At 47.1% G+C, this 1,153,433-nt stretch overlaps 4 protein-coding genes across 8 annotated transcripts; 2 read left to right on the plus strand and 2 right to left on the minus strand.

The window, feature by feature from the left end:
• Window positions 1-73,434: 73,434 nt before the first annotated feature.
• Window positions 73,435-82,746, minus strand: TMEM258 (transmembrane protein 258). Its single transcript, XM_085648542.1, has 4 exons — window positions 82,608-82,746; window positions 76,224-76,333; window positions 74,334-74,464; window positions 73,435-73,636 (listed from the first exon to the last, which is right to left on the minus strand). Exons 1-3 carry the CDS (start codon window positions 82,608-82,610, stop codon window positions 74,338-74,340), a joined length of 240 nt encoding a protein of 79 aa, XP_085504668.1. The 5' UTR covers window positions 82,611-82,746; the 3' UTR covers window positions 73,435-73,636; window positions 74,334-74,337.
• A 77,466-nt stretch (window positions 82,747-160,212) lies between these two features.
• Window positions 160,213-170,267, plus strand: FEN1 (flap structure-specific endonuclease 1). Of its 2 annotated transcripts, none has more exons than XM_085648545.1 (2): window positions 160,213-160,344; window positions 168,827-170,267. In XM_085648545.1, the coding sequence occupies exon 2, from the start codon at window positions 168,894-168,896 to the stop codon at window positions 170,037-170,039; it is 1,146 nt and encodes a 381-aa protein (XP_085504671.1). In that variant the 5' UTR covers window positions 160,213-160,344; window positions 168,827-168,893; the 3' UTR covers window positions 170,040-170,267. The 2 variants fall into 2 exon arrangements, with proteins under 2 accessions (XP_085504671.1, XP_085504669.1); XM_085648543.1 differs by having other exon boundaries at window positions 160,219-160,357.
• Window positions 170,268-191,837: 21,570 nt separating this feature from the next.
• Window positions 191,838-592,879, minus strand: FADS1 (fatty acid desaturase 1). Of its 4 annotated transcripts, XM_085648547.1 has the most exons (14): window positions 592,546-592,879; window positions 557,419-557,529; window positions 331,104-331,320; window positions 311,590-311,700; window positions 310,777-310,974; window positions 310,192-310,293; window positions 309,193-309,321; window positions 297,306-297,366; window positions 295,836-295,912; window positions 291,608-291,705; window positions 280,776-280,872; window positions 280,395-280,474; window positions 196,494-196,619; window positions 191,838-195,199 (listed from the first exon to the last, which is right to left on the minus strand). In XM_085648547.1, exons 3-14 carry the CDS (start codon window positions 331,317-331,319, stop codon window positions 195,148-195,150), a joined length of 1,347 nt encoding a protein of 448 aa, XP_085504673.1. In that variant the 5' UTR covers window position 331,320; window positions 557,419-557,529; window positions 592,546-592,879; the 3' UTR covers window positions 191,838-195,147. The 4 variants fall into 4 exon arrangements, with proteins under 4 accessions (XP_085504673.1, XP_085504675.1, XP_085504672.1 ...); XM_085648549.1 differs by lacking the exons at window positions 557,419-557,529; window positions 592,546-592,879 and adding an exon at window positions 521,539-521,675; XM_085648546.1 differs by lacking the exons at window positions 557,419-557,529; window positions 592,546-592,879 and adding an exon at window positions 334,634-334,769.
• An 89-nt stretch (window positions 592,880-592,968) lies between these two features.
• On the plus strand, window positions 592,969-724,793 carry LOC146857854 (fatty acid desaturase 2-like). The gene is made up of 12 exons (XM_085648550.1): window positions 592,969-593,366; window positions 662,210-662,320; window positions 665,591-665,788; window positions 670,357-670,458; window positions 708,112-708,237; window positions 712,091-712,151; window positions 713,300-713,376; window positions 714,235-714,332; window positions 721,611-721,707; window positions 722,082-722,161; window positions 722,363-722,488; window positions 724,114-724,793. Exons 1-12 carry the CDS (start codon window positions 593,166-593,168, stop codon window positions 724,163-724,165), a joined length of 1,329 nt encoding a protein of 442 aa, XP_085504676.1. The 5' UTR covers window positions 592,969-593,165; the 3' UTR covers window positions 724,166-724,793.
• The last annotated feature ends 428,640 nt before the right edge of the window (window positions 724,794-1,153,433 follow it).

Genomic DNA, 1,153,433 nt, shown 5'->3' on the forward strand with positions numbered 1-1,153,433 from the left:
GGTCACTGGGGAGTTGGTTTTGGGACACTATTAAAAGTTGGGGATGGAGGCTGTTTTCATTTATCCTCATACCAATTGTGATACTATGTGGATGTTGCTTGGGGATTCAGTGTCTGCCACCTTTATGTTCGCTTTTTATGAACTGCATCTGCCCTAAGACTTTGGACTTTGAAACAGAGCGAATGAAAGCTCTGTATGAGGTGGAAGTTCGGAGTATTATGGGGATAGATCCGAACTAGACAAGCTGGCGAGATATGTTAAAAGGGAGGACTGTGGAAATTTAGCTTGTAACTGAACATTATCTGCGCCATCTTGCCTCTCCCCAGCACCACGCACAGCGAATGCACGGCCGCCATTTTAGGCACCCCACTCTCTCCCCGCTCATTCTCGATCGCCAGCGCTTTCCCCTGGCGCTGCGAGCATCCCCCGCGCGCCGGCCACCCCCGCTCTCTCATACACGGGCCATAAACCCTCTCATTCAGCGCGACCCTGCCATGGGACCACATCCCACACCTGACCGACATCCCATACATGGTCATGCCCCTCTTTGACAAACCCCCTTCCTCTGCGCCCCATTGTCCGAACCGATCCCAGGCCATCACCTAGCCCTGCGGATGCAGTTTATTGCTCCTACTGTAAGGGAAACACCCCACATCAAAGGGATTACGGTGGATCAAAGCCCCTACCCCCTGAGACCCGGCCGGTTCCACACACCCCCGGGAATTGGCGGAATATCCAGCTGCGTGATAGCCATCTCCTACTGTGGGTGGGGTGGGGACTTCTACTGTAGATATGTGTGGGAACGAGCTTGAAGTGGGGGTTCCAGGAAATGTCTTTCCGAACATCAAAGCCTCAACAAGAATGTACCATATGTAATAAAGCAATAAACCTGTGTATAAGAGACCAGGTCTCAGAGATGCAGTTAGAGCACCTCGTGACGATACCTTGCTGTCTGATCTGATGTGTTCTGCTCCGACGGAATAAAACTTTGTTTCCTGCCTTCCAGTCTCCGGCGCCTGCCTCTTTCATTGGTAAATTATCGAGTGGTATGAGAGGCGATTACCGCCGGGCAAATACTTGAAAGGTTATCGATTGAAACTGCCGCTACCATTTAACAATACCACTTGCAGGACAGGTGGACTGGGCAGTTTGAGGTGGTGGAGCGCAAAAGTGATGTCACCTACCTGGTGGATTTGCAGAATCCCAGGAACCCTTTGAGGGTCCTCCACATGAACCGCCTCAAATCCCACTTTGAGAGGTCCAAAGTGAGCATGCTCTTGGCGACAGATGATGGGGCGGAATTGGAGAGTGAACCTCACCCTGACCTCCTGTCTACCAAGGAGCACGATGGGTCAGTGGAAGGTGTGATCCTCTCCCCTACACTGAGCCCTCAGCATAGAGATTGTCACCAGTTGTTTGGACGGTTTGCCCCACTGTTCTCCCTGACCCCAGGTGTTACTCACTGGTGTACCCATGACGTGGACACAGGTAACAGCCCACCTGTGAAGCACAAGATGTACAGGTTGACTAACCGGGTCAAGGCCAGCATTAAAGAGGATGTCTCTAAGATGTAGGCATTAGGGGTGATCGACCCTTCCAATAGTCCTTGGGCCAGCCCAGTGGTCTTGGTCCCAAAGGTTGCTGCACCCGGTGCCACTCCAGAACTGCGGTTTTGTGTGGACTACCGTGGGCTCAATACCGTCACCAGGACTGACGGACACCCCATCCCCAGAGCTGATGAGCTCCTTGATCAGTTGGGAGCTGCCAAATTCCTCAGCACGTTTGATTTAACGTCAAATTGCCTTAACCAATGGGGCCAAGGAGAGGTCAGCATTTTCAACCTCAGAAGGACATTACCTGTTCCGGGTAAGGCCCTTTGGGTTGAAGAATACCCCTGCCACCTTGCAGAGGTCGGTCAACCTGGTAATGGCTGGGCTGGAGGATTTCCGCCTACCTGGATGACATTACAGTGTTCAGTTCCAGCTGGGAAGAACACTTGCAGCACCTCGGTGAAGTGTTGAAGGCGCTGCAGAGGGCAGGCCTCACGATCAAGCTCAGGAAGTGCCAGATCGGGCAGGGTTCGGTGGTGTACTTGGGACACCAGGTAGGAAGCGGCCAGGTGGCGCCCCCACAACCCAAGATTGACATCATTCTGGCTTGGGAGCCCCCCAAGACCCAGACAGAGGTGAGGACCTACTTAGGTCTCACCGGGTACTACAGGAGGTTTGTTAAGGGGTATGGCACCATTGTTGCCCCCTTAACAGAGCTGACTTCCAGGAAGCAGCACAAGAAGGTGATCTGGACTGAGTCCTGCCAGAAGGCTTTTGATGCCCTGAAGGCCGCCATGTGCACGGCACCCATGCTCAAGGCCCCTCACTTCTCCAAGGAATTTGTTGTGCAGACTGACGCTTCAGAGCATGGAGTGGGAGTGGTGCTCTCATAACTGAACAAAGAGGGCCTAGACCAGCCTGTAGTTTTCTTAGCCGGAGACTAGTCCCCAGGGACCAGAGGTGGAGTGCCATAGAAAGGGAAGCTTTGGCTGTGGTCTGGGCACTGAAGAAGCTGAGACCATACCTGTTTGGGACTCACCGGGCTCAGACAGACCACAGGCCCCTAAGATGGTTGATTGAAATGAGGGGTGAGAATCCAAAACTGCTGAGGTGGTCCATCTCCCTACAGGGAATGGACTTTACGGTAGAACACCGTCCTGGCACACAACACGCCAATGCAGATGGTCTGTCTAGGTTCTTCCACCTTAGTGAAGAGAACTCCCAGGAGGGTGGGTAGTTCGCCTTACTTTCAGCTGGAGGGAACATATGTTAGACTTGGCCTCTTTTGGCGTGTTTCCCCTGAGTTTTTGCTTTCTGACCTTCCGGTTTTGAATCTGTTTTTGCTGGCATAGTGTTTCTACGCACTTTTCTCACTGCTGATCAGTGGTAAAGTGCAAGTGCTCCCGTGGTAAATTGTTTTATGGATTGGTGTCTCCATGATTGGATTTTTGATTTACTTGTTAGTCCCTAGGAAAGTGCACTGAGTGTGCCAGGGCCTGTGAATCAAATGCTACTAGCGGGCCTGCAGCACTGATTGTGCCACCCACGTGAGTAGTCCTGAAAAGGTAACTCAGAACCGCCATTGCAGAGTCTGTGCGCAATTTGTAACTGCCATGTCGACTTGGCCAGTGCACATACTTGCCAGTCCCTCACCTTCCCTTTTCTTACATGTCAGCCACCCCTAAGGTAGGCTCAAGGTACGCCTCTGGGCCGGTTGCAGTGTATGTGAAAGGTAAGACATGCCCTGGTGTGTGTGGCATGTCCTGATAGTGAATTACGGCCAATTTCGTTTTTCGCTATTGCAAGGCTACCTGTTCCCAATAGGACAGAATGGGGAGTTTGTTTATAACATCTTATAAACATAACTGGCCCAGGGAATTAGGTAGGAAAATAAAGTTTAGTATGCCTGAACTCAGAATCTAAAGATGCATCTTTTAGTGAAGGGGATTTTTACATTCTGTGTTTGAAAATACCACTTTTAGAAAGTAGGTATTTTCTTGCTGAGTCATCCCATGTGCCTCTGCTGGAATGTGGATTGCCTGTCTGGGTTTTGGATAACAGAAGGCAGGGGAGCAGGAGTGGCTCCAGATAGTCTAGGTGGGTCAGGAAAGGGCTGAATATACCTGGGCTTCAATTGGGGAAGGGAGAGGAGATTTCCTTGCACCTCAAAGAGCCTGGTCTGCCTCTGACCATGCCATCTCCACCTCCTGCCAGGAAGTCACACCAGAGAAGGTAGAACTAGTTCTGGCTGGGCACAGACACTCTCTGCCTAAGAGATCAAAGGATTTTTGCTGGGGCCCAGACCCCTGAACTTTAGAACTCTTTTGGATCAAGAAGACTGCCAAGAAGAAGAGCTGGAGAAGCTGTGAGGAGGAACTTCCACTTTGCTGTGTGCTTTGCTGCGTTGGCCTGCAGTGGCTGCTTCTCTCTTGGGCAGTGAAAGGACTGGACTGAACTTTCTGCAATCTACTTTTGTGAGTTTCTCCAAGGGCTTGAGGTAGAGCTTGCCCCTGTTCAAAAAGTCTCAGGAACAGCAAAGACTTTAAGCTCTTCTGCCCTCAGCACTGCGGACTGTGTGTTTTGTGCTGCAACAGGATAAAAAGCAACCCGACATGGTTTTGGACGCTGCTGCCGACTCCGTGTCCTGAAGGTATTGCAGAGGGCACCGTGACCCTGGTCTCACAGACGATGCCTGCTGACGCCGCCACCAAGCCGCTGCTCTCACCGCGACATGTGGGCTCCGCACCGCCTCGCTTCACGACAACGCCTTGGTATCCCTGACAATGCCGCTCCACGCCGAAATCTACGTCGCTGCTTGCACCGTGGTTCAAGGGCATCGCTCGTAAAGTTACCCGATGCACCGCCCTCATTCCGCACCGCAGCCTTGGCCTACAGACGCCAGCGACATCAACTCCAGTTCGTCAGGCAACCCTGGTCTCACTGACAACGCCATCTGATGCCGCCACTGAGCCGCTGCTCGCACCGCGACCTGAGGGCACCACACGCCGCACTGCTGCACTTCTCACCACAGCACCCGACGCCTACCGATGCCTACAGATGCCAGCGCTCCTGACTTCAACAGAGAGGAGTTCGATCTGCAACGCGTGTGAATTTGAGGGCCCGACGACTCCTGCTCTGACCTCCAGGACTGACGCCTGCGGACGTCGTGCATTTGGAAGCTCAACGAGAGGTCGCCAACGCCCTGCATTTCTAAAAGGTACTGTTTGCGGGTCTTCCCGACACGTAGCTAGCCCGCGACACCGCAGTCAGACAGAATTGTTTGGATTTGTTTGCTCACGATGCCGTGATAGCCCAGGACGGAGCTATCGACATCAAGGATTCTTTTTTTTAGGCATGTTTTGATAACCGAAGATTTCTAAGTACTGTATTGTGGATTTGTATCGTTTTTGGTCTTGTCTTAAGTATATAAAAATTTTGGATATTTTTCTAAACTAGTGTGGTGTCCTTTTGTAGTGCTTAAACTGTATTACTGTTAGTTATGTGCAAATAAATGAGTTAGGGGGCATATTAACAAGCCAGGCGATAAAATTATCACCGCTTTAGCGGCAGAAAATTGCCGCTAAAACGGCGATAATAGGCTTGATAATATGCTCTGTGGAATTCCAATTGAAACCCATGTTAGATGTGAAGGACATCTAACATTGGCTTCAATTGGAATTCCATAGAGCATATTATCAAGCCTATTATCGCCGTTTTAGCGGCAGTTTTCTGCCGCTAAAGCGGCGATAATTTTATCGCCTGGCTTGTTAATATGCCCCTTAGTGAGTCAGTAAATGATTTAGCAAGCATATGGTTGAATGAGTTGGTTGAATAGCTGAGTTGAATATGTGGATGAGTAAGAGGGTGAGTGACTGGATGCATGACAGGATGGGTGAGCGAATGGGTGAGTGCTTGGATGGGTGGGTAAATGAGTAGCTGAGAAAGTAAGTATACATGAGTTGATAGATGACTGGTTGTAAGTGAATCGATCAAAGATGTGTGAGTGCATGTATGAGTGTGTGAATGAGTGTGTGAATGAGTGTGTGAATGAATAGAGTATTAGTCAGTTGATGAGAGGGAAGGGAAAGATGAATTACTGGAACTGGAGTGGTTAACTGGATGGATGAGTGAGGAGAGGAATGTCTGTACTGATGCATGAGTAAATGAAGGAATGACTGGATAAGTCAACGGATACATTAGTGAATGGACAAAGGAATGGATGCATGAGTGATAGAATAGGCAAGCGTATGTATGGATAAGGGAATTTTGTCTTTGAATAACTGAGTGGATGGATGAGTGGAATGGGTGCACAGATGCAAGAGTGAATGCATACATCAGTAAAAGGTTGAAGAGCTATTTCGATAAATCGATGAGTGGATGAATGAGAGAGTATCAAGTTCAGAAATGTTTTAAAGGCTCATCTATATTCCCTGATACTTGGATAATCCAATATTCTTGAAATGGACGTTAATTAGGGGGCGCCAGGTGTCGTAGCTGCAACTCCTAGACTGCAGCTCGCGACCCCTGGTAGGCTGATCGCAACCCCTAGTGTGAGAGAGAGCTTGTTTGGGTGTCTCACTCAGGATGTCAAACTGTGAGTGTGTAACTGAGTGTTTTTTAATGTGTGCTTTGCTGCGTACTTAATTAATGTGTTAGTTGTACTTGTGCGCATATGTGTTTTAGGAATGTGTGCCAGGTTGTATAAATTAGAATATGTGATTGACTGTGACTATCTTAGGCACTCATGTCTAACATGATCCCTTTCATACACAAATTCTTGATACACACAACCTGCCACACATTTCTAAAACACACACACATACATACATACAGAAATATATTCTAACATAGGTATACTCAACACACATTACTTAAACACGCAGCAAAGCACACATTAAAAAAACACTCAGGTAACCCTCACTATTCGACAGATATACCATTCGGAGTGAGATACAAAAACAAGGTCGTTCTCTCCAGAGGAGTTGCAAGCAGCCTGCCAGCAGAAGCAAGCTGTAGTCTATTGGCTATACAGAATAGGTGCAAAATGTGAGTGGGGCGAGTGCCCAAAGTTGTGGAAGAATTGCAGGGCACAGATTAGAGGATGTTTTGTACCTATCTATTAATGAGCACTAGGTGCATAATTGTGACTGGGGGCCTGTGTGACTGCATTTTGAGAGAGGGTTAGGTACAGCTAGTCAGGGGCCTTATATGCAAATAGATGAGGGGGTATATGCTGGAATGGTAAATACAATTTGGTCAGAGTAAGATTGGTCCATACAAGTTATAGGGCTATATGCACACAGGTAAGAATGGTTAAAAGGCCACATATGAGAGGGGGTTATGTGCACAGAGAGGAAAGGGACCTACAGGCATACAGGGTTACCCCAGAAATCTCAAGCTGTTCTGTTTAAGTCTGAGTAGCTGGGGGGGGTGTTCTGTTTAAAGGCATTATGCACACAGCTGAAAGCAATACCAGCGCACAAAAATGAGAGGCTCCTGACTGCACACCGATGATAGATACTATGTGGATGCAGGTGATGTGTACAAAGGGGAGATGTGTCTAGGTGCACACAGTTGAGTGGGTCCCACAGTGAGTGGGTCCTATGCCCACACACATAAGAAAGTCAGAACATGAACACAGGTGGGATGTTGCTTAATGAAGAAAAGTGCACGCCAGCGAGACGTCTACATGCACACATGGTGGTGGTCACAGTTTTAAAAATGTGAAAAATAGGTTCTGTCAAGTACCACCTATTAAAAAAAATTCCAAGAGACAATTCAATTTGAGACATCAACTGTATATAAGGCTAACATGATTCATGTATGTAATGGGTGTCCAAAGGAGGTCCAGGAAAGCCTAATTTGTCCTGTTTTTAATATGCACATCAAATAAAGTGATTAGACTGAAAATATAAACTTATTTAAAAGACGAAATACATTTTTGAGATTCAAAGGTAGGTATATTCTACACAAATAAGAGGGTAAGCTACAAATCGTATCCCAGAATTGACACACACATTTCATATGCACACAGTCAGATTTGAAAAACCAAAGGATTGAAAACTGTGTGTGAAGAGAGGGATTGCGTTTTTGGGTGGGTATATTCGCTCTTTGTGCTCAGCAGATGCATTCTGTGTGCAGATTAGCTCCTATAAGGAGAGCTTACACATATGTACCAACCAGGGTCAGCCTTTGGTTAATGGTTATGTTATTACGAGTCAGCACAGGCATACTGGGTTTTGCCTGGCATCTACTGGTATTGCCATGGCATATGGAGGTTCTACCTAGGCTTTTGACAGATAAAGGCGGAGGTCAGGGTATGAGCCTGTGTCTGAGCATTTGAAGCTTTTGTTAAGAGAATGATGGCTGTACCTTGTCTATGATGGATGTTCTCTTGGTCTATGATGGTTGTTTCCTTGTCTATAGTAGTAGTTTTCCTAGTCTATGCTGCTGGCTTTTTGTGGGAGAGCCCTTGCAACATCATCAGAACAGCCTATTGAATTTTGCTGATAACTAAAGCACAATTTTATTTACTTTAACATACTTTTGTTGCTTTTCAATTTCACATATGGTAGGTTTTATTTTTATCCATTTCCGTGATGTCATTTTTGTTAATGAAACCAGGGTCAATGATTGAGTTACATCACTTTCTATGAAATTACTAGGGTCACAGGTCAAGTGATGTCACTTCCTGCGAGGTCACTAAGGTCAAAGGGCATGTGATGTCATTTCTGCTACCCCTAGCATTTTGGTGAATCGACGTCCATGAAGTGTACAAAGCTCCCTAAGATGGGGCAGATAACTGACTGATTACCAATCATGATCATAACTAAGGATTGACATTGACAGTCAAATGACAAAAAAGCCAATAGAAAGTTCACAGCATATGAAAGAGCTAGAACCGAAACAATGGCAATATAATGTTGTACAGATTAGCAAAAGAACGATGATGTATTTAACCCAGTTCTAATAGTGACTGGTGGTGAGTATCTGAAAAGTTTCAGCCCTCTGTCCATCATCTTATTGTGTTTGCTTGTTCACCCTAAATTGGCAGGGTATGCCCAGACGTGGGTCCCTGCTCACTTTGCCACTGGATTCAAGCTAGCCTGGCTGATAAGAGATGTTACCCCGAAACTGGTCCCAGGATGCTTGTTTACAGTCCAGGAAAGACCTGGAGGGATATTCTCAAGAACTTGTGATAACTACAGCGAAATCTGCGCAACGCAACTCTTCACATCGCAGTCTATCGCGGGAAAATAACACCGTGACAACATAGTATTACCAAGCTGCGATAAGCTCACGACAACGCGTCAAATGTCCGCGATAAAGTCAACGCGACGATGCAAAAATGCGAAACGCAAACGGAAAGAAATCTGCGATGAGGCCAATAGCGATACAAAAACCAGCGAAAACCAGCGACAGGCCTGCCATTCCCACATGTCATGCGGAAAAATGTACCATAAAAACAGAGTACAAAAACGGTGAGATGACAATGTACGAGCACAACCCCACATCCATGACGTAGAACAAATGACCATTGTCCACATCACATGGGCATCTCCTCACAGTCACAATGCACACTGACGTGCAGTCTGCACATAAACTGCACCAATGCAGACACATGCATGGAACACACAGTGAAACCACATCTCCCCTTCACATTGCAGAGGGACAAGCAACCCCTCCTGCACACAGACGTGTCACTGCCATGATCAATCAATTATGACAGCTTGGACGAATGTAGGGGCAGTGACTCCTACTTACGTACATGTTGCCCATGTTGTGGGACTTGAGTCACAGGGGGCATCCCTGCATCATGGTGGTACATAACTGGCCCCAAAAGGAGCCCTGTTGTCACCTGTAGGTCACAAGTGGCAGCCAAAATGGAATGACCTTGGACACATGTGAAACGCCGAAGAGTGGGATACCCTACTAACTGTGACACACAGGACTAGTAGTTCGAATACGTGACACCCCAAACAGCCTCTCTGCACAGAGGTGACACACCCACCATCCATGAACACATCATAAAATATTTATCAACACATGTTGCACTCACACTTGTCTGAGTAATGTGCCTATACAGATGAGTGACATGCACTTAGGGAATATAATTTTGGAATGCATTTATTCGCACATGCTGTGTGCCTGTGGTCATTCTGTACTGTACCATTTTTTATTTTTATTTTTTTTGTCCTCATTTCTCAATATGCGAAAACCATCAGGAAAAGAGTAAATTTCTACTAGGGCAGGGGGCACCCAGTCACTCCATAGGGAGGAGATGTTTTAACCATCCCGAGTAGCCTAGGGGAAATATCCCCCCTGCCCGGTCGAAAGGGGCTAACTTCACTGACACAGGCAAAGGTTGTAATGCAGACCCAAATGTGTAAAAAGCCTGTAGAGCATATTCTTAATCATAGGACCAGATGATTTTGGGGAAGGGGAAAGAAATGGATGACGTCAGAGAGAAAATATTCAGAATCCAATACTTATTTCTATATTCTAGTTTAATGGCGGCCATAGCTACAATCTATCTAATTTCTATAGGTTCCTAACCATTTGTCCCATAGTTCCCAAAATGTTGTCTTTTTGCTTAACTTGATCGCTCGATCGAGATTAGCCACCCTTTGTACTGAAAGGATCCATTCCACCTCTGTCGGGGGGCATGGAAGTATCCATTTAATACAAAATTCCCTTCTTGCCAGCAATATTAAGACAAAAATAATAGATTTTTGAAAGTTAATAAAGCTCCCATTATCTGCCGTTCCTGTTAAAACCCCAAAGATGACAATATCTAGGCTCACCTCAAGTTCTTGTACTATAACCTCTGATAAGATCTTACCCAATTTCTCCCAGAAGGACTGGATCGAGGGACACTGCCAGAACATATGTGCTTCATTTGCATTATCTTCACCACATTTCGGGCATTTTCTTACTGTCCGACTTCCCATCTTTGATAACCTTCGGGTGTCCAGTATGCCTTGTGGACAGTAAAGAGATGATTTTTTCTTAATGGGGCGGATCTCACATAACGCTATAAATAAGCCATTGATACTTGCCATAATGCTTCTTGATCTTTTTCCGGCAGTTCCCTCTTCCAGCTTTCCATCGATACCTTCTGGGGCCCTTCTTCTTCCTGGATAAGCAGCCAATACCATTCTGCGATTTCTTTAGGTACCTTGGGTCGTGATTTTATTCTTGATTCAGCCTCAGAGTTTGGGTCGTCATTTTTTTCTATTGTATTTGTCCAACTAACTAGTTGGTAGTATTTAAATTTAGAGACAGTGTTATTGGTTGCCTCGGACAATCTCTGCCACGAAATTAAGTTGAAATCTTCCAGAAGTTGACCCCAGGACTTAATCCCGTTCTCTCGGAGCGGAATTGCTAGGGAGTCCAAAAGACAGGCTGGCTTACCCAGGGAGTCCCAGATAGGGGCAGAATCACTGTAATAAGGTATTTGTAAGGTAAGTCTTATATAGTACCAAATCTTAGATGCGTTCTGAAGAATCTTTAATTTAACCTTTTTAAAGAATTTGGGGTGACCAAATTTACAAAGAAAGAATTCAGGTTGAACTTGGGAATCCTTTACTAGAGCTTTTAGATAGGGGGCTAGACAGGAACTATCGTTTAAGAGCTGACGAAAGTTCTTTAAGTTAAAAGCTCGATTATATTGATACAGGTCAGGAGTAGCTATACCGCCTTGCTCTTTCTTCCTTCTGAGTGTTTTTAAAGGCAATTCTAGGACATTTATTTCCCCAAATAAATCTGGTAAAATTCTCCTTGAATTTTTTTAAACCATATTTTATTGAACTCCAAGGGGATAGTGTTAAAAAGGAAGGAAAAATTTGGAAGCACCAAGATTAGATTTTAAAAGATTAGATCTGCCAAGAAAGGACAATGGCAGCGCACCCCAAGCCTGGAGTTGTTTGCTTACTGATGCAACTAGCTTATCAAAGTCTGTCTGTGCTAATTTTTCCAGATTGTGGACGATTTGTATCCCCAAATATTTTATTTCTTTCCTTGCCAGGCTACTACAGTGTTGTGTGTTCCATTGCATCAACTCTGTCTTTTGTTGGTTTACAGAGTACCCCGAAACGCCTGTAAAAAGATCTAATGTTTCCCAAATAGCTGGAAGGGAATTAGGAAGATCACTTGTAAAGATCATTAGATCATCAGCAAACAGACCAATTTTTTGTGACCATCCGTTACAAGAGAAGGGGTGGATGTTTTGGTTTGCCCTCAATTTGCAAGCCAAAGGCTCGATATAAATGTTAAAAAGGAGAGGGGAATGAGGACAGCCCTGTCTAGTCCCTCTTTCAATTTTTATTAGTTTAATCAGATTCCCGTTTACCAACACCTTTGCAACTGGGTTGTCATACACTGCTTTAATTGTTGCTAAAAAGTTTTCTCCAAGGTGAAGATGTTCTATCGTTTTATACAAGAAAACCCAACTAACTTTGTCAAAAGCCTTGGCCGCATCCAATGTCATTATTGTAAGGGGTTTCCCACTCTCTTTCGCCAAATCGATGGTAGCAATAAGTTTGTGGGTTAGCTCATAAAGTTGCCTCCCCCTTATAAAACCCTTTTGGTCAGAGTGAATTAAAGACCCTATCACCTTATCCAGTCTCTTGGTTAGAACCTGAGTGAAGATTTTATAATCACTATTAAGGAGAGAAATTGGCCTATAAGATTTACATGCCCTCGGGTTTTTGTTTGGTTTTAAGAGTATGGTTATTGTGGCCATATCCCAGGACGATGGGAGACTCTGTTTATCCAAAAAGATAAAGTTAAACAACTGTAATAGAATCGGGGCAAGTTCTTCTTTAAGCAAGGAGTAGATTTTGTTAGGGATGGCATCTGGTCCTGCGGCTTTCCCCTTTTTTAGGCCCTTAATGATTAAAGTAATCTCTTCAAGACTGAAAGGACTATTTAGTCTCTCTTTTTCCATTTCTTGCAAATGTGGAAGGTCAATATCATTGAAGTATTCTTCGATTTTTTTTTATCAGCATTAACATCTTCCTTGTAAAGGTCTTGAAAAAAGGAAACAAATGCGTCCACGATCTCTTCTTCATTTGAGATTATGTCACCAGAGTTTTGGCATCTAAGCTCTCTTATTTGGTTTCTTGTCTGGTTAGCTTTGGCTTTCCATGCCAACAGTTTACCGCATCCCTCTCCATAATCATAGTTTGATATTTTACCGGCTTCCCATTTTTTCTTTATAATTATCTCAAAATAGTCGCTTAACTCCGATTTTGCCTCTTGCAATTTTTTCTTTAACTGTGCCATGCTGGAGTCACCCACATTTTGTTCAATTTGTTCTTGTATACTTTGAATAGCATTTTCTAATTTATTTATAACAACCTTGACATTTTTGTTGTGCTCAGACGATAGGGACATTACCATACCTCTTATATAAGCCTTATAGGTATCCCATACAATCCCAAGTGGAGCTGAGTCTATGTTGAACAAAAAGAATTCGTTAGTGGCCTTTTTTAATTGTTCTACTACCCTCTGATCTAATAACAGGGATCTATTTACTGTCCACCTACTAGAGAGTGATCTTGTTTTCAGCGTAACCTCTAGGGTAACCGCTGAATGGTCAGAGAAGTGTTCTGGGGCATTGTTGGACTTGGCCCTTTTTCCCTAAATTTTTCGCTTTTCTGGGAAATCACATGATGTGTAAATGCGAAGATTGAATGCTGTGCGATAAAGTACGCAGACTGAGTTTCCCCATTTTAAACATATAACTTTTAAAATGGATGCCATGGCTGTGTGGTTGTGCCAATTGACTGAGCAGGGTTAACAGTCTAGTGGTTATTTCCCAGCAACCCCAGTTTTGGAGGGAAGCCTGGCACCCAGGGTGCTCTACCCCTCCCCCTAGGCCAGTTAGAGCCAGTCTCCCCAGACACTTCTAGAAGCTTCTGGCACTGTCTGGAAGGTGGGGTGAGGGGCGTATAAAGGGCAGAGCTGGGCTGCCATGTGCTCAGTCAGAGGGTGGACCTGAGAGAGAGGGGACCTGCTGCCAGGGGTTACCGCCACATGGGCCTGTGTGCTGGGCCCTGAGCCTACCTACCCCCCTCTACTGTCCCCAGGGCGAGGGAAAGCTATAGTTGGGGCAACGCAGACCTGGAGAAGCCTACGCAGGAGTTTTAGGCGGTAGGGTTTAGTCAGGGACCTATGCCTCTGAAAGTGACAGGGCTTAGGTGCTGCCTTTTAAGTGAGTGACGGATCCTGAACTAACCCACTGATCTAGCCCGGCGAGAGGAGAACCCAGGGACGACAGGCAGAGACTAATTAGTCCACCTTCAGCCACCAACGCAACTCCCCCCCTCAAGAAACCCTCAACCAAGGGGCAGGAACCAGCAAGCGCCTCGTGGGACCCGGACTGCAGTCCCTGCAGAGAGAGAGCGCTATATTCAAGCTGCCCGTGGAAGGAGAGCGCTATAGCTGGTGAGCGCTATATTTGAATTGACTGGGTTAGCTGGTGGGACTGCCCAGCGCCGAGGAAGCGCAATACTCCATGGCCCAGGGGCGCTGTGTGGCCCGAAAGAATTGGTTATGTGCTAGCGCCGCGGGAGCCCACCCCGTGTAATGGCGGCGCTCTGCATACTCATTTAACCAGCGGGAGCCCACCCCGTGTATTGCCGGCTTTGAATATTCAAACGTACAGCGAATGCCCACCACGCGTATTGCCGCCTGTTTCCTGGCTGAAACCGGCGGGAGCCTACCCCGCGGTTCTTATGCCCATAGCGGGTGCCTACCCGGCACTTTGTCGCCGCCGGAATCACTGCTCCCGCCCAGGGTGCAGACGAGGAGCGGGCCGCCGCTCTGCCTGCGGCGACCCGGAAGGGGAAGGAGTGGCTCGAAAGCCAGGCGGGAGCCTACCCCGCGCGGGCGTCACCCCCAAGACTCGACGGAGACGTCGCTCCGTGGCGAGGGGCTCTCCGGAGGTGAGGAGAGCCCCGCGAGCCGTGCCTGGAAGTTCCGGGTCCCAGGAGGGGGCCCGGGTGAAGTCTGGTGAGGAGAGCCCCGCAGGAAGGTAGCGCCGCCCGGAGGAACCGGAGCGGTAGCCCACCCCGCCGGTCCAAGCCCCGAGGGCAGGGGCTGGCGCCAGGAAGAGGTGCTGCAGCCTGGGGGTCTCTCCGTGCACTGAGGAGAGCCCCGGGTGCGGCTGCAGTCATCAGGAAGCCGGCGGAAGCGCTGCTGTGGCCGGGGCTCCCCCGGAGCTGAGGGAAGCCCCGCGAACGGCGCCTGCCACCAGAGACGTCCGCAGCCTCGCGGAGGCTGCCTCGAAGTCCCGGGTCCCAGGAGGGGGGCCCGGGTGAAGGTCAGTGAAGGCCGGCGGAGTCCGTCTGTGAGCCCGGTGAGTGGGGCTCAGCCTTGCTTGGTGGGGGTGTGTCGGGGCACATTGCCGGTGCCCGCCCCTGGTGCCAGGAACCTAGTGGGAGGGCCGCATGGGTTCCCTGCACAGCTGCCCCACCTGACAGCGGGCAGCTGCAACGAAGGGGGCCATTAGTCCCACCCCCGGGCCCCAGAAGAGGGGCCCCCACGCTCCCAGTTGACCAAGACTGAGTCACCTGGACTCAACTGCCCCGCCAGACAGTGGGTAGTTGCCGCCATTGGGCATGTGAAAGAGGGTACTAAGGGTCCCCGGTGATTTTCTATGTGCAGCGCCGTGTTAACCTGCCATACTTGAAGCGCTGTGGATTTTCTATGTGTAGCGCTATGTTAACATGCCATATTTGGAGCGCTATTGATTTTCGAGGTGCAGCGCTATGTTGAAATGCCCTATTTAAAGCGCTATTGAATTCCTATGTGCGGCGCTATGTTGAAAGGCTCTGTTTGAAGCGCTGCTGATTTTCTATGTGCAGCGCTAGGCTAACCTGCCATATTTAAAGCGCTTTTGAGTTGCTATGTGCAGCGCTATGTTAAGGGCTATGTTTTGAAGCGCTAATGCATTGCTACGTGCAGCGCTAGGTGTATATGCCATGTTTTGAAGCGCTATTGCCTGGCTATGCGCAGCGCTAGGTTAGAATGCCATATGTGAAGCGCTAATAATTCGCTATGTGCAGCGCTATGATAAAAGGCTCTACTTTGAAGTGCTGGTAATTGGCTATGTGTAGCGCTGTGTTGAGATGCCAGGTTTTGACGTGTCAACGAACTGTCTACCTTAATTTTGGCCTCAGGCTCAGGGGTCACTCATATTGGTGATGCATAGGGGAATGCCATGATGTTTTTATTACAGGTGGTCCGGACTATTGCTTAATGTTGTGCCACGATGCTTTTCTTGCAGGGTTGAGGCCGATGGACTTATTTTTATTGTTTTCTAAGTTGAAATGATTCCGGCAGGGGCCCGATTGGCCCTGCCCTGTATATAATTCCCCCCTGTAAATTTTAACCGAGCGCCAGTTGGCGCAGTGTAGAGATTACCAAATATACTGTGTTCTGACAATACAAAAGTTATTTTTACCTAAACTGGTGTAGCGTCTCTTTTTGTAGTGTGCCTTGTGTGTCGCCTGTGTGTACTGCGTGAATGCTTTGCACATTTCCTCCAGAGTTTGGCCCACCCGCTCTGCACCACGCTACCCGTTTCCTACAGGCATGAGTTACTTTATTCGTTATTTTACTAATGTAGTTATCTTCAAGGAAAAAGTCGATTCTAGATCGATGGCCATACTTTTTATTATGAAAAGTGAAGGCACCCCCGCATGTCTGCGCATTGGGTCTCATCAACCTCCATATATCTATGAGGCCCAGGTCAGACATTAATTGTTTTAGGGTCCTCTTCATCTCATGGGTCGCCGCTCTTCTTTTTGATGTAGTATCTGTGGTTGGGTCTAAGACCACATTAAAATCGCCACCGAGTATAAAGGGGGTTTTAATATTTACCAGATGCAACAGTAGAGATTGTAGTGGGGCAGAGTCATCTGTATTGGGACCATAATACCCCACAAAAGTCAGCCAAGACCCCTACATTTTAACTGTGGCTATTGCCCATCTGCCAAGAGGGTCAACCCTCCATTCTCCCAGAATGACTTGATTAGATTTTTTAAACAATAGTGCAACTCCCTTAGTCAGACATGTTTGGGTGGTACACACATAATGTTCTACCCATTTTTGTGTTTTAAGTATCTCAGACCATTCATCTCTCAGTAAGTGAGACTCTTGTATTATAAACGCTTCGCTATCAGCAAGTCTCAAAAATTCTAAAATCTTTTTCCTCCTTGAGGCTACTCTAAGACCATTGACGTTCCATGATAACATTTTTAGTTTCTTTGGTCTGTCTAAATTGGCCAAGTAACTCGAGGAACTTTGGTATAGTACAGATAATTATAGTTCTTTAAAAATACTACATTATGCCAAATTCTAGCTGAATCATTTTGACTAATGAGGTTTTTTTCTTTTTTTTACCCTTATGCTCTTCCCCCCCCCCCCCCCATATGTGCACTTAAAACATTTTTTTTGTGTTTTATTTTTTGCTGGTGACCCTCCTTTCCCCCCCGTACACACCCCAGGGAACCCTCCTACTACTACTAGAGGTATTTAAGAGATTACCCCCTATTTGAACTCCAATTTACACCAGGTGAAGAAAAAAAGGTATAGTGTTTATTTGCGTTGTGCCTTTATTTGTTCGATAAACTTGCTGACTTCAGTTGGATCCCTGAAATTATGCATTTTGTTGTCCCACATCACTTTGAGGGCAGCTGGGAATCGTAAATTAGCAGAGGCACCCAAACCTCTCAGCTCTGGAATAAACTTCCCCATCTCCCATTGTTTATCTTGGGTTGCACGGGAAATATCGGATCTCACCTTGAAAGACCAATCACCCTTCTTATAGATGTTTGCTTTAAGTCCTCCTGAGAGAATTCTCTCTTTCAGTGAATAAGATTTAAAATTGACCAATATTTTCCTAGGGTTTTTTTCCCTGGTCTCCTAAGGTAGGGATCTCGGTGGACTCTCTGAATATCCTCTCCTAGGGTGCACTCATCGATATCCATGTTGTATTCTTTGAAAAGTTTAGTTATAAAGCCCTTTATATCTTCCCCTTCCAAGCCCTCTGGCACATTCAACATTTTAATATTATTTCTCCTGGCATTGTTTTCAAGGACCTCCAGCTTGTTCTGCAGATCTTTATCATTTTCCTTTAACTTAGCAATCTCATTCTTGTTTACATCAACTTTTCCTGAGAGTTCTATCAAAGAGCTCTCAATTACTCCGACTCTGTCCATCAAGCTGTTTAACTTATTTTCTAGGGTTTCACAGGTATATTGAATCTTTTGCTGGTTTGTCTCTGAAGTAGCAAATTTCTCTCTAACGTCTATTAATAGGGTAGATATTAATTTCTCAATACCTGGTTGAGTGGACTGTACTAGCTTGTCTGGTGACTCCATCGCTACGGAGACTACAGAGACTATTTTCGGGGACCCATTAATAATATCAACTGGGTTTGTCTCACCTTGTTCTTGTGTTTGTGCGTTTATTTCGCTTTCTGATATAGCCACTAAGGGGCCGAATCTGTTTTCTAAACATATTGTATTTTCCATATCTTTACTGGTTATGGTGCTAGAGCCATCCATAGTTTGCATAGGCGTTATGCAATCCGCTAAGGGTGCAGATGTAGGTTTTAAAGTGGCGGGAAAGGAAGGGGTTAGATGCACAATTTGAGTCTGGGCTTTAAAGTATGAACAAAGTGAAGGTGTAAATTTTACACTGTCAGTACTTTACTTATTGCGCCTTTTCTTAACCTCCAACCGCAGTTCTGATACCTGTCTAGTTATCAAGGGGTCCTTTGATGCCTTTGATTCCTTATCAAGGGGGACTGTTTGAAAACAACTCGAACTTCCTTCGTTATGTTCTTTTTGAGTAGACAACAATAACACAGGGATTTTTTGTCCTTATCTCTCTGCTCCTTAAAGTGTATCTATCGGTGGAGCTATCAGTTATGTTATCAGTGTTATCATTATAAAGACTTAAAACATTTTTAACTTTACATTTATGGCCTTTTCCCCCCTCTTACCGGAGTGATCTGTACTGTCCCATGATTGCCAAAGACAGTCACAATGTGACGTGCTCATCTGAAGAAATTTGAAAAGATGGTGTCCCTGCGGTCCTGCTGCAGCTGCAGTGGGGTGTGGTCCACCTGCCTTATCTTCATCATCATCATCCGGTGCCTCTGGAACTGGTATCCATGGTGCCTTGCTGCGTACACATATGTTGTGCAACACACAACATGCAATGATCATCTTGCACACGATGTCTGGGCTGTACAGGAGCCTTCCACCTGTGACGTCCAGGCACATGAAACGTGACTTCAACACGCCAAATGTGCGGTCCAAGATGCCCCTGGTGCGTTTATGGGCTGCATTCTACTGCCTCTGGGGCTGTGTGTTCGGGGTTCGGAGGGGTGTGATCATCCAAGCGCAGAGTGCATATCCTTGGTCACCTGAGACAGTGCAGAGAGACATAAGTCAACAGTTGGTTCTGCATGATGTGTTTGCAGGCTCACTGGTTCATTGGTGTGTGATATGTGTGACTTTGTGATTCCTTTATGACATGTACTGCTTGTTGCTGAAGTACTGGGTATTTTAAGCCCAGCGGTGCAGGGGAACACACCCTATGACTTTGGGGTTCTTCCTGTTTCAGACCTACAGAAACACAGAGTCTTCTGGGTGAAGTCAAAGATCAGTTTATTGGCTGCAGACCAATTACAGGTATCCTAGAAGTACAACAGCGTGTATGTTCTCAGGAGACTGCTAAAAATCACAGAAACGGGCTTCTTCTTAAATACAGAATATCCTGCCTCAGGCATACATTCCTAGGTTTATGGCATGGTCATTTAAAGCATACATTACAAACGAAAAGGCAGAGTCATGATGACCATCCCACATTCCAGTTAAGCCAGCCCGCAGTTATTTACACAGCAAGGCTCAGATCCCACATCAGATATCGATAGGCCCCAATAAACATGAGCATCTCCTGTTTGGAAAACAAGCCATAAAGCAGGAACAGTCAGGTGAGAAAGAGATTAGCTGGAGGCTTGTGTAGGATGAAAAGACTTTATGGTGTGTCAAGCCCTAATGCTAATCACAGGTGGCCAGAGGACGGGGAACTCGTGGGACCAGTTTGACCTGGGGCAGCGGAGCCAAGCTGCCCAGGTCACAGAAAAGTCAAAGAAAGCCACATGTGCTCTAAAAGGCCCGTATTCGCTTTATGCTATATAGCCTATGTGAGGGCAACCATAAGATGGCCACCGATACAAAATGGAACCCACGTAGTGATGTGAAATAGAGTATACACAGTGCATTCATAGCTAAAACGTTACACAAAGCACTTGTACATACCGCATTAACCATTCGCGGTTCACTATTACCGGGATAGACAGGGGTAGGGCCCTGCCTCCTACGCGGTCCCAAATTCTAAAGTACGACAGACCCTCCTTATGCCCTTACATAGGCAATAACTATACTCATTTCAATCCGAGTCTAGGTCAATATTCATGAAGTCATGGAGATGTTGCTGTAGCATCATCCTATTACTTAGCTCGTCCCTCGATACAGGTTTCCTTATACATAATGTAGCACAGAGGCCACATATCGCAGGAGCACACTGTATGCACAGACAGAACAGGAAAAGGATGGCTAAGATCATTCCAATGACCATCAGAACTTTCCAACCCCAGGCAGATATCAGTTCCCAGAACCACCCCACCAGTGACCAATCTCCTTTATCCACGTGTATGGACTCAGATATTTTATGCAGTTTGGAGATGGCTTGATAGACTGTTGGAGCGTTATCCGGTATGAAAATGCAACAACTAGATTGGATAACCTTACATACCCCACCGCGGTCTGCAAGTATGACGTCTAGAACCATGCGGTTCTGCAAAGTCATGAGGCGATCCGCTTGGAGCTCAGCTGTTAAATTACCAAGGGCACCAGCCGTAACATTAACAGTGGATTCAACCACACGAGTCAGTTGTCTCAGGTTCCTACTATTAACCATAGGTCCCCAAAACGGCAGGAAACCCAAAAAGAAGTCTCCCGCTTCCTGACCGGCAGTATCCTCCTTACTAATCACGCCTCTCACAACTCTGGTCTTGTGATAGTCAGAGGCAGCAGTAAATGATGGCGGTAGCAGATTTGCAATATAACATGTGCCCGAGAAATCAGGGGGCAACCATGTATATGCTTGGTCATTGCAGATAAAATATGTACCCTTGGCAGCCAAAAACGCAGGGGAAAACTGTGACGAAAAAGTGTACGTTTCAGTACAGCCACTTCTTCCCAGTTGAGCTCTAGGATTCTGACCATTACCTTGCAAACAGAACCGACCTGTGTGGGGTACGACCCAGATTGGGGATGAGATTTTTCGCTGTCTTTCACCCAGACTAATACTATACCCCGTTGCGTTCCACCCTACATAAGCTTTCAACTCTTCTTTGGGAATAGATGAGTATGCATCGATATCTCTGCTCATATCGGCAACTCCTTTCATTAAAGCTTTGTTATTGGTGCTAGGTCTGATGGAACGCGGTTGTCGCGGGGAGTAGGCATCTAGGGCAAAGAGAAACATGGTCTGGAACGCCCATGACGATCCATTGTAAATAGACGGCAGCACTAGATAGGGAATGCCCTTGTTAATGGTATGTGGCATTAAACCACACACCCAGCAATTGGTTGTATTCATGACTAGCTGGTGCTGGTGCAGGAGCTGAATAAACGAGTTGTTTACAAATTCTGATCGTCTGGCTTGTTCATGTTCAGGCAGAGGGTGAAAAGAGTGTGAGGAGACAGTAGAAGGAGGTATAGGCTGTACAGTGGGCGTAATGGGCTCTTGAGAGAAGAAGAATACAAATCCTACAGTAAACACTACCATACTACATAGTATAAACAGGCATAAAAACACAAACGTTTGCTTTTCATTATTTTACATATTCTTGCTTTAAAGTTCATTTCCTCAGCGGGTCTCTCCATCTTAAAAAACTCCATCCTCTAATCGTGCCGCTCGCGGCGGGTGAGTTTCTTCTGCTAAGGAGTACGCCTGTCAGTCCAGGGAACACCCTAGACCGACCAGAACCGTTGACCTAACGTCTCCGGCCTGTACCCCAAAGTCTCGGCACCGCGACCCTACGGCTGAACCCGGATGGTGGTTCGAAAAACAAAAATCAAGAAAGTCCTTCAGATGGGAGAGCTATGGTATCAAAAACAAAAAGGTGAGGAAAAGAATATTTATTTGTCCATAGGCCTTGGTCTCAGATTGTAGTGGAGACGGCCAGGTACTGTTTGATCTTGAAACAAGAGTTCAGGCTCGGTAGTGTCCAATCGAATTGACGGTGGCACAGCTTCTTGCAAAATATCGTCACTTTCCTGCGCTGAAGTTGTGCCTTTTATGCGTGCATCACTGAACGGCACAAAACGAGGTACAGTGTCTGTTTCAGAGTCAGCGATACCCTCCTGGACCCACTGGTCATACGGCAGAGGCAAAGGGATCCTCTTCACGTGGGCGCCGTGGATCCAGTTCCTTTTCCCCTTTACTCGAACAGCTGATCTTGTAGACAGTAGCACGAGATGAGGGCCAATCCAGCGGGGCTCATCGTTGGTTTTCCGCTGGAAGTTTTTCACAAGGACCCACGTGCCAGGTTCGATAGGGTGTCCAGGAGCTTCAGAAGCCGGGGGGAGAGTATCATGCACCTGTTGGTGTAAAACACGCAGTTTAACCGTCAAATCATACAAGTAATCAAGCAGTACTGGGTGTTCGATTTCGCTGAATTTCGTCGGTCTTGGCACACCCCATACATTGGCTGGGCGGCCAAAAACAACCTCGTAGGGACTAAGTCCCACTCGTGAATGCACAGTCATTCTGGTGGACAGGAGTGCTAGAGGCAGAGCGTCAGGCCATTTAAGACCTGAGCTCGCTTGGATTTTGGCCAGTTTGAGTTTTAGAGCGCCGTTGTAGCGCTCTACTAATCCAGCTGATTGGGGGTGATTTGCAGCGTGAAATTTCTGCTGTATACCTAGTCCCTCACACACATTCTTCATCACTTTACCCACAAACTCACTTCCATTATCACTCCACACCATTCTTGGCATTCCAAACCTAGGGAAAAATTCTTTCACAAGGGCTTTGGCTGTGGATAGAGCAGTATTATCCTTTAGGGGATAGGCCTCAATCCATTTTGAAAAAGCGCAAACAACCACCAATACATATTTCAGGTTGTTGCACCTTTCCATGTGAATAAAATCTAGCTGCAAAACTTCAAATGGATATGATGGAGGCGCAAAATGACCAGCTGGAGTTGGGGTTCCCCTACCAGGGTTGTACTTCAAGCATACCATACAATTCTTGACCACATTCTCTGCACACTTAGGAATTCCAGCATTCTGCCATACTGGAGCCAACAACTTACAGATTCCTTTCGTACTGATATGTGCCATTCCATGTGCCATAGTAACCACTGGAAGCACATATGCACCAGGTAACAACCATCGCCTATGTTCTGACAGATCAATCCAACAACCATTCTCATCCAACTTACCCATACTTTCTCTCCACTTGCTCAACTCTTTCTCTGTGGCTTCAGCTTGAAGGGACTTTACACTTTCTATTGTGTTTTCACACATTCCAACATCACCAACCCATCTTGCAGGGCCTGCAACATACATTCGAGTCTTTACATCTTTTGCTGTTTCTTTCGCGACTTCATCAGCAAACGCATTACCACGACCAACATCATCAGTGATTTTCTTGTGCGCACTGCATTTCATAATCGCAACTTGCAACGGTAGGGTCAGTGACTCAAGGAGATCATTCACCAACTTGCCATTCTGAATCTTAGCTCCATGCGAAGTCAGGAACCCACATTCTTTCCATAATCGCCCAAAACTGTGGGCCACGCCAAAGGCGTACTGGCTGTCCGTATATATGTTCACTCTCATTCCTTCAGACAACACGCATGCTCTCGTAAGGGCAATCAATTCTGCTGCTTGAGCCGAATTTTGTGGCACACGTGCAGTTTCCACAATCGTGTGCAAAGTAGTAATAGCATATGCAGCAGTCGTATCACCATTCGGGAGCTTGAAACACGAACCATCCACCCATAAGGTACCATCGCACTCAGTCAGGGGAGTATCTTTGAGATCTACTCTCCCTTTCGTCTCTTCTTCTGTTCAGAACAGACAATCATGTTGCTCAATCTCATCTAGATCCGCTGGAATTGGCAATAATGTAGCTGGATTCAACGTGTTGCATCTCTTTATGTGTATGTGATTTGCTAACAGTGTCAGCTCATATCCAGATAATCGCGCACTAGTTAAGTGCTGCGTCTTGGTCCTGTTTAACAATGTGTCCACAGCATGCGGAACCATAACAATCAATGTATTATCCATTACTAGGCCAGCAGACTGTCGAATAGACATAGCTGCGGCAGCTGTGGCTCTCAGACAACTTGGCAATGCCCTCGCTACAGGGTCCAAGGTTGATGAAAAGTATGCGCATGGACGCGGTCTGTCGCCAAAAGGCTGTGTTAACACTGATAATGCGCAACCATCTTTCTCATGAACATACAATGTAAAAGGCTTGCACACCGGATATCGGTAAGCCCCAATAAACATGAGCATCTCCTGTTTGGAAAACAAGCCATAAAGCAGGAACAGTCAGGTGAGAAAGAGATTAGCTGGAGGCTTGTGTAGGATGAAAAGACTTTATGGTGTGTCAAGCCCTGATGCTAATCACAGGTGGCCAGAGGACGGGGAACTCGTGGGACCAGTTTGACCTGGGGCAGCGGAGCCAAGCTGCCCAGGTCACAGAAAAGTCAAAGAAAGCCACATGTGCTCTAAAAGGCCCGTATTCGCTTTATGCTATATAGCCTATGTGAGGGCAACCATAAGATGGCCACCGATACAAAATGGAACCCACGTAGTGATGTGAAATAGTGTATACACAGTGCATTCATAGCTAAAACGTTACACAAAGCACTTGTACATACCGCATTAACCATTCGCGGTTCACTATTACCGGGATAGACAGGGGTAGGGCCCTGCCTCCTACGCGGTCCCAAATTCTAAAGTACGACATTGCAAATAAGCAGTATCAATGTGTAGTACGTAGCCTCACTGCTGCTCCTCCCTCTGCCCGAGCCTATTCACTAGTTTGCACAGCACGGTTGCATCACTTGCACCCCTACGGCACACCATTGTCATGCCCGTCTGCGCATGTCCACAAGCCTGACAACGACACAGTGATGTTGTGCGATGAAGGTGTGCGGCCACGTGTGGGTAGGCCCATGGTGAGGACAGGGTGGACACAGATGTAGAGTACATGCCTGGCTGAACTCGCCCTGCGGTTGAGGGTCGACCTTTGGCTTATGCTGCGGAAATGGCAACACACACAACAGTTGGCATGTATGATCCCAGACCCCAGGCATGCTTTCTCACCCTCATGTACCCCTCGGCCGCACTCTGTGGGCATGCTACATAGCAACATTGCACAATGCGTAACGGGTGGCGCAGACACTACACCAGAGACACATGCATCAGTTACCTCTTTGTCAAGGCCTAAACTCAACCACGCCCAGAGCCATGTGTCGAATGACCACACCCCTACGCCGCAATGCCGTATGACGGTCCACTCACTTACGCTCACAGGGGGGTCCGACACAGCCACATGTCCCAGGTCTACACCACTGCCAGAGGTGACAAGGTTGCGCACGCTGTACACAGCACAATGTGATGTGGTATGGCCCGGGGCCCTCATGCATACATAATGACCACATGGATACAATGAGACAATTTGTGGTACAGGCACGTGCACCCAGTACCTTTTATTCCCAGGGTCACACGTCCATTGACGCCTGTGCTGGATGGGTGTTGGGTAGCGTAAGCAACCCCTCAGGGGTTAGTTGGTGCTGGCAACAACTTCAACAGTGATCAGACAATCAGAAGTTCAAAGTACAAACAGCAAGGGCCCATGACTTAAGCTGCACAGAGTTAGTGGCCCCGGATGCACTGCAGCCGGCACAGGCACACCCGCAAGGGACGGTGACTTGTGGTGCACTGAGATAGGGCCACGAGAGCTGAGCGAGTCCTCGTTGATGTCCAAGGAGAATGTCGCAGAGTGTTATGGGGGACAGTGGAAGGTGTCCATCCAGGGCATGAAGCAGAGGGCATAAGCAAGCAGAAACAGGCACCATGGAGGAGATGAATGGTACAGTCTCTTTTTTCCCCACCATGTTAGTATCAGCTACATGATGAAGACAACCCCCAGTCCATAGACTCTGACGCCAACAAAGTTCAACGGGAGAGTGCCCATGACTCCCGTGGCACAGAGTCAGTGGCACCAGAGCTGGAAGGGGATGCAGTCTGCGATGAGGCCTATAAAATGATATAAACTCTGCAATTAACAAATCAAGACTCAGTTCCAATTGTGTGTCCTACTCGACCGCAGTGTGTGCCAGAGGCAGTTGTCAGCGTGGAGCAACCACTGTGCAGCCAACTCCTGCTGGATCTCTAACACACGGCGTTGGAATAGCATGTGGAGAAGATTCCTGGTTGACGGAGGTGGAGGCACCAGAGCAGAGCAGGTGTGCACCCTGCGACGATGCCGTGTCCTGACTGGGACGGACTGGATTGGATTTGTCTGCGGCCTGTTGGACCGGTGTGTAGGCCTAAGGCAGAAGTCCGCAAGGTCCCACAGACACGCGTGGTTGGAATGATATACACAGAGTTGTTGGCACCACATCAAAGGGAGTTTAGGGATTTAAACGATGCCATGAACATGTACTCTGTCATCGTGTAATCAAGACTCAGTTCCAAATGTGTAACCCACTTGTCCGCTGTGTATGCCGGTGAGTGCGTCAACGGGAAAGGAGTACTGCGGGCCTTGCTTGCGGAGGCCGCATTGGTCTGAGGAGGCTGCCAACGTCACGGGCCTCAGGCTTGGAGCTAGCACAGGCACGTGGTGGGCACTCTTGGAGACACGCCGGTGTCGGCAGGTGAGCAGTGAGGCCTGGATGCACAGGGGCGGACGAGACTGGTTCGGGGAGCAGCGGCCCGGGCTGCAGCAGGCGCACAGGATCGCAAGCACCGCCACACACGGCATCGGCCTTGTGGCAGGGTGAGAGACGCCACCCTGGCAGACACGTTGGCCATTCTGGAAGAGAACCACGCCAAGGGCTATGTGCTTTTTATTCACACCCCTACGCTAGCCTGGTGTACGCCGGGTAAGCACACTCCGCACACGCTTACAAGCTACATTTTCGTGATCTTCCCCACTGGCTGGGGTGACATGTTTGCGTCCACTGTCCACAACACTAACAACACCAGCATTATATGTCGACATGGATATGTATGTGATCTGCATACTGCAGTCTGTCCAGCACATCCACGCCACACTTGGCAATGTGTGCATTCTCATTCATGGGTCACTTGCCTCCTTCGCACATGCCTGGTTGCCACCTACCTCCACATTCCAATGGTGTGTGGCTGATGTGCCATGCCGTTGGTGGCTCATGTATATGGCTAGCACAGGTTGCAACAGTAAGTTGTGCTGTTGGGTCTGGTGGGTGGGCATGTTGTTTGGCATGTTGTATGTAGGTTTGTAAAATGTTTATTGCCAGAGTTGTGTGTTGCATGATTGTGTATTGGAGGTGTGTGGTGTGTCCATTTGGTACTTACCAACGAGCACTGCATTTCCATAGGTGCCATCCTGGAAGCGCCGGTTGATAATGGATTGTCGGAAGATGTATGAGTCATGCACACTGCCTGGGTAGTTGGCGACGAGATTGGTGGAGTCCCCGGTGGTCCACTATTGCCTGCACATTGATGGAATGCATGTGCTTTCTGTTGCGGTAATTGTGTGCAGTGTCGGCAGGGGGCATGAGTAGGACATATGTGCAGTCAATTGCCCCCAACACGTGCAGGAATCTAGCTATGGCGTGGAAGCCTTGCTTGGTCTCCAGCTGTTCCTGCGCAGTGTGGGGGAAGTATAGGTACTGGGGTACCAAGCTGATGATGGCATCCAGGACAGGTTTGAGGAACTTGGATAGGGCTAGCTGTGAAACTTCTCCGACTCTGGCGGTTGTTGGTTGGAATGTCCCAGAGGCCAACAGGCGCAGCACAGCCAGCAGCTTTGTCTGCGGAGGGATGTTGGTTGTTCGCTGTGTTGGTGCCGTCAGCCTGTGGGCAATGATGTTCAGGATGCGGAGGATGGTTGTCCTTTTGAGTCTGTAGTGGGCAATGACATACTCTGGTGTGAAGTCTGTGAGGCTGGTAGGTTTCCTGAAGGTCCGCTGTCTTTGTCTGCGCAGTCTGTGTGGTGGTCCGGGGGGAGGGCGTTGGGAGTCGGGGGGGTGCAGTCCTGGGGGTGGTGGTGGTGGGTGTTATGGCCCTGTTGGGGCTACGAGATGCATGATGAGTAGCTCCATGGCATCTGTTGTTCTTCAGGTGTGGCTCTGGGCTGAGCTCCCTTTATGCTGCAGGTTGTCGTCTGGCTTTGCACCAGGTCAGAGCAGGTGTTAATTTCCTGCTGCTGACACGCCTTACCACCTGTTTTGTGATCTTATTGCCGATCTGGCTGTTCGTTGAGAATGTTGCGGAGTGGTGTTGTCGCGCCTTTTTGCTCGGGAAAGCCTACTCTGTATCTCATTAGCGATAGTTGCCAGGGTCATCCGTGGCGATGTTTTTTGTGGCTGCTATCGCAGGAAAACTGGTGATATGGGCTGTTAGCACCAGCTTGTGACTGGTGAGATACATTTATCGCGACTTTGGCTGCGCTAAAGTGCCGATAACTCGGCAATAGATCCTTGAGAATATGCCCCCTGGCTTCGCAGTTCGGGCTGGACTGTTCCTATGAGGAGCAGTCAAGACTGATTTGCATATGGCTGGGTCTGAACTGGGGTGGCAAAGTGAGCAAAAGAACGATGATGGATTCAACCCAGATCTAATAGTGACTGGGGGTGAGTGTCTGAAAAGTTTCAGCACTCCCTCCATCATCTTATTGTGTTTGCCTGTACAGATTTGGACCCACATCATTCTATGTAAACAAGAAGGGTTGAACAAAAAGTATGTGCTTCTATGGCACAAAATGTAAGGCACTTGGAAATCAAGAGAACAACACATTTAGTCACACAACACATGCAGGAAGGGAAAAATGTAGCTGATACTTTTAGTAGACTTGGAAACACAGCCATAGCAGAGATAGATTTCCTAAAATAAATGTATTAGCAACAGATGAAAACAATTAACTGCCCCAATTATTCACCTAAGTATTCTCAGCAGTGGTCAGAGCTTAATGTTCAATGGGTCTGTCCGTACCAGACACTGCTTTCCACCCCCAATACTGCTCAGCAAAGCTTTACAAAAATGCATGGGGCTCACACAACACTAACATTAATTGTGCTGCCGAAAGTGTTGATGTTGAAGTAGGCTCGGGTCACCTGCTCCGAATATAGCACTGTGCACTATGGTTCCTGAAGTTGTATAATTTGGATGCCTGGAGCTATCACAACGTTGTATGGGATTCTTCAAGAGGACAAGACACCAACTACCAGAAGGTGCTCCTCATCAAAGTAGAATCATTTTGCGTCATCCGTGCACAGACAAATGAAACACCGGTAACAATCGCAAGACATCTTATTAAATTTGTTACATCAAATCACAGTGTATAAAGCGAAATTATATGGCACTGGTTAATACAGAATATGCATTATACAGGGAGTTAGACTGATTATTGCCCAATCTCAATACAGTGATCACTAGCTTGATGTTAGGGCCATTTTAACCATTGGATAAGTGCATGTTGATGCAAATACCCATGGGGGTGTTTTCAATGGCAGTTACGTCATTGAGTGGGGTGCATAAACATCACGCTTTAACAATTCATGTGATATCTCTACTAATACATTAAGATATTGTTGTAATAGGCACACGTCCTATTGTCATTCCTAAAGTTTCACCTCTCTTTCATGTAAACCAAGTACTTGATTTGCCTGCATATGTTAACTACAAAAGTGGGGCAGAAAGAAAGGGGCATTTGCAAATCCATGAGGATTTGGAGCCAAAACCATCAATGTTAAAATTCGATTTTGAGGGTGACAGATTTTGTGATAGAGTGTGGGCTGCTCATCATGATCTTATATGTAAAAACCCAAAACATACAGTACCAAACGATCTGGACACAATGTGGAGTCAAAAAAGCCTGAAGCAGGCGGTGATGCTGAAAAGGCACAGAATCGTTCTAGAACGGCCGGGGGGCTATCTCCAGGCCGTGACCCCTTGTAGGATAAAGTGTGTCAGGTATGAATACACTGAAGAGTCACCATGTTAGGATTAGATTTATCCTACCGAAGCCTCACCTCAGAATGAATGGACTGCATACAATTGAATTACTAGAGATGGGAGTAGAGGCTTGAAGTATCCAAATGGTGCCATTGCCCATGTAACCCTGTTTTCTGTTGAAGACTTGAGGACCTAGTCTAGTTTCTCATCATACTGCTGCCAATCGACAATGGTTGATTTGTAATACCATCACTGTTGACGGATTGTTCATAAAGTTACAAATAAACATAAGTGAGCACCACAAGAGCCAGTGTTTGTGTTGAAACAAATCGAGTCACCAGGGGACCTCCGCCAGAAACCAAAAGTATGTAGATGTTGGTAAGGAAGTTATACAGTGCAGTAGCCCCAACCCTGATAGTTTACCAGTGAGTGCGAGAAACTTCTTTTTAGGTCTCGCGAGCCAAAGGCTCGAAGAGACATTTTATATGTGGGATTTTCAAAGTGCTACCCAGTCTTTTGGCTGGCCTAAACCTTGAGTGCACAATCACATGCACGTGCACAGCTGCTCCTCTGCTCATTACATTCCCCCCTCCCTTCTCACCCAGCCCTTTGATGCTCTGCTCGATTACTTTCACTTTAGCACTTTGACCCTTGCATTCCCCCCTCCCTTCTCACCCAGCCCTTTGATGCTCTGCTCCATTACTTTCACTTTCGCCGCTTTGATGTTTGATCGCAAACGCAATGTTTTTTTAATTACTTTAGTTTACTTCACTTGCAGGAAATGTTCTAATTTTGTGTTATGTAAAAGCGGGTAACAGGTCTGTCAGCACCGGGCCCTCTACCAGCCGAGTTCTTTGATATGCGTTAAACATACCGACATTAATGTGTGGAATACTTCCGTGTTTACACAACTGCATTTCTCCCCCCCCCCCTATGTCCTCTAGCCATTCTCTCCTCCCTTTCCTGCTCGTTCTCCCTCTTGTATGTCCTTTGATCCTTCTTTCCTCCCTTTCCTGCTGTTTCTCCTTCCCCACTGTCTACGCTTTCATACTCTCCTGTGTAGTGTCTTCTGTACAGTTTCCTGACGATTGCCTAGTCCCTTCTAGTCTCTATTCTTTTACCTTTCCCCTATGATCTGTCACCCCCTATGTTCGTCGCTTGCTGCTCTGTTCCTCTCCCGTCACTCCTTTCTGTTTCAGTTGCAGCAACACTCTAGTGCCCGAAGTTACATATTACATAGCATAGCCTAATCCTTACACGTGGCACTTTTGCACAGCGTTCTGATCCCGTTCCCTCGACGCCAAATGCCTCCCTGTTCCTCACAAATCTCATTCTCTGAAAACTGCATCTTATTTCCTCTGTTTTCTCTCCTGACTCGTTCTCATTCACTATGCACTCAAGAGGATACACAACTTGCCGTCAGCCAGCTTTGCCTTTGACATAATAAAACATAGCCTAGCTTTGCATACCATTGCATAGCATACCATAAATTAACAAAACATAACATAACATAACAAAACATAGCCTAGCCTAACATAACATAACAAATCATAACATAGCATAACAAAACATAACATAGTATAGCATAATATAACATAGTATAGCATAACAAAACAAAGCATAGCATAACAAAACACAACAAAACATAGCATAGCATCACAAAACATAGCAAAGCATAGCAAAACACAACAAAGCATAGCATAACAAAACATAGAATAGCATAACAAAACACAACAAAAAATAGCATAGCAACAAAAAATATCAAAACAAAACATAGCATAACAAAGCATAACAAAACAAAACATAGCATAGCATAACAAAACATAGCATAACAAAAAATAACATAGCATAGCATAAGAAAACACAAAACATAGCATAACAAAACATAGTATAGCATAACAAAACACAACAAAACATACCATAGCATAACAAAGCATAGCATAGCAAAACAAAACATAGCATAACAAAACATAGCATACCAAAACACAACAAAACATAGCATAACAAAACAAAACATAGCATAGCATAGCATAACAAAACACAACAAAACATAGCATAACAAAACAAAGCACAGCATAGCAAAACACAACAAAACAGCATAGCATAAGAAAACATAGCATAGCATAAGAAAACACAACATAGCATAGCATAACAAAACATAGCATAGCATAATAAAACACAACAAAACATAGCATAGCATAACAAAGCATAGCATAACAAAACACAACAAAACAAAACATCATAGCATAACATAACAAAACACAGCATGGCAAAACATAACAAAACAGCATAACATAACAAAGCATAGCATAGCAAAACATAGCATAACAAAACGTAGCATAACATGACAAAACACAAAACATAGCAAAACAAAACAAAACATAGCATAACAAAACATAGTATAGCATAACCAAACACAACAAAACATAGCATAACAAAACAAAACATAGCATAGCATAACAAAACACAACGTAGCATAACATAACAAAACATAGTATAGCATAACCAAACACAACAAAACATAGCATAACAAAACAAAACATAGCATAGCATAACAAAACACAACGTAGCATAACATAACAAAACATAGTATAGCATAACAAAACACAAAAAATAGCATAGCAACAAAAAATATCAAAGCATAGCATAACAAAGCATAACAAAACAAAACATAGCATAGCATAACAAAACATAGCATAGCATAACAAAAAATAGCATAACATAGCATAACAAAATAAAGCATAGCATAAGAAAACACAAAACATAGCATAACAAAACATAGTATAGCATTACAAAACACAATAAAACATACCATAGCATAACAAAGCATAGCATAGCAAAACAAAACATAGCATAACAAAACATAGCATACCAAAACACCACAAAACATAGCATAGCATCACAAAACAAAACATAGCATAACAAAACACAACAAAACATAGCATAACAAAACAAAGCACAGCATAGCAAAACACAACAAAACAGCATAGCATAAGAAAACATAGCATAGCATAACAAAACACAACATAGCATAGCATAACAAAACATAGCATAGCATAACAAAGCATAGCATAACAAAACACAACAAAACAAAACATCATAGCATAACAAAACATAGCATAGCAAAACATAGCATAGCATAACACAACGTAGCATAACATGACAAAACACAAAACATAGCATAGCAAAACAAAACAAAGCATAGCATAACAAAACATAGAATAGCATAACAAAACACAACAAAAAATTGCATAGCAACAAAAAATATCAAAACAAAACATAGCATAACAAAGCATAACAAAACAAAACATAGCATAGCATAACAAAACATAGCATAACAAAAAATAACATAGCATAGCATAAGAAAACACAAAACATAGCATAACAAAACATAGTATAGCATAACAAAACACAACAAAACATACCATAGCATAACAAAGCATAGCATAGCAAAACAAAACATAGCATAACAAAACATAGCATACCAAAACACAACAAAACATAGCATAACAAAACAAAACATAGCATAGCATAGCATAACAAAACACAACAAAACATAGCATAACAAAACAAAGCACAGCATAGCAAAACACAACAAAACAGCATAGCATAAGAAAACATAGCATAGCATAAGAAAACACAACATAGCATAGCATAACAAAACATAGCATAGCATAACACAACACAACAAAACATAGCATAGCATAACAAAGCATAGCATAACAAAACACAACAAAACAAAACATCATAGCATAACATAACAAAACACAGCATGGCAAAACACAACAAAACATAGCAGAGCATAACAAAACATAGCATAGCATAACAAAACACAACAAAACATAGCATAGCATAACAAAACAGCATAGCATAACAAAGCATAGCATAGCAAAACATAGCATAACAAAACGTAGCATAACATGACAAAACACAAAACATAGCAAAACAAAACAAAACATAGCATAACAAAACATAGTATAGCATAACCAAACACAACAAAACATAGCATAACAAAACAAAACATAGCATAGGATAACAAAACACAACGTAGCATAACATAACAAAACATAGTATAGCATAACCAAACACAACAAAACATAGCATAACAAAACAAAACATAGCATAGCATAACAAAACACAACGTAGCATAACATAACAAAACATAGTATAGCATAACAAAACACAAAAAATAGCATAGCAACAAAAAATATCAAAGCATAGCATAACAAAGCATAACAAAACAAAACATAGCATAGCATAACAAAACATAGCATAGCATAACAAAAAATAGCATAACATAGCATAACAAAATAAAGCATAGCATAAGAAAACACAAAACATAGCATAACAAAACATAGTATAGCATAACAAAACACAACAAAACATACCATAGCATAACAAAGCATAGCATAGCAAAACAAAACATAGCATAACAAAACATAGCATACCAAAACACCACAAAACATAGCATAGCATCACAAAACAAAACATAGCATAGCATAACAAAACACAACAAAACATAGCATAACAAAACAAAGCACAGCATAGCAAAACACAACAAAACAGCATAGCATAAGAAAACATAGCATAGCATAACAAAACACAACATAGCATAGCATAACAAAACATAGCATAGCATAACAAAGCATAGCATAACAAAACACAACAAAACAAAACATCATAGCATAACAAAACATAGCATAGCAAAACATAGCATAGCATAACACAACGTAGCATAACATGACAAAACACAAAACATAGCATAGCAAAACAAAACAAAAGATAGCATAACAAAACATAGTATAGCATAACAAAACACAGCAAAACAAAACATAGCATAGCAAAACACAACACAACGCAGCATAGCATAACAAAACATAGCGTAACATAACAAAACACAACAAAACATAGCATAGCATAACTAAACAAAATATAGCATAGCATAACAAAACAAACATAGCATAACAAAGCATAGCATAACAAAACACAAGAAAACATAGCATAACAAAACATATCATAGCATAACATAACAAAACATAGCATAGCAACACACAACAAAACATAGCATAGCATAACAAAACACAACAAAACAAAGCATAGCATAACATAGCATAGCATAACAATAGCAAAACACAACAAAGCATAGCATAGCATAACAAAACAAAACATGGCATAACAAAACATAGCATAGCATAACAAAACAAAACATAGCATAACAAAACATAGCATAGCATACACAAAACATAGCATAGCATAACAAAACATAGCATTGCATAGCATAACATAACATAAGAAAACATAGCATAACAAAACATAGCATACCAAAACATAACAAAACATAGCATAGCATAACAAAACAAAGCACAGCATAGCAAAACACAACAAAACAGCATAGCATAAGAAAACATAGCATAGCATAACAAAACACAACATAGCATAGCATAACAAAACATAGCATAGCATAACAAAAAACAACAAAACAGCATAGCATAACAAAGCATAGCATAACAAAACACAACAAAACAAAACATCATAGCATAACATAACAAAACACAGCATAGCAAAACATAGCATAGCAAAACATAGCATAGCATAACAAAACGTAGCATAACATGACAAAACACAAAACATAGCATAACAAAACAAAACAAAACATAGCATAACAAAACATAGTATAGCATAACAAAACACAACAAAACATAGCATACCAAAACAAAACATAGCATAGCATAACAAAACACAACGTTGCATAGCATAACAAAACATAGCATAACATAACAAAACATAGTATAGCATAACAAAACACAACAAAAAATAGCATAGCAACAAAAAATATCAAAACAAAACATAGCATAGCATAACAAAGCATAACAAAACAAAACATAGCATAGCATAACAAAACATAGCATAGCATAACAAAAAATAGCATAGCATAACAAAATAAAACATAGCATAGAATAAGAAAACACAAAACAGCATAACAAAACATAGTATAGCATGACAAAACACAACAAAACATACCATAGCATAACAAAGCATAGCAAAACAAAACATAGCATAACAAAACATAGCATACCAAAACACAACAAAGCATAGCATAGCAAAACAAAACATAGCATAGCATAACAAAACACAACAAAACAGCATAGCATAAGAAAACATAGCAGAGCAAAACAAAACATAGCATAGCATAGCATAACAAAACATAGCATAGCATAACAAAACAAAACAAAACATAGCATAGCATAACAAAACATAGCATAGAATAACAAAACACAACAAAACAAAACATCATAGCATAACATAACACGTGTGTCGGCACTTCTGCCGGCCTGGCGTAAACGTCAGCTCAGCTGTAAGATATTGACACGATACACACACACACGCTTAACCCAGTGGCAGATAAGAGAGTCCGGACGCGATCTTCCATACCCAACCCCTAGCTCTTCCCGTGTTTTACCCCAGTTCACGTGGCATATTCACTACCAGGACCCATAGGGTTTACAACTTGTGTATCCAGCAACTATTGTACTCATGATTAATTGTGGGGGATATTGGAGACTGTAATAAGCAATCTCATGGATTGAATGATTTATTTGATATATATTGCAATAAACCTGAAAATGCCAATAAAAATATGTTACAAAAAAATCATAGCATAACATAACAAAACACAGCATAGCAAAACACAACAAAACATAGCAGAGCATAACAAAACATAGCATAGCATAACAAAACACAACAAAATATAGCATAGCATAACAAAACATAGCATAACAAAACAAAGCATAGCATAGCAAAACCTAGCATAACAAAACGTAGCATAACATGACAAAACACAAAACATAGCATAGCATAAAACACAACATAGCATAACAAAACATAGTATAGCATAACAAAACACAACAAAACATAGCATAACAAAACAAAACATAGCATAGCATAACAAAACACAACGTAGCATAGCATAACAAAACATAGCATAATATAACAAAACACAACAAAATACAGCATAGCATAACAAAACAAACATAGCATAACAAAGCATAGCAAAACACAAGAAAACATAGCATAACAAAACATATCATAGCATAACATAACAAAACATAGCATAGCAACACACAACAAAACATAGCATAGCATAACAAAACACAACAAAACAAAGCATAGCATAGCATAACAAAACATAGCATAGGACGGGCGACAGAGAAGTAACAGGACTCTGTCTTTTCCTTCTTACCCAGAGAAGAAAAAAAAGCATTTCCAATGCAACGGTCTCGGCATTGTTAAAGTTAGAGCTATTGGCATTGCTCATGACATTATTTTTGTTTATGTTTTTGTTTTTAAAACATGTAGAGAAACTGCATTGTTATTTACAATGTCAACAGCTTAATCAGTGTATGTGTAGGTGGCTCTGTGTGTGGGTGCAAATGCAATAGGTCTCGCATTTGAGAGTGATTAAGCTATTGACATTGTAAATAACAATGCTGTTTCTTTAAATGTTTTAAAAACAAAAACATAAACAAAAATAATGTCATGAGCAATGCCAATAGCTCTAACTTTACCAATGCCGAGACCATTGCATTGTAAATGCTTGTATTTATGTGTTTTGAAAACCTGCAAGCAGTGCGTTAACACTCACTTTGTACTTACTTTGAGAAGCAAGGCTGGCAGTAACTGCGCCTCTTTTACTGCGAGCTGTTAGTACAAAGTGCGTGTTTACGGACCGCTTACAGGTTCTCACAACAGGTAATGAAAGGCATTGTCATTTACAATGACAATAGCTCAAACTCTCTTAAAGGCGAGACCTATTGCATTGCAAATGCTTGTTGGCACTTGATGCTAGCCCAGCCGTGCAATTGGAGCTGGTGAGGGTCCTATGATGAAATGATCTGCAGTTGGGCACTATTGGGTGTTAGCCCGTAACTGAACTAGCACGTCATACACCTCATTTGAGGCTGTTTCTTTGCAATGGATGTCAAAAGTACAAAACATACAGGTGCAGATGGATATTCAGCACTGGCTGCACTTGAAATGGACTGCAGATACTACGCAAAATGTCATGAAACTGACTTCTGCAGGCTTGCCAATCGGTGTTCGACCCTTCTGCATGTCTCTTTGGCATTCAAGAATAGACAAGGATAAGTGATGCATATTTACTGGAACAACAAACATATGCTCCGCCCTACCTTATCATAGAACCAGAGGAGTGACCATCCTTTCGGGAAGATGCTAGCTACGCTATTAACAGCCAGAAATGAGCATCTTTCCCCACAGGCCCTGTGTCAGTGCAACTAGTCCACTAGATGTCAGCTTCTTTCTAGGAGGCCCTGTGGGAAGGCAGCCAGCTAGCACTAACCCCAGCCCCCAGAAGGGGTGAGAGCATGTTCTTTGATGGAAGGACACGTTCTCTGTAACTAATCAACAACCCACACTAATGGGTATCCTCACCCTGTGAATGTGAAGTCACAATATCAGCACTACAAGCAAAACAATGTATGTGGTTAGACCCACTCTAGCAGTGGCATGCTTCATCATCGGGTCCTAAAAACCAGGATTGGTTCACCCATGGTCTAGAAAGCACTTTGGATATATAGTAGCAGCCAGGGTCTTGTCTTAGAGAATAAAAATTCCTTAAGGAACCCGGGTATCCCTTTATTGGTGGTGACTCAGGTGTGGTTAAAAATGTAATCTGAGAGTAAAAATTCAAGGAACAATGGCCATTTTGCCCTACACTTTCTGTCGACATGTTTCAGTCCATAAAAAATGGCCGCCTAAGGTCCAGGGCTTCCATAAGGACAAAAAAGTACCCCAGAGTCTTGTCTCATGTCTACCTCTCAATTAAAGGGGGACAAATAAACACTTAATATTGATTGCATGCAAGAATTGGCTTACTAACCTAAACTACTGGAGCGTTTTTCACTCTTAATTCCTGTAAGAAGAACATTACAAACGAATGTTCTGATTAGTTCATTGAATCTACGAGTGTGATCAAATGCAGAGCAAATGTGACAATAAACAGTAACTAAATGGTTCCTCAGTAGGAATTGATAACTCAAGTTTTAAGCGTTTTTATTAGTGTACAAAGTGTAATCATCCTGTGGGAGAAATAACACATTGACATACCAAGAATATTGTTCTTATTAAATAATGGCACGCAGACGTCATGTGTACATAAACACGCACTTACTTGTGACATACATAAAAACATATCTATTCTTACCCTATTCAGGAATTCTCATAGGCAACATGTGAGTATGGCACTGTAGTCACACATTGATAGTTGGTAAGGCCAAAATAAAGCAAAGTAGGTCAAAAAAAAGGAGGAGGGGTAAAGAGTTCCATGAATGTTGCAGTGAGTGTTAAAGGTGCTCTTAGGCATAGACTCACATTGTCAAGGGGGCTATGGTGCCTGTATACCTAGTTGTGAGCTAGCTTCTGCCAGCTCTGTCAATTTCTGATTTAGGAGAGGGTGTGCTCAAAGTAGACGGGCTGTGCTCAGCGCATTTGGGGGAGTAGTGACGTGGTCACGTCATGGCAGGCGATGCGTGCCTCAAGGGAGCATGGGAAACATAGTCCCGGTGGTGGATGTCAATAGACGCACCAGTTTCTTTTTGAGGACATCGGGGCTCCACCCCCTTTACTTTCACCACCCCGGGCATTTCTAAAAAAATTAAATAAATTGTTAAAGGTAAAAACTGATTCACTTGTGCACACATGTTAACACTTTATATGTCTTGCTGGAGGCTGAGGCTGCAGTCTGCTGCACAGTGTCACTCACTGTGCTCTTTGCTGCAGTGACGCTGGTATTCACTAAAACTGCGGCCTCTGAAATAATTGAGGTAGGAAAGCAATTTTCATGAAGGATTTATTTATAGTTCATGGCACTCACAGCCAGGCGCTCCCGCTGCGTACCAGGATCTCCACCAACTGATTAACGGTGGAATCCTGGCACGCATCGTTCATGGCCAGACTGTGGAACGACAATTGAATAAACACGAGCTCTCGCGCTGGAAGCGCGAGAGCATGTAAGAATATGCAGTACACTACAACTTCTCTCTTTCTAACAACCAAAAGTGAAAAGATAACTAATACAGTAATAACAAATTGGAATTATTAAGACAAAACATAGTCATCAAATCTTACAGGCAACCTTCTTGGACGTGTATCCAAAACAATAGGTGAAGACGATGCATGCCCAGTACTATCATGAGGAACCTCATCAACCAATTGTCCACCCATAGATTCAACAGCTTCCCTCTGAGAACCAAGCAAAGAAGACATAGATGAAGAATCATGCAACCAAGTTGTCCAATCCGACTGATCAAACTGTTGCTTGGATAATTTCAATAAGGAGGAAACTTGTGAATCAGAAAGTCGGACAAGCGATCTCTTGTTCCACCACCCTTTATAACCAAGGAGTGCTGAACCTTTGTTCACATTAGTAACCTGCACTGGACAAGAGAATTTAGACAAACCTTTTGCCACACTTTTTGGATTTTTGATAAGAACCCAATCATTAATCTTTAAATCAACATCATTAAAACTTTTCTTTTGATCATGCACCATTTTCATGTAAGATTGTTTTTCTAAAACTCGTGATGCAAGATTTATATCCTGAGGCGTATTCTTAACTTGTTTATCCTGCAACCAACTAGGGCACAGCGTAGTGTGAACATTCCTACCTCTTAACAGGGAAAAAGGCGGAATACCTGTTGTACAATGTGGTGAAATGTTATATGACCATAACTTTTCCTCAATAAAATCCTGAACATTTTTTCCTGAGGAAAGAGCTACTTGAATGGCATCTTTGACCACTCTGTTAGCCCTTTCAACTAACCCATTAGATGATGGTGAGTATAAAGCAACCTTGAAATGAGTGATATCCTTTTCCGCTAAAAATTCTGAAAATTTCTGGGAAACGAAATGTGTACCATTGTCACTAACAATAATGGAGGGTGAACCTTCAATAGCAAACACCCTCCTCAAAAAACTAATGGCATTAGTAGAACTAGGTGAGTCGCAAAACATATGATAAATCCATTTGGAATGATAGTCAATCAACAAAATTAAAAACCTAGAGTTAAGTCTAGACTTTTTGCTGCACTAACAATCACACAACACTGAGATCAGTGAGGTCATATGCTCTGCAAAGACATAGCCTTGAGTGCCAGTGTCCACCCCCTGATGACATAGGTTTACAATTAGCTCAGGGCGTATTTGACTGAAGCCCTGTAGCACTGGGGCTTCATGTCAATCAGGGAGTGGAGAGCCTGGTCGCGCCACCTTTTCCCAAATCGTCACAATGGGGTGGGTCCCCTGGGTCCTACCCTGTGACAAGTTGGGAAAGGGTAGGGTAGAGGATTCAGGCAGGAAGCGGAGGAATAAAAAATTAGCTAGCATTCGCGCCAAGAATTTTCAATTCTATTAAGGACAAGGAGGCAAGGATTATGCTTCTCTTTCATTTATTTGCTACTCACAGCACCCAATGAAAAACGTTTTGTAGGCAAATAAAACTACATTTCCCATGATGCTTAGTTATACATCACATCCTGCATGACCCTATAAGAGCAACCATATCCTGTTGTTGAGCCTCTTTCTTTGCTCGAACATTTTTAGTCCAATAACATTAACTCAAGTCCAAACAACCATCCTCCAACGTGGAAGAACCAGAACCAAACTGAAAGGTATGCGTCTTCTTAACTGAAAGTACTTCTATTCCATCTTCTTTTCAGAACCTGAAAGGAACGAAACACAGGACACTTCTGCTTAACAGAGTATAAAGTACATACGGGTGGGTAAACATTACAAACATTGTAATATAAGCGGGTGGGATAATCCTCGCTTCCGTGTCCTTAATAGAATTGAAAATTCTTGGCGCGAATGCTAGCTAATTTTTTATTCTATTACAAGACCGGAGGCTTCTGATTGTGCTAGTTTAACACTTATCAAACACAGCTGAAGCTATATCACCCACCGATTTATAATAAAATTGTTTAAATGTATACTCAGAAGATCTCATAATATCTTGAATGGTAGAGCCCAACATAAAGGTTTTTGATGCCATGGCACCAGGAACAGAGTGCGCCCCAAACAGTTGGGTATCAATATCAGCCTCTTGCATAACTGACTTTAACCATCTGAATATGGTAGCCGCCGACACGCAATATATAGGGTATCTGCAACGCGATCAACAATTGTGCCGAACCATCCGGACGTATAGACCGAGTACATTCCTCATAGGCCTTGAGACACTGAACCACACATAGCTTTGCATTACCAGGAAAGGCATGATATTCAACAATTCTTGACAAAGTTTTAGTCCTGGCAGTAATGTTAATGGAAACTCCCTCCGGAGTAAATACTCTACCTGTAAGATCCAGAGGAACGTCGACAGGCAGAGAGGCATAACAACATAGCTAACTTGCACGTTAGTTGTTTCCTTGTTAACAAATTATTGACTGACCATTTATCAAATAAGGAAAGAACTAGAGAAACATCCCACAGAGAGGAGTATTTGGGTTTGGGAGGATTCGCTACCCTAATACCCAGTAATAACTTACAGACTACCGGGTGCATACCCAAAGGTTTGCCATCCATCTGGGAATGACCAGCAGAAATGGCGGAACGGAAACTGTTAACTGAACGGTACGCCAAACATTCTGACGCTTTTTCCGATAAGAAATTCACAACATGGGATAGGTTAGCCCCCACGGGATCCACGTGTCGTTCCACGCACCAGCGAACCCAGCCCTTCCAGGCTGAAGAATATCGTTTCCTGGTGGAGGGAGCCCAGGCTTGATTAATGAAAGCTGCAGCTTTGTCCGAAAATCCTGGCATTTCCCATCTTTGCCTAAAAGCCTCCAGGCCATCAGGGACAACTGCCCCGATAACACGATCGGGTGCATTTCTCCATGAGGAGTCGCAGCTCATCTCCGATAATATTGGGAACCAGGGCTGCGACTTCCACAGGGGTTTTTTTTAGGATCTCCTCCGCCATTTGGCGGGTTACCTATGTTGTCACCCTGGGAATCAAGATGAAGGGGGAAAGGCATAATTCAGACACTAGAACCAGTCCTGAGAAAACTCATCCGTCGCTTTTGCTAACGGATCCAGCCTCCAGCTGAAAAACGTCTGCAGTTGACGATTCAGTCTGGACGCAAAGAGGTCTATCTCGCATGTGTCCCATACAGCTTGCAGCCTACTGAATATCTGGGGCTGGAGTTGCCAGTCGCTGTAATCTTTGAGGTACCGTGAGTTCCAATCCGCTACTATGTTGTATTGTCCCGGAAGGCATTCTGCTATGACAGAAATCTGATGACTCAGGCAGTAATGCCAGAAGTCCTTTGCTATCTCCGCTAGTAGTGACAACCTTGTGCCGCCCAACTTGTTGATATACCTCACTGCTGAGATATTGTCCATCCGCAGAAGGTTGCAACAGGAGACCTGTTTGGGAGAGAGTGTCTGGCTCACGAACGACCCCGCTAACAGTTCTAGGCAGTTGATATACAGCTCGAGCTCACGCAGGGACCACCGACCTCCGGTGGCGATAACTCCGCAGTGCGCACCCTAGCCCCACCGGCTGGTGTCCGACTCCATGACAACCTCTGGCTGAGAGTCGAAGATGGCTCTGCCGTTCCACACTTCCACGTGGCCCAGCCACCACTGTATCTCCTCTCGCACTTTGTGGGAAAGTGGAACCCGGTCTGTGTAGGACAGACCCTTCTGAAGGTGTTGGATCTTCAGTCTCTGGAGGGCCCTGTAATGAAGAGGGCCCAGAAATGTTACCTGTATGGAGGATGCCAGAAGACCCACGATTCTGGCAATCACCCGCAAAGAGACCGTCTGCTTGGACAACAGTGTGGAAAGCTTCTGCTTGATATCTCTTAATTTTGGGCGGGGTAGGCTCAACTGGGCCATTTGCTAATTTATGACGAACCCCAGAAAGTCCACAGTCTGAGAAGGACATAGAGCCGATTTGGGTTCATTGATCACAAAACCCAAGTTTTGAAGAATAGACATGGTCATGCGCAAATGCTGTGCAGCTAAAGTCAGGGTCTGTGCCATGATGAGGATTTCATCCAGATACACTATCATGCGGATGCCCTGGTCTCGTAAGTGCGCTATCACCGGTTTCATCACCTTGGAGAAGCACCACGGCGCCGAGGAAAGTCTGAAAGGAAGGACCAAATATTCGAACCACCGGTTCCCCCACTGAAACTGCAGAACATGGCGGTGAGGAGGAAATATAGGAATCGACAGATAGGCGGCTTTCAGATCCAACCGGACCATCCAGTCCCCTTCCTCCAGCAAATCTGCCAAGAGATGGATGCCTTCCATCTTGAAATGGTTGTAGGTCATGAAGTGGGAAATGGTTGTAGGTCATGATGTGGTTCAACTCCTTTAGATTCAGTACTAACCTGTGACCTTCGCCTTTCTTCTGAACCAAGAATATGTTGCTGCAGAAACCGCGAGGACCATCGTCACAATATGCAATCGTGTGTTTCTGCAGCAATTCGTCGAGTTCGGCATCTATAAAATCGCACTGTAGTTGGGAAAAAGACGGTTGTCTGGGTTGAATGTCCTGGAAAGGAGTCTGATAAAAGTCTAGGTGAAAACCCTGAATTGTCTGTAGAACCCACGCATCTTGTGATATCAGAGCCCAATTGTGATAGAAAAACTGGGTACGACCCCCCAAGGGTCACAGAAATCTGTTGGTAGCTCTTACCTGCAGACTCTGGAGCTTGGAAGCCCGCTCGATGTCCATCTCTGATAAAGCGTCTTCTGTTGAAGTGCTGCCTGGTGGGACCACGGCCATAGTCTCCTCGTTGAGGACCTCGGTGATATTGTCGGCCTGGCGAACGTCCTCTGCCTCGCCCGGCCCGGTTATAAAGGCCTGCCTGGAAAACACGCTTTATGCCAGATTGGGCCTTGTCAAGGGATGTGAATGTAACTACATATTTGGATACGTCCTTCACAAAGCATTCACCGAAGAGAGTACCCTCTGCCAGAGGGCCAGGTTCTACCACTGCAAGCTCCGTCAAGTTAGAATCCATTCTCAAGAGGAGCGATTTACATCTCTCAGCGGAGATAGCACAGTTGGCGTTTCCCAGCAAACAGATCGCCCTTTGGGTCCACCCAGCCAAGACATCGGGGTCTACGGGAGCACCAGACTCCTTCGCCTCCAGGGCCATTTCCAAGATTTTGGCTAGTGGCCCCGCCACATCCAGGAGCTTGTCCTGGCAGCCTCGCCAGGCATGAACAATTCCCTTCTTGGGGGTCTTTGGCGAACTTCTTTAGAAATGTAAGGAGGCTGACGTCTATGTCTGGCGTGTCTGCCACCATATCAGGGATATCAGGCCTAGGGCACTCGGAGCGCAACCTGTTAAGCACATCTTTATTGAAGCTTTTGCGCAGGTTGTCGTGAAGGTACGCTGCCACTTCTGGGGCTGGTGCCCAATCCGATGACCTAAGGTGTACAATGTCAGCCGGATTAAAGGTAAAGTGTGTGTTCAAGGTTTGGGGTGGATCTTGCTCCACATTCTTTTACTCCTGTGACCTTGGGAGGAGCCTCCTCCTCGGGGCTGTCTGTCCCCGTGGTGTCTGTATCCGTATCAGTGTCAGTGTCAGTGTCCCTACGTTCTTGGCGCTTAACCTTATCTCCCATGCTGGGTGGAGTAGAAGGTTTAGGTAGTGTTGCTAATGCACCAGCATGGGACCACGACTTCGCCTTAGGCGCGCCCGATGCCTCGTCTTTTTGAGGGTCAACTGGTGCCGTATAACCATGCTGCTTAGCAAACCTCTCCAACTGCTTAGTAATGGGTTTCAACGCAGCGGCCAGTGCCTGCTGCACAGTACCAGGGACTGCCTTTTCTATGGCCCGGTTGACAGACTCCTGGACAGAGGCGTCCAGAGCTTCAACAATATTGTCCTCCAAAGAAGTTGTTTGCACTTCCTCTTGGTACACATCATCCTCTTCATACCTGCCCCAGTCATCCATCAATCAATCAATCAATCATAGCATTTGTCAAGCGCACTACATACCCGTGCGGGTTTCAAGGCACTGGGGGGGAAGAGGGGGAGTGCTGCTACTGCTCGAAGAGCCAGGTCTTGATGAGTCTTCTGAAGGTCAGCAGGAATTGGGTCTGCCGTAGGTGGATGAGGAGGGTGTTCCAGGTCTTGGCGGCGAGGTGGGAGAACGATCTGCCGCCAGAGGTCGCTTTTCGGATGCAGCGGACTGTGGCGAGGGCGAGGTCGGCGGAGCAGAGCTGGCGAGTGGGGGTGTAGAAGCTGAGTCATCTGTTGAGGTACGCTGGTCCGGTGTTGTGGAGAGCCTTGTGTGCATGGGTGAGGAGTTTGAAGGTTATCCTCTTGTTGACGGGGAGCCAGTGCAGGTCTCTCAGGTGGGGTGTGATGTGGCTGCGGTGAGGGATGTCAAGGATCAGGCGTGCAGAGGTGTTCTGGATGTGTTGAAGCCGTTTCAGGAGTTTGGCCGAGGCTCCAGCATAGAGGGCGTTTCCGTAGTCCAACCTGCTGCTGACGAGGGCCAGGGTGACCGTTCTTCTCGTTTCGGTGGGGATCCACTTGTAGAACTTGCAGAGCATGCGGAGGGTGTTGAAGCAGGCGGAAGAGACAGCGTTGACCTGCTTAGTCATGGAGAGGGTGGAGTCGAGGATGACCCCTAGGTTACGTGCATGGTCGTGAGTGTTGGAGCAGTTCCCAGTGTGGTAGGCCACCAGGAGTCGTCCCAGGCCGAGGGGGTAGACCCGAGGATGAGGACCTCCATCTTGTCTGAGTTCAACTTCAATTGGCTGTTCCTCATCCATTCGGCGACGGCCTTCATTCCTTCGTGGAGGTTGGCTTTGGCAATGTGGGGGTCCATGGTGAGGGAGAGGATCAGCTGGGTGTCATCTGCGTACGAGATGATGTTGAGGTTGTGCAGTCGGGCGACGTGGGCGAGTGGTGCCATGTAGATGTTAAACAGCGTTGGGCTGAGGGATGAGCCCTGGGGAACGCCGCAGATGATCTAGGTGGCTTCGTAAGCGGAAGGAGGGGGAGGCAGACGCTCTGTGTTCTACCGGAGAGGAAGGAGGTGGTCCAGTCCAGGGTCTTCTCTTGGATCCTGGCGTCGTGGAGGCGTGTGCATAGTGTGCGGTGGCAGACTGTGTCAAGGCAGCTGACAGGTCCAGGAGGATGAGGGCCGCGGTCTCTCCGTTGTCTAGTAGGGTCCTGATGTCATCGGTGGAGGCGATGAGGGCAGTTTCAGTGCTGTGGTTGCTGCGGAACCCAGACTGGGACGGGTCCAGGATGCTGTTCTCCTCGAGGTAGCGGGTCAGTTGTTTGTTGACAGTCTTCTCGATGACCTTTGCCGGGAACGGTAGCAGGGAGATGGGACAGAAGTTCTTGAGGTACTTGGGGTCCGCCTTGGATTTTTTGAGTAAGGCGTCGATCTCTGCGTGCTTCCAGCTCTCCGGGAAGGTTGCTGTCTTGAAGGAAATGTTGATGGCTTTCCGGAGATGGGGTGCGATGGCGGTGCTGGCTTTGTTGAAGATGTGGTGTAGGCATGGGTCTGACGGAGAACCGGAGTGGATGGTGTTCATGATCTTGATGGTGTCGTCGTCGTTTATGTTGGTCCAGGAGAGCAGGCGGTTGGTGCGGATGGTGGTCATGGGGGCGGAGGTCTCAGTGGTTGTCGGGCGATCGTGGCGTTGAAGCTGTCGTGGATGCCTGCGATCTTGCAGTGGAAGAAGCTGGCCAGCGAGTCGCACAGGTCTTGCGAAGGAGTGATGTCGTTGGAGTTGGAGCTGGGCTTGGAGAGTTCCTTTACGATGTTGAAGAGCTCTTTGCTGTTGTGTGCGTTGTTGTCTAGGCGGTCTTTGAAGGAGGCCCTTTTGGCAGATCTGATGATGTGATGGTGTCTATGAGTGGCATTCTTGTGGGCTGCGTAGGTGTCCGGTGTTCGTTCACGGTGCCAGTTCCTCTCTAGCTTGCGGCAGGTTTGCTTGGAGACCTGGAGGTCTCAGTGAACCAGCTGGCTTTCTTGCAGGTGTGGTTGTTGGGGGGTTTCTTGAGCGGGGCGAGGGTGTTGGCACAGTCGTCAATCCACTGAGGTTGCGGGTGGCGGTGTCGGGGTCCATTGCTGTGATGTATTTTTATAGCCTTAACAGAATGAGGACTAAAACAGAGGAGTAAAGGGGGAGCCAACTCACAGCACACAGAAAAGAATAAGGCACCTAGCTCCTCAGCAAAGCTGTATAGTCACAGTTAGAGCCCACAGGGCGTAGGGAGAGCCAATCAACAGATGTGTGGAGCGTGTTCCCACTCCAGGGGGCCAGACGCTTATTGCAGCCAAGTCAGGCGTATGTAAAACTGTCCTGTGTAAATTCTCCGTCTAAATGAGCTACGGAGCACTCAGTGGTCACGCGTGACGTGCGTAGCTCAAAACCTACCAAAAAGTAGCCCAATTGGGCTACGCATGTCGGAGCGATGCAAGCTCTCAAAGTAACCGCACCGGCAAATTAGGAGAGCCTTCAGCGGGAAGCGCAAGGAGCGCGCACACTGTAAATCAAAAATAACGCTGCCGGAGACAGCGCTGTACCTGCTCTCAGCGGGAGTCTGTAAATACGCTGCCCGAGCGGGCTAAAAGCAATTAGCACGTCTTTGTTCCCAGTGGGAGTCTGTCAATCTCAACGCCCAAACGGGCTGAAATCTATAATGTGCGAAAGCACGTGACATACAATCAAGGCTGAATGCATAAAACACATTAAACAGTAAGCGCAATAAAGCACATGAACCAAGTAATGTATAGTAATGAAATCGACTTAACTCTGCGTGAGCAGCAAAGAAAGAGGCTCAGCAACAGGATATTGTGGCTCTTATAGGGTCATGCAGGATGTGATGTATAACTAAGAATCATGGGAATGTAGTTTTATTTGCATACAAAACGTTTTTCATTGGCTGCTGTGAGTAGCAAATAAATGAAAGAGAAGCATAATCAGAAGCCTCTAGTCCTGTATAAGAATCGAGTCTTCACAGGAAGTTACACTGAGCAGACTCACGGTGCCTGCTTCCCACGCTGCAGTGAATGCAGGACGCCATTAAGCTCAGTGATTAATTGCCATGCCAGCAGACTCGTTGCATACAGAGAAGGTGGTACATTTGTCTGCTTAAACTTTTAAGTTGAAGGAGTATCCCTCCAGTCCAGACGTTGCCCCACAGTCCCAACCATGTGAGGTAAGAAAAAAACGTAGAAGCTGCCTGGGCATAGCCTAAGTTATAAATGATTGTAAATCGTATATTTCCTATTTTCCAGGCTGCCATCCTTTCCTTTTTGTCCTGATAAAGACCCGCTTTAGATGCGTATAAAGCTGCACTTCTTCATAGGGTCGAAACGTCGACGTTGCCTGTTCAATTTGTCAACGCAATTTCACCACTAGAATACCGATTAATATGTGTTGTTGTGGTTTATGCTTCTGATTTTGGACTATCTTTGTTTAAACTGTATTCGTCATTGTAAATGTATGTTATACACGTTAATTTGTGTCCAAACACTATGTCACTAAACATGATCAGTCACTAATTGTTTTATGTCTTTTTGGTTCAATGTTGGTTAGTCCTGTATATAATAATTTTCTAAGAAATATCTGTTGGATTCAAATACAGTAAAAAGAAAATCCGTTTTTTTGCGTCTCTTAAATTGTTATATATGTGTGTGTATATATATCTGTATTGAATGATTATTTGAACATTGATCACATGTATTTAGTGCATCCTAGACTAAGATTACTTTATTCCCAACAGAACCACTGTTTTAGTTTTACTCACTTACCCAGGTTCTGAGGGTTACTGGGTTCCCCCATTATCTTTAATGGCGTTGCCAAGGAGACAAATCGCCCTCTGGGTCCACCCCGCGAGGACCTCTGGATGAATAGCAGCTCCGGTCTCTTGTGCCTGAAGGGCCAATTCAAGGATTTTTGCCGGGGGCCTGCAACGTCTAACAACTTATCCTGGCATGCCCTAAGGGCGCGATCTATGCCCTTGGTTGGATCCTTCTTATACTTCTTCCAAAAAGTAGTCATTTAGGAATCAATATCAGGGGTAACGGCCACCTTGTGAGCCAGATCAGGGCAGGGACATTCAGATTTAAGGCGGGCTCTAACTTCTTTATCGAATCTCTTGCGCAAGTGTGTTTGCATATATTCCGCCACTGCCGGGGTGGGAGCCGAGTCTGCGGGGCGGGGATGAACGATGTCCGAAGGGTCAAAAGAGAAGGGGGAAGGTTGGATGGGTGGGGAAGAGTGTTTGCGCTTCTTGGTGCGTTTGCGGAGTCGGGATTACTGGGATGAATCAGTGTCCGTGTCAGTAGCAGTCGTGGGAGGGAAAGAGAAGGTAGGGGCAGGAGAAGAGGGGGCAGGAATGACACCCTGGGCCTGTTCTTTGGAACTGCGCAATTTGGAATAGGCCTGAATGTGAGGCCAGAGAAGCCCAGCTGGCTCGGGCGGGAAGGGGGTCGGGTGTCTGATTATCAGAGGGAGCAGGGTTATTACCAACTAGCTTTTCCAGAGGTTGGGAAATAGGCAGTATGGTGAAGGAGAGGACTTTATCTAACTTAGAGCCAAGTCTCTTATCAATGATAGCTTCCATAGAGTCCTCATAATAGTAATCGTCATCATCAGGGGGATCAAACACAGCCGCCTCCTCCTAATAGACGTCGCAGTCCGACATAATGCAGTATATATAGTATTATATATATATATATGACTCCAGAGAGAAGCCAAAATGTTACAACCCAAACTCTCAAAGAGAATGGGCGTCGGTCGGGAGCAAGGCTGGGGCAGTGGGGACCACACAGGTACCAAAGTATAGCCCTTGCTGATAGGACTAATGCAGGGTGTAAACCCCTATTTGCCTATTCAGCCAAGGGTCACCCAAAAATTCTGATTCTCAGAGCAACTGGGAGGCCAGGGGTTAATGTATGCCCCAAGCAGTGAGAGAGAAAATTTGCCTGAGTTGAAGGCCCGGTACTGTCTCTGCCATCTGCCTGCTGCGTATTATCCCCAAAAAGCAGCCCGGCTGAGGCATCTCTCCAGCTCGTGTGTGCGAGGGGCTGCATGCGTGCACAGACGCGTGCAGGCTCCCAAGACTCACGCAGGTTTCCCGATCGGGATTCCGGCGTGTCCCTCGTTCCCTGAAGGGGGGGGCAATCCCCGTCAGCGCGTGAGAGCGCTAGCAGGCACAGAACTCACATCGCGAGTAAAACTACAAATTTGGGCAATATGGAGGCAAAATAAGAAGTTTAAAAAACGGTAGCAAAGGCCTAAAGTACAGCGTAACATGCGCTGAGGGTAAAAGCGTTAAATAGCGTGATGGCGCGCGCCGGTCGCAGCGCGGCACGAGAGCGCTACGGCACAAGCAGTATAAAGCAACAAGCGTAATCATACACAAGTCTAGTTCAATAAACCAATAAATAACGAACTCGCAATACTAGAATCACAGGTAGAACATTAACAAAATAATAAGGTACTTATTTTGACTGCGGAGCAGCAAAGAAAGAGGAAGCCAAGATGGTGCCTCATTATTTTGTATGTTAACCTCTTATGTTATTGGTTGATTAAGGAGGCGTGGTTCAAAGCCTCATGGGAAATGTAGTTTTGTGTAATGTTTACTTTTTTTCTTATTGGCTGCTGTTGAGTAGTAAAGAAATAGAGAAAGCATAATCTGAGCCTTTGGTCCTGCCATAGAATCAGAAAGAAGGGGCCAAAAGCACCTCGAATTGATAACACCCAGAGATTGTCGGGGCCCATCGCACACCCAAATGTTTGCGATGAATCCCGACTACTGTATGTGCATGCAGACTCGGGATATCGTGAGGGGCAGAATGGTTCCTAGTCAAGACAGGTGCGAGTGTTGGGTTACCCAAGGGGCTTGGCAGCCAGGTGCAGCTTTAGGGCAGCATTTGGATACGTGATACAGGATCAAATTAATGAGGACATTGGTGAAGCATATGTGCAGCCTGCACGTCATCGGTTTAAATTACAGACATAATTTCATGTTTAATAACCATGTGCAGTCAAGCACACTGACCGCTCCCAAAAAACGTTGTGCCCCCTAACGTGAACCTTCAACGGCCTGCCTCCACCCTCAAGCGCAGTCTCACCACTCATAAACTCCACCAGCCGCCATTGAATAGACTGTAACAGTAATCCTTCTAATCTATGTGTATGGGCATGGAAGAAAAGGCTGTGTAATAATGCACTGAATGTGTATTGTATGTCAATAATTCTAAATATAGGACATCATTCAGGGGAGCAAAAACAGGTAATAACCCTTCAAAGTATTGAAAAGTTTGTATCAACCCCTCAAAATAAGCACTGTATGTGGAGTCTATGTCGCTCGGACTGCTGGTTATAGGCAGAATAACCAGGAATAATAACCAGAGTGGGACAAATGAGAACTGAGTTGACTCCAGAAATGCTCATCATTAAGGCCATGTTTATTTGTCTTGAGTCTGTAATACCAGTGTTGCTCACACTCCAGCAGGGTTATGAACATGTTGCTAAGGGAGGTGATTTTTTCTATGATTTTCCAATAGAGATCGAGTTTCCATGTATTTTTTAATGTTATATCAATCTTGCAGGGTATCGCTGGCTCCGGATATCACTTTCCTTGTCTTGATCTTTCAAGACGTCATGCCTATGTACCTTAATTTGCATAGGCCTTCAATTAGATAGATTACATTCTTGGAGTTGTAATTGGTATGGTGTCTCTGTTTCTATGGTATTCTTAAGTTGAGATTTATTGTTGAGGCATGTTTAGTAAGGGGACATACTACGCAATGGTCACACGGTTGTTGATCTGTGACCTTGTAGAGGCCCCATAGATTGTCATGAATGGCGTTGACATTCTTCTTAGGTCTTGTGTACTAAGAGATTCCGGAGGATAGCATTCCTTTTAAAGGAAAAGGGAGTTTATTCAAAATTCAACTCATCATACGTCAGTATACGCCAATTCTTAGAAAATCTACATTTTATTCGAGAGGTTTCTGTATATACTCACACAGATGAGTTCTCTTTGTTCAGCCTTATTTTTGTCCAATAACAGTGTCTACCTATAGTTGTTCCTTGCTCTTTTATGGGCCCTCTGAATCAACCTCTGGGTAATTATCTATCTGTGAGTTTTTAAGTTATTAGTGCTGCCTCTTTCTTATAATATTCTATATTTTAATAATTCCTCCTAATATGGAGGAACCGTCCCACCAATAGGTTTTCCCTAAGTGTCCATGAGGTGCACTCTCAACAAAGCGTAGATGGCTATTTTTGTCTGTTGGTTTTGTGTACAGTTTGGTGGTAGTCCGCCCCATTCTGCTTTGATAGTTACGTCAAGGAAAGGTATTTTGTCTTTGCTAGTGGTCATGGTAAATTGCAGGAATTGATTCTGAGCATTCAGCCAGTCCAGAAGAAGAGCTCCTATCTCAATGTTATCATGCCAAAATAGGAAAAGATTGTCTATATATCTACGTCCGAGTTGTAGTTCCTATTAAAGCGAATTGTTATTCCATATGTGTTTCTGTTCGAACCAATGTACATATACACAGGCTATACTTGGTGTGAATGTACTCCTTTTAGAAGTTCTGTGTTGTTGTAGGTTGATTGTGTCTTCAGATTTGAATTTGAAGAAGTTTCTAGTTATGGCCAAGCAGGCGCTAGTTGCATAATCCAGTCAACTGGGGCTTCACAAGGCCAATCCTTTTCCAAAAGGATATGTTTGATAACTTGAAGCCTCTCTTCTTGGGGTATGCTTGAGTATGGTGCTTTGACATCTAAAAATACCAAGAGTTCCGAAGTGCTGTCAAAATCCTATTCTGAAATGTTATTCAGTAGATGTTTGGTGTCTTTTACATAAAATCTCATTTCCATAACTAGGAGTTGTAGGAAACAGTCAACAAACTGAGGGAGAGGTTCTAGAATTGAGCCGATGCCAGAAACTATTGGATGGTTTGGGGTGAGGGTTCTTTGTTTGTTGATTTGGGGCAGAGTATAAAAGTAGGGCATTATAGGTTTTTCAGTAGTTAAAAACTCTGCTTCTTTTCTAGTGATTCAACCCTCATTCTTTGACCTGTCCACTAATGTAGCAATTTCTTTCTGTAATGCTTCAGTGGGATTTGCTTTTAGGTCTCGGCTAGACAGCGCATTTTGTTTACAATCAGTGAGCTACAGTCCGGCCATAGGCTAGGCATTTGTTTGCTTCCATGTCGCTCTCGTATCCTTCGTTCCCATTTGTCCGCAGCCTGCATGTGTCATGCCTCTTCTTGTGTTTGGATCTCACCTATAGCATGGACTCACCTGTAGATGACTTGAGAAGAGATGAAGGAACAACAAAACCCCAAAAACCCATGCAACCTACTAAACCGCTGTCACCGCACACCACCTCCTCCTCAAAACCACAAAGAAAACAGCCCTCCAAGACAGAATCAATGCCAACACACACAACAGCAAAGAAGTATTTGCCATCGCCAAGGAGTTTGCCAGGCCCAACACCAAGACCTCAGACATCCCACCCTCCTAATAACTCTGCAACAAACTCAGCACCTTCTTCCACCACAAGATGAGGCAGATCTACGACAGCTTCGACACCCAAGACCATCTCACCAAGCCCGACACCACCGCACGCAACCACACCACACCACACCCCAACAGAACCTGCACAACTAGACTTCGCTCACCACAGACAACACACTCAAGACCATGAAGACCATCCACTGCGGAGCCTCCTTGGACTCCTTCCCGCATCACATGTTCCATAGAGCAGCCATGTCCATCACCCCCGAGCTTTGCCACACCATCGACTGCTCCGTCGAGACCGCCACCTTCCCCGACAGAAAACACGCCGAGATTAACACCCTGCTGAAGAGGCAATCCACCGACCCAACAGACCTCAAGAACTTCAGACCCATCTCCCTGCTCTCTTTCCCAGCCAAGGTCACCGAGAAGGCCATCAACGCCCAACTCTCCGTGTTCATCGAAGTAAACCACGTCCTGGAATCTCCCAAACTGGCTTCAGAAGAAACCACAGCACTGTGACCGCACTCCTTGCTAACATCTGCTCCTTCCTTGACCAAGGCAAAACCGCAGTCCTGGGGGGCGTGGCTTGCAGCCGAGCAAGATGGCCGCAGCCTAGTTGGGCTCCGAGGGTGAGATCGACTCCCCTGACACCCGCGCAGCATCCGTGAAGTGATCCGGCTCCAGGGTCCCTGTACCGACAGTGGTGGCGAAGCAACGCCGCCTGATCCGGTCCCGGAGTTTCCCGGACACCCAGGGCGTGAACAGCGAGGTCCGGAGATTTGCGGCCTGTATCGGCGCTGAAAGCCGGGGCCTCGAGTGACTGCAGTGCCCCAGGCGGAGCGCGGCCGGACCGGGCCGTCTCTGAGGCGGAGGCGGTGTGTTTGCGGCCCCTGGCGGACCGATGCCTGAGTGGAGGGGCGAGGCCTGAGCGACACTGAAGCGAGTGGCCCTGCGGGGGCAGAGCATTCGGGCCCAGAGATCCTGGTCGGCCCCTGCTGTGAGGCCCGGCTGGCAGAACGGAGCTAAGGTGCTGCTCGTCTTGGGTGCCTGCATCACGACTCCTGGAGCTGCTGCCTGGCACCGGTGAGGCCCCCCGGGGCGCCTATTAATTATTGTGACCGGAGGGGAGGACTGAGGGCTGTGCACCCGCCTTGTGCCGGGTTTCGCCGAGACCTGGACGCTTCGCCGTGCTGACCCCAGGCGAGCGGCCGGAAGCGGAGTACATCTCCTGGGCTGCTTGAGTGAGACGTCGCCCGGTCGGGGAGGCCCACTTCACCGGCTCCCTAGTGGTGAGCGAGAGGGAAAATCTGGTGGCACCGCCTGCTGGGACCATGAGCGGGAAGGGGCCCAAAGGGAACCCGCAGGGCAAGCTCGACAAATTCGCCTACACCAAGGACTCCTCCGCATTGCCGGACCGTGGCGGGCGCACCGAGAGGATGGCGACGGACAAGGAGACGCCTAAGGTAACGCTGGAAGACATTATGGCTGCCTTGACGCAAGTACAGACGACTGTGGGGTCAATTTCCGCGTACGTGTCTCTTCTCTGTGCGGACTTCCAGAAAATGTCCGCAAGGGTTGCGGATGTGGGGCAGGTGACGGAGACCCTGGCAAAAGACTCAAGCTATCTCCTACAAAAGGTGTCTCAGTTGGAGACGGAAAACAAGCGCATGGCGGCCAGGCTGGACGACCAAGAGGGGCGCTCTCGCCGCAACAACGTGCGCATCACCGGGATTCCCGAAAGCGAGGGGCACCCGGCCATGGACCTCTACATTGAAGACTTGATCAAGTCCAAATTGCAGCCCAGGGGCCTGTCGACCTTTTTCTCGGTTGAACGCGCCCATAGAGTACCGCGAGTGGGTGCGCCTCCACGGCCTGTCCTGGCCCGCCTGTTCAATTTCCGCGACAGGGACGCCATTCTTCAAGCGGCGCGGGTGGCGCCGCCCATCCGTCTCCAGAACTCCACGGTGTCCTTCTTCCCGGATTACACGGCGGCGGTGGCAGCGCAGCGCCGAAGCTTCTTGGAGGTCAAAAAGAAACTAAGGGCCCGAGAACTTCCCTACGCTATGATCTTCCCGGCGCGACTCCGCGTTGTGGCGGATGGCAAAACTGTATTCTTCAACACACCGGAGGAGGCTCACGACTGGCTGGAGGGATGGCGCCAAGCTAAGGGTGGTGGGCGCACGGCCCGCAAGACGAGGCGCCCAGGGAGTGAGGAGGACTCTGATGGCCGCGACCGGCGCACGGAGGAGGCTGAGGAGGAGCCCACCGGATGAAGTCGTAGCGACGGCTGCCCCCGGTATGAAGTCGGAGACTGATATCTGGTGCCCGCCGATGCTGGACTGGCCTACGTCCTAATGCCAGAGGGTGTGAACGATGGGACCTGGGGACAGGGGATGTTTTGGTCTTCCTCGGACCCCACGCTCCTTACAGCGCAAGTACTGGTTGGGGTTCTGGGAATGGAGCACTCTGCTGAGTTGGGGTGGCGGGCAGTTCTAAGTCCGTGTGGCAGGGAGGCAGGGAGGGGGGTTTGGGGGTGAGGAATGTTTTACGGTTTTGTTGTTATGTTGGGGTTCTGTAGGACACGGGCCTTTGACCTAAACCCAGCGCGATCTCTCTGCATGACACATGCATCACACCACGCTATCCGCACCATGCTCCGTCACTTTGCCCAGCCACCGTAATGTCTGGCGTGATGCACGACCCACCCCCTGACAACACTCTGACTCCGGTGCAACCCCTCTCTTTACTGTATGGGGATTGGGAGATAAAATCAAGCGGGGCCTGGTCCTGCACAGTCTTAAAAGATGTTCCCCGGCAGTGGTCCTGCTCCAAGAGACCCACCTCACTGGCACCACAACTAAAGCGCTGGACAGATGGGGGTACAAGATGGTGGCGCACTCTGAATTCACCTCTGGGTCCCGGGGGGTTGGTATATTGCTGCGGCGTCGGTCCCACTTGATCGTGCTCAGTGTACACACGGACGGGGCTGGGCGCTTCGCCGCAGCGCACACTCAATGGGAGGGGCGGCCCCTCAACATAGTGTCTGTCTATATCCCACCTGGACTGCATGCTTCGGCGCTCCCAGCACTCAGTGAGTTTCTGCTCGCACTACCGGAGGGGGAGGTGTTATTGGGTGGCGACTTTAATGCTGTAATGAACGATCTCACTGACCGGTCTCCACCTCGGGGGAAGAGTGGGGGAGTGTCCCGCCTTGCGGGCTTCGCGACGGCGATCGGGTTAACGAATTTATGGCGGCTCCATCATCCGACGGCACAGCATTACACGTATCACTCCGGGGTGCATGACAGTCTCACCCGCATTGATTACTTTCTGGGTTCCCCCGGTTGTCTCCACAATATTGACAGTATAGACATTAGACCCAGAGGCATCTCTGATCACTCCCCGATCCTCTTGCAGTACACTAGTTACCACCTGATGCGCCGCCGCGTTTATCCGCTACGCCCAAGCTACATGCGCCTACCAAAGATTAATAAATCTAAAGTGAAGGCGACGAAATTTTACTTCCAGGAAAATGCCGCCTCGGTCGACTCCCCTACGGTTCTTTGGGAGGCGTACAAAACGGTGGTGCGGGGCCGGGTGATGGCCGCCGTTTCGGAACACAAGCGTGAACAGGTAGCTGAGCTACAGACGCTTGAGCTCGAGCTCCGGGCGGCGGAGGCTCGCCAGGCTGCGGCTCCCTCCCGTGCAGCCTCACATGACCTGCATGTGCTTCAGACGAAATATAAAGAGCACCTCGCAGAGCGCGTCAGGCAGCGCCTAGAGGCCTCGAGGCACACAGTTTATGATGTGGGAGATAAAACCGGTAGGCTGCTGGCGTGGCTTGACAGGCGCGATAGGGGCGCCAGGTGGATTGCGCAGCTGAGCAGCGATGAGGGGTTGGCAGCGACAGACCCACGAGTAATAGTGCGCACTCTGGCAGAGCACTTTCGTGGAGTGTACTCCTCCAACTCGTCCATGACGGTGGAGATGACACTGACATACATCCGAGACCTGCAGATGCCCAAGCTTTCCCCTGAGGCTCGAGAGTCACTTGAGGCTGAGCTCACGGTGGAGGAGCTCCAGGCGGCTATCGACGCGCTGCAGCCTGGTAAGGCGCTCGGACCGAACGGCATCCCAATCGAGCTTTACCAGCGGCTCTCCGAGACGTTAGCCCCGCACCTACTGAATATGTTTACGCACAGCCTCGAGGTGGGAGAACTCCCTGAGGACCAGCGAACGGCCACCATTGTGGTAATTCCGAAGCCGGGTAAGCTGGCGGACCAATGTACCTCCTACCGTCCCATTTCGCTGATCAACGCAGAGGCCAAGATCCTCGCGAAAGTGTTGGCCGCCTGGCTCACACCTCAGTTATCTGACATTGTACACCTGGATCAATCGGGTTTTATGCCTGGCAGAAGTATGTCTCACAATCTGAGGCGACTGCATGGTGTGCTGGCCCGAGTGGAGCGGTTGCAGGAACCGGCTGTTATTCTCTCCCTTGACGCACGAATGGCGTTCGACATGGTGGAATGGCCCTTTCTCTTTGCGGTGCTCCTGCATCTGGGGTTCGGACCGAAATTTTGCGCCTGGATCCAACTCCTTTATGCTAAACCGCTAGCCCATGTCGCGGCCAACGGACACATGTCGGAGGACTTCCCCTTGACGCGTGGCACGAGGCAGGGCTGCCCTCTGTCGCCTCTGCTTTTCGCCCTAGTGCTCGAGCCGCTCGCGGCTTGGATCTGATGGGAGCCCATGATGCGGGGCCTCCGGTGGTCTGACGACTGGGAGGACCGCGTCTCCCTCTACGCGGATGACATACTGCTCTATTTGTCCTCCCCGAGGCGTTCCATCTTGACACTACTTAACATCTACGAGATTTTCGGCCGGGCGTCTGGCTATACGATCAACTGGTCGAAGTCGGTCCTCCTGGTGCTACGGGGCCCGCCTCCGCGGCTACCGGCGAGTTGCCCGCTCCGGGTGGCGGAGGGGTCGTTCAAGTACCTGGTGATGCACATCTCGTTGGATCAGATGGAGTTCTTCAAGCGCAACCTAAGCCCTCAGATGGACCGCCTTAAGCGGGATGTGCAGTATTGGGGAGCGTTGCCCCTGACCCTGGTTGGGAGAGCGGCGCTCTTCAAAATGATGGCTCTGCCGCGGTTTCTATACGTGCTGGAGAATACCCCGTACCAGGTGCCTCCGGCCTACTTCCGCGCGATAGCGGCGCAGGTGTCCAGCCTACTCTGGGGCAACAAGCCGGCGCGCATAGCGCAGTCTAAACTGGTTTGCGGGTGGTATGATGGAGGAATTGCGCTCCCGGATATCCAGCTTTATTACTGGGCGGCGCAGCTGAAGGTGATTAATCAGTGGCTCCACGCGCCTCAATCTGACCCGGCATTTAAGGCGGACAGGGACGTGCTGGGTGAGAGGGGTATGCTGTCCCCACTGTATGATACCCGACTGGCCTCGAGGATGATCGGCCCTTTGAGGCAGACTATATCTATCTGGCATGCTGCGCAGGCCAGGTTGGGATGGCGTGGGGTCTTGACTCAGCTTACACCTCTATGGGATGCCAAGAAGCTGGGACGTTTGAGGGACAGCAAGGGCTTCGACGCTTGGGACAACATTGGAATATCGGTGATAGGCGATGTGTGGCAAAAGGGGGAGGTCGTCCGGTTCGTGCGCCTGCAACAGCAGTACGAGCTGGCTCCCTCGGAGTGGTTCAGATACCTCCAGATGAGGCATGCCCTGATGACACAGCTGGCTCCTGGCGCGAAGGTTCCGGAGGCGTCCCCGTTGGAGGACAGGTTGCTGACGGAATACATGCCAAAGAAGGCTACTTCCTTCACGTACCGCAAACTGATCAACAATCTGCCGGACCCTATGGGGCTCTTGCGGGAGAGGTGGGCTGACGAGATTGGCGAATTTGATGACCCAGAGTGGCGTGAGGCACTGGCCTCGCCGCGCGAGGCGGGTATACCATCGAGGCTGCGACTGGTGCAGCTTCGTATTTTGCATCGCTCCTACTACACCAGGTGCTTACTACATAGGATGGGCAGAGCGCCACACCCCTTCTGCTTGCGGGGTTGTGGGGAGGAGGGAACTTTTTACCACACTATCTGGGAATGTCCCATCATTCAAGACTTTTGGAAGCGAGTGCTACGTACAATGTCACAGGCGTGTGGGATATCGTTGGTGCCGGAGCCCAGACGCTGTTTGGTAAATGTATGGGAACCCAATGATCTCGATCGTCAGACGCAGGGCTGGGTGACGCTGGGGATCATGACGGCCAAAAGGAATATAGCCCAAAAATGGGGTGCGGTGGAGGCGCCATTGCTGTCCATATAGCGTAGGGAGATGGACACAGCCATGTTTGCAGAGCGTTCTGTATTTATTAGACGGGGATGTCCTCGCAAGTGGGCCAAGGTCTGGGGGGCATGGAACAAGTACAGGGGAGGAATATGCGATCCGCCGCCTCTTTCAGATGAGGACTCCTCTGACTCGGATGGTTAAGATGGCCTGCGGGTTGGTGGGGACCCAGAGTCTTTCGCACTGCAGTAGAGCTGGGGTTGGTTGAGGGATTGCGCAATTGGGTGGTGATCTATCAAGGGGTATGTACGCAAGGTTTGTTTCAGTGTCCTACTGTTTTCACTGTTTTAAAAAACAATGAAACAATTTACAAAAAAAAAAACCGCAGTCCTCATTCGGCTGGACCTCTCGGCCGCCTTCGATAACATGTCCTACTGCACCCTAATCACAAGACTCCATGACACCGGCATCCGTGACAAGGCCCTGAACTGGATCCACTCCTTACTTACAGGCCGAACACAGACTACCTCCGTTCCTCTCAGAACCCACAGTGATCAGCTGCAGAGTGCCCCAAGGCTCCTCCCTGATACCCACCCTCTTTAACGTCTACATGGCCGCCGTCACTGCCATCGCCAGGCACCATGGACTCAAATTGTCTCCTACGCCAATGACACCAAGCTGATCCTCTCCCTCACCAACAACCACAGCTGCCAGAATCAACTTCCACAGTGGGATGAAGGCCGTAGCCACGTGGATGAAAGATAGTTGCCTCAAACTATACTTGGACAAGACCGAAGTACTCATCCTGGGACTCACCCCCTCAGCTTGAGACTACTCCTGGTGGCCCGCCACATTGGGACATCCCCACCCTCATCATAATGGATTCCTCGCTCACTATGAAACGCCAGATCAACGCTGGATCCTCATCATGCTTCCCCACACTCCGCCTGCTTCGACAGACATTCAGATGAATCCCCACAGAATCCAGAAAGATGGTCACCCAAGCACTCATCACCAGCAGACTCGCCTACGACAACGCACTCTACATCAGCATCACCCAGCAACTCTTCAGGAAACTACAGAATGCTCAAAACGCCGCAGCCAGACTAGTACTTCACATCCACGTGACAGCCACATCACTGCACACCTTCGAGAACTCTACTGGCTCCAAGTCAATAAAAAAATCACCTTCAAGCTTCTCACACATGCCTACAAAGCTCTCCATGACGCAGGACCAGCATATCTGAACCACCACCTATCATTCCACATACCCACCAGACACCTTTGCTCTGCCAGAGCGGGAGGAAGATCCATCTCCTACCTTGCCGCCAAGACCTGGAACATCCTGCCTCCCCACCTCCGGCAATCCCTGTTTCTAACCCAATTCAGAAAGGATCTCAAGACGTTGCTCTTCAATTGCCCAGACAGATCAGCAGCCCCCCCTCCAGCATCTTGGGACCCTTACGGGTGAGTAGCCGCGTTTCTGGCGCTACGTTTTAATTATGTACTCCACATGAGTGCTTGTGTTTTCCCTAGCCTCATCCCTATTCCTTCTTTCCCTTTTCAGATAGTACTGTAATGTGTCTTTCTTTAACCCCTCCTCACCAGGCCTAGCATGTTTCTATATCCCCCCCACACTCGCCCTCGCACCATTTCTGGACAGGAAACCAAAAATCTCTACAGACTAACCATTTTGTTTTTTAATGACTGCCCCTGCAGATGCTCATAATTTGAAGGACACCCAGAAAACATCACTGCAGACAAGCTGCTGCTGCCATGGTCCAGCAGAAGGAATAGAACAACTTTATTGTAGCCCGTCATTCTGATGCATATTTAAAATAAACAGGTTGTCAGAGAGAAAACCTGCACAAATGCCACTGGCTCACTGAGTGAACAAAGTGTAGATGGCATTCACACTGTTTTAGGAAATTTCAAGGGGTGAGAGGACAGAAAGAAAAATGACATGGTCTCACTTCTCATGAAAGTGGCTCCCTTCGTACTGTAGTAGATATGGTGCCTGCATTTCAAATCAACAGCAATCTAAGCCCTGCAGAGATCACTGGACAATATAATCAACCGATGCAGACAGTGCCCCAACACTCAGCTGGCCCATGAAGGCAACAATCATTCAACTCTACATAATTCAACACAACACCACATAATTAAGTGCCACACAATTCAACCCACAAATCCGTACCGCATAATTCCACACTACACAACACATTTCAACATATAATTCCACACCACACAATTCAGCTCCACAAAATTCCACTCCATGACACATACTTACAATCTAAGGAATTCAAGTTAACATATTTGCACTCTGCTCCCTGCCACATAATTCCACTTCACATACCACCCCAAGCAACATAATTCCACTCGACTCCAAACCACATAATTACGCTCCAAACACCATAATTCCACTACACATACTTCCAGTCAAACCAACCTACTTCATGCCACATAATCACACTCCACATAAATCAGTCAGCTCCAAAACACATAATTACACACCACAAAGTTCAACTCTGCACCATGCCACATAATTACACTCCACATAATTACATAATTCCACACTGCACAATTCAACGCCACACAATTCTACACCATGCAACATAATTACACTCCACATAATACCAAACACCACATAATTAATCTCTACATTATACTCCACTCCAAAAAGAAATACACTGCATATAAATCCACTCCATATAAATCCACTCCACCACATGCCACATAATTCAACGCAACCTAATATCACTCAATGCCACAGAATTCCACTCCTCAACTCCACACAATTCCATTTAACACCATATAATTTCACACCAAACCACATAATTCCATTTCACACCACATGCATCCAATCGACAACACAGAAATGCACATCATGCCACACAATTTAACACCATGACACAAGTCCACTCCAGTACATGCCAATCCATGACACATAATTACACTCCATGACACACAATCCATCTCCACATAATTACTATCTACATGACTCCACTGGACACCATGTAGCATACTTCTACTAAACAAAACTCCACTTAACACCACAATCCCCCGCCACACAATTCCACTCCAACCCACTTAATTCCACACCACATAATTGCAGTCCACACAATATAATTCAAATCATGCCACATAATTCTATTCCATGCCACACAATGCCACTCCACATAAATCCACACCATACAACATAAGTCCACTCTGCACCATGCCACATATTTACACTACACATTTCAACTCCACACCTCATACATCCACTCCAAAACACATGGCTAACAGATATTGACAATGCCAATAACTCTTGAATTGCCAAAGCGTATTGGCTTTGCCAATGCTTGTTAGTATCTTGTAGTTCTTTGTGTCTCAAAATAGGGTCAGGCATGTTTCTCTATAATCTTCGGAAAACTGGATCAAAATGGCACCCTTTTGTTGGCTCGTTTTCTAACAAGTTTTTTTGCAGAAGGAATCAAGAGCTTCTCTTTCCTTTTTTGTCAATTTGTGATATCTCAACTTCTTAGTGTCAATGCCTCTGGTTTAATTTATCAGGGCTTCTTCGAAAACAAATAACGCTGGAGGATTGAAAAAAAGATTTTTTTCTCAGATCAGTGTAGCCTTAGACTGGTGTAGTCCCTGGCGTGTTCTTGAAAAAGGCTTTCAATCTTATCTTAAGGAAAAATTCGGTCATTTCACATCTTAGTTTGAACATGTCTAATCAATTAGTTGGAACGAAAAGCCTTTTTTTAGGACCTGTTGTTCTGTAATCAATTCTTCTGTGGTTAGGCTGACTACCAGGTCTACTGGTGACTTCTTCCGGGTTGGGGTTCTTTTATCTTGCTTCATGTTCTTACCCCTTCTTGTTCCTCTTCTTCCCAATGGACGTGCTTCTATCTTCTCTTGTCCCCCGTTCCTCTCTCTTCACCCCGCCCTGAAAAAGAAGAGATGAATATGAATGAAGGGGGGTGGAGGTAGGTTAATGGTAGATGGGGGGGGGGGCATAGAGTCCTTGCTCGAGGATCATCTGGTGGGGTGCCGGTGTCTGAAAGTATTGATCATAAAATCTTCTACCTCTCCATCCGCCACGTCTCCCTTTGGAAGTCTTGTTGGAGGAAATTGCTTGACCAATCCTCTGAATCTGAACCGGACGACTAACTTTGATCTCTATGGGCTCTTTTCTGTGTCTCAGTGTTTTGTTGTTTGAAGTCATCTCTAGTATAGTGATACATTATCTCATACTAAAGCTTTTTGATGTATTTTTGCAGGTTATTGACCTTACTCCACATAAGAAATTCTTTGTAGTCCCCAATTTCTTTATTCACCTCATCTAATTTCTTATTAAATACCCCAATTTTGATCTGAGTGTTTAATTGTTCTCACTTGTTTTTATCGCGTTTCACTTGCACAGCGCTTGCGAAATCTCTTGCATTAGAAAAACAAAATCTTAAAAGGGGCCTTGAACCCAGCCATTACATACTTATACTTACCATTCGCTGGAATCAACATCGCTCTAATTTCCATACTTCAGATTGGTCAGCATGTCATCTGCTTTCACTTTTAAACGTCTTCCAGTCTGATTTGCCTGTCCATGCCGTGGCGTGGAGATTAGCCCTGGTAGGGCTGACGGTCACTGGCCAGCGACTAGTAGCCTCCCACTGGCTTCCCACTTCAGAAGGTACTTTTTTTAAAATTAGCTATCTAACTCTCCATATGAGTGCACCTGCAAGCAGTCTCTCTCCTCCTCATGCTACCCATCCCTCACTCGCAATTTGTTTTCCGTTTATTTTATTTCTAATGTTCTTAATGCCAGTGGCTTTGTGGAAGTTTTTTTTGTATTTATTGGGAACGTCACCCTTACAAAAATGACGTGTCTGCAAGTTTTCGTGTGCACGGTCTGCATTCACCAGAGCTCACTTCAGCGTCAAGGACTAGAATCTCTTCTTTAATGGTTGTGATACAGGTACATTTGAATGTCTCTGAAAGCACAGAACTTTTATCTGAAGAGCTGTATACAGCACTCTCCAGCTCTGAGAGCCTGCGGGCACGTCATATGCTGTGTTCTGTCCCAGCAAAACAGTGCTCCCATATCAGTCCAAAAGCAGTCTGGTGGTGTTGAGTAGGTACGGAATACCACAGAGCATTTGGTTCAAGTCCTAACATTATGAAGATAATTTCTATAAAGCGGATGCCAAAGCTTTGCCAATACTCTGCGATGAATCACTTTGAGCCATCTGGAAAGAACAGGAATTAATTTACAAAAAACCGTTTTGCCCATAAGCGGCACATTTTTTCTTTCTAAAATTGATTATACAAATGTACCCTTCCCCGGTTTGACTTAGCATGACTAACTGTAGTCGTGCATCACTGTTTTGCGCTACAATGTGCAAAAGAATTTAAAGATTGCCAGTTATTTTCATAGGAGTGCTGAGCGTTGAGGTTTACCCTCCAGTACATTGTGTCCTCATTTGATTGTTTTGTCCTATTCTTATCTCTAGTAGAGCGGACTTTCGTCCGTCGTTTTTAGGTCTCGTCTGAGACAGCACTTTAGCGCTGCTCTGGCGAGACTTATAGTAAGCGAGTTTTGGAAGTGCAAACAGTGCTTTTCAGGCCTCCAAATACAGTGCATGTGCCCTGGGCGCGCGCACCATTTGGCAGCCTGAAAAGCACTGCCTGATCACTTGCTTTGATGTCCTCAGTGAGCCGCGGGGCCACTGAGGACATCAAAGTGCACACCATTTGCCACCCCCTTGTTTTTTCCTTTGATCCCTATCTTTCCCTTCCTCAATCTCACCCCCTCCCTGCCTTTTACAACTGAGGCCCGCACCACTGCGCCCGCCCCCACTCCCCCCTCCCACTTCCTCCTCGTCAGCTTCAGTGCGCTCTTGTTCTGTGCCACTCGTTTTTCCTCGTTTTTTGTGCCTTTCTGCCCTCTGTTCCACTCGTTTTCCCTCTTTTTGTGCCTTTCTGTCCTCTGTTACACTCGTTTTCCCTCTTTTTTTGTTCCTTTCTGCCCTCTGCTCCTCTCGTTTTTGTGCCCTTCTGCCCTCTGTTCCACTCGTTTTTGTGCCCTTCTGCCCTCTGTTCCACTCGTTTTTTGTGTGCCTTTCTGCCCTCTGCTCCTCTCGTCTTTTGTGCCCTTCTGCGCCACTCTTTTTTGTGCCTTTCTGCCCTCTGTGCCACTCGTTTTCCACTCTTTTTTTGTGCCTTTCTGTCCTCTGTTCCACTCGTTTCCCTCTTTTTTTTTTGTGCCTTTCTGCCCTCTGTTCCACTCGTTTTTTTGTGCCCTTCTGCCCTCTGTGCCACTCGTTTTTCGTGCCTTTCTGCCCTCTGTTCCTTTCGTTTTTCTGTACCGGCTTGTGTGGAAACGCATATAATTGGGTGAGTATCTGTGCTTTTATCTGTGTATGCTTATTTTGCTTGCATACCACTTGGTGAATATCTGAGAGTGTGGGTTTGTGTGCCTTTTTGAGCTAACCAGGGACATTTCCACCTTAAAGATCAGGGAAAATATTTTAATCAAGAAATATTTCCATGGTTTGTCAAATGTCCTGGGCATACGCTGGTATTCAGTGAATATACAAATGTGTGTGCATTGCAATGTTTGTGCAATTATATGCATTTAACAACAAATACATAGACAAAAAGAATGCTCTACAAATAGCAGAACTGTTGCTGCGTAATTGTGCACCGTTTCACACCAAGAACATATCAAATTAACTGCTTGTCTCCAAGCCACGCCCTTAGCTTCGCCCCTTCTGTTACATTTAGTTAGTGCCTGCATTTTTTTTTTTCCATTTAAAGCACTGATGCTTCCAAGTACATAATTCTCCATTAGTCTGTACACGTTTGCCTAGATCTCTGAATAATAATAGGTTCAATAACTCGAAAGAGAAAAATATACAAGAACAGTATTTCTTACGAAACGTCCCTAAACCTATAAAAATTAGCAGAAAAGAAGTTGGTCATTTAAAGAAGCAGCGAGTGCTTTCCTAAGAAGAGCTCTTCAGGAACCAGCCAGCGCCACGTTGACTGCAAGGTGACATGTTTACGTAGGACCACGTTCCCAGAACAGATGGCTGGCTTGTCTTTACCCACGCAGAGGAAAGGAAATTAGGGCTGCACACAGAACAAGCATTTGCAATGCAATAGGTCTCGCATTTGCAAAAGTTTAAGCTATTGGCATTGTTCATGACAATGCCTTTTTTAATCTATTTCATAAAACAAACACATAATGGCATTTATTTATCATTTACAAAGCCAATAGCTAGTGTTGCATTATTATTAGCAATGCCAGCTGCTCACACTTTTATAATGCGAGACCTATTGCATTGCAAATGCTTGTTTCTACAGCAATCCTCTTGTAGCTATGTAGTGGTAAGGTCTTCAGCCTTCACGTAATCTTACACACTACACCTCTCAGAGTGTGCTGGACACCAACTTATTGCAAGAGGCATAGTATTCATGTTTGTTCTTTGTGTGAACTCACACTGCAGTTTTATGTAAAAAGCCCCACTGCAGATCTACCAGGATATACTGGACAATCCTCAACTTTACAAGTGTTCGTGCCAGTCAGCAATAATACATTGTTGTGTCATAGTGCTCCGCCATCTATGATAGTGCAAGTTAGCTCTCTCCCTTGCCATGTGCCGTTTTCCCACGCCCCCTCCCTCCGTTGCTTGCCCCTTGCTGCTTTCACCTGCCCCTCCCTCCGTTGCTTGCCCCTTGCTGCTTTCACCTGCCCCTCCCTCCGTTGCTTGCCCCTTGCTGATTTCACCCGCCCCACCAATGTTCAGTTCAAATTGGTGAACTGAGGAGACGGCCTTGCCATTTCCGTTGCATATTAAAGAAAGTGCATACAATCGCCCCAGCCCTCCCTGCCACAAACATTTGCCTGCTCATCCCTGGCCTGTCTCAGAGCTAATACGTCGTTAAATCACCAATAGACTATGCAACACTAAATCCAATATCCTGCTTGGATGTCAATGGTAGCCTTGCCACCTGGCGTCCATTACAATGGTGACTGTACTTTATTAACTGTTGAAGGAAACTTTTAGATCGATTAAGCATGCACTGCAATGGATTCCCCCTTTTAAGGTGGTGGCCATTTACACATCTGTCCTATGATGGAGACTACAAAGTTATTGCTTGTGCTCTGGTATAACTGGACGAGTTAACAGGCACCTCCTCAACGGAACATGGGAGTCGTATGCTTGGACGTGGCACCATGTGCTGGTCTCTGCTGGTGGTGGACACCTTTATTTATATAATTAGTATGGCAGAACCCAAACCAGCAACAGTAATCCCAGAGGCGTCGCATATATTTCACATAGTCAAAACCTACTAACTTTGACAGTCCTTGTTTTGATCAGCATGGCGTCAGTCAGGAGTTTGGCTGCAATGATTATGAAAATTAGCCAGTCTCTAGAACAACACCACGTGATCAAGGACCAATCCTTTCGGATTGTCATCCAAAAGATTCTAGATTGATTGTTCACTATGAGGCCCATGGGCGCAGTATTTGCCCTTAGGTAGTCTATCATGATTGCCCCATGTAAAAAAGTTTTCACTTGGTTACGTTTCAAATCAGTCAATTGCTCCCAACTTTTGGCCTGTGCTAGGGCTTGAGTTATGTTAATTTTGTTTATCAGATGTGGTGCCGATAAAATCATGGATACCATTTCATCAGTAAAGTCTAATCATATTTGTTCTGTCAATGCGCTCGACTACAATTAGTCTCAAGAAGTTTATGAAAAAATATTTTCATATTTTATGGAACCCCTGCAGCTGTGCACTACTCAGAATCCAAATGACAAAGGACCGAATGGGAAGGCAGAAAGCTAGCCCCCCCCCCCCCCAGGAAGGGGAGAGAGAATGCTTTATTGGGGGGGGGGGGGGGGGGAGAATACATTCTACCTAAACAATCAACAGTGCACACTAATGGATAGCCTCACCCAGTGAATGTATCTGATAAGAATCAGATAAGAACCAGTTATGACATCTGCACTAGAAGCAAAACGGTTTATTTTGTTAGAGCCTCTCTCAGTCTAGCAGTGGCATGCTTCATCATCAGGTCTTATGATACCTAAAACCAGGATGGGCTCAACCATGTTCCAGGGATAGAATTTCTCATGCAAAAACTTGTTGAGGTCTTTTTGCAGTTTATTGACCTTACTCTGTATAAGGAAGTGTTAGACCTGTCAGCCCTTTGGCAGTTCCCTCCTCATATATTTTTTTTTTCCCCTTTCCCTTCTCATTTTTTCTGTCCACTAATTACTTTTTGGATGTTGATGTAGAGGCTCTGGGCACCTTTTCCTTATTACTTGAGGGAGAGGCGCAAGGTGCTTCACTGTAGAAACAGGGAGAGGGAGGTTCGATTCACAAAATGGTGGTTCCAACTGTCACCTCTGCACCTGGGCCATAGGCTGCCATGAGAGGTTCCGGAACCTTCTGGACCACTCTGGGCAGTCAGGCCCCAGGTGATAAATAGAGGTGGGGACAGGGCGGCCATTTTAGGAGTGGGAGGTGCTGTGAGGCAGTCAAGAGTAAGGAACCTGTGTGAGGAGGTGGCTGCGCTGGATAGGGGAGTGACAGGTCTTTGGGTCTGCGCGTCTTCCAAAATCAGCTGATACCACCCCCAACCTTCTGACCGGTCCCTGAACACAGCCAAAGACTTTGGGGGTCATCGATTCCCTGAGAGCCTCCAAGTAGTCAGATTCCCTGAAGGTCTGGACCCAGGGGAGAATCGCCATCTGGACCTACCTTTCTCTCACCCCTGTCGTGGCCTGGGATTTCCTAGTTGAATTGGCCCTAGCGACTGTCCACTGTCCCTGACTACAGGGGAGGGGCCCGGGCCCTATCGTGTAGAGGTTGGCTGGCTTAATCATCGGTCGTGAGGTGAGCATTGCGGCCTTAATTTGTGCCCCCCCCCCGTCACGATTCCTTGCCTGGAGTACTCACCGCTGCAACCCCGAGGTTGAGAGACTGCCTGGGATTGCTGGGGTGTGGCCGGTGGTCATTCGGAGATCTGGAGAAGTGAAGGAATCTCTTGGGAAAGCGCTGGCCGGCATCGCGTCAGCCAGCTGAGTAGAAAAACTCGCATCCAAGAAGTGCGGGCGGATCTGGCCTTGAAGTCACTGCCCAGGGTCACGTGAGCGGGGCCGACGCCGAAGCGCCGCCCCGCTGTTGCCAGTGGAGAAGGTAGGTCGCGTCTCCGCACGCCGCGCTGCTTCTGGCGGCTGCGGGAGCCCGAGACGGAGGACGCGGAAGTATTGGGTCATCCCCCTGGCCTGTGGAGATTGCTGAGGAAAGTGTCCAGGGGGCTGTGGAGAGTGAAGGAGCAAGGCTTCCACCAGCGGAGGAGCTCACCCGCAGGGCAGTCCTTGGGGGGGGGGGGGGGGGGGGGGGAGGCGGTTGGTGGTTGTGCCCTGTCCTTCGCCTGTCCCCTGAGAAAGATCGTCCTGTCAGCGCGACGAACTCCGTGTGCCCCGTGGGGGTGAGCACTCGACTCCCTGTTCTGAGGAACGTCGTAGGAAGGACACTACGGAAACAGTAAGCGGGGCATAAACAGAGTGGGGGGGGGGGGGGGGGAGAGCCCAAGGGAGTCCGCATTCACGCACAGAGGCGGTCTATTTAGCCCAGAGTGAACCCAGGTCCAGGTTGTGAATAACAATACACAGTCCCAATTCCACACGGGACAGAAGTCAAAGCGGTAGTAAGGATCCACATAATGCTGAAGGCAGCAGACCAAGTCCTAATACCAACGAGAGTTGATGTGTAAGGTCTTTCCAGAAGGGATTAAGCTTGGTAATAAAGAGCCTACGAATAAACTGCCTAGATAGCGTTAAGTAACTGCCAGCAGCACGGTCCTTGACCAGTTAGACTTTGAGTATATATCCGTGACCGTCTAAGAGTCCAGAAGTATAGCGGATAGGGAAACCAGCTATCAGGGGAACATCGTTCAGATTAGGGGAAAGCCATATATTGTGTCTACATATTTGCTGTGCTGGGGTTATATCAAAAGAACTGTATTGACAAATGAAATGTTTATCCTGTAAGGTAATGAAATGTTTACCCTGAAATGAAATGAAATGTTTATCCTGTAAGGTAATGAAATGTTTACCCTGAAATGAAATGAAATGTTTATCCTGTTAGGTAATGAAATGTTGAACCTGAAATGTAAGGAAATGTTTTGTCCTGAAAGGGGAAATTAAGTAACTACGTTTGAGAAGACAAGATAAAGAGTTCAAGGAATCTTTAAAATTTAATCGGTGTAGTGTCCTTTTTAAGTGGTGTTGCGTTCAATTGTGAGCTGGGTGTGATGCAAGCACGAGGCGCTATGAGGGGATAAAAGCCTGTTGGCCTGAGCCAAGCTACCTTTAGGACGTTAGGTCCAACAGGAAGGAAGTATTCAGATTCGCCAATCTCTTTATTCGTCTCATCCAATTTCTTTTTGAATACCCCAATTTTGATCTGTGTTTAAAAATTGTCCTCACTTGCTTTTATTTTGATCAGCATGGCGTTAGACAGGAGTTTGACTGTATTGATTAATAACATCTAGTGTGTGCCTATAGGGAACAACCCCTCCCACCCATGTTGCCTACGAGAATTCCAGAATAGGGTAAGAATGGTTATGTTTTTATTTATGTCACAAGTCTGTGCGTCTTCATGTACACATTAAGTCTGTCTGCCATTAACAATATTCTTGGAATGTCAGTGTGCATTTTCTTTCACAGCAGGATTCCAATTTGCGCACTGACAAAGACACTAAAAGCTTGAGTTATTGTGTACTACTGGGGAACCATTTGGCTACTGTTGATTGTCTCTTGCTCTGCACGACTGGCATGGATTTGATCACACTCCTAGATGCAATTAACTCACTTAAATGTACATATCTATTCTTCTTCTTACAGGAATCAAGAGTGAAAACCGCACCAGTAGTTTGGGCTGGTAAGCCAGTTCTTGAATGCAGTTAATGTTGTGCGATTGTCTGTCCCCCTTTAATTGAGAGGTAGACCTGAGTCAAGACTTCGGGGCACTTTTTTGTCCCGATGAAAGCCCTGGACCTTAGGTGGCAATTTTTTAATGAACTGAAATATGTCAACAGAATTGTAGGATAAAAGGGCTATTATCCCTTGAATTTTTACCCCGGATATTTTTTCAACTACATCTCAGCGACCACCAATACCCGAGTTGATTAAAGTATTTTTATTCTCCAAGACAAAATACCAGAGTTGCTTAAAGTATTTTTATTCTCCAAAACAAGACCCTGGCTGTTACTCTACATCCAAAGTGCTCCCTGGAACATGGTTGAGCCCATCCTGCTTTTTAGGTACTAGGATGAGACTCAGTGATGAAGCATGCCACTACTAGAGTGGGTGAGGGTCTAACAAAATGAACAGTTTTGCTTCTAGTGCAGATGGTGTAACTTGTTATTATCAGATTCTTATCAGATACATTCACCGAGTGAGGATACCCATCAGTGTGTAATGTTTGCTAGGGCCCCATAAGCGTTACAGCAGTGATGCGGGATCCCAGGAGCATAAACTTCCTTTCAGTATTGTACTGTAACTCAATCACAGCAGCGTGTCATTTCAACAGAAGTACTCTGTCGAAACACAGGACTCCAGTACTTGATAAAAACAGCCATCTTAGAACTTCTTTTAGTGTTCCACTATGTGGTGCCGGTTATGAAAAATCAAATGCATCAACTTTCCAAGACACACCACGTACACCACAAAGAAGGGGTTGCAGCAGAAGTCTATTTTATTACAAAGTGAGGCAATGTTTCCAAACAATAAAAAATATCAATTTCCCAGAATGGCAGCGAGACAATCCACGTGCAGACAAGAGTGGTTGCTGTCCACATCTCAGCAAAGTGATCCTATCATCCTTCTGTAATGTCTGGAACTTCAAACAGACAGAAGTAAAAAGGACCTCCATGTACACTCTGAAACGAGAAAATAATACACTAAGCAGAGAGCACCAAGAAGGAATGCAGCACATAGAAGATTGGATCCCAATGGGCACAAGAAGGAACCCAGACAGCAGAAAGAAAGAATCCAGCAAGCAGAGGAAAGACATCTACAATCTATTGGGAGATGGTCACAGAACTAGAAGGCAATGCCTAATAAATGAGAGATCAGTGACAGAAGAGTCCAGCAAACAAGAGAAGCAGAGTAAAAAGTTAGGACCACAGGAGAAAGGAAAAGAGGGAGAACCCGAGAGAACAAAGGAAAGAAAATCAAAGTGATAGGGGAGCTAAGTGGTTGTGGGGAGGGGGTAGGGTCCATCCAGCGCAGGGGGAGCAAAGCTAGTGAGTGGGTTGGGAAGTCCAAAAACAAAAAAACATAGGGTTATGTAAGCAGCGTTCAGGAGCTTGGTAGCTCAGCGAAGACAAAGGGGGTGTAGCCCTTTAAACAACGGCGGAGAAGTACAGCTAGCAGAGGGGAAGTGGAGTGAACGAGGGTGCCACTCAGAGTGGGGATGGGTATGATTCAGCAATCATAAAAGCAAGATACCAGCATAGGAGGAGAGGAAGCACACACATCAGAGCGAGTCCACAGTCAAGAGAGTAAGGAGCACAATATGTATGAAGGAGTCCAATGAGTTGGGAAGACCCCTGGAAATGAATGTCACTCTCGTACCTGTTCACACATAGATCCCCACCCAGAGCAACAGGAACAAGACCCCAAAGCCCATGAAGAGTGAGGCCACTAGTGAGATGAGCAGCTCTTTGTAGATGTCCCGCGTGTACTTGGTCGACGTCACCTCATAGCTAGATCTAGTGGTTAAGGGCAAGAACCAGGCAAGGTGATCCAAAGCAGCCTCTCTTCTTTGAGGAGGCTGCTATCATATACATCTCAGAATGGACCCAATGACAAGCAAATCACTTTGGATGTTCGTTTTAACAACTATTGGTTGACAATTATAATATTTTTAAGTACATTTCTCTACTCATCACTTTTTGCCCAGGAATATCCATGTTGTAAAGAGTCAAACTTATTATTGAACCAAATAAATAAATAAATAAATAAATCAGCATTGCACAATAGCTTTTCAGGTCACACAGGTCCTTTCTTCAGAGTTAGCGGCCTGAACCTAATACAGTGTCTAAGGAGTAAGCAGTTTTTACAGTCTTAAAGTACTGCAGTCCATTGAATAATGGATAACGTATAAAATATAGATTTTAAAACAATTTCTGATATTGTGGTATTCTCCAAAATGTGAAAACCCCCGTTTCTATGGGCATTTGCATCTAATTACCATCCATTCCAGATGGTTTCTCTTTGGGGACAATTCTCGCTCTTTTGTTTCTCGTTTACCAATGGCATCCTTGTGGAAAAAATGATTTTCATTCTTTAAGGAAATACGTGGTAGAAAGGGAGTGCGCGACAAAAAAAAAAAAAGTGGTGGGTTCTAGTGACATTAACAAACTAACATCTTAAGCACTCTAGTTTATAATTTTTTGTAAACACGGTTCTATTAATGAATTGTTTTTAGAGAGCAATTTTTTTATACAAAAGATAATGAGTAACATCTTCTAGATCGATACACAGTTGTACGTTTCAGTCATATACATAGTAAATAGTAAATGCAGTCCAACAGTGCAGAGGGGGACAACGGAGACTAGAAGATCTAACGTCATTATCCAATGGTCCGATGATATTGCCTCTTATTTTGAAACTGTCAATAATAATACATCAGTGTTCCAACTTTATTATGTCTCTGGGACCACTGCCTGCTCTTAAAAAATATTTTCTCACATACTCACAAAGGGGAAGGGGTCCCCTGATGACCCCTTCCCATTTCTGAGAGGTTGACCACCTACCTGAAGTAGGTGGTAAACTGCGAGTGTTTTGCGGCTGCAAATGCGTCCGCAAAACATTATTACATAGCATGATGACTCGCTATTAGGCAGCCGCAAATGGGAGAATCTCCCGTTTGCGGCCACAAAAAAGGGTTGTACACCTGGCCCATAATATCTAAGCAGTACGTATTAATGTGGTGTAAAAAGAGGTGTTTAGTAAACGGCACAAATGGAATGTCTAAGCAATCAAACTTGAATGTTCTGTTGTAGAATATTTTCTTCAAGAAAGTTTCTTCACAGGATAGGATGCTACATTAACCCAGCACACTTGAGAAAAAATACACATTTTAGTCAAATCTGATCTGGTCTTGATGATGGTTTGCAAACAAACATGGGTTTCAACACATTTCTTTATTCATATACTGCTTACAGGATTCAGAAGTAAATCTGAACTTTTTGTAAACCCCTGCATAAAAGCAAGATAATACACAAAACAAAAGTTGTGGACAAGAAACAGGAACTATGAAGACAAAGTGTGAATGGAAAAAGTGCATTAAAATCTGCACATCAACTGGCATGGATTGCAGCAAAGCCTGTGACCCGCAATCTTTGGAAAAGAGCGCAGAAATGCCAAAGAAATGTGATGGCACACACCCATTTCATATCACTTAAGAGACAACCCTGTTAACTCTCTTGAAACCACTGACACTTCCTATTGAAAGGATACACGAAGAACCAAGCAGTGAAGAACATGCCAATGGCCAGGAGCACCACTGTCAGATGTGGAAAGACAGCGGGGTTCACCGGGCTGGTGTATCTGCTCATAGCCTCAAGCTCCTAAGGAAGACAGAAAGAAACATGGCATTGGTGAAATAGAGCCTGGGACTGCAGAACTTAACCAGGAAACCAAGCATTCGCCTAACTTCAGCCTCTTTGGTCCTTTGCAGTTGTCTTTATGGTAGAATGTGCCACAAAGAGCGGTCAGAGTCGGAATCATGAAGCTCAGTGACAAAAATAATTTTCCACAGGAAAGCATCACTTCCATGCTCATGACAGCATCAAACTTAGTCTCTGCAATCAGCCTCACAATAAAACACATGCATCCTTTCAAAAGACATGGACTTCCCTGCAGAACCAAGTGGCTAGGGGCAGAAGGCAGATCCTCACTTAGCGTCGAAAGACTACACACTCAAACTCAAAAAGGTATGGATTCCCTGTTGCTGCCACCCCTCCACGACCTACCAACTAGGAACAACCATACAAGAGGCAATGGACTTCCCGCTAGAACTTGGAGCTGAGAGGCAGGGTCGTTATCCAGCCTCCCAATACCCCACACAATTCCACGAGACAGTAATGGTTACACTGCTTAAACAAGTGATGAAAGGGTGGCTTCCTATGCATCCAAAACTGCACACCCATTCCTAGTGGCCATAAATTCTCCTACAGTGTCTGTATGGAAAAGAGTTAATGGTAAGAAAGTATTTAGATTGCAATAATAAAGTTTGTAGCTATTTTCCTTTTTTGGTTGAGGCTTTCCATAGCCTCCACACTCAATCTTCCTTTTCTGATACATACTCTTGAAGAAGGACTGAATCAGTGATGAGAATGGCCAGCAGATCATTAGAGACATCCCACTGTGTTTTTCTCCATAGCTCAGGTGTACCAATGTGCCTCTCACATAGACTAACTCCTTTTGAGTAGAAGGTATCCAATCAATTACTTTGGGAAGTTGTAGGAAAAACAATACTACTTTAGAATTCAGCCCAAAATATGTGCAGTTCTAAAGTATATGCCATTACAGTTTTATTAAAATAGTGCAATTATTACTTCTTAACAACGACTACAAAACTGGCGCATACCCAGGACCCTCGGATTGCAGGAACGTTTTTGACCAGTACTAAATTCAACTCATGCTAAATTTACTAATTAAAATCCCAACATATAAAAGGCGAAGCAGTTTCCTTTCAGTACACTCATGGTTAAAATGTGCCTTCAGTGCTTTCCATCCGCTTTTGGGCAGCATAATCTATATACAAGTGACTTATAAAACGTATGTAACATTCCACAATGTGTCAAATTATTGTCATGGAGAAAAAAGCAGAACACAGTGCCAAACTCTGTGCTAAAAATTGTACTTCCTTCACACAACGCACCACGACTGATGACAAATTTGTGCACTGGATGTACTGAGAGGCACATTCTCCTAAAAGTTTTTCCTAACTTGAAGTTCTGTCTGTGTAGAGTCCCTTGAGGGCTCCAGCCTACGAATCGGATTCTGAGAGACTCAAGCCTAAACTACCTTTAGGAGTCCATCTCAGGGAGTCACAAATGGATGCTTACGTTGTCATGGATAGAACAATTTTAAAGGGTGTAAACTCAGGACCACTGCGAATGTCAAGCTGGATATAGGGAAAGTGGAGGAGAATCTCTCCAAGATACTCACCTCCCCAAGTCTATCCATAGTTTCTGGTAAATTATTTAGGAAGAATGGGCGGACTGCAAGTTATTAGTCCCAGGGGCACAGATAGTTAACGGGTTGATGCAGTTCCGATTGTTTCTTACTCGTTCGTCTTACGTTTTCCCATCCTAACAAAGGATTCTAACATAACAAAAAGGGCATTTGGGGCCGAGAGTGGATTAGAACAAGGCCTGGAGGGATGAATATTGATTTTGACAATATTAAAATGACCAAGAACAATAATTAGTAGAATGGCAACAGTGACAACTCCTCATTGTATCCAAAACCATTTATAGCTACCACAGATAATGGTCCCTATGTAAGCAGTCAAACAAACCCCAAAATCATGGGCACCATCTCAGAAGCATTTCCACCCAAACTGCGGCAATTATAAAGGATAATCCATGCCTCGTTATAGTGGATATGATACTATGATATGGTCCCGAAAACGTCTGCCTCTTTCTCAATACTTAAAATGACAAAAAGGAGTATCCAATCTATAAAATACTACATCACCACATTTTTTAGGGTTACATGTCAGGTTAACCTGGATATTTTGGGGCTTCTCAGTAACCTGTCATGACAAAAAACGTAGTACAATCAATCAATAATTGCAAACCGGCCAAGCTTTCACAAAGAACACAATATTTATCTCCTCTATTCTGTTAGAACCCTAACCCAAACTTACCATGTTTCTTTCTCTACTCTATCAGTAACCCTACCCTAAACCTTACACAAACACGATTCATAACCCTAAACCTAATCTTTACCATAACACCTATGTCCTCGTCAAACCTTATCTTGTTTTGTAACAAACCTAACACTTGACTTGGAAATGAATTAACACTGTGCTCACAATATTTTCGCCCATCCAGCATGGAAGTCTCTCTGTGCAAGTATTCTCCGTTTAGATGCTCATTGTGGTCACATTTCCTCTCCATTCTACAGGCCAGCTTTTTGTGTGCTCTAGGGATGGCAAATTATCTTTCAAAGTGGTCAAGATGTATCATGTGAATTGTGCCACGGCTAGTATAGGGAGTGAATATCTTACTGGGCATTCAGTTGTGAAGGGTACCCATGGGAGTAAATTACAATGTGGTATGGTTGTCGTCAAATTAATTTAACAGATTCTTCAAATGTCATGGAATGAAGCACTGTAAGATTGGTTTCTATCATCTGCACGGCAGTGGATAGGTTGAGAAATCTAATAAGAGCTATTTTGTTACTGTTGCTAGTTGGATCCAGTTGGTAAAGTGAAATGGGCTACTTCTACCCCTTACACTGTATAGTTGAAGCCGCAGCGCAAAAGTGAGACGAGCATGGATGCAAAGTCCGAGAGTACAAAGTGTTCAATTTACAAATAAAATGAGATATAAGAAAGATAAGGTAAAAGGCATCAAATTTGTAGACGGCAATTTGTCAACATTTTTGTTTGTGTAAAATTGCTCTCAATCGGAATCACGAACAGGGTACTGGCCTGGATCACATCCTTTTTGGAAAACAGGCATCAGATAGTAACACTGGGAACTTACAAATCCAAGGAAAAACTTTTGTGATCAGGGGTCCCCCAGGGTTCATCCCTGAGCCCAACTCTTTTTAATCTTTATATGACACCAATCCTCACCTTGTTGGCCACATTTGATGTTGAATCCATAGCATATGCAGACGACACACAGCTGATTCTCACTCTCGATAAAAACTCTACAGTAGCTGAAGAGAAGTCTCACCATTGCCTAACAGCAGTGATGGATTGGATGTAACAATCATCTCAAATGCAACAGCTCAAAAACAGAAATCATGGGGTTTGGAATATCCAACCTATTTACGCCCAACCAGTGGTGGCCCTCAAATTCGGCTCCACCTCCTAACAGTGGATACGGTGAGAACTTTGGGGATCAAATTTGATCCCGAACTATCTTTCCATAAGCAAGCCCCTGCTGTGGCTGGCACTTGTTTCCAAACAATAAAAAGTCTCAGAAAGTTTTTAGACCTTCTCCCGGTACCTGCTAGGAAAACGGATGCAGCAGTCCTAATTAAATCACGTCTGGACTACTATAATAGTCTGTATGCAGGAACAAAAAGACGGTTCTGAAAAGATTGCAGGTTGTTCAAAATGCTGCAGCGAGGCTGGTACTCAAATGGCCAAAAGGCTCCTCCTCAGTAGCAGCAGTTGGAACTCTTCACTGGCTGCCTGTCCATAAGAGGATTCTCTTTAAAATTCTGATCATTATTTAAAAAGCCACAAGGGCAACAGGAACAGGATACCCAAGATCCAGAATCAGACCGTATACCACCCATAGCATCCTGTGGTCATCCGCTGAGAAGAACCTCCTAACAGCTCCCACTTTCAAACTGAAATCTAGAGGGAGAAAGTAAATGGCTGCCCTAGGGACCAAAGCATGGAATTCCCTGCCTACTCAGCTTAGACATACACAAACGGAACCCACTTTCAAGAAGCTTCTAAAAACCTGGATTTTCGCCACGCCGGACCACATTGTGCTATCTCTCATCTAAATATAATTCTTGCTTCTGTTGCCTTAACTAAGTTTTTCCCCCACTACAGATTCTTAGATGTTCTTTGCACAAGCGCCAAGATGCTCCTTTGAGTGAATGTTGCGCTTTATAAATACTCTCATTCATTTATTCAATATTTAGGAGTGACATGTGTAGCTCGTATTAATAAAATTATGTGGTGCCACTCCCAGAAAATGGCGAAATGCTGAAAAAGACACCAAATATCCAGGTGAGGGACAATTGAAGACTGAGTCACTCGGTTATTAAAACTGTGTTTAGCCCCTTCTAACTAACGGTTTCAAAATTATGTCCAATGTGGTGAGGGAGGTGCATATCTGTGAGAAGGTGTCTTAGCCACTTCACAAATGTTTCTGAAAACCAAAAGCATTTTGCAACAGTATATTGCAAAATGTGCCTTAAGAGGGAAAAATGAACATCTCTGATGTGTTTGAAATGTCCAAAAAGTTAATATCATTAAAGAAAAACAATAAATATTCATTTAGTGGTGCTCTAATATAGCAGCACTGAGCGTTTTATGCGTGTGTGGTGTGCCTTTAGTAAAGCCCCAATAGCTTTCTGGACGGCGTGAACCTACCATTACCCATTTTTTTTTTCAATTTCATTTATTTATTTTATTTTTCAGGGGAGAGATGTGACCCAACGGCTAGAGCGGTCAGCCTTGAAGCTGGGGAACCAGGTTCGAGTCTGGGCAGGGATGCTCAATACCCTGTGATCGTGGGCAGATCACTTAATCTCCCCACGCCTAACAAAATGAATGTGTCAGTCTGTAACGCAACTGGTGCTCATGTAAAGCGCTCCAATACCTTCGGGTCGAGTTTGAGCTATATAAAACTTTTTTTTTTAATTAGTTAATCTCCTTTGATTAAAAATTGTGTGTAATTTGTGTTTTACTAATGCACTCTCCTGATATCCTCACTTTTTGACGCCATTAAAGCTTGTCAGAGGAACTTAACTTTCTTATGTGGTACTGACTTTGAATCTTGTATAAAAATTCAAATCACACTATGTCCTTATGATAATTTTTTTTGCATATTTGTATAGCGCGAACCGACCCGAAGGTATTGGAGCGCTTTACATGAGCACCGGTTACGTTACACATTCAGGCACGGGGAGATTAAGTGATTTGCCCAGAATCACAGGATGTGGACGCAACCCCGAGGCTCGAACCCTGGTTTCCAGCACCAAAATCGGCAATCTAGCCGAAGGGCCACATCCTCTCCCCTCTCGCGCAGCAGCTACTTTGAAAAAGCCCTAGCATAATCCGCATTTAGAAGAAACACTGGTCCGTCTACTCTGGAAATGTATTAGCTACAATTTGTCAAAATAACCGAAGAGCTGCTTTTGAGTAAGAGGAAGAGTTCGCTCATCGTTTTTTATATGTAACAAAAACCAAGAGATATTTTTTCCCAAAATAAGTATTCCGTTACCTGCCTGCAATTTTAAGACCACTATGGAAAAAGGTGTGTTTGTGGCTTAGTAGGATATGGGATAGATAACCGAGAACACTGCACATCCAGGGAGAGGTTAGAGGTGTTCAAAATAGGTCCAGGTGCGCTGAATCCATGCCAGATTTACATATATCAAAAAGAAATACACTTACCCACAATAGACCTAACGTAAATAAAATTCATTTACATACACTGGTTAGACAAAAATTAGAACTGGCATGGTTTGTGGCCTTCCTGGTTGCAGGCAGCATCCCTCTATAACAGCGATGTAAGCTATCACTTCACAAATACTGCACAACTATCTCAAAACGCCTATCTGCTCTTGGGTCTTTAGCGAGGTTCACATATCACACAGCAATAATCCCCTGCACAGCCTTCCTGTGTGCAGTACGTGAGGGCGCACTGGTAGTGTATTCAGGGTAATTTTAGGAAGGGAGAAAAGGACTGTGGGTCCGAGGGTGTTGATTGTGGCTAGAAAGTGTCTGGCGATTGAGATCTGATGCTATGAAAATCTCTTGTCAGGAGAGAGATAACAAATGCAGGCAGACACAAGTTCATAAAAAGGGTTGAGGGGGATGACAGAGTGATGCGGTCTGCAATTATTCATTTTCTTTTTTTCTCGCGCATCGTTCCCCCCAAAATCCCGGCCACTATTCTGACATTCTCTCACCATCTCTGCTGCTATTGCTGCTGCTGTCACCACCGGAAAGACACGTCTCACAACGTAGGGTCAGAGGTTACGGAACATGGCATGCTGGGAAAAAAACAGATCTACTCTTCCTAACGCTTGCGCAATGGGTTGCCCGCAGCAGCCATGCTGCCATTTTCGAGACAGGCAGTAATTCGCCTGTGTTTATCGCATCTCTTCAAATGGCCTTTACCTGCTCTGGTTTCCATTCTTACTGTCGAACTCTACATGCCTAATTAACATGACCATTAATGCGAGATTACAAGTTTCGGCGAACCAGAAAAACAGCTTGGTAAACGAGAGAGGCATCGACATAGACAATGGACTAGAAATGTATAACTTACAGCCTTCCAACGAAGAACTAGAGCGCTGAATTTCACCACCAACACTCAACAAGTGTCGCAGCAATAGTTGCCACGACAGCTGAAACAGTTAAGGTTGTCCGGCCAGGATTTTATATACAATCTCCCGTATTAGTTATCAACACTGTTTTTATACCTTTTTGTGTTTTTTAACGAACAGTCATGAATCATTAAGGCATCTGTAGGACACATTTTAAAGTGTTTTTCATTCTTATATTTGCTCTTTTAAGTATGCACTGACGAGGGGAAAATTCTGCTTTAGGGAATTTTCTTCCTTTTTATACGGGGCTTGACATTAACATGCGTGCCTACATTTTAAAACTGAAAAGTGGGAGATTTTAAATAACAATAAGGGTAATGTATTTTCCCCATTAACTTATATTGAAGCAGTGCCAATTTTATGGCAAGACCGGAGGCTCCTATTATGCTTTCTTTTCTTGCTTTATTCCAATAGCAGCAAGATAAAACTAACATACCCAGAAGGCTTGGTGAAAGAACTACCAGCCAATGGTAAACAAAGAAACAAACCATTATCCAATCCTAGCTTAGTTCGTAATATAAGGTCTATCCTGACTGCGAACAGCCCTCTTTTCTTGCTGCTCGCAGTCAAGATAAGTACCTTTTTTAATTCATTTTACTGAAGGTTATGTTTTATGCTATTGTTGTTGTTATGTATTTTATTTGAATATTTCCTCGCTCGCAGCGAAGCTTCGTTGCTGCTTTGCCTTCGCGCGCCTACGCGCGTATGTCATTATCTTCCTTCCTCTCCCCCTCGTTTCTACGACGCTTAATCTGCCCCGCGCGCGCCTCTCTTACCGGCCTTCGTGTCCCCTCAGCCGGTGGCGCAGCGCTTCCCTCAACTTTGACGACCCGACTGCTCCTCCGTTACGTTTGTCTCCCACGCTTCGTTTTTTGTTCAAAACGCCCATTATTCACACGCCCCTTGTGGGAGGGGTTTTTCCTCTTGTCACACGCCCTTTCCATTCCCTCTAGTTTTAACCCTTTCTCTTCGGGTTTCTTGCCAGTTTTTTCACCAATTTCTTCATTATGCAAGTTTCTGAAGAATATAATGACAATGAGGGGGAAGAAGTTAAAGAGGATTAAAATGCTTTTATTAATACCTCTGTGGAACATGCTGTTGAAACCTCAATGAAACGTTTTTCAAAAACTATGCAGAATTCTATTTTAAGTTTAATGACCAAAGCAATGGCCCAATCTGCGGGGGATAGCAGAAAACATAAACTGGTACTTTCTAAGGTCCCTTCTTTGGCGTCACAAGTGGTTGGTGAGTCTTCCTCACATTTGACAGAGGACGTGGTTCCTCCCAGGCCTCCTTCCAAGGAGGGGTTAAAAGGTTCAGGTGGCAAACATAAAGCCAAATTAAATAATCCAGAAGTACCACAGAAATTGGTCATTTCTACAATTTATGATACAGATGACGATATGGGTGACGCCACTGATCTTACTGATCTTTTTGACATTTTGGACCCTTCGTCTCCTCCCCCTAAGAAATTGAAGCTAGATGCTTTCGCATCTGAACCGGTGCTTGATCCCGAAGGTACCCCTCTCTTCGACCCTGCCTCCATTAGACATCCTAATTCAACCGAATGGTTTCCCATCGAACACGTGGGAGAGTATATCACCGCAAGACTTCGTCTTCCACTAGATAAGACCGTCAGGGCTAAACTAAAGTCTGAGTGCCCGAAGCCCTCTCTCCCTTCCCATATCACCTCTACTCCCGCTATAGATCAGCCTCTCATCACATTTTTCTCTAAATTTGGCAAAGATCCGCGTAAAGGGGTGGATAAGGCATGGTCTTCCTGTCAAGACAAATTGCTTGATCTAGTGGGTCCCCTTGCACGCATTTTTGATATGGCAGAGACAGCTCGCCTTGGCGGCTCTGATCTCAATCCAGAAGATGTATCTTTGTGGGTCCAGCGAGCCTTTTGCCTTCTGGGCAACACCAACGCAGCCATGACTCATGAGCGCCGCAAGGGCCTCTTAATTAAATTGGATCCCAAATTGGCCAATCTTGCCCCTCTTGATCCTGGGGTCAAGGCTGACGGTCTTCTGTTCGGAGATTCGTTGGTGAGAGACTTGAGTAAGTTCGTCACCACTTTTGCCTCCCTGGATAAAGCGCAGCAATCCATCAAGAAAGTCTTCCCATCTCGGGTTTTTGGCAGGGCCGGAAGAGGCAGGAGCCGCTCTACCGGCCGTGGTTTCCACTCCCAAGGCTCCCGTGGCTCCTTCAACTCAAACCAACAGGACTACAAGCCCCAGTTTACCCCCAACGAGGTCGGGGATACAGAGGCAGGGGCCAATGTGGCTTTCGCCACAACTCATCTCAACAAGGTAGGTGCAGCAACCCCCGTTGGGGGACGTTTATCTCTTTTCCTTCACAGATGGCAGTCCCTGACTGCAGATCCTTGGGTTCTCAACACCGTCCAAGGTTATCGTATAGAGTTTTACGCTCCACCTTTTCAAGAAATTCTTCCTCCTCCTTTGGTGTTCTCCACAGAAATGTCCCTTCTGGTGACCTCCGAAATACAAGTCCTTCTATCCAAAAATGCTATTCTAGTTTCTCCCTTCGATCCCTCAGGTTTTCTCAGTACTCTGTTTCTCGTTCAAAAGAAGAACAAAAAGATGAGACCTGTGATCAATCTCAGATTTTTCAAGCAGTTCGTGGTTTATCGCCACTTCAAAATGGAAACAATTCTACATTTACGAGACACTTTGCGTCAGCACGATTGGATGATTCGTATCGATCTCCAAGACGCTTATCTTGCTATTCCCATTCACGATTCGCACACGAAATTCCTCCAATTTCAATGGCAAAACGTCACCTATCGTTTTCGCTCTCTGCCTTTCGGTCTTTCTTCAGCACCTTGGTGCTTCACAAAGGTGATGAGACCTGTCGTAGCTTATCTAACATCTCTGGGGATCCGGCTCATCATTTATCTCGACGATATCCCCATCATGAATCTGGACAAACAGGCCTTATTGAACGATCTCAACACTACTCGCTCTCTGTTACTCGAACTAGGCTTCCTCCTCAATTTGGAGAAGTCCTCTCTAATTCCGGCTCAGAGTATGGAGTTTCTGGGGTTTCGCATAGACTCCCCATCGGCTTCCCTTTTTCTTCCTCAGTCCAAGATCTACACTATTCATACGGAGATTTCCCAGGTGCTCCGCCGTCCCTTGATATCTCTCAGATCCCTAGCAAGGATTGTCGGCCTTCTCTCGGCCTCTATTCAGGCAATCTTCCCGGGTCCCCTCCATTATCGGGCTCTTCAACGCCTAAAGATCAGACATATTCGGCAAGGCCTCGCGTATTCCGATCTAGTAAAATTAGATCTCGAGTCCCGCCAAGAACTTCATTGGTGGATGAACCATTTGGAAGCTTGGAACGGCCGAACCATTTTCGCTTCCGCCCCAGATCTTGTATTAGAATCCGATGCAAGCTTGTCGGGTTGGGGCGCCCGTTGTGGACCAATATCGACTGGAGGTACATGGTCAAAAGAGGAGTCCAAATTGCACATCAATTGTTTAGAGATGCTTGCAGGCTCCTTTACAATTCAGAGTCTGGCAAAGGACAAAGTAAGTTGTACCATCCTCCTTCGCATGGACAATGTTTCTGCGGTTCGCTATATAAACCATCTCGGTGGCACCAAGTCAAAGGTCCTAGCAGACCTGGCAAAGAGCCTTTGGGAATTCTGCCTCGCCAACAAACTCTTGCTCTCTGCGGAATACCTCCCAGGGGATCTCAACGCCGTTGCCGATTGGCATTCTCGCTATCTCTGGGATTCCAGCGATTGGAAGCTTCTTCCCTCCGTGTTTCTCTCCCTCTCTCGGTTGTGGGGTCCTTTCTCAATAGACCTCTTTGCTTCCCGACTGAATTCTCAGTTACCCCGCTTCTTCAGCTGGCGTCTGGACCCTTTGGCTCTGGCGACCGATGCCTTCCTTCAAGATTGGTCCCTTCACCTCAACTATGCATTTCCTCCTTTCCTGTTAATCAACAGAGTCCTGTCGCAGATACGTCGCCAAATGACGTCTCTGGTAGTGGTAACTCCCTTCTGGCAGTCACAGATTTGGTTTCCGTCTCTCCTGGAGTTGGCGGTGGACTTTCCCGTCCTTCTTCCCCCACTCCCCAATCTACTCTCGGACCCCCTGGGCAATCCTCACCCTCTAATTATCGACCAATCACTGGTGCTGTCCGCATGGAAAATTTCCAGCCTTCCTCTTCTGATCTCGTCATTTCGCAGGAAGCTTCAGTCTTCATTAGTCGTGCATGGGCCCCAGGCACCTCCAAGGCTTACAAATCCGCCTGGTCTCTTTGGTCAAGCTGGTGTCTGCAAAAATCTGTCGATCCCTTTTCAGCCTCTTTAAATTTTATTGTTAACTTCCTAGCTTCTGAAGCCAGCTCTGGCAAATCCTATCGTACTATTAACTTGTACAGATCCGCCATTTCTCTCAATCATGCCCATATCGATGGAAAACCTGCGGGAGCTCATCCCTTGATCTGCAGATTGCTGAGAGGAGTTTGTTTTTCAAAACCTCCGTTGGCTAAGTATTCTACTTTATGGGATGTTAATCTGGTTTTACAGTTGTTTTCTAATTGGCCTGATAACTCAGCGCTTTCTTTGAAAATGATTTCAGCCAAACTCACTATGTTGTTATGTTTAATTTGCATTAAAAGAGTATCTGATGTGAGGGCTATGGATGTCTCTTCTCGCCAGTTCACTCCTACTGGTGTGCTCTTTCATATTCACAAACGCACCAAGACTAATTTACATACTGTGTTCTATCCCTATTTTCCCTCCAATCCCAAGTTGTGTGTAGGTCAATGCCTAAAAGTTTATGAGAGTAAAACCTCTGATCTCAGGACTTCCTCCAGCTCCCAACTCCTTATTTCCTTCCGTAAACCCTTTCACCCTGTTTCTTCTGCCACTCTGGCCCGCTGGGTTCGTTGGGTCATGTCCCTGGCCGGTATTGACGTCTCCGTTTTCGGAGCTCATTCCACTAGAGGAGCCATGGCTTCTAAAGCCTTTTGGGCTGGCTCCCGTCTGGAGGACATCTTGAAATCAGCAGATTGGTCTAATGATACAGTGTTTCGTACATTTTATGGTAAACCTGTAGTTACTGCATCTTCTCTAGTGGTAGATATGCTTTAAACAAGCATAATAGGAGCCTCCGGTCTTGCCATAAAATGTAGATTTTCCTAATATATTATGACGGAAAGTCTTAATTTTATTAAAGACACGGAGGCGAGTATTATCCCGCCACAACACTTCTAACAATTGTTCTCCCTCCCCACAGGCACTCCAGCGCTTCCACCAGCATCCTCCTGAGGTTTTCCCGGATTCTGCCAAGATCGCTTCTTCTGTTCCATCGCCTACCATACTTGGATCTGATCTCCTCTCCGAGTCTCCTCTGGTGTTCTTTGGAAAGGAAGTCTTCACGTGGACTCTATCTTTATGCATGTTGTTATCCGTTACTCCTTTATTTTTGCATTCTCTGTAATTGCTCGCACAAGAAAGAGGGCTGTTCGCAGTCAGGATAGACCTTATATTACAAACTAAGCTATGATTGGATAATGGTTTGTTTCTTTGTTTACCATTGGCTGGTAGTTCTTTCACCAAGCCTTCTGGGTATGTTAGTTTTATCTTGCTGCTATTGGAATAAAGCAAGAAAAGAAAGCATAATACTCGCCTCCGTGTCTTTAATAAAATTAAGACTTTCCGTCATAATATATTAGGAAAATCTACATTTCAGGTGAGAGATGTAGCGTCCCCCCAGCGCAGGTGCATCCAAATGAATACGCTAAACAGTGAGCTCTGTAAGTGTGGTATCCTGCTGCTCAGCCAGATTGACTGCTTGAGAGAATGTTGGTGTTTGGAATGTTTGCATGCGTGAATCAGTTGGTGGATGGGCTGAGCAGCAGGGAAGCTGCTCATGGTGGGGCTCTCACTTACTTTCTTGCTTACTCTCTAACGTAAGGATTACTCACTCTGCTATGTATCCTGCTACTCAATAAACCTACATTGAAAATCCACCTGGCTTGGAGCGTCTTTCAATATACTACAGTAAGCCACGAGTGAAGAGTCGTATATTGACCATATTTAATGTTTGGTCGACAATGATGAGGTTGAAAAAGGTTCTGGTGAACCGTGGGCAGTATCATTGCTGAGGGGAGTCACAGTTCCTAAGAAAGAGTAAGGAAGAGAGAAGGGAGTGCCGTTCATTTTAGAAAAAAGGTAGGGGACAGTGTGTCCTTTACTTGATGCCCTCACACACCCCGAATGATGTCATGCTTTATCATGGGGCGGTGCTCCTCGTCAGGCCGGCGCTGCAATGACCTACCGGTCCCCCTCACTTTGTCTGAGATCTTTTTTAGTGATCTAGCCATATGGGTGTGTGGGGTCTGAGTATGAGTGGTGTGAAGTGCAGATATTAAAAGATGGCTAGAGGGAAGTGAGGGTAGTATAGTTTAATAGAAAAAATCCCTCTGTCATCATCAAAAAACCAGAAGGTTGTGTGCTGCTCGAGAGTGATATTGAGCCTCAGTAGCTAGATGAGTGTGAAGTCAGTTTAAGATGGGGGTAGCGTTGACATGTTTCATGCTGTAATATGGTCTCAGAAGGAGATCCTTTGCCCTTGTTCTGGCCCAGGATAGAAGTGAGGTAGGTGCTGGGGTGATGTGGTGACCTAGTATAATTTAGTAGTGCCACTCATTGGACCTGTAGAATGATCCTATCTATTCAATGTGAGTGTAATGTCCCATAAGGCCAGGCTGAGGTTTTTCCGTCGCAATAATTACGTCGGTGTAAGCTGGTGTTTGAACCTACCCAATCTCTCACCATCTTTTCCAAGGTGGCGAGAGGTCGGGTAGGTTCAAGCACCTGTTTACACCGACGTAACTATTGCGACGTAAAAAACCTCAGCTTGGCCTTATGGGACATTACGATCACACTCGTCTAGCTACTGAGGGCCATTATCACCCTGCAGCCACACACAACCTTCCAGTTTTTTTTAATGATGACAGAGGGATTTCTTCGATTAAACTGTACTACCCTCACTTCCATTTAGCCATCTTTTAATATCAGCACTTCACACCACCCATACTCAGACCCGCACACACCCATACGGCTAGATCACTAAAAAAGATCTCCAACAAAGTGACCCTTCAGGGGACCCATAGGGCTTTGCAGCGCTGGCCCGATGAGGAGCACTGCTCCATGATGAAGCATGACATCCTTCGGGGTGTGAGAGTGCATCAAGTAAATGACACATTGTCCCCTACCTTTTTTCTAAAAAGATCGTCACTCCCTTCTCTCTTCCTTACTCTTTCTTAGGAACTGTGACTCCCCTCAGTAACGGTACTATTATTCAGGAGCTGGACCTATATCCAGCACCTTTCCCCCCCTCCCCATCTCTAGTGAACAGCGGACAGTGTCAGTCGTTGATCTTGACAAAGACTGTTAAATGTGAGAGATCCCCACTGTGTTATAGGAATTGATGGTAATCAATTTTCCATGTTGGTAGATACGGGTGCCAGATATACCATCATTTCAGAAGACGACTTTCAGAAGTGTGATGCTTTTAAAAGCAAAGTAATACACATATCCAATGTTAAATTGAAACCTTCTGGTGGCAAATCTGTAGAATTAATTGGATATTGAATTGCTTTATTTTAATTTAAGGACAAGGGGATTTCTGGTAGGGTATATATAGCGAAGAAGGGGGCACCTCTGTTTGGTCTTGTTCAACAGTCCGCTAGTGGCATACAATTGCATCCAGGTGCGCAGGATCAAGTTGTTCTAGTTGGTACCACTGATCAAGAAAATGATCTAATTCAAGCATTTCCAGAGGTGTTTACTAGCAAATTGGGTAGGCTAAAAGGTTTTAAACATCAAATCGTATTACGTTGAGGAAGTCAACCCAAAGTCCACAAAGTGCGTAGTTTGCCCTTGGCAGTGATGAATGATATGCAAGCTGAGATTAACAAACTGGTTGATGCTGACATTAAAGATATTGAGTCATCATATTGGTTACCTCCCATTGTGGTTGTACGTAAACCCGATAAATCTATTAGGATGTGCATAGATCTTCGCAATTTAAACAATTCAATCTGGATAGATAGGCATCCGTTGCCTAGTATAAATTAAATGATTGCTATGGTTGGAAATAATAAATGGTTGTCTACAATAGATTTATCGTCAGCTTATCACCAGAGTGAGTTGCACGATGCCTCCAAACATCTTTCATCTCACCGTTTGGGGCATCTAAATTTAAACGGATGCCTTTTGGCCTAGCATCTGCGTCATCGGTGTTCCAAAGACTGATGCAGAAGGTGTTGGGAGACATGTCTGGTGTGAGTTACTTCCAGGACAATATTTTGATTTGTGGTAAATATGAACAAGGCATGATCTTAAATTGAGAGTTGTATTAGAAAGGCTACGCAACAGTGGGTTAACCGTTAAACGGGTAAAGTGCAAGTTGAAGGTCAGTAGTGTAACATACTTGGGACATATTATTAATACCAATGGTGTCAGACCTCGTGAGAAACTGGTGAATAATATAGTCAACGCCAGGACACCTGATAATAAAGATGATTTAAGATCATGTTTAGGGATTGTTGAGTTTTATGCCAAATATGTGGCAAACTTTGCTGGCAAAACTAAATCTTTGAGGAGTTTGCTTACAAAATCGCAAATGGGATGATTATTGTCAGGAAGAGTCTGACATGATTAAATCAGAAATCACCAATGCACCCTATTTGAACAGTTTTGATATAACCCGCAAAACCTTAATCACTACTGATGCAACTGCTTATGGTCTAGGAGCTGTTTTGACCCAAATACATGATGGTGTGGAAGTAGTGGTATTGTATGCTTCGTGTACCTTGTCTGAGGTGGAACAACAATATTCGGTTATCGAAAGGGAAGCTTTACCAGGTTTTTGGGCTGGACATTTGTGTGGGGTATACCATTAATAAGCAGGATTGACCATAAGCCATTGGTAAATGTTGTTTCTGCTAAGGGGTCTGGCATAATGCCACCAATAATTGCTAGGTGGGTGGTGAATTTACAGGAATATAATTTCAACATTCAATTTGTGTCTGGTGCAAGTAATAAGTTTGCAGATGCATTAATCAGGTATAAGGTTTTACCTGAATCTAGCACTCATTCTAGGGATGATTTGTAAGAATTTGGATGGGTAGGAGCTGTAGAATGTTTTGATGAAAACTCTGTTACTACAAAAGAATGGTTGGACGCTGTGAAGTGTGATGTTGAATTGATGAACTTACATTAGGGAAGGATGGTCTGATGTATCTGATGTAAAGAGTTATGTACAGGTCATGGATGAGTTGAGTGTTGATGCATGGGGTGTGAGAAGGGGTCGTAAACATATTCCACCCAATGTGTTGAGAAGTAAGATTGTAGAGTGTGGCAATCAGGGTAATTTAATTACCCCCTTCAGTGCCATGGAAGTAATGGTTACGTCCGTGGCTGTGGTGCTCCGGTGCCATGTTCGTAACCATTACGTCCACAGGACACCACCGCCTAATCCCTCTGCTGAATTCAGCAGAGGGATTTCCGTTTTTTTTTTTTGCCTCGGGACGTGGGGAAGAGATGCCCCAAGCTCCAGAGGCACTTTGTTCAATGTAATGACAATTGCGTGCATGGGGAGCTGACATCATTACATTGAAAGTGAAACTGAAATGAGCCGATAGACTCATTTCAATTTCACTGCTTCAGTGCTCATGGGCCTACCTCAGCCCCCGAGCACCGAGCACCGAAACACACAATAGAGGTATCGTTGGAAAGGGGGGAATCTCCCCTTTCCAACGGTACCCTTCCCTATTGGATTCTTGCTTAGGGATCCCTGCAGGAGGGCGATCTCCAAGCAGGGATCTACCACTAGACACTAGGGAAGGGGGAGCTGCCCCTTGGGCAATGGTCTTTGCTCCCCCATATTTAAATGGGCATGTTCAGTCTTTCGATCACCCTGGTAGGCAGAAAGCCCACTAGGCACCAGGGATGATTGTTTTGTTTTAATAAAAGAGTGGTGTGGGCTGCCCACAGTGGATATGCCATTGGCCCCACCCGCCAACGCGAAAGGGACAGACTTTCTACCCCCACAGGAGGAAGATGGGGTTTTTTACCCCCGATCTTCCCCCCCGGGGGCACAAAGCCCATTAGATACGAGGGATTTTATTTTATTACTTAGGGGTGGGTTCTGCTCTAAATGGGCCCTATAATACCCCCACCCCTCCCAAGAATTGCCACAGTCTTTCTGCCCCCCCCCCTGGGCGCAGATGGGGCAATAGCCCTGGATCTGCCACTCCGGGGGGTGGGGGGGGGGGGGGCAGAAAGCCCACTAGGCACCAGGAAGGATTGTTTTTTTTTTTTAAATAAAAGAGGGTTGGGGGCTGTCTTGCTGCCCCCTGGAAGTCGGATGAGTGTTATTACCCCCAATCTGCCCCCAGGGGGCAGAAAGCCCACTAGACACCAGGGATATTTTTTTTCTAGTACTTAGGGGTTGGGGCTGCACTAAGTGGGCATTATAATACCCCACCCCTCCCAAAATTTACCACAGTCTTTCTGCCCCATCTGAGGTGCAGATGGTGATAATAGGCCCCAATCTTCCCCCCCCCCCAGGGTGGGGGGGGGGGCAGAAAGCCCACTAGACACCAGTGATAATTGTTTTCTTTTTTATAAAAGAGGGCTGGAAGCTGCCCACAATGGCATGCCAATTCCCCCAGCCCCCAACACAAAAGGGACTGTCTCTCTGCCCCCTGGTAGGCATATGGGGGTTATTACCCACGATCTGCCCCCAGGGGGGGCAGAAAGCCCACTAGGCACCAGTGGTGATTGTTTTTTTTATAAAAGAGGGCTGGAGGCTGCCCACAATGGCATGCCAACATGCCAATTCCCCCAGCCCCCAACACAAAAGGGACAGTCTTTCTGCCCCCCCATAGGCTTATGGGGCTTATTACCCACAATCTGCCCCCCAGGGTGGGCAGAAAGCCCGTTAGATACAAGGGATTAATTTTTTATACTTAGGGGTGAGGGCTGCCTTAAATGGGCACTATAATACCTCCACCACTTCCAAAAATTGCCACAGTGTTTCTGCCCCTCTTGGGGTGCAAATGGCAGTAATAGCCTCCAATCTGCCCCCCTGGGGTTGGGGGGCAGAAAGCCCTTTAAGCACTAGGGATGATTGTTTCTTTTCATAAAAGAGGGGTGGGGACTGCCCACAATCGGCATGGCAATGTCTCCACCCACAACACAAAAGGGACCCACCAGGTGGCAGATTGGGGTTATTACCCCCGATCTGCCCCCTGGGGGTGGGGGCAGAAAGCCCACTAGATACCAGGAATTTCTTTTTAGTACTTAGGGGTGGGGGTTGCCCTAAATGGGAACGCTAATGCTTCTGGGCAGATCAGTGATATTTTTAGGCACATCTCCCAATGGGGGCAGACAACCACTAGACACTATCCAAAGCTTCTGTGTGTGTGTGAACAGGAATTCAGCTGATGGTCTGTGTTTACTGGCATTTGGCGACTGAGTGTGAACCTGCATTTTGCTGGAGGTATGTGTGGACTTGTGCTTAGCTGGCAGTGTGTGTGTACTAGTGCTTGGCTGGGAGTGTGCGTGGACTGTTGCTTGGCTTGGTAAGAACGGAGCTCCCATTTACAGATTTAGGTCCTGATGAATGCCCTGGACCCTCCTGGGCCAAGACGGCAGAAACATGTCGACCTCTAAACACAACGATTAGGGGACACTAATTCCCCCACATACCGTCACCTGCTTTTAAACATCATATAGTTACCTTTCACATTAAAAAACACAATGAGGATAACTATAATGATTTTTAATCTCACTCACTCATACACGGGCCCCCACTTAGTTTAGAAGTGCATCCCTGTCGTCAGGTGTATGCCCGCCCTCTATCAAACCAAGGTTTTAGAGGGCGAGGACTGGTCAATGATGAAGCATGACACCAGGTGGTGTGCGAGACCAGTCCGTTACTTTTTGTGAGATGTCCCCACTCACAATATAACTCAAACCTTATAGTAGTTATCACTTTAGGAGCAGCTCTTTTGTGGTTAAACATTCATAGTTGGAGGCTGCTAGCTCCTAAAACCCCGTGCCTCTTGTTCCCTCCTCCTCACAGTGTGGAGCTCATGTGTTTTTGTTTACGAGGATCCCCCAACATTTTCTTACACAGAATCCCCTGCAAACCTCAAATTTAGCTGAACAAAATAAAAAAATGTTTACATTTCTGTCTAGGATCACCGCACCAGCACAAATTTCCTACCACCCAGTGTTCCCATCGGTCTCCAGAGTAAAATTATACCTCACTTGTGTGGGTGAGCCAAGGGCCTCCAACTGGGAAAGGCCAGAAACATAGAGATTGAGGGCACAGCACAGCGAGCGCTGAGTGCTATATTTCTTTCTATATATGTTTTTAGACGATTATGCATTGGAAATCCAAACAGGTAAGGTATCATTTTTATTGGGAGTTCAAGGGGAACGCAAGTCACTCCCTCCTGGATTTCCCTGGCTTTCTAGTTTCAAAGAATGTACAGGACTGCTAGGATTCCCTAGGTGCCGGCTGAGCGAGGGCCTAAAATCCACAGTGAGGCAGATTGCATAAAAGGGTCAGTTTTCACTGGAATAATGTGATGTGGCCATGTTGTATTTTGTGTTGTTTCCTACTGCGGGCACTAGGCCTATCCACACAAGTAAGGTACCATTTTATCGGCATGCTTGGGGGAATGCTGGGTGGGAGGAAGTTTGTGCCTCCCCGCAGATTCCAGAACTTTCCATCACAGAAGTGTGAGGAAAATGTGTTTTTTTGACACAGTTTGAGGTTTGTAAGGGATTCTGGATAACAGAACCTGCCAAGGGATTCTGGATAACAGAACATGGTGAGAGCCATACAAATCACACCATCCTGGATTACCCAGGGTGTCTAGGTTAAAAAAATGTACAGGTTTGATAGGTTTCCCTAGGTGCTGGATAAGTTAGGGCCCAAAATCCACAGCTAGGCACATTGTGAAAAAGGGTCAGTTTTCAGTGGAAAAATGTGATGTGTCCATGTTGCATTTTGGGCCATTTCAAGTCGTAGGTACTTGGCCTAACCACACAAGTGAGGTATAATGTTTATTGGGAGACATATGGAAACACAGAATAGTGGAACAAGTGGTATTACTGTTCGTCTTTCTACGCATTTCTGCCTTCCAAATGTAAGACAGTGTGTAGCAAAAGAAGTCATTTTGAACAATACCCTCTAATTCACATGCTAATATGAGTAACCACAAATCCAGAGATGCACAAATAACCACTGCTTCTAAACTCCGTATTTTGTTCATATTTCAGATATACATAGGTTTCCTTGATACCTATTTTCCACTCGTTATATTTTACCAAATTAATTACTATATACCTGGTAAACAATGAAAAACCATTGCAAGGTACAACTCAGTTATTGGCTCTGGGTACCTCGGGTTCTTGGTGAACCTACGAGCCTCATATATCCTCACAACCAGAAGGGTCCCACGGACATAACGGTATATAGCTTTAAAAAATCTACTATAGTTAAAAGAGGTTACAAGTAAAAATGTAGGCACAAATGGCTGATTTTTTCAACTAAATTCCAATATTCTTTTATTTCAACTGTTCCTTTCTATAGGAAAACCTTGAAGGATCTACACCAATTAACTATTCCTGAATTCACACTTTTATCTACTTTGCAGAAATGTATAACTTTCCGGGATCCATTATTGGTTTCACATCCATTTCAACCACTAACTGGACAGAGGTTGAAAGCACAACAAATAGGAAAAATAGGCTATATCCCAGTAAATTGCAAAAACTGTGTAGAAAATTGTGGTTTTCTGACATATGTTTTTCTGTTCCTGAAAGCTGGGAATATGGTGATTTTAACACCACAAACACTTTGTTGATACCATTTGCAAGGAAAAAACACTTTCCTCCGCTGTACTTTTTTCCAATTTTCCCCTAAAACCCAAAATGTTGTGGTATTTTGCCTAATTTCTCTGTTCCCTCCAGGGGACTCTGCAAACCCTGAGTACCGTTAGAATTCTCAGCATGTTGGAAGAAAAGGACGCAAATTTGGCGTGGATACCTTATGTGGACAAAATGTTATGGGGGCCTAAGCGCGAACTACCCCAAATAGCCAAAAAAGGGAGCGAGGGTGGCAGCGAAGGGGTTGAGAATTATTTTGGTGGCCAGGCATGGACAGGAACATTTTGAAATCCAGTACGCAAACCCTTCAGCACGTCCATTTCCATGAGGGTGCTTGGTTGAAGATAGCCATGGATGTAATGGGTCCCATGGATGTGTTGGAAAGAGGCATTAGATTTGTATTGGTCATTGTGGATTATTACTCTAAATGATTTGAATTGGAATTCATGGGTGAAGTGATGAGCAAATCGGTTATACAATTTATGGAGAAGTTGTTTGTTACATTTACAGATAAATTAATGTACTCCTCAGCCGTTTTGGATGTCAAAATGTGACGATGTAGCGGTACTCTTGAAAAGTGATCAGCAGGGCTCTGATCCTTACTCAGCTAGTGTGCAATTCTAAAGTTGTACTCTTGCAGTCTCAACCCCCACCTCACAATGTGAGGGGGCATCTTGGCTTTCGGGTTTCCAAAAATAGTGAGCAGCGCTTGCTTTTCTGAAAAAATAGTGAAACATTTTCCGTATAGAAACACATGAAAAATGTTTGCAGGCCCACACTACATCCAGACTCTCCTTCACCAGCTGAGAATTGGCATATTCTGTGTCAGACAGACTTCGACTAGAATAGGCCACAATGTGCCTCTGAGCATTCGGATGACCACTATGTTGAGCAAGGATTGTCTCCAGCCCCACTGGGCTTGCATCTGCTGTGATCTTAGTATGTAACTTGGGGCAATATAGGCCATCTCGTTTTGCATTTGAATTGTATGTTGTATTCTTTTGAAACTTTGACCTCATTCAGCAGAACACTGGAAAGGGACATTTCGTTTTGACAAGTCTCTCATTAGGGCTCTCACAGTAGCAAAGTCACAAATGTACCTTGAGCAATAACTGGCTGTGCCTAAGAAGGATCGCAGCATGGTGACATTGTGTAGGGGGAAGTAGCTGACAGTGCTTGCACTTTGACTGGGTCAGGAGCCATCTCCTCGTCAGAGAATATGTGCCCAAAGAATTTAAGTTTGGTCTTGTGAAACTCATACTTTGCTACGTTCACAGTGAGACATGTATCAGCACATAACTGGCCTACTTGTGTAAGAGCCATGTCATGCTCCTTTTGTGTTGCTTTAAATACTAGTATGTCATCATGGTAATTAAAAGCATGTGCGGCAGGTTGAATTATTCAATGTATAACATCCTGGAATGTTTCTGCAGCTGACAACACTCCAAAACTCAACCTTTTGTATCTGAACAAACCAACATGAGTCGAAAAGGTAGTGCTGTACCTACAGTTGTCTTCCAACTAGGTATCCCTTGTTCAGGTCAAAAAGGGAGAATACTTTGGCACCGTTCAGTTGCATGATCATGTACGCTCTGTGTGGATTATAATGTCTTTCTCCCTCAAAGGCTTTGAAGGCCTGGCACACTGCCTTTTTTTGGCTCCACCACTATGGGCAAGGACTGGTGGAATGCTCAATGATGCCATGCGTCAACACTGTTTCTAGTTCTTCCTCAAGAGCTTCTTGCAAGTGAAAACTGACTCCGTGGTGCTGCTGGGCAAAAGGGTCCTCATTAATATGAAGTCACACTTTCATTGTCTTGAGCCTTCCTATGCCATGAAACAATGATGGGACTTCAGATTCAGTGTGGAGGTTGTAATTGAGAGATAACACCCCTGTTTCAGCAGCAGTGGCAAACCTGAGTTGGCATCCACTGGACCAAGTTTCTTGGAGAATGTGAATTGATGCTTGATTTGATACTGCTTTATGTGGCATTGTCGCTGTGAATGACCCTTGGCTCTGTAACAGTTTAGAAGCAGCCCACATGTATACATTCGTGTTTGAAAGGTTGAGGCGTGGCACAGGAGACAGGCTTTTGAACTTTTCAAGTGGTATGATGTTAATCAATGCACCACTGTCTATGATAATGGTTATGTGGCAGCAATTGACCTTTGTTGTAATCTTGGGGCAGTGTCCAAATGAATTCAGTTGTTTCATTTGGTGGTTTGCCTTTCTATTATGTTTTTCCTTGCAAGCAGCCAAACCTAAATGTGCCTGCTGTTCCTCGGTCGATACCATCATCGCACATCCATCTTCTTCACTGGTGCTTGATAATGACGTTGAAGAGCTTTTGTAGGATGAAGTTGACGATAATCAACTTTGTCTGGTTTCTACTTGTCGAAAATGATGTTGCTTTTTGGCCTTGTGGGCGTGGTGAGAATGCTTCTGGAAATTTCTGGCATCCAGTTTCTCTTCTCGCTGTGATGTATTTAGTGTATCTTTAGCTTTACAAACCGTTATAAAGTGTTTTTCTTTCCCACAGCCTTTGCATGTCTCTCCCATGGCTGGACATTTACCTTTATGGGGAAACGAAAACCTACAGCAGAAACACAACATTTTCTTCTCTATAGACATCTACATGCGTGCTTCTACCTTGTGTTTATGCCTGCTTTTCAGGATCAACACTGATTCACCTTGTGACATCCGATCTTTCATATCAGCAGCTTGTTGATATGCTCTTGCAGCCATTAGTACTTTCTCTAAACTGAGCGTCTCACTCAGCATGCGTCTTCTGAAAGTCTACAAGACAGCCATCAATAAATCTAAGGCACATGGTTTCTTCATCATTGAATTCTCTGAGCTTTCAGTGTTTGATAAGTACGTCAAGTCTTTCAACAAACTCATCCATTTCACCAGCATGTTGCCAGACTTGATTGAAAATATATCTTTCATAGTCGACATTCGGCAACGGATTGAACTTAGTTTCCAATGCTTCTTTGATCTGACGGTACGATATTGCATCAGTCTGCAAGATTTTCCTCAGTAGTTCTTTTACTGTTACCTGCAAGATTTTTTAAATACTTAATGACTTTATCATCTACTTCTTCTAGGGCACCTATGATGTCATTGAACGTCTCGATCCATGCAGTCCATCTGGTGCCAATATTTTGGTCTTTTATGGCTATCACTGACTTTAGCATTTGCTTTGCATGGACGATGGCTCCGTATTATGGCGTGATGCAGTATTTCTTCTTTCAATCTTACCAAAAATTTCTAGCGGGCTTTTTGAATGCATTCCTACGCATGGCCTTCAACTTCTTAGAGGGCCGAATATATGGGCTGGAGCGGGGCTTTGACCCTACACACTCCATCTTCGAACTGCTTCACCTCAATTTGGGGCGCACATGGTACGCAAAAGCAGTTTGCTGTACCGTTGCAAACTCAAGGAGAGCAGTATCTTTCTTCAGAGCCCATATCCTCTACTCGTCACCAGATGTAGCACCCTCCCCAGCCCAAGAGCATTCAAATGAATATTCCACACATGGAGCTCTGTAACAGACTTCTTTATTCTTCAGCAAACGATCATACACTGCATACTCATTACGTCATAACTGTTACTAACCATACCTTAACACCACCAAGCAAGTTACGTAATTCTTTAAATGAGTCCACCCAGAACCACAAGGGTCCTAGTGCACATAGTCTTACAACACAACAGGATTCACGGTTCGATCCCCGGCTCCGGCGGCAGCTCAGCTCAGCACCATGTGACTCTGGGCAATAGCTCACTTAATTTCCACGACAGCCCCCAGCGCCTTGAGACCCGTAAGGGTGAGTAGTTCGCGCTTTACAAATACGGATTTACATTTACAGGAGACATCTAAAATAAAGTGAGTTTTGGATTAAAAAATCATGAGTCTCCCATCCTGTCTGTTGGCATGTAAGCATTAAAATACTGGTCATGATGGCATACATGCCAGCATTTTAGAATAGGAAAGTGCATACATGTCAACATTTTAGGACAGGGCAGTGGGACATTTTGAGACAAAAATCGGAAGAATGCAATATCCCCACTGACCTCTATTGAAGAAGATGCAATTTCATGTGGGAGACAGCTAAAATAAAGCAATTTTGGGCTTGAAACATCAGGAACCTCCCGCCTGAATCCGGTCTATTGGTATAAAAGTGGGAGATTTTGTAAGAAAAATCTCGAGATGTATATTCCCCTCGTTGATTTCTGTTGAAGAGGCAATTTTAGGCTGGAGACAGCTAAAATAAAGCAGTTTCCAGCTTAAAAAATCGAGTATCCCCCCTTCAATTGGTTCTGTTGACATGTATGTGAGGATTAAAAAACAGCCAGGTTGCAACCATAAGGATGCTGTAAAGTTCACATGTTTTCCTAAATAAGAGACTACTCAAAACGAACACCAATGAATGTCACTAGTATAGCGTTTTTGTTAATGTACATTTGGAGCTTTGTATTTTTTGTACTATCGATTTACTTTAATTTCTAAATAGTTGCCTTAATTTTGCTCTAGAAATTCAACCATAAAGGACAGCTACAATTAACAATTTCACTTAAAATAATGGTATTTCATTGAGTCAGCTGTGTGATTAAATAGTTTCACATGGCTAACAATAATTAAAATGACAAGGTGTCCTGGAGTTGGCTTGACAGTCTCTATTGTTTATTGTCTGTCCTGGCACATTACAGTAAATTTAGCACATTTCTCAGTTTTCAGAGAGGGTCAACTGTACATAGAGTGAGGCGAGTTTTCATGTCTTTCAAGCGCAGAATTAGTAAGTGAAAGAAATTGGGTTATTAAGTAGGGAGGGTGACTACCCACCTCAAGGAATAATCACAACCCTTGTCAGAGTGAAACACTAAGGTCACTTAATAAACCTGAGCTCATCCTCTAGGTAGCAAAAGCATAGAGCAGACAGGCTTAACTTGGATGCAATGTTTAAAGTATTTATGCAGTACCAAAAACAGTAGTAAAGTCAAAATGCAGACCAATAAAAATTCGAAACCAAATTAAAAAAAAGAAGAGTAAAATGTAGCAAACAACATTACACCAAATTGACAAAAATCCAAAAAGGGAAACCAAGATATTAATTTTTAAAGTTTTAAGGGCCATGAAGCATAATGTTCAATGATAGTATATGACTGCAGTAGACCAGGACCTAGGTGCAATTTGACACTGGTCACGATGGAGCGCGGGTCAGATACACCTATCATGTTCATCCTGGTCAACGTTTTTACCTTCTAACTATAGCCCTTTAATTCCCAATCCACCATAGGAGAATGTCTAGACAAAATATCAGAGAAAAAATATTGTGTGGACAAAATATTGTGTCAAGAATAAAAATATTGTGACTGTAAGTTTCTATAGGTAAGCAAAGTTTTATTATATATAACTCCACATATATGTACCTTGATGAGCTATATATCTTTAAGGTACGTAGATGTGGAGTTAAGAATAGTAAATCTATACTTATCTATTTGCACTTATCTTCTCAATATTTTGGTCCTCAATATTTTTGACACAATATTCTGTCCACACAATGTTTTTATTTCCGATATTCTGTCAGTAATACGATACAAGTACATTTCTGAAGCCCTATAGCACCTCACGAGTGACAGTGACAAACTCACAGAGTGCGAGACAGAGGCCAAACAGGAGGGCCTGGAAGAAAAGATCCAGAAAGCAGGATTCCTCAATGAACAGTTAAAGGATGACAGACTCTGGATGGTAGTAAAGAAGGTCTACCTTTATTCTGGAAGAACAGTTAAGTTCAAGTGCCAGTTACAAAATGAATCTACAGTTGGCCATATATCCACCCCCGAATTTTCCAATACAAACATTCTACCCCACGAGAGCAGAACCTCAACATGGTCTTTATGAAATGACCACGAGCTCAACACGCCATGTCGCGCTCATGCCCATCAAGAGCACGAGATGAGGACACGCGAGAGAAAAACTGCTTGCGTGCACTCAGCACACCTTCCACCCTAAAAAAAAACACAAAGAAAGAAAAGAGAAAGGAAAGAGCAAATGAGAAGGAGAAATATGAAAAAACAGAGGAAAAAAAACAAGCGAGTATATTGAAAGATTTCCAAACACATGACATAATCTTGGAATCTTGCAGGAGGACGACGAGAACGCATGCACCTTGGAAAACCACCAGAATTGCTTTCAGAACACGTGTCCGAGACATTGGTACAGTCTTGTTCCGTCATGTCTAAAAACACATTACTTCCATGATCTTCCTCAGTGACTGTTCCCCCCGTAAACAAAGAAATTCTGTTTAGATTCCATACACTTCCTCCATCCACTCTTTTTGTAAACCTCAATGACTTTTAGGAGATGACCACGGTGGATAACCTTTGCCAACCAAATTTTTCCTCTTGATGCGAACCATGGATCCAACCTCAACGATCTGTTTGCTAACAGAACCTTGATTCTTCCTCATATTTTGTTTAATCCTTTCTTTATATTCCTCAACCCTGCGCACAACCTTTTCATAATCAACTTCAGTAAAGTCATTCAATTTGCTTTGCTTATTCTTCAACCACCAAGGAACTAACCTGGTACTGTGTTTGCGTCGTCTCAATAATTCAAAGGGGCTGACTAAAGTCAGTGAATTAGGATGTGGAACTGTGACTAAAAGTGGGCACACTGGTGCAGGGTCACCCTCTTGTGCACGGGTCTAAAGACCAACAAAAAAGAGATCGGCACTGGAGTTCAAATAAAATAACAAGTTTATTCATCACTCATGAGTGGGACCACATCCACACAACACTCTCAAGTGCTGCAGGAGGTAGTACACTGAATTCACAAACCGTCGTCCCTTTTATACCATTTTGTCGCAATGTAAGCATGTGAACAGAAATGGAAAGAACAAGTTTAGAAATAGCTATCAGCAAACAAGGGCAGATGGATGACTACGTGGTCAGCAAAGTGGGAGGGGGAAGAGGAATGCTTATGGCAGCAGTAAATGGTCGACAGTTGACATCTGAGACCAGGTGCAATGGCAGCTACAAACCCCCAGCACGTACATTGCTTAGCCATGTCAGGAGGTCAACTAAAATAGATAACACAAGCAGAGGAAAAAAAAGACGAGCAGCAGAGTATGGGAGAATTGCGAAGGAAACGAAATGGACACCACAGCTGAAATCGCTGACGCTTATGCTAACGTCAAATATTACACGTTTCCACAGACGACCCTTTTAGCATAAGCTAAGACATTTTCTTATACTCCAAAAGGGGTACAATAAACATCATGGATGTCAATTAACATTATATCATAGATTTCTCGTTCCATGGCTAAACGGGCATTTACATTTTGGACATTCGTTTTAGGTGGTAGACAGCAGTGGAAATACGGAGGAAACAGAGCATTGGCCCACATTGAATACATACACAACAAGAGAAGAGAATTGCTATAATTATGAACAAGGCCGACAATATTTTCAGACCCCATACAGAGAATATGTTCCAGAACCATCCAGTCCAAGTCCATGTTCCTAAGTCTTGATGTATCTCAGTGGCTATTTTATGCATTTTAGAAATGGCATCATAAACAGAAGGGGCGTAGTCAGTGATGAACACGCAGCAACTACTCCCGATAATGCAACATGCTCCACCACGATCAGCTAAGATTACGTCTAGCACCATCCTATTTTGTAAAGTCACAATTCTCGTAATTTGGAGTTCTTCTGTAATATTTCCAAAAGCCATTGCTGTTTGATTAGTCACAGCCTCTACTACTCGGGTCAAGCGTCATATTTTCCTACTGTTTAAAGCCGCACCAACAAAGAAAAAGAGTCCCAATTTAAAGTCAACGTTTTGCTGTAATGCAGTGTCAGTTTGATCCACTTCATCATTATTTATAGTTCTTTTGAATCGGTTCAATGAAATGTCATTAAACAATTTTTGATCTTTATGATAAGATGCAGGTGCTAAGAACACAGGAGGAAGCAAGAAGGACACCCTAGCATATTCCAGACCATCCGATTGGTAGATGATAGTAACCTTTACTTCCACAAATGAAGTAAGTGTTGTGTGAGGATAGAAAACTGCTATTGTTCGTTCCAGTAGTATTCAATACTGTAGTACAGTCACTTTTTCCCACTGGGATACTGCCAAAACTGCTCAAACCAAGATTTGCTCGGGCTCTAGTAACAGCGATAACAGGAGGTCCGTTACCCTTGGCCGTTCTAATGTTGGGGAAAACATAGCTTGTGGAGGAATCTCCTTTACGATACTCCTCCATTTCCCATACAGTCCCTTTGGCTTGTGGGTCCCCTTCCTCATCGGGGTAACAAACCTTGTTTAGTTTTGCATTAAGTCCTCCTACATCAGCTAGAGTAATATTACCGATTTCAAAGGCCCGCAACAGTGCAAACCAGGCTCTACAGGAGCCATTATGCGAGAATGGCAGGGGAATGAAAGGTGTTCCTCCCTTCTTCTGATGGGCTGGCATCATTCCACATACCCAGCAGTTGGTAGTGTTCATAGCATTATTAGTATGATGCAACATTTGTATGAAAGTGTTATTGAGATATGACATTTGGTGCTTCTTTTCATGATAGGGAAGAGTGAAATAATAATGTACGGTGGGGACAGGAGTTGTAGCAGTCACTACATTGTGAGCTGGAGTTACTTCCTCCACAACCCACATTCTTACAGCAATGATACCAGCAGTCATAGTTAGTCCAGTGATGAACATTGTGCTTTTACTACAGTTTTTTACAGCATTCGATTTCTTCTCCACAGGAATGTTCATCTCGTTGGCAAACAACAAAACAGATGATGCCCTAAGGTCCTGGGCGGGCGTTGGTTTCTTCACTAACATTGAGCCGAGTAGTCACTAAAAGGCTACCCCCCTTTGTAGTCAGTCTTTAACCACCCAGGACAGTGGCTCAAACAGTCTCTTTTTGCGATGAAATATCTTTCTTCCTGGATAGAAGCAGATATCTAGATGCACCAGGGATCGTGTGGTCTGGGAAGATTTCCTCAGGTCCCTCAGGTGACGCAGCTCGTCCTCTCTCGGTGACCAAAATGTCGCAATGATCTGTCAGCACAGCAGAGCTCACAAAGGAACAGCTTCCCGCACCTGCTGATAAATAGAAGACAAGCTGTCAGTTAACTGGGATTCCTCCAGTAGCCCTCATCATCCAATGTTCCCTCCTTAGACCATTGGTCTAGTTCATCAGCAGAGGCAGATTGTTGCATGTCCAGCACTTCCTGCCTGGCATCATGCCATCGTTCAGCTTGTGACTTCACCACATACATAGATGTGGTACTTCGCTGCATTGTGGTCTCACGGGCTGTGTGATTCGCAAAGGCATTACCTGCTCCTATTTTATCAGTCACTTTCTTGTGTGCTCTACACTTAACAATTGCCACTTTCTTAGGATAGGTTAGGGTAGTAAGAAGATTATGTACTAATTCTCCATGTACTATCTGTGTCCCATGTGAGGAAGCCCCTTTTTTTCCACAAGCGACCAAAATTGTGTGCCACCCCGAATGCGTACTGGCTGTCGGTAAAAATGTCAACAAGTAAGTCTGTACTAAGCTCACATGCTCTCGTCAGTGCAATCAGTTCGGCTGCTTGGGCCGACTTCTGTGGGATGCGAGCTGTCTCTGCTACTGTGTGAAGTGTCGTAATAGCATAGGCGGCCGATGTAGTGCCATCGTGCAACTTCAAACACAAGCCATCAACCCATAACTCCCCATCGACACTAGAAAGAGGTGTATCTTGTAGGTCAACACAACCCTTTGTTTGCTCTTCAGTGAAAAATATACAATCATGTAACTCTTGTGACTGAGGATGAGTAGCTGGAAATGGTAGTAGTGTAGCAGGGTTAAGTGTCAAACATCTTTTCAATGTGATATGAGGAGCTAAAAGTGTCAATTCATATCCCGTCAAGCGAGCACTAGTCAAATGCTGTGTTTTCGTTTGATTTAGCAAAGCATCAACTCAATGGGGTACTAACACAAGCAGTTTGTGTGACAAAACTATTCCTTCACTCTGACGTATAGATACAGCCGTTGCCGCCACAGCTCGGAAACATCCGGGCAGCGCGCGAGCGACTGGGTCAAGGACAGCTGAGAAATATGCACAAGGACATTGTTTATCACCGTGTGTCTGTGTTAAGACTGAGAGGGCACAACCTTCCCTCTCGTGTACGTAGAGTGTGAAAGTCTTAGTGTAGTCTGGAGTTCCTAATACTGGTGCAGAACAAAGAGCTTGACATAGCTGTTGGAAGGCATTCTGACATTCGGTGGTCCATGGGAGGGGCATCGGAGTGTCTTTGGTCAAAAGTGCTAACAAAGGTTTAATAACGTGCGAAAAACTGGGGATCCACTGCCTACAAAAAGAAGTAAGGCCAATCAGTGCACGGACATCCTTCTGAGTACGGGTCACAGGAGTATCTAAAATGGTCTGAATGCGATCTGGTGTGAGTGCACGTCCCTCCTTAGACAGGAGGTGACCTAAATAGGTAACCTGCTGTCTACAAAATTGTAATTTCTTTCTAGAGACTTTGTGATTATCTGATGCAAGAAATGATAACAATAACAGTGCTCCTTCTTCACACTGCTCAGGGGTATCCGCAGCTAACAAGATGTTGTCGACGTACTGGATAAGAGCCACCCCTTTTGGTACAGGAAAGGAATCAAGCTGACTTTTTAATGCTTGACTGTAAATGCTAGGACTCTCTGTATAGCCCTGTGGAGCTCTACAGAACCGGAATGGTCTATTTTTCTACGTAAATCCGAAAAGATAACGACTGTCTGGGTGAATGGGTACTGAGAAAAATGTGTTCTTTAAGTAGATCACTAAAAAGGTAGTGGCAGTGGGAGGGACCATAGTGAGAAGGGTTGTGATGTCAGAGACTACCGGATATTGGGGCACTACAATTTTATTAACCTCTCGCAAATCAATAATAAATCAGTACATTTTAGTGTCAGTGTCTTTTTTCAAAATAGGAATGATAGGGCTATTGCAAGTATTGTAGGGGACTTCTTCCACTACCCCCACTTTAATCAAATCCTGAACAATACCTGCTATTGCTTCTTCACCTTCTTGGGATATTTTGTATTGGGGCAGACGAGGCAATAAAACACCTTCCTTTACTTGGATATGCACAGGTGGAATTACCATTTGACCCACATCAGTAGCTGATCTAACCCACAAAGTACAAGGCAGGGACGCCAGAGCGGCATCCTCATTGATAAGACAGGATCTCTCAACTATTGGATAATTGTGATTTAAAATAACACGCACACCTTCCAGAGAACAACGTATTGTAGCACGAAAATATTTAAGCATATCGATACCCACAATGTTGTCCGGCGTGTTAGGGGAAAGCAAAAATGGACATGCTACAGTGAATTTGTCAAATTTGAATTCAAGTGGCTGTGAAAGTGGGCTCGGTGTAGGTGTCCCATCGAATCCTATCGATGTTATTGTTGTGCCGGACAGGGGAGCCCTAGGAACCAATCTTTTAGACAGAGCACTACGGGTAGCCCCTGTATCAACCAGAAACCAATCAGTGGATCCGAAGATATTTGCGTCAACATAAGGACCCATTTGATCTACTGGCAACTCAACCGGTTCCTTACCCCATCCTAGGCATCCCTATGCGTAATCGGAATCTGCAAGGGCATCAGCAGAATAATCAGACATTTGATATTGATTTAGTCTATCAAGAGTATTAGAATAATTTGGTCCTTGTTCAACTGCCTCAAACCTAGGACGAGCTCCTGTACCTCCCCTGTTTCCTGAATTCCTTGGGCGTCCTCTCATACTACCCCTTCCCCGCTGGTATTGCTGACCTCGCAAAAGGGGGCACTCAGAACGCCAATGCTGAGTCTCTTTACAATAAGCGCCTAGATGCCCCAGGGTGAGTTGTGCGCTCTATAAGAAATCCATAACATAACATAACATAACATAAGCACACTGATCAGGGGACAAATCTGCTCAAGGGAAAGGGGGCACTCCAGGTGTATACATTGCACGTCCGCCTCTTCCACCTCTCCTAAATGGTGGACAATACACTTGAGCCAACATAACTTTTGTCTCTAATTCTTTAACCTTCTTATCCTCCCTGCCTTTCACTTCCTGTTCCTATTGCTCATACTATTGGGTCATGGTCAAAAGGGAAACTGGGGAAGACGTGGTCCAAGAACTCTCGCTGGCCTTTAAGCGACTAGCTATTTTCGGTGACATATTAGTGACAAACAAATGCTTACCTGTATCATCGGCCAATGACTGACCACTAAAATCATGGAATGTCTCTTCAAATCTTGAAAAGAAATCAGAAACTAACTCATCCTTTTTCTGTTTACAGGACGCTAATGTAGTCCAATCTATTTTCTTAGGGGGTATGAGAGTTTTTAACTTAGTCACAATAGCTTTAGGAAGATCTAATATCTCCTTCTGAGGTTTCTACGCGTGCTCCCTGTCCGCATCTATTTCTTCTAAATGTTCCCAGGTATCACCAAATGCCACATTGTCATCTATTTTACGTATTGTTCTCCACATATCAGGGGGCAAAATAAGCCCAAAAAACATATTGATATCTGGCAAGGTCATAGTGCACGAGCTGATGGCTCCTTCCACCTCCTCATAAAAGGCGGCAGAATTTTTCCAGGGGTCAGACAAAGCAGCCTTGAGAGCCATAACGTCTGCTCTACTCCAAGGAGTGTATACCCAATTATATATAAAATATCCCTTTGCATCATCCAAAAGTTTTATCATCATTTGTTCCCGCACCCTTTGGGGGAACATACAGGGGTGCAGCTTCACGCATTTGTTTCATAGTAATTGTACCACTACCGGGTGCAATCTCATTTACCGGAGCATTGATTTTCTGTGCTTGAGATTGAACTGCTTCTACGACTTTCTGTTTTCTAGCTAATTCTTGCTCCTTTCGTAAACGCAATGTTTCATCTCGTATTTTAACCACTCGTCTAATAATATCAGGTAAGTCCAAAAAAGGGAAGGTCCTATCTGTTAGTCGTTTATAATCAGTATTTATATCAGCTGGCTCTAGTTCTTTAGAAATTTGTCGGCAATCAAATATTACCTCCCAAGCTAATTTTTCTACAAAATAAAATTGCTCTATATCTTGCCACTGTTGAACCATAGCTACGATGATCGACGCAGTGTGAGGCCGACAAGCCTCCTCTCTAGCAGCAATTTTTAATTTATCTTTTTCTGCTTTAGTCAAAGTAGAGCGAGTCTGCCGCCCACCTTGCTTATCTTTATCTTTTTCTTCTGAAGACAAATGCTCCTCGTCAGAAACCTCATCCTCAGGGGCACTTGGAGTAGGAAATTTATACGAGGTGAGGGTCGTTCTAATAGGATGCAATCATCCTGAGGCGTATTAAGTAGTGGATAGATAGGGCACCTAATAGGATACTGGCCATTTACCTCTAATAGACGTTCTCTATCTTCTTTTTCTATTTTTTCCTTCATTTCTTTATTTTTTAATTCTAACGCTTTTTTATATATCATTTTCCGCTGTTTTTTTTCTGCTATAGCTTCTGCTCTCTTCGCTCTCTCTCATACTTCTTTATCCCACATACTCACACAATCAAACATATCCTGTCTACTTTTTCTTTTAAATAAACACTGCTCGACATATTGAACCTTTTTAGAATCGAATGACCCATTCACTGGCCATTGCAAATCAGACTCTTCCTTTGTGTATTTGTTCCACAATTAACCGTAAATTATGGGAGAAATACCATATTTAACATACATATCTCTATTGGACGTCCCTTCTGGAGGAGCCGGCTTACTTTGTTCCAAGCAATCTTTGGTACCACAAGAGCATCAACACCACTTACGGAGTGTGCTGAGAACAGGCATGTTTCACAAATTTATGTAAAATATTACTACTCCAAACAAATATTCCAAAAGGAGAAAAATCTCCACATTACCTGCCTTCAGTCTTTGCAAAGAGCGAATACAAAAACTAAACCAAAAATCAAGCCAAACAAATCAAGAGTACCACTTCAGCGACCTTACCAAACAGAAGTCTCCAACTCCCACTTGCCGATCTTTGGTCGATCTAATGGTCACTGCAGAATTACGCCAAAGAAAACCCCAGTCAAGACCGGCCACCACCTGGAGGGTCAAATCGGGAAAACCGGAAAAGTCACATCGGCCTGCAAAGACAAAGGTCTCCTCATGCAGTGCGCATCCTCAGTAATATTTTGATCCTCCGTCAAGACCACTCCTTTGGACGGCCGCCTCTCCGATGGGGCCCCACATGTCGGGCGCCAACTGTGGAAATGTGCCTAAAAGTGGGCACACTGGTGCAGGGTCACCCTCTTGTCCACAGGTCCAAAGACCAACAAAATAGAGATCGGCACTGGAGTTCAAATAAAATAACAAGTTTATTTATCACTCATGAGTGGGACCATGTCCACACAATGCTCTCAAGTGCTGCAGGAGGTAGTTAACTGAATTCACAAACCGTCGTCCCTTTTATATCATTTTGTTGCAATGTAAGCATGTGAACAGAAATGGAAAGAACAAGTTTAGAAATAGCTATCAGCAAACAAGGGCAGATGGATGACTACAAGGTCAGCAAAGTGGGAGGGGGAACAGGAATGCTTATGGCAGCAGTAAATGGTCGACAGTTGACATCTGAGACCAGGTGCACTGGCAGCTACAAATCCTTCAGCACGTACATTGCTTAGCCATGTCAGGAGGTCAACTAAAATAGATAACACAAGCAGAGTTGTTGGACTTGGCCCTTCTGGCAGGTTCACCCCGAAACTTTTTGTGTTCTCCTAGCCTTTTTCTGTAACCTGGTGTTGGTGATTTTAGGCCTCTGAGCACTTTAGCACTTTGGTCCAGTGTAAAGTGCGTGCGCTCTGTGTATGTTTTAGTGAGACTGACCTGCCCTCCCATAAGAATGCATGGGGGCTCTGAGTGACCGTGTTAAGTCCTGATGTGAGAGGAGTGCAGGGTCGAGTTTGGTATGCGCGAACTCGTGAGAGTGAATGCTGCGCAATGATGTGTGCGGTGTTACGGTATCACGTGTAGAAGTGCCACTTCTAGACGCTGGCCTGTCTGTGTAATAAATGTGCAGTGACTGTCTGGCTTGCGATTGGCTGGTGTGTCTGTCTCCAGGAGTCAGGATGGGTCTGCCCCGGTGGTGAGTGGAGAGATCTGCATGTTGATGGCAGGGAGGAGTACACCTGGGACCTGAATAGGGCTGGGCTTTCCCTACACAATGCTGGCTCCACCCACTGTGGTGCGTCTGATGTCCCTGTCCTGTCCTGTGAATAGGGAGAGGGGCTGAGCAAAACAAAGTGCTCAGGAACCAGTTGCATCTGGTTCGCCCCTTCACTGCACCTTTGGAGACAAAGGATTTGGTGTATAAAAGAGGGGCTGTGACCCCATAAAAATGTTCGGTGTGCTGATCTTACTGGGGCGTGCTGCTGCTGGGGGGCCCAGGGGAGGGCTGGCCTTCCTGGGCCCTGCATTGCCCTTCATTCCTAAGGACTCATTCTGTTTAATGGCTGAGGACTTGTGCTTGTGGGGCTGGGGCTCCTTGCGCCCTGTGTGCGCTTCATTTTTGGTTCCCCAGGAAAAGCACGGGCTGTGCAGCGCCGAGCTGCAGCCCCTGTCGGAGGGAACCCTGTCGGAGGGAACCCCCGTGGTAGGGATTCCCCCATGATAACAGGACTGAGAGGGAGCCCACTTCGCTGGTTATGCCGCCAATTGATTTTTATTAATTAGCGGGTGCCCACCCCGCGATTGCGGCATTTTGATTTTGTTTTATATGCGGGAGCCCACTCCGCGTTCTACTGGCTGTGAAAATCACCGCCGCGACCCGGAAGTCAGGCACGACTGCCTGAGACGTGGGCGGGCCTGTTGCCTGCCGAAGAGGAGGAAGTCCGGTGACGTGACGCCGGGCTCCTGTGTGGAAGGGAGAGCCCCGCGGTATGAGGCGTGATGGTGGCCCCCGCCGCATCCAGGAAGAGTCCTGGGTCCCAGGAGGGGGCCCGGGTGAAAAAGGAGAGGCGCCGAGTCCGCCGGTAGCAGTGCGGGGCTCCCGAGAGAAGAAGGGAAGCCCCGCAGACAGGAGAAGCAGCCCAGATCGCCATGACCGGAGGAGGCAGGAAGCCGCGTGGAGACTCCGGTGAGTGGGGGCTGAGTTAGGAGCTCCCGTAGAGCTCCTCCGTATCCTTTGCCTCCATACCCTTCACTTTGTTCTTTCAGCTGCCCCACTTGCAGAGGGCAGCTGCACCGAGGGAGCAAGTTCTTTTGGGGGCATGTTCTATCTGGAGCGCGAGTACGCTCCAACGTTTGGCATAATGTTCTTCAATAGCCGTGTGGCTATAATGTGGGCCATATTTGTTTAAAGGCCCCAGTGGTGGGCCAAGGGGCACCGCATGTTAGGGCCCTCTTTTGATTTACAACTGCCCCGTCTTGCTAAGAGGGCAGCTGCCACATTTTTTGGGGCCATGTTTGGTGAGCCTGTGTGCTCCAGCAAAGGGGCCAGTGTGATTTAAAAGCCTCTTCCCCTACTCACAGCTGTGCCGCACCAGCACGGGCAGCTGCAACAGTGGCCAATTGTTCTAAGGGCACCTTGAGAGCCCAAGCCTCATTTTAATATTCCCAGCTGCCCAGCAAGAAGTGGGCAGCTGCACCATTTAGGTTATTCTGTCTTTGGGGGACATGCCTTTTGAGTTAGGAGTGAGATGCACTCCTTGGCCCCTCATCTTCACAGCTGCGCAGCACTTAGTGCCAGCTACAACGTTTAGGCCTGCGCAGATTGCGCACCCTTGACTTTTGCTGCTTTGGCAGCGCGCCTTGACTATTTTGGACCTAGGGCATTTGAGCCCCTCTTTGGGATGGCCAGTTGGCCAGGGGGGGTCGTTAGGTTTGTAGGGCGCCAGGCCCTAAATGTGATTTATGATTAGGATGTTAGTGTCTAATGCGTTTAGACTTCTAATGTGATTTTGATGCTAGGAAATGTAATTCATGCAGTATGTTTTACGCACCCTGTGTTATACCTCTAAATGTGGTCTTTTATGATTATGAGGTTGTTTTGCATATCATGGTTTATGCTAGGGCGATTATGTTCCACTGTGTGAGTTATGCCCCTAATGTAGTTATACTTAGGAGGTTAGGGTCTAATGCGTTAGACTTGTGAGAGATTGCATAATGTGTTTATGCCCCTGTGATGTATACAGGATAGGTTTTATACCTGATTCTATTGTGATAATGCTGAGGTCATTATTGTGCCAGTAGTTACTGGTTGTGTTCTATGTTTATGCTAAATTCTACATTTACTAAGTTCACTTTGTGATGGTTCTGACAGTGGTCCATGTGGCCCTGTCATGTGTACATAATCCCTTGTAAATATTGCCCAGTGCCAGTTGGCACAGTGTATATTGTGTGATTACCATTCTAATGTGTTATGATAATACAAAGGCTATTTTCATATATAACCTTGTGTGGAGTTTCTTTTGTGGTGGGCCTGGGATGTTGTTGCTGTGTGCGTGCGCAAATGCTTTACACATTGCCTCCGGGATAAGCCTGACTGCTCGTGCCAAGCTACCAAGGGGGTGAGCAGGGGTTATCTTTGGCGTGTAACTCCCTTGCCCTGACTAGAGTGGTGGTTTCTGGCTGGCTTTGGCGCAAGCCTTAGCCAACCAGAAATCCTATTTCTAACAAGAGTGAAAAAGACGAGCAGCAGAGGATGAAAGAATTACGAAGGAAACAAATGGACACCACAGCTGAAATGGCTTTCGCTTATGCTAACGTCAAATATTACACGTTTCCACAAGGAGAAGTTCTGTATGCTAATAACATGGACTGTAAAGCATTTCTCCAATTCAAACCACCCTTCACAGATAATTGAATAGCCTCTTTTATAACACTGTTGAACCTTTCAACCTGACCATTCACCTCTGCCCTGACTAGAGTGGTGGTTTCTGCCTGGCTTTGGTGCAAACCTTAGCCAACCAGAAATCCCATTTCTAACATTGGTGATCAGTGGTGGGATTAGGACTTGCATTTGCGCAGTACCACAGCGACAACTGGCTACACTACAAAACTCTGCATTTTAGATAGTCACATGTTGGGGATTATTGTTTATGATTTTGTTTTCTCCTCAAGAGTGTCATTTTTTTTTTTTTGAAAAACCTTTATTGCACATAAAAACTCAATACAAACATGGGCCTACAACCACCAGGGCCGGCCGCTATTATATACATGTTCAACAACATCAAGGAAGCAATGGGCCCCCTGGGGCTCAGCCGAATTGACAAAGTACTGAGTGCACCTCAGAAGTTACCCGGATACATAAATTTTAGAAATACAAACAAAAAAGGAAAAATAAAATAACACCAAAAGACAAGGCGGAAACCATCGAAAAAGAGGCGTCTAACCACGGCTGGGGGACCACACAGTACCAACTCCACCCTTGGGTGGTCAATGAGGATGATCAAGGGGGAGGTGGAGGCGACGGGAGAGCCACAACCATCTACATGTGAAATGCAATAGTCCGGGAACCTCAGGATCAAGGGGACAAGGCAGCATCAGATGAGTCCACGAGGGGGGGTGTGCAGATGTTCCCACGGTACGCGTTCCACTGGCCCCAAATTCTACCCCACGCCCCCGGCTTACCCCGGGCCACATACACAGTCTTCTCTCTGCACATGCACCAGTCCATGTTCTCCTTCCATACTGACACGGTGGGAGGCCTCCGGGAACCCCAGAGCTGTGCGATGTCCCTCTTAGCTACCATGTTCCCAAGGGCCGCCCACCGAGTCTGAGCCGCATTATAATCGTTAGGCTCCCACACGTTCAACACACATCGGCGAACCTCAGGCAACAGGGCGACCCCAGTGACACATTCCATGACAGCATGCACCCGGCGCCAATACTCCGCAACCTTACGGCACTCCCAGAGAACATGGAGAAAAGTGGCGCTGAGCCCACAGCCGCGCCTACAGAGCCCGTCTTCACAGAAACCCATCAGAACTAAACGAGGGCCCGTCACGTAGACACGGTGGAGAATTTTAAGCTGGACAAGACGGAGACGTGCGGGTATGGCCACCTCCTTAGGGGAGGACAGCGCAGACTGCCAGTCCTCGTCGTCCAGTTCCACCCCATCCCCGATCCACGCCTCCCGCAGACGCACGAGGAGATCCGCCCGAATGTTTATTAGTTTTTTATAGATAAGGGAGATAGTACTGTCGGGCAAGTGACCATCGAGTATGCGGTCCTCGAGTGGCAAAGACACAGGGACTGCAGTCCCCGCCCCGATAGCCGAGAGCAAAGCGTGGCGAACCTGAACGTACCGAAAGAACTCCCTCTCACTCAATTCGTACTCACTCTGCAGCGCAGCGAAGGATTTAACCGCACCCTTCACCCAAAGGTCACCTACTCTGCTGATGCCAATCGTGTCCCAACGCTCGAATCCCTTCGTCGTCCAGAGGCTTCCCAATCTTTCAGACGCAAACAAGGGGGTCGCGCCCGTCAAGTGATCACTCCAGCCCATGGCCACATTCGCAGCCTTCCACAAGCGTACTGCAATCTTAGTGGGACCGGTTAAGGTCCTCCCAGCCGATCGAGAGTAAAGCGCTCTGTTAAAGTTGCCGCCAGGCAACAAAAATCTATCCATTTCGAAAGCCGGATTCGGACCAGGTGAGTACGTTGCATGGTTAATAGCAGATAGCTGGGAAGCCCAATAGTACCTCCTGATGTCCGGGAGCACGATGCCCCCGTCGTACCAGGGGAGAGTCAGTTTTGCAAGAGCAATACGTACACGACCGCCCCAAACAAGTCTCCTTTGTAAGCTCTCCACTTCCCGGAAGTAGGCCGCCGGAATAATATCAAAGGAGTTCTGAAGTGCGTAAAGAAATCGGGGAAGAGACATCATTTTAAAAAGTGCCGCACGACCGAGGGGAGAAAAGGGAAGCTTACGCCAACGGGCCAAGTCTAACCTCAATCTCCGAAGTGGAGAGAGGAGATTATGCTCGTAGCGGACAGCAGGATCCAATGAGACGTACACCCCCAGGTACGTAAAGCCGGAGCTGGACGCCTTAATGGGAAAACGAGAAGGCAAGAGAGGAAAGACACCGGATATAGCATAGACACAAGATTTGGACCAGTTAATGATCAAACCAGAGTTCTTGCCGAAGGAAGTGAGGATGTCAAAGAGCACATTGAGTGACTTACGTGGTGAGGTGAGGTACAAAAGAATGTCGTCCGCGTACAACGAAACACGATCCTCGAAGCCAGGGGCCCACTGGATCCCTCTTATCGACGGTTCCCAGCGGAGCCAAGCAGCGAGCGGTTCCAAAGCTAACGCGAAGAGCAGGGGAGACAACGGACACCCCTGCCTAGTGCCCCTCCCAAGAACGAAGGGCCGGGAAACCCTCCCGTTAACGACCACCTGTGCCAGCGGGGCAGCGTATAAGAGTTTAACCCAATTAATAAATCCCGCCCCGAAGCCAAACTTTGCCAGGGCGGCCCAAAGATACGGCCATTCTATCGTATCAAAGGCCATCGTGGCGTCCAAGGAAACCAAGATGGCCGGCTCTGAAAGATATTCCGCCCTTGCAAGTACGCCATGTAGGCGCCGCAAGTTAAGGGCCGTATTCCGGTGCGGGATAAAACCGGATTGGTCCGGATGCACCAGATCGCAAATAACAGTAAGCAGGCGGTTCGCAAGAACCTTGGCAAGGATTTTCGGCTCCGCGTTCAGCAGAGAAATAGGCCTATACGAGGCGCAACGGTCCCGAGGCTTACCGTCCTTGGGAATCACGACTATAGTGGCCAGGCGTTGGTCATCAGGGAGAGAGCCGAGTTCAAGCGACTCCGAGAACATACGACGGAGAAATGGCGCAAGTTTATCCGGTTGCAGTTTATAGAGTTCAATCGGGAGTCCGTTGGGGCCCATAGCCTTGCCTGAGCGAAGGGAACGAATCGCGGTTGCAATCTCGTCAACCGAAAGTGGGGCATCCATCTGCTCACGCTCCTCCACCGACAAGCAGGGCAAAGCAATATCCTTCAACAAGTGACGAGAGTCAGCCTCATCTCTAGTAGACACCGGGGAGTACACAGCACAGAAGTAGTCCGCAAAACACTCCACAATCTCACCAGGGTCAGTCACACTCACTCCCTCCGACGTCTGAAGCACGGGGACCACTCGAGTCACTCTCTCCTTCTTATCAAGCCAAGCAATCAATTTACCCGCCTTATCCCCAGCATCATACAGTCTACCCTGCTGTTCCCTATACATTGTCCGAGCAGCATCCGTAACAAGGGACTTATATTCGAACTGCTTCAGATTGAGGGCATGGAGCCCGTCCTGAGTGACACCCGTCTCCAAGGCAGCCTCCAACCCCGATATCTCAGCCTCCAACGCAACCACCTCCCCGTTCTTAGCTTTCTTGGCCTCCACGATCAGGGATAGGGCGTGTCCTCGGAGGACCGTTTTGAAGGCCTCCCACAGGGACACTGAGGACAAGACGGACCCCTCATTCTCCAGAAAATACTGATCAAGCGACTTAATGAGACCCTTGCGAATCTTGGGGTCACGCAAGTACCAGGGGTTAATGGGGTGATCCGCCCGGCGGATCGCATCCCGGTATCGAAGAGGAGCCACAATGGGGAATGATCGGAAATGCCGCGGGCCAGGTGCTTAACCTCCCGGACCCGGGTTGTCTGGGCCGCGGGCATTAGAAAATAATCTAGTCTGGAGAGACTCCCGTGGGCCCCGGAGTGGAATGTGTACTGACTCCGTGTCGGATGTATCAACCTCCAGCAGTCCACCAGACCGAAAGTGTCCAAGAACCCGCCGAGCCACGCCTGGGCGGCAGAGAGGGCCCTGGGAGGGTAACCATCTAACTCGCCAGAAATCACGGAATTAAAATCCCCACCTACAATCAGGAGACTATCAGGAAGTTCAAGTAACATACGACCCACATCAGAGAAAGTGGAGGTCTGGAGGCCTGGGGGAACATAGACCGAAACCAATGAAAGAGTTTGCCCCTCCCACCGCCCAGTCAAAGACGCATAGCGCCCTCTATCATCAAGAGTAACTTTGTCAATCTCAAGCGGAAGGGAAGAGCGCAGCAAGATGTCCACCCCTCTGGAGCCAGTGGTGAAGCCAGAGTGTGCGACCAGTCGGTAGCCCCCCCTGTTCATAGCATGACATACATTTCCCACCAAGTGCATCTCTTGAAGAAATACCACATCAGGGGCCAATCGGCGTAAATATTGCAACACAACCCCACGTTTGATACGGTCCCCCAATCCGTTGATGTTCCAAGACATCAGTTTCAACCCGTCCCACCCCCATCCCAACACAAGAAGCTGGAGTCCCCGGGCACGCAGCCAGACACCTGAAACTGAAAGAAAACAATAACACCGCCTTGAAAAGAAAAAACACACAACCCATCCACCACTGCCACCCTCCCACCCCCACACCATTGCCACCCCCCCCCACCCTGCACCCCTGCGGACTATACAGCCCCCCCAACTTGCAGTGTGCCTGTCGCCCTAACAATCCCATGCTACAAAAAGACCCTAGAGGAGGAAAGGGACCCGTCCCCGCCCGCACCCAGACGAAACATTAATAGACAAAATATACAATTGAAGTAGAACCTGGCTGAGCACAGAAGGAAATGTCAAAGTGGAGGACCAAGAATTATTCCTGCAGAGGCCCACCGCCCTCGACACCGCCAGTACGCCCAGTTCGGTCTCCCGGTTCCGGCAGGGAATCCAACCAGTCACTCACTGTGTCGGGGCGTTCAAAAAAGAGAGTCCGAGCTTCATATTCCACACGAAGCCTGGCAGGGAAAAGCATAGAGTATTTGATGTCCAGATCTCGAAGACGGCGCTTCACCCCCTGAAAGCTCATTCTCTGTTTCTGAACGAGTTGGGTGAAGTCCGGGAAGAGGTTGACGGAGGAATTCTCATATTTAACTGGGCCGTGCACCCTCGAGGCCTGCAAGATCGCATCCCGGTCTCTGTAATGAAAAAGTTTTGCAATGATAGGCCTCAGGGGAGCGCCTGGTCGAGGCCTACCGCCCGGGACACGATGGGCACGCTCCACGGCGAAGAACTTGCTCAGGCCTGAAGGAGCAAGATGATTGAGGATGAGATCCTCGACCATAAGGTCCACCGGACGATTGTTGGAAGTCTCCGGTATACCTATGACACGGATATTATTACGTCGCGCCCGACCTTCGAAATCCTCCAGCCGCCGGGACATCGCGTCGTTTGCAGACTTTAGAACGCCAAGAGTTGCCTGGAGGTCTGATACATCCGTGACAAGAGTGGATGTCCTCAAGTCCAGCGATTGAACCCTCTTGTTAGTCTTAGAGAGATCCGCCCGGATTAACGTAACATCAATGGCAACCGTGTCAATTTTACGGGCCAGAGCCTCGTACTGCTGGGCGATGGTCTCCCTTATGCCGTTGATGGCGCCCATAACGTCCTGCAGCGACAATTCCGTGGGGACGGACGGACCCCCACCGGAGTCCTCCATGACGGCACCCGCCGGCCCGGGGGTCCCTTTACCCTGGGTATAGCGATCCATGATGTTACTCTGGACTGGTCCTCCACGCAGGGAAGTCTTGGTCTTCCGTTTCTCGGGATCCCCCTTGCCCCCCATGTTGGGCGATGCTCACCGGTGGGGTCCGCCCGGACCGATAGCAAAGGGGCACCAGCAGATCAGACACAGACTGTCCGAGAGCCCGCTCGGGAGAGTTGAGAAAAATGCACAAATCAGTCCAGTACCAAGGCCGGAGGACGTCCCAGCCGTGCAAAGTAGCTCCTCGATCAGGACATGCAGAAGTGCAAAAGCGAACCCGAAAGTGGGTGCGCGGTCATTGGCAAGGCTCCGATGCCGTTGTTGTTCAACTACTCCCCGGCCCCACGGTTCACCAAAGCACCGGGCACAGCTTCCAGGTGGGCCTCCAAAATGCAAGACGCTGTATTTCAGGTCTCCCCGGTCCGATTTTCGTTCTGAGAAGAGTTATGGATTCAGCCAAGGTTCATCTTCCAGAATCCGTCCACAAATCCAGGATAATGTCAGGATAAGTTGCGAGGAGCGGCAAGGGTCCGTGGAGCCCTGTGCTCACGCGACCATCTTGGATGCGCGCGAAGCTCCTCCCAGTGTCATTTTTAAATGGTGTTTTCTGCGCCTTTATGTTGTGTGGCAGAAGTGAGAAAATGACAGGGCGGGACGCCAGTAAGTGGGGAGGTTCCCATAGATAGGGAGTCCCTTGCTGGGTCCAGTGCCCAATCCCTGTTCCTGTCCCCAGAGGTGTGGGTAGATAGGAGGGAAGAGAGGGAGTGTGGAGGAGAAACAGCTAGCTCAGGAAGGTAGTTATCCCCTGAGCGTAGTGTGAGTGTCTGGATTCACCAGTAAGGGTGGGATCCAGTGGTGGCAGCAGAAGTGTGTCCAGTGCAGGAAGCCCCATTCCCGTTCCCAGAGTATGGTACCTGGTACTCAGTAAGAGGGGTGGAGGTTGAGACTCAGGGGCAGTGAGGAACTGTCCCACCAGTCTGGGGGGGGGGCGTGTGTGGATGAGTGATGTATTGCACTGGACAAAGGAGTGTGAGTTCTTTTTGTGATAAGGAGCTTGCATGGAAGGTGGACCTCTGGCTGTGTGCTAGAGGTCTTGCAGAGGCATTGGGGAGTGATTCCAAAAGTAGTGGCTTGGGTATCTTCTGTTCCTATGTGGGGGAAGAGGTTCAGTGTAGCCCAGCTAGGTCCCAGTGGAATGGGAGGGGTGTAGGGGCTCACGTCCGGTCTCCGTGGAGATGGAGTGAGTGTAGGACGGTGTGTCCCATGGTGGCCCGAAACCCCGTCTCAGGGCCTGGAGGGTTCCCTAAGGGAGCGCCAGGTCGGGGGCCTAGGCTGTACTTGTAGGTCATTTGAGGAGGATCTTCCAGTGTCTAGAGGACGTGGAGTGTCTGTAACCAGAGCTCCAGGGGTCCTGGTGTTGGGCAGTACCACTCCTAAGTGGAGGATGCAGAAGTCCTGGTTGAGGGGTGAGAGGCGGAAGGAGTCCCCAGTGGAAGAGCCATTGGGTCGGGGGCCAGCCATAAGGGCTGAGCCACCAATGAGTGACCATGGTGACGCCACTTCTGTACTGGGGGATCTCTGCGCCCTGTCAGGTGGACAGGAAAGGTATCTGTAATCAGTGTCCTGACCGGTTCGTCTTCCAAGGGTACCGCTCCTAGGTGGGAGGGTGCAGAACTCTGGAAGGGGGTGCAGAGGGAGGGCGTCCTCGCCTCTGACCCCGGTGCAACCTGAGGGTTTAGATCCTAGGTTGGGAGGCTTGGAAACTTCGTGGTCGAGGGGGAATCCCTGCCAAAGAGAACAGCTGAATAGACTTAGGAAAAGCTACGCCTTGGAATCAATACAAGTACTGCCTCACTCCCCATATAGACCGAATTCGTCGCACACGCCCGCTGCATGCAGCGGGGTTGTCACATCGCCTCCCCAGGGTCTCAGGACTGACGCTGTTGCTTGTTTTTCGACGCTGAGTGCCGCCATTGATATTTGTCTGGGAGCTAACCTATAGTTTGTTGTTTTTGCTGAGGTAGAGGACTAAGGGACTTTGCTGTGTGCTGTGTCCCCCCGCTTGAAGAGAAACTGTGCTGTGTGCTTTGTTTTTCCGAAGACAAGAGTCTCCAGATCCCAGGTGGTAGACCAGTTGATGGAGAGAGGTCCTGAACTGGTGGGAGAGTGGTGTTCTGGTGGGTGCTTCCCTGGGAGACGTGGAACCCCAGAAGTAGAGGTAGGGTGGGGCATTCTTGCTTGTGACCTCTGGTCAGCTTGAGGGTGCGGACCCTAGGTTGAAGGATCAGTGGTAGTTTGGAACTACGCTGAGAGGGAGAGTGGAAAATGGCTTGCATGCCAGGGGTTACTACCCCCCACTCTGTGGTTTGGCAAGGCCCAGTGGTATCTGGGTGGCCTAGTGCCTGGTCCTGGCCGTGGACAACTAGGGAGTACCAGTGGGGTAGCCTAGTTGGGCCGGAGAGTTCTTTTTCAGAGGGAACCACGTGGGTTCAGAGTGGCGTAGAACTGGAGGGTGTCCCTGCCATTGCGGGCCCGCTTCCGTGTTCTATTGCCCAAAGCAGGAAAGACCATCACGGTGGTGATTGGTCTGCCCTGCGTTTTGGCTGGAAGGGGGTAGTGTTGGACTTGGCCTTTCTGGCAGGTTCACCCCAAAACTTTTTGTGTTCTCCTAGCTTTTTCTGTAACCTGGTGTTGGTGATTTTAGGCCTCTGAGCACTTTAGCACTGTGGTCCAGTGTAAAGTGCGTGCGCTCTGTGTATGTTTTAGTGAGACTGACCTGCCCTCCCATAGGAATGCATGGGGAATCTGAGTGACCGTGTTAAGTCCTGATGTGAGAGGAGTGCAGGGTCGAGTTTGGTATGTGCGAACTCGTGAGAGTGAATGCTGCGCAATGATGTGTGCGGCGTTACGGTGTCTCGTGTAGAAGTGCCACTTCTAGAAGCTGGCCTGTCTGTGTAATAAATGCGCAGTGACTGTCTTGCTTGCGATTGGCTGGTGTGTCTGTCTCCAGGAGTCAGGATGGGTCTGCCTCGGTGGTGAGTGGAGAGATCTGCATGTTGATGGCAGGGAGGAGTACACCTGGGACCTGAATAGGGCTGGGCTTTCCCTACACAATGCTGGCTCCACCCCCTGTGGTGCGTCTGATGTCCCTGGCCTGTCCTGTGAATAGGGAGAGGGGCTGAGCAAAACAAAGTGCCCAGGAACCAGTTGCATCTGGTTCGCCCCTTCACTGCACCTTTAGAGACAAAGGATTTGGTGTATAAAAGAGGGGCTGTGACCCCATGAAAATGTTCGGTGTGCTGATCTTACTGGGGCGTGCTGCTGCTGGGGGGCCCAGGGGAGCGCTGGACTCCCTGGGCCCTGCATTGCCCTTCATTCCTAAGGACTCATTCTGTTTAATGGCTGAGGACTTGTGCTTGTGGAGCTGGGGCTCCTTGCGCCCTGTGTGCGCTTCATTTTTGGTTCCCCATGAAAAGCGCGGGCTGTGCAGTGCCGAGCTGCAGCCCCTGTCGGAGGGAACCCCCGTGGTAGGGATTCCCCCGTGATAACAGGACCGAGCGGGAGCCCACTCCGCTGGTTATGCCGCCAATTGATTTTTATTAATTAGCGGGTGCCCACCCCGCGATTGCGGCATTTTGATTTTGTTCTATATGCGGGAGCCCACTCCGCGTTCTACTGGCTGAGAAAATCACCGCCGCGACCCGGAAGTCAGGCACGACTTCCAGGAGGAAGTCCGGTGACGTGACGCGGGGCTCCTGTGTGGAAGGGAGAGCCCCGCGGTATGAGGCGTGATGGTGGCCCCCGCCGCATCCAGGAAGAGTCCCGGGTCCCAGGTGAAGGCAGGGAAGTGATGCGGCCGTTCAGCGGGGCTCCCGTGTGCCAGGGAGAGCCCCGCCTTTGCCCGCAGGATACCCGGGTCCCAGGAGGGGGCCCGGGTGAAAAAGGAGAGGCGGAGAGTCCGCCGGTAGCAGTGCGGGGCTCCCGAGAGAAGAAGGGAAGCCCCGCAGACAGGAGAAGCAGCCCAGATCGCCATGACCGGAGAAGGCAGGAAGCCGCATGGAGACTCCGGTGAGTGGGGACTGAGTTAGGAGCTCTCGTAGAGCTCCTCCGTATCCTTTGCCTCCATACCCTTCACTTTGTTCTTTCAGCTGCCCCACTTGCAGAGGGCAGCTGCACCGAGGGAGCAAGTTCGTTTGGGGGCATGTTCTATCTAGAGCGCCAGTGCGCTCCAACGTTTGGCATAATGTTCTTCAAGAGCCGTGTGGCTATAATGTGGGCCATATTTGTTTAAAGGCCCCAGTGGGGGGGCCAAAGGGCACCACATGTAAGGGCCCTCTTTTGATTTACAGCTGCCCCGTCTTGCTAAGAGGACAGCTGCCATATTTTTGGGGCCATGTTTGGTGAGCCTGTGTGCTCCAGCAAAGGGGCCAATGTGATTTAAAAGCCTCTTCCCCTTCTCACAGCTGCGCCGCACCGGCGCGGGCAGCTGCAACAGTGGCCAATTGTTCTAAGGGCACCTTGAGATCCCAAGCCTCATTTTAATATTCCCAGCTGCCCAGCAAGAAGTGGGCAGCTGCACCGTTTAGGTTATTCTGTCTTTGGGGGACACGCCTTTTGAGTAAGGAGTGAGATGCACTCCTTGGCCCCTCATCTTCACAGCTGCGCAGCACTTAGTGCCAGCTACAACGTTTAGGCCTGCGCAGATTGCGCACCCTTGACTTTCGCTGCTTTGGCAGCGCGCCTTGACTCTTTTGGACCTAGGGCATTTGAGCCCCTCTTTGGGATGGCCAGTTGGCCAGGGGGGGGGGGGTTGTTAGGTTTGTAGGGCGCCAGGCCCTAAATGTGATTTATGATTAGGATGTTTGTGTCTAATGCGTTTAGACTTCTAATGTGCTTTTGATGCAAGGAAATGTAATTCATGCAGTATGTTTTACGCACCCTGTATTATACCTTTAAATGTGGTCTTTTATGATTATGAGGTTGTTTTGCATATCATGGTTTATGCTAGGGCGATTATGTTCCACTGTGTGAGTTATGCCCCTAATGTAGTTATACTTAGGAGGTTAGGTTCTAATGCGTTAGACTTGTGAGAGATTGCATAATGTGTTTATGCCCTGTGATGTATACAGGATAGGTTTTATACCTGATTCTACTGCGATAATGCTGAGATCATTATTGTGCCAGTAGTTACTGGTTGTGTTCTATGTTTATGCTAAATTCTACATTTACTAAGTTCACTTTGTGATGGTTCTGACAGTGGTCCATGTGGCCCTGTCATGTGTGCATAATCCCTTGTAAATATTGCCCAGTGCCAGTTGGCACAGTGTATATTGTGTGATTACCATTCTAATGTATTATGATAATACAAAGGCTATTTTTATATATAACCTTGTGTGGAGTTTCTTTTGTGGTGGGCCTGGGATGTTGTTGCTGTGTGCATGCGCAAATGCTTTACACATTGCCTCCGGGATAAGCCTGACTGCTCGTGCCAAGCTACCAAGGGGGTGAGCAGGGGTTATCTTTGGCGTGTAACTCCCTTGCCCTGACTAGAGTGGTGGTTTCTGGCTGGCTTTGGCGCAAGCCTTAGCCAACCAGAAATCCTATTTCTAACAAGAGTGAAAAAGACGAGCAGCAGAGGATGAAAGAATTACGAAGGAAACAAATGGACACCACAGCTGAAATGGCTTTCGCTTACGCTAACGTCAAATATTACACGTTTCCACAAGGAGAAGTTCTGTATGCTAATAACATGGACTGTAAAGCATTTCTCCAATTCAAACCACCCTTCACAGATAATTGAATAGCCTCTTTTATAACACTGTTGAACCTTTCAACCTGACCATTCACCTCTGGGTGGAACACTGCAATTTTCTTATGCATAATTCCACATTTCTGAAAAAACAACTCCATCTTTTTACTAACAAATTGAGGCCCATTGTCAGTGATAATTTATTGGGGAATATCTTCTCTACAAAAAACTTCATTCCAAAAATTCTATTCCTTTTTCTGAAGTGACATCTTTTACCATTTAGATTTCAGGCCACTTAGAAAAATAATCAGTTAAAACAATCCCAAAAGCTTCCTGTTTAGGCAAAACAGAAAATGGTCCAATAATATCCAGACCCAATTTCCGCCAAGGAGCATCCGGAAATTCCACAGGATGGGGCTCAGGGCGTAGACCTACAGCTGACTAGAAGCACATTCTGCACAAGTCCGAACCAGATGTTCTAAAGATAAATCAATACCTGGCCACCAAAAGGATTCTCTAACACGACTGCTCGTACTCGATATTCCCAGATCTCCTTCATGGGCTATTTCTACAATATTCTTCCTCAAATTGTAAGGAGGAACAAATGTGTCGCCTCTTACCACAATGCCATTCTCAACTGCTAATTCCTCCTTAAATTTGAAATAACTCATCAAATCACCTGACAATTTCCTTTCCTCAGGCCACCCTTGCGAGATGTGGTGCATCACCTTTTTCAGTTCCTCGTCTTTACTCATTTCACTTAACCACAAATCCTCTTGAACAATAGTTTGTTCACCACAAACTAAATTAACATCATGAGAGTAAAAGCTACCTCACAATCTTCATTTCCAGTTCCCTCCAGGACAGGTGTGGAGGGAGGAAACCTAGACATGCACATGCATTCAGCATGCACATTAGACCTACCTGGCACATATTCCAATTGAAACGCAAAACTCTGCAACCTAGATGCCAATCTAGTTAATCTTGCAGACATTGTACGACCCCCGCCTGGTGCCATCATAAATATGAGAGGCTTATGGTCAGTCTTGATAATGAATTTGGTGCCCCATAAAAGTGTTCTAAAATGTTCGGTACCCCAAACACAAGCTAAACGTTCTCTCTCATTCACAGAGTACTGTTTCTCTGAATCACGTAGGGCTCTTGATGCATAGGCTACAATCGATTCCTTTGCACCATCTCGTTGCATCAACACACCACCTAAACCACAACTGCTGGTCCACCATAACTATACACTTTTTTCCACTTACAAATGGTTTTAGACATGGTGTATTTACAATAAATCCTTTCAAAGTACTGAAAGCTGTAGACCTTTCTTTTGTCCATTCAAACTTTGCTTTTTTTTGTTTAAGTAGGCATCCAAATGGGTCTACCTTGGATGCGTAATTGGGGATGAATTTTGCATAGAACTCGGTGAGACCAAGGAAAGCCACAAGGTGTTCTTTGGATGAGGGAATTTCAGCATTAGTCATATTCTACACATGGCTACGTTTTGGTTTAATACCAACACCACTAATAGTATGTCCTAAGTATTCCACCTGAGATGCTTGAAATCTGCATTTATCAGCACGAAGGGAGAGGCCTTTGCTAGACAATGCAGACAGCACATTATTTAAATTGTGATTATGTTCCTCAGCATTTTTACCATGCACAAAGATATCGTCTTGGAAAGCTGTTGCACCTGATAGACCCTCCAGAGTTTCCTTCATCAATCTTTGGAAAACTGAAGCAGTACTGGCTAGGACGAATGGCATGTGACAGTACCTAAACAATCCTTCAGGAGTTATGAATGCAGTGAGAGTTTTCGATTCGTCATCCAAAACTACCTGGTGGTAAGCACTGGGTAGGTCAATGCAGGAAAATACTTGCACACCAGCTAACGTAGAAACCATCTCATGTAGATTGGGAAGGGGGTGTGCATCCAGCCAAGTAGCATTATTCAAACTGCGTAAGTCCACACATAATCTAAGTTCCCCTGTAGGTTTAAATGAAATCACAATCGGAAAACCCATGGAGATGATTCCATGGGTTCAATTATTTTTAAAATATCCTTGAGCTTGGATCTGTAGGATAGGGGAACATTTCTTACTCTGCGACAAACTGGAATGGCATTGTCACAAAATTTGATGCAATGTTTAAATCCTTGGTACTCTCCCAATTTGTCGCTAAAAATATTTTGAAATTTGTTTTTCAAGTCAGAAATAAACATAGAATTATTATTACCTAGAGAATTTGAAAGCTCAATTATATAAACAGGTGGATTAGCTATAGGGTCAAGTTTAATCCCCATTTACCCTTGGTGTGGCCAACCCAAAAGTGATTGCCCAGATTTTGCTACATATATTTTCCGAAATGTGTGGTGTCCTGAAAAGTCTAAGTTGGCCCAAAAATATCCAACCAAATCGATTTTATGTCCAGTATACCCACCGGGTGCTACATCAGGAGCAAACAATTTCTTGTTAGGCCATTTATCCTCTAGAATATTTTGTGCTATGATAGTATACCATGCACAAGAATCTACAAGAAGTTGTACCTCAACACCATCAATAGAAACAATACAAGAAGGAAACTTGCTGACACCTTCACACCCACAAATATTAATGACAGTGTTGATATCATTTTCATGGTCATCACAATAACTTTCACATTCATTATAACCTTGGATCATATTTACTCTTTTGAGAATAGATCTACATACTTTGTTGAAATGTCCCTTCTTGCCACACTTGGAACAAATCTTGTGACTAGTAGGGCATAATTTCAAATTACCTAAATGCACAGTACTCCCGCATCTATAGCATGACAATATATGCTTTCTGTTATCCACCCTTGTAACTTTATATCTCCGATCAGGTTTTTGAAAACTCTCATCTTTTTGCAAAGTAGTTCTTTAGTTTTGTCAACATCTTTAGAGATGCTAAATTTCTCACTTTTTTCGTTACCTCTTATATCCTTGACAAACGTATCCGAATGCTTAATAGATTTGGCAATGTCAATAGCAGCATGTAAGGACTTATCAGATGTGGGCCTCAGCCTTTCTTGTATTTTTTTGTTATTTGTCCTCATAAGAATCTGGTCTCTGAGCACTTATTCTTACGAAATATGCTCAAAGTCACAAGTTAGTGCGAGAGACCTAAGTGCTGAAACAAATTCTTCAATGGTCAGGTTGTTGTTTCCTTGAATAGAATATGAACCTTTCTATGACAACATTTATCATTTTTCCATATCTTAAATTGAGTTGCATAGACGCATACTGGTATACATTGACATTGCCAGGATTAATAAAAGCAGGTACGTTTTTAAATACTTTTAAGCCAATACCACCTAAGCAATGTTTTAAAAGTGCTAATTTTCTTTCTGGTTCACATTCCTCTCTTTCTAAAACCTCAACATAAGGTAGAAACACTAGTTCCCATATCTCCCAAGCCATCAATGGTTCACCAGGTGTGGCTAGAAATGAAGGAGGTGGAACAATACCAGCCATAATATCATACAATAATACAGTAAGTAAAAAAACAACAAAAAATTGTTTTTTTTAGTTTGGACAATAGATTGTGTGCATATCACAGAAGTAATGTATGCAGAAAAACAATAAGCGTGAGAAATCTGTAATCTCAATGATGCATGAAAACTTAAATGCTTGGATTCTCCAGAAAAGGAAGAAAATGCGTAGAATTAATGCTTACAATTTTTTTTTTAATAAATACACACGAGCGTACGTATTGCTGTATACTTTAAACCAGGTGAGGATAGGCTTGACATATAAGTGTGTCTATCACTGTAACTCGAACCAAATAGCTATGAAGGTGGAAGGGGTTGTCCTGGAAACAGTAGTAGCCTTTAAGAAATGCAAGACGTGTGCAGGTTACGGTGTTGCCTTGGATACCTCAATGCCTGCACATGTCTCCTTGGATACTTTCTCATACGTCACCACGTTCGTGCGTCACGGAGAAGACAAATACTGCAGCACGAACAGTTCAGGACATCATGCGCAGAATGCTCGAGCCTCACAGCCATACGATATGAGAGGTAATTGAATAATAATATTCAAGCTCACGGATGACAATTCTCTGTAAGCCTCCGTGGGTTCATCGAATTCCTTGCCAAGAAATAGTTTGAAAGTTAGATAATAATGTTCAAACTCACGGACAGAAATCCTCTGCAAGCTTCCATGAGTTCCTTGTCAAGAAAAGAAAACTAAATCCATGAGTATGAAACACATCCACGAGTCTTACGTACTCCGATAAAATTCAGCAGCAAAGCCAAATACGGACATACAAACAGTGCAACGTCGTGCCCGCTCGTCGCCAGTTTAGGAAAAGATCCAGAAAGCAAGATTCCTCAACGATCAGTTAAAGGATGACAGACTTTGGATGGTAGTAAAGAAGGTCCACATTTATTGTGGAAGAACAGTTAAGTTCAAGTGCCAGTTACAGAATTAATCTACAGTTGGCCATGCAACCCTATATCCACCCCGACATTTCCAATACAAACATTCTCCCCCACGAGAGCAGAACCTCAACATGGTCATTATGAAATGACCACGAGCGCAACATGCCGTGTCGCGCTCATGCCCATCAACAGCACGAGATGAGGACATGCGAGAGAAATACTGCTCCCGTGCACTCAACAGGGTCCATTCCAGATCTAGTTGCCACTGGTCAGCAGGGCAGTTTGAGGAAAAGGCTTCTTATAGATAGTTGTGTCTCTGTAGCTTTAACAGGCGGTCATTGTTGTAAAGGGAAGATACGTAGGCCGGGTTTATAAACAGGATATCTTTCTTGTAGCTTGATTCCAGGATAGATGAGTAGAAGGATGTAAGAGGATGAAGCGTAGCCGCACCAGGAGCAGCCTCCCTGCTGCTCAGCCTGCATTCACCAACTGACGCTCCACACACACACACAGGTACACAAATATTCTATGAGGTCATCACACATTCCAGCTGAGCAGTAAGGAAGGGACAAGAACTAGTTTATGACACATCCTCTTTCCTTAGGGAGGTTAAACAGCAAAGGAGTGCAATAGTGAAAATGTCAATATAAACGATACATCAGAAAAGAGGAACAGAAACCTTACAAAATGTACATGCATGACAAAAAACACACTAAATAAACATGCATGAAATGTACAGGAATCATTAGGTAAGATACATTAGAAATAACATAAGCATGAAAACAAACACTTCAAAGCGCATATGACAATAGTTCTAATACATCATGAAAAATAGAAGAATAATTACTTGGAAAAATAACTAGGTGTAATACATGAGGAAAATGAGCACCACGCCCCTTGGGGAAGAACAAAATTGCGAGGGCATGACATTGGAACGAACACCGTCTCCAAAACCTCCCCATGAAAGGGTACACTCTATGTTTGAGAATATGACTGGGGCTCTGACTGCCCCCACAACCTAGATTTAACATAAAATAGGAGCACTAACTGCTCCCACAACCTCCTCAAAAATGGGAACACGCTACTTACCTGAAAATTTTACTGGGGCACATGCCGCTCCCACAACCTCCCCGTAAATGGGTACACTCTGTACTTAATAATGGACTGGAGCACTGACCGCTCTCACCACCTCCCAGTAAGTGGGTACACTCTTTGCTTGAAAATTAAACAGTAACTGGAATAGGTGTACATGGCAGGGTACACCATACTCAACCTCCCCATATCAGGGTACACCATAGGGTGAATGTCACCCTAGAAAACTGACCTCCCCATGGCAGGGTACATCCTCCCCATACCAGGGTACACCGCAGAGTAAACCGTATAAGGACACAAAACGCCAACACAACAACTGACCTCACCATAGCAGGGTACACCGTAGGGTATACGTCACCCTAGAAAACTGGGCACTAACAACCCACACAACCTCCCCATACCAGGGTACACTATAGGGTATTCATCACCCTAAACTAAATTGGGGCACCCACCGCCCCAAGACCTCTCAGTAAATGGGTACACACAGTACAATAAACTGAATTGTGGCAAAAACCATCCACTGAGGTACACCACCTCCATAACCTCCCCAAATATCAGGGTACACCATAGCACTCACCGCTCTCACAACCTCCCCATACATGGGTACATTCTAAACCCCTAAAAAAAATTTAACTTAAGACACCGAAAAACTGAATATGGGCACTGACCACTCATACAACCTCCTCATGACAGGGTACACAGCAGGGTGTGCGTCACCCTAAAAACTGAATTGCCCCCTCAACCTCAACATGACACGGTACACCACACCCATAACCAGTGCATAAATGGGTACAAAGAGCACCATAGACTGAATAGGGGGCACCGACCACCCACTAAACCTCCTCAAGACAGGGTACACCACCCCCATAACCTCCCCAAAGATGGGTACACATTGCAGTAGAAACTGGATGAAGGGGTGCCCTACAACTGATATGGACGTTAGGCACAAAATACGACCATTAGCGCACACACACTAAAATAGGACAAGCATTATAATGGCAAGCAAGGAAAGTCTCAAGCTCCGGTGAGCGGTCTCTCACCCGAGGTCTTCACCCGAAAAGCTCCATATAGCTGTTCACATCTGATGCGGTGTAGTGCAGAGACTTCATCCTGGTTAGCCTCCCGCAAGGCCTTCAAAACTTGCTGATGTGTTGCGTGCAGCTTCTATGGAAAGCTGGACCAGTCTTAGCCCCAAATCGGTTGACTCATCGAAATGCCAAAAAGATTGAACGATGGTTGTACAATCACCACGAAGATTGAAAACTTCACTGAGGTGCCGATTGCAAGCTGGAACTACCTCAGTATTGGTACACAGTGTTGTTTTTGACAAAAAGAAAACCTTCAATTAACTTTATCGTCAACAGTAGAGCGTGGATGGCATCGAGACTTCCCTGGACGTTCTGCTGCATCAAATGGCTGCAGTCTCCAACCCAAAAATGGCGGCACACACAGGAGACGCACACCGAGTGGCTCCAGGCACGCTCCTGCTGCAAGACGTCTAAAGACAGCAATGAAGACTGCCTAGCAACGAAGGGAAACGTCACAGAAGACTCACCAGCTGTTCTGTGTGAAGAGGTGAGGAGCACGTGCCCAGTTTGAAATTTTGAATGGCTGCTTTGGAGTTTTCTTTTTAACTGCACTGTAGGCAAGACAACTTACGTGTGAAAACAAATTAAAACAAATTCATCTTTTTCCCCAGACAATACACTCTTGAGGCAGGCGGGGAGAGTAGGCCACTCCTATGTCCGATTCAGTCGTCTCACGCCAGAAATGCAACAAAGAATAGGCACTGGCACACGTTGAGGTTCACAAGACTTGCGCTGGCACGCAGGGCTGGAAACACCAAGCAAAGTCCGCGCATAGACAAGATTGTAGACTGTTGAAAGACACACATGGGGCATGTACCCAAGCAGCACGTCGCTCAACAAATACACTTCACCACGAGATGAGGTTGCGTCCGTAGACAGTCACTGATTACTTAACTTCTTGATGCGCTGTTGACGCTTCTCACAGTGCAAGATCACCAGCAAGATGTAGGCTGTTAAGGGTACAGCACACGGTAGACTGTTGGAAGATCTCTCTGAACACAACAGGTTGCCCACACTGTAGGTTGTAACCCAGAAGTCTTGCAGGTGATAGCGGGGTCCTCAGTAGTAGGATGACAAACGCCCAGGTTGCAGGCTGTCCAGGTAGTACAGGACACTGGTGGGGCTGATCAGGGCGTTTCTTTAAAGTTTCAATGTCTTGGTTCCTTAGTTCCTTTGTACAGGGCCTTCTTTACTCAACGCATAGGTTCTTCAAGATCGTCACCTGCATTCACCAAATGACGCTACACACAGTGATGTGTGGAAGTGATGTGTCAGAACCCGGGGCCATGAGGAATCTCAAATGCACCTTGATGATTCAATTGATTTTGACAGCCAGGACACAGTACCCCAACCTGAATCTATGATTTCCCGAGTTACACAGCATACATAGTCATTAGTAGGTGGTGTTGAAAGAGCCACACAGAGTGTTACCCAGGAACCTGTAGTGAGGTCAAGGCAACTGTGGGAAAGATTTGGAGCTCACCATGTTGTCAATACACTATCCCAACAACCTTTGGGTAATGTTAATAGAATAGAAAATGTGCAACTATTTGAAGGTTTGGAGGCATCGATGCTGAAGGGTCAGCCCCATCAAAAAAAACAAATCAAACTTGTCAAAGAAAAACTGATAACTATTGATAAAAGCATAACAACTGGTTTACAATGGGTTGCAAATATTCTTGCTGAAAACCATATTTCCATGAATGAGAAATGTGATAGTTTGACAGATGCAAGGAAGACTTTATGTGTTGAATTACATCAGTATAACATGAGTCAAAGACATAGGGAACGTCATTGCTCAGCATGTACTGATAGCTTAAGCAGGTCAATAAATCACCTTGCACATGCTTCATCCACACTGTCACATAGTACTGTGAGTTTAAAAGTTGAAATGAGGCACTACAGTAATGTCAGCATCGGCTTCATTCAAATTACTAATGCTGTGGAAACAATACAAACATCGCAAATTGCAAGTGTCACACAAATAAGTGAGGCTGAAAGTGAGGATCAGTTCATTGTCAGCAGGATTTCTGCAACTGATAGAAGGAATCTTCGTAAAAGCAGCCATTTTAGTTAGTCAGATCCAAGGTACCTATTCGGACTGGCAGAGTTCCAGCCTTGGTGAAACTCCAGCCCACTCCAATTCCACTCCAGCCTTGGTGAAAGGCTGGAACTCTGCCGGTCTGAATAGGTACCTTGGATCTGACTATCTAATAGCAAACTGGCTTCTAATAGCAAGGTGTGATAAAAGGGATTTGAAAAAAACCACCTGTGCTCCAAACTAATTGAGAAATATCAGATCATACTAGGGTATAAAACTCTTAATACTAAAGGACAAGCCCCGAGGGGCCCTGCAGAGATTGTGAAACTGTACCGCCCCTCTACAACAAACAAACACCTAAAAGAGGCTATTATCATTAGGGATATAAATTTAATAAAATATCCTTGAGTATACGTGCACCGCAATACGAAGTGAGAGCATGATCCGGAAGCGGTTTTGCTCCAGATTTTTTTAGATCTCATGTTTGTTTTTAACATAGTTTAAGAAAAATATGTTTATATTGAATTAGTCCTGAAGAAGGCAGAGATATAATAAAGGATCCACCGAAATGCTGCGTCAACATTTATTCAATGATAATGAAATGGATTATGCAATAGGGGATTTGGAAAGGTTTTAAAGATTTGTTTTTAAGTGAAGTAAAATATTCTATATGCATGCAAGTGGATTTTATGCAAATATATGTTCTGAGACTATGCTTAGGTCTAGATATTAGGAATTGTTTGTCTTTTGAAATTTTGAAAAAATGAAATAAATTTGTTTTATAATAGATTAGAATCTGTAGATATCAATTATTTGTTTTTCACTTTGTTTGTATTGGGTGGACTTTGTTCAGTGTACACTGTTTAATGTAATAATTAATACACGCACACAAGGGAAATTTTGTTGTATATTCATTTCTGGATATCAACATCATACCTAAGAACGGGAAACTGGAGAGCACATTGTATATCAAACCAACTGACCGCAACAGTCTGTTGCACTTCGATAGTGCCCACCCCGGTCACTGAGAGAGAACCTTCCCATTGGGAAATATCTGAGAATACGCAGAAACTGCTCAGACCTTGAGAGTTACAACAAAGAAGCGGACAAACTCTCAGTAAAACTACGAGAGAAATCATTACCTTGAAAGGTGATTGAACATGCTTGGAAAAGATCACGCAATACACCACGGGCAGCCCTGCTTGGAACTAACACGAAAAGGAACAATGAGGCGTTAATATGTGTCACCACTTATAACTCATCAACTAATGCCATAAAGAAAATAATTAACAACAAATGGCATATACTAACCTCAAACAAACTGGCATTTGAAAAACCCATGTTCTCATTTAAACGTAACAAGAGCATTAGGAACACCCTGGTCCACACTAACAGTTGGAGACAGAAACAAAATACCCAACTTACACTGTGGAGCCAACCACAGGTGAAGGGCCATTACCCAAGTGGCTCATGGATAGTGTGTTGTTTCACCACTCATACCACTAATGTTGATTTGGGCCTGACATGTCAATGGGAACAAAGGGACCATACAAATTGTAATACTGCACAGTATACATGATCACATGCCCCTGCAAGGCCAAATACATTGGTACGACCACTAGGAAGGTGAAGGTGCGGATCAGTGAGCATAGCAGCACGATTAGATGAGCAATCATGGCTACCAAACTTACTGCCCACTATGTGGAAAAGGGACATACGGACAACGATCTGGAATGGACTATCATTGAAAAAGTAAAAGGTGGGCCCAACCTATCTAAGAGACTGTTGGAAAAGGAGCAGCTATGGGTCTATAGACTAGACACATACCCAGGGACTTAACAGTTATATTCCCTGGATCCAACCGAATCAGCACAGGTAGAGGGGCATCCGATAACACTATAAACACAGAAACCCTTACCCATTCCTAGGGTAGCCCCACTCCCACAGGACTTCATGTAGCAGAGGAGGGTGAAAGATGGATATGCACCACATCCTCTTGGGATTACCTGAATTAGTCACATTTCACTACATGAATAAATGCGAGAACAATTGAAACAAGGCATTCATGGAAATGTCTTTAAGAGACGTGAAAGTATGAATTCCCACGGTTACTAGATCTGGGTTAAATCCATCGTTCTTTTGCTCACCATGCCACCCCAGTTTAAACCCAGCCATATGCAAATCAGCCTTGACTCAGTCAATCAGTCAGATCTCTGTACTGGAGTGAATGTTTGACTTTGTTCAACATTATGTGCATCAACTGATCTTTTTGCATTTGTCACCCCGAGTGGGACGGGCAAGCCCAGACGTGGGTCCCCTGCTCTCCATGCCACTGGAGTCAAGCTAGCCTGCCTAATGAGGGGTGAAACACCGAAACTGGTCCTATTATGCTTGTTTCCAGTACAGGGAGCACCTGGCTTGGCAGTTCGGGCTGGACTGTTCCCCTTGGGAGCAGGGTCAAGACTGATTTGCATATGGCTGGATATAAACTGGAATGGCATGAGGAGCAAAAAACTATGGATTTAGGCCCAGATCTCTGTACTGGGGTGAATGTGACACTGTTAAAAATTCTGTCCATCAATTGTTCTTTTTGCAGAACCGTTGTGTGCACAGGCTCTGTTCATCGTGTACTTGAGAACTCATTCTGCAGGGCACCAATATATTCCCCCCTCGGACCTGGCCCAGTCGGGGGCAAAACGAAAGCAAGGGGGATGTCATGAGTGATGTCACTGACCATGTCATGGGTGATGTAATATGCAAAGACAAAAGCAAATTGCGGTTGCACAAGTTATAGTTAGCTCAGCTAACTTGAACTACTGAATTTCGCTGGTTTTGAGTGAGTGAAACCTGAGCCTAACTTAAACATTCCTGTAACCTTTGTTTTTTCAGTAAATTTTCAAGGTCTTTTTAATTCCATTCCTAACTATAACGTCCCTGTAACCTTAGTTTTTTTCAATTAATTTCTAAGGTTTTTTTAAATGCTAATTCCTAACTATAATCTTCCTTATGCTTTGTTTTTTTCCATGAATTTCAATTTTCTTAGGTAGTAATAGCATTTGTAGAGTGGTGGAGAAATGGGGCAGGCCTCTGACCAGTTCTCTGGAATCCCGATGTAAGAGGACTTACAGAAAGTACCAGGAGGACTTCTTGGCCCCAAGGTCCCTCAGAATCCAAGAGGACTTCATTCCCCAACCTGAAGTAAGCAAGGAGACGCATTTGCAGAATGGTGGAGAAAGGGCCCTGGGAACCTGATTGGCAGAAACCCAGGACACAGCAAGTCAGGTGTTAGATGTCAGGCAAAAAGTGGTGGGTAACCATGCAAAAAGGGGCACTTTTCTACAGTATCCAACTTACATCTTCCTGTGTGTGTGCCATCCACCCATAAACATCTTTAAAATGTCAAGAAAGAACACGAGGAAAGAGACTAGAGCCATAAAACACAAAGAAAAAAATTCTGAGAAACTATTTGAAATATTAACAGAGGAGTGTGTTGGGCACCATGACAAACTGTTTGGAAAATCATCCGTCACACTGTCTGAATCACACAATAAAAAAAGTTATAAATCAATGCAGGAGAAAATCAACAAATTTGGATTGACACAGAGCTCCATTGAGGAAATCAGAAAACAATTGTATGATCTCAGACCCAGAAGAAAAGAGAAGGTGGCAAACTGACTAAGTGACGCTAGAGCAACTGGAGGAGGTTCTCCCACTGTCCCCCCACCAACTGCAATTGAAGAATTGGTTGAAATTACTCTAGAACCAGAATCATTTTGTGGATTTAGTACAATTGATACTTCTGATATTCCAGGAACCTCTCAAGCTAAGTGTAATATTGCACTGGTGGCTAAACCATTTTTGTCGTTATGCTTAATAAAGACACTTATACATCCCAACATCCTTTAAAGTGCTTTTACCTATAAATACTTTATTCAGTATATTTATTTTTACAAATAAAGGCAGAGCACTTTCATAGTGCATTATGGTAGATGTGGTAGACATATATGGGCATGAGGTTAAGTAGAACACATTTATTTGTGCCAACAAAACAAAACATGTGAAAGCATACTTAACGAAAGTCTAAAAATAAATTTTGAATCAATTTCCAAACAGATATCCATGCTCATGGAAGTGATGTGTCAGAACCCGGGGCCATGAGGAATCTCAAATGCACCTTGATGATTCAATTGATTTTGACAGCCTGGACACAGTACCCCAACCTGAATCTATGATTTCCCGAGTTACACAGCATACATAGTCATTAGTAGGTGGTGTTGAAAGAGCCACACAGAGTGTTACCCAGGAACCTGTAGTGAGGTCAAGGCAACTGTGGGAAAGATTTGGAGCTCACCGTGTTGTCAATACACTATCCCAACAACCTTTGGGTAATGTTAATAGAATAGAAAATGTGCAACTATTTGAAGGTTTGGAGGCATCAATGCTGAAGGGTCAGCACCAGCAAAAAAAACAAATCAAACTTGTCAAAGAAAAACTGATAACTATTGATAAAAGCATAACAACTGGTTTACAATGGGTTGCAAATATTCTTGCTGAAAACCATATTTCCATGAATGAGAAATGTGATAGTTTGACAGATGCAAGGAAGACTTTATGTGTTGAATTACATCAGTATAACATGAGTCAAAGACATAGGGAACGTCATTGCTCAGCATGTACTGATAGCTTAAGCAGGTCAATAAATCACCTTGCACATGCTTCATCCACACTGTCACATAGTACTGTGAGTTTAAAAGTTGAAATGAGGCACTACAGTAATGTCAGCATCGGCTTCATTCAAATTACTAATGCTGTGGAAACAATACAAACATCCCAAATTGCAAGTGTCACACAAATAAGTGAGGCTGAAAGTGAGGATCAGTTCATTGTCAGCAGGATTTCTGCAACTGATAGAAGGAATCTTCGTAAAAGCAGCCATTTTAGTTAGTCAGATCCAAGGTACCTATTCGGACTGGCAGAGTTCCAGCCTTGGTGAAACTCCAGCCCACTCCAATTCCACTCTAGCCTTGGTGAAAGGCTGGAACTCTGCCGGTCTGAATAGGTACCTTGGATCTGACTATCTAATAGCAAACTGGCTTCTAATAGCAAGGTGTGATACAAGGGATTTGAAAAAAACCACCTGTGCTCCAAACTAATTGAGAAATATCAGATCATACTAGGGTATAAAACTCTTAATACTAAAGGACAAGCCCCGAGGGGCCCTGCAGAGATTGTGAAACTGTACCGCCCCTCTACAACAAACAAACACCTAAAAGAGGCTATTATCATTAGGGATATAAATTTAATAAAATATCCTTGAGTATACGTGCACCGCAATACGAAGTAAGTGCATGATCCGGAAGCGGTTTTGCTCCAGATTTTTTTAGATCTCATGTTGGTTTTTAACATAGTTTAAGAAAAATATGTTTATATTGAATTAGTCCTGAAGAAGGCAGAGATATAATAAACGATCCACCGAAATGCTGCGTCAACATTTATTCAATGATAATGAAATGGATTACGCAATAGGGGATTTGGAAAGGTTTTAAAGATTTGTTTTTAAGTGAAGTAAAATATTCTATATGCATGCAAGTGGATTTTATGCAAATATATGTTCTGAGACTATGCTTAGGTCTAGATATTAGGAATTGTTTGTCTTTTGAAATTTTGAAAAAATGAAATTAATTTGTTTTATAATAGATTAGAATCTGTAGATATCAATTATTTGTTTTTCACTTTGTTTGTATTGGGTGGACTTTGTTCAGTGTACACTGTTTAATGTAATAATTAATACACGAACACAAGGGAAATTTTGTTGTCTATTCATTTCTGGATATCAACATCATACCTAGGAACGGGAAACTGGAGAGCACGTTGTATATCAAACCAACTGACCGCAACAGTCTGTTGCACTTCGATAGTGCCCACCCCGGTCACTGAGAGAGAACCTTCCCATTGGGAAATATCTGAGAATACGCAGAAACTGCTCAGACCTTGAGAGTTACAACAAAGAAGCGGACAAACTCTCAGTAAAACTACGAGAGAAATCATAACCTTGAAAGGTGATTGAACATGCTTGGAAAAGATCACGCAATACACCACGGGCAGCCCTGCTTGGAACTAACACGAAAAGGAACAATGAGGCGTTAATATGTGTCACCACTTATAACTCATCAACTAATGCCATAAAGAAAATAATTAGCAACAAATGGCATATACTAACCTCAAACAAACTGGCATTTGAAAAACCCATGTTCTCTTTTAAACCTAACAAGAGCATTAGGAACACCCTGGTCCACACTAACAGTTGGAGACAGAAACAAAATACCCAACTCACACTGTGGAGCCAACCACAGGTGAAGGGCCATTACCCAAGTGGCTCATGGATAGTGTGTTGTTTCACCACTCATACCACTAATGTTGATTTGGGCCTGACATGTCAATGGGAACAAAGGGACCATACAAATTGTAATACTACGCAGTATACATGATCACATGCCCCTGCAAGGCCAAATACATTGGTACGACCACTAGGAAGGTGAAGGTGCGGATCAGTGAGCATAGCAGCACGATTAGATGAGCAATCATGGCTACCAAACTTACTGCCCACTATGTGGAAAAGGGACATACGGACAACGATCTGGAATGGACTATCATTGAAAAAGTAAAAGGTGGGCCCAACCTATCTAAGAGACTGTTGGAAAAGGAGCAGCGATGAGTCTATAGACTAGACACATACCCATGGACTTAAACAGTTATATTCCCTGGATCCAACCGAATCAGCACAGGTAGAGGGGCATCCGATAACACTATAAACACAGAAACCCTTACCCATTCCTAGGGTAGCCCCACTCCCACAGGACTTCACGTAGCAGAGGAGGGTGAAAGATGGATATGCACCACATCCTCTTGGGATTACCTGAATTAGTCACATTTCACTACATGAATAAATGCGAGAACAATTGAAACAAGGCATTCATGGAAATGTCTTTAAGAGACGTGAAAGTATGAATTCCCACGGTTACTAGATCTGGGTTAAATCCATTGTTCTTTTGCTCACCATGCCACCCCAGTTTAAACCCAGCCATATGCAAATCAGCCTTGACTCAGTCAATCAGTCAGATCTCTGTACTGGAGTGAATGTTTGACTTTGTTCAACATTCTGTGCATCAACTGATCTTTTTGCATTTGTCACCCCGAGTGGGACGGGCAAGCCCAGACATGGGTCCCCTGCTCTCCATGCCACTGGAGTCAAGCTAGCCTGCCTAATGAGGGATGAAACACCGAAACTGGTCCTATTATGCTTGTTTCCAGTACAGGGAGCACCTGGCCTGGCAGTTCGGGCTGGACTGTTCCCCTTGGGAGCAGGGTCAAGACTGATTTGCATATGGCTGGATATAAACTGGAATGGCATGAGGAGCAAAAAACAATGGATTTAGGCCCAGATCTCTGTACTGGGGTGAATGTTAGACACTGTTAAAAATTCTGTCCATCAATTGTTCTTTTTGCAGAACCGTTGTGTGCACAGGCTCTGTTCATCGTGTACTTGAGAACTCATTCTGCAGGGCACCAATATATTCCCCCCTCGGACCTGGCCCAGTCGGGGGCAAAATGAAAGCAAGGGGGATGTCATGAGTGATGTCACTGACCATGTCATGAGCGATGTAATATGCAAAGACAAAAGCAGTAAATTGCGGTTGCACAAGTTATAGTTAGCTCAGCTAACTTGAACTACTGAATTTAGCTGGTTTTGAGAAAGTGAAACCTGAGCCTAATTTTAACATCCCTGTAACCTTTGTTCTTGCAGTGAATTTCTAAGGTCTTTTTAATTCCATTTCCTACCTATAACGTCCCTGTAACCTTTGTTTTTTTCAGTAAATTTCTAAGGTTTTTTTTAAATGCTAATTCCTAACTATAATCTCCCTGTATGCTTTGTTTTTTTCAGTGAATTTCAATGTTTTTTTAAGTAGTATTAGCATTTGCAGAGTGGTGGGGAAAGGTGGCGGGGCCACTGACCAGTTCTCTGGATTCTCGATGTATAGGACTTACAGAAAGTATCAGGAGGGCTTCTTGGCCCCAAGGTCCCTCAGCATCCAAGAGGACGTCATTCCCCAACCAGAAGTAAGCAAGGAGACGCATTTGCAGAATGGTGGAGAAAGGGGGCGTGGCCTCCAAAGAACTCTTAGTAAACCTGCTGTGTGGGATTTACTGGAGGTAATAGGAGGGGTTGTTTGCCACCCAAGGGCCCTTAGCAGCCAAGGGGACTTCATCCCACAACAAGTAACGCGCCAGGAGGCGTGTTTGCAGAGTGGTAGAGAAAGGGGGCGGACCACAAAGACCTCTCAGCAATACCTCAGTGTGGGACTTACTGAAGGTAACAGGAGTAGTAGTTTGCCCACAAGGACATCCTTAGGGGCCAACAACTCCTCCTGTTACCTCCAATAAGTACCACACGGCGTGATTGCTTAGAGGTCTTAAGAGGCCACATCCCCTTTCTCCACCACTCTGCAAACGTGCTTCGCTGCACACTGATGGTTGGGGGATGGAGTTCCCTTGGCTCCAAAGGGTCCTATGGGACAAACTACCCCTCGTGTTACCTCCAAAATGTCCCACACAGGTGGATTGCTAAGAGGTTGTTGGAGACCACGCCCTTTTTTTCACCGCTCTGCAAACATGCCTCTTGGCACACTACTGGTTGGGGGAAAAAGTCTACTTTAGTCCTGAGGCCCTCAGGGGAAAAGCCGATTTCGGTCCCGGGGACCCCATTCCATGAGGCCTGCCCATTTTTAAAATGTTTGTTATTATTAAAAGAAGTAGGGCCGAATGGACCCCTTCCCATGCCAATTTCAGCCCCGGAGAATCTAGCCCTTTTCTTTTTTTTTAAATATAGAAAACAAGGGAATCAGAGCTGCGTAGGGCCGATTTCGGCTCCAGGGCATGGCCTCTAGTGTGAGTGCCCCAGTCCCACCCAGGGCACCCACTCACCAAGGATGGGGACCACAGGGGAGCTTCAAGGCCTCTGCGGTCCCTGTTGATTCCGTCTCTGGTCCATGGGGCTCCCTTTGCTTACTGAGGGCCTCAGGACTTAAGTGGACTTCTTCCCTCAAGCACCAGAAGGCGTGTTTGCAGAGCGGTGGAGAAAGGGGATATGACCTCTGAGGACCTCTTAGCAATCCGGCAGTGTGGGTCTTACTGGAGGTAACAGGAGGGTTAGTTGGCCCCCAAGGACCCTCAACCACCAATTAGTAGTGCGCCAGGAGGCACGTTTGCAGAGTGGTGGAGAAAAGGGCCGTGGCCACCGAAAACAGGTCTCAGCAATCCTGCTGTGTGGGACTTACTGAAGGTAGTAGGAGGTGTAGTTGGCCCCCAAGGACAAGCAGTTCTAGGCTGGCGTACCCCAAAATCTGTGAAAGATGTACAAAGTTTCCTAGGAATTTTCAATTTTTATATAGATGGTTCACTCATGGATTTTCTAAGATATTTGCATCAATTACTGGTTTATTAAAGAAAGTAGTAACTTTCCATTGGTCTCTTGAAGCAGAAGAAGCATTTGTGAAATCGAACCGTAAATTTACTGAGGCACCCAAATTGCATCATCCATTTTTTGTTGATGCATGTCTATAATACGGCCATTGTAGCAATTTTGTCACAAAGACATCCAGAGACAGGTCAAATACATCCAGTTGCTTTCTTTTCTAGGAAATTAAATAATGCAGAATGTAACTATGCTATCATAGAAAATAACTCTTAGCCATTCAAGCAGCAATCATGGAATGGAGATATTTCCTAATTGGATCAAAGTCACTAGTCACTGTGTTCACCGATCATATTTAAAGACCTTAACGTCAAGAGAGTTAAGATGGTCACTTTTTTTGCCAAATATAATTTTATAATTACATATTGCCCACCAACCCTGAATGGAAACGCAGATGCTCTATCACAAGCTTACAATCTTGAAGACTCCTCTCAAATTAATACTTCTGAACCCAACACAGAGAAAAAATTAATTTGTAATACCACAGTCTGTCACTGAACAGATTAAGAGCATATGATATGCAGAGAGACTTCTACATGGAAGGAACTAAAATAAAAGGAGAACAAGGTTTACCATGGGTGAAGGGAAAATTATATCTGCCCACAAAAGAGATAAGAATTGAAGCCTTGAAAGGAATATGTGAATCTTGTTTCTCATGTCATACTGGACCATTTAAAACCCTTGAATAAATGAAGCGTTATTCTTATGGAGAAAAGATGGGAGAAGACATCAAAGAATTTATTTCAATTTGTGAAGTTTGTGTGCGAGCAAAAACATACATAACCTGACCAAGGGAATTACTTCAGCCTTTAGAAGTACCACTTAGACCGTGGCATATCATTACCATGGACTTTATTGTGGATTATTGTTCTGTAATCAGGCAAGAAGGTGTCAACCATCTTTGAAATTTAGAATATGATTTTTACTAATAAAATGTTACTAATGTTCTGCAACTAGCATAGCAGTTAAAGAGGTAGTAAATTGCAGGTTTAGTACTAAAGAATTCATAGCAAAAATGTTAGATTATTTTTTACATTACTCAAACTTGATTTCTTCCTCATTGCTAACAACTCATTGTGTTCACTAGACTGTATTTGAATTAAAAACATATTTTAGAATGTATACTCTGGGCCTGATTCACAAAGGTAAACATACACTTTTGTATAGGTTTACGACTGTTTACTATTCACAAAGGTACTTTACTAGTAGTATCTTTACGACTGCGGAGTCTTCGCATATAAATTGATAAAGCAGTCCTATCTTTTTATGTGTGGACCATTTGCAGTCGTACAGATACTACACAAAAGTGCAAATTTACCTTTGCGAATCAGGCTAATCGTTTTCTAGTGATCCCCGAGTATCTTTTTCATTTATGAAAGACAATTTGGTGTCCCATTTATTGTCCGTCATGCCTCGTGGAAATGAACCTTACCTGAAACACTTCTTATACAAGCATTACCCCATAGGTTGTGTATGGGTTGCAGTTCGAATGATTTTCTGACTCAGGAATGCACGCCGTCAGAAATCCAAACCCTGCAAATCTAAAATATTCTAGAGAATGTAACAAGAAGAGGTGCTCATGCCAACTACTGGGAAGTGATACTCTGCCTGTTGAAGAATTTCAGCTCTGCTGAAAAGTGTAGGTGTGTGCTCTTCCCAATAGAAGAAGTGTTGCTGCTTAACACCGAAGTGCCTGACCACGTAAAGCAAAGGATGGGATCAAATGCAGCCTCTAGAGACCTTGTGGGCAGGCAACGTTTATATACATGCATAGATCACTGAGAAAATAGAACACTTGCTCTCTAAGCGTGCAGATGTGTAAGATTTTTCTAGAAAATCATAAGCAATTCAAAGTAAGTGTCTTTACTCAAAAGTTGATTGCTAGCTCACATTGGAACAGGTCTGAATATGAACAATGACTACATTCATACATAGTCCACCCAGAACTAAAAATCAGCTTCAATCTAAAACTGATTTTAAAACCCTTTGATTAATGCATACATCAAATATGCTAGGAAGGCAATACAGTAGACTTCTAGTAAGTATTATTATCACTACTTCAAACAAGAATTTGCAATGCAAGTGGTCTCGCATTAGTGAAAGTTTGAGCTATGGGCGTTGTAAATGACAATGTTTTTTAGTTATTTTTTTTGTTTCCAGTGGAGTGGGTATTTGACCTATGTAAAGAGATTGGAAGGAAAGAGGATGGAGAGTAAAGAGTCGAAAGCAGGAGTGGTAGGAGTACTGCTTTAAAAGAACGAGAAAAGACGGAATTTATGCACATGTAAAGTGCCCCTCCCCTCAAGCTTTGCAATTACACCACTATATGAGACAATAGGAAGAGACTGTGTAGGCGCTAAGAGAGGAGTGGAAGGGATGTGAGGACGACGAAAGGGGCAGAGAGGGAGGTGGAGGGACAGCAAGAGTTAGCAGGTGACAGGGTGTAGTGAAATCAAACAGAGGCAGCTCTTCCCATGCACATGGCGTCTGGATATCATGACACACTGGGAGTACTGGACTCTCAGGAAAGCAGGCCTGTGTCTGAGGCCATGGTTCACAGGGGCCCCCGAGTCTCTCACCTTATAGAGATATTGATTGGCCTTAGGCTGTACAGGGGGGCCACTTGAAGGATGGGGCACCCTGAAGGGTTGGCGACCTCCTGCAAAGCAGGAGCCTGTATTACTTCCCTGACAACAGGCATGGGGTGTATAGAGGCAGTTAGAAATAATGATAGCGGTGTACAGGAGGTAAAAAGGGGAGGAGGGGGGGGGGGGGACAAAAAGGTAGACATAAATAAGGGAATGGAAAAGTGAAGAGAAGTGAAAGAATGGGGAGAGAGAAATAAAAGCAGAGGGTGGAGAAAAATGGAATGAAGAGGAGTCTAGCGAAGTAGGTAAAGAGAGGATATGATAATGAAAGAAAGGGGCTAGAAAAGGCCAGGAGACACAGAAGAAAACACAGGCAGATAGAAGGGGGTGGAAACCGAGAGAAAGTGCAGAGTCAATGAACTAGAGATGAACAAGGGAATGAAAAGAAGACTGAGGAGAAAAAAAGATGAGGAGAAAAAAAGGAAAGATTGTGGAAAAGTGACAATACGAGTGGGTCGGATGGGGCGAAATAAAGAACTAGTGGAAGTGCGAAAGAAGAGAAAATCGCTGAAATTCTGGAGTGAGCCAGGAATGACAGGGAGGAGAGAGGCAGAGTGAAATATGAGCTGCGCAGTCAGCCAGCGCCTGACTTTATACAGATCTGCCAACAAAGAAGTCTAACAAGCATTTACAATGCAATGGTCTCGGCATTGGTAAAGTTAGAGCTATTGGCATTGCTCATGACATTATTTCTGTTTTATGTTTTTTGTTTTTAAAACATTTAAAGAAACGGCATTGTCATGAGCAATGCCAATAGCTCTAACTTTAACAATCCCGAGACCGTTGCATTGTAAATGCTTGTTTATTTTGTTACCTCAAAGGAAAGCATACCAGCCAATGGGGCGTGTAAATCCATTAATCCAAGCAGTGGGAGCGGTAACTGCCGACCGATTCGGTCTTCATAGGCCTCATCAGCAAGATGGGAGTTCTTTCCTGTGGCACAGGGAGCAAGGGGAAAAGCCGACACCAGTCTGGGGTTACTTGTGACGAGAAATCTGAAAAGCTTCGAGGCAGCTGGCAAAATGTTCGAGAACTACAAAACATGTGAATCACTGGAGCGAAATGAAGGAATAAATAATGCATCACCAAACAAACAGAAGATCCCTTTAAGATGGGGGGTGGGGGGGATTCGGCAGTAGCCACATGCAGGGATCTGCCTTTTGTGCCGTGGCGGAGGCTCGAAGAGTGGCTTGGGAGCTGGAAATGTGGCAGACTGCGGTGCCCTGAACTGAGCCTTGCTGCCTTTCTCCGTGGTGAAGCAGAAATGCCTCGGAGAAAGGCAGTGTCCTTTTCGGATTCGGGGGCGTGTTTGGAGAATGAGACTTTCTTTAAAAAACACGCCCCCCGATCCGAAAAGGACGGGGCATGATTGGAGTGACGGGACCTCTTCTCCAATGGCTGGCCAGCATTTACGAGGCCAGCCAATGGAGAACAGGGCAGAAGAGGGGCGGGTTCAAGCCCCTCTTCTCCCAAGTCATTAAATCTCTGGACCGGATGGTCCCGAGACCTAAAAAGGGGGGGGTGGATACAAAAAAGTGCACGGATTCGTTTACAATGGTGACTGAAAACAAGTGAGGCCACTTCTGCTCAGGCCCCCTGCCCCACTAGGTATGCATGCATTAATGGGCCGGCCCAGCGAGAGAAAGGGAGTGACACCTCTGCCTATTGATAAACGTGAGGTAATGAGCACCCATCTGCCACCAGAAAGGCCACTCAGACACTCACTGGGCCACTGGCTGTATCTGAATAACAGCGACACCGCCCAAATCTGCTACCCAGACCGCTCCCAAAAGCAGCCAACAGTTAGAACTAGGCACCGGCCCCTCGGGCATTGCCCGAGTGCCTGCGTTACCAATCCGACGCTGGCCTTCTCCATACCTGCCAACTCACATGGTGCCACTGTGACACACTATGTCGGCTCCCATCACACGGTCTCCCAAAGAGGAGCCGATATCACACCGTACCAGGGAAAACAAGCTGAAAACCATTGTAAATAGTGGTTTTCCAGCTCGTTTTCCGAGGCTTTGAACTGCTGAAGTCCATTAAGGGGTGCCAAAAACCCCAGGACGTTGGCACCAGCCTCAGCAAGCTTTTTTTGGGGAGGAGGGGGCTTGGGGGTGTGGTTCAAAAGTTCCCCGTAGGTACTTCTGGCATGAGGCCCTTCAAGGGCCTCTCCCTCCTCACACGGTGAGATTGTTCATCAATTTGGCAGGTATGCTTCTCGATTACATATTAGTCACGTAGGGTAATGAGTCCTGTTCCATCATTTTCCTCTGCTTGCCATAGTATGCAGCATATGAAAGTTGAGAACCCCGAGCTACAGGCTTTTGTTAAGCAGACTACATGAATGTCTTTTATTAATTTTGTTCACTCTGTTATTTTAAGGGTCGTGTTTACGTGAATTAACCTTTCGTTAAGCAGGCTGCCTTGTTGCATTCGCCTGGATTATTCAGTGTACTTGTAGAGGCAATCAAGTTAGCAAGACTTTATTAATCAGATAAAATCATGTTTTAAATCTCACTATTACAGATGGAGAGAGTTGGACCGCAGAGCCCCGTTATCTACAAGCAGGGCCCCCCCGCTCATGAAAGCACATTAGGCTTTTCATCAGTTAATTGCATCACTGCCTTCTGAATGGATCGACGCTTTGTGGTAGTGTAAAGCGATCATCGCCTTTGTGTTATTGCTGATTACCCATTATGTAGCCACCCCCCGCTTCCCTGAACAAACAGCATGAAGTGGGCATGATGAAACTGATCTGTGGTTGATTCGGGTGAGTTAGGGCGGGAGTGACGGTGTTTGGATTGAGACCAGACAGTGCTGTATTTAGCACAGGGGGGGTGGGGGGGGCTGCGGCCTCATTTTATTCAGCAGCGAGGGCGCCACTTATCTGTCCACCTAGGTGTTACAGTTAGCGCTCTAGCGTTAGACGCTAGAGCGCATAATGTCACTGCGCAACGCGTACGCCACGAACGTGGCGTACGCCTGAATATAAAATAAAGGGGCGCGGCCTGCTGAGGCAGTCACGCGCCGATACCGAGGCACTGAGTGTGGTGTCCGTTATTGCAGCGGCGGGGCATATAGCGAGGGCCTACATCAGCGCGAGCGGCCCCATAACACTGGCGACGAGAGCGAAGATCGACCACGTGTGCCCCAGCTGAGAGACGCGCTCCGCGGCAGTCCCGCGCGCGCGCACGTGTTCCTGTCGGGCCCGACTGGAACGTGATCAGCCTCACGCGAGCAGTGCAGCTGGGCCCCTCTGACCAACGGTGAGTGCACGTGTGCACCGAACACAGCCCATCTCGGCAGATGAACATCCCTGCCTCTGAACTGTCAGACTCTGTGCCCTTGCTGTGCCCTGGCTGGGTGCTGAAGCCCTCTGCCCCAGTTGCCTGCTGTGCCCTAGCTGAGCCCTGACGTCCTCTAGCAGCACCAAGTGTGGGCATCTCCTGCCTCTGCGGCCTCCTCTGCCTGCTGCCATCCCTCCTGCTGTGCTGTGCCCCAGGGAGCCATGGGGGATGATGAGCGCCCCGCCCAGGCAGTGCCTCTGCACCCCGCGTCCGGCGTTCTGCCGCCGTTCAGTGAAGCTGCTGACCCTGCCACTGCCGCCCCACGCTGGCAGACGTGGATTGGCCGACTAGACAACTATTTTGCGGGCACCAGGGAGACGGATGGCACCGTGAAAAGGTCCCTACTACTCCACTATGCAGGAGAAGAAGTCTATCTCCTATTCAAGCACCTCCCCAACACAGGGAACGCGGACGACTATGACGTGGCCGTGAGAGCCCTCAATGCGCACTTCGACCCCCAGTTGAACCCGGACTTTGAACATTTCAAACTGCGCCAAGCGAGGCAAAAAGAAGGGGAGTCGGTGGATGCGTTCCACGCTCGACTGAGGGTGCTGGCAGACACGCACCTCGTGGGTGATAGAGCCAAGGAAGAGATCAGAGCCCAGATAATATGCGGCATACGCAGCAAAAAGCTGCGGACACTCATTCTCCGCCAACCGAACATCCCGATGGCGGACATTTTAGTGCAGGCACGGTCCCATGATCTATCCGATGCCCGCGCAGAGGAGATGGAGATGGCGCTCACGCGAGGCGCCGGGTCAGGAGTAACAGTCAAAATAGAGCGGGCCGACGCAATCCAGACGCGCGAAGCTTCCCGCCGGCCGGCGGCAAAGAAGCCTGCAGCCCCGTGCGGGTACTGCGGGTATGATGAGCACGGAGGCAGAACGTGCCCTGCGAAAGGGAAGGCGTGTGACAACTGCGGCGTGATGAACCACTTTGCGTCTGTTTGTCGCAAACGAGCCACGCAACGGGATCGGAGAGGAAAGAGGCCGGAGAAAGCCATGGTGAGACAACTATCCCAGCTGTCGCTGTCCTCCCCCACCAACCCAGGGCGCAAGCAAGCGCAGGCCCTGCAGGAAGATGCAATGGAGTCCGATGATGACGAAGGGGAGACATACCTGATCTCCTTCACCAGAGCCCTCAAGAGCTCGAGAAGGCCACAACCGAGGTGCGACGTCCTAGTCGCTGGGTCCAGGATCAACGCAGTGATCGACACAGGGGCGTCAGTCACAGTGATGGGAGTGCAACAATACAATCGCCTCCGACCCAAGCCTGAACTCCGACGGTCAAAAGCCCAGATTTATGCCTACGGAAGTGACACGCCACTGCCGTTGGCAGGAAAGATGACGGTACCAGTGAAGTCAGATGACGCAGAGATAACAATTGACATACATGTGATCAATCAAGAGGCAGACACCCTCCTCAGCGGGCACGCGGCCGAAGACCTAGGGTTGATCGCATTCCTCCGGAAGGTGCAAGAATCCCAGACGACTACCCTGCTGGACCAGTTTCCGGAGCTGTTCACTGGTCTGGGGAACATCCGACGACCACCAGTCAAGCTCCACATTGACCGTTCAGTTACACCCACGGCGCTAAAGCACAGGAGGATTCCTTTCCACCTACGCCCGCTGGTAGAGGAGGAGCTGAGGAGGTTGGAAGAGCAAGGTGTAATAGAGACAGTAACTGGACCCACCCCCTGGGTGTCACCCATGGTGATAGCGGAAAAGCCCCGGCAACCAGGCAAGATTCGAGTGTGCATCGACATGAGGCTGCCCAACAAGGCCATCAAAAGGGAGAGGCACATCACGCCCACGATGGATGACATAATCGCAGACCTTAACGGAGCACGGTGGTTCTCCAAACTGGACCTCAACGCGGGGTACCACCAGCTAACGCTGGCCGAAGAGAGCAGGTACATCACTACCTTCAGCACGCATCTGGGGCTACGCAGGTACCGACGCCTTAACTTTGGCATCTCTTCGGCAGCAGAAATATTTCAGAACACTATCAGAGACATCTTGCAGGGGCTACCAGGAGTACTAAATGTCAGTGATGACATATTGATACACGCCCCAACAGTGGATGAACACTACCGACGAGTCCGATCCACACTGATGAGGCTGAGAGAATTTGGGGTCACGTTGCACAAGGAGAAGTGCCAGTTCTTTCAACAAAGCATCGAGTTCTTCGGATACACGTTCACCAACCATGGCATTCAAGTGGATCCAAGAAAATCCCAGGCCATCAAGAACGCCCCAGCACCGACCTCTGCGTCGGAGGTCCGCAGTTTTCTTGGGATGGCCACGTACTGTGGGCGGTTCATCCCAAACCTAGCCACCACGGCGGAACCTCTCCGACGCCTCACGAATACAGACTCCCTGTGGCGCTGGGGGCAAGAGGAAGAAGATGCCTTCCGTGCGATCAAGACCACGCTGCTGGACCAGGCCACTCTGGTCTACTTTGATCCGACCAGGAAGACAGAGCTGCTTGTCGACGCCAGCCCGGTAGGACTGGGCGCAGTCCTTACGCAAGAGCAAGAACCAGGTACATGGGCCACCCTGGCATACGCAAGCAAGGCGCTCACCCCAACTGAATAGAGGTATTCTCAGATTGAACGTGAAGCACTTGCCATCCGCTGGGGTTGCCGGCATTTCCACCTATACGTCTGCGGACATCCGTTTACTGTGGTGACAGACCACCAGCCATTGGCGCCCCTGTTCAAAGGGACAGCACCCCACCCCCCCCCGAGGATCGAGAGGTGGGCCATTGGTCTACAGCAATACCAGATGGAGGTGACATACCGGCCAGGTGCGAAGAACCCGGCAGACTTTCTGTCACGACACCCGGAAAAAGGGGTGCCGTCCCCGGTCGGGAAAGAAGAGGAAGAGGAAACTGAAGCGCACATCGACCTCTTAGCTGCTCTAACTTGCCCTCGGATCCTAACAATCCAAGAGATCATACGTGCCGGGGAGCGCGACGCCGTGCTGGCAAGGACACGGGGGGCTCTTCAAAAGGGGTCCTGGGCTGATTTCCTGCACACCGCCAACTCGTGGGCAGACGAGGACAAGAAGGACTTGCAGCAGATGTGGCGAGTGCGGAATGAACTAAGTATGACCCGCGATGGTGTCATCCTGCGAGGGTCTAGAATCGTCATGCCCGCCGCACTACGCCGTCAAGCCACGGCCATTGCTCACGACGGCCATCAAGGGACGGAGAAGATGAAGACCAGGATGAGGGCGAAGATATGGTTCCCGGGGCTAGATGGCATGGTGGACGAGGTGGTAAGGAGCTGCGCCGCGTGCCAGGTGACGAGCGGCCCGGAGCCTCCGGCCCCCATCGTGACAGAAGAACCAGGAAGGTACCCGTGGGACAAGATTAGTATAGACTTTGGGAGCCTCCCAAACGGAAAGGTGTCGCTGGTAGTCATGGACAATTTCTCGAAGTATCCCATAGTGGAAGTTCTACCGTCTACAGCCTTCATGTTCGTGGGACCAGCGCTGGAGAAAATATTTGCCATGTTTGGGCGCCCCTCAGAAGTGAAGAGTGACAATGGGCCACCCTTCCACGGTCATGAGTTCCGGGAGTTCCTTCAGCATCAGGGAATACAACATCGGCGAATCACTCCTCAGTGGCCACAGGCCAACGGAGAAGTAGAGCGATTCATGAGGACCCTGAATAAAGTAATTCGTATAGCCGGCGTGGAGCAACTAGACCCCGAGAGGGAAATCCAGCGATTCCTGGGAGAATATCGGAGCACGCCCCACTGCTCCACCAAACAAGCCCCGTGGTCCCTCATGCTCAATGGGCCTCGCCGCGATGGGCTACCCACAGTCCCTGGGTGGGTGCCCCCACCGTTCGAAGCGGAGGAGGCCTTCCAAAGACGAGCGCAACGCAACCGACAAGTCAGCCGGGCCAGAGGCAGTCGAGACCGCAACATCAGACCAGGGGACAGCGTCCTCGTGAAGGACAGAAGGCCAGGAGGAAAATTCAGACCCCGGTATGAACCAGGCAGCTGGACCGTGGCACAGAGGCGGGGGACAATGGTCACAGCAGAAAGAGGGGTGGAGTCGACCACCAGGAACATCTCGTGGTTCAAACGCATTCCGGAGGCCACCGACCGCGACCAAAGGGGACTGGACGGAGTGGAGGAAGAGATCTCAACCCCAGAGTTGGGACCAGGACTAACGTCCAGTGGAGCCTGCGGCACTCCAGAGCAGAGCCATCACGCCCCCACGGAAGGTGAAGCCCCGAATAACCACCCACCCAGCTCCGGCACTCGTGCCACGGCCAGGTATGGTCTGAGAGCGAACCCCACGCCCAGCAGCCGCCTTAAAGACTTTGCCTGCCAAGCAAGTGAGAGACTGTTATGGACTTTGGTTTATTTTGTTGTCCAAGTTGGAGAGGGATGTTACAGTTAGCGCTCTAGCGTTAGACGCTAGAGCGCATAATGTCACTGCGCAACGCGTACGCCACGAACGTGGCGTACGCCTGAATATAAAATAAAGGGATGCGGCCTGCTGAGGCAGTCACGCGCCGATACCGAGGCACTGAGTGTGGTGTCCGTTATTGCAGCGGCGTGGCATATAGCGAGGGCCTACATCAGCGCGAGCGGCCCCATAACACTAGGCACTATCCGAGCAAGGGCCAGCTCGGAGTGCACGGATTTAAAGCATTTTAAATGTGCTGCCCCCACCACACCCCGTTTGGTATATGTGTTGGACTTGTCTTTCTTCTGACCAAAGGTTGAAAGAAACTATAGTCTTTCTACAGTTTCTAGTATAGCCGATCGTGTCTGTTTCATGCCTGAGTTTTTGTCTCTTTTCTGTGTCTATGCTACGTTTCTTCCGCTCCCATCCGCCATCGAGGTCATGGGCAAAACAAACCCAATAGTTGTTGTGGTTAAACGTTTAATGCGACCATTTACACTGTGGCTCGCGCCATCATTAGCGCGACATGAACCTGATCCAGGAAAAAGAGACACGTCGGATAAGGCTCACCGAGGCAGATTACTGTCAGTGCCGAGCCCTGCCCTCATTAAACATGGCGGCTGGATCACGTGACGGCGGTACACCGAGCTGGGGATTCCCCAACGCATGGTTAACGCTGCAGCAGAGGTAGAGCCGGTCGGGGTACAGAAGAGCGGCGGCTGACGAGGAGCTGGGCAGTCAGAGGTATGGAGGGCTGAAGGGGGAAGAGGGATGCAAACATGTGAATCACTGGAGCGAAATTAAGGAATAAAAAAATGCATCACCAAACAAACAGAAGATCCCTTTAAGATGGGGGGGGGGGGATTCGGCAGTAGCCACGTGCAGGGATCTGCCTTTTGTGCCGCGGCGGAGGCTCGAAGAGTGGCTTGGGAGCTGGAAATGTGGCAGACTGCGGTGCCCTGAGCTGAGCCTTGCTGCCTTTCTCCGTGGTGAAGCAGAAATGCCTCGGAGAAAGGCAGTGTCCTTTTCGGATTCGGGGGCGTTGTTTGGAGAATGAGACTTTCTTTAAAAAACACGCCCCCCGATCCGAAAAGGACGGGGCATGATTGGAGTGACGGGACCTCTTCTCCAATGGCTGGCCAGCATTTACGAGGCCAGCCAATGGAGAACAGGGCAGAAGAGGGGCGGGTTCAAGCCCCTCTTCTCCCAAGTCATTAAATCTCTGGACTTCCGGTCTGCCGACCGGATGGTCCCGAGACCTAAAAAGGAGGGGGTGGGGAAATTACCTTGGGGGAGGGAGAGGGCTGTGAGAGGAGAAGCAAGCCAAGCAATAACAAAAGGAAGCAGCAGGAGGTGGAGGGAGCGGGAAAGGAGACTGCATTTGCTTGCTTGCTTGCTTTGAGTTAGTTGTGTAGTAGATGATGTGTGTATAATGTTTGTTGTTCCTCTGAGTTTGTATCAGTTGGTGTTGGTTCGCCTGTGGAATTCTTCTGCATGGGGCAGAGCCACCTTATCATAGGCTGTGCTCTGTGAATGCTCACACATGAGAGCTGATAAATGGCTTAAAGCCTTAGGCACTTCCTTAATAGCCCGGGCCTGGCGCTTAATTTAAGTCTGTGGTCCGGGGTGCAGTGACTACAGCCAGACTACAAAGGTCGGTCGGGCTCATGCTTACCACAGCCCACATAGAACGTACCTGGAAAGAGAAGAAGCACATCACGGCAGACATCTTCAGATTAAAAAAAGGATTTACGTGCGTCCTTTTAGCAACATAGTGCCCGCTGTGCTTCAAGAAACATGAAGTGTGGCAGTCGTGAAGTGGGCGCCGTGGTGATAAGGCACGCAGCTGCACACGCACCCATAGAAAGGCACCTTGCAAATAAAAACAAGAGGGAAATCAGAAATGCTCAACAACAGCGCGCTGGGCTCACACGTACCTGCTATGCGTGGAAATGAGCGCTCAGCTCTGTCGCTCCTTAAATTTAAAATGAAAGCATCACCATGCAGAAATAAAGAAAGGTGCACAGTAAATGCTACACAAGTCAATAAAGAGTGCGCAAACACAAAAGAAAGTGAAAGCGGCATCATGCAGAAATTAAGACTGACGTACGGTGAATGTTACAGAAGTAAATAAAGAGAGCGCACAAACAAAGGAAAAAGCCTTCAGAGAAAGGATGCTGCAATAGGCCAATATTCCAGGGGAGACGTGTGGCACGAAAAGGTGGGACATATAACCACAAGAAACCATAGAGAAAAAAGGTTTTCCAAACGACACACACTCAAACCAATTGGCAGCGAGAGCGTGGCCATAGCCTGTAGAAGTGAATACAAGATGCCTCGAAGAGCAGTGCATGCGCTCTACTAGGCTTGACCTAAAAACTATTATCCACATAGGAGAAAAAACGGTTATATAGCTATTTAGCTCAAAGCAATGATGACTATTGATGGAGCAGAGTTTTTGCAAAATGAAACCTGCTCGTATTGAACCCTCAATAACACTTATTAACTGTGTGCTGTGAAAAACGTATGCGTAAAAGGGCCTAATATGAAGGAAAATGCTACTGCGCAAGTGCAAACTAAAGCACTGGAGAAGGCCGCAAATGCTTTTGAGTAATGTAAGGTAAAAGGACTAATGCAACTTTAATGCATTTTTTAATGATTGCTAGGAAAATAATATTAACTCGGGTTATGCATGGGTAGATGCAACACAGGGTGGGTGCGTTGTGGTATTGCATTATAAGTGATTAATAATGTTTGTGTTTGTTTTCCGGAGAAGTATGGTTTTCTGCTCTGCAGAAAACGTTTGGGTTGATGAAAGAAATATGTGTTTAATTCCGAGCGAGGTGGGGAAGGTGGAAGATAATTGTCCTTCACGGGTCCTATGTTCCTACCAAGAGTTTGCGTGGAGAAACAAAATAATCTTCGAGAGAAGGAACACTTCCTTCGAGAGCGGGCTAATGGACAAACGTGATACAGAATTTGTTACATGACCGGGTTGGAGGAAGTGTGTACTATGACAACAGATTGAATTTGTATTTCCTGGGCTGGAAGTTGATAAGATGAATAAACGAACAACGAAGTCCCTGAATAAAGTGACATGACGAGAGTGGTGTGACAGTACACCCCCTTCCTTAACCAATCTAATTAGAAGAAATTGGCAGTTCTGACACAATTGTGGGTCGGTCTTTTGAGATTTAGGGTATAATTGAGGTTCCCGGTAGGAGGGGTGTAGCGTTGGTGGTTGTTGCGGAGTTTCCTGCATGAGGAGAGAGGCCCGTGTTGCTGTCTTCTATTCTTGACCTGGCTGTTCCGGTCTGCTGATTCCTGAGCGTTACTGCTCTCGTGGCCAGAGAGTAGTTTTTCTATTTTCCTATTAGGTTAGTATAGACAGAAACTGAATTTTCATAATCATTTGCAAAAGTATTTTTGTCTCCTCGCCTGTCCACTCCTTTATGCACAGTTATCGAGATGGGTTCTATTGTAATTTCTCTCATTTTGTTTCTTGTGATGGTCTATGATTCATACTGTATTTGGTATTGATGAGCATTTTCACAATTAGATAAAGTATCATAAAATAAATATACAAATGAGTTTGTCTTTTTTAGAGCTGTTTATTCTTGAAATATAAGTACAATAGAATTAGGTATTAGTTTGCCAAACCCGGTCAACATAAATAAAGATTGCAATGCCACAAATAATTTGCAGAGATCACAAGAGAAAATTGGATTTTGATAAGTTTGGTATTTCACTCACCCAGCGTGAAGGGCCTTGTTGGGTAATGAATTTGGGCCTTATCTGTGAACATGTATCAGCCCCTAATCGCTAGATCATTATTGACAGAAAATATTGACAAGAGGTCATAGGTCCACAAACTTCCTGACTAGGCAATGCATATAGACTAAAGGTTAAGAACAGCTGACCTAGGGGAAATAACAGAGGGGTAAAAAATCTACTCTATGAAAGCTAGACCATAAAAGCTTGTAAATGCTATACACATCATCAAAAAAATAAATAGAGGAGCTCAAGATTACCTGCGACCTAGATGGGGGAAGGACTGGGCAGCAACATTAAAGACTCTCTGGGGAACACACGACATACAGGATAGTATGTACATGGGAAATTGTCCCCCGACAGTCAGCCAAGCCACAAATGTGTGACGAGTTCCTTCTAAAGAAGAAAACAAAGTAGCACCATGGTGGCAATCGAAGCATTGTCACCTAAAAAACTGAGTATCCATAGTTAATATCACAGAAACCATTATGCAATTTTGAAAACTAACAGCCCATTCCATATCCTGACACTCGAGATATTACGACCTTTCGCTTCAACTCAGTAAATATGCCATATGAATTTGTGCAACCCTAATCACTCCAACTTATCTTAACATATAATCTTCAGTGAATATGTAGTTTGTAAATATGTAAGTCTCACCATGAATAACCATAGTGGAATTACGTATTGTCACATCATACTCTCAGTGGCGGCCGCCTGTGGCGGAGGCAAGTGACAGAAAATTGAATAAATAAATAAAACCCCTTACCTTGCGCTCACCGCATCACCCACTCGGCTGTGCAGCGAGCACAAAATAAGTGGCTTTGTTTATTTATTTTCCTTTGCCTATTCCGTTATCTGTCTCCCCCCCGCCCTGTACCTCCTCACCGCTCCACCACACTTACCCACACCGGATGTTTATTTATGCGTTTTTTATAGCGCGTACCTTACCCAAAGGTGTCAGAGTGCTTCCCAGTAGAGCGAAGAACACAACATAAGAAATTCAGAGTATGATACTCTGAATTTCTTATGTTACGTTCTTCGCTCTACTGGGAAGCACTCTGACACCTTTGGGTAAGGTACGCGCCATAAAAAAAACGCATAAATAAACATCCTCTCCGATCCCGTTCGAGCCCGGCCTAAACCCTAGATAAAAATGATTTTCAAAACGCTCTGCCCGGCTATTATTCGTGAGCCGACGGTGACAAAGTCCAGCCATCTCTCAGTCGCATCACCGTAAGCTCTGCCTAGCGATCCCCTTCCTCCCGTTCTCTCCTATCCAGGAGGGCAGGCGACATTTTGTGCATCCCGCCATGTCCCAAATCCCCCAAACCCTGCTAAATCACTTCCGGTGGATCTATTTTCCCGCTAAATTCGTCACTGTCGAAGCTAAGCAGCTTCTGCCGCGCGGACTCCACAGCGAATCAATACCTCTAAATACAGCATGACGCACTGGGATTGGCTGGGGTGTCCTAATACGCCAATCCTAGGTCATTTTAAACATCAGCGGAACGCCCACTGCCAGAAAACTCCCTGAATATGTTCTGCCGTGGGATTGGTTATTATTAATCGGAAGTGCTACACTTCGACTGAACTACTTTCGTGAGAGAATCAGCTTAGAGCTACGGGCGGTGGACACGTGTGTGGATTTACTGCCGGTCTGTGTACGTATTGCAGGTAGTTACCATCGCGTCCAGACTGCCTTCCTCCGGTAGTGCATATAGGAGAAGTGCCAAAATCGTATTTAAAAATATATATATATATATTTCCAAGGCTTATAAGAAGCCCCGCATGTAATTTTACTATTTCAAGTTGTGAGACAGCTTAGAGATATTTACTATTCATCACTGAAAAGCACCGTCAGACAGGCCCGGACTTTGTATGTTGCTTGATTTAAGAACATGTTTTAAAGTGTATAACGGAATTGCGTTTTAAGGAGAAGAGTCTTGGGGTTTGGTGATGGAAGTTTAATTAGTTAACGAGGGTGGTTTTGGGGGGACCTGATATGCCATAGTGAGCAGTTTGCATTTATTCGTTTCCAATCTGATGGTTTTGTAGGCTTTGGTGCACAGGCAGCTGTGTTCGTCTCCAAACCCATACAACTGTTCTAACCCCGTGACTAAATTTCCCGCCCTGCGATAGCGACTAATGAGCTCACCCGATTCTCGTTATGTAACTGGGAGTAAGAGGAAAGCATCGACGCAGAATCCCAAACTTTTGACTGGTGAGAGGGTGCGTGGAGGTAAAAGTGAGGTAAAAGTGAGACATGGCGAGCAAGAACAAAGTTGCAGGATTAGAAGGATATGACCAATAAGGGATCCCGTGAGTTCATTGTGGTACTGCAGATTACAAAGGAGATAGGTAGGGACATTGAAGACCAACTGGATGAGGCTGGTGAGTGACCCCTGATAAATGTGGGAAGGGGTAATTGACGGAAAGGATACGCATGGTTACCAAAAAAGAGACGAGAGGTGCGGATAAAGGGAGATTATCGGAGAGACAAGCAGTCGGAGGACATCCCAGTACAGCGGCAGATGGGTGCATGGCGCTGGGGAAAATTACCATGGTGGACCATTCAATCTCAAGCAGTGTACTTGGCAATACGATGCAATACTGAAGTAGGTTTGTACCTTGCTCCATTTTGGCAGGCCTCTATATTTCCAACATATTACAGTTTTGTTACAAATTATTGTTTTTAAGTGTGTTTGACCACTGGAACAAACTAAGGGGCATATTATCAAGATAGGCGATGAAATTATTGAAGCTCAGTTTAGATGTCCTTCACATCTAACATGGGCTTCAATTGGAATTCCATAGAGCATATTATCAAGCCTATTGTCGCTGTTTTAGCGGCAGTTTTCTGCCGCTAAATCGGCGATAATTTTATCGCCTGTCTTGATAATATGCCCCAAACCTTTTAAAACGCTCTCGTTTCGTAGAGGCAGAACCATAGTCTAAAGTGCTACATTAAAATAAAGGGGCATATTATCAAGCACGGCGTTAAAATTATCGCCACTTTAGCGGCAGAAAACTGACGCTAAAGCGGCGATAATGGGCTTGATAATATGTCGCAGAGAATTCCAATAGAAGCCCATGTTGACACCAGAACATGGGCTTCTTTTGGAATTCTCTGCGACATATTATCGCCGCTTTAGCTAAAGCTGTGATAATTAAATTTTTTTTTTTTTTTTTTAATTCTGTTTATTAAACTTAAAACAGTGGTCATGTTATACACATAAATGCTTCGTACATTTCCATAATAGCGTTCCTGTAAAGACATCGGCATAAAACAGTCGCCATGGCGTTCATATTTACAGTACATGCAATGCATTTTACACCATACAGTGGTCATCCACGGATGGGATAGAAGGGGGTTCGCACAGCTCCCCCCGATGAACATTCCATTTAGTCCAGATTGCTATCCATTTCTTAGGACAACCCCGAGCTACATAGACTGTTTTCTCTCTCACCATACACCAATCCATGTCCTCTTTCCATTTCTTTAGTGTTGGTGGTGCGGCAGCCCCCCATAATTGCGCTATATTACGCTTCGCGATCATTTGCCCAAGTGTGGCCCAGATCCTCTCTTTTACATTTAAGTCTGTGGGCTCCCAAATGTTCAGCAGGCATCTCTTGGCTTCGGGCAGCAGAGGTACCCCCTAGACCGTGCTCATACATTGCAAGAGTTTCTGCCAATAGTCTTGGATTAGTGGACACTCCCAGATGATATGCATGTACGTACCCTCCATCCCACATCCCCTTTACACAACCCATCCACACTGTTACCCATGAGCATTAGTTGCTTCCCTGAGAGGTACACCCTGTGGAGAATCTTTAATTGCACCAGTTTCAGTTTTGCCGATATGGCCACTTCTTTTAGCGAGGAAAGTGCTTCCTGCCATTCTTCATCATCATCAATTTCAAGACCGTCCCATACCCACTATTCTCTAAGCGCAGCAAGGGGGTCTGGGGTCTTCACTCCATGAAGGCGCCGCAAATTGAGGGCCGTATTGAGATGTGGCATGAATCCCGATTGATCAGGGTGTACAAGCTTGGTGATGATAAGCCTGAGTCTGTTTGCTAACAGTTTGGCCAGTATCTTAATCTCTGCATTGAGGAGGGATATTGGTCTATACGAAGTACATTAGTCTGTCGGTTTTCCTGGTTTGGGAATGGTGACCAGTGTTGCTATGCGTTGGTCTCTGGGCAGTTTACCTTTCGTCTTACTTTCATTATACATGTCCTTCAAATGAGGCACTATCTTGTCTGGCTTGAGCTTGTAAAGCTCAATTGGGAGGCCGTTGGGCCCTAGCGCTTTGTCCACCTTAAGATCGCCTATTGACGCGGTTAGTTCATCAGTCGTGAGACCCTCTTCCAACTTTTCACAGTCCTGCTCAGTGAGGGCTTGCAGCTTAATGTCTGCCAAAAACTCTGCGGAGTCACTCTCTGTGAACTCCGAGTCTCTCCGGTACACCCTTTCATAGTGCGCGGCGAATTCTCGCGCTATATCATGGGGTTCAGTGAAGACGTCACCAGAAGCGCCCTTTAGTTCAGGCACCACTCGCTGCGCCCTCTCTTTTTTTATCAGCTTGCCTGCCTTGTCGCCCTGGTCATAGATCCGTCCATCCCTGGCACATGCCAGGGTTTTCGCCGCGTCTGTTGCAAGTGCTTTATACTCCGCAGCTTTGATCTGCAATTGGTGTGAGATATCATTGTCATGGTCATGCCCGACTCTCTCCTCCAGCCGGGCGATGTCGCGTTCGACATCGGTCCACTGCTTATCTTTGTCCCGACGTCTGCCTACCACTACCGAGATGGCCTGTCCCCTGAGCAGTCTTAAAAGCCTCCCACAACGTCGTAGGTGAATCTACCGTACCCTCGTTGTCGAGGAAATATTGTTCAATTACCTTCACCATAGCGGTTCTGGTTTCTTGACCTTTCAGATACCAGGGATTGATTGGTGCTATACCTCAGACTCTTTTGTCCCCAATTGTCAGGTGGACCCAAATTGGCGAGTGATCAGAGATACCCCTCGGCAAGTGCTTAATGTCTGCTGTGGTCATGTCTGCCTGCACAGGAGATAGGATGTAGTCGATTCTAGACAGGGTACGGTGGGCACCCGACAAGAACGTGTACTCTGCAAGTGGGATGCCGCCGCCTCCAGAGGTCGACAAGGCCAAAGGCCTCCAGAAAGTTAGGGAGCCATTGCTGCCCTGGCGCTATGTCTCGTGGCGGCTGTCTATCCAGCGCCCCTGATACCGCTGAGTTAAAATCTCCCCCAATCACGAGGTGACCCTCAGGTAGACCGAGAAGAAATGCGCCAAGGTCCTTATAGGATTGGGCTTGTAAACCAGGGGGAATGTATGCCGCCACTAGTGTGAGTGTGCGTCCCTCCCACCGCCCTGCGACCGCCACGAAGCGCCCCAGCGGGTCCGCCCAGGTTTGCTGGGCAGCAAAGGGGAAGGTGTGTCGTAAAAGGATCCCCACCTCCCTGGACCCCGTCGTGAACCCTGCATGTGTCACCATCTTGTAGCCCCACCTGTTTAGTGCTTTACATGTATTGCCTATTAAGTGTGTTTCTAGTAGTAGTGCCGCGTCAGGGGCGTGCCGTTTGAGGTGTTGTAGCACAATACTCCGTTTAATTTTATCCCCCAACCCGTTGACGTTCCAGCTTATTAGTTTAAGGCTTTCGTCCCAGTGCATGTCTGATGTGCAAACAGTTCTTCACGGACCATTCATGAACGCTGCCGACCGATCCTGGTACTAACATTTTAAGTCTGCATGACCAACGATAACTCCCCCCCCCCCCCCCCCACACTATAAACCACACTTGTACTAACTCCAATGATCCACCCCCCCTCCCTGCTACCCTGCCACGTAGGTTCCAAACTACCCACATCCCCAACCAGCAGAGTGCCTATCGCCCCAATAAGTGAACAACTGTGTCCTGGGGAAGTGGGTAGTAGCCGACCCCGGCCGCCCAAGGCGACCCCCCCCCTATTGCACTGAAAGAGCTGCCAAACCCGGGATCAAGAGCAGCGCCCCCACACCCGGACAGCACCGATATTATAGTACGGGAGGCACCCCACCCACCGCTATGTGCAATGGGCCCTGAGCTGTAATGCGCACCTCCCCAGTGTTCCCAAGAGTTATTAGACAATTATGCAAGCACCGTGTGAAGCTATGGACCCACTTTCTACTGTCCTCCAGGGTAGCACAGCTCCACGTATACATTACGGTTTTATGAAGTCGTCTCCTGAGGAGAGTGTGGAGTTCCTATTTTTCCCCGTCTGGCTGTGTTGCTGCTGGGCCCGGACTATTGGATCGCGATCTCAAGTGCGCACCAGTTCTTTTCCCCAAATGGATGCGCTTTCAACGTTGAATGCAGGCTCTCACATGAGCCTCTGGTAAGCGTGGCTGGTGCATTTCATGTCCTTTTGTCCCACATGTAGAGCCCCTCGTATACGAGCTCTGTGGCCCCCAGCTTCCGGAGTGGTGCAGACCCAGCGGCAGGACGGCTGCCAATACATCGGTGGGGAGTGACCAACAGGTGAGTCGCACTCGAACAAAAGGAAGGCTTTCACCAAACAACCATTATTTTTGAATCGACCAGCAACCCTTGCCAGCAAATCATCAGCATGAGACTGCAGTCCTGACGCGCGTGATTGGCTCACCTTCAAATTTCAAACAACATTTCATGCCCCTGATTGGCTGCTCTGAATGAGTCTATGCATTGCTTTATGGGAGGTGTAGTCCTTTCTTTTCCCCCAAATGGATGCACTTTCAACGTTGAACGGGGAAAAGAAAGGACTACACCACCCATAAAGCAATGCATAGACTCATTCAGAGCAGCCAATCAGGGGCATGCAATGTTGTTTGAAATTTGAAGGTGAGCCAATCACGCGCTTTCTGACTGCACCATCCTTTGAAAAAGAGAACCTCTCGAAACGCGTCAGGACTGCAGTCTCATGCTGATGATTTGCTGGCAAGGGTTGCTGGTTGATTAAAAAATAAAGGTTGTTTGGGGAAAGCCTTCCTTTTGTTCGAGTGCGACTCACCTGTTGGTCACTCCCCACCGAGCGCGATATATATATATATATATATATACGCTCTACGTGAGTTCAATCAGGCGAATTTGGTAAAAATGCTTCATGCTCTTTGTTGCCAGTTTAAATATCGTAAGTGTCATAGCATTTTTTACATTGAAACTCACTGTGCAGTGTGTGTAGTATATATATCTGATCCCAGAACCAAGGAAGAACCTTAAACATAGGGGAGGAGGGAGAGGGCATGGTTGCATCCATGTTCAGTTGTGTTAAGGGTTGTAATTTCTGGTTATAACAGGGGCACTTTTATTTCGGCTGTCAACTTTTTTTTCTTTTCTTAACTAGCATTGAGGGTTCTGGAATATTGGTTATTAATCTGATATTAACGAGCCACCTTCTATAATGCCACATGCGGATGGGGACTGCTGACTTGGACAGCACCTCTGTTCCAACTTTTTATCACATTTCTGACAGCTATTGGGTAGATTATCATGCAAAAGCTATTGATTTAGGGGAAGTGTTGCACATGTGTAGTTTGGTAGCTACCCAATCCAGGAGCATGGCGTGGCACTGCTTGGAAGTATTTTTTTCTTTGTGTTCAAACCATTTGGAGGGTAGTGCGGTCAGCGAGACTTGATAAGAGAATGAACATGGGCTATTTACAGAGCTTATAAAGGGCTTCAGTGAGTTGGGCAGAAGAGAAACTGAGCCAGCAGAAGATGGCGCACAAATAATGGTGATGGATGATAGGCATCCATTCCAAGGTCCCCTGTAGTGTCTTGTGGTCTGCGTTGGCACTTGCACAACATGTGCTCAGTGCAGGTATCCCTGTGTACCAAGAGAGGTTGTGATGAAGTGGGCCAATGTGACAGCCTGGTTTGTTGCAGCCCAGCAAGTTGGCCAAGGAATCGAATCCAGTAGCTGCAGGTAAAGGGCATGGTCTATGTACGGTGGCATTGGGTTAATGCCTTTCATCTTTAGAATCTATATGTAAAGCCCAGGTGTTAATGTACCTAACGCAGCAAGACAGGTGTTAACTGCATACTTATCTTTGAAAGGGAAATAGACTAACCGGTTTAAACCTGCTGGTGCAATTTCTTTGTTTGAGATGTAGGTTGCATTCAGATCCCGGTATTTTTCTTAATGCAGTTTTACATGCTCAGATTATGTGCTATCCCAGAAGCCTCCTTCCACTTTATTCCTAAACCCTGCATTGTCAATTGCCTTAAAAGTTTTGATTACCCCCCCACCCCTTAATTTGTTTTGTATAATCCTCTCCTTACCATCAATCTTCTGCAATTTGAGTACATAGCCTATTTTGAGTTGCATGCCTATCTGCTTAATCTATTAGTTGTTTGCAGACTGTCTATACATTTCATAGATTACAACCTCTTCACCTTCGAATCATGGCCTTGCATCCTAACATAACCCAATCGTGTCTAGTCTATTTATTTATTCCACAAACCATTTATTTATTCCACAAACCATATGCTTGACCTCACATAGCCCCTACTAATGAATCCTGTTAGCTACTCTTAATCTAATCGCAGAGGAGTAAGGTGCATGGAATGTTTTCCTTAAGAGCACAAGACTAATCTCAATAACCATTGCTTTAACAACTATCCATTGGTTCTGGAGTAGGATCCTACTTGTTGTGAAAGTGCTACAACGCCTTGTCATGTGTAGGAAGCGCTATGTAAAATACCATAGAATAGGGATTCGTCTTTAGTGATTGCAACAGTCTCTGGCTTGAAGTTGTTTGCAATGTTGGCAGTGCCATAGCCCTGCAACAGTGCTAAATCTGTGGAGCAGATCCTTGCGATGTGATCTGTACACTGCATATTTTGGGACTGCATAATTTACTGAATCATTTGAATGATTACATTTACAGTTTGGAATAATGTCCTTTAGAAAGCAAACTCTGATTATTAAACACCTTTCTACTGAAACTGTAGTTGTTAGGTTTGGAAACCAACACGATACATGCACAAATAGTTCACATTCAATAACAAATTGACTGAACTTTTATCCAAGGATTGTGAAAGCGTATGCTAAATGGTGCTAATATAGTTATGCTTTTGTTTAATTGATGGATGTGTGTATGAGAAAAGGCGCGCGCACACAAGTGTGTACCAAACGTGCTGGGTGCAAACATTGGACTTACCTTCACCATGACATTAGTTCCGAAGTGAGACCTGTTCAAGACATATGATTGATGCATTTCCTCTTCCTTAGTTGCACTTTGCTCCCGCCTCGTGGCGCTTGAGCCAGAATTGAGTAGTCTGATTGTTTAGGAAGGCAACAGCAACCCTATTGGCTTTGGAGTGATCAGTACATTCATGAACTCCTTTGATTGTTCTATGCTTAGCTTGACTCTGGTGTGTAGTTCAATAAGAGGAGCGGATCTCTTACTAAGGTGGTAGTTCCTATGGTGGGAAAGTACACCTCCTCGGGTAATTCGGTGGATAAAGGTCCAGTGGTTTTGGGACACAAGGTTCTTTGAGTGTTGGCTGTGCAATATAACTGAGGAATATGCGTGGAGTCTCCTTGAAGGAGCGATTGCTGGATTTGCTGTGTTAAATGTGTTGAGATCATCACAAGATGGTGGCTTGGTGTTTTTCTTTGAGACCCTGCTAGTGTGGGTGCATGGTGTTCTTCAGTGCCCATTGTGGTCATTGGTTTTACTGCAGTAAAAAGGTAGTCTGAGCTAGTGCAGCAGCATAATTCTTTAACTCCTTAGACAGAAGCACACGTTTTTTCTTTATGTAGATAAAAAGGTTTAGCGTGCTACAGCAGTTTCAGACTTCATAGGCTTGGAGAGGCAAATCTGCTGTCACTACCTAACTATGTGAAAAAGCAGTGCTATGTGCAGTTTTCCTTAATCACAAGAATGGATGTACCCAGGCAAATTCTAGAGTAAGGAACCTGTTTGGGGTCAAGGTTCAAATTTACTGTAGACGTTAAAGACGAGGCCATCCGTCCCTCCCTCCCCCCCCCCCCCCCCCCCCCCCCCCCATCTTTTCCCCTTCCTTTTAGTTTTTATTATTGGAAGTCATTTATACATTTTCTTTTCCTTTTTTTTTTTTTTTTTTTTTTGCAGGAACGTAGCAGTGAAAGAACACCAGCCTGAAATCCTTCTTTGTCCTGACTCTTGCTCACTGACCAGGATGGGAATTCATGGCTTGGCCAAGCTGATTGCGGATGTGGCTCCTGGGGCCATAAAGGAGAACGACTTCAAAAGTTACTTTGGTAGGAAGGTGGCAATTGATGCCTCAATGAGCATCTACCAGTTTCTAATCGCAGTGCGCCAGGATGGCAATGTATTGCAGAATGAAGATGGTGAAACCACCAGTCACCTGATGGGCATGTTCTACCGCACTATCCGCATGGTTGACAGTGGCATCAAGCCTGTCTACGTCTTTGATGGGAAGCCCCCTGATTTGAAATCTGGTGAGCTTGTCAAGCGCAGTGAGAAGCGGGCTGAGGCAGAGAAGCAGCTAGAGGCTGCTGTGGAGGCGGGCGAGGCTGAGAACATTGAAAAGTTCAATAAAAGACTGGTGAAGGTTACCAAGCAACATAATGATGAGTGCAAGAAACTGCTGACTTTGATGGGAATCCCCTATGTAGAGGCCCCTTGCGAGGCAGAGGCCACTTGTGCTGCCTTGGTTAAGGCAGGCAAAGTGTATGCGGCTGCAACAGAGGACATGGATGCCCTCACCTTCGGGACTCCAGTTCTGCTGAGGCATCTGACTGCCAGTGAGGCTAAGAAGCTGCCTATCCAAGAGTTTCATCTAAACCGCATCCATCAGGACATGGAGGTGACACATGAGCAATTTGTGGACCTGTGCATCCTTCTAGGCAGTGACTACTGTGAGACCATCCGGGGTGTGGGGCCCAAACGGGCCATTGACCTAATCAAGCAGTACAAGAGCATTGAAGAGATCTTGGAGAACATTGACACAAAGAAGTACCCTGTCCCGGAGAACTGGTTGCACAAGGAGGCCCGTCGGCTCTTCTTGGAGCCAGAGGTGGTAGATGCAAGCAGCATTGAGCTCAAATGGATAGAACCTGATGAGGAGAAGCTGATAGAGTTCATGTGTGGCGAGAAGCAGTTCAACGAAGATCGAATCCGCAATGGGGCAAAGAAACTAGCCAAGAACCGCCAGGGTGCCACGCAAGGACGACTGGATGACTTCTTTAAGGTGACTGGGTCCATTAGCTCCACTAAAAGAAAAGTGCCAGAGCCCAAAGGCTCTGCAAAAAAGAAAGCAAAGGGTGCCACTGCTCCAGGGAAATTCAAGAAGGGGAAATAAGAACTGTTCTGTGGTTGCTCCATTGTGTAATGTGTTATATGTTGCACCATTCTGCTACAAACCCTTGCGGTGGTGTTCACTGTCGATTTCCTGGACAGATTCATCCGCAAACATCTTGCTGAAGCTCTTGCATGGTGATTCTTTTGATAAATATTGAATTAATATAGTTTAAATAAAGATGATGCTTTTTTTTATTTAAAAAAAAAAAATACATAACGTGCAAACAGATTTTTAGTTTCGCATTGCTTCTATTGTACTTTGCACCTCCATGATCACGTGGTGTGTGCTTTTCAGTACAGACTGGGCAGAAACCTTTGGGGTCTTCCCAGATATGTAAAATGTAACAGACACTTTGTAGAGCACCTGATACGATACATCAAACCAACGTAGCTAATTAGGAAGTAAATGCATAACAGTTCTTGATAATTTTTTGCAAGATTATCAGAATTGTTTAACATTGTGGTCGTGTCTGCAAACTAATGCTGATATTTACTGGGTGTTGTTTTCCTGATAACCTATTTCATGTCCAATTTATATATTCCCCAAAAAGGTACAGAAAATTAAATGCTAAACTGTTTGCGGTTGGAAAATGTAAAACAATTTTTTTAAACTGCTGGAAACTAAGGGCCATATGTATTAATCTAAATTGCGATCGCAAACGCTGAAATTTGCAGAATTTCGGCATTGGTGATCGCAATTGGGCTTAGTGGTATGTATGAATGAAAAACCCTCGCAAAGTAAGGAATTGCACAATTTGAGATTCCCTATTTTGCGATTGCATTTAAGGAATAGCAAATTGCGATTTCTTAAATGCAATGTAAGAAGCACAGAAAGTGCAATTTGGCATTAAGGAATCGCAAATTACCACCAACTTCAAGTTGGTGGTAATTTGCGATTTCTTTGAAAAATGCACTTTTGCATTTTTCAAAGTGCCATGTGGCGCACATACATGCCCAAAGGGCATGTATGTGAACACATACATATTTCAGGGGTGCAATAGGGTGTCCTTTTGGCACCCTTGAAATTGCATTCTCTTTTTGCTATTCTCTAATTGCGAATCGCAAATTGAGAATGTCTTCCCATTCATTCCTATGGGCCGGCCCTTAGGAATGAATGGAAAGGAATTCCTTAACCCTTTCGATGCTTGTGACGGAGCGGTTCCGTCATGCGCGTCGGTCGCGCTGTGCGCATGACGGAACCGCTCCGTCACGGCTCCGCACGCGCAAGAACCCTTCAGCGCGGTAATCTGCGCTGAAGGGGTTAATTGCGAATCTCTATTTGCGATTCGCAATTAAGGAATATCCAGGAATCGCAAACTATTTGCAATTTTTTATTTACATCTCGTTTTGCGATTCTCAAATAGCGATCCTCTAAAATCGCTATTTCAAAATCGCAAAACCAGTCTTTGATACATCTGCCCCTAATCTCTTAAAAAAATGTACCGTTTTCAAAACCAAGGTGACGAAAGACGAGTGGTGCATTCTGCTCTCTCTAGCGGCGTGGTTCTAGCGGCGTGGTTCTAAAGCTAAACTACGTTTGTGGGTTGGATACCCCAGAACTACATTGTTCTCCAGGCTGTCCTCATGTACAGTAACATTATTTAGTGTTTCAGGATCTTGTAGACAGAGGTTATTTAAAAAAAAGTATGTTCCTCTGGATCAATGGCATTAAGAGCCTATTAAATTTAGACTATGGTAAAAAAAATGTTTGGGCCTTTTCCAGGTGGATAGTTCTGGAAGCTGCATTCTGAAACCTAGAATATCTTATTGATGCAGCAGCCTTTTGGATACTGTGAGTTCCTAAATACACCCTTTCCACACTTGACTAAAGATAGCGAAGTTAAGCAGCCAAAGTCCTCAGAACCCAGCAGACACAATAAGTGTTCAAACCATAGTAAAACGAAATAATATACAATTCAGTGGGGTTACAGGGTTGCATTCTCACCTATGGGCTCTAGTGCAGGCCGGCACTCACTGCGGGGCCTTCCCCACATTCTAGGAAGTTCCCCAATGACTGTTAACTTATGCAAAGTTCTGTGTGCAGAACACACGTGATTAGTGCTTGGAATAGTTTCAGTTCAGTATCTCTTTAAGCTGAAATTTGCATTGGCAAAAGTAAGTGTTTTAACAGCAGGTTAACCTTTGCATGCATAAGACCCGGTCTTCAGTTTCTACGAGTTCAAGACCTGTGTTACGTACTCAATGAATATTGAAGTTGTATGGTGCTGGGTGGCGCGTTTGGTGATCTCGCACCTTCAGTGCTCTTTACTTGGCACCTGGGGTTGGACAATGCGGCATACCTGCCCAGTGGGGTTTCCCTTTTGTGGCTTCCGAGTTTGGTACCAATGGGGGCTACTCTAGTATCAGGCTCTGGACTAGGTGTTGGTCTAAAACACATTGTTGCTCCTGCTGATAGCTTCATTGTGGGATCTGCAGTGGGGGATCCCATACAACTTGGGTGGGTACCAGCTTTTTCCAATTGGTAGAAATCTATTATTAGGTACTCAACATGCTGAGCTTCTCCTAGACAGTCTCTCCTCCAGGGTCAGGCACTCATTACCTCTCTCAGCAGGTAAGTAGGCTTCTAGGTACTTAGAATACCGGTGCCTCTGGGAGACGGATTGACTCATGTAGACAGCAACTCTGGTCTCAATAGCAGCTCTTGAATACTCGGCGGGGCACTTCCTTCCTTGGAGAAGAAGAGCTTAGGCCTGGAACAAAGAGGGGTAGTTTGTGATCCACTTTAAGATTTGTGCAGATAAGGTATGTTGAGCTACAGTCTGTCTAAGGGCCTGGAACTGGTTTGGGGCGGTTCCCTTTCAAATTTAATTTTCTGTCTGTAGTTCAGATGCGGCCTGCGTAAGGCGGAGGCTCTTGCATTATGTAGTAATAATGGTGCCAAGTAGGAGTATCCAAAGACTTGCACAATGATGTCTGAAGACAGTGCACCTTCTGTCATCAGACTTCTTGAAGAAGCAGTCAGGTGTGGACAAAAGGACAAACTCTGCCAAGAAGCCTCGCAGCCGTAAACCGAATTTGCTGACTCCTGTTGCACGGTAAGCTATATCTGTACAGAAAGGGTATGTACCCTTTGGGCTGTAACCTAACTTTCGCTAATACCCATGCTTGGAATGGAATTGTACATCACTGAAATGCTAATAACATTTAAAATCTGCTGACCCATGCCCTCTTCCCCTAAAATCTCCCGAATAGCAGTGCTCTGGAAAATCTAATCAGCAATTTTTTGCAACAAAAATTCAGTCAGAATTTCTACAGGTAGTTTCAAGTCCGTCCTCCCACCCCTTAGCTGTCTAGCTCTCCACCATTCAGCCATAGAAATGCAAGCAATCTACTTCCACTGTCTGGCAAAGCTATATCCACCTTTCGTTTTGTGCCATGCAAAACCAGAGGCCATCCAAAATGAATCCCACTGGTCCTACTCGCATTGCACACAGTCTTGATGTCATATATTTTCACACATGCACAGTGTGTGCACACATGGAATGTTAATGCAGGGGACTGGGTGCAACATTGAAGTGGGAACTGTACCCAATTAGTGCCAGTGAGCCAAGCTCTTCTGCCAGAAAAGTTCTGTTCTCTGCCAATAAACTTGTGAAAATCAGTATGCTGACCACCACAGCTTCAAGTCAGCAGCTTAGGATGTGGACAGCAGTCCCATTTTAAGAACAAGCATTTGCAATGCAATAGGTCTCGCATTTGCGAGAGTTGGAGCTATTGGCATTGTAAATGACAAGGCCTTTTATTGATGCGTTTTCAAAACATGCAAGAGGTGCGTAAACACTCTCTTGCAAGTCTTGAAAACATACTTTCACACTATTGTTCAAAGGTAGTGTATTATGCAACATAACCCTAGTTTATTAAATCCAAAAGGGCTGTGAGAAGAAGTAACCAAGCAAAACACATACGTCCCCTCGTCTTTCCCCAAAGACATGGCAAGTGCTTGCCTCAGACACAGGAATGAGCAGGTGCAGTGATAAATTAAAGGAAACTGAGAACGGATCATTGTTAGTAGAACAACAGTGGACAAATGAAGTGGATATCAGATAGGATAGTGATGAGTTGCACTGGAATTAGCCGCCTTGGACGACACCATAGATGACCACAAGATGGTGCAATGTTGTAACAAATGACCTCTCTGTTGGCTTGTTGGGAGCGGCCAAATGACATGTCATTTTGCTGCCGCTCGGGAAATACTTGCACCGGAACCGAGTGTTTGGCAGAGTAGATGTGACAAAATTACTCCCCTACTTCTGTAGCTCATCCATCAATGTGTTTTTGAAAAGCTTCAAGTTTAATGTAATCATTTTGATGCACAGAGCCTTTTTTTTTTTTTTTACTTAATAGTAAATACGGCGCAAATACACACTGCATTTTGTCTGCTTGGCGAGGAACAGGAGTTTTGTTTGCTGTAAGTGATTACTGTTTTTTTTTGTATTTAATATTAGAATGAGTAAAAGCCCAGCTCACCTGTCGAACAGCGAGAGCCTTGAACTCTGCTGGTGAGGACTTCAAGGCTCCCCGTGTTTACTCGGGTCTCCAGGTCTGGCGTCCTCTAGGAGGTGCTGACTGTGTATCAATACTTGCCCTGCCTGTCTGGCAGCTCCGAGGCTGCAGCTGCGCCAATGCCCTCTGTGCCAATGTGAGAAGTTAAACGAGGGCGGCCACGCCCATACCGGAGGGGGCCTGAGAGCGGCTGGCTGGTCACGCTCTCAAAGGTCACTGCAGCATTTTGGGTGAATTTCTCAGTGTATGAAGCCCTGCACCCTGTGTGTGATGTGATGGCGTGTACATAAGTGACGTGTTAATTTTGATGTTTTTATTTTACAGTTCTGGGGTAACGCTCCAGCCCCAAGTACAGCCGGGGAGGATGGAGGGTTAAACTGCATATTAACGTGTCATTCAGGAGGCCCAATGAGACTCATGGCAGGAGCCCGCCTCTTTGTAAACAGATGATCGAGGATAAAGCCTTAGAACACGAGTCATTAATTATTATCTCGTCAACTCTGACCGGATACAAGTTCAGAGTCCGAGTATTTCCCATTGCGCATAGTCTAAACGCTACACAGCCTGTCTGGTGCAATACAAGCATTTACGAAGCAATAGGTCGTTTGTGGCACCCGAGCTTTAGCTTGCAAACGGTGAGCTAAAGCGCAGGTGCCACGATGGTTTCCAAAGTAAAGAAATAGAATACACTTTTTTTCTATTTCTTTACTTTTGAAGCAATGGCGACACCCACACTTTAGCTTACAATGTTGCAAGCTAAAGCGCATACCTGCTTACAAACCCTAGGATGGGGTGATCCAGGAACACAGCAGTGACGCGTTAGTCTGCGCCTGGGCAAAGGTAGTAAGTGCTACGTATTCTTAGTGCTAGGGGCCCCCAACAGAATAGACCCCGGTACTGAAAATAAATCCGTTTCACTCCGGAGCTGAAAGTTGAAGAAAGGCATTTGCATGGAAGGGGCTTTCTTTACGTTTTGAACGTGGGTGTTGCTGCCCCTGTATCTGCAAATGCTAACCCTGATGGAGGAATTCGTTTTCATCAAGACTGGTCAGTTCCTGAAGCATTTAGCCCTGGAGGAAGCCAGGGGGCATCTCTTTGGGGTAGCCGTATTTAAAAACACAAACAAAACCCAATTAACATTTGGCGTGGGGAGCTTTGAGTACCCGTGTGTCTGTAGTGTTACTGAAGTTCGCGCAAAGTGGTGCCTGGTGGCTCACGCCTGAGAACCAGTTCGGAAATTGGTATTTTGTTTTGGGAAGAAAGTGACTGGCGTAGGTGAGGGACAATTTTATTAAGAACTTCAGTTCTTGCCTAAATTGTGAAAGTGTACTGCCACAATTTTCAATTTTATGTATTTTACGACCATCTCCAAAAGCACAGTATGGTACATTCCAGGCGCGCGAGCAGCCCACCTCTTTCATTTAGTTGCTTCCCTGTGAAATGGATCCAAAACAAAGAAGCCCGCGAGTGGTGCGCGTGCCGTAGTGCGACATGTGCTTTCAATTATCGCGTCTGTGTTTGGGCACGATAATTGAAAGCACATGACGGCCGATGCTTGTAACAGACACCAGTAGGCTGTGGGCGGAGCTATGCACCTGCCTTTGGCCAATTGCGTGCAGTCTTTTATAAAAAGACACACGCAAAGGCCAATCACTTCGCGCAAAAGAAAAAGCACACGCATAAGCGTGTGCGATTCCTGGCTCCGTTTTGGAACCCCGGACAAAAGAACTCGCGCTGCGCGAGCAGTGCTGCGCACTGCATCGCTAGGCGCGAGACCTAAAAGAAGGGACGCTTGGTGTCCCTCTTAGTTGCATAACCAAGTCTGGACCATGGCATTACCACGGACAGACCTAGACCTCAGCATGCCCGCGAGATTAGCTTGTTACCCGAGATGGTAAAAAGTCAGAAAACCACTTTGAAAAGCAATTGGGTCACTCAGAGAAGGGGTGCATACCTTTTAGCATGCAGCAAACATTCCAGTCCCAGCAGAGTCACTTTGCAAACTACATGCTTGTGCTCCCGTTCAGCTATTGATTGGTTCTCAACTTAACCTTTTTTAGTATCATATTGAACCTCTTACTGTTTTTTTTTATTCTACCGGTTGTATTTCTAAGATTGTTTAAACAAATAATGGAATCGGAAATCAGAAATTTGACTTCTTGTGCACAATGAAGGTTCTCCATGGGATTAAAACACTATCTGCTATCAGTGTAGATGGTGGAAAGGGGCTGTAGGGGTACTACTGCCTCTTATGAAACTTGATGATCTGCAATGTGGCCTTTTTTTTTTAAGCTACAACTGTGACATCTTATCCCTACCGTGCCAGAGTAAATCTGAACATGTAATTTATCATCAACCATATCCGTGTTCACTGAAATTCCAGCACACCAGACCTTGTACATTGGTAACACCTGTTCTTCCTTCCTAGAATCAGAACATTATTGTTGTCTCCAAAGTACCAGTGACTAGCAGAAAGAGTAGCTCTTAAACCAGGGCAGAAATGGCACAATCAGATGCCCAAGAGGTTAGTTTTAAAGGCTTGCCTCACTGTGATGTGTAGACATAAGCGAGAGAGGATATGTGCTCCTTTGAGTAAAGAGTAGCAAGATATGCATGTGCTGACTCAGCAGGGCAAAATTTGACTGAACTGATATCACTAGGATGCAGTTCATGGAACTGATCACTAGAAGATTCTTGTGCATTGCACATAATGGGTTGATAGGTGAAATGTGTGCTAAGGACATAAAGCACCTGTTGATCAGACTGTTGTAGTGTATAGGCCAGTTAATGGGATTTGTATGCTTGACCAGATTAGTTATGTTGCAATAGCAAGAACCTGAGAAGAGTCAATGGCTAAAATGAGCAGCAAGATTAGATGGGTATGCAATTGAGGCAGAAAGTCAAAGTAGCAATGAACTTACCAGTGCACTTAAATGAGTGAACACAGCAGTAGCCTCCTCGGGCGCTGGTGGTTTATAACTGTTAGAAGAACTAATTGGCAATCTCGAGACTTTAATTGGCATATAAAGGGGGGAGTCTAAAATGAATATGGGCTAGAGTGTTACTAGGGCTCTTTTCCAAGAGGTGTGGCCTATGTAATCGGGGAAAGCATGGCTTGAAAGATCTAAATCGGTGGTTTTTCCACTTTTGACTTCCGTGGACCACAGTGAGTCACTATTGGAAGCCGGGTACCTATGCCAAAGCATAGGAGCCTCCAAAACAAGACAAGTCTACAGAAACAAGTGTATAGCTCAATTATATGAATAACGAAATATTTTCTTTATTTCATAAAAAGTTGAAATTATATTTTTAGTGGGAAGGTTGGAGTTTTTCAAAATTTGGTATAAATTCTAAAAGACACGATGTATCCTAGACTGTAGCTTATGGCTGCCTTTTTTGCCCCTAATGCAGCATCTCCTTTTGTTGAGACACCGTAGTGCTTCAATAGAGGCCACCTATTGTCCATACTACTGTTTGCTGTACTTGCACTGCTCCCACGAACAAGCTAAAGATAGCAACTTACTTTTTACATTTCCAATTCCTTCACTTGCACAGCATTTTAACATTTTCAGTTTACATTTTGTGTATTCACCTAATTAACCAGCTTTTATTTTATTATTTTTCTAAACGGTTGCGGACTACAGGTTCAGAACTGCTGATGTAAACTAAATCCTGTGCTTCCCGAGAGCAAGCCGCCCGAACAGTGTTTTTCTGTGAGCATTTTGTTATTGCATCCCCATATATCACACAAATGACATGCACCTAAAACAAGCTAGACCTCTTGGATTTGGCAGTGCTTATTAAGCGTATCAAATAAATGGACAAGAACAATGATTTTGTTGTGAATAATTAGAATTGAAAATGTTTCAATTCCGAAATATCAAACTGAATTAAACATTACTATGGTCTGATAAGGGTAGTCTTCGTAGTGTCTGAATGACTCCTGTTCATCCCTTCACACCTCTTTCTCTGTAGTCTCGTGCTTAGACACGTATGTCTTCACCAATCCACCTTTTTGAAATCTTACATCTGCTTAACTCGCATCTCCCCCCCCCCCGAAAGTCGATCTTTTCGCTCTCCTGCCCATAATTCCTTGTCTAGCCTTCACTATCTCACAACGCAACCACTCAAGTGGAACCACAGCATTTTCTTGTATTTCCCTGTCGCCATTTTTACAGTTGTGTACCACATTCACACACACTTTCGATTAGAACCGCAATTGCAGCTCGCACACCTGAATTTTTCCTCCGTGAGGCAACGGGCTGGATGAACATGTGTTCTGAACACTGAGAAGCTTGCTATACCGTCAGCCTCAACTCCAGGGGTCTCAAGCGTGGGCCATTAAAAAATAAGTACTTTTTTTTTAAAAGCAAGCATTTGCATTGCAATAGGTCTCGCGTTTACAAGAGTTTAAGCTATTGGCATTGTAAATGACAATAACTTAGTGTTGCGCATGCAAGACCTATTGCATTGAAAATATTTTTTGTTTATAAGCACCCCATGCTGTGCTTTCACAATAGAGGCCACAAGCCGTGTCCGCGGCTCCTATTAAAGCGAAAGTGCGGTATGGAGCGCTTTTACCAAAAAAGCATTTATTTGTCAAGGTGGTAAACACATGCTTTTTTTTGGGGGGGGGGGGGGGATAAATCCCATGGCACGACTTCTAACTCGCTGAAAACTAGTGTGTCAATTCCACGTTTTGTAACATTCATTGGACATGCCATGGAATCTTGAATCTACTGTACGAAAATATAGTCTAGATAATACTCTATGGAACAACATCAGCAGAATTCCATTCTGTGAAAGATGTGTAGAATTATAGGTAGGTAACTGAATAACAGGTATGTTTTTCACCAATGGGCTCTAAGTGACATCAAATCAACAACTAGAGAGAATGTGATCTTATGCATGCCCCACTACCGTCTCCCAAATCATATCCACCTGCATTCAATAGAGAAGTAACGAGGGAGCCATATTGAGTACGGCCTCCTGCCACCCACCCCTTCATCATCTCCATTACCCTCTCTCTTCCAAACAGAACAGAATCTGAAATTCGGCAGTTGGAACAGGGAGGGCGCTGCCCGCCTCCTGGTCTGTAGACTCAATCGCCATGGATCCACCCTGTGGCGTTACTTAAAGCTTCAGAGTGAATGCTTCAGAGTGAATGACTCCATGGGCTACTCGGCAGCCGCGCCGTTTCGTAGAAAGGGACTGCTCACCACAGAACCAAGTCCCTAAGCATAGGGAGAATGTGCTCACCGCCACATGTGAAGACTTTAGGGCCCCTCTTTTAAATGCATTACAAGTGATTTGTTTTGTCCCGCCATAGCTCCAGAAGGTATAGCTCACCAAGCTACACGTCTATCAGGCAGGTAATTTCAGTAGGCATGCCCTAAAAGAAGGTGTGGCTCTTAAGGAACATGACCTGTCGGTGTAGGCTCGTCACACTGTAGGGAACCTCAGTGCAAAAGCAGTCCACCCTGTGAGATGCTGAATTAAAATCTCCCTCCACTGAAGATGGGAACATGTAACTTACATTTGTGGGAAACACTGTCAACTACACTTACAATGCTGCTTTGACTTAAGAAGTAGGATGGGCAAGGGCTTTAAAAACTCACCACTGACACCTGCTGTGATCTGACAAGAATCCCAGCTGGGCCAACTCAGTCCTGCATCCCCGTGAGGTCGGTAAAATGAGTACCATTTAATTGGGTACTGCTACCACAAGATATTTATAGTGGTTACTAACAGCAGTGGCGTGAGGTAAAGCAACAGCTTAACAAATCATTTTTACTTCTTTGTTGAGGTCTCACTTTTTTACTTGAGGCACTTGACAGGTCTGTAACTAAATGTCAACTTTCAGCTTCATTACTTTGGACACCTGTATAAGTTACTTTGAAAGTGGTCTGAGGAATAAAGAAAAACCTTCAAAATGCACACAAACCTCTTATCCCAAGGAGACCATTATTTTACACCAGTAAGTTCTGTACATTAAGTATAAAGGTTTATATGACGAAAACGTTTATGCGACGGGAAGAGCGACGACAAACCAAAAAAGATGCCATGGGTTGGCTGCCAGCACCAGGAAGAGCCCTCTCTACAAATCCGCGCAGCCTCAGAGCACACGTAGTTTTAGGAGACCTCCAGGTGGCGCTAACACACAAAATAACAAGCATTTGCAATGCAATAGGTCTCGCATTTGCGAGAGTTTGAGCTATTGGCATTGTAGATGGCAATACCTTTTATTTATGTGTTTTGAAAACCTGAAAGTGGTGCGTAAATAAGCACTTTGTACTTGTAGTCCTTGCTTATGACAAGCAAGTCTGTCAGTAAACGAGGCGCAGTTACTGCCAGCCTTGGTTCTCCTAAGCAACGACTATAACTAGAAAAGTGCGTGTTTATGACCGCTTGCAAGTTTTTAAACATACATAAAAGGCATCGTCATTTTCAATGCCAAAAGCTCAAACTCTCACAAATGCGAGATCTATTGCGTTGCAAATGCTCGATTTTTTTAATAAATGCAATTTGGGCTTGATATAACCTAAAACATATTTTGGAATTATGCTATGATTGAACCACTCAGAATAATGTGCTGCATGACCAAACACTTATAAGGTCCTAAAAGCGAGACCTATTGGCTATGCCAATGCTTGTTTTGTTATTGAACCAGCTGTAGCATCTGTAATGGCACTGCCCTGCACTGGTCATAAGTGATTATCACTAGCAAACAGAAGAGCTTTCTGGTTCTAGTCACCAGGTCGCTCTGGATATTGTCTATGGGGGTCTAAGCAGTGCACTGTAAGCACATTATGATTGAGCTGCTCATCATATCTGGGGAATGTCATCTTTTCTTGCGGTTCAGGCACGTATGGATCCGCCTTAAACTGGATTTTTTTCAAGGTTTTCTTTTTTACATAGAATAACTTATTATTATACAGCCATATTACACTAAGGAAAGCATGTTCACTGAACAGATATTGAAACGTGTGTTCCACGTGCCATTAAAATAACTGGAGCGTGCAAGAGTGCGCATTGGGGCACTTGTGTGTGCTATATGTCATGAACGACGTACAGGAAGCGCAACTGCCTATGGTAGGACATCACATTCCACTAACCTAATAGGGGCCATCAGGAAAGGTTGTGAAAGAATGGGGGAGAAAGGAGAACGAACGAGACAGACAGATACACACACACACACACACACTTGAAGGAATGACTTTAAAGATTGCATTAATTAGATACAGGAAACAACATTTAACTAACTGCATTCGCCTCTCGAGTCTCGTGTGCGGCCAAACCGGAAGCAGGCGGATAAAATCTATCCCTTACCAGGCATAAAATGGAGTTTAAATGATTTTAAAACCGATACATTTGTTCGAACGCCATTAAAAAAAGCATAGCTGGGGAATTATCTGGAACATTCTTCATAATCTACAGCGACCTCTCTCATTTTGTTTTTATCAAATGTTAAGTTTTTGTTTCTAATGAAGGACCTCACCAGACACTGATATCCAAGGAAGTAGTGACATTTCGGAGGACTTTTTTGGAAGTAGGCTGAGGGATTAAAGTTCACTTACAATTCCGGTCAAAGACAGAGGGCTTCAGTCCGACGCAGTTTGGAAGGTAAGTCAAGTTCCTAGTGGGTGGCACAACCACACCACCAGCAGGGGGAGCCCAGTCTCTTAGAGGCAGCCGCTACGTCACTCAATAGTATAGACTACTTCTTTAGCTTAGCTCATCCTGGCCTTCAGTGAATTCAGCTTTACACTCTTAACACCAACATAAAATGTAAAGGATGTCCTGCTTCCAGCAAACCTGCATCACACGCCCAAAGCCTGTTGACTCTTGCATTCAATGAGAAGGCCTACTCGAACGCCTGACTGCAGCCTTCCTAGGCAATTAGTAGGTCCCCAGGCAAAAGGATTTCTCTTAAGTAAACTGTACACATGCTGCATGCATCACTTGTAATGCTATAAGACTTGACACGTCTTCATACTTTTTAAACAAAGCTAACTGGATCTGGAGGGAATAAAATCTCTATCCCAAATACGCATAAGTAGTCCTGTGGGGAAAAAATGTTGCTCCCTTACTTTACAGGACAAGCGACACTGAAAGCAATCACGAAAGCGATCGCTATTGTAAAAAAAAAAACCCGCGAGTGGTGTGCGCGCGCGCCACTGCGAAACGTGTTTTCTATTATTGCGTCCGTGTCTGAGCACGATAATTGAAACCAAATGGCCTTTGGTGCACGTAATAGACACCAATAGGCCATGGGCGTGCCATCTTTCAGAAACGCACGCACGCAAAGGCCAATCACGGAAGCCAAAAGGAAAAGCACACGCACAAGCGTGTGTGATTCCAGGCACTGTTTTGGAACCCCGGACAAAAAGACTCTTGCTGCGCGAGCAGGGCTACGCACTGCATCGCTAGACGCGAGACCTAAAAACGAATGGCCAGTGCAACTAAGGAAAATTGCCCCTGTTCCTTGGTTGGGGGTTAGCAGCCATAACTGGGGAGCAGTAGATCTCTCTCATTCCACGGGCCAGGTGCCACTGCACCTGCAGCACCAGTGACAGCTTTGGCCCTGGCTGGAGCATTGGTAAAGTAAAAAAAAGGAGCGTACTCTTGAGAAATAGCAGTTAAAGGGGTGAGCGTCTGTTGGGGACCAAATCCTGCGCTAGAGAGGGGAGAATGGAAGAACACAGAGATAGAGAAGGGGCTGGGCGCAATAACAGTGTTGAGATTACAACAGGATGCTATCTAAAGCTCCGTGTAACATTCCACTAAATTTACTGGCCTTACAAACAGTCTACCCCATCATTGCCAACTCAATAACAAATACTGGCAAAGCTAAAAGGTCTTGCCTACAAGAGAGTAATTGGTTTTGTCAATGTCTTTTAGCCATGTTGCACAGCAGCTCTGGCCACGTCATGATGTTTTTTTTTTTTTATTGCAGCCAGAACGGGAGGCAAGACTGAGGGGAGCGTTTGGGTTGGTTGGAGGGCTGTAGGTGGGAGAAAAAAACAAGGGTGACAGACAACGGAGGGTGTAGCGAAAAATACACTACAACGTGGCCCGAACTGGCCAACAAGTAAGGTTCATCTTAAAGCAAACACACCCAGTTCATTAAATTAGGGCCGGAGCGCACACTTGTCAAAATCTGGGCCAAACACCGGAGCAGTATCCAATGATAGAACTGCGATTGGCACCAAAGTGTCTTTGGTATATTCCATACAATCGAAAAGCTGTCTATGATTAAGAAGAGTACTCCAGTCTGGCATGAATCCGGATTGATACCAGTGTATTAATGTTGAAATGACCCGCCCGTTCCAAAAACTGCATCAGCCGTACAATGTCAAAAGGAACAAATGATGGACGGAGTGCTGAACAATGCAGACATTCACCACCAGTTGAAAAAATATGGATTTAATCCATTGTTCTTTTGCTCATCACGCCATTCTAGTTTGGAGACTGATTTGCAGATGGCTGGGTTCAAACTACAAACGACATGGTGGCAATCTACATGGAACCTTCCAAGAGATAATATTGAGCTCTACAGAAAGCTTTGTACATGCCATTATGAACCTGTGTAGCCAATCCATTTGCTGAAGCAGAGATATGAGGGAGGGCATGTGTGTTGCTTGGATGGGTGCGAGATGGTAGGGATGCTGTTCTGGGATTTGGGTTGGGACTTCATGATGGTTCCTGCCTGATTGCTTCCAGCGAGTTGTGTTGACTTGGCTTTGGTTCTATATAGTCTTTCCTTTCAGCAGGACGTCTAGTAGGCTGGCCTTCACGTGGGTGAATCTGTTTGTTGGTTTATGCTTGATAGCCTTCCTTTTGGTATATTTTAGGAATCCCAGCTGCATAGTTTTAAGTAAGACACCTAGAAAAGAGATTTGACTCTTGGAGTTGATATAAATCTGACCAACAAGTAAAAAGTGAACAGAAAGGAACGTAGTAAGGCACTTAAACACGGCTGAAGAGAGCATCATCAGTGAAAAAGTGTAGGGAAACTGCTGAAAGGAGTCTACAATGGGGAAATGAAGAAAGATTTTGAAACAATGGTAGAGTGTAGGAGTGTGAAAAATGAAGTCTTCCAATTAACGAGTGCCACATAAGTTTATAAACCTGCATTATTAATATAGCGTGTAGTAAATTAAATAATTGACTGAAACCGAACAGCACTTGCCTTTAAAGTTGGATCTAAAGAGAATTCTTAATCGCAGGCTTGACATTCCACAAGTAAATGTTAAAAAAACTCGCACTTCGTATTCGTTGGCATCAGAAACGGTAACTCAGCTGGAATGAAGTACGTTTAATAAAGTTGGGTTCATGAACGTCAATACTATAAAAGTGATTAGAGGAGGACCGTAGCGGGCAGCCTAGGAGGAGGACAGAATTCAATGGTTCACCAGGGGGAGGGAAGGCGTCATGTTAGGAAAAGTGATCGCGATCGGGATCACGATCAAACATCAAAGCGGCCGTGCGGCCGCGAAAGTGAAAGTAATAGCGGTAAAGCGGGGCGCGCGCTCCCGCGCACATGCACTGTACCTCTAGGCCGGCCTGGTAGCACTTTTTGGAGCCCTCTCAATAAGTCTCGCCAGACCAGCGCATGCGCTGGGTCAGGCGAGACCTAAAAACTAATGACAGCTTGCCAATCACACCGTGCTCACTGTGTTTGTGGCACAGTCTCTTCTAGATAAACAAGCATTTGCAATGCAATAGGTCTCCAATTTCCGCGAGACCTATTGCATGGCAAATGGTTGGCAACTTGGGATCACAGACAACGGGAGGTAGGGCGGGGGGAGAAGGCAGGGACATCAGTAGAGAGGGAGGGGGATAAGACGGACAACGGAAGGGCGGGTGGTGGGGAGGAGAAGGCACAGACAACGCGAGGGCAGGTAGGGGAAAAGAAGGGACGGACAATGGAAGGAAGGGTGGATGGGGAAGAAGGCACGACAACGGGAATCAAGGCTGTTTCAAAAGTTGAAGCGTGCGTGGTCGCTAAATGTAAGTGAAGCGTGTCGTCCGCCTAATGGAAAAACTAAATAAAGGAAATAGTACACGCCCCATGTAGCAACCAAGTAAAGGGGCCAGTAGCCATGGGAGGATACAAATGACCTGACCTTTCACTAGTACTACACAGTGCTATAGAACAGTAGCATTTCTATATACGCACCACCATTTTTTTAACCTTGCCACCTCTTCTGAATAAAGTGTGTTTAAGAGGGAGAGCGAAGCAATTTTAGCTAACTTCATTTTTAAAAGTTTTCACCTAATCTCTGATCACTACTGTCAAAACCAGTGGGTCAACCTCCAGGTGGGCAGCATTTCACACAAAAAAAACGATGATGATGCTCTCACGTTCTCAGAGAAGCTGAGAATCAAGATATTACGCTCCTGCGCATGAATGAGAGTTTCTAAAGTTGGTTACCATACCTGACCCTGGGATTACAGGTACAAGGGATCCCTTCCCCCATTGATTATTTACCTTGTATAGGAAGCTGAATGGATCACAGCTTCTTCCTCCCTCTTTTGATTACATAATGGGATACAAATGATGACATGGCTGTACTAAGGAGGGACTAACAAGCCTCATAATGAATCACAAGACCGCATTTATAAAGGACAAACAAGCCAATGAAAAACAAGGGTGGGGAAGTGGGCGAACCTTCTCTCCGTACTGAACTACCACAGCTCTTTGCAGAGCAGCGCTGGCTTGCGCTCAACCTAAAAAAAAAGGCCCACAACCTGAACTTTGACATCTAGAGGCGACTCTGTTCATAGTACGTAAGCATTATAGAAGAGTAATATGCTGAATGACAAACTGCAGAAACAACACACTGGAGAAAGCAAACGCCTAGGCAAGATTAATTAAAAATGTGAAATGTAAACAGAAACTCACTGCTGACCTGCTTTACCGTAACTGTTTTCACTGTAATTATTCAGAAATCCATCAAGCACCCCCCCTCCTTCCCCGTACAGATAGGGACATGAATGGAGTAACCCGTTTCAAGGGCAGTTTTGAAGGAGGGAGGAGAGAATCTAGGTGTGCACATTAAATGTTCTCAGCCCTTGGCTTACACCAACAGGGGCGAGTGAATGGTAGAGAAGCCTCAGTGATGGGTCTGGACTACTCCAAGACCATTTAGTCAAACCTGATACATCACAAACAATTCATATTTATTAAGCAGCTACGATTGTGTGAGTGGTGGATGGACGATGGCAAAAGCTACAGTCTGGGGCAGCATAAACCCTTGCACCAGCACCTTCTCTGATACATGCATGAAAGAGGGGTAGGCTCCACAGTTGAGATTCTTTCAAATAGAAACTAAAAACACGTGTTAGTAGTTGGTGGTGTTTATTTTTCCTTCTAGTTTCAAAATGAATGGGCTTGGAGCTTTGTGTCTTGAGAAAACCAGCTGCTAAAAGAAACAAAACTGTAGCTACATGCGCCAATAAAATGCCATTAACTGAAATGCTACTACTGTGTTTTCGCTTCTCGGCAAAGTGGCATGGCCAAGAGAGGGATTGATGAGACGTCTGTCTAGTAGGTTGGGGAGCTAAGAAATACTGTTGTTTAAAGCGGAACGTGACTGTCAGTCTCCAGTCGGTGGACGTAGGGTCTGGGCATTTCATGGAAAAGATCGAAGATGTGCTCTTTGCTTGAGGGTAAACGCTCAACATGTTTCTCTGGGGTCAAGCAAGTGTCTTCTCCATCAATGTTTTTTAATTCCTGGAGGGATTTTACTCTACTGCCATGGGGGTATATTATCAAGCACGGCGTTAAAATTATCGCCGCAATAGAAGCCCATGTTCACACCAGAACATGGGCTTCTGTGGGAATTCTCTGCGGCATATTATCAAGTCCATTATCGCCGCTTTAGCTAAAGCGGCGATAATTTTAACGCCGTTTCTTGATAATATGCCCCTTGGTACCTTTACCGACTCGATGGTTTATATTGTTCTATCCTAAAGATGCGGACTGTGGTGTCCTGGATTTTGCCAATAATAGTGTTTAGTCACTGCTGCTGTTTATTCGATGCAGTGATTTTAGCTTTCCCTTTCTTATTTTTGATCTCCTTGAATCTATTTTTTTTAAAGTAGCCGTTGCAGGTATCACATAAAATGCAGCCCTTGTTCTCACTATGCCACTAGCCAGTCTGTCGTGTTTGTGCTGTTACTCATAATTCGTTTGTCTTATACCTGGAACAAACATTAAATTCCCCATTTCCCTAATATCGCCTGAAATCTGACGACGTATGCACATTTACCTCTTATCATTTCCTGACTTTTAGTAACAGTCCAATAGATGAAGGTTTAGTTAAAAAAAAGAATTAAAAAAGGCTATACTATATTTTTGATGCGACTAGAATCGTTCACCGCCCGCAGGTTTGACCTGCCGGATTCGATCAGGGGAAACTGAGGGTTTCATCTTTGACTCATGACTTAATCTAACCCTCATATGTAAGTATTATCTCTACGATCTAGAGGTAGTTGTAACCTTTCCAATGCAGAATTATTATTTTTTCTGGCCACTGTTCGATTACAGAATCGTGTACTCTATGGGGTGTAGCATTCAACTTCCTTTTTAGGGCACACATCTGCAATTATAGCAAGGATCTGCTCATTGATTACTACTCCAATTTCGATTTTGATCCTTCAACCCAGTTTGGCATCTTTTTAATAAACTTCGCTTTTATACAGTGGACCTCTCCAGTTATGAACATCTTCTGTTCCAGCATTAAAAGCTGCTTTCCTCAATATGATGGCATTGGACAGTAGGTTTAATGCGCTGCAGTCATGTTAGGAACAAGAACCCGATGATTCTATGAACCAGGGGAGCTCTTATGTGCTTCTACAGTCCTTCTCAGTTGCTGAAAGCCATTCATTTCCTCACACCGGAGTTAAGATAAGTCTGTGACTTGTATTGTAAGTTAAGTCTTATAAGACTGTTGTTATAATTTTGCATAGCCTTTCTCTGTGTTCTGGAGGAATGTGGAACACGGTCAGTTCTGGTGATCCAGGTTCTATCTGCGGCAGTAATGTTCCAAGGACGTCGGTTGGATACCGGCTGGCAGAAGGACAGCTACTCTTTTGTTGGAGGGTGATACATTATTAAAACTCGCATTGTTCCCTTACCTGGCCTCGTGTCACTTTGTTCCCACTTCAAGAATTTGATGATGAGTTGACCACCAACACATGTGACGAAGTAGCAGCGGAACCAGCGTGCGCAGGTGTATGCAATGGTACCATCTCTACTGTACTCTGAGGAACTGTAACATTGCTGCTTGAGTACTCCGTGAGGAACTGTCAGGCACCAACCAACTACTGGTATTGTGTGCAGAAACTACTATTTCTTTTTATTTGGCTCGGTGTGGTGAGTGTAGCGCGAGGCACTGGAGTGGGCTCTCCGCAGTGACATAATGTATTTTGGCAGGGGAGCAGAAGAGAGTGCTGTGGCACTCTGTCAGACCTTATCTTAAACTCCTGGATGAGGTGTGTGTGTGTGAGGATGTTGTGGTTATGAGACAAGAACAATTCATTCCCCTCACGGTTTATGGGCTAAACTCATTGAGATAGCGCACGAGGGGCATCTAGGTCAGACCAAAACGAAGAAAAGATTGCGTGCTGAGTGGTGGTGGCCCAGAATTGATGTTCACGAGGCTAAGTGGGTGGAGAATTGTGATGTCTGCAAAGAGCGTAAAAAGCGCTTGAAAGCGGGCACACAGACTGATTTGGGGCACACAACAGATCCATGAAAACCTTGGTGCACACTATTTGGTTGTATTTTATTGGGCCCATGAATGAACTGGGAGGGGATTTTCTATGGTAATTGTGGATGTGCACACTAAATGGCTGGTGGTAATATTTATGAAGGCGATTACTACCAGAGCGACAGCTACTCTATTGAAGGAAATTTTGCATGAAGAAGGTGTTCTGTCAGTGATCATCATGGATAATGGCATGCCGTTGACCTTCCAAGAAATTCAGGGTCTTCAGCGTTCTCCAGTATTGGACACAACCACACCTCTCTTAACAACCCCCTGGGGGAGTGGTATTGGTGAGAGGGCCAAGGTGGTTAAAGGTACCATTCAGATGGTGGTGGCGTTTGGGTGAGATGTCTATGGTATGGTTTTGGAAATGTGGGTGTATCGTTCAAGTGTGCAAGAAGTGATGGGCAAGACGTCATTTGTGTTAATGAGTGGTAGATTACTGGGTACAAATTGGTTTAATCCTGAATGAGATTGTAAAACAGGGGGAGTCAAGAGTTGGTCTTGGAGAGTGGGAGGTTATCTCTCTCTGGGCACATTTGTGAAGGTGATAGGGTGAAGCTACAGAGTGGTGGTGGCCTGTCTAAGTTCCAGGGGCCATTTAAAGTGATTCGTGCCCACCTTCATGCACTGGTGTTGGAAAATGGTGAAAGGTGGAACAGTAGGCGGGTAGCACTGTAATCAAAGAGGTGGTCAATGTTAACTGGGTGATGGTTAGCATGGTAGCAGTGCCTTTATGCTAATTTTGGATGATGAATTGAGACTCTCCACAAATTGGTCCTGCTGTGAGAATGTTGCTCCAGTACAGGGGCAAACTAGGGGTTGAGGCCCTTAGCAATTTGGATCTCCCCAATAATTTTGTAGAGGGAACAAGTGTCAGAAGAGTTCATCATCCACTGGGGTATCTCAATGACTATTTGTGATTGTTTTTATTGTTTTGTGTAGTGTTAATTAGTTTCCTTTAGTTTGAGTTTAATAAGGGAAGTGGATGTGTTATACTTAGGGCTCCCGGTTTTATGGTATTTTTTTTTTATATATATTTCCGTCTATATTTATTTTTTGCTAATTCTATCTGTATTTATCCATATTTATTTTGAGTTTTGTGGAAAAATGAAGCTGAAATTAGTATATTTCCACATTTATTTAACCAGTAAATATGCACTCATGCTTCAATGCCTACCATGTTTCAATGCTGTAAACACCTGCAAAAAATATATCAACGCACGTAAAAGGAAATATGCAAATTTCAGTATCAACCTTGTGCATATCTACTTCTGTTACAGCCTCTTTACTAAAATTCCTTTCTAGCCCCCTAACCTATCAATCCACACAGCCATTGGCCTGGCAGACAGTCTATATAATTACTCAAAAAGCAACCCAATTTCCGTTTTTATCCACATTTAAAAATAAATACAGACAAGAAAATACATGTTTTCTGTCTGTATTTATCTGTAAAAATCAGTAAAAACGGAAAACAGGGAGCCTTAGTTATACTCTTGCATAGCTTTTCTCTGTGTTATGTGGAACACAGTCAGTTCTTGTGTTTCAGGCTCCAGCTGTGGCAGTAATGTTCCAAGGAAGTCAGTTGGCTGCGGAGGGACAGCTACTTTTATGTCGCAGGGTTATGCATTATTAAAACCTGCATTGTTTTTCTTACCTGGAGTCGTGTCAACTTTTCCCCCCGCTTCAAGAACTGTCCGAGATTGTGCCACTGACTCTATGCAGGCTTTTATAGCTTCCTTTCTGTGCTGGACATTTTTACAGCTCTACTGTTAGGTGATATTGCTGCTAGTCAGAGTTCATGCTGATGCATTCTGGGCCAAGACATTGGATCTGGTTAAGCCACGCCTGAGGAAATATATGGCCCAGTTTTGTGGTATGTTTATTTTGACAGGCTGACGGTTGTTAGGGGCTCTACATGCGAGGTGTGCCAAGCGTACATCCAAGCTGCAGTCCCCTGCAGAGTTGACGACCTGAAAGAAGAGAACTGTAGGATTAGGAGTGTCTAGGGTTAGGAAGTTTTACAGAAAACCAGATGTGAAGAGGGAACCTATTTCACATATGTAAGCACCGGAATCAAATTCCACCACTTCTATCAAACGCTTTCAAGCCCAGAAATGTACTTTGTGAAACTGGTTCATGGTCACTTATGACATGTCCACCTTTTAAATGTAACGCTCAGTTATGCTATAACATGCATTGCAGTGGTAAAGCAGCCAGCATGTTCTCTTGGTAAACCCATAAGAAGTTGGTTCCAGCTCCTGGGGTTGTCTCCTAAAACCGCTTTTCCTCTTTTCACAAGTTCCTGACCTGGTACTCCAAAAAGACTGATGATTTCCACTGCAGCCACGTAGGTCACTTGAACATCTGATGGAAAAGAGTTGACTCTCTGTGGGTTCCCCTCATGCCTCCAGTTCTTCGTGCCGAAACGTACCCCTTTATGCAGATATGGCACAGTGCCACTAGGCTAATATGTAGAGGAAATCACAACACTAGGCTGAGTTAGCAAAAGCATCAGTGTTTATTAGTCAGTACAGTAGTCTCATCTGACGATACATTTCTACACTCGGCGAGCTCAAGTTAGCACAGAGGTCAAGACAAATAAGACTTGAAGTGGCACAGATATCCATGGACTGACATACTGGCAACTTCTTTTTAGGACACGAGGTTGGCATTGTACCGCCATGTATCAGCTTGCCTTTGGCACCCTGGGTGTAACAGAACATGGGCACGGGTACTCTCGCCATCAGTACTCTATAGAGCAGTGGTCTTCAAACTTCTTAATGCTGTGTTCCCCCTGTCCAACCAAAAAAATCCTCTGGCCCTCTTCAATTTTTTCATAATTATTCTGCTAAATTGGCAATATTTAAATATGTTTAAACATACTTAAACATTGCAGTTAAGCTCTGTTACCCCTTTTTACACATACTCCCAGTCAGGATATACATGACAAAAGTTGTTTCTGACGGCCCACTACAAGGTGGCTTACTGATGCTCGTGTTTTTAACACTTAAAACAAAGCACAATGCTTCTCTTGGCTTGATGCTGGTGCCCCCCTGAGATCACTTAATCCCCCCCCCTCCCCACGGTGGCCTGCCCCCCCAGTTTGAAGACCTCTGCTATAGAGTACGACTTTGTCATAAACAAGCCTGCTTTCAACACATGAAGTGTAACACTGGTACACGGCAACCTATCTTTGACATTTATAGTGTCTCAATATTCTACCAAACCCCGTTTTCAAAACCCAGGTCTGAAAGGTTCACTGGTCGAGATCAGCCAGCCTTTGAAACCCTGAGGTGGAACAGTGACACATATCAGCCTGCCTTTAGTTCCATAGATGGGGACAAACGTAAAACATTGTGAATTTGCCTAACTTTAGTACTCTCGGCTGGCACTGTATTTTGCTAGCACAAATCTACCAGCCTGTAGTACTCGGGTTGTTCACTAGTTCTTTGGGACAAATCTGCAGAACCCTGATATGGCACAATTTCAAATGGGCACATATTGGCCTATCACCAGAAACCTAAGGAAGTATAATATAGCGTAAATCAGTCTAATTTCTGAACGCTCAAATGGCACAATATATTGTTGCAGGTCAACCGCTGTTAGCACCATGAGGTGGCTTGATATTACAATGGCATAGATATTCAGCCATGAGGGCACAGAAACCAGGCAATATTACACTGGCATCTATATAATCCTACCATCACTACAGGACACTAAATTGCTCTGGCCAGTTTAGATCAATCTGCTTGGAGTGCTACAAGTGTACCTGGAGGCAGAGATTAATCTGCCATCGGCACTGCAGACTAGCTTCTGACTACCTCTCCAAACATATGAAAAGTAATCTGGCTCTTCCTTTTGACGTCCCACAGGAACATCAAATCCTTCAATATCTGCTTAAGTTTCATTACACAATGGGCATATTTACAAGGGAATATCGCCGCCAGAACCTCACTTTTAGCGACATTCTGTAGGCGATATGCTCTTCTCCATAATTACAAAGCGGCATTGAGCCACTTTTTGTGACTTAACGCCGCCTTGTAAATAAGGCCCCTTTACACGCATCATTTAGTGCAATATATGTTGCTGTGGGTGTTACATTACAACATCCCTTGCTTTTGGTGCTGCCACATATTTACAAGAAGGTGTAAATCTGAGGCAGCGCCAGAAACTAATTCTATGCAAGAGCAGGCGTTAGAATGGCAAGACGACGAGAAATACTAATATTTCTCCTCACTTTTTGCTTTATGTGTGCTGCATTTTGCAGCGCATATAGCATTTTGCTGTTTCTAATAATGATTGTTCATGTGTAGGAAGGTGTACCTTCCGGCTCAGAAATGTGTAGGAAGGTGTACCTTCCGGCTCAGAAACAATCATTAAATGATGATTAGCTTTTTCTATGTATGCTGCATTCTGCAGCACACACAGAAGTAACCAATCGCTGTTAGTAATTATGTGCAGGAAGCGGCACCTTCCTGCACTTAAACAATCATTCCCTGCAACACGGGCACCCTTGTGCAAGGGTGCCTGTGTTCGCGCTATGCAGCTAAATTTAGCACCAGCGCTAGGAAAAATACGGTGCACCGTTTTCTTGTGAAAACGGTGCATCCCTGCGTTTAGAAAATGTCGGAGCACGGCACTGCCAAATTTGGTGCAGCTCCACGCTCCGATATTTACTTGTAAATATGCCCCAATGTGTTACCCCTTTAGCCGCACAAAGGTACTAGCTAGCAGCCATCAGTCGTCTTCAACACCAAGCGTGAAGTGCTTTGGGTGAATAACGTAACTTTGCTAACTGTGATGTTTATTTTGTTTTAACATGAAGACCCTTCTTCCCCCAGATCCCAGTGCCAAGCTCAGCTGAATTGCCTATTCGTGTTTGCACTGCACGAGGAGAATGTGTGTACTGGGCTGAACCACACCACCAGTGAGCTCGCTGTGTTTTTTTGGAGCTATGTTCACACCAATGACGTCTGCAAAAGTGGCATGCCTAAAACAGTACGATTTAAAAAAAAAAGGCATTCGAGGCTAATTCAGCCTGAATCCATCAACAGTGTGAGGGAAATGGGACACGGGGTGCTTCGTCTTGCTCTGTCCCGGATGTAATGCACTGTAGTGTATCCTGGTAGAAAGCTTTCCGCCTTCTGGGCAAAAAGGATTACAACTCTACCTTTCTTGGAATAATCATAAATGAAAGAGAGGGCTGCCACAGTATGTGTTTGTGCGTGGTACTCCATAAGAAACGGCCTTAGCAATGCAGCGGTCATATTTGCAACTGATCTATTGATACGTGAACGCTACACTACATGTAAACCCCGGCTTTATCGTCTAGCCCGTTTGCTCTTTTCGGGAAGGCAAGGTAGCATTGGGGAAAAAGTTAAAACGAGTTTGTTATATCTGTTCATAGGTTTTGCCTCCATGGGATATCGCTAAACACAAGTAATAACCGAAATAGCCACACGGTGGCACTACAGCATTGGAAATAAATGCAGGAAGCCCTTGGGCGTGAAAGAGTCGCTCCAGCACACGCCTAGCACAACTGAGAGGCCCAATTAACTGGTTTTGTCTTTCAAAGAATGCCTAAAATTCCGTCAACAAAATCTTGAGCGTTTGAGAACGGAAATCCACGTAGATTTTGCGTATATAGCAGTCATCTTCGGACTCCGGAGCCAGACGCTATGAGGGGAATCAAGAGTTGGGTAAAGGCCAGATATTTTGGAACGGGGCAGGTTCCGACCCTCAGTTTGCCGACCGGACACCTCTAAACCGCCATAGTCCTCAATGCTTGGCTTCCCGCAGTCCCAGTTATTTGTGTAGATATGCGTCCAGCCACAGTTCCCCCGACTCCTTCAGAGAGCTGCAAAACAAGAAAGGCAGCAAGCAATCAATGCTAGGACGAGGTGTCAAGAGATATCAATACACAATCGCTGAGCGGCCAGTGGACGGCCGAAACCGTAACTTCTTAGCTATCCTCTATCTTCTTGCACCTGTAGCGTAAGCAAACCTCAGACTCCACCCCGCAAAGAAATGATGAGGGGGGCCGTAATACCCATATCCGCGAGCTGACAAACTGAGCGCCGCCTCTTTTATGTATAGAAGACTGTCGCCCCAACGCGGGGGAGTCTGTCAAGTCCCTGCCTTAGACCGTCTGAGTGACGCTAGTTTGAGAACTGACCTAACACCAAGGGGGATATGTACAAGAAAATATTGGGGCGCAGTGTAATGCCAAATTTGGCAACGCCGCACTCACACATTTTCAAAGGGCAGAGATGAGCGTATTTACCAAAATACGGAGCCCACCCTAGCGCTGGCGCTAAAAACGCTGCCTAGCACTACCAGCATCCTTGCACCATGTTGCAAGGGTGCCTGCGCTGAAGCGCAGAGAAAGGGCAAAATACGAGGAGAAATTAATAATTTCTTCTTTCTCCTCATATCGCCATGCTAAGACTAGGTTTTTGGCGCTTCCCCATCCTGGTAAATATGGGGTAACGTCAAAAAGCAATGGGTGTGTTGAGGTGGAACACCCACTGCAACATCCATTGCCTGCCCCTTTACCGCAGTGGACCGCTGTGTAAAGGGCCATACTTACAAGGTGACGTTAAGCCACATTAAGTGGCTTAATGCCTCCCTGTAAATATGGGGTTTGGAGCACCGCCACCAGAGTGTCAGAAAAAGTGACGGTCTGGTGGTGTTGGGGGCTTGAAATATGCCCCTTACTGTCCTGACGACCACTAAGTCACCCTAATGAACAACTGCAGCACACACTGCAACAAGGCAGAGAGGGCCACCCATGACCCATCTTCATCTTTATTATGTGACCTAGCATTGCCTCCGCTTTTCCTCATCGCTACACAACTGCGCCAGATCATTCTCCCCCCCACACACGCAGACGCTGAACTCCATCCTTCAAGATGATACTCTAGCTTTCCTAATTTCTACCCGATTATCTCTCGCCTACTTCCATCTTTATCTGGATGCCCCACTCACCTCTGCCCATCTCTGTCTTCCTCTATCCAGCTGCCCCCCTAACCTCTCCTCATCAACTAAGCATCGCATCCCCCATCACAACCCTCCTCAACCTATAGCTTTCTCATCTGGTGGTGGCGTAGCTACAGGCTTTTACTGTTGAGTAGTCAGAAGCGGTAACTTACTGCACAATGTCTGCGAAGGCCGTCAGTAGCGTCTTTGACTGGTACTCAATGCCATACTTGGCACACAGCGACTTGACTAATGGAGCCACCTTCCAGTAGTTGTGTCTGGGCATAGTCGGAAACAAACTGTAGCAAAAAAAAATCAAAAGTGAGCAGCTGTGCAGCTACGCACGGACAAGCAATCCCACCTGTGCAGTTTGGGCGCACAGTGAGAAGAAGAAAAGGGAACAAAATGCCGGATAGAAGAGAGCTGGCAGTGAGACAGGATATCACAGAAGGGCAAAGCTGCAGATGGAGAAACCTGAAATTTAAAGAACACCGTGGCAGTTTATGAGGAGGTGCTTTTGGGTGGGGGCCGGGGGAAGGAGTATTAGGGACATGGGTGGAGATAGTTGCGATTCTGAAAGAGCACTGAGGCTGACAGGACGGAAGGTGGCTTGGGATATCTGTGATACTGCAAGAGTACTCTGTGTGACAGGAAGGGGGGTAGGACATGGGTGGAGATGGAGTAGTTTCTTACCTGTAACTCCAGTTCTGTAGTAGGGGTATCTCTGTTATAGTCATAATCTATGAATAATCCCCGCCCATGTGCGGGGACCCCGGAGCAATCAAAAATATCTCTTAAGCTGTCCCGCATTTGCAAACCTGCAAAGACACTTAAGAGACAGACAAAATAATACAGCCTAATCACAACAAGGCTGCACTAGCCAGCACTTCCTCTGAAGTGAACACAAAAGCCAAAATAAAGTTGAAATGTCATTTTTATTCACATTTGACATGTTCCTTTATTATCACACACTCCCTTCACCAAAATCCCTTTAAACAATAGAGAGGAAGGGGTGGACAGACAAGCCCTATAGGCTGTCATTATGTGTCTGCTAAAGGGATACCGTGCCTTTAAGAAACTCTCCAGAGACCCCCGGTATCCCAGGATGCACAGCCAACACAAGTTACTTTCAGTTCTTTTTGAAGGTGTATAACAACAGGCCTGATACCGTCAGGTTACTCCACCGGGGAGGAGGGAGGGTCGCTTATGACTATAACAGAGATACCCCTACTACAGAACTGGAGTTACAGGTAAGAAACTACTCCTTCTGTAGTAGGGGATCTCTGTGTATAGTCATAATCTATGAATAGAATGGCAAGCCCATCCCAACCAACAAGAAGCGGTGGAGTAAGACCAACCACCAACAAATCAATGTGCAAACAAATTCCTCAGCGAAGCCTGTCCAACCTGCGCATCTGCCCTAGCATCAGAATCCAGGCAGTAATGCTTTGTAAACGTATGGACTGACTTCCAGGTGGCAGCCTTACAAATGTCAGCAATGGGAACATTCCTAAGCAAAGCGGTAGTAGCCGCCTTGCCTCTAGTCGAATGTGCCGTAGGCTTACCCCCTAATGTTTTATTAGCTTTTTGGTAACAAAGCTGAATACAGGAAACAATCCATCTGGAAATGGACTGCTTTGAGGTAGCTAAACCAGTTCTCACCGAACCATAATTAACAAACAGTTGATCCGATCTGCGGATATCTGTTGTCTTATCCAGGTAGAATTTCAACACCCTACGCACATCAAGTGAATGCAGAGACCTCTCCGCCGGAGAGGAAGGATGCTGAAAAAACGTAGGCAAAGTTATCATCTGATTCACATGGAAATCTGATATTACCTTAGGCAAAAATTTAGGATGGGTACGCATCACTACTTTAGAAGCATGGAAAACAGTATACGGCTCTTGGCAACACAGAGCCTGAATCTCACTCACCCTCCTGGCCGATGTAATGGCCACAAGGAAGGCAGCCTTCCAAGACAAATACTGCAACGAAGCCTTATGGATAGGTTCAAAAGGCTCCCTCATCAATCTAGATAACACCACATTCAATTCCCAAGGTGGAGAAGGTCTTCTAACAGGGGGAAACACCTTACGCAAACCCTCCAAAAAATCCTTAATCACAGGGATTTGAAAAAATGAGGTTTGAGAAGGGCCCTTCCTATACGCAGTCAGAGCTGCGAGATGAACCTTAATAGATTGAAAATTAAGCCCAGACTGAGCTAACTGCAGCAGATAAGGCAAAATAACGTCTTCTTTACAGGATGTAGGGTCAAAGTCCTTCGCCTTGCACCATAAGCAGAATCTCTTCCACTTATAGGCGTAGGAAGTCCTCGTAGACGGTCTCTTAGCCTCTTTCAAGATCTCCATACAGTCCTGAGGCAGGTTCACGTGTCCATACTGCACTAGCTCAGGAGCCATGCTGCCAAACTCAAGGACGAGAGATTGGGGTGAACCATCTGCCCTCCGAACTTCGTGAGAAGGTCCGGCCGGCACGGCAGGCGTCGGTGTGGCAGAACAGACCGGTGAAGAAGGTCGGTGAACCACCATTGCCTCGGCCACTCCGGAGCAATCAGGATCATTCTGGCTCTGGATTGCGACAGCTTGATCAGCACCGCCGGAATCAGGGGAATGGGTGGAAAGGCGTAGAGAAAGCTGTCGGACCAGCTGATCCATAGGGCATTCCCCAGCGTCCCTGGTTGGTAGTACCTGGACGCGAAGTCGCGGCATTTGCTGTTTTCTGCCGTAGCGAACAGATCTATATCCGGAGTGCCCCATTCTGCGAAGACGTCTCTTAGCACGTCGTCGTTTAGCACCCACTCGTGGTTCTCTTGAACGAGCCTGCTGAGCACGTCTGCTTGGGCATTCTGCACTCCCGGCAGGTGGGTCGCCGTGATCGTCAGATTCCTGGCCACCAGCCAGTTCCAGATCGCCTGTGCCTCCCGAGACAGGGTGCGTGAACGGGAGCCCCCCTGCTTGTTGAGGTAATACATGGTCGTAGTATTGTCCGTCTGAACCAGCAGGGAGGACGTCCTGAAGGAGGGATGGAACGCCTTCAAGGCCAAGTGTACTGCTCTGAGTTCCAAAAAGTTGATATGGTAAGTCGTCTCCATCTGCGACCATATCCCCTGAATCTGAAGAGGGCCCGAATGCGCTCCCCAGCCCTGGAGAGACGCATCGGTCACTATGGTCTGGACCGGAATGTCCTTGTGAAAAGGAGTCCCCTTGCAGACATTCTCTGGGGAACACCACCATTTCAGAGACTGCCGAGCGTGCTGAGACAACTGGATCTTGTCCTCCCAACGCCCCCGCCTCTGGTCCCATTGATCCTCCAGACATTCCTGCAGGGGCCTCATATGCAGACGTGCATTGGGGGTGAGGAAGATGCAAGAAGCCATCGACCCCAGTAAGGACGACACCGTCCTCACCGTAGGAGAGCGGGCTGAGATGAGATGCAGAGCCTTCCCACGGATTGATAAGCGTCTCTCCTCCGAAGGACACACGCTTGCGGTCAAGGTATTGACTGAAGCCCCCAAGTACTGGAGACACTGCACAGGGATCGGCACTGACTTCGTCATGTTGATGTGCAGCCCCAGACGGTGAAGCAAAGCCGCCGTCCTGTTGAAATGGCACTGGGCTTCCTGATAAGTGGACGCTTTGATCAACCAGTCGTCCAGGTATGGGTACACAAACACCTTGGTCTTCCGCAGGTGTGCCGCGACCACTGCCATGCACTTGGAGAACGTCCGCGGTGCAGACTTCAGGCCAAACGGGAGTACTGAATACTGGTAATGGTTGTTGCCTACCAGAAACCTCAGGAACTTGCGATGCTTTTGGTGCGATCGGCACATGAAAGTAAGCGTCCTGCAGATCTATGGCGCACAGCCAGTCTCCTCGATGCAACTGAGGGTAAATCTGATGCAGGGACAACATACGGAACTTTTCTCGGCGGATCCACCTGTTTGCTTGACGCAGATCCAGAATAGGCCTGAACTCGTTCTTGTCTTTTTTTCTTACGAGAAAGAACCGTGAGTAGAGACCTTTTCCTTTTTGCTTCAAAGGAACAGCTTCTATCGCCTTCTTTTTTAACAGAACGTCTGCCTCCCGCTGGAGCTCCCGCACCATGTTGGAGGAGCGCACTGGTGGAATCTGTGGAGGCGAACTGGTGAAACGAAGACAGTAGCCATTGCAAACAATATTCAGCACCCACTTGTCCTGCGTTATTGTCCTCCACTCTGCCAGGTAGTGTTGAATACTTCCCCCCACCGGAGCGGGTAACGGATGAGGGGGCTTCGACCCGGCCGGGCCTTTGTTCCCCGCCGAGGACTGATGCTGGCCTCTGCCCCTCTGGCGCTTCTGAAAGGGCTGCCTCTGGTACTGCTGCTGTTGCTGGGGCTGTTGCTGGGGGCCCGACTGACGCCCTTGGCCCCTCTGCTTGGTGTAGCGCCTGCCCGAGGAACGGAAGGACCTCCTCTGCTCCTTAGGCCGCTCCAGCCCCACCGCCTTCAGAGTTTCCGCCTCAGCCTTCATGCGGGCCATCTCGTCATCCGCATGTGACCCGAATAGCGTCGTGCCAGAGAATGGTAGATTGGCGATCTTCTGCTGCGCTTCCGGCTTGAGCGGAGTCAGCCGCAGCCAGGAATGCCTCCTCATGTGTATGCCATGGCAGTACCCATGGGCCGCCAGCAGCGACACGTCCCCCGCCGCACTGATGATCTGATTAGAGACCATCATGCCCTCGTTCAGCACCTCTTGAAAATCCTCCCTCTTGTCTCTGGGCAGGGAGGCCGCGAACTGTTGCAGGGAGTCCCAAAGAGACCTGTCATAGCGCCCCAACAGAGCGGAGGCGCTAGCGGCCTTCATCGTAGTGGCCGACGTGGAGCACATCCTCCTCCCCAAGGAGTCCATTTTGCGACTCTCCTTATCCGGGGGAGCCGTGGATGAAGGCGTCGTAGAGTGTTGCTTACGAGCCGCCGCCACGATAACAGAATCCGGTGGGGGATCCACTCTGAGGAACGCCGGATCCGAGTCAGGAGCCCTGTACTTTTTCAACAGTCTTGAGGGCGCCGGCTTCACCACGGCCGGCGTTAAGAACACCTCCATAGCAGGTTCCTCCAACCCTGGGACCAGCGGGAGGAGGGGGCGCGACAGATGTACCTTATGCAAAGTCTCAAAAATCACAGAAGTAGTGGGAATAGGGGTAGTCACTGATATCCCCAACTTCGCAGCCCCTCTCAGCAACACCTCCTGGAACGTGGCAATGTCATCCACTGGAGAGACGCGGGTAGGAGGCGTCTCCGACAGCGAGGGCGAAAACTTGCCAGCCCCAGAAGAGTACGTGCCCCTCGACCCTCTGGAACGAGACCGATACCTCCGTCGACCATGTCCAGAGCGAGTGGAGGATCTGCGCCTACTCTGTGATCGTCGGCGAGAGCGAGATCTCTGCCGGTGAGGAACCCTCGGGGAAGGAGGCGGTGGCTGCGGTGGCGAAGCAGGCAGCTGAGGCACGGGCAGAGGCAGCGGAGGAGGAGGAGGAGGAGGAGGAGGAGGAGGAGGAGGAGGAGGAGGAGGAAGAGGAGGAGGAGGAGGAGGAGGAGGAGGAGGAGGAGGAGCAGGCACCGGTGGAGGCGCCGGTGGAAGGTCGGGCACCGGAGGCAAAGGCGGCCGCTGGGTACGCAGCGGGGTCAGATGATCCGAAGCCCCATCACTTCTAGCCGGAGAGCCCCCATCATTGTCCGGGCTCGCGGCCACTCTCCTCTTCTTGGCGGGCCTGTCCCGCGTGGAAGCCACCGAAGGAGAACGTCCGCGCCTCCCCGATCCCCGACTGGAGATCGTGATCACAGAGGACGTATTCCCCGATGTCTGGGACGTCGAACTGTACGTCGACCTCGTCCGGCGTCTCTTCGCCCTCGACGACGAGCGCCGTCCCGCAGTCGATCGTCGTCTCGACGTCGACCCACGTCTCCTCGACGTCGACCCATGCCTCCTAGGCGTCGAACCCCGCCTCGATCTCCGTCGCCGAGGTGTCTGCCTCGACGTCGACTGCCGCCTCGACGTCGACCACCGGTGTCTCTGCGTCGACCGCTGGGATCTCGACGTCGACCGCTGGTGTCTCGACGTCGACCGCTGGTGTCTCGACGTCGACCGCTGGTGTCTCGACATCGACCGCTGGTGTCTCGACGTCGACCTGTGTCTCGGCGTCGACCGCCTCCGCCTCGACGGCGGGCGCCGGGATCTCGGCGTCGACTCCGTCAGCGTCGAGCCGTGGGTAGACGGCGGCGAGTGAAGTCCATGGGGCTCGGTACGACGTCGATGTGTTGTGGACGTCGACCGTGACACCTGCGACGGCGACCCGGTCCCGGGTCTCGCCGGCCCCTCCCTCGACGTCGAACGCCGAGGCTGCCGCGATCCAGAGCCCTGGATCGACGGCGAACATACCGGTGCCTTCTCTCTCGCCGTCGACGTCGTCGCCTTCGACGTCGAACGCGACCTACCAGCCGGTAGGTGCCGTCTCTGCTCCTTGCTCTGCCCGGAGGTCCCTCCAGGGGCTGAAGCATGGGCGGAGGAGGGGGAATGGGACCCTCCATGCCCTGAAGTCCCACCGGTCCTCTGCAACTCCTGTCCCTGAAGGCGAGTCTTCTCCCTGTCCCTCAGGGTCCTTTTCGAAAAGGTGCTGCAGATGTCACAGGCAGCCGGGACATGTGAAGGCGACAAGCAGAGGATACACACATCATGTGGGTCCGTCTTAGCCTTCTTCCTCCCACACTCAGGGCATTTATCGAATAAAGCCATGCTGAGAGTGGGCCAAAACTGCTCCAGATTGCAGGCAGTAGTAGACAAAGGCTTTAGACGTCGAATGAAACCACTATTAATCCAAAAAATCCGATTTTAATCAATTAAACCACCCAAAAGGGTAGAGCTCAAGCTCCAGGGTCCTGCTAGCAGGAGCCGGAAAAAAGAACTGGAAGTAACTTGTGTTGGCTGTGCATCCTGGGATACCGGGGGTCTCTGGAGAGTTTCTTAAAGGCACGGTATCCCTTTAGCAGACACATAATGACAGCCTATAGGGCTTGTCTGTCCACCCCTTCCTCTCTATTGTTTAAAGGGATTTTGGTGAAGGGAGTGTGTGATAATAAAGGAACATGTCAAATGTGAATAAAAATGACATTTCAACTTTATTTTGGCTTTTGTGTTCACTTCAGAGGAAGTGCTGGCCAGTGCAGCCTTGTTGTGATTAGGCTGTATTATTTTGTCTGTCTCTTAAGTGTCTTTGCAGGTTTGCAAATGCGGGACAGCTTAAGAGATATTTTTGATTGCTCCGGGGTCCCCGCACATGGGCGGGGATTATTCATAGATTATGACTATACACAGAGATCCCCTACTACAGAAGTACAAGTTACTTACCTTCGGTAACGATGTATCTGGTAGAGACGATTTTAGCCGCAGATTCCTTAACGTAGAATTATCCCCAGGCGTGAGACTGGACTCGGAAAACTTTCTTGGCCAGCATCTCTGCGCACCGGGGGGCGGTACCACGCGACTTCGCCCGACGTCCTCCGCAGGCGTGTCGTCAGCGAGGTCACATAAGCCCCACCCTGGCGCGCTGACGTCAGTTTGCTTTGGAGAACGTTTCCGTGCCACAACGCGGAGCCATCACAACAAAACTGAGAAGAGCATGGGAACAGTGTGCGAAAAAACCAGAGAAACAAAAGAGAGAGAAACAAAAGGTGAGAAACAGCACCAGGGGGCACCAAGGCACCAGAAGGCGACAACAGCAAGCCAGAGCAGGAAAAGAACAGAGCGCCACTCTGAAAAACAACTGTGCAAGCCAAGGCGCAAGCACCAGGTGGCAGTAAAGCACCAGAAGGCCAGAGCAGCGAAGCCATAGCAAGAAAAGAGCAAAACACCACTCCGTGGAACCACCGTGCAGGTCCAGGCAAGAGCCCTCCTGGAGGCGCAAGCATGTGAAAGCACCGTAACAGAGAGAGAGAGAGAGAGAGAGAGAGAGAGAGAGAGAGAGAGAGAGAGAGAGAGAGAGAGAGAGAGAGTGTGAGTGAGAGTGAGAGAGAGAGCCTGCAACCACAACCACAAGGGGAAGGGCCACAAGTCCAGAACAGAGAAGCAACAGCAATCCATCCCAGACTACACCGCCAAGGATGGCCATACCACTTGAAAGGAGTAGGAGGTCAAAGGACAGGTAAGCCCTCCGCAGACTACAGTGCCAAGGAGGGCCACAACCCCTGAAAAGAGCGGGAAGTCAAAGGACAGGTAAAAGAACCCCTAACGATGAAGACCGGTTGGGGATCAGAAATTCCAACATCAAAGGAAGGAGCAAAAGTAGGCCCCCACGCTGGAGTGAAACCAGCTGGAGGAATGCCTGACCGGAAGAAACAAAGAGGACATCCACAGAAGACAAGTCACCCAGAGGGAGGCGACTGCAGGAACCCAAGCAGAGGGTCCTCGCAGAAAGGGGAGGAAGGGCGGGTCGTGAAGGAATCTGCGGCTAGAATCGTCTCTACCAGATACATCGTTACCGAATGTTAGTGACTTGTACATCTGATAGAGACTACTAGCCGCAGATTCCTTAACGTAGAATAGATACCCTACCTATACCCAGAAGGGAGGAGGGCCTGCGAGAGAGCCTTCCCGCCAGGAGAGACACAGGGCCCCAGCAGGGGACATGTCACAGGGACAAGAAGGGAAAGGCCAGGAAGACCTAAGCCCAACCAAGGGAGAGCCGCCCAACACCCCGTAGGGGCAGACAGTGCCTTAAATCTTCAAGAAACACAAGGACCACCTCAACCCCAGGGAGAAGAGGTAGAACTGGAGGCAGGACCCACCTGAAGAAACACATACACAGTAACAGAAAAGATCTGCACACACCCCCCCCCGCAGCAAACAGCGGACAAGGCAGGGACGGCTACACCACCGAAAGTGCAGACGGAAGAAGAAAGGCACTAGAGAATACATCAAAGGCCACAACGGCGTAGCAGAACAAACAGGCCCGCACTGGCATGCACAGCCCGCAGCAGGAAACACCACGGAACGGTGCACCCAGGATAAGCTAGATGCCGGTCGAAGGCAGAGGTAAGGAAGGGCAAGAAGGGCCCGGACACACCCCAAGGGAGGGCCCGGCACACACTGACCCATGAAAGAAGAGGAACCAGGAAGAAAGGAAGGAAGGAAGAAAGAAAGACAGAAAAACGGGGGACGGACCAAGCCGTCCACCCGAACACAAAAACCGGGGAAACCAGTCCCTCCGCGGAACACCAGACAGAGGACCAAGGCGGACAGAAGCGCAAAACTGCTACAATGCAATGCCGCAGACAGCAGGCCGGACTAGACCAGCGACACAGCGATCCAGGAGAAGGACGGACCGGGGCGCAACACAAGCCACTCCAAAACCATCAGCAAGAAGATCGCACCAGCGACATACCGTGACTCCACGGAGAACAGAAGTCCGAAGGACGACCTCACCTCCCCAGCACAAGATAACGCTATATAATAGCTACCATTACCGCACATAGGGCATGTAACATCCCAGAACATGGGAACCCTCTTAGGAAAAAGTTTCAGCAGCAGAGGACAAACAGAAAGACCTGCGGAGAAAACCACAGACGGCTTGCCAATCAGCCAATAAAGAATACACAGAAGGCCTAATCTCAGGGCCTACACGGCTTACAGCCAGAACCATAAGTCAAAACAGGGCCGGACCAGCAGCCAACAGCACCAAGGTCCTAACAAAAGGATCCGCAGGCACATGAACCACACAGAACAAACAACCAGGGTACGCTCTACAAGGCCACAGGAAAACCACGGAAGAACACCTCCCAAAACACAGACCGACTCACAGGTCACTGAGGAGGAGGACGACGCCACCCCGCAAGAAACCTCTGAATGGCAGATTCCGCAGGGGCGTGGAACAAAAGAGTGCCAACAAAAGGAAGGTCCACCAACCATTCCCTCACGTTCTCCGGGAACACACTATTCCGGAGCCAGGCATGCCGACGAAGGGCCACTGAAGAAGCCATCCGAAATGTCCAGAGCCGAACGAAGAATAAAGGACGCCAGCTACCGGCCATCCAACACATGGTGCCTCAGATCAACACAGGCACCTTCCTAAGAAGCGGCAGACATAAGGGACTCCGCCGAGTCTCACAAGCAAGAATTGACCCTTGCCAAAACACAAAGAGTGTAAAGGACCCGCAAAGCCGCACTGGTGGAGGCGAAGATATTGCGCCCCCAGGAATCCAACCAGCGGGCCACGCGCGACGGAGGGCACAACATTGATGGCAGGGAGGAAAAGGCAGTCTGCAAAAGAGGGCCCCGGGTGGAGGGAAAGACAGACAGGGTCATGCGGTGCATAAGCGCTGGGGCACCGGGTCCCCCGTGGCGGGCCGCCCCCAAACCCCAAAAAGAGACATGTGAAGCGAAGCGTCAAAGAGAAGAAGCAGCTCCCTACCCCCATAACCCTGATGGAGGACTTCCAGAAGATGATCTGTGGGGAAATGGGCAGCTGGATCGCCCATGCGCAAGATCCCCCCCGCAGTGGAAACAGCCCGAGCAAAACCACTACCGGCCTCTGTCGGGCCCCGTGGAGGGGAAAGCAGTTCCTCGGTGGGAGACGGCTGCAAACTAAGGCGGCCGTCCCCCAGGCCAATCGGAGGAAGGAAAGGCCAAGTCTGAAAAGGAGGAGGAGGGGTGGCCGAGGCATGGGGAACTTGAGGACCTTCCGGCGAAGACTGCGGGCGCGGCGACGCCGATGAGCCGTCTTTGGAAGACGCTGGGGAAAACTCCACGACGTGGCGGCCCGTCTCCGGAGAAGACGAGAACAACAAGCGCCGAACCTCTGGGGAAGAGGGAGCGTCTGAAAACGACCCGACGCCGTAGTGTCCGTGACCGGTGTTAGGTCAACGTCGACCGGCGCCAAATGGGACGCCGGAACAATCTCCGCCACAACTCGCGGCGCGGGAGACCGGAGCGGCTGAGGAATGGCGCCGAAAAGGCGTCAAACTCGACCTCTGACGAGGCAGCCGCCTGCGAGGACATACGAGGGGGAGCCGGGGACACGCCCGACCTCTAGCCGGCCCCTGCGACGCCACCAGGGCCAGCAGCCGCCAACGCCTGAGCGGCGTCACCTCGGCCTCGGACAAGACCGCCGCCTACCCAGAGGACCAAGGGGCACCCGAGGACACGCCCCGAGCCCCGGTAACCTCCCGCGACACCACAGGGACTCCCGCGGGGGTTTGCGGCGAGGCAGAGGCGCCGTGGTCCAAAGGAGGGAACCCTGAAGGGCCGCACCCCGACAGCACCACATCCTCCGAACCTGGATCCGAACCTGTCGGGGCCGGGGCTGCCGGCGACGTCGCAGGAGTCCCCGCACGCGGCAAGGGATCCGCAGGCGTCCCAGGAAGGGAAGAAGGAGATGGAAGAGCCAAAGAGGCTTGCAAGGCCGCCGCATAGGCCTCCATCTGGGCTCTGGTCGCCCTGCGCCGGGGAACGGCGAATAGGATGGCGACACGCGGGGCTGCACCACCCTCGGAGACTCCACGCCCCCTACAGGCCAGAGACCGGGACTCGGTGACAAACTGCGACACTTACCAACAGGTGAGCGATGCCCTTGCGGCCTGGGAGAGAGACGATGTCGGAGAAGCCATCCGCTGGGGATGGACGCGGCGACGACACCGACCTGGACATGCGTGCCGACAGGAGCTTCATCCGGCGCTCTCTCCGGGACTTCGGCTTCATCTGCTGACACGCATCACAATCCATTAAGGAATCTGCGGCTAGTAGTCTCTATCAGATATCTTTGATACTGAAAGAGTACTGAAGCTGACGGGGTGGGTGGCATATGGCTGTCAGTGGGGATATCTGTGATACCGACAGCATCCTGTGGCTGACAGGAGGGGGTGAGGTGAGTACAGTGGTGCTCGAACAATTTTCACAATGGTGGTGCTACCATCAGTGTTAGTCACTGAAATCACAGGGATTGTGAACAATTCAAGCGTGACACTAAAAACAAGTGTAGCAGGTGAGCCACTCCCAGATTGGTAAGGGTGTTTTATGTAGCCTGCGCTGCATTTTGCAGCACGCTTTTGTAGATATATTACTAAAGTGTGATGTGGTAGCATTCTGTCATTTACGGTCGTCACATTTTTTATTGAAAAGCCACATTTGCAGAAACATGCATTTTTACTGATTGAACTATATAGCACGCCAACAATAATGTGTGGAAGTCAGGTTTCACTCTATTTATCATTTGCGCATCACCAAATAAAGTGCCTTGATTTGATCGTATTAAAATCTTTTCCATGTTTGCATCATACTACAGAATTACCAAAAAATTTGCTTTATTTGTGCTTTCCTGACTGTTGCTATAAATTGAATATTTTGTACTGTTCATTTACAGTTATTTAAATGTTGATGTGCATTGGGGAAAAATGACATTCTACAGACTTTACTTTCACATTCCCCGTAACCCAGCAAGACTGTGACATAGCTCACTTTACAAAATCCTCTAGCTTTTGTCTGCTGTCAGGAAAAGACAAGTACACCAATCTCAATGTTAGGAGTATAAGCAGCAATTTGACAGAAGACAAAGCCTGATATTTGACCTCTGTCTTTGAACACACAGCAAATGTAAAACGATACAATCAAAATATAAAGGCATCTTTATTGATGATTCACCTGCTGAATTCCAGCATGGTTATTTTGAGTGGGCTGCAGCACCACCCGCCCTCCCCCGCAAGCCTACTTCCAGTGCTTATGGCCGAATAGGGCTGTGGGTGAAGATATCTGCGATACCGAAAGAGCGCTGTGGTTGATGCAAGACAGCGGAGAAGGGACGGTATGGAGGTACTGGATCACAAATGAGTGTAGCAGGCGAAAGCTAGTGCCAGAGGTTGAGATTGTTCATATCTAGCATGTGAGCTATGTTGGACTCCAGGTAGGACAGTTAGATACATTCAGTCTGTGACAATCAGTCCTCCATTCCTCTTTTTGAGGAATCACCTTCAATTTGGATGTGAAAACCTTAGTAAGAATTGCTAGAGCTTTCTTTTCACAGAACTTGTCACTGTTGCTTATAGAATATCCTAAACTCTTCAGGTAACGTGAGGCTGATGAACCAGAAGCCGGCTAGAAAACAGCACTCTGTTTTGTACTACACCCAGGTACATAGGACATGTTTAAGTGTGAGTGTTTTATGTATACATTTATAAAGTTCTGTACACTGCTGAAATTGGAGGAAAAAAGTACTCTAGGAACCCATAAACTTGGGGATCTCTATGTGTGGAAGAGGAAAGTGGGTTGAGTCATGAGGGGCGGAGCTTGAAAAGCCAAGTCTGACAGTCAACATACAAATTTATTTAACAAGGACAAATGTCACAGAAAATCTGTTCTAGCTTACTTAAGAGGTTACAAATCGACCACATTAAAAAAAAAAAACCTTACAGGGTTACAACACTTGCTGCAGGGATCTTTGTGTGCCCAGCAATTTTTAGGGGAATATAACAGTGGCAAGATAACTCTGGTGGTTTATGCAGTTCAGGGAGAGTTCTTTGTTTTGCCCAGTAACAGTTTTGACTCAATGTAGCACATCCACACCTGGACCATGCCCAGCGCGTTAGGGACCCTGGCTCTCTGCCCACATACAGCTACACCAGCGCCGAGTTGATAGCCATGAACCCCGCAATAACTTCAACCACGCATCTCCTCGCTCAACAGCAGGACCATTTTCCTGCCATCACTGTCTACTCTCCTGTGACGTCAGAACTCCCACAACTGCACAACTGGGACCCTCACCCCGAAATCATGCTGGGAAATTCAACATCATACTGGATAGCAAACTCACCATGAAAAACAAGATCAACGCGTATACTCTGCCTGCTTCCACACTCTCCACATGCTCCGGAAAGTCTTCAAGTGGCTCCCAGTCAGCACCAGACACACCGTCACCAAGGCCCTCATCCCTAGCCGCCCGGACTAAGGCAACACACACTACGTAGGAATCATCTCACACCTACTAAAGAGACTACAGATCATAAGAGAACTTGTCCTCGATCCCTGCAGACAGGACCACATCACCCCACATCTCAGGAAACTCCAATGGCTTCCTGTCCTCAAGCGGTGCCAATTCAAGATGCTCACCCACAAGGCCCTGCACAATCAGGGATGGGCCTACATCAATCACCATTTGAACTTCTACCAGTCATCCAGACACCTGCCTCCACCTCCATATCCTTCGCCCAGACCCCAGCATCCGCTGAAGCAAGAGCAGCAGACTCTGTTTCTCATACCTGGCCACAAAGACCTGGAATAGCCTCCCCCTCCACTTCTGGACCTCCCCCTCCCTGCAGGAATTCCGAAAGGATCTGAAGACATTACTGTTAGACTGATTCCACCCAGCAGCAGAAACCCTTAGTGCCTGGATACCCTTGGTGGTAATATGCAATGCTATACAAATCTCATTTGATTGATACAGTGTTAAAGTGCCTGCTGTAAAACAAATTGTGTAACATGCAGATCGCAGATTCTTATTTATGTAGACAGGTAAGTGGGCTATTGATTTTGACTGAGATAATGTTGTTAGTTCCAGTTCATAAGTTGCAGTCCTTCTAATGTAACAGTGATCTTTTTACCGGTATCAAGGAGCTGCATGCAAACTGCAAGTCAATGGTTTAGTTCCTATTTTTCTTAGTCTGTTGTTATTCTAAGTTTGCAATGAAGGGTTTCTCCGGGAATGTATAAAGTCTTGTTAGTACAGTCAACCCCAATCACTGCGTTATGTTTTATATCCTGACTGTGTTTCTCCTGACCATTCACTCTTAACATATGTTCACACGTATGGATGATATGTGATTCCTACACCTTATAATCGTCACTGTTGTAAGTACAATTTGCTGTACACTGATTTATACACTTATATGATACATTTTCTCCGTGTGTGATGTAAAAACACCCTACATATGGATGAGTAGCGCTAGCGCTGTAAAAAAACTAAATAAAAAATAAATTGGTACTGCCGTTTAAATCGTTATTGGTGTAATTACTCATAAAAGCATTAATCTTGTTTCCTTGCAGGGAATGCACATCTCTTACATGGGGGTTGAACAAAGTCCAAAACCTGCTTCCAGGTCATAGTTCCTCTAAAGTACTTGGGAAGTGATAAGCTATGTGGCTTTACTTTCTTCTAATGCATTGGCATTTAGGTGTGACATTCCAGAGAGCTCCCATCCAAGATGATACTTGAACAAAAGAAGGGCTGATGGTTCTTTGAATCAGGCCTTTGTTTTGGGCCCAGCTGGAAGTGAAAAGAATAAAGCTCCTCACCACCTGCAGGTTGTTGCACTAAATGGAATGCAGACAACGTGCGAGTGCTGCTGGATTGTGTACTGCAGTCGGAAAATGACATTAAAACAAATTCAGCATATTTCCTTGGGTTGGCTGGATCCCCGATTAGGCCCAGAAATAGCTGCCAGACCTGGGATCCGGCCTGACCCCCCCCACACCTTACTTTTCAGCACTGGTTCTGTATAACAAACGTTTCTTTAAGACCAATTCAGAGTTTTCAGGTTTTATGGGACGGAATGCCCCATTATACAGTCTACTTCTGTAAAAAATAAAAAGACCAGCAACAGGCTGATCAAGAGGTTTCAAAATGACAAATGGATGTTAAGCACACTGAGAAAATGTTGTTAGGTTCTAGATCTGAGAGAACAGGCAAAGATGGGGTTTACAGAAAAAAGGGTCCTAAAATTAAAAAATATTTGAAGCAAACATGGGAGTTTGGATCTGCTGTGGCCAAACAACTGAAAATGTTAGAAATGAGCAGTAATTGTTCATTCCAAATCAGGTTGACAACATTTTTTGAACCAAGCTGTGGACTTGGCATTCCCTATTTATGCTCTGAAATCTGATGTCCATGCCACCTAACTACTTACTTCCCACCAGACTGAACAGACTAGAGTTATTCTGTTAAATCGTCTTGTTCGCAAAGACATCCATATTCTTTCATCTGCATTGTGTCACCTCATGCTTTTGTGTGTTTACCTTAAGAAGGAAAATGCTACTTAGCCAGTATGCATCTGTTCTTGGCATATAGAGCTGTAGAGTCACATGCTATGCATAGATCGCCATCTGATGTTGGGCCCGAACGTTTGCACTTTTCTTTTTGTTCGAAGAAGTTTTTTCCAGTTACGAGGTAGGTGACTCTCCTTTCAGTGATAGTGCGCGTGGGCATCGACTCCATTGTTAGATTGTTTTCCCGCATAGGGTGAGAATGGAGTAAGTACGAGTACAATAGAGATGTCCATGTGTAATTATCTAAGTAAGACATAAGGGTGGGGATTCATACACGGAAGTTGTTGGCGGGAAAGAGGGAGGAGCAACGGAGGTGAAGCCGAAGAGCGGAGCATGTGAAGAATCGAGAGAGGAGCCCAGCGGAGGAGAAGAGGGGGAAATGCCGAAAAGCGGAAAGCGTGAGGACTCGGAAGAGGAGCCCAGCGAAGCGGGAGACGGGAGTTCGGAGACCCCTGTTACAACATACACTGTGGACAAGCCCGGCGGCCCAGAGAAGGGAGAGGACGCCCCGGGTCCCAAAAGCCACAGGCCTGATCCCGGGTCATGGCCCAAGGCAAGTAGCGTTGAAGGGATCGTTTTGGTGGGGGTGGTGGGGTTCTTCGGGACATTAAGGCACGTGTGGTTTTGGATGTACTTCCCGATTACGTATCCCCTGTAACCCGGTGTTTTCCCGTTTGCTTCCCTTACACAACGTGTGGTGGTGGTGGCACTTAGACCCCCTAACAGGAGACATTGAGCTAATCACGGTATTTTTTCCTTTCCCTTCTTGTGGTGCACCTGGACATAAGAGGCAGCAAGACCCACGGATACAAGCCCCTGAAGGCGGCCAAGAAGGAGAAGACTATCTCCTACCCTTTTTGTTGTTATTGTGTTTCATTTGTTGGAACCAGCCGTTTACTTTTCTGAACATTCCACCAGGTCTATGGGACTGATAAAAGGACGTGCCCATAAAAGACGGCCGTATAATAAAAGAAAGACCCATAAAAGCTACTACTGTGTGTGTCCCGTGTTCCCTTCCACCCGCCGGGCCATTGTGCCGCTTACAAAGTGGTGTCAGAAGTGGGATATTTCCCCTATCCTTGTGTGTCGAACCATGACACAACCCGTGCCTGTGGAGGATGTCCTTGCACAACTGACCAAAGGACAAAGACACCTACAGTTGGTTTTTGAACAGCAGTTGCAGGCGGCACAGATCGAGAGGGAAGCCCTACAAGGGGCAGTGAAAGACCAGGCCAGCCTACTTACTACAAACCAACAGGTTCAGGATACGGCCATATTATGGCTCACTGACGCCATAGTAAACACCATGCGTACGTCCGAATGTCTCCGGGACAGTCCTCCAGAAATATCAGGAAAGGGACAATCCTGATTACTTTTTTCTGAATGAAAGCGGGTGGCATCCACAGCAGCTTGGCCCCAAGAGAGGTGGGGTCAATACATCGCCCCACTCCTCTCGGGCGTGTTGCAAGCTGCCTATCAGGCAGCCAATCCGGCTGGGACTACAGCATATGAAGACGTGAAGAAAGCAATACTGGAAAGGCTGGGCTTCGATCAAGAACACTATAGGAACATGTTCAGAAAGGAAAAATGGTCCGTTGGAGACAATCCTCAGGCATTATTTTACCAGATAAGGGACATCAGCAACAGATGGCTAACCCCGTATGTGTCCACAGTAGAGGAAGTTGTAGAAAACGTCTATCTGGAACAATTCCTAGATGCCCTACCACCCAGTACACGGTCATGGGTGAAGCAACACCCGAATCTCACTCCCACATCAGCCGTAGAAACTGCTTGTGCATTTCACTGGGCCCATGATTTCAGAGCCAGTATCACACGGTCCCAGTACCCTCTTCCCTCAACACGATCCCAGTTATATACGTCCCCGAGAACCCCCATTAGAGTAGAAAGCAAACCCCAGATACCACTCCGCCCAGTCCTTAGACCACACGTCCCACCATCAGGCGCAAGCGGTCAAGGCCCCCAATGTTTCAATTCTGCCGAATGGGGCCATATAGCCAGCCAATGTCCTCACCGTACCCCAGCAGTAGAACCCATGGAGGTGGGATATACCCGGAGCAGGATTTTAGTAACGGGGACGGGTCCTCGCCTGTACAAGAAGGAGGGGTTTTTCAACGGCAAGAAAAGGCAAGCGCTATTAAACACTGGGTGTCATGTCACAGTTGTGGATTGGTCATTGATCGCCCCTCCCCAGATCAGGGACGCAGAACAAGTAAGGGAAACGTGTGTACACGGGGACACCAAGACGTACCCCATTGGTGAAGTCTTGCTAGAGGTAGATAACGACCCTCACCTGAGAAGGGTATGGGTAATACCCTCCTTACCAGAAGCAGTCATTATAGGGACCGATCATCCCAAATTCGAGACATATATGGCGGGAACAAAACGAAGCACCCGGGCGTGGTTACAAGAAGCCCCTTTTAGCGGGGTTGAACCAGAAGAACCAGACATTAGGGTTAAAGAAAGTAGGCAGGAGAAACAAAGAGAGAAAAGGGATTATTCCTAGTCGCAGCTGTCATGTCCTGCTTTTCCTCTTTCCCTTTCAGTCTCTGATGGGACGAAACCCTGTAGCTTCCGTGCAGCCCAGCGGGAGGACAGTTCTCTCACACACGCCTGGGAGCAGGTCCATGAACAACCACCGGAGCAGGTAGGACCTTATTTCTTGGTAAAAAGGGGGTTGTTGTATAGAGCTGTAAAATGGGATCCACAGCCTAGAACACAACTGATTGTACCGACCTCCTTTCGGGAACACGTACTCCTATCGGCCCACAACAAAGCAGGGGGTGGACACTATGGCAAGGAGAATACGGTAAAGTTCCTTCTGGAGTGATTCTACTGGCCAGGTGTGTACAGAGACGTCGCAAAACACTGCGCTGCTTGTACGCGTTGTCAATACACAAATCCTGGGGTTGTCACAAAGGCCCCTTTACAACCCTTACCTATCATTGATATCCCCTTCAAACGGGTTGGGATGGACCTGGTAGGCCCCCTTACTCCCTCAGCCAGAGGACACTGCTACATCCTGGTTATAGTAGTGTTGGACCCGGCCTCGTAGAATGGCCCTCCGTGCCCCCGCACCACCGAAACCTGGTGCCTGCAGCCCAAGCACGCGGCCCAGCCGACCTTTCCCACCAGGACACCTGCACCAACCCCGGACATCCCCGTCCATGGCCTCTCTCCTTTCGGCCACCCCGGGCCCGCGTGCCCACTCCATGCAACAAGATGGCCGCCCGGCTCCAGCGCGACCCGGGCCTCGAGGCGCCACTCCGGCTGGAGGACATCACGCTTCCAGGGGATGAGAGAGGGAGGAGCAGTTTCTATCGCACCTCTGAACTCCCCTGGGACGATGGGTTTCGATCGGCCCTCCGGCCTCCCTGCGGGCTGGCTCCGTGCCTGCTGGGTGTCTGGGACTCCTCCCGACCCGGCCCTGAAAGGATCAAAAGACAATAGCAGGAAACCCCGACAAGCGGCCCCCAGGTGACAAGACCCCTGCCTGCGCAGACTCCGGACATCAAAGCGGGGTCGACCTATAACAAGGGGTGCTCTGAGACTGTCCGGCAGATTCGACGCTGGAACAACGAGAGCCTGCTGACGTGGTCGCGGCTCCTGGAACTTGAACTCGTACCTGAGCCCTGCTGAGTGACTCGCGGCTCCCTGAAGATCGTAAGACCTCCGACTTTGCACCTGAGCCCTGCTGAGTGACTCGCGGCTCCCTGAAGATCGTAAGACCGCCGAACTTGTACCTGAGCCCTGCTGAGTGACTCGCGGCTCCCTGAAGATCGTAAGACCTCCGAACTTGTACCTGAGCCCTGCTGAGTGACTCGCGGCTCCCTGAAGATCGTAAGACCTCCGAACTTGCACCTGAGCCCTGCTGAGCGACTCGCGGCTCCTGGAAGATCGTAAGACCTCCGAACCTGTACCTGAGCCCGCTGAGTGACTCGCGGCTCCCCCAGACTCTCACGGTCCCGCCGGACCCCGACTCCGACCACGTATCCCCCAGCTCGAGGATTGTGAGCTGTGCGCCGGATACGTCCCTGCTTTGAACCGTTACCAGAGACAGTCCCGCTACCCCCTACCTTTCCGAGACTCTTGAGCCCGTGCTCGCCGTGTACATATTTGCCGTGATACCTATTTGATAAAGCTTGTTTCCTGAGAATACCCCGTGTGGTCTCTCTGTGTCGTGTGGTGCCAGAAGTACGATCCTAGTTGCGAGATTCCTCCCCCTGGGGAATCTCTCGCCAGTGCCCGGCTACAATACTACACGGGTGGGACTCAGGGAAGTCAGGACCCCCTTTCCGGGCTCCTCTGAGGTCGCCGTCTAACATTGGTGGCAAGCGACGGGATTCGGGCCCATCACCTAGAGATCGTACAGTGAACAACGGACGCACGACCAACAAAGATGGCAGAAGGAAGCGCCATGAGCTCCGCAGAAACCAACGCCAACAGAGTGTTCCAGGTGGAGCATCTAGAAGAATACACACACAAAGAGCTAAAGCAATTTTGCAAAGAACTTAAAATCGCTACCACTGGCCTCAACACTAAGGAAGACTTGCAGAAAGCACTGAAAACTTGGGTGGAGACCGGGGCCTCCCGCCCGGAAGGCACGGGGGAGCGCCCCGACGAAGCCGAACCCCCTCCAAGTGAAAGCAGCGACAATCAGGTGCGAGGCATTGTACCAGACGGGGGCCTATCCCCGGAAGAACTCGCGGACAGAGAGAGAAGCCGCAGTCATGAACTCGAGTTAGCCAAACTCAAAATCGAGGGCGAACTGAAGTTAGCGGAGAAAAAGCTAGCGGTAGAGCAAATGCACGTACAAGGCGAACTGGAAGAAAAGAAGCTCCAACGGGAGCACGAAGGAAGCACGAACGCAGCTTAAAAGAACTCGAGCTCAAGGCCCGAAATGAGGACGGGAGGCCCTCGGGGAACCGAGAGACGGCCCCCCCAGCGGAACAGAAGGTCCACATCCCCAAGGATGTGGTCAAAGAATATTATAAAAACGATGACATTCAGCAATGGTTTCGGGCCTACGAGGTCGCCATGACCTCCCATCGGATTCCACAGAAGGACTGGGGGGCGGGGTTGTGGGGGCGGTTTCTGAGTGAAGGAAGGGACACCCTGCTCGACCTACCCCTCTCCCTGCAGACCTCCTACAGCCACATGAAAGAGGCTCTCCTCACAAGATACGGCCTCACCCCAGAAATGTACCGCCAACGGTTCCGGGACTGCAGGAAGATCCCGGGCACCACCTGGGTGGAGTATGTAAACTTTTTTAGTCGGGCCTTCGATGGGTGGGTCAAGGGCAGCAAGGTCACCACCCTTGCCGAACTCACTGATCTCATGTTATGCGAACTGCTTCATAGAGCTACGTCAACATCTGCTGGATAGCAAGCTCACAGATCCCCGGAAGCTGGCTGTGGAGGCCGACCGCTGGACCAACACCTGGGTCTCCCGGGGCATGGTAGGAGAGTACCCCCGAACCAGTCAGGAACCACCCCGCCAGAGAGGGGGAGGGAACCAGGGAGGGCCGAGAGAGTCCCAGCCTAGCCCCCCGAAGACACCACCTCCACCTTTCCCGGCGCCCCCCCACCAGTAACAGGGCCCCCGGGGAGACGAGGACACCGGGTGACCGTCACATGTTTTCGTTGCCAGAAACCCGGGCACTACGCCAATGACCCAGAGTGCCCCATGGCCACCCAAGTCACCCCTGCGAGACAGATAGCCAACGTAGCCCTGGGGGAGGAGGTTGAGGAAGCCGAGGAGTGGGAACCCGCCGCTATGGCCCTAGTATCCCTGGGAGATAGGGAAATGATCCCTGGTAGCCTCCTACCGTCCAACACACAGAAATATGGGCAGCTCGTCAAGATCAATGGCCACCAGGTAGAGGCCCTGTGGGACACCGGGGCCAGTATCACCGGTGTCCTCAGGCACCTAGTCCCCGAGGAGCAGATCCTCCCCAATGTCTTTTGCCCCGTAATATCCGCAGACAATAGGGAAAGTATGTGTCAGGTAGCCCTGGTGCCATTTGAGTGGGGAGGGGTGATAGGTAAACTCAAGGTGGCCGTAAGAACCTCCCAGCCGGTCGACTGCCTCTTAGGGAACGACCTGGAGAGTTCTCCCTGGAAGCACGTGGAGCGCAAAGCCCACCTAGGAATGATGGGACTCCCCGAGTGGGTGTGTGCCACCACCCGATCCATGACAGCCCGACTCACTCCCCGGAGAGAAGTCGAGGGCACCCCGGTCGAAGAAGCCCGTACCGTCCCCGCCGAGGGTCCCACCGTTCCCCCATCGGAAGGGTCCGTCGCCCGCGACGAACCCGCACCATCCGACCCCGCCCCGGTCCCCGAGTTGGGGGATCTACCCGAGTTGGCCCATTGGCGCCACGAGGGCGGGCCCACCCGGGAAGAATTTTGCCGGGAGCAAGCCACCTGTCCTTCCCTGATCGGGCTGCGGCGCCAGGCCGAGGGCCAAGCCGCAGGTGACCAGACCGGAACGCACCGAATCTATTGGGAGAATAACATCCTGTATAGTGAGCAGAAATCGGTGGAGCTGGGATCCGGACGGGTACTGGTGGTACCCCTCCGCTTCCGAGATTTCCTCCTGGGCTTAGCCCACGATGTCCCCCTCGCTGGTCACCTGGGTCAGGACAAGACCTACAGCCGTCTCGTGACCCATTTTTATTGGCCTAAGATGAAAGCAGCGGTAGAGGCACACTGCAAGTCCTGCCCCACGTGCCAAGCCAGTGGGAAGAGTGGGGGGAAGCGCAAGGCTCCCCTCCAACCCTTCCCGGTCGTCAGTACCCCCTTCGAACGAGTCGGAATCGACATCGTGGGGCCACTGGACCCCCCCACCTCCCAAGGTCACCGTTTCATCTTGGTCCTAGTAGACCACGCCACCCGCTATCCAGAGGCTATTCCCCTGCGCACCATTACGGCCCCCGTGGTGGGCCGGGCCCTGATGGGGATCTTTTCCAGGGTGGGTTTCCCCCGCGAGGTCGTGAGCGATCGCGGCACTAATTTTATATCAAGGTATATGACGTCCCTGTGGCAACAATGTGGGGTGTCCTATAAGTTCACCACCCCGTACCATCCCCAAGGGAACGGCCTAGTAGAGAGGTTTAATAGGACTTTGAAGGGGATGATCGCTGGCCTAGAAGAGCCCCTCCGGCGTAAGTGGGACGTCCTGCTCCCCTGCCTCTTGTTCGCTTACCGGGAGGTCCCCCCGAAGTCCTTAGGGTTCAGCCCGTTTGAATTACTCTATGGGCACCCCGTCCGAGGTCCCCTCAGTTTGGTTAAGGAAGGGTGGGAGGCAGCACCCCAGACCACCCCCCGAGATGTGTTCCAATATGTCCTGGCCCTCCGGAACCAGACCAGGAGGTTCCGAGAACTGGCCGAGGCCAACCTGGAGGCGAGTCAAGAAGAAATGAAGCGCTGGTACGACCAGAATGCTACTCTGGTCGAGTTCCAGCCGGACCAGCAGGTGTGGGTCATGGCCCCCGTGAAGCCTGGCGCCCTCCAGGACCGATGGACTGGGCCCTACAAAGTGGTTGAGAGGAAGAGTCAAGTCACCTACTTGGTGGACGTCCAGTCGCCTCGGGATCCCCTCCGGGTCCTGCACGTGAACCGCCTCAAGCCTCACTTCGTGCGGACAGAACTGAGCCTCCTGCTGGCCACCGATGACGGGGCCGAAGATGAGTCGGATCCCCTCCCGGACCTCCTGTGTGTCAAGGAGCAGGATGGCTCCGTGGAGGGAGTGAACCTCTCCCCAGCCCTCACTGCCCAGCAACAAGCGGACTGCCGCCAGCTCCTCAGACAATTTTCCGACCTCTTCTCCCTGACCCCCCGGGTCACCAACTGGTGTGTTCACGATGTGGACACCGGGGACAGCCCGCCGGTGAGACACCGAGCCTACCGGGTTCCTGACCGGGTCCGGTCCTGCATTCAAGCTGAGGTCTCGAAGATGTTGACCCTGGGGGTGATCGAGCCCTCTGACAGTCCCTGGGCCAGCCCCGTGGTCCTGGTTCCGAAGGCAGCAGCCCCCGGTGTCACCCCCGAGCTCCGGTTCTGCGTGGATTACCGGGGGCTCAATGACGTTACCCGAGCCGATGCCCACCCCATTCCACGAGCCGACGAGCTCATTGACCGACTAGGGGCCGCCCGGTTCCTCAGCACTTTCGACCTCACCTGCGGCTACTGGCAGATTGCGCTCACCGAAGGGGCCAAGGAGCGGTCTGCTTTCTCCACCCCCGATGGGCACTACCGCTTCCGCGTGATGCCCTTCGGGATGAAAAATGCCCCGGCCACTTTCCAGAGACTGGTAAATAGAGTCCTGGCCGGGCTAGAACAGTTCAGCGCGGCCTATCTGGACGACATCGCTGTCTTCAGTTCAGAGTGGAGTGAGCACCTCTGGAGAGTGCTAACCGCCCTGCGCCAGGCAGGCCTCACCGTAAAAGCCAGCAAGTGCCAGATCGGGCAAGGATCCGTAGTCTACCTGGGGCACCAAGTCGGGAGTGGCCAGGTCGCCCCTCTACAGCCAAAGATCGACGCCATCCTGGCCTGGGACCCACCCATCACCCAAACGGAAGTCCGAGCCTTTCTGGGACTCACGGGCTACTACCGCCGATTCATTCGGGGGTATGGCAGCCTGGTCGGCCCTCTCACTGAACTCACGTCTAAAAAACAGCCAAAGAAGGTGCAATGGACGGCTGCCTGCCAGGAAGCTTTCGATGCTCTAAAAAGGGCCATGTGCACTGCCCCCGTCCTCCAGGCTCCCGACTACACCAAGGAGTTCATAGTCCAGACCGATGCCTCCGAGCATGGCATTGGGGCCGTCCTGTCCCAAGTGAATGATCAAGGCCTAGACCAGCCCGTCGCCTTCCTCAGTCGGCGGCTGCTACCCCGAGAACAGAAGTGGAGCACCATAGAGCGCGAAGCCTTTGCCGTGGTCTGGGCCCTCAAAAAACTACGACCCTACCTGTTCGGCACTCATTTCAGGGTCCAAACTGACCATCGGCCCTTGCGATGGCTCATGCAGATGCGAGGAGAAAACCCCAAGCTACTGCGGTGGTCAATCTCCCTCCAGGGAATGGACTTCACCGTAGAACACCGCCCTGGTACGGACCACGCCAACGCTGACGGCCTCTCCCGGTTCTTCCGCCTCAGCGAAGAGAACCCCCCAAGGTGATGGGCAGTTCTCTCCGGCTTTCAGCTGGGGGGGACGCGTGTTGGACCCGGCCTCGTAGAATGACCCTCCGTGCCCCCGCACCACCGAAACCTGGTGCCTGCAGCCCAAGCACGCGGCCCAGCCGACCTTTCCCACCAGGACACCTGCACTAACCCCGGACATCCCCGTCCATGGCCTCTCTCCTTTCGGCCACCCCGGGCCCGCGTGCCCACTCCATGCAACAAGATGGCCGCCCGGCTCCAGCGCGACCCGGGCCTCGAGGCGCCACTCCGGCTGGAGGACATCACGCTTCCAGGGGATGAGAGAGGGAGGAGCAGTTTCTATCGCACCTCTGAACTCCCCTGGGACGATGGGTTTCGATCGGCCCTCCGGCCTCCCTGCGGGCTGGCTCCGTGCCTGCTGGGTGTCTGGGACTCCTCCCGACCCGGCCCTGAAAGGATCAAAAGACAATAGCAGGAAACCCCGACAAGCGGCCCCCAGGTGACAAGACCCCTGCCTGCGCAGACTCCGGACATCAAAGCGGGGTCGACCTATAACAAGGGGTGCTCTGAGACTGTCCGGCAGATTCGACGCTGGAACAACGAGAGCCTGCTGACGTGGTCGCGGCTCCTGGAACTTGAACTCGTACCTGAGCCCTGCTGAGTGACTCGCGGCTCCCTGAAGATCGTAAGACCTCCGACTTTGCACCTGAGCCCTGCTGAGTGACTCGCGGCTCCCTGAAGATCGTAAGACCGCCGAACTTGTACCTGAGCCCTGCTGAGTGACTCGCGGCTCCCTGAAGATCGTAAGACCTCCGAACTTGTACCTGAGCCCTGCTGAGTGACTCGCGGCTCCCTGAAGATCGTAAGACCTCCGAACTTGTACCTGAGCCCTGCTGAGCGACTCGCGGCTCCTGGAAGATCGTAAGACCTCCGAACCTGTACCTGAGCCCGCTGAGTGACTCGCGGCTCCCCCAGACTCTCACGGTCCCGCCGGACCCCGACTCCGACCACGTATCCCCCAGCTCGAGGATTGTGAGCTGTGCGCCGGATACGTCCCTGCTTTGAACCGTTACCAGAGACAGTCCCGCTACCCCCTACCTTTCTGAGACTCTTGTGCCCGTGCTCGCCGTGTACATATTTGCAGTGATACCTATTTGATAAAGCTTGTTTCCTGAGAATACCCCGTGTGGTCTCTCTGTGTCGTGTGGTGCCAGAAGTACGATCCTAGTTGCGAGATTCCTCCCCCTGGGGAATCTCTCGCCAGTGCCCGGCTACAATACTACACGGGTGGGACTCAGGGAAGTCAGGACCCCCTTTCCGGGCTCCTCTGAGGTCGCCGTCTAACATTGGTGGCAAGCGACGGGATTCGGGCCCATCACCTAGAGATCGTACAGTGAACAACGGACGCACGACCAACAAAGATGGCAGAAGGAAGCGCCATGAGCTCCGCAGAAACCAACGCCAACAGAGTGTTCCAGGTGGAGCATCTAGAAGAATACACACACAAAGAGCTAAAGCAATTTTGCAAAGAACTTAAAATCGCTACCACTGGCCTCAACACTAAGGAAGACTTGCAGAAAGCACTGAAAACTTGGGTGGAGACCGGGGCCTCCCGCCCGGAAGGCACGGGGGAGCGCCCCGACGAAGCCGAACCCCCTCCAAGTGAAAGCAGCGACAATCAGGTGCGAGGCATTGTACCAGACGGGGGCCTATCCCCGGAAGAACTCGCGGACAGAGAGAGAAGCCGCAGTCATGAACTCGAGTTAGCCAAACTCAAAATCGAGGGCGAACTGAAGTTAGCGGAGAAAAAGCTAGCGGTAGAGCAAATGCGCATACAAGGCGAACTGGAAGAAAAGAAGCTCCAACGGGAGCACGAAGGAAGGAAGCTCCAACTGGAGCACGAACGCAGCTTAAAAGAACTCGAGCTCAAGGCCCGAAATGAGGACGGGAGGCCCTCGGGGAACCGAGAGACGGCCCCCCCAGCGGAACAGAAGGTCCACATCCCCAAGGATGTGGTCAAAGAATATTATAAAAACGATGACATTCAGCAATGGTTTCGGGCCTACGAGGTCGCCATGACCTCCCATCGGATTCCACAGAAGGACTGGGGGGCGGGGTTGTGGGGGCGGTTTCTGAGCGAAGGAAGGGACACCCTGCTCGACCTACCCCTCTCCCTGCAGACCTCCTACAGCCACATGAAAGAGGCTCTCCTCACAAGATACGGCCTCACCCCAGAAATGTACCGCCAACGGTTCCGGGACTGCAGGAAGATCCCGGGCACCACCTGGGTGGAGTATGTAAACTTTTTTAGTCGGGCCTTCGATGGGTGGGTCAAGGGCAGCAAGGTCACCACCCTTGCCGAACTCACTGATCTCATGTTATGGGAACATCTGGCTGCGAACTGCTTCATAGAGCTACGTCAACATCTGCTGGATAGCAAGCTCACAGATCCCCGGAAGCTGGCTGTGGAGGCCGACCGCTGGACCAACACCTGGGTCTCCCGGGGCATGGTAGGAGAGTACCCCCGAACCAGTCAGGAACCACCCCGCCAGAGAGGGGGAGGGAACCAGGGAGGGCCGAGAGAGTCCCAGCCTAGCCCCCCGAAGACACCACCTCCACCTTTCCCGGCGCCCCCCCACCAGTAACAGGGCCCCCGGGGAGACGAGGACACCGGGTGACCGTCACATGTTTTCGTTGCCAGAAACCCGGGCACTACGCCAATGACCCAGAGTGCCCCATGGCCACCCAAGTCACCCCTGCGAGACAGATAGCCAACGTAGCCCTGGGGGAGGAGGTTGAGGAAGCCGAGGAGTGGGAACCCGCCGCTATGGCCCTAGTATCCCTGGGAGATAGGGAAATGATCCCTGGTAGCCTCCTACCGTCCAACACACAGAAATATGGGCAGCTCGTCAAGATCAATGGCCACCAGGTAGAGGCCCTGCGGGACACCGGGGCCAGTATCACCGGTGTCCTCAGGCACCTAGTCCCCGAGGAGCAGATCCTCCCCAATGTCTTTTGCCCCGTAATATCCGCAGACAATAGGGAAAGTATGTGTCAGGTAGCCCTGGTGCCATTTGAGTGGGGAGGGGTGATAGGTAAACTCAAGGTGGCCGTAAGAACCTCCCAGCCGGTCGACTGCCTCTTAGGGAACGACCTGGAGAGTTCTCCCTGGAAGCACGTGGAGCGCAAAGCCCACCTAGGAATGATGGGACTCCCCGAGTGGGTGTGTGCCACCACCCGATCCATGACAGCCCGACTCACTCCCCGGAGAGAAGTCGAGGGCACCCCGGTCGAAGAAGCCCGTACCGTCCCCGCCGAGGGTCCCACCGTTCCCCCATCGGAAGGGTCCGTCGCCCGCGACGAACCCGCACCATCCGACCCCGCCCCGGTCCCCAAGTTGGGGGATCTACCCGAGTTGGCCCATTGGCGCCACGAGGGCGGGCCCACCCGGGAGGAATTTTGCCGGGAGCAAGCCACCTGTCCTTCCCTGATCGGGCTGCGGCGCCAGGCCGAGGGCCAAGCCGCAGGTGACCAGACCGGAACGCACCGAATCTATTGGGAGAATAACATCCTGTATAGTGAGCAGAAATCGGTGGAGCTGGGATCCGGACGGGTACTGGTGGTACCCCTCCGCTTCCGAGATTTCCTCCTGGGCTTAGCCCACGATGTCCCCCTCGCTGGTCACCTGGGTCAGGACAAGACCTACAGCCGTCTCGTGACCCATTTTTATTGGCCTAAGATGAAAGCAGCGGTAGAGGCACACTGCAAGTCCTGCCCCACGTGCCAAGCCAGTGGGAAGAGTGGGGGGAAGCGCAAGGCTCCCCTCCAACCCTTCCCGGTCGTCAGTACCCCCTTCGAACGAGTCGGAATCGACATCGTGGGGCCACTGGACCCCCCCACCTCCCAAGGTCACCGTTTCATCTTGGTCCTAGTAGACCACGCCACCCGCTATCCAGAGGCTATTCCCCTGCGCACCATTACGGCCCCCGTGGTGGGCCGGGCCCTGATGGGGATCTTTTCCAGGGTGGGTTTCCCCCGCGAGGTCGTGAGCGATCGCGGCACTAATTTTATATCAAGGTATATGACGTCCCTGTGGCAACAATGTGGGGTGTCCTATAAGTTCACCACCCCGTACCATCCCCAAGGGAACGGCCTAGTAGAGAGGTTTAATAGGACTTTGAAGGGGATGATCGCTGGCCTAGAAGAGCCCCATTCCGGCGTAAGTGGGACGTCCTGCTCCCCTGCCTCTTGTTCGCTTACCGGGAGGTCCCCCCGAAGTCCTTAGGGTTCAGCCCGTTTGAATTACTCTATGGGCACCCCGTCCGAGGTCCCCTCAGTTTGGTTAAGGAAGGGTGGGAGGCAGCATCCCAGACCACCCCCCGAGATGTGTTCCAATATGTCCTGGCCCTCCGGAACCAGATCAGGAGGTTCCGAGAACTGGCCGAGGCCAACCTGGAGGCGAGTCAAGAAGAAATGAAGCGCTGGTACGACCAGAATGCTACTCTGGTCGAGTTCCAGCCGGACCAGCAGGTGTGGGTCATGGCCCCCGTGAAGCCTGGCGCCCTCCAGGACCGATGGACTGGGCCCTACAAAGTGGTTGAGAGGAAGAGTCAAGTCACCTACTTGGTGGACGTCCAGTCGCCTCGGGATCCCCTCCGGGTCCTGCACGTGAACCGCCTCAAGCCTCACTTCGTGCGGACAGAACTGAGCCTCCTGCTGGCCACCGATGACGGGGCCGAAGATGAGTCGGATCCCCTCCCGGACCTCCTGTGTGTCAAGGAGCAGGATGGCTCCGTGGAGGGAGTGAACCTCTCCCCAGCCCTCACTGCCCAGCAACAAGCGGACTGCCGCCAGCTCCTCAGACAATTTTCCGACCTCTTCTCCCTGACCCCCCGGGTCACCAACTGGTGTGTTCACGATGTGGACACCGGGGACAGCCCGCCGGTGAGACACCGAGCCTACCGGGTTCCTGACCGGGTCCGGTCCTGCATTCAAGCTGAGGTCTCGAAGATGTTGACCCTGGGGGTGATCGAGCCCTCTGACAGTCCCTGGGCCAGCCCCGTGGTCCTGGTTCCGAAGGCAGCAGCCCCCGGTGTCGCCCCCGAGCTCCGGTTCTGCGTGGATTACCGGGGGCTCAATGACGTTACCCGAGCCGATGCCCACCCCATTCCACGAGCCGACGAGCTCATTGACCGACTAGAGGCCGCCCGGTTCCTCAGCACTTTCGACCTCACCTGCGGCTACTGGCAGATTGCGCTCACCGAAGGGGCCAAGGAGCGGTCTGCTTTCTCCACCCCCGATGGGCACTACCGCTTCCGCGTGATGCCCTTCGGGATGAAAAATGCCCCGGCCACTTTCCAGAGACTGGTAAATAGGGTCCTGGCGGGGCTAGAACAGTTCAGCGCGGCCTATCTGGACGACATCGCTGTCTTCAGTTCAGAGTGGAGTGAGCACCTCCAGCACCTCCGGAGAGTGCTAACCGCCCTGCGCCAGGCAGGCCTCACCGTAAAAGCCAGCAAGTGCCAGATCGGGCAAGGATCCGTAGTCTACCTGGGGCACCAAGTCGGGAGTGGCCAGGTCGCCCCTCTACAGCCAAAGATCGACGCCATCCTGGCCTGGGACCCACCCATCACCCAAACGGAAGTCCGAGCCTTTCTGGGACTCACGGGCTACTACCGCCGATTCATTCGGGGGTATGGCAGCCTGGTCGGCCCTCTCACTGAACTCACGTCTAAAAAACAGCCAAAGAAGGTGCAATGGACGGCTGCCTGCCAGGAAGCTTTCGATGCTCTAAAAAGGGCCATGTGCACTGCCCCCGTCCTCCAGGCTCCCGACTACACCAAGGAGTTCATAGTCCAGACCGATGCCTCCGAGCATGGCATTGGGGCCGTCCTGTCCCAAGTGAATGATCAAGGCCTAGACCAGCCCGTCGCCTTCCTCAGTCGGCGGCTGCTACCCCGAGAACAGAAGTGGAGCACCATAGAGCGCGAAGCCTTTGCCGTGGTCTGGGCCCTCAAAAAACTACGACCCTACCTGTTCGGCACTCATTTCAGGGTCCAAACTGACCATCGGCCCTTGCGATGGCTCATGCAGATGCGAGGAGAAAACCCCAAGCTACTGCGGTGGTCAATCTCCCTCCAGGGAATGGACTTCACCGTAGAACACCGCCCTGGTACGGACCACGCCAACGCTGACGGCCTCTCCCGGTTCTTCCGCCTCAGCGAAAAGAACCCCCCAAGGTGATGGGCAGTTCTCTCCGGCTTTCAGCTGGGGGGGACGCGTGTTGGACCCGGCCTCGTAGAATGGCCCTCCGTGCCCCCGCACCACCGAAACCTGGTGCCTGCAGCCCAAGCACGCGGCCCAGCCGACCTTTCCCACCAGGACACCTGCACCAACCCCGGACATCCCCGTCCATGGCCTCTCTCCTTTCGGCCACCCCGGGCCCGCGTGCCCACTCCATGCAACAAGATGGCCGCCCGGCTCCAGCGCGACCCGGGCCTCGAGGCGCCACTCCGGCTGGAGGACATCACGCTTCCAGGGGATGAGAGAGGGAGGAGCAGTTTCTATCGCACCTCTGAACTCCCCTGGGACGATGGGTTTCGATCGGCCCTCCGGCCTCCCTGCGGGCTGGCTCCGTGCCTGCTGGGTGTCTGGGACTCCTCCCGACCCGGCCCTGAAAGGATCAAAAGACAATAGCAGGAAACCCCGACAAGCGGCCCCCAGGTGACAAGACCCCTGCCTGCGCAGACTCCGGACATCAAAGCGGGGTCGACCTATAACAAGGGGTGCTCTGAGACTGTCCGGCAGATTCGACGCTGGAACAACGAGAGCCTGCTGACGTGGTCGCGGCTCCTGGAACTTGAACTCGTACCTGAGCCCTGCTGAGTGACTCGCGGCTCCCTGAAGATCGTAAGACCTCCGACTTTGCACCTGAGCCCTGCTGAGTGACTCGCGGCTCCCTGAAGATCGTAAGACCGCCGAACTTGTACCTGAGCCCTGCTGAGTGACTCGCGGCTCCCTGAAGATCGTAAGACCTCCGAACTTGTACCTGAGCCCTGCTGAGTGACTCGCGGCTCCCTGAAGATCGTAAGACCTCCGAACTTGTACCTGAGCCCTGCTGAGCGACTCGCGGCTCCTGGAAGATCGTAAGACCTCCGAACCTGTACCTGAGCCCGCTGAGTGACTCGCGGCTCCCCCAGACTCTCACGGTCCCGCCGGACCCCGACTCCGACCACGTATCCCCCAGCTCGAGGATTGTGAGCTGTGCGCCGGATACGTCCCTGCTTTGAACCGTTACCAGAGACAGTCCCGCTACCCCCTACCTTTCCGAGACTCTTGAGCCCGTGCTCGCCGTGTACATATTTGCAGTGATACCTATTTGATAAAGCTTGTTTCCTGAGAATACCCCGTGTGGTCTCTCTGTGTCGTGTGGTGCCAGAAGTACGATCCTAGTTGCGAGATTCCTCCCCCTGGGGAATCTCTCGCCAGTGCCCGGCTACAATACTACACGGGTGGGACTCAGGGAAGTCAGGACCCCCTTTCCGGGCTCCTCTGAGGTCGCCGTCTAACATTGGTGGCAAGCGAAGGGATTCGGGCCCATCACCTAGAGATCGTACAGTGAACAACGGACGCACGACCAACAAAGATGGCAGAAGGAAGCGCCATGAGCTCCGCAGAAACCAACGCCAACAGAGTGTTCCAGGTGGAGCATCTAGAAGAATACACACACAAAGAGCTAAAGCAATTTTGCAAAGAACTTAAAATCGCTACCACTGGCCTCAACACTAAGGAAGACTTGCAGAAAGCACTGAAAACTTGGGTGGAGACCGGGGCCTCCCGCCCGGAAGGCACGGGGGAGCGCCCCGACGAAGCCGAACCCCCTCCAAGTGAAAGCAGCGACAATCAGGTGCGAGGCATTGTACCAGACGGGGGCCTATCCCCGGAAGAACTCGCGGACAGAGAGAGAAGCCGCAGTCATGAACTCGAGTTAGCCAAACTCAAAATCGAGGGCGAACTGAAGTTAGCGGAGAAAAAGCTAGCGGTAGAGCAAATGCGCGTACAAGGCGAACTGGAAGAAAAGAAGCTCCAACGGGAGCACGAAGGAAGGAAGCTCCAACTGGAGCACGAACGCAGCTTAAAAGAACTCGAGCTCAAGGCCCGAAATGAGGACGGGAGGCCCTCGGGGAACCGAGAGACGGCCCCCCCAGCGGAACAGAAGGTCCACATCCCCAAGGATGTGGTCAAAGAATATTATAAAAACGATGACATTCAGCAATGGTTTCGGGCCTATGAGGTCGCCATGACCTCCCATCGGATTCCACAGAAGGACTGGGGGGCGGGGTTGTGGGGGCGGTTTCTGAGCGAAGGAAGGGACACCCTGCTCGACCTACCCCTCTCCCTGCAGACCTCCTACAGCCACATGAAAGAGGCTCTCCTCACAAGATACGGCCTCACCCCAGAAATGTACCGCCAACGGTTCCGGGACTGCAGGAAGATCCCGGGCACCACCTGGGTGGAGTATGTAAACTTTTTTAGTCGGGCCTTCGATGGGTGGGTCAAGGGCAGCAAGGTCACCACCCTTGCCGAACTCACTGATCTCATGTTATGGGAACATCTGGCTGCGAACTGCTTCATAGAGCTACGTCAACATCTGCTGGATAGCAAGCTCACAGATCCCCGGAAGCTGGCTGTGGAGGCCGACCGCTGGACCAACACCTGGGTCTCCCGGGGCATGGTAGGAGAGTACCCCCGAACCAGTCAGGAACCACCCCGCCAGAGAGGGGGAGGGAACCAGGGAGGGCCGAGAGAGTCCCAGCCTAGCCCCCCGAAGACACAACCTCCACCTTTCCCGGCGCCCCCCCACCAGTAACAGGGCCCCCGGGGAGACGAGGACACCGGGTGACCGTCACATGTTTTCGTTGCCAGAAACCCGGGCACTACGCCAATGACCCAGAGTGCCCCATGGCCACCCAAGTCACCCCTGCGAGACAGATAGCCAACGTAGCCCTGGGGGAGGAGGTTGAGGAAGCCGAGGAGTGGGAACCCGCCGCTATGGCCCTAGTATCCCTGGGAGATAGGGAAATGATCCCTGGTAGCCTCCTACCGTCCAACACACAGAAATATGGGCAGCTCGTCAAGATCAATGGCCACCAGGTAGAGGCCCTGCGGGACACCGGGGCCAGTATCACCGGTGTCCTCAGGCACCTAGTCCCCGAGGAGCAGATCCTCCCCAATGTCTTTTGCCCCGTAATATCCGCAGACAATAGGGAAAGTATGTGTCAGGTAGCCCTGGTGCCATTTGAGTGGGGAGGGGTGATAGGTAAACTCAAGGTGGCCGTAAGAACCTCCCAGCCGGTCGACTGCCTCTTAGGGAACGACCTGGAGAGTTCTCCCTGGAAGCACGTGGAGCGCAAAGCCCACCTAGGAATGATGGGACTCCCCGAGTGGGTGTGTGCCACCACCCGATCCATGACAGCCCGACTCACTCCCCGGAGAGAAGTCGAGGGCACCCCGGTCGAAGAAGCCCGTACCGTCCCCGCCGAGGGTCCCACCGTTCCCCCATCGGAAGGGTCCGTCGCCCGCGACGAACCCGCACCATCCGACCCCGCCCCGGTCCCCGAGTTGGGGGATCTACCCGAGTTGGCCCATTGGCGCCACGAGGGCGGGCCCACCCGGGAAGAATTTTGCCGGGAGCAAGCCACCTGTCCTTCCCTGATCGGGCTGCGGCGCCAGGCCGAGGGCCAAGCCGCAGGTGACCAGACCGGAACGCACCGAATCTATTGGGAGAATAACATCCTGTATAGTGAGCAGAAATCGGTGGAGCTGGGATCCGGACGGGTACTGGTGGTACCCCTCCGCTTCCGAGATTTCCTCCTGGGCTTAGCCCACGATGTCCCCCTCGCTGGTCACCTGGGTCAGGACAAGACCTACAGCCGTCTCGTGACCCATTTTTATTGGCCTAAGATGAAAGCAGCGGTAGAGGCACACTGCAAGTCCTGCCCCACGTGCCAAGCCAGTGGGAAGAGTGGGGGGAAGCGCAAGGCTCCCCTCCAACCCTTCCCGGTCGTCAGTACCCCCTTCGAACGAGTCGGAATCGACATCGTGGGGCCACTGGACCCCCCCACCTCCCAAGGTCACCGTTTCATCTTGGTCCTAGTAGACCACGCCACCCGCTATCCAGAGGCTATTCCCCTGCGCACCATTACGGCCCCCGTGGTGGGCCGGGCCCTGATGGGGATCTTTTCCAGGGTGGGTTTCCCCCGCGAGGTCGTGAGCGATCGCGGCACTAATTTTATATCAAGGTATATGACGTCCCTGTGGCAACAATGTGGGGTGTCCTATAAGTTCACCACCCCGTACCATCCCCAAGGGAACGGCCTAGTAGAGAGGTTTAATAGGACTTTGAAGGGGATGATCGCTGGCCTAGAAGAGCCCCTCCGGCGTAAGTGGGACGTCCTGCTCCCCTGCCTCTTGTTCGCTTACCGGGAGGTCCCCCCGAAGTCCTTAGGGTTCAGCCCGTTTGAATTACTCTATGGGCACCCCGTCCGAGGTCCCCTCAGTTTGGTTAAGGAAGGGTGGGAGGCAGCACCCCAGACCACCCCCCGAGATGTGTTCCAATATGTCCTGGCCCTCCGGAACCAGACCAGGAGGTTCCGAGAACTGGCCGAGGCCAACCTGGAGGCGAGTCAAGAAGAAATGAAGCGCTGGTACGACCAGAATGCTACTCTGGTCGAGTTCCAGCCGGACCAGCAGGTGTGGGTCATGGCCCCCGTGAAGCCTGGCGCCCTCCAGGACCGATGGACTGGGCCCTACAAAGTGGTTGAGAGGAAGAGTCAAGTCACCTACTTGGTGGACGTCCAGTCGCCTCGGGATCCCCTCCGGGTCCTGCACGTGAACCGCCTCAAGCCTCACTTCGTGCGGACAGAACTGAGCCTCCTGCTGGCCACCGATGACGGGGCCGAAGATGAGTCGGATCCCCTCCCGGACCTCCTGTGTGTCAAGGAGCAGGATGGCTCCGTGGAGGGAGTGAACCTCTCCCCAGCCCTCACTGCCCAGCAACAAGCGGACTGCCGCCAGCTCCTCAGACAATTTTCCGACCTCTTCTCCCTGACCCCCCGGGTCACCAACTGGTGTGTTCACGATGTGGACACCGGGGACAGCCCGCCGGTGAGACACCGAGCCTACCGGGTTCATGACCGGGTCCGGTCCTGCATTCAAGCTGAGGTCTCGAAGATGTTGACCCTGGGGGTGATCGAGCCCTCTGACAGTCCCTGGGCCAGCCCCGTGGTCCTGGTTCCGAAGGCAGCAGCCCCCGGTGTCGCCCCCGAGCTCCGGTTCTGCGTGGATTACCGGGGGCTCAATGACGTTACCCGAGCCGATGCCCACCCCATTCCACGAGCCGACGAGCTCATTGACCGACTAGGGGCCGCCCGGTTCCTCAGCACTTTCGACCTCACCTGCGGCTACTGGCAGATTGCGCTCACCGAAGGGGCCAAGGAGCGGTCTGCTTTCTCCACCCCCGATGGGCACTACCGCTTCCGCGTGATGCCCTTCGGGATGAAAAATGCCCCGGCCACTTTCCAGAGACTGGTAAATAGGGTCCTGGCCGGGCTAGAACAGTTCAGCGCGGCCTATCTGGACGACATCGCTGTCTTCAGTTCAGAGTGGAGTGAGCACCTCCAGCACCTCCGGAGAGTGCTAACCGCCCTGCGCCAGGCAGGCCTCACCGTAAAAGCCAGCAAGTGCCAGATCGGGCAAGGATCCGTAGTCTACCTGGGGCACCAAGTCGGGAGTGGCCAGGTCGCCCCTCTACAGCCAAAGATCGACGCCATCCTGGCCTGGGACCCACCCATCACCCAAACGGAAGTCCGAGCCTTTCTGGGACTCACGGGCTACTACCGCCGATTCATTCGGGGGTATGGCAGCCTGGTCGGCCCTCTCACTGAACTCACGTCTAAAAAACAGCCAAAGAAGGTGCAATGGACGGCTGCCTGCCAGGAAGCTTTCGATGCTCTAAAAAGGGCCATGTGCACTGCCCCCGTCCTCCAGGCTCCTGACTACACCAAGGAGTTCATAGTCCAGACCGATGCCTCCGAGCATGGCATTGGGGCCGTCCTGTCCCAAGTGAATGATCAAGGCCTAGACCAGCCCGTCGCCTTCCTCAGTCGGCGGCTGCTACCCCGAGAACAGAAGTGGAGCACCATAGAGCGCGAAGCCTTTGCCGTGGTCTGGGCCCTCAAAAAACTACGACCCTACCTGTTCGGCACTCATTTCAGGGTCCAAACTGACCATCGGCCCTTGCGATGGCTCATGCAGATGCGAGGAGAAAACCCCAAGCTACTGCGGTGGTCAATCTCCCTCCAGGGAATGGACTTCACCGTAGAACACCGCCCTGGTACGGACCACGCCAACGCTGACGGCCTCTCCCGGTTCTTCCGCCTCAGCGAAGAGAACCCCCCAAGGTGATGGGCAGTTCGCTCCGGCTTTCAGCTGGGGGGGACGCGTGTTGGACCCGGCCTCGTAGAATGGCCCTCCGTGCCCCCGCACCACCGAAACCTGGTGCCTGCAGCCCAAGCACGCGGCCCAGCCGACCTTTCCCACCAGGACACCTGCACCAACCCCGGACATCCCCGTCCATGGCCTCTCTCCTTTCGGCCACCCCGGGCCCGCGTGCCCACTCCATGCAACAAGATGGCCGCCCGGCTCCAGCGCGACCCGGGCCTCGAGGCGCCACTCCGGCTGGAGGACATCACGCTTCCAGGGGATGAGAGAGGGAGGAGCAGTTTCTATCGCACCTCTGAACTCCCCTGGGACGATGGGTTTCGATCGGCCCTCCGGCCTCCCTGCGGGCTGGCTCCGTGCCTGCTGGGTGTCTGGGACTCCTCCCGACCCGGCCCTGAAAGGATCAAAAGACAATAGCAGGAAACCCCGACAAGCGGCCCCCAGGTGACAAGACCCCTGCCTGCGCAGACTCCGGACATCAAAGCGGGGTCGACCTATAACAAGGGGTGCTCTGAGACTGTCCGGCAGATTCGACGCTGGAACAACGAGAGCCTGCTGACGTGGTCGCGGCTCCTGGAACTTGAACTCGTACCTGAGCCCTGCTGAGTGACTCGCGGCTCCCTGAAGATCGTAAGACCTCCGACTTTGCACCTGAGCCCTGCTGAGTGACTCGCGGCTCCCTGAAGATCGTAAGACCGCCGAACTTGTACCTGAGCCCTGCTGAGTGACTCGCGGCTCCCTGAAGATCGTAAGACCTCCGAACTTGTACCTGAGCCCTGCTGAGTGACTCGCGGCTCCCTGAAGATCGTAAGACCTCCGAACTTGTACCTGAGCCCTGCTGAGCGACTCGCGGCTCCTGGAAGATCGTAAGACCTCCGAACCTGTACCTGAGCCCGCTGAGTGACTCGCGGCTCCCCCAGACTCTCACGGTCCCGCCGGACCCCGACTCCGACCACGTATCCCCCAGCTCGAGGATTGTGAGCTGTGCGCCGGATACGTCCCTGCTTTGAACCGTTACCAGAGACAGTCCCGCTACCCCCTACCTTTCCGAGACTCTTGAGCCCGTGCTCGCCGTGTACATATTTGCAGTGATACCTATTTGATAAAGCTTGTTTCCTGAGAATACCCCGTGTGGTCTCTCTGTGTCGTGTGGTGCCAGAAGTACGATCCTAGTTGCGAGATTCCTCCCCCTGGGGAATCTCTCGCCAGTGCCCGGCTACAATACTACACGGGTGGGACTCAGGGAAGTCAGGACCCCCTTTCCGGGCTCCTCTGAGGTCGCCGTCTAACAAGTAGACTATGCCAGCCGCTATCCTGAGGCCTTTCCTTTGTCAAGCATGACTACTCCCGCTATAGCACAAGCCATGGTGACCCTGTTTTCAAGAGTAGGATTTCCGTCCGAGATCCTAATGGACCAGTGGACCCCTTTTATGTCCCGTCTGATGGTGCAGATATGTTCGATACTGGGGATAAACAGGATCAAGACCTCGGTTTATCACCCACAGACAGACGGCCTTGTAGAGCGGTACAACAAAACGATTAAAAACCTGCTCCCCAAGGTCATCTCGGAAACTGGGAGGGACTGGTACCAGAAGCTACCCCTGGTTCTCTTTGCTCTATGGACGCACAAGCAGAGATCCACTGGGTTCTCCCCTTTCGAGCTGCTGTTTGGGCGAAAGCCCAGAACCCTACTGGATATGGCAGCCGAACAGTGGGAGGAGGAAGATGAGGAGGGAAAACCCCTGCTGAAATATGCCTCTGACCTGAAATCCTCCTTAACCCAGCTATGGGAGATGGTACATGACCACATGAAAGAGGCACAGGAGACACAGAAGGAATATGCTACTTACCAGTATGCATCTGTTCTTGGCACGTAGAGCTGCAGAGCTATACACTGTGCATAGATCGCCATCTGGTGTTGGGCCCGGATGTTTGCAGTTTGTTTTTCCTCTTGGTAAGTCTTTGGAAGTCACGAGGTCAGTGACTCCTCCTTTGGTTCGTATTGCGCATGGGCTTCGGCTCCATCCTCAGATTGTCAGCGGGTCTTGGGCTCAAAATTCCACGGACCTGACAATTCTCGCCTCGGTGCCTATTCCAATCATGGAGTCCCACTCTGCAACTCTGGGCAATAGCTTGCTTAATCTCCACAACGGCCCCCACAATGCCTTCACCTTGGGGGTGCCCAGGAGTGGACACCTCACAGGAAAAGCCAGGATGGGTTCCACAGCGGTATTCGTACAAGCGCCTTGAGACCCTTGCGGGTGAGTAGTGCGCTATACAAGTATCAATTTACATTTACATCTACACAGTAATGTTTTGTGAAAGTGTGCGGTGTTGACCATGTCGCTGCTTTGCAGATGTCATCTAGTGGTATGTTCCCTAGAAAAGCCATAGAAGCCCCTATCTTCCTTGTAGAGTGGGCTTTAGGGGGAACAGATAGCGTTTGTTTTGCTATGTGGTAGCAAATCTGTATGCATTTTACAATCCACCTAGCTTTCCCTGATTTAGAAATAGGGTTGCCTTTATGTGGTGGAGAGAAAGAGACAAATAGCTGTTTGGTTTTTCTGAAAGGTTGTGTTCTTTGGATGTAGTAAAGTAAGGCCCTTTTAACATCCAGTGTGTGTAAAGCCCTTTCCGCAACGGTTTGAGGTTGTGAGAAAAAGACTGGTAATTCTACAGACTGGTTTAGATGGAAGGGAGAAATTACTTTGGGTAGAAATTTTGGGTTGGTGCGGAGTACAACCTTGTTCTGATGCATTTGGAGAAAAGGTTCCTGTATAGTGAGTGCTTGTATTTCACTAACCCTTTTAAGGGAAGTGATGGCCACTAGAAATGCTGTTTTCCATGTGAGAAATTGCAGCTCACATTTATGTAATGGTTCGAAAGGGGGTCCCATTAGCCTTGTGAGAACTATATTTAAGTTCCAGACAGGTGAGGGTGGTACTCTGGGTGGAATTACTCTTTTGAGGCCTTCCATAAAGGCTTTGATGGCAGGCATCCTGAAAAGTGATAGGTGCTGCCTGTTTTGTAAGTAAGCAGCAATTGCTGCGAGGTGTAACCGAATGGATGAATATGCTAGGTTACACCTTTGTAGATGGAGCAAGTAACATATGATGTGCTGTATGGACACATTTAGAGGGTTGATTGTGTTGTTGTGGCAGTAAACAACAAATCTTTTCCACTTTGCAGCATAGCATGCCCTAGTAGTAGGGCGTCTAGCTTCCCTGATAATATTCATGCAATCAGGGGGAAGGTTAAGGTATCCGAATTCTAGGACCTCAGGAGCCAGATCGCAAGGTTGAGCTGAGCTGGGTCCGGGTGCCTGATCTCTCCATGGTTCTGGGTTAGGAGGCATGGTGAGAGGTGCAGCTTTTGGTGTGGTACTACCGAGAGTTCCAGTAGTGTGGTGTACCACGGTTGTCTGGCCCATGTTGGAGCTACTAGGATCAGTGTTCGGGAATGCTGTTGTAGCTTTCGCACCACTAATGGAATTAGTGGGAGAGGTGGAAAAGCGTATGCAAATTTGTTTGACCAGTTCATCCATATCGCATTGCCTTTGGACAATGGGTGTGGATATCTGGCGGCGAAGCTTGGGCATTTTTTGTTTTCGTGGGTGGCGAATAGGTCTATCTGTGGATGCCCCCACTTCTGAAAGAACGGGTGAAGAACCTGGGGGTGAAGTTCCCATTCGTGAATCTGTTGCGTTTGTCTGCTGAGCAGATCTGCCACGGTGTTTTGGACTCCTGGGACGTGTTGGGCCAGGAGAAAGATTTTCTGTGGAATTGCCCATCTCCATATGCTCTGTGCTAATTGAGAGAGCTGTGGAGAGTGTGTGCCCGCTTGTTTTTTAATGTAGTACATGGCAGTCATGTTGTCTGTGCGAATGAGGACTGCCTTGCCTGAAATCTGCGTCTGGAAGGATTTTAGGGCTAGGAAGATTGCCAGTAACTCTAAATGGTTGATGTGGAGTAACTTTTGTTGCGGCGTCCATGTGCCCTGTACTGTGAGATGTAACAGATGAGCTCCCCAGCCGGAGAGCGATGCGTCTGTTGTTAGGATTATTTGTGGAACCGGGTCAAGGAACGGTCGACCTTTGGAAAGGTTTGTGGTGTTCCACCACTGCAGAGAGCGATGGGTGCGACCGTCCACCAACAACAGATCTGTCAGTTGCCCCTGGGCCTGGTTCCACTGGCGCGCTAAACACTCTTGGAGTGGACGCATCTGGAGTCTTGCATGGGGCACTATGAAAATGCAAGAGGCCATCATCCCTATCAGTTGCATAAACACTCTTGCTGGGAGAGAGTGTTGAAGTACGAATTTTTGATGCAGAGCCTGTATGTTTGCAATCCTGGCAGGATTGGGATAGGCTATGGCTTTTGAGGTGTCTATGGTGGCACTGAGGTATTGTTTTGTGTGTGATGGTACCAGGTGGGACTTTTGGTGGATCACCGTGAAACCTAGCTGGTGAAGTAGTTGGATTGTAGCAGCGGTGTGGGACACACATTGGTCGTAGGACGTGGCTTTTATTAGCCAGTCGTCCAAATATGGGAAGACGTTAATGTGCTGTCTTCTGAGGTGTGTCGCCACTACTGCTAGGCACTTGGTGAATACCCTTGGTGCTGTTGTGACCCCGAACGGGAGCACCTTGAACTGGTAGTGTTGCCCGTCCGCTACAAATCTGAGGTACTTTCTGTGAGCATGGTGTACTGGGATGTGAAAGTATGCGTCTTTCAAGTCCAGAGTGGTGAGAAAGTCGTTCTGGGAGAGGAGTGGAAGAACCTGCTGAAGGGTTACCATGTGAAAATGGTCTGAATGTATGTAAGTGTTTAGAGGTCTGAGATCTAGAATAGGTCGTAGAGTCTCGTCTCTTTTTGGAATCAGAAAGTACAGGGAGTAGGCCCCTAAATTTTGTTGATTGATGGGGACTTGCTCTATGTTTTGTTTTTGCAGGAGGGAGATTACCTCCTGTTTTAGTAACATGGCATGTTCTTGAGACATTGGGCGTTGCCTCGGTGGAATGTTTGGGGGGGTAGATGTTAATTCTAGGCAGTACCCTGAATGAATAATTTGGGTGACCCATCTGTCTGAGGTGATTGTCTCCCAGGCGTGAAGGAAATCTTGTATTCTGCCCCCGACCGGAGTGGAATGGTCTGGAGGGAGTGGGGGAAAGTCATTGGGTAGGCGGTGTGGCAGAGCGGGCGGTATTTGTCTTGCCTCTGCCTTTATTATTATTGCCTCTGTAGCTGCCTCTTTGATAACCCTTTGTGAAGGTAGACTGAGGAGGGGATTTGTAGGACGTGGATGCGCTATCTGAAGAGTAGCCTCTACCTGTGCCCCGAAAGGAAGAGCGGCGAAAGGAGCGCCTAGGAGTGTGTGACTGTAGGGCTCCCATGGATTTCGCCGTATCAGTATCTTTCTTCATCTTCTCAAGGGCTTCATCAACTTTTGGACCAAATAAATGTTGTTGATCGAATGGGTGATTCAATATGGAGGCTTGCACTTCAGGCTTAAAACCTGAAACTCTTAGCCAGGCGTGGCGACGGAGAAGGACACTGGTGTTTATGGCCCTGGAGGCTGTATCTGCCGCATCTAGGGCACAGCGTATAGAGGTATTAGTTATAGTTTTTCCCTCTTGGATCAATTCATTAGCCCTATTTCTGTATTTTTCAGGGAGATGGTGCATGATGGTCTCTAACTCATCATAATGCGCTCTGTCGTATCTGGGCAATAGCGCTTGCGTGTTGGCGATACGCCATATATTGGCGGCTTGTGACGCAGTGCGCTTCCCTGACGCGTCTAGGAGCTTGGACTCTTTGTCAGGTGGTGGTGCTTCGCCTGACGCCTGAGAATTTGAACGCTTCCTAGCTGTAGATACCACTAAGGAATCCAGTGGTGCAGGGCCTTTAATGTATGAAGGATCTGTGGGGACGGCTTTATATTTTTTCTCTATACGTGGGTTTAGGACCCTAGCCCTGACTGGGTCTTTAAAATCTCCGGTGCATGCTTGATTACTCCTTTTAGCATAGGTAGTATAGCAGTAGACCTATGTGCAGTATCGAAGGTGTCTAGGAGAAAATCTTCCTCCACTGGGTCAGTATGTAGCTCTACCCCGTGATAATGTGCCGCCCTCTGTAGTAGGTGGTGAAAACCTAACGAGTCTTCTGGTGGGGATGGCCTAGATGGGTAAAGGTCATCCTGTGGGACATCTGGGATGTCTGGATTGTTATAGTCTTCCCATGGGTCTTGGGATCCAGTAGGGGTGGGGTCTTGTGGCACATCTGCTGGATCATAGTAAGGGTCCCCTTGATCATCCTGGTCTGGAGACAGGGTCGGAGAGCGATGAGGCAGGGGTGGAGAAGGTGGAGGTGGGGAGGGTGGAGGAGAGGAGGAGGTGGGAAAGGCACTCTGAAAGGGGAGGTAGCAGTGTCCTTCCTCTTTGGAGGTGGAGGTGGAGCTGGTTTGTCCAAGTGTCTCTTTTTTGAAGACAGTGTCAAATGTCCAGTTTTTGGATCCTTGGTAAGTGTCTTTTGCAGAGGATCCGGTGTGAAAAGTTTTTGCGACACTGGTTGTTCGGTCGGCGCTGAGGTTTTCGGGGCCGTCGGCTTTTTAGGCTTGTCTGTGCCGTGCTTTTTCGGGACCTCCGATTTTTTGTTCGGTGCCGAGAGAGGCTTCGGCACGGGAGTGTCGGCGCCGAGGGCCTTATGATGTTTGGTCGGCACCGAGAGGGCGGGTTTCGACACCGAGGGCTCTGGTGCTGGGCTCGGTGTGGAGGTGGAGGCCGATTTTTTCTTCGGTGCCGAAGGGTGTTTTTCGGTACCGCTGGTAGGCTGGCTCGAGGCCGAGCTGCCGGAAGGCTTAATAGGCTTCTTTACCGGGCCCGAAGGTGGGGTGTTAGCAGCAGTGTCCTTGGTCTTGCCTAGGCTCGAAGTCGAAGGCGTGACGGAAGCCTTTTTGGGTATCGGCGTGGGTGTGGGAGGGGGTATAGTACTCACGACCCTCTGCGCCGGGGTGATGTCCTCCACATCTGAGTCGTCGGCCTCGGAAGCACTGACGAGGTCGTCGTCCTCTTCTTCGATGTTCTGCTGTCCCGGAGCTTCGACGTCGTCCTTGAAGATGTCGACTGGAGCGGAGGTCGAGGAGTGCGCCATGTTGCGTCTGGCCCTTCGATCTCGGATAGTCTTTTTGGATCTAAAAGACTTGCAGGCGGGACAGTCTCGAGCCTCGTGTTCAGGGGAGAGGCAGAGGTTGCACAACAGGAGGCCTTGAGCTAATCCCGGTATTTTTTCCTTTCTCTTCTTGTGGTGCACCTGGACGTAAGAGGCAGCAAGACCCACCGATACCGGATACAAGCCCCTGAAGATGGCCAAGAAGGAGAAGACTATCTCCTACTCTTTTTGTTGTTATTGGGTTTCATTTGTTGGACCCAGCCCGTTTACTTTTCTGAACATTCCACCAGGTCTATGGGACTGATAAAAGGACGTGCCCATAAAAGAAGGCCGTATAATAAAATAAAGACCCTGAAAAGCTACTACTGTGTGTGTCCCGTGTTCCCTTCCACCCGCCGGGCCATTGTGCCGCTTACAACCATGTTGCAGCTTTACAGATGTCATCTATGGGAATATTTCCTAAGAAATAAAAATACAAAGCTAACTGTGAGTCTGGAGGGCTAGGTGAACTTCATACAACAGCACCATAAAGGTATGTTCCTACCAAAATATCGCTTTGGATATGTGCATGCATTATGAGATCTATAAATGCATCGAAGGTTCCCATCACCCACATAGAGTTGCTTGCCTCATCATTTGGGAAACCAGGGACTTTTATCTGAGAACCGGATGCCACCAAGTTGTCATGAGGCAAGGTTCAGAATACGTCCCGGATGCTCGTGTGGCAATGATGTTAAAATGGGAGGACCACTCTAGGACATTGTGTGGGGTGATGTGTGCAGTGCAATTAAGTGAATGTGGTGTAATAAAATTGGGAGCAAGGCACAAAAATAGTTTAATAAAGTGCTGCCTTGGTACCAAATTAAAACAGTGCTTTAACAGTTTTAACAAATAACTGTGATAGAGGTGGTCGACATGTTTCAGCCTTGGGTAGACGTACCCAGGCTTTCGTCAGGACCGAGTAAGCTACTGCAATTGTGATTGTGAAAAAAAGGTAAATCATACAACCTGCACCTGGAATAGGTGTGGAAGAAATTACCTGTGAGGTGGAGACAAACATAATGAGTAATGCTGTTTAAAAGTGAACCCTTATGGATGATAGGTTCCACAACGCATCAAATTAATGCTCAATTAAGCCCAATACACATTCGTAGAAACACCTTTTCAAAGGGATAAAGGTATAAAAAGTTTTATTCACTTACCCGAATTAATCTGGGTATTAGCCTCACCTCACCTGGCAACTGCTCAGGAAATAGGAGGCCCCGCTCTGAAATAATAAAAAAGAGGCATGGTCCATCGTATAATGTGACACAGTACCTTTAGAAAGTGGGAAACGCTCATCCTTAAAAACCTAGGGCAGAAACACATAGGCGTAGTCCTGTGACCGGGGTGGAGCCCTATCTGAGCTAGGTATTGCTAACAATGATGTTAAAATAAGTAGAGAGCTATCGTGGCATTGTTACCTAGTGTTCAGGCACTCACGAATGATGTAAACTACACTCATCTCTACTAATAAGTACAGTATTGTCTTTCGAGATACAATATGTCCACAAAGTGCCAGGGGAAACAAATAATATCCGAAATCTCATTTTGGAAAGTGGCCAGTTTAACGCCCTTCTCATGTGGCCGCAGCGGTATGGCAAAAATAGAAAGAATATCATGTGCACGCCATCAATAGCGTGCAAATCAATCTATACAGGCAACCCCTCTAGTTGTATTTAAGCAGTATTACAAATAGTGCACCAGTCTTACCTCTCCGTCGGTACCTCGGGCAACTGCTGAGCCGGAGGGGAGGTAAGCGGTCTTCATGCCTTCAGTCATTTAAACTCCCCGAAAACAAAAGATGCCGGAATAGCATCCGCAGTGGGCGCCTACCGATGACGTGGTAGCACGTGATCCAGGCATCATGGGGGTTGTAGTTCGAATGTCGAACTATACATTTATCTAATCAGCGTTTGTCCATCCCAGGAAGAAATGTTGAGGGATACTATCATGTCTTATTCAAACACCAGATCCATAATTATGATGGTTCGGAGTGTATTCAGTAGAACGCGCTTGTGATGTTTTAATATTTTGAATACGCGTGTAACTATACGGGAGAGATGACATATTCTTCTGACAATATCCCCCGTCTGTAACGAACCGTTAATCAACAACAGGAGGTATAACTGTCATCTTCTAGATCTACGGGGAGAATCGCGTAAGGTCACACGTGATCCGGGCATCCTGGGAATTGTAGTTAGAGTGCCAAGCGATCCACTAACCTAATCAATGAAGATTCATCCCCAGAATATGATAACATGTTAGGACGCTTACAGTCTTGTTGTGGGAGTGTACCAAGTAACACGCGCTTCTAATGTTGTGACAAATGAGCGCATAAGATAAATTAGTATGTTCTGCCAGCAGTTCTGATGTTGTTTAAAAACAGATAATGTAACAATGTTGTTATAAATCTCACAGGGAATCGCGCTGGCGCTCTATACTCCTGATTAAAGTCAAGTATATCAACATATGTTGTATAAAGAAACTCACAAAAACCACACTGGTACTCAGAGTTACTGGTCATCACAACGATGTCCAAGGTATCGGATCATTCAAACCTTGGACATCGCTCTTCAATTTGAAAACCCATTTCTGCTCTTTGAGGAAGAGAAATTTCGTGATATCACTAATATGCGATGGAATAAAAGGTTGTTCCAAGATAGTCCATCTCAGATCCTCGGGTTTGTGATTAAGAGCAAGAAAGTGATTGGTCAATCTGGTAGCTTGTTTGTTGCGCCTTATAGTGCTCTTATGCTCACTGATACGAGTCTTGATCTTACGTGTGGTCATGCCAATGTATCGAAGTGAGCAAGGGCATGTTATCTGATAAATCACCTTGTCAGAATTGCAGTTTGTGTGTTTTCGTAAGATCCAAGGTTTTGCCAACCCTAGATCAATGGATTTCGCTTGTTGTGTCTGGGGACATACAGAACAGGACCCGCAAGGATAGTGGCCCTGTACCGGTAGAAGGTCCCACAGTGTTGACGCTACTGAGGGTGGCTTACTTTTGGGTCTTGTATGCACGAGGTTATCGCGCAAGCTCGTCCCTCGTTTGAAAGAAAACAGAGGGGGTGGAATATTCTCATTCGCAAAATTTAAAATATGCCAGTGTCTTCGTACCGACTTTTGGACACTGTTGGAAAATGTGCTAAAAGTGGTGACAATCGTCATTCTGGTCAACGGTTCTTTAGGAACTGGAGGTTCAAGTAAGGCATCTCTGTTGTTGTTGGACGCTCGTTTGTAAGCTTTCCTCGCCAGATGGGATGGATAATGTCTGGCTTTTAGTTGTTTTGAGAGTTGGTCAGCATGAGACAGGAAGCTGTCCTTCGTGGAACAATTCCTGCGAACTCTTAGGAACTGTCCTACTGGCAAATTCTGTCGGAGTGATTTAGGATGGTAGCTATGAAAACTCAGAAGGGAATTCTTTGTCTGAGGTTTCTTATACAATTCGCTGCCTAGAGTGCCTAGTGCAGGGTAGATCGTGATGTCCAGAAAAGGAAGTCTGTTCTTGTCATGAGTAACAGTGAAATTCAGGAATTCATTCTGGGAGTTCAGCCATGAGTGGAAGTCCAAAAGGGTGGCAACGGTTCCGTGCCAGACTACCAAAATATCGTCTATGTACCTTTTCCAACAGGCAATTTGCCCGCGGAAAGGGTTCTGGTCAGTGAGCACTGTGTCTTGTTCGAAACAGTGAACGTAGAGATTGGCCAGACTGGGAGCAAAAATGCTCCCCATTGACGTGCCAGAGACTTGGAGAAAGATGGTTTCTTCAAACCTGAAGAAATTCTCCATCATCGCCAGTCTGGCACATTCCATGATGAAGTGTGTTGGTGTTATGGTATCACAATCTCTACTGTCCAGAAGGCCCCTGATGACTTCAAGGGTCTTCTCTTGAGGAATACAAGTATAAAGGGATTCAACGTCGAAACTGACCAGTAGGTCAGTCTCTAAGTTGAAAGCAATTTGTGGCAGAAGTCTCAAGACATCCTTGGTGTCTTGTAGGAAAGTCGGCATTTCCCTGACAATAGGTCTGAGAAAAAAGTCGACGAAAGTGGATAATGGTTCCAAAAGTGATCCTATCCCGGAAATGATGGGACGTCCCGGTGGTGGTCTAGTAGTTTTATGTATTTTCGGCAATACATAGAAATAGGGCATGACAGGAAATTTTGTGATGAGGAATTCGGATTCTTGTACAGTAATCCAGCCTGATACTCTTGCTTCACTCACCAGATCGTGGATCTCAATAGAAAGTCTAGTAGTGGGATCTTCTGTGAGAACCCGATATGATTTACTGTCATTAAGTTGTCTGAGACACTCGTTACGGTAAGTATCGGTATCAAGAATGACTATGGCCCCACCTTTATCGGCGGGCTTGATGGTAATACTCTCGTCATTCTGGAGTGTCATTAAAGCCTGTCTCTCAATAAAGGATAAGTTTTGGTAAACTCGGTCTTTCCTAGAGTCCAGTGCAGTGATATCGTGTATCACTGCTTGCTCAAACACTTTCACCTGGTCCGGTGTAAGGTGGGCAGGAGGATTGAAGTTGGAGGGAGATTTCAACCCAGTGTTGAGATGATCCTCAGGTGCCGGTGTGTTACCATTCGATGTATCTTTGTTCTTAAAGAAAAAATGTAAACGTATTTTCCTGAAGAACTTCTCAATCTCTTGTCTTAGTTGGAAGGGGTCACCCACATTGGTAGGTACAAAACCCAAGCCCCTGTTAAGGACTTGGAGTTCGGTTGTAGTGAGTGTCCTTTGACTGAGGTTGACCACTAAATCGTCGCGTCCGAGCTCTGTCCTGCTTGTGGTGTATTCCTCCTGTTGCGGACATTCTGTTGGGGCTGATCTTGTTGCCAGTGTACATGTTGTTGTATCTCGCCTCTTCTTCTGCCTCTGTTTCGTCCTCGGCCCTGTCCTAAAAAAGGCTGGCCGAAGAATGGTGGTTGACATTGGAAGGGAGGCATAGGATGGGCAAAGGGCATTGGCTGATAACCCCATGGAGAGGGCTGCCACCATGGATTTGGCTGCTCATACTGATTTTGTGTACCTCGCCTCCGATTCGGGCGGGACCGTGGCAAGGGAGTCACGTTAGATGGTACTGATGTGTTAGACCCATCAGAATAGGTGTCTGAGCCTGATGAAGAATAGTTCGTCCCGGGTCGAACTATTCTTCATCAGGCTCAGACACCTACTCAACAGATTCTGATGGGTACCACCATTCTTCGGCCAGCCTTTTTTAGGACAGGGCCGAGGACGAAACAGAGGCAGAAGAAGAGGCGAGATACAACAACATGTACACTGGCAACAAGATCAGCCCCAACAGAATGTCCGCAACAGGAGGAATACACCACAAGCAGGACAGAGCTCGGACGCGACGATTTAGTGGTCAACCTCAGTCAAAGGACACTCACTACAACCGAACTCCAAGTCCTTAACAGGGGCTTGGGTTTTGTACCTACCAATGTGGGTGACCCCTTCCAACTAAGACAAGAGATTGAGAAGTTCTTCAGGAAAATGCGTTTACATTTTTTCTTTAAGAACAAAGATACATCGAATGGTAACACACCGGCACCTGAGGATCATCTCAACACTGGGTTGAAATCTCCCTCCAACTTCAATCCTCCTGCCCACCTTACAGCGGACCAGGTGAAAGTGTTTGAGCAAGCAGTGATACACGATATCACTGCACTGGACTCTAGGAAAGACCGAGTTTACCAAAACTTATCCTTTATTGAGAGACAGGCTTTAATGACACTCCAGAATGACGAGAGTATTACCATCAAGCCCGCCGATAAAGGTGGGGCCATAGTCATTCTTGATACCGATACTTGCCGTAACGAGTGTCTCAGACAACTTAATGACAGTAAATCATATCGGGTTCTCACAGAAGATCCCACTACTAGACTTTCTATTGAGATCCACGATCTGGTGAGTGAAGCAAGAGAATCAGGCTGGATTACTGTACAAGAATCCGAATTCCTCATCACAAAATTTCCTGTCATGCCCTATTTCTATGTATTGCAGAAAATACATAAAACTACTAGACCACCACCGGGACGTCCCATCATTTCCGGGATAGGATCACTTTTGGAACCATTATCCACTTTCGTCGACTTTTTTCTCAGACCTATTGTCAGGGAAATGCCGACTTTCCTACAAGACACCAAGGATGTCTTGAGACTTCTGCCACAAATTGCTTTCAACTTAGAGACTGACCTACTGGTCAGTTTCGACGTTGAATCCCTTTATACTTGTATTCCTCAAGAGAAGACCCTTGAAGTCATCAGGGGCCTTCTGGACAGTAGAGATTGTGATACCATAACACCAACACACTTCATCATGGAATGTGCCAGACTGGCGATGATGGAGAATTTCTTCAGGTTTGAAGAAACCATCTTTCTCCAAGTCTCTGGCACGTCAACGGGGAGCATTTTTGCTCCCAGTCTGGCCAATCTCTACGTTCACTGTTTCGAACAAGACACAGTGCTCACTGACCAGAACCCTTTCCACGGGCAAATTGCCTGTTGGAAAAGGTACATAGACGATATTTTGGTAGTCTGGCACGGAACCGTTGCCACCCTTTTGGACTTCCACTCATGGCTGAACTCCCAGAATGAATTCCTGAATTTCACTGTTACTCATGACAAGAACAGACTTCCTTTTCTGGACATCACGATCTACCCTGCACTAGGCACTCTAGGCAGCGAATTGTATAAGAAACCTCAGACAAAGAATTCCCTTCTGAGTTTTCATAGCTACCATCCTAAATCACTCCGACAGAATTTGCCAGTAGGACAGTTCCTAAGAGTTCGCAGGAATTGTTCCACGAAGGACAGTTTCCTGTCTCATGCTGACCAACTCTCAAAACAACTAAAAGCCAGACATTATCCATCCCATCTGGTGAGGAAAGCTTACAAACGAGCGTCCAACAACAACAGAGATGCCTTACTTGAACCTCCAGTTCCTAAAGAACCGTTGACCAGAATGACGATTGTCACCACTTTTAGCACATTTTCCAACAGTGTCCAAAAGTCGGTACAAAGACACTGGCATATTTTAAATGTTGCGAATGAGAATATTCCACCCCCTCTGTTTTCTTTCAAACGAGGGACGAGCTTGCGCGATAACCTCGTGCATACAAGACCCAAAAGTAAGCCACCCTCAGTAGCGTCAACACTGTGGGACCTTCCACCGGTACAGGGCCACTATCCTTGCGGGTCCTGTTCTGTATGTCCCCAGACACAACAAGCGAAATCCATTGATCTAGGGTTGGCAAAACCTTGGATCTTACGAAAACACACAAACTGCAATTCTGACAAGGTGATTTATCAGATAACATGCCCTTGCTCACTTCGATACATTGGCATGACCACACATAAGATCAAGACTCGTATCAGTGAGCACAAGAGCACTATAAGGCGCAACAAACAAGCTACCAGATTGACCAATCACTTTCTTGCTCTTAATCACAAACCCGAGGATCTGAGATGGACTATCTTGGAACAACCTTTTATTCCATCGCATATTAGTGATATCACGAAATTTCTCTTCCTCAAAGAGCAGAAATGGGTTTTCAAATTGAAGAGCGATGTCCAAGGTTTGAATGATCAGATACCTTGGACATCGTTGTGATGACCAGTAACTCTGAGTACCAGTGTGGTTTTTGTGAGTTTCTTTATACAACATATGTTGATATACTTGACTTCAATCAGGAGTATAGAGCGCCAGCGCGATTCCCTGTGAGATTTATAACAACATTGTTACATTATCTGTTTTTAAACAACATCAGAACTGCTGGCAGACCATACTAATTTATCTTATGCGCTCATTTGTCACAACATTAGAAGCGCGTGTTACTTGGTACACTCCCACAACAAGACTGTAAGCGTCCTAACATGTTATCATATTCTGGGGATGAATCTTCATTGATTAGGTTAGTGGATCGCTTGGCACTCTAACTATAATTCCCAGGATGCCCGGATCACGTGTGACCTTACGCGATTCTCCCCGTAGATCTAGAAGATGACAGTTATACCTCCTGTTGTTGATTAACGGTTCGTTACAGACGGGGGATATTGTCAGAAGAATATGTCATCTCTCCCGTATAGTTACACGCGTATTCAAAATATTAAAACATCACAAGCGCGTTCTACTGAATACACTCCGAACCATCATAATTATGGATCTGGTGTTTGAATAAGACATGATAGTATCCCTCAACATTTCTTCCTGGGATGGACAAACGCTGATTAGATAAATGTATAGTTCGACATTCGAACTACAACCCCCATGATGCCTGGATCACGTGCTACCACGTCATCGGTAGGCGCCCACTGCGGACGCTATTCCGGCATCTTTTGTTTTCGGGGAGTTTAAATGACTGAAGGCATGAAGACCGCTTACCTCCCCTCCGGCTCAGCAGTTGCCCGAGGTACCGACGGAGAGGTAAGACTGGTGCACTATTTGTAATACTGCTTAAATACAACTAGAGGGGTTGCCTGTATAGATTGATTTGCACGCTATTGATGGCGTGCACATGATATTCTTTCTATTTTTGCCATACCGCTGCGGCCACATGAGAAGGGCGTTAAACTGGCCACTTTCCAAAATGAGATTTCGGATATTATTTGTTTCCCCAGGCACTTTGTGGACATATTGTATCTCGAAAGACAATACTGTACTTATTAGTAGAGATGAGTGTAGTTTACATCATTCGTGAGTGCCTGAACACTAGGTAACAATGCCACGATAGCTCTCTACTTATTTTAACATCATTGTTAGCAATACCTAGCTCAGATAGGGCTCCACCCCGGTCACAGGACTACGCCTATGTGTTTCTGCCCTAGGTTTTTAAGGATGAGCGTTTCCCACTTACTAAAGGTACTGTGTCACATTATACGATGGACCATGCCTCTTTTTTATTATTTCAGAGCGGGGCCTCCTATTTCCTGAGCAGTTGCCAGGTGAGGTGAGGCTAATACCCAGATTAATTCGGGTAAGTGAATAAAACTTTTTATACCTTTATCCCTTTGAAAAGGTGTTTCTACGAATGTGTATTGGGCTTAATTGAGCATTAATTTGATGCGTTGTGTGACCTATCATCCATAAGGGTTCACTTTTAAACAGCATTACTCATTATGTTTGTCTCCACCTCACAGGTAATTTCTTCCACACCTATTCCAGGTGCAGGTTGTATGATTTACCTTTTTTTCACAATCACAATTGCAGTAGCTTACTCGGTCCTGACGAAAGCCAGGGTACGTCTACCCAAGGCTGAAACATGTCGACCACCTCTATCACAGTTATTTGTTAAAACTGTTAAAGCACTGTTTTAATTTGGTACCAAGGCAGCACTTTATTAAACTATTTTTGTGCCTTGCTCCCAATTTTATTACACCACATTCACTTAATTGCACTGCACACATCACCCCACACAATGTCCTAGAGTGGTCCTCCCATTTTAACAACATTGCCACACGAGCATCCGGGACGTATTCTGAACCTTGCCTCATGACAACTTGGTGGCATCCGGTTCTCAGATAAAAGTCCCTGGTTTCCCAAATGATGAGGTAAGCAACTCTATGTGGGTGATGGGAACCTTCGATGCATTTATAGATCTCATAATGCATGCACATATCCAAAGCAATATTTTGGTAGGAACATACCTTTATGGTGCTGTTGTATGAAGTTCACCTAGCCCTCCAGACTCACAGTTAGCTTTGTATTTATATTGTGGATTGGGATTTTTTCTGTTTGAGTCTTTAAATTGATATCCCGTAGACCCCCTACTCTTCTTGAGATTCTTTTTATTGAATATTTCCTAAGAAGCCATAGAAGCCCCCAGTTTGCGAGTGGAATGCACTCTAGGGTGAATTGGTAAAGTTCTCTTTGCCTTTGCATAACATATCTGAATACATTTAAATATCCTCCGTGCAATTCTTGATTTAGAAATGTGATTGCCTTTGTGTGGCGGAGCAAAAGCAACAGAAAGTTGTTTAGTCTTACGAAAAGATTTTTTCCTTTCTATGTAGTACATCAATGCTCTTATAACATCTTATGTGTAGAGCCCGTTCTGCCACAGAATCTGGTTGAGGAAAGAATACAGGCAACTCAACAGATTCATTGATGTGGAAAGCAGAAACTACTTTAGGTAGGAATTTAGGATTAGTACGAAGAACCCTTTGTTTTGGTGTACTTGTAAAAATGGTACTTCTATGGTTAGTGCCTGAAGCTCACTCACTCTCCTGAGTGATGTGATAGCAATGAGGAAAGCAACTTTTCAAGTGAGAAACTGTAGTTCACATTTATGTAAAGGTTCGAAGGGTGGACCCATTAACCTGGTAAGGACAATATTAAGATTCCACACTGGGGTAGGTGGGAGTGTTGGAGGAATAACTCTTTTGAGTCCTTCTATGAAAGCTTTAATAGCGGGCACTCTAAAAAGGGACAGGTGTTGTCTATTTTGAAGATAAGCAGCTATTGCAGCGAGATGTAAGCGTATAGACGTGTACGCTAAATTTGAATGTTGTAAATGTAGCAGATAACAAATGATATTTTGAATAGAAGCATCAAGTGGACTAGCATGGTTGTTATTACAATAAATAACAGACCGCTTCCATTTTGCTGCATAACAAGCTCTTGTAGTAGGTCTTCTAGCCTCTTTAATAATATTCATACAGTCTGGTGGAAGATTTAGATAACCAACGTCAGGTGCCAAATAGCAAGATTGAGAGGTTTGGGATCTGGATGTCTTATCTCTCCATGGCTCTGCGTGAGGAGACTGGATGTGAGATGTAGCTTTTGATGAGAAACTACTGATAGTGCTAATAGGGTGGTGAACCAAGGTTGGCGAGCCCAAGTGGGCGCTACTAGGATTAGTGTGAGGGATATTTGCCTGAGCTTCCGAACCACTAGTGGAATGAGTGGGAGAGGCGGAAAAGCGTAAGCAAATATCTCTGACCAGTTCATCCATAGAGCATTGCCTTTGGATAACGACTGTGGATACCTGTTGGTGAAGTTTGGGCATTTTGCGTTTTGGTGTGTGGCGAACAGTTCTATGTCTGGAAATCCCCATATCTGAAAGAAGGGGATGAGAACTTGAGGGTGAAGTTCTCATTCCTGAATTTGTTGTCTCTGTCTGCTGAGGAGATCTGCGATCTGATTGTTCACTCCTGGGAGGTGTTCCGCTAGGAGATAAATCTTGTGATGAATGGCCCATCTCCAAATGTCCAGTGCAAGGTGTGACAGTTAGAGAGAGTGTGTTCCTCCCTGTTTCTGTATGTACTACATTGCTGTTGTGTTGTCTGTGCGTATCAGGACAGCTTTGCCTACAAGGTGAGTTTGGAAGCTCTAGATGATTTATGTGGAGAAGCTTTTCCTTTTGACTTCACAATCCTTGAATTGTGTGAGTTTGGAGATGAGCTCCCCAACCAGTGAGCGATGCTTCTGCTGTTAGCACTGTCTGTGGAATCGGATCGATGAAAGGCCGCCTTTTTGTAAGGTTGTGTGGATTCCACCACTGCAGAGAGCGATGAGTGCGGCCGTCCACCAACACTAGATCTGTCAATAGACCCTGAGACTTATTCCACTGACGTGCTAAACATTCTTGACGGGGACGCATTTGCAGTCTTGCATAAGGAACTATCATGATGCAAGATGCCATAATTCCTGGTAGTTGCATGAATACCCAAGCTGGTAATGAGTGATTGGGTTGAAATTTGGAAATGAGAGCCTGAATATTGTAAATTCTGGTTGGATTGGGATAGGCTAGAGCTTTTTGTGTATCTACAGTGGCCTCCAGATATGCTTGTGTGTTGGAAGGCTGAAGATGGGATTTTGGCAGATTGACTGTGAATCCGAGTTTGTGCAGCAAGCGTACTGTTGTTTGAGTGTGCTGTATGCACTTTGAGAGTGTTGGCTTTGATAAGCCAGCCGTCTAAATATGGGAAGACGTGAACATGTTGTCTTCGCAGCTGCACTGCGACTACTGCCAGGCATTTGGTAAATACTCTGGGCCCGATTCACAGAACTAACTTAAGACAAAATCCTAAACTTACTACCATTTTCATATTCACAGAAGGCACTTACTCATTTTGGTATTCACAGAAGACACTTACTCACTTCGGTATTCACAGAAGTTAGGAGTCCTAACTTTAGGACTCCTAAATGCCTTCTGTTAATACCGAAAGTCTTAAAATTAGGATTTTTCTCAGTTTAGGAGTCCTAAAGTTAGGACTCCTAACTTTACTACTACTAAATTGTGAAAAATCCTTATTTTAAGACTTTCGGTATTCACAGAAGGCATTTAGGAGTCCTAAAGTTAGGAGTCCTAATTTTACTACTACTAAATTGAGAAAAATCCTAATATTAAGACTTCGGTATTCACAAAAGGCATTTAGGAGTCCTAAAGTTAAGAGTCCTAACTATACTACTACTAAACTGAGAAAAAATCAAAATTTTAAGACTTTCGGTATTCAGAGAATGCATTTAGGAGTCCTAAAGTTAGGACTCCTAACTTCTGTGAATACCGAAATGAGTAAGTGCCTTCTGTGAATACCAAAATGAGTAAGTGCCTTCTGTGAATACCAAAATGGTAGTAAGTTTAGGATTTTGTCTTAAGTCAGTTCTGTGAATCAGGCCCTCTGGGAACAGTAGTTACTCCGAATTAGAGTACTTTGAATTGATACTGTTGCCCCGCTATTACAAACCCGAGGTATTTGCGATGAGCGGGATGTATTGGAATATGGAAGTACATGTCCTTTAAGTCCAGAGTGGACATAAAGTCGCCTTATTGTAACAGAGGAAGTACCTGTTGGAGAGTGACCATATGGAAGTGATATGATTGAATGTAAAGGTTTAATTCCCTGAGGTCTAATATAGGCATCAGAGAACCGTCCTTTTTGGAAAATTAGAAGATAAAGAGAGTACAACCCTGTCCCCTGATATTGTAGTGGGACGGGTTCAATAGCTCCTTTTTCCAGAAGAGATTGTACCTCTTGTTTGAGTAGGTGTAAATGTTCTGGAGATAGTTTGTGTGTTCGTGATGGAATGTTTGGAGGGTTGCTTGTAAGCTCCAGGCAGTAACCAGATAAGATAATTTGTAAAACCCATTTGTCTGATGTGATTGAATACCAGACTGTGAGAAATTGAGAAAGACGTCCCCCGACAGGTGTGGGACGATTGGGGGTGAAGGGGAAACAAGTCTCTGCTTATTTGTGTCTAGGGAAGTACGGGATGTATTACCTTTCCCTCTTTGCCATTGTTTCCACGAAATCCACCTCGAAAATAACCTCTTGTAGAGGGTGATTGACTATTACCTCTATATGCGGTAGAGGACTCGTCAGTAGGGATGGACTTTGAGCCTCCCCTGTAAAGGATCGGCAAAATGAGCCACGGTTCGATGGTGTTTGTAACGCTCTCATAGTTTGCTACTTCAGTGTCCTTTTTTATTTTTTCTAATGAAGTGTCCACAGCAGGATCAAATAAATACTCCTTATCAAAAGGTGCATTTAAAATGGATGTTTGAACTTCTGGTTTAAAACCTAATACCCTAAGCCATGCGTGGCGTCTGAGAAGAATGCTGGTGTTAATAGCACGTGAAGCAGTGTCTTCTGCATCTAGAGCACACCTGATTGATGTATTGGAAGGAAAATGCTACTTATCTGTTCTTTCACATTTGTTTTAACGACATTTCAATTTGTTCCTGCTGCGAACGGGCTCATTTTGGGGGGGCTCAGTGAGGTTTGCACGGGGAGCGGGCGGCCATCTTTGAGGCACTTGGGTCAGCATTCTAGCTGTTCAAGGGAAGGCTACATAACACGCACGCTGGCGCGGACGCACCGCCTGCGCACCACTGGCGCGCCTAAGGCACGCCCGTCTGCGCCCGTCCGCGCTCGGTCCGTGCCCGGGGCCGGTTTCCCTGTTCATTTGATCTCAGCTTGCCTGAACTACTCTAAAAACGAACTCCTAATGCTTAATAAAGAAGGATGTCCCTTAGGCTGTGCAAGGTATGCGTGTGGATCAGGCAGAGGAGTTCAAGGGGGAGAATGCTTGAAATGCGGCGTCCAACTGCCCATTATTCTTGAGCAGACGGTTAAAGCACATGTTTTTAAACGGGGGGAAAGATTTCGTAAGGCCAAACAAGGTACAGATAAATGTGTTCTTATAAATGCCAGGTCTCTGGTTAAACATGCCACAGAATATGCGGTATTCCTAGAGGAATTTGACATTAAAGTGGCATTTATCACAGAATCATGGGCCGACTCAACCTCTGGTCCGGATCTGGTAAAGGCCACCCCTCCAGGTTATGTCTGTTACACCTTGAACAGACCCATGAGGAGGGGCGGGGGCCTTGCAATTATCTAACAGGACTCTTTGAACCCCATTTTTCATCCAGCCTCCAATACTTCCTGTGAGGCATTGTTGTTTAATTTTAACATGAAGCATTCGAAAAGTTTTAAGGGGCTACTGCTCTATCGCCCGCCAGGTCCTAGAGCAGGGTTCCTGGATACAATAGGCACCCTCCTCGAAGAAGGCATGTGTGCAAATTCATTTACGGTTCTGGGGGATTTTAACTTCTTTCTGGAGGATCTAGGGGATTCAGATACGCTAAACCTTGGAAAAATCCTGGAGACCGGGGACCTGAAACAACTGGTAGAAGGTCCCACGCACCTTAAGGGGCATACTCTGGACGGGATTTACACGAACAGCCCCGATCTCACCGTAGATGAGGTTGTTCCCCTGGCTTGGTCAGATCACAGGGCGGTTATCTTCGAGTTGTCTGACACGAAAGCGTTGATACCTAGTCCGGGGTCTCCCAAGATGTTGGAAATTAGATCCTGGAGGGACTTAGACGTGGCCCGGTTTAAAGAGGAACTTAAGAGTTCCTTTCTTCCTCTCCCATCAGACATTGATAAGGCAGTGCAGGGATACTCTGACTGGCTTGATAAAGCCTGCAAAAAATTAGTCCCTGTGAAAAAGTGGGCCCCCAGGCATACCAAGCCCTCTGCCCCTTGGTATTCGGATAAACTTAAGACTCAGAAGCTGGCATGTAAAAAACTTGAACGGGTTTGGAGGAAGGAATAAAAAAACTCAGACAAAGAAATTTATAAACAGAGTCTAAAAAGCTATAAATACTTATTGTTGGAATCAAAATAGGAGTTCTATGCCCATGAAATCCTCCAAGCAAAATCAAATGCAAAAGAACTATTTAAAACAGTGAAGAAATTAGCGGTACCTAACTCGCCGAAGGTTAGTAGTAGCCCAGGCTTGTGCAACAAATTGGCATCCTGGTTTCAACAGAAGGTGGGTGGTATTTACTCCTCCTTCTCCATAGGTCAATCTGGTCCCGGTATTCCCTCTCATAGTAAGAGTACGGCAGATTGCTACACTGGGCCGACTTTTGATTTGTTTCTCCCTTTAGAAAGCGCAGAAACTCTAAAAGTTTTTAACTCAATTAGTTCTGGCTCCCCCACAGATCCTTGTCCGGTCTTGACTGTGAAAACCGTCTCGGAATTGATAGGGGCGGTTTTACATCCGTTGATCAATGACATCTTGACCTCGGGGTATTTCCTGAAGGTTTGGAAAACTGCCTCTATTCTTCCTTTATTAAAAAAGCCTACGTTGGATCCTTCAGATCCGGGCAGCTATAGGCCGATCTCACGGCTTCCAATGCCAGCAAAAATCGTTGAGAAGGCTATGAATAGCCAGCTTAGCACCTATTTACATACTAACCACATACTTGACTCAACGCAATTCGGTTTTAGAGCCCAACACAATACGGAATTGGCCCTAATTAAGTCCTTAGACGAAGTTAGGGAGGCCCTGGACGGTGGTGGGAAGGCTGTGATGATCTTGTTGGATCTCTCGGCAGCCTTCGACACGGTCCATCATGTGGTTTTGATGGACCGTTTGTCGGAGGTGGGAGTACAAGAGCGGCTTGGAAACTGCTACACTCTTTTCTCTCCGACAGATCCCAGACTGTCAATTTGGGTAACCATAAATCTGATTCCTTCTGCCTTCATTGTGGGGTCCCTCAGGGATCCTCACTAAGTCCCACCTTTTTTTAACATTTATATGATTCCGCTGGCCGCTCTTATAAAATCCCATGGCTTTCAGCTAACGTCTTATGCGGATGACACTCAAATAGTGTTATCTTTTAAGGATGGCAAGGAAAAAGAAACGGGAGTGCGTTTTCATGATTGTATGAAGGAGATAGCTGGATGGATGGCCTCAAACTGTCTAAAACTTAACTCGTCCAAAACTGAGATTATTGTCTTTGGAAACAATCCCAACGTTTGGACTCCTGACTGCTAGCCGGCAGAATTAGGTAGCTGCCCCTTCCCCTCGCTGAAAGCAAAAAATCTGAGCGTAACTGTAGACTGCAAACTGACCTTCAGTGATCATATAAGCACTGTGGTTTCTGCCTGTTTTATGTGGCTACGAATTCTAAGGAAAATTAAACCTTACCTTTTGGAAGGGAACTTCAGGACGGTGGTCACGGTGCTTATCATGTCAAGACTGGACTACTGTAATGGCATTCTTATGAACGCCCTTCAGCATCTGGTCAACAGGCTGCAGTTGGCTCAAAATGCAGCTGCGAGGCTGTTATCGGGTATCCCGAAATTTGTATCGGTAAAAAAAGAGCTAGTTAGGCTACACTGGCTTCCTGTGAAGCAGAGAGTTTGCTTCAAGGTCCTCTGTACAGTTTTTAAGGCCCTTAATGGGTCGGGCCCACAATATTTGCAGGACAAGTTTAGATGGTATGTTCCTACTAGGACCCTTCGGTCCTCTAGCGCGAAAAAAGTCTTGACGCCTCTTGTTAAAAAGGCCAGCTGGGGTGGTAGGAGCTTTACGGCCTGCGCATCCGTGGCTTGGAATAACGTGCCTTTTTCCTTGAGGAATGCCCCCAGTCTTCTCCTGTTTAGGAAGAGTTTGAAGACTTGGCTTTTAACTCAATGATTTTCCACCTCCTCCGGTCAGGCAACTTATAGCGCCAGGACACCTTAGGGTAACCGTTGCGCTCTATAAATTCTATTAACATAACATAACATAGAGCTGTAGAGTTGTATACTTTAGCATAGATCGCCACCTGGTGTTGGGCTCAGATGTTTGCAGTTTGTTTTTGTCGAAGAAGTCTTTGTTAGTCATGAGATAGGGGACTCCTCCTTATGGTGACAGTTCACATGCGCATCGGTTCCATCCCCAGATTGTTTTTCGCCATGAAGGGTAATGATGGAGTTAGTAGGAAAGTAGAAAAGGATGTCCATGAGTAATGTATCTAAGTCAGATAATACTGCAACTGATAAAGGTATCCGGGGAGGTGGGTGGGCGTATACAACTCTACATGCCAAGAACAGATGCATACTGGTAAGTAGCATTTTCCGTTCGAGGCATATGAGCTGTAGATTGTGTACTTTAGCATAGACTATATAGCAGTTTCCCTCCTTAGCAGTGGCAACCTGTATCCCTTGCAGTGGTCTGAAAAAGTGTTCTCAATACAGCCTGGCCCACACTAGCTTGTTGCTTTGCTTGCACATCTACACAATAGTGTTTAGTGAAAGTGTGCGGTGTAGACCGAGTTGCTGCTTTACAGATGTCATCTAGGGGAATATTACCTAAGAATGCCATAGAAGCACCTAGTTTGCGTGTGGAATGAGCTCTAGGGGGAATGGTTTGCGTGCGTTTAGCTTTGAGGTAGCAGATTTGCATGCACTTGACAATACATCTTGCAATTCCTGTTTTTGAGATGGGATTGCCCTTGTGAGGTGGGGAGAAAGATTCAAAGAGTTGTTTAGTCTTTCTAAAAGGTTTAGTTCTTTCAATGTAGTATAGTAATGCCCTTTTGACGTCTAGCGTGTGAAGAGTACGTTCTGCCACCGAGTCTGGTTGAGGGAAAAAAAACTGGGAGTTCAACAGACTGATTAAGGTGGAAGGCAGAAACTACTTTGGGTAGTTTGGGTAGACATTTTGGATTAGGACTAAGAACCACTTTACTATGATGCATTTGTAAAAAATGGTTCTTGTATGGTTAATGCCTGGAGTTCACTAACTCTCCTGAGGGATGTGATATCTACCAGGAAGGCTACTTTCCAAGTGAGGAACTGTAACTCACATTTGTGTAGATGTTCAAATGGGGGACCCAAGAGCCTGGTAAGGACAATATTGAGGTTCCAGACTGGGGAAGGTGGAACTCTAGGTGGAATTATTCTTTTAAGTCCTTCCATAAACGCTTTGATAGCAGGAACTCGAAATAAAGACAGGTGTTCTCTGTTTTGGAGGTAACTGGCTATTGCAGCTAGATGTAGCCGCATAGATGTATAGGCCAAATTACATTTTTGTAGATGCAAGTGGTAACAGATAATGTTTTGAATGGAAGCATCTAGTGGGTTGATTTTTGTTATTTGTGCAATAAACAACTAATTGTTATCACTCTGCTGCATAGCATGCTCTTGTTGTGGAATGCCTAGCCTCTTTGAAGATGTTCATACAATCTGGTGGGAGATTGAGGTAGCCAAACTATGACCTCAGAAGCCAGATCACGAGGTTGAGTTGATTGGGATCTGGATGCCTTATCTCTCCATGGTTCTGTGTAAGAAGTTTGGGTGAGAGGTGTAGCTTTAGATGTGGAACTACTGATAGTTCCAAGAGGGTTGTGAACCATGCTTGTCGGGCCCATGTTGGAGCAACTAGGATCATTGTGAGGGAATGCTGTTTGAGTTTCCGTACCACTAAAGGAATGAGTGGGAGAGGCGGAAATGCGAAGACAAATTTGCCTGACCAGTTCATCCATAGTGCATTGCCTTTGGATAATGGGTGTGGATACCTGGACGCGAAGGTTGGGCATTTTGCGTTGTGATGTGTGGCGAACAGATCTATGTCTGGGTGCCCCTACATTTGAAAAAATGGAAGAAGAACTTGGTGATGAAGTTCCCATTTGTGAATGTGTTGTGTTTGTCGACTGAGCAGATCCACGATCTGATTGTGTACTCCCGGGAGATGTGCGAGGAGGTATATCCTTTGGGGAATAGCCCATCTCCATATACTTTGCGCTAGGCGTGAGAGTTGGAGGGAGTGTGTTCCTCCCTGTTTTTGAAAGTAATACATTGCTGTCATGTTGTCTTTATGTATTAGGACAGCTTTGCCTATTAGCAAGCGTTGAAAGGAAAATGCTACTTACCAGTATGCATCTCTTCTTGGCATGTAGAGCTGCAGATCCACACACTTCGCATAGATTGCCATCTGGTGTTGGGCCCGGATGTTTGCACTTGTTTTTGTCCTGGAAAAGTCTTTGGAAGTCACGGGATAGGTGAGTCCTCCTTTGGACTATAGTGCGCATGGGCATCGTCTCCATCCTCAGATTGTTTTTCGCCAGGAGGGAAATGATGGAGTTTTGTAAGAGACATAAAGATGCCCATGTATGCTGTATCTAAATAAGATAGTACTGGAACAGATAAAGGTAGCCGGGGAGGCGGGTGGGCGTGTGTGGATCTGCAGCTCTTACATGCCAAGAACAGATGCATACTGGTAAGTAGCATTTTCCGTTCGAGGCATATGAGCTGCAGATCACACACTTAGCATAGATTGTATAGCAGTGCCTATCCCTAGCGGCGACCACCAGTACCTGTTGCAGTAGTTTGAAATAGTGTTTTGAGTACAGCCTGGCCCACACTAGCTTGTTATTTTGTTTGCACATCCTCAGAATAGTGTTTTGTGAATGTGTGCGATGTAGACCATGTAGCTGCTTTGCAGATATCATCTAAGGGAATGTTCCCTAAAAATGCCATTGAAGCCCCTATCTTTCGTGTAGAGTGGGCTTTAGGAGGAACAGATAAAATACGTTATGCTTTGTAATAGCAAATGTGTATGCATTTAACAATCCATCTAGCTATCCCAGACTTTGATATGGGGTTGCCTTTGTGTGGTGGTGAAAATGACACAAAAAGTTGTTTGGTCTTACGAAAAGGTTGTGTCCTTTCAATGTAATAAAGAAATGTTCTTTTGACATCTAGGGTATGATATGAAGAGCTCTTTCTGCGACTGTCTGTGGCTGCGAGACGAACACTGGCAACTCTACAGACTAAGGTGGAAAGGAGAAATGACTTTTGGGAGGAATTTTGGATTGGTTCTGAGAACAACCTTATTGTGATGGATTTGTAGGAAAGGTTCCTGAATAGTTAGCGCTTGCAGTTCACTAACTCTTCCAAGAAAAGTGATAGCTATTAGGAAGGAATATGCTACTTACCAGTATGCATCTGTTCTTGGCATGTAGAGCTGCAGATCTATACACTTTTGCATAGATCGCCATCTGGTGTTGGGCCCGGATGTTTGCAGTTTGTTTTTCTTCTTGGACAGTCTTTGGAAGTCACGAGTTCGGTGACTCCTCCTTCGGTCCGTACTGCGCATGGGCTTCAGCTCCATCCTCAGATTGTTTTTCGCCAGCAGGGAAAAGATGGAGCGTAGTGATAATAGTAAGAAACCCATGTGTGTTGTATCTAAATAAGATAGACTGGAACGGATACAGGTAGCCGGGGAGGCGGGTGGGCGTGTATAGATCTGCAGCTCTACATGTCAAGAACAGATGCATACTGGTAAGTAGCATATTCCGTTCGAGGCATATGAGCTGCAGATTATACACTTTTGCATAGATTATATAGCAGTACCCAGCCCTAGCGGCGACCACCGGTATCCGTTGCAGTGGTTTGAAATAGTGTCTTTACTACAGCCTGGCCCACACTAGCTTGTTGTTTGGAGTGCACGTCTACACAGTAATGTTTTGTGAAGGTGTGCGGTGTTGACCATGTGGCTGCTTTGCAGATGTCATCTAAGGGTATGTTCCCTAGAAAAGCCACAGAAGCCCCTATCTTTCTTGTAGAGTGGGCTTTAGGTGGAACAGATAATGTTCTTTTTGCTTTGTGATAGCAAATTTGTATGCACTTTACAATCCACCTAGCTATCCCTGATTTAGAGATGGGGTTGCCTTTATGCGGTGGAGAGAAGGAGACAAACAACTGTTTAGTCTTTCTGAAAGGTTGCGTTCTTTGTATGTAGTACAGTAAAGCCCTTTTAACATCAAGTGTATGTAGAGCCCTTTCCGCAACAGATTGAGGTTGCAAGAAAAAAAACGGTAATTCCACCGCTTGATTAAGATGGAAGGGGGAAATGACCTTGGGCAGAAATTTTGGATTTGTGCGAAGTATCACCTTGCTGTGATGTATCTGTAAAAAGGGTTCTTGTATAGTGAACGCTTGTATCTCACTAACCCTTCTAAGGGAAGTGATAGCTACGAGGAAAGCTGTTTTCCAAGTGAGGAACTGTAGCTCACATTTATGCATTGGTTCGAAAGGCGGACCCATTAGCCTTATAAGAACTACGTTGAGATTCCATACAGGGGAAGGTGGTGCCCTGGGTGGAATTACTCGTTTAAGGCCTTCCATAAAGGCTTTAATAGCACGCACTCTGAACAGTGATAAATGCTGTCTGTTTTGTAGGTAAGCAGCAATTGCTGCTAGGTGTAGACGTATGGATGAATATGCCAGGTTACACCTTTGAAGATGGAGCAGATAGCACATGATGTGCTGTATGGATGCATCTAAAGGGTTGATTGTATTGTTACGGCAGTAAACAACAAATCTCTTCCACTTTGCGGCATAGCATGCTCGAGTGGTAGGACGTCTGGCTTCCTTGATAATGTTCATGCAATCAGGGGGAAGATTAAGGTATCCAAATTCTAAGATTTCAGGAGCCAGATCGCAAGGTTGAGCTGAGCTGGGTCCGGGTGCCTGATTTCTCCATGGTTCTGGGTTAAGAGGCATGGGGACAGGTGCAGTTTTTGATGTGGTACCACCGATAGCTGTAGTAGTGTGGTGTACCACGGCTGCCTGGCCCATGTTGGAGCCACCAGAATGAGTCTGAGGGAGTGCTGTTGTAGCTTCCTTACCACTAATGGAATTAGCGGGAGAGGTGGAAAGGCGTATGCAAATTTGCCTGACCAGTTCATCCATATCGCATTGCCTTTGGACAATGGGTGTGGGTATCTGGCGACGAAGCTTGGGCATTTTTTGTTTTCGTGGGTGGCGAAGAGGTCTATCTGAGGATGCCCCCACTTGTGGAAGAATGGGTGAAGAATTGTGGATGCAGTTCCCATTCGTGCATTTGCTGCGTTTGTCTGCTGAGCAGATCTGCCATGGTGTTTTGTATGCCTGGGACGTGTTGTGCCAGGAGAAAGATTTTTTGTGGAATTGCCCATCTCCATATGCTCTGTGCTAAGCGGGAGAACTGGGGAGAGTGTGTCCCCCCCTGTTTTTGAATATAATACATTGCAGTCATATTGTCTGTGCGAATTAGGACTGCCTTGGCTGAAATTTGTTTCTGAAACGATTTCAGAGCTAGAAAGATCGCCAATAACTCCAGATGGTTGATGTGGAGTAACCTCTGTTGTGGCATCCATAGACCTTGCACTGTGAGGTGTAATAGATGCGCTCCCCAGCCGGAGAGCGATGCGTCCATTGTTAGAATCATCTGAGGAACCGGGTCCAGGAACGGTCGCCCTTTGGAAAGGTTTATGGTGTTCCACCACTGCAGAGATCGATGAGTGCGGCCGTCCACCAACACCAGATCCGTCAGCTGACCCTGGGCCTGGTTCCACTGGCGTGCTAGGCACTCTTGGAGTGGACGTATGTGAAGTCTTGCATGAGGCACTATGAAAATGCAAGACGCCATCATCCCTATTAGTTTCATGAACACTTGCTGGGAGAGAGTGCTGAAGAAGGAACTTTTGGCGCAGGGCTTGCATGCTTGCGATCCTGGCTGAGTTGGGATAGGCTATAGCTTTTGAGGTGTCTATAGTGGCACCGAGGTATTGCTTTGTGTGAGACGGTATCAAGTGGGACTATTGGTGATTCACCGTAAAGCCTAGCTGGTGGCGTAGTTGTATGGTAGTGTTTGTATTTTGTACACACTGGTGGTAGGACGCGGCTTTTATGAGCCAGTCGTCCAGGTAGGGGAAGACGTGAATGTTTTGTCTTCGAAGGTGTGCTGCCACTACTGCCAGGCATTTGGTTAACACCCGTGGTGCGGTTGTGACCCCAAAGGGGAGAACCTTGAACTGATAATGTTGGCCGTCCACTACAAATCGGAGGTACTTTCTGTGAGCAGGGTGTATTGGGATATGAAAGTATGCGTCTTTCAGGTCCAGTGTAGTGAGAAAGTCGCCCTGATGGAGGAGTGGGAGAACTTGCTGAAGAGTTACCATATGAAAATGGTCTGAATGGATGTATGCATTCAGAGGCCGGAGGTCTAGAATGGGCCGTAGGGTCTCGTCTTTTTTCGGTATGAGAAAGTACAGAGAGTAGACCCCTAGATCTTGTTGATCGACGGGTACCTGCTCTATCGCGTGTTTTTGCAGGAGGGAGAGTACCTCTTGTTTCAGAAGTGTGGTATGTTCTTGTGACATCGCACGGTGTCTGGGTGGAATATTTGGGGGGGTAGAAGTTAGTTCGAGACAGTACCCTGACCGAATAATTTGGGTTACCCATTTGTCTGATGTTATGGCCTCCCAGGTGTGAAGGAAGTCTTGTAGTCTGCCCCCGACCGGAGTGGAATGGTCTGGGGGGAGCAGGGGAAAGTCATTGTGTGGGCGGTGTGGCAGAACGGGCGGTGTTGGTTTTGCCCCTGCCTTTATTATTGTTTCCGCGATATCCACCTCTTTGGTAGCCCTTTGAGAAGGTATTTTGAGGAGGGGACTTGTAGGAAGTGGAGGCGTTATCGGAAGAGTAACCTCTGCCAGAGCCTCGAAAGGAGGAACGGCGAAAGGAGCGTCTAGGGGTTTGTGATTGCAGGGCTCCCATAGACTTCGCCTTGTCTGTATCCTTCTTCATTTTTTCCAGGGCTTCGTCTACTTTTGGGCCAAATAAGTGTTGTTGGTCAAAAGGGTGGTTTAAGATAGATGCTTGGACCTCTGGTTTAAAGCCTGAAATTCTGAGCCAGGTGTGACGGCGAAGCAGGACACTGGTGTTTATAGCCCTGGACGCCGTGTCTGCTGCGTCAAGTGCACATTTAATAGAGGTGTTGGTAATAATCTTTCCCTCTTGTATTAGCTCATGAGTTTTATTCTTATATTTTTCCGGGAGATGCTGCATGAGAGCCTCCAGCTCATCATAGTGCGCTCTATCGTACCTTGCTAGCAGCGCCTGCGTGTTAGCGATGCGCCACATATTGGCAGCTTGCAAGGCAGTGCGTTTGCCTGAAGCATCTAAAAGCTTGGACTCCTTATCAGGTGGTGAAGCCTCACCAGATGACTGAGAGTTGGAGCGCTTCCTAGCTGTGGAAACCACTAGTGAGTCTAGGGGCGCAGGTCCTTTAATATAGACAGGATCCATGGGGGCTGCCTTGTACTTCTTTTCTATTCTGGGGTTTAAGACCCTAGCTCTAACGGGGTCTTTGAAAACCTCTGTGGCATGCTTAGTCACCCCTTTAAGCATGGGTAATATAGCGGTGGATTTATCTGCTATGTCAAATGTGTCAAGTAGGAAGTCTTCCTCAACTGGATCACTGTGTAATTCCACCCCGTGGTAATGTGCCGCCCGTTGTAAGAGGTGGTGGAACCATAGGGAGTCCTCTGGTGGAGACGGCCTGGATAGATAGAGATCATCCTGAGGCACATCTGGGACATCGGGATTGTGATAATCCTCCCATGGGTCAGGTGTTCCCGGAGGAGTGGGGTCCTGCGGGGCATCTGTGGGATCATAAAATGGATCTCCGTGGTCATCAGGGTCCGGAGACGGGGTTGGAGACCGATGAGGCGAGGGTGAAGAAGGTGGGGGCGGAGATGGAGGGGGTGGAGGATGGGGAGGAGGTGGAGGAGGAAGAGGAGGAGTTGGAGGTGGTGGGGAGGGTACTCTGAACGGGGATGTGGCAGAGTCCTTCCGTTTTGGTGGTGGAGGAGGAGTTGGCTTGTCGAAAAGTCTTTTCTTGGAAGACAAAGTTAAATGTCCAGTCCTGGGATCCTTAGTTAAAGTCTTTTGAAGAGGATCCAGTGTGAAAAGCTCCTCCGGCACCGATTCCTCCATCGGTGCTGATGTTTTCGGAACCGAAGGCTTCGTCGGTTTATCCGCGCCGTGCTTTCTCGGGGTGTCCGATCTTTTGGTCGGCGCCGAGGCAGGCTTCGACACGGAAGCGTCGGTGCCGAGGGATTTGTGTTTGGTCGGCACCGAGAGGCCAGGTTTCGACACCGATGGCTTCGGAACGGAACTTGTTTTCTTCGGCGCCGAAGAATGTTTGTCGGCGCCACTAGGAGGCTGGCTCGAGCCCGAGCCGCCAGGAGACTTGTGATGCTTTTTCACCGGGCCCGAAGGTGGGCTGATGGAAGCAGTATGCTTGGCTTTCTCTAGGCCCGGAGGCGAAGGGGTAACCGGAGTCACTTTTGGTTTGGGCGCGGGATGGGGAGGGGGTAGAGTACTCACGACCCTCTGGGCCGGTGTGATCTCCTCCACGTCGGAGTCGTCGGCCTCGGAAGCGCTGACGACATCTTCCTCCCGCTCGGTGTGCAGCTGTCCCGAAGCTCCGGTGTCTTCTCCTAAGATGTCAGGTGGAGCCGAGGTCGATGAGTGCGCCATGGTGCGTCGAGCTCGTCGATCCCGAATAGTCTTTTTCGATCGAAAAGACTTGCAGGTGGAGCAGTCCCGGGCCTCGTGTTCAGGAGAGAGGCAGAGGTTGCACACCTGATGGAGGTCGGTGTGGGGAAATTTAGACCCACATTTTGGGCACTTCTTGGAGGGAGTCCTTTCCATCGGCCGAGACCGGAGTCGAGGTAGGCCCGAAGGCCGCTGCCGATGTCTGGAATCGAGGAAGTGCCGAAGAGAGAGATGAAGAAGTCGATTCCGTCTAAAAAATTTCGATGGACGAGGATTTTTCGTCGAAGGTCGAACTGGAAAGGTTCGAAGCCGGAGCACGAAGTATTACATCCGAGCCCGATGGAGGAAAAAAACAATCTGAGGATGGAGCCGAAGCCCATGTGCAGTACGGACCGAAGGAGGAGTCACCGAACTCGTGACTTCCAAAGACTGTCCAAGAAGAAAAACAAACTGCAAACATCCGGGCCCAACACCAGATGGCGATCTATGCAAAAGTGTATAATCTGCAGCTCATATGCCTTGAACAGCAACTTTCCATGTTAGAAACTGGAGCGCACATTTATGTAGAGGTTCAAAGGGAGGACCTATTAGTCTTGTGAGAACGATGTTTAAATTCCACACAGGTGAGGGTGGAACCCTAGGGGGAATTATCCTTTTGAGGCCTTCCATAAAGGCTTTGATGGCAGGCACTCTGAAAAGTGATAGGTGTTGTCTATTTTGTAGATAGGCTGCTATGGCAGCGAGGTGCAGTCTAATAGATGTGTAGGCTAGGTTGCACCTTTGGAGATGTAGTAGGTAACCTATGATGTGTTGGATAGACACGTCTAGGGGATTGATGTTGTTGTTATGACAGTATGTTACAAATCTCTTCCACTTGGCTGCATTGCAGGCTCTAGTGGTGGGAGGTCTAGCTTCTTTAATGACGTTCATGCATTCAGGGGGAAGGTTAAGGTAACCAAATTCTAAGACCTCAGGAGCCAGATTGCAAGGTTGAGCTGAGCTGGGTCCGGGTGTCGGATCTCTCCACGGTTCTGTGTTAGTAGGCCTGGTGAGAGGTGTAGTTTTTGGTGCGGTACTACAGACAGTTCCAGTAATGTGGTGTACCACGGTTGTCTGGCCCAAGTTGGAGCAAATAGGATGAGAGTCAGAGCATGTTGCTGTAGTTTGCGCACCACCACTGGAATGAGTGGGAGAGGTGGAACGGCGTACGCAAATCTGCCTGACCAATTCATCCATATCGCATTGCCTTTGGACAATGGGTGTGGATACCTGGCGGCGAAGCTTGGGCATTTGGCGTTTTCGTGCGTGTCAAAGAGGTCTATTTCTGGTTGACCCCACATTTGAAAGAATGGCTGAAGAACTTGTGGATGAAGTTCCCACTCGTGTATCTGTTACGTTTGACGGCTTAACAGATCGGCTATGGTGATTTGGGCTTCTGGAACATGTTGAGCTAGGAGAAAGATGTTCTGGGGTATAGTCCATCTCCATATGCTCTGTGCCAGTTGAGAGAGCTGCAGAGTGTGTCCCGCCTTGTTTCTGTATGGAGTACATGGCTGTCATGTTGTCTGTGCGGACTAAGACAGCTTTGCCTGATATTTGTTATTGGAAAGCCTTCAAGGCTAGGAAAATGGCTAGTAGCTCCAGGTGGTTTATGTGGAGTAACTTTTGTTGAGGAGTCCACCTGCCTTGCATGGTGTGATGTAATAGATGCGCTCCCCAGCCGGAGAGCGTTGCGTCCGCTGTGATGACTATCTGTGGAACTGGCTCTAGGAACGGTCGCCCTTTGGAAAGGTTCTTGGTGTTCCACCATTGCAGAGATCGATGAGTGTGACCGTCTACCAACACCAGATCTGTTAGCTGACCTTGAGCCTGGTTCCATTGGCGTGCTAAGCACTCTCAGAGAGGACACATCTGGAGTCTTGCATGTGGTACTATAAGTATGCAAGAGGCCATCATCCCTATTAGCTGCATGAACACTCGTGCTGGGAGAGAGTGTTGGGGCTGAAATTTGGTTATGAGAGCTTGCATGCTTGCTATCCTGGCCAGGTTGGGATAGGCTAATGCTTTTGAGGTGTCTATTGTGGCACCGAGGTATTGTTATATGTGGGACGGTTGTAAATGAGAATTTGCGTAGTTTACTGTGAACCCCAAGTTGTGGAGTAGTTGGATAGTGGTGTGAGTGTGATGTACACACTGACTGTATGAGCTGGCTTTTATGAGCCAGTCGTCCAGATATGGGAAGACGTGAATGTGTTGTCTTCTTAAGTGGGCTGCCACTACCGCTAGGCACTTGGTGAATACCCGTGGTGCTGTTGTGAAGGGGAGTACTTTGAATTGATAGTGTTGGCCGTCCACTACAAACCTTAGATATTTCCTGTGAGCTGCGTGAATGGGAATATGGAAATAGGCGTCCTTGAGATCTAGAGTAGCAAGGAATTCACCTTGTGACAGAAGAGGAAGGACCTGCTGAAGTGTAACCATGTGAAAATGGTGTGATTGTATGTACAGGTTTAGAGGTCTGAGGTCTAGAATAGGCCGGAGAGAGCCGTCCTTCTTTGGTATGAGAAAATACAGGGAGTAAACTCCTGTTTTTTTTGTTGGTGCAGGGGAACTGGTTCTATTGCACCCTTTTGTAGGATGGAGATCACCTCCTGCTTTAGCAGAGATAAATGTTCTGATGACATTGGTCGCTGTTTGGGTGGTATGTGTGGGGGGAGGGGTAGAGGTAAGTTCCAGACAGTAATCTGATTGAACTATTTGTCTCACCCACCTGTCTGTAGTGATGTTGGTCCAGACAGGCAGGAACTGTTGTAGTCTTCCCCCGACCGGAGTGGAATGGTCTGGGGGAAGTGGAGGAAAGTCACTGGGTAGGTGTGGAGGCAGAGCGGGTGTTGTTGGTCTTGCCTCTGCCCTTGTTATTGTTGCCTCTGTACCCTCCTCTCTGGTAACCTCTGGTAAACGTAGACTGGGTGGGAGCCTTGTAAGAGGTGGAGGGGTTGTCTGAGGAGTAGCCTCTGGGGGTGCCCTTGTAAGGTGAGCGACAAAAGGAACGTCTGGGAGCTTGCAACTGCAAGGCTCCCATTGATTTAGCTTGTCCGTATCCTTTTTCATCTTTTCAAGAGTTGAATCTACATTTGGGCCAAATAGGTGCTCTTGATCAAATGACTGGTTGAGGATGGAACTTTGAACTTCAGGTTTAAAACCCGAGATGCGTAGCCAGGCATGCCTACGCAAAAGGACACTTGTGTTTACTGCTCTGGAGGCGGTGTCTGCCACGTCGAGAGCGCAATGGATGGAGGTGTTGGTGATAAGCTTACCCTCCTGTATGAGCTCATCGGCCCCGTTTTTGTATTTATCTGGGAGGTGCTGCATTATGGACTCTAGTTAATCATAATGTGCCCTATCATACCTGGCTAACAGCGCCTGAGTGTTGGCGATGCACCATATGTTCGCTGCCTGTGAGGCTGTTCTTTTGCCAGAGGGGTGGTGCAGCATCACCTGATGTCTGAGAATTGGCCCTTTTCCTAGCATTGGAAACTACCAGGAAGTCTAAGGGTACTGGGCCTTTAATGTAAGCTGAGTCAGTAGGGGCAGCTTTATATTTTTTCTCGATCCTGGGGTTAATAACTCAAGCCCTAACAGGATCTTTAAAGATTCCAGGGGCATGCTTAATAACCTCTTTGGGCATAGGTAGTATTGAGGTGGACCTTTGATTGGTGTCAAATGTATCCATTAGGAAATCCTGCTCTATGGGGTCTGTATGCAAGTGAACCTCGTGGTAATCTGCAGCTCTGTGGAGGAGCTGATTAAAGCCCATGGTGTCCTCTGGAGGGGAAGGCCTGGAGGGGTAGATGTCATCCCGTGGAACATTAGGGACATCTGGCGTGTTATAATCATCCCAGGGGTCTGGGGAAGAAGGTGGACTAGGATCCCCTAGTGGCACATCGTCCGGACCCTCCCCTATGTCATCCAAGGTGTCATCATCGTCTATTGGTGTAGGAGATGGTGTAGGGGAATGATGTTGTGGTGGAGGAGGAGGTGGTGGAGGAGGAGTTGGAGAAGGGACTCTTAGAGGAGATGTGGCAAAGTCCCTCTTTTTAGGTGGTGGAGCCGGTGCAAGCGCATCTAGTGGTCTTTTCCTAGAACTAAGAGTCAATTGACCAGTTTTAGGATCCCTTATGAGAGTCTTTTGAGCAGGGTCGGGTGTGAACAGCTCTTCTGCTGAAGTTTGGTCTTTCGGTGCCGAGCGTTTCGGTTCCGTAGGCTTCATCGGCACCGACTCTGTAGTGGTTCTGTGTTGTTTTGGTTTAGAACCGTGCGTTTTTACAGTCTCTGTGGGCTGTGGAACTTGTCGTTTTTTCAGTTCAGAGGCTTTCCTTGGCTCCGAATCCGAACCCTTCGGGAGTGGTTTTTTGTTTGGCTCCAAATGTCTTTTCGGTGTCGACGAGTCGGTGCTTGTGGGTTTTGGCACCGTGTGCTTGGATGTGGAAGCAGCTGTCGGCACAGAGGAGGAGGGCGGTTTCTTTTTCGGAGCCGGTGATTGTGTTTCGGCACCGACGGCAGGCTGACTCGAGCCCGAGTTGTCTGAAGGCTTAGTAGGCTTCTTTGCCGGGCCCGAGTGCAGGGCATGGGAAGCAGTCTCTCGGTGTGCACCTGAGCCCGAAGGCGAAGGTATGACCAAAGCCTTTTTCGATGGTGCAGGGAGGGGGACGACGTTCGTACTTAGGACCCGCTGCGCCGGAGTGATCTCTTCGACATCGGAGTCATCGACTTCTGAGGCGCTGACGAGGCTTTCTTCGACCCGCTCTCTCTCCGGCATGTCGACGCCCTCTTGGAAGATGTCGTCGGGGATTGATGTGGACGAGTGAGCCATGGTTCTTCGTGCGCGTCGGTCCCGAATGGTCTTCTTGGAGCGGAAAGAGGCACATGCTGGACAGTCTCTGGCCTTGTGCTCTGGTGAAAGGCAGAGGTTGCACACCTCATGCAGATCGGTGTGGGGAAACTTTGACCCACATTGAGGACAGGTTTTGAAGGGCGTCCTTTCCATGAGCCAGAAGCCAAGGCCCAGGTAGGCCCGAAGGCCTTCGTCGACGATCGGAATCGAGGCCTTCGATTGAGATGCGAGACGATTAGGGTTCGCGATCGAGACAATACCGTCGAAAGGGCGAAGAATTGCGTGTCAAAAGTGGAATCGATAACGGTTCCGAACTGGAGCGCGACAAACCCATCCATGTAGATGAGCTCCCCAGCCGGTGAGCGATGCGTCTGTTGTTAGTACTATTTGAGGAACCGGGTCGAGGAACGGCCGCCCTTTGGAAGCTTTTGTGTATTCCACCACTGCAGAGAGCGATGTGTGCGGCTGTCCACCAACACCAGATCTGTCAACTGATCTTGAGCCTGGTTCCACTGATGTGCTAAGCATTCTTGCAAGGGACGCATCTGGTGTCTTGCATAAGGGACGATGAGGATGCAAGAAGCCATCATCCCGATTAATTGCATAAACACTCGAGCTGGCAACGAGTGTTGAGGCCGAAATTGTAGTATTAGAGTTTGCATGGAGTGAATCCTGCCTGAATTGTGGTATGCTAGAGCTTTTGAGGTGTCTAGAGTAGCCCTAGATACTGTTGTATGTTGGATGGTTGAAGGTGAGATTTGGCGAGGTTTAATGTGAAACCTAAGTTGTGACGTAAATGGATAATTCTGTGTGTGTGCTGCACACAAGTGCTTTTATGAGCCAATCGTCCAGACAAGGGAACACATGGATGTGTTGTCTTCTTAAATGAGCTGCTACAACTGCGAGGCATTTGGTGAAGACTCTGGGTGCTGTGGTTACCTCGAATGGGAGGACTTTGAACTGATAATGTTGTCTGCCCACCATGAACCTAAGATACTTTCTGTGAGAGGGATGAATAGGAATATGAAAGTAGGCGTCCTTTAGATCCAGAGTGGAGAGGAAGTCGCCTTGTTTAAGTAATGGTAGCACCTGTTGGAGAGTGACCATATGGAAGTGGTCTGATTGGATGTAGAAGTTTAGAGATCTGAGGTCTAATATAGGCCTGAGAGCGCCGTCCTTTCTTGGAATCAGAAAGTAGAGTGAGTAAACCCCTGTGCCCTGATGGGGTAAGGGGACTGGTTCTATTGCATTTTTTTGTAGAAGAGATAGAACCTCTTGTTTGAGGAGAGTCAAATGTTCTGTAGACTTTGGATGGCGTTTGGGAGGAATGTGCGGGGGACCGGATGTGAGTTCCAGGCAGTAACCATACTGGATAATTTGTCTTACCCACTTGTCTGTAGTGATGGAATTCCAGACAGGTAGAAACTGTGAAAGGCGTCCCCTGACAGGAGTGGAATGGTCGGGGGAAGCGCAGGGAAGTCACTGCTTGGTGGTAGCAGAGCTGCGAGTGTTATTACCCCGGCCTCTGCCCTTGTTGTTGTTACCCCTGTAACCTCCCCTAAAGTATCCTTTGAAAAAGGAGCTCTGATTGGGGCATTTGTAGGATGAGGATGGGTGCTCTGGTGTGTTAGCTTTAGAGCCACCCCTATCAAAGGAGCATCGAAAGGAGCCTCTAGGAGAAGATAACTGCAAGGCTCCCATTGACTTAGCAGTTTCCGTGTTCTTTTTTCATCTTCTCCAAAGATGTGCTCTTGGTCGAAGGGCTGATTAAGGATACTGTTTTGCACTTCTTGTTTAAATCCAGATATCCTGAGCCAGGCATGCCTGCGTAACATTACGCTAGTATTGACTGCGCAAGACGTTGGGTCCGCTACGTTTAGAGCACATTTGATCGATGTATTTGTGATCACTTTGCCTTCCTGTATGAGGTCATTGGCTTTATCTTTGTATTCGTCAGGTAGATGTTGAATGAGCTTCTCCAGCTCATTATAGTGGGCCCTATCATACCTTGCCAAGAGGGCTTGTGTGTTATCTATTTTCCAATAGTTTGCAGCTTTAGACGCCATACGTTTGCCTGAATAATTTGGATTCCTTATCTGGGGGCGGGGTGTCACCTGAACCTTGAGAGTTGGCCCTTTTATGTGCATTAGCTACTACCAAGGAATCTAAAGGAAGCTGACCCTTAATGTATATGGGGTCACTGGGAGCTGCTTTGTATTTTTTGTCTATCCTGAGGTTAAGAACCTAGCCCTAACAGGGTCCTTAAACACCTCTGGTGCGTGTTTATTTAGGCCTTTTAACATTGGTAGGACGTGTGAAGATTTTTGTGGCTGAGCAAAAGTTTCTAAGAGGAAATCCTCCTCTACAGGATAAGAATGTAATTTTACCCCGTGATATGTTCCGGCCATATTGATTAGTTGGGCAAAACATACATTATCGTCTGGTGGGGATGGCTTAGATGGATAAAGGTCCGGGTCGTTGTTTAAGTCAGGATCTGTATTATAGTCCCTCCATGGATTTGGCTCCTGTGGGGGGATCATCATTATCTTGTGGACCTATATTATCATCCCCTTATCCGTCCCCATCTCCATTATCACTATCCTCTGGTTGTGAGAGTGGAAAAGTATGTTCTGGAGAGTGTACTGGAGAGATAAGTAAATTGGGATCAATATGTGGAGGAAGGAGGTGTTAGTATCCATGTCTATTCATTTAGCCGGAACCGGTGAATTTTGCAAATGGTCCGGTTTCCTTTTTGTAGGTTGTTTGGAGAGAATATGACCAGTCTTTGGATGGATATAAATTGTTTTCTGGTTCGGATCCGGGACAAAAAGTTCTTCGGAGCCGGTGTTCTTTTTCGGTGCCGAAGATTTCTCCCTATGAGGAGTCTTAGACTGTTTAGGCATAGGTATAGTGTCCGGTTTAGAAGCCTTTTCTGGTTCCGAAGACTTCGGTGTTGGTTGTTTCGGTTCCGAAGTCTTTTGCTTTGGGGGTTTAGGCGTTGAAGGTTTTTCCCTTGATTGTTTCGGCTCCGACATTTTCGGTGTCAAAGTTTTTCCCTTTTGCTTTGGCTCCGAGGGTTTGTCCTTCAACTGTTCGGCGCCGGTGGACTCTCCGGTGCCGATGGAGGAGGGCGTGGCATATCGGCGGCCTTGGACTTCGGTGCCGAAGGTGGTTTTTCTGTACCGGAGTGTGGTTGGCTCGAGCCCAAGCTGGAAGGCGTGTCTTTGCTTTTCATAGCCAGGCCCGAGGGCGGGGCATCTGAAATGTTCGACGTGTGTGGACCTGGTCCCTGTGGCAAAAGTGTTACTGGAGCCTTTGGTATGGGCTTGGGTGGGGCAGGGGTCTCGGTACTCACGGTCCACTGAGCTGGGGTGACTGTATCTTCGACGTCGGAGTCATCTGCTTCGGAGACTGAGACCTGTTCCTCCTGGGCTTGTTCCGGAATGCTGTTGGGGCCTGGATGGAAGATGTCCAGAATGGAGCTGCTTCCTCTGGACATTTTGTGGCGTCAAGCCCGACGATCACCAATGGTCTTAGACTTTAAAGATATCCTCTCGATGCTCCAGAGAGAGAGGCAGAGATTACACACTGGGTGTAGGTCCAAGTGTGGGAATTTAGCACCACACTGGGGACATTTCTTGAAGGGAGTCCGTTCCATCGACTTCCGTCAGAATCGGCGCTGGTACGCCCAACGGACCCGCGTCAAGGTTTATCGAAGTTTTTTCGATTGTAGAAGATGCACGTCGAAAAAAGGAAACGCGTTGGAGACAATACCGTCAAGTGGTAGGTGATTGCGTGTCGAATGGGGTTTCGATAACGACACCGACCGGGAGCGCAGCAAGTCACATCCGTACCCGATGGCGGGAATAAACAATCTGGGGATGGAGTCGATGCCCATGCACACTGTCACCATAAGGAGGAGTCACCTATCTCATGACTAACAAAGACTTCTTCGACAAAAACAAACTGCAAACATCCGAGCCCGACACCAGGTGGCGATCTATGCTAAAGTATACAATCTACAGCTCATATGCCTTGAACATAAGTTTCCCTTCCTCAATGAGGTCATGAGCCTTGGATTTATGTTCATCAGGCAGATATTGCATCAGTTGCTCTAGCTCATCATAATGAGCTCTGTCATATCTTGCCAAGAGTGCTGTGTGTTAGCTATGCGCCAATGTTTGGCTGCTTGTGCTGCTACTCTCTTGCCCGAGGCATCTATTAATTTCGATTCCTTATCAGGAGACGGAGCGTCTCCCGTTGACTGAGAATTTGCTCGTTTTTGAGCATTTGATACCACCAATGAATCTAGTGGAACCTGACCTTTGATAAAAATTGGGTCTGTAGGAGCTGCCTTGTATTTTTTGTCCACTTTAGGTGTGAGAATCCTAGCTCGCACTGTATCTTTGAACACCTCGTCTGCATGCTTTAACATACCTTTGAGCATAGGTAGTGTATGCGTTGTCTTTTGTGACACACTCATTGTCTCAAATAGGAAATCTTCCTCAAGAGGCTCCTTATGGAGTTGCACCCCATGATACTGTGCAGCTCTATTAAGCAATTCTGTAAACCCCACATTATCATCTGGAGGAGAAGATCTAGATGGGTATAGATCTGCCCAGCGGTCTGGAGCATTATCTTGTGGTACATCCACTCGTGTCACCATCATCTAGATTCCCCATCCCCATCATCCTGCTGAGCTGGAGATTGTGGCTGAGTGGAATTTGTGGGTTTTATGAGAAGGTTAGGGTCAATAAGTGGAGGAGGTGAGGAAGATGGAAGAAGTGGAGGAGAAGTATTAGTCCCTATACTCCTTTTCTTTACAGAGATATGGTAAGATTCTTCAAATTCTGATTTTCTTTTCCCTGGGAGCTTTGGCAAAAGTGTTACTGGAGCCTTTGGTATGGGCTTGGGTGGGGCAGGGGTCTCGGTACTCACGGTCCACTGAGCTGGGGTGACTGTATCTTCGACGTCGGAGTCATCAGCTTCGGAGACTGAGACCTGTTCCTCCTGGGCTTGTTCCGGAATGCTGTTGGGGCCTGGATGGAAGATGTCCAGAATGGAGCTGCTTCCTCTGGACATTTTGTGGCGTCAAGCCCGACGATCACCAATGGTCTTAGACTTTAAAGATATCCTCTCGATGCTCCAGAGAGAGAGGCAGAGATTACACACTGGGTGTAGGTCCAAGTGTGGGAATTTAGCACCACACTGGGGACATTTCTTGAAGGGAGTCCGTTCCATCGACTTCCGTCAGAATCGGCGCTGGTACGCCCAACGGACCCGCGTCAAGGTTTATCGAAGTTTTTTCGATTGTAGAAGATGCACGTCGAAAAAAGGAAACGCGTTGGAGACAATACCGTCAAGTGGTAGGTGATTGCGTGTCGAATGGGGTTTCGATAACGACACCGACCGGGAGCGCAGCAAGTCACATCCGTACCCGATGGCGGGAATAAACAATCTGGGGATGGAGTTGATGCCCATGCACACTGTCACCATAAGGAGGAGTCACCTATCTCATGACTAACAAAGACTTCTTCGACAAAAACAAACTGCAAACATCCGAGCCCGACACCAGGTGGCGATCTATGCTAAAGTATACAATCTACAGCTCATATGCCTTGAACATAAGTTTCCCTTCCTCAATGAGGTCATGAGCCTTGGATTTATGTTCATCAGGCAGATATTGCATCAGTTGCTCTAGCTCATCATAATGAGCTCTGTCATATCTTGCCAAGAGTGCTGTGTGTTAGCTATGCGCCAATGTTTGGCTGCTTGTGCTGCTACTCTCTTGCCCGAGGCATCTATTAATTTCGATTCCTTATCAGGAGACGGAGCGTCTCCCGTTGACTGAGAATTTGCTCGTTTTTGAGCATTTGATACCACCAATGAATCTAGTGGAACCTGACCTTTGATAAAAATTGGGTCTGTAGGAGCTGCCTTGTATTTTTTGTCCACTTTAGGTGTGAGAATCCTAGCTCGCACTGTATCTTTGAACACCTCGTCTGCATGCTTTAACATACCTTTGAGCATAGGTAGTGTATGCGTTGTCTTTTGTGACACACTCATTGTCTCAAATAGGAAATCTTCCTCAAGAGGCTCCTTATGGAGTTGCACCCCATGATACTGTGCAGCTCTATTAAGCAATTCTGTAAACCCCACATTATCATCTGGAGGAGAAGATCTAGATGGGTATAGATCTGCCCAGCGGTCTGGAGCATTATCTTGTGGTACATCCACTCGTGTCACCATCATCTAGATTCCCCATCCCCATCATCCTGCTGAGCTGGAGATTGTGGCTGAGTGGAATTTGTGGGTTTTATGAGAAGGTTAGGGTCAATAAGTGGAGGAGGTGAGGAAGATGGAAGAAGTGGAGGAGAAGTATTAGTCCCTATACTCCTTTTCTTTACAGAGATATGGTAAGATTCTTCAAATTCTGATTTTCTTTTCCCTGGGAGCTTTGCATAAAGGAGTCCTGTGTTAGGGCTAATAACCAGTTCTTTTTGTTTGGGGTACGTGTTAGCAGGCGGAACGTCCAAACTAGGCTCCTTGGGTGCAGGAGGAACAGTCTTTACTTTTGGGGCCATAATTTTCGGCATCGAAGATTTTGGTGACGATGTTTTCGGAGCAGAGGATTTCGGTGCAGAGGGTTTCGGCTCCGATGATTTTGGAGTTGAAGTGTGTTTCGGTGCCAAAGTCTTGGAGGGATAAGTTGACTTATCTTTTGGTGCAGAAATCTTGGCTTCGGGCCCGGAAGAAGGTCAACCCGGTCCCGAGCCGGAAGGCTTTACTAATTGTTTTGGTGCCGAACCTAAAGGCGGGGCATTGGAAACTCTTTTTAATAGGTACTTTTTGAGGCAGAGGAGTATCTTTACTCGCGGTACGCTGACCAGGTATGATGTCTTCCTCGATGTCTGACTCTTCCTCGGACACATAGATTTGTTCTTCCTCGTCTTACTCGGCTCCATGTGCTTCGAAGAACTCTTGGTCAACATCTTCTCCGTAGATGTCTGGAGCGGAGTCCTTGTAGTCTTTGTGTTGATACATCTCGTGACATCGAGCCCGACTGACACGGAGCGTCCTTTTTTCAATGGAAGGATCGGCAGGCTTTGCAGTGGTCTTCGTTGTGTTCAGGCGATAAACACAAGTTGCACACATCGTGAAGATCGGTGCGGGAGAACTTGGAGTGACACCCGGGGCAGAATTGGAATGGAGTCCGTTCCATCTACTGTGAATTCGATTTATGCAGCTAGGCACAAGGGCCTTGCACAAGGTTTTCTGATCAAAGTTTTGAAATAGATACGATATGCGAAGGCAGGAATACGCGTCCGAGAAACAATACAGTCAAGGGTAGTGGAGTGCGCACCGAGGGAAACCCGAGAACGGTGTCAAACCAGAGCACAGCAATTCACGTCCGAACCCGGTGGCGGAAAAAAACGATTGAACAATGGAGTTGATGCCCATGCACACCATCACCGAAAGGAGGAGTCACCTACCTTGTGACTGGAAAAGGCTTCTTCGAACAAAGACAAAGTGCAAACGTACGGGCCTAACACCAGATGGCGATCTATGCATAGCATGTGATCTACAGCTCCCATGCCTCAAACAAATGTGTTTCTTTGTCAGCTTTTGCTCATTTTATCATCTTGGTAATTAGGCTCTTAGTAACAACCAGTTGTGAATCTATCAATTCTCCACTGGAATTTGGTATTTAGAAGGAATTCAATCGCAGGCAAAAGTATAACACGAGCTGGCACCTAGTGCTTAATTTAAGATGGTGGTTGCCGCTGGGGGGCACCAGATTTATTTTTGAACTTTGGCACTTATTTTTACGCATCAGATATTTCCTGAGTGCAAGAGACAAAAGACAGGAAAAGAAAGAATACAACACCGTCACAAAGAGACAAAGCACAACCCTGCAAGAGCAAGAAAAGGGGCAGAGAGTGTCTGGCAGTGGACTAAAGGCTACCAGCCTTGGTATGAGATGCGATGACGATTAACGGAACCAGCCTCAGCTTATGAGCAGAGCTTTGGCCACCAGGACTCTTTCTTTCACCAATTAAGCCCTGTGTGGCAAACCTCTGTTTGTATGAATGAACCAGACGTTCACCATTTTAAAAAGAGAACTAAGATGGTACATACCATGGGGCTCGTTCACCTACAAGCATAAAGAAAAATTTGTTTGAGAGCATTCTGTTTGTACATCCCACATTAAGAATGCAGCTGTTGAGGGGGTTCACATTTTCAGCCTTCAAGGATTTGTGCTTAAGTTGTATGACACTATGGTGCCGAGTGGTCTCATTGCAGCTTGTTTTCTGTGACACTACAGGTAAAAGGAAGTCTTATCACACCTTACCTTAATCATTTCAGGGTTTAAACCAAGTTTTTGTAGTAGCTTGGAAGGTTGCAAGTTATTCTACAGAGCGCTCTCTGCATGCGTAGAACCAAAGCGTATGATAAGCACATTAAATAGAATGGCGAGGAAATGAAGTGACAAACGAAGAAAAGGGAAGGGATAGATGGATTTTCAGAAGCACTTTTTTGGTGGCTGTATGCTACACCCTCAATATTGATCCATACTCACTGGTGCTCAATCTGGAAGTTGAGGTGTCCGCTGAACCAGTCATTGAAGAGTGACTGATGAACGTTGCAGGTAGCCTGGAGCTTGGATCAAGAAGGAGACTGTTAGAGTGAAACCACAGAATCTTCCTACAAGACGCCAAACTATATCACCCTCCTCATCACAACTTTTACCCCCATGGACCTTCATACGATAAGCACGTTTATCCAACCTCCCTCTTCATAGAGCTTCTTGTCCAGCAAACGTATTCCTTCCCCATTTACTGGGTTTCTCTAGTTCCATCTCATGAATTCGCTATTTTTTGTTTTCTCAACTCTCTTGAGTCTCGGTTCTCCATTAAATACCAGAATATACTTCCAACCCTTCCCCTTGCTGAAATCTCACCTGAGTAGAGACCCAGTCTTTGTTCTGGTCATAGTCGATGTTCATCGGAATGTGATTCATTTGTGTCACCCAGACAAACCAGTTGCTCTCAATGAATCTGTCCAATGAGGAAAAACAATGTATGTAATCTATGTTATCGAACCCAACCAACGTTGCAGCATATAAACCAGTTACTTTTTATTTATATTTATACCATTTACAAAGCGCAACTGTCACCAAATTTGCATCCTGGCACTAAAACATGTGAGCAGGTGCAAACTGCTAAACATATAACAATCGGGAAGAACATGAGCAAGAATTATTTGGGGATAAGCCAGGTCTTCAAAGCTTTCCAGAACTGCAGCAAATCTGTTGCAGATCTAAGGGGTGGCGGCAGCTTGGTCCATAGTTGGGCTGCTTTGACTGAAAAGGCCTGACCCCTTGTCTTGCCTTCCGAAACTTATTAATACAGACTAAGGGGCACATGCATCAAGTATTATTGCCTTCGCAAACTGGCCGATTTTCAGAATCGGCCCGTTTGTGAACGTAAAAAATGCTTTTTAGATGCATCAAAGCCTAATTTGTGATTCGGTAACCTGTTACCGAATCGCAAACACGTCCCTTCCAAATACCGAATCCTAACGGTATGCATGAATGTTTTGTGACCGTGAATGCAGTCGCAAAACATTCCCATATTACCACCTACTTCAAGTAGGTGGAAACCCATTTGCAAAAGTGAAGAGGTCCACAAGGGACCCCTTCCCCTTTGTGAATGATTGTAAAATCATTTTTAAGAGCAGGCAGTGGTCCCACAGACCACTGCCTACTCTTAAAAAATGAAACTGCAATGTTTCATTTTTTCTTTTTAAATGCATCCCTTTTTCCTTTAAGGAAAACGGGTTGCATTTAAAAACTAAAAAAATCATAGACATGGTGGTCTGCTCACCTCAGCAGGCCACCATCCCTGTGATGGTGTAGATTCCTAATGGGTCGCAAATTGCGACCTACCTCATTAATATGCATGAGGTAGGTCTATTTGCAACCCATTAAGAATCGCTAGTGAAACTGAAAACAGTTTCATACATTGGGATTAGTGATTACCTAATTGCGATTCAGAGAAAATCACAATTAGGTAATCGCTACTTGGGATAATGATACATGTGGCCCTAAATCTGCAGGAGTGAAGATGTTGCCCCGGGGTATGCCCTTTCAGTCTTATTTGTAGGGGCACCGGGCCAGTTTCCTGCAGTGCCTGGAACACAATGCAAATGGCTTTAAAGAGGATTCTCTACTTCAGAGACAGCCAGTGCAATTCCTTCAATGATGCCTATGATCTGCGAGGTCTGCTTGAGGCAAGTTTGGCTGCTGTCACTAGGACACTATATATCTATAAAGCAATCAGGGGCCCCAAGTAGCAACTTTACTAGGTATGACGCTACGCACTACAAGCAATTTAGCTTCAATAGGGAGTAGTGGGTGCATGTTCCTGAGACTACGTAGAAGTGCAAAACATGTGCCTGTGACTTTTGTGACATGGTTCTCCGAAGATAACTTGTTATCAATAGTGACCCCTAAGTTACAGACTGTGTCTGATTGCGACAGATCATCTCCAAGTGAGAGCGGTCAAAAATTAGAGGGGAGAGCCATGGAAATCTTACTTGCTGAGCAACACAGAAATTCTGTTTTGTCCCCGTTTAGTTTGAATGAATTTGCATTCATCCAACTGACGATATCCAACATTCATTTCTGAAATGTCGTTACTGCCTCCTCTTGATTACTATTAAGGGACAAAATCAGCTGAGTGTCATTGGCTTAGATGACCAGCCTAATGGCATGCTTCTTTATCAAGGTAACAAGTGGCCTCATATGAAGGTTGAACAGGACAGGGCTCCTATGGTACGCCCTGTCGCAGATTTTTCAATTCAGAGCAGTAGAGGCGTAAGGAAACAGCCTGACACCTGTCTGACAGGTAGAACTCCATCCACTTTAGCGCTGTACCTCCAACTCCAATTGAGGCTAATCTGGACAAAAGGACTTTGTGGTCAACCGTGTCAAAGTCAGCTGACAAAGCAAGCATAATCACTGTCCAGAGCGACTGATTCCGTACCATGCCCAGGTCGCAAACCAAATTGTTCATCCTCAAGGAGACAGTAAGATTCCAGATATTGAGATAATATTCTGCTTACACATCGTTCCAGGATCTTCACTGGGAAGAAGAGGAGCGAAATGGGCCTATAGTTACTCAGAACTGAGGGATCAGCTGATGATTTCTTCAAGAGGATGTAATGAATATGCTACTTACCAGTATGCATCTGTTCTTGGCATGTAGGGCTGCTGACATTCATATCTGTGCATAGATCGCCGCCTAGTGTTGGGTCCGGATGATTACACATTGTTGTCCTGAAAGAGTCTTCGAAGTATCACGAGATAGGTGACTCCTCCCCTGGACCACAGTGTGCATGGGCATCCTCTCCATCCTTAGATTGTTTTTCGCCATTGTGGCAGTGATGGAGTAGATAGAGTAAGTGATGACCATGCTATACAGTAATTCTGAGTGCTGCAGCCGCTACAGGCGCCGGGGAGGAGGGTGGGCGATATGAATGTCAGCAGCCCTACATGCCAAGAACAGATGCATACTGGTAAGTAGCATATTCAGTTCGAGGCATGTGGGCTGCTGAATTCATATCTGTGCATAGAATACATAGCAGTACCTCCATTAGCGGCGGCTACCCGTGCCAGCTGCAGCAGTCTGAAAAAGAGTTTTGAGAACAGCCTGTCCTACAGCTGCCTGCTGTTTTGAGTGTAAATCTACACAGTAGTGTTTGGTAAATGTATGTATAGTGGACCATGTGGCTGCTCTACATATTTCCTGTAAAGGAATGTTTCCCAGGAAAGCCATGGATGCCCCTAACTTTCGGTTCGAGTGGGCTCGTGGAGGAATCGTTAATGCGCGTTTAGCTTTTTGATAGCAAATTTGAATACATTTAACGATCCATCTGGCTATACCTGCTTTGGAAATGGCGTTGCCCTTGTGTTGTGGAGAAAAGGCAACGAAAAGTTGTTTTGTTTTCCTAAAGTCCTTAGTTCTGTCTATATAGTACACGAGGGCCCTCTTTACATCTAGTGTATGGAGCATTCTCTCTGCGACATTCTGTGGATTTTGAAAGAAAACAGGCAGTTCGATAGTTTGATTCATGTGGAACTGCGATATGACTTTGGGCATGAATTTGGGGTTGGTACGTAGTACAACCCTGTTTGCGTGAACCTGTATGAATGGCTCTTGAATGGTTAGTGCCTGGAGTTCACTAACTCTTTTTAACGAAGTGATTGCCACTAGGAAAGACACTTTCCAGGTGAGGAACTGAATCTCACATGAATGGAGATGTTCAAAGGGTGGACCCATTAATCTGGTGAGGACCAAATTGAGGTTCCACACCGGTGCCGGTGGGTGTCTTGGGGGAATTACTCGTTTGAGTCCCTCCAAGAAGGCTTTGATGGCAGGCACTCTGAATAAAGAGAGGTGCTGCCTGTTTTGGAGATAGGCTGCTATCGCGGTTAAATGGATACGTATTGAGTTGTATGCCAGATTGCATCGGTATAGGTGTAGGAGGTAACAGATGATGTTTTGAATGGATGCGTCCAGCGGGTTAATGTCATTGTTGTTGCAGTAAATGACAAACCTCTTCCATTTAGCCGCATAGCAAGCTCTGGTAGTGGGTCTCCTGGCCTCCTTGATGATATCCATACAGTCAGGTGGCAGGTTTAGGTAGCCAAACTCTAAGACTTCAGGAGCCAAATTTCCAGGTTCAGCTGTTGCGGATCTGGGTGCTGAATCTCGCCATGGTTCTGCGTTAAAAGTGCGGGTTTGATCCGCAGCCTTTGATGCGGCACCACGGAAAGTTCTAGAAAGGTGGTGTACCATGGTTGGCGCGCCCATGTGGGAGCCACTAGGATGAGTGTTAGTGAGTGTTGTCGCAGTTTGCGTGCCACTAGAGGTATTAATGGCGCTGGGGGAAAAGCGTACGCAAATCTGCCGGACCAGTTCATCCATATCGCATTGCCCTGTGACTGTGGATGTGGGAACCTGGCGGCAAAGCTTTGGCATTTTGCGTTTTCGTTTGTGGCGAATAGGTCTATCTCTGGATGACCCCACTGTTGGAAGTACGGTTGGAGAACTGACGGATGTAGCTCCCACTCGTGCATCTGGTGGCTGTGTCTGCTGAGCAGATCCGCCATCTGGTTGTCCTTGCCGGGGAGGTGTTCCGCCATGAGGAATATGTTCCTCTGAATGGCCCACTTCCACATGCTCTGAGCCAGATGAGACAACTGTGGAGAGTGTGTTCCTCCCTGCTTCTGTATGTAGTACATGGCAGTCATGTTGTCCGTCCGGATCAACACGACTTTGTTGCGCAAGTGTACTTTGAATGTCTTTATGGCTAGGAAGATTGCCATCAGTTCCAGAACGTTGATGTGCATCTTCTTTTGTTGCGTTGTGCATAGTCCCTGCACTGTGTAAGTGAGTACATGAGCTCCCCAACCCTGGAGAGAGGCGTCCGCTGTCAGTATTATTTGTGGAACAGGCTCTTGGAACGGTCGGCCCTTGCAAAGGTTTTGTGGATTCCACCAATGCAGAGAGTTGTATGCCCGACCACTCACCAACACTAGGTCTTTTAATTGCCAATGAGCCTGATTCCATTGACGTGCTAAGCACTCCTGAAGCGGGCGCATATGTAGTCTTGTGTGCGGGACTATGAAAATGCAGGAGGCCATCATGCCTATCAACTGCATGAACACTCGCGCAGGAAGGGAGTGTTGAGGTTTGAACTTTGAGATCAGCAGTTGCATGCTGTTGATCCTCACTAAATTTGGCTGAGCTGTGGCTGCCAGAGTGTTTATGGTTGCGCCCAGGTACTGTAGTACGTGTGCGGGTTGGAGATGTGATTTTGGGTAATTTAGTGAGAATCCCAGACTGTGAAGAAGGTGAATGGTGAGGGACATGTGGCTGGCACATTGCTGGGCTGACTTTGCCTGAACAAGCCAGTCGTCCAGGTAAGAGAAGATGTGAATGTGTTGTCTTCGTAGATGTGCCGCCACTGTTGCTAGGCACTTGGTAAAGACCCTGGGTGCTGTTGTTACTCCGAAGGGGAGAACTTTGAACTGATAGTGATGCCCCTGAATAGTGAACCTGAGATATTTCCTGTGTGAAGGGTGTATGGGTATGTGGAAATACGCATCTTTTAGGTCCAGTGTGGCTAGGAAGTCTCCCTGACTGAGTAGCGGGAGAACCTGCTGTAGGATGAGCATATGGAAATTCTCTGAGAGAATGTATTGGTTGAGGGGTCTCAGGTCTAGTATAGGTCTGAGCGACCCGTCCTTTTTTGGGATTAAGAAGTACAGAGAGTACACCCCTGTCCCCTGCTGGTTGACGGGCACGACCTCTATTGCACCTTTTTGCAGCATACTTAGCACTTCCTGCTGCAATAATGCCAAGTGCTCTACGGACATAGGACGGTGCTTTGGCGGTATGTTGGGTGGAGTGGACATTAATTCGAGACAGTAACCGTGCTGGATAATGTCCCTGACCCACCTGTCTGTGGTGATGGTTTTTCACGCTGACAGGAACCGTTGGAGTCTCCCCCCCGACAGGTGTTATGTGGTCGGGGGCAGGGAGAGGGCGTCACTGTTTGTTTTTGGGGGAGGACCTGGTGTTGCCGTAACCACGTCCTCTGCCCTTGGTGCTGGAGCCACGATATCCACCTCTGTTGGTTTTATCGTAGGTACTTTGTGTGCCTCCTTTAGTGTACTGCTGCTGTGACCCCTGACCTCTAGCTGCTCCTCTATTCCCGGGGCGACGAAAGGAGCCACTACGAAACTGCTGCGTTTGCAGAGCCCCCATTGATTTCGCAGTGTCAGTGTCTTTTTTTATTTTTTCGAGGGTAGTGTCAACTTCAGGGCCAAATAAATAGTCTGGGTTGACCGGTTGATTTAGGATATTGTTCTGAATCTCCGGCTTGAAGCCTGAGATTCTTAACCATGCATGCCGTCTCAACATGACGCTTGTGTTGATTGCCCTCGCCGCTGTGTCGGCTGCATCCAGTCCGCACTTGATGGATGCATTGGTAAGGAGTTGTCCCTCTCTAATGAGGAGCTCCACTGCCTCTTTATATTCATCTGGCAAATGTTGGAGTAGTGCCTCTAGTGTGTCGTAGTGGGACCTATCATAACGGGCCAGGAGTGCCTGTGTGTTGGCAATGCGCCAGATGTTTGCTGCTTGCGCTGCAATCCGTTTGCCTGATGTCTCCAGCACTTTGGACTCCTTGTCTGGGGGAGGAGCATCACCTGTTGTTTGTGAGTGGGCTCTCTTGCGAGCATTAGCAACCACCATGGAGTCCAAAGGTAACTGGCCCCTAATGTACATAGGGTCTCCGGGTGCAGGCTTGTATTTTTTTTCAATCCTGGGGTTTAGCACCCGTGCCCTGGTTGTTTCTTTAAAAATGTCTTTTGCAGGTTTGAGAACTCCTTTTAACATGGGCAGAGTCTTGACAGTCCTTTCGGAAGAGGCGAAAGTGTCCACCAAGAAGTCTTCTTCGACAGTGTCAGAATGGAGTTCTACTCCATGATTTGCAGCAGCCCGTTCTATGAGGGCATTAAAGGCAGCAGTGTCCTCTGTGGGAGATGTCTTTATGTTATAAAGCTGCGTGTCATGGGTATCTGGTGCGGTACCCTGGTCTGTGGGGTCATCCCATGCCTGATCTGGGTCTTGCAGGTGATCATCAGGATCGATATCCCCAGGGTAGGTGGTATCATCCCCTACATAGTCCTCTCCTGCGTCTGCCTCTGAAGGCGTAGGAGAAAAGGACGGTGGATCCTGATGGAAGGGTTGAAAGTGTTCATGAAGCACTGGCTCTGACCCTGCCGGCAATTTGTGTTTGAGAGGAATTTTGTAGGAGTCCAATCTCCTCTCTGGCGTGATTTTCCGCTTGCGAAGCATCAACCTACCAGTGTTGGCGTCGATAAATTGTGGCTGTGAAGGCTCGAGATCTGTTTGTCCAGTGGATGGGGACTGTGTCTGGCGGACACTTGTCCGAATCTCGAACAGTCTCGGCGCCGTGGACGGCGGCAACCCAAACGTGATGTTGGTCGGCGCCGAGGGTGCTTTCGAAGCCTTGTGCGTGTCGGGACCCGACGTGGAGTGGAGGGCTGCCCGTTCTCTGATGCGTTGCAACGATGCCGATACCTGTTGCACGGTGAACGCAGATGGCTCTTTGGAACTGGTCGGCACCTTGGAGGTAGGCGTCGAAGCGCCCCCCGACTTTTTTGCAGTCATGGGGTCATCGATCCGAAGGGAGGTATCGACGCTCGTTGGAGTCGATGACTTGGCAGGCGCCGCCGTCTTAGACGTCGACGCAGATGGGATGGCCACCTTGACTTTGGTGGTTGGGGCCGATGTCTTCGGTGCCAAAGGCCGAGGCGCCTTGTGGGGACCGAGGGCCTTCTTCTTTGGCTCGGCACCCGTATCCGCTGCGGTGAGCTCGGCACCGAAATCCCTTTTTGCGCGGTCGGAGCCGATGACTTTTGCTGGCGTCGAAGGAGTGGAGGGCTTCGAGGCCTTCGAGCCGATCACAACCAGTTTCACTTTCGGTTTCGATGGAACTGGTGCGATGGATGGTTTCGGTTTCGCTGAATGGAATCCAGTCGTCTTCGATAATAATGGCTCTTGCGAAATGTTCGAGGCCGGGCCTGAAGGCGGGGCCGAAGAACCGTGAGATTGATCTTGGGTAAGGCCCGAAGGCGATCCCTTGACCGGAGCCTCATGACGACGTATTTTTTCGGCCTCCGTATCGACGGGTTGGCCTAGCTCCTCGCTGGAGCTATCTTCCTCGGCCCCAAAGGCCTCATCGTAGTCTCCTACCTCTTCGACGACTTCTTCTCTCTGAAAGATCACCTCATCGTCGTCTTCCGATCGGGAATCGTGTTCGGAAGCGGGGCTGGAGTCTACGTCTTCCACACTCTCGGCGTCCTCGTCTTCGGTGCTAAAGATGTTGGCCGGGGCAGGCGCCGATTGCTGCGCCTCCAATCTCGCTGCCCGTCGATTCCGGAGAGTCTTCTTCGAGCGGAATCGGGCACAGGCCATACATTTCGACTCATCATGATCCGGTGAGAGACATTTGTTGCATACGGGGTGGACGTCGATGTGTGGGTATTTCGCGTGGCATAAAGGACACCGTTTGAATGGAGTCCTCGATTCCATCGTCGATCGAAGTTTGATGTTCGGACCAAGCGGATCCGAAAATCTGGAAGAAGGTGCTAAAGCACTAAAGAAACTAGTCGATACCGAACAGGAACAGTACCGACGAGAACTAAAGGCCTTTTGGCCTTAAACTGAATTTTCCTAACTTGAGCTAAAATAAGCACATCCGAACCCAATGGCGGAAAAAAACAATCTAAGGATGGAGAGGATGCCCATGCGCACTGTGGTCCAGGGGAGGAGTCACCTATCTCGTGATACTTCGAAGACTCTTCCAGGACAACAATGTGCAATCATCCGGACCCAACACTAGGCGGCGATCTATGCACAGATATGAATTCAGCAGCCCACATGCCTCGAACCCATTGCTTACTTTGAGGTCTGAGGTACCATACCCATCTCCAAGGATTGGTTGCACACCTGCAGTGTGGGCAGGGTAAACTAATCTCCCAGCTCTTTCTATATCCTCGGAGGCAAGGGATCCAAGGGAGATCCCGAAGTAGTGTACCTGGCGATATCTAAAAAGGTCTCCTCCAAGATAGTAACAAAGGGATTAAGCCTGCAATTATGGCTATCCCCATAGGGTCACAATGTATCCGAACACTGATAATTTGGTAAATCTCTGGCTGTAATCCGCACCGAGCAGTGTCACTAGATTATCAGCGGTGTACAGTTCAGAGGATGCAGTCTGCACTGAGGTACCAATGTCCTCCAAAATCTTGCTGATCTTTTCGTCAAAGAAATCAGCAAGATCATTGCAACGTTCCTCGAAAGAAGTAACGTCTTGCTTAAACAAAAACTGAGTCTGTTAGTCCACGAAGAATCTTAAAGACCTTTTTTGGCCTTGGCTTTATTGATCTCTTTTTTGTATTCACCTAGCGCACTCTTAAGAAATGTTTTATCTGCTTCGGAATAGCCACTAAGCCATTCCCTTTCAAGCTTCTTACGTGCCAACTTGAGCATTTTAATGGTTTGTTATACCAAGGTGCAGATGGTCTACGGCGCGATTTCAAATTAGTGAGGGGGATTTCCTTGTCCAAAGTTTCAACAATCCCCTGCTCATATGCTAGTCCATTGTCCACAACTGATTTCCTAGAGTCAAAGGTGTTAAAAGTGAAGTAGTGATCGCGTGGTTGGTCTACTCAATTTGTACCATGCACACCCTTTCCGTGTTAATCCAGAGACTAGTGTGAGAGGACAAGATTGCTTCACCAATATAAGGAAAGACATAAGGGCATGGTCAGTCCTGTGCAAAGGTAGAATATCCTTCACACATACGGGCCCGTGAGGGGCAAATATAAGATCCAGAGTGTGCTCCGCCCTATAGGTTGGACCATGCACTAGTTGATGGAGACCGAACCCTGCAATTCTTTAAAAGGGGATGAAAACTCCCCTTCTGTATATAGATTAAAGTCCCCCAAAATGAAAAAAGTTTGAGTGAGCACGCACCATATTCGAGATGGCCTCTATCAGGGGTCAAGATGTATATTTGGGAGACCTGGATTTCTATAGCACACGATGTCCGAAAAAAATACTGCCTTGCTCAGTTTTCAGAGCAAAACCCAGGAGTTCAGGGCCACCTAACTCATCGTGTTCAGGTATTGAGAATTTTCACCTTTCAATGTAATGACTCCAACTCCCCCCCCCCCCTCTTCTTGTTGGTGCGTGGTTTATGAAATGCTTTAAACCTTAGAGGGCTTGCTATGCCCGAATCTGCCTCTGAGTCAAGGGTGGTCCAGGTGTCCATTATGAGCAGTACATCCCAGTCCCCTGACTTCAGTAGCAAATAGATTTCCTCTGTATGTTTTACTAGTGATCTAGCATTAAGTAGGACACAGGGTAGGTGACTGGGCTTCTTACTATAGCCACTTGCAGAGTTACTGTCCCAATTTATCTGGCTAGCATAAAAACATAAACCTGTAACAATGAGCTACACCCGCTATGAAACTCAATACCAGTTCCCCAAAGGAACCAGCTCATCAGGAAAGTAAAGCCACTGCATTTTCGATAGTCTTCCAAGTATGTCAATGCATTTGTTACTCTTACACCAGCAAAGCAAGGCAACACATTAACAAGTTTCATTTCAAGAATCAGTTGTGTAAGGAAACACAAATCTTATTTTCTAAATAGGCAGTAATAAACATGTGGACCAGGCATTCTCCAAAAAGGAATTTGCACGGTAAAAAGTAAATAGATCAGTTACTCTCCATATATTAGCCAACTGAGGAAACTCACACAAAAGCTATACTCTGGGAATCAGTTAAGAACGCACAGAACATGTGCTCTCCAGGAGGATGTCTATAAAAGCAACACACCAGCCAGTTAATTATCGGAGCCCACACAGATATATGTTTTTATGGATTGTAATAAACAATCTGCTCAACAGAACAAGCAATTCTCTTATCCTTATCCTGTAACCAGACCAATAGGGCAATAAATCAATAAAATACCACGACAGACCTAGCTACAGTGACCAATGACATAGAAGAAGGACACTGCGGTTGAGGCAGGGTAGTCTTTAGCAGTGGTTTAGGTACAGGTAGATTGTGGCTGTCGATGCGTGTGAAGGATGATGATGAACATCGATCTAGTAGAGGGCACTCACCTCACCAGCAGGAAGAGGCCCACGAGTCCGCCTATTCCCAGGAGGGGCTGGTAGGTGAAATAGAGTCGAGCGTAAAATGTGAGCATCCAAGCCAGATCCTGTAAGATAAACATGAGACAGTCAACCTGAAAAGAAGCCAGCCTACATCTCAACTAAATTGGCCACAGTGGTCAACAAGCAAATAGTCAAGGCTCACAAGCAAATAGTCAACTCTGGAAACTTTTAGTTTTAAAATGAAGCACAAACGGCTGACGGATTAAGAAATCAGCCAGAGTGCCCAAAATATGTCCAAAGACCGCTTCAAGTGAATCTTCTGAGCTGGTGAATATACTAGTTGGGGATCTGATGTAGGTCTTTGAATCTCATTAAGCAGACAAATGGACAGGGAGGTGGTATTAGTAGCAGAAGGAAAGAAACACAAGGAAAGCAAGAAAACAAAACTGTTGACCACTGGTTGTTAGCAGGACATGCAAAGTAAGGGGAAACTGACCAGTCATCGTTCGACAATTTAAAGAAGCATTAAATAACCTTGCTTACTAATGCAGAACTTTATAAAAGGACTATGTGTATAGCGAGCACATGCTAGTGTGATGCCTAGTGCCCCAGATGCTCAGTTTTGAGAAATGGGTCTCTTTGGCTAGGCCTTCTGATCGGCCACTGGGAACCAATTCAGAACAATGTGCAGCCGCACCATTCAGGACTATTGTGGTCTGGGGAGGCATATGCAAAATTAACTCTGACTGCCCCGATTCAGGCCTCACCTACAGACAGCTTAGGCACACTTATTGTTAACAATATAACATATACTTAGAGTACTATTATTATTTTTAGGGTATTGAAAAACAATTTGCCAGTGCTCTACATCAGTTAGCCTTGTGATGCGTTAACTTCATACATTTAATTGAAGTTTGGGGTTCAAGACAGTTTTATAGAATATAAAGATGCCCCAAACAAAGGTGAGCCTATGCATTGATTATTGAATCTTCACGATACAAATAGTTCCAATCATTTTTCATAATCCAAACATGTTGTGATAATTTTTCACAGTATGAGTTCCTCCTTACTGTAGCCTCCCAAAGCAGCTGACATATGTTTTGTGATTTACCTCGCTTTCTCAAGACTAACATCATGAATACATAAAACTTAAAAAATCTATTTCACTGCTCTCTTCCTATATAGCATTACTATTGCATTAATTGATGGAATTAAGGGTCCATTCATGGTTATCGATTATCACAATACACTCCAAAACAGGCAATCCAAAATCAAAATAATATCAATTCAGTGTAATTTATCTACATATATGGTACTTAATCATTGTCGTTCCTGGTCAACTAATTTTGATAAAGCAGCATACAACTGATTTTAGGTACGACATGTTAGGTTCCTGATTATCTGGTTCACAGCAAAGTTTACCCAAAGGGCATACCCCATTTTTATGTGGCCTAGTATAACCACGATTGTAATTTAACCATTTTAGTGTTACAAATAAGTCACCAATGAATTCATTATGAAAACCCAACAGTGCTTACACCAACATCAGTGAGATGTAACACTACACCCCATGAACGAGCACATTCTACCCTACCCACAAAAGCATGCATCATTATTTGTCTTATTGATAATAATTTTGAATTGGTAAATGTTCTAGTCCGACAATTCACACACTTTCAATATATTAGAAAATAAGCGAAATATGCAACATCACACATGCAGTCCCTCGGCATCCATCTTGGATATGATTCATTTAATTGAAAACCCATCTTAAAATTGAAGCCTTGCGTCTTGACAAGTGTCTCTGTGCTATTACTTACCCCCAAAATTTGGACTTTTAGGGTCTTGTCCCATTTACTTTGCCAATGCTGGTCATAATCTGTTTACTAAGCAGATTTTGGCATGCTTTCAGTTGCAATGCACTCCAGAGGCGAAGTAAAAAATTAAAGCGTGGATTTTTAAATTTGAGAAATTCATTGGAAGTCTCAGCATAATAGACAAAGTGACTATTTTAATTGCTGCAGAAGGACAGGCAACTCAACGTATCTACATACAAATGTTTACAAATATGTCTTACGAGTTTGAAATCCACACAGCACCTTGTTTTTGACAAGTTATGGTTCCAGACATGTTTTTGAAACAGGGCAGGAATATAGGGCCAAAATGTTCTGCTGAAAGAATGTATAGGATATGCGTACTGCCTTAGTCCAATATATTGTTTAGAAAACGGGTTGCCTGTCCACGCAATACAGGGTAAGCAGTCTGCTCAGGGCATTCAAATTAGTAAAATGTACTAAACAGAATAATCCAGCCAGACTGGAAAGGCCAGAAATCAAGTGGAGAGAGAAGGGGTCTTGGAAGCCATGGGGAAGAGCAAGAGGAAGGCTAAAGAGGAGACCAAGAGGAAACAGGGTGGCCTGGAGAGGATGAGACCAGGGGGAAATTATGTACAGGGTGCACTGCCTATGGGACAACGTGTTAGTGAAAGGCAGACAAGCTGTTTGAAGACGGTAACGCAACCTGCCTTTCGGAGATTGGCATGTCTGCACCTTCCTGCAGGGGTGTCTGAGAGTCTTTTATTGGTTGCATTTTCCCTAACTGTGCACCACCACTTTTTGGCACAGTCAAGGCGCCTCCTGGCTGTCTCTTTGCCTCTGGGCCCGTGTCTTTAATGTGGTGTGGGTGCAAAGGCAGTGTTTCCTCATTTTACTGGGACATGCCCCAATGAAGATGAGTGAACGCCGCCTTAAAATTGTGCCGGCGCACATGTAGCAACAGTGTGAACTGTATTCCAGGAGGGGCTGCACAACTGTTTTTAGCTCCTTCTGTAATGCCATAGTAACCAAGGAGCACAGAAAACAGGTGCACGAGCCATGGGCAACAAGTGTGCTATGGCCCCAGAAAGTTGAGTTTAGGGATGATCTGGTTTGAAGTACGTTCATTATTAAGTACACCAAATACCGTAAGTATAGATGTTAACAGTCAGAAGGCTTCATTGAAGGCGGCAAGCTTAGAGAGACAGAGAGTTAAATGCAAGACTCTTCCAGCAACAACAACAAAATAAGATAAGGTGGCTTTGACACACTGTTAATACTGCTAGTGTATTTGCTGTATGAAACAAAAAGCATTTTTTTTTTTAATTAATCAGCACAAATTTAACTAACTGTATTATTCAAAAATAATCCCTTAAAGCAGATCTGGTAAAAAGCCAAAGACATCACAGGACATGTTTGTCCTGTAAGCAATGTTTTGCTACATCCAGAACATCAGCCCACAACAAATTAAGAAATGATTGCTCCCATCAGGAAATTGCACATTGCAGTGATACTGATTCTAGTTGAATCAGCAGACCTCTGGCTATCTCTGCAAGTGTCAAGATGAAGGTAGACCATGAGAGTTCGGTTACGGTCACTGTAGAAATCTAAACGTCTCTTTACATTTAGCACAGATTGGCCTCAGGCAGGGAAATCAAGACTAACTCAGGAAGAAAGGTGTCTGAATCCAGATGGAAGGTAGCCATGATTGTGAGCGTTAAAACCCTGATAAGTTCTAGGGAGTAGCAAGGTGTCGGAAGGCCCAGCATTGTCTGCTTTGAAAGAAAAAGCCTCCAGGTCAAAAGGGGCCAATAGGATAGGTTGAGAGTTGTGTATATACTGCTGGGATATAACTACAACCTGCAAGTCTCAGGTTAGAATCTCAGCCGGTGCAACTCAGGCTTTCATCCTCCTGAGGCTGATAAGTTGAGCACCATCCTTTTTGTAACCCAAGCTATATATATCTCTAGGAAACAGCAAAAATAAGTGAGGAAAGACACTCCCAACACAGTGAATGCTTTTTTTGTGAGTTGCACAGAATGGTTTGTAAGTGGTCTTAACTAACAGTACAGTGGTAGGGTGCAAAGAATAATTTAATGCATGAGATATCCGACTTGATCAGTGAATTAAATTACAGAGAAGGATCCCTTGTCTTGTACCCAACAATCAGAATCTCGATCTGACTTTTTTTTTATGCATGGGTTCATGATGCCAGCTTGGCTTCTACAGTACTTGTTTATAAGCAAATACATTCACGCAGTAGGACAGGCAGACACCTAGAAAAGGGTTTGAGTCTAGGCTGAGGAGACATCCGCCACAGCTACGAAAGATCATCGGAAAAAACTGCCTCTTCCTGGCGTAAATTCGATTTTTGTTATAGCTCTATTAATTGTAGTCTAGGTAATGTTCAAGACACTTACCACCCACTTCTTCCTTTTCACTACGAAATAGAAGATGAACCACTGGAAGTAGAGAGGCAGCAGGGCAGGAGGTCCAACTAGAGGAAGGAAATGGATATGAGAGAGACATCAGGCAGTCATTAACCATCACTGCAACTCGCCCTCTTCCCAAAGCCTGTATGTACATGCCATCTCTCCCGCTGTACTCAAGCCAACTGCAACTCACCCTCTTCCCAATGCCTATTTGTACATGCCATCCCTCCCGCTGTACTCAAGCCAACTGCAACTCACCCTCTTCCCAATGCCTATTTGTACATGCCATCCCTCCCGCTGTACTTAAGCCAACTGCAACTTCACCCTCTTCACAATGTTACATGCCATCCCTTCCATTGCACCCAAGCCAAGCCTATAGAAGGCTCTGATCTCTGCACCAAAACCTATCGCCATACCATCACTCCATTTATACTAAGCCCTAACTACCCTAACTCTCAGCGGGTGGCCACTGAGTTGTTAGGATCCCGAGCACCATAGATGTCGCTCTGGCTAAAAGATCTGCCTGAGTGTGGGGGGTGAAGGGGGTGGCGGCGGAAGTTCACCTGTGCAAGTCTCGAACTGCAAGATCGGTTCAAAAGTGATAAGGATTGCAACCCTGACTCTGGCTGCAGGGACGAGGGGTGACATTTGTGTGTTTCATGTTGGTAGGAATGGGATTTGTGGCTGCCAAGTATGGGTATGATTTATAAGTACTAGAATAGCTTTGCGACTTGGTATATGTTGTATTGTATTACTCACTATGTACATTCAAGCTATGCTATCTTTATTATGTATGGAGACGTTCCTCACTTGAGACTGTTACATTGCATTGTTGTGCTATGGACACATGTACCCGAGTCTTAGGCACTGTCTGTTTTGAACGGGAAACTAATAAAACAAAGTTTTAAAAAAAAAAACCCTACCTGTGCTCTAGCTACAGGCTTCACCAGCTCCATTCTGCAACACACAATGCACTGACAAATCCATGGGACACACCCCTGTCCTGTAGCAAGACCTGGCTCTACATTGTCTTATCTTTGGAAAGGAGTCATTCCCTCAGAACTGGAGTCATATGCATCCAGCTCCCCGTGGCTACATCCAGTCGCTCTCCTGCCATTCACCCAAAATCCCCCAGTTCCATCTCCCATCCCTCTACATCCAACACATCTCTGTCCTACAGTCACCTGCTTTAAGAAGCTTCTTCTGTACATGTAACCTCTCCCCGCTCATCGGCTCCAAGCTTCAGACTCAACTCTTTCCTGTTACTCGCTCTAACCTCAAACTCATCCCGTTATACGACCCCTCAGTCCACATCAATCAGCCCTTCGTGCACCAAGTGTTTTTGCCCTCCCTTGACGCAGCCACTGGCTCTCCATCTGCCGCAGTCAATACTCTGCACCTATGTATGTGCACCATTCCCAGGTCAGGGGGTTGAGCGCAGGGGCACCTGCTACGTACTGAAGAAGAAGTACTTGTGCTGCTGATTGTAGGGCATGTATTTCTTCTTCTGCATTCCGAGCTGCAAAAGAGGGGACACGAGTTCAATATTTTCTGGTGTAGAGGTAGCAGTATGGAAGTGACATATAGTGGGAGCAAGGCAGAGAGGAAAAGGGAATGTTGGTTAGTCGGAGATACAAAAAAGCACAACAGAAGACGTCCACCAGACCCAAACATCGATGACAGTGCGGAATGTAGAGGAACACATTGAATCCTTGTTACTCTCCAGTTCTCTCCTGTCCCCAAATCCTACAGCCACGTATAGGGTGTCGGGTAAGAAGGTTACACCGTAGTCAAGGCCTCAGAGACTGCTTTAGTGACTTCTGGGAAAGTTTCTGGAAAGGGAAGTGGAACTTAAAACAAAAATGAGGATAGTGTGCAGTATGTTTGGAAGCGTCTAGCATTAAAAAGAAGCAACTGAAAAGGAGCATCTTTGAAGATGACTGACAGGAAGATGAGTTGTTACCATAAGGTGCTGAAAGCTTGGATTCTGAAGTGTTCCCTCCATGCCTTCCATGCGTGTCAGTGGTGAGTGTTTTTTTTAGTCTCTCTGCTAAAGGGATTGGGAGAAAAGAGACGTGAAAAGGATGGCACGTTGGCTTACAAGTCTAATAGCAGTAGGAGATGTATGTGCAAGGTCCCAGCGATAGGGAGAGTCTTTTGGGAGTTCAGGTATCATTGGGTCCACCAACCGACTATCTTTCTCCAAAGGCACACCGAGGTGTGTGGCCTCAGAAAAGAAAACGGCGGAACCCTCTTACTAAGTATTGAATGGAGGGGTGAGTGTCAATCTTTTATCCATTTGTTCGTCATCCGGCAGAACCTCCAAGTAGAGATTATGTGGCTTCTTAAAATAAATTGATCACAGACTAGTATACATGAGCAGTAACCCTGACACTACAACGCTACAGTGAGTCATGCGTGCTTAGACACTGTGGGCTGAATGCATGTGGAAGCCTTGATGGCCATTCTCGGGTGCAGTTGCATGGAGTTCTATCATCCTTCCCTTGGTAGTTGGCTGTCACCCATTTAAGTGTTTCAAGTGGGGGATGCTCACAAATCATCCAGCATTCTGGTGAGGCACTGCTGGCAGGACATCCCTTCTCCAATTCATGGGCGGCTTCACCTTTATTCCTTCCCCTTCTCCATCTCCAGAATTGATTACCCTCTAAGCTAATGCTCCCGAGGCCCAAAATTCCCTACGTGTATTCCAAGTACTCTGTATACCTAACTTGTTTAGGGATGGCCACTGGGATCCCCTGGACCCCTTTAGTAAGAGTGCCTTATCTATAGAAGAGAGGGGCTACACAACCAACGCAGTCCATGCACCAGAGTCACTAGAGGAAGGTCCGGTTCAGAAGCTGCAATGACTGTGCTTCCCATAATGAACAACAACATATCTGTACCTAAGCATGAGGTACCAATCAGAAATCACGCATATTGCAAAGTTGAGATGGTGCTAACCAAGTACACTTCAAGACCTAAGAAAAAGATAATACATGCAGTGTAGAATAGCTTGCTGAGGGAAACTGACAATCGGACACTTAAATACTACTCTGTGATTTTATGGTTACTAGGGAAAGGTCGCCAAAAGAAACATATAAAATAAATAAATAAAAACAACAAGAGAGAAATAAGACTAAGCATTTCGAAAATAATATCCCTCCAATGGAAGTAATGAAAAAATGTCTTCCAGGCAATTACAACAGGGGAAAAAAGCAAGGGGGCGGCATTGAATACCAGTACACAAAAAAAGAAGCTGGGGTGGAGAATGGCAACAAGTAATTAGAGTAAAATTACTTTTAGAGTAAAATAATATTAAAAAAATATAGCAGTGGTTAGTAGTCCATGTTTGAGGAAACAAAACAAGTAAAAATACATTAAAATTAATGGGGAAAAAATAAATTTTGCTTATGTCCATTGATAAGACGAGGAAGTAATTTTATTCATGTAGCATTTGTTGTTCTGAAAGCGAGTGCCGCCTGGGTGCTGAAAAAGCTTTTCATGCAGTGATGTGGCAGGATCTAAAATGGCTGCTGTATTTGGCCTTGGTCTTGCTTTGTATCAATAGTGAGTGCGATGCACCCACAATGATTTTCCATGGAAGCTTGTACTGAGGCGGGATGTCCCCAGCAGTAAACTCATACTTATAAACATATGAATTAGTGAACAATCAATCAATCAATCATGTGCTTGTTAAGCGCGACTACTCACCCTTAAGGTTCTCAAGGCGCTGGGGAGGAGGTGAGGTGCAGGTTCCAGTCCATCAAGGAGGAGGTCTATCTTAGAGCCATGTTTTGAGGTTTCTCGTGAAGATGGGGAGTGATGTCGTCTGTCTGAGGTGGAGCGGTATGGCGTGCCAGGCTCTGGCCGCTAGGAAGAGGAAGGAGCGGCCTCCCGATCTGGTCTTTCTGGCGCGGGGGACCATGACGTAGGAGAGCTGGGCTGATCGTGGGGTGCGTGGAATTCGAGTCGGCTGTTCAGGTATGCTGGTCCGGTGTTGTGGAGGGCTTTGTGTGCGTGGGTGAGAATTTTGAAGGCGATTCTAGCCTTGATGGGGAGCCAGTGGAGTGTGCGTAGGTGCTGGGAGATGTGGCAGTGTCTTGGCAGGTTGAGGACCAGACTTGTGGCGGCGTTCTGGATGTTTTGTAGCTTGCGGGTGAGGTTTTTGTTAATTCCGGCGTAGAGTGCGTTGCCGTAGTCAAGTCTGCTGGTGACAAGGACGTGAGTGACAGTCTTTCTGTGCTCGAGGGGGATCCATTTGAAGGTCTCACGTAGGAGGCGGAGGGTGTGGAAGCAGGAGGATGCGACGGAGTTGATCTGGCGGTCCATTTTAAGTTCGAAATCCAGGATGATTCTGAGGTTGTGTGCGTGGTCCGTGGGGTGGGCGGGCTTCCGAGGGCGGGGGGCCACCAGGTGTAATTCCAGGCGTTGAGGTGTGGGCCCATGATGAGTACTTCTGTTTTGTCAGTGTTGAGTTATAGGCAGCTGCTTTTCATCCATTTGGCGACAGCTTCCATGCCTTCTTGAAATGTGGTTGGTGTATGGTCCGAGAGGAAAGGATGGAGTCTGACCCGCTGCATTCTGCTGGAGAGGAAAGAGTGAATCCAGTCGAGGGCCTTGTCCCGGATCCCTGTGTCCTGAAGTCTGCTTGTTAGGGTGCGTTGGGAGACTGTGTCGAAGGTCGCTGAGAGGTCGAGGAGGATGAGGGCTACTGTTTCTCCTCTGTTCAGGAGGGAGCGGATTTCGTTTGTTGCGGCAAGGAGGGCGGTTTCTGTACTGTGGTTTTTTCTGAAGCCGGATTGGGATGAGTCGAGGATGTTGTGCTCTTCAATGAAGGTGGCGAGTTGGCTGTTGATGCCTTTCTCGATGACTTTCGCTGGGAGTGGGAGCAGGGAGATGGGTCTGTAGGTTTTTTAGGTCAGTGGGGTCCGCCAAGGGCTTCTTCAGGAGGGTGTTGATCTCGGCGTGCTTCCAGTAGTCGGGGAAGGAGACATTCGCCAGGAAGCGGTTGATGGTGTGGCGAAGCATGGGTGCGATGGTGTCGGCGGCTCTGTTGAAGATGTGGTGGGGGCAGGGGTCCGTGGGGGCCCCGGAGTGGATTGACTTCATTGTCTTCAGTGTGTCCAGCTGTCAATTGTTGGCTTCAGGGTGTCGGGTGTCTGGTGAGGGTTCAGTGTGTTGGCTGTCTTCGTCGAAGTTGTCGTAAATGTTCTTGATTTTTTGGAGGAAGAAGGTGATGAGTTTGTTGCAGAGGTCTTGTGAGGGAGGGATGTCAGTAGACTCGCTGGTGGGTTGGGCGAACTCCTTGATGATGCTGAAGAGCTCTTTGCTGTTATGCGCGTGTGGAGATTCTGTCTTTGATCGCTGTTTTTCTCGTATTTCTGATGAGCTGGTAGTAGGCGTTGGTGGCGGCTCTGAAGTTGTTGTGGGCTTCTGTAGATTTCGAGTTTCCTCCAGGCCTTTTCGAGGCGGGTCTGCAGCTATTCTAGGCAATCAATAGAAGCATCCACCTTTTGTTACACCACTGATTCTAGTCTCCAGCTTTTGCTCTTACTCTGTGAGCTCTTCTATTTCGTGCACATGCCTTAATTTTGTTGCTTTATTTTCTTTAGAAATCGTAATTTAATTACTGATTTCCATGACCCCTGTTGCTTGGACGATGCTTCCTTCTTCAGAGAGAAATCCAAATTCTTTGCTATAGAACTGCTTCAATTATGCTAATTTTTGGCAAGTACCTCTTAGAATAATCATAAACATTTATTTAATCAAAAAGATATGTCATACTGAATTGATCTAATATTATTATTCTGTTCTAATGTTTTTATTCAGTTTTGGCAAACTCCTGCAAATTACATTTACTACTGTTCATATGTCACGGTTACCTAACACATAGGTTCACCTGAATAGGCTAGAAGGTAGTCAGTGGTAACATTAGCATCATGGGAAAACTGATGAACAGTGCATGAAACAGGGTCGGACTGGCCTATGGGGAAATCTGTCAGTGCTTGTGGGCCTTTTTATGATCCGGTAGGCTAGTTTTACATGATTTCTCTGATATGGCCATTAAAATTGCCCAAACCAAGCAAAAATGCATGCAATCTCCTATACCTTGCGAAACACTTATAAAGAGTGTGTTTAAAAGTTTAAAACTGCTTTAATTTGAAAATGTGAGTCACTTTTTAAGCTATCTGATTCGCTAATGGAAGTCACTTTTGATTTGGTGACAAGGACTAATTTCTGTTCCAGATCGACCCTGTAGAAGATGCACAGACTGGTGGGTGCCAACTGGCCTAAAATATAATAAGCTCTGATTTTCAGAATTCGAGATGTGGGGAGCTACCCTAATGCAGGCACTCAAGTCTGCTTCAGGTGAGTAAAGACAGGTACAACAACATTTAACACTTTCCCAACAAACACTGATTCCTACTTTAAAAGCTTCTTTACTAGCTATGAGAAGTCACTGTAAGTCAGTATGTATGTATGTATATTTTATGTCAATATACTCACACTCCTCTTCGAGTAAAGGTTTCAGAACCTTGACACTTGCTATTCATACCAGGATTGGACGCCCATCCCGGAAGCTGAACATCTGGTTTAATATAGACAAAAGTATATAGGAAAATAAAACCTCTAGGACTCAAACTGCCCTTGGTATCTAATGAGACCACAAAAACCCCTGGAGTTGCTTCCTTAGGCCTCCAGCCTTGCACAACACAGTCCACTTATCACTCCCATATCACAGTATTGTTATCAAGAACTTTAAAGCAATTTACCAATCCTCCTGAATCACTCCTGTGAAGTCTAGCAGTCTCTGAATTATCTGTAGGATATTTAATTCTGGGGTATATTTCAGTACTTTCATTGTCTTTCCATGCAGAGACTGCACCTTCATAGCATAGCATAGCACTAATCTATCTGACACCAACACACACAGTGCTGCCCCTCCAGGGGAATGTGCCAAAGTTAAGCTCTGAAGGCTGCTCACAAGCTATCCTGGTGCAAGTCTGCTTGGACACATCACGGTTAAACGCAATTGGACCTTAAGGCATCCCAGGGAATCCCCATGAAGCAGCAGGAGAAAGTTAGCTTAGTGAGCCCTTACACAGCCCGGGGAAAGCAACCAACATGTCCTCAGGACCGGGCCTGCAAAAAAAGAAGGGATTCTACTCTACCTGCTGGTTCAATTATATCCCGATGGGGTCCTGCATCCAAAGGTATCCTGACAGCAAAGTCACTGCAGGTAAAAAGTAGCTAAAGGCACTGCACTAATTGGGCCAAGGAGCAGATGTCTGTGGGGTTCACCTCCAATATTCTGTTCATTCTAAGAACCCCATCCTATATGTGCAAAGGAAGACGCAGAGAAGAAGCCCTCAGGTGGACTATATTCCTGCTGGGCAGAGTTAAAACTTGAAGGCAATGCAGAAGAGAAAGGAACCCTACATGACAGGTGTCTCAGGAGACAGTGCCGGATACGCACTCCTTTTGAGGGAAGCGAAGGAGAAGAAACAAAATATGAGCATGCAGAGACTGAAGGTGGATGGGCCTCTGTACAAGTGCAGTGGCACATTTGCTCAGGCCGTCAAGTTGCTATGACAACACACTAGTTTGTCCACCTACTGAAGACAGAAAAGGAACGAGAGTCAAGGGCTTTCAAAGCCAGATCCTTTCCTTAAATAGCTGCATTCTTGTTATCTTGGCCATGTTTCGCTTTCTTGTCCATACCTTTAGTGGCAGGTAACTCGGACGGTACAAAGATATCCAAGGATCTTTCCTCTTAAGGCGCTTATACTGATTGATATGTACACATATATGCGCTCTTCCTTAGCATTTCCTTTGCATTTTGTGTTGTGTAGGATGTGAGTCCTGCGTAAGTAATAGGTGAACAATTGTCTCCTTATTGGGAACTAAGTACCACATTGTAGCACTTTACTCTCTCAGGGTAGCGAAGCAGAGACATCCAAGGCCTACTAATGTGAGGTGGTGTGGGCTAATAATCTCTATTCACTGGCACACAACCACAACAAATATATGTTGTTTAATCAGGGCTTTCTCTTTGCAAAAGGAAAAGTACATTTATTACACACAACAGCAGGTAGATCAAAATACCTTTAGTGAAACTCAATCATCACATTTGATGACTAGTGGGTCAGGACCCCCTAATCACAATCAAGTCTATTGGCTTTGTCAAGTGGTCTTCACATTGATATATATATAAGGCAAGCCTATTAGCTTTGTTGCAGATCACTACAAGATTTTAAAAAACTCATCACCGTGTTAGTCTTTACCATTCATATCAATGGAATTTATAATCATACAGAACGATGTTCATTATTATTCAAAAGCATTACAATGTTCATCAGTAATAATTGTCAGTAAAATACTTTAAATAAAGCAGTTGAAAAACAATCCCAGATGTGTTAGATTCTATTTTTATGTTCATCAGGCTCATCAGGCCACATAATGTAGCCACAGGACCACCACTAGGAGTCCCTGCACTCCCGAGCTGAAGAGCACCATGCCCCAGCTCCAAAAATGCTAAATGATGTTGAACAGTCCTACTAGGTCATGGATCATATTGACCTGGGAGACAAAGGGTTTGTTTTGATCATAAACTTCCAGGGGCACTGCTGCACCTTGTGCACATCCCCATTCTACTTGGCAAACACACTGGTAGTGCCCTGGCCCCTCCCTGGAGAACCACAGGCAAGAAAGCTTTGTCACTAACACCCTAGCCCTGGGCAGCAAGTTTCCCTTAGTTTCGTCTTTTTGTTTTATTTGGGGTGCCGCAGTCCTAATTGGAACACCCACACTCACTTAACGTTGGGACAGCGCAGGGAGTCCACTCCATCGCTGTCCTGCTGGCACTTCGGCTTCTGCCTCAGGCAGGAGCCAGCAATCTTCTTTTGGTGCTCCTGCCCCAGGTGGGAGCGCGGTTGCTGTAGTTTTGGGCTCCTGCGTGCCAAGAGATCCCAACACTTTCTTCTGCTCCAGCCCACAGGTGGGAGCAAAGCTTATCTTCCCATTATGGTCCTCGGGGATGGTGTCCCCAGGGCTGGTTGCTTCCTGTGCCTGCATGCAGGGCATCCTCTCTTTGTGTCAGCCCTCAGGGAGCTGGGGGACCCAGGGGCAAAAAGCGCTCTTGGGACTGGGTCCAAGCACCCCTGCCCCCATGGATTTTATTAAATGAATTCAGCGCTAACTCCAAAGCCTTGGGTCATCACAGGGGGGATTTCCAGAGATATGGCAGACCACCACGTGCTCCATTTTTAATTGCAGGGGGTAAAGAGTTAAATCTTTGCTGGGGCATAACTTCTGCATGATCACCCTATTTTCATGATTTTCGGCTCGTTTTGCTCCTGAAGATGCGCTCTAGCCACCAGGAGCACTCTCACTAGGACCCCTGGCCTCTAAAGGGAACACTTAGTAGGGAGCTGCTTTCACTGCGCCAGTCTCCTCCTCTCCTGGCTGCCGGTACTTCTCTCCTACTGGTGGGGGCATCTTGCACAGCCCCTCTGCTACCGGCCAGCAGGGCGCCCTCCTGCCCACACTCCCAAGCCCCATGGCCTCCTGGCTGTTTTGTAGGGCACTTAGAGTGGCACTGGAGTCCAGATCTTCCCCCTGCTGGTTATCAGGGGGCACAAGGGAGCCAGCATCACTGGACATGGAGAGAACCACATTGTTCTGGTAACTAGCTAGTCCTTAGCAGGGCATCAGGTGGCTTCGTCTTCCAGTTTGCCATGATTCAGCTGTTGTCCCCTGCCAGGTCCACGGCCTTGTTCACTGTCTCGCCATTGTGCTGGGTGCTGGGATTTATAGGTAGGGGTGTTTAGTTGTAGAAGCCAAGCTCCCCTGGAATATCCGAGGATGCCACATCATCCCTCCACCCCTGCCTCACCAAACTCCTGACTCACTCCAAAGTAAAGGTCCAAAAACTGGGTTATCATAAGTGAAAAATGTGGACTGAATGGGTGGAACCTATTGGAGCTATATATGATTACACCTTTTTCCCAGCGAGTAGCTCCCATGTGTGCAGTTGTGCTCAGTGAAAGCACACTCCCACATGAAATGTGGGGCAGGCAGAAAATCAAGCTCTTGCAAGCAAGGGTGGGTGATTGGTTCTTGGGAGAGTTTTTATGTATTTAAATTACTATAATGGATTTCGGAGAAAACTTCATATTATGGATAAAAACATTACACCAAGCACAATAACATGTCAAGATAGGCAGACCTCTGTGACCTTATACAGAAGATGTGTCGCATGACAGCAATGTCCATTTTCCTTCTTTATGTAGCGTCTTCATGGAGTGGGTGTTAAAATAAATGCAACTGTCTAGGCGGGGGTTCACTATATTGCATGTGATATATCACATGACAAAAATAACGGATCCATTGAATTAGCTAGCACTTTATTTATCTTAAAGGTAAGTAGAAGCAAAGTTAAAAATCTTTAAACTATCTTGACAATGTAGTGGATGCAATATTTGTGGAGGTCAATATTGTAGACCCTTTTATAGTGACACATCTGTTCAGGTTCTCATAGAAAAATGTGAAATATAAATATTCACATTCCAAAGGTCACACGGGGGAGATGTCACACCAGGGGGGAAGGGAGGGCAGGGGGGGTTCACGTCTGGGGGATTAATGGTTAATTTAATATTAATAATTTTTAAAAACTTAAACTTACCTTTCCGCCGACCGGGTCCCGCGTCTTCTCTGCTCCCCTGGAACAGGAAGCAGAAGCAGGCAGCCAGGCTCCCTCCCCTAAGCCAATCACAATGCTGCCAGGGGCTTATGGGGAGGCCATTTTTTCCATGCAGGCTGGTTTGGTAGCCTCAGGGGATCAACCGAACAGTCTTTACGCCCTCAGGAGTGGGCAGGCACACCACTCCTCCCCTGCACTGCTCGCAGAGCAGCCCAACCCACCCGCAAACAAACATAAAATGGTAATAACTGCAAGTTATTACCATTTTATGTTTCTGCTTCTTGCACTGTGAGAAAGCAGTGGGTCGGCGCTCCTCCGCCCGTGCTCCAAGGGACTGTGAGGTGGCCTCCACAGCACAGGGACACAGCAGCTGAGAAGCCTGCTGGGGCAAGTTGGAAGCCCAGAATCTTCAACCCACCGCCAACCACCACACTGCAGCACCAGGGACCACAACCCAACTCACAAAGTTGCACCCGAGTTTGCTGAGCCTGGGAGTGTCATTGGAATGCAGCTGGGACCCCCAGAGGACAAGTTAATGAGCCAGGAAGGATTGGCCTGACCACAATACAGGGCAACCGGTTGTACAGTGGTGTAAGATCTTCTGTCAGCACTGAGAGGACTTCCAGGGATGTCAACCCCTGTGACCAGGACCACCTCAACCCCTTCGTGGATCCAGAAGTAGTCGCAGCAAGACCCCCGTCAACCGCATCACATCCACAGCAACCTTCATCTCTTTCATCAGGACCTCTTCCATAGGAAATCTCGGCAAGGGATAAAAGTGCCTGGAACTGACTGAAGACAGCTTCACCTGATGAGGTCACTGTTTCTAAGGACCTTGCTGGTCCCCCTGATTGGCTCCTCCCTGGAGCTGGACACCGAAAGTGACTCTAAGTGACCGCATTACACCTAGCCCAAATGTTTTAGTGAAAAAGTTTCTAAGTGTCAAATTTGTTGAAGTTGCCAGTGCTTGTTTGAGGTTGAGTAACATGCTTTTACTTACTATATCGTGTATATTATATATCTCTGGAACCCCTGGTGGATCTTTTTCATTGTGGTGTCTGAAAATACAGTCTATTTTTAAAAATTGGTGTTGGATTTCTTTGGTCTCTTGTCAAATTCTTCTTCATTTTTTTGGTGCAGTTTAAATGCTTTATACTGGTTTCCTTATTTTAGCTTTGCTGCTCAGAGCCACAGCTACTCCGGGTTGAGCTGAAGGTTTGACAAACTAAACTTAAGGATCCTAGAGAGGATTGTCAGTGTATTACACAGTGAGGTCGCGTAACCACAAAATATAGTATAACCCATTACCTCACACTTCTCGAAAAAAATAGACGGTATATGGGAACTGGAAAATTCAAGGCTTGAAAGGCTTATGGTTATCTGGAGGGTCATGATTAACTAAATGCTCACGCGCTCCTGACTGACTAAAGGTTCACTTGGCAATCAATGGATGTGGAAAAACGAATCCGCTCTCTCAGCTATGCGTGGTCTGCACAACTTTTATTGATAATTTGATACCTTCTGGATATCAGAAGGCTTATCATGCCAAGATTCATCGGCTCTTGTTTGCTGGACTTTTGCATGGTATGTAACGGTCATGACAATGTACTTTTGTATTGAAATATGTTGCAGGCTTTTTCTAAACTTGTTACATTGTTAATAAGGTTAAACAAATTTAAAAAGCAATTTTGTCCAGCACCACGTGCCCACTGCTGACATATTCTGTGAACTAAGGTAGTAATCTGTCTTGTAACTCTGTGGCACTGGGTATATCCAAGAAATTCCAAGAATTAGATATCCACTCAGATTCTGAAGTTAAACCCAAAACCCAGCGTAGCACCATGGCTCTATTCCAAAGGCTTGACCTCAGAACGTGCATCACTCTAGAAATCTCATTACAGGCTGTGACATTGTTCCAGAAATCCCAAATTCAGACACCGGGTGAGTCAGAGCTCCTTTAACCCAAGTATATGAGGAACAAAAAGTATAAATAGATCAAATTTAAAAAACTGTTTTTTTTTGCTTTGAAACCAAAAAAAAAATCATTATTTCAAAAAACGCAAATACCGACCGTACATTTGAGCAATGTGACTCAAATTTGTCCAATCAATAATGTGGGGGGCGGGGAGTGTTCCAATTCTGGCCGCTGTCCTGTGAGCCAAGCTGCTATGCAGAAAGCCTAATTTGAACACTTACACCTATATCCTATAGTATATTTCTACCTATTAAGAGTATTCTTTTCAAGTCAAGTTAGAACCATGCTTTAAGGGACACGGACCCTCATGACACCTAGGGATTTGTTGGGGGAGATTCAAAATTCTGCTCATGAAGAACAACCCCGCCCGGATTATAAATAACAAAGATGTTACAAATAATTATGTAAAACTCAAAGTAATTAAAAAGACTGGGTGGAAGAAATTGAGTGTGACATAGCAAAGTGAGGTATTGGAATTCACGAGGATGTGATACAGACCTGATGGACACATTTACTTATAGTAACTCCCAGTATTAGGGAAACATGTTCGGGTCTACCAGCCTTGGATGCATTGCACCAGATGCCCAGGGGAAGAGAGGAAACGTGAGGGAAAGGACAGCATGGAAGGTGGTCAGCTTAGAACAACTGTAGACTACGTTTAGGCCCACCTCCACAGACAACTTCTTCCCCAGTGCGAAAAGGATGGGGTGCATGTTGATGTCAGGGTCTTTCCGGAAGCAGTTTGGTTTCGCATGGTGCTGGAAGTGAAGGTGATTCCACCAGCTAGCCGGTGCACCCTGCATAGGACATAGGAAAAAATAATCAATGAAGAGGAAATACAGCGCCAACCGATGACTATATAAACAGTATCCCATCTCTTACACAGACAAGGTGTATAGGCCTGTAAGACAGCGGAGAATCTCCTTCCACACACACAGAAAGAACCAAGCTCCCCACACAATCTGCATGGGACGCTCCCTGCCACTCGAACTGGAGATTCTCTCCCACTACACGTTTATACAGATTGATGAAACAGATCCCAAAGGACCATCGAGAGATTGTGCCTCCCAGTCAGAGCAGCAGTAACAACACAGCACCCCAAAGCTACCTAGGGATATCCCACAGTACACACAGTGTAACTAACACTACGTGGCAATAACAAGACCACCCAAAAACGTAGAAGAGAATATCTGCACGAGACCCACCCTTTCACACAGAGAAGCCCCACAAAGCTGAATTCCACACAAATGCCGATTCTCCTTGCCTCAGATGTATTCTGCGCTGCCTTCTGCTTCACGCAATTCATACATCGTACACAACTCCCCCCACTGTGTAGTGGCACTGGACCCCAACCAGGTGCCTTGGCTTTGTACCTCCACAGGATAGCAATGTTGTCCCAGCTATTTGTATCTCCACTGGGACTACATCCATCATTACAAGTTCCCAATGGCCCCCTGCACTATGTCTCCAATTGATGCCAAGGGTCTACCTGAACTGCATCTCTATTGGATCCCACCCAGCTCTCTGCTCTGTGCATCCCCAGTAGCGCTAATGCCACTTCCTGCTCTCTGTATGATGCACCAAGTCCCACCAGATGCCCAGCATCCGCCAAATCATGCACAGCTCTCTACACTGTGCAGGCTCCCCACACTGTTTAGTCCACTTACCTTTAGATGACCAATCACAAAATGATGGAGCCAGTGGTTCCATTTGGACTTGCTGAAGACAGAGAGGTGCCCGTAATCATGCTGCAGCCACCCGGCCTGAGCCTGGGGAGGGAAGGAGATAGTATCATTGGGGTGCAGTGTCTATCTGGCCCTTCCTACACATACCTCAACACAGAGTGTGTCAAACGGTGGATTAACCTGCTATCAATGCATAACTCATAATCCACGTGTTGTGAGAGGCGGCATTAACATTACTGGCGCTCAAAATGCATTGCTTGATACACCCCGCAAATCCTCCAAGAAGCTGCCAAAATATGCATTACCTGCATGCATTGTTAGACCCACCCTCCCCAGGCCCTAACACTGCAGGTATTCTTTTCCTAAAGAATCAATATAGACGACTGACCTTCTGCAGTAACTGTTCTTCCGGGAATGTCACTTCCTTTCATTGTACTGCGGGCATGCATGTTCAAACTGGGAGAATAACTAAATCTGGATTATGCATAACATATTCCCTCCACCTCCAACCAATACATTCGACTTTAGGTTTCCACTGGGAGATTGGATAAGCCAGGTCGAAGTTACCTGTACAGCGCCAAGCAGCAGAGCAGTGATGAGGAAGGGCACCACTGATGTGCCGAAGTGCCAGAGGGTGAGCCAGGCAAGCACGTCCAGCAGGAGGATATGAAGGAGAACACACAGAAAGAAGGGCTGGCTTGGCTTCATCAGACCCATCTTCTCCACAGCCAGACGAAGCTCTCGGAACTCAGCCGTGAGCATGGCCTGTGAAGGGGGGATGGCAAACATTACACTGGGAAGGAGAGGAGCTCCTATAAAACATGAGACACAGTGTGAATCTGTGATTCCTGGCTAAAGGCAGCTGGGCTGAACTGGACCTGGAAGCGGAGCTGGGGTTGCCTTGATCTTAGGCTGCAGCCTGGTAGGCCCAGGCCCTTCCCTGGGGTGGGTGAGGAGAAAAGAGTGTGGGAGAATCCCTTTCTTGTTCAGTTGTCCCACAGAAGTAGTGTCAAGTGTTTATTCTTGAGGGGGGGGGGACTGGAAGAAGCAGACGCGCACAAGCACTCCCAAGCAACTACTGGTTCATAGGCAAACTTGTAGGAGGATCGTGTTATCTGGGGTCAGTGAAGACCTTGTACTCGTCACTGCCGGGCTGCTGAGGACTGATCATCTTCTTGGCTGCCTCGATCTAGTGGGGAACAGGGAGGGTGCTGTTTAGGGTGTTGTGTTTGATTCCAATTCAGAGCAGGGCCGATCGGGCCTACTATCCTGAAGAGAAAAGATGAGGTGGTTTATGGGTGCTCACAGTCTTGCGTGGCTCACAGCTGGCCAGGCTGCTGGATGGCTCATACTGAGTAGGGTGATAGAAGGGGTACTCACGTTCTTGGCGGGTTCTGAGCTGGGCTGGTCGGGGGCCAGCTCCCCCACTTGCAGGGAGCTCATGTACTTGCTCACTAGCGCTTTGTCGATGTGAAAAGCAGTAAAGGCATCCTGCGAAAAAAGGAGCAACACAAACGCTAAACTCAACAAAACAACATGAGCTGTACAGAGTGTGGAGGACAGCAGAAGACTGACTTCTGGGAGGAGGGCGGCGGTCTGGAAATACACATCCATCAAAGATCACAACACTGGGCTGTATAATGGTGAGGCAGGAACCCCATTATCTGTGCAGGATGCAATGCACAGCAATGCATATAAAGAGAAAATTCTCTCTTCTATTGTACTTGTTCAACTCAAAGACAATGCTCAATTTTTCTGAAAAAGCGCTCACAATTGATTCAAACATTTTAGCCAGGAAGAGATGCCATGCCCATGTGTGCTATCACTTCCTCTCAATGAGTTTGCAATCTTACTCTACTCTCTTTTCCAGACAGAATGGACATACTGCCATTTTCCACGTTAGAACACACAATACTGCACTACAACACATCACATCATACAGGATTTACTCTATACGACACCACCCAATACAATAACGCTCTACACCACAACGCAATGTACCAAACTACATTTCACCATGAAACGCCAATCTCTCTAGAGCAGACGCTATGACACTATAGAGCACAATACCAAAGCATACCACAACATGGCTCAGCATGTGACGCAGAGGAATTTCCTGCTGTCTTTTAACACGTAAACCTGGTTTCCCCACTAGTGCACCATACAACTCATGCAGGGGGTCACTACATTTCATGGGTCTGGTTGACGCTCACCTATACAGGGGCTCAACAGACAATCTTTAATGCCTTCATTTTGGTTGTGAGTAAGAGTAGCTTGTGTTCTGGGGGACAGATTTCAGATTAGAAAGGTTTCTGCCTTTAGTGACCCTGGGCGAGATGAGACCGACCCTGGTGGATTTGGATGCTGTGATGTGGTTATGCAAACACAAAGTGTAAAGTGATCCTTGGTGGGCTGTCTAGAGCAGGATGAGATCTCTCTCGCTGAGAGATGAGGAATCACTGTATTAATAATGAAGGGTTTCCTATAGCGTGATAAAATATGTTGCGAGATATTGTGCAACTAACTAGAAATAGAAAAAACAAGGGACGGATCATATCACAACTAAGCGCACAGTAGGGCTTTTGGCGAAAGGAAGCTGGAGCAAAAACTGTTGCTGTTTAAGAGAGGAATCAGGAATACCCGATTCAACAGAAAAGACTAAGGCCCTGATTACGGTGTCCGTCCGATAATGTGTAGGCGGTCCCACCTGCTCAATTACAATAGGACTGCCATGCAGGCAGTCGTAAAATGCCTTTTTCTACAGCGGCTTGTGCTGCGGCCCAGGAAAAGGACAACCAATGCAATTTAAAGTAATCAGTATTGTCCCTGTAATCTAATATCAGGCAAAGTTATAGGAGTAATCATTTTTTGTGACTGAATACAGTGTATAGTAACCAGAATAATCTTCAGAAATCTAAGGCACTGCAAAGCAGAGAAACCATTGGTTAAATGAAGGAAAATGCATTAATTACTTTGATTACTTTACCCTGCATTCGATCACCAAAGCCGATTCCTTGAATTAGATTACCACTTACTTGACCAAAGATTTGTAAATGTCAGATTTGGCACCCAGGTACAGTATGAAATAGCTGATGACATCACTATGTAGGTCAATGCAAAAGTAGAAAACACAGATTACGTTACCTTTTACGATATTATAAAGAGATTATATAAATTGGTTTGACTTGCATTAGACTAGAAAATATCACTATGACTTCACCTTTATCCTTTACTGGGTACAAAACATTACTTTAATTGGTTGCCATGTGTCGGATTACAGAGTTAGATTACTCTCATCCCTTCACTCTGCATCAAGTAATCGAAAAGTACTCTGAATACTTTACATTGCAGTAGGTAAAGAATAAGTAATTGATTGATTAGTAAAAATCATTTCAATTTAAAAACAGCAAAAGTACATTATTTGATTAACAGCTATTAAAGTGTATAAAAGCCAAAGTGCATTGTGCATATTAGACTATGAATCCAATATTTCTTTAAAAAAATAATTGCCCCAACATTTGTCTCATATCTATTAAGCATTGAAACTACATTACGGAGTTCTTGATGTTCTTAGTTAAAGGGGTAAAAGTGATCGGACAGCATCTAGCACTTAGATTTTGAAGAGATATTTTTTGTGGCCCTAATTGCTGGGGGTGGCTAAGCAATAATAGAGCCTTGCACAGATATTTGGTCCCCTGGCACGCCAGGGCAATGAAGTCCCCACTGAGCCAACAAATGACTGCTTGCGTGCAGGTGCGCACTTGCTGGAGTAGAAAAACAGGTCTAAGAAGCTTCCCTCTGTGTACCAAAAGTACTGGACAAGTGCATAAGATGTGAGTTAATGACACATGTCTTCCAGGAAGGTATTAGGTCTTTAGTATCTAACTGCCCGAAGCGTAACAACAATAACTGATGTTTTAGATCGGGTGAGAAATGGGTTGTTAAGTAGGGTGGGGCTCCAATTGTTGGTAAGAGGATATAACCGTCCAAGCATGGCGGTTGGCAGCTGTGACATAACTTTTGCAGAGGGGTTGCTTAGTCAAGTGAAGGATGCTTTTTCCATGGGGAGGGCCCAGGCTTCTTTTTAAACCTAAAGATGTGATTGATGACTGTAAGTGCGCTCCCAAAGAGTTGTTTAAATTTGTGCTCATCGGAAGCTCGATTTCCTGCCAGCACAAGTTGTTTAAGGAGCCTTTTTTCAGAAGCACGAGGAGCCCAGCATAGCTTTATGAATGGATTCATTCTTTGCAGTGCGTGGCTCATTAGGCCACATTCCATCCGCACTTGAACTTGTGAAACTGACCTCAGCAGGCAGAAGATGGCTTTGCAAACATTTGATAGTAAACGGTTTAATAATTCCGCCTCCTCTGCGTGGGTGATTTCCAGGCCATGTGAAATCGGCGGTAGGAACTGTGCTGCCATCGCTGTAAGCAGGTGTTGATGTGAGGGCTGTTGATGTTCGTTTGCAGCCGATTGAATGTGAAGGATAAAGTACTGCTTTTACTCTAATCATAGCGAAGTGCTGTTTGAAGATCAGAGCACGCTCTATCACTATTCCAGGATATTTATAAGAGGTTTCAACCTCTAAGCGGTTTCCCTTCACAAACCAATACGTGGGTTCCCTCTTTGGGTCAACCAAGCGGATCACCTTTTGTTTTTTAGGTTCAATCCAGGCCTTGCTGCTCGGTGTACCCGACCAGTGCATTAATCAACCTATGTAGGCCGTAGGAGTCTGTATTGGCACAACTATTTCATCAGCGTATTGCAGATGCCCGCTTTTGTGTGTTCCCAGTCTTGATGGAAAACACTCCACTTGTGCCAGATGTCGATCTAGTTCAGCCATGTGGAGGTTGAATAAACTGGGGGCCAAGGCACCCCTGTTTGAGGCTATTGCTGGATGGGATCTTCGCAGTATCCTCCTGCCGTTGCCTACTTTGACCTGTACCCCGTGTCCCTATTCAGAGTGATAACTGAGTTTACCAATTTATCGGGAAGGCCCCACTCTGCCAGTTTTTCCCAGAGTCAGGCACAGGGGACTCTGTCAAAGGCTGATCTGAGGTCGACAAAGCATGTAAAAAGTCAACCCCTTTGTTGTATCGCCTTTTCAGCCAGGCTGGTGAGTATTGGCCGGTTTGTTATTAACCCAATGCCCAACCGGAATCCAGTTTGACTATTTGGTATTAACTGATTTTCCTTCCTAAATACCTGGAAATCTTGATGTATGCAGGAGGTGACCAGTTTAGCTTCGACAACTATCAAGGCTATTAGCCTGTAATTAAGTGGTGATGATTGGCTGCCATTCTAGTATACTGGATTAAGTATGCTCCCTCTCCATGAAACCAAGAAGGTATTGGCGCTATATATCCTATTGAAGAGGGGTGTTCGATAACTGGCCCAGAAATTGATGCCTTGCTTGCACAGTATGTTCGGAAGGCTGTTGGGGCCAGGTGCACCCTCGGTCTTCAATTTCTTTAGTATCTGTGCCACCCGCTTTGCATCTGTTAGCAGTTATTCAAAGTTGCTTAAGCTGTTAAAATGTTCTAATGTCTGCGAGGACCTTTGGGATATGTCAGTGTCTGAAACATCCATGTGCTGTCGAAGTTTGCTTGTATTTGCTAAATTCAAGTAGTATTGGGGTGCCCCTCGATTGTATCTGACTTTGATGTTCCCTTATTGATTATATTCTTGCTTTTCGCACAGATGGATTCATTTTATGGCAGTAAATACATAGCATGAATGTTGGACACCCACGCTTCCTCAGAAATCCCTGCATTATAACAATTTTATCCTACCCCCACCTTGTTTATCTCGCCCCAAAATTGTTTACTATTGAATTGCTTGCTGTACTGTAGGAGCTTGTTCCATATCCCTTCCTGGTAGGTCTTTTCTGCTTGGCATCTTTCTTTATTGTAGGGTTTTCTTAGCTGCCGGAGAAATGATTGTTGAACACCATACCTTTTCTTGCACACTGAACGTGCGTTCTTACTTTTCAATGAATGTGTTTTTTTATTTCAAGCAATTGGCTTGTGTACCAAATTGGATTTTGAGGGGATGAGGAAGCGAGTTTCTCTTGCGGCTTTGGAATGTCCTTTGAACGGGTGAGAAAAGCTAAAAGTAAATTCCTAACTAAATTCTCCCATGTGTGAAATCCTACTTTTGTCATTTAGCCTGTGGTCATGGTAGAGTCTGATAAGATGTATAGATAATGGAGGTTACAGTAATGACTTCACTTTGCATTAATTAACAGATGTTTACACTGACTGCCCTGCAATAACCAGAAGCATAGTGCTACCAGTGTGTTACTCTGTATTAGAACAGAGGTGATTTCTCTGATTACCATATTGTTACTTAGCGATTGAGATTTCTTTTATTAAAGCACCTGTATTTAAATACCAACAAAATTACTCTGATTGTTTTAAGCTTTACAGAATTATTTTATTTTGTTTTCTTGCATTAGATTACACAAGAGCATAACACTGATAACTGTACCCTGCACTACAACAAGGTAATTTAGTTGGATTATTTTTTCCCTCATTTGGATACGGAAGAGGAATTCCTTTAGTTTAGCATGCATTACATTAAATAAGGAGCTAAATCTGATTATGCTACCCACATTTGGATTGAAGGTTTCTAAATCTCCACACTTCATTTTTAGATTGCAGATTATTTAAACTACATTGCTGAGCATCACACTACAGAAGCATACTTCTCAGATTACTTTATACTGTATTTTATCACAGTAGACTAATATACCTGGTTTCAGTGCAGAGAAAATGACTGCGGATTAATTTATCCCTCACTGATTACGGAAACAGATTCCTTTTATTATTTTAACCTCCATTAGGGTTAAAAATTAGATCTCAAGAATTAGATTAGTATGTATTTGTTTGCAGGCTCCATTTTTTTTTTTAGTTTGATTATGGAAAAATATTACTTTGATTGGTGTATCCTTCATATGAATATAAAATAGTACTTCGATTACTTAACCCTATGTTGGAGTACAGAAGAGCACTCATTACTTTATCCTGGATTTGTTGACGGATACATGATGATAAACTAATTACTATGCATTAGATGACACTGATTACTTTATCATACAAAAAGGGACCTCACCAATTACCTGCATTAGATCAAAGGTGAATGACTGCTTACTTCTCTCTGGTTTAGATAGTTGGAACTTGCCACATTACCCTGTATTTCATTTCAGAATATTACTGTCATTACTTTACCTGTTACTGGATTAGAAAATATTGTTGATTACTTTACCCTGCACTAGAATACATATTTAAATTGCCCCTAATATCTTACCTGTGTTATGATATCATTACCATGTATTTGCAGGTGATCCCTCCAGTATTTCCCTTTTAACTAATTTTTGATAACGTTGAGTCCTTTACTGCATACTAGAGTATGTAGATTGCTCTGTCAACTTCAGCCTGCTTAGATTGCAGACTGCACTGCATATTCTGCCCTGCATGATATCACAGAAGTTTTAGTTACTTTACCTTACCAAATATTGGATTAGATACACAACTTGCAGTGGGTACTATGACATAAAAGAATACTGTACATTGAATAAGACCTCAAAAGGGAAAACTGCATTAAAAAATAATAGACAGGAGGGTCGTGGGCACTGCGGCCAAGATGGCGGCCTCGAGCTGATTTTGCTGCCAAGGTACGCTGATTTTGCTGCCATCTGTACTCATCCTGCCTGGCAGCACTTTCATTCCCCCCCGTTCCCGAGTGTAAGAGGCTGTGGTGATCTCCGGAACTAGACAACTGGTGATGCGGGAGCTACTGTGCCGCGCGACGGCCCCAGAAGATATCCTTATTGCTGACCTTGTTGTCGAGATGGTGGCCTGTGCAGAGCCTGCTGGCCATGGCCTGGCTGTGACCGTGGTCCCAGTGGCTGAGTTGGCGATGGGCTGCGGGAGGCAGTTCTGAGTCCAGGAGTGGATGCGAAACCAGACAGCAGCTTAGGGGGCCACTGTCCACAAAACTGCAGCAGTGTTAGGGCTAACAAGATCTCCTGAGTCGCGGTGGGGCCACATGGTGCCTGGAACAGCTGTTGGGGTGCTGGGGGCACTAGGCTTGGCCTGTCACAAGTACATCTGTGATGGTGAATTGGCACTGGGAAGCCCTCTTGAACCCTCCCCAGTACCCACTTAGTGCTTTTGTCCCCTCTTCATTGACTTGCTGGAGCCCGCCAATGAGAACACTGGTCTTGGGGCTACTGTAGACTGATGCCCACAGTGCCTAGTGACTGGAGCTGCCCTGAACTCTCGGCCGAGGCGCCCCCACCCGTGTGCATGGCTGCTGGCTGGACATGCAGGCTGCGCCTGTCCTGGGACTTGCCAATACCACCATTGTTGTTGTGGTCGCCCCCCCTCCCCCGACATTGCCAGCTTGGCTCTTCCTCCCAGAGGCTAATGCAATGGCATCTCCTTGAGGCCTGCCTAGATTGGGGCGGCCTGTGGATGTGGCGCTACCGAGGCATTGCGACTCCTGGCTGGCGCATATCTTCTTTGCTCCCCCTGGTTCTCACACAGCTGGCCATCTGACACCTTGAGTGGTTGTAACTCGTTCTGCCCCTCGAGGTAAGCAGGCCATGGGTGGTGGGGTGCAGTCCGCTTCGCCTCTATTCGGTGGTGCCTTGGTGGAGATGGATCGAGATAAGCCGCCTCCCCCAGGCCCGACTCAAACAAAGTTTGACTCGTTTACTAAGTCTGGTGCTTCTGGCCATTTCACACTCCGACCTCACCACCATCCTTCAGGTGATCCAAGACCCAAGAGAGGCAGTCGAGACTAAGGTGGGTGAGGTGCCGGTCGAGGTGTCATTATTGCAACAGTAATACCAAAATGTTGCCAACTGTGTGACAGAGGCGGAAACGAGGGTGTCCGCAGCGGAGGATGTGGTGGCCATCTTTTAACTCCAGGTCTTCAAACCTCTTTTGACAATGGCGGTGCTCGAGGACCGAGCAGAGGATGCGGAAAACCAGTTGCGGAGGAACAATCTCTGGTTTGTTAAATTTCCAGAGGGCACGGAGACCACTGATGTGGAGAAGTTTCTGGAAGAGTGATTGCGTTCTTGGGTCCCAGTCGACAAGCTCCCGCCCTGGTTTGTGACAGAGAGGGCACATAGATCTTTGGGCGACTGACCCCCTACAGGGGTCACGGCCCGCCCGCTCATAGTGCTTCTTCTTAATCATCACAACAGAGACACTGTTCTTCTAGAGACACGGTGTCACTGTGGTGGAGACAACTTTGATGCAGTTCCTAATCCTGAATTAAGGCACTTACAGGGCCTCGGGCCAGGTTGTCAGGCGTTTTCCCATCAGTTGATGGCATATGCGGATTCCATGGGACTCAGTGGTGCGTGGCATTTAGTGAATTAATAATTTACTGTTGTTGTGGTCATTTCTAAATTAGCCAGACAGCACCACCTTGTATATTGATTTAATAGTTTACTGTTGTTGTCGTCATCTTTAAATTAGCCAGACAGCACCACCTTGTATCACATTGTAACAAGTATTGGTGTTGACAATTAAGTGGCTCAAATTAAGCATTTGGAAGGTTGCATTGGAGAATCGGTTCTGAGGGATGTGCAGACCTCTTTGCCAGGACTGGGGACAGTGCCATTTGTGAACCAAGAGGCAAGACAGTTGTCCATGGAACCCTGTATGCGACACCTGATTATTAGTATATTGAATTAATAATTTACTGTTGTTGTGGTCATCTCTAAATTTAACAGACAGCATCACCTTGTAGCACACTGTAACAAGCATTAGTGTTGACAATTAGTCAACCATGCCTTCTTGCCTTTGCTGGTCTTGTTTTTTTTAAATATCTTTTTATTGTACGAACAATGCTTATTATACAAAATGGTTGTTGATCATACATTACATACATCATCACATAATTGACACCATAAACCTACCCTGGATTGATCTCTCACATTGTGTAGGGAGATCTAAGCTTTTCCTCCTTGTCCCCCTGTTGGTCTGGAGTCTTAACCTGACCCCACTGGTCACTAAAATGAAGCGGGACTTGCGGAGGTGTGGGGTCACCTTCCTTTTCACATCGTAGGGAGTAGCCCTCTTTAAAATGATGGTTTAACCCTGGTTCTTATATGCCTTTTCAAACTTTCCATTTTTAATCCCTCAGCGATGGTTATGGTCCCTTGCCTTGACAATCCGTACCTTCTTTTGGGTCGGCAGGTCGCCTGGTGTAGCCTTTGTGAGTTGCCAGCAGTCTCCCTTTGAGTTTGAGTTTTAAAGAATTTGTAGAGCGCTCGTACACCAGGCGGTTTCTTGGCGCTATGTGATTACTACTGCTCAAGGGGCATGACAGCTGAGGGATCAGGGTGGTTAGGATTGGAAGGCTTCAGTAAAGAGGAATGTTTTGAGGCCTTTGCGGAATAAGGGATATTGGGAGCAAGACCTCAGTTGGAGTGGGAGAGAGTTCCAAAAGGCGGGGGCCGTGGTAGAGAATTTGGAACCTCCCCACTTTTTCCGTTTGAAGCGAGGTACCACCAGCAGTTGCTGGGTTGTGGAGCGCAGTTCTCTAGGGGGGATATAGTCTTGAATGGCTGTGTTGATAAAAGCCGGGGCAGTGCCAGACCGGGCTTTAAAGATGGTACAGCCAAGCTTGAAAAGAGCGCGTTGCCGAACAGGGAGCCAGTGGAGGGATCTGAGAAGGGGGGGTGACATGTTGTGACTTGGGTGAGTTAAAAACCAGTCGGGCCGCCTGGTTTTGAACTAGTTGTAGGCGCCTCACGAGGTACGCAGGCATGCCATGGTAGAGGGTGTTGCCGTAGTCCAAGCGAGACGTCACCATGGCCAGGAGTATTAGTTTGAGGGCGGATGGAGAGAAAAAACGTGAGACTTTCCGGATAGTTCTGAGGGAGAGGAAGGCTGAGGAGACGACGGCACTGACTTGAGAGTGGAGAGAGAGTTGATTGTTGATTTTGAATCCAAGAGTTTTGACAGAGGGGACCGGCGTGGGTGGGGGGCCTAGAGAAGGGGGCAAGAAGGAGGAGGACCAGGGACTGGAGCAACCACCCGTCAACACCAATTCCGTTTTGTCGGGATTGAGTTTCAGGTGGTTGAAGTTCATCCAGTCCTGGATAAAAGTCATGATGAACTGAAAATTAGAAATTGACTGGGGGGAGGAAGAGAGAGAAAAAATAAGCTGGAGGTCGTCTGCGTAGTTGTAGACAGAGACCTCCAGTTGCTGTAACGCAAAAATAAGGGGGGCAATGTAAAGGTTGAATAGCAGAGGGGACAAGGAGGATCCTTGGGGGACCCCGCACTGGACTGGGCGATAGTCAGCTGAGTACTCGCCCAGGCGGACCGCTTGGGTGCGCCCACTCAAGAAGGAGGAGAGCCATAGCAGGGCAGTCCCTCCGATTCCCGCCGCCTCGACACGTGAAAGTAAGATGGTATGGTCCACCGTGTCGAATGCGGCGGAGAGATCAAGAAGGACCAGGGGCTGGGGCTGACTGGAATCCATACCTTCTCGGAGATTGTCCAGGACCGATATAATTACTGACTCGGTTGAGTGTGCGGGGCGAAAACCAGCCTGCCTTGGGGCCAAGACGCTGTATCTTTCCACAAATTGGCTCAAGGTTCTGACCGCATGGCGTTCCAGCACTTTTGCCAGGAAGGGCAGAAGGGATATGGGGCGGTAATTGACTGGGTTTGAGGAATCCGCGCCAGGTTTTTTTAAAATAGGTACAATCACCGCCGATTTGAGTGAAGGGGTAACAATACCCTGGGATAAGGAGCTGTTGAGAAACAAGAGAGGTGGAGTGGGGCAATGGGTATAGATCTGCTTCAGGATATAGGCAGGGCAGGGATCCAAGGGGGAGCCGGATTTAACCATAGGAAGAATGGAGGTGAAAGAATCGGTTGTGAGGGGGGGAATGGAGTCCAGGCGAGCTACAGCAGGAGGGCAGCAGGGGTCGGTGAAAGAGGAGGATGGGGGAGGAATCTTGGCCTTGATCGTGCTGATTTTATCGAGGAAGAAGGAATTAAGGGAGTCACAAAGTGATTGAGAAGGAAGGGGTTTGAGAGAAGCTCTATCAGAATAAGCCAGGTCTTGGACGATGGAGAATATTTCTCTGGGCCGTTTCTCCGCAAGTTGAATTTTGGATGAGAAGTAAGCCTTTTTGGCTTCCAGAATAGACTTCTTATATTGGGCTACGAGGGTGGTGTATTGGAGTCTAGAGGTGGGGCAGTAATCTCGTCTCCAAAGGCGTTCCGCTTGGCGGAGGTTGAGTTTTTGAGTCTTTAGGTCGTTGGAAAACCATCGGTTGGCATCTTTGAGGCGTTTGGACGAGATGCATTTCAGAGGGGCGATGGAATCGCAGCCAGCCCGCAGCCAGCTGTTGATAGATTCAGCCTGTGCTGAGGATGGCAGCCCTGAGAGGTCAGGGCTAGATGAAGAGAGTGTGGCCGACAAAGCCGCTGCATCAACGCGGTTCCATGATCGGGCCCAGACATTTTTGGCAGGGAGGGGTTTGGGGAGTGAGTGGGGACATAAAGAAAAAGTGATCAGAAAATGATCCGACCAAACGCAGGGAGAAATGGAGAGTGAGGTGACCGGACAGTCTCGGTACCAAATTTGGTCAAGGATATGTCCCAGCCTATGGGTGGGGGCTTGGACCGCAGAAATAAAATTGAGCGAACGGAGTGAGTCTGAGAACTCCTTGGAAGTTGCACATTCCGCGGGGTCGGAGGGCCAGAAGTTGAAATCTCCAAGGACTGCGATGGAAGAGTGGTTGACAACTAGGGTAGCCATCAGGTCTTGGAAGTTAGGAAGGAACGATTGCGGGGAAGATGGAGGTCGGTAGATAAGAACACACGTGAGAGGGGGGGTCAGGGAAAATGAACGGGCAACTAGACAGTCTGATGAGCCCAGGGAGGAGAATGCTAAAGATTGGAACGTAAGTTCTTTGCGGGCAATCAGGGCCACATCTCCACCGGGCTTTCCGGAAGAACGATCGGCTCGGATAGCATAATAGGATGGTGGGAGTATAGCCAGTAAGGAGGGGAGAGAACTGTCCGAGAACCAAGTCTCAGTAAGGAATAGTAGGTCGGGTTTGTGGGACTCCAATAGCGAGAAGAGATCGAGCTGATGTTTAACTGCCGATCTGGTGTTAAGATACATTGCGGAGACGGCTGTGGGACGGTGGCCAGTGGCAGACGGGACTGGTGGACAACTGGCGCGGGGCAGAGACCGGGAATTCGATTGGGATGAAGTTTGGGAGGATAAGAGGCCAAGTTTGGTAATTTGGTTGACGGCGGCATTCGCCAATGGCCACTTGCCTTGTAGCTTGGTCAGCTGCGAGCTGGAATAATGGATAAGAGGGGTAGAGTGACCTGCCTCTGGCCTCGGTCGGTCGCGGACGGGCGCAGACGGGCTTTCCTTAGGCGCACCTTTGGCGCGCAATCGGCACGCCCGCTGCGCTCGTCCGCTGCGCTTCCTGTGGAGACACATTTTTATGGGGAGAGAGTGGATGGGCGGTGGGCGTGGCCTCCGAAGGGGGCGTGGCCTATGATCGGAGCAAGGCGCTGGGATAGCGTTTCCCCGCCGTTTCCTATCAGCGGTGATCCCGCTTGTCAGCTAAAGTAATTTGGGTGAGTGAGCTTTTTAAAATACACAAGAGCACAATAACAAGTTTAAAAATAGAGCACTCTCCCGTCTTTCCGCCTCAGGAGCAGAGTAACAGCAAGGGTGGGATTGGTATGGTGGACCTTTACTGCTACTCATGGCTTTGCAAATGGTTGCGATCATCGACTGGCTCGCCAGGGGATGAGATGACCCAACTTACTGGGTGGAATTAGCCAAACTCGGCCTAGGCAGGCTGCTGGGCCTGCTGTATGAAACCAGATCCGTCGATACCACTCTTATGGCACCCGTGCGACATTGCTGTGCTTGAGGGCAGTGCTTCGTTTTGCGGGTTGCAATCCTCGGCTTACTGGGCTGACCCTCTTGTGGCAGGGGACATAGCTGAACAATGCTGCAGGGTTGGAGGGCTTTGCGTAGGGGGATAGGATAGGAAAGGAATCAGAAGCGGTTAATTAAAAAAAATAATAAGTGCCATGGTTTCGTCAGGAGCCAGCTTGCACTAGCCCATTTCTCCTGTTAGCACCGCCTAAAACCGAAGCAACAACTAACCATGAAAGTGGGGAGAGGATGTGGCGTAATGACCAAAGCTGCCGACTTTGAAACAGGGGAAACAGGTTTGAGTCTCGGCGTCGGCCCAACATCCTGTGATTCTGGGCATTTCACTTAATCTCCCCGTAACTACCTTAAATGAATGTGTCCTTAACTGGTGCTCAAAAAAAAGCACCGGTGTTGATGACTAAGTGCCGGTGCTGAGCACCGGAAACCACCGGCTCAAATTAAGCACGGGAATCACCCATCTCGGGGACATGTGGGCGGGCACACGTGCGAGCGTTTCAGGAGCTGCAGGAACATTATCAGCTTTCCACCACCCAATTCCACAAGTACCTGCAGCTTCATCATTCCCTGTTGGCCAATGTTCCCCCGAATTCCCAGATCCCGGAATTCAGCCCCCTTGAAGCTAAACTACTGATGGGGAAGCTGCAGACTAGGGCTATTTCTGTGATATACCGCACTTTGATTGACAATGTCCACGATCACTTCTCTATGCTACGTCGGCAGTGGGAGGTCTTGGTGGGAGACCTTGAGGATGCAGAGTGGTGAGAGGCTCGGTTAGTGCCCCAAGAACTGGTTATTTCTGCATGCTTACGAGTGGTTCAACTCAACTACCTGATTGCCACCTATATGACCCTTCCTGTGGCTCCCCCGGGCGGGTAGGACCTCCAAAGCAAACTGTGCCAGATATTCCTCACTGGCTTCGGACTTCTATCACGTGGTGGGGTCCTGCCCAGGTATCGTCCCTTTCTGGGATGGTATTGGGAGGGAGATCTTTGTCATTTTGGGCTGAAGCCTCGTTCTTACCCACAAAAAGGCGCTGTTGGGAACGTTGGAAGATGTGGGTGGTCCTTGGACGGAGTGCATTTTCATTGGGGTGGTGACGCTAGTGGCTAAGTGTAAAAATGTTTGTACGTGGAGGTCCCTGACCCCTCCCACATTGGTAGAGTGGCAATGGTGAGTAGACTGGTGTGCGCAACAAGAGTGGCCTATCTATGAGGCCATGAGCTGTCCCTGTAAACATGAAACTATGTTTTTTGTAATCCTTCTTGGCATATTGGATCGAGGTCTTTTGTTTTGTTTATTTTGCTGTGCAATAATACAAAGGAATACAATCTGGTTATAAAAAAATAGCCCATTGCTCTGAATATTTTATCCTGGATTAGATGATGGGCATTACTTAATCAGTTTTCTCCTATTGTACATTAGAGAAAATGGTCACTTCGATTTGCATAAGACCAAACAAACAGATTACGCTGTTTTAAAATGCAGAAAGTGTTTTTGACTACTATAACCATCACTTAATTACAGAATGATATTATACTGTGTTTGTCTTTAACTGGAACACAGGAAATTACTCTAGCTGCACTCTATGCTGGGATACATTTCCTCTGATTACTTGGTTACAGGACTGCATTATTCCGGTCCCTTTACCCTGCACATGATTATGCAGGGCATTTGCCCATATTACCTTAGACTGAATTTAATTTAAGATGGGTACCTTAATTCACTGGTTTACATGAAGACTACTTTAATTAACTTACCCTGCTCATTTGCTAAATATAATTATTATAATATAATTGTTATTGCTAAACAGTGCAGTAAATTACATAATGAAAACTGTCAATGTTGATGGACAGAGGCAGATTGCCCACTCTGATCTTACTCAACCTCTCTGCAGCCTTCAATCTTCAATAACATATCTCACACAATACATATTAATAGATTGTCTAGGGCTGGTATGGAAATCAAATTATTGTAGTTTTCTCCTCTTATCAAATCTTTATTGTAGTGTTCCTCTGGGTTCCTTCTCTCTAATTTCTATATGCTTCCCCATGTGAGACTTAGTCACTCGTTTGTTTATTTCTACTGATGCTATGCCAATGACACATAGATTCAGTTAAGGCTTAACTGGAACCAATAAAGACTTACATCCAATATCCAGACCAGTGTGCTCTCTATCACAAAATGTAAGATCTAAATTCTGGTATTTGGTTCTAATACTTCCATCTGTTCAAACGTGTTGGTAAACTGTCCTCCTCCAGCCAGCTTAGCCTGTAGTTTGTTCGTCATCTTAAATGTCCTCTAACCTTTCTTTGCCCATGTTTTAAAAGTCAATTTGCAATACTTTTGGAATCTGAGAAATGTAAAGAAGATTTTGCCTTTCCTGCCAAAAAAGTATCACTTCACTATCATTCAAGCAACTGATGGAGCCATACTCGATCACTATAACAGTCTTTATCGTAACCCCCCAATTGATCTCACTTATTGCTGGTTCAAAATTCTACAGCCCTACTATTGCTTAACCTGCTACATTGCTTGCATGTATCCCACTGTTCAAAAATATCACACTGACAGCTTATCAAGAAAAGGTGATTTGTAATATTCTATGTATTTTTAAAGATACCATATATAATTCTGTTCCTGGATTTCTAACAAGCATTTTTCAGTTTTATCGTCTATTACATCCTATCAAAACTCAAAATTTTCTGTCAACAGACAGCCAACACCTGACCCTTTTCTTTCTTCAAGGCCTCTAAACCTTGGCTTTTCACTTTGCACTATATTATCATTTTATCTCTGTATCAGGATGTCCATTGGTAATCCCAAGCTATATACAACCAAATCAAAATGAAGAGATTTCTTTGATTACTTGACCCTACACAAAAAAACAGATTACCCAGATTTTGCCCTACTTTGGATGACATAAGAATACGCATTCCTTTAACCTGCAAAAAAGTACAAAAGATTGATCTGATGATCCTATCCTATATCTTAAAGGATTTCAGACGTAGATAAACAGTTTTACCCTAAATACATCTCTGTTAGAGCATAGAAGGCATTTACTCTGATTATTGTAACTTAGATTGCGTTATAGAAAAATACCTTAAATGTTTTAACCTGTACTGGGTTACAAGCTGACCCAATTCAAATTACAGAATTTAATTACTCTGTTAAACTTGTTGCATGTTACATTGAAGGATATTACTATGACGACTGTAACCTGCTATTCTTTCTAAATTATCTTACTCTGGTTGTTTACCATTTACTGGATTGCAAAGGTTACCAAAACAGTTGTTGTGTTCTGTGTAGGGCACAGGGAACTTTGCCAAGATAACCATCTTTACTGTCTGAGCGGTAACATCTGCTCAGTAAATCTTGGCTATGGGGCACAGTGTATTATTCTCCTCCCCACCCCCCCACGTGTTCCAGTTAGCGCAGTGCAGAGGTCTAGTTCCTTCCCACAGTGCCTGATTGTGAAGGCAAAATGGAACTGTTTATCCACTATGCCAATACACTTCACAATTATTCACCATTAGAAATGTTACTACAAGTCTTGTCATTCTTTCCGTATCTTAGCCAGTTCTTTGAGTTACTGCCAATAGTGTGCCCATCTTTCTAGAATAATATGATAGCTTCAGTGCGCACAACAAAGAGCAAGTAGGTCCTGTTCCAACAAGTCGAAACACTGTTTAGTAATATAAAAAAGCTGTATGACACAGCCAGCGTTGTTCCTGTTATAGCGCTTTTTTTGTATTTTCAATTATGCTGCACTGAAGCTAGCGCTGCTGTATAATATGCCAATGCTTAGTATGGAATTCCATGTGGCAAGTTATAAGTATTTATATAGTGTTTACAACAGTTGAAGTGCTAATGCTATAGAATAGAGAATACCCTTGCCATGGTGTTAAGTGTGTCCAGGTTCCGAATGCTTTTTTGGACCATGCAAAAACTGTGAAAATGTGCCATATAAATGCACTGACTGTAACATAAGTTGTAGGTAGACAGCAAAGTCCAATAGGTTACAGCGTTTACTACATTGATGCTTTAGGCTATGTGTAACTATGGGTGCAATGGTTACAAATTAACCACAAAAGCACTCCTGACCGCTTGTTTAGTAGTACAAAATAACAATAATCAGTGTTCAGTGGGTTTCCTAGACATTTTGGCTCCTGTGCCACTGCACCTGCTGCACCATTCAAATCATGATCCTAGTGCCTGCAATGTAACTGCACTTGTGACTTTGTGTTTAGTAGTAAAATATGGCAATAATCGGTGTTCAGTGGGTTTCCTACACCTTTTGGCCCCCGTGCTACTATACCTGCTGCACCATTGAAATCATGACCCTAGTGCCTGCAAGAACAAGTGAGGAAATAGTTGATATCCATTAATATATGTGTTCCCGAAAAAGGCACAATTGCAGAAAGAATACAGATTTATAGTGTAGGTAAACATAAACACAAAAGCTTTCATAAAAAGTGCCTTTAAACGTATTCAACTCTTTAAAACGAGTTCCGACAGATGCCATAAATAAAGCATACACTTAACACATCAAAGTGAAAACCAAACATTGTTAAATTGTGTCACAATGTGGCTGGCTCTTTCCTGTGAAAAAGATCTTATCCTGGGCTTGACATTGAATGGGCCATAAACAGTGTAAGTTGCCCAAGATCACCATAAGTTAGACACTGAAACTGAAATGCAGTTTTGTACTTTGTTCCTAAAAGGACAGTTTCAGAAATTAAATGGGCTACCCAAAGAAGGGACATTTTGCAAAAAAAAAAATAATGTTTTGTGCAGAGGAAGAACTAGATACCTTTTGAGATAGTTATGTCTAAAATAAACAAAAGGGCACATATAGGCTGCATGGAGAAAGTACGCTGCCTTCTTCTTTCCTATAAACGCTCTCAACTTAGAAGTCATCCAAAAGCAAAATCCCCAAGCTCCCACAAAAACACAGCTTGACAACTGATCTCGGTCTTTGAATGGCCAGCAAATGTGACCAGATAAGAACAAGATTTAAAGGCTTGTTTATTACAGAAAATGAGTTGGTGGAAGACTACTGTAAAAGGGGAGGTACGAACTCAATCTGCACAGCCTAAAGCAAATAAAGCCATCAAATCTAAAGCTGTTAAACTTGAGTTACAAACCTCAAAGACAACAGCAAGTCACGGGTGGAATGCATTCCCAGGTCAACTGTCTGAAAGTCCGCAAGAAAGGATCAGTGCATAATGCCTGCACCTTGCACCAACGGAAGAAAGCACTGTTTTACACATTTACAAAATCTGAAGGTGGTCTATCCCTTCCAGCCAGAGGCCCCACTAAAAATCAACCAGGTGTTACATAGTGGCTCAGTCACTAAACTAGAACAAATAATGGGTTGCACCCTTTTTCTAAAAGAGAAGTGGAATCTTTCAACTTTTTACCCATCAACACCAGAAAAAAAAACTGTACTTGGTATCCTGTTTATCCGCTCCAATAAAGTGACTGGACATCTACACAAAACACAAATCAAATGCCATATTAACTCACCTCAGCATAAGCTACATGTCCACTTTAGATTGTGCTATTGGCTCAACCCACACTGCCCTAATTATTTATCTACACTCCCGACACTGAACAACCATCCTGCTCCTACAATGCACTAAACACACACAACTCACAATTCTATATCAGTCAAATAAATACTTTCATTCCTGTCTACACAACAATGTACAAAAAAAGCCTACCTCACAATAACCTATCTGCCCACTCTGCAAACTCACCACTTCATACTTAACAGTTGCCTTCCCCAATAAGCTGCACAGCCATCCTGCAAAGCCTGCTACAGCCGCATTGCACAACCGGCCCGCTTCAAACTGCATAACCTGCTAAATCCATACTCACTTCACACTCAATCAATCAAGATTTGAGGAGCATGCTAATCATTCCTAGGGGTATCCAGGTGTTAGCGTTAGGTGGAGCTACTCAAACAGCCAGGTCTTGAGTCTGTTCCTGAAATCGGCGAGGGAGGCAACCCCTGACTGCCTACCTGCTCCACAATACATATCTACATCTCACTGAACTACTTGTTTGCGACACAACCTGATCAACCAACACTGCACAACATTCTTACTTAATGCAACCACACTGCAGTAGCTTCTGATCTCCCACCAGGGCCGGCTCTAGGGCAGTAAGATCGGTGCCACCGCACCGGGCGCTGGCTTGGGGTGGGGGCATCAATTTTACAAGTAATATTATGGTTTTGAAACCACAATCCTGCGGGCACATTCCTGGCCTCCAGCAATTTTTGTAGACATCAATTAAAATGTCAAGATAACTCCGGTAATTTATCGTGTTCCTGGAAAGAGACCGGAGCTTTGTCTAGTGGAAGTTTTGACTCATCAAAAGGTAGCGCAGATGGTTAAAATGCCCGCTGCTAAGAACGTGTGCCATACAGATAACAAAGTGCATGTAATGTAAATAGGTCAGTGGGTTACTGCTTCTGTAAGAGAGCTCCTTTTGTTACTTGTCGTTTGTAAGTCAAACTAAATGGCAATCCCATAATACACTACCTGTCTCTCACTTCATACCTGTCTTTCTCAAAGTATGCTACTAATTTCACACCGTACCACTATTTAAAGTGGAAATAGGGCATGATGAGTCTCATGGTCACATCTAGCATCTCCTATGATCTAAATGTCAGAAGATTTAATCCTAGCATGGCCAACTAAACCTTCCACCTTTCTATGGTCTGTAAATTGAGTTCTGGAAAATTAGATAATAGTGATATCTGTTATTTGCAGTACTTAAAAATGGCTGAAGTGTGTTATGGAACACTAGATAAAAGTTATGGCCTACCCCTGTGCCAACCTGATTGCCCAGAGGGGCAGTTATTGTCACTGTGATACACCTACCTGTATTGGGAAGGAAGTGTGCCAAAAACTTACTGTGGCATCCTGTCCCGAGTAGTGGCTGATTACCCGGGCCCCGCCTGGGTGTCGCCTGTAAAAGCTGCTGATGTTGTAGATCTTTCGGTTAATGACCAGCCAGCGTTCCTCGGGGCCCGAACGGCGCTGCACCTCTGCCCATGAGTACTGCTGGCTGCAGACGTTGACTGGTCCAGGCTCACCACCATCATCACTGCTGTGTGCTCCGGAACCCATTCTGGAGAGATAAAGGAAGTGGGGATTATGGTAAAGACCTCTGAGGAAGTCATCAGACTCATGCCCGACACCACAGTGATTGGATCCCTGAACTGGGCATTTGAACAAGCCATACCAATACTCGAAACCCAATGTGACAGTACTGGAACATGACCTTCGAATCAAATTTGAAACTTAAAGGGCCAAGCTTCAAAATGTTACTTCAAAACTAGGAGGACTTAAATGCTAACCTTAAACATAGGCATGACATGAGAGTGGCCCTAAGAAAGACATCAGAACCAGGCCTGACTTCTTAGACCCAGACCTCAAATTGGAAACAGAATGACCAACCCATATAACCTGATCTCAAAACCATACATTTTTTAATTGATTTTTGTTGGCTTTTGACATTATTAATCATATACAGATCAACAGCCACATACTTGCAATATCGACTTTCGCTGCACAAACCTTGCCTGTCAACTTTTTCATTTATACTTGCGCTTTTATATATTATTTCAATCCTTGCTATAATCAGTTCATGCTCGAGTGTTACGTTTCAACATAGGTGTTTAGGCATTGAGTCGTGTAGCCCTGTTCCGCTCTCTAGGTTGCTTTCGAATGCCGTTTCACAGATTCATCGTGGCAGTTCTTGGTGCTACCTTTATAGTCACTAACGGACCAATAAAAAAAGTAACTCCAACAACTAAGTGAAATAAATTTTTAAATAAAACAAAGTCCAAAGAGGGAACTGAGAGGGCTGGACATTATAGTGCCTGTTTGCAGCCCTTTGTCTTAAGTCATAAGCAGCATCATTTTTCTTCCCTTAATATTGTCTTGCTCCTCATCCTCCTAATGTTGAACAAACTCTAAAAGTAGGGCATCCCATGTCTGTGTTTCCCCTCAGTCTTCTACGCCTCCTCGCATGTGTAATGCCTTCGCTTCATGTGTTGCCCACTTTATCACGTCGGCTTCCACTTCTCATTGTTGGTGCTTCTGCAGCTTTCCACTGCAAAATCAGGCATCACTTTGCTATCTCAACACCTTTCATAGCACCACAGTTCACGCATAAGAAGTAAACATGAGAACTATGTCTGAAACCACAGTGGCCAGACCTTAGTGTAACATTCTCTTTAGTCTTTCCTTTTTCTCTCCTCTTCTCTTGGTATTCTAGAATACTTTCTAGTATTCTAGAATACCTCTTCTCTGATATTCTGGCTTGCCTATCTTCAGAGCAACAGCTCTTTCCCTGCGGGTCCGTTAAGCTATTACTTCAATAAAGAAGACATTGCACAATTTCCGATTCTCCAGTGAATTCCTTCGATCCTACATGTCCAGTTCTTTTTCCAGACAGCCCATGGTGAAAAATTGCTTTAGACTTTGCAGGTCCCTTCATTCTTTTACCTAACTCTTCAAAAAATGTTAATAGTTTTAATTGACTATTTTTCAAAATGGATATATTTTACATTTGTAGATTCAGCTTCTACTCATTGTGTGTTGCAATTTCTTAAGTCTGTATTTTCACTTGAAGGTCCTCCAAAAGAGTTGGTGACTGATAATGGGACCCATTTTGTTTCACATGCCATGAAAGATTTTTTGAATTCTATGGATGTCAAACATATTCAAGTAGCTCTATACAGTCCTGCGGCTAATGGTCTTGTTGAAAGGGCTAATCGCTTTTTGAAGGAAGGAATTCAAACTGCTATTTCATCTGGTTTAGATGTTAACCTTTTTCTTAAAGAAAAAGTGAATTCTTACCACATTTCGTGTCACTCTACAACCGGTTTCACACCTTTTGAGTTGTTGAGGGGTAGGAAATGTCGTACTTTACTCTTACCTTCTTGGTTAGAAAAGTATTCCTCCTCTTCTAACAGTATCAGAGATTCAAATAAAAAAGAAAGTATACGCCAAACTGTCACTTTGGCTCAAAATAAACAAAAGTTTCATTTTGATGCTCGGAAACATTCTCAATTTAAAGATTTTATTCCTGATTCATGGGTTTAAATTAAAAAACCTTATAGCGTCAGGAAAGATGAATCTTCCTTCACCTCTCCTTTCAAGATTGTTAAAGTTGGTCTTAGTTCTGGTCTTCTTCAAGATGGAAGATGGTGGAGCAAAAATAGACTTGTTTCTATCTCAGAAGAACAAGCCAAGATTTACCTCAAAACTGCTGTTACTTCTGATTCAGAAGATTATATTCTATTTGAGTCTCCAGCCTCTTTCTCCAAAACTTCCAACTTAGTTTCTCAAAGTAATATGTCCATTTCTATACCTCAGGACGATTTTGTCAATCTTACCCCCTTCAACAAGTCCTTCTGGTTGTATTTCTAACTTGGCTTCGAGAAGGATTTGTAAGCTACCTGCTCACTTTAAGGATTTTATTGTGTCATAAGTTTATAAAGAAGATTGTATATTAAACTGGTTAATTTGTAAATGCTTAACAATATTATTTGTTTGAATGTCAATTTTGTAACTTTTGTTTCTCCTGTAAAGGGGAAGATGTGTAACATTCTCTTTAGTCTTTCCTTTTTCTCTCCTCTTCTCTTCTCTTGGTATTCTAGAATACTTTCTAGTATTCTAGAATACCTCTTCTCTGATATTCTGTCTTGCCTATCTTCAGATCCTACACTTAGAACCGTGGCATACCAAGAAAACCCCTTATCAACGTCTTATTCTAGCAACCAGACCTCCAGGGAGCAAACCTCTTCACCAGAGTTCAACTTCAAACCCAGCACCGCTGGACTCTGACCCCAAACTTAACCTGCCGACAAGGACAGACGTCAGAACCAAACTGGAAATCTCAGGTATCAATCGTCAGGACATACATAGCCGACACCACAATGGACGTATGAGAAGACACGGGGAGCATGCTTCAGAATCTGGCATGACAGAAGCGATAGGGGCTTAGGGCGAAACCTGAGTTCACAAGTACAGCGTTGAAATTACCGGACCACGCTTCGACCGCACCACAGAATTAAATCTAATGCCTCATAACCTCACCTGATGTCCTGGGTAATGTCCTGCAGCCACGTTCCTCACATTTGCCAGTCCTGTGGTCATACTCTTAATATGATGCTCCTTGTGACGCAACCGATATCACACGGCGTCTATACTCCGGATAATTCCCCATAAGCATACTTCACGTCTCATATCCGCACTTGAGGCACCAGTTGATATCTCACAACCACAGATGAAACCACGCATCCGTAGATGCCACGGCACCTGTACTCCAAGCCCAACAGTACCCTATGCCCCGCATCAACAGCTGGTACCCAACATCGTAAACCGATATCTCCCTCGGCTCCGGCTGAAAAAGCTGAAGTCTAGCATCGTACCTGAAACCGGAGCTGCTGGCCCCTCAGCTCCGAGCTCACACCCCTTCAGAGCGCCGCTCTGCGGCTTCGCCTTCCTCGTTGTCACTTCACCCGTACCTGGCCTGGGTAAATCATCAGCGCCTAGAAATAAGAAGCCACTCCCAACCAGGTCACACTCCCTGCCCACTTCGAACCAGGCACCACCTACAGCTACTACAAATCAAAGAAACGCTGAACGGACGCTTTCCTCTGCTAAACGTGTCTCCGCCTACCGCATGAGGCCACCCCGTATAACTGCTGTTTAACCCCCCCAATGTCCAAATAGTAACACCCAATTCATCTCAAGCCACGCCTACTTCCAAAGCTCTTCATCGCTCGTGTCCGCCTATCTCAGTCACAGGCCACTCCCATAGATTCTCCGGGCTTAGGCTCCTCCTACGCACGCGCCCCATCTGCTTTGCACATTCCTATTGGCTCTTGCACATCACTAGGTGCTCACAGGGAGTGGCGATATTGGGGATTAAAGACCCTCCTCTTCTTGTGTTTTTTGCCTCCTGCGTCACAGTAGGGGCGCGGCCGAGAAGCTTATTCAATGATGCAGTGAGACGACAAAAAGAGCAGTAGTTAGAGCGTTTATGCTGCGGTATTGGTATTTTGGGAGGTCGGAGAGTGTGAGACTTTGGGATAGACCATGGCGCAAGCTGATTTGTCAACAGTTAATGCATTTTTTTTGCAGTTTTATGTAGCACTATCTCAACCGGAAGGTATTTGAGGGCTTTACATGACTAGCAGTTGCGTTACACAAGGACACATTTATTTTTGATAGGCATGGGGACATTACGGGATTTGCCCAGAATCACAGGATGTTGAGTCGACACCGAGACCCAAAGCCAGATCCTCAAATCCAAAGACCGCATCTATGGCCGCTACTCACATCGCTCCCATTCTTCCATACTGCACGTTATTTGTCATTAATGAAGCGACCTATACTGTGCCTGGACAATATAGCTTTGTTCTGTCAAAGCCAAGGCCGGACTGCCCATACCTGCGCATTTGGCGGTTCTCGGAGGCTGTAAGAGGATTCGTTTTGTAGCAGGGTAGTATTTTTAAAAGCTTTGCAAAGTTCCTTGTATACTCAGCTGTTTTTGGGCAACAATAAAAGTGCCAAGTCTGGTGATTAATGTACCCACTGGAGAGAGATGGGTTAACATGCTTGTTGCAAAGAAGGTGTACCATGCATATAAAAAAAACAGGTTACGGCTTTTGTGCAGAGATTTTTTTTGTTACTATGCAGCTCATAAATTACAATCATAAAGTAGCACAGAGAACTATGAACTGCCATCAAATAGCTGCATGGTACAGTTTAGAAAGTTATGGATTTTCCCCCCCGTCTTTCATTATCCTGGTGTTGCCAAAAAAGGTTTATTTGGGTAGAAATGCATTCTCAACCGTAACCACTGTGTTATGTTCTGAATCCCAAGTTTGTGCTTTTCCAGAGCAAGCACTCTTAAAAAGTGCATACCAGTATGGATGGCATGTGGATCCTACACTTTGTAACATTTTCTATACACTGATTTTAAAAAAAAGAGATGATTCAGTGTCTCTATATGTGTTTGTGATGTAAGGCGCTCCGATACACTACACTGGTATGAGCGGCTATAAAACAAATAAAATACATGTGAGAGAGGGGCTCTCCATGGAGAGATGGGAGGCACTGTTGTAGGGTGATAATGAAGGAATTATTGAAGAGCCCCATCAAAGATTGTTGTATCCTGGTAAACAGTAAGGTCATCATTTACTATGCTTTCAAAGCTAATACAATTGAATATATAATGACAAATGTGTTGTGGAATGTACCGTTTTTTCCCAAATTCTTTTTTTGGGGGGGGGGGGGGGGAACATCTCCAAAATCCCCCTTTGTAGTGGTCAGACTGGCTCACTGCACTAGCTACGCACTGTACGACCATACCAGATGTCACAGGCTCAGTAAGGCCTGGGTTGGACCAAAGATTGACCAGGGGTTGTTCTGAAATTGCCTGGGGTTGATACTTCCAGTACCATTTCAAAATATGACTGCTGGTGGCAGCTGTGATATAAACATAGCCAGTAAAATACTGGTGCTAGGGCAAAAGTGTCGCAAATAGTTACCAAATCTAACTCTAGGAACGGAGGAAAAATTGGAGTGCCAGGGCCCAGGTACTAAAAGGATCTCGGGAAAAGGTTTTCTGTTTTTTGTAATCGTTTACAGTCATTGCATCTTATGTTATGTGTACAAGAGGAGCAATTTCACTGACCTTGTCAGTGAACTGCTTCCCTCCCTGCTCAGCTCTCCCCGGTAGCTGATGCCCCTGCAGGTCCACTGACCCTTGTTGGTTGGTGTTCGAGGCCATCCTCCATCCACAGGCTCCAGCCTGCACCTCAGCCCTGGTGGTCTAGTAGGGAGTATCTGTGCTCTGCTGCTGCTTTGCCCTCTGTCCTTTTGCTTTCTGTCTCTTTTTCCTCTCAGCCTTCTTTGCACTCCTGCTCACATTTTCTCCTTTTCCCCTTTTTGCTCACTTTTTAAAACTTTTTCACTCTCTGAATTCTGCACCCTGCCCCTGTCGCTGCTCAACCCCACCCCCTTACAGAGCTACTCTTCCCACCTCCCAGCTGTCCAGTCCTCCCCGTCACACTACTTAATGCGGCTGCTGCATTAGTGCCACGGACCCTGGTCCTCAGGCCTTCCACCGTTATGACGCAAGCACCCTCCTCGCCCAAAACACCTGACGCCACACCGCCTGCCAACTCACGTCATCGAAGGACACCCAAGGACCTTTCTCCTGCCAAAACTGCAGCTGCACCCTCTCCCATCTCTGCACTCCAGCTCCTTCCGCCGCCCGACGACCTTCAGTGCACCCAACTGGCTCAGCTGCATCCTCCTCAACACATGCTCCCTCCACAAACATGCCACGGAAATCTGGACCTCCTCAACTCCATCTCCCCTGACATCATCTTCCTCACGGAAACCTGGACAAACCCCAGTTCGGGCCCAGACATCGCCACCCCCATCACCTACGTCTACAAGATCACTCGCACTGACCGACCAGGAGGAGACATCGCCATAGTCCACAAGAACTCCCTCTGCCTGACCACCCGCTCGGGCGACCCAACGACAACCATGGAACATCTCCACTTCCAGCTCGAGACCACCCACAACACCAACCTCTGCGGCACCCTAATCTACAGACTTCCTGGCCCCTGCCCGCCCTTCACTGATGCCATCATCGACTTCGTCCCAACCCAGGCTCTCGCATCTACTGATTACATCCTACTCGGCATCCTCAACTTCCACCTGGACAACCCCAGTGACCAGAACACAGCATTCCTTCTGGAAAACCTCGTCAAAATCGGACTCAGCAGCTAGTCACCCCATCTGGACCACGCAGCAGGACACACACTCAGCCCCTTCATCCCCTCCAGCGTAGACATCTCCTACAGCCACAACTCTGAACCTACCACCACTGCCTTCGTTTCGCCTTCACCAAACCCACCGTACACCACCACACCCACACGCCTGGAACAAGGTCACTGATGAATATCTCACCGCCTCCCTCATCACAACCACACCACCAACATCCAAAGATGCCAATAGCTCAACACGCAACCTCCATGATGTATCTCCAACTGTTCCGACGCACTGGCGCCCCTCAAGAAAGCACCTGGCAGGCAACACTCCAAGAAAGCCAGTTGGTTCACTGCCGCCCTCCACCAGTCCAGGCGCACCTGTAGACGGCTCGAGAAGAGATGGAGGAACAAAAAAACCCTGGAAGCCCAAAAAGCCTTCAAAACAGCTGTTGGTGCACACCACCTCCTTCTCAAAACTACAAAAAAAGGCCCTTTGAGACAGAACCAACACCAATGCACACAACTGCAAGGAACTCTTCCTCATTGTCAAGGAGTTCACCGAACACAACGGCGAGACCACAGAAGTCCCACCTTCCAAAGACCTCCGCAACAAATTCGACACCTGCTTCCACCACAAGAACAAGCAGATCTAGGACAGCGTTGACACCCAAGACCCGCCCATCACTTCCGCTGTCGCCACACTCGACGACGACGCCTGCCAACAGATCCTCAACTGGACTCCGCTCACCACAGACGACACTCTCAGGACCATGAAGAGCATTCACTCCGGAGCACCCATGGACCCCTGCCCATACCACATCTTCCATAGAGCTACCACTTCTATTGCACACAAACTACGCCGCACCATTAAGACACCACCTTTGCCGAGATCAACCGCTTGCTAAAGAAACCACCCGCTGACCAGACAGACCTCCAGAATTCCAGACCCATCTCCCTGCTCCCCTTCCTAGCCAAGGTCATCAAGAAGGCCACCAACGCCCAACTCCCTGAGTTCATCGAAGCCAACCATCTCCTGGACTCCACTGAATCGGGCTTATGAAACAACCACAGCACCAGGACTGCCCTCCTTGCCACCACTGATGACATTGCTCCCTCCTCGACCGGGGAGAAATAGCAGCCCTCATCCTTCTGGACCGCTCTGCCACCTTCAACACCGTTGATCCAGCGACGCACTAACAACAGATACTCCAATACTTCATACTTACCTGGGCCCATCAAAACATACACACACAAAATCTTGTTCAAACAGCTGGAGTTTCATAAGTTTTATGAGTTGATTAATTCCTCAAGATTAGTGGTTCATCCTAACTAACCTTTCACTGATAAGTTCTTTTCCATTTGGTCGATGAACCAAATTAGTTGGAACTAGTTGATGGTGAAGATGCACATAACCTTAATTTCACTTTGATTTTATATCCAAATAAGCACAGACACTGGAAGTTTTAAAAACCTTTATCTACATTTTAAATGTGAGTGAACCATCTCAAATGCACACTACAGACACCATTAATCTAGGAAGGAAGATTCAATTAATCAAAACACTCTCAGATTCAATGCAATGACTTTTGCTCAGAAAGGAGAGGATAGAGAGAGAAGTACATCAGAAATATACCAATTTTATATTACCCAAGATGGTGTGAAAACCAACTCCCTGGCCAAAGAGCTGGTAAGGGTCCCCTGGGACAGGACAGGTGACAAAGGCTTCAGGACAGGAATCAGGACAGGATAGTGGACCTCTCTAGAACCGACGAACTCGTCGCACCCCTCGCTAACACTCTCTTCCTCCTCGAGATTCTTCCGCGATCTTCTTTCTAATCAATTTCTTAAGATAGGAATTCTGTATTCAGTTCTTCATCAGTATCACTCCCGCATCTGGCTTGCATAGCATCCTCGCATTCTCGAACTCACGATCTCTCTCTGTCCAAAGAACTCCTCTTATCTAGCAAAACTTCCCCAATTATACCTTTTGGGATTCATGTACCACCCCCTAAAGTTGCAATATTGTAAAAATACGAATTCAAATTGGACAGGCAAGGGGAGTTCGGTCATCACACCATGATGGCATAGCACTTTAATCACATTGTCCTTTGTTTATAAACCCATCCCCTTAATTTATATTCAAGCTTCACTTTCCCATTCAGATTGTATTCATATCTGCAACAAATTATCAAAAATGTCCCATATGTCTTCGACAGTTGAACTTTCGACGTTTGGTTTCCCAGGGTTTAGCCGTCTGTGACCTTGGCTGTGATTCAAACATGGTGTCATCCTTCCTGGTGCACCTCGGTTGGACATGCGCAGATGACTTACATTCTTAACACTCAAGTCATGGTAAGTAGGCCCAAATACGAACTAATGAAAAGGTCAAAGAGAGAAAATATTAATTACACAAATAAATATGTTAATACGAGTGAATTGAATTCAAGCAAGTCTCTTATAAACGAGTCCTTGCTCCATCAATCCCCTCTCTGATGGCATTTAGTGCCACCATAAAAAACCCATTCCCAAAACAGATGCCAGCTTCAATATTCTCCAAGTCCTATATCCTCCTTCACTTTTCCTTCTTCCCCTTTGGTCTCATAATCTCTCATCTTTTTATAGATCTGGCCTTTCATTTCTTCTAATTCTATCTCTTCATTTTCCCTCTTTCTCTTCCTTCCTTTTTCATTTATTTCATATTTTCTTCTTCTTTTACCACATCTACAACAAACCATTATTGTTATTACTATAATTGTCACACCAACTAGGGGCAGGATTATTTGACCTAGAAGACCTTTTCCTATATTAGTAAACCAAGTCCCTATTAAATTTATACTTTTGGTTATTCTTTCCCAAACAAGGTCAACCTCCAGTGGTTTCAAATTTTCGTGAAGTTTTGTAATATTCTTCATGTACCCTCTAATTTCTTTACTTTTGTCTGGAATGTAAGTGCAACAATGTTGGACTTTCAACATTCCACAGACTCCGCCCTCTTTTGCTAATAAGATGTCAAGTGCAAGACGATTTTGTAAAACCATTGATCTAATCGCAACCATTTCTGTATTAATCATCAAGAAAGCCCCAGCATTATCTGTCGATAGAAGATCAACTACTGTTGACAATTGACAAATTCTTCGTGAATTTAGTATGACTCCCACTGAAGGTAGTAGTGTACTAAATATATCACCTACTATTTCAGAAAAACTGGCCCTCTTTCTTCGTGTTAGTCCATTAATGTTTTCATTGCTTCCAGTGATTCTTTTTATATGATACATTTTAGGAAATACAATTCCCAGGTAGCTGCTTCAGTACCATTGTACTATAAACATTATTAACACACACATAGTAAATCCCAGGAAATACTGGATCAGTTCCCCCTTTTAGTCCCCAATCTCCCAAAATTAAGAAGTTATTGACACAGTCACTTCAACCAATACATATGTTATTATAATCTGTCTTTAACCTATGAATGCAGGTCTTCCCTTTCTTTGCAAAGTCCAGGGACATCGAAGCATGAGCCTTGCCAGTGGTATAAATTCCCTCCCTTTCAGCCCATGTTGGTACATGGGTTTTCTGTTCAGCAGCTTTCATTTGGAAGTCCTGCCTTCTTTCTTCAACTAAATTCAAAAATACTTTTTCTTCTTCATGTAATGTCCAGGTTGAATTGTTATTGTGTGCTCTAACTAAATCTATAGACTTCATTGTCAGGAAGAATTCACCCATGAACTGTGCACTCTGCGCACTAAGTACTGGATTCATGTTCCTTCGAATAGGAAGTTCTGAAAATACTACATCTATGTTTGAATAATAATACTGTAACTTCCCAGTTGAGTAAAACAGACTTGCTAATACACTACATGATATGTCATATGTTAATGGTATGTGGGGGTATGTTACTCCTGATGATACCGAAGCTGGTAATTTCATACAAACATAAAAATCACACATTTCCATTGTATCTTCATACTGGATTAATAACTTTGTGAAGACATTTAAGGATGTGTCATTATCTGTTTCTGTGTGATGGAAACTTGTCTCACCCACTGCTTGCAATTGTTCCCTATCTCCTTTAAATGTAGCTGTATTCTCATTAGTATCTGTGTCATTCTTCTTATTTGTTATCATAAGTAAAGGAAATGCTACGGTAAAGAATAACCACATTAGTATCACTAATATAAGACTACATATACACGCGTTACAACATCTCCGTATAAAACTTCGTTTGCTCAGTGACTCTATTTCTTGCCATTTTACTCTGAGAAGATAATTTCTCCTCTTTCTTTTGGCACCAGGAATATCAGATTTTAATTTAAGGAAGTCTCACTCCTTTTCTTTAATCTGTGTAAGATTCTGATTTTCCGATTCCTCACTTATGTCCAGATTCTCAAATTCTTCCAATATTACGTAGGTCCACTCAGGGCCTTGGTATTTATTATTCAAGAAATTTAAATCTCGGACTTCTTCGTAAGTTTCTCTCTTTCATTTGTCTTGTCCGAGTTTGACTCGAGATCTCATTCACTTGTTCTGGCCTTTCTATTATTCTTTTCAGAACATATCCAGTCTTTTCACTCCTCCTGGCAAGTTGTCTCCTCTTCTGGCTCTTTTTATTTGTACTGCACTTTCACCCTCTTCATCTTTACTCAATGCTCTCTTATTTTCAGAGGATCTAGGCACAATCTGTTCTTTTTCGGTTAAATCACCCTCTATCTGTTCCTGTTCAGGTCTTTTTATTATTATCTCATCCGCCTGAACATGTTCTTCTTCTTCTAGCTGGCCCTGTTTGGGTCTGTTTTCAACTTGTTCTCCTTCTTCCACCCAAACTTGTTCTTCTCTTCCTAACTGGTCCTGATCAGGTCTTATTCTAATGTGTTTGTCTGCTGCCTGGACGTGTTCTTCTTCTCCTATCTGTCCCTCCTCAGCATTGTGAACAGTTTGTCACCTCTACCTGAGTGTGTTCTTCTTTCCCTATCTGTTCTTGCTCAGGTTCTAGTGTTGCTTTATTCACTTCTCCCTGAGCATGTTCTTCTACACCTATCTGGTCCTCACTACTGTCCTGTCTTTCTAATCGTGTTCTGCTTCTTGTTTGAACAATACCATCAGGAATATCAATTTCTGGTATCCATCCCTCCTGACTTGTGCTCGGTTGTTCCAAGTCTACTATTTCGGAATCTTATCACTAGATTCTTCGACTTCACAACCCTCGGCTTCTTCAACTGATTCAGTCAGTTTTTTCATCAGAAGGATCTGGAACCCGTTTGGTATGACTGGCATGTATCCAATTGGGTAACCCTGCACAATTCACTGCTGTAGTAGTGACCAGTATGACTTGGCGAGGTTCATCCCACCTGGGTTCTAAGCACGTCTTTCTGGCGTGTTTCTTCACTACCACCCAGTCTCCAGGATTCAAATCATGCGCTTGCGTTGGCTGCCTGGCAACTGCGTCTTCTCCAACCTGGTGAGAGACAGAACGCACTAGGTCAGCCAATCCCTTGCAATAGTCCAATACCAAATCATCATTTATACTTATCAATTTGTTTCCAGGAATAAATGCTTGTCTCATTGCCCTTCCCATGATGATTTCATGGGGACTTAGTCCGGTTTTCCTATCAGGAATACTTCGGAGTCCCATCAACACAAGAGGCAATGCATCTGGCCATGACAATGATGTAGATGCACACATTTTAGCCAGTCTTGACTTGATTGTGCCATTCATTTGCTCATCCACTCCAGAAGCCTCTGGGCAGTATGCACAGTGCAGTTTCTGATCAATTTTGAATGCTTCACAGATTAATCAAAGTATTTCATTATTAAAGTGAGGTCCTTTATCTGATTCCAAAGTCACTGGGAAACCAAATCGTCTTCATACACTGCGAGTAAAACCTTCCGCTTATCCCTCATTCAAGCTTGGAAGAACCTGCTACTCCTTCGGTGTTACCCTTACTAGGAGATATAAGAACAAAGTTTCACCAGCGAACTCTCTGCTATCAATCACTCTCACTTTTATACAAAATAGTCCCTAATTTAACACTGCCAGCCCTGCGTAACTTCTCAGTGCTATTCCAACAGACGAGTAACCTCACTGCAGTGTGGCTTCCATTTACCACCAGCTATTCCTTTTCCGGGAATTTTCCGGACAACATAAAACGCAACATTAACTCTTTTTCCTAAAACATAAAATCAATAATTAATACTCATCACCAAACTAGTCAATAATAACCATAGCTCTGCTACCAGAAAACGGATCCAGCGGCGCACCAACAACAGATACTCCAATACCATATACTTACCTGGGCCCATCAAAACATACACACACAATATCTTGTAAAACCGCTGGAGTTTCAAAAGTTTTATGAGTTGACTAATTCATCAAGATTAGTTGTTCACCCTAACTAACCTTTCACTGATCAATAAGTTCTTTTCCATTTGGTCGATGGACCAAATTAGTTGGAACTCGTTGATGGTGAAGATGCACATAACCTTAAGTTCACTTTGATTTTATATGCAAATAAGCACAGACACTGGAAGTTTTAAAAACCTTTATCTAAATTTTAAATGTGAGTGAACCATCTCAAAAGCACACTACAGACACCATTAATCAAGGAAGGACGATTCAATTAATCAAAACACTCTCAGATTCAATGCAATGACTTTTGCTCAGAAAGGAGAGGATAGAGAGAGAAGTACATGAGAACTATACAAATTTTATATTACCCAAGATAGTGTGAAGACCAACTCCCTGGTCAAAGAGCTGGTAAGGGTCCCCTGGGACAGGACAGGTGACAAAGGCTTCAGGACAGGAATCAGGACAGGATAGTGGACCTCTCTAGAGCCAACAAACTCGTCGCACCCCTCTCTGACACTCTCTTCCTCCTCTAGATTCTTCCGCAATTTTCTATCTAATTAATTTCTTAAGGTAGGCATTCTGCATTCAGTTCTTCATCAGTATCACTCCCGCATCTGACTTGCATAGCATCCGGGCATTCTCGAACTCACGATCTCTCTCTTAACTAGCTAAACTACCCCAATTATACCTTTTGGGATTCATGTACCACCCCCTAAAGGTGCAATATCGTAAAAATACAAATTCTAATTGGACAGGCAAGGGACGTTAGGTCATCACACCATGATGGCATAACACTTTAATCAAATTGTCCTTTGTTTATATCTGCAACAAATTATCAACAATGTCCCATATGTCTTTGACAGTTGAACTTTCGATGTTTGGTTTCCCAGGGTTTAGCCGTCTGTGACCTTGGCTGTGATTCAAACATGGTGTCATCCTCCCTGGTGCACCTCGGTTGGACATGCGCAGATGACTTACATTCATTACACTCAAGTCATGGTAAGTATGCCCAAATACAAACTAATGAAAAGGTCAAAGAGAGAAAATATTAATTACACAAATAAATGGTTTCACTGTATACCTCCCACCTCTACTCTTTTTCCCTTAAATTATTAGTACTTTACCCACATTAGCTTTCAGTAAATAAAGCAATTTCTAAACAGCAAAGCAGGTGCCATGCATGTGGGTCTTAACCCTTTCGATGCGCATGACAGAGCGGTTCAGTCATGTGCGTCGGTTGCGCTGTGCGCATGATGGAACCGCTCCGTCATGGCCCCGCCCGCACACCGAACCTTCAGCACAGCGCGGAAATCCGCGCCGCGCTGAAGGGGTTAAAGACGGCATGTTAATGCGTTCTGCTCATGCGCAGGAAATTCCCTCCAAGCTGTTAGAAGTTACATTGCATGGATGCAGTTGACGCATGCGCAGTAAAGTTTTCCCTGTTACAGCCTCGTTTAGTCCGCTATCCGTATTAATGGTTAGTAAAGACATATGCAAGCTTCTCTACCCTTTACGTTTATGAATTGCGTGATGATTAGTCACAAGACACAATTAGTATTTCATGTTAATACGTTAATACGAGTAAATTGAATTCAAGCAAGTCTCTTAAAAGCGAGTCCTTGCTCCATCACCGTCTCCCTTCACATCCTAAGCATGAGAATCGACGACGCTGGCATCCGCGACAAAGCCCAGGACTGAATCTGTTTCTTCCTCACCAGTAGAACACAGCAAGCCAGACTACCACCATTCCTCTCAGAAACCACGGAGATCGGCTGCGGAGTCCCCCAGGGCTCTTCTCTGAGCTTCACCCTCTTCAAAGTCTACATGGCCCTGTTCGCAGCCATAGTCAGGAATCACCGACTCAACATTGTCTCTTACGACTGCGACACCCAGCTGATCCTCTCCTTCACCAACAAGCTCACAATTGCCAGAAACAACTTCCACGACGAGATGAAGGCTGTCACCACCTGGATGAGAGACAGCTGCCTCAAGCTCAACTCGAACTAGACTGAAGTCCTCATCATGGGGACTAGCTCCTCTGTTCTGGAAGACTCCTGGTGGCGCACCGCGTTAGGAACCTCCCCCCGACACCCACGGACCACGCATGAAACCTCTGCATCATACTGGGCTCCTTGCTCACAATCAACCACCAGATCAATGCCGTCTCCTCGTTATGCTTCTACACGCTTCCCCTGCTTCGAAAGACCCTCAGATGGATCCCCATAGGGGCCAGAAAGACAGTCGCCCACGCATTCATCAGCAGCAGATTTGACTACGGCAATGCACTCTACGCAGGCGTCATTCAGAAACTCCTCAGGAAACTACAGAACGTTCAGAACTCTGCAGCCAGACTGTTCCTTAAAATCCTGCGCCGCAGCCACATCTCCGAACACCTGCAAGAACTCCATTGGCTCCCAGTCAACAAAAGAAAGATCTTCAAGCTCCTCACACACGCCTACAAAGCCCTTCATGACGCCAGGCCAGCTTTCCATGAAACACGCCCCTCATTCCATGCTCTCACCAGACACCTTCGCTTCGCCCAACGGGCCATTTCCACTGTCGCTTGGATCCGCAAGACCAGGACCGCCAGAACCTGGTAAACCCTGCCTCCTCACCTCAGGATATCCCTGTCACTGACCCAATTCAGGAAGGATCTCAAGACCCGGTTGGACCTGCAATTTGCTCTTGTTCTTCAATCTCTTATGAACCTTAAATCGTTCCTTAGTAGATCCGTTCTGGAACCAGCCTTCAGATATGTTCACAAGATGGCTCAGTGAGTTAACCCTGACCACAGACATTTAGTGTGATTTGCAGATTAGAAGTCTGTTTGATTAAAGCCTATTCAGGCCTCTATCCTTGCAGGGTTGGTTCTTCGAGCATATATAAGGGGATATTGGGAATATCATTTATTTACATTAATTACAAAAGTCAACAATGTGACACGAAGCACCATATAAAAATAAGTTATTTTTAGTGTGGAAATAAAATAGCAATAAGGGTAGGTTAGGTGGAACTGGCAAAGGGGGCATTATAGTAATCACCCTGACAAAAGGAAGGTATTACAAGACACATTTCACTTCAAGAAATGGGTACACTGTACTATATTCATATTAAAACACACCTACACTGGATAAACAATTGTTTGTGGCATTTAGATGCGGTTTAAAGAATAACCTTTACTTATGGCCCCTCCCAGGGCTATCCCTCTAGTACAGGGAAGAAACGGTGTAAATAAACACCTTTGCAGGGAATTATGGGGCACACCTCTGCTTTGATTAATTTCAAACAAGCAGCTTGTTCAGTTCAGTCTCTTTCTTGGTGGCCTTGTGCCACACCATTTCCTTAGTATCTGGGTGCCGTGGCCCCACCCAGGATACCTACAGCTGGAGATTTAGTTAAGGTAGCACAGGAAAACCACTTTTGCGCTGCTCTGCTGGCCCCAGGCAGCACCATTTTTTGGGGTGAGCGGGATCAGGCTTCTTGAGTGACCGTGCCACGCTCCCAACAGAAAGCAGAAGCAGCATCATTTGTGATTAGAGCAGGGTGATGGGGCCTCTGAGGGCCATCCTGTGCTCGGGGAGGGTGCCTCACGCACACCCTCTCCCCATAGGAAATTAATTAACAAAAAAAGGTTTTCTAAATCCTGGTCCCTAGATCAACCGTGTAGTAACCTTCCCAAGACCATGGCCTACTCGCCATCTTGCAGGGCACCCTTTTGTCCACAGAAGTCATAGGGGGACCATCCAAAGTCCCCCACCTGGTGTTTTCTCCTAGCTGGTCCTCAGAAAGCATAAGGTGGCCCAGTGCTACTAACCCTGAAGAAACTTAACCTAGTCCTGGGAGTCAGCTGGAGTGCAAGTCTTTAGTCCATCCTTGCAGGGCATCAGGTGGCTCCTGTTTCTAGCTGCACATCCTTTCGCTATTGTTGCTCTAAGGTTCAGGGTCTTCTCAACCGTCATTCCCCTGTGCTGGGGCTTTTGACTGGGGTGGACAGTTTTAGAAGCCAGGCACCCTTGGCTAATTCAGGGATGCCACATCATCCGCCCACCCCATCCCATCCCCCCTGCACTGCATTCTGGAACAATCCAAGATGGCAACTTGGATTGTTTTCTCTCATAAGTGCTCTTCTGAGAGCCTCAGCTCCACTCATTGCTGACACATCAACCTGACCCCTTTCCACCAAAACCTCTAAGGCAAGCCCTCTTGGGTTGGCCCAGAGGTCTGGGCCCCCTCTTTTGTTCCAGTGGTCTAGGTTGTCCCAGCACTGGCGCAGTGTGTCAAGCTAATTATCAGATGCAGGTTTCAGCCAACCCCTTATTTTCCCAATAACTGAGTCAATCACTGTTGGTTGCTCTTTTGAGTGGCGAGGGCTTTGATCTCACTGCTGGGGAGTAGTGTAATTAACTTTGCCCAGCATGGGAGACAAAGGCATGGAATCTGATTATAAGATGATCCAGATAAATATGGAAAATCCTGAAATCTCATAAAATGAGGATGTGGATTGAAGGTGACTACATATTTAAACTCTTTATTGGGTTACTCCCTTTGGCACTTTGCTGGGCTCTGTAGGCCTAAGTGGAGCAAACAGTACTTTAAGGCAATTTTCACACATAATGTGTACACAATGAAAACACACCAGATTTTCCAGTAGGCACTACAGACCTACAATATGAATGCCTACTAATAAGGCCTACTCCAGGACAGCACTAATCCTTGCAGAGTATATTCTGTGATGGACTACCTGTGCACAGATACCATATATAAAGTACATCTGAACAATATTAAGTACAGTCAGTGTACACAGAACGTGGCAGAGATAATGACTGAATTTCAGAGTATAAGGCATACAAACTCAGTGCCATTTGAACAAGTCAGGTCTCCCATAGCCAGGGTATGGATTGAAAAGCTAGTAAAATCCAGACTGCCTGTGTATTCCATGTACATACCATCTTTAGACTGCAACTCCGGGTATACAAAAGAATGCTTTTATAGGGTGTATAAACTGGGTGTTCCATATACAGGCCAGCTTTACTATAAATTGTTTTATTAACAGAACCAAGAGATATCCAGTGGCTTGCAATGCTGCCGAGATCTGCCTTAGCTATTAAATGTTTGAAAAATATGTCTCAAGCCTCTTCCTAGAGTAAATCAAGCATGGCCTCTCTGTAATTTGAATAAGAAGAGGAAACAAACCAGCCTCTATCTTGCAGCCATTTTTAAAGTGTTTGACCCTTCTCTCACAGAGGGGGCCATACTGCACACACCTTGTTTTCCACATTGAAGGTTTAAGTTTGCTGGCAGGCTGGAATGGTGTCTCCTTTGTATATAATCCATGGTCGTCGCTTCTTTCCACAACGTAAAACTCACGGCTCCATAGACAGTAGGTTTTTTCTTTTTGTTTATTGATCACGCCATAGTGCAAACACACAGATGGACGGTTAACGCGTTTCGGCTCCCAGCCTTCTACTGGACCATAGAGTCCTTGCATCTAGATCGTCTTTAAAAGTGGTCATGTGCATTAACCCCTCATTGCTTTCCATTACAATGCGTTGCTAGACTGCTAATCTTCATTCTCAATTGAGGGTAACATTTGCGAGCCATGTTAATGTATACATGTAAAGTACATTACAAATTCATTTCAACATGTTCCTGATTATGGCAATTGAAAGTTGGCATAAAGTGCAGGTGCATATATTTTCAAATATTTATAAGAATTGCTAAAATATTATTCAAACAGATAACTACGTAAATTTAATTATAAATATAATATAAAATCTCAAGAGTAGAAATACTTTACATTTATAAAAAATATTTTTCCAAGTAAAATTCGCGATAAAAGTCTATATTAAATTAATAAGTGAAAGTGGTACAAATTGGGGAGATTTATTTAATATTTTACAATTAGTGATAATTCTCTATGTCATCAATTCGGAAAAAAAGTATTGTTGATATCATCAATCTCTTTTCCTATATATAATTAAGATATATGGGACTGACTGCAAAGCCTTGGCAGAAACAGCTAGTCGGTGCCGGGACGTAGAGAGGTTCTGTCGACACGCGCGCTAAATTGCTGATTAAATCAAATACTGGATATTGAATTCCCCAGTAGATACCACGCTCACCAGACGTGGATGATGATTCCTTTACCTACTCATCTTGGACTCCTGAAGGGGCCACGAGCTAGCCATACCAGAAGATTGAGGAGGGCAGCACAACCGGGCAAGAATCTATTACCACCATCTAGATGAGGGTTGCCCCTACCCCTGTCCCGTCACTACACCGTCCTGAAGAAGACCCGCAGGCTGAGACATAAATCACCCTCCTTGTTCGCAAGTCGGGTCGAAACGTTGACACTTCTCTCGAGCTGGCCTGGACCATATTGCTCCCCCTCCTTTTTTTCCCTGCCCAGCGAAAGAAGATACACCTATTCATTGTTTTTGTAAATCTACTTTTCAAACTAATCGTACAATGTACCTCCAATGGCCAGGCTTTGAAGATTGATTATTGGTCATCAATCATATTAGTTTGTAATTGTATGAATTTGTATCCTGTAACTTAACCTGGGAACCATTCCTCCTTCCTTCTCTTATTCACAATACACCAGAGCACCTCTCTTTGCACGTTCTTTCGGAGAAACCTGCACCCTATCTATTCTCTTTTTAATGAGAACCTTGATGAAGTTGAACAATCGTCATATGTCAATTTGGTGATTAATAAATATAGGCCTTTCTTCTAAATCGATTGTTGTTGCACATCAGTATCTTTAATAATTCAGTTTACAAGTAACTGCGAGCTAATCTTTCAATGCTCTAAATCTTTGTTTGAACAACCACTGTTTTTTGTACTTGGCAGAAACACGGTGTGGAAATTTAGCTTGCAAACTGAACATTATCTGCGCCATCTTGTCTCTCCCCAGCGCGACACACAGGAAAGCGCACGGCAGCCATTTTAGGCACCCTGGTCTCTCCCTGCTCATTGCCGATCGCCAGCGCGTCCCCTTGGCGCTGCAAGCATCCCCCCGCGCGCCGGCCACCCCCGCTCTCTCATACACGGGCCATAAACCCTCTCCTTCTGCGCGACCCTGCCATAGAACCACATCCCACGCCTGACCGACATCCCATACATGGTCATGCATCTCTTTGATAACCCCCTTCCTCTGCGCCCCATTGTCCGAACCGATCCCAGGCCATCACCTAGCCCTGCGGATGCAGTTTATTACCCCTACTGTAAGGGAAACACCCCACATCAAAGGGATTACAGTAGATCAAGGCCCCTACCCCCTGAGACCCGGCCGGTCGCACACATCCCCGGGAATTGGCGGAATGTCCAGCTGTGTGATAGCCATCTCCTACTGTGGATAGGGTGGGGACTTCCACTGTAGATATGTGTGGGAACGAGCTCGAAGTGGGGATTCCGAGGATGTTCTTTCATGTTCCAGGCGATCTCAAGAATGTGCCATGTATGATAAACCTGCAATAAAGTCATAAACGTGTGTATAAGAGACCAGGTCTCAGAGATGCAGTTAGAGCACCTCGTGACGATACCTTGCTGTCTGATCTGATGTGTTCTGCTCCGACGGAATAAAAACTTTGTTTCCTGCCTTCCAGTCTCCGGCGCATGCCTCTTTCATTGGTAAATTATCGAATGGTATGAGAGGCGATTACCGCCGGGCAATACTTGAAGGGTTATCGACTGAAACTGCCGCTACCATTTAACAATTGGCGTCCCAAACGTGGGGCCCATCAGCGACACGTGGATCCAGTGGGAGAGGTCCTGACAACAGAGTGAACGACTCCAACGATCGGGAGAGCTCCTGCCCGATAGACCCTCGTCTGGCAGCCGATCATCCGAACTTCACTGGTTCCGACGAGACCTCTCTCGAGTGATCTACGGTCCTGACTGGGAACCATCAGGAGTGCCGCGGCAAATACGGAAAGTAGAGGACGATCGGGCGCTGAAGGCGGAAGACGAGAAACTGTCCACGCGGTCCGGGTAAGGTCGTGAAACACGACAAATTGCGAAATAATTGATTGATTATCTGAAATACTAGTATTGCTCATTGATTGTTCTCTTTGAGATATTCGCTGTCTACAAACGGGGAGGAGTAGAAACTCTCTCTCTCTCTCCCTTTGCAGATAGTGAAGGGTAGGTAACGCAGACTTTTGTCCCCGTTGTAACCCGTCGTGCCTATCTTTATATCCCCACTGATTGATTGTCCGAACATTGATTGTTTTGAAGAATAGTGCTCTTTGAGATATTCTCTGTTTGCAAATAACGTAGAATAGAAATATTCTGTCTAGTCTTTGCAAATAGTGAAGGGTAGGTAACGCAGACTTTTGTCCCCGTTGAAACCCGTCGTGCCTATCTTTATCTCCCCATTGATTGATTGATTGATTGATTGTCCGAACACTAGTTGTTCGATATTGGTTCTTTGGAGGTATTCTCTGCTTACAAATAACGAGGAATAGAGATATTCTGTCTAGTCTTTGCAAGCAGTGAAAAGATAGGTAGTGCTGACTTTTGTCCCCGTTGAAACCCGTCATGCCTATCTTCTCCCCACTGATTGGTAGTTGGTTCTGCCCGGACCGCTTATTAGAGGTGGACCATCCGGCTCCACTGGAAGGCACCCCTAATAAGGACATGTTCACTAAATATGGACTAGTCGCTGTAGCTTATAGCAAGCTATGGCATAAATACACAAGGAAGGACCCCGAGAGTCAGTGGCCACTGATGGGATCCTTCGACGACCATAAGATAGAAATGCTAGAAATAGCTCTGCGTAGCAATAAAACGACGCCTACTATGCTTGACAGTATCGGCATGTGGCGCAAAGAAGCAACGCAACGGAAAAAGAGGGAAGAGGTAAAAGCAGAAAAGGAATTACGAAAGGCAGCTCACCTTGCCGCTAGAAAGTTAGAGGAAGGGATAAAGGAGAGAAGGGAAACTAAACTAAGACAGGAGCCCGAAACATCAGGCCAGTACGCTGTTAGGAGCCCCTCTATGCTCTACCCTGAGTTGAGCAACGGACGAATGATGAATTACTATTAGGTCCCCCGATCATTTACATGCCCCCTCCATACGCACCCTCCCAATCGGTAGTGCAACACCCACAACCCCTAAACACAAGCGAAAGCAGTACAGGGGCCTTGGTCCTCACGGCCTCCGCGCCGGCCGAGCCTCTTGTACTGAACACAACGTCGGCAATAACGTTGGATGACCCTGAGATGAGAAAGAAAGATTCCACCAGAATGAATCGACTGACAAGGGAGGAACGAGCAGGAATCGACAAGATAGTAGGGACACTGGTGGAGCGAAAGGAAAGTGAGGAGTATATAACAGACGTGTATAACTCATATGCCGACAGCCGCAGACGACACTTTGTCGTGCGACTCTGTTATCACGCCCTGAATACATATGAGGATAGGTACCACGATAAAGGTCCCGAAGGCTTAGCGGCCCTATATAGGAAGGTAGACATTGGGGAAGAAGGAGAGGGCGATGTGACGAACCTCTTCACTCGTACACTCGAGGTCTATCGACACCTTAAAGAACACAGACAGGCCACTAAGGCAGAAACCCCCATAGCAACTAAGCCCCAGGAAGGAAGGACTGATACCATGATGCCCATCAAAGAGGCCGCCCCCTACTGGGTCCCCCCACGAGGTCTGGGAACTCATGACGACATCAACCACCAAGATGCGAAGGGAAGGGTTGTATATAATTGGGTCTACCAGCCATGGGACCGACAAGATATTTTGACCTTTCGAAAAACTCTACCCGACTTAAGAAAGAACCCGACTGCCTTCTACACCAAACTAGGTACAGCCTTAGGCTCAACAATAATGACTTTAGCAGATATCGACTTGTTCTTCGGATTATGTCTGCCGGCTGATGTGTGGAAGCAAATCCGGAAAGTTGACCACGCTGAACCGTTCGGATATACCTGGGTACAACTCGATACCATAGATAAACAGCGAGAACCGGGACAGAAACCCCCGAAAGCCATATTGGAGCTCCCAGACAAGATTGTACAGAAATTGAAAACTCTAATCCCAGAAAGAAAGGTAGACTGGTCGATAGTGACGGCTTGTCGCCAGAAACCCCAGGAGGATGTGTCTGAATACTTCTCTCGATTCGAGACTGTGTTTTCCGATTATAGTGGCCAGGACATGACCACTGCAACCGGACATCACCTCTTTGTCCAGAATTATGCGAAGGGTCTGTCACAAGAAGTCTCCCAGAAGCTACAGACCAGCGAGAGTAGTTGGGCAGCCTCTAAACCCGCAGCAATCCTCCAGATGGCCCAATACTACGAAAACCAAAAGAATGAGAACGATAGGGCGTCCGAGAGAAAGAAAAAGGAACTGAAGGAGAGGGTAATGATAGCACAGTTGCAAGGGGTGACCATAGGAAGGGAACCCCCGAAAGGGAATTACCAACCAACCGCCCCTAGAAAGCTACCCCCTAGAGACCATACATCTGCACCCTACAACGGACGGAGAGACTTAGATGGGAACCAATGTGCGTTCTGTAGAGGGTTCGGACACTGGAAATCCCAGTGCCCGGTCCTTCTGGAATTGAACAAAAATAGGGACCCCAGAGACATAGCATATGACCCCAGAAATAGAGGACAGGGACGAGGGTACACGAACGACGCCATCAACGACAGGCCAGGCAGGCCAAACACTTTTGATCGCCCCCGACAAAACCAGTGTCAGCAGTCCGACTACGAAAGCACCCATGACTTCGCATAGGACCGCCAGGGACAAGGGAGGGATCCAGTCGAACTCCGTGTTGACCAGCAAGGTCCTTACGTCACTGCTAAGGTCTTGGGCACCAAGTCTCCATTCCTGGTAGATACTGGGGCGACACGTAGTGCGTTATCTAAACGACTGATTCCTAGGGCACCCTTGTCTGGCTCACATGTAACCTCAATAGGCTTCGATGGAACGCCCTCCACTAACCCCTTATCAGCACCAATCTCCTTTGACTTAGAAGATAACGCCACTGACACGACCTTTCTACTCTCCTCCAACACCCCCGATGCTATTATGGGACTTGATTTGCTAAAACATTTTCGGGCTACCATCAGATGCTCCCCAGACGGAGTTCGAGTCATCCTGCACGATAACCCAGATCCATTCAGACCTTGTCACACACGGCGTATGCTCTCTATAACCGATGCTGACCTGTCCCTACTCGACACGTTACCTTCACATCTATGGGCTAAAACCGACTCAGATGTAGGGCGCATGGTGATCGACCCAGTACACATAACCGTCCGACCGGACGCAGTGCTCCCAAAGCTCCCACAGTATCGGATATCGCCCGAAGGCGAGAAGGCATTGGTGGAAATCATTGAGTCCCTAGTCGATGCAGGAGTGGTAGAAGAAGTAGTCAGTAATGTTTGCAACAGCCCTATCCTACCCATTGTAAAAAAGCAAGGCGAGGGAGATGAGAAAGCATACCGCTTTATTGTTGACTTACGAGAAGTTAACAAAGTAGTCATACCTCAGTACCCCGTGGTCTCAGACATCACCACCATCCTCACCCTGATTCCGTCCACTGCCACCACTTTTACCGTTATTGATCTCAAGAACGCATTCTTTTCCATCCCCATCCACCCAGACAGCCGCTACCTGTTCGGTACAGATTCTGTAAGGCACCCCAAGGCTACACTGAGAGTCCCAGCATTTATAGCCAAGCCCTCAAGAGGCAACTAGATGCAGTCCAACTACCCGATGGAGTGGTGTTAATACAGTACGTCGATGACATTCTTTTGGCAGCCGACACCACTCCACTTGCCGTCACAGCCACCATTCACCTCCTCCACTTCCTTGCGGAGAACGGTCACAAGGTCTCCAGGAAGAAGTTACAGTTCTGCCAACCCCAAGTGACATACCTAGGCCACCTCCTATCCAAAGACGGGAGAAAACTTACCCCTGACCGAATTCAGACCATCCTAGAAACCCCTGTTCCCAAAACTCAGAAGCAAGTGAGGTCCCTAGTAGGCCTCACCTCCTTTTGTCGACAATGGTTGCCAAACTTCAGTCTCATCATAAAACCTCTGCTTTCCCTGCTGGCTAAAGTTGTCCCCTTCCCCCTCCCCTCCCCTGGACATCCGAATGCCAATCCTCCTTCAAAGAATTACGAGACGCCCTCTGCTCGGCCCCAGTCCTAGGAACCCCAGACTACACTAAACCTTTCTCCCTCTACACCCACGAAAGGGAGGGATGTGCGTTGTCTGTTCTAACCCAGTCCATAGGCCCTAAACAACGCCCTTGTGCCTACTTCTCTGCCACTCTTGACCCTGTAGCCAGAGCTTTGCCCGCCTGCCTTCGAGCAGTAGCCGCCGCTGCTGTCTCTATCCGGCAAAGTGAGGGGATCGTGCTCTCGAACCCTCTCACAGTATTGGTACCCCATGCGGTTGACACCCTCCTAAACCAAACCAAGACCCAACACCTGACTAGCGCACGACTGACTGGTTACGAACTAACTCTGCTTGCACCCCACATCACATTGAAGCGATGCACCACTCTGAATCCAGCAACTCTACTACCTCTCCCTGACGCTGACCCCAATGCGTCCCCTATACATGACTGCGTGACCCTCACCGACGAACAGACCAAGAGTAGGGTTGACCTCCGGGATACTGCCTTCCCGGACCCTGACGGAGAACTGTGGGTGGATGGCTCATGTATCAAGCTCCCCGATGGCACCACCTCAGCTGCCTATGCAGTCACCACAGCCCGAACAGTTGTTGAGACAGCCCGCATCACACAGCGATCCGCACAGGCGGCGGAACTAATTGCCCTCGCACGAGCATGCATCCTGGCAGCAGGGACAACCGCAAACATTTACACAGACAGTCAGTACGCCTTCGGGGTAGTTCACCACTTTGGGCTCTTATGGAAAGAGAGGGGATTCTTGACTTCCCATGGCACACCCATCCTGCATGGAGATCTAGTCTCTGCCCTGACCGAAGCAGTCCTCCTCCCCACACGGCTGGCCGTGATCAAATGCCAGGCGCACAAGAAGGTGACAGACATTATAGGACAGGGAAATGCACTAGCTGACATTACTGCCCGAACCACAGCCGAGAATAGGTCCACGACCCGTATGTACGTGACCAGGTCACAAACTGAGAAATGGAAGGATGCTAGGGAAACGATTAGGGATATCCAACTAGCCAGCACACCACACGAATTAACTGAATGGGCCCGGGTGGGATTGAAGGACGATGACGGTTGCTGGCGAACTAAAGACTCGAACAAATGGTTGCTACCCGACTCATACTTGATCCCCATGCTGACCATGGCACACTCCCCCGCACACATAGGGTCTGCCCCCATGATCGAACTCATCTCCAAAGTCTGGCACAACGACAAAATCCCAGACTCAGCCAAACGTCTTGCCCAACAATGCCTGGTATGCCTCCAACACAACCCTGGGAAAGGAACTGCTGTACCCCGGGGAGGGTTTGGGGTTCCCAATCACCCCTTTGAAGTCCTACAAATGGACTATGTCCAGTTAGAAAGGTGCCAAGGTTTTAAGTACGTACTTGTCGTTGTGTGTGCCTTCAGCAAGTGGGTGGAGGCCTACCCAACCCACGACAACACCGCTATGACAACTGCAAAAGTACTACTGAAAGAATTCTTCCTCCGATACGGCCTTTGTCGAATTTTGTGGAGCGATAATGGCCCCCACTTTGTAGCCGAGGTTATCCAACTTATCCTAAAGGGGCTGGGTGTGAAACAGAAATTCCACGCGGTCTTCCATCCCCAATCTGCAGGCCTGGTTGAGCGACATAATGCCACATTGAAGCTTAAGATAGCAAAAATAGTTGCCACCACAGGACTGAAATGGCCAGACGCTCTCCCGCTAGCATTGCTATCAATGCGTTCCACCCCCACTAAACACCACTTAACCCCCTACGAGGTCGTTTTTGGGCGGCCCATGAACCTTTGGACTGCACCAAAACCAACATCCATCCACAACGTCCCGGACGTCCTCATGTCTGACTATTTGTATAACCTAACTAAAACGTTGTCTGTTATCCATCAGCAGGTGCTGCAAGCCATTCCCGATGTTTCCAGGGGCCCCGGGCACGACATCCAACCCGGCGACTTTGTCTTAGTGCGTAACTTCCAGCGCACCAAGAGTCTGGAGCCCCGGTGGACGGGCCCCCTGCAAGTCCTAATCACCACCCGAACAGCTCTTCGAGTGGAGGGGAAACGCAATTGGCTGCATGCACACCACTGCAAGAAGGTATCACTGACCCTGACGACCACGGACAACATCACCGCCCAAGAAGAACTTCTGGACAGAGACCGACCATCCCTGAGCCGCCGCCCAGATACGGAGACACTTGAGCTAGTGAAATATCCCGATCCCACCATGCCATCCAAGGAAGGGTATAACTTGCGACGAAAGGAGAGAACTTCGGCTAAGCAGACCACAAACTAAGTGGAAAATCTCAGAGCGGTAGCCTAGTCACCTCAAAGGCCACCAGGAGAGAAACTAAACAAAGTCTGTGGTTCTGCCCGCTACCGAGTCTCTCGAAGGTGATGGAAGCGCCCGACATGAAGATGATGGAAGCAACCGGACGTCCGAAGATCCACTACAAAAACCCAAAGACTGACAGAATGCACAGCTCAAAGACTATTACACTTTTCATTACCCTTCTCTTTTGCCTTCTCCTCATGGTCACCTTCTGGATCATGGAGGAGAGCACACCCGCTCATAAGACATTGCTGACCACCGTTCAACCTACCACCATGAAAGAACACCATCTGATCTCACTTTCACCCCAACTCCGAGAAAGGCGTAAGGAGTTCTGGAATAACTCTTTTGTGCAGCTGCTCCACCAACACAATCTTGCCGCCAACGCCACTAATTGCTGGATCTGTGGATTGCTACCACCTGCTACTGGACACTCTATCCCTTTCATCCCTTCACCTTTTTCTGTCCATGGTTCCTGCCTCGCCTGGCTAATCCTCCTGCAAGAAAGCTACAAGGACAATGCCACTTCCGGCAGAACCATGTCACACTTCTACCATGGGTTCTGGCTGAACAAAACTGGAAGAACTTCTGCCCTCTTCTGCCCTCTGAGATCGAACACTTCCTTTCACATGGACATCCCCGCCAAAGAACGAGTTGAAATGCAAGTGTTCAACAACCCAGCCAGACCCACCTTCTCTTACCTCCGGAAACGGACAGCCGCCACCCTAACAGTGGCCCTGTCCGTCATCAACATCACTGGATTTGTGTGCCTCGAAGGCCTGGGGGCGCAGCTGGTGGGCCACAGCTCCTGCCTCATCACCCGAACATTGGACTCAGTTGATCCACCCTCCTTTGTCGCCTCCCCGAATATGTACTTCGTCTGTGGTACTAAGGCCTACACCTGGCTTCCGAAAGGTTGGGGAGGCACCTGCTACATCGCCTTTGTCCTTCCTCCGACATATGTGGCTCCAGCAAACCATCACCGACAGAAACGTGCCAAAGACATTGTGCAAGCCGACTCCACCGGAGCACAGTTCATGGACGCAGTAAAAGGACTTGTTCCACTTTGGGGTCCAATGGCAAACAGCCGCGCCATCCGCCACTTAACCCAGGCAGTCGAAACGGCGATGAACATTACGGCTGGCGCCCTCGCCAACAACACCGCCGAGCTCCAGGCCGTCCGCCTAGTGGCCCTTCAGAACCGCCTCGTTCTAGATGTGGTTCTGGCTGATCGTGGAGGAGCATGCCGCATCATTGGGTCCAGCTGTTGTACCTACGTACCGGATAACTCACCCTCAGTCTACAAAGCAATTGAACACCTCCACAGAGGTTCATCAGGAGCAAGAAGAATGGTCACTAGGGAGTTGGTTTTGGGACACTATTAGAAATTGGGGATGGAGGCTGTTCTCATTTATCCTAATACCAATCGTGATACTATGTGGATGCTGCTTGGGGATTCAGTGTCTGCCACCTTTATGCTCGCTTTTTATGAACTGCATCTGCCCTAAGACTTTGAACTTTGAAGCGGAACGAATGAAAGCTCTGTATGAGATGGAAGTTCGTAGTATTATGGGGATAGATCCAAACTAGACAAGCTGGCGAGACATGTTAAAAGGGAGGACTGTGGAAATTTAGCTTGCAAACTGAACATTATCTGCGCCATCTTGTCTCTCCCCAGCGCGACACACAGGAAAGCGCACGGCAGCCATTTTAGGCACCCTGGTCTCTCCCTGCTCATTGCTGATCGCCAGCGCGTCCCCCTGGCGCTGCAAGCATCCCCCCGCGCGCCGGCCACCCCCGCTCTCTCATACACGGGCCATAAACCCTCTCCTTCTGCGCGACCCTGCCATAGAACCACATCCCACGCCTGACCGACATCCCATACATGGTCATGCATCTCTTTGATAACCCCCTTCCTCTGCGCCCCATTGTCCGAACCGATCCCAGGCCATCACCTAGCCCTGCGGATGCAGTTTATTACCCCTACTGTAAGGGAAACACCCCACATCAAAGGGATTACAGTAGATCAAGGCCCCTACCCCCTGAGACCCGGCCGGTCGCACACACCCCCGGGAATTGGCGGAATGTCCAGCTGTGTGATAGCCATCTCCTACTGTGGATAGGGTGGGGACTTCCACTGTAGATATGTGTGGGAACGAGCTCGAAGTGGGGATTCCGAGGATGTTCTTTCATGTTCCAGGCGATCTCAAGAATGTGCCATGTATGATAAACCTGCAATAAAGTCATAAACGTGTGTATAAGAGACCAGGTCTCAGAGATGCAGTTAGAGCACCTCGTGACGATACCTTGCTGTCTGATCTGATGTGTTCTGCTCCGACGGAATAAAAACTTTGTTTCCTGCCTTCCAGTCTCCGGCGCCTGCCTCTTTCATTGGTAAATTATCGAATGGTATGAGAGGCGATTACCGCCGGGCAATACTTGAAGGGTTATCGACTGAAACTGCCGCTACCATTTAACAACAGCATGACCAGGATGCAATAGATCAGTTGATTTACCATATAAAGAAGAGTGAACATGTATCCCATTCAGGCAGAAATATCGTCTGGTTGACAGCACAACAGAGAATAGCGATTCTCCAAATAAAAAACCAAGAGAACCTGAATTTCATTAAAGGCATAGAAGCTAACATTATGCATTATTCCTTTAATGCTACTCCAACCAGCACTTAAAAGTTATACATCACAAATAAACTATTCCAGAACATAACCTTCCTGGCATAATAAAGACACACACGGAACAATCTGCCTTTTTGAAATGCAAAATAAATTCTTCCTTCACTCATAAACTAAGAAAATGGATCAAGTGGCAGCACAAGACCATCAGGAGAACAAAAAACTTCATAGCTGAGTGAAGGTAAAGAATCCTCTCGCCACGTCAAACTTCCAGAAGATTGCAGACCACAGAGGGATTGATCTATTGGATATTATCTGAAATTAGAGAGGAATTTTGCAGACGCCAAAAACAGTTAATCATGAGACAACAAAAGAATTTTCAAATACATACCAATTACTGTGGCATACTTTTCTTCCGTAAGTTTCCCCTTTTTTGAAGTTTTTTTCATTAAACATCTATACTCCTCCAAACAAAATTGCACTTCCTCAAAGATACTTATTAGATAATCAAAATATTAATTTCTTAAAACTCAAAATCCAGAAGTGGGATTGGAGGGTGTTAGCTTCCGTATTTTTTTTTAAATTCTGATTCTCTTGGCATTTTATTTGGAAAATCGCTATTTCATTACAAATCCAGAGGCTGCCAATATGCATGTTGGTAGTCCTGTAAAACCACATCTGACTTGTGCTCAACCGGATTGCAATAGTGTTTTGCAAAAAGGTAGCAGAATTTGACCACTCAGCGGCCCTGAGAATGTCCTCCAGTCTGCTGCCTTTCCAAAAGGACTGACTAGCCATATCTCTCCTAATAGATTGAGCTTGAAATTATTTAAGGTCAACATCAGCTAACTGCATTGTCCACTTAACCCATCTTGCAATAATCGCAGAGGTTACTGGCCTAAAGGGTTGCACAAAGGAAATGAGAAGTTGTTCCGAACCATCAGGACGATGCTAGCTCAGTTTGGAATCACATTCCTAGATACAACTAACCACTCACAACTTCTTGGAGGAATCAAATTTGGGATAAAATATGTTGTCAGACATTGCTTTAGTAATTCCAATAATCTCAAAACTTACCCCAAAAGCATCATTAACTCTGTTACTTACCTCTGAAGCTCTAACGTCGACACACGTCGATAGGATATAAGACAGAGCAAGTAGGCTAACTTTATAGAAAGTCTCTATCTATTACTTGTCCATAAAATGAACAAATCTAATACTACTTTTACATCCCAAAGGGTCTCATACTTAGGTCTAGGTGTTCTGCTTAACATGATACTCTTAAGAATTCTACAGACCAGGACATATTTCCCCACACTCCTGCTGTTCACTAAAGCATGTCCAGCTGAGACTACAGATCTGTAGCAATTAAGCGTTCTGTAACCAAGGCCTCTATCGAACAGTTTCACTAAACATTCACCACCTCAACTATAGGTGCCGCCATGGGATCCAAGTCCCTCCCCAACCCCAACGTACCCATGACTTCCATATTCTATTGTGTCTACTGCGGATACCTTTGACCCAGGAGTCATCAAGGGGTTCCTCAGCTCTTCCTGAATGGCCTGACATCTCTCTAGATGTCCTGAAACTGTCCAGGCAAAAAGGCTCAAAGTTCTTGTCAGTACCAGAAGGTGCTCCCTTCCATCTACGTCCCTCAAGAGGCCTTCCTTGGCAGGAAGTAACAAGGGAAGGTTGCAGGCAAGCTACAAGGTCATTGGAAAGCATGCCTGGGTCGGTCAAAAGGGAGTTATTCAGAGAAGTAAACATATTACCTGTCTCACCTTCTGAAGAACTCTCTGAATCATTACGAATGGGGTAAAAGTGTAAGCATAGGTCCCTTTCCAGTTCTGTAGGAAGGCGTTCACTGCCAGAGCACCTGGGTCTGGCATCCAGCTAAAGTATCTCTTCATTTGAAATGTCAGCCTGCTTGCAAAAAGATACAATTCCAATGGACCCCATAACAGACACAGATTATTGAAATAGGTTTAGTTCAGCTTCCAGTCGCTATAATCCCTTAAAAACCTTGAGTTCCAGTCGGCTGACACATTTGTCTTCCCAGGGTAGGTACTCCATACTGAGGCTGATTTTGTGCTCTAGATAGAACATCCAAAGCCTCTTGGCCGAATCCGAATGGTCGGAGGATTTTGTACCCCCTAATTGTTTTATGTATGCCACTGCAGACTCATTGTCCATTTTCAGCAGAACTGTTCTACCCTGTTGACAATGTTTGAAGCTTATTAGAGCATAGAGACCTGCGGTCAACTCCAGATAATTTATATGATGGGACTTTTCCATGTGAGACAACTGAACCTCGGTGTTCTAGGCACCCAGGCGAGCACTCCAGCCATAAAGGCTCGCATCCAACTCTAGACTAAATTCTGGAGAGCATCCAAAGATAGTCCGGCCATTCCATGCATCCAGATTCTCTAACCACCAATTCAAACTCCAATCTGACCTCCTGATATAGGATTACCTTTTCGATAAGAATAGACATCTCCAAGTTTATTATGAATCCTAAACTTTCCAGAAGAGTTACAACAATATCCAGATCTTTTTGAATCTCCGTTTGACATTGGGACACAATGAGGATATCATCCAAGTAGACAATCATCTGTACGTCCCTCTCATTATCTTGAAAAAACACCAAGATTCCTAGGAGAGACCAAAGGGAAGTTCTTGGAAGATAAAGACGGCCTCGCCAGGTGAACTGGAGGTAACACTGGCACTCTTAGGCCATAGGAATGGTGAAGAAGGCATCCTTCAGATCCAATTTCACCAGCCAATCCTTTTCTAATAATATATCTCTCAAAAGATGGATTCCCTTCCTCTTGAAGTGTCTGTATAAAAGGAACCTCTTCATATCCCTGAGATTTATTACAGGTCTCCATCCATTGTCTTTTTTCTCCACAAACCAAAGCGTTCTTACGAAAAAGCTGCATTCCAAGGACACTTCTTTGATAGCACCCTTTCCATCATGGAATTCACCTCTTCTTCTACTACCTTCTGCTGGTCTACAGACAAATGTAATTCTCTTGGGGGCAATGACTGAAGGGGTACCTCTAGGAACTCTATCCAGACCCCAGAACCGTTTCCAGAACACAAGGATCCTGAGTAATTATTCTCCAAGCCTGAGATGCCCCCTAACTTTTATTGGGGAAGAAGAAATAGGAGAAGTAATCGCACGCAGTGTGAAAGTTGGATGAACATTGTTCATGAGATCTGAAGACTCTTGCATGTCCTCGCTGAGGAAGATGGATGTCGGCTGCCTGCAGATCCGATCTCCAACTGAAGAACCAGACTAACTGGTGATCCAGGCGTGAGGCAAACAGATCGACTGGGAACAGGCCCCGCCTGTCTGAGATTAAGGAGAAAAAGTGTGGATACAGTTTCTACAGACTCATGTTCTGGAAGTGACAGGAGTGCCAATCCACCACTTTGTTTGCTTGATATTTCAGTATAGAGATCTGATCCTAAATCCATAGTTTGTTTGCTCACCACGCCACCCCAGTTTGGACCCAGCCATATAGAAATCAGTCTTGACCCTGCTCCCCATGGGAGCAGCCGAGCCCCAACTGCCGGACCAGGTCCTCCTTGGACCAGAAATAAGCATCCAAGGACCTGTTATGGGGTATCACCCCTCATCAGCCAGTATAGCCTGGATCCAGTGGCATGATGAGCACGGTACTCACGCCTGGGCATCCCCGTCCCACTTGGGGTGACAGTTGCAAAAACACAGTAGAGAGTAGTGCGAGAAGTTCTTCGCTAGATCAGGCAGTGCCTAGGATCCTGTCCCCCCGCAGTGATTGATCTATCGCTCCAACGATACATTGTCCATCCTGAGAAAGATGCAGGACTAGATCTTGTCCTTGGTTCAACAATGAACCGTGAAAGAGCATGCAAGGAGCTCCAAGCATTTGATACGTAACTTCTGTTCTTGTTGAGACTACATGTCTTCTGTGAAGAACTCCCCACATCATGTTTCCCAGCCTAATCTGCTGGCATCTGACTCAATGAATCGATTTGGCGCAGAACTAAAAATCGCTCTCCCCTTCCAAGCCTCCATTTGGGCAAGCCACCAGTCTATCTCCTCCTTTGCCTCGTTGGGCAAAGGCACCGATTGGGTATACATGAGGCCCCTCCATAGATGATACGCCTTGAGGCGTTGTAGGTCTCTATAGTGAAGCTTACCCGGAAAGATCGCTTTGATCGAGGATGAAAAAAGGCCCACTAAGCCTTTCCGAGATGGAAGGCTTAAAGACGCCGAAGTAGAGTTTACTACAAAGCTCAGAAAGGTTGTTTGCTGCGAGGGCGTCAGGAGCGAAATTTTCTCATTGATCATAGATCCTAGGCCCTCCAGAAGGTTCACTGCTGTCTGTAATTGGAGGCATAGTTTCCTGGGACTGCACACTAACCCCAGGTTCGCTGGGGAAGGGGACTAGAGGCTTGTTAGGGTCATAGGAGACGGCCTGCCTCCAACACAACTTGATACACACAAATGGGGCCGCTCCTATTTAGAATGATGCGTTATCCAATCGTTAGTGACTGCCTCATGTACCATGATACTGATCTGATTCTTGAGACGGTTGGTAGGATCACTAACATAGATCTCATAACTATTGGAATCACTCAACAGTCTGTTGCATTCATTTCGGTACATTTCCAGGTTCATGAGTACAATAGCACCACCCTTGTCAGCTGGTTTAATTACCAGTTCTTTATTATTTTTCAAGGATTGAAGTGCGTTCCTTTCACCTTTTGTCAAGTTTTAAAAGCCTTTAATTTTTTGGAAATCAATCTTATCCACCTCATTCAGTACTGCCTGTTCAAATGCCTGGATGTTACATGATACTTCTTGTGAAGGTGGCGAGAAACTGGATTTTTTTCTGAGTCCGGTATTGGTTTCAGAGTCGTAATCTTCTTGACGGTCACCGAAGAACTCCCTAAGCTTTATTTTCCTGAAGAACTGGGCCAGTTCTGTGTGAAGACGAAAGGAGTCATTAGTGGGCGTTGGTACAAATCCCAAACCCTTTGATAAAACCGATTCCTCATCCTGTGTGGTTATGTGGTCACTCAGATTGACAATATTACTCACTCTTTGCTTGTTGAGGGGCCGTTGCCCTTGCCCATGCTCCGAGTCACCGCCCCCGTCACGTTCGGTGTTTGGTCGTCCCATTGGACTGATGAAGCATAACACCAGGTGGTGTGTGAGGCCAGTCCGTAACTTTTAGTGAGATGTCTACACTCATGGTCATATAACACTACTCAGTTTTCTTTAGATCATTCTAAATAGGAGCGGCCCTATTTGTGTGTATCATAGTTTCCTGGGACACTGGTCCAGCAACAGCATGCCGTCCAGGTAAACATTGACCCGTATCCCCTGCGTACAGAGGTGTTCCACCACTGGCATGAGAACCTTCGTGAAGCACTACGGGGCTAATGACAGCCCGAACGGGAGAGTCGAGAACTCAAAGGTCTGGTTTAGAGGATCTGTGTGTGGGGGAATAATGGGGATTGTCAGATAAGCGTCCTTTATGTTCAGTTGTACCATCCAGTCGCAAGGACTTAAGACGTCCCTGAGGAGGTGGATACCCTTCATTTTGAAGTGACAGTAAACCAGCCACTCGTTGAGCTCCCGAAAGTAGATTACGGGTCTTTGACAACCATCTCTTTTGTTTACCAAAAACAGATTGCTGATAAAACCGTCGGGATCCTACACAGACGGACAAATGGTCCCTTTGTCCGAGAGGACCCCGACCTTTACATCTATGAGCGAGGTATCTTATAGGGAAAACAGCATAGGATGTGGCTAGGCTTCCTATCAGGGGGAACCATAGAATTCGATTTGAACCCCATGGACCATCTGTAAAACCCATGTGTCCGAGGTTAAAAACAACCAAGCCTGGCAACAATTAACCAGCCGGCCCCCTATTCTTAGTTGGGAAGAAGGGTGAACACTCACCGTTATTGGAACCGTGAGAAGCCTGTCCAATGAAGCCACCCCTGCCTCTGAGTGTTGACCCGGAGTGGGGTAGAAGGTGGCGAAGCGGGACTGATCCTGCCATGGGGCGCACTTGGAGTCTTGTCCCCCGGTGGGGTATTGGGAAGTGAAACTGCCAGCAGAGCGGCCCCAGCAACAGCCGGCCCCCTGGAAAACCCGAGGGGTGAAAATTTGTTTCAGCGATGACTGGGCCTCATCTTGGGAGGTTAACATCGCCACAAACTTCCCCAACTCCTTGACAAACAGGTCACCAAAGAGGCCTCTTTGGTCCCCTGCTTCCGAGCATGCAAGGACCACCAGATTTGGGTCCACCGAGATAAGCAATGAATGGCGATGCTCTGTGTATAGGGCTCAGTTTGCATTGCCCAAAAAGATGGCCGTTGGCTGCGCCGAGTGAGAAAGGATCTCTGCGGAAATAAGGGACTCTGAGGACTTAGCCTCCTACACCATGTCTAGAATCTTGGTCAGGAGCCCAATAGCATCCGACAGCTTATCCTGGCAGGACCGCCAGGACCTATCAGTATAATTTTTGGGGTCTTTCATGACTATCCTGGGGTCAGTCTCGGGTGTAAGGGCAAACTTTCCTTCCAAGGCCAGGTGGGGGCACTCTGCCCTAAGGCGACTGCAGGCCTCTTTCTTTAATGTCTTATGCAGGTGCCCTGCCGCACAGTTGGCCACCTTGTCTGCCGGGGCCCACTTGCATGATCTGGGCCAATATATATTTGGGGTCCAGCATATCCGTGTCAGAGGGAGGTGGACACGTAGAAGGGAGTGGGTCAGAGAGGGATGCCAGGGTCTAGAAGGACCTGCCTCGTCATCTGCATAAACCCTTTAAATCACACAATTACCACACTGACAGGGAGCAAGTGAAAACAGGACTTATCTTTGGCTGCTGGCAGCGAAGAAAGAGGGAGCTTTGATACTGAGAATGGACTTTGTCAGGACAGTTACTTCCTTATTGGTAGTTGAAGTGGTCTCATTCTCAAGTGCTTATGGGAATGGTAGTTTTTGTTATATTTACTAAAAATGGCTGCTGTTAAAAATAAAGCAAAGAAAGAAAGCATATGCCCTCGCCTTCAGTCCTAACATAGAATCAATTTAAACATCTGTTTCTCTTGCACACAGCTACTGTGAGCCTGAACGCTCTGTTCTTTCTTCCTGTTTCTGCCCTTATTCTTCTGCCCCCTGTGATCTGAGAATATGTTCTTACTGTACCTCCCCAGGATAAAGTGTGAGATTCTTAGTGGGCTATCACTAAGATTTCTGGGTCCCTGACATTTGAATAAGCTTCTGTTGCAGCATTTAATCATGTCTTTACGTGAAGGAGTTGAAAACATTCTAATTCTGTTAGTGTTCTCTGTTGTTGTTCCTTCTGCTCCTCTGACTTGTGTTCTTCAGCACCAAATACATTTCAAGTACTTGGTGTTCTTTGTTTAAGAAATAAAATCCAAATCAAATCTAAAAAATTCAGAAATGTAGGGCCCTTACTAGCAGACATCTTTGTCCCAGCCAATTTATAGTGTTTAAACTGAGAATGTGGCCTGGTTGGAATGTGGCCTGACTGGTTCATGTCAATCCATTCACATTCAGCCAGTACCATGTCTTTAAATAAGATATAAGAACTGACTGGTGCACAATCCTAGTTTACTGCAGACAGCGTCTTAAAAATACGTTTGTGTTCATTTGTTCTAATCTGACCTGATCTGAATAATACTTCTGCATGATCTTGACAGTAGAGTACTCAACATTTCATTATCACTTTGCAGGACACTTCGCTTAAAGACACATCAGAAGAAATATGCTGGGGCGAAGCGGTGCTATGAGGTGTAGTGCATTTTTGGGGTTTCATTATCAATATCCCGACACTAGCTCAGACCATTTTAAAAGATATAACTCGATGAGAGATTGAATTTATTGAGTGTGCTTACTATTCATACAGTATGTGAGTTGTAATCCCTTTACCACCTCTTGAAGTAAGCTTTGACTGCTCTCAATTGCAGAGACGTTTAGAAAATAAACAACTCGGGTATTCAAATTGAATACAAAATTCTTAAACTTTGAAACACCAATGGTAATATCCGTATCTACCTCGCATGCTACCCAGTAACCGCCTACTGCCACAGGACCTGGCCCAGTGGGTAGGTTTTACCCATGGAAGTATGGTACTTGAAATCTAATCTCAGCTTTGCTACTAAAAAAGACTGGATTTTGAAGCTGGGCACGGCTACAACACTGGGGTATTTCCCTCTGACGGGCAGCCCCTTGACTTTGCCATCAGATTCACTGCCATCCCAGTTGTCCTCTAGTGGACTAGTGGGAAACATGGAACCAGGAGACACCAGTTTTAGGTCGAGTCTAGGCAGCATATGCGCTGCTCTGCGAGGCATGCTGTATCTACAATATGTGCTTAAAGCACATCTCATCTTTTCTATTGGCTCCTATTTGCGCCCCTTCCTAAATATCTGCTTTTGTTTGGAGGATATGCGCAAATAGTCCCGCCATTTGGTGTTTTGGGTCCTCCCAGCCCACTGCCCCTATTACGTGTGGTCTTACTCTTTTATTCATGTATGTCCCTTCCTGCATTCAATTAGGGATTGTTGAGCATTCCTAATTTTGTTTCCTTTCGACATTGTTTTAGTGACGATCGTCATGAATTTACATTATATATATATATAGCTTTTTTTAGGCACAGTTTTAACAACGCTGAGACTCGAACCCGGTTCCACAGGTCTTAAGTTGGAAGCCCTGGAAGTTACGCCACAGCCTCTCTCCTGCTAGCCATCACGTTGTTTGGCTGCACCTTTTGTATTTTTTTTTTAATCGCTTGAAGATAGCTTCTGGCGCCAAAGCCTGCTTCCTCAGGGATGTCCCCCTCATCTCCATTGTGATGCTTTCGCACTCCCTCCCACTGGTGGTGGGAGGGTACTGAACTATCTTAGTGCCTTTTGGCAGTGATGAGTGAGGTTAGTGCATAAAAAAAAGTTTTTTTTATTCCCTTTACCCTTGCTTTTCCAAACCAGATGGTAACCCTACACTTTGATTACAGCTCTGAGGCATGAGTGTTGTGCAAAGGTGGAAGCTATCAGTTTCAAGGGAGAGGCAACCCGACATCCCACTGAAAGTTATTTATACTAGCCCATGCTTGTTAGTCTGTCCACCGCGATTCCAAGTGGCAATGTGAGCTTCTGCTCAGTTGCTGTAATCCGCGTTTCAGGAGATGAAAGGCATTAAACTGCCAGGCAGGATTACCATGCGCCTGTCTGGGTTGGGCAGGCAGGCAGAAAATTAATTTCTGACACTTCAGTGAAAAACAAGTCATCAATAAATATTATTTCAACGAAGAATGGTAGTAGAATTGGGCCACCGTAACTCGTGTTGTGCCTGCACAGCTGAAAAATAGGAGAAAATGCGTGCGCAAGCCTGATAATAAAAAGCAGAGATTCTTCACTGTACAGTCTATGTGCACTCGTGCGATGCTCTTTTTAGAATATATTTTGACCTGCCGGGTATTAAGCCATGCTTCCGAATCATTATTCCATGAGTGGGTGGGAGCCTGGCGTGGGAGGGTGGAGGTTAGGAGAGCAGCAAGAGGGATGCACGAAATGGCACTACTTCTCATCCCACTCCACACAGTCATTCGTATATATTTGTTCATGGCAGTGTAGAGAGGAGGAAGGTGCTTTCCAGCTCATGAGAAAGGAGAGCTGGTGTTGCATTTGAAAGCAGGCAATTTTCTCGTCACTGATGTGCTAACGATGCTGACAAGTGCATGCATCTTATTCAGGCATGATGATGTGCAAAGTCCTGCACCAACTCAGGAAAAACACACTGCAGACCGACTAGGAGTGGAAATGAAAAGAAAGTTGGTAGTTCAACTTCATTTTTCCCAATAATTGCATGTTGTTTTGTAGCAATCTCAGTATTTATATTCACAGCATTAAAAGTGAAACGTGTTAACTTTTGTGCTTAAAAACAACACATGATGCACACAACAAGCTCGCTAAATTCACCTGGAATAAGTCAGTGGAAGATCGTGAGGCACAACAAATGGAGGCGCCAGAGTCGCGGAAAGATCCGGGACCGCCGTCGGAGCCCACCCTGCGCGATGTCATGGAAGCTATTAGCGGAGTGCGATCCTCCCTCGACTCCGTGAACATTGAGGTATCCCTTCTGCGAGTGGACTTTCGTAAAATGGATGATAAAGTGAAAGACCTCAAAATAGTCACGTCATCGCTGCCGGCCAATACGGCTTAACTCCAGACCCAAGTTGCCAAACTCCAAAGTCAGCAGGTACGGATGGTGCAACAACTAGATGAATATGAAGGGAGGGCTCGAAGAAATAACATATGTATATAAGGGGTGCCGGAACGGGCCGAGGGGCCAGCAGCTGACCTCTACGTGGAAGACCTAATAGTGAAATATCTACAGCCCAAGAGACTATCCAGTTATTTCTCGATTGAAAGAGCACTTAGAGTGCCAGGAGATAGGCCAAAACCAGGCGCCCCCCGAGACCACTTATAGCCTGTGTCTTTAATTACAGGGTCAGGGACACCATTCTCCAAACTGGGGGTGCGTGTTTTTATTTGCTCTAACGCTCCGTCCATCATCCCCTTTGGTATCGCTTTGTTCGCCCTAAGTTGGCAGGGTATGCCCAGACGTGGGTCCCTTGCTCACTTTGCCACTGGATTCAAGATAGCCTGGCTGATGAGGGTTATGAACCCGAAACCGGTCCCAGGATGCTTGTTTCCGGTCCAGGGAAGACATGGCTTGGCAGTTCGGGCTGGACTGTTCCCATGAGGCACAGGGTCAGACTGATTTGCATATGGCCATGTCTGAACTGTGGTGGTGGAGTGAGCTAAAGAATGATGATGGATTAAACCCAGATCAGTTGACTGGGGGTGAGTGTTTGATTTGCTCAAACGCTCCGTCCATCATCCCCTTTGGTATCGTACCATTCTCCAAACGGCACGGCCTAACCCTCCACTTAAGCTGGACAATAATAAAATCACATTCTTCCTGGATTTCACTGCCAAGGTCCAGGCCCAAAGGAGAAGCTTCCAGGCGGTGAAGAAAGAGCTTCGGGGCAGCGAAGTAAAATACGCCATGCTTTTTCCGGTAAAACTTAGAGTGGAATCAGACAGAAAGACATGGTTCTTCACTTCGCCGGAGGACGCGTGGGACTGGCTGGAGGGGTGGCGTAGGGTTGGGGGCCAACGACGAGATCGAAACGACGGACCAAGGACGCACAGAGAAAATGGTGGGACTCCATCTGACGACGGATCCGCTAGCGCAAAGGAAAAGTAGCTGACGCGCAGATGATACATGATACGGGACTGCAAGACACTCTACATACCTGTAACAACAAAGAGACAAACAGCTGACTTAGGTCAAGCACTTAAAATTCCATATGTCGTCCATATAAGCATACGAGTGCCACAACTTCCAGTATCCGCTGGTACTTGTTTTACAAGAAGTCCACAAAAGAAGGAAGGTGCACTCTATCACGAGTCATACAAAGCCAACACTTGTAGTAGAAATAGTTTTCTTCCTTTATGTGTAGTCTTGGTCAAAAGACAGGCACACAGCCAACGCGTTTCGTTCCCTCGTGCCTTGGGAACTTCGTCAGGGCTGCAATAATTATAGCAACACCCACATAAATATACATATAAAATACATATATAAGTCACAATATACAAAAGAGAAACATAAATAAAAATTATAAAAAAATCGAAAATCATCACAAACTTAGAATTTGTACATTAAACACAACAACAGAAGGAAAACTTACAATCATAACCAAGATCCATTTTTAAAATCAGACCGCGCATACAATCTATGACATCTAGACGTAATGGTGCCTATGTATAGTTTAACCACAAGGGAAAATGAGACATGACCATCATACAGAACAGAAACAAATATAATACTTTTAACAAATGAGATGGTACGCAGTAATTATACACAAATCAGGTGCTGAGAAAAAAACAAAGAGTAAAAGACAGACAATTAAGAGTGAAAAGCAAAAAAGTAAGAAGAGAAAAGAAGAGATCAAAGAGAGAAAGCAAAAAACGCACATCGCTTATCTATAACAAGCCTCTCCAAAAGAACACGCAAATACAAAAGTCATTAGAATAAACCCGGAAAGTGGCCAGAAATTTACCAGAAACCAGAAGATACAGTCAAGATCAAGACATCAGAAATACCAAAAACACCAAAAGAAATTCCAGTGCAGAATATATTAAAAACCGACATCTATGATGCCACCCGAAGGATTGGCCTTCGAGGAGAGTGTCACGAAAGAGGTTGAAGAATTACCCATCAAACAAGACACATATAACAACCTAAGTAGAAAGGAAAGAGAGGCTATGAAGAATCTCAGTTCAAGAACTGACATTACAATCAAACCAGCATACACAGGTGGGGCAACGGTGATACAGAGTACTACGGCCTACCGCACGGCATGTTTAAACCTCCTGGCTGATACCAAGTTTTATCAACCCCCCACCAGAGACCCCACTATGCGTCTCAGAAAGACCATAAGTTCTATAACCACTGAAGGCGCTCAAAGAAGAATGGATCAATAAAAAAGAACATGCGTTTCTTAACTGTGAAGACCCCAAAACACCGGTCTTTTATACCATACCTAAAATACACAAGGGTAAACTTCCCCCTCCTAGAAGACCTATTGTGTCTGGCATTGGGTCTCTTTTGGAGCCCCTATCCAAATACACTGACTGGTTTCTTCGACCACTAGTCACACGTATTAGATCCTACATACAGGACACTAAACATCTCCTCAATACTCTCCAAGATGTGGCATACAACTCTGAAACAACATACTAGTGTGTTTGGATGTAGAAGCTCTTTATACGAGCATCTCACAAGAGGAAAGCATTCAGACGATTGAAACAATTTTAAATAAGGAAGACTGGACCTGGGATGCCCCGGTGAGTTGGGTCATTATCTTATTACGTTTGGCGCTGAAAGAAAATTTCTTCAGATTTGATGATCAGCTGTATTTACAAGTCCACGGTACTTCGATGGACAGCACATTCGCGCCAAGCATAGCGTGTTTGTATATGGGACAATTTGAAGACGAATACATATGGACCCCTAATCCATTTTCAAATAACATTAAGAAATGGTGGCGTTACATAGACGACATTTTTGTCATATGGGAAGGAGACGTGACCACATTGGGACAGTTTCACATATGGCTCAATAATCGGAACCCACATCTCAAATTCACGATGACCCACAATCAAGACCACGTATAATTTTTAGATGTCACTATCAGTGCGAAGGATGAGGGCATCGTCAGTTCCCTGTACACAAAACCTACAGATAAAAATAGCTTGCTACATTTTAACAGCGCCCACCCACGTGCATTGAGAGAGAATCTACCCGTGGGACAGTTCCTACGTATACATAGAAACTGTACAGACCTAACTGAATATAAAGCTGAGGCAGAAATCTTGACAAAGAAATTGGAAGAAAGATCCTACCCTAAAAGAATCATGGAGAAAGCAAAAAAACGATCCCGAAATACTCCGCGGGAGGTTTTACTTGAAACACACCAAAAAGCAGAAATTAATACCCTTATCTGCGTAACGACCTTCAATGCATCATCTAATGAATTTAAGAAAATCCTTAATAAGAAATGGTCGATGCTAACATCAAACAAATTGAGCTTTGAGAAACCCATGTTCTCCTTCAGAAGGAAGAGAAGTTTAAGAGATTCCCTGATTCACACAGATCTACAAAAAATGAAAACCCTATACCAAAGTACTCTTTGGAATCAACCACAAGTTATGGGCCACTATCCCTGTGTATCCTGTGTGGCATGTGCATTTACGGAACATACTAAGGAAATAGATCTGGGTATGCACCATAAGTGGGAACAGAGGTCCCACACTAATTGCAACTCAGATAAAGTTATCTATGTAATAAAATGCCCGTGCCAATTGATGTACATAGGGATGACAGGGAGAAAAATAAAAGTACGTATAAACGAACATAGGAGCACAATCAGAAGGTCCATATCAGCAACCAGGCTCACTGCACATTATGTAGAGAAAAAACACTCAGACAGTGACCTGTGGTGGTCCGTGATTGAAAAAGTCAGAGGAGATGGCGATGTTTCTAAAAACCTCTTAGAACGAGAACAGAGATGGGTCTACAGATTAAAAACTCATATGACCGGTTTGAACGACCACATTCCATGGAATCAATTAAATAGAAACAAATAATCTCTGCAGTGACCCATGCATCAGATCAATATGAGGATACAAACAACGATAGTCTGTATCTATACCTCAGAATCAATAATAAGTATTGGGTAAATAGTGTAATAATCTTGTAAAAAACCTCAGCAGGTGGCACAGTGAGACCCCTCCAACACAACCGTAATGACCCTGGGATGTGAGCACACTCCTATTTGAGGAGGCCACTGTATTGTAACCGTTTATCAGGAGTATATGCTATGTCACTAATTACAACACACGAATACCCTGAGCAGGAGTTTTGGATATTTTTCCACCACATAGTAGTGAACCGATATGCACACACTGATTCAACTAGAAGGATCGCTGTATTACCTGTGCTACGTTAACAACTACCCCCTCACTATTTATAATACATTCCGACTATAAGGCAAAGAAACAACCCTAATTATTACGATATACCTAGGGCCTACAAGGACACGGTCTTTAAAAATTACAATTATGATTTGTAGGTATATTTATTAGAGATCATATAATCTCCTGGTGACCTTTAAATTACGTAAAGTTTTTACATCGCTAATTACAAATTCCATACTCCATAATGCGGAATTCACGATACACGTGGATCCGGGTTCTTGGCATTGTCTCTCTCTCTTTTTTCCCCGACAAATAGACGGGATAGTTCATCATGACTTGTTACCTTCAGCCCCAGTGTGCTTGAGAGAATATATATATTTTCACTTTAATGAGTACCCGCAGATAAACGAATAACATTAGGGAGTCTATTCCCATGAAACTACGGGAATACTTAACACCCAAAACTACAACTCCCAGATGTCCGTAGGCGGCACACGCGAAGTACGCACATCCGCGTGGGGGCGTGGCCACTGACCTCTGGAAGCAGACGGGATCGTCTACCGAGGCTCCGTAAACAAGTTAAAAACCATGGCCCCGAACACAGGAATGATTCCAAGCTGTGGGAACCACTACCGAACAGGTGTCTCTACGGGGCAGGACCCTTGGTGGCGTGAGTAGTCTGAACGTGTGGTACGAGTAGAGGAGGTATGCTTTTGGGACACAGATGAATAACGATGGTGTTTTTGCCTACCTTTCCTTTTTCCCTTCTCTTTCATATTCCATCCGCAACTTGTTGGGCTCAACATCCTTGATGTAAACACTACTTACAAAATACTGATTGCGTGGCTGTGGATGTACCGATTTGAATTATTGTGCTTTGTGGATCTACAGAGTGTGACTACAGGGCTACCCTACGTATAGAGGTCCCACATGGGGTTTATCCTCTCCTTAATTGGGGTAAGCTACACTGTGTGTAAAATGAGTGAATACGAGCACGTATTTACTGTTATGAGAATGAGTGAGGGATAGATTCGTTTTAAATTTGTGTCTACATGTTTGTAAGTCCGACTGCTAAGACTGATGTCTACAAATCACGCACCAAAGAGTATATGAAAGTAGTATGCAGTAAATTACCGCCACCCATGTATTCACACGCTACGATAATGTGTGTCACATATACGATGGGTTATGCTCTAATCACGCGCACATTCTATTTGTGTTTCATGTATGATGATGTGAAAAAACAGAGGTATACACATATGTTTGTTGTGTTTCAATGCTAAGCAGGATATAACGCGCTATATATGTTGTTTGTCTTTTCTCCTGCTTTTCACAGATGGAGTGAATTTATCAACAAATCGTTAGATTTATAATAAGGAGCAGCTATCTGCCCTTACTGCATAGTAGTTTAGGGAATATCCCTTGTACTTTCTTAATCTTCCAGGGGGCGCACGCCCTGAAGAAAGTCTGTGCACCCTTTATGGGGCAGCAAGGACAGAAACATGTTGGCAATAGGGTCCTAGGACCATAATATCCCTGGAAACCCTCTATTTTTGTTTTTACTATCAGTGCCAGACCCAAGAATAAAGGGAAACTGGGGTCTGACACCGATTCTTAATCTTTAACCCCTGGCCAAATATCATCTCAATAAGTGCTCCCTGAAATATTGGTTGAGCTCACCCTGACTTTTAGGCATTGGGGTGTCCCGATGATGAAGCATGACACCACTAGGGTGTGTGAGGGAATATAATAACAAAAGGAATTGCTTCCTTTCCCACACTTAGGTGGTGTTACACACTTCAGATAGGGTATACCATCATTCTATTTTGTTTTAGTCAGCTACACATATTGTTTGCTGACTGGTCAACCACGGGAGTACTTATAGTGACTTAGTGTTTACCCACGGGGAGGGTGTACTCCCTCATAGAGTTCCTCTCGGCCCCTCGCCTAACTAGGAGTCCTTCCTTGTAAGGTATGTGAATCATATAATAAAAACCTCCATATGGGGCAAAGATAATATCAATCGTGATCATAAATAAAATATCCCAAAAGGAGAAGGAGTATAGACTAACAATCAATTAGAAGTCATCCTTACCTTACTACAGGTATCTGGAATATTCGAAAAGACCTCAAATAAGGATGACTAATCAATGAAATTTCAAGAATCTAGTCTTATTATTCAAAAAACGTCAGTGCGTATGATTCTAAGGGAAAATTATAATAAAGATTGAAAAGCCGATTTTCTAGAAGAACACATGTGAGTGTTATAATAAAACAAGCATTAAAAGTATTAATCAAATAATTATCGCACCAAAATACAAAGAGTTCATCTTTAGCACCAATAATGAAACCGAAATGCAAGGTATACTTGTCAGCAAATAAATATATATAAAGTTATACTCAAAGAAAGAAGGGCTATTCATAATGACAATCGGCTACATATAAAAGCCCCAAATTACGATATTCGGATGATATAATCACTAAATCGATCAACATAACACAGAGTAGTGCTCTTTATTAAAAGGAGATACTCCAAATATCGAACACCCACATGAGTGATGCCTGAGTTCTGTTTAAGTGCTCCATGAAATATAAGTTAAAATTAAAGCACCCAAGCTCGCACCAGATAAGTAAAGCAGTCCTACACAGCGTCTCACCTTGATCGGTATCTATTATGCCTCCAATACACCGCTACTTGAGTATTGCGGGAATCGAGTAAAAGGAGAAGTCTCCAAACAGTATCTGTCAAAAGTAGGCAAAAAATCAAACCAGAATTGCCTGCACCGAGGGTACACGGCACTCTATTAAAATGTGTTTATGTACCAGAAGAGTTCACCAGGCAACACTTACCTATATTAGGTTATCTGACCGCAGAACAGTATGATAGCTGTTCGGTACATCGATATTCACAAAGGGGGACGCTCGTCCTCCATCGATGTTAAAAAGACACGCTGGATCGTCACGTGACCGCAGTCAACGTCGTGCGCGTCAAGGCAAACATAGAAAAAGGAAAATTCTAAAGTATAATCTCACAAAAATGGCAGCCATATTGGAATAGCATTATTCATCATAAGAGGCAATGTGGAACCACGAGATTCGTGTAAAGGGTAACAAAACAGAAACCTACCTAAATATAACAGTAGATGGATCAAAATAAAATGTATCCATCATGGTAAATTTCGATTTATCACAGATCACAAAGCGGAATCATTGTGTCTGCATAATTGGCAATAAAAACTAAAGGTCGGTTGATGTAACCTTGTCACAAATACCAGCCAAGTCCGGCTATGTTGTGCAAGAGCAATATATATTAATTTGTTTTAAAAATAACATATAAGATGGCCAACACCACCAAATAAATACCAATATACCAGCTGGAAATCGCATATGTATATATAACATTGGCAATATAAAAATCAATGCCATATCATATCAGAACCTAATTTACCGCCATATCCAATATACTTATGAACAGTAGGCATCTAGTATAGCCAGATATTATATATAATGATCAATACCACTTGATAAACTTGAATAATCCATACATTTACCAGAAAAGTAATCCAGTCGGGCAAATCAGTCAAATGAATACTCTAGACTATATTTCAATGCGAGTAAAGTAAATGTTTAGAGAATATCTGTCAGCCAAAATGCCTAACAGGTGCTGCCACACAATCAAACTCATCTTATCATATTGACTAGATCAACAACCATATTCAGATATCTAGAAAGACTGTAGACACACCTGTCAACGTAAATCTAAAATATCATTGTACATATAATGCATATCTTAGTGTATGATCCTGTACCACCGTATGGTTTTTATGCTCAGATCAGAGGAAATATCATTGCATTAATTAACAGGTAGAAAAGAAAGAGATGGGGGAAAGAAAAAGTAGATAAAAATTGTCAATACAATTATAAACAGAGACTTGACATGGTACTTTGATCGGATACATTGTTGCACATTAATATGACCAATTGTCACTGGTGTCCCATATTGTTTCGCTTTTTATGTTCATGGTCCAATCTCCTATCCAAGGAAGTAATGAAACTCCCTATCTGTATTGTGGCCCATTCGTGTGGCTTTCAAACGACAAATCCATCTTGCCTCCATCTGACTGACCTGTAACTCTCGGTCACCGTCCCTAACATTAATAGGTACATGGTCAATTCCATGAAACCAAAGGGACATGTCATCAGGATGGGTTTTCATATAGTGTTCACTGACGGGATAACGGGTATCTCCATTAAGTATAGCCCTACGGTGCTCCTGAATTCGAACTTTAGGTGGACGCACCGTACTTCCTACATAAATAACATTACAGTACACCCCAAGACATAAACCATGTGTTGTGTTGTAGTTGATAAAATGTGCAATTGTATGTAATTTGGGTGTATTGTAAGTGAAGATTGTAGTTTTATTTTTTCCAAATGCGCAGATACTACATGATCCGCAGGTAAAAATAACTTTCGGTTTAGGAGGTAACCAAGTAGTCTGTATAATGGTCACATCGCTAGAACATAGGATATCCCGTAAGGATCTTCCCTTACGATAAGCGATGGCAGGTCCACTGGGCAGATGTTCATCAAGACCCGGGATGTCCTTAAGCAAACTCCAATTCTTTTTTAAGATCTTGTAGACCTGACCACTGTTACTGTTATACCGAGTGATAAACCTGACTGCTCTCTCTTTTTTTGTTGACGTGGTTGTAATGGGTTTGTCACGAAGGGAACGAAACGCGTTGGCTGTGTGCCTGTCTTTTAACCAAGACTACAAATAAAAGAAGAAAACTATTTCTACTACAAGTGTTGGCTTTGTATGACTTGTGATAGAGTGCACCTTCCTTCTTTTGTGGACACTCTACATACCTGCATGCTCCACTACAGTGGTGAGACTGTTCTTAAGATGTTATCGAATTGAGGGTCCTAAGTAGACTTGCTTTCACACTGTTACTATCAGAGAGGCCCACTTATGATGTGTGACATTTGGATCTCGCACTAGGAGGGCTGGGAGCTAAGCAACTGCACGCACACTACCAATAGCTATTGGTGGGGTGGGGGGACAACCAACCTTTCAGTATTTTTGGGAGGGGGAGAGGCACTCTGCCTAGTTGGGGAGTGGGTAGTTTTAAATCCACGGGCAGGGTGGCAGGGAGGGCGTCGGAGGGATGGGTGTTTACCTTTTGAAGAAATGTTTGATCCACGAAGTAGTGTTCACATACTGCCATATGCAGATTTAATAGCTGATTTCAGTTGTAAGGGAGATGAGCCGGGACACGCCTTACCAGCTCTGATAGGTGGGACCGCTACACACACCCCACTACTAAATTACCGTACTCTGTCTTCATATCGGATGATGGGGGTAAAATGAAATCGTCACTCGCTATACTCACCTGGAATGTGAACGGTATGGGGGACAAAATTAAAAGGGGAATTTTTCAACAATACCTAAAAAGACAGGCTCCTGACATAGTGTTGTTGCAGGAGACGCACATGGTTGGCAACAAAAGTAAAGCCCTCACAAGGTGGGGATATAAACTCCTGGTACATGCTGACCACACCACGGGATCCCGGGGAACGAGGATTCTAGTCAAAAAGAACCTAGCTCTTATCGTGAAGCATACCTGGGCGGATCCCGGGGGCAGATTTGCTGTCTTTGAGGCCCAGTGGGAGGGATGGGCGCTTAATGTAATCTCACTATACCTACCGCCAGCACTGGGCAAGGACGCGCTGACAGATTTACACAAAACATTATTTGACCTTCCAATGGGCACCCGGGAGGGGATTATAACATGACCATGGATGATAGAATAGATAGACACCCACAGCGGTTGGGGCACGTCCAAATGTACAAATGGAAGAATTTACCACAGCTATGGGTCTGACAGATATATGGCGCACGCTAAAACCGAATGACACCCAAAACACCTATTTCTCTAATGTGCATAAAAGCTCATCTCGTATCGATTATTTTCTAACACACATAGCCTCAATTGGTCATTTCCAGAACCCCTCATGCTCTGCCGAGAGGCATCTCAGATCACTCCCCGGCTAGAGTCAAACTTAAACACTGGGAGCGGCAGCCATGGTCCACTATCGTTCTCAACCCGTAGTTGTTAAAAATTCCAGAGATCAAAAAAGAATTTTACACGCAAACCAGCAATTATTTTAAAGAAAACGTTGGCTCGGTTACATCAGCATAAATTATGTGGGAAGCCTTCAAAATAGTCCTGAAGGGCCAAGCCCTGTCCCGAAAGATGGGGTATATCCAGAACAAACATCGCCAGCTAGTCCAATTGGAAGATGAGCTCCAACAACTGGAATTAGATAATACCACTACGCCGTCAGACTACACACTACACCGCCTCACACTTAAACAAGAGGAATATAGGATCAAAGCAAGGTAAGATATGATGGCTAAGCACCTTAACACGCAGCATAGACTGTATGAACTGGGCAATAGGGCCGGTAAGACATTGGCCTAGCTAGAAAGGAGAGAGCAAGGAGAGGGATGGGTGCCGAGCTTGACTATGTCAGATGGTAGGACTATTGCACAACCCAAGGATATAGCGGAGGCTTTCGCGGATCATCTAGAGCAGATATATTCTCCCTCCACTACATACACTGCAGAGGATTCCCGCCAACTCCTTTCTGATAGCAACATACCAACTCCCTCCGAGACCGATAAATTGGCCCTAGAGGGTGACTTGATGGATGTAGAGATCCAAAAGGCCATAAGCCAAATCCACTCTGGGACGATGGGGCCCAACGGGACTCCCATTGAATTCTTAAAAGTGACTGCATCTCAAGTAGCCCCGCATCTGCGGGCCATGTACAATGAAAGCTATGAGCGAGGGACACTGCCCAGTGACCAACGAATGGCATTCATAGTTGTGATTCGTAAACCAGGGAAGCCCGTTGATAATTGCGGCTCATACAGGCCGATTTAATTAATCAACGTAGAAGCTAAGATCCTAGCGAAAGTTCTCGCCACCAGGCTGATCGCGGTTATTTCATCCTTGGTTCACCCAGACCAATCTGGCTTTATGCCAGGGAGGAATACGGCACTCAACATCCGCCGTCTCAACAATGTGCTTGCATGTAGGGAATACATGGAAGAAGACGCAGTAGTGCGGACTCTAGATGCCTCCATGGCGTTTGACTCTATAGAGTGGCTGTATCTATTTGAAGTTCTGGCAAAGATTGATTCAGTCCGAAATTCTTGGGGTGGGTGAGACTACTGTACACCGATATACAGGGTCAAGTGATAGTCAACAACTACACATCACGGGCATTCACACTGCGGAGGGGAACTAGCCAGGGCAGTCCTCTGTCCCCACTGATATTTTTCCTTATGTTAGAACCTTTGGCCACCTGGCTCCGTCGGGATGTTATGGTGAAGGGTTTGAAATGGGCAGAGGATCAGGAAGATCGAATGCCCCTGTAGGCGGACGATATATTACTATACCTTGCCTCCCCATATAAGTCCATACAAGGCGTCCTGAACATCTTTACGAACTTTGGGAAATACTCTGGATATCAAATAAACTGGAGTAAGTCGGTGTTTGTGCTTCTGGGCCCGGTTCCTCGTCTCCCATTAAACTACACGGTTGAGGTGGCAGTGGAGGGCTTCCGATATCTGGGAATATATGCAACATCCGACCCAACCCTTTTTTATGACCGCAACTTAGCTCCCCCACTGGCCCGGCTAAGAGCAGATGTTAAACATCGGAGGTCCCTACCTCTATCACTAGTAGGTCGCGCCGCCCTATTTAAGATGCTGGCTCTTCCCCGCTTCTTATACATTCTCCAGAACTGCCCACACCGAGTCCCGGACACGTACTTCTCAGCAGTGGAAAGCGAAGTCTGCACACTGCTCTGGGATGGCAAGGCCCCCCGCACTGGTACTAAAAAATTGCAGAAAGGGTGGTATGATGGGAGAATAGCCCTCCCAGATCTTAGACTCTACTACTGGGCCTCACAATTGGTGGTGGTGAACCACTAGATTAACCGCTCCCCTAATGATCCTGCCTATTTTAGATAGATATCAGACTGGGCGATCTGGTTACTTAGGAGCACTATATTCAAAAGTCAGAAAAGGGCGATATTTTGGGCCCTTCTCTCACACTGTAGCGATCTGGCACCAGGTGAATTCACATCTGGGTTGGTCCAATGTCCTCACAAAAGCGACACGGCTGTGGTATGCCCAGAGGTAGGGTTCTCTCTGCTATCAACCCAGCTTGGACAAGTGGGATAATATTGGGATTTCAGTAGTCGGAGATCTGATTAAAAAAAGGTTCGATCCTTAGATTTGAGGAGCTCCGGGGACAATATCAGATGGCACAAGAGAAACTGTTTAGATACTTGAAAATTCAACACGCCCTCGCCACAGCCTTTCCAGACCTCACGGAGATACCAGAGTCTGTACCGCTAGAAGATCGACTGCTCGATGGGCCGTTACACTCAAAAGCCATATCATTGACCTACAAAGAATTATGTAACAACCTACCCGATACATTCCACAAAGTCAGGGAACAGTGGCAGGGAGACTTGGGACCACTTGATGATGAGGACTGGCAGGCAGCCCTAATGTCCCCCAAAGAAGCGGCTATCCCCCTCCGCTTCCGACTGATACAATTGAATTGAATTGAATTGAAAAGGCACTTGTATAGCATTGGCTACCCAGAGGCCTCCCAGCGCTGAGCATGCCTAATCAGATGGAGCTAAGGTGACTTAGGGGAACAGAATAGTTTTTAATTGTCTTCGGAAGACTAAGTGGTTGGGTTCCCTCCGGAGCTGGAGTGGCAATGCGTTCCATAGTTTGGCAGCATTAAGAGAAAAAAGACGACCACCACTTCTGGCCCTCTTAACTCTAGGGACCGCCACAAAGTGGAGGTCGTCCGACCGGAGTTTCCTGTTAGCTTTGTATGGGAATATCATAGACGAAAATAATGGAGGTCCTTTCCCCTGAAGGGACTTATGAACAATACAGAGGGCTTTAAAATGTACCCTTTCCTTCACCGGCAACCAGTGAGGTGAGCGAATATCAGGTTTAGCTGAGGTGCGATTGGATACACCCAGCAGCAGTCTAGCTGCACAGTTTTGAACCGTTTGTAGTTTGGTAGTGACTGCCGTCGGGGCTCCTAAGTAATGTGCTTTGCCATAGTCAATCCTTGAAAGTATCAAAGATTGAACTAGGACTTTCTTGGCTAGTGGAGGAAGAAGGGGAAGCACTTTCCTAGCCATTCTGAGCAGGTCGAAACAGGTGGCAACTGTCTTTCTTGCCTGCACCTTGAATGACAGGTTCTGGTCAAGCCAGATGCCCAGGCTCTTAATTTCAGTTTTAGGAACTGGGAGTGGGCCCATGCATCCCGGCCACAGGGACTCCAGTATCACTGGGGCGGGGATACCCAAAATCATGATCTCTGTCTTATCCCCATTGAGCTTCAACTGGGAAGCACTCATCCACTTAGAGACCTCAGTTAGGTATAAATAAAGGGCCTTAGTCTGATGTGTTGCTTGATTAAGAGTCACGACCAATTGGGTGTCGTCGGCGTAGGTTACCATTTGGATTCCAAATGGAGCAATAATTACTGCCAAGGGGGCCATATATATATTAAAAAGAGTCAGACTTAATGATGAACCCTGGGGGATGCCGCATACCAGGGGCAGGGGTAGTGAGCTCACATCTCCTTCGAAGACCTGAAAGAGACAACCCTCTAGGAAGGAGCGAAGCCATTTCAGAGCCGTGGCAGCTATTCCTATTTTTTTGAGACGGTGGATAAGGATGCGATGGTTTACCATATCAAATGCTGCGCTCGGGTCGAGAAGGATGATGGCTCCCGACCCTCTGGAGTCCACGATCTTTCTACTTTCCTCTACTACGGCTACCAGAGCGGTATCCATGCTCTGTCGTGGGCGGAATCCAGTTTGAGAGGGGTGCAGAAGGCTATGAGATTCCAGAAAGTTGGAAAGTGCATAATTAACATGTTTTTCGGTCACTTTGGCGATCCCAGGAAGGAGAAAGATCGGGCGGTAATTCCCCAACTCCACCGGATTCAGATTGGGCTTTTTCAACAATGACTTTACCATTGCCCTTTTCCAATTAGAGGGTACTACTCCTGTGTTAAGGGAAGTATTAATCACATTTGCAACAGTAGGGGCGACTATGTGTGCTACCTTTTCCAAAATGTTCATGGGTGCAGGGTCCCTAGGTGAGCCACTTTTCACCCGAGAGATCAGGGTCAAAAGGGTTTCTTGGGAGTGAGGGGGAAAAAACTCCAGCAGGTGACTAGGGAGAGCGGAGCATTGATCGTCGCGTTCGTCCTCGATGTGGGGCAGCGATTTCAGGATGTTATGAATTTTAGTGCTAAAAGCTCTGCCTGTTTATTGCATCGTTGACCTGATATATCAGGGGCGATAGGTGGAGCTGGGGTTTTAATGAGTTTCTTAATAATGAGGAAGGTCTCTCTTGGAGAGTTCGACGCCAAAAGGATTTTTTCCTCATAGAAAGATGCTTGAGCCTTTTTAATTTCTGCTCTTAATTTGCAGACGGCTGTTCTATAATTGTTCTTTTTGCTGGCAGAGAAGTCTTTCCTCCAACTTCTCTCATATACTTTGCAACATTGCGTGAGAGCGCGCAATTCTGCAGAGTACCATGGAGATTTATAGGAGCTGTTTTTTTTCTTAAACAAAATTTTAGGCAAGACCTGATTTAATGAGTCTTCAATCCAGCTGCAGAAACCCTTATTAGCTGCAACTGGACAGGAATCTAGTTCAGGTCTGGTCTTTTCCAGTTCTTGAATCCATTTGTCTAGATGGAGCTTAGACCAAGGCCGACTCCAGGTCAGTAAAGGTTGGGCATGGGAGTTGAGGCTCCTGGGGCGCCATGAAAGGGGAATGAGGAACTGATCGGACCAAGGTATGGGGATGGGATCGTCTCCTACAAGGTTCTCCAGATTGGAGAACACAGGGTCAAGGCAGTGTCCTTTGATGTGGGTGGCGTGCAGAACATTTTGCGACAACTGCAGGGTCGCAAGGTCTTGCACTAATTCGACGGCTGTTGCTGCTTTCAGATTGTCGATGTGCAGGTTAAAATCGCCGAGGAGGGTGAAGTTGGCGGACGTGCTGGCTAGGTTAATAGCAGTCTCTACCAATGCTTTGCAAAAGGAGCCTTCCGCTCCTGGGGGACGATAGATCAGGATGCCAGAAACAGAAAGAAGAGGGGAGAATTCAAATGAAAAATGCATATTCTCACAATCTGTGAGAGGGTTTCCAAGTAGGCGACAGGTGAGATGGTCTTTATAGAGAATCGCAATTCCTCCACCCTTGCCTATTACTCTGTCCACCCTCTGTATTAAGTATCCCTGAGGGAGTGTTTCCACAATGTCTGGCTCTGGGCTGGAGTTGAGCCAGGTTTCAGTTAAAAACAGGACATCTGGGGCAAGCTCCTGTAGCATCATTGAGATCTCAATACTGTGTTTAGACATAGATCTACAATTAAGTAAAAACAGTTTGTAGAGGCCTGTACCTGCAAAGGGGGTGGGGGTCAGGGGAGAGAGTGTGAACGGGCAGTGTAAACAGCTCTTCACCAGTTTATCACACTGAATCTGATGGTAGCATTGAGCTGTAGGTGCCCAGTAAAACTGATGGAGCTGTGCGCAAGTGTAATGGATACGATCCGGCATAAAAGATGCAGGGGTCCTGGCCCCCGGACCGGGTCAGGCGCAGACAGGCTTGCGTTAGGCGTGCCATCGGCGCGCCCGCTGCGTGCGCCCGCTGCGCATGCCCGCTGCGCGTTTGTGCCATCTAGCGTTAAATACCTTTCTTCGGGTAGGGTGGGTGGAGACTAGCCCGCAACCTTGCCTACTCCCAAGATGGCGGCCGCGCCTGTCAGCTGCGGGCCCCCGGGAGTTCCCCAGACACCCTCCTGGGTGAGTAGGTAAGTGCAAAGGCGCTAAAGTAGTTACTAACTTTTGCAAATAGAAACAGTGTCAGACGATTTTAAAAGCGGAGAATTAAAATAAAAAACAACTCTGCTCCCGGCTCAAGCCTCAGGAGGATTAGGTAGCCGCCTGCGCGCTCGCGCCACCAGCGCTAAATACCTTTCTTCCGGTAGGGTGGGTGGAGACTAGCCCACAACCCTCCCCACTTCCAAAATGGCGGCCGTGCCTGTCAGCTGCGGGCCCCCGGGAGTTCCCCAGATACCCTCCTGGGTGACTTAGGATCCTCCATAGGTCATACCTAACAGGAGTGACATTGGCTAAAATAGGTGCCAGATCCGACGCACTTTGTCTCAGGGGATGCAACCAAACAGCTACCTTTTATCATACGGTATGGGAGAGGGCCATGACTCATATCCAGACTGCATTGGAGAAAGCAATAACTCTCACACCAGGGTTGGGCCTACTCAATATCTGGATGGCCACGGACCTCACAGACGTAGAACAGCAGCTGGCCACACTGGGCAAACGAGAAATAGCCAGGGGATGGGGGGCAGCGAACTCACCGTCTATCTAGGCATGGGAAAAAGAACTTGACAAATGTATGATTGCAGAAAAGGAAGTATTTGCAACACGTGGGTGCCCTAAGAAGTGGGGCAAGTGGAATGTTATACTATCTGTATTTCCCCATCGGTGGAACTCGAACTGAGACGAAGTGGTGATCAAGATGTAGTCAATATGTAAATGCTACTTTTCTCCCCCTCGATACTGTAATGACGTAATATGTGATTGTCGGTAACACTGATTGGTAATGTATGCATAACTACTGATGAACCTAATAAGAAGAAATTTAAAAAATAAAAACAACACATGGGTGAAGAACGCACAATGTACAGTATTGAGTAAACAACGCTGCTCTACAACATAGCTTAAAGACATTGGCAAAGCCAATAGCTCTGGCTAAACACTTATAAGGTCACAAAGGTAAGACTTATTGGCTATGCCAATGCTTGTTAATCCTGCCTCCTTTATGGACAAAGTGTGTGCTCTTAGGCAGTCAGTTTCTGAACTTATCCCTTTTCTTCCTTTTTGGCAAGATCCGAATATGTACAATCTGCGTAAAAGCTGCTTCTAAGTGTGTGGTTAGAAAATGGACTGGATATTACCTTAGGGAGGGGAGAAATGTCGCGTGCCATGGCATATTTACCAACACGCAATATGGTAGTAAATATACAGCCTTTGCATTTAGCAGCAGCACTATCAAACACGCTTAATGGAAGAAATGAATATTGTTTTATTTCTTCCATGAATGTGGGTTGCATTCACACATTCAGGGCTGTTTATGAATGAACCATGAGAGAATTCGGATTACTGATGGGTATGATTACAGGTCAGGTATTCTGATTGTATCGTGTAGATTTAAGGCAGCACTTGAATAGGAATATTATACGCAATAACTCAGAGTGCCTGTTTCCTACAAAGATATGCAGATGCTCTCATTAAATTTATTAAACCACCTGCTCTGAAGTACTGTTAGTCTCTGACAAATTTAAGAACTTCCCATAGCTGCCAAGATTTCAGATTGTTTATGTGTGACATTTTATAATTTCAGTGTAATTATGAGTGACATTAAATGACTGAGTGACACTTTCTCATATGCACAAATCAAGCAATGAAGACGAGAGAAATATATAAATGTCAGAAATTACACCCATTTGAGCAACTAGAAACTCTAAGAAGATCTGAAAGGTGCTGCAAAGCACCAGAAATGTAAGGGAACTAACCTAGTGCCCTTGTAACAAGGCTAGGTAGGACACCTGTGTGTGGTGTCGGGCAGGTCAGCAGAAAAGCAATTAAAACAGATCCGGCCTTAGCCAGCCTATGCCGACTGGGCCACCTGGATGGCTCCTCTCTGACAATCAATTAAATGCAGGGCTGAGCATCTGCATTCTGGACTCCAGGCTGCCATCTGTCCCAATGGGGATTAATAATTAATATTTCATTTGCACCAATGCATATAAATAGTCCCAACTAAACTCCTGTCAAGTACTGCACTACTATGCATACAAGAATATATGTAAATAACTAGCTGCAATACATACACTATAAGGCAACACGATAATTATTTCTCCTTTTGCAATAAGAGCCGATGTCAAAGTAATGATGTGCAATATAACCAGCTTTTGATTTAAGATACAGTGTGAGCATCACTGTCATGATAAATTCTTCATAAAGTGCACACTTTGCTAACCTGGCTTAATGGTAAAGTGTGCACATCCCTTATTTCTAACCAGGGGCTCCAAAGAAATCCACCTACTCTGCAATATAATGTTCTTCTTAGAGATTCCTGAAGAAATGGGACGCTTTCACTTTATCGTGAAGCGTGTCACGTAACTGTTCTTTAGAAATTTATGTCTCTGCGATAGCAAGTGGGAAGAAAACACGCATAAAGCTATAACTTGGAAATCTGGATTCTGCATCCTCCACATCTGATTTGTCGCTTTGATTTCAGGTCGATCCATTGATGTACCAAAGCTAATATTTTGATTATCTGTGTTCTAATCGGGCTCGGTGTTTAAGCACACTGACATCGAAGCAAATGTTTTGCTCTGTGTGTGGAAATCGTAGTAATCAATTGCACAGTTTTATTCACTAACTTGCTTACAAAAATGCGAAATGCACCTCGAAAGGCCCCCTTTAGTTTGATATATTCATCCCAAGTATTGTGATTTTATGATTCCAGTATATTTATTTATCTTCTTGGTCCGAGTCTGTAAACAAACAGGATGCGAGAGGCCCTTGAACATGGATCTCTTCTCAGCTGCCTAATAATTCTACAGAGAGTCACTAGAGGTCAGCTGACTCGCAGACTTGACAGCCACTGTAGGCAGCACTGACTACCAGTGGGGCAATCCTCAGGAGAGGCATATGCAGCACGCACTACTATAAAGCAAATTATTACAAAACAAAAGCAGAGAATACCTCACTCCATCTACTTTTTGAAGGCAGGCGAGCTCTGCAATTTGGTTACTGGCCTCTCGGGTCCGCAATTAGGAGTACGACCCAGATTCAACTGCTGGCCGCATAACGCCGCACAGTGGCTGCTCCTCAACTAAGGCGAAGGAGAGTCACCCCACTGCTATTTCAGCAGTGCAAAAATTAAAATGATAATAACAGGGCTTTATTATCATTTCATTTTTCTTTGCGGGACTCAGAGCCCGGTGGGGGCGGGGATGTGCTCTGTGACGCCAGTGCAGAGTGAGGAGTGGTTTGCACTCTTTTAAGTGCGCAGGACAGTTTGGCCGGCCCTCTTGGGCCAGCCAAACCATCATGCGCACTTAGCATGTTCTCCACCGGGCTGTGTTGGCCAGGCTCCCAGGTACTGCCTGAGCGGCCAAACAGGCTGCTCAGACCAATCATGATGTTGCTCATGCAACGTTGTGATTGGCTGGGAGAGTACGGGAGCCTGGGTGCCTCTGGTGCCACCAGCAGATGAAGAGGACAGAGGAGAGACGTGCGGCGGCGAAGGTAAGTTAATTTTTATAAACATTTTTTATCCATCCCCCTTCCGCCCTACCACCCCTGTTCCGAGGCAGCCACCACTGAACGTCGGCCAGCGGCACTCAGGCCGGCTCAGCTAGTCTGCACAGAGTGGATTGTGGTGTGCTGCTCTGGTGGTGGGCTATTGAGCCTGGAACCCCTCCGACCTGCGGTGCAATAGTTAGTTCAGTCACTCTCAGCTGGCCACTGCCGGTGGGGTGACTGGTTGGGTGGGTCCAGTCGCGGGTTGATATATTCATTTTGATAATAGCAGCAAGCTGCCTGTGTTGCTGCTTTGCCAGCAGCCAAAGAACTTGTACTGCCGTTTGCTCGGCACGTGGCACGCTGTGGCGTGGGTGGCAGGACGTCCCGTGGCCTATTGAAGAGACTAGAGTGTGCCTGACAAAACTGTCTTGACCTCACCCCCTCACTGACTATTGGTACTAGCCATTGGGCGCACTGACTCCTGACGCCAGTGGCAGTATGTCTCGGGTGAATGAATCTTGTTACGTTGTTATCAGAGCAGCTAGAGCTGCTTGCAGGCAGCCTTAGCAAATCCCAAGCCTGCTGGGAGCAGCACTGCTCGCTGCCACTCCATTATTCTGTGTTTGGTGCATAAGCCTTGACAAGTCAGGCTGAGGAAATGCTATAATGCGCAACTTTGCATTTCAATGTGGTGATGCGGCCCACCACATTGAAATGCGTTAGTCTAACTCCTGATGTGTGGTACTTGGCAGGGCTGACTTCCGGTACATCGCAGCTGACAGTACCTGTCAATTTATATACCTCATCTCAGGTACACTGTTTACAGCTGAAAGGTCCTGAATGCAGGCATCTATTTTGTGCGCAGCACTGGTGTTAGTTTACCTGGTGTGCAAGACAGCATACTGTGAATGTACACAGTGTGCAAAGTACACCTGCCTGCCCATGTGAGGGCTGTTGAGAATTGCAGGTGTATGTAAGTGAGAGCGTGTGCCATTTTATTGTGTACGTAAGAGGGAGTGTGGCCATTTCTGGCTAGTTTTTAGGTCTCACAGACCTGCGTTGCAGCGCGCATGCGCTGCTCGCTCTGCGAGGTTTCTTGTAATCGGGATATTTCAGAAGTGGAGTTGAATCCACGCCCATCTTTTTGATTGGCTAGCATCATCGTTTATGCTTAACAGTAGCATCTGATTGAAAATGAGGCTTTTTTCTTACCGCCCTGTCTCCTTTTTGGACGGCCCATCCGGACTGGATGTTTTACTTGCGGCGTTACACTGTCTCCTTTTATTAGTGGGTAGGCACTTTCTTTTTGTCAGTCGGCCGAAAAGCGCGATGCTGTAGCGCTATGCGCTCTAAATTGTATGTTTTTTTATTACTTTAAGGAGCGCTGCGCCTGCTAGGGACACCGCTATCACTTTATTTATTTATGTTTTCACGGCGTCAGTCATGCGGTTTTTATGGTTTTATAGAAGCATTTCCTTTGTTTTGTGGTCTGTTTTATCAGAACTTTTGACAGCTGATTTCCATGTGTGAAGATAGGTCGACTCTGACTCGCATTCATTTTACAACTTGGTGGTAAGTCTGGAACAGCTCGTCGGTGCGTGTTCCGTGAGATAGTCTCCCTAGACACGCGCTTCTGTGTTGTCACTAGGGACATTGCTGCCTAGACTCCAGCCCTGCTGTGCAAGAGGTGTCTAGCAACAAACTTCAGTCGCCCTATGAGAGAAGGAGAAGCATTCCCTGCCATCATTCAAACTGATCGCCAATGGCAATCGTCAACAAATCTGGCGAGCACTTGGCCGCTGGAGCTCACGGGAGCAGAAATGCTGACTAATTACATGTAGGCACCGCTGAGATTTTCTGGCGTTAAAAGCACATTCGATTTACAGTCCACTCTCCATAAAGTAAGTCTACTTTAAGGGAATGTTTACAGTTAATTGAAAGACACTGTTAGTCTTGAAAACAATATATTTTGCAATCGTCAATGGTAGCATAACACGAGATGCTTTTCGCCATCAGGAAATACAAGGCTGTCTAACACTGTGCTTTTGCACTGCTTTGCCTCCTTTCACGTTGCTCTTCAGACGTTTGCCCTGAGTTTGTCCACAAATATTGACAGGGTTTGGCAGAGGGCGGCACTGCGGCGGTGGTGGTGTAAGCGGAATAGACTGATGTTTAAAACATAATTTCCTATTGTAGGCTGGTAGCTTGCAGCGTTGCACCATTGTCCCTCCCGGTACAACAGAGACCTTATTTCAGAGGCATGTTCTAGTTATCAGCATCTGTTGACATATTTAAAGCTCGGCTTGGTTTCTATGTGTTCAGGGCATTAAGTGGGATGAAAAAACTGAGGGGGTCTCTCAAAGGTGCGTGGCTTACAAACCCATCAGCTACAAATCTGCCTTAGCATAGTATGCTGCACGACTTGTATTTTGCTGTTTTTGTCATTGCATCCTGATATATGATACAACAAGTAACATCATACCTACAGCAAGTCAGAACTATTGGCTTTGTCAATGGTTGTTAGTTGCATATGATAACTAAGCAGCAACTATGGCTTGTTGTATATAATACTGAAAACTTTTCCACTTAAAGACCTGGTGACACCACAACGATGTTGCTGCTCCTGCGTTTCAAAAAGAGAAGGGAAATCCAGAAAGAAAATGCAATAGGTCTCGCCTTTGATTAAGTTAAAGCCATTTGCTTTGGTAATAGTATTGTATAGCAAAGCAAATGGCTTTAACTTAATAAAAGGCGAGACCTATTGCATTTTCAATGCTTGTTGGATCCTTGAAATCATATTACGCTTGCACGTGCATCTCTGAAACATCTGTCTTGCAAAACTGGCACAATCAAAAACGCCCTCTACAATAAACAGAGCCCCAAACACAGCAAAAGCATTGGCATAGCCAATAGGTCTCGCTTTTGGGATCTTATAAGTGTTTAGCCATGCAACAGTTGCATAACTAAATACTTATAAGGTCCCAAAAGTGAGACCTATTGGCTATGAAAAGCGGCCGTGCGAAAGTGAAAGTGATCGCGATCGCACATCAAAGCGAAAGTGATAGTAATCGCGCTAAAGCGCGGCGCGCGCGCCCGCGCGCATGCACTGTAGCTCTAGGCTGGCCTGGTAGCACTTTTTGGAGCCCTCTCAATAAGTCTCACCAGACCAGCGCATGCGCTGGGTCAGGCGAGACCTAAAAATGACTCTCTTTAAAGGATTTCCCTTCCCCTACAATGCTTACCTGGCATGATGTCATGCGGTAACTTCTCCACTTGTGAGAAGTGAGCAGTGTGAGCACCGCACATCGATTTGCCTGCTGTCACTGCAGTCCGGAAAAAAAGGACCGCCTGTGCCAGGGCACAAAACAGAGCCCGATAGAGACCCGTTTCGAAGCCCCCTTTAAAAACTGCCGGTGCTCAGCACCGGTGAGACCCGGCCTACTTAAAGCCCTATTTGTGTCCTGGAGTCCTTGAGAGTTTTACGAATGGTTATTACGGTGTAATATTGTTTGTATGAAACCTTCACTCACTCCTGGCATTGTAGCCAGCAGCTTTTTGCATTATGGGACTTCCGGTTTGTTTTTCCTACTATAAGTGCGTACTCTCGAGTCCCACAATGCAGTTCTCTGCTGAGTGAAAGCCAGGACTGGATGCGGGTGTCATGACGAGCTAAAGAGATATGAAGGAGTAATAATGTGTTGTGTTGTACTGCATCACTGATATAGCGCTTGCTACTCCTACATGGGGCACTGAAGCGCTTGCCCACATGAGTAGCATTCTACATCATTTAGGGCGTGTGGTTGGAATTGTGTTGTCTTTGTTTTGGGTCTGATTCTATATGAGAAGTGTTTTCATGTACTACTTAACGACGAAGAGTAATAAAGCAAAAGAACTACGTGGATGAAGGTGACTGTCAGTCATTATCAAACTCAATCACCAGCCTTGATGCAGAAGTCACCACTGCCTAAGGACAACAACTTCACCAGTGCACTCCACATGACATGAGAACAGGAATCGGCAAGGCGATAAGGGCCCTGGGTGTAAAACCACATAATATCGATTCAGAATATTTTACTTGACTACTTCTGGTAGTCTCTGGCACCTTTCATGAACCAATCCATGGTCAGAGAGGACAGTACACGAATCTATAGTACGAGTGTGAACACTGCCAGCTTGGAATGCCTTTCTGTAGCTCAGGAAACAAATATACGCGTTCTTATAATGTAACATCGCTGTTTGTATTCTCGCATGACCTTCAGGTTATAATTCGTGGAGAATAAAAATCACACATTATCCTAACAGTGGCGCTTACAATAAGAGTGCGTGCCTCCAGAATGCATTGCATAACAAGCATTTGCAATGCAATAGGTCTCGCATTTGTGAGGGTTTAAGCTACTAGCATTGCAAATGACAATGCATTTTATTTGTTTTAAAAACCAAAACATAAATAAAAGACATTGTAATTTACAATGCGAATAGCTCAAACTTGTGTAAATGCTAGACCTATTGCATTGCAAATGCTTGTTCTATGTGTTGGGAATAGGGTGGGGGGGCCTCGGGGGAGTGTGTTTTTTGGATGAGATCAAGGGGTGCACGTGTATGTAAGCAAGAGTGCGTAGCCGTGTATGGGTGGCTTTTTTTGTAGTCGGAAAGAGAGTGGGTGTGTTTGTTAGAGGAGTTTTGGGGCTCCCCAAATGAACTGGTTCCAATGCTCAAAAGGGAGCCGGCTATGGCGTAGCGGTGCACTCAGTCTGTGGTTAGATATATGCTATTGCGTTGTGGGACGATGCGATTCATTTAAGCTGCCGGATTCATGTTCCATCAGGATGGCAGAGCGCGGCCAAACCGGAAAAACTGAAGTGAAGTAATAGAGCTCTTAGGTAAATTTGCTGAGTCACATATAACCCTGTGTGGAGTTTTTTTCCCCGAACAAGTATAGCACAGTGGAGTCACTAGGGTTCCGATTACAGGTCCGACAAAGTGGAATAACTGTATGGAATACTGCAGAACCGGACTTTGTTTTATCATCCTATAATTCCGCTGGGAAAATCGACTAAAACTTTGGCTGCAACAGCAGTCAAGCCATGTCCCCTGTCCTTAACAAGCTTTTCTCTAGAAGTGAGGTGCAAGCAAAGCTCCCCTGCCAAAACCATTCTTACCTTTCCCTTCCCTCCCTTCTCACCCCCCCCCCCTTCTCAACCCCAACCCCACAGGGAACCCGCATCATGCAACTTAGAACAGTGGGCACTGCTGGTTCTAGACATCCCCACAGCGGTCAGCTTAATATTCCACTACACAGACGCATGTAAGCATCGGCATGCAACTTCACCTCTAAGTAATTCATTCACACCGATAAAACTCCGAGAGGAAAGGAAATGTGGCATAGCATGCTGAGCTGCAAAATATGGCCGTCAAGGACGTATGTGTACCCTTAGTGACTACACAGATAGGTCTCGCCTTGTTTAATTACATTTTCTTTTGTTCTCTAACAATTGCTCTGTTGCTAGCAATTTCTGTATTTGCTGCGTGTATAATAAAAGAAGTGAAAGGCATGGTACACGCCTCCAGTCTTGACATCTAATTAAGATGAGTAAGCCAAGGCAGCAGAATGGAGCAGGCCTTACATGTCATCTTTTGGGTGATCACTAGGAATGTCTTCAGTTATGGCCTGCAGGGCTGCTGATCTTCAACCGAGAGGTTTTATACATTGCATGTTACTGCGGGGCCATCTGCTCCACTCAGAGCCTCAGCCACGGTTGGCCAAAGTTGTAGATCTGAGACAAAGTTTTCTGAGTGATGGGTTCCTCACAACATGTTATCCCGTTGTTGTAAGGCACATACCGAGACTATACACAAGCTGTTAACAGTACCTTTCACCAAGCAATAAACCCTAGATGTTGTCAGTATCAGAGGGCATGTGCTATAACTCGGTGGTAATACTAAAATGCATCTGGGCACATGTAACAAGCATTTGCAATGCAATAGGTCTCGCATTTACGCAAATTTGACCTATTGGCACTGTAAATGATAATGCCTTTTATTTATGTTAATTTTTTTAAAACATAAATAAAGGCACTCATATTTACAATGCCAATTCGTGTAAATTTGACACCTTTCGCACTGCAAATGCTTGTTTCAAGTAATACAGACTGCGCTTAGTCTTGTGAAGAAATCTCATTGGCATGTGGCACTTTATTTAATGTTTTTTTTATTTTATTTTTTTAAATTTTTATTTAAATCAGCATTGATAATTTCATTCTTACATTCATAGGACATTAGTCATTACATAAACGATACACAAAAAAAACATAGAGCAATCAGACCCAATTGATTATTGGGGCCCATAATGCTAACCCAAATTCTTTTTTCTTCTACCTTTAAGTTTATACAAAGGCATGTGGCACTTTATAGAAATACATAAACAGCCTGGTGCTTGAAAACATCTCAGAACAGTGCCCGTGTAAGGAACCTGTCTGGAGTGGTGAGGGTATGAAGTGCTACCTGTGTACCATGTTCAAGCATTTCTCCCACTCTGCCCCCGTGTTTCACTTTAGCCACTATGAAAATATAGCCAATGGTCTGCTTATATCCACACAGTGCATCGTAATATAGCACTTGTATTGTTTGGAAGTAATTTTCCTGTTATACTCTCGACTCGTTTTTTTAATGTCTCCATGCTGTCAGTATTTGAGAGAAAACTGGACGCTCGCAGGGAGAATCTGTTCTTCTTACCCCCAAAATGACACTTTGGTGAGCTACTGCCTGGTACTGGGGCCAAGTCACCAATAAAAGAAAGTAATCAACTGATGGTTTTAATTTCCTTCACCCCAGGAAACTCCAGGTACAACTTTAAAAGCTGTGGAAATTAGGCTTGGCGAGAAGTACAATAAAGCGTGGGGTGCTTGTGGAGCGGGGGCTGCGCTGATACTTTGAATGTTGCAGCGTGACGGGAAGGAGCTGCAGGCGCCAATGTCGACTGGGCGCCCGTGCTATTAATCTACAAGGGTGCATTTGCGGAGGTCTGCAAGTAATTTAAATTAAAAAATAATGTTTGTGTGCTGAGTGCACAATCACAGAAACGCGCGAGTACGCCGTGTTAACAAAAAAGCTCATTCTCAAAGAAAATAAGGGCAACATTAATCAGCGCCAAACGTGTTCAGAGTGAAGCGATTTACTTCATGTGAGTGACTATGCGGGGCCGATCATCTGTCAGAAATACGGGCACATCCGGCCGATTAACCAAATCCTAAATATTAAGTGAAAATGACCCTATCGAGGGCTATCAGGAGAAAGGCATGAAAACTCAAAGTCTCACACGAGACCAAGAGGAGCGCGCACGGAAAATACACGCATGTAATAAGTATCACATGTTAATAACATACAAGCACATCACTTCACGTCTACAGACTGGTTTTATTAGAGCATTGTCCAGCATTTCAAAGCATAAAAGAGCCACGGTAGATATAAACAAAAACAAGCATTGGCCGCGCGGCCGTAAAAGTAACGGCCGCGCGGCCGTGAAAGCGAAAGTGATCGTGATCAAAGCGAAAGTGATCGCGAGGACGCGCTCTGTGGTAAGCACACGAGTGGTGCGCGCGCAGCAGTGTTCGCGCTGGAAGGGAGGCAGATGGCGACTGCGCACGTGCACGCTCGCGTGAACGCAAGCATTAGGCCAGCGAGGTCTGGTAGCACTTTGAAAACCCGTATACTAAATGTCTCGCAGAGCAGTGCATGCGCTGGCTCAGGTGAGACCTAAAAAGCGCCCTCTGGGTGTACTATAAACAGAAAATTGTGTCCTCCTTTATAGTGCCAAATTTCTCTTTCCCAATCTAACCAAAATATCACTTCCTACCTTCTCTAGCCATGGCTTATCAACCTGATTGTTTTCTCTGTTGAGAACAGCGGTCAAAGTGCATTAAAAAATGTAAGGCAACTGTGATGCTGTGTACAATGGGGGTGGGGCGAATAAGCTTGAGGGCGGGGTCAAAGGAGTGGCTAAAAAAGCAAAATATTCTGTACCTTTTTTGGTCTTTCATCTTCAAGTATGTACATATAAAATAACACAGCTTAAATGTAAAATAAATGCAAGTTAAGTGAATGAGTCGGAAATGCACTATCGTACTTTAAGAAACCTTTATTAGTTAAAGCTATGCAGAGGTCTGTGTCTGTAACCAGAAAGCCAGGAATTTAATCCTGAAAGGAGCAGTGGAGAATAGTTAGGAGCGTAACACAGGCCCCTGCAGCCCCTTCAGTGCATGGGCCTGTGTTACACCCCTTTAAAACAAGCATTTGCAATACAATAGGTCTCACATTTACACAGGTTTAAGCTATTGGCATTGTAAATAACAAAGCCTTTTATTTATGTTTTAAAAACCAAAACATAATTAAAAGGCATTGTCATTTTCAATGCCAATAGCTGAAACTTGCACACATGTGAGACCGATTGCATTGCAAATGCTTGTTTAAGATAGCGCTGCTGTTAGCATTACCTTAATCCACACAGCTCTGTGGCCCATTCAGGATATTGGTGCCCTGGGCCCAGCTCGCCCATGCTAAAGGCGTTGCTCTGCTGGGTGCACCTATGAGTCACCCTAAGGAAAGCAGCGGTTCACAGTGATGGGTCTCCTGCTGGCCAAAGGAGAGTGGCTATGCACTGGATGCAAACAGCAGTGCCTCGACATGATCGCTAAATTCAAGGCATGATATGTTACAGAGAACAAGCCGAAGTATATGCCCAGTAACTTCATCCTATGCCCTGTCCTAAAGGTTTTTGGGATCCACTACGAACTTACCTCCAATAGCAAGTTAATTCAGACCCCTCCTCCACCAATAGCGAGACAGCTCCTGGCCCACTGGAGGAGGTGATACCACCCACGCGATGAAGCACTGATGCACTGTTGACATAGGTTCCCACTACTTGATTCCAGTCAATGATATACTATAACTGAATATAATGTTCATAGCTTGAATGCACCCACTGCAAAAGGTTATTAAAACTTTTTAAAATAATTATAATTTGGCTATATAAAATAAGTCAATAGTAAACAAACAAAACTCCTGCCATGCTATATCTCTTTTCTCTCTCTATTCTAGTTCCTATCCTTGTCCCTCCCATTCTTTCTCTTGCCCATACGAGGACAGTGGATGGGGGGCAGCCAATCTACCGGAACTGTACTACAACTAACCCAGCCAATTTGGGCTGCCCTGTAACAACAAGCGATGCAGAGTACATGTTATATGTTAAATGTCATATGCTGTAAAAAAACAAACAATAAAAATCTATTGAAATAAAAAAATAAATAAAAAAAGTCTTGCTTTAGTGTACTGTATAGTATAAATAAGCTACATATTTCAGCTCTAAGTCATGCATTGCAGTTTGGAATTATTACATGTACCGGATGCTGGTCACGGTATCATAGTACTGTGAGAAAGAGCCAGTACCCACAGTGTGAAATAACGACGGAGCACACATGTATTATTTTATGAACTGCAAATCCATAGCGAAAGAACGAATGAATTGAATGAACTGTTCAAAATGCAATACTTTAAACTTAGGAAAAAATATGTCTTAAAATTAATGTCATGTGTTTTACCTGACAGAGCGAACCCTCAAGGTTGTGCGTTTATTCCCTTTACATCTAAACTTTTGAAAAGTTATTGTACGCGGAACGGGGGATAATGACTATGTTGATATGGTTTCCAAACACTTCAATAAATTGCTAATAAAGAGAGCATGCCATTACTGAATGTGCATTTGTACCTAGCTCAAAAGAAAGGAGCACATCTGAGCGTGGATAAACAAAACAGGAACTGTAAAGTCACATCAACATGCGGTCTATATTTGTGACTTCACAGTGTCTGATACATGCTGACAATAATAAAGGACCAAAATCAAAAGCTTAATTTCGCAAATCCAACCTGTGCTTAATTTGTAAAATATGAAGTGCAGGTGCTCAAATGTTTGTTGGAGGCCACACCTACTTTTCTCCAGCTCCACCCACTTCCTCCACTGGCTCCACCCACTTCCTCCACTGGCTCCACCCACTTCCTCAACTGGTACTGCTAAGTCAGTTGTAATGCCAGAAAGCATGGAAATGTCACACATAAGTACTCAGACCAAGAAGCATGGAAACGTCACACAAAGGCACCCAGGCCAGAAGGCATTGAAAATGTCAAACAAACGCACCCAAGCCAGTGGCGCTGAAACAATTTTTAAAGTGTTGGTAGGAGAGAGAGCTGTCCTCTCTCCTACCAATGGCAGAGACAAAGCTATATTCCAGTAGACATGAAAACGTATGACAATAGGTGTTTCCTGGTTTTCTAACCATTATGAAGGTCTATCCAGCCAGCCCAGCATTCCAAAGGGGTTCTACTTCTTCTAGGTACATCCAGGCTAGTGTCCGGCGCTCAGTATTTCATGATCAGCCTCAAATCACACATGCAGTCTGGCTTAAAAAACATTATTGCCGAGCTGCGGGCAGGTTAGAGAAGCACAGCGTCACGTTCAGATAATACAGTGCTCTAAATGGGATCTTGCAGCCACAAGAAACTCACTAAAAGAGATACCACAGAAGTACTCCTCCTGAGTCCTGAAGCAGCACCCAGGCGGTGTGAAATGTACTGAGTACATTGGGCTCAAAAAATTAGATTTAACTGTACGTCATGAGAAACTGCAATTAAAAATACCCAATGAAGTATTTGCACAAGTCATCCACAGACCCAGCCTGTGCCTGTCCCTCCCAGAGCTGAAGATTCCTAAGATAAGAACCTCTCTCCCAGTACTGCTATCTCCACAGGCCCAGGCTGTCCCTCCCGGCCCTAAATATTCCTAGCATAGGAGCATCTTTCCATAGTCCCAGCCTGTCCCCTCCCACAGCACTGCTGTTATCAGAACACCTGTCCACACCCCCAGGTATAGCTGCTCCCTCTCGAAGCTGTCCCTGTTCTAGGAACCTCTATCCACAGCCCCATGCTGCCTCATTTGTTGAAGCATTGTCTGCTATAAGAGCCTCTCTTTGCCTCTCTTCTCCTTCAGACGCCCTGGAGCCTGCTGCAGTGCTGCACCCCTCCGAGGACCCTCCCGCTCACTGCCTGAAGTTTGAGGCGAACCTCTTTGCCCAGGGCTGGTGCCAGCACTGCATTCCGTGGCCTTCCGTGGCAGCCTGAGGTACCCTGGTGCACCCTGCTTGGAGGTGTGTGGACGAGAGTGAGTGCTGGAGGGTGGAGGGAAAGCGCCTCCGGGATTCCTCTTCTTCTGCCCCCTGCCTGGAGAGGGGTCAAGCTTGAGGGACTGCCCCCTGCCTGGAGAGGGGTCAAGCTTGAGGGACTGCCCCCTGCCTGGAGAGGGGTCGAGCAGGGGACACCTTTCTGTGCACCCTTTCCTGATGCACCCAGTTAGGAGGGGTTGAGGCGAGAGTAAGGGTTGGACGGAAAGCGCTCTGGGGCTCCAGTCCTCACTTGATATCTCTCCTGCCAGAGTAGCGCCCACCACGCGGTGTCTTGCACCCACGCCAGCAGCAGACGGCTCTCTCCAAGGAGTGACACTTAATATCACTGTGTCTGAAGCTCGGTTTACAGCACTAAAACAAACAGTCCCTGCTAGTTTCACATAAAAGATAGGAAAGAATCAGTTCATTTTCCATCCTGTTCCCCAGAAAATGTTGCAAATTGCCTTCGAAAAATGACCAGTATTTTATTGTTTGACCATTTCAGATGTCCCGACATACGCCACCCCATCCCTACTACTTTATACAGTCTCTGCCCCCTGAGACTAGCACTCTCTGTGACCCCCCAACGCCCCAGTGATGTCTCTCTGCCGTGGTGGTACTGTCTGACTGAGGCTGCGACGCTCAGGCACCAGTTCTGTCCCTCTGACCCTGGCCCCACGTGTGGCATTCCGCGGCCTCGGTGATCTAACTGTCTCCCTGCCCCGACCCCAAGTGTGGAACTCTGCGCCTCGGTGATCAGTGATGTCTCTCAGTCTCTGGGCTCTGCCACTTGAGGTTGGCACTGTCTGAGGCACCAGTTGTGAGTGTCCCTCCCGCCACCCCCACCAAGTGTTGCACACACAGCGGCCTCAGTGATGCCTCTAGTTTGCCCCCTACTGCCGCCTACTACTGGGCACACTCTGCAGCCTCAGTGGTGAGGTCGCCCTGCCCTCTGAGAGTGTTGCCCGGGCTGGGGTTACTCAGAGAGCAGGGCCGTTTCCCGTTTGTTAACTTGAGACTTTGAGTGGGACAACGCCACCACACCCGAGAAAATGAAACCATCGGGATCGGCCCGTGTACGTGGGAACATAATGCGTGCTCGTCTGCGCGCACCAACCACCAGTCGCCATCTTTGGACAAGTCAGCGAGCTGCTCGGCGGGTAGTAGGCTAGGGCGGCAGGGCCTAGTTTTACTTAAACCCAGTCGCAGCCTGCGCAGGCCAGTACACTGCTGCGCCGGCAGGCCCTATCCCGATCAAAAGTGTACAAGACTATACCGCTACGGCCAGTGGGCCTTCAGCGAATCTAAATGAAACATGGATGCATTGCAATGCATTTGCATCCTCGTAATAATCATCAGTATATCGTATCTTATGTATGTATGTATGTATCGTATACTTATAGAGTGCGGCTGTCACCCTACGGGTATCCTGGCGCTAGGACTGAGATGGAAAGAAAAAGAAACTTTTAACCATCCAAGTGTCCACGGCTTATAGAAACGTGAAAGATGAGAGAAAGAAAGAAGAAGACACAGGCCAACCGAAAGTGCAGAATTAGAAAATCACATACCCTTCCCTAGGAAAGAGCCAGGTTTTCAGACTCCGCCTAAAGTCCATCAGGGAGTTGGCCTGTCTGATATTCAGAGGGAGGTCGTTCCAGCAGCGCGAGGCCACTGTACTAAATGCCCTGCCTCCCATCCTGGCCTTTTTAACTCTGCCTGTGATTAGCAGAGAAGCATTCGAGGATCGTAAAGCTATTTGTGGCTTATACCAGGAAAGTCTCTCCTGCAAGGAGATAGGACCGAGGCCATGTGCCGCTCTGAAAGCAATGCATAGGGATTTGAACAAAACTCTTTCCTTTATGGGAAGCCAATGGAGCTCTTGTAACGCTAACGTGGTTGAGGAGCAGCGTTTCTTCTTCAGTGCTAGTTTGGCTGCCATAGACTGGACTCTCTGCAGGCTCTGATAGATGTAACGAGGAGCTCCCAAATATAAGGAATTGCAGTAGTCCAGCCTACTCAGGATAATGCCGCGTACCACCGAAGGTCTGTCCTCCACAGGCAGAAGAGGCAGAATCTGTCGTAGAGCTTTCAGAAGGGCAAAGCACACCCCAATTGTTTTTTTGGCTTGGGAGGCCATTTGAAGATTATCATCAAACATGACCCCCAGGTTCCGCACCGACAATGGGCTCCGAATCTGGGGTCAGTCTGAGATCAAATGGCATGTCCCGTACTCCCGTCGAGGGACAGTAGATCACCTCTGTCTTACCTCCGTTAAATTGCAGGGAGTTCTCCCTAAGCCAGTCCGATGTATGACACATACATTTCTGAAAGCTGTCCATGGTCAGTGCCCCCTTCCCCTCCAGTGAGAACACCAGTTGGGTGTCGTCGGCGTAGTTGATCAAGTCAATCCCATACGACTTGATAATAGGGATTAATGGCTGCAGGTAAATATTGAAGAGGATGGGGCTAATGGCTGATCCCTGAGGAACCCCATGCTCCACCAGGGTCCTGCCAGCGGTGAAGGGGGACAAGGTAACCACCTGTTGTCTCCCTGTGAGATAGGATTGTATCCATCTCAGGGCACGGCCCTTAATTCCTAGACGCTCCAATCTACTCAGCAAGATTCGGTGGTTAACCGCGTCGAACGCGTCTGACATATCTAAAAGGACCAGTACCGACGAGAGGCCTCTGTCAGCCCGCATCCGCAGATTATCTAACACGGTAACCAAGGCTGTCTCCATCCCATGGCCTGGGCGGAAACCAAACTGGTCCCTGTCCAGAAGATGAGACTCTTCCAGATACCCTGAGAGAGATCTACTCACTACCTTTTCAAGAATTTTTATGGGAAAAGGCAGCAAAGAAATGGGTCTAAAGCTAGTAGGATCTCCCGGGTCCAGGGAGGGCTTTTTAAATAATGGGGTGACCACTGCCTGCTTCCAGGCTTCAGGCACCACCCCTTCCTCCAAGGATTGGCAGCATATCTGCCACATCCGAGGGAACAATGCCTGCGCATGCTCTTTCCAGATCTTGTTAGGAAGCGGGTCTAGCGGAAACCCAGACCTAACATTCTGTGCACAGCTATTAAACAGTTCCTCTGTAAGGGGTGTAAAATGCTCCAGAGAAGTTTCCACCCGGGGTTCCCCCATTGGCATGTGTCCCTGAGTATTTTGGAGGGTGGGATCACGTGATGTTAGCCCCCCTACAATTTTTGAGATTTTCTCCTCAAAATGGGTGGCAATTTTGTCACATAGCTCCTGCGAGGCGACCACTTTGTTTCCCAGGCTAGTGGGGGTGGAGAGGTCTCTAACGATCTTAAAGAGAGCTCTGGCGATATTTGGTGCTGACAGGATAGTGTTGGTAAAAAAGTCCGCCTTGGCCTTAGCAATCAGCTCTTTGTACTGAGCTAGCACCCTTCTGAGAACTACTTTATCATGCTCAGCATAGTGCCTACGCCATTTCCTCTCTGCCTGCCGACAAGACCTGCGTAGAGTTTTCAACTCCTTGGTGAACCAAGGTGCAGAGTGTTTTTTCCTAACCTTCAGACGTTTCAGAGGCACCTGCTGGTCTAGCACTTCGTGGATGTAGTTATTATACAGGTAATAGTTCGAACCTACTGACTCGTGAGGGTCAAAAGAAGGCAAATTTTGAAAAGAGTGGCTCCACCCTACTTTTCATTAGTTTTGCCCAGTCTCTCCCCTTGCGAGCTGCCTCTCACCACGCCGGTGATCTTACAACCGGACCCTCACGCTACCAAACGGTATTGGAATGGCTAGTTAGTTGGCTTAGCTTAGCTCAGAAGTTTACTAACTCACTGTTTTATTTATCTTCTTACCGTTACTCGTGGTGGGCGGTCCGGCTCAGTGAATAACTGATTTTTTACGATTAGGCGGCCTGGTGCACTGCCACTGCTGCTGTTTGCTACCAGAACCAGACAGTACTGCACATCGATGCCTGCCTGCGCACAAGCTGCCCTGCCCTCAGGTTCAACGTCGTCGTCTGTTGGGGGTCAGGCAGCGCCGGCCCGCGGATGACTGGAACAACGGATGATGTCCTGGTTAGCAGTGAGCTGCGGTGGTTATGCTGGGGCATTGCGTGGTCATGTGAAAAAAATGTGCACACGCTGCTGCGCGTACGGCCCCTACCTCCCCCCACCCCCCATCAGAACCTAAATTCAGCCCGCCCCTGGTGCCCCAATAAATCAGTGTGTGTCTGTCAGTATGCAGTACTACCATGTGTGTGCACAGTGCTCAGTGCACACTGTGTCTCGCGCCCCACGCCCGCCCAACAGCAAGTGGCAACACTGCAACGCGCACGCATAGTCAACTGCACGCACAGCCGCTCTCACTGTGTGAAGTAAACTAAGGGCTGCGGCCACCATGATCACATCATAATTTATTATCTTGGACAGCACAGCAGGCAGCCTCAGGGCAGGGCAGCTAATCAAGAGAAGGGTTAGTCGTCTCACACACAGCCGCAACCAGTCACTGTTAACCGCTGTGACTCACATTGAACACGCTGAGGCTGCACGCACCGAGTACAGACTTACGGTAAATTTTAAAAACATCAATGTGTGACGCACGTGCGAGATGCGTAGACCTGGCCCTGTCAATTAAGTGCCGATGCTAAGCACCGGAAAGCTCCGGCACAAATTAAGCACTGAATCCACCTCAACTTTAATCAGTTGCTGATGCCTGTCACACCCTGTGAATTCCCTCTTCGCTTCTGCTAGATATTAGTGTTGATTGGACTGTGTTTTCTTAGAAAGCAAGAATAATGTTACACATGGTTCAGTTAGATAAACAAGGGTTAACCTCAGCCAGATTTCATTCTCAGCACATCGATTGTGCTCATTCTCCTGCTGAGAGATAAACAGATCTCGCCATGCCCTACAATCACGATTTGTGAAGCTGCCAAGTCTGTCCACGGCATCAAGGCCACGTGGAGGTTGGAAGTCAAACTCCAGCTGAAAGACGGAGAAGAGACCCAATGGGTGCCAATCACACTGCCAATGCCCCACCTGAAGTAAGCCAAAGTGAACCGAGGTTGTGACGACAGCACAATAAACCTGCTGATTGCAACACAGCCGCCCTCTGGATATCACAGGCAACAGTCCTGTTTGAGAAGCACGGATAACGTTGAAAATATAATAGACGAGCATTTGCAATTTAATAGGTCTCCAATTTACCCAAGACCTTTTGCATTGCAAATGGTTGGCAACTTGGCATCACAGACAACGGGAGGGAGGGTGGGGGGGGAGAAGGCACGGACAATGGAAGGGAGGGCGGGTGGGGTGGGGGAGGAGAGGAGAAGGCACGGACAATGGGAGGGAGGGCGGGGAGGGGAAAAGATGGCACAGACAACGGGAGGGAGGGTGGAGGGGGAAAGAAGCACAACAACGGTAGTGGGTGTAGACGGCACCAAAACAAGTTGTGTTGTGTGATTCCAGACTCCACATCCCCCAATGTTGTTTGAAAAGCTGTGTGACGCTTCATGTGCCCCTCTACACACTCCACATTTACCTGGTCCGTTTCCTTCTGTGAGCTACAGCTCCAGCTGCTCCCTGGGCCTCGGGCCCTGCAACGCACCCTTAGACTTCCAGAGGAGCCGCACCACCCAGATGATCTCTGGCAGCTCCCAGGACCAGGCGGCCAGGCTACCCAATGGACATAGTGGCAGCTCCTCCTCGGCAGCTCCCCAACTCCATCCCAGCTCGGCCTAGGAGAGGAAGCGGTCCACCACTGGCATTCCTCACACCTGCCACCCCTGCTGCATCATTATCCATGCTGTTTCAAAAGTGAAAGCGGGCGTGGCCACTAAATGTAAGTGAAGCACGTCATCCGCCTAATGGAGAAACGTAATAAACAAACAAGTACACGCCCCTTGTAACAAGCAAGTAAAGGGGCCAGTAGCCATGGGAGGATACAAATGACGACATGCCTGTACTAAGGAGGGACTAACAAGCCTCATAATGAATCAGAAGACAGCATTTACAAAGGGCAAACACACAAGACAATTAAAAATAAGGGCGGGGGAGTGGGCGAAGCTTCTCTCTGTACTGAGCTACCACAGCTCTTCGCAGAGCAGCACTTGTGCGCTGGCTCACACACGCTTCACAGCTCAGCTGCTAACTTATTTCCAACACAACTCAAAAAGAATAAATATGTTTCATCAGGAAGCGTCAGGTGAGTCCATTAATTAAAGCCAATACCTTCCACGCTCCCTTTACATTTGCAGACTGACCCATTGTGCACATTTACACTTCTTCCAGGTAAGCAAGCACCCTGGTAACAGACAACGGGTTCAAGCTGGTTTAGCTGTCTGTTAGCCTTCAGTCTCACAGCACAGGAGACTCTGCCTTAAATTTCAGCTCAAGCATTTGAGCTCTCTGAATTAACCATCCTGGGTCGTGTAACTTTTCACAGAAAGTAGGGGACCAGTTTTCCTGCAATTTAACAAAAGTATGGGCACATCCTGCCCTTCTGAACCCACCCACTTTGACCACTGGTTAAGTCTCTTTTACTTCACCCTCATTTAGAGCACTCATAAGCACTGATTACGAGTTAGGTGGAATAACACAGAGAGATTCCCAGTGGCAGGAATTACTGTTACTGGCAGGCATCTCTGAATGGAATTCTGCCTATATTGAGTTGGACCCCTCAATGGGAATACATGTGCATACACTGAATTACTGTGTGGAATTTTGTATGGTGTTCCCTATTCTGGCTGATTCTGCTATCAAATCAGCATGGTCAAAACTGATTTTTAGATGGTGGTGTTCAAACTGCCATGGCCTGGTGTGTAAAATAATGATGGACTGGGATGCAGCATGAGTAGTTACTAGTGGATGAGATTAAATCAAGTATTCCATACATCACTCTTTTTGTATACTTTAGCGGGTCAACCTCATTGGGCCGGGTATGCCCAGACATAGGTCCCGTGCACACTGTGTCACTAGAATTAAGCTATTCCTGGCCGATGAGCCCTAACTAGGGTGAAACCGACCTAAGCTGCTTGTGTTCCGTTTCAGGGAGGATCTGGCATTCAGGCTGAGCTGTTCCCAGTGGAGCAGAGTCAAGGTTGATTTGCATATAGCTGGGTCCAACCTGAGGTGGCATGGAGTGCAAATTAACAATGGATTGAGAATCGGCTCCGAGTAATTACCAGTTGCTGAGATTAATTCAAGCATTATAGCCATCACTTTGTTGTATACTCTAGATGCGTTATGGGCGTTTATTGAGAAATCAAATAAAAGGGCTAGGAAAACATTAATATGGGACACGCTAGATAACTTAGTGCATGTATCCCTATCTCCACATTGACGGTGTATATTGGGAGGGTTTGGGGTGCACCAGTGAATTAGTATGAATTAGGATCGAGCTTAGATGAGTGAAGGTGGCTAATTTAGTCCATAAGCGAAGACTCTTCTCTCCTCCCCTCTAGGACAGTAAGAGACAGCCTAACTCCAATGATGCCAATACATGGATTTCACAAGCCCCATGCAGTTCTGTATGACGAGTAGCCCTTGCCTACACTCCCAACAGTCCGACCTCAAGGAATCAAGGCATTGTAATATATTAAAGCCATCCCGATATATTTGAAGGCACTGCTAACACAGATGATGCCTATGATGACAACACTGAAATGCTGTGAGATCTATCAGCCCAAACCTTAGAGCTCACACATTTGGCAAAATGCCTAACCAAGGTTAAAAGCCTTACGCACAAGATCCCACCTACTGCGGAAAGCAAGTCGCATTCTTAGCCCCCCCCCCACCCCCCACTCTGCACATTGCCCCTGTTTCTTTAAGTTGCAGGCGACTTGCAACGAAGACAGCGGCAGTCTCTGGGCATGGAGGCCAGTTGCTGCCAGAACGAAGAATTTATGAGACCAGATAGAAAAGCCAAGTCGGGATCTACAACCGTCCACCAGTTCAGCTATTTCAAAGGTCCTGAGAAAAGAATTCACAGATCCTGGGACATTTGTAGGAGAATATTGTAAATATATCTGGCCTCCTGGCCATAGACATAGACGTGATAGAGGAGGCCAGGAAAGTTGACAAACCATTGGAACATGAGATCTTGGCCAGCACGCTCAGTCCGTTGGTGTCTGCTGAGATATGTGAACTGTGCCATCTCGGTGGATGGAAGCACAAGTGTACTGTTGAAAAATATTCTTTGTGCACCAGATTAACAGAGCGGTGCATATAGGAAGGGACAAAAACAGGAAAATTGGGAATATGTTGTGTCTTCAGATCCCCAGTAATTAAGGAATTTGGGAGCTGTACAAAAAACACGATTGAGCTGTAGCAGGAGCAGAGGCAGTGTGTGCTTGCCACGTCAAATCAGCTGGGGCTGCCTGCCCCACGGAAATAAAATGGTGCTGAAGTGAACAGGTTCTGAGGGGTGTGCAAGGGGCACTAAAAGAGACCCATAAAGCGAGGCAAAGTTATGAGGGAATCATAGTGCAAGAAAACCAAATATACCAGTGAGAAAACAGACCCAGTGACTTCCCCGCATTGAATTCATCGAGGATCCCCCAGAAGTGAGAGCGCTGGTGAGATCTGGAGCAGGTCTGCCAGCCGCAGAGGGGAACATCTTTCCTCCTGAGGGCCTGATTGCGAGCGGGTCATTGTTTTCTGACCCCTGCATAAACCCACGTTTGCGCCGCTGTCAGGAACACTACTTTGATTTTATTTAACACATCTGGTAACGGCAAGTGCGTTAAATGCCACAACCTTCGTTAAATTTAGGCAGGTCAAACCTACGGAAATTCAGTATGGGAGAATATATACAGTATTCAGCGTATCATGCAGATTTTGGTGCATTAAACTCCAAAATCCACGTTATTCCCACACAACTCTTAATAGACTCTATTTATTGCACCTCATAAATAACGTGCCGTAGGGTATCGTTATTTACGAGGTGTGACAAACAGCACCTTGTCAACGACCCACTCGTAATCCGGGCCACTATGTATTTTACATTGGCCGGCAGATGTAGCAATTACTTAACCAGTCAATTGCTGAACCGCCCCTTATGTCTTTGAGAGCATAGGAGCCTTTGCACGAGGGCAGGTACAGCAGCAGCTTCGCTTGTTCTTCCCATGAGGCACATGGAGGCCGATACTGAAGCTGAGCCATAAGACATCCCATCCCCGCTGGCGAGCATGGCATCTCCGGTCCCTCGACCACTGGGATAGCTCCTTGATTGGGATCAGTCGGTCATCTCAGCTGCACGTGTCTGGCAATTGTTAAAAGGTCTCTTCCTATCTGGTGTGTCACAAAACATTAGCGAGGTAGAAACAGAAAAGTGGAATAACTGCTTCAAACGAGAGAACTTGTGCCATATACACTACAGCCGAGGGCACCCTAAGCGTTCTACTTTTAGAAAAGAACAAGCATTAATTCACTAAGCCAATTGGTCTCGCCTATGCAAGATCTATTGGCTTTGTCAATGTGTGTTTTGTAGGCATGTTTAGAGAGGAGTGGCTGCTGTGCAGCATGGCTGAAGGTAAAAAAAATAAACACCATGACGGGGGTCAGCGCTGGCCGAATCATAGCTCTTCCTTGTTTTATTTGCACCAGTGTTCCCACAGTGAAGCGAGTGGTACTGAGACCTGAGAAGACTTTGGGCAGCATCTCCAGCACCCCCCAAAAAGTGTTGCTCTCTACTGCAGAAGGACAATTATCCTGAAACATGTGTCTAGAGATACACAGCACTGGCTGCACCAACAAGGGTGAAAAACTAAAGCCTGACACCGAAGAAAGTGTTATCATGCACTGCATTTAATATGATGCATCGGGGCAAACTGAGTGCTGGAGTGTGAGGCAGTGTGTGCCCACGCCCCCTCTATTTGAAAAGGCTCCCTTGAGCTGACGAGCAGACGAGTTCGGGTTGATGCACCTGCGCCCAGCGAGTGGTAGTGAGACCTGAGAAGACTTTGGGCAGCATCTCCAGCCCCCCAAAAAAGTGTTGCTCTCTACTGAAGAAGGGCAATTGTCCTGAAACACGTGTCTAGAGATACACAGCACTGGCTGCACCAACATTTAAAAATCAGCTGAAACACACTTGCGTGTACTAACAGTGCCCTCACTAACGGACGGACCAGACCCGACGACACCCTCACAGCCGCCGAACATCTTCACTTCCAGATACACACCGACCCCAAGAGGCACCCTCATCTACAGACCCCCGGGACCACGCACACAATTCAGCGAAGACATTGCAGACTTCATCAGCCCACACGCCCTCTCCTCCGCTGACTACATCCTCCTAGGGGACATCAACTTCCACCTGGAGAACAACAATGACAGCAACACCACCACCCTGCTGGACAACCTCGCCAACCTCGGACCCAGGCAACTGGTGAACACCCCCACCCACTACGCCGGCCACACGCTTGACCCAGTCTTCTCCTCCAGCAAGTACATCTCCTTCAGCCACTCCACCGGACTCCACTGGACAGACCACAGCTGCGTCCACTTCAGCTTCAGAAGGACCACGGCCCACCACCACCCTTAACAGGTCCCCCACAGGAGCTGGAACAAGATCACCACCGACCAGCTCACCACTTCCCTGAACCAGAATCCTCCCGCCAGCTCAACGGACCCCAACCAAGCAGCCAACAACCTCACACAGTGGATCACCAACTGCGCTGACAACCTCGCACCCCTGAAAAACCATCCCAGCAGGCCCGGCAACAAGAAAGCTTCCTGGTTCAACCACGATCTCAAGAACTCCAAGAAGAACTGCCGCACCCTCGAGAAAGCCTGGCGCAAAGACCAGACTACAGACAACATGACTGCCCTCAAGCACGCCATCCGCAAACACCACCAGCTAATCCACACCACCAAGAAGACAGCATTCAAGGAACGACTGGACAACAACTCACACAACAGCAAGGAACTCTTCAGCATCGTCAAAGAGCTCTCCAACCCCAGCGCCGGAACCAACGACATCACCCCCTCGCAAGAACTCTACGACTCACTCGCCTCATTCTTCCACAGCAAGATCGCCGACATACACAACAGCTTCGGCGCGCAGACCACGTACCCAACCACCGAACCGCCGCCCCCCACCACCACCCTCCACGCCTGGACCCCGGTCAGCACCGAAGACACCATCCACACGATGAACACCATCCACTCCGGATCACCAACTGACCCATGCCCCCATCACGTCTTCAACAAGGCCGACTCCGCCATCGCACCCCAACTCCGAGACGTCATCAACTGCTCCCTCAACACCGCCACCTTCCCGGAGAGCTGGAAGCATGCGGAACTCAGCGCCCTCCTGAACAAACCATCAGCAGACCCCACCGACCTCAAGAACTACCGCCCCATCTCGTTCCTCCCTTTTCCCGCCAAAGTCATCGAGAAGACCGTCAACAGACAGCTTGCCGCCTTCCTCGAGACGAACGGATCCCTCGACCACTCGCAGTCCGGCTTCCGAGCCAACCACAGCACCGAGACCGCCCTCATCGCAGCCACTGACGACATCCGAGCCCTGCTCGACAACGGGGAAACAGCGGCCCTCATCCTCCTGGACCTCTCCGCAGCATTCAACACTCTCTGCCACCGCACCCTAATGCAGCGCCTCAGCAACATCAGAATCCAAGAGAAGGCACTAGAATGGATCATCTTGTTCCTAGCAGGAAGAACCCAGAGAGTCCGCCTCCCCCGTTCAGATCCAAGGCTACCAAAGTCATCTGCGGCGTTCCGCAAGGATCATCACTCAGCCCCACCCTCTTCAACATCTACATGAGCCCCCTTGCGGCCATCGCACGCCAACACAACCTCAACATCATCTCCTACGCCGACGACACCCAGCTGATCCTCTCCCTTACCAACGACCCAGCCACCGCCAGAACCAACCTACATGAAGGGATGAAAGACGTAGCCGAGTGGATGATGAACAGCCGCCTGAAACTGAACTCAGACAAGACGGAAGTCCTCATCCTTGGATCATCACCCTCTGCCTGGAACGACTCCTGGTGGCCCCCGGCCCTGGGCAACGCACCCAAACCAACGGACCACGCACGCAACCTGGGCTTCATCCTGGACTCCTCCCTCTCGATGACCAGACAAGTCAACGCCGTCTCATCATCATGTTTCAACATCCTACGCATGCTCCGAAAGATCTTCCGATGGATCCCCACCAAAACCAGGAAGACGGTCACCCAGGCACTCGTCACCAGCCGACTGGACTACGGAAACACCCTCTACACCGGAACCACAGCCAAACTACAGAAAAGACTCCAACGCATCCAGAACGCCTCCGCACGACTCATCCTGGACATCCCCCGTCACAGCCACATCTCCGGACACCTGAGAGACCTGCACTGGCTCGCCGTCAACTTGAGAATCACGTTCCGACTCCTCACACACACACACAAGGCTCTCCACGACCTGGGCCCCAGGTACCTCAATGACCGCCTGACATTCTACACTCCCACCCGCCAGCTACGATCGACCAGCCACACCCTTGCCGCCGTTCCACGCATCCGAAGAGCCACCATGGGAGGAAGATCCTTCTCCTACCTGGCAGCCAAGACGTGGAACTCCCTCTCCATCCACCTCCGTCAGACCCAAGACCACTTCTCCTTCAGGAAGCAACTCAAGACCTGGCTTTTCGAGCAGTAGCAGACCCCCCTCCCCCAAGCGCCTTGAGACCCTCCGGGTGAGTAGCGCGCTATACAAATTTCGTGATTGATTGATTGATTGTTTGATAGATAGATAATTTTTATTGCACAATTAATTAAAACCATTGCAATGAAATCACATATAAATATACAATATAACATTTTGTTCCCATATTGTGCAAGATAAAAAGACAAGTTGTTTCAATCAATAATGCAAAAGTTAAGAAAATGGAAACACCATTTTGGTTACTATAAACATAAAAACCTTAAAAGGAGTACATAACATGGCCTAGCTTTACAAGTTAATGTTCTATACGATGGTGGAGTCCAGAGAAGCCCTTATTGCCATCAAATATTTCAGAAACCGGGCCGCCAGCTGCGCTGATTCACCTTTCATGCACTCAACTAAGGCGGCATGACATGTTCGTATATTTAAAATACGCCAAATAGGACGAATCCAGTATATTCTCAGAGGACGCAATTTCGCACAAATGCACAATATGTGAATTAGTGATTCCTCTGCTGCTCCACAAGCTTGGCACTTGGTAACTACAGACTCTTTATACCCTTGCCTCTATTTCTATGCCAACAGTGGGATTAGTCCGAACCACAACCTCATTAGCTGTCGCTTCAATATTGGTTTTAAAGGAGAGGACAGATAATATTGCAAAGTCACACTGACGTAGAGGGTCGAGGCCCAGCTTCCATGATTTAAGTTTTTTAATGTTTGCATAACACAGTCGGCAGACAGTAGCTTTGCCTGTTTTCTTAAAAGTCTTGCGGCCGCTGGTGTAGGTAAGGAGGCTGACCATATTTCCTTTGCATCCAATACCTCTACACAGTCGGCTAGATATTTACACTATGTGGACCCTTGGGTATTTATCATTGTCCAGATATGTCATTTCAAGGTGTTTTCCTGAGCTTGTTTAGCCTTTAGACAATATGCAATAAATCTGGCCTTCAGGATCCATTTTTGGGAAGAAAGGTTGAATTCTCTCCAAATTTGAGCATGAGCAGTGGCCATCGGCAGCAAAAAAACTTTACAAAAACAGGCCGACTGTGCTCTATCCAGCCATGTAGTCATCTTATCTTTGAAGGCTATTGCACCATGAGCAACTGATGGTAAACATTTTGCCCCCATTAATCGAATTAGGGGAGTAAGGTCGGGGGAGCTCATGGCTTTCCTTGCTCTACAAAAGATGCCTTCCAAAGATTGAGCTGTACCTTGTATTGCAGTAATGTGGGCAGAGGGCCGTACTTTGTGATCGATCCACACACCTAAATACTTATAGGTGGTCACAATCATGATGGGTTTACCTTCGATGTTCCATGCACCCTTCCTTTTTAATTGTCGCAATATTATCATTGCCTTTGTTTTTGCGGTATTCAGTTTTAGGTTGTTCTCTCTACGATATAGAGATAGTACCGTTATCAGCCGCTGTAGACCAATCTGGGTCAGGTCAAGCAATATTGTATCGTCCGTATATAGAAGTGATTGGATTTTGATTTCAGCTATTTTTGGGGGAAATGCTCGTGCTACAGCCAACCGTTCCAGCAAATCAGCCAGGTATAAATTAAAAAGCATTGGGGCCAATAGGCATCCTTGCTTTAAGCCCTTATTAGTATGATTTGTTTTGGTGTTAGAACTAGTGATTGTAATTCTGATCTTAACCCAGGGGTCCAAATATAGGGAAATCAGTGCTGTTGGGAGCGTGTTATCAATGCCCCAATTTTTTAGTTTCATCCATAATCGCTGATGAGAAACACTGCCAAAGGCAGTTTGAAAATCAATGTAAGTAAGGTATAGGGCCCTCCTGCCTTTCCTTGCCACTCTTGTTTCAATGAGGTGGGAAATGCAAATCAAGTTGTCTTCAATATGTGAACCCTTTTGGAACCTTGTTTGAGTATAGGGGATCAGTTTGCACTTTTCAACCCAAGCCGTCAGCTCTTGCAGCAGAATGCTAGCATAGCACTTCCCATCCACATCTAGGAGCGCAATCATTCTGTAGTTTTCTGGGGTGGATCTGGAGCCTTTTTTACGTATCGGAACGAGCAGGGATCCCCTCCACGACTCCGGGATACTTCTTCCCAACCTTAACTCCTGGAATAGAGGCGCCATCCTTTTTGCCCAGTTATCCGCCATCCCTTTGAAAACCGTGGTGGGAATTCCATTGGGGCCTGGTGCCCGTCCAGAGCGCATTATTTTAATAAGATGCAGGACTTCACCCAATGTAATTTCTTCGTCAGAGTGAGCCTGCAGCTCCGAACTCAAATACTTGTTGTTAATGTACCTCATAAGGGGAGTTGTGCCATTATAACTGGATGTCTCCATATAGAGTACTTCAATATAGTTTTCTCAAATTGGAGGTGAAATATTTGTGGTTGTAGGGTTGCAAGTGGGCCTACAGCACTAATTTATCCAGTTGCAGAACCGCTTCTGGTCTCGTGATTTTATAATCTCATGAGCTTTACTCCAGTGGTTTTCTTCCATCATGCTTGTGTAAGAAAATCTCGCTTTTCTAAATTCACAGGGGATATCTTTACACTTGGCTTTAAGGGATTTATGTCCCAACACCTTCTTTGTAGTTTTACCCAGAAGATTATTTAATTTACGTTTTAATGATTGCATTAGCAGCTTTTGTTTTGCGAGACAATCATTTATTCTGGGGAGTTGGGTGGATCTTGAGTTTGACAATGTTGTTAATTTATCCCTTGTGTCTTCCAAAAGGAGTTCCCATGAGTTGCTTGAGAACGATTTGCTGTTGTCCTGGGTTGCTTTGTTCCGCAAAGATTCCATTTCTAAGTTGATTTTTTCTTAGTGCTCTGGTATCCACCTAATTTTATTGATTAGTTCACATTTTTCCTCCTCGCCGATGAGTTTGATTCTAGGTTGGTGGCATTGCGGGGCTGTAATGCCACAGGAAATTATCGCGAGGTCACTCGCCACAGTGGGTTTTACGAAGAAATTCTGAATTACATGGAAATGGGCAATCGAAATCCAGATATAGTCCAATGTAGCCAATCTACAGTTTGAAAGATGCAGGGGAGTCAGCGGCAGCTCTGCCATTTAGGATACGCAGACCCAAATGATTAAGGAAGGCTGAGAGTTTGAGGCCATGATTATCTTTCCGTTGGAGCTCGCCGGACTTGACTCGGTTTCACCCACTGGTGCAGGTAAATTTAGTTTGCATCTAATAGTACATGTTTTGTATTGCAGTTTAATTGGTTTTTAGTTTTGTTCAGTGCACTGATGTTTCAGAACAGGCACGTATCGCGCATGATTCTGATTTGGGTCTTTTACACAGAGCACATTTTTAGGAGATGGATAATACGCGAAGGCACATCACTTGTTTTTGATAAATTGGTCTTTTGTCACATTAGTTTATTTGCTGCACACACATAGTTGGTTAATTCGTCATGATGTCATCCACGGGATGTGCATGGTAGATAGTTCTTTTTACAACATTGAACAGTTAGTGTCCCACAAGTGGCAATTATAATTTGTACAATATAATGTTTGAATATTTGCTGGTTACTGTTAGTTTCTGATGCAGTTTTTCTTGCATCACGGTTACCCCTGACGAAGGGCAGTTTAACCGAAATGTCGGTGCTTAGTGACAAGCTGGCTCCAGGCTGACCCGTACCGCACTGAGATAAACAGTATTGACTGGATTGGCATTCCTGGACACCAAGAGGGATATTGGTCGTCACTGAAGAAGTGGTTCTCCTCCACCGATGACAGAATGGTAACGGGCATGAACTACTGTGCAACAGCCGAGATTGACCGGCAAAATAGGTAAAACTTTGGGGTGATAGTTAAACAACTAAATTGGCTGGTCAGAGTAGGTGCTACTGATATGCATCGTTGCTATGGTCCTACATACATAAATCACAGAGTTTTGCTTTGGTTGTCTGCTGTCTGTTCTTTCTGCGACTCCCTAGGTTTCCTCATACAGCATCGACTGTGTTTGTATTGTTTTGTGTTCTGACTTATAAGGCACCGGCCCTGTGCAGGTTGTTTGAACAGCATACTGTTACTTGATGTAGGAGTATGATTTCATGCAGGACCAAGAGGGAGCGCTCCCAGTCACATTCCTAATAAAAGTGTGTAAAAAGAAAAAGGACACTAAAGTGAGATGTGTTGCAAGGTGGACACTCACACTCAATCATCCTGCAGTGTCCTTAGTTCCCTGGTGCTTTGCAGCAGGTTTAAGATTTTTTTAGAGTTTCTCAATGCTCAAATGGGTGTAATTTCCGATATTTATGTTTCTCTCGTCTTCATTGCTGTGGTCTTGTGGATGCGTGGGATGGTGGTTATGGCCAGTTGGGCGGAGCAGAGGCATCTGGTGGGTGCGTGAACTGCAAGGCGGTGGTTGAGGAATGCAGGTTCCACGTCGTGTTGGGCTTTGTAGGCATGTGTGAGGAGCTCGAAGGTGATTCTTTTGTTGACTGGGAGCAAGTGGAGGTCCTTCCCGTGACCCTATTAGGAATTCTATTATGTTGCTACTAGTCCGAGGTTTGAGGGGCCAGCAATAATACATTACAAAAATATTTTCAGTTGCCAGCCAAGCCTTACACTCCTAATGGATTACCTGCTCTTTCATCGTTCTCACCCTCAATTTCTCCCTCTGGTGTCTGGAACGCGATCATGACTCCAAGTCATGCTCTGACTGCCGGGCCATGGTGCCGAAGGCTTTATGGGAGCAGCCCAGCGTCCTGCACCGCGGAAGTCGCTTTGTCAGTCTCGATCCTGGTCCAAGTTTCGGTCGAGAGGAATCAAAGTCCTCTTCGTCGAAATTGTCGAATTCAGGTAAGAGGCACCACAAAAAGCACATGATGTTGAAGCGTGCTTTGACTTCGTCCCGCCCGTCTCGCAACACGACAGAGGAACCTCGGCGTTCAAGGCCACCATCTGCGCAGTGGGTGCCTGGATCGGCTCCGCATTTCCCTTTCTTTCTGGGACGGGGGTCTCTCCTCAATCCCAACTACACGGAGCCAGTTGGGTGTCCTCTGACGCTTAGACGGGCGTCGACGGAGCCGTACTGCTCCATGCCGTTCACCCTGCCCTATTCTGAAGGGGTAGGGATGGAGGAAGAGGATTAGGAGGGGGAGCAGGATACCTTAGAAATCCCACACCAACAAGATGTGGACTGGTACGAGGAACTGGGTGATGCCAGTGGTTTGGACCCATCCCTAGACTCTGGCATACTTTCCCCTCCTACCCTGGCTACGGAGGAGAGAGCATCTTTTGCCATGGTGATGGGAAGGGCTGCGGAGGTCCTCGACCTACAGCTTCCTACAATGGCGGTGAAGACTAATGTCTTGACAGAGGTCCCGCAGCCTGGGGTCTCTAGCTCAGAACCCCTACTGCCTTCTAACGAGGCCTTAACAGACGTCCTTCTGGGAACATGAACCAAACCCAGCACAGGGGCTCCTGTGAATAGGACGATCGCCCGCCGCCATCACCCAGCACCAGGCGACCCACTTTTCCTTACCACCTACACCACCCCACAAAGGTTGGTGGTGCAGGCTTCCACTTGTCGTGGCGCATTCCCTTCCGCACTCCTGGACAGGGAATCCAAGAGACTAGAGAACTTCGGAAAGAACATTCTGGCATTGCGGTCAGTGAACACGGCATGCCTTTTGGGACATTACTCCAATTTGATATGGGATACGGTTGTGCAGGTGCTGCCCAGAGTCTTAAAAGAGGACTGGACTCTACTCTCTCAAGCTATCTCAGACGGGAGAGATGCAGCTAAATTCGCCATTAGATGTGTCTTGGATACGACGGACTCGTTAGGCAGAGCGATTTCCACGACGGTGGCCATTCTTCGCTACACCTGGTTGAGAACGTCTGTTCTTTTGGGGGATGTCCAAGCTAACCTCAAGGACCTGCCCTTTGATGGATCCTGTCTCTTCGGAGACAAGGCAGATGCTGCACATGAGCGCTTCAAAGACTCGCGGGCCACGGCCAAGTCTTTGGGCCTGACCACCACCACCCCTATGGCTTCATTCACTTTTCGCTCCTTTCATGGCTACGGAAGGGGCTATCAGCCACGCCAACCCTATTCCGGCCAGAGGAGCCCGCAAGTTCAGCAACCTCTGCAGGCTGTGGACACGGTTCACCCCAGACCCATGGGTAAGAACACCAGAAGTTGAGCCAAGCCAAGCCACAATCCCCTCCTCCACCGCAAAACCTTCCTAGTCCGATCCGCCAGGATCACTAACAGCCAGTTGGTGGCAGGGTATACCATCATCTCCACCACTTGTGAGACATTACATTGGACAGGTGGGCGTTGGAAATAGTTCCAAGGGCTATTTCTGCCCCTCCGAGACTGCTCCTCCATCTATGCCTCCAGGTAACAATCAGCTGACGGAGGATCACCTTGCTTTGCTCCGCGAGGAAGTCAAGACTCTCTTGGCCAAGGGAGCTATAGTGAGGATTCTTGGGCCCGAAGTAGGCAGTGGTCCCCAAAAAGGACGGGGGTCTTCGTCCTATCCTAGACCTCAGAGCCCTCAATTACTTCCTCAAAAAGGAGAAATTCAGGATGCTCACCCTTGCTCAGGTACTGTCTGCCTTGGACCCAGGAGACTGGATCATAGTGCTGGACTTGCAGGATGCCTATTTTCATATTGCCATCCTGCCTGCCCATCGCCACTACCTGCGGTTCGCGGTGGGTCATGAGCACTTTTAATTTATGGTGTTTTCCTTTGGCCTCACCAGCGCCCCTCGGGTGTTCACAAAGGTGATGGCAGTGGTCGCAGCCCATCTGCGGCGATCAGGGGTTCCAGTCTTCCCCTATCTTGACGACTGGTGTTTAAGGCGGGCTCATTCCAATCAGTTGTCTCCCACCTCCAGGCTACGGCGAACCTCCTGCATTCGCTGGGGTTCACTATCAATGTGCCGAAGTCATACCTGACTCTCTCTCAGATGCTCCTTTTCATTGGAGCGGTTCTAGACATGGTGCCATTTCGGGCCTATCCTCCTGAACGGCGAGTCCAGGATATTCAGGCTTTGATACCGATGTTTCAGCCTCTATCCTGGATTTCGGTGAGCATGATTGAGGCTGTTGGGCCTCATGGCCTCCTGCATCCTGCTAGCGACCCAGGCATGGCGGAACAGGCGGGTTCTGCAGTGGGACCTGAAGTTCCAATGGGCGCAGCATTGAGGGTATCTCACCGACCTGGTTCAGATTCAGAGGGCACTGCGAGAGACTGCAGTTGTGGCTGACAGACCGCGTGTGGTTCAAGGGCAGACCCCTCTCCCTTCCTCACCCAGATCCCACTGTAGTGACGGATGCGTCTCTTCTGGGATGGGGTGGCCATCTGGGGAGGTGAAGATAGAGGACTCTGGTCTTCGGCGGAAGTCAAGCTTCATATCAATCTGTTGGAGCTTCGGGCAGTCTGACTGGCACTGAAAGCCTTTTTGCCGTCGATAAAGGGAAGGAAGGCTCGTACAGGTGTTCACGGACGACACTACTGCAATGTGGTACTGCAACAAACAGAGTAGAGTGGGGTTGTGGGCTCTTTGTCAAGAGGCCTTGCGTCTCTGGACTTGGCTGGAAAAAAAGGGCCTTTCTCTGGTGGTTCAACACCTGGCCGATTCTCTGAAAGCCAGGGCGGACAAGCTCAGCTGAAGTTGCCTTGCTGATCACGAGTGGCGTCTCCATCCGGAGGTGGCACAAGGTCTCTTTCAACGGAGGGTAGAGCCTTGGTTATATCTGTTCGCCTCCGAAGAGAAAGTGCAATGTTAGCAGTTTTGCACATTGGAGTTTCCAAGGAAGCTCTTGCTTGGCAACGCTTTTCGCCGTGTGTGGAGCTCAGGCCTTCTATACACCATTCTGCCCATACCACTTCTGCCCAGAGTGTTCAAGAAGATCAGGAGCGACCGGGCACATGTTATTCTTGTGGCTCCGGACTCGGCACAGAGAGTTTGGTATACCGAGCTTATAGACATGAGCATCGATCCTCCGGTCAGGCTGCTCATTTGGGAGGATCTACTGTCACAGCAGAAGGAGAGGGTTCTCCGCCCAATCCTGTCCACTCTCTGCCTCCTTGCTTGGAGATTGAGCAGGGAAAGTTGACAGCTTTTGACCTCCATCCCAAAGTCTGTGAGGTTATATTGGCAGCCAGGTGTCCCTAAACAAAATCGGTATACGCCTGCTGATGGAATACAATTGGTAAATATTGTACAGACCAGTCTATTGACCCCTTATCTGCTCCCTTAACTGAAGTCCTTCCGTTTATACTTTCTGGGCCCAGCAGGGCTCTGCTCTGGGCACATTGAAGGGTTATATTTAAGCCCTTTCTTCTCTACTTAGGCTACCTGGTCAGCCCTCTCTTTTCAAGTCCTCTCTGGTGCAGAGATTCTTGAAGAGGTTAACCTATTTGTTTCCCCCTTCACCTTTTATCATGCCACAGTGTGACCTTAATTTGGTTCTCACCTTTCTGATGTGTGCACCGTTTGAGCTGCTGCATAACTGCCCTCTGCGGTTGCTCAACATCAAGACAGCTTTTTTGGTGGCAATAACCTCTGCTGGGAGGGTTTGTGAACTGCAGGCAAGGCCTTCACAGCCTTCTTATCTGACGTTATTTCCAGCCAATGTGGTCCTCTGAACTAGGGCATCTTTTCTGCCTAAGGTGGTAACACTCTTCCATCTGGGACAGTCGGTTTCCCTGCCCACCTGCTATGCACCCCCGCACCCTTCCAAGGAAGAGGAGTGTCTCCATCGTCTGGACCCAAAAAGAGCATTATCGTTCTACCTCGATCAAACCAGAGAGTTCAGGGTGGATGACCAACTCTTTATAGGATACCTGGGTGCAAAAAAAGGCCAGGCTGTCCAGAAGGGGACTATATCCCGATGGGTTATCCTTTGTATAAAAATCTGTTACGCCTTAGCAAAGAAGGATCCCCCTGAAGGGCTTAGGGGCATTCCACCAGAGCAAAAGCGGCTACCTCAGCCTGTTTCCGATATCTGGCAAGCTGCCACGTGGGCATCTCTGCACACGTTCGCCAGACACTACTGCCTGGATTCTCAGGTTCACAGAGAAGGCCTTTTGAGTCGCTCTGTTTCGCAGGATTTTCGTGTCTAAGCTGTCCGCAGTCCCTCCTCCGGGGATGGAACTGCTTGGGTATCTGTTCAAAGGTAAGGAATCTGCGGCTAGATTTCTCTATCATATGAACAAGTTACTTACCTTCGGTAACGCCTTATCTGGTAGAGACATGATCTAGCCGCAGATTCCTTACAAACTGTGGAATTCAGCTTTAAGTGTTAGGGATGTCCCCTTCAGGGCCCTAGCTGTTCATTTTTTTAACACACTATGGTTAGTCACTTCATGGCTGCGTGCTTCTGGCGTGGAAAGTTGTGAAAGGTACTGATGTCTGCACGCCCGAATGTCGTTTATTTTGATGACGCGGACTTCACAACGAACACGACATCCGACGACATCACGCGGAGTCGACCGACGCTACCTACCGGCGCGCAGGGATACTGGGAAGCAAAATCTTCCGGATCCAACTTGACATCATGAAGTTCAATGGTAAGGAATCTGCGGCTAGATTATGTCTCTAAGAGATAAGGCGTTGCTGAACGTAAGTAACTTGTCCGTTATAGCAAGTAGCCCTTACCAGAGTGCAATTTGACAGTCATAAATTAACCCCTTCCCTGCTCATGACGGAACCACTCCGTCATGAGCCACGGGCGCCGTGTGCTCATGACGGAGTGGTTCCGTCATGCTGCTGCCGCTCCGCCCACGCGGCGCTAATTCCCCGCCTGTGCGGGCGATTAGCGCAGTGGGCGGAGACGTGACGGAACCACTCCGTCATGAGCACAGCTCACCCGTGGCTCGTGACTGAGTGGTTCCGTCACGAGCATGGGGGCGCCGCGCTGCCCCCAAACCCCCCAGCGCCGCGGCAAAATTCGTGCCGCGGCGAAGGGGTTAAGTACATTTAAAACAAGAGTTAGAGCATTTGGCGTTATAAATGACAATGTCTTTTACCCATGTCTTATGGAATGGAGTGGATGTATGTGGTTTGGAGTGGAATTATATGGGTTGGATTGGAATGTTTTGTTGTGAAATTGTGTGGGGTGGAATTGTGTGGCATGTAGCTTATTAGGTTCCTGATATCACAGGCTGAAGCCTCAAACAGAAGAAAGAGGAAACAAATATTGGATCTATGACTGCATTCACAGTACCCCTGCATATAAAGTACATATTACCATGGCAGCGTTCACAATGCATTTATATATAAATACATTTTTTGATAAAATTTATTTTTGAATTTACAAATTACAAATACAAACAAAGAAGCATTTGGCATCCAATCAGTATATGTAGGCATATCATTGACATTATCAATGCCTTATAGGGTAAAAGGTGGCATCCGCGGGGAAATGTACAGTGGGGAAAAAAGAAAATCATTTACAATCATATCACAGTGAGGGAAGAATCCGGGCACATTACTAAAGTCCACTGCATATATTACTAGGGTCAACTCTCCCGCCCCTAATCGTGATTGGGCCCCCCGGCAATATCCAACCCACTCCTCTCCTCGCTGTCGGTTGTCTCTTGCGAAGAGGATCCCTCCTCTGCCAATCCAGAGTGACACATGTCACGCCAAAGTAGTAGATCTTCTTGCAACTTCTCATCCCTTCTGGTAAGTTTCATGTGGACCTCTTCAGCTAGGAACCATTCACGAACATCTTTGAGCCAGATGGGCACCTCTGGGGCCCTTTGCCCCATCCAAGTTATAGCTACCCTGCACCTGAGGAGCACCAGTATTAATTGTAAAAGCTTATATGGGAATTTCATTTTCTTATTTTCTTATGCTTCCGGACCAGCGCCAACAAACAATACAAGGGTTCAGGTGTCATCCGAAGGCCAGTGGCTGCTACAATCCGTACCACCACCTCTATCCAGAACTGCTGGACCATTGGACAATCCCATGCCAAGTGTAAGAAACCCGCCTTCTCCGCGGCACATCTAGGGCAGCTATCTCCCCTGTCACTAGATATATGTTTTAGGGACACCGGGGTTAAATAGGTTTGGTGGAGGAAGTTGAAATGCGTTAACTTAAACCTGGCGTTGCATGATACTGAGCGTGTGAGGGAAACCTATGCGTGCCCATTGTGTATCATCTAGATGGATTGCAAGGTCCCTTTCCCAGGCCGTCCGAGACGGTGGTACCGGGGGGGGGGGGGGGGGGGGGTTGAGTCCTGTTTCATCGCTTTGTACAAGAGTGAAACCAATTTGCGGCCGGCACCGCCGGAGAGTATGATATCTAATGTGTGTGTCAGTGGTGGGATGTCACAATGCATTTATATTTAAAATATATATTGACATATCACCTCATTGTCACATTGCCGTTACCCTTGCATGCAAACACAAGTTATAATTAGGGCTCCTGGTTTTATGGTATTTATTTTTTTCACATTTCCGTATGTATTTATCCATAATTTTTTTTGTAACTACTTTATTGGTATCAATCCATTTTTATTTTATGTCTGGAGAATAAATGGAGTCGTAAAATGGTACATTTTCACATTCCTTTAACTCATAAACATGCATTCATACTTTGATGCGTGTCTCATTTTAGCAAATTAGGCAGCCAAACATAAAAAAAACACTACACCGACAGGTAAATGTTAGCATTATATACAAATATATGTTAATATATGGTTACATTTAAGGGAGCCTCATCCGGTTGTTAAATCCCGAAGGTGTCTATCTGCTTAGCAGTTGGTCTGGAATTTGTGAAGGACAACAAGGAGAGTAACCCACAAAAAGCACAATTTTCTGTATTTTTCCGCTTTTAAAAATTAATACAGACAAGAAATAGATTGTTTTCTGTCTGTATTTATCTGTAAACATCAGTAAGAATGGAAATCTGGAAGCCTTAGTTATTATGTGAGTGTACACAATGCACAGTAAAAGAAAGTTCCTTTTGAGAGAATATTGTGTGTTAATCCCATTCTCCTGACTGTTAGGGGTACAGTGTGCTTTGGAGTGCATCACATATATACAATAATCATTAGGGGGAGGAGTGTGAACCCCAGCATGCCTATTTTGCCATATCCCTTGGTACATCTCTCTAATAAATTCATACAGTTCTGATCAAGACTGCTGTCCAATGTGCTTTATACTCAACTGGACATTGGAGCCACAACTCTCAAGCCATATTTAAATTCTAGTATTTTTTTTACCAATGTTAGTGGCCCAGTATGCTTTTAAAAGCATGGTTGTTCATATAGCGTGTCAGGAAAACCTCCAGAGAAAACAATAACAACTCAAAAAACGAGAAAACTAAATCAATTGTGTAGTTTCCAGTCTTCGTATATTGTAGCAGTGTTTCAAATATTTTCTTTCTTCATGTAAACACCCCTCGTATTTTATGCTCTTGTCAATACTGGGAGCCAGGTCCCCCAATCAGTATACTCCTAGCTACAGGCCTGTGTCCAGATACTAAACCTGCTCTCCATCTAAATCACGCAAATCTTTCCAATAATAAGTCTGACAATGGAGAGGTAAAGTGAAATGTTCATTGGGAAAAACAAATTGTCATTTAACAGCATAGGGGTAGGCTCTCTGTGCATATACATAAAACCATCACACGACTCAGTCTATGAGGCTCTATGAGCATCACTTTTTCATTGCAGCTAATATAATAAAGTCTGGGTTTTAGGTAAATAAAAAAATCAAGCTCTAGAACCAAATCTCTCGATCGTATCACAAATCCCAAATAGTTAGGTTTGCAGTGGATGGTGGCACGCTATACACAGATGACTGAAGGCAGGAAGCTTAAATAGAATGCTTTTTTAGGTTGAAGCTTACTAGACAGCAAAGCTGTCTGGTTTACTAAGGACATCTTGGTGACTTTCAGAAAGCTGACCTAGGAATGCATTTTCTGTCCATTGCGGACCATTAGCTTTGTAGTTTGTAGCTCATATGTTCTAGTTTTCTATTTGCTGGCTTTATTTGTTTTAAGCTGTCCAGCTTGAGTTTGTCCATCTAATTGCCCAAACCTTGTTTACTGTATTCTTCAACAAACTTGCATTCAGGCCTTTAGTTTATGTGACAATCCTGCTGAGTATTCATGTAAGAGGAGAGGGTGTAGGATTTTATTTTAGCACACAACAAATTGAAAAGAACTGTGCTGATGTTTCAGAATATATCAGAATTAGGACAAATGCAGCACTTGTTTTTGTAATTCTGAAGTGCATTTAACCCCTTCAGTGCACATGACGAGCTGGACTCGTCATGGGCTGCGGTGGCGCTGTGCCCATGACGAGTCCAGCTCGTCATGAACTCCGCCCGCTAATACAAAGCGCGGCACTGGGCGGGGAAAGGGGCGGGCATGCAAGGGGTTAAACAAATATTTGAATACGATAAAAGCAAATCAGTATATTAGGTGATGATATTTGCACCCATTATTGTTTGTGTGCACTAAAACCGTATTTCGGGGCAAATGTAATGGTCATTTCAATTGAAAATGTGTTGTCTGTAATGGCACACCATGCATCTCCCACACTATGCCACTCCACTCTACGCCCTTCCACTCCATGCCACGCCACTCCATTCTACGATACTCCAATCCACGACATGCCACTCCACTCAACGCACCTCCACTCTAACACACTCTACGACATGCCACTCGAGTTCACGCCACTCCAATCTACGCCACTCTACACCCCTCCACTCCACACCACTTACCCAGCTCCACTCCAATCTACCCTAATATACTCCAATGTACCCCACCCCACTTTGCTACACCTACCCCAATCAAATCTACCCCACTCCAATCTGCCCCACTTCAATCCACCCTACTCTACCCCAATGAATCCCTGTCCAACCTACCCCAGTCCACTCCACTATGATCCAATCTACTTCACTCCACTCTGATCAACCCCTCTCCAATCTACCCCACTCCACTCCACTCCAATCTACCCTACTCCAGTCTGCTCCACTTCAGTCTACCACATTGCATTAAATCTAACCCAACTAACCCCACAACACTTCAATCTTCCCCACTCCACCCCAGTCTACTGCACTCCACGCAAATCTACCCCACTCTGCTCCAATCTACCCAGTCTACCCCACTCCACTCCAATCTACCCCAATCCACCTTACTCCATTGTAACCCAATCAAACCCACTTCACTCTAAACTGCCCGGTTTCAATCCAATCTACCTTGCTCCATTCTACTCCACTCCAATCTACCACAGTCCAATTTACTTCAGTCCATTCCAATTTACCCTGCTCCACTCCAAACTCCACTGTTATCTATATAACTCCTCTCCACTCCGATTTACCCCACTCCACTCCAATCTACCCCACTCCACCACAATCTGCCACACACCACCAATATCTACCCCACTCTAACCTTCCACAATCTATCCCACTCCACCCCAATCTACCACACTCCAGTCCACCCAATCTTCCCCACTCCACTCCACTCTATCACTCTGTACTCCAATCTACCACACTCCAGTCCAATCTAACCCACTCCACCCCACTTCAATCTACCCCACCCCAGTCCAATCTGCCCCATCTACTCCAATCTGCCCCACTCAGCCCAATCTACCTCACTCCACCCCAATCTACTAGAATCCACTCCACCCTGCTGCGATCTACCCCAGCTCACTCTACCCCACTCTAATCACACCTCTCCAATCTACCCCCCTTGAATCCACCCCACCCCACTCCATACCACACCACTCCAATCTACCTCTCTCCATTCCAATCTACCATAATCAAATCCACCCAATCTAACCCACAACACTACACCCTAATCTACCCCACAACACTCAATTCTAATCTACTCCACTCCACCCCAGTCTATCTCACCCCGCTCCATTCTTGACTCCACTCCAATCTAACCAACTCTACTCCACCCCACCCCACTCCATTCTACCCTGCTCCACTCTACCTACTCCAATCTACCCCACTCTACTCTACCCAAATCTCCCCACTCCACTTCACTCCAATCTACTACATGCCATTCAAATCTACCCCACTCCAGACAAATCTAATCCAGTTGTGGCCGGGGTGCGTGGAGGGGGAGCGTGCGGGGGAGGGGGGTTATAATAAAAAATAAATATAAAAGAAAAACTCAGCTGGAGCTGCCTCCAGCCTCCCGCGTCACACTCGCATAGTCCTTCCTGGTCCCAGTAAGCACTTGGGCTATGTCATGGACTCCCTGCAGGGATTGGTCTGAGCGGGTAGGAAAGACGCACTACTCAGACCAGAAAGTCTGTGGGGTGTCTTTGAGCAGCCGGGCTGGAGAAACCTACTTGCGCAGGTGTTTTAGACAGCCGGGGATGGCCAGCCAAACACATATGCGCACTTGAGGAGTGCACATGGCACTCCTCGACTGAACACATATGCGCACTTAAGGAGAGCACATAGCACTCCTCCTCCCAGTGCCCCGCCCCTCCCTTCGCCAGCTGGCTCAGAGCCGGAACATGAAAAATAAAGCAATTACATCATTTTATTGACTCTGAGTAAGGCAGTGGGGGGACGCTCCTCCGGCACTACGAGGAGCTGCCACTGATCTAACCCAGTCCACCCCACACAAGTCCAATCTAACCAACTCAACCTCACTCCTATCTACCGCACCCTACTCTACCCCAAACTACCCTACTCCAAACTAGCCCAATTTAAACTGCCCCAATCTACTCCCACTCCACTCTTCCCCAATACACCCCACTCCACTCCAATTAACCCCAATATATCCCACTTTACACTAATCTACCCAACTCCCCCACTTCAATCAACCTCACTCCAATCCATCCCAACCCGCCCCACTCCATTCTACTCACTCTGCCCCCACTCCACTCTGCGCCACTTTATCAGACTCCTCTCTAGTTCAATCTACACCATTCCACTCTACACAAATCTACCCCACTCCAACTTTTAGCCATGCTGAACAGCACCCACAGTAGTTTAGAACATTGCTAAAACACCTTGCCAAAGCCAATAGTTCTCGAATAGGCGAGACCTATTGGCTTTGCCAATGCTTATTGAGATTTGCAACTGAGTGAGAGTTTGCAACAGTTATTGTTTTGTATGTACTGTGAGTGTGTGAGGCCCAACCTCATAACCCCACACCCATAAACGGAGCAAAACAATCACGTTGCACCACCAAAACAGAGGAAATCAACAAAAGGCTATTAGCAAGAAGTTTTATTTTTATTGCACACGTATTTATTTTAAAAAGTAAACCGCGGATGATTGCTGCCTCCCTCTCCTTAATAGGTAGCCCATGACAGCTATGGCTCAATAATGCATAGAAGAATGTGTTGTAAAGATACACACTGAGAGAAATTCAAGGAAGTTTATTGTCGTTTTGATAAACCACCAACAGACACTGCCAGCTCGTCGGTCTCCAGTCACTAACTGTCTCAGCAGAGACATCTCCAGGGAGACCGGAACACCGGGCACGAGCTGGAATTTAGAAGTTAACAATTCAAGCTAATACCACACACCCCCTATACTACAAATATAGAAATAAAATGAAGAAGAGAGAAAAAGAACAAGAAAAAGTGAAAGAAAGAAAACAAGAGAGAAAAACAATCCTATATAACATTTGTTAATTTCATAATCTTTAAAGCGCAATGGGAGGTGGTGAAACCTGGAAGAAAATCTCCTTGCAAAAGAAGAATTAGATTTTGACAAGTTAGAACCAGGTAATTTTGTGGCAGAACAAGAAGGAAACAACGACCTGTCACCATTGAACCTTACAAGTCGTGACATGCTCCACTGTGCATTGTCACCACATTCTTCTGGATGGAAGTACTGACAAAAGGACCCATAAATTCAGTGACTCCCTTCTTCTGCCACCTGGGTTTCTTGACCATCACCCAAACTCCATGATTTAGTCTTCACCGAATTTTTTAAATCATACCTCTCTTTATATCTCCTTTGATAAGATTTGATCCTAGCATCCACCTCCTCCTTATCCAAGGAAATAACATCCTTAAAAGGCAACCATCCAGGATTCAACTTAGAATGAGCCTGTCTACCTCGCAACGCTTGGATTGGAGAACACTGCATAATATAATTAACAGTGGTGCGATGTGCCCCCAGGTGTCTCTCAAAACTTCTTTAAGTGGAACTTTTGACTCTAAAGCTCTTTGAACACAAGCTTTGACTACTGTTCCGCAAGACCATTGGCCTGCAGTGCATAAAGGGATGTTCTAAGATGTGTTATTCCAAAATCATCCAAGAAATCTTTCATATATTGGGGAGTAAATTGTACACTGTTGTCAGTGATCAATGATTTGGGAATACCCTCACAAGCAAATTCATCTCTAAGGAAGTCAAGAATCATTCTAGTGCTGGCAGTGCTCACACATCTGGTAGAAACCCACTTAGAAGTGTAATCCACTAAAATAATAAAAATCTCTCAAAAGGCCACAATAGTTCAAAAGGACCCATAAGATCCAAACCCAGCTTTGACCAAGGTTCCCATGGAACTTCCACTGGATATAAGGGAGCAGAATTGGTGAACCTAGTCTTGTCATTGGTGGCACATTGGTAACACTCTTTGACTACCTCCTCCACTTGATGGTCCATACCTGGCCACCAATACCTCTCACGAAGTCGGGCCTTAGTGAGACTCCTTCCCAAGTGCCCCTCGTGTGCAAGGTTAACAAGTTTGGTTCTCAATTTACAAGGAGGTATTAACCTCTCACCACGCATCAACTCGTTTTGCAGTAATGTTAGCTCATCCCTTACGGACCAAAAAGGCATGAAATCCGCATCAATACTCTTGCACCTAGGCCTCCCTCTGACCACAAAGTCAGCAACAATAGGTAGAAGAGGATCATGAGACTTTGCCTCAGCCCATTCATTTTGTGTGATAGCCGGCTCTTTTACCCAACAAATTCTCATAGATTCGACATCACCAAAGTCCTCTTGAACCTCAATAGGTAGTCTGGACAAACAGTCCGCAGCCTTATTAGCAGAACCAGGAAGATATTGCACCTGAAAATTGAACTCCTCCAGACCCTCACTCCATCGCTTCGATCTGGGAATCAATCTCTCACTCTCTGTGCAAGAGAACACTTGTACCAGTGGACGATGATCAAACCTCACAACAAAGGGTATCCCCCACAGGTAAAATTTAAAATGTCTGATTGCCACACAATGGCAAGCGCTTCTCTTTCTATGCAGGAATATTGTTTCTCAGTTTCTTTAGTACCCTTGATGCAAACGCAACCACTTTCTCAACACCAGCATCCAATTGAGTGAGAACCGACACCAATCCAGACAGACTAGCACCTGTAGTGAGTACAGTCTTTTTCCTTGTATCAAAATGACCAAGGGTGGGCATCTCACTAATAGCATGCTTAACAGAGCAAAAGGCAGCATTGCAATCTTCACTCCACACAAATTGTGTTCCCTTCTTGAGGAGAGTTCTGATGGGCTCTACAATCATTTCAAAATCCTTGACACATTTAGCGTAGAACTCAGCGAGCTCAAGAAAAGATCTCACCTTTTCCTTATCAGTGGGAGCAGGGGCGTCAACTATGCTCTTGGCAAGTTCAAGTTTTGGTTGAAAACCCTTACCTGAAATCACATGGCCTAAGTAAGTGACAGAAGACACACCAATTCTAAATTTCTGTCTGTTAACAGTGAGTCCCTTGTCTGAATACCTCAAGAGAACTTTCTTTAAAACGGTGTCATGTTCATTGTCATCTTTACCATAAATTAGGATATCATCCTGGAAAAATAGTATGTTCGGCATATCACCCAAAAACATCTTCATGACACGTTGGAAGCATGCCGCTGCCGATGCCAATCGAAACGCATCCTGACGAAGCGAAAGGCTCCAAACGTGTGTCACGAAGGATGTAAGATGTTTAGAGTCCTGGTGGATCGGTACCTGGTGATATGCCGATGACAGATCAAGTACAGTAAAAACTTTGGCCCCATTGAGCATAGTAATGGACTCAGCGATGTTAGGGAGAGGCTGACAGTCCACTCATATCCAGTTATTCAGGCTTCTTAAGTCCGCACACATACTGATGCTCGTTCCACCGTCCTTGGGGGCCAAAACCACTAGGGCCAACCACTCTGAGGACTCAATTTCCTCTATTACATTCAAGCTCACCAGTCTATCCAGATCAATCTTTAAAGGGCTCATCATCATATTAGGAACTTTCCTGACCTTGTGTACACATGGCACAGCATTCTGTTTGAAATTAATGCAATGTTCAAAGTCTTTTAACAGACCAAGCTTGTCAGTAAACATCTGAGGAAATTCATCAAAAAACTTGTTGGTGTTCAGCCCATTGTTTACTAACATAACTTGGTCAGAGGCCTTAAGGCCATTAGGATTAAGTATTATGCTCAAATCTCTCTGGTGTCTCCAGCCCAAAATATTGTCTTCTTGTTCAGCCACGTATATTTTTCCCATCGTTTCTCTGCTCTTGAAATATATCCTCATGATAGTATATCCAGAAACTTCAATATGTGCACCACCATAACTGACAGGATTAATGTCAGGAGGGAGCAACTGAATATCATGGAATATCTTGTTCCATACTCTTTCCCACCATTGAGAAGGGAGAACCAGAATCCGCTAAGACCACAAATATTTTTCCACCAATCTCAACTTCACACTCAGGCATGCAAATTGGGTCAGCATCTACTACACCATCACTCCTTACATTTGACACCACCATTTTAGGGTTAACATTTATTTACAGCTTCAACACTTTCCACACTGTGCACCCTCCCGCCAGACCTACAGACTCTAGCATAATGACCCTTAATACGACATTTGTGACAAGTAGAGTTTTTTGCATCACAATTAGGGTAGTGAGATGCATTGTTAAGACTCCCACAATGATAGCATTTCATTTTAGCTGACTCATTATGAGTTTTGATTTTGGGCGTCTGAGTCACCTTACAAGCATTGTCAACCAAGTCATGTGAAGCATCTGTATGCAAAACTTCATGAATGTTACTGGAAGTGAGAGCATTCTCAGTCATTGGCTTCTGCGCCTTCATTTCCTTAACCCAACCAGGTTCGCCATTCCCTTCACCAATAGGCAATTCATCAATGCTTTCGTAGATATTGCAACCCTCAATGCCCAAATTGTGTAGGAGAATGGCTTTTCTTAAATGCAGAGAATCTTCCCCTCCCTATAGCCACTAGATATGAATCAAATAATTTCTTCCATCTTTTCCATGGAAGTAAAGGCTCACCTTTCTCACTAAGGAATGCTGGAGGTTGGCTCATGGACATTGTAGATATGCTGGCAAATTAACGATGTTCAACTAAGGATGATCATGCAGTAATTATTGATAAAAGCAGTGGAAAAATAATGAGCAAGGTTAACGGTGTGAAAACGCAATAAAATTGAGCCCCGAATGATATTCATTCATGTGAGTCCTTTGGTGCACTGATAATCCGAAATTCTTGAAGCACAAAAATTAACACATTGTGTGGTATATCGCAGCTGATTGTTGGGAGCACTGAACAACAAGCATTGGCATAGCCAATAGGTCTCGCCTTTGGGACGTTATAACTGTTTAGCGAGAGGTATTGGCAATGTTTTTAAGGTATGTTATAGAGCAATGTGTTCTTAAATATTTACTGTAAAAACTACTGTAGCAACCATGGTGTTTATTTACAAGGCAGTAAACCATAGAGTTTATTTACTAGCCCCTTATGCTACCGGTGCTTCTGTTTTTATATGTGCAAAAGGGACGTACCGGTAGCGCAAGGGCCTTGTAAAAAAGCCCTTGTGTGTTTTAAGTAAAGCGAGTAGGAAGTAATAAACAAAACATGTCTGTCTGGTGATTTTTCGATAATTGTAGAGGCCTGTACCACCGCAGTTTCAGGGCTTAATCGCGATGTTACTACTGTTGTCCTATACGAGCTGTGGTAGCAGATCACACATGCAGTATGCGATCCGTGTGCCCTGGAAACACTTATTGCTAATGATGTAGGGAGTAGCGAGGGAGATGGGCATTGTAACAACAGTAACACTCCAGGGTGAATGAGTGCAGGAAGTTGCCGGAGGGGGAGGGCTACGGTGCAAACGGTGTCCTGACGCGAAGAGGCGGGAAAGGGTTGGAAAAGAGTGGGTAGCCAGTGCCGAGAGCCTGCATCACTCCGAGAAAGGCAGATACCATCAGCGGCAGGCAGCCCGGCGTCTGTGACAGGTGGAGGAAGCCGCACGTGCACTCTGAGGTATAACGACCTGCTGTGGAGGCATCGGGAGGGGGCGCAAGGGAGTAATAAATAAACACATAAACAAAAAAAGCGGACCTCATGAGAATATTCAATGAATGCGAAGAAATAAGGTCCAATGTATGACCAGCCATATGAGTAGGGCAGTTTACACATTGTTCCAGATTGAAGCCCTACAGCGTGCTCACAAACTGCTTAGGAGTAGGGTAACTCGGGTCATCAATGTGCAGATTAAAATCACCCAAGACCAAGAAATTAGAATGCAGTATATAAAGTTGGCCAAGCAGGTCTGAAAGCCGACGAAGGAACTCAGTGGAGTTGTTAGGAGTTTTTTATATTAATGCCCGTTAGGGTAAAGCCGGATTCAACATAATAGAAAAAGCAAGACCTTCAATGAGACCACAATCTGTCAGCTTCTAAGTAGTGCATACCATAGAGTCTCTGCACACAACCGCTGTCCCCTCTCCCTTCCGATCTGTTCACTTATAAGGTCCTACAGGCGAGACCTATTGAGTATGCAAATGCTTCTTTATTTGAGAAATTGAGACATATTGGGAAAGAAACCATGAAGTAATGGCTGAAATGGCTTATATGTAAATAGGAAAGAAAAAAGGTCAGAAAGAACCATGAATAAGGAGACAGAAAAAAAGAAATAGATGGGGATGGAGGCACAAAAAATATGAAGTAAATAAAGAAGTAACCCAAGATAAATGTATGGTAGCAAGAAATAGAAGCAAAGAATGAGAGAAGAAAGCAAAAAAGGAAGAAAGAAAGGCAGCAAGGAGGGCAGAACGCAGGGAAAGGAGAGTAATGGATGAAATGGAAGGAAGAAACAGAGAGGAAGGACGGGGTGTTAGTGAAAGAAAGGACGTAGGAATGATGACGATGTATAAAAAAGGAAGGATTAAAAGAAGAGGGGAAGGAATAGAAGCAAAGAAGGAAGAAAAGAAGAAAGGAAAGAGGGCAGGAAGGACACAGAGAAGGAAAAGATTGGAATAGATGAAGAGTATGGAAAAATAAAGGAGAATGCAACCACAAAAAGCCCGATTTAGCACGAGGCCGGGGTGCACAGGCCGTGATCTAGTGCTTTCTTATGTTACATCTGTCATCAAAAAGAAAACCCTCGAATATAAGCCAAAGCCATAGGGTGGCTCAAAAATAAAAATGTAACTTAATCAAAAGGTACACATATCATGCCTGGAAAAATAATGTATGTCATTCATCCTGACGCATGCGTATTGTTTGCGCTTGTTTACACCAGCATACATTGTGCTTCTCTGCATCACTTTCGTTTATGTGGTTCTGTGAGGAATTCTAGGGGTGATTTTGCTGTTCTCGCCTCGTGGCGCTCCCTTCCGATGGATTATCATGGGTTTGGCACTATAAAACAGCGTTTAGTTTGGCGGTCACTTGAGAAGTGCTGATACTCTCTCTCGCAAAATAAAAAAGTGCCGGTACTCAGTAAGAGAGAGTACCGGCCAATTTAAAACGCTATATAAAACAAGTTCTTATTATACAGTATAATAAGAATTTGTTTTATATAGTGCTTCATACCACACTTCTACGTCTCTAAGCGCTGTAAATGGCAGGTGTTATTGTAACCGAGTTTAGCGGTAACAGAGTGAAAAGAGCACTGGGTGCAGCCTACTCCAGCCGAGCAGTTTACATAATCGGCTCATTTGCGCCAAAGAACAATTTTTACCAGCACCTCAACATGTTTCCTTATAGACAAATCCAATTATTGCCGATTGGCAGTAGTGTGTGCCGTCCAGCTGACATCTGAGACACGTGGGTGACGCTGTACTTAACACGCATCTCCGCAGTAATGTCCGATCGAAGCCTTCGGATCGATACACTAATGCGCGTAATTGGACGCAGTGAACAGGACAGCCCGCCATGGAGTTAAGTGGCCTGACACCTCGGCACCCTTTCGCCCTAAACACAGATGGCTGCCAGATAAGCGCGGGGGCGGGACGCGGGGGGCTTAGCACTGGTTCAAAGTCTGCGCCGACTGTATGAAAACTGAGGGGGGGCTTGGGACAGCTGAGGAGACCGCCGGGCCCAGGGCCGTGTCACGGGAGGTTTACTGGATGTAACAAGACATGGGGGTACTTCTTACACGCGTGCACTGCAGTCATGTTTGGGGGGAAATATGTAGACACCACATTGGGAAGAAAATGTAAATATGATGTTAGCATCAGTTCCCTGCTTCCTTAGTTATCACGGCCTCCCCAGAAGTGACCGAAGAACGAACCCTGGTTCCCTCGTGAAAGAGTCCGTGATTGAAGGAGGTACACGCACAGCCGCATCGCTGCAATGCACAAGCATAGTGAAAATACATTTCATGGATTAGAGTCTGAGTATGAAAAAAGCACACACAGTGGACTGGAGTCAACGCGCAGGTTTTGTGTCTACCGCTCTTCGTCCACTTTAGTGCTGCCTGGAGCAGTTTCACAAGAGGCCGCCAAGGTTATGAATTGTTGTTAACTGTTTGACAATGCAACACGTAGGTAGGATCAGTACTATAGGAGTATCTGTGTGCAGCATCAGTACTATAGTACCTGTCTGTAACATCAGAGTACCTTTGCGCAGCATCAGTACTATAGAGGGTACTATATAGAGGTGAAATGGGCATGTCAGAGGGTGGAAAAAAAAGAAATGAGGGCAGGAATGAAACGAGGATGAAAAGAGGAACGTAAAGAAGCAAGGGAGGATGTAGTAGCGATAGGTGATGGAGGAAGAATAATAGGGAAGAAAAGAAATTAGGAAGGGAATGAAAATGGGAGGAATGACAGAAAATAAAAGTAAGAAAAAATGCATACTGGCAGGAGAAAAGAATAATAGAAAATCAGAGAGGTAAAATTAAAAATACACATAAGGAAGGAAAAAAACGAGAGCAATACAGTGTGAAAGGAAGTGCAAGAAAAGCAGTTCTCAATCTGAGCCAGTGTTTGCTGGGGTGGGAGAGGGTAAGCTGTTTTCAAGCACTCGTGCTTGCGGGAGCAAGGCGTGGCACACGCGGCCATGCTAATTGAAAACATACGGTCGGAGCGCCGCTGCTCGCTCCCGCACGGTGGATGCCAGCACAAGCACGAGTGCTTGAAAAGAGCAGACCAATTTCTAAAGGTCACCTCCTAGGCAGCGCATGCGTGCTGCCTAGGCGAGACCTAAAAAGGGCAGAAGTCGGACATAGCTACAAGCTTTTAGAAGCAAATCCGACATTTTAGCGCTCGAGAAAAGAGCTTCCACATCAAAGATCATCAGGGCAGCACAGGTAACCAAATAAGAATTATTTTCCACAATGCTGAAGAAAATAACAAAGGAAATAAAGTGAGAGAGAAAAAAAGACAGACAGAATGAAGGAAAGTGGAAAACAGAAATAAGGAAAAGTAGACAAGAAGATGGGCGGAATGAAGGCAGTGATATAAAGTAAAGAAGAGAAGAGAGAAGTGGCTAAGGAAGTACAAGGAACGGGAATTGGTGAAAGAAGCAATACAGACATGGGAAATTGGAGGGAAAGAAGCAACAGGGGTGGCTTGAAAGTGAAAAAGCAACATGGACAAGGGCGACACTGGAAGAAGAAAAAGATATTACCCAATCACAGTGCTATCAGTGGAAAGATAGCAATCAAAATGAAGCAATCAGTACCTGGTGCAGCCGAAAGAAGAAGAAGTGAAGACGATACAGCGGGCCAATTAGAAGGCAGCAAAAATGAGTGAGAATGAAGCCAACCAATGGTAAGAAATGGGCAGGTTGCAAGCCCCTTGTATACAATTCTGCTGTCAAGCAAGAGCGTACTGCGCAACATGCGCTGTAGCAGGCCAGACCTAAAAATGGAGCTTCGAGCTTCACCAAGTAGTGAGCCGGCATCGTCAGCAAACAGCACCTCGTCCATACACCACGATACGCTTGAAACAATGCACTAAGATGACTACATCCAGTCAAAACATAAATGCAGAAACTAGTGATTTATTGTCGTCAGACCACTGACTGTGCAGGTGCACACCAATAAAACTGCTTTGAAAAAAATATACTAAATGGGTGCCCGGCCAGCATCACTACACTGGCACATACTAAGCTTTCAATATTTGTCTGGGTTGTGTGGCCATGAGCATCTGGATAATGATGCACATTTTTGTGATTAATAAAATAGTTATCATTATGCAATGCGTGTTTTACATTAATAGTCTATTTCACCCTCTTTTAGCTTGCTTCACATGATTTTAAGTCAGTCACTACATCAGGTATCGCCTATATACACAAACAGTCACCTCTTCCCAATGCGTGATTTGCCCTTTACACGTCTTGTATTTGTTGTAAAAAAACAAAGAGGCTGCTCAATTTCTTCTATAACTCACTAAGTGTCTGCCCTCGTAGAAAATCAATGGTCCAGCTAATCAGTTAAAACGAACAAAGAGTATTTCAGGCATTTCACCTCTGCAGGAAGCTCACTTGACAGCACCTGGGCTGTAGGAATGAAAAGTCTACAGCTCTTTTTTTCAGATGTCCCATATTGGTGAAGTTTTCGATTGTCCCAGTTTTCGATTGTCCCTTTTTTTCTTCTTTGCATGTCTGGATGGCCTATAACCGAATGGACCATCCACACACCTACTACTCCAATCCTTGCAAAGTGGGTGGGGGCTCCAAAAGGGCCCCTACCATTATTCTTGAAGCTCCCGCCTCATTCCATTCTTGTAAGGATGCTAGCAATATTATATTTGTGGGCGTGCAGCACTGCTGCACCTGTCTGGTGCTGTTACAGACTCCATCCACGTAGAACCCAGCAGCCGCAGTAAGGAAGATCTCTACTCCTCATCCAGGGTGTCTAGGGACACTGGACCGGGATATGTGTTTGGTGTGCTCTATATATCAGGCATGTGCGTGTGTAAAATAGTAGAAGGCTGCCTGACCTTGGTATTAACAGGGTCAAACCCTCCATCTCATCTTGTTACTTTAGTTGTTATCGTGGTGAAACCCAAAAGCCTTGTTGTCCAGCACCTCTTGGAAATAGGTGGGCGGGAAACGGGTCTGTCTGCAGACAGCACAACAAGCATTTGCAATGCAATAGGTCTCACATTTGCGAAATTGAAAGCTATTGACATTGTAAATGACAATGCCTTTTCTTTGTATGTTTTCAAAACTAACACATAGATATAAGGTTTGTCATTTACAATGCCAGTAGCTCAAAGTCTTGCAAATGCGAGACCTATTGCATTGCAAATGCTTGTTTAGCTTTCACGGCACACTGTTGTTTAAATACATGGTGGTGTTAATATTTATATTACTGATATAGTGATATGAAATAGCAGATATGAAGTATGTTGGCGCTATAGAAAATAAACACAGCATGTGAAAGAGAGTGTGTGAGAACAGATGGAGAGTGAAGGACATGGAAGGAAATTGCGAATTGTTGAGAGAACAAAACAAGATACCGAGAGCGTCTATATATGCGCGCGAGAGAGAGAGAGAGAGAGAGACAGAGGGGAGGGTGGAGAGAAAGAGACAGAAGAAGAGACAGGGAGAGGACAGCTTGAGTAGGGGAAGAGAGATATATTAACGGAGGGCGACACAGATTTGTCAGAGAGAGGGGAGGTTTGGCCCCGCATGTGAAGCAGGCACGGCATATGCTTGCAGTGCTGCTCTCCCCGCCCCCCTTCCTCCTCCCTGAGCCTGTCAGGAGCACACTATCTGCTGTCCACTGTTTGTAAACTCTCCTCCAACTACCTGTTTTGGGTAAAACAGCATCTCTATGAGTCTTGTCAGTTCATCTGTAAACCAAAGCCTGGCTCCCGCACCCCTGGAGCGCCCGGTGCCGGCCTGGGCGTTCAGTGTTCATATTAACAGCCTGGGTCGCGACCAGTCCAGCCCGCGGGAGTTCTACCTGCAATAGGCATGCGGACTGAGTGACAGGAGCAGTACTGTGCACCCTGTGTCATCTGTATACCATGTGTATCCGTGTGCGTGCAGTGGGCGTGCGGACTGAGTGAAAGGAGCAGTGCTGTGCGCCCTGTGGCATGGGGTGTCATCCGTATACCGTGTGTGTCCTTGTGCGTGCAGTGGGCATGCGGACTGAGTGACAGGATCAGTACTGTGCGCCCGGTGGCATGGGGTGTCATCCATAGAGTGTATGTCCGTGTGCGTGCAGTAGGCGTGAGGGACAGGAGCAGTGCTGTGCGCCTTGTGGCATAGGGTGTATCCGTAGAGTGAGTGTGCTCGTGTGCGTGAGGTGGCGGGCGGACTGAGGGACAGGAGCAGTGCTGTGCGCCCTGTGGCATGGGGTGTATCCATAGAGTGTGTGTGCCCATGTGCGTGCGGACTGAGGGACAGGAGCAGTGCTGTGCGCCCTGTGGCGTGGGGTGTCATCCGGTAGTGTGTGTGTGTTCGTGTGCTGGACTGAGCGTGCAGACTGAGTGGCAGGAGCAGTGCTGTGCGCCCTGTGGCATGGGGTGTCATCTGTAGAGTGTGTCTCTGTATGCATGCAGTGTGCGTGCGGATTGAGTAACAGCAGAAGTGCTATGCACCCTGTGGCATGGGGTGTCCTCCGTACAGTGGTGTGTGCCTGTGTGCGTGCAGTGGGTGTGCGGACTGAGTCACATGAGCAATGCAGAGCACCCTGTGGCATGAAGTGTCATCTGTAGTGTTTGTGTGGGGGCAGCAGTGTGCGTGAGATCGTCTCCATCCATATAGTGCGCACGTGCCCCCCTGTGTAGGTTTTTAGGAATGTGTAATACACACATGGATATATAATACATGCCGGTACAACTGTAACATCACGTGCATTTTACTACTCAGTGAGAGGGGCTATCACCCAAAACATCAGCAAAGCCAGAGTCAGTCAGCATGAGTGATGGTAAATGTAACACTGCACTTTGTACAGGAACACACCGCAGAGCAATTGTAGAGTGAGTGAACTACAAACACCCTGTCACACTGGCGAGTACTGGCGCACATCACTCACTCTTACTGCCTCTCTGTCTTTCCCTCTGTCTCCCATGCGCCTATAGCTCCCTCTTTGTCTCATGGCTTGCCCCATCCCAATGGACACGCCGCGTATTGCCCCGAAGGTACTAACCTGTACGTGGCTCATTATTGGGGCAATAGGTGGACAGTCGGCGCTTCCTTGGCCAAGAATCAACACAACACGAAGATGCACAGTTAAGTGAAAGCAGCTTCACTTTAATGAAAAAAACAAAGTGGCATCACCGAGTAATGAAAAAGACAGTGTAACGCCGCAAGTAAACGATCCAGTCTGGATGGGCAGGACCAAAAGGAGACAGGGCTGTAAGAAGGAGGGACTAAGAAGCCTCATTTACAATCGAAACCCTGCGTTTAGCATGGACGATGACGTAAGCCAATGGAAACAAGGGGCGGGGCTTAAACTCCACTTCTGAAATATCCAGATGACAAGAAGCCTCGCAGAGCGAGCAGCGCATGCACGCTGCAACGCAGGTCTGAGAGACCTAAAAAGAATGCTGGGAGCAAAACACGTGTTCTGTCCAACAACGATATATCCTCTACTCAGTGTGTGTGTGCTGGGGTTCTGAATCCACTTTAGGCGTTTCTAAGGTGGGAGGGAGCCTGTGAAACTGACGTCACCAGCATGATTACCTGGCACCAAGCTCAGGAAGCCTGCATTGGGTTTGGGTTGCCGGCTCAAGTGCTACAAACTAGCGCACTGCAGCAGCTGCAAATGCTGCACTCAGGGCCGGACTGGGAACTGAAATCAGCCCTGGCAAAATTTGGCAGACCAGCCCCCGTCAAAATTGGCAGACCAGCCCCCGTCCAGCGCGTAGCGAGCGAGCGCAGCGAGCGAGCCCGACCGCTATTAGGGGTGTTTAGGGGGGTTCTCCCCACAAGAAAATTTTGGAAAACAACCGACCAAAATTGTGAATTTTACAGCCCATTTTTCATTACATATTCAATTGTATCAACTTTCAAACTACAGTAAATAGTAGATGATGACCTTCAAGAGCACCAGGTTACCCACCCAGTCATATGTACCCATAGACATTCTTTCAGAGAGCACCAAAATTAGGCACAAGTAGTAAATCAGAGAGAAGTAAAAGTGAGACCAGCCCCCACATGGTGTGTATCGAGCAAGCGTAGTGAGCAACCACTAGTAGGGGGTACTATGGTGTACATGGACCTGCTCCTAAAGGGCAAAATGGATCCTTTATCAAGCTTATGAGTGAACAGGACGTCTTTCTCGTTATCTCCTCCAAGTTTCTCCCCCCAAATTTCCATTATTCCCCCCTTTCCTTTCCCTCCTCTCCAGCATTTCCTGGCTTTAATTGCATCACTGGGGGATTTCAACATATGACACTGGCCTTGTAACCATAACATACAATTATCTCCTTTATCAGTACAATTTAGTGATCTTGTGCCATGGGGGGGGGGGGGGTCACAGTGGTGGACATTTAGTGTGGTATGGTAAATCTGGTCCCATTCTCAACAGATCAGTATTACAATTATTCAGAGATAGCAATGAGATTGTTGAGCAGGCAATGCAATGCAAACTGTAATGGGAATGTTTTGAAAAGTTAGGTAGAAACTACAATGCGGAAGGCCAGTGTTATTTCTACGAGACTGCGTGATTTCTGCTACTGTACGGTACCTGTGCCAATCAATGCCTCTTAAGTGATGAATGTGATCTGGCCTCAGGCTCTCCTCCTTACTGCAGCATGATGTTCTATTTATATCATTTTGTAGTGGCAGGCCACATGAAGTGAGTCAGTGTAAAATTGCTATAGATTTCGCATATTTGTGTGATTACATATTTGATTGCCGGTCTCAGCGAGGTAGCAGTACTTGCGAGATAAAGAACACAGCGCGGAAATAGAAGCCACTGTTTTGGGGGAGGTCGCAGATTATATCTTGTTGAATCAATGCGCTGCTTCAGAATGTACAACCGCATAAAAAGCTGTACCGTATAGAAGTGCGCGATCCCGGCTACTTGGAGAAGTGTCCAATAGCAATTGGTTTCATCATGACAAAAAAGTAATACCTTTCCTGGAAAGGTATTACTTCTTTCCTCCCCTTCAACACTGAAGCAACCAATTTCGGCTTTAACTTGCTGGTATAGTCACGCCCTGCCCCCCCCCCAAACCTCCCTCACTGCACCCACCAGCACGTCACCGCCTCCCTGAGTGTGTGTCTGTTTATGTGCGCCAGGGTCAGGAGGGAGTGTGTTGTTTGGTACATGGCTGCCAAGTGCTAACTCGCTAGCCAAGCGGAACTGATTGGGGCCGTTTCGGTTTCCTCACACAGCAAAAGAGCAGGCCCTAGCAGCAGGAGGCGACTTTCAAAAGAGACACTAGCACTGAACACGCAAGTGCGCATTTTACCAGTGCAAACTCCTTTCTTGTGAAATCCGGCCTGAAATCCGGAAAATTAAACAAAATATAGGTCATGATTCATGAAGCAACTGAGCCAGCGCATAGGGAACGCACCGAGGGCGACCTTCAACAGATGGAACTGATACAAGGGTACAAAGGCCCATTAGAGGTCAAAAGTTACATTGAAGAAGATGGTAGCAGCGCTAAGCCCTTTACTCTATAACCTGCACCGTAAGATGTTAAATTACAATCCTATATCAGAATCGCGAATGATCCTGGAGCCCATAAGACACTTCTTGTAGGCTAGCTTCAAATTCTGTTCGCATTAGTTTGTGAAAACTTTATTAATAAGAATGTGCACGAGGGGCACACTTTGGAGTGCTTGAAAAAAATTCTGCTCTCCCGAGAGATGTGATTTGTCTAGTACTGTTTTTATTTAATGTATCCCCATAATGGTAGCAAGAGGAGAATATTGCTGCAAGGGTGTGGCCCTAAAATAAACACCATCTTTAAAGAAAAGCAGCTGCCACCTTTGACTTGCCTATGTCTGTGTTTCAATGCAATGCCCTCTTCTATGTTGAGGTCACTCGCCGATATTGTCGATGCGATGCTGAAATTACTGAGAAGTAAAGGCATGTAAATATTGTGCGCAGCTCATCATCTTGTCGCTGTGTGCCTTGAATACGAAGCACACTTCCTACAGCGAATACAAAATCAGGCACCGTGTTAGCAGCGGGTTAAGATGCGCTGTCTCTCAGCACACTACATCAGTTATTTAGCGTGAATACTGACTGATCAATCACAATGACATCTAGATACAAGAAAAATCCATGTGCACCACACAATAATTTGACACCGAATTGAAACATCTAACCTAATTCAGGAAACAATGCGGACTACACTACAACAAACACCCTGATGTAAGGATTGAACGCGGCGCCGACCAGGCTGACTGCCACGTGTTGGCAGTATGTTCTGTTAAACTCGGTAATCCACAAGGCTCGGACTCCTTCCCAAAAAACAGACTTATCTTTCATGTTCAGGACACAGCCTTTGTCCTGAACATGAGCTAAAAAAGCCCCCCCACGTTAGCCTAAGCGGCGCAAGTGCCAGAGCCCAGTGGCAACACCAGGCAGTGGCCAGTGGAAAACAAAACAAAAGGACTCAGTCGTGTTAAAAAAATATTTACATAAATAAACTCTAGAAAGCCCTGTTGTCTGCTTCAAATATATTTTTCAGCACAAGCCTCAAGTTGGGGCTTGTGCTGAAAAATATATTTTAAGCAGTCTTGCTGACCCCAACCTTCGCCCCAGTTACAGCCCCCCAAGAGTCAAGCAGCACAACAGCGCCACCAATAGGAGAACAGTCACACATATCCACAGTGCTGCACTAGCCCAGCCAGACTCTCGCAGGCACAGGCAGGCACAGGCAGGCAGCCACCCACCCACCACCACCTCGCTCCGGCAGCAGTGGACTCCGCCGGTGGAAGGAGGAACCAAAGGGTTGCCTGCAAAAGGGGGGTGTAGGTAGCAGGCCCGACTCCAGGAATTTTTGTTTGGGTGGGCCAAACGTACATTCGGGTGGGCCACTGCTGGCCCGATTTATCGCTTATATATCTAGCCAGCCCTGCTTCTGGGCCCTCCTTTTATCTCTCCTTAGTCTTACAAGGTACAGTAAAACACACTTTTTCTAAATGTTATCACTCTAAAAAAGTGCTTTTCTTCCATGTAATGTCCCTTTGATGGGAAGAGGAGGTTTCTAAGTTGGGAGCATCTAGCAAGTGACTCTACTCGGGCTCCCTCTGTGCGAGCCTTCAGGGAGAAACCCTCTTCATTACTACCTCCACCTGACCCAGGACTGTGCAGCGCACTCCCTTACAGGCTTGATTATCCACTTTTCTACCACCCCTCTCCATTACACCTTATCTCACAGCTGACCTTGGGACCCAGCCCCATATCAGCCACCATTCAGTTCCACTTTCATTATTCCCAGTAAAAAACAAAAGTAAAATCACCTTCAAACTTGAAACATTGAATATAGCAGGAAATGTAATCAGCATGCATGTTAAAGTATGCTCTACAGTTGTCCTAATCACATGACTGTTAATTAAATAAACAAAAACAGAAAGGCCCTGACAGAGCTGGCTTTAGTGCTGGTACAAAAGTCTTTTTGACCTCTTTCTCTGTAGATAACTTGCCAACCACCCTCCAACAGTGCTCTTCATCTCTTCGTAGCCACTCCCCCTCATGGCCTCCTCCTCAGACTCCCCAACTACCACCCCCCACCAGTACCCCTCATCTCTCCGTAGCTCCCACACCCCATGACCTCCTCCTCAAATTCCCTCACTGCCACCCTCCACCAGCGCCCCTCATCACTCCATAGTTCCCCCACCCCATGATCCCCTCATCGGATTCCCTCACTGCAACCCTCCACTAGTGCCCCTCATTTCTCTGTAGCCCCCCCACCCCATGACCTCTTCCTCAGATTCCCTCACTGCCATCCTCCACTAGAGCCCCTCATTTCTCTATAGCCCCCCACCACCCCATGACCTCCTCCTCAGATTCCCTCACTGCTCTCTCCACCAGCTCCCCTCATCTGTCTGTAGTTTCCCCTCCACCCCGTGACCTCCTCCACGGATTCCCTCACTGCTCCCTCCACTAGCGCCCCTCATCTCTCTGTAGTTCCCCCCCTACCCTGTGACCTCCTCCTCGGATTCCCTCACTGCTCCCCCCACCAGTGCCCCTCATCTCTCTGTAGTTCCCTTCCAGCCTGTGACCCACCTCCTCCTTAGATTCCGTCACTGCCACCCTCCACTAGTGCCCCTCATCTCTCTGTAGTTCCCCCTGCCCGACATCCTCCTTGGCTTCCCTCATTGCCACCCTCATTAGTGCCCCTCATCTCTCCTGTAGTTCCCCCACCTCATGACCTCCTCCTCGGCTTCCCTCACTGCCACTCTCCACTAGTGCCCCTCAGCCCTCTGTAGTTCCCCCCCACCCCGTGACCTCCTCCTCTGACTCCCTCACTGCCACCCACACCCTTGATCGCTCTGTAGCTCCCCCCACCCATTGACCTCTTCCTGGTATTCCCTCACTGCCACCCTCCACTAGTGCCCCTCATCTCTCCGTTGCCCCTCTCTCATACCCATTCCATTTGTTGGATAGCACTACTCATATCAGTGTAAGGTGTCACAGTGCTTTACATAACAGCACACATTATACAGAGACAATAAATCAGTTTACACGAAATGTCACATAAGCTAATGAGGACTACAAGGTGTAGAAATCACTTCATCCATGGTAGGCAGTATATTTTACAGGGGTTTGGTCGGGAGAAGCACAAAGAGGGTTCTGGGAGGAGCCCTGAGGCACTCTGCAGCTGATCTCTGTGGGTTCCAAGAGAAACAGAGGTAGTCTGACTCTCTGAGGCCCATTAGTATAGCGGGCGGATCGCCACCGCCCATATGGCGATCCGCCCACTAAAAACCTCCACCCGCATTCAATTTCCCCCCGCCTCATTACCATGGAGGGGGGGGACCCTGGCGGACGGGAAGACGGTCCGCCGGTTTTCCGCCGGTAGGCAATCCGCCCGATAGCCTACCGGGCAGAAAAGCAGTTTATATGGTGGCGGTGTCTGGTAGACACCGCCATCCATTTTACAATGAAGGCGGGCACCTACCATTCCGTGGTGGTGTTGGGCAGGCGGTGTTTGACATTGGGGGCCCGTAACGAGCCCCCAGGGATTCTGGGGGGTGGGGGGTGCACATGGGGGGTACCTATGGTACCCCCTTGCGTTTCAATGTACAACGTGGCAGGCACCGTGCGGTGCCTGTCACTTTGTGCATTGAAAGGCACAGGCTGCCTTTGTGGCATTGCGGCGGGCAGTGCTCTCTGCACCGCCCACCGCAATGTTGCAGATGCGCCATGCGCTGCTAATCAGGAGTGCGGGATCCTCGCACCCTCAGCGGGCGGTCCCATTTCCCGAGGGTATGGCGGGCGGATAAAGTCCGCCCGCCATACTAATGGTGCCCTCTGTGTCTGGCCGGTGAGGAAGGAGCGGATCCATTCCAGGGCTTTGTCACGGATGCCAGTGTTGTGGAGTCTTGTGCATAGGGTGCAGTGAGAGATGGTACCGAAGGCAGCCAAGAGGGCCAGGAGCAGGAGTGGCCGGTAAATTTTGGAAGGGAGAGGGACGGTCAGGATACGCACACATACACATAACACTCACAGCCATGCACTCACACACACACAAACACATTCATTCACAACACGCTTACCAAACATTCATACATACATGCATGCAAGCAGCAAACATTAATTTAAAAGAAAACACACTTACCTGCAGCCAGCTCTGCCTTAGAGGTTCCAAGAGGCTTGGGACTGCTGCCTTCCCTTTTTGTCTGACCTCAGCCAATGAGGGAAGGCAGCAGTCCCCAATAACATCACAGAGTGGGATGGGGTCAGTGAGACTGCTGACCCCACCCCACTCTGTGATGAAGTGTCACTGATTGGCACTTGACCGTGGGAACTTCAGGTCTTAAAACTGAAGCGCCCAGGTGCGAGGCAATCAATGACGCTACCCCTCGTCACTGAGGGGAGGGCCTCAGGGACCTTTGCTGAGCTGAGGACTTCAGGCCCAAAGTTCAGCTCAGGCAGCCAGGAGCCTGCGTATTTAGCGCATGTCTGGCTCCTTGTTGCCTGACCTGAAAATGAACAGTGTCTGTCAGGCTGACCTTTGTTCAGCCTGACAGACACTGTTCCTGAGGGGCAAAAGGTGGAGGGGCATGGCCCCTCAGCCCCAATGGACCGGCTGCGGCTGATCAGGAGGATGAGGGCTGAAATCTTGCCTTGGTGGAGGAGTGTGTGGACATCATCCGTGGTGGCGAGTAGGACGGTCTCGGTGCTGCGGTTGCTTCAGAAGCCGGATTGGGAGATGTTCAGGACATGGTTGGCTTTGAAGAACTTGGAAAGTTGGGCGTTGATGGCCTTCTCGATGACCTTGGCTGGGTGGGAGAGAAGAGAGATGGGTCTAGAGTTCTTGAGGTCTGTCGGGTCAGCAGACGGTTTCTTCAGTAAGGGTATGCTCTCTGTGCGTTTCCAGTCTTCTGGGAAGGTGGTGGAGTAAATGGAGCAGTTGATGGTGTGGCAGAGTTCTGTTGAAGATGTGGTGCGGGCAGGGGTCTGAGGGAGCTTTGGAGCGGAGTGGATGCTCTTCATGATCTTGAGGGTGTCATCCGTGGTGAGGGGGGTCCAGTTGAGCAAGATCTGTTGGGGTCCGGCGTTGTAGTGTGCGATGGTTGTGGGGAGGGGTGGGAGGGTCTTGGGTAACGATGCTGTTGAAGCTATCGTACATCTCCTTAATCCTGTGGTGGGAGTAGGCGCTGAGGTTGTTGCAGAGGTCTTGGGAGAGGGGATGTTTGCAGTCTCTGTGCTGGATATGGCAAATTCTTTGACCACATTGAAAAGTTCTTTACTATTGAGTGTGTTGGCGTTGATCCTTTCTTGCAGGGCAGCTTTCTTTGTTGTTCTGATGAGGTGGTGTTGTGTGGTGATAGCGGTCTTGAAGGCTGAATGGTCTTCTGGGGTCTTGCTGCTCCTCCATCTCTTCTCTAGCCATCTACAGGTGCGTCTGGACTCATTGAGGGCAGGAGATAACCAGATGGCTTTCTTGGAGTGTTGCCTGCTTGGGGCTTTCTTCAGGCGAGCCAGAGAGTCGGCGCAGTTGGAGATCCATCGGTGGAGGTTGCATGCTGAAGTGTTGGTGTCTGTGGATGTCAGTGGAGGGGTTTTGCTGAGGGAGGTGGTGAGCTGTTCTTCTGTGACCTTGTTCCAAATTCTGCTAGGTTAGTGGTGGGCGTGCTGGTGTCCAGTGGGTTTGGTGAAGGAGAAGTGGATGCTGCGGTGGTCAGCTCACTGGAGCTCGGTGGTGTGGCTGAAGGTGTTGTTTTCGCTGGTGGAGAAGATGGGGTCGAGCATATGTCCTGCTGAGTGGGTTGGGGAGGTGACCAGTTGTTTGAGTCTGACGGTGGCAAAGTTCTTCAGCATGGGGAGGTGTTTTTGTCATTGGAGTTTTCCAGATGAAAGTTAAGGTTGCAGAAAAGAATGTAGTCTGTGGAGGCGAGGGTATGGGGTGGGTGTGCACACAGAATATAGATTTTAAAATATTGAGTTGCAAAAATATTGAGTCAGAAATATCGTAGTTCAGAAGTATCGACAGCAAGAATATTGTGGTCAAGAATATCGACTTAAGGTAAGTAATATCGATTTGAAAAATATTGAAGTATTTAATATTGTTTGGAAAAATATAGTTGTTAAAAATATCGATTTTTAAATTAATTTTATGTATTTTAATATATGTTTTAAATGTATGTGATGTATGCTTTGAAACGCGTAGTGCCAAAGACGATAAACGGGATGAGAAGCGGTATGCCTTGAATCAATAAAGTGTGTCACTTACCTGATGCGGAGTGCGGCTTCACCTCTGGGCAAAGTTTAGTAGAAATATATATATATATATATATATATATATATATATATATATATATATATATTTTTTTTTAACTGTTGGAGTGTGAATAGTAATTTTTGCCTCTCCCCTATCAAACACTTTCCCTGCTGTTGCACTCACTGGAGTGAGAATAGTACATTTTACCCCTACACTTTCCAACACTTTCCCTGCTGTTGCAACAACCAGAGTGGGAATAGTAATTTTTACCCCTCCGCTATCCAACACTTTCCCTACTGTTGCACTCTTTGGAGTGGGAGTAGTAATTTTTGCCCATCCGCTATCCAACACTTTCCCTACTGTTGCTCTCACTGGAGTGGGAATAGTAATTTTTCCCCCTCTGCTATCCAACACTTTCCCTGTTGTTGCGGAGTTGGAATAGTACATTTAATGACTCCGCTATCTAACACTTACCCAACTGTTGCACTCACTGGAGTGGGAACAGTGATTTTTACACCTCCCCTATCCAACACTTTCCCAACTGTTGTACTGACTGTTTTGTGAAATGTAAGTTTAAATAGTTTAATGTTTTAATTTATTATAGATTTTTTTTTTTTATATTGTAAATCTGATATATATTTAGATTTTTTTGAGAATTTTAAACTTGGAAATAATTAAAAATAATAGTTTGCTAATTGTTTTAAAGTAAATATATATGTATAAATAATTGTTTGTGTGTTTATCTTTTTTAAGTTTGTTACATTTTATTAAAATGTATATTAAATGTATTACATTTTGTTAAAATTAAATGTAATATTTAATATTTTTAATATAAATTATTTTATATTTATATAAAAGTCAATATTTTATCAATCTATATTTTTCATATCTATATTTTTTTATCGATATTTTTGTACTTACCTGTTTAAGTATAGGAGTCGATATTTTTGTTGTATATATTCTTAACTCGATATTTTTTACATCGATATTTATTACATCGATTTTGTGTAAGTGAACCCATGGGGTGGGATGAAGTCGATGATGAAATTGTTTAAGAGTAAATGAGGCCCGGGGGGGTCTGTAAATAAGGATTCCGCAAAGGGTGGTATTCGGGTTGGGCTGGTCCTGAAAGTGGAGGTGTCCCATGTTGGTCGAGAGGTCGCCGGCGTGGGTGGTGAGGTGGAGGGTGCTTTTTTGTGCGATGGTGATGCCTTCCCCGGTTTGTTGAAGCGGTCCTTGTGAATGATCTTGTAGCCGTCCGGGCGGAGCTGGAGTTCATCCACGTTTCAATGAGAAATGCGATGTCGGGGTTGACGGAGTCTATCAGGTCCCAGTTTTCCACAGCATGTTTGTGGAGGGAACGTGTGTTCAGCAGGGTACAGTTGAAGCGGTCAGTGTTTGTCAGTCGTGCAGTGGGTATGGCTGGTGTGCGGTGGTAAGCGAAAGTGCAGCTGTAGGTCCAGCAGGAGAAAGGGCCTTAGGTGTTCATCAGCGATGTCCGGCATCCAGTTTTGAGGGCGTGGAGGATGCTGGTGTCGTAGTGGTGGTTGGTCTGAGAACCAGGGTCCACAGTGCTGGGCACGCTCCAGGCATGGATCAGCGTAAACAGGCTACCTTTGGTGTGCTAGCGGCGAGGCCGCAAAGCAGCCACCATTAAGTAGTGTGCAGGGGAAGGCAGGACAGTTGGGAGGCAGGAAACACGGGGAGTGGGAAAGTTGCACTGGAGGGGGGCGGGCCGCAGCGGATCACAGAAGCTGAGAAGAAAATTGCCCAAAGAGTGTCAAAAGGCAAAGAAGAGGCAAAGGACAATGGAATTGAGGAAGAGAGAGAAAAACGGAAAGAAAGAAGGCAGAGAGGCAGAGGGCAGAGCAGAGACTGGACTACTAGGGATGAGGCGCAGGCAGGAGCCTGCGTTTGGAGGAGGGCCTCAAACTACTGACCAGAGTGTCAGCAGCAGCTACAGGGCAGCAGCTACCCGTCAGAGCTGTGCAGGGAAGGGAGATGTCCACTGCCAAGATAAGTGGACTCTTAACTTTGACATCCTGTTCTCCTGTAAGTCCAAGCACCTCCCCAGCTCTCTCTTTGCTGAAGCCAAACAGGTAAAAGTATCTACTAAAGGAAGGCTTCATAAGAGCTCAGTGATGCAGACACTGTGGCAAGGGGATGGGAGTACATGATGGCTGCCTGCCTTCTCTGGAGCTCTTTTCTCTACCATTGGATCTCTTGAATGTTTACCATGAATGATTTATGCGTCTCTAACAGTCAATCAATCAATTAATCAATCAAAGATATTTATAGAGCGCACCACTCACCCGGAGGGTCTCAAGGCGCTTGGGGGGTGGGGGGGGTGCCGCTACTGCTCGAACAGCCAGGTCTTGAGCTTCTTCCTGAAGGAGAGGTGGTCTTGGGTCAGGCGCAGGTCGGGAGGGAGGGAGTTCCAGGTCTTGGCAGCCAGGTAGGAGAAGGACCTTCCTCCTGTTGTCGCTCTTCGGATGTGGGGGACGACGGCGAGGGCGTGACTGGTTGATCGGAGATGGCGTTTGGGAGCGTAGAAGTTGAGGCGGTTGTTGAGGTAGCTCGGGCCTTGATTGTGTAGGGCTTTGTGTGCGTGGGTGAGGAGACGGAAGGTGATTCTCTTGTCGATAGGGAGCCAGTGCAGGTCTCTCAGGTGTCCGGAGATGTGGCTGCGTCGGGGGATGTCGAGGATGAGTCTGGCTGAGGCGTTCTGGATCCGCTGGAGTCTCTTCTGGAGCTTGGCGGTGGTACCAGCGTAGAGGGCGTTGCCGTAGTCCAGTCGGCTGGTGACGAGGGCCTGGGTGACCGTCTTCCTGGTCTCGGTGGGGATCCACCGGAAGATCTTACGTAGCATGCGCAGGATGTTGAAGCAAGACGAGGAGACGGCATTGACTTGTCTGGTCATGGAGAGGGAGGTGTCCAGGATGAAGCCCAGGTTGCGTGCGTGGTCTGTCGGTTTGGGTGCGGTGCCCAGGGTGGGGGGCCACCAGGAGTCGTCCCAGGCGGAGGGCGAGGAGCCCAGGATGAGGACTTCCGTCTTGTCGGAGTTCAGTTTCAGGCGGCTGGTCGTCATCCACTCGGCTACGTCTTTCATCCCATCGTGAAGGTTGGCTCTGGCGGCGGCGGGGTCGTTGGTCAGGGAGAGGATCAGCTGGGAATCGTCCGCGTAGGAGATGATGTTGAGGTTGTGTTGGCGTGCGATGGCCGCAAGGGGGCTCATGTAGACGTTGAAGAGGGTGGGGCTGAGCGAGGAGCCCTGAGGAACGCCGCAGATGACTTCCGTGGCTGCAGATCTGAACTGAGGTAGGCGGACTCTCTGTGTCCTTCCAGCGAGGAAGGAGATGATCCACTCCAATGCCTTCTCCTGGATTCCGATGTTGCTGAGGCGCTGCGCTAGGGTGCGGTGGCAAACAGTGTCGAACGCCGCGGAGAGGTCTAGGAGGATGAGGGCCGCTGTCTCACCGTTGTCCAGCAGGGCTCGGATGTCATCGGTGGCAGCGATGAGGGTGGTCTCGGTGCTGTGGTTGGCTCGGAAGCCAGACTGTGAGGGGTCGAGGGATCCATTCGTCTCGAGGAAGGCGGCCAGCTGCTTGTTGACGGTCTTCTCGATGACTTTGGCTGGGAACGGGAGGAGCGAGATGGGGTGGTAATTCTTGAGTTCGGTGGGGTCCGCTGTTGGTTTCTTTAGTAGAGCGCTGAGTTCGGTGTGCTTCCAGCTCTCAGGGAAGGTGGCGGTGTCAAAGGAGGTGTTGATGATGTCCCGCAGGTGGGGTGCGATGACAGCGTCGGCCTTGTTGAAGACGTGGTGGGGGCAGGGGTCGGTCGGAGATCTGGAGTGGATAGAGTTCATCGTGCAGATGGTGTCTTCTGTGTTGATCTGGGTCCAGGCGCTGAGGGTGGTGGTGGGGGGCGTTGGTGCGGTCGTTGGGAGCGTTGTTTGTGGGCTGAAGCTGTTGTGTATGTCAGCGATCTTGTTGTGGAAGTAGGAGGCGAAGGAGTTGCAGAGGTCTTGCGACGGGGTGATGTCGTTGTTTCCGGCGTTGGGGTTGGAGAGCTCTTTCACGATGTTGAAGAGTTCCTTGCAGTTGTGTGCGTTGTTGTCCAGCCGGTCCTTGAATGCTGTTTTCTTGGTGGCGTGGATCAGTTGATGGTGCTTCCGGGTGGCGAGCTTGAGGGTGGTCATGTTGTCCGGTGTTGGCTCCCTTCTCCAGGCTTTCTCGAGGGCTCGGCAGTTCTTCTTGGAGCTCTTGAGTTCGTCGGTGAACCATGGGGCCTTCTTGCTGCCGGGTCTGCTCGGCGGGGTCTTCAGTGGGGTGAGGTCGTCTGCGCAGTTGCTGATCCACTTCGTGAGGTTGTCGGCGGCCTGGCTGGGGTTCGCTGAGCTGGCGGGAGGGTGCTGGCTCAGGGAAGCGGCGAGCTGGTCTGCTGTGATCTTGTTCCAGTTTCTTCGAGCAACCTGTTGCTGGTGGTGGTGGATCGTGGATCTTCTGAAGGTGAAGTGGACGCAGCTGTGGTCCGTCCAGTGGAGTCCGGTGGCATGGCTGAAGACGATGTCCTTGCTGGATGAGAAGACAGCGTCGAGTGTGTGTCCGGCGAGGTGGGTGGGAGTGGTCACCAGCTGCTTGAGTCCGAGGTTGGCGAGGTTGTCAAGCAGGGTGTTGGTGTTGCGGTCGTTGTTGTTCTCCAGGTGGAAGTTGATGTCCCCCAGGAGGATGTAGTCAGCGGAGGGCGTGCGGGCTGATGAAGTCGGCGATGTCTTCGCTGAATTGTGTGCGTGGTCCCGGGGGTCGGTAGATGAGGGTGCCTCTGAGGGTGGTTTTGGGGTCCGTGTGGATCTGGAAGTGCAGATGTTCGGCGGTTGTCAGGGTGTCGTCGGTGTTGGTCGTGATGCGGATGGTGTCCCTGTAGATGATGGCGATGCCTCTTCCAGTCTGGTTGCCTCGGTCTCTTCGGGTGATCTTGTAACCCCCTGGGATGGCGATGGAGATGTCTGGCGCTGAGGAGTCGTTCATCCAGGTTTCCGTGAGGAAGGCGACGTCAGGAGCTGTGGTGTCGAGGAGGTTCCAGAGTTCGATGGTGTGTCTGTGGACGGAGCGGGTGTTGAGTAGGATGCACTTGAGGTGGTTGCTGCTGGTGTTCGGCTTGGCGGGTGCTGGTGCGGGGCAGCTCCGGATGCAGGAGAACTTGCAGGCGTTGCAGCAGAAGGGTCCGTGGGTGCGTCTCGGGGTGGCTCGGTAGCATCCCGGGATTCGGCCGTTGTTGAGTGCATTGAGGGTGGCGGCGTCGTATGTCCGGCGGGTGGGCTGGGGTCTGCGGGGGCCAGGGGTCCTGGCATTGGGCGCGGTCCAGGCGCGGACGGGTGCAGACGGGCTTACCTTCGGCGCTCAATCGGTGCTCCCGCTGCGCGGTCGCTCAGGGGGCGTCATAAGAAGGGGGACGGGAGGGCGGGTCTGCTGGGCTGGGCGAGCGGCTGGGCCAATGGGCCGGTGGTGGGCGGGGCCGCAGGGGGCCAGTGGCGGGAAAAGTGGCGAGCGGGCGGCTCAGCTGTGGCTGGGCCGCTCCGGGGGTGCTGGGGGGGCGAGGTCGGTGGCGGCAGGCAGGAGGCTGGCAAGGAGACTGGCTAGCAGGATCAGCAGGCGAGGGAGCAAGGGGGTGACCCGGTCTCGAGAGTCACCTCAATCTGCCTCAGTTCCACCTACTTTCCTCTTCTGCATTCCCTCCAATACTTCTCCGGCTCTGTCTACGGACATCAGGAGCAGAAGCTCACCTATCCTCAGGGAACCGTTGTCCCCCCCCCCCCCCAGAGAAATGCTAGTGTTTAAGGAAAGACCACTCAATTGCCTTTTATCTGTCTCCATTTTATCTCTCTCTTCGAGGCACTTATTTCCACTTCTTCTGTTCTTCCCTAACCATTCAGTATTAGAGATTTTCTTAGGATGGTATAAAGGGGTGTATAGATTACCAAGATAGCATAACATATCTTGCCTTGACTGTGCGTCACCCTGATGCGCTCAACTCCTTCTACAGAGGTGCCGATTCCGATCCAGGTCAGAAAGCACTCCGACCGAGCCGGATCCGGAGTGTTTTCCGACCGAGCCGTCATTGGGTCTTTGGGTGCAGTATGCTGGCGACGAGGCGTTCTCTCTTCACCCCTTCAAGCTGTTCACTGCTCCTGTATTTACATGGAGGTTCCTACTTTGGGCTGCTCTCATCCTGATGTGGCATCTTTGGCAGTGATGATCAGAAGTGGTGCAAGACAGACATGGAGGCGTCAAATTCTCAAAGTAAGGCTCCTGCTCCCTACTTCTGCCACTAGCTTATAGGCTGCTGCTTGCTCTGCTACACCAGATACCCCTAAATCTTTGTTCCTGCGCTTTTTGACCTCAGTGACTCCAACAAACTGGGCCCATTACAGAGAGTGGAATCCCGCCTTCTGCTTCAATTGGATCACTTTTGCATCACTTGCATTTCCTGGCTCCTTATTGGTGGCGCTCCTGAACTTCACTTCCCTTTTAATAGTTCAGGAGCACTGGCCAACTACAGCTACCTTACTCTGTAGTTTTTTATGATATTCTTTGGGGACTATTTGTTTTATCACCACTCTGCACGCTGTACTTCCGGGCATCCGCAGCAGCATGAGAAAACGCTCCTAGAAGCCCATCTTTTGGCATACAGAGAGGTACTTGTTTTAAATTCACCACTCTCCACTCTACTTCCGACCAGTTGCGGGTGCCCACCGTACTTTTTTATATAATGTTTGTATTGGGCTGTACTTGCATCCTCAGCTATTGTAATGGCAGCCGCGCCTTTCTTTTTTTCCTATTCTTATTTGCGGCGCCGAAGCTCTCCCCCAACACTTTCATTTTTTAGGTTAAGCCTATGGCAGCGCACATGCACCACATAGGAAACCAACCTCTTGGAATCACTTCAGCTTTCTTCAAAGCACGTGCATGTTGTGCTCACATGCTATTGGCTTTTGCATCTGGCTTCAGTACGCAATTGGCCAAAGGCGTGTGGATGTCCCAGCTTCTTTTCAAAGGTTTGCTCCCAGAGCATTTTGCTCTCGGGAGCCAGCAGGGGCACGCAGGAACCATCTGTTTTTAATCAGAATGGGCGCGCTTGGTTCACATGCCGTCTCTCCTCCCCCTCTTTCAGGCCGCTTTACAGATTCACCAGATACACTAGTGGATTTTCCGGAGAATTACGTTTTCATTACTTTCGATCTCCCCTTGTTAGCGGGCTGCCCTCATAACATTAACACACAAAAGCAAATGCACATTTAATCTAAAATACATCACTCTTTCCTACACGCTCAATAGAAAAAATACGCATACGCTGGCATTGCACAGAGGCCACACACAAGTGCTAAAAAGCCTCGAGGGGCGGGCTGTGCGCGCTCTACATACAAATAACTCGCGCTCACACTTAATCACTTTTCGCATAGGGGTGAAAGTTGTAATCCCAGTTCATTCATACGCCACCCGTTTGTTCCTTCTTACTTTTTGTAAACAATATCACATATGGACAATATGGTGCCGATTCCGATCCTGGAAAAACCGTCCGACTCGTACCCGGGAAAAAAACATTACAAACATGCAAGTACGAATCGCACGGAAACACCATTTCCGTACGAATCGTAAAAAACACCGACCGACGAAAATATACAAACAAATGTGATCCGGGAAAGCGCCGACGTGACGTCGGGACACTTTCAGGCAGCGTTTCACGAACCAGGAAGAACGATTCGAACCGACAGCAGTCCGGACGGCAATATTTTTACGGCACCCAAAAAGTGCCGGAGAAGCGAAGTACGCCGTGGAACGACCAGATTAGGGGGCCCGGTACGCGCCGTACCCCCCCCAGCCCCCGTGAGTTCATGCCGAACCCCCCCAGCCCCCGTGAGTACGCGCCGAACACCCCCCCAGCCCCCGTATGTACGCGCCGAACATCCCCCCAGCCCCCGTGTACGTACGGGCGAACCCCCCGTGTATGTACACCCCCACCCGTGTATGTACACCCGTGTACGTACGAGTCGAACCCCCCGTGTATGTACACCCGTGTACGTACGAGTCGTACCCCCACCCGTGTATGTACGGTGCGTACCCCCAGCGCATAGATCTGGGGTTACGCACCGTACATACACGGGTGGGGGTACGACTCGTACGTACACGGGTGTACATACACAGGTGGGGGTGTACATACACAGGGGGTTCGACTAGTACGTACATGGGTGTACATACACGGGTGGGGGTGTACATACACGGGGGGTTCGACTCGTACGTACACGGGGGCTGGGGGGGGTGTTCGGCGCGTACTCACGGGGGCTGGGGGGGTGTTCGGCACGTATGCGGGCACATGTCTCCATGGTTGCTAAGGGAGTTCAGTCCGTACGGTGCATTTTCCATACGGTTGTCACATCGGACGCACGGGACGGATCGTACTTGCGCGCTCGGACTTCACTTTTCACATTTATACCTAAAATCGTCCGGGGATGTGTCGGACACTTTTTCCGACCCGAGGACGCATGGGGAAATTTTCCCAATGCGATTCGTATGGACTTTTTCCCATACGAATCGTACTTGGCAGTTTGTATGCTACTTGTACGATTCGTACGGTAAAAAGACCGGATACGAGTCGTACGGGGAAATTTTTTCCAGGATCGGAATCGGCACCTATGTTGGGACTATTTCAAGTTCGTGGATTCATTCTACCTTCACTGGCCCCCTCCATGACCTCTCCCCCGTCTTCTGAAATGTGGCTTGGGCAGTTTAGCTGCTGGCAGCCCCCACCCCGTGACTGACGACAGGGCCGCAATGAAATGCTAATAACCAGCTTAAGGAGATAGTGTAGGGGACCAATGGAAATGTCCCAGGGGATGAGCCGCGAGCATGTCGTGAGGTGACACCCCGGTCCCGCTGACAGATCACACTGTGCGGGTCAGTGAGACCTCTTGCCTCAACAACGCCATGCAGACCACCTCCAGCCCCTCTGCAGCCGAGGGAGTCCCGGGTCCAGTGGAGAGCCCCTAGGGTCCCGGCTCTCAGCACCTGCTGACGGCTTATTTCATAGACAGCATCCTTGGCCGATCCGAGAGCCATGAGGGTCGGGCGAGTCGTCCCCCGGGGGGGTCCCAGGAGGGAGTGCTGCTCTCACGGGTTAAGTGGTATTCGTCCAGTAGCCTGGGAGCTCCAGGGGCTTATTGTAGTGAATTAAACTTATTCTTGAGACTGCACCCAAGAGGTATGAGCTCCCTGCGATAGCACAATTAGACGTAGCAGCCTTCTCCCAGTACGAGAGAAAAACACACAATGAAACATTATTAATTGTTATCATTATTTTTTATTACATTTATTATTATTATCGTATTATTATTATCATATCATTATTAGAATCACTAATAATAATAATAATAATAATAATAATTTTACGTATTTAAATATAGCTTTTTGTATAACACATCTGCATCTTAAGGCGCTATATCAAATAAACTCTTCCAAGCACTGATGTTTTTTTACGAGTATATAAAAAGCTCCATGTTTCCCGACCCAGTAAAGATGGAAGGCTGAGCCTACCTGGTATGGTTAATTTGTGTCTCTTCCTGCTTGTGCAATAGGCTGTGCCACTTCAACTGGCCTCTTAATCTTTATTTGAGATTGTTTAGTTTCTTTCCACTGTTGCACAGCAGGAGGAAAGCCTCTGTGGAGAAGTTATCAGAACCACTTCCCAGCCTGAGAAGTTGGGTGGGGGTGCGTGGGAGGTATTTTCCAATTTTCAAATGTATCACCTTTACTTTAGTGAATGCCGTCGATGCACGAAAACAGCGGAATCCATTGAGATTTCCGTGTCACCTGGGTCGCTCGTCAAACATCTCAGTAAAGTCGCATTTTTCTTTGGCCAAGGTGGCTCGGTGTGTAAAGCCCCTGCTGTGGGAGCTCGGGAAGGGGTTCGAATCACGGACTTCCGACTCTGCCCGACATCCTTCCGAGTTTGTTTAACTGAGCACGAGTCCATTGAGTAATAGAAGGAAATGTTCTTCTTGTCTGTCACCGAAGTTACCCGGTTGAAATGCGCAAATGTTGGTAGATGTGGAAATAGTAAAATATTCTCTAGTATGTCAGCCTCTCACCAATTTGACCCGGTTGAAATGCCTGTTTAGGTCGAGCCCATGGCAGCGCGCATGATAGTCTGCACTGACTTCTGCAGCCCAGTGTTACCACGGTACATTACAAAGCGTTTTTCTGTCCATGACACACAGGGATCGCGTCCTTAAACATCATAGGGCGTAAAACTGTGTGGCCAGATTATTAACAGGATAATGTACTGCATGGCTAAACACTTATAAGGTCCCGAAGGCGAGACCTATTGGCTATGCCAATGCTTGTTATTTTAACTGGCGCAGAAAGCTGCATGCTGAAAGCGGCCAACCTACCATTTCTTTTCTATTTCTTTACTTTTGTTACAATCTCGGCATCTGCATGGGTGACACAATTGCATCAAAATTAAGGAAAGGGAAAAACATGGTGCCGCCATTGCATCAAAAGTAAAAAAATAGAAAAACATTTCATTTTCTATTTCTTTACATTTGATGCAGCAACGGGTCTCGCATTTGCACTGTGACAGAATGGAAGATTCTCTCCTCCTCTCTCTCTGTGCACAGCCAGCCTTGCTGCCGTGAGCAGAGAGGCGGGGTTTGTGACATATTTCTTAATAGAGATATAAAAGCTATGACAATGGATCGTTCAGTTAAACTCTCACTGCTGCTATAGGCGGTTATTTATGTGTCACTAGTTCGAAACCCAGCAAGAAAAACTTTGCCTCTATTCTTTCGGAATGAGAGAAACGGATACATTTTAATTGGTAAAACTGCTGCCTGATGTTCACAGTCCTTAAAAACGGCAGGCTCAGTATGAAGCGCTATTTACAAAGCAAGCCGTTATTACGTAGTTAAGTTTCACTGGAATGTATTCAGTGTGGGCAATGCAGGAATACACATTTAACAAGCATTTGCATTTCAGTAAGTCTCGCATTACCGAAAGTTTGAACTATTGGCATTGCAAATAATAATGCAGTGCCAATATCTCAAACTTTCAGTAATGCAAGACCTGTTGCATTGCAAATGCTTGTTGGTATGGTCACCCCAACACTTTGTTTTTCAATGCTGATGGTTATGACTCTGAATATGCACTGGAACCTGCTAAACAGGCCCCAGTGACAGTGCTCTCTCTCTAAAAATGGTGTATGTGAATTGGTAACCCCAATTAGAAAGGACTTTAACCCCCTTGTTAAGGTTCTGGTAAGTGGTACCAGTGATACCCAGGGCATGGGAGTTAAAGGGGTCACTAGGGCCTGAAACACTGATTGTGTCACACTGAGTGACCCAAGTAAACAGATGACAGCTGTCCTGCCGTTGCAGACTGCAGAAACAGTGCAGACTGCTCCAACTTAACTGTTTCCTCACTATGAGTGGCAAGGTCACAGCACTATTTTATTATATGTCAGTCACCCCTAAGGTAGGCCCCCTGAGCCCAGGAGGCAGGGTGCATTATATTAAAGGTGTGGACATATAAGACAAAGCTTACGTGTCGCTATAGTTGCCTCTTTCTATTAAGAGCTACTATAAGTGTTCAGGGGGCCATAGGCTAACATGGGCTGGCACCCGGGCACCCCGAGGTTGTCAGCTCTGTTATGGTCCCACTGAAATAAGTCATGTTTGGTATCAAACACCTAGTCTCATTAAACCTGACCTTTTTCTAAAGTCGGATTTAATGTGAAATGCACCCTTGTGGCTACATTAGAGCTTGCTCACCTGGTTCCCCCAGCCTTTCCTGTTCACTGGCTGACAGCTCACTGCTGCTGCTGCCAAGACAAGAATCTGACCCCCTGCCAGGAGGTGTGAACACTCCCAGGAGTCAGAAACAAAGGCCTGGCGGGGAAGGAGGAGACACCTCTCTCCCTAACAGGATGGCTAGTGAGATGGCACATCAAGGCAGTGAGCTTCAAAGCGTACACCACCTCTGATATGCATACAGGTTGCCTCATAAAGGAGGAAACAGCCATCTCCCTGCCCCCAGGCACATTTGCTCCCAGGCAGGTGGGTAAAATAGGTAGCCAGGAGGTGTACACCCCCAAAAGGCTAGCCACAACTCTAGGGTGGGCTACGTGGTCTGTACAGCCAAGGAAGGTTTTTGCCATTTATAAAAGTGACAGAACAGAGGGTTCTTGGTAAAAAAGGTGACATACACCCCCCGCCCCCAATGTGGTCCCCTTAGAGTAGGATTACAACTGTGGCTAGTAGCCCATTGGCCACTTGCACCCACACCCGTAATGCCCCTAAATCTAGGATTTAAGGGGCATCCCGTCACTAAAACTTCAGATCTGATTTCACTTGCAACAAAGGACAAAGAAGAGACCCAAGTCTGCGACCTCAGGACCTGCACAAAGCAAGAACATGATACTTTGCACTTATGGCAACTACCCTGCAACTGCACAACTACGACTCCTGGACCAGAGACCAGTTCCCCAAGCATGAGGAACGTCCCTGAGAGCCAAAGGCAACTCCAGAACTCCCCTGGACTGAAATCACTAGTGTCCTGCAGCCCGCAGGCACCAAAATCTCCCAGAACCAAAGAATCACTGGCTATCGGGCCTGCCGAGGAATCACGCAAAACTATATGGTCTAGTGCATTGTGGGAAACGTAGTCCCGACCTTCAGCAAGCTTCAGGAGGCAATCATTTTCCCCCGGACTCCAGGACATTGAATTAACTCCAAGCTGAACTTGCTGCTGCCCAGGCTTGTTGGTGACCAGCCCAGCTACCACCACCTTTGTTCGAATCTGCAAATCCAGGGAACCCAGCAGCATCTTCAACTCTCTGCAGCAGTGGCCCAGTTGTCAAGTTTTTGCATCCGTTTCCTCACCAGCATCTTCTAAGCGGAAAACCAGCTCCTCCATGGCTCCCGCTTCAGTACCAGGGACAGCCAGGACAACTACAACTGGGTCCAACGAGTTAGCGAAAATTCAACCGACTGTCGTGGACTGGTCCTGGGACCTGCATCATCTTACCCCCCAGTGGGTTCCACGCAACTCGACCTGCAAATGACCGATTGTCGCTAGTGCTTTTCTCTACTGATCACAACGTTAACGTTATGTTGTGGTGAATTTAACAGATTTATTTTTCCTTCTAAAATCCATAACTCTGGTTATACTTATCCATTTGTGTTCATTTGGTGTCTAAATTTATATAAAAATCTGCTTCATTTTAATAAATTGGTACTGGATTTTTTCGAGAGTTGTCAATTTCTTATAGTTCATGCTGATACTTAGAAATGCTTTTACATGTTCCTCTAGTAATGCCGGACGGCTCTGTGCCACACTGGCAGGACTGAGCTAGGGATTTATTAGTGTGAATCTAAAGGACCTATTTCAGGGTATTGTGAGAGTACTGCATAGGGAAGCCTAACCAGCCTCACTACATGATACTCCATTTTCCTGCAGAGATCACAGCAGAGAACAAGAGAAGTTACTGCCCAAAATAGTTGATTAGAAAGACAACCCTCTCACGAGTGTGCCAAGACAATAGTGGAGAAGGTTTTCTCAGTGAAAGGCAGCCTTCTGTTGGACAATGATGATGCTGATGGAGATGAATTCATGGAGGTAATGCGTAGCATTGATGTCAGTGCTGTAAAGATATCATTCTTGGTGGATGTAGTTGTCTCCATCAATGTTATGACTGATAGTGAATGTGCATGTTTTGAAGGGAGGTCACAACTGCAAACCACCAAGGCGCAGATTTATATTCTTGGGTCTAAGACAGCTGCACTGCAAAGGTTGCTTCACACCTGACATGAAGGTTATCATGTGGCACCTGATGTTTATGTAGTTGAACCAACTGTGGATGCAGGCTGTCTGCTGAGCTTCGAATTGTCTAAGTGATGTCATCAGATAAAACAGATATGGAAAATCTGTTTCCAAACTTGGATTGGCCCAGCTGAAAAACAGACAGATTCATTTGCATATTTATGAGTCAATTAAGTCATTGGCTCAACACTTCAGGGGCATCCATTCAACCTCCAACAGTAAGTCAAGCTGAAACAAAACATCTAATATAGTAGGACATGATAAAGCCTATGGAAGGCCTACTCTACATCACTAACTGTTGGACTGGCCTCCTTAAGGGAGATTACCCTGAAACTGTTCACTTTTTCCTCCTAGTCTTGGCTGACTCTCTCTGCATAACCATAAGAAACTGGACACCTTCCCCCTGTATGGCAGAGGTAAAGTCCGGGCACCTGCCTTGCCCTCAGTAAACTGGGAGTGCGTATACGATGGGGATTAGGTGCCATACCTCCATATTCTCTGTAAAGAGGCACACAATATACCTGTGGCGGGTACGGCACTGGCTAGTAGTAGGTCATAGCACTGAGTACGCCACCCACAAGATAGCCCTCAAACTTATGTCGGGTCTGCCAAGGTAAGACTGTGAGGTAACACGTCACCTCTATCTTGGTTGGCAGCGCTTAAGCCTCAGCCAACTCTGAGTGGGTCATCTCATATCATGAGGGTGCCCCCCTAGGGAAGCCATGACTGGTCCCGGGGGGTGATAGGCTGGAAGGGCATGCACCTTTTTACACAAATTAGGAAGAGGTGCTGACACGCTGTTCCGGAACATGGGCTGGTCTGCCAACACAGACCAGGGTGTGCGCACCGTCCGTGATGCTGTTTCGGATATGTGTTCCACCTGCAGTGGCAGGCTGAAGGATGCACCATGGCAGCTATGGCATTTTGGATAGGTGCCCGGCCTGCCATCGTGGGCTAATGAGTGTATACCTGTATCACTGGTGTTCTAACCTCCATGTCAGGCCTGCTAGTGCAGGCCTGTCTGTGTGCATGCAACCAATTGTGCCCGTGGTAAGATGCCCGGTCCGCCATTGCTTGCCGGGAGTGTGCAGTTGCACCCGTAAGAGGGTCCACCCATGCCTGAGCAAGGTGGAGTGCACACACTTGCACCAAATGTGCTAGGGCCTGGTCAAGCCGTGTGCCCGGACTATTCTTGCCATGTGAAAGCACGCGCCCCCTTCCTATCCAAGTTGGGAAGTGGCGCTGATTCCAAGTTCTGAAACATGGGCCGATCTGTCATTGCAGACCAGTGGGTGCGCAATGGTATCCATTGTGAGTAAACTCATGGATAGTGTGCCATTGTAGGCCACTGTGTGTACGCACCCACACCTATGGTGCCTGTGATTGCGTGTGCCACCTGCCAACCCAGGCTTGTGAGTGTGCACAGACACATGTATTAGTTAAACCTGTGTCCGGTCCGCTGTGCGGACTCAGTGGGTGGACTTGCACCACTGGTGCTGGGAACTATGTGTCCCTCCTGCAATCGCAGGTCGGTGTGCGCAATACGGCATGTGCACCCAGTTAGTGAGGAATACCTATGCATGTTTTCACTACCTATGATGTCTACTCTTCCTATAGGTTAACATGGGAACTTGGTTGACATTACTTCGGGGTGCAATAGTGAATTGCAGTGGAACGCCTCATGATGTTTCATATCAATGGACTTGCTCACACCTCTCTGGCACCAAGATAATGCAATCATATTTCATGGCCACACTAAAGAAAACCATAAAGGTTGATCAAGTTACCAAAATCTTACATCTCAGATAAGCTTTGTCTGTATCTTACGGACTATAACCTGTAAAGCACAACCAGAACTTCACCAGCTGTACTGCTGTCTTGTCAGAACCTCAAAACATGTCCTTGTGAAGCCACAACATAACAGCACCTTGACTTGGAAGAAGTGAGGTCGCACAATAATCAAAAGAGCAAAATTAGTGAATACTCCAGTCAGAGAGTGTAAGAAAGTGACTCTGTATATACTGTTCCCAAATAGGTACAGTGTGCACAGAGTCCACAGTCCCCAGACGTTTGGCAGAGGCTAAAGTTAGATATAACCTTACTCTCTAAAGTGGTAGCTTGGTCGAGCAGTAAGACAGTATCAGAGGACAGCGTAAAGCATTTGTTGTACACACTCAGTCAGCAAATGGTCTCACACACTCAAGAACTGAACTCTAGGCCAATGGTTTGTATATAAAAATATATGGTTGTTTTATTTTAGAACCAACAATAGGTATCAAAATATACTTTCTCAGAATGAGATGCTGTGGATAAATACTTTCAATAGGCAATAGACTTTTGAATGCAATAGTTACAGTTCTTGCAATTGGCAACACAATTCAAACACAATCATAACATTGAGCTCAATGGGACTTTTTAAGTAAATACAATTTTAGTTACTTTACGAATAATTTTCTTACTCAGGGTTGGATCCTGGATTCAACCCTGGTGCATTTCTTGTAAACAGTTGAAAGAAATCGTTTTTGTTACACAGGCGATTTTTAAGGAATATTTGCAAGTTTGAAAAATCTACAGAAAAATTTCTGGCAAAAACCAGGAAATGTTATCCTATGGAGGAAAATCAAGTTATAGGTAAGTACGGTTGTAATTACATTTCAGGGTCAGTGCTGGGCACCAAGATCCAGCACTGGGATCTCTCCTGATAGCAGGTGAGTAATTTCGTTTTCGTTGATCGGCTTATTTTTAGTGAATATTTTAAAGTTTCAAAACTCGACACTTAGAAGAATTTCCAAGTGAAACCAGTCTATGGAAGAAAAGTTAGTTATCGGCCTTTGGGTAAGTACTCGACTGGCAGAGTTAAGGTTCTGGGCATAGACTCAGGGGTCTCCCAGGGTCGGGTAGGTACAGTTATTACACCCTCAGCGGCACGAGGCAGCCGGGTGTAGAGTGAGTTAGGCCCAATGTTATCTATGGGAGGCAGGGGCCTTTGGTTGGTGGCTGCTGGCTAGCAGGCCACGCGGCTGTGGGAGCTGGGCTCCTGGTCACTTACTCAGGGCAAGTGGGGAAGTAGATTAGAGTAGAGGTTGCACTGCCAGGGGCACTCGGGCGGCTGGGTGCAGGGTGCTTTTGAGCCGTCTGACGCTCAATGGATTTCAATGGAGAAGCTCAGTGACGAACAAAGGCTGCAAGCTCGGGGACGAAGATTCTTCAGGTGCAACCACCACTACGAGAGGTAAGTTGGGAAGTTGTAGGATAGGTAGGCACCCAGGATCTGGGCACAGGGGGCCACAGGGCGCCGGGTGCAGGGGTGTCTTTTCGCATCGGGAAATCTTACCCTCAGCTGGTCGCGTTGGAGGGGTCCCTGGTTCTGAGGTTGCAGGCATCGTCAGGAGCATCGAGGTGGGTCCTTGGGTGCTGGATTCGGGGTCACAGTTACCGGGGGGACGTCCTCGTGGTCTTTGTCCACTCTGGCACAGGCCAGGCTTGGCGGGTGCAGAGTGTGCAGGAGTCACGGTTCCTGGCTGATGCCTGGGGCTTGTTACTTTCTTTGAGCAGTACCACTGCTCTTGGGAGTCCCAGTTAGTTAGAGTCACAAGGTAGTCAGGTCCTCTGGGGTTATTGAGGTTGCTGACCACTGGAGACGCCGGGGTTTAGCAGGAGCAGGTTCGAGGGTCGACATGCCGGTAGGGCTGGGGCCAAATCAGTTGGTGTCTTCCTCTTGTTAGCAGCTGCACGGCAGGTCTTCTTGTTCCTTGATCTTTTTGCTTGTTTCAGAATCTGGATCTGAGGAAGGAAGGTTCAGGGTGCCCCTAAATACTAAATTTAGGGGCGTTACAGGTAGGTAAAGGGCAGGGACCAATGGGTCCCTTCCCTGGGGTGGGTTCACCCCTATCCTGGCACTCTCCTGTGGGAGGGGGACAGTAGCCTAGTCCTGATTGGGCTGGGCTTCCCATCTTCAAGATGGCGAAAGCCCGGAGATGTGCTTCAGCTCGCCTCTCCCACCTGAGGGGTGGGGTTGGCAGTGGCTGGCACACCCCCTTTCCTCACTTATCTTTTCCCGCCGATCTTCCCGCCAGAGAGGGGGTCCGAACCGGTGGGGGCCAGTTGCTGAGTACAGCAAGTGGCCTGGAGAAGCTCACAAAGGCGGCATGCCTTTGAAGCTTCCCCTGCCCATCCTGGGGGAGGAGACCTAGCACCTCACCCAGGATGTGCATTGTTGCAGGCCCAGGAGAGCGGATGGCTCTCTACCCAGGGGTCCAGCAACATGTCTGCTGTGTGGCAACCTAGGCAGCCCCTCAGACAGGACGTGGATTGTAGGTTAGGTTCAGGGGGCAGCTCTAAGTTGCCCTTTGTCGTGCATTTTACAGTAAATCCCACACTGGAATCAGTGTAGGTTTACTGTGCTGAGAAGTTTGATACCAAACGTCTCAGTCTACAGTGTAGCCATCATGGTGCTGTGGAGTTCGTGTTGATGACCTCCCAGCACCATATACTCTTAATGGCAGCACTGCACTTACAGTGCCCAGGAATGGACCTGGGTACTGTAGGGGCACAGGGCTCATGCACCTGTGCCCACACCACTGGCATAGGGCACCCAGCTAGAGGGGTGACTGAGGTATGCCAGGCCAGTGTGTGTTGTGGGCATGGCACACAGGGATGTGTGCCAAGTCGACTCTTTGTTTTGTTCTGCACCAAGACACTCAGCCTGCAAAGGCAGTGTGTGTGTGTCAGGGTACAGGGCCTCTAAGGGTGGCACAATAAGTGCTGCTGCCCTTAGGGGCCTTCTGTGGTCACAAGGACCTGGGTACCTAGGGTACTATTTACCAGGGGCTAACATGTGACCAGAGATGCCAATTGGGTTTTGGCTGTTAGGCAGTTTTTAGGGAAGGAACACAGGCCCTGAGCACCTGATTGGCAGGAGCCCAGGGCACACCAAGGAAAAGTGCATCAGTTATCAGGCAAAAAGTGGGGGGGTTACTGCAACAGAAACCCACTTCCTTACAGAGGGTATGCGCAAGAAACTCAGAAAAATATTAAAGGAACGAGTGTTCACAAATTCAATCCCTGCAAACAAAGGGGACCCTTCATTTGATCCCCAATCATGCATAGTAACCAACATAACAGGCTCCATGCAGACCATCTTGAGAGGTGGGTGCACAATCATCCGCAACTTCTGTAAGTTTAATGCAGGAGTGGCTTGTTCATATGGGCCTCAGAGGTCCATCCTGCCTATTTTGTGCCCTTTTTTCCATTATACTAATAGTGAAAAATAAACTATTAGTGTAGCAGAAAAATGTAGACTCTCGTTGTGACCAATGGGCAAACAGTCTAAGGCAGTGAGGTCTGTGTGATGGCTCGTGAACGTGCTTTAAGCCACCTGCATCAGCCACTAGACAGATTGTTCAAGAATGGCAAAGTCACAGCCCTGGCCTCAGGCCCCTGTCATGCATGACTTCCCCACCCTCTGATGATACGAAGCAGCCTAACTTGTACAGAGAGCCCTTGGCACTATGGGCTTCAGTCAGATAGCGCCTGAGGCAATTCACTAATCAGTCTGTCAACCAACCTTTTCGGTACCCGTGAGCTGAGTTAGCAAAGGGTGTGGTGAAAAAGCACGTAGCTGCTCTGCAGCAGGTAGCTGAGGCCAGGGCCGGCTTAAGCACTGGTGGCGCCCGGTGCAACAATCATTTTTGGCGCCTCCCCATGACTTCCTCCTCTGATTCCCTCACTGCCACCCAGCAAAATTGCCCCTCATCTCTCTGTAGCCCTTCTCTTACATACATTTCATTTGTTTTAAAGCCCTGATAAAGGATTGCTTTACTAATCCACTAAGCTATCAACATAACAGACAGATCTGTTCTTTGCAGCAGGCATATTAAACGTCTGCACTACTTTATGTCGAGTGAAAACACACTAGAATTCCGATGTCTTTCTCTAGCGGTAGCATTAACCACAAGAGTTATCTTGACTTTTTTAATGCTGCCTGAAAGCTGGACCTACAAGGAACTCTGCAGCAGGTGTTTTTAAATCTTAAGTTATTGCTAACACAGTGCCCACCCACCTAAGGTCAGCGCCCCCCTCCAGGTCAGCGGCCAGTGCCACTGCACCAGTTGCACTGACCTACAGCTGGCCCTGGCTGAGGCCTGCACAGAACATCTCCATGTACCTGAAGTTATAGAGTCCCTGCCGTACGCACTGTCAGGCTCCAGCTTTCAGCTTCCTGCTTTAGAGCTTTGGGTGGGAACTCTGAGAGGGAGGGCGCTGAATACCTGACCAGAGCATTCATGGAGCATCAGCAGCTGAGGACCTGAAGCGGGACCCCCACAGGCAGCTGAAAAGGAATGCTCCTAAATGCGTGTGGGGGTCAGTGTGAGTGCGTATGTGGGAGTGTACATGTAAGAGAGAGAACATGAGTGAGAGTGAACGAGAGAATGAGTGAGTGAGTGAATATGTGTGAGACAGTGAATAATATATCAGACTGAACGTATGAGTGAGACAGTGTGGGAGCATGTGAGACAGTGAGAACATGTAAGTGAAACAGTGTGTAAGCGTATGAGTGACAGTCAAAGAAACTGTCTGTATATGAGTGAGCCAGTGGTGTGTGAGCTAAATTGTGTGAGCATATGAATTAAATTGTGTGAGCATGTGAGTGAGAATGTGTGTGAGCGTTAGTGAGGCAGTGAAAATGTGTGTGGACATGTTAGCGAGATATCTGTAGTCATGCAAGAGTGTTTGAACATGTGAGAGCGAGTGAGTATTTAAGAGAGTGTGTGTGTGTTTGTTTGTGTTTTATGCTAGTGAGTATGCTGCTGGCCCTGGGGGAGTTTGCACAAAATATCAGAGAAAAAATATTGTGTGAACAACATACTGTGTCAAGAATATCAAGGACAAAAATATTGTGAGGGTAAGTTTGTATGAGTAAACAAACTAACTATACTTAACTCCACATAGATGTACTTTGACGATATATATATATATTTAAGGTATATAGATATAGAGTTAAAAATAGTAAATCTGTACTTACCTCATTGCACTTATCGTCTCGATATTTTGGCCCTCAATATTTTTGACACATTATTCTGTCCACATGATATTTGTTGCCTCCATATTCTGGCCTCGATATTCCGCCCTGGCATACCAGAGATAAATTCTAGGCTTACAGAGGCACCCATGGGAATATGTTTGTGCTGGAATAATGGGGATCACTCTTCGCATACGAGAGGACAACCATGTCATATGAGGAACTAATCATTACGAATTGCAGAGCCTAACATAAAGGGGGGATCGGGGAGGGAATAACTTTTGACATATGGGTGACCTATAATATATGAATGGAACTGAAATTCGGATACTGGCATATTGTAGGTGAATGTATCCATAAAAGAGTCACGCAAGGCATATGGGTACTAGGGGGGATACCCGTTACAAAATGCTGATGCTGGCACATTCAAAGACATACTTGGTGTAAAAGAAGACACCTATGGCAAAATGCAGGCCCTGGCATAGGTGAAAGTAATTCTTTATATAAGCGGTACCCATGGCAAAATGCTGAATCTGTATATTGGATATAATCCTTGGCATAAGGAAAAACAACCATATCATCTGAGGGTGTGGAATGGCAACCATGGCACAATTCTGTCCCTGGCACACTTGATGTTGTTTTGACATATGGGCTAGGGAGGAACAACCATAGCGCATTTTGACAAAAATGGTACTCAACTTCTTGGGAGTGTCAAGCTTCATTGGCACACCAGGAAAGTACATGAATATTTAATGAATGCCTTTTCAGAGCCAAAAGCTGTTCACCAATTATGTGTAGAAATATGCATTCACATATTTGAATGCATTGAAGGAATCAAATGCATTCTTTAACTCCATTTTGTTTCACAGTTTTCTCTCTGAGAAAACACCCAGCCCTTGTAGAACAAGTGTGACAAGCTTGCTTCTCTCACTCGCTCACTGGAATTTTTAAGAAGCATTAGGCTCCACCCCTTTCAAAGATCCCCAGCACAGCTGATTAAATGGAAACCCCAGCAAACTATTAACTAAGGATTTATGGTATGAATTTTGGGCCCGATTTACAGAACTAACTTAAGACAAAGTCCTAAAATTACTATTTTGGTATTCACAGAAGGCATTTAGTAGTAGTAAAGTTAGAATTCTGTCTTAAGTCTGTCTTAAGTCTGTCCTACTACTTTTGGTATTCACAGAAGGCATTTAGTAGTAGTAAAGTTAGGATTTTGTCTTAAGTTTGACTTAAGACAGTCTTAAGACAAACTTAGGACAGACTTAAGACAGACTTAAGACAGACTTAAGACAGACTTAAAACAGACTTAAGACAGTCTTAAGACAAACTTAAGACAAAATTAGGACAGACTTAAGACAAAATCCTAACTTTACTACTATTAAACGCCTTCTGTGAATACCAAAAGTAGTAGGTTTAGGATTTTGTCTTAAGTTAGTTCTGTGAATCTGGCCCTTTGTGTCTGACTCTTGCTTTCTCACCTCCCTTGTCTTCTTCTTCATCCTTTCTGTTACCCCTTCCAGATCCAGACCCAGTGCAGTGTCCTGGCCTACCACTCCCCCCATCAACCAATCCAGAATATGGAGAGATATGACTTGAATATGCAATGTTTAGCTGTTGTATGTCAGCTTTGTTGCACACACAAGGAAGGTATACATCTTATAGCCCAAGCATAGTGTGTACATTCTGGGTTAACCCTGTTAAGTACAACGGATGGAACTGAGGTACACCATGTCACAGTGGAGTGAACGGCATGCAGTCATAGAGTTCACAGGTAAGCCTTGTATAGTTTGCAGCACTAGATACATCTGGTACAGGGCTTACAGCATTTACATAGCACCCCCAGCATGTTTGAAGGGTGCCAGTCATATTATAATGTATAGAGCCAGGATAAATCACAAACAGCTAGAGCATAGTATGTTATGTTACGTTTACTGTCGGCAGCGTGGCCAACACTTGAATATGGCAGATTCGTAGCTGGGGAGCGACCGCTCCAGAAGTCAGTGACAGCGGCTTACATTTCACTGATCTGAAACCATCAGGGGCTCGATCTGGAGAGGGGACACCTGTGGCCCTGCAACGGGGAAATCTCATCGCACTGAGGAACTGAGCAGGGCACGAGTCGTGGGTGGACGGTTTCCATCCACTTTTTTCACAGGGTGAACGCCGTCCACCCTGCCAAGAATTTAGGCCCCACTGAATAATGTGCTGAACTCGTCGTTGTAATTTCCAAACACCGGGACACTTTCAGCAGCACCTGCACGTTGTCTGCTTTCCATCTGCAACAAGCAACAATGTGCAGGCGGGGACGGGGCTGTCTTATTTAGGACTCCTACTGGGCCCACAACAAAGGTAGAATCTGAGGGGTCATCAGGCCTCCTTTTGTTCGTGTCTCTTGCTGGGAGAAGTCAGGAGCCTCACACTTGATGCAAATGAAGCACAGAGGAAACAAAGGCTCACACCTTGTTAGAACTTCACACATACTTAAGAGAGGCAGCTTTTCACTTTGTTCAGTCCTTGTTTAGGAGATATGCATGCACTGTAAGAATATCAGATGTGTTGGTCTTTCCCAGTATTTACACAAAGCAAATTGCATTTATACAGAGCTTACTTCCCCTGAGGAGGTGTTGAAAAAATTTTAGTACCATTATTTATTCTTGTATAGCCCTATTATTTCCAATGCAGGGTGTCATAGCACTTTACATCAACAACTGCATATTACATGTACAATAAATTATATAAGTATGTAAATTAATGTACAGGATGTGTTACATAAAACTGGGGGATTGCAAGGTATAGAAGTCACATATCATCTTCCATAGCTCACTGTGCTATTATTCTTGCAATGCGCTCAAACATACACATGATAGACCTGCTAAACATATATGTAAGGGCTTTAGATCTGATGTCACTTCTTGTAATGCCACTTCCTGTAAAGTCGTGGCTTGTGATGCCACTTTCTATGATTCTAAAGGTGTGTCCGGGCGAGAGTTTTGAGTCTTAGGTTACAAGGGAAGAAATTTCCAAATCAGTGCAGGTAGATCCGATGATGTTTATTCATATATTCGTACTTTATTCGTCAAGTGTGAATAAAGAGAGAGATGGCACAGCCAACACGTGTTTCGCCCCCTACAAGGCCATCCGGCCTGGGGCTTCCTCAGGGCTGTACATAAGCAAAGTAACATAACAATTTAAGTAGGATTCAGTTAGTGATGTGCACATATCACACAAAGTTGTGGAAGGTAAGTATTGTGGGGTTAGTAGGAGGGAGAGATGAGGAAGGGAGAAGAGAAGTACAGAGTCAAGGTGCGAGAAGTGGAAGAGGCATATTTACAGGAGGTTAATGTAAGAATAACGGGAAGCATATGGGTGAGGAGTCACGATTTAATGGGGGTGGTGGAGCAGGGTAAAAAGTGAGGTTAAAAAGAAGTATGGTTGGAGTGGGAAGGAGTGGGTTAAACACAAGAGTTAAATGACATTGGATAATATGTATGCGACAGGGGAATTGCACCGGGTATTAGTTGTAGGAAGGTATAGGTTTTATTAGGTTTGTTCATATTTATATCGTACCCAAAGTAAGTATAGGGTCATGCAATCGAGAATGAGTGTAACGGAAAGATAGAGTGTGTGGTAGGTTAGCAAGGAGTAACGATAGATAATAGGAGGTAGATTAGAGAGAATAATAAAAGGAAGAGAAGGTTGGCATTAAACATATGTATGTCAATTATTACAATTGTAGGAGAAACGGGATTTGGAGAGAAATCAATTCAGGGCACATGATTAACAGGGAGAGAGAGACAGTGTTACATATAATATTATTGACAGACCAACATACAAGAGACGTGCATATGAAAGACGCGTCAAAATAAAGGGAGAGTTGGCATTACACATATGTTTGTCAAGAATTACGATCATTGAAGAACGGGATTAGAGGGAGGTTGAATTAAAGCATATGAACATCGAGGAGAAAGAGACAGTGTATCATATAATATAATTTACAGACCAATAAAGAAGAGGAGCGCGTATGAAAGACGAATAGTAAGGGTTTGAAATAGTTCCAGGGCAGTCTTTCAAAACCACAGCAGACTTCAACAGCTTCAAAGCAGCCACCACCACCCACCACAAACTCATCAGATACTTAAGGAAGGAAGCACTCCAGGAAAGAATCTCCACCCATGCACACAACAGCAAGGAACTCTTCCGCATCATCAAAGAGTTCGCCCAACCCAACAGTGAGACTACAGGCATCCCACCCTCCCAGGACCTCTGTGACAGACTCAGCACCTTCTTCCATCACAAAATCAAGACCATCTATGACAACTTTGATGACAAACACCTCCGGGCGGAAGCCACACCAGCCGTTCCCTACAACACGCAGCCGACTCTTGATAGCTGGACCGCCCTCAGCATTGAAGACACCATAAACACCATGAAGTCAGCCCACTTGGGCCCCCATGGACCACTGCCCCACCACATCTACCACAGAGCCACAGACATCATCACCTCGAGCTTCGACAAATCATCAACCGCTCCTTCTAGACCGCCTCCTTCCCCGACAACTGGAAACACGCCGAGATCAACCCTCTCCTGAAAAAACCCTTGACGGATCCCACTGTCCTCAAGAACTACAGACCGATCTCCTTACTCCCGTACCCGGCAAAAGTCATGTAAAAAGATATCAACAGTCAAATCGCCTCCTTCATAGAAGAAAACAAAATCCTTGACTCCTCCCAATCAGGTTTCATGAAGAATCACAGCACCGAAACTGCCGTTCTCGACACGACAGACGACATCCGATCCCTCCTCGACAGAGGAGAGACTGTGGCCCTCATCCTCCTTGACCTCTCCTCTGCCTTTGACACAGTCCCACACCACACCCTAGCCTTCAGACTCCAGGACAAAGGAATCTGAAACAAGGCCCTTGAACTGGATCCGCTCATTCCTCTCCGGCAAAACGCAGCAGGTCAGACACCCTCCTATCCTCTCGGAACCCACACAGACCACCTGCGGATTCCCGCAAGGATCATCCATCTGCCCCACCCTGTTCAACTTCTACATGGCCCCGCTCGGATCCATCGTCAGACCACACAGACTCAATATCGTATCATACGCCGATGACACCCAACTCATCCTCTCCCTGTCCAACAAACCCAATTTCTCCAAACACAACTTTCAAGAAGGAATGGAAGTAGCCCCCAGGTGGATGAAGAACAGGTTCCTACAACTCCACATGGAGAAAACCAAAATACTCATTATGGGCCAACACCCAAATGCCTGCAACGACACCTGGTGTCCCCCTGCCGCCGGGACCGCCCCCTCCCCCACAGACCATGCACGCAACCTCGGAATCATCCTAGACTACGAACTCAAAATGGACCGCCAGATCAACGTTGTCACCTCTTCTTGCTACCACACCTTCTGTCTCCTCCGGAAGACCCTAAACTGGATTCCTCTTGAACACAGGAAAACCGTCTCCCACACCCTCATCAGCAACAGACTGGACTACGGCAACACACTCTACGCCTGGATCGACAAGAACCTCACCTGCAAACTCCAGAACATCCAGAACGCCGCTGCCAGACTAGTCCTCAACCTACCGCGCCACTGCCCCATCAGCCAACACCTCCGGACACTACACTGGCTCCCCGTCGAGAAGAGAATCACCTTGAAGTTCCTCACCCACGCCCACAATGCCCTCCGCAACACTGGACCAGCCTACGTGAACCACTGTCTCTCGTTCCACGGACCCCAAAGATCCCTCCGCTCAGCCCAGCTCTTTCTTGCGACGGTACCCCACATCAAGAATACCAGAGCTGGAGGTCGCTCCTTCTCCTTCCTGGCGGCTAAGGCATGGAACATCCTCCACCTCTAGCAGACACCAACTCTCTCCAAGTTCTTGAAGGTTCTCAAGACCTGGCTTTTCGACTAATCACGGTGAACATCCAGGAGCCGTGCCCCCCCTCCGTGCCTTGAGACCCCTTCAAGTGTGTAGTTGCGCTTTAAAACCCCCTGATTGATTGATTGAAACAGCACCTCACATATGAGAAATGTCAGTGGGTCACAAAGAATATTTGCTATAATGTTAGTGAGTGGCTGCTATGTTACAATTTTGAAAACATATATCACAATCCCTGAATATTAGATGGAAGCACATTTAGAATTTGGACCAGTGTGCCACTACAGTGTCGGTGACCTGGCCAAAAAGGATTTGAAAAAGCTGAAATTGGATCATAAATCCAAAGCTGTTCCGAACAGGGGCCCCAGAAATATGTTTGGTCCGGGGCCCCCAAAATCCTTAAGATGTCCCTGTGCATTTGTTAATGTTTTCATGTTAATCGCAGCACCCGTCATGAGCTGCAATTCACATGAAAACTTTAACGAATGCACACAATCCCCCCGCAGCCCAGCTCTATTAACCCCTTCGGTGCTCATGACGGAATGGTTCCGTCATGACCCACGGTTGAGCTGTGCTCATGACGGAACCATTCCGTCATGACCACACCCGCGCAAGATTCCGTCAGCACAGCGGCGGAATCTGCGCAGCATCGAAGGGGTTAAGAAAAGAAATGCAGCAAAGGTTTCAAATTGCTATGTGGGACGTATTCATAATTTCATTGTAATACGAGTGACTTTTGAACAGGGCGGCTTTAGTGCTGGTGGTGCCCGGTGCGACAATGTTTGTTGGCACCCCCCCATGACCACCTCCACCACAGATACCCTCATCACCACCCTTTAACAGTGCCCCTCAAGTCTCCATCACTCCTCTCTTTCTCTCTCTCATTTATTTTGTTTAATAGCGTCACTCTTACCAGTTTAAGGTGTTAAGCACTTTACATTTTATACACATTACACAGCGACACTGAATCATAGTGTCTAAATCAATGTATAGGAAATGTTACATCAGACGTTGTAGGAGTCACAAGTCATCCATTCTGGTAGACAGTATATTTGAAAGTTCTTGGTCTGAAGAAGCACGCACTGAGAATTTAAAACGTAACACCATGGTTGGGGTTTGGCTTTACTAATAAGAATTGATTTGTACCCAAGTGAAACCTTTTTGCAACATTAGATTAATGAAAGACTGGGGGGGATTCATAATGCTCTAATCTATACCTTGCAATTTGCATGCAGCTCTTTGATAGTTAATAGTTCACTGTTCTATATTAGTTTTTAAACTTATAAACTGCAAGTAACAAAAGGGGCTCTCTGACAGAAGCAGTAACGCACTGACCTATTTACATTGCATGCAATTTGTGATCTGCATGGTTCACCTGCTTTGTATCAGGCATTTTAACCTCCTGCGCTACTTTATGATGAGTCAAACATTTCACTAGACAAAACTCCGATCTCTTTGAAGCAGGTTTCAATCTCCAGAGTTATCTTGACATTTTTATGGTTGCCTGAAAATTGCTGGAGGTGCTTTTAAAACTGTATTGTACTTGAAAACACGGCGCCCTTCCAAAGTCAGCGCCTGGTGTTGTGGCACCGATTGCACGTCCCTAGAGCCGGCCCTGCATTTGAACGGCTGAGTGACACTTTCTAGCAAGCAATGAAGATGAGGTAAACATATAAATATCAGAAATAACACCCCTCTCTCCTCCTTTGGAATTCATGAGGGGCTATTTTAAACCACTGAAAGGTTTGTCATTACACATGCAATTTGGTATGCCATCAATCAGTTACAAAAGAAAAGCACACAACGGCTGAGCAAGGTTAAGCACTTCAATCCCAGTTACTTTTTAGAGTGAGTGTTCCGTGCATCTACTTCCAGCACCCGCCGTCGTTGAGTGTCACTGTTACGAAAAGATTGTTTGGAGAGCAAGGTGCACCAAGAAATTGTTCAAGAGAACAAATTAGGTCCGTCAATCTTCTTTATTCAGAAAATGGTTTAAAAACGGGCACACAGCCAGTTTTAAACCATGTTTTGAATAAAGAAGATTGACTGACTTAATTTGTTCTCTTGAATAATTTCCTGGTGCACCTTCCTCTCCAAAGAATCTTCTGGTATGCCATCAATGCTTAATGGAGGCACAGCAATTTATTTTAAATGCACTGCTGCGAGCCTGTTTTCTGTTGCTGGAGTTAAAGATTCAAACATAGTTCCATTGCAAAAGCTTGCTTTCATTTAATCTGCAACTGTTTTTGAGAGGTTTTAGCCTTTCCCAGTCCCGCTCAATCACTAATGTTATTCACCAAGCAGAAACCCTAGTACGAATGCAGGTTGTATCATCCCTTCTTGCCAAGTATTATTAATTTTGTAAATTAACTTGTCAAAACTCCTAAATTACCAGACCTGAGCGGCCGACTCATTGAGTGAGCTCTTCCTTTCAGCATGGCACTGGAGGCAGTCACATCTTTTGATATCCAGCCTCTCTCTGTAGAGATGCCTGTGCGACTTCCTCTGCTCTCCCAATAGACACGTTTGAGGGCAGGCAGTAGTGTGCAAATAAACATAATTTTAGCTGTGCCTCACTAGTGAGATCCTGGTGGCAAATGGACACATTCATATGGCGCCAATGTCACGTAATGCGACTGGCTCAGACTGCGTGGCTCTCAGCAGCAATACGTAGCCAGCCAAAGTCAAGCGGAGAAGCCAGTATTGAACCCAAATTTTCTGGTACCACATTGTGCAATTTAATTCAGCCACTAAATGTACATGCTTCTCTAAACCCACCTTTACACCTCCCAAATTCATGAACACTACCCTGCAGGCATCAGTGTGGCCCTCTGTCACACCACAACCAAATATTTTTGGCCCCTGGGAACATTTTTGCGAGTGCCCATGGTGTATTGTAATTGTGATTACATGCAAATGTGTGTGAAAGAGATGCATAGTTGTTAAAGCATTGACATGACAAAAGGTAAAGAAAATGCAGGTGAGTGGGTGGATTATGTGAGGGTTGGTTTAGTAAAGGTGATACGAGTAAATAGAAGTGTTAGAGAAGTAACTTCTTTTTAATTAGAAAGTCTTTAGCATATTTCTTGAACACCACTTGCTGCAACATCTTCTGGTGGAAACTTTTGATGGCTTTTGTGCGGCTCAGTCCTCCTTGTCAATTTCCTAGTTCACCTAACTCAACCGTTTGCGCAGTTTGAATGCCAGGGAAAAGCTGCATCACAGAAGGTGCAACACACAATGCCCATTTATAGATCAGTTTAGCATAATGGATGCTAATAATGAATCACATAGGCACGTGCCTGTTTGGCCTAAACTGGAATCCCAGGTAACGTTTTGTTAGGTTTTCCTCTTGGTGTCTCTGGACCAGTCCCTTTCATTGTTTGTAGCTCTTAGAGCCTTTGCTAACAAACTTGTCTTCAATTGCAAGTTTTGAGTCTGTAAGGTATTTGGATTTGAATGGTCAGGCGTGAGTACCCACAAAGACAAGGTAATTCTGTTTACGTTCCTTGTTGGATTGGGGGTTGCTGGGTAAATAGATTCACAATCTGCACCCCTTTTCTTTTGCAGGTTTGTGAGACCGTACTACGAATACAATTGCATAGGCAGACATGAGTACAGGCAGAACAAACAGGCAATTGTTTGGCAGAGTTAAACTGGTGCATCTTGTACATTGTAGTATAACAACATACCTTATCCATGTTTTCATCTGTTGCAGGTTTCGCAGACAGTACCCCACACATTTGAACAGGCATACATGAATACAAGCAGAACAGGCGATTGTTTGGTAGAGTTAAACCGGTGCATCTTGCACATTGTAGAATAACAACATACCTTACCCATGTTCTCTTCTGTTGCAGGTTTCGCAGAGAGTACCCCACACATTTGAACAGGCATACGTGAGTACAACCACAACAGGTAATTGTTTGGTAGAGTTAAACTGTGGGGCATTTTGTACATTGTAGTATAACAAATTACCTTACCTGTGTTTTCTTCCATTGCATGTTTCGCAGACAGTACCCCACACATTTGAACGGGCATACATGAGTACAAGCACACCAGGTAATTGTTTTAGTAGAGTTCCCTTATGGTGCACATGGTATATTGCTGTATCACAATGTGCTGTAACAATCTTTACTTCTAATGCAGGCTGTATGGACAGTTCTACATATAAATCTGGAAGTGCTGGGCAGAGAACAAAAAAATCCAGGTAATTACACTGTACAATTTGCCGGCGATGCCTCAGTACTATATGACAGATTGCATTCATGAGCATACGCATCAACTCTAGCCATTTTCCTTTTTTTAAAAAAAGTTTGTGGCTCAGCAGGATAAAACCTGTTCGCACGCAAATTTTCAAGTGCAACACTGTAGCTTCTGCAGAGTGCGGTGCTTCACCACAAAGGAAGAAATGTTGCCTTGTATTCAAGGAAGAGTGGATGAAAGAAATTGTGGCGGCTGAGACACGGAAATCACGAAGTAAGGTTTGCATGCAACTCGGGGAACTATTTCAACACAGTCCAGACGTGGGCTTGATTTGCAAAGCATGTGCCGAAGCAAAGATTGTTGGGGACTTTCCTACAGGGAAGAAATGGAGTGATGGCTGGAAATTGGATTACATGAAATGCTATCTAATTAGCAAAGTTCATGAGTCTGCCTTGGTGATATTGAGAAACAGAAGTGCTGCTGCCAGATTTGGTTATGGAGTGCGGGCAAATGCTGACAGAAACTGCCACCAACAAAGCAAACAGAATGGAAGTGGTTGAACGACAAAGATCCCTGCCTGAGGAGATAAAGATTCTCATCAACAACGTGTTGCTGGCAGTCAAGATGAATACTTCAATGTTGCCTGTCCAAGACATCCCTGACCACCTAGCTTTGTATGTGAAGATACCAGACAGCTGGAGGAGCAAGAACTGTACCTTTGAGCTCCTTGAGGCCGTCAATAGCGTGATACACTGTGAAGCTAAGGCAGAACTCCATAACGCTTTGTATCACATATTGATAATTGATCAAAGTTTGTTACGAAAATGAGAATCCTGTACTTCAAGTTCAAACCTGTAACATCAACAGGAAACAAAACACTGTTTGGGGGCATAGTGAAGCTGACTAGTTGTAATGCTGAGGCTATCACTACTGCTGTGAAAGAATTATACGCTGCCAATGAACTGGACCTTATGAAAATGGTCATGTTCACATCCAATGGTGCGTCTGTGATGCTGGGTAAGAATAATGGTGTTGCTACTCACCTTAAACAATGCATTCATTCCTCAACTAGTTGAGCAGCATTGTGTCCCCATCGAGAAGATTTGGGAGTTGATGTTGCCTGGAGGAGGGTTTCAATGATTTAAGAGATGGAAGCATTATTGAGGACTGTCTACACTGTGTTCTCCAGATCTCCTGCAGGGAAGACCAAGCTGGATGAAATTGCATCGGTCTCCCGTCGACCACTGAATGAAGTCCGATGGCTTTCAAGCCATTTTGCAGTTGGTGCACTAATTTGTAATTACGAGGCTGGTCTTAAGTACTTCGAGCATGAGAAAGTGGAGGAGAATGATCCAGTTGCTAAATATTGCTACAAAAATCTATCGGACTCAAACTACCATATTTCCCTTACCGTACTTAATGACATTCTGGGCAAATTTGTATCTTTATGCAAACTGTTCCCAAAATGTTTTTTGACTACTGATGAAGCTGCAAATATGCAAGAGCAAAGATTGGCCAAATTAAGGAACAGTACTTGGGGGACACTGTCTTTTGGAGCAGCACACTAAAAGATCTGATGGTGCTGTTCAAGGAAGGACAAGAGTTTGACAGTGGGCCTATTTTGTCTTTTGTTTCCCTTCTTTTTGAGCACATGCAAAAAAGGTTCCCTGAAGATGAACTGAAATAATGGGCAAGTTTTGAATTCCAGGCAATAGCAACACAATCACATTTTGATTTTGGGACTAAGAATGTACAAAGACTTGGGGGGCGTGGCCAACTGCCGACGGGAATGGCCGCTCGGTAGCTCAGCTCCAGGGCGCCATCCCCGAAATATCCGATTAAATTGTGATTCCCCCTGGCCAAATCGTCGCCCCGAGGGGTCCGATGCTCGTTGTGACGGAGGTAGGAGTTGCTGGAAAATTTTGAGGACTATCGGAGCGGCTGTCGACGGAAGGCTCCGAGCGCCGGCTTCTCCGGGGGCGTCCTGCAGCTGGAAGTGACACTGGGTGGCCTGAGCGCACAACGCAAGACCGGTGCGGAGGCCAGGAGCAAGCGAGGGCCAGAAAAAACATCAGAGCCGTGTTGATCACCCTGACGGCACTCTACTGCCCCGCACCCAGCCAAAAATGACAATAACAGCACCGGGGCGCGATCGGAAGAGTAGACGCAGCCCGGAGGAGCCTCTTGCCAAAAACACGCACTTGAGAGAGGCTCCCCGCGCGCGGTCCAGGCGCTCGGCAGACTTGAATTCACGTGGGCGCCATATCAGGTCAGGGGCCCGGGTGGGGGCTTGAGGGGGAGTCGGACACCGGAGGCCTTACATGAACAGGCCTTACATGGGGTGAGTTCGAGTGACTGCAGTAGACTCTTGGGCATAGCAAAGCTGATGGCGATCTGAGGCCCAGTGGTGTTCCCTGCAGAGGCTTAGCAGACCCAAAGGACCGTCTGGGAGAAGAGAGACGGGGGAGAGTGGCGCAAAATACTGTGCGACTGGAAGGAGTGTAATGCCATAGTAGTGGATGGTCCTGGGCCTGCTGTGTTAGGGAGGCCCAGGGATTCTGTTGTGCGATAGGCCCCTCACGCTCGGCAGTCAGATTGGGCGAGGCACTGGTGCAGAGGAGTACTGTGGGACCAACCTGAACACGGGAAGGAGCGGAGGTAACCCCCCCCCCGCATAGATTGAGCTGCTCACAGCAGAAGCACCTAAAGATTGCCCAGCGCGGGACAGTTTGGTCAAAGCAGTGAGGTGGTGGTCGCAGTGAGGTGGTTAACTTGTTATGCAGAAGGGGTGCCACTCGCCAAAAACCGACAGGTCGAGTGGTATTATCCACTGCAGGCAGCTGGGAGTAACGAGAGCGCCCCCAAAGTGAGTGGCAACTACTGAGACGGACACACCATGGCGTCTGGACACAGCAACCGTACAGTTGTGCAGGCCAAGTTGGACAAATTTGCTTGGCAAAAGCAACAGGGCAAGGAGCGAGGAGAGTCTGCAGCCTCGAGCGACAGTGCGGAACCCACGAACAAAGATATCCTGGAGGCCATCAAGACGATAACGACCTCCCTCGAGACCCGTATAGATACAGTTGCGACGGAGGTGGCTCTGATCCGTGAAGATATGAAAAAAATGGCGGAGCGAGTGGGCACAGTAGAGACCACAACCAAGGAACTAGTTACGGATACTGCACTCCTTAAAAAGCAGGTGACTGAGCTGCGCACTTCTCATGAGGCGATGGCGGTGCAACTGGAAGATGAAGGCAGAATGCGGTGTAACAATGTTCACATTCTTGGCATACCGGAGCGCGCGGAAGGGCAGGCCGCCGATCTGTTCGTCGAGGAACTTGTTCTCAAGCATCTGCAAACACGTGGAATCTCCAAATGCTTATCTATTGAACGTGCTCATCGTGTTCGGGGGGGGCGCCAAATCCCGGTGCGCCACCACTGCCGCTCCTGGCCCAGGTGTTTAACTTTCGGGACCGTGATGTTATTCTGCAGACTGCTAGAGCGGCCCCCCCGCTGAGCTTCGAGAACAGCAAAATCACGTTCTTCCCAGATTTTACCCTGAGAGTGCAGAAACAAGGCCGCAGTTTTCTGGAGGTAAAACGTGCCCTCAGGGACCAGGAGATAAAATATGCTATGATGGGGGAACAACCTTTACAACACAACTTTTACAACGCACTACCTTTACAACGCATTTTTTACAACGCATAATCCATTACAACGCATGACATTACAACGCATGACACTACAACGCATTTTTAAAAACTACCTTTACAACGCATTCCATTACAACGCATACTACCATTACAACGCATACCATTACAACGCATAATATTACACTACACTATCCAACACTTACCCTACTGTTGCACCCCCTGGAGTTAGAATAGTAATTTTTACCCCTATACTATCCAACACTTACCCTACTGTTGCACCCCCTGGAGTTAGAATAGTAATTTTTACCCCTATACTATCCAACACTTACCCTACTGTTGCACCCCCTGGAGTTAGAATAGTAATTTTTACCCCTATACTATCCAACACTTACCCTACTGTTGCACCCCCTGGAGTTAGAATAGTAATTTTTACCCCTATACTATCCAACACTTACCCTACTGTTGCACCCCCTGGAGTTAGAATAGTAATTTTTACCCCTATACTATCCAACACTTACCCTACTGATGCACCCCCTGGAGTTAGAATAGTAATTTTTACCCCTATACTTACCAACACTTACCCCACTGTTGCACCCCCTGGAGTTAGAATAGTAATTTTTACCCCTATACTATCCAACACTTACCCTACTGTTGCACCCCCTGGAGTTAGAATAGTAATTTTTACCCCTATACTATCCAACACTTACCCTACTGTTGCACCCCCTGGAGTTAGAAAAGTAACTTTTACCCCTATACTATCTAATACTTACCTTAAATGCAATTTAATATTATGCGTTGTAATGGTATGCGTTGTAAAGGTAGTATGCGTTGTAATGGAAATGCGTTGTAAAGGTAGTTTTTAAAAATGCGTTGTAGTGTCATGCGTTGTAATGTCATGCGTTGTAATGGATTATGCGTTGTAAAAAATGCGTTGTAAGTGCATGCGTTGTAAAAGTGTGCGTTGTAACGTCATACATCCGCTATGATGTTCCCGGCCAAACTCAGAGTTGAAGCTAACGGTAAATTATGGTTCTTCACGAGGCCGGAGAATGCCTGGGACTGGCTTGAGGGCTGGCGCACTGTTGGGCATAAGTCACGCAAGGTCCCCACTGCATCCGAAGGAGCAGAAGTTTGGCGACAACAAAGACGTTCCCCTCCACATTCTGACTCAGACTCTCAGAGCCAAACGTGAGGACGCTGAATCAGTGGTCTGACTCCGATTTGTTTGACAATTCTAGGGCGAAGTGTGCCCTTATGGGCAATCTGCTGGTAGGGTGATTGTTGTGCTCTACACTTAAACCTGGTTTGGAGCTTATATTTCAGCTGCGAGGGCCAGAAGTTTCGGGTGAATGTTAAGGAAAAGGCTGTTGGTTCTAAGTGCGGGGCTAGATTGTTCTTTGATCTATGTTAACCACCGGGGGCGGTGGGGCCGAGGTGGAGTTTGTGTTGTATTCATAACTGTCTTAGTCGGTGGAGTTGCTCACGTTCCCTGAAGTTGTTTAAGGGCGGGCGACAGGTACTCTGCATGTTGGGGGTGGCGGGCGGTTCTAGTCCCGTTGTGCAGGGAGGGGGTGGGGAGTTCAACTGGGGTCGTGGGGTGGGGGTGGAATTCTTGGGTGGTTGTTTGGTTTCTTGCATCAGGAAGAGATAACCTTTGGTTAGCTAATATCTCACATGGCATTGCTACTGTTGACATTGATATTGTGTTTCGCGACACTGTCAGGCATTTTGATTGATTTGGCTCCGCTCTGATCAACAACTTTGGGAAGACATGCACGGACGACCGATTCACCTTATTGGTTGCACAACTGCTGTGTTCTGATGGCGCCGGGACAGGGACTACCTGGAATGTAAACGGTCTGGGGGACAAAATTAAAAAAGGTATTGTCCTGCAATATATTCACCGGCATGCACTTGACATAGTACTGTTACAGGAGACTCACTTGATAGGGAATTCATGCTGGGCACTGAATAGGAAGGGTTACCGCATGATTGTACACTCTGGGTTAACCACGGGCTCTAGAGGGGTTGGGGTGCTCCTGCGCACGGGCTGTCCTTACGTGGTACTGAACACCTGGACAGACGTGCAGGGTAGATATGCAGCAAGCACGGGTATGTGGACAGGTAGAGTAATCAATGTGGTTTCAGTGTACGCCCCACCTGGACTGCAGCGTCTAACATTGCAAGACATGGGGGTGTTGATGTTGGCCCTACCAGTAGGATCCCTAGTACTGGGGGGTGACTTCAATTTGACTATGGACGGCCTCCGTGACCGACTTCCGCCTAGACCTGACCCAACGCACGGCTCACAACTCCAGGGATTCACTGATGCTCTGGGGGTGGTGGATGTATGGAGGTGGTCACACCCTCACCACACACATTACACACATCAGTCGGGTGTCCATGGCAGTCAATCATGGATCGATTATCTGTTTACTCATGCCCACGACATACACGATTTCATTGAATCCACACATCTGGCACGGGGTATTTCAGACCACTCCACCGTTTTGGCGGTCTTTGGCGTCTAACCCACTAGGCGTCCCGGCCCAATTAGGATACAGCCGTGGGCGCTAAAGATACCCCACGTTTGGGAAGGCCTCCGGCAGCATACAAATTACTATTTCGATGAAAAAGTGGGATCGGTCACGTCGGCGGTTACACTTTGGGGGGCATAAGGAGCGGTAATCAAGGGCAGGGCATTGTCCCTGATAGTAGGCCACAGAACTGAGCGTAACAAGAGGGTGGTCGAACTAGAAAGGGACATTTTGCAACTGGAGGGGGCCTTCTCTCAGGATCCTAATCCCGACACACAACACAAGATCAAAGTAAAGAGGCAAGATTATAGACAACTTCTGCTGGAGGAAGCTCCTATGCACTCCCTAGACACGAGTCATCGGATTTACGAACAGGGTGAGCGTACGGGTAAGCTCCTGGCGTGGCTGGAACGTAAGGAACAGGCAGCGAGACGGGTGCGAGCAATAACTGACCCTGACGGCGTATTGATAACGGACCCCCAGGGGATCGCAGAAGCTTTTGCGTCTTACTTTGAGGATGTGTATCGGGTCCCGCAGACTTCACAAGTCTCAATGGCTGCTGACCTCCTTGCCACTATAGATGTAGTGTGCCTCTCACATCTGGATAGAGAGGTACTGGAAGCGGATTTATTGGTGGAAGAGGTCCAAAAAGCAATATTGGATGTTCGGTTGGGTAAAGCGATGGGTCCTAACGGAATATCCATCGAGCTTCTTAAACCAATAGCTACGAAGCTAGCGCCCCACTTGTTAAATTTATGTAAAGAATGCTATGACTCAGGGCTGCTACCGGCTGATATCCGTAACGCTGCCATTGTAGTTATCCACAAGTCTGGTAAACCAGTGGAGGATTGCAAATCATACTGCCCTATCTCGCTGCTTACAGTGAAAGCGAAAATTCTGGCCAAATTCCTGGCCAATCGTCTAGTCCTGTATCTTAGTTATTTAATCCATCCAGATCAGTCGGGATTTATGCCCGGAAGAAATACGGCTAGAAATCTGCGACGCATACACGGGGCAATGGTGCGGCTAGGCACTCTAGAGGAGGAAGCGATATTGCTATCACCTGATGTCACCATGGCATTTGATACTATCGAATGGGAGTATCTTTTTACTGTCCTGGACCGTATGGGATTTGGACCCAAACTGATTGGATGGATTAGGCTATTGTATACGCAACCCACGGCGCATGTCATGGTTAACAATCATTGCTCCGCCTCTTTTCCCCTCTGTCGGGGCACAAGCCAAGGCTGCCCGCTGTCACCGCTCCTCTTTGTCATGGTGTTGGAGCCGCTGGCCGTCTGGATCAGGGGGGATCCGGATATAAGGGGCCTTAAATGGGCCAGTGAACATGAGGACCGAATATCGCTCTCCGCGGACAATATTTTGCTATATCTGGCCTCTCCAGCACGCTCGCTACGACGGGTATTACACATCTTTCACATCTTTGGCGCGCACTCGGGGTATCAGATAAATTGCTCCAAATCCCAGATGTACGCACTCTGGGGGGAAACCCCATATAGCCCTAGAGGTTATGATATACCAGTGGCAGCACAAGGTTTTCAATATCTGGGCATTTTTATCACATCCGATGTTAATCTTTTTTATGAGCGGAATCTGAAGGTGCCCCTGCAGTGCTTGAAGTCAGATGTTACGCATTGGAGGTCATTGCCCCTTACTCTTTTGGGACGCGCATCCCTGTTTAAAATGCTCGCCCTCCCGCGCGTTCTTTATGCTTTGGAAAACGCTCCTAATCCTGTTCCTGATTCATATTTTTCGCAAATTGAAGAGGTGGTGCGGGGTTGCTTTGGGAGGGTCGGCCTCCACGGATATCCATAAACAAAATCACCATGGGGTGGTATGACGGAGGTATAGGGCTGCCGGATTTGCGACTTTACTGTCAGGCATCGCAGTTGACGGCCATTAACAGATGGGTATTTGGACCACACGATGATCCTAATTTTAGAACAGACCATTGGCTTATGGGGAAGTAGGGTTATAGCAGGGTACTATATACGAATCACCAGAAGTTACAGTTGACCGGTCCCACGGCTCGTACAGTTGGGTGGTATAACCGTTTAACTAAGGCGACTCCGTTGTGGGAACCGGATAATTTGGGTGGCCTTAGCAAATATCCAGGGTTTGACAAATGGGACTTGATCGGGATTTCTAGGGTAGGGGACTTGTGGGTGAAAGGGAAAAAGGCCACATTCGCCGATTTCCAAGCTAAATACCACCTTGCACCGTCAGAGACTTTTAGGTATCTCCAAATTAGCCACGCCATTGATTCGGCCCTCCCTAGGGGTACCCCCCTTCCGGACTCCTCCCCGCTGGAGGACCGACTATTGTTAGATCCCATGGACCGTAAAGCCATCTCCCTAACATATAAAAAATTAGTGAATAACCGAGCTGACCCAATGTTGAAACTACGGTCGAGCTGGGAACATGATCTGGGGGAGATAGAAGATGTGGACTGGAGGGAGGCACTCGCTTCTCCCAGAGAAGTGCCATTCCTATGCGACTCCGACTGGTCCAGCTCAAAGTGCTCCACAGAGTCTATTTTGATGCCAAATTATTGTTTAGGTTGGGTAGGAGACCCGACCCGCTCTGCCTCCGACGATGTAACCAGACTGGCACATTCACACACATAATCTGGGGCTTCCCTCAAATACAACAGTATTGGACAGATGTCACCAGGCAAATAACCAGGGCATGTGGCAAATCTATTCAACCATCCCCCTAACTTTGTCTCTTCAATATCTGGGAGGTAACTGATATCTCACAGGCAGAGCAATCGCGGGCCACCATGGGATGGGCCATAGCCAAACGCAATATTGCCCAAAAGTGGGGGTTGGATATGACGCCACGTGTAAGGGGCTGGGCGAATAACATGGACTATGCCATGATTGCTGAAAAAACGGTGTTGAAGGGGAGAGGTTGCCCCCAAAAAATGGGACCACAAATGGGGAAAGTTGAACAAATATAGGGGTGATATTTGCATTTCTCCCACGGTGGAACTGAGGAGGGAGAGACGAACTATGATGAACAGGCTGGGAGGGACTGTGGAGACCCCCACACCGGGTAGCCAATAATAGGATGTCTCTGTAATTGGACCAAATACTTGTTTCCGCATATGCTTGACCCTGTAATGATGTTGTAAATATAACAGACGAGATAATCTCCGGGGTTAGAGGGGTTATGTACCCTTGATCCTGAATAAATTGCGAAGCACTGTCTTGATTTTGTTTTGCTTTGCCAAGATGAATGCACACTGCCTTGAACCGATGTTTTTTTTGTTGTTATCAATAAAAACTGTTTTAAATACTGTACAAAGACTTGTTCAAAAGTATAAAAATGTCTTGGTCCTGGGTGATTGTGAAACACCAGAAGATGTTGTTCAGCAATACAGAGAATATAATATGTGGTGGCAGAACATGTGATGTGTGGGTTATTTACCACCTTTCAAGTCATGGTGAATTTCACTGTACGCAGTGCTGCTCAGTATAGTGTGGTGAATCATCTTGTTGATGTCTGCGCGACATTTCAAGCATCTAGTGCAGATTTTGAACGAGGATTTAGCCTCATGAACATTACCAAGAGTAAATTGAGAAATAGACTAGAGGAGAAGAATTTGGATATGCTGATGAAGATAAAGGGCTACCTCCTGGATGGGAAAGTGGACCTAGATAAAGATTATTAGCACTGGAAAAATGTCAGGGATCGACCTGAGAAGCAACCATGTCACCCATCTAGTGATGGCACTTGACTTGTGTGAACGGCCCTCTCCCACAATCCATGTTTGCCTGGATACCACACATTTCACAAACTATATCTCAGGCGAGATATCCAGACATTACTCAGTAGCTTGCACATCAAATTGTAGATATGGTATGTTATTGTGTAACTTATTGTGTATATGTGATCTTGTATAGGCTCCCAACATTTCCCCACTCTATGAACAGTGCTCCAGTTGAGAATTTTTAGTAAAATCTTATAATGGTACCACCGTTGGAGTCCTGTACTTTTCTAAACTCGAAGTGTACTTCCCTTTGTAACCAATCCTGTAATGGCGCGTGTATCTAAATTGCAAACCTGCCTTAAGACCCTTCATGTGGCGCTGTATGTGTGGAAATGCACCGTCTTTTCACTTTTTTAAGCAAAGGTTTGGAGTGATATGTGGAGCTGCACCTACACGTACGGCCTGGTTACTGACGCACATTGCCTTGGCTGCAGTGCACTTAGACCATACACTGCAGCACACCGAGGAAAAAAATTAGAGGGGCCATCCAGTACAAACAGTATAGTTACTCATAAACACTGTGACCATTAAAACAGTTAATCAGGTATTATTCTCCTGGTCACCCAGGTTGCTCGTAAAAAGGATAAAACAATAAAAATCACATACTCAGTGTGAAGCGTCTAAAGATACATCAAAGCAGGCCTAACTTGTTTCAGATTCAAAATGTTCAACAAGGGGATTACAAATCGGTTTCTCTGCCAGCTGAAATAAGAACAGACATTGTAAAATGCAGCATGTCCTGCAAAGACAAATTATCACAGCCGCAGGGTGCCCTTGCTTCAGGCCGTACCCACCCACATGGAGTTGCCAAAAAATGATGCAATTGATTGAACCTAAACCTGGCCAGTAAAAACCTGTAATGCTGTGAGTGAACCATGACAAGATACAGCTCCATCCCCTACACAGTTTTTAGCAACATGTGAGCTCGAGCTGATGGTTTCTGAAGTTCTAAGCATTCTCTCTCCAGGTGGGTGCGTTCCAAAAACAACCTTTTGACACTCCCCAGCTCGCACATGGAGAGAGAGGTAGGGTCCACAAAAATATCAGACCTACTTATAGAGGAAAAAGCTGCCTTAACATAGGCTATCTATGTTACACTATTTACCCTATCCAGGGCTAAACAGTCCGCAAGGATCAACCGGCTTAGCTTCAATTCCGCTCTGCTCCAAATTTTAATCTAGTATAAAAGCAACAATATCTCAGCAGGATATAATGTAATTACTTAAATCTGTATGTACAAGACATTACAGTTTAGCGAACAAAAGAGAGGAGACTTCAAATAGTTCAATCCATGCGCCTGTAGGCGTCATATATTATACGAAGATCAGTAAATATACAGAACAGTTGTAACAGCACTGTAGGGTATAAATAGCCAGGCAACCCTAGTGATATGTGTACAAAGTGCTCGTGACAGTGAAGTAACGGCGCAAGTGACAACGTGAAAGATACCACAGCAGAAGGCGCAAAAGAATATACAGTATTTACAGATTAAAAGGTTCAAACATCAACTTATTCAATGGTACAGTTCGTGATTTCAGTTATGTTAATGAACCAGGGGTCAGAGTACGCCTAGGGAGTTCGAGCTGGTGGGCAATGGTCGACGGCGTTTCGATCCTCTCAAATTAGGATCATCCTCAGGACCTGGGTTGCCTATTTGTAGAGTGCTCTGAAGCGTATTGAATGAAGCGCTGGTGTAGCAACGTTGATGAAAAAGGACGGCATCAGAGGATTTCAGGGGTCAGGAATAAATCCGCAGTATCGGACAAGTCACAGTCGTGTACTCGTCGCGGTCAGTGCCAGGGGTCACTGGCACTGACCGCGATGAGTACACAACTGTGACTTGTCCGATACTGTGGATTTATTCCTGACCCCTGAAATCCTCTGATGCCCCTGGCTCATCGACTGGGCCGGCTCCACCGTCCCTCGAGTGACGAACAAACCGCACGTCCTCGTTTCTTTTCCCGGAATTCAAAGCCAACCCCGAGTGACTACCAACCGCACGTCCTCGGTTCTCCCCATTCAACAGCGACTGCGCGATGGACTCCTTCCTTTAATTGCTCTTCATTCCACCGCCGTCCTTTTTCATCAACGTTGCTACACCAGCGCTTCATTCAATACGCTTCAGAGCACTCTACAAATAGGCAACCCAGGTCCTGAGGATGATCCTAATTTGAGAGGATCGAAACGCCGTCGACCATTGCCCACCAGCTCGAACTCCCTAGGCGTACTCTGACCCCTGGTTCATTAACATAACTGAAATCACGAACTGTACCATTGAATAAGTTGATGTTTGAACCTTTTAATCTGTAAATACTGTATATTCTTTTGCGCCTTCTGCTGTGGTATCTTTCACGTTGTCACTTGCGCCGTTACTTCACTGTCACGAGCACTTTGTACACATATCACTAGGGTTGCCTGGCTATTTATACCCTACAGTGCTGTTACAACTGTTCTGTATATTTACTGATCTTGGTATAATATATGACGCCTACGGGCGCATGGATTGAACTATTTGAAGTCTCCTCTCTTTTGTTCGCTAAACTGTAATGTCTTGTACATACAGATTTAAGTAATTACATTATATCCTGCTGAGATATTGTTGCTTTTATACTGTACTCACCCAGATCTCAGTTTGGTCTATGGGTAAAACTCCTGTGGTTTTTCCAAATTTTAATCTAGCACAGGAGCCGGCTTAAGGATATCAGGTTTGAAATTTGTTCAAGTCAAAGCTCTGCATGCACGGAAAAAGCTGGTGTAGACTGGGGAGCCTGAAATATCTTGCATAAAAAATGATTCTCCAACGTTTGGATCCGATCCAACTTGGCATACCCCCAGACCTCATGCCATGTCAAAGCTGTGCCATGCACTTGGCCTGATACATTTTTAAGAGATCCCTTGGTACCCTGGAGCCAAGCCTGTGTGCAAAATTAACAACCTCCCCCCATCGTTTTTACAAACTTCGATCTTTTTGCCTTGACCAAAGATTTCCAGCAATTATTAACATCAAATAAAACACCCAAGTAAGGGAACGCCTTAACTTTGCTCAGAGTAAAATTAGATACCTTAAAAGTCTTGCTGCTTGTCAATTTGGGGCCCACTACCATTACATATGACTTCGAAAAGTTAACCAACAAGTCAAAGTTTCCCATAAAAGACACATACCTACCAGAAGTAAAGCCAGCCCGCGTGAGGTCCGAGCCATAAGAACCGCGGCATCCGCATATAATAATACAGGGAGACATCTATCACCAACCTTAGGGCAATCAGCTGCGACTGATAAAAGTGCTGACTCTAACCTGTTCACATACAAGGTGAACATAAAAAGGGCAAGTATGCACCCCCTGATGAACAGCAAAGCTCATCGGAAATGAACGAGTACAGGCTGAGCCCTGAGAAAACACACCAAGGCTGAAGTCTTTGAGTGGAGATCAGCTAACGGGCCCCAATACTAGGATCAACCCCCAGCTCACTGAGCAAGGCCCAGAGTTTCACTCGGTTCACCCTATCGAACGTGGACGTCAAGTCCATAAATGCTAAATGCAAAGATTCAGACCAGGTCACTGTGTATTTATTAATAATTAGATGGAGGTTCAATCATTTGTCTGATGTCGACCTACCTGCCCTAAAACCATATTGAACATCACTCAGAATGTTGTTTTCTTCTGCCCAATCACCCAGCGTATTTAAAATCACCCTCCCCAATACCTTGACCATTGCATCCAATAAACATATTGGTCGGTAACATTGTGGGTCCTCTTTGTCCCCCTTCTTGAAAACGGGAAGTGGGCCAGGAGGAAAACGTTCCCCTCCTGTGCAGCCGCATTCAGGACCTGCATTAAATTTGGAGCCCATGCCTCTATATTTGCTTTGAACAGATCTGGCTGTATACTGTCAGGTCCTGGGGACTTATTACTAGACAAGGCAAAAATGCCTTGTGTGACTTCATCTAGAGTAAAGACCACTGGGTTTTTGACTGTGACCGATGCAACAGGGTTTTTCTCACCCCCACAATCCCCCTGATTATAAATACCCTCAAAATGATCCCCCCACTGTTGTTCTGGGATATGATGGCATAGAGCAGGCTAGAGCCCCCAGCAAAGCAAGGCCTGTTAAATACTCGCTAAAAGAGAGAGCTGTCCCCCGTCTCACAAGCTTGACAGAGCTCCACCAAGGCTAATTCCTGTAAATTATGTTTGCACGTAATTTGAGCCTGCTTATAAGCCCGCCTACAGTCTTTGACCAATTGCCTGTCCCTCAGTGACTGCTTCAGGGCTGCCTTCAAGTGGCGCAGGATTCTTAGCAGTCCCTATCAAACCATTTTGGGTTTTGTGATACCCGGGTACTAGAGGCTATAACAGTCATTAGTTTACGAACCCCCAATGCTATACCTTTAAAAGCTTCCAATACATCCCTCATCACTGTCATGACACATTTTTATTTTACGCACACAGGTTGCAAAGAGCAAAGCTTGGAGGCGCTGAGGGTCCACCTGAAACCATTTCACCCTTCTCCCCAGGTGAACAACGGATAGCCTTGTTAGAGCCCACCTTAGATGTGGTTTAGGGGCCATGGCGATATCCAAGGTTAAAGATAATGGGTTGTGATCACTAAAAGGAGTAAAAATTATGTTAAAATTAGAGATGTGCAAGTATAGTGGACCTGAGACAAATATAAAGTCAATAAACGAGCTACAGCCCCACCCTTTGAAAGTCGGGCAAATTACAGGGTTCGAAGAGTTCACCAGTTTCTCCATACTAAAAACCAAATTATGAAAACACCGGCCATACTTAACGCCATAAAAAATGAACTTGGTATACCAAATAGCACTCTTTCTGTGTCCACTTTGCTGAGTGGGGTGATTGACTTACTCCACATGCTGTGGGCCTGCCCACAATTATCAGAATACTGGACAGGAGTAACGAAAGTACTAAATGAGGTCACAGGTCTGTCCCGTTGTGAAACTATGGAATATTGTATACTGGGATTACCCGAAGGGCCTAAGGGTTCTAAGGTAGGGCGCTATTTGCAAACCCAGCATTACTACTGGTGAAGCGCCTTCTTAACAAGCGCTGGAAGTCAAGTCCCTAATGTTAATAGACTGGCATGAAGACCTCTGTCAGTGGGGCCTTACTAAGAGATTAGCCCTCAGGCGTGAAGAACGTAGGGGACTTCGCAAATCCCCAATCTCCATGGAATGGAATTTCTTATTAGAGAGCTTTAAAGCACACGCTTTGGATCCAGGGGGGGCGGCGGGGTCCCAGTAAACAGACACCCATTGGTTCAGTACCAGTCGTATCCTGATGATCGCAAGTGTGAGACTCCCATTATCACCAGGGTTCACTAGGTTCAAAAATACATCCCATCATATCCACATAGGCGCCCCTGACCTTCCCCCCTCCCTCCACCTGCTTATATTGTCGTCCCTTGAGTGACACACAGAAGTTTTAAGTGTGGGTTGGGATCCGGGTGTGTGGGGTTTAACATCCCAGCAAATGATTTCTTGTCCATGGTAACTATCTGTACATGTTCTGACAGACCTTCAACTAGAGACTAATGCACTCAACATGTTAATGTGTTATGCATAGTGCACAAGTATATATGCTTCTAAGTTGGACCTCATTCCACTGCAATATCGCCTGTTTTATATAACAAAATGCAATAAAGTGTGTTTAAATTTTTACGTTTACTGTCTTTTTAGAAAGTGTCATGGCGTTAAAATAACACAACCCCTGGGGAAAAATACAACGAAATACACCAAATATCTAGCTTAGTGAGATCTCAAGCAAGACCTGTCAAACAACAGGTACAGGAGACAACAGAAGGATGAGTAAAATACTCGATCAAACAAACCAATCTAAAAGCATTGATAAGCAGGTAAAAAGCTGAGTCTCAAGACTACAGCAAATTATAAAGTGAGATTTGTCAGCTTTCCAATACATTGTGACAGTATTATGGGCAGTAGAAATGGAAGTGGAAAAGACATGGTCTACAAAAGTTGCCACACAAAATGTGAGAATGACCAACATACACGAATGAGAGGAGTTGAGGGCCAGATGGTGATGCATTTTTTATTTGGTAACCAAGAAGTCTGGAGACCCTAATGAACAACTCGATGCATAATGACCATCGCATAAAAGAGAACTTTCTTGAACACGATGAGCAGCCTAAGTTCCCCATGTACAACCAATGTATGTCATATACATGGTCACCCTGGAAGAACTTATGCAATATGTGATCCCATTAACAGGATTGTTAGATCTTGTACAGCCGGTGTGTCTTCAATATTCAATGTAATGTTTCTGTTTACAACACAAAGTCGGTGAGTGCTGCTCGAGCTAAGACTTCCTCTTAGAAGCACCTGAGTCCATTGTGCTGTGGCTTGTGTGTGCGGCAGCGGAATAACTACCTGCAAATCTCAATGTTTCTGTTGCTTTTGCCACGCTGAATCATCCTGCACTTCAGGACTCATGTCCCCCCCTACCCAGGTCACAGGGGAGCTGTAGGGGACTGGTTATATTCCTATATGTTTGACCGCACCATTTCATTTTCCCGGAAGATTCCCTGTCTCCACGTCCACTATTGTATCTTCTAGTGTATTGTATTATGCTCACACCCTGTTTCCATGCTGACAGCTTTTAGGGTGTGCTCTCCTCTTTGTGCACCTCTCTCCACCAGTGCATCTGTGCTTGCCTCTCTGCTGTCGCGGCCTGAAGTCAAGTCACTATCTATAATAACTTAATCCTTATAAAGCAGACACTCTCTTTTTATGCCTCGGCGCTCACCCCAGCTCCGCCTCCATTTTGTCTCCACTCATCTGACCAGTTCTACCTCTGCTCGCAGACTGCGGGCTGACCGACAAAGTCCCCGCAGGGGACCCTCTGGTGTGGCCCCTTAGCCACCCCTTGGGCCAGCGTGGGCCTTCTACATACGGGAAATGTCTCCCGAGTCGAGAGCGCTGGCGGGGGAGGCGGGCGGAGCCTGGCCAGGGACCTCGCCGCCCCGCAGGGATTTGCGGCCTTGGCCGCCAGGTGCTTTTTCGTTGCCCCGGGGGAGGGGTTGAGGTGGGGGCCAGCATTTGGCGCCCAGGTACGGGTTGGCAGGGGTATTGCCCCAGGGGGAAGATCAGTAGAACAAACGTTGGTCATTGATGGCGATAACATTACAAACAAAAGATGGGGCTCGGGCAGGCACCCATGGGCCCTGCCAGTGCTTCTGCCTCTTAATTAGAGTGCTCGGTGGCAGCCATGTTGCGCTGCTTTCATGCATGCATTGTCCCGCTCCCCTGAACTGTGAACGCCAGGCACTGAGCTCGGTGACAGTGCAGAGCGCAGGCCCAACATCAAAGCCGCAGACCGGGGGCCAGGGGGACAAAGGCGCGGCATTAATCAGGGAATGCACCAGAAATGCCATCCCATTCAGGCCCGGGAGACACTGCTATTCTTTGCATGCAAGTGTGTCCCGCATTGCTCATGCTACCCGGGTAAATGCCCGGGCATGCTGCATCGTTCCACAGACCTTGGGGGTTAATCTGAGCAGGGCAGGAAAACCCGTGTGCGGCCCGTTGCTCCGGCAGGACAGGCCGCGGGGGCCTTTGTTTTGGGTCCACCCGCTTCTCTCTCGCCACTAGCATGTATTAGGCAAGGGGTCCAGGTTACCCCCCCCCCCCTTTTTTACCGCCGGCCACGTCCGGTCACAGCGCGGCGATCTAGTCGCGAATGGGTGTTCAACCCACCCCTCCCCCCAATGCGTGCCATTTGATTTCTTCATAGCGAGTGATCCGGCACCACTGGTAATGGGGATGTGGGTATTCATACGTTGCACTTGATTATAGTTTATTGGAGCGGCACGATTTTACGTTAACTGCTCTGGGAATGTGCGAGGCTTGCCAGAAATGCTCTTCGGGTCCTCTGCGCTTGCTCTTTGATTGTGGATAAGTGTCAGTCAAGCAGCCTCGCGCACGCGGCCAGCACCTCAAGAACTTTTACGTTCATGGTCCATCTTGGAAGTTAAGCAGGGTCGGGCCGGGTTAGTACTTGGATGGGAGGCCTGAATGGGAACACCAGGATGCTGCAGCCTTTTGCAACGAGCTTAGGGCCAATTTATGCGGTTGCAAAAGAGGCTAATAAGGCAGGCAGCGCTGTGTTACTGGGGGGTTGCCCCTAAATATCGATTTTCTGCATTTTAGCAAATTTTGAAAAACAGAGATATTTAATATGTATTATAGGGACGCATTTTCATGTGCATGGTCAAAGGCATTTATGGAAGGGGGCTAACGCAGGTGGGCTGGGCAGGGCTAATTACGCTCGCCTGGCTTCCCAAACAGTATTGACATAGTGGTGGAACGCAATAGCATATATGTACAATTTTATGGGCATGATTAACGTGTCTCCTTTGCAGGTGCTGTGTCATTCGTTTGGGTACTGCTGCGCGGTGGTACGACGGGTCCACGGCCGCAGCGGGTCCTGGGACACAAGGGTCTGCAGCGAAGATGTGACAGGGCACGAGGGGTCATGGAAGCAGGCCTCGTCTAGGGCGCAATAAAAGATCTTTCTTTATTCCAGGTCAGAATCGTCATTAAGGAGGCGACGTCACAAGGGGTCTGACGCAAAGGGTTGAACAGCAGGAAAAACAGGTATTGCTCGGGGATCACACCTTCGGGTGGAAGCAGGAGAGACAGCTCCGGGTCCCACGGGGGACCACCGGGACCTATGGGGGCGGGAGTTTAGGGTCTCGTTCACGCACCAGGGTCCCCGCTAACGTTTTCTTTTCTCCCCCCAGCACACCCACTTCATCAGCACACGCAGGGCATACTTTGAGCAGCCTTCAGGCGCGTCACACCCCAGGTCCACTCCTGCTATTGCACAATAAGTAAGTATAAGGAATTTGGGGGGCAAGGAGCGTCTGGGGAAGCAGGGGGCTTGAGATGTCCGCCCAAAACAACCAAGCATTATCATGTTTTGATCCCATGAATTTATCTCCTCAGATCAGGGGCCCGTGTGGAGTCGAAGGTCGGCATGGATAGCCAGGGCTCACCCCCCCCTTTTTCCGGAGAGATCCCAGGTGGACGACTCGATGCTGGCACTTCTCAAGACGCACAGTGGGCCAATTTCTTTGAGATGGCCAAGATCAAAGGCCTGGCATGGGCCAATGGCATCTTGAACGCCCCCGATCAGGAGGACTCTGGGATCGTCGGCGATTCTCCTCCTACAGAACAACAGCCCGGTGCAGAGGCAGGCCCATCTAGGCCCAAGCGGGTCCGCAAACCCACGTCCAGGGACTTCCCGGCAGATCCGCTGCCACCACCCAGGAGCAGAGCAGTTCAGGCCCCCAAGGAGGTTGTTAAAGCGCTGGGTGCACCCACGCCCCCGGGGCCACTTACCCCGTTGGACAGTACCGCGGCCCAAGGTAACTACGCCACTAGGGATGAGCTTGCCAAACTCTTGGACACTATGAACAGTTTCATTTCTCAGCTTCAAGCAGATTCTGTGTCCACCAACCCGCGCATTTGTGCCCCAGTGGGGGCACTAAGGAAGGAGACACATTAGCAGCATCAAGTGTATGGGCAGGAGGTGTGGGTGAGCCAGGGGAGCAGGTTAGAGCAACTCCGGCAGTGGGTATTCCTCCTACACCTACTTCTGAGGGGCTTACCACAGCGCCAACTCCTGTCTCCCTCCCCCCCATAGCAGCCAGCCAGAGTACTATGCCAGGCAATACAAGTTCGGGCCGCAGCTGTTTTGTCTTCCATCACGCCCGCTCCCTTGCCCACCTTGGTCCAACAAGTCACGACTGCTCTCACGACCGCTCCCTTGCCCACCTTGGTCCAACAAGTCACGGCTGCACCCCTGCTGTCTGGGCGCTGTTCTCTAGCCTGGCAAGTGCCCCAGGCAGCCAAAGAGGGAATTTGGAGGAGGGATTTTGTGGACATTTTTACCCTGCTGATGCTGGGACAAGAGGGGCTTGACGCCAGGAAAATGGGGGCGAAGGAGGATGACAAAAAGTAAAATACCAGCCTTGGCCGGAGAAGAAAATAGCTAACTGGCTAGAGGCTTTCTCCATCCTAGCATCTGTCACTATGGAGAAATTTCCGGAACAGGGACCAGGGTTGGTGCAATACTCCAGGACCATACATAACGAGGCTATGAGGTGGGGTGGAAATGGATGGTTGAATTATGACAGGGAGTTCAGGAGGAAGATGTCTCAGTGCCCGGAGATGGGGTGGGACCAAAAAGAGGTCCAGCTTTGGATGGACCATATGGGTTCCCATTCACAGCGAGTGTAGGCCCCCAGGGAAATACACAGGGGGGGACAATCGTCTTCCAGGGGGTCATTTCCAACAAGCACAAGGGGCAAACAGTCCTTTCGCGGGGCACGTAGGGGAGGGAGACAGAGGGGAGGTTTCAAGAGGTCCCCCCTGGGTACATGCTGCCTTTTTAACAATGGATCTTGCTCCTGGGGTAAGACGTGCAAGTTCCTGCATGCGTGTAACACATTTGGTGGGCCCCACACAGCGGTTTCCTGCCATACCAAGCAGGAAAGGCAGCCAGCCGACAAAGGCGGGCAATAAAGTTGAGGCAGAAATACAACAGATACCAAGATCTCTCCCCCCCCCACCTGCCTTCTCCCCGCAGCCAGTTCAACTTCACACAGGCTCTTCTCCAAAGGCCCTTCCCCTGTCAGCCTGGCTAACATCACACCTCTTCTTAGACGGTACCCCAACGCAACAGAAAGCCACACACTGCTTTTGGGGTTCAATGAAGGCTTTAAGATCCCCTACATGGGCCCTATGGGCAGGAGAGAGGCCGACAACCTCAGATCTGCGAGAGAGCATCCGGAAGTAGTTAGGGCAAAGGTAGAGAAGGAGAGGGTTTTGGGCAGGGTGGCGGGTCCATTTCTGCAACCCCCGCTGGACAACTTTGTAGTCTCTCCCATGGGGGTGGTGCCCAAGAAGGACCATGGGGCTTTTAGACTGATTCACCACCTCTCTTACCCAGAAGGGGCATCAGTTAACCATGGGCTACGGGAGGTCACCTGCTCTGTGTCTTATTGTACTCTGGACGTAGCATTGGACCTAGTCAGGAGGGCAGGCAGAGGGGCCTGGTTAGCAAAGGCGGACATCGAATCGGCGTTTCGCTTGCTACCAGTCCACCCGAACAGCCATCACCTGCTAGGTTTCAGGCTAGAGGGCAGTTACTTTTTTGACAGATGCATCCCCATGGGCTGCGCGGTGTCATGTGCATATTTTGAGGTGTTCAGTTGCTTCCTGCAATGGGCCCTCCAGGATACCTACGGGTTGTAGGGGTGACTCATTATCTAGATGACTTCCTGTTCATTGGGAGTGAGGGCACGCAGGACTGTAAGCAAGCCCTTGAGGATTTTGAACAGCTGGCCAGTCACTTGGGGGTCCCCCTTGCACCAGGTAAAATGGTGGGTCCAGCACAGGTTTTAACTTTTCTAGGGATAGAGCTAGACACCATCGCAGGGGAATCCAGATTGCCTACAGACAAGGTACGCGACCTCGCACAACACATTCAGTCTGTGGTTGCACAGGGCAGGGCCACCCTAGAATGCATTCAAGGGCTCTTAGGGAAACTGAACTTTGCAGCGAGGGTCATACCAGCTAGAAGAGTGTTTGGCAGAAGGTTGGCCAGGGCCACCGCCAGAGTCTTAAAAAAGCACCACATGGTCAAGCTAAGCAAAGGCATGAGACTGGACCTGGCCATGTGGGCGGATTTCTTGGCCAACTTTAACGGTTTAGTAATTTGGAGGGCTCCCTGGGCAGGCAGCTGGACCTAGCCCTACACACAGATGCATCAGGCAGGGAAGGATTCGGGGCCATCCTAGACAGGGAATGGTGTGCTGAGAAATGGCCCAGTGCCTGGCACAAGAAAAGGATCACGACGAACATCACAGTGTTGGAGTTATTCCCTATTGTGGTGGCTTTCTATTTATGGCCCACAATACTGGCGGCCAAAAGGGTCCTTTTCTGGTCTGACAATCTAGCGGTAGTGCAGGCCATCAATTCCCAGTCAGCGAGTTGTCCCCTGGTTCTGTGCCTCTTGAGGGAGTTGGTGCGGACATGTCTTTACAACAATGTTGAATGCAGGGCGCGACACATTCAGGGTGTGCAGAACACAGCGGCTGATGCTCTCTCTCATTTTCAGTGGCACCGGTTCCGGGAGGCATGGCCGAGAGCGAGAGAGGAGGGGACACCTTTCCCAGCGCACCTGTGGTTCCTGTTGAAGTGGAAAAACGAATGAGGGGCCTGGGCGAGTCATCCCTAGCGCCGGGGACTAACAAGAGATATAAATCCTGTGTGCAAAAATTCTGTTCAGTGACGGGGCCCATGGGATGGAGGCGAACTATCTTTAGCAACCAGAGTGCAGTCCTTCATATTGTGGGCTAAAGACAATGGGAAGAGCCATTCCTGGATATTGGGCCACCTTGCAGCAATCAGCCACCACGCTAGACTCAAGGGGCAGTCAGATCCAACTAGTTCTTTTGTGATCGAAGCGGCATTAAAGGGGTGGGCCAGGAGTGAACCTAAGGCACCGGACAACAGGTCCCCTATAGACTTTGAGACACTCCAGGGGATGCTAGATTGAATGCACATGGCCACTCACTCAGAGTTTGAGGCAGCATTGTTTGCTGCCGTGTTCAGCCTGGCTTTCTTTGGGGCACTTCGCATTAGTGACTTGGTGGCCAGAGCGAAGAATGATAAGTCTGGGGTGGCTCTGAATTGGCAGGATGTGGTTCCCTCTGGGGATTCCCTCAAAGTAACACTACGAAGGTCGAAGACCGATCAGAGCGGCAAGGGCAGGGTGTTCTGGCTGCACAGTTTGGGGGAAGGGAGGTATTGCCCAGTTAGGCTGTTCTCCGCCTATGAGGCCCTGCGTCCAGCAGAAGACGCTTACCTTTTTATACACGCAGACAGCTCGCCCCTTACTAAGTACTAGGTGGAACACATCATGCATGCGTGCCTGGCGCTATCTGGTAACAAGAACCCTAGCAAGCGTTTCTGCAGCCACTCCTTCTGCATAGGGGCAGCAACTACAGCATTTAAGGAAGGCTTGCCAGCAGAGGGTATCAAACTAGTGGGGCGCTGGCAATCCCACTGTTTCAAAAGATACATACGTCCATGAGCCCACGAACTTTATGGGCCTTTTCTGCAGCCCGGTCATGGCGAGTGATGGGGGCATGGTGTTTTTTAAGTTTCTGTTTGCAATTGTGTATGGCCATGAGCCACGTTATTTGGTTTGCCTGCATGAACCGGTTTTTCGGGTACTGGCGGGAGTGTGGTGTTAGTGTAATTTTAATGTTTCATTATGGCGTGCTGTGTTGGTAATAAACGTTTTGCAACATCACATTTCTTTATTTACCAGGAACAAAGGTCTGGGTGATTGGCCATACTAGCGTCAGCAGATTGGCACAGTGGGCTGCGAGCAGGAAGTGGAGGCATGGCTTTCCAAACACCGAGATAACTTGGCTGGGGTACCCGGGCATTCGATGGAATGGGTTGTTGGACAAACTTCAGCAGAGACTGGGGGGAGTGACCAGTCCCCCCAACGTGCTGGTTATTCACCTGGGGGCAACGACCTGATGGCACTGGGCAAGAGGACATTGCTTCAAAACATGAAAGCCACTCTTTGCATATTAAGAAATCAGTTAGGGACATGTGAACTGTGGTGGTCAGAGATCACCCCATGGCTCCTGTGGCAGGGAGCACGATCTGGGGAAGCAATGGAGGCTGAGCGTAGGAGAGTCAATTGCGCGATGCGTAAATTCACCGAACAAATGGGGTTCGAATTCATAAGGCATGGTTTGCTTCATGCTAAATCCATAGGGTGTTTCGAGGACGATGGGATACATCTCTCCAGAATAGGCATGGACTTGTTCCTCCTGGACCTAGGGGAGGCCCTGGAAATAGCGGGATGTAAGTAGGAGCGCAGGCCTTGGTGGGGGGCCCTGGCTGCGACGGTCGCCACACCCAGGGCTGTGGCGGAGTTACATGGCGATCCAGAGGCGGAAAGGTACTCAGGGGTACCCTCTTCAGGAGCACAAAGGGTGCTGAGGCCGAATATCCCCAGGAAGTGTGTGCGGTGGACCCTGGGGTGCGACGGCGCCCCATCTGTCCTACGGGCGGTTGGAACCCTGTACAACCGGGGGTCGCTTGAACGCTCCGCCCATCGTAGGGGGGGCGTGAGTTATATGGTGGACCAATGGTTCACCAGAAGTGGGAGGGGCTATCCCCTCACCACAACCGCAAAGCACCGATTGGCTAAGACCACGATACAAGTTGGCCCATCAGGTGGTAGGCCGCGAGGGGCGGCTTGCCTTTGGATCGCCTGTAAGATAACCCACCATGTTGGCATATTTGGTATGCTAATAAACCTGCAGCAATTTTCTCCACCAAAAAGTTGTCTTGTCTGCTTATTTATGCTACCTGTATGTTGCTTCAGGAGGGCTGGTGAGTGTGGCTGATATTGGCACTATTGGATTTCCGCCGGAGCGGCTGACTGGCTGGTTAACGTTGGGGGGTGTTGCTGTCTGGTCCTGGCACAGGCTGGGGGCACAGCTCTGGCTGGTGCAAGGTACAGTTTATGGGTCTCTTCATGGCTCATTCTGCACACTCTGCTGCCTGACCCTGGGCGGTTTTACTTTGGACTGTATGTGGGGAGGTGATGCTGGTTGAGGTTTGAAGACTCAAGATGTAGGTAATTGTTGGCATCTTGGGGGGGCATTGCCCTTTCTTACACACCACATTTGATTGTCTGGTCCTTAGAAAATGCTTGAGGGGTGTATTGTTGGATGATTGTGTGCAGAGACGGGTGATATTGCTCTCTGGGCCAGGGTTTAGGAGTGTATTTCTGACTGCTATCTAGCTCAGTTTGAGGGGTGCGTTGTTGCATTGTTTGGGCGTCCATTCGATGCTGGACGCTGTCGAGGTGTGCATTACTGGAAGTCTGGGCTGCATATCCCTAATCAATGCTGGGCACGGCCAAGCGGGCCTGTGGTCTAGGTGCCGCGGCTAGTCATGGATTTGCATTCTCTCAATAGGGCCTTTGTGGCCGCCGGTGGTGCCCCCTCCGAGCTCCGGAACTGCAGTTCTCCGGCACAAAGACACGTCTGAGAGACTGGACTGGAGCCGGGGAACAAGAGGGAAGAACTTCCAGGGCGGCTCTCACGCGCACGGGCCAGCCATTGTACTGGGTACTCAAGGACGCGGCCTTCAAGAGAGCCAGAACCCTTCGGCCTCTGTCCCCACACCACCCCTCCGCCCCTCGGCTCCCTCTGTCCCCACACCACCCTCCGCCCCTCGGCTCCCTCTGACTTCATCTCTCTTCTTCCAGCTGTCTCCGTTCATCGCTTATTCTCGTTTCATTTGATCGCCTGCTCTCCCTGGTATCTCCCCTTATCTTTCTCCTTACGCGTACGCCCCACTCTTTAACCCCTTCAACACTGGGATCTGAACCGCAGAGAAACTGGACTCTTACGTGCAAACTCAAACTAGATTCCTGGGTGTAGATTTGAGCTGGGAGCTTGAGTGCACGGAGACTCGGTCTGGGCTCTGAAGAGTGGACTCAAGCTGGACTTTTGAGAGGAGACTCGGGCTGCTGGGCTCTTGCGTGCACTGCAGACTCGCACTGATCTTGTGAGAAGATGCACTCGGTCTCTTGCTACCCTTCAGAGAAAGGACTGGCGCTGGGCTCAGCCCATGCCGAGCTGGCAGGTGAAACCTTTGAGTACTGGGTGCGGAGTACAGGCTCGCGATGGGCTTCTAAAATCATACTGACCCTGTGATCAGGGCTTCAAGTGGGATGAAAAAACTGGGGGGTCTCTCAAAGGAGCGTGGTCAATGTAATTAAGGGCGTGGCTTAAAAACACGTAAGCTAAAAATCTGTGTTTAGCACAGTGTGCCGCCCGACTTGTATTTTGCTGTTCCTGCCACTGCGTCTAGATATATGATACAAGTCACATCATACCTACAAGTCAGGACTATTGGCTTTGTCAATGGATGCTAGTTGCATAAGATACATAAGCAGCAACTATGGCTTGTATATAATATTGAAAACACTTCCACTTAAAGCCCTGGTGGTGACACCGGGACAATGTTGCTGCTCCTAGCATTCAACAAGCATAGGCATAGCCAATAGGTCTCGCCTTTTGGGACCTTATGTGCTTAGCCAGAACTTTTGGCTATGTTGTAGAGCATTGTAGCTGCTGTGCATCATGTTGAAAAGTTATAACAAAAAGTGCTAAGCATTTTTGTTACCTTTATAAAAACCAAGACAACATTATATACAACTGAACAACATGATTAAAAAAAGATTTAAACATAAAAAATGTCTTCTATGTTTTTTTGTACTTGCACTGCTGGCAACTTCTTCCTGCCTGTTGTCATGCTTGTTTGTTATATATTTTTTTGTTATGGGGGAGAGGGACATTAATAATGGGGGAATGGAGGTTGTAAAACAGTAATTTAATTAGAACACGAGCAGCGGACGGACACTAGGGGAGAATCAACAGATGCCAGATTCCAAAGGCAGACTGACGTGATGCTTAGGTGGTGCGCTGATGCAAAATGATGGTGGTGAGTGATGTTTGGTGCTCAGGTGATGCCACTATATGGTGTGGATTGGAGGTATGTTGTGGATTGTGGAGTAGTGGAGTTGAAATATGTTGTTTGGTGTGTAATTATGTGGTGTGTATTGGAAATGTGTGGAGTTGAATTGTGTGGCCTGGAACTGTGGTGTTGAGTGAAATTATGCTTAGTGAAATTGTGTCATGGTGTGGAGTGCAATTATGTTGATTGATGGTATGTGGCATAGAGTGCATTTATGGGGAGTGTATTTATGTTGCATTGAGTAGAGTGTAATTATGTGGCGTGTAATTATGTGGCACTGAGTGGTATTATGTGGAGTGTATTTATGTTGCATTGAGTAGAGTGTAATTATGTTGCGTGTAATTATGTGGTACTGAGTGATATGTGGAGTGTATTTATGTTGCATTGAGTAGAGTGTAATTATGTGGCATGTAACTATGTCGTACTGATTGGTATTTTGTGGAGTGTGTTTATGTTGCATTGAGTAGAGTGTAATGATGTGGTGTGAAATTATGTGGCACAGTAGTATTATGTGGGCTGTATTTATGTTGCATTGAGTAGAGTAATTCTGTGGCGTGTAATTATGTGGCGCAGCGTTATTATGTGGAGTGTATTTATGTTGCATTGAATAGAGTGTAATTATGTGGTACTGAGTGGCATTACATAGACTGTATTTATGTTGCATTGAGTAGAGTGTAATGTGGTGTGTAATTATGTGGCACTGAGTGGTATTATGTGGAGTGTGTTTATGTTGCATTGAAAAGTGTAATTGTGACGTGTGATTATGTGGTACTGAGTGGTATTATGTGGAGTGTATTTATGTTGCATTGAGTAGAGTGTAATTACATGGTGTGTAATTATGTGGTACTGAGTGGCATTATGTGGAGTGTATTTATATTGCATTGAGTAGAGTGTAATTATGTGGCGTGTTATTATGTGGCACTGAGTGGCATTATGTGTAGCGTATTTATGTTGCATTGAGTAGAGTGTGATTATGTGGCGTGTAATTATGGGGCACTGAGTGGTATTATGTGGAGTGTATGTTGCATTCAGTAGAGTGTAATATATGGCGTTTAATTATGTGGCACTGAGTGGTATTTTTTGGAGTGTAGGTTGCATTGAGTGCAGTATAATTATGTAGCATATAATTATGTGGCACTGAGTGGTATTGTGTGGGGTGTATTTATGTTGCATTGAGTAGAGTGCAGTGCTTCAGGGTGAGAACTCCTTATTACAGGCACAAAGAAGCAAAGAAATGAAAAAGAGTGAGGGGATGGGTGGGGAGAAAAGAGACAGTATTGAAACACAGAGGAGGAAAGATAACTATTACCATCATCATCATGTTACTGCAGCCAGATGAAACAGAAATACACAGTAAAAGAGGAGCTCATAAGCCTGGAAACCATCATCAGGATGATCGCTCATAATAAGAAGCAGCGACGGAACAAAGGGACAGCAGTTAATGAAGCTATGGACGGTCCATCCAAAAAACAAAACTACCTAAAGCATTTGGTGCAGCATGGCTGTTGTGGTGTGCAGGAAGAAGAAAGTACAACGTATGTGGAATTTCCAGGGTAGTGGAAGTCAGACAAGGAGAGGTGTGGCGAAGGGAGGCACAGGAAGAAACACCTTGTGACCACGATGCATCATGGTGTGCAGGAAGGTTCTGGGTGGGGGTGAAGGATAGTGGGGGGCAGATAGAGTGGTGACCAGATGGTGCCCAGAAAAATAAAAACACCATAACAAGAACCTGTGACTGCTGTCATACCGATGCACCATGGTGTGCACGAAGGTTCTGGGTGGGGGTGAAGGATGGTGGGGGACAGATTGAGTGGTGACAGGTTGGTGCCCAGAAAAATAAAAACACCATAACAAGAACCTGTGACTGCTGTCATACCATTATGGATTGGTGTTCAGGCTAGATGGAGAAAGAGATGAATGGCAGCAGAAGACAATTAAAATGTTAGAGCCACCAAACATGGTGGCTTAAAGCTGGATGACTGAATAATTGTATGCGTAGGATGCAAGGTGGTGGGATAAAGCGAGGAACTTACAGAAAAAGTAATCCTGTGACCCTCAACGAAATATAGCATCCGCAACACGACAAAAAAAGAGAACAAAAAATAAATAAATGTAATTGCATCAGAAAGGGGGTCAGAGAAAAGAAGCAGCCCACAAGAAGGAACAGAAGTCTAGCTCCCTGTCTTAACTGCAACACCTTCTGCAAGCCAGAAGCGTGGTGTGTGAGTGGTTGCCAACTTTTATGGGAACATTTGAAATGAGTAAAACCACAGAAAGATATCCAGCGTGTTATGTGAACTGAAACACAACTTTAGAAACTTAAAATAATATGCCAGCTAAAGTGAGAAAACATCCTGATGAAACAACCCAAGTTAAAGCGACCGTGAAGTGAAAGCAGTTGCGCAAGCGTGTGTGAAATCTGACAGATTGCACACTGCGCGCTGCTGCTCGTAACCGCAAGCCGTAGGCCTTTTCACATGTACAAGCGTGTGAAAAGTCCAGAGCGATTCAAAGAGGTTGTTTTACTAGAGGCTCGACCTAAAAAGAGAAGGGAAATCCAGAGAGAAAATGACTCTCTTTAAAGGATTTCCCTTCCCCTACAACGCTCACCACGCGCACATTGATGTGCCTGCTGTCACTGCAGTCAGGAAAAAACAAGCATTTACAATGCAATGGTCTCGGCATTGGTAAAGTTAGAGCTATTGGCATTGCTCATGACAATTTTTTTGTTTATGTTTTTGTTTTTAAAACATTTAAAGAAACGGCATTGTTATTTACCATGTCAATAGCTTAATCACTCTCAAATGCGAGACCTATTGCATTTGCACCCACACACAGAGCCACCTACACACACACTGATTTAAGCTATTGACATTGTAAACAACAATGCCGTTTCTGTACATGTTTTAAAAACAAAAACAAACAAAAATAATGTCATGAGCAATGCCAATAGCTCTAACTTTAACAATGCCGAGACCGTTGCATTGTAAATGCTTGTTCCCATTCTACCTGTATATGGTGAAACTTAATGCATGACTATCTTTGAGCTCAGCTAGATTTTCTAAGGTTTATAAAACAACTGAAAACTTGGCTTGTCAGCTCCTTTGTTTAAAACTCATTTCCATGCATTTGTTCTGCCACCACATTTGACATTAACGTCAAAGCGCCAATTGGTACTTGTGAGCTTTATAAAATTATTAACATGAACCAAATTATTAACAGTAACAAAAGTATCCATCAGAAGAAAAGTTACTCAACTGCAGTAATGCTCTTTCTGGTGTATTTTCTGTCTAACCACAGATTCCTCACTCACCCACCCACCTCCCTATTCGGTGGAATGGACCTTTGGTCAATACTAAAAAAGATTCTGAATTAGAGATCTGCACACTGGCACAATCTGATTACTAAGGGCTCCACATCCACTAACGGATATCAGCTTGTGAAAGTGGCAGTTATATTGCAGCCCCTTAGAGAATTGATTAGAAAGGTCTTTGCCCAGGCACTTCCCGTGTACGTCTTGCGCAGCGGGATACCCGGCGGCTGTAAATAGTTACCTCCTTGTGCTGGGTGCAACGTTGGTGTTGTGGGCTGCTCCTGTGGCGCAGATGTCTTTGGCTTTGAGTCCTGCCCCTGCACTGTTTGTGGTGTCCCGTGTAGCCAGATCCCCGCGGATGTAAATAGGTGCCTCCAGGCGCTGGCTGCATAGTCAGCGGTGTGGGAGCTCCTGCCGCACTGATTTCTGGGGCTTCGAGTCCAGCCCCTGCACTGTTAGCGGTGTCCAGTGCAGCGGGTGTCCCGCGGCTGTAAATGGGTGCCTCCGGACTATTTTACTAGTAAACAAGCAGTCACAATTGCAGTTACCTTGCAGGCACTAGGGTCATGACTTGAATGGTGCAGCAGGTGCTGTGGCACAGGGACAAAAGGCCTAGGAAATCCACTGAATACAGATTATTATTGTCTAAAACGATTTTGTAAAAAGTGGGTTTTAAACCTGTTTTCTATTCCTTTTATTTTTAATTTTTTTTAAACTGCTGGCAGGAGGGGGGGGGACGCTCCTATAGCGGAGGAGCTGCTGCTGATTAGATCAGTTGCTGTTAACATATCTTAAACTCACTGCCTGGTATATTGCTCTTATAATTCACCAACATTTTATATTCTTTCTACTCTGGTAGATGGAAGAAAGGAAGTGAAAATATACTCCTTCATTTGAAATCTGCACATCAGTATTGTGCTTAGGAAACCAAGTGAAGGCGGGACACAGTTAGAGAAAGAAACAAACATAACAACAGAGACCAGTGAAAAACCTGGACTTCTGGTATTGTAGGACTAATGTCAGTGCCAGCGTGGAAAGGAGATAGTCTGCTGTTAGCAAAAATCCTTAAGCAAGTGTGGGGACAAAACACATGGCTGCACGAGAAATAAGTTAAACCTTCCTCAATACAACACCACTTGGCGAAGGAATGCACATCCGATGCCTCTCAGGCAATGAGCACAATAAAAGCTGCTTCTGCAAGTTCCATGCCATGTGACCAGTGAGTATTATGAGAAATATACTTGCCAGGGGCGGGAGTATGTAGCCAATGGGAAAAACCAGTTGAAGATCTGCAAGTTAAACATACACGATGCCCGTCGTAAATTAGGGAAGAATTTAATTGGCGACGCTTTGATAATGGCAGAGTCCGTACTGCATGCTCCTTTACATGAGGGCATCTATACAAGTAGAAGCTGCACATGCATCCCTACAGTTAGCTGAAATATTATACACAAGCACAGAAGCAGCCAGCGAGCACTAATCAAATGAACAAAGACAGCGACAACATAAACACAAATATTACTTCAAACTGAAGCGAAAAGTCCAAAAGATGTACGAAATCGTGCAACAATAAGATTAAACAAGTGAATAAACAATGTGCAATTATTTGTGGTGCTGCGACCCTTTCCCGTTATCAAGTTGAATTTATGTATGTGGGGCCTATATGCACTGGCAAGAGACCCTTAAAAACAGCCTCTCTGCTTTCCCAGAACCTAGCGCCGGGTCCAAAGAACACGCACAAAACCTATCAGTATATCATTTAGCTCCCAGCGATGCCTCCGAAAACTTGCTGGTTGCATCTGGACACTTTTTCATGAATGAACTATATTCTCTGTGGCATTTCACCCGTATGTGACAGCAGAGAGAAGTTTCACAGCAATGACAGGGGGAAATCTCGGTTTATACTAGGCTTGACCTAAAAAACAAGAATGGGCCAGAAACGCCGAGTCTGGTGAATGTTCAAATAGTCGCCGGTGTGTTAGAGGCTATGGAGATAGAAGGAGGACTAATATATGGTCCCTACCCGAGTTAAATAGCGGTCGCCATTGCAGTCTGGCAGTCCAGTAATGTGGATTAGTTGCTCGGGTTCGGGCAGATGCCCAAACACTATTAACATATGGATATGTTTAAAAATGAAATTAGTGACCAATCGCCGCTCTCTACACTCCAGAACTATAGCATAATAAAATGATATTTAAACAACGGTGTTATGGCATGCCAATCCTAAGCAAAGCTCCAAATGCAGAGACAAAATCAAATAAATGCAAGATACCTAGAAAACATTATTCTTGTAAGCATAACGTATAACAATTGTAACAAAATGTAAAAATGCTGAAAGCAAATTAAATGCCGATCTAAAACAGAAACAGAGTGGGTAAAAGCACGTTTGCTGGTGTTACGTCCAGAAACCAATGCAAAAAGCAGCTATTGGCATTGCTCCACGCCTCACCTCGTACTCAGTTGTTTCTCTTAGTCTGGTAGTCTGTTCCTTTCCTTCGCTCCTCGTCAGCAGTGAAACTGCATTAACACAGCTCCAATCATCTTCAGGTGACGGTACATCAACTCTGCGGGTAGCCCCCCCAGGAGTTTAGTGGGGATCCCGTCCAGAAGCTCGGGAGGAAGCCCCTCCAAGACATCTGCTGACAGACCCTTACCCACTGACTCCTAGAGCAGAGGGTCCGTGCCCAGGTAGAGCGCCTGAGCGTGCTTCCCCCCTCCGCCCAATGCCTGAAGCATCTCCTGCCACTCGTACTTCTCCTCAGCACGCAGCAGCAACTGATCCCTGTCCAGCAAGGCCCCCCAGGCTAGGGCGACTAGCTGCAACCAGCGGGCGGGCAGACCAATTAACAACCGCAGCAGCAAGGCGGGTAACGGCCGAAAAAGCCATCCCAGAGCGCGGCACCAGGGTGTCCGGGAGAAGTGCTGGGGCCATCCATCCCGTCACCTCTCGGAGCCCGCCTAAGACGGCACGCCTCAGACCCGATAGCCTGGAACTTCAGCATTTTGCTGTGGCCCAGCCGGGCACTGGGGAGTCTCGGGTGCGAGGACGAACAAGGTGCTTAAAGCAACCTACCAATCAACAAGGGTGTAGGGAAGCTCCGTTCCTTGTTGGCAGGTTGCTTAAACGGCCGCGTTGAAGCCGGGTTTCAGTATTGTTAGGGACTTAGATGGCCCCTCCTCATAGCGTGGCGGGCGGCTTGTCAGGCTCTCGGACATACAGCAACCCCTTCCCGTGTCCGACAACTGCTGGGCCTGTACGATGAGGAAGATGGCGTCGCAGCGGAAGTAGGCTGTCGGGAAGGGTCAATCACGTTCACATAGTTAAAGTGAGTGACTGCGTCACAGCAAAGAAATGGACATCGAAGAACACCTGGCCAGATAAAACCATGTGATTGGTATCATAGCAATTCCTATACATGGAGATGTGAAGTAGAGTGTGAGGTAACGATTGCACGATTTTATAAATACCTACCTAAGGGTTGGTCAGAAGCTTATTGGGTGTTGGCCGGACTATGTTTGAACAGCTCAGATGATTTTGGTTACGACTCCATATGGCAAGAGCACCCGGATCGGCTTGAACTGGAACTTGCAGCCGAAGCACAGCGCCGAGTCGCTGAAGACGGACACAGAAACGATGGGCCTTTCGAAGATGTGGATGGGGTCCAGGTGCGAGACGATGCAGCCTCCGGGCTGGTAATCGTTGATGACGAAGGAGATCAGGTGAGGGAGCAACGCCGGGACACCACCGCCTTTCTCCGAGGCACAGCAGAAAATGCCTCGGAGGAAGGGAGCGTCCTTTTCGGATTGGGGGGCGTGTTTTGCTGTTGTCTCCTCCCTGAGACTTCTCGCAAAAAACACGCCCCCCGATCCGAAAAGGACGGGGCTTCAACGGAGTGACTGGACCTCTTCTCCAGTGGCTGGCCAGCATTTAAGAGGCCAGCCAATGGAGAACAGGAGAGAAGAGGGGCGGGTGCAAGCCCCTCTTCTCAAAGTCACTCCAACTCATTAAATCTCGGAGCGAGACTGCGCAAGCGCAGCCTTTCGCAGCCGAGACCTAAAAACGGGACGCCTGTGCCAGGGCACAAAACAGAGCCCGATAGAGACCCATTTCGAGGCCCCCTTAAAAAAACTGCCAGTGCTCAGACCTAGTGAAACCCGGCCCACTTAAAGCCCTACCTGTGATCCTGAGTGGAGCTACTGCGGGTCCTGAGCTCAAGCACAGGTTGTGCTCCCGAGTGCCTCCTCACACTGAGTGCGGACTCACAGTAGGTTAAGAGAACAGACTTAAAGTGGTCTGAGGGGCACAGGCTTTCACTAGGACCTTGAGTGCTGACTCACACTGGTCACATGAATGAAGGCTCACACTGGGCTCCTGAGTGCCACTTACCAGGGGCTCAGAAGTATAGAATTCCGAGGGCTCCAGAGTTCAGACTCACACTGGGCTCCCGAGTGCCACTTACCCAGTGCTCATAAGTATAGAATCCTGAAGGTTCCAGAGTGCACTCACATGGGGCTCCCGAGTGCCAAATACCAGGGGGTCTTAAGTATAGAATCCCGCAGGCTCCAGAGTGCACTCATACTGGGCTCCCGAGTGCCACTTACCCATGGCTCATAAGTATAGTATCCTGCAGGCTCCAGAGTGCACTCACACTGGGCTCCAGAGTGCCACTTACCCGGGGCTAATAATTATAGAATCCCGCAGGCTCCAGAGTGCACTCACACTGGGGTCCCGAGTGCCACTTACCCGGGGCTCATAAGTATAGAATCCCGCAGGATCCAGAGTGCACTCACACTGGGCTCCCGAGTGCCACTTACCCGAGGCTCATAAGTATAGAATCCCGCAGGCTCCAGAGTGCACTCACACTGGGCTCCCGAGTGCCACTTACCCGGGGCTCAAAAGTATAGAGTCATGCAGGCTCCAGAGTGCACTTACACTGGGCTCCCGAGTGCCACTTACCCAGGGCTCTTAAGTATAGAATCCCGCAGGCTCCAGAGTGCACTCACACTGGGCTCCCGAGTGCCACTTACCCGGGGCTCATAAGTATAGAATCCCGCAGGCTACAGAGTGCAGACTCCCACTGGGCTACTAAGTGAAGGCACTCTGAGCTTGTGGATGCATACTCAGTAGCTAAGTGCTGACTTAGCTCTATCCTGAGCATAGACCTACACTCTGCTCCTGACTGCAAGCTCGCATTGAGCAACTCAGAAAAGTGCTTTGGGCCTCACAAGGGATATGGAAAGCACTACACATATATCACTGCAATACAATGCACTCAGCTGAGGATAGGTTGACAGGGTCCCCCCTCAGTAAGGATTATTACTAGGCTTTTAAGTGCAGGACACCCTGAGCCACCTGCAATCATGCACTAAACTTTGGGGTGCATACTTACAAGGAGCTTCTAAAAGTATACTAACTGTGTGCTCCTGAGTAGATCCCGGAGTGCAGACTCAAACTGCGCTCCAGAGTACATATTCGCAGTGGGCTTAAACCTGCAACCTCTTACTGGACTAGTGAAAACTCACCCTGGGCATGTGAGTGCATACTCTAAACCAACAAACCTGAAACAGGAACCGCTCAGGGGCCCTACTCGCAGGGAGGGAAAAGAGACCTTGAATCAAAAGACCGAGGGATACACTCTTCCTAACTCAATCGGAACGAACAACAAAGGGGTATCCCCTGCCTACATAGGAGGATTTCCTTATAAACAAGTACCCTGTCAGTATCAAAGAAAAGGAAAAGATTCCTTTTCTTTTCTTAGACCCTCACCCACTCAAGTAGTAGCATGCTTAATCATCAGGTCTCATCCTGGTCCCTAAAAACCAGGATGTGCTCAACCGTATTTCAGGGAGCACTTAGGCTATGTGCATTGCCAGGGTGCCTAAAAGATAAAAATACCTCACACCAACCTTGGTTTCCCTTTATTAACGGTTGTTTAGGTATGGTTAAAAAGTCTTAATCAGGGTTAAGGATATTCTGGTCCTCTGACCTTAATAAATCGTCGACATGTTTCAGCCCCTACACTAAGGCCACTTTGGTCCAGGACTTTCATTAGGACATCATCCACACACTACCCTGGGTGCACAATCACTCCACTTGAGTGAACAAGCAGCATTAACTTGCATGTAAGCTAAATATATACTTGCCTTTCAGTATCTGTAAGGTCTTGATTCCCTACTGGGAAATCCTAACAAGCCGGGTGGAGAGCTAGCATTCCAAATAGGTAATAAGCAGGCGCGGCCAGCACAGGTAAGAGTGGTAGGGCGGAGCAAGGGGGGCGGGGTGGAGGGGGTCAAAGACAATGAGATAGGTAAAACTAAAAAGAAAATTAATAAAACCACTCATCTTGCGCTCGTCGCATCCCCGAGTCGGCGATGCGGCGAGCTCAAGGTAAGTGGCTGCATTTTTTTCAATTTAATTTTACCTATCCCGTCATCTGTCGACTTATTCCCGCCACCCCTTCCCACCGTGCCCCGCCGCTCTTACCTGTGCCGGCCGCGCCGGGTAAAAAGCAGAATTCTGCCCCTGACAAATGTGTGGTTACGGGTGAATGCTACCCCCTCCTCCCAAGTGGATTGAAATCTGGTCTACCTTATGTTTTACCTACTCTTGCATTCCCTAAGAGGATTTGGTTTGCCCAGGATGGTGTGTTTCGGTAGTTTTATCATGCAACATATTACTCATCTATAGTGCTTAGTGTGAAATAGTTGCTCCTATGCAGTTCTACCAGTTCAGATGGTGGGTGCACCACGACAGAGCTGTGGAGTTCAGGTCGAACGTAGTGCAAATTTCATACAGTGCCTATCAGCAGACCATAAAGAGGTTTGGAATATATGCTCATGCAATACTTGGCCTCTCTGCAGAGCGCACAGCATAATGGAAAGGTGGGCCAATTGTAATTGTGATTATATGCTAAAGGGTGGGAAGGAGGAACACAGTTGTCAAAATACTGGCAGGGTGAAAGTTAAAGAAAAGACAGTGCATACAGGTGAGTGCAATGTGTGTGTAGGGGGATGGTGAAGTGAAGGAGATGCACGCAAGTATGTGCAAGAGAGAGTGAAAGGAGGGTGTTGAGAAAAGAGATGTGAGGCATGCAGTGTTTTGGAAAGCTATGAGGAAAAATAATTGGCTGTGTGAATCTGCTCAAGTTGTGAGAGTAGCGCTTTTCTTTTTCTAAGACATTCTTTTATTTGCATGTATATATATATATATATATTTAATATTTATATAATAGCATTTATAAAGCGCCTGGTTACACCACTGGTGTGTCCCTGCACTCAGCAGCTCTATCAGACAACTACGCAGATAAAAGAGGGAAGAAAGGGTAAAGGGGTCAGGGCTCATGAAGAAAACCAGCTATTCATTCAAAGCTGGAAGAGCCACGTCTTTATTTTTTTCCGGAAAAGGCTCTCTGATGATTCCGCATGGAGGAACAGGGGTAGGGCATTCCAGGCTTTTGCTGCCAGATAGCCAAAGGAGCGAGCGCCTATTCGTGTTTTCTTTACCATGGGAATTTTGACCAGGTAAATTCCAGTGGATCTAAGGTACCGTTTTGGATTATAAGGAACAAGAAGGTCCCGTAAATAAGACGGGCCTTTGCCCTGCAAGGCGCGATGGCAGAAGCATAGCGCCTTGAAGGAAATTCTTTTCTGAATAGGCAGCCAATGTAAGGAGTCAAGGGCTTTCGTAGAAGAAGCTCTCCTGAATAGATGGAAATGTTAAGCATGACATCTGTGGCCCTCAATTTAACATACACAGAAGGGGAGGAAGGAATGCATTTCTAGCACTCACAGTAATCTATCCACATCGTGTTACTGCTCCAAAGGAACCCCCTAATGGGAGAAGCGTGTGAGGGTGCTTTATTTCTTTTGGCCAGTAGATGGCGTTTTCCCAGGAGCTTCAATGCAACGTCTGTGGTTTCGGATTGGCGGGAAGTGGCACCTTGATGGCCTTCCTGTTGAAGGGCAGCAAGGCAGGCGCGCTCCTGCTTGCTGCTGTGCATTTCTTTCTTTTTTGCTCTGCCCACAATGCCTCTCTTAAGAGCTTATCACAGTTTGTCAAAGTGCGTCGTTTAGCTTTACACTTTCTATCCACTTGTATGTGGCTCTGCCCTCCACAATTCCGGATATACCGTGACATTTGAAAATGCTCAGAATAATTTACCAAGGATGAACTTAATTAGACAATATTGACAGTCTTTTAGCATTTCGGTTTTCTCCTATTTTGCATTTTCATTGGCTTTGCTAGAGAGTGGAAGATTCTCTCTTGTACTCACCATGGCCGATCAAGTCGAGCAGGCTGTTCGCCTGCTGGAGTCCGCCGGCAGACTTGACCTGCTGAAAGATGTGCCCTGCAAGATTGGTCCCCCCGTGGTGGCTGCTGCCGTGCTGGTCTGGGCGCCGGAGCGCAGGCCTTCAACATCCTCGGAGGTAAGGGCGATGGACACTCACGTTTACAGAGAGAGGCCCCTCAGGTCCGGCGGGAGGCTGTTGGCTCGGATGGGGTGAAGTGGCGCGCATGCCTGCTCCGGTGCTGCAAGACCGGGAAAAGTGTGGGACAGCTGCAGGCGAGGCCCCAGGAAAGGGCGGAAGGGCCTCGCCAGTGGCTTTGATAATCGAGGCAGGCTGGGCATCCCGTGGTGCAGCGAAGGCCCCGCAGTCGTACGCAGGGGGTGTGCCCCTGCAGAGAGAGGTGTTGTGGAAGTAAGAAGTACGAGCGGGAAACGTTGCACTTAATTAAAGTGTTTATTTGAGGAATAAGTATTCAGAAGAAAGCAGCCCACGACCGGTCACTCTGGCGCTTTCGTCGTAACTGTCTAAGTGGACAGTTACAGCTAGTTGGACGAGAACGCCAGAAGGCCAAGCGTACATTAAACAAATACATTGCCCGAGGCGAGCGCACGAGAATAACAAGTTGCTCTTAAAGTGAAAAGAGCAACTTGTTACCATAACATCATCCCCCTTATTTTAACAAAAAATAAAAGATGAAATTGTATTACAATAAATTATAAATATGAAATGTGACATGAGGAAAGACGTGGCAACAAATAAACACAGCAAAAAGCAGTACACATAACTATGAAATCACATAAAATAAAAATCTTAAACATTTTGAGGAACAGAAACATTGCGATGTGATCTGCGAGAGAAAAGAGGTGAAGTATAAATACCAGGTGATGATTGCAAGGTAGGTGAAGGACTTTGACAGGGCATGAAGGCTGGGGACATGACATTGGAATAATCATTGGGAACAAAATCCTCATGAAAGGGAAAATCTCTATCTGATGAATCAGAAGGTGAAACATTGTAAAAGAAGTCCATACCAGAGTTTTCTCCATCCAATTCTGAAACATAAGAACCTCTATTTTTTGCAGAAATGATTTTTATAGCTTGCTCATGGGTAATCTTTACAAGATTCCTTCTGTTCCACCACCCCCTTCCGTTTCGCAAAATTGCACTTTTAGCCACTTGAATGACTCTGACAGGTAAAGTAAATCTGGATTCACCTTTCTTAACCCTGTTAGGTTTTTTGGATTAAAACCCAGTCACCCACAAAAAATGCAACATCTTTTGTGTTTTAGCAATTTTTATGGTATAGAGAAATTGCATTAAGTTTGCATTTGACAGCATCTTTAATTTTTTGCAAATCCTCTTGGCAATTAACAGATGTGTTGGTCATGTATTTAACCCAATGAGGGCATAAATGTGAACTGGCAACTCTGTTCCGTAGTAATTTGAAAGGAGAAATGCCAGTGGCACTGTGAGGAGTAATATGATAAGTCTACAATTTCTGTTTTAAAAATTCTTCCACCTGAAACCCACCAGACAAAGCGGTCTGAATTCCCTCTTTCAAAAATCTGTCGATGCGTTCAACTAGACCGTTTGATGAAGGAGAATAGAGTGCAACAGTGAGATGTTTGATGTCAAGGTCTTGAACAAATTTTATCATCTAATGTGATTTAAATTGTGTGCCATTATCTGTAACAATTTGTCTGGGTGGACCTTCAATATCAAAAACACTTTTCAAGAATTTGATGACAGCATTGGTGTCAGGAGATGGTACAAAATCAAAATATACCCACTTGGAGAAATAATCAATTAAAACTAAAAGGTGTCTTTTGCTTGCGGGAAGAAGATCAAAGGGGCCCGCAAAGTCTAATGCAATTTTTTCCCAAGGGGAATCAGGTAAGGGAACCATATGAATATTAGATTCAAATGTTCTCCAATGCTTGTCTGAGATCAAACAGGTGCTGCAGTTAGAAATCCACATTTTTACTTGAGAGTCAAGACCTGGCCACCAGTAGAATTGTTTTAAATTTCGAATTGTGGCTGACAAACCCATGTGGCCCTAATGACTCTTTTTGAATAACAAAAATCTGAGATTAGAGGGTGGAACTAATGAATCATGACAAAGTAAACATCCATTAACAATTGACAACTCATCAGAGACCTGTGCAAAGGGTTTGATGTTAGGAGAGATGTTCCTTTCATGAGGCCAACCCAACCTAATGTAGGATATAACTGTTAAATATCACTAATGTGAGCTACAACGCACTCTACTTCATCAGGTACAGGTGAAGATGTATCATGGATAGGCATTCTTGAAAGACAATCTGCGCGTCCATTCTTGCCACCAGGTAAGTACTTGATTGAAAAGTTATACTCATGTAACTTTGAAAGAATGCGCACCAACCTGGCTGAAGCTTTACTTGTACCATTGCCATTAAGCATGAAAATGAGAGGCTTGTGGTCAGTGAAAATTACAAAGTGTGTTCCCAAAAGAAAGGTCTTAAATTTCTCAACCACCCATGTGCAAGCAAGTGCTTCTTTTTCGATAGTGCTATAAAATTTTTCTGAGGCTAAAAGAGATCATATAGCCAATCAGCAATAATTGTGATAGGCGCACCTGAATCTGCCATCATATCTATAACAACATGAGCTACCATAGCCTGACAATATGGACCTTTGATAGATATTTGATCAGAATTGTCATCAGAAATTGTGACAACCATTTTAGCTAAATCTTGTGTACATGTGTCAGGTGAAACTTCAAGAGAACTAATTCTTATATTGTTTTTGCCAGTTTTGCAAACTGACATAAAGTGACCCATCTTACCACACTGTGCATCTTTTGAAGGAAGCAGGGCAATTTGGGTTATTACCCAAATGATTACGTGAACCATATCTGAAACAAAAATTGTTAGGTTTCTTAAACGGAACTCTGTTAAATCTGCTTCTATTATCAATTGCTGAAATATGAACACTTTCATTAGATACAACTGATACTGAAGAGCTGGGAGGAGAAGAATCATTTGAAATTACTTTAGAAGAGATCATGGATCTTTCTATGCCTTTAGCTATTTCTATTGTTTTGCTTAGTGTGGGATCTCTACAACCTATCAATCTTTCTTGAATCTTTTTAGAGGAGCAATGGTAAACAAATTAATCCCTTAAACAGGTATCTAACACAGCCCCAAAATTACATGTTGATGCTAAATGACTCAAAACAAAAATGTAATCTTCCACAGATTCATCCATTTGTTGTTTCCTTTTCATGAAATTGAAGCGTTCTAGAAGTATGCTAGGTTCCTCTGCAAACTTCCTTGTAAGTCTTGCTAAACCTTCAGAATTAATGTTCCATCCTTCTTGTGCTCCTGAAGGAGGTTGAATTTGTGGTAAGTTATTAAATACTCTTTGACCTTCGAAACCCAAATGACCATATAAAAGCGCAAATTTCCTTTTTGCATCAAATTCAGTTGCATCATTGGCTACCAAGTAATTTTGAAACAAGTTGAGCCAATGTTTCCAAGGAATAGTCGGTTTGCCAGGAGAAGGCAGGAAATCAGATATATTTAATAAATGATTGATGGATGTCAACTTGATAAGAATTTGAGAGAATAGCACTGAAATCTGTGCTTCTCACTGTAAATGCAGGCAAGTATCAAAATATTTTCTCTGAATTTATTTAAAAAAATAAATGTTGATGAGCCTTTAAAATTTGCTGTCCCTTTAAATGTTACTAGTAATTGAAATGAATGCTGGCCGTGTTAAAACAATGTTAATTTCTGAGACTGTGGCTGAAATAACCTTCAATATCAATTAAAAATGAGTAAATGTGAATGGTGTGCCTATCACCGAAGTACAGGCAGGTCTTACCGGCTTCAAAGTGTCCCATGCGTTGAAAGCGCGATGTTTTTCTCCATGCAAATTCAGTTTGAAGTCGAGAGAAACAACGAAGAAAGCCCGTGTTGCTGAGCAACTCACTCTGTTTGGAGATACGGTGCGCGCGATGACCAAATTTCCCAGAAATGCACTCACACACCCCTTTAGTCATGCGCGAAGCGTCATGATGTCAAAGGGGAAGTGAAGATGTTATTTTCTTGTCATTTGCGCGATTTCTCCAGAGTGTTTGGATGGGCTGTGGTGAAACGGAGGTAAAGATGAGGCTTTTTCCTTTAAACTGATTTAAATTCTTCTCTTACGATCGGTGGGCTGCTTGAAAGCCATCTCGTCGCCAAATGTGGAAGTAAGAAGTACGAGCGGGAAACGTTGCACTTAATTAAAGTGTTTATTTGAGGAAGAAGTATTCAGAAGAAAGCAGCCCACGACCGGTCACTCTGGCGCTCTCGTCCTAACTGTCTAAGTGGACAGTTACAGCTAGTTGGACGAGAACGCCAGAATGCCAAGCTTACATTAAACAAATTCATTGCCCGAGGCGGGCGCACGAGAATAACAAGTTTCTCTTAAAGTGACAAGAGCAACTTGTTACCATAACAGATGTTATGGCCTAATGATGATGGTAGGAAGGGCGGCGCCGTGGAGCCTGCGGCCCGTCCCATTTACGAGGTACTTTGAGGAAGGGGCTTGGAGCAAGGGGGTACGGGGGGGGGGGATTTGGAAGGGAAAATCCATCAACTGAGGACCAGGAGGTCCACCAAAGCACCCTGGCCCAAAGTGGACTTTAGTGAAGTCTATGCACAGTGGCTGGGGGGGTCTCAGAAGGTGGGGCGGGTTTAGGGGTAGACTGGGATCAGGACTCTTGGCTTGTGAGAGCCCCTTTGGGCGCTAGAGAGGGGTTGGCTAAGGGTTCTTCGCAGGGGGTTACAGGGGAGGGTGCAGCACAGCCTAGACAGGGGGTTCTGGCAGCAGGGTGTCTGGTTGCCTTAGAGTGGAGCGTAGGGGGAAGACCTGGAGGGGGGAATGTGTCCAGGGCTGTGTCCCCAGGCAGTCGGTGGGTCGTAAAGCCCCCGGGCAGAGTCTATGGGATAGAGGATTGCCGTTGGCCCCGTGGGGGTGGGTCAATGGTTGGGGTAGATGGGTGGGTTTGGATGGCACAACGTTACACAGGGCGCTAGCCCCCAGGTAATGTGGCTTAGCAGGGGACAGAGATAGAGCTGAATAGGGGTTTTGGCTGGACCAGCACACAGGACCATGTTCTCTTTTTGCAGGACGACGCGTGTTCAGGGAGGCCCGACTCGGGTGGGCCACATTCGGCCCGTTGGCCTGAGGCGAAGAGTCAGCAATGCCGCGTGTGGCTAGCTGGCACGTGACGTTGGACAGCAAGACCACTGCCACGAGTGGGTACAGTGCAACCCAGGCGGTGCAACGGGTGGAAGGATTTCGAGCATAATCCACCCCCCTGGACAAGGTAATACATTCACCCCACCGGCATTAGGTAGGGAAGGGCAGGGCCAGCCCCCCGGGTAGAGCAGGGCAGGTTTGTGAGGATGATGAGGTAGAGGTACAGAGAGGGCTAGATTACGATGAGTACAGCTTGGAAGAAGGGGAATTGAGGGAAGAAGGTAAGCTCAATGGTGGTAGGAGGGAGCGTTAGCGGGCTCCACTAACGTGCTTCCTAGTTTCTTCCAGGAGGAGATGGGGCAGCGGCGCAAGGCGGTGCCGGAGGGCCAGGACTCACAGCAGGCGGCAAAAGCGGTGGGCCACTGAGCGGGCACTGACATTGGCACCATGTAAGAAGACAAAGCAGGCGCACACAGTTATGAGGAAGCAGGGGGCAGCGGGGGGCACCTTCAGCCACATGCAGGAAGTTTCGGTTGGGTTGGAGGCCAGACAGCCTACAGCAAGTGGGGAGGCCCACGTGACTATGGTATCTATCGGGGTCGAGGCTGGGGAGACCCATGCCTGCGGGGAGGCCCGCCTATGGAAAGGGCGTTACGTGTGGGACACTAGGATAGGGACCAGTGGTGGCTGGTGACATTTGAAAGTGGTGAGGCGTAAAATTATTGCCATGGTTCACAGCGGCCAATGAGCACGATGAGAAAAACAGCACTTGAGACGTGCAAGACAAGTCGAGAGCACAGAAGGCTGCATAGAATGAAAAGACGTACAATTCTTTTCTGTAATAGTTATCAATTTGGACAGATAGCAATAGTGTTTTCGCCTAAAGAACTACCTGACAACATGCATGTTTATCGCCCAGGCCACCCATCCATTTTAGCTTGAACTATGGCGTCTCTGATCTGAGCGCTGGTAGTGGAGAGCCAACCATAGCAACAAATCAAGACTAATATGAGTACTGGTACTTACAAAAGCACATTATGTCCAACCCACAAGCACAAAGGTGCACGCCGGGTAATTCATGGAACACTGCAGACACACCTTCGGGGGGAACTCTCCTGGCCAAACAAGCAAAAACATTACAGCTTTAATGGAGGCTACTTAAGGGGGAGAGACATCACGTGTAAACCTCTTGTAAGGCCTCAGATTGAAGACCCCCCTAGACAAGAATGTTGTTGGACTCCACACAGACTGAGATCATAGGTCACTACATGCAGAAGGCATTCCAGAAAATAAAATGGGCCTAGAGGGGGGAGAGAGACAGAAAAAAACAATACAGAATACTGCAGGAATTGCTTTGCCCCTAAACTGCTCTGGTGTTGAGAAACAACAGCACAGTCAGCTGCAAATCAATATGCAACAGCGGGTGGGAGCAGGGCGCTTATTGTTGCAAAGGCAGCTGGAAATGAGGGTTTTTTTCCCAATGTGTAAATAGCACATGTAATTTAATCCAATATCATAAATTATATGTGGGTCTTTGCAGAGGGAAGCTACGTTTCTAATCATCAGAAATCTGTGCTCTGCACGGAAGGCACCAAAAACCCACTAACCTCCAATCTCCAAAACATCTAGTTTGTCAAAAAGGTTAAAAGATCGTGACTCTAATATTTTTTCTGCGTAATGCAATCCCCGGTTTTTAACAAGCTCACCCACCAAGCCGGCAGAGTCACCAGGGAAGGCATGCTGAGCAAGTGGGGGGGGGGGGACAACGGGTTGTGCTCTGCGTTTTCCACCTTATTCGCCTACATGCATAAAATATAAATCCTACAGTTATTAATGGACGGGTATTAAGTATACGTCCTGTCCTGTCTGCACTAAAACAGAGGTCTTAATAGCGTAAAACGGCTGCATAATTTTGCCGGTCTGCACGGTGCAACACGCCCTGCCCCCAAACACACACTAGATTCCAAGACCACCTTCTCATCATTATGTTTAATTTGTCCCTAAACTGACGCGTGATCCCAAAGGGCAAAGGCAACTTGTTAGCAATACAAATAAATGCGGCCGAGAAGATCAGTGAATTCCTATAATGATGCCCGATCTGCATGCAGTGTGCAGAAGAGCAGTGACAGGGAAGAATTACTCTCTATTACTGGGGAAAATACCCATCGTGAGACGTGCACTAACAAGACTAATCTCAGTGCTTAGATGCACACCATCTTTCACACAAGTAAAAAAAAAAAAAACACTAGAAGCAGCAGCAAATAGCAAACAAACACACCGTGTTTCTCTCCAAGCGCAATAGCTAGTTCCGGTGACAATGGATATTTGTAAACGCAGGTGGCGCAGCTGCAAATCGATCGCCTATTGTTTCATTAATCTGGTGGGAACCTTTTGACGAGGAGCCAAGACCCCACCTTGGCCTTCTCCAAACCTGCTTACGTAAATCAGTACCTATGGAGCAATCTCACAAGTTAGCGCAGAATGAAGGCCCCAACTAGTGGTGTAAAGATTTTACACTCGCAATACACGAGGGGGAGGGGGGGATTACACGCAGCGTCCATATGCAACCTTTCTATTTACAAGAAGACAGTAAATGGAGAACTTACATAAGAGCTATTTTCCCCGGTCACTCAGTGTACATCTTCTTCAACAATTCACTCTTTACAATAAAGTATCGCCCCCCCCCCCACCAGATACAGTGGTGTGACTGAAGAAAGAGCATAAAGCGCAAAGAAAAACTGAAAATAATCATTCGGCGCTTTCACCTCCTCCCCCTTCCAGGAGGAAATTCTGCCTCAGACAGAATGTCACAAACAGTCCCGAAAAATGAGTGAGAAGTAAACGGTGAATACAGGAGCGAGGTTTCTGCTAACCCGCCTCGTATGACTATTACTAAAGAAGCCGCCACTCACCGTCCGCTCGCCCGTGAGCTGTTGCAGGTAGTCCTGGATTTTGCTCATCAGCTCGTGGGAGCTAATGGCGATGATCTGTAGGTAGCCTGGCTTGAACTTGTATCTTTTCAGGAGCGCCTCGGCTCGGACGCAGAACGGGCAGGTCGGCTTTACTGGAGGGGACAAAAAATAAATGAAACTTACCTGACCGGGTCCCGGCCACGCCGCCTCTGCTCCTCCTGGGCCGGGTTCCACGCCGCCTCTGCTCCCGCCTGTCCTGGTGCTATGGACGACGCAAAATCAAGCAGGAAGACTCTGAGTCCCTACTTTATCATTAACGGCAGCCCCCGTGCCCCAATTCAGCTCTCGGTAACTTTAAAGACGTAAACCAACCTGCTGCGCGCTCGTTTCAAACCACCACGGCTGTAGGCGCCTTTCTTTTCCATCAACTGTGTCGGGAAATAGGGGCTCCCAAAGTTGTATAGCCACTCCCCCCGCACTATGCGCCAGCCCTGCCCCTTCCCATTATCCTGAATGGTGCTCCACTGACCGCGCCCTGGGCCAATTCCTTAGCGCCCCATTTGAAAGCCATGCCTTGCCGCTTTATGCAGCCACTCCCACAAGGCTGATGTCACCAGCCTCCTTGCTTGCCTCGAGGGCGAGGAATAATCCTCGCCCAACTTTGCACATGCGCTCTTGCGCAGGAAGACTCTGAGACAAGCACAAGAAAAAGATTTTACATAGTTTCACTGAAACTATGTAAAATCTTTTTTTTGTTTCACGGGGGAGCACCAAACAGTGAGGCTTCTTTTAAAACGGCTCCATGATGTTCATTGAACACCATGGAGCCGTTTTAAAAGAAGTGCTTCATTCTCTCTCCCTTTAGTTTTCCCCGATGCTGGTAGGTAGGGCAACGCCCACTACGCCCCTTAATACCAGCCGCCCCGGTAGACTCTGAGGCCCCACCGGTGCACACGGTGCAAGAGACAGCACCTCCAGCAGCAGGGAGGGAAGGCAAGGGGCAGGCGTGGGTGGGACAGGGGACAAGGGTGACAAACAGGACTCTGGGGTTAAAAAGGAGAGCATAGAAGTCAAATTCAAGAAATTACCTCACATGGGGATGGCGAAACCTTTGGGAAGGCATCTAATGCCAGCAACAAAGGAGAAAATCTGGATTTTAAAGCTCCTACATAGAGAGCTCCGCTCTAAGGAGGGGTCCAAGGAGGAGTTAGAACTGTCCAAACGCCCATGAGGACCAGTCACGATTGAGAACTGGACCGCAGCTTTCCTCATTTATGCCAGCGTCTACTGCGAAAAATTCCCTGAGAGAGCGATCGCCATATTCAAGTACATGGATGTCATTAGAAAGGCGCATCAAAATTTTGGGGGCAACGCTTGGGTCCAGTACAATGAGGAATTTCGGGCCGTATAGCGGTGGACCCGGACGCACAATGGGGCGAGTTAGATACAGATCTATGGCAGCACACCATGGGGCCAGCAAAATTCAGCAAGACCATTTTTACAGCAAGTGGCTTGCCAATAGTCTGCAAACCCTTTCAGGGTCGCCCCACCTGAGGCGGGATTGGGGGGCATCAGAAATCAAGGGACCCAAATGGTAGTGTGCTGGGACTATAACAAAGGCCTATGCACAAGAGAGCTCAGCAAATTCCAGCACGAATGCTCGAAATGCTCAGGCAGACACCTTTTGGTTGCCTTCTTCTCAGCCGGTACTCCCACCGCCACGGGCTACGGGCATCAGCATGGAAAGACGGGGAATCAGGGCAGGGGCACCCCAGGGGACCTGATGCGGACAGGGAGGGGGGTTCAGGCCTGGTAGAGGAGCACAGGTACCTGGGGGGAAAAACTCATACACCCATTAACATTGGAAAATTGGCTTTCTGGCACTCCTTTTATGATAGGACTGATGACGCAGCGGTATTGCTACAGGGGTTTAAAGATGGTTTCAGGCTGGGTTACAACGGCCCAAGAGTTCGCCTTTGGGCGGACAATATAAAATCAGCGGCAGAGCACCCCAAATTGTTTGCGAGAAATTGTTTAAAGAAATACAGGAAGGGAGAATGGCAGGCCAGTTTGACACATGGCCCATGGACCGGTTAGCAGTGTTACCTATTGGGGTGGTGCCCAAGAAAGAAGCAGGGCAATATCGTTTGATCCAACACTTGTCCTGGCCAGGTGGCCAGTCAGTGAACGACTTTATCCCCGCAGAGCAAATGACGGTGACATATTCGTTGGTGGAAGTAGCCCTAGCCTTGGTGGAGAAGGTTGAAAGGGGGGGCGATGATGGCAAAAAGCGATATCAAGTCGGCTTTCCGTCTGTTGCCGGTACACCCTGATGACTTTGAACTGTTGGGGATTCAATTTGAAGGGAAATGGTTTGTTGACGAGGCTCTTCCTATGGGTTGTTCCATTTCATGTGCCCTCTTCGAGTATTTCAGTACCTTCCTGCAATGGTTATTCACATGGCACACAGGGGTGGACCACATAACACACAACCTGGATGATTTTTTCTTTGTGGGGACTGCTGGGTCAGCAGAATGCCAGTACTCGCTTGACAGATTCCACGGTTTGAGAAAACAGTGGGGCCACGACAGTGTTGGCTTTTCTGGGCATCAAAATTGACCCAGCAGTAGGGGAGGCCCAGTTGCCGGAGGACAAGAAAACTAAAATGGTGGCTTTACTTGACACGATGCTGGGGAAAAAGAAAGTGACAGTGTAAGAGGTCCAGACGCTTTTGGGGCATTTAAACTTTGCATGCAGGGTGCTGCGAGAAGGGAGGACGTTTTGCAGGCACATAGGTTTGTCTCTTTTGGCCCTTCCCTTCCCTCACCACCATGTCTGTCTGAAAGTGGGGGTACGGGAGGACTTGCGTATGGGGAAGGCCTTTTTACACAACATTAATGGCATCCCCCTGGCATCCTGGGTGGAGATGGACTGGGTCGTGCAGATTTTCTCTGATGCTGCAGGGGCCTGCGGTTTTGGCCTGTACTGGCAGGGACACTGGTGTGCCGAGAAATAGCCTGTAGAATGAAGGGTGGGCAGACGTAGCATCGCCTTTTTGGAATTTTTTCCTTTGGTTGTGGCGGTCATGTTATGGTGCCCTCAACTGTCCCATAAAAGAGTCCTTTTCCGGGTAGACAACATGTCAGTAGTGCAGGTGGTCAACATGCAGTTGACCAGGGAGCCACAGCTGTGGCAGCTGCTGCAAGTGTTTGTTCTGCATTGCCTGAGATTTGATATTGCCTTCAGAGTCCAGCACGTTCCCAGAGTGGACAATGACATTGCTGATGCTTTGTCTCGTTCGCAGTGGGAGAGGTTCCATGGGCTGACTATGAAGGCGGATCAGGAGAAGACTCGAGTGCCACAGGAGTTATGGTCTGTAGGCGAGAGAGGCTGTTACACCTGGTAGTTAGATCGTTAGCCCCGGCAACAAGGAGGGCTTACCTACTGGCCTGGATGGAATTCCTGAAGACTGGGGCACAGAAGAGACAGCAGGAATTAATGAGATTAGAGGACGTTGTTCAATTCATACTGGGGCTTATTGAGAGAGGACAGTCCAAGGTGATGATTTCGGGGAAGTTGGCGAGCATCGCCTTTATGGGCAAGCTTTGGTGGGGGTACGCCCCCATCTGTGGGAGAGTTAGGGAGGAGCATCCTGGAGGGCTGGGTGAGGGAGTTAGGCCCTGCAGGCCCTAAGCGGAGGCCTCTGATATTGGATATTTTGATGCACTTGATCAAGTCCCTTACAAAAGTGGGCATTGGGGGCAGAGAGGCGTAGTTGTTTTCGACCATCATGTCCTGGCTATTTTTCGGTGGTTTTTGTGTTTCCGAACTTCTGGGGGGAAGGAGTGGCAGGGGGCTCCAATGGGAGGAGGTGTGTTTACAGGACAACGGGGTGCAAGTCTGGTTATACAAGTCCAAGACAGATCAGAGAGAGACGGGGAGGGCAGTGTTTTTGAAAGCTTACTCGGTGTCCTTAGTTTGTCCACTGCGCGGCACGGAGAAAGTCGGAGGTGGGGTGGCTCGCATGTGCAGATTGTTTATACACGGGGATGGGAGACCTGTGACAACTTTCCAATTGTTAGCAATCTTACGCAAGGCACTGACACTATTAGGTCTGGACACGAGACACTTTGGGACTCACTCCTTTTGGATTGGTGCTGCAACAGAGGCTAACAGACGGGTTGGGGGTCCAATAGAAGGGACATGGGGAGATGGAAGTCGGACTGCTTTCTGGCTTATATCAGGGGGGGGGGGTAGGGGATAAAGGGTTGTAATGGGCAAGATGCCATCTTTATTTCTTTTACAGGTGTGGTTGCCGGTCCATCGGAGGCGGGAATTACGGTCTGTATCGTAACACACTCGTTTGTAAAATGGGCAGAGAGGCATGCAAGGGCCAGCTTTCATGGTATCAAGCTGGGTTTCAATATGGACTCATATTCTATCTTATGGAAAGGAAAAGGGGGAATGAGATGGAAGGAGCTGTTACCATGTTTGAACAAACTGAAAGGGGGTGGGATATGTCCGGACGTGCTAAGTATTCATTTGGGGGAAATGATTTGGTGTCACAGAAAGGTTTGGCCTTAATCAAGGAGAAGAAATGGGACCTTTGTCAGATAGGTAAGTTGTGGGTAGGCTGCCACACCATGTGGTAGGAGTTTATTCCCAGGAGAGTGTGGAGTGGGGCTAGGAAACCGTCAGCCATTGACAAAGCCAGGAGGAAACTGAACACGGAAATGAGGATCTTTTGCAGGGATAACGGTGTGGGCAGGATTCAGCATTCAGACTTAAGATTCGAGGACATAGAGTTTTTTCGAGGCGATGGAGTTCACCTGTCTTTTATGGAGATGGAGCTTTACCTGCTCCAGTTGAAGTCAGCCTTGGCCAAAGTGTTGGAGGTTGAGCAATGGTTTTCTGAAGATGTGACTCCCTTCTGTTCAAGGGCCGGGGGGGGGGGGAGGGGGGGCAGGGCCAGGGGGTTGTCCCTGACCCTGGGTGGCAGGCGGCTGAGAAGTTGACAGGATTTACACAAGTTTATTGTTTGTGAGCGGCAGTTCAGGCTGAAGGGGAACGGGTAGGAAGTTCACACCTGAACGACATAGGAAGTTAAAACGGCAGGTAGGAAGTTCAGTGAGGTTAAAAGCGTAGTTGGGATAGGAAAACGGGAACAGTTGTAGAGGTCCCACTTTCAGTTGAACAGCCCTGTTGCACGAATGTCATTCAAGTTATGTTATGTTATGTTATGTTATGTTATACAGGTTTTTTGTATAGCGTGCGGCTACTCAAAAGAGTGTCCCGACGCTTTGAATTCCACACTAATCTCAAAACACAACAGGAAAAATGAACAAAAACAAAAAAAGAGGAAACCGGATAGGACCTGAAACTAAGAAGTGAAAAGCCAAGTTTTAAGCCCCTTCCTAAAGGCCAACAGGTTAGGGGTGCTGCGCAGGGACACAGGCAATTTGTTCCACAGCTGAGGCGCTAATAATTTAAAGGAGCGGCCACCGATGCGAGCTCTCTTCACGCGGGGCACTGCAGCAAGAAACAAGGCTTCAGACCTAAGCGATCTGGCAGGACGGTAAAAGGACAGCCTTTTCTGAAGATATTTTGCTCCAGATGTGTGCAAGGCTTTGTGTGCCAGGGTGAGAGTTTTAAAAACTATCCGCTTCCGGACAGGAAGCCAGTGCAGAGCCTCCAAAAGGCCCGAGGCTCTGGCACGGCGAGATAGTCCAAAAATAGCACGTGCTGCCGAATTCTGAACAACCTGTAATCGTTGAAGCAGGTATTCTGGCAGGCCGAGATAGAGGACGTTGGAATAGTCTATTCTCGAGCCTATCATCGCCTGCACCGTGATCTTCCTGTGTTCCTCCGATAACAAGGGAAGGAACTTGCGAAGCATCCGGAGTAAGCCAAAGCAGGTGCCTGTGAGACCGATTACCTGCGAGCGTAGTGTGAGGCCATTGTCGATCTTAATCCCAAGGTTTTTAGCTACCTGGGACGAACTTGCTGGTGGAAACATGTTCTCCGGCCACCACACTTTCCAGTCCGGGTCCGAGCTGCACCCAAAAAAGAGGACCTCGGATTTATCCGAGTTGCACTTGAGGCTGTTATGATGGAACCACTGAAACACAGCCTCAAGGCAACCCTGGATCCTACCTCCATCGAAGTCCGCACCCCTCTCACAGGTGAAGAGGAGCTGGGTGTCATCGGCGTAAGAAACGATCTGGGCCCCGAAAGACTCCGCCAGGGCCGCCAGAGGGGTCATGAAGATATTAAATAGAGTTGGGCTCAGGACAGAGCCCTGAGGAACTCCGACACCCAATGGCGACATCTCGGCGGAGCAAGCAGAAGCCCAGACCGATTGTCGACGGCCTGCCAGGAAAGATCGAAACCACTGGAGCACCGTCCCTCGAAGACCAATCTCTGAGAGTCTAGCAAGCAGACCCTCATGAGGGACGGTGTCAAAGGCCGCCGACAGGTCTAACATCACCAGCATCGCTCTCCCACACGAATCCAGCACCTCCTTTATCGCCTCCGAGACTTCCAGGAGGGCTGTTTCGGTGCTAAGATTGGCGCGGAAACCCGACTGTGTAGGGTGCAGTAGGTCGTGGGCCTCCAAGTAATCGGTAAGCACCTTCTGCACGTGCTTTTCAATGACCTTCGCCAAAGCCGGCAGGAGCGAGATAGGTCTATAATTCGCTAACACCTCCACATCCAGACCAGGCTTTTTAAGCAGGGGAATAATCATTGCCTGCTTCCAGGACTGGGGAACCACACCCTGTGCAAGAGAACAGTTCAACAGGGGGTTCACGAGTGGATTAATGACAGCTGCCATTTTAGCCAGAAATTTTGCGGGGCAGGCATCCCGAGGGGAACCTGACTTTAGTCCCACCATCAGGTCAAATGAAGCTGTCAGCGAGAGAGGAGGGAAAGCTGCCAAGGCCACACCGGCATTCGGTCGGGTAACAGCGGCATTCTCCGCCCGACCTGGTACCTCAGGATCCAACACAAGGAAGGAGTCCTGGATCCGCTGGATCTTAGAGGTGAAAAAGTCCGCAATCGCCCTGACCCAAGGCGCAGGAGGGGGGGGTCTGGGCAGGCGCTGCGCGAGAGGCTGTAAACTCCCGCACAATGGCGAAAAGCTCCTTACAGGCCATTGGCCATTGGGGGGAGGGATCTGTTAGGGGTGGGAGGAGTTGATATTAGGAGGTATGATGTATAGTGAGGATATAGTTTTGTAAGGCTATGTTGTAATGTGCCCCTGTCTCAATAAAGCGGCTTTTTTCACAAAACCCGGTGTTCAGAGGTCTGTGCTGCTCCCACTTCCCCAAATGATAATTTTCTTCTGCAGTAGGCGGAGGTAAAGACCACCCGTGAAGAGAACACGAGCGGAAGGCAAGTTCATCAGCAAGTGGCTCCTGCTCGTGCTGCATTTCTTTTGCTAAAAGGGTGCGGCTTCGTGGCAGATTGTGTGCCCTTTTGAAAGTATTCATGTTAATCGCATCGTCCATCATGCACTGCAATTAACATGAATACTTTCACAAATGCAAACAATCTGCCCTGCCACTGCGCCCTATTAACAGATGAAATGCAGCAAGTCTACAGGTACGACCTGTCCTCTCAAGTGATTCTGAAAGCAGGTCGTGCTTCTAGACTTGCTGCATTTCTTTTGTTAATAGGGCTCGGCTGCGGGGTCAGGGCCGACTTCGGGCAGTGCAACTGGTGTCACTGCACTGGGTGCCGACTTGGGATGGGGGCGCCTGGTTTGCAGGTATAGTATTGTTTTACTAAGTTCCTTGTCTCCAGCATTTTTCAGGCAATAATAAATATGTCAAGATAACTCTGGTGATTAATGCTCTGCCTGGACAGAATTTAGTTTTCTCTAGTGGAAGTTTTAAGGTAGCGCAGAGGGTTAATAGATCTGCTGCAAAGAATGTGTAACATGCAGATAACAAAGTGGATAGAATGAAAATAGGTTAGCAGGTCTCTACTTTTGTCAGAGAGGTCATTTTGTGGCTTGCAGTTTATAGGTTAAAATCCAAATATAGAACAGTAAACTATTAACTGTCTTCAAAGAACTTCATGCATACTGCAAGGTATAGATCAGAGGTTATAATTTTTTTCCCCAGCCATTCATTATCCTAATGTTGCAAAAAGGGTTAATTTGGGTAAAAAGCAATTCTTATTAAAGAGAACCCCCAACCATGGTGTTACATTTGAAATTCCGAGGTTGCGCTTCTCCAGACCAAGCACTCTTACTGCCTACCAGTATGGATGATGTCACTCCTACACCTTGCAGTCGTCTATCTTATGTAACATTTCTTATGCACTGATTTACATACCTATGATTGACTGTCTCTGTTTAATGTGTGTGTAATGTAAGGTGCTCTGAAACCCTACACTTGTATGAGAGGCGCTATAATATGAATTAAATGCATCTCAGATAGAGTGGTATTGAAGACTAGAGGGGGAAGATTTAAAGGTTGGTAGTGAGGGAATCCATGGCAGAGGTGGTCATTGGGGGCACCAACAAATATTGTTGCACAGGGCGTCACCAACGCGGTAGCTTTCCTGGCGCACATAGCCTTGGCTGCAGCGCACAGAGATCTTACACTGCTGCACACAGACGATAAAAATTAGAGGTAAGATTGGACACCAACCCCTTTGAGGTGTTTGTATCTAACCAGTCATTTGGGTACGTAATTCCTGAATCATGGATGCAGTCTTCTCTAAAACACAAATAGGAGGGGGGCATCCCCATCCCGCCACCTCCTATTTGCAAATCGGACACAGCCACAGAAGCTCTTTTAAAGTCAGTAAGATATTTCCATCTCATAAAAGGGCATTTGTAAATAGCAAAAATATATTTATTTCTGTGGGTATTTAATGTGGTCAGAACATTACATGTGCACTTTATGAAGTGCATCCCATATATAAACAGGATGAAAACAGAAAACAAAGTAATATTTTCAAGGTATAATGTAGCTTTTTATTGGCCAGATTACAAAATATTTCACAGTATATTTTACTTTTTAGATTTTTTTTCTTAGTGCAAAGTCACATTTAATCCACATTTTATGATTCAGTTTAACGCATTTTGTACCTAATTTATTATAAAGTAAATGTTTGGGGAGGGCTGCTAGAATGTACCGATAGTGAACTACTCTCAGTTGGTGCATGTGATACATTTATGAATAACTGCAGTGCCCAAGTACAAACAGTAAACACAGGGGGGCCAATTCACAGAACTAATCTGAGATAAAATTCTAAACTTACTACTTTTGGTATTCACAGAAGGCATTTAGTAGTAGGAAAGTTAGGACTCCTAACTTTACTACCGCTAAATGCCTTCTGTGAATACCAAAAGTAGTACGTTTAGGATTTTATCTCAGATTAGTTCTGTGAATCGGCCCCAAGGAAATGATGGCAGGAGCGCTAATACTTTTCAAACACTCACCCCCAGTCACAGATCTGGGTTGAATCCATCTTCATTCCTTAGCTGACTTCGCCACGCCAGTTCAGACCAAGCCATATGCAAATCAGTCTTGACTTTGTGCTCGTGGAACAGTCCAGCCCACACTGCCAAGTTAGGTCTTCCCTGGACCGGAAACAAGCATCCTGGGACCGATTTCGGGGTAACCAAGCAAGAGCAGGTGTTAGAATTACAAAACGTTTTTGCTTTTTCTTATGTGTGCTGCATTCTGCAACCTTTGCACGTATCATCCCATAATGCGACCTGGGCTGAGCTCTTTGCTGGTTTTGATAGCTTGGCTTGGTTTGGGCCTGAGCAAGATCCACCATTGAGGATTTGCTTGACCACAAACCTTCCTGCTTGCAAACATGTGTGCGCACCAGAGACAGCAGCACAGCAGGAGCAACATAGCCCAACACCAGCCACCGGTATGCCAAACTTGCATGGGACAGAGAGGCCGAACATTAGATTGGTACAGTGTAAAGCCAAAAGATATTGCAGAGAACACTTTTGGACAGAGTACATCCTACTGAACCATAATATCTCAGGATGGGTAGACATGGAAACCAGGAGGGGTCACCCACCCTCTCTCACCCCACAGGAACAATGTGTATTTACTTATACTAATTAAATCTGTGTCTTGCCGAAAGGATCAGCTCAAACAATGCATCAACTGTGTCTTGTATGTAACAAATAGGAGCATTCCGTGCCCTTGGGAGTGCACTGCAGCTTGCATCACCCATATCGCTTGTCAGCGCTGCCAATGGCAGTACTCACACAACTACTAACCATCAGACTCCTACAAGTATGACCATTCAGACTATTCCAAGTCACCCAATGCTATAAGAATGGCTTGGCAGCAGGTCTCAGTCATTTCCTCCTCGTCAGACCTCCCCGTCACAGTCATTAACCCCTGAGCAATAGCTCCTCCCCCAGAACTTCCAAGCAAAGCTCCCTTAGCCCATCCCTGCCCTCCAGGCTACTCCTACATCCTGTGACTCATAACCCCTGACCCACGTCCGCATATCCTGTACCCCCAAGCACAAGAAGCCAAACAGGGAGGGAGGGATGGGAACCAGGACTGTGACGGGGAGGTCTACAAATTGGAGTAATGAATATTACCAGTAAGTAACCGGTAATTTTTAATGTATAATGAATTATTAAACAATTGTTGTTATGCTCATCTCAAAATTTGACAAACTATGTGGTTTACTGTCATAACTGCGGTGCTGACAATTAACTGCCATGCTGAGCATTGGGAACCACCGCCCACCGGTTCAAATTAAACACTGACTGCATTGCTAAGTGTATTCAACCACTCTACCTTTTATGTATAGTATTGCATTGTGTGTCAGAAGTACTTTTTCTTTAAATGTAAGCGCTGGCTCAACAATGAATTACTATTATTACATGTGTCACTGAGTTCTGAGCCACACTCCTCTCCACGTCCCCGAGTAAAGCATGAACTACTCAAGGCTGCTACCCCCAGGGACACGTACTGAGAGAGTGTACTTGGTACTCACTTTTAGGCTTAATAGTAAGCTAAAGCTCTAGGACTCTTGCTGTAAACATGTTGATTGTTATGGTCTAGAACCATTAACCCCTGTCTGGCCTGTCACTCCTGTAACAGTTCCCATAAATCTGGACATGAAATGAGTTGAGAGGTGTTAGTAATGGAGCATGGAAAGCACCAGATTGAGGCAGTTTGGGGAAAGGGTGTGGCTTAATGGCTAGGGTCGCTGACTTTGAAGCTCTGGAATCAGATTCGAGTCTTGGCGGAGGCTCAAACATTCTGTGATTGTGGGCAAATCGCTTTATCTCCCCGTGCCTACATAGATATATTTTTTGTAATGAATGTGTCCATCTGTAATGCAACTAGTGCTCGTGTAAAGTGCTCCGTTACCTTCGGGTCGTGTTCGCGCTATATGAAACTATTAAAAAAAGAAAAGGATGGCTGAACTGAGGCCAGATGTAGGAAGTGAAATACCGATCGTTAACGCAGAAATTCGCAGAACTTCTACGTTTGCGATCGCAAAAGAGCCCTGTGATGTAGAGGGAAAAACCGAAGTGCAAAATAAGGAATCGCTTAAAATAAAGAGAAGTCAGTTAGCGATTCCTTATCTTGTGAATTTGACCCACCAACTCCTAAATAGTGCTTTGCAAATTGCGAAATCGCAAAAATAAAATCACAACCCAATGTAAGAAAAATCACAAATTACCACAACTCAAAGCAGGTGGTAACCAGGTGCACTGTATATAAACAGCCCCAGAATGCATCAGTTTCAAAACAATGGCAGCCATCTATGTCATTGCAAGGCGGATGCGGATGCAAGCGGCAGCACAGAGAATGAGTAGGCGACAGGAACGCATATACAGAGTGCGCATCACCCTTTTCCAACTCACAGAAGAAGAAATACATGAGAGGTACAGGCTTCAACCCACTACCAACCTGGACCTGATATGTGACCTGCACCCAATCCTGGAGCAACAGACACGCAGGGCGCACGCAATTCCACCACATGTGCAGATCCTTTGTTCCCTGCACCTAGTTGCATCAGGTAGTTACAAGGGGGTGATAGCTGTGGCTAGAGGCGTCCCACAAAGTTGCCTGTCACGCTTCTTCAACACCTATCTGGATGCCATGCTTCAAAGAATGCACCATTATATCTGGTTTCCCACAACACAAATGTAACTGCATAAGACCAAGATGGATTTCTATCAGATGGCCCAGTTCCCACATGTCAGAGGGTGCATCAATGGGACACATATTGCAATCTGCATATATCAGAACAGGAAATCATATAATTCAATCAACGTTCAGGTCATTTGTGATGCGTCTCACATCATAACTGATATAGTAGCGAAATTCCCAGGGAGCACGCATGACTCCTACATCTTCAGGCACAGTGGAATCTATACACGTCTGGCCGGGGGTGAATTTGTGGAAGGATACATGCTATGTAAATGCATGTGACACACCCTGATGTATACCTTGGATGTATCTGTTGTTGCCTGTGATTGATTTTTCCCACTTAGGTGACAGCGCATATGCAGTGCGTGCATTCATACTCACCCCATTCCTCAACCCATCTACCCCAAGTGAGAGGAGATACAATGCTTCCCATAAGTCCACGCGGAATGTGGTGGAGCGGACATTTGGACTCCTGAAGAGCAGGTTCCGCTGCCTCCACAAGAGTGGAGGTGCACGGCAATACCGCCCCGAGATATGCTGCAAAATCATTGCCACCTGTGCCATGCTACACAACCTGGCCACGAAGAAGGGAACCCCAGTTGAAATCAACGCCTCAGACTCAGAGGATGAGGAATGCCCACAGCCACTGCACAGCGCAGCAGGTGTTGTAGGGGCAGCAGATGGGAGACACAGACGTGCTGAGATCACACGCAACTATTTCATAGTGATACAAATAACATAATAATAACAATCGTTTAGCGGTGTTTTATTGTCCTTACATCATGCAATATGAATGCACACCTCCTCACCGTATTGGACTCTGTGTGCCTTGAGTAGCCCAGCGTGGCATTACCACACTGCATGCACACTGTCATCCATTCTCACTGGGTCACATGGGTTACCTCACCCATCAGTGACTGTCAGCAGCAGTATTTTACTCATTTCCTGCGGCCATGCACAACAGTGCTTCACTCAGTGTGCACACTTCCCTCCCTTGAGGACTGTTCTGCTACTGGCCCTTGCCTTGCGCTACGCCATTTGGGCTCAGCAACAGGTGGAGTTATGCTGCTGCGGCTGGTGACCTCCTCACTGTCTCCACCATCCCCAGACCCTGTGGCAGCTATGTTGGCCCTCTGGAGCAGTTCAACCGCAGTGGTGACCTGCACCAACCCCCTAGCTACATCCTGCCTGCAGTGGGCCATTTCCAACTGCATGGCCACTAGGCGTCTGCTTAGCACAGATGTGGCATTGCATAGGCGGTTGACCGCCTCTGTGAATCCCTCCATGCACAGTTTTTCCCTGTGCCTTGCGCCACGTTCACTGTCCAATTTGCTGCACAACTGCCTTACTGCCTCAGTCATGTCCTGCATGCCCTCAGCAACAGTGTTCTTAAGTCCATTGATCCCCTCCTTAATGTCCCTCATGTTCCTGTTCTTGGACACCATCTGACGTTGCATTAATCGCATTGTATTCCCTTGTAGCCGCTGCACCTTCAGCATGGTGCGCTCAAGACCTGCGAAGACACTGGATTCACCACCCTGCTCAGACGGACTGTGTGTCCTTGGTCTGTGTCGGAGACCACTGGTGTGGCTGCGCTGCATGGGTGACTGTGTTTCAGGAGACTGTGCTGGTTCTTCAGGCATGGTCTGTGGAGCTCCCGTGCCCTCCTCCTCTGCCCCCTCCATCTCCTGTAGGCTTCCCACTGGGTACCTCCTAGGTCTGGGGGGTGGTGGTGTGACATCTGTGGGTGTCTGGGACTCTTCCTCCTGAATATGGTGTTGCTCAGGTGCCTCGTGTGTCTCCCTTCCTTTCACCTGTGGGTACAGAATGTCCATTTACTGACTTGCTTTGCAGCATTTGTGTTACATTAAATTACATGAGTTGCTATTCACACTAACAGTCCTCCGCTTGGTAATTGACTGATCTGGAGCCCCTGCAATCGTGTTCACAATTCTCACTGATGTGCTATATGGGTTTTGGGACTACATCTACTATGATGCATTGCTGGTTGTTAGCAAAATATGGACTGGAGTGAAATTCTGACTGGCTCATGGAGATTGGGGGTGTGGGGTTCAGGCCATGCTGTGCATGCATCATACCTTGTCTGTTGTTGTCTCGGGCTGAGCTGTCCATGTCTCCTGTGCCACTGATGGTCTCCGGCTGGAGGGTGGACTCCACCAAATCATCCAGGGGTGTGGTTGCAGGCGCCGTGGATGGTCCGCCACCTGTCTTCTTTGCTTGTTTTGGCCTGTCACCCTCTCCTTCGCCCTGGAGTGCAAGTCATTCCAGCGCTTCTTCGGGTCGTCGATGGAGCGCTGGGTGACACCAATGGCATTGATCTTGCCTTGTATTTCCAGACAGATCTTCCTCTTCTGGGACTCAGGGACATGCAGGGATTTCTTTCCAAATAACTGGTCATGTGTCTTGACCACCTCTTCAATTAGGACCTCCAATTCCTTTTTGCTAAACTTCTGCTTTCTTTTCCTTTCAGCAGGCTCCTTTCCCTTTTCCTGTGTGTCAATCCTGTAATTTGGTGTCTGTCTGAACACTCCTGTGCAGCTCCTGGGTGTTTGCTCCTGCTCTCTGCCTCTCCCACAGCCTCAGGCACTGAGAAACAGCATGGGTGTGACCACTTCCTGTGTGTGATATCATCAGGGTGCACTTGAATGGCGGATTCGCAAAATTGCGATTTTTAAAATTTGCGATTTTGCAGATTCCGAATCGGTAATACCGATTTGGTATGGGGTATTGCAGGTTTTAAAGGAATCGCAAAGTTTTAGCGATTTTGTTATCTACATCGCGGGTTTGCGAATTCTTATTAGCGATTTGGTAAAAATCGCTAATAAGAACTCACAAATATCTTTTTACCTACATCTGCCCCTTAATGTGGGATTTCATTGCGACCCCACATTGTAGCCTACTGCTGATGTACATCTGGTTACTTAATGTATCTGAAAACCAGCATACTGACGCTTACAAATGAACAACACAGTTTGCTGTATGGGAAGAGCACCGCCATTGCACGCTGGTGTGAGAGAATGCGGAATGGGAATGTCATTAATTAAACTTGTCCAAGCGGACCCTGCTGATACCTTAGACCCAAGCTGTCCACTCAGATGCTCGTCTTACTAGTGGTCCCGGTGCCCTGGAAAGAGTCGGATGGAGGCCGACCTTGTTCTCTAACTTTGCCTTTCCCTCAGTCTTTAGTTCGCCCTTGACATGCTTCTTTGCTAACGCCTGCCCTTATTTTCATTGGAACAACTACATTTCTTCATTTTTTTTCTTTTACAACTTTTTTTGATTTTTTGTTGTAAAAGAACAGGCCTGTCTTTTGAAATTTGTGGGGCTGGCATTTTCTGTATTAGATCTTTTTGCGAGCTTGAAATTGCCCGTGTGGATTCCCGCCTCTTCGAGCACCCTTGGGGCAGGTAACAGCGCTAATACTGGTAAGCTAAAAAGGTTGTTCCAACCAGACTGCTGATTCCTATATGTAAACATCTGGATTTGAGCATTGTGGGAGCATCTTAAACTTCCAGCAGCTCCCTCAGCCCTGCCTCTATATTTTATGCATGCATTCAGATAAGACTGCAAAGTTTCAGATTAGACTCCTGGTTTTAAAATGCGTAGTGCAAGTGTACTCACTCCAGTGGGTTTAGAGGCTAGTGCACGTTTTAAATAAATAAATAAATAAATAAATAAATAAATAAGCAGGTTTGCAAGTGCCAGCTCTACAATCTCTGGCGGCACAGCACCCAGGACAATGTGCTCCATTTCTGACCCCATTTACTCAACCCACAGCCCGCTCTTCATCATAAACTGGCACAAAAGCTAAGGAAGGGAAGCTGGGCCTGACTCTGGGGGCACGGTGTGTCCGGGCAGCCGTGCCTGGGAAACACACTCAACTAAGTATCCAACTCCTTCTGCTTCCCACGGCCGCGGTGTCCAAGAGCCGCTTTGTTAGAAGCTGCATGTTTGTTCTTTCTAGATATTTATTTGCTGCCAGATTTCAATAAGGAAAAGCTGATGCATAAAATAGCCTCGGGCCTAGCAGTAAAAGTCACATTACCATTTACAGTGTAACAGGAGATGGGAACAATCCTGCCTTCTCACTGCAATTCTTGCCTGTAGCAGCCCTTCCTTTTACAGTAGAGTCCCACACAACCTCCCCTGGTGCAGCCCCTTCCAGGTCGGCTCCACAAGCCCCCAATGATTCCAGTGCTTACAGATTTACCAACGCATAAGTGCTCATTTGAGCCGGAGCTTTCCGGTGTTCCGCCTCAGCACCTTATTGTCAGCACGGGGCTATCACAGTCTGCCACATGGTGGCGCTATCATGCTAATTTCGGTATGAACTCAACAACAGCGATTTATTTGTTCAATTTACATTAATAAGGCCCAATACCTGCCTCCCAAGACATTCTTCTGACTTGTCACACTTGTAGGAGTGTGAAGGTTAGTAGCTGCGTATGCACTGTCATTGGCAGTGGCGTAGGAAGGGGGTGCGGGCCGCCATGGGTGTCATCACTGAGGGGTGTGTCAAAATGCCAAGAATATGTGTTTTAAACTGACCTTGCTACGCCACTGTTCATTGGCAGTGCTGGCATGGGTTATGTGAGGTGCAAGCTGCAACGGCCTCTCGACGAGAGCCCCGGCACCTATCCTTTTACAAATGAGCACTGCGGCGGCATCTCACTTCTGATCTGCAGTACCCAAATGCTGTTCTAGTACTGGGACCCGCAGAGAGCCCCGCCACCGCATCTCAGTCTGGATCAGCTGTTCACAATGATGCTCTGTCACTTGGTACCAATCATAACTCCGCCCACGTAGTCTCAACCTGATATGAAGGGAAAAGGCATATGCATGGTAAAGGTAACCAGCGTGCTGACCTCATGCAGCTGCGACCTGGAAGAACTGGTGAAAGGAGAGACGTCAGACTGCTGCTTATGCTTTAAAAAAAAAAAAAAGCCCGCTCGCAGTACGACCTCATCCCTCCTTTTCTTGCCATAGGTATGGGGGAATGCCCACGAGATAGTTTAGGGCTCAGGGCCGGGTTTGGGATCAGGAGTAAGTCTTAGGGCTCAGGGCTGGGTTTTATGGCGGATGCCGCACCGGGTCGGGCTTTAGGGCTCAGTGCTGGGAGTGGGTTTTTTAAGGGTTGGGGCCGGGGAGGGTTGCGCCAGGGGCCAGTTTTAGGGCTCCATGTCGGGATTGGGATCAGGAGTAGGTTTTAAGGCTCAGGACTAGGGAGGGGGTGGGTTTTAGGACTGATGCCGCACCGGGTCCGGCTTTAGGGCTCGGGCTGGGAGTGTATTTATTTGAAGGGCCAGGGAGGGTTGCGCTAGGGGCCAGTTTTAGGGCTCAGAGCCGGGATTGGGATCAGGAGTATATCTTTACCAGGCATATGCCTTTACGATGTATGCCTTTATAATGAAATTCATTGTAAAGGCATGCATGAGAAAGGAATAATCGTTGTAACCTCTTGCGTCGTAAAGGTAGCACGTGGTAATGACACCTGCATTGTAATCACGGTGTTGTAAAGAAATGCGTGGTAACAACATGGGTGGTTCCATCATACAACTGATATGAAGGGCCCCTTGTGGGACCCACAAATTAAACTGAATTGAATTTAATTTTTCATAACAATTAAGCTTTTCTGGGCCTTTCGTGCACAGATACACTTCAAAAGGTTTTTATCAAAGAAACAATATATTATGGAATGAAGAGGTCATACACGAAACAGAGTAAAAAATTAAGTGCATCTATGCAAAATGTTTGATGGACAAATGGGCAGAACAAAGTGCATGAAGACTTGAGCAGCAATGGTACTTTGTTGCAGGATTTGTACAGTGCGTTCCACCCCTATGTTGGGCGCTGACCGTGCTTACCCACATGGATAGCAAGTGACACCACATAGCGTGCGTTATTGGGTGAGTGTTGATTTTGTTTTGGGCCTATATGGGAAGTTTTTCTTGCCATGTGTGATACCCACCGAGGTGTGGTTATCGCATAACAGGACACAGGACCTGGTGGTGTGATGAGTGAGGGTTTATGAGAAACGGACACAGAAAGTATAATTAAAATAAAGACTAACCATCTTAGCCACAGGGGCTGCTGGATGCTGTGTGCACAGACACCAGAAAGGAGAGTAATCAGAGAAGGCCTAGTAATCGATATGAGGACATGGGTGAAGCAGAGATGAGTAAAATAATACCAAAAGGGAAAGCACGAGAATTGGAGACATAGGCACTAACATTGCACCATTGTATTTGGATTTATTTTGTATTTAAAGGCAGGACTACTACTTAGTGCTGGATAAATACACTGCAAGAAGGAGAAAGGAAGTGGAAGACCAATCAAGGCTGCTAACTTGAACAGAAACTACACACAGTTTAAAATGCCCAGATTCCTCCTACTCCTGCTAGGCTGAAGAAAGATAACTTTTTCAGCAGGGGCTCATACCACAAGTCCCTGTCCAGCCCTTAGAGGCTTTCAAAGGCAGAGGAGCACCAGTTGAGTGAACCTTAGGTGGGTCGTGGCTCCCACCCCGGCCACTCTGGCTTCCAGCACATGCGAGGGTGAAAGCCAAAGTGCTTGGTAGGTTGCTGCTCAGACTGCGAGTGTGAATCCGCTTCCCTCGGGTTACCTTGTGGTTCTCACACCTACATGAGAGCCTAACACTTTTCTTGCATCCCAGAAACCTTTGTTCTTTTTTGTGTACATAAGGAGACACCCTCCTGACCTTCTAGAAAGTCCTCCCTGAACAACTTCCAGGATTCCTCCAGTTGCCCATACGTTTCTTTCTCCGTATGCCAGGCAGAGTAACAAAAAGTGTCTAATGTCCTCCACTCCATTACGATGTTGCACCCAGGACTGGCCATTCGTTCGTTGGGCCACCGTAGCCTCCAACACTAAGCATCAGCTCTCACTAGTGCAAAAAAATCTCTTTCTTGAGTGGATTTCAGCATGCTTAGGTATGCTTGAGTATGACAGGTCATGACAAAGATTTCGCAACATGCAACCTTAACCACCTGGCAGAGTTTTAGCAAGTGTTTGGGGAATTTCTTCAGGATGGTTCAGTTAGATCTTAAACTTGGTTTCAGGGCATCATCAATTGGGGTGCAAGTCTCGGTTTGTTTTCTGACTCCCTACTAACATTGAAGAGGCCAAGTTGTTTTCTATCGGGACAAGCTTTCTCTATGCCGTGTCACTAGAAGTTTGGTCACTGAGGATTTCTCTTAACTCTGCATCTCAATGCGGCACTTCCTTGTCAGTCTGATATTGACTGGTAGTCTGTCTCACATTCTAATGTTATCTTGGGAATCCAGCTGGAAGGAACACTTTTGACACGTGTTTTCGAACACTGAGGGTACTTTAGCTACACTACATGCCACCATACTGATCAGGCGTGCAACGCCCTTGGACTAAAAGGGCTTCAGCCCTCCCAGTCTTTCGTCTCAGCCTGGGCTGCTGCAGCTCAAGCTGCTGTGGGCTTGGCTGGGCAGTGTCTGGAGTCTTAACTACGGCAAGCCAGGATTATTCACAGGTCTTTAAAGACCATTTGCATATTTACATACATTTGTAAACTGGTTACCGGGGTTTAGTTCTTTTTCTGGTTTCAGTACCTACTGGGCCCCCAGTCTGCCTATTGTGTTGTTTAAAGAGCCCGCAAAGACATCGTCTTGGCACTAAATAGGGTTAGAAATAATACAGTATGTATTCATTTGTAATGTGACTTTTCTGTCTTTGTTCCCTTTAATTATCAGTCATAGATCATTCAGGCAGCCCACCCGGGCTGGCCCTGACTGCGGGAGGTAGCTTGGGGCTGCGACCCTGGGCCCCGCTGGCGAGCGCTGAGCGGGCGGCAGATCGGCCGTCTCGGGGAGAGAGGCGAGGATTGCCCCGGCGAACGCCCTGTGGGCTGTGGCCTACCGGTGTGGCGGATCGAGGAAGAGGAGGCTGCCCCCAAGAGAGCGAGGATTGGCGGACCCCGTCTGTGGCCCCGGGGACGGATTGCCGGCCTGGACGGCCCGCGCCGAAATGGCGGGCCCGCGCTCCAAGCAGCGGAGGCGCCGATGGAGCTGGCGAGAGGGGCTGGCGACTGAGTGGCAGAAGAGGCGGCCGGGGCCTACGAATGCGCGCCGGGTGTTGAGAGACCGGGGGCCTCCAGCGCCGAGCTCCCTTGCGCTGGGGGGAATCCTGAGGCCCCGAGGAGAGCGCTCCCAGCTGGCAGCTTGAGGAGAGACGCGCCCTGGAAGGCACTGACACTGCTGCGGCCCCTGAACCGGCGCGAAAGCGGCTGAGGATGGCGGCGAGGGGGGGGCACCGGATTGCGCCTCCTGTGAGTGGCGGGGCCCCCAGCGACTGCGGAGGAGGTCAGCCGAACGGCGCCGAGCGCCCTAGTGGTGGAGTACTGCACCCCGCGGCCGTGTGGAGCCAGCGGGCTGCGACGGGGACAGCGGCCACACGGAGCGTAGGAGGAGACGCTTACCGGAGAGCAGGCCCTGAAGGGAGAGAGGGGCTGGGCTGCGCTGGCCCACGCGCTTGAGTGGTACCCTGCATGAGGACGCTGGCGGACGGTGCGGCGGCGGTGCCCCTGGAACAAGAACGAGCCTGGAAGAGGGCGGTGAGCGCCCGCGGGCCCCCCGGAACGCCTAGAGGGAGTCCTACCTGGAGAAGGCACCGCACTGAGAGAGAACCGCGATTGGCGGAAGACCCTGCGTCATGGGTAAGCCCAAGATTAAAGGCGGAGACGCGGTACCTGAATCGGAGGCGAGAGATGGGGCCACCCAGAGCCCTGCGGACCTACAGCAGATGCGCGATTGCATTCTAGAGGCCATAGCGGCCACAAAAGATGCATTGCAACAGGACATAGCTCAAGTGGCGTCCGGCTTGGGGATCCTGCGAGCTGACCACGGCAAGCTGAGGGACAGGGTCACGGCCATGGAAGACACACTACAGGAGCTGGTGCCGGCGCACAAATCTATGGAGGGGAGGCTGGTACAGGCGATAGACCGCATACAAGTCCTGGAGCGGCGGGCGGAGGAAGCGGAAAACCGCAGCAGGCGTAACAACGTTCGCCTGGTGGGCTTGCCAGAGAAAACGGAAGGGGATGACATGGTGCAATACCTGGACGCCTGGCTGCGAACAGAGGTGGCTCCGGACGGACTCTCGCCCTTCTTCACGCTGGAGCGGGCGCACCGTGTGCCGGCAAGACCCCCCAGACCAGGCCAACCACCGCGCCCAGTGGTGATGAAGCTGCTGCATTATAAAGACAGGGACTGGCTGCTGCAGCGGGCACGGGATGTGGGAACATTCCGAGTGGCTAACAGCAACGTTACACTATTCCCGGATTACACCTTTGAGACTCAGAAACTGTGCGCCTCCTTTTTGCCGCTCAAGCGAGAGCTGCGAGCTGAGGGAATCCAGTACTCGCTCCTTTTCCCGGCCAAATTGCGAGTGGTGGTCGACAATAAGACAGTGTTTTTCCCCACAGCGGAGGACGCCTGGGCGTGGTGGGAAGAGTACAAGGCGAGGACGGACGGTGCGAAATCCCGAGCGGCGGAGGAGCAACGGTTACAACCCGTGCGGAAATCGCGGAGGCTCCGGCAGAGGAAGCGGAGAGATGGACGGCCCACGGTCTCGCAAACTGAGGAAGAGAGGAAGGCGGCCCTGCAGGCGGTGGTGGACTTGTCGGGAACGGCAGCGACCCAGTCGACCCGCGGGTCGGGCTCGGAAAGCCGTGTTACAAGCTCGGACACTGACCAATCGGAACTTACTGGGGCCAGGGGCCCGGTGGTGACTCCGCAGACCTCGGGAGAAATAGTGGAAGGCTGAAGGAGAGGCCCTCCCGCACGGCTGGAGTGAAGGGGTCGGAGGGCCCAGCTGCTCCTGAGAAGGAATCAGGCTGCCGAAATGTCTGGATTTTCATGAGTGACACTGGGGGGATTGGGGGCGGGGGGACGGGATTGTGGTTGCCGCCCTTGGTGCCGGGTCGCACCCTAGAGGCCCTTAAGGCCGCCGCAGTGTCGACTGCGGCTTCGGTGGGTGGTCGAGCGAGGTTGCTCTTCCTTACAGTTTGGATGGGAGCTGCTTTTTCGAAGTTAGGTCCTGTTCTGGGGGGGTGGGGCCGAGAGTAGTTGGGGGGACTCGAGGCGGGGGAGTTGGTGGGGGGTACGGGGTTCTTTCAGGGGAGGGAGGGATAGTGCTACAGACTGCGGCTGGACTTGGAGGTGCATGGCACCCTGGCTTTGGACATGGGACTATGGTTAATACTGGGATGGTGAAATGTGTGACATGGAATGTACGGGGGCTGCACACAATGGCACGGAGGCATAAGATTCACGCTTACTTGCTGCGTAGGGGTGTTCAGATTGCGTTATTGCAGGAGATGCACTTAACAAAGCAAGAGGGCGTGGCGCTGCAGCGTAGGTGGCGAGGACAGTTATTTAACACCACGTACTCCGCTTTTGCGAGGGGCACTCTGATTTGGATCCGAGCGGGGACCCCCTTCCAGGTAACTAGGCACACGATAGACCCTGAGGGCAGATATGTGGCGGTTGAGGGTAAACTTAGGGGCCGAGACATAGTGCTATGTAGCGTATATGTACCTAATACGGATCAGGGGCCGTACTTTGCGAGACTTTCTGGAGTGCTGGCCAGCTACCTAACGGGTCCTATCCTACTGGGGGGAGAATTTAATTCAATAGCGGGCCCCGTGCTGGATAGATCCCACCCGCCTCTAGAGACATCCCCGGTACACCGGCTAGCGAAGCGCAGGCTTGAATGGCAGGGGAGGTGGGGCCTGGAGGATGCCTGGAGGGCGCAGCACCCAACACTGAGGGACTACTCCTATTATTCGTCACTGCATGACCTCCATGTTAGGCTGGACACCTTTTTGGGATCCCCGACTGTACTACAATCAGTCGCGCACGCCGAGTATTTAAACCGAACACTCTCCGATCATAACCCCTTGCTACTGACGTTGGACTGGATGACCGAGATTTCGAGGGTCCCAACATGGCAGCTAAGGCCTGAAACACTAGACGACCCGCCTTACCGGGCGGCACTTGGTGACAGGATTACCCACTAATTTAATGAGAACACTGGGTCCACGGCGCTTAGAGCAATGGAGTGGGACGCTTTCAAAGTTGCTGTTAGAGGGCATTGCATAGGGAAATATGCCGGGGTAAGGCGAACTCTGTTGGAAGACTTGGACAAGGCGGAGGGGACGTTGAGGGCAGCGGAGATGGCGCGGCCTGGCCACCCCGAGCTCCAAGAGGCGGTGAGTGAGGCGAGGGAGGCGGTGGCGGTCGAAGTGGAGAGGCTCCGCAGCTTCGACTATAAGAACTACGTGGTGAGGGCGCACGCGGAGGGGGACAGGGCGGGAACGCTGCTGGCTTGGTTGGCCAACCCCAACAAACGTAGTCAACCGATCGTGGCCTTAGACAGGGAGGGAGGCGGAGTGGTCACGGCCCAGATGGATATATTGGAGAGGTTCGGCTCGTACTACGAGACACTCTACAAAAGCGCGCCGGAGGGACGGGAGGAGGACATCGACGACTTTCTAGAAGGATTACAACTGCCGCGGCTTGACCGGGAAGACGCAGAGGCCCTAGGCGGAGATATTGACCTCGCGGAAATCAGAGGGGCAGTGAACCGGATGGCCCGAAATAAAACCCCGGGCCGCGACGGCCTGCCAATAGAATTTTATGATAGATACTTGGACAAGTTGGCCCCGCGGCTTCAGGAGGTTTATAAGGAGGCCAAGACGAGGGGTAGGCTGCCCCAATCTATGTGTGAGGCCCTGATGATCCCACTACTGAAGCCGGGGAGGGAAGGACAGGACCCCGCTTCTTATAGGCCATTGTCGATGTTGACGACGGACTATAAAATACTGAGCACCATACTGGCGGCTAGGTTGTTGAGGCACATGCCGAGACTGATACACAGGGACCAGTCGGGGTTCATCCCCGCGCGGAGCACCACGGCTAACATCAGACGATTTGTTCGCCTGATGGGGGATCCGCAGGTGAACGCTCGAACACCACTCGTCTTATCCGTAGATATAGAGAAGGCTTTCGATAGCCTAGAGTGGGGATATCTGTACAAAGCCATGCGGCGTTTCAGCCTTGGAGAGGGGTACATCGGTTGGACGAAGGTCCTATACGCCTCGGCGGTGGCAAGGGTGCGGGTGGGACCCCTGGTATCGCGCCAGTACTGCGTGGGCCGGGGCACCAGGCAGGGATGCTCGCTCTCCCCACTCTTGTTTGCACTAGCAGTGGAGCCCCTCGCGGCGGAGGCCAGAACAGGCCGCTACTACAGGGGGTTGGATTATAGAGGGGCCCCGCAACTCATCTCCTTATATGCAGATGATCTGCTCCTGTTCCTGGAGAATGCGGCGGAGGCACTGGACGGAGCGGAGCGGCTCCTTGCGCGATTTGGCAGGCTTTCTCGGCTGCGGGTGAACTGGTCCAAGACCTGCTTGTACCCGTTGCGACGCGGCGAGCCGCGTCCAGCGGTCCGGCCACTGCTCAATTGGGAGCCTGACTGCCTTCAATACCTCGGAGTACACATATACCACACTGCCGCGGATATGCTGGATGGCAACGTGGGGCGGTGTATCCGGGCACTGAAGGGCAACATGTCCTTCTGGTCCACCCTCCCGCTCTCGGTAACGGGGCGTGTCTCGCTGCTGAAAATGATTGCATTACCGCGGCTTCTGTATTATTTTCACACGCTCCCAGTGTGGATACCGGGCTCTGTTTTCCGACAGTTGCGATCGTTAGTAGTCTCTTTCTTGTGGGGCACGGGACTGCGCAGAGTTGCGATGGCGACCCTGACCCGGCCAAAAGACGAAGGAGGCCTGGCGGTGCCTGATTTTGAACTTTATTACCTGGCAGCGCAATTGCAGATTTTTACGCAGGAAGTAGCGCGAGTATACCGGGGGCCGGAGCAGGACAGGGAGGAGGGTACCCCTCGACATGTACTGGCGTATATTACGCTGCAGCAGAGGCTGGTTATCAGAGACTTATCTCTGGAGGAGCAGACGTTCCGGCAATGCTGGAATCGATGCGCCGGAGATCCCACTGGGAATTGTAACGGCGCTCCCGCATGGCGGAGACTGGTCGGGATTGCAGATGTGGGAGGAGGCGGGCCTCCAAATGTTGGGTGACTTATACGAAGAGGGAGCGCTGGTCCCTTACCAAACGCTGCAAGAGCGCTTCGACCTTCCGAGGGGAGACTACCTGATGCATGCGGCGGTGACAAGTGTGATGCAGGTGCATTGGGGAGCGGGGCTCATGGAACCCACTACATCCGCAGCCTGCCAGTACACCATGATGTCTGCTGGCACTTATAAGGCGGTGACTTGTCTGTACTTCAGAATGTTGCGTGAGACTCTGCGGCCGCTGGCGGCACTAAAGGCGAAATGGGAGCTGGAAGTGCAGACTGAGATCCCTGACGCTACGTGGGCGGGGCTAGTGCGGCGAGCTCGGAAAAGTACCAGAAACGCGCGCTTTCAGCTGATACATTTTTATATCCTCCACAGGGCCTACCTTACACCGAGTAACCTTGGGAAGTATTTCGGGGTGGCAGATGCGGCGTGCCCTAGGTGTGGAACGGTGGGAGCGTAGCTGGGGCATATGCTGTGGGACTGCCCTCACCTGCGAGACTACTGGAGGGCGGTAGGCGAAACGCTGACCGAGGTGACGGACAGGGACTTACAATACACCAAGGCGGTTTGTGTCCTACACTGGTTTCCTCACACACCCAAAAACAAGAATACAAGTAGATTTATCGACATGGGCCTCCTATTAGCTAAAAGGGAGGTGACGAGACTCTGGAAGTCAAAAGCGGGCCCCACACACGGGAGACGGGCCAAGGAGCTACAGAAATGGGCGGCGAGTGAAAGCACGCTTCGATACCAACTAGCGACTCGCAAGGCTGATGACAGGGCGCTAGAGGCGGCCACGGCATGGGAGGGATTGGTGCAGGCCCTGCGCAATAGTGTGATGGAGGAGGACGGGACGCCGTCCGAGCCCGAGGGGGTTCCCCGGAGCATTCCACCCACACAAACACAGTGAATAGTTATGTACTTCTGAATTGTACCCCAGACTAAATGCGAGGACCGGGAACAGTCGCAGTCGCGGGCATGGGCACGGGCGGCGGGGAGGGAGGGAGGGGGACGGGGAATGGGATGGGGGAGGGACAGTGTGGGGGCGGGGGACAGGGAGGAGGAAAACTCTAAAGCGGAACGTAGCCACCCTACCGTGTTAGCGGCAAAAGTAAAGTTCAAAATATAGTTCAGTATAATGATACCCTGAACATCGCTGCCCTGCCTCCAGGATGTGGGCTCATGAGCTGTGTACGGCTGTCTAAATGGCCACGGGACATATGGCATTGTTGAAAGCGACGCAGGCAAAGTAAGAATGTATGCTGCTGCTATTATTGTTCTGCAATAAAAACGGTTTTACAAAAAAAAAAAATAGATCATTCAGGCAGCCCTAGAACACAATTAAAAGTGCTTTCTATTTATATTTGCTGTTCCAAGTATGTACAGATAAGTGTTGAAAATACAGATTAGGTGACTGCTTATTTTTGTACCGTCTGGGACATCAAAATAATAAGATGACAACCCTAATCATAAGAGTGGAAGTTTGTTGCAGGATCAGCACATTATTTATTTCCTCCACCTTCAATCCCGGATTAATGCCATGATAGCAATAGTTATTTCTGAAACCCTACGCCCCCGTCAATAACATGCTGATTTACTTCAAGTGTCTGGGAATGCACCCTGCATTTAGACAACTCACTCCTCATCCTCGCCCTTCACTTTCACGTTCACCCTGCACTGACAGCGATCACAATGCACTCACACTGATCACCATGCACTCACACCATTCACCCTGCACTCACAGTGATCACTCTGCACTCAGAATGCACTTGCGCTGTTCACCCTGTACCTCACCTTGCAGTCACACGGGCACATTTCTCACCCTGCACTCATGCGACACTTCACTCACCTGGCCCCCTCACTGCTCAATCTGCAATCTCACCCAAACAAGCCCATCAATGAACATGCATTTATTCCTCCCACTCTGCACTTACATCTGCACCCAAATTCATATGGTCACCTCACTCACCCTGCAGTCACTCCTCTTACTATACTCTCACACTGTAGCATCACTCACCATGCACTCATATGAGCACTCCTGCCAACCACACAGCACAGAGGGTTAATGTGCCTGCTATAAAGAATGTGTACCATGCAGATCACAGAACTGAGTGTGAGTAAACTATTAGTAGCGCTATAAAACATGGATTGTTTGTCAGAAAGGTGCTATAGAGAGATAAGGTGCATTGTTGGTGACTGGTAGTGAGGGAATTCATGGAGGAGGAGGAAATGGGGGAGTGGGCGCAAAAAAGACTATTGCACCATGTGCGACCAGTGCTAGGGCCAGCCCTGGCTGGGAGTATTATCCCCCTCCCGAAGTTCGGGTCTAGTTGTGCCCCTGATACCGGTTCACTTGTACTCTGGCACAAGGCACCGTAACACTTCACTTACGTTTTTGCCGCGGTCCTCGCTGAGTTCTTCGGGCGCGAGCTCTCCAATGAGAAGCGGCTTCAGGAATTTCTTCACAAAGTTGATGTCCGGATGGAAAGCTCGGAATGCGTCCTGTGGGGAAATCACAAAGGGTCATTGGTTACAGGTACCAAGAATTGCCTTGCCAGCCTACAGGAAAATGATACCAAGACATTCCCACAGTGTGGGCGAGCACTCCCTGTGAGCACTGTGAGGCTTCTGTAAACCAGTCCAGTGGTTCCATCTATTGCTAGTCATTACCACCTTCAAGTGGTATCAGAGACCCCTTCAGCAGTGATCACTGTGTATTCGCTCTGGGGGTCCGGGACAAGAATATGGAGTTTTAAATATTATCAACAGGCAAAGTTATCATGACCAGAATATCTGGTCCTAATAGTTATAGCCACACACATAAATATATATGTCCTCATAGTCAGTGTACGTTCATGTGGAAGTAGAAATAGTAAACCAACACGTACCTATAAAGTGTTTACCTTCACGATTATTCCGCTAGTCAACATTCAGGCCATGATATTTTTGCATGTTTATATTTTTGTATTTTATATTATGACATACAGGCCTCCCGGAGCTAAACTGCAGAGAGCTGGGACATGCATGGCCTTACCTGGATAGTTTGCCTATGCGATGTCTCAATGATGCCAGGAACCAACGAGGACTCTTAACTCTGAATTCACTCTGGATCATGCATGTCCCCACGTTCCCAGAATACCCTGGGCTACGGTTAAATTCAGGACTCGTTGTCACGCCTTCTACAAGACCTTAGTAAAGCAGCATTAACACAAAACTACCTGTGTGTCTCATGATGCGCGCTGCTGCTGAGGATGGTCAAATCCATATTAATAAACACATGCGCTAAACAATCGCCTTGAACCAAAACTATCCCTCACTACTGCATACTGTCACCAGAGGCATGTGGCCACTTGTTATCTCCAAACCATTAACATATTCCTATCCTTAAATAAGGGACAAAACGTATTTGTCTGACGTGTACAGTGCTTGCAGATAAAAATGGACGACATGCAGCCACATATAAAGAAACAGACGAGCACACCGACGGTGGCGAGTGCTCGAATGGATGTTTGGATGGTAAAGGGTGTGGAGTAGCCTGAGGTATCGATGAATGCATTGGTGTGGGTGGAAAGACAGAGGGGCATATGTACAAGCCCCTATCGCCACGGGAACATCACTTTTTATGACTTTCCTGTGGCGACCAGGAAAACTTGGTCTTAACTTGGCGAAATGAGGAGAAATCCTTTATTTAGCCTCGTTTATGCTTTTTCCATGTGTGCTGCCTTGTGCAGCACACATAGAAAAAGCAAAACGCTTTGGATTGTTTATGTTTAGGAAGGTGTTCCTTCCTGCACATAAACAATCTTTTTAGAAAAAGACATTTTGTAACTTCCATGTGTGCTGCATTAAGCAGCACACATAGAAGCATTAAGCAGCACACATAGAAGCATTAAGCAGCACACATAGAAGTGGCAAAACGGAATTTAAAGATTGTTTATGTGCAGGAAGGGACACCTTCCTAAACATAAACAATCTTCCCCTGCATGCAGACACCCTTGCACTATGGTGCAAGGGTGCATGCATTGGTACTAGGCATCTATGTGTAGCGCCGGCGTAGGGGGAACGCAAGGCTGCAACATATTCTTGTAAATATGCTGCAGCCTTGTGTTTCTGGAGTGGTGGAGTGAGGCATTAAGCCATGACGGCTAACGCCTCACTCCTCCACTTATTTGTACATATGCCCCAGAGTGTGGGTCGACAGATTGGCATGGATGGGTGAATATATCAGTGTGAGTGGCTACATGTGTGTGGCTGGAGAGGTGTGTTGCGGGGTCAATTGTGTGTAAAGGGATGGATGAATGCATTAATGATCATGGGTGCACAGCTGCATGCTTGAAAGCAGGACTACGTCAAGGTGATGGGTGGAGAAGTGCAGGTGGATGGGTGGATGAGTGTGAGTGGATGGGTGAATGAATGCACACTTGTAGGTGTATGAGTATGTAACTAGGCAAGTATTCTTTCACCCCTCTTTTCACTTTCTATTCATCAGTCTCTAGGAGGTGGGTGGGTGAGCAATTATGCTAATTGGTGGGTGGCTTGAGGAATTAATGTGTGTTTGAAGAGTGAATAGGTGCGTGAGGGGATCGATAAAACTAGTGCTAATGTGTCGGGGTGTGAGTGGGTGGATGAAGAGATGGTGTTGTATTTCAGCATGGTGGCAGGTAGATGAATGCATGGAAGGGTGATGGAGCACAGTTCGTAGACAGATGAAAGCATGAGTGTGGGGGAATTCATAGCGTAATCATACATGCACTGCTGAGGGTGGTTGAATGTTCGATAACTGTGAGTGGTGTTGGTGGACAGATGTATGGTGGCCTTCAATAGATTCACCAGGTAGGTGGGTGGAGGGAGGGATAGGTGCTGAACCACACCAGTACAGCCACATAAATATTGATCACCACATTATTACTAATCTCATGTTTTTCACTTATTTCTCTTTAAGCAGAATGGACAATCACAAAAGGATATGTGGTATCCAAGAAGTATGTCTCCTTACACTAGCAATGAAGAAATGACCACCAGCAAAGATATTACTCTGAATATTAGTGATTTAAATATGTATATATTCATTTTGCTCAGTGACAATCAAATCTCTCCATTGCACTGTAATGAATGCCTTTATTCTCCCCAATGGTTTTCACTGTAAAACATTAAAGGTGAAAGGCGGACTAAACCATGCAGCGGCTCAAACTCTTGACCTGCACAAGGCACTGCCATTCATGCTGCTCAAGGGCCGGGCTATAAATATCCACAGATATCCCCTGTGGTGAGGCTGGTGCCCCTGTTCTTTGCTTCCTCCAGTGGCTTCCCAAAGAGGCGAGGGCTCTAAGTAACACTGCCTGCACCACACATATAACACTTCACTCCTCCTTACCTTCTTAGCTAACCGAGAAGAGGGAAAGTTCAGCTGCCAACCGGGATCCAAGAAGCCCTCTATCCCTTCTCCTAGAACCCCCAGCCTTTAATTGGGAACTTTGCATGAACCATATTTTCTCTGGAAGTGCCGCAAGAATAGACTCTCTGACCTCATGCCTTGTCGCCTTCGAGAAAGATCTCAAAGCTCTCCTCCTTGAATGACACTTGGGTGATCTTCATTCCTCCTCGCGCTCTCTGTGGTGCATTCCAACCTCAGCTGGCACGAACTATTGACGAGCATCACGCTGTACAACGCCCATCCCACCGACTCATTTTACCTGATTTTCATTGCTAGCTTATGGTACGGGTAGAGCCGAACTTTGCTAAAAATGTTTTATTAAAAAGCATTGGTAAAGCTCATAGGTCTCGCCTTTGCGAAAGGTTCTATTTTTGTTTTCTCTATTCTACAGTTGTTTTGTGGAGAGCAATTGTAGATTGTTTGCGTTTGTGTTAATAAAATAGTTTTCCAGTGAAAACTATTTTTCACAAAAAACATTTGCAAAGTCAATAGGTCTACTGAGGCAGACAAAACATCCAAAATACACCACTTAATCAGTATGAAGTGGTGGATTTTGGATGTCTTGTCTGCCTCAGTAGACCTATTGACTTTGCAAATGTTTTTTGTCGATGTTAGCCAGCTGAAGCATTAATGCCCTGTACTAGCTTAATCACAAGAGAAACCATTACTGCAGATTATATAAGATCTCTTGCGCATGTGTTCAGTGAGCGATAGTACATGCTTTTGTTAAGCCATTTTAGCAGAGCACATAGAGGCGTGGTTCTTTTAGTAGGAAATGGAGTCTTATTTGAGCCTCCATTCAGTACAGAAGCTGTATGTCTAAGGTATTTATATATAAACCTACTTGAAAGGTAGTGGAGCTCTGTTTACTGTCAAGGCAGAGCCATGACCACATATGATAGAAGTGGTAGCTGGTTTGTGGAGTACTGCTGACGCGGTTTGACGTAAAAGTGTTAATCAATGTCCGTAAATCAATCACCTCTTGCAGCATTGTCTCTGCGCAACCCGTCAGCGAACTTGAGTCACGTGACGCAGCGCGAAGAAGAAGAAGTAGACTGCTCTCATAATGGCTTCCCTTGATCCTTAACGTTGCCTTTTGGAACACACGGGGTAGCCGCAAGACTGTGCACGAACAGTTCCTTTTATAAAATCCACAGCTGTAAAGTTTTGGGTTTGCATTTATGGTTGTGATAATTATTGTTAATGCATTGTGCCTCTGTGTGATGATTGTTACAAAAAACAGTGGTCCTAGACCAATAAATCCGAAAAGTATTCAATAAACGGAAATTATTAATGAACTTATTTTGAGCTTGCAATATGTTAGCTCATAGACATAAATCAATTGTAAATTCCATAGATAAAACCAACATGAAGTGCAGCACAGCAATATTTCTTATTATAATATATTTATTTTAGAAAAAATGAACTGAGGTAAAACAAACCTTCAAGGGTCATAAGAAAGGGAGAAGGATGATTTGAGAAGTGAGTGAAAAGGGGGTGCTCAAAAATAAGAAAGAGTCGAGAGGACTCAGAATTTGTCAAACAGAGAATAAGAAGCATATATTTATTTACATAAGTGTACAGAAACTGATATTTGATATACAGTTCAGTGCAACCTGGCCATATTAAAAAACTTTCATTTGTGAATTATTTTCTAAATTGCGAATTGAATGTTCTTGACAGGGACAAGGGTACTAGGAGGAATGGTCCAGGTGTGCGAGGGGAAAGGCGTTGACGTTTCGATCCGGCTTAGTGGCAAAGAGGGGAATTTAATGCCTCGACCATGCGGATCTTCTTCAGGACAGGAGAGGGGTGGGATGACCCTTGTTAGGGGAAATTGCGCTCTCATGAAACCGCTCAATGGTTTAATGAATGAGATCAGTATCCACTGCCTTATCGCACTCCTAAATCTAGCAGGTTAGATGCTTGATTTAGGAGTGCGATGAGGCAGTGAGGGACGTATCCTTAACCTGATTCCTCTTCATTTCAGCTTTATTAAATTAGCTGATTAGCCAGCTGCGCATCCCTATTGTCGGGAAGTTGGATCGTATTAACGCTATGAACTAACGCCAGTTGAACACCAAGACCAGTTATCCCCTTGAGGATACTGATCTCATTCATTGGACCACTGAGCGGTCTCACGAGCACGCAATTTCCCTTAACAAGGGTCATCCCACCACTCCCCTGTCCTGAAGAAGATCCACATGGCCGAGGCATTAAATTCCCCCCTTTGCCGCTAAGCGGGATCAAAACGTCGACGCCTTTCCCCTCACGCACCTGGCCATTCCTCCTACTATCCTTGTCCCTGTCAAGAACATTCAATTCGTAATTTAGAAAATAATTCACAAATGAATGTTTTTTAATATGGCCAGGTTGCACTGAACTGTATATCAAATATCAGTTTCTGTACACTTATGTAAATAAATATATGCTTCTTATACTCTGTTTGACAAATTCTGAGTCCTCTTGACTCTTTCTTATTTTTGAGCACCCCCTTTTCACTCAATTCTCAAATCATCCTGCTCCTCCCTTTCTTATGACCCTTGAAGGTTTGTTTAACCTCAGTTCATTTTTTCTAAAATAAATATATTATAATAAGAAATATTGCTGTGCTGCACTTCATGTTGTTTTTGTCTATGGAATTTATGATTGATTTATGTCTATAAGCTAACATATTGCAAGCTCAAAATAAGTTCATTAATAATTTCCATTTATTTAATACTTTTCGGATTTATTGGTCTAGGACCACTGTTTTTTGTAACAATTGACACCCAGGTCCGTGGACTTATTTAGGTCACCCTATTGGTTATAATGGTCTGTGTGATGATTGGCGGTCTCATTTGTGTGTGTAGCTCTCCAGTGGAAGCTGTTGTAACGATGGGCTGGGAAACTAAAGCAGGACCTCGAAGGGAGGAGAGAGAAAGAGCTGCAGACGACAGAGAGGGCAAGTAGCAATGAGGGAGGGGGTGGGTGGATGAAACAGGTCTCCTTGGAAAACAGCAAATTTGATGAGTTTAGGACAAGATTTACAGGGCTGTTCACAAAAACGGTGCTAGGAGCATCAACACTGCAAAGAAACAAAAGGAAAACTTCCCAAAATTAGAGCTAAAATACATAAAAAAATAGTGTGCATACGTGAACTGAAATAGACAAAAGTGAAAGGATACAAGTAATAGGCCATTGCTCTCTGGGAGGGAGCAAGACACAAGAAGGAGGGACAAAAAACACATATTACCCACATGGAAGCAAGCTTTTGGGAAGGGCATGTGAAGAAACAGATCAAAGGCAATGGGCGAGCTGTAAGCCACAGAGTGGATGCAGCATATCTGGAAGAGAGAGCGCATGAACTGCCTAGGTGAAAATCACTCTACACGAACCACTTTTGGTGCTCCTCCTCATCTTTTTTTATCTCTCTTCTCCTCTATCTCTCCTCTAAGTGCTATAAATATAAGCAGTTACTTGGAGGGAACAACATCATTTATACAGCGCATGGAGAAAAAGAATAGTCACTGGTGGCCTGGAACAAAAATCAATTATTAAAAGAAGGTGAGGTAATTGTGGCCCTCTGAATCAGGTGCCTTGGGCCTTGCCCAGCATGCCTATGCCTAAATCCGGCCCTGGTTATAAGCATGTGTAAGGCATACTATCTACCAGGAGTGGTAACCTGGCACTCACTCCTCCCAGGGTGTATCTTTGTATTATCCATTTGTTATTGATATGTTTCATTTCTATTGTAATGGACTCTGATCCCTCCAGGCCAAGACTGTGCTGTTTAAAAACACAGATATAAATAAAAAGGGGTCAACACTGTCTCCAACACTCTTCAAAGCCTGGTTGGTACGAATGCAAACTTAGCTTGTTGTATCAGTAGTATGTATGAGGCAAGTTTTAAAATCGCAGTCATTGTGAGCACGCCATAGATTGCCGTCAGGCAGCTAGTACTGGAGACTCTTGAATCTGCACTATTTTAACACCTCTATGAGCAGGGACAGTCAGCCGCACCACACTTAGATCCGAATGCTTTTCCTACATTGCCCTGTCAAAATGTCTGCACCCGGGCTTTCTTTTCTTGACGCAGTTGATTCCCCAGGTAAAGAGCCTCATATAATGTATGTTTTTCTGCCTACTCGTCTTTGATGAACCGGCTCCCACTGATTCTGCCTCTGAGGTTCGCCCTAGTGTTTGCTGATCTATGGAATTGATTTCTGCAACAGCACCAGTGGGTCCTCTCTATTAAGACCATCATCAGGCCAGGGGCGGCTCCTCCACTATGGCGGAGGAGCTTTGCCTCACTGCTGCTACCCAGCAGAGGCAACAGTGAAAAATAAACAAATAATAAAATTAATTTATTATAATTTTCTTTGTCGCTGTTGCCTCTGCTGGGTAGCTGAGTCGCTGGGCCGTGCCAGCCTCCTGAGCTTGAGGGGGAGGAGTTGTGGGCAATACTAAGTGCGCATGACGGTTTGGCTGGCCATTTTATGCTGGCCGAACCGGCATTCGCTTACCATTTCTCCACCTGACTGTGTTTTACAGCTGAGTGGAGAAAAGCCACAGCTCCCATGCACTGACTGAGCAGCAAACCAGGCTGCTCAGACCAATGCCAGCGCCTCTCTCATGCTGGGAAGGGTATTCCCAGCATGAGACAAGCACTGGAATTGCCTGCGCAGTGTGCACCGGTCGAGGATCGGGAGAGTTGGAAGACGGAGCGGATGCAGTGACAGGTAAGTTGTAATTTTGTTTTACTAGATATTGTTTTCATGTATTATGCCACTCTCCCCTTGCCGCCTTACCACGTCGCATTGGGAGCAGCTGCCACTGCTGTCTAGGCTCAGGATTTAGATGCACAAGAAGGGATTCCACCTGCTTTAGAGCTCACCATCGTGTCAACTTCAGTTGTGATTTGATTTGCCAAATGTTTTTGGAAATCTTCCAATGCACAAATGAATTTTCCATTTCACATTTACAGAGACCATGATTCCTAGATTTGGAAAATCCTTTTTCACATCATCCAGTGTTAAATCACCGGTGTAAAGTCGCTTGATTATTTCTTGTGCGAAGTTCCTCTGAACATTGCAATTCACTGTCATTCATTTTGAGACTGTTGTTGTTACCAAACCTTTCTAACTGTCATTTGGCTTTCAGGGCATTCTGTTTGCTTAAGAAGGGTGGGATCCTTAATGTAGAGTGCAGGCGCGGTGCGTCCATTGGGGTGTTGGGGCGTTGCCCCCCCGCCTCCGCGCTCCTGCCCGCGCCCGCAGCTCCCTCGGTGTCTCTGAACTTAGTTTACTTAAGTTCAGAGACGCCGAGGGTGGGCAGAACTGACAAAGCATGTCAGTCAGCATGACGTCGGACCGTGGGCGGTCCGGCGTCATGTTGACTGACATGCATTGTCAGACCAGGCAGCACTGCAGCACAAGTGCGCATGAGTGGGCATGGTGAGCTAATTTTTAGCCCGTGCCCAGTCATGCGCACTTGTGTTTTCACAGACTTGTGCATGCCCATTAGGAGCCCCTCGGTCTCCTAATCAGCGGGCGAAGAGTAAGCTGTGCCCTCAGCCAATCCTGGCGCTGCAGCAGCGTCAGGATTGGCTGAGGGGTTGCCACTGCAGTGCTGACGTGCTGTTCCAGTTTGAAGAGGGCAGAGGCGCCAACGCGGACCAGGAGCAGAGCCATGCGACCCCCCCCACCACCCGCGCGTGACCCCCCCCTCGCGACCCCTCCCCCCTCGCGACTGCTCATGTAGTAAAAACCAGTCCTTTCGTTTATTTGCTTCCTTTGCAATCATTTTACGCCCCGCCACTTTCAAATGTCACCAGCCGCCCCTGGTAGAGTGGGATCGTGAATGACTGGAGAAGCAAGGAAAGCTTCAGGGTATATTCCGCTGGAGGGAGTATAGTAGTCGAGTGGGAAAGAAGCCCTCTGCCAGGGCTGGATTTACCATTAAGCAAAGAAGCTTGTGCTTAAGGCATCAAGGGAAGGGGGCACCACAGAAATGTTCAACTGCTGTATTCAGTACGGACCATTTGGTGCAAAACTGTGCATGGTGCATCTGCACCTAGAGATAAAGTGGAAGTATACAAAAATAAACATTGTTTCCCATCTTACCGTTAGTTTTGTTTCATTTAGAACAATAAATTGCTATTTTATGGTTTATCATTGTTTATATATTGAATTAAATTAAGATGGGGGCACCAAACTCTTTTAAGTGCTTAGGACCGCTAAAGGTCTTAATCCGGCCCTTGCCTGCTTCACCCCTGTGTTGGCTTCAGTCCTGAACTCGTTAGTTCAGGTGCGTTTGTGCTTTACTGTGAGAGTGCAACTTGGCAGCTGTGAGTAGCTTCTCGTCTGGGCCCATCTTATTTAGTTTCTTTCACAGAGTCCTCCAGCACATTGATGAAATGTGGATAAAAAATACAAAAATGCTGCTCATAGTGGCATTTACTTGAGAGTACTGTATTTCCACCAATAGTGTGCCAGCTTGGAACTCACCCTGCAATTGATTCTTGGTCTTCGACCCAGATCTGTCATTCATCGAGGTTGGAGAGTTTGCAGTCAGTGGCAACCAAGCTAATTGATCTGTTGGGTTGACCTTTTGTGGGTCCTTTCTTGTGGCTAAGTATATCGTGTTTACTTTCCAAAGAATGGAAGAGTGACCGAGGAGGCAAAAAAGCAGAAACAGGCTCTCAGGCAGCTCTAGCAGGGTAGTTTAACTCTGACCTGTGAGAGTCCATCATACTTCACTACTTACACACGCACCCAGAGATACACGCATGCACACACACACACACACATGTACACGCCATCCTGACCAGCACCACCCTCAGAGCCTTAAACCAATATATACAAACCAAGCATTAGCTTTTTTTCTGTCGCACACCATAAACACCCAGAATAATAACTGTCCACAGGCATTTCTATCCTCTAGTTTCTGCATGACATATAAAGCATCCCCATTTCCTTCCAACATTTTGTCCCACTCCATCACTCATTGAGTACAGAATATCATCAGAAGTGTTTGTCCTTCTTCCATCTTCCAAATTGTGCCACTTAGTGGACTAAACATCCCTAGCTGTTTCTGTTCTTCTCTCATTTTATCACTGAATGGAAAAAGACAATTCCAAGCATTACTGTCCTTATATCTACAGCACAAAGAGCAGTCCCAGGTGTTTGTATCCCACTGGGGTCTTGTCCAGTGGTGCTGAGGTGCCACTAAGGATAACCTGTTGCCATGGCATTATGAGAAATTGTCTGGCGGCACCAACGCATTTATGCCAGTGTGCACATGGTTGTCACGGCTGAAAGAGTCAATCTCCTTCTATGCAAAGTGGTGCTTCATTCACCATCTTGAACATGACCTCTACAGTTTCCCAACACAAGGTAGCAGTAGTCCTTCTTCTAGGTCTAGTACTTACTGACGTGCCTCCAGACGTGATGCTCAAAGTGGCAGTAGATACTTGGTCACTTCCTGTCCTCACGGCCACCTGCGTTTTGTACACTAGAATTTAATATTTATTAAATAAGGATTGCCTTGAATCCCTCCCTGAGAAACACTTCACTCCATGTAATCTGACAATTGCAGACAGATACTGCAATCCAAGAGGATTCAGATGCATTATGTGGGGTCTTCTTCATTCTATACCACCTTCTGTTTTGTCTGTCAGCAATCACATTGATGTGTATTGGATGGGTCTTTTCCCACCACAAAAACCAGCTTTTAGGCACAAGTAAGAGGCAGTAGCTGCGCATACAGCAGGGGGAAGTGTTATCATCAGCACTCGAGGGCTGTGAACCCTCCAAGATGTTCTTCTAACAGGTTACTTCTTCTCTCTCAACCTCATGCTCAACCTTTTCAAAATCGTGCGCACTCCCCACCTCTTCCTTGTCTCAGTGTCACCCTCTCCTCTCCTTACCTCGACCTACCCCCCCCCTCCCCCCCCATCAATCCAAACTTTCTCAATCTGGCTATAGCCCAAAATCAAATCAACCTCACCTTCTCTCACCTTAAAACTTGACCTCACCTCACCTGCATCTGAGTCCCTCCTTATCACAACCTATCCTTATGCTCACTGGAACCGCTATCCTACCTGGACTCAATGCACACCTCACCTCAACACTTTTACTCACCTCATTAGAAACTGAAACACTCCTCAAACTCATCTAAATTTCACTTCCTCCTTAATTCATCTGTGACTCAATCCCCACCTCTCTTCACACTACCTCACCTTACCCCCAAACTCATTGGTTCCTCAAGCCCACCTCACAGCCACTCAAACCTCACTTCATTCTCACTTCTGCCTCTCCTCCTCAGCTCAATGTTGGGCGAACCTCACCACACCCTCACTTCCAACCTCACATTACAGTGGACGGGCCCGCCACTACTACTTACAACACCCAAGATAAAACTCAATGCAGTATGCCAGATGTGTCCTCTAAAAATTCTTGCAGCACGTTGAGGTTATTCTGTTTGTGTGAGGGGATCACTGCGTCCTCCTCTGCTATACATAGTAAGTGTGTTAAAGATCCTTGCAGTGTACGGTGCATCCTGTACCAGTGCTATCCATCAGTGAAGCTTTGTAACGTTTTTCACTATACAAAAAGCCCAAATTGATTGGTTTTGTAAGTGCATGTTTGAATTGGACTCGCTCCCGTTTCCCCATTCCATTATCCCCTTCCCTATGCCTCTCATTTTTCAGGTCATTCTTTAAAAGTTCTCAGCCCGCTCCTAGTTCCTCTGAGCATTTTTCAAATTCTTTAGCACTTTTAGTCTTCAAAATATTTTGATCCTAATCCTGAAAATAAATATTCAATTGTTAACCAAATTTACTGTAACAATTAACAGGGACTCATGGCTTAGACTTGTATACGGGGCGATAAAGAAGGCCTGGCTCCTGTCCAGTCCGCTCTCACCAGCCCCTGTTGCTTTCCTACACTCACCATTTCTTTCCTTTTTATTGTCTACACTCATACTTGCCCTGAATTGTAATGTGAGAATGAAGTGAGTGAGCCAGGCGTTTTATGGGGGGAAGGCGGGGGGGGGGGGGGGGGGTGGGGGGGAAGGGGGCAATAGGTGGGGCATAGGATCTAAAAGGTCACTTAATAAATATTCCGATCCTTTTATGCTGCCAATGCAACCTGATGCTCCCTAGGAGTTTATGTCATTAAAAAATGTGCTGCGGGTGCGGCCAGGGGTCAAAAATACCTCCATGTTGTCAGGGCCAGTATTTTGTCATGGGTGGCCCCATATGTTTTGTGGGCCCCCTCATACCAAAAAATACATCAAATATGCTAGTGTCAGAATGTTGTCATTAATGCTGTCTGCATACCATAGGAGAACTTTATCTCAAAAACTGCGTTGGTACCCTCCTCTATGTCAAGAATTACCTTAAATGCGCTAGCACCAGCATTTTAACACGGATACCCCATGTCAAGAATGTCCTTAAGTATGGTGGAAATTGCAAATATAAGTGCCGGTGGGGCGCTAGTGCCCCATGGAAAAATACTGGCACCCAGCCATTTTTTGCCATGGGTGTCTCTTTCAGGTAAGAATTACCTCCAGTATGCCAGGGCCAAAAACAGACTAACAAACATTCCAGCACATTCTCATTCACGCTCACTTACATTCACCCACACACACTCATTTTCACTCACTCGAAGTCATTCGTTATAACTCACTTGCACTCATTCGGACACACACTCTAACACTCACATTAATTCTTATACATTCTCATTTAATCACTTGCAATTATTGTAAATCTCATTTTCACTAACTTTGACTCACTCATACTCACTTACTGACACACACAGCTACTAGAGAAAAATGTAAGCCACTAGAGGAAGATGAGAGCCACTGGGGGAAGATGAAAGGCGTATGGGGAAGATGAGAGCCACTGGGGGAAGATGAAAGGCGTATGGGGAAGATGAGTGCCACTGGGGGAAGATGAAAGACGTATGGGGAAGATGAGAGCCACTGGAGGAAGATGAAAGGCGTATGGGGAAGATGAGAGCCACTGGAGGAAGATGAAAGGCGTATGGGGAAGATGAGTGCCACTGGAGGAAGATGAAAGACGTATGGGGAAGATGAGAGCCACTGGAGGAAGATGAAAGGCGTATGGGGAAGATGAGAGCCACTGGAGGAAGATGAAAGGCGTATGGGGAAGATGAGTGCCACTGGAGGAAGATGAAAGACGTATGGGGAAGATGAGAGCCACTGGAGGAAGATGAAAGTATCTGGAAGAAGATGAGAGACACATTAGAGAAGATGAGGGTCACTGTGGAAGAGAAGAGCTACATCAGGAAAGATGAGAGCCACTGGAGAGAGATAAGACACATATTGGGGACGATGAGAGTCACTGGATAACGAGGACTGAAAATTAGAGCAACTGGAGGAAGATGAGAGTCACTGGAGAAAGATGAGACATGTTGGGCAAGATCATAGCAACTGGAGGGAGATGAGCGCCACTGGAGGAAGATGAGTGCCACTGGAGGGAGAGGAGCGCTACTGGAGGGAGAGGAGCGCCACTGGAGGGAGATGAGCGCCACTGGAGGGAGAGGAGCGCCACTGGAGGAAGATGAGCGCCACTGGAGGGAGATGAGCGCCACTGGAGGGAGAGGAGCGCCACTGGAGGGAGATGAGTGCCACTGGAGGGAGAGGAGCGCCACTGGAGGGAGATGAGCGCCACTGGAGGGAGATGAGCGCCACTGGAGGAAGATGAGTGCCACTGGAGGGAGAGGAGCGCCACTGGAGGGAGATGAGAGACATTAAGGTGGGGAAATAAACACACTAGGAATAAGAGAGACACATTACGGGAGAATGAGAGACACGCTTGAAAGAAGAGAGCGCCTTGCGGGAAGATGAGAGACACTCCGAGGTAGGAGAAAAACATTGGGGAAGGCACGAGGCACATTAAAGAAGACAAGAGGCAATTCGGAGATAAGTGAGACTTTTTGAGGGAGATGAGATATCCCAGCAACTCTAGTAAATATGTAGAATACTCCGGGAAGGTCATGTGTGGTATTAAAAGAAAAATAAATACACAAATGTTTTTCTTTGAGTGCCATTCCTCTTCCATAACGGTATTATTAGCCCCACCTTTATGACTATTCATCTGTTACTATATATGTCACAAAATCAGAACAAATGTGCTTAAAATGCGCCAGTTCTCAAATGTTAACAGGTGTTTTTGTGGGAAAATGCCGGTCCTTAACTCTGAAATCCTAGCCACGGACTCCGCGCCTCCCCCTCCAGTCTTCCTTTGAAGCGCTGTACGCTCACATGCGCACGCACGCAGGAGCGCCTCACAGAGCCCTCAGACAGTGCGGAGGGAAGGGGGGGGTGGGGGGGGGGGGGGAGAGGGTGGGAGGAGGCGGAAACGTTTCACATTTCGAATAAAGTCTTCCTTTCACGCGCCTGCTGGCTGGATTGGTCCAGATCTGCGTCTGTCGGGCTCCTGGCTGCTGGACAGCTCCCCTCTGCCCTAGCTGGCGGACGAGTGCTGTTCTTGTTCCAAGGGGCTCCCATCCCTAAGGAGTGCATCGGGTTCAACGATCACGGCAGGACAGCCCTTTGTCGGTCTGCCACAAATCACCATGTGTGTCCAGGATGCGATGGACTTCAGAGATTAGGGCCAGAGGAGTCAGCACCCGGGGCACGACTGAGGAGCAATGACAGACTGCATGTTTGAGATCAGTGCTAGGAAAACAGGTGATGCAACAGGTCAGGAGTGAAGTTGAATGGCAACGCTGTGTGTGTGCGCGCGCGGGAGTGGGGGAAATGGGGGCCAGGGCCCGCTGACAGAACTGAGCGTTAGTCCAGTACTTCAAAAAAACGCGGACGCTGCAGGGCATAATTGGGGTGCATCAGCAGAGCAGTGTCTGTGTCGCTGTAATGGGATAGCAGCAAAGCAGATCTGGGACCTGCTGAATGACAACGCCCTAGACCTACTTTCCTCATAGAAACCTGGCTGAACCCTGCATTGGCACCGATATTCCCACAACCATCCCCTCCCACCCTGACTACAAGATTGCCAGGCAAGACAGAGTTCACAAGCACAGAGGAGGAATCGCCACTGTCCACAGGAAAGCATCAGTTGAACCACCTCCAAGGACACACCATCCTCTAAAGAGGAAGACTTGTTCAAGCTCCACACCACAGCCGACTTCTTCCTAAGCAGCACTCTCATCTACAGACCTCTGGTACTGTGCACCAACTTTACCCTCACCATCACGCCTTGGTCACAAGTCACAACACTCGCCTTCAAAGCCAGTAATTACAGCCTACTCAGAGACCTGAACTGCCACCTGGAAGACCATTCCAACCCTAACTGAAAAACACTCATCAAAGTAATAGAAGTCTGGGCCTCACTCAACGAGTAAAGGGACCTACAACGTCGCCGGACACCTCCTGGACTCTATTTTTACCACCTTCAACAATTTCCGAAGCAACAAGTTTGTAGTGAGGATAATGACACACCGACAGACATTGCTAAGTTAGCATAAGTTGGACGCCATTTTGCCACTTTTGCTCACGTTACTACATGGCCCATTTCTTGTAAACACTTTGCTCGCTTGTTTTCACATGAAAACTGTCTGTATTTCATGTATTTGGTTGAACACTCTGCTCCTCGTCTGCACAGCGTGTTCAAGGTAAAAAAACAATGAGCTCTGTTGAATTGCTTTGGCCAGTCTCATGTCCTTAGCCATAACATAGAACACAGCTGCAACCCTGGAAATCTGGTGCTTTTAATATTGCTGTGCATGCATGTTTACACACTTGGAGAAAACGCTTTCCAGGATAGAAGAGCTGGGTTTGTCCGGAGATGTAAATTCCTGCATCTGAACTCGGAGGTATGGGGCCCCCTGACAAAACCTGGAGGTCTTCTATAATTATAATAAACTAGCTTCAAGCAAGGGGAGGGTGGCAAGGCACTGTAGTCCTGTTTCCACTATCATTATAATGCGATTTCTCCTTTTGTTCTATATGGAATTGTAACTATGCTGATTTGTTTGATCCTATGCATTTTTCTGCTAGTACTGGCACGTGTATTGCATTATAGAGCACGTTAGTTAAAATAAACATTTTAAACTATACTTCGACTCTATTAACTCATGTTGTGGACAATTACGAGAGTTTGAACAAAAGAGTGTTTTTGTTCCCACGTATCCTGATAGAGGAGGGAGTAACTTGTTCTAGGATGTCTAATCATTGGTAGCTTCGCTGTAGTACGGAGAACGAACGTGACACTATAGCTAGTCGGATAGGGGATCTGGGTACCAAGGTGGGTATTTTGGTACACCACTACACACTGAGGTCCTGGTTTCCTGCGCATAGTTCTGTATATGTGCAGAATTCCTGCAGCATGGCGCACCTAACGTTTGGCCTGGTTCTTAATTGGAAACCGCTTTAGTAGTTCTTGTGCTTGTCCATGATACCTTCGCTTCTGTTTTCCGGTAAACAACTGTGACGGCATAACCTACCTATATTTTTGTGTTTATAGGTATTTCTTCAAGCTTGAAGCATAAAAATGTTTTATAGTTACTATTGAGTTACTTACCCATTGCGCTGCCACGCTTTAAGTTGCTCAGCTTTTGCTCGATATGGCCGAAGTGGATATTGCGGCACATAGCCGCTGGGTGCTCCATCGTCATTTGACCGCTTTTGGAGTGCTCAACACGGGTGTCATACTTATTTTTGTGGTAGGAGCTACTGGAGCTCACCCATTTGAGGTTTTTTATTCTTGGGTTACGCTTCCGGCAGTGGATGGTGATGATGGCTTATTCCATAAGTACTCTCCCGCTGCAGTCCCTATAGCGTATCGGCCATATACGACTATGGAGGTACCGATTTCAGCATGGCAATACCGTGTTTGGTTTAATGGCGTCCTACCCCACACCGTGACCACGGTCCGGTTAGGCCCTTTGTCGATTCCGGGGGCCGCTTGGCTAGTTTTAGCCGGGTACACACCATATCCACGTTATCTAGCAGTCGCTGTCGATGAGTTGCGTGTCTTACACACCTCCTTGATTGAGGTGCACAGGGCTCTTGTACAATACGTCTCACACAATCTTCAGGTGGGAGCAACTGGGGTTGCTGCGCAACCAGCTGGACCTGCTGGGTTAACTATTAGCCCAGTCATGGTTAATTCGGTTATGAGTAAGCGTCAACAGAATAAGGAAGATTTACCTTATTGGCTTGCGGAGAAATTTGACCAGTTGGAAGCAGTATTTCCAAATACATCTCCTGGGGAGAAACACAGGATTCTTACTATTAGTTTTCAGAAAGACATAATACCCGAAATAACTGATTGTGAAAATTGGGGTAAAGTGTTGGCGGCAGTGTATGCGAAGTGTTTTGGCACACCATCTATGACTGTGCTTCCCTCCGTGATTAAACGTGTTCGGGATGAACATGGACCGGAGGCGGCAGTGGAGTTAGGGATGCGGTTGGTCGGAGTGTTTGACGTGGTTGCTGATCTGATCCTTGCGAATGTCAAGGGAGATGCAGTTAACTTTCAGGTGTCTAATGCTTTGCACCTTGTCCGAGATGAGGAGAAACACAGAGAATTACCAAAAATTATTGCAGAAGCTTATAGAACAATTGGACGCAATAATTTGGGAGTTAGGCCTTTCGCTAGAATACCTGCACAACAGCAGACACAGACTGCTCAGTCTGCTAAAGACGACTGCCCTAATTTTCCAAAAAAGAATTGGAAAAATAAGGAACAGGGGAAGCAACAACAGACACAGGGATCGCGTGCAGCGTCACCGGTTCCCGAACTTTCTGAGCGCACTTATGATTTGGGCAACCGCGCGCAAATTAGGTTCACCTGACAAGTTTCAGGTTCCTGATCAGCGTTCTCCTCGTTCTTCACAGCCAACATCGGGCTCACAGGCCGGTGGAGGGGAACGCCAGGATCGCGGCAAAGGTCGATGTGCCCCGCAAGGACGTGAACAACCTCGTCTGGCTGACGGCTAAGGGAAACAAGACGATTATCCTCGTCAGCTCCCGCCTTTTCAGAAAAAGAAAGTTGCCGCTTTAACAGCGAGATATGCCACAGACGGTGAGAACCCGGCTCCGGAACTTAACATGAGCAGTAAGGCTGCTAGACAGCGCAGCGGAAGTTACCATAGTGCGGCAAGCACTGCGTCCATTTCTGGAGGCGACAGCAACTGAAACTTTCATCACAGTTGAGACGGCTGACACCCGAGTGGCTCCCCCTGACAGATTATATGACATAGTTCTTCACATTGAAGGTGACTTACAACATGTAATTCAAGGGATTTTTTGGGAAACTAACTTCATCATATGACATACTTTTGGCATAAAAAGATTGACTGCCACCTTTTGTTCTAGCCGCTCTGCTGGGGGAGGAGGTGATACTCCCCAGTTTTTCACATAATGTGTCCAAGGAGCAAGCAATGGCTTTTGCAGAAGAGTTGGTGTTGGTGCTTGCACCAGCTGTATACCGCAATCAGGTGGGCTGGGATAAAGACTCTCCCCCGCATGAGATACCATTACGGTCCATGCCACAACCCCATCATCCCCTCCGACGGGAGGCTAAGGCTCCCGTAGTCGATATTCTGGATCAACTAGAGTATCAGGGAGTACTTGAGACATGTGTGTCACCAATGAATAACCCTCTATTTACAGTAGTTAAACCCGATGGGTCGTACCGCTTAGTTTTGGATTACTGACATTTGAACTCACATTGTCGGACTTATGTGGTGCAGAATACCCATAGTTCAGCATTAGTCGACAGTCTGGTTCGTAAAAGATATAAAACGACACTTGACATATCCAACGGCTTTTACACGCACAATCTATCTCCTGAAAGCAGTCAATGGAATGCCTTCACCGCGGGTGGAAAACGAAGAAAATGTTTGCATTTGGCCATGGGCTACAAAAATAGCCCTGGTGTTTTCGCTGCCCGTGTTGTCTCTTTGTTAGACAGCATAGACGAAGAAGCTTACTCGTAAGTTGATGACATTTATCTGACTGGCGACGAGTTATGGCCGCATCTTTGTCGCGTGGATCACATCATAGTATTGTTTGCGGACCACAGTTACAAGTTTAACGTTGCTAAATCACACATTGCAGAGCACACAGTGTTGTTTTTGGGGTACAATCTCAATAATGAAGGAAGAGACTTAGCTCCTCACTTCTTGGAGAAGTGCGCACGTTTGCACCCTCCAACTACACTGAAAAAAGTACAGTCTTTACTGGGTTTTTTGAATTTTGGTAGGACTTACATCCCCGATTATGCCCAGCATATCAAGCCCTTGTATGCCTTGATACAATCCTCTTTTTTGCAGTTCTGCTGGCTTCTGGAACATTCCACTATACTGCAATCTTTGCAGTCTGATCTTATTGAATCCAAATTCTTATTGACTCGTGATAACCATACTAACCTAGTGATAAGAATCGTCTCAGGACATGTGGGATTCACATACTTGACGTTTAATGAAGGAGACAGTGCCTATTGCTTACAAGTCACATTTGTACACTTCAGCAGAATTGAGGTTTTCCAACATTGAAAACGTTTTGACAGCTGTTCAGATGGCAATCCTAAAGGAACGTGCACGGGCGCAAGGGAAACGGATTTTGGTTGTAACACCATGTCCCGCTCTTGAAGCAGTGACAAAGGCAAGTGTACCGAACTCAAAGGCATTACATCCACGTTGGATACAATGGGCCACATCGTTGACCTTTCCAGATGTCACCTTTATTTTTGACTCTTCTTTGAGGACGCAGGAGTTTTTACAGTATGAGTTTATTCATCCTCCTCCTTTGTCGATGCACCCAGTTGAGCAGTATCAATTTATGATATACACTAATGGTTCAGCGCAACAGGCAACCGGGTCTAAACATTCTTACTCGGCGGCCTGCGCTATAGTGGTGAGTACCATAGTGAACGGAGAGTTCAAGTCCAATGTTGTCCATACACAGGCACTAGGTGACTGTACCGCCCAATTTGCCGAATTGCGCGCTTTGGTACTGGCTGTGGAGTTTGCAGATCCAAAAGTGACTACTCTAATTGTAAGCGATTCTTATTACTGTGTTCAATCTTTCAATGACAACTTATTCTTTTGGTCTCAAAATGACTATCGTGATTCTAAAGGCAGTGCAATTAAACATAAAATGCTTTTGGTTCGAGTTGCAGATCTTAAAGACCGTCTGCCTTTCCCACAAGTAATTCACACTCTTGGTCTTCAGCACGTAGGAGAACACGCTGTTGGCAACAGTTTGGCAGATGAAGCTGCCAAATTAGCAGTAGCCACATGTTCAGTTGCAGCAGTTACAAGATCCATGAATAAGATTGATAATTACATTTTGGCAGCAATAGCAGCTACAGAGAAGGGTGATAATTATCCACAGGGTTTCCCTTCCAAATACTCATATCATTTAACCCCTTACGTGAGAATTAACGACGTTGGTGACAAGTTGATTCCCAACGCGGACAACAGGCCTGCACTGATAACAGCCGCACACGAAGGAATGGCCTCAGCACATCCTGGAGTGTCTGCAACTGTTTCTATCTTGCAGCAGCGTTACTGGTGGCACTGTTCATATAGACAAACCCGTAATTACGTGCTTTCTTATGACATTTGTCAGCAGATTAAACCGTCAACGGCAACGTGCCCACGCAAACACAGCTATGCATTTCTAATAAACCCTTCGGTTGTGCTTATTTAGATCACTGCGGTCCTTTTTCTTCAGATACTGCCTATAAGTTCATCTTAGTTGCAGTTGATTCGTGCACATGCTTTCTTTGGGTTTGGCCACAACGTAGTGCTGACGCCCGAACTGTCATCAGGGTTTTGTGTGTATTTGTGGGAATTTTTGCATGTGGCACTTTCCATTCAGACCATGGTCCCGCATTCGCCACTAAGGCATACAAGGATACCATGAGGTCCTTGGGGGTGAAGGTCACATTTTCGTCTCCATACATGCCTGAGGGGAATTCAGATGTGGAACGAATGAACCGTGACTTAAAGCAATCCTTGACAGCCAGGGTCATAGGGACTGGCAGGAACTGGTTCGCTCATTTGTACAGCATGCAACATGCACTAAATAATCTCCCTAGAAGATCTCTTGGTGGGTGGACACCGTACGAAATGCTCTTCGGCATGAAGATGTTTGTGCCCGACCTTGATGGTCCAGACATTGCGGCGTCTGCCGCATCCTTTGACGTAGATAATCATTGTGCTGTATTACAGAATCTACAAGAGAACCGTGACAGCCTTGCAAAGGAATATTTGCCCTCACCCACTGATGCTGCGCTGCAGATTCTGGTAGTCGGCTGGCTACCAAAAATCAGAGACCTGGTCCGAGAGAAGGTGGAAAACAAGAAAGAGTTTGACCCCTCTTATCGAGCACCGGTCTCAGTGATTGGAGTGCAGGGTACTCATACAGTCATTTTACCACCACTTCCTGGTCAAAAAGACAACCGATACATCTCAGTTGACAATGTCAAGCCACAACATCTGGCCGATCCTGAATAGCATCACACCAGCGGTGTCTACCACAACAGTATCTAGAGATCCAGGTTTGACCGCTTCTAACACCGCGCAAGATGACACCACCATTGAGATGGATTCTGTTAACAATCCCTTGTTGTTTCCGACTGCTTCAACACCTAATGAGGAAACTGAATATGCGTATCCGAATTCCATGTGATTGCCTGGAGTGTGACCTGAAGCCACTAATGAATCACGTTTTTCCTTTGACTCACATTCCATAGCATCACAGGCCCCTTCTAAATTTTGCATTTGTGTTGCCTCGTTTAAACAAACTTACCTGATTCCACCATGGACTTACATCTGGCTAGTGCTAATCGCAATTTTTTTGTTCATGGCCATTGCTTTTGTGACTTTCTTTTTTCTTCTGATCAATGGCCACTATCTTCCCGAACGCTTTGCTGTTAAACTGGTTGATGGAACTTTGGCTCACACATCATGAAAAGAGACCAGACTCTTGTCAACATCACTGCCTGGCCAGTAATCAACGGCATTGTTTGGGATGCTGTAGATTTCCAAATCCATGGCCCTACAGAGATAATGAATGTCCCTAATGTACTTCTTGTTTCTATGGGTGATGTCGTGAAACATAACATAAGATCTGATGATTGGGACGTGCAGGCAGTGCAATCCTTGTTCACAGATTTGAAATATTATGCGGCTTTTGATGCTGAAGACTTGTATTTGAATACTGCAAATTATGCTGATTTGTTTTGTTTCCAACATTATAGTCATCATTATCTGCATAAAGCCAATACATTTAGAAATGTTTTTAATTATACACAATGGGAACATTGCCCAGCTCCTTTAAAGGGCAGCTCTAATACTTTTTTCAAAAAAATTCACCTATTTTACAGATTTTGACACATCGAACCCTGGTTCGTTCTATTTTAAATTAAATGTTTCCTCTACTTCTAAGGTGATGCTCACCCATACTAAATTAATATATTCTAAATCCTTTATAGACGATTTAACATTTGGGGGCTATGAGCTGTGGAAGTCAACGATTGATCTTAAATCTATCTGGGGTTCTAAATCTTGGCAAGTGCGAGACACAGAGGTGTTACACCGTGCCTGCCTCATCCCAACACAGATTTTTTTTCTAAATGACTCAATTGATCAAACTACCTGATTTGGTTTGGCAACTTCTAAACAAATGCTGTCTTGCTCTGGCTGCTTAAGAGAACTGGAGCAATTTTAGTAATTATTCCCTGGACGAATTACAATCAAGTTTTAAAAATAACACCTTTAATCTGTCTAGTCTGGACCCCTTAGGTTGGTTGGTTTGGCAGACTAGTTCAGATGCTTGCCAACTTTGTTTCCTCGCCAGGGCTCCTGGTTACACACAGGATAGGCCTGATCCTTGTTTTTCAAACACACATTCAATTACCACTTATTCAGTAGGGAAACTTTATCAAAACTGGTTACAACAATCGTCACTGGCTTCAGTTAAACAACATTTGTCATTATTATCAAGTGACATTGATTTAACAGATTTTATAAAGGGTCCCGCTGGTTCTAGATCAAAAAGATTTATATATGCTACTTACAATGAAATCTGGAAACTATCCCAAATTGAAGCAGCTTCACGTTTAAGGGCAATAGATCAGGCTAATCTTGAAAAAGTGTTTGCTGTTGTTGATAACAGTATTAACACCCTTTCTTCCCGCATTTATACATTGGACAATATTGTTTCATCTGTTGTTTACATCGTACAAGAGGATGTTTCTGTTTTGTATCATTGTCAGAATCAATTGCGTTCAGTTATGCAATTTGCCTGGACTTTACAGACTCTTAAGATGAGTAAAGTTCCATGGGATTACCTGAACGCGTCATCGTTATTTTTGCCATTTAACTTAACAACAAAACAACAGTTTATGTCCATGAAATATGCTACATATTCTCTGTTGCATATTGAAAGATTGGACCCGTTACCATTCTCTATGGCGGAAACAGACTCCGCTGTCTGGCTCATCCATGGGCTGATAACTCTCCCATTTTCTTTGTTTAAATTTACCTCATGTATGAAAGACTACCCACTGGGCCGCTATGAACCATTGGGAAGTGCTTTCTTGCACGAAGTATGGTCTCTGCCTTTCACATACAGATGCCTTAGGGATGACAAAGAAGTATACCTTACTGGGGAATCATGTGAAAACACAATAGGTCATTCCCTAGTCTGTAATACCATCAAATTACACGGCGCGCGTAACCTAACGGCCCCGAATCTGGCATGTGTTTTGAAGGGTACACCCGTGCTGTCTATAACACCTTCTTTCACTCTGCTTGCCAATGATAGTTATATGCTTTTAAATAATGAGGACTGCTGCAGCATGTTAGCCGGAATCCCATACATAGTAACTGTTTCACAGCATGTAGTTTGCTGTAAAAATGTTCTTTTTCCACCCCCACACGGGAGACTCGATAACTCGATTTGGCCTTCCATTCCAACCTTGAAGGCAGATTTCAATAAGTTGAGCAGAATAAGAGCATTGTTATCCCAAAAAGAAGTTTCTCTAACATCTGCCCGTGAAACTTGCGTCCTTCACGTGGCTAATACTCGTACAGAGGTCCAATCACTTCTTAATACTGACCTCCCACTACATTTTGGTGCGTTAATTCACACTATCTTCAATGCTTCTAACACTACTGGCATTGCCAATTTTTTTTTAAGCTGTTGGCTCTGGGCTTGTGACCTCTTTCCAAACTATATTTGGTGTGATACCAGCTTTTATTCATTCTATTTTTTCCAGCGTCTTCGGTGGCATCCCCTTATTACTTGCCTTAGCTGCTGGGGTCTTGCTGTTGATTTGCCTGCTACAAAATAGATGCACTTCCTGTGGCTCTGCAAGGCGAACTCCGGCTGTGGATACTCTGTAGCCGCATGCTTGAATGCTATGGTGCTCTGCCCTTGGCCACACTAAGCATGGCTTATAGATTGTCTTTTCGTGCTGCCTATTTCACTTGCGTGCAACCTGTCTTCCACTGCTTGGATTGTCCCTTTGAATGGGCACTGGATCTTTGCCTCTCCAATATGGCATTTCCTCCACCTGATTTTGAACTGCAGATGAGTCCCTTAGTGGCCCATGAGCAGGAATGGGCCAACTGTTCCGCGGGCATTGGGCGGTATCCATCCGGAAATATCGATTGATTCTGGCTGGGGTTAAATAAGCCCTATGCAATATAAAGAAATGTATTAATTGAAACCTGGCATTCCGTGTGCTCTTCCAGGCCCTTCGTGTCAATTGATCCCACATTGCTTCGGGTATTTCCTTCCCAAGATCCTCCTCCCATTTTCCTCCTAACTCCGTCAGTCGGCGCAGGCCTTTTGTGGTCAAGCGCCTGTAGAGACATGTAATCGCCTTAAATGTCCCTGCAGCCATCACCACGTATTGACACGTCATTGAAGTCTGGGGTTCTGAGAGCCCTTCCTTCCAGTGGCGCTGTATAGCCGAGATCAGAGCTGCATGCAAATAGATCATACCTTTCCTGTAATGTTTGAAAAAGTAGTAGCACCCCATCTTCATACAAATCCCCCATGACCTGGATTCCCAACGTTTCCGAGTCTGCTAGTGCCGACCAATCCCCCCGTGTGGGAGGGCAGTGCACATGTCCAGGGGAATCTCCGGTGCATATGGGCGACTAATGTTGACTCTGCGGTGGCTCCGATTCCAGCATTGTCTTAATGTCCGCTCCTCGGCAGTGAGCGACCCAAGGTGCAAGGGTTGTTGTAACACAGTAAATGAGAGTACATGCCGCAGGATTCACTGACTCTCTTGGCCCTCTGGGCCCCGAAATTCTCAAGCCACTGCCTGTGTAAGCCACTGCAGCTGAGCCGCCAGGCAATAAAGTTCGAAATCAGGTACCGCTAGCCCCCCGTCTGCTCTGGGTCTCATCATGGTAGGTAATGCCACCCGCTTTCTGCCATTTCCCCATAAGAAGCCGCTAACCATGGACCTAATCTGCCTAAAGATTGCCCCCGACATCCAAATCGGCAATGTCCGAAAATAATATAGCAGGCGGGGGAGCGCCACCATCTTCAGGAGCGCCACCCTTCCGGCAACCGAGAGCGGCAGAGCACTCCAAAAAGTCAGGATCGCTCGCAGCCCACGTAGGGCCCTTCCCACGTTCCCTTCCAGCCGCTGTCCTTTCTTTCTCCATCTTAGATGTCGTTGGTCTCTGGGATCAGAGCCGCCGTCTCTCCGAACGCTGCGGCCGAAGGGGGCACGTCATCCCCTCGTCGGCCCCCCGGCCTCGACCAGCTTCTCCCTGTCCCGCCTTGTAGGACTCCAGCCAGTGCCATGCTTCTTCAGGGGTGCTGAAGAAAAAGGTTTTACTGCCTATGACCACTCTTAAGCGTGCCGGAAACATCAGAGAGTATTGCAAACCTTCCGTGCAGAGTGCTTTCTTGACCTCCAAGAAGGAGGATCGCTGTCGCTGCACATCAAAGGTATAGTCGGGAAACAGCGTCACACTACTGTTATCCACCTTGAAGGGTCCCACGGTGCGCGCTCTATTCAAAAGCAGATCTCTGTCCTTGTAATGGAGCAAGCGCACCACCACAGGTCTGGGAGGCCTCCCAGGAGTCAACTGACGCGCCGGTACCCTATGCGCCCTTTTCAAGGTGAAGAAAGGGGACAGTCCCTCTGGGGCTACTTCTGACTTTAACCAGGCCTCCGGATAGGTTGCTATATCGGTTCCTTCCACTCCTTCAGGCAGTCCCACCACCTGTATGTTGTCCCTTCTGTTCCGCCCTTCAGCATCCTCAGCTCTCTTTTCCAAGATTTGCAAGCAACGATACACGTCCCCCATCTGCGTTTCAAGCGCCTTGCGTGCTGGATCCAATACATCCAAAGTGGCCTTGGTTTGCTTTATCCGGTCCGCTAATTTTGCATGGTCTGCCCGGAGAAGGCCCAGCCCCACTGACACCTGTGCTATGTCCTGCTGAAGGGCATTTCTAGTATCCGCGATGGCCTTAAATATCATTTCTACTTGCTGCTGCGTCATCCCCTCAGGTTGCGACTCCAACATCTCCGTCCTCCGGTTATCCGTCGTCTCCTCTTCTTGTTACGGGGGCGCACCCCCTGCTTGCCCCGCGGCTTTCCCATTTTCGCCCGTTCCCCAGGCCCTGTGACCACGGTGGCTCACTACCGGATCTCCACCAATTCTCAGCTCCTGCCGGAGATACTGCTCAATGTTCATCGTTGCGAGGCATCTTCCCCCCCACCTCTCAGTAGAAGCCGGACACCCCACGGCCCACAAGGTTCTCATGGCACTCTCCCGGGTTCTTTCTGCCAGTCACAGCTCCACCCGGCGTGGCGCTCAACCAGTCCCCTGGTCCTCCAGGCGGGTCCACTCTCAGGAGCACCCCTCAATGCTGTGTGTGGTATCAATGGTTGCAACCATCCTCGTCGCAAGTGTAATGCTCCAGGCGAAGAGTGCTCGACACATCCGCTACCTCACCTGGCTGTAAGTAGTGTTCCAGGGCCCCCAATCCCTGCGCCCTGGTCTGAACCCACAGGCGGTAGCCTCCGCTCCCTTTTCTGGCACCACACTGGGGATGGATACCCATGGACCAGCAAACAGATGTTGTCACCTCTAGGCCGCCGGGGATAGAGATCGCTCGTACCCCTCCACTGCCGATGGGCAGATCCAGTGCCAGCTCCAGATAGCCCTCTTCATGCTCCAGAGTTTCTGCTCATGCCTCCTCGCTGCCTCCGCCTGCCACAGCGGCAAAGATCCGGGTGGTTCCCCAAGCCCTGAGTCATTGACTGGGGGCTCCTGCGTGACGCGCCAGTGCGCTGGCCTGCCTCGTAGGCTCCAATGTCACAGGGGTCTTACCACCTGCAATCTGACCGCTAAGGCAGTCGAGGTCTGTCCCGGTAATCGACTGATCCACAGCGCCGCTCCTCCGAGGCACAAAATGGCAGCCGCGCAGGGACCGCGAGCAGTCCGTGTCCCCCTCAGCCCGTGGCCTCAGGCAGGGGAGATCCTCTTTGTTGTACCCCCAGTTAGCTCCTGCAGCACGCCGGGGCCCCTGCGCTGTCTCAAGCAACACCCAAATACATAGCTCCCCTTTGTGCACCTGTGCCAATGGAAACGGCCCAACTGGGGTGGGATAACCCCCACAATTAACTGACTTACAGCCTATTCAAAAGGCGGAGGGGAGGGAGGCAGACTAAAACTAGCGGGGAGTGTCAGCCACTGTGTCACCCCGTTAAAATGGTGGCTGGCACTCAAAATGGAGGACTATATTTGCTGGGCTATAGAATAGCCCAAATATAGCCCAACCCACCGTGCAGTCCTCTGAATAGCACCACTTCCCAAAAAAACCCTGGGGGGCAGACTTCCCTTTGGTCGGCTGCCCCCCCAAGTCCCCATTAAACCACACCTCACACTGGCGGGGAGAGTGATGACTCTGTGCACACCGTAGATCGCAACCCGGCACTGGCGCCAGTCTTGCTGGTGGCTGCCCACACACTGCTGCACCGCTAGTTTGCCCCGAACAGCAGCGTGGATGGTTCTGCCAGATGCCGACTCCGTCTCCTACCTTCGGCACAGGTGTCGCTGGGCGGTAGGCCCGCCTGCTTCAGCCGTGTCCTCGGCGCAGTCTCCGCTACGTGGTGGTGTCCCTGCCTGCCGGAGCTCTGTTGGATCCACCCCAAATGAGCGCGCCACTTTTCAGACGTTGTCCACGTTGAAGATATTGCCTCGTTGTGGCCCCTCCCTCTGCTGCATTCTCCTTACGCTCAGATGAGTGTCTTCAAGCTGACCTTCTCCCTGGGGCTCCGTCTGCCTGCTGTCTGCCCCACGCCCTGAGACTCACAGTTCCCGTGCGTGCGCAGACAAAGCCCAATTTCACGGGGGGAAAAACAAGAGAAAATAAAAAAAAATAAAGAAGAATCCATTTGTCTACCAGCCAGGCATAGCTCCTGGGAAACCATACCCTCCACGCAGGCCAGAATAAACCCACCTAATTGACTCTCCCTCTCCTAATTGACTCTCCCTCTCCACATCCAAGGTACCAGAAGCCAGGTATCTCCTAAAAGCACAAACAAACAAGCACAAGCTGCCACAACCAACACTTGCTGATATACTCACCAAGCATTGGCTGAAACTAATCTTTTTCCTCGGCTCAGTGGGTAAGCTACTCCACCCCCCCATCTGCACCCGCACCACCTTGCAGCAATGGCTATGAAGAAGGCAACCCTGTTCACTAGCAAGTGCAGCATCCCGCCCCACCTACCACCCAGCACACGCAAATGAGCGCGCTGATGCCGTTCACTGTACTAGCGGACCCCGCCACTGCCTTCCCCTTCTAGAAGACCTGGATTGGGAGGCTGGACAACTACTTCATCATGATCTGGGAGACGGATGGCACGGTGAAGAGGTCCCTTTTGCTCCATTACGCTGGGGAAGACATCTACAAACTCTTCACGCACCTACCCAACACAGGTGCGGCAAATGACTATGATGCAGCAGTTAGAGCACTCAATGCGCGCTTTGACCCACAACTCAACCCAGACTACAAGCGTTTCAAACTCCACCAAGCCTGCCATGGGGAATGGGAGTCTATGAACACCTTTTATGCATGTTTACAAGAACTATCCAGCACGGCCACTGTTGATGTTCAACCCAGGGAGGTGAGAGCGCAAATCATACAACGCTGCAGGAACAAAACACTGAGCGGCCTCATCCTACATCAGACTGACATCGCCATGGAAGACATCCTTATCCTGGCACAGTCTCATGACCTATCCAAAGCCAGAGCAACAGAAATTGACATCACCATCACTCAACTACCGGGAAGAACCCCAGCCATGAAGATTAAACGCGGTGACGCAGTCTGCACAAGTGGAAGAGGAAATAGGCCTTGACAACCGGCCATTCCCCACCCGGGTCCAGATGTGGATACTGTGGGAGAGAAGAACACCCCCTTGAAGAATGCCCAGCACAAGGACGAATATGCTCCAAGTGTGGCACCCTAAACCACTTTGCCACTACATGCAGAGATGGGCAAAGGAACCGAAAAACACAAAGTAGATGGCCACCGTCGAAGTCAGTGCGGCAACTGTCTCTGGAAGACCCAGAACCCCAGGGAGCAACCAAAAAATCACAACGCCATCGCCACTACTTAGAAGACTCGTCCCCGGACGAGGAAGAGTAAGTATTCCTCATCTCATTTAAAGTTGACCTCAAGGGACGCTGGTGACCACAACCTACATGCGTGGTTGAAGTAGCAGGATCCATTATCATGGCCCTAATCGACACAGGTGCCTCAGTCAACATAATGGCGATCCAGCAAAATTGGCTACTTCATCCAAGTCCTCCGCTGTTCTCAAACAACACCAGGATATTCACATATGGAAGCCAGACACTATTGCCACTAAAAGGCAAAATGACCATCCAGTTAAGAGCGTAAGACCAAAAAATCATGACCACCTTCCACGTGGTCAATAGTGAGGCGGATACCCTCATTGGAAGCCACACAGCAGAGGACCTAGGCTTGGTCACCTTCGCACATACCGGAAAATATTTCCAGACTGATGAGATATTATACCAGTTTCCTCACTTGTTCACAGGGCTCTGGTGTTTGAAGGCTCCCCTGATCAAACTGCATATCAATAAATCTATAAAGCCAGTTTCCCTCTGGCACTGATGAATACCATTCCACCTGAGGCCCCTGGTCGAACATGAACTACACAAACTCAAAAAACAAGGAGTAATACCAAAGTTTCTGGTCCGACACTGTGGGTATCACCCATGGTGATCACTGAAAAGCCAGAACAACCTGGCAAAATACGGAGGTGTATAGACAAGTGCCTCCCTAATCAAGCGAATAAAAGAGAGCGACATGTAACGGCCACAATGGACGACATAATAGACTACCTCAACGGCTCACAATGGTTCTCCAAATTGGACAACAATGTTGGGTATTACCAACTGATACTGGTAGAAGAAAGCTGTTACATAACCCCATTTTTGATGCATCTAGGACTATGGCTGAACTTTGAAATCTCATCAGCAGTGGAAGTTTTTCAGGATGAGATTCGAGAGATCCTGTCTGGTCTGCAAGGAGTACTGAATGTCAGTGACGACATCTTGATTAATTCACCGTCTATTGAAGAACACCACCGACACCTTAGAGAAGCACTAAAGCGGCTGTTCGATCATGGTATTCTCCTCCATAAGGACAAGTGCTCATTCGTTCAGAACTCTAGTAAGTTATTTGGCTACGTATTCAACCAGGAAGGGGTTCAGGTAGACCTTTACAAGTCCCAAGCCTTAAAGCAAGCACCAGCTCCAACCACAGTGTCTGAAGTGTGCAGCTTCCTATGAATGGCCGCGTACTGTGGCTGGTTCATTCCTAATCTAGCAACCATGGCCTAACCCCTCCGGGCTCTCACCTAAAAAGATGCTGCCTGGAAATGGGACTGTAGCGAAGAAGAGGCTTTTTGTAATATCAAGGAAGCCCTGCTCAGCAAGACAACCATGGCTTACTTCGATGCAAAGAGAAACACGGAACTACTGGTCGACGCTAGTCCTGTAAACCTGGGGGCAGTGGTCACCCAAGAAATGGAACTAGGAAAATGGGCACCTCTCACATTCACCAGCAAGGCCCTCATGCCAATGGAAGCACAATACTCTCAAATAGAAAGGGAGGTAATTGCGATCAAGTGGGCATGCAGCCATTTCCACCTCTACGTCAGCAGACAGTCATTCTGCGTAGTCACTGACCACCAGCCGCTTGTTCCCTTATTCTGAGGTACAGCACCACACCCTCCACTGCGAACTGAACGTTGGGTGATCCAGTTGCAACACTTCCAAATGGAAGCCATCTACGGACCAAGCTGAAAGAACTCCGCTGACTTCCTTACCCGGCACCCACCAATTCCTGTGGAAGGTGACACCGACAACACTAACACCATGAAAGACTATGTAAATAACCGTGTCTCAAGGAGCGTGTCCACATGTGCTCACCATCAAGAAAATCAGCGAGGCGACCAGAGTTGACCCAATCATGATGAGAGTCATGGACGCCCTCCAACAAGGTTCATGGCACAACTTCCTAGGAGACGCCAAAAACTGGTGTGGCCCGAATAAAGAGTGCCTCGGAAAGATGTGGAGGGTGCAGGATGACCTAAGTGCCACGGCAGACAGCCTAATACTATGTGGGTCTTGCATTGTAATCCCTGAAAGCATCCAGCCCCATGTGACGACCCTTGCACATGGAGGCCATCAAGGGACTGTTCGGATGAAATCCTGGATGAGGGAAAAGATCTGGTCCCGGCGCTGGAAGCAACAGTGGATGACTTTGTGTGACAGTGTCCGTCCTGGCAGATGACAAGTACTCAAGACCTCTCAGCGCACTTCATCAAGGAAGAACCATGAACAGTCCCCTGGCCCCAGATAAGCCTCGACTTCTGGAGTTTTCCTGAAGGAAGGATCACTGCAGTAATGATCGACAGCTACTCCAAATATCCGATAGTTGAAGTAATAGAGTCTACAACATTCACGAATGTTGCCCTGGTGCTGGAGAAGTATTTTGCTTTATTGGGACTCCCCCAAGAGATAAAGACCGACAACAGACTACCATTTCAAGGGTCTGGCTTCAGGGACCTGCTCACATCCCTCGGCATAAGACTTCACCACAACACCCCACAGTGGCCCCAGGACAATGGCGAAGTCAAATGCTTTATGCGTACACTGAACAAAGCACTACGGATGACAGTGGCAGAGGGGGCCTGCACCAATTCCTGCAAGAATACAGAGGAACACCACACTGTACCTTACAACGATCTCCCTGGTCTTTAATGCTAAACAGACATCAGTGTGACACCATCCCTGTGTCCAGCCAGTGTACACCGATGCGGTATGAACCATCAGATACCCAAGCCGGGTGCACCCAGACCAATGAACGCATCAGCCTGAAACGGCGTGCCAAGTCTCGGCAGCTCCTACCTGAGGATCTTGTGTTGATACGAGATCGACGGCCTGGATGGAAATTTCAGGCGCCCTACGAACCAGGCACTTGGACAGTCTCATACGTGAATGGTACCATGGTCACTGCCAAGCAGGGGCGTGAAGTGGTTACAAGGAATCTGTTGTGGTTACGGAGGGTAGACCGCCCCAGCAAAGAAACCATCCTGTCCGGAGACGAAGAAGCCGATTGGGGTGGCCTGAGCCCGCAGCCTGTATCAGGTTATCGCCAGAGGTGAGAAGGTATAAACATCAACCCCCAACATGAGTCTAATGATGGGATCAGAAGCAGTCATTCCCACCCTCAGCGTTACAACCTGAGGCCAAATCCACCACCATGCCAAAGACTGAGAGACTTTGCTTGCCAAGCATTCAGACGCAGGTCAACGCCAAGTTGGGGAGGGATGTAATGACCTTAGCACCGCTCCCGTGGTGCTGGGATGACCCGGAAACTGCACCATGTAACAACCTCTGGCCAGGTGTGGCCAGAGGTTTTAAAATAATGGGGTGAAGACAGCTATGGGTCTTTTGCACATACCAACATTACAGCGTGCATGTGTCTGTTGAGTGCAACTACAGCGTACGCCAGACCTGCCTGCAGCCTTCTGCCAATTAGACAACACCTCACACTGAACATGAGGTTTGCTGCCTATGGGTAGCTTGGTCGGTTAATGGCGTGTGGAGAGGTGGTCTACCGTTTTGTGGCAGTTTTATATAGCGCAAACTCGACCCCAAGGTATTGGATTGCTTTACATGAGCACCAGTTACGTTACTGAAGAACTCATTCATTTTTGGTAGGCATTGGGAGATTAAGTGATTTGCCCAGAATCACAGGATGTTGAGCCGACGCTGAAACTGGAACCTGGTTCCCAGCTCCAATGTGGGTAGCTTTGGCCATTACGCGACATCCTCTCCCCATTGGCCGTTGATGGGGATACATGTATTTAAAAAGGTGTGCTCGGTAGCTGTGGCATGCAGGTAATGGAACACATGGTTGACAGATGGAGAATGGATATTATTGGGCAAGTGAAGTGCGTTCTGTGGGTGATAAGATCCATGTGGCTGGTGGCAGGGAGTGGAGTACTTGTGGTTGTCAGGTACTTAGTACATGTCGTTGGACATGTAGATTGTGCAGAAGAGTGTGGTTGGATGGCGGTGGGGATTTATGCAGGCATTGAGGGTACATGGGACAACAAGCTTTTCACATGAGAGTCTGGAACAATTTGGAAATTGGAACAATTTGGAAATTGCAACTCCCAATGTATGACAGTTTAATTTTTAAAAAAGCGATTCCTAATGAGTCACAAACCGATCTACTTCATGAATATTAGTGAAGTGTGTCGCATTTTGCAATCCACTAGGAATTGCAGTCATCACAGGGATAGTGCCCTACCGGGTCTGTGACTTTTTTTTCCAATAAAGCAGACTTGTTTTTCAAACGCAGCCCGTTTTCCTTAAAGGGAATGGGCCTACATTAAAAAAAGAAACGTTTTTTTCTCTTTTTTGTTTGCTTAAGAGGCAGTGGGTGGGGACCACTGTCTCCTCTTAAATGAAAAGTTTTTTACATTACAAATGCGAAGGCAGTTTTCAAATGTATTTCCACTACCCTTCTATTGTTGGCAGAGTATCAGTGTTCCGGTCGCAAAACATTAATACATAACATTCCAATATAAAACTCTGCACACATAAATAAATTCGGTATTTGGAAGGGACGCCATAAACGCCCCTTTCAAATACCGAGTCCGTATATATTCATTCGCACACTGTCCAATTCTGTGAATGAGGCCGCTTGCGACCGCAAATAGGCTCGATACATCTAGCCCCAAGTGCTTTATTTCAAGCCCTCCGGTTACGGTCACATCAGGTAGGCCCACAGTTAGAACATCATTCTTCCTCCATTTCTAAAGAACTCCCAGGCACCAGCATCCATGTTCACCACAGTCTCATGGTACACGTGTGGTTGGCAGGTATTTAGGTCACAAGTGGGTGGTGGTGGTTTCCACTGACACAGACGTCCGGGGTGGGGCGGAGATGCTGTGGTACAATGTACAATATGGAACAAGGAAACCCGAGACTGGAGCAGGAACGACGAGAAGGGGCTTGACAGCCAAGTGAGGGGTGTGCTGCTGCTGTGAGCTCCGCCATCAGCCCGTCCACTTCCACGCTGTGCGAAAGAGACGAGAGCACCCCCTCTTGAGCTCTCCCCACCCCAGGATAAAACACCTTTACATCCTAAGGCCCCCACCCCCGAAAAAAAGATCTGAAGATTCCCTGGACAGGGGCAAGGAGGTCGTCCAGTTTTTGCATTTGCTGCTTCTACAATCTGCTTCCGTTTTACTGCTGAACTACAACTCCCATAATGCACAGTAAAGCCAGACCAGGAAGAGCAACTCACAGCTACTACTGAACGAGCTCTCTTCCTTGAAAGGAGTAATTCCCCCTCCCGCTTTCATTCTAGAGCTAATATGAATTCGAAAGCTATCGCGACAGAGAGTGGAATAATACATAGTGATGGGAAACGTTGGGGACCACATATAATCAATGTCATGAGGAGTCTGGTGAAAGGTAAACTATCAAATGATACCTCCTTACCTGTCGTATTTTAACCCGTCTTTCGTCCCGTGTGCGAGTACAGACAAACGACCAGGGTTCCAAGAACACCTGGAACGGGGGCTTAACCCACCCCGTTATCACCGCCTGACGCTGTGAGAGCCTGGAAGGGACTCCCTGTGAGCTATACTAACTCACTACCACTGTTCCTGAAAATGCCAGGCATTGTCTGGGGCATGAGGCGCCTTACAAAAGTCCATCAATAAATGGGAACAGTGTAACCTCCTACCCCCGCCCCTCCGCGCACCCCTTGGCCTGGGTCCTGCATTGGGATTTGCACACCCTCCTCTTCTTCGAATGATCTCTCGCAGCCAATGAAGAGGCCGTGGCCCTGGGCTCTGATAGGTGGAGCCGCTCTGCTGATCACCCTGGAAACTCCAACAGCAATGAATGGATGCGGGAAGGGGGGAGAGATGCTGGGGGCTGGACCACGGCGCCCAGGAGGGGCTGCCGGAGCATGGGAGACGCAGAGCGCCTTTAGGTGGCAGCTGGGCAGGTGGCGGGGGAAGAGGGGTAGGCAGGTGGAGGGGGAAGTGGGGCAGGTAGAAGGAGCAGAGAGCGCATAGTGCAAGGGTGCACCTGTCACGGGTGGCACAGTAATCATGGGCATGGGGGGCGAACAAGAAGGGGGTGCTAGCCGGGGGTGCCTCGCCTTCTATAGCTGGGACGAGATCCGGAAGCACGACCGAGTGAACGACCGGTGGCTGGTGATCGAGCGGCGGGTGTACGACATCACCCAGTGGTCGCGGAGGCACCCTGGGGGCGGCCGGGTCATCGGACACTACGCGGGGGAGGACGCCACGGTAAGCAAAGGAAAGTCCGCAGGGCAGGAGGTCTGGGATTACTGTGTGTGATGTTAGGTCCCGGATTACCGCTGCCAAGGGGGGAAGTAGGGCGGCAGGGTGCTGAGCTGTGTGCCATTGGCGCACATACTTCTTGGAACTATGTAATTCACTCTAGCCTCTAAAATGCAGTGCAAAGCCGGTACGTGCATGGACGCGTGTCTATGCAGGTGTGTGTCGGTTTATGCTTGGGAGGACAGTCGGAAAAACGGTACACCCTGCACAATAAATCTCCCGTGTCTCCTCATGTGGAATTTACCTTCTCAAAAGATAGACTTAAGTGTGTGAACTGCTAGTAAAGGGTGCTCAGCGTATGCGGTTTGTGCCAGCGGGGCACAAGTGTGTAAAGCACTCGACGCCTCTCTTTGTGTCTTGTGAGTGTTCCTGTGTCGGTCCCCAAGACTGAGCGCCGAGAAACACACCCCTATAAGTAGCGGCGCGCCTTACAAACTATATGAACTCAAGCACCTGCAAATGCACAAGTACTTCTGGTTGGCACGTGCTACTGTGATTACACGTAAATAGGTGTGCCTGCACACGCGTGTCAGAGTGATTCTGTCCGCCCTAAATCCCCCCTAGTGCACTCTCCTAATCTGAGATCGTCTCTGAGCGTGTGTTAAACAACGAGTGATGGGATGAATCAAGCATACGCCCTTTATAGATGGGGCTTCGGGGAGCTTTGTGAATGGGCAGTGAGAGAAAGTGTGTGACGGGGGTCACGGAGGAGAGGGAGATGGGATGTGAGTTGGTGCTCTAGAGCAGGCCAGGGAGATGCTTATATATAGCACAATGAGAGAGATATTACATGGGACAGATGGGAAGCCCTGTAGAGGGGCAGTGGGGGACACGGCCTTCCTGAGAGGGGAGGTGATTAGCGTTGTTCGCTTTAGACGCCCCCGAGCTGCTGCAGATGGTGGGAAAGTCGGTGCCCGACAGTAACCCCAGACACCGTGAACTGCAGTAACCCGCCTGGTGCAGGGAGTGTAGCGCTGAGCCCTGGCCAGTCTGGCCACCACTGGTACTGGGAATGCCGGACCTGGGCCTAGGCTGAGGTACCCGGGCCAGTGAAGGGAGAGCTGGGGACGTGTATGGCTGGGACCCACGGGTCAAAACAAGAGCATTACTGGGAGAACCGGTCGAGAGAACATGGGGGCCTGTGCAGGAGTAGCGATGGAAACCCTAGCCGCGGCGGAGAGCGAGGGGCCGGTGCAGGGCTACCACTGGCTAGCAAGGCCAGCGCATGGCCTGGAACCTTGGCCAGTGCTGGCCACTGCTGCCAGACTCGGGCTATTTCAGCGCTTGTTGGAAACTAGGGGTCGTTCTCTGAGGGAGCCGCACAAACATGTCATCTAAAATCCTACATCTCACAAGGTACCCCACCTGAACAGTATTCGGGTGCCTCTTCGGGAATTTTCAGTTATTGTGTCCAGACACAGAACACAAAAACGAACTTACGCTTACAATGAAACCTACTTAAGGGCTTTGCCAATTATTGTTAGCACTATTCAAAAATTAGTTACGATATAGATTTTGCTGTGAATGATTTAAATTGAAAATGTTTCAGTTCTGAAAATAGGAGACTGTGCAAAGAGCCTTACTAAGGGCAGTGGATGTGGCCTTCGGAGCCTCTCGTTCCCTCTTGAACTCGCACCACCTCCCTCTGCAGTTCAGCTCTTTTGGACACCCCATTAATGTTCTGGTTACTTACCGTTAATCTTCATTACTCCGAGTATGGTCTTCCACACCACATGAGTTACGTAGTGAGCTTCTGCTCTCACTATGTAACGTTGGTGGTGAGGAAGACTTAGTCGGAGGTAATGTCCCCACATATTTCTGAAATCCACATCTACATATTTCACCGTCATCTGTTTCCTCCTCAGCGCGCCTTTTACTCGCTTCTTCTGTACATACTACCTTTTGTCTCCTCCACTTCGCTACTCCTCACACACAGAGCCCACCCACTCGCCTGGCAGCACTGCATTTTCTATTCCTTTGTTGCTGTCGATATTTTGAAAGATGTAGACTTCTTCACAAACATCTCCACAATTACAGGTAGCACATATGTGACTATCGCTCTGTGCGCTCTGCTGATAGGCCAAGGATTGTATGTGCACATAGTCTACATACCTTTATGATTGGCATTGTGAGAGACTCACACTGCCTTCACGCTCAGCTCCGGAGCTGTCAACTGTGCGCGTCATAAACACTCAGCCATAACATGCGCTCACCCAGACGGGAAACAACCTTTAGCACGACGCTGGAATCACGCTGTGCCTTTATAGCGCCGCAAATTGAACAAACGTGCCATTAACATGGATTCCGTTATCACGCAAGTCATTACAACAACTTGCTTTAGGAGGGCACATTGTTACAGAGATGTTGGATTTAAAATCCAACACCTTCCATACTGATGCGCAGACTGGAGTTGGATTAGCATATTATACTCATTCAAAGCCCAGCGCCCTCTATGGCAAGTCGTTGTAACGACTTGCGTGCAAAAAAAATGCGACGGTGTTAAAAAGGCATGCATTTGAAATGCATGCGTAATTCCGACATTCAATATACCCAGACACCTGGAGGTCACTCAGCTCGCAGGAGGCACTACACAATAATCTTATTTTGCTTAAAAATAACAACAGAAACACATCATCTGGAAAAAGCAAATCTTAGTGAATGCAAGATGAGGTAAAATATGTGAAATGTAAACAAGGACTGCATTACTGACATAGATGACCTTAAGGGTGTTTACATTCATTTGCAGCCATTGTTGAGAATCAACAAGTGTTTTGCCTGTTATGTTAACTACGTGAATATGGGGATTTATAGAGACCCATTTCCAGGGCTTCCAAAGTGGAATGATAAAGGTGTGGTGGGTGGGGGGGATCGCTAAAATGGGCATGTTCATTTAAGGGTGAGTATGAACCCTTTCCAGGAGGGGGGCCTATGTTAATGTTAATGTTAGTGGGGATTTATAAAGCGCACGTACGCCGGGTTGGCTTCATGGCGCTAGCAGACATCTTGACAAAGGCAGCGGAAACTAATCCTGAGTGAACAGCCAGGTTTTCAGGAGTTTCCTAAATGGAAGGAGGTCAGTACACGTACGAAGCTCAAGAAGGAGGGAATTCCACAACTTGGGAGCAAGAGTGGCAAACCTGCGGCCTCCAAGACGAGCCCTCTTGAAGTTCGGACTAGTTAGAAATGAAAGGTGGGTAGATCTTAGGTAACGAATGGGGGAGTACCTACGTATAATGTTGTTAATAAATTCCAGACTGGTACCGTGTAGAGCCTTGAAAATAAGGCAACCGGTTTTGAAGACACAGCGACGTGACACCGGGAGCCAGTGTAATTTCCTCAACAGAGGAGAGGCGGGTTGCCATTTAGGTTGGTGGTAGATCAGACGGGCAGCCTGGTTTTGGACCAACTGAAGGCGTTTGAACAAATATTGGGGCATTCCCAGGTAGACCGAGTTGGAATAATCTAAGTGGGATAGCACAGTAGAAATCATGGCTTGGACCAAAGCTTCATGAGTAAGAAAGCGATGAATTTTCCTAATTTTTCGCAGTTGGTAAAAGCACTTGGACACCACTGCTCCAACCTGGGCTTTTAAGGATAGACCACTATCCAGAAGTACCCCCAGAGTCTTGGCGGAGCTAGAGGGGATAGGAGGAGGGCCGAGTGCAGGAGTCCAATAATGGGGGCCCCAGTGCTTAAGGCTGTCTCCAGTAAGGACCACTTCCGTTTTTCCCGGGTTTAGTTTCAGGTGGTTCAGATCCATCCAAGTTTGGATGAACAACATAGTCTCCTGGAACTCCGTGACGGAGTCATTAGACCCGTCGACCCTGAGAACAAGCTGCAGATCATCAGCGTAGTTGAGAACCAGTACCTTTCTCTCTTTCAATGATTTGATCAGAGGGGACATATAGATGCTAAATAAGTGTGGGGAGAGGGCGAGCCCTGAGGCACCCCACAAGTAGTATTGTGAGAGTCAGATGAGAATTGGCCAAGGCGCACTGCTTGATAGCGGTCCCTCAGAAAAGAGGAAATCCAGTGAGCCGCTGTACCAGAGACTCCAATCCCCCTGACACGGTCGACCAAGATATCATGGTCGACCGTGTCAAAGGCCGCAGACAGGTCCAGCAGGACCAGAGCTCGAGGACACCCTTTATCAGCGAAATCCCGTAGGCTGTCCATAGCTGACAGGATCATGGCTTCGGTAGAGTGTGCGGGACGAAAACCTGCCTGATGGGAGTCCAGATGTTTGTACATCTCCAAGAAGTTGGAGAGGCACTTAGCTACATAAGTCTCCAAAACTTTGGCCAAGAAAGGTAACAGAGATATAGGGCGATAGTTGGCAAGGATAGCCGGATCCGCTCCCACCTATTTCAAGAGAGGGACCACTGTGGCTTTTTTAAAAGCTAGAGGAACTATACCAGATGTAATAGATTTGTTCAGTAGAGCAAGGGCCGGGCCAGAATAGATCGCAAGGCACTCTTTCAAAATATGGGGCGGGCAGCAGTCCGCGGGTGCACCTGACTTAGTATCCATTAAGAGGGACTGGAAAGTCTCTTCACTGATCGGAGGGAAACTATTGAGGGTGCTGTTGTTACACTGCTGAACCGGGGCATTCTGCTGGGGGGGGGGGGGGTGAGAAGGTATACTACTTTTTATTAGGATAATCTTATCAATGAAATAGTCATTCAGGGAATCACATAATTCCTGGGAAGGAGCGGCCTTTCTTAGTATGCGTTCGGGGTTGGAGAGTTCATCTATAACAGAAAATATAATTTTTGAGCTATGATTTGACTTTAGGATGCGGTCAGAAAAAAAGGCAGTTTTGGCTGTCAAAATGTATTTCCTGTAGCCTTTGTGCACCGTGATGTACTGGGATCCTTTTTCAGGAGAGTATTGTTGGCGCCATTGTCTCTCCAATTGGCGTACAGTCAGTTTGTCAGCTTTGAGATCGGCCGAGAACCATCTGTTGGTTTCAGTCCGACGCAGTAATGTGACTTTTTGAGGGGGCGTGTTTATCACTGGCCTCAATATGCCACCTAGATACATTATTTTCCAGAGTGTTAACATCAGGATGATGTAGGGCTGGGATGGAGTCTGCTAATGTATTAAAAAATTCTTCTTTATTAATAAGGTTCCATTTCCTAACCATGCCTCCTCCCCGTGCTTTAATTGTCGGAGGAGCAGATATCATAATTTGAAATTTCAAAAGATGGTGATCGGACCAAATACAAGGTAGCACAGCAGGGATGGTAATATTCAGGTTGGTAGCCCAGATTTGGTCCAAGATTCGGCCCTTGGCATGGGTTGGAGATGGGACAGACTGAGATAAATTGAGGTTTTTAAGTAGGTCAGACATCTCTGCAGAATGCGGTCCTTCATTGGGGTCGCCATACCAATAATTAAAGTCTCCCACCAGGAGAACCCTTTACAACAAACAAATGATGGACGGAATGCTGACAATGCATACATTCTCCCCCAGTCAAGAGATCTGGGTTAAATCCATCATTCTTTTGCCCACTACACCACCCCAGTTTAGACATGGCCATATGCAAATCAGTCTTGACCCTGTGCCTCATGGGAACAGTCCAGCCCGAACTGCCAAGCCATGTCTTCCCTGGACCGGAATCAAGCATCCTAGGACCGGTTTCTGGCTATCAGCCGTCATCAGCCAGGATAGCTTGACTCCAGTGGTGTAGTGAGCACGGGTCCCACGTCTGGGAATACCCATCCCACTTAGGGCGAAAAGCGTTACAACAAACAAATGATGGACGGAATGCTGACAATGCATACATTCTCCCCCAGTCAAGAGATCTGGGTTAAATCCATCGTTCTTTTGCCCACTACACCACCCCAGTTTAGACATGGCCATATGCAAATCAGTCTTGACCCTGTGCCTCATGGGAACAGTCCAGCCCGAACTGCCAAGCCATGTCTTCCCTGGACCGGAATCAAGCATCCTAGGACCGGTTTCTGGCTATCAGCCGTCATCAGCCAGGATAGCTTGACTCCAGTGGTGTAGTGAGCACGGGTCCCACGTCTGGGAATACCCATCCCACTTAGGGCGAAAAGCGTTACAACAAACAAATGATGGACGGAATGCTGACAATGCATACATTCTCCCCCAGTCAAGAGATCTGGGTTAAATCCATCGTTCTTTTGCCCACTACACCACCCCAGTTTAGACATGGCCATATGCAAATCAGTCTTGACCCTGTGCCTCATGGGAACAGTCCAGCCCGAACTGCCAAGCCATGTCTTCCCTGGACCGGAATCAAGCATCCTAGGACCGGTTTCTGGCTATCAGCCGTCATCAGCCAGGATAGCTTGACTCCAGTGGCGTAGTGAGCACGGGTCCCACGTCTGGGAATACCCATCCCACTTAGGGCGAAAAGCGTTACAACAAACAAATGATGGACGGAATGCTGACAATGCATACATTCTCCCCCAGTCAAGAGATCTGGGTAAATCCATCGTTCTTTTGCCCACTACACCACCCCAGTTTAGACATGGCCATATGCAAATCAGTCTTGACCCTGTGCCTCATGGGAACAGTCCAGCCCATACTGCCAAGCCGTGTCTTCCCTGGACCGGAATCAAGCATCCTAGGACCGGTTTCTGGCTATCAGCCGTCATCAGCCAGGATAGCTTGACTCGCAGTTAGATTGAGACAAAAGAGCACAGCAGGGGAGATACTTGAAACTGTGAATGACAGTGGGAGTATAACGACCGACTCATCAGGAATTTGGGAAGTGTTCCGTCAATTTTATCAACGCCTATATAGTGAGGAATCTCCGATGGAGCAGAGCTTAATTCAGGAATACTTAAGTAAAATCCCCTTATAGAGTATTGACCCTGAAAAGAAGGAGATTATTGAGGCCGTGCTGACCCAGGACGAGATTTTGGGTGCATTGCGTAGTTTACCCTCTGGCAAGGCTGCTGGTCCGGATCAGATTCTACTAGAGTTTTATTAAACGTTTGTGGATGATTTTATTTATTAAGCGAGGGACAAGACAGGGCTGTCCGTGCTCTCCTCTCCTTTTTGCCATCTATATAGATCCCTTAATACAATTGCTGGAGGCTAATAATGGAGTTAAGCCAATTGTTTGTCAGTGCTTGGAAACAAAAGTATTGGCCTACGCGGACGATGTTGCCATCGTAACCGCAAATCCTTCCACTGCGCTAGTTGCAGTTGAGTTGGTAGCATATGACTTTGGTAGATTCTCCGGGTATGCCTTAAATAAACAAAAAACCCAGATAATTAAGAACGGGAATGTGGATTTGGACAACTCGCGAGTAACCGAATTAGCTGTTTACCTTGGCATTGATATTACGCCAGAACTCGGGAAGCTAGTGGCAAGGAACATCGAGCCCGTAATCGGGTAGGCAAAATCAGATTTTGACAGATTTAACAACTTACATATGTCGTTAGTGGGCCGCTGCAATGTGGTAAAGATGGTGTTTTTACCTAAAATACTATACATGTTCAGGGCAATTCCTTAAGAATTTGAAAAACATTGGTTTGCGGCATTGGAGAATATGGTAAATAGGTTTATCTGGGCGCAAGGGAAAACCAGGAGGGCTCTTAGGTTTATGTCATTGCCTAGGGAAAGAGGTGGCTTTGCTGTCCCTGATTTTAAAATCGATTATTGGGCGGCGGCTCTCCAATATATGAGTAGTTTGTTTGGTGGGTGTCCTACTGATCCCTGGCCCGAGGCCGGGCTCCCGGATGTGTATAAGCTATTGCTTGGCGAACAAGCAGTGAATTGCTTTATGAAATTTAGTGAGCCTAGTTACTATAAGAAGACAAAATTTAAGACCCTGTTGGCAACTTTTAAAATCTGGGCTGCACTTAAAAAGAAGGCGGGCCTTGGGAGGATTAACTGCTATACTCCGCTCTATAAAAATTCTATGTTTCCTGGAATTTTTTTGATGTAATTGTGGCAGAGTGGGCGAGGTGGGGGGTTAGGAACGTTGGGGATCTAATACGGACGGACGGAATCTGTCAATTTAGCGATATTCCGACTGAGTTTGGCCTTGAAAGGAATCATTTTTTTAAATATCTACAGTTGCGAAGTTTTTTTAGCAAGAAGGTGGGGGGGCTCGTGGGGGGGCTCAATGGCTTTGGCAAAGTCAAAGTTATTAATGTTATTAGAGATGGTAGAAACTGCACTATAAAGATAATGTATGGTGAACTAGTAGTGTTCAAGCAAGAAGACTTGGAAAAACATGCGAAAAATGGGCAGAACGGCTGGGCGTAGAACCGGAGAAGTTTCTTGACTCCTTAGAAATGGGTCAGGCGGTTGTGTGCTCGGCAGGGCTTCAAGCTCAGCATTATAAGACTATCTTTGCACTTTATTACACCCCGGCGAGGATTGCACAATGGGGGATCAGGTAGGAGTGTGACTCGCCGGATGCTGATCTAGCACATATGTTTGTGTCCTGTCCACATCTTGAAACCTTGATGAACTCCATCGAGAAATTTCTTGATCTGACATTGGGCGTGAAAGTTAAGCTAACCCCGGCTTTGATACTTCTTGGGGTTAGCAGCAATGGAGCGAAAGACCCATCTTATCGCTTCATTTTCCTGGCTGTGGCCGTAGTATGGATATGTATCACTTCTGCCTGGCTAGATCCAGTACCCCCAACATTTCAGCACTAGCACATATGTTTGTGTCTAATTGTATTGTTAATGTTTAATTTGGAAAGAGCTATTTATGAGAGAAAGGGCAAAAGAGGGAGACTGTTGGGCAGGCACATTTGGGCTCCTATTGTTAGCTGGAAGGAGTCTCAGGTTTTTAATGGCCCCTGAATGATTTGATTGTACGGGCGGGGGAATTTATTGGTACTGCTAGTCATATCAAACTGTGTTATTCGTATATTTTTTTTGATAAATTGTGATTTTTAAGAACTATTAATTGCCTTGTAATGTAGGATGAAATTTTGTTTTCCTTTTTGATTGGTAAGAAGATCTGATTAATCCTCACAGTTTAATTTGTCATATAATGTTGTGCTATATAAAAAATCTTTATACAAATATTTTAAAAAATAATAATAAATTGGATTAACTTGAACCTTGTATTCGCACTCACTTGCATTGGTAGCGCCCCAACCCCTTTATCATCCCGTATCTCCCAATTGAGATGAAAAATCACTCTGCAGCCTTTACCCATTTCTATAAGAGTCCGCAGCACTTTAGAGACCGGAGGTTCATCCGGGAAGATAGGCCACAGTTCCCTCACCACCTGCGCTATTTTTTCATATTGCAAAAACTGTCCCGGACCCAGCTCAAAGGTCTCCATTGCCTGCTCTTGCATGATGTATTGTGCGTTGTCGTAGAAATCACCCATGTTCAAACACCCTACCTACTGCCACCTCCTCACCGACATGGATACAGAGATCTGTTGGAAAGGTCGGATGACCCACAAGGGCATGTTAGGTGCATATGGGGCTCTTTTCAGTACTCTCCAAACCACCAGTTCCCACATTTCCGCCACATAACGAACAATATATGGGCAAGATGTGGGTGCCCTTGTTCCCATCCTAAGCAACTCCGGTAACTTTCTATCTCCAGAGGACCCCGCCAGCAGAGCCTTCTCCCAATTGTTGTCCCCATCCAGCTAGTGTATTGCATGTTGTAATTGCGAGGCCGCGTAGTTATATTCCAAACATGGAACCTCTAAACCCCCATTTCCCACCGTTCTCTGCAAAGTGATCAGACTGACCGCTTACGTTTGGGTCCCCATAATAAGTCCATTAGTAGCTTATCCAGGTCGTTAAAAAAAGAATCAAGGGATTCTAAAGAAAGAGTGTTGCATTACATACAGGCATCTAGGCAGGACCACCATTTTTATGAGCGCTATTCTCCCCATAAGTGACATAGGCAACTCCCGCCAAAATCTCACCGAGACTCTCAAACCCTCCATCACTTTACCAATGTTAAGCGCCAGATATTGGTCGGCTGCCTCCGCTAATCTAACTTTCAGGTATCGGGGAGCCGTCCTCACCCATGGGAGCCCCACCTCCAGTAATCCTTCATCAGGGCGCAAGGTCAGTTTTCCCAGTGGGACTAGCTTGGATTTTCCTGGGTTAATCCGCAGGCTCGACACATGGCCAAACCTCTCCAGGATGCCCATCAGGGTCAGAATTTCAACTACCGGCTCCCGGACATACACTAGGGTGTCGTCCGCCTACATGGACCCCACATGATTAGTGTCCCCCAGCTTGATCCCGAATGCCTCCATCCCCATTCGTAAGTTTGCCGCCAGGTGCTCCATTGCCACTGCAAAGCGTAATGACAACAACAGACACCTCTGTCAGATGCCCCGTTGTAGGCGAAAGGCCAGTGAAACCAGCCTTCCTACTCTGATCCTAGCACAAGGTTCTGGGTATAATAGCTGCACCCATTTCAAAAATTGAGCCCCGACTCCTATGGCCCGCAAGACTTCCAAAAGATACACCTACCCCACTGAGTCGAACTTTTGCTCGTTATCTAAGAGTGCCAATGTGCACTCCTCCTGGTGTGGCACAGGTGAATGCCAAAAGTGGGTAAATCGGCGTTAGTTAAGGGTCGTACTACGATTAGGAATAAAGCCTGCCTGATCTGAATGGACTAGGCGCTGCATGTACGGTTGCAGTCTTGCTGCCTTGATCCCGCTAAGGACCTTCATGTCCATATTCAATAGGGATATGGGTGTGTACGACCCCGGAAGCTGTGCATCTCTATCCGCCTTGGGAAGCATAACTACCACTGCTTCATTCATGGAGGGCGGAAGGTTCGACGCTAAAATGCCTCATTGTACACCTCCAAAGGCCAGTCTACTAAAATGTGCGCATATTTCTTATAAAATTCGGCCGGTAGGCCATCATTTCCTGGGCTCTTCGCCGACTTCAGAGATTTGATACCCTCAGTATTTCTTCTCTCAAAATCGATGCCTCCAGCATCTGGCTGTCTTCATCCTCCAAACAAAGGAGTTTCATAGTAGTGAGGAACTTCTCTACTTCTTCCAAAGCCAAGGTGGGGCACTCGGCTAAGACCCTGGCAAAGTGATCTGCCAGAGTATCCAGGATGCCCTACTGACTATATAATGTGCGGCCTTCCGTGGTCTTCATTTGTACTATAGGTGATGTTGGCATCTCATTACGGATCAATTTCGCTAATAATGCCCCTGAGTGATCCCCTCCCGCTTGTAGGCGCTGCCGATACGCCATGTAATGGAACTTTTCAAGGCGGCATAATGCCGCCATCAGTTTCTCCCATGCCTCCCTCCACTCGTTTAGGCGGTCTGGTGCCGCTGGCAACACCGCTTCCAGCTCTGCCAGCCTCTTTTCAGTGAGCTGAATGTCCAGTTCGAGCTGTTTCCGAACCCCATATGTTGTGCTGAGGCAGAAGCCACGTACTACTACTTTCATTGCCTCCCACTCCATACCTCTTGATGATGCTGAACCCCAATTAGTCCTAAAGTAGTCATAGATTTCCCTGCAAAAGGGAGGATCAGTCAGTGACTCTGTTTGAAGTCGCCATGTGGAAATTGCTGCTCTAGGCCGGTTTATACTCAAGGTTAAAAGCAACGGAGAGTGAGCAGAGATATACCTTGGAAGGTACTCTATCTCCTCTACCCTGGGCATCAGAGTCTGCTTCTGGTTTCATTTTGTGCAAATCAGCCAGCAAATGAGTAGCTATATGTCTTTCCTTAAGTTAAAGCTTTGCTTTTGCCTCGCGTTCACTGTATTTTGTATATGGCGCAAATTCGGCACAAAGTTATTGGAGAGATTGACATGAGCACCAGTTACATTACCACGGTAACAGGCAGATTAAGTAGTTTGCTCCGAATCGCAGGATGTGGAGCTTACGTTGAGACTTGAACCTGACTCCCGGGTTCGAAAGTCAGCAGCTCTGGCCGTAACACAACATCCTGGTTAGAGGGTGAGTGGCAAGCCCGAGCCGCATGAAAGCTCGGCTTGTCATGGGCTCGAGGTTCTCGCAGGACCACGAGCTGAGCCAGAGCCAGGCTTCAGGCTCAAGCCTTGCTCAAGCTTCAGTGGCTCGCCCACCTCTACTCTAAAGTTCTTACTCTGCTCTAAGCTGTATCAAGAAAAAGCTTAACTCTCTTTGCTCATTTTGACCCTAATCTCCATTGCACTAGCTTAAATCACACAATTCTAACAGTTGATACTCCCACAGACATTTTTCATGAAACAGTCGAATCAGGTTAAAGCCGAGTAATACAGTTATAAGGTTGATGGCTTCTCAGTGCTCCTCAAAATACAGCTTCTCTCTGCGTCCTTCAAAATGACATTTTCTGTAACAAGATGAGATACAGGGACCAGGCTGTACTCTATAGGTGTCTTTGTGAATGCACTACTCGTTGAAACATTCCATGATTACATTAAGGAAAGAAGACATTTCACATGGGAAAGAAAGCAAAATAGCACTGCATTCAATAATTATATAAGGACCGCTTCACCTAGAAGTAACATATTCATGATTCACAAAGCAAGATGGCAACCAACGTTAGCCATTTAAAATGCAGACATACATTAGTTATGGTCAATGTAATTGTGAATAAAATATAGTTAATAACATTTCTGTATTTAAGTGCTAATGTTGATTTAATGCATACGATTTAATGAAAAAAAGTTGAATCACCACCTGACCTCTCTTGGTCCCTTTCTCCCTACCTGCCTCTGACTACCTACAGAGCACTGCTGCTCCCTGCTGGGAGATACTAAGATGTTGGTGAAGACAGCTCCGCCAGCGAGGCTCCTTCCTCATTCCCTCAGTCTTGCCGGTACAATTACTCTCTCAGGGCCTCTGTTTTCGCTTTTTTCTTACAGCGTTAGTGCTTTGAGGCAACATTAGGGTGGTACAAAGGACAATGAAAATAATGAAAATAACACTTATATTTTAAAAACAATGATTTTATTCTAGAACAAAAATATCTAATGTTATATGTATTTGTAATTCGCACCATCACCCGCAAGGGTATCCCGGCACTGAGCAGGTGTGTGCCTGGCCCTGCCTCGGGTCAGCTGGTTAATTGAAAAGCCTGGTCTTCACCTTCTTGCGGAACCCAAGAAGAGAGAAGGAAACTCTGAGGTGGAGTCGGAGGTCTTTCCATGCTTTAGGAGTGATAAAAGAGAACGCCTGTCCTCCTGGTTCTGTGTATGAGTGGGATGTATGTGAGTTGGAGTCCTGCGGAGGTGGCTGGGTGGCTGGTGGATGGAGATGCGATTGTTGAGGTAGGTGGGCCTATGTTGTGTGGTACCTTGAATGTGTGTGTGAGGAGTTCGAAATGAGCGCACTTGTGTATCAGGAGCTGAGAGTTTGCATTAAAATGATCACCCAGCGCCAACTTGGTTAACAAAAATCTTCCACCAGTTCACTATCTGCATTTTTGCACTAGTAAAAAAGTATAGCAGTACCAAATACCCAATTTCCTCTATGCTACTGCTATGTAATATACATTCACTTCAATAAACACTGATGTAGCCACAGACAGACACTGTCATCCGCAGACACACTGTGATACAGATATAATGAAATATAGCCCCCTTGGAAGTTACTCCCATCTTCCACTTATAATATTATCTCCCTGGCCCACTTAGAAAGACACTCCAGCCTTTATTCTAAAGACACCCTCAATCCCTCATGCCCCATTCTTGAACTCTGTCTTTTCAGGCCTTCTTGTAGTACTTCCTTCATTGCCCTCTATAAAGCAACTTCACTCACCCTTATTATAGATCTCATTACCTTTTATGAAAACCTGTCATTTATTCCACTTATAAATCCACCTCATCCACTGCTCTCTATAAAACGTTTCCTCATTCCTACTCACACAAATAAATCACAGTCTCCCGGATCCGGTGGCCTTTCTGGACTTGCTATGGGGTGAAAACCCCAGGCGAACCCTTCTTAGTCCAGGATCAAAAAGTTCTTGGCGCCTAGAGGGGCAAATAAGGAGGGGGCCAGAGCAGAGATTCTTTAGCGGCTCAGACGCAGACAAGAGGGGATACTACAGTCATCCTTCAAGTGATCCAAGACTCATGCTCGGCCCTCGAGACCAAGATAGGGGATGTGTGAGTGGATGTAGCTATCCTGTTTCAGGACCTTTACAACATTACGGCCAGGGTCTCCGAGGATGAGGGGTGCATCTCCGAACTGGAGGACAAGGAGCGGGACCTCAAAACCGAGGTATCTCACTTGCCTTCATCTTCCAAGATCCTCACTGCCTGAGCCGAAGAAGATGAAAACTGTACTCACAGGAGCAGCCTCTGTTTTATTGGATTTCCCAAGGGAACTGAAAGGTTGTCAACTGAGGTGTTTTTAGAACAATGGATTACTTCCTGGATTGACCCCACACAGCTATTGCCTTGTTTCATAATTGAGCGGGAACACAGGTCCCTGGACCATATGCCCCCTGGGCCCCACCCCGCCCTCTAATCGCTAGGATCCTAAACTATCGGGACAGGGACACGACCCTGCTAGTTGCATGGGCTAAGAGCCAACTTGTGTACTAGTCTGGCTGGGTGGTGGTGTTCCCGGATTGCAGCAAGCAGGTCCAGATCCAACACAAATCCTATGATTCAGTGAAACAAAAGCTGAAATCCCTGGGGCTACAACATATGCTTCTTTCCCGGCATGCATGAGTCCTCCTTGAAGGAAAATCCCACTTTTTCAACTGCCCTTTCGAGACCTGGAAATGGCTGACCGAACACTGCCCCCTGCGCCAAAACCAGCCGCCATGGCCGGACCAACCAGCTTGTGGAGCCCAGGGGAGGGGCTACAGTGTATGGAGGCACCAGGCACAGGAAGCTGTCTCCAAAAGGCCACCAGGAATACAGAGATGCATCAGACACATCGAACCTGTATTGGAACGATACGCAGGTCCCTCCAGCTGCATATCCAGCTGCCTGTGACATGACTCAGGCTCTGGCAGAGGGGATCAATAACTGACATCATAGCAATGGATGGACAGGGAAACTGTTTGCCCCACTGTACTTTACTGCCAGCACCATTTTATCCATCATAATCTGTGGGGGGTCGGAGCCTGGACTAGGGTCTCGTTGACCGGCCTCTGCTTCCACCTACTCTTATAATGTGAATTGTATCTAGGCAGCGGATGCTTTTAGTTGGGGAAAGTATAGGGTGCGGGGGAGTTGAGGGGAAGGTATTTTGGCTTTTCTTTAGACTGTTTGGTTTCCACTTAGTTGTTTGAGCACACATGGAATGGCCATGACCAACAGCACTACTCGCTCCCCAGAGCCGCCTTGCACTTCGCCCTCACCTAGGGGTTCATCGGGCTGCGATTGAGGCCCCCTGGTGATCATGACACACTTCACTACCCCCTCTGCACATTTCGTAATGACCTGCCATGAGGGCATTCACAATCATGACTGGGGCACGCGAATGGCCTGCTAGACTGCATCAAGCACAGAACTCTTTTGCAGTTTATCCATAGACAGGGCCCTCCGGTCATCTTGCAACAAGAAACACACCTCATGGGGTTCAACTTTAGTCTTCTAGCTCGGCACAGATGCACTAGAATTTACCATTCAGGCTTCGCCTGTGGCTCCAGGGAAGTGGCACATCCTCTCTACAGCTCCTTTCCAATGGCAGTCTCCCCAGTGACTTGGGACGCCATGGGGAGATTTGTACTGGTCGAAGACTCACTGGAGGGCTCCCTCTGGTACCTTTTAAGCATATATGTCCCTGCACCACTCTTTAACCCCATACTGCACTCTCTTAGAGACTTGATATTGCCTCCCTTGACTGGCAGCCTCATTATGGCGGGTGATTTTAATGACATCCTGGGTCCTTTGGACTCACTGTTCATGCCCGACGCTGCCACCAGGGGTGGCATGGGACTGGTGGTCTGAGCCTCGACCTAGAGTACTGTGATGGCTGGCAGACCTAGAACCCCACTGCTTGGGAATATACACACACACATCAGCAGCACACTGTACTCTCTCTCGCCTAGCCCTTTCCCTGTTACCGGCGTCTGACCTCCTTCACACACAAGGATCTTGCATCCTCGCCAACGGTATATCTGATCATGCACTAGTCCTCCTTCAGGTAGGAGGTCCCGGTGAGAAGGAGAAAATACAAATGTGGCGCCTCAACGCCTGGTTCCTTGTTAACCAAGAGCTTACCTAAACCCTAGAGCAGGAGGATTTCCTGCATGCTACCCAGGGAAGCGTGTATTCACAAGGGAGACTCAGTGGGGAAATGCATGTTCCTGCATCATGGGTCGGGCCCGAGAGATATAATCCTGTATAATAAGGTTGGAGACCTCGATTTTCTACCTCGAAAATGACAACGGGGGGAATCTGCCAGACGTTTTGGCCCACCGCCTAGCTGTGAAAAGGCCTGAACTGAGCCCATTGTGTTTATACGAAGCCTGCAGGTCCTCTGAGGCCTCAGCTGCAAGGGTGTATGAGTGGGAGGATGAATAAGGTAAGCTTCTACACTGGCTAGCTACTAGGGACTTAACTTTGAGGGTAGTGCCCTACATCACTAACCCAGACAGCACACATGCCATATCTGGTTCCGTTGTGGCCACTGCAATTGCAGACTACTACAAGGTTCTATACTTAGCGAGAAACCATCCCGCTTCCCCCTCGCGAGAGACACATCTCACTAACATCGCACTGAGGGCACGGATCTTGATCAGGCCCTGATGGTGCAAGGACTTAATGAAGCCCTCACAGAGCTCCACTCAGGCAGGACCGTCGGCCCTAATGGGTTCCCCACGGAGTACTGTTGCACGCTCAGGATATGTATTCTTCCTCCCATTCTAGGGATGCTTCTGAAGTCGGTAGTGCATGGCCCTTTCCCATCAGAAATGGACTTGGCCACTATAGTTGTCTTGCTAAAATCTGATAAACCCCTGGACAGGGGCACATCATATCGATCCATCTCTGTTATCAACACCAAGGTTAAACTTTATGCCTAGCTAGACACCGGATAAAGGCACTCAGTAGACTTGTTCATCCAGATCAATGTGGCTTCATCCCACGGCCTAGCACCAGACACAGTATCTGTAGAGTTCACATCACACTGGCCAGATTTAGGGATGGACAGTGTGCCACAGCGCTGCTACTACTCGATTTCGAGAAAGCTTTCGACTCCCTAGATTGGGCCTATCTCCAAGAAGTCCTGGTCAAAATGGGTCTGGGGTACAGGTCCCTGTGCTACATTTGTCCTTTATGTGCCAGACCACAAGCCCAGATGCTGATGACCGGGGTGGTTTCCCACAGATTCCCGATCTGCCGGGGCACCAGGCAGGGTCTCCCCCTTTCTCCCCTCCTTTTTGCAGTGGCTATAGAGCCCCTAGCAATGTGGGTACGTTGTGACGGTCAGGTCCGATGCTTTGACTGTGGGGTGGCCATGGAGGACAGAATTGCCCTTTATGCATGACGTTCTATTATTCCTGGCGCGTCTGGTGGAAACCAGCCCCCGGCTCATGCTCATCTATGACGCTTTTGGAGGGGCTTTAGGCTGCAGGTGAATTAGCATAAATCGATCTTGATCCCTGTTAGAAATGGGGTTTCTGGTATGCTAGGGTATGCACATGAGCCAAGCAGAACCCACCAATCTAGTTAGGGCTAGGGAGTTACACACTGAAGATAACCCCTGCTCACCACCTTGGTAGCTTGGCATCGCAGTCAGGCTTATCCCAGAGGCAATGTGTACAGCGTTTGCGTAACACACTCACACACACACTAGGAACACTACAAAGGAAACTCCACACAAGGTTATATAAAAATATCCTTTGTATTATCGATGAAACACATTAGATCACAATCACTTATATTACTGTGCCACTAGGCACTTGTCATAACTAATATTAGGCATAGCCAACATCATCAGCAGTGCACTATCATAAGAACTAGTAGAGTGCACACATTATGGAAATATCATGCTCACCTCAGGCATACCACTATTACTGAACACATGGAGCAGGTGATAGGTAAAAACACTTATTCACTCCATACTGGTATTGAAACACATTACATTTTGTCATAAAAGGTACATTACCAACCCCATTTCTAGGATGCCAATTTCCTTGTGGTCCTATCAAGCGCCATATGGTAGTTCCAGTGGTCAGGTGTAGGCTACCGGGCCGCCCGCCCACCTACAACAGGAAATGTAGTGATGGGCTCTACATGTAAGCAGTCAAGACAATGTCCCCCCAACAGCAGGTAAGGGTGCAGCTGCCCGCGACCATGCGTTTTAACTGCGGCAATGCCCGAAATGCGCCAGAGACCTCTATGCGGCATGCTCCCTGTGACTGCTTCTGGCCCCCTCCGTCTCCGTGACGAGACCCAATGCCAACAGTGGCCCGCCTCTCACGGTGGCCAACCTACTTATAGGAGCCCACAAGGATCTGGCTTCCTCTTCCTGTTGGGAGCCCAAGTGGCTCCGACTTTTTCTCCCTGGTACACTGTCCCGCTTGGCCCTGCCCAAAACCATGCTCGGCCAGGCGGCCTGTCACTCCTGTCTGGCTTTCAGCTGCGACGTGGGGGTCCTGCTGTTTTTGCTCTCGGGCCTGCACTTCGGGTTGCGGCTCAAGCATTGCCACGTCAACCAGCAGGGGGCCACACTCAGCTTCCTGTTGTGCTGTGTCTCTCGGGCTCCCGCAAAACGGGAGGGCTCAGCCCAGAACTCGGGCTCACATCAGTGCGCCGATTCCAGCAGGGCACAAGCGCATGGAAGGTGTTGGCAGTAGATAAAGCCATCGGCAGTTCTCAGCAAAGATCCAGAATTTGCAGGCGACAAAGCGCTATCACACACGCTTTACGGCAGTATGAGCCTACACCCGGGGCTCAGGCAAATCAAACCCCAGCACTCCGCAAGCTCAGGGCCAAGAGCCCATAGAAACAAAGTGCTCAAGTCTGCCCAGACCAGGGGCGAGACAGCAAAACACACACATAATGGATGGAATGCAGAGCACATCAAACATTTACCCCCAGTCAATGGAGCAGGGTTAAATCCATTGTTCTTTTGCTCACCATGCCACCCCAGATTAGTCCCAGCCATATGCAAATCAGTCTTGAATCTGTGCCTCATGGGAACAGTCCAGACCCAACTGCCAAGCCAGGGCCTCGCTGGAGTGGAAACAAGCATCCTGGGACCGGTTTCGTGGATTCACCCCACATCAGTCAGGCTAGCTTGAATGCAGAGGAACAGTGAGCCCGGGATCCATGTGTAGGCATACGTGGTGCACTAAGAGCGAGAAAGCAAAAGACACACAGATAATGGACGGAATGCAGAGCAAATCCAACATTTACTCCCAGTCAATAGATCTGGGTTAAATCCGTCATTCGTTTGCTCACCATGCCACCCCAATTTAGACCCAGCCATACGCAAAATATTCTTTTTTTTTTTATTGATCTTTTTAGTAGGTTTAACAATAAAATTACATACATGTTCCATATGATCTGTCAAATACATGCTTAATACATCATCTCAGTTACACAGGAGAGAATAATCACAATTACAATATTTCAGTACCTCTCTCTCTATCATAATGCATTTCCAGTTCCACCGATGGGGAAACACATAGATTACAACAATACATATTCCATTTACCCCATTTCCTATCCCATTTTTGGGACATCCTCGTGACTTGAATACTTCTGTCTCTGCAATCATGCATTTATCAAACTCTTTTATCCACATTCGGGGTGAAGGTGTTTCTGTCGCCACCCACCCTCTTGCAATTTTCCACTTAACCAGGGTGTAACCTAGTGTGGTCAATTGTTGTTCCACCTTTGTAAGGTCAGTCGGGGCCCAGATGTTATGGAGACCTAGTTGCGGTTTAATAATTATTTCTTTCCCCAGGGCACTCTGGACGTGAGTCATGGCCCCCTCCCAAATTCGCCTTAACTCGGGGCATTCCCAAATCATATGATAGAAGGTAGCAGGTTGTTGGCAGCCCCTGAGACAAAGTGCGTCTAGTCTAGTGCCTATCTTTGCCAAAGTGACCCCCATCATGTATGATCTATGTAGAATTCGAAGTTGTATCAGTCTAAAAACGGGGGGTGATTGCTGCTTCTTTGGGGGACATTAATGCCGTTTGCCAGTCTTCATCGTCAATGGCTCCCAAGTCGTCCTGCCACTGCTCTCTAAGTCTGTGGAATGTGTCAGGTAGATTATTGCAGAGCTTTCCATAGGTTAGAGATATGGCTTTTGAATATTGCGGCCCATTGAGCAGTCGATCTTCCAACGGTGATGACTCCGGTATGTCTGTTCAGATCTGGTAAGGCCGTGGTGAGGGCATGCTTAACTTGCAGATATCTGAATATTTCCCCTTCGGCCATGTCATATTTCTCCCTCAACTCCTCGAACCTGAGGATTGAACCTTTTTTAATTAAATCCCCGACAGAGGAAATCCCTATAATATCCCATGTATCAAAGCCAGGTTGGTGACATAGGAGTCCCAGTCTCTGGGTATACCACAGGGGTGTGGCTTTTGTGATTATATTCGACCATCCCAGGTGGGAATTTGCCTGATGCCAAATTGTTATAGTGTGTAAGGTGGGCCCGGGCCCGAAATATTGCCTTCTACCAGCTTTTGAGTATAGTGCCCATGAGTATCCCGACCTTCCAGTTTGATATCTGTCCAATAACTAAGCAGGGTCTATAGGGGAGCGATATATCCAGTGATTTATTACCACTAATTGCAATGTCCAGTAATAAAGCCTAATGTCTGGGATGGCAATTCCCCCATAGTACCACCACTTCATCAACTTTTTCATTGCAATACGTGGAGCTCACCCCATCCTATAGCAGCGTCCGGACTTCACTTTCCACCCCCGAGAAGTAAGCATCCGGAACCCCATGTGGGCAATTTTGCAGGATGTAAAGAAAACGTGGAAGGGCTAACATTTTAAAAAGGGCAGCGCGGCCCACCAACGAAAGAGGTAGAGATCTCCAGTGTTTTACATCCGCTCGCTGCCTGGCCAATGGTGGTGCCAAGTTACGGTCATAAAAAGGGTGGGATTTGAGGTGACAAATATTCACAGAAACCGGAAGCCGTCTGTGGCTACTTCTACATTGCACCCCTCAGGAAGTGCGGGACCGGACCCCGGAGCACAAACAACTCCGACTTGCTCCAACTAATGGCGTAGCCGGGCTATTTCCCAAAGTTTGTAAAGATATTTAACACCCCATGGATAGGTTTATACAGAGAGGCATGGTAAAGCAAGATGTCATCCGCGTAGAGAGATATACGGTCGTCATGATCCTCTGCCCATTTCAATCCCCTCACCATTACATCTCTCCGCACCCAAGCAGCCAACGGTTCCAACATGAGGGAAAAGATCAGTGGGGACAGAGGGTACCCTTGTCGAGGGCACCCTTGTTGAGTGCCCCTTTTTAATGTGAATGTACAAGACGTGCAGTTGTTGCCTCACACTTGGTCCTTTATATCCATATAGAGCAATTGCACCCAACCCAGAAATTTCGGGCCAAAGCTCATCTTTTTCTAGACTTCGAATAGGTATGGTCACTGGATAGAGTCAAACGCCATGGAGGCATCTAAGGACAGCACCACTGCATCTTCTTCCATGTATTCTCGCCACACGAGCACGTTGTGGAGGCGCCGAATGTTAAGTGCCGTGTTCCTTCCTGGCATAAAGCCAGATTGGTCTGGGTGGTCCAAGGAGGAGAGGACTGTGACCAATCATGAGGCAAGTACTTTCGCTAGGATCTTAGCTTCTATATCAATTAACGAGATCGGCCTATAGGAACCGCAATTCTCAGCGGGCTTCCCCGGCTTACAAATCACAACTATGGACGCCAGGTCTTGGTTCTCTGGCAGAATCCCCTGCTCATAGCTTTCGTTATACATAGCTCGTAGGTGCGGAGTCACCAGGGGGGGCGACCATTTTTAAAAATTCAATGGGTTTCCCATTGGGTCTCATCGCCTTTCCCGATTGGATATTACCTAAGGCCTTTTGGATCTCCTCGTCTGTCAAGTCCTCATCGAGGGTGTCTTTTTTATCGGTCTCAGAGAGTGTTGGTATGTTACTATCAGATAGGAACTGGCAGGAGTCCTCCGCCGTATAAGTAGTGGAGGGGGAATAGATTTGCTCTAGATGGTTCGCGAAGGCTTCTGCTATGTCCCTAGGATGGGTGATGGGTGTGCCATCATGCAAGGTCAGTCGGGGTATCCATCTTTCACTTTGGTCGCATTTCTCTAGCCAGGCCAGGGTTTTTCCAGCCCTGTCCCCCAGTTCATACACTCTGTGTTGGGTACGAAGGAGTTTGGCCATCATCTGTTCCCTAACTCTAATTTTGTATTCCTCCCATTTAAGTGTGAGGTGGTGGAGAATGCCATCAGTTGGCATGGTTACGCTGTCTATTTCCAATTGCTGGAGTTCACTTTCTAACTTTGACTAACTGTTGGTGTTTTTTCTTAACATAGCCGGCCTGGAGAGACAGGGCCTGCCCTTTCAGGACCACCTTGAATGCTTCTGATATGGTCAATGCCGACTCAACGGAACCTACGTTTTCTTTAAAGTAGTTAATGGTCTGCATTTACAATTCCTTTTTAATATCAGGGATTTTTAAAAGCCAGGGATTTATGGTGATCGTGCCCAGTGGTTGTTGTTCCCAATGTCAACACTAACTGGGGAATGATCGGAAATGCCCCTCGGGAGGGCATGGGGGTTATGGAAATTACCAATACTAGCTGTGTATGTTAGAAAGTTGTCAATTTGGGATGAACTTTTGTGTGCATTGGAGAAGTAGGTGTATTGGGCCCCATAAGACTGTAGTGTACGCCACACATCCGTCAGACCCATGGCTTTGGTGAATTCATCCATTAACACATTTGGTCTCGCCCCTAGCCTTTGTGGGTGTCTGTCCGGTAGGTCATTCATAGTCATATTATAATCTCCTCCCAGGATTAACGGGCCTACCAGAAGATCTGTTAATATCCTGCCCAGGTCTGCCAGTGCCTCCTTGCCCAGTGCTGGCGGTATGTACAATGAAACAACATTTAGTGCCCGCCCCTCCCATTGTGCCTCCAGGACTGCAAACTGCCCCTCGGATCTGCCCATTTACACTTCACGATAAGTGCTAAGTTATTTTTAGCTAGGATACATGTCCCCCTAGAACCCGAGGTGTAGTCCGCGTTTACTAGGAGCTTGTAACCCCACCTTGTGAGGGCCTTGCTCTTATTCCCAACCATATGCGTCTCCTGTAATAACACTACATCTGGTGCCTGACATTTTAGATATTGTTGGACTATTCCTCGTTTATGTTTGTCGCCCATCCCATTCACGTTCCAAGTAAGCACTTAGAGTGACTTTTCCGTTTTACCCCCCATCATCTGAAGTGAGGACAATCAAGCAGCAACATGTCAACATTACCCTGGGCTCAGCAGATTTAGCCTGTATACCTAGTGTACCGTGGTCCCATAGTACTATGCAAGCACCGTCTCTTGTCCCGGTCCAATTCACGTTTGACTCCTCCTTGCAACTGCTATCAGCTGCGAAACATGTATGTGACAGTATGCGATCGGTGATTTGTATGTTCAACAAAATTTGAAATGACCAACTCTCATCCCCCCACCACCACCCCACCCCCCTTCCTGCCCCCCTGCCCGTTTATTTAAAACTAGCCACTCCCCAACTAGGCAGAGTGCCTCTTTCCCCCCCAAAAAATACTGAAAGGTGCGGGCTGGCAGTCCTCCCACCCTCGCACATATCTATTTCCTTACATTTCAAGTGCGTAGGCTTCTAACCCATTATAAGAGGTCAATATGTCCCGACCCATTACAAATTAGTCATTTCAGTCATAAAAAATTGAGCCTGCATTCGTCCCACATTTAAGTAACACTTTTAGGAACCATCTCACCCAGTTTTGTAGACCCCTTATCCGTGCACTTTACGGGGCAGTTCAACCACAGATAGAATCCCCTCAGCGACGCGTCGTCTCTCCAGCTTCCGCTAGTGCGGATTCGCTTCCCAGCTGTGTCCCATTGTTAGCTCTGTGAGAGCCCTGTGATCCATTGCGATCTCTGCGTTGGCCTCCCACTCGGCGCCAGCCCTCGAGCCATTCCCATGCATCCTCTGGTGAGGCAAAAAAACATGTTTTGCCCTCTGATTCCACTCTGAGTTTCGCTGGAAACAACATGGCGTATTTTACCTCCTGATCTCGAAGCTCCTTTTTTAAAAAAAAAATCTTTTTATTATAAAGCTTAATACCAAAAGCACACGATATAGCACCATCTTATACTTTTAGTACATTTCCACATATGACTTTCCTTTAACACTGACTCATAATCAAACCTCCCAACTTAGAATTTATAGACCTCCCTGTGGTTCATCCCCCCTCTCAATGTCATTTTCATCGCCGTACGCGCCCTCTTCTTCCATTACCCTTGTCGGTGCACATATGTAACCCCTGAATTTATTCCATTTCCCCCAAACCCTGTTCCATTTTTGTGGACAACCACGACTGATGTATACCATTTTCTTGGCCACCATTGCTGAGTCCATATCTCCACACCATGCTTTAAGTGTTGGTGAGTCTTCTGCTCCCCATTTTTGCGCAATATTACGTTTTGCAAACATGATCCCCAATGTGGCCCAATTTTGCGCTGTGCGTGTGAGATCATTCGGCTCCCAAATATTTAATAAACATCTCTTAGGCTCAGGTATAAGTGACACATCCTCCGCCTGTGATATTGTTCTCATCACCTTAACCCAGTACTCCCTGACCTTTGGGCATTGCCACATGGTATGATAAAACGTGCCTTCCTCCCCACACCGCCTCAGGCAGTACGGGTTTGATGCCGAACCTATTTTGTGTAACAGGAGCCTCGTGTAGTAGGTCTGATGCAGTATTTTAAGCTGCACCAACCTGAGTTTTGAAGATATTCCTGCCTCTCTCGGTGACGCCAGTGCCTCCTGCCAATCTGTGTTATCAAGAACTCCCACATCCCGGGACCATTTTTCCCGTAGCCTCTTGGTAGAGTCAGGCAAGTTGTTAATTAGCTTTCGGTATGTGAGAGAGGTAGCCCAGCTGTGCATGCAATCTGTCAGCAACCTATCTTCCAGAGGGCTTGCCTCCGAGATCTCAGCGCCTGGTGTCAGGGCCGCCTGAAGCACGTGTCTCACCTGCATGTATCTAAAGACTTCGGAAGGTGTCAACTCATACTGCTGTTGGAGACGCTTGAACGTGATTACTTTTGCCTTATGCCACATGTCCCCCACTGTGGAGATACCAATTGCGTCCCAGCGTGTGAACCCCTTGCAGCTCCGGAGGTTCCCCAGCCTACGCGCATCCCAGAGCGGAGTAAATTTTGTTATGTCCCCCTGCCAGCCCAGTTTGGTGTGCGCTGTGTGCCATAACATAACTGTGTGTCTTGTGGGCCCTATTAAAGAGGCGGTTTGCTTATTGTTATAAAGGGCTGACAGTATACCTTCTGTTCCCAGTCCCGATCTGTCCGCCTTAAAGGCAGGGTCCGTCTGAGGGGCATTAATGATTTTCAATTGCGCAGCCCAGTAATATAGCTGTATGCTTGGGAGTGCTATCCCCCCGTCATACCTGCTCTTAACCAATTTATCCTGTGCTATAAGTGCTGGTTTGTTCCCCCACAGTAGAATGGCGACCTGTGCTGCTATCGTTGTAAAGTAACTGCGTGGCACTGGAAATGGCGTATTTTCCAGTGCATATAGGAAGCGAGGGAGTGCCATCATTTTAAAAAGCGCAGCCTTACCCAGCAGCGTCAGTGGTAGCGATCCCCAATGCGCCGCATCCCTTTTCAGACGCTCCAGTGGGGGCGCAAGGTTTCGTTTAAAAAAGGTATCTGGATCAGATGTTATGTATATACCTAGGTATTTAAACGTGTCCACTTCAAGCTGTAGCGGGCAGTCCTCTGGGAGCTGAGGTGATAGACCATATAGGACAAACATGATCAATTTAGACTAGTTTATGGTGTATCCGGAAGCCCTACCAAAGATTTCGCAAATATTTAGGAGTACCGATATTGAGCGCCTGGGCGAGGTCATATACAATAAAACATCATCCGCATATAGGGAGATACGGTCCTCCCACCCTTCCGCCCATCGAATTCCTCGGATCATCGGCTCCCACCTAATCCACGCCGCCAACTGCTCCACTACAAGGGCAAACAGTAGTGGCGACAAAGGGCACCCTTGGCGCGTGCCACGTGCCAGCGGAAAGTTCCCGGTTATATGACCATTTGCCATAACATGCACTACCGGTTTAGTATATAAGAGACGGGTCCAAGGACAAAATTTAGGGCCAAAGCCCAAGTGCCGAAGCACTGCGAATAGGAAGGTCCATTCAACCATATCAAATGCATTCGGGCGTCCAGCGAGAGTATGAAATCTGGCTCCTGAATGTACGGGATGCGGGCCATCACCCTGTGTAGGCATCGTAGGTTTAGTGCTGTGCTTCTGCCCGGCATTAAACCGGATTGGTCCGGATGTACTAGCGACGTCAAATGTGGCGACAGTCTGAGCGCAAGTAGCTTCGCAAGAATTTTAGCCTCTGCGTTAATTAATGATATCGGGCGATATGAAGTACACTCCTCGGGGGGCTTTCCAGGTTTTGGAATTGTTATTATAGTGGCTGTTCGCTGATCCAGCGGGAGTTCACCCGCCTGCAAACTATCATTATACATATTTAACAGGTGTGGGGCCACAGTCCCAGCCACCGTCTTATACAGTTCTATTGGTATGCCGTTTGGTCCCATTGCCTTCCCTGACTGCAGTGAGCTAATCGCTACCAATAGTTCTTCTACCGTGAGATCGGCCTCCAGCTCCAGGACCGCCTGCGGTGTGAGTTTGGGCATGTCAATGTCCTTTATGTATGACATTGCTTCATCCGTAGTCATCACTGAGGACGTCTCATATACCTGCTGATTATGTTGCGCTAGGGTGCATGCTATCGTTTCTGGATCAGTCGTCTCCTGCCCATCCCTCGATCGGAGTCTTGCTATCCATTTTTTCGCCTGCTTCCTTTTATCAAGCCACGCCAAGAGCTTGCCGGCTTTATCACCCATGTCATAAACCCTGTGTTGTGTAGCCCGCAGTCGTAGCTTAGTAGTTTCCCTGAGAAATTCCCTGTACTGTTGTTGCAACAGACACAATTTCTGTGAATTAGCCGGTGTTGGGTTATTGGTGTGCTGAGCCTCAGCGTTATGTAGTTCTAGCTCTATATTCTGCAGTTCCTGTTGCTTTTCCCGTTTATGCCCTGTGATAGAGGCAATTGCTTGTCCTCTTATAACCGCATTGTAAGCCTCCCACAGAATGGTCGGAGAGTCAACCGAGTGCGCATTTTCTTGAAAGTAGTGTTGTGTCGACTCAACACTAGCTTTTCGGATCTTAGGAACCTGCAAATAGCCCGGGAAAATAGGGTATACGCGCTGCCTCATTCTATGGCGAAATGTGTATGTCAATAACATTGGCGAGTGGTCTGAAATACCTCTAGGTTGAATCTCTACCTTATCAACGTTTTCTAAACTATCCACGGTGGCGAAGAAATAATCTATTCTCGATAGGCTGTCGTGAACCCCGGAGTGGAAGGTGAACTGTCGTGTTGTGGGGTGGTGACTTCTCCAGATGTCAGTGAGTCCCAGCGCGTCTAGAAAACTCCCAAGGCGCGAAGCGCCTGTGCGGTGAGCCTTTACAGGGCATCGGTCTATAGACCCATCAGTGATTGCATTGAAGTCCCCCCCCGATAAACAGCTCTTCCTCTGGAAGGTCAAGCAGAAAGTCATTTAGAGCCGGGAGTGTAACAGCATGCAGGGCTGGGGGGACTTAAACTGACACTATATTAATTGCTCGCCCTTCCCATTGTCCAGCAATGGCCGCGAAACAACCGTAACCGTCTGTCTTTATCTTATTTACAATTAATGGCGACTGCTTTCTGATCAAAATACCCACCCCCCTAGAGCCAGAGGAGAATTCCGAATGTTCAACCATTTTAAACCCCCACCTGTCCATTGCCTTACAAGCGGCGCCAGGCAGATGTGTCTCTTGGAGTAGGGCCACCCCCGGGGAGCTACGTTTTAAGTATTGCAAAACTAGGCCTCTCTTTATTTTGTCCCCCAGGCCGTGCACGTTCCACGTGAGTATGGTCAACAGAGCCACCGGAGTCAAGGGACATGACCGCCGGTCAGTGACCAATGAGTCTACGTCCGTCATAGCGAAGAGATAGTATAAGGAGTAGTGCGGATTTAATTACTCGATGTCCCCCTCGACCACTGTCTAGGAATGCCGCAAACACATGTGCCTTTACAAAAAATTCTACAGTGAAACAAAAACATAACCCTCCAACCAAACCCCATCCCCCATCCCCCAACCCCCTTCCCTGCCACCCTGCTAGACGGATTCCAAACTACCTGCCACCCCAACTGTGCAGAGTGCTTAGTGCCCCAACCCATGAACAGTACTTGCGTGTGAGGGCGAGGAGTCCGAGGCACGCCGCAGTCTATCCCCACCCCAGAGACGAATTCACCACAAAATACAATCCCAACTTCTTGGTCGTGCCCCCGCCGTGTGTTACTATGCTTCCCAGGGCATGGGGGGGTGGGCATCTGTCTCTTTTCACCCCGTCCGCGTTTACGACTCTCCTCATCTCCTCGACCAGATTATGTACGCTGCTTCTGATTTTGGTGAATTCCATTCCTGTAGCCCCCTTTGCGCCTAGTCCTCAACCTCCGGTTTCCACGTGGTATCTTCATCTCGCTCAATGCTGTGGTCCCCTACGTCCCCTTCTTCCTGTCGTTGTTGCTGACGTCTCCCCGAACGCCTGGATCCCTCCACTTGCCGCCATCCCTCAAGCCAGTCATGGGCCTCTTCAGGCGTTTCAAAAAACTAGGCTTTGCCATCCGCTATCACCCGGAGCTTGGCCGGAAACATCATGGAATAAGACAGCTCCCTCCGTCTGAGTTCCTTCATTATTTCAAGGAAGCTTCTGCGCCGTTTGGTGACCACCGCCGTAAAGTCTGGGAAGAAGGATATCACAGAGTTTTGTATATGCGTAACGGCGGAGCCACTCTCGCTGTTTGTAAGATGGTGTCCCTATCACGGAAGTTGAAAAGGCGGGCCAGTATTGGTCTGGGGGTGCCCCCGGTTTGCGTCTGCCCCCCAGCACCCTGTGCGCTCTTTCCACAGAGAAAAAGGTTGAGAGACCTTTGGGTTGGAGTCTAGTTTTAATCATGTCTTCAATGTACAGGTCCATAGCAAGGCCCCCTTCACTCTCGGGAACACCCGTGATTCTTACATTGTTGCGGCGTGAGCGCCCTTCTTGGTCGTCCAGCTTCGCCGCCATTATTCTATTTTCGGTTTCCAGGTTATAGACCTTTTGGATTAGCATGGCCGAATCTTTAGACAGTGATTTTGTCGCCTGTTCCACCTCAGTGACTCTGGCAGTCATTTTTTGGAAATCAGCTCTCAAGAGCGAGACATCAGTAGAAATGGAACCCACCGTCGACTGTACCTTGTTAAGAGCTTCCATAATGTCATCTAGCGTCATTTTACTCATTCCGTCTCCAGAGGGGGCTGTGTCTGTGACAGCAGTGCAATTCGACTGCGCAGGAAAGTCTTTAGCATAAGCAAACTTATCCAGTTTTAACTGCGTGTTCGTGCGTTGCCCTTTACCCCCCATTGCAGGCCGGCCACTCACACGTCAGATGGTAATCCCCGCTGCCTGCCGCAAGCTCTCCTCGCCTGCGCGATCTGACGGTTTTCCCGCTGTGACAGAGTGTGAGTGCAGTGGGGTATATACCTAGACGCAGCCAACCAGTTGGCGCGCAATCAGGCACCGAGAGTTCCTAGGAGGCCGGCTTGTGCCCGATTTTGTGTCCAGGTTCTCCTCATGTATTGCAAGCAATTAAATATGATGCTCAACTTGCTGCAATTTAGGGGGTTGCTGCCCCCAGCTGCACCGCCGGTGGAGATGAGGGAGGGTGATTCTACAAGACTCCCCCCGTGTACCAATCCTGTCCCCCGTCGCGGGTCATCTGCTGGCCGCTGTAGGGGCTTATTCTCCTGGTGCAGTTCTGTTTAAACTGGGAGACACGCTGCCAATGCTTATTTTTGCCAACCATAAAGCGGGCCTCACTTCGCTCCGAGGCCGTGATCACCGCCGCAGAGTGTGCCTCACTGCAATTATTGGCCGCTTATGGGTGCAGGAATGATTACCTGCCGGTGTATGGCCTCAGGATCAGCCCCCTGTACCTCCGGGCCGTCCTCCGACTGTCCCAGTCTTTGCTGCATCTCCCACACGGCCTTCGTAATTAACTTCTCTCCCTCGGCGCTCCGCTCCCCTCGAGCCGGGCCGGCCCGCCTTCACCGGTGCCCCTCCCGGTCCGACCGAAGCACTCACCAGCAGGGAGATCAAGTGGGCGCCGAGCAGCGTCCGGGCCAAAGGTGCTGCTCCTGCACCCAATTTTGGACGCTCTCCGGGGCTCTGCCTCTCCTCAGCGTGGTCGCCTGGCCGCGCGTCTCCTCTCGAGGCCACACTCCAGGCAAGTCCCCGGCTTCCTGTAGTCAACTAGGCCGCTCCGCGTCGTTAGCTCTGCCCTAGGCGCCGACCGGCTTCAATAATCGGAAATATGGGCGATCACCACCCCGTCGCTTCCTCAGCTGGTGTCCGTTTCCGGGCATGATAAATAATCAGATTAAGTGCCGGACAGTCGGGGGATATCTACTTTAGCGTCGGAGCTCCTCTATTCGGAAGCCATTCGAGTCGGCTGCAGGCCACGCCTCCCTCGGAGCTCCTTTTTAACAGTCTGAAAGCTACGCCGTTGGGCTTGGACCTTGGCCGTAAAATCGGGGAAGAACGTGATCACGTTGTTGTCTAATTTAAGTGGAGGATTGGATCGTGCCGTTTGAAGGATGGTGTCCCTGTCTCTATAGTTGAAAACACAGGCGATAAGTGGCCGCGGGGGAGCTCCTGGCTTTGGGCGACCCCATGGAACTCAGTGGGCTCTTTCAATGGAAAAATAGCTTGAAGTCTGTTAGGTTGTAGGTGAGTTAAGATCAAGTCTTCCACATATAAATCGGCTGCCGGCCACTCCGCCTGCTCCGGTACGCCCAGGATCCGTATGTTATTCCTTCGAGCTCTCTCTTCATACTCATCTAGCTGTTTCGCCATCTGGGCTTGTTGATGTTGAAGTTCAGCCACTTACGTCTGGAGTTGGGACGTATCCGTTTGTAGTATAGTTGTAACTTCTTTAAGGTCTGTTACTTTTTCGTCCAATTTGCGGAAGTCCGCTTGTATGAGGGATACCTCGATAGTGACGGAGTCCAGGGAAGTACGCACTCCACCGATGGCTTCCATGATGTCATGGAGTGCAGGGTTGCTTTGTGGCTTTGGAACATTCTGTGTGTCCGGGGCCACCATCTTCAATGAGTCACGCTCTACCCCCGCTTTATTCCAGGCAAATTTGGCCAGTTTGTTGTGTGCATTACCTTTGGTTCCTTTGCCCGTTGCCATGTCTAAGTTGCAGTGCGCGGAAATCGACGATTTGTCCCTGAACCAGACTCGGTACTCGCCACCGCCTACCTGGCGAAGATGGCAGTCTCACCAGCGGCCTGTCGGGTCTTCCTGGGTCTGATCTCTTGCAGCACACACTGTTCAGGCGTCGCCACCCCTCACCCAATAGCTGGATGTGTGGTCTTCTTGTGTCTCACTGCGCGGCCGTCCGAGTTACTTCTGCTGGGGCATGGGGAGTATTGCCTGCCTGCGGGGGCATCATTCGCCCTCTGGATCTGCCCCAATGCTCCTCTTCTATAATTAATTTGCACTAGTGTGGCCTCAGTCGAGAACCGCCTCGTTCCCAGGGCCTTAAGTGCGGGCCACTATTGCAGTCGTCACTCAGCACCGCAGTCCACCACTGTTCATAGCGTGTGTTATTACGTGCGTTCACCCACAGTGGTTTCCGAAGGAGTTGCTGGTCTCGGAGATGCGCGCCAGATCAGGCCTCGTAGGCCTTTGAAGCTGGGGCCTCGATTAGCGCCACAGCCACTTCTCACCCCCGGCGTCGCATCCTCGTGGTCCCCGTGAAGCGGAAGGCTCGGTCTTGTTTCGCGATCGGATCAATGGATAGCTCCTAGCGCAGCGGAGAGCCGACCCCAATAAGGCAAGGAGCAGGCGCTCTTCACACTGACCTCAGGGCTTCCGTCGTGGGTTTCATCTCTGCCATGCTGTCCTCTCTTGTCTCGGCCGCCCGACTTCCTCGGTCTTCCTGTTGTTTTTGGAACCTCGGGGCAGAACTGTTGGAGTCAGTGGACTGCAGGACCGGCAGACCTTCGAAGTTTCTGGTCTGTGTCACTGATTAGGTCAGGTTATTGGAAGATAGATGGCGAGGGAGCGGAGCCTCGCTTTTACGCCGCCATTCTCTTCGGCTGCTACGCAAATCAGTCTTGACCCTGTGCCTCATAGGAACAATACCAGATGGAACAGCCAAGCCAGGTCCTCACTGGACCGGAAACGCGTATCCTGGGACCGGATTCAGGGATTCACCCATCATTAGCCAGGCTAGCTTGAATCCAGTGGCACAGTGAGCCCGGGACCCATGTCTGGGCATACCCAGCGCACTAAGGGCGAGAAAGGAAAAGACACACAGATGATGGATGGAATGCAGACCAAATCAAACATTCACCGCCAGTCAATAGATCTGGGTTAAATCCATTGTTCTTTTGCTCACCATGCCACCCCAGTTTAGACCCAGCCATATGCAAATCAGTGTTGACCCTGTGCTTCATGGGAACAGTCCAGACCGAACTGCCAAGCCAGGTCCTTGCTGGGCCTGTTACAAGCATCCTGGGACCGGCTTGGGGATTCGCCCCTCATCAGCCAGGCTAGCTTGAATCCAGTGGCACAGCCCGGGACCCACGTCTAGGCATACCTGACGCACTAAGGACGAGAAAGCAAAAGACACACAGATGAGGGACGGCATGCAGAGCAAATCAAACATTCACCCCCAGTCAATAGATCTGGGTTAAATCCATCATTCTTTTGCTCACCGTGCCAACCCAGTTTAGACCCAGCCATATGCAAATCAGTCTTGACCCTGTGCCTAATGGGAACAGCCCAGACCGAACTGCCAAGCCAGGTCCGCGCTGAACTGGTTACAAGCATCCTGGGACCGGCTTCGGGGATTCGCCCCTCATCAGCCAGGCTAGCTTGAATCCAAGGCACACTGAGCCCGGGACCCACATCTAGGCATACACCGCGTACTAAGGGTGAGAAAGCAAAAGACACACGGAATGCAGAGCAAATCAAACATTCACCACCAGTCAATAGATCTGGGTTCAATCAATCAATACATTTGTAGAGCGCGCTACTCACCCGTGAGGGTCTCAAGGCGCTGAGGGAGGGGAGGAGCAGCTACAGGTTGAACAGCCAGGTCTTGAGATGTCTCCTAAAGGTCAGCAGGTCTTGGGTCTGACGCAGGTGGATGGGGAGGGTTTTCCATGTTTTGGTGGCAAGGTGGGAGAATGAACTTCTGCCGGAGATCGTTTGGTGGATGCGTGGGATGCGTGGGATGGTGGTGAGTGCGAGTTCGGCTGAATGGAGCTGGCGGTTCGGGGTGTAGAAGGACAGTCGTTTGTTGAGGTATGCTGGTCCGGTGTTGTGGAGTGCTTTGTGGGCGTGGGTGAGGAGCTTGAAGGTGATCCTCTTGTTGACCGGGAGCCGGTGCAGATCTCTCAGGTGGGTGGTGATGTGGCTGTGGCGAGGGAGTCCAAGGATGAGGCGAGCGGAGGCGTTTTGTATGCGTTGGAGTCTCTTCTGGAGTGTGGTCATGGTTCCTGCGTAGAGGGCGTTGCCGTAGTCCAGCCTGCTGCTGACGAGGGATTGGGTGACCGTCTTTCTGGTTTCTGTAGGGATCCATCTGTAGATCTTGCGGAGCATACGGAGGGTGTTGAAGCAGGAGGAGGAGACCGTGTTGACTTGCTGGGTCATAGATAGCATTGAGATAGCGTTAAATCCATCGTTTGTTTGCTCACCTTGCCACCCCAGTTTAGACCCAGCCATACGCAAATCAGTCTTGGCCCTGTGCCTCATAGGAGCAGTCCATACCGAACTGCCAAGCCAGGTCCTCGCTGGACCAGAAACAAGCATCCTGGGACCGATTTCGGGGATTCACCCTTTCTCAGCCAGGCTAGCTTGAATCCAGTGCCACAATGAGCTCGGGACCCACATCTGGGTATAGCCGGCGCCCTAAAGGCGAGAAAGCAAAAGACACTCAGATGATGGACGGAATGCAGAGCAAATCAAACATTCACTCCCAGTCAACAGATCTGGGTTAAATCCATCGTTCTTTTGCTCACCATGCCACTCCACTATAGACCAGGGGCACTACAGCATTCCTGGGAGAGCACTGGGACACTCTAGCAGAGCGCAGCCAGGCAGGCCAGCACAAGGGTCTCAAAACAAAGAGGTAGTTCTTTTCTCAGCCCAATAGGCAGTAGATCAGCCACCTAGAGTAGTCCAGTCCCAAGGCGGTTCCTCCTGGCAGTCCAGCAGCCTGCCGGTCACAAGTACCACGCAGTGTCTTCTCTTCCACATGGGGTCACAGCCCCTTTACTTATAGTCCTAGTGTCTTTGTTCTGGGCTGCACTTCAACCACTATTGAAGTGCTCAATACCCCAATACACCTTTTCAGCCCAGACCCCAAACAAACCACAGGGGGGTGGAGCCAGCATTGTGGAAGGCAGGCACAGCCCTCTTCAGGTACAGGTGCTACTCCTCCCACCACTCCAAATGCAGACCAGGCCTATTCAGGTGCCGGGACAACTCCTCCCGCTACTGAAAATTCATCCAAGGTCTATTCAGCCTAGTGCTGAGTCACCTAGGAAAGACAGGACACACCTCAACCCCCCTAGGGACTGGCTAGAGTGAATGCACATCCCCTAGCCCCTGTCAGTCAGAACCAGACGGTCAATGCAGATCCAGGCAGGGCACAAAGACACATCAGCACACAGAAATGCCCACTTCCAAAAGTGGCATTTCTAAAATAGTAATAATAAATCTGCTTTCATCAGTAAGTAGGATTTATCACTACTATTCCAAACATACCAAACATGGCCACGCTACTGTTTGTCACTACGAGGACATGCCTCACAGTTGAGGCACATTTCCTACCTACACCGCATCCTGCCCATAGGGCTAGCTGGGCCTACCTTAGGGGTGACTGATATGTAGTAAAAGGGGAGTTGCAGATGTGGCAACCACTTTATATGCCACATTACGGTGGCAGTGAACTGTGAACGCAGGCCCTGCGGTGGGTGGGTGGCGCAAGCAGTGCTGCAAGCCCACCAGTAGCATTTAATTTACAGGCCCTGGGTATATAGGATACCACTGGACAAGGGACTTACAGGTAAATTAAATATGCCAAACAGGTGTAGACTAATCTTATTACGTTTACAAGAGAGAGGACATGCACTTTAGCACTCATCAGCAGTGATAATGTGCCCAGAGTCAGAAAACCACCAACAACAGGTCAGAAAAAACACAGAAGGAAGTCAAAAAGTTCTGGGATGACCCTCCAAAAAGGGCTAAGTCCAACAGTCCCCCTCAGAGGTGACTGGGATGACGAGACCTGGCACCACTCCCTGCCTGTCCGACTCTTGAACTTCCGCGTGGGGATCCATATGACATGCGGCCGAACCTCGCATGAAGTTTTAATATTCATCCCTTCACTCATGCCATTCAGGAGGATTTTGATAGATTGGTCAAACTACCACTTAATGAGCTGGGGACTGTGGCTCTTTATAAAATTATGGTTTTACCGTGCTTCCTTTATTTTCTCCAGAACTTTCCCTTTGTTATCCCCAACCACTGGCTTACATTTTACATCCTGTGGGCCGGGAAACCCCCAAATCTCCTTTGACAAATGTGTTAGCTCGAGACATACTGAGCAGCGCTCACGGTAGTGGTGAATGACTGGGTAAGCAGGGGCTGGGCAGACACTTCCTGTAGAATGGAGGTGGCCCTGCTGGGCTTCAACAACCTCATGGGCATATTGTATGGTGCCCCGATCCCCCAGTCACTCCCGGAGATCACTGGCGTGGTCTTCCGAACTTGGCGGGCGACCCTGCGATGGCCAGGGTGAGACAAGCGAGTGATGCAGGAGTCTCTCTTGTGGGTGTGTAAATGGTTGGAACAGACAGTGCGACTTGAGGGGTTCCTTTGATGGTACACCATAGGCAAATCATACATGGGTCATGCCTGGGGGGGGGGGGACAATATGCAATCCTTTCAGGACCTGCAGACAGAGTTCTCTCACCATAAATTAAAATTATTTTGCTATCTCCAACTCCAACATGCCCAAGCCGAACATCACGAGGTGTTGGTCAGACCCCCCGAATACAATCCCATGGAAGTCAGGTTACTCACGGCCCCCTAACCCAAGGGAGGTATTTAGTTAGTGTACAGAGCCCTGGTGAATCATTCTCCATGCCTTCTGGAGGTCCTGAGGGGACGTTGGGAGAGATGGCTGGGACCTCTGGAGGACATGGACGCAGGGAGGCTTGCATGCGATCTCTTACAAATTGAAATAACCTCACGTTACCTATTATAAACCCCTATGTTTATGGAGAGACCGCAGGCTTCCCAACCTACACCAGATGTCACAAAGTAGGTGATTTCTTCCACGTGGTGTGGCAGAGCTAGCCATATTTGTGACCCTGACCAAAGTGTTGGACCACCGGCTGGAGGCCTCACCCAGGGTCGCACTGCTTTGCCTTGTGGATGAGCTGCAAGGCACCAGGGGGGACTGAGCCTTGGTGGGGAACATTAATGGCTAAAAGGAACGTGGCCAAATACTGGAAATCACTGAAAGACCCGTCCCTGGGGAAATGGAGATTGGGGCATGGACCGTTCGGCCAAGTTGGAAGAACCTATTTATCTTGCTCGGTGGAGCCCTAAAAAGCACCAGAAGATATGGGGGTACTGGCTGACATATTATGGATTGAATACTGGGGTTGTGTTAACCCTTTCCCTGCTCATGACGGAACCGTTCCGTCATGAGCCACGGTTGCCGTGTGCTCATGACGGAACGGTTCCGTCATGACACGCCCGTTGGCGGTCGCTCCGCCTACGCGGCGCTGTTTCCCCGCCTGTGCGGGGGGACAACGCAAATGGGCGGAGTCATGACGGAACCGTTCCGTCATGAGCACAGCTCAACTGTGGCTCATGACGGCGCGGCTCCGTCATGAGCACAGGCCCACCGCGCTGCCCCCCTGCCCCCCCCAGCGCTGCAGCGGAATGTCCGCAGCAGCGAAGGGGTTAATGTGGAGGGGTGAGGATACTTATCACCAATGTACTATGAAGGCCTGATAAGGCCTGATATACATGGCTTTCTTCTCTGATGCTCATTCGAAACAAATAAAGTGTTGTTATCTCTTTAGAGACATATCCCACACCTGTTGTTATACCCACATCTCCTTCACTCCTTCTGATGCAGATACAACCCTCCCTGGGAAACATCGTTTACAATGCATGCGATACATCACATGCCATTACAACGCAAGTCGTTACAACGTCATGTTGTTACATCGCATGACATTACAACACAAGTCGTTACAACAACTTGCAGTAGGGGGCAGAAGGTGTTGGATTTTCAATCCAACACCTTCCCTACTGTTGCACACACTGGAGTTGGAATAGTAAATTATACTATTCCAAACTCCAGCACCCCCCCTACAGCAAGTCATTGTAATGACTTGCGTTGTAATGACATTCATAGAAAACGCATGCGTTGTAGCGAGTGCTATTACCCTCCCTGCCTCTTAAAAAGCACTTCTATCATTTCTGCCCAACAAAACACCTCTCACTTCCTCTACATATATATCTCCCCGACTACCCCTTAAACAGGCATCCTATAGAAACCAAAATCCCCTCTACCTCTCTCTCAGTGCCTTTTACATACATCTGTCACCCTTGCCTATAACCCACCCCTTCAATAAATATATCTCCCTCACTTTGGCTAATAAAGGTGCTCCCTCACTTCTCTAAGGAATCCACTGGTTCAGTAATTTCTATAATCCCCACTTCCCATGCCTCCACCATAAATACACCTTTCTCACTTCATCCTCCCTAGACAGACCAACCTCTCGTCAGGAAGACATTTTCTTTATTATAAACACATAATTCCCTTCAAAGTAACTCCAAGGCCATAGCGTCTCCCACACTCATTTACTCACTTACAAACTCACCTCCGCCATTAATTTACATTAAGTCGTCGCCAACCTTCCCTATTGTAAAGTCATGAGCAGACACCCTTAGAAAGCTTTCTTGCCCACTCCTACCTTACCCTTAGTCTCCGTCATAAAGAAGCCTCCATCACTCTTCACTCTATTGTTTACTCGCCCTATAGATCTGTGACTCCGTCCTGTTACATCTCCCTCATTCCCATATAAAGACATCACATCTGTCACATTAGAAAGATATGCCTTTCAGCCCCTCTTGCCCTGTCTCTTTCAACTTCCTTTATAAGGCTGGTTCTTTTTATAAGGGTATTTGCCATGCCCATTTACAGAGACCTTCCCTGTACTCACCCCTACCAATGCATACCCTCTGAATCGTCTTCCCTCCATGCTGACAGCTCCCCCTCCATTATGACATCTCTGCTTCTTAGCTTATATCCCTCACTCTATGCTGCTAGCCCTTCTTAGCTGCCGGCTTTCCCTCTGTGCTTACAGCTGTTTCTGTGCTTCTGTGCTGCCAGTTCCGCCCATGATAACAGCACTCCTTCTTTAATTTCCTTTGTGATTAAAGTTATTTGCTTTGCTGCCAGGTGTAGATACAGGTTGACAGCTCTCCTTTTTGGACAGCTCTTCTTCTATGCTGACAGCTCTAGTGGCGGCAGGCATGGTTCGGGGGTGCCGGTGAGGGGTGGACAGGTGAACAAATGTTTTTACACTTACCTCTTCATGACCACTCTCTCTCTTCCGTCGGGGCTTCTCTTCCTGACGAGTCCCGGGAGCAGAAAACACACTGACTCCCCAAAGCTAATCAAGACGCTGCTGTCTGCAGTTTCGTGGTTGATCTCTCTGTGGTTCGGCGCTCAGACAGGGACTGGGAGCCTCTGCATGTTCCCCACCCAGGCTGTGCTGTACAGCCTGGTGGAAAACATGCTAAGTGCGCATGCCTGTTGGCCAACCCAAGATGGCTGGCCAAACCGTCCTGCGCACTTAGAGAGTTCTCACCACTCCTCCCCCTGCTCTTTACTGCCCTCAGTCTCGCCCCGCCCCCACCTACAACTGAGCCACTATGGAAAAATAAAATGATAATAGCATTGCTGTATTATCATTTTATTTTTCCTTTTTTGGACTGCTGAAAAGCAGGGGGTGACGCTCCTCCGCATTAGCAGAGGAGCCGCCCCTGGACAGCTCTCGACTATATGCTGCCTCCACTTCAGCTATGTTAACAGGTCTCTCTAAGCCTACTGCTCTTTCACTACAGTGAACTGCAGACATTCTCCCCTTATGGTGAAAGCGATCCCTCTATACTGACTTTTTCTACTGCTGTGTTGAAGTCCCTGTGCAGCGTAGAGGGCGGGCAGCAGTAGCTATCCTGCTTCTCTGAAAAAGATCCTGATATTAAATTCTCATTCATAATTCAGTGAGGCAGAAGCCTTCGGTCTATTTGTGGTTTAATTTTCTTTCAGCAGCTGATGCATCTGGATGAGTAGTCTTATGGCAAATTACACACTTCTAGTTTGGGGAAGATCTTTTCTGGTGGCACTTCTGGGTAGGTGAGTCCTTTTATGGCACTCCTCAGGTGGTAAGTCCTCTTCTTGGACTTCTGGGGTGGTGAGTCTTTTTCTGGCAGTCCTTGTGATGTGTCTTCTTCTGGCACTACTCAGGTAGTGAGTCCTTTTCTGGCAGTCCTCCATTGGCAATTCTTGGGTGGTAAGCCCTCTTCGGACAGTCCTCAGGTGGTGAGTCCTCCTCTCGCACTCTGGGGTGATGAGTCCTCTTCTGGCACTCCTCAGGTTGTGAGTCCTCTTCTCACACTTCTGGGGTGGTGAGTCTTTTTCTGGCAGTCCTTGGGTGGTGAGTCCTCCATTGGCAATTCTTTGCTGGTGAGCCCTCTTCTGACAGTCCTCATGTGGTGAGTCCTCCTCTCGCACTTTGGTGTGGTGAGTTCTCTTCATGCTCTCTGGGGTAATGAGTCCTCTTCTAGAATGCCTCTGGTGGTGAGTCCTCTTCTGGCAGTCCTTGTGTGGTGAGTCTTCGTTTGGCAGTTCTTGGGTGGTAAACCCTCTTCTGACAGTCTTCAGGTGGTGAGTCTTCCTCTCGCACTCTGGGGTGGTGAGTCTTCTTCTTGCACTCGGGGATAGTGAGTCCTCTTCTAGAAGTCCCGGGTAGTGAATCTTCTTCTGGAAGTCCTCGGGTGGTAAGTCCTCTTCAGACAGTCCTTGAATGGTGAGCCCTCTTCTAGAAGTACTCTGGTGGTGAGTCCTCTTCTGGCAGCCCTCTCGGGTAGTGAATCTTTTTCTGGTAGTCCTCGGGTGGTAAGTCCTCTTCAGGTATTCCTTGAATGGCGAGTTCTCCTCTAGCAGTACTCGGGTTGTGAGTTTTCTTCTGGCTGTCCTCTGATTATAAAACACCTGCTTGTAGTTGCCTTGTCAGAAGTTGGGATTCAGTCACTCCGGGCTTCAGTGAGGAGCAGGAGACGCTGGCTTTTCTGCTTGAAATGGTTGTTTATTAAGTTTTAATGTGATGACTCCTTAACAGGGTGCCTGACCTCTTTGCCTGTATTTCTTTCTAGTGAACTGTCAAGATTGCTTGCCGGTAGTCTGGTCCATCATGCATGCTGGGTGCTGTTGAGTGATATAATCTGGTACATTGTGACATTTTAGTGCTGTGACATTAGATGGTCTGGTACATCATGAGCACTGGGTGCTGTGGCCATAGAAAGGCTATTGTGTCATGAGTGCGGAGTGCTGTGGCCAGAGATACTTTGGTACATCATGAGTGTTGGGTGCTCTGACGTGAAGCAGGCTGGTACAATATGAACGTTGGCTGCTGTGGCCTGAGACAGTCTGGTGCTTCATGAGCGCTGAGTTCTGTGGCCTGAGATATGTTGGTACATCAAGAGCATTGGGTGCTGTGGCCTGAAATAGAGAAGTACATCATAAGAATTGTATGGTGCGGCTTGAGAAAGACTAGTACATCCTGAATGTTGGGTGCTGTGGCCTAAAGTAGTCTTGTAGGTCATGAGCATTGCCGGGTGTGGCCTGAGATAGTCTGGAACATCATGCGCATTGGGCGCAGTGGCCTGCAATAGTCTGGTACGTCGTGAGCAGTGCATGCATGTCCTGAGACATTGTGGTACACAGTGAAGGGCTGCTAGGTGTGAATTCAAAAGATCTATACTAGTGACTCACAGATTAAATCCGAGATACGCAGGTCATACTCCTTAGTCACACAGGAGATGGTGGTTTTCATTGATATCCCCCCATGCCGGCCATCCTTCCCTGCTAACGCAGTAGCCTGGCTAAAGTCGACAAATCCAGTTCCAAATTAAGGGGACAAAGACCAGGTCTCCTGAAAGACAAATATCAAACCTATCGATGATCTGACGCCAATCTGGGCATGTTAGTTTTGCAGGTCACTCGGCTAAATTCTAGGATACTAGTTTAGTGGAGGAAGCTGTATGGTCAATAACATGTGGCCTACTACAGTCATGCACACTCTATAGTTCTCCATGCACACCCTCCCCCTGACTACCTCCTCCACCCCCCACCTCGACTCCCTCCCCCAACACAACTCCTTCCCCCGACTCCCTCCCCCACCTCCCTACTTCCTCCCCCACCCGACTTCCCCTGCCTGACTCCCACCCCCACGCCAGACTCACACCTCCACCCCCAACTTCCTCCCCCCTCTGACTCCCTCCCCCACCCCTCTGACTCCCTCCCCCACCCCGTCACCCTCCCCCCCAACTCCCTTCCCCAACCACGAAACAAGCCACCCGCAATTGGAAAGGGCCTGAGCTCCCAATGTGAGGAGGTTTCCCTATGATAAAGCATGCCACCTAGGGGTGGGTGAGGGAAACTGCCTTGTAAAATGGACAATCCAGCACTCCTCCACTCTATAGAGACCCAAAGGCCCTGTTTGTGTTTTCTTATTAATAATCGCAATCATCAACATGTAACGATGATAGCAGAGCCAAAGTACCAAAGATTGCTGGTAAGTAATCTGAGCCCCACCTCTTCACCCCGGCCCAGTCCTGAGGATATACCCAAGCAGCATTACCCTGGCTCCATCCGGTAAGAGGCTGACTTAAGGATGCTTCAAATACATATATTTCAAGGGTGCACAAGTGGACTTAGCATAGAAATAAATGGCCTGAAGGACGGAAGAAAACAGTCTTTCAAAAGTCCAAAGTACCCCTCTCCGTTAGGTCGACAATATTGAAAAACAATAATAGTGATGGTTGCCCAACAAGCATCGTTGCAAATGTTTGGTCGAGAACCTGATTACCTCTGACCTGGATGCTAACGGCCACTGGTTCTCCTGTCCAGAGTGAAGGATGGCAAGCCTGCCTCGAGATGCTGCAGCGCTCTCCTGACAGGCGACAAATAATCAAAAAAAGGGTCTCACATTTGTGAAAAGCAGAGGATCAGATGGGCAAATGAGGGCTGCCTCACTTACATCTGAGAAAGGTAGAATTACTTCTGCTTCAGAAGGAGGAATTGTGAAGACAACTGGAAAAAAACAACACCCTGTTCTCAGTGAAAGGCAGAGCGTTATTTATTTGGAAATCCCAGATCCAACTGAAGGACCAGTCTGTTGCAGAAGATGCTGAGCATCATTTGAAAAACCCCTCACACACACTGGATAGTACTTCTAACTTTAGCGCCGGGACACTCTTCTGAGTAGCCGTGCGCTCTATAAATCTACTTTAACATAACATAACTCTCCCAGCATACTACCTGATATAATGACAACAAAGAAAGTTTTCAAGGACAAAAAAGTATCTGAAGTCACACCTAGAGTTTCAAAGGGAGGATTCTGTAGGCAGGCTGGGACCAGCAGTAGTGTTCATGCTGAGGGTTTCAGAAGTCTAGATCCGTTTCATTAATTTGTATGTCATATCCTGAAGTAATAATGTCCTGGAAGCATCCATGATTGACCTCTTCAGGTGTGTGGGAAGAAAGGCGAATGTGCCCCAGAAGGTGGCGGCCTTCTGTTTGTTATAGTGAAGACTACCGCTGTGGCTAGGAACTGGCAGCTGCTGCATGACTGGAAGATCCGCCCCTTGAAGCCCGGTCTGAAACCTGTGTTTACTAGTAGGAGGATCATAGTGGCCAGACTAGTGCTTATGCATAATGCATATAATGCCCTCCCCTCATGAGGTGCCTAAGTCTTTACCATGAAAGAGGGGACCTTTTAAAGGATTTATGTGAAAGGTTCTCTATGTCATCTCCAAACTGAAGCTAGCCCTGAAGAGGTATGCTTCGAATACTGTTTCTGTGCTGCATCTGCTTTCAGATCTCTTAGATGAACGTGCCCTCGGGAGATGCCAGGAAATGAATGGACATTGAGAGGACTTTGTATATCCCACCTCTGCTGTGGTATGGTGCTTAGCATTGTGGGATACCTGATCACAATAAATTCTGAGTCACCGTGTATGGTACCCATTGAGCCATATCCAGCCCACAGTTTTATGTCTTTTACAGCATGACAAATCCGTACGCAACTCCTTTTAGCCACAGGCTTTTTACCCATTGCTTTGCTTGTTTAAATATTGTCTCCTGCGGTCATGCTGCCCGAATCCTATGTGTGTTTTCAAACCGCAGGCACTCAAGTACGTGCTTGTATTTTTATGCACAGTCGCTAAGTGTCTTTTTAAACAGAAGACACTTCCTTGTACTTGCTCTTTTCTTTTAGCTCCGCCGCAATCATTTGTTGTTGAAGAGTTATGTATCTTAGGGGCAGCGTAATCTTTTTCAGCAGACAATTGCTTTCATGTTCACAATAAAATAGACTGTAATGGTCAGGGTGTGTACAGTTTGTGAGTCACTAAGGGCCTCATTATGATGTTGGTCGTAATTGCCTCAGACCTGACATCTCTGCTGTTGTGGAACTGACCGACCTCCGGTCAGCGGTCCCCAAGCCGCAATTACTATGCGACTGCACATGGTGCGGTCACTAACTCCCATTTCTCTATAGGAGCTTGTGCGGCGGTCAAAACCGGCTGCTACACAAACTCTCATAGAGAAATGGGAGTTTCTGTAAATCCCTGCACTGGGTGGCAGGCATCTGCTGGTGCCTGCCACCCAGTGCAGGAATTTACAGGGGGGCCCCTAGGCCCACAACCGGATGGCCATGGGAGAAGGAGGGCCCTGCCAGGGCCCCCCAAAGTCGCTCTCCGTTAGCCTTTCCATTTCAGAAAGGCCAACATGGAAAGGCTGTCGGAGACCGACATCATAATCCTATGGGCGGAAACTCCGTCCATAAGGGATTATGTAGAGGATTCTGACTGGCTGACAGGCTCCTTGAGTCCGTGGGAAGCCAGTCGAATTGACCGGCCAGTTTACACTCCGACTGCGAACATTGTAATTTGGCGGTCGTTTTGTAAACTTACCATGTTGGTCGGTAAGCCTCCGACAAGCGGTCTGAGGCTTACAGACCGACTTCGTAATAGGCCCCTTAGTGTGTGTTACTGAGATGTAAATGCAAAGAGTTGAACCCAAAGAGTTAGTAACTCAGTAGGTAGTCAATTTGTGAATTAACATGGCATCTGTGGGAATTTGTGCTTCTGCACAAGTATAGCGTTTCATGCTGATTGGAATCTGGGTTGCTGGCTTTTTTTATTGTTGTTTTGTGTGCTGGTTAGTTTAGATCAAGAGTGATCCATTATGTGTGGTACTTTTCGGTCAAGCACTTTATTGCTGCCTGGCAGATCACTGAGTGCTCCTATTGTACTTTTACAAATATGGTAACTTTTAAACATTCAAGGTGCATTCCTCTGATTCTTTGAAAAGGAAGGTGCACCAAGAAAAGTCCATCAATCTTTATTCAAAATATATGTTAAAACCGGGACACAGCCAACGCGTTTTGTTCCTCGTGAAGAAGGAACTTCATCCGGGATTAGTAAATGCTGTTACTGGGATTTTTGTTTTGTTAAGAAATTAAGCTGGGATCGGATTAACTTCCCCTCCAACAGGGAGTGTATTACCGTGATAACATCTCCACCCAATACATTCATCTTGTTGAACACTCTGCTATTATCAAGAATTCGAGCTGAGATCTGATCCATTTTCCCCTCAACGTGATTTGAACACTGGGATAATTCTGCTGTGCATCATTAAGTTCCCTTGTGAACACTCTACATTATTTACTAAGCCCTGATGAAGTTCCTTCTGCTCAAGGAACGAAACGCGTTGGCTGTGTGCCGGTTTTAACATATGTTTTGGATAAAGAAAATTGATGGACTCAATTTGTTCTATTGAATATTTTATGGGTGCACCTTCCATTTCAAAGACTCTTTCGCAACAGTGGCACTCAACGACGGCGAGTGCTGGAAGTAGATGCACAGGACACTTACTCTAAAAGCAACAGGGATTGAAGTGCTGAACCTTGGTCAGCCGTTGTGTGTCTTTTTTTGCAACCAGTGCATTCCTCTGATGATTGTGATGTCTGAGTGGGGAAGAGAAGAGATGCCAATAAGTGAATGGGCATGCTCAAGCAAATGCCAGAACCCAATCATTGAGTACACTAGTTGACTGTAATTATGACACCTCGGCTACAGCTGTAGACCACTACCACCAAACATAATCTGTCAAGAATACACCCACTTTTAGTAAAATATTGATTTTATAGAGCACCGCGTCCATTATTGTGTTTTAGAGCGTGAAAGCTATTTTGTTATACGGTTTTTATTTAAACCTAAAAAACAAACACTTTTAATACTGTGACATTGTCCCTTCGGGAACTTTAGCCTTGAGTGTATTTATTTGTTTATTAAAACAATGTGATTCTTATTTTATTCTGCTTTTATAACCATCGACCGAAATAAAGTATTCAAACGAATGGGCATGCAGACTAACCTTCAGAAATACCTTTTGTGGTCACTGCAGCGGCCAGCAAATGAACAGGCTTGGGAAAGGGCCTCTATTGTTTCCTAGTGGTGATCATTGCAGAGAGGCCAATGATCGAATGAGTTTAGAGTCTGACCTGCAGTGTTACCTGCAGGCAAACATCCAGTGTTCAATATATGACGTAGGCAGTGATTTGGGTATGCTGTACCACAGAGGCAAGGCTTTCCCATCTGAGTGTGCTGCAGAAAAGGGTGAGTTGAGCTGCATGTGACCTTTTGAAATGCCTGTGCGCCTCAACCACTGCTGAGTGGGTGACTTCACCACCTCCTGCCCTATAGTCTGCTTTTTTCTCATTTGTAGGTCGAGCCTGGGCAGCGCATGCGCTGCTCTGTGAGCCATGCTGTACTGGAGTATGGACTTGAAGCCCTGCCCACTCTCCGCCCATATTTTCCATTGGCTTGTGTCATTGTCCTTTGTAAATACTGGCTTCTGATTCGTAAATAGACTTGTTAGTCCCTCCTTCGTACTACCTTGTCTTCATTTGTAACCTCCCATGAGGGCTGGCCCTTTTACTTCTGTTGTTACACGCTATGTCTTACTTAGTCAGTAAGCACTATTTTCTTTCATGAGTTTCTCCTACTGCAGGCATGACATGCTTTCCTGCAATGTTCAGCGCGCCGTGCATGCTTTCCCTTTCCAAGCAGCGCGTGACAATGGCGGCCGCTTCGTCTCGCATTTATGAGAGTCTGAGCTATCGCCATTATAAATGACAATAGCCTCTCCTATTGCATTGCAAATATTTTTCTTTGGCTGCCCGAGCCTAATTTGAATCCTGTCTAAAGCATATTTGTTTTTATTTCTGCCCTCTCTTTGCCGCCGCGCACGGTGCTGCTTACACTTTATTTACTCTCCCCCTGCCTCCCCCAGCACCCTCTGCTGCCCCGGAGTGATGGTAAAGAGCTTCGCTGTTCATTTGCAGAGCATTCTCGCATGTAAATCTTTAGCTGTTTCCTTTCCCTTCTGTCAGTTTACTGGCTGCCGGGGCACACTTTAACCCTCTCTACCCTAGCACACCCTTGCAGATCAGCCCGGGGTGTTTTACGCCAGCGGGCTGCTGGCTTGCAACATCCTTCTGCTTTAAATGATCGTAACCCGCCTTCAGTATGAATGCCAAGAATTATATATTTTTTGTGTGCAAAGTCCGGTGCATTTGTAATGTAATTACATAAAGTGATACACATTTACCCCTTTATGCAGTGCCAAGTACTTCACAATGAAACGCGGAGCACGTATCACGGCCATTGCCTTGGCTTTGAGACTGTAAAATCTGCAGAGAGGGGGCGTGTGTTCTGCCTTAAAAATGCTGCCCAGGCGTAAACCTTCCCTAGCGCCCATTGTACTAGAGTTACCACATAAATATTTTGAAGCTTTGCTTTGGAAATTGAAATGTTTTCACTGAAAAATGAGAGTCCGGCACGGGCCTTGCCAATAAGCATTTCTTATTATTGGTTGATTTTTTGTTGATTTTTTTTTTTACTTGTGTCCGGTTCTACTTTGGCTACGTTTACTTGCTTGCGATGCTTGGGCTCTGTCAGCTGTTTCATTTGCAGTTCGCACACCACCTTCTCAAATCTGGCATCACTGTTTTGTTTCCACATAAGTTTTTAGTCTAGTACAATTTCAACAGTACCGCCTAATTAGGTTGAGCCTGGGCAGCGCATGCGCTGCTCTGCGAGCCATGCTGTATTGGCGTATGTACTTTAATCCCCGCCCACTCTCCTCTAATATTTGTCATTTGCTTGTGTCATTGTCCTTCGTAAATGCTGACTTCTGATTCTCTATTAGACTTGTTAGTCCCTCCTTAGTACCGCCTTGTCTTCATTTGTAACCTCCCATTAGGACTGGCACTTTCACTTCGGTTGTTACCCGGTACGTGTTCTTTAGTATGTAAGCACTATTTTCTTTAATGAGTTTCTCTTACTGCAGGAGGGCAGGGTGGTCTCTCGTGCGCAGTTGTGACCACTGGCTTGTTCATCTAATTCGTAGCAATCAGGGAGCTCTTCAGGGGCCATTGGAGACTGAAGGGGGCAACCACAGCACCGAGACCGCCCTCATCGCCGCCACAGACGACATCAGGATCCTGCTGGACAACGGCGAGACGGTGGCCCTCATCCTCTTGGACCTCTCCGCCGCCTTCGACAGCGTCTGCCACCTCACACTACACACACGCATTCACGACGCAGGGATCCGTAACAAGGCCCTGGACTGGACCACCTCCTTCCTCTCCGGCAGAACGCAGAGAGTCCGCCTCCCCCCGTTTCGATCCAAGGCCTCTGAGATCATCTGTGGCGTCCCTCAAGGATCCTCCCTCAGCCCGACACTGTTCAACGTCTACATGGCACTACTAGCACGCATTGCCCGACAGCACGACCTCAACATAATCTCCTACACCGACGACACTCAGCTGATCCTCTCCCTCACTAAGGACCCCTCACCGCCAAATCCAACCTCCACCAGGGAATGAAGGCCGTCGCTGACTGGATGGAGGACAGCCGCCTCAAACTGAACACAGACAAAAGGGAAATCCTCATCCTCGGATCCAACCCCTCCGCATGGGACGACTCCTGGTGGCCCACATCACTGGGGTCCCCCCGGGACCCCACCGACCACGCACGCAACCTGGGAGTCATCCTTGACTCAAAACTCTCCATGACCTAACAAGTCAACGCAGTCTCCTCCACCTGTTTCAACACCCTCCGCATGCTCCGCAAGATCTACAAATGGATCCCGACCAACACGAGGAAAACAGTTCCCCAGGCCCTTGTCAGCAGCAGACTCGACTACGGAAACACCCTCTACGCCGGAGCCTCGTCCAAGCTCATCAGCAGACTACAGAGAATCCAGAATGCCTCCGCACGCCTGATCCTCGACGTCCCACGCCACAACCACATCACCCCCCACCTGAGGAACCTGCACTGGCTCCCCGTCGGCAAAAGAATCCCCTTCAAACTCCTGATCCACGCACACGAAGCACTCCACAAAACCGGCCCAGCCTATCTCAACAGTCGACTCTCCTTCTACGTACCCAACAGGAATCTCCGCTCCGCTGACCACGCCCTGGCCACTGTCCCACGCATCCGGAGACCCACTGCCGGAGGCAGGTCCTTCTCCCATTGCGTCACCAAGACCTAGAACACCCTTCCCCTCTACCTGCGACAGACTGAAGACCTGCTGACCTTCAGGAAACAACTCAAGACCTGGCTCTTCGACCAATAGCAGCTGCAACTCCCCCCTCCCCCTCCCCCAGCGCCTTGAAACCCTCACGGGTATGTAGCGCGCTTTACAAATTATGTGATTGATTGATTGATTGATTGATTGAACTCAGCGATGCCTTCAAGCATTTGGAAAGCAATAGGTGTCACATTTGCGAGAGTTTAAGCTATTGACATTGTAGATGACAATGCCTTTTATTTATGTTTCAAAAACCAAAACATAAATAAAAAGCATTGTCATTTGCAATGCCAATAGCTCAAACTCACGTAAATGCGAGACCTTTTGCATTGCAGATGCTTGTTTTATTCAGCTGAGGGAATAAACAGAACTCCCACTGTTTAAAGTTGTTGTGCATTATTAACAGCATGCAGAATGTGTTTTTAAACTTGATTATACATGTACAGACTGGTATAGTACTATTTTCTTTAAAACGAGTTTCCAATAATGTGTAGAAATATGTTTTCCTGACTCTTGTTAATAAGACCTCGATTTGGGCCTCACAGCCAACTTGTTCAAAATGGATGTCTCCCCTGTCTTCCACCTGCACATTTCACTCCTTGTTATTTATACATCACAGTCCAGCAGAATCATGTTTGTTGATTTTCATTGTCATTATTCATGCTGCTCTGGATAAATCTTCCCTGGCCCAGTCACAAACTGTAACTTTACTTCAAGGTCCTTCCCCTGGCAAGCGCACTGTGCCCTATTCATTCATTATAACTTACTGCTGTTCATGTATCTATCTTGTTTCACCATCTCCGCATGGCATTAGCACAGAGTGGGCAAAATCAATAGTTCATGGTGTGGGATAGTGCTTAAGAGTTTAGGCAATAAGACGCTTCATAAATCTGATGTTCTGAGAAAGTAACTCATTTGATCATACCACAATGAATCTGTAGTTTTAGTGATTTTATGCAAAAAATAAAGTATAAAACCCCTTGATTTTGGGTTGAGCCAGAGCTTTCCTGAAGGCTGCTAGAAGTGCTGCCTGTTTCTCTGTTGTTTTTCTGCCCACTTGGGGCTTAAAATATTTTGGAGTTTTCACTTCTCTGTAATGCCCTATTTGATGAGAGCTTTCATGGCAATATCTCTGTACTGCATTTCCTATCAATTTTGTTTGAAATATATCCTTCAAACTATTCCGCTGATCTAGGATTCAGTTATCTAGTGGGCTTTTTACTCAATTTACTGTATTTCTGATGTTTTTGCTGGAAAGTGTCTTACCTTGAGAAGACACTGCCTAATGAAACTGAGGTTTAAAACCATCTCTAATTTATTGAGTTGTGGGTGTTCTGTTGAGGTAAAGGTTTGGGGTGTTACAATTGTGAGGCTCCTCGCACCCACCCCAGTCAACCATCTCTGCACAGTATGGGAAGAAGCATGAATGACCTCCACTGAAAAGAACTCCATGTACCCATTTAAGGTTGAGTGTCCGTAACCCTATTCATGGGCTACCCAGGAGCCAAACGCCACGGGCATTGGAATGTTTTGCCATGACTGACAGATATCAGCCCCAGAAGGCGGTGGTGACTTCTGATACCACCAGAAATGTATTTGCGGTTTCAAATCAAAGTTGGGGCTTTGACTTGCTCACAATTTTTAAAGGCCTGGAATGCCATGCAAAACACACTGTCTGTGTGCCATCAGAATCGGCCTCCCCGTGACAGCCTCCTACCTCTAGGCTCCCATATTAAAAACTTTTAGCACTTGTACCTGCTCCTGGGTCATACATTGAACTCCCTTTCGGGAAGAGTGCACAAGCCCTAAGACAAATCGATTCTCAGGGGTAACTGTGAGCCGCCCTACTGCTGATACGCACCACGACCTCCCCCTAAGGATTTCTTGATGGACGTCCATGAAATGGTTGAGGCTGAAGCCCGAAGGCTTCACATTTTCATTTCTCGTCTGTTTCTTTTTCATTACTTTCACACTAAGGGGTTTATTAAGGTAGCATTTATTTATGTGACATTCAGTTGTACTAAACCGTACCTGCCAAAATCTTCACACTGCTTGCCCTGAGTTGGGCCTGAACTGCTTAATCAGCCTTTCACCACAGGAAGCCTGGGAGGAGATCATTTCACCTCTCACCGTGCGCCCAGCCTCCTGCTCAGAAGGAAGAATATGTCGATCCCCCTTTGATTCTGTAGGGTGGTTCCCCCAACCGGAGACGTTTTAAGGCATGGGCAAAGTGGGAAATTACCCAGGGCCCCCACCTTTTAAGGGGCCCCTGGTAAAGGGAATTTTCTCTCTAACGCACTTCTGCCTATTTTTCTATCTCAACCATTAATGTACAATTCCATATTTTTGGCATGATTTAGCACAAAAATTGGTGGTTCAATTCAAACTTGTTTCAAACACTGACCCCAGAAATAAGTCTTGCCCGGGGCCCCAATACATATGATGACACTGCCCACAACTGCAGGATCTGGGAGAAAGCCTTACACACCTACGTTTCTACCAACAGCTGTCAGTTAGGGGCCAATTAATGAATGGGCATGAGTGCTGACATGCTGTAGTACTGGCATATCATCATATCAGAAGGTAATGAATGAATGGGCATGCATGCAGACCTGCAGTGTCACACATGCGAACATTCCTGAAGCGACTGAATGGGTTGTCACAGGGAATGCACTACAATGCTGCCTAGCTTTGATTTAGCCACTGATGAATGAATATTAAGACTGACTTGCATCGTTACCTATAGGTGAGCCTCTTAGAGGTCAGTTAATGAATGTACACAGAAACTGGCATGCGGTTTTACCCGGGTGAGCATTCTAGTGAGGTGTGAGTGCAAGGACTGAATTAGCATGCCCACCACCAGGAATTGCTTGCGAAAAATAAAAAATAAATAAAATGTAAACAATATTTGAATATTTTCTAGAATTGTTTGTATTTTCGTAAATCCGATAGTATTTCATGAAGTAGTTCATGAATTTGAGGAATTTGTACTCTACTGTACTGTACTCTAGGTTTCAAATACTTTTGCACAGTATTGAATAGATGCCCTCCACCTCCCAGGTCTCCTCCCCGGCCCAGATATGGATCTGCTTTCTGGCGGAAGAGGCTCTAGTAACTCATTTTATTTACTATTTTTTTTACTTTTGGGTTCCGCACTTGTTGTTAAAGTGTTTAGAAATGGAAGAAGGGGCTGACAGGGAGGCCAGGATATTAGTCCACGCCCACGGTCTCATCTCTTGTAAAAAAACCGGGTACGGTGTTAGTTACCTGACATGTACCCGACACGGTTTACTTATAAAGGCCTTTGAGAGAAACCAGTCTGTCGGCAGTATTTTTACGTTTTAATGTCTAGCCTTGATAATATATCCCTGACTTTACCCATCTCTTCTGGACTCTCCAACCTTCATTCAATTTAATCTTGCAAACCCTACTGGCCTTTCAGAGTTCGGATTGTGACTGACTCTGTCCAGCCCTGTAAAGCTTGTCCGGCGACGATGTTTGGCCGGCCCTTCTGGAATAGAAAATTCTCAAAATCTGCCCAGAAGCTTCAGCCCGACAGAAAGATGATTCTGCCCCTTCAGTAGCTTTACATTCAACAGATACTCGTCATTCAGAGCTGGACACGTGAATGACTCCTCTGCTCTTCTGGCCTTTTGCCGTGCACCGGACCTGCCCTCCCTTACCTGTCTTTCAGAGGCGTGTCGAAAAGCCTTCGGATTTTATCCGATCTGATTCCATCGGCTACTCTGTAGAAATATAGTGCCCACTAGGGTCTAGCGCCTCGCCTCCAGGCGCATGCTGACTTTAATGTCCTTTTTTCCTCCGCCCTGCAGAACATCTCGTGCACATGCTGTGGAATGAAGCTCACCATGGTGTGAGTTTACATTTCACTGAAACCCCAGCAGTTCTAAACAGTGACACCAATCCGGCCTCCTTCCCGCCTCTCACACTGCTGTGTTGCCGTACAGATACAAGACAGAACACTGAGGCAGCATCATAGCTCGGAGGTCAATGCCCCTGCTGCAGACCACTAGACGTCATCCTCAAAATGAATTCCAACTAGTTGGACTCACTCAGTCTTTCATGCTTTGAGATCGATTAATTGAGCCTCAGCAGGTTGGCTAAAAATGCCACCTATTATTTATTATTCAAGCGCCTAGAAACATTGCGATGTTAATGCTCTGCTCGAACCTGAGGTCCTTGCATAATAAATGGCATACAAGAATCATGGAAATAAAATGTATACCTATTGTGAAGCAAAATGAGACAACTGCAGAATGTAAAGACAAAAACGCGAGGGAGTGTGAAAAAGAAAACACTATGGCGGGACGAGATAACAAAATGCATTGGCAAAGCCAACAGGACTTGCTTCCTGTTGCCTTTGCCTTTTAGAAAAGTTGGCTGCCCAGCATCATCCAACAAGCATTTGCAATGCAACAGGTCTCGTATTTACGCGAGTTTTAGCTATTTACAGTGTAAATGACAATGCCTTTTATTTATGTTTTTTTTTTTTAAAAACGCATTGTCATTTACAATGCCAATAGATCCAACTCGCGTAAATGCGAGACCTATTGCATTGCAAATGCTTGTTACATGTGGCGTGGGAATGTAAATCCATTTCGCAATACTGGACTGTAGTGGGAACTGCCTTGGGGGTCATGATAGGAGGGCAAATTGACCTCACACTGGAAATGGGTCTCTTAGGATACCTCCCAGGGTATAAAGGTCGCATTAAGCGCTTTCTGGCGATTGGCCTTCTCATGGCCAAATGCAAGATTGCTTGCAGATGGGGGAGGGGCAGGGCATCCAAATTTAAGGACTGGTTGGCAGGCCTCACGTATTGCCAAGAGCAAAATAATATATACGCTGAACTGCTTCCACTCCGCTCATGACCTTGCGACATCTGGGAGCCCCTTACTAGTTACACCTGCTGAGAGAAGCTGCGGGGGACAAGGAAGACGACCCTACACAGGCACAGACTGTCTGCCACGCAGAGTCCGATAGGCCACATGTTAACGGGCCGACCTCTGATAAGTTTGCTGTGAAATATATGTATACCCTTCATGCCTACGCCTACGAATAGATGTACTGTACTCATTTCTTTTTTGTACTGATGAATGTAACGAGGAAGCTAGAAGTACAGTATTGCACTTTAAAACATTCAGCTTTACACGTTTATTTTATTTAATAGGCCTGACAAGTATTGCGCTACAATATTTAAATGAACACATTGCGTATTTGCACTTTTTTTGTGTCGGGTTGGGGCCTTAAAGCTTAGCTGGAAGTTTATTGTTCTTTATCTTGTATTTCAGACCTCCATGTACTGTATATTGTTTGAATTGTCTTTTTTTAAATAAACTTCTTTACTGTATTTTATGTGTACCTCTTTGAGTTCCAAATCATAATAATAAAAATCTTGGAAATCTTGGCATGTTCACTTCCCGCATTTTACCTAAATGTGATAACTTTAGTGGGTTCAGAGAATCGAGTGGCATGCATAGACAGAACAGCAGTGTTCTATACATGTGACTGTGCAAAAGAGGTCAAATGTTGAATTTGCACTGAGTCTCATCAGCTAGAGCAAATTATGCTATGGAGATGCCAAAAATGGAATGGGTTTTGATATACCGCCCGTCATTCACAAATACATACTCTGAAGGTGGGACCAATATTAAGTGATTTTGACCCTGCATCTCTCTATCACTAACTGCAGATGAATTTCCACTGCTACATGAAGAGGCTGATCTTTGAAGAAGAGGCCAAAGATCGGAAGGGATTTGATAGTCTACCCATCTTTTACCTATAAATGTCCTCTGGAGAATGTTCAGAGGGTTTGACCCTGCATTTTGATTTTGCGTTCTTGATGGCAGCTCAAGCATTTGCGGTATGAATAGATGCGACTTGTATCCTGCTAAGCCAGTTGGGATTGCCTATTGTCCTAATTCCATCGCTTTGTGGCCCATGAGCGGAAACGCACCACCATTGTTTTCAGTGAACGGGGCTAGCTTTAGTGCTGTTGGTACCCAGTGCAATAATGTTTGTTGGTGCCCCCAATGACCACCACCGCCACAGATTCCCTCACTACCACCCTTTAACAGTGCCCCTCAAGTCTCCATAACCACTCTCTCTCAGATGCATTTAATTAGTTTTATAGCATCACTCATACCAGTGGAGGGTGTCAGAACACTTTACATCACACACATTACACAGAGACGGTCAATCATAGGTGTGTAAATCAGTGTATGGGAAATGTTACATAAGACAGAGAACTACAAAGTGTATGAGTCACATGTCATCCATACTGGTAGACAACATAGTTTAATAGTGCTTGGTTTGGAAAAGCACAAACTCAGAATTTAAAACGTAACATAATGGTTGGGGGGGTAGACGCTAGGAGGCAGGCTGACAAGATGGCCGCACTCTAGTGAGGCTCCGTCAGCCCTGGATAACATAATCTGCATCCATCCTATATCTGCGGGCTAAACTCGCCAAAACTTACTTTGCTCTGCCGCGGAGGACTGTCGGAGACACCATGGGTCGTTTGCGGTGAGCCAGAAGCTGTAACGACCCCGTTGAGAGCTGCCCTTACCTGCGGCCTGTGAGGCACATTACCGCTGGCTGGGCTGTGGCAGGCGGGGACGGACTGCTAACTGCTTCGCTTCGGGGGCATCGCCGGAGCATACCACCAGCACTCAACCGACGCAGCTTCCTAGACATGCCGACAGGTACCTCGGAGAGCAGAACGTGGCACGGCGGGGTGAGCGACCTCAACTGACCTCTATCCCCACACACTGCCTGTGAGCTGGCCCGGCGCGGGAGGTGAGAGCACTAAGCCGAAGATCAGGGCCTACCCCTGGGGCGCGAGGCCTGGAGAGCTGCGCCGATGGGAAAACAAGGGGCGGTCGCCAGTAGGTAGATATATTTAGGAGCTATTTTCTATAGGAAATCCGCAACATTCTATTTGGAATAACTTTGGCGCCGATTGACGAATCTTCGTAAAATTTTCAAAACTTTTGGCCAGCTCCGGTCCGCTCCAATCCTGAAAGTTTCACGATGATTCGTCAATAATATATATATATATATATATATATATATGAAGTACTCCGAAGAGGAGCCGCAGTTGTATCATCGCCACTGTAACCGCATATACGGACACGGACCAAATAAATAAGTGCTGATTATTTTATTTAGTGCAGTATTGCCGCCATAACGTTTCGGCTCCTCCGAGCCTTGATCACATGACAACATGAACCAATAAGACCATGGTTTTAAAAGTGACTGTGCTTGACAAAAAACCGATCATGTGACTATTTTGTTAAAAGACATGGATGACAGACTTCATTATTAGTCCATAGCAGCTTTTGCAGTTTTAGTATAAATAGTTAATATATACGGATTAAAACCTACAATTTAAAAGACATTTCATGTAAAGACGCAGTATTTACACCAACCTTAAATATGTGCAACAGCTGGCAATAAATGTGCAAATCACGCTGGTGTGCAAATATGATGCTGTAAACAATGGTTCATTTAAAAAATGATGAGGATATATGGGTAAATCCAATATAATAAAGATACCTCTTCTAAATAATATTACTATACATCTAGCATGTCCCAAATCATTCTACACATAAGGTAAAATTCTTAATGGAAAAATCCAATATGCAGTTCATCCAATTGTCAATACATTTTAACGACTGAAAATTGCTTCTCATACTGCGAACATTGTATATACTTTAGTGTTAACAAATTTGTTATATATGTCTAGTATCTGCAGTGGTATTAAGGTAGTGTGTTAACCGTATAACATGATATGCTTCCTAAGCGACTATGGCAAATCATGGGATGAATCCCTTGTTGTATTAGTCTCTGTCATCAAACCTTTTACTACTAAAAATATAGTCATACTCTTAGTCAATCGGTTGAATTGTGCAAATGTGCATAAGATAAAAAGTGCTACACCATATACATAAACAATAAATAAATCCAAAGTGAATATTCTAATCTAATTTAAACCCATATAAATACCTGATATTTTAAGATTGGGGAAATTATTCTTGCCTTGAATGAACTGAGCCTAGTTTTATTTCTCTAATAGCAAGATAGGCATTATAGTCCAGTTAAGTACTCAGTAATTAATATCAAAAGTCATCATTGTTCCAATGAACATTATCTTTATCTAAGCATTCTGATAGGACCCTTGTGTAGTGGGAATCTAAAAGAGCTATGAACCATGAACAAAATGCAAAGATGAGGAAAACCTGTCTGTTAACTTCAGCCTATTGTCTACTTCAGCATTTAGTGATATAGTATTATTGTAATGGCAGCTGGATTACAAAAAGTGGAGGGGAAAGAAAGAGGACCCTAGACTGAATACCACATGTCCACTAGAGAGTGAAATAACTGTAATACTCTCACCTTCTAAATATTGAAGAGATCTAAAACAATAAATAATAATCAAAAAGGTAAAAGACCACTCATGGGTCTAACCTGCTAAGATAAAAACTCATAATCATCTGTGGATATATATCAACCATAATCTTTTAGGGTAGACAGGTATGTAAGTCCTCAGTGATATTCAACCCCCCTGGTTGTTTAGTATCGAGCTGCGAAATATATCTTGTTTCAATTTTGCGAAGCTTGTATTCTCTGTCGCCTCCTCGCCTACTTGCGATAACAGCATCAATGACATAAAATTCCAGGCCCTTATTGTCGCTGTGGTGGAATTCTTTAAAATGCCTGGCTACAGGATAAGTATTATCTTGGTTTGCTATTGCCCGAAGATGTTGTAAGATGCGTTTATGAACTGCATGTTTTGTGCTTCCTACATATCTTATTGGCAAGGGCATTGAAGTACATAAATAGCAAACTCAGTTTTGCAAGTAAGTACCTTGTTAATGAGATGTTCATTATCACTGAAACCATCTTTAAATGATTTCATATTAACACCGTGGATACAGGACTTATATATAGTCCGCTTTCTGCCGGCACGCAGCCTGCGCCGCTCCAGAGATTCCCGGGTGGGAAATGCAGCGGTATGACAGCTAAGGCACGACAATTCACCACATCCACGTCCCTCGCCCGCGCGTTGCCCCGGGGTGGTCCAGAAGCCGGGACTGGCACGCTGGGCCGAGTATTGAAGCCTACATCGTGCGCCCTGTTGCCACACTGAGACTCGGAGGAGAGGAAGGCCCAGCAGCTAACTCATTCCAAAAGGTATGGAGCACTGAACTCCTCACTTGTGGGACCTCAAATAATGTAACTGTGTGGGCCCCCCCGGGCCTAGGGGCGCCACCCCTACCTGGACAGACATGTCAGTTATGCTGCAGGAAACGCACACCCTGCCCTCCCATCAGCCCCAATTCGCCTCACGATGGGCCTCTCACAGATAATTTTCCTCGTATTCGGCCTTTTCTAGAAGCGCAGCCATTTTAATAAAAAAAGCGGTGCCTTAAATCGAGGAAGGTTTCACACTCGATCCACAGGGCAGGTTCTCCCTAACATGGAGCAGACTAGCATCTGAGTCCAACACTCTGGTGTGTCGTTATGGGCCTAACGTGGACGCTGTAGACTATTACACCACCCTCTTGGCACGCATAGTAAGCATAGGCTCGACTCACCTCATATGGGGGGGGATTTTAATCTAACGCTGCAACCCTCACAGTACCGCTCCCACCCGCTACCGCACCACTACTCTAAAGAGCAGCGCCAACTCCAGCAAATCATCGCTGCCAATCTGCTGGTGGACATCTGGCATCACCATCACCCGGCGCAGCGCGAAGGCACATTTCACTCGGCAGTACACAGCAATTGGTCCCGGGTGGACATGTGGCTCGCATCACAGGACATTGCGCTCCACACCCTCCCCGCGCGTCACTTAGCGGGAACTTACTCTGACCACTCCCCAGTGCTTATGTTACTGAACCCCCCAGGATCATTGCCCAAACCCAGACAGTGGCGCCTGGAACCCACAGCGCTCCTCGACGGGATGTTCAAAACTGAACAGGGAGAAATGCTGGAAGAATCCCTAAGACTCAACATAGACTCAGTTCCCTCCTTAGTTACAGTGTGAGAGGCACTGAAGATCACCATTAGGGGCCATTGCATAGCTAAAGCAGGGGGCATCCTTAAAGATATTCATACAACAATAGCACGCCTAGAACGCTAGATTAAACTGCAGGAAACAAACATGCACAAGGCACACGAGGGTCCTAAGCTGACGTTAAGATAATGGCCAAAGTTGTGGCCAATAGGCTCACACTCTTGATGGACAACCTCACTAGGCCAGATCAAGCTGTTTCATACCTGGGCGATCAACTTTGCACAACTTGAGGACCCTCTTCTCCATCCTACATGGTATTGACCAAGAAGAACAGGCAGTGGCGGTCTTCCTGGACGCCACCAAAGCGTTGGATTCCCTGGAATGGGGCTGCCTGTTTTCAGTGTTAACGCACATGGGATTCCCTCCAGGGTTCCTTATATGGATCAAGTTGCTGAACGGAGAACGCTCTCCTGCCTTCGCCATCTCCAGAGGCACGTGACAGGGGTGCCCCCTTTCACCCCTGTTATTCGCGATAGCCATGGAACCGCTGGCAGCTATGCTACGACAGCACCATAAGCAATATGCACGATCCTGCAGAAGGATTAAATGCCATGATCTGTGAAATCATAACATTTGGGGCCTTCTGGGGTATTACAATAAACTGGGGTAAATCCCAAATCATGCCACACACTAGCTGTACCACCCCTTTCCTGATGGACTATCCGCTGCAGTGGTGTGGTGACGAGGTCCGGTACCTGGGCATCACTGTTACCGAGGACAGAGAGGAGCTTTTGCATGCTAAGTATGGGGTGGTCCTCACTAAGGTAGAAGACTTAATTACTAGATGGATTGCCCTTCCGCTTTTCCTCGCCGCCCGGGTCGCCTTGATGAAAATGGTCATTATGCCCACATTTTTATACCTGTTCACAAACATCCCCTCCCCCCCCGGCCCCTGCCCCCCCAGCCGTCCCTTCTTTACTAGGCTGAAGAGCCAGCTTATCAGCTTTGCATGGTGCGGGAGACAGCCTCGGATTCAATGGTGCACCCTCACACTGCCGTTTGAACAGGGCAGCTTCGAAGCGCCCGATCCGGAACTTTACCATCTCAGCGCGCAGGCACACTTTGCAGGGTACTGGTTCAAGCCTCCGCCCTTTATGACACACCTGGCGGTAGAACAGGGACTCATGGCTCCTTTACCACTCATCGGCTTCCTGGGCGCCGATGACAGCACAGTCGGGGGTAAACGATCCACAGTGGCTTGTACCAATAACGCGTGGCAAGCCATAGCCAAACGATCCCAAACCCCCATGATATATTCCCTGCTACTTCCCATGCTCGATCAACCTAGCCTGCCAGTTACACAAGAAGGTATCTGCAAACGCATGCTCCTCAAACTTGGCATAAACACTTGGGGGGACATGTATCACCTAGGGAACTTCAAAGGTGCAGCAGAGTTCTTTGGCGACACCCCCCCCACCACCATGGAGAGATTCCTATATATCGCTTGCGAGAAGCCGTTAAGGCTGTAGCTCCTGCGTTCCCAGAGGAACCTCCCACACTGCTCCCACTACACCTAACGTTACATGCGGGGGCGCCTCACGCCGTGTCCCGTATATATAAAGCCACCATAGGGGCGGGGACACACAACACTCTGAAAGCGAAACAAGGGTGGGAAGCTGAATTAGGCCATCCCATTACAGATGAGGCCTGGGCATATAGCTGTCAACAGACTGAGCGTATTACTGCTACCAGCAGGTTCAGAATAATTTATTTTAAATTCCTCCACAAAATATACTATACCCCTGTAAAACTACACAGAATCCAATTACGAGACAGCGACAGATGTGACCGCTGCAAGCAGGAGGGAGCTGGGTTTTTAGGTCTCGCCTGGCGAACGCAGCGCGAAGCGCTGTCGCCAGCGAGATCTATTGTTGCTGACTTGCCTCGGAAGGGGGACAGGAGATGGGCACGCGCAGGCTCTCGGCGGATTTGAGTTGGTGTACGCGCTTACAGCCACGCGGCGTGCACATCTCCTGTCCCCCTTCCCTCGCAAGCCAGCAAGCAGTTTCACTTTCGTCCTCACCAGCCTCATGTAATTTTTTTTTTAAATGCGCTCCAAGCACGTTGCGCTTTAAATGTACAACATGCAATTTTGTTTTTTTTTAAATGCACACGTGCGCTCCAAGCGCGGCGCACTTTAAACGTACAGCATGCCCCACTAACCAGCTCTTGTGGGGACTCCGGCTGGTCGTGAGTCTTCAGCGGCTCACTGCAGCACCACGCGGGGCTCCGTCTTGGTCACAGGAGCCCCGTCTGAAACCATGCGGCATTCACGAAGGCTGGGTGGGCTCCCGCCGGACTTCTGCTTTACTTTTTTTGCCTTGGCTGCACGATGCAGCACTCATTAAAGTACGGCGGCTTTTGAAGTCCGCACGCGCCGCCGTCCCTGTGCACGAGCCGCAGTCGCAGAACACGCAAAAGATTCAGTTACTGCGCATGCGCGGGCAGCCCTCCACCTCCCAGGTCTCCTCCCCGGCCCAGATATGGATCTGCTTTCTGGCGGAAGAGGTTCTAGTAACTCATTTTATTTACTATTTTTTTTACTTTTGGGTTCCGCACTTGTTGTTAAAGTGTTTAGAAATGGAAGAAGGGGCTGACAGGGAGGCCAGGATATTAGTCCACGCCCACGGTCTCATCTCTTGTAAAAAAAACGGGTACGGTGTTAGTTACCTGACATGTACCCGACACGGTTTACTTATAAAGGCCTTTGAGAGAAACCAGTCTGTCGGCAGTATTTTTACGTTTTAATGTCTAGCCTTGATAATATATCCCTGACTTTACCCATCTCTTCTGGACTCTCCAACCTTCATTCAATTTAATCTTGCAAACCCTACTGGCCTTTCAGAGTTCGGATTGTGACTGACTCTGTCCAGCCCTGTAAAGCTTGTCCGGCGACGATGTTTGGCCGGCCCTTCTGGAATAGAAAATTCTCAAAATCTGCCCAGAAGCTTCAGCCCGACAGAAAGATGATTCTGCCCCTTCAGTAGCTTTACATTCAACAGATACTCGTCATTCAGAGCTGGACACGTGAATGACTCCTCTGCTCTTCTGGCCTTTTGCCGTGCACCGGACCTGCCCTCCCTTACCTGTCTTTCAGAGGCGTGTCGAAAAGCCTTCGGATTTTATCCGATCTGATTCCATCGGCTACTCTGTAGAAATATAGTGCCCACTAGGGTCTAGCGCCTCGCCTCCAGGCGCATGCTGACTTTAATGTCCTTTTTTCCTCCGCCCTGCAGAACATCTCGTGCACATGCTGTGGAATGAAGCTCACCATGGTGTGAGTTTACATTTCACTGAAACCCCAGCAGTTCTAAACAGTGACACCAATCCGGCCTCCTTCCCGCCTCTCACACTGCTGTGTTGCCGTACAGATACAAGACAGAACACTGAGGCAGCATCATAGCTCGGAGGTCAATGCCCCTGCTGCAGACCACTAGACGTCATCCTCAAAATGAATTCCAACTAGTTGGACTCACTCAGTCTTTCATGCTTTGAGATCGATTAATTGAGCCTCACCAGGTTGGCTAAAAATGCCACCTATTATTTATTATTCAAGCGCCTAGAAACATTGCGATGTTAATGCTCTGCTCGAACCTGAGGTCCTTGCATAATAAATGGCATACAAGAATCATGGAAATAAAATGTATACCTATTGTGAAGCAAAATGAGACAACTGCAGAATGTAAAGACAAAAACGCGAGGGAGTGTGAAAAAGAAAACACTATGGCGGGACGAGATAACAAAATGCATTGGCAAAGCCAACAGGACTTGCTTCCTGTTGCCTTTGCCTTTTAGAAAAGTTGGCTGCCCAGCATCATCCAACAAGCATTTGCAATGCAACAGGTCTCGTATTTACGCGAGTTTTAGCTATTTACAGTGTAAATGACAATGCCTTTTATTTATGTTTTTAAAAAAAAAAAAAAACGCATTGTCATTTACAATGCCAATAGATCCAACTCGCGTAAATGCGAGACCTATTGCATTGCAAATGCTTGTTACATGTGGCGTGGGAATGTAAATCCATTTCGCAATACTGGACTGTAGTGGGAACTGCCTTGGGGGTCATGATAGGAGGGCAAATTGACCTCACACTGGAAATGGGTCTCTTAGGATACCTCCCAGGGTATAAAGGTCGCATTAAGCGCTTTCTGGCGATTGGCCTTCTCATGGCCAAATGCAAGATTGCTTGCAGATGGGGGAGGGGCAGGGCATCCAAATTTAAGGACTGGTTGGCAGGCCTCACGTATTGCCAAGAGCAAAATAATATATACGCTGAACTGCTTCCCCTCCGCTCATGACCTTGCGACATCTGGGAGCCCCTTACTAGTTACACCTGCTGAGAGAAGCTGCGGGGGACAAGGAAGACGACCCTACACAGGCACAGACTGTCTGCCACGCAGAGTCCGATAGGCCACATGTTAACGGGCCGACCTCTGATAAGTTTGCTGTGAAATATATGTATACCCTTCATGCCTACGCCTATCACCGTGTATGGGGTCCTGTATAGCCAGACCCAACTGTTGTACTGTACTGATGCATACCCGCGCTGTCAATGTAATGTCTATCATGCACTGTAACTGTTGTGCTGCTGTATCTAAAATGCAAATAAACAAAGATTTTTTTTTTTAAAATGGTTGGGGGGTTCTCTTAAATAATCAGCATTGATTTCTATCCAAATAAACCGTTTGTCCAACATTCGGATAAGGAAAGACTGGGGGACAAATCATAACGCTCGAATCGATACTTTGCAATTTGCATGAAGCTCTTTCAGGACAGTTAATAGCTTACTGTTCTATGTTAGTATTTTTAAGTTATAAACTGCAAGCAACACAAGGATCTCTCAGACAAAAACAGTAGCACACTGACCTATTTACATTATATGCACTTTGTGATCTGCATGGTACACTTTCTTTGCAGCAGGCATATTAAACCTCTGCGCTACTTTACCATGGGTCAAAACTTCCACTAACTAGACGAACCTACGATCTCTCTCTAGGGAGAACATTAATCACTGGAGTTATCTTGACATTTTTATTGTTGCCTGAAAATTGCTGGAGGCCAGGAACACTGCAGAAAGTGCTTTTAAAACCATACTATACTTGCAAACACGACACCCCCACCCAAAGTCATCACCCAGTATGGTCACACTGTTTGCACGCCCTGGAGCAGGCCCTGTCAGTGAAAGTGACTACTGTATGAGCCTTAATGAGAACTATCAGGAAGTCCTGCGACCAGACCGGTGATATAAATGTTATCAATATTCGAGTTAACTCTGCTCTAGTACGGCGGTGTTTGGACAATTCCTTTGAAAACAGAGAACTGTTGGGCGGCTGCCCATTTTTCTCTCTCCCTTTTTTGTTGTTTTATTCTTGGATGAACCATCCATTTATGCCCTGAAGAAGGCGTGTGGTTGGCTTGCTACTTCACACCGAAACGCGCGTCGGCACTTGCGCCTCAGCCTCTCCAACACTGCATTGGAATTCAATTAGCCAAGATGAACCAAAGGATTAATTGTAAAAAATTGCATGAGTAGGTGTCCGGTATTTAACTGTAAATGTATATCAGGCCTAACAATATCCCAATGTGTATAACGATTAACACTTTGCTAGGCATTGGATTTTGAGGGATTTTACTTTTCCTCCCGATTTATTTTTGGAACTATCGAGGTGGCATTTTATAACACAATTTTAATGAGCCATAGGATGATGTGTAAGGTATGACTGGTATGTATGAAGTTTGTGAGTGTGATGTGTTTTAGTTGATGAGGGTTAGACGGTTCTCTTTTGTTGAATTATTATGCACATGTCATTATTTTATAAATATTGTTTATGCATTCAAAAATAAGGACAAGAAATAGAAATATATACTTCATAAAAATAGCTGTTGCAGTTTTAGTATTTGTGTGTGTCTCTTCAAATAAAGCCTGTATTTGGAGGTGGGATGTTCTGTTCTTTATTGCGCCTGCATCACTCCATCCCCCACTGGAGTTGAATTTCGATTGTTACATCGAGAGACTGCATCTAATCCTGCCCTTGTGTGCCAGCAGGAAGCTAATAAGGCCTCTAGAGAGAACCTAACCACCAACAACAATGGCGCTCCTTCAGAGAGACGTCGAAAGCTTGTGCCGTCTACCTTTCATTTATTTATAGTTTTCATGTAGCACCAGCACAGCGCTGAGGTTGCTTCAGAGCACTTCCCACGGGAAAGGGGTCAATGGGTGTACCAAGAAAAAGGATTACGAGCCGACAGGAGGTGAGCAAGCAGTAGGCCACCAGGAGCCAGTGTTTTTAGTGTTGTTGAAGCCTAAACAGCCACATTTTCAAGTACTTTCTGCATCTTAGACAATTGCACCTCACTGAGATTCCTTAAGGGGGTTGGGGTAGGGAGGCTACTCCGAACGTCTGTCCGCCTGTCCAAGGAGAGCCGCTGCGCCAGGCCTACAGTGTTGAATTCCACCCCTTAGTTGTAAGCAGCAGAGAGACATTAGAGCAGGAGAGATGCTCTCAGTGTGCTCCAGGCGGACAGCGACGGTCTGCACTCTCAGGAGCTTGGTCATGGTCTTCATAGCTAGAGAGGCCCCACTAGTGCTGCTGCAGAAATCAATTCCATCGATCTGCAAACACTAGGGCGAACCTCAGAGGTAGAATGACTAGGAGCCGGTTCATCAAAGGACGAGTAGACAGAAAAACAGGTATTATGTGATGATCTTCACCTGGGGAATCAAAGAAAAAAATTGCGCCAAGAAAAGTAACCCGGGTGCAGACATTCGGAGAGGGCAATGGAGGAAAAACAGTCGGGTCTAAGTGTGGCGGGGCTGCCTGTCCCTGGTCACAGAGGGGTTAAAATAGTGCAGATTCCAGAGTCTCCAGTTCTAGATGCTTGACGACATCCTATAACGTACTCACAATCACCGCGATTGTAAAACTTGTGGCACAAATTATGATACTACTGCTAAGCTTGCTTTTGTATCAACCATGCTTTGAAGCGTGTTTGAGATCTTTATATCTGTCTTTTTAAATAGCGTGGACGTGGCCTGGAGGCATCAGAGTCCATTTCAATAGAAATGAAACATATCAATAACAAATGGATAATACAAAGTTACACCCTGGGAGGAGTGAGTGCCAGGTTACCACTCCTGGTAGATAGTATGCTTTACACATACTCGTAACCAGGGCTTTAGCCATAGACAACCTGGGCAACACTGCCCCGCCGTGTCTGGCCTCAATGCCGCGGGGAGGCCAGACACGGCGGGGCAGTGTCCCAGGAACAGTTGCAATTATAGGCACCCCTCCCACCCGTTGCAGACTCATGGGGCACGTTTACCTTTGAATCCAAATAAATGATTCAAAATACCTATTAAGGTATCGTATATGTGCATTGGGAATCGACGTGCACATTGTTTTTATTCTTCACGAATACACCTGTCCATTGAAGATTAGTGTAATTCACACACCACATAAACTAGTGAGTGTAGATAGGGATCTGTTAAGTCCTGAAGAAGAAGCCTGGGGAGCTTCGAAACATGTTGACTAACCCTGGAGGCATAACTCATTGAGGCATACACACCTCCGTCCCCACATTTTTAACAATACCAGCTCACAGGTATATTAAAAATTATTTTCTAACCAACGAGCCAGGTATTCTTTAACCTCACCCTCTCATTCACTCCTGACCCTCCCACTCACACTCCTACACGACACATAGTCGTCTCATAACAACAGTGCTCCCGTGTATCCATAGGTCATAGCATGCCCCGTCCCGTAGAGGGGTGGGTAGACCGCCATGATGAAGCATGACACCAAGGGCCCTTTTGGTGTGTGAGGGGTATTTAAAAACACTGTGTTTTTCCCACCATTGTAGGAAACGTACCCAACCTGGGAGGACACGGCTTTTGAAACTGTTTGAAGGTGGATCTTTGTGGTATAGACTATAAACTAAAGGAGGACGTATCCACCTCCACTACTTGTGATAAGTAGCACCTCTCTGCTCCCCCCTTTGTTCTTTTTTCATCAATAGTTCGTGCCAGGTGAAGTTGGAATGCACCACAGAGAGCGTGAGGAGGAATGAAGAAGTTCACTCAAGTGTCATTCAAGGAGACTGGCTTTGAGGTCTTTTTCGAAGGTGACAAGGCATGAGGTCAGGCAAAGCACAAGGCAGCACACATGGAAAAAGCAAAAAAGGAGGAGATACAAAGCATTTCTCCTCCTTTCGCCCGGTTTTCCCTGGTCTTTATTTTGGTGCTGCCTTCTATTTATGCCACTCTTGTAAATAGGGGACAGCATCAAAATCGATGGGTGTTGTGGTGGAACGCCCACCTCGACACCCACTGCCCACCCCTTTCACGCTAAGCATAGTGTGAAAGGGGGCCCTATTAACAAGGCAGCATTAACGCAGCCTTGTAAATAAGGCGCAGTCCCCATAGCCGAAGGAAAGTCGGAAAAAGTGATGTTCCTGTGGCGATAGGGGCTTGTACATATGCCCCTCTGTCTTTCCACCCACACAAATGCATTCATCGATCCTTCAGGCTACCCCACACCCTTTACCACCCAACTATCCATTCGAGCACTCACCACCGTCGGTGTGCTCGTCTGTTGCTTTATATGTGGCTGCATGTTGTACGCATTGGCGACAACAAGTGGCCCACATGCCTCTGGTGACAGTATGCAGTAGTGAGGGATAGTTTTGGTTCAAGGCGATTGTTTAGCGCATGTGTTTATTAATATGGATTTGACCATCCTCAGCAGCAGCGCTGAACACGAGACAAACAGGTAGTATTGTGTTAATGCCACTTTACTAAGGTCTTGTGGCAGGCGTGACAACGAGTCCTGAATTTAACTGTAGCCCAGGGATTTCTGGGAACGTGAGGGCATGCATGATCCAGAATGAAATCAGAGTTAAGAGTCCTCGTTGGTTCCTGGCATCATTGACTATACAGGTAAGGCCATGCATGTCCCAGCTCTCTTCAGTTCAGCTCCGGGGGGCCAGTATGTCATAATATAAAATACAACAATATAAACATGCAAAAACACTTTATAGGTACGTGTTGGTTTACTATTTCTACTTCCACATGAACATACACTGACTATGAGGACATATATTTATGTGTGTGTCTATAACTATTAGGACCAGATATTCTGGTCATGATAACTTTGCCTGTTGATAATATTTTAAACTCCATATTCTTGTCCCGAACCCCCAGAGCGAGTACACAGTGATCACTGCTGAAGGGGTCTCTGATACCACTTGAAGGTGGCAGAGACTAGCAATAGATGGAACCACTGGACTGGTTTACAGAAGCCTCACAGTGCTCACCCACACTGTGGGAATGTCTTTGTATCATTTTACTGTAGGCTGGCAAGGCAATTCTTGGTACCTGTAACCAATGACCCTTTGTGATTTCCCCACAGGACGCATTCCGAGCTTTCCATCCGGACATCAACTTTGTAAGGAAATTCCTAAAGCCGCTTCTCATTGGGGAGCTCGCGCCCGAAGAACCCAGCGAGGACCGTGGTAAAAACGTAAGTGTAGTATTACGGTGCCACGTGCCAGAGCACCAGTGAACTGGTAGGGTGACATGTACTAGAGTGTCCTCCTCGAAAAGAGAGTACACTCCCCCTCTTCCGGCACCCCTGACTTTCAGAGTCACTGTACATGGTACAGTTTTGTGTTTTAGAATCATTGAAGAGGCCTGGCAAACTTTACCTCCCCTTTATATTGAGGCGTGTTGCAGTCGCGTGCCGCGGCAAGGCAGGGGTAGATATGTGTAGGCTTATCATCTACTTGAAACACTGTGCCTTATATAGCGGTGGTTCACGTTGTACCTAGATGGGAAACAACCATTACAACGCACTACCTTTACAATGCAGTCATTACAACGCAACATCCTTACATTGCATGCCATTACAACGGAGCATTACACTTACCCTACTGTTGCACTCACTGGAGTGGGAATAGTAATATTTATCCCTACACTATCCAACACTTACAATACTGTTGCCCTAAAAGTATTATGTGTTGGAATGGTCTGCGTTGTAATGGAATGCGTTGTAAGTGTAGTTTCTAAAAATGCATAGTGATGGCATGCGTTGCAAAATCATGCATTGTAATGGATGTTGCGATGTAAAAATCGCGTTGTAAAGGCATGTGTTGCAAAAGTTTGTGTTGTAACGTGTCCTATATCCCTAGATAGATCCATTGGCTGTGTGGTGTCCACCTACGAGGATCCCAGTGTATATTCAATCACTCCCTATTTCACCAGATTCCTACGGTTGGGAAATAGCCCCCACTTTCATACTGATAACACAGAGGGATGTATGGCATTTCCTCTGTTAGGTATGTATAAGCCAGGGCTCAGGACCCTCCTCCATCAGTCATGCAGAGAAGTTCCTCTAGACTCGTCCTCCAAGGACTGGGCCCTGAGCAGCCTCCCACTAGGGAGTATGACAAAGATACTGAAAGGGCCATGCCCATAAGTTGTAGACCTGCTCTAGAGTCACAGTCTGATTGTCACACCGGGCGCCACCAGCGCTAAAGAAGGCCCTGGTTCTGAAGGTGATTTTCATGGGACAATGGTGTTCTTTCCTTGATTCAATTTGTCCTTGGTTCTCAGGCCTTCTCCTATGTGAAGCACAAAGACCTTCCTTTATCGAGTCAAGCCACACAATTGTGACTTCTTCTCTCCTTACTTGACTAATAAAACAAAGACATTATTCTATCTAACCAGAGTGCTTCTTTCACCTGCAACACAAAACATGAGAAAGAACAAATTCCACAGCACACATGGAATTCAACTATTAATTCTAAAGCAAGAGTTTCCCAGAGAACTGTATTTGAGGCCTACTAAATTCAGCTAACATAAGAAAGCATCATATGAGCTTTACGAATTTGCATAACAATAAGGCACTTTCAATTGCTGCATCGAACAGTAGTCAGTTGCACAACACAAGCTCTTCATGTTAATGTTTTCTACTAGTTACATTTATCTCTGCATTGATTTTCCATGCTGCTTTTCAATGACCTAAAATACATTATGTTCACGTGATAATACATTTCACAATTTCACAATTTTAACACTTCACGTTAATACAACAAAGGATTATATGCGGGTGCCCTCTACATGTGATTACGATGCACCCCTACAAATGAGATAAGATCTCCACTCTATGAATACTATAGACTTCTGTAACTAATTTACTGAAATGCCATGTAGTGTCTGGATACTATTTCTAGCATGAGAGCCCTCTGTGTTAACAAATGCAAAAGAGCCTTTTACATAAACCGTATCCACAGTTCATCTCTGTGACGTTGGGCTAGCTCCGGCCATCTTACAAGCCTGCACTATGGAAGGTGCCCTTCCATAGGTTCAGACCAAGGTGCGTATTAAGACCCCCAGACTGTGGAATTACCGATGTGGGAATCCTTGTGAGTAAGATTAAGGCCAGTTTTTCCTGTTTAGTAGGATAAAAAGCTGCCTACCTGTCTCTGAAGACCCTGACTGGGCAGCTAGGCAGACACTGCCCATAGTTCCAGATGAGCAACACTGCTTCCGTCCTTCATTATTCATGTGCCTTCTATGGCTTGGATGGGCTCGTCTGCTCACACAGGCGGAATACGATATCATTTGTTATCCAATCCCCTTCTTCATTACGGATCAGCTCAAGCACATGGGCTGCCCTTGTGACGCGTTGCAAGCTGAAGACCTGTGAATCTGCCGGCTACAGAGAGATACAGCTCCAGCTGGCCCTCAGCAGCCCGCAGCAGCGGTCCTGGGTCTCGGGGAGAATGTCGAGGCTCACCTGATACGAAGAGGCCGAGGCCTTTTTGCGGCATGATGTGACAGAGACAAGTTTCTCCTAGAAAGAGGGCCGTTTTTTGAGAATAGCGGAAAAGGGTTTGTTATCCTGGAAGAGATGAATCGGTTGTATTGTATGTGAAATGGAGACACACCTATAAAAGAAATTTATCAATGGCTCGATTCATGCTAGGGTCATCGGATGGTCACGCCTGTTCTTAGACCAATGAGAAAACAGCAGGTTCCCTAGGAATCATGTCCATTGGTGTAGCCATGTAAGTCTGAAGAAAAGTGCTATAGGAGTAATAATAACATTTATTTTAATGTAGTGCTTCAAATCTCATGTGCCATTTTTATGCGCTCTACATAACCTGTTATAATGCCCAGTGTAAAGTAAGTTTACTGACCTCTGAAGGAAGAAGAATGACTAAGCCTTGCTGGAAATCAAACTTGAGAATTTCAGATCACTACAGATGTCAACAGTGAGCATTGGTGGCATAAGGCCCATCAACTGGGCAGTATGCGGAAGGCTCGCTTCGCAGATAAGTGTTGTTGCAAATCCAGACTGCGCATGTGCACGTCTTCCCTTTCTCTGGGGACTAAGCAAGACATGCCAAAACTCTTCTGGTCTTGTACTGTTGCTTCAATATCTTGGTGTTACTTCAGAAAATCTTCCGGTGATTCCCAGGTATCTGAAAACTTGTGCAGGATGCAGCAGAAACCCAAGAACTGACCTCCAAGAAGAGGAAAGGGCACACTGTTTATAACTGAATCCCTTCCTAGAAAGTCACATGCATTGATCGCTGGATGATATTGTCATAGACATCTCTATAGACAAAGTGTGCCTGAGTTCTGCATTGTTCCCATTGAGATTATGATGGGATGGGAGAGGTAGGATGATGTAGGTTTTAAGGAATGTGATTGGCAGGTTCGAGTATCCATCTCATTGCAGGTTTCTGTAGTGAAGCTCCCTCATATTTGTGTACTTACCTTCCAGACTCAGCAGGTAGAAGATTTTCGTGCCTTGAGGAAGACCGCAGAGGAGATGGGTTTATTCAATGCGAGCCCTGTATTCTTCATCCTCTACCTCAGCCACATATTGCTCATGGAATTCCTAGCTTGGTTCACACTGTGGTACTTTGGCACTGGCTGGATCCCAACAACCATCACCCTCTTCATCCTTGCTACATCACAGGTGAGTCTTCCACGATATTTGCCTATCTCACCCTTTCACCTACAACTGCCTTTGTCTTACCCCTCTGCCACTGGTACCCTCCAGTTCCTCCTAAGTGAAGGCCCACATGGTTACTGTAGTTCCTTATTGCAATAGAGGAAATAGAGTACTGTAATAGCAGCCAGCATAATTTTTCTTCATGTTGCTGGCAGATAATCAGCGCACTCGCTCCTAAAGAGTGTGGCTCCAATGGGAGCAAATTGGTGCAAAGGAAAAAAGCCCTCTGGACCAATCAGAATTCTCTATTGTTTTTTTAATTGGGTTGAGGGACTCTTGAGATAGTCCCTTAAACCAAACCATCCTGATATACACATATTTTTGGAACTTAAGGTCTCCAAACCTACTTAACGGATTTACACCACATTACAAAAAATATACTTTCTGGACCAAGATGTAGCTTCCTGCCAAATTTAGTGTAATTCCGTTCAGCAGTTTTTGCTATATATCTTTCTAAAAAAGTCTATGGAAAATACATGGGAATATTTTGTGTTTTATTACCCCCTCCACCACCTTTTCTTGGCTGCCGTTTGACGGAGAACTCCTAAACGTTCCATGCATAAACTGGGCAAAAAAAGCTATTTTTTTGGAAAGTTTTGTTGAGATTTGTCAAATTGTGTCAATTTAATTAGCAAAACAAAAAAAGGCATTTTCTATGGAAATGCTGACCTAACTATAACTGCCCAGTGGCAAATGCCAATGGGAGATGGATAGATATATATACAGACAGAATGACAGACAGACAGACTGACAGTTAGACGGAATTCTGAAAACTTTAGACAGAATCAAGGTCTGCAGGTGCAGGGACAAAATTACGAGCAGACTGATGGAAAGTAGATAGATAGTTATTCACTGAAAACACAGTTAAAAACGGAGTTACGGTTTGCGTTCAAATATGTAAAACCACTGAAATTCAAAGGTTATGGTTATGAAAGCACACAACACATAACACAACTTACGGCATCGGCCATGATGTTGTCTTATTAAGTGTTTACTGTGACTGTGGCATTAGCAAATATATGTTTTGTTCAAGGCGGACGCCATGAGTTATTTTGTGTGTTGTGTCCCTTCATAACCAAAGCAAGCGAATTTCAGTGGTTTTATGTGTTTGAGCCACAACCATAACTCAGTGTTTAATTGTGTATTTCTCTATGAATTTCATTGGTTTGGTTATAATGTCCTCTATTCTGAACCCCTACAGTCATGGTCATTTTCCCCCCTCCACTGTAGGGATTGGCATAGGACCAGCCTGCTGAGTAAAGTGTGTGTGTGTGCGCGTGTGTGTGTGTGTGTTTTTTTTTTTCAAACCAAATGTGCGTGTGTTCAAACCAAATGTGCTCCTTCCAAAACTTGCGACTCTTGGGAGGTGGCTCGCTTGCCGGCGGAGCCAGACAGTAATGCAATCCTGCCAAAGTCTGATAAAGCGCGCTCTCAGACAGGAGATGAAAATGATTTATTAATTCATAAATCATTTTCTTCTCCCACCTGAGAGCGTGCTTTATCGAACTTTGGCAGGATATATATATCTCGCACGGAGGCACCCTCTGAGAGTTTGGCCGCCTGGTGGAACGTAGTTGGAATGTAATTGGCGTGCCTGAACCACCGCTTCCAGAGCCTGCCAGCCATGAGGGATGCGGACTATTCAAGTCTGTGGTGCACCGACCATATGCGGGACACCAGCAGGAGCTGTGCGCAATGACAACAGTGGTAGCGAGGGAGATGCACAGCCTTGAAACGAGACATTAAGTGGCTATCAGTGGAAATGACATTAAAGAGAAGTTGCTACAAACTACACACAGCTTGGCCAGATGACCATCTCTGAACCAAAAGGAGTGTGGTCAATTCATCTATACTCACTCCCCTCGACAAAAGCATCATGTGTTGCTGCTAGTGAAGAGAGTTGGAAAATGCCTCATTTTCCCTGTGTGTTAGTTCCTTTGCATTACAATTGTGGTAGCTCAGTGGAGTCCACCATATGTCCAGGAGAGTTAGGCCCATGCTATATTTTCAGGCTATCCACATACGTTCAAGTTACATACTGTTAATGTAAATAGAACTGTAGTCTGTAGTTATCTTCACCCTCTTGCATGGATCCGTCTCACCTGAATCTTTGAGGGGCCCCTGCTGTAGGCAGCAGGTGCCCTTTCCCATAATGCCCACATGGGCATTGCACTCTTCCAGTCAAATATCTCTTCTCTTTTAGAGCTCAATTTGGCTACTAGAAGGTGATCCCTTTACCAACAGATTAATGTGTCATCCATGGTAAGGTACCCATCTGCACTCTAACTTACTGTGCTCTTAAGGCCTACAGGCACCTTAACTAATAATGAAAAAGAGAACTTTACTTTTTACAAGAACGGATATAAAATTCACCTAACCAATCACAGTGAAGCACTTTTCAAGGAACGCTTTTATCCTTTACCAAGTGGCCATAGATAATATTTTACCAAACCTTATGCAGAGGTGGTTTACCTGGACCATGTTTGGTTACTTCTTTTGCTGCCTCAGTATAGTTATTTTCCACTAATCCAGCGCTTGTGACTTTGCCAGATATTTGTTGTGGGGCCGGGGAGAGTGTTGTTGGCGAATTGATTTGAAAAAGCTCTGCACCTTAACCAGCTATGTTCCAGGATTGTAGGGCGGGCACCGTGCTCCATGCTAGACAGCCACACAACACTGCCAGCAGGTATGCTTGTCTGGTTAGGTCAATTAAACTAAACCAGAACTACAGTACCCAAAATGCATTAGGTGGCTACATGAAAAACCAGGACTGGAAGCTGTATTCTTGATGGCATAGAGCGAGATGGCCATCCTAGTTTTACGTGAATGTTGTCCTGCAGGATTGAAAAGCTGGCTCTGGCTGGATGCTGTCTGCACTTCACTGAGTCACAGAAAAACAAAGCAGTTTTACTACCCCAAAATCTATGTAATGCAAACGAAATGCCCATCATACCCTCCTCCACCCCCACCAGCCCCTCGTCCCAGGCCCAAGCTAGGCTAAGGGTATTTCATGACTCTATTCCCGTCATCCGGTTCTTCTACCAAAAGTGCCTTGGGTCTTGCCTTGGCTAACTCAGCAGACTGATAAATTCTCAGTCCTTCTTCCTACTCCATAGAGAGTTGTAGCTGGTCTAGAAGTTCCACACACTTCACTCCTGCAGTTTAAAGGACGCTGGGATGTGGCCAAGAACTCTCGGCCTTTTGATTTCTTGATGAAGCAGACTGGAGCACTGATTCCTGGGCTTGGGTGGAGTCTCATCCCGCACTTTGGATACAGTCTGCCCCAACACATGCATTAAAGACTAGGCAGCCCTGGTATCTAGCGACCCCCAGCATTCAGCATCACTGGAGCTGGGCTTCTACAAAAAAACCTTCAGAGCCTGCACTTATGTTTTCTTTAAACAAATTAAGCACTGCATCACCACAGAATGTGTGTATTAGCTACTGACAGTAAGATTTAGGTTGTTTATTAAGCACAACAGTGATGGAAGTGTTTCCTTGTCTTTACAGCCAGTGTCTCTGCTTCCTGCCTCACTCCCTCACTTGCACTCAGTCGGACTTGCATTGTACTCCTAGACAATACCTGAGAGCAAGTGGGGATTCTGCTCATGTATTCTGCTCCTGTGATCTGCCTATGGAACTCTTGAGTTGGAAACCTTTTCAGCTGTTCACATTTTCACTTGCACTGGATGAATAGAGCTGGGTCGAGTTCAGTGGGTGGTTGCCAGTATTAGAGCTCAAAATACCACAGTTTTAGATCGGCGAACACATTTGTATCCCACGCTGGTTCTTGCCACCCTTCTACTGGAATGGCGTTAGTGGTTAATGCTGTATGTAATGCACTTGCTCCTGAAAAAATACAGTCAGGATAGGTTGGTTTTCATGTTCCATGGTGTTCTGGGTCCGAAATGTTTAATTGAAGTACTCATGGTACTTTATTTTCCACCTTTTGTGATACAGCATCACAAGTGGAGGCTTTCCTTCCGACCAAACAGGTGGAAAAGGTGTGGGGGAAACTATAGATATGGTCTAGGAATGCCTCTTTTTTTAAACATACGTATGGCTGCGAAGTTGCATCTTTATTCCCCAACTGTGGGATACTACCACCAATTATTTTCAGCACCTATGGACTGGAATTAAACGCTCAATACAAAAAAGTCATTTTATTTCCTTGTTTCTCCAATCTCATACTTTCTACATATCCGCAGACACTAACTTTACCTTGCTCTTGTGTATTTGCAGCCTCCGCTATCTGTATTTAGTTCTTATTTCTCCTCTCAAAACTCTAAATACTACAACTCTCCCTTCCTCATATTTTCATTCTATCAATTTACCACTCTCTCACAGGAACGATTTCTTTCCTCCTAGATTACCTTCTCTTTCTCACATGATCTCTTTTCTCTTTCTCTCCTTGTCCCTTTTCACCGTCTTCTTTGTTTCTTAACCCATTCCCGCTTCTCTTAATCTCCCTCTCCTCAGCTATCTTCCCTCTTACTCACTCCCTAACCCCTATTTCCTTCTCGCCAATCTAGGCTCAGGCCGGTTGGCTGCAGCATGATTTCGGACATCTCTCCGTCTTCAAGAAGTCCAAGTGGAATCACCTTGCGCATAAGTTTGTCATCGGCCATCTTAAGGTAAAAGTGGATATCTGCTGCAGGTATTGGGATGGATGGTGTGGGGAGGAGGCCCTCGGGCTGCTTAGGATCCTGAATACTTGATATTGTGTACTATGGAATAAGTTGCTGTCCTGGCGCTACAAGGAGCTTTTGACCTTAAATTGCGACTCTCAACTAGTGTATTGATAGATTGACTACTGATTGACAGGGTGCAACAGAGAGTTACAGACTGCCAAGGACAGCTTTGAAGGATACTGTAACTCTCTAAAGTCCAGTGGATTGCAGTGGTGGTTCGCACAGGTAAGAGTGGTGAGGAGGGGCCGGGTGCGGGGTGGTTGATGTCGTCAGACGATGGGATAAGTAATATTAAATAAATAAATACAACTGCCTACTTTGTGCTGGTCGCATCACCAAAGCGGCGATGCAGCGAGAACAAAAGACCTGGTGACTGCATGGGGGGATGTCCCAAAGGAAGAAATTTCAGACAGAGGCACAAACTTTGTCTGCCTATCGGAAAGCCATGTGGAATTAGTGTGGTCTTATCTATATGCTCACCACTGCCTACGATCCCGAAAGGACACGGTCTGGTTGAAAGATTTAATAAGACATGGGTTTACTAGATAAACTCAGAAGGAGAGGGGGTGTCCTGATTTCATGCCTACTGTTTGTCTACAGGGAGGTACTAGGAAAAGGAGTGGGCTTCAACCAATTTGAACTTTTGTTTGGCCACCCTGTAAAGGGTTTACTGAGTTTGGCAAGAGAATGATGGAAAAAGCACACCAAGGAGCCAAAATAGGACATAGATGGACTGGACCGTTGCTCCACAATGGCGGACTACATGAAAAAGGCAAACAAGAACCTAGAGGCCAGCTAGGAGCACTGGTATGAGCAGAAGTCCTCTTTAATGGGGTGCAAGCCAGGTCAGTTAGTGTGGGCCCTCCAGGACAAGTAGATGGGGCCCTATCCAATTTTAGAAAAGGGGGCAGAAGGCACCTACTTGGTAGACCTAGGTACCCCAAGGCACCCTCACAGGTTGATGCATGTCACTAGAGTCTAACTACACCACGACAGAGCAGATATGTCAATGGTCATGGTGACAGATGCTTGGGAATAAGAGGAAAGTGGGCCTGACCTACTGTCTAGTAATACCAAATATTGCTCAATGAATGAGTAGCGCTCTCCTTCGCTTTGACAGACCAACATCAAAGGGACTGTGTAACTTGTTGTGACAGTTTGCTGGTCTGTTCTACTTGACCTCCAGGTCCATCAGCTTGGTGTTTTCATAATGTGGACACAGGTGACAGTGTGCCTGTCGAGTAAAATTTACAGACAGACAGACCAGTTTAAAGCTACCATTAAGGCTTGGGCTGGCAAAATCCTAAAGCTTGGGGTGAATGCGCTCTATAACTATCCTTGTGCCAACCTTCATAGCTGTTTTCAAGTTGTTTGTCGTGGCCAACACCAACCCGCGAGAGATCATGGCAAGTCGTAGTAGATTACAATGATTTATTGTGCCAAGTGAAACTCTGCGATTTATTTGTTTCTTTAAAAGTCCATATCTCTTGAACTCTCTGGTGGATTTTTTGTCATTGAGGTATCTATTTAAAGATGAAAATACAACCTATTTGATAAATTGGTGACAGGTTTTTATTATGCTGGGCTTCCTTCTTATTCCACTGTTTTGGTGCTTCTTAATCATTTGCATGTGTTCCTTTGATAAAGCCCGGCTGCCAGAGCCACTGCTACCCAGGGATGATCTAAGGTTTATCAATGAAGCTTACTGGACCGAATATGGATTTGTGCCTTTATTATACGATGAGGTTGCACAACCGTACCATATAATAAACAACTTTCCTCACACCAGGTGCTATCCACTCATGCACAGGCCACTATAATTAATATGTGTGTAAAGTGGATTAGTGAATGATACTTCTCAACCAGGTCACAGTCATTTCCCCACTGGCATGATGCCACTGATCACTCTGATACTCAGAAGGAGTCAGGCTGAGGCTCACTGTGACACCCCTGTCATTTTAATGTCTTTGTTATTATTCTAAGTTTTATAGAGCGTGTGACTGATTACCCAAGGGTGTCCAGGTGCTAAGATGAGATAACTCACTATGCAACCGAATACAAGTAATCAAGAAAATGAAATGACTATCACAGATCCCAAAAAGATAGTAAATGACAAGATGGATTTTTAGAAACCTACATTTGTTTTTTAAATATTAGTATCCAAACGTAGTTTATTCAGTAGTTAATTTCACACTTGTGCTGTGACCACTGAAAAAGCACATCCTCCTAGGCTTTTCCTGTGTTTTGGCACAGTGATCAAACAGGCTGAGGCCGACCGCAACAATCTTGATGGGGTGTGCTTTTAAAACATGCCAGAGATTTAATTTGTTCAAGAAGCTGGATAAATGGCCCTGTGACACATGCAGAGGGCCTTAAACCAGCATTTGTTTCTGAACGGAGAGCCAATTTAACTTACATAGTTGCATTGAGGCACTATTACATTTCTGCCTAACAAATATCAGTTTGGCAGTCGCGTTCTGAATCAACTGCAGTCTCTGAATAAGATAAGCAGGGAGACCAAAATACAGTGTGTTGGACCCGGCCTCGTGGCGTGGTCTTAACCCTCTTGGATTGTGCTCGTCCCCCGCACCGGCCTACACGGGCCGCCATTTCAGGCCGCCAGGGACCCCTCCTCCCTTCGGGGTCCCCCTTGGATTGTACCCGTTTTCCTACACCCGCCTCAGCGGCCCCCTTTTCCAGGCCGCATAGGGACCCCTCATCCCTTCGGGGTCCCCCCCATGCTTGCTCCATGCACCATCCCACGCAGCCCGGCTCCCTCCGGCCTCGGCCCCCAGCGAAGCCCCGACATCGAGGCACCAAGATCTGGCCAGGGGGCCCCGCATGGCCACTTCACCACTCCCGGAGGAGGAGAGTTTCGATGGGACCCCCACCGTCCCTCAACACCTAGGTGCGATCGTCCTCTGGCCGCCCCGGGCCTGGCGCCTCGCCCGCTGGGCGTCTGGCCTCTCCCAGCCCGGCCTCTCCGCCCCCCCCCCCCCCCAGGCGCAAGGGTCCGGACATCAAAGGGCTCCAGACCTATATCTGGGGCAATCCCGCAATGGGACAGTAGTTGTATCCCGGAGTCAAGAGCCCTGCTGATGGAATCGCGGCTGACCCTACGGAGAAGAACTCTTGCTGACACTACCACGAGCCCTGCTGACTGCATCGCGGCTCCACCTTATTGAGACAAGCAACCTCACGGAACATCGGAGCCCTGCTGACGCTGTCGCGGCCCAAACCTCGCTGAAACTTCCACCAGAGCCCTGCTGACGTCGTCACGGCTCGAGCTGAACTGAACCACCTTAAGAGCCCTGCTGACCTAGTCGCGGCTCAAGCTCCACGAACTGATCGCCAGAGCCCTGCTGACGCCGTCGCGGCTCGACCACTCCGAGACCCGGAGTCTCTCCAGCTTGAGGATCAAGAACTGGGCCTAAGGTACCCTCGTACCCAGCTGCTACTAAAGACTGTCCCGCTACCCCGTCCCGACCAAAGACTTTGAGACTCTTGCGGATCCCTCGATCCCCCCTTGTATATATCGATAACCGTAACTTCCTAAATGCTGATAAAGAATTGCTCGTCTTGATAATCATTCCCGAGTCCTGTGTGGTGGTGTTACTGTGCTAGTACGGTATAGGAGAAGGACCTCTCCTAGGAGGCTTCTCAGCAGCGCTCGGCTACTTCGTACAGTGTGGGGGGCCCCTTGGGTGGTCTCTCCGACTCCCCCGAGGTCCGCCTTCCAACATTTGGTGGCCAGCGACGGGATCCGAGCCGAACGCAGATCGTACAAGCAAGTAACCCACTCGCTATCCATCCAGACGAACAGAGACCATGAGTAACCAGGAAACCATCGCGACCATGGAGTTCCAACCAGAACGATTGGAAGAGTACACGCACAAAGAGTTAAAACAGTTCTGCAAGGACAAGGGCATTGCAACCACCGGCATGGGTACCAAGGTAGAGATGCAGAAAGCCCTGAGAACCTGGATAGAGTCCGAGGCAGGTCCCTCCCAGAGTGAAGGTCCCCTGCCCCTGAATGCAGCCACGCCACCAGCACCCACCCCAGCGAACGGAGGGAGAAACAGCCTGGAAACCGGCCTCTCCGCGGAAGAAATACGAGAGCGGGAGAAGGTCCGGACCCATGAGCTAGAGCTCGCACGACTTCGGCTGGACGGCGAACTCCTGCTGGCCGAAAAGAAATTGGCCATGGAACAGCTACGGCTACAAGAGGAGATAGAGGAGAAGAAGCGGCATCGAGAGCTGGAGGAGAAAAGGCTGACCCTCGAACACGAGCGGGGCCTCAAAGAACTCGAGCTCAAGGCCCAGAAGGGGGAGACCGGCACCCCCAGCAATAGAGACGCTCTGCCGCCCACCGAAGCCAAGGTCCATATTCCCAAAGATGTCGTCAAGGAGTACTATAAAAACGACGACATCCAGCAGTGGTTTAAGGCGTACGAGGTTGCCATGACCTCCCATCGGGTACCCCGGAAGGATTGGGGTGCCGGCCTATGGGGTCGGTTCCTTAGCGAGGGCCGAGACACCCTACTCCAGCTCCCGGAAAAGGTGATGACCTCGTACGACCATATGAAGGAGGCCCTGCTCACCCACTATGGACTAACCGCGGAAATGTACCGCCAGCGTTTCAGAGACTGCAAGAAAATCCCCGGTACCACGTGGGTAGAGTATGTTGACTTTTTCAGCAGGGCCCTAGAAGGTTGGATCAAGGGGAGCAAGGTCACCACCTACGGGCAGCTGGTCGACCTCATTATTTGGGAACACCTCTCCAACAACTGCTTCGTGGAGCTAAGACAACACCTCCTCGACAGCAAGCTGACCGAGCCGCGGAAGCTCGCCGCCGAGGCCGATCGATGGGTCAACACCCGAGTCCCCCGGAGCTCGATGGGGGAGTACCAGCGAAACCCCACCGGACCCCCCCGCCAGCGCGGCGGGGGAGGAGGGTCGAACAGGAATCGGGACATCCCAGCCGGGCCGCCCCGGAGTCCGCCTCGGGGGCCGCCTCAGCAACACACCTCCCCGAACCTAGCCCGGAGAGGGACGACGCCAGCCAAAACCGGACCCCGGCCCACGATAACCTGCTACGGCTGCCAGCAAACAGGACACTATGCCAGCGACCGTGCCTGCCCCCGGAACCGACGAAGTGGGGCCAGCGGGCCCCCGCCCCGACAACTAGCGGCTGCCGCCCTGGGAGAAAGGGAGGAAGAGGAAGAACCCCTCGACGGGGGGTCCACTGAGTGGGAGCCGGCGGCCATGTCCCTGGTCTGCCTGGGCAGCCGAGAAATGGTGCCCCGAACACCCATCCCGAGCAACACCCAGAAGTACCAACAGTGGGTCACTATCAATGGACGACGGGCCGGAGCCCTCCGTGACACCGGAGCCAGTGTCACCGCTGTCCGCTGCCACCTGGTGGCCCCCGAACAGATCCTGCCGAATGTGCTATGCCCCGTCCGGACGGCCGACAACAGCGAGAGCATGTGCCAGATGGCCCAGATTCCCTTCGAATGGGGAGGGGTGACGGGCATGCTGAAAGTGACTGTCCGCGACGACGCTCCGGTGGACTGCCTCCTGGGGAACGACCTCGAGAGTTCCCCCTGGACTCAAGTGGAGCGGCAAGAGCATCTCCGAATGCTGGGACTACCGGAATGGGCCTGCTCCACCACCCAGTCCATGGACGCCCAGGCCCCCCGTTCGTCCATGGCCGCCGACACCGTCGAGCCCGAGGGGCCCGTGCCACCACCTGCCTCCAGCGAAGAAGAAGCGGACACCGATGCCAGATCCACGGTGCCCTCCCCGGACGAGATCGCCTCTCTCGGCACACTCCCGGAGCTTGCCCAATGGCGCCACGACGGGGGCCCCACCAGAGAACAGCTCTTGCAGGAACAGAAGACCTGCCCCTCCCTTGAAGGAGTCCGGCAGCAAGCGGCCTCGCAGGCCAACGGTGACCAGACCGGAACCCACTGGGTCTATTGGGCCGAAGGACTACTGTACAGCGAGCAGAAGATTGCAGAACTGGGGGCCAGTCGAGTGCTGGTGGTCCCCCTCCGATTCCGGGAGTTCCTCCTTAACCTGGCACATGATGTGCCCCTCGCCGGGCACCTGGGGCAGGACAAAACCTACAGCCGCCTGGTGACCCACTTCTACTGGCCCCGGATGCGGAGGGACGTGGACAACCACTGCCGGTCCTGCCAGACCTGCCAAGCCAGCGGCAAGACGGGGGGATGGGTCAAAGCCCCTTTCCAGCCCTTCCCAGCAGTCAACACCCCGTTCGAACGGGTCGGAATAGACATCGTAGGGCCCCTGGACCCCCGGACCGCCCTGGGTCACCGCTTCATCCTGGTCCTCGTAGACCACGCAACCAGGTACCCTGAGGCCATCCCGCTTCGAACTGTGACAGCCCCTGTAGTGGGCCGGGCCTTAATGGGGATCTTCTCGAGAGTGGGGTTCCCCCGAGAAGTGGTGAGCGACCGAGGTACGAACTTCATCTCTAAATACATGCGGTCCCTGTGGCAGCAGTGCGGGGTCACGTACAAGTTCACCACCCCATACCACCCTCAGGGGAACGGACTGGTCGAGCGGTTCAACAGAACCTTAAAAGGCATGATCAAGGGCCTGGAAGGACCCCTACGGCGGAGATGGGATGTCCTGCTGCCGTGCCTCCTGTTTGCCTATCGGGAGGTCCCGCAGAAGTCCCTGGGATTCAGCCCTTTCGAATTATTGTACGGGCATCCAGTCCGAGGACCCCTCAGCCTGGTCAAGGAGGGCTGGGAGACGAAGCCCCGAGATGCCCCTCCCGACGTCTACAGATACCTCCTGACCCTACGAAACCAGACCCGAAGGTTCCGAGCCCTGGCCGAAGCCAACCTCGAGGCCAGCCAAGAAGACATGAAAAGATGGTACGATCAAAACGCCTCTACCATCGAGTTTGAGCCGGGCCAGCAAGTCTGGGTCATGTCACCGGTTGACCCCTGCGCCCTCCAGGACAAATGGACCGGGCCCTTCAAGGTGGTGGAAAAGAAGAGCCCTGTCACCTACCTGATCGACATGGAGTCTCCCCGGAACCCCCTCCGGGTTCTACACGCTAACCGGCTCAAACCCCACTTTGCCCGGACCGAACTAAGCCTACTGCTAGCAACCGACGACGGGGGCGAAGGCGACTCCGAGCCCCTACCCGACCTCCTGCAGACCAGCGACCACGACGGGACCATCGAAGGCGTCCAACTCGCCTCCTCCCTGACCCCGGAACAGCACCACGACTGTCAGCAACTGTTGCAGCCCTTTGCGGCCCTCTTCTCCCTCATTCCGGGGGTGACTCCATGGTGTGTCCACGACGTCGACACTGGGAACAGTCCCCCCGTGCGACACAGAGCCTACAGAGTACCCGACCGGGTGCGGGCCTGCATCCAGGCTGAGGTGGCGAAGATGCTGGCCCTCGGGGTCATCGAGTCCTTCGACAGCCCGTGGGCCAGTCCCGTCGTCCTGGTGCCAAAGGCCGCCGCACCAGGCACCCCCCCGGAGCTACGATTTTGTGTGGACTACCGGGCCCTGAACGCTGTTACCAAGACCGATGCCCATCCTCTTCCCCGGGCCGACGAGCTCATCGACCGCTTAGGGGCAGCCCGCTACCTGAGCACTTTTGACCTCACCGCCGGGTACTGGCAGATCCAGCTCACCCCCGGTGCCCAAGGGAGATCCGCTTTCTCCACCCCTGATGGGCACTACCACTTTCGGGTGATGCCCTTCGGCATGAAGAACGCCCCGGCCACCTTCCAGAGACTACTGAATAAGGTCCTGGCCGGGCTAGAGGCCTTCAGCGCGGCTTATTTAGATGACATTGCCGTATACAGCAGCCACTGGGCTGAGCACCTGGGGCACCTCAAAGCAGTCCTGGCCGCCCTCCAAAGGGCCGGGCTCACGATCAAGGCCAGCAAATGCCAGATAGGCCAAGGATCGGTGACCTATCTGGGCCATCAAGTAGGGAGCGGTCAGGTGGCTCCCCTCCAACCGAAAGTTGATGCCATCCAGGCGTGGGAACCCCCCACCACCCTGACAGCTGTCCGGGCCTTCCTGGGCCTCACCGGGTACTACCGGCGATTCATCAGAGACTATGGGAGCATTGTCGGCCCCCTCACAGAGCTCACGTCTAAAAAGCAGCCCAAGAAGGTACACTGGACCCCCCGCTGCCAGACGGCCTTCGAGACTCTCAAAACGGCGATGTGCACTGCCCCCGTGCTACAGGCCCCTGACTACAGCAAGGAGTTCGTGGTGCGGACGGACGCCTCCGAATATGGGATTGGGACCGTCCTGTCCCAGGTAGATTCGGAGGGACTCGACAGACCCGTGGCCTTCATCAGCCGACGGCTGCTGCCCCGGGAGCAGCGGTGGAGCACCATCGAGCGGGAGGACTTCGCTGTAGTGTGGGCCCTCAAAAAGCTCCAGCCCTATCTCTTCGGCACCCACTTCCGGGTCCAGACCGACCACCGGCCCTTGCGGTGGTTAATGCAAATGAGGGGCGAGAACCCCAAGCTGCTGCGATGGTCCATCTCGCTGCAAGGGATGGACTTCTCCGTTGAACACCGGCCCGGCAATGACCACGCCAACGCCGACGGCCTGTCCCGCTTCTTCCGCCTCGACGAGGAGAACCCCCAAGGAAATGGGTGACTCTCCCTGCCTTCGGCTGGGGGGGACGCCTGTTGGACCCGGCCTCGTGGCGTGGTCTTAACCCTCTTGGATTGTGCTTGTCCCCCGCACCGGCCTACACGGGCCGCCATTTCAGGCCGCCAGGGACCCCTCCTCCCTTCGGGGTCCCCCTTGGATTGTACCCGTTTTCCTACACCCGCCTCAGCGGCCCCCTTTTCCAGGCCGCACAGGGACCCCTCATCCCTTCGGGGTCCCCCCCATGCTTGCTCCACGCACCAGCCCACGCAGCCCGGCTCCCTCCGGCCTCGGCCCCCAGCAAAGCCCCGACATCGAGGCACCAAGATCTGGCCAGGGGGTCCCGCATGGCCACTTCACCACTCCCGGAGGAGGAGAGTTTTGATGGGACCCCCACCGTCCCTCAACTCCTAGGTGCGATCGTCCTCTGGCCTCCCCGGGCCTGGCGCCTCTCCCGCTGGGCGTCTGGCCTCTCCCAGCCCGGCCTCTCCGCCCCCCCCAGGCGCAAGGGTCCGGACATCAAAGGGCTCCAGACCTATATCTGGGGCAACCCCGCAATGGGACAGTAGTTGTATCCCGGAGTCAAGAGCCCTGCTGATGGAATCGCGGCTGACCCTACGGAGAAGAACTCTTGCTGACACTACCACGAGCCCTGCTGACTGCGTCGCGGCTCCACCTTATTGAGACAAGGAACCTCACGGAACATCAGAGCCCTGCTGACGCTGTCGCGGCCCAAACCTCGCTGAAACTTCCACCAGAGCCCTGCTGACGTCGTCGCGGCTCGAGCTGAACTTAACCACCTTAAGAGCCCTGCTGACCTAGTCGCGGCTCAAGCTCCACGAACTGATCGCCAGAGCCCTGCTGACGCCGTCGCGGCTCGACCACTCCGAGACCCGGAGTCTCTCCAGCTTGAGGATCAAGAACTGGGCCTAAGGTACCCTCGTACCCAGCTGCTACTAAAGACTGTCCCGCTACCCCGTCCCGACCAAAGACTTTGAGACTCTTGCGGATCCCTCGATCCCCCCTTGTATATATCGATAACCGTAGCTTCCTAAATGCTGATAAAGAATTGCTCGTCTTGATAAACATCCTCGAGTCCTGTGTGGTGGTGTTACTGTGCTAGTACGGTATAGGAGAAGGTCCTCTCCTAGGAGGCTTCTCAGCAGCGCTCGGCTACTTCGTACAGTGCGGGGGGCCCCTTGGGTGGTCTCTCCGACTCCCCCGAGGTCCGCCTTCCAACACAGTGCATTGCAATAGTTTAACCTACTGAGTATCAAGGCTTATATTAACAGCTGCCTGGAGCATTGAGGAATAAAGGGTAGCCTCTTTTTTAATTCTTTCATTATTAAAAAACAAGTGGCCATTAGCTTAATAACATGGTGTTCAAAAGAACGTTTATTATCGAATACCCAGGTTGTGGGCAGTAGTTGCCGGCTTTGAACACTCTCCTAACATCTGGGGCCACCACAAGATGGAGCCATCTGAGGGTTACTGGAAATCAGTCCCTCTGATTTTAACCAGAAAAACAGTTTATTTGCACCTGCATTGTGCATCCATTTAAACTAAATATTTATTAGAATGTTTCTTTGGAGAGGTGGGCAGAAGTCCCTACCTCCACGGGATCTTTGGGCGGGTGGTAGGGTCCAGGATTGGAGGGGATATGGTGATTGGCCAGTGGGCTAGCAGGCGGCTTCTGGGATATAAGGCTAGGCGTGAGGGGCTATAGGTCACCATTTTAGCTTAGTTTGGACACCGGCTTGGCTGGGTCAGTTTGTTGCTTACCCCTCCCACCCTCCCCCTTTGTTTTGTTTTGTCTTTGGTGTACTTTTTTCTTTCTGGTCCAGTTAGGGTTCAGGGTTGTTTTTTCCCAAGTGTTTTTTCCACATTTTTCCTTTCCATTTCGTATTTTTCCTTTGCTCAGTTGGTGAAATTGTATGTTTTGTGTGATCAGGTGCCCAGTTTTGGCGACGTTGTTTGTCACTATATATGGAGAGGTGCTGAGGTGGGTTTTGAACAATTCAATAAAAAGTTAGTCTTGTTCACACCCAATTGAGGTAGCACCGAGGAGGCATTATGAATGCAATAAAAATTTAACCATTGGTGCATTTATGATGTTTGGATGTGGAGAGTTTGGAGTGAGGTGAGTTGTTAGTGGGGATTGTGCACCTGTTTCATTAAAGCAGCTTTTTCCACACTAAAATTTTGTCTGTGAGTTTCTGGATGCACCATCCCGCCCGAGAGCTTCTATACCTGGCATTGTCGTGTAGTTCCTATAAACCTATATAAGATCTGTGCGTTTAGACAACATACACTATAGGATTGGTGTCAGACTGGTTCTACACACCCCTATTGGGTATGTTAGCCTGTATACCAGTTTGCTCACTGTGCCACTAGAAACCCCACTTACCAAGGAGAGAATAGTTCTTGTCAGCTATCGAACATGACAACCCTGATCTCTCAAAATCGTGGAAACAGTGTACAACTTTTCGCTCAGTCACTCGTGCTCACTTTGTCTCAGAGAGATACACAGAATAAACGGTGAGGGACATTTTTCAATAAGCATTTATTGAGCAAGCGTCATTCTAGTGTAAAATAGGTGTGCTGAAACAACCACCAGACAGTAACAGATATGAATGATTATAAGCACTAACAGAGTAAAAGGATGGTAGATTTTACCATCGTGCTAAAACAATGAATACAGGCAAGTATATAAAATACATGACAGTAAAATGTGTACTCCTACGATGCGATCCTAACAAGATGTACCTAAATATACCTAGCATATATGTGGGTGTAAAAGCCAAGAATTCCACTAGGATAAAGTCTACCCCATTACCTGAAGTGAGAGATTGTGGAACCCTTTCTTGGTCTCAAGATGGACACCCCGCAAGGGATGCCTGACCGGTGCGAGCTGGAGTGTCCGCGTACAGGAGCCTCTGCGTCTCGCGTCAGTATGTCAGCATGTCCTTTTCTCCTCTGACTACCTCATCAAGATATGGTATATTTATATATACCCAAAGTGGTACCCCCTAGGGATATACCTTGCTGTGTCATGTCCGACTAAGATGACGGAAGGAATGACCCTTATACATAGTTATTATGCAGGAAATGGTAAGCCTGCTGTCCTGCTGTGATTCCAAGAAGCCTCATGCATAATAAATGAGGATTAAGTTTTCGGAGAAAACCCCATGTCATCTTTGGACATTATCGTAACTAGGTAAAAGGTCGGTACTAAGAACTGTTATGTAGTGTAATTATTGGGGGAATATAGGTGAAAGGTTAGGTGACTACCTGAGCCTATATTGGGATACCTATATGGAACATATCAGCATGAGCTGTTGTGTAATAGCTGTAACATTTGAATGCCAGTTACCTGCATGTCAGAGATGGTGGCATATCTCACCCTTTCATTTGATGTTTTTGCATTCTGGTGCTTGAAGCATCAAAATGTAAAGAAACAACTTAATTAAAATGCAAACACTTACTTGGCAGAATCAGACTTACTGGAATTTACAAAGCATGGTTGTATACAGTGTTCATTTGACATATTTGTTCCTGAAACAAGTAGACAGCTATATAATGATTAAAAAGAAAAGTACACTCTGAGTGCTTTTGTTTAGTTTTTATCTCCCAGCTTCATAAATTGGAAATTAAAACTAGCATTACTTTGTGTTTATTTATTTAGCTCTTGTCTCTGAGGCTTCTGGCACTTGTATGCCAATTGCTCACATCTCTGTCAATGCCACAGACATTAACCTTCTAGGTCTCGCTAAGGTAGCGCATGCGTGCTGTCTCTTCAAGATATGCTGTATCTACAATATGGGCTTTAAGCACCGCCCAAGTTTTTCATTTGTTTCTCTTACTGTCCTTTCTAAATGCCTGCTTTTGTTTGGTGAATACACTTATTTGTATCATCCCATGAGGACTGTCCCTGTTACATGTGCTCTTACTCTTCAGGACAATTGTGATACTGCTTGAGCACTCTTTTTTTAGTAACTTTTCATTGCTCATTTTCGAGCAACAACAACGCACTTCCCCGAGCACAATGAACTTAGCTTTGATTCTGGCTTTAAGCTGCTCGTTTCGTCCCCGTCAATAACGTACTTATCTTGTTTTGTAGATTTTTGGTGCTTGTTTGACATTTTCTCAGCAATGCTGTTCTGCCAGTTTTATGTAGAGCGCCTGAGGCATTAAACCCCTCCCATTCCCTCTTGTTAAGCATGGTGGCAGCTGCATGCGCTGCTTGTTTTTTTATCACGCCACTTGATGAGTTTCAATTGGTCGCCATCTTAAAAGGATGAATCATTACTTTGCTGCAATTAGAAGCACACTACCAATAGAACAGAAGTTAAGAAACTACATATACACATATATATTTTAAACACAAAGATACAATCTGACAATACATAGTTGAAATAAAATGGAGCGGATGCTTCAATTACTAGGGGAGATTAATGTCCGATAGCCGTGTGGTATATTAGCACGTTAAATGGCATATCAGTACAACTTTTCGTTAACTATAACAATTATTAGAGGGCTCTTCAGGCTGGAATGCTGGACTGCAGGCTCTTCATCAGCGCATACTTTCAAGGAGCTGAGAGAGAGTAAATAAGTCTATTACCTCTTCGGACCAGTACATTTATCTTACCAAACACAGTCTTTTGTGTGTTTCCTCTAAGGCATGGGGTTAACTGCGCTGTTTAGCTGTGCAGATTATACTTTTTAAATAAAAAAAGTCCAAACCACTCCCTTTTGTGTGCCCATTGAAGAGAAGAATGAGAGTCATGTAGGCTTGGCACTTTAAATAATACCGGGGGAATGATTAACAGAGAACACCAAAGACACGAGGATATGGCAACAAGGCTCCTTCTGGTATGCTGTTCTTTGTCAGATCTGGGGATAAATCATACAATGCCACAGTTGTGTTACAGATGATTAGCTGACGATGGTCAAGTGAGTGAGCTCTGTAGTGGCCGTTGTTTGTTCACAAGAGAAGGCTGGAGATATTGGTATTCATTTTAACATACTGTTATATGTATTGCATGACATTTCAATGATTTTGCGTGCACTACACGGATCACGTGTCTAGGGTAACTGTGATAAATTGAAGGGATTGTCCATCCTGTACAAGTTCAGAAGGTGTGGGATGTGACTTGTGTGGGCAGTGGTGACCAGTGCTAAAGTGAAACCGGAAAACCTGGACGTGTTGTGGCTTCCCCATATAAATTGTGTTATCAGGCAAGTTATTTATTTCATTAAAAATCTTTTTTTCCATTATTGCGTATGAAAGCACTTCCAAATATATGAGTTCAGACTACCAGTTATGCAAAAAGCACACATTAAATAAGTACTGCTCAATGCAGTGCTATAATGTGCCTATTAGTGTCAAAGTTTATATGTTAAGGAACAGTAGATGTTGTAGCACCCAGGATAATGTGCTGCATGACTAAATACTTTTAGGGTCCCAAAGGCGCGACCTATTGTCTATGCCACTGCTTGTTAAATGATGGTACCAGTCATTCTTTCCCAAACACTGCTCGCCTTCACTGCACAAAGCAAATTGTTCCTCGCCAAACCCTGGTAACTCTTTCAGATCTTAACTAAGGTGTGAAAGCCAGTGAAGATATGAGCCTGACTCGCACCAGATGTCCAGCTCAGGCTGAGCTTGAAGTCTGTTTGGACCCTCAAGCCACAAACGAGCTGAGTCTGAACTCTCCTATCTGTGTGCCTCCTGCCTCTTAACTGTCAAACTGGTCCACAGTGGTGACCAACTCTGCTCTCTTTGTCACCAGTGCGTCTTGGTTAAAAAAGAAAAAAAGCTGCACCGACTGATTGTCCGCACCCTTGGCCATGCTGCTGATTGATAGCTGAGCTCTGTAAAGCAGCCTCTTGTACACCAGTACCTAATTACATTTCTTTACAAGCAGCTACTAGGTAGGCAGATATGTTATGAGTTGTGCAAATAACACTCTTCAGTTTTCAGGGCAGGCCTGCAAAACACTGGCAAGTCACACTACAGAACACCTCTGGGAGTTGAAGCAGTTTCCTCATGCTGCTTGAACAGTGTACTCGATATTGTGTATTACAGGTCAACTGCCCCGCCTTTATTTCGGTTTTGAACTGTAACTTTCCATGCTTGGGTCTGTTTGTGAGGCAAGATGCCACTCTGCTGTTCTTCTCTGCATGCACCAGTGGCTGGCTGCAGTGGTGTGGAGAGGTGGAGCAAGGACGGAAGTGCTGCTACACCGCGCATGCACCCCAGAGCAGCAGCACACAGATGTTTACTCGGAGGCGCCCACTTTACCACCTTCAAGTTGATACACGCCGAGTCTGTCATATAATTGTGTTTGTGCCACTTCCAGCCATTATGATGTGGCTGTACCACGACTTTACAGAATGATACAGGCGTCACTGAGTCCTGGGGAGCTCTGAAAATCACATTTGAATGTTAAGGTTAGGATATAGTCGAACATGGTGCTATGGCATAAGAGGCATAATGCAGTGTGGAGCTGTATACTTGGGGTGCTGTGTCCTGGCTGAACCTTTTATTTTTTTGCAGTTTTATATAATGCAAACTCGACCCAAAGGCATTGGGGCTCTTTACATGAGCACCAGTTACATTACACAAGAACACATTCATTTTCGGTACGCACGGGATGTTGAGCTGAGGCGGAGTCTCGACCTTGGTTCCCAAGTTCCAAAGTCAGCAGCTCTGGCCTTGTACACCATTGGGACCCAGCAGAGCTTTGCAGGGGGTGCCTAAGGCCAAAGCAGTACCTTGACAGAGCTCGTGTTACTCTCATTGTGGGTAGAAGAGAGCTGTATGTTTGAGGTGCCTTTCCATTGATGTACCAGAACAGGATAGCATGGGATGCTGAAAGGCAGGCTGGAGGTGCACTGACAGAGCTGTGTGATGATCTAACAAAGCAGTGTTAAGGGGCCTTGACAGCGCCCCAATGGTGGTTCCTCCATAGGAGCGGAGGAGCATAACCCGCCTCATTGCTGCGCAGAAAGCGTGAAAAATAATTTTATTACCATTTTATTTTATACTCTCTGCCAAGCGGAGTGTGAGTGCGGGGCGGGGCTAGTGCATCATTGCTGCTGATTGGTCGCAATGAGGAGTGGCCACTTCAGTTTGAGCACTCCAGCCTGACCTGCGCAATCAAACCTCTCCAACCCAGCTGGGTTGAGACTAGGCGCAGGCCTCCAGCACTTTTCGGAGCGCTGAGCCAGCCTGCTCCAGCCAATCCTGATGCTTCACTCATGTTGCTTAAGATTGTTAACAGCATGGGAGCTGCGTCTGGATTAGATGGACCTTGCGCTCCGTGGACTCTGGCGTCAGGAACATCGAGGATGTGCTGCAGGCAGTGTTGTAAATTAAACTTTTATTTTCCTCTTGCTTGCATTGTAACTAATCTGGGCACTGTAGCAGCTGCTGCGGTCCTAACACCGGCACTCGCACCATAGCACTTCTCCCTGAAAGCGAACCGCGCATTTAGGTGGAGGGGGAATATTCGGAGAGGTTGGTGCACTGAGCGTAAAGCTGGAAACACTTCAAAACCTTGATAGCTGCCAATCTGTTGTACAAAGAGCCCCTCCATTACTCGGTAATCTATGGAAAGTGGCCTCTCACAGAGAGGTGTGTGGCCGTGTCCATCAATGGGGCAAGATGTGTGTTGGACAGCATAAGTCGATAATCTTTTCAACAGGCGCGTCTATTTTTCTTCTTGTAATCTGCTGTTAAAGCTTTTTTGCCTCAATTATCGTTTCCCAGTTAAATCTGTATTCAAACCGTACGTGTAGAGATCACTGCATAGAACACACACCAGAAAATACACCGATTAGATTGCACAGCTTAGTGCAGAGATGGGCAATGGTTTACAGAAATACGGCTGCAGAGAGTGCATAGGTGAAAACCACGAGACAGGCGGGCGCACTGGTGAGAGAAGCGCCCAGCCGGGAACAGTGTGCACCTTTAGTGTGCATAGAAATGGTGAAAGACAGGGGGCTGGGGTGGGGCTTGGGCGGTGGGGTGCCTTTCAGTTCGGTATCTTTGTGTAGCTCCACTGTTAGATACCAGAGCCGTGAGACAGGATTGAACACCCCTCTCTCCCCTCTCCCGCTGATACAATTCCCACCCCAAAACAGAAGGCCTACTTGAAAATGTCATTTCAGTAATAATTAGCAGGCACATTTCTAGATGGTGTGACACAACCTGAAATGTACCTGTTCCTCTTGGACGGTGGTTTCGTACCTGTTTTTTATGCATTGTTCTCCCGCCAAACCCCACCCCCACCCCCGCCATCTCTAACCCCACGTGGGCCCAGATGTGACGCTCCTCTGGGAGCACTAAGCAATAACAATGTCCACAAGGAACTTATTTGAAATAACGTATCTGCAATAGAGAGTATAAATGTATATACTCATAACTGAGTCAATCAGAAAAAATACATAATGATTTAAATTAAATTAGAAACAGTAACCTGGACAATAGTTTACTTCAACCGAAGTAAAAATTGGTTTATTTTGCAATTAACAATTTATTTACAAAAAACAGTTAAAGTCACAGATTTTTTCTAATACTATAGGCACATTTGTAGAAAGTGAGAAAGTGAACCCAGTGCAGTGATCATAGCCTTCAAGGTGAAAGTAAGGTGAATAGAAATCAAGGGAAGGTCTTAAAAACAATGAGAGGCATTCAACAATAGCATGAGTCTATCTTGCTCTCTCTTAGTTTGTGTCGACGGCGTTTCAACCCGCAATGAATAAGGGGTCTCTTCAGGACAGTATCTGGGGACTAATGGTAGTTTTCGTATTCCCACACTGTTGTATGGTGTACCTCTGAATGAAGCAGAGTTTGGAGGGACTTTTATCAATTCAGTCCTGCGTGTGTATCTGCAAGGTGTAAAGTGCTCTTCACTCGTCCTGGATATGTGGACAGCAAGGGATTGGGTTGATATCCGATCCGTTTGCGCGACGATTTAAGCGTCTCAATTCAACAGGGTGTAGAATTGAGACGCTTAATCGTCGCGCAAACGGATCAGATATCAACCCAATCCCTTGCTGTCCACATATCCAGGACGAGTGAAGAGCACTTTACACCTTGCAGATACACACGCTACTCATGCTATTGTTAAATGCCTCTCATTGTTTTTAAGACCTTCCCTTGATTTCTATTCACCTTACTTTCACCTTGAAGGCTATGATCACTGCACTGGGTTCACTTTCTCACTTTCTACAAATGTGCCTATAGTATTAGAAAAAATCTGTGACTTTAACTGTTTTTTGTAAATAAATTGTTAATTGCAAAATAAACCAATTTTTACTTCGGCTGAAGTAAACTATTGTCCAGGTTACTGTTTCTAATTTAATTTAAATCATTATGTATTTTTTCTAATTGACTCAGTTATGAGTATATAAATTTATACTCTCTATTGCAGATACGTTATTTCAAATAAGTTCCTTGTGGACATTGTTATTGCTTAGTGCAAAATATCCAGTTCACAGGGACATATGGGTTGCTCTTGTTTTTGGATTTATTGATTGCGCTCCTCTGGGAGCAGACATTGTTCAGGAAATGTGAGTGTGTGAGGGAGGGGAAAGTGTGCCATTGTGCAAGGCGGCACAAGCAGCCTGCACCAGTGCAAGGAAGCAGTCCCTTAACTCTGACAGGAAATACCACCAGAAATGTACAACAGAGCGCAGAGAGTCGTGAGGGGAACGGAGGGTCAGACCGCACAAGACAGCAGGACGGGAAAGCAATGGTCTCAGAGAAGCAAAGACAATTTCACTGAAAAGAAAATCAAGGAAATTGGGGCATCTGGATGTCCAGAACCCTCAAGCAAGAGCAAGCCGAGGGCACAGAGGCAAGTTATACTCGTTATGACCGATGGGAAAATATAAACCCATTCAGTGGGTGTATTTGTGAAAGAGGTGTTATAAATATGTCGTCTGTTTATAAAAAACACTGTTTAGGGCTGCACTGATTTTCGCGATGTCACTATATGTATTGTTTTTTCTGTTTATTTAAGACACCTCTACGCCAGGCATCCTGTGCAGAGACCAGCAGCACATAAAGATGTGGCGTAACGGCCAGAGCGGCCGACTTTGGAACTGGGGAACCAGGTTCGAGTCCCAGCATCGGCTCAACAGCCTGTAATTCTGGTCAAATCACAATCTCCTTTTCACAAAAAAAATGAATGTGTCTTTGTGTAATGTAACTGGTACCCACGTAAAGTGCTCCAATACCCTTGGGTCGCGTTTGCTCTATATAAAACTGCATATTAACAGAAAAGCCACACTTCCAAGGCTTTGCTAAAGGAGGGTAGTAAAGGTTGGGCATGTTCAGCATGGCCCAAGAGATGTAAAGTGTATAAACGGGCCCTGCTATTCTCAATTTGCAAAGATTTTTTTTTTGCGCCACACCAATTCCATATGTCACCAACCGCCACTGCAGCTCCCCAGAACCTGTAAACACCTGTCTCTGAGGCTCATACGCACTGCCACAGGTTTATAGTTTCAGAGGATATTCATCTCGGAGATCCTGCCAAAAGGCTCATACACACTAAACTAGTCCTTTAAGCAATGGGGCTCGATCCACATGGTCCTATTCCAAGTTATGTCCACCACTGTAAACGTTCACTGCCATCACTGCTTGTAGGTGAGCCTGCAGTTGGTACTCGTGGGCGATAGTAGTGATGGAAGTGGGCAGCCCCCAGCAAGAGTGGTGGCGGTACACTCCTAAAAATATTTGGGGTACTGCGCTTTTTTTTAATGGTCTTGCTTGACAGCGCAGCTCTCTCCGGAGAGTTATGTGAGAACCACCAGGAGAGGGGCTGTGGCTCTGCTTGAATTTTAGGCGCCATGAGTACATGTTTTGATTTGCCAGAAGTTGTGTGGTTCCAAAAAAAAGTGCTTGCCCTTCACACAGCTAATATAATGTGTTTATGTATCCAGATACATCAGCTTGAACTTCAACACCCATGCCACTTTAATGCTCTTAATGTTTCATAAATGACTATATAATTTATGGTGTTTTTCTCTGCAACAGCACAGCTAAGAGAAAGCAGTCATTAACGTACATGGATTGTTAGGTCTGTCTTGACAGTACATTCAGTAGCCTGACATTGCATTTTCCAATGCTTGTTTAAATAAGCAGTGTGTAAAGTATGCGAACTGGAAATGAAATACATGACCCTGTTATCAGAAACAGCTTGTTTCAGAACCCTCATAATACTTTTTCTTTATGTAATACTTGTCAATGCAAATTCTAATTAACCGAAAACGATTGAAAGCAGCACAGTGACTTTACCAATTTCTTAGCTTTTTATTTTTTTGCGTTTTTATATAGCCTGAACTTGGCCCAAGTCCATTATAGAGCCACACTTGAGCACCAGATTCAGGAGGAGTTAAGTGATTTGCCCAGAATCACAGGACGTTGAGCGACGCCGTGACTTGAACCTGATTTCCCAGTTTGACAACATCTCCTCTTTTCAGGCATTCTATTGCTGTATCGGCTGAAATTAATATTGAAAACTTAAGAGTAAATAAAAGGAAGGCAGAAAGAGAGAACGTGCAAAAAGATGCCATAACCAAGAGAAAGATCTCTGAAACAGAGCTGTATATAACAGGTCATAGGAAGCTTGTTTCCAGACCAGGGAGTACCTGGCCTGGCAGTTCGGTCTGGAATTTACCCATGGGGAGCAGGGGCAAGACTGATTTGCAGATGTTTGAGTCCAAACTGGGGTGGCATGGAGAGAAAAAAAACGATCGATTTAGGCCCAGATCTCTGTATCGGGGGTGAGTGTTTGACATTCTTCAGCATTCTGTCCATCAGTTGTTCTTTTTGGAATTAACTGATGCGCTGTTACCAAACACAGTGGGACTTCAGCTGTGGATTTTTAGCTAAAAGGCACAAGATGCAGAGTGGAATTTAGGTTCAAAGTTATAACTTTAGTCACTTATATAGCAACTAATTTCTTCAAAATATAGTTTATGTGAGTCTTCCCACCATAATTGAGCAGTATTACCATCAGCAAAAATCTTGTGGTAACAATCATGTTTTTTCCATTCTCTGCGGTGATCTAATTAAACCATTAAACCATTCTCCCTGTTCTGATCAGTTACTGTGGAGGGCAAAATAATGACACACATGAAAGGCACCAATGTAAAACATTTTTTTTTTATAGTTTACAAAAATTATAAAGCATTCGCAAAGCCAAAAGGTCTCACCTATGCGAAAACTATTTGCTTTGCCAATGCTTTTTCAGCCATGTTGTACACCAGCATGCTGCTGTTCAGCATGGCTAAAAGTTAGTGGCGTAGAGGAGAGTGGTGTAGAGTGGAGTGGCATAGATTTGATTGGGGTAGAGTTAAGTTAAGTGGGGTAGAGTGGAGTGACGTAGAGTATCATAGAGTGGAGTGTTGCAGAGCAGAGTAGAGTAGAGTGTCGTACACTTAAGCGGGGTCGAGTGTTATAGGGTCAAGTAGAGTGTGTTAAAGTGGAGGGGCGAAGAGGAAAGCAGAGTGGAGTAGCATAAAGTGGAGTAGAGTGTTGTAGAGTGGAGTAGGGTGGAGTAGCATTGAGTGGAATAGAATGGCTTAGAGTGGAGTGATGTAAGGTGGAGTGGCGTAGAGTGGTATAGAGTGGCGTGTTGTAGAGTGGCATGTCGCAAAGTGTTGTTATGGGTCATAGAGTGGAGTTCTGTAGAGTGGATGGTCACAGAGTTTCATGGAGTAGCCTATAGTGGCATAGATTGGAGTGGCATAGAGTGGCGTGGAGAAGAGTGGTGTAGAGTTGAGGGGCATAGAGTGTCATGGCATTGAGTGGAGTGGTGTAGAGTGAGTGTCATAGAGTAGAGTGTTGTAGAGTGGAACGGAGCGGCATACAGTGGAATAGAGTGTTGTAGAGTGGAGTGGCATAGATTGAAGTAGAGTGTCATACAGTGAAGTGACACAGAGTGGGGGGGGCATAGAGTGGAGTGTCATAGAGTGGTGTAGCGTGAAGTGTAGTAAAGTGTCATAGAGTGGAGTAGAGTGGGGTGCGGTGGAGTGTATTGGAATGCCGTAGCGTATAGCAGGGTGACGTAGAGTGTGGTAGCTTAAAGTGGAGTAAAGTGTCATAGATTGGAGTGGCATAGCATGGAGTGGCGTAGAGTGGAGTAAAGTAGCGTAGAGTGGAGTGGCGTAGAGTGGCATGGAGTGCCATAGAGTGTAGTGGTGTGTAGTGGAGTGGCCTAGAGTGGAGTGGCGTAGAGTATCGTGAAGTGTCATAGAGTAGAATGTCGTGGAGTGGTGTAGAGTGGCCTACAGTGAAGTAGCATAGTGTTGTAGGGGAGAGCGGCACAGAGTGGAGTGTCGTAGAGTGCAATCAAGTGGAATGGAGTCGAATGCAGGAAGGTTTTCCTTCCTGCACAAAAACAATCATCCCCTCAGTGCAGGCACCCTTGCAAAATGACGCAAGGGTGTCTGCGCTGGTGCACAGCTGCTGTTTGTGCACCGGCGTGGGGGACAATGACAGGAATGCTTCGTATCTTGTAGATACAGCACATTACTACCCTTTCATTTTGACTCATGGCAGTGCAGCAGGAAGGCTTGCTGCACTGCAGTGCGTCAAAATATTGTAAATGAGGCCCTGTATGTCAAGACACCTCTTGACTACAGCCCATCTAACCCAAGTCTAGCGTCAGTCCTGCCCACACACACAATTTTTCTGTCTCAGACAGCCTTTCTGTCTTTCAATCTCTCTCTCCCATACATAAACCCAATTATTCTTCCTATGTCACATTCACGCACTCACTCACTTACAAAGGCTTTCTCTCTCTTTCTCTGAGGCATATACACTTTATCTCAATCAATCAATCAGGGATTTGTGAAGCACGTTACTCACCCGTGAGGGTCTCAAGGAGCTCTGGGGGGGAGGGCGTGCAGTTTCGAATCAGCCAAACAGCCAGGTCTTGTGGCTCTTCCTGAAAGTGTGCAGAGTAGAGAATGTCTGATGTTCAGCAGGAGTTCGTTCCAGCTTTATGTCGCGATGAAGAGTAGGCTCTTCCACCTGTTCTGGCTCTACAGATGCGTGGGGTTTCTGTGAGGGCTAGGCTGGCGGAGCTGAGGGTTCTCTTTAGTGCGTGGAAGGAGACTCTTTTGTTGAGGTATTGAGGTCCGATGTTAGTGGAGGGATATGTAGGCATGAGTGAGTAGCTTGAAGGTTGCTCTCTTCTCGACGGGGAGCCAGTGGAGGTCTCATAGGTACTGGGTGATGTGTTCATGTCGTGGGATGCCGAGGATGAGCCTGGCAGCCGTGTTCTGGATGGTTTGGATTTTCCGGAGCAGGGATTTGTTGATTCCGGCATAGAGGGCATTTCCGTAGTCCAGTCTGCTTGTTATGAGTGCGTGGATGACGGTCTTCCTGATGTCTGAGTGGATCCACTTAAAGGTCTTGCGAAGAATGTGGAGGGTGTTGAAGCAAGTGGAGGAGACTGCATTGATCTGTCGGGTCATGGTGAGGGAGGAGTTGAGTATAATGCAGAGGTTCTGGGCATGGTCCTTGGGGGTGGTGGGGTTGCGGAGGACAGTGGGCCACCAGGTGTTGTCCCATGCTGAGGGGGTGGGTCCGAGGACAAGGACTTCTATCTTCTCTGAGTTGAGCTTCAGACAGCTGCTGCTCATCCAGGATGCAACATCTTTCATTCCTTCATGGAAGCTGAGTCTGATTGGTGGTGTTGGGTTGCCTCGTGAGTGAAAGGATGAGCTGGGTGTCGTTGGTATAGGATACTATGCTGTTTCCATGCTGTCTGACGATGGTGGCGAGGGGGGCCATTTAGATGATGAAAAGCGTGGTGCTGAGCAACGATCCTTGGGGTACTCTGTGGGTTCGGAGAGGAAGGGCGGAAGTCAGACTCTTTGGGTTCGGCCGGTGAGGAAAGAGCAGATCCAGTCGAGGGCAGTTCCCTGTATGCCGGCGTCGTGGAGTCTGGCAGTGAGAGTGCGGTGGGAGACGGTGTTGAAGGCTCTCTCTCTTTATATATTTCTTTATCCAGCTCCCTTTATCTCTTGCTCTCCATGTCTGTCTTTTCCCGTCATGATCACTCTCACTCTCTCCTCTTACTTTTTATCTTTCTTGTATTCCACTCGCTCTCCCCTGTTTCTCTTTTTTGCTGATCTATCTGTTTTTCTGTCTTCTTATCTTGTTTTTTCTTGCACAGCTCCACAGGTGGCCTCTTCACCTATCATCCAAGGGAAGGCGAATGAATGCTTATTTTCAATCAAGCATTACTTTCTTTATAGTAAGAATCTATCCCTCCCTGGTTCATTCTATACTGCAGAAAGCTCCTCCGCACATAAAGCGAGCCCCTCATCTGTCTTCTATGCTCCAAAAAAGGGGCCAGCATTTTGGAAAAGAAATTTGTAACACCTTTTCTATGGAACCTTTTGTCAGACTCTGCCTTATATGCCTCTATTGTCCCTGAACCAGCAAAAGCTAATAACCTTCCGCTGACTTCACCAGCTTATTCAATAGAATGTGACAGCACAAGTTCATCAAGCTCCTGGGCCAACAAGGCTGATCCATGCCTCGGGCCCAGCTATATATAGTCCCATGAGCCACATGAACCACATGAACCATGCAATTAATCCACAAACCAATGGACCGGATGTGCTTTCAAAACTCTCTGCAGTCTTTATCTTGAACAGCTCAGATGAAAAACTATTAGAGGTGTTCGATCAACAAGCGCTGGACACAAATTTATAAGGGAAGGAATCCGGGGCAACTGGGCATAACCGGACCTTGGATGCTTGTTTCCAGTCCAGGTAGGACCTGGCCTGGCGGTTCACGCTGGACTTTTCCCATTGGGTGCAGGGTCAAGACTGATTTGCCTATGGCTGGGTTCAAAATGGAATGGCACAGGGAGCAAAAAAAACGATGGATTTAGGCCAAGATCTCTGTACTGTGGTGAAGGTACAACATTGTTCTACATTCTGTTCATCAGTCGTTCTTTTTGCAACTGGGCAAACGTCCATCGAGGTCCATCGAGGTCACCCCCTTATCAATTAACTCCACTCTTGCGGTCATAAATGCCCCAACCTGGCAGTTCCACAAATTAAAACTCAAGGTTGATCTGATGCAAACTCTTGCAAATGTAGTAACTAACATAGACTCAAAAATAACAAACCTGGAAACCAAGCTCAGTGCATATCTTGAAACAGATGGCCCCATGACATGCATCTGCACCCCATATTGGATTAGCTGTGTACACTCCCTAAGTTACTCACTACTCTGGTAGACAACCTCAAAATCAATCATCCTACCAAGGGAGAGCCTAAAGCATCAGCCCAAGCCAGTGGATCAGCCTCAGTTGAGGACGGCAAAACCCAGAAGACCCTACATCTCAATTGGATCCTGCTGGCTGTAGCAACACTGTAATTTTACACAACAGTATAAACCAACCCCGTAAAGGGCCCTGCCACTATTCCAAGTTCCTCAGAAGTAGCTGAATCGTCCATCATCCCTCTAACCAGGGGGCAGAAGAAAAGGCTCAAGAAAATTAAGAGAAACCCTGTTATTTTAGCAAGCCAGGTGCCTGCCTTTAACTCTGTGTCTTGGACTCCCACCAACATCTCCCCTTAGTCAAACATGCCTCTCAAACTGTTTCCAATTTTCTGACAGGCTCAAATCACCACATTATCTCAGCTTGGGTGCCCCACTTCCTAGGCACATGCAGTTTTACATCCAGCTGTTCATTCCAAAGTTCTTGCACCTAGGATTCATTAGAAAGGTCCGATTTTCCAAGATTCCATCCCAAGCAATGCTAAGGTCGAAAATTTATAATCCATCCAGCCAGGAAATATAATCCCCCTGGCGGACGATCTCTGCGAACATCAGAAATCCACTCAGACAATATCACGACAGTTTAACCACCCAGGTCATCTGTCAGCAGACATTCACATCAGCCTATAATGACCACAGTGCGAACTGGCCAGTCAAATATTTTGCTGACACAAACCACTCAAAAAGTCCTTAAGAAATATTAGACATATGTACTAGTGGGGTTTCCCCAAATTGCCACAATCTGAATGTTTCCTGCAGTAATTATTCGAATAATCCTTTAAGTGTAGGCAACCTAAAACCAGAACTATCCAGAAAGGTGGCACTTAATCTGATGTGAGATGACCCACAAACATCACTGAAAGTATTCTTCACTCCAGCATACATATCGAGAGGCCAGAATGAGACTTTGAACAGGGCAAACCTCCTTCTTCTGCAACACATTCTGTCTCGGACACAATTCCAAACTAATAACATTCTTAGTGTCCAGTTTGATAGACTTCCTTTATCTCTGAACATAGAATCTATGATGGTAACTTGGAGAACCCGTTCAATTGCAACCAAAGTTGTTAGTGAAATACATACTTTTGCCCAATGGGGCATTGACATACGAACCCTGGAACCAGAAAAATACCCCCAAATTTTGAACAACAAATTCTTTTCACCTAAATACAACCTGATGTCAAGCATCCTATGAGGTGCAAGTGGTGCCCCAAACTTCAATCGGCCAAGCAATGTCAGGATCCATGTCTGCCCAAACAAGAGATAGCAGGCAAACTTTACAGTCCAAGCCTACTCAGACACAAAGGCAGATGTAAATTGAAGTTGGTTCGCAGCATCGCTATTTGTCAAGCCTAATAAATGCTCCTAGCACCTCCAACAAATTCTTGCACACAGGGGCTATTCTCCGTAGGTCCAACTTTACAAAGGTATCCTGGAATGTAGCAGGCCTAAAGCAGATGATGACTCAAGATGGGTCATTCAAATTTATGAAGGGCGCTGATCTCCTCTGATAGCAAGAAACATGGACACTGTCACCAGTTCTGACAGCAGGCTTTCATGGTTTACAAAAATTGGCTTCCAAAACAAATGACTTTGGTCGTCCATCAGGTGGACTTGCAATCTACATAGCTACAATTGCTAATCTTGACACCGCCACAGTTAAAACCAATTGTCAATCATTTCTAGCAGCTGGAATGTGTAAACTCAACAAGAGGGTCAACCCAGTTCTCTTAATCAACTTGTACTTGAACACTCACAGAAGTAGTAGAAAAACCATGATTTCTTCTTTCTGTTCAGCGCTTACCGACAAAGTCTGCAGATTTCCCTCCTATGTGATTATAATAGCAGGTGACTTGAACATACATAATTTAGACAGTACAGCAGAATCGTACCAGAACTATAGCCCCTCCTCAGTGGAGAGCCTACCGACTAACTCACCTCCTTGCACTACAATCAAGTCAACAATACTACTGCCAATATACCTATACCTACATTCAGAGGCATTACTTTGCAAAATTACACCTTTGTAAGTGCATCGCTACTGCCCAAACATAAATTCCATACAGGAACAGAACACACATAAATTGATCACTTTCCAGCCACAATACAGTGTGACCTGGAGTTCCCCACAAGCAACCTACTAAATATATTAGGTGGGTTCAAAGGACTGGACAAAGTCACACTGGTCAGGTGACTAAAGTAGAGCAAGACAATGTTGGATCTATTTAACATCTGGATGAAGCAAATGACAATAAGCTTGCCAACTATGGGAATCTAAAATATAACTGGGACTTAATCAATGATTTGGCATTTCGTAACCTGGAGGGCCAAAGAAACCAATTGTTCATCAAGCACCAAGAAATTCTGATTGAAGAACGTACCCTGATATACTACTGGATTAAAATTAAGTAAATCTGCCCTAAATGCTGCCTCTAGAAGATACAGTAAGTATAAAACCAACTAGAGGGCTTTACAACAGCTAAATAATAAAAGGATAGCCTATTGAACCCTGCTGTGGAAGCCAAAGGTAAATTATGTGGAATTGGTATGGACATATTTATTTTCCCTTCTGTCTTGCAATAAGCAAGTTAAGGTCTGGCTTTACATCAATACACTAAATGAATCTGCTCCCAGAGAGAATGGCGTCCCAACAATGTAGTGGGTGGAATAGGTACAGAAGTTGTATGCAGATCCTGATTCCTCAGTCCGCCACAGCAATGCCCAGATGTGGCAGGAACCAGAACCAGGTACTGTAAAAGAGAAAACAGGGTCTACTTTATTTAATCGAGATTCTGTTTATAAAGCTATCCAGGCCTTGAGAATCAATTGGGCTCCAGGTCCCAATGGCCTACCGAATGCACTTTTTAAGTCTGATATAGACTTCTGGGCTGACTTCCTCACTCCCTTGTATGTAGACAGTTTTCAATCTGCAGAGGTTTCACAAACCTGGAAGGGGTCCATCCTCCATCCAATTAATAAAAAGGGGAGCAATGCCATCTCAGGAAATTCTGAGTTAATTACACTATTGAATATAGAGGCTAAATCCTAAGTGAAAATATTACCCAATGAGCTTGAGGCATGGGTGGCTGAAGCTCATATTAGCTCAAATTATATTTTGTTATCAAACCGGATTCAGACAGCATTCCTCTACTATATCTTCGCCCTGCCATATTTGGCCTATAACGCTTTTCTTCCATCTCAGCCGCCTCCATTTACATGCTTTGTGGACTATTCTGCTACTTTTGATAGTGTTGACTGCTAGCAGAATGGGGCATAGCCTCCATTTTACTTAAAGCAATCATCTCACTGAACTCAGACACGTGGGTCTGTGTTAAGACCGGCACAGACAACTCAGCGACGAAAAAATCCTGACCATCCGGGGCTTAAAGCAAGGGTGTATGTCAGCCCCTATGTTTTTTAACCTTTACACCGCAGACATAGGTCACTCACTAGCAAAGGCAAACACAATCACAACAAAGATTGGCCCTGTTAGTCTTCCAATGATCCCATATGCTGATGACCTGCTCATATTGCATCACACAAGAGTTGATCTGCAGCGTGCTCTTAACGCGCTCCATACTTACAATACTACAAACAAGCTGGTGGCTTATCCAGATAAAACAAAGGTTACGATTTTTGGCAGCTACAAAAACAAGAGAAACCTAAAATGGGGGCTGGTCAACCACTTGATCTTTCAAACATCTCAGTATAATTATCTTGGTGTCTTGTTTATCTTAAACATTTCATCAGGAAGGCTCAGGCAGTCAAATTTTCCTTATACAGATTATATCACCAGCTTTACTCCCCTTCAGCAGAGGCCATTCTGTGAGTCACACAGGAAGAGTTGCTACCCAACCTTTCCTATGGTCAACAAGCTTATCTGGGGGCATTCTCTCCAGCACTGGATACGTGTCAGTGCAATGCCTTTAAGAGGCTGTTCCACCTTCCAAAATACACTTGCCGTTCACTACTTCACCTGGAGTTTGGCCTGCATAGCAAAGACCTTGATTACAATGGCCGCCTTCCTCAAGTACTATTACACCATACAACAAACTAAACTAGATACCTTAAATAAGGCTCTACGGGTGATTTTCACCGCTTTGACCAATCTATGGTCTCTGTATCGTAGAAAAGCGGTTCTTGATCTAGATGTATATTTGGACATGCTAATGGCCCTCACTCCTTATTCCAGCACAAAATCATTTGGAGGATACGGGTTGCACATGTTTAGAGGAAAGTGGACTTAGCAGCAGTACATTCCATTATAAATGCCGCCCAATTATTAAAATTGTATTGGGAAATGAGAATGCAAGCGCACCTAAAGTCAGCATTAACCAGGGAGACCAGGCACTGTTTTCTCACAATTCAACTCATGGTCCTTCTGATTGGGCAGCAACATCAGACTTGTGCAGATTTTTTTGTTGTAGCTTTTATTTTTATTGGCATGAACAAAGTACTAAGAAGTAATAGTAGATACAGTGATATGGGCCTATATTGGGATACAAATGTTGTTTGTGATACATGCACCATCATCAAATAATACTATTATATAAGAAAGGAAGAGAGGGAGTGGGAAGAAAAAAAAACAACAGAAGAAGGAAAGAGGCTGAGGGTCAGTGGTGAGGAAGAATTAAGAGTCAAGGTGAATTGGGGGAAGTCGTCCTGCACAGTGGGGCACCACGTGATAAGAAAAAGGTCTGCCTTATCCATTAGATTGCTAATGACCTTTTCATAGGGCGCTGTCTTGTACATCTCAGGAAGTCATTCCTCATGCTACAGCAACTGTAGAGAACCCCAATGTCACAGGATACCGATCTTGCCAGATCATGGAGGAGAATTAGGAGGCCCCTTAGAGACGAAGGCAAATCCATAGATTCCCGGGGCGTAGACCCCACTGCCGTCCAGAAGTGACAAATGGCGAGATTTTCCAATAAGATATGAACAATATCACAAAGTGCATGATGGCATTGCCAAAAGGTAGAGTGAGGGAGCAACACTGCAACCTGAAGCCATGCCTGGGTCCAGTGCCATCCCTGAAAGATCGTAAAAAGACTGAGCTTCATCCGGGCCTTCTGCACTCCCCGTTCAAGGCCCTCCAGGAGTTCTGCCCAATCTTCCTCATCATATTCCACCTGCAGGTGAGCCTGCCAAATCGTACTGAGGCTGGCCAATTGTGTTAGGGAGCAAGGGTAGCAAATCAGAAGATTGTAGAATCAGGACAGCACACCTTTAAACTGACCCCAGGTGTTCTGGTCAGAGAGCACTGGAGAACAGGAAATGGCCCAGGGTTGGAGACACATTTTGCTCAGCAGACAATGATGCAGATGTGTGTAGCGCCATCATTGAGTGTGCATAAGGGTCAGGATCCCCCCTGCGCCAGGGGCCCCAGCCCAGCATGGCCATCCTATACAAATACCAGTATTGTTCCAGAGGGGAGATTAATCATTGAGGTGCGCATCCACCGAAAAGAGCTTGTGGGCCCGCATCCAGGTAGCGTACATAGCTTATAACATGGGTTGGTGGGATCCGGGGGGACAGGCAGATAGAGAGCCTGCAGTTCCAGTGAGGCCTCCTAGATTCTACGTGACCCATAACGGTGTTTGGGGGGGTCTTTTACCCAAGGGGGCATGCATGCCATTGGTGCCAAATGCATGGCTAGACAGTAATGCTCCACACAAGACAGGCCAGTCCCCCAGCTGATCTATGGGAGATAAGCTTTTGAATCGCCAGGCGAGGTCTTGCTGAACCGCAGATGAAGGCATTAATGGTCTTATCAATCTGAAGGAGGGTCTATAGGTGTATTTGGGAAGCATGCCCCACACATATGTGAATCGGGGGAGGGCGACCATTTTCACTGCTTGACTCGATCCACCAGAGAGAGAGTTTCAGGTGGGACCACTTTGAGAAATCCAATCGCATTCGCTCCATAAGTGGGTCCAGGTTGTCTGCCACCATGTGCTCCAGGCCCCTGTTAACTAGGATGCTCAGATACCAGAGTTGGGAATTCTTCCACTGGAATTGGTAACCGGCAATGGCAGCGCATGTGATGATACATGACAGCTGCAAAACCTTGCTCTTATCCCATGTATCTGGATATTGCCACAAAGGCGTCAATGGTCTCCAGCACCACTGAGATGGAGGATTGTATGGCCTATAGGTGAGTCTAAGATAGCATCTGTGTATAGATATACTGTGGAGGGATGTCTGGGCATGGGAATATTTATGATCGGATCCAATTAGCGCAAGGACAGCGCTAAAGACTCCATTGCAAGCAGAAATAGTGGGGGGGGGGGGAGCCTTGCAGATTCTACAAGTATAGAAGAGAGTCCTTGATTAATCTGCTTTGCTGTTTCCAAGAGCTTTAACTGCATGCTGCACTTTATTAAAACCAATGTTCAGGTTGAATATTGTCTCCTCCTGCAATGATGTGCCGGATTACTACTGTTCCCATCTATTTGGCACTCTTTGGGAAATGTGTTAACATGATCTTCACAGCCATCAGGCAGTGAAGGTCTTGAATACTTCAACCACTGCCGGTGTCTCAGGATCCATATTTTAAATCTTTTAACTGTACTCCGAATATGGACATTAAGCTTCACTCATGTTCTGCCCATGTTTTTAATTGGCTCCTTTAACTGTCTTTTCCAAATGCTTTTGTTTCTTTGGTTATTCTCTTTTCTAGTCCCTCCTTAGTACCGCTTTTCTCCTGTTGTACCCTGCCATAAGAGTTGCTCCTGTTGCGTGTGTTGTTGATGAGGATCTGTTGATAATTGTTTGTGAGCACTATTTTGCTAAATACTTTATCCGAGCAAGGCAGCGGGTCATACCACGCTTCACCTTTAACAATGGCGGCCACGCCTTTTTTGAGTTTTCTTATGCGCTGCTCGCAAAACCTTTTGAAGTAGACTGGCATGCCGTGTTTGAGCTTGAATAATGGCGGCTGTGCAACTTTCTTATATGCGGCTTGCTCAATTCGTTTTCTTTTAAATTATATTTGTTTAAGACTTTATGAGAAATTGTAACCCTAAGGAATGGTTGTTCTCAAACACAAAAAGAAAACTGCCAGTAATTGACTGATAAATGGATTGGTGCCACTTACCTAAATAAGTGATGTGAAATTACAGAAATGCTGTTTTCTGTGTACGGATTTCAAATTTCTTTGAAAGCCAGAGTGCAGAAGCACATTTACAGACAGGAAACACAACCGCCCATCACAGAGTATCCAATCTCCATACAGAACAAAGCACCTAGACACCAGCAGAGGAACACACTAACATATAAGAAACTGAAACTAGCCATACTCCCGGTGGTACATCACTGCTTACTGATTTGCTTGCTTTCATGGACATGAGAACTTACAGAACAAGCATTTGCAATGCAATAGATCTCACATTACTGAAAGTTTGAGCTATTGGCATTGCAAATAATAATGCCTATTAGATTTATTTATTTATTTATTTTAAATCATTCCAGCAGTAGCATAAGTGAGGGTGTAGTACCTTATGTGGCTAATAAAGGTCCCTTTACAACTCCACAGGGACACCTAGTAACAGCCTGTGGTACTGCACCCTTTTCTTGCTTGGTGGATTTTATTACTTATGCTACTGCTGGGATATTTTTTAACAAAAGACCTAACAAACAATATAATTTGCAAAGCCAAAAACACAAACTTTCAATAACGTGAGATCTATTGCATTGCATTGCAAATGCTTCTTTGTTATACAGTTGTATTTTTATAATATTGTTCTATTTTGGGATTGCTGCTCATCTGCTCCTAACTGATTTTATTCATTGGTTTTATTATTTTGTGATTAATTGTATCAGTTTTAATTAATTGACACAAATAAATTAATTAACTCGTTCATTTACTCTCTGTGTCTCTTTCTGTCTCCCCGTTATGTTAACTTTCATTCTCTCTAATAAAGACTCCCTATTTCCTACAAAACAAATCTGATTTACTTACTAATCCCTCCTCAAAAGACGTTTCCCTTATTTCTTGGAATTAATACATTTATAAACCTTAGCCCCAGGAAAACGTGCAAAAGCATAGTGAAAATTATTTCTGCATGCCTTAAATTCTGTAAGAACATTTTATCACCGTGAACAGGATCTAAACGATGCAATCACATGTCATTATTTAAATGTAACTCCCTTTTCTGTAAAACGTTGCCATATACGTATTCTGGAAAAGCTGATAGGTTAAACAAGAAAATAAACTTTCAGATACTTTAAAACTCAGGTGCAACCCGGATATTTGGGAATAATTCCCTGGACCTCAGCAATCTGTCCCAAATATGTTGTATAAATTTAAACTGAGACCGAAAAATGAAACATAAACCTTAAGAACAAATATGCGTTATTAATAGAAATTTGAAAAATAGTGTACATTGATTTTGCACAGTTTTTCAAAAGAAAGTGGCACATCTATCCAAATCTCAGTTTGAAGTAGCAAAAATATGATGTTCTCTTCAGAATTACAACCATTTTTCTTAAATCCACAAAAAGTACCTGGAACTATGGCATTGTTCTAGCTTATGAGACTATATATCCATCAACAACATGTATACTGAAACAACGGAAGTTGTAAAATAACCAAAGAATACATTCACCTGTAACTGTGATAAAACCAATAAAGATCATTTTAAAACCAGCCTTGGCAAAGCCAATAGGTTTCTCCTATGCAAAATCTATTGGCTTTATCAACGTGTTCTACATGTTGCACATCATTTGAGCTGCTGTGCAACAAGGTTTAAAGTCAAATAAAAGCACTATGACGCGGTAATTGCTGGCTGCATGATAGTGTTTTTTTTTAACCTCGTCATAGCATTTTATTTTTACTTTAAGCACCTCAACTGCTGTGCAAAATGTCAAAATAATTTGACAAACCCAAAAGATTTTGTGTAGGCAAAACCTATTGACTTTGCAAATGATTGTTTATCTTTTGTGGTGCCTTGCTCGTGTGGCTCAGGACACTGCTTAGGAAGAGAAAGTATGCTGCATCTTTTCCTAGCCTTCCTGATTCTCGTGCCACCCCTGACCTGCCCCAGTGCTAAGGACCGCTTCTCACATGAGCGGAACATCAAGACGTGGCGGGTGATGGGAGGCAAACATGGGTCTCTGTGCAGTGCTCATTTAAAATGCTTCAATACCTTCTGTTGATACTGCGCCATATTGACACGGAATAAACAATAAAAAAATGCATAGGTTAAAAAGAAAGTGTAGCACGCCGAAAAGTAAAAAGCAGGAGGGGAGGAGAGGGACTGCAGGGACATGCACTCAATAAAAGTGCTTGTCGAAAAGTTAAAAAAGAGTACCTGCAGGGGCCTGCAGTGGCAGGCTACTGGCCACAGTAAGCAGTATTTGGTCCAGGCTCCATAGCAGGATAAAGGCTCGCAGCCCAGGAGGTAGACAGAGGCGAGGAGGAGGCACTCGCCAATAGGAAGTAAGGTAAGTAAAGTAATGTGTGAGCCACGTGGGAGACAGCCAATGATAAGCAAAGTGACATATGAGCCACATGGGAGCCAACTAATGGTAAGTAAAGGTGACGTGGGAGCCAACCAATGGTAAGTAAAGTCAGTAAGGTGCGGGCTCTAAGCCCCCTTTAAGATTCTTTTTAATAAGAGATTTTTCAAGCACAGTGCAAGCGCTATGCAGGCAAAACCAAGCACTGTGCTGGCAAAACATAAACATAAACAGAAATATCAAGTGATTATAAGAATTATGTGTGTGTCACACAACCCCCTGAGAAGGCACAGCCCCTTAGCTCATTATTGAGTGGTTAGGCTGCGCAGAGATTCCAAAACCTAAGATTCTGGTATCCAAGTGTGACAACAAATACATATGTTTGTAGTAAAGACAAATAAAAACCACTGATTCATTACCATGATAGAACTGGCCTCTGTTCACAATAACACCATCATGTTTGGTATCGAGACAAACTCACCTGAATTGAACTATGAAAGCCCGCGATGTGAAAAAAAACTGTCAACCCCAAAATTTGATTAAAACCATAAACAAGACACTCGGATATGTATATCCTGCAGACACAATGCATACAAGCCTTAGACCCAAATGCTCCGAAATAGAATGAGGAATTGTAAACAGACCCCATTTGCAATTACATTCAGAACACCGTGGCAAACACTGGTGCTCGGGGCATTTCTCAAAGTTGTTTTGCTGAAGACATGTAATGTCAACAAGAAATCGAAGCTTTAAACTACCGAGAGGTTTCGGGTAGAACTCCTATCCCACGTATGCTTCCTTCGGGCTGCGTTCTTTCTGCTGGCGAATATTTTGTGCCTGCACTGCAGCGCATCGTTAAATAGTGCGGCAGTTGTAGGTGGCAAACTGCCTGTCAACAGGTTGGGAAGGGGAGCAAGGGCACAAAGGTGGGGGAGGAGGGAGGACAGCACCACCCGTAAAAAAATAAAAGAAAGCAATAATCATCGAGGAACAAACACTGGCGCAGGGAGGTAGTCAATGTTTGCAAGGCGGTAAAATATATGGAATTCGTAGCGCACCTAGGGGCATATTTACAAGTCCCTATCGCCACTGGAATGTCACTTTTTACAACGTTCCTATAGTGATAGGGGCTCCCCCTTATTTACAAGGCAGCGTAAAGCCCCTTAAAATGGCTTAACGCTGCTTTGTAAATAAGGCCCCCTTTAACGCTATGCTTAGCGTGAAAGGGGAGGGCAGCAGGTGTTGCTGTGGGCGTTCCACCACACCACCCATTGATTCTGATGCTCCTCCCGATTTACCTGGGAGGCGTAAATAGGAGGCTGCACCAGAATTAAGACCAGGGAAAACATGGTCTTACTCTGGCGCAACGAGGAGAAATGTTTCATTTCTCCTAGTTTTTGCTGTTTCATGTGTGCTGCGTTGTGTAGCACACATGTAAACAGCAAAAGGTCTTGATTGTTTATGTACAGGAAGGTCCCCCTTACTGCACATAAACAATCATTTTTTTAAAATGTCATTTTGCAACATCTGTGTGTGCTGCATTAAGCAGCACACATAAAAGTTACAAAACTGCATTTAAAGATTATGTGCAGGAAGGGGGACCTTCTTGCACATAAACAATCTTCCCCAGCACGCAGACACCCAAGGTGCAAGGGTGCCTGTTTTGGTGCTAGGCTGCTCAGTGTAGCGCCAGGGCAGGGGGAAACGCAGGGCTGCACCATATTCTTGTAAATATGGTGCAGCCCTGCGTTTCTGAAGTGGCAGAGTGAGGCGTTAAGCCAGGAAGGCTAACGCCTCACTCCGCCACTTTCCTTGTAAATATGGCTCACAGTTCCTGCACATTGTGATTGCAGATACAACACTTGTCAGCAAATCCAATAGGTCTGGCTCGAATTTTCAGTTATAATTCAGACCTTTCAGTTATTATCCACTTATCAATAATAAGTCAGGTCTCTTGGCTTTGCCAAAGGCACAGGCACACTGAATTTGTATTCCAGTAGAGGCCAAGCAGATGATTCCTGTTTCTAGGTCATTAAAGGGTTGTTCCTCTAATGGAATACATCATAGAAGCAGCCCTTTGGCATCCCCAGCACATCATCTCTTTTAGCATAAAGTGAATCAGTGTGTCTTGCAGTGAAAAAACACAACGGGTCTACTTTTTGTGTGAATACCTATCACACTGTGTACCTGGTGAGTGAGTAAAGCAAGCAAGCTCAACTACCTCCAGGGCTGTGGTGTTCAAATGTTTTAATGCCGCAACCATGGGGTAAAATTAAAATACTCAGAGCCCTCTGCCCCCCAGAATGAAAACATTTTTTTTTCTTATTCTATAAAACTGGCAGTGTTTAAATGTGTCTAATCATGTTTAAACACTCCAGTTAGTTTCAGCTAACCTTTTTAAAAATGCAGTCAAATACATGATTGCCAACATACTGTTCTGTTCAACAATGTCTTACTAAGGTGTAAAAGCATCCAAGTACTAAGGTGTAAAGGTGTGGTTCTCAGAAACGGAGGGGGTGGGGGTTGAGGATTATTTGGAGTCCCCTCCCCTTTGACGCCTACTCCCAGCATGGATGCTTTTCTTTGACAGTGCGGTCTTCCTCTGCGGGATCACATAAGGCTCCCCAAGGGGGCCGCCTCCCCAGTTTAAAAACCTCTGCTCTAGGGGCAAGGCAATCAGTCTGTTCTCCTCCCAAGAAAAGTTTAAAGTTTGAAAAATGGGTTCAAATTGTGCATTTTATGGCCCAATTTCCAAGTGAATTTGCTAAATAGCCATTTGTTCTAGAGAGGCACTTACCGAAAATTGAAATGCGTTTATGTGGTTCCAGGCATGTATCGCCCTCCCCTCTAGTGTGAAGGGGTTTCTTTCTGTTATAATGGAGGCACGATTGTGTATTATTCTGTACATTTGATGCAGTGTCTGCCTCTGTCTGTTGCGTTTGCCCTACCGCTTCCAGATGTTCTGCCCTATCCCAGTGGTCATAGCACTCCATGCAGATGGATATTGGCATCAGATATCTTTCACCCAGTGGCATTCTGGATAAGGTGGCCTCTTCCAGGTGTGTCGTGTTTCATTCCCTCGTGTTGGATGATGTGCTGTGTCTGTGGTTCTTCTCATGAGACCCCTCTTTTCTGTCCTCAAGGGAGCCTCTGCAAACTGGTGGAATCACCGACACTTCCAGCACCATGCCAAGCCCAACATCTTCAAGAAGGACCCGGACGTTAACATGGTGCATATATTCGTGCTGGGAGAAACGCAGCCAGTGGAGGTAAGAGTCAGCAGTAACAATAGGACAGTTAAGAGAAAAACAAGAAAAAGGGCAGAGTGGAGCAGAACAAGCAAGATGGCGGGTGGGAGTGCGAGTGTGAAACATGTTAGTGAATTAAAGAGTCATCGATGATATCCTAATTCCCCTTTTATATTTAGTGTTAATCTTTCACATCAACCACGGTAATAAAGGGATATCTTAGGAGTGGATAAGTAATTTTTATTTAATTGTTCCGCCCCCTAGATAATCATATTAAAAGAGCTCCCTGGAACACGGTCGAGCCCATCCTGACTTTTAGGGGTCCGGGTGAACCCGATGATGAAGCATGGCACTATTAGAGTGGGTTATTTATAAAAAAAGTATTTCTTTCCCTTTTTCCCACCATCTTTTGAAGTGGTGTATAGGTGTGACATGTAACAACTCCCTTGTATAAAGTATCTCTTTTAACAGAGGGATACCTTGATGTTTATTACGTATTTTTCTAGGGAAGACGTGCAGATATTCTGATTCTGAGAACGATGAGCTACTACCAAATCATCCTAGAGGCAGGAAAAGGAGTGAGAAAATCAGAGCATGGAAAAAGATAGATAATCCGAGTTTGTGAAGAATAAAGAGAGAACTACTGCCAGAGAAAGGAGGAGGAGAAACAGTGTTAGAGGGATGAGAGAGAAAGTGTTAGAGAGGGAAGAGAGAAAACCAATGTAAACAAAAGGCAACAGAAGACACTAGTGTTAGCGAGGTGAGAGAGATAATCTGTGTTAGAGAGGGAAGAGAGAGAACTAATGTAATAAAAAGGCAGCAGAGAACACCAGTGTTGGCGAGGCAAGAGAGAGCCTGTGTTAGAGAAAAGAAAGATAGAGATCCAAAGCTACATGCAGGAGAGAAAGAACCAGTGTTAGTGAGCAACGCAAGAGCCAAGATAGAGAAAAGAAGCCAAGAGGTATGGCAGCCACAATGGGAGGGCAGTTGACACTCTTTGCTCTGCACCTTTTGGGGGTGCATGCCTATTACATCACTGTTGTAAAGTGGATTATTGGTAGCGGGAAATGTACGTCTGCCACTGGCAATAAGGCCACTAGCACAGTATAGGGCTCAGAATAGGTCTTAGAAAATTATTCCCCTGCTCAACCCTTGGTAATGTGGCTGCGAGCAGACGGGCTTAACTTCAAAGACAGGTATGTAAAGCATTTAAAAACACAAATTCAGTAAATAATGAAGACACAACACATAGTAAAATCCAACACCAATTAATAAACATAGGAAATATTTTTATCTTTAAAATGACACCAAAACGACAAAAATCCAATGTAGGGAACCGGAGATATGAATGTTTAAAGATTTATCAGAGTATAGCACTTAGAAACATATAGCACCCTATTGGGACATCTGGTCACAAAGTCAAAGTTTCAAGCCGACCGCGATGGAGCCCTGTTCGGCTTCAACTCGCGGTGGGTCCCGGTCACAGTTTTTACCTTCGGACTTAGAAACTTTTCTGGACCTTTTTCTCGCGGGGTCCCTCGATGCTCTTCACCAGGCCGGTTTCGGTGAGGGTTCGCCGGTCTCTGATTTCTTCTACTCCCGGTCAAACTCTGGAAGTCGGTCCTACGGAGCTTTTAGCGGGACAAACCTGGATGGCTTGGCCGGCTCGCAGTTGAAGGCAGGCGGCTTGGCTGGCCAGGTTGAGTCGGTCCCTCTATGGAGCTTTTTTTCCAAGTTCTCCAAACGTCTGGAACTTCTTCCTGAAGTTCCCCAAGGGGTCTCAAAGTGTCTCAAACTCACTCCAAGGATCTGGAAGCTCCAAGATGGTCTTTGAAAGTTGAGGACTTCAGTTCCCACAATCCCCTTAGACAAAACCCTTACAAATCCACTGGTCGTTCTCCACGTTGAGGATGCTTGGTGGTGGTGATGTTCCAGGTGAGCTCTGTTACCTGTTGCTTGCAGGGAGTCCACTCTTTAGTTCCTTTACAGCAAGGTAATCGACAGGGCTGTAGTTTCAGCTGGTGCAGTCTTCAGAGGGAAGGCCTTAGAATTTTGCACCCCAACTTCTCAGCATGGCAATGTCTTGCTTTCTTAAGTTTCAAGCAGCAGATCTGAGAGACTCTGCCCCTCTCAGATATTTATTTCACGTTCTCAGGGTCAAGCAGGAGGTCACTCCTGACCAATGGGAGCAGAGCAACACCCCAAGGATATGGCCACATCCTGTAGAGTGTGGCATTATTTTGTCCCGAGTGGACCAAATCCTCCAAATTCACAATGGCTGATTTTCCAGCAGGGAGTTAAGAGCAGGCAAAACACACCCCTAGGATGGCTACTTTCCATAGCCTCTCCCCCCTGCATCAGTGCATTCCTTCCGTAAGCCTAGCTCTCACTTTGGGTCAAAAGAGTGAAACTGTAAATGACGCTGAGGCCATCCTCTTCTCTTTGAAGACCATGGTTTACGACTACTCCCCCTGCTCTGGCATTCCTTTGTAGCAGCACACCGCCCTCCCATCAGAGCTGGTTAACCCCAGGGGCTCTTTATCACCTCTTCAAGGCAGCCTGGCTAATCCACTTCACTCTGACCAATCAGGACAGACCACTGGAAGGCTGAATCTGGACTTACAAACAAGAAAGTCTTATAACTTCTTGTCTGTACATTTTAGGAGAAATTCAACAACATAATATTGTTGGATTCATCACTACCATTCTGGGAAGTCTTTGAATGGAAGTTCTATCATTCTCCTATCAGGAGTTATTAGTTAATATCTTCTTGCCATGTTAACCTATGTGGCATGGGATTTGCAATGGGAAAAATGGCTTGGGCAATTTTTCCAGCACTAGGGCTTATAAAAAAATATTTTAGAAGTACTTTGCTTATATCTACAGGACCCCGACCCCATGGGACAATAAGGGGAGACTTTAGGGGCTCTGAATCTGTTGAAATATTGCAGATCCTCCCTCCACAGTGCTCCTAGCATCAAAGTCGAATTTGGGCAGCACTTTATGACAATGTGGGGGGTGAAATGTGGAATTTCACTTGACCCAGGGCATATAAAACTCATTTTATAAGGGTCCACCTTATAAATACCAGACCCCCCACCCCTGGGACACCTAGGGGAGACCCTGGGGGTTCCTAATATGCCAAAACATTGCAGGTTATCTATTTGTAAGTGCCCCAAACACAAAAGTCGAGTTTGGGCACAATTTACTTTTTAAAAGCAGTCCTGCCATACAGAGCCACTTTTAAAAATACCTCAGGCTTCAGCAGTGCACAAATGCAAGTGCAGAAAGATCTGCTGGCCTCTAAACTGCCATGCCCTATTTATACTAGGGACTGATAGGTAGTTTCAACCCCCCTGCCCTAATAAGTACTAGGGCACTATGGGGTAGGTCATGCCAATCAAAAGGGTACTATAGTGTATTCTAGTGTATGTAGGTGTTTTCACTGTAATCTAAATGTGTGTATTTCAGCATAGCACTTGCCATGGTGAGAGGACTGAAAGAACCAGTGTTAGAGAAAGGAGGACGAGACAATCAGGCCTTACAATACTATAGGAAACAATAGCCAGGGTAAAGAGATGATGCAACCAGGGCCTGAAAAAAAGGAGGCAAGAGTTTCAAGCAGCAGAGGGAAGTTGGAGAACAGGAGTCCTATATAGTAAATTGCAAGAGAAAACTAACACCAGAGATAGACAGAGAGCAGACTGGAGAAGAGCCCGGGGTTGAGAGAGACACAAAGCCACTCAGAGCAAGGATGGGGATGGAGGACCTGACCCATACTCTTGGCTTAGAGCAGTGAGGCTAGGACGGATCCATTACAGCACTCTCCCATTCACACATGCTGAGCTGTCTCTTGTGTCCTTTTCCTCTGCAGTATGGAATCAAGAAGAGGAAGATGCTGCCTTACAACCACCAGCACGAGTACTTCTTCCTGAGTATGTACTTCTCCAAGCTCATTGCATTCCCTGGATATTCCTTCCTAGTCGTTAGATCACAATTATCTGCTTCCCTATTGCTTGTTCTTCTCTAGGAGGTGTAGATTTTACATACTTGCTTCCTGACTGGTGTTTAATCTGCAGTGTTCACTGTGTCTTTTTCTCTGCTTAGTAAGTTTCCAAAGGATCTTTCATTGGCTGCTTCTCCTATGTATGTTTACTTGCTCTGTCCCTGAAACCAGATTAGCTGTGTCTTCCTCTTTGACTCACATGGTTGTGAAACCTGGGTGGCTGTCTTTACTGTGCTTACTAAATTAGTTCTGTATGGCTCCTGTTTGATTGTTTCCCCTCTAAGCTCTTTATGCCATTTGTGTTTGCCTCCTAACTGGCTGTGTCTAGTCTTTGCTCAAGGGATACTATTAGCGACTTCCTGTTTGACTGATATTTTCCTTCATATCATCCGTACCTGCCTGTTAGTCGGTGCCCTTGATCATAATGTAGCCTCCTTTGAACATCCAGATAGTTATCGATACTCCTCCGTGTTCATTAAATCTCTTAAGTCTGGTTTGTGATTGGCTGGTTTCCTCCAGGCTTATTAGATAATATGTATGTGTGTGGTGGTGCATTGTTGCTTCTATTCATACTCTTTACTTTCTTCTTGATTGTTTCCCCCCCCCTCCAATGTATTAGCTACCAGTGCAGCACTTAAAACCCAAGTCACTTACTCAGCCCTGGCAACTGTTTTATCCAGTCCCACAATGCAGGAGGGGCATCATAAGAGGGTCATGGGTGCTTTTATGGTTGGGTCATGGCAGCCTATCCAGCTTTACGAGCAACAGGGGTGACCAGCAGGCTACCAGGAAACCTGCATTCCAGCCTGCTACTATGTTCTGTGCTTTAGATATTCGTATTTGTGAAGAATAGTATTGGTAACCTGGTTCTAATCAGTGTTGTTTATTCACTTTATAACTGGGTCATGATTGGCTACTTTTGTTTCTGATTTTTCTTATCGCTGATCAGACCGTTCCATTTAGTGACCTGATTGGTTGTTTATTTTCTGTTTCATGTATCTGATCTCGATTGGTTGTTCATCTGTACTGTAATTGGCTCACTGCCTCTGATGATCTCTTTCTTCTTTCTCCCGGAAGTTGGACCACCACTTCTCATCCCTGTGTATTTCACTGTCCAGATCATGATGACAATGGTAACCCGCAAGGACTGGGTGGTGAGTATGTGGTGCTGTCCATGCAGCGTATTAGAGGTGGGGATTGTTGGGAAGGTGCCTCGTGGATGGTCTATCGGTATCACATCAGACAAAGTCCTTGGCTTGTATTACTCTAATGCAGTGTGGTAAGGCCCTAAGCTGCACGCTTCACTTCTACCACTCTCTGTAGTACAGTAAGACGGTGCAGGCACCTTGCGCTCCCTATTGCTGCACGAATTTCCATGTTAACATTAGGGCTGATGGTACCTGTGCTGTGCCACTGGTGAACGGTCAATCCTACAGTCCGATCACAGCTGGCAACTACAGAGGACCTACCTATATGGGTGAACCATATGTTCTCCAGGAGCATCAAATATGCATCACTTCCAGTAGAGGGGTGAGTATGACTGTGCCTAGATGTTCAAACATCCTTGCCTCAACCAGTCTCTGCAGTCACTTCTTCAAGGGTCACCAAGCACTCCATTCCAGTTCCATGTACTACTCTTCTGTAGTGCCAGGAATCTTGCAGACCACCACTCTTTTGTGTGCTGAGTGATGCCACCCCTATACTTCTAATTCTGTGAGACTCTACAGGCACTTCACTTCACTCCTCCCATAAGTGCAAGTGACTCCTCTAGCACGCCCCTCCTTTTCTAGCATGCCCCTCATTACTGAAAGTATTTGAGACTTCACTCCTCAATGCTGGACCCCACCTAGTGAAGACCATTAGGATGAAGTTGTATTTACAGGCACTCACCTTTCTTGTCACTTAGGGTCCCTTTGCGATAAGGAAGCAGTCTCCATTATGGATGTTGTCTTTGTTTCTGGTAGCGCGTTTGAATGGGAAAATTAACTCGACCCTCCTTCTTGCCCCTCTAGGATCTCATCTGGGCCTTCACCTACTACGGCCGTTACTTCGGGACCTACATCCCATTCTTCGGAGTATTGGGATGCCTAGTTTTGCTTTCACTTGTCAGGTAGGTTTGTTTGTGTGTGGCGTGTGTGTTTGCGTGTATGTGTGCGTGTGTGGGAGTGCATGTATGTTGTGTGCATGTGGTATGCATGTGTAGCATCTGTGTGTGTGTGTATGTAGTATGCATGTGTAACATCTGTGTGTGTTAGTGTGTATGTGTGTGCCTTCTGTTTGATTCCATGATCTGCAATGTTTCCATTGTGTATGGTGTTGCCACCTACAAGTGACGCAGCAGATAACCATCAACGAGGAAGAAGGGGAGTCCTATCCACCACACCGAGAGAGAGAAGTATATGAAGGTTTCAAACACAAACGAAGACCAGAGTTGATCCTCTCCTCGCTTCAGTAAAGCAGATCTAAAGTTTGCTTATGAGATGACCCACATGTTTTAACAGTGTCCTTTAGTTCAGGTCACAGCGACGGATTTAGTCCAAACGCTGTTGGCATTACTTTTTTTTTCACAGAGGATAGGCTGGAACCCCATATGATATCCGCAGATCATGATCATTGCATTACATCAGGAATGATTGATTGACAACTCCCAAGAGCAGGTCTCAAGCAGGCTCAGGGTACACTCATGCCACCTGCTTGCCACGCTTTATATGGTTGATATTTGGAAGAAGCGGCATCATGGGGAACCGTGTACTCCGCCTTCTACTGTCCACCTCATGGTTTCTATAGAAGATTGGATTGCATTATGGGCTGCGAATCAAAGAAGGACCCCGTTGGTGCTACCTCTTCACATTTAACATATACCCACCAGTGGCTAAGTCCTTACATGCATGGTTACTCTGAGCATAAGTTCTGGAAAATTGAGAATTATAAATGCATCTGTGTGAAGAACTGCCCACAATTTTTGATGTTAAGTAGAGCTTGATCACCATAATGACTAATAAGTGAGGATCGATGTAGGTGTTTGTGAGGAGATTATTTATCAGTAGAATCTTTCACCTAAATCCACAAATTGGGAGATAAATTGATAAAGTGAGATCGCCCAAACGGAGAGGGGAGAGGGATCTTCCTTGGCATCTTCCTATACACCTCCGGGAGCGTAATAATAAATTAGATGGGCATTTGCACGCTTCATGTCAAAAGAGAATATATAGGAAGGATGATACATCTGGGAAGAAGCTAGCCTGGCCATTGCAAATGGAGACTCATAGAGCGAATTTTGAGAGTGATAGATGAGTGTAGAGAGGACGAGACCACTCAAGCAGCGACTATGTTTTCTATGAAGGTCTCTGAGCGCTTTATGCTCTGAGGACACCAGTGGACCCCGGGCTTATCATAGACTATATAGATGGAGCAGATTTTTTTATCAGTATCGATTTACTTCACTTCACACCACCCCCCACAAGTTAGGTTCTGTCACAAATACTAATGAAGAAATTAAATCACCATGAATAGCCTTGATGCGCTACACCATTAACCCAACACTATGAATGAATATACGTGAGCTGTTTGGGAAAAATCTAAGGGCCCTATTTTTGTCAGAGTCACGCAGTGCAGTAAGTCACCATGCAGCGCTGCTCTGTGTGGCAGGGAAAGGGCAGGAAAGCCATGTATTTAAAAGAATACGGTGCATTCTTGCCTTTGTCCTTGCGCTGGCGCTGCCCTGGTGCAAGGGTGTCTGCGTTCTAATGAGGATTGCTTTTGTGCAGGAAGTGGCAACTCCCGTCACAAAAATAATCCCCAGAGGCACTTTCCTCTTTCTGTGTGTGTTGCAGAAACCAGCACACATAGAGGAAGTAACGAGGAGAAATAAAGATATTTCTCCTCGTTATGCCTCACCTGTGAAGTCGCAGCATTTTGGTGAATTCCCTGGTCTACCACTTTGGGTAAATCTGGGAATGCATCAAAATTCGTGGATGTTGCATGATGATGAACACCCATGCAACGCCTGCCTGACGCAGAGTATTGCGCCACAGTAATTTGTGCTGCATCGTGTTACTCTGGATTATAAAGCCACTCAGGGCCATGTTAGGTGGGTGGCTTCATAAATCACATACTGGGCTTGCGTCATGCATGCACCACGTTGCGTGGTGCAAGCGCGACGCAACCCCACTAATAAATATGCTCCTAATTCTTCACACATTTTTTTAAATGAAAGATTAAACTCATTGGTATCGGAAGCTGATACCATACGGTGACTGCATCAACAGACAATGCCCCGTCTACCAATATTACACCAGAGGAAATGAGGCTGCTTGGTAAGACATGCTGATTCAGAGCAGGCACACATGGGTGAATAATATCCTGCCAGAACAGCAGCCCCTCCTTTGCAATGACCAGTGAATCACACACAGCGCTTTGAATTAAAGACACTACTGTAAGAGCAGGAGTACGGTTATTTTCACCTGAGTGAGACTAGACGAGCTCAATCGTGGCTTGAGCATGGCTTGAACCAAATGCCTAGCTCTCGCTCGCCATTATCCCATGCGAAGCGGTGAGCCAAAATGGAGCTGAGCCGAGTATTCAAAGACCATAGGGTACTAATTTAGGACATGCAATAACTTGACACAAAGCATTGTCCTTTGATAGAAAAGTGAGAAAGTACAAGGTATTCACCAAGCAGCTACATTTCAAAATGTGTAGCCAGCCATGAGCAAACCGTGTGATTCCAGGCAAATCACCTTACTTCACTAGCCTCATTGCAACCGCCAAATCTGAGAGCACCTTGAAGCAATTCAGTTCGGCATGCGCACTATATAAAAGCATTTCTTGTGAATGATATCCGCAGACAATGATTTTGCTCCGCTTACTATACCCATATGGGCCATATATTCAATGCACATAACTGATAACTCTAGGTTCACTCATTGCAGTGACAATAGCACGTGAGTGGGGGAGTTCATGTTTAAAAAATGTTAAAACTATTCATTTTAAGAAATGTCAATGCATTAATATAATGTACAATGTGAAACACAAGCATTCAAGAAAAACTGTCTTTGTGATGTTTTTACATGATAGTTCCTGTGTCATTTGCATGTCATGTCGTTTGATAGTCCGGTTCCTGCTTTGGTTATTGGGGCCAGGCCTGGCCCTCAGCCATGGCCAGAGTGGAAACCCAAAGCAGCCCTGGCAATTTTCTCAGAGCAGCCCCTAGTGAAGCAATGCCTGGTCCTGGGGGGCTGGAAACGCTGGCTTGCTGCTTTTATTCCTGGGGGCTGATATTGCAGCACAGCTGCAAAACTGTCCCCCAGTAACAAAAGGGACCCCCACAGCTGCAGAACCGGCCCTCACCCTTCTAGCCTCCCGGGGAATACTGCGATGCCCGCTACGGCCAGTCCGGCCCTACAGTCAGCCATGACTCAGTTCTCACTGGTAATGCGCTGGCCTGACTATCCTAGGCGAGAGGCGCTCCCAGCATCGGTCTGCATGAGAGTCCTCCCAGGCTCTTGAGTTATTGGGGCTCATCTAGGATCTGACAGAGCAAGAGGACCACTATGAAGCTTTGGTCGCCCCGCTCCGCCAAACCTGCCTTTACCCGGCCTCATGTAGAGGGGGAGAACCAGTGGGTGACCATCTGCAGACCCTCAGCTGGCGCTGCCGACCATACCGCTGACCCTGTTGTTAGACTGCCACAGGACCACTGGGTCATAGTAGCAGTGGTTGCCCAAACAGATTTTCCCTGTCGTGCGAAAAAGTAGAAAGGCCCTGGCACGCAGGAAGACATTTCCTATGTGTAGGGGTCATTCGCATTTTGTGTAAAGAAAGCAGACATCCACCCTGCTCTGCAAACCTGCAGTGCTGTGATCAAAACTGCCACAGCGGTGGCTTCCTGCACAGCACAGAGATCCCTACCAGGCAGAGAGCTCTCAATGGAGTGAACAGCCCACCACTGGGGGACGGAAGTCATGGCCTCTGCCACTCTGGCAAACCGGAAACCATCCACCAGGGTTTACATGACCCGCCTTGTCTTAAGACAGGGGAAATTGCCATCTACATTCTGTGAGTGACAGCAAGACATGGAAAAATATGTTTCTGAGATTTTAACCAAAAAATAAAAGTAAACAGGAGTCTCTGGCAGAGACATCTTAAGGATTTTGAGGGCCTTGGGCCAAACGTATTTTGGGCGCCCCTGTTCTGACCTGTTTTGAATTTATGATCCAATTTCAGCTCTTTCATGCCCTTTTTGGCCAGGTCACTGACAGTGCACTGGCACACTGGTCCATATTATAAATGTGTTTACATCTAATATTCAGGGATAGTGATGTGTGTTTTCAATATTGTGATACATCAACAGCTCACTAATATTGTGACCTTTAGGTCCTGTTTTGATCTAAAAGAAACATTTTATTGCTGAATGTTGCATGTAACATAAACACAACATTTCTCTGCAGATTGTCTGTAATATACTCCCACACAATCACCCACATTAAAAATAAATGAAAGGAAAACGGTTTCTAAAACAATATGTTTAAGAACTATTCAGGGTCATTTGGGCAAGATTCTCTGCAGAGTAAGACTGTCTCTATCAGGAGGGCCCCTGAAAAGCTGGGGCCCTGACCACAGCCCGCTTTGCCAATGCCTTAAAACGTCTCTGCTCCCAGGGTCTGTAACTCTAAGGAAGGAACAGGCACACTTTGTTGACTGCACTGTTACAGAAAGGGAAACTCACTTGCAGTGAGTCCAACCCGAAAGGAGCAGTCCATCCTCAACTGCTGCGCTGCAGCTTCTGCAGAAAGATAAGAAGTTTAGGAGCATATGTACAAGCCCCTTTTGCCACAACAACGTCACTTTTAGTGACGTTGTCGTGGCGATAGGGGCTTTGCCTTATTTATAAGGCAGGGTTAAGCCACTTAACTTGGCTTAACGCTGCCTTGTAATAAGGGCCCCTTTCACGCTATACTTAGCATGAAAGGGGAGGGCAATGGGTGTTGCAGTGGGCCTTCCACCGTAACACCCATTGATTTTGCCACTGCCCCTTTCTTACAAGAGTGGTGTAAATAGGAGGCAGCACCAGGGAAAACCTGGTCTTAAACAGGAGAAACGAGGAGAAATGCTTTATTTCTCCTCGTTTTTGCTGTTTCCATGTGTGCTGCATAAAACAGCAAAACTCCAATGATTGTTTATGCAATGGAAAGTCTCCCTTCAGCATTGCAATCAAACCCAGGCAATGTGCAGTGAGCAGTAAACATTAATCCTTCAGGTGGGCAAGCAGCAGGGCTGTGAAAGGAAATGCAAGCAAAGGAACCAGAGACAAGCATGGGCTGGAAACTGGGAGGGGTAGCAGTATTTTACTACCATCTTAGGAGCCACTGAGCCTGTTAAAGACTCGTGTTGAAGAGGACATGTAGCACAGCACAGATGTAGGGGATATAACAATGGGCACTGCAATCATGCGGCAGGGAAGGACCAAATTATGTGGCAGGGTTGAATAAGTAAAGAGGCACAATTTATGGCAGTATTACTCCATTATTGTGTAGTTCTTTCACGTTAACACTGTCTTGGCTAAGGTTTCAGCTCATTAGTATCAGTTTAATACCTAACTACAGCAATCAGCAACTGAAAGGTGGCCAGTTAATCTTTGCAAAAGGCCTTTCAGTTTGCATCAACACGTAGTAATCATTTTAGTAACTTTAGATCCATTTGAGCCAGAAATAACAGTTTTGGTTGAAATCTGAAAATTCTGCAACAGATGATGGATTATGTGGCAAGAGATGTAAAATCTATCATTATGCTGAAGATGCTACAGCCATAAAATCACAAAATTCCCTGGCTCTGGTTATAGCTCTTCCATTGCCAAAGTGCAAGAATGAGATATGCTAGTCCACCTCCTGCACACCCAAGAGCCTCAATTTGTTGTAAAACCACCAGCCCCTCTGAGAAGATGCGGCGGTCCCACTGCCACCCAGCTGAAACTGGAATAATAGGGGTCTACTTGACTTAGTCTTAGAGGCTGGAATCTCAGAGACCAGTTTGTTATCTTTCCAGATCGCAAGGGCTACGGTACTGTTGTGGGCCACAGAGGACAAAGACACGTGTTAGAGAAGGCTCACCACTACCACTAAGCCTGTTGAAAGAGTCTGAGCTTTCACAACAGCGTTTCCACCATTTGAAAGCTATCCACCACAATCCACCCAAAGCCCTGAATGCGGTAATCGTGTCTGGGCCTTTACACTAAGTCTCGGGTGTGACCCTATGAATGATGCAAGTGGATGCAGATGCAAGGGATGCAGATAAGGGGATGACACACTGCTCCACATATTCAACTGAATGACAGTTTTTCTAAATTTTCGTTTCACGTCAGAAATAACACTCACTGCATTGACCCTCCCTCTTTAACAGTCTCTCTCATTCTCTCTCCTCGTTACTCTTTCATTGTGCCTCTCTCCTTCTAGCCATCTCTCGCTCTCTTGCTCCCTTTCTTGAGTTTTTTTTGTTTTTTGTTTCTGGATATCTGTTTAGTTATCTAGTCCTATACCAGTGGGACCTCATCTCTATGGGTTGGCTGGTTAACACGTATATATTTTAGGCTCTGCAGCGTCTGGGAGTCTGTTATAATTATATTCACCGTTAATTAGTGTCTATTATCTGGCATCATGCCTATTTATGTATTCTATTTGGAAAATGCCAAGCATTATGTGACTATTTTAAAAGCGGGGAAGGAAGGATCACATTTGGAATCATATTATATTGAAGTTTCCTTGCATGTGCTGCACCAGTGAGGGCTGTAGGGTGGTGGCTTGCTATTGTCTTCCACTGTCTCTCAGAGTCCTCAATGCTCTGATGGACCTGATTAATCTTACAAGAGATGGATGTGCTATTGGGTGTATGCCTGCAAGGGCAGGATCACCCATAAATAAGGGCCTCACCCCATGTGCAGGTGTGTTTTTATTACTGATGATCTCACACCATGGAGAGGTTCATCAGTCACCTCATAACTCCATGAGAAGGTTTATCAGTCTTTGTGTTATGTCACTGAATGGATCCATGAATTCACCACTGAGGACTTTTTCCCTAGGTATGCTTGCTCATCACTGACTACCTAATGCCCTTTGAGAGTGAATGTATCCCTCATGACCTTGGTTCATGGCCAGATTGATCAGTCACTCAGGACCTCACTCTTTGGGCAACTTCCCCATCTCTAATGATAGCTTTGATTTGGCAGGTATGTCATTTGTCTCTTGACCACGGTCCATGGACAGGTTTATCTGTCAATTGATTGGCAAAGTTTCACAATATAAAGTTGACCCCAGTGCATGTGCTTCGTGAGATGTTACGGATGCTTTCCTGGTTGAGCCACATTGTCATGTATATAATGTTGTTCCTTGTCCAGGTTTGTCGAGTCCCACTGGTTTGTGTGGGTGACACAAATGAATCACATACCAATGGAGATTGATAACGAGAAATACAGAGACTGGCTGAGCGGTCAGGTAAGTACACAGACCACCAATTTCTGAAGCCTTTTTGAATGGCATGCCTCAGAAATATAAGCCTCTTGTCAGGTCATTGAATGCTCATAGACTGGCATCTGAAATTCAGCGAAGAGTACTATGGTGGTGTTTGTGCAAAATGATGTTGCTGGTCAAGAATGAAGATGATGTTGAGTCACAAAAAGGTTCTACAGCATGTGGGGGTGAGGTGCGGGGTAGAAGGGGGTGCGCTGATGTTGCCTCTTGTTGGGGAGCGGGCTGCATGGTGCAACGAAGGAGTGAGGGTTTTTGCTTTGACCTTTTATGCGTGAGAGGTTCTATTGTGCAGAAACTCCGGCTACTTGTAATCTCATCTGGGTTTCTTGTCTACACAGTTGGCCGCCACTTGCAACATTGAGCCATCCTTTTTCAATGACTGGTTCAGCGGGCATCTCAACTTCCAGATAGAGCACCAGTGAGTGGCGTTCATCCCTTGCCTTACTCCTCATCCTCGGACTTTGGTCCTTCTGCCTCCATCTTTCCCTTTCTTATTCTCCCTCTGCCTCCTCCTCCCGGACGACTTCTCTCCTCAGACTCATCTCCCTTAAACTCGTGTCACTCCTCACTACTGACAAGATTGATGGGAATGGCTCACAGTCTCCCCTCTTTCTCCTAGTCTGTTCCCTACGATGCCAAGGCACAACTACTACAAGATTGCACCACTGGTGAGGTCGCTGTGTAGCAAATACGGTGTGCACTACGAGGAGAAGCCGCTATTAAGGGCATTCCAAGACGTCATCAGGTGAGGGAATTTAAAATATATATATATTTTTTTGTGTTGCAATTTTTTATTACATATACCAGGAAGTTATACAGCCTGGAGGTACTTCCTCCTCTCGTTACAGGCAGGAACCATATGCAATATTTAACATGGAGGAGTTGCGTACAACATTAACAGATAAAGAGAATAGATAGAATTAAAAGAGAAGGCGGGGTGGAGATGGGGGAGGGGCGCTTGTCATAGCCGGGAGGAGGCGAGTGCTTGGGGGTGAAGCGCGGGCGGTGTGCCCTCTACTGCATGCTCCTCCAGGTGACATCGATGACCATGGGTGTGAGGTTGCGGGGTCCGGCGACCCCAAAAATATAATTATTAACGCTGTTGGGGAATGAACAAGGAAAGAAAGCAGATAGAAATGTATTTCTACCTTGCAGCTGTAACATTCCACTTAAACCCAGAGTGTTTTTTCCCTCACTACATTTTTCTTAAGCGGTCATATTGACTATTCATGAAACACATTGTGCTTAATAACACTCTCATGACAGTATCAAAACTATAAACATCTTGAAGTACCGGATTTCATATTTGAATCACCCTCTTGTTACACAGCCTCCTTAGGAAATACACTTTGAGTATCGGAGGGTAAAACCAGGAGAGATGATTAGAGCTAAGAAATAAACGAAGGATAACTCCAAGCCAGGAGAACAGGTGGGACAATAACTAGAAGCATCAAGGGGCCAATGATCGTCCCCCATCTAGCGCAGCCCCTGGAAGAGTAGCCGAATGGAGTGTGAACACTTTCTGCATGGTATAGTTTTTGAGGTACCACTTTGATAGGCTGCTGTCGAGCTTCTTGCCTATGTTGGAGGAACAGTCACCTCAAGAACGTTTGCCAGGCCTGTTGAGTTGTGGCAAGATCCCCAAATACTTCCCCACTATTTCCTTTCATGATGAGGGCTCTTCCTGCCGGTCCTCAAGCCTGGCTTCCTTCTCTTGACTTCGCCCCGGCACTGCTGCTTAAAGGAAAGCTTAGCCAGCCATAATCTTGCAGGCTGTGCATGAAACGTGAGGCTATCCCATGGGGGACCCACTAGACTTTCCTATTTTGCAGTTTCACTGAAATGTAAGTATGACTAGGGCAGCGTACATTAGCTGTGGCCCAGGGCTATCCTGCCTTTGAGAGGCTAATACATTCCGGGAAATGCGTGGGATTTACTACGAGCTACTCATCCTCAAATCAGTGTGTAAATCTCACCTGAGTGTCACCTCTGCGTCTCATATTTTATAATTTAGAATGTGTCCTGTTTTGCATGATTCCAGCTAATATCCCCGTATCTGCTATTCTGTGACATTACCGTTACATGCCAGGTATTAGGTATAATCTGTTTTGGTATTTACCTTGTGTCTACTGTTTTTAATATGCCATGTTTCTGCTATTTTGTGATACAGGGTGTAGTTGACTTTCTGATTTGTGGCTTGCATTTTGTAACAGGACCTGCATTTGATGTTTTATCATGTACCCAGTGACTTCCATGTTACTCCTGTTCTGTTTCAGCCAGTCTGTGCTGCTGCCCATTAGTAGAGGTGTGCTTTTACTCGGAGGGGGTAAAGTGGCATCGATCTCATGTCTACATTTTCTTCCTCTTCAGGTCCTTGAAGAAGTCTGGGGAGCTCTGGCTCGACGCCTACCTCCATAAATGAAACTGACCTCATCATGGGAGGGAGTAGAGAAGAAGGGGGGCTGGAAGGGGAGTCAACTTCAGCATTTATGTTTGATCTGTGTGTCTGTGCATGAAGGAGAATCCCCCTCAAACTCTGAGACTCAAATGAACATGCCTGCTGTTTGGCCCTTAGGCTGCCTGGAATGGACTGAGACCCACAAGTGGCTGAACCATGAACATTAGTAGCCAGGTGACATATTTGGGAGGGAGACACACACTGGAATCCTTCCTACTCAAAGGGCTTTAATCATGTGACCCTAGAACACACCTGACAATGTCCACTGCTGGCGATGGACATGAGGGACCAAGAACATGAGACAAGAAAAAGGTGTTTCAGAGCACACACATAGGGTCATATGTCCACCCACTGTGTGCGGGTATACGCTTTCGGAACCTGCTGAGTGTACACACCTAGACTTAGCCTGTCCAACACACCCATTCGAAGCCTTTCAAGTCACCCTCACTCTTTTGTTAAATACACTCATTTCCATATGCATCTTCTCACATCCTATCAAAAGCACTCATGTGACTACCCAGTACCCGCCAGTCAAATACCCACCTCGCAGCCAATCAACCAGATCCAGTCATTAAATATCTTATTCTCAACATGTAAACGCCTGATTTTAACTTGTCAAATGCAGATGCCAGCGCCATACACCAACTCGCAGCCTTTCGGATGTCCTACTCTTAGGCTGCCACATGCACGGAGGCCTCCCTGCCCAGCGCCCCCGCTCTCTAGGTTTCCTTTCTGCCTGCTCTAGCTCTGCTGATAGGACTTCAGTTTACACATTTCAAAGATACTGGATCGTATTTCAGACTCTAAGCCTTTCAAAACACCCACTCACAACCTGGTAAATATGTCTATTCTCAAAATGTAAAGCACACCTGCTCACAGCTTGCGAATTGTAAAGATTCTTAGGGTCTGATGTACGACCATAGCATTTTGCGACTCGCAAATTGCGCTCAATAGCGAGTCACAAAATGCTATGTACAACATTGTCTGAGACACTGTTTGCGATTTCCAATGGGGTCGCAAATTGCATGCCTCATGAACATTATTGAGGCACTCGCAATTTGCGACCCCGTTGGGAATGGCTGGCCCTCCCAGGTATTGTGGCCGGCTGGGCTCAGCAGACCTTCGTTTAATTTTTTAAGGACAGGTAGTGGTCCCTGGGACCACTGCCTGCCCCTAAAAAATATTTTCTCCTGCATTCACAAAGGGGAAGGGGTCCCATGGGGACCCCTTCCCTTTTGTGAGTGCTTTACCACCCTTCTGAGAAGGGTGGTAAACTGCAACTGTTTTGCGACTGCAATTGTGGTCGCAAAACAGTCATACATAGGGCTCACATTCGCTATTAGGAAGGGACGCCCTCGGAACGTCCCTTCCTAATAGCGAGTCGCTAATCCTATTTAGCGAGTTGCAAATAAATTGCGAGTCGCTAAATACGGTTAGTACATGGCCCTTTTGTACTTTGCATGCACAAATTGGTCGCAAAAAATAGGGTCATACATCTGGCTCTTAACCTGTTGAGTACACACGCTCTTAAACTCTGAAAGAAAGCAACTTATCCAATACACTTGCTCTCAGTCTGTCAAATACCCATGCTCTCAGCCTGCCATACAAACCTAGTAACCCTTTGTCAAACACATCTGCTCTCAGTCTGTCAAATACACCTGATATCACCCTGTCATACACACCAGATAGCAGCTTGTTAAATACAGCTACCCCAGCTGTCAAGTACACCTGTCCTCAGCCTATGAATTACACCTGATCTCATCCTGTGAAATACACATATCCTAGGCCTTCAATTACGTCTGTATTCAGCCTGTTAAATACACCTGTCCACAGCCTATGAAATACACCTAAACTCAGCCTGTCAAGTACACCTGTCCTCAGCCTGTGAAATACACCTGTCCTCAGCCTGTGAAATGCATCTGATATCAACCTGTCATAGACACCAGATATCAGCTTGCTAAATACACCTATCCTCAACCTTCAAGTACACCTGTCCTCAGCCTGTCAAGTACACCTGTCCTCAGCCTTCAAGTACACCTGTCCTCAGCCTGTCAAGTACACCTGTCCTCAGCCTGTCAAGTACACCTGTCCTCAGCCTTCGAGTACACCTGTCTTCAGCCTGTCAAGTACATCTGTTCTCAGCCTGTCAAGTACACCTGTCCTCAGCCTGTCAAGTACACCTGTCCTCAGCCTGTCAAGTACACCTGTCCTCAGCCTGTCAAGTACACCTGTCCTCAGCCTGTCAAGTACACCTGTCCTCAGCCTTCGAGTACACCTGTCCTCAGCCTTCGAGTATACCTGTCTTCAGCCTGTCAAGTACATCTGTTCTCAGCTTGTGATGTACTAGAAAAAAGCGTGTCAAACATACCAGCTATTAGCTTGTCAAATACGACAGCCCTTACCTCTGAAATACATATCTGTCAACTAAATACACAAGCGGAGAGTCGACAATATAGCCACCTTGAACTGGAAAAAAACTCTTATTCTGTTCAAGATATCAACTTGCAGCCCGATAAAGCATCTAGACCAAGGCCTTTTATTCGAGAAATCTCAAGCTGTCTAGTGTCAAGCCTGAGTGGCTTATATAGTCCTATTTGTTCTTTATAGCCTATTTTTGTAGTTTTGCTTTCCCCATTTGAAACAGAGGGTTTCTAATACTAGGAAGTCAAAGAAAATAACAAAAACAGGCTGGGCAGCAACCGGTGTCGTACATGGGACAGCTTTACCTTTCTGTGAAAACACTTAGGGGTATATTTACAAGGGGATAGCGCCACCAGAACGTATTTAGTGATGTTCTGGTGGCGCTATGCCCTTCTCCATATTTACAAAGCGGCGCTAAGCCACTTGGAGTGGCTTAATGCCGCCTTATAAATAAGGCCCATTTACACGCATCACTTAGTGTGAAAAGGGTGTGCAATGGGTGTTACTGAGGGCATTCCAACGCAAAACGCATTGCATTTTGACGCTGCCCCAGATTTACAACGATGGGTGAATCTGAGGCAGCTCCAAAAACTAATGCTCTGCAAGAGCAGGTGTTAGAATGGCACAACAAGGAGAAATACTTTCATTTCAATACTCTCATTTCTGCTTTTTCTATGTGTGCTGCTTGCTGCAGCACACATAGAAAGAGCAAAATACCCTTAATGATAGTTTTGTGCAGGAAGGTGTCCCTTCCTAAACATAAACCATCATTAAATAATGACGATTTGCTCCTTCTATGTGTGCTGCGGAATGCAGCACACAAAGAAGTAACATCATCATTATTGATTGTTAATGTGCAGGAAGGGAAGCCTTCCTGCACATACACAAATAATCTCTTCAACGCAGGCACCCTTGCACTATTGTGCAAGGGTGCCTGCGTTGGCGCATGGCAGCTAACTTTAGCATGAACGCTAAGGAAAACACAGGGATGCACCGTATTGTTGTAAATATGGCTCGTCTCGATGTTTTGGAAATGTCCGAGCGCGGCACTGCCAAATTTGGCGCAGCTCCCCGCTCCAACGTTTCCTTGTAAATATGCCTCTCACTCTCAGTATGGCACGCGCCTATGTTTGCCATGTTTCATACACACTCTCGTAATCCTAACACTTTGCGCCTCTGAAATCCAACCAGTTTTGAGAGAGCTAAGTTCATCCTTTTGTTCAGCGATCTCTTGTTCTATTCAGCACTGCATTGCTCCCTGCCTGGGTTTAGGCTATATAAATGCCTTTACATATATTCATATATACATTCATCCTCAGTTTGTTATGTAGATGTCTGCTCTTAGGCTTCAAGATTGCTTTACATAGGCTGTTGGCATAAAACGCATGCGCTCACGACCACACACAGACACAGGCCCACAATTTGGTATATTTGTCCACTAAGTCAAATGTAATACCCCTTAATTTAGTATATAGACGAAAACTATGTATGTTCACAACAAAATGAATTCCTGTTACCCGCGAAAGAGAGATGGCGTGTGTAGAAATCATTGGTCCAGATTGAACAAAATACCATTTGTGCTAATTTTCACCAAAGTGGTATTTAACACCATATCACATATTGTAAGTGTGAGTGTTTTACCGCAGTTCGTTTTGCAGCAGATAACATCAATGTCTGTATTTTGTCGAAATAGAGACAATGGGCATGATTTAAGGTGTGGTGGCCAGAGTACAGTCCATGACGATGGAAGAGGACATTACCTCCACCACCCTGACAGAAACAGACTTCCAATGCAAGAATTTGTTTCTTTAAAAAAAAAAATGACTGCCACACTCTGGCAGTTTTCTACTAGTGTTTCGATGTCATTACTTTTTTTCCTGTCCGTCACCGCCAGGTTTTTCTTGGTGGTGACAGACAGAAAAATAAAGGCTTTACACTGCCCACCTTCAGCAAAGAGGGTGGGGTAGTGTTCTTCCTCCTATAGCTCCTACTCAGTCAAGCCACCATAGGAAGCATTCCTTAGACAGAGTCAATAGGAGCCAAGTCAACAGAATAGGAAAGGTCTGCCCATCTCTAAATAAGGTGTGTGGACAGACGGTGTGGCGGCCAACCTACGCCTCACGTTTGCGACAGAGTGCCCTGTCCACCAAACTCCAAATCAGGCCAGTGCGTACAGCGATATGTGGAGTGCAGAAAGACATGAAGCAAAGTGGTGTATTCTTCCATGGTGCTGAACAACACTTTGATGCAGTTTAGAGCTTCTTGTAATCTGGCCCTTGGGACCTAGTCGTGCCTGAGGGCACCCATTGGAAAAAAGGAATCAGTCCTTAATAGGTTTGCAGTTGAACGTTAAGGGGATCAGAGGACCACAGGATAGGTTGGCACATGAGGCACAATGAAAGAGGAATCGGAAAAGACAGAGGAAGTGCACAAGAAGAATGATGAGAGCGAGAGACCAGTGCCTGGAACACAGGTTCCGGTGCACTCAAGGAAGGAGCGGGAAAGCTAGACCAGGGGAATGGAAGCTGCAGATCAAACGCTATGGGTGCCCATGATGTCGGGGTGTGCTCTCAAGGGGCACTTCTTCAACTGTGGACGCACATATGTCGCACTGCCGCTCTCCTCAATGTACGGCCTTGAGGTGTATAGAATCATACACTCATCAGCTGTCGCCAAACACACACGCCCTCTATCTTTTTCTGCTTAGTATACACTATACACCACACAGAGCTAGCTATGCTGCAGCAATCCTCTCTTACAGTGTGCCAATGCTTGTTCTGTACGCTTTTTCTGCTTCATATACACTATACACCACACAGAGCTAGCTATGCTGCAACAATCCTCTCTTACAGTGTGCCAATGCTTGTTCTGTACGCTTTTTCTGCTTCATATACACTATACACCACACAGAGCTAGCTATGCTGCGGCAATCCTCTCTTACAGTGTGCCAATGCTTGTTCTGTACGCTTTTTCTGCTTCATATACACTATACACCACACAGAGCTAGCTATGCTGCGGCAATCCTCTCTTACAGTGTGCCAATGCTTGTTCTGTACGCTTTTTCTGCTTCATATACACTATACACCACACAGAGCTAGCTATGCTGTGGCAATCCTCTCTTACAGTGTGCCAATGCTTGTTCTGTACGCTTTTTCTGCTTGTCTGTGATTATTGCACTCTCTGCACTGTTCTTTACCAATGCGATGCACATGTTTTGTTCTACACACTAACGCTGCTGGCTGCGTGCAGACTCTGTTTCTTCAGTAGAGTCAGAACCTGTTCTATGCACATCCTGTTCTGGTCGCCTGCATGCTCTGCTTGTCCTGTACATGTGCACCGCTCATTCTGTACACAGTCATGACTGGGAAACACTTACAATTTTGTAAAAGTAGTTTTTTCTTTGCACACACTCTGCTAATTATGCACAGCATCACTGTTTTTGCACACTTTTTGCTTGTCTTTTGCACACTCTGCTTGGTCTGGAGTCTGGACACGCTCTTCTTTGCACACACTCACTGCGTGTCTCTAGGCTTGTTCCTTTCCAATCACCCACTGCCTGCTCTGCACACATTCTGCTTGCCTGGCTGTACTCTATGCATGTTCTGCACACATTCGGTTTGAGCTGGCTGAAATCTATGCATATTATCTACACATTCTGTTTGCCTGGCTACACTCTAGGCATGTTCTGCACACTATGTATGTTCTGTATACATTCGGTTTGGCGGCACTAAATGCATACTCTACACACATTCTCTTTGCCTGACTGCACTCTACGCATGTTCTGCACACGTTATGTTTGCCTGGCTGCGCTCTATGCATGTTCTGCACACATTCTGTTTGCCTGCCTGCACTCTATGCATGTTCTGCACACATTCTGTTTGCCTGGCTGCACTCTAAGCATGGTCTGCACACATTCGGTTTGGCCTGGATGCACTCTATGCATGTTATACACACCACAGATGCTTGGATATCTGCTACTGATGTAGACGTTCTGCTTTACTTGAACACAGGCTCTGCTTGTGTTGTGTGTCATCTCCGCGTGGCGCTTTGAGCCTCACTCGCTGTCTTGTTATTTCCACTCTCCATCCTGCACAGATACATAATCCTGCTCCTTCACACCCTCCTATTTGTTCCATACAAACTCTTCTTGTTCAGACACATTTTACGTTGATCCTGAACAAGCTGCTGTTTTAGGCACATTCCTTGCTATGTATTTATGCATGCATGCATGTATGTGTGTGATGGTACTTTTATGGATCTATCTAACTGAGAAGCAACGGAGCACTGGACTGAGACGAGATCCTGGAACACCATCCACAGATCCATAAAGACCTCCACAGTAGCACAGGTCCACTAGGCGCTATGGAGTGAGTAAATGGCGTTCTTTGAAGCTAAGCCGTCAGTTTTCTCTGAACTGCAGGAGAGTCAGACCCACTGACCTTGATGGGGTTTTTATTCCAGATTCTAGGGATATACTTGGAGCAGACCCGTGTTCTGCTCTTTTCCTTTTCATTGTTTGCACTGGGTCCAGTATGGCAAAGTCTTCGCTGGTACTAAACTCCTGAGGTAGGCAGGCTTGTTGGTGTCTGTGGACAAATTTCACGATTGTCCTGAACTAACTCTGCTTTTTCTGTTCACATTTTCTTATTGTTCTTTCTGTTCACGTTTCTACTTGTTATTCACTCTGCTGGTTTTGCACAAATTCGGTTTGCTTTGTACAAGTCACACTTCGTCTGTAGACATGCGTGCTTCTCTTTCTTCTGTGCAAGCTGTTTCCTGGTTTGGAACTTACTGCTAATCCTATACACATTCTACCTATTCTGCAGTAAGTTTCTTATCCGTGCACTTTTTCTGATAATTAGATACCCGTAAGAGCTTGTTCAGTACCCGAGGTGCTCAGGATAGTTCCAGGATGACCAGAATATTTCTGACACTCAGGATAACTACTGAATATGTTGAATGAGTCCCCTTTGGATTTATTGTTTGTAAATGTATTTTATGTGGAATTAATGAAAATCTTGCATGACTTCAGCTCTCCTTGGCATATATTGGACACCCTGAATAGGCTTGCAAATTACCTGGTAATCACAATTATACATAAAAAATCTACACATTACCATCACTGCTGTTTGGGTGTAAACGTCTATACAGACAAATCCCATATGACATTCCACCTAAAATGCCACTTATTTTGGGGGCAGAAACACAGTCTCCCAACACACACTCACAGCCCTGCAATGGCCTCTGTACGTCTGTAAGTGGAAAACAAGAGTGACTTTTCTCAGGTACTGGTGCAAGAGAGATGTGAGAAGGGGAGGGCATCACTAGCTGAGGAGGCTAGAGCTGCCTCCACATCTCATAACAGCCCCTAAAACGAAGAAGTAAGTGGTGGGCCACGCCACTTCTTTCACCTTCATCACTATCTCTGACCACCCCCTCCAGCGGCCGCTCACCTTCTGTTTGTTATATATACACATTACAAACCACTTGAGCTCTCCCTCCCATTCTGTTCCCCATCCTTTATCTAACTGCCTAGTCCCTCTCCTAACACCCCTAATCCTTACTACCCTCATCCTTGTCCTCTAACACTCCCCCTCTCCTTTTTACCCTGCCCTCCCAATTCATTTTCTCAACGGGGGTGTATCTTGACCTCTTTTGAGTCCCAGTTCTCTGTGAATTAAAACCATCCCACTACAACCCCTCAAGTGGATTGGGGAGAGGAGTTGGCCTAAGGGCTAGGGTGCTCGACCTCGGACCTGGGGAACTGGGTTTGAGTCCCGGTAATGACGCTGAACTTCCTGTAATTCTGGGCAAATCACTTAATCTCCCCGTGCCTAACAAAAAATGAATGTGTGTCCTCATGTAACGTAACTGGTGCTATGTAAAGCGCTCTGATACCTGATTGGATTTGGGTCAAGTTCGTGCTATATAAAACTCAACAAAAAAAGTGAAGAGTCTCCAGTGAAGTCTCATTTTCCCCATTTCGCTTCCAACTGTCCCACTCTACTGTCTGTTACTCGCCTGATGTCTCTCCACCTCCATTTTCTCTGTCTTTCTTTCTATTTTCTATCCCTCCCTAGTCTCCCCCTTCACATGCATTGTATCGCTCAGTGTTATCTTTCAGTGGAGAATGGAACAAGAACTGGGAAATTGAGAGTGAGCTGTCACAGGATAGCATCCCTACTGTCACAGACATGCCGAGACCTGCTAGAGGTCAGTTGTAGGAAACTCTGCCCAATCCCCCCCTCATCTTCTGTGCCCCCAACATCCCCAGTGATGCAAGATACATTTGCTGCGATAACTACACATCAGATCATGCCAATAAAGCAACCTCACAGTTCTCTTCAGTTCAGTTGCTTGCTGGGAAAGCCCCCAGTATCATTTGAAGCCAGTCTAGCCCTTCAAGCCTATGGTCTATTCTCATTAAGACACATGAATGTAAACTGGAACGGCCATTAAACACACACACAGCCATGGAATTACCCACAGTCCCTGTGGGAAGAGTTGAACATGGCAGTTTACAATCCAACGTTAACATAGGTTTAGGGGAGCGAGGGACGACTCTCCTGTGTGATACTGCTGAAGTCTGACGCTTGTTCTGGACTACTACCTACTCTTAGAATAATGTTTGATAATAAAGCAATAACTGTTGATCTTTGCTTAACGCACTGTGGTGTTTGTCTTTCTTGTGGGGGTGATGTGGTCTACTTGTTGCGTTATTGATGGTGGCCCTAAAAGACAGAAGCTGCAATCCAGAGGAACTAGGGACGTGAGCCGTAACCAGAAGACCTGAGCTATAATCCTAAATAATCATGATGCCTGAGTTAGTTACTTAGGGAACCAGGCCCCCTGAGCTATAACCTCAAAGAATCAAGAGACCTGAGCTACTTCCTGAGGAACAAAAGACCCAAGTAATAATTTAAGAAATAAACCTTATGGTTCCAAGAGATGTGTCTCCCAGGGGAGCCAATCCCTTCAAAGATAGCTTGGTGGAGGAATGAGAGGTGCACAGCTGCCAGAACCACTCTGGACATAAAGATGAGTGTCTACCTGACGGCGGGAGCGATATACTCTGAATTTATGTTTAGCTGTTAGATGTCTGCTAGGTGATACCCATTAGAATTAGGTACAGTGATTTCCAAGCCCATTTCAAAAGTCACAGAAGCATGCTGTGTGGATTGCACATCTGATGCAGAGGCTGGATTAAAACCAAGAGGCAGGAGAACTAGGACCCACAAGATTTGAGTTAAAATCCTAAGGATCAGGGTGTTGACGTATTATCCCGGGGAACTAAAAGACTGGGAGTTATAATGCTGAGGATCCAGGAGTCCTGCGATCTAATCCTAAATCATAGTCCTGAAGAGCCAGTAGGCCTGCGTTCTAATCCTGAAGCATACTCCGGAGGATTCAGGATCCCTGAGTTATAATCTTAAAGCATAGTCCTACAGATCAGGATCCCACATTTATAATCCTAAAACATAACCCGCAGATTCAGGATCCCGGAGTTAAAATCCTAAAGCATTGTCCTGCAGATCCAGGATCCCTGAGTTATAATCCTAAAGCATAACCTGCAGATCCAGGATCCCTGAGTTATAATCCTAAAGCACAACCTGTGGATCCAGGATCCCTGAGTTATAATCCTCAAGCATAACCTGCAGATCCAGGGTCCTTGAGTTATAATCCTAACGTATGGTCCTGAGGATTCAGGAGGCCTACATCCCAATCCTAAATCTTACGCTTGATCATCCAGGAGGTCTGCATTCTAATTCTAAAGCATACTCTTGATGATCCAGGAGTCGTGAGTTGTAATCCTAAAGCATACCCTTTAGGATACATGATCCCAGACATATAATCTTAAAGCATACCCCTGCGGATCCAGGAGGTCTGATTTATAATCCCGAGGAACTTGGAGAGATGAGGAATTTCCCTCGCAAAGCGAAGGTCTATGTTCAGCACTGCCCAACTGAGCGCAAACATAGACACCTGGCTCCGCCCTGGTTTGAGTGGATGGATCACAGGACATCTTGCTAACTGGCAAGACATAAAAGCAGTCAAGATCAAGAATCAGCCTGTAACCTTCCAGAGTATGATTAATTCTGTTCAAACCCCTTCATACCTGACATGTATCCTTACAAACCTTAGATTTCTATTAATGTGTATGATCTGTATACTGCCCAAACATATGCAAGCCTAATAGCAATAAAATGAGTGCTAACAGGACCACAATATGCAGTAAGTCATTTTGATTTGCTGTCCGTGTGCATAATTAACAAGAAAGAGGTACTCTGCACTGTATCCTACCCAAATCATTGTGCCGGGACCTCTAACAATGTGACAACTAACGTGTCAATACAAAGACTTGCAGTAGCTCCTATGGTTGCATTAATGCAAAATGTAATGCCTTTTTATGTTTTTTCTGGTGTGAAAGTGCACTGTGTCATTTCTTTTGTGTATGAAAAGAGACAGTGTATGCAATAAATATTCAAACAATGAGGTGTGCATTGTGAGCCAATGTGAACCAGGGAACTGGAGAGTTGAGCCTAAACAAAGTAAAGACTATGTGGAGCCATATGACCTTGGTAACATTGTTGTTGTGTGGGCCTCAGTCCCAATGCAAAAGTTGCACAAACAAATCAATCGTACCCAGGCTCAGAGTTAGATTTTACCCCCTGACACAAATGCTTAAACCAGCTTAAATTCATATGTTAGGATTTCTAAATGGATCCCATCTGTGAACAATCAAACCAGCTTATACATACCAGAAATATTCATACCCCAGGGATAATGTATCACAGCTCAAAAGCAGTTCCAAGAAAGTGTGAGTTATGCAGTTAGAGATGAGCAACAATGGCTAAATCTTGTTTGTTATCACACTCAGCTGAGGGGGACATCTTAAAGAATGAAGTATAGGTTTCCTGTCTGTTGCAACGCTCCAAGGAAGATTGCCAGCTCACTTCCGAGAGAAGACCTGGAAGTAACGAACATAATCAATGGTTTTTGGATCATGCTTTCCTAGACAGTCAGTTTAATTTCAAATGCTTTATTGATTTTGAAATAGAGAGAGAAACAGGAACAACCCATGGGTGTGTAAACAATGTTAAGATAAGGACATGGTGGGCATACGCCAAAAGGTCGACATTGGAATAGCAAAAATACATTGGCTGCACAAAATTTAAACCGGAGAGATACCTCTAACAATCGTTCCTGAAAGAGAGAAGAAAGCTGAAGAAAGGAAAGAATAAAAAGAAAGAAAAGAAATATGAGCAGAGGAGAAGCAAGAGTTCATACATAAGAAATGTCCTTGAAGTTCTTGACAACAGGATAATCCAGCTATATCATATGTACCCTGTGCAGATAAGGGAAACCACACATAACTTGCTTTCCATGACAGTCAGTTTATAATGGGATAAGACTACATGCGATAAAACTGGCTAAATCCAATCCTATCACATCTGAAATGGTCTGCAATAATATAAACATTGGGGTAAGATATGGCATTTGATCTTTAGTATTTAATTTATTTATTTAGGGCATTTGTAAAGTGAGCAATCACTCAGCGGCAGTCTATTGGCAACATAGCTGTATGAGAAAGTCAGCAGAGATGTTGCAAGGGGGAGCGTGAAGCTAACAGTCTCTGTTAGAAGGAAAAGCAGGCTTAGAGCTCTGTTAAACAAACTGGTTTTAAAATACTCCCTAATCTTAAATAAAGAAGTTTCAGACCTCAGGTCAGTAGCAGCTAGCAGACAGTGGCGGCTCCTCTGCTATGGCAGAGGAGCGTCACCCCACTAAACAAAAGGAAAAATAACATGATAATAACTATTATTATTATCATGTTATTTTTCCTTTAGCTCTCAGTAGCTCTCGGGCAGGGCGGGGCTGGCCAGAGCAGGGGAGGAGTGGTGTGCACTCCCAAAGGGCGCATGAACTGTTTGGCCGGCCCTCTTGAGCACTTTGCATGTTTCTACCAGGCTGCATTACACAGCCTGGTCAGTAACATACACAGGCTCCCTGTTCCAGTCTGAGCGCTGATCCACAGTGCTCAGGCCAATCACAACACTGCATTGCAGTGTTGTGTTTGGCTCAGGGGAGCCTGTGTGCCGGGTGCTTCCTGCTGCTGGCCAGGATTCTGCAAGAAGATGACAGAGGACACAGGAGAGGCGGCAGCCGGCCGGCCATTCCAGGTTTTTAAAAAAATTACATTTTTTGTTCCATTCTTCGCACCCCCCACGCCTCACCACCCGGGTCCGGTAGCAGCCACTACTGGTAGCAAGGTTATTCCAAATTTGATACTCCTAGAGCCCAGCCACTTCATCTTTTTAGGACAGTGAAATTTATGTTGGTGGAAGAACATGACCAAGAAGGGGTGTATATTTACGGATATTCTGAGCTAACATGGAAGGTTTAAAGTTGTGAACAATTCTATTCATCTAGCAAGCTGCTTTAAAGTAGATCTTCTTGAGGATGTTGGCTCAGTGAAGTTGCTTGAACTGACCAAAAACATTGTCAAACGTCTTTAGACTGATAGTGGAAGGACAGTGGCATTCTGGATGGCTTGCAACCATTGAAAGCTTTTTATTGGATGGCCCAAGAAGACTGAATTGACAAACTCTTTGAAAGCTTGACAAAGTCATTAGCAGAAAGAAAAGCATCCATTTTCAAAGAGTTTGCAAATCATAGTTTTTTTGGACCCTGAAGAACAGTAGCTCTGTTATTAGTATCATACTTAAGTCGGTATGATAGAAGTAATCTAAGGCAGTGACAAGATAGGAAAGCTCCCTGAAGGGATCCCCCAGGTAGGCAGAGTTAAGGTTTGATTGACCCATACCATTTCAACCAGTGGGCAGTACTTAAATGTAACTAATAGTTAACAACTGAATTTTGTGCATTGGAAACGAGAATATATAGTAATTCTATTTGTTGTGGTTTTAAAATCATCTTAACTGCCAAAAAATAACAATGACTCCAATGATAGGCCTCCATATTAATTTGAAAGCAACTGGACCTTTACACAGACTCTGGGTCCTATTCACAAACTGAATTTTGTTGTACGCACTAATTGTACCACTAAATGTTATTCACAAACCTAGGGACAGCGACTTCCTGCTCTGCCTCTCCTATCTTTTCTATGCAGAGATTACACCATGATTGTGGAGACCTCCACATATGTCGCTAATCGACTTAGTAGTAAATGTGAAGTGGACCACGAGGTTTGTGGAAAATGAATAATAACCACTACAAAATGGAAGAGATTTAGGCAAACGCAAAGAGGGGTTTAGGGAGAGACATGCTAATACAAACACACATCCCACAAAACAGTAATACAATTGTGGTTCACAAACTACAATTCTAAAGTTACTACAGCCCTAAAGGGGACATAGCAGGCTCAATTCCATGGAAGTGCAACACACTTCCATGGAATTGTTGTAATAATGCAATTAATTTAACATTAGTTCGTATGGGTGTTATTTTCTTTTCTGTGTTGCAGTACCAGTGGCTGGCTATGTGTGATGCTTGACTTACTCTAAGGCTGAGCTGGAGTACATCTGAGCCTGCTCTGTCCCCTCAGGGCATATATATATATATATATATATATATATATATATATATATATATATATATATATATATATATATATATTACCTACTGGCGGTCGCCAGTAGGTAGTTATAGTTAGGACCCTGTTTCCATAGGAAAACCGCAACATTCTATTTGGAATAACTTTGGCGCCGGTCGACGAATCCTCGCGAAATTTTCAAAACTAATGGGGCGCTACGCTCCGCTCCTATCCTGAAAGTCTCGGGGGGATTCGTCAAGCGGGGGCTGAGATAAAAGGGGGGTCCCAAAACGCGTTTTTCCCATGCATTTTTCCATAGGACCTTTAGACACAGCTACAGCCCGAACGTCTGAACAGAGTTCCTTGAAATTTGGCAGAGAGGTAGTCTACAGGTCAAGGAAGTGCCTTTTGTAGGTTTGGTGTAAATCTGTTCAGTAGATTCTGAGAAAATAGCCTTTAAATCAATATATATATATCTGAGCCAGCTTACGGTGCGCTTACGGTGCGCTTACCGTACGCGCACGCCGCCGTGCGCGAGCGCGATTCTGATTGGCTGTTAGATCTTAGTAAACATTCGAATCGGTCGAAACCAGGAAGCGGCGGCCGCCATTTTCTCTCTCGCAGTCTGAGAGGGGGTTAAAAAACAAAGGCCAAAAACATGTAAAGGGGCTGTTTAGACAGCTCCTAAGCACCTAGCCATGTTGATGGAGTCCTCAAAGATCCCCCAAGGCCAAAAACGAAATTTTAATTTTTTCGATAATTTCGCCGATTACGCTTACCGTAAGCGTACGGTAAAAATTAATTAAAAAAAATAAAATATCCATACTCTCACCACCCCATGTGCAAATGCTGCCCGAAGGGCACCATTTGTGCCTGGCATATTACATATTAAGGAAAATTAAAATTTTACCTTTCACAACGAAGCGCATCATATGTCCTCCATGTGCGCACGGTGCGCGAAGCGCATCGTGCGTACATGGCCCATCTAGCGTGACGTGGGCACGCGGTGCGCGTAGCGCACCGCGTGCCCACCGTGCGTGCATATATGTAAAATTAAAATTTTACCTTTCACAAGGAAGCGCATCATATGTCCTCCATGTGCGCACGGTGCGCGAAGCGCATCGTGCGTACATGGCCCATCTAGCGTAATGTGGGCACGCGGTGCGCGTAGCGCACCGCGTGCCCACCGTGCGTGCACGGCACTAACTGCGTAAAGTGGGCGCGCCGTGCGCGAAGCGCACCACGTGCTCACTGTGCACACACGGTGCGCGAAGCGCACTGTGCGCGCACGGAACGAACTGCCTTAAGTGGGCGCGCACGCCACGCATGGCGTAAAGTAACTTAGCATTTAAAAAAACGTACAAATTCACTGAAAAAAACATAGGTTTCACACACGTTATAGTTAGGAATTAGCATTTAAAAAACCTTGCAAATTCAGTGAAAAAACCATAGGTTTCACACATGTTATAGTTAGCTGGAAATTTTACTGATAAAAAACCAATGAAATTCCCCCGTTATAGTTAGTGCAGGCAACTATAACTCACGCGACCGCAATCTTCTGCTGATGCTAATACTGTATTTAGACACTTATTTGCCCATGTCTTCTTCCATAAAATTTTAGCTATACATATATTACAAATATTTTTTTTTCATAAAGACACATATGTCACGCCGCAGAAGGTCAGCACAACACCCAGGGGCAAAGGGGGGGGGCGAGGGGCAGGAAACATAACCTCCACCAAATTTGTAAAATACCATATACTGTCCTTACATTACCTCCAGGGTCTGGTCACTTCGGGGGGCGTGTCCACCAATCCCCGCGTACGCGTACCCGTCACCACTACAATGGTGGTACGGGCCGTAACCACGCCCTCAGAGCGTGGGTACGGCCCGTACCACGCGTACCCCTACATCACCACTACAATGGTGGTACGGGCCGTACCCACGCTCTGAGGGCGTGGGTACGGCCCGTACCACCATTGGAGGGGTGATGTAGGGGTACGCGTGGTACGCGCCGTACCCACGACCTCAGAGCGTGGGTACGGCCCGTACCACCATTGGAGTGGTGATGTAGGGGTACGCGTGGTATGTGCCGTACCCACGCTCTGAGAGCGGGGGTACGGACCGCATCACCCGTACTTCTAGGGCACCAGTACATTAGTGATACAAGGCATACACACGCCACGAATGTTGGCTTAGGGCCTGGTGCAGCATATAACCAGTAGATTGGGGTGTGTACATGGCCAGGACAGCAGTGTACAGCACCAAGGGTGCGGGTGGGTGGGTGTGTGTCTGCCAAGGAGTCCCGGTACAAAAGGGGTGGTCGGAGCATCAGAACCAATCAAACACTCACACCCAGTCAAGAGATCTGGGTTTGATCCATCACCGTTCTTTAGCCCACTCTGCCACCCCAGTTCAGACATGGCCATATGCAAATCAGTCTGACCCTGTGCCTCATGGGAACAGTCCAGCCCGAACTGCCAAGCCATGCCTTCCCTGGACCAGAAACAAGCTTCCTAGGACCGGTTTCTGGCATTTCAGCCGTCTTCAGCTAGGCTTGCTTGAATCCAGTAGCAAAGTGAGCAAGGGACTCACGCCTGAGCATTCTCTGCCAACTTATGGCGAACAAAGCGGTACAAAAGGGGGTGGTGATGGCCGGAGCATCAGAACCAATCAAACACTCACACACAGTCAAGAGATCTGGGTTTGATCCATCACCGTTCTTTAGCCCACTCTGCCACCCCAGTTCAGACATGGCCATATGCAAATCAGTCTGACCCTGTGCCTCATGGGAGCAGTCCAGCCCGAACTGCCAAGCCATGCCTTCCCTGGACGGGAAGCAAGCTTCCTAGGACCAGTTTCTGGCATTTCAGCCGTCTTCAGCCAGGCTTGCTTGAATCCAGTAGCAAAGTGAGCAAGGGACTCACGTCTGAGCATACCCTGCCAACTTATGGCGAACAAAGCGGTACAAAAGGGGGTGGTGATGGACGGAGCATCAGAACCAATCAAACACTCACACCCAGTCAAGAGATCTGGGTTTGATCCATCACCGTTCTTTAGCCCACTCTACCACCCCAGTTTAGACATGGCCATATGCAAATCAGTCTGACCCTGTGCCTCATGGGAACAGTCCAGCCCGAACTGCCAAGCCATCCCTTCCCTGGACAGGAAACAAGCTTCCTAGGACTGGTTTCTGGCATTTCAGCCGTCTTCAGCCAGGCTTGCTTGAATCCAGTAGCAAAGTGAGCAAGGGACTCACGTCTGAGCACACCCTGCCAACTTATGGCAAACAAAGCGGTACAAAAGGGGGTGGTGATGGACGGAGCATCAGAACCAATCAAACACTCACACCCAGTCAAGAGATCTGGGTTTGATCCATCACCGTTCTTTAGCCCACTCTACCACCCCAGTTCAGACATGGCCATATGCAAATCAGTCTGACCCTGTGCCTCATGGGAACAGTCCAGCCCGAACTGCCAAGCCATCCCTTCCCTGGACCGGAAACAAGCTTCCTAGGACTGGTTTCTGGCATTTCAGCCGTCTTCAGCCAGGCTTGCTTGAATCCAGTAGCAAAGTGAGCAAGGGACTCACGTCTGAGCATACCTTGCCAACTTATGGCGAACAAAGCGGTACAAAAGGGGGTGGTGATGGACGGAGCATCAGAACCAATCAAACACTCACACCCAGTCAAGAGATCTGGGTTTGATCCATCACCGTTCTTTAGCCCACTCTGCCACCCCAGTTCAGACTTGGCCATATGCCAATCAGTCTGACCCTGTGCCTCATGGGAACAGTCCAGCCCGAACTGCCAAGCCATGCCTTCCCTGGACCGGAAACAAGCTTCCTAGGACCGGTTTCTGGCATTTCAGCCGTCTTCAGCCAGGCTTGCTTGAATCCAGTAGCAAAGTGAGCAAGGGACTCACGTCTGAGCATACCCTGCCAACTTATGGCGAACAAAGCGGTACAAAAGGGGGTGGTGATGGACGGAGCATCAGAACCAATCAAACACTCACACCCAGTCAAGAGATCTGGGTTTGATCCATCACCGTTCTTTAGCCCACTCTGCCACCCCAGTTCAGACATGGCCATATGCAAATCAGTCTGCCAAGGAGTCCCAGCAGTGGACATAGACATGTGAGGGGCGGGTGCATATCACTCCCAGCAGTGGACATAGACATGTGAGGGGTGGGTGCATATCACTCCCAGCAGTGGACTGAGACATGTGAGGGGTGTGTGCCTATCACTCCCAGCAGTGGACATAGACATGTGAGGGGTGGGTGCAGAGGACTCCCAGCAGTGCCCAGGCATATGAAGGGTGGGTGCATATCACTCCCAGCAGTGGGCAGAGACATGTGAGGGGTGGGTGCAGATCACTCCCAGCAGTGGACAGACATGTGAGGGGTGTGTGCCTATCACTCCCAGCAGTGGACATAGACATGTGAGGGGTGGGTGCAGAGGACTCCCAGCAGTGCCCAGACATATGAAGGGTGGGTGCATATCACTCCCAGCAGTGGGCTGAGACATGTGAGGGGTGGGTGCCAATCACTCCCAGCAATGGACAGAGACATGTGAGGGGTGGGTGCAGAGGACTCCCAGCAGTGGACAGAGACATGTGAGGGGTGGGTGCAGATCACTCCCAGCAGTGGACAGACATGTGAGGGGTGGGTGCAGAGGACTCCCAGCAGTGGACAGAGACATGTGAGGGGTGGGTGCAGATCACTCCCAGCAGTGGACAGACATGTGAGGGGTGTGTGCCTATCACTCCCAGCAGTGGACATAGACATGTGAGGGGTGGGTGCAGAGGACTCCCAGCAGTGCCCAGACATATGAAGGGTCGGTGCATATCACTCCCAGCAGTGGGCTGAGACATGTGAGGGGTGGGTGCCTATCACTCCCAGCAGTGGACAGAGACATGTGAGGGGTGGGTGCAGAGGACTCCCAGCAGTGGACAGAGACATGTGAGGGGTGGGTGCAGATCACTCCCAGCAGTGGACAGACATGTGAGGGGTGGGTGCAGATCACTCCCAGCAGTGGACAGAGACATGTGAGGGGTGGGTGCAGAGGACTCTCAGCAGTGGACAGACATATGAGGGGTGGGTGCCTATCATTCCCAGCAGTGAACAGAGACATGTGAGGGATGGGTGCAGAGCACTCCCAGCAGTGGACAGAGACATGTGAGGGGTGGGTGCAGAGGACTCCCAGCAGTGGACAGACATATGTGTGTGGGTGCATATCACTTCCAGCAGCGGACAGACATGTGAGGGGTGGGTGTATATGACTCCCAGCAGTGGCCAGAGACATGTGAGGGGTGGGTGCAGAGGACTCCCAGCAGTGGACAGAGACATGAGAGGGGTGGGTGCAGAGGACTCCCAGCAGTGGACAGACATATGAGGGGTGGGTGCCTATCACTCCCAGCAGTGGACAGAGACATGTGAGGGGTCGGTGCAGAGGACTCCCAGCAGTGGACAGACATATGAGGGGTAGGTGCCTATCACTCCCAGCAGTGGGCAGAGACATGTTAGGGGTGGGTGCAGAGGACTCCCAGCAGTGGCCAGAGACATGTGAGGGGTGGATGCAGATCACTCTCAGCAGTGGACAAAGTCATGGGTGTGTGTACATCATGATCAGATGAGCACAACTCCATGGGTGTATGTGCGCATCCCTAATGTTCGACTATGTTGATAGTTTCATAACAACACATCACTGACAGCAGTGTCCCACTCCCATGAGGATGGATGTCCTTCCCCCACTGCATGACACAACACATGTGGGTGTGAGGACAAATGACACATGCATACCCACCCCTGGCGGATGCAGCACAATACACACACAGAGATCATGCCACATGACTGTATACTCATGTCAATGCCCACTAAACTAAGAGAGCCAAAGGGAACACACACTGTCACGCACATCCCAGGACTGATAGGAATGTACAGGTGCCGGGACAGCCACCAAGATGTTGCCTCTCATGGAAGGAATAGGGTGGACTTCCCACAGATACAATGCCCACAATTGTCAGTCAGGTGCTCAAATACCCTGCAGAACAAGTACCAAATGTGTTCTAGGCTGGGATAACACACATGCATAGTGTGGAAAATGCTGATTGTCGCCATTAAGGCATGACAACATACTCAATACACAAGTACAGTGACTAGCAAGGATGGCACAGAGGATGCAGCCGGAGACATTGCTGAGCAGGCATGGCCATAGTTGAAGGGATCCGTCACCAACAAAGGAAATGTAGACACAGGTCAGCACTACAAAAGTGCAACTCCCTGCAGGGTAGATGTCAGGTGCCACAGAGGAAGGAACAGTCCTTGGGACAATGTCTCCAAACACAAATAGCACACACGACCAAATATACTTTGCAGAGACATTGTGATGGCAGGCAGATACCATGGTCCACCCCATTATCATCAGACGACAACTTTCTCCTGACACATAACACATTACCACCACCCCAACTCCGGGACCATCAGCACCCACATCAATACCTGAAATGCAAATGTGTTCAAACGGAAAATAAAATGCTTTATTCAGCATTAAATGAAAAAGTAGTTAACGACACTTTTAACAAAGGCACATGGCCAGTCCAGATCTGAAGTCCTTGGGGGGGACACATGGCCACGCGTCTCCCCTAGCTTGCCTGCACATTAGAACCCTCAATTTCCTTGACTGGGGGGGGGCATCATGTGGGGAAGGACCAGGCACCGCAGGGACAGGAGGTGGAAGGGTAGGTGTGGTGGGTGCAGGGACGGCCGCCTCCACCACAGGGGGTGGGGCAGCGCCAAGGATGGAGGTCAGCTCGGCGCTTCACACTGCTGCCAGGTCGTCAAGCATCTCTCCTTTACCCGAAGACAACACAGCCTCAAAGGAGGGGGGGTCGGAGTGATGGGGTGCAGCGCTACTGGGGGAGGAGAGGGATGGGGGGGCTCAACTCCCCTACCCGTGGAGTGCCGTTCCCGTTTGCGGGCTGGAGAGACAGGGTCTGAGGCCCAGCACAGCCAAGTAGGCCTCTTTCTCGGGATGTGTGGTAGGGGAGCCGAGGGGAGTGCCTTAGGAGGGACTGGTTAGAGCGCCATGCGGCCTTGGACTGTGGCTGCGTGTATGCCTGTGTGCCCCAGACCCAGTGGGTGGCCCTCATCCCCCTAAGTGTGCGTGCCAGGAGGAGTGCGCTTGCCCTTACGTGGTGGTGTGCTGGCTGTGTCTGGTGGGGTGCGTGCTTGTGAATGTCTGTGTGTGCTTGGGACAGGTATGGGAGTGGGAAGTGTGGATGGTGCAGGGGTAGAGGGGGGACGAAGCGCTGCAGGAGACTCACTGCTGCCGTCAATGAAGAGTCCATGGACCTCAGCAACATCCGTTGGTCAGACATCGCTGATGACATGCCCTCCATGTACGACACCATCTGTGTCATCATTCGGGTCTGGCCATGGAGGACATTCAGCAGCGATGTCTGTCAAACCTGCAACTGACGCAGAATGTCCACAGACTCTGCAGTGAGGGCAGCAGGGGGGACAGGGGCAGGGGGTGCGGTGCCTGGCACGAAGGAGACACGATGTTGCCTAGCACGGACAGAAGGGACCGGAGCAACTGGGAGGGCGGTGATGGGAATGGAGGGGGCGGTGACAGATGTAGTGCTGCTGCCAGGTGTCGTAGCAGCCTCCGCCCCCTGGAGGAGTTCAGCATCGGACCCGTCTGCGTTGTAGTCAGTGTTGTCACTAGACAGGTCCTCCGCCTGACTCCCCTCGCCCTCCGTGCCACTTGCTCCCGCAGACTCGGCAGCAGTGGTGGCAGCGGTGCTGGATCCCTCCTCCATGTCCGTGCAGGTGTCTCCCTCGTTGTCGTCCGATGATGCTGTGGGCAAGGTGAAGAGACAGAAAATAATCAGTCACCTGTATACAACAGACACATGAGTCCCAATTAAAATGTCACAGTGCATATCAGGAAATGCATCATGAGTAACATCTAGAATAGTCCGCACATATGTAACCCTGCACTCCCCAGTTGGTTGACCCACCATGACACTTGGAAACAATGGAGATCATGACACAACAGCAAATAACTTGATATCGAATTATACTGAGAAGCTAGTGTCTGGGGACAGTTGAGCACAGCAAGAATATGAATCCATGCCACCTCTTGTTCACTGTGAACGAAACAGTATTGGTGCACCCAAGGCCAAATAACACACCTCAATACTGAAGGTGTCCCCACACTCTGAGACCTGTGAGTACTTAGGAAACCATAGCCAAAAACATTGCAATCCCTTGGGACTCACAACACTTTACACAATGTACATGTTTAGAATGTGTGAATTTGCCACTTTGTGAACAGAAGACACATCTGCCTGCATGACAGAAGTCACACAATGATGTGCACACAAAAATACTTTTACACAGTCATTGTATGAGCTGGCAGCCAAATTCAAAAAAGCCACTGTAAATAAGAAATGGGGTATCAGTAAGTACATATACATGGCACCACGGTAGTCTGGATGACTTGACACTCGTAAGTTCGTATCAGCAACAACCAAGGACTTACACACATGCAAACACACTGTGTGAACATGGATATGTATATTCAGAAGACAAGTGGTAATCAAACTGTGCCTTCCAGTGAAATGTGCCTGCGTGTCCACGGAAAGTGTAAAAGTACTTTGTTTTGCACTTCCCTGGGAGACATCTGTCATGCAGGCACATTATTGTCCTTAACGAACAACTAGCAAAAATAAGCATAGGAAAAATGGAGACATGTTGACAAGTGTAGTGAGTGCCAAGGTACAATACTTATTGACTGAAAACTTGAATCATGCCACCTGTCACATGGCCATCCGTACCATGAGGACACAGTTGGCAACACATCTGACCCACTGCCTGTCATGTGGAGTGGCACACATGTCCAAACACAGGACAATGCATTAGCTAATGGGCCTGCAATGTGTCTGGATAAGGAGCACCTGCACTGAGGAGACACTCTCATGGCAAGAAAGAATGTCCACACAGATGTCAGCTCACACAGACCAAACTACGTAGCATCTCGCCCACACAATGGTGGCAAAAATGGATGTGCATGAGCCATGTATTTCCATTTTGGACACATGCTGCAAAGCACAAACATTAAACCCAGCAAAACCTGACTGGGTCACTGCATGTTGAGTGTCTGTCCAGACAATGATCACACACAGGTCAGACACGGCAAGGAGACATAAGGTTTGGACATGTAGGCCTTGCCCGCACAAACCCCCTATACCTGAGACAATGTGATTGAGACAGATCAAGAAGTGACACCTCTTAATCTGGGTTTACTCCAATGTGCATCACGAATTCCTAAATGTACTCCACATCACCTCGTGAGGCTGCCAACACATATTTGTGACCAACAACCATCAACAGATAGTTGTACATAGACACACAGGCACTGCCCAGTGTGAGGATGCACAAGCTAAATGGGGTCAGCATGTACAATGGGCACATGTTGCACACTTCAGAGAAATACAAATGAGGGTAGGGAACTATGCCACAGAGGTCAAACTATGCTGAACACACAGAGAATGGGCACAGTGTTGGATGACACACATGATTCAGAGGCAATGGTGTCTTAGGGGACTGTAGTGGGAACACAGCTCCATTGTCCTGGAATTATCTGACTGTAACCTGAGCTACCGTCCCTGCACTATGCATATCTCCCACTCATGCACATCATGTCTGAGGCCACAACATTGTTAATGCATGCTGCAAGTCTGTTCATTAGAAAACTCACACTCCTATGTTGAGACTCAGCATCAGTGCCAACTAACATGGACACCCAAATGACTGTACAGGACAGGGCACAGGCAAGGTAACAACACATGTCTCAGACCCCCCCACATGATGCAGAAAGCAATGTGCACTTGGATTAACTGGAAACCTAGATGACCATGTGCAATAGTGATTACACACAGACCAGGGAACACATGTCATTTAGGGGAAGGGAGGAGGAACAGCCCCGTTTGACTTTGGGGAACATGATATGCACTGCACAAATTAACCCTCGCTGTGTATCCAGGCAACTGAGCACTTCCAAAAGCTGGTGACACACAACAAACACACATGTACCTACCCCCTTCCTGCTGCTGCAACTCCTGTAACCGCCTATTCAACTCAGGGAAGACCACCGCCAGGACACGCTTCATCTGTTGGGTCAGTCGTCGGCCCCCGCCGTGCTTGTGTGGAGGTGAGTCTTTGAGCTGCCACCGGGTGATCCTCCGGGTCCAGCACCGGATGTCCTGCCAGCGTTTCCTCACCTGGGCGAGGCGCCGACTGCGACCCTCCACAGATCTCACGGCCCTGACGGCCTTCTTCCATATCTCCCCCTTGGCGTAGGCGGTTACCTGTGAGGATGACAAAGTGAGACAACATCACTACACCTGCTCCATGTCACAGAGACACACATTTTAACATCTTTGATATTTAGAACAGGGCATATTATGCTGGCAACCAATTGCACCTTTCTCATAGGGACATTAGCCTATGTGGAAGCCCCAAAGCAGTACATGGCATTGAAAGTACACAGGTGGCATGAGGGGTGCAACACACTCCATGATCATGGCACACCCTGTGCATCACATGCAACACCAGGGTGATGGAAAGAACCTCCAAGCAGTCACATGCCCCAGGCCACTGACGCTACCTCTGCAGAGTACACAGACACACACAGGCACAGATCAATCACCTGCCATTGGCAACAGCAGATACAAACCTCACTCTGCACATGTGCCACTTTCCTGTGGGGTGGCACAGGTGTGGTGCTAGCTCAGCAAGTCAGACACTCTGCACGGCTTACTTAAACCCCTCAGATGGGTGGAGCTGTTGCCTCCTCCATGCAGCTGGGGTGCAACACTCCACATAGACACTCACCCACATGACAAGGAACATTCACACACATCAATGTCCAGGGGGCGTAAACATCATTTGGACACTCTCACCACAGCTCCACTCAACTCACACACATCTGTGGGTACAGTCACCTGTCACACCGGGGGGGGGCAGGGAATCACCTCTGGACAATAGGACAAAAATCGGCATAAGGATTGGGTAGGCTGAATGTGCCATGCACTATGCAGTGAATGTCACAGTAAGCACAATGCAGGTGAGGAGTGCACACAGGAACTACATCATGCTCTGCATGGGAGACATAAGCCATTCCCCCCCTGGGACCCACGCTAAACAACATTGCATGTCTGTCACACCTGGACACAATGCCAGAAGTGACAGTCACAAAAAAGGGGCACAGTCAAAGCTAGTGGAGTCAGCACTCACCTGCTCCCCTTGTCTCCCATACAGGCTGGGGTACTGTGGGGTGATTACATCAAGCAATGCCTCATTCTCCTCATGGCTGAAAGGTTGGGCCCTCTCCACATGATGAAGTGATGAAGTGCCTGCTTCATCACTTGTGATGAAGCAGGCATCACAAGTGATTCCTGCTTGTGATGCCAGAGGAATCACAAGCAGCAGCAGTGGTGTCGAGTGTAAAGTAGTGCAGGCAAGTGCCCTCTCATGGGTTCTGGCTGACTTATATCTGCCTTGCTGGGCTGTTTCATTTACAAGAGTACAGAGTGATTGGTCAGTCTCATTTGCATCCTACGTTTCCTCCAATCCCTTTAAACATACCCCAGTGAGGGCCTTTGCATGGTTCAAAATTTGAGCATGATGTGAAGTCAACAACCACTTTGCAACATTGTATTTAGTTGCCAACTGCCTATTCCAGGCCAAATGATTGAAAATTTGAACTTGAAAATCGGTATCCATGACAACCAGCATGCATTTAGGCCCCAATACTTGTCCCTCATGTGTCCCTATGGAATTTAGCTATCCACACACAGGTACGGTGCGTTTCACACGTACTCCTACCGCACCAGTTGCACACGTAGGTATACACACTGGTCGTACATGTACGTGTACACACTGGTCATACACGTACGTGTGTACGGTCCGTACACACACCCGTACTCCGGCGGGAACAACAGTGTGATGATACGGACCATTCACACGCCCTCAGAGCATGTGTACGGTGCGCTTCACAGCTTACACAGGTGATAGGAGGCGCACACGAATGGAATGGAGGTGTCAGACTCGTGCACGGCTGTACATCAAGTCATAGTCATTCCAGTCCTACATGTGCAGGGCCTAGGTGTGTCAGGCAGTGATGTGGCACATGTCTCCTCATGTTTTAGCACAATAGATGTGTGATGACCTGTGTACACATGTCATGTGTGATGGGGCAGTATGTGGCACACTTCCCCTTCCCACAATGCACATGTGTGCATGTAGTACAAACGTGTCAAGCACTGCATCACTGGTATGGCACAGTCACCAACACCCGCAACTGTCCCCTGATGCCAGGGACAGGGACACTGACACCTGACATCTAAGTAACAGGGTGTCCCGATGTGAACATGTCCTGTGTGTGTCATGTGTTCCCATGAGCTTGCTGGTGTTATTCCGTGAACTGCATCTGCTGTTGCTGCATCCAACATGTGTCTGTGTGTAGATGGGCATGGCACACATATACGCACACCATGCCACATGTGGATTCACACGTTATGTGTGTCTGGATGCTTCAAAGATGATTTTATAACATGAGAACATATCTGCGCCGTATCCATGTCTGTGTTTTCGTTTTTCACGTGTACCCCTTCATTGCCATGTGTATGATCTGTACATTTCCAATCACATGTGACCTGTGCGTCTAGCTTGCCGCAAGCAGTCTGTATGAGATGACATCCTTCCAATGCAGATTTGTGGATGTATGTCAGTCCTGTGATGTCTCTGGCTGTTCACTTACACTGGCCCACAGCTAGTTCCGGGCCATGTCATGTAGAACGTGACTATCAACGGGTGTAGCTGGCTTGTCGTAGGAGTATTACCTGGCTGCCATACGTGTCCTGGATGTGTAGCACAGACCTGACTCTGTATTTAGCTGATGTGTAGTAGCAGTTGAGCATGTGCTCAGTTCATTGACATTGATGTTGTTAGGTACTCACTGTTCGTTCTTCCTTCCAATTATCTGCAGGGCACCGCCTCTCCCCCGACCAATGCCAGACTTGGGTGCCATGAGGGAACGTGACTGCATAAGACGTTACCGCTTCTCGCAACAGTTGATTGAGGACTTGACCGCAAAGCTTGAACAACACCTCCAACCGCGACACAGTGTTAAACCTTCACTCACCTGAAAAGCAGGTCGTTCAACTTGAGAGATGTGATGCTTGTTCCCGATTCCCCCAAGAATCTCCTTCAGACGAGACTGAATATATAAACAGCCTGCCCAAATAAAACTCTTCAGGGAAGGGGGAAATGGGACAAAATAATAAACAGAAAGACACTCCGACTCTTGCTTATCCTTCTAAAAATGGGCTGCCTGCTTCGTCTTGATAGTGTCTATTTGCAAAACAGGAGAACAAAAGGATCATTAGCTCACTAAATAAACAATGTTATAACAGTTATTATTTTCCACAATAGCTCAGAAAATCGTACCTTTCTTTTACTCAGGTTGAGTCATAACCTGAACATCGTTATACAAAGTACAATTCTGTAATTACAATAATTACTGCTTGAGAGTCTTGTTTTGAGAAACCTTTTGTAGAGTTGTCGATTTAACAATTGTTTCTTAGTGTATACACCTTCTGCAATGTACACCAATGTTCTAATGTCTCTTTGTTCTCACAAAATCCTTTCTATTGTTTTCACAGAGTCTTTGCCAAGAAAAAATGACGTTCCAAGATGAAGCACTTCGAAGAAAACAAGCTAAGTCTTTTCTGCTTGGAATTAGGAATTATTTGTGCAAGCTTGCATTATCTTTTATTCTAAGGCGCCAAACTGGTAACAAGAAAAGAACTTACTTTGATGTAACGCATATAGTCTGTCAATTACTCACTGACTTCTGTTTTTGTTTCCCTTCTGGAACGGGGAGCTGTTTCGCTGTAACTCCGAAGAGATCGCTAAGGGTTTCCTGGACTGCGAGGGAAGGAACAGGAGTCCGGACCGGAATCACCGATGCGGAGGCAAGGAGCTGGAATCCGGGACGCAGGAGCTTGAAGTCCGCCGTCAGGTAAGTGAAGAACAAACGAGCGCAAGCATGATTCCTTGCGAGTCTGGGGTTTAAATAGCTTGCGGGAGGGTGGGGTTCTCACCGGGAGGGAACAAGAGCACACGTGCAAATACTCGTGTTAACAGGTAGCTGTTACGAACGTGACTTCCAACTGTCTAGCAGGGGCATGTTTACAACGTGCTTGTGGAATCAACGTGACAATGCTGCCATGCTCTCTTGAAACGTGCTACGAGAACACGCTGATTCGTACATCTTTTCAAACAAACATTTACAAAACCAAATGGGAGAAAATTATACACATTGTAAAAGTCATGAGTTTACACTTGTCAAATTTAGCTGTTTCACATCAAGGATCTTCTGATTGAGTTTGAGCATGATTGTTACAACAAACTGTAACAGTCGCTCCCCTTAAAGGCCGTCCTACAGGGCGAGGCTTGAGAGGGTACCTCAAATAAAATTGCCTTAAAAGCCGAGGGGCATGAACAAACGATGCTGGTTCCCAAGAATTTTCAGTATCATCAAAACCCTTCCAAGCTATCAAATAATACAGTTTACGTTGTATTCTTTTTGCATCCAAAATTTTTCGCACTTCATACTCTAAATGCCCATCAATTTGAATAGGAGGAGGTGGAGGTTCGGGTCTAGTATCAGGATTATATGGTTTCAACAAGGAGACATGAAAGGCAGGATGTACTGGATATTCTAAAGGGAGTTCTAATTGTACAGTTACTGGGTTGATGATTTTGTCTATAGTAAATGGTCCTATGTATTTTGGTGACAATTTTCTTGAACTTGTTAAGTTTAGATTTTTTGTAGAAAGCCACACCTTATCTCCTATTTGATATTTAGGGGTATCTATCCTGTGTTTATCTGCTTGTCTTTTCATTGATTCCTTATATTTGTTTAAATGTTTAATAGCCTTTTCTTGTACGTCTACTAGTGTAGATAATCGTTCCATGACTCCAGGATTTAAAGAAGGAGTGACTGTCACAGGCAATGCTTGTGGATGATAGCCCTGCATAAAGTAAAACGGAGTACACTTGGTTGCAGAATGTACATTGTTGTTATAAATAAACTCTGCAACAGGTAACACTTTATCCCATTCAGTGGTAAACTCTGCCATTAAACAACGCAGTGTTTGTAGTAATGTTTGATTTACTCTTTCTGTTTGGCCGTCCGTTTCAGGATGAAAAGCCGTAGAAAGAGCTATTTCCATTTTTAAACTTTTTCCTAAATTTGTCCAAAATTTAGAGGTAAATTGACTGCCCCTATCTGAAAGGATCTTGGTTGGCAAACCATGTAATCTCACAATTTCTTTAATGAAAATGTCAGTCAACTCTGCCGCTGTAGGTAATTTAGTTAAAGGAATGAAGTGTGCCATTTTTGACAAATAATCCACTACTACTAGAACAGTCGTGTAGGTATTAGACATAGGTAAATTAGTTATAAAGTCCAAACTAATTGTGTGCCAAGGAGTTGGAGGAGTGGGTAATGGTTGTAATAAACCCATAGGTGCTTTATGCAGAGATTTATTTCTGGCACAAATTGGACATGCACTGACATATTTCTTAATATCTGACATCATTGAATGCCACCAAAAATGTTTTTTGCAGCTGTCTAGAGTCTTTTGTGAACCTGGATGACCAGCTAAACTTGAGTCATGGTGCCAGGCCATTACTTTTTCTTGCAATTCCTTAGTTGGTACATACAATAAAGCATCATGATAAAATAAACCATCCTGTATGAAATGAAGAGGATTTTTTAGCCAATCTTGGGTTATTAATTTCAAATGCTCTTCTCTGATACTTTTTAAAAAATTCTCTTGAGCAATTGGTGCCAAAACCTTTTGAGGAGGAATTATGGGAGGACCTAATTCCTCTTTTCTCAGATCTGTGGTGTACCCATATCTAGATAGGACATCTGACTGGATTTGCTGTACTCCTGGTCGGTACGTTATAACAAAATCAAAGGCACTAAAGAAGTTTAACCACCGCATTTGCCTAGGTGTTAACGCTCTTACAGAACTAAAAAACTGCAAATTTTTGTGATCACTAAAAATTGTGACAGGAAATTTTGTGCCCATTAAATGATGCCTCCATTCGGTAAATGCCAACTTTATTGCCAAGAGCTCCCTCTCGGCTACAGTGTAATTTTGTTCAGCTGGCAACAGTTTTTTTGAATAATAAGCTACAGGATGAAGTTGTCCATCCTGAACATCTCTTTGAGAAAGCACAGCTCCCACCGCCACCTGTGATGCATCTGCCTCAACAAAAAAAGGAAGATCGGGGTCTGGATGCTTCAACACAGGTGCAGAGGTGAATTTTTCCTTGAGTGATTCAAACGCATGAGCCGCTTGCTCTGACCATACAAATTTTTGTCCTTTGTGCAACAATTTAGTTAAAGGTACTACAGTTTCAGCAAAATGTGGAATAAAACGCCTGTAAAAGTTGGCAAACCCTAAGACCTTTTGAATTTCTTTTACTGTTGTGGGTTCAGGCCAATCCTTAATTGCATTCACCTTTTTAACATTCATCATTATGCCTGCTGGAGATAAACAATATCCAAGGAACTCAACTGTGTCTGTATTAAAAATACATTTTTCAAGCTTAGCAAACAAATGATTTGTAGACAATTTCTGTAAAACCGCTCTCACTTGGTGTACATGTTCCTCTCGAGTTTTAGAATATATCAGTATATCATCAATGTATACAATTACGCAAGCATCAAGAAATTCATGCAACACCTCATTGATAAAAAATTGGAATGCTGCCGGTGCATTGCATAAACCAAATGGCATGACTGTATATTCAAATAATCCAAACTTGGTTTTAAAAGCAGTTTTCCACTCATCATTTTCTTTCACTCTGACAAGGTGATATGCACCTCTCAGATCCAGTTTTGTATAAATAGTGGAATGGCGTAATTGGTCAAGAAGAACAGGAATCAAAGGCAATGGATATTTGTTTTTTATCGTGGCTTTATTTAACCCGCGATAGTCAATGCAAGCGCGGAGACTTCCATCAGGTTTAGGAATAAAAAAGAGTGGCGAGGATACTGGAGAGGTGGAATGTCTGATAAAACCTGATGCTAATAGTTCATCAAGATACGTTCTTAAATACTTAGTTTCCTCTTCAGTGAGGGCATACACTCTGGTGTTAGGCAAGGTAGCTCCGGGTATTAAATCTATTCGACAATCATATGATCTATGAGGCGGTAAAGAACCAGCCTTCACAGGATCGAATACATCTTTAAAATCTTGATATTCACATGGTAAATTCGCCAGATCAGTATTTGTAGAGGCACAATGTAAGGTTGTCATTGCGTCATTCAATGCTTCCTGATAACAAGATTCTCGACAATAAGTGGAATCTAAGGTAACTGTTCGTAAGGTCCAATTAATTTTAGGGTTATGCAAAGTTAACCATGGTACCCCTAAAATAAGACCAAATGTTGGTGTATCAATTAAGTCAAAGCAAATTTGTTCGGTATGTCCATTTTGACACACCATAATCAAAGGACTAGTTTTCTTTGTTATCATTCCTGAAGATAAAGCCGAACCGTCCACTGCACAAACAGCTTCAGGTTGAGCCTTCCATTCAATGGGTATCTGTAATCTTTCAGCCATTTTAATATCCATAAAATTTCCAGTGGCTCCACAATCTAATAAGACTGAGACTGAATGACGCACATGGGTATTAACAATCAAAACTACCTGTATTAGAAAATGTCGTGGAATTCTGGGGACTACATTAGTTGCAATATCGGAGGTCATTAAAAGGTTCTTACTCGCACAAGAGACCCCCCTTCTTGACGAGTTATTTAGTTTTCCTGCTCACTAGAATCTGTTATGACTGAACTGATTTTCTTTGGTCCTTTTGGTTTAACAGGACACTCTTTTGCAAAATGCCCAGACTTGGCACAGTATAAACAAAGGTTCAACCTTCTCCTTCTATCTTTTTCCTCTGTGGATAATGGTCCCTTAATTGTTCCAATCTGCATAGGCTCAACATCTGAAACCTTCGTATCAGTTTCTTTCTTATCAGATTTTGACACAGAGAACCTTGGCTCAAATCGTACTTTTTCACCTTTTCTTTCTCCTAAGCGATGATCTAGTTTTACAACTAAATCTACCAAGTCTGAGTATTCTTCCGGAAGATCTACAATATGAGCCAAAGCATCTTTTAGGTCATCGCGCAAACCTCTGTAAAACAGGGATGTACGTTTTTCCTCCGGCCACTGGGTTTCAGTTAGAAGTCTGTTAAACAAGGTTACATAGGTTAACAAGTCTTGTTTACCTTGCTTTAGATTTAGTAACTCATTGTCACTGGCTTGGACATAAGTATGCCTCGCAAACAATTTTGCCATGGTGTTTTTAAATTGTGGCCAGTTATGTAAAATGGGATCGTCCCTATTTACATAAGGTATCGACCAATTTGCTGCTGTACCCCCCAGATAAGAGAGCACAAACGCCACTTTGGTCGCGTCAGTAGGAAACAAGTGTGGTTTGCATATGAAATGCAACTGACATTGGCTGAGGAACACATCGAATTTACCTGAATCGCCAAAGAAGCGTTCTGGGGCTGCCAAAGGAACAACATTAGGGACAGCTACCGTGACTTGCACTGGAGAAGAATTAGAATCTGAACTCGGGAATACCTTAGAAGTTTTAGACTTAGCACCAAAACTTAAAGAATCTGACTCAAGCGTGGAAACAGGATTTCCCCATAAAGAGTCTCTTGGCTTATAACGAAGAACCTCTTGTCTTAAAATCGTATTCTCATGTTTTAATGAGTCGATTTCTACTTGCATTTTCTGCAACATGTCTGATATGGATTTATTTCTTTCTAGATCTTCAGTCAATACCTGCGCCATTGCTTGGCCATCGATTGTATCGTTTTCAGAATCCATATCTCTCAAGGAGAACCTATTTATTGTGAAGGCTTGCGCTTCTGTTAAACCTTCACTCACCTGAAAAGCAGGTCGTTCAACTTGAGAGATGTGATGCTTGTTCCCGATTCCCCCAAGAATCTCCTTCAGACGAGACTGAATATATAAACAGCCTGCCCAAATAAAACTCTTCAGGGAAGGGGGAAATGGGACAAAATAATAAACAGAAAGACACTCCGACTCTTGCTTATCCTTCTAAAAATGGGCTGCCTGCTTCGTCTTGATAGTGTCTATTTGCAAAACAGGAGAACAAAAGGATCATTAGCTCACTAAATAAACAATGTTATAACAGTTATTATTTTCCACAATAGCTCAGAAAATCGTACCTTTCTTTTACTCAGGTTGAGTCATAACCTGAACATCGTTATACAAAGTACAATTCTGTAATTACAATAATTACTGCTTGAGAGTCTTGTTTTGAGAAACCTTTTGTAGAGTTGTCGATTTAACAATTGTTTCTTAGTGTATACACCTTCTGCAATGTACACCAATGTTCTAATGTTTTTTTGTTCTCACAAAATCCTTTCTATTGTTTTCACAGAGTCTTTGCCAAGAAAAAATGACGTTCCAAGATGAAGCACTTCGAAGAAAACAAGCTAAGTCTTTTCTGCTTGGAATTAGGAATTATTTGTGCAAGCTTGCATTATCTTTTATTCTAAGGCGCCAAACTGGTAACAAGAAAAGAACTTACTTTGATGTAACGCATATAGTCTGTCAATTACTCACTGACTTCTGTTTTTGTTTCCCTTCTGGAACGGGGAGCTGTTTCGCTGTAACTCCGGAAGAGATCGCTAAGGGTTTCCTGGACTGCGAGGGAAGGAACAGGAGTCCGGACCGGAATCACCGATGCGGAGGCAAGGAGCTGGAATCCGGGACGCAGGAGCTTGAAGTCCGCCGTCAGGTAAGTGAAGAACAAACGAGCGCAAGCATGATTCCTTGCGAGTCTGGGGTTTAAATAGCTTGCGGGAGGGTGGGGTTCTCACCGGGAGGGAACAAGAGCACACGTGCAAATACTCGTGTTAACAGGTAGCTGTTACGAACGTGACTTCCAACTGTCTAGCAGGGGCATGTTTACAACGTGCTTGTGGAATCAACGTGACAATGCTGCCATGCTCTCTTGAAACGTGCTACGAGAACACGCTGATTCGTACATCTTTTCAAACAAACATTTACAAAACCAAATGGGAGAAAATTATACACATTGTAAAAGTCATGAGTTTACACTTGTCAAATTTAGCTGTTTCACATCAAGGATCTTCTGATTGAGTTTGAGCATGATTGTTACAACAAACTGTAACACACAGGTATCCTACTGCGCTGACCCCCAAGATGAAGGTGATGGCAGCCCTACATTTTTTTGCCACCGGTACGTTTCAATTCACCATAGCTGATGTGGGTGGCATGTCACAGACCATGTTCCGCCGTGTCCTGCATGGTTTTTTAGAAGCCATGTTGGAGCACCTGGATTAATTCATCCATTTTCCAACTCGTGAGCAGTTGACAGGTGTCAAGGGTGAGTTCTATGCCCTGGGAGGGATGCCCCATGTCATAGAGTCTATTGATGGGACATATGTGGCTTTGGTACCACCACAGGCACAGGAGGTGGCCTATCGCAACCGTAAACATTACCACTCTATAAATGCCCTTGTGGTGTGTCTTGCTAACATGCTGATTTCCCATGTCTGTTCATGTTTTCCAGGGTCAGCACACGATGCCTACATCATGAGGCGTAGCAGGGTGCCAGAAATGATGCTGGGGCTGCACAACGAACGAGCATGTCTGGTTGGTGGGTATACTCTGTTTGTCCTCTGTTTAGTGCTATTTTATTATCTTACGGCATCTCCTGACCCACTTCTTTACATCATGTTTCCATGTAGGGGACTGCAGATCACCGTTACAACAACGCACATGGGCAGACCAGGCGAGTGATTGAGAGGACGTTTGGCCTCCTGAAGAGCAGATTCCTGTGCCTTCACAAGACAGGCGGGTCCCTCCCATATGCACCGGTGAAGGCCTGCAAGATCTTCCTCGTGTGCTGCATGCTGCACAACATGGCAGTGGAGAAGGCTGTGCCACTCATCCTGGATCCGGATGAGCAGGAACATCCACCCGCGGAGGATGAAGGGCTTGGTCACGAGACAAGTGACGATGAGGAGGAGGAGGACGACGACATCCGGAGTCAGCTCATACGCAACTTCTTCTCATAATGGTGAGTCCATGGGTCTGAGTGTGCACGGCTGGAGCCTTGTGTGGCATGTGTTGCAATGTGTGTGTCCAGCTGACTGTATGCTAAGTGACTTAGATGTGCGTTCAGATGTGTCACTCGAGTGATGATGTCCTTCCACACATTTTAGCTTAGACACTCAATTGTAATATAGCATGGTGACAGACTCATTCCTGTAGAGTAAATTACCATGCATGCGGATGACAATCTCTTCCCTGACTTCTTGTGTGTCTGTCATCCCCAGGTTGTTTGGCATGCTGTTTGCTCCTGTCATCGTTGGGCTCCCGCTATTCCTCATGAGTATTGCAACGTGGGCTGAATCAGCATCCCATGCACGGACATGGGGAAAAGTCTATTTGGTTAAGGATTGCTGCACGGCATTTTGGTGTTGGTAGGTGTTTGTAATGTGTGGGCACTGCTCCTGTGCATGTTGTGTTACTATACATACATGTCGACTCACACGAGGGCACATGACATGTTGCATGACTCCCATGTATTGATAGTCACCCTTCGTAGCAGTCATCTGTGATGGGACAGTGGATTCTGATGAAGGCATCAATGTGTGTACAACTTCCCTCTGAAACATACGGGATGCTATGGGTGGACATAGTGTGGGACATCCCCATGAGAGGATAAATGGGGAATTGAAGCTCCTCCGTGTGCAGCAGGGTGTGTTTGGCTCACACACTTCACTTGTGTGCCAGTTCAATGGATTTACAGCAGCTGTGTTGTGAAGGGGGTGTCCAGTGTAGGTCCCACATGTTCTGCCAAATGACCTGTGAGTCTGTTTCTATTGATGCATTTCCCTAGGTGTGAACCTGAGTAATAAAGGTGTACCTCACCCTCCAAGGTGCCTCATCTCTGTCAATGCTGGTCTCTTGCCACTTTGCATGCGGCATCTCTCGCATAGTTGTCAAAGATTGGGCATATGAGTCTATGTGTAGTTTAGCAACATGCAGGCAGTTCTTCAGGGATTAGAATATCCATTATGCATGACGTCCATGGTTGTGTATGTATTTGGGCATGTTGGTTGCCACAACAGACCGTCAACACCTGCTGAGGGTGTGTATCCTGTGTGCAGCTTGTCCTTCAGTTTAATGATCCGGTGTCAGTCATCTTTGGGGATTGTGCATCCATTGTCTCTGGGAGTGCCATGGGGAACCGGACACTCCTCCTTTACATACGCCTGTTGCAGTAGTCCTTTCTGTCATCCTTTTCTTTGTGTGCAACTAGTGGCATAGTTTCCATGTCATGCTGCCTGCTGCTGCAGCCCCTGCAGCGAGGGCACTGAGAGTTTACAGATTCGGCAACACACACACCTCAAAGATGCTCCTCCCTTCCTCCCTCCACCCATTCATTTGTCTGGCATCAGCTTGTCTGTGCCACTGTTGCGCCCACGCGGTGCCAAAGGCTGGACCTTAAGCACATGCAACATGCACATTGCACGAACCTCATGTACTTACATGACCCACATCACACTACAGTCTGATGTTGCAGCCACCCTCCAAGCATTGTCCATCCAAGGAGCTACCGCCTACTCTCAGCCATACCCTAGGCGCACACCCGACACCTTTGCATGATGATTGTGCAACTCCAAATGCCTACACAGCGCTGCCCCGCCTTCCAGGCCCTGTCACAGCAACCAGGTAATGTCCCTCCTACTCCCCACCGGCTCCGTACACCAGCAAGGCCATGGGAGTGGGACTCATGCCTTCAGCATGTAGTATAGTGGCATAATCTGGCACATGGCCCAGGTATCATCTCTCAGCGTGTCAATCCTCAATGTGTCCAGGTCCCCCTCACCGGCATCACATGCACACAGCACCTCTTCATCAGCTCGTATGCCATTGACAGCCAGGTGCTCCTCACCCTCACCAAAGACGCAGCCATTGACAGTTCCAACATTAAATAAGGCATGAGATCCATTGATAGATGGCTGAACATCAGCCACCTGAGGCTGAACTTGTACAGGACTGAGGTAATTATCTGAGGATTGTCCCCTTACAGGTGGCTCAACTGCTTGTGTCCCACCCGCAAGAGCCCTGCACATGCACCCAGTGGCCACGCACACAAGATGGTGTGCATCATGGAATTGTCACTCACATTTACCATGCTAATCACCAGCATCTGTACCTCTGCATGATGCACATGATCCACAGATAGATCCACTCCAGGGAAAGGCAGACCATGCCCCAGGAGCACAACACCAGCCGTGTCAACTACTGCCCCGCCCTCTACGGAGCAAGTACATCCTAACACCCGGGAAACCAGTCCACATCCAGGCTGCATGTGCACACCTCAGCTTCAACATCATGCGCCCCAGCCACCTCACCGTCCACCAGAGATAGCTGCAATGTATCACTGTGTGCTGCGGGATGACCTTCAGACTCCTCACCCACACTCAGGAGGCAGGACACAACCCCAGACCCCACACCAACCTTGGCCGTCTGTCATCCGAGACCCCGTTGTGCCAACTCCATGCATCCAACCTTGCCCTGGCCACCATTCTTCACATCCACCGTACTCCAGCATGCTGGACATAGTTCTCCCACCTGGCAAGACATACCTGCTACTCCCTCCCCGGCAACATCCACATGAGCCATGACCTCTACGCCTTCAGGATACTCTTCCCAATTGGTCTGTCCGCACAGTAATGCATGCCCCCCTCAGCAGCTTGAGGCCATCACGGGTGAGTATTGTGCTCCATGTCTGTATAGTATGATACATTGTGACCCATGTGTGTCCTGTCCCAGACTCAGATTCCAGGGTATGGATGGCTGGAGATAGTTCAACACTCATGCCTAGTTTGACATTTCCCCACACGTAGGTTCTGTACTCATGCAAAATGAATGCAACATGTAATTGTAGAAAAAGAGATTTATTCTCGGTGGGGGGCCTGTTTAGTGTGGACAAATAAGTGCTATACAGTGTGCATGGAATCCAAAGTTCACAGGGGTAGATGGCATCCTTGCAAGTTGGAGTCATCAGAGTCCAGACCACAGTGTTGGTCATCATTGGTCAGACTGTGACCAGCAAGTCCATGTGGCAGAGAATGTCATTGGATGAGGTGCTGCTGTTGCGCCAGAGGGCCAGGTGCCAGGCCAGGTGACCTGGGAGATGTGGATGGTCCGCTGCCTCTCACGGTCTTTTCCGTGGATGACCCACCTTCCTCGGGGGACCCTCAGATGCAGGCCTTGACGATGCTTGGGACGCTCCGTCGGATGAATCCTCCTCCTCCTCCCTCCCTGTGGCTGGTGCTGGTCTTCGCCTGGTGGCACAGGGAGGGTTGCCCATGTTGTCGGCGATCCGACGGAGTGAACGGCTTATGTCCGTTTGCACCGCCAGGAGCTCAGCCAGTCTTGCCTCCATCCGTCCTTGGTGTTGTTGTTGACTGGCGTGTTGCTCGGCCTGCTGGTTCTTAATCTCGTTGAGGGTCCCCACTACCTGGCTGATGTCCCTGGTGTCACGCCGGTATGTCTCCAAGATGTGGCGTATGTGTGACATACCGGTTCCCTCAGCTGGCTGGTCAGGTTCGCGCTTCCGCCTGCCTCCACTCCCACCACCCCTGCCCACACGAGCCTGGCCTGCCGTTGTGGGCACATCAGGTCTACCGGACCCCTGAGGGATGGCATTTGCAGGGTTGTCCCTCCAGGTCAGACTGGCTCAGTTTTTCTGTGCGGGCAGGGCTCCTGGGTGTCTCCTGGGATGTGGCAAGAATGGGGGTGGTGGTTGGCACAGATGTACATGAGGCAGGAGCTGCAGAGGGTCCAGGTTGGTTGGGGTCATCCACAGAGTGCTGAGAGTCGTCACTGCCGGTGGGATCGTCTTCCTGCCGAGCCTGGGCCTGTGATTGTTCCCCCCCAGTGTTGGGGCGAGATCCATGACGTTGCCCTGTGTGTGAGAGGGACACAATGTTAATGCATTTTCCTGTGACATCCATGTTTCATACATGTTCAGGTTGCCACAGTTCCTCCAGGTAGTTGTATGTGCCTAGCATTCATATCAACGTTCACTTGTGGATGGGTATGTTGCAGGGGACAGATTGAAAGGTTATCCATGGTCTTTGACATGTCGCATTTGGCCTTGGATGCTTTTTTGGCTGAGGCTTGATCTTGTTGTGTTACATGTCCATTGTGAGAGTGTGTGACTCCCTTGGCTGTCCCGGGGGTGTGTGCTTGTGTGAGGGGTGAGTGATCATCACTCAGCCCGACGCTGTTCAACATCTTCATGGCCCCCCTCACACAAGTGGGCCGCCACCACAACCTCTAAGACATCTCCTACGCCGACGACACCCAGCGCATCATCTCCCTCACCAAGCACCCTCACACCACCAAGACACACATCCACGAGGGTCTGAGGGCCATAGACGACTGGATGTGGAGTGGCCATCTGACATTGAACTCGGACAAGACGGAGGTCCTCATCCTGGGAACCACACACTCAGCCTGGGACGACTCCTGGTGGCCAATCGCTCAGAGGACATCACCGACACCCACCAAACACGCACGCAACCTAGGATTGATCCTCGCATCCTCCCTCTCCATGTCCAAGCAGGTCAACGGCGTCTCCTCCTCCTGCTACGACACCCTACGCACACTCCGCCGGATCTACTGGTGGATCCCGACTTAAACAAGTAGAACAGTGACACAGGCCCTCGTCAGCAGCTGACTGGACTACGCCACTGCACTCTATGCAGGACTCCCATCCACAGACCAACGGCAGATACTACGCTTCTGCAACGCCTCGGCACAAGTGATCGTCAACGCCCCCCGCCACAGCCACATCACCCCCCTCCTGAGAGACCTGCACTGGGTCCACATCGACAAGAGGATCACCTGTACGCTCCTCAGCCACGCACACAAGGCCCTCCACACCCATGAACATGCCTACCTGCACATCAGACTCAGCTTCTACACCCCCACCCGCAAGCTCCGCTCCGGCATCCTCGCCCTCGCAGCTGTCCCCCGCATCCAACGTACGCCCGCCTGCAGCAGATCCTTCTCCGACCTCGCCGCAAGGAGCTTGAACACCCTCCCAACCCACCTACGACTGACCCAAGACCTACTTGCCTTCTGATGTCTCCTCAAGACCTGTCTCTTCGAGCAGTATTGTAACCCCTCCCTCAGCGCCTTGAGACCCTCACAGGTAAGTTGCGCGCCTTACAAGTACCCAGATCGATTGTTGATTGATTGACGGTGCCTGCTGGTGGGTGTAGTGTGATTTTGCGGTTTGTCTCCCAGGTGATGTATCTGTCCCCCCATGGCGCATGCTGCCATGTCAGTGAGTGTGAGTTCCTGTCCTAGTTATCTGAGCTGGTTGTGTTTGTGTTAGATTTTGCAGTTGTCACAGGAGGGCCTTGTGCTGCCTACAGCAGGGCCAAGTGTCAGCTACCTTGTCAGTACTTTGGCAGTCCCTGTGCATTGCGCATGGTGCATGGGTATGTACCTGGGCCATATGGGCTGAGGGCATTGGTGTCTGTTTCTGAGTTTTACTATATGTTTAGTGAGCCCCACCCTCCCAGCATCCCGGACATCCTGTCTTGGGTTTGTGGTTTGTGTAGGCTGGGACATGGTATGGCCTTGCTTTGTAAATGGGGCATACTCATGTTAGTGGCCTGAGCGTTGTTTAGAGTGTGGTTGTGTCAGGTGAGGGCTTTGGGGTAGGTGAGTGCATTTGTTGTAGTTGGGGTGTGGATGGCATTCCCCCTATGTTACGTGAGTTGTTTGTGTACTCACCAGGCTCTCGGACTCCTTCGACTCCGTGTACTCCCACCGGCGGAAGCAGGGCCATCACCTTCTCCTCCCAGGGATGGTAATGTACCGGTCTGCGGGGCAGCCCACCTCCTGTGATGTTACTCTGGGCGTATTCCTCGTTCATTTTGCGCTTGACTGCCCTGCGCAGATCGTACCACCTGGCTTGACATTCATTCCTGGTCCTTCTGATGGGCGCAACAGCATTCACCCGATCGACGATCCTCTGCCACAGGCTAGTTTTTTGGGACATGCTGGTCTGTCTGACCAATGTTCCAAACAGCTGTGGCTCGACTCTGATGATTTTGTTGACAAGGATGTCCAGCTCCTCCGTTGGGAACTTTGGATTCTTGTCTGTGGGCATGGTGTGGGGTGTGGGTGTGGGTGTGTGGGTGTGAAGGTGTAGGTGTGTGTGTATATGTAGAGGGGGTCTGTGTGAAGGAGGTTGTGTGAAGGTGTGTGAGTTAAGGTGTATGGGTGCAGTTGTTTGTGTGTGATGTCTGTCAGCAGTGAGTCTGTTGCAAAGGCTCATGGTTTGTGCTTGTGGGCCCTTTTTATTTGTCCATTTGTGGGTGTGGCTGTGTTTGAACTTTTGGTGGGTGTGTTATGAGAGGTGGTTGTGATTTTGGGCCTCTGTTTGACTGTTTGGATGTGCCAGGTCAGTCTTTTAGTAGTTTTTTGTCCTGTAGACGTCTTTTGTGGTGTTGTGCGAGTCGAATTGACGGTCCTTGTGCTGTTTTACAGTGTCCTGGTTCAGTACGAGTCTTTTTCGCGTGGGTAAGGTGCGTCCATGGCTATGTTGTTGTTCAGTGTTCACATGTGCAATGGTGTTGTACGACTCGTACATACGCGATGCTGGGGTACGGTGTTGGGGTACGGTGCGTCCAAGTACAGGGCTGGGGTGGGGTGTACGGGGCGTACATATGCGGGTGCTGTGGTGGGGGGTACAGCGCTTACATACGCGTGTGCTGGGGTACGGCGCGTACATGGGGGGATGCTGGGTTACGGTGTTGGGGTACGGTGCATCCGAGTACGGGGCTGGGGTGGGGGGTACGGCGCTTACATACGCGTGTACTGGGGTACGACGCGTACATGGGGGGATGCTGGGGTACGGTGTTGCGGTACGGTGCGTCCGAGTACGGGGCTGGGGTGGGGGGTACGGCACTTGCATATGCGTGTGCTGAGGTGGGGGGTACGGCGCGACCATACGCAGGTGCTGGGGTACGGCGCGTACATGCGCGGGTACTGGGGTGGGGGTACAGCGCGTACATGTGCGGGTGCTGGGGTGGGGGGTACGGCGCGTACCTACGCGGGTGCTGGGGTGTGGGGGTACGGCGCGTACATGCGCGGGTGCTGGGGTGGGGGTACGGCGCATACATGTGCGGGTGCTGGGGTGGGGGGGTACGGCACGTACATACGCTGGTGCTGGGGTGGGGGGGTATGGCGCGTACATATGCGGGAGCTGGGGTGGGGGTACGGCATACATACGCGGGTGCTGGGGTACGGCGCGTACATGCGCGTGTGGGGTGGGGGGTCCATACGACTCGTACCCAACTGTACCGGGGTAGTGGTCATACAAAGTTCGCTCCGTACAGGATGTTTTCCATACGCTTGGGGAATCGGAACGCCGGTACGGATCGGAGTTGTGCGCTCGGACTTCAGTTTTACGACTCGTACGTAAATCTGTCCGGGGACGTCTCGTAGTCTTTTCCCAAGGCAATTCGTATGTAATTTGACAGTACAAATTGTACTTGGCCGTTTGTACGGGACTTGTACGACTCGTACGTAAAAAAATACGGATACGAGTCGTACGGGAAATATTTTTACTGGATTGGAATCGGCACCTTAATTTGATGAGTTAATGCCCTGTAACATTTTATTTTATTAGTTGTAGGTTAATTATTATCAACTTCAGGTGAGTGAGGACCATGTCTTCTGACAGCGGTCTTGGGCTGACCACGGGAATCCTTTGGAGTGAAAAAGTACCATTATGAACCTGTGTGTTTGTGGAAAGAAATAACATTAGTGTGCATCTAAGTGGGTTTGTGCTCCTCACACATAGGCCCTCATTATGAGTGGGCTGGAAATTCCTTTGGGTCAGGTAACAAAAATGTACCAGGTTCAGCAGCATTACAAGGTAACCCGTTTCACACGTTTGGGTAGATGTGTGATGTGTAGGAGGTTACCTGTTGTGATTAAAAAGGCAAAAAAGGTTTTATCGCTGATTTTCTTGAATAGATATGTTATTTAACAAACAGAATGCCCATAAAATGTATTAGAACATTGGAATGTTGGGAGCTCCATTGTAGACAATGGAGTTCTCCCTGCTTCTACGGGCCGGTAAAGGCCCACAGAGCAACATTCCAATGTCTTACAAAGGCCTCTCGAAGCTCGAGGGGATTTAAATCCCCTCGAGTTCCGAGAGGCCTTTGTTTTATTTGTTAGAACATTCTGCCCTCCAGTGGCAGAATGTTCTTATAGCACTTCGTAGCAGGGCTATGCCGCTATTAAAGTCCCGCTACCTTGTTAAAGTCTCTCGCATTCGGCTCTGGCCTTTAACGCGGTAGCTACGGCAGACTATAAAGCTGTATTCTGCAAGTGCAATCACTCAAGTTTTACTAGGAGGCGAAATTAAAGACACAGAAAGCTTTATGTGATGTCCAGTGTCATTCCTGTAATGAGTCCAAAATTCCTACCAGTTCACCATACATGCCAATTTAGTAGAATCCCTCCCTTTTTTAGTGATGCGACTGTTGCACGATGGATTAAGGAGGGGATTTTTGCACTTGGTGGCTTCTTATATCTAAAAATCAAAATGTCTTTGTTAGATTCCAAGACAAATACGGGAGTGGAAGGTCGAAAGTACTGGTAAAAGAAATGGGGCCAGTTGTACGACCATTCTATTTTGCGGGTCCCAAATTGCCATTTTCTTTGCAACTCACAAATAATTTGCAAAACGGTATGTACTAATCTATCTTAGACACATTTAGCGATTCCCAGTGGGTTGGCAAATGACCAGCCTCATCAATAATTATGAGCCAGGTCGCAATTTGCGACTCATTGGGAATGGCCAGCACTGACAGGGATGGTGGCCTGCTGGAGTCAGCAGACCACCATGTCTGTGACTGCTCTTTAAATAAAGCAATTTTCTTTTTAAATACAGCCTGTTTTCCTTAAAGGAGAACGGGATTCATTTAAAAAAGAAAAAAGAAACGTTTCTGTTTCATTTTTTAAGAGCAGGCAGTGGTCCGCTATGGTGTGGTTATTAAAATGATGAGCCGGGATCATTATTCAATCATTTACTAACTTGAAATGGAAAAAGCGAGATGTTGTCCCGCTCCCTTCAAGGAATGAGAGTTCTAGCTGTGTATCACAAGAAGGACGGAAGAGGTTTTATACTGTCCTGCCTCATCTTTTCTAATACAAACATACATTTCACTTGATTAATGTACATCAATCCAAAAAGATGGCTAGAGCAGTATGTAATACAATTTAGTGAAATGTTCTGTATTGATTTAGCTACACTTATATTATTGTTTTTATAACATCCTTCCCTACCGCTACAACTTAATCCTGGGTTGTGGCACATAGTACCAATCACTATTTGTGATTCCTGCTCCCTGATGATGTAACATTAAGAGTCATATTTATCAAAGAGTTGTGGCGCCCTGGTGCATGCAAGGGGCGCAAGGGCGATGCAACTACTAAATCAGTTTTATCAAGTCATGCAAGGATACCTTGCATGGCTCTGCGTGGTTTGATAAATCTAGAGTAACGCAACACAGAGCAGATCACTGCGTTACGTTACTCTGTCCCAGGGAGGCCTTCCAAGGGTGGAGCATGGGTGTTCCCACGTTCCTATGCGTTCACCAATGGAATTTGGCGCATTCACAGATTTACCATTATTGGTACACCTGGGAATGCATCAAAATGCTATGCCTCTCGTTTTTAACTATTTCTTTGCATGCTGCATTCCACAGCACACATAGAAAGAGAAAATTGCCTCTAAGGAATGTTTTTGTGCAGAAACCATCCTGCCTGCAACACAGAGACCCTTGCACCACGACCCAAGGTGCCTCCTTTGGCCCTAGGCAGCATATAGTGTGCAAGCGCAAGGAAAGGACAGGAATGTGCTGTATAATGTTAAATACGGCACATTCCTGCCCTTTACTTTTCAAGCAGAGCAACAAGGTGCCTTGCGCTGCATGAAATATTGATAAATATGCCCCTAAATAAATACTAAAGAAATCATAATGCCAAAGTATTCTGTTGGTTCAACTTAGTAATATATTTAAGCCTGTTGTTCTTCTTAATCACATGTAGTCCTTGCACCATCTTTATCATTACCTCATGCAAGTGTAACTTCTCATGTGTTAGCCTTATAACCAATGAGTCAGGTAACAAGGACAATTATCCCATTTTTAGAGACAAACAGGGAGCTAGGACGCAGGGGAAGTGGGTATTAAAAATATAAAATAAAAATAAGAAACTTACCTCCTCACCGCTTCCTCGCCGTGTCTCTCCTCCGTAGTCCCTTGCTCGGCCTGAACAGAAAGCACACCCAGGCTCCCAGTCAGCTAATCACAACGCTGCCTTTGCAGCATTGTGATTGGTCTGAGCACCGTTTTCTGGTGCTCAAACGCTGACTGGGAGCCTGGGCATGTTCTCCGTGCAGGCTGTAATACGTGTGACTTTTTGGACGGCCCAAGATGGTAGGGCATCAGTCATTGCGCACTTATGAGAGTGCTACCACTCTTCCCCAGACCTGCTTTGTGAGCATAGCAGCCCCGCCCGCCATAACGAAAAGCTGCCAGAAGTAGGACGAAATAAAATGATAATAACGTAAGTTATTATCATTTTATTTTCCCTCTATTTCACTGCTAAGAAGCCGTGGGTCGACGCTCCTCCTCCTTAGCGGAGGAGCCGCCATTGTTGAGGAGTCTAAACTAGATTACAATAAATCAAAAGGGAGTGGATCACTAGTCCCAAAGAACCAGGGTGTGCAAAAGCAGTAACAGGTACTGTTTAAAAAACCCTCAATCACGTTATAAACGTTTTCGGATGTTAGCGGTATATTTTCGTTCTCCGCTTCGTTATTGGTAACGTGACAGCATCATCATTGGGTTTGTTGTAATGCTTTCTCCACCTGGAGATCGTACCACTGGTTGTGTTGGTAGTGATCGTAAATGAAAAAGAGTGAGTTTGGTGAAGTGTTCAGTGGTGAAAAAATGGAAGTATTAAAATCCAACAGAGCTAGTAAAAAATCTTTAATTGTACTAGATGTTGGAGAGTTTTGTAGATTCCTCAGTGTGCACTCAGGGGTGAATTAGGACCCTGTGTCAGGTAATGAGTTTTAGGTAAAGGATACAAAACCTCAGGAGCGAAGAATATTCTCCCCACTCCCCTCAGAGCCGGACCCGCCCTGACAAAAGTCAAGGACCGAGCACTGGCCCCAACAGGAGGGAGGAGACAATGAAGGACCACCAAGCTTCCAGATGATATGAAGTCTCAACTCCCCGGGGACGGGTAAAGGGGCGGTCAGGAAAGAGACGGTGTCTAAGGAAGAGAAAAGAAAACAACAGGTGAGTGGAGTGAAAGGGCAGGGATTCCCTATCTAGCGAATACCCCCTCAAACCCCCCCTCTGATTGACTAAGTCCTTTAGCAACTGCTTCCTCACCCCTCCCCCCTGGGTTGTGTGCTCTCTCAGACTCACCGTGATGCCATAGATGTAGATGCCACGTCCAACATAGCAGGAGCCTGGTAGCAGTCAACAGGTGAAGATAATCCACAGCGGAAGGAGCAACTCTGCATTCAAGGCAAGTCCTTTTGAAGAAGGTAAGCGATTAGAAAATCCGAATGCTTATTATCGCTGTGGAATTGACACACCACCCGAAGACTTGACAACGGACGATGTGGGAGTCCGCTTTCAGAATCCACACAGGAGGAGACAAGAGATACCGCCAAAGGAGTGGGGGAAGCGGGCCGAAGACAGCCGCGTAACCTGCGACGAGGCGCCGCAGAGCAGGATACAACTCCTGTCCTTCTTGAAGACGCCCGCCTGATGCGTGAGGAAGGAGTCCGACGAACCAACAGGGGAGGAGGAAAGGTAATTCGTCTCCAAGGCGAGGGTGAGCGTACTTCTGCCAGGAGTCAGGGGAATCCAAATGAGGTTTAGGAAAGGATGCAGGAAGACCGTGAGGAGAACTCCGAGGGAATGAGCACCCACACAGTAAGGCAAACGGGAAGCGCGAAATCCAACAGCAATCAGCAATCCACAGAACAGCTGCGGGAGGCGTGGTCCAACACAGGGAAGGATTGTCAAGCACTGCCATGCGCATCGAGTCGGTATTTAACCGCCCTGTCCATCAGGTGATCACTGTGAGCGCACACAACTCCCTCCCTCGCCCTACTGCTTTCTGGGAAATGTAGTGTGTTGTATATTAAAGATCGAGAACGGTGTTAATAGAGGGTTTAAGGACCATAACTAAGACTTGTGTGTGACTAGTGTGTAACAGTACCCCGCCGTAAAGATCCTCTCACTGGTCGAGGTTTGTCAGGGTTTTGAGCATGAAATCGCCTGATCAGAGTAGGAGCATGCACATGTGCCGCGGGTTCCCAGGTTCTATCATCAGGACTATAACCTACCCAATCAATTAAGTATTGTAGCTTACCCTGCACCCTTCTAGAGTCTACAATACGTCTGACTTCGTACTCTTCTTCGCCATTAATGATAAGCGGCGGAGGAGGGGGTTCTGTACAGGAGGGTGGTAAATAAGGTTTAAGCAAGGAAGTGTGGAATACAGGATGAATCTTCATGTCCTCTGGGAGGTCTAACTTGATCGCTACAGGATTTATGATTCGTTGTACCTTAAAAGGACCCGTATATCGAGGTTGCAATTTGCGAGGGCCCACCATTCTCAAATTCTTTGTAGCTAACCAAACCAGGTCCCCTTCCTGATACTCAGGGGCTGGTTTCCTGTGTGTATCGGCCTGTGTCTTCATCCTGTCTTTGGCTTTTGCGAGCTCCTGAGTTGCTTGCTCCCATATTTGTGTTAGTACCTCATGATGTTCGGTTACTGCCGGGACCTTGGTAACATTAGGGGGAAGAGCCAGGGGCAGGAATCGGGGATGATACCCATATGCAAAGAAAAAGGGTGAGATTTTAGATGCAGAGTGGTTTGAGTTGTTGTAGGCGAATTCTGCCAAGGGAAGTGCCTGTACCCAATTCTCGGTAACCGTACCCACCAGACACCTTAGGTACTGTTCTAAGGTCTGGTTTGTACGTTCCGTTTGCCCGTCCGTTTGCGGGTGGTACGCTGAAGACAACCTGTGATCTATCTGCAAAGCTGTACATACCCCCTGCCAGAACTTGGAAACAAATTGGGGTCCTCTGTCGGATACAATAACAGAAGGCAATCCATGCAACCGTATGACATGCTTGATAAACGTCTCTATTAACTCTTTGGATGACGGGAGTTTCTTCAGTGGTATAAAATGAGCCATCTTTGTTAGCATATCCACCACTACTAGTATCGTGGTAAAACCTTGAGAGGTGGGTAAGTCAGTGATGAAATCCATACTGATGGATAACCAGGGACGTGAGGGTATAGGTAAGGGATAGAGCAACCCTGAGGGAACGCTATGGAGGGATTTCTGTCGAGCACAAACAGGACAGGCTTTCACAAAGTCCTGAATGCTCTGCGACATGTTAGGCCACCAAAACCACCGTTTACACGATAAGAAGGTCTTCTCACCCCCGGGATGCCCTGCCAAGGGAAGAGCATGACACCACTGGATTATTATCTTTTGTAATGGTGGTGCAGGAATATATAATAATCCCTCATGGAAATACAGGGAATCCTGGATTTTATTCAAAGGGTCTAGTAACCATTCCTCTGTGTTCAAGTCTTGATAAGCCAAAACCAATTGCTCCAAAAAAGGAGTGTCTGTGGCTTCCGATCCTTCACCCACGGCTAAAATCTTAGTGGGGGGTATTAATGGCACAGGTTCTTCAGGAGTTAGTGGGGTGTCTTTACCTAACCTAGACAAGGCGTCCGCTCTCCCGTGTCTTGCGCCAGGTCTGAAATTGATGACAAAGTCGTACTCACAAAAAAAAGACACCCATCTCATCTGGCGTGGTGTGAGTGCCTTTGCGGATTTAAAAAACTGCAGGTTCTTGTGGTCTGAGTAGATGGTAATAACATGAGGCGAACCCAGTAAGTAGTGCCTCCACTCTTGAAATGCCAGTTTTATTGCTAGAAGTTCTCTCTCCCCAATAGTATAATTTTGTTCGGCTGGAGCAAGAGTTTTTGAAAAATAAGCCACCGGATGCAGGGTGCCTGTCAACTGATCTCTCTGTAATAGTACCCCCCCTACTGCATATTGGGAAGCGTCGGCTTCCACGAAGTAGGGTTGGGTTTCGTCTGCATGTCTCAGTATAGGGGCTGACACGAATTTCTCCTTTAAGGAGAGAAACGAGTGTTCCGCCTTCTCATCCCACTTGAAAACTACTCCCTTTTTAAGGAGTCTGGTGATGGGGTTGATGAGATCCGAGAAATGGTCTATAAAACGCCTATAAAAATTGGCGAAACCAAGGAAGGATTGCACCTCCTTGACAGATGACGGACTAGCCCATTGTGTGATAGCGGAGATTTTTGCGGGATCCATATATATGCCCTCAGGGGAAATCACAAATCCTAGAAAGTTTACTTTTTCCACGTTAAATAGACATTTCTCCAATTTAGCAAATAGATGATTGTCTTGGAGTATCTGGAGGATTTTCTTTACGTGAGAAACGTGTTCTTGGAGATTCTGGGAATAGACTAAAATGTCATCGATATATACGATAACACATACATCCAAATACTCCCGCAAGATTTCGTTGATGAAAAATTGAAATTCTGCAGGAGCATTACAGAGGCCAAACGGCATTACACAGTACTCATAGAGTCCGTATTTTGTGCGGAATGCCGTCTTCCATTCGTCTCCCTCTTTCACGCGAATGAGATGATAGGCACCTCTCAAATCCAATTTCGTGAAGATCTTGGCTTTTCTGACTTGATCTAATAGTCCCGGGATCAATGGGAGAGGGTACTTATTTTTTACAGTCACCTTGTTAAGTGCTCTATAATCTAGGCACGCTCTCAAACCCCCTTCTCGTTTGGGTATAAAAAAAAGAGGGGAAGATACGGGTGAGGTGGAATGGCGAATGAACCCCTTCTTGACCATATCATCTAAATATTCTTGTAAATATTTGCTTTCGGGTTCTGTCAGTGCATAAACACGACTCACCGGTAAGTCAGCTCCTGGTATTAAATCGATGCGACAATCAAAAGGTCTGTGTGGTGGCAGAGCCACTGCCTTGACTTCATCAAATACTGTAGCATATTCTTGATATTCTACCGGTAGGGTGGTGGTCAGAACCTCGGTTAGAGCACAGGTAACAGAGGTGGTGGATGGAGGGGTATCCTGGTAACACTGTTGTAAGCAATAGGGAGACCTTAACGTAACCCTTCGTGTTATCCAGTCGATATGAGGGTTGTGAGTCTGAAGCCAAGGCACTCCTACTATAGCACCGAAGTTCAGAGCTGCAATTAAATCAAACTGGATCTGTTCAGTGTGTCCGTTTTCACACACCATCACCATCAGAGGGGTTTGGTATGCGATCTTGCCTGAAGATAACTCGGTGCCGTCCACTGCTCGGACTATTTCAGGATGTGGTTTAGGTAGGAATTCTATCCCTAATCTATGGGCTAACGTGATGTCTAGAAAATTTCCGGTAGCCCCAGAATCCAACATGAGTGCCAGCGGGGTTTTATCGGTAGAGGACAAAAACAAGATGACCGATAACGTCAAATGCTTGGGCGTAGAAGAAGTGGTATTGGCTAAAAAACTGGAGACCCAAGGGTGGAGCGGACTTGAAGAGCTGGTCTCCTTATTCTCCAAGTCAACTAGTTTTCCGACTGCAGCGGGAATCCTAGTTTACCCGTTCCTGTTCTGGTGCTAGTCTTGGGTTTAACCGAACACTCCTTAGCGTAATGTCCTCCTTTCCCACAGTATAAGCACAGATCTAATTTTCTGCGCTTCTCCTTTTCTTCTTTACTCAAGGGTCCCCGGATGCCACCGATTTGCATTGGTTCTACTCCATCTTTATTTTCCTTTCTCTCTCTAGTGACCAGTAAGCGAGGGAAATCACCCTTTGTGCGTTCTCCCTTCCTCTCGCTAAGTCTATGGTCCAGCTTGACTACCAGATCTATGAAAGAAGGACAATCTTGCGGTGGATCAACAATCTGGGAGAGTATGTCCTTCAACTCATCTCTGAGTCCTCTATAAAATAAAGATGTTCGTTTGTCTTCGGGCCATTGAGTCTCGGCCACTAGCCGATTGAACGTAGTGATATATGTCACTAAATCTTTGGAACCTTGTTTGAGTCCTAACAATTCGTTATCGCTCGCTTGCATGTAGGCGTGCCGAGCGAAAAGATTTTTCATACTCTCTTTGAAGCGATTTAAATCATACAATACAGGGTCGTCATTTTCGATTAGTGGAACCGCCCATAAGGCCGCATTGCCTGATAGGTAAGATATAATGAACGCCACTTTAGACGCATCATCTGGAAAGGATGCCGCCCGACATAGAAACTGCAAGTGGCATTGGTTCATAAAAACTGCATATTTAGTGCTTTCTCCTGAGAATCTTTCGGGCATCGCAAGAGGAGTCTGAGGTGGAGTCAATACAGTGACGTTTACTGGCATAGGGTTAACTCCTAGGGTGGGATCTACCACCGGATCAGGCATACGAAACCGGGCAGGCTGGATATACGTCCTCTTAGGCCTGACTACTTCCTCAGGGTCCCTAACATGTGGCATGGAGGGACTCTTCACCGAGGCTAATTCCAGGTGGAGACGCGTATTTTCATTCTTGACTAGTTGGAGCTCTTGTCGTAAAGAAGTGACTAGAATGACTAACTCTGAGATATCACTCTCATGACTAGGGTCAGGTATGGCCCCAGTCATAGCTAACATGTCCTTATCCATCTTCGCTCGGGGGTTTTGAAAAACCGTGGGCTTGACAATCTGTCAGGTAATGAGTTTTAGGTAAAGGATACAAAACCTCAGGAGCGAAGAATATTCTCCCCACTCCCCTCAGAGCCGGACCCGCCCTGACAAAAGTCAAGGACCGAGCACTGGCCCCAACAGGAGGGAGGAGACAATGAAGGACCACCAAGCTTCCAGATGATATGAAGTCTCAACTCCCCGGGGACGGGTAAAGGGGCGGTCAGGAAAGAGACGGTGTCTAAGGAAGAGAAAAGAAAACAACAGGTGAGTGGAGTGAAAGGGCAGGGATTCCCTATCTAGCGAATACCCCCTCAAACCCCCCCTCTGATTGACTAAGTCCTTTAGCAACTGCTTCCTCACCCCTCCCCCCTGGGTTGTGTGCTCTCTCAGACTCACCGTGATGCCATAGATGTAGATGCCACGTCCAACATAGCAGGAGCCTGGTAGCAGTCAACAGGTGAAGATAATCCACAGCGGAAGGAGCAACTCTGCATTCAAGGCAAGTCCTTTTGAAGAAGGTAAGCGATTAGAAAATCCGAATGCTTATTATCGCTGTGGAATTGACACACCACCCGAAGACTTGACAACGGACGATGTGGGAGTCCGCTTTCAGAATCCACACAGGAGGAGACAAGAGATACCGCCAAAGGAGTGGGGGAAGCGGGCCGAAGACAGCCGCGTAACCTGCGACGAGGCGCCGCAGAGCAGGATACAACTCCTGTCCTTCTTGAAGACGCCCGCCTGATGCGTGAGGAAGGAGTCCGACGAACCAACAGGGGAGGAGGAAAGGTAGTTCGTCTCCAAGGCGAGGGTGAGCGTACTTCTGCCAGGAGTCAGGGGAATCCAAATGAGGTTTAGGAAAGGATGCAGGAAGACCGTGAGGAGAACTCCGAGGGAATGAGCACCCACACAGTAAGGCAAACGGGAAGCGCGAAATCCAACAGCAATCAGCAATCCACAGAACAGCTGCGGGAGGCGTGGTCCAACACAGGGAAGGATTGTCAAGCACTGCCATGCGCATCGAGTCGGTATTTAACCGCCCTGTCCATCAGGTGATCACTGTGAGCGCACACAACTCCCTCCCTCGCCCTACTGCTTTCTGGGAAATGTAGTGTGTTGTATATTAAAGATCGAGAACGGTGTTAATAGAGGGTTTAAGGACCATAACTAAGACTTGTGTGTGACTAGTGTGTAACACCCTGTGCATTCTAAAAAAGTGTCATTAAAAAAGGTCGACATGTTTCAGCCCTTGTTATGCCCAAAAGGGTCACACGGGCTTTCTTCAGGACCTAAGAGGTGAGATAAAGACCTGAATATTCACAGGATCTTTAGGGTGAAAGGATTTGGGTTAATTAATCCCAAAGGTAACTGTTCATTTGAACCTGTTTCCCGTTTCTGTGGGCAACAGCGGGTATAAAGTAGGGCGGTCGCTCGCGCTCTCTTCGGCGCTGAACGGAGCTTCTGTGCTGACTCTGCCCTAGTTGACCCGGTACTATTGCGCACTTATGAGAGTGCTACCACTCTTCCCCAGACCTGCTTTGTGAGCATAGCAGCCCCGCCCGCCATACCGAAAAGCTGCCAGAAGTAGGACGAAATAAAATGATAATAACGTAAGTTATTATCATTTTATTTTCCCTCTATTTCACTGCTAAGAAGCCGTGGGTCGACGCTCCTCCTCCTTAGCGGAGGAGCCGCCATTGTTGAGGAGTCTAAACTAGATTGACATCTTGTGGAATTCAAGAAAAGAAGTAAGCTGCGATGAAGTTGTATCCAAAAGGTAGATTTATTCTTTTGTTCAATCAGGACAGGAACATTAGAGGATAAGATGGTTGTAGTAATATTAGAAGTCGTATTAGGAGAATCAGCCCCACTGGGAGCAGCATCCCTGCTGCTCAGCCCACATACAGCAACTGATAACTCCACTCAAGCACACACACAAGGAACATTCTGTGACATCACTTACACTGGCTGAGCAGCAGAGTACAGAACTCAGAGAAAGGACTAGTCAGAAAAGAGAGCAGGATACCACACATCTGTGCTGTTTATTGCATGATTGATTATGGGATACACGTTTTCATTGTTCATTCATTGTATGTTTTTATTTTGTTTTGTAAGCTTTTGCTTTCTTCTGTCCCTCTACTGACTTTTGTGATTAGGTTGAAGGATTAATAATTCACATTTTATGGTTTCCAGGCTTTGTTTGCACAAAATAAATAACAAAGATAAACACTGCAGGGCATATTTATTAAAAGTTCACTCAGCGCAATGTTGCTGCGCAGCTTTGCTTGAATGGGAGAGAATTTAACTAAGTCATATTTAGGGGCGTAACACAGGCCCCTGCAGCACCTACAGTGCAAGGGGGGGCCACCCTTCAGGGGGCCACAAATCAACCTCAGACATTCGAATATCAGTGACATATGAGAGTCTCAGAACCCCTCATATATTCTACATCGGGCCCATTATTTTGCATCATGCCACTGGCCAAATCCACCATGATATGGTGCTCTTCATCTCTCTCCCTGTGCTGGCGTACTTCAGGCTGCCTAGTGCCCCAACAGCACCTTGGTGCAAGGGTGTCTGCCTTACCGGCAGGATTGTTTTTGTCAAGGAAGACACACTTTCCCACTCAAAAAAACAATCCTTAGAGGCATATTCCTCTTTCTATGTGTGCTGCAGAATGCAGTAGAACTTGCAAAGAGGAAGTGATGGGGAGAAATTAAGATATATCTGCTAGTTACACCTCTGATACTTAAGCACACCTTTTGATGGAAACCCACGTTTACAAACCTTGGCAAATTTGGGTTTACTTGAAAATACATGGGTGGATGCATGTGAACATCCATGCTCCACCCATGTAATGCCAACCTGATGTAAAGTAATGCAAGGCAGTGCTATGCACTGCATTGTGTTACTTTGTATGCACTAAACCATGCATAGCTATGCAAGTGGCTTTGTGTGGCTTAGTAAATGCCAAACAAGATTTTGCATCAGGGCTAACACCACAAAAGTGACACAAACCTGACACAAAATCTTAGTAATTTGGAGCCAAAGTACTCAGAATTGATAAACTATCATTTCCTCCCTCTAATCTTGTCCACCCCATCCCACTCCCCTTTTCTTGTTTACCCTTCAACACCAGCTGATCTGTCACACCGACTGGGTCAGACCTTTATACTGGTGAGTCCTTTATCCCTATTTGTAAATCTCTAGTTTGACAAAGGCTGTCAGCCTGACTTGGTCCTGAAGTATTCCCTCTCTTGCCCTCATCTGGAGATGGGATGGTACTCTCGGCCTCAAAGTTCCAAGCTTCTTTTCAAGTCACCCCAGGTTTGGCTGATTGTGCCAAGGCTGCTTGGACCTTCATAGTGACCAGCTACCTTTCATACTCAACATGATCCACAACTGCATCTCACAGATAGGAGACAGGAAGAGCATCCCTGTTTGTTTAAAGGGAATTCACGGGATGGCATCTTAAAACTCACAGGGGCATATTCTCAAGGAGCTATCGCCGAGTTATCGGCACTTTATCACAGCCAAAATTGTGATAAATTTATCGCCCCTTTCACAAGCTGGTGCAAACAGCCGATATCACCACTTTTTCGGCTATAGCATCCTCAAAAAACATCGCCACAGATGACCCCGGCAACCATCGCTAATGAGATGTAGAGTAGGCGTTCCCGAGGAAAAATCTGCGACAACACCACACCTCAACATTCTCAACTACTAGCCTGATCTGCGATAAGATCACAAAACAGGCGATAAGCCGCGTTAGCAGCAGGAAATTAATACCTGCTCTGACCTGGTGCAAAGGCGTACTAAAACCGGCACCAGAAAAGGGAGCACAGACCACAGCCACACCTGAAGACCAACAGATGCCATGGAGCCACTCATCATGCAGCTCGGAGCCCAAACAGGGCCACAACTAGGGGTGGGCAGAATTTGCAAAATTCACTTTCGCAAATTATAACGAAAATGTTAAAAATCTCCGCAAACACGCAGAAATATCGCGAAGATGCAGAGGTTTTTTTCACGCCCGTTCGCGGTATTTTCTGCGTGGTCGCGGTTCGCCAACTTACCCATGCTCGCGGGCGCGGCCATCTTGTTTTCACTTGTCTCGCGGTGCATGATCGCGAGAAGAAAGACGTGATCGCGCGACGCATGACGTTACTGCGGGCGCGAACTGTCGCGAGACAGCACAAATGGCTACCAACAATCCAACATCTCGTGGAGAACCCGACCGGATCGGGAAAACTTGTCGGCGAACGTGGGGATTCAGGTAAGGCGATCGCGCGCACGCGAGAATGTATTATTTTACAGCGAGAGCAAGAAACAAATTATCGCTAAGCTGCGGAATGCAGAAATGTTGACATTTTCGCGCTTTCCGCGGAACGTGAAAATGCCAAATTATCGCAATTTCTGCGAACGGAACAAAATTTTGGCCCAAGCCTAGCCACAACACCCTCCGCCACCACCCCCATGACTCTCCTCCCCCATACTCCCCTCCCGGACCAACACTGAGTCAGTGCAGACAAAGACAGCGACCTCCTGAAAACGCACCAACCTCACAGACCCAACACCAGAGAATGTCATTGCCCACCACAGGCTCAAAAGGAAAACCATCCCACGCATCCAGACCACCATTGCCCACAGGCTGACTGTACCAACACAGCGGACAACCAACATCCCTTCGCAGGCAAAGCTGCTGGCTGTGCTGCTCATGTTGGCTTCTGGGACCTTCCAACCAACAACTGCCTGAGTTGGAGGAATCTCACAGCCAGCCCTATCAAAGTGCATCCCAACTGTCCTGGATGCCATCATCAGCTTGGTACCCAGGTACCCATACTCCCCCCACACTTCTCATGAACAGCTGGAGACCAAGCAAGATGTCCACGCCATAGCTGGCTTCCCGCACGTGTCGGGGAAGTTGACTTCACACATGTCCTACTCCTGCCCCCTGGTGACACTGCACACAATTACCTCAACAGAAAGCACCTGCATTCCATCAATGTGCAGACAACAGTGGACCACCTGGGAATCGCCACCAACGTCCTCGCCAACTACCCAGGCAGTGTGCATGACTCCTACTCCTACCGACAGTCCATCATCAACCAGCGCCAATAGGATGGCACCCATGGAAATGCACTGCTCGTTGGCAAGTACCAAATAAACACACCACACCCCCCAACTCCACAATCATGCAAATCACAAATCTGGGATTGCACACGTCACAGACTCACATTCAACATGACAAATCAACATTTCCACACACCAGACACAACAGCATATCTTACTTCAGGAACCCGGGCTAGCCATGTACATGAGCCATCAACGGCATGGCACCTCAACCACACGATAGCGGAATGTGGGGAGAGGTGGGAACTAGGCATGTGCGATGGAGGCAAGTGACCCATAAATTAGAAGGTGCACAATGCCAAGTGTGGCGGAGATGTGCTGGACAGACTGCAGTGTGCAGACCACAGACATATCCATGTCCACGTACACCGCTGGTGTATGGAGTGTAGTGGACAGTGGATGCCGCCATTTCACCCCAGCCAGTGAAGAAGATCCCGGAAATGTAGCTTGTGACATACCCCCCTGTAAGTGTGTGCGAAATGGGCTGGCCCGCCGTACGCCAGGCCAGCGTTGTGGTGTGAATAAAAAGCGCGTAGCTCTGGGCGTGGTTCTCTTCTGGAATGTCCAACCTCTCTGCCAGGGCGGCGCCTCCCAGCCCACCACGAGGCCGTCGCCGTGAGCGGTGTTGCCTGCGAACATGTGCACCTGCTGCACCCCGGGCCGCTGGTCCCCGACCCGTCATGCCCGCCCCCGCGCTGCTCACATGCCGACACCATAAGGGAGAAAGGGTCCCAGGATATACAAACTTTTTTTTAAAAACAAACACAAGAGCAATCACAGAAGAATACAAAAAGAATACAAAGAAAGCTGCCCAAGTCTTATTTAATCACACTTTGGGAAAGTACACATTTGCTAATAAATACAATAGACTTTGATCAAATAGTGCGGGGTGCCAAGGAAGGGAAAAAGGTGGATAGTGATTTGAGTGAGGTATGGGGGGTAAGTGACATATAAATTACAAACACGTCACAATTTAATTGCAAGGCAGAACAATTTCAAGCCATAACATCCAGATCAAATTCATTGGATTGAATGATAGAATTATTTACAACAACCATGTACAAGCAAGAGCACAGTGTACATTACACTGTTGGCAGTACTGGCAATGGAGTATTGTCGACGTTTCGACCCCTGGACATAGGTAGGTAAGTCGGCTCCTTACTAACGGGGTCTTCTTCAGGACAAAGACAGTGTGACAAGGGGAGTGGCACCTAAAGAAATATATATAGTATTAAAAAATATATTAGTTCGGAATCCCAAATGGATTGAATCAAAGGGACTCAAAATGGGGCAAGTAACCATATTTACCCAAAACAAGGGTGAGCAAGTAATCGATAACTTCTTGGCGTCAGAAGGCGCAGGGGCTGGTAAGCTCCCGAAGGGCATTCAGTCCTTAGCACACATCCTTTTTGTATCACAAACAAATTGTTAGGTGTTCTCACAAATAACAGTACAGAACTTAAGTTGAACAGAATAAATTAGTCTTCTTTTGAAAGTAGTTCTTTATTCTTAGGTGTCTTCCGTGCGATACACAACATCCAGCCGACACGTGTTTCGTCGCTACATGGGAAAGTATGTCCCGCGACTTTTTCAAGGCTATCTTTCGTTCGTTTAGGTAGTTTTCAAAAGTGGTGATAATTCCAAACCACCTGGGGTTTCAGTAGTGGTAACGTCAGTATTCCTCTGAGGTTGTTGACCTTTTCAGGTACTATTAAAACCTATTTCCAGTGCGTATCTGTCTGAAAATCGGGCCGGAAAACCTCCTGTGTCTGGTTTCCCTTTCGGAAGTGGTTACACTTCCGAAAGGGAAACCAGACACAGGAGGTTTTCCGGCCCGATTTTCAGACAGATACGCACTGGAAATAGGTTTTAATAGTACCTGAAAAGGTCAACAACCTCAGAGGAATACTGACGTTACCACTACTGAAACCCCAGGTGGTTTGGAATTATCACCACTTTTGAAAACTACCTAAACGAACGAAAGATAGCCTTGAAAAAGTCGCGGGACATACTTTCCCATGTAGCGACGAAACACGTGTCGGCTGGATGTTGTGTATCGCACGGAAGACACCTAAGAATAAAGAACTACTTTCAAAAGAAGACTAATTTATTCTGTTCAACTTAAGTTCTGTACTGTTATTTGTGAGAACACCTAACAATTTGTTTGTGATACAAAAAGGATGTGTGCTAAGGACTGAATGCCATATTTTGTAGAGCTTTGGCTCTTTTTTCTGGGGAGTTAGGCGGTACTTCCCACCTTCTAGCACCATCAAAATACTTCAGACAAATAGATAATTTATGCTTAATTTCCCTGTGGCGCCGTTACCTAAACCTAAAACCCCAACTCTATTATTTAAGCTCCCGAAGGGGGTAGAGTGAGTGACACCTAGAAGGAAATTATAAAGTGTCATAGTGGAGATCCATAAAGCACATATAGGATTCAAAATTGATTCAGTAAAAAGAACTTACTTAATTGTCAATCTCAGAAAAGTCGGGGAATTTTATATCTCCCGAATCAGACGCCATGGCGCATTCTCAATGGCGACAGTGGAAGTTAATCACAGAAGAATCCAGTCTCTAAAGGTAAAATAGAGGAGTAATAATACTAAAGTCTTAAAAAACCCCAGCCTAAAGGAAGTACAACTAAAAGAGCAAAGAAACCACGCCATGTTACCAAACAACATTGCTTTACAACGTGCGCTAATAATCGGCCCCTATCAAAAGGATGTCAACGGGGATGATAAAAGTATACACACCAGCGTGTGTCAAGGAGGGCACACCACGTGCCGGCGCAAGCCCGAGGCCCGCGAGCTCAGCAACCTCCTCAGACCATCAAGGCCTCTGCGACACAGGCCCGCAGTAGTCCTTTCTTGTTTTCATACTCCACCAGCCTACACAGCTGCCAGGTCAGTCACACATTTGGAACTGAGTATTGATTACGCAATGGCAGAGTACCCACTTTACGGCTGCGTTTATGTTACTATACTCCCTTCGATGTGGTGCCACCAACTCTGTTCATAGCATCCGCACGACACCTGTCTGTGGTCCCTTTCTGACTACTGCCTTCGGCCTACACTGCAATCGAGTAGGTCACACATTGGGAACTGAGTCATGATTTATTTATGGCAGTTTTTATATCATTGTACTGGCCTCAGCGCAGACTGCATACCCCTACAGCTCCGGTGCCACTAAGTCTGTTCCCCGACAGCCATGGACACTTTCTGTTTTAACATTGGTGGCGACTGAGTCTATGGACTAGGGGTTGTCTTCATCATCATGTTGGTGATACTGATTCCTTGGCGAAAACGAGACTGTAGCATTCTACTCTTCCATTTGCCGCTTCCGGATGGCTCATACCCTCTGCATCATGCCCTGGAGGACACCTTCCACTGTCCCCCACAACCTTCCGCCACATTCACCTTGGACATCGATGAGGACCCGCTCAGCTTGCGTGGCCCATCTCACTGCACCACAAGTCACCGTCCTGTAGCGATGTGCCTGTGCCGGCTGCAGTGCATCCAGGGCAACTAACTCTGTGCAGCTCAAGTCAGGGACCCTGTCCGGTGAGATATTGGATGGCCCCTGAGACGATGGCCTTGTGGTTCTCAATGCCATGTGTCTGTGGCCCTGCGCTGTCCGCTGCCTCCGGCCTCAACTGCGGTCCACCAGGGCTCACACATCAAATCGAGTTCTGACATGCCCGTACGTCACATCACCGTAGGAGGCACACGCCACCCCCGCCAGAACCACCTCCAAATGCCAACTACCGGAGTCGAACCAGCCGTACTGGCAGACTAACGGAGTTGTTCACACCTGTCCTGGATGTCATCATCTGCCTGATACCCTGCTCAGCACTCCAGGTGCCACTACCTCAATGCACCACGACTCCTGGGCCATTTCTGAATGAGTTGTGTGCTGTGGTGAGCTCACGCAGCAATGTCACCTCAGGCTGTGTGGGAGACCTGGGACGATGATGAGGAAGATGATGAATGTGTAACACACACAACAGCAGCTGCATCAGAAATGACCCGAAGGGACACAATCCTCGACATTTTTTTCACATGAGCACGCTCATCTCTAGTGCCCCAACCTTGGTGCACTGCAACTCACGGACACTTCTGTTTGCATATTGGGTGACCTCTGTACTTGTTCCGGCTACCACCATGATGCTCCGAAGTTGTCTCAGTGATGCTGGTGATTTCTGTTTCCGTTTTAATGGTGTTCACTGTTCAAGTTGTTGCCAGCACCAACCGCTCTGTGTGGGCTGGCTTACACTCACCCCACACCCATCCAGCACAGGCGTCACTATACATGTGATCCTGCCAATCCTGCATGAGGGCCCCTGGGTCTACAACATTACATTGTGCTGTGTCCATCGGATGCAGCCATGTCACCGCTGGCAGCGGGTAAGACCTTGGACATGTAGCTTTGTCGTTAGCCACTCAATGCGTAAGATGAGTGGACTGGTCCGTCGTCTGGAGGTCCAGCGTGGGGGTGTGAATGATGATTCTGTGGCTCTGGGCGTGAGTCATTGCAGGAAATGTGCACATGCATGTGTATCTGTCGCAGTGTGGGTCTCCTTTGTGGGGTGTAGGCGGTCCCTGATGGGACTTGAACACCCACGTATGTGATCTACTTCGGCTTCCATGAGCTCTGACCCCACCCGCACCTGTTCGGCCACCTCCTTTTGGCATTCTGACACGTGGCATTGGAATGTGATGTGTGCCTAGGTGAATTGTTGGGCGCCAGCCGTGGTGGCGGGTGCTACCTGCTGTGTGGTCTGTGCAGAGGCTAGGGTCTCCTCTGTGTGGAGTGGCTGCCCTGCTCCTTGGGGTGGGTTGCCTGAGATGTTCATGGGCTGTTGTAGGGCGTTGGTGTCGAAGGTGTGCTGGTCCTCTCCAGCATCACAGATGGGTGGTCTGGTCTGCTCTGCTGGAGGTGTTGTTTTTCCATCTGCAATGTGAAGGGAAGATGAATGTTGACATTGTGTTGACATGTATGTTGGCGCATTGTTCTAGTTTACATGCGGACAGTATGACTATGTGCTGTATATTTGATGCGGGACAGTGGACATTTGGACTACATGAAGGATGTGTGGTTCTACACGTGCATTTCCATCTCATAGTTTCCTGCTATGTTAGATGTGATTGGCCTGTTTATGCGCATGAGCGGACCCAGTTGTGTCCTCTGTTCTGCAGTGTCGGTGGTGCACTTTTTGCCACATTGTCGTCGGATGTGCTGTTATTGCTATGTGTGTGTGCTGCAGTGTGCCACAGGGATCAGGGACATGATCCAGGGTCATTGTGGGTGTGCAGTGTGGTACACATCTTTGTGCATGTGTGCCATTGTGCCCATCTTGCCCTGTCCTCCCAGGCCCTGTTCATTACTCACCCTGTTGATGTTGTGTCAGGTCCTATCGAGCTGTGTCCGGACTCCCAACTCCTTGCGCCGTCCCCACTCTGATGACTATGGCCTCCGTTTCCTCCAGCTCCTCCAGTGGCGCAGGACTTCCACCTCCTGTCGCCGTTGCTGCCTTCCTGTTGGCAGCGGGTTTTTGCTTGGTTTGGATTTTCACATCATGCTAGCGCCTCTTGTCCTCCTCCATAGCCCTCCTCGGCACTCCAACTGCATTCACGTTGGTCTAATTGTGTGTCAGTTGATGGTAGTGTTCTGTCACCTCGGTGACGCTGATCTGGTTTTCCTGTGGACTGCTACCCGTCTTCCTCTCACTCTTCTCCTTGGCCTTCCACGACCCCGTTGTTCCTTGCTGGTGGTCTGTGGGGCTTGTGGGGTTTGCGATGGCCTCTGCACTCGGTGCATTAATGGTGCTACGCAGTTTCTTTTTTTCTCCCTTATTTTTACATTGCTTTTATAGGGCATTTTCCCGCATAACGCGTGGGATTTGCAGGCCTGTGGCTGATTTTCACTGGTTTTTGTATCGTGATTGACCTCATCGCAACTTTTTTTGCGTTGGTGTCTCGCAATTTTTTGGCAATTTTTTGGCATCGCGTTGACTTTATCGCGGACATTTGACGCGGTATTGTGAGCCTATCGCATGGTACAGAGTTATATATCAATGGGGTGACCCGATAAACCACTGTACCTGGGTATATATATTGGTACATGAAAAGACAGTCACAGTGGAATAATTTGACACAATTAGAACACACGTTTGTTGTGTAAACTTAAACAGAATTATGACAACACCTATTGAGATACATAAATGACTGAATTTAATCAGTTAAGCACAGAAATAGGTCAACATATCAACCTTTCAACAGACAAAAGCATGTCACAATCATCATTTACAATTTATATGGGTGTAAGTGAAGTGATAAGTGCAACATAAATAGGGATAAGTGCAAACGATGTGAAGGGGGAAGGTCGTGTGTTTAAGAACATCCAAAATCAATTTGAAGACCTAACCTGCCACTTGAATGGCAAGGAACACAAATGCAACAACATGAACAAGGAAAGCAGTTGTATAATCACTGTCAGTCTCATGTATTGGGAACAAACAAGGAGATACTCGACGTTTCGACCCCTAATCAAGCCAGCAAATAGGAATTCTTGGAAGCGGGGTCTTCTTCAGGACCAACAAGGGGGATAAGCTTACACCGACAACAGCAGAAATGATTCATGCTGGACGATAGGCAGGATGGGCCCATGTGGCTCCATTGGGTGTTAAGAACCGGTACTTGAGTGAAGATATTCGTGGCGGTATCTGGAGAGTCAGAGTGGACAGTGGTTCAAACGTAACCAAAGCTCCCGGGCAGCGTCGACGGCATCTGACAGCTATCCTTGTTCATGTTGTTGCATTTGTGTTCCTTGCCATTTAAGTGGCAGGTTAGGTCTGTTGAAAGGTTGATATGTTGACCTATTTCTGTGCTTAACTGATTAAATTCAGTCATTTATGTATCTCAATAGGTGTTGTCATAATTCTGTTTAAGTTTACACAACAAACGTGTGTTCTAATTGTGTCAAATTATTCCACTGTGACTGTCTTTTCATGTACCAATATCGCATGGTACAGCCAGCTTGTGAGTACCACGTTACCACAGTATTATTTTCCCGCAATAGACTGCGATGTGTAGAGTTGCGTTAAGCTACTTTTGCGGTAGTTATCACACGTTCTTGAGAATATCCCCCACAGTTCTTTATTAACATCTAATTGTGCCCCTTAATAAGGCTGCACAAAAAGAGAGGCAGGAGAGAACAACTCCCCTGATCACTGCCAAGCAGGAGCAAAAGAAAGCTGGCACACTTCCAACCCCACGCACTCTACATGGTGTAGCTTGCTACCCATGTAGCCAAGCGCATCAGCGCCCCACAAAGGTGTAGTAAGCACTAGATGAATGTTGCAAGACAACACAATTAATCCTGAGTATGTCAAGATGATATAACATTGACATTTTCTCTTAGCGCCGCACTCCATGAACCTGAGATACTTCTCTGTTTGCCCTTCAGGCTGGTTTGACAGGCTGTGATGTGTTGAAGGCGAAGTGTTCCTTGTCCTGATGTGATATCATATTTTACGCATATGTTTTTAACTCAGTCAGATCTTTGTACCAATGAGATAAGCTCATACTTGAAATAATTCTCATAAACAAATGAGTCTGTTAACATAACCCTGAGTGTCCCAGGACATTGCTCTGTCAACATGAGATGCTCGTGTTTCTGCACCCCTGGCCAGTTGGGATTTAAGAGCTATGTGCAAGAAACCAAAGTCTGCCTTGCTGTAGTGCTGGAGGGAGCTGACATTATTAATGCAGTATCAATCCAATTAACTTATCAGCATGTGTGACACATTCACCTTCGTTAGGCAGACATTGATCAATTGATGAAAGGCCTCAGTGACGATCTTCAAAAACTTCCTGTTCTCAGGGAAAGTCTGGCAACAGCAGAGGCCTGTGTCTGTCAATCTACTGGGGCTCTCCATGCTGAGACACAAGGAATGGCTTTTAATGTTGGCAACCATTCCCTAAATCACGTCGCAGGCTGCCCGATACAGCACTCTCCCAAGTATAGTTCATGTTTTCCAAGAGGCGGTGATTGCAGTTCTTAGAATGTGGAACACCCTCTATCGCTGAAAGTCATGTAAAAATCCTAAGCATATGGCGGCCACTTCAGTGTTTTCCCTGAGGTAACATATGCGCACGCACACATGCATCAAAGCCCAAGCACTGTTTTCTCTGAAAGTAGAAGCCGCAAGGCAGACAGAGCTTGGCTCATGCCAGGTTTGTCTTCTGTTTATCAGGCACGAAAAAGCAGTAAACGATGGGGAGGGAGGCGTAAAAAGAGAGTCTATGTAGTTCTGTTTTGGCAGGGTATGCCCAGACGTGGGTCCCTTGTCCACTTTGCCACTGGATTCAACCTAGCCTGGCTGATGAGGGGTGTTACCCTGAAACCTGTCCCAGGATGCTTGTTTCCAGTTCAGGGAAGACCTGGCTTGGCAGTTCGGGCTGGATTGTTCCAATAAGGCACAGGGTCAAGACTGATTTGCATAAAGCTGGGTCCTAACTGAGGTGGTGAAGATACTAAAGAACGATGATGGATTCAACCCAGATCTGTGGCTGGGAGTGAGTGTCTGAAAAGTTTCAGCACTCTGTCCATTATGTCCTTGTGTTTGCTTTTTTTGATAGCCTAGGCACCTGTCAGGGATATCCATTATCTTTCTTAATTTTTGCATTAGCGCTAGAGCCGCTTGCATGCTACAAAAGGGAACTACACATACATCAGGGCTTGGGGCTTGATAGTGGATTCTTAATAATCACACTGTATGCATATGTCATGATCATTTATGTCCAAAACCCGGGGAAAAATCTATTGCCTATCATTTGTGAACATATCCAATTCAGGGGCCACTCTGACCTTCGTATCAATTTGTCCAAATCTGAAATCTTTCCCCTCACTCATATTGACTTGTTATGGATTACCCACTACAGTGGAGCCCTGAGGTGGTGAACTCCCGGGGAACATGGGTTACGTGCAACCATGCTAAGATGGAAAGGACAAACTTTGGGGTGGCTTTAGACAATTTACAAATGTGAGTAGAGAGATGGCTTTGATTGACCCACTCCATGATGGGTCGTATCTCTTGAGTGAAAATGGTGGATTTACATTCCAAGTGCTGAGTGTCATGCTTGAGCTTGTAATTATAGTTTCCCCTCAGGTTGTTCTGCTGGGAGACACACCTGCTGTTACCCCCGCGACCCGCTGTCTACCATCCTTACTGTTGGAATTACCTAAACGACGCGTGGCTATATTCTGGGATGCACCGAAGAACGCCCATGGTCACCCAATGGCTCCAGGATGTTGCTTATTGTGGGAACATGGCTGAGATGTATGCAGAGGAACTGCATCCCACGTCACATCTGAAGGACATATGGGAGCCCTTTAGAGCATATCTACGTCAAGCTAAAATCACCCACCTCTCATCTTCCGACCCGTCCCCTCGCTGAGGAGGAGGTATGCCATGGAATGATAACTTGTTTATGTCTTGAACGTTTTGGACATGCAGCTGCAGGCAGAATGCCAGTTCCATATTAAAGTCTGGGACACCTAAACTGTCTTTGTAAAAAGCAGCGGCTAGCGTGGCTGACTCCAGAGCGCGGGGCTCACGGTTCGATCCCCGGCGCCGGCGGAAGCTTAGCTCAGCTTTATTTGACCCTGGGCAATGGCTCACTTAATCTCCCTGACGGCCCCCAGCGCCTTGAGACCCTTAGGGGGGAGTAGTTCGCCCTTTACAAATACCGGATTTATTTATTTATGCACATTGTTTAACTGTCGAATTTGTTTGATTTTTGTGTCAGATGCAAAACTCTAATAAATAAAAACATTTTAAAAAAAAGAATACCCATGCAACCCCTACTGCTCGAAACTCATGTAATCTAAGATGTAATTGTGAGTGCTGCCTTCTTGCTATGTGGTTGATTCACTAACCTTTGCTGAGGTAAGCCCCCTGGTCGATTTCATTTGTGATTCCAGGCTACCCATTTTTAGGTCTCGCCTAGCGTTGCTGCACACATGCGTAGCTTGCTCGGCGAGATTTAATGCATATGAGTAGTAAAGGGCTTGAAGCCCCGCCCCTTATGCCTATTGGCTTGCGTCACCGTTTATGTTAAACGGGGCGCCGCCATTGGGAATAAGCTTTCCAGGGTGCCTCCTTTTCCCTTTTTTGACCGGCCCACCCAGACTGGCTCACCTGCATTACGGCTGTTGTTTTTTTGTTTTTTTTGTTTTTTGAAGACCTTTATTGTGTACAGCTGTGTCATCATACAGTATACAATTGCCATCCATAGTGCCTAATCGAGTAGACATGAAGCTAATATTTCCAGAGAACATGGCACAGCCATTCAGCCGGTAACCCGGGGGTCCGGCGGCGTTGCACATGATGATATTGTTACAGACATTAGGTAACTATCTTATTAAACGACAGGTCTACGCTTTTCCTTTATCTTAGTGTCGAAAACAGAGAAAACGCAGTATTCCAGCTAGCATTGTGGTCATTGCCATCGCCACCCAGGCCCTTATGGTGTGTTGCGCAAATCATCGCGGTCAACCGTCAGCGTAGGGGCCCCCGGGCGGTAGAGTGTCTGCGCCGTGTTCGCAATGCTTGCCGGAGCATGGCAGTAGCGTTTCGGTACAGCTCACTGAGGCATAGAAGCTAACGCTGAAGTGCGGCGAGTCTAGTCCACAGCTTTACAGTGAGGGGCCAAGTGCGGGCTGCGCGGCGCGCATCTGTCCCCCCATCGCTACATCCCTGAAGCCGCTGGTTATCGGGAATATGTCCAGCATTCGTCTCAATGCGCCCTCGCCGAGATCCCACCGAGAGCACCGGACGCACCCATCCCTAGTAGGGCGCATTTGTCATCGCATCTCTGCTGCCAGAGAGCAGTGTGTGTGTAACAGGGTATCGCTTCGGGGAGTCCAGACGATGCGCCCATCGTCCGTTATCCGAAATAAGATAGGAGAACTTGACCAGTAAACAAACTGTTCCCTACGCTTGTGCGGCAGTAGGGGGAATAGGGGTTAGGGTTGTAAATACAGGTGGGGTCAAGGGGAGGGGGGGGAGATCATCATGTATTGCAGCGGGGGGGGGTTAGCAGCCGTCCAGTGGGGGCACGGTGGGCCGTGCACTGCGCTCGGGAAGCAGCGGACGGGAGGGGGGGGGGAAGTGATCCCCAGTCAGGGTGTGAACCCGAAGCATCAATGCCCACACCTAGTGTCTTGGTGCGCAAGGTGCTCTGCTGCGTCAGGGGGAGAAGGGCAGAGTGGGGCGAGGTGGTTATACCTTCTCGCCTGAGTTCCCAGCTAATTAATGTGTGATTAGCGTCAACTCGCGGCAGCAGCGTTCGTTTGGTGTTATATCCGCATGGTGATGCATCCCTGGTGTCGGTCCCATTTGGGGCGGGAGCTGAGGCTACCAGAGGCAAGTGGGGGGGGAGGGAGTTGGCTCCGCTGCAGCATCAGAGCCGTCTCTGACTGACATCAAGAGATCGGTCAGATCTGTAGTCTCAGGTTATCCCTTGTTCCTGGCAGGCCATCTGAAATGGTTTAAGGAGGTCATCCCAGAGCTGGGCGATGGGGAATTTCCGGAGTCCCGCGGTTTCCTCCCGAAGGAGCACCGTGCTCTCCGCTTGTGCCCAGTTGATGAAGGAGGCTTTCCAATGTCTAAAGTGCGGGGGGATCGCGGCCTTCCAGTGTTTAGTGAGCAAACGCTTGGCCGTTATGAGGCCCATGTCCCAGAAGCGTGCCTGCACTTTGTTGCTTTTTGTGCGCTTATACAATCCTAATATGCAAATATGCATGTCTCCCATGTGTGTGGCAGTTGCTCGTCAGTGGCGCGCGCAAGTAGAGTCAATATTTCGTCCCAATATGCCCTTATAGCAGGGCAGTGCCACAGCATGTGTAGGAGGTCTGCCCCCGGTAGCGAGCAGCGCTGGCAAGTTGCGTCCGTTAGTGAGAAGTATCTATTTATCTTGTCGGGTGTGAGGTATGCACGCTGCAATATGTAGTATCGTATAATTTTGAAACGGGTATTACGTGGGATGTTGGTCGGGCCAGCCAGGATCAAGGCCCATTCTTTATCTGTCCAATCTCTTCCCCTGTCAGTCGCCCATCATTCTCTCAGCGGTAGAGTGGATGGTTGCGAGTGTGCCTGTAAAGCTTGCGCTAGCCAGTGTATGATGTGCGAGCCATTGCCCATGACGTGCAGGTATTGTATGAAGCTGTGCATCGGGAGTTCTTCCGTGATGTCGCCCCAGGAAGCAGTAAGCGTGTGTAAGAGGGACGCGTGCAGCAGGAACTGCCCCACCGGGAGAGCTGCGCTATCAGCCAGGTTTGTGAAGGTGAGCAATTCACATCTGCGTATAAGTCGCTCAGCGTGTCCACCCCCGCACACTCCCAGCTAGTTAAGTGGGTTTCAGTAAGCGGTCTCGTCGGGCCAGGTGTGCCTAAAAGTGGTAAGATCGGGGCATATGGCTTAGTGGCTCGTGTAAGACGTAGGCACCGCTGGAAACACCTGCGCGCCACCGCCAGGTATATCTGGGAGGGGCAGTGCGTGCGGGTGAGCGGATGGAACAGCGTGTGAATTTGCGTTCGTGTCCAGGCAGCTGTGTTCGAGGCGGTATCCTCGAGGTGATGGCCGCTCAGCCATCCCGCCACCCATTGCATCTGTGCTGAGAGGTAGTACAGCTCCATGTTAGGGACCGCTAAACCACCCGAGTCTGTGGGCATGTAGAGTTTGGTCAGCGCCACTCGTGGCCTCCCCTTGTACCAGATGAGGCTGCGCAGCAGCACCTCTAGATCACGGAATAGCTTGGTGGGAACATACGTGGGTATGTTTGCAAAATAATAGAGCAGTCTAGGCAGCACAATCATCTTAGTCAGCGCAATGCGGCTAGGCACATTGAGGGGTAGGGTGTTCCAGAAGCCGATTTGTGCTCGGGTGGAAGCTATTGTTCGGAGGAGGTTACCCTCCAAGACATCTGTTGGGTTCCTGTATATGCGTATCCCCAAGTAACGAAAGGTAGTGGGGTACCACTGCAGCTTGTCCCCACCCAGGCGGATGTCACATTCAGGCGTGTCCGGGCTAAAGGGGTAGGCCCCCGATTTGGACCAATTTACTCTCAGGCCCGACACTTCCTCAAAGGTGCGGAAAATGTCCGTAAGGGAGGCGAGGACGTCAGTTATATCTCTGACGTATAGTAATAGGTCGTCCGCATACAGTGACACCGCATGCAAGCCGTCCGCTAATGGGATGCCCCATTCCGGGCCATGTGCCCTGAGAGTCGTGGCCAGGGGCTCCATGGCCAGGGAAAACAATAATGGCGACAGTGGGCAGCCTTGTCTAGTGCCTCTGCGGACCCGGATGGCATCTGAAAGAAGCTGACCCGTGCGGACTCGGACTGTCGGTCTGTTATAAAGCAGGTCGACCATGGCCTCGTATCCTCCCCCTAGTTGGTACTTCTCTGTAACTGCTCTCAGGTACGGCCACTCGACCGAGTCAAAGGCCTTCTCTAGGTCCAGTATCAGGCATCCCGCTCTGGGCCATTGCTGAGTAGCATATTCCTGCACCCGAAAGAGGCGTCGGATATTGTGAGAAGTGTGGCGGGTAGGGACAAAGCCATTTTGGTCCCGGTGTACCAGGTGGGGCACATGGGGGGCCAGCCTCCGGGCTAATGCGGAGGCCAATATCTTGTAATCCGTGTTTAGCAGCTCTAGGGGGCGATAAGAGCCCATCCGTGTGCTATCCTTGTCAGGTTTGAGGATAGAGACCAGAGTGGCCTCATTTAACGTTGGGGGTAAAGCGGCGTCTCCCTCCGCCGCGTTGTACATTCTCAGAAGTTCTGGGACGAGAATATCCGAGCCATCCTTGTAAAGCTCAGCTGGGAGCCCGTCCGGGCCCGGGGATTTGCCATTAGATAGGTTAAATATCGCTTCTCGGAGCTCGTCCGGCGCGAGCGAGGCTCCCAGTTCATCCTGCTGTGCGAGAGTCAGTTGTGGCATTTGCAGGGGGGAGAGGTAGCCAGCAATATCAGGGTGGGGGACTGATAGGCGGGAGCGATACAATGCCTCATAATGGGCGGTGAAGGCGTCGTGTATGCGGCGTTGTGTGTATACGAGTTCCTCTCCTTCTGCCCGTATGGCCGCCACTGGGGCCGAGCGGGCTTCCTGGGAGATCAGCCAGGCTAAAAGTTTGCCGGGTCTGTCGCTTAGGTGATGTGTTCTCGCTGAGTGTGCAGCATAGTTAATGTTCCGGAGTCGCTCTAAGTGGTGCGCGTGTTCTGTGTGGGCTTCGTGTAATGGGTCCTCATCGCCTTCTATAGCCCCCTCCTCCCTGGCGGGCAAGCCAGACTCTAACCTAGTTAGGTCACTCTCCAGTTGGTATCTCATGTGGCCCTGCGTTCTCAGACAGTGCCCTCGGAGCACTACCTTGAAGGCGTCCCATTCCGCCTGAGGGGAGGACGCCGTGCCTGTATTGTCTTCAAAGTACTGTGCAGCACGCAGGAGTAGGGAATCGCGGAAAGTCGCGTCCAGTAACAACGCAGGCTGCAGGCGCCATGTGGGCACAGGGGGGCGTGGCTGTTCCCAGGTTATGGACAAAAAGTGTGGGTTGTGGTCCGAGTGCGTGCGGCCCATGTAATGTGTATCTGTTACGTGGGGTAGAAGGCCAGTAGATGCCATGAACCTGTCCAGGCGGACGTGCAAGTCGTGAGCGCCTGAGTAGTAGGAATATATCCGTGTCCCCGGGTTGCGTACTCTCCAAACGTCCTGCAGGTCCCACTGTGTGGCCCACTCCAGTAGTGCTTTCGTGGCTCCCCGTGTGGAGGCGTTAGCGGGGGGTGGGGAGGAGCGATCCAGTGTCGTATCTAGTGTGCAATTATAGTCCCCCCCAGTAACCACGAGGCTGCATGCCAAGGTGCCATAGTCGCTGAAAGACGCGCCAGGAAGCCGCCCTGATCGACGTTGGGGGAATATAGGGACACTAGTGCAATTTGCTGGCCATCTAGCCTACCGTGTGCAGCGGCAAATCTGCCCTCCCGGTCTATTGCAACATCTATGACCTCCCAGGGGGTCCCAGGGCGGATCCATATCAGTGCCCCGCGAGCGTATGAGGAATAGTCCGTGGCATACAGCTGCCCTCGCCATCTGCGGTGCAGCGCCCGTACCTCAGCCCTGTTTAAGTGCGTTTCTTGGAGTAGCGCTATGTTGATTTTATGTCGCTTTAAATATGAGTAGATGTGGTAGCGTCTAGCCGGCGTGTGCATTCCCCTGACGTTCCAGGTGCATATTTGTACACTAGCCATAGTAGTCATGTGTGTGAGCATCCCCCGCTCCCTCCCAGGGCGGAACGCCCAGCCCAGTGTTCCCCCAAGTCCAGCGCTTCGCCCCCACCGCGAAATTATTGTTGGTGTCTTGTGTGCAGTGCCATGATCTCCAGCAGTACATGGGGATAGGGAAGAAAGGGAAAACATAGCGCCTCAACATGGCAACAAAATCAAAAATGCCAAAAGGTCGGCTGTACAACATGTCGCCGTCCAAACGCTCGAATGAGCTCGTAAACTATACAGTCTTAGGGGGTATCTTGTGGCTTATATTTTGACAGTTAAACAAAACGGTGTAGTCTGTTAAGAGCTCGGCACCCCTCCCGGGTGAGGTGTGGAGGCCGCTGCTGTCTGGCGGATGCTCAGTGTCTGCCGCTCAGTGCCACGTCAGCGGATTGCCCGGGTGGCAAGCAGACGTGGGCGAGGGTCCCAGGGGAACACACTCCCCTCCAGGCAGCTCTTGCGTCATCAGATCGTTGGGGTATCATCATAGGTCAGGTGTTTGTGTCCGCGCTGTGGGTGACTGAGTCTCGTGTCTACAAACAGAAAATGTACTCACAGTGTCTGGCTCCTTTCCTCGGGTTCCTGGAGTGGAGATGGTCTGGACGCGGGTAGACCCATGAGTCACCCAATGGGGGGTGAGGTAGCTTAGACAGAAGCTTAGGTAGGTCAGCACCGTGTCTCAGGGTGCGGGCCGCTGCCTGGTTCTAATCAGCCAAAGAGATCCACTGTTTGCGGCGTGACGTCCGGGGGTTCTCCAGAGCGCTGGGTATCCGGGATACCATAAATCGCCTCATCATCCGTCAAGGACACGGCAGGGCTAGCGCCCGGATGAAGTGATTGCGTCGGGGAGTTACTGATTTCCGCCACTCTGCGTAGGGCATCTCGCTGTTCATGCTGAATTTGGTCCACCGGTGGGGAGTGATTCGTCGTATCTCTGGCCAGTAGAGGCGTGGGCGACTTGCGGCGGCGACGTCGTCTTGATCCTCAGGGCCGCTCTGTGGTGGCAGTTCCCAGCGCTCTTCTCGGCGCCTCGGGCATTCCTCCATCCAGCCAGGCCTCCGCTTCCTCAGGGCTCGTAAAGAAGTGCGTCTTGTCTCGTGCTACCACTCGCAGTTTGGCAGGGAAAAGTAGCGAGTACTTGAGGTCTGCTTGGCGCAGTCGTCTTTTCACCACCAGGAAGGAGAGCCTCTGCCTCTGTACTTGCACAGTATAGTCCGGAAAGAACATCACCGGGGCATTGTCTAAGGCGATTTCCCCTAGTTTCGGGGCTTCGTGTAGTATGGCATCGCGATCCCTGTAGTTGAGGACACGAAGGATGAACGGTCTAGGGTTAGAGCCAGGGGGGAGCGGTCTCGTGGGCACTCGGTGGGCTCTCTCCACCACGAAGTAGGGGGATAGTGCATCTTCTGGCAGCAGTTCTCGTAGCCAGTCCTCCACACGGTGAGCCGGATCCATCCCTTCCCATGTCTCCGGAAGGCCCACTAAGCGGATGTTGTTTCTTCGCGCCCGTCCCTCCGCGTCCTCGGCTCGGTCTTCCAAAAATGCCACTCTGCGGAGGAGGTCTTGCACTTGTGTGCGTGTCTGCGCCGCCTTTGGTTCAATGTCTGCCATTGTGTCTTCCAGCGCCTTGGTGCGATCTTGTAGTTTCTTGTGGTTGGCCCTGAGGTGGGTGAGGTCTATTGCCACGCCGTCTATTCTGGTCTCCAGAGAGGTACGTGTCTGTTGGAGGGATTCTTCCATCCTTTCCATGGCTGCTAGGACGCTGTCCAGCTTCGATGCCACGTGTTCGGCGTCCATCTTGAGCGTCGCTTTTGCTTGCTTTCCCTTTGTTGACGCGGCCCCTGGTCCGGTGCGCGTTCGCACCCCTCCAGGCATGGGGCTGGTGGTGCGTGCGAGGTATTCCCTCCTGTCGCGGGGGGGTGGAGATCCGTCCCGTGTGGTGAATCACCCCTGTGGCATCGAGGTCGTCGTGGTGGGCCGTAGGTCGCCTCCAGGAAGAGAGGCGTCTCACGCTCGTATCCCAGTGCGTTTCCGGGTTCTGCAGCTATGGGCCACCGGGTCTCTTGTAGTGTGTCCTGGTCGTCGTGGCTCCAAGGGTACCAAGTAGTGAGGGGCTTGATGTCGGTCAGGCTCACACCAGGTGCTCCCCGCCAGGCTGTGTGGTCACAGCAGTGTCTCTTGCCCTCTCTGTGGATGCGCTGACCCCCCGCAGTGGCTGGAGGCGCAGGTCCCGCGCCACAAAGGGCTATGGGGTTCAGCCAGTCGCGTCGTCAGGCCCCATGGCGCCGGCAAGTAGCGGAGATAATGGTAGCCATAGCCATCAGCGGTGTTGCCCCTGTCCAGGTTAAGTCGGTACCCAGACCACAGTGTTCTCCAGGAAGGGAGCCTTAGCTCATGATAAGCCGTTGCGGAGCGGGGGTGGGGGGAGGGAGCCACAGTTTCCCCTCATGCGCCCCCAGAGTCCAATGGCCGCGGGAGCCGCCCGCCCCTTCAGGAAGCGTGGCAATCTGAGTGGCCTCCGGAGGGCCTCATCCGCCGCGTGGTAGCGGATAGGCACTGTCGTCACCCAGGCGCCGTCCCGCCGCTCTCAGGACCCCAGGCAGGTAGCTCTTATGTAGGCCAGGCGTCCTATTCTCCTCCCACGTGGTCCCCCTGAGCCGCCTCCAGCCTGCTGCCACCCCCGATCGTATCTCCGAGGGGGGGGGGTTCCCAGAGGTCCCCGTGTCCAGCCCCAGCCTCGTGGGGGGCCCCGCCGTTAGGGTCGCGAGCTGCAGTGTAGTGTCACAATTCTTCCCCTCTGTAGGCCACAGCACAGGGCCCAGTAGGCTGCCGGAAGCCGCGGACTTGCGTTGCCAGGGTCCCCAGCGGCAGCACCGCCAAGCCGGCCTCAACCTCGCATCTGGGGTCGGTGCGGAGCCTTACCGCCGATCGCCACCGGAGGCAGCCCGAGCGTGCATCGGGGCTCTGGACAGGTCCGCCAGCAGTTTCGGGCCGTTTAGGATGTTTTGTGGCAGAGAAACGACCCGGGGCAGGGGAGCTCAGTCGGGAGCTCTACCCGGGCACGTCCGTCCGCATCGCGTGTTAAGCCACGCCCCCCTGCATTACGGCTGTTGTGACGAAGTTTCTTATCAGAAGCTTTGTCACGCTGCCTTGCACGCGCCAGTCCAGCTCTTTGATTGGGCCAGACAAAAAAGCAGACACGGCGCCACGTGTTTATTTTTGCATCTCGCTTTCACTTTAAAGTGAAAGCGTGATGCAAACATAAACAGCGGATGCCTGGCGAGCGCTTGTTATTTTGTCAATGAACCTTTCAGCCTCCAATTAGCATGTAAGGGGATTTTCTATGGCACAGTGTGTAATCACCTGCGAGATCTCGCCGGGGAGCATTGGTTAAGTTGTAGAAGCCATCCCTGAAGTACTGTGTATGGCTCTAGTTCAAGGGAGGTTTACTTTAATGAACAACCTCCATCTCTGTCTCCTGATTTACGAGAGAAGGCTGAATCGAGTACTGAGACCTCATCTTCCTTTCACAGTTTACTGCCGGGGGCTGTCTGAAGGCTACTTTACCAACACTATCTTTCCTTCTATACATTTATGAGCTGACCTGCTTAGCACTGTTTTTCTCTGAGAAGTCTCTCTCTCTCTCTCTCTCTCTCTCTCTCTCTCTCTCTCACCATCTTAGTTGTTTAGTCACAGCTGATCTGAAAGTCACTGTCTAACACTGCAGGGTGTCTCTCTCTTCCAATGTCACTGATGATAAATGAGCGCTGATCTTCCTATCAGTGTCTACCACTGTAGGTTGTCTTTCTCTTCCTGTGTCACAATGTATGGATGCTAAATGGATACCTGCACATCCTTTCAACTGATCCAGCTTCTGTAATAAGGTGAGTTTTTCCAGAATGTGATGCAGTCTCATTTCTGTCTTCAGCTAACATCATGTTTGGATGACATTCTGTAGATCCATTTCATGCTTTGAAGAAGTTATTGCCCTCTTCATCAGCTGCTCTGATAGAATGGCAAAATCCACCCTGAACACCAGCAATCGTGATGATAAACAACCGATAACCCAACCCCTTTCTTCATTTAGACTACTGAGAAGTTTACATCAAATATGGTGCAATTACATATTGTCCGTGATAATGTGCAAAAACCTTAGCAACCAAGTTTTAGATGTAACAGAGAGACAGACAACTTTCTATTTTTGGTGGACAAGCCCACTTTCATGTTTGATTATCAATTGAATATGTTTGGCTTTCCAACTTCATTTAATATGGCCTTTAATGTCCCAATGTATCCTTTTCTCTTCGTTCTCGCTGGGCCTTGGTTTGATTGTCTTTGGTGTTGTTTACCTCCCTTCTGGTTTGGAGATACTCATTCTAGACAGAAAACTCCAGGTCTCTCTCTCTCCTGCTGCAATCTGATTTCCCCCCAGGGTTCACCCTGTCACCTACAACTTTTTATCTCACTATGTCACTCATGGCTTTTAATCTCACCATGGAGTCACTGAAGGTTTAATGTGTAATTGTGCCATCTCTGTCCAGCAGAATACCAGCATCACTCGACCTATCACTTGATATCATCCAAGATAGACATGCATCACCTAAAGGGATTGTTTATGTCACTGAGTCCAGATTATCTTCAGTTTACCAAAGAATCTATTCTTGTTTCTAATAATTAATCTCTAGAAGTACAGTCATGACTCCCAAAATTGTAACTTCCACCAAATCTTTGGACTTTCCTTCAAGTGTCCACTCTCTCTATCAGCTCATAATGGAAACAAAAGACAAGAAGCCCAATTTAATCTTCACCTGTTATGAAGAATTTAGGCTTTTATTTCACATCACTGGTCTAACCTGTGAGCCAGGTGGATTGATGGGCGGGGGGGGGGGGGGAGGATGGGGGCGTGCTCTACCAAGTGATTTACTAAAGCTGTATTCCTTTTGCATAAGGCTGGCTTGTGTCCCGCTGCCCATTCACCTGGAGAACCCCAGAGTTTTCAACATATTTTTCCAATTTCCTTGTATTGGGGTCAGTGAAGAAGGGAAGACTTAAAGGATCATGAAGGCACGTAGCAAAGAGCTGAAAGTAGTTTTAAGGATAAACATAAGTAGACACTGATAAGTTACCAAACCCTCCAGAATCCAGGCTCCAACTGACAAAGAGCAGCCAGAGCTCTGGAAGCAGAACACCAATCAAGAAACCTGCAGACAGCAGATAAGACAAGAGCTTGCGATGCAGCAGGATTCAAAGCAGAGCTGTTTTAAATAAGAATTAAGAAAACTACAAATAGAATATTAAAGCAAATATTACCGAGATGCGCTGGGATATGTTGTTATTTCCCTGTGTGGATTTCTGTATGCATTCGTGTTTGTTTAGCGCTTTGTTGCTTATGAGCTAAGTGTGTGGTTTATAAAAGGTTATAATATTCTTAATACAATGTATGACAATATAACTATCACCCTGGTGGATAGAGAAGTTTACTCAGGTGCTGGAGATTCCATATTCCAGTTGGGGCTGTACGGTAAGTCCCCAAAGACGGACTCTCTTTGGAATATCAGTCATGTCACCTTCTGGTATCAGTGTTTTATCTATACACTAGTTACCAAATCAGAGTACTTCGCACACTTCCTGTGATAAGAAAGCGAGCTCCGTATCTGAGTTGGACTTTGAAGGACTCATGTAGTCCAGAAAGTCTAGAGATATCAGCGATGCCTATCTACAGGGGCAGACACTCGGATGTGGCGCCTGAGTGTGGCTCTCACAGACTCCAGGGGTGAAGTCTCTTCTAACGCTGCACTCTTCCGGATCTTCTATAGTTCCCCAACAACAATGGTTGCACTCATCAGAATGTGCGGAGCCTGTTTCCAGGCAGTTACTGTGAGGCGATTCTCTATAGCTGAAATCCTCTACATCTCAGCTGTGGCAAGAAACAAATGTAAAAATTCACATAATTGGTCCCAAAAATATTTTGGGGGTTGTGACAGAATCAAAAAATCACCATTTATCAGAATTGTTCTTCTACTGAGAAGTGACCTATAATAGACAAGATTGTGATATGCTACAGGTCCTGATCACCACTCTGTGCCAGGTTGCCTCCTCCATATACGAAGCTCTATGTTGAACTGTTTCTCTTGTAATCTTGGTGAGTCTCAGCTCGTGTCTAGTTCAGCTGCCATCTTGCTACAGCTGGGATCATCTATACCTTTTAATAATTTATGGCTAATTCACAGTTTGGCATCGTACTTCCACCTACCTTTCTATCACAATCCGGTCGTCCTCCCATACTATGGGAGGGTTGGATTTTAATATTGAAAAATTATTTGGATGCCCTGGAGGGTCAAGAATTTAGTGCAAAAAGGAAAAAAAGCATTACTTTATGGCACTTTAGAAGGTCAACGTATCCTTAGGTACTTACCTCAAGCCTTACAAGCCAATGGGCAGCCCATGCCTTATGAGTGCAAGGAGCCAATGTGTATGTTGGAAGCCAGATATGCTAAGGAGTTAAATCTGGTCATGAATCAATACAAATTCTACATGCAACATCAAAAGCCGGAGGAGTCTATTGATGAATTCATAGCTAGACTGAGAGGTATCTATCAAGTGCAAGTTTGGCATAATAAACGATGAACTAATCAGAGATCAGTTAATAGTACAATGTAATAGCAAAAAGATCCAGGAAAGACTATGGGCTGCCAAGAATCCATCATTAAAGAGTGCCATAGAACTAGCCAAAATGGTAGAACAATCTCAAATTTGTATGAAGGAGTTAGAAAAATGCAACGTGGTCCATAAGTTGCAGAAGTATCTGACAAGGGATCCTTGGAGGATGTTGAGAATGCCAGATCTGATGAGGCCACAGGTTCTGTGGCTACAGTAAGGAGCAAGAATAAGTACTTCAAACATACCAATCAAACTGGGCAGCCTCTTGCAGGGTGTGCTATAGATGTGGTAGTATCGCTCACTCTGCTGACTCAAACTTTTGTATGCGGTGAATAAGGAGTGCTTGAAATGTGGTTGAGTGGGACATTATGCTAGAGTCTGTAAGGGTAAAACTGGAAGTGTGATTGCTGTTGTCTCAGATGAACAAGCTTATAATAATGCTGAGCCTAGAGATAGGATTCTGAGTCTTAGTGATGATTGTAAGGTATTGGAGGAAAGCAAAAGACTCAACAGACCCAAAGCTTTATTCCAAATTGATGGCAAAGATTTTTCGCATATGGTCGATACAGGGTCCAAATACAACATAATCCCTAAGAGTCTCTTTGTAAGTCCATAGGGGGAACACAAGATTTTATTGACTAGTGGATACCAAGGGGAATCCATCGATATAATAGGATACTTTACTGCAAACATTTTTTTTCAAATAGATCCATGCAGGGCAAGATATATGAGCAGTTGATGGTCCCCCTATTCTTGGTGAGATTCACCAGTACAACCTACATATCATTGTGAAGCCTAGGGCCCCCACACAAGTTATGGTGGTAGAAGAAGGTGTGGATAACGTCTTAGATGATGCAAGTGAGGCGTTTGGACCTAACTTGGAACAACTGAAGGGCTATGTGCATAAGATTAAGTTGGTGAGGGGAGTTGTACCAGTGCGGCATAAATTAAGAAGAGTGACGCTTATTGTTCGTGATAGGGTTAAAGCCCTCATACATGATCTGTTGAATTCTGGTGTGATTAAACCCGTTGAGGCTTCCGAATGGGTTTCTCCGGTTGTGATAACCAAGAAACCTGAAGGAAGCCTGAGGTTCTGTGTGGACTTAAGGTCTCTCAATCGCTGTGTGATTGCTGATACATTTCCCTTGCCCAATATTGGTGAATCGGTGTCCACTCTTAATGGAGTAAGGTTCTTTTCTAAACTTGACCTCAAGAGTGCATATCACCAAATACGCTTACATGATGAATCCAAACATCTCATCTCTTTCATCACTACAGAAGGTTCATGCGCTTGCCGTTTGGGTTGTCATCTGTGGCAAGCGTCTTTCAACGCATGGTAACACACGTCTTTGAGGGCATAGCGAAAGCTGTGTACTTCCAAGACGACATCTTAATTTTTGGAAAGTCTGTGGAAAAACATAATTCTGTGTTGAGGAACGTCTTAAGGAGAATGGTTGAGGTTGGTCTTTCCTTGAGAAAAGAAAAGCGTGTGTTCATGACTGAGCAAGTAGAATATTTAGGGTACTGTATCTCGTCCTCTGGTGTTAAGCCAAAGAAAAGCCTTGTGAGTGCGATTAAGTTGGCACCTGCTCCCAAGAACAAAGACCAGTTGCTGACCTGTATGGGTCTTATTGAATACTACTCCAGATTTGTGATTTTTTTTTCCGACAAGACAGAATGCCTGAGAAGCATTCTTAAGAAAGGTGTCAGAGTTTAGTGGGGCAGACAACAGTTTGAGTGTTTTAACGCCATTAAGAAATAAATTTGTGAAGCCAAAGTGTTGGCTACCTTTGACATCAAATTGAAATCTATCATCACTGTTGATGCCAGCGCCTCAGGGTTGGGCGCTGTTCTTTCCCACTGTCTATGGGATGATGAGAGGAGAGTGGCTTTTGCATCCAGAACTCTTACCCTAGCTGAAGAAAAATATTCGGATATTGAGAGGGAGGCTCTGGTGGCTGCTTGGGTAATGCAATATTTTGTGAGTTTGTGGGGGTACTAAGTTTCTTATCAGTGCAGATCACAAACCCTTAATCAAAATTTTATCCCGGGGGGGCTGGCAAGGGTTCAGCCAGGTTGGCTATACTTGCAGCAAGTATCCAGGAGTATCTGTATGATGTAGGCTATATCTAGGGTTGGAGGAATGCACAGGCCGACTGTTTGTCGAGATTGTTGGTGGACTGGAGATTAGTGGATGGTCCATTGGTAACTGAAACTGAAAATTATGGTTCAGTTTCTTTAATTGAAAATGCTGTTGTGTTGGGGAACGGAGCCTTTACAGCTCAGGAGTGGCACACTGCTATGCAAGAAGATGCTGTTTTAGATGAAGTAGAATGCATGGTCAAGCAAGGCGATAGGAGAGAAGGTTGTTTGGCGCTACAAGTAAGTCCCTATGTCAAAATTTTGGATGAGTTGTCTGTACCCCGCAATAGCATAATCATGAGGGGATACAGGTTTGTCCCTCCATTTGACTTGAGAAAGAGGATCTTTTCCATGGCCCATGAAGGTCACCTAGGCCAAACTCTGACTCAACGTCGCCTGAAATCCCCATTTTTGGTGGCCTGGGTTAGACAACCAGGTTACGTCATAGGTCAAGAAGTGTTCCATTTGCAAGGAAGGAGAGAAAAGACTAAAGGTGGGTAGCACAAGAGTCTCTCGGCATATTGAGAACCCGGGGAAAGCTTGGTATAGCATCTGCCTTGATTTCATAGGGTCCATGCACGATCTTGTCTCGAATGAACGATTTGCCATCGTGGTTGTGGATGTTTACTCAAAATGGTTTTTGGTCAAGTTCTTAAAAGAAATCACTACACAAGCTACTATTAAGTCCCTTAGCAGTTTGTTTCAAGAGGGATTTCCCTCTTTCCTTATCATGGACAATGGCACGCAGTTAGTTTTGTCTGAAATGCAAGTGTTTTTGAGAGAATGTGGGATTGCGCATCACTATACTGCCCTGTATAACCCACAGGTAAAGGACCTTTGTGAGAGGGTGAACAGAATGTTCAAAGGCACATTTCAAATGGCATGTGCCAATGGTCTGGGTGTACGCAGAATTGTGGAGGAGATAGTTTGGGCATACCTCACCACGTGACATTCTCCTGATCTCAAAACCCCTTTTGAACTTACGCGTGGTAGACGTGCTGGGTCCAAATTAGTCCCAGCGTGGTTGAAGTCCTGGTTTTGCGAAAGGTGGGGTGGCACCTGATACTACCATGCGTAAGGTTTCTGCTCGTCCCCAGCACATTTGTGTTGGTGATCTTGTCAAAGTCAGGTCAGGGTGAGTGGGAAGGGGTCTTTTTAAGATCTTGTGCCTCTTCAAAGTCAAGAGGATTTTCAGTTACGGTGTCGAGTTAGAAAATGGTCAAAGATGGAATTGTTTGCGGGTGGACTTGAACATAGGTGCTTCAGAAGAAGCTGTTGTTTCTAGTAATGCTGAAGCTACCTTTGGGAATGATGGTTATGTATTGGCTAATGATGTCACTGACCCAGCTGTCACAACCAGAGCATAGCTTGGCAAAGGGGAGGGCGCAGTGCCATGCATCCCCTCTTCGTCTTTCTCCACTCATATAAGAATTGGTGTCAGGAGGGGGGACAGAATCGCAGAACCCCTGCTTACTCGGAGGACTTTCTACGTTGATTCTTATGTGCCCTGATTTTCTCCTCTCCCTTTCCTTTCCGTTTCCCACCCTTCCATGTTTCCCAAGCCCCATCTTGTATTTTAGTGTCTTTTTGGGAGAAAGGGAAAAGATGTGTTGTAAAGCTTTTCTTACTGTGTTTGCACAATTGCTCTCTTATTGTACTGCTGTTTCCCTTTTCTATGCCATACAGAAACTTGCCTAAAGGTTCCATGTTATGCTTTAAACTGGATCGTTTCTGGCTAACCAGCTGAGGAAAGGTCCATTTTCTGTCTGCTCTGTGCTGAGTAAAGATATCTGCCTACCTGGACAGCGTGTACCCCGCTTTCTTTTACAAGACATTGCTCCATGATTATGGATAAAAGATCTGCTTTCTGGTGAGCTACTGGGTCATTGGGCATAAGGCTTCTTCCTGCTTAATGATGAGCTGCCACAGACCAGAGGAGCTGAACCCCTCACTCAGTGGCCGGGGGTGCAGCTAGACTTCTCTGCTCTCTTGTGTTGTATGCTTCCCTGCAAACACATAATTGTAGTAATTAGGAAGTCAGAGAAAGCTTGGTTGCTGTTTTTTCTGCTTCACCTTTGTTAGGAAAACATGTTCAGAATGAATTGGTCTTAAAACAGAGAAGCTGTGCCATTCTCCCCTACAGTGCAATTTCTGAGGAGTGGACTGTCCGTGCAGTCAGCACAGAGGCATGCAGTGTGAGTTCAGAACAATGCACTGTGAGTGCAGCAACTCTGAAGCATTGTTTCTAATCTAGGGAACATTATGCCCAGCCTGGAGGCCTCATTACCAGGAGTGTAAAGATTCGAGGTGCTCCTTGGATGAGGCAGTAAAATGCTGCATCGTTAAAGCCACACATCTTGTGACATGGGGGAGGAGGGTCCTAGCAATGTAAACATGCACACAGCCGATGGCAGGAGTAACAGCAGGATGTGATAAAGTACCTCAAATTCCTAAAGGCAATCCCCCGAGTTTTGCCATTTCTTTTCATTTCTCTGCATTGTTAATTAATGCTTTATTCTGATTTGTAATCAGTGTTATTATTTTAATGCGATTGAGCATTTTAATTTGTTTGACATTCCTTATATAAAAAACACTAATTAATGTGTATATAAAACGTTTATGTAAGTGCTTGGGTATATTTATTATTTGGTGAGTTGTATAGTTAGATGTATTTATTTTAATATTATGTCAATAATACATTTCTCAGTATTATATGTTGCAATATTGTGATATGTGTTCATTATTGAGGTAGCAATTTCATATTTGGTGTTTCTGGATTTATCTATTAATATTTTGTTAATGAATATATTTAAACATTTAAATAATCAGTTTTATATTATTCAATATTTTTGTCAATTCCATAGATTCAATTCAAAACTGATATTGTACTTCTCAATATTTTTCATTCAAAAATGTTATATTACAATATTTCAGTGGTCTGTATTCGGTAATAAAATCCAGAAAACTAAAATACAATCCAGAAAATATTCAGTAATACAATCCAGAAGGTTCACACACATTCTGTAGAGGAAGATCCAAGTTCTAGATAGATCCTAAAAAGCTATATTATATATTACACTGTGATCAGCAGTGTCCTTTATCAGTATGGGTTTCTGAACCCCCCACCCCTCTTTTGCCCCACTTTTTGACTATTAGGTACTGATGTAATTACTCTGTTAGGCACTGGGCCCTGCTGACCAGACCTCAGTGCATGTTCTCTCATCCTTAAAAAGGTATATACCTGATTGGTACACCCACAATTGGCATAAGTTAACTTATTTATAAGTCCCTAGTATATGGCGCTAGAGATAACCAGAATCTATAAGTTAAAGTGTCTCTCGTGGAATGCAGCACTGCACCACAATTGTGATAAAGCCAAGGATGACACCATTGCTGGCTGTCAGGGCAGTTTTCGACTGCCAACTCGACTTTGCCATTTGAAGTAATGGAAAGGGCCAAACCTCCCTTTTAATATTCAGAAGTCACCTCTAAGGCAGGCCTACTAAGCCGTATGGGCAGGATGCATTATATTAAAAAGTTGGACATGCAGTTCTTAACTTTACTTGTCCTGACAGTAAAAAAAGCTGCCTTGTCGTTTTTACTGTGGGAAGGCAAGTAGCCCCATTGGTGAGTTATATGTTGACAACTCAGCCATCCTAATGTCTGAATGGGATTACTAAATATGACACTTCAAGGTATCAAAAGATTAATTGAAAAAAACCTGACTTGATGCCCACGTTGAATTTATTGTGAATTTTTCACAAGTGGCAAATAGCCAGTTTGTTGCCCAATGTTTTCCAGTGACCATTTACGGTTGCTGGTCACGAGACATCCTTCTGCCATCCTGGGGGCGTAGGGAATGATTCTCAGAAAGGAACAAAAAGGACCTACCGATGGAAGAGGTGTGTTGGAACTGGTACTTTCTGGTTGGCTGAGGTTATTCCCCAGCCAGGCAGAACCTACTACTCCTGTCAGGGTTAGGTGATTACACTCACTGTATAACCTGTGCTCACCCTTGGGTAGCTTGGCACTGAGTAGTCAGGCTTATCACAGACGCAATGTGTAAAGCTTTGGCACAGCACTCTCACACAATAAATACACTGACTGTAACAAAAGAGACTTCACACGTGGTGTATGTAAATAAAGATTGTATTTACACACAATTAACACAACATGAACATGATGTATTTCTGGGCATAATTCACACTTGGAAATATTACTAGCAGTACTAGGCCTAACAGTGTTAAAATGACATCAATAATATGCACACTTGGGAAAATCCTATTTTACCCTAGCTCCATTATGCAGTGCGATACGCTGTCAGAACTGGGACCACTGTGGCAAATAACATGGGTACCCCAGGTCACAACGATATCAGTGCACATACAGGAATTTATCAAACTTTGCACGGATAACAATTATGTCAAATTGGAGTATTCATTAGGTAATGAAACAAACCAGTAAAATGACACCACTGCGCGGTGCACCTATTAGGAGGCTGTGCACATGCATCACTCTCACCCACACTAACACAGCACTGTAACGCAGTGCAAATGATATCAGCAAGTCCGTATGAAACCCACTTGCACACACATGCACTCGGCACAGTAACAGGGTGAAAATGATATCCGGCAGGTAAGTTGATAATATGAATGTGGATCCTATGGCACAATCCCTCCCACACCTCTCAGTTACCTTCCCTACTACTCTGCCCACAGGTTAGAGTTAAAACCCTCCAACCCTCCAACCCTCCAACCCTTACCACACCGGTTTATAGCCATAGTCACACTCAGTCAGGGACCCATGGGAGAAGGCTAGAGTAACTATCACTGTAAAAAAGCAACAGTCGACAAATGGGGGGTTGGCCACCACTCAGGAAGTTCACTCACTTTATGGGGAGCAGAAACGGGTTAGAGGCTGTCCCAGTTGAAACAACAGGTCCATCAGTTCACCTTCTCGCACCAACCCAGTTTTGTGAAGCACGGGGGGGTCACGCAGACTCTTGACCCACTTCAGATCGCTCTCGGAACTGTTCCTCAGCCCAGTCACTTACTCTCACCACCCAGGACCGATCTGGGCAATACTACCTGGCAACTCAAAGTCGTCGGGAAGGGAGAGGAGAGAGTAGTTGATTTGCCGCACTGAGTGGAAGATGGAACACTCGGTGAATGGGGGGGATCAGCTACCCCGTACCCCACGGGAAGTGAAACACAGCGTGTTGATCCGAGTCTCTCAAGACAATCTGGTCACAATGACCCACAAGTCTGGTTCTCCATACCTCCTTGGAAATGAGGCACGCCTGGTGCGCGATGATATGAGTCGCACCTGTCAATCTGGTCACAATTAACTAAAAGCTGGGTTTGCCATACCTTCCTGGAAATGAGGCAAAACATCTGGTGCGCTATGATCTGAGTCACACCAGACAATACAGTCCCAATCAACCCTGAGTCTGGTTCACCATACCTCCCTGGAAATGAGGCACAATGTTTGGTCCATGATGATACGAGTTGCACCAGGCACTCCGGTTACAATCAACCCACAGTCGAGTTTGCCGTACCTCCCTGGAATGAGGCACAACGTCTGCTGTGTGATGATAGGAGTTGCATCAGACAATCTGGTTACAATCAACCCACAGTCCGGTTTGCCGTACCTCTCTGGAATGAGGCAAAACATCTGCTGTGCGATGACAGGAGTCACATGAGACTATTTGGTTACAATCAACCCACAGTCCAGTTTGCCGTACCTCCATGGAATGAGGCACAGCGTTTGTTGTGCGATGATAGGAGTCACATCAGACAAGCTGGTTACAATCAACCCACAGTCTGGTTCGCCGTACCTCACTGGAATGAGGCACAATATCTAGTGCATGATGATAGGAGCCACACCAGACAATCCAGTCCCAGACACAGCCGCAAGTTCAGTAGTACCGCATGAGATAGAATGAGGTACTTCTACAGATGTGCCCTCCCTCTGAGGGTCACAACTTGTGAATCGAACACCCCATGCAATGTGCATGCAGTCGGTGTGTTGCACGAGAGAGATGCGGCACAGACGACGAAGCGGGCCGTGCTGTGTTCCGCAACCGATAAATCTGCTCACCACCAACGAAACGCTTGTGCGTGCTGAGGTTCCACGATGAAGGGGCCACACTTCTTAGATGCAGGCACGGTTTGGGGGCTCTGCACAATGCAATCCGCTCTTCAGGCACAATACTTAGTTCCACGCTCACACCACGCTGCAGTCAGGATCCAGCAGACGTAGTAGGTGCTTTAGAGGGCACCGCTCTCCAGGCGTAACACGTACATGGTGTAGGCCCCTCATGGAAGGTCTTTGATGTCCCTGAGACCTCTGCAAAGAGTAGGGGGCAAACGAACAAAAGCCCTTGGAGAGCACACTTCAGGGCACCACACAGCAGCAGGTAGTCAGCCCAGGCTCCAGCCACTAATCAGGCAGGGTGCACGGTTTCATCTAATAGCTGTCTCCTCCTGGCAGTGTGCTTCACACAGTCCAGGATGTCAGGTCCCACGTCCCAACAAGTGTCTGGTACTGAGTACCCATACTTCTTTAATTTGAAAAGTAGAGTACCTGTACTTCTCAGCGCTGCTGCAATACATTTAACGGGAGAGTACTGGCACTTCTCAGGATCAAACAGGTACTGTAAAGAGAGAGTACCTGCACTTCTATGGTTCCACTTAAAGCACAGCTGAAGACCAGAAACTAGACACAAATGAAACAATAAGGGGTAGGGAAGCAGAAACGGACCTGAGTCTGGTGCAAGTAACCACTACCTTGTGTAGCATGCAAAGAGCTCACCATCTCTCTATGCATAGTCATTTATGCACAATAACACTACATACACTCCATAAAAAATAAAATTGTGGTTGCCTGAGTGGGTTTTACAGGTGGGGGAGTTAGAAGACCCCTTGGCTAGAGATACCAGTATCAATCACCTGCACGTAAATGTCCCCCCTCAACCTGGCGAGGGGGCTTTTGCCTTCCTCTGCTCTTGATGGGGGTACACTTTGGGTACATCTTTGGGTACATCCACAACCCTGTAGAGCCTAGTGGTCTGCTGAGCTGTAAACCAGATCAGCTGGCTTGAAACTGCCTTATTTTTATAGGGGGAAACACAGGGTTAGCCAGAAAGTCAAAACAGAGACAGGGTGGGAAATCTCCCTGCACAGTGAGAGGACTTTCATCCCTCAATAACAGGCACAGTGCCAACAGGCGATAACCTCACAGCACTAATACACTGTACAAATGACCCACCACATGACATCTGGCAAGTAGACAGGAAAAGCTTCTGATTTCAGCAGTACTTCTGTAATATAAACATTTAGGCAATGCCCCTGCCCTGCAACGCCACCCCAAACACAGTCTTCCTCTACTCGGGCCCTTGCGGAGCTGCACTGGCTTCCCATAGCACAGACGATCTACTTCAAGTCCCTTTGTGTTGTGTTTAAGGCATTGCATGGTCTGGGGCCCATACCATTGCAGCGTAAATTCTGCTGGTATGTATCTTTCCACTGCCTTCGATCCTCTACAGCTTGCTGGGTGAAGTACCTCGGTTCAGAAGAGCTCAGCTGGGGGGGACAAGCTTTCAGTGTTGCTGCTGCAAGACTTTGGAACAAACTGCCCTTGGAGCTGTGACAGATGAAAGATCTTCTATCTTTTCGTAAACAACTCAAAACCTGGCTTTTCCCCAGAATCTAACACCTCTCTGCTTATATTATAATAGTTGTGCTGTCTTTTCCCTCTTTAGCGCCAGGATGCTCGATGAGTTGCAGTGCGCTTTATAAGTTCTTTTTACATTACATACATTACATTACAGAAGAATATTTGACATATGTTTGGGGTGTGCAGGCGCTCTGCATCCTTTGATCCTCAATTACTCCTTCCAAAAGCTCTTCAACACGCAACCCGTAAACATCACACTACAAGGACCCTCCACAGACCTCACATACCAAATACCAGCAGAGACAAGGGGTTGACAGGATTGTAGTGCATTGTAGAGTAGCTTTCATATAATGCTTCATTTCCCACTGTGGGGTGTCAAGGCGCACTTTCTGGCAGGTAGCCCATTGCACCACGGGGGAGGGTGTGCGTTGTAGCCTGCTGTGTTTGTTGTGATCCTAGATGGGAGCCATTTTTGTGCCATGCTTGAGCGTGCAGAGATGTGCTCTCCTTTTGGGACGCAGCCCGTAGCAACGTGACGGAGGAGGAGGTGTAAGGTCTGTACAGGTGTGCAAATTAGAATCAGGACTAAAAAAATGAGGCAGCTACACAGCACCATTCAGGCCAGAGGGTCAGTGTGCTATAATCTGCGTGAACACCAAAAGGGGGTTGTGGGTAATCGTGAAAGACCCACTAATCCTACATTTCTCCCTGCCTGGCTAGCTCATCCAGACCAGTGTTTGCTTTGCATTCTGGGACTATTAGTACTTTAGGACTACAAATCCCAGAATGCATCTAAATTACTTGGACTAGTTGTGCACACTTGGGAAAATCCTATTTTACCCTAGCTCCATTATGCGGTGCGATACGTTGTCAGAACTGGGACCACCGTGGCAAATAACATGGGTACCCCAGGTCACAACGATATCAGTGTACATACAGGAATTTATCAAACTTTGCACGGATAACAATTATGTCAAATTGGAGTATTCATTAGGTAATGAAACAAACCAGTAAAATGACACCACTGCGCGGTGCACCTATTAGGAGGCTGTTCCCATGCATCACTCTCACCCACACTAACACAGCACTGTAACGCAGTGCAAATGATATCAGCAAGTCCGTATGAAGCCCACTTGCACACACATGCACTCGGCACAGTAACAGGGTGAAAATGATATCCGGCAGGTAAGTTGATAATATGAATGTGGATCCTATGGCACAATCCCTCCCACACCTCTCAGTTACCTTCCCTACTACTCTGCCCACAGGTTAGAGTTAAAACCCTCCAACCCTTACCACACCGGTTTATAGCCATAGTCACACTCAGTCAGGGACCCATGGGAGAAGGCTAGAGTAACTGTAACCAAGCAACAGTCGACAAATGGGGGGTTGGCCACCACTCAGGAAGTTTACTCACTTTATGGGGAGCAGAAACGGGTTAGAGGCTGTCCCAGTTGAAACAACAGGTCCATCAGTTCACCTTCTCGCACCAACCCAGTTCTGTGAAGCACGGGGGGGTCACGCAGACTCTTGACCCACTTCAGATCGCTTTCGGAAATGTTCCTCAGCCCAGTCACTTACTCTCACCATCCAGGACTGATCTGGGCAATACTACCTGGCAACTCAAAGTCGTCGGGAAGGGAGAGGAGAGAGTAGTTGATTTGCCGCACTGAGGGGAAGATGGAACACTCGGTGAATGGGGGGATCAGCTACCCCGCACCCCACGGGAAGTGAAACACAGCGTGTTGATCCGAGTCTCTCAAGACAATCTGGTCAAAATGAACCACAAGTCTGGTTCTCCATACCTCCTTGGAAATGAGGCACATCTGGTGCGCGATGATATGAGTCGCACCTGTCAATCTGGTCACAATTAACTAAAAGCTGGGTTCGCCATACCTTCCTGGAAATGAGGCAAAAAATCTGGTGCACGATGATCTGAGTCACACCAGACAATTTAGTCCCAATCAACCCTGAGTCTGGTTCACCATACCTCCCTGGAAATGAGGCACAATGTTTGGTCCATGATGATACGAGTTGCACCCGAAACTCCGGTTACAATCAACCCACAGTCGAGTTTGTCGTACCTCCCTGGAATGAGGCACAACGTCTGCTGTGCGATGATAGGAGTTGCATCAGACAATCTGGTTACGATCAACCCACAGTCCGGTTTGCCGTACCTCTCTGGAATGAGGCAAAACATCTGTTGTGCGATGACAGGAGTCACATGAGACTATCTGGTTACAATCAACCCACAGTCCAGTTTGCCGTACCTCCATTGAATGAGGCACAGCGTTTGTTGTGCGATGATAGGAGTGACATCAGACAAGCTGGTTACAATCAACCCACAGTCTGGTTCGCCGTACCTCACTGGAATGAGGCACAATATCTAGTGCATGATGATAGGAGCCACACCAGACAATCCAGTCCCAGACACAGCCGCAAGTTCAGTAGTACCGCATGAGATAGAATGAGGTACTTCTACAGATGTGCCCTCCCTCTGAGGGTCACAACTTGTGAATCGAACACCCCATGCAATGTGCATGCAGTCGGTGTGTTGCACGAGAGAGATGCGGCACAGACGACGAAGCGGGCCGTGCTGTGTTCCGCAACCGATAAATCTGCTCACTACCAACGAAACGCTTGTGCGTGCTGAGGTTCCACGATGAAGGGGCCACACTTCTTAGATGCAGGCACGGTTTGGGGGCTCTGCACAAGGCAATCCGCTCTTCAGGCACAATACTTAGTTCCACGCTCACACCACGCTGCAGTCAGGATCCAGCAGACTTAGTAGTTGCTTTAGAGGGCACCGCTCTCCAGGCGTAACACGTACATGGTGTAGGCCCCTCATGGAAGGTCTTTGATGTCCCTGAGACCTCTGCAAAGAGTAGGGGGCAAACGAACAAAAGCCCTTGGAGAGCACACTTCAGGGCACCACACAGCAGCAGGTAGTCAGCCCAGGCTCCAGCCACTAATCAGGCAGGGTGCACGGTTTCATCTAATAGCTGTCTCCTCCTGGCAGTGTGCTTCACACAGTCCAGGATGTCAGGTCCCACGTCCCAACAAGTGTCTGGTACTGAGTACCCATACTTCTTTAATTTGAAAAGTAGAGTACCTGTACTTCTCAGCGCTGCTGCAATACATTTAACGGGAGAGTACTGGCACTTCTCAGGATCAAACAGGTACTGTAAAGAGAGAGTACCTGCACTTCTATGGTTCCACTTAAAGCACAGCTGAAGACCAGAAACTAGACACAAATGAAACAATAAGGGGTAGGGAAGCAGAAACGGACCTGAGTCTGGTGCAAGTAACCACTACCTTGTGTAGCATGCAAAGAGCTCACCATCTCTCTATGCATAGTCATTTATGCACAATAACACTACATACACTCCATAAAAAATAAAATTGTGGTTGCCTGAGTGGGTTTTACAGGTGGGGGAGTTAGAAGACCCCTTGGCTAGAGATACCAGTATCAATCACCTGCACGTAAATGTCCCCCCTCAACCTGGCGAGGGGGCATTTGCCTTCCTCTGCTCTTGATGGGGGTACACTTTGGGTACATCTTTGGGTACATCCACAACCCTGTAGAGCCTAGTGGTCTGCTGAGCTGTAAACCAGATCAGCTTGCTTGAAACTGCCTTATTTTTATAGGGGGAAACACAGGGTTAGCCAGAAATTCAAAACAGAGACAGGGTGGGAAATCTCCCTGCACAGTGAGAGGACTTTTATCCCTCAATAACAGGCACAGTGCCAACAGGCGATAACCTCACAGCACTAATACACTGTACAAATGACCCACCACATGACATCTGGCAAGTAGACAGGAAAAGCTTCCGATTTCAGCAGTACTTCTGTAATATAAACATTTAGGCAATGCCCCTGCCCTGCAACGCCACCCCAAACACAGTCTTCCTCTACTCGGGCCCTTGCAAAGCTGCACTGGCTTCCCATAGCACAGAGGATCTACTTCAAGTCCCTTTGTGTTGTGTTTAAGGCATTGCATGGTCTGGGGCCCATACCATTGCAGAGTAAATTCTGCTGGTATGTATCTTTCCACTGCCTTCGATCCTCTACAGCTTGCTGGGTGAAGTACCTCGGTTCAGAAAAGCTCAGCTGGGGGGACAACCTTTCAGTGTTGCTGCTGCAAGACTTTGGAACAAACTGCCCTTGGAGCTGTGACAGATGAAAGATCTTCTATCTTTTCGTAAACAACTCAAAACCTGGCTTTTCCCCAGAATCTAACACCTCTCTGCTTATATTATAATAGTTGTGCTGTCTTTTCCCTCTTTAGCGCCAGGATGCTCGATGAGTTGCAGTGCGCTTTATAAGTTCTTTTTACATTACATACATTACATTACAGAAGAATATTTGACATATGTTTGGGGTGTGCAGGCGCTCTGCATCCTTTGATCCTCAATTACTCCTTCCAAAAGCTCTTCAACACGCAACCCGTAAACATCACACTAGAAGGACCCTCCACAGACCTCACATACCAAATACCAGCAGAGACAAGGGGTTGACAGGATTGTAGTGCATTGTAGAGTAGCTTTCATATAATGCTTCATTTCCCACTGTGGGGTGTCAAGGCGCACTTTCTGGCAGGTAGCCCATTGCACCACGGGGAGGGTGTGCGTTGTAGCCTGCTGTGTTTGTTGTGATCCTAGATGGGAGCCATTTTTGTGCCATGCTTGAGCGTGCAGAGATGTGCTCTCCTTTTGGGATGCAGCCCGTAGCAACGTGACGGAGGAGGAGGTGTAAGGTCTGTACAGGTGTGCAAATTAGAATCAGGACTAAAAAAATGAGGCAGCTACACAGCACCATTCAGGCCAGAGGGTCAGTGTGCTATAATCTGCGTGAACACCAAAAGGGGGTTGTGGGTAATCGTGAAAGACCCACTAATCCTACATTTCTCCCTGCCTGGCTAGCTCATCCAGACCAGTGTTTGCTTTGCATTCTGGGACTATTAGTACTTTAGGACTACAAATCCCAGAATGCATCTAAATTACTTGGACTAGTTGTGCACACTTGGGAAAATCCTATTTTACCCTAGCTCCATTATGCGGTGCGATACGTTGTCAGAACTGGGACCACCGTGGCAAATAACATGAGTACCCCAGGTCACAACGATATCAGTGTACATACAGGAATTTATCAAACTTTGCACGGATAACAATTATGTCAAATTGGAGTATTCATTAGGTAGTGAAACAAACCAGTAAAATGACACCACTGCGCGGTGCACCTATTAGGAGGCTGTTCCCATGCATCACTCTCACCCACACTAACACTGCACTGTAACGCAGTGCAAATGATATCAGCAAGTCCGTATGAAGCCCACTTGCACACACATGCACTCGGCACAGTAACAGGGTGAAAATGATATCCGGCAGGTAAGTTGATAATATGAATGTGGATCCTATGGCACAATCCCTCCCACACCTCTCAGTTACCTTCCCTACTACTCTGCCCACAGGTTAGAGTTAAAACCCTCCAACCCTTACCAAACCGGTTTATAGCCATAGTCACACTCAGTCAGGGACCCATGGGAGAAGGCTAGAGTAACTATCACTGTAACCAAGCAACAGTCGACAAATGGGGGGTTGGCCACCACTCAGGAAGTTCACTCACTTTATGGGGAGCAGAAACGGGTTAGAGGCTGTCCCAGTTGAAACAACAGGTCCATCAGTTCCCCTTCTCGCACCAACCCAGTTCTGTGAAGCACGGGGGGGGTCACGCAGACTCTTGACCCACTTCAGATCGCTTTCGGAAATGTTCCTCAGCCCAGTCACTTACTCTCACCATCCAGGACCGATCTGGGCAATACTACCTGGCAACTCAAAGTCGTCGGGAAGGGAGAGGAGAGAGTAGTTGATTTGCCGCACTGAGGGGAAGATGGAACACTCGGTGAATGGGGGGATCAGCTACCCCGCACCCCACGGGAAGTGAAACACAGCGTGTTGATCCGAGTCTCTCAAGACAATCTGGTCAAAATGAACCACAAGTCTGGTTCTCCATACCTCCTTGGAAATGAGGCACATCTGGTGCGCGATGATATGAGTCGCACCTGTCAATCTGGTCACAATTAACTAAAAGCTGGAAGCTCCATACCTTCCTGGAAATGAGGCAAAAAATCTGGTGCACGATGATCTGAGTTGCACCCGAAACTCCGGTTACAATCAACCCACAGTCGAGTTTGCCGTACCTCCCTGGAATGAGGCACAACGTCTGCTGTGCGATGATAGGAGTTGCATCAGACAATCTGGTTACGATCAACCCACAGTCTGGTTTGCCGTACCTCTCTGGAATTAGGCAAAACATCTGTTGTGCGATGACAGGAGTCACATGAGACTCTCTGGTTACAATCAACCCACAGTCCAGTTTGCCGTACCTCCATGGAATGAGGCACAACGTTTGTTGTGCGATGATAGGAGTCACATCAGACAAGCTGGTTACAATCAACCCACAGTCTGGTTCGCCGTACCTCACTGGAATGGGGCACAGTATCTAGTGCATGATGATAGGTGCCACACCAGACAATCCAGTCCCGAACACAGCCGCAAGTTCAGTAGTACCACATGAGATAGAATGAGGTACTTCTACAGATGTGCCCTCCCTCTGAGGGTCACAACTTGTGAATCGAACACCCCATGCAATGTGCATGCAGTCGGTGTGTTGCACGAGAGAGATGCGGCACAGACGACGAAGCGGGCCGTGCTGTGTTCCGCAACCGATAAATCTGCTCACCACCAACGAAATGCTTGTGCGTGCTGAGGTTCCACGATGAAGGGGCCATACTTCTTAGATGCAGGCACGGTTTGCACAAGGCAATTTGCTCTTCAGGCACAATACTTAGTTCCATGCTCACACCACGCTGCAGTCAGGATCCAGCAGACGTAGTAGGTGCTTTAGAGGGCACCACTCTCCAGGCGTAACACGTACACGGTGTAGGCCCCTCATGGAAGGTCTTTGATGTCCCAGAGACCTCTGCAAAGAGTAGGGGGCAAACCAACAAAAGCCCTTGGAGAGCACACTTCAGGGCACCACACAGCAGCAGGTAGTCAGCCCAGGCTCCAGCCACTAATCAGGCAGGGTGCACGGTTTCATCTAATAGCTGTCTCCTCCTGGCAGTGTGCTTCACACAGTCCAGGATGTCAGGTCCCACGTCCCAACAAGTGTCTGGTACTGAGAACCCATACTTCTTTAATTTGAAAAGTAGAGTACCTGTACTTCTCAGCCCTGCTGCAATACATTTAACGGGAGAGTACTGGCACTTCTCAGGATCAAACAGGTACTGTAAAGAGAGAGTACCTGCACTTCTATGGTTGCACTTAAAGCACAGCTGAAGACCAGAAACTAGACACAAATGAAACAATAAGGGGTAGGGAAGCAGAAACGGACCTGAGTCTGGTGCAAGTAACCACTACCTTGTGTAGCATGCAAAGAGCTCACCATCTCTCTATGCATAGTCATTTATGCACAATAACACTACATACACTCCATAAAAAATAAAATTGTGGTTGCCTGAGTGGGTTTTACAGGTGGGGGAGTTAGAAGACCCCTTGGCTAGAGATACCAGTATCAATCACCTGCACGTAAATGTCCCCCCTCAACCTGGCGAGGGGGCATTTGCCTTCCTCTGCTCTTGATGGGGGTACACTTTGGGTACATCTTTGGGTACATCCACAACCCTGTAGAGCCTAGTGGTCTGCTGAGCTGTAAACCAGATCAGCTTGCTTGAAACTGCCTTATTTTTATAGGGGGAAACACAGGGTTAGCCAGAAATTCAAAACAGAGACAGGGTGGGAAATCTCCCTGCACAGTGAGAGGACTTTTATCCCTCAATAACAGGCACAGTGCCAATAGGCGATAACCTCACAGCACTAATACACTGTACAAATGACCCACCACATGACATCTGGCAAGTAGACAGGAAAAGCTTCCGATTTCAGCAGTACTTCTGTAATATAAACATTTAGGCAATGCCCCTGCCCTGCAACGCCACCCCAAACACAGTCTTCCTCTACTCGGGCCCTTGCGGAGCTGCACTGGCTTCCCATAGCACAGAGGATCTACTTCAAGTCCCTTTGTGTTGTGTTTAAGGCATTGCATGGTCTGGGGCCCATACCATTGCAGAGTAAATTCTGCTGGTATGTATCTTTCCACTGCCTTCGATCCTCTACAGCTTGCTGGGTGAAGTACCTCGGTTCAGAAAAGCTCAGCTGGGGGGACAACCTTTCAGTGTTGCTGCTGCAAGACTTTGGAACAAACTGCCCTTGGAGCTGTGACAGATGAAAGATCTTCTATCTTTTCGTAAACAACTCAAAACCTGGCTTTTCCCCAGAATCTAACACCTCTCTGCTTATATTATAATAGTTGTGCTGTCTTTTCCCTCTTTAGCGCCAGGATGCACGATGAGTTGCAGTGCGCTTTATAAGTTCTTTTTACATTACATACATTACATTACAGAAGAATATTTGACATATGTTTGGGGTGTGCAGGCGCTCTGCATCCTTTGATCCTCAATTACTCCTTCCAAAAGCTCTTCAACACGCAACCCGTAAACATCACAATACAAGGACCCTCCACAGACCTCACATACGAAATACCAGCAGAGACAAGGGGTTGACAGGATTGTAGTGCATTGTAGAGTAGCTTTCATATAATGCTTCATTTCCCACTGTGGGGTGTCAAGGCGTACTTTCTGGCAGGTAGCCCATTGCACCACGGGGAGGGTGTGCGTTGTAGCCTGCTGTGTTTGTTGTGATCCTAGATGGGAGCCATTTTTGTGCCATGCTTGAGCGTGCAGAGATGTGCTCTCCTTTTGGGACGCAGCCCGTAGCAACGTGACGGAGGAGGAGGTGTAAGGTCTGTACAGGTGTGCAAATTAGAATCAGGACTAAAAAAATGAGGCAGCTACACAGCACCATTCAGGCCAGAGGGTCAGTGTGCTATAATCTGCGTGAACACCAAAAGGGGGTTGTGGGTAATCGTGAAAGACCCACTAATCCTACATTTCTCCCTGCCTGGCTAGCTTATCCAGACCAGTGTTTGCTTTGCATTCTGGGACTATTAGTACTTTAGGACTACAAATCCCAGAATGCATCTAAATTACTTGGACTAGTTGTGCACACTTGGGAAAATCCTATTTTACCCTAGCTCCATTATGCGGTGCGATACGTTGTCAGAACTGGGACCACCGTGGCAAATAACATGGGTACCCCAGGTCACAACGATATCAGTGTACATACAGGAATTTCTCAAACTTTGCACGGATAACAATTATGTCAAATTGGAGTATTCATTAGGTAATGAAACAAACCAGTAAAATGACACCACTGCGCGGTGCACCTATTAGGAGGCTGTTCCCATGCATCACTCTCACCCACACTAACACTGCACTGTAACGCAGTGCAAATGATATCAGCAAGTCCGTATGAAGCCCACTTGCACACACATGCACTCGGCACAGTAACAGGGTGAAAATGATATCCGGCAGGTAAGTTGATAATATGAATGTGGATTCTATGGCACAATCCCTCCCACACCTCTCAGTTACCTTCCCTACTACTCTGCCCACAGGTTAGAGTTAAAACCCTCCAACCCTTACCAAACCGGTTTATAGCCATAGTCACACTCAGTCAGGGACCCATGGGAGAAGGCTAGAGTAACTATCACTGTAACCAAGCAACAGTCGACAAATGGGGGGTTGGCCACCACTCAGGAAGTTCACTCACTTTATGGGGAGCAGAAACGGGTTAGAGGCTGTCCCAGTTGAAACAACAGGTCCATCAGTTCCCCTTCTCGCACCAACCCAGTTCTGTGAAGCACGGGGGGGTCACGCAGACTCTTGACCCACTTCAGATCGCTTTCGGAAATGTTCCTCAGCCCAGTCACTTACTCTCACCATCCAGGACCGATCTGGGCAATACTACCTGGCAACTCAAAGTCGTCGGGAAGGGAGAGGAGAGAGTAGTTGATTTGCCGCACTGAGGGGAAGATGGAACACTCGGTGAATGGGGGGATCAGCTACCCCGCACCCCACGGGAAGTGAAACACAGCGTGTTGATCCGAGTCTCTCAAGACAATCTGGTCAAAATGAACCACAAGTTTGGTTCTCCATACCTCCTTGGAAATGAGGCACATCTGGTGCGCGATGATATGAGTCGCACCTGTCAATCTGGTCACAATTAACTAAAAGCTGGAAGCTCCATACCTTCCTGGAAATGAGGCAAAAAATCTGGTGCACGATGATCTGAGTTGCACCCGAAACTCCGGTTACAATCAACCCACAGTCGAGTTTGCCGTACCTCCCTGGAATGAGGCACAACGTCTGCTGTGCGATGATAGGAGTTGCATCAGACAATCTGGTTACGATCAACCCACAGTCCGGTTTGCCGTACCTCTCTGGAATTAGGCAAAACATCTGTTGTGCGATGACAGGAGTCACATGAGACTCTCTGGTTACAATCAACCCACAGTCCAGTTTGCCGTGCCTCCATGGAATGAGGCACAACATTTGTTGTGCGATGATAGGAGTCACATCAGACAAGCTGGTTACAATCAACCCACAGTCTGGTTCGCCGTACCTCACTGGAATGGGGCACAGTATCTAGTGCATGATGATAGGTGCCACACCAGACAATCCAGTCCCGAACACAGCCGCAAGTTCAGTAGTACCACATGAGATAGAATGAGGTACTTCTACAGATGTGCCCTCCCTCTGAGGGTCACAACTTGTGAATCGAACACCCCATGCAATGTGCATGCAGTCGGTGTGTTGCACGAGAGAGATGCGGCACAGACGACGAAGCGGGCCGTGCTGTGTTCCGCAACCGATAAATCTGCTCACCACCAACGAAATGCTTGTGCGTGCTGAGGTTCCACGATGAAGGGGCCATACTTCTTAGATGCAGGCACGGTTTGCACAAGGCAATTTGCTCTTCAGGCACAATACTTAGTTCCATGCTCACACCACGCTGCAGTCAGGATCCAGCAGACGTAGTAGGTGCTTTAGAGGGCACCACTCTCCAGGAGTAACACGTACACGGTGTAGGCCCCTCATGGAAGGTCTTTGATGTCCCAGAGACCTCTGCAAAGAGTAGGGGGCAAACCAACAAAAGCCCTTGGAGAGCACACTTCAGGGCACCACACAGCAGCAGGTAGTCAGCCCAGGCTCCAGCCACTAATCAGGCAGGGTGCACGGTTTCATCTAATAGCTGTCTCCTCCTGGCAGTGTGCTTCACACAGTCCAGGATGTCAGGTCCCACGTCCCAACAAGTGTCTGGTACTGAGAACCCATACTTCTTTAATTTGAAAAGTAGAGTACCTGTACTTCTCAGCCCTGCTGCAATACATTTAACGGGAGAGTACTGGCACTTCTCAGGATCAAACAGGTACTGTAAAGAGAGAGTACCTGCACTTCTATGGTTGCACTTAAAGCACAGCTGAAGACCAGAAACTAGACACAAATGAAACAATAAAGGGTAGGGAAGCAGAAACGGACCTGAGTCTGGTGCAAGTAACCACTACCTTGTGTAGCATGCAAAGAGCTCACCATCTCTCTATGCATAGTCATTTATGCACAATAACACTACATACACTCCATAAAAAATAAAATTGTGGTTTCCTGAGTGGGTTTTACAGGTGGGGGAGTTAGAAGACCCCTTGGCTAGAGATACCAGTATCAATCACCTGCACGTAAATGTCCCCCCTCAACCTGGCGAGGGGGCATTTGCCTTCCTCTGCTCTTGATGGGGGTACACTTTGGGTACATCTTTGGGTACATCCACAACCCTGTAGAGCCTAGTGGTCTGCTGAGCTGTAAACCAGATCAGCTTGCTTGAAACTGCGTTATTTTTATAGGGGGAAACACAGGGTTAGCCAGAAATTCAAAACAGAGACAGGGTGGGAAATCTCCCTGCACAGTGAGAGGACTTTTATCCCTCAATAACAGGCACAGTGCCAACAGGCGATAACCTCACAGCACTAATACACTGTACAAATGACCCACCACATGACATCTGGCAAGTAGACAGGAAAAGCTTCCGATTTCAGCAGTACTTCTGTAATATAAACATTTAGGCAATGCCCCTGCCCTGCAACGCCACCCCAAACACAGTCTTCCTCTACTCGGGCCCTTGCGGAGCTGCACTGGCTTCCCATAGCACAGAGGATCTACTTCAAGTCCCCTTGTGTTGTGTTTAAGGCATTGCATGGTCTGGGGCCCATACCATTGCAGAGTAAATTCTGCTGGTATGTATCTTTCCACTGCCTTCGATCCTCTACAGCTTGCTGGGTGAAGTACCTCGGTTCAGAAAAGCTCAGCTGGGGGGACAACCTTTCAGTGTTGCTGCTGCAAGACTTTGGAACAAACTGCCCTTGGAGCTGTGACAGATGAAAGATCTTCTATCTTTTCGTAAACAACTCAAAACCTGGCTTTTCCCCAGAATCTAACACCTCTCTGCTTATATTATAATAGTTGTGCTGTCTTTTCCCTCTTTAGCGCCAGGATGCTCGATGAGTTGCAGTGCGCTTTATAAGTTCTTTTTACATTACATACATTACATTACAGAAGAATATTTGACATATGTTTGGGGTGTGCAGGCGCTCTGCATCCTTTGATCCTCAATTACTCCTTCCAAAAGCTCTTCAACACGCAACCCGTAAACATCACACTACAAGGACCCTCCACAGACCTCACATACGAAATACCAGCAGAGACAAGGGGTTGACAGGATTGTAGTGCATTGTAGAGTAGCTTTCATATAATGCTTCATTTCCCACTGTGGGGTGTCAAGGCGCACTTTCTGGCAGGTAGCCCATTGCACCACGGGGAGGGTGTGCGTTGTAGCCTGCTGTGTTTGTTGTGATCCTAGATGGGAGCCATTTTTGTGCCATGCTTGAGCGTGCAGAGATGTGCTCTCCTTTTGGGACGCAGCCCGTAGCAACGTGACGGAGGAGGAGGTGTAAGGTCTGTACAGGTGTGCAAATTAGAATCAGGACTAAAAAAATGAGGCAGCTACACAGCACCATTCAGGCCAGAGGGTCAGTGTGCTATAATCTGCGTGAACACCAAAAGGGGGTTGTGGGTAATCGTGAAAGACCCACTAATCCTACATTTCTCCCTGCCTGGCTAGCTCATCCAGACCAGTGTTTGCTTTGCATTCTGGGACTATTAGTACTTTAGGACTACAAATCCCAGAATGCATCTAAATTACTTGGACTAGTTGTGCACACTTGGGAAAATCCTATTTTACCCTAGCTCCATTATGCGGTGCGATACGTTGTCAGAACTGGGACCAACGTGGCAAATAACATGGGTACCCCAGGTCACAACGATATCAGTGTACATACAGGAATTTCTCAAACTTTGCACGGATAACAATTATGTCAAATTGGAGTATTCATTAGGTAATGAAACAAACCAGTAAAATGACACCACTGCGCGGTGCACCTATTAGGAGGCTGTTCCCATGCATCACTCTCACCCACACTAACACTGCACTGTAACGCAGTGCAAATGATATCAGCAAGTCCGTATGAAGCCCACTTGCACACACATGCACTCGGCACAGTAACAGGGTGAAAATGATATCCGGCAGGTAAGTTGATAATATGAATGTGGATTCTATGGCACAATCCCTCCCACACCTCTCAGTTACCTTCCCTACTACTCTGCCCACAGGTTAGAGTTAAAACCCTCCAACCCTTACCAAACCGGTTTATAGCCATAGTCACACTCAGTCAGGGACCCATGGGAGAAGGCTAGAGTAACTATCACTGTAACCAAGCAACAGTCGACAAATGGGGGGTTGGCCACCACTCAGGAAGTTCACTCACTTTATGGGGAGCAGAAACGGGTTAGAGGCTGTCCCAGTTGAAACAACAGGTCCATCAGTTCCCCTTCTCGCACCAACCCAGTTCTGTGAAGCACGGGGGGGTCACGCAGACTCTTGACCCACTTCAGATCGCTTTCGGAAATGTTCCTCAGCCCAGTCACTTACTCTCACCATCCAGGACCGATCTGGGCAATACTACCTGGCAACTCAAAGTCGTCGGGAAGGGAGAGGAGAGAGTAGTTGATTTGCCGCACTGAGGGGAAGATGGAACACTCGGTGAATGGGGGGGATCAGCTACCCCGCACCCCACGGGAAGTGAAACACAGCGTGTTGATCCGAGTCTCTCAAGACAATCTGGTCAAAATGAACCACAAGTCTGGTTCTCCATACCTCCTTGGAAATGAGGCACATCTGGTGCGCGATGATATGAGTCGCACCTGTCAATCTGGTCACAATTAACTAAAAGCTGGAAGCTCCATACCTTCCTGGAAATGAGGCAAAAAATCTGGTGCACGATGATCTGAGTTGCACCCGAAACTCCGGTTACAATCAACCCACAGTCGAGTTTGCCGTACCTCCCTGGAATGAGGCACAACGTCTGCTGTGCGATGATAGGAGTTGCATCAGACAATCTGGTTACGATCAACCCACAGTCCGGTTTGCCGTACCTCTCTGGAATTAGGCAAAACATCTGTTGTGCGATGACAGGAGTCACATGAGACTCTCTGGTTACAATCAACCCACAGTCCAGTTTGCCGTACCTCCATGGAATGAGGCACAACGTTTGTTGTGCGATGATAGGAGTCACATCAGACAAGCTGGTTACAATCAACCCACAGTCTGGTTCGCCGTACCTCACTGGAATGGGGCACAGTATCTAGTGCATGATGATAGGTGCCACACCAGACAATCCAGTCCCGAACACAGCCGCAAGTTCAGTAGTACCACATGAGATAGAATGAGGTACTTCTACAGATGTGCCCTCCCTCTGAGGGTCACAACTTGTGAATCGAACACCCCATGCAATGTGCATGCAGTCGGTGTGTTGCACGAGAGAGATGCGGCACAGACGACGAAGCGGGCCGTGCTGTGTTCCGCAACCGATAAATCTGCTCACCACCAACGAAATGCTTGTGCGTGCTGAGGTTCCACGATGAAGGGGCCATACTTCTTAGATGCAGGCACGGTTTGCACAAGGCAATTTGCTCTTCAGGCACAATACTTAGTTCCATGCTCACACCACGCTGCAGTCAGGATCCAACAGACGTAGTAGGTGCTTTAGAGGGCACCACTCTCCAGGCGTAACACGTACACGGTGTAGGCCCCTCATGGAAGGTCTTTGATGTCCCAGAGACCTCTGCAAAGAGTAGGGGGCAAACCAACAAAAGCCCTTGGAGAGCACACTTCAGGGCACCACACAGCAGCAGGTAGTCAGCCCAGGCTCCAGCCACTAATCAGGCAGGGTGCACGGTTTCATCTAATAGCTGTCTCCTCCTGGCAGTGTGCTTCACACAGTCCAGGATGTCAGGTCCCACGCCCCAACAAGTGTCTGGTACTGAGAACCCATACTTCTTTAATTTGAAAAGTAGAGTACCTGTACTTCTCAGCCCTGCTGCAATACATTTAACGGGAGAGTACTGGCACTTCTCAGGATCAAACAGGTACTGTAAAGAGAGAGTACCTGCACTTCTATGGTTGCACTTAAAGCACAGCTGAAGACCAGAAACTAGACACAAATGAAACAATAGGGGTAGGGAAGCTGAAACGGACCTGAGTCTGGTGCAAGTAACCACTACCTTGTGTAGCATGCAAAGAGCTCACCATCTCTCTATGCATAGTCATTTATGCATAAAAACACTACATACACTCCATAAAAAATAAAATTGTGGTTGCCTGAGTGGGTTTTACAGGTGGGGGAGTTAGAAGACCCCTTGGCTAGAGATACCAGTATCAATCACTTGCACGTAAATGTCCCCCCTCAACCTGGCGAGGGGGCATTTGCCTTCCTCTGCTCTTGATGGGGGTACACTTTGGGTACATCTTTGGGTACATCCACAACCCTGTAGAGCCTAGTGGTCTGCTGAGCTGTAAACCAGATCAGCTTGCTTGAAACTGCCTTATTTTTATAGGGGGAAACACAGGGTTAGCCAGAAAGTCAAAACAGAGACAGGGTGGGAAAGCTCCCTGCATAGTGAGAGGACTTTCATCCCTCAATAACAGGCACAGTGCCAACAGGCGATAACCTCACAGCACTAATACACTGTACAAATGACCCACCACATGACATCTGGCAAGTAGACAGGAAAAGCTTCTGATTTCAGCAGTACTTCTGTAATATAAACATTTAGGCAATGCCCCTGCCCTGCAACGCCACCCCAAACACAGTCTTCCTCTACTCGGGCCCTTGCGGAGCTGCACTGGCTTCCCATAGCACAGACGATCTACTTCAAGTCCCTTTGTGTTGTGTTTAAGGCATTGCATGGTCTGGGGCCCATACCATTGCAGAGTAAATTCTGCTGGTATGTATCTTTCCACTGCCTTCGATCCTCTACAGCTTGCTGGGTGAAGTACCTCGGTTCAGAAAAGCTCAGCTGGGGGGACAACCTTTCAGTGTTGCTGCTGCAAGACTTTGGAACAAACTGCCCCTGGAGCTGTGACAGATGAAAGATCTTCTATCTTTTCGTAAACAACTCAAAACCTGGCTTTTCCCCAGAATCTAACACCTCTCTGCTTATATTATAATAGTTGTGCTGTCTTTTCCCTCTTTAGCGCCAGGATGCTCGATGAGTTGCAGTGCGCTTTATAAGTTCTTTTTACATTACATACATTACATTACAGAAGAATATTTGACATATGTTTGGGGTGTGCAGGCGCTCTGCATCCTTTGATCCTCAATTACTCCTTCCAAAAGCTCTTCAACACGCAACCCGTAAACATCACACTACAAGGACCCTCCACAGACCTCACATACGAAATACCAGCAGAGACAAGGGGTTGACAGGATTGTAGTGCATTGTAGAGTAGCTTTCATATAATGCTTCATTTCCCACTGTGGGGTGTCAAGGCGCACTTTCTGGCAGGTAGCCCATTGCACCACGGGGAGGGTGTGCGTTGTAGCCTGCTGTGTTTGTTGTGATCCTAGATGGGAGCCATTTTGGTGCCATGCTTGAGCGTGGAGAGATGTGCTCTCATTTTGGGACGCAGCCCGTAGCAACGTGACGGAGGAGGAGGTGTAAGGTCTGTACAGGTGTGCAAATTAGAATCAGGACTAAAAAAATGAGGCAGCTACACAGCACCATTCAGGCCAGAGGGTCAGTGTGCTATAATCTGCGTGAACACCAAAAGGGGGTTGTGGGTAATCGTGAAAGACCCACTAATCCTACTTTTAGTACTACAAATCCCAGAATGCATCTAAAATAACTTGGACTAGTTGTGCCCCTCACCTCTTTGCCTGTCCTCTGACCTTGGGCCCTGATGCCACACACAGCAGCCCCAGTTATATCCAAGGACATCTGCCTCAGGCACGCAAACACAGCATCCTGCAGGCCCTGCGTTTATTTGGGTTTGTATCACAGTCGCTGACAAGAAGCAGCACATTCAAAACAATGCCATCATTATTTACACCCACAAACCTCGCAGGCTCGGAGAGCTGGTCATGTATTTTCAATGTGACAGCGTGACAATGAAACAAAAGAGGGACGCGCTGTGTCGGTGGCCTTCGGACGGCAAGCTGCCGAGGGCCGCGAGGACGGAGACAGTGTTACTCAGCTCGGCTAGAAGTGGTGATGGGTCTTTTTGTTAGGGTGGCCAGACTTTGAAAACTAAAAATGGGGACATTCCATCAAGATAGAAGTGAGACTATAATTTAGCATTAAGCAAAGAGCAAAGAATGACGTAAATTACAGTGCTCACCAACATAAAAAGCACAATGTTGTACGAATGGGGATGAAATGCAACTTCTAAACTACGCGTTTTTGACCCAGGGCAGCGCAGCAAGTCAGTTTGCTGCTCTGCCCTGCGTCCAAAGGAAAGGGCAGGATGGCGCCGTTTTATGATATACGGCATATTCCTGTCCATTCTGGCAGCGCCGGTGCACAATATGGTGCCTTGCACCAAACCAGACAGCTTTGCACAATGGTGCAAGGGTGTCTACATTCTTGGCTGGATTGTTTTTGTGGAAGAAGGGGCACATTTATGCACAAAAGCAATCCATGATGGAAAGAGGAAAAAATTAGGAGAAAAGAAAATATTTTTCCTTGTTATGCCTGCTCTGGAGAGGCATATGGTTTTGCTTCTGCCTGATTTTGTAAATCTGGGACAGCGTCAAAATCCATGGGTGTTGCATGGGAACATCCACCGCAACGCCCATGTAATGCCTCCTAGACGCAGAGTAAGGCAACGCAGCGCTTTTCGCTACCTTGCCTTACTCCATAGCTATAAGATCATGCAAAGCCACGCAGGGGGGCTTTGTGTCGCCTCATAGATACGATTGAGAGGCCGGTGCCACCAGAGCATCAAAATAAGTGATGCTCTAGCGGTGTAGGCCTTTTGTGAATAACCCCCTAGTGTTAACCAGGGCACAAGTCAGCAGCGGACGCAGGTGGACAGAGTCCACCCACTACTTTTTGTATACAGGACTCGTTCCCCTTAGCACAAATCTGAGTGGTGTCACCCTGTGCACCAGTACTGAACCTGCTCGCATTTCTCAACACTGTATGTTTTGTAACCTAGCCTCAGGATGTTTGTAAACCGCCACTAAACCGGCAGTATCCGCTTTATTAATAGCCCAGAAGGCGGTTTTTAATCTCTTATCTTAGGAACAGAGCACCACTTACCTTTACCCATGTGTTGATTAAGGTGTTCCAAATGTGAAGCAATTCTCTGCTTTGGAGCTCGATAAAACAAGCATAATCAAAGTCAATAGGTCTCGTCTATCTGAGAAGTATTGGCTTTGCCAATGTTTTTTACCCATTTTGTACCAGAGCATGGCTTAAAGTTACAGGGAAAAAGTGCTATTGTGCTGCTAGTTGTGTCATAATGCTTTTTTTCTGCCTGGAGGGGTAGGATAAGCAACACAATGCTGGGGTTGGACTGGACAAACAACACAACATGGGAGGGGGATGGAGCAAGCAACACAATGCTGAAGGGGCATCGGGATGATGGTGCAACCAACACAATGCAGGAGGGGGCTTAGGGTTATGGGGTAAGCAACACATTGCAGGAGGGGATGGGTGCAAGCAAGGGGGGATCAACGGAGAGATAGTCTTCAAACAAATGCACTCTTATGGAGAGCTGCAAATAAAAGAAAAAAAGTAGCTCTGAAAGTGTGAATACTGGGAGGACACTGGGCAATTGAGAGGTACTTAGGTCATGCTCCAAGGGGGGAGACAAACACATGGGGGCAGATTTACAAGCCCCTTGCGTGACTTTTGCGCCGCTGTTGTGTTACTTTTGTGACGCAGCTGCAGCGTAAATGTTGCAGCCCATTTACAACGTGACGCATCTAGGGAAATTCGTCACGTTGTAAAGCCCTGCATCACATTATACCTGCATGAGATATAATGTATGCAGGGTGGACGCTCCCACACAAAAAGCCATGTAGAACTGATGCAGTGAAATGTATAAGATTTCACTGCTTCACTCTACGCCTTCACTGCGTCAAAAACCCAACACCTGCTCAGATCAGGCGTAAGGAATGACGCTGGGCTTTTTGAATGGGACTCACCCATCTATTGTGATGCATTGCTGGAATTGCATCACTTTAATAAACAACTCCAGCAATGCGTCACTTTTGCCCCAACAGATGCGTCAGAATTTCTGTTAATCCTTGCGCCATGGAGCACTGTAGTGTAAATATAGCACATCCATAGTGGCGGAAGGACATTTGGCCCTGACGCAATGAAACTGACGCATCTATGTAGATGCATCCGTTCCTTGTAAATCTGTCCCATGAAGTGGAAGTGGATCAGGTGCATACTGACCAAAGAGAAGCAAGGAAATGACAGTGACAATTAATTCAACCAATGGTAAGCAATGGATGGGGTCTAAGCTCAATGCACTGTCCCACGCGAACCTAATGATTGGTAAGTGAAAAGATCTGTACTGAAAACACTGTCAGTGATTTGGACGGGGTGATTAGCCAAATACTGCACATTGACCCTATTAAGGTCCATTGGTGCATAATGTGCACATCAGGAATGTTTCTTTATTTCAGTCATAAACCAGATGATTTTGCAACACCAAATCTGCTCCACCTATTGCACATTCAAGAGATAATGGATAGGTGATTGCAGCACGCACTCACACACCCACACACACCCGCACCCAACCACACACCTGCAAGGCTGCCAAAAATATACAAAGCAGCTGTGTTCACAACTCAGTAAAAACATTCGCAATAATCCAGTTTCTGCAGAGAGCTGTACGCAGTGAGCAACACTGAGGGCCAAAAGGAACAATATTGTTTTATTTTTGTTGAAATCGTATGCGGGCAAAACGCCTTGTTAGGCTGGTTTTCTAATCACTTATATGCATTTTAGGAATTAATGCACTTTCTTCCCCGTTATCAATTTGTAATATTGTGCTGAGTTATTGATTTTGACTAGGATTATCCTATTTTATTTTACTTTGATTTTTTTAACGGAGTGGCTGTGCTCAAAATGTGACTGACTGAAAATGTATCCCCATTGTAAAAACTATTACATTAGCTAAGTAGGTTGTCACAATCCTGTCGCCTGTGAAGCAATATACAGTGCTCTGGACACCTCCCCTAAACAGCCTTGAAATTGAGATCTAGGACAATATTACAGCTCCGAATTGTAAAACAGGACATAAGCAGTCTAGGTGATTCTAAAATGCTTAAAAAACAGCCTGCCAGAGACCATAACTGCAATAATTCCATCTCACGCCTCTAAGACCATACTACTGGGTGGATCATTCGATGGATAAAGTTTGTAGGGGGAAGATGTCTGCTTAAAATAGATGTTCTTTATGAAACCCTCCATTCTTTCTTTGCTTGTTATTCACACACTTACAAACCTGTCCTAAAAATTCCTTTGAAACAAAGTATCATATGAGGGCGCTGGGCAGTGGAGTGTGACACCAGTTGCACTGCTGTGTCGTTACCATATGTGGGTCATAGATGGGTGCCCAAAATAAGTCCAGGTGGGCTGGATCCACACCATATTTTAAGGATAACCTAACCACTAATTACATAAGGTGTCTTTCAAATCAATGTAAGTACATCTCTATGTGGATTGCAAGAATAGCTGGCATGAACTCGGGTGTCTCGGACCTACAGTGCACACCCTTAAAGTCACTTATTGTCATTGTAGCTATTACGCAGGAAAAAGGCTGGTGAAGAATGCTTCTCAAATTGTGAATTGGTTCTTGAAGCGGAAGCACCATGTGATTTATTCTTTAATTAAATGCAAGATCAAACAAGTAATATTTCCAATTGTTAAACCTTGTTACAAAGAGAAGTACATTTTACTATACTTTCTTCATATCTGAATTTAGGAGAATAAATAGGACAGTTAGTACATCAACTTGGCTGACAACATTTCCTACTATCTCTGAACTGAAGAGACGAGGCAGATAAAAAATGGAGGCACTTGTCCTGAGCCGCATGTTTCTGAGAACAGCTGCGGCAGAGGACATGAGTGCAGGCAGCACAGGATAAGAATGCTGTTGCACATGAGAGTTAGCTGTTTATAAGACCCACTGGTCAAAATATGCAATGCACTTACTCTCAAAGCACTGCCCTCTTGGGAAAAGAATAAACAATGCACTACAAAATGCACGGCAAAGAATACTTATAAAATAACACGCTTGCACAAAGAACCAACCAAGCGCTACGAAAAGCAGTGACAGTGTAACTCACTTGTTCAGAGAATAAACCAAGCGCTAGAAAGAGCATTGAAGAATGAACTAAGCGCTACATAGAACACTGTAAAAATAACCAGAACGTGCAAAGAATGACTCAAACGCTACAAACAGCAGTGACAGAATAACCCAGTTTCTCAAATCATGAACCAAGGGCTACAACGAGCAGTGACGGAATAACACTGCTATTCACCGGCATCTCCATCCAGCTCCTCAGAAGACTCCAGACCATAGAGAACTCTGCAGCCAGATCATTCAAGACCTCCCCCAATGAACCCACATCACCCCCACCTGAGAGACCTCCACTGGCTTCCCATCCAGAAAATATGCCAGTTCAAGATCCTCATGCACGCATACGAAGCCTTTTGCGACCTAGGACCCGCGTACCTCGACCAACGGCTGAACTTCCAACAATCCGCCAGACACCTATGCTCCTCTTCACTCACCCTCGCACAGATCCCCGCATCCGCTGCACCCACAGCGGCGGCCACTCCTTCTCCTACTCACAGCCAAGACCTGGAACAACCTACACCTACAACACTGTTTGGCCGGCTCACTGGCAGACTTCAGAAAGAGATTCAAGACGTTGGGAGCAGAGTACGAGGAATATACGACGTTACTTCGCATGCGTTTAATACGCATGCCATTACTACGCGGTCGTTAGTACGACCGCGTTTTTAGTTCGCATTCCTTTCCTACGCAATTCGGACAACGAATTGCAGTAGGGGGTGCGGGATGTTGGAGTAGTATAATTTACTATTCCAACTCCAGTCTATGCGGACACTAGGGAAGGTGTTGGATTTTAAATCCAACACCTTCCCCCCCCTAACGCAAGTCGCTGTTCCGACTTGCGTAGTAAAGGTTTTCTAAGTAACAACGCGTGCGTACTAACGTCCGCGTAGTAATGGCATGCGAAGTAACGCATGCCAAGTAAACGCCGTTTACCGAGTACGAGCACTGATTAAGTTGAATCAATCAGAGCGTGGTCCCTGCTCCATAGCAAGCATTGGAAGGGATGTTTCGGCACCGCTACCCAATTACGATGTCTGTAAAGAAGAGTGACGCTGAAGCAGACAAATGTTAATCAATGGGCGGCTCCAAGCCCTTTTTGTAAACTATTGTGTCTCGCAAGGGAGATGCATGTGCTCGCGAATGCTCTCACAGGCTTGACCCTAAATACACCATAAGAAGACGCATTAATAGCAAGGTTAATGTTTTAAAAAATACAGCACATTTAACCCACATTTTAGTCATTATCAAGCTTGGTTACATATTATGTGGAAAAAATACATGTGATTTATAAAATGAAAAAAACAAAAATGTTCTTTGTGCATATGTTAATTTGATGTTTTTGTAAAATTGGCCATTGATCTCCTAAATGAGGATGATTATAAGAGCACGACATCACTTCTTGTGACGTCACTTTTTCATGACTTTCCATGTTGTAATTGTGAATCGTATATGATAAATAGTCCCCCCTCTATTTTCATTAGGACTTGTGTCCTGGCGTCAATTACTTTAAATACCTACTTTTTAATCAATGCTACTCACAAATCCAGCACTGAAACACATGAACCCTGGAACTCCGCCCCCATTCTCCTGTGTTCAGTCGACTATATCTCTAAAATCTGCGACATGTGCTACATTTAATAATATTTGCAGGGAATAAATGGTAAAGCAAGCATTCGGAAAGCCAATAGGTTTCACCTATGTAATAGCTATTGGCTTTGCCAATGTCTTTTAGTCATGTTGTACAACAGCATGGCTGCTGTTTAGCATGGCTAAAAGTTATAGGCGTTGAGGAGAGTGGAGTGGCATAGAGTGCAGTAGACTGGCATAATGTGGAGCTGTGTAGAGTGGAGTAATGCAAAATGGCGTGTAGTGGAGTGGCGTAGAGTAGTATAGAGTGAAGTAGAGTAGTGTAGAGTAGAGTGGCTGGCATTGGGTAGAATGGCGTAATGTGGAGTAGCATAGAGTAGAGTGGAGTAGAGTGGAGTGGTGTGCAGTACAGAGGCATAGAATAGAGTGGCATAGAGTAAAGTGGGGTAGAGTGGCATAAAATCGAGTGGTGTCGAGTGTTGTGGCATAGAAAAGAGTGTCGTAGAATGACTTAGAGTTACATAGAATAGAGTGCAATTGGGTGGAATGGAGTAGAGGGGCATGAATTACAGTGGCGGGGGTTAGAGTGGAGTGGCATAGGGTAGAGTGGCAAAGAGTGGTTAGAGTGGCGTATAGTAGAGTAGAGTGCATAGAGTAGTAGGGAAGAGAGTTGAGTAGAGTGGTTATAGTGGCCTATAGTAGAGTGGAGCAGAGTAAAGTGGCATAGAGTGATATATAAAGAGTAGAGTGGCATTGTGTGGAGTGGAGTGGCGTAGAGTGGTGTAGAGTATAGTGGCGTAGAGTGGAGTAGAGTGGAGGGGCATACAGTAGACTGGCATAAAGTGCCGTAGAGATGAGTGGCATAGAGCACAGTTTCAAGACTGGGGTGGAGTGGTATAGAGTAGAGTGATATAGAGTGCTGCAGAGTGGCATAGAGTAGAGTGGCATAGAGTGGCGTAGAGTTGAGTGTCAGAGTGAGATAGAGTGGTGTGCAGGAGAGTGGCATAGAATGCCAACCCCCTCCCCCAACAACGCCACCCAACAGACCCTTCTCACCTGGACCCCTCCTCACCACAGAATACACCTTAAAGACAATGAAGAACATCCACTCCGAAGCACTTTATGACCCCTTCTTGCCGCACAACTTCCACAGGGCCGCCACTGCCATCGCACCGGAGCTACGCCGAACTATCAACTGCTCCCTCGACACAGCCACATTCCCCGACAACTGAAAGTGCACCAAAGTGAATCCCCTCCTAAAGAAGCCCTCCGCAGACCCACCGGACCTTAAGAATTTCAGGCCTATCTCTTGTGCCACCAAAGTCATCAAAAAGGCAGTCAACACCCAGCTAGCACGTTTCATAGAAACCCACAGCATCCTTGACACCTCTCAGTCCGGATTCCACAGCAACCATAGCACCGAGACCGCCCTCTTCGTTGCCACTGACGACATCCACGCCCTTTTCGACCAGGCCACACGGAAGCCCTCATCCTCCTGGACCTATCAGCAGCCTTTGACACCATCTCCCACTGAACACTAGCTACCAGACTCCATTACGCAGGCAACCAAGGAAAGGCCTTAGGCTGGATACGTTCTTTCCTATCAGGCAGAACACAGAGAATGAGACTCCTGCCCTTCCTCTCAGAATAGACAGAGATCAGATGCAGAGTAACCCAAGGATCCTCCCTCAGCCCCACACTCTTCAATGTCTATATGGTCCCCCGCACAGCCCTCGTCAGAAACCACGGTCTCAACATCGTCTCCTATGCCGATGACACTCAGCTCATCCTCTACCTCACCAAGGAACCCGACATCACCAGGCACAACTTGTAAGAAGGGATGAAAGCTGTCACGACCTGGATGAGCAACAGCTGCCTGGAGCTCAACTCTGAGAAAACAGAAGTCCTCATCCTTGGCGCCACCCCCTCTGCATGGGACAACACCTGATGGCCCCCTGCCCTCGGACACCCACCCACTCCAACAGACCATGAATGTAACCACGGCATCATACTCGACTCTTTACTCACCATGAACCGCCAGATCAACGCCGTATCCTCCACATGCTTCAACACCCTCCAGGCATTCAAGTGGATCTTCCCCGACTCCAGGAAAACTGTCACACATTCACTCATCACTAGCAGACTGGTCTCCGGCAACTCCCTCTAGGCTGGAATCAACAAAAACCTAATGGAGCTGCTGACTCACCCTCCCCACCCCCAGGACCTTGAGACCCTCACGGGTGAGTAGTGCGCTCTACAAAACCCCTGATTGATTGATTGATTGATTGTGTAGAGTGGCATACATTGGTGTAGTGCAGAGTATAGTAGTGTAGAGTAGAATGGCATAAAGTAGTACAGTTTTGGGTGTGAGTCACTAGAGCATAAATAGAAACAGCAGATAGGGTGAAAGCAACAAAAGCAAGAAGCTGTGTGCTGGTGTTAAAAAAAGGAAAGCACGTTTGAAGTCCAGGAATAATACCAAAATGCTAAACAAAAAAAAAGACAATGAAGAAGACATTTTCTTGGTCCATGCTCCAGGGTGGAGCTAACACAAGAAAGGAAGATAAGCCTATGGGAACTAAGCAAAAGAAAAACTGCAAATGAGAGTGACATCGTAAACAGGTAATGGAATGCTTGGGCGGGTTGTAAGCAACTGAATTGTTAACAATACATCTTGCAGCACAGCATATGCCCTGTGTAGGCGAGACCTAAAACACTAGGACTGTCCCAGAAAATATGAGGCACCTGGTCATTATTCATTTACTTTTTGAAGAACCAACAAATAACTGACCAATATTTTGGCAAAGCAGATAAATGTAATACTAAAAATCTGAAACCCCACAAATGTGTGTACTTATGTTTCTTTTTAGCCTAAGCCAGTTTGTGCAATGAAAATATCAAGCCCGTAAAATTAAGAATTACAAGTAAGATCAAATATTGGTAAAATTGTATAATACTCACATGCTTACTGCAAACTTTGGGGCATATTCACAAGCCCCTATCACCACCACAACGTCACTTTCAGTGGCACTTAACGTGGCTTAACGCTGCCTTGTGAATAGGCCCCCTTTTAGACTGTGTTTAGCGGGAAAGGAGCATGCAGTGGGTGTTGTGTTGGGCGTTCCACCGCAACACCCATTGATATTTACGCTGCCCCCTATTCACAAGGGCAGCGTAAATAGGAGCTTACGCCAAACTTAGGACCAGGAAAACCCTGGTCTTAAGATGGCGATATGAGAAGAAATGCTTTATTTCTCCTCGTTTTTGCATTTTCCATGTGTGCTGCCTTGTGCAGTACACATGGAGAATGCAAAATGCCATGGTTTGTTAATGTACAGGAAGGTGTCCCTTCCTGTACATAAACAAACCTTTGTTTAAAAATACTGTTTTGTAACTTACAAACTGGCATTTTAAGATTGTTTATGTGCATAAACAAACCTCCCCGCTTGCAGACACCCTTGCACTCGGGTTCAAGGGTGCCTGCGTTGGCGCTAAGTTGTAAAACTTATCGCCATCACAGGGGGAAAAGCAAGGCTGCACCATGTCTTTATGAATATGGTGCAGGCTTGCTTTCCTGAAGTGGCGGAGAGAGGCGTTAAGCCAAGAAGGCTAACTCCTCTCTCTACCACTTCCTTGTGAATATCCACCTTATTATTGTATTTGAAACAATTTGACAGACAGCGTATTTAACTGTTCGGTGTTTGGTATGTTCTTTTTAAAGTGCTGACTACAAGCTTTGTTTTGAATTTGGGCAAAGGTCTACAATGTGACAAGTAGGAATACAATTTGTATTGCTCAGGTGAGAAGGTTTCTAGGCAAGACCTTTCCATTTGTGTGTTTGATTACGGCTACAGGAACGCCGATAGTCAGATGCAAGATCTCACACTTTATTGTGCCTATAATGTGAATGATCCATATTAGACACAACCCTATTTTTACCTGCCCTCAAAATCATTCCTTTACACAAATCACCCCAAACAGACTCTGCTCTACTTAATCCTACCTGATCATCCGAGGGAAAAGGAAGGTGCTTCTCTAGCACACATATTATAAGTAAAACATTCCTATTTTGTGTTTTCCTTCCATCTAATTTTCTGGGAAAATGAAACCATATTTATTTTAATACTTTTTACCTATGAGTGATGTTGGTGTTTGTGCGCAGTTGTGTTCTTTTGACCTACAATATTGAGTCGCCGCCATTTTGGTCAAGGTAGAAGAATCCTAAGACAGAGTTGGTTAGTAATAGATCAGCATACAAGGTGGCCCTACAGTGTGTGTAGTGTATGGTGTCACCTTTACCAATCTACACCCAGAACCCTATACTTGCATTGCAGTGCCGGCCCGACGAGGAGCAAGCCCTATGGTGAAGCATGACACTTGCAATGGTGTGTGAAGGCCCTAGTTCAAAAAAGGAACCACCCCCCAATTGTTGGTTCCCATATGCCTGACCTGATACCCTCCCAGAAACTGCATACCTTCTATTGGTTAGAATTACCTTGGAGCATGTATGCTGGACCCTCATGTGCTCTTGGTCCCTCATTTTTGTGATTGCTCAGCTGTAGGACCTTTTTCCTATCTATAATTAGCCTCTTGTCACTTGACAGGGCACATTATTATTATTTGTTCAACCCAACTAAACCCCTCCTTGCCCCCTAGATACATGTGATACATTCTTTCATTCCATAATGGATGATAACCAAGGTCTCAGCATTGGAGGCAAATGTTTACAGCAATTTTGAAGAACCCCTCTCTTAGGGGCTTATGGTACTACTCCATCGAGTAGCCAGTTTGCAGACTGGAATTCCCTTATGGCCATGAAAAGACAATGGGTGAAAATTATTTTTCATTGGGCTATCATGACTGAATACCCAACGGCTAATATCTCGCATAATGGAACGGTGGTATCTAACGCCCCCCTTATCTTCCTGGAAGATGACATTTTAAAAAAAGTATGGTCAAAGATTGTCTGGATGTGTATGAGGGACTGGTTATTTTTGATCATTAATACCTATAAATGTCTTGGAGACGCGTTGTTGATTAGAATCCAGATAGCTGAAGGGGCACTTAAAACAGGTATTTTACTGTCAGCTTTTCAAACCAACCTGGCTAAGATTAACAACAAAATATCAGAAAACATAGATTGCCTGATGAAGCAGAAGATCAGTAAACTTCAAAAAGATATCAAGAAATTTGATAAAGTAAAGGTTTATCCTTATCTTAAAGAAGATTGCTTGACCATGGCAGGGGAAACATCGTCAGATGAAAGCCAGATGTCCTGGAGAAGAAATTCTTCCTCTAAAAGTAACTCCAGTACAGACAGTTGGCGTAGCAACAAGGGAGGTAGAAGGCCCCCGTACCATTTCTCAACTCTGGGATGCCTCCCTTCCAGGCACCACCATTCTGGCAATATCCCATGTTGCCGCAAGGTTAACAACCCTTCGCTCAACCATATAACCCCTCTTCTTTAGACAGAGGTTGGGGCAGAGGCTGAGTACAAAGAAGAGGAGGTCACAAACGTGTCCAATGGCAGGAACAACCCCAGCAACAGTTGCAGACAAGGAACCAGACAGGGAAGAGAAACAAACAGTCAACCTCATCGTGTATTTTTTCCATTTCAATGGTTGCATGGAGTGGAGAAGCACATGTTCTAGAATGGGCGTTACATTCATTTGATTAAAGGCAGTTGGGGCACTGACATGTTCAAACCCTAATGACTAACAAAGCGGCCACTCTGTGTGATCGGTGTGAGAGTTGAAGGTACGAGAGTTTAGAAATTTGGAGTGCATGTTTTTGAATGTGTTTGGTATGAAGGTTTAATCTGAGCCATGGCATGAGTTCATCTTTATTTTAATTTTTCACTCTTAATTTATTGTAGTCATAGTCCATTATGGAAGGGGGAAACATTTTGTTTGCTGAGTGGATAAACGTAATAGTCATGGGGTTTTGGTATGTTAATTACATTGAGCTTTAAAAGACATGAGACAACTTTTGCAAAAACTATGAATAATTGAGCATTTAAAGCGCTTCTGATATGTTGGGCCCGATTCATAGAACTAACTTAAGACAAAATCCTAAACTTACTACCATTTTGGTATTCACAAAAGGCACTTACTCATTTTGGTATTCACAAAAGGCACTTACTCATTTCGGTATTCACAGAAGTTAGGAGTCCTAACTTTAGGACTCCTAAATGCCTTCTGTGAATACCGAAAGTTTTAAATTTAGGATTTTTCTCAGTTTAGTAGTAGTATAGTTAGGACTCCTAACTTTAGGACTCCTAAATGCTTTCTGTGAATACCGAAAGTCTTAAAATTAGGATTTTTCTCAATTTAGTAGTAGTAAAGTTAGGAGTCCTAACTTTAGGACTCCTAAACTGAGAACAATCCTAATTTTAAGACTTTTGGTATTCACAGAAGGCATTTAGGAGTCCTAAAGTTAGGACTCCTAACTTCTGTGAATACCGAAATGAGTAAGTGTCTTCTGTGAATACCAAAAAGAGTTAGAAACAATAATATAGATGCCCTCTTAGAACAGAACAAAAGACCCCCAGAAGATACTCTTAATTGCGTCAACACATACATTGCTGATTCCAATAGGATGCGCAAGATCATAAAAAAGCACTGGGACATCCTTAAATCGGGCAACCCCACCATGCCACAACCGAGGTTTGCTTTTAAGCGAACCCCCAACATCAAGGACATGTTGGTACAAACAAGACCAGCACCCAATACTTAAGACCAAGGAACTCTGTGGTCTTTACCTCCTGTCAGGGGCCACTTTCCCTGTTGCTTCTGTGCAGTCTGTGGTCTTACCAGTGACACAAAAGAGATCCAGCTAACTAGGACGTTCACCTGGACACAAAATGCACACACTAACTGCAACACTAGGAAATTGCATTTACACAGTGACATGCCCTTGTGAACCAAGATATATAGGGATGACAACTAGACTGGTCAAGGTGCGCATCACTGAACATCAGAGTTATGTTAGATGCTAGAGGACCAGCACCAATATGTGTGCACACTTTGTCAACCAAGGCCACTCAGCTGACTTACGATGGATGGTGCTAGAAGCCCTTTCCAATCTCACAAAGGGGGCCCTGTTTAAGAGAGAACAGAATTGGATATTCCGATTATCTACACACATTCTGGGGCTGAATGAGGATATACCCTGGGGGAAGTAAACGTGTGATTTCCAACTGGCTGGCAGCCCCATGCCTTTTTAAAATGCCCTACCACTAAGATTACACCATACACTACATATGCTTTAGGGCCACCTTGTATTCTGATCTATTACTAACCATCCTTGTCATAGGATTCTTTTACCTACCCAAAATAATGGCAATGCTAGCTTGTCATGGTTTTATTGAATTCTTCTCTATGTCCCAGCAATTTCCGTACTCCGAGTCACTCACTGATACCCAATGATATGGGCGGTGACTAACAAACCCCTTGTCCTCCCCTTTTTTGTCGTAGGCTCGAAACTGACTCACACTGACACCGCCCTAGTGGAGACAGTGGCCTCATTCCCCATCCATCAGAGACGTAGGCACCTAGCCGGCCCGCGATTGGCCACACCACTCTCTTCAATGAGCGGGTCTGTTTCGCCAGCCAGCCCTCGATGGTACTGAGAGCAGCAATTCATGGTGGGCTGTGCTCGGGCTACACCAAATGGTTCAATCTATCTGCTCAGCTGACCCACATGCGTTACCATTCTGGCTGGAATTACCATGGGCCACACAATCTACGATGGCGCCCATGTTTCCCGACACCACCCAGAATTGTTACCACCACTTGAGAGTGATTACTAGATGATCACATCAGATAAAAGGGGCTGACTTCCCCTTTGCCCTCATTCCTGAGGCGCTCGAGATGGGTAGGTCGCGAGTGGTATATCAGGACTGCGAGAGTACAACACTTTTGTTTGACATTTTAGATTGGGACCACGGCAGCCCCTGGGGCCTTCTCATTGTATGACTTATACCTACCACCACAGTATGCTTAAATATTTCTCAGCGCATTCTCGAGGAGGCAGACACACTACCTACATTGGGTAAGTGATTCATCCTCCTTGTTTACAGTGTATGAAAGCACCCTAGCATGTAAAAACCTGTCACTTCTTTGTCACGTGTTCTCCCCCTGCTTGTGTTTCTCCACACCTTGGGGAGATGATTACAGTTGTGAGCATTCCAATGCTGCATGCCACAAGACGTGTATAAGATGTATTGTTTTATTGTATGTTTCAACTTGTGCTTTTCCCATCTCCTTTAACAGGTCAGCCTTTTGGCATTATGAAGGTTCACCAATTAGGGTACTATTTGTTTGGATTCCATGCACCTCCCCTCTGGTTCCAAACATTGTGTAGATTCGATTTGAATGGTCCTGAAGCATTGCCCCTGATCATTATTTGACTTTATGATGGTAAGAAACATGTTGACCTTCTAAGCTTCTTTTTTAAGGCCACCAGAGATCATTTCCTGTACCGGGGGCAAACACCTTTTTACTAAGACAGACATTCTCACTGATTAAAATTCTTTCTAAAGATTTGCCTAGTCTATTTCAGTTCACTACTTTTCACACTCTGACACCCACCTTTACTAATCCACACCCAGGGCCCCATACTTACACTTCACATGAGGCTTTGGAAAAAGATCTGCAATGAAGAGCTCCCTTGAGGGAGCCCGTCATGCATTGCAGTGCCGGCCTGATGAGGAGCAAGCCCTATGATGAAGCCTGACACCCGCAAGGGTGTGTGAAGGCCCTAGTTCCAAAAAGGAACCACCCCCCACTTTTTGGTTCCTATATGCCTGTCATGATACTCTCCCAGGAACTGCATACCTTCTATTGGTTAGAATTACCTTACTGGACCTTCATGCGCTCTTGGTCCCTCATTTTTGTGATTGTCTACAATACTGCAACACATGCAAATCATGCTATCTCTTTCTACATCTTTGCACGCTGTCTCAAAAAAAACCATACTATTCCTAGAAATCTTGTATGAAAACTGACCTTGTCTTAAAACTTCCCACACTCAATTCTCCTTTTCTTTCAAGTGACTCTCTCTTTCCTTTCCATCCTCTACATGCCTCCAGACTCTTTGTACAGCCTACTCCAAATCACATGCATGTTTGCCTTAATCCCTATTACTGTATCTCTGCAAATCGACCACCCCTTATTTCAAAGATCATAACCCCTCATATAAAAGTCATACCCCGGAAACCCAACAATACCTAATCCCCTGTAGCTCATCTATTAATACCACCAACCAATGCATGAAATTCCTATAACCCCTCTCCCACTAAAGATCAGACCTAATTCCTACTGATGTAATCTACCACATAGAAATTGGAGTAAAGGCATGGAGTGATCGAGGTAGAGCACACAACTAATCCCAATAACCAACAAGAACTACCTAAAAACACCCTGGGACCTGGAGCAGTATGCTCCCCTGCGTAAAAGCACATCAATGCCTCACTAGGGGTAGTAAGTGCTAAATAATGCAGTTACAATACATCACCCACAGTAAAACTAATACCATAACACTAAACATTCAAATGTAATTCAGATAGCTGCTTAATAATTCTCTTTTACTGCTTGACACTCACATAAGACAAAACTGCTATGTATCATATATATATCACCCAGTACTGTACTAGTCCACAGCAGTAAACCACCCCTAACCACCTTAACAGGCACAGAATAACTGAAGGGATGTGAAACATACCACTTGCCAACGGAGGACTCTAATTTAGTCAGCACTGCAGGTTCGGACTAGCAACATACCATGGCCACTTCTTGGTATCTCACAATGACGAGCAGATTTGGGATGATATGAACAATGTCAATCCCAGCAGATCTCTCCACCACTTCTCCCTTAAACCTGTGCCTGCTCAGGACCATAAACGTTATACAAAATATCTCAGAATGGACAACCCAGTACAGTAGCCAGCTAAGTTGACTTTGAACATAAATATCAGAAATGGACCTGCAGAGCTGCTCAAAGCTGCCAGTTTACTGAAAACCATAAACTGTGTGCCTATCTCTCACACTTCTTCATCCATCTCACTGCTAAGCGCTGCATCCCATAACACGATAACTGCACCCTGGTGGTCCTCACTCATGACATGGAAACACTCCCCTCACAGGATCAGAACAAAGACAAGACACATCAACCAAACACCTTGCCTGCATGGTGTAGCGTGCTACCCATGTAGGCATGCTCTTCAGCGCCCCACATAGGGGTAGCTAGCACTATATAAATGTTGCAATCCAACAAAAATATTTATTCCAAGTACCCCTAACCTGTAGCCTAAGCCCAGCCACAGAATGCACGTCAGAGGGCCCAGTGCCTCCCAGGGGTGCCGGGTAAAGGAGTCTTGGGAGAGGAGAGGAGACTACAATGCTTCTAGTGCCATTCAGCTTCCGTCCCAACTACACCATCGCATTCTCGCACTTCCTGAGGAGTTAGCTGCAGCCACTCCCATGAAACAACCTTCTTGAGACAAATCGCTTCTGAAAAATGGCAAATGGATCCCACCACACCTTCAAGAGACAAAGGGGCATATTTACAAGCCCCTATCGCCACAGGAACGTCACTATCTATGCTACATTAGCAGCACACATAGAAGTGACAAAACACCATTTAAAGATTGTTTATGTGCAGGAAGGGTCACCTTCCTGCACATAAACAATCTTCCCCTCAACCGAGATATTGACGCTCGGCTGCTAAATTTAGTGCCAGCACAGGGGGAAACACAGGGCTGCACCATATTGTTGTAAATATGGTGCAGCCCTGCGTTTCAGAAGTGGCAGAGCGTGGCGTTAAGCCAAGGAGGCTAATGCCACGCTCCGCCACTTCATTGTAAAAATGTCCCAAAATGTTCCTTGCATTAAGGCAGCATGAAAGATCATTGCCTTTAGACAACACAATAAGACAGCACTACAGGATGAGTCTACAGGCTGATGGTGTAAGATGACACTACAGAGCATTATACTACAGCATGACATCTTAGGATGATACTATAGGTTAATACAAAACGATGGAGCGGTAGGATAATCCTATATGGTGTCCGGCTCATAGTAAATTCGCACAAGATGATACCACAGCGTGATCCTACAAGCAGACAATTTAGGTTGGTAGAACAGGGCTATGCTGTAAGATAATACTACCAGGTTTATACCAGGATAAATCTACAGCGATAATGATTCAATATAATAAGAGTACTGGAAAAATGGTAAAGTATGATATTGCAGAATGACGTTACAAGACCAGGGCTAGGGTGACGATAAAGGATAGCAGTGTTGCTGCCCTGGGACCTGATTGTATCTGTTGGGAAGGAAGAGTGAGGTCTGAAGTGCATTTGTCTGGCTGAGAGAGAACTGGTCTGGTGGCTCAGTGGACTAATGCATCCACTGCAGGGGCCTGTGTTTGACCTCATGGTCACAGGTTCAAATCCTGGCGGGTCCACTCAGCCTTTCATCCATTTGAGGTCGATAAAATGAGTACCATTGAGTTGGGTAACAATATACATCTGTTATTCAGCGCCAAGATGCCCCGTTGCTGGGTTGAGCGTGCGCTTTACAAATACACATGTTATGGTCATCTTTTTTTGTGTGGAATTCTCAGAAACGAGAAAGATATCCCATTACTGACAATAAGGGTTGCTGTGCACTGTCAATGACATAAACATCAGATGAATGAATGAATGGATGGATGGATGGATGGATGGATGGATGGATGAATGGATTAATGAATGAATGAATGAATGAAACACTTGCAGAGAAAGCTCAGGAACTAAATCACCTCAACGCATCATGAGTACTATGGCATAGAAGAAATGCAATCGGAAGAGATAAATGCAAATGATACATGCCCCACAGATGAGGTCCTTGGACTGCAAAATATATATAAATATCACTGAGAACTCATCTCCCCTTATCACTGTCTGTGGCTGAGGACTGATCTTCCAGTACTACTCTCTGTAACTGAGGGTTGATGATCTCCTGTAATCCTCTGTGATTGAGTGCTGATCGCCCCGTGTCTCTGTCTCTGTCTGTGACTGAGGACTGATCTTCTGGTGTCACTGTTTGTGACTGTAGACTGATCTCCCAATGTCACTGCTTGTTACTGATTTCACATTGTCACTGTCTGAGACTGGGGGCTGATGATATCTCGGTGCCACTGTAAGTGACATAGGCCGATGACTGATCACCCTATATCACGGTCTGTGACTGAGGACTGATCTTCCAGTATTACTCTCTGTAACTAGAGGAATGATGATCTTCTGTAATAATCAGTGATTGCTGACTGATCGCCCCGTGTCACTGTCTAAGACTGAGGACTGCTCTCCCAGAATCACTGTTTGCCCCTGATCTCTCAGCGTCACTGTCTGTCACTGATCTCCCAGTGTTAGTCTTGGTTCCAGTGACACAGTGAGAATGGGGCCCATGTCCACTGTGTTCTTCTCTGCAGCAGAAAAATCCTCTCCAGTGGCTCCTCTTAGAAGGGGTATCTAGCCTCGTGGAGCCCTTGTCGCTTGCAGCCTGCAGCTTCATACCTCTGGAGATTTTCAACTGTCATAAAAGAGACTAATTCCCAACGTAAGAATCTTCACCCCAACTTTGTCTAGTGGCTCCCTGACAACAACGCCTCCTCCTTGGACAGCGCCAGCTGCCTTGCCACACCAAACTTTACCTTCTCAGACATTTTTCTTCAAAATTTCTTCAAAGTCCAAAGGGAAAGGAAGCAGAGGCCAGGCCCGATCCACTTTGTATATCTGAACCGCAGTCCATCGTTGTCTGCCATAACTTTCGACTTTACCCCAGTCTCGCTCGACTAGATGTCAGTGGTTGGCGCTTTGATCTTTTAGGTGCTATTTTTTAATTTAAACTGTAAAAATTCGTAAATTATGTTTTGTTGTCAAATAATTTATCTATTGTACTATATTTTTCTAAATTGGTGTGTGATTTTTCATGTGTTTTGAATGTATTACTGTTTAAGGGCTGCATACATACTATACACATTGACTCTAAGTTAAGCCTAACTGCCTTAGTGTCAAGCAACCAGAGGGTTAAGCACAGTTTAATTTAGTGACTTTTTGTGGTTCACCCTGACAAGACTTATGGCTGTTGCTAGAGTAGGGCTTCACCCCCCCCTTAACCACTAACCAAACTTCTCACACTTACAATATGAGGAGTCACCCAAAACCAGTTGCATAAGCCCTCTGGTCAAAGTCCTTAATTCAACCTGCTTCTTCCTCACCATACAAAGGTTGCCAACACCAACCCACAACCTAAGCCAGCTCTTGGAGTTCTCTGCACAAAATCCCCACAATGGAATGTTGTCTCAACCCACTTGACATAGGAATGGCTTACTACCCAGACTTTGGAAAAGTCCTGATGAACATAAGAAAGTGAAAAAAGTCATTAGCAATCAACCTGAACCCATTCTCTATTCAAAACCATACTGAGGCTTATGATTCTCTAATCGTTTGAGTCCATATTACACTTTTAGCAGTCAGAATCTATCTCTGAATTTTCTGCACCTGCCCAGGCTCTAAACCCCGCCCAGATGCCGAGGTTGCATCACCTAGCTTAACAGAATGTGAACTGAAGTCAACATGATCCACATTGGCCAATTTAAACAATTTGACTAATGGGCTGCCAAACTGAAACCTAGACACAGGAATCTCATTAGCATGTACAAATAAGGCCTACAAAGGCTACCTCTGGGCAGCAGGGGTGCCCAAATGGCTTTCCAAAGACTATGCGTTCACCCCTACCCTCTTGATCCGTTTTGGAAAAGAAAAGAGAGACAGAGCTGGAGTCCCCAATCCAGATGTTGCTGGACAGCAGCAAGCTGCCACCCAAACACAGCATTGATTTTGCTACTGGCTCACTAACTCTGAACGCCCTATAAAAACCTAAACCAGAACCAGCCTTGAAGAGTAGGGCTTCAAATGGTGAAGCAGACCGACGCACACCCCACTACTATTGTGACCAAAATGTTCAGGTCTATAGGCCACCGGGTATCTTGCTTACAGCCCTCTGGCCTCTCGCAATCCCTCTACACCTTATAATTGGCGAAATGTCTTGCCGTAATCCTGAACCCCAGAAGCCCTCACAAAACAATTTAGGGTTAGCCATGTGTTTTTTTGCAGAGGGGTCTGACTTGTGCCCTGTTTTAGAAATTACAGGACCCAAATGAAGACTCCAAGTACAATGATTGTAACCCAGGAGGTCCCTCCAGGAAAAGCAACGGGCTCTCAAACTCCCCTCTATAGGCTCTTTTGGTGTTTGGCACTAGACTAGCTGAGATGAGGTTGAGAAGAATATTACAAAATGCTTCTATAGATGATTGGGAAATGGAGTGGCTTCTTTCGCTGCCTCCTGGGGGAGGATCTGAATTCCTGCATCTTAAAACGACACAAAGATTGAGCAGTATTATTCTTCACACCAGACACATACCTCACTTTAAGGGCAATATTATTCATTAGACAGGAGAGGGCAATTTCCTTCAACAGTCTCAGCACCATCATGCACACAGCGTGCTGCAGGTTAGTTGACAACCATAGCTGTTTATTCAGACCAAAAAACAGAAGTGCGAGTTCTAGATGCAGAAGACCACCGAAATGGGGAACAACTCCACGGATGTGTCTTTAATACCAATTCATAGGCCATCTATGGGCACACCATAGAAAGACCCAAATCCAATGCCTAATTTGTAAAATAAATGATGTCACAGCGCAAGGTATTTCATCAGAGGCCACTGTACCTTGAACACACTACCAGTGCTGCCAAAGGCCAGTGCCACAGTTGCCTACCCACCATCACACTCCAACATATGTGAAAATTTAGATTGTTCCATGTCACCAAAGCTGTAAAAATGATCGATGTATCAGAATTTAATTTCAGTGCACCGTGAGTTTTTACTAATGGGCTTTTGTCAAAACATACAGACAGTGCACCATGTGGTGACCTGTCAGTAATAGCTGCATTTGTTGAGCAATAAGTGCTGGTGTTGAGCAATAAGTGCTGGTACCGAGCACTGGCGAACCCCGGCACAAATTACGCACTGCACGTAAATCTTAGACTTCCTGTCTATTTTATGAAATACCCTGATTCCTGACTTAAGTGCGGCCATACCGCACTACTGTTGAAGCTATCTAGGATCAAATATGGAAGCCCTGTCTGACTTCCACAGAAAGCCTAACCCTATGATGCTTCTCCTTCAAGCCAGACATGGCCTGCATAATTAACCATGAGAAAGGGCAGCCTGTAGGAAGGCTGCACAGCTCAAAGTTCAGCAGGTCAACTGGGAACTGATGCTGATGGAAAGTAGCCTTGTATGCCCCTAAGTAGACCTGAACTGACTCCTGGAAAGCAGCCACGGTATCACTGGGCAAACTGCAAAGGCCATAGACTGTGTGTGTCTCAATACAGAGATAAGGTAAAGCCGTCACATAGCCTGCTGTGCCCTCAGCCACTAAGGGAACCCTAAAGGCCGACACCAAGCCCTTGAATGCTGCCGAAGATTTACCATGGCAGGTAGAGCTCAATGAATGCAAGACCACTCCGGTCCCAAATTCATTCCTAAACACCAACCCTAGGAAAGTGCTAAATCTCTGAAAAGGGGCACAGGAGACCGAACTATCCATAGCATTGCATTTATCAATCTAAAGCACACCCTCAAACCGGAATCCCAAAAGATGGAAATACTCTGGTGCACTGGCAGGTGCCTGGAAGCAGACTTTATATCCACTTTTGCCAAGACTGGCAGGACAACATGAAATTTATGGTGCTAATATAGCCATGGGCTCATTGTGTTTATATAGGAATGTGTGATGGGGCCTTATCCACTAACTGGGCCTGACTCTTACTTATGGGCTCCCTTGCCTTTGGAGTTTTTAAAGTATACAAAAAGTGATGGATTGAAATGCTTGAATTAATCTCCGCCACAGGTAATTACTGGGGTCGCATTGCAATCCATCGTTATTTTGCACACCATATCACCTCAGTTTAGTTCCAGCTATATGCAAATCAGTCTTGACCCTGCTCTAATGGGAGCAGTCCTGCCCAAAGTGCCAAGCCTGGTCCTCCCTGAACTGAAACACAAGCAACCCAGGGCTGGTTTTATCCTTCTTATGGGCTCATCAGCTGGGTAAAGCTTGGTTCTATTGACACAATGTGCACAGGACCCACGTCTGGGCATTCCTGCCCACTTAGGGTGAGATACTGAAGTATACACAAAGTGACTGCTTCAAATGCTTGAATTAATCTCAGATAGTGCTTAATTTGAGCCAGTCTTTTACAGTGCCCGGCACCTGCACTTAATTCTCAACATCAGCACTCCGATACCTTTGATAGCCTGCCACATGGTGTTGCTGTCTGTCTAATTTTGAGATAAGCGCAACAACAGATATTTAATGATGTAATATACATTATATATATATAATACCTGTTGCTCTCGTCATTTTTATAGGTTTGAGTGGCCTGGAATAGTCTGAATTGTCACACTTGTGTTGGTACTGCCATTGGCAGCACCTACAGGGACAATGCGGATTGCAAGCTGCAGTGGCCTTTCTGAACAAGACCCTGTTACATGCTTTTTTTTTTTTACAAATGATCTCAGCCACTGGTAATTACTCGGGCCGCATCCCAGAGAGCCCATACAGTCTCCCCCCTACTTCCTAGGCTGCAGATGAGCAATCCTAATTCTTGTTCTCACTCTCCACTGAGGGTACTAATGTCTTGGCAGTATTGGCTAAAATAAGTGCTGGGGCTCTCGTCAGGGGACAGCTTGCACCAGCCCCTTTCTCCTGTTAGCGCTGCCTAAAACAGAATCAACTACTAACCATGACAGTTGGGAGAGGATGTGGCGTAATAGCCGGAGCTGCCAAATTGTATTCGGGGGAGCTCGATTTGCGTCTCAGCGTCTGCTCAACATCCTGTGATTCTGGGCAAATCACTTAATCTCCCTGTGGCAACCATTAACGAATGTGTCCCTGACTAAAGCACTGGTGTTGATGATTGAGTGCCCATGCTGGGCTCTGGACACCACCATTTTGGGTTCAAATTAAGCACTGTCAGTAGCCAAGTTATCCTCTTTTCACCTTGAAGGCTCCAACACTGGTGCACCCCCTGCGGCTAAAGATCACAATCCCGCCCGCTTGGATGTCCATGGTAAAGTTTGCATAGACTGGGCAGATCAGACATAGGCTGCTGAGCTACCACTAACTGACGACCACAGAAAGAGTAACCACCGGAGAAACATCAACTGGAGCCACAGGACTAAGCCCTATGGGTATGTGTAAACAACCTCCACCACCCAAGGCAGCAAGGACCCCTCAGGCATGGACACCACCCCAGTGGCCCTCCCAGGACCCTTTGATGCTGGAGACTTCCTTCCTGACTCTCTGAGGCACAGGCAGGAAAGGCCCCTGGGGAGAGACATTAGACCTTCTAGGTCCCTCATCTTCAAGGGCTATTCCCCTCGCCTGGACTCCATTGCATCACCAGACGGGGCAGGCCTGGACAAAGCTAATAACTCCTCAGTGGAGTCTAGAGTACCTATTAATTGGGCAATGCCAACCTCCCCGCTCGCTCTGTGCTGATTTATACTTGACCTGCGTTGGGGGCATGCCACGAAATCCGCATCCCTTGATGTTACTGCCAGCACACACAAAAAACACCCAGTCAGCACAAGGAAATCTATCGGCCAAAATACAGGAAATAGTCACAGCAAAGTATTAGATCAGACAACAAAATGGGTGCAATGCTTTGCCAAAATACTGTGCTTGAAACAACACAAACGATAAATAGAGTTGTACCCTTCAATATACAAGTTATCAGGGGCACCAACTAGGCCCAAATGTGGGGAGGAGCAAGAGCTTCAAGCATTGTGGTGGAATCATCGTCGGAGCGAATTCAAGAAAATGCAATGACAGACTGCATATGTGAAGCATATTTTAGAAACACAATAACACATGCTTTTTTCTGTATTCAACCCTGTCTATAAACTATTGACAGATGTCTTAATACATTTAAAAGCAACATCTACATATTTAGATCGAAAAACACTCTAGAACCAGTTTCACAAAGTATTTCAAGACAACAACCCTTTTGATAATTCTCATAGAATGTATTTGGTGATTTGGTGAAAGCACAGCGTGCTCATGAAAAATGTTCCATTGGATGTCCAGAAAGGCGCCCCAGCCTTTTTATTGGCCAAAATGATGTTTCCATCTGCTCTTTGCATGTTGCAGCATTTGGTTGTTTGGTCACACATGCATGCATATGTCTTATAGAATATTGAGCTGAGTGGGTTAACACACCAAATGCTGAGCACCGTGACTGGCATGCTATAGGTTGGATTCCTGTTTCATCTTACCGATTCTTAATTGCTCTGCAGGATTATCCTCTATACTAAATAAAAATAAAAGTATAAGCCACCAGGCCTAAAATGATTGCAAAAAAGGTGGTCACCTTGAAATAACTGTGCAAAGAATGGCATTCTAAAGTGCCAATGATACAAGTAATACTTCAAGTTGCAGGACACATCAACGACCTGATTATGAGTTTGGCGGTGTGGAAGCGGGCTGCCGGTTTGGCGTTCCGCTCCCATACCGCCAAACCGTGGTCGGGCCGCCCGCCAGATTACGAGTGTTTCTCGTGTCTGGCTGGCTTTTTTTGGTCGTTCCACAGTGGTGCCTCTGAAAATGGGAACCGCAATGGGAACACCAAAAAAAGTTCCAGCATGGCATGGCATGGACTGTAAAGTTCATGCCACGCAGGAAGAAGGATGTCTGCACACAGGGGGCACATGTGTCCCCCTGCGTGCACCCCATGGCCCTTTGTTTGTTCTCCACCACGGTTTTCATGGAGGAGAAACTGCCATGAAAACAGTGGCAGAGGCGAAACTTGTAATATGCTTGGCAGGACTGCGGCGGTCCCATCAAGCACATTGCTGCCTCAAGACTGCCGCGCCACGGCCAAGGAATGGCGGTTCCCTGTGGTTGCGACGGTCCGACCGCCCTAGTTGTAATAGGGTGGTTAGAGCGTCAGTGGCTGGACTGCCACCGCCGTGCCCGCGAGTCTGACAGTCCTCAGACCACCAGACTTGTAATTAGGCCCAAAGTGTTCAATCAGTGCGCTGATTTGCAATATCTTACAAGCAGGTCACCCCAACAGAAGTGCCTTTTAACAACATACATTATAACAACAACCACCGTGCTTTCACTTCTAATTAACAGTCTACAGCACAAAGAGTGATAGGTCCACTTAAATATCAATGTTGTCTTTAAAGTTGCAGAAATAGTGTTGGTTATACAATGCTTCATTTTTATTCATTTATCCAAAACTTTTTTGGGGAGAATAACTATATTCTTTGTAATGGTTGTTCTCATATATTTGAACTAATTACAGCAAAAAGTGACTATTGTCACTGGAACGTGTTGTGCACAAAGTCGAACATTTTCCTTGAGCAATTATTTAGCGCTGGTATCCTACTGGCCTTCGACGCAATATCAGAGTTATGCTGCTTCTGACAGGCCAAGCTTCATTTGACTGCAGATTGAGGCTTTATGAGGGTTTTACCGTCAAACGTCATTAGTTTGAATAGGCAGAACACTTCGATACATTACATATACTGCACAAAGGGAGTGCCATGTTATGCTCTACTGCCGCTGCACAGGCACCAATTCAGGGAAAACACACAAGACACACTTTGGAGCAAAATCTACATCGGTCTCACACTGCACCAAGAGAGACTGATCATAATGGCGCTTGATTTAGGAGGTGGGCCACAATATACCATGGCTTACACAAAATGTGTATGCACGGGTATCACCGAGCCTAGCTATCTCTCAGTCTGCACACAGGTGAGGCCCCAGACACCTGAGCTATCCCACTCACAAAAGAAAACAGCCATAATCCATAATATCTTGTAAAATTACCTCTCATCCATGTGGGCACGCACTGAACTCATTGAAACCTATGCATGCCAAGTGCAAGCAGTCAAGAGATCCAGGGGAACACAAACCTTGCACTACACAAACACCAGTTCAATGCAGTGTTGCATTGTGCCATATCTTATTTTACAAGCCAAATGTTGTGTTGTATTGTATTTTATGTGCGATGTGTTGTCATATTTGTCGTTTTGCATGTTATTTCATGCACGCTATGCATTGTTACATGTTTTTATGCATTGTTATAGGTTATATTTAGCTTTGTTGTTTTGATACGTCTTGCTGCTTTATATTGTAAGTAATTTCGGCTCCATTTCAGCTATTGCGGCGTTGTGTACTATTTTCGATATGTTGTGTGTTACGCTGTCGTTATCGAGAGTGAATCTAGGACACTTTGCTCCCTGCCTCCCCTTTGAGATGTCAGGGACAGCACCAATGACAACAGAGGCACACGTACAATGGAGTAGCAAGGCGGGCACGGCCGTAGCTCAAGCAAAACAAGCATTTGCAATGCAACAGGTCTCGCATTTACGCGAGTTTAAGCTATTGGCATTGTAAATGACAATGCCTTTTATTTATGTTTTAAAAACCAAAACATATAAAAGGCATTGTCATTTACAATGCCAATAGCTCAAACTTGCGTAAATGCGAGACCTATTGCATTGCAAATGCTTGTTATCTATTTATTTTGCTATCATAAAAACAATCGGGTCTTAGCTGCACGTCATCAAGAGTTAATACCCATGTCCGATTGTGTTGCTATTTCTTTTAAGATTTTAATATCGACAGATCGCTTATGCGATTTTAAAATCCTTATTTTCGTACACAAAATATTTTGTTAGTTGTTTCATGTAATGATTTAAAGTAATTGATTATGAATACATTATTTTATTCATGTATTCGTATATTTCGGACGAATAGATCCTGTACTGGGAAATGCACTTTATATCAAAAATAATTGCTGTAATTAAAGCAAAAAAAGTCTGTATTAGACAATGGGCAAGCGCAGAGCTCATAATTAATTACAAAATCACTTAATTATGACACCGAAGAGTACTGTTACGGATATGGGTGAGTATTCTTGCATATAGTTACGTCAGTATGATTCAAATACCACCCATCTTAGTGTATATGAGCACTGTATAATGTGTCTAAAACACCATATCACGTGAGGTCCTAAGGTAACCCGTCATACCTCCGTTTTAAAGTGGACCCCGATTCGTCCTTGCATGACCTTCGTGTAGAGGCGCCATGCGTGTGCTCACGTCATGCATGTGCAGTGCTCTCCTCCGACTGGAAAGTGATGAATTAATACCCCTGATAAACACACTGACGTGTAACAGCGGAGTTCCTTCAAAGACTGGTTTGGGCTCTCAAGTCAGTAGAATACCTACTGAAGGTTTACAAACTTTGGACCAAGAGTTTGGGGGGCAGTTGTCTTGTGGGAGCCTAGAGATATAGGCTTTCGCACATAGTGCCATACACAACACAAGCCATGTTGCCTATAACAGCTAAAAGCCGTCTCGTACATGAGACAAACAAGCATTGGCCGCACGCGTGCCTCGCGCTTAAAGTAAAAAAAAAGAAACTACCCCCGGAGTTGTGTGTGTGCACACGCGCGCGCTAGAAGCAGGGGGGCGAGGGGGGCCTGCGCGATTTACTTGCGGGAGCGATAATTGCTACCATATGGCGGCGCTCGCTCCCACAAGTAAATCGCCTCACGTGAACGCGTTGCCATTGAAGGCAATGGAACGCGTGCACGTGTTTGGCTGCAACCTGGAGCGATTTCTAAAGGTCTCTTTCCTATGCAGCGCATGCGCGCTGCGTAGGCGAGACCTAAAAACTAGTGGCCTCATTTGTGAAACATGTTGCGTCGCTGGGGAAAAAACATTGATGCAACATTTTTCATAGCAACATCCACTGTATTTACATTGTGGCACTCCATGCCGCAAGGATTGCACAGATACATCAGGAATCCTGATGTATCTGGTGGCACAGTAATGACACATTGCTGGAGTGTGTCGGTAAACTGACACAACTCCAGCAATGTGTCATTACACATAGGTCCCTGCATCACTCCTATTTCTTGCTTGAAGCAGGCATAAGAATTGTGACTGAGTCAATTCGTAGGAGGGAACGCCCACCCTGCATACAATAAACCTAACACAGGTGTAATGTAGCACAGGCCTTTACAAAGTGACGCATCTGCCTAGATGCGTCACTTTGTAAATAGTGTGGTGGATCGGTTATTCCACCGCAGTGTCACAAAACAGTGACATAACAGAGGCGCAAGCCCTCATAAATAAGGGCCTATGAATCCCAATCTGCTCTAAGGGTAAGAAAATACAGTAATTGTCTGGGTTCAGTGGACCCCTCAGGACCCCTCCCCCCCGGTAGAGCTGTAGAGGGGGTGGAGTACTTTATGAGCCTCATTTGTCTACATCTTCGCAGACAAAAGTTTTTGCAGCACACATAGAAAGGGCAAAAAGACTTGGGCATTGTTTTTGGGCAGGAAAGTGTTCCTTCCTGTTCAAAATCAATCCTACTTGAAAGGCAGGCACCCTTGGACCATGACGCAATGGTGCCTGCCTTGGTGCTAAGCAGCCAAAAAGGTGCCAGCGTAGGGGAAAAGGTAGGAATGTGCCATACTGACCTAAATACAATGCATTCCTGCCCTTTCCCTGTGACACAGTCAAGCGCACCAAGGTGACTTGCTGCGCTGCACTGTTTGACTTGGCCATAAACATGGCCCTGCAGTTTTAGCCTCCGTTTTCAAATTCCTTCAAATTTATGGAACATTTTCAAATTTTACATTTTCTTTCTTTATTTTTATACACTTTACTAATCTGTTAATATTTAATTTTCTAAGCTGTCACAGACACCTGGGGGCCTCATTTACAATGAATTGGCATAGGGCAGCACCAGAAGTACTTTTGCTGTGCTGCCGTACGCCAGTTGAAAAGGTCAGGAATGCACCGTATTTACATGATATGGTGTATTCCTGTCCTTTCTGCTTATGCACAGTTTGTGCCTAGCGCCAACACAGGCACCCTTGCACCATGGTGCAAGGGTGTCTGCGTTGTTGGCAAGATTGTTTTTAGGCAGGAAGGGACACCCACAAAGGCATTCTTCCTCTTTCTATGTGTGCTGCAGCATGCAACACACATAGAAAGAGGGAAAAAAAGAGGAGACAAAAAGATACAGATCCTTGTAAATCTTGGATTGTGTCAAAATGTATGGGTATTGCATGGGAAAACCCACCGTAATGCCCATGGAACGCCATGACGCAGTGTAAGGCAACGCAGTGACTTGCACTGTGTTGCCTTACAACATATTTATGAGACTCTGAAGAGCCATGCAGAGTTGTTTTGTATTCAGAACACAGATGTATCACATTTGGTAAAATATAACCACACACTGATTATAAGTATTAAACCAATAAAAGCATAGTTGAATAATAAAAATTGACAAAGCCTAACACAAAGACAAGCTTTGCTAATGCTTTGCCAATGCTAGTTGTTTATTGCCAGGATGCGAGGGGCAAGCCACAACAGGGGAAGGTGGAAGGTGCAAGCAACAACAGTAGAGTGGGAATTGAAAACATCCAAAAATAGAGGCATGAGAGGGTGGGAGGAAGACATTCTGCAAGCACATGTATTCTTATAGAGTTCTACAACTAAAAGAATAAAGTAGCCCATGTCGATTGCATAAGCAGCGGAAGGACACTCACTGGACAAGGAAGCACTGCTTGGGCCATGCTCCAGAGGAAGGACAATCCCATTAAGAGAAAGTGAAGCCGACACTCACTAGTCAAAGAGAAACAAGGACTTGAGAGTAACAATGAAGCCAACCAATGGTAAGCCATGGGTGGACTCTAAACAGGGGCACAACTAGACTCAGAGTTCGGAGGTCTACCGCTTTGATCAATGGCAACATAGCCATTTTCAGAACTTGGGTCACAATGACTGGTTAAGGCTCCCTTTACTGTTGTAGTACACTACATAATCTGGCCAGCACTATCACAGAATGTTGAAGCTGTATTCGGTGGTACTACATGGTAAGTTAACCCTGAATTCCAGCTTCCATTGTGCATTCATACTTTTGATTACCTCTGGTCCAAAGAGGATTGATTCGTCATTACCAGTAGAGGAACACCAGCGCGCCATCCATGGTAAATGAGCTGTTTTATAATAACTCTTAAAATCAGGTACGTTCATTCCACCTTCCGCAATAGACAGCTGCATTTGGGTAAGGTAATCTTCTGATGACCGTCTCCCCATATTAGCTCCAGTGGTAAGGAATTCAATATTGTAAAATATTTCCTAGGAACGACTAAAGGCACATATGAAAAGAAATGAAAGAGTCTGGGAAGGTCCACTATTTTAGATAAGGCTATATGTTCCATATCAGATAAAGGCAATCTATTCCAAAAACAGACAGACTCCATAAAGTTAGATATGGGCTTCTGCAGATTACCCTCAATAGTGTCCAGATCTTTATGGTACACTTGTATGTCCAGATCCTGGAAAACCACCAATTCCCGTTTCAGTGGCAGGACAGTTTAATTATCTGCATTTCCCCCTCACACAAGCACGGTTTTCATTATTGGGTACCTTTGGAACAAACCCTCCCCACTGAAAGATAAACTTGAGAGAGTGATACAGCAGAAAGGGGCTTTGCCAATTTTTACCATCTGAAACCAGTTTTAACACCTTGCAGTCCCTTTCGCGCTGCGTGAGTTTAAAACATGATACCAGTTTCTATTATATATGTGGTCCTCTCTCTCCGATGAATCTTGTAGAGTTGTCAGGGATTGGCAAAAGATGGACAAAATGCTAACCTTATGAGGACCTAAGCAAAGAAATAATTCATACACTATAACCAATGACAATAATAATGACAGACTCTGGTTACTTATCATCTTGCTTTTATCTAATTTTTAAGACAATGTGAATACTCATCAAGTACAAAACAGCTTGAATCATAGATCATCACACAAGTGAAACAATAATACCGTAATTCATAATAACATCTCTCAACGAGTCATGGGAAAGTGGATAGGTGAAGAGACAAAAGAGCATTTGCAAATAAGATATATGCAAATTCAGAATATCATAAGAACCTAAGAATAACTATAGCACGAAATGCTAATAGTCAGGAAAACTACTCTCCATCAAGAAGAGTAGGCTGGGGCACCCACACAAAAGTATGAGGAGCAAAGTTAAGGAGTCATAATCAGAAGAACAGCCAGCGATTTAAGTAAGGAAAACAGCAACACTACCCTCTCTTCACGCAAAGTCAAAGTCCCTCACCAAGCCTGCCTGACTATAAATTCTAACATCAGAAATGATACCCTAATTTTCTAAACATCCAGCCCTCCATGTACCAAAACACAAAAATCCATGATTCCGATTGGGCCAGACCAGGGGGTGTCTGATCACTCCACTTCCAGTGCACCTGACTCTCAACAGTACTTTTGTCTTTAGGAAACCATCAACCTTCAGCAGAGGAAACTCCGATAATCTCTTCGGCAGCTTGCACATGGCGCTTAGTAGCATTGTATCAAAACTTTCAGCGTGATCGTCCGCAAGAATACTTTCTCCGGTCGGCAAGGAAATTCCATTAATAACATTCATTACTTCCTCCACTTAGCCATGGCCATCGTCAGGAACTCCCGAAGCACAAAATACATTTCTTTGTAGCCTACGTTTTAGAAAGCAAATTAAACCTAAAAAAGACTCTTGAGGCCTTCTCTGCAAAACAGTCAAATATGCTTTTTCTCTAGGAAAAACAAATACACAAACAATTATCATATCACAAAAAAATCTTTCATTATTAATGCCCTAATAAAGCTTTGCATTTCACTACACTTTTATTCATATATTTTCGAGCAGTTAGTGAAAAGAGAAAATGTCTCTTTAAAACTCATTGCTTCTATCATTATTTTCTTTTGGCTCTTATTTCTGCATTAATCATTCACGTTTGTGGCCTACTATAAAAGCACTGGCAAATACTGATCTCTTTCCCGCACACATTTGTGCAATTTCATGTTCTCCCCGTTTTTGTTTTTTCACCGTTAATTTTCACATAATTTTTGTTAATAATCCAAACATTGGGAAGTTTGATCCAAGCTGGTTTTATTTCGCAAAACCCTGCTCCATCAAGAGTTATGATCGGAGAATGTCTTACCTAAATATGAATATGAATGACTGTGAGTTGCAGAGAACTCCATCCATCTTAGTGTGTAATGTATGAACCCTTAACCTCGGGGTCCAAGCTTCTCCAAACATCACTCAATCTCCACTCTGATAACCATGTACAAAATCTATTGGGTGTCCTGGGAAGAGGAGGGAAAGACCTGCCTACATTCAAGTAAGCAACACAATTGAGGGCCTTATTTATGAAGGGCTTGTGCCATTGCACCACTTTTTTGTGACGCTGTGGCAGCGTAATCAATGCGCCACACTGTGCCCAATTTACAAACTTATGCATCTATGTAGATGCATCACTTTGTAAGGGCCTGCGCTACATTATACCTGCGCCAGGTATAATGTATGCAGGGTGAGCGTTCCCCAGTAAAACAGCCTCGTAGAACTGACACAGTGAAATTTACGAGATTTTGTTGTAGGTGCTGCTGCTCCATGCCCTTTTGGCCTTGTGATTGCCACACCCTCCCAATCCTCTTGTGCGTTTTGAAATACGCTGGCTAATGCCAGGTGTGCTACTTCGCGGGTGTGAGGTTGCCACATCTCTGGCTGTTTCAGTCCTCTGTAGGCGTTCTTTGCTGGCCCCTCACTGCGGTGGCATAGCTAGGGGGGGGCACTCCAAATGGCACTTTTTGGGGGGGCAGGGTAGCGAGAGCAAGCTAAGTTTTCTGGGGCAGATTTATGAGCCCCTTGCGCCACTTTTGCGTCTCTTTTAACATGGGAAAAGTGACGCAAAAGTGGCGCAAGGGGCTCATAAATCTGCCCCTCTGTTTCTTAAATTTGATTCATCCCCACGCTCTTACCTGCACCGGCCGCCGTCCCTGGGCAGCAAATTCAGAGATAGTCCCGGATGACAACAGCTCTAGCTACGGCACTGCCTCACTGGCCTGGTTGCGCCTCCCTGTCCTGCGTCGTGACTCCCATACTACCAATGTGCAGCCGACACAAATCTCTGAAGCTGCCATCTTGTATTCAGGGATCACTCTTCTCTAGCAATCCCTGACAAAGCAGCGAAAACTCCACACTTTAAGCTCTGCATGCTGGGCAACAAAACCACCTTTTAGGGTCACCCGTTGAGCTCTTAAATGAGATGAATGTACATATCTCTTTAATGGGCTTAGTGTATGGCACGGTGCTTCAGAAAAAGTGAATGTTGCTGCTGCTGGTTCGGCCACACCCCCATGCCCGCTTATATGCATAATACAGCCTGATGGCATTTATGTTCTCATGTCACAGGGATGGCTGACAGGACGCTTCCATACAACGGCAGCATTTGACCTGGTACTTACATCCTTTATCCACTGAACTGATTATTTTTTTTATAAATAGACCAGGACCGAACTAGATCCCTAGGTTCTTCATTACTGGATACAACCTATCCAATCGCATTTAGCTAAGAGAAAAACAAAGATTGTGCAACAGAAACCATTAGCTGACCTTTAGAGGACAGTTTGGTCATCCTCACTCTTCAGACCAAAATGAATCAGGGCCATATGTATCTGCAAAAGTGCGATCGCAAATGCCGAAATTCGCCGAATTTCGGCGTTTGCGATCGCAATTTTGCTTAGTGGTATGTATGAGGCAAATCTGCGTGCAAAATAAGGAATCGCAAAATTTGCGATTCCTTATTTTTGCAATTGCATTTAAGGAATCGCAAATTTTGCGATTCCTTAAATGCAATGTAAGAAGCACCAAAAAAGTGCAATTTGGCCTTAAGGAATCGCAGTTACCACCAATTTTAAGTTGGTGGTAATTTGCGATTGTTTTGAAAAATTAACTTTTTTGCATTTTTCAAAGTGCAATGTGAAGCACAAACATGCCCTTAGGGCATGTATGTGTGCCACATGTGCACCCATGCTTATTTCAGGGATGCAACAGGGTATCCTTTTGACACCCTTGCACCCTTGAAATTGCATTCTCAATTTGCGATTCTCTAATTGCTAATCGCAAATTGAGAATGTCTTCCCATTCATTCCTATGGGCCTCTAGGCCCATAGGAATGAAGGGGGAGGTATTCCTTAATTGCGAATCGCAATTTGAGATTCGCAGTTAAGGAAAATGTAGGATTCGCAAAATTTATTGCACATCCTACATACATAGCATTTTGCGATACTCAAATAGCGATTAGCAAAAAATCGTTATTTGAGAATCGCAAATGAGGATTTTGATACATATGGACCTCAGTCTTGTAGTCATCTCACTCACCTTCACCTTCTACTATCTGGCTGCAAGCATAGCTGTAAGGCTTCCTTAAAATTCCAGAATTAAGAGGTAGTGACCTTAAGCTTGCACACCTTGAGAGAAATCTTGTCCAGTCACCCAGCTGACATGCTTGGTGCAGTAGTTTCAGCATGTGTTCTATCTAGACTCAGCTCGGCTTGAGAATGCCTGTATTTCTTATGAACATGCTTCAAAGGGTCCATTGAGTTATGGTAAGAGTGGTGCACTATCTAGGGAATTTTTTGTCATGTTTCAGATGCTGGGCAAGTCTTGCAGTAATTAACAGTGGAGTAGAAGGTCCAGTTAAAAGCACCTTGTTTCGCACATGAAGATTACATGTGTGAAAAATCGCACATGTTGGGAAGGCAAAGTCCATCACATGGTGACAGATGTGTACCCCTGCCCTGAGTGCCACACCTGCAACGATGTCTGGATCCCTGGTGCTGATTTTTGTCGGCATGGGCAAATACGGACCATGACATAGGCCTGTCTCATGGATTGCAGTCTTGTTGGACGAGGAGGGGCACGTGGGTAGTCCTTAACACATGAATGGATCAGGTCAGAGGAGTGGGTGGTCTGTAAACATAAATGTATCATGAGGTAAGAGACCTAAAAAGGATAGGAACTTTAAAAGTAGGAGTCTGACGGCTGTAGACTTATCACCACATTCAAGGGGAACCGCGTTGCTCCATTGGTGGTTACAAAAGAAGAACTGAGTGTTCACTTAGTGTTCAGTTCAGGGCAGAAGATGCTTGCCAATCGTGGGTAATATCTGAATAATTGAATAGGAGAGGTCCAGATTAATACTGGAGTGGACCTGCATCATCTGTAAACATAAATGTGTCACGAGGTAAGAGACCGACTTAAAGGTAGTAGTCGCACGGCTAGAGACTAACCATCGCATTTGTGAGGAACCCCATTGCTCTATTGGCGGTTCCAAAAGAAGAGCTGAGTCAATCAATCAATCAATCCATGAATTTGTAAAGCGCGCTACTCACCCGTAGAAGGATCTTCCTCCGGTGGTGGTCTTGCGGATGCGCGGGACGGTGGCGAGGGCGAGGCTGGCGGAGCGGAGGTGGTGGGTGGGTGTGTAGAATGTGAGGCGGTTGTTGAGGTATGTGGGTCCCATGTCATGGAGAGCCTTGTGTGCGTGGGTGAGGAGTCTGAACGTGATCCTCTTGCTGATGGGGAGCCAGTGCAGGTCTCTTAGCTGGGGAGAGATGTGGCTGAAGCGGGGGGTGTCCAGGATAAGTCGTGCAGAGGCGTTCTGTATGCGCTGGAGTCTTTTCTGTAGTTTGGCTGTGGTTCCAGCGTAGAGGGTGTTTCCGTAGTCCAGTCGGCTGGTGACGAGGGCCTGGGTGACCGTCTTCCTGGTGTCGGTGGGGATCCACCGGAAGATCTTTCGGAGCATGCGCCGGGTGTTGAAGCAGGATGATGAGACGGCGTTGACTTGCTTGGTCATCGTGAGGGAGGAATCCAGGATGAAGCCCAGGTTGCGAGCCTGGTCCGTTGGCTTTGGAGCCGAGCCCAGGGCAGGAGGCCACCAGGAGTCACTTCGTTTTCAGTACACAGCAGTGGATGCTAACCAATAGCGGGTGATTTCAAATAATTGAATAGAAAGGATCCAGATTAATCATGGGTTGGACTTGTACCATCATCAAGTCACAGGGCCAATGCCTAATGATCTGCTAAGAGAGAGTCAGACAATGTCATTACCTGATTTTCAGCTTCCAATCAGCGCTGCCCATGTCGTGTCTAGGGAGAGATGCGCATCGGAAGATCGGCGGTAGAAGTAATCACAACGTGGACGTCTCTCGAGCACGTAGACAACGCCAGTTGTCAGACCTTGCCTGAAAAATCATGATATTCCAGTGCTGAACCACACACAACTCTACTGATGCCCACAACCATCTCAGAGCCCTCCCCCCCGCTATTCTACCACTGAGGCCCATCCTGTGCACGGTAAGCGGCAGCCATAAGGACTACCCACGTGCTGGGAGTGATGAACTGACCAGGATTGCCTTTTCAGGCATCTATTATGGTCAGTTACTATATTTACTCAATATTGATTATATTACGTCTCACACACCAGGGAGACAGGCTTCAATATCCTTTCATTTTTATTTAGGTTGTCCTTTCTTTTGTCCTGATGAAGACCCGCATGCGAGGTTAAAACTTTCCCTCTTCCGGTCGAAACGTCGACACCCCTACTCTACGACCTGGAATACACTATATCTATCTCTCACTTAACAAGAAGATGCATTCCAAATAACAGAAGCATCTCTCAAAAACCAAACATTCGAGATTAAAATGTAATGGTTTTTTAAACAGGCCAAAGAACACTGGTTCACTTTTCTAAATCATTATTGCAACCAGTGTTATCAATGTATAATTAAGATACTATGATCTCCAAACAGTTTCTTTTCTCAATTCTCTTTCTCGACCCACTTCACACACGAGCACTTTTCTTGCACTTCCTTTGCAGACAACCGTCTGAATGTTTTATTGAATATGAGATTTCTATAAGAAAAAGATATAAAGAAGATTGTTGCATCCCTAATTCTGTTGTTTCTTTTCCTACTAGGTGTATGTTTGAGGAGTATTTTACTCACTTGTTTAAGTGATTATGATAAAACTCTGTTGACTCTATGAATCTTTTTAAGAGTCCTTTTGCCTCTTTTGTTTTCATTGGAGGTATGTAGGGACCAATTGTTGTTCTTACCGCATTACACCCAGGTCCTTTGACGTTTTCTGGGTTACCCCATTAGCTTGTAATGGAGAGAACAGGGGCACTTTTGCCGGGTGGTAGTGACGGAATCCTAGAAAGAGGTCATGGGAGGCGGGGCACCAAAAATGATTGTCACACCGGGCACCACCAGGGCTAAAGCCTGTCTGTGAACATGGGTTCTTATAAAGTCAACCCCAGTCCCCCTGAAGTTTTGCAGAAGAAACACTAGACTGTTTAGACAGGACACTCTGGGGCTTATTTGCAAGCCCCTAGCGCTGCTGGTATGTCACTGTTACCCATTTTAAAAGTGATGCACCAGCAGAGTAAGGGACTTGTAAGTAAGCCCCTCCATCTGCTCATCAATGACACCTATAAAGTCATCTTTCACAGCATACCCATCACTTGAGAGCGGGAGCATCACACTCATAGGACTATACAATTGGACCTCTCAGACTTTGTCCCATTACATGGCGTCCTACCATATACTGGAAATTAGAAAAGGACTACTCAAAATTATATTTAATAAAAAAGGAGCATGCATTTTTCTGTGACTTGGGGATTATCTCCATTTACCAGTGCTTTTGAGACCCTCTGTGGTGTAGGACTCCATGTGGCGGTCTCATGTGCAGCAGATGGTTGAGGTCACCTTGACTTCCCTCGACTTCATACCAGGAGTTGTGTTTTTTTGCTTTGACCAAGTTGGCATCCTCGAAGCCACAGGTCAGGCCTGGCCAGTGGCGTGTTTTGTGCTAAAGTCCCCTGTGCCTGAAATGCGGGTGAAGTCCCTTCTCCTATCTTGTACCTTTATCGGCCACACACCTGCTTCACGTCCCGATCGTCCTAATCAAACATAATCACAGCCACATGGCAGAGGACTCTGTACACAAAGTGCGGCCTTCAGAGATGTGCCGCTTGATGGCACTGAGGCCACTGGGCACAAAGCCACCCACTCTGGGCACTAGGCCACACAGCAATGACAGCAACCACCGGTTCCAGGAAACAGGGCATATGCAACCTTACCTCACTTACCCCAAGGAGCTCACCCAGCACTGACAATGCATCTCAGACCTTGCCTGAAAAATCATGATATTCCAGTGCTGAACCACACACAATACGGATGCCCACTACCACCTCAGAACCCCACCTGCTATTCTAGCACTGAGACCCATCCTGTGCACGGTAAATACACATCACATTCTTCCCCTGCTCGCCCGCTGCAGTTCCATTACTGCCACTCACCCCACTGTTGCAAATGGAGCACCTCCTTGCACTGTGGAACTCCTGCTAAACCTACCATGGAGTCTGTTATGTTTCAAACACTTACAAGGTTTGCTCATGTAGTAACGAGAGCTGAGCCAGTGTTCGGTAAAAGGATTTGTAAGCAGAACACTGCCGAGGTTGTGTTTTAAGAAACAAGCAGTTTGAGCTGAGCAGGCTTTAGACCAGGGGTCTCCAACCTTTTCTGCAGTGAGAGCTACTTCTGCTCAAGGAAAGTCTTCCCGAGCTACTAGCACATTTTATACCTGTAAAATAGTGACTACACTATGACCACCCAAAGCAAGATTTTCAGTAGTTACCACCCAAGTATACCAAGTGCGGCTACCAGCAGAAATGCTGGGAAAAAGTTCTTCAATATTAAATGCCTCACCTTAACTTATGAAGTAACATTCAAATCTTGACATGCTCAGTGGCACAAAGGACATCAGCACAGCAGTACGTCTCCCCAGCTCAGCTTGAATGATCATTTACCAGTTTCTGAAAATGCAAATGTTTCTATCTAATACTACTTTCCACTGTGGGCAAACAAACTCAATTTTCCAGAAGAAACCCCATTTTTGAAAACTAAAACTGCCTTTAAAATATCAGTTTTCAGTTTTTGAGAAATGCGAAGGCTCAAAACATCAGCTTGTCATTATCATCATGTACTCCCATGTACAAATGCCTCATATGGACAGACTACTTTGAATTCCCAGGTATTACAGTCATATGCCATGGATGCTCACCATTGGTTTAGGAAACAATGGTCCTAGAGTTCTTTAAAGCTACAATTCAGTTATGAAAAACATTCATTAGTCAAAGGGCATCCAGTACATATAGAATTAGCATTGTATCATTAATGTCCCACCATTTTCTTTACAATGCAAACAAGTATATCCTCAAAAGACACAAAGGCACAAAATATCGCTCCAATAGTGACTGTTTATTATTTAGTTACTTTTATAACAGATCACCATATTCAATGCTCCAAATAGAGAAGGAGGTTGCTCCAAGGGGGGTGTGAAAAAGGAAAGTGCTCCTGAGGTAGTACAGATATAAAGGAGGGGAATCCAAAAGGCAAATTCAATAACTAATCAATTACACATTCTGGTATCCTTAGTAAAACTGGTCGTGGTTCATAGTGGCACCAGTTTTACAGCTAGGCCTGTCCCTTAAGGAGTTACAAATATTCATATACTTGTTTGCATTGTAAAGAAAATGGTGGTACATTAATGATATAATGCTAATTATATATGTACCGGATGCACTTTGACTAATGAATGTTTTTCATAACTGAATTGTAGCTTTAAAGAAGTCTAGGACCATTGTTTCCAATACCAATCGTTACCCAGGTCCGTGGACAATTGTGGGTTACCCCATTATATCATAATGGATGCTCACCATAGCACCACGGATGCCTGGATTATGCCAGTAATGCCCACCATTATACCAGGGCCACAGTTGTGCCAAGGCTGGAAACCAGAAGGATCAGGGATAAGACCACATATCAGTCATGACCATTAATATGCCAGAAATAGGTACATATAGGCGAGTCATTCTCAGAGTAGGTCTATGGTGGCTGCCAGCATACCACAACTAGACCAAAAATACTAAAATAGTCAAGGATTACCATAATTATGCCATTGGCACTATTATGCCAGGAATGGACACAATTATGCCAAATGTAACACTCTTATGATGGGTCTAGCATATATATTTGGTGGTTCTTGGCACCAGGCATAGTTTCAGGAAGCAATAGTGTTTATTATGGGCACACACATAAAGGTTGATGAATCTCTTAATTTTCTCTGGTCTGGATCATACCCTGTTCTCCTCAGGTCTTGAGCTGATCATGCATCTAACTGACACATTTTCACTCTGACTCCTGCAGTCCCGCACCTTGGTGGGTCAGGACTGATTACAGCTCAGGCTACTGCTGCCATACTTTTTTGATGGTGCACTGTTCACACACATGTTGTGACTGATAAAGGAGGGACTGCAACATGGTCAATCTCCTTGTGGCTTAATTATATTGAGATTGGATACAGACTGTCATGTAGCAGGTCCTATAAGCTGGCACAGTGTGTGTTTGAGTGTTAGTATGAGTTACTGTGATAAGTTTGGCTGGCTGTCACTTTTAGGGTCTTGAGATGATCAGTGCTGCCTTCTTTAATAGGCACCTACTCTGAAATTGATACTGGGCTTGACTTCACCTCAGAGAGCTACTTTGAAGGTAGTGGCGAGCTACCAGTAGCTCCCGAGCTACTCGTTGGTGACCCCTGCTTTAGACAAGCTGCTCAAGGGAGTCGCAGGAAAAGCTTTCTGGAAGTGCATTCCGATGGCTCAGTGTGATATGTGTGATGCACACTACACATTGGCGACGAGTGGACGACTCCCCAGTTGCGGTCCACGTTGTGTGAGATTATTAAATGCAGTATCAAGTTTCATCTCTAGTCTCAACTTCACGGGTCCACCTTCGGTGCGCATCAGTTTACAGGTACTGTGCTACTCCCAGGCGCCCTGCACCTGCGATTCGCTCCTGCCTCAATCAAGACAGACTGGGGCTACATTTGGTATTCCTAGCGCCTCCGCTGTTTATTAAGGTTGGCTGCCTGCACCAGGGTGCTTGGATGCAGGCCCGGTTCTAGCAGGTGGGCCAGGCCCACCCAAACATGACCTTTGGCCCTCCTAGTTGGCAGAAGAGGCCATGAGGACGGCCAAACATTGTGAGGCTTTTTCACTTTGTTTACATCATCAATCTGGGGTAGCGTTGTCACCTTTCCAAAAGGAAATACCGGCTATTTGTTGTAGTTGTAAGGGTTGTAATGGATAAGAGGCCGCTCACGCACGTGTAATCAGCGCTGCGGCCGCAATAAACACATGGGACACTTGTTGGACTCTCAGCGTGGTCCCGACTGCCTTCCCGCGGGCCACGCCCCTTTATTTATAGCTGGCGCGTGACGACACGCGCCAGCGCTAGCGAAATACCTTCGACGCGGGTAGACTGCACTGCTACCTCGCGTTGGAGAACACTACATTCCTTCTAACCTTTATTAAACAAAACAAACAGTGATCATGTAGATCTGTTACCAGTCACTAGAATTCCAGTCCCAGGTCCGTCACACCATGAAGTCGGCCAGCCGGGAGGATGGAGTCGGGTTTCTTACAAGCCATATATGGAGTGCTCTCCCCGTGATGATGGCAATGATGGGGTCATCCCCTGCGAGACTTCGCTCCCAGGGGATCTCACTGGGGAACTTGGCAGACCTCCGACTGGTGTTCCCGGAAGTGAAGGGGCGCCCTGGTCAGATCGGTTCTCATCTTCGGTGGGGGTCGTCCCTTGATCACCATCTGGGCCTTCCTCTGCTGGCGGATGACGTGGACTGGCGTCCAGGTTTTCTGACAATTGCAGGTCCAGAGTTCCGGCGTGCACCTTTTTGAAAAAAGAGATGTTGCGTGTGACTTCCTCGGTTCCTCTTCTGGGTGTTATCATGGTGCCGGTTCGGCGGATGACTGTCCAGGGCCTAGGTTCAAAAGGAAGCCGGAATTTGCTCCCAGGGTACCTGTCCTTGATATAGACTCTGTCTCTCACTTGAATGGATGACATTCGGGCTCGTCGGTCGGCGCTGGCCTGGTCATTGGAGCTGGTCCTGTTGGCTAGGACCTTTCCAGCGTCAATCTGAGACGGGGTCCTGCTTGGGTGATGCGGGATGGTGTCTCACACTACTCGGCCCATGCTTGCCGGTCCTGGAGCTGCCTCGGTCATGAGATGGGGCGTCAAACGGTATTCTCTCAGGAAACTGTATATGGCCCTCTCGAGCGGTGATCCATCGGCATGCGTGATGCGTATTACTTTGTTGAGAGTACGCATGAAGCTCTCTACCTACCCATTTGCTTGAGGCCAGCGTGGGGTCACTTTTCGGCGCTGAATCCCCCAGGCCTTGAGATAGTCAGCAAACTCTTGCCCATGGAAGGGTCGGCCATTGTCTGTCTTCACCACTTCGAATATTCCGTGGGTGGCGATGGTCTTCTCGAATTTTGTAACGACCTCCGTGGCTCTCTGACTTCCACGATCTCGATCTCTGGGTACTTTGTGTAGTCATCGATGATCACTAGGGCATAGCGTCCATCGGGGAGATGCCCAAAGTCCACACTCACCCGCTCCCATGGCCGTTGGGGGTTTTCTTCAGTGATAACGGGGTGAGGGTGATCAGGTTGGCCCGATACCTGGCACCACGAGCATCTTCTGACTGTTTGTTCAACCAGTGGGTCCATCCCTGGGAACCACACCTTGGCCCTCAGCCAACTCTTTGTCTTCACCATGCCTTGATGTCCCCGGTGTGCGAGATCCACCGCTTGTTGAGCAAGACTTGATGAGATCACCAGTCGCGGGTCTCGGAGCAGACAACCACTGCTGTCAACCGAAAGTTCATTCTTGACCCGCACAATGGACTCCAGGACGGTCTTTGCTTGCGGCGTTCATCTGGCCATGGTGGACTGAATGGGGCGCCAGTCATTCGATTGGAATGCCATTAGGGCCAATTGCAGGCATTCATCACTCCTGGTGGCTTCTACAATAGTCTCAAGACTCATGAGAAGTGGTCGGGATCTTTCCGATACGAGTCGGACATATTCCTCTGTGTCTTCGGCATCCTCTTCTTCCGCTTTGTTGGCAACTCTGGGATGCCTCGAAAGTGAGTCCGCTGGATTGGATGAGCCTGGTTTGTATTCCACTCGATAGTCATACTCCTGTAGTTGAAGGATCCATTTTTCAATCCTCGGTGGAGTCTTGGACGCTGACCCTTGAAACAGGGGGATGAGGGGTTTGTGGTCTGTGGACACTGTGAATGGATGGCCGTATACGTAGGCGTGGAAATGTCGACAGGCCCAGTGGATGGTGATCGCTTCTCACTCTATTTGCGAGTATCTCTGTTCTGTGTCCGTCAGGGAACAGCTCGCGTATGCTATCGGGGCCCACTCTCCATTTTCTTGCAATTGTGTGAGCACAGCTCCTAGCCCATATGGGCTGGCGTCCACAGCGACATTGGTGGATCGGGCCGGGTCAAAGTATGATAGTGTTGTGTCTGCCGACAGGGCTGCCTTAGTATCCTTGAAGGCTTGTTCCTGTTCGGGGCTCCACTGCCATGTGGTGGTGGATTTCGTCAGTTCCCTGAGGGGCTTTGTGAGGTTAGACAAATCCGGGACAAACCGCCCGCAAAAGTTCACCATCCCTAGGAAACTCCTTATTTCAGAAATGTTGGAAGGTGCTGGGGCTTCCTGTACATCTCGCACCTTGTCGCGGTCCGGGGCAACTCCTTGGTCGGAGAATGTGTAGCCAAAGAAGCTGATCTTGCTCTTTAAGAACTGGCACTTCTCTCTCTGTAGGATCGGTCCGGATTCTTTGATCCTCTGGAGGAGCCCACGAAGTCTCCGGTGGTGATCTTCTATGGACAATGCGTATAAGAGTAGGTCATCGCTTACGTTCAAGACCCCTGGTAGCCCGCTAAGGACTTCACGGATGGTGTTTTGGAATACCTCTGCAGCACTTGAGATCCAGAAATTGAGGCTTCGGTAGCGCCTGAGGCCGACGTGCATAGAGAATGTGGTGATGTAGCGAGAGTTCGGGTGTAGTTGCAGTTGGTGATAGCCGGACCGGAGGTCCATCTTCGAAAACCATTTTGCGCCGTTCAGTTCTCCCAAGATGTTGTTGATGGTGGGGGTTAGGTGACGTTCCCTTTTCACCGCGGCGTTTGGGAGGCGCATGTCAACGCAGATGCGGACCTGCCCTGGCTGTTTCGGTTTCCGTGCCACTACGATCGGAGACCCCAAGGGTGGGTCCACTGACCTTTTCTATAATCCCTTGCTTCTCCAGTGCCTCCAGCTCTTCTTCGACCTTCTTGCGCAAGTGGAACGCAATGCGCCTATGCCTCAGCGCCACCGGTTGGACTGACGGGTCAATGTGGAGAGAGACTTCCTTCCCTTTCAGGCATTCGATGCCTTTGAAGACGTCTTCAAACTCCTCCATGATGGCCTCCAGTTCCTCCTCTTGTACCGCCATGGCGAATGATATCAGCCTCAGCTCTTCTGCTGATTGTCCGCTTATCAGCATACCACATCCTTCTGTAGTCACGTACACTGTGGTGGGGATCTTGAGGTCTTGGTGCCTCAGCACAGTCTTGTAACAACCCAGGAGCGGGATGGGTGTCTTTTGTCCGTAGGCGAATGCCCTGATCCTTGCTTCGCATAATGGTGGACGTGGACTTAGTTGATTATACACATTGGCAGCCATTAGCTCAATCGAAGCCTCCGTGTCTATGGTGGCTCTCACAACCTGGTGGTGGATCTTGATTCTGCACCTTGGAAGTCGTCGTCTCTTCCGTCGTGGCTGATCTACTGCGAATACATAGTGGACTGGGTAGTCTCCCGTGTCATCATCCATGTGTTCACTGTCCCGCTCTTCAGCTACTGTCTGTGCTGCCTCTTTCCATGATTTTGTAGACCGGCATACCGTCGCGAAGTGGTTCATCCACCCACAGGCACTGCACTTCTTCCCTCTCGCCGGGCAGTCTTGTATGCGATGGGGTGTGCCTCCGCAGTAGCCGCATCCCTTTGTCCTGTCTTGCTGTCTTCTCCCTGTGTTGTGGCGCGCTTTGTGCCTCACCACATTCGCCATTTCCACCGTGTTGACCTGCTCCGCCTTGACAGGGCGGTGGAGGGCCGCCTCCATGTGGGATGCTCTGGCTTGCGACAGTTCTTTTGACCGGCCCAGGGTGAGGATGTCCGCTAGAGACTTGCCATCGTCCTGAAGAATGTTTACTCTGAGTTTGGACGAGTAGCACCCTTGTATTATCTGACCTCGGATTTCTTCCTGTTCGTCACGAAATCCGCACGTGCTGGCCAGTTCTTTCAAGCGCCCGTGGAACGCGTCTAACGATTCCACCGCCTCTTGCTTGGCCTGGCGAAAGATGAATCTTTCGTAGTCTCTATTCGCCATCGGCTCGAAGTGCGCGTTTAGGGCGTTGAGAAGCGTGACATACGTTTTGGGTGTGGACTCCATCAGGGTCTTGTAGATGCAGTGGGTGTCTTTGCCTCCGAGGTGGAGGAGTAGGGCTCTGCGCCTGTCCCGGGCTATGCCCGCCCCTTCAAAGTAGATCTGGAGGCGATCGGTTCAGTCTCTCCATCGTGGAGCAAGTGATGAGCGGGCCCCATCCACCACAAAGGGCTCAATGGCGGGGATCAACGCCATCTTGGCGCAGACGCAGTCACACCTCGCGACACGTGTACTGCTTACCTCCTGGGCGCAATAGCAGCAGCCTGGCCGAGGGCGATGAAGATGCTGTCAAGGTCCTCTCCTGTGGCCTGTATGTCCTAGGCCTCACCGTAGTTTCCTCCTCATCCAAGATGCTGGGGCACACTCCTCCGTGGGCTCCACCGGGTGTGCAGGAAAGACCTCCCTTCCCTCCAGGCACTCTCGGGGCTGCAGGGCTTTCCTTTGATGCAGCAGACTTGCCTGGGGGCACACAGCAGGCCAGCACAGGCCAGGCAGTACTTTGTTGGTCCAGGGCCTTGATCAAAGGCTCACTAGTCACCAGACATTTAGGCTCATTAATTTTCACTGCATGGGGTCGTTTCTGCCCCTCGTCGCCAGTGTAATGGATAAGAGGCGGTTCGCGCACGTGTAATCAGCGCTGCGGCCGCAATAAACACATGGGACACTTGTTGGACTCTCAGCATGGTCCCGACTGCCTTCCCACGGGCCACGCCCCTTTATTTATAGCTGGCGCGTGATGACACGCGCCAGCGCTAGCGAAATACCTCCAACGCGGGTAGACTGCACCGCTACCCCGCGTTGGAGAACACTACAAGAGTGTGCACAGGCATGGACATGATACTAAATAGAACTATGAATACAATTTTAAAGTGCATTGTTTTTATAAATACTATTCTAAATATGCACTGTAAAGGGGAAAAATGCTGACTTTGGGCGATTTTCTCTAATTTAACACTGGGATTAAAATATTCATGTCGGAAGAAAACGGCAATGTGGCAACCGTAACCCATGTCGGAGGCAAGTTGCAGTTAGGCGGTGTGTATGGGGGAGTGGCGACAGGGTGTTACCTGCCAATGATGCAGCAGGTGCAGTGGCACCGGAGCCCAGAGCTGTAAGAGTCCTTTTGCTCTTCAATTATCTAACATAACATTTGTATTTGTAACATTCACGCTTCCCCAGGGGTATCTAGGCAATAAATAACAGATGTTTTCTGTTACCCAACTCAATGGTGCTCATTTTATTGACTTCAGAAGGATGAAAGGCCGAGTGGACCAACCAGGATTTGAAACTGTGACCATGAGGTCAAGCACAGGCCTCTACAGTGGACGCATTGTTTCTGTGTGTGGATTCTGTAGGTATTTGTGTATTTTAGTCTGTCTGTGATGCACACAGTAATATACTGTAGGATGTGGCATTCATTATAATATTCCCATAGTGACAGTGCATGTCTCATTGCATATGCAACCACAAGGGAATCATAAATGTCTGACTATTATCTGAGAATAACTGTGGTGGAATTACCCTCTTCAGATAAACACATCATTTTTCATGTAAAACTAAGAAAAATGATTAATGAACTTCTTTCATATGACATCAGCACCCTAATGCAAGTGGTATCTAAAAAACACATTTTTCAATGTTATTGTATTAGTCATGTTTTATTATGGTTTTTATTATAACTTCAGCAATGTTAATTATTGTGATGTCATAAGGGTTAAGGTCATGTGACATTTTATTCGTAGGGAGATTGGGGGTCATATGTCACTTCTAGGGATTTCATTAAGGTCAAGCATGTGTGACGTCATCTCCTCTACCCCTGGCATTTTGGCGAATCGACGTCCATGTGTAAGTCTGTAGTCTACATTCAGAATTGTTATAAATTGGGCCAGCATTAGCCCAACCAAACGCACCCTTGATCCACCCAGATAAAAATTCATGGATCGGGGCCTGCTTGGATGACTCATGACTTGCTGCTCGTGACATCTTGAGGGTTCTGCATTGCCTGGTGACATTGAAGGGCTCCCTGCAAGCAGAAGCATTATTTGTGACTGCCTAGTAGCAACATACAATGCTTTGCTTTGGTTTGGCACGTTTCAGGAGAGTGATAGACTGCTTTAGTTTCTTCTATAAGGAGATGCCGCCATCTACTGGTCTAACTTGGTATACCTATCTTCTAAATAAATGGAGTGTCAGCAGCAATGAATACAGTGTATTTGTGACAGGATTACCTTGGCAAAATAGTAGCGTTTTGAATTCAGTGTTCTGCACACTTTAAGACTTTGGGGCTGATCATTATTACAGCGATTGGCAAGCTTCAAGCTACAAGTATAGGGTGGAATTCTCCTACATTTTCAGTGATCTGCATACTTACAAAAAGGACAGTACAAGGTACTGGTGCATCCTGGGAGGCCTCTGAAATCCGGGCATTTTCAGTGATTTGCACAAGTGAACAGCAACCCAAGTCATCATCTATAAATTAATGGTGTACAGCTTGAAGCACAGTATTATTGGAGCAGCTGATTTAAATGGTGCGGTAATAACATTAGTGCATATAATGCGCACTTATAAGCAAGTGCATCGACGGTGATAACTTTATTTATTTTATATTATTATTTTCAGTGCAGTAAGACAATGGTGACAACTTTACTTATTTCGATTTATTATTTTGAGTGTACACAATGTCACACAATTTATCAGTTCCGACAATATTTTTACCTAGTCCAGGTGATCCTGTGAATCCATGGGAGGCGTGGATTGATGATTTTAAAATCTTTATGTTGGCTGCTGGCAATGAAAGAATGGCTGATGATAGGAAGCAAACTACAATACATTCTCTAGGTATAGAAGGGTTAACAATGTATCACACTCTCCCTGATACTCCTAATCTGGAAAAAGGAGATCATTTATTGTTGTATGCTAAGACTATAAAACAGTTGGATTTACATGTTGGTAACAAGACAAATGTTAGTTTAGGGCATTATAATGTTTTTCCCTCATCCAGGCAATTGTTGAAAATATTGATTCGTTTGTAACTGGTTTGAGAGCATTGATAGTGAAATGTGCATGCAAGGTAATCAGGATGAATATATCCGTGATCAACTCATGATGCATACTTCTAATCCTGCAATTAAAAAAAATGTGGAGTGCACGTAATCCTAGGTTATTAGAGCACTCGATTTTGCTAGAAGGGACAATTAACAAAAAAACGCGCCACGGCTGTGAATCACAATAAAACAAAATATGAGAAATGCCACTAAGGGCAACAAGTTTGCATAGTCATGGGTAAGGTGAAAGTATAAATTGATTGATGCGGATATTATTGAGGAAATTGAATCATCCAAGTGACAACATCAAGCTGGAAATTGAAAATGCACCCCATTTAGGTAGTTTTAGTACGTCCTGCAAGACTCTGCTTACCACTGATGCCAGTGCATAGGGATTAGGGAAAGTTCTTACACAAATTCAGGAAAGTGAAACATTTTAATCGTTTATGCTTCTTGCACATTATCTGAAATGGAACAATTCTCCTCAGTGATCAAAAGAGGAGCATTGGCTGTTTTTTGGGCAGCCAGACACTTTAGAACTTACTTATGGGGCATAGCTTTTGTGATCAGAATGGATCATAAGCCACTAATAATCTTTTTTCAACAAAGGGTTCAGGCATATTGTCACCCAAAATTGCAAGATAGTTGGCCAATTTGGAAGAATGTACTTTTGTGATGTAATTTAATCTAGGCTCAAAAATGTCTCAGCTGATGCTCTATCTAGGAACGAGGATGTGATGGAGGCACGCAACTTTTCTGAGGACGACTTGCAGGAATTTGGTTGGGTTGCAGACTTAGAATGTTTTGATGAAGAATCCATCACAATGAAAGAATGATTGGATGCGGTTAGAGAAGGTGCCAAAATGACTATTTTGGCAAAGGATATTAAGGTAGGCTGTTCTGATGTTATGGACATGAAAGGGTATATACAAGTTAAGGATGAATTGAGTGTGAATGAGTGCGGTGTCAGGAGAGGTGGCAAACTCTGTCCTCCCATGGCATTGAGGAAAGAAATTACAGATTGTGGGCACCAGGGTCATCTGGGTAGGAACAAAACAAAGAGTAGGATGGGAGAATTGTTCTGGTGGCCAGGTATGGACAAGGATATGGATAAGGTTTAAAAATGTGTTCACTGGAAATAGTCAAGAATGTGAGGAAGAGCACTCCTGTGTAGACCTATTAATCAGTTTATACTTGATTAAAATAAGGGTGCAGCAGTGCGACACTTGCTGTCAAATCAAGTGTAAATAGTCAGACAAAAAAATTACATGATCCATGCGGTCATGGGCACTGCGCAGCGTGTTTGAAGGCATGACTTCAAACACGCTTCATTTGGCAAAAGCAAATACTGTGTTTTGATGCTACTACTATGTTATTATGAAATGTTATGATTCCAATCATTCATGATTGTATAGTTTGCAAAAATGCATTCACCTTTTTGTTACATATGTAAGAATATGATAACAGTACTTAAAAGACATGTTTGAATTATACATTTTGTGCCTTTATTTTGTATGAAAGAATTTGTATGGTTTATTTGATTAAGGGTCATCACCCCATAGGAACAGTGCGCAGTGCCCATGATCGCATGGATCACTGGAAATAGTGACACAATTTTGAAATCCAAAACACATCCACTTTAACCTATCAGTTATACTGCTGGTCCGGGTTGAGGGTTGCCATAGATATAATGAGTTCTTTTGACATTATGGGACATCACAATGTTTGACTCTCTAGAGTGGAACTACCTCTTTGCAGTGCTGCCAAGATTTGGTGTAGGCCCTATTTCCTCAGCATGGTGCGGCTATTATATAAGAGCCCAACGATTCACGTCTGGGTGGGCAGGGGTACCCGACAAGGATGTTCACTCTCTCCACTCCTCTTCTCCTTGGCTGTGGAACCAATAGCAGCATTTATTCGCAACCGAGTGGACATGGGCATCCCTTTGGGTGACAGCACACATGCAATCTCACTATATGCCGATGACTTCTTACTATACGCAAGAGATATTCACGCTATCCCCCATGCACTAGACTCAGCACTGTTGCAATACGCTACAGTATCAGGGCTTAAGGTTAACGCAGCGAAGTCTACTCTCTTCCCGTTTTTGCTGTTCACTCCAGACCCAGTGTATACATTGGGGGGGTGGGGGTACCAGTATCCTGGTGTACAGGTACATTCCGATACTTGGGTATCCATATATACCGAACTAAAACTGTCCTCTTCGACTGAAACATCACTAGAGCCACTTCCTCTATTTACTCACAGATGACATTCTGGAAGAAGCTCCCGCTGTCTATTTCGGGAAGGGTGGCCTTTCCAAAGATGGTGGTTCTCCCGCGTCTACTTCACTGTTTGCTACCCTACCTCTCTACATTCCTCCCTCCTATTTTAATAAACTGGTGGCAAAGGTTAGGGATTTTCTTTGGGGCACATCTACGCGTGGAGTCTCCATCTGAAAGTTATATCTTCCGGCCGGACAAGGTGGATTTGCAATGCCTAATTTTGAGCACTACTTCTTAGCAGCTCAGCTGCAATGGATAGCCAGATGGCTAGCATCATGACACCTACCAGATCTGCCACTCTGCAACCTCCAATGGCCCTTCATGACTTGCTTCAAATATTTCACCCGTGCGCTAAGCCCCGGAAAGCAGACTCCTTGTTGCTCTCCATAGCATTCAAAAGCTATCGCAGAAGCTTATACATCACTCACGCTACTACACCGTATGCCAATGCTATCCCTCTACTAAGATCACCAAAGGGTGGGTCATACATCACGGTGGCAGAGTTACGTGGTTGGGAGGCTGCAGACATTCATGACACAGGAGACCTTTTTAGAGACGGCGTTCTAATCCCCTAGGCAGACCTTATCTCAGAAGACGGTCTGCCTCCGGGGCAATTCTTAATGCACCATACACTCATAAACTCACTTTCAGCTAGGTGGGGCAATTTAGCAACAGAACCTGCCACACACCACTTTTTGCAATATCTACAAGTACTGGGCACAGGGGGACACTTGATACGCTGGTTCGCCTCCTCACTCCGCCAGCACACTGCGATATTACTGACCCCCCTGAGGCTACACTGGGAGGAAGACCTAGGCCGTGCCCTATCGGAGAAGGAATGGATGACTATACTAGAAAGTCCTACAAGTGTCCCTCGCAACCAGCGCTTCCGACAGATTCAATATTTTATTCTCCATTGTGCGTACCTCTCCACTGCCCAGATAAATAAGTTCTTCCATCGGGATGTCTCTGAATGCCCCAGGTGTCGCCTGCCCAACGCAGACCTCCTATGTATGCTCTGGCATTGCTCTGCCCTAGGGGAATACTGGATAGACGTGGCAACCACCCAGGGGCGTAACAAAGGCCCCCGCAGCCCCCGCGGTGTGGGGGGGCCCCGAGGTCCAGGGGGCCCCCTGAGCACATTGCAGACTGGCTCCAAGTATGCGCTTCTACTACGGACCCACCCACGTCCCAGACGTGACAACATATTTTAAGATTCTGCGCAGATGTCTCCGGGTCCGCGGCTGCGCCTGCGCGTTTTTCACCCTTAGGGTGGCGCGCAATTGAAAGTGCGCGTCTGGTGAGGCATCACTGAGGCCAGAGATGACCGAGAGGGGCCGCGTGGGTGCATGCCATCATTTAATTATTTATTGCATCTGGCTAGCCTCGCGTTCTTACCCTGTCTTGTCTTATGACGCCCGCAGGGATGCATCTTTAGGCGGGCAGCCAGGAATAAAGACAAAAGTTCATATAGGCCCCAGTTCCGACCGTTCTGCTGAGTGGAGACGGAGACCGTGACGATTGCTCCAGTGCGAGGATATGGCACCTATCCTGACTGCACCGGCGGTTTCTTTCAGCTCCTGCCTCCGGTAAAGCTTTACATTTTCCAGTCTAGGCTTTTTCCTCGGGGCAGTGTTCCCCTTTTCCGGTCTGTTAGCATGAGGAAGATTGGTCGCCTTCAGAGCCATATCTAAATATCTATTTATTACTGAGACTCTTACTCTGATTGTTTACGCGGCTCAAGTTCTAGAAGTTAACTGTGGATGGCAGCCCTTTGTTAATGAAACCGGATTACAATCAATTAGGAGCCAATACGTTATTAATAACTACAAGTAGTGTTCACGTTGTTTGCAAGTATTTTAGTTTTACAAGCATCGATTGTGGTCTTCCTTTCCTCCATAAATTTGCATACAACAATAAAAAATGTCACGCTATAGATCGGAATTTTGTCTAGTGGAAGTATTGCCTGATTATTAAGTAGAGCAGAGAGTTAATATGCCAACTGCAAAGTATGTGTTGAATGCAGATCAGGGAGATGATATAATGTAAATAGATTAGTGCTTTGTTCGAGACATCCTTTTGTTTACTTGCAGTGAGTGTTTAAGTTAAAATCCCAGTGAGCTATTAACTGTTATATTAGAGCTGCATGAAAACTGCAAGGTATAGATTAGAGTGCTATGACCCCCCCCCCAGCCTTTCATTAATAGAATATTGCAAAAAGGGTTCATTTTGGTAAAAAAAAAAACTGTTCTTATTATTAAAGAGAACCCCCTAACCACGGTGTTACGTTTTAAATTCTGAGTTTGTGCTTCTCTAGACCAAGCACCCTAAACTATACTGTCTATTAGTATGGATGACATGTGACTCTTACCCCTTGTAGTCCTCTATCCTATGTAACATTCCTATACACTGATTTACACATTTTGATTGATTGTCTCTGTGTAATGTGTGTGTGATATAGAGTGCTCTGACACCCCACAGTGATATGAGTGGCGCTATAAACCTAATTAAATGCATCTCAGCAAAAGAGTGGTTATGGAGACTTGAGGGGCACTGTTAAAGCGCGGTAGTGAGGGAGTCCGTGGCGCAGGTTGTCATTGGGGGCGTCAACAAACAAACAAGCTGGCCCGGGATATAATAATATACGTACAGCTGACAGCAAGTGGAGTGCTATTCTGCAATGGCCAAAGTCGTACAACTAAATTGAATTATCTCCTGTCTTGGTGACTCCACTGTTTATTAAGCGTTTGTCCAATATTAGCAGGCTTGAGAGGAGCAATGAGCGCCCTGGCTGGCTGTAACCTATGTGCTCCTCAGCCTCACTCTCCTGAGCCTTGCCCAATGGCGAGTGTCCTTGCCCACTGACCGATCAGATTACAAGGGCACTAGGTTAGTTTCCTTCCATTTCTGGTGCTTTTTTTTGCAGGTATGTTTTAAGATCTTCTTAAGAGTTTCTCGTTCCTCAAATGGGTGTCATTTCTGATAATTGTATGTTTCCCTCGTCTTCATTGCTTGATTTTTCTCGCGAGGAAGTGTCACTCATAGTCATTGAATGTCACTCATAATTAATTACACTGAAATTATGAAAATAGCAATCTGAAACCTTGGCAGCTATGGTTGGTTGTGTCTTGCGCACCGTCGCGTGGCTGCAATAAATCAACATTTTTAATCATGATGATTGTCACAATCATCATGATTAAAAATTGTGATTTATTGTAGCCACGCGACGGTGCGCAAGCCGCAACCATAATCAAATTTGAGAGCATAATATAGGCCTCCAGTCTAGAAATAATGGGCGGCTGTGTAGTCACCAAAGAAACATACCTTACAGCATATATAGATCGAGGCCAGTGCATTGTGACCATTTCTGATGTTTTACCTGATTCACTGACGCGATAGGCTTACAAGAGGTAGCTCTACATCTTCTATTACTTTTCTGAAAAAAGGCCTTTCTCAATGATTTTTGCTTTTTCGCCCTCTGAAAAAACAGAACGTGTAAGGCTGGGATATGTTTAAAGCCTCGTACAACCTTGAAAGTTGGGAATGTTATGTTCACTTTCTTACAGTTCCGAGACCACTTGTGCCCAATGCATGCCTTTGGTGCCCTGTGTGATTGCAATTGCAATTGAAATGTTTCACATCAGCAATCTTAAAAACTTGACAGCATTGCCGCAGGTACGTGCGCGCATTATTTCAAGCACTTGTTGGCAAATGCAACAGGCTTTCTGGCGGCCGTGCTTCTTTGTATCTTGGGGGTAATTTAAAACAGGTGGGTCTCTTCTGACAGTCATACTAGCTGTTGGTTTTGCCGTGAGATTACTGCACAGCTCCTGCCTCAGCCTGAGGATAATGCAGTATGGTGCCTGTCCGTGCGCGAGTCAGTCAGTCAAGTCAAGTCAAGTCATAAAATTTGTATAGCGCACTACGTACTCAGAGGGTTTCAAGGCGCTTAGGAAGGGGAGGAGGATTATTTGTCAAATATCCACGTTTTAAGCTGCTTTCTGAACGCTAGGTGGTTCTGGGTGAGGCGAAGGTAGGCGGGGAGTGAGTTCCATGTTTTAGCAGCCAGGTATGCAAAGGATCTGCCTCCCATGGTGGTCTTGTTGATGCGAGGTATAGTGGCGAGGGCTTGGCTGGAAGATCGTAGTTGGCGGGAGGGGGTGTAGAAGGACAGTCGAGAGTTGAGGCAATCTGGTCCGATTTGTGTGCGTGGGTAAGCAGTCGGAAGGTGATCCTCTTATTGACGGGTAGCCAGTGGAGGTCTTTAAGGTGATCAGAGATGTGTTCGTTGCGAGGGATGTCTAATATGAGCCTGGCTGATGCGTTTTGGATTCGTTGGAGTTTCTTCTGGAGCTTTGCGGTAGTACCCGCGTAGAGGGTGTTTCCGTAGTCCAGTCGGCTCGTGACTAGAGCGTGGGTAACTGTTTTCCTTGTTTCGAGGGGGATCCAGCGAAATGTTTTTCTGAGCATGCGAAGAATGTTGAAGCAGGAAGAGGATACGGCGCTGACTTGTCTGTTCATTGAGAGTGAAGAATCCAGGATGACGCCTAGGTTCCGTGCGTGGTCTGTCGGGATGGGTGCTTTTCCGAGGGCTTCAGGCCACCAGGAATCGTCCCATGCAGAGGGGGATGTACCTAAGATGAGGACTTCAGTTTTGTCTGAGTTCAGTTTCAGACGGCTTTGTTTCATCCATTCGGCAACTTCTTTCATTCCTTCGTGTAGGTTAGTTTTGGCGGTGCTAGGGTCATTGGTGAGAGAAAGGATTAGTTGAGTGTCGTCCGCGTAGGAGATAATGTTGAGGTTGTGTCGGCGTGCGATGGACGCGAGGGGGCTCATGTATACGTTGAAGAGGGTGGGACTGAGTGAGGATCCTTGAGGGACGCCGCAGATGACTTCAGAGGCCTCGGACTTGAATGGAGGAAGGCGGACTCTCTGGGTTCTTCCGGTGAGGAACGAGGTGATCCATTCAAGTGCTTTTCCTTGGATTCCGATGTTATTGAGGCGTTGTAGAAGGGTGCTGTGGCAGACTGTATCGAATGCTGCAGAGAGGTCGAGGAGGATGAGGGCGACTGTGTCTCCGTTGTCCAGTAGAGTTCGAATGTCGTCTGTTGCTGCGATGAGGGCGGTCTCAGTGCTGTGTTTGGCTCGGAAGCCGGACTGTGAGGAGTCGAGGGATTTGTTGGCTTCGAGGAAAGCGGCGAGCTGGTTGTTGACGGCTTTCTCGATGACTTTGGCCGGGAATGGAAGAAGCGAGATGGGGCGGTAATTTTTGAGTTCGGTGGGTTTTTTCAGAAGGGCAGTGAGTTCGGCGTGTTTCCAGTCTTCTGGGAAGGTAGCGGAGTTGAAGGAGCAGTTGATGACGTCTCGGAGGTGCGGTGCTATGACGGAGTCTGCTTTGTTGAAGATGTGGTGAGGGCATGGGTCTGTGGGGGATCCTGAGTGGATGGAATTCATCAGGCGGATGGTGTCCTCAGTGGAGATTGGGTTCCAAGCGTTAAGGGTGTTCACGGGGGGAAGGTGGTCAGCAGATGGTAGGGTGGGTTGGTTTCCGGGTTGGTTGTCAAAGCTGTTGTGGATGTCTGCAATCTTGTTGTGGAAAAAAGAGGCTAGGGAGTCGCAGAGGGTTTGAGAGGGGGTGATGTCGTTGGAGTTGGCCGAGGGATTGGAAAATTCCTTGACGATGTTGAAAAGTTCCTTGCTGTTGTGGGCGTTGTTGTCAAGTCGATCCTTGAAAGCTGTTTTCTTGGCTTTTCGGATCAGTTGGTGGTGGGTGCGGGTGGCGCTTTTGAAGGCGTCCTTGGTGCTGGTGGTTGGGTCTTTTTTCCAGGCCTTTTCAAGGGAGCGGCAGAGTTTCTTGGACTTCTTGAGATCATCGTTGAACCATGAGGCTTTCTTGCTGCCAGGTTTGCTTTGACGTTTTTTCAGTGGAGCTAAGGTGTCGGCGGTGTTGGATAACCATAGGGTGAGGTTGGCGGCGGCTTCGTTGGCGTTAGAAGAGAGGGCTGGGGAGTTTCGAAGGAGCGATGCGGAGATTTGGTCCGTGGTGATTTTGTTCCAGTTTCTTTGCAGGGTAGGTTGGGAGTGGATGATGGGTTTCGGCTTGTTGTAGATGAAGTGAACGCAGCTGTGGTCGGTCCAGAGGAGATCCGTAGTGTGGCAGAAGGAGATATGATTGCTGGATGTGAAGATGGGGTCGAGTGTGTGACCTGCGATGTGGGTGGGGGAAGTGACTAGTTGTTTAAGTCCGAGGTTGGCGAGGTTGTCCACGAGGGTGGAGGTGTTGTGGTCGTTGGTCTTTTCAAGGTGAAAGTTGAGGTCTCCCAGAAGGATGTAATCTTTGGAGGGGAGCGCGTGTGGGGTGATGAAGTCCGTGATGTCTTCACTGAATTTTGCGCGGGGTCCTGGTGGTCTGTAGAGGAGAGTGCCTCTGAGTGTTGTTTTGGGGTCGATGTGGATCTGGAAGTGAAGATGTTCGGAGTTGGCGAGATTGACGTCAGAGCTGGTTGAGATGCGGATAGATTTCTTGTGGACGATGGCGATTCCTCCTCCTGTGTGGCTAGTACGGTCTTTGCGGGTGATCTTATAGTCTTCAGGGATGGCAATGGTGATGTCTGGTGCGGAGGAAGCATTCATCCATGTTTCCGTAAGGAAGGCGATGTCCGGGGAAATGGTGTCTAGTAGATTCCATAGGTCAATGGCATGCCTATGGACCGATCGGGTGTTGAGAAGGATGCATTGTAGGTGGTTGGGGTCGGGAATCTGTGGTGTGGACGTAGCAGAGATGTTGTCGGTGCCGCTGAATTTGCAGGAGTAGCAGGAGAAAGGGCCATGGGTGTGTCCAGGAGCGGCATGGACGCAGTTGGGGGCGCGACCGGGGTCGAGGGCTAGGAGGGAGGCGGCATCGTAGGTAATGCGGGAGGGCTGGGCAGCTCGAGGGGCAGGGGGTCTGGCGCTGGGCGCGGTCCAGGCGCGGACGGGCGTAGACGGGCTTACCTTTGGCGCACCTTCGGCGCGGGTTGGGCGCGGACGCTGCGCGTGGGCGCTGCGCGCGGGAACTACTGTCATATATGGATAGCGGAGGGGGAGGGGCGAGGGCGGCTCAGCTGGGAGGCGTGGCGGGCTCAGGGGAACACAACAACAGCAGGATCAAAATGGAGGGGAGGTCAGAGCAGGGCGCCGGGGGAAATCACACACAACAATGCAATCAAAGCAATGTAAGCGCTGTGGGATAATAGCGCTATGAAATTACGAAGCTTACTAAAAATGGAGCTATGCAGATATCACAACTTGGTTACAATGCAGCAATACGATACCACGCTGTGAGGAGCAGCGAGGGGAGCGATCACTCAAGGCGGAAGCAGCGAGTGTCACACTTAGGCAGCTAAGATGGATCCGTGTGTTGTAACTATTCATGTTGGGACTGCCTCACATCCGGTTGTGTTGGGTCCCACATGGACAGAGAGGCCCTGGAGTCCTGGTGCTCTCCTGATTGATTGCTGGCAGGGAGGGGGCCCAGTGTGGGCAAAGGCTGGCAATTTTAGGGGCGCCTCTGCAGCAGGCAGCAATCTTGTATTACATAAAAGCACATGGGAATGTGCAGATTAAGTATCAGAAGGTGTTTTAAATATTCCTTTTACCCCCACATACAACATGGGGGTTTCCATACTGGTCATGATGTGTACCACAAGCCATGTCATGTGCTTAAACCGTGTTCCCAGCTGCCCTGTGTTATAAAATACTACTAACAGCTTTAGACAAAACACACTTCCAACCCATAGGTTGGCAAAAACCTTTGATTTCTGTTTCCTAGCATGAGGTTTAGGTAAGTGTTTCTGAATGATGCTTGGCCCCGGGGGTTAGTTTGTATCAAGGTGGTTCTATGTTGCCAGCACTGCGCCCTGTGTATTGCGGTGCAGTTTCTGTGCCCTGCAGGTGTGCGTCTTCGAGGATGGCGTGGCTTGAAAATGGACCATTGGCCTCTGTGGAAGGGAAGGACAAGCACAGTACATGACCATCTACTATACAATGAGAGGTCATACCGTGCCATTCCATGACTGAGTTCCCTTCCATTTCTGGTGCTTTGCACCATTTCTGGTGCTTTAAGATCTTCTTCAAGTTTCTTCTTGCTCAAATGAGTGTAATTTCTGATATTTATGTTTTGATCGTCTTCGTTGCATAATTTTGCTCGCAAGAAAAAGTCACTCATAGTCGTTGAATTATCACTCATAATTACACTGAAATTATGAAAATGTCACACATGGCAATCTGAAACCTTGGCAGCTATGCCCGCAGCAGCCCCCGTGTTCCAGCCTCCAGGGGCCCCATCATCACTGTAGCACACACAGGCAGCACTACACTCTCTCGCCGGCGTTGGTTGCACCAGTCCTGCCTCATAAATGAAATGGTGCGTGCCACGTTCGGTGGGTGCAGGTGACCTGAGCTTAAAGGCCCAGCAGCAAGTGGGTTGAAGGCAACTACCTTGAGGCCAGAGAGTATTTGCATATTTACATACCTTTGTAAACTGGTTACAGAGGCTTAATATTTCTGGTTCCAGTACCCCCTGGGCCCCCACTCTGCCTATTCCTTACAATTGTGTTTTACATTTACTGCCCTAGTGTGAGAATGCATTTCATGAAAAGGAATATAAAGTAAGGATGCCAAAAGAAAAATGCCAGCCATGTGTTGTTTAAAGAGCCTGTAAAGACCTTGTCTTGACACTAAATAGGGTTATAAATAAAGTATGTATTGATTTGTAATGTGACTTTTCTGTCTTTGTTCACTTTAATTTTCAGTCCTGGATCATTCAGGCAGCCCTAGAATACAATTAAAAGTGCTTTCTATTCATATTTTTTTGTTCGAAGTATGAACAGATAAGTGCTGAAAATATAGCTTTAGGTGACCGCTTATTTTTTTCCCGTCTGGGACATCAAAATAATGAGCTGGCGACCCTAATCACAAGACTGGAAGTTTGTTGCAGGATCAGCACATGATTTATTTCCTCCACCCTCGATCCCTGATTAACGCCATAATAGTAATATATATATCTGAAAAACCTATGCCACCCTCAATAACATGCTGAGTTACTTCTAGAGTCTGGGAATGTACCACGAATGCACCCTGCATTCAGACAACTCACTCCACATTCTCGCCCTTCACTTTCACGCTCACCCTGCACTTACAGCAATCACAATGCACTCACACTGATCACCATGCACTCCCACCATTCACCCGCTCACCCTGCACTCATAGTGATCACTCTGCACTCACAATGCACTTGCATTCTTCACCCTGTACCTCAGCCTGCAGTCACATGAGCACACTACTCACCCTGAACTCATGTCACACTTCACTTAGCTGTCCCCCTCACTGCTCGATCAGCAATCTCACTTAAACAAGCCCATAACTAACCAGGATTCTTTCGTCCCACTCTGCACTTACACCCTCACCCAAATTCATATGGTCACCTCACTCACCCTGCAGCCACTTCTCTTACCCTACTCTCACACTGTTGCATCACTAACGTGCACTCACATGGGCACTCCTACCACCCACAAAGTGCAGAGGGTTAATATGTCTGCTACAAAGAACGTGTACCATGCAGATCACAAAACTGAGTGTGAGTAAACTATGTGTAGCGCTATAAAAAAAATTAAATGTTTGTCAGAAAGGTGCTACAGAGAGATGAGTTGCATTGTTGGTGAGTAGTAGTGAGGGAATTCATTGAAAAGGAGGAAGGAGGGCGCGCCAAAAAGACTGTCAGATGCCATCTAGAGACTTTTTGAGGCATGGGCAAAGTGGGCTTCGGCCCAGGGCCCCAGACTTTCAGGGGCCCCCTGATAAAACCTGCTCTGTTCTGTAGAGTATTGCCCTGATCGCATTAAATGATTCTTGAACAGATTGTTTTAAATACAACATTCCTTCGCTTTTTTCAATATTGATGATGTGTGACTATTACAGACATTTGTAGAGTAATGTTGTGTTTCATGCAACATCCATAACATTTTCTTTTGGATCAAATCAGGACCTTACACATATGAGAAATGGGAGAGTGTCACAGAGATTATTTGCAATAATATGCTGCTGTGTTACAATATTGAAAACACACATCACTATCCCTGAATATTACATGTAAACACATTTAGAATTTTGACTAGTGTGTCTGTGCACTGTCTGTGACTCGCCCTAAGAGGACATGAAAGAGCTGAAATAGGCTCAAAAATTCAAAACTGTTCTTACAGGGGTCCCCAAAAAATGTTTGGCCCCTAATATCCTTAAGATGTTCATGGTGCCATCTGCGAATATGATGGCCTTAATTACAATGTGGGCTGGCACGTCTAGGTCCATGGAAAAGACATTTAGAGTATAAAGTTTAGCAAAAAAACCAAATTGTAGCAAAGGTGCAGAATGTTTAAACTCTGCATAAGTGTTTCTGTGGTGGTGCACATACAAAAGGGGAATTAGTTTGATTAAACAGGTTTGATGTATGTATGATGCTGCTTGCTGTGCTTGTTATTGTTTTACCTGTCACTTTGAATAATTTGCACCTTCATGCACAAGTACAAACCAAAAGGGCATTGGTTGACTAAAGTGGTTTGATTTTTGTATGCTGCTGCCTGCTGTACTTGTTACTGTTTTGCTAGTCACTTTGAAATATTTGAGCCTTCAAAAAGGGAATTGTTAGTTGAACCCCTTCTGTGCCACGCCCTTTCCCCCTCCTGTGCCGGGCGTTACATTAGTGTGCGGGTTTCATGACGAGATAGTCTCGTCATGGGCACAGCGCAACCGTGCTCCATGACGAGACTATCTCGTCATGGGCACAGAAGAGGTTAAACTGGTTTGATTATTGTATGGTGCTGTAGTTATTATTGTTTACCAGTTGCTTTGAAATTTATGTGCCTTTATGTACACACCAAACAGGGAATTGTTTGACTAACCTGGCTTCATTTTTGCATAATGCTGGACTTGTATTTATTATGCACTTTGAATGTATTTTCACGTTGATGCAAGAAGAAAGTTAATTGTTTTACTAAACATGCTTCATTTTTTGTTTATTGCCGGACTGGTGATTGCTTTATTGTGCACTTTGAAAGCATTTGCTTTACCAACTACAGTTTGTATACATTGTCATTAGGTACTTGCTGATATGGTTTGTTTTTATTCTACATGCAGTGTTATGTATGGTGTTGCTTGCACTTATCGGTAATACGGGTGGCTTAAATCTTGTATTTAGCATTGTTTACACTACAGAAATAATATATTAAAACAGACAAACATCTGCATCAATGTCCTGAAGCATCCAAACAGTTTTTCTTCCTCAGCCTTGTTTGCCTGCCTGTTTTGAAATGCTTACTAATAAAGACATGGTGGTAGGAATTGAAATTGCTTCCTCTGTTCACGTTATTATCATGCACAACCCTTGACAGTCGCTAGTGTGTGGCATGCAGATAATTCACCAGTTTATTTCTCTTGCCTTTCGCAGGATACTGAGTTATATCTTGTGTTCTTCTCATGTATATTGTCAGTCGAGTTTTTATGGAATTGTTGGTTTGGGTTTGTCTTTCAAAGTTTCATGTTATTGTCCATTAATGTCAATTCTAATTCAGACCCTTCATAGATATTCCTCGGCCATAGGCAGTTCCTGAGACAATCGGACCGCTCTTTGGCATTGTTCTGATTGCTGCAGTTCCTGAGACAATAGGATCTCTCCTTGGCATTGTTTTGATTGCGGCCTCAGTTAAATAATCTGCTTTTGACAGTATTGTTACAAATGGCGTAGCTTATATGTTAAGAGGGTTTCCCGCTTTCTCACTAGAACTTTGAGAAAGACAATATAGAGGCATTTCATTTAAATGCTGGAGGTTTCAAATCAAAATATGCCAGATTTTTGGGTGGTGGGGCAAAGTGGTATGCCGGGCCGCCGGGTGGGCCGGGCCGCGGGGGGGGTGTTCTGCTTGGGTTTTCAGATCGGGTGGAACCCGCTCTACAGAGCCCTTCTGACCCAAACCAGAACGTTACCCCCTCCCTAGGGCCTTTTTACACCTAAATGACCACATATATATGTACCACCTAAGGACAGGGAATTCCTATTATATATATATATATATATATATATATCAAGACCTCACAGCCCAACCACAGTCTCGCGGCCTTCAGCATACCCAGAATCTCCTACCCAGACGGCAGCAACACACACACAGTCTCGCGGCCTCAGTCAGACCCAGAATCTCCTACCCAGCCGGCAGCAACACACACAGTCTCGCGGCCTCAGGCAGACCCAGAATCTCCTACCCAGACGGCAGCAACACACATAGTCTCGCGGCCTCAGTCAGACCCAGAATCTCCTACCCAGACGGCAGCAACACACACAGTCTCGCGGCCTCAGTCAGACCCAGAATCTCCTACCCAGCCGGCAGCAACACACATAGTCTCGCGGCCTCAGTCAGACCCAGAATCTCCTACCCAGACGGCAGCAACACACAGTCTCGCGGCCTCAGTCAGACCCAGAATCTCCTACCCAGCCGGCAGCAACACACACAGTCTCGCGGCCTCAGGCAGACCCAGAATCTCCTACCCAGACGGCAGCAACACACAGTCTCGCGGCCTCAGTCAGACCCAGAATCTCCTACCCAGACGGCAGCAACACACATAGTCTCGCGGCCTCAGTCAGACCCAGAATCTCCTACCAGACGGCAGCCTTAGCACGAGCTCATCCTATTATTACCGTAGTACACGACAGGGGAATCGGGATTACTATATATCAGATCACACAAAGACTATTAGTTGAGCACAACCTGTTCTCTAGTTCGAGGGGCTCGTTTCCCCCTCATCCAGTTACCACTTACCTGACCAGGATTAACCTCTGTTCATGTTGAGTTAACTCTGACTAAAAGAATAGGCTATCCTCCTATACAAAAATACACAACACATGCTAACTCACGACAAGCTAAATACTTTATTTAAATGCCACATGCACATTCGCAGAATACATCATATATATATATAACCTGCAAGGAAAGTGAAAGGTTAAGTTATACACTTCAAAGAAAAAGGAGTCGACATCACCTTAGTCGTATGTAGCCTGTGCTCAATGGTCATCTAGGTTCCCTTCTCCCTCTGTGCCTCGGCTTCGCCTGGAAGTCACACCTCCGCAGTCGCGGATCTACTCCCTTCTCCCTCTCCGAGTCACTGGAACCTCTTCCTCATCGGCTACTCTCTCCTCTTTAGATTCAAGTTCGTCATCTGTCTTCCCTGGAATAAGTAGTAGCTTTTCTGCTAACGGCCAGATGCCGCCTATGGTCTAGAAGCAAGTACCCATATCTAACTCAGACTTTCACTAATATAGAGGTGCATTCTCTCATGGAAATTTCCAGCTCGAAACCTGCCGCCCACCAAATTCCTGTTCCTCTTCGTGCCAAGGACACGTTCCCAGCCGGCCGGCCTGATGTAGTGTCTTCGGCAGGGGAAAAATACACTCCTTCGATAAGGGCCGGCCTGAACCGGTTCTCTCCGAGCGAATAACACCTCATAACTAAAACATCGCCCTCCCTCTAGAAGTGTCCCAAGCTGCCGGAGCAGAAAGAAAGATGGAGTCTCTCCTGTCTGAGGCCTACCAGGCCTGAATTCAGCACGACTCCATGAAATACCCTCACTATAGGGCAAGTTATCCTCAATGCTAACGAATCTATCCCCTAGGCTATGTATGTAGGCCCTGATCTATGGGTAGGAGCACGGGATTGTGTCAAAGTGTCTAATAGATAAGCCCTATTCACTACTCTAGTCCTTAGACTTGGATGGAAAGAGACTGAAGTCATATTGATCGCTCTACAACACAAGAAGGCCAGGAAAATCAAGCAGTACATTTCACCCTTGACTTCAGTCTATTATACATACATTAAACAGAACTAACATCGGTGGAAGAATAATATGAAACAAAACTAACCGATCTATGTCTAGTACCAGATGTGCAGAATTGAAGCAGTGAAGGGATACACTGAATAAAACAACAGATAGAAATCAAAACAGCAATAGCAATCAAAATGCCACCTAATATGTAGCGTAGCATATGCATGTCCGGTAACCAATTAAAGAGCCAGTCAAACCAGCCCTGATCAATGTGTTTTCTAACTTCATCGGTTAAGTCATGCAATTTATCTATGTGTGCACGAATGGATTGTGTATGATCAGATAAGTTAAAACAGCAGAGGCCTTCAAAGTCTGAGCAACCATGTCCATGTTTAAGCAAAAGATAATCAATGGCTGCTCTATTTTGCAAAATGGCCCTACGTTCACCCTGGGCGTCTAATAGCAAGTCAGACAGGACTGTAGAAGTATGATTAATAGATTTAACCATCCAGCAAGCCATTTTCCCAATGGATTTGGCATTGTAAACCGCCAAAGCAGGAACACCAATAATTGAAACAGCTAGGCTAAGATATTCAGACTTGGAATATAAATGCAAAGATGAGTCACAATCCTCCTGTAACATCACTGTATCTCGAAGCACACGAGAGTTGGCATTTGGATGTGATGAGAACATTAATAAACTCAATCTAGTAATGGCACACGGGCCTCCGGAAATGTTTGCGGGGACATATGGCCAGGAAGTATTACCACATGAGAAAAGCCATCCGGCAGGTAGCAACATCGCACGATAGTGACTGGGAGTAACTACCAAACTATTGCAAGTCATATTGTTCTGGACTGAGACACATGTCGTCGGTGTCCTCTGGAAACACAAAGTTCGTTCGTGAGGTGTAAAGGAAGTGGCGCCCCTTAACTTGAGGCGTAGGCATTCAGAAATTGCATTAGGATTACATGTAAGAAAGAAGCATAGGTCACCTTGTGTAATATTATACGTAATTATTTGGGACTGGATGGGGAGTTGCTCATTCGGCAGTTCAGTACACAAAGGACAATATACATGGGTAGCAAAATCACCCGGGATAATATTCGGACGAGCCTTCGAAATGTTAAAGATACTGATTAAAGTCTCCAGCGAGGCGGGGACAGCAACTAGGCAGGTCGCAAGAATATCGTGCACAGATCTCATCGGTGTCAAACAGAAGTGAGGGGCATCAGTCACTCTTTTGGCCAGTAATGTCCAAAAGTTCGATGATGAATCCCACGCATTGAAGGAACGCAACACTCGGGTTCCCAGTTCATCCCGGGTTGATGGGATCCCTTCTCTCTCGCCGAAGTAGTCCGAAGGGAGTCCAATACCGGCACATCCTGCAGCAACAATCCAAAGAATGATCTGAAAAAGAACCAAATACAGGCATTAATCATTCTCGTAAATAACATTTATCAGCTGGGACAGCTTCCCAGCTATCTTTCCCTGGCCTCATAGCCAAAATAGTATTATCCTGACCGGTGGCAATAACCTCTGCTTGTTCAGGGGGATTCTTAGGCGATTGCACCCAAACCTTGGCCCCAGGGTTATCCGTAGAGCCAAAGCCTTTCTGGCCACGTACAGTTAGCAAAGTTGGGGCAGTGCCTTTCATTATTTCACCACTGAAAACAGGCACAATGAGTAATTGAGCCACTCGGTCAGTACGATGTATCAGCAAGTCAATCTCACTGCTATTTAGCAGAAGTACCTTAATCTCTCCCTGATAGTCGCTGTCGATAACTCCTCCAAGCACCTGGATGCCTTTTACAGCCAGCCCCAATCTAGGGGCGAACAATCCAAAATTCCCCGGTGGTATATGAATACCAACACCGGTAGCAATGATGACCCGATTTTTACTTTCCAGAACGGTGTCATCCATAGCATGCAAGTCTAAACCTGCCGACCCTGGGGTCGCTCTGCATGGAGCCAGAGCTCCGGGAGTAATTTCCCAATACATCACAGTTTCATTGATTACATTAGGCATAGTCTCAACATTTGGGGGAAACAAACGCATAAGCGGAGATTCAGCATTTAAAAAAAGGACGATTATTCAGGATCAATAGTGCTTGGGGTAAAAAGTCTCGCCAATTTTTATACTTGTCATCTGTTAACTTTCGTAACTGATCCTTTAGCAGGCCATTCAATCTCTCCACCAGGCCTGAGGCCTGCGGGTAGTAGGGTATATGAAATATCCATTCAATATTATTTTCCACACAGAATTCCTGTACCAATCTTCCACGAAAATGGGATGCATTATCAGATTGAATTTGGGATGGCACACCATAATACATCATAATCAATTCTAATGTTTTTATGGTATTCAATTGGGTGGCTTGCTTACATGGAAGAGCTACCAGCAAGCCACTATATGTATCGACAATTGTGCAAACATATTGACAATTTCTACTCATGGGAAGGGGCCCGATGTAATCAATCTGCCAAATTTGAGCGGGCAGTTTCCCGCGATGTAAATGGCCTCTAACAATTTGGGGTACCTTACGCTGTCTGATATGTTGACAGACGGGACAATGTAAGATAACATTTTTGATTAGATCCAGGGGAATATAAATTCCTCTATCAGCAGCCCACCTGCTAGTGGCCTTATCTCCAAAGTGTCCTGCCTTCTGGTGTGCCCATTTCGCCAATCCCGCAATATCAGGATCTTGTCTGTCCACCACTGCCTCAGCAATTTTAGATTTTTCATCTGCAATGTTATGAAAAAATTTGTCAAGGGAGTCTATTGGGGTGTGAGCATCCACATGGAAGATGGTAACAGTACTCTGTGGGAGCATCTCCCAAATCTCTTGCCATAACTCTTTTCCCCACAATTCTTTGGAGTGTAACCTCCAATTATGGGAATGCCAGGTCGGCAACCAAACAGCCAGTCCATTGGCAGTGGACCAGGAATCGGTGAAAATATGACATGTACCGGGTAACTCTTGTTTCAAAACTTGGTAAACAGCGTAAAGCTCGGCAAATTGGCTACTCTTCCCTTCACCAGTTGTGCTCAACAGTTTCTGTGTGATCGGATTATAAGACACCGCCTTCCAGTGCCGTGTCGTTCCAATAAACTTCGCCGACCCATCTGTGAACCAAACATGGTTTCTGTCCTCAGCGGACAAATCATCAAAAGATCTACCCCACTTGACAGGGGACTCCTGTTCTAAAGGTACGGAACACTCACTCTCAGTCTCAGTCGATGGTGCTTGCGCCACTTGCTCATGTAAAAACGCAACTCCTTTCGGACCCACACGTGCCCTGTCTTGTATGTACCATTTCCATTTAATCACACTCGCCTCCTGAGCATGCCCAATTCGATGAGTTTTTGGTGAACTCAAAACCCACTGCATAATAGGAATTTCAGGACGCAAAAATATGTCATGTCCCAAAGTCAATTGCTCGGTATCCACCAAAGCCCAATAACAAGCAAGTAGCTGTTTCTCAAAGGGTGTATAACGCTCACCAGCATCAGGTAGCTTTTTGGTCCAAAACCCTAACGGTACCTTACTCCTGCCTTGTTTCTGCCATAGACTCCAATTTGCATAAGGGCCTTGCACAGACACATTCAAATCCACATCACCATCACGTACAGGCCATAGATCCATAGCATGTTGAATTGCCTCCTTCGCCAGACTAAATGCATCTTGCTGTTGCTTACCCCATTCAAATGCATTCTTTTTACGTGTAATTCGGTACAAAGGGGCCAATATTTGACTCAAATGAGGAATATGCTGGCGCCAAAAACCAAATAAGCCAATGAAGCTCTGGGCTTCCTTCCTATTCCTCGGAACCGAAAAATCAAGAATCTTCTGTTTAACTTGAGGGATCACCTCGCGGTGTCCCTCGTGCCAATTAATACCTAAAAATTTTACAGCTTGAGACGGACCTTGTAATTTATCCGGATTGATCTCCCAACCTTTCCCACGCAGACACTCAATGACTCTATCTAATTGTGTCTGAACATCCTCTTGTGTTTCGCCTTGGATCAAAACATCATCAATATAATGACATATCTGAATTTTGGGATGAACTGGTACTTCAGCCAAATGTTCTGCCACCAGCCGGTGACAAATCGTAGGACTATGCACATAGCCCTGAGGAAGACTTCTGAACGTCATCTGACGCCCGTTCCACGTAAAACTGAACTGTTCCTGACATTCAGGGGCAATTGGAATAGAAAAGAAGGCATTAGCAATATCAATGGACGCATACCATGTACCTGGATGTTTTTGGATTCTTTCAATTAAAGTAATGACATCCGGTACTGCAACAGTCAAAGAGGGTGTGTGTTTGTTCAATTCTCGATAATCAACAGTCATGCGCCAAGAATTATCACTCTTACGCACCGGCCAAACAGGATTATTCCAAGCAGAAGTAACTGGAGTTATAACGCCTGCATCAACCAACTCCTAAACGGTGGTACTAATCTCTTCATGACCACCCGGAATGCGATACTGCTTCTGACAAACCACTTTGGTCGCCTGGGGAACTTGTATAGGGGGCATCCTTAAACGACCAACCCGTATAGGTCTGGACGAGATATAATGCGTCGTTCCAAATTGGTAACACCCATCATCAAGATGCAACGTCATTCCCTTCAAAATATCAATTCCAATTATGAATTCTAAGAGTGGCACCACTAATACAGAATATTCCTTTCTAGGGATTCTACCTATTCTCATTTCAAGCAAAGTTTGAACTGCAGGGGTTTCTTTTCCTCCTAATCCGGTAATAGTAAAAGGCTGCCCTGTAAATTTCTTTGATTTTCCATGAATAAGAGTGGCCTCCGCTCCTGTATCAACTAATGCTCGGGCCCTTTGGATATTACGATGTCTCCAATAAATATCAATATCTACATAGGGTCTATTATCTCTGTGAGCCCATCTGTGTACCGGAGCTTGACCTATTTCCTAGTCATTCTTACTGCATTCTGTGTACCAGGACAGATCAGGATAAAGACTCTCACGTTTCTTAGGTATCGATACCTCCTGTTCATATCCATCTCTATTACGAAATGGATTCCTGTCCTCTGCATTGTACTGCGGGTTTCGATCGGCCAAACTGTGTCGATCCTCTCTCCTTCTCAACTCAGGGGATTGATCCCTATCATCTCTACGTCTGCTGTAAGCATGATCATTTCTCCCCCTTTCCTTTTCCCCCTCTCTCTCCCTGTCCCGCTCTCGACGGGGAGACAGATCACGTACAGGACGCCGATCATCACGACGATCAGAGCGCCCACGGCGATCATCATCACTGCTACCATCAGAACAACCACGATCACACGCAGTCGTTCGAACACGCCGGGCACCCTCCTTCCGATCCAAGCCCCGTTTGCGAAACATCTCCCACAAACGAGCAGTAGTCTCACCATCAATGTCCTCCCGACGCACACCATCAGCCAAAAGACCAGTAAAGATATCACGTCTAGTAAATTTATATTCACCAGGAGTACGAGTGTCAGGCCGGGACTGACGTTCAGGTTTAAACCACTCACCCAACTCACCGAGTTGGCGTACCGATTCCAACACTGTAGATAGTACATTACCAGTCTGGTTAATCAACAAAGTCATCATGACCTGCTTGTAGGCAACAGGAGAAGAGCGAATGATACGATTTCGCACAGAAGAAGTCAACATCCCATCAAGCAACCTGTCAGCAGTGCCCAGAAAAATAGCCGTTTTCATCACTTCTTCCTTAAGACGTTGCGCAGCATCACGCAAGGTATACCATGGCTTGTCATTGACAGGCCAGTCAGATTCAGTAGGATACTTCAAATTACAACCCTCAGTCGCCAATTGGAGCAAAGAAATTTGACCACCACCATTATAGTTACGAAAATGATCTTGCACAGTAGAATCCAAACTCAAAGAACAAAATTTCAAACAATCGCCAGTATCCAACATAATACCAGCAGCGCCTAGTTCATAAAGGCGCACCATCCATGTGAGCAAAGCCTCACCAGTCCGCTGCCGAAAGCGCTGCAAAATGTCACTAATTTCTTGTTGGGTAAAATCTTCTAAACAGTCTAAAGAAACACCCTGCGGAGCATTGGGAGACTGCTGCAACTTCCGACGAAAAACCGGATGCGCAGAGACCACGGGACGAGCATCACAAGGAGCTCGAGCAGTACTAGCAGAGGGACAATCAGTGTAAGAAGCATCGATGCCGCCCGAAGAGCGAGCGTAATCACGGGGTGCACCATCAGAGGTGCGAGAAGCAGACTTACATTCATGATGGGAACGAGAAGACTCGTGCTTGACAGACTCCTCACCCGAGGAACAAGACGTAGTCGAGTCCCAGATATTACCATCCCATTCATCAGGGTTCCAATCTAGTCCAGCTTTCGCCACGACCAGACGCACCTTACGCGTCGAAACTCGACCACGCCTGTTCTTGTACTTATAACGAGCAATCCGCACAGCCGCCCTTTCGGCAACCGTTTGGTAAGTGTCAAGTTTGTCAGAAAGCAACTTATTTTGACACCGCAATAAAGTATTAGAATTCTGAATCTCAACAAAGTGTGCCTCCACATCCTTAAGAGAGATCTGCAATTTCAACAATCTCTCATGCAGAATCCGATACGCAGACAGAATAACCCAACCTCTGCGCCCCAAAGCGGGAACCTCCTCACCCTTCAATACAGGTGCCGTCTGCAAACAAGTAATCACGTCAGCCGGTTCCGCCGACTCCAAAGAAGAGTTCCAATTTTCACTCAGACCAGTAGAGTCAGCCCACTCACGGGCTAAAGCTCCATAAGGCGTTTAATCCCATCCGGGAATATCAACGGACAATTTAAGAGTAGATTTAGATTTCTTAGAAAACATCGCGAAAAAGAAAGAAAAAGAAACGCAGAGAAAGAGAGAAAGAAGAAAAAAAAAAAGGAAGAGAGAAAGAAAGAGAGAAAAAACTATACACGCAAATATATAAAAAAGAAAACCACGCACACGCTGAAAGCAAACACAAGACAATGACAACGCACACAGGTTTCGTAAACAGTTCGTGACGCCAAATGTTCTGCTTGGGTTTTCAGATCGGGTGGAACCCGCTCTACAGAGCCCTTCTGACCCAAACCAGAACGTTACCCCCTCCCTAGGGCCTTTTTACACCTAAATGACCACATATATATGTACCACCTAAGGACAGGGAATTCCTATTATATATATACATATATATATATATCAAGACCTCACAGCCCAACCACAGTCTCGCGGCCTTCAGCAGACCCAGAATCTCCTACCCAGACGGCAGCAACACACACACAGTCTCGCGGCCTCAGTCAGACCCAGAATCTCCTACCCAGCCGGCAGCAACACACACAGTCTCGCGGCCTCAGGCAGACCCAGAATCTCCTACCCAGACGGCAGCAACACACATAGTCTCGCGGCCTCAGTCAGACCCAGAATCTCCTACCCAGACGGCAGCAACACACACAGTCTCGCGGCCTCAGTCAGACCCAGAATCTCCTACCCAGCCGGCAGCAACACACATAGTCTCGCGGCCTCAGTCAGACCCAGAATCTCCTACCCAGACGGCAGCAACACACAGTCTCGCGGCCTCAGTCAGACCCAGAATCTCCTACCCAGCCGGCAGCAACACACACAGTCTCGCGGCCTCAGGCAGACCCAGAATCTCCTACCCAGACGGCAGCAACACACAGTCTCGCGGCCTCAGTCAGACCCAGAATCTCCTACCCAGACGGCAGCAACACACATAGTCTCGCGGCCTCAGTCAGACCCAGAATCTCCTACCAGACGGCAGCCTTAGCACGAGCTCATCCTATTATTACCGTAGTACACGACAGGGGAATCGGGATTACTATATATCAGATCACACAAAGACTATTAGTTGAGCACAACCTGTTCTCTAGTTTGAGGGGCTCGTTTCCCCCTCATCCAGTTACCACTTACCTGACCAGGATTAACCTCTGTTCATGTTGAGTTAACTCTAACTAAAAGAATAGGCTATCCTCCTATACAAAAATACACAACACATGCTAACTCACGACAAGCTAAATACTTTATTTAAATGCCACATGCACATTCGCAGAATACATCATATATATATATAACCTGCAAGGAAAGTGAAAGATTAAGTTATACACTTCAAAGAAAAAGGGGTCGACATCACCTTAGTCGTATGTAGCCTGTGCTCAATGGTCATCTAGGTTCCCTTCTCCCTCTGTGCCTCGGCTTCGCCTGGAAGTCACACCTCCGCAGTCGCGGATCTACTCCCTTCTCCCTCTCCGAGTCACTGGAACCTCTTCCTCATCGGCTACTCTCTCCTCTTTAGATTCAAGTTCGTCATCTGTCTTCCCTGGAATAAGTAGTAGCTTTTCTGCTAACGGCCAGATGCCGCCTATGGTCTAGAAGCAAGTACCCATATCTAACTCAGACTTTCACTAATATAGAGGTGCATTCTCTCATGGAAATTTCCAGCTCGAAACCTGCCGCCCACCAAATTCCTGTACCTCCCCGTGCCAAGGACACGTTCCCAGCCGGCCGGCCTGATGTAGTGTCTTCGGCAGGGGAAAAATACACTCCTTCGATAAGGGCCGGCCTGAACCGGTTCTCTCCGAGCGAATAACACCTCATAACTAAAACATCGCCCTCCCTCTAGAAGTGTCCCAAGCTGCCGGAGCAGAAAGAAAGATGGAGTCTCTCCTGTCTGAGGCCTACCAGGCCTGAATTCAGCACGACTCCATGAAATACCCTCACTATAGGGCAAGTTATCCTCAATGCTAACGAATCTATCCCCTAGGCTATGTATGTAGGCCCTGATCTATGGGTAGGAGCACGGGATTGTGTCAAAGTGTCTAATAGATAAGCCCTATTCACTACTCTAGTCCTTAGACTTGGATGGAAAGAGACTGAAGTCATATTGATCGCTCTACAACACAAGAAGGCCAGGAAAATCAAGCAGTACAGGGGGGCCCCCTCCATGTGTTTTGCAGGGGGGCCCCCTCAAGTTTCGTTACGCCACTGCAACCACCTTGTCCCGCTGCACCAGGCATGTGGTTCTCTTCCACTGGGAGGCGTATATATTACATCTCTTCAAGAGGAACAAGAATTCTTAGACCTGTGCTTAATCACGGCAAAGCGCCTGATCGTCAAAAGATGGAAAGCTCCGGCGGGGCCTCATGTGTTGGGCTGGCACCACTCTATGCTCAATTGGGCTAAGGCAGAGGGCATTGCTCTGCAGAGGGAGGATTTACTGGGACTTCACAGGTTCCCTCTTGCTACAGAATTGGGGGCTATGGTGATTGAATTGCAGAAGTCAGCTACACCCACACCAGACACACAGGAGGAGGCGGAGGTCGCTTCAGCGCCAAGAGGGCACTCCACTCTCGCTAATGTGACGCCATAGTGGGGGTTGCCTCACATAATCCTCACATGCCCTGTTGAAACATGGTTTCTTCATGCGCTCCACAAGCAGTAATTTAGCCGTTGCTACACTTCAGGGCCTTGGGTCACGTACGGTTACCCCTTTCCCTTAATCAACTTATTTTGTCCTCATTTTGTTGTACCCTCCACCCACTGTTCAATACTACTCAACATCACGCATAGTAAAGCATCACAATATGCAGTGCTTTGATTATACATTTGCTAACACTTCCTCACAAGTGATCTGATGTTGTGAATAACCTTACTACACCATATCCGACACAGTACACTCCCGCCATTGCTGCTAATACTGCACCATATGTTTTGCTGAAGTATCCTTACCTGGCATTTGTAGTCATTTGACTATTGTTGTGCTGTACTGTTAAAAATATAAGTGTGAATAAAAAGATTTAAAAAATATATATTTTTTAAATTATGGGACATCGCAACAGGTTTGTGGTAGTCATGGTAGACTTATTAGAGAAGATGATATGGAGGAAATAATATCAGATAATGGGCCACAATTCTGTTCCCAGGATGTAGAAATGTCTTTATGCCATAGGAACATTCCTCATTGCAAAACTGTCTTATACAATCCCAGGGCCAATGGTCTTGTTGAAAGGGTCAATAGGATTGTGAAGGAAAACATTCAATTGGCAGTGGCAAGTGGGAGAAATATTTTGAGTATGTTAACAAAATATAATGGGCATAAAGAACTAGTATACCACATGTTTATTTCCGTTTAAACTACTGAAAAAGAGAAAAATTAAACTGGCTTTTGCTTTTGGCTACAAGACAACAAGTATTGAGATTGATGAGAATACATTTCAGAAGAAGGTTAGTGAAAAGCAGATATTGTATAAAAAGTATTTAGATGAGAGGAGCAGAGCTAAGGCGCTTGATGTGGTGTGTGGTCAAAAGGTCAGAATTAAATTGCCAGGGTGTATAAGAAAAGGTAGATTGGTATTTTTGGAACCCAAAGTTGTCAAGAGAGTAGGTAGGCGTTATGTGGAATTGAAGGATGGATCTAGATGGAATAAGAGCATGTTGGTGAAAGTTAGTGATATACGTGAAGACAGCCAGCGTGAAGGGAAAAATGTTGGACCCATAAAGATGAATGTTAAAAAAAGAAATAAAAAGATGACATTTGCATTGTAAGGGTTGAATGTAAAAAAGCATTCCCAGCAAGGAAGGATCCTGAAATAAGCATACATTGATATCACATTCATGCCACCAGTTCCTTTTCAGACAATTCAGCTGTTTGGTAGTTGACATTATTTTCAATTTTGCTTTAAAAACACAACAGATTCTATTTGTGAATCACTTTAGCGGTGAATCCCCCTTCAAACAATTTACTGAATCTCCAAGTAATAATGTTGCTCTTCTGGGCACTATGAGGCTGCACACTAGGGCAGACCCCGATGAATCTGCAAACACCAGTGGCCTACCCGCTTGCATGTGCATAACCTTATATGTGCGTTTTTGATGCATTCACAACCAGTATGACATAGCGCTCCCTATATTTCTAGCAGCACTACCTACCAGTGTGTAACATTCTGTGTTTTCTGATACAATCACTGTCACATGCTGAAATTACTTGAAAGGTGATTTTATGACCCTAGTACAGCCATGTTTCCTGCACGGACTTTCGAGATGATTAATTAATGGAGCGCGGGCTCGGCAGATGTAACCAAAATGTGATGTAGCCTGTTGCATGCAGTAACGGGGCTAGCAGTGACTACTCCTCACAATATTTGGCAGTAGCATGGATTATATTTCTGCCGCAATGTCAATAAAACTTTATGCTGCTGCGGTAACTTTTGTACATTTGGGACCATGTACATATTTCACAGCAATCACTTCTTTGGGCCCGATTCACAGAACTAACTTAAGACAAAAACCTAAACTTACTACCATTTTGGTATTCACAGAAGGCACTTACTCATTTTGTTATTCACAGCAGTTAGGAGTCCTAAAGTTAGGACTCCTAAATGCCTTCTGTGAATACCGAAAGTCTTAAAATTTGGATTTTTCTCTGTTTAGGAGTTCTAAAGTTAGGAGTCCTAACTTTACTACTGATAAACTGAGAAAAATCGTAATTTTAAGACTTACGGTATTCACAGAAGGCATTTAGGAGTCCTAAAGTTAGGAGTCCTAACTCTACTACTCCTAAACTGAGAAAAATCCTAATTTTAAGACTATCAGTATTCACAGAACGCATTTAGGAGTCCTAAAGTTAGGAGTCCTAACTTTCCTACTCCGAAACTGAGAAAAATCCTAATTTTAAGACTTTCGGTATTCACAGAAGGCCTTTAGGAGTCCTAAAATTAGGATTTTTCTCAATTTAGTAGTAGTAAATTTAGGACTCCTAACTTTAGGACTCCTAAATGCCTTCTGTGAATACCGAAAGCCTTAAAATTAGGATTTTTCTCAGTTTAGTAGTAGTAAAGTTAGGAGTTCTAACTTTAGGACTCCTAAACTGAGAAAAATCCTAATTTTAAGAATTTCGTTATTCACAGAAGGCATTTAGGAGTCCTAAAGTTAGGACTCCTAACTTCTGTGAATACCGAAATGAGTAAGTGCCTTCTGTGAATACCAAAATGAGTAAGTGTCTTCTGTGAATACCAAAATGGTAATAAGTTTAGGATTTTGTCTTAAGTTAGTTCTGTGAATCGGCCCCTGCGTTCATATCATCAGTTTAGACAACTGCTCCTGGCTCCGCCTACTCTCCACCATGCAGGAAGAACTCCTCAGTGCCAGAAATGCTGACAAATCAAATTAGGCGGCGATTACAGCGCCAGGACACCTCCGGGTAATCGCCGCGTTCTACAAGTTTCAATAACATAACATAGCATAACATAACATTTGCAGATTATCTCGCCTTGACACAAATGAAGCAGAAGGGCAGTTCACCTGGGGACCACACTAATTCTTTTCTTAACCTTAAAAGGCGAGAGTGGCTGTAGGGTATCTTCTGATGCAGTTTGCAACGGCACCCTGCAGCGTCCCTGGACTTGCTTAGCTATACCGTGTACCCGCCATCAGTTCCATTAATAGGAAATTTCTTTGAAGGAAAAGGTGAAACATTACGGGGCGGGTGCCTAGGAATAAGAAATGCTTCCTCACAAAATCTGCTCCTTGTGGGGAAATGAAACGAAAATAACTTCGAATTGCCACCAATACACGAGAAATAATTAAACAATCGTGGCTTCATTCTTACACAAATGGACAGATGCCAGCCCCAGGGAGCTCCCGCAGCTCCCATTTGAGGAGAAGCCCAAGCACAGAATCACGTGCAGTCAGGAGCTCCTCAACTCCCTCGCAGCGTGGGGCCCTGTGTGTTGGGTAGAAGAGGGTGACGCAGTGAGGCCCGTTAGGGATTAGTCTCACTTTACTCCATGCTGCATATGTAGAACCGGGGAGCAAAGGCTGCTCCCAACCTCGCCCTCCTCCTCCAGGGTATGTTGGTCTGGGGTTAATGCACACTGCAGCAGCGTTACCCGCGTGGAGAGGCCTTGCAGGTCTCCTCGACACACACAACGATTTCTTGGCCAGGCCTGCCAGAAGTGCGTGAGAATAGTAACACACATAAGCGGTCACACTGAAGGCATGTGTGCAGTTAGGCAAGGCACTAGACAGAGTTTAATTTAAATTTAATAAGGTAAATGTAAAACGTACTAGTGAGCCAGTCATGCACTGCAGCACTTATTGACTTTGGAAGCTGCTGCACTCCACCCCTCCGGACTCCTCAGCCAATACAAGGCACCCAAGCGTTAGAGGAGGCAAAGGCTGCGTTTCCATGGTTGGCACCCACTCCAGCATCAACCTCCTGAGTCAGCCCTGCCGTCTTCCATTTAATGAATGGAACTCTTCAGACCTTGCTCTGGGCCAGATCAGTACACGCCCAAAATAAAACCAATGCATCACCGCTTAAATTTGCAACACCCTCCACAGTGATGTCACTGTCCTGGTTTGTGCCTGTAGGGCGAGAATCATTCACGCTCACTTGGCACATGTGTAGTTTGGCACTCCTACCAAACAAAAAAAACAAAAACCTTCGCAAAAGAGCATGTTTCTCTGCCATCACGGAGGAGGGGAGAAAAACCTACGAGCAGCTCTAGTCAAAAGCAACCATTAGCTTTTTGATTTGAGATTCTCAAAGGTTTTTATCCCCCCTCCCCATGATGGCAGGGCAATGTCCCTTTTGTCCTTTAACACCAGCCGCCCCTGCGTTGCTCACAGTATGAGAGCAACACACTGATTGGAGGGCGCAGCCCGTCTCGGTGCTCTACAGCGCACTGGAGGCCTGCACTTGCTATCAACCCAGCTGTCTTATGACAGATGGGTTGAGAGGTTTAAAGTGTGAATGCCTGGCTGGCCATCGCAAGACGGCCAGGCAAAGAGACATGAGCATTTTGAAAAGTGCCCAGGCAGCCCACCCTCCTCCCTGCTGCTGTCATTCAGCCCTGTCCTGATGCTCTGTTTGGGATATTTTATTATTCATCTCTGGAGCTTTGTTTGGAGGGCATTTAAGTGTGGCCACTACAAGGGAGGAGCTGCACTAACTCTCAAGAAACCACTGTTCAGACTATTTACTGATCAACCTGGGTTCATCGGAATACAGGGTGGTCCCTTACAGTTTTAATGAGAACCAGGGCAGACGGACCCACTGTGATACCCGGTTACATTCAAATCTTGGTCTGGTTCAGGTAGAGTCAGCCACATTCAGTCTAGATTCTTAAATGGGCACCAATGGAGAACCCAGAGAATGGCACAAAATGTGGGAGATACTTCTTTCGAGCAGCCCCTGCCAGTACAAGGGTTGTATGTTAGAATATCAAGGTCAGAAATATCAACCGACAACACTATCCAGTGCAGAACATCAGCAGCCACCATATCGTCAATTAAAATGTATACAACTCCACATCCTAAATATTTACATTATCAGGGTAAGTAAATGTGGTGTCAAGAATAATATATCTACAGTTAGCTATATATAATTTTACCCTATGGTAATCGATATGTTGCAGTTGATCTTCTTATAGGTCGATATTAAAAACTCAGTAGTATGGTAGTGCCCTAATACAATACAGGGAACCTTGAATTGCATGGAAGTGATTGGTGCTTATCTATGGCGGGGCTCATAAATCAATAAACCATCAAATTCGAAAAATGACAGAGCTGCTGTAAGGACATGTCAACTCTTCAGAGATAATGCCATGTCAGTGACCCTTCTGCCAAGTGCAGCCATATTGAGAGTGTCTCCCCTCACTAAAGACTTAGGGGCATATTTACAAGGGCATTATCGTCGCTTTAGCGGCACTTTTTACCGCTAAAGCGGCGATAATTTCATCGCCCTATTAACAAGGTGGCGCTAACATGCATTAGCGCATGTTAGCAGCCGGTTTGGTATCGCCTCGCTTCGCTAATGAGATGCAAAGTAGGCATACCTTTCAGGGAACAACATGAAAATATTTGCTAACCGAACATGGCGGTATTTACAAGCTGGGCCAGTACTCGTGTATGGAAGAAAAAAGCCGCGCTAACCGCGGATATCGGGGAAAACCAGCGTCTACAAATATTTCGACTTGGCCATGTGCATAATGGGAGGTGGATTGTAAGATTACATCCACCTCTCCCTATTAACAACATGTCCATCAGCGCAGCTGTAATATCGCTGATTTTAAGACTTTCGGTATTCACAGAAGGCATTTAGGAGTCCTAAAGTTAGGAGTCCTAACTCTACTACTCCTAAACTGAGAAAAATCCTAATTTTAAGACTATCGGTATTCACAGAAGGCATTTAGGAGTCCTAAAGTTAGGAGTCCTAACTTTCCTACTCCGAAACTGAGATAAATCCTAATTTTAAGACTTTTGGTATTCACAGAAGGCATTTAGGAGTCCTAAAGTTAGGACTCCTAACTTCTGTGAATACCGAAATGAGTAAGTGCCTTCTGTGAATACCAAAATGAGTAAGTGCCTTCTGTGAATACCAAAATGGTAATAAGTTTAGGATTTTGTCTTAAGTTAGTTCTGTGAATCGGGCCCTGCGTTCATATCATCAGTTTAGACAACTGCTCCTGGCTCCGCCTACTCTCCACCATGCAGGAAGAACTCCTCAGTGCCAGAAATGCTGACAAATCAAATTAGGCGGCGATTTGCATATTATCTCGCCTTGACACGAATGAAGCAGAAGGGCAGTTCACCTGGGGACCTCACTAATTCTTTTCTTAACCTTAAAAGGCGAGAGTGGCTGTAGGGTATCTTCTGATGCAGTTTGCAACGGCACCCTGCTGCGTCCCTGGACTTGCTTAGCTATACCGTGTACCCGCCATCAGTTCCATTAATAGGACATTTCTTTGAAGGAAAAGGTGAAACATTACGGGGCGGGTGCCTTAGAATAAGAAATGCTTCCTCACAAAATCTGCTCCTTGTGGGGAAATGAAACGAAAATAACTTCGAATTGCCACCAATACACGAGAAATAATTAAACAATCGTGGCTTCATTCTTACTCAAATGGACAGATGCCAGCTCCAGGGAGCTCCCGCAGCTCCCATTTGAGGAGAAGCCCAAGCACAGAATCACGTGCAGTCAGGAGCTCCTCAACTCCCTCGCAGCGTGGGGCCCTGTGTGTTGGGTAGAAGAGGGTGACGCAGTGAGGACCGTTAGGGATTAGTCTCACTTTACTCCATGCTGCATATGTAGAACCGGAGAGCAAATGCTGCTCCCAACCTCGCCCTCCTCCTCCAGGGTATGTTGGTCTGGGGTTAACGCACAATGCAGCAGTGTTACCCGCGTGGAGAGGCCTTGTCAGGTCTCCTCGACACACACAACGATTTCTTGGCCAGGCCTGCCAGAAGTGCGTGAGATTAAAAACACACATAGGCGGTCACATTGAAGGCATGTGTGCAGTTAGGCAAGGCACTAGACAGAGTTTAATTTAAATTTAATAAGGTTTAAATTTAATAAGGTAAATCTAAAACTTACTAGTGAGCCAGCCATGCACTGCAGCACTCATTGACTTTGGAAGAGGCTGCACTCCACCCCTCCGGACTCCTCAGCCAATACAAGGCACCCAAGCGTTAGAGGAGGCAAAGGCTGCGTTTCCATGGTTGGCACCCACTCCAGCATCAACCTCCTGAGTCAGCCCTGCCGTCTTCCATTTAATGAATGGAACTCTTCAGACCTTGCCCTGGGCCAGATCAGTACACGCCCAAAATAAAACCAATGCATCGCCGCTTAAATTTGAAACACCCTCCACAGTGATGTCACTGTCCTGGTTTGTGCCTGTAGGGCGAGAATCATTCACGCTAACTTGGCACATGTGTAGTTTGGCACTCCTACCAAACAAAAAAAAACAAAAACCTTCGCAAAAGAGCATGTTTCTCTGCCATCACGGAGGAGGGGAGAAAAACCTACGAGCAGCTCTAGTCAAAAGCAACCATTAGCTTTTTGATTTGAGATTCTCAGAGGTTTTTATCCCCCCTCCCCATGATGGCAGGGCAATGTCCCTTTTGCCCTTTAACACCAGCCGCCCCTGCGTTGCTCACAGTATGAGAGCAACACACTGATTGGAGGGCGCAGCCCGTCTCGGTGCTCTACAGCGCACTGGAGGCCTGCACTTGCTATCAACCCAGCTGTCTTATGACAGATGGGTTGAGAGGTTTAAAGTGTGAATGCCTGGCTGGCCATCGCAAGACGGCCAGGCAAAGAGACATGAGCATTTTGAAAAGTGCCCAGGCAGCCCACCCTCCTCCCTGCTGCTGTCATTCAGCCCTGTCCTGATGCTCTGTTTGGGATATTTTATTATTCATCTCTGGGGCTTTGTTTGGAGGGCATTTAAGTGTGGCCACTACAAGGGAGGAGCTGCACTAACTCTCAAGAAACCACTGTTCAGACTATTTACTGATCAACCTGGGTTCATCGGAATACAGGGTGGTCCCTTACAGTTTTAATGAGAACCAGGGCAGACGGACCCACTGTGATGCCCGGTTACATTCAAATCTTGGTCTGGTTCAGGTAGAGTCAGCTACATTCAGTCTAGATTCTTAAATGGGCACCAATGGAGAACCCAGAGAATGGCACAAAATGTGGGAGATACTTCTTTCGAGCAGCCCCAGCCAGCGCAAGGGCTGTATGTTAGAATATCAAGGTCAGAAATATCAACCGACAACACTATCCAATGCAGAACATCTGCAGCCGCCATATCGTCAATTAAAATGTATACCACTCCACATGCTAAATATTTAAATTATCAGGGTAAGTAAATGTGGTGTTAGGAATAATAAATCTACAGTTAGCTATATATAATTTTACCCTATGGTAATCGATATGTTGCAGTTGATCTTCTTATAGGTCGATATTAAAAACTCAGTAGTATGGTAGTGCCCTAATACAATACAGGGAACCTTGAATTGCAAGGAAGTGATTGGTGCTTATCTATGGCGGGGCTCATAAATCAATAAACCATCAAATTCGAAAAATGACAGAGCTGCTGTAAGGACATGTCAACTCTTCAGAGATAATGCCATGTCAGTGACCCTTCTGGCAAGTGCAGCCATATTGAGAGTGTCTCCCCTCACTAAAGACTTAGGGGCATATTTACAAGGGCATTATCGTCGCTTTAGCGGCACTTTTTACCGCTAAAGCGGCGATAATTTCATCGCCCTATTAACAAGGCGGCGCTAACATGCATTAGCGCATAGCAGCCGTTTTGGTATCGCATCGCTTCGCTAATGAGATGCAAAGAGGCGTACCTTTCAGGGAACAACATGAAAATATTCGCTAACCGCACATCGCGGTATTTACAAGCCAGGCCAGTACTCGCGTAGGGAAGAAAAAAGCCGCGCTAACCGCGGATATCGGGGAAAACGAACGTCTACAAATATTTCGACTTAGCCATGTGCATAATGGGAGGTGGATTGAAGGGTAAATCCACCTCTCCCTATTAACAACATGTCCATCAGCGCAGTTATAATATTGCTGGTTTTCAAGCGATATTGATGAAAATCGCCATATATCACCGGATTTCACAACGCCTGTTTGGAAATTGTTGCAAATACGCCGCTAACACGGTGATGTGAACCAGCTTTATACGGCGATATTCAAAATCGCGCAAAGCGCGATTGGCGATGTTCAACGCGAATCGTTGATAATATGCCCCTTGCTTTCCCCTTCCCTACAAGTCTTTTAGAAGCATTGGTCTATCAGGAAATGTCCCCAATGTGGAACTCTAATAAGGCAAGTGCTGTAGCAGGGGTGTGTAGGAACCCTCATTGACCTTCCTTTCAGATGTAAGGGCAGCAGAACTGAGTCACTGGACCGTGTGAGGAATTTCCTTATTCTTTACCTATCTACTTCATCCCTTATGCACATATAAAAGGAGAAGATATTGTGGGTTCTGGCCACCTTCAGATTTGCCATTTAATGTGTGGATCAATAATAGTGATAATATGTGAAGCAGGGCAGCAATGTCAAGCATGTGATTTTGTCACTAGGGACTACATTCACCAATGTTTTGCATTGTGTTTGTGTCACAAAAGTGACGTGAACCAGCACTAAATGTTTTTTTGTTACTTTCGAGCGCAAAACTTGGTTTGCGCTGGAAATTGGCTAAAAGTAATGCAAAGTGGGGGGGGGGGCAGAGCTTGCCTGGCTCCAAGGTGGACGCAACGGAGTAGAGCTCCGGCAACCCGACAGTCGCTAGAGCAGAACCCTAGCACCCACAGAGATAAATTGCAATAAAAGAGCAAAGCGCATCAATCCAGACTGCCTGGTATTAAGAAATGGATCCCGGGAATTGAAGTAAATCGGCCGCAACGTGCGAATCACTCCTCAAAACTGAGACAGACTCACGACTGTCATGGCGGCTGAGAACAAAAGCCTCTGAGGTCGTGCGCAGCTAATGCCGCAGAACAACAAGGAGGAGAATTTTGGCAGCCAGCGAGGTGGGACGAAGAAGACGACCTCACAGCGGGTACCCGATGTTGAGACTCTGGCCCCGGCGGTGTAGGAGACTGAGTGCACAGTGGGTGCGGGGGCGAGCTACTACCACACTGGAGGCCTAAGGCAGCAGACCACAGTTGTCGGTCTAAGAGGCACGTAGAAGGAGCAGATAGCCCGAAGTGAATTAGCTCAGCGCATCGAGAATTGCAACTTTGAAGTCGTCAAAGAAGCTATAACACAGGAGACTCAGAGGGAAAGAAAAAGCTCACACCCGGCTCCGGAAGGGAGAGCTAGTTAGAACTCGCACACTAACCGCTCCACGCTGTATGTTAGCGTAAAAAAGGCCATTTATTAGGACAAGGTTGTCAACACAATATTTAACCAAACAGCAATAAACTTATAAAACAATTCCAAAACTCAGACCTTTCATCCACCATTCATTCCCACACTCCAGTTACTCTCTCCCATTTCGCTCAGTGACCTTGTCTCTTATTCCATTCACTTCCTCACTTATCTTTCAACCTCCTCCAGCATCTCCAGCCGTCGCACTCTTGCATCCTGCACCCCCATCATGCACATGTATCTACCTCCCCAGAGGGATGAGTATGCCCGTCATTGACTACCCACCCCTCCAAAGTACTGCAAACACAACCTATCATCCTGTCCTAAACTGGCACGCTATAACCGGGCAAAAAACCTGCTCCCCAATTCCTGAAAACTTACAGGGTGGGAGGGTGGTCCAACAATTTATAGACCCTCCATGAATGGCCCTGAGGGCAGGAAGAGGATGAAACCTCCTCCCATGCCCCCTATAAACCCTAGCCCTAAACCCCACCCCTAACCCAACCTCCTAACCCTACCAACACCTTGTCCTGCCTGCTCGAACACCCCGGGGTAAGACTAGTCTGCAGACCCTTCCTCCCCCGGGGGCCGCATCGCGCAATAACCACTCCACGCTGTATGTTAGCATAAAAGGCCATTTATTAGGACATGGTTGTCAACACACTATGTAACCAAACAACAATAAACTTATAAAACAATACCAAAACTCAGACCTTTCATCCACCATCCATTCCCACACTCCAGTAACTCTCTCCCGTTTCACTCAGCGACCTCCTCCCTTATTCCATTCACTTCCTCACTTATCTTTCAACCTCCTCCAGCATCTCCAGCCATCGCACTCTTGCATCCCGCACCCCCATCATGCACCTGTATCCCCGTCATTGACTCCTCACCCCTCCAAAATACTGCCAATCAGGGAACCCCCGTAGGGCGGTTACCTGCCCCCGTCTTCCAGTGCACCTTTCGCCCTTAAACCCTTCGACACCAAATGGACTCATTCCACAATTTACTAATGACATCCCTCATCTCCATCATGTAATAAGCATTGCCCATCTGCGAAAGGTGCACCCCATCATCACGACACAGCAACGGCTCCTCCAGCCGCAATCCCACATGAGAAATCACCTTGATCCCTTTTTCCCGACAAAAAACTCTAATCGCTCTGTTCAATTTCCTCCGAGCTTTCTCAACTGCAGCTGCCTTTAGAGCCACCCTCCAAATTTTCTGTGGTACAAACTCAGTTCAAACAATACATGCGCCTGCAAGATTGCTCTTCATGGCCTCCAAATCACGTTGCATCAAGTGTAACAGGGACACACACCAGACTGCTTTATTAAGTCATTTTCTCCTAGATGTATAACCAACATGTCCGGGCAGCCTCTTTGAGACACCATTTTCGTCAGCCAGGGCAGCAACGCTCCCCAGCGGATCCCGCTTTTCCCCCACCAATGCACCTCGTGGTGGCTGCTGCGCAGGCCCAGGCTACAGCCGTAAACCTGCCTGTCCGCGTACTTTGCTGCCCAATGCACAAACGAATGTCCAACAATCCGGGTAACCGTCTTGGCTCCCGGTACCCCCACGCAACCTACAAAGAGAACCAAATGTTAGTACAAATGAAAAGAATCCGAAACGCTATCCCTTCTGTACCCCTGCTGACTACCCCCGCAGCCCCCATCCCGACTAATTTGCGCACGTAGTGTTCACAGCATCGGGACCTCCACTGCCCAATCCGACGTATCTTGTCCCAGGACCAATCCAGGCGCGCCGCCGCCATCGCCACGCCAATGCGAAAGGAATGCGTACCATAACTAGTGGGGTCCCTGTCCAAACGCCTCAAAGCCATTCGTAACACCGCCTGCAACTGAAAAGCCGCCAGACGTTTCTGCAAAATGTGACAAAAAATTTCACCTGATGTCCTCTGCGCCTGCCGACAAAAACCTTGCCACTCCTGCACAGGACACGCCCCCAGGCAGCCACTTTCTCCAAGCCACACCCACTTGCCCCTGCCAGCCTGGCCCGTCTTGGAATGACCCAGCCAAATGTCTAGTCTCGCTCCATCCAGACACACGTCCTCATACACTCTGCCCGCCCTACCCCTCGTACCCATCATCTCTGAAACACGGAAAGCCCCAAAAACATCCATATCATGCACAAGAGAAACACCGCCACTTCATACTCATCATAACAACAGTTAGGTAACTCAGCCAACAAGCTTTGTAACAAGTCAAAAGTAATTGCCTCCCTAGGCGTCCCACCCCCCCTCTCCCCGCTCACGCCCCCAACCTTTCAACATCCTACTCAACAGTTCACTTTTTTCAGTATCGAAACCCATGTACAATGTGCTATAAAACGAAATCCCTGCCAGTTTCCCGCAATCATAGTTTGAGACAAACCTCTGTCTATGCATTCCAAAACAAAACGAATAACTCCCTGTTCACTTTCCTGCCGTGACATTCGCCATGTCTCACTGGTCCATCCCAGAAACGCACCGAATTCAGACCATGCCAACCTGTAACTGTGCCTTGTAGAGTCAGCTATGGATTTCTCGACCAGGCCCACTACTCTCACTCACCCAGGCCCAAATGCCATCCGGTACCTCGGTCTTGCAAGCATCCGCTCCCGGCGCCAAATTTCTGAAACGCCGCCATTGCGAACAAGACAATACATCTGCAATGTCATTACGTGTGCCTGGGATGTGTTGCGCGCGAAACAGCACATTTAAACGCAGGCATTGCAGCATAAAACTTTGCAACAAGCGCAGCACCCGCAAATCTCTCGCCTTCTGCCTGTTCACCAAGTCCACTACTGTCATATTGTCTACGTGGAACAGTACTGACCTGTTTCGAAATTCAGGGCCCCACACTGCCAGTGCCACCAGCAATGGGAAAAACTCCAAGAACTCAATGCTTCTCCCTTGCCTCAACCAGTGCCCTGGCCATTGTTCCGCGCATCACCTCCAGTCCCAGAAAACCCCAAAACCGGAAGCCCCAGCACCGTCAGAGAAGAGTTGCACCTGCCAGACCATCCTGTCGTCCACAAAATCCAATGACACGCCATTAAAGTCCGACAGAAACATCTGCCACACCCATATGGCTGCCCTGGCCCCCATGGAGATCCTGATTCTGTGGTACGGCAGCACCGCCCCCCCCCATGGCCATGCCGAGGCGTCTGCAAAATGTCCTCCCAGCTCGCACCACTCGGCAAGCAAAATTCAGGAACCCCAGGAGTTGTTGTACCCTCCAGAGATCGATCTTCTTCTCCCAAATCACTTGCAGCAAGAAAGCCTGCATGTCTGCCACCTTCTGTTCAGGTAACCTGGCCACCCACACAATCGAATCCAACTCAATATCCAGGAACGTCAACTTGCAGCTGGGTCCAGCTGTTTTTTCCGGTGCCAAGGGAACCTCGAACTCGCGCGCCAAAGCTTGAAACTGACTAAGCGCCCTCCCGCACTCGTCTGACTGAGCTCTCCCGATGAACCGAAAATCATCAAAGTAATGAGACACTTCACGGTGCCCGCTATGGCACGTAAAGACCCACTGCAGGAATGAGCTGAAAGCCTCAAACAACGCACAGGAAATCGCGCAGCCCATGGGCAAGACCTTGTCAACAAAAATGGCCCCTTCAAACTGCATCCCCAGCAGCGAAAAATCCGCTCAGTGTATGGGGAGGAGGCAAAAAGCCGACTTTATGTCACACTTCGCCAATTATGCTCCCTGCCCACACACCCGCACCAGACTGATTGCATCATCGACCGAAGCATACAGTACTCTGGAATCCTCCTCGGCAATGAAATCATTGACGGATCTCCCTTCAGGCCAGGACAGATGATGAATCAACCTATACTCCCCTGGCTCCTTCTTCGGCACCACCCCCAGGGGCGATATAATCAGATCTTCCACGGACCAGTGGTCAAATGGACCCACTATCCTGCCTTCCTCCACTTCTTTCTGCAACTTAACTGCGACAATTACAGGCAATTCTTTCGCCGATCACAAATTCTCCGCCTACCTCTGCTCCTGGGGGCCCTGGTAACCCACCTGGAAACCCTCCGTAAATCGCCAATGAATCCTCAGTGTGGCCTCCCTATCGGGGTACCTAGAGAGCCACGGGCCCATGGCCTCGATGTTAACTGGTGTAGGAGCCCTTGGGCTCAGTTTGACCTCGGCCCTTAGTGACGCGCCACTGCTCCGATGGTGTGGCCAAAGTAAAGCACTGCATGAGAGAGTGGCATACCCCACATTTGGAGCACTCGTGTTCAAATCTGCAGGGGTGCCTAGTGCAGAAACCCTTGTTGAAGTACCAACAAGCCCCCGTGGTATTCCCGGTGGGCTTGGGTGACTAGCCTGCTGTCCCTGTGTAACCACCCTGCCCTCCCACCCCGGTCGGGGCGGGACGTGGCTGAAAAGGCCGGTACGTGACCGGCAGGCCACTGGCCGTGTGCGTAGATGCAGATGATTGAGTGGAGGATATCCACTGCATCCACAGCTCTTGTTCTACCTCACCCCATGGCTTATCGGTATTGACGCTAATCCTGGCCCTAAATTCCTCGTCGTAACTGAGCCATGCAAAACCATCTAAATGCATCTGCGCTTTCCGGATGATATCCATATACTTAAGTAACGCTATTGCCCGATCAAGGTGTTTCTCACAGTATATACTCGCGTAAATCAGAAACTGTGATGTCCAGTTCTCCATGTTGACTGGCACCGAGGACTTCTCGTCAACTCCCACTCCTCCTCTTTAGAACCCTCTTTGGCCAGTATCTCCCTATGTAACAGCTTTAATACGTCCACATACTCATGCTTTCAAATCCTATTTTTAGTCCTCTCCGACAAATGTGACCCCAATGCCATAGCCAAACCCATGTACGGTAGCTTCTTATGATGCTTGTCGTCCCCTTTGTCATCTTTCCCCTCCTCATCGTCAATCTTGTCCGTCTAGACGCCTGCGCCTACCAACTGCTTACCCCCCCTGCAGTTTCCGCTGCGCTACCTGGTCCCTCACCGACCCCTTCCCCACACCCACTGACCGGCAGGCCTTCTTCCGCCCCCCCTTTGGGGCCATCATCCCAAGTAGCCTACCAAGCACCCTCACCTGACAAATTCGTGGGCACCTCCCGATCCTTGCCTCGGGCGTCAACCGTCTTCTGGCTCACCTTCTTGCTCCCGCTGGTGCTGGCTTGTGGCACCTGCAAAACACCAAACTTCCCTGTTGCTGTCTTAAACCTCCCCCAATCCACACTGTCACGCACTTCCCCCTCTTCCAACTCATCGCTCTCCTCATCATAATCCAATTGCTCCTCAGATTCAAACTCAACAGGCGCCTCCAACAACTCACGCACTGCTTTCTTCAGACCTTTCCCTTTCGTCCCAGACACCACACCACTCTCCGGTGCCGCAGATGCCCGATCCCTCGATGGAGGGCAGGCTGCCGCAGACCCACATGCTGCTTCCAACCGGCGTCTCGGAGCTTTCTTGCGCCCCGCCGGCCCACCCACGCATCTACCGGCCTCAACCGCTGGCTTGTGGCCCCCCCAGGCTGCTCCAACCTGAGGAGGCCCCAGCACAATCGGGTCTCTGCGCCGTCATGGCCGTCCCGAACCCCGTCAAGGGGGGTCTCACCTCCTCTACCCAGACCCACTTGCCCTTTGGCCCCTTGACCCCTCGGCTGAACTCCTCAAAATGGGGGCAGGGTCCTACCACCCCTGGGGCACCGCCGGCATCCCCCACCCTGACTGCCCACTGAACCTGCCACTTCTGTTCTTTCTCCTGAATTATGTGGCGCTGGTCCCTAATCCTTTCTTCCAGTGAAATGCCGCTCCAGTGAGGCAAAGATGGCGGGTGGCTCTGGTCACCCACCGCCAGCCCCCAGGGCCATGAAGACCCGAGCACACTGTCCCCTGAACCCCCTTGCGACACTTGTTGGGGGATGACTCCACGAGCACCCGCACCACCCCCTCCACGAGGCACCTGCACCCCTCTCCCCACCACATGTGAGGTCGACTGGCCCATCGTCCCAGCTCCCCCATTCCCTTCCACTGACTCACTCCCTGATAAAACCAAGGCAAAGTCTTTGCCCACGGGTTCCAGCCACTCCTCTACCTGTCGTCCCACGGGACGGCCCCGGTAACCTCCTGCACTAGACCGCCCCTCTTGTGCCTCAATAACAGGCCTTGAGTACCCATCGGGGCCACCTCGGCCGCACCGCGCTGTGCAGAGCTTCCCCCGCCCCTCCCCTCCGCTCCCGACATCATGCCAGGAGCGGCCGCATCCTCCTTCAGACACACGGGCAGGCTCTTACGCTGGTCCCCGCGCTTCCCCGGCTCATTAGACACAAGCCCCCACCCACGCCCAGATATACATCGTCTAACGTGTGGTGGCTCCTCCTGGCACACCACCACTGCAGCAGCGACCCCCACAGACCCGACCCACGCCTGATCTAAGACCCCGGGCCGCAGGAGATCCGCTCTCCCCGCCCGACCCAGGACCTGTAAAGCGGCCCGGACTGCTTCCGCATCAGGCACTGCCATCACAGCTGATCAGTGACCGGCGGCCTCCATGGAATCTTCGTCGGGTGGACAGGTAGGGGGGAGTGTGAGGGGTGTATGAGAGATGAGGGTTGCTAATAAAGACACCACGCAAACAGGGCTACCTGTTGTGCACCACTCACACCAATCAACCGATTGGGCCTGGAAATCTATCCCTAACACAAAACTATCCTCCAACAATTTATAGACCCTTCCTCAATGGCGCTGAGGGCAGTAAGAGGATGAAACTTCCTCCCTTGCCCCCTATAAACCCAAGCCCTAAATCCCACCCCTAACCCAACCCCCTAACCCTACCAACACCTTGTCCTTCCTGCTTGCGCGAACACCCCGGGGGAAGACTGGTCTACCGACCCCACCTCCCAGGGGCCGCAATGCGCAGCGCCTGAGAAGAATACATGTTGGTACAGGATGTGACGCAGAGAAAAAGTATGATCTGGCATATGCAACAGTAGGCAATATTAAATAAAGGCACTGCGGCACGTCATGTCTGGAAACAGATCGAGGGGGTGAGAGAGAGCTGCAGGTCTCGGGCTTTTGCAACCCCACACAGACTCGCTATGAAAAGTGGTGAGACTGCAGAGCAGCTCAGTGTTGACGCCAGTGAGTTAAACACATAGCGAGGCCCAAAAACAAGCGAGTGGGACATGACCCCCCCTGTAGACACCAATGCCAAACAGAAGGAGTAAACTGTAGACGCATAAAAGGAGAGCACAAACAGAGACTTATCAGAGGAGTGGACAGTGGGACAACCACGAGACAAGGACCTACACAGTACCAAGGCAGAGATTGCGCTTAAGAAAAGTACAAGAGACAGACCATACTTTGAGATAGCATGTGACGCTAAGCGCAATTGTACAATAGTGCCAGGGGAGCTGCAGGCATAGCCAGCCCAGCTGGGCCGAGCTGGTGTGGAAGCACGAAGTGTAAATCTCACCTATTACGCAGTGAGATATACGGGGCTGAATAAGTGCAAAATTTGGGGCTATGTAGGTTAGCGTGACAAAAGCAGACCATCCACATGCCTTTTTGACAGGTCTGCTATGCCCTCTCTGATAATTAGGAGTAAGCAAAATATGGGAGTGCACGAAGGGGCTCCAGCTGCTGCACGGTACATAGGCACCATCACATCAAGTCGTCATGGGGAAAACGGACAAAACACAGTCTAAACTTCAGTTTGACGTGCAAAAGACTCCTAGGTCCAGGGAACCGGACAACTCTGGCACGGACCCTGATGTGGATGCGGCGCACCAAACAGTGGACAGAGATTTGAAACAGATCCTTGTTGCCATGCAGCAGAGCCTAATGAAGATAGAGAGCAAAATAGGTGTACTGACTTTCAAAATGGACAGAATGTTGGAAAGAATTGACAAAAATACAGAGCGCCTGGATACGATGGAAAAAAATTACGCTGAAGATGTAATAACGGCAGACTTGGCGAAACGTAAGCAAGCTGCAAAGGCTCTGCAGCTTCTGAAAGCCAAGACTGAAGATTTGGAAGCACGTTCCAGGAGGAACAACATACGCATAGTGGGAGTAGCAGAATCAACCCGCATAGCATGGCACAAGCCCTAAAAAAAGAAGTGGGGGGACCAACCTAGTTAGGCAGTTTGCAAATGACATCATGGCGCGCGACATCACAGCGCGGGACATCACGGCGCATGACATCACACATGGCATCAAAGGATTTACATCATTAAACGTGGCATCACAAACCACGACTTTACAGGAAGTGGCATCACAAGAAGTGACATCAGATGTAAAGCCCTCACATATATGTTTAGCAGGTCTATCATGTGTACGTTTGAGCACATTGCAAGGATAATAGCACAGTGAGCTATGGACGATGATATGTGACTTCTACACCTTGCAATCCCCCAGTCCTATGCACCTCCTGTACATTCATTTGCAAAGTTATATAATTTATTTTACATGTAATATGCACATGTTGATGTAAGCACTCTGACACCCTGTATTGGGATGAGTAGGGCTAAACAAGAAAACAAATAGTGGTACTTAAAGTATTTCAACGCCTCCTCAGGTGTAGTAAACTCTATATAAATGCAATTTGCTTTGTGTAAATACTGGGAAATACCAACACATCTGACATTCTTGCAGTGCATGCATATCTCCTAAACAGGGACTGAACAAAGTGAAAACCTGCCTCTCTTAAGTATGTGTGAAGTGCTAACAAGGTGTGAGCCTTTGTTTCCCCTCCGCTTCATTTGCATCAGGTGTGAGGCTCCTGACTGCTCCCAGCCAAGAGACTGGAACAAAAGGAGGCCTGATGACCCCTCAAAATCAGCCTTTGTTATGGGCCCAGCAGGAGTCTTAAATAAGAAAGCCCCGTCCCCGCCCGCACATTGTTGCTTGTTGCAAATGGAAAGCAGACAACGCGCAGGCGCTACTGAAAGTGTCCCGGTGTTTGGAAATTACACCAGGATGATTTCAGTCCATTATTCAGTGGGGCCCAAATGTTTGGCAGGCTGGACGGCGTTCACTCGGTGAAAATAGTGGGTGGACGCCGTCAACATGGAAGTGTTTGTGGAGAAGCTCTGATCACGATCCTGGGCAGAGGCACATTCACGTAAATGTTCGTTGTGGAGCGTGCATATTGCTTTCTGGCCCCGAGAACGATCCCATGGGCGCCTCCACGTCCGATACTTGCAAGACTCCTGAACTATCGGGACCGAGACGCAACGCTCCGAAAAGCACGAGAGTTGGGGTTATTGAAGTTTGAAGGAATGGAGCTGTCTCTGTACTCGGATTTCACGCAACAAGTGCAGGAGGCGAGGTGACAGTTTGTACCGGCTAAGAGAAAGCTTCGCGAGCTCCAACTGGAATATAATATGATGTACCCAGCCAAACTACGAGTCCAGGGAGACGGTAAAGCACACTGCTTTACGGACCCGAAACAAGTATTTCACTTGCTTAAGCAACGGGGAGCTGCTGGAAGCAAACGCAACTCACCCCGTGGGCGGCATGGTGACGATGAAGCAACACTGGAAGAAGAAGAACAATAGAAGGAACAACTCAATGTACAGATAGACATTGAACGCACGTCCTGGCAGGTAGGTAGCAAGATGAGAGTCAAGAGTGTGGCTGTGATGCGGCTGGTTCACGATGTCGCAGAAACAAAGCACAGACTGGGATGCATATGGTTAAAGGGTAAGGAATAGATATATGTATGTAAGCAGGAAGGGATAGCATGTAAAATATCCCATCCAGGATTTAAAACCAAAAGTTATTCATAACTACAGTCTCGCAGGGGAACCTAAGTAAATAGCCACCGGCAGTGATATGAAGAGATAAGTGGTAAAGCAAAAGTTACAGTCACTGCATAGATATTAGGCCTGAATACATGATTCTACAGGTAGCTAACTGTGGACAGTAAGTAAACTGCAATAAGACACTAGACGGTCGAAGTTTCTGGCCTAGTAGGAATTAGAACAGCAGGCAACATCTACCCCCACATGTGCACCACTATATACAAGTTGTAAAATGGGGTTGTTGGTTTTTGTCTAGGGAGGGATCTAAGAGGGGAGGGGGAGTAATTGTTACCGCTGTGCAAAGTTGGGGCACACATAGCGTGGGGGGGAGGTTAAACGGGTTGAAAAACTAATATTTATGTTGTGTAAAAAGGAAACACAAAACCAGGCACAACATGACAACATAATATCCAAAAGAAAAAGGAGATGGCACGGGTAGTACAGTGCGATGGGGACACTTTGAAAGCACCACATATGGGGTTTAAGACATTGAATGTATGTGGTCTCAACGAACACAGGAAACTCAGGAACGTAGTAGCATCTCTGCAAAGACAGAGTAGATATGGCCATAATACAGGAAACACACTTAACACCCGAGTGACAATGCTGATTGGGCAGCAGATGCGGGGACCTTATCATGCAGCAGGCTTCACATTGCACACACGAGGTGTCCTTATATGGACAGATAAATAAGCAGGATACAGCTGACTGATATACAGATTGACAGGGAGGGATGATATGTTATAGCCACATGCCGGAAGGAAGATTTGGAGGTCGAGGGGGTAGGACTATACAGCCCCAATAACGATGACCTGCACTTTTACTATGGCCTCAGTAACCACCTGTTACAAAGAGATAGTCTCCCAAAAGTGTGGGGTGGGGATTTTAATTGTATACTAGACCCAGATATAGACCGATCGCGAGGCCCCCCCCCCCGCCGCCCATCAGCCGCTGCTAAAGCTCTAAGGGATATAGCAGACAGTATAGGCCTGGCAGACATATGGCGACATCTGAATCCAAATGTGGGGGGATACACGCATTACTCGTCTGCATACGACACGCACACGCGTATCAATTACTGGCTCATATCAAACAGCCTTATAACTAGGGTGGCAAAATGCCAGCCACACCCACGTACCTACTCTGACCACTCCCCAGTGATCTTAGATTTAACACTACTGCCGAGCTGCATTTCACCCTTTACTTGGAGATTCCCTCGATACTCACGGTTAAATCCTGTCTTCAAGTCACGGATAGCGCAAGCAATAGAAGAATACTTTAACAATACCATCAGTACAGTGGGCGGCTTCAGCACTGTGTGGGAGGCCTTTAAGGTGTACATTAGGGGGATTGCGCTTGCTAAACACGCAGGGGTACCGAAATCTATCAGGAATAGGTTAACTCATTTGGAAAAAGAAATATCAGAACTAGAAACACAACACAAGAGAACAGGGGATGCTAAGATATAATATGGGATATTAAGACCAAAATAGCTGAATTCCAAGATACCGCCAATGACGAGACTAGGCACATGGGGAATTATGCCACGGCAAGGAGATATGGGGAATGGGAACGCCCTAGTGCTGCATTAGCAACATTTGTACGTCCAAATAGAGAGCAAACAACAATACCAAGATTACTAGATGAGGAGGGCAAGGCACTTTCGGGCACAGAACAGATAGCAGACAGGTTTAAACGATATTACGCCAATCTATATAGCACTTGCATCACTTATGATGAGGCTGCTACAAGGGACTATTTAGAACACATACAGATGCCATGGCTTGCTACCGAACACAGAACATTTAATGGCCCCATTGGCCCCCTTTGAATAAAAGTGGCATTGGCAGAAATGCCTGCAGGGAAAGCACCGGGAATAGATGGCTTAACAGTGGCCTTTTATAAGGCATCTCAGGATATTCTTATCCTGCACCTAGTCACGATATATGAAGAAATGGAGGAGGCAGGAATTATGCCCCCATCTACTGTGACGCATTAATAGTTACGATACTAAAACCAGGCAAACTACCACAGAATTGCTCTTTATATTGCCCATTGTCCATATTGCCCATTGTCCTTGTTAAATGTGGAAACTAAAATATATGCGAAAACCCTAGCCAACAGACTAGCGCCCATATTTTTGGGCGCGATTAGCGCTGAACAAGCAGGATTCGTCCCGGCAGAACAATAACGTATAATTTGGGGACACTGTTTGGCACCATGCAATATATTGACCCGAGGGTGAAGGCGGCGGCGGTATTCCTCGACGCCGAAAATCATTTGATTCGATGCAATGGGGTTTCCTTGTGGCTGTTCTACATAGAATCAGCATAGGTGACATATACCTTAAACTTATAAAAGTCCTGTACAATAAGCCAATCGCAAGGATAAGAGTGGGGGACATAACCACAGACCCCATTATAATCACGAGACTCACCAGGCGGGGATGCTCTCTTTCGCCAGTTCTGTATGCCATAGTAGCTGAACTGTTAGCTTGCACCGTGAGAGGATATCATGGCCATAGAGGAATACGGTACTCTGACTACAGACTAATAATATCACCATATGCCAATGATACACTATTATATATTTGAGGCCCAGAAAGGAACCTTTTTCCAGTGTTGCGAGAAGTAGTCTGGTTTGGGGGTCATTCTGGCCTTCAAATTAATTGGGATAAATCCAATATATTCCCACTCTCCCCCAGCACGACACAGATAACATCAGAGTTCCCTCTGCGTTGGTCAGAGGAACCGGTCAAATACTTTGGAATCCAAATACACACAGACCCAGAGGTATTGCTTAGGGAAAATTATGGTAAAGCAAACCAGAGATTAGAGGAAGATATTGAAAGATGGATTGAACTACCCTTGTCCATGATGGGCCGCATTGCAATTATCAAGATGGTCATGCTCCCCAGATTACTGTTACTGAACATCCCAATGATGCTGTCATGAGCGTTTTTCGACAAATTAAGATCTATATTGCTGCAACTGGTCTGGATGGGAAAACAATCCAGGGGGCAGTGGAAGATACTGTTGTTGCCCTACGACAAGGGAGGCCTCAACACCCCTGAATTGGAGTTGTACTACAGAGCTGCATAAGGAGTCCCTGTGCTGTATTGGCTAGATGACAAACATATGACACTACATATTCACATTGAGAAAGACACAGCCTCCCTAAACACACTCCCCAGAATATTATTCGGCAACCCAGCAAGGAGCCATGGGGTCATAGCTTTACTGAATTCGACGACACATGCCTGGAAATGAATAGTGGAATACTATGCGGGCTCCCTGTTGTACTCCCTATATATGAAAGTAGAATGGTGTACATGGTTGCGGATAGGTCAGGAAAGAGGGTTGGTGAAGGCTCTACTAATGCTATGCATCACAAATATAGGAGACCTTTTTCGAAAATGGGGTGGCGAGGGAATGTGACTCCTTTCAGGAAGTTACAACGCTAACCAAACCTATAACGCGATTTCAATACTTTAGAGGGAGGCATGCATTAAGGGAAATACTAGGAGAAGATATGCAGGAGCCGATGGACATCACTGCGCTAACGGCCCTAATACAATCGGAATCTCTCTCAAAGCTAATAAGGAAAATATATACATTAGTGCAGGAGACACGCAGACTCATCAACACGAAAGCAAGATTAGAGTGGCAGAGAGATCTGGACAGAATAATAAATGAGAAATGTCGGCAATACTGCTGCTCCCTGACCCGGTAAGTTTCGCTGAATCGCAGACATAGGTTGATTCATTTTAAATAAATAAATAGAACATATTACACTCCGGAGAGACTTTTTAGATAACAGGGCTCAGAGATACAAAGAAATGTGCACTTGTCATTCATGGTACTGCCCAGATGTTTGTGAGATTTTGGGGTAAAGTCTTCTGCGACTGAGTTCCATAGTAGGCATCACACTTGAAATGGACCTGTTGCTCGCGCTACTGGCGTATGGCAGGCAAGTCGATTCTGCCAGCAGAAAGTTAGTGGCAATCGGGCTACTGCTTGCAGAACGCAGCGTGGCAATGAGATGGAAAAAAAGGCCCAGCTCCTACAATAAAGGAATGGCGATCGTACATGGTCTACTGCAACACACAATCAGACGTACATAGCGAATTATTACCCCCCGCTTGCCGCTTCCCTAAAAAGTACTGGTCTCCATTTCAGGCATGTTTGGTAGGAAAAGAGACGGGAGAACCTGAAGGCGAGCATGATACAGAAGGGCAACATGATTGAGATAGCTACACAGAGAATCTATAGAATAGGTGAGACTAGATGACAGGAGGACAGACAGACACCCACAAAACAACAGAAGGGAAGGAATTAATAGGGCTTAAGGTGATAAAAGAGTAGACGTGCAACCAGGTAGGTAAAGGCAAAGTAGGAGAGAACAGAATGGTATGGATATATATTTAACCTGCTATGTAACCCAACAAACCTGTAGAAAATGAATGTGTTTGAGGTGATGTATTGATGCATATGATGACAGGAGAATTGTTAAAAATGTGTCATGTTGTAACAAGATACTCCGAATGCTTAAATGTTTCTTAAATAAAATAATATATATATATATATTTTTCAAGTAATGCAAAGTAGCGCAAAGTGCTGCTTTGCTTTACTTAGAGTCATAGGGACGTTACATGGGTAGTACATGGGCATTCCCATGCAACCACCCATGCTTTTTGATGCAAAGCCCTATATATCAAACATTTTAGACTGGGGTTTTCTTAAAAAAATAAAGCCATTTAAAAGCAGACATTAAAAGAAGAATTGTTTTAATTTGTCTCTTCTTTTCCGACTTTGCATGTGTGCTGCACTGTACAGCACACGTTCATAGTAGGTAAAGTTTTAAAAATTGTCTAGGCATGGCCTTTTGTACTGGAAGAGTAGACTTTCAGTACACCACAAATGCTATACTCATGTACACACCCGTGCACTATGGCTTGAAGGTGTGTGAATGGCACTCTGCAGCAAACATCTATGCAGGTGTTAGGGAGTGAAAGGTATGGTGCTATCCTGCTCTCTCCTTCTCACACAATGCAGCACAGCACTTTTGGCTTCTGCGTTGCATGATAATTTATTAAATATGTCCCAAAATGTTCAGGTTTCTCACTAAATGGCACAAAAAGTGATGGGTGGAACGTTTGAATTAATCTAGTAATTACTATAGGCCTCACTCCAGTGCATCATGTCTAATCTGCAGCTCAGTGGTGAGGCCCAATGAAGCTGACATCTGTCAGTGGTGCTTGTACTCCTGCTCAGAAGTGATGTGGGTGGGCTGTACTGTTACTAAAGGTATAGAACCAGGGCTAAGCTGCAGATGGTTGATCCCCATCTTGAGTGGTACAGTGAGCAAAAAACGATGGACTGGGACACGTTCCAAAGTAATTATCAGTTCAGGGGCCTCATCAACCCCCGCTTTAGCAGCTACTGCTGGGTGGGTTTTTGATGGACTGCTTTTGTCTGCAGCTTGGCAGACAAAGGCTAATAATTAACGCAAAAGTGTGTCAGGGCTCGAAAAATCATACAATTTGCACCAAACCTGCTGGTCTAGTAATGTGAAACATCTACTCCACCTAACTGAAATGCACTTGACCTCTGACTCTGAAAGCTGAGCAAATGTGACATGTTAATAAGATTTAAAAGCATCTTTATTGCTCATTCACTTTGTGAGCAATAAAGAAGCCTTTAAATCATGCTATCTTGTCACATTTGCTCTGTTTCTAGAGGCAGAGGTGAAGTGTCAGTTTGTCTTTCTACTAGCCAGAAAGGGAACGTAGGACCTAAAAATAGCTCGCCCTTATTGAATCTGACTTGCAAATGCGAGCGGGCTGGTAGATTTTTGAGCCCTGATGGGAAGATGAGTGAGTGAAAGGATGGATGGATAGATGGACAGATGGATGATGAATGGATGGATATGTGAGTGATATGGTGCATGGGTGGGTGACTGAAGGGGTGGATGGGTAGATGCATTGATAAATGAGTGACGAGGTGCATGTAAGGATGGATGAGTGAAAAGGAGGAAGGATGGATGTGTTAAAGGATGGATTAGTGAAAGATGGAAGGATACATTAATGGATGGGTCAATTAGTAAAATGGTAAATGGATGGATCGATGAGTGATTAGTTTGATGTATTGAGTTAAAGGGTGGATGGACTTGTGAACAGGTGAACTGATAGATGAATGAGTAAAAGGTTAGCTGGATGGATGAGTGAGTGAAAGGATGGATGAGTGAAAGGGTAATTGGATGGATAGCTGAGTGAATGGATGGGTCCAAGTGTGGATGACTGAGTGAACTAATGGATGGGTGAGTGAAGGGAGGATGGATGGATGGATGAAGTCAATGGATGGATAAGTGAAAGAGTGAACGGATGAGCAAAAGTATGGATGACTGAAAGGATGGATGGATGATTAATGGATGAAATTCAGGATGGATACATGAAAGAATGGATGACTGCATGAAAATATGGATATATTTGATGGATAGGTTTAAAGATAGATGGAGAGGTTAAGATATGGATGGGTGGACGGAATGGTGACAGACTGAATTTTGGATGAAAGACTGAATAGATGACAGAATGTAAAGATGAATTGGTGGATATCAGTGGTGGACAGACGGATGAAAAGATGAATGGTAGATGCTTGGATGGAAGACACAAGCAAGATCTTTTGGGCAGGGTTGCAATGACTTGCTTCATTTGCTTGGTGCTGTAATAGCTTTGGCTCAAAGTAAGGGGCATTTTAATTTTCTGGCTACTCCCTTGTTAATATGGAAAACAATAGTGTTAATGTGGAAAAGGATAAATTCATTTATGAAAACGAAATCATGTCTCTAGTAGCAAAATCACTCTTTGTGTACTCCTCATCGACCTGACTCACAAATACACAGTCAGGCAAGCTCTGAGACCCAGGACCGGGGTCATTGATTGATAAGTCAGAGGTGGGAGGGTCCATAGTGGTGGACAAACACCCGGGCTGGAAACTCTTGATCAATCCCTCAGATAGGTCCAGCGACAACACAATGGTCAGGGAAGATTGCCTCCAATAAAGCACACATTTCCAGAGGATTTGGACTTGGCCTTTTTTGCAGGGTCTTCCCTGAACTTTTTGCCTTCCTCCTGTATTTTTTCTGACCTGTTGTTGGCTGTTTTATGACTCTGGGCACTTTACCACTGCTGACCAGTGCTAAAGTGCATATGCTCTCCCTATTGTAAATTGATGTATGAATTAGTGATTCCATGATTGGCTGGTTTGGTTTACCTGTCAGACCCTAGTACAGTGCACCAGAAGTGCCCAGGGCTGGTAATCCAAATGCTGCTGGTGGGCTTGCAGCACTGGTTGTGCCACACACAGAAGCAGCCTGTTAAAGTGTGTTTAAGGCTTGTCATTGCTCAGCCTGTGTGCAGTCTGGTACTGCCATGCTGACTTGGCAAGTGTACCCACTTGCCAGTCCCTAAACCTTCCCTTTTCTTCATATCAGAAACCCCTATGGTAGGCCCAAGGGCAGGGTGCATTGTAAGTATAAGGTAGGACAAGCCCTGATGTGTGTGGCATGTCCTAATAGTGAATTACAGACATTTTCATGTTTTCACTATTGCAAGGCTACCTGTTCCCCATAGGCCAGCATGGGCAGTTTGATTATTAGATCTTATCTTCCTAACTGACTCATGGAACATGGTAGAAATTCAAGTTTAGTATGCCTAAATTCAGAATGATAAAATACATCTTTTAGTGAAGTTGATTTTAACATTCTGTGTTTGAAAACACCACTTTTAGAAAGTAGGTATTTTCTTGTCTAACCATCCAGGCCTGCCTCTGCTAGGTTGTGTATTCCTTGTCTGGAGTTTGAGTGACAGGGGCTGGGGAATTTCCCGGAGGCAGGTTGAATCAGCACAGGGCTGAATAGGACTATCTACATGTAGAGTGGTGGGAGGAGTTGCACCTGGGACCTGAATAGGGCTGTGCTTTCCCTCCACAATGCTGGCTCCACCTCCTGTGGTGTGTCTGATGGCCCTGGCCTACACTGTCAAAGGAAAGAAGGAGTCTTGTCAACAAAGTGCTCCAGGACTGACCAGAACTGGTTTGGACTAGGCAAAGGCCTCTCTGCCTTCAGAGAACAAAGAGAAACTGAGTATAAAAAGGGGGACCCAGACCCCAGAACTTTAGATCACTTTGGGAAACAAGAAGAAACCTTTGCTGAGGAGTGGAACCGGAATAAACTGAGGAGAGACTATCCCTAAACTGAAGTGCTGCTTGGGGGATTGGCCTGCAGTGGTTGCCTGACTGCCAAAGAAAGTAGAAAGGACTTTGTGTGCACTTTACTCAACTTGTGAAGGATCTCCAAGGGCTTGGAAAAGAGCTTGCCTCCTGCTGAAGTCTCAGGGACAACAGACATCACCCACCAGCTCCCCAAGAGTTCTTTGGAAGTGCCTGCTGTTTTGCGAGGCTTTCTGAGGGACTGCGTGTCACAAGGAGCTGGAAGCACTACTCATGAACAAGAAGCATGTCGCCGAACTGCCGCTTCACAACACGAAGCGCCTCGCATCGCCTGAGAAGAGGATCAACGTCGCAGCAGATGCCGCCACATCACCGGGAAGCGTGTCGCAGAAGAATCGTTGAGTCATTGCAGGTCCAACGAAGCACCTCGCATCACCAGGGGAGAGGATCGACATCGCAGCAGACGCCGCCGCATCACTGGGAAGCGTGTTACAGGTCCTGTCACAGGTCATCACCGGAGAAGAGGATCGACGTCGCCTCAGACGCCGCCGCATCTCCGGGAAGTGTGTCACAGGGCCTGTCACGGCTCATCGCCTGAGAAGAGGATCGACGTCTCAGCAGACGCTGCCGCATCACCGGGAAGAGTGTCGCAGGGCCTTTCGCGGCTCGCATTGTGGTGGAAGCAACTCGCATCCCCAGGGAAGAGGATCGACGTCGCAGCAGACGCCGCCGCATCACTGGGAAGCGTGTCGCAGGGCCTGTTCCGGCTCGCATCATGTGGAAGCATCTCGCATCAGCGGAGAAGAGGATCGACGTCGCAGCAGACGCCGCCGCATCACCGGGAAGCGTGTCGCATCAGGAAGAAAGTGCCATCTTTGTTTCTTTGCACCAGATCTTCAACACATCACCGTCCTTACAACACTTTCGTTGTCTTGCGTTACGCATCTTAAGGTACATTGAACTTTGAGTGTTGCATTTACCATCTTAAGAGAACTAAGCTAATTCTACCATTTTAAAGTACAGTATTGTGGATTTTTGTCGTTTGTGGTCTTGTGATAAGTCTATATAAAGAATACTTATTTTTTATATAAAACTTGTGCCCATCTGTAGTGTTGTCACTTGATTGCTGTATGTGTTCACAAATGCTTTACACACTGCCTCTGAGATAAGCCTGTCTGCTCGTGCCAAGCTACCGAAGGGGGTGAGCAAGGGTTATTTTAGGAGTGTACCCCCTTACCCTGACTAGATGCAAGGGCCCCTATTTATCACAGGTACTTACCTATGCCAAAGAGACCCTCAAATCTAACATTGAAGGTCAGCGGTGAGGATTCTGGACTTGCATTTGTGACTCATGTACTGTAGTGATTGGTGAACATTACTAGTGAGTGCAGACCAAAACGCAACCACATACTTTTGGTAGATTGTTTTTCTGGGACTTTCTATTTTTGCAAAGAGCTGCCAAGTTTAACAACCATGGAGAAAGCAGCATCCATAGCATCTGTTGATAATGATTGGGAAGAGGAGAAATTAGAATGCTACAGCTTGAGACAGCTCAAGCATTTCTGCAGAAGATTCAAAGTTTCAATGACCGGTCTCTCCAAGAAGGATGAGATCCAAAAGGCGCTGAGGGCCTGGGTCGAAGCAAGGAATAACCCTGAGGAGGGGGTTAAGAATGCAGATTAGCAGCTGGAAGGACCATTTGGTCAAGGGGGGGGGAGAGCACCTTCCCCAGCAGGTAGCAGTGTTTCTGCCAAAAAGCCTGTCTCCAGAGGAGTTGGAGGACAGGGAAAGATGTAGGGTGCATGAGATGGAGCTGACCAAGCTCAAGTTAAGTGGGCAGTTGGAATTTGAATTGCAAATTAGGAAATTAGACCTAGAGGAAAAGAGAATACAGTTTGAGCATGAGTTAAGAATGAGGGTGCTTGAGTTAGAGCTCGAGAGACTCGAGGCCATGAGTGTCTCAGCCCAGCAACAAGAAATATGTGTAGCTCAGAGAGTGAGCTTTGCTGAGTTGGAGGTGGAATCCAACTCAGATGGTGGCAGCAATATAGAGTTATCTAGTGCTAAGAGAGTAGTACACACACCCAGAGATGTGGCGCCTGACTTGAAGGAGGGGGTTAATTTACACCAGGAGGTTCAAGGATATGAGATAGCTCCAGTGGTGCGCAGTGTCCCTGGGAAAGATTGGGGAACTGGCACAGAGGTTCATAGTCCTAGTGGCGGGAGGGACACTCTACTGACTCTGGATGAGAGGTGCAGGGAGGGGGGTTCCCCCATGGTTGAAGTCCTGGTGTGCGAGTGTGAAGATCGCCCAGAAAAATGTGGGTTGAGTGACAGAGACAGTCAGATACTGTCTTTCCAATTTCCGGAGAGGGGAATGGAGTATGTGTGCAAGGCACTGGACGGTGAGGTGAAGGATAGTTTGGTAAACCCTTGTAGGGGGCTGTGTAATCCAATTGTGGGAGAGCATATTGAAAGTCCCTGTTTTCCAGAGCTATGCCAACACCTGTTGGAGAGTGAGTTCTCTGACCGCAGGGAGCTCACATTGGAGGCAGACCTTTTGGTGGATTCCAGAGGGTCTGGAGAGGCATCAGGGAGTGATCCTAGGAAGAGTGGTTCAGGTATCTTCCAACCCAGAGGGGGGGGGGGAGAGGTTCAGTGTAGCCCAGCTAGGTCCCAGTATAGTGGGAGGGGTTTAGAGACTCACGTCCTGTCTCAGTGGAGAAGGAGTGAGTGTGTGGCTGCTTGTCCCAAGGTGCCTGAAATCTCAGAGCCTGGATGGTTCTTTAAGGGAAAACCAGGTGGGGAGCTTAGTCTGTCCTGAGGGGCTGCTCGTTGTGCGGGATCCCCTAGTGTCTGGTGAACTGGGAGTGTCTGTAAGCAGGCCTCCATCCGTTCTGGTGTCTGGCAGTGCCACTCCTAAGAGGAGGCTGCAGAAGTCCAGACTGAGGGGTGAGAGGGGGAAAGGGTCCCCAGTGGAAGAACCAGTGTGTGAGGGGCCAGACAGAAGGGCTGCATCACCAGTGAATGACCATGGTGACACCACTTCTGTCCTGGGGATCTTTGCGCACTGTCAGATGGACAGGGGTTGGGAGATCTGAGCCAGGCAGACTATCACACAACACACGAGTTATGGTTTACCCTCGGGGGGAGTATGCGTGCTCCCCAGGAAGTCCTGGTGCGCCGGGCGAGTGTTCAACCGCATGGGATGGTCCCTGGCTTGGGAAGCCAGGTTCAGGTGTTGACTGACCTGGAGGAAGGGGCAACTGTAATCAGTGTCCTGGCCGATGTAGCTTATAGGTGTACCACTCCAGGTGGGAGGGTACAGCACTCTGGAAGGGGGTGCAGATGGAGGGAGTCCTCGCCTCTGACACTGGTGCAGTGTGGGATTCAAGTCAGCATGTGAAGTTAGCATAATGTATCTTGGTCTGTGTCTCTACTCCATAAACAGCGAGACCTGTTTTAGAAGATGGCCCATTCGTTCTCCGTGTCTTGTATGATAGAAAGGGCCGCAAAGCCATACTACGGCCATCTTGGATTATGATCAGTCGTGCTTCAGATCACGTGGTTCTCTCTGCCCACCGTCTGTATGATTTAGCTCGTACCAGCCTAGAGACAGGGTGAATTGTATTTACGACTGAAGCCCAAGGTCACATCTGCTGTAGGGAGTATCAAGCGAAATTCCTCTGGGCCCGAGACGAGAAGGGAGTCACCCCGCCGACCTTCTCTGTAAAGACAGTAACCTTTTGTGTGCAGCTGAAACTGGATATGGTATGAGCTCATTTAGGAGCTCCAGGGCTAACTGGTGTTTTTCCACTTGTAAGGCTTTGTATGTTGAATCTGTTATGTATATAAGTGTGACTCTGTCAAGGGGACAGCAGTCTTCCTCGGCGCACCTGATCGGTGAGGGTCGATGAGGCTCCTCTATGTAGAGTTCTGTTGTGGCCAATAAACGCTTGAACCTTCTACGTTGCCAACTGCTTATTATTGACTTGATATTGCGGGCCACTGGTAAGTGTGGCCCTTGGGATTACTATTTAGATTACTACAGTTGGCGACCACGAAGGGACCCTGTGATAGGGTCTTTCCTCCCCCGTACTCAGGTGGCAGGATCGAGGGCGTCTTGGCCGGACGGGCGGAGGAGAGTTCGACGTCCACTCCGTACTCCCGATCGGGGTGCCCTCTGCTGCTAGTCGCCCTTCACCGGGTTCCTACGGGCTTAACCCAGGAACTGACCGTGTTGGTCGTAAGAAGTTGGCAGCGGAGAACGAACATTCGTACCTGGGTGCACCCGGTGAGTAACTTGGAAATTTGTTTGAAGCACGCGCTGTGGAGCGGTGCATTTGTTTGAAGTACGCACTATCGAGTGGTACATTTGGATTTGATTGAGTGGTCGTGATGACCTCAGGAGAATTAAGGAGGTCTTACAGGGTGGTCCGGTAGGGACTGACTGTAGGGACTCCACGGACCTTTTGTGATTTGAAGATATTGGTCGGATGTCTGGTTGTTGTCTGGGCGGGACGCACAGCCAAACTGTACTCGGGAAACCCGTGGCAAAAACTAGGTAGCCACGAGACACATCTGAAGTGTGGCTTGGACCACGTCGGAATAGTCTCAAGTGGTGAACCAGGGATGCAGCGGAGTGGGCCGTAGTACCGTTTGTGGTTACCTCTGTCTAACTGTCTCTTGCCAGTCGGTGGAGAGACTGCTTGTTGTGATTCTGTTGGTCCTTTTGAATAATTCTCCACAAACGGGAGTCGACGGGCTCGGTTCATTTGTTTGGATGCATCAAGTTTGGATAGGTTGAACTGCAGAGAATAATGTCAACATATATGTTATATGTGATATAAAGTCAGTTATATGTTATTTGTGTCTGTCTACTAACCAACATGTCGTGTTTCAGCAAATTGAATTGTTTCGGTTGTTGTTGCCGGACTAGCGACTCTCGTTTGGCTGAGAGTCAGCCCGCCCCTCCGGAGGGCAGCCCTAGCCATTTTATGTAAGCGAAGCACGGAATTGCTTCCATATTGTTCAACACCTTGTGGCATCAGTATACTAAAGGTAATGAAGAGTTACAGTGGCCAAAGACTGGTTCATTTGATGAAAAGATAATTGCCTTTTTACAGGAATAACTATTTTCTAGGCGCAGTAGGCAATCTATGTTTGAAGCCTTAAACACCTGGCAGAAAGAAGCCAAACAACGACGGATGAGGGGGGAAAAGCTAGCAAGAGCTAAGGCTGGGCAGACCATAACTCAGAAAGCGGTAGCCTATGACAGAGCTAGGGTAGACAAAGGAATCGATTGTATGAATCGTGAGTTTAGATTGAAGGTCGATAAAAGTTATGTGGCTAGACCTAATGCGGAGGATGAAATAAAAGACTTGCTGGACATGTGGCCACCGCCCCCTTATGTCCCGCAACGGTTATATCCGGAGGTACCAGCAGCTATTGTATCGGCTGGGGCAGGGACAGTCGCCCCTACGCTGGCTCTAGATGCCTCCACAGCAACTCCGGTTGCATCGGCGCCTCCCTCCCTCCCTACGCCTGTCACTGATCTCTCTCGGGTGTCTTCCTCTGTCTCGGAAGTTATGGCTTTATTGCCCAATTTGTTGTCTGCCACAACAGCTGAAGCTCCCCAGTTGTCACCAGGGGCCATGCATTCTCCCTCTGCCTTGACCTCCTCTTCCGCGAGTGCAACTCCTTTTTCAGCTGTTTCAACTCCAGTACATCCGGCCGGTTCACTTGATGGCAAGAAGCTGTTCCCTCGATCAGCTCTAGGAACAGAGGAAAAGGAGACCATTGCAGTACAAGCATCCCAATGGATGCGGCAATCTATTTATACCCTGTCTGACATATGGAGCACCATGAAAGATTATGAACCGGTGATGCAGCAGCACGCGTTAGTACACATGGCCGAACGCCTCATCTCATTGTGGGAGCAAGTTTATAAAGGGGAGAGAGCTCCGACTATACTGTATGATATTCATAACCAAGCACATAAGTCTCAGTTAAGTCCAGAAGCGGTATATGGGAATGTGAGAACTCTGGTAAATTACAGAATGCGCCTACAAGCTGCTATTCCCGCAGGGGTACAGCAGTTCCCAATGCGTGAGGTACACACCATTTATCACCCGGAAGTAACTGAAATAGTAGACGCACAAGGGACGATTACCCGCCCGAGAGTAGATGCCCGTTTTCAGGAGCAGTGGGTATACACCCCATGGAAACGTAGTGAGGTACTTTCATTGAAAACTCAGTTGCCTGACCCCAGAAAGAATCCTACAGCATACTATAAGGAACTTACGGAAGCCGCCTCCTCGGCGGTGATGACACTGGCCGATATCAAGCTATTTTTTGCTCTATTGGTGCCGGTGGACATATGGCGGCAGGTGCATGACCAGGACCATGTGACGGAGTTTGGGGTAACCTGGGAGCAATTGAGGGACTGGGATAGGGATCGTAAGCCGGGAGATAAGCCTAGAACTGAAATATTGACTTTGCCGGAGAAAATAATCACTTGCATGCATTCACTAATCCCTCCCAGGAAAGTAGATTGGGACAAATTGACCGCGTGTAAACAGAAAAAGGATGAGAGTGTGTCCGATTTCTTTACAAGGTTTGAAGGGGTTTTCATTGATTTTAGCGGGCAAGATCTGTCCAAGGAGAGTGGCATACGCTTGTTTGTTAATAGGTTTGTAACTAACCTATTACCCGAGATATCAGCCCGACTTCAGGCTGCGGAGAGTACCTGGACGACATCTACCCCTTCGACTATCTTAAGTATGGCTCAATACTATGAACATCGGGAGAACGAGAGTAAGGAAAAAACGGAAAAAAGATCAAAGGATTTGAAGACACGGGTCCTGTTACAGCAAGTTGAAAGAGGCCGAGGGGGGGGTCGGGGAACACAGAACTTCGCCCCACGAGGGGCGGGTCCCGGAGAGGGTGTAGGATGAACAGATTTGGGAATTAACCAGTGCGCATTCTGTAAGCAGGAAGGGCATTGGCGAGCTCAGTGTCCGTTGTTGCATGCGCAAAATGGCGTTCCGAGGGGCCAAGGGAGAGGCCGTGCTGGTGGTCATCGAGGTGGAGATACGAGACAGGAAGGTGTCGGGCAAGGTGAAAATAGTCAGAATTATTTTGACCATGGTCAGGGGAAGCAATATTACAATGAAGGATGTGTGAGCAACGACTCGGCAGGCTATTCTGAGGCATAGGAGAGCCGAGGACAGAGTGGGGGACATGTGTCAATTCCAATAGATCAAAACGGACCTTATGTGCATGCCCGTTTGATGGATACATCAGGTAAGTTTCTAGTTGACACAGGGGCTATGAATAGTTCTGTTTCACATGCCCTTGTCCCTGGGGCTGCTCTGTCCGGCCAGAATAATGTGTCTGTAGGTTTCTCTGGAACTCCGGTGGTAAGCCCCATTTCCCAACCTCTTTCTCTTACTTTGGGACCGATTTCAATATTCACCCTTCCTTCTAACCTCACAGTGTGGTGAGAATCTCTTGGGGATGGATATACTGAAGAGGTTATATGCCCGCATCTATTGCTCTCCAGACGGTGTTTATTTTACTATTAAGAAACCCCTTCCTCCTTCAGCACAATGTTTCTCCAAAACGGACACCCTACCCCCTGAGCTTGCAAAGATTCCACAGGGTCTTTGGGCTACCGGAGATGCTGATGTGGGTTTGTTGAACATACCACCTATTTCGATCACCTTGAAACAAAATGCCCGGTTACCTAGAGTCCCGCAGTATAAGATTGCCCCCGCGGGTGAACGGGCATTGTTGTCCATCATTCATGATTTGATCCGCACCGGTATAGTGGAGGAGACAGCCTCCAATACGTGCAATAGCCCTATTCTTCCTATTCTGAAACGAGCCCCGATAGATCAAAGCCCTGGTTATGCTGACACATATCGTTTAGTGATTGACCTGCGCGAAATAAACAAGATTGTAGTGCCCCAATATCCCGTGGTACCTGACATCACTACTATTTTGACGATGATTCCTCTGACAGATAGATTTTTCTCTGTCATTGATTTGAAAAATGCTTTCTTTAGTATTCCCATTCATCCAGATAGCCGTTATCTTTTCGGCTTCTCATTAGGAGGCCGCAGCTTCAGATTTTGTCGCGCCCCAAAGGGCTATACAGAAAGCCCGAGTATTTACAGTCAAGCGCTTAAAACGTTATTGGATACACTAACTTTGCCACCTGGTAACGTTCTGGTGCAGTATGTAGACCATCTCCTCGTGGCCTCTGATACCGAGCACGGTTGCTGAGCGGCGACGACTGCATTATTACAGCACTTGGCAAACCATGGTAATAAAGTCTCATTGTCTAAATTTCAATATTGTCGACCGGAGGTGACCTATCTAGGTCATCTACTGTCGAAGGAGGGAAGACGACTGACTCCTGATCGCATCATAACTATAACTAACATGCCTGTTCCTTGCATGCAACGTGATGTCCGCGCTTTGCTTGGCATAACTTCTTACTGTCGCCAATGGATCCCTAACTATTCCCTACTGACTAAACCTTTCTTGCCTCTAACGACTAAAGATGTGCATGAGCCTTTACCTTGGACAGCTGAATGTCAGAATGCTTTTGTTTCTTTGAAATCTGCTCTTTGCTCTGCTCCCGTGCTTGGCACCCCTGATTACCGGAAGCCTTTTGTACTCTACGTGCATGAGGTGGACGGTTGCTCGCTTTCAGTGCTAACACAAGGTTTTGGTGGTAAGCAAAGACCTTGTGCGTACTTTTCGGCGGTATTGGATGTCGCCAGGGCACTTCCCAGTTGTCTGAGAGCCACGGCTGCGGTTGCAGTGGCGATCCGACAATCGGAAGGGCTCGTCCTGAATACGGACCTGACAGTGATGGTGCCCCATGCTGTGGACGTATTATTGAACAGGACGCAGACTCAGCACTTAACCAGTTCGCGTCTTACAGGTTACGAATTGACCCTGTTTGCACCACACATCACTATCAAAAGATGTGTCACCCTGAACCCTGCTACGTTACTATCTCTCCCTCTGGAAGACCACAGTCAAGATATACATGATTGCATATTTCTGACAGAAGAAGAAACAAAGGGGCGGATAGATTTGACAGACATTCCTTTATCTGACCCTCAAGGGGAATTGTATGTCGATGGCTCATGTTTTAGGTTACCTAACGGCACTACGACCACTGCTTATGCGATCACCACATTGCAGACAGTAGTTGAAACGGCCAAGGTACCTTATCGATCGGCCCAGGCTGCTGAGTTAGTCGCACTACTAAGGGCTTGTGAATTGGGTGAAGGGTTAAGGATAAATGTCTACACCGATAGCCAATATGCTTTTGGCGTAGCACATAGCTTTGGGAGGTTGTGGGCAGAGAGAGGTTTCCTTACATCCCATGGTCAGAAAATAAAGAATGGTCAGTTGGTTTTGAGATTGTTGGCCGCCCTGACCTTGCCCCAAGCCATAGCTGTTGTAAAATGTAGTGCTCATAAAGCAGTAGTTGATGATGTAGGTAAGGGAAATTCCTTTGCGGACAGAATTGCTAGAGAAACTGCGCAATCCAATACCACCTCCATGTTTGTAACGAGTTTGCATAGAAGGATGGTAGAAACAGAGACATTCAATAACACTATAGACAGTGTGAAAGAATTGCAATTAGAAGCAACCCCTGAAGAATTGAAGCACTGGCAAGAACAGATAGGGAAGCTAGATGACAATGGATGTTGGATTGACCTATCAGAGAGATGTAGATGGCTGCTGCCGAATGCATTTGTGAATGCGGTAGTGTCCATGGCACATGGTCCCGCACATGTGGGGATTCGAGGTATTTGCGCAGTACTGGATCCTGTGTGGTATAATACCAACATACATAGGACTGCAAAGCAACTAGTCCAGAATTGCATGATTTGTCTACAGCATAATCCAGGAGGTAGTATCCCTGTTCTGATGGGTAGCTTCGCGCCCCCCACCCTACCTTTTGAGGTATTACAAATGGATTTTATTCAATTTAAGCGGGTTAACAATCTCAAATACGTCTTGGTAGTGGTCTGTACGTTCAGCAAGTGGGTAGAGGCGTACCCCACCAAGGAAAATACTGCCCTAGCCACCGCAAAGGCCCTAGTAAAGGAGTTCTTTCCCCGCTATGGGTTACCACGGGTGATCTGGAGTGACAATGGGAAACATTTCAATGCTGACCTTGTTGAACATGTTTGCAAGGGCCTGTCAATACAGCAGAAGTTCCATGCTGCCCGTCACCCCCAATCAGCAGGGCTGGTGGAAAAATATAATGGGATCTTAAAATTGAAATTAGCAAAGCTACAGGATCTCTTACCCCTGGCTTTACTGTCTGTAAGAACTACTCCCCTCTCCCGCAGTGGGATATCGCCGTATGAGGTGATATTTGGTAGGCCCGCTAATGTATGGGGTGTGCCCCGACCACAATCCCTTAGAGACATTGAGTACCCTATGTTGGCGGATTACCTTTATGCACTAACTAAAGATCTTCGTTCCATTCACAAACAGATATCAGCAGTGCTGCAGCCTCTGCCGGAGGGTCCTGGACACAGCCTGGAGCCTGGACAGTGGGTCTTGGTTTGGAACTATCAACGGAAATCGAGTCTGGACCCATGCTGGACCAAGCCCTTTCAAGTGCTTTTGGCTACGAGAACGGCTGTAAAAGTTGAAGGGAAACGGCATTGGATTCATGTATCACATCTGAAAAGGGTTCCCCTTCCTTTGCTGGATGATCAGCAGGACCAGAGCGAAGTATTAAGGGACGACAGTGATAAACCTACCGAAAAGTCACCTTCCCCAGAAGCCCAAGGAGAAACGAATGGGTGAGTGGAGGGTGTCGTGAGTTCGGCGACATCTGCCACAGGTAATCTGACACCTGGGAATGCAATTCCTGACAAGGAAAGTCACACACCCAGTCCTTTACCTGATCCCACTGTGCCTGTTCTTTTCATTAATCCCGAAATACCGGGTCATGTTCGTTACAACCTGCGGCCCCGACAGAAAGCAAAGATCCCAGATTCAGCCTAGAGAATGAGAATGAAGGTCTGAGTAGAACCCTGGGAAAAGTAAAAACACTGGACTGAACTCGTTGAGAGCTTGGAACTTTTTGATAACGCTCTGTTCAGAAAGAAGATAGAGACATTGATCAGTTGGAGGGGGCCCAGGTAGAGTTTCTTTTCAGCAAGAGTTGTGTCAAGTACAACTCCGATGCGAGAAGTTTTTGTGCCCTTCTTCCTTTTTTTGTGTTGCATGGAACAATAGGAGTCTGCCTATGAGGCTCTAACATGGACACAGGTTGGACTGCTTGTAGATTCCATCTTTCCCGAAATTATACCTGGGCTTTTAGTGAGAATGTACCCTTTTGCTCGTTTTGTCCCTGAAGAGGAACGTCCTATAGTACACCGCCCTTTGTATTCACATCTGCTGATGTTTTCTACTAGGAGTTTGCGTGCCAAGATTGTTTTTATTGTCATAATAGTTGTTTCATTAATATTATGTTTGGGAATGTTCATCTATCTAGAATTCCGCCATCCTGTGCACACCCTGATCGCTACCACCTCCGCCCCCGAGGAGCACCATTTTCAAACTTTTGCCTCACAGAAAGAGAGGCATCGTCAGACCTATGTGAATAATGCTTTTATTGAAATGTTACACCAAACCCATAGTTCAACGAATGCCACGAATTGCTGGGTATGTGGCCTTCTTCCCTCAGTAATGCACAAGCATGATCTATTCATTTCAATGCCTTTGTCATATTTAGGCAGTTGTGAAGCTTGGTTTAGATTATTGTCAATGATGTATGAACATTATACTGTTGATGAGCACCGATTTTCAGAGAAGGATTACGATTTGATTCTGGCCTATATAGAAAGGCACCAGGGATTCACCCCAAATGCCGAAGGTACAGACGGTACTCTGGATCCTACCGCTTGCATGAATGTGTATACGGAACATGAAAATGACACCTGGTTGAGGGACGAAGTGTTAGATTTTGTGTCCTTCAATTTTACTGAGTATTGCAGATATTTCCAGGAACGAAATGTGTCGAATGATAGGATCATTCCGGTCTCTGTGTTGAATACATCGTCCTCCTTTTGCATACACGGTACTGGCCATCTATTTGTTGGATTTAGTAAATGTAACTATACCTATAGATTACAAACCTTTAGCAGCTCACCTATACTTACTCCTCCGAATGTATATTTTGTGTGCGGAGAAAACGCTTACACCTGGCTCCCCAGAGGGTGGTCAGGTAAATGTTACTTATCCTTCCTATACCCTCCCGTTTATATAGCCCCTTCCGACTATCATAGATCCCACTCACTGAACCGACGGAGTTTAGAATCAGGAACCACTGATAGAGATGCTACGGATCAGACTGATACCCCTGCCCAACACTTTGTCGATATTATGAAAGGAGTCCTACCTATATGGGAACTAATTTTAACCAGTAAAGAAATAAGAAGATTGTCCAGGGTAGTAGAGGGAGTGGTGAATACCACCGCTGGAATATTGACTAATATAACAGTTGAGCTTCAAGCGACCAGACTTGTGACCCTCCTGTTGTAAATTAAGGCAGAATGTGATTAAGCATTTACTGAAAACATTAGTGTTTCCCTTTATCGTGTTCTCCTCATTATGTTGGCCGAAGTCCGGATTCCATTTTGTATTGACATGCTGCCACGTGTCCACCACGAGGAGAGTCCGACCTCTGTGTTAGTTGCTCTTGTAATCTGCCTAGCAACAGGTTATAAATAGCTCTCCCTTGTCCGTCTGGCGCATGCCCAGACTTGACCACATCTGTTATAATTAGCTTTGCTTGACCATGTGTTTTCGCGGGCCCAAGAAGTGTGTTAGCTCCGCCCATGTATTGATTCAGTATCGAGAATGACCATAAATGGTAATGTTCTTCAACTTTGTGGTATCCACCCACTCATGAGCCCCTCTGTTGTGTATAAAAGGGGACTGTGTATGCAAGTTCTTTGTGCTACTCCTTGCAATACTGAAGAGTGTTGTGTGGATTGTAGGACCACCCTTAAGGGTTAATAAACGTTGTTTTTGTACTTTGCAGTTTCCGTGCCAACTTCCTTATAGATTTCGTTACAGAAGAGCGAACCCTTGTCTCTTGCGGGCCTAGCTGGGGCTTGTATTCATCAATTGGCGCCCGTCACGTGGGGCTCATCGGCGACTCGGATGCTCGAAGGACTGGTCGCGACGAAGGTGAGGAGTTTGGCCGGGGACGTGATCACTGCCAGCGGCGTTTTAGCCTTGGCATCCCGAGGTTTTTCTTCCTTCCCTTCCGAGCTGACCGTCTGGGTGGCGCCGGTCATCGACTGAGACCTCTTCTGTCGGTCCTGCCGTGAGAGCCGTTTGGGCGATTGTGGAGCTTGGCAGTTGGAACCTGGACTCTTGATTGGTAAGAACCGTTGTACGGTACTTGCTCCGAGTTTTGAAGCCTGGTCTGGCTATTTGAGTTTGAATTGATGGTGACTAGTCATATTTTGAATTTGTCTTTGTGAAAATATATGCGTTGCAACACATATAGGCAGGTAATGTGGAGAAATTTCTCCGGAGCTGTGTAAACTTGGAACGGCGCAACGATTAAGTGCCATTTTTTTCTTGATAATACTGCATATTTTGCATTATTCCTAGCATGCCTGTTTTCAGCGCACTCCGTAAGTGGTGTTGCTGTCTTGGGAACCGGTTGAACCTCGAGGAATCTGCCCCAGCTCCCCCAGAGGGGACTCCTAATAGGGATATGTACGTGAAGCATGGTCTTTCTTCCATAATGTACAGCACGTTATGGAGGAAATATACTAGGAAGGATCCTGAGTTGCGATGGCCTTTGTATGGATCGTTTGATCTACGTAAGATTGAGTATGTGGAACAGTGTATGTGTAAGCGCCGTGCTCGTCAGGATATGTTTGAGTGTGTGCGATTATGGGTGAAGGAAGTGCGTGAGCGAGAGAAGCGTGAGAAAGCGCTGTTTGATAAGGAGCAGCGAAAAAATGATCATATGCGAGCGCAGGAAGCGAAGCGCCGGGAGGACAAAGAGCAAACGGACAGACAAGAGAAAGAGCGTAGGCTACAAGTTTCGGGTCAATATGTTGTTCGTCAGCCGCTTTATCCTGTCCTTAATAATCTTGATGACGATTTTTATTTACTAGATCGCTCTCCGCCCCCTTATGTTGGCGCATCTGCTCCACGGCCGCAAGATTCTGGCCCGGCTCCGGGTAAGGTCGACACACGGTCCATGTTATCGGCCGAGCACATGGCTGATCTTCGGAAACTTTCCCTTCGTGCACTTAAGGGCAAGATGTCTATGGATGAGTTGTTCCATGCTTGGGGGTCGTGGCAAGATAGAGAGAGGGTGTATTTTCTGTCTCATTTTTCAGAAGAAGTAATTGCAGCTTTCCGAAAATACTCTAGTGTCCTTGAGCCTGCCGACGTGTCTTCGGATGCCGGAGCATTACGTAATGGTGTTTTTTCTCCCCCTAAGGCTTCTGAGGCGGCTCGGCGGCTGTTCGCTTTGCGGGACGAGGTGCTGGCCCTTAGAGAGAAAGCACGTCAACAAACGGAGGAGGAGAAGCAGTCGGATTCGTCTGCAGCAGGGGGCCACCCATCCGCCTCCCAGTCAGATAAGGATGACATAGTGCATGCTAAACCAATGCGAGAGGCGGCGCCTTTGTATGTTCCTCCTAAGGGAGCAGGGACTAGCTCGGATGTTAACTCCGCCGATGCAAGGGGATATTTTGTATATAATTGGGTTTATACTCCATGGCATAGGGCCGATGTTATGGCATTAAAGAATGCGCTGCCTGACCCCCGCAAGAATCCAGCGGCCTTCTATGAAGAAGTCGAGGGGGCCTTGAATTCTTGCATTATGACCTTGGCGGATATAGACCTGTTCTTTGGCCTTATCCTACCGCCGGATACGTGGCGCTCTGTCCGGAAGGTAGATGATGTGGTTGCCTTCAAGGGTCGGTGGTCTGACCTTGAGGATGAGGATAGGGAACGGAAGCCCGCACAGAAACCACCCCAGAATATTTTAGATCTCCCTGCGGCTATTGTGGCTAAGTTGAAGACGATTATCCCCCCTAAAAAGATTGACTGGAATATGTTAGCAGCATGTAAACAGAAAGTTGACGAGTCAGTCGCGGACTTCTTTACGCGTTTTGAGGAAACGTTTCATGATTTTAGTGGCCAGTCGCTTACTGACGACACGGGCCGCCACCTTTTCGCGGACAAATATGTGGCCAATCTGCTGCCGGCAGTTGCGGCCCGGTTAAAAGCGAGTGAGAGTTCTTGGTCCTCTGCGACACCGACGGCCCTTCTGACCATCGCTCAGTATTATGAGCGTCAGGAGCACGAGGCGAAGGGCCAGGAGGAGAAGAAATCGAAAGATCTTAAAACCAAAGTGATGTTAGCACAAGTATATGGCCCGCCCCGCCGGGGTAATAATAATAGAGGAAGGGGCGGATCTTATGGTCCCCCTTCGGGCCGATCTGATTTGAATAGGAACCAGTGTGCGTATTGCAAGCAGTTGGGCCATTGGGCCAGGGATTGCCCAGCGTTGCGTGCCTCGCGTCAGGGGCACACTCCGGGTGGGCCGAGAGGTAGAGGGGGCTTCTCGAACTTTAGAGGGAATTCCAACGATAATGTCCGTTTCGATACTGCTGGACAGCACCGAGATAGCTCAAATGTTTTCGATCGCCAGCACCAGTACCATGTATCGGACAGCGATCGATTGGGATATCACGATTCTCAGCATGCATAGGAATGCGTAGGATGGGGGTCCGAGTCAGTTGAGGTGCCGGTCGATCAGACGGGTCCTTATGTATCGGCTGAGGTTTTAGGTTCTACTGATCAGTTCCTAGTGGATACAGGAGCGACACGTAGTGCATTGTCTAGATACTTGGTTCCGGGGGCTCCCCCATCCGGCTCAATGGTTACATCGGTAGGGTTTGACGGTACACTTTCCCGAAGCCCTCTTTCACAGCCCCTTGCATTTAAAGTTGATTGTTTTTCTGCGCCTTGTCCGTTTTTGCTTGCTCCGTACACACCGGATAACATTATGGGCCTTGATATGTTAAAGTACTTTAGGGCTACAATTCGTTGTTCCCCTGAGGGTGTGAGGGTGATTTTAAATGACAACTACCCCCGATCTGGGCGGATGTGTACGATTTCAGAGGATGCGTTGTTGGCTACCCTCCCCCAAGCTTTATGGGCGACTTCGGACACAGATGTCGGACAAATGGTGATTCCCCCGGTCCACATTAGTGTCCAGGAGGGGGCGGTACTACCACGCCTCCCACAGTATCGTATTTCCCAGGAGGGCGAGGAGGCTCTCATACAGATTGTGCAAGACCTGATCGCAGTGGGAGTGGTGGAAGAAGTTCCCTATAATATCTGTAACAGTCCGATTCTCCCAATTTTGAAAAAGGACACAGATGCGAAGGTCTATCGGTTCATAATTGATTTGAGGGAGGTAAACAAGATCGTGATACCTCAGTACCCGGTGGTTTCCGATATCACGACGTTGCTTACCTTGGTCCCGCCTACGGCGACCATGTTTTCAGTGATTGATTTGAAAAATGCCTTCTTCTCTATTCCCATTCACCCTGATAGCCGATTTCTTTTTGGGTTCACATTAAACAATAGATCTTATCGTTTTTGTAGAATTCCCCAAGGCTATACAGAAAGCCCTAGTATTTACAGTCAGGCTTTGAAACGACAGTTGGATTCCTTTGTCTTACTCGAGGGGGTCGCCCTCATTCAATATGTCGATGACATCCTGTTGGCGGCTGACACCCTGGAGTTGTGTGAGAAAAGTACGATAGCCTTACTTTCCTTTTTAGCATCCCACAATCACAAGGTCTCTCGGAAGAAATTGCAATTCTGTAGACCAAAGGTGACTTATTTGGGTCACCTTTTGTCTAAGGAGGGACGTGCACTCACACCAGATCGTATCCAAGTAATTTTGGACACACCAAGGCCATCCACGCAGAAGGATGTGCGTGCATTTTTGGGTCTTGTTTCTTTTTGTAGACAGTGGATATTGGGGTTTTCACACATAGCTAAGCCATTACTAGCGCTCTTGACAAAAGACACGCCCATCCCGATCCCCTGGTCAGATGAGTGTGACGCTGCTTTTCAGCAATTGAGACAGGCCCTTTGTTCGGCACCAGTGTTAGGGACCCCTGATTATGCAAAACCCTTTTCGTTGTATGTGCATGAGAAAGATGGATGTGCATTATCAGTCTTAGTGCAGATGCACGGCGATAAGCAGCGCCCTTGTGCATACTTTTCGGCTGTACTTGATCCTGTCGCCCGAGCACTGCCAGGGTGTTTTCGCTCGGTTGCGGCGACAGCTGTGTCAATACGGCAGAGTGAAGGAATTGTATTGTCCCATAAACTGTTGGTGTTAGTTCCCCACGCTGTTGATGCCCTGCTTAATCAAACAAAGACGCAGCATTTGACCAGTGCCCGTTTAACGGGATATGAGTTGACGCTTTTAGCTCCTCACATTACGTTAAAAAGGTGCGTGACATTAAACCCGGCCACATTGTTGCCATACCCCGAGACCCAGCCTGAGGCACAGAAAGCGCATGATTGTATTCTTGTGACTGAGGAACAAACAAAGGGTCGTATTGATCTCCAGGATACGCCCTTTTCAGATGTAGATGGAGAGTTGTGGGTAGACGGGTCATGCCTGAAGCTACCAGATGGTACGACTTCAGCGGCGTATGCAATTACCACGTTACAGACGATAGTGGAGACAGCACGCATACCACAGAAATCAGCTCAAGCAGCGGAACTGATAGCGTTAACACGAGCGTGTGAGCTCAGTACAGGATTGTGTGTGAATGTTTACACAGACAGCCGCTATGCCTTCGGAGTAGCGCACGATTTCGGCCTACTCTGGAAGGAGAGAGGGTTTCTAACGTCACATGGGGTACAGATAATGCATGGGGAGTTAGTTCACAACCTTTTAACTGCATTGACATACCCGAAGAAAATCGCCATTGTTAAGTGTAGCGCCCATAGGAAAGTGGTTGATAAGGTTGGAGAAGGGAATGCGTTAGCGGATCGAGTAGCACGGGAGACTGCGATGCAGCCCGGCACTACTGCCATGTATGTAGTGAAGTCACAGGTGGAGAGATGGCATGATGCGAAGGAGCAAGTGCGAGAAATACAAAAGACCGCTTCTGACAAAGAGCGGGAACAATGGGTTAGCGAAGGAGAACTGGATGACGAGGGTTGCTGGAGAAATAAGCAGATGGATAGATGGAAGTTACCCACGGCTTTTGTACAACCTATGGTCCAGATGGCACATGGGCTAGCACATGTTGGAGCTTCCGCAATTGTGAAATTGCTTACCCAAGTCTGGGAGCATCCAGAGATTGCTAGCACAGCAAAGAGGGTGGTGCAGACCTGTATGATCTGTCTGAAGTATAACCCAGGGAAAGGCACGCGAACTCCAGCAGGAGGATTTGCGACACCCACTGCACCCTTTGAGGTTCTGCAGATGGATTACATCCAGCTTGAGCGCTGTAACAATTTGAAGTATGTTCTAGTAGTGGTTTGCGCCTTCAGTAAGTGGGTTGAGGCGTACCCTGCGAAAGACAATACTGCAATGACTACAGCGAAGCTATTGCTGAAAGAATTTTTCCCCCGATACGGCGTCTGTAGACTTCTGTGGAGTGATAATGGCCCTCACTTTGTAGCAGATGTTATAAAGTATGTCTTGAAGGGCCTAGGCATCACCCAGAAGTTCCACGCTGTGTTCCACCCTCAGTCTGCAGGACTAGTCGAGAAGTATAATGGTACACTGAAGCTTAAGATCGCCAAAATTCAAGCTTCAACATCTCTGACTTGGCCGGACGCCTTGCCACTGGCGTTATTGTCAATTAGGTCGGTGCCACACTCTCGAACCGGCCTTACACCTTATGAGATTGTATTTGGACGCCCAATGAATATTTGGGGTCCACCAAGGCCTAAGGCTGTGTATGATGTACCTTGTGTGATGATGAGTGATTATCTGGCACAGTTAACGGATAACTTGGTTTCCATTCATCAACAGGTCCGAGAGGCGCTCCCTGATCGGTCTACTGGCGAAGGACATGGTCTCCGGCCCGGAGATCATGTGATGATAAAGGTCTTCGACAGATCGAACAGTTTGGAGCCGAGATGGGTCGGACCTGAGCAAGTCCTTCTTGCGACGAGGACGGCAGTGCGAGTCTCGAACAGGAAGAATTGGATCCATTCCTTGCACTGTCGAAAGGTACCGCCCGGATTGGTGGAGTTTGCCGTGCTGACCGATCAACGAGACATCCTAGCAGCAGAGACAGGCCGTGCTGCAGAGCCAAACGACACTGAGGAGCTCTTTCCGGACCACACGACTACTGGAGGAAGGCGATATCATCTGCGACCAAGGAAGTGAGATTTCCAGTACCGGGACATACTGTCAGAACGGCCCTTGGGTTAGTGAAACGGAGAGCCGATGAGGCAAGGGGGGGGGATCAGCCCTGCATTAGTGTAGCGACACCCGTCTTGGCCCGCTGGTGAAGAAATCAACCGCTGCCCAAGGGGAAGAGTTCTGACAGACCTTTTTAGTTACAGGAAGATATCAGGGTATTGTTTCCTTTGACATGGAGAAGAAGAAAATTCTTTGTGTGTTGGGGTTCATGCTAACAGTAGCTATCGTCGGTATAACCACATGGTTTGTGGAGGAGGCAACTCCTGCCCGAGAGACACTTGTGTTGACGACTCCAGTGCCTGCGGAGCACTACTTTTATACATTGCCATATCAAGAGTTGAAGCATCGACAATCCTATTTGAATAACACTTTCATTCAGATGCTGCATCACACCCATGTTGCTACGAATGCTACGAACTGTTGGATATGTGGGATGATGCCAGCCCATCAGAAGAAAGGAGGTACGCCATTCATACCACTTCCTTTCTCTCACAATGGCTCTTGTAGAGCATGGTACACTCTGTTGTTTGCCACTCGAAAACCGACAGTGGGACGATTGCTTTTCAGACTCAATAAAGAATGCCATCAGGACAAGAATGGATATCCACAAGCGAATGGGACAATTTGGGAATGGGAAGAATACCGACCGGACAATGAATCCATTCCCTATATCTTCACGAATACCAGAGACACTGTGGGGAAGGAAAAATTTGTGATCCAAGTGGCCCAAGCCCAAGCGGACCTGTGTGTCCAGAGTGTGGGTTTTATCCCTGTCGGTGTCAGTGATTGTATAACCGTATTAAACATCGATGGGCTGAACAACAGCACCTTCCTAGCATCCCATAATACCTATTTCGTATGTGGAAATAAAGGTTATTACCGTTTGCCGGCTGGGTGGTCTGGGGTATGCTATGTATCATTCCTATTACCTCCTGTATTCTTAGCACCTGCGTCATATCATAAGGATTTGAAACTGTTGAATAATGTGACTGTAAATAGATATAAACGTACTCTATCCATTGACGAGGTGGATCAAACTGATACCAGTTTGCAACAGTATATTGATTTCAATTTAGGACTGTTTTTCTTTGTCGGAGCCGCTTTGAATAGTAGGAAGATCCGAAGATTAACAAGAGTGGTAGAAGCTGTGACTAATCAGACTGCTGCTGCTCTTGGGAATCTTACGGAAGAATTACAGATTACCAGAATTGTTGCATTGCAGAACCGTATGGTATTGGATGTAATGCTAGCAGATCGAGGAGGAGCCTGTAAAATTATTGGAAGTAGCTGCTGTGTGTTCATCCCTGATCATACGCCATCTGTTTATAACGCCATTAATAAGCTGCACAAAATAGCAGCTGAAATCCACACAGAAAACGGCACTTGGTCCTTTTCTGGTTGGTTTTGGGCGTTGGTTACTGCCTGGGGATGGAAGGTCTTAACTGGTCTCTGCATTATTATAGCAATTCTGTTCTTTCTTTGTATGTGTATTCAATGTGGACCATTGTGCTGTTCCGTATGCATTTCATTCTGCATTCCAGATAAGAAAGTTATTGCTGATGTTGCCCGCCAGAAGGGTCTAGCTAAAGAAGTTAAAGGAATGATGATAATTGACATATACGATGATTATTCTTGGAAGCCAGATGTCTTCAGTAAATGCTGAAAGGGTCGTCTGTTGTAAATTAAGGCAGAATGTGATTAAGCATTTACTGAAAACATTAGTGTTTCCCTTTATCGTGTTCTCCTCATTATGTTGGCCGAAGTCCGGATTCCATTTTGTATTGACATGCTGCCACGTGTCCACCACGAGGAGAGTCCGACCTCTGTGTTAGTTGCTCTTGTAATCTGCCTAGCAACAGGTTATAAATAGCTCTCCCTTGTCCGTCTGGCGCATGCCCAGACTTGACCACATCTGTTATAATTAGCTTTGCTTGACCATGTGTTTTCGCGGGCCCAAGAAGTGTGTTAGCTCCGCCCATGTATTGATTCAGTATCGAGAATGACCATAAATGGTAATGTTCTTCAACTTTGTGGTATCCACCCACTCATGAGCCCCTCTGTTGTGTATAAAAGGGGACTGTGTATGCAAGTTCTTTGTGCTACTCCTTGCAATACTGAAGAGTGTTGTGTGGATTGTAGGACCACCCTTAAGGGTTAATAAACGTTGTTTTTGTACTTTGCAGTTTCCGTGCCAACTTCCTTATAGATTTCGTTACAGAAGAGCGAACCCTTGTCTCTTGCGGGCCTAGCTGGGGCTTGTATTCATCACTCCAAAACCGCCTTGTTTTAGATGTTATCCTAGCTGATCGCGGAGGAGCGTGTAGAGTGATTGGCAGCTCCTGCTGCGTATATATACCTGACTCCGCCCCCTCGGTTCATCTGGCCATTCAAAAATTGCATCGATTAGCATCTGAGATTCATACGGAGACAGGTACCTGGTCTATTTCAGGGTGGTTCTGGGGTCTTCTTACCACCTGGGGTTGGAAAATATTCATGATCCTCCTAGGAATAGGGGGTTTCCTTTTTACTTGTTGTGTTTGCATCCAATGTGGGCCTGCCTGTTGCTCCTATTGTGCCACACAAATTCGTCTGGCTTTTCCTAAACCTAAAGCAAACCCTGCTAGGGTGAATGCTCAACTAGTGCAGAAAGAGATACATGACATAATGCAGATAGACGAGGGTATTTTCGAAGAGTAGTTTGATGAATAGCTACATTATGCTAAAAAGGGCCGTTCTGTGCGATTCAAGTCAGCATGTGAAGTTAGCATAATGTATCTTGGTCTGTGTCTCTACTCCATAAACAGCGAGACCTGTTTTAGAAGATGGCCCATTCGTTCTCCGTGTCTTGTATGATATAAAGGGCCGCAAAGCCATACTAAGGCCATCTTGGATTATGATCAGTCGTGCTTCAGATCACGTGGTTCTCTCTGCCCACCGTCTGTATGATTTAGCTCGTACCAGCCTAGAGACAGGGTGAATTGTATTTGCGACTGAGGCCCAAGGTCACATCTGCTGTAGGGAGTATCAAGCGAAATTCCTCTGGGCCCGAGACGAGAAGGGAGTCACCCCGCCGACCTTCTCTGTAAAGATAGTAACCTTTTGTGTGCAGCTGAAACTGGATATGGTATGAGCTCATTTAGGAGCTCCAGGGCTAACTGGTGTTTTTCCACTTGTAAGGCTTTGTATGTTGAATCTGTTATGTATATAAGTGTGACTCTGTCAAGGGGACAGCAGTCTTCCTCGTTGCACCTGATGGGTGAGGGTCGATGAGGCTCCTCTATGTAGAGTTCTGTTGTGGCCAATAAACGCTTGAACCTTCTACGTTGCCAACTGCTTATTATTGACTTGATATTGCGGGCCACTGGTAAGTGTGGCCCTTGGGATTACTATTTAGATTACTACAGCAGCCTAAGGGTTTAGACCCTAGGTTGGAGAGCCAGGTTCAGGTGTTGTCTGACCTGGAGGGTGGGACAACTGTAAACAGTGTCCTGACCGGTTTGTCTTCTGGGGGTACCGCTCCTGATGGGAGGCTGCACTACTCTAGAAGGGGGTACAGAGGGAGGAAGTCCTTGCCTCTGACCCTGGTTCAACTGGAGGGTTTAGACCCTAGATTGGAGGACCAGGTTCAGGGTGTCCCCCCTGACCTGGAAGCCCAGTTGCAGGATAGAACCCCTGAACTACTGGTGGGTGAATTGTGCAGGATACCTGCTACAGGCACCTTGACAATTCTGGAAGGGGGTACTGCTCCAGGTGGGAGGGTACAGAGCCCAAAGGAGAAGGACCGGGTGTGGGAGAGGCCACCCCAGTCTCCTGTCCAGCCGCCGGGCACAGGCCTGGGGCTGGTGGGTCAATGCCAAGATGTCATACCTGACAGGAGGGAGAATGGACAAAGGGTGCCAAGCACCTGGGGCTACTGCCACAGAGGTTTGAGAGCCCTGAGAGGCGTAAGGCCTGGGTCTCATCACTGACTACTGTCAGTGGCCACTGTGGCTTGCTATCTGTCTGTTGGGACACACCTTTGAGCAAGTAAAGGTTAGGTGCTGCACAGGTGGTGTCCACAGGTGAGGAGCAGGGTTCCACAGGGGTTAGCTTGGTGGGCCCTGAGAATATGGACAGAGGAATTGAAATGGGTTCAGATTGGCGTTGAACTGGAATATGCCCCTGCAGTTTGGTTTACCTGTCAGACCCTAGTACAGTGCACCAGGAGTGTCCAGGGCTGGTAATCGAAATGCTGCTGGTGGGCTTGCAGCACTGGTTGTGCCACCCACAGAAGCAGCCTGTTAAAGTATGTCTAAGGCTTGCTGTTGGACTTGGCCCTTCTGGCAAGTTCACCCCTAGAACTTTTTGCATTTTCCTAGCCTTTTTCCTGTGTTCTACTAGTGGTTTTAGGCCTCTAGGTGCTTTCACACTGTGTCCCAGTGGAAAGCGCGTGCGCTCTGTGTATGGTTTAGTGAGACTGACCTGCCCTCCCATAGGAATGCATGGAGGATCTGAGTGACGGTGTTAAGTCCTGATGTGAGAGGAGTGCAGGGTCAAGTTTGGTATGTGGGAACTCGTGAGATTAAATGCTGCACGATGATGTGTGCGGCGTTACTGTGGCTAGTGTAGAAGTGCCACTTCTAGACGCCGGCATATATGTGCAGTGACTGTCTGGCTTGTGATTGGCTGGTGTGTCTGTCTCCAGGAGTCAGGATGGGTCTGCCCCGGTGGTGGGTGGGGAGATCTGCATGTTGATGGCAGGGAGGAGTACACCTGAGACCTGAATAGGGCTGGGCTTTCCCCACAGAATGCTGGCTCCACCCCCTGTGGTGTGTCTAATGTCCCTGGCCTGTCCTGTGAATAGGGAGAGGGGCTGAGCAAAACAAAGTGCTCAGGAACCAGTTGCATCTGGTTCGCCCCTTCCCTGCACCTTTGAAGACAAAGGATTTTGTGTATAAAAAAGGGGCTGTGACCCCATGAAAATGTTCTTGTGCTTGACTTGAAACAACCAGGGGCATGCTGCTGCTGGGGCCCAGGGGACGGCTTGCCTCCCTGGGCCCTGCCCAGCCCCTGGATGCCAGATGGACTTCCTGGGCCTTTTACTTTGCTTTTCCTTTGCCAAGGCTTGATGGAGCCTCCCAGTGTCTGGGGAGCGCTTTGCGATCCTGAGGAGGAGTGCTTGATGTTTGCTTGTAATTTACCCAGCTGAGGAGGAGCGCGGGGGCTCCGCGGCGCTGCAACCTTCCCCCGGGTAGTTCCGACGTAGGGATTCCCCCCTACTGGAGGGGAGAGAGGCGGGAGCCCACCCCGCATGTTGCCGCTGATTTGATTGTTTTTGTGCGCGGGTTCCCACCCCGCGACTTTGCCCGTGATCGAGGCGGGTGTCCACCCCGCTTTAGACTTTGAGTACCCAGGGAGCCTACCCCTCATATTGCCGGCATCGAGAGATCACCGCCGCGGCACTCACGCAAGAAAAACGGAAGTCAGGCCCGCGCCGCCTGACTGGGGGCGGGGCCTGGAGGATTCCCTTTCTGCTTCCTCCGGCCTGGGGGAAGCCGTGCCATGCCGGGGGGGGGGGGACTCGGGTGAATGGCCGATGGCAGCGCGGGGCTCCCAGAGGTGAAGGGAAGCCCCGCGCCACAGGGAAATGCAGCTGCTGCCAGCGAGGCTCTCGAGAGGGAGAGAGAGCCCCGCCCGCCGCACCGATGAAGCCCGCCGAGGCTCCAGTGAGAATGGAGAGCCCCGGCAGACCGCAAAGAAGAGTCCGCATCTCCCCGCCGCCTCCGGAGAGTAGCCCGGTTAGTAGAGCTGCCGGGAGGGCGCCAGAGCGTGGGCCTAAGTGATTCACAGACCCAGCGCGCTCTACCGGTTTGCATATCTTTGTTTAGAGCCTAGAGGGCACCAACGTAAGGGCACAGAGGTGCCCATGCCCATAGCTGCATGTCTTCCTGCTGCCCCACCGGCCCGTGGTGCCCATGCCTGCCACGTGTGAGGGGCATGCTTACTTTTAGAGCCTGGGTGGCTCCAACGAAGGCCATGATTATTTTAGGAAGGCCCAGAGGGGTCCAATGCTTGTCAGGGTACATTATTTACTTCTAGAGCCCCAGATGGCTCCACATTCCATGTTAAAAGCGCCAGTGCGCTCCACAGTACTGGGGGCATGTTAGTTTCTGAGCCTAGGTGGCTCCAACGTTTTGGACACTATTTCAAGGGCCATTGAGAGCCCAAGCCTCATTTTACTCCCCCAGCTGCGCAGCACTTAGTGCCAGCTGCAGCGTTTAGGCCCTGTGCTTGTCCCCAGCTGCCCAGCAAGTAGTGGGCAGCTGCTACGTTTAGGTTCTGGCGCAACCTGGACCCTAATGTGATTGAGGTGTTATTGTGATTCATATTAATGCTTATGGTGTTAGGAAATGTACTGTGTATAGTATGTTTTGCGCACCCTGTATTTTATACCTCTAGATATGATTTCTGCATAGGATGTTGTTTTACCTGTTTAGGTTAATGTTAGGGAGATTATACTTCCCTGTGTGATGTACGCCCCTAGTGTAGTTATACTTAGGAGGTTAGGTCTAATGTGTTAGACTAATGAAAAATTGCATAATGTGTTTATGCCCCTGTGATGGATGCAGGATAGGTTTTATACCTGATTCTAGTGTGATGACGCTGAGGTCATTATTGCACCAGTAGTTACTGGTTGTGCTCTACAGTGATAATTTGTGTTACAGTTAGTATATGTTCTACATATACAATTGGTGATTTGTGCTGATTTTGACAGTGGTCCATGTGGCCCTGTCCCGTGTAAATAGTCCCTTGTAAAATTCTGCCCAGTGCCAGTTGGCACAGTGTAAATTGTGTGAATATTATCTAATGTGTTTTGGTATAATACAAAGGCTATTTTTATATATAACCTTGTGTGGAGTTTCCTTTGTGGTGGGCCTAGGGTGTTGTTGCTGTGTGCGCGCGCAAACGCTTTACACATTGCCTCCGGGATAAGCCTGACTGCTCGTGCCAAGCTACCAAGGGGGTGAGCAGGGGTTATCTTTGGCGTGTAACTCCCCAGCCCTGACTAGAGTGGTGGGCTCTGCCTGGCTTGGGCGCAAGCCCTAGCCAACCAGAGATCCCATTTCTAACATTGGTGATCAGCGGTGGGAATAGGACTTACGTTTGTGCAGTACCACAGCGACAGCTGGCTGCACTACAAAACTCTGCATTTAGATAGTAACATGGAAAGGGATTATTGTTCTAAATTTGTTTTAAGTGTCATTTCTGTGGAAACGTGTTTCTGGATTCACCAGTAAGGGTGGGATCCAGTGGTGGCAGCAGATGTGTGTCAATCAATCAATCAATCATAGGCATTTATAAAGTGCACTACTCACCCGGAGGGTCTCAAGGCGCTAGGGGGGGGGGGTGGTCCGCTACTGCTCGAACAACCAGGTCTTGAGCTTCTTCCTGAAGGAGAGGTGGTCTTGGGTCAGGCGTAGGTCGGTGGGGAGGGCGTTCCAAGTCTTGGCGGCCAGGTGGGAGAAGGATCTTCCTCCTGTTGTCACTCTGTGGATGCGGTGGACGGCTGCGAGGGCGTGACTGGTCGAGCGGAGGTGGCGTTTGGGAGCGTAGAAGTTGAGGCGGCTGTTGAGGTAGGTCGGGCCTTGGTTGTGTAGGGCTTTGTGTGCGTGGGTGAGGAGCCGGAAGGTGATTCTTTTGTTGATCGGGAGCCAGTGCAGGTGTCTCAGGTGTCTGGAGATGTGAGTTCGTCTGGGGACGTCGAGGATGAGTCTCGCCGAGGCGTTCTGGATCCGCTGGAGTCTCTTCTGGAGCTTGGCGGTGGTACCGGCGTAGAGGGCGTTGCCGTAGTCCAGTCGACTGGTGACGAGGGCCTGGGTGACCGTCTTCCTGGTCTCGGTGGGGATCCACCGGAAGATCTTACGTAGCATGCGCAGGATGTTGAAACAGGACGAGGAGACGGCGTTGACTTGTCTGGTCATGGAGAGGGAGGAGTCCAGGATGAAGCCCAGGTTGCGTGCGTGGTCTGTCGGTTTGGGTGCGTTGCCCAGGGCGGGGGGCCACCAGGAGTCGTCCCAGGCGGAGGGTGAGGAGCCCAGGATGAGGACTTCCGTCTTGTCTGTGTTCAGTTTCAGGCGGCTGGTCGTCATCCACTCGGCCACGTTTTTCATCCCTTCGTGTAGGTTGGCTCTGGCGGTGGCGGGGTCGTTGGTCAGGGAGAGGATCAGCTGGGTGTCATCGGCGTAGGAGATGATGTTCAGGTTGTGTTGGCGTGCGATGGCCGCAAGGGGGCTCATGTAGACATTGAAGAGGGTGGGGCTGAGCGAGGAGCCCTGAGGGACGCCGCAGATGACTTCTGTGGCTTCTGATCTGAACGGGGGCAGGCGGACTCTCTGTGTCCTTCCGGTGAGGAAGGAGATGATCCATTCCAGTGCCTTCTCCTCGATCCCGACGTTGCTGAGGCGCTGCACTAGGGTGCGGTGGCAGACAGTGTCGAATGCCGCGGAGAGGTCCAGGAGGATGAGGGCCGCTGTTTCTCCGTTGTCCAGCAGGGTCTCGGTGCTGTGGTTGGCCCGGAAGCCTGACTGGGAAGGGTCGAGGGAACCAGTCGTCTCGAGGAAGGCTGCCAGTTGCTTGTTGATGGTCTTCTCGATGACTTTGGCTGGAAACGGGAGGAGCGAGATGGGGCGGTAGTTCTTGAGTTCGGTGGGGTCCGCCGTTGGTTTCTTTAGTAGAGCGCTGAGTTCGGCGTGCTTCCAGCTCTCAGGGAAGGTGGCGGTGTCGAGGGAGGTGTTGATGATGTCCCGCAGGTGGGGTGCGATGACAGCGTCGGCTTTGTTGAAGATGTGGTGAGGGCAGGGGTCGGTTGGGGATCCGGAGTGGATGGAGTTCATCGTGCTGATGGTGTCTTCGAGGTTGATCGGTGTCCAGGCGTTGAGGGTGGTGGTGGGGGGCGTTGGTTTGGTCGTGGGGAGCGTTGGTTGTGTTCTGAAGCTGTTGTGTATGTCAGCGATCTTGTTGTGGAAGTAGGAGGCGAGGGAGTTGCAGAGGTCTTGCGATGGGGTGATGTCGTTGGTTCCGGCGTTGGGGTTGGAGAGCTCTCTGACGATGTTGAAGAGTTCCTTGCTGTTGTGTGCGTTGTTGTCCAGCCGGTCCTAGAATGCTGTTTTCTTGGTGGCGTGGATCAGTTGATGGTGCATTCGGGTGGCGAGCTTGAGGGTAGTCATGTTGTCCGGCGTTGGGTCTCTTCTCCAGGCTTTCTCGAGGGCTCGGCAGTTCTTCTTGGAGTTCTTGAGTTCGTCGGTGAACCACGGGGCCTTCTTGCTTCCGGGTCTGCTGGGCGGGGTCCTCAGAGGGGCGAGCTCGTCCGCGCAGGTGGAGATCCGTTTCGTGAGGTTGTCGGCGGCTTGGCTGGGGTTCGGTGAGCTGGCGGGAGGGTGCTGGCTCAGGGATGCGGTGAGTTGTTCGGCTGTGATCTTGTTCCAGCTTCTTCGTGCAGCCTGTTGCTGGTGGTGGTGGACCGTGGTTCTTTTGAAGGTGAAGTGGATGCAGCTGTGGTCCGTCCAGTGGAGTCCAGTGGCGTGGCTGAAGGAGATGTCTTTGCTGGACGAGAAGACGGCGTCGAGTGTGTGTCCGGCGAGGTGGGTGGGGGTGGTCACCAGCTGCTTGAGTCCGAGGGTGGCGAGGTTGTCAAGCAGGGTGGTGGTGTTGCGGTCGTTGTTGTTCTCCAGGTGGAAGTTGATGTCCCCGAGGAGGATGTAGTCGGCAGAGGGGAGGGCGTGCGGGCTGATGAAGTCGGCGATGTCTTCGCTGAATTGAGTGCGTGGTCCCGGGGGTCGGTAGATCAGGGTGCCTCTGAGGGTGGTCTTGGGGTCGGTGTGGATCTGGAAGTGCAGGTGTTCGGCGGTTGTCAGGGTGTTGTCGGCGTTGGTCGAGATACGGATGGTGTCCCTGTGGATGATGGCGATGCCTCCTCCAGTCTGGTTGTCGCGGTCTCTCCGGATGATCTTGTAGCCCTCTGGGAAGGCGATGGCGATGTCGGGCGCTGAGGAGTCGTTCATCCAGGTTTCCGTGAGGAAGGCAACGTCAGGAGCTGTGGTGTCGAGGAGGTTCCAGAGTTGAACGGCGTGTCTGTGGACGGAGCGGGTGTTGAGCAGGATGCACTTGAGGTGGTTGCTGCTGGTGTTCGGCTTGGCGGGTGCTGGTGTGGGGCAGGTCCGGATGCAGGTGAACTTGCAGGTGAGGCAGCTGAAGGGTCCGTGGGTGCGTCTCGGAGTGGCTCGGTAGCACCCGGGGGTTCGGCCGGTGTTGAGTGCATTGAGGGTGGCGGCCTCGTAAGTCCGGCGGGTGGGGTGGCCTCTGCGGGGGCCAGGGGTTCTGGCGCTGGGCGCGGTCCAGGCGCGGACGGGCGCAGACGGGCTTACCTTTGGCGCACCTTCGTCGCTCATTCGGTGCTCCCGCTGCGCGCGTCCGCTGCGCGGTCGCTCTGGGGGCGTCATAAGAGGGGAGCCGGGAGGGAGGGTCTGCGGGGAGGCGGGGAGCGCGGGACCCAATCGGCGGGCGGGGGGGCGGGGTCTCGTGGGAAGCGGCGGGAACCTGGGGGCTCGGTGGCGGCGCTCGGCGGCCCTGTGGCGGCTGGGGCGGCGCTCGGCGGCCCTGTGGTGGCTCAGGCGGCAGGTGGCAGCAGGAGGCCCAGCAGGTAAGGAGCAGGCGGGAGGAGTGGGGGCGACCAGGCCGAGGGCACAGTGGTCACTCCTGGGGCAGAGGAGAGGGTCCCCTTAAGAGGGGCGCCGGGAGGGAGGGTCTGCGGGGAGGCGGGGAGCACGGGACCCAATCGGCGGGCGGGGGGGCGGGGTCTCGTGCATGTATTCCCATTCCCAGTTCCCGGGGTAATGGTACCTGTGTCACATGGTGGTCAGGTTGAGAAATCAGGGGCGGTAGAAACTGTCTTACCAGTCTTGGGAGGGGTGGGGATGAATGTGTAATGTGCTGGATGAATGTGAACGTCCCATTCCCAGTTTCCGGAGTAATGGTACCTGTGTCACGTGGTGGTCAGGTTGAGAAATCAGGGGCGGTAGAAACTGTCTTACCAGTCTGGGGGGAGTGTGTGTGGATGAATGGTGTGAGTTCTCTGAAATAAGGAGCTTGCTGAATACTTTGGTGTGAGTTCTCTGAAATAAGGAGCTTGCTAGTTGATTGGGTGTGAGTTCTCTGGGATAGGGAACTTGCATTGGGGAGTGATTCCAAAAGGAGTGGCTGAGGTGTCTTCCAGCTCAGCGTGGTAGAAAGAGGTTCAGAGTAGCCCAGCTAGGTCTCAGTGTAGGGGCTCACGTCCTGACTCTGCGGAGAAGGAGTGGGTGGGACTGCGTGTCTCCAGGTGCCCGAAACCCAGTCTCAGGGCCTGGATGGTTTCTTTAGGGAACATCAGGTCGGGGGCCTAGGCTGTACCAATAGGTCATTTGAGGAGGATCTCCCAGTGTCTAGAGGACGTGGAGTGTCTGTAATCAGAGCTCCAGTAGTCCTGGTGTCTGGCGGTACCGCTTCAGTTGGGAGGGTGCGGGAGTCCAGAGGGAGGGGTGAGAGGGGGAGGGATTCCCCAGTGGGAACCAGTAGGTCAGGGACCAGCCGGGAGGGCTGAGTCGCCACTGAGTGACTGTGGTGTCGCCACTTCTGTCCTGGGGGGTCTGCACGCCCTGTCAGATGGACAGGAGGTAGTGAGATCAGCGCCAGGCAGACTGTCACATGACCCATTAGTTATGTGTCACCCTTGTTAAGTCCTGGTTCGCCAGGCATCTGACCAAAGGGTACGTCCCTCGGTTGGGGAGCCGGTAGTCGGTGTTTCCGGATCTGGACGTAAGGGCAGCTGTAGTCCTGAGGGCAGGTGGGGCTCATCTTAAGTGAAGAGACCCTGCTCTACAGTGGAAGGCGGTGCAGAGGGAGGGAGTCCTCGCCTCTGACCCCGTGGATCCCAGGTGGTAGACCAGTTGGTGGAGAGAGGTCCTGAACTGGTGGGAGAGTTGTGTTCTGGTGGGTGCTTCCCTGGGAGGGTGCGGAACCCCAGAAGTAGAGGTAGGGTGGGGCATTCTTGCCCTTGACCTCTGGTCAGCCTGAGGGTGCGGTCCCTAGGTTGAAGGATCAGTGGTAGTTTGGAACTACACTGAGAGGGAGAGTGGAGAATGGCTTGTATACCAGGGGTTACTAGCCCCCACTCTGGGTTTGGCAAGGACCAGTGGTATCTGGGTGGCCTAGGGCCTGGTCCTGGCCGTGGACAACTAGGTAGTACCAGTGGGGTAGCCTAGTTGGGGCAGAATTTTTTTCGTTTGTTTTTTTTTCAGATGGAACCACGTTGATTCAGAATGGCGTAGAACCGGAGGGTGTCCCTGCAGTGCGGGCCTGCGTCCGTGTTCTATCGCCCCAAGCAGGAAGGACCACCACGGTGGTGATTGGTCTGCCCTGCGTTTTGGCTGGAAGGGGGTTGTGTTGGACTTGGCCCTTCTGGCAAGTTCACCCCTAGAACTTTTTGCATTTTCCTAGCCTTTTTCCTGTTTTGTACTAGTGGTTTTAGGCCTCTAGGCGCTTTCACATTTGTCCCAGTGGAAAGCGTGTGCGCTCTGTGTATGGTTTAGTGAGACTGACCTGCCCTTCCATAGGAATGCATGGGGGATCTGAGTGACCGTGTTAAGTCCTGATGTGAGAGGAATGCAGGGTCGAGCTTGGTATGTGCAAACTCGTGAGATTAAATGCTGCGCGATGATGTGTGCGGCGTTACTGTGGCTAGTGTAGAAGTGCTACTTCTAGACGCTGGCATAAATGTGCAGTGACTGTCCTGCTTGTGATTGGCTGGTGTGTCTGTCTCCAGGAGTCAGGATGGGTCTGCCCTGGTGGTGGGTGGGGAGATCTGCATGTTGATGGCAGGGAGGAGTTCACCTGCGACCTGAATAGGGCTGGGCTTTCCCCACACAATGCTGGCTCCACCCCCTGTGGTGCGTCTAATGTCCCTGGCCTGTCCTGTGAATAGGGAGAGGGGCTGAGCAAAACAAAGTGCTCAGGAACATTTGCATCTGGTTCGCCCCTTCCCTGCACCTTTGAAGACAAAGGATTTTGTGTATAAAAGAGGGGCTGTGACCCCATGAAAATGTTCTTGTGCTTGACTTGAAACAACCAGGGACGTGCTGCTGCTGGGGCCCAGGGGACGGCTTGCCTCTCTGGGCCCTGCCCAGCCCCTGGATGCCAAATGGACTTCCTGGACCTTTTACTTTGCTTTTCCTTTGCCAAGGCTTGATGGAGCCTCCCAGCGTCTGGGGAGCGCTTTGCGATCCTGAGGAGGAGTGCTTGATGTTTGTTTGTAATTTGCCCAGCTGAGGAGGAGCGCGGGGGCTCCGCGGCGCTGCAACCTTCCCCGGGGAGTCCCGACGTAGGGATTCCCCCCTGCTGGAGGGGTGAGAGGCGGGAGCCCACCCCGCATGTTGCCGCTGATTTTTTTGTGCACGGGTGCCCACCCCACGACTTTGCCCGTGATCGAGGCGGGTGCCCACCCCACTTTAGACTTTGAGTACCGAGGGAGCCTACGCCTCATATTGCAGACATCGAGAGATCACCGCCGCGGCCCTCGTGCAAGAAAAACGGAAGTCAGGCCCGCGCCGCCTGACTGGGGGCGGGGCCTGGAGGATTCCCTTTGCGCTTCCTCCGGCCTGGGGGAAGCCGTGCCATGCCGGGGGAGGGGACTCGGGTGAATGGCCGATGGCAGCGCGGGGCTCCCAGAGGTGAAGGGAAGCCCCGCGCCACAGCGAAATGCAGCTGCTGCCAGCGAGACTCTCGAGAGGGAGAGAGAGCCCCGCCCGCCGCACCGATGAAGCCTGCCGAGGCTCCAGTGAGAAATGGAGAGCCCCGGCAGACCGCAAAGAAGAGTCCGCATCTCCCCGCCGCCTCCGGAGAGTAGCCCGGTTAGTAGAGCTGCCGGGAGGGCGCCAGAGCGTGGGCCTAAGTGATTCCTAGACCCAGCGCGCTCTACCGGTTTGCATATCTTTGTTTAGAGCCTAGAGGGCTCCAACATAAGGGCACAGAGGTGCCCATGCCCATAGCTGCATGTCTTCCCGCTGCCCCACCGGCCCGTGGTGCCCATGCCTGCCACGTGTGAGGGGCATGCTTACTTTTAGAGCCTGGGTGGCTCCAACGAAGGCCATGATTATTTTAGGAAGGCCCAGAGGGGTCCAATGCTTGTCAGGGTACATTATTTACTTCTAGAGCCCCAGATGGCTCCACCAGTTGGGGACACATTCCATGTTAAAAGCGCCAGTGCGCTCCACAGTACTGGGGGACATGTTGTTTTCAGAGCCTAGGTGGCTCCAACGTTTTGGACACTATTTCAAGGGCCATTGAGAGCCCAAGCCTCATTTTACTCCCCCAGCTGCGCAGCACTTAGTGCCAGCTGCAGCGTTTAGGCCCTGTGCTTGTCCCCAGCTGCCCAGCAAGTAGTGGGCAGCTGCTACGTTTAGGTTCTGGCTCAACCTGGACCCTAATGTGATTGAGGTGTTATTGTGATTCATATTAATGCTTATGGTGTTAGGAAATGTACAGTGCATAGTATGTTTTGCGCACCCTGTATTTTATACCTCTAGATATGATTTCTGCATAGGAGGTTGTTTTACCTGTTTAGGTTGATGTTAGGGAGATTATACTTCCCTGTGTGATGTACGCCCCTAGTGTAGTTATACTTAGGAGGTTAGGTCTAATGCGTTAGACTAATGAGAAATTGCATAATGTGTTTATGCCCCTGTGATGGATGCAGGATAGGTTTTATACCTGATTCTAGTGTGATGACGCTGAGGTCATTATTGCGCCAGTAGTTACTGGTTGTGCTCTACAGTGATAATTTGTGTTACAGATAGTATATGTTCTACATGTACAATTGGTGATTTGTGCTGATTCTGACAGTGGTCCATGTGGCCCTGTCCCGTGTAAATAGTCCCTTGTAAAATTCTGCCCAGTGCCAGTTGGCACAGTGTAAATTGTGTGAATATTATCTAATGTGTTTTGGTATAATACAAAGGCTATTTTTATATATAACCTTGTGTGGAGTTTCCTTTGTGGTGGGCCTAGGGTGTTGTTGCTGTGTGCGCGCGCAAACGCTTTACACATTGCCTCCGGGTTAAGCCTGACTGCTCGTGCCAAGCTACCAAGGGGGTGAGCAGGGGTTATCTTTGGCGTGTAACTCCCCAGCCCTGACTAGAGTGGTGGTCTCTGCCTGGCTTGGGCGCAAGCCCTAGCCAACCAGAGATCCCATTTCTAACACTTGCCATTGCAGAGCCTGTGTGCAGTCTGGTACTGCCATGCTGACTGGGCAAGTGCACCCACTTGCCAGTCCCTAAACCTTCCCTTTTCTTCATATCAGACACCCCTATGGTATGCAGAGTGCATTATAAGTATAAGGTAGGACAAGCCCTGATGTGTGTGGCATGTCATAATAGTGAATTGCAGCCATTTTCGTTTTGCACTATTGCAAGGCTACCTGTTCCCCATAGGCCAGAATAGGCAGTTTCATTATTACATCTTATAATCCTAACTGACTCAGGGAACATGGTAGAAATTCGAGTTTAGTATGCCTGAACTCAGAATGATAAAATATATCTTATAGTGAAGTTGGTTTTAACATTCTGTGTTTGAAAATACCACTTGTATTCCTTGTCTGGAGTTTGAGTGACAGGGGCTGGGGAAATTCCCGGAGGCAGGGTGAATCAGCACAGGGCTGAATAGGGCTATCTACATGTAGAGTGGTGGGAGGAGTTGCACCTGGGACCCGAATAGGGCTGTGCTTTCCCTCCACAATGCTGGTTCCACCTCCTGTGATGCGTCTGATGGCCCTGACCGACACTGTCAAAGGAAAGAAGGAGTCTTGTCAACAAAGTGCTCCAGGACCGACCAGAACTGGTTTGGACTAGGCAAAGGCCTCTCTGCCTTCAGAGAACAAAGAGAAACTGCCTATAAAAAGGGGGACCCAGACCCCAGAACTTAAGATCACTTTGGGAAACAAGAAGAAACCTTTGCTGAGGAGTGGAACCAGAAGAAACTGAGGAGAGACTATCCCTAAACGTATGTGCTGCTTGGGGGATTGGCCTGCAGTGGTTGCCTGACTGCCAAAGAAAGGAAAAAGGTCTTTGTGTGCACTTTATTCAACTTGTGAAGGATCTCCAAGGGCTTGGAAAAGAGCTTGCCTCCTGCTGAAGTCTCAGGGACAACAGACTTCACCCATCAGCCCCCCCCAAGAGTTCTTTGGAAGTGCCTGCTGTTTTGCGAGGCTTTCTGAGGGACTGCGTGTTGTAAGGAGCTGGAAGCGCGACTCACGAACAAGAAGCGTGTCGCCGAATTGCCGCTGCCGCTTCACAACATGAAGCGCCTCGCATCGCCTGAGAAGAGGATCGATGCCGCAGCAGACACCGCCGAATCACCGGGAAGCGCGTCGCAGAAGAATCGCTGAGTCAGCGCAGGTCCACCGAAGCGCCTCGCATCGCCAGGGAAGAGGATCGACGTTGCAGCAGATGCCACCGCATCACTGGTAAGCGTGTCGCAGGGCCTGTTGCGGCTCATCGCCGGAGAAGAGGATCGACGTCACCACAAATGCCGCCGCACCTCCGGGAAGCGTGTCGCAGGGCCTGTCGCGGCTCATCGCCAGAAAAGAAGATTGACGTCGCAGCAGATGCCGCCGCATCACTGGGAAGAGTGTCGCAGGGCCTGTCGCGGCTCGCATCATTGTGGAAGCAACTTGCATCGCCAGGGGAGAGGATCGGCGTCACAGCAGACGCCGCCCCATCACTGGGAAGCATGTCGCAGGGCCAGTCACGGCTCGCATCGTGTGGAAGCATCTCGCATCGCCGGAGAAGAGGATCGACGTCGCAGCAGATGCCGCTGCATCACCGGGAAGCGTGTCGCATCAAGAAGAAAGCTCCATCTTTGTTTCTTTGCACCAGATCTTCAACGCATCACCGTCCTTGCAACACTTTCGTTGTCGTGCGTTACGCATCTTAAGGTACATTGAACTCTGAGTGTCGCATTTACCATCTTAAGAGAACTAAGCTAATTCTACCACTTTAAAGTACAGTATTGTGGATTTTTGTCGTTTGTGGTCTTGTGATAAGTCTATATAAAGAATACTTATTTTTTATATAAAACTTGTGTGGTGTACATCTGTAGTGTTGTCACTTGATTACTGTATGTGTTCACAAATACTTTACACACTTCCTCTGAGATAAGCTTGTCTGCTCGTGCCAAGCTACCAAGGGGGTGAGCAGGGGTTATTTTAGAAGTGTACCCCCTTACCCTGACTAGACACAAGGGTCCCTATTTGTCAAAGGTACCTACCTATGCCAACTAGAGACCCCCAAATCTAACAAGAGGGATATGCACGCTTCAAAAAAACACCATAAAGTTGGATGCCACATGAGTTAGGAACACATAGACAATCAGGACCTAGCACATGTAGTTATCATGCGCTCCCCACGCCGGACATCTGAACACATTTACCACTGACCACAGTGTGCCCACGCAAGATTGGGGCCCACCTCTGGTAACCATTTGACGATTAATTTATTACTCTAAGGCAGCAACCAACATTCCTCACCAATTTAAGGTTCGCAGGAGAACCTTAACAACCTGATCAAAACTGTATTTAGGAAGGATACCGCCTGAATGTAAATTCAGACAGTCCTCAGACCCTGTGCCTGTAACTGTTCTCCCGGCCACTATGTTTAATTAAACAAACTGTTCCTGTTTTGCCAAGCACCTCATGTATCTTGTTTTTCAAGGTATTTCATACTATTGTAACATTTTGACAAACCAGCCAGCCAGCAAGAAGGAATACCCGACTGCAGCCGAAGGAAGGTAACCCTGTCTAAGCAGAATCACATCGCGCAACACCAAATGTGGGCAGACACCACAAATGATTGGAAGTTCTGCGGCATCTGAGGGGCAGAATTCTGACTACTTCCGAGCCTGAAACATTGTGTTTTTTTTTTAACAATCGGCATATGACAAACAAGGGAGAAGCGTAAAAAGATAACATGAGCGCCCTCCCACTGACAGGATCTGGCATATTACCAATTTTCTGTATCACAACTGTATCAGTCGTAAAGCGGCCTTAGAGGTGATCCTGCGGAAGTCACCTTTATTTTTACATAGTTAGCACACTAGGAAAGGTGAATATTTATGTATCTATAGGCAGCCCTTTAGGGCTCCCAGGACACTACAGTTGTGATACAGCTATCCTGTGTGGGCGGAGTTGGCACATCAATCTCATAGTTTTTATTCAAAAAGGATTTATCAGTGATACTGATTTCCAAATACAGTTGGCACCTGAAAAGAGTGAGAGGTGTTGGTTACTTGGACCGCTGGGCGTGACACAGATGGTATGCTTGAACCCTGGGTGTGATACAGGGTGTGATTTGGACTTTAGGGAAAATGAGGACCTGGAAAACTAGGCACAACTTGAGTGTAACCATAGAGGCCTTTGATTCTTGAATTAATCCTTTTTCCGTATCTAATACTACTCCTACCTTTGTCTAGGGGCGGATAGTGGAAGACTATCAAGTTCACTTGAGAACGTGTTCCACGCTAGTTTTCTCTTGCTCGAGGATAAAATATGCTGAAACATATGCATTTTGTGGGACAAAGTAGGTTTTTTTCTGTCGATCAATGATTTAGACGACAAAAGTATGATTTAGATGACAATTCTGCCTTTAAGAAGGCACTATCTGGATACCATCGCACTAGTTAATGACACTGAATTTTGTAGATTTTCACAGCAGGCTTGAACCACCTTTATTCCAAGGGTTACTATACCAGTGCGATCACGGCTGTAAGCAGCATCTTCACAGGATGGCAGTCTAGCTCTAACAATCACGGAAGCACGAAAGCGTGCACACGCAGCTCGACTGACGTGCGGCCATCTTCCAGGTTAGTGGTCTAGTTCGCCTAACGCCTGGGAAGATGCGAACTTGCACGCTCTATATCAAGGGATCGGCAACTCAGTTGCTTGTCTCTGAAGCCACGGGAAGACTATGCTGAGCAAGGGCATTGCTTTGAGGACGTAAGTACAGCATAGCTGAAAGAATGGAAAACGATCACAAACCAGACAACCTAGCATTTAAACGCTTGATACGAGTAGCAATCTTAGTACTTAAACATACTTTTTGTCCTGGACCAATTTACCTTAACAGTGTTTGCCTACAAGCACCCCCTCCTTCCCGTGAAGAGCTCATGGGGCATGAAATAATGAACAATCATGTAGGTGGAACATTTCTACCTTCTATCCATTTGACTTGCAGTCTTTTTTAAGTTGTCACAAACGACCACGATCCCAGCAACCTTTGGGAAGAAATTTTTATATAGAGTGTGTGATTTATGTTATTTCAATCAAGAAATTTATAGAGCACGCTACTCACCCGAGCAGGTCTCAAGGCGCTGGGGGGAGGAGGGGGGAGCGGCTACTGCTCGAAAAGCCAGGTCTTGAGGTGCTTCCTGAAGGAGAGGTGGTCCTGGGTCAGTCGTAGGTGGGTGGGGAGGGAGTTCCACGTCTTAGCAGCCTGGTAGGAGAAGGATCTTCCTCCAGTGGTGGCTCTGCGAATCCGTGGGACGGTGGCGAGGGCGAGGCTGGAGGAGCGGAGCTGGCGGGCTGGTGAGTAGAATGTGAGTTGGTTGTTGAGGTATTCGGGGCCCATGTCGTGGAGAGCTTTGTGTGCATGGGTGAGGAGCCTGAACGTGATCCTCTTGCTGATGGGGAGCCAGTGCAGGTCTCTCAGGTGGGTGGAGATGTGGGTGTGGCGAGGGATGTCCAGGATGAGTCGTGCAGATGCGTTCTGTATGCGCTGGAGTCTTTTCTGTAGCTTGGCTGTGGTTCCAGCGTAGAGAGCGTTCCTGTAGTCCAGCCGGCTGGTGACGAGGGCCTGGGTGACCGTCTTTCTGGTTTCGGTGGGGATCCACCGGAAGATCTTTCGGAGCATGCGAAGGGTGTTGAAGCATGAAGATGAGATGGCGTTGACGTGCTTGGTCATCGTGAGGGAGGAGTCAAGGATGAAGCCTAGGTTGTGTGCGTGGTCCGTGGGCTTGGGGGTGGTGCCCAGAGCAGGGGGCCACCAGGAGTCGTCCCAGGCGGAGGGGGCTGGTCCGAGGATGAGGACCTCCATCTTGTCTGAGTTCAGTTTAAGACGGCTGAGCTTCATCCATTCCGCGACGTCTTTCATTCCTTCCTGGAGGCTGGTTTTGGTGGTGGCGGGGTCTTTGGTGAGGGAGAGGATCAGCTGGGTATCGTCAGCGTAGGAGATGATGTTGAGGTTGTGGTTGCGAGCGATGGCTGCGAGGGGGCTCAGGTAGACATTGAAGAGGGTAGGGCTGAGCGAGGAGCCTTGGGGTATGCCGCAGATGATCTTGGTGGCCGCGTCGCGTAAGGGCGGGAGACGGACTCTCTGGGTTCTGTCGGAGAGGAAGGAGGTGATCCATTCCAGGGCCTTTCCTTGGATCCTGGCGTGGTGGAGGCGGGTTGTTAGGGTGCGGTGGCATACTGTATCGAATGCGGCCGATAGGTCGAGGAGGATGAGGGCGGCAGTTTCCCCGTTGTCAAGCAGGGTCCTGATGTTGTCGGTGGCTGCGATGAGGGTGGTCTCGGTGCTGTGGTTCGCTCGGAAACCGGACTGCGATGGGTCGAGGGAGTTGTTCGTTTCGAGGAAGGCGGTCAGTTGCTTGTTGACGGTCTTCTCGATGACTTTTGCGGGGAAGGGGAGGAGCGAGATCTGTGGGGTCCGCGGTGGGTTTCTTCAGGAGGGCGCTGATCTCTGCGTGCTTCAAGCTCTCCGGGAAGGTAGCGGATGCGAAGGAGTTGTTGATGATGTTCCGGAGTTGGGGTGCGATGATGGAGTCGGCTTTGTTGAAGATGTGGTGGGGGCAGGGGTCGGCTGGGGAGCCGGAGTGGATGGTGTTCATCACATGGGTGGTGTCTTCAGTGCTGACGGGGTCCAGGCACGGAGGGTGGTGGTGGGGGGCGTTGGTGCGGTGGTGGGGTACGTGGACTGGGTGCCGAAGCTCTCGTGTATATCGACGATCTTGCGGTGGAAGAACGTGGTGAGTTGCAGAGGTCTTGCGAAGGCGTGATGTCGTTGCTGCTGGTGCTGGGGATGGAGAGCTCTTTAACGATGCTGAAGAGTTCCTTGCTGTTGTGGGTGTTGTTGTTGAGTCGTTCTCTGAATGAAGTCCTTTTGGTGGTGCGGATCAGCTGGTGGTGTTTTCGGGTGCCGTTCTTGAGGGCAGTCAGGTTATCAGTCGTCTGTTCATGGCGCCAAGCTTTGTCGCGGGTACGGCAGGATTTCTTTGAGTCTTTGAGGTCGTCGGTGAACCATGAGGCTTTCCTGCTGCCAGGTTTGCTTCGAGGGTTCTTCAGTGGTGCCAGGTCATCGGCGCAGTTGGTGATCCACTGTGGGAGGTTGCGGGCTGCGTTGTTGGTGTCCATAGTGTAGGTAGGGGGGTTTTGGCTCAGGGAAGTGGTAAGCTGGGCGGTGGTGATCTTGCTCCAGCATCTTCGGGGAGCCTGTTGCTCGTGGTGGTGAGTCGTGGTCTTCCTAAAGTTGAAATGGACGCAGCTGTGATCAGTCCAGTGTAGTCCGGTGGAGTAGCTGTAGGTGATGTGGTGTGACGTGGTTGCTGGAGGAGAAGACAGGGCCAAGAGTGTGGCCGGCGTAGTGGGTGGGGGTGTCTACCAGTTGCTTGAGCTCGAGGTTGGCGGGGTTGTCTAGCAGGGTGGTGGAGTTGTTGTCATTGTTGTTCTCCAGGTGGAAGTTCAGGTCCCCTAGGAGGATGTAGTCTGAGGAGGCGAGGGCATGCGGGCTGATGAAGTCTGCGATGGCTTCGCTGAATTGTGTGCGTGGCCCCGGGGGCCTGTAGATAAGTGTGCCTCAGAGGGTGGTCTTGGGGTCGGTGTGTATCTGGAAGTGAATGTGTTCAGCGGCGGTGAGGGTGTCATCGGAGTTGGTCGTGATGCGGATGGTGTTCCTGTAGACGATGGCGATGCCTCCTCCGGTTTGGTTGGCGCGGTCCCTCCGGGTGATCTTGTAGCCGTCCGGGATGGCTATAGCGATGTCGGGGGCTGAGGAGGTGTTCATCCAGGTTTCCGTGAGGAAGGCGACGTCTGGCGCTGTTGTGTCGAGGAGGTCCCAGAGTTCGACGGCGTGCTTGTGGACGGAGCGGGTGTTGAGCAGGATACACCTGAGGTGGTTGTTGTTGGCGCCTGGTCTGGGGGGCGTGGTGCAGGTTCGGAGGCAGGCGAATTTGCAGGCTTGGCAGGTGAAGGGTCTGTGGGTGCGTTTCGGGGTGGCTCGATGACAGGCGGGATTTCGGCCGGTGTTGAGTGCGTGGAGGGCGGCAGTGTCGTATCTCAGGCGGGGCTTCTGGCTCCTGTGGGGGCCAGGGGTTCTGGTGCTGGGCGCGGTCCAGGCGCGGACGGGCGCAGACGGGCTTGCCTTTGGCGCGCCTTCGGCGCCCTAGCGGTGCACCCGCTGCGCGGCTGCTTCGCGGCCTCCATAAGAGGGGCAGTGGGAGGGAGGAGCAGCTGGGAGGCGGGAGCGGGGCGGCGAATGGGCTTACAGGGGGGCGGGACGCAGCAGCGGGAGAGTGCAAGGGAGGGGAGCGGGAGGCGGGATACAGAAGGCAAAAAACGGGGGGCAGGGGTACAATGAAGAGCAAAACCAACAAGCGGAGGAACTAAAAGCAGAAATACAACAGAAGAGGCACAATATAACAATGTTACAGCAGAAAGACGCACAATAGAGTACAAAGTATACCGGTGGCACGAGGGCAGGAAGCGGCTGAAGCAGGCAGCGGGGCAGGCACATGCAGCGTCACAGGAGGACCGTGAGGCGGCAGAGGGGGGGCGACCTACCTGAAATCAGGGTCATGGGTCGCCTTGTGTTGTAGTACTTGTTTGTTTTTGAGGGCAGCACATCACAGTTACCATTACAAATCAATTTGATTAGTCGTGCATATGTGAGAAAAATATATCACTCATTCCACCACATGGTGAAGCGTTTAGTCACAAGTAATATATTCAAGCATGTCTAAAATCATTAAAGTTCTATTGTTACAGGTCTAAAAAGATTCAGCATACCAAGTAGGTCTTAGCTAGATAGACATACTGAGTAGGTACTATCAATGCATGAATTTAACACTTCACCAATACAGGGAATTTTACTACTAGTCATACAAGGAGTGGTATTTGGGTTCAATACATCTGGTCCTGACGAAAAGCCTAGGTGTTAGGCTTGAAACATGTTGACCTGTAGACAATTACACCCATCATAGTGTAAATCTCCATGACCCCGGTTTTAGTAGTACCAGCTAAAGGACTTAATAAATATTATCATCCAACTAGTCAGGTACTTTTTAACTACACATATTCTTTTTTTGACCCATCCACTCCCAACCACACATAGTCAATACGCAACAAAGTGCTCCCACGTCTGCGTCGGTCGTAGCACGGCCGTTCCGCAGCGGGGCAGGAAGAACCCGATGATGAAGCATGCCACCATGGGACATTTTGGTGGGTGAAGGTTATTTTAAGAAAACAAATAGTTTTTTCTGATAGCACTGACTATCCCATCGATAGGACAGTCACAAGCTGGACTTTTTTGGTTATATATGTCTGACAGGAGGCTAAGTTCACCTTGTACCTTACCTCTCCTTCCACCTTTTGGTTAACTCTGGAACAAGTTCAACAAGGGCTCGAAAGGGCGAAATCCAGTTCATCCATGGACTCCTGCCCTCCCAGGTTTATAGCATTACTAGTGAATCAAATTTCTCCTGCAGTTAGAGCGCTATTCAATGTATCCATTAAGTCAGGAAAAATGCCCTTGGCCTGGAAATGGGCACAGATCATACCAATCCATAATAAGAGCAACTAGGACACATCTACTCTCTCAAACTACAGACCCATTCACTTCTTCAGTGTTTGGGCAAGCTGCTGGAAAATATAATCACCAAACAGCTGACTGATTATGTTGAAGAGAACAAAATCTTGGATCCTTCACACTCAGGTTTTAGAGCAGATCACAGCACCGAATCGACACTGGTACCTGTGACAGACAACATCAGGTGCTTGCTAGATGCTGGTACGCCTACTATGCTTGTGACCTTAGATCAATCCACAGCATTTGATACTGTGTCCCTTGTTAAGCTACTCCAAAGACTCCAAGATGTCGACATTGAAGGGCCTGCCCTGGCAAAGGCAAAATGCAATTTGTCTTGTGGGGAGCCTTCAATGCCAAGCCCAGGCAGGTAGATAAAGGGGTCCCTTAAGGTTCATGTTTTAGCCCCATATTTTTTTAGATTTATGTAGCTCCCCTCGTGAAAGTTATCACAGCATATATGTTTGAGATCCTGGAATTTTCAGACAATACTCAGCTGGTCTTGTCCTTTGACAAGGATTTTGACAGAGTAAAGGGTCTCTTCTTGTAGGGCATGAAAGCGATTGCTAAGTGGATATCAGATAATTTCCTACAGTTTAACTGAGGGAAAATGGAGATTACTCTGTTTGGGAAAGCTCAAACCCCGTGGACAGCAGACTGGTGGCCACCAGAATTAGGCAATTCATGCATGGTATCAAATAATTTAATTATTTCATTAATTCAAGAAATCTATTGTTGTATACAATGTCATTGCATTTATTGTCATTTGAAAACTGTATTACATGAGAATTGATGCAGATTGTGTGCCAACCCATTGCTTGTTCGCTCTATGCTACAATACTGTGTGTGCAGTCTTATCTTGTTTCATGTAAATGCTTGTTTGAACTGTTTTATGCAAGGAATTGCCAGAACTGAGCTCATAGGATGTTAAACTTCCTGATAGACACAGGGGCAACTAAGTCATGCCTAAGGGAGAGGATTGTATTTTTGGCAAAAAACACTACGGTCATGCAAGGTTTTTTGGGTACGGTGACTAGGATTCCATTCATGAAACCCCTAGAACTGGACATAGGAGGTAGTCACATGAGGGGACAGCGGTTATATTATCCCTCGTCCCCAAGAAATCAATTGGTAAGAGATTTAACGGCCAAACTAAACATTTCCATTCAGTTTTCGAACAACAGGACTATGGCCTACTCTTCCCCAGGGGTTTCTTCCCCAAGATCCACGTCGTTAAAATGCCACTACAGAGCAGGTAATGAAATAAGGACATCGCCTTCCGATCAGACTGTCAGTATATGCACCCATGGGTTTAGCCAGGCAGAGGAGGATCCCATCCCAGACAGCAAGGCATGGTTCATTGATGGGTCCCCTGTGATAGAACAGGAAACAGGGCAAAACACATGGGGGCAGAGGTAGCAACAGCCCAAGCCATGCTACTTTGGAAATACCACAGATAATTAGTTTCTTGAACTCAGCTTATCCCATCACCGCAGTGTTTCCAAACTTCCAGAGGTAGTGAGGACGAGGCTTCCCAATGTCGTACGGTACACCTGTCATGCACAAAGACTTTATTGAGCTACTTACTACTCTACCCAAGTGGGTAGCAGTAGCAAGGTGTGCAGCGCACACTGGGGCTAACAACCTATCGCGGGGAAACGCCACTACCGATTGCTTGTAAAAGAAGGCTGCTTATGTAGCTTTTGGGCAGACACACATACTCTCCATACAGAGTGCAGCAAAGACCATTAAGCCAGGGGAAAGTATTACAGATTTCCTGAGTACAATGAGGGAACGATGGGGACAAAAGACAGGACAGTCGTGGACCGGATCGATCCTACAAATCGCATTTTTCTACAATATTCTTAAAAAGGGGTTACCAACCGAGATACAGAGCGCGCTGAACAGCGTAGTTGGTTTAGATACCAAACCCTGGCAGGAGATACAAGCCCATATATTAGACTACCACAAGAAGAAGCAAGAAAAGAATAGAGAAAAACAGGAGCAGGCCCAAAGAGACACTGCAAAACTGGTTCAACACAAATTGAAAAAGATGGGGCAGCAATGGCCGCAATCGTGGAAATGGCACCAGTCTCAATAGGGGCTCCAGAGGATTCCAAACTGGCTAAGGCAGTAGGGCCAGGGAAATTGGCAGCAACCAGACCCTAAGGAGTGCTTCTATTGTCGTAGGCCTGGTCACCTGGCAGAGGGATGCCGGTTAAAGTCATACTATGAGCATCAAAAGCAGCATATCGATGAGCATGTGCCAGCCAACACAAAGCCCCACGAATCCCCTTCCTTAACACCAAGCACAGTGGAATTAGAGTGTACACTACACTGAGCCTCAGGGAGGTCTGCTGCCCGCCACATCACCGCAGCAGTGATCAGGTAAATGGAGAAGCATGTTGCAGCAGCAACCACAGACAGAGAACTCAGCACAACAGGCACCGAGGCCACAGTCCCGGCAGGGAAGGGTGACAGTAAGAGGAGGTAGCGTCTTCACACAATCACAAAGCCTAAAACCTGGTGGTTAATAATGAGCACCCACTTACCCACTTTCCCCAAAAACTGTACCAAGTCAAAAAGGGACTAAAAAGACAAAAGTGGGAGTTCAAACATATTTTTTTGTGCTTGCATCCAGAAATTCAGAGCGACTGAGAGCTGTGTCGACTGGGTATCCTCACTAAAGTTCGAAATCAATGGCGACCCCACTGGAGCATGGAATAACCAGGTTACCTTGGGCATCTCTGAAAGTTAAGGCCTCACTTGGTTGCTGATTTCCCCAGGGCACGATTGACTGGTCATACCACAGGGGGAAGGGAGACAGACAAGGGGGAGAGGTGCCAACCAGAAAGTAATTAGAAAGCAGTCACCTAGGTCCCACGGCCACAGTCAAAAGGGACGTATTCCAATGACCAAGTCAAAAGGTCCCCAATCTCAGGCACCAGGTCCGGGGCCAAAGTTTCCATCATGGTGTGTAGTTCCAACAGTGCCCCCAAAATCGGAAGCCCAAAACCCAAAACCCAAAAGACTGCACAACGCACACACGAGGAGTCAATAAGCGGCGAGTAGAGCCTCCTGTTGGGGGGAAGGGAGTTTCACCAGGGTGACCAGGCATCCCGGATTTGTGGTGGCTGTCCCATTTTTCCATTGTCACCCAACAAGTCTTTGAGATGTTTGGTCAAAAGTCCAGCGTTCTACGTTTTTGATGTTACAAGAAGAATAACTAGCTTAGAGAGCCTTTTTCTAAGTTTTGTGAACTGTTCCCATATTTGATTTACAAAGTCATGTCACCTTGCCACACCATTCCAAAATTCATTAAGCAACACACGACCGTAGAGACTCCAGCCACAAGCTAGAGACAGCAGGCCCACCAGCGTGCTCAGAGGAAGCGGGGTGTGATGCGAGGGGGGGGAGGGTGTCTGGGAAGAGGGATCCTAAATCTCCACTTTGTCTCCAAACAAATGCAGGGCACCGGATGCGTGCACCCCATACCAAGAATAGCGACTAACTGTGCTCCAAACCTCGCGGGGTCTGATAAGGGAAAACTGTTGGCCGGACTTCGGACACCATGAGGCGGCATAGGTGGGAAACTAGGGGGCACAGAGCTGCGCCAACCCTCTACCCCACATGACAAGCGAAGTAATAGGTTATGCAAGATTCAGTGAAATGCCCGTATCTAAAGAAAACTGCCCAAATTTAGCCCAAAAAGAAGGTTCCAGAAACCAAGGTGGGGTCAAGATCCAACCAAAGCCTGGTACCTGGAATAAACGAAGGAGGGCCACGCCACAGCACGCCATGTGCCAGGAACAGAGACATGCACAAATACGTGATCCGGCGTCAGGTTGCAAACACCAGCAGCACTAAACAGCGACACGCCACCTCATCACATATTCCAGCGCAGATGTAGACTGAAAAACGCAACTCACAGCAACGGCACCCTCATGCACGCACCAGGCAAGACACATTAATTGAGAACCAGTGATGTCCATGAAACCCCAACTAAAACATGATGTTATCCATCCCTATGCCCATTAGTCCACTCCACAAACATGCTGCACCAATCTAAGCATCCCGTTAGGATTGGAAGGGGGCCAAATGGCTTATAAAAAAAGAGTTAATCCAGATAACTAAGGGGCATATTAACAAGCCAGGCGATAAAATTATCGCCGCATTAGCGGCAGAAAACTGCCGCTAAAACGGCGATAATGGGCTTGATAATATGCTCTAAGGAATTCCAATTGAAGCCCATGTTAGACGTCCTTCACATTTAACACGGGCTTCAATTGGAATTCCATAGAGCATATTATCAAGCCCATTATCGCCGTTTTAGCGGCAGTTTTCTGCCGCTAATGCGGCGATAATTTTATCACCTGGCTTGTTAATATGCCCCTTAATATCCACCCTTACTCCCCGAAATCACTAAACCATGCCCAATTTAGGAGTCACCTTCCGGTGCCTCATAAGATCACGGCTAGTGGAGTGTGGGGATCACACCCCTAGGGGAAAAGTACAAGGACTCAGTACCATTAACAACAGATCACATATAATGTTTCCAAATTAACCATAAACCAAACCAAGTAACAGAGAAGATAAGAAGAGTGCACCAACGGGATGTGTTGTCAGCCTTCACTAACACTCACATTTCCAAACTTACGCCAATTGAAGGAGGAAAAGCACACAGCCTGCTTAACAGCTGAGTGGGCGCACCGTTACTTCGTATAGTCGGTCGAGCCCTTTCATGGCAATGACATCCTTCCTGCGCAAACACGCCCACTGATGGCATTTTACTCTTTCCAAGCATGCTGCAGAAAAAAATATACTTTACTGCCCCATAGCACACGCTTAGTAGTCATTCTTAGCACACTAGTGCCACCTTGTGGTATAAGATGGAATTTTCTTTGCCAAAGTATAAAAACATTCTGCATCAACAGAGTGTTATTTAAACGTAATTGTCCAGTTTGTATCTAGCATTCAAAATATCAACATGGTTATCAGCGGGTTAAATGGGGTCAGAAGAACGCAGCACTCGATCCCCAGACCCTCCTCTTAGACAGCGTTTGTCAGATGGTTAGGGGCCAACCGTCCCATTCACCAGAAGTGGGAGGACTCCAGAGTGGGCGGTGAATTGAGTGAGAGTCAGTTAACGGGCAGGGTCGCACCTAGATCTAATCTTTTGGGGCAAGCGGTAAAGAGAGGGGTTAAAACATCGGGGAAGAAGGATCTCCAGCAACTGGGTCAAAGTTACTCGTGGGGCTTCCTTCACTGTAGGGGTACACTACATAATTTGGAAGGGGGAGGGGCAGTTTAAGACACACTGGTAAAATAACATTAGTCTAAGCGTGATGTTCTATGTTCGACAAGGGGTTGAGGGTTCGCCCTCAAGGAATTTTAGCAGAACAAACAACAGGTGCTACATTTTAATGCACATTACAGCAGTTGACTTAATGGGATAGGAAGTTACAGGTTTTAGTTTTGGGGACAATCCGTGGTAAATGGTTCATATCAAAGCACACTGGATCAGTTGCATTGATCTGAACCTATTAGGACTTTTAAAAGAATATGGATATTCGTCTCGAGAGGACCTTTTTGTATATTGGTACCCAGGGAGGCAGCTCCAGCACATCCCATTAGTTTCCCTGTACACACTGCATTTACCAGCAGCCAATACAGTCATGATATTTACAGGTCAGGAAACAGCTCCGTTACCGTCAAGTAGAAGGACACCTCAAGCCCAGGCACTATAACACTTCATCCTAGAATTATCAACACTTTGCAAAGTCACAAAAAGCTACGCAACTAGCGCAAAGTTTTGACTTATTTACTTTCCAGTGCAAGACTAGCATTTGTAGATAGGACAACACACCAAAAAAGTATGCCTCCTTATAGCAGGTCCAAAGAAGGATACAAGTTTTCTTTACTTCAAACATTTCTACTTTGCACATGTGCTGTACTGTACAGCACACATACAAACTACAAAGTTTTAAAGTCTTAGCACAGTATTTTGTGCAGGAAGAGAATCCTTCCAGTGAAAAAAAACCTATGTTAGATTCCCACAGACAATGGTGCAAAGGTGTGTGTGTGTGGCGCTAGGCAGCCAGAAAAAACACCAGCGCTTGGGAAGAGAGCAGTAGTGTCATATCTTTGAAGCAAAGGTGCTGTGCTATGCTCTCCTTTCACGAAGCGCAGCAGCTTTGGTTGTGGTATGTAAGCCCAGAAGAGGTGAGATCCAAAGAGAGCAAAAACAGTGGGAAAATTGCGATTCTCCTATTAACATGACTAGAGAAGCTGGATTTCATTAAAGACATGGAGGCTATCATTATGCATTAATCCTTTAATGCAGATCACAAGCAGCCGCACTACATCACAAAGAGAAAACAGTTCTAGAATGCAGTGAGCATCAGCTATAAATGGCATGAGGGACAAACAGACTGCCTGTTTTAAATGAAACGAAGCAACAGAAGTTCAAAGGAGAGATCCAGCTTGATCTTGAAACTGAAGATGGAGAGAGTTCTGAAGCGGGATAAAGGATGCAGCAGGACATCAGATGGAGCTGTCTGAAAAGAAAGATGAGAATGTAAAAAACGCCATGAGCTAGCGCAAAAGGCAAAATATAAACATATGCATATGGTAATAAAACATATGATAATAAGACAGTGCAAAAGGTACTCCGTCCAAGGGAGGGACGGGTGGGAAAATGATAGCCTCCGTGTCTTTAATGAAATCCAGATTCTCTAGTCATGTTAATAGGAGAATCGCAATTTCATTACAAGACCGGAGGCTACATTATGCACGTTGGTAGCCCTGAAGGACAGCATCAGACATATGTTCAATAGGTTTACAGTATTGGAGAGCGAAGGTTGAAGCATTAGACCAATCAGCCGCTTTAAGGATATAATTCAACTTACTGCCAGACCAAAAGGATTTGCTTGCCATAGCACCTCTGAGAGAATGAGCTTGGAATTTAGAAAGGTCAATACCAGCTAGGTTCATAACTGACTTGACCCCTCTAGCAATGGAGGAGGAAGCAACTGGTTTAAAAGGTTTAACAAAAGAGATAAGGAGTTGTTTAGCATCTAAAGGGTGAAGGTCTTTCATTCTCAAGTCATAATCTTTCATACAGTCCACGACACATAGCCTTTTGCAAAGATCAAAACAAGGATAGAAAATAGAGTCTGACATGGTTTTAGTCCTTCTAAATATATCAAATTTAACCCCAAACATATCATAATGTCTATAAGAAATATCAAGGCATTTGACATCTGAAACTCTACGACAAGAGATCAAACATAAAAGAGTAGCAAGTTTAAGCAAGAGGCATTTCCTGTTAAGATAAGCATTATCGGGCCAAGAAGAGAAAAGGTCTAAGATAGCTTTAACATCCCACAAGGTCTGATATTTAGGTCTAGGTGGTCTTTTGAGTCTAATGCTTTTCATAACTCAACAAATAATAACGTTCTTACCTACCGTCTTATTATTGACAAGGGAATGTCCAGCGGAGATTGCTGATCTGTAGCAATTAATAGATCTATAATATAACCCCCTTTTGAATTGTTCTACGAGAAAATTAACTATATTGACGATAGGAGCTTCCACGGGATCCAGGTTCCTCTCCATGCACCAACAAAGCCATTTTTTCCAAATGTTATTGTATCTGTAGTGTGTTCCGGGTGCCCATGATTCGCTGAGGAGAGTGAGAGCTGATGACGAAAGGCCAGACAATTCGTTGGATTGCCTGACACTTTCCAAGCAAGAAGGTTCAAATTCCCTGAAATGATTAGGTGATGATCTTCTCTGTCTGCGTTGGAAACCAAACCCTTGCTCGCTGGAATGAGGAAGGGGATGTCACAGGACAGTTCCAGAGTGGTCGGGAACCATGCCTGAAACGGCCAAAACGGGGTTATCAGAACCAAAGAGCATTGGTCTTTTTTGACCTTCTGTAGGACCCTTTGGATCATAGCAAAGGGAGGGAATGCGTGGCCCTGAAGATTCGACCAGCATTGGAGGAAAGCGTTCACAGCCAGAGCGCCCGGATCTGGCATCCAGCTGAAATATTTCAGAAGTTGGAAAGTCAATCTGCTGGCAAACAAGTCCACATCCAGAGGACCCCAAAAATGAAAGAGAACATTGAAAACATTCACGTTGAGTTTCCAATCGGTGAGGTCTGAAAGGAATCTTGAGTTCCAATCCGCAGAAAGGTTCGACTTTCCGGGAAGGTATTCTGCCTTCAGAGAGATCTTGTGTTCTAAGCAAAACATTCAGAGTTTCTTGGCTAAAGCGGAAAGGTCTGCAGATTTGGTACCGCCAAGGCGGTTGATATAAGAGACTGCGGAGATGTTGTCCATCTTCAGAAGAACAGATCTCCCTTGAAGAGAGTGTTTGAAGCTCATTAGTGCGTACAGGCCTGCTATAAGTTCTAAGAAATTTATATGACGGGAAGATTCCGCGAGAGACCAAGTGCCACCAGTGTTTTGCTCGAGAAGGCGAGCACCCCAACCGTGGAGGCTGGCATCTGATTCCAGAATAAATTCTGGGGCAGAGCCGAAGATAGCTTTCCCATTCCAGGCATCCAAGTTCTCCAGCCACCATGAAAGTTCTGACCTGGCTTCCTCGTCTAAGGTCACCAAATCTCCATATCAGAGACCACACCTGAGAGCCTTCCCTTTTATTCTTTGAAGGGCACGGTAATTCAGAGGGCCCGGAAAGATAGCTTGGATGGAAGAGGAAAGTAGGCCTAGAAGTCTGGCTAATTCTCGGAGGGTTAGAGATTCTTGCTTTAAAACATACCTGATCCCTTTTCGAATTTTCACAGTTTTCTTGGTAGGGAGAAGGAGAAGGCAGTTCGAGGTATCTACAGTGAAGCCCAGAAATTCTAGTGACTTGGAGGGAGTTAGGATAGATTTTTCCCTGTTTATAATGAAGCCAAGACTCTCGATAAGCTCCATGGTAGTATTGAGGTCTTTCAAAATTTGAGAGTAGAGTTGAGACATGATGAGGATGTCATCTAGATAAATGATGAGGCGAACACCCCTCTCTCTGAGAAGAGAGACAATAGTCCTCATGATCTTGGTAAAGCACCAAGGGGCAGAGGAAAGACTGAAGGGAAGAGCTTTGAATTGGAAAAGGCGATTCTTCCAAGTAAATTGGAGAAAGGGTTAGTGTTCTTTGGCCATAGGGATGGTAAAGTAAGCGTCTTTTAAGTCTAGTTTGACCAACCAATCTCCTTTCAAGAGAAGGTCCCTGAGAAGGTGAATGCCTTCCATTTTGAAATGTCTGTAGACTAGGAACTTGTTTACTTCCCTAAGGTTGATGACTGGTCTCCACCCTTTTTCCTTTTTTTGAACGAGGAAAAGGGTGCTGACAAAGGTTTTTAGTGACCATGGAACTTGTACGATAGTTCATTTTTGAAGCATTGAAGAGATTTCCTCTTCCACAATCTTCTGATGTTCTTCCGAAGGTGTTAGAGGTTCTGGGGGTCGTGATTGAAAAGGAATATCTATAAACTCTATTTGGAAACCCTGCACGGTTTCGAGAACCCATGGGTCTTGAGTTAGCAATTCCCATATATGGTAAAAGTATTTTAGTCTGCCCCCTACTTGGGAAGAAGCGGAAGGAAGAGGAAGACTTACTTTGAGGGTTGGAGCTGTATGGATTTCCTCTGGATCTGTAGCCTCTGTTTCGTGGACCTCTGCCTCCTTGTGGATAAAATTGCTGGTTGCTGGTACCTCTGAAAGTTGAGAAGGGCCATTGGTTGCCACGGCCGGAAGAGCGGCCTCTTCTTCCAGCCTGTCCAAAAAGGTTGGAGTTATAAACTCTCTTCATGTTAGCTTGAGCCCTATCCAGCGCAGTAAAGGTTGCGACGTATTTACCAATAGATGTAATCATGTCCTCTCCGAAGAGGAGCCCCTTAGGGTTATCGGAGGGTTCTTTTTCTGCCAAATCACCCAGTTTCGGGTTAATCTTGGTGAGGATAGTTCTCCTTTTTTCGATGTTGAGGCTAGAGTTGGCATTCCCGAGGAGTACTATGGCCCTTTGGCTCCAGCCACGAATGAGGTTAACATCAAGGGGGGTGTTGGAAATGTGTGATTCTTCGGCTAGGTCTAGAATCCTTGTGAGTGGTCCAAGGATGTCGAGTAGGCGGTCTTGACAACCTTTGAGAGCTCTCTCTAGGCCTTTTCTAGGGTCCTTCCCCAATTTGAATAGGAATTTTATAAGGTTGGGTCAATGTTGGGGGTTTGCGAGACCTTATCTTGGATGGAGGGTCTTGGACACTCTGATCTCAGGGTGTTCCTGGTCTCTCTTTCGAGATAGTTTCTTAGCCACCTAGTAATACATTTAGAGACGTGTTCTTGAGGGAACCATTTGGAGCTATTGGGGTGTGAAATATTGAGGGGGGAGAACATTTCCTCTCCTAGGGGGTTGAGGATAACATTTTTAGAGGAAGAAGGGGGTCGAGGTCAACGGGGTTGTTGAATTCGAGGTCTTGGTCATCTAGGTCTAGTACGAATTCATCATAAGGGTTATTAAAATTTTCTTCCTCCTCCTCGGAGTCGGAGACTGCATCAATCTGATTAGAATTAGAATTTGTGCCGCGAGGGACAACCATCATATTTGTGCCGCTGGGGACACCCATCATATTTGTGCCGCGATGGACACCATTATCATTTGAGGCGCGATGGCCTCCCATCATAAGTAAGGTGCTACGACCTCCCATGTCAATTGAGGTGCTTCGACCTCCCAAATTGCAGTCAAAAGGGTGATCGCAGTTTTTTGATTTTTTACTTTTTTTACGCTGACTACCGAGTTCATCGGGGAGATCACCATGGGGAAGGGAGAGAGATCTCTTAGAGGACATCACTTCTTTGAAGGTAGAAAGCATACAGGATCTCATTGCTTTTTGTAGGAAGAGTTTAAATGAATTATCATCGTGAATGGGAGAGCTGGCAGTAGCCTCGTCTGAATCTAGGTCTGACATACTGGGAAAGGCTCTGATATGGTTGGCCTTGAAATGAAATTAAGGGATAAATAGTTAAATTCTCCCCCCTTTTTTTTTTTTTTAATAATAATAAGGGTAACTTCTGACTTGGGATAAGCTTTAAAAGGTTGTTATTACCCTGAATACCCTTAATCATGCTAAATTGAAAAGGTGGCAAGTTAAGAATGTTGCTATTAGCTTAAATAAGCTAAAAGAAGTATCCCTTTCTTTTTTTTTTTTTTATTGTAAATAGCCTCGAGAGTTCTCCGGCAGCAGCTGATGACAGCGAAGTAACTGAAAGCTTCGCTCGAGCTCAGCTGCTGCCGGGGAAAAGATTAAAGGAAAGGCCCTAGGGGTCGGGCTGGCGTGGCGGCACCGTTGCTGAGGTGCTTTCGTTGAGGCAAGACGTGCTCACGAGGACGGTGCGAGCGTGTCGAAGAAATTGCCCCAAATCTTTGAAGACGACCCAGAATTGAGCCGGTATGCCGCGAGGAAGGAGCGGAATGGCGGCGTGGGGCAGATGCGGCCGCGCACAAAATAAGGGAGCTCAAACTCCGCTCGAGACAAACTCGCAGAGATATTACCAACGGGGGTAGGGAGGACCAGGAAAGGAAAGCGACAACCCCAATAGGAAGTCGGGTGAGGGGTGAGGGGGGGGAGAGACCCAGGATCACCCATGAAGGCGAGGGAACAGGCCACCAAGGGAAAGCGCCAGTAAGAGAAATATAAGGGGTAAAGGAGTAAAACAACTGCAAAGAGATGAGCAATCAATTTCAAAATCGCAGTAAAATGGCATAACAATCAATACATTTGGGTAAAAGAAAGCAAGAGGAGATGTTACTTATCTGCTTCTGAGCCACATTTAAAAGAGGCAGTCTGTTTGTCCCTCATGCCATTTATAGCTGATGCTCACTGCATTCTAGAACTGTTTTCTCTTTATGATGTAGTGCGGCTGCTTGTGATCTGCATTAAAGGATTAATGCATAATGTAGCCTCCGGTCTTGTAATGAAATCAATGGACACAGGAGGGCTGTTTCCATCAAGTAAGCGGAAGAGTCAGAAGAGCCTGGAACAATGATTGAAAGGTGTATGAGGGGATGTAGCAACACATTTTACTCTAGAGGTATCTGGGGTAAGTGCCATTGACTACTGAATGAACCAGACACCATGCCTGGAACTTGATCCACTTGTCAACCGTAGCCATGGAAAGCTACTTAGACACCAAGACAAACTGACGGCCAAGAAGAATGCAAACAACCATGTACTGAATAGTCTGTATTTGGTAAAAATGAATGGAGCTCTAACTACAGGGCATTCCCATAGTCAACATACCTGTCCGAATAGAGCAATGGACGAATCTTGTTGAGCAAGTGTCTTAAGCAACAATAACAGTTTTCTATAGTGCAATTCGCTTTGCCTTGACCTGATGACGCAATTTTGTACCTGAGAATTCCCCGAGGGTACCCCTCACTGCTACATCCCTATGCAGTAAGTATTGTTCACTGGTGCTTCCTCCATTGACTCTCTTAATTATTAATGTACATTGCCACACGTGGCTTTTCCCATTTCTGTTACTCACACACACCACAATACTCTAGTAATATTCCTTTTCCTGATGACGACTATCATCGAACATATATGGTTGCAACGTTGCAGACAGACAGGCATTTCATAATTGGCCACCTTATCAACATCACATTCAGAACAGATAAACTTAACCTTTGAAATCTGGGTGACCTATCTGAATTATTTTCAAATAATTTTTGTCACTGCATCCTCACCACACGAGCATGGCACCATTGGTCAGTTTTTATGTATGTTCTGTGAATAAATTACTTTATTAATACATACTTTGTGGTTTAGGAGTCAATACAATATTAATAAACCTAACTGTTCTAAACAAGTTTCTAGTAAACCCTTGTTTTCCTTGTACATAATGTAGCCAGAAATCAGTAGGAATAACTGGTTACCACTCTACTTTAAATCACCCACATTAAGCTGCACAAAGGAAAGCAATGCTCTTCCTTTAGCCATTGCATTCCACTCTGCCTTCTGTAGCCCTCCACCACAACTCCATGACTGACCTTCAAAAAATATCCTGGGAGACGGGATCTCTCCTGGGCTTAATTTGTAAAACAAATCATAAAAAACATAGTGTAGGAGCCAATATGTTTTAGGTCTCACATAGGCAGCGCTTGCCTGTGTCTTCGAGACATTTTGTTTAATGTTAGTGGGCTTGGAGTACTTACATTATATACCATTGGTGGGCTTCAAAGCCACTCTCATTTGCTTGTTTCCTGCTGGTCAGTTCTGCGTCTTGCATTTCCCTCTTCTTGCATGCGACCCTCCCCTAGATGGCCCAACTACTTGTGTCCTTACATTGCACACACTTTTGGGACCATTTTTAACTTTTTGTTGAGCCACCCTACTGAGTGCATCTTTACTAGCTGGCTCTGTCGTTTGCTTGTTGTTTCAGGCTGTCCAGCTTGACTTCCCCATCCTGTGAGTTCTTGCTATCTGTAAACAGGCCTTTAAATCTCTTTCTTATCTTGTCTCATTTCTGTGTATTCAAAGACAAAGGTCAAATATCAGGCTTTGCATTCTGAGGGAACTTGGTGTTTACTTTTCTTTCGCTGACTTTAAAGTGAGAGAATTTATATGACAACCCATCCCGCTGAGTACCCATGTGAGAGGACAGGCTGTAGGATGTTATCTTTCAAAGCACACAACAAAAATGAACTGTGCTGATATTTTAGAATCCATCGGAATGAGAACAGTAGAAATTAAGCACATTTTTTGTAACTCTGAAGCGTGGTGGAAACACATATTTAAAACAATCAAAACAAATCAATACACTTGGTGATGACATTTCTACACATTATCAATTGTGCGCAGCAAAACTGTATGTCTGTGCTAATGTAATGTCCATTTTCAATTGGAAATGGGTTGTCTTTAATGGTAGCGCACTATCACACCATGCATTCACAACACTACACCACTCCACTTACACTACTCTTCTCTACAACACTCTACACCACCTCACTCCAAAACACTCTGATCCACTCAATGCCCTTCCACTCTAATCCATGCCATTCCACTCCACGACACACCAATGTAAGACACGCTGCGACATGGCTCGCCACTCCACACCCCTCCACTCTACGCCCTCTGCTCATCACCAGTCTAACCCAATCTACCCTACTCCACTCCAATGTACCTCACTTCACTACAATCTACCCCACTCCACCCCAATCTACCATTCCAATCTGCCATACTCTAATCCACCTGATCTACTCAACTCCAATCTACCCCACTCCACCGTAATCTACCCCACTCAACTTCACTCCAATCTACCCCACTCTACTCCAATCTACCCCACTCCACTCCAATCTACCCCATTCCACTCTACCTTACTCCAATCCACCCAATCTGCCCCAATATACCTCACTCAACTCTACCCTGCTCCAACCCACCATACCTACCCTACTCTTCTCCACTATAACCCTCTTGAAACGACCCACTCCAATCTACCCCGTCTACTCCACTTCACTGCTTTAATAAACCCAATCTATCCTTATGTTTGCTACACAGTGGGGCACTCAATCCTACAATAATACGCTTCTTTTCTCCCCATATCATTGATATCCTCACTGTCCTCATCTCACATGTTATGTATTTTCGCTCCAGTGCAGTCTTTTCACTCTCTCCTGCTGTATGTACTGACTTTCATCCCCGTGTATCCGGCCACCACCTACACACATCCCACCCTCTCACCTGTGAGTAATGCATTTTCTTTTCCTTTGGACTGTCTATATTTTGTCATCTGTGAACCTCTTTTGCACACTTTCTCTTAGAATCACAATTACAGTTGGCTCATTGTGACCATGGCTCTGTGTGCTCTGCAGAGAGGCTAAGGATTGGATGTGTCTGCAGTCTAAATACCTTCATAATCCACTGACAGGCATTGTTGAGAAACTCATGCTCCTTTCAGTCTCAGTTTCAGAGCTCTCATTCATCTCCTACAACCTGATGTCACCCTGGCACCTAGAGGCAACTCAGGGGCTCATTTACAACTTTTTGGCCAAGGGTAGCACTGCAAGCCTTTCAGCTGCGCTGCCCTACGTCAAATGAAATGGGAAGGAATGCGCCGTATCTATGAGATACAGCGCATTCATGTCCTCCTTTACAGAGTTGGTGCTCAATTGGCTGCATTACGCCAAAGCAGCCACCCTTGCACCATAGTACAAGGGTGTGTGCGTTGTAGGGATCATTGTTTTTGTGCAGGTAGGCACAAAAACAATAGATGGAGGCAATTTCCTCTTTCTATGTGTGCTGCTGAATGCAGCACACATGAAAAGATGAACAGAGGAGAAATAATGTTATTACTCGTCGTTGCGCCTCCCCTATGCCTCCCCTAGGGAGGCATAGGCTTTTAACACATTCTCAGATTTACAGCTTGTTGTAAATCTGAAATATGTCAAATGCCATGGGTGTTACGTGGGAACACCCACTGTAAAGCCCATGGCCTGTATCCCCAATGTAGTGTGAGGCAACGCAGCAACTTGTGATGCGTTGCCTTACTCCATAGCTACAAGGCCATGAAAAACCACACAGGGTGGCTTTACTTATCCTTGTAGATGTAGCTAAGCCCTGTGCGCTACCGGGACATCACAAAAGTGATGTGCTGGTGGCACACAGGGTTTGTAAATAAGCCCCCCCCCCCAGTTCGCAGTATGTGCTATACTCATATGTTACATAAATAAAACACATCTGGTAGAAGAAAATACTCTTAGGGAATGCAAAATAAAGTGAAATGTGAAATATAAACATGTACTGCATGTGAGAAAGTGGCTCTGTATATACTGTTCCTTAATAGGTACAGGGTGTACAGAGTCCACAGTCCCCAAGGGTTTGACAGAGGCTAAAGTTAGATATAACCTTACTCTCTAAAGTGGTAGCTTGGTCGAGCAGTAAGGCAGTATCAGAGGACAGTGTAAAGCATTTGTTGTACACACTCAGTCAGCAAATGGTCTCACACACTCAATAACTGAACTCTAGGCCAATGGTTTATATATAAAAAATATATGCTTGTTTTAGTTTAGAACCAGCACTTGGCATTAAAATATGCTTTCTCAGAATGAGATGCTTTATATAAATACTTTTGCAATATGCAATTGACTTTTGTAAACAGTTACAAGTGGTTGCAATAGGCAACACTATTTTAAACACAACAAAGCATTGAGCTCAATGGAAATTTCAAGTTATTTGTAACATATTACTTGTAGGATTACTTTTGGAATTCCAGGACTGGATCCTAGATTCAGTCCTGGGTCAGTACTTAGAATCAAGTGATGAAAGTCGACTTAATTACTGTGATGATTTTTAAACAATATTTAGCTATTTTCAAAGTTGACACTTAGAAAATATTTCAAAGAAAACAGTCAATGATTCCCTATGGAAGAAAATTCAAGTTGCAGGTACAGTATGTTCTCGTTACTTTTGTAATCCAGTACTGGGTACCTAGACTCAGTACTGGGACCTTTATCCAAAACAGGTAAGTAATTACGTTTTCAGATATTATACGATTGTTAAAGAATATTTAAAGATTGCAGAAATTGACACAGAAGAAATTTCACAGAAAAACAGTCAATGATTTCCTATGGGAGAAAATTGGGTTACTGGTAAGTACAGTTGTAAGTATTTTTCAGAGTCAGTGCTGGGCACCATGATCCAGCACTAGGAGCTCACCTAAGAGCAGGTGAGTATTTTCGTTTTCGTTATTCGGCTAATTTTTGGTGAATATTTAAAGATTTGAAAAGTCCACACTTAGAAGAAATTTCAGGAAAAAGCCATTCAATGTTAATAGAGTTATCGGTTTAAAGGTAAGTACTCGACTGGCAGAGTTGAGGTTCTGGGCATAGACTCAGGAGTCCCTATCCTATGAGGGAAAGGGGGGCCTTGGTTGGTGGCTGCTGACTAGCAAGCCACGCGGCTGTGGGAGCTGGGCTCCTGGTCACTTACTCAGGGCAAGTGGGGAAGTAGGTAGGTGTAGAGGTTGCACTGCCAGAGCCACTCGGGCGGCTGGGTGCAGGGTGCTTTTGAGCCTTCGGACGCTCAATTGATTTCAATGGGAAATCTCCGGTTTAGAAAAAGACTGCAAGCTCGGGGACGAGGATTCTTCAGGTGCCACCACCACTTCGAGAGGTAAGTTGGGTAGTTGGAGGATAGGTAGGTACCCCGGGTTTGGGCACAGGGGGCCGCGGGGCGCCGCATGCAGGGGTGCCTTTTGGTATCGGGCAATCTTACCCTCTGTTGCTCGCGGTAGGGGGGGCACCTTGTTCTGAGGCTGCAGGCTTCTTCACGAGTGTCGAGGGAGGTCCTTGGGTGCCGGACTCGGGGTCACAGTCACCGTGGGGTCGTCCTCGTGGTCTTTGTTCACTCCGGCACTGGCCAGGCTTGTCTGGTGAAGAGTGTGCTGGGTTTGCGGTCCCGGGCTGCTGCCAGGGATTAGAGGGGTTTTGAGTAGAGCCTCTACTCATGGGAGTCCCAGGGGCTTAGAGCCAAAAGATAGCCAGATCCTCCGGGGTTTGTGAGGTTGCTGGCCACAAGAGATGCCGGGTTGGAGCAGGAGCAGGTTCGAGGGTCGACAGGCCGGTAGGGCTGGGGCCAAAGCAGTTGGTTTCTTCCTCTTCTTAGCAGCTGCAGGGCAGGTCTTCTTTCTTCTTGCTCTTCTTTGTAGTTTGGAATCTGGAATCTGGGGAAGGAAGGTTCAGGGTGCCCCTAAATACTAGATTTAGGGGCGTTACAGGTACTTGAAGGGCAGGGACCAATGGGTCCCTGTCCTGGGGTGGGTACTCCGCCTATCCTGCCTCTTTCCTGTGGGAGGCAGTAGCCTAGTCCTGATAGGGTAGGACTTCCCATCTTCAAGATGGCGAGAGCCCGGAGATGTGCTTCACCTCGCCTCCCCCACCTGAGGGCTGGAGTTCGCAGGCTGGCACATCCCCTGTCCTTATTTGGGGTTTCCGGCCAAGCTTCCCACCAGAGTGGGGGGTTGCAGTGGCCTGGGGAAGCTCACAGAGGCGGCATGCCTTTGAAGCTTCCCCCTGCCCATCCTGGGGGAGGAGATTTAGCACCTCGCCCAGGATGTGCATTGTTGCAGGCCCAGGAGAGCAGGGCCTCTCCCACCCAGGGGTCCAGCAACATGTCTGCTGTGTGGCAGCCTCAGAGCAGACATGGATTGTAGGTTAGGTTTAAGGGGGCATCTCTAAGATGCCCTCTGGGGTGATTGATACATTAAATCCCACACTGGCATCAGTGTGGGTTTAATGTGCTGAGAAGTTTGATACCAAACTTCTCAGTCTTCAGTGTTGCCATTATGGTGCTGTGGAGTTTGTGTTTGACGAGCTCTCAGCACCATGTACTCTTCAATGGCAGCACTGCACTTACAGTGCTCAGGAATGGACCTGGGTACTGTAGGGTCACAGGGCTCCTGATCCTGTGCCCACACCATTGGCATAAGGCACCCAGCTAGAGGGGTGGCTGATGTATGCCATGGCAGTGTAGGTGATGGGCATGGCACACAGGGATGTGTGCCATGTCGACTTTGTTTTGTCTTGCACCCAGACACCCAGCCTGCAAAGGCAGTGTGTGTGTGTAAGGGTACAGGGCCTCTAAGTGTGGCACAATGAGTGCTGCAGCCCTTAGAGCCCTTCCCTGGTCACAAGGCCCTGGGTACCTAGGGTACCATTTACCAGGGGCTGACATGTGGCCAGGGTTTGCCAATTTGGGTTTTGTGTGTTTTAGGGAAGGAACATAGGCCCTGGGCACCTGATTGGCAGGTGTCCAGGGCACACTCAGTCAAAGTACATTCAGCAATTCAGCAAAAAGTGGGGGCATACCATGCAAGAAAGATGGCACTTTCTCACACTGCATCACTGACATGGATTATTTCAAGGGTTATTGCTGCCCCTTCTAATAAATCGATCAAAATTGTTGCCTGTAAACTTAAGGCTGTTAAGAATAGAGAGCCGTGGCTAGGGCTAGTGGCAGACGTGGCTAAAAGAAATATAGGGAGAGCTTAGGGGGCAGCATCTGTCCCTACAGCCAATGACTGGAGAAAAGACCTTGATTGGTGTCAGAGAGCAGAACAAGTAGTCTATGCAGCCAGGGGTATCCCTGGGAAATGGGAAAAAGTGTGGGGGGACTGGAAAGCCTATAAGGGCGAGAGGGCTAGGGACTAGAGTTGCGGTGCCAACATGGTCAGCAGGGAAAGAGTAATCTCTGAACCGAATGATAGATTTGGATAGGCTGTTCGAGAATCAGACCTGTGATCATACACCCTCCACTGGGAAGAGGTGAGCGAGGGTGGCTGTACCAATGTTTCTGTGGAATAACTCTACTGTGTGATATCAGTATGATTTGTGAAGCCAATTGTTGTGATTATTAATAAATAAGAATAAAAAATTAATAGAGAGTCGATAGAGACCCCTTTCAAAGTCAGCATTTACCAGGCAGGTCTGAGGCAGGAGGGCTATATGGCTATTAGAACATTCCACCCACTAACGGTAGAGTGTTCTAAATTAAAAAGAGAGAAATATGAAGACAAACACTGGAATGTTGGAGCTCCGGGCTTACACAGCCATTATAAGCCCAGAGCTACTCAATGGCCTTCAATGGAGCTCTCAACATTCCAATGTTCTAATAAAATATATATAAATAAAGAATCAAAGGGTAAAATCTAATATTTTGAAACATTCTGTAAATGGGAAGGGATTTGAAATTGTAGGCTAACAATTAAATTAGTTTCCTCAGGTTGGTTTGTGGGATCGGAGAAAGTGCATCAAACAAAATATTGTATGGACGATGAGTGACCTCAAATGAATTTTCGAAAAGCTCCAATCTACGCATTAAAATTAAAATGTTGATGTTTATATTTATTTGTGACTTAAAATATTTCCTCATTTGTGTATTTGTTTGATGAATGCTTGTTTCTGTATTTCTTATGTATTGTTTTGTGGGTCAAACAATCAGAAATGCTTAGGTCCGGGTCTCCGTATTAAAGTAATGACTCGTTTGGGGGCTGGGGGGAGTACTGGGATTCTAATAAGGATTCACTGGGGGTCCCCAGGTTTCAGTAATGATTAAGTGGGGGTCCACAGTTGTCAAAAGGTTAAGAACCCCATCATTAGATTATCTATTGTTCTAAAGTGAAATGATTCTGCGGTGTATGTGGAAGAAATACACTTTTATTTTAAATTTTTGAGTATGGCAGCAGCCGACCAAGAAGATAAAATCAGGCTTCTATCTGAGGACTGCTACATTTTTTTTGTTTACTTTAGGTGAGAGAAGCCTCTGTCTTCAAAATGTGTGACAATGGACCCACTGATACCCACCCGCTCAAATCAACCACTAGAAGATCTCAGGTGAGCTACACGCACTTTTTGCATCCAACATATGCCTCACAGTCATTCATGTGACCAGCCGGACTGCAGGTTGGGGGCCAGTCGCCACGCCCCCTGCCAACGGTCAGTTCAGAGCTGCATGCCTATTTGGCTGAGTATGCGGGCTGTGGTGCCCACGACACGTCTTGCTACCTCGTTGGCAAGGCTTCTCTAGAAGCAATGCAATACAGACTGGGGTTCAAGTTGTTAAGGATACACATTTTAATGCAGAGGTCTTTAAACATTTTAATGCAGAGCCTAAAGGGCCCCCTGGTGACATAACCTGCTAAAACGTAACTGTGAAAGTCGAATACTGTTGTTATTGCCAAACATGAAATTTCACTTTATAAGCAGCAGCAGCTTTTCTCGCACATAAACATATGCATCTTTAGCTTAAGCAATACATGCTTACTTTACACAAGAACAGGTGTGGCAGGCCAGCAAAACCCCAATCCTGGGGGGCTCCTAGCCCCAGTACTGGAAGGTGGGCGGTACAAGGGGCAGGGTCCTGGTCACCAGGAGACCCTCAATCAGCTCTTAAGAGATCCCTGAATCTACCCTCACAGACCATCTGCTGACCCTCAGTGGGCCCTTGCTTTACCTCATCATTCAGCTCTCACAGACCGTCTTCAGGGCCTCACAGACACTCAACCGACCCTTTAATTTAACAGATCCCAAGCCAGACTTCAGACCACCATAAGTCAGCATTAGCAGAGGGTTCCTGAGGGCGATGAGAACAGAGACACCTCCAGCGAGCACTTGGACAATCGAAAGGGACCGAACAATCTACCACTCAAAACCCTAAGATGACACTCGACCCTCGCTGGCACTTAGCCACACTCTGATCACTTCAGACCCACCCTGCCAGGGCTCAGGCTGCCACGATCCATGGACTTGCCTCCACCTTCCATTGACATCCTCAGCCTGTTTCCAGCTCACCGCTTGGCATCCTCTGTTGGGCTTCAAAGGACCCAAAAGGCCCTCAGGGCTCTTACCTAACCTTTCCCTCCCTCTGCTGTTCCTATTTGCTATTTGCATCTTTTATTTCGGTGCCATACCTCACTCTACTTTCTTTCCCACTCTTATCACTTTCCCATTATACTCTTTTCACCTTCGTATACGCATATATTAATTTTATTATTTAGGTGTACTTAGGATATCTTTTTTTCTAATGTGCTTTACAAAATTACATTAAGGCATAACTATATAAGTGAATAGTGCCAAAATGGCGGTTAAATAAAGCTAAAGAAAAATCAGAATAAATGGTACATAAAACCATAGAGAACATACAATGAATATAATAAACCAATGCGCTATCAATGAGTCTGAAGGAACGAATTTGTGGCAAATAATGAATTCTATGTTAGGACCGGAGGCTCAGATTATGCTTTACTCTTCCATTTATTTTCTGCTCAGCAGCATTAACAAACACTTTATTGTGAAAGACTACATATCCCATGAGTCTTTGAAATGAAAAACAACAACCATAGAGTCAGTCCCATATAAACAACATCAGGGAACTTCCTCTTCCTTCCCTGCTCAGCAGCAGATAAGTGCTTTTCCTTAATGTTGTTAATATAATCTTTGCTTGGCCTTACTGTTTAATGCTAATGTGGCCTAGCGTTTAGGCATAATATTACAGTATATTGATTCATCATTGCCGCGCATTGCTTGCCTTCGGCTTGCGTGGCTGCCCCAGACACACGTTGCCTCTGGATGGCTTTTGTGCATGTAGTGACTGCTGTCAGGTGGTTGTCACAGCCTTAGGTTTCCTGAGGGAACCACACTCCTTGCATATTGTATGCGCTCATTGGGCTTCCGGGATCGTGCTGGAGCACCCAGGCAGTTCATAGTGATGGCCACCAGCTCTCTGGTGATGAGTGCGGCGTGCTGTTGACTCCGGTAGGGGGCGTGGCACGCACACGTCTCGGAAAAAAGGAGGGGGCGTCCCTCGCCACACTATAAAGCCATAGAGGCAAGGCCACCAATGCCTCCTTCAAGTCACTTGCTCCGCCTAAAGGGTAGTTGTTCCAAGGTCGGTTTACTTCTGCCATCCAGACTGGTGCACAGGCATATACCAGACAGTCTTTGGGGTGACCCAGTCTCCATGCGCACTTTCGTTGCTTCCTGCTACCTGTCGTGGAGTGGCTACAGATACATTTCTCGCACGGGAATCCCTTGAGGCCCTTGCCCCTGGATTGACACGAGACTACATTGGCTGTGCAGGCCTCTCATAGGCTTCGCCAAGGGGTCACTGAAGAACTCCCAACAGGGCCACGTTCAAGCCTCACGTGCAATTCCAAGGGTGGATGTTTCAATGGTTGAGATTGCTCTCACCAGCAGGCGTCAGATTCTCCAGTGCACACAGCTGGTTCCTTGGTGGCCAGCCTTCCAGTATGCCCTATTGACCTCTAGGTGTTTCATAGGTACAGGGCTCCACTCTAGATGTCCAGTGCCCCTTCAGATATTCTTAGGGATGTTCTGGATTGCAATAACACTCACAGTTCGTATGTTATAATTTGCAGTGTGCCAGGTGTCTACTATACACCAGTCTCTTCTTTTTTTGCACTCTAGTGTTGTGGCCTAGTGCCACACTTTTCATCTCACTTCCATCCTTGTTTCTGCCCTTCTTCTTCTCTTCCTCCAGACAAGGCCTCTCCTTGTGATGTGTACTTCACTTCCTACCCCCCTAGGACTGACTCTCTTCTCTTCTTTCTTCCCTGACCAGGCCTCTCGCTGTGATCTTTTCACAGGGATCTCCCTCGTCGTGTCCTGTCCTCTTTGTAGGACTCGACTTTTTCTTGGATCTCTCACAGGTCTCCTCTTCATGGACCTCTCACAGGTCTCCTCTTCCTGTAACTTTCAGAGGTCTCCTCTTCATGTACCTCTCACAGGTCTCCTCTTCATGGACCTTTCACAGGTCTCCTCTTCATGTAACTTTCAGAGGTCTCTTCTTCATGGACCTCTCACAGGTCTCCTCTTCATGGACCTCTCATAGGTCTCCTCTCCATGTAACTTTCAGAGGTCTCCTCTTCATGGACCTCTCACAGGTCTCCTCTTGTTGTAACTTTCAGAGGGCTCTTCTTCATGGAGCTCTCACAGGTCTCCTCTTCTTGGACCTCTCACAGATCTCCTCTTCATGTAACTTTCAGAGGTCTCCTCTTCATGGACCTCTCACAGGTCTCCTCTTCTTGTAACTTTCAGAGGTCTCTTCTTCATGGAGCTCTCACAGGTCTCCTCTTCTTGGACCTTTCACAGGTCTCCTCTCCATGTAACTTTCAGAGGTCTCCTCTTCATGGACCTCTCACAGGTCTCCTCTTCTTGGACCTCTCACAGGTCTCCTCTTCATGTAACTTTCAGAGGTCTCTTCTTCATGGACCTCTCACAGGTCTCCTCTTCATGTAACTTTCAGAGGTCCCCTCTTCATGGACCTCTCACAGGTCTCCTCTTCATGGACCTCTCACAGGTCTCCTCTTCATGTAACTTTCAGAGTTCAGAGGTCTCTTCTTCATGGACCTCTCACAGGTCTCCTCTTCTTGGACCTCTCACAGGTCTCCTCTTCATGGACCTCTCACAGGTCTCCTTTTCATGGACCTCTCTCAGGTTTCCTCTTCATTTGAGGATGCACTCCTTACGCCTTAAGGCTACGACGTTGTAGTGCTCGCTCTTGCCTCCACTCAGGTAGACTCCGCAGAGTGTGTCACACCCTGTGATGACATTGGTCTTCTTCCTTGCAGGGCTCTCACTCCCGGGCTCCTGCCTGTACTGTCCGATCTCTAGGTGCAGCCCTTGACGCCTCTCTGACCTCATGCCCTTTCCATCCCTTCTTGGGCGGTCTCCACTGGTGCTTTGTGCTCCCATGCTTCTGACATGCATTAGAGCGTGTTCACCGCTAGGGCCTGTCTCCTCTCCCTGGGGACTTTATTTGCTGATGAGTGACCTCTGCACTCTAAACAAATGCACTCTGCGCGGTCCCTGGGGGCAAACACCCATCTCTTTCTGCGTCTACTGGGGTTGTTGCTCTCCTCTGCTGTCTCTTGTGTCACTCCCTTTCGTTGTCTCCATACGCTAAAGTGAAAGTAATCTCGGTAAAAGTGGCACGCATGCCTGCGCACATGCACTGTAGCTCTAGGCTGGCCTGGTAGCACTTTTTGGAGCCCTCTCAATAAGTCTCGCCATACCAGCGCATGCGCTGGGTCAGGCGAGACGTAAAAACTGTCTGTGTGTGTGTGCGGCCGGGAAGCTGTCTCAATCCGGGCGCACACACACACAGACAGCCCTTTGAGCCCAATGCCGTTGTGCGCCTGCCTTCTAGCCCTCACTGCGAGGGCCTAGGTTCCTGTTTGGGTGGGCCTGGCCCAACCGCTAGAACCGGGCCTGTGAACCAGGATCAAGGCAGCAGGTAGTGGGAAGGTTACATATGCTTCTCTCAGCAGACCGCAGCAGTCTCTACAGGGCTGCTGGCCAAGTATTCTTTAGGCAAAGTCTTTATCAGACTTGGTAGGTGATGCACACATGGGACATCGCTGCGGGCCAATCCACACTACCCTCACCTGTGGGTTCTCCTCACTGGGTGTGCTTCCTGCCTTGCTTTGGTGCAGCCTCACGCACACTCCTTTCATGCAGCTGGCACTTCAGATGTGGGATGGGCTCCCGGTCAGCTCCAGTACCCAGGGTCCGTGTACCAGACCTGGCACACTACGCTTTATTTCACCGGGGGACTACCACAGCTCCGCTGCACCTCATCCATTCTGCGGGCTCACCTCACACGTGCCGTGTCAGCAGGCATTTTGCCAATCGTGACCTCACGGGGTCACGACAGACAGAACATTTAGTCAGCATGTCCATCCTTATCTCTGGGGACACCATACTCAGTACTGGTGCAGGCTCATGGCAGTCAGCTGCTGCAGGGTCGTGCGCAGGCGGGCACCACCTTCTCTTGCAGCTTGTTGGTGGGGGAGCCATGACACAGGCTACACTTACCTCTAGGCTGCCGCACCTACACACTAGGACTCCATGCAGTTAATATGACCACGCAGACACAGTGGTTCACTTTCTGGAACGGGCCAAGGGCATATGCGCCCAGTCCCTTCTTTTGACAAGGTCACATGACCTATATGGATGGGTGTGGGGTGAGTGTGGAAACCAGCCCTCTAGGAGTGGCTGGTGGTAGCACATCACTTATACAAACACTCGAACGTGATCAGCCAGTCACTCCAATGACGCTTTCTAAAAAAAAAAATGTATGTCCCGCTTTGAAACTTGGGTACAGGGAGAAAGTAAAAGTAACGCATTGACATTTCACTGTAAACACACTAAATGAAAAGAGGTATTTTACCATAACTGTGATTACTAACACACACCTGAACCAATACACATAGACAAAGTGTAATGGTGGGGAACCCTGGCCTGATTCAAGGAAGAAAAGGTTTGGACAAAAGCGCTATGACTTGGCCACTTCTGTTCACATCATAGCGCTTTAATTTTATGGCAGGTCGTGGTGGACAACATGGAGAACAGGAGAGAGAGAAAAATGGGACGGCAATGGGGCAGTCGGAAAAAACTTCTATGACGCAGACAGCGCAGCCTGGCTTGTAGCGCTTTTTTTTTTTAACACGGACTACAGGTGGTAGCGGAGAAGCAATATGTGGAATGAAGAAACAAAACTGATCACAGGGGGTGGGAGGGGAAGAAACCAAAAAAAGATAGTATTTGAATCAAAATGTGATGGGTGGATGGACAGTGATTAAATTAAATTAATCAGTAGTTGGGTCACGCTCCACCCGGAAAGTGAAGCCGGCCAACGTTGGCTAATTAGGAGGCATTCAGGACACAAGTAGAGGGTATATGTGGGTAGACGGTGTCTACCTGATTTTTTCACAGGGTGGATGCTGTTTCCCCTGCAAAGAAGTTGGTTCCCATAAAAATATACTGAACTCGTCCCAGTGTAGTGTTCAGACACTGGGATACACACAGCAGTGCCTGCACTTGTCTGCATTCATTCCGAGCAGCAACGTGCAGGTGAGAGGGCTTTGTTCTTTCAAATTCAGTACTTAGTTTGAGCCGGTGGTTTCCAGTGCTGGCACCGGCACTTAAGTGTCGGGAGCTGCACTTATGACAGCTTCCACATAGTGGCGCTGTTTGTGTAATTTAAACGAGCAGAAAAACAGTTGTTTGTTAATTCAATATACATTAATAGCAACTAATACCTGCCACCCAAGCCATTCTGAAAGCTTTCGCAGCCTTGAACAGTCTGAATTGTAACATTTGCAGAGTGTGATGGTTAGTAGTTTTGTAAGTACAGTGGCAATGTGTAGTGCAAACTGCGGTGGCCTCCTGACGAGGGCCCGGCACTTATTTTCTTACAAATTAAGCCTTGATTTAATTACAGTTGAGCAGAGCCCAAAAAAGGCAGTAGTTAAAGAGCCATCAGGCCTCATTTTGATTGAGTACCCTGACTGGGAATTATCTGGAACATTACACCTTGTTGTAAATGCAATAGGGGGTAAACAAAGACTCACAGGTTGTTATGACTACACGGATTCTTAAGAGAGGCATGCTTGTGACTTTGTTCAGTCCCTGTAAAATGACATATGGATGCACTGCAAGAATTATTATTAATCACAAAGAGAAAGGGAGTTGAGGGTCCGAGGAGATTTAAAGACCTGCAAGGATTAGCTCCCCATCCAAAGTACATATCACAAACAAGAAACCCTTGGATCTATGGAACAAGAGGAACTGTCATAAGGAGTGACCGAGCTTCGTGGGGATATCCCTTTCAAAAGGACGAAATCCCTCGCCCACCAAAGATGGAATGCTTCATCAATGGGGTTCTCCTCGTGCCGTGTGGCATACTCACGGCAGGGGCTACAACCCCCACACATTAAGAGGGAGTAGCTCAGTGATGTTTTGTATGGAGAAAGGCATACTAAATACCACAATAGGAGCTCAAGGATACTGGGGACATCAGCACAAAAGGAAAATATGTGAGAATAAAACTAGCCCCAGGGTAGTACTATCCCTTTATTCGTGCGTCCCTGAGCCAGGATTGAAACCAGGGCACTTGCGGGAGGAGCATACCTGCAGTTAGTGTCAGTGTATGGTTGACATGTTTCCACCTCGTCACCCTCACATCGAAGTATACTGGCTTCCTTTAGGATCAACTAGTGCTGCTGCTGAAAAAAAGTGAAACAAATAAATTGTCAAAAGTGAAAAAGAAATGTAAATTATACAAACCCATCCAGTGATCCTTAGTTCGTCTTAGTTTGGAAGGGATTCACTGGTTGTTTCTAAATAAATGTGTTCATATTTGCAAAAGATTTAGTCATACTTTCATAAAATCTATGTCAAAGCATAGCCCAGTAGTAGTGGCTCCACTATGAAACCAATTAATCAAAACAAACCACATGCAAAATTGCATTTATGCCAAGGCTATCGGTTAAAAATACCTATAACCATAATTTTATCATAGCTCCATGCTTATAAAGTTTGTAAGGCTTACCCATTGGGGTCGGGAAAGAAACCTTACCTTAGCCTGACATGTGGATCAGGAAAAATCACCACCCTGAAAGATACATGGGGATGAGAGGTAGTTAGTAGTCGCTTAAGTACTCGTCGGAGCATTCATCATAGTAAAAAAGACTAAACTAAGAGGTCCAGAATATGCTCTTGTATCAGGATCTCAACTTAGACTGCATATTGTAACCTTGTCTGATCAAAAATGGAAGAAAGGTGAAGACATAACCAGCCTTCTAACACTCATAAACAAGCATTTGCAATGCAATAGGTCGTGCATTTATGTGAGTTTGTGCTGTTGTAAATGACAATGCCTTTTATTTATGTTTTGATTTTTAAAACAGATAAATAAAAGGCATTGTCATTTATAATGCCAATGGCTTAAACTATCACAAATGCGAGACCTATTGCATTCCAAATGCTTGTTTGCAAAAGCGCCCCATGCTGCGCTTTCACTTTAGTGTCTGCCACACCCCTTCTTTAGATGACCCGAGTCTAAAGAAAGGTGTGCGATCCCCATTAAAATGAAAGCGTGGTATGTAGTGCTTCTTAAGAATCTGAGCGCTATGTAAAAGCAAGGCATACATTGAACATTACTACACAGAGAAATTTGCAGACATATTCAGCTATTGTAAATGACACAGAAGGTGATAAACGAGCTTAGAAATGACTCAATTCAATTCAATTCCACTTTAATCGATTACTTAAAATCATAAAAGCACGAACAACAATTACATACAAAAACACATATAAAAAACCAATAAATAACACTATTAAATTCATCTTAAAAACCAATCATAAAAATTATTTCATTGCTCAGAAAGCTAAAGTGCATAAACAGGGATAATCACATGAAGAATAGTTCACAATAAGAACAAACCATGTCTAGTGAAGCAATAAGGATCTAGTAAGTCTGATTCTACTCCTCAGCCTAGCTGCAGCCACAAGAAAGGACGCTACACAAAAAATTTCCCAAGTATTGGATAGCAGTTGTAGATAAAGTAAGGCAGGTTTGGCCTGAGAAAAACCCTTCTGTCTTAGTAAGGGAACCAAGAACTTCCTCCGAATCAAAGCATAGTGTTTACAGAATAAAACAAAATGTAAAGTATCTTGAATAGAGTAATTATCGCAGGAGCATAGCTCAGCATCCTCAGGTTTAGACCAAATCGGATAGTTCCCCAGAGTAAAATGTATTAGGTTGAATCGGAATCTAGTCAGAAGCCAGCGATGAAATGGTTTGGTGACTATTTGCAGGTAGGGTTCTAGAGACAAAGTAGTTTTTAATAGGCAATAAGCCCTTACTGAGGGTTTTTGTATCAAAGTAAAGAATGCCTAAAGGAACCAAAGGTTACCTTGTCAGCACCCCTGAAGGTGCACTTAAACTGATTCAGTGAAAGTGAACCTTTTAACAGCGTGCCCAACGCTGAGTAAAGAATATGTGCTGCTTGTAATGTGGTTATCAAAAAGGATAACAACTTTGTACATAATTTAATTGCAGTTTTTTTGGTAAATGGTGGCAAATATTGAAGTGCAACTGCTCACTAAGGGTGTGCAACAGTGAAGCAGTGTAAACTTTAAGAACGCATAACCTGCAACACACACAGGCCACCTCTCTTCCGCAAAAGTAGAACTGTGTCCAACATGGCTTGGTTGCTATAATTTCATCCAGTTAGTAAATATAGGTGCAAACAGTTCACTCTCTATTATCCAGCACTCACAAGAGGGTCACTTATGCTCCCACTAGTGAAATGGCCCTTGAACATTGCTTTCTGAATAAGCCTGGTGCCCCGTGGCTGTGGTAATTTACTCCAGTTTGTAAAAGAAGTACCACACACAATCCACCCGTCGCAAAAAAATTCTCTTGTGCACACAGTAGTGAACCTGTCCTAGAAGCATGCTCATGCTCTCTCAATAAGTGTGATTACCTACCCGACTCTTGGCTTCTGTAATTTACTGTTGTTTGTAGAAATAGGACTGGGTGCTGTTTACCCCTCATTATCCTCCACTTAGGAGAGGGCTCTCTTGTGCTTGTGCACACACTAGTGAGCTGCTCTGGAGCCATGCCCTCTGAATAAGCTTGGTTTACAGGGCACCCCTTGACTGTTGGAATTTGCTCTAGTTTGTAGGAAAAGGTCAGCAAATAGCCCACCCCTCAGTATCCGGCATTCACAAGAAGGTTCTCTTGTGTGCACACACTAGTGAATTGGCTCTGGAGCCATACCCATGTCCTTGGAATCAACCTCCCTCACAAGACCCAACTTGGCTGTTCTAATGTATTCCAGTTTTCAGAAACATGGCTCTGCACAGTCCACCCTCAGCATCTGGCACTCACAAAAGGATTCTCATGTGCACACACTAGTGAGCTGGCACCAGAGACGTGTCTGCATGATTGCATTAAGCATTCTCCTTGGTGACTTTAATTTACTCTGGTTTGCAGAAATAGGACTATGCACAGTCCATCCCTCAGAATCCTCAACCACAAAAGGGTTTTCTTGTGCACAGACTAGAAAGCTGACTCAATTCAGGACATCCTTTGGAGGCTGTGATTTACTCCCGGTTGCAGCTATAGTACCATGGACAGACCATCCCTCAGTATCCGGCACTCATGAGAGGGTTCTCTTGTGCACAGACAAGAAAGCTGGCTCTGGAGCCTTGCCCCTGCCCTCGGAGTGAACACTGCTCACAGGGCAGCCCTTGGCTGCTGTAATTTACTCAAGTTTGCGGAGCTCCTGAAGGCAGCACTGCTCCAGAGATGCATTACCTCCAGGCAGAAGTGGGGGGGGGGAGCTGAAACGGACAGTAAAACCCCTTTGTTTCCTTGTTGCAGTGGTTGGTTGCTAAGTAACACCTGTGATGGACAGGCCTGTTTTCCTACATTATTCCATAAATTTAACTGCGTGCTACAGTCACCGGGAGATGCCAGTTTCAGTGTATTTACCGCTCACTGGCTGGCGCAACAAAATTCTGTATTTTCATGTTGAAAATACCGACTCTTCGCCATAACCTAAAGAAGCACGTTCAAGGTGTACATATATCGCATGTACCAAATAGGTATTTCTGTTTCCGTGGGTTCCTCCATGAAGTTGTGATAAGAATGAGACATGATGTTCTTCGTGAATACTTGTGTAAGGCCGACATGACCGCCTCCCCGTCCCGTCCACAGGAAGGAGAGTTCGAGCTGTAATATCTGTGCCTGACTGTTATAACAAGCATTTGCAATGCAATAGGTCTCGCATTTATGCAGTTTGAGCTATTGGCATTGTACATGACAATGCCCTTTATTTATTTTTTGGTTTTCAAAACATAAATAAAAGGCATTGTCGAATACAATGCCAATAGCTTAAACCCGCGTAAATGCGAGACCTATTGCATTGCAAATGCTTGTTTTTAGCATGCATTTGAGATAATGTTTACTGGAGAGAGAGAAATAAGGTATAGAGAGAAAGAGCGAGTGAGAGAGAGATAAAGAGTGAAAGAGAAAGACATGCGAGGTGGGCTGCGAAGGGGTCACCTTGCAGAAGAGTTCTGGACTTCTCAGGATGCTTATTTTGTGGCAATCTGAGAATATATGGGAGAGGGTGTGGGGAGTAAGCTTCCACTATGGTGGTATCTTTGCAGGGTGCGGGATTTAGATATGCGAGCTGGCCTGGCGAGAGTTCACCCTGCAGTACAGCTCTGTCAGTCAGTCAATTATCTTTATTCGATTATTGAAAATCATAAAAGATCGAGCAAGAAAAAAATACATAACAACATTTCAGCAGATCATTAAATTTGCATACAATTATCAAGAAAAAGAAACAATTAAATTTGTACATTAAAACATACATAAATATTTTAAAAAAGATAAAAAGAAGGGTATATTAAAAAAGAGAGGAAGTTCATTTTTCAGAGATAAAGTGCCTGTGCCTTGTTTGGAACTTATTTAAACGTGCTCCTGCCACTAGAAAACTAGCGACAGCGAAGGCTACTTTTATGTTAGGAAGAAGTTGCAGAAACAGCAGAGCTGGTTTTACCTGAATAAAGCCCTGAGTACGTAAAATAGGGAGCAAGTACCTTTTTCTAATCTCAATATAATGACCGCAGAACATGATAAAATGCATCGTATCCTGAACCGAAAAACAGTCGCAATCGCATGGTTCGGCGTCATCAGGTCTGGCCCAGGTTCCAAAATTACCCAAAATAAAGTGAATTAAATCGAAACGAAATCTCGTTAAGAGAAAACGATGGTAAGGGTTTGTTACCCACAAAAGGTATGGTTCCATTCCAGGAACAGAGGTAAGCAAATAATGTTTCCTTACCATGGGTTTTTTTAGCTCTTGTGCTTCCCTTTCCAGAGCGTATAGATTTAACAGGGTATTTTTAACTAATTTTAAATCTTCGTGAGTTATTTCATCTGGAGATGAGAAGAGCTCCGGACGGCCTGCTAAGGACAGCTGAGTTCTCACATATCTTACCCATGGGATTTTAAGTGCTCTGTCCAGGGCTAAACAGTCTTTTAAAATGATGTGATTTAATGTAAGCTCCTGGTTAAGCCAGGTTTTTAACCAGCCAATCACTGGGGCTAATTTCAAGGTGTCAGATATATAGCCCAAGCCTACCTCTGTATGTAATGCAAATGTCGGGGTTGATTGGGGAACAGAAAGGAGAGATCTTAAAAATTTATTTTCTACATTCTGTATTTTAGTGGAGTTAATATATCCCCAAATAATAGAGCCATACTGGGCGACAGTACAGCTCTGGACTGCTAAGGTTGCATTATAATGAATAATTAAGAGACGAGCAGTGCTGTTTTAAATTGTAATACACCCAAAATCACATCTTCTTAAAAACAGATTTGCTAATTAACTGTGACCAACTCAAGGAGATTGTTTATTTTTTTTAACCAATTTAAAACGCCACATGTGGTTATAATGTAAAAATATGTTTATGTATAGCAGTGTTTATGTGTGGAATCAGGGTGGGAATCCCAATGAAGCATAATCAGTATATGTGTAGTCTTTTGTTTGTCAACCCCAAGCAATTTATTTTTTGAAAAAATATGAATTAATAATAAAGTGAGAGAATAAGTGAAGAGAGAGGAATAGGTATAGATGGAGAGAAACAGCGAGTTAGAGAGAGAAAAAGACATGTATGGTGGGCTGGGGGAGGTCACTTTGTAGAAGCGTTCTGAGGATATATGGGAGAGGATGAGGGAAGGAAGCTTGTGGTACGGTAAGAACTTTGGAGGCTAAGGACTGACACATCTGCTGGGTGGGGAGAGGTGACGCTGGAGCAGGGGTGTAACACAGGCCCCCGCAACTCCCGTGGTGGGGGGGGGGGGGAGGGGGGAGGGGCAAAGCTCCAGGGGCCCCCTCAGCACTCTGGCTGCAGGGCTCCCGATTGAGCCCCCTCCCCCCCCCCCCCCCCCCCCCCCAGGTGCCTTGCAGGCCTTGCAGGGAGGCCCCCTCAAGGTTCGTTACGCCAGTGCCCTGGAGATGAGCTCGGGACTGCTACAGACACTTGCTTTGAGAATGTTTATGAAGCTGTGGGGGGATGAGAGGGGTGAAGCTTGCGCTACGATAGGATCTTTGCAGTTCCAGACTTGTTAGCTGGGCTGGGAAGAAGTCACCGTGCAGTAGAGCTTTTGACTGCTATGGAAACTACCTTGTGGGCTTTTGAGGCTTTATGGGAGAGGATAAGGGTAGGAAGCTTGCGCTTCTTTAGAGTTTGTTTTTACAGGTTTAGCCCTTAGACACATTAGCTGGGCTGGGGAGAAGTCACCATGCAGTAGAGCTGTAGCCTGGTAAGGATGAATATTTTGTGGGCCTGTGACGATTTGTGGGAGAGGATGAGGGGATGAGGGAATGTAGCTTGCGCTTGTTAAGGAACTTCTACAGGTCCAAACGTTAGATACGTCTGCTGGGCTGGGACAAGGTCATCTTGAAGTAGGCTTTTGACGATGTGTAAGTGGGAGAGGATGAGGGAAGGAAGTTTGCGCTAGGGTAGTATGTTTGCAGGTGTTCTCACATATGCGAGCTGGGCTGGGGAGAGGTCACCCTGCAGTAGAGCTCTGGACTGCTAAAGTCGAATTATGAAAAATTAAGATGCAACAAATGCTTTTTAAAATTGTAAACCAGCCCAAAAAACTTTGTCTTAGAAAACAGATTTTCTAATTAACTGTGACCAAATGAATGACGTATTTTTAAAAAAAAAACAATTTAAATGCCACGGCCGTAGCAGCATAGATTTAGTTTATAAATATCCCTGCGACTGATTGTTGTTTTTTTAAGTAGTATTTACGTGTGGCATCAGGCAGGGAATCCAAATAAAGCGTAATCGATACATGTGTTAATGTACATATGTGTACGTTTTTTAAAATTGTTTTGTAGGTAAGAGGCAAAAGGCAAGCTGAAAATAAAGCAGTGCTGCATGTTTTGAAGAATGAGATGGTGTATATGGAAAGGTTGAGAAAGAGATGGAGGTAAGTGTGAGAGAGTGAAGAGAGAGAAATGAAGTATAAATAGAGAGGAAAAAGATGAGAGGTGGGCTGGGGAGAGGTCACTTTGTAGAAGAGCATTGGACTGCTAAGGACATTTAGGTTGTGGTGGTTTGAGGTTTTGTGGGAGAGGGTGAGGGGAGGAAGCTTGCCGTACAGTAGGATGTGTGGAATTTGGGGCCTCAAATATGTCTGCTGGGTGGGGATCGGTGACCCTGGAGAAGAACTCTGGACTGCCTGGGATACTTACCTGGTGGACTTTTGACGATGTGTGGGAGAGGATGGAGTTTGCGTTATCGTAGTATACGCTATGGTAGGATGTTTGCAGTTCCAGGCCTAAGACACGTTAGCTGGGTTGGGGAGAAGTCAGAGTGCAGAAGAGCTTTTGACTGCTAAGGACGCGTACCTTGTGAGCCTTTAAGGCTTTATGGGAGAGGGTGAGGGTAGGAAGCTTGCGCTCATTTAGAGTTTTCAACAGGTATTGGCCTTAGACAGCTTAGCTGGGCTGGGGAGAGGTCACCCTGCAGTATAGCTCTAACTGCTAAGGACGCTTAGTTTGTGGGCTTGTGATGATATGTGGGAAAGCAGACAACAATAGCACACTAAAGAGCAAATTAGCCAGTGGTAAAGATTATTATCTTTATTGCAGCGGCATGTGTTGAAAACATAAACAATAGGATGTGAAGATTTCCATAGAAAGTTAAATCTACTTTTCAAGCTGCCAAGCCATTTGGTGTGAAGATTACGGCACATCTACTGTTTTGTTACATAAGTTTTAGTATTTTGTAAATTGAAAAGTATGGTAAAAGAAAGTACATTTTAAAACAATGTCCCTTCACGCTTTGTTCTCCAAAAACCCTTTTACACTTAAACATTTAAATAAACTTAAAAGCCAGACTGCCTTTCACATACCAGCGAAGCATTAGAAAAACATTGAAAACATAAATAAAACTTAGGGCTGGCTTTTATCCCATAGAAACAGATATAATTATTTGAATTAAAAAAATACCTATTTGTGTGTTTATATCGCACCAGGATTGTGTTGGCACAGTGATTGCAAAATTAGTTGTAAGTCTGTTGGAATGTAAGAATGAAAACAACTAGTTGTGTATAATATTGAAATATAAAAAAGATCATGCAGACTGGTTGTGGAACCAAAAATGTCTAGAAAAGCAGAAATGCTAATCTAATTGTTTGAATACAAGTTATTTATCAAAAGCACATCAGTTAGCGAAGTACCAGTCACATAAGTTTAATTGTAACAAAGGAACACAGCCAAATGTGCGCACAGAAGGTAACATGCGAAAGCTTTGTTAACCCCAAGCAATTTATTTTGTAAAAATATGAATTAGTAATAAACTGTAAGGAAATCCAGGAACACAGAGATCAGGGGGCTGGGAGTTGAGAAGGGAAGCAGCACAAGGAGGGGGCACGTAAATATATACACACACCCATGGAGTGTCCAAAAAGAAACAAGCCTTAGCTGCGCCCTCCAGTGCACTCCTATGCCCACTATCACATCTTTCTCCAAGCCCCCCTCCGCCGCCACTGCCACCATCAACATGCTTATGACACTGGCCCGCCCCCTCTGCTGCACTTAGGGACTGAGGCTCGGATAATGACCTGTTGGGGCGCAGGGGGAGGGGCAGAAAGAAAGAACTCGGTGCAAGGGGCTGATACTTAAGTTTGTAGGAGGGAGCGAGAAAACGAGAGCAAGAAACACAGAAGGAAAAACAAAAAGAAAGAGAGAGGGGCGACAGCGGGAGAGGACAAGTGAGCGTCAGCGGCTTATGGAAAGAGAGCGATGGCAGAAGAAAAAGACATAAAGGGAGGCAGTGAGGAGGGACACAGTGAGGGAGCGAAGGGAAAGTAGAGACAGTAAGAAACGGGACAAAGTGAGAAACAGAGACAGAGGGAGAACAAGCAATGGCCGCTAAGTTACCGCGTTGCAATACCTGCAGGCGGCGAAATGACTCTGACATAAACACGTTTCTCTTGTGTGGTAACTGTTGATTGAGTTTAATCAGGTTATTGTGTGAATGTGCGCGGGCATGGAGGGAAAGGAGAATTCTGTCCACATGCCAAGGTTCAGAATGCATCAGATGGCACATTTGCCAGGCAATGTGGTGAGGGCTAAATCACGTGAGCCTTGATCCGTGCACTGTGGAGCGGCGTTGCACAAAGAGATCACCTCAATATTGGAGAACACAAACACGTCCATCCACTCCCTCCTATCTCGAAACATCCACACAGGCCTTCCCTCATTCGCCCTGACCTAGCGCTGAGGCAGGAAGCACCATCCAAACTGGTGATGTGATGTACCCAGGGACCAGGGCCCGTGGTAAAGAGACATTGTTCTGCTTGTGTAAAATGCAAGGTTCAGAATGCATCAGATGGCACATTTGCCAGGCAATGTGGTGAGGGCTAAATCACGTGAGCCTTGAACCGTGCACTGTGGAGCGGCGTTGCACAAAGAGATCACCTCAATATAGGAGAACACAAACACGTCCATCCACTCCCTCCTATCTCGCACGAACGCCTCACGCTTAAAGTAAAAAAAAAAAAATTAAAGCCAAGCCCGGCGGAGCGTGGCGCGCGCGCTTGGGGGCGGGGGAGCGGACCCTTTGAAGTGCTCCCAAAAGGCGGATTGCATGGCGGCACGATGCACGTGTTTGTGCGCGTGCTAGCCATGCAATCCGCTTTTTGGGAGCACTTTTCAAACCCGCTTTCAATAGTCTCGCTTTGCGATCGCTTACGCGATAGCAAGGTCGAAAGCTAAAAATGAGACATGTTCAAAGAAGCGGCTGCTTAGAAAGTGAAAACTCGTTGTGGCCCGCTGAATAGGAAAGCATGTCATGTATGCCGTAGTAATAAAAACTCATTAAAGAAAGTAGTGCCCACAGACTTAAGAACACGTACCATGTACCAACCGAAGTAAAGGGGCCAGTTGCCATGGGAGGTTACAGATGAAGACAAGGCAGTACTAAGGAGGGACTAAAAAGCCTATATATGAATCAGAAGCCAGCATTTACGAAGGACAATGACACAAGTGCTCCAGCGCTGAATACCAAAAATCCCCTCGCTACGTCTACAGACCACAGATCTTCTTCTACAACCACATTCAGTCACTCATTTACCGGTGGGGCCCGTAACACCAATCATTCATTCTACTTTTTAGATCAATGGTCCTCGAGAAAAGATAGAGAGGGGAAATTTCTTTTCTCTCTTATTTCATGCGCTGGAGATGATGGGAGGAAGATTTGCACCAATCACATGATGAGTAATAACAAATTCACCTATTCATCCCTACCTCACCAGGGTCTCAATACCTTTATAACCTAGCAGTTCCTCCCATACTATAGGCCATGGATCAGCTTAGTTGCTGGGAAAAGCGACACCTAATTCCTCTAAACAATATACATCAAAACACTTCAAATAATAACCCGACACAGTTCTTAAATGAATTGAAATGTTTATCTAATTAAAGCATAAGGAAATCATAAAGCATTCAATATTTTGATTCGCATATTTATCTAATCTGGCTAAATAGCGTCCTCTATGTCAAATTCAGATCTCTCGTCTCTATGCCCATAAATCGATCAATCAGTTTGTAAATTAATTGGGCATCTGATCAGTCCCTCAGAGTCTCTGGCAAGCAGCTGTCCAGCAGTGTCACCGTCCTCTCCGTCAGCATAACGTCAGGAAAACAAGCTTAAGCGAATAGCCGTAATGACCCTCTCTAGTCTACTTCTTTTATAGTAAAATCAACAACAAAATGTTACAACACATGTTTCAGAACAAATCCGATTGGTTGAACCAGGATCATTCTTCCTGATTCTCACACGTTCAATGTTTCATTAGATGTAGTTCTCAATTTATTAATAAAATGGCAACAGTTTCTAGTCCATTCAGGGCATGTTCATTCCCATACGGGTTTGTGTCCATGGTGTCATCAATTATAACAGTTCTTAGGTTAAGGAAGTTCATTGTTTGAGGATTGGCACTCCTCCCGGTACGACCTTCACGAGTACAGTCCGCCTGGGGTCAGGACGAGGTTATTGTTGCTCATCTTTTAGCGCAGGCACACTTCACTCAGTGACTTCTGTATCTCGTCTGTCCGTCAAAATAGGGATGGCAGCCATTTTGTGGCCACTTCAGAAAGGTCAACTTAAGCAAAGAGACACAAAACGTAATTAATACATGGAAATGACTATTAAAATGTTATTCCCTCACTAAACCCTCTATGTGTGTGTATTTATCTAGCAAAAGCAACACGCATTGTGGTTTATACTCACAATTTAAAGCACGATTCACAAATCACATTACAAAAGCAACATAGAATATGCAAATTCTAAATATCTGACATTAGTATGCGTACGAAAATTAATTTACGTATCAATCAGGCCATGCAAATTGCGATTCCCACGTGTATTTACTAATTTAGTAATGTTGATTAATCAAACACAGCAAACCATTAATACTATTAATATTAATTAGTTATTCGTTTTAATTCTAAATGATAAAATGGAGGAGGTATACGATTCTTAGGGAAAACTTCACTCCAGGAATCCCCCTTTGGTGATTTTATCACCACAAAACACCCAAATTTAGTACCCTTTTACGGAAAATTGAAATGACTTCTTACTCATAGCTCAAAATTCAGTTTCTTCATATTCATCTCTTTTTACTTTCTTATACATATTGTCTTTCCACTCATCTAAGGCTATCTATTCAAAATCCTTTTCCGGATCTTTTCCTTTTCTCTTAATTTTATCTCTTTTTATTTTATTATTTGTTTTCTTTTTCCTGCAACACATACACCCTAATCTTATCACTAATACTGCAACTATCACACATGTTAATGGAAACAGAATTTTACCTATAACAGTACTACCTATTTTAACTAAGAAATTTTTTATAGCAGCTATTTTCTTTCCCATTCTTGTCCATACATCTTCAACCTCCAGTGGTACAAGTTCATCGTGCAATTCAGTAACATTTTTAATGTAAACTTTTAGATCTTTACTTTTGTCTGGAATGTAAGTGCAACAATGTTGAACTTTCAGCATTCCACAGACTCCACCCTCTTTTGCCAAAAGAATGTCAAAGGCAAGTCGATTCTGCATTACCATAGCACGCATGGCAACCATTTCAGTATTAACCAATAAGAATCTATGAGCAGTGCTTGTTGACAAGCGATCCACTACTGTTGATAATCTTCTAATTTTATTTGCATTCAGAGTTATTCCCACTGCCGGTATCAATGCACAAAAGATGTCACCCACAATTTCTGCCCAAGATTCTCTCTTCCTACGCACTAAATGACTATTTAAACTATTTACGCCCTCTTCTCTGTCCATGTGAAAGATTTTAGGAAATACCAGGCCTACATAACATGTGCCATACCAATGGCCTGGCAAACGATAATATGCCCTGTTCCCACAGATAAAATCTATTCCAGGAAATACTGGATCTCTTCCACCTTTGAATCCCCATCCACCCATGATTCGGTATGTATCATGGCACTCACTATTACCTACAAAAAGATTATCATATGCAGTTTGATTCCTTCTTATACAAAATTTTCCTTTCTGAGGCCTATCTAAAGCTATGTTGGTGTTGATTCTCCTTTTGTCAGATGTTTCTCCATTTCTATGTCCCAAGCCATTTTCTCAACCTTTCCTTCTGATGCCTTTTTGTGCATCTCATGCCTTCTTTCCTCAACCATATTCAAAAATGTCTTCTCTTCTTTCTGCAAACTGCATGTCAAATTATATTTAAACACAGCTTCTAATGTTAGTTCACTAGTCTCTAGGAAAAATTCACCTAAAACTTTAGCAGGTCTTACCTTATTTAGCTTATTATTAGCAGGCACTAATGCAAAAATGTTATCTACATCTGAAAAATAATACTCTAATTTTCCTAACTCATAAAACAAGCTACCTATTACACTACATGTTATTCCATAAGTAGCTGGAAGGTGATGATAAGTCACTCCCTCTGCCACAGAAGCAGGTAACTGCATACAGACGTAGCAGTCCCTTACATCCATAGTCTTTACATATTCATGCAATCATTTTGAAAATAGATTATTAAAGAAATCGTTAATAGACCTATCTTTATGCAAATGAATGTTTGTTTCTACAGTCGGTACTACCTTTGAAATTTTACCTATGTTAGTTTTGTTTTGACCATTTCCTTCTATTGTATCTATTGTGACTTTAAATGATATTACAAGAGCTAAGATGCTCCACAAAAGCATTAATAATCCTGTACAACAGCAACATGTTTTACACCATCTTTTCATGAATGTACATCTACTTTTACTACCATCTGTGTTAGCCATTTTACTAAATAGACCGTGTCTTTTGACTTAGCCTCTTCTACTTTGTGACCAGTTTCTACCCCAACGCTTCTAAGCTTCTACTTGGTTCTACTAGTTTTCTACTTCTTCTCTTTTATTATCGTTTTCCACATCAACAGCTTCTTTATCTATTCAGTTTGGCATCTCATCGTCCTTTGCCTCCTTCTCCCAATCAGGATACAGAATCTCCTGAATCTCCGCTTCTTCTTCTCCGATGTCGGACAAGAGAATTCTCAGGATTTCTGATTCTTCTTCTTTAACCACTTTCTGTAAAGCCTCTTCTGGATTTCCTTGACTGTCTGCCTCTTGGGATTCATCAGGCAGGGCCACATACGTCCATTCCGGCGACTTATACTTCTGGTTAGGTTTTCTTGTTCTTCCGGACCCTTTTGTTACAACTGTTTCTTCCTCCTTTGATTTTTCCTGACTCGTGACTTCATTCACTTGTTCAGCTCTTGGTGATTTCACTCGAGACAATCGATATCTTAGTCTCTTTATTTTGTTCGGCCAAACTTCTGGTTTTACAGTTCTTTTCAATTTACTTTCTTTGACATTCTTTTCATTCTTTTATTCTCTCCAAGCTCTCTTTCTCAGGACTCGACCTTCAGGTATTTCGTTCTCACTCTCTTCTGATTCTGTCCCAACTTGCTTTTCCTTTTCACCAGTCTCTTTATCCACCACTTGTTCTGGTTTCCCTACTTCTTTCCCTCCTCGGGTCTCCGACATGCAATCTTCCTGCTGACTACTTGTCCCTTCACCTAGCTGGATGTTGCAGTTCCCTACACCTCCTCGGGGGTCTTCCGCAATCTGTCCCTCTCTCTCTGTAACTGTCCCTTCTTCATTCAAATCTATTAATTCAGGTGGAATTTCTCTCAATTTTTCATCTGGGATTTGTTCTCTTTGACTTTCTTTTACTGCTTCTTCTTTGTCTTTTCCTTCCTTTCTCTTTAGGTTCTTTTTTAGGACCTTTCTTTCTCTGCTCGTCTTCAGAGTCTGAGCTGTCAGAAATTTGCAATCTTCTTCTCAGAGAGACACTTCTGGGGACCAGAATCTGTTTTGGTTCGTTTTCCCCCCTTTCAGGATTTTCTCGTGTTTTTGGTTCTTCGTGGTCTGATTCAGTACTTGACTCTGATTCGTCATAGTACTCTTTCTCCTTGCAATCCACTGGATTTGGTATTCTCAAGGTATGGCTGGCATGGATCCAGTTTTTCAGTCCGGCACACTTCACAGCTGTTGTCGTGGTCAGAATGACTTGTCTTGGTTATCCCCACCTGGGAACCAAACAGTTTCTTCTTCTGTGGACCTTTATCCTCACCCAATCTCCTGGGATTAGATCATGGGCTGGCTTATTTTCAAGGGTGGTGGCATCCGCTCCAACCTGATGAAACACAGAATGAACTGCGTCAGCCAGGCCTTCACAGTATTCCAACACCATGTCATCAGAAATCGTCATCAGTTTGTTGACTGGTATGTAAGCATGCCTCATCGCACGTCCCATGATTATTTCATGAGGACTTAACCCTGTAGTTCTATCTGGGGTTGCACGTATGGTCATCAAAACTAGAGGCAAGACATCAGGCCATTTCATTCCTGTGGCTAAACACATTTTCCCAATTCTTTTTTTGATTGTACCATTCATTTGCTCAACCACACCAGAAGCCTCTGGTCGGTAGGCACAGTGCAGTTTCTGTTGTACATTTAATGCTTCACTGACCAATTTCACAATCTCATTATAGAAATGCCCTCCTCTGTCTGATTCAAGGGTCACTGGGAACCCGAACCTGGGGATGAATTCTCTCAAAAGCAGCTTTGCTACTGTCAATCCATCATTTCTCCTTGTCGGGTATGCTTCTACCCACCCGGAGAATAGGCAGACTATGACCAGAACGTACCTTAATCTGTTACATGTTGGCATCTCAATGAAATCTATCTGCATTCTGGTAAAAGGCCCTCCTTCTCGGCCTACAGCTCACTACTGTCTTTCTCCCAGGATTGTATTGCTGACAAATTAGACATCTCTGACATAGACTCTCTGATATAATTCTGAATTTTGGGGTGTACCAGGTCTGCTTAAACGACCTGATCATAGCATCTCTCCCTATGTGTCCCTGGCCATGATACATCCGTGCCATGGTAGACAACATGCTATCAGGCATGACTGGTCTTCCATCTCGATAGACCCACACATGATCCTTTTCCCTTGGTGCACATCCTGCTTTTACCCACTGCCTTGTTTCCTCATCTCCTGCTTCCTCCTGCAACTGTCTCACTTCTTCCCATGTCCCTACAACGTTAGTAAACATTAAGGAATAGGAAGTCATTTCTTTCTCCTTTGCCCGATTGACTGAATACTGATTTCTGGCACAGTACTGTGCCTTGTCATTGGCATAACGGTTGCCGACAGTAACATAATCCTCCCCTTGGTTATGGGCAGCACATTTCACCACAGCCAATTGTTTAGGCAGCTGTATCGCCTCAATCAACTTTCCAACCACTTCAGCATTCTTTATAGGAGTTCCACTTGAGGTTAGGAAACCTCTTTGTAGCCACAACTGGCCAAAATCGTGGACAACTCCGAAGCCATATTGGCTGTCAGTTATCACAGTCACTCTTACACCTTTCCCAATTTTGCATACCCAATGCTGGGGCCTCACACAATCCATCTTTCAATCGTTTAAATGCTGCTAATTCTTCCTTGTTTAATTCAAGGGGATCTTTTACATCACTCCTTGTTAGCCGTACCAGAGGTTTTGCAATCAGCGAAAAGTTGCTGATCCATTGGCGGCAGTACCCTACCATTCCCAGAAACATTCTCACTTCTCTTTGAGTCATGGGGGCTCTCATTCCTTTTATGATTCTGATTCTGTCTATTGTAATTTTCCTTAATCCTTTTTCAATGTTATGTCCCGAATACTGTACTTCTTTCTTACAATACTGCAGTTTAGCTGAGGACACTTTTAGTCCTCCATCTGCCAGGTGATTTAGTAAAGCAATAATGTCTACTTCACAAGCTTCACGAGTTTTCGACGCCACAAGGAGGTCGTCGATATACTGCACTAGTACTTAACTCTCGGGCATTTGCAGACTTTCCAATGATTTTTTCAACAATTGATTAAATATTGAGGGGCTTTCTGTATACCCCTGTGGGATTCGGCACCATGCCAAAATACGGTCTCCAAACCGAAATGCAAAAATTTGCTGACTGTCGTGATGCAATGGAATGGAAAAGAACGCATGGCATAAATCAATTACTGTATACCATTCAGCATCATGGGGAATCTGATACAAAATCACTGATGGATTTGGTACAATGGGACAACATGGTACAGCGATTTTGTTTACCTTTCTCAGGTCTTGCACTATTCTGAATTTCCCATTTGGCTTTTTCAGGCCCATTATGGGTGAGTTACATGGACTGCTCATTAGCTCTCTCAGAATTCCTTGCTTGATCATTTTCTCAATTATTGGAGTTACTCCTTCAATTATCTCAGGTGTCAATCTATACTGAGGAATGTTTGGATAACTAACTCCATCTTTGACAGTAATTTTTACTGGGTCTACGTTTCTCATTAGCCCTACATCTTCTCCGGTGAAATCCCAAACCTCTGCTTTTACAGACAGTTTCAATTCTCTGGGCAGTTCATCTGGATTAAATACTGCATATGTTCCAATAGTCTCACATTCTCTGTTAGCTATGGTCATTTTATACAATACATCCTCATCTGGTGTTTCAAAAGCTATTCCATCTGGAGTAGTATATATATATATAATATAGTGCAATTCATCTTGCACAACAGGTCCATACCTAGCAAGTTCACAGGACTGGTGTCACACACCACAAATCGGTGCATTTCAGAAAATTTCCCTATACTAACCTTTACGGGTTCTGTAAGGTATGTTTTTAACTGTTGGTTAGATACACCAACTACTTGGATTGTTTCATCCGAAAGTGGAAGATTTTTAACATTAGCTGATATAACAGTAGCTCGAGTAGTACCAGTGTCCACTAGGAAAATAATGTCATCATCATTAATCTTCCCATCTACAAATGGTCCTGTCTGGTCTACTTCCAGAGTTGTGCCAAGTACGCACTCTTCTTCCTCCCTTCGGCACCGTCAATAATCCATTTCTGAATCACTCTCATCATGTTGCAGCCAATACTGCGAAACAGTGTGAGCGCGTGATGGTTTATTTACCTGTTCTTCATTGTAGAATCCCGATTCCTTACTATACTTCTGTGAGTTTCTGTTCTGTGGAAAAGGTGGTTTTGGCACCTGATTCTGGGAAGTAACCACCTGCTGCTGTTGCTGCAGTTGACCACCCACCTCTTTCTGCAACTGTGGATTCAACGATCGATTTTCATTATTAGTATTTGGAGGGTTCTTACACTCGGATTTCCAATGCCCTAACTCACCGCAATTGTGACATGGGAATTTCTTTTTAGCTTCTTCTATATTACCTTTCCCTTTCCCTGTACCAAATCTTGGTCTTACTCCTGGATTGTTCGCTTGTTCTACCAACTGAGCTTCCTATTTTGCATGTCTCCAAACTTCATCTATTTTCTTATTTTACCAATCAACTGTATGCTGCTTTATCATATCACCAATTTCTGGGCGTAAACCATATACAAACCTGTATACGAAATGACTCAAATCTTTATCACTCAGGTTCTCATTTCCACTAAACTGTTTAAAAGCCTGAATTAGTCTCTCATAATATGCATGTACTGACTCCTTGCTTTCCTGTTGGGTTCTGTCAATTTTTACCCAATCAGTCTCTTTAGGGGGTACCTTATTTTTCAGAAATGACATAACCTGCTCATATTTCTTCATTACTTCTGGGTCAGGAGCTCCCGCCTTAGGGTCCGTAGGATACTTCTGAGTGGGCCAATTTATCATCAGCTTGCACTCTGTCCACAAATCTGCTGGTACTATTATATCGAATAGACTATTCAAATCTATCCATAATACCTTTGCCAATTTTACAAATCTGTCTACCTGCCGGTACCACTCGACGGGCTTTTCGCGTAGTCGAGGGAAATCATTTGTGAAAGACAAAATGTCCTGTCTTGTCCATGGAACATGTACATACCCTCCTCCTGAAATCTCTCTCATGGGGTATTCTGTCGTTACCTTTTCTTTCTCTCTAACGGGAAATGCTGAAACTGTCTTTTCTGTGATATTATCGCGTCTTCTACACCACTTACTTCTCCATCTGTCCACATCTCCCCATTTTCTCAACAAACCGATTATGTCCTTAATTTGACCTATCCTTCCTGTAGTATTCATGTTCTCTATATCCTTCTCAGTGAAATCAACTCGATAAGATTTTTGCAGTGCTTTTACTTTGTCAAAATCTATTCCCATTTCGCTTGCAATTTCCTCTAATCTTTCATGCAAGTTTTTCGCTCTCCACGTTGCACTCTTGCAGAGAAACAACAATTCCTCATCCTGATAGTTTTTCAATTTTTCAGTAGGGATAGTTCCTACTATTAATTCTTCTAATACCATTCGTAATTTGGCTACATCTATTGACTGGGATTCTTAATCCTTTTTCTGTAATTCTCTGAGCCATTCACTTAATTCTTCTACGGAAGGTCCTGCTGGGTTGTCTACATTATTTTGTTCTGGGGCATTTTGTGGTTCTAATAATGTTTCCATTGTCATTCTGCTCTTTTCAGCATAAATTTGATTTACAAATGGATTATTTGAAACATTCGGTTCAAACATATTTATCGTCGGTCCCCACGGATTGTCAATCTGACTCCGTTCAGTATTTTCAATTATATTTTGGCTTCTGTATGGCACTGTCAAACAATGTTCGGTATCTTTTTGTTTCTCAAATATGGGCATTACTGGACCTATCGTTACTGGAACTGTTACAGCTTCTAGATTTTTGGTCAATTCTCTTATTTTCTCGGTTAATTCTAGGGTAGTTTTTGCCAGTTCTACTGAATTTTCTCCATTTACCCTACTTTCTGTCTGTTTTTCTATCTCTCTTGCAGAGTTACTTTTCCCTAATTCTGGTGACATAGTCTCTGTTTTAATTATTCGTAATGTTTCTCTCATTGGGGCACTTGGTGACAATGCTTCTGGTTCTGGTCGATACGGTGGTGGGTTTTTGTAAAACACCTCATCAAGAACATCATCTTCTGATTCATTCACTTCATACCTACTCAAATCCACATTACGCCTTTTCTCAGTGCATTTTCTCCCTTCATTCTCTCCTACCATTCTCACAGGATACATACCCTCAGTCATACTTGCATTCCGCCACCTTTTCATCCGGTCATCATGTGTCTCATGTTCGTATGATCTTCCGAACATGTATCGGTAACCCCTACCACTTCTCTGCTTTTCTCGTTCATGCATTTCATCTTCCCATTCCGTTAATGCCTCAAACTGCGTCGGTCTAGGTCTTGGTTCTAAGTCCATCATTTTGTCTTGGAGAATTCTCAAAACAGCCAAATTAAAGGAACCATGTTCTGGAAACGCCAGGACTCCATCGTCCTTGGTGTATTTTACCCAATTATCTAACCAAATACAAGTATGATACCCATATTTCGCAATCATTGTGGATGCGGGTGTTTTCGGCGGAGGAAGTAACTGTCCTTCCCTAGTCTCAACTACTTTATCTTTCTTGAACCATCTTTTAATTTTCCCAAACCACGATTTCTTCTTTTCTGGTGATTGGTAATACATTCTCTCGACTTTCGTGTATCGTTTAGGCTTCTTATAATGGTACCGCTATTCTGTCCACTCACAGCGCGACTCTTACTATCGCACCAATCAGGAGCGTCTGCGTCACTAACACAATCCTCCAATCTCAGCGCGACTCACACTAACACTCCAATCAGGGAGCGTTTACGTCACACTGTATTCCTCCACTCTTAGCGCGGCTTTACACTAACGCACCAATCCGGAGCGTTTTACGCCTCCAATCTACTGTCCAATCCCAGCGCGGTCGTTCTGACGTCAGCAGCCGCTGCAGCAGCTCTGCTCTGCTCTCGTCTACCCCTCCTTTACAAGACCGCTCCGTGAACTCTTACTGTAACTTTTACGATTCTGTTAGTAACAACACTAAAACATCTCCATTGTCTGATTCGCTAGCCAAAGAACAGCAAAAGACCTTTCTCACGAGAACTCCGTCTTTCTCGAGAACAGCGCTTACCTCTGTCCTACTACGGAATTAGTTCTTTCGTTGATAAAGTAGCATGTCCCTCTACTTCACCCTTCTAGCAAGCATTAGCTAACTGTTTCTCTGGTATTTTAGAAATAACCTAGAGTTTCGCAATCAACCCGAATGCCTTTACATTCACTCTCGTTCATACAAGAAAGTGTAGTTCATACGCACAGAATCCTGTCTTTCCCGAGAACAGCGAACAGTCTGTCCTACTACAGAATTATGACACTCGTTAACAAAGCAGCGCTTCCCTCTACTTTGTCCTTCTAACAAGCTCAGAGAACACCTGCTACCTTTTCAGTGATAAGCGTTATCGGTATGCCAATTGGTTTCCTGGTACTTAAAGACCAAAATTTCACAGGTAACCTTCGCTATCATACACACTTCTCTCACACGAGAATATTTCTAATGGCAACACACGATGATGCAGCCGAATCGAACCCAGACAATGCGCCGTGCAACTTCACTTGTCACACGTTTCCGCTGTGTACCTACAGGGCTACAACAATTCCGTCTTTCCCGAGAGCAGCATCTACCTCTGCTCTACTACGGAACTGTTACAAACTTCCGACTTCCTACATCCCAGAAGCCGTGCAAACAACATATAACTCGATGCGACTCAACATAGAGTGTTAGTACATAAACCAATATCAATCAATAAACAATAAGATATTTACAAGTAATCGTCACTAAACCCAAAACAATAGCTAACCATCATTCTGCTACCAGAAAAACTGCTCCAGCGCTGAATACCAAAAATCCCCTTGCTACGTCTACAGACCACTGATCTTCTTCTACAACCACATTCATTCACTCACTCACCAGTGGGGCCCATAACACCAATCATTCATTCTACTTTTTAGATCAATGGTCCTCGAGAGAAGATAGAGAGGGGAAATTTATTTTCTCTCTTATTCCATGCGCTGGAGATGATGGGAGGAAGATTTGCACCAATCACCTGATGAGTAATAACAAATTCACCTATTCATCCCTACCTCACCAGGGTCTCAATACCTTTATAACCTAGCAGTTCCTCCCATACTATAGGCCATGGATCAGCTTAGTTGCTGGGAGAAGCGACACCTAATTCCTCTAAACAATATACATCAAAACACTTCAAATAATAACCCGACACAGTTCCTAAATGAATTGAAATGTTTATCTAATTAAAGCATAAGGAAATCATAAAGCATTCAATATTTTGATTCGCATATTTACCTAATCTGGCGAAATGGCGTCCTCTATGTCAAATTCAGATCTTTCGTCTCTATGCCCATAAATCGATCAATCAGTTCGTAAATTAATTGGGCATCTGATCAGTCCCTCAGAGTCTCTGGCAAGCAGCTGTCCAGCAGTGTCACCGTCCTCTCCGTCAGCATAACGTCAGGAAAACAAGCTTAAGCGAATAGCCATAATGACCCTCTCTAGTCTACTTCTTTTATAGTAAAATCAACAACAAAATGTTACAATACATGTTTTAGAACAAATCCGATTGGTTGAACCAGGATCATTCTTCCTGATTCTCACACGTTCAATGTTTCATTAGATGTAGTTCTCGATTTATTAATAAAATGGCAACAGTTTCTAGTCCATTCAGGGCATGTTCATTCCCATACGGGTTTGTGTCCATGGTGTCATCAATTATAACAGTTCTTAGGTTAAGGAAGTTCATTGTTTGAGGATTGGCACTCCTCCCGGTCCGACCTTCACGAGTACAGTCCGCCTGGGGTCAGGACGAGGTTATTGTTGCTCATCTTTTAGCGCAGGCGCACTTCACTCAGTGACTTCTGTATCTTGTCTGTCCGTCAAAATAGGGATGGCAGAGATTTTGTGGCCACTCCAGAAAGGTCAACTTAAGCAAAGAGACACAAAACGTAATTAATACATGGATATGACTATTAAAATGTTATTCCCTCACTAAACCCTCTATGTGTGTGTATTTATCTAGCAAAAGCAAAACGCATTGCGGTTTATACTCACAATTTAAAGCACGATTTACAAATCACATTACAAAAGCAACATATAACGTGCAAATTCTAAATATCTGACATTAGTATGCGTACGAAAATTAATTTACGTGTCAATCAGGCTGTGCAAATTGCGATTCCCACGTGTATTTACTAATTTAGTAATGTTGATTAATCAAACACAGCAAACCATTAATACTATTAATATTAATTAGTTATTTGTTTTAATTCTAAATGATAAAATGGAGGAGGTATACGAATCTTAGGGAAAACCTCACTCCAGCACAAGCCCATGAAAAATATGAGCAGAGAGTGGGCGGAGCTTCTCTTCCAGACTCCACTACAGTAAGTCTTGCTGAGCAGCGGATGCGCGCTAATTCAGGCTCGACCTAAAAAGGAAGGCACAGGTTTCCGCTGTTATATTCAATTACTGGCAGGTATGTGCACTAGAATTAATACATGACGGGTGGTGACACCATAGGAAATCCCCCTCTCAGCGCTTACCTTTGTTGAAACATCAGATGAATGATGTGCCACTGTACTTTTCATTCTTGTCTAATATCTCACTCTTGGCTAATCTAAAATAGTTGTAATTCGAGTGCACATGCTTGACAGCAATTGACATATAACATCAGGAACATGTGCCTTCCTGGAAGAATGAGCAGTGATTACCTAAATAGGAGTTCATTCAAGTCAGCCCTGAATCGCTACCACCAATCGATCTGGACCACCAACTTGGTGTAACACATTAATGTCAGCACCAACAGAATCAAATAAATCTTCATCATTGTGAAAGACTTCACCTCACCAACAGCCACATCCAGCTCCACCTCCCCTCATATGACTTCTGCAACAATCTCTCCTCTTCCTCAACAACAAAATCACCACCAGAAACACAAACTTCAACTCTCAACTCGACAAACATCACAAATCGATTCCTAATTGCATCCAAAGATAACCAAATGACACATAATCATCCTTGAAGAAGCCACCACCGCAACTTCTGCCAAAGCTACATTGCATCAATGTGAAAATATAGCCACCTTCTTTATAGACAAAGTTGAGACAATTTATAGATCCTTTTCCCAAGATTCTCGAGCTCTATGTCCGCCGAGTACCAAGCTTCCTACCATCCCACAACTTCTCTCTATTCGTGGCCCCAACTCAGAGGAGTTCAAAGAACTAACTAGGAAAGTTAGGTCAGGTTCGCCTACGGACCCTTTGCGCCCAATACAATTCCAAGAACTCGAGGAGTGCTGTTACCCGGCGATCCTTGATCTCATTAATCTATCCTTTGAGACAGGAAGTGTTCCGGTCAAATGGAAACAGGCAACCGTTGTACCTATTTTGAAAAAACCTTCCTTGGACCCCTCTCTTCCTGAAAGCTACCGTCCCATCTCCCTCCTCCCCTGGATCTCCAAGTTGGCGGAATCTCATGCCAACCACGTTTTGTCGTCTCATTTGCTGGAAGCCAATATCCTCGACCCCTCGCAAAACGGGTTTCGAGCGCATCACAGCACTGAGACCGCTCTCCTTGCGGTAGTGGAACAAATTAGAAAGCTGCTTGATAGAGACCAAACGGTAGCGCTGATCCTGTTAGATCTCAGCGCTGCCTTTGATACCGTCTCTCATTCCATCCTTCTTCAGCGGCTTTCTGAGGCGGGGGTTGGCCTGACTGCACTTGATTGGTTTCGGTCGTTTCTCACTGACCGATCCTTTCAGGTGTCTACTCCGCCTTTTGTCTCCACCTCCCATTCCATACTGCAGGGTGTTCCTCAGGGGTCGGCCCTCAGCCCGACTTTGTTTAATCTGTACGTCCAACCCCTGGCAGAGGTTGCCCAGAGATACGGCCTGACCATGGTGTCGTATGCCGACGACACCCAGTTAGTGGTGGCGCTGAATGGTGAGTCCGCTTTGGACGCTGCTGCCTTTCAGGTCGCTCTGCGAGGGATCATGGAATGGATGTCGGATAACAAGTTGCAGCTAAATGCCTCAAAAACCGAGGTCTTAATCTTTGGAAGAAACACTGACCTCTGGGGCAACCAGTGGTGGCCTTCGGAGCTTGGCCCTGCCCCAACGCCCGCTGAGGAAGTCAGGAATCTTGGGGTCTGGTTCGACAATAAGTTGTCCTACATTCCCCACACCAAAAGACTGGCCGGGATCTGCTTTGGCACCTTACAGTGTCTTAGACCTATTTTTAAGTTTTTTGACCCCACAACCAGGCAAATTATAGTTCAGGCTATGGTCCTAAGTAGACTGGACTATGCTAGTTCACTTCTATTGGGACTGAATAAAGCCGATCTTCTCCGCCTTCAGCGTATCCAAAACGCGGCGGCCAGGATGTTGGTCGGATTGCCTCGCTTCTGTTCCGCCCGTCAAACCATCCATAATTTGCACTGGCTCCCGGTGGAACAGAGAATCAAATTCAAGGCACTCTGCATTACCTTTAAAATCTTAAAGCTGTCTACTCCCCCTATTCTTGCCCAGACTATATCCCCTTATCTCCCTAACAGAGCGCTTCGCTCTGCAGGATCAAATCTGGCAGTTGTTCCCCGTTTTAAAAGAGCCAGAATGGGTGGACGCTCTTTTTCGGTGCTGGCTGCCTCGCTCTGGAACGCCCTCCCCCTTTCGCTTCGTTCTATCACCAGTCTTCTTCCTTTTAGGAAATCTCTGAAAACTTTTCTGTTTGCCACGACTTAGTTCCTTTAGTTTACTCTGATTAGCATTTCTTTTCTGTTATGTTTTACCGTCTCCTCAGCGCCAGGACGCCACTTTGCTGCGGCAGCTGTGCGCGATACAAAAAAATTATAACATAACATAACCGCCATGAAGTCCATCTTCTCAGGGGCACCATCAGAGCCTTGCTCTACCACGCCTATTCTAGAAGATTTCTAAACATCAACAACATGCTCACACACATACTGAACACCTGCATCTCGTCACCAATCTTTCCGTATGCTTGGAAATATAAAATGGTCCTCCACTGCTGAAGAAACCCTCAGCTGACCCCTCAATGAATGCCAACACAGACCAATGTCCCTGCTTCCATACCCAGCAAAATACACTGGAGAAAATCCTCAACAGATGCCTCACCAAATACCTCAGCGACCATCAACTCTTTGACACCACTCAGGATGAAGACCAGCTGCCTAAAGCTGAACATGGACAAGACCAAAGTTCTTATCGTCAGCAAGAGCCCAGCTCTGTCAGAGTCCACCTGGTGGTTGTCAGAACTGGGACCAACACCAATCTCCACCACCAAGCCCAGAACCTGTGAATTAACAGAGACTGCAAACTGAACATGACCACCTAAATTAACGCCTTTACTGCCTCATCCTTGCACAGTCTAAAGATACTGAGGAAGATCTTCACATTGCTAACAATCAAACCCTGTAAAACAATCACCCATGACCTGGTCACAAACAAGCTGGGCTATTGGAGCACCCTCTACACCAGGATCAACAAAAAAGTAAACAGGAAGCTGCAGACCATTCAGAAATAGGTGCCCAGAATCACTCTGAACGTCCCACACCGTGAACACATCTTACTTCACCTCATCTCACCTCACCTCACCTCAAGGAGTTAGTGTAGCTCTTAGAGGTGAGATTTGTTCATGCTAGCGCTATCTATACACAAACGAGCACAATTCAAACTCCTCAACCACACTTTCAAGTCCCTACAGATCTCTGGCCCAGCATACCTAAACAAACGCATCCGCTTTCACCAGCTTTCCTACTACCTCCGTTTGGCCGAACTCCTACTTGAACACATCCCTCGCCTGCAGAGAACCAGATCAGACAGTCAAACTTTCTCCTATATTACTCCTAAAGCATGGAACGTCCTTCCGCTGAACAGCCAGCCTCCTTCTCACTTCTTGAATTCCACATGAACCTGATGAACTATCTTTTTTAGTAGTATCTCTTGGATATAGGTTGGCTACCCTCTCACCTGCTCAGTGCCAGGATACTCTCCCAGGTGATAGTGCACTTTACAAATCACTACAGGCAGATTTAAGACTTCAGTCACTTTTTATAAACAATTTCTTTGGAAGCCAAAATGCTACCGCCATAACACTCTATCTGCCTTTTAACTGCCCTGTAATGTTCACTGGTTCTGTCTACTTTGTAGTAGTGGAAGTGTTGTAGGAGACCCCTTTTGCTTATTTGTGTATGGGGGTGGGACGTATTTAGGGCAGAGTTAATCCATGCTCGCTTTCCAACAGTCCTCCTGTAACTATACAGAGCCCCCGTCACAGCTGTCTAGCATGGGAATATAATGATTAGAGAGAGCAGGACAGCAGTGGTCGGGACAGTAATAAAAAAACAATAATTGACACAGCCTGGCTTGCATTTTGAGTCATGACTGCCACATTGACAGATACCTGCTGCAGTTGACACTAAAGCAATAAACAATTGCTTATTATATAGAGTGTACCTATAAGATAAATAATTTAAATGTGTGAAGATTCAGTGTACTTTTGAGCTGTAATGCAGCCCCTTGTGCATTGCAATGCAAGCTCTCAAAATTAGGTGAAATTATACAACAAACAGCGAATAGCATGACAAGATAGAGAAACTCTTCTCTGGGAGAAGTTAAAGCCCCTCAATATTTTACTGGGTTCAGTCTGTGTTAGGTCACAATCTAGGTTCCTGCTTAAGCTCCAGAGTATGCGAAAATATTTGCCAGTACTGTGGTTTATAATTACACATGAAGGGATGTTGACCACTGCTTAAAATGTTTGTGTGTGTGTGTGTGTGTGTGTGTGTTAACAGTTCAGAGTGATCAGTAATTGGTTTGTAGCCGAGTGTGAGGTTACCGACTAGAACTGATGCTTTGACTCAGCATGTGAGGCTACATTCTAGTGCCAGAGTTTCTAGCTTAAGGTGTCAAGTTACTCATCAGGGTTACTGTTCTTGGTGCTTTGTATGTGAGGTTACTGCCCGAAGACGGGATTCATAGATGAATTTGTGAAGTTGCTGTCTTTTTGTGGGGTTTTAACGTGAGTGTATGGGGCTATTATACAGTCCTGTGCAGTGGCAGCTGCTGCCGATACGAAGTGCAAGGCAGCGCGGGGAAAAAAAATACAAAGATTCTTTTTAAACTACACTTACCTCCTGCTGCTGGTCGCCGCCTCTGTGATCCTCTGCTCCCGTACCTCACCTCGGTGCTCATCTGCTCCAAGAACTGCAGTCCCCATGAGCACAGGCTCCCAGATTCCCCTACGGCCAATCCTAGCACTTCTGGATAAGCACTGGGATTGGCTTGAGCAGGCTTGTTTTCTGCTCCAAAGGGGACTGGAAGCCTGCACCTGCTGTTCTCTCCACCTGGCAATGCAGTTTGCGAAGGAAAAAGAAATGGACAGGAACTCAACATATGATAAGAAATCATTATAACGTTAGTATGAGGCATTAGGATACATTAATTAAGGTCAAAATACTAGGACGAGAGAGGGAAGGGTGAGTAAGGAAATGAAAGGAGAGAAACAAGAGGGAAAGAGAGAAAGAGGTAAAATAAAAATAAAAAGGTATAATAAAAATTAAAATAGACACACATAGGGAACGAAAAAGGTCATATGGGAGGCAAGAAGCATATACAAACGTTATAATGAATTCTTATCATAAGTTGTGTTCCTGTCCATTTCTTTTTCCTTCGCAAACTCACTTCCCTATTTTCTATGCTTCTAAAATGCCTTATATTTCCCCTCTTTTTCCTTCCTCTTTGCTATCTTTTATCTTTTCTTTCAATCTCCTTCCTTCCTGTCTTGGGGTTACTCACTACCCCTTTGTATGTTTCATTTGCTGACTGTTAATTTATGTACAGCCCTGGGGAAGCCCCAGGCCGGATGGCCATGTAAAGGGATGAAACACATGTTGGCTGTCAGTTTGTTCCTTCACTCACTCTCAAGGATAGAGTGACACTATTTTTATAAACACCCAACGTTACGAACCATCGTCTGATTGGAATTTTTTCCTTAGGAAAAATAGAAACTTATCTTGCCCTGACAACCCTTTTAAACCTTGTTTGAATTAGGGGGTTAGGGGGTTCCCCCTGTCCAAGGGCAAGTATCAGAACTAGGACTCCTGCTCAATATACAGCCAGTAAGGGATCGGGACCTTTCACCCCTCCTCCCAAAAAGATTGTTTATGTGCAGAAAGATTTTCCCTGGTCTTAATTCTGGCACTGCCTCCTATTTACGCCACCCTTGTAAATAGGAGGCAGCGTCAGAATCAATGGGTGTTGTGGTGGAATGCCCACAGCAACACCCATTGCCCTCCCCTTTCACGCTAAGCATAGCCTGAAAGGGGGCCTTGTTTACAAGTGGCTTAATGCTGCCTTGTAAATAAGGCGAGGGCCCTACCGCCATCACAACGTCACTGAAAGTGACATTGTGATAGCGATAGGGGCTTGTAAATATGCCCCAAGGAGTGTTAAAACCGCTAAGGCAATGCGTACCAGCTCTTTAGTTCCTTTCTTATTTAAAGTTTTACTTAATCTTGCCTCCCTCAAAGTTAGTTATTTAATCATATTGTGTTTCTGTATTCTCTTCTATGCATACTTGAGCTGTGCAGGTGCTTATGTCAGGATTTTATTGAGACCTGTGTTGCGGACGCTAAAGCCAAAGCAAAGTGCCTGTCAGTGGGTTGGCCTCTCTGCAGAGCACACAGACCAATGGTCATGTATTCCAGTTGTAATTGCAATTTTGTGACAATGTGTGTGAAGGGTATACACAGATGACACAATATTTATAGGGCAAAAGCCAAAGTAAATAAAATGCTTAAATGTGAGTGCAGTGTAAGTTTGGAAGTGGTGAAGTGAGGGAAATGCTAGGAAGTGCATACGGGTAAGAGTGAAACGAGGTTGCTGAAGAGGGAAGAGAGGTGGTTAAAGATATGCAGATGGATGAGATGTGCAGGGAAAAAGGACATATATATCTAACATCAGTGCACATAACTGAAAGCCAAAACTCCTTCCACAGGCCTCAATACTATTGAAATTTCAGAATTGAAGTATTTTGAATGTTAATTATTTATAACAAATCCTTTTTGTTACTCATTTATGTTAAACAACCAACAATCATTAACAAAGCCAATCATACTGACAGGTTTTAGGTGTAGGTCAGTTGTGTTATATACCTGGATGCAATTACATCTCAGAGAGAAACCAAAATACCGGTCGGGTGGCAGACAATGGGAATCACAGAAATGTATTTTATGTGTTCCCTTTTAGACAGTCAACACATTTTTCATCCCACTTAAAGACCAGTCTTTACATATTTCTAAATGACTGATTGCAATCAGCAGCTGTGGGTCCTTACCAAAGAAAGCTTTGTTAGAACATTTTCTTCTGAAGGTGATGCCGCATGCAGTGCTAAACACTGGCCAAGCACACACTTTAAAAAGCTGATGTTTTCGCATTGTACAATTTGCACAATACAGAAACGGTTGAACATATTAATGCAGTAAGATATAGGGCAGTTTTTTATGTGTTTAATGCTTTAAAATTATATGTTCCCACTGCTTTATAAGCCTTGCTTTATCACTAAATTAATTAGTTTTAAAATGAACCATTTGTCAATCTTTTATTCATTTTTTTGCTCTGAAGAAGCATCCAGCCTGGACCCTACATTTGTCCATTAAGCATGCCCGTGTCGTCTATTACGTAAAAGTCATACAAAAATGTTATGCTCCACCACTTTTAAATGTCATCAACCATCACTGAGTCATAAATTACATTGTTATTGCTTTCTTTGATCGGGGAGTGGAGCATCGTAGTACATGTGGGAGCCTGCAGAATTTGTCAGAGTAAAGAATGCATGACCCATTATCAACTGTATTTCAGCAAGCTGTTTTGTCACGTACTATTCTTGCATTTGATGCCAAGGGCTGGGGAAGGTTTCTCCATTCAGGTGGGAAGGAGATGGCAAGCATTTGCTGAGAATTTACCGATGCTTTACACACAAAACGAAATGTTAATTTTGAAACAAACAAATGTTTATCTTTCACACAGAAAGCAAGCCAAAATAAAGATTAAAACTACAAAGGAAGAAAAGGCAACATTTTCAAAAGACGGGAGATAGTGAAACCAGAAAAAAAGGTCTCTAAAAGATGTGATAAATGAAACCAAAGAGAAAGGTCACACAAGAGATGGACACTTGCTACAAATGTTTATTTCTAACACAGAAAGTGAGCCAAAATAAAGATTAACATTACAAAGGAAGAAAAAGGCAACATTTCCAAAAGACAGGAGACGGTCATAGTAAAACCATTTAAAAAGTCTTCCAAAGACGTGCTAAACTAAACCAAATAATTGAGTGGACCCCGGCACACTCCAGGAGACAACAGGAGAGGCAAGGGAAAAGAAAAGTTCCTGAAAGACTTAAGACCTGATTATGAGTCTGGCAGTCGTCCGACTGCCAGACTTGCAATGGCGCAGCAATGGCGGTCAACCGTCTGCCACATCACGACTTCCAAAGTCGATGCGGCAGTGGACTATCAGCTGCGCCAGTGAACAATTGTTCCCTTGCGGTGGCGCAGGAGCGCTACAACGCAATATGCTGAGTGGGGACTGGCGCAGTCCCGCTCAGCATATTACGAGTTCCTGGACCGCCAGTCTTTTCATGGCGGAGTCCTGCCATGAAAAGGCTGGCAGTGCAGTAACAAAATGGGCCCTACAGGGCTCCCATAGCCCCCCACCATGGGGATACATTAAAGGGGCACAATTTGTGCCCCACGTCTGTACCCCCACAAAGTTCCATCACGGCATGGATGTTCACATCAATGCTGTATTGGAACTTTTTTGCTGTTCCCATTCCAGTGCCTGTTTTCTAGGCACCGCCATGGGAATAGCAAAGAATTGCCGACCATATTAAGAGTTGTGCATTTCCAACTCGTAATACGATCGGAGGTCCATTGGGTGGTCTTGCACTTGTTTGGCACAGCGGAGGCGGCGCTGCGCCGGCGCAACTGCACCAAACTCGGAAGCAGGCCCATAGACTAATGGAAGGGGATGATGGTGAGGATGACGATGATGAGACTGTCATAGTGGAAGGTGACCTAGAGGAGTCTGACATTGCTATTCAACCTGCTCTGAGGGATGTGGCACAGATAGCACTACCACCAGCTCCCATATTTGCAATGTCCCAGCTGAGGCCTGCACCAACCCCTACCTCAGGAAAAATAGAGAGGAAATCAGTTACATACCCAGCTACATCCAGTTCTTCTTCAGGCATTGGCTCTTGCAGGGAAAAAAAGTACTCCATTTCAGTCTGGGACTTTTTTACAGTTATAAAAGAGGGGGAGCATAATGAGCATGCAGCATTTGCAGCACAAGTGTTCGTCAAGGTAAGCCTTGTACAAATTATGGCACTGGAGGCCAAACAACCCAAATGAAAAATCAGCACACAATCAAGTAGGAGGAGCACCTTAAAACAATAGCTGAATGTGGCCGTGGTAGTGAGGAGAGCCGGGGAACATCAGCTACAAGTCCAATCACAGTGGAAGGTGATTATGAAGAAGAAGTGGGTGACATCTTCACGTAAAGCAGCCTTGTCCACAGCAGTACACCAGCGAATCACCCACCTCAGCGACTTCACAATGGCACAAGAAGACTCTGAGTGAGATGGAGACACCACTGCATACAGTGACAGCCCAACCATGACACACACTGAGTCTGCCACCACCATCTACTTCTCGAAAGATGCCTGTCAGTGGCCCCTGAAAAGAAGAAAATCCAGGTTACTATTCTGGGTATGTTTAAGCAGGAGGGGCCCTAAGAGCGGAACCTCTCAACTGCAGATTTGTACAGTGGAAAGCTGGCAAAACTTTTACTGCTGGGCGTTCTCCCTTTTTCTTTTGTGGAAGGAGTGGGATTCTTAGAATATGTGGGAGCCATCTGCCCAAAATGAAAGAAACCAAGTCAGACTTATTTTGCGGGAGTTGCTGTTCCATCGCTGCATCACGATCTGCTGCAGTTGGTTGGACAAGCTTTGCAGCAAGGTGTTGTTCACACCATCCACCTGATGACAGACATGTGGACCAGTTGTCAGGTGACTGATTACATGCGCATCACTGAACACTGGATCTCTTTTGTGGGTGTAAAGCAAAATATATCTGCAGGTCTTCGCCCTGACGAACGTTTTAAGAGCGTTTGGAGGCATGTAACAGTGACCATGTTCTCCATGGAGAAATCATATACAGCTGTAAGCATATTCAAGGAATTTAACAGCAAGGTGTATGAATGGCTGCAACGCAGAGGTCACAGATTAGGTTTGTTGCCACAGACAATGGCAGTAACATAGTAAAGGCCATGTCAGACGGAGGCTGCTTCAGGGTCCTGTGTTGGGCCCATCGAATCAACCTAGTGGTGTAAGACTTCCTCAAAAAAGAAGACATGGTCAGCAACATACTGACCCCCTGCAGAAGAATCTGCACTCATTTCAGTCATTCTTTTAAAGCCCGAAAGCAGTTGCAGAATATTCAGCGTAATAATAGAGCACCAGTTAAAGCCCTGATATAACAGGTGCCAACACGTTTGAACTTGACCTATTACATGTTACAACATCTATTTGAGCAGTACAAACAGATCAATGACTATGTCATTCTAAGAGGAGGGGATGCAGTTAGAAAAGCTATGACTATGGATGTGGAAAAATGGGGTCTAGCCAAATGCCTGACACAGATGCTTTTCCCTTCTGAAGTTATCACACGGAAAGTTAGCAAGGAGGACAGTGTGATGGGCCAAGCTATCCTGTTGTTGCATCTCCTACAGGACCAGGTAAAGAAGGCATCTGAAAGGTTCACCTCACAGATGTGAATAAAAACACAGAGGCGTGTGTCTTGGTTGAGACCTTAATTCTTTGCTTGGATTGTAATACAAGGCTTCAACATGACATCATCGCATCCAAAGAGTACATCTGTGTCGCACTGCTTGATCCATGGTGCAAAAAAATTCTGCCCACATTCATTCGTTTTTCTGAAGTGGATGTTTTAAAATGCAAAAGGTGGATTGTAGAGCAAACTGGAGACTTGGAAGAGGAATGACTGGATTTTCGAGTCCCACCCCACAGTTCTGGGGTGCCCCCTTCAACTTCCAGAGAGGGCAGTCTTGTCTCACTGCAGCCAACAACACCATCATCCAGAACACTGGCAACAACAGAAACACAAGGACCAGACCCAATCTCTGCATTGTATTGGTTTCAATTGGCAGGGCTCAAGTTCAGTGCAGAGTCGACAGCAAAACAGGTTGAGCAAGTGACAGCACCAATGAACATCCACAGGATGTTCCAGGAGTACCTGGATAATCCAAAAGAGGTCTATGTCGAACAAAATCCATTGATGTAATGGTATCGAAAGATGCACCAATGGCCAGAGCTCAGCAGGCTAGCAATAAAGTATCTGGCTTGTCCTGTTGCCAGTGTGTCTGCTGAGCATGTGTTCTGTGCAGCTGGTGCGACTGTCGCAGTGAGAAGAACCAGTCTCTCACCTCAAATTGTGGAGGGATCGACTATAATCAAAATGAATCAAAATTTTATACCACACAATTTTTCTGGGTAAACCATCTGAGTTTGAGGATGAACTCTACTTTCCGGACCATGTATGCCAGTGCTCCTGTAGAACTTGTTAGTTATTTCTCATTAAACATCTATCTCTGCAGAAGAAAAAAGTAGCTTGTGAAAGTTTATTATTCTAGTGTTAGATTTATGCTGCCTCACCATTTTTCCAGTCACATATATTGCCGATTCGAACTTGGAGCAGTGTGCATTGAAGAAGCCTCCACAATTCCTTCATGCCATTGGAGACAATGCCTCCTCCCCTTGCATGCCTATTGGCTATCCCTTTTTGCATCACATTGCACTAAAAGGTCTGCCCCAGCGGATCATTGATTTACTAGAGTTCCTGCCAATACCAAATTCCAATGTGTTGCCTGCATCAAAGATGAATACCTAATACCTAAACTATCTGTTCTTGGATTGAAAGAGGTAAAGCTACAACAATTGCAACAGTGAGTGGGTGATTGTGTTGAGTGATGATGAGGAGTTGATGATTCATTTGCGACAGACAGTTAGGGAGGGTGTTGAACTGTAATTTGGGAATTTGCCTGAGATGATTGATTGATTTGCAATGTTTGGGGCCTGAGTGATGGGTGATAATGTTTTCCCTGGAGGTGATAGGCCTTTACACACTTACTTAGCGAAAATTAATTAACCTGTATGGTCTACTCCTATGATCCTGTTATGTATCCCAATGTACCCCAATCTAGGCCTAGGTAGCTACACAACCTTTTATCTACATTTGTCCTACCTTGTTCTAGCATTGACCTTTTACCCAGTTATGTGCTGAATAAATGTCAGTCGGTTTCCTTGAAACTAGCCTCATTTATTACCCATGAGGATTATTAGAAAGGTCCATGCACATGACGTACATAACAGCATGAACATACTCTGTGTTAAAGTCATGGTCATCTTCATCCTAGGGAGAAAGAACTACTTTGCATAATCGCAGGTATTGTTCTAGGCTCATTTACATAATCATAGTCACAACATGTCGATTGTGTAAGGAACTCCGAAGTTATCTTTAAGGTATAAAAGACCTATACTAACACTAGATAAGCAGATGAGAAGCTTAAATGCTGAGACTAGACGCTGAGGTCCCGGCCTGCAGAAGCTACAACATGCAGCGACCTGACATCCCATGTGGGATGTCCAGATCGAGGCTAGGACGGCGTCCTTCATTCCCTCTTATCAGGTACTGGGGTTGTCTCTTTCCTAGGGGATTCTTGGCTCTACACCTACATACATGCTAGGTACACCTTGGTACACTAAGGCATGGTTTTCATCATAGGCGTACGCTTGATGGGAATACAATTTCCGTATAGCCAGGCAGTGTTATGAATAGTAGAACATTACAATGTCATGTAGGCCACAATAGTCAAAAGACATCCATTAGCAATAGCAGAATGTTGAGCCTAAAACATAAAACCATTTACTCAAGAAGTACCCAGACATTTGTTATCACACTTGGCCATCATATAGATTACTAGGTAACAAAGGATAAACAGAATTCTCACATCTCATGTTCCATGTCAGTGCCTGAGCTAGCCTCTCCTGATTCATTACATTTATTGAAAACTGACCTTCCAAGTCAAAATCACATCCTCAGCTCTCTTGTCTGTATGGTTGAGTCACATATGAGCTTCCTCCAGTGCGCCCCGTTCAAAGAGGTCCCTAAGCCAAGAGTTTGTCTGTGGCAGCCTACTACCGTCATTTTCGCTAATAATAATGCAAGCTCGGCAAGCTGTAGGAGATCTTATGAAACTTGGATCTCGTCACCACTCCAAGGAGGCAAGCCAGTGGGGTGAGGGGAATTTTAATATCTGTCGCCCTTACTATGGTTGGTACCACTTTCCTCCAGAAACCCTGCATTCCTGCACATGACCAGGTTAGGTGTAAGAAGAAAGCTCCCCAAAACGCTCACAACTAGCTCCTCTCATGGGGTCAATTATTTTAATCTGTTTGGGGGTAATGTACGTGTGGTGTTGGAAATCAAAATGCAGTAACTTGAACCTGTGGTTACAGGACACCCGCCTCACCAACTCACAAGCACAGAACCAGCCGGAATCCGTAATGGGCTCCCCTAACTCCCTGGCCCAAGCCCCACGTGCCACATAGGGAATACCCCCTGCATCAGCCTGCACCATAAAACAGGTTATTTCAGTGCAGCGTGTCTCCCTATTAAGCATGCCACTGTGCACCCAGGAGGATTGAAGCGCCACTGATAACCTGGTCCATACCTCTCTTGATGTATTTTCCAAATGTCTCTTGTGCTTCCTGAAATATGAGGAAAACCTCCATGGGTACAAGTCTCCAGCTACTGTGCATTCTCCAAGCCTCCATTGTTCAATATACATATCTCTATCGATCGCACAGAAAGGTTCCAAATCCCAAAGGTTGAGCTCCCTATCAAACAGGGTGCTACAAAACACCATGTGACCACAGTCTCCCACACCATTGCTGTCTGTCATACCAAATAGGTAATTAGTGTTCAGAGCAACCTCTCTCATCAATAAACGCATAAGGTTATCCCCACCCAGCATTCCTCAATGTCTTTTCCCAATTATCAGAGTCAGTCAACCACCTCGCCGCGTGCTTCAGAGTGACTGTGTAATGATAGACATGCAGGTCTGGGATTGCAAGTTCCCCATCTTCCATGTCTCGTTTAAAAACTGATAATGCCATTCTACTGCACCTCCCCGCACATACCAGCTTAATAAGCAGGCTATCCAGTTTATAGAAGAACTGTGGCCTAAGTTGATGTTTGGTTCCCCCGTGTCACATGGTAATCATCTGAGACCGTGACACAGATGCACATTAAGCACCCGTGGGAGGTTTCACAAGTGAGTCATGTGAACCCCCTCTGTTTTTAGCATAGGAAGCCTGCAGTTTGCATGTAGCTTGAGGTTTGATGCTATCACATTCACTATGGTGGGTGATGGTTTGTAAATTCTTATATCTTATTTCGTTTAATCTTTGCACCACTATAGCATGCAGATGGCATGTACACCTGGGGTCTGTTTGAATAGTAATGCACTTTGATTATTAGTTTGATCGGCACGTTATTGTTGTGCTGGTGACACAGCATTTGTTAGAATGAAGGACCCACTCTGATTAACAGTAAGTTGATCTTTGTATGATTTGGTTTGTGTTTAGTCTTGTGGACCCCTTTGCACACCTGGGTGATCAGCACATATTTGAGAATGACGTAGGTGACTACAATGTAACTGGATATACTTGTGGTTTTGATTTTATGTATTATACTTTAGGTTGTTCCTTATACCCTTGTCCTGATGACGCCCGAATGAAAGGGCTGAAACGCATCGACAGTTGAAGAAAGGAGGAATCCATAAAATGTAAAAGATTGTATTTATAATGGATGTCCACACTATTAAAAGGGTTTAGAGGTGTAATTGGTACCTCAAGTGTGTAGAGGATTACCTCACAGGGGTTCGCAGCTAATTAGAAAGCGCACACTTCCTTGTAAAATCAGGGGGTAGGAAACAATTGTTGATTTTCTGTGATGATTTATGTACGTTTTTGTATTTTGTTGTATTTTCTGTGTATTGCTTTTTTGATGTTGACTTAATGGAGAACAATTAACAAGAAACAAATAATTGTTCCAACCAGGAATAAACAATGGTATGTGGCTTTTTGAGTTGTAGCTAAATCAGATGGGACTGTGTACCATAAAATATGAGTAATTTGATGTACACTATGACTATTTTGAATGTATTTATCCCTCTATATCACTTGTCATATTGTGCAATATTTGCTTGCCCAGAGGGTCGAGGGGTATTTGGGCAAACCCCACTGTTTTTGTGCCGATCCCTAATACTTAATTATAAACAAATTTACACAATGTACGTCTGGCTTGTAAAGTCAAACAGGTAAGGTGTGTATATTGGTAATTGACTGTTTGTAGTAAACTATCAGGAAGGAAGAAAGGAAAGGGAAGAAATCCTTTCAGGAGTAGAACCCTCATTTACCACATACTTCATCACTGGGTTCCCTCCTCACACCTGGACTGCATGGTCCAAGGTGTGGGCTACAACTCCCCAGAGGAGAGGAGCGGAGATGTTTTTTCATATGGTGAATGATGGTCCTCGTCCTGAAAGGAGTTCTTCCCTTTTGTTTCTTCCTTCCTGGTAGTTTACTACAAACAGGTAATTGCCAATATACAGACATTACCTGTTTGACTTTACAAGCCAATTCGATTTGCCAAGCTTAAAACTCCATTTTTAATACATATAAGCCACCCATAGGTTATGTAAACAGCCCATAGGCAAAAAGTTAAATATTTACTTTTAAGTTTGACATGTCCTAGTATAGAAAAACTCACAAATTTATTTTTCACTCCTATGAAGTCTACCTCTCCAGTAGGATACATTTGGGGTACCTTATTACATTTAATAAGTGATAACTCTTGTTTAGGAGAAGGCAGAAATATAATTCTTTGGTGACTGAGTAATTGTATTGTAGAACCCTCTTTAATGGTAAAGTTGGATTTTGAGTCACAATTCTGAAAATGCCACTTTTAGAAAGTTGCCACTTTCTTGTTAATTTGGTGTCTGCACGTGTTTCCTAGGTCAAATAACTAGGTGTAGTTGGCCGTTGGCCTTCGTGTATTCCTATCAGACAGTCGCACAAAAGTGGTACTGGGTATTGACAGGATGGGCCATCCTGACATAATGGAAGGGCTGGGGCTGTGCACAACCCCACTTACCCTTCAAAGAAGCTACCTCAGCCCACACACAAAGAATATCACACTAGCCTTTTGTGCCCCCAGGTATCCTGGGACAAGAGCAGGGATGAAGGACATTCCAACACCATCTGTTGGGAGATTACTCAAGAAGTGTCTCTCACTTCAAAGCTGGCACCAGGTATAAACTTAGTACCCTCAGACCCACTCTTAATTTTTCTTCTGGACCCATGGAGGACTCTCAGAGGACTGCCGTGCTGCCTGTGACCTGCTGTGTACTTCAGAGGTCTGTCCTGCTGCTCCAAGAGGACTGCCCTACTGCAGAAGCCTGCCCTGTGCCCTCAGAGGACTGCCCTGCTGCTTGAGACCTGCTTTTCTGCTTGAACCCTGGACTACCAGAGTGACTCTATGGGCTCGTAGTCTTACCTCCTGATCAGAGCCTCAAGGGACAGACATGGCTTCAACCTGCACCTGGACTCAGCCTGAGTGAGTCCTGGCCTTCCATGTGACGCCCATCAAGTCCTGGCACCCTCGGAAATTGTGCTAAAGGTGTCCAGATAGCCCAAATCCAAAACCTGGGACTAGGAAATTCTTCAGCTGAAAAAAGCTCTGAGACCTGAAAGGAGACCAGCACCTACCTGCTCACTAATCCATCCAAGGTAGCTCACTGGATGGCCTTACTTCGTGGTAGCTCCCACAATGTTCTTTACTGCAGCAGCAAACCCTGTTCAGCGGTTCCTCGCAGAATGGGTATCTGGCCTCAAGCAGGGAGACCTTATTGGCTATAGCCTGTAACTTTGTCCAGCCTGAGATTGTCAGCTTCCAAAACAGAAACTAACTCTGAACGTAGAAATCTTCACTGCAACTTCATTCCGTAGCTCCCTGACAATGACGTCTCCTCTTTGGACACTAACAATCCAGTTTTTGTATCCGAATCACCCTCCATAGCAGTCGTCCATAACTTTCGACTTTGGCCTGATGTCACCCGACTAGATGTCAGCGGTTGGCACTTTGATCTTTTAGGCACTATTTTTCACTTTAAACTTTAAAAATTCATAGCTCCAGTTCTACCCATGGAATTTTTGTTGTTTTGGTATCAAATAATTACTGTTTTAAATGCTGTATAAGTACTTTACACATTGCCTCTAAGTTAAGCCTAACTGCTTTTGTGCCAAGCTACCAGCACATGTTAATTTATGGATGTTTTATTGTTCACCCTGACAAGGATTTCGGCAGTTGCTTGAGAAGGGCTCACATACCCCTCAACCAACAACCCAATTTCTTATATCCATTATGACAAAAGTTTATTTTCAAACATCGGGAGGATGCAGTTTGGGCAATTCTTTATCATGCAGTGACCTGACGTTCTCATTTTTCTCCCTTTCCTCTGATCCTTCTGATCCCAAAGGTGTCAATGAAGATCAGGAGGTAGAAGGCATGGTGATAATTGTTATTCCCTTCTAGGTCTGCTCCTTAGGGTTTCATCTTCTTCGTCAGATAGGGATGGAACAGGATAAGGTCCTTCCAGTTTTACCTGCCTATCACTTGCTATTGGTTAGCATTGTTTGTCTGAAGACTAGAGGTAAAGTCAAATCTTCAAGCACTGCTTGCTGCAGTACACAGCAGAACAACAGTGCTTAGGATACAAACATCACACTCAAGCCCTCTGGGCCGTGTGGTGCCAAGATTGCATCATTAAAGAATCGATAATAAATCAGAGCTCTGTCTATGACTATTCCCTGATGATTCATTACAGGGACGCAGGGCCGTACAGCCCACTAATAACACAACTTAGCCACAGAAGTAGAGAGACACCCATCTCAACCTTTTGACACACACCGTCATAATCAGATTCATCAGCTTCGCTGAGACACCAAGTCCTGCCAAATTAAGTTAGAATGTTCACAGGAACCAGGTAAACCAGGGTCAATGGAAAACTCCAGGATGTCAGGCCAAACAACTAGTACCAGTGTGCCTTGGTTGAGAGATACACTGAAGGCCCACTCTAGTAGCATGCCAGGCACACAACTGCATGAGATCCACCTTGGTTACAGCTTTGCTATCTTCTAGCGCATGGAGTGGGAAACCCACTTAGCCAGCTAGGTCCAGCAGCATGAGGAAGCATAGCCAAGTCACCCGAAGGGTTTCTACACCAATCCAGGGCATGATTTAAATGAGCAGAGTCTTAAACCTGTATGCCACAGACAGGAGCCACAAAGATAAAAAGTAACGTAGCGCTCAATCATTCATAGCTTGGAGGGATAAACCAAAACTGCCTCCGCAGTAAGGGAACTATAGCAGTAAGGTCTTCATTAAACATAAGTTTCTGATTAGTAGAGGACTACATAAGTCAGAGCTATCCATCTCTTCCAGCAGTGCCCTCTCGGCATTTGCTAAATCTCACAATGTGAGCTTTTCCCAAAAGTGTCTTCTCAGAATCAAAGGATCCTGTAAGGAAATGCCTCTTTTGCATAAATGTCTGAAAGTTTTGGACTGATGCTGATGGTTTCTGTACTCTGAGATTGCACTGAGACCTGCAAACAAGACCTCGGTGCAAGTGATTTGACACTTACAAGTGTAATGTTAGATTGGCCCTACTCAACTGCCATAAATTTACTTACCTATAAGCTCCTAGTATCTGGTACCAGAGGTACCTCAGGGCTCTTAAGTTAAAGTTTCCCACCAGGGCAGCAGAACAAATTGTGCCATCCTGGCTGTAACAACATGAAAACCTGTCTCCTAGCCTGCCACTTCAAACTGGCAGAGCAGTTTTAAACTGCTGTCTCAACTTTGGCATTTAAACTAATGGCAAAGCCCAAAGCTACCTTTTAAGATATAAATGTCACCCTTACAGCAAGTATATCGAGTCTTAAGGCAGGGTGCTGTATATTAGAAAGTAAGACATGTATTTCTAATTGTGGTAACAGTATAAAATCCAAAATTGTCGTCTTTACTTTTGAATAGCTAGTAGATCAATCGACAAGTACACGGTTACCACTCAGCTGTGCTAACTACTGAATGGGACAGCATGGTATCAAATTATTCACCACATTAAACTTGACGATGCCCAAGTCAAATGTAATGCAACTTTTGAGGAAATGCAACTTTTACAAAGTTGCTACTCTGTTACCCAACTTTTTCAGTGGTCACACACAAGACAGCCTTTGTGGGGAAGTGAGAACAACTCCCAGGAGTAAGAACAATATGGACCTGCCATTGGAAGATGTGTTAACTTTCCCTGGCAGGAAGCCACACAGGGTGTGAGCCCAAAAGGAGAGCTTCAAAAGGCAAAGCCACCTTCGAAGGGCAAATGATGGACACACAAAAGAGGGGCTGCTTTTATGTTGAGGTATACGGTTTGACAGCAGGGTGCACTGATGGAAGACCAGTTGCCAAAATGTTTTTCCCATGGGTATGTAACTCTCACGTAGCCACATCTCTAGGGTGGACTTCCAAGCTCCACACACTAAGAGAGGGGTTCTGCCATCTTGGGAGTGGGCAGAATAGTGCACTCTGGGGTAGCGGGGCACCACACTTCACAGCAAGTCATAATCAGGCAGGAAAGCTCCTACAAGGCCAGTGGCTAGTGGCTGCCACATCCAAAAGGGCATTTTCTGGGCATGAATAGGGCACCCCGGGACCTAGACCTCAGATTACATCTGGACTGGGGAAAGGACCAAATAAGAGCTGTCCTGCTGTTCCCTGGACCAGGCGAGAAAAGCATCATCAACTGCTGAACCCCCGCACCTGCTGATCCTTGCGCTAGCAAAGAAAGGACTGTACCTGTGATGCTTGGATCATGGAAAAGCTGCTCCAGAGCCCCAGACAGAAAGGACAAACTCCAAGAGTCAGTTAGCTGACTTCCTGTTACAGCACCAGGGCCACAAAAGCTAAAGAAACCCCTTCTGGCCAGTCAGTAACCACTGTCTCTTGGCCACTGATGACCGCCAATGTGCAATCTGGACAATCCAGTCATGATGCTCAAAAGCTGCCCCCAAGTCTGTTGGACCTAGGATTGTTGTTAAATTGCAGTTTGGTCGCCTAAGATGGACATTAGCCCTCACCAAAGGAAACTTCTGGTTTTGCTGTGACCGAAAACCAGTAGCCTACTGGCAACTAGACTTTTGCTGGATCAAACAAGACTTCGAGGGACCTCGACCCCTATGGCCAAAGTTGCTCCACCTGGACCATAGACTGTGAAGTAGCCCTAGGAAGACCCCTGTCGACCACACAGCATCCTCAACATCTTACAGCATCTTCAGCATCCTGTATCCATGCATGAGGACGACTCTTTTGAAGTTTATCGTGGTTCACCCATAGCTCCTGGAAGTGGTTTTGAGTCTGCCATAGTGTCAAAGTAACTGTCCTGTTACTCCTTCCTGACCTCCCTAGCCTTTCCCGTGTTGGATTTGGTCACCCAAAGTGGCCCGGAGTAGCCAAACACAACTCTTTAAACGTTTTACAAAGTTTCCAAACTTTGAGGTTACCGATGCTTGTTCACATTTTTGAGTAAAAAGCTGGGATTTTCATTTTAATAAAAATTCTGTATTTCCAAAACCCTCTGGTGGATTTTATTTGTTTTGGTGTCTAAAAATTAATAAATGCCACCGGTCAAAATATAAAATGAACTGAACCTGTGTCTAAATTATAGGGTGTTGCAAAGACTGAACCAACACATAATCCGGTGTACCATATAAATGAAACAACACACACCAAAGAGCTCTGGCTGGAATCCTGCAGAGAATGTGACTCGGTAATTGTGTCTGCTAAAAAAATAGCAACAAGTGTTCTGTGAAATTTATTTTGAAAAACTCGCTAAAATGGTAATTTAAAAACAGTTTCACACGGACATTAACCATGCTATGAGTACACATGTGTGGCCTCCAAATGATTGTTTTGAGGGTGTTGAGTCCACAGCTGGAACGGGGTACTCGAGAACACACACAGTAGGATATTCTCAACATTCGGCAAAAACTAACGCTAACCACATTTAGCGTGCATGTTTTTATCGCCGTGTACCGCTGGAAATTATCGCTGTGTTAGCGGCGTATTTACAACATGCTGCTAACAGGCGATAGTTTCAGGGAACGGCGGTGAAAACTGCCGCTAACATCAGCACAAAGTTGATAGGAAATCCGGTGTTAGTGGGCGAAAACTACAGATAGGATCATTAACAGCAAAAAACTCACGTTAGCCAGCCCAACGTGAGTTTTTTTTTAATCTCTAATGCGAAAAATAGCCTATCAGTCACATCCAATAGAAAATAGATATAAAAACAAAATAAATGCAGAATGGAGCAGCCTGGGCCAAGTGCAGCACACATCAACAACCCCTGCAAGCCAGCTAACATCCAGGATGACCAGGATGAGAGCCTTGATGCCTTGCTGGACCTGCGTCTGGAGCCTGGATGCCTCGCTGGACCTGCGCCTGGAGCCTGGATGCCTTGCTGGACCTGCGTCTGGAGCCTGTATGCCTCACTGGACCTGCGCCTGGAGCCTGGATGCCTCACTGGACCTGTGCCTGGAGCCTGGATGCCTCGTTGGACCTGCATCTGGAGCCTGGATGCCTCATTGGACCTGCGCCTGGAGCCTGGATGCCTCGCTAGACATGCGTCTGGAGCATGGATGCCTCGCTGGACCTGGAGTGGGATGCGGAGGAGCTGTGGAGTCGATGAGCCGTGGTGGTAGACATTGAGGCATAACGATCGCCCGTACCTGGTGGTAAAGTCTGGCAGGTCGCATGGAGATACGTTGCTGACCTGTCTGGAGGTCTGCATCGCATACTACAATCCACCACTACACCGGGGTGCACGGAGGGGATTACCAACGGTGTGTGCCGCCTCGCTGCAACACAGGCAGGATGATGTTGGGCTGGCCAGACGCTGTGGAGGGTGAGGCCCGTGAGCTGCGCCGAACTTGTGTGGTGTGAGCGCTGCAACTTCACGCCTAAGAGGGTCCTGCTGCATCAACTGGATTGGGAGGTTCACCAATGGACTTGGCGGCGACTGCTGTACCCAGGCTTGTGAAATCACACCTGGCTGAGGCTCCTGCTGGCTGAGTCGCAGATTTGGAGAGAGTGCAGCGGATTGTGTCACTGTGTCAATGTCCAGGTAAGGAGAAGATGGGACGCGTAGCGCAGGACGCCTGGGGGTCGAATCCCCCAGGCTTAGCACACGTAGATTACACACCTCCTGTGCTGGCTCATCCGCTATGGCAGAAAAGCGTTGACCCACTGCTTTCAAGCAGTGCAGAGGAGGAACAATCATCACATGATGATAACTTACTGATGTAACCGTGCTATGTTTCCCTTGTGGGTTGGAGGGTGGGTAGGACTGCTTCAAGCAAAGTATCGGTGGATTGGCACGCTCACTCAAGTACGCACTGAATGTTTGGTCGGCCCACTCAGGCCTCCCAAAGCAGTCATGCGCACTTCCCTGTTCGTAATGCAGGCCGCATTACAGCCTGCATGGAGAACATGCCCATCCCTCCAGCCCCTGGCTGCATGCCTTGCCAATTAACAATCCCACCGCCGCATCGCAGTGTTGTGATTGGCCTGGCTGCCTCTTTCCTGTTCCTGTAAGCAGATGCAGGAGAGCAGGCGCAACAAAGAAACGTGACCTGGCTTCGAGGTAAGTCTTCCCTTAACAAATTTTTTCAACACCCGCTCACATACACATCCCCGCCTCCTCGCCCCATCCAGTGTTCTTTCCAGCGTTTGCCACCTCACAGCTGTCCATCCCCCCAGCACTTCTCAATGGCGGCCGCTGTGCGTCCATGCACAGCGGGCGTACCACCTGTGTGCCAAAACACATCCCAACTTTCATATTTTACCCCCAAAACCCATAAGTTAAATTGTAATCAAATGCGATGTAAAGGTACCTGCGTTGTCAGATTTGCGTTGAATACGATGTACTGCCTGCATTGTACTGGTTGTCTCCCGTGCCAAAGGCAACCCATAGGCTACACCGTTTGTGTTCGTCTGCCCCTGGACCGCGCTCAGCACCAAGGAGCCTTCCTCTTGGACACTTCATCGCTACAACGCCAGCACTCTCCTCGCCATCAACCCTGGATGCCCTCGCCTGCCAGCACCAATCTCTGCTTCGGACATCGCCATCACTGACGGCTGCATTACCACCCGCAAGAAGCACCCCGACCATCAAGGAGGAGGCATTGCCATCACCTACAGCAGCACACTCCGACTGACCACGCACAAGGGTGACCATGGACCACCTCAACTCCGAGATACGGACCAAGCACAAGCTCATCCTCTGTGGCACCCTCATGTGCAGGCCTCCCATTCTCCAATACCATTGTAGACCTCATTGCACCCCAGGGTCACCCATCCACAAACGACATCCTACTTGGTGAACTCAAGTTGCACCTGGACAACCCCTGTGACCAGGACACCACCTTCTCCTGGGGAAGGTCCCGAACGTCAAATGCAAACAGCAGGTCACCTCAACAAGCCACATACCAGGACACACGGTCGATCACGTCACCTCCGCCAGCAGGAACTTCAACGACAGCCACAATAGTGGACTCTCCTGGACCGACCATCATGGATAACATCATGTCTTCACCTTGGCCACCAGATGCCACTGCCATCATCGCAGCTTGGTCAAGGCCACCGAAGAACGTCTCAACAACTCCCTCCGCACCAACACTCCACCATTGCTTACAAATGATGACACAGCAGCGCACAACCACCACTGATGGATCTCCAACAGCGAAGACATTCGGGCACCCCTGATAAACGGCACTCCGTCAGTACCTTCCGCCTGCCTGATGGCAGGCATGAGGGGGACGCAGTGCCACAGAGATAGGCTGACCCCATGCATTGCTGGAGTTGCATTATGGTTGTGAAACGACTGCAGCAAAGCGGGACTTTAGCGCAGACAGATACGTCAGGATTCCTGACCTATCTGTCATTACTTGCGTCATGGAGCGCTGTCCAGTGAATACAGTGCATCCATGCTGTCGTAAGAAGGGAGTAGTGAGAAGTGTTGCAACACTGTCTTGTCGCAGCGCTGCAAAGCTTTTCATTACTAGGGACCAGGAATGGTGTTTGCGTGCGTTTTTGCACGGGAACGCCTCTCCTGCATATAATTATCGCTAACAGAAGTGGTGATCTTTAAAACGGACGCTTTCGCATAAAAACTGACGCTAACGTCTGTTAGCGACAGCTTGGGAATAAGGCGAAAATAATATCGCCGCTTTAGCAGCAGAAAAGTGCCTCTAACGCAGCAATACCGCCTTGAGAATATGCCCCACAGAGTCATAATGAGGTAGGTGAAAAAAACCCAAAGATATTCAAGGATGGTCTTGGCTATCCAGACTCTCCCTCTCTTATGTACCTCTCTTCTCCCTCATCCCCCATCTCTCTCTGCAGTCAGGTATCCAAAGCTTTTTCAGTGAACCTCAAAAGATTCACCTAGGTCTAGTCAAGCGAACCACAAACGTGCACAATATTATTCATCTGGTCACGTAGACATGATTAGGTATTGAAATTGGAATCAGACACACAGTCTGCTTTTTGGTAGACTTCCAGACTCATTGAGGCAATGATAAGGACTCTCATTCAATTACAGGTATGGAAGATAGCCTGGGACTCGCCCTGGAGCATTCAAATGACCTGGTACCGCACAGGTTTTGTGAAAAGCCTTGGTGACACTCTATGGTATTAGTAGAATCCGACGAGGTTAGCATAGAGCACTGAAAAGTGTGTGTTCCAACTTCCTGCACTCTAAAATGCAAACTTCACAAACACCACAGCGGAGTGCTCAAGTGAATGCAACAGCATTTGAATAGAAATATAAATGTAGAATTTTTCAATATGGAAACAAATGAATGCATTCAACATTTTATCTGTAGCTCATAAAGGGAAACGCGATATGCCTGCAATTTATAAGACTCTGTGAAAACAAAACACTTTCACTGCTTTTAAAATGACATCTGTAGGAAACACGCCTCAGATCCCAAACACTAGTCACAGAGGGGCATGTACATTCAAGAGTAGGCCGCAGCAGAGTGACAGGAGAGACATACAGCGGCTGCGCTCTCCATGCCTCCATCGTTGCAAGAAATCGCCCCTGACAAAATGCGACTCCTATGGATCAGGAGTAAAGCATTGTGTGTCATCCTTAAGGAAACATAATCAAACACTGTATGGCTTCATCGTAAAGCTGCACAGTGATTGGTCATATTGTTTGATTGGCTGGCCCATACAATGTCTCCAGGTACGGTACTGCAGGGATACACCAGCCTGACCACAGCCAATCCTGCCTTTGCTCTTATGCTTTTTCTATCTGAAGATGCATGGGAGCAATGTAAGGATTGGTGTGACCAGATAGGCCCAAAGCTCCAAGGGAGACTGGGGAGTTGTGCTGTCTTTCCCCAGGCTACTGAACGGAGCATTGGCTTTGAGTTCCAAAAGGCGCATGATGGGTTGGACACAGTCAGAAACTCGTACAACTCTACATGACAGGACTTCAGCTGCATGCCATTGCTAAACAAACCGATTGGCCCCACCCAGCCTCCACCACCCCTGATGAACAGAACAAACACATGGGCCCGACCTAGCTCCGTCCATTAAAAAGTCGAGAGTAAAACTTGAGAATCTTTTCATTATATGATTTTGACTGCTTTTAGTAGAGGAGCAACACCCTTTATTCCCCTAGAAGGAGCTGCTCCTTTTGTGTCATCCAAGGAGAACCTCCATAACTGGCAGGGAGAAGTACCTCATGGGGGCAAAACGCTTAAGTCCCAGATACAGCTCCTAGAGCTCCAGGAGAGAAAAGTGGTCTTTGAGGAGAGGAGGGCCAAGGTAGAATTCAAGCCCAAAGAAGATGGTTGCAAAAAGAACAGTTGATGGACAGAATGCAGAACAATGTTATACATTCACCCCAGTACAGAGATCTGGGCACAAATCCATCGTTTTTTTGCTAACCATACCATTCCAGTTTGAACCCAGCCATATGCAAACCAGTCTTGAGCCTGTGCCTCATGGAAACAGTCCAGCCCAAACTGCCAAGCCAGTTCCTCCCTGGACTGAAAACAAGCACCCAAGGGCCGGTTTCGGGGTTTCACCCCTCATCAGCCAGGATAGATTGACTCCAATGGCATGGAGAGTACAGGACCCACGTGTGGGCATACCTGTCCCACTCGGGGTAACAAATGAAAAAAGAACAGTTGATGGACAGAATGCAGAACAACGTCATACATTCACCCCAGTACAGAGATCTGGGCCGAAATCCATCATTTATTTGCTCAACATACCATTCCAGTTTGAACCCAGCCATATGCAAATCAGTCTTGACCCTGTGCCTCATGGTAACAGTCCAGCCTGAACTGCCAATCCAGGTCCTCCCTGGACTGGAAACAAGTATCCTAGGACCGGTTTCAGGGTTTCAACCCTCATCAGCCAGGATAGCTTGACTCCAATAGCATGGAGAGGGTGGGACCCACATCTGGGCATACCCGTCCCACTCAGAGTGACAAATGCAAAAAGAACAGTTGATGGACAGAATGGAGAACAATGTCATAAATTCACCCCAGTACAGAGATCTTGGCCAAAATACATCATTTTTTTGCTCACCATGCCATTCCAGTTTGAACCCAGCTGTTGGACCTGGCCCTTTTTGCGGGGTCATCCCTAAACTTTTTGCCTTCCTCCTATATTTTTTCTGACCTGTTGTTGGCTGTTTTATGACTCTGGGCACCTTACCACTGCTGATCAGTGCTAAGGTGCATATGCTCTCCCTATGGTAAAATGTATACATTGATTGGTGTCCATGTTTGGCTTCTTTGGTTTACTATCAGCCCCTAGTAAAGTGCACCAGGAGTGCCAGGGCTTGTAAATTCAAATGCTGCTGGTGGGCTTGCAGCACTGGTTGTGCCACCCACGGAAGCAGCCTAGTAAAATGAGTCTAGGGTCTGCCACTGCAGAACCTGCGTGCGGTCTGGTACCATCGCGCTGACTGCGCAAGTGCCCCCACTTGTCAGTCCCTAAACCTTCCCTTAACTACATATTAGTCACCCCTCTGGTAGGCCCAAGGGCAGGGTGCATTGTAGGCATAAGGTAGGACATGCCCTGATGTGTGTGGCATGTCCTAATAGTGAATTACAGCCATTTTCGATTTTCATCTTGAAGGCTACCTGCTCTCCATAGGCCAGAATGGGCTGCTGGAATTACTACACGCTGTAATCCCAGTGGACTCAGAGAGCATGGTAGAAAGTCAAGTTTAGTATGCCTGAACTCAGAATAATAAAATACTTCTTTTAGTAAAGTTTATTTTAATATCCTGTGTTTGTAAATACTACTTTTAGAAAGTTAGTATTTGCTGACCTGGCCATTTCAGTCCGCCTCTGCTGTGTGTGTGTGTTCTGCCTAGTAACAGTAAAGGAGCAGGGCTGGGGAATTCCAGGAGACAGGCTGGCTTCCAGGTGGTGGGTAGAGAGATTACACCAGGATGGGTGGGAGGAGCACACCTTTGACTCTGAATAGACCTGTGCTCTGCCACCACAATGCCGGCTCCGCCCCCTGTGGAGCGGCTGATGTCTCTGCCCTGCTGCTGAAAGGAAAGAGCAGAGTCACCAAAACAAAGTGCTCCAAAACTGGACTGAGCCAGGCCCAGGCCCCCTGGCGACAAAGAACAAAAGAATTGTGCTATAAAAGAAGGAGCCCTGGTCCCAAGAAATCAGATCCTGTTTGCGCCAAGACAAACCTCTGCCTGAAGGAGAAGACCTGGAAAAACTGAAGGAGGAATATTGTCTCTCTGCCTGAGAGACTGGCCTGCAGTGGGTGCCTGTCTGCTGGAAGAGAGGAAAAGACTAGAGGAAAAGACTTTGATTCAACTTGTGCTTTTAAACAATCTCCAAGGGCTTGCTGGTGAACTTGCCCCCTGAACTGCGCCCCAGGAACAGTGTGCGGTACCTTCCCCCAAGAAGAAGAGAAGCTGCTGGAGGTGACCCTGTAACGCTGACCCCCAGAGAACCTGTGTGCTCCTCTCTCTCTCCAAGCACCGCGACGTCTGCCACCGGGACTACCGTAAGCACCGCAAAGGCCTGTCGGCCTGGCCCTAGCACAGCAAGCAACTGTCCCCCCGAGCCGTAGCTCGCATCGCGAAGAAGAGAACCTGGACGTCCAAACGCCAATCCTCTGCGACCCTGCGCCGCCGAGATCACAGTGAGGACCTGCGACGCACTGGTTATCCCCTGGAAAGCCGACAGCACTGCAACGCGCTAGGAATTGCCCCCGAGCTGCCCTCCCTTCCTCTGAGCACTGTCGTGTGGCTGGGACCATCCTGAAGCAACCCACGAAGCATCGCCACCCACTGACCAGGAGGGACGACAACGCGACGTGGGACGCTCCTGCAGGGACCCCTGAAGCTGCTGCGACCATCCTTGTGCAAGAATTAAGGTACTGTGTGCGAGCGCGTTGAAGTACGACCCGTCGGCTCCTTTGTTTGGGCCGTACTAGTGCTCTAGACCCGCTACGCGATTCACGCAAGGAGCGTGAACTTCGGCAACCTTCGGAGCAGCTCTACGAAGTCTTCCGGAGAAGTACGAACCGTATTCCATTGAAAGTAAAGGACGTTGCTCACGCGAGAAGCGTGAGGTTCAGCAGGAGGCGTACCGGACGTGTACGACGCGTACCTATGGGGGTACGGTCCGTACGGTTCACATCCAGAGTACGCATGCTCACACGAGAAGCGTGAGAAACGGCAAGGTACGTCCAAAACCTCGTACGAAGTGTACCGGAGGCGCTACGAAGCGCACAGACACCCTAAAGAAGCTATTTTAAGTAGAATTTTGCCATTTTAACATCTGTGGACTGCCTGAAAGCATTTAAAAGTAACTGGAACATTATTTAAGCAAGAGAACTGTATTTTGACAACCTGCCTGAAGAAATCTTCTACATAAAGAATTTATTTTGGATATAAATACAGCCTTGTGTCTTTGTGTGGTGGGGTGGTGATTATTGTGTGGGATACCCTGAATGCTTAACCTAATGCCCTCTGGAATCTAGCCTGACTGCTCGCGCCACGTTACCTAGAGGGTGAGCAGGGGTTATTTTTAAAGAGGTAATCCTACGCCCTGACGTAGAGGAAAGGGTCCCTGCTTGTCGCAAGTGCATACCTGCGCCAACCAGAGACCCCGGATTCTAACACCAGCCATATGTAAATTAGTCTTGACCGTGTGCCTCATGGGAACAGTCCAGCCTGAACTGCCAAGCCAGGTCCTCCCTGGACTGGAAACAAGCATCCTAGGACCAGTTTCGGGGCTTCACCCTTCATCAGCCAGGATAGCTTGACTCCAGTGGCATGGAGAGCATGGGACACACGTCTGGGCATACCCGTCCCACTCAGGGTGACAAATGCAAAAAGAACAGTTGATGGACAGAATGCAGAACAATGTCATACATTCACCCATGTGCAGAGATCTGGGCCAAAATTCATAATTTCTTTGCTCACCATGCCATTCCAGTTTGAACTCAGCCATATGCAAATCAGTCTTGAGCCTGTGCCTCATGGGAACAGTCGAGCCGGAACTGCCTAGCCAGCTCCTCCCTGGACTGGAAAGAAGCATCCTAGGACCCGTTTTGGGGTTTCACCCCTCATCAGCCAGAATAGCTTGACTCCAGTGGCATCGAGAGCATGGGACCCATGTCTGGGCATACCCGTCCTACTCGGGGTGACAAATGCAAAAAGAACAGTTTATGGACAGAATGCAGAACAATGTCATACATCCATCCCAGTACATATATCTGGGCCCAAATCCATCATTTCTTTGCTCACCATGCCATTCCAGTTTGAACCCAGCCATGTGCAAATCAGTCTTGACCCTGTGCCTCATGGGAACAGTCCAACCCGAACTGTCAAGCCAGGTCCTCCCTGGACTGAAAACAAGCATCCTATGATCGGTTTCGGCGTTTCACCCCTCATCAGCCAGGATAGCTTGATTGCAGTAGCATGGAGAGCACAGGACCCACGTCTGGGCATACCCGTCCCACTCGGGGTGACAAATGCAAAGAGAATAGTTGATGGACAGAATGCAGAACAATGTCATACATTCACCCCAGTACAGAGATCTGGGCCCAGATCCATAGTTTTTTTGCTCACCATGCCATTCCAGTTTGAACCCAGCCATATGCAAATCAGTCTTGACCCTGTGCCTCATGGGAACAGTCCAGCCCGAACTGCCAAGCCAGGTCCTCCCTGGACTGAAAACAAGCATCCTAGGATCGGTTTCGGCGTTTCACCCCTCATCAGCCAGGATAGCTTGATTGCAGTAGCATGGAGAGCACAGGACCCACGTCTGGGCATACCCGTCCGACTCGGGTGACAAATGCAAAAAGAACAGTTGATGGTCAGAATGTAGAAAAATGTCATACATTCACCCCAATACAGAGATCTTGGCCCAAATACATCGTGTTTTTGCTCACCATGCCATTCCAGTTTGGACCCAGCCATATGCAAATCAGTCTTGACCCTGTGCCTCATGGGAACAGTCCAGCCTGAACTGCCAAGCCAGGTCCTCCCTGGAATGGAAACAAGCATCCTAGGAACAGTTTCGGGGTTTCACCCCTCATCAGCCAGGATAGCTTGACTCAAGTGGCATGGAGAGCACGGAACCGACGTCTGGGCATACTCATCCCACTCGGGGTGTCAAATGAAAAAAGAACAGTTGATGGACAGAATGCAGAACAATGTCATACATTCACCCCAGTACAGAGATCTGGGTCCAAAGCCATCGTTTTTTTACTCACCATGCCATTCCAGTTTGAACCCAGCCATATGCAAATCAGTCTTGACCCTGTGCCTCATGGGAACAGTCCAGCCCGAACTGCCAAGCCAGGTCTTCCCTGGACTGGAAACAAGCATCCTAGTACCGGTTTCGGAGCTTCACCCCTCATCAGCCAGGATAGCTTGACTCCAGTGGCAAGGAGAGCATGGGACACACGTCTGGGCATACCCGTCCCACTCGGGGTGACAAATGCAAAAAGAACAGTTGATGGACAGAATGCAGAACAATGTCATACATTCACCCCAGTACAGAGATCTGGGCCCAGAGCCATAGTTTTTTTGCTCACCATGCTATTCTCGTTTGAGCCCAGCCATATGCAAATCAGTCTTGACCCTGTGCCTCTTGGGAACAGTCCATCCCATACTGCCAAGTCAGGTCCTCCCAGGACTGAAAACATGCATCCTAGGACCGGTTTTGGAGTTTCACCCCCACATCAACCAGGATAGCTTGACTCCAGTGGCATTGAGAGCAAGAGACCCACATCTGGGCATACCCATCCCACTCGGGTGACAAATGCAAAAAGAACAGTTGATGGTGAGAATGCAGAACAATGTTATAAATTCATCCCAGTACAGAGATCTGGGCCCAAATACATCGTGTTTTTGCTCACCATGCAATTCCAGTTTGGACCCAGCCATATGCAAATCAGTCTTGACCCTGTGCCTCGTGGGAACAGTCCAGCCTGAACTGCCAAGCCAGGTCATCCCTGGAATGGAAACAAGCATCTTAGGAACGGATTCGGGGTTTCACCCCATATCAGCCAGGATAGCTTGACTCAAGTGGCATGGAGAGCACGGGACCGACGTCTGGGCATACTCGTCCCACTCGGGGTGACAAATGAAAAAAGAACAGTTGACGGGCAGAATCCAGAACAATGTCATACATCCACCCCAGTACAGAAATCTGGCCCAAATCCATCATTTTTTTGCTCACCATGCCATTCCAGTTTGAACACAGCCATATGCAAATCAGTCTTGACCCTGTGCCTCATTGGAACACTCCAGCCCGAACTGCCAAGCCAGGTCCTCCCTAGACTTGAAACAAGCATCCTAGGGCCGGTTTTGGGATTTCACCCCTCATCAGCCAGGATAGCTTGACTCCAGTGGTATGGAGAGCACAGGACCCATGTCTGGGCATACCTGTCCCAGTCGGGGAGACAAATGCAAAAAGAACAGTTGATGGACAGAATGCAGAACAATGTCATACATTCACCCCAGTACAGAGATCTGGGCCCACATCCATAGTTTTTTTGCTCACCATGCCGTTCCAGTTTGAACCCAGTCATATGCAAATCAGTCTTGACCCTGTGCCTCATTGGAACAGTCCAGTCTGAACTGCCAAGCCAGGTCTTCCCTGGACTCGAAACAAGCATCCTACGACCGGTTTCAGGGCTTCACCCCTCATCAGCCAGGATAGCTTGACTCCAGTAGCATGGAGAGCACGGGAACAACGTCTGGGCATACCCGTCCCACTCAGGGTGACCAATGCAAAACGAACAGGTGATGGACAGAATGCAGAACAATGTCATACATTCACCCAAGTACAGAGATCTGGGCCCAAATCCATCATTTTTTTGCTCACCATGCCATTCCAGTTTGAACCCAGCCATATGCAAATTAGTCTTGACCCTGTGCCTCATGGGAACATTTCAGCCCGAACTGCATAGCCAGGTCCCCCTGGACTGGAAAGAAGCATCCTAGGACCAGTTTCGGGGTTTCACCCCTCATCAGCCAGGATAGCTTGCCACCAGTGGCATGGAGAGCATGGGACCCAAGTCTGGGCATACCCGTCCCACTCGGGGTGACAAATGCAAAAAGAACAGTTGATGAAGAGAATGCAGAAGAATGTCATAAATTCACACCAGTAAAGAGATCTGGGCCCAAATCCATCATTTTTTTGCTCACCATGCCATTCTAGTTTGAACCCAGCCATATGCAAATTAGTCTTGACCCTGTGCCTCATGGGAACAGTCCAGCCCGAACTGCGTAGCCAGGTCCTCCCTGGACTGGAAACAAGCATCCAAGGACCGGTTTCGGGGTTTCACCCCACATCAGCCAGGATAGCTTGACTCCAGTGGCATGGAGAGCACAGGACCGACATCTGGGCATACTCGTCCCACTCGGGGTGACAAATGCATAAAGAACAGTTGATAGACAGAATGCAGAACAATGTCATACATCTACCCCAATACAGAGATCTGGGCCCAAATCCATACTTTTTTTTGCTCAGCATGCCATTCCAGTTTGAACCCAGCCATATGCAAATCACTCTTGACCCTGTGCCTCATGGAAACAGTCCAGCCCGAACAGCCAACCCAGGTCCACCCTGGACTGGAAACAAGCATCCTAGAACCGGTTTCACCCTCATCAGTCACAATAGCTTGACTCCAGTGGCATGGAGAGCAAAGGACCCACGTCTGGGCATACCCGTCCCACTCGGGTTGACAAATGCAAAAGAACAGTTGATGGACAGAAGGCAGAACAATGTCATACATTCACCCCAGTACAGAGATCTGGGCCCAGATCCATTGTGTTTTTTTGCTCACCATTCCGTTCCAGTTTGAACCTAGCCATATGCAAATCAGCCTTGACCCTGTGCCCCATAGGAACAGTCCATCCCATACTGCCAAGTCAGGTCCTCCCTGGACTGAAAACCAGCATCCTAGTACCGGTTTTGGGGTTTCACCCCACATCAACCAGGATAGCTTGACTCCAGTGGCATGGAGAGCATGGGCATACCCGCCCCACTTGGGGTGACAAAAGCAATTAGAACAGTTGATGGAGAGGCTGCAGAACAATGTCATAAATTCACCCAAGTACAGAGATCTGGGCCCAAATCCATCATTTTTTTGCTCACCATGCCATTCCAGTTTGAACCCAGCCATATGCAAATCAGTCTTGACCCTGTGCCTCATGGGAACAGGCCAGCCCGAACTGCCAAGCCAGGTCTTCCCTGGACTGGAAACAAGCATCCTAGTACCGGTTTTGGGGCTTCATCCCTCATCAGCCAGGATAGCTTGACTCCAGTGGCATGGAGAGCACCGGACCCAAGTCTGGGCATACCCGTCCCACTCAGGGTGACAAATGCATAAAGAACAGTTGATGGACAGAATGCAGAACAATGTCATACATTCACCCAAGTACAGAGATCTGGGCCCAAATCCATTGTGTGTTTGCTCACCATGCCATTCCAGTTTGAACCCACCCATATGCAAATCAGTCTTGACCCTGTGCCTCATGGGAACAGACCAGCCCGAACTGTCAAGCCCTGTCCTCCCTGGACTGGAAACAAGCATCCTAGGACCGGTTTCGGGGTTTCACCCCTCATTAGCCAAGATAGCTTGACTCCAGTGGCATGGAGAGCACGGGACCCACGTCTGGGCACAGCCGTCCCACTTGGGGTGACAAATGCAAAAAGAACAGTTGATGGACAGAATGCAGAACAATGTCATACATTCACCCCAGTACAGAGATTTGGTCCCAAATCTATTATTTTTTTGCTCAGCATGCCATTCCAGTTTGAACCCAGCCATATGCAAATGCCTCATGGGAACAGTCCAGCCCGAACTGCCAACCCTGGTCCTCCCTGGACTGGAAACAAGCATCAATTGTTTCTTTTGCATTTGTCGTCCTAAGTGGGAAGGGTATGCCCAGACATGGGTCCCGTGCTCACTACACCACTGGCTTCAAGCTAGCCTGGCTGATGAAGGGTGATGCCCTGAAACCGGTCCCAGGATGCCTGCTTCCGGTCCAGGGAGGACCTGGCTTGGCAGTTCAGGCTGGACTGTTCCCACAAAGAACAGGGTCAAGACTGATTTTCATATGGCTGGGTCCAAACTGGGGTGGTGTTGTGAGCATGAGAATGATGGATTTAACCCAGATCCTTGTGACTGGTGGTGAATGTTTGCATTGTCCAGCATTCCGTCCATACATTGTTTCTTTTCCAAAGAAGATGGTGGCAGAAGTGACCCCGAGATAATTGCAAGGGGTGCCTGTGATTCCAGATTGCCCAAAGACATTGGGCCCGATTCACAGAACTAACTTAAGACAAAATCCTAAACTTACAACCATTTTCGTATTCACAGAAGGCACTTACTCATTTTGGTATTCACAGAAGAAACTTACTCACTTTGGTATTCACAGAAGTTAGGAGTCCTAACTTTAGGACTCCTAAATGCCTTCTGTGAATACCGAAAGTCTTAAAATTAGGATTTTCTCAGTTTAGGAGTCCTAAAGTTAGGACTCCCAACTCTACTACTACTAAACTGAGAAAAATCCAAATTTTAAGGCTTTCTGTATTCACAGAAGGCATTTAGGAGTCCTAAAGTTAGGAGTCCTAACTTTACTACTACTAAATTGTTCAAAATCCTTATTTTAAGACTTACGGTATTCACAGAAGGCATTTAGGAGTCCTAAAGTTAGGAGTCCTCACTATACTACTACTAAACTGAGAATAATCCGAATTTTAAGGCTTTCGGTATTCACGGAAGGCATTTAGGACTAGAGTCCTAAAGTTAGGAGTCCTAACTTTACTACTACTAAATTTAGAAAAATCCTAATTTTAAGACTTTCGGTATTCACAGAAGGCATTTAGGAGTCCTAAAGGTAGGAGTCCTAACTATACTACTACTAAACTGAGAAAAATCCTAATTTTAAGACTTTCGGTATTCACAGAAGGCATTTAGGAGTACTAAAGTTAGGACTCCTAACTTCTGTGAATACCGAAATGAGTAAGTGCCTTCTGTGGATACCAAAATGAGTAAGTGCCTTCTGTGAATACCAAAATGGTAGTAGGTTTAGGATTTTGTCTTAAGTTAGTTCTGTGAATCGGGCCCATTGTTTCTAACAATGTAGAGGGGATGGCATTGACATATGGCTAGCATTGTATAAGAGTGCCCTAAAGTTGAGAGGGGTGGGTGCTTGACACTGGGAGTCCTTGTTGTGGGAACAGACACCAACAGTGGTGAGCGACTGGCTCCCAACACTCAAGGATGAGGTAGCTGAATTTTATCTCCACACTAAGGAGCTGTTTGGTCTTACTCCTGAAGTTACATGCAAATGTTTAGGGACGCTCACAAGGGGGTCACACAAACATGGGTGGACTTTATGGTTTCCTTTGTGAAGTCACTGAATAAAGGGTATCAGAGTGAAAACTTATTAAGGGCTCTATAAGCTAATGGTCAAGGAGCACATATTCACGAACTGTTCCACAGATAAGTTACAGCAGCCTCCGGTGGAATCCAAGCTATCTACTCCAAGAGAGCTAGGCAAGATGGCTGATGAGTGGATATGCACTAGTGTGCCCATGGTAGTGATCATAAGAAAGAAGGACAGACCCCAACTTCTGGGGAATTTGGGAGGTTTCGTTCAAAAGAAAGACTCTCTCAAGAAGCCCCCATAAGATGTCCAAGGAGGGAAGCCTAGAGCCACATCCCACACCAAGGGGAGGTGGCACCTGGGAAATAATTTTGAGCCGCAAAGGGCGGTATGTGCTATGACTGGAAACATCCCAAAGGAATTGCTAAAGTAGGGATGGGGGTGGAAGTTATCCCTGGGAATTGCAAAAGGTGCACAAAGGCTACCTTAGTTTCTCTGGGTGGGAAAGAAGATGAACCCTTGCCCCACTGGCCTCACAGCCAGCAAAACCATGGTGATGACCAAGCTGGTTTCACCAAACCAAATTCTCGCTGATAAATTGCACCAGTTTATCAACTTAGGCAACGTTACAAAGTCACAAGCCATAGTTGTGGTAGCCTTTAAGTGGGGAGGAATTACTTGCCCAAATGAACTAGCTGTGTCCCCTGCAATCCCCGTGAAGTGTCTGCTGGGAACTGGCCTAGGAACTTCCTCCAGAGCAGAGGTGGAGAGAAGGAGTCATGCAGAAATACTGGGTCTTCCTGAATGGGGGTGTATCTCCACAAGAGCACAAAATGCCTTGAGGGAAAGACAAGGGATACTGGAGCCTGGAAAAATGGCACAGGACCCTAGTACCAAGAGAAAGTGCAGAAAGGCTGGTGAAAAATATTCCAAAGGTCCTAAGGCTTATGTGGAGCCTAACCCCTCAGATGGAAGGCCCTGCTAATGAAGAGGCCAATGCTTCCTTAGGAAACCTGCCTGATTTGGCAGAAATAGAGAGAGTATGGGTCCCTCCAGAGTGCATTTGAGCCAGGGACAAAAGGCTTGTCCCAATTTTGAAGACCGAGACATATGGCTATTGGGCAACAACAAGATGGTGTCAGTGGTACCCATAAAGCATACTGGGAGGAGGGACTCCTGTATACTGAGGAAAGGGACCCCAAACATAGTCACTCTTGTGTTTTGTGGGTTCTATTCACATAGGACACCTTGCACTGTCTGCATTTATATGCTTGAATACAGACTAACTATTCATTTGCTGAAACAGCTATATGTCCTTTTTTGTTGCATTGGCTTTCTCTACCAGCATCCTACTACAGTTACACTATTCCATTGTGCCTCCAAGTATAAGCTATATGTATATTCTCCAAAAGGAAACTTTTTTATAATGACTCCCTTCAATAGCACCAGGGCCACTAAAGCTGCAGTAACCCATTCTGGCTAATCAGTAGCCAAAATCGCTTGACTGCCGCTGATGGCAGATGTGTCTGGAAGACTGAATCCCTATGCTCGAACACTGCACTGAGCCTGTGGGACCTGTGGGAGAGTTGTTGGATTGCAGTTTGGTCACCCAAGACTGACATTAGACTTCACCAAAAGGAACTACGGGCTGTGACCGGAGACAAGTAGTCTAGTGGCAACTGGACTATTGCTGGATCAAAAAGTACTTCGAGTGACATCGACCCCGTGGCATAAGTCGCTCTGGAGTATGGACTGAGGAGTAACCCCAGGAAAGCCTCTGTCAACTGCACAGCATCATCAACATCTTACAGCATCTTCAGCATTCTGTATCCCTTGCAACAGGACCACCCCATTGAAGTCTATGGCAGTTTGCCCATATCTCATGGAACTGGACTTGAGACTGCTTTGATGCCAATGTAACTGTCCTACTACTCCTCACTGGCCCACTTGACCTTCCCCCATCAGATTAGGTTGCCCAAAGTGGATCGGAGTCGCTAACCCAATTCTCTAACAGTTTTTTTTATAACCAACCTTTTGTTGATTTTAAAGGTCTTGCCAGTACCATTACACAGCTTGTTTGCCTACAACCATATAGGCCGGCAGCAAAAAAACACAGATTTCCAAAGGCGGAGGCATAGAAAGGAAAACAATGAGGTCTTTCTGAAATCCAAAAAACAGGCCCATGTACAATTACCAATTAACAGGATCTCCCGCCTTATAAACACTATGTCCTGTTTATTCCACATGCCTTGCAGACAGGTTCATACAGTTGCAACATTGCCAAATTAGCTTTAACATACTGAAAATCACCAATCGTGCTCCAGAGGGCCAATATCCCCTTATCCTATAGAGCTCATGCATCTTGATTTCTATACATTTCTCACTAGGACTTAGCTGTACCTGAATTTATGCAGTCCTACATAGAGTATATAGTATAGTTCAGCCGTATCAAGCAATGTGACCCATCGTTCAATGTCTGCCCGAACGGGCAGCGCAGAGGTGATCCCTCTACTGTGCCCCAATCATGTTCTTCAACAGCTACAGCCTAGAATGGTTTATATTGGCTAGATTTTGTTCCGTGCAGGCACATTAGCATTCGTCAGTGATGTACAGGGCGTTGTGTGGCTCAACAACCAGCAGGCAAGACATGTAAATATAACAACAGGATATTGAGCACTCCGTCCTCACTACGCTATGGCAGCGTTGGAGCTATCCGCTACTGTTCCTGCATCGAGGGTTGACAAGAAGGTGATCAACCAACTGGGGGGGGTCAAAGTGAGGGAAAGGGAAGGGGGGAGCGCAGGGGCAGAGGAAGCGGGCATGGCGGGGGGGAAGGAGTGTAAGCCCCACTATTGCTATCTGATGGTGGCTATGGGTTTAATCTTCCAGAGTCAGGGTTCTCTCTTCTGGGAGGGTGGCTGCAAGGGGCGTACACTGCAAACCGTCCGCAGGTCTCCAGAAACCCCCCGGGTCTGTAGGGCCTACTACATCGTCGAACAACTTCAAGGCCCGAAGTCGTGGCGGTTGTAATCTAACATGCTCCAGTCGCCCCAGGTGATCCACCAAAGGCTTCCAGAGCTTCCTGAACTTGGTATCTCGGAGTTGAAGATGTGCCGTGAGTAACTCCATCGCCACCACATGCCACAAGCGATTAAACCACACATTTATGGAAGGCGTTTCTGGTTTCTTCCAATAAAGAGCCACCGTTTGTTTTGCAGCGCCCACCATGTGGAGGCTAAGGTGTCGATCACGGCCCGTCATAGCTCGCAGGGTTACTGGTCTGAGGCCCAAGATAACTACAAGCGTATCCTCAGGCAGGGGATACCCTAACACCTTTTTAATATGACTAAGGACCTCTTTCCAGTAGGTGGTCAGGAGAGGGCAGGTCCACCAAATATGTATGAAGTCTCCCAGCGCTTGAGTACAACGCCAGCATAGGGGGGATGCCTTAGGGAACATTTTTTGAAGTCTAGCGGGGGTGTAGTACCATTGGGTCATCACTTTGTAAGCCGACTCCTGTTGGGGAGTGCTACGTAAGATTTTGGGGATGTCGCCCCAGAGCCTTGCCCATTGGGAAGGGGTAACACCTGAGCCAGAGATGTTTTGCCATCGCAGTTGGTATGGGTGAGGGTCCGGACGCTGTGCATGTTGGAGTACCTTATATATGCGGGAAATCAGCCCCTTATAAGTGCCGAAGGTGCGTGCCAGCCGCTCGAACGGGGTATAGGGCCGCGTGGCTGCCTGCGTCAGAGAAAAGCCCTGTATCCAGTGGCGTAACTGTATATACTGAAATTTGTCCTTCTCCGCTAGCCCAAACTCTTGTTTGCATTGAGCAAAGGTTTTAAGATTCTCTCCTAGGAATAGGTCCCGTATCGTTCTGCAACCGGTTTCCGTCCAGTTCGCGAAGTAGGGTGGGCGACACGCCGGAGGGAACTGCGGATTGCGAGTGATTGGAGTGTGAGGGGACGGGAAGGTGGTAAGGCCCCTGTGGACTGCCACCTTGTCCCAAATCTCGAGGACCGTTTTGGTACGGACAGCCATATAAGCGCTGCGATGGCGTGCCTCCCGGGGCAACCAGGCATGGTCCCATAGCGGGCGACAAGTGACTGCCCTATCCATGTGAAACCACACTTTTTCACTCTCCCATGCTCCCCATTCCAGTACAAAGCGGAGATGCGACGCCCAGTAGTAATCGAGTAGGTTAGGGCAGGCAAGTCCGCCCCTATCCCGGGGGAGCTTCAGGATTTTATTAGAAAAGCGTGGTTTCTTCCCACCCCATATAAATGCTACAAGTTCACGTTTGAGCCCCTGTATTTGATGCTCCGGAATTGGTGTCGGCAAGGTTTGAAAGAGATAGAGGATCTTCGGTAGTATAGACATTTTCACCGTGTTGAGACGGCCAAGCCAGGAGAGTGGCAGAGCCTTCCAAGCGCGTAAGTCGGCCAGGACTGAGAGTTTATATTCCTGCCAGTTGGCCTGCGTCCAGGTGGCCAGGTCCGGAGTCAGGTTAAGACCCAGGTATCGCACCGACTTGCTCGCCCATTGATAAGGGACAGAAGCTTGAAGCGCCGTAAGTTCCCCGTCCAGGATCGTAATATTAAGGGCCCAGGACTTCGCGTGGTTGATTTTAAGCCCGGAGGCGCGTTCATAGGTTTGGAGCAACGAGTGCACCGCCGGCAGCGAGCGTAAAGGGTCGGAAAGAGTGAGAAGGAGATCGTCCGTGAAGAGAGCGATTTTATGCTCCATGCCGCGGAGAGAGATACCGCAAATATCAGGGGACCAACGTACCATAATGGCAAGAGGTTCCACCACAAGGGCGAACAGCAAGGGCGACAAGGGGCAACCCTGCCGAGTGCCCCTGTAGATGGGGAGAGGTTGCGTGAGCTGGCCATTTACTCTTACCCTGGCCACCGGAGAGATATAGGGAGCCATAGTGGAGAGGTGTGGCTCACTGGTTAGAGGCGGCAGATCCGTAAGCAGAGAATCGGCCAGGGACCAGGGTTCAATTCCCGACGCGGCAGGGTCGTGGACCAGGGTCAAAACGGACTCGATAATTCTCACCTCGGTACCTACTCTAACCAGGAACACACTCGGCAACTCTGGGCATTAGCTTGCCTCATCTCCACAACGGCCCCCCACATTCGCTGGGGATGCCTGGTTTCACCTTGGAGATACCCTGGAGGGACCATCTCACAGGGATACCCAGGACGGGTTCCCCAGCGGTCTACAGCGCCAGGACGCCTCAGGGCTGCAGTGCGCTTTACAAGACACATACATTTATATAATACGTGCCACCATCTTAGGGCCCAAACCCACTTTCCGTAAGACTGCCCGGAGGAATGACCAGTCCACCCGATCGAACGCGTTTTCAGCATCGAGCGATAGTAGGCAGGCTGGTATTCCCCAATGTTTAGCCTTCCCAACAATATGCACTATTCGGCGCACGTTGTCCGCGCCCTGGCGTTGATGTATAAACTCCACCTGGTCGGGCTCAATGAGGTTGGGTAGGTGAGCACTAAGCCGTTTAGCAAGAATTTTAGTGTACAGCTTAAGGTCCGTATTTAACAGGGCAATGGGCCGATAAGAGGAGCAAAGAGTATGATCCTTCCCGGGTTTCGGGATGAAGGCTACATCGGCCATTGCCCAACCGCCTCCGCGAACGAGTGGAAGAGACGCAAGAGATATAGCTGTAGTGGCGGCAGGAAGGCGCAGTAGAACGATACCGGGAGCCCGTCCGGGCCAGGCGTTTTGCCTAGCGGAAGGTCTTGCAGGGCACCGGCTATTTCCGCCAGGGTGATAGATTCCTCCAGAAGCTCAGAGTGGCGCTCGCTCAGTAGTTCCCAGTCGCATGCGTCTATGGCATCTGAGATCAGATCCGCTGCGGGCGGATCTCTAGCATATAGAGTTGCGTAGTAGTCACGAAACGTTTAGAGCTTCGCCAATTCCGTAATAGCCCATGACCCGTCTGCCTTCTGCAGCTTTGCAATATGGGCTTTGGCTGCCCGTGTTCGCAAGCGCCGCGCTAGGACAGTGCCTACCTTATAGCCACCTTCGTAATAACGCTGCTTGAGCGTAAGCAGGGCATGTTCAGCCTTGTTGGTTCTATGCGCACGGAGCTGGCCTCGAAGGACGGCTAGGCGTCGTTTGTGCGTCACCAGTGGGCGCTCCTGATCCATCTTCTCAAGCGTCTTAATTTCGCGCGTGAGTTTGTTCTCGTAGAACTGGGCCTCACGCGTCCTAGCGACAGCTATAGCTGTGAGAGTACCTCGTATCATGGCTTTGAAAGCGTCCCATAGGAGGGGGAGGGGAGTCCCCGGCAAATCATTAGCTTCAAAATATGCCAGGATGGCCGCCTGAAGTTCCTCCCTATCTACCGGGTCTCGAAGGACATGGTCCGGAAATCGCCATCGGCTCGACCACGTCGGGCGGGTGGAACACTCACGTAGAAGCAACTCCACATGGGCGTGATCGGAGATCGAAATGCTAGAGTGAGACACCGAAACGGTATCTTTGAGCAAGGAGTGCGACACGAGGAGAAGGTCTATGCGAGAGTAGGAGCGGTGTACATGGGAGTAGAAGGTATAGTCTCGCAGCCCTGGAGAGTGATACCGCCAAATGTTGACCAGGTTTAAGGCGGCTAGGGATTTCTTCACTGCCGCAGACATGGCCCCCACCCCATGAAAAGCGCCCCCACAGCGATCTAGCTCCGCATCCCATACCAAGTTGAAGTCGCCTCCGACTATGAGGTCTGAGTTCACCGGCTCAAGGTGTTCCCTAATTATCCTGCGCAAGAAGTCATCCTGACCCTAGTTGGGGGCATATATATTACACAGAGTGAGTGTGCGGTGCCCTCTCCTGACCTCCACCCACAAAAACTGACCCTCAGCATCCCTAAGGACTTTAGTATCCCCTTGAGGTAGACCCGCCCTGCAAAGAATAGCTACCCCTGCTGTCTTAGTGGCCGCCGAGGACCAGAACTGATGAGGGAAGCGTGGGTGTGCCATTCGAGCCACATCAGACTTAAGAAGATGGGTCTCTTGGAGGAAGATTATATCAGGGTTCTGTAGTAGCAGATACCGCCATATTTGGCGTCGCTTGTTGGGCGAGTTGAGCCCTTTCACATTAAGGGAAACAATCTTCCAGACAGGTGCAGTAGTCATTTTCGCGGATCCACTAGTGGGGCTGCCCCATGCAGCTTTTCATTGTGTTTACAAATCCCCCCGCCAAGAGGGTACAGAGGGATGGGAAAGAAAGGGGAGTGGGTAGGAGCAGGGAAAACAACTAAAGCACTGAGACGGCCAACATGGCCAACAGAACCTATTCCAGACTAGGGAGTAGCCAGGCACAACGGCACAGGCTGTCCCGGAGATGTCACTCTCCCAGAAATAGGAGTGGGGGTCTGTCATCGCCTATCTATGAATCCATAACGCCGAGGGTCTGCTCCGGGCCACCGCCCCAGCAGTGTAGGTGTTGCGCCGAGGAGTAGGCAAAGGTGTGCCCCTAAGTGAGGCGTAGGGGGCGCCGAGGGAGGAATCAAGGCGGCCGCAGGCCGACCAGGCCAACAGCCATCACAGCCCCAAAGCTGTCATCAGGTAGGATGCTCCACAGTAAGAGGGTTTATTTGGGAGCAGACGCCTGCGATCCAGACGGCGACGGGCCACCCTCCAGGGATTTTATGTGTTCTATGATATCTTGCTTGTCCCATGAGGATCTGCTTCCATCGGGTGAGGAGGGATGCCTAGGGCGGTGCACCGTGGACCACTGCGGTTTCAGCGGGACTCTGAGGTTGGCAGAGCACTGCGAGGGTCTGGCCGGCGGGGTATCCGGGATTTGAAGCAGTTGAGCCGCCTCTCGGTAGGATCTCAGTACACGGCGCTTGGATTCCCACTGAAACATGAGGGCGAAGGGGTGGCCCCATTGATAACGGATGTTGAGTTCCCGCAGTTTGTCCGTAATGGGTCGAAAATCCCTCCGGCGCCGGAGAGTCGTGGGGGCCAGGTCTTGAAACAACTGAATAGGCTTACCTCCGCAGAATATTTCTGGTTTATCTCTAGCTGCTTTAAGGATGGCTTCTTTTTCGACAAAGAAATGGACCCGTGTCAAAATATCAGGGATAAGCCCCGGCCTCCCAGGTGGTCCCGAGAGCCTATGTGCACGGTCCAGAGTGGGTGGTGAGGCATCGTCATCCCCTCGGATGTCATGGAGCAGGTCTGCCACAAACGACATTATATCCGCTCCTTCTGGTCCAATTGGAACCCCCCTTATGCGTATGTTGTTCCGGCACCCCCTATTTTCCAAATCTTCCTGTTAAATCTGAAGCTCAACATGTTGCTCTTCCAGAGTTGCAAGCCGCTGTCATAAGTGTTCTTGGTCCTCTGTGCGAGCATCTAGGGTCTTCTCTAGGTCGTCCACTCGGCCTCCCAGTTCCCCCACATCTCTCCGAAGCTCCTTAACACACGCTTGTACTTCCGTGCGGAGTGATCCAATTTCCGTCTTGAGCTCCTGCATGAACAGCGCCATGAATGACTGCGTGACCGGTTCGGCAGATGTTCCAACTCCCGATGATGCAGCGCCCGTTAGTGCTGCGCCCGGCTTGCTCCATAAGTCTTTAACTGAAGCGTCCTTGGGGGCCGCTGGAGGTTCTTTCCCTGGCTTCGTGCGGGTCATGCTGCAAAAGCGCCGGAGGTCAGTCTCTCAGTGTGGGGGAGCGATGACCCGGGTTCCCTCGGTCGCCCGCTCAGCGCAATGCTCGGGCCTCCCGGCCACAGGACCCAGGAGTGGTAGTGAAGACACAGCCGATTGACTAGTGGCCCAGGGCGCCGTGTTCCAAAAGGCCCTCCAAGAACAGCGCTACAGAGACGAGGCTAGAGTAGTCAAGCTCCCCACAGAAAGAGGGAATGCGGTAAGTCCCCAGTCCACAGCGGCGCTCAGAGCCGCGAAGCACTCGACATGGCTTCTAGGAGTATCCTCGGCTTCGTTGGCCCCACACCTCCGCCTCCACCAACTCAGTCCATCGGGCGGATGCAGTGGAGGCGCCCCAGCACTCAGCGAATCACCACTCTATTCACGATCTACCAGGTGGGGCCGCGGCAGGGTGGCAAGCAGGGCTAGGATCCGGGGCGCACCCCCACCCCCGTAGAGCGGGGTAACCTCGCCCCCAAGGAGGGCTCCACACCCCGGGGAAGCCAGAGGCAGCCAATAGCCTAGATTGCGTGCGGTGGAGCACCCAAAGCCTCTCCCCTCCTGCAGGCCAAGCCACGGTTCGGGGAGCTCCGCCACTGGTCATCCACAATAGGTCATGTAAGGCCCAAGCGAGGGTCCACCAGTTCAGTCTCTCCAAGTGCACTCCCCCGCGGGACCTGCTGCCAACACCGGGACTGTGCCCCCCGACTGGCAGGGAGCTTGCGCTGCATTGTGCCAGTCCCCTCTCAGCTTTCCAAGGCCTGCGCTGCCCCCTCTTATCCCCAGGAGGTCGTATTAGCAGTGCCACAGGTCCAGGCGCCCACCTGTGAGCCCCCACTAGGCCTCAAGTCAGGTCGCCAACACGGCGATGTTGCTGCTGGTTCAGGGGCCCTCCAAGCAAACCCCAGGGGTGGCCCACTGTACTGGAAATGGCTGCCGCCTCCTGCGGTATAGCCCTCCGCCTGCCCGCAGCAGCGCGGGGTGTCGGGGTCTGTTCCGCACCGCTCTAGCAGCTCGCTCGTCAGCCCCCGCTCCTGATCATTTACTGGTGGGCGCAGGTCCCCGGTAGGTCTCCAGGGTGGGGTGCAGCAGGGACCCCCTACCAACCCAGAACCAGCTCGCTGCCTCGTGGCCAGGAGGTATAGGTAGGGGGGGTGCAGGGTAGTTCTCACCGCCTGTACAGGGTGGGGCGCGTGCGGCCAGCAGGCAACAGTCCGCCGGGATCCGGGCACTCCAGGAGCGACGCTCCCCCCTAGTCGCCTCGTTCACCAAGCTGTCACAGGGTCTGTCCTCTCCGCCAGGCCCCACTCGCTCCAGCATACAAAATGGCTGCAGGCGCTCTTCTTTCTTCCTGCACCCGATCACACCAGCCAGGCGACACCCCCTGGGAGCCACAGCTTACGTCCCTCCACGCTTGGCAGCCTCCTTCACCCAACGCCGTCCACGGCCTCCACCAGCCAGCGCTGTCGCTCCGGCCCGCGACGGCGTCCCAGCGCCCCTAGGATCTCCCGGCCTACCAGGTCTGGACGAAGAAGATGGCGGCCGCTGCTCCGGCCTCGGGATCCCAAGGCCCCACAGCTCCGGCAGTCCGGGGTCCGCAGCAGCAGGGACCCTCCAGGCGAAGCCTCTCCGGCAGCCGGCAGCACGGTACCTCCCCTGTCCAGGTGTCTCCAGGCACCGGGCGTGCTCGTCTGGGGCAGACAAGATAGCGGATAGCGCGCCAGTCACCAGGCTCTCCTCCTTCGTGGTGTGAAATGGCGTCCGCGGCTATCGCCGATCCCTCAGTCTGTGGCCCTCAGTGTTCCGCCCTCCAGGAGCGTCCGTCCGGGCCCAGCTACCGCCACCACAACGCTGTTTGATGCGGAAGATTGCAGCGGCAGCCCGGAGCAGCAACGGCGCGCGTCTCACTCCATTCCCGGCGAGACCACGCCCCCCTCTCTAACAGTTTTAAAAAGGTTTGAAACTTTGCGGTAACCAGTGCCTGTTTGTGTTTTCGAGTGAAAAGCTGAGATTTACATCTAAATTACAAATCTTTATCTCTGGAACCCTTTAGTGGATTTTGGTAATATTGGTGTCTGAAGATTCATATAAATAGGATCTTGGTTAATAAATTGGTGTTGGATTTCTTTTATGTTTTGTTGTGTTAGTACTTCTAAGTTCTTTACACTTGTACTTTATTTAAGCCTTTCTGCTCGAAACCACAGCTACTTAAGGTGAGCTGCAGTTTAGCAAAGGAGCCTGACCATACCCAAGTTGGTTTTGTGAAAGTATTTCAGGGTGAGGTCGCACAACCATATCACATAATAGACCACAATTCCTAACAGATCTCAATCATGAAAGCTTCATTTATAAGTGCACCTCAATGATTTTGTGGTCCCAGGTGGCATCACACTTGCTCTGGAAATATATTCCTGGTTTTAGAGGACTTGCAGGATGGTATTTTGTTCAGTGTTTGTTCGGTGTTACACTGCATCCTCAATGTGACCATCCTCAAGTAAAGCCTTCCTACTGCCTTAGGACACCAGCTAAAAAGCTAAGTAGTATTAGTTTTCCCAAGCAGTGTCTTCTAGGTGCCTGAAGACATCAGAAATTTAATTTGCAAAGAAATTCAATTTAGAAACTTTGTATTCATATTTATAGAAACCTATAGGTTTCAGTTGGGGTGTGTTGGCACTAAAGTCTCAAGGCTGTTTAAGTCTCACAGGAATTTTAATGTCTTCTATGTCGCCTATGTGCATAAGTTCCCCCACAAAACGAGTACTTAAAGAACCAACCAATAATAAATTAGCTTGGTGGAGAGTCATGTTAGGAATACCTCCAACGTCGCATGCCAGGTGCATGTCTGCAGGTGGTAGATGATTTGATGAGCAATTCCTTTAATAACATAAAGCAACACAATGGGGGCTGGTGGATGTGCTTTATGGAAGACTGACCTCATACATAATATGCAGTTGAGCTGTACTGGGTCAAAACTTTGCGTTCTACAGACCTCTCTGCCTCAGTGCGGACAGACCTCTCTGCCTCAGTGGAAACAGACCTCTCTGCCTCAGTGCGGGACAGACTTCTCTGCCTCAGTGAAGGTGGCTGGGGTACAATCAGCCCGATTCCCAATCCATCGGTGCACAAGACAGGGGTGCCTGCTTTTCCCGCTCTTATTTGCACTGGCAATTGAGCCTCTGGCATACCTTGGTATGGGGACAGGAATGGTCCACAGAGGCGTCTGATTGGATCGCAATATACGCAGATGATGTCTCATTCTTTCTTACAGATCCCAGGTTTTCTGGCCTATGAATTTTACAGATAATTTGCATGTTTTGGGAACCTACGGACTATGCACTAATCCGGCGTTGTCAGTACTATTCCCATTTTATGGAAACTAGGGAAGGGGAATGTGAGCGACCCAACTGACCCATGCTTCAGGACAGTTCCAGTATCTGGGGGTATTTATTTTGCCTTGTCCGGTCAGCTCCTGATCACATAATATTCAGCCACTATTACCATGTCTTCAAGAAGAGATGAAGGTGTGGTCGCCTCTACCTCTATCTTTATTCAGGCAGTCCATCATCTTCAAAATGGTCTCCCTACTGCTGATGCTGTATTGGCTTCAAAATTTCCCATACTCTATTCCACAGTTGTGGTTCCAGTAGGTTAATGCAATCCTTAATAACTTCCTATAGGGGGTGGGGTTGTCAGGGTGGCTCTCTGGACTTGTATGCAGTCCACCTATTCTGGGGGAATCACTGCGGCTGACGTATATGCCTATTACTCTGCCTCTCACTCAACATCGATGAGTGGTGGGACAGTGCAAAGACAGACCCGGCGTTTGCACTTGAGAGACAAGCGATGGGTTCTCAGACTTTGTTAGACCTCCTATATAGTCAGACAAACTGAGACCACTTACCCCTGGCATGTAAAGTGGTAATACAATTATGGCATCGCACAGTCAAAAAGATGGGCTGGGGTGGGCGACTGATGCAGGTGACCCCACTCTCGTACGGAACCCACCTTCGACAGGTCGTCACACTGCCAGGGTTGCTCACATGGGACCTTGTCAGACTCTCTACACTAGGGGACATAATGCAAAGGACGGTACTTAAGTCCTGTCAACAGCTACTAGCAGAATATTGTCTCCACCGCAGCCAATTCTATAGATATTTACAGCTCAGACATGCACTGACACCACATATCCGGTCTCTGATGGACCTGCTGGAGTTCCACCCATTGGAGGGGCGTTTGTTGATGGGAGACCTGGGCGCCCACAAAATTAGACAAATCTACCAAACACTAATCACTCATAACCAAACCACATTGGGCAAGCTACGAATGACGTGGGAAGGGGACATTTCAGATCTTACAGATGATGATTAGACAGAGCCTTTGGCAAGTTCCCAGGATGCCACCATTGCAGCACTGTACCACCTAATCCAATTTAAATATGTGCATAGAGCGTACTACACGAGGTCCCGCCTTTGGCTTATGGGCGTCATTCCGTCCCCCCACCTGCCTCAGATGCAGGGAGATGGATGGGACTTTTTTTACACACAGTATAGTGCTACAGGACACTTCAGCCCGTTTGGCGTAACGTAAACTCCTGCCCCGAACAGGTCCTATCCTGGCAGCTTGCCCGGGATCCCAAGTTGTTTCTCTTACACAGCACAGATTGGAATGGGGGAAACAGATACATCTCTTGTTCATGGGGCTCACACTGGCAAAGCGGGACATAGCCCCATATTGGAAGGGGACCTCTCGACCATTGGTGGGTGGTTGGAAACGTGCCATGGATAAATGCATAAGGATGGAAATAGAGGTGTTCAGGGCTCAGGGTTGCCCACAGAAACATAATAAGATCTGGTCACCCTGGGCTGAACACAGGGGTATAGACCTACTTCCTGCACACTCCCTAGAATCCTTTGTTGAGCAGGTAGTACGTTCGTATGGTCAAGGTCACACCCACGGCTAGCGGACCCTGCCACCTGAATGAGCGTGACAGATATCCTTTGTAGTGTGGGGAGTGGTGCACAGCCTGTGGCAGAGTTGGCTTATTAGTTTTCTTTCATGGCTTTGTTGATGTTTCGAAATATGTGTACCATTTTGTAAAGTACTATAAATTGATGTATGTGATTTGCCATCCTGGACGAGCTGTACCACCAAAACATCAATAAAATTTGTTATTAAAGAAAAAAACTTTGTTTTCCTAGACTTGAAGGCCACAAGTTCAAGTGATCCTCTCCTCACTCCCTCCCCAACAACAGCAACTCTCCTCCATAGCTTAACTAAGGAGCAACACTTTTTTGCTGTTGTTAGATTTCATAGTGCCATATATAAACGTTTCCCAATGGCCCCAGTAGGGGCTGTTACCTCATGGGCAGGTGAACGCAAAGCTGCCTGCGGGAAAATGTAATGTTTGCACATCATGCCCCAAGTAAAAAAAATGTGGGTTCTGAGCACACTGTGCCACTGGAACCAAGCTCCACCCAGCTGATGAGCTCTAAGAAGGGCGACACCTGCTCTGGGTTGCTTGAGTTCCGGTTCAGGGAGGACCTGGCCTGGCAGTTCTGGTTCAACATGCTGCAGATTCTAAAGGTGCCCAAGGTTTTTGGTTTCCCTTTTTAGGGAACTGAGCAAATAAACATATATTGTAAAATATGGATTTTTTTGTAAAAACTGGAAGAAAGTACTGTGCAAGATAGCATATTTGTTTCTAAACAATTTGCATCACCAAAGGGTTTGCTGTGCTAAGATCTCCATCCTCTCAGCTTTTAGGAATAACCAGAGTTCTAAAAAAATGTTACACAGTTTTTTAATTTTTGAAAGTGATAATCAATTTTTCCCATTTTCTAATGGTTTCTACCCTCTTGCAGTTTTTGGCAAAAAAAAGGTGTGAAACCCACCCATGAATCTGTAAAGCTGTACATTTCTGAAAAGTAGACAAAGTTTTGAATTCAGCAAGAGGCCAGTTTTGCAGATTGTTCAGGGTTTTCTTAAAGAAGCTAATCATTGAAATAATTGTAAAAAGTGAGTAAAGAAAAATAGAAACAAATGCCAATATTTTCATCAGGAATGTTTTGCTCAAATTGCTGATATACAAAAGTTATATTTTGTTATGTCTTTCAGAGCCTTTTAGTTTCAGGCATATATAGTGGTTGTTCGTTGTCCAAAAACATGATACCCAAAGCCAACGATGGAGCTGCAGCTTATAATGATATTGTGTTGTATACCAACCATGTCGCAGTTCATATGGTAAAATATAATGAATCAAAAATGGGTATGAAGTAAACATATGCATTTTCCAAATAAACGCAAGGTAGAGGGTTTCAGAATAGTAGTTATTTGTACAACTCTGAATTTGTGGTTACCCATACTATCTTGTGATTCAGGAAGCATTTCATAAGAAATGTGTTCCATTGCTTACACTTAGAAGTTAAAAAAGGACAGGGATTCAATTGACAATGACAAATATTCTACTATTCTGTATTCCCACACTTCTCCCTATGAAATGGCACCCTTCTTGTGTGTCTGGGCCTATTGCCCACAAGAGGAAAGGCCCCAAAACACAATGTGATGACATCAATAATTTGGCTTGTAAAATTTTTCATTTTGGTGGTGTAGGTAGCTGCAGTATTTGTTCCTTGGCAATGCTGGGCCAGCAGGGAAAGCTACAGAACCTAGACGTTGCTGAAAACTATATACCCAAGAGTCCAGGTCGATGTGACTTGCATGGATCGCATCATATTTTATTACCCAAAATGCCCTTCACACCAAATCTTTGGCTAAAATCATGTTTTTTCCTAATATTTCTGTGAGGGAAAGTTCCAGAATCTGTAGGAAAAGTTACAGGATCCATACAGGATCTAGCACTCTGGACATTATCTTATTTTGTCATCACACCTCTGTCACCACAGCCAATGTCCCTAAAATGGCAATGCAGCATGTAATGCACTATATGCATTAAGTGCATCGGTCAGGATGAGTTAATCAACACAAACCAGTACAAATACAGAGTCACACACCAGTGTAGACTAGGAACAAGACACGCGTAGATGGTGATGGATGAGGAAACACCACAATTTTTGAGAAGTGACTCTGTTCTTCTCACCTGAGGCTTGAGGCAGCTGAGAGGGGACATCTTGTGGAGGCTTGAGGCAGCTGAGAGGGGACACCTTGTGGGGAATACTATAAGGACACAACATTACTTATTGCGAGTCTACGAGTACCCCAGTTAGAGGGTGCAGTAATTATCCTTGTTACTTTAGGTTAAAGGATGTGCAGAGCCCAAAAAAGAATTCTTGTCTCTATTGTATAGTAAGGGGGGCCTGGGAGTGGTACAGGGGGCCCTCGCAGATGAAGCTCAATGCTCTGGCAGTTATGGTTGGTTATTTTCTTATGAATAATCCTGTGTGGGTCAGAGCTTCTGTTTGGCCAGCCGTTAGACTATGGGCATCCTGGGTCAGAGGATGAAAGAACATACTCTGTCCATGCATGAGTCCCGCTTTCGGTCATCAAGTGGCTTACTATATATAGAGTGTGTTGAATGCACGAGGTGGCGCGCCCTGGAACCGAGGCAAGATATCTTCAGTGTCTGTGGTAGCTGGCCAAGGTAGAACTTTTCTGAGTGGGGTATATTTCCCTGAAGATAGACCTTTCGATGGGGAGAGAGGATGTTCACCAGTGACCTCCCTTCTCTGTGGTGGTAATAATGACAAAATAGATTATTTTTGACCTAGGCCCCCTTCATTTGATGTATCTCGGCGCCATTGATGAGGGTTTGCTCAAGACACCCAGGTTGTGTAGAGGGGGGCTGGCCAGCTGGTTGTCCAGACCCTCTAGCCCTACCCTGGTTTGCCCAAGGTATGATCTTTTAAGTTGTGTGATCAGTGTCGGTCACATGATGCATTGAGCCGTGACGTTGTGGAAAGTGATTCCCAGGTTAGTGATTCTGTAAATAGACAACTCACTCTGTGTTCATCTGGAGGTCAAATCTTACTGCTACTTATATATGTTTTTTGCTAATTCTATGTGAGTATGGCGCTGTTGACTCAGGGTGTGCTGACAAGCAACCACGCGCTTGCCTCACGTGACTCTTTAGCGCGCTCCCAGTGGCGGGAAGGCCTAGATAAAGGAAGCAGCACAACAGCTGACGACGTTCCTTACCTGTGAATGTATTGTGTAGTGTTGCGACATCGGAGGAACAGAATAAGATTACAATTCATCCAATGAATGTCAAGGTTAAAATAAGACGCAATTGAAAATATATGAAACTCAAGGTGAAATGAAGATATTTTTCCCGTCGGAGTGTTAATGCGTCTACCGCAGAAATCTAGCCTCAACCCGGAGGACAAAGGCGTCTTTTTCGCAGACAATACTTCAATGATAGGTGTGAGGCGTTTTCCATTGAGAGCTGCAGTCCGAGCCGGGGCGCAGCAAGTGGGGGCGGTGCGCCCCGGGCGGCACGAGTTCTGGGTGCGCCGCCCCCCCTCCCGTCCTCCGGATTGTGGTCCTGGTGCCATTACGCACACAAAGTGGAATGTCATGGCCCCACCCTTCACAGCTATGAAAGAAGCACACTTTACAGGTTTGTAGTAATCATAAGAGGGCGTAGCTTAGAGTGACTTAAAAGCATGTCATGAAACTGCATGTTATAAGTGGTACCAATTGTTTTGCAAACGGACACCGAATACATGTTTTTACATATCTTGACAGCGCATATAATGTTGGCACAACATTTGACACATGTACAATCTTTACATTCCCCTGACAAGCACCAGCCCAACCAATAAACATTTTAAAAAGTGATGCTGAAGATAACTATAACTGATACCCAGCCCGACTCTACAAAGGAGACTTCTCTCCCAGGCCTCAGTGATAGTGAGAGGTGGCAAATCTCCATGTGTAATGAGTTCTGCCAAGACATGTAACCTCTCAAAGAAGGTTTAACAAGTTCCTTCGCCTTACGTAATCTACTTCTGTGTTTATAAGAAAGATTCCCAGCCATAGCTGTATCTGATTTTAAGATATGCTCACAGGTAGAAAATAAAAATGGACTACCTACCTCCCTTGAAACAGATGTAATGTACTGCCAAGCACTTCTCAAGCCATTAGAACTATCAAGACATTCCTGAATGATGGCTATATTATGCAAAGCCTTAGGACAGATTCAGACTGAAATCTAAAGTAATAGAGGGGCCATTTTTTTAGAATCCTCAACATATGATAGGTCTAATTCCTCATGATAAAAATAATGGGGATAATTGGAGGGAGGGCCTAACAGTATGTGGCAGAAGCAATTTGGTTCGCAGTGGAGTTTTTTTTGTTCAATCAATCAACCAATCTTAACACTGAAATTAAATATAGCTGCAAATGACTGTAAACGTTTGGTATCTAAAGCTAAAACAAGCATACCACAAGCATGCGCAGTCAAAGATGACCTTCAGGTATGGAAAGCTATAAACTGTCTGGTAACGTTGTTTTTTATGGTCAAAGTCCTGGATTTAGTTGAACATGGCCCACAGGCCATCATATGTGTTTTAGAAAAATCGTCCATAAAAACCAATGCATCTACAAGCCTTTAAAGGTAATTAGAAGATAGATAGCAGCACCGCATCATCAATGTAAGCAGGGCAGGAATCGGCCTGTGGTCAATAAGTGGCATGTCTTGATCTTTAGCTAATAGACAACAATTAAGATGATTAATATACAAAATAAACACAATTGCTGCAGGAACACAGCCCTGCCAGGTGCCCTTATCTAAGTTAAAAAGAATCTTTATCCCCCCCCCTCCCCCACCGCTTCAGTCACCAGACCTGACTGTAGCTGACAAGTCAGCAAGTAACATTTGCAAGAAATCGCTAAGGGGTGCATCAAGAACCATCATGATCTGGATTTGCCCCAGTTTTTATCTACTGGCCCGATCAAACGCACTAGTTAGGTTCAGAGTAGCCAGGTAGAGAGCACCCATTGTAAACCATAAAAAAGTTAAGATTTTAGTCCCTGGTCCCTAGCCCATATAAAAAACCATTCTGAAAATCCACCGGTATAGGACTTCTTTCCAGGTCATTCTTATTTACACATATCCTCCCAGAAACTTTTACAATTGAATTGATCAGAGATATTGGCCTAAAGCATCTGGCACCATGACGATTAACCTCTTTTTAAAGTGACATACCTACTAATCTGCAGAGATGTGAGCCGCTAGAGATGGAATATTCTCCAAATGAAATGTTGCGAATTAACAACCTTCTAAAAAATGGAAGCATTTTTAAGTCTGCAATCTTTTTCAGGAGACTCCCAAGTGCTAAATTGTATGTCACTCTAAGCTTTTTTTTTTAGCTAATTTGTAGGTCATTCTAAAAATAGCTATGTGCGCTTTACACCTGGGCTGCTTGGCTAAACTCTGGCCAACTCTCTTATTGTCCTGTGAGCAATCAGAATCAAAGCATTTATGAGTAGCCAATTTCAATTAATAGTATGGTCTAGTTAACAGCTTCTTAATGGTAACACCCAGATCTAAACAGGAATACAACACCAAAGCATAATTAATGGATAAAGAGGAACATGAAGTGTGAGAAAATTCCCCTTTTATGTGGTCATCCCATTGTTATTGCAAATTTATTTGCTGGTTTTTAGACTCTGCACCGTGGAGCTCTGCTGTCCAGTGCTCAGTGTGTGCGCTCTGACTCCTAGAGAAATTGGTTAACCCCTTATTTACTTTCTTAACTTTTCTATAAGGCTATAGTATGTGGTGCAGAAATACACCCATGGCATGAAAAGGTAAATGTCACTTGTGGGCTGCATCACTTATTGTTCTATCTAGTAATGTGACAAAGGAAAGCATAGCTTCAGATCTATCATTTTTTCCTGATTGCTGCAGTGTAAAACCTGCAGTTCGACCTGTTAAACTAACCCTCTTTAAAGGGTAAAAAATCAGCCCTATGTAAGCCTTGTCAGCCTCAAGACATATAAAAGTGGGGCAAGTAGAAAAATAATTTTACTTTGCCCCTACAGTGACAATCCCTAAAAGCTAGTTTCACTGTAGCAGGCCTAGCTGCCATATGTAGAAAACCAGAGTGCAGATTAAAATTATAATACCGCTATCCCGGGAATGAGACAGGCTAGAAAAAAATAAAACCACTATTTTTAATGATTATTAAAAATCCAATTCAATGTGGAAGTTGGATTTTAATAAGTATTAATCTAAAGTCACTTTTAGAGAGTTCCCTTTTTCCTGCCTGAACTAATTAGCATTACCCTCTGCCAGCTCTCAGCCTCTGCTTCGGCCCTGGAATAAGTGTTAAAGAGGTGTTAAATGCCTCCCAGGAGCAAAAAATAGGCCGATCTGAAAGGGCAGAGATGAATCCTCTGTACGTCACTGCATATTCAGAGTGGAGGTTTTGGTGTCCTCTTGACGGCACACTGTCAAATCATGCTCGACAGGACTAATGAGCCAATATAACACTTTGGGCACATTTGAAAGGGAGATAACAGGATGTCAAAACAATTCTTCTGTATCCACTATATGGTCAGTGAAGGACTGTGCTTTTGTCCTAGCAGACTTCTGTCTCTGGGTTTGTTGTGGGTACATTGCCTGCTTCAAACTGGATTTTAGTGTTAGATAGGGGAGGACTCTGGTGATTTACCTATGACACTTCCACACATGTCCCCAGCCTTCAGACCCAAGGTTTAAAAGGGAGAAACATTTGTAAGGGAGATAACAGGATGCCAAAACAATTCTGAACCCACTATCTGGTTGGTGAAGGACTGTGCTTTCATCATATCAGACCTCTGTCTCTGGGTTTGTTGTCGGTACAGTGCCTACTTCAAACTGGATTTTAGTGTTAGATATGGGAGGACTCTGGTGATTTTCCTATGACATTTCCACACACTTTGCCAGCCTTTAGACCCCAAGTCCAGTGTTGCCTAAGACATTTGCAAGTAAGGCAAACAGGAACTACTACAAAGTGAGTAGGATTCTCCTGGTAACCTATATGGTTTGGGAGTGCCCGGGAGTCATCCCCATCCACTACCTAGTGCCACTCAAAATTGTGGCACCCCAGAGCATCACACCGACTCAACCTGCTGTACTTGTCACCTTTGACCTTTGAGGAGAACCTGGGCCGCCTTCCACTTAAAGTCTAAAGACAGAAGGATCTCCAAAGATCATGATGCTAATCCCTTGGGTGACTCCAGGAACACATTAAAGCCGAAGAGGAGATTTCTGTGAAAAATCAAAGTTGACGAGTCCAACTTGACCTAGACTGGACTTTGCTTTTCTCTGCCTGACACCCTGAGAACCTCTAAGTGGTCTCCCTAAGGTCCTTGAAGGTGTACTCCTATGAGTATTTGAGCACAAAAGATGTTTGGTAACCTTTTCAAAACATTTGCTCCAGACTTTCAAAGGGACCGACTGCGTCTAGTATCTGTCTGGCCATCCCAGCTCATTGGATTGAATTTCTAGTTTGTCTTTTCAAATTGGGACTTAGAAACCATTTCATACATCTCTACTTCCAGGCTCTAGCGAGGCCAATCTGCTTGTTGATTTCGACCTGCTCACCACTGTAGTCAACCTCAAACTGCATCTAGGTCCTGGCTTGCCATAACCATTGACTACCAGTGGGGCTTTCACTTTTGGGTGCTATTTATAAATTCATATTTCCAGTTCCCCTTATTGGATTGTCTGTTATTTTGGTGCAAATTTGCTTATTACACTTTTCTCTATTTTCATTAATTGAAGTGGGATTCTTATTGCGTTGTGTTTTTGACTTTTAACTGTTTTGGTACGTCTAAATGTGTTAGATAATTGCTACTGGACCCACCAAGATAGTCACAATCCACCTCATCTAATAAACCGCTTTATCACAAGGATAAAAACTATCTAGTACAACCCAACAACGTACTTTATTAGGGCCAAGCAGTTTCCAAATAAGTCCATTATTCTTAATTGTTTCTAAGGGATCAGATGCATGGCAGTGGCAGCTGGCATGTACGTAGGGTGGTGGGCAGGTAAAACAAAAATGAATAACTCATTAAAATAATTACATTTACCTTCGTCGTGAGTTGTCCTTCTCGCTCTGGGCTCTGGTCTTCTCGAAGCAGTTTCTAACTAGAGACCCATGAAACAGCACTAACCAATCCTGGCGCTGCTCTCATGCAGCATGAGAGAAGCGCCAGGATTGGAGGGAGAGCCCTCCTTCAGTGCTCCCAAAGACACTGGAGCCCTATGCTTTTTTTAACCAAGCTGTCTTAGAAAGCTGGTTTAGAACAGTTTAAAATTGTGCATGTTATTCAAAGAGACATGCACAGTTTGAACTTAAAGTGCCGTGCCCATCACTGCTCTCTTCTGCTGCTAGTAAGCAGTGGCCCGCCCCTGTCCCGTCCTGGCACTCAGCTCGGGATGGAGATTATTGAAAAACAAAATAGTAATAAATGAACTTTATTAACATTTTATTTTTCATCTCTGGGTGCAATTTAGTTAGCGGGTGACGCTTCTCCACCCTAACGGAGAAGCTGCCTCTGCCTGAATGGTTAGACAGAAAGTTTACAGAGTTGAGATCACTATAGCACTTCACCAAAACAGTGATAAATAAAGACAGGCCTCGGGACACAAAAACAAACATAATCAGTGGTGGAGGAACATCCTTGCCCATTAAATGCTGGCATGTACCTCTGATCAGTGTTGTGCATTTTGTGAACATTAAAAAGATCATGTACATTTGAGTGATCAATAAGGGCCGTACAGCGAGAATCAGTGGGTAAATGGGAGGGGTCGTTCATCTCAGACAGAAGAAAAGGATTAAGTAAAGATCCAAATTTAGGGGCCCATTAGGATGTTGTGCAGTGGCACCACCGCGGTGCTGGTGGCGTGGAAAAAAGCTATTTTCCGCCCGCGAGCAGCGGCCCTCACGTCCGCCATATTAGTATGCCAAACATAGGCCATTACCCGACCGCCGCGGTGCGGCGCGCACCAGAGGCGTAGCTAGAGCTTGTGGCGCCCCGGGCTATCCCTCAGATTGCCGCCCCTGGGGGGGGTTGCTGGGGAAAAAGGACGGCAAGCACTTGAAGGAGGACCGAGAGACACGTAGTATTGCCGCTAATAGTTACCTCGATCATGCAAGTTACATGCACATACATGACACGGTCTAAGGCTACACAGTTGAATACACCGGTGATTGGCAGTGACTGGCAATACAAAAGAGAACCCACAGACTGCATGATCTTCCTGGGGACCCAGAAAAACCACATGTGACATCCATCAGAGAGCTGCGTGAACAATTACCTGGTAATCCCCTCAGCACAATGCAAACATGCACATACATGACACTGTTCAGGGATCCATCATGTACAGCTGATATTAAATGACCATTCATCATGGTCCCCCCATTAAAGCAGTGCACTTTGTGATCTGCATGGTACATGTTCTTTGCAGCAGGCATATTAACCCTCTGTGCTACCTTTCCAGGAGTCAGCCCTTCCACTAGACAAAACTCGGATCTCTCTCTAGGAAGAACATTAATCACCGAAGTTATCATGACATTTTTATTGTTTCTGAAAATTGCTGGAGGCCAGGAAGGTGGCAGCAAGTTTTTTTAATGCATAATATACTTGCAAACACTACACACCCACCCGAAATAGGTACCCAGTGCGGTCACACCTTTGGCACCGCCCTAACCTGCTCAAGGTTCATGTGACCTCTATTTGTGTTTGTCATACCTAGGTGACTCTGCTATCCCAACCGTCCCTGGTTGCTGAGCCCACTGCGGAATCCCAGGTTCCCGGCTGAAGTCCTCTACAATGAGGCCCATGGGAGGACACGTTGTGTGGTGGAGCGTACTTTTGGTCTGCTCAAGTCACGTTTCTGCTGTCTGGACAAGACCGGAGGTGCACTAGCATACTCGCCCAGGAAGGTGTGTCAGATTGTAGGAGCATGCTGCCTGCCACACAACCTAGCCATTCGCAAGGAGATTCCCCTGCTCCTGGATGATGGTGGGGACCCAAGGCCCCAGCCTGCAAACCAAGCCGTGTCCAGTGATGAGGGCAGTGGAGAGGAAGAAGGTGTTGACCTGCGTAAACAGCTCATCACCCGCTACTTCACTTGAAGGTGGGTGTCAATGTGCAACATACCCATTGTCTCCTGATATTGCTGTTGTCGTGAAGGTGCATGTGAGAATTGTAGCAGCAGCCAGTTTGGAAACTCAGCGGTGTTTGGCAATGTTTCTGGGACAGGTCATTTGGGAACATCTACAGGACGTGTATGTTGACACTTGTTGCCCATTGTGACATGTGCATGTTGGGTTTGTGTGATGTCTGTGATGCCACACCCAGACCAGTGAAAGTAGTTCTGTTGGGTTTCCCTAGGTGCCTTCGACATCTCCTTGCCTACACCCCATGCTCCTGGTACATTGTGATCATGTTGAAGACTGTACATCCTGCAATAAAGACAGAGCAGACACGTCAACATGTGTGTAAGGATATTTTATTTGCAATGGTGAGATGCGAGGGGGGGTGTACATTTCGATTGGGGGTAGGGTGGAGCAGTGAGTTGACAGTTGTGGTAGATGAGATAATCGAGTAGTCACCACATTGCTGTGGTGACCCAGTCCAATAGACAGATGTCATTCACAAGGCAGTGTGGGGAAAGCCAGTCCATAAAGTCAATGCAGTGGTGGAGAGGGTTGCCATCATGGCTGGCTCCGTGACTGGCGTCTGGCAGGTGCTTTGCCTCCAGATACTCCCAGGGTCTTCTTGGGACGGCCCTTTCGTCGTTTGGCAGGGGGGGGGGCCTGCTGCAGGGCCAGTGGGGTCTGAGGACTCACCCCCCTCTGTGGGCACAGGGGAGGATGTGGAACTGTCATCGTGCGGTCCACTAGAGGGGGGTGGAGGTGTTGTCTGTGGCGCCTGCCTGTCCCTCAGTACCTCCCCTTGCTGGCCCAAGAGGTCCACGATTAGTCCCATGCGGGTGTCGATGGACCTCATCAGCAGGATTAGCTTGTGCAACAGTTCGTCTGACCGGCCCGTTCGTCCCTGGGCCTGTTCGTATGCGCCCAGGACTCCGGTGATGTGTTCCAGGGATTGGGTCCCAGCCTCCTAGTGTCCGTGGGTGACCCTGCCCCTCCCACCCGTCCTGCTGCCACGGAGCTGTTGCCTCACCACTGTGGGCACCCGCATCCTCTCCCTGCCCTCCTCCGTCGGTGGTGTGTGCTGGTCATTCTCTGGGACAGGGAGGATGTTGCAGGCAGCACTGGTGGTGGTGTTGGTGGTGGTGGTGGCCGCACAGGCCATGACAGCAGGGGTCTGCTGTGAAGTTGTTGTTGGCACAGGTGTGATGGGGGGACGATGGGGTCCTGGGACCTGTTGCTCCCTGGCACACCAGATGGGCCGGCCTCGAGCTCATCGTCCATGGAATCCTGGGAGTGAACATCCGAGAGTCTATGTACAGGGGGGGGGGGGAGACTGACTCTGCGGGTTGCTGGTGTTGTCCTCTGCAGTGAGTTCTTGGTCACCTGTGGGTCAGATGGGAAATGGTCATTGTAGTGCACCCGGCAAGCTTTGTGTTAGCTGTGTGTCATTCAATTTTTGTACACTGCACAATTGACAGGTCATCACATTGTTTACTATGTGCACTACTGTGCTTCCTGACATGATGCAGTGGTACAGGCATTACTTGTCCATGGTGTGAGGTGTCAAGGCATACCATGCGACCCGTGCACAATTAAGGATTACAGGGACTTGTTGCCATCTAGGGCCTGAAACAACATGTGTTTAATAGAGAATTCAATGTTTATTTGTCTGACATGGCCGACGTCACATCTGGCCATGGACTGGCCATTGTCATCTCCTGCATACCATTGTCCTGTCATGTGCATATCTTGATTTGTACCACCACACATGCTTTCATATTTTTCGAATGGTCCTTGTTGCACTTGCCCCATGGCGATGCACATGTAACTAGGTGCTGTGCATGATTGTGCCCTGACTTTCTTCCACTTGTGCATTGGTGTGTCACACTTTGGTAGCTGTTTCCTTAGCTTACCTGTGTGCACACTGTGCTTGGCAATAAGGTAGGTATGCCTTTTTGTGCAATGAGAGGGCTGGTGTTGTCATATGGCACCATTTAATTTGCGACAAATGAGTGGGTGCACATACTGGTTACTTACCTGTAAGTTTGTTTGGTGTACTGTGCTGGCTTCTAACTGCTTCTGGGTGGGGGAGAGCTCCATCCTGCTCAGGTGTGGGACAGAGGGAATGTTGGGAGTAGTAGTGCAGGCCTCCCACCCACAAACACCCTCACTGTGAAGATGGCTACCTACCTGTAAGTAGGATGAGGGTGATGTAATGGCTTCCAACTGCTGGGGGGCTCCATCCTGCTGAGGAGGGGCAGGGTGCATGGTGGGAGTAGTGGTACAGACCTCCCACCCCCAGACACCCTCACTGTGAAGATGGATACCTACCTGTAAGTTTGTTTGGTGTACTGTGCTGGCCTCCAACTGCTTCTGGGTGGGGGAGTGCTCCATCCTGCTCAGGTGGGGGGAAGAGGGAATGATGGGAGTAGTAGTGCAGGCCTCCCACCCACAAGCACCCTCACTGTGAAGATGGCTACCTACCTGTAAGTTTGATGAGGGTGATGTAATGGCTTCCATCTGCTGGGGGGAGGGCTCCATCATGCTGGGGGGGGGGCGGGGTGCATGGTGGGAGTAGTGATACAGACCTCCCACTGTCGTACTTTAGAATTTGGGACCGCGTAGGAGGCAGGGCCCTACCCCTGTCTATCCCGGTATTTGTGAACCGCGAATGGTTAATGCGGTATGTACAAGTGCTTTTTGTAACGTTTTAGCTATGAATGCACTGTGTATACGCTGTTACACATCACTACGTGGGTTCCATTTTAGAAGCGGTGGCCATCTTATGGTTGCCCTCACATAGGCTACATAGCATAGAGCAAATACGGGCCTTTTAGAGCACATGTGCCTTTCCTTGACTTTTCTGTGACCTGGGCAGCTTGGCTCCGCTGCCCCAGGTCAGTCCGGTCTCACGAGTTCCCCGTCCTCTGGCCACCTGTGATTAGCATCAGGGCTTGACACACCATAAAGCCTTTTCATCCTACATGAGCCTCCAGCTAATCTCTTTCACACCTGACTGTTCCTGCTTTATGGCTTGTTTTCCAAACAGGAGATGCTCATGTTTATTGGGGCCTATCGATATTTGATGTGGGATCTGAGTCTTGCTGGGTAAATAATTGCGGGCTGGCTTAACTGGAATGTGGGATGGTCATCATGACTCCGCCTTTTCGTTTGTAATGTATACATGTAATGGCCATATCGTAAACCAAGGAATGTGTGCCTGAAGCAGGATATTTTGTATTTAAGGAGAAGCCCGTTTCTGAGATTTTCAGCAGTCTCCTAAGAACATACAAGCTGTTGTACTTCTAGGATACCTGTAATTGGTCTGCAGCCAATAAACTGATCTCTGACTTCACCCAGAAGACTCTGTGTTTCTGTAGGTCTGAAACAGGAAGAAACCGAAGTCATAGGGTGTGTTCCCCTGCACCGCTGGGCTTAAAATACCCAGTACTTCAGTTGGCGCCCAACTCGGCGCGATTTCAGCGGTACCGGTCCAAGCCAGAGGTTCGTGAGGAGCTTCGTGTGGAAATTCTGGAGGAAGGCCGCCACTTCATCGACCCCTGCATGTCGACGTGGTCCGAAAGTCTTTTCTGCGAGGTTCTCCGCGTCCCGACATCTACGAAGGACTGCTGCCCTGATTAATCGCCCTGTTTTGGACCCTTGACAATTTTGGTAGAGCGAAACAATCGAGAGAGTCTTCTGGTGACGCCATCGATCATCAATATTCAGTTAAGTATAAGTGGAGCGTCTCCCAGTTTGAATTTGGTATCCTTCGGGATAATTTTGATTTGGTGCTTGCAAGTCCCAAAGCCAGAGGACTCGTGTATTCACGAGACTATCGTATTCGATAATCCTTTGATGTTTGAAACTAGACTAGTGAGCGAAGATGCCTGGTTCTAGTGTATTTTGTAGATTGTTTTGTTTGGGTTGTGGAAGGGATTTCCAGTTAGAGGATTCATGTCCGGTTCCTCCAATTGGAACTCCTACTTATGAGCTTTATGTAAAACATGGCGTGGGCCCTATTGCATATAATGAAGTATGGATCCGTTACACCAGAAAGGACGGTGTTTTAAAATGGCCCCAAAATGGTAGTTTCGATACAGATATCTTAGATAATTTGGAAGTTAAATTGTTTAAAAAGAAAGCCCGGCCGGCGATGTTTGATTCTTTCCGCTTATGGCGAAAGGAAGCCAAACAAAAGGAAATTAAGCTAGCGAAAAGAAATAAGAGAGAGAGAGGTATGTCAGTGATTCAAGCAGCTGTGCAATTTAAAGATAATGAGGAGGAACAAATGAATGAGCAATTGCACAGACAGCGCAAACTAGGGATTGATAAATGTTACCCTGTTTGGTCACCCCTTGTGCAAGATGAGACAAAAGAGAAAGAAAAAGATTCCCTAATGTCCCATTTGCTAAGTTCGCCACCCCCGTATGCGCAAAATGCCACAGCACCTCCACAGCTTGTAAATGCGCAGCCTCCAGTAAATATGCCGCAAGCCTTCCCACAGCCGCCAGCTCCTCCTCAGCTGGCTCCTACCCCTGCAGTGCAGCCCTCTCAAGGGCCGCCAGTCTTGTTACCTGTTACCCCCGCGCCTCCTGCGACTTTGCCTAGCACGCCAGCGGCTTCCCCTGGCGCTCCTTCTTACACTACCCCGGTACCTGTATCTGAATCCGTTTTTCTTCCCTCTGTCTATCCCCCCGTTTTCGCCTCAACTTCTCCTTCAGCGCGACAAAGTCTAGCTAATGTAGTTACTAGTTTAATGTCACCTCTCTTTGGATCATCTAGTGCGACTCCTGGTTTACAGCGAAAGCAATTGCGTAGTCAGCTGCCTGGTCCCGAAGAGAAAGAGGTGTTAGATCATCTGGCGCGTAGGTGGATTGGTTCCCCTTCACTTTATGATGTGGAATCAGTTGTTAACGTTTTTCACCAATGGGATGCCCCAAAACAGAGGTATGTCTTTGATAAGATGTGTGAATTCCTCTGTGAGGAATTGCATGATCATGGTAGAGATCCAAATCCGCAGGAGTTATGTCGAGTGAGATTCGATTTTGGAAAAGGCACGATTGTGGGCCCCGATGTGAATAAAGCAGTTGCGACCTTATTATCTTTGAGGAATGATGATTGCCAGCAGTCGTTGTTTGAGCAGGATTTCCCTGTGGGGAAGAAGGTAAAAGTGCGCCAATATCCGATGCGTGAGGTTCCCCCAGTTTGGAGACCCGCTGATCCAAATGCTGTTCCACCTGTCTTAGCTCATTTTCAGCGTGTTTGGGTGCATGTCCCATGGAAGCGATCTGAGGTGTTAGCGCTTAAGCAGACATTGCCTGACCCCCGTAAAAACCCTGCAGGATATTATAAGGAGTTATCACAAACTGCAGAATCGTGTGTAATGAATCTGGCTGACATAGACATGTTGTTTGGGAATGTTGTTCCACAGCCTTTATGGGGATCCATTCGTAATGTGGATCACGCTGCGGAATTGGGTGACATATGGGCTAATATCATTGCCGCAGATGCTAGACAAGTTGGTGGCGCAAAGCCTGACCCTTTAGTAGCAGAACTCCCTGGTCGAATTATTACCTACATGAAAACTATAATGCCCACGATGCGCGTAAATTGGGATAAATTATCCGCATGTAAGCAGAAGAAAGATGAGACAGTGTCTGATTTCTTCACCAGGTTTGAAGAAACGTTTATCGACCACAGTGGTCAAGACATGAGTACTGAAGGTGGCCAACGGTTATTTGTTGATAAATTTGTGCAGAATCTACTTCCCGAGTTGTGTAAAAAATTAAAAGACTCAGAAAGTTCTTGGGCTGTTTCCTCTTCAGCACAAATACTGGCTACTGCACAGTATTATGAAAACAGAGATAAAGACGAAAAAGATAGAACAGACAAGAAAACGAAAGAACTGAAAACGAAGGTCCTTTTGCAGCAGGCTTACCCGCCACGTGGAGGACAGAGTAATTATAGGCAAACACAAGGTGTCTATCAGCAGCCCCAACAGTTTCAGAATAATCAGCAAATGAACGGGTATTATCAACCACGAATCCCTGTAGGTCCCAATCAATGTTCATATTGCAAAGAGGAAGGTCATTTTAAATATAGTTGCCCTAAATTAATGCAGCGTAACAGTAATGCGTATGGCGCAAGAGGTAGAGGTGGTCAGCAAGCTCCTAGAGGCAGAGGGCGTGGAAATGCTCCCCAGAACGCGCGTCCTCTTCCGCCTCAAAATACCATAAATAGCTTTGATCAGCAAGCCAACGTGACTGGTAATACAGCTCAGTATTACAATAATGATTATTATGCAGAAGATGACAATGTAGAAGATAATGATTACTAGGACAGCCGTAGACAGAGAGAGGGAGTTGTTTCAGTGCCAGTGGATCAGAGTGGACCCTATGTTAAAGTAACTACAGCAAATGTAACGGAGCCCTTTCTGCTGGATACTGGTGCTGCAAAGAGTTCAATAATGCATTCAAAACTCCCTGGCGCGCCTTTGTCTGGCGAAATGAATGTTTCAGTAGGTTTTTCTGGCGCCCCAGTTAGGAACCCGATTTCTAGTCCTATGCCACTTTCTGTTGGACCTTGCGAGCTAACAGCACCTCTCATCCTAACAACAGGTTGTGGTGAGAATTTGCTAGGATTAGATTTGCTAAAAAGATTGCATGCCACGTTGTATTGTTCTCCCTCAGGAGTACAACTTACATTAGGTAAGAAAGTGATTTCCCCAATGTATTTGTCTAAAAATGCAATGCCGCCTGAATTGTCATCCCTTCCGGATGTTCTGTGGGCTACTGGTCCCAATGATGTGGGTCTTCTGGAAATACCGCCATATGTGGTAACTTTGAAGGCCAATGTCAGATTGCCACATATTCCCCAGTACAAGATCTCCAATGAAGGTCAGAAAGCATTGTTAGCAATTGTCAATGATTTGATTAAAAAGGGTGTAATTGAAGAGACAAGAGGCAACGTTTGCAATAGCCCGGTTTTACCTGTCTTAAAAAGAACGGACCCTTCACAGCCACCTGTTTACAGATTTGTGATTGATCTTAGAGAGGTTAATAAGATTGTTGTGCCACAGTTTCCAGTTGTCCCTGATATAACTGCCTTGTTAACCATGATTCCAGCCTCCGCTGCATGGTTCTCAGTGATCGATCTAAAGAATGCTTTCTTTAGCATCCCAATTGCAGAGGAGAGCAGAGACATTTTTGGCTTTAGTTTAGGAGGCCGAAGCTTCCGCTTTAAACGCGCTCCCCAGGGCTACTGTGAAAGTCCATCAATATACAGTCAGGCTTTAAAAGCGCAGCTTGATGCACTGGTTTTACCTAGTGGCGCTATCCTCATTCAGTACGTTGACGATTTACTAATCGCCGCGGATACTGAAAAGATTTGCAAAAACGCTACCTTGTCATTGTTGCGTCATTTGTCTGCCTTTCATCACAAAGTGTCTCTCTCAAAGCTGCAATATTGTCGACAAGAAGTGACCTACTTAGGTCATCTCTTATCGAAGGAGGGAAGGAAACTGACCCCAGAAAGAATTCAAGCCATTGCACAGTTGAGTGTGCCAAGAACACAGAAAGAAGTGCGTGCTTTCTTGGGCATTACTTCGTACTGTAGGCATTGGATTCCTAATTTTTCCTTGTTGGCAAACCCTTTGTTAGCATTAACATGCAAAGACACACCGAATCCTATCCCATGGTCTGAAGAGTGTCAGAAAAGTTTTTGGGAATTGCGTAATGCATTGTGTTCAGCTCCTGTGTTGGGTACCCCTGACTACAGCAAGCCTTTTACATTGAATGTTCATGAGAAAGATGGTTGCGCATTAGCAGTGTTAACACAGCCTTTTGGCGACAGACCGCGTCCATGCGCATATTTTTCATCAACCTTGGACCCGGTAGCGAGGGCATTGCCAAGTTGTCTGAGAGCCACAGCCGCTGCAGCCATGTCTATTCGACAGTCTGCTGGCCTAGTGATGGATAATACATTGATTGTTATGGTTCCACATGCTGTGGACACATTGTTAAACAGGACCAAGACACAACACTTAACTAGTGCGCGATTATCTGGATATGAGCTGACACTGTTAGCTGATCACATACACATAAAGAGATGCAACACGTTGAATCCAGCTACATTATTGCCAATTCCAGCAGATCTAGATGAGATTGAGCAACATGATTCTCTGTTCAGAACAGAAGAAGAGACGAAAGGGAGAGTAGATCTCAAAGATACTCCCCTGACTGAGTGTGATGGTACCTTATGGGTGGATGGTTCGTGTTTCAAGCTCCCGAATGGTGATACGACTGCTGCATATGCTATCACGACTTTGCACACGATTGTGGAAACTGCACGTGTGCCACAAAATTCGGCTCAAGCAGCAGAATTAATTGCCCTTACGAGAGCATGCGTGTTGTCTGAAGGAATGAAAGTGAACATATATACGGATAGCCAGTACGCCTTTGGCGTGGCCCACAGTTTTGGGCGATTGTGGAAAGAACGTGGGTTCCTGACTTCGCATGGAGCTAAGATTCAGAATGGCAAGTTGGTGAATGATCTCCTTGAGTCGCTGACCCTACCGTTACAAGTTGCGATTATGAAATGCAGTGCGCACAAGAAAATCACTGATGATGTTGGTCGTGGTAACGCGTTTGCTGATGATGTCGCGAAAGAAACAGCAAAAGATGTAAAGACTCGAATGTATGTTGCAGGCCCTGCAAGATGGGTTGGTGATGTTGGAATGTGTGAAAACACAATAGAAAGTGTAAAGTCCCTCCAAGCTGAAGCCACAGAGAAAGAGTTGAGCAAGTGGAGAGAAAGTATGGGTAAGTTGGATGAGAATGGTTGTTGGATTGATCTGTCAGAACATAGGCGATGGTTGTTACCTGATGCATATGTGCTTCCAGTAGTTATGATGGCACATGGAATGGCACATATCAGTATGAAAGGAATCTGTAAGTTGTTGGCTCCAGTATGGCAGAATGCTGGAATTCCCAAGTGTGCAGAGAATGTGGTCAAGAATTGTATGGTATGCTTGAAGTATAACCCTGGTAGGGGAACCCCAACTCCAACTGGTCATTTTGCGCCTCCATCATATCCATTTGAAGTTTTGCAGTTGGATTTTATCCACATGGAAAGATGCAACAACCTGAAATATGTATTGGTGGTTGTTTGCGCTTTCTCAAAATGGATAGAGGCCTATCCCCTAAAGGATAACACTGCTCTGTCCACAGCCAAAGCCCTTGTGAAGGAATTTTTCCCTAGGTTTGGAATGCCAAAAATGGTGTGGAGTGATAATGGGAGTGAGTTTGTGGGTAAGTTAATGAAGAATGTGTGTGAGGGACTAGGTATAAAGCAAAAATTTCACACTGCAAATCACCCCCAATCAGCTGGATTAGTAGAGCGCTACAACGGCGCTCTAAAACTCAAATTGGCCAAAATCCAGGCGAGCACCGGTCTTAAATGGCCTGACGCTCTGCCTTTAGCACTCCTATCCACAAAAATGACTGTGCATTCACGAGTGGGACTTAGTCCCTACGAGGTTGTTTTTGGCCGCCCGGCCAATGTATGGGGTGTGCCAAGACCTACGAAATTCAGTGAAATCGAGCATCCAGTACTGCTTGATTACTTGTATGATTTGACGGTTAAACTGCGTGTTTTACACCAACAGGTGCATGATACTCTCCCCCCGGCCTCTGAGGCTCCAGGACACCCTATCGACCCTGGCACGTGGGTCTTGGTGAAAAATTTTCAGCGCAAGAGCAACGATGAGCCTCGTTGGATCGACCCTCATCTCGTACTCCTATCTACAAGATCAGCTGTTCGAGTAAAGGGGAAGAAGAACTGGATCCACGGCGCCCACGTGAAGAGGATCCCTTTGCCTCTGCCGTATGACCAGCGGGTCTAGGAGGGTATCGCTGACTCTGAAACAGACACTGTACCTCGTTTTGTGCCGTTCAGTGATACACGCATAAAAGGCACAACTTCAGCACAGGAAAGTGACGATATTTTGCAAGAAGCTGTGCCACCGTCAATTCGATTGGACACTACAGAGCCTGAACTTTTGTTTCAAGATCAAACAGTACCTGGCCGTTTTCATTACAATCTAAGACCAAGGCCTATGGACAAATAAATATTCTTTTCCTTTTTCCTTTTTATTTTTTAATAACCAGAGCTCTCCCATCTGAAGGACTTTCTTGATTTTTTGTTTTTCGAACCACCATCCGGGTTCAGCCGCAGGGTCGGGGTGCCAAGACTTTGGGGTACAGGCCGAAGACGTTAGGTCGATGGTTCTGGTTGGTCTAGGGCGTTCCCTGGACTGACAGGCGTACTCCTTAGCAGAAGATACTCACCCGCCGCGAGCGGCACGATTAGAGGATGGAGTTTTTTAAGATGGAGAGACCCGCTGAGGAAATGAACTCTAAAGCAAGAATGTGTAAAATAATGAAGAGCAAACGTTTTGTATTTTTATGCCTGTTTGTATTATGTAGTATGGTAGTGTTTACTGTAGGATTTGTATTCTTCTCCTCTCAAGAGCCCATTGCACCCACTGTACAGCCTATATCTCCTTCTACTGTCTCCTCACACTCTTTTCACCCTCTGCCTGAACATGAACAAGCTAGACGGTCTGAATTTGTAAACAACTCGTTTATCCAGCTCCTGCACCAGCACCAACTAGTTATGAATACAACCAATTGCTGGGTGTGTGGTTTAATGCCACATACCATTAATAAGGGTATTCCCTATCTAGTGCTGCCGTATAGTTACAATGGATCGTCATGGGCATTCCAGACCATGTTTCTCTATGCACTAGATGCCTACTCCCCGCGACAACCGCGTTCCATCAGACCTAGCACCAATAATAAAGCTTTAATGAAAGGAGTTGCCGATATGAGCAGAGATATCGATGCATACTCATCTATTCCCAAAGAAGAGTTGAGAGCTTATGTAGGGTGGAACGCGACGGGGTATAGTATTAGTCTGGGTGAAAGATAGCGAAAAATCTCATCCCCAATCTGGGTCGTATCCCACATAGGTCGGTTCTGTTTACAAGGTAATGGTCAGAATCCTAGAGCTCAACTGGGAAGAAGTGACTGTACTGAAACGTACACTTTCCCATCACAGTTTTCCCCTGCGTTTTTGGCTGCCAAGGGTACATATTTTATCTGCAATGACCGAGCATATACATGGTTGCCCCCTGATTTCTCGGGCACATGTTATATTGCAAATCTGCTACCGCCAACATTTACTGCCGCCTCTGACTATCACAAGACCAGAGTTGTGAGAGGCGTGATTAGTAAGGAGGATACCGCCAGTCAGGAAGCGGGAGATTTCTTTTTGGGTTTCCTGCCGTTTTGGGGACCTATGGTTAATAGTAGGAACCTGAGACAACTGACTCGTGTGGTTGAATCCACTGTTAATGGTACGGCTGGTGCCCTTGGTAATTTGACAGCTGAGCTCCAGGCGGATCGCCTTATGACTTTGCAGAACCGCATGGTTCTAGACGTCATACTTGCAGACCGCGGTGGGGTATGTAAGGTTATCCAATCCAGTTGTTGCATTTTCATACCAGACAACGCTCCAACAGTTTATCAAGCCATCTCCAAACTACATAAAATATCTGAGTCCATACACGTGGATAAAGGAGATTGGTCACTGGTGGGGTGGTTATGGGAACTGATATCTGCCTGGGGTTGGAAAGTTCTGATGGCCGTTGGAATGATCTTAGCCATCCTTTTCCTGTTCTGTCTGTGCATACAGTGTGCTCCTGCGATATGTGGCCTCTGTGCTACATTATGTGTAAGGAAACCTGTATCGAGGGACAAGCTAAGTAATAGGATGATGCTACAGCAACATCTCCATGACTTCATGAATATTGACCTAGACTCGGATTGAAATGAGTATAGTTATTGCCTATGTAAGGGCAAAAGGAGGGTCTGTCGTACTTTAGAATTTGGGACCGCGTAGGAGGCAGGGCCCTACCCCTGTCTATCCCGGTATTTGTGAACCGCGAATGGTTAATGCGGTATGTACAAGTGCTTTTTGTAACGTTTTAGCTATGAATGCACTGTGTATACGCTGTTATACATCACTACGTGGGTTCCATTTTAGAAGCGGTGGCCATCTTATGGTTGCCCTCACATAGGCTACATAGCATGGAGCAAATACGGGCCTTTTAGAGCACATGTGCCTTTCCTTGACTTTTCTGTGACCTGGGCAGCTTGGCTCCGCTGCCCCAGGTCAGTCCGGTCTCACAAGTTTCCCGTCCTCTGGCCACCTGTGATTAGCATCAGGGCTTGACACACCATAAAGCCTTTTCATCCTACACGAGCCTCCAGCTAATCTCTTTCACACCTGACTGTTCCTGCTTTATGGCTTGTTTTCCAAACAGGAGATGCTCATGTTTATTGCCGGGTAAATAATTGCGGGCTGGCTTAACTGGAATGTGGGATGGTCATCATGACTCCGCCTTTTCGTTTGTAATGTAGACATGTAATGGCCATATCGTAAACCAAGGAATGTGTGCCTGAAGCAGGATATTTTGTATTTAAGGAGAAGCCCGTTTCTGAGATTTTCAGCAGTCTCCTAAGAACATACACGCTGTTGTACTTCTAGGATACCTGTAATTGGTCTGCAGCCAATAAACCGATCTCTGACTTCACCCAGAAGACTCTGTGTTTCTGTAGGTCTGAAACAGGAAGAACCCGAAGTCATAGGGTGTGTTCCCCTGCACCGCTGGGCTTAAAATACCCAGTACTTCACCACCCCCAGACACCCTCCCAGGGAAGATGGCTACCTACCTGTAAGTTTGTTTGGTATGCTGTGCTGGCCTCCAACTGCTTTTGGGTGGGGGAGTGCTCCATCCTGCTCAGGTGTGGGTAATGTAATGGCTGACACATGCTTCTGGGTGGGGTGGGGGGAGGGATCCATCTTGCTAGACTGTGGGACAGGGGGCATGGTGGGAGTAGTGGTGCATGCCCCCCACCCACAGACACCCTCCCAGGGAAGATGACTACCTACCTGTGAGTTTAATGTGGGTTGTGTAATGGCTGACACATGCTTCTGGACTGGGTGTGGGGAGGGATCCATCTTGCTAGGCTGTGGAACAGGGTGCATGGTGGGAGTAGTGTTGCAGGCTCCCCACCCCCAGACACCCTACCAGGGAAGATGGCTACCTACCTGTGAGTTTGATGTGGGTTGTGTAATGGCTGATACATGCTTCTCGGTGGGGTGGGGGGAGGGATCCATCTTGCTGATGCTGTGGGACAGGGGGCCTGGTGGGAGTTGTAGTGCTGTCTGCCTGTACACATGGTAACGCTGGTAGCTATGTTTGGGGTGAATGGGAGTGGGTAAATGTTGGCTCTGTGAGACATGTTTTTGTGAGTGTGTGGTGTAGATGGATGGAATTTATCCTAGGTGGTGTAGCTTTATAGTTAAATAAGACAGTACATAGCAGAGTGGCGGTAGTCATTTGTTTGTACTTACCAGCCTCCACTCCCCGGCTACTCCTGTGAGACTCTCTGAATGCATTACGGCAAGCAACTTCTCCTCCCATTGTGTGAATGGTTTTGGTGGAATGGGAGGGCCACCGCCAGTTCTCTGAACCAGCTCACGGTTCTTGCTCCTCCTCTCCTTGACCACCCTCTTCAGATCATGCCACTGCTTCATGATCTCCTTTTTTGATCTTGGGGTGGTCCCTACTGCATTGACTATCCATGCCCAAATTTGTGTCCTTGTGGCTAATGTTGTCTGTTGGACCAGGGTACCAAAAAGCTGTGGTTCCACTCTGACTATCTCATCTACCATAACCTTCAACTCACTCTCAGTGAATTTGGGCATTTTCTGTGTGGCCATGGTGTGTGGTATGCGAAGTGGTTGTGGGTGCAGGAGTGTGAGTGGTGGTGGTTGTGGTTGTGCTGTGTATGGTGTGTGTTGTGCAGGGGGCTAGTTGTGCAGGTGTGGAGGTGGTGGTGCTGTGTATGGTGTGGCTAGTGATGTTGTGTCCTTTGCCTCTCAAGTCAGCTGGGGTATGTGGCCTTTCTCTCTTGGAGTATTGCAAAGGATTGTGGTCAGGGTAGGGGCTGGTTTTATACTCAGCTATGTGGGTGTGTCCAATTGGGGTGTTGCTGTCAGGTGTGTTGTCCTGGGATTTGTATGTTTCTTTTTGCCATGTGGTTGTGTCATTGGGGTGTGTTTTGTGTATTTTGGGGGCATGGGTAGTTTTCTGTGTGCACTTTTTGGCCTTCTTGTAGGTTTTTTGCTTCGTCCGCCATATTTTTTACGGATCGTCCGCCGCGGTGGCTGTGCTTCAGCTCTTCCGCTGGCTCTCCCATTCATCCCATTGTAGTACCGCGGGACTGTCGGGGATATCCTAATTTCTGTTGCGGTGTCTCCGCTATACTTGCGGCGGGTGGTTTTTCTTGGCCTCGTTCCGCCGCGGTCATTTTTTTGGAGCGATTGATCACAATTTGGCCGCCGGTTTTCCCACGGTGCCGGCGGGCAGTTGTTTTCCGCTTCCATGGCAGTTGGGGTGCTTTTCCACCCACTATCCTAATTGACCCCTAGGTGTTAAAATCACAATCCAAAACAATATTAGAAAAGGAATGAAGGCTCTCATTGGTGGGATAAATTAGATCATCACTTGTCATAAACAACAAATAAAATATAAAAATGATCATCATTAGAAAAACAGTCATTACAAAAATTAAAAAAATAAAATCGAAACCACTTAAACAGGAAATAGAAAATGATTTGTCCAAGGGTGATCAGAAGTCAGAACTAGTAGGTCAACAAACTTTTAATGAGATCTAAATCATTTTGAAATGCTCGATTTATCTCGTCCAAAAGAAGAGGGTACAGCAGGTGAAAAGTAACACATACAGCTATAAGCTATCACAGGCCAAGTCCAAAGTAGCCACTTCGCCTGAAGCATGACAACATCAAATTATTTAATAAAGGAAAGTCAGATTTCCTATGTCAGGTTGGGGATATACCAGAGATATTCCAATTTACGAGGCATGATAAATCATTCCTGCAGTCCAGCCAGTGCTTGAAAGGTGATACTTCAGAAACCACAACCAACTTTACTGAATGACCAAAATCCACAATGAGGTTTCAGTCCATCTGCGCTTGTCCATGCCTAGCGCCAGGAATCCTGGCTCTCCACCCACCCACAGCTACATCAGGGCTGAGATGATAGCCCAGATCCTAGGACTTCGCAACGATGACTGCAGCTGTTCATCTCCTTGCTCAATGGCAGGTCCATTTCCCTTCCCGTATTGTCTCTTCTCCTGTGACGTCAGAGCTCGCGGACCCACGCCAACCGCAACTGAGTTGGGACAACTCCATTGCCTCCTGATCATCATTCGATTGCTCCACAAACATGCCACAGAGATCTTGGACATCATCACCTCCCTCAAAACTGAAGTTATCTTCCCAAACCAAGACTTTGCTCAACCTGACATCCTCACCCGACATCTCCACTGCCACACCCCACTGCTTCAAGATAGTACGCCAGGACTACGTAAAAAACACAGAGGTGGAATAGCCATCATCCACAAAGAATGCTTCTGCTGCACAGCCGCCACAGACAACACACCATCCCCATCATGGAACACTTCAACTTCCAACTCAACACAGATTGCAAGACAACCATCAGAGGCAACCTCGCCTAAGACCTCAAGCACCACATTCTACCTTCTGCAAGGTCATTCCAGACTTAATCACCCCACTGGCAATTAAGACCAGGAACTGCATCTTCTATGAAGCACTCAGCTTTCACCTGAACAGTCTCAATGACACCAACACATCCAAACTCCTAGAGAGCAGGAACAACCTCCGACTCTCCCAACTAGTCACAGACCCCGGTACACTGACAAAATATCGACACTCAAAATATCCCCATACAAAAATATTGTGACCAAAATATCGATGTCAAAAATATCTACATCTTATACATATAATGGCAAATACAAAAATATTGAGAAAAAAAATATCGGTCATGAATATAATTGTACAAAAACATTTTTTATATATATAAAATAAATTAGTAAATATTCAATATGTTAAAGAATAAACTTCATTTTAAAAAGTTAAATACACATATATAATAATTAATATATATTTACTTTAAAACTATTATTAACCTAATAATTTTAATGTATTTTATAATTTAAAAATGATATAAAAATGTAACAAATAAATATAAAATAAGAAAAAGGCAGTCGCCGAAACGCGTCTTTTGTGCATTTAGACCCTAATAAATTTGGGTTACAAGCTCCCGAGCGTGCTGTACTTTGTACTTTAAAGCTGTAATATATATATCTCTCTCTATATATATGTATATATATATATATATATTCACTGAAAAAACCATGGGTTTCACACACGTTATAGTAAGGAATTAGCATTTAAAAAACCTTGAAAAATCACTGAAAAAACCATGGGTTTCACACACGTTATAGTTAGGAATTAGCATTTAAAAAACCTTAGAAATTCACTGAAAAAACCATAGGTTTCACACACGTTATAGTTAGGAATTAGCATTTAAAAAACCTTAGAAATTCAGTGAAAAAACCATAGGTTTCACACATGTTATAGTTAGCTGGACATTTTACTCGTAAAAAACCAATGAAATTGCCCCATTATAGTTAGTTCAGCTAACTATAACTCGCGCGCCCGCAATGCACTGCTGATGACGTCACATATTACATCACTCATGACATGGTCAGTGACATCACTCATGACATCACTGATGACATCTCAAATGACATCACTGATGACATCACTGATGACATCATCCAGTGAATGTGTGTTTTTCTGAAAATTAAATATGTTTTATATATGTGTATCTCAAGGTCGATGGAAGAATAAATGGGTATATAAGTGTCTAAATGGATGATTTGTTTTTGAAAAATTGATTGTGTTACTGACTGATTAAGTGTATCTCTCACTTTGTGTATAAGTGGCTGCATGGGTTGGTGAGTAGCTACATGGGTGTCTATATAGGTTATTAGTTGTTTTTTTGAGTATCAGTCTGAGTGTCTGTATGGTACGGTGGGGGGTATTACGTAGTGCATAGATGCATGAATGAGTGACTCACTGTTTGTATGTGTTGAAGACAGCATGTGTGCAGGACTGTATGTGTGGATGAGTGTGTGTATGGGTGTGTTATTGAGTGAATGACTGTCTCAATAGTGTCTTCAGGAGTAACTACATATGTTTTTAACTAGTATATGTGACTATTGGTGTATATATGTGAGTATATGTGAGAGGGAGAGATTGAAAGAGTTCCTGTATGAATAAGTATGTGTTTCTATAAGTGATTGTTTAAAAGACTAAGTATGTGTAAGTTTCCGTAGAAGTAAGTATGGTGGTGTGTGTATTACTGTATATGCAAGTAAATGTATGTTTTATTCTTTATTAGCATGAGTGACTATGTGTGTGAGTAACTCTATGGATGAGTGGCATTGTGTAACAGGATGTATAGATGTATGAGTACATATGATGAGTGAGTACATGTATGAGTGACTGTATAGGACTGTTGGTGAATGAGTGGATGTGTATGTGGATCTTAGAATTACTGAAGAGGTTGTTGTAACTGGTATTGGTATGTCCATTGTTTTGAAATTTTTAGTCTCTATTTTTGAATGTGTGTATCAAAGCTTATATTAAGGTGAGAGGAGGTCTGCCACTCTATCACACGGATGATGTCATCAGTGATGTCATCAGTGATGTCATTTGAGATGTCATCAGTGATGTCATGAGTGATGTCACTGACCATGTCATGAGTGATGTAATATGTGACGTCATCAGCAGTGCATTGCGGGCGCGCGAGTTATAGTTAGCTGAACTAACTATAACGGGGCAATTTCATTGGTTTTTTACGAGTAAAATGTCCAGCTAACTATAACATGTGTGAAACCTATGGTTTTTTCACTGAATTTCTAAGGTTTTTTAAATGCTAATTCCTAACTATAACGTGTGTGAAACCTATGGTTTTTTCAGTGAATTTCTAAGGTTTTTTAAATGCTAATTCCTAACTATAACGTGTGTGAAACCCATGGTTTTTTCAGTGATTTTTCAAGGTTTTTTAAATGCTAATTCCTTACTATAACGTGTGTGAAACCCATGGTTTTTTCAGTGAATTTGCAAGGTTTTTTAAATGCTATTTTTTTCTTTTTTTCTTCATTTTTTTCAAACATATTTTTATTTTAATTTTCTTATCTTTTATAAAGACTATGCTTAAATTTTTAAAATCCTTAAATATATTAAATATATATATTTTTTAAAATAAACATGTAAAATGTATTTCCAGATTTTTTTTTTTTTTTTTTTTTTTTTTTTTTTATAGTACGCGTACCGTAAGCTCACGGTAAGCGTACGGTTTACGCAACGTCCGTAATCTATCTACGCTGCTTGCGCATAGTTACGTACTTTGCGTAGCCGCTCGTACTGCGCGTGGGACGCGTGCGCGCTTACGCAACACGCGCACGTTACGCGGAAGTGCCGGGAAATGACTGTTATGCGCATGCGCGCAAGCGCGTGTCTTTTTTACGCGCACGCGTACTTTTTGCCGTAAGCGTACCGTAAGCGTACCGTAAGCGTACGGTAGGTCATGTGATCTTGAAACACAACTTTTGATTGGTTGAAACTACTTTCAGTTCTAGAACTCTCCTACACCACACCCATTCCCCTCATTTCTGCTTGTGATCCCTTGGGAGAAGGAGCTGGTTTGTCTTTGGGATACGATGGCAGAACAGCAAAGCTCTTCTGAGAGTGAGGCTAGCACCAGCAGCACTGTCTTGAGGCAGAGAGCGAGGAAAGTAAAGCCTTCTTACGTTTGGGAGTATTTTACTTTTCCAGAAGGCCAGCAAAAGGTGAATGCACCCTTAGTTACTTGCAAGCTGTGTAAGCGTGTACTTTCTAGAGGTAATCCTAACAGGAAGTATTCCTTTGGGAATCACACCATGAAGAGACACCTCCAGGAAGTACACAGAAGGACACATGGTCATCTTTTTGGAGGTAACTCTTCAGAAAGACGAGCCAGTACATCCACAGCAGCTCAGCCTGGACCATCACCTGCAGGGCTTACTCCTTCTTCTGCAGGTCAGGTGAGCCCTTCATCTGTGGGGGGAGAATCTCCTTTTGCTGGCCCTCTGGAAATGAACCTTCGATTTCGGAAGGTTGATATTCATTGCACATTTTGTAAAGGTCTAATTTGTCATAGGGAGACCAGTGTTTCCCTAGTGAACAACAAAATAGATCAGCACATTTGTAGCTTTGAATGATTTTCCCATGCTTCCTTTCCTCTGTCCCTGCATGAACACAACGGTTCTTTTAAGAGCCAACCTTATCTTCCATCTTTTTTTTACTTGTTTTTAAAAACTTTTTTTTTTTTTTTTTTTACCGTACGCGTACGGTAAGCGTACCTTTTTTTTATTTTTTAAAAAAAAACACTAAAAATCATTTATCACATTATAAAGTCCTTGAGAGACTACAATTTTTATTATTGACTTACCATACTCACTCAAAAAAAAATTTATTCATTTGTTTTTTTAAAAAATAGTTTTTAAAATGGTTGTAGTTTCCGAAAATTTTCTATATCGATCTGAAAATAAAGAAAAAAGTATTAATATTTTTAAACCATTTAATAATACAGTACACATATTTACATTTTTTACCAAAAAATATTTTTGCCTTATTTTTGCTGTTTTCAGAATAAATTGCATTTCACTATTAATTGTGAAAGCAATTGCATTCAGCCTTAGTGATGCTGAATGTATTTGCATTACAGACTTAAACCTGAAAACCCCACTGGCTTGTACATACTGTGCATGACTATACACGGCAAGGACATGGGTGTGTGCTAAGCCTCTGCTTCTTCCCCCAAAAATTCGCTCCCCCTTTCCATCTAATGCAACTGTGAAATCACCAGAGCAAGACGCAATAAATCTCTGTCTATAATTCTTCTATGCACACAGAGTCATGTTTTCACATTAGTGCCAAAACGAAATTTCTTTGCCAATTTCAAAGCACACTTACTGCTCTTTTTTTTTCGGGCCAAGTGAAAATCTCTTTTTACAATTTGAAATCACTTTTACAGAGTGACACATTATGAAACCACTATTTTTGCTTTATTTAATTGCACGTGTCCAAGCTGTTTTTTTTTTCAGACCACCACCATGTGCATTCTCTGTGACTGCCTACACTCCACCAAGGGCAACCAGCCTTAGTGATGCTGAATGTATTTGCATTACAGACTTAAACCTGAAAACCCCACTGGCTTGTACATACTGTGCATGACTATACACGGCAAGGACATGGGTGTGTGCTAAGCCTCTGCTTCTTCCCCCAAAAATTCGCTCCCCCTTTCCATCTAATGCAACTGTGAAATCACCAGAGCAAGACGCAATAAATCTCTGTCTATAATTCTTCTATGCACACAGAGTCATGTTTTCACATTAGTGCCAAAACGAAATTTCTTTGCCAATTTCAAAGCACACTTACTGCTCTTTTATTTTTTCAGGGGCAAGTGAAAATCTCTTTTTACAATTTGAAATCACTTTTACAGACTGACACATTATGAAACCACTATTTTTGCTTTATTTAATTGCACGTGTCCAAGCTGTTTTTTTTTCAGACCACCACCATGTGCATTCTCTGTGACTGCCTACACTCCACCAAGGGCAACCAGCCTTAGTGATGCTGAATGTATTTGCATTACAGACTTAAACCTGAAAACCCCACTGGCTTGTACATACTGTGCATGACTATACACGGCAAGGACATGGGTGTGTGCTAAGCCTCTGCTTCTTCCCCCAAAAATTCGCTCCCCCTTTCCATCTAATGCAACTGTGAAATCACCAGAGCAAGACGCAATAAATCTCTGTCTATAATTCTTCTATGCACACAGAGTCATGTTTTCACATTAGTGCCAAAACGAAATTTCTTTGCCAATTTCAAAGCACACTTACTGCTCTTTTATTTTTTCAGGGGCAAATGTAAATCACTTTTACACACTGACACATTATGAAACCACCATGTGTAACTACAACAAAAACAATTCCCATTTCTATTATTCATTTCTTAAGTTACCACATACATACCCTCTCAAACTGTAAACTCACCTTTAAAATTAGTTAGTTCTGAAAGAAATGTGACACTCAAACAGCAGATTATCAGAGCCAGGATCTCTGTTGTGTTCACCTGTCTCCTCTCAGCAGAACCAGATAATGGCAAACTTTCCCTCTAATTTTCCACACATATACATGTAAGTTTCAAATCTCAGTGCTTCCCCCTTTTTTTTCAAATGTAATCACACATTTCTATTGGTTGAAAACCAACCCTTTTCCAAAAGTACCCTGCCCCCAACTTGACTTCTGCCTAGTACCCTTCCCCCAACTTGACTTTTGCCTGCTACCATAGCAACAGCTCATGGAACACTGCTGTGTTCAGTTAGGTCAGAAGTTCGACACACAATGTTTCAATTCCACAGAGCAAGAGTGCTTGACTTTTCAAACCTAACAGCAAATCCATAGTACTGTTCTTTGGTTACACATTTTTTTGTACCAATACAAAACATGCTTGTATTAATTTTCACATACAGCCTAGTTTTTTTTCTAGAATGGTATGAAACAGCCAATCAGTTCTTTTTGTTTTGTAAAAAATATGTATGCCTCCATTTCCAAACTGTCTTTCTTTTCATATTGCCATTCTACTGAAAGACACCTCCTGAGTGCATCCAGTTCTCCTTTGAAGATGTTCTCAGTGTGGATTGTAGGGCACAGCTATGTCTTCTGGAGTGAAAAGTTTGCAGAGAAAACAGATATGGTGAGAGACCTTGCTTTGCCAAATGTAGACATTAAATGGATTGGTCAGAGAGGGTTAAAGTGGCACCAATTGATGCCATTGGTGAAATCCTTCATTCAAATCCAACACCCTGACCTCATAATAGTGCACTGTGGTGGCAATGACCTAGGCACTTTGACTGGGGTAGGTCTGGAAATGCTTATGAAGGACACCTTTGCACAACTGTTTACACTTTTCCCTAAAACTGCCTTTGTGTTTTCCAACATATGCCAAAGGCAAAAATGGAACTGGTCCAATCATTTCTGTCCGCAGATTGACAAAGCAAGAAAGCACGTCAACAAATCTGTTTCTGCTTTCCTCCGTGACTATGGTATGGGTGCCATTTACCACAACAACTTGCGTTATGACATGCAAGACATTTATAGAGGAGATGGTGTGCACTTCAATGATGAAGGGAACAGAGTCTTCCTCTTGAACCTTAGACTCTGCATCGGTACTTACTTGTAGGTACCACTAAAAAAATGACTTCATAAACACAACAGCTCTTTTTAGAGCTCCCTAATTTCTAAACTCTTAAATCTGCTTTTCATTTATTTATTTTTATTTTTTTTACCGTACGCTTACCGTAAGCTTACCGTACGCGTACCCCGTGATTTTTTTTAAAATCAATAAATGTTTTTATTGTACTTTTCTGTCCTTCTTTGACCCCCTTACAAATGTTAGGGGGTCTGTAACTCTCCTCATTGCCCCCTTTCCTTGTTTTCACTCTTTTTTTTCAGAGTGAAATACACAAAATGGCGGCCGCCGCTTCCTGGTTTCGGCCGATTCGAATGTTTACTAAGATCTAAGAGCCAATCAGAATCGCGCTCGCGCACGCCACCGTACGCTTACCGTAAGCGTACGGTAAGCGTACCGTAAGCGGGCTCAGATATATATATTGATTTAAAGGCTATTTTCTCAGAATCTACTGAACAGATTTACACCAAACCTACAAAAGGCACTTCCTTGACCTAGGGACTACCTCTCTGCCAAATTTTGAGTAATTCTGTTCAGCCATTCGGGCTGTAGCTCGTTCTAAAGGTCCTATGGAAAAATGCATGGGAAAAACGCGTTTTGGGACCCCCCTTTTATCTCAGCCCCCGCTTGATGAATCCCCCCGAGACTTTCAGGGTAGGAGCGGAGCGTAGCGCCCCACCTATTTTGAGAAATTCGCGAGGATTCGTCGACCGGCGCCAAAGTTATTCAAAATAGAATGTTGAGGTTTTCCTATGGAAACGTGGTCCTAACTATAACTACCTACTGGCGACCGCCAGTAGGTAATATATACACATATATATATAGATATATATATATATATACACACACATATACATATACCAATAACATAAAATCTATTTTAAAAATATTCTATTATAAAATAAAACATTGAACTATTTGAAAAAGTTGTTCATACGAGGGTCGGGGGGCAAGTTGTGAGGAGAAAAGTCGGAGGACTGGTGAGCTGTTGTGTGCCCTCGAAATCTGCTTCAGGGCTTTGTTTGGACATCAATTTGCGTGGTCCCTAACCACGATGAGGAGCACCATCACGCTATGGAGGTAAAACTTCGGTGAGGTTGCGGGCAGAAACCTACTTTTGCCCATCATGCAGCACAGCGAGCCCACGGAATAAACCTGCCCCCCCATACCTTGTTCCTACCCAAGGATTCTAATTGGATTCACTGACATGCAGCAACTCACCCACTTAGGGATAATTTCTCTTCGACACAATCTTGCAATCCAGACGACTGGACTACGTTTCCCAGACTGCCATGAACCTAAAGAGCGCTGGGAACTGTCCACTAGAGGACGACGTAGCAATTTAAAGATGTTTGAAAGTTAGGAGTGCGAATTGCTGTGTGCTTTTCCCTGCCCAGAAGAAGAAGCGTCATGGCTTCGAAACGCGTCGGCAAGTTGTTCATACGAGGGTCGGGGGGCAAGTTGTGAGGAGAAAAGTCAGAGGACTGGTGAGCTGTTGTGTGCCCTCGAAATCTGCTTTAGGGCTTTGTTTGGACATCAATTTGCGTGGTCCCTAACCACAATGAGGAGCACCATCACGCTATGGAGGTAAAACTTCGGTGAGGTTGCGGGCAGAAACCTACTTTTGCCCATCATGCAGCACAGCGAGCCCACGGAATAAACCTGCCCCCCCATTCCTTGTTCCTACCCAAGGATTCTAATTGGATTCACTGACATGCAGCAACTCACCCACTTAGGGATAATTTCTCTTCGACACAATCTTGCAATCCAGACGACTGGACTACATTTCCCAGACTGCCATGAACCTAAAGAGCGCTGGGAACTGTCCACTAGAGGACGACGTAGCAATTTAAGATGTTTGAAAGTTAGGAGTGCGAATTGCTGTGTGCTTTTCCCTGCCCAGAAGAAGAAGCGTCATGGCTTCGAAACGCGTCGGCAAGTTGTTCATACGAGGGTCGGGGGGCAAGTTGTGAGGAGAAAAGTCGGAGGACTGGTGAGCTGTTGTGTGCCCTCGAAATCTGCTTTAGGGCTTTGTTTGGACATCAATTTGCGTGGTCCCTAACCACGATGAGGAGCACCATCACGCTATGGAGGTAAAACTTCGGTGAGGTTGCGGGCAGAAACCTACTTTTGCCCATCATGCAGCAGAGCGAGCCCACGGAATAAACCTGCCCCCCCATACCTTGTTCCTACCCAAGGATTCTAATTGGATTCACTGACATGCAGCAACTCACCCACTTAGGGATAATTTCTCTTCGACACAATCTTGCAATCCAGACGACTGGACTACATTTCCCAGACTGCCATGAACCTAAAGAGCGCTGGGAACTGTCCACTAGAGGACGACGTAGCAATCAAAGATGTTTGAAAGTTAGGAGTGCGAATTGCTGTGTGCTTTTCCCTGCCCAGAAGAAGAAGCGTCATGGCTTCGAAACGCGTCGGCAAGTTGTTCATACGAGGGTCGGGGGGCAAGTTGTGAGGAGAAAAGTCGGAGGACTGGTGAGCTGTTGTGTGCCCTCGAAATCTGCTTTAGGGCTTTGTTTGGACATCAATTTGCGTGGTCCCTAACCACGATGAGGAGCACCATCACGCTATGGAGGTAAAACTTCGGTGAGGTTGCGGACAGAAACCTACTTTTGCCCATCATGCAGCACAGCGAGCCCACGGAATAAACCTGCCCCCCCATACCTTGTTCCTACCCAAGGATTCTAATTGGATTCACTGACATGCAGCAACTCACCCACTTAGGGATAATTTCTCTTCGACACAATCTTGCAATCCAGACGACTGGACTACGTTTCCCAGACTGCCATGAACCTAAAGAGCGCTGGGAACTGTCCACTAGAGGACGACGTAGCAATTAAAGATGTTTGAAAGGTAGGAGTGCGAATTGCTGTGTGCTTTTCCCTGCCCAGAAGAAGAAGCGTCATGGCTTCGAAACGCGTCGGCAAGTTGTTCATACGAGGGTCGGGGGGCAAGTTGTGAGGAGAAAAGTCGGAGGACTGGTGAGCTGTTGTGTGCCCTCGAAATCTGCTTTAGGGCTTTGTTTGGACATCAATTTGCGTGGTCCCTAACCACGATGAGGAGCACCATCACGTTATGGAGGTAAAACTTCGGTGAGGTTGCGGGCAGAAACCTACTTTTGCCCATCATGCAGCACAGCGAGCCCACGGAATAAACCTGCCCCCCCATACCTTGTTCCTACCCAAGGATTCTAATTGGATTCACTGACATGCAGCAACTCACCCACTTAGGGATAATTTCTCTTCGACACAATCTTGCAATCCAGACGACTGGACTACGTTTCCCAGACTGCCATGAACCTAAAGAGCGCTGGGAACTGTCCACTAGAGGACGACGTAGCAATCAAAGATGTTTGAAAGTTAGGAGTGCGAATTGCTGTGTGCTTTTCCCTGCCCAGAAGAAGAAGCGTCATGGCTTCGAAACGCGTCGGCAAGTTGTTCATACGAGAGTCGGGGGGCAAGTTGTGAGGAGAAAAGTCGGAGGACTGGTGAGCTGTTGTGTGCCCTCGAAATCTGCTTTAGGGCTTTGTTTGGACATCAATTTGCGTGGTCCCTAACCACGATGAGGAGCACCATCACGCTATGGAGGTAAAACTTCGGTGAGGTTGCGGGCAGAAACCTACTTTTGCCCATCATGCAGCACAGCGAGCCCACGGAATAAACCTGCCCCCCCATACCTTGTTCCTACCCAAGGATTCTAATTGGATTCACTGACATGCAGCAACTCACCCACTTAGGGATAATTTCTCTTCGACACAATCTTGCAATCCAGACGACTGGACTACGTTTCCCAGACTGCCATGAACCTAAAGAGCGCTGGGAACTGTCCACTAGAGGACGACGTAGCAATTAAAGATGTTTGAAAGTTAGGAGTGCGAATTGCTGTGTGCTTTTCCCTGCCCAGAAGAAGAAGCGTCATGGCTTCGAAACGCGTCGGCAAGTTGTTCATACGAGGGTCGGGGGGCAAGTTGTGAGGAGAAAAGTCGGAGGACTGGTGAGCTGTTGTGTGCCCTCGAAATCTGCTTTAGGGCTTTGTTTGGACATCAATTTGCGTGGTCCCTAACCACGATGAGGAGCACCATCACGCTATGGAGGTAAAACTTCGGTGAGGTTGCGGGCAGAAACCTACTTTTGCCCATCATGCAGCACAGCGAGCCCACGGAATAAACCTGCCCCCCCATTCCTTGTTCCTACCCAAGGATTCTAATTGGATTCACTGACATGCAGCAACTCACCCACTTAGGGATAATTTCTCTTCGACACAATCTTGCAATCCAGACGACTGGACTACGTTTCCCAGACTGCCATGAACCTAAAGAGCGCTGGGAACTGTCCACTAGAGGACGACGTAGCAATTTAAGATGTTTGAAAGTTAGGAGTGCGAATTGCTGTGTGCTTTTCCCTGCCCAGAAGAAGAAGCGTCATGGCTTCGAAACGCGTCGGCAAGTTGTTCATACGAGGGTCGGGGGGCAAGTTGTGAGGAGAAAAGTCGGAGGACTGGTGAGCTGTTGTGTGCCCTCGAAATCTGCTTTAGGGCTTTGTTTGGACATCAATTTGCGTGGTCCCTAACCACGATGAGGAGCACCATCACGTTATGGAGGTAAAACTTCGGTGAGGTTGCGGGCAGAAACCTACTTTTGCCCATCATGCAGCACAGCGAGCCCACGGAATAAACCTGCCCCCCCATACCTTGTTCCTACCCAAGGATTCTAATTGGATTCACTGACATGCAGCAACTCACCCACTTAGGGATAATTTCTCTTCGACACAATCTTGCAATCCAGACGACTGGACTACGTTTCCCAGACTGCCATGAACCTAAAGAGCGCTGGGAACTGTCCACTAGAGGACGACGTAGCAATCAAAGATGTTTGAAAGTTAGGAGTGCGAATTGCTGTGTGCTTTTCCCTGCCCAGAAGAAGAAGCGTCATGGCTTCGAAACGCGTCGGCAAGTTGTTCATACGAGGGTCGGGGGGCAAGTTGTGAGGAGAAAAGTCGGAGGACTGGTGAGCTGTTGTGTGCCCTCGAAATCTGCTTTAGGGCTTTGTTTGGACATCAATTTGCGTGGTCCCTAACCACGATGAGGAGCACCATCACGCTATGGAGGTAAAACTTCGGTGAGGTTGCGGGCAGAAACCTACTTTTGCCCATCATGCAGCACAGCGAGCCCACGGAATAAACCTGCCCCCCCATACCTTGTTCCTACCCAAGGATTCTAATTGGATTCACTGACATGCAGCAACTCACCCACTTAGGGATAATTTCTCTTCGACACAATCTTGCAATCCAGACGACTGGACTACGTTTCCCAGACTGCCATGAACCTAAAGAGCGCTGGGAACTGTCCACTAGAGGACGACGTAGCAATTAAAGATGTTTGAAAGTTAGGAGTGCGAATTGCTGTGTGCTTTTCCCTGCCCAGAAGAAGAAGCGTCATGGCTTCGAAACGCGTCGGCAAGTTGTTCATACGAGGGTCGGGGGGCAAGTTGTGAGGAGAAAAGTCGGAGGACTGGTGAGCTGTTGTGTGCCCTCGAAATCTGCTTCAGGGCTTTGTTTGGACATCAATTTGCGTGGTCCCTAACCACGATGAGGAGCACCATCACGCTACGGAGGTAAAACTTCGGTGAGGTTGCGGGCAGAAACCTACTTTTGCCCATCATGCAGCACAGCGAGCCCACGGAATAAACCTGCCCCCCCATACCTTGTTCCTACCCAAGGATTTTAATTGGATTCACTGACATGCAGCAACTCACCCACTTAGGGATAATTTCTCTTCGACACAATCTTGCAATCCAGATGACTGGACTACGTTTCCCAGACTGCCATGAACCTAAAGAGCGCTGGGAACTGTCCACTAGAGGACGACGTAGCAATTAAAGATGTTTGAAAGTTAGGAGTGCGAATTGCTGTGTGCTTTTCCCTGCCCAGAAGAAGAAGCGTCATGGCTTCGAAACGCGTCGGCAAGTTGTTCATACGAGGGTCGGGGGGCAAGTTGTGAGGAGAAAAGTCGGAGGACTGGTGAGCTGTTGTGTGCCCTCGAAATCTGCTTTAGGGCTTTGTTTGGACATCAATTTGCGTGGTTCCTAACCACGATGAGGAGCACCATCACGCTATGGAGGTAAAACTTCGGTGAGGTTGCGGGCAGAAACCTACTTTTGCCCATCATGCAGCACAGCGAGCCCACGGAATAAACCTGCCCCCCATACCTTGTTCCTACCCAAGGATTCTAATTGGATTCACTGACATGCAGCAACTCACCCACTTAGGGATAATTTCTCTTCGACACAATCTTGCAATCCAGACGACTGGACTACGTTTCCCAGACTGCCATGAACCTAAAGAGCGCTGGGAACTGGTCACTAGAGGACGACGTAGCAATTAAAGATGTTTGAAAGTTAGGAGTGCGAATTGCTGTGTGCTTTTCCCTGCCCAGAAGAAGAAGCGTCATGGCTTCGAAACGCGTCGGCAAGTTGTTCATACGAGGGTCGGGGGGCAAGTTGTGAGGAGAAAAGTCGGAGGACTGGTGAGCTGTTGTGTGCCCTCGAAATCTGCTTTAGGGCTTTGTTTGGACATCAATTTGCGTGGTCCCTAACCACTATGAGGAGCACCATCACGCTGTGGAGGTAAAACTTCGGTGAGGTTGCGGGCAGAAACCTACTTTTGCCCATCATGCAGCACAGCGAGCCCACGGAATAAACCTGCCCCCCCAGACCTTGTTCCTACCCAAGGATTCTAATTGGATTCACTGACATGCAGCAACTCACCCACTTAGGGATAATTTCTCTTCGACACAATCTTGCAATCCAGACGACTGGACTACGTTTCCCAGACTGCCATGAACCTAAAGAGCGCTGGGAACTGTCCACTAGAGGACGACGTAGCAATTAAAGATGTTTGAAAGTTAGGAGTGCGAATTGCTGTGTGCTTTTCCCTGCCCAGAAGAAGAAGCGTCATGGCTTCGAAACGCGTCGGCAAGTTGTTCATACGAGGGTCGGGGGGCAAGTTGTGAGGAGAAAAGTCGGAGGACTGGTAAGCTGTTGTGTGCCCTCGAAATCTGCTTTAGGGCTTTGTTTGGACATCAATTTGCGTGGTCCCTAACCACGATGAGGAGCACCATCACGCTATGGAGGTAAAACTTCGGTGAGGTTGCGGGCAGAAACCTACTTTTGCCCATCATGCAGCACAGCGAGCCCACGGAATAAACCTGCCCCCCCATACCTTGTTCCTACCCAAGGATTCTAATTGGATTCACTGACATGCAGCAACTCACCCACTTAGGGATAATTTCTCTTCGACACAATCTTGCAATCCAGACGACTGGACTACGTTTCCCAGACTGCCATGAACCTAAAGAGCGCTGGGAACTGTCCACTAGAGGACGACGTAGCAATTAAAGATGTTTGAAAGTTAGGAGTGCGAATTGCTGTGTGCTTTTCCCTGCCCAGAAGAAGAAGCGTCATGGCTTCGAAACGCGTCGGCAAGTTGTTCATACGAGGGTCGGGGGGCAAGTTGTGAGGAGAAAAGTCGGAGGACTGGTGAGCTGTTGTGTGCCCTCGAAATCTGCTTTAGGGCTTTGTTTGGACATATATATATATATATATATATATATATATACATATATATATATACATTACCTACTGGCGGTCGCCAGTAGGTATTTATAGTTAGGACCCCTTTTCCGCAACATTTTATTTTGAATAACTTTGGCGCCGGTCGACGAATCCTCGCGAATTTCTCAAAATAGGTGGGGCGCTACGCTCCGCTCCTACCCTGAAAGTCTCGGGAGGATTCGTCAAGCGGGGGCTGAGATAAAACGGGGGTCCCAAAACGCGTTTTTTACTGATAAAAAACCAGTGAAATTCCCCCGTTATAGTTAGTGCAGGCAACTATAACTCACGCGACCGCAATCTTCTGCTGATGACATATGTGTCTTTATGAAAAAAAAATATTTGTAATATATGTATAGCTAAAAATGTATGGAAGAAGACATGGGCAAATAAGTGTCTAAATACAGTATTAGCATCAGCAGAGGATTGCGGTCGCGTGAGTTATAGTTGCCTGCACTAACTATAACGGGGGAATTTCACTGGTTTTTTATCAGTAAAATTTCCGCTAACTATAACATGTGTGAAACCTATGGTTTTTTCAGTGAATATATATATAGATATATATACACACACATATACATATACCAATAACATAAAATCTATTTTAAAAATATTCTATTATAAAATAAAACATTGAACTATTTGAAAAATCTTTAAATTTAAACTTCCCACTCCAGTCAGTGCAACAGTAGGGAAAGTGTTGGATAGCGGAGGGGGGAAAATTACTATCCGCATTCCAGTGAGTGAAACAGTAAGGAAAGTGTTGGATAGTGGAGGGTTATAAATTACTTTTCCCACTCCAGTGAGTGCAACAGAAGGGAAAGTATTGTATAGAGGTGTGGCACAGCGGCCAGGGTGCCTGACTCCGGACCATATGGTTCACGGTTCAATTCTTGGCGCCGGTGGCAGGTCAGCCCAGCACCATGTGACTCTGGGCTATAGCTCGCTTAATCTTCCCGAGGGCCCCCAGCGCCGGGAAACCACTTCAGAGGTAGATGTGCGCTTTGCAAATTCAAAGTTATTATTATTTTATTATAGAGGAGGGGTAAAAATGACTATTCCCACTCCAATGAGTGTAACAGTAGCTAAAGTGTTGGGTAGTGGAGGGGTGAAAATTACTATTCCCGTTCCAGTGAGTGCAACAACAGGGAAAGTGTTGGATAGCGGAGGGATAAAATTTGCTGTTCCCACTCCAGAGAGTGCAACAGTAGGAAAAGTGTTGGATAGAGGAGGGATAGAATTTACTATTCCCACTCCAGCCAGTGCATCAATAGGTAAAGTGTTGGATTGCAGAGGGGTAACATTTACTATTCTCACTCCAGTCAGTTCAAAATTAAAAACAAACAAAATATCATCAACAGAATAAAAAATATTTTTTTAAAAAGAAAGAAATCTATAAATATGTAAAAAAATAAATGTAAATTAAAATATATTTAATTTTTAAAAAAACATATTCTAATGTTAAATACATATCACAAATACCTACAAATATTATATTCAATTAAACCAAAAATGTATTTTGAAACATATGAATATTTGTATTTAGAAATTATTTATTAACAAAAAAATTAATTGTTACATACATTTGGGGGCCGATTCCGATCCTGTAAAAAGGCTGTACGAATCGTTTACGGAGCGTATACCCCGTACGACTCGTACCCGGTAAACTTTCCGTACAACCTAGGAAGTACTATTCGTACAGAAAGCCTATTTCCGTACATTTCATAAAAAAGCCCGTACGGGTCAAAAAAAACAACGATTCTGATCCGGAACAGCTTGTACGCAACGTCTGGACGTATTCAGGCAGCTGTTTCCGGCCCAGCAAGTACGATTCGTCCCTACGTCACTCGGTACGGCTCTTTTTTTACGGGAGTCAAACACAGCCGGAAAAGCAGAGTCTGACGCGAACCGCTATGCATTAGAGCCCCAGTATGCGACGTACACGCCGTGAACCCTGTCGTACGTGTCATCCCGGTCCTCTTGGCCTACGACCTGGTGCATCGCACCCGACGCACACGCCGCAGAAGGTGAGAACAACACCCAGGGGCCAGGGTGGGGGTGAGGGGCAGGAAACAAACCCCATACTCAAAGCCAAACCTATAATATGGAGGCCATACATTACCACCAGGGTCTGGTCACTTGGGGGGGCATGGCCAGCAACCCCTGCGTACCGCAACAATGGAAGTGGACGTGTACGGTGCGTTGCACACGTACCCCTACGGCACCATTAGAACAGTGATACGGACCGTACACACGCAATTAATGCGTGGGTACGGTGTGTGTCACACTTACCCCTATGGCACCATTAGAACAGTGATACGGACCATACACACACATTGAATGCGTGGGTATGGTGCGTGTCACACGTACCCCTACGGCACAGTAGAACAGTGATACGGACCGTACACACGCAATGAATGCGTGGGTACGGTGCATGTCACACTTACCCCTACGGCACCATTAGAACTGTGATACGGACCGTACCCACGCAATGAATGCGTGGGTACGGTGCGTGTCACACGTACCCCTACGGCACCATTAGAACAGTGATACGGACCGTACACACGCAATGAATGCATGAGTACGGTGCGTGTCACACGTACCCCTACAGCACAGTAGAACAGTGATACGGACCGTACACACGCAATGAATGCGTGGGTACGGTGCGTACCACATGTACCCCTACGGCACAGTAGAACTGTGATACGGACCGTACACACGCAATGAATGCGCTGGGTACGGTGCGTACCACATGTACCCCTACGGCACCATTAGAACAGTGATACGAACCATACACACGCAATGAATGCTTGGGTACGGTGTGTGTCACACGTACCCCTACGGCACCATTAGAACTGTGATACGTACCGTACACTCGTAATGAATGCGTGGGTAAGGTGCGTGTCACACGTAACCCTACGGCACCATTAGAACAGTGATACGGACCGTACACACGCAATGAATGCGTCAGTACGGTGCGTGTCACACGTACCCCTGCGGCACAGTAGAACAGTGATATGGACCGTACACACGCAATGAATGCGTGGGTACGGTGCGTACCACACGTACCCCTACGGCACCATTAGAACAGTGATACGGACCGTACACACGAAATAAATGCGTGGGTACGGTGCGTGTCACACGTACCCCATTACGGCACCAGTACATTTGGGATACGAGGCGTACACACGCCAGGAATGTGGGCTTAGAGGACTGGCCCAGCATGTTACCTTCATATTGGTGTGTGTGTAGGTCCAGGCCAGCAGTGTACTGCTCCAAGGGGGTGCGTGGGTGGGTGCATATGACTCCCAGCAGTGGCCTGCAATATGAGGGGTGGGTGCATATGACTCCCAGCAGTGGACCGAGATATGAGGGGTGGGTGCATATGACTACCAGCAGTGGCCTGCAATATGAGGGGTGGGTGCATATGACTCCCAGCAGTGGCCTGCAATATGAGGGGTGGGTGCATACGACTCCCAGCAGTGGACAGAGATATGAGGGGTGGGTGCATATGACTACCAGCAGTGGCCTGCAATATGAGGGGCGGGTGCATATGACTACCAGCAGTGGCCTGCAATATGAGGGGTGGGTGCATATGACTCCCAGCAGTGGACAGAGATATGAAGGGTGGGTGCATATGACTCCCAGCAGTGGACAGAGATATGAGGGGTGGGTGCATATGACTCCCAGCAGTGGCCTGCAATATGAGGGGTGGGTGCATATGACTCCTAGCAGTGGACAGAGATATGAGGGGTGGGTGCATATGACTCCCAGCAGTGGCCTGCAATATGAGGGGTGGGTGCATATGACTACCAGCAGTGTCCAGACCTATGAGGGGTGGGTGCATATGACTCCAAGCAGTGGCCTGCAATATGAGGGGTGGGTGCATATGACTACAGCAGTGGCCTGCAATATGAGGGGTGGGTGCATATGACTCCTAGCAGTGTCCAGACATATGAGGGGTGGGTGCATATGACTCCTAGCAGTGGCCAGAGATATGAGGGGTGGGTGCATATGACTACCAGCAGTGGCCTGCAATATGAGGGGTGAGTGCATATGACTCCCAGTAGTGTCCAGACATATGAGGGGTGGGTGCATATGACTCCCAGCAGTGTCCAGACCTATGATGGGTGGGTGCATATGACTGCCAGCAGTGACCTGAAATATGAGGGGTGGGTGCATATGACTCCCAGCAGTGGCCTGCAATATGAGGGGTGGGTGCATATGACTCCTAGCAGTGTCCAGACATATGAGGGGTGGGTGCATATGACTACCAGCAGTGGCCTGCAATATGAGGGGTGGGTGCATATGACTTCTAGCAGTGTCCAGACATATGAGGAGTGGGTGCATATGACTATCAGCAGTGGCCTGCAATATGAGGGGTGGGTGCATATGACTCCTAGCAGTGTCCAGACCTATGAGGGGTAGGTGCATATGACTCCCAGCAGTGAGTTGCAATATGAGGGGTGGGTGCATATGACTCCCAGCAGTGGCCTGCAATATGAGGGGTGGGTGCATATGACACCCAGCAGTGGCCTGCAATATGAGGGGTGCGTGCATATGACTCCTAGCAGTGGACAGAGATATGAGGGGCGGGTCCATATGAATATCAGCAGTGGCCTGCAATATGAGGGGTGGGTGCATATGACTCCCAGCAGTGGACAGAGATATGAGGGGTGGGTGCATATGACTCCCAGCAGTGGCCTGCAATATGAGGGGTGGGTGCATATGACTACCAGCAGTGTCCTGCAATATGAGGGGTGGGTGCATATGACTCCCAGCAGTGTCCAGACCTATGAGGGGTGGGTGCAGAGGACTCCCAGCAGTGGACAGAGATATGGGGGGGTGTACATCATCATCAGATGACCACACCTACATGGTGGTACGGACGCATCCCTAACTTTGGACTATGATGTTAGTGCTATTACAACACATCACTGACAGCAGTGTCCCACTCCCAGGACGATGGATGTCTGTCACACACTGCATGACATACCACATGTGGGTGTGAGGACATATAACACATGCATACCCACCCATGGCGGATGCAGCACAATACACACCCTGATTTCATGTCAACAGACTGTATTGTCATGTAACTGCATACAAATCTAAGATAGCCAAAGTGAACACACACTGTCACACACATCCCAGGAGTGTGAGGAATGTACAGGTGCTGGTCCAGCCACCAAGATGTTGTCTCTCATGGAAGGAATAGGGTTCAATTCCACCAGATACAATGCCCACAATTGTGAGTCAGGTGCCCAAATACCCTGCATAACAAGTACCAGATGTGTGGTAGGCCATGATTACACACATGCATAGTGCTGAAAAGGGCCAATTTGTCCCTGAAGGCATTCCTACATACCCAAAACACAAGTACAGTGACTAACAAGGATAGCACAGACGATTCAGCAGGAGACATCGGCGAGCAGGCATGGCCATTGTTGAAGGGATCCGTCATCAACAAAGGAAATGTGGACACAGGTCAGCACAACAATTGTGCAACTGTTTGCAGGGAAGATGTCAGGTGCCACAGAGGAAGGAACACTCCTTGGGACAATGTCTCCAAACTAAATGAACACACACTACCAATGATTCTTTGCAGAGACATTGTGATGGCACACAGATACCATGGTCCACTTCATGACCATCATACAAAAACATTTCTCAGAACCCTAACACATTACCAAAACACCAACTCCCGGAGCCTCATCACCAACATCAAGTAATTGAAATGCAATAGTGTTGAAAGTAAAAGAAAAGGCTTTATTCAGCACCAAAAATAAACAAATGTAAAAGATACTATGTACAAAGGCCAATGGCCAGTCCATTTCTCAAGTCCAAGGGTGGCCGTAGGGGACCGCGTCCACCCCTACCTTGCCTGCACTAAGGAACCTCAAGGTTCGTCGACCGGGGGGGGCATCATCTGTGGCAGGACCAGGCACCGCAGGGACATAAGGGGAATGGGTAGGTGTGGTGGGTGCAGGGGTGGACGTCTCCACCACAGGGGGTGGGGCAGCGCCAAAGGTGGAGGTGAGCTCGGCGCTGCACACTGCTGCTAGGGCCTCCATCCTAACCCCTGCACCTGAAGATACCCCAGGGCCAACGGAGGGTGTGGTGGGCGAGGGATGGGGTGCAGCGCTCTTGGGGGAAGGGGTGGACATGGTGGGGGACTCAACTCCCGTGCCCGGGGACTTCTTCACCCGCTTGTGGGGTGGTGGCTCAGTGGGGGCGAGGCTCAGCTCAACCATATAGGTCTCCTTAGGTGAGAGTTTGGCAGGGGAGCTAAGGGGAGTGGTTTTGGAGGAACAGGGTTGTGAGGACTGCGGACTGCGACTGTGGCTGCGTGTATGTTGTCTGCCCCCAGCCCCTGTGGGTGTGCCTACATCCCCCTGAGTGTGCGTGCCAGGATGTGTGCGCTGTGCCTTACTTGGGGGTGTGCTGGATGTGTCTGGTGGGGTGCGTGCCCGTGACTGTCTGGGTGTGCGTTGGGCAGGCATGGGAGAGGGCAGTGTGGATGGGTCCGGGGTAGGGGGGACGGAGCACTGCAGGAGAGAAACTGCTGCCGTCAGGGAAGAGTCCATGGACCGCAGAAACCTGCGTTGGTCAGACATCGTTGCTGACATGCCCTCCATGAACGACACCATCTGTGTGAGCAGTTTAGTGTGTCCATGGAGGACAGTCAGCACCGATGCCTGCCCAACCTGCAACTGCCGCAGTATGTCCACAGACTCTTCACTGAGGGCAGCAGGGGTGACAGGGGCAGGGGGTGCGGTGCCTGGGCCGAAGGAGACATGGTGGGACTCTGCACGGACAGAAGGGACGGGAGCAACTGGGAGGGCGGAGATGGTAATGGAGGAGGCGGGGACAGATGTGGGGATGCTGCCAGTTGGTGTTGCAGCCTCCGCCTCCTCAGGGAGGTCAGCCTCGGACCCGTCGGCGTCGTAGCTGCTCTCGCCTCCAGACAGGTCCTCCGACTGACTCCCCTCACCCTCCGTGCCACTGGCTCCTTCTGACTCCACAGCACTGGTGGCACTGTCACTGGGTCCCTCCTCCAGGTCCATGCAGGTGTCTCCCTCGGTTGCGGATGATGATGCTCTGGGCAAGGAGAAGAAACCGAAATGCATCAGTCACCTGTATACATCTGACACATGAGCACAAGAACAATTGGTCACAGTGCATATCAGGCAATGCATCATGAGTAACAGCTAGATAACTCGGCACATATGTAAGCCCTGTACAGGCCAGTTGGTAGACCCACTATGCCACTTGGACACCAGGAAAAAAAGAACACAAAAGGCGACAACTTGAATGAGAAATACACTGAGAAGCTAGTGTCTGTGAACTGGTGACCACAACAATACAATGAAGTCATGTCACCTCTTGTTTAACCTGTAAGAAACAGTAGTGGTGCACCCAATGTAAACTGACACACCTCAATACTCAAGGTGTCACCACACTCAGAGACCTGTAAGTAATTTGGAACACAAAACTAAATTTTTTTGCTACCTTGGGACTCACAATACTTTACACAATCTACATGTTTTGAATGTGCCAATTCGCCATTTCGTGAAAAGAACACTCATGTGCCTGCATGAAATATGTCGAACAAGGCAGTGCACACAAAAGTACCTTTACACTGTCATTGAAGAAGCTGGCACCTTTTCTAAGAAGCCACTGTTAGAAATTAATGGTGTTGCAGAAAGTACATATACATGGGCCCACGGATGTCTTGATATCTTGAGACTCGTCAGTTTGTATCACCAACAACAAAGGAGTCTCACAAAATCAAGAGCACTGTGGGAACATGTATATGGAGAATCTGCAACACCATTTAATTCTAACAGTGAGTTCTTAGAAAATGTGCCTGTGTGTTACGTGAAAGTGGAAATGTCGTTTGGTGTGCACTTCCTTGGGCGACTTTTTTCATGCAGGCACATCAGTGTTCTTAACACAAATCATCAAATTTCCACAGTTAAAACATGAGGAACTGTTGACAAGTGCTGTGAGTGCCAAGGTACAATTTTTTAAGAGTAGCAACTTGAATTATGTCAGTTGTCACATGGCCATCCGTCACCTGATTACACTGTTGGCTACACATATGACCTACTGCCTGTCATCTTGAGTGGCACACAAGTCCACACCCAGGACAATGCATAAGCTAATGGGCCTGCAATTGGGTAGAAAAAAAAGCCTAGCTGTACTATGGGGACACCCTCATGGCAAGCCAGAATGTACACACAGATGTCAGTACACAAAGTCCAAACAGCATTGCATCTGAACCAATTAAGTACAGCCAAGTCTCACACACAAGTCAGACCTGGCAATGAAAAATCAGGGTTGCACATGTATGCCTCTCCCGCACACCCCACCCCATGCCTGAGTCAATGTGATTGATACAGATCAAGAAGTGACACCTCATATTCAGGGTTGCAATAACTGTGCTGGAAAAATAGCTTCATTTACACAACATCACCTCGTGGGGCTGGCAACACAGATTTGTGACAAACAACCATCAACAGATTGTTGTGAATAGCCACACAGGCACTGCCCAGTGTGAGTATGCACAAGCAAAAAGGGGTATCTCTGTCCAGTGGATACATGTAGCACACATTTGCAAAATACTAACTAGGCCAGGGAACAATGCCACAGAGGCAGACTTATGCTGAACACACAGAGAATGTGCACAGTGTTGGATGACACACATGATTAGGAGGCCAGGGTGTCTCAGGGGACTGTAGTGGGCACACTGCTCCGTGGTCCTTGAATGAGCTGACTGTACCATGTTCAACCGTCATGGCAATATGCATATCTCCCACTCATGCACATCATGTCTGAGGCCACAACATTGGTCATGCATGCTGCAAGGGTGTTCAGTTGAAAGCTCACACTCCTATGTTGAGAATCATCATCAGTGCCAACAAATATGGACCCCCAACATAGTGACACATGACACAGGCTAGGTACCAACACAAGTCACAGACCACCCTCCCACATGATGCCGAAAGAAATGTGCACTTAGATTTACTGGCACCCTAGATGACCATGTGCAAATGTGATTACACACAGACCAGGGGACACATGTCAAGGAGGGGAAGGGATGAAAAAGAGCACCAGGTGAATTTGGGGAACAGAAAATGCACTGCACATATTATATCTGGGAGTGTATCCAGGCTACAGAGCACTTCCAAAAGCTGGCGACACATAACACGACAAACAGCCATGTACCTACCCCCTCCTTGCTGCAGTCTCTCCTGTAACTGCCTATCGAGCTCAGGGAATACCACCGCCAGGACACGTTTCATGTGGGGGGGTCAGGCGTCGGCGGCCGCCGTGGGGGCGAGGACTGTCGAGCCCCAGCTGGACCCGGGCGATCCGCCGGGTCCAGCACCGGATGTCCTGCCACCTCTGCGGACCTGTGGCAGCTGCCGACTACGCTCCCCCTCAGATCTCACGGCCCTGATGATGTTTTCCCAGATCACCCCCTTCTCGTAGGCAGTTACCTGTCAGGATGACAAAGTGACACTACATCAATACACCTGCTCCATGTCTCAGAGACACACATTTGAACATCATTGAAATGTTGAACAGGGCATAGGATGCAGACAGGAATTACATCATACACAATAAGAAATTGCCCTGCGTGCAAGCCCCAATGCACTACATGGCATTGAAAGTCAACAGGTTGGCATGAGGGGTGCGACACACTCACTGATCATGCCACACACTGTGCAGCACATGCAACAGCAGGCTGAAGGGCAGCATGTGCCAAGCAGTCACATGTCCCACTCCACTGACGCACCATCAGCATACTAGACAGACACATCCAAGCACAGATCACTCGCCTGTCATTGACAACAGCGGATACAACCCTCACTCTGCACATGTGCCACTTGCCAGTGGGGTGTCACAGGTGTAATGCTAGCTCTGCAAGTCAGGCACACAGCACGGCTTACTTGTCACATCAGATGGGTTGATCTGTTGCCTCCTCCATGCAGCTGTGGTGAAACACTTCACATAGACACTCACCCACATGACAAGGAACATTCACACACATCACTGTCCATGAGGTCTTACACATCATTTGGACACTCTCACCACAGGGCCACTCAACTCATACACATCTGTGGGTACAGTCACCTGTCACACCGGGGGGACCACTGAATCACCTCAGGACAATAGGAAAAAAAGCCACCAAGGATTGCCAGACTGAAAGTGTCATGCACTATGCAGTGAAAGGCACAGTAAGCACAATGCAAGTGAGGAGTGCACACAGGAACTACATCATGCTCTGCATGAGAGACATCAGCATGTCCCCCCCCTGGGACCCACTCTAAACAACATTGCATGTCTGTCCCACCTGGACACAATATTGACAGTCACACAACAGGTGCATAGGCAAAGTTAGTGGACTCAGCACTCACCTGCTCCCCTGGTCTCCCATACAGCTTGGTGTACTGTGGGAGGAGGACGTCCAGCAAGGCTTCATTCTCCTCCTGGGTGAATGGCTGGGCCCTCTCCACAGTACGTGACATGGTCCAGCGGAAGCAGAGACAGCAGCAGTGTGGTTGACTGGAAGGTTGTGCAGGCAAGTGCCCTCTCATGGGTTCTGGCTGCCTTATATCTGTCTTGCGGAGGGGCATTCATTTAGAGGAGTACATAGTGATTGGTCAGACTCATTTGCATCCTACGTTTACTCCAATCCCTTTAAACATACACCAATGACTTTAAACATACACCAATGACAGAATTCGCATCGTTCAAATTTTGAGCATCATGTCAAGTCAACAACCACTTTGCAACATTGTATTTTGTGGCCAACTGACTGTTCCAGGACACATGATCGACACTTTTCAACTGAAAACTCTGTCTCCATGACAACCAGCATTCATTTAGGGCCTAATACTTGTCCCTTATGTGTCCCCTATGTAAATTTGAAATCCACACACAGGTATGGTGTGTTTCACACGTACCCCTATGGCACAAGTACAATGGTGAAACGAAGTGTACACATGCGATGATAGTGGGTGTACAGTGCGTTTCAAACATACCCCTACGGCACAAGTACAATGGTGAAACGAAGCATACACACGCGATGATAGCGGGTGTACGGTGCGTTTCACACGTACGGGTACGCACTAGTAGTACAGTGCGTTAGACACCTACGGGTACGCACTAGTTCACACGTACGGGTACGCACTAGTAGTACAGTGTGTTAGACACCTACGGGTACGCACTAGTTCACACGTACGGGTATGCACTAGTAGTACAGTGCGTTAGACACCTACGGGTAAGAATTTCACATGCTTACAATGGTAATACAGGCGCACACATGCCAGGAATGGAGGGCTACGAGTCGCACAAGGATGTCCATCAAGTACTTGTCATTGCATACTGTTATGTACAGGCCCTAGGTGTGTCAGCCAGTGATATTGCATAGGTCATCTCATCTAGTTGCACAATTGATGTGTGATGACCTGTGGACACATGTCATGTGTGATGGGTCACTATGTGGCACACATCAACTTGCCACTTGCCACATGTGTGTCTGTAGTCCAACTGTGTCATGCACAGCAGCAGTGGGATGGCACAGTCATTACCACCCGCACCTGTCTCCTGATGCCAGGGACAGGGACACTCTATCAACTGACATGTCATGATCTGCGTGCCCCTTTGTGACTATGTCAGGTGTGTGTCATGTGTTCCCATGAGCTTGATGTCAGTGTTCCGTCAGCTGCCTCCAACATGGGTCTGTGTGGAGATGGGCATGGGACACATCTACGCACACCATGCCACATGTGGATTCCCACCGCTGTAGGGTCTGTGTGCATCGGACATCATATTTTCCCAGTCATACATGTCTGTGTTGTCTCAATGGCTGTGTCTTTCTCTTGTCACGTGTACCCCTTCATCGCAATGTGTTTGATATGTACATTTGACATTCCTTGTGACCTGTGCGTGTGCCTTGCAGTCAGCTGTGTGGATGAGATGACATCCTTCCAATGCAGCTATGTGGTTGTGTGTCACTCCGGTGATATCTGTGGCTCTTCACTCAGACTGGCCACCAACTAATTTCAGGGCATTTCATGTAGACTTGACAATCAACAGGTGTATCTGGCTTTTTGTAGGAGTGCCAGCAAGCTGGCATATGTGTCCTGTATGTATTGCACACACCCAACTCCATAGTTACCTGATGTGTGTTAGCAGTGTAGCATGTGCTATGTTCATTGTCATTGATATTGGTAGACTCTCAATCTTCATTCTTACAAACAATGTCTTGCAGGGCACCGCCTGTCCCAAGAACAATGCCAGACTTGGGTGCCATGAGGGAACGTGCCTGCATCCGACGTTACAGATTCACTCAACAGTTGATTGAGGACTTGACCGACAGGCTGGCACCACACCTCCAACCGCGACACAGGTATCCTACTGCGCTGACCCCAAATATGAAGGTGATGGCAGCCCTACATTTTTTTGCCACAGGTACGTTTTAATTCACCATAGCTGATGTTGGTGGCATGTCACAGACAATGTTCAGCCGTGTCCTGCGTGATGTTTTAGCAGCCATGTTGGAGCACCTTGATGAATTCATCACATTTCCTACTCCTGAGGAGTTGACAGATGTCAAGGGTGATTTCTATGCCCTGGGAGGGATGCCCCATGTCATTGGGTCCATTGATGGTACACATGTGGCTTTGGTACCAGAAACAAGCCTATTGCAATAGAAAACATTACCACTCGATAAATGCCCTTGTGGTGTGTCTTGATAACATGCTGATTTCCCATGTCTGTGCACGTTTTCCAGGATCAGCACACGATGCCTACATCATGAGGCGTAGCAGGGTGCCACAAATGATGCTGCGGCTGCACAACGAACGAGCATGTCTTGTTGGTGGGTATACTCTGTTTGTCCTGTGTGTTGCGGTATCTTTGGCTCTTACGGCATCTCCTGACCCACTTTTTTTACATGATGTTTCCATGTAGGGGACTCTGGATATCCCAACATGCCATGGCTAATGACACCTCTCTGCAACCCAAGAACAGCTGCAGATCACAGGTACAACAATGCACACGGGCAGACCAGGCGAGTGATTGAGAGGACGTTTGGCCTCCTGAGGAGCCGATTCCGGTGCCTGGACAAGACAGGCGGGTTCCTCCCTTATGCCCCGGAGAAGGTCTGCCGAATCTTCCTTGTGTGCTGCATGCTGCACAACATGGCAGTTGAGAAGGCAGTGCCACTCATCCTGGATCCGTATGAGCAGGAACATCCACCCATGGAGGATCAAGGGCTTGCTCACAAGGCTAGTGATGAGGAGGAGGATGATATCTGGAGTCAGCTCATACGCAACTTCTTCTCATAATGGTGAGTCACTGGGTATGAGTGTGCAAGCTTGTAGCATTGAGTGGCATGTGTTGCAATGTGTGTGTCCAGCTGACTGAATGCAAAGTGACTTTGATGTGTGTTCTGATGTGTCACTCGAGTGATGATGTCATGCCACACAGTATTGCAGAGAGACTTTCTTTGAAATTTACATGCACTCCCCTATGCGTATGGACATGACATGCAGACAGAATATCGTTGTTTATGCAATTATCAGCGGCTTTTAAAAGTAGGTTAGTAACCCTGGGCGTAGTGTGGCAAAATCTACGCACACGTGCGCGCTCCGCGTAGCCCCACTACGCGCCTCCCGCCTCCCGCCCGCCCTCATTTTAAAATACTTTAAAGAATGTAAAAAGTAAATAAATGACCTTACCTGCAGGGCGGCGTCCCGGGGCTCCCCTGCTTGCCGGCAACTTCTTCACACAAATGCGCATGCGCGGACGCACGCGCATGCGCATTTCTCACGATAAATGCGTATGCTCAGGCGTCCGCACATGCGTATTTGTGTGAAGAAGTTGCCGGCAAGAAGGAAGAGGGAGCACCGGGACGCCGCACTGCAGGTAAGGTCATTTATTTACTTTTTACATTCTTTAAAGTATTTTAAAATGAGGACGGGCGGGCGGCGGGTGGCGGGCAGCTCTGCTTCGCAGCGGCGTGTGCGTAACGCTGCCTGCTACGCCTACTTCGTAAACGGCAAAGCAGGCAGCGCTACGTGCACTCCGTGGGCGAAGCGGAGCACAATGGCCAGCCTTATTAATAACTTTACCTGCTTAAATAAACAATTGACAGTAATAACAAATGTTACATATATCCTAATTATATATATGGACTATTGCAGAGGAAATATGTTTCTGTGTATCGGTTCCATTTTCGTGCAGAACAATATCAGACATTGCAAGAAGTAAGCTGATAAAATGTATATATATATATATATATATATATATATATATATATATATATATATATATATATATATATATATATATATAAATAAAATCAGTTTCACAAATTTGGGCTAGGGTCTATTTAACTCTAATCTGTCCAGACCTTGCTGTATATTCTTTTTCTTATCTACTGAATTGCTGCACTTTGGCTTCTATCTCTGGTACTTTGGTGTCCGAGTGCAGGAATTTTGTATCATTAATAAAATGTAAATTGATTGTTAACAAGAAAAGATGTTAGAATTAAGAAAAGAGTGCCCCAGTGTATTTTTAATTGTTTTTAGGTTTACCTGTGGCATTTCCTGATGAAGGCGCTGTTGGCACCGAAAGGCGCGCAAAGATTTAATTTCTGCCACTCTTAATTTTAAGTTTTATTGCATTTTTTAGGTCAACTGTGTATGGAGAAAATAAAACATTGTCAACACAAAGAATGTATTATGTAATGCCATCAATTTGATGTCATTTTAACAAGAAATTGTTTTAAGATTAATTTTATATTGGTTTGTTGTAATTAAAATAATATTTTGAATACTATATTTGTTAGTTACATTGAGCTCTTTTCTTGTATTATCTCTGTTTTTTAAATTTGTGTCATTGTGATAGATTGTGTATTGCCTAGGAATGTTATTCTCAATTGTATAAATGACATTCCATCCATATAATGAATCTGTGTACATATGTTTTCTAAGTTTCAAGTATACATTAGGAGAAAGGCATGCCCGCCACACGTGGAGCACCTGCAGATGTAAATAAAACAATTCACAGCACTTATAGATAAGTCAACAATTACAGAGTAGAAATACCGTACCCATCTGGAAATACTACTGGGTATGCATACCACTAAAAATAGTGTGAAAACCTAAGTAGATCATGGCCAGCTATGCAGAGGGTTGGAGCACGTTGTGACTTGTATATTGCCAGGTAGTCATCTGATGTTCGTAACCAGATTGTGCCCCCAATGGGAAATCGATAAACGAGTCTCTCAACATCTCAAAATATAACGAGATGGAATAAAAATGGGGCTGTGACCCACGAGAAGGGAGAAGAGGACGCATATGCAAAGATTCCACTGGTCGTGGCATAAGAACAATATCACATGACCATAAGAAACATATTGCGAGTAGCCACAGCGAGTATGAAAATGGCAATGTGAAATGTAAGGGGAACATGTGAGTTGGACTGTCAACGTGCGAATCGGACAGTCAAAGTGCAGCCTAATAAGCAAACACTGGGTAGTGTGAGCATGCTATGTGGCAACTCAAGACTAGGAAGTCTCAGCAACCCATCGAGAGCCGAAGAACGTGAACCGATATCGAGTGCCCCACCGAATTACTCCGCCCGGTCTCAGGAACAAAGTGGAAATGGGCAAACCTGTGCCTCATAGGTCTGATTCTTATAAACCCAACGGGGTGTGTGTCAATGACGTAGTAGTCATTCGATGGAGGCCCGAACTGAAACAAGGCAATAGTGGGGCATGTCTGGACTGTTTTGGCCATATTAAAAGATGTGCGCTATGTAAAGGCTCTGTGCGTAATGAGCATAAATAAGATTGAATACCCGTGTGTGCCCCAACAAACAGCAAAATTGGAGACGCAAACCAAGTCAAGTGGATTATTCCTTCAAATTGATGATTGTTATATGACAAAACGGTGTGTAAGCAAACCCATCCATAAGGGGAGAACTTAACAGTAATGTGCAGATGCAAACGCCCATATTGGGGGTAAGACGGGTGGAATCATACCATTTGCCCCGTATATGTGTGGTCCAAATTGCTTCCCAAGAAATGCAATTGTGCAAATGACCCCAGCCACCGGGTAGAAAAGAGGAAAAGAAGGGAAAGGAAATTGAAAAGGGAAAAACGTGCGACTTGCACCTCAATGTGTATCATCATGGCAGAATACATCGATCCTGATGATGGAGGTACAATAACAAGAAATACACACATGGGGGCTTGGAGGAGATTTAAGGACCTGCATGGGCAGACTCCCCACTCGTAATACCTGTCACAAAAAGAGCCCATTGGTCCAGAACGTAAGTCTGAGGGGCATGTGGAATGTGACAACCATGCTCGAGAGGGGGATACCTTTTAAGGACGGTTCCCCTCACACACCAGAGGTGTCATGCTTCATCATAGAGGTGCCTCCTCGCGTCAAGAGCCTAGTCTTAACGCGGGCTACAAACCCCACACTGCTAGGGAGGAGCTCAGGGATGTTTTATATTGAAAGGGAGGGTTATTCTAAAACCCTATGTAAGCGTGGTGTGTTGTGGGTGAGGTGCAGTGCTAAAGTGAATGTGGTTTAAACTGGCTACAAGGTTAGCTATGGCAAGCTTTATTCTGCTACCTTGTGACAGGATTAAAAACAGATAGCTAGTAATATAACTGCTGACATTAGAGACAGCTGCATTAGGATACGATCAACATGTTTCGGCCTTGGGACCTATCACAGTGTCATGGCGTTCATCAGGATCAACAAGCAGCTACTGCAATCAGTGAATGAACGCAACAATCAAAAAGTGTGAAAATAACAAAAACGGCAGTGTATAATATTGAACCAGTGGTCCTGTAGTTCAGTAGATTCCCCGATGGAACCTGTGGTGAAACGTCTTGCGCCATTTATATTATGACAAGAAAAAACATATATTGCACGGTTGTGCTACAGCACAACAGACAACCACTACCGTAAATCACTAGACGTGGTCAAATCACTATTTACACATGATAAGTGATTTAAAGATGGGAGTCTCACCTACAAAAGTTAGGAAATTAACCGCATCTGTCCTGGGCTCTGAGCCAAAGGTACATACGCCAACCCAACATAATGGATAAAGGTGGTGGCGTTAAGGTAAAGAAAAGGAGAATAGAAGTTGTTCAAAGTAGTGTAAACGAGCCAAATGGAACGTGAGCAATCATAAGCACGAGTTTGTGAAAAGATACATGTGCAAAGCTGACCCAAAGAAGAGGTGTGTACACAGCACTGTGTGATGTTTGGTGGTCAGTAAGCACTTAACGGTGTGTCACAGAGAATAGACAGACCGTGTCTGCTGGATGGAACATGGTGAGGCTGAACCCTCTCATTAGTGACTCAAGTAGACAATACCAATAGGCTAGAAAAGTGAAAGGGGATGGCACAAAGAGAACCAGTGACTGTAATGTGCTTGTGCTAATGATCACCAAGGAGGTGAAAGTGTGACCATCATGCATGGCATGATCGCTCCGGAGAGTCTTAAGAAGTGAAGTGACAAGCACATGCCAAGTGCAACCACCGGTCCGTAGGAGGAGTGGTGTGCACGTCGGCAACAATGCAGAAACAAGCTTAAGCTAGAGCAAACCGCATGGTGAGGGGGATCGGTCCTCAACGCCTGCCCAGAAGCTGTGTTCACAGGGCGGCTAGAACAACAAAAAAGGGGGACTATGCCAGGTCATTAAATAGCAAGGGTTCATCATACAGGTGGCGGGGAAGTAATGCAGACCGTACCCGTGGGAGCATAGTGGACAAGGCGGCTGGCTGAAAGAGACTATGCTGGGCCATGAAGTTAGCCCACAGGTAGCCGGAAAACAGCTGGGGCCAGTAGGGGCATATGAGCCTGCGGGTCTCAGTTGGATCATCTGAAGGAGTTGACCCGGGAGGTGCCTGGGGCTGAACGGCATGAACGCTGTTGGCAGCAACTGAGCGCAGAGAAACAGACAGACAAAAGTGTCCAAAAGCTACACTGAGTGGTAAGTACTCAACGTGAGCGTGGGTGCAGAAATCGTATGTCCGACCGACAGAGAGGAGCCTCGTTCAGGTCTGCGCGCTTAAATAGTGACAAAGCAATATGGGAAACAGCTTCCTGGTGTGGACACCGAGGATACTGGGAAATGTAGTCCGGGTACGAAAGCAACCTCGGAACAGCAGTAATGAAATGGAACAAATGAAGAAACAAATAAAGAAAAAGGTGTGCATTAAGGCCAGTCTCAGGCAACGGGAAGAGCGGCACTATGTGGGAACAAATGGGCGGCTTTGATATCAGAAGGCCTCGAAAACGGCCCGTGTGACACTCGGATACAGAGTGTCCACTGGAGAGAAACATGGTTCATATGCACACAGATCCAAGGAGTGTGGGTCTATGGTGCAACAGAGCAGAAGGAACTGTTGGAAAGGGGCAGTATCTGGAGATAGAGACCCGGGAGTGTTACAGGGCGGAACCGCATGGTAAAACGGGATAACGGTCCCGATGGCACTGGTGTTGGATGCCTAAGAATACCAAACAGTTCCTAAATGTGCCACTTATGATGGAAGTCATGACAGGGAGTGTGTGCCTGTTGAAACAGGACTAACAAAAATAGGGACGCCAAAGATGGTTAGACAGTAAGGTGGCATGGTGCCGGGTGTACTTATGGGACCAAGTGAGTGCTAGCCAAGGAATGTCATCATTGAGTCCCAGACTCGAAGTGTTCAATCTGAACACCCATCGCTGTTCAATACGCAATAATTTCTTGGTGAGACCGGGTGTCAACGCGCTGAGGTTGGGTTTATCGAGCACTGCACGGATGAGTGTGTCTGCCTAGTGATACATTTCTAAAAAGTGCTTTGTGAGCCTTGTTGTTTGTTTAGCGCATCTGATAGTGCTCCTATGTTCCAGTATACGTGTGCGTACTTTCCGTGTGGTCATGCCCACATATCTGAGACCGCATGGGCAGGCGATAAGATAGATAGATGCCTCTCTCACTGTTACAGTTAGTGTGATGTCTTAACTCCCAGGGTCTCTCTGTGCCAATATCAATAGTTCTTTGACTTTGATCTGGGCGCAGACTGCGCAAGACCCGCAGGGGAAGTGGCCTAGGACGGATGGAAGATGCCACAGGGTGTTAGGCCTATGTGTGGTCATGGGTGGAGGTCTGGTATGGACCAGACTGTCCCTAAGGTTGCGACCTCTTTCAAATGCGAACAAGGGTTTCTACATAGACAATTGTCCTTTGTTGAGAATGTTCCAATTGCGAATGATGGATTTTTTCACTGCATTTGAGAGGGAGCTGAAGGTGTTGACACTCACTAGTCTCGTCTGTGGTTGTTTGTTAGAAGGGTTGTCCAGCAAGGCATCTCTATTGGTATTAAGCACACGTTTAGCTGATTTCTTAACTAGCGCAGTCGGATAATGTCTGTCCAAAAGGTTACTTCTTAATGTCAATGAATGTTCCTTGTATTTGTCGATACTGGAATAATTCCGCCTAAGCCGAAGGAATTGGCCAAAGGGTAGGTTCTCATGCAAAGACTTAGGAGGGTGACACTCATATTGGAGCAAGGCGTTCTAGGCCATGGGTTTTTGGTACAGTTCAGTTTCCAGAAGGCCCTCAGATGGAAAGATTAGGAGATCTAGGAAGGCTAGTTTTTCTCTGCTGTACTCGCATGTAAACCGGAGGTGGTTATTGCAAGTGTTTAGCCAGTCATGGAAGGTATTGATGGTTGTATCGTCACCTCTCCAGACCACCAGGATGTCGTCGATATACCTTTTCCAGAGAAAGATATGGGAAAGGTATGGATTGTTGTTAGAGAGGATGACATCCTCCTCAAAGACATGCATGAAGAGGTTCGCCAGGCTGGGGGCAAATGTATTCCCCATGAAAGTGCAAAAACAACAGTTAATGGACAGAATGCAGAACAATGTCATACATTCACCCCAGTACAGAGATCTGGACCTAAATCCATCGTTTTTTTGCTCACCATGCCATTCCAGGTTGAACCCAGCCATATGCAAATCAGTTTTGACCCTGTGCCTCATGGGAACAGTCCAGCCCGAACTGCCAAGCCAGGTCCTCCCTGGACTGGAACCAAGCATCCTAGGACCGATTTCGGGGTTTCACCCCTCTTCAGCCAGGATAGCTTGATTCCAGTGGCATGGAGAGCACTTGACTCACGTCTGAGCATACCCGTCCCACTCGGGGTGACAAATGCAAAAACAACAGTTGATGGACAGAATGCAGAACAATGTCATACATTCACCCCAGTACAGCGATCTGGGCCTAAATCCATAGTTTCTTCGCTCACCATGTCACCTGTGAATCTATGAAAAATACCAATACTGGAGAACTGCAGTAACAGGTAAGTAACTAAAGGGCATAGTTACAAGCCCCTTTCACCACCACAATGTCACTTTTCACGACGTTGTGGTGGCGATAAGGGCTTCGCCTTATTTACAACGTCAGATTCACTGAATCCCAGATACAAACTTTAAGGGGCTGTGCAACAAGTGGTGTCACCTCAATGGCTGGAGAGTGGATTCTCTACGTCACCAAATAGATAGACGGTGGACCCACAGCAAACATGGGCCATCGCCATATCTGACAGGCTACTGCACTTGCTGGCAAGTATATGTATTTATGATTTCCATATGTTTTGTTTATATATTGTGCAGAGTGACTATCTACTTGGTCCTGAGGAATGCCCCAGATCCCCTGGTGGAGTCACCTAAGGGAAGAAGCATGGTGACCTACTGCAGGGGAATATTGTTTGATAACCCCTAGTCCTCTCTTCTTTTAACCTTGGCCCAGGAGACCACAGATTGAAGGTAATTTGGCCTTCTGTATACATTTTTATTCTTCAATTTTTCCTTAATTTCACTCTGCCCCTCACTCCCTCTACCTCTTCTCGCACGTTTCCTAAAACACCTCAGCTCCACCTCATTCTTGAGGAGTTGTAGCTCACACGAATGACCGTGCTGCCTTGTTGTGAGGAGGGAACCCAATGATGAAGCATGTCTCCTCCGGGTGAATGAGGGTTCTTGTCCTAAAAGAGGTTCTATCCTGCATAATAGTTTAAATACTCTGTTCAACACCCAGACTGCAACAAGGTTGTGGACATTCACCCTCTTTTCTTAGTTTTACCAGACATACTTTTTGTGAAATGCATACATAGACAGGGAGTAGTACGTTCTCTGGTTTAGGGCCTCGTCAGCTGTATCCTTGGTGTGTTCATAAGATTGTGTCCAGCACCAGCTGTTTCAACTCCCACTAGTTACAACTGTCTCTGTTTCTGCTGAGAGTGTCTGTCAAGGTGTAGTTCACTCCTGACGCATGCTTGGCTTTCAGAGATATGTTGTGAGCTGTAAACCAGTTACAAATGTCGTCGGCCTCCTTAGAGAAAGTTAGGGAGCTTGTTCCCTCCTTGTTGATGTAATACATGCTGGTCATATTGTCCGAATGGACCAGCACAGAGGCTCCTGCTATTCAAGGCAGAAAGGCTTGAAGACTGAGAAAAAATTGCTTTGAGCTCTAGACGATTGATGATTGATGATTGATGTGCATCAATTATTGAAGTGTGGACCTCTTTCCCTGGATTTTCAGGTCCTGCAAATAGCTGTTCTATCCCTCCAAGTAGGTGGCAGTCGGGATGACGAAGTCTGGCATTGAAGGGACGAATGTGAGGTCTTGTGAGAGATGAGCTGCTTGAGACCACCACGTTAGTGTCTCCGGCATCCTTGGGGTAATGTTGATTAAGTCCTGGAAGGAGCCTTCTAATTGGATCCATTGCATCTGGATTCCTCTTGCAGTGGCTTAATTTTTATCTGTGCCTGCTGGGCCAGGTTTATTGCGGAGGAGATCATGCCAAGGAATGACTTGAACATCCGCACTGAAACGGACCTTCTCTTGGAGATCTTTAGGGCCAGGCTTGATAATCTTTGTTGCCTGTCTTGTGACAGATAGGCCTTGTTTCTGATGGTATTGAGGTTGGAAATCAAAAATATCCTTTTTAGGTCTCGCCTGACCCAGCACATGCGCTGGTCTGGCGAGACGTTTTGTGAGAGCTTAAAAAAAATGCTACCACAGCCGGCCTAGAGCTACAGTGCACGTGCACGGGGACGCGTCGCGCCACGCTTGATCGCGATCACGATCACTTTTGCGGCCGCAGGGCCGCTTTGATGTTTGATCGCGATCACTTGATTTCCCATGCGCGCTTGTTTTTTTTTTTACTTTGAGCGCAAGGCGCGTGTGCTTGTTCTCCTTAAAATGTAGTCACTCTGCAAGCAATTTAAAATGACTCCTTTATATCGATTTCCCTAACAGCACAGGCATGCTCCAGATCTAAAAGTGTTATTACCTGGGAACCTCCTCACATTGGGGAGCCTCAAACTCATACCGTCCTTTCTAATGAACAGTTCTGCATAGTTAGAGAGTGTCAGTGTGGTGCAAATTACAGATACGTCACCAACCTAGACATGAGGTTTCGTCATCTAAGGGCTCCACGTTTAGCCTATGACTGTTCATTACTCTGTAATCCTCCAAGCATACTGCCTTTTGTAATTAGCCAACATAGATACGCAGTGCAAATCGAGCGGCAATGTATGCCTCAGCCAGTGCCCTCTTCCCTAATTTGTGAATCATCGTTCTCTACAATATTATTTAACCCCTGGGCATCTGAACAGTGCTTGCTTACGCTTGGACAATATCTTGTCTCGGGGTTCCTCCTCGGGCTCCCGGCGTTTCCATGCTGTGGGCGGCGCTTGGACCAAGTACTGCCTCCTTGGGGGCTTAATTTAGAACTGTATCACTCTAAAGTGCATCATTTTGCAGGCTGCCTCTAACAACCCCAACCACCACCTCCCTCCTGTCGCTCCTTTCCCCCTCTCACGTCCCGTTGCTCACATCCACAGATACCGCCCTCTCCGACATGTAATTGCTTTCCCCCTCATTGTTTGCCTTACCCATAGTTGCCTCTCAACTGTTATTTCTGTGCCCGCGTTTGTTGCTGCTTTCCCTGTTTGCCTACCACTTTCTCACCTCGCTGCTTGCCCCCGCTCACCTTCTGTTGCTAGACCAGTCAACGGACCCCCCCGTCAGTTTTTTCCCTCCGTTGCTTGCTTCCTCCGTAGCTGCCTTCAACTGTCATTTGCTGTTTGTTTTACTCCGAACTATTTTTTTCTCTCTTTTAAACCAACCCCATCTTTCTTCTTCCTACCGCCCACCCGTTTCTTCTTCCCATGTGCCCTCCGAGTTGTGCAATTGTGTAGGCGGCAGGTATACGTGTGCTCTTGTGCAGTGAGGCATCTTAAAGTTTTTTGATTTTTTTAACGCTGTGACACAGCAAACCTCGTTTAAAAAAAAACAACACTTTAATCCATGTTACCCAACAGCTTTTGTGGACTTAATTTTTTTTTCAAATTGGCTAGATCTCATTGCTTCTTGATTTCCTCCTAGCCCGGTGAGCGTTAGCCCTGGCCTTTTCTTTTTATTCAGTATTCGAGTTTTGTCGTAGCAAGAGGTAAGTGACTTTTACAAATGGTAGCCTCCCCCGTTTTTGCAGCTCACATTGCATATCTGAAAGGAGCAATCTCGATAGTCTCTTCACATTGGAATTCCAGTCTTTTCTGAAGCTTTATAGAGCGTGCCTCTATTACAATTCCTTAGGTACTCATCGCTGTTTACCAAGTGAAGTCATTCGCGCTGCTGCCGTTTTGTGTATATTCTTTTACCCACCCACAAAACGTGTGTGCTTGCTGCCTGTGCTGTGTCTGGAAGTCTTAATGAAACATTTTCTCTTGTTCAGAGACATTATGTCGATCTACAAAGAACCCCCTCCAGGAATGTTTGTTGTGCCCGATCCACACAACATGACAAAGCTAGGCGAGCCCCTGGCAGAGAGAAGCTGTTTCATTCAATCTTTTGTGCTTTATGTGTATGTAAATCAACAAAGAACCATGCCGAAATTGAGTTTGTGTGTACCGCTAGTTCCAGTGGGTGATGAAGAAGATGCATGTGTTTCTGCTGGGATCCTGGGTGTACAGTGGTATTGAGTATAAAATAAATCATTATTGGAGTGGGTAGGTGGCTACCTATGCAGAGAGTGACTTGAGCAGTTATAGTAGCCTGGTTTGTAGATGGGGTAAGACCAGGGCCGCAGGAATCTGCGATGTTTGCATAAATATAGATATGCTGCACTTGCCACATAATTCATCTGCCACATAATCTGCAGATTTTAACATAACAAATGTCCCAACCTAAACGGTTCAAAAGTTAATAAAAACGAAATGACACTTGTTGCTGTGCTGTGTAAGGTTCTTTGCAAAGGTTGATGGGTCACTTTTCTGTTGCTTACTACTATATTTGGGTGTTAAGCTCATACTAATGAGGGGTAACCAATGCCCAGACGGTGATTACAAGTTTAACAAGCATTGGCATAGCCAATAGGTCTCGCTTTTGGGACCTTATAAGTATTTAGTTATGCAACTGTTGTATGGCTAAAAACTTATAAGGTCCCAAAAGTGAGACCTATTGGCTATGCCAATGCTTGTTTGACTTGGGAGGGTTGAGGGTTTTGGGTAATTCACTGTGAGGCTTAGCCTGTGAAACAGTGAAGGGCAGGCCGTGGTAGCCTTGGAGGCTTGTTGCGGTGTTGAGGCTTTTAACAGCCAGTCGTCTAAGTAGACGAAAACCTGATGACCTTGCTTGCAAAGTGTGGCTGCTATCGGGGTGAGACATTTCGTGAAAATTCGGGGAGCGGAATTGAGTCCAAAGGGAAGGACCTTGAATTGGTAATGGGTACCGGCTACGGTGAAATGGAGATACTTGCAATGCTTTGCACGTATGGGAATGTGGAAGTACGCATCTTGTAAGATTAAGGAGGTCATGTAATCGCTTCTATTCAGTAGGTGGAGAATGTCAGAAAGAGAAATCAAACAGAAAGATTGTTTGTACAGATATTTGTTCAGTTTCCTGAGGTCTATGATGGGTGTTAGCTCTCCTTATTTCTTTCCTATAAGGAAAAAACAGGAGTAGAATCCCATGCCTTTCTGAGAACAAGGAGCCCTTTCTATAGCACCCTTGAGCAGCATTATTACAGCTTCTTTCCTCAGTAAGTGAAGATGAGGTGGGTGTACCCCTTTTGGAGGATTGTATGGTGGGCTTTGCACAAACTCTAGGGTATGTCCGTAGGTAACTAAGTCCAACACCCATTTGTCCGATGTTATCTCCTTGGAGGTGGTGTGATATTCAAGGCCAGTGTCATCCAGGGTGTTGTCGGTCGAAGGATATTTCTTGGCTTGGCAGGAGAAGCAGGCTGGGGTGGAACGAGGTGCTGCTCTTGCGGAGGTTTAGGAAGTCTCCTATAATCCTTCAGCATGGCCTGTAGGTCCTGAACTAGAGAAATAGGCATCTGAATTTCATCTTGTTTAGGCTGGGGATTCAGGTGGTATTCATCATAGTGTTCGTAAGGCCGCTCAGAAGAGGCATAGTAAGATTGATAGTACTGATCTTCATCATGATCGTCCCCCTGGTATATCACCTGGAGCTCTGAAGGACTGTGTGTATCGCCAAAAGGCCCGTCATCGTCTGATTCTTCTAAGTCCAATAAGTGACTAGGTTGCACAGGTGAGTTCTTGCATGGAGAGGTCACTTCAGGCCTTAAAGCAATTTTTGTTATCTTTGAAATTGACCGTCGACAACTTTATCAGCGACGTGAAGGTAAACGGAGGCATCAACGGTAAGACTTCTCTCTTAGATGGTGTTATAGTTGATGGTGCTCCAATAGATTATGTTGCCGTCTACGGATTTACTGTCGATTCGGCCGCTGTCAATGGTGTGTCTATTGACGGTGTCTTAGTCAACGGTGTCTTCGTCGAAGGTGTAGTTGAGGTGATTTCCGCAGTTGACGGTGACTTAGAGCCAGAGATCACCTTGGTCGAGGGAATCATAGCATTAATAGCTGCCGTTGTTGATGTCCTCGATGAGGATGGCCTCGTGGACAAGACGGTGGTGATAGTCTCCGTCAATGCCAGTGTCAACGGTGATGTCATCATCGACTGTGTTCTGAGAGGATTTCTTGTCATCGATAACGACGGTTCTGAGGAGGGAGAATGTTTCCACTTGCCTTTCTTGACAGACGGATTAGAGTGTTGGGAGGAGGCCACCCCTTTGGAGATGAGCTTAAGTTTCTCCTTTCTCAGAGGGTCCTTATGATGTACCTTCATCGCCTTTCTACTCTCCTCAGAAGCCCATTTGGCAGATGATCTTGACCTTTTGTGGGGTCTTGCAGATGAATCACTGTCCTCCTCAGAAGAGCTATATTTTTGGGATTTTAACTTCTGTAACAACTGAAGTAGCCTCCCCTCTATGTCTCTCAAGGTTTTAGAAGAGATTGCGCAACAAATCTTGCACTCTTTTACCAGATATTGAGTATAGAGGTAATGGAGACAGTCTTTGTGTGGATCATCCACATGCAGCCTTTTCTTCCCATAGGACTTGCAGGATCTTAAAAGGACTTTCTTGGTAGACTCAGACATTGTAGATGTAAAAAAGTTGAATAGACTGAAAAAAACTGGGAGTGCAGAAGAAAATCTGAGGGACTCAGACTCAGTTGGGAGTTTTCTAGAGGGTGCTGTCGCCTGATTGGTTATAGTTCAGGTTTGGTCCTTTTTTTAAAAGGACATAGATAGGCTATTAAACTGACTTTGCATTGCCATTATAACCTATGGTACTACCCCATACTGCTTTACTGTGGTACGGTGGGACTCCCACATCGACGAAAGGGAATGATTCAAGCATGTGAATGAAGGGAATGAGTCAAGCATGTCTATGAAAGATCCAATACTGGAGAATTTCAAATATCTAAGTATTGACTGTAAAATCACACAAAGTGCAATATCCCTTGATTCTCTGGCTTTCTCAATCTGCTGATGTGAGCACTGTGGATGCGTGGTCACTACAACCTGTTTAAACATTCAAAAGTAAGGCCCCATGCTTCACCTCCTCACACTGTGAAGCACATCATAGCAACACACACAGATAGAAGTACAAATGTAAAGTAATGAACGCACCAGTGGTACAGGCAGTTACATACATGACAAACTTAAGTCTAACTAAACACCCAGACATATACACACAGAGGCAGGTACCAGCAAATATAAATGTAGATGTAGATCCATACAAACAGATACACACCACCTCTTTCGCTCATATACACAAACGTTTTCATAAACAAGTACACACAGTACACATACAGAGATGCATATAACATTACTCACACAGCAACACACAATTATACATATTCAGAGAGACACATACAGAGAGGCACCGTATAATTACACACAGGTATATGCACGAGTACCACAAATATGCAGCCACGTAAATACAGATACGGATGCCCATACAGAGCTATAAACATAAATGGGCACACCTATACAAATTTGCCTACAGAGATATGCACACAGGTAGCCAGGGGTGGCTCCTCTGTGAGAGCGGATGAGCGTCGCCTCGCCACCTAAATTGTCCCCAAACGACCCCAGAGATGAAAAATAAAAAATGCTTATAAAATTAATTTCTTACCATTTTATTATTCATCCCCCTGCTCCGAACCGAGGGTCAGGCTGGGGTGAGGCTTGCAGAGTGACAGCAGGATGGAGGAATGTGGGCTACCTGGGCACTTTTCAAAGTGCGCATGTACCTTTGGCAGGATGTCTTGCAACGGCCAGCCAGACATGCGTTTTTTGAAACTCTAACCCTCTGACAGCTGGGTTAGAGCAAGTGCAGGACTCCAGTGTCCTCGGGAGCGGTGAGAGAGCCCACTCCCTCCAATATGGGATTGGTTAAGGCAGTTGGCTGGGGGCCTGCGTGGGACTGCAGCAGCAGGAGGAGGACATGCAGCGAGGAGGAGGCTGTGTTTAAGGTAAGTGTTTTTTATTTTTATCCACAACCCACTTGCCCGCTGCACCACTCCCCACAGATGACAGCCACAACTGAAGGTATTTTGTTTTACACTTTAGATGTGGGTTGTGGGTTTTGTAGGGGTATGGGGTGGAAAGTAAATTCATTTTAAGCAATTAATTTTTTTTCTTCCAATTATTAATAATTATTAATGTAATAATTAATTCAGTTGTGTGTTTTGTGGGGGTATATTATGGGAAGTACATTTATTATAATTAATTAATAATGAATATTTAATTAATGAAAATTAATTTGTTGAATATTTATATTAATAGTGTACATAATTTTTTAGGTGCACGTTGTGAGATTTGTGGCATTATAAGGTGCGAAGTAACTAAACTTATGGAATAATGAATGTTTTGTTAATAAATAATTTCTAAAGAAAAATATTTATTTGTATGAAAATTATTGTATTTTATTTATAATAATATTTGTAGGTATTTGTGATATGTATTTAACATTATAATATGTTTTTTTTAAATAAATATATTTTTTGTTTATTTCTCAATATTTTTTTAATTTACTTTGCTTTTAAGATATTGTTATTTTGTTGAAGATATTTTGTTTGTTTTTAATGTTGAACTGACATTTCCTACCCTCCACTATCCAACACTTTCTCTACAGTTGCATTTATTGGAGTCGGAATAGTACATTTTATCCCTACCCATTCCAACACTTTCCCTACTGTTGCATTCACTGGAGCGGGGATAATAATTTTCACCCCTCCACTATCCAACACTTTCCCTACTCTTACATTCAATGGAGAGGGAATAGTAAATTGTACCCCTCCGCAATCCAACACTTTAACTACTGTTGTACTGACTGGAGTGGGAATAGTACATTTTATCCCTCCGCAATCCAACACTTTCCCTACTGTTACACTCAGTGGAGTGGGTATAGTAAATTGTAGCCCAACACTTTCCCTACTTTTGCAGTTATTGGAGTGGGACTATTGCATTTCATTTCTCTACAATCTAAAGTTTTTACTAGTGTGGTATTATTTATAGGGGAATAGTAAATGTTAGTACTTTTTAATATCCATTTTTATCTAATTTTGTATTTATTGTAGTGAGAGTATGTACTTCTATGTGATGTAATTTTATTATTGTTTTGCTGTGTGAGGTGGGAGTAGTACATTTATATGTAATCATTATACATTGTAATAACTTATTTTATGGTGTTTTAATTAATATAATGTTATTTTTGTTTATTTAGAAGAAGAAAATGTATTTAAAAAAATCGTAAATTATTTTTATAAAATTGTTAAAAAAATTATGATATTTACTTTCTAATTTTAATCAAAGTGGTTTGCTGTTTTATGTTTATACATATATATGTACATATATATATATATATATATATATATATTACATAATACCTCATTTTCAGCCCAAGGTTGGACACCGGCGGTAGCGGCGGTGTATGTTTCTCCGGCAAGGCCACGCCGGTCACAAACCCTTCCAAAACCTCCAAGGCGATAAATGAAACCGCACTCACTCAGGATTCTGTTTGTGAAGATTTATTTGTGCAAAGAGGCAACAGCCTTTGCGGTTTTGGAAGGAAGTGTATATATATATATATATATATATATATATGGGGAAACCACAGTCCTGAAACGATCGAAGTTTTGAGATCAACAAAATAGGTACGGACCTCCAACGTGGTGAAAAATCTTTTTCTTTTATTGTGCAGTTTTTAAAAGTGCCAGTGCAAAATAATTCGATAGCAAGTGCCCAGCCTGACGCGTTTCGACTGCCCAACGGCAGTCTTGATCACATGACGCGCTGGACCAATGGCAATGTATATATAGTTACAACTATAGAGTCACATGGTAAAAACATTCCAATCAGTTATAGACACAAGCATAGACTGTGAAAACAGACCAATACAATCGTAAAGTATACTAGCTTAACCATAATACATCATGTTTGAAAAAATATATATGAAGGTTGTCAATATATATATATATATATATATTACCTACTGGCGGTCGCCAGTAGGTAGTTATAGTCATGACCCTCTTTCCATAAGAAAACCGCAACATTCTATTTGGAATAACTTTGGCGCCGGTCGACGAATCCTCGCGAAATTTTCAAAACTAATGGGGCGCTACGCTCCGCTCCTACCCTGAATGTCTCGGGGGGATTCGTCAAGCGGGGGCTGAGAAAAAAGGGGGGTCCCAAAACGCGTTTTCCCCATGCATTTTTCCATAGGACCTTTAGACACAGCTACAGCCCGAACGGCTGAACAGAATTACTTGAAATTTGGCAGAGAGGTAGTCCTCAGGTCAAGGAAGTGCCTTTTGTAGGTCTGGTGTAAATCTGTTCAGTATTTCCTGAGAAAATAGCATTTAAATCAATATATATATCTGTAAGCGCGCTCCGTGCGCGCACCGTAAGCTTACCGTACGCGTACGGTGCCGTGCGCGAGCGCGATTCTGATTGGCTGTTAGATCTTAGTAAACATTCGAATCGGTCGAAACCAGGAAGTGTCGGCCGCCATTTTCTCTCTCGCACTCTGAGGGTGGGGAGGAAAAACTAAGTTGGATATCAACGAAAAGGGGCAGACTAGACAGCTCCTGACCCCCTAGCCTTGGTCAGGGTGTCACAGAAGGACCCCCCAGGCCAAAAATGTAATTTTTTTTTTTTTTTTTTAAACGCCGAATACGCTTACCGTACGGTAAAAAACAAATAAAAAAAAACAAATTCCACATATATCCCCCCCCCCCGTGTGCAAAGCGAAGCGCATCGTGTGTACATGGCCCATCCAGCGTAACGTGGGCACGCGGTGCGCGTAGCGCACCGCGTGCCCACCGTGCGTGCACGGCACTAACTGCGTAAAGTGGGCACGCGTTGCGCGAAGCGCACCGCGTGCTCACTGTGTGCGCACGGTGCGCGAAGCGCACCGTGCGCGCACGGAACGAACTGTGTGAAGTGGGTGCGCACGGCACGAACGGCGTAAAGTAACTTAGCATTTAAAAAAACGTACAAATTCACTGAAAAAACCATAGGTTTCACACACGTTATAGTTAGGAATTAGCATTTAAAAAACCTTGCAAATTCACTGAAAAAACCATAGGTTTCACACAAGTTATAGTTAGCTGTACATTTCACTCGTAAAAAACCAATGAAATTCCACGTTATAGTTAGTGCAGGCAACTATAACTCACGCGACCGCAATCCTCTGCTGATGACATATGTGTCTTTATGAAAAAAAAATATTTGTAATATATGTATAGCTAAAATTTAATGGAAGAAGACATGGGCAAATAAGTGTCTAAATACAGTATTAGCATCAGCAGAGGATTGCGGTCGCGTGAGTTATAGTTGCCTGCACTAACTATAACGTGGAATTTCATTGGTTTTTTACGAGTGAAATGTACAGCTAACTATAACTTGTGTGAAACCTATGGTTTTTTCAGTGAATATATATATATATATATATATATATATATATATATATATATATATATATATATATATATAATTCAAACAATTTGACACTATAATATAATTTACAAATATTAGTTTCATTATATTTGTTTAAATATATATATATATGTATGTGGGCCTACGTTTTTTAAAGTAACTTTATTTGTTATATGTGTTAAAATATATATTAAAAATATTTTATTTGAATTAAATTAATGTTAGCATTAAATGTATATTTTATTTTTAATATTTAAATCTGTATGTATTTAAAAATGGATATTTAATACAATATTTTTGCACTTACCTTGTTAAGTATATGTGGTCGATATTTTTGTTGTCAATATTTTTGCCTCGATAATTTTGTTGGTCGATGTTTTCCTATTAGATAATTTGTCAGTGAACCATTTTAGCTGTCACCTAATTTATTGAGAGTATTAAATTCTTCTCCTCCCTACTTGTATTTGTAGCACCCAAACAGCTACTCAAGTATTTCTGCAATTCTGCAATTCCTTTACATTGTTGCTTTTCTTCTTAATGCAGTAAAGGTTTGTGATATTCTTAACCCACTGTTCTTCATCTACTTTAAACAGGCCTCAGGTTTTTTTATGGCCCCAACACCTTACCCAGTACTTTCCAAAAGGTTATGACTCTACCACTGCAGAGGGCTCACATGACTTCTGTCCATAAAGATTCCTTCTCTTCCCAAACGATCTTTCTTATTTCCTTTCTGAAGTCTCTCCTACACAACTTAATCAGCCAAATTCTGGTCTTGGGGTCCAACTTATATACCTCCCTTATTTACATATTTAAAGCTATCTCTGCTTTACATTTTTCACCTTCCAGTTCTAATTTGAATTTTCTCTTTTTAGTGGAATTTCTAAACTGAAGAGATAATTGGCAAATATTATTTATCAATCTTTCATATTCCAACCATATATTATTATCTTGGCTTCCATAGTAAATAATTAAAAGGTTCTGCACCAATTGTTTTACTTTATTTTTCATTTTCATTGACCATATTCTTCTACAGCCATTCTTACTCTAGATGTGAACTGAGTTCCACCACATCCCCTTTTCTCTGGCCACACAGTCAAGTGTTAATAGCAGGAGCAGAGGATCACTGCCAACTAATTCCCCTATAACCAAATCCTCAACCAGACAGAATTTGTCAATAGATATTATTGTATAGTTGATCAACAAGGACTTTTTGCCATTATCAAAAGTAGATATACCCAATTGATCTCCTTTCCATCTTCCATTAATAACTATGAAACTAAATTCATTTAAAATATCCACAATTTTCTTGCCTTTGGCATTACCAGTTGTATTTGTAACTAACTATGGGCCCAATTACGATGTCGGACGGACCTGAGTCTATCAGACATCGTTTGGGAACTGGGGCCGAACGACATCCTGTCGGTCTCAACCCAGCAATTAGGATGCGACCAAACACTGTTCGTCGCATTCCTATTCTGTACAATAGGAGCATGCATTCCGACCGGAATGCATCCTCTCATTGTAAAGAGCTGAGGTCAGTTCATTCCTGCACCCGGTGGCAGGCACATCAAGGTGCCTGCCACCGTGTGGAGGTATCAACTGGTGCCCCCTAGACCGTCATTCGGAGATCTTGCACCCCTGGGGGCCTTGCAGGGGGCCCCCAAAGTCAGATTCCAACAGCCTTTCTGTGACGGAAAGGCTGGCACAGAAAGGCTGTTGGAATCTGTCATCGTGATCCCTCGGGTGGAAAGAGCCTCCCGAGGGACTACTGGAGGCTTTCCGAATGGCAGACGGGCTCTCTGAGCCCGTTGGAGGCCATTTGGAAATCCGGTTCAGATTCCTTTCCGACCGAGCCCATCAAAATGGGTCGGTCAAAAAGGAATCCGAACAGCCGATTACAATGCCGTAAGAACAGCTCCGACCGAGGGCCACAGCCATTTCCTAAGGCTTCGTAATCGGGCCCCAAAATGGAATATTTAGGTTCACCTCTCTTTCCACCTGAAATTCATCACACAGACCAAGATTACGGATTTTAGCGTTAAAACTCCCAAGTAGCAATATTGTGGACTGGGGATATGTTATATTATCTGATACAGGAGAAGTACCAATTGTTGACCTTACTTATCCTGATGGTTATTTGGCAGAAAATATGTTTTATAACAATAACATCTTTGTCTCCAATAGTTTTAAAAGGGGCATTCTGATTCAACACTGTTATTAAAACAGTTAAAAAATCTTTAATTTCCTTACGGGTCGTCCTCGACCTTAGTCTCTTCTTGTGGATACTAATGTCAGAAGACCGCATCGTGCCCTACCAAATTGCCCTTTCACCGCATTTACATTATAAGTAATAAAATCATTCATCACTTGACTCCCAAGTTTCCTGTAACATAACAACAGTAGCTTCCGTGTCCTTCAGTTTGCGAGCAATAGGCTGTCGATTCCTTCTTAGCCCAGCATTATTCCAGAACATACAACGTATCAGATCATCATCAGATTTCCCAAAGTGGGCATTTAGGAATCTGGTTTTCTGACGTTATTGCTGTCTCAATCCAATTCCAACTGTCAATTTTCTGCAAGGATCTATGAATGCAATCCCTATATATTAGTCTTTCCTGATTAGTTTTTGCTATCACAATTACCTCATATTCCTTAATTACTTATTCACACCTGTTTGGTCAATTTCCATAACCAGTTCATTTTCTACTTGCTAAAGATGACCATGGTCTTCCTTATACCTCTGGTTATCGCTTAAGTTTGAGACAATATTTTCATTATTTTCTTAGGCATCATAACCAGAGAGTCGTAGATCATCCATACAGCCTGGGACCATTTCGGCTACTAGACTCAACTGGAAGTGTATCACTTCAGTTTGGCCTTTATACCTATGATTATTGTGTTTAGGCAATGTAACCAAGGATGCATCTTTGGATACTATCTTTGATAATTTTGAGAGAGAGCTCAAAATTGTCAGAATTTTTTATTGGTGTAAAAAAGATTTCTGACCTCCGTCAGCAAAAATGTCCATCAACAACATTATTCTATCCTCGATTTCCTGCTTTTAATAATTCGTTGGTGTTTCTAAATATTCCACTACACACTTATCATGACATCTCGATTTGCTTCCTGGGGATTCCTTTTCTGCTACATTCTGAGTTACAGGCTTAATTGGGAAATTAATGGTAACCCAAGAGCTAGGAGTGTTGTTTTGCAGTAGCTTAGGCGACACATCTGCAAATATATCCACTGACTTTTCTATAAATGTTGTTACATTTCCCTCAATTTGTTTACACCAGTGCCGAAAGTGTTATTTTCCTTGTGTCTTTCCACTAAAATTGTGTCTGACTTTACTTCCTTCAACGTAGCTTTACCCTGGAGACAATTATCCTCCTTCCTAAGCTGGGATGGAATCCTAATAATTCTTCCATTCTTTTTCTTTATTCTTCAATTCTTCATTTTTTATAGCTATTTTAGGTAAATCTTATTTTGGTCTCTCTTCCTCCTACTGTTCTTTTAGAAGATTGAAAAAACATTGCCCTGACTCTTATGTTCTTGTACATCCTTTACCTCAGACTTGCAAGTTTCACTGGACCCCTCAATGTGGTTGTACAGATTATCCATATTGATTAATCCGATGCGAGGCTCATCACTGTCCATAGCTTCGTCCTGTACTAATACCTCCAACGAGGGGCAACATCTATCCCCTGATCCTCCCGCTTGATCATTAGGATAAGCACAATTTTGAGGGCATTACCTGCTACTTCCAAATTGGACATTTGTCAAATTAACTGAGAGGACTCTTACATGGTTTTAGGTACTTGTTGATAAACATGGGTACTAGACTCTATTATTCAGCAGTTGATTCCAGGCTTCAAGATTTGTGAGGGTGTAGCAATATTAACATACTTATATCTTGGTTGTGGTCAAAGTCATTACCATGTCGCGCCAGGAGACTTCAAAGTCATTACCAAGTCTCACCAGGAGCTATTTGGTGTTAATTGGCTTTTTACCCCCTGGCAGGTCTCTATCTTGTGGCAAGGCAGCTTTCCCTTCTTGAGATTCCTGGTCTCCTTTTCCTCCTGTTTTGGTTACTAGCTCAAAACCCTCTTCATCTTGCATGGAGGACAAGTTGATCTGGGAGGGAAGAGAGAATTCTTGGGCAACCTTGCCTATCTATCTTCCTCAGCATCGGGCTTACCCCTTTCATTTTTATGGGACTAGAGGATCTTTCCTACTGTTGGATATTCTCTGATAACGTAAAGCACACTGACATCTCATATGGGCTGATTATATCCTCATTCATACACGTAAGCATAGACTTATCACTTATTACAATATATTAATTATAGTCCCTATATCACCCCAAGTATCTATAGTAAACCCTTTATCTGCTGCCTGGGACTTTGTACCTGAACCTGGGTCTATATTCTTGCCCAAGTGAGTTACTTATAATCCAAGATGTGTCATAATTTCTAGCAAAGTGTACCTGCGCTTGCACTTCTACCTGCACGCCCACCCTAGGTACCTTTGTGAAGCTCTTGTCCTTAGACTGGTCGACCTGGTCACTAACAATTGATCCCGGTTGATCTCTATCTGGCCTGTCCTCATCCAAAGCTTCTGTGGCTTCACGAGCTATTGATATACCTTCATGTGCCTCCATTGGACTATTATGAGCCTTATTGCCTTAAACTCACTAAGGGCCCTTTTTATTCTCCACCTCACCACTGTTCACTATTGTTGTTAGGTAATTTCTGATTGAATTCTTTGTTAATCTTATGGGGTCAGGCCAGGGGCCCATTTCTTTTTTATTTACCACTCTAGAGTGCAGTGTTCAAATAGGGCTCCGGGAGATTTCAGCCTTTCCTTGATTTTCCATCGGTGCACACAATTTTCTAGCGGCAACCATAGCAGCTCCTTGCCAAAGACTTTGCTAGAAACCTCACTAGCAATGTATTTAACACCTCGTACAGGCTCCTACCTGCAGGCACTGCAACACTGCTGCAGTAAGACAACAAATGAACCATAGTGCGTGTTAAGAATGCCCTTGAATGCACTCAGGGAACTAATCAGTAAATTGTCAATAGGTTGCCAATAGATTGCCAGTAACTCCTAAGAAGCCACAAGTAGCCTGTGGCCAGAGAGGAGAGGGACTCCTCAACAACACCCTCCAGTCCTCTCCACACCTCTCTTCCCTGTGCCCCATACTGAACAACTTCAGCTTCTGCTTCGGAGGGGTGCAGGTCAAACTACTAGCAGGGCAGAAGCCAGGTATAGGTACAGGCACTGGTATGGCTACAGGTCTATGGTTGAACACTGGCTAGCCCATGTCCAGCACTAATCAGCAACCAGAACCAAATATACATGGGTCAAAGAAAGGGGGAAAGGATCCTTCTTTTAACAGGCAGAATTGAGTGGCAAGTCTCTGGGACATAAAAGGTGTGTATCCTAGTATAAGTCCTCATTTACTTAGATCTCCCCAGTATTCCTAAGGCTCCTGCAGATTATCCCCCAAGGAAAGGATCAGTTGCCCATCCACTGTGATGCCCCAACAGATGGAGCAACGGACGTTGCCACTTACCTCCCTGCTGCTGCCGCCTCCACCAACCACCAGGTACCAAAGTACCAAAGATCTTATAAAGGTATTTAGACGAATCCCTTGAGCATACTTCACTCCACTTCACTCTGCCCTTGTGGTTGTTCATGTTATTCATGCCTTGTTTGCTCCTCCAGAACGCAGGTATCTGTACCATTGTGTATCGTAAACAGGCCGGTGTGTTTGTACCTCAAGGGCGCCTGCTATGCTGTTTGGGCCAAAGGGGGCGCAGCAAAGACCACAACTAAGGATCGTTAAGTGTGAAAAAGGCAGCTTTATTGAAGTCAAGTGCACCTTACAACAAAACATCCTTGGCCTGTGCCG

The sequence above is a fragment of the Triturus cristatus genome, chromosome 3_2 (genome assembly GCF_964204655.1).
Source record: "Triturus cristatus chromosome 3_2, aTriCri1.1, whole genome shotgun sequence".
Lineage (NCBI taxonomy): Eukaryota > Metazoa > Chordata > Amphibia > Caudata > Salamandridae > Triturus > Triturus cristatus.

Excerpts from the sequence above, each read along its gene's own strand:
- TMEM258 (XM_085648542.1), bottom strand. Across the intron at positions 74,465-76,223 it reads TTCACTGCTTGGTTCTTCGT|CTATGAGGTGACGTCGACCA; the intron begins GTATCCTTTCAA and ends CACTAGATCTAG.
- FEN1 (XM_085648545.1), top strand. The coding sequence starts at position 168,894 with ATGGGAATTCATGGCTTGGCCAAGCTGATTGCGGATGTGGCTCCTGGG.
- FADS1 (XM_085648547.1), bottom strand. The coding sequence starts at position 331,319 with ATGGGTTCCGGAGCACACAGCAGTGATGATGGTGGTGAGCCTGGACCA. Across the intron at positions 295,913-297,305 it reads GCACAAGTACTTCTTCTTCA|TTGGACCTCCTGCCCTGCTG; the intron begins GTACGTAGCAGG and ends TCCTTCCTCTAG. Across the intron at positions 195,200-196,493 it reads GCCTTCGCAGACATTGTGCA|CTCTCTGAAGGAGTCGGGGG; the intron begins GTAAGTTACCGC and ends CTTGTTTTGCAG.
- LOC146857854 (XM_085648550.1), top strand. The coding sequence starts at position 593,166 with ATGGGCATGGGGGGCGAACAAGAAGGGGGTGCTAGCCGGGGGTGCCTC. Across the intron at positions 670,459-708,111 it reads TTGTCATCGGCCATCTTAAG|GGAGCCTCTGCAAACTGGTG; the intron begins GTAAAAGTGGAT and ends TCTGTCCTCAAG. Across the intron at positions 722,489-724,113 it reads GCATTCCAAGACGTCATCAG|GTCCTTGAAGAAGTCTGGGG; the intron begins GTGAGGGAATTT and ends CTTCCTCTTCAG.